At 32.8% G+C, this 1,153,433-nt stretch overlaps 61 protein-coding genes and 6 non-coding genes across 114 annotated transcripts; 31 read left to right on the top strand and 36 right to left on the bottom strand.

The window, feature by feature from the left end:
* Nucleotides 1-557: 557 nt before the first annotated feature.
* On the bottom strand, nucleotides 558-7,292 carry LOC125063849 (hairy/enhancer-of-split related with YRPW motif protein). Its single transcript, XM_047670515.1, has 3 exons — nucleotides 7,117-7,292; nucleotides 5,828-6,036; nucleotides 558-1,078 (listed from the first exon to the last, which is right to left on the bottom strand). Exons 1-3 carry the CDS (start codon nucleotides 7,290-7,292, stop codon nucleotides 558-560), a joined length of 906 nt encoding a protein of 301 aa, XP_047526471.1.
* Nucleotides 7,293-15,313: 8,021 nt separating this feature from the next.
* On the bottom strand, nucleotides 15,314-29,979 carry LOC125077112 (bromodomain-containing protein 7-like). 3 transcript variants are annotated; one of them, XM_047688931.1, is made up of 12 exons: nucleotides 29,771-29,979; nucleotides 29,582-29,711; nucleotides 29,105-29,227; nucleotides 27,900-28,106; nucleotides 26,973-27,173; nucleotides 24,991-25,147; nucleotides 24,797-24,922; nucleotides 24,575-24,715; nucleotides 16,644-16,780; nucleotides 16,272-16,456; nucleotides 15,848-16,026; nucleotides 15,314-15,507 (listed from the first exon to the last, which is right to left on the bottom strand). In XM_047688931.1, the coding sequence occupies exons 2-12, from the start codon at nucleotides 29,657-29,659 to the stop codon at nucleotides 15,413-15,415; spliced, it is 1,629 nt and encodes a 542-aa protein (XP_047544887.1). In that variant the 5' UTR covers nucleotides 29,660-29,711; nucleotides 29,771-29,979; the 3' UTR covers nucleotides 15,314-15,412. The 3 variants fall into 3 exon arrangements, with proteins under 3 accessions (XP_047544887.1, XP_047544877.1, XP_047544894.1); XM_047688921.1 differs by having other exon boundaries at nucleotides 29,582-29,697; XM_047688938.1 differs by having other exon boundaries at nucleotides 15,418-15,519; nucleotides 29,582-29,697.
* Nucleotides 29,980-43,082: 13,103 nt separating this feature from the next.
* On the top strand, nucleotides 43,083-170,479 carry LOC125075388. 5 transcript variants are annotated; one of them, XM_047687322.1, is made up of 22 exons: nucleotides 43,083-43,185; nucleotides 59,210-59,246; nucleotides 88,423-88,479; nucleotides 133,894-134,008; nucleotides 134,538-134,675; nucleotides 137,208-137,325; nucleotides 137,397-137,527; nucleotides 137,612-138,696; nucleotides 138,892-139,109; nucleotides 139,190-139,363; nucleotides 139,716-139,867; nucleotides 140,245-140,385; nucleotides 142,104-142,394; nucleotides 142,831-142,958; nucleotides 143,090-143,228; nucleotides 164,843-164,988; nucleotides 165,113-165,227; nucleotides 165,590-165,712; nucleotides 165,947-166,082; nucleotides 167,554-167,725; nucleotides 168,331-168,378; nucleotides 169,040-169,173. In XM_047687322.1, exons 4-21 carry the CDS (start codon nucleotides 133,919-133,921, stop codon nucleotides 168,335-168,337), a joined length of 3,504 nt encoding a protein of 1,167 aa, XP_047543278.1. In that variant the 5' UTR covers nucleotides 43,083-43,185; nucleotides 59,210-59,246; nucleotides 88,423-88,479; nucleotides 133,894-133,918; the 3' UTR covers nucleotides 168,338-168,378; nucleotides 169,040-169,173. The 5 variants fall into 5 exon arrangements, with proteins under 5 accessions (XP_047543278.1, XP_047543243.1, XP_047543118.1 ...); XM_047687287.1 differs by lacking the exon at nucleotides 168,331-168,378 and having other exon boundaries at nucleotides 142,140-142,394; nucleotides 169,040-170,479; XM_047687162.1 differs by lacking the exon at nucleotides 168,331-168,378 and having other exon boundaries at nucleotides 169,040-170,479.
* Nucleotides 79,530-79,602, bottom strand: Trnak-cuu. The gene has a single exon. It is a non-coding gene; the product is annotated as a tRNA-Lys (tRNA).
* A 548-nt stretch (nucleotides 170,480-171,027) lies between the features above and the next one.
* Nucleotides 171,028-175,994, top strand: LOC125063843 (caveolin-3-like). The gene is made up of 4 exons (XM_047670502.1): nucleotides 171,028-171,100; nucleotides 171,321-171,496; nucleotides 175,424-175,603; nucleotides 175,806-175,994. Exons 1-4 carry the CDS (start codon nucleotides 171,028-171,030, stop codon nucleotides 175,992-175,994), a joined length of 618 nt encoding a protein of 205 aa, XP_047526458.1.
* A 675-nt stretch (nucleotides 175,995-176,669) lies between these two features.
* On the top strand, nucleotides 176,670-189,021 carry LOC125063836 (mutS protein homolog 5-like). The gene is made up of 17 exons (XM_047670489.1): nucleotides 176,670-176,720; nucleotides 179,192-179,260; nucleotides 179,836-180,034; nucleotides 180,767-180,995; nucleotides 181,146-181,316; nucleotides 181,652-181,790; nucleotides 182,214-182,276; nucleotides 182,445-182,549; nucleotides 182,934-183,030; nucleotides 183,285-183,475; nucleotides 184,242-184,287; nucleotides 184,364-184,502; nucleotides 185,412-185,632; nucleotides 185,803-185,948; nucleotides 187,716-187,928; nucleotides 188,343-188,501; nucleotides 188,926-189,021. Exons 1-17 carry the CDS (start codon nucleotides 176,670-176,672, stop codon nucleotides 189,019-189,021), a joined length of 2,334 nt encoding a protein of 777 aa, XP_047526445.1.
* LOC125065175 (ubiquitin-like modifier-activating enzyme 5) lies at nucleotides 189,002-194,801 on the bottom strand. Its single transcript, XM_047672662.1, has 9 exons — nucleotides 194,575-194,801; nucleotides 193,987-194,122; nucleotides 193,453-193,649; nucleotides 192,758-192,944; nucleotides 192,470-192,581; nucleotides 192,052-192,149; nucleotides 191,521-191,647; nucleotides 191,219-191,289; nucleotides 189,002-190,715 (listed from the first exon to the last, which is right to left on the bottom strand). The coding sequence occupies exons 1-9, from the start codon at nucleotides 194,709-194,711 to the stop codon at nucleotides 190,602-190,604; spliced, it is 1,179 nt and encodes a 392-aa protein (XP_047528618.1). The 5' UTR covers nucleotides 194,712-194,801; the 3' UTR covers nucleotides 189,002-190,601.
* A 1,384-nt stretch (nucleotides 194,802-196,185) lies between these two features.
* Nucleotides 196,186-222,988, top strand: LOC125077187 (peroxidase). Of its 2 annotated transcripts, none has more exons than XM_047689046.1 (14): nucleotides 196,186-196,315; nucleotides 202,191-202,331; nucleotides 204,711-204,862; nucleotides 209,147-209,384; nucleotides 216,126-216,340; nucleotides 216,832-217,002; nucleotides 218,770-218,928; nucleotides 219,109-219,327; nucleotides 219,759-219,956; nucleotides 220,505-220,641; nucleotides 220,931-221,098; nucleotides 221,562-221,800; nucleotides 222,086-222,252; nucleotides 222,564-222,988. In XM_047689046.1, the coding sequence occupies exons 2-14, from the start codon at nucleotides 202,201-202,203 to the stop codon at nucleotides 222,806-222,808; spliced, it is 2,439 nt and encodes an 812-aa protein (XP_047545002.1). In that variant the 5' UTR covers nucleotides 196,186-196,315; nucleotides 202,191-202,200; the 3' UTR covers nucleotides 222,809-222,988. The 2 variants fall into 2 exon arrangements, with proteins under 2 accessions (XP_047545002.1, XP_047544995.1); XM_047689039.1 differs by having other exon boundaries at nucleotides 204,708-204,862.
* Nucleotides 222,989-248,443: 25,455 nt separating this feature from the next.
* LOC125064986 (dnaJ protein homolog 1) lies at nucleotides 248,444-250,675 on the bottom strand. Its single transcript, XM_047672361.1, has 3 exons — nucleotides 250,556-250,675; nucleotides 249,553-250,391; nucleotides 248,444-249,346 (listed from the first exon to the last, which is right to left on the bottom strand). Exons 2-3 carry the CDS (start codon nucleotides 250,375-250,377, stop codon nucleotides 249,113-249,115), a joined length of 1,059 nt encoding a protein of 352 aa, XP_047528317.1. The 5' UTR covers nucleotides 250,378-250,391; nucleotides 250,556-250,675; the 3' UTR covers nucleotides 248,444-249,112.
* A 2,330-nt stretch (nucleotides 250,676-253,005) lies between these two features.
* Nucleotides 253,006-254,532, top strand: LOC125065955 (transcriptional adapter 2A). Its single transcript, XM_047673818.1, has one exon. The coding sequence runs from the start codon at nucleotides 253,252-253,254 to the stop codon at nucleotides 254,530-254,532; it is 1,281 nt and encodes a 426-aa protein (XP_047529774.1). The 5' UTR covers nucleotides 253,006-253,251.
* LOC125065945 (cysteine-rich protein 2-binding protein) lies at nucleotides 253,124-261,331 on the bottom strand. Its single transcript, XM_047673807.1, has 13 exons — nucleotides 261,035-261,331; nucleotides 260,597-260,734; nucleotides 260,085-260,233; nucleotides 259,005-259,100; nucleotides 258,713-258,857; nucleotides 258,144-258,276; nucleotides 257,259-257,674; nucleotides 256,957-257,044; nucleotides 256,072-256,262; nucleotides 255,586-255,704; nucleotides 255,279-255,457; nucleotides 254,900-254,980; nucleotides 253,124-253,239 (listed from the first exon to the last, which is right to left on the bottom strand). Exons 1-13 carry the CDS (start codon nucleotides 261,244-261,246, stop codon nucleotides 253,147-253,149), a joined length of 2,040 nt encoding a protein of 679 aa, XP_047529763.1. The 5' UTR covers nucleotides 261,247-261,331; the 3' UTR covers nucleotides 253,124-253,146.
* Nucleotides 261,332-261,946: 615 nt separating this feature from the next.
* Nucleotides 261,947-268,285, bottom strand: LOC125066869 (lysosomal Pro-X carboxypeptidase). Its single transcript, XM_047675175.1, has 8 exons — nucleotides 268,036-268,285; nucleotides 266,557-266,645; nucleotides 266,036-266,193; nucleotides 264,896-265,097; nucleotides 264,508-264,748; nucleotides 263,073-263,186; nucleotides 262,306-262,522; nucleotides 261,947-262,170 (listed from the first exon to the last, which is right to left on the bottom strand). The coding sequence occupies exons 1-8, from the start codon at nucleotides 268,237-268,239 to the stop codon at nucleotides 261,983-261,985; spliced, it is 1,413 nt and encodes a 470-aa protein (XP_047531131.1). The 5' UTR covers nucleotides 268,240-268,285; the 3' UTR covers nucleotides 261,947-261,982.
* Nucleotides 268,286-271,984: 3,699 nt separating this feature from the next.
* On the bottom strand, nucleotides 271,985-278,904 carry LOC125065417 (dynein assembly factor with WDR repeat domains 1). 2 transcript variants are annotated; one of them, XM_047673000.1, is made up of 9 exons: nucleotides 278,742-278,904; nucleotides 278,101-278,310; nucleotides 277,205-277,327; nucleotides 276,616-276,800; nucleotides 276,045-276,177; nucleotides 275,408-275,567; nucleotides 274,951-275,097; nucleotides 273,190-273,282; nucleotides 271,985-272,210 (listed from the first exon to the last, which is right to left on the bottom strand). In XM_047673000.1, exons 1-9 carry the CDS (start codon nucleotides 278,852-278,854, stop codon nucleotides 272,106-272,108), a joined length of 1,269 nt encoding a protein of 422 aa, XP_047528956.1. In that variant the 5' UTR covers nucleotides 278,855-278,904; the 3' UTR covers nucleotides 271,985-272,105. The 2 variants fall into 2 exon arrangements, with proteins under 2 accessions (XP_047528956.1, XP_047528963.1); XM_047673007.1 differs by having other exon boundaries at nucleotides 274,960-275,097.
* A 7,694-nt stretch (nucleotides 278,905-286,598) lies between these two features.
* LOC125066521 (solute carrier organic anion transporter family member 4A1) lies at nucleotides 286,599-356,957 on the top strand. Its single transcript, XM_047674626.1, has 14 exons — nucleotides 286,599-286,913; nucleotides 295,644-295,754; nucleotides 304,053-304,188; nucleotides 340,868-340,961; nucleotides 341,439-341,643; nucleotides 343,314-343,476; nucleotides 348,489-348,591; nucleotides 352,292-352,413; nucleotides 352,512-352,760; nucleotides 352,955-353,162; nucleotides 353,481-353,683; nucleotides 353,906-354,050; nucleotides 354,161-354,328; nucleotides 354,399-356,957. Exons 2-14 carry the CDS (start codon nucleotides 295,650-295,652, stop codon nucleotides 354,637-354,639), a joined length of 2,142 nt encoding a protein of 713 aa, XP_047530582.1. The 5' UTR covers nucleotides 286,599-286,913; nucleotides 295,644-295,649; the 3' UTR covers nucleotides 354,640-356,957.
* A 1,915-nt stretch (nucleotides 356,958-358,872) lies between these two features.
* Nucleotides 358,873-361,995, bottom strand: LOC125076957 (vacuolar protein-sorting-associated protein 25-like). 3 transcript variants are annotated; one of them, XM_047688722.1, is made up of 3 exons: nucleotides 361,756-361,995; nucleotides 359,716-360,080; nucleotides 358,873-359,093 (listed from the first exon to the last, which is right to left on the bottom strand). In XM_047688722.1, the coding sequence occupies exons 1-3, from the start codon at nucleotides 361,803-361,805 to the stop codon at nucleotides 358,981-358,983; spliced, it is 528 nt and encodes a 175-aa protein (XP_047544678.1). In that variant the 5' UTR covers nucleotides 361,806-361,995; the 3' UTR covers nucleotides 358,873-358,980. The 3 variants fall into 3 exon arrangements, with proteins under 3 accessions (XP_047544678.1, XP_047544686.1, XP_047544670.1); XM_047688730.1 differs by lacking the exon at nucleotides 361,756-361,995 and adding an exon at nucleotides 360,501-360,661; XM_047688714.1 differs by lacking the exons at nucleotides 358,873-359,093; nucleotides 361,756-361,995 and adding an exon at nucleotides 360,501-361,748 and having other exon boundaries at nucleotides 359,942-360,080.
* A 164-nt stretch (nucleotides 361,996-362,159) lies between these two features.
* LOC125067179 (NEDD8-conjugating enzyme UBE2F-like) lies at nucleotides 362,160-365,794 on the top strand. The gene is made up of 3 exons (XM_047675611.1): nucleotides 362,160-362,617; nucleotides 362,706-362,867; nucleotides 363,923-365,794. The coding sequence occupies exons 1-3, from the start codon at nucleotides 362,345-362,347 to the stop codon at nucleotides 364,040-364,042; spliced, it is 555 nt and encodes a 184-aa protein (XP_047531567.1). The 5' UTR covers nucleotides 362,160-362,344; the 3' UTR covers nucleotides 364,043-365,794.
* A 1,704-nt stretch (nucleotides 365,795-367,498) lies between these two features.
* Nucleotides 367,499-470,309, bottom strand: LOC125067115 (obscurin). Of its 8 annotated transcripts, none has more exons than XM_047675545.1 (60): nucleotides 470,230-470,309; nucleotides 465,803-465,903; nucleotides 437,269-437,384; nucleotides 428,596-428,730; nucleotides 417,813-417,941; nucleotides 414,226-414,396; nucleotides 413,440-413,605; nucleotides 398,728-398,820; nucleotides 397,981-398,280; nucleotides 397,674-397,824; nucleotides 395,979-397,553; nucleotides 393,988-394,815; nucleotides 393,537-393,776; nucleotides 392,869-393,010; nucleotides 392,539-392,729; nucleotides 391,382-391,503; nucleotides 390,643-390,778; nucleotides 390,080-390,257; nucleotides 389,692-389,869; nucleotides 389,265-389,455; nucleotides 388,785-388,940; nucleotides 388,369-388,489; nucleotides 387,642-387,802; nucleotides 387,161-387,336; nucleotides 386,616-386,784; nucleotides 385,883-386,001; nucleotides 384,539-385,246; nucleotides 384,315-384,416; nucleotides 383,304-384,122; nucleotides 382,054-382,335; nucleotides 381,550-381,783; nucleotides 381,038-381,227; nucleotides 380,583-380,761; nucleotides 379,900-380,126; nucleotides 379,631-379,806; nucleotides 379,302-379,480; nucleotides 378,874-378,999; nucleotides 378,357-378,514; nucleotides 378,027-378,148; nucleotides 377,583-377,761; nucleotides 377,245-377,441; nucleotides 376,935-377,093; nucleotides 376,570-376,814; nucleotides 376,228-376,353; nucleotides 375,907-376,082; nucleotides 375,404-375,591; nucleotides 374,555-375,051; nucleotides 374,041-374,278; nucleotides 373,679-373,836; nucleotides 373,482-373,606; nucleotides 372,968-373,148; nucleotides 372,751-372,868; nucleotides 372,135-372,610; nucleotides 371,907-372,022; nucleotides 371,561-371,672; nucleotides 370,913-371,051; nucleotides 369,252-370,674; nucleotides 368,778-368,959; nucleotides 368,436-368,585; nucleotides 367,500-368,219 (listed from the first exon to the last, which is right to left on the bottom strand). In XM_047675545.1, the coding sequence occupies exons 2-60, from the start codon at nucleotides 465,806-465,808 to the stop codon at nucleotides 368,079-368,081; spliced, it is 14,778 nt and encodes a 4,925-aa protein (XP_047531501.1). In that variant the 5' UTR covers nucleotides 465,809-465,903; nucleotides 470,230-470,309; the 3' UTR covers nucleotides 367,500-368,078. The 8 variants fall into 8 exon arrangements, with proteins under 8 accessions (XP_047531462.1, XP_047531467.1, XP_047531463.1 ...); XM_047675555.1 differs by having other exon boundaries at nucleotides 470,235-470,253; XM_047675536.1 differs by lacking the exon at nucleotides 470,230-470,309 and adding an exon at nucleotides 466,994-467,057.
* Trnae-cuc lies at nucleotides 395,255-395,326 on the top strand. Its single transcript has one exon. It is a non-coding gene; the product is annotated as a tRNA-Glu (tRNA).
* A 2,526-nt stretch (nucleotides 470,310-472,835) lies between the features above and the next one.
* Nucleotides 472,836-482,501, bottom strand: LOC125077983. The gene is made up of 16 exons (XM_047690120.1): nucleotides 482,429-482,501; nucleotides 482,040-482,259; nucleotides 481,113-481,268; nucleotides 480,220-480,303; nucleotides 480,088-480,138; nucleotides 479,689-479,776; nucleotides 478,943-479,120; nucleotides 478,480-478,604; nucleotides 477,643-477,762; nucleotides 476,831-476,920; nucleotides 476,127-476,269; nucleotides 475,072-475,877; nucleotides 474,721-474,888; nucleotides 474,233-474,334; nucleotides 473,931-473,985; nucleotides 472,836-473,421 (listed from the first exon to the last, which is right to left on the bottom strand). Exons 1-16 carry the CDS (start codon nucleotides 482,499-482,501, stop codon nucleotides 473,295-473,297), a joined length of 2,586 nt encoding a protein of 861 aa, XP_047546076.1. The 3' UTR covers nucleotides 472,836-473,294.
* A 1,954-nt stretch (nucleotides 482,502-484,455) lies between these two features.
* On the bottom strand, nucleotides 484,456-546,180 carry LOC125066146 (uncharacterized MFS-type transporter C09D4.1). 3 transcript variants are annotated; one of them, XM_047674084.1, is made up of 9 exons: nucleotides 545,949-546,180; nucleotides 545,828-545,836; nucleotides 539,727-540,412; nucleotides 495,696-495,920; nucleotides 487,963-488,104; nucleotides 487,044-487,243; nucleotides 486,290-486,504; nucleotides 485,710-485,815; nucleotides 484,456-485,484 (listed from the first exon to the last, which is right to left on the bottom strand). In XM_047674084.1, exons 3-9 carry the CDS (start codon nucleotides 540,087-540,089, stop codon nucleotides 485,323-485,325), a joined length of 1,413 nt encoding a protein of 470 aa, XP_047530040.1. In that variant the 5' UTR covers nucleotides 540,090-540,412; nucleotides 545,828-545,836; nucleotides 545,949-546,180; the 3' UTR covers nucleotides 484,456-485,322. The 3 variants fall into 3 exon arrangements, with proteins under 3 accessions (XP_047530040.1, XP_047530049.1, XP_047530057.1); XM_047674093.1 differs by lacking the exons at nucleotides 545,828-545,836; nucleotides 545,949-546,180 and having other exon boundaries at nucleotides 539,727-540,450; XM_047674101.1 differs by lacking the exons at nucleotides 539,727-540,412; nucleotides 545,828-545,836; nucleotides 545,949-546,180 and adding an exon at nucleotides 526,124-526,662.
* Nucleotides 546,181-560,525: 14,345 nt separating this feature from the next.
* Nucleotides 560,526-567,119, bottom strand: LOC125067940 (proteasome subunit beta type-2-like). The gene is made up of 4 exons (XM_047676857.1): nucleotides 567,008-567,119; nucleotides 563,279-563,472; nucleotides 561,634-561,796; nucleotides 560,526-560,710 (listed from the first exon to the last, which is right to left on the bottom strand). Exons 1-4 carry the CDS (start codon nucleotides 567,117-567,119, stop codon nucleotides 560,550-560,552), a joined length of 630 nt encoding a protein of 209 aa, XP_047532813.1. The 3' UTR covers nucleotides 560,526-560,549.
* A 3,081-nt stretch (nucleotides 567,120-570,200) lies between these two features.
* On the bottom strand, nucleotides 570,201-571,502 carry LOC125077972. The gene is made up of 3 exons (XM_047690110.1): nucleotides 571,216-571,502; nucleotides 570,720-570,749; nucleotides 570,201-570,278 (listed from the first exon to the last, which is right to left on the bottom strand). Exons 1-3 carry the CDS (start codon nucleotides 571,486-571,488, stop codon nucleotides 570,201-570,203), a joined length of 381 nt encoding a protein of 126 aa, XP_047546066.1. The 5' UTR covers nucleotides 571,489-571,502.
* Nucleotides 571,503-579,469: 7,967 nt separating this feature from the next.
* On the bottom strand, nucleotides 579,470-580,926 carry LOC125077952. Its single transcript, XM_047690090.1, has 2 exons — nucleotides 580,732-580,926; nucleotides 579,470-579,919 (listed from the first exon to the last, which is right to left on the bottom strand). Exons 1-2 carry the CDS (start codon nucleotides 580,924-580,926, stop codon nucleotides 579,470-579,472), a joined length of 645 nt encoding a protein of 214 aa, XP_047546046.1.
* Nucleotides 580,927-583,408: 2,482 nt separating this feature from the next.
* Nucleotides 583,409-667,250, top strand: LOC125067912. Of its 6 annotated transcripts, XM_047676810.1 has the most exons (15): nucleotides 583,409-583,666; nucleotides 613,332-613,448; nucleotides 613,955-614,055; nucleotides 614,654-614,800; nucleotides 615,206-615,289; nucleotides 653,657-653,859; nucleotides 660,193-660,333; nucleotides 661,236-661,353; nucleotides 661,816-662,454; nucleotides 662,673-662,790; nucleotides 662,874-662,917; nucleotides 663,024-663,396; nucleotides 663,531-663,675; nucleotides 664,998-665,639; nucleotides 666,034-667,250. In XM_047676810.1, the coding sequence occupies exons 1-15, from the start codon at nucleotides 583,563-583,565 to the stop codon at nucleotides 666,343-666,345; spliced, it is 3,288 nt and encodes a 1,095-aa protein (XP_047532766.1). In that variant the 5' UTR covers nucleotides 583,409-583,562; the 3' UTR covers nucleotides 666,346-667,250. The 6 variants fall into 6 exon arrangements, 5 of the variants coding, with proteins under 5 accessions (XP_047532766.1, XP_047532772.1, XP_047532798.1 ...); XR_007119748.1 differs by lacking the exon at nucleotides 666,034-667,250 and having other exon boundaries at nucleotides 663,531-664,494; nucleotides 664,998-665,136; XM_047676816.1 differs by lacking the exon at nucleotides 615,206-615,289.
* A 117-nt stretch (nucleotides 667,251-667,367) lies between these two features.
* LOC125064903 (queuosine salvage protein) lies at nucleotides 667,368-670,008 on the bottom strand. The gene is made up of 4 exons (XM_047672214.1): nucleotides 669,890-670,008; nucleotides 669,590-669,805; nucleotides 668,558-669,017; nucleotides 667,368-667,651 (listed from the first exon to the last, which is right to left on the bottom strand). The coding sequence occupies exons 1-4, from the start codon at nucleotides 669,995-669,997 to the stop codon at nucleotides 667,422-667,424; spliced, it is 1,014 nt and encodes a 337-aa protein (XP_047528170.1). The 5' UTR covers nucleotides 669,998-670,008; the 3' UTR covers nucleotides 667,368-667,421.
* A 513-nt stretch (nucleotides 670,009-670,521) lies between these two features.
* Nucleotides 670,522-671,950, top strand: LOC125064644 (nucleoporin Nup43). Its single transcript, XM_047671804.1, has 3 exons — nucleotides 670,522-670,944; nucleotides 671,051-671,222; nucleotides 671,333-671,950. Exons 1-3 carry the CDS (start codon nucleotides 670,592-670,594, stop codon nucleotides 671,831-671,833), a joined length of 1,026 nt encoding a protein of 341 aa, XP_047527760.1. The 5' UTR covers nucleotides 670,522-670,591; the 3' UTR covers nucleotides 671,834-671,950.
* A 1,292-nt stretch (nucleotides 671,951-673,242) lies between these two features.
* LOC125064771 (rho GTPase-activating protein conundrum) lies at nucleotides 673,243-755,851 on the bottom strand. 9 transcript variants are annotated; one of them, XM_047671993.1, is made up of 14 exons: nucleotides 755,221-755,355; nucleotides 741,024-741,113; nucleotides 713,757-713,904; nucleotides 687,006-687,244; nucleotides 676,998-677,122; nucleotides 676,736-676,911; nucleotides 676,547-676,652; nucleotides 675,971-676,076; nucleotides 675,623-675,782; nucleotides 674,914-675,080; nucleotides 674,458-674,635; nucleotides 674,110-674,293; nucleotides 673,753-673,920; nucleotides 673,243-673,717 (listed from the first exon to the last, which is right to left on the bottom strand). In XM_047671993.1, exons 1-14 carry the CDS (start codon nucleotides 755,266-755,268, stop codon nucleotides 673,711-673,713), a joined length of 1,902 nt encoding a protein of 633 aa, XP_047527949.1. In that variant the 5' UTR covers nucleotides 755,269-755,355; the 3' UTR covers nucleotides 673,243-673,710. The 9 variants fall into 9 exon arrangements, with proteins under 9 accessions (XP_047527949.1, XP_047527958.1, XP_047527940.1 ...); XM_047672002.1 differs by lacking the exon at nucleotides 755,221-755,355 and adding an exon at nucleotides 755,796-755,851 and having other exon boundaries at nucleotides 673,243-673,920; XM_047671984.1 differs by having other exon boundaries at nucleotides 673,243-673,920.
* An 8,422-nt stretch (nucleotides 755,852-764,273) lies between these two features.
* On the bottom strand, nucleotides 764,274-768,834 carry LOC125077930 (immunoglobulin-binding protein 1). The gene is made up of 7 exons (XM_047690051.1): nucleotides 768,613-768,834; nucleotides 767,833-768,041; nucleotides 767,560-767,674; nucleotides 766,864-767,089; nucleotides 766,062-766,215; nucleotides 764,659-764,743; nucleotides 764,274-764,503 (listed from the first exon to the last, which is right to left on the bottom strand). Exons 1-7 carry the CDS (start codon nucleotides 768,736-768,738, stop codon nucleotides 764,393-764,395), a joined length of 1,026 nt encoding a protein of 341 aa, XP_047546007.1. The 5' UTR covers nucleotides 768,739-768,834; the 3' UTR covers nucleotides 764,274-764,392.
* A 533-nt stretch (nucleotides 768,835-769,367) lies between these two features.
* On the top strand, nucleotides 769,368-781,396 carry LOC125068144 (carboxypeptidase N subunit 2-like). 2 transcript variants are annotated; one of them, XM_047677171.1, is made up of 3 exons: nucleotides 769,368-769,501; nucleotides 776,353-776,788; nucleotides 778,689-781,396. In XM_047677171.1, exons 2-3 carry the CDS (start codon nucleotides 776,406-776,408, stop codon nucleotides 780,544-780,546), a joined length of 2,241 nt encoding a protein of 746 aa, XP_047533127.1. In that variant the 5' UTR covers nucleotides 769,368-769,501; nucleotides 776,353-776,405; the 3' UTR covers nucleotides 780,547-781,396. The 2 variants fall into 2 exon arrangements, with proteins under 2 accessions (XP_047533127.1, XP_047533137.1); XM_047677181.1 differs by lacking the exon at nucleotides 769,368-769,501 and adding an exon at nucleotides 770,097-770,154.
* Nucleotides 781,397-783,688: 2,292 nt separating this feature from the next.
* LOC125068135 lies at nucleotides 783,689-786,613 on the bottom strand. The gene is made up of 2 exons (XM_047677158.1): nucleotides 786,575-786,613; nucleotides 783,689-786,463 (listed from the first exon to the last, which is right to left on the bottom strand). The coding sequence occupies exons 1-2, from the start codon at nucleotides 786,584-786,586 to the stop codon at nucleotides 783,689-783,691; spliced, it is 2,787 nt and encodes a 928-aa protein (XP_047533114.1). The 5' UTR covers nucleotides 786,587-786,613.
* Nucleotides 786,614-790,664: 4,051 nt separating this feature from the next.
* Nucleotides 790,665-795,301, bottom strand: LOC125068154 (uncharacterized protein C19orf47). Of its 2 annotated transcripts, none has more exons than XM_047677192.1 (6): nucleotides 795,152-795,301; nucleotides 794,773-794,944; nucleotides 794,359-794,480; nucleotides 793,704-793,800; nucleotides 792,601-792,683; nucleotides 790,665-792,386 (listed from the first exon to the last, which is right to left on the bottom strand). In XM_047677192.1, exons 1-6 carry the CDS (start codon nucleotides 795,189-795,191, stop codon nucleotides 791,854-791,856), a joined length of 1,047 nt encoding a protein of 348 aa, XP_047533148.1. In that variant the 5' UTR covers nucleotides 795,192-795,301; the 3' UTR covers nucleotides 790,665-791,853. The 2 variants fall into 2 exon arrangements, with proteins under 2 accessions (XP_047533148.1, XP_047533157.1); XM_047677201.1 differs by having other exon boundaries at nucleotides 790,665-792,383.
* A 341-nt stretch (nucleotides 795,302-795,642) lies between these two features.
* On the top strand, nucleotides 795,643-796,695 carry LOC125068169 (14 kDa phosphohistidine phosphatase-like). Of its 2 annotated transcripts, none has more exons than XM_047677220.1 (3): nucleotides 795,643-795,771; nucleotides 795,944-796,137; nucleotides 796,255-796,695. In XM_047677220.1, exons 2-3 carry the CDS (start codon nucleotides 795,973-795,975, stop codon nucleotides 796,447-796,449), a joined length of 360 nt encoding a protein of 119 aa, XP_047533176.1. In that variant the 5' UTR covers nucleotides 795,643-795,771; nucleotides 795,944-795,972; the 3' UTR covers nucleotides 796,450-796,695. The 2 variants fall into 2 exon arrangements, with proteins under 2 accessions (XP_047533176.1, XP_047533168.1); XM_047677212.1 differs by having other exon boundaries at nucleotides 795,659-795,852.
* Nucleotides 796,696-796,997: 302 nt separating this feature from the next.
* Nucleotides 796,998-799,776, top strand: LOC125073217 (2-(3-amino-3-carboxypropyl)histidine synthase subunit 2). Its single transcript, XM_047683993.1, has 7 exons — nucleotides 796,998-797,161; nucleotides 797,292-797,448; nucleotides 797,522-797,634; nucleotides 797,754-797,974; nucleotides 798,345-798,551; nucleotides 798,906-799,165; nucleotides 799,248-799,776. Exons 2-7 carry the CDS (start codon nucleotides 797,305-797,307, stop codon nucleotides 799,680-799,682), a joined length of 1,380 nt encoding a protein of 459 aa, XP_047539949.1. The 5' UTR covers nucleotides 796,998-797,161; nucleotides 797,292-797,304; the 3' UTR covers nucleotides 799,683-799,776.
* LOC125073295 (coiled-coil domain-containing protein 124) lies at nucleotides 799,697-801,525 on the bottom strand. 2 transcript variants are annotated; one of them, XM_047684188.1, is made up of 5 exons: nucleotides 801,425-801,525; nucleotides 800,783-800,947; nucleotides 800,530-800,709; nucleotides 800,296-800,402; nucleotides 799,697-800,077 (listed from the first exon to the last, which is right to left on the bottom strand). In XM_047684188.1, exons 2-5 carry the CDS (start codon nucleotides 800,939-800,941, stop codon nucleotides 799,894-799,896), a joined length of 630 nt encoding a protein of 209 aa, XP_047540144.1. In that variant the 5' UTR covers nucleotides 800,942-800,947; nucleotides 801,425-801,525; the 3' UTR covers nucleotides 799,697-799,893. The 2 variants fall into 2 exon arrangements, with proteins under 2 accessions (XP_047540144.1, XP_047540061.1); XM_047684105.1 differs by lacking the exon at nucleotides 801,425-801,525 and adding an exon at nucleotides 801,112-801,261.
* A 571-nt stretch (nucleotides 801,526-802,096) lies between these two features.
* Nucleotides 802,097-804,220, top strand: LOC125074678 (proline-rich protein PRCC). Its single transcript, XM_047686101.1, has 6 exons — nucleotides 802,097-802,345; nucleotides 802,417-802,613; nucleotides 802,689-802,742; nucleotides 802,914-803,381; nucleotides 803,583-803,798; nucleotides 804,061-804,220. The coding sequence occupies exons 1-6, from the start codon at nucleotides 802,252-802,254 to the stop codon at nucleotides 804,145-804,147; spliced, it is 1,116 nt and encodes a 371-aa protein (XP_047542057.1). The 5' UTR covers nucleotides 802,097-802,251; the 3' UTR covers nucleotides 804,148-804,220.
* On the bottom strand, nucleotides 804,158-805,381 carry LOC125074762 (28S ribosomal protein S11, mitochondrial). Its single transcript, XM_047686219.1, has 4 exons — nucleotides 805,103-805,381; nucleotides 804,743-804,974; nucleotides 804,604-804,669; nucleotides 804,158-804,376 (listed from the first exon to the last, which is right to left on the bottom strand). The coding sequence occupies exons 1-4, from the start codon at nucleotides 805,270-805,272 to the stop codon at nucleotides 804,269-804,271; spliced, it is 576 nt and encodes a 191-aa protein (XP_047542175.1). The 5' UTR covers nucleotides 805,273-805,381; the 3' UTR covers nucleotides 804,158-804,268.
* A 684-nt stretch (nucleotides 805,382-806,065) lies between these two features.
* LOC125067709 (NBAS subunit of NRZ tethering complex-like) lies at nucleotides 806,066-830,173 on the bottom strand. The gene is made up of 41 exons (XM_047676437.1): nucleotides 830,000-830,173; nucleotides 829,819-829,916; nucleotides 829,604-829,737; nucleotides 829,312-829,445; nucleotides 828,920-829,014; nucleotides 827,892-828,069; nucleotides 827,606-827,761; nucleotides 827,298-827,522; nucleotides 826,902-827,006; nucleotides 826,113-826,199; nucleotides 825,834-826,031; nucleotides 825,180-825,305; nucleotides 824,564-824,687; nucleotides 824,156-824,295; nucleotides 820,399-820,712; nucleotides 819,957-820,302; nucleotides 819,708-819,863; nucleotides 819,264-819,400; nucleotides 819,009-819,194; nucleotides 818,751-818,853; nucleotides 818,358-818,626; nucleotides 817,900-818,012; nucleotides 817,325-817,457; nucleotides 816,983-817,225; nucleotides 816,750-816,864; nucleotides 816,434-816,537; nucleotides 815,738-815,967; nucleotides 815,479-815,669; nucleotides 814,937-815,124; nucleotides 812,371-812,520; nucleotides 811,866-812,026; nucleotides 810,939-811,126; nucleotides 810,673-810,806; nucleotides 810,142-810,231; nucleotides 809,506-809,631; nucleotides 808,948-809,124; nucleotides 808,627-808,871; nucleotides 808,182-808,305; nucleotides 807,508-807,625; nucleotides 806,828-806,950; nucleotides 806,066-806,444 (listed from the first exon to the last, which is right to left on the bottom strand). Exons 1-41 carry the CDS (start codon nucleotides 830,069-830,071, stop codon nucleotides 806,145-806,147), a joined length of 6,636 nt encoding a protein of 2,211 aa, XP_047532393.1. The 5' UTR covers nucleotides 830,072-830,173; the 3' UTR covers nucleotides 806,066-806,144.
* Nucleotides 813,563-813,635, top strand: Trnaf-gaa. Its single transcript has one exon. It is a non-coding gene; the product is annotated as a tRNA-Phe (tRNA).
* Nucleotides 814,571-814,643, top strand: Trnaf-gaa. Its single transcript has one exon. It is a non-coding gene; the product is annotated as a tRNA-Phe (tRNA).
* Trnaf-gaa lies at nucleotides 821,737-821,809 on the top strand. Its single transcript has one exon. It is a non-coding gene; the product is annotated as a tRNA-Phe (tRNA).
* Nucleotides 823,030-823,102, top strand: Trnaf-gaa. Its single transcript has one exon. It is a non-coding gene; the product is annotated as a tRNA-Phe (tRNA).
* Nucleotides 830,174-830,516: 343 nt separating the features above from the next.
* Nucleotides 830,517-832,165, top strand: LOC125067718 (unconventional prefoldin RPB5 interactor). Its single transcript, XM_047676449.1, has 4 exons — nucleotides 830,517-830,627; nucleotides 830,700-830,943; nucleotides 831,011-831,614; nucleotides 831,687-832,165. The coding sequence occupies exons 1-4, from the start codon at nucleotides 830,598-830,600 to the stop codon at nucleotides 832,141-832,143; spliced, it is 1,335 nt and encodes a 444-aa protein (XP_047532405.1). The 5' UTR covers nucleotides 830,517-830,597; the 3' UTR covers nucleotides 832,144-832,165.
* Nucleotides 832,166-832,866: 701 nt separating this feature from the next.
* On the top strand, nucleotides 832,867-835,618 carry LOC125067726 (28S ribosomal protein S29, mitochondrial). Its single transcript, XM_047676462.1, has 8 exons — nucleotides 832,867-833,068; nucleotides 833,203-833,416; nucleotides 833,636-833,728; nucleotides 834,067-834,212; nucleotides 834,386-834,546; nucleotides 834,914-835,055; nucleotides 835,139-835,231; nucleotides 835,372-835,618. The coding sequence occupies exons 1-8, from the start codon at nucleotides 832,991-832,993 to the stop codon at nucleotides 835,558-835,560; spliced, it is 1,116 nt and encodes a 371-aa protein (XP_047532418.1). The 5' UTR covers nucleotides 832,867-832,990; the 3' UTR covers nucleotides 835,561-835,618.
* Nucleotides 835,619-835,859: 241 nt separating this feature from the next.
* On the bottom strand, nucleotides 835,860-836,506 carry LOC125067734 (ATP synthase subunit g, mitochondrial). The gene is made up of 2 exons (XM_047676474.1): nucleotides 836,340-836,506; nucleotides 835,860-836,182 (listed from the first exon to the last, which is right to left on the bottom strand). Exons 1-2 carry the CDS (start codon nucleotides 836,377-836,379, stop codon nucleotides 835,923-835,925), a joined length of 300 nt encoding a protein of 99 aa, XP_047532430.1. The 5' UTR covers nucleotides 836,380-836,506; the 3' UTR covers nucleotides 835,860-835,922.
* Nucleotides 836,507-836,809: 303 nt separating this feature from the next.
* Nucleotides 836,810-845,397, top strand: LOC125065900 (dolichyl-diphosphooligosaccharide--protein glycosyltransferase subunit 2). The gene is made up of 10 exons (XM_047673759.1): nucleotides 836,810-836,972; nucleotides 837,261-837,442; nucleotides 837,527-837,795; nucleotides 841,410-841,571; nucleotides 842,181-842,328; nucleotides 842,491-842,927; nucleotides 843,504-843,651; nucleotides 843,774-843,918; nucleotides 844,729-844,968; nucleotides 845,121-845,397. Exons 1-10 carry the CDS (start codon nucleotides 836,960-836,962, stop codon nucleotides 845,261-845,263), a joined length of 1,887 nt encoding a protein of 628 aa, XP_047529715.1. The 5' UTR covers nucleotides 836,810-836,959; the 3' UTR covers nucleotides 845,264-845,397.
* Nucleotides 845,398-847,591: 2,194 nt separating this feature from the next.
* LOC125077743 (ribonucleoside-diphosphate reductase subunit M2) lies at nucleotides 847,592-850,129 on the bottom strand. Its single transcript, XM_047689789.1, has 6 exons — nucleotides 849,914-850,129; nucleotides 849,603-849,830; nucleotides 849,178-849,413; nucleotides 848,658-848,886; nucleotides 848,250-848,468; nucleotides 847,592-848,117 (listed from the first exon to the last, which is right to left on the bottom strand). The coding sequence occupies exons 1-6, from the start codon at nucleotides 849,971-849,973 to the stop codon at nucleotides 847,965-847,967; spliced, it is 1,125 nt and encodes a 374-aa protein (XP_047545745.1). The 5' UTR covers nucleotides 849,974-850,129; the 3' UTR covers nucleotides 847,592-847,964.
* A 1,960-nt stretch (nucleotides 850,130-852,089) lies between these two features.
* Nucleotides 852,090-856,427, top strand: LOC125076837 (COP9 signalosome complex subunit 2). Of its 2 annotated transcripts, XM_047688544.1 has the most exons (9): nucleotides 852,094-852,161; nucleotides 852,247-852,305; nucleotides 852,697-852,891; nucleotides 853,281-853,406; nucleotides 853,828-853,995; nucleotides 854,258-854,432; nucleotides 854,661-854,799; nucleotides 855,320-855,652; nucleotides 856,012-856,427. In XM_047688544.1, the coding sequence occupies exons 2-9, from the start codon at nucleotides 852,252-852,254 to the stop codon at nucleotides 856,154-856,156; spliced, it is 1,335 nt and encodes a 444-aa protein (XP_047544500.1). In that variant the 5' UTR covers nucleotides 852,094-852,161; nucleotides 852,247-852,251; the 3' UTR covers nucleotides 856,157-856,427. The 2 variants fall into 2 exon arrangements, with proteins under 2 accessions (XP_047544510.1, XP_047544500.1); XM_047688554.1 differs by having other exon boundaries at nucleotides 852,090-852,305; nucleotides 853,831-853,995.
* A 1,421-nt stretch (nucleotides 856,428-857,848) lies between these two features.
* Nucleotides 857,849-862,281, bottom strand: LOC125066956 (arrestin domain-containing protein 4). The gene is made up of 6 exons (XM_047675296.1): nucleotides 862,149-862,281; nucleotides 861,741-861,885; nucleotides 860,814-860,930; nucleotides 860,310-860,527; nucleotides 859,192-859,560; nucleotides 857,849-858,964 (listed from the first exon to the last, which is right to left on the bottom strand). The coding sequence occupies exons 2-6, from the start codon at nucleotides 861,859-861,861 to the stop codon at nucleotides 858,797-858,799; spliced, it is 993 nt and encodes a 330-aa protein (XP_047531252.1). The 5' UTR covers nucleotides 861,862-861,885; nucleotides 862,149-862,281; the 3' UTR covers nucleotides 857,849-858,796.
* Nucleotides 862,282-863,880: 1,599 nt separating this feature from the next.
* LOC125077845 (tubulin gamma-2 chain) lies at nucleotides 863,881-868,568 on the top strand. The gene is made up of 10 exons (XM_047689935.1): nucleotides 863,881-864,210; nucleotides 864,294-864,496; nucleotides 865,085-865,231; nucleotides 865,665-865,801; nucleotides 866,018-866,212; nucleotides 866,412-866,532; nucleotides 866,789-866,920; nucleotides 867,288-867,470; nucleotides 867,662-867,848; nucleotides 868,159-868,568. The coding sequence occupies exons 1-10, from the start codon at nucleotides 864,162-864,164 to the stop codon at nucleotides 868,173-868,175; spliced, it is 1,371 nt and encodes a 456-aa protein (XP_047545891.1). The 5' UTR covers nucleotides 863,881-864,161; the 3' UTR covers nucleotides 868,176-868,568.
* On the bottom strand, nucleotides 868,553-874,138 carry LOC125077853 (cAMP-regulated phosphoprotein 19). Of its 2 annotated transcripts, none has more exons than XM_047689954.1 (4): nucleotides 874,043-874,138; nucleotides 873,619-873,665; nucleotides 871,245-871,361; nucleotides 868,553-870,013 (listed from the first exon to the last, which is right to left on the bottom strand). In XM_047689954.1, the coding sequence occupies exons 2-4, from the start codon at nucleotides 873,655-873,657 to the stop codon at nucleotides 869,822-869,824; spliced, it is 348 nt and encodes a 115-aa protein (XP_047545910.1). In that variant the 5' UTR covers nucleotides 873,658-873,665; nucleotides 874,043-874,138; the 3' UTR covers nucleotides 868,553-869,821. The 2 variants fall into 2 exon arrangements, with proteins under 2 accessions (XP_047545910.1, XP_047545902.1); XM_047689946.1 differs by having other exon boundaries at nucleotides 873,961-874,120.
* Nucleotides 874,139-874,604: 466 nt separating this feature from the next.
* Nucleotides 874,605-888,467, top strand: LOC125077937 (structural maintenance of chromosomes protein 6). Its single transcript, XM_047690065.1, has 18 exons — nucleotides 874,605-875,050; nucleotides 875,906-876,064; nucleotides 876,475-876,716; nucleotides 877,229-877,479; nucleotides 877,605-877,802; nucleotides 877,886-878,079; nucleotides 879,627-879,773; nucleotides 880,239-880,366; nucleotides 880,840-881,029; nucleotides 881,131-881,302; nucleotides 881,367-881,586; nucleotides 881,661-881,831; nucleotides 883,033-883,220; nucleotides 883,709-883,877; nucleotides 886,541-886,651; nucleotides 886,730-886,924; nucleotides 887,009-887,148; nucleotides 888,147-888,467. The coding sequence occupies exons 1-18, from the start codon at nucleotides 874,831-874,833 to the stop codon at nucleotides 888,166-888,168; spliced, it is 3,117 nt and encodes a 1,038-aa protein (XP_047546021.1). The 5' UTR covers nucleotides 874,605-874,830; the 3' UTR covers nucleotides 888,169-888,467.
* LOC125067744 (G1/S-specific cyclin-E) lies at nucleotides 888,317-900,441 on the bottom strand. The gene is made up of 9 exons (XM_047676486.1): nucleotides 900,195-900,441; nucleotides 899,376-899,427; nucleotides 899,233-899,299; nucleotides 898,897-899,162; nucleotides 898,612-898,813; nucleotides 891,549-891,660; nucleotides 891,015-891,446; nucleotides 890,732-890,937; nucleotides 888,317-890,664 (listed from the first exon to the last, which is right to left on the bottom strand). The coding sequence occupies exons 2-9, from the start codon at nucleotides 899,387-899,389 to the stop codon at nucleotides 890,539-890,541; spliced, it is 1,425 nt and encodes a 474-aa protein (XP_047532442.1). The 5' UTR covers nucleotides 899,390-899,427; nucleotides 900,195-900,441; the 3' UTR covers nucleotides 888,317-890,538.
* Nucleotides 900,442-900,906: 465 nt separating this feature from the next.
* On the top strand, nucleotides 900,907-914,117 carry LOC125067758 (protein pigeon). The gene is made up of 14 exons (XM_047676512.1): nucleotides 900,907-901,132; nucleotides 901,206-901,622; nucleotides 901,716-901,855; nucleotides 903,002-903,133; nucleotides 905,238-905,411; nucleotides 905,666-905,843; nucleotides 906,197-906,501; nucleotides 907,026-907,202; nucleotides 909,208-909,420; nucleotides 909,875-910,018; nucleotides 910,766-910,953; nucleotides 911,629-911,843; nucleotides 912,473-912,679; nucleotides 912,747-914,117. Exons 1-14 carry the CDS (start codon nucleotides 901,072-901,074, stop codon nucleotides 912,890-912,892), a joined length of 2,697 nt encoding a protein of 898 aa, XP_047532468.1. The 5' UTR covers nucleotides 900,907-901,071; the 3' UTR covers nucleotides 912,893-914,117.
* Nucleotides 914,118-914,182: 65 nt separating this feature from the next.
* Nucleotides 914,183-916,057, bottom strand: LOC125067752 (replication termination factor 2). The gene is made up of 4 exons (XM_047676499.1): nucleotides 915,852-916,057; nucleotides 915,572-915,751; nucleotides 915,256-915,465; nucleotides 914,183-915,174 (listed from the first exon to the last, which is right to left on the bottom strand). The coding sequence occupies exons 1-4, from the start codon at nucleotides 915,918-915,920 to the stop codon at nucleotides 914,665-914,667; spliced, it is 969 nt and encodes a 322-aa protein (XP_047532455.1). The 5' UTR covers nucleotides 915,921-916,057; the 3' UTR covers nucleotides 914,183-914,664.
* A 5,955-nt stretch (nucleotides 916,058-922,012) lies between these two features.
* Nucleotides 922,013-924,233, top strand: LOC125071007 (60S ribosomal protein L13). Its single transcript, XM_047681093.1, has 5 exons — nucleotides 922,013-922,111; nucleotides 922,244-922,508; nucleotides 922,793-922,942; nucleotides 923,270-923,422; nucleotides 924,090-924,233. Exons 2-5 carry the CDS (start codon nucleotides 922,266-922,268, stop codon nucleotides 924,204-924,206), a joined length of 663 nt encoding a protein of 220 aa, XP_047537049.1. The 5' UTR covers nucleotides 922,013-922,111; nucleotides 922,244-922,265; the 3' UTR covers nucleotides 924,207-924,233.
* Nucleotides 924,234-925,472: 1,239 nt separating this feature from the next.
* LOC125064603 (zinc finger protein on ecdysone puffs) lies at nucleotides 925,473-931,747 on the bottom strand. 3 transcript variants are annotated; one of them, XM_047671741.1, is made up of 13 exons: nucleotides 931,609-931,747; nucleotides 931,025-931,261; nucleotides 930,348-930,425; nucleotides 929,194-929,552; nucleotides 928,452-928,563; nucleotides 928,225-928,371; nucleotides 927,808-928,137; nucleotides 927,479-927,596; nucleotides 927,227-927,330; nucleotides 926,847-927,033; nucleotides 926,618-926,734; nucleotides 926,322-926,430; nucleotides 925,473-925,689 (listed from the first exon to the last, which is right to left on the bottom strand). In XM_047671741.1, exons 2-13 carry the CDS (start codon nucleotides 931,259-931,261, stop codon nucleotides 925,569-925,571), a joined length of 2,019 nt encoding a protein of 672 aa, XP_047527697.1. In that variant the 5' UTR covers nucleotides 931,609-931,747; the 3' UTR covers nucleotides 925,473-925,568. The 3 variants fall into 3 exon arrangements, with proteins under 3 accessions (XP_047527697.1, XP_047527705.1, XP_047527713.1); XM_047671749.1 differs by having other exon boundaries at nucleotides 928,225-928,368; XM_047671757.1 differs by having other exon boundaries at nucleotides 929,194-929,540.
* Nucleotides 931,748-933,802: 2,055 nt separating this feature from the next.
* On the bottom strand, nucleotides 933,803-940,489 carry LOC125065491. Of its 3 annotated transcripts, XM_047673137.1 has the most exons (8): nucleotides 940,284-940,489; nucleotides 938,271-938,345; nucleotides 937,534-937,604; nucleotides 936,490-936,603; nucleotides 936,135-936,260; nucleotides 935,991-936,062; nucleotides 935,247-935,390; nucleotides 933,803-934,911 (listed from the first exon to the last, which is right to left on the bottom strand). In XM_047673137.1, exons 4-8 carry the CDS (start codon nucleotides 936,571-936,573, stop codon nucleotides 934,840-934,842), a joined length of 498 nt encoding a protein of 165 aa, XP_047529093.1. In that variant the 5' UTR covers nucleotides 936,574-936,603; nucleotides 937,534-937,604; nucleotides 938,271-938,345; nucleotides 940,284-940,489; the 3' UTR covers nucleotides 933,803-934,839. The 3 variants fall into 3 exon arrangements, with proteins under 3 accessions (XP_047529093.1, XP_047529084.1, XP_047529103.1); XM_047673128.1 differs by lacking the exon at nucleotides 937,534-937,604; XM_047673147.1 differs by lacking the exons at nucleotides 937,534-937,604; nucleotides 938,271-938,345.
* A 2,489-nt stretch (nucleotides 940,490-942,978) lies between these two features.
* On the bottom strand, nucleotides 942,979-946,679 carry LOC125065483 (exostosin-1). Its single transcript, XM_047673114.1, has 8 exons — nucleotides 945,679-946,679; nucleotides 945,366-945,567; nucleotides 945,163-945,282; nucleotides 944,741-945,058; nucleotides 944,545-944,666; nucleotides 944,271-944,451; nucleotides 943,951-944,195; nucleotides 942,979-943,395 (listed from the first exon to the last, which is right to left on the bottom strand). The coding sequence occupies exons 1-8, from the start codon at nucleotides 946,539-946,541 to the stop codon at nucleotides 943,215-943,217; spliced, it is 2,232 nt and encodes a 743-aa protein (XP_047529070.1). The 5' UTR covers nucleotides 946,542-946,679; the 3' UTR covers nucleotides 942,979-943,214.
* Nucleotides 946,680-947,491: 812 nt separating this feature from the next.
* On the bottom strand, nucleotides 947,492-953,103 carry LOC125071893 (leucine--tRNA ligase, mitochondrial). The gene is made up of 6 exons (XM_047682352.1): nucleotides 952,801-953,103; nucleotides 951,994-952,443; nucleotides 950,369-951,716; nucleotides 949,397-949,638; nucleotides 948,250-948,486; nucleotides 947,492-947,903 (listed from the first exon to the last, which is right to left on the bottom strand). The coding sequence occupies exons 1-6, from the start codon at nucleotides 952,894-952,896 to the stop codon at nucleotides 947,658-947,660; spliced, it is 2,619 nt and encodes an 872-aa protein (XP_047538308.1). The 5' UTR covers nucleotides 952,897-953,103; the 3' UTR covers nucleotides 947,492-947,657.
* Nucleotides 953,104-953,389: 286 nt separating this feature from the next.
* On the top strand, nucleotides 953,390-959,147 carry LOC125072062 (FUN14 domain-containing protein 1A). Of its 2 annotated transcripts, XM_047682676.1 has the most exons (5): nucleotides 953,390-953,435; nucleotides 957,344-957,598; nucleotides 957,674-957,869; nucleotides 958,010-958,115; nucleotides 958,825-958,963. In XM_047682676.1, the coding sequence occupies exons 2-4, from the start codon at nucleotides 957,456-957,458 to the stop codon at nucleotides 958,088-958,090; spliced, it is 420 nt and encodes a 139-aa protein (XP_047538632.1). In that variant the 5' UTR covers nucleotides 953,390-953,435; nucleotides 957,344-957,455; the 3' UTR covers nucleotides 958,091-958,115; nucleotides 958,825-958,963. The 2 variants fall into 2 exon arrangements, with proteins under 2 accessions (XP_047538632.1, XP_047538555.1); XM_047682599.1 differs by lacking the exon at nucleotides 958,010-958,115 and having other exon boundaries at nucleotides 953,397-953,435; nucleotides 958,825-959,147.
* On the bottom strand, nucleotides 959,138-961,129 carry LOC125071980. The gene is made up of 5 exons (XM_047682474.1): nucleotides 960,752-961,129; nucleotides 960,456-960,646; nucleotides 960,107-960,262; nucleotides 959,644-959,727; nucleotides 959,138-959,473 (listed from the first exon to the last, which is right to left on the bottom strand). The coding sequence occupies exons 1-5, from the start codon at nucleotides 960,836-960,838 to the stop codon at nucleotides 959,254-959,256; spliced, it is 738 nt and encodes a 245-aa protein (XP_047538430.1). The 5' UTR covers nucleotides 960,839-961,129; the 3' UTR covers nucleotides 959,138-959,253.
* A 1,024-nt stretch (nucleotides 961,130-962,153) lies between these two features.
* Nucleotides 962,154-968,858, top strand: LOC125067214 (nuclear speckle splicing regulatory protein 1). The gene is made up of 5 exons (XM_047675676.1): nucleotides 962,154-962,359; nucleotides 962,430-962,571; nucleotides 962,948-963,145; nucleotides 963,933-964,098; nucleotides 968,233-968,858. The coding sequence occupies exons 1-5, from the start codon at nucleotides 962,343-962,345 to the stop codon at nucleotides 968,808-968,810; spliced, it is 1,101 nt and encodes a 366-aa protein (XP_047531632.1). The 5' UTR covers nucleotides 962,154-962,342; the 3' UTR covers nucleotides 968,811-968,858.
* Nucleotides 968,859-970,419: 1,561 nt separating this feature from the next.
* On the bottom strand, nucleotides 970,420-976,428 carry LOC125077104 (negative elongation factor D). The gene is made up of 12 exons (XM_047688911.1): nucleotides 976,223-976,428; nucleotides 975,541-975,766; nucleotides 974,937-975,046; nucleotides 974,757-974,864; nucleotides 974,073-974,222; nucleotides 973,782-973,912; nucleotides 973,052-973,239; nucleotides 972,356-972,596; nucleotides 971,956-972,166; nucleotides 971,083-971,223; nucleotides 970,644-970,773; nucleotides 970,420-970,509 (listed from the first exon to the last, which is right to left on the bottom strand). The coding sequence occupies exons 1-12, from the start codon at nucleotides 976,274-976,276 to the stop codon at nucleotides 970,478-970,480; spliced, it is 1,722 nt and encodes a 573-aa protein (XP_047544867.1). The 5' UTR covers nucleotides 976,277-976,428; the 3' UTR covers nucleotides 970,420-970,477.
* A 3,870-nt stretch (nucleotides 976,429-980,298) lies between these two features.
* LOC125073441 (potassium voltage-gated channel subfamily KQT member 5) lies at nucleotides 980,299-1,030,780 on the bottom strand. 5 transcript variants are annotated; one of them, XR_007120054.1, is made up of 16 exons: nucleotides 1,030,530-1,030,780; nucleotides 1,011,440-1,011,613; nucleotides 1,010,897-1,011,031; nucleotides 1,009,765-1,009,847; nucleotides 1,006,729-1,006,904; nucleotides 1,002,001-1,002,129; nucleotides 1,000,488-1,000,598; nucleotides 1,000,140-1,000,327; nucleotides 998,338-998,489; nucleotides 988,181-988,251; nucleotides 985,216-985,343; nucleotides 983,795-983,891; nucleotides 983,419-983,720; nucleotides 983,123-983,229; nucleotides 982,509-982,623; nucleotides 981,455-981,555 (listed from the first exon to the last, which is right to left on the bottom strand). XR_007120054.1 is itself a non-coding variant. In XM_047684583.1 (16 exons), the coding sequence occupies exons 2-15, from the start codon at nucleotides 1,011,571-1,011,573 to the stop codon at nucleotides 982,555-982,557; spliced, it is 1,851 nt and encodes a 616-aa protein (XP_047540539.1). In that variant the 5' UTR covers nucleotides 1,011,574-1,011,613; nucleotides 1,030,530-1,030,780; the 3' UTR covers nucleotides 981,455-981,555; nucleotides 982,509-982,554. The 5 variants fall into 5 exon arrangements, 4 of the variants coding, with proteins under 4 accessions (XP_047540266.1, XP_047540345.1, XP_047540539.1 ...); XM_047684583.1 differs by having other exon boundaries at nucleotides 982,509-982,592; XM_047684310.1 differs by lacking the exons at nucleotides 982,509-982,623; nucleotides 985,216-985,343 and adding an exon at nucleotides 986,374-986,501 and having other exon boundaries at nucleotides 980,299-981,555.
* Nucleotides 1,030,781-1,038,229: 7,449 nt separating this feature from the next.
* LOC125065449 (solute carrier family 12 member 8) lies at nucleotides 1,038,230-1,044,046 on the top strand. The gene is made up of 11 exons (XM_047673033.1): nucleotides 1,038,230-1,038,540; nucleotides 1,038,661-1,038,841; nucleotides 1,038,933-1,039,078; nucleotides 1,039,453-1,039,681; nucleotides 1,039,822-1,040,026; nucleotides 1,040,099-1,040,333; nucleotides 1,040,777-1,040,970; nucleotides 1,041,562-1,041,661; nucleotides 1,042,146-1,042,289; nucleotides 1,042,374-1,042,552; nucleotides 1,043,540-1,044,046. Exons 1-11 carry the CDS (start codon nucleotides 1,038,352-1,038,354, stop codon nucleotides 1,043,700-1,043,702), a joined length of 1,965 nt encoding a protein of 654 aa, XP_047528989.1. The 5' UTR covers nucleotides 1,038,230-1,038,351; the 3' UTR covers nucleotides 1,043,703-1,044,046.
* A 1,228-nt stretch (nucleotides 1,044,047-1,045,274) lies between these two features.
* On the top strand, nucleotides 1,045,275-1,047,162 carry LOC125064420 (survival of motor neuron-related-splicing factor 30). The gene is made up of 4 exons (XM_047671416.1): nucleotides 1,045,275-1,045,634; nucleotides 1,045,725-1,045,987; nucleotides 1,046,109-1,046,255; nucleotides 1,046,796-1,047,162. Exons 1-4 carry the CDS (start codon nucleotides 1,045,593-1,045,595, stop codon nucleotides 1,047,064-1,047,066), a joined length of 723 nt encoding a protein of 240 aa, XP_047527372.1. The 5' UTR covers nucleotides 1,045,275-1,045,592; the 3' UTR covers nucleotides 1,047,067-1,047,162.
* Nucleotides 1,047,163-1,058,104: 10,942 nt separating this feature from the next.
* On the top strand, nucleotides 1,058,105-1,138,896 carry LOC125064978 (lachesin-like). Its single transcript, XM_047672347.1, has 9 exons — nucleotides 1,058,105-1,058,288; nucleotides 1,124,143-1,124,246; nucleotides 1,135,102-1,135,309; nucleotides 1,135,471-1,135,629; nucleotides 1,135,717-1,135,845; nucleotides 1,135,929-1,136,222; nucleotides 1,136,319-1,136,414; nucleotides 1,137,975-1,138,085; nucleotides 1,138,387-1,138,896. Exons 1-9 carry the CDS (start codon nucleotides 1,058,123-1,058,125, stop codon nucleotides 1,138,458-1,138,460), a joined length of 1,341 nt encoding a protein of 446 aa, XP_047528303.1. The 5' UTR covers nucleotides 1,058,105-1,058,122; the 3' UTR covers nucleotides 1,138,461-1,138,896.
* Nucleotides 1,138,897-1,153,433: the final 14,537 nt, after the last annotated feature.

Raw genomic sequence — 1,153,433 nt, 5'->3', positions numbered from 1 at the left:
ACTTATGATTTAGATGTGTTTACCTAAACACACGATAATGTATAAGGAATCTTCACAACCATGTGCAAATCACAATTTAATTTTAAGTGAATTCAAAAACGTTTAACTATGAAACGGTTTCGTCCCTGTTAAACATACACAGTTAGACATAAGCGAGAAGAAGACGGTGTCACTTTATATATTTATGAAATTATAACATTAAAGCTTGGTTTTTGGTCCCAATATTTTCTAAGCTAATGATAAACTTATCAATATACTATATATGTATCACACAACTTATTAAATATTATTTATTCTAAAAACAGTCTTCAAAATTGATGTTTCAAATTAAACTTTGAGATCGACAACAATATTTAAATTTTTATCATTCGGCGAAATGTTCAATATACGAAATCAGTCCAGTCGACTTTTTAAATACTAAAAATGACTCGTTAGTTTAGTATTTAAAATGTTCAAGAGCGACTTTATTTACATATATCGATAATTTTTATAGATTTTCGCTATTATACATTTATGCAACATTTTTTTCTACCGACGGATAATTTCTTGAGCAATTTCTAATAAGCTAATTCCGCACCCCAAGGTCTATACGGCTTTGAACTATTCTGTGAGTATTGGTGATGGGGTGGATGATGCGGATAAGGAGCGGGGTAGTGGGGTGCCGTGGGGGCGGGATGTGGGCCTGGAGGTACCGAGGGACCTGGCGGAGCCGGTGGTCCTGGAGGGTAATGGGGATAGCTAGGCGCAGCGGAGAGAGGAGCGGCGATCGCTGGAGGTGCTGATATCGTCGTTGCAGCTGTCGACGCAGGTGGTTCTTGTCTCAAATCTGTGTAGCCATGCTGGGGTTGAGGTACACTGGGGTACTGAGGATAGCCCCAGTTTGTTGACTTTGCAGCTAGTTCTCGTTGCGCAGCGAAGCATTGAAGATGACTCATTAGCCGCAGCCGTAAAGGATCTTGGATGTCCAATCCCTCGCAGCTAACGAGGTATCGTGCGACCTCAGCTGCACACTCTCTAAAGCCAATGCTGTGGTAGTCCATGGCGTAGCGTTGAGGATCGTACGCGTATGTGTCTAAACCTGCAAACAAATATTGATTTATTAGTTTATTAGGCTTTCTATTTCTAATCTGAGAACTCATGATTCAGATAATATTATAACGACAATTTCAAACGCATATATATTTTGTTTAAGCTTGGTTGGTTTTTTTTTCATTAAAAAATATATTCATTCTTAAGTATAAGTTCGCAAACAAGATTTAAGATAAATACTTGTAGTACTGGATTTCTTTGTAATGGTGCCGTTACCGAGGCAGAGGTCACCGATGACCATCACGTCCCATCTCATTGTCCGGTTTCTATTCTTTCATAAAATAAAGTTTTGTATTTCCAAATTTTTATTATGCAAACTACAGCTGCAGTCGATGAAAATGTAAGGGTTGAAGATAAAAATAACTTGTTCTTGCAGATGCGCTTATTAAGTACACAAAAAGCTTTCAAAAAGAAATTCATTCGAAATCAAGAAAACACAAGTCCATTCATATTTACCCTCCCTGACTTACGCAATATATGAGAGAGATGCATAATTAGTAACGAACGGTGCGAGAGAGAGAGAGAGATTCGTAACGGGAACCTAGAGTTTCCGGCGTCCTTCCGTGGGGTAAAAAATTAATAACAAGATCCGCTATCCTCTAGACCCATTGAAAAAGAAACGAGGGGTTCCGAACTGGAGTCAGTAGGGCACCGGGACAAGAAGTAGCAGAGCTGACAATGTGCTCGGCCATTATTGCGTACATTTGTTGCTTTTAAAATATTATTGTGCTCCAATCTGCTATTAAGAGAACAAAGTTAAAAATAATGTTGTCTTAGATTTTCGCGATTATTACACATTGAAATAAAACTAGTTTTTAACGGATTTAATCGCGTATATTAATTATTTTAACATCCCGACGTTTCGAGCACTTTGCAGTGTTCGTCTGCCCGTGACCACGATAATAATATACGCGATTAAATCCGTTAAAAACTAGTTTTATTTCAAGTTAAAAATATCTAAAGAAATGATTGCGAATTTTCTACCAAATAAAAGAAGCTTCAAAATACGGTCATCCATTTTGCTTGAGTTTAATTATGAAAAGTCTTAAGTTATAATTTTTTATATTAATATTATTAGACTCGGCCACGCGATGCTCTGTCTACGTCATACGTTAAATAATTTAGTATCATATTGTTTAGCCAAAAACCTTCTGTGAAACATGCTGAATAAAATATTACAAATTTAATTTCATAATATTCAATCGGTTTACATGTAATACGTGTTTAAAAACAGCTATCTTTATATTTGTATAGGTTTATTTTGTAGGTGAGTTAAATAAATTTAAAATTAAAATAAATATAGTATATGTACAAGTAAAAATAATAATTAAGAAACTAAATAGGAAGTCTTTGGTTATCTGACTTATTGTGTTCTTCCATTACTTCCGTAGGGTCCTCGTTTTTTTCCTAAGCATTTTTTTAGATACAGGTGGGGTAACTACCCTTTCGGTGGAGCATTCTTTACTTCCGTTGCTTGTTGGATACATACAATAAGGGGATGCAAATTAGGAGGTTAGATTTAGTTCTACGTTAATGTTATTTGGAAGTTTAATTTAATAGATATCTTATATGTGTTAAGCTGTTAAGTTTAGTTTAAGTTGAGTAAGTTAAGCTTTCAGTAATTTAGACTAAAATTAATAATTTCAAATGAAGAAATAATGCAAGTCTTCGTGGTAATGAAACATGTATAAAAAAGTAATAAAAATTGTAATTATTAGTCCGTCCGTGTACGGTGCAAAGGCACCAAACTAGACAAACAATAAAAAAAATACTCTCATTATTAATATTACGTATGTGTTAGTAGTTAAAGTGGCAAAAGTGGGGGGGAGTAACGAATAGTCAAGTAGTCATTTTATGAAATCAAAGTGGACTAACATTATGAGTATTATTTGACTACAGAGGGACCGTCCCTCAGTGGGGTGAGTGAGACGCAGTCGCGGGTTCGGTTCCCACGCAGCCCCATTTCGAAAAGAGATTATCTTTAGTTTCAGATTCATTGAATTCGTATTGAATAATGGTGGCTGGTACCAATTTATTGTTTACGGTTTTTATTGTAAATCAGTCTTAGTCTGATAATAATAATAATAATATTTAACAACCTCCGTAGTCGAGTAGTGTGTACACCGGTTTTCATGGTTGCGCCGCTCCGGCTTCAATTCCCGACCGAATCGATGTAGAAAAAGTTCATGTTTTCTATATTGTCTTGGGTCTGAGTGTATGTGGTACCGTCGTTACTTCTGATTTTCCATATCACAAGTGCATTAGCTACTTATATTGGGGTCAGAGTAATGTATGTGATGTTGTACAATATTAATTAATTTATTTATTTATTAATACTAATATTATTTTAATTATACGAAACTCTGCAAAACATAATTCTGTAATTAAGAATGCATGTAGGGAGTCTGTAGAATGTGTATTTTCCTAATCTAAGCCTCGACCCCCACACACGAACATACGAAATTTAATTTACTTAGAGTAACTGTACGTGTCTTCGGATTCGAGTTGTATGACAGGAATTCAAATTTAAGTCTAGGTAGCATAATTTTGATACATTCTTAGTTATTTTAACGTTACTTCACAACAGATATGTAATTGGATTGTATGGATCGTTAGTTAATAAATCTATCAAATTTTACTACCAAATTTAACTAACCTATATATACAAATATTAAAAATCAATAAATTGATTCATATTCGGGTAGTTCTTTATAAGTGCGAAAGAGACAAAAAAATAGATCACATATCACTAAGCCGGGTTATCGGCCACTTCCTGTTTGTTAAGTTTTTCTAGCGCCAGGTGCGTGTCCGTCTGTCCCCTCTACCTGGTGGACTAGCGATGGCCTTTTAATTGTGTTCGGACCTATTATGATGTGGTTTTAGATACTCGATTTACTAGTTTTTGATACTTCGATTTACTAGTTTTTCATTTGATTTAACGTTTTTCAACAAACTTTTTTTTTATTTTACAATTTATATTGCGAAAATTGTAACAGGTTTGACCATCTTAATTCGACCGCAAAACAGTTCCGCTTAATATATATAGGACTACGACATAACTTGTCTAGTGTCCAAGTTATGGTCACAGACCATTTATCTTCAGGTGGCACGTTTTCTTGTCGTTAACAGCAAAAAAGTTCGTTAAAATAGTCATGGAAAATAATCAACATAATGAATGAGCCCTACTTCCGACGGCTACTGACCGCAAAGTTTAACCGCAAAAGTGCTGCCGAGATTTTTAATAATTCAAAGGTCAATGGCTTCATGGCGGAAGGAAGAGTTATTTACTTTATAATTATTTTGTGGTTACTACGTCGGATATATATTTTAACCCATCGACCGGCATTCGTGCAGCGTGATAGAGTAAGCTCCATACTTTCAAAAGAGTAGGCCTTATAGTGGCACGTGTATACAGGTGTTGTTATGTTACTTTACTTTTATATATTTATATAATTTTGGTAACTACATTAAAACTGAAAGCAAATCCTATGAATTATACATAAAATACAATATTGCTTCACGGAAGCAAACATTTGAAATAAGCCAATAAAAAAAAGGGATAGCAAAAAGTAACCGAAAAAAATGGCCAAGAATGTACACTGAAGTACATTTTGAACTCTATGACTAAAGCAATAAGGTTGAAAGCTTTCTTTGTTTTTGTAACCACCTGTCACAGAAGCGTGGGAACTCAGTGTAAATGATAAACTGATAAGGATTGCATGCGTGCGATATTAGATGTTAATGTTTTAGTAATTTATATGTTAAATTAATTACGTGACATATTTCTAAATAATGCAATAAGGGTTTGTATATCCGGATATACGTTGGTTTTTTAAATAATTAGTTCAATTTTATCAGGTACTAAATCATGGGCATAATGACTGTCCCAACGGTCTGTATTTATTATTTAGAACTCGAAAATATAAATCTAATTATTAAGCTACTTTAAATAATTTTGCACTTACTCCCGAAGTACTTGGGCTTAGAATTAACGTTGGATCAGAGTTTTAATTCCAGTTATACATTCAGGTTTACTGTACTGAATGTCAAAATATTTTGAGTAATTTCGCGACAATTCATCGAGTCGATTTTCATCGAGAGAGAGAAAAAATCATTTCCATCATTTCCACCATTCGTTCGTTATCGTAATTTTATTGAACCGCTACAATTATATTTACAAACTAACGAAAACGTCAGAGTTAATAAAAGCTAAAAATAACTCATAGAGAAGTAATACAACAAGTAGTCCATATAATAACAGTCAATTCAATTTACTTTTGTACAACTTAAATATTTTTTGCGTAATCTTAACGGGATTTTGTTTAATTTAAAGGAAACGGAAATGATTCTTGAACGCACAAATGACAGGATAAACGTCTAACGGTTAAAACGTGCTTACGTAACTACAATTACGTGCTTCCAATCTACCAGTCACTAAAATGAATGATTCGTAAGTTTATGTAAAAAAGCAAAATGGGAAATGTCGCTTAAATCGAATACTTGGTATAACACCAAGAGCATATACATAGAATAATGGTAAGTAATTCAATAAGCAATCTGCTATATTTACCCTCTTGTTATATACAAAAATGACAACTTATGTGGAAAATAGAAAATGATTTGTACGCAAAGTCAGTTTTATCATTAATAGCGTTCGCTTACAGGCAATCTCTTGTGTGATGATAATAGACTTACAAATATGGGTAGAGCAGATATATAATTTAATCGTTTTAATTACCTTTAGCGTGCAGCATCTTCAAATGGTCGACGGTCAGTTGTAATATCTCGGCTTTCTCCAGCTTAGCGCTGCCTTGCTTTTCACAAGCAGCTGGAACAAGACGCTTCAGCTCTGTGAGCGAGGTGTTGATCCTGTCTCTTCGTTTTTTCTCGATGACGCCGCGACGACGTTTCCGTGTCATCAGCTGACATGAGTCTCCTCCTGGCGATCTGCAATTAATTATGAAATTTTATATGAATTACGGGCATTTTGTAAACAGGCTGAATGTTATGTGAGAGAGAGAAATAACTAATTATTGCTAACATTTAACGTTAGTCATAATTCGCACCGTAGATGTTTTATTACATAAATTAATTAAGGCTTTAGTCGTGTATAAATATAAGATTTTTTTTAAATTCCTTTATAGAATTAGATTGTATGATTACAGTAAAAGGTAAAACCCTCAAAATATAACGATAAACAAGCGCGTGTGTGAGTAAGATACTGAACTTTTACACGGTATTTTTGTTTAAACCTATGAAAACGGATCATCCGGCATAAACGCTCTCAAATGTCACATATAAATGGTTAATGTCGGTGCTTAAATTCTTAAGTGAATTTATACAATTTAAATTATTCAGCATTGCGAATAACTATTAAAAATATTATTTTACTTATATTTGTTTTGTTATTGATTAGTAAGTAGCTATTAGATAAGTCTTTTTATAAATGATTTACTGCAATATTAATTAATATAAATACAAATAAAGTATATGGTTTTTTTATATTAAAATACACTATAAATGCAATGGATCATGATTCATGCCTCTTCTCTTTAATATACGATATTTGGTCTATTATCTGGATTTAACTTGCGCATTAGTGTTTTAAATATACACTCACTCAGCCAGATAGCCAGAGCTATCAGTAATATAACACAAACAAAAACATTATTCAGTTTTTTTGCGTTAAATATTACAGCGTGCTAATAGCAAAGTGGTCGTAGCAAGGTGAATACTCGAAGCAATCCAATTGTAAACTGTAGCGCGTAGCTTAGCTACAAGTGTAGAGCCTCTACGACATAACTGCTACTATTCATGAAAACAATTAGATTTTTGTGTGAGATTTCGTAAAAAAAAATTGTTAAAGTATTTTATAGTTCAGTATGTATTGAAAATAAACTTGTGTTAATAAGTTGATTTGCTTGTTATCTATAAAGTTTCCGTCCGAAGGAAATGCAAAAACTCTTTAAATAAATAAATAATAAAGAAGAAGTTAAGTGATTTTTTTAATCAAAACTATGTACTTACTGCGCATCTTTACTGCTCTCCTCAGAAAAAGCGTCGTCTTCACTTTCGGAGTGTGTGCGCTTGTTCCTCTGCGTAGGCGCAGGAGGTGCTGGAGGTCCCCAACCGTAGCCCCACTGTGGGTTTTGTGGTTGAGGCTGCTGAAGCGAATTGGATTCCATATGCCTTTGGTACTCCATAGTAAAAAATTTTAATAAACTTGATATTTTTATTAAAATCCGAAAAACACCGTTTCACAAAGTTTTGGACTCTTCCGCAATGAAAGCTTATAGGATTTGTCCTAAATTAAATCACTATTACACAATGTTTTATCTTAAGCACTTTGCAGTTTAAGGTATAACTTTCAAAAATTTCAGGAACTTGATATAATTAGCACAGTGGGCACGCATGCGGAGCACACGTAGACACGTGCGCACGCGTCGACCGCCGGTCGCGGAGTGTGCAGCCGCGTGACCGGCATCGCCGCCGCCCTGTGCGGCCGCACTCACTCTACCACCAATATACAAACACCAATTGTTATAGAAATCTCAACCATATTCTGTTGTATTAAAACTAACGCCACTGCATAATAAAATTGTAAATATCACAACAATACCACGATTCATGAGCATTCTTTAAATTTAAAAATAGACCTTACTACTCTACAGATAAAAATGAAAACAACTGCATTTAAGATCAAAGAGGGTTGACTTGAGTCAAAAATGTTAGTTAGAAGTGTGTATACAGGAACATAGCTATTGCAGCGATGGTAATAAGGGCGGAATATGCTTGCGTTATTTGTATAATATGTTTGAAAAGGCCGCGTGGCCGGCACACGGTGGGAAGCAGCGTCAATTAGGGAAACGCAATTTCATTCGTCGAACAATAGCTTATTGTGAAGGAAAAGTTTGGGGATAAAACGAAAAGCGTGCCACACTTCCCGTGTATCGCGAATTTAATTTCTGATATATTGATGGAAATATTACGCACTTTACTTAAAATTTTCATAACTCTTACCAATAATATTTTTAGTTGTGAACTTATATGTAGAGATCATCAAGACGAGATAAAAACTTGACAACTTGAACTTATATACATAAAACGTATAAGTATTTATAGCATAAAACTAGTTGTTGCCCCTGGGTTAGTTCGCTTTTTAGCGATTGGTCGTCAGTAGGCATAAAAAATTTCGGCAGAGGACTGTAATTTTTTATGTATATAGTTAGCTTAAGAACTTTTTTAAAGTTACTAAAAAAATATGTGATATGCTCGTATCAGGTATAGGATTAATATTTATCTCGTACATATTTAAAGAAGAAAGAATTTAAGATGTGGAATAATTCGCACGATTCTATTCTTTTGTAAAGAAATACTAACGCGATCTTTTTATAGTTATCCCAAGACTCGATACAGTAAAAAGTTAATCCATGCTTTAAAGTTCATTGTCTTCTTTTTGATCCTATTTCGTTGAAGAGCCGCCTTGTAACTATAGTATTAAATATATCAAAGTCATTCTTAAATCTACTCAAAACGAATTGTGTTAAAATTTTAATCATTATATAACATGAAGGTTTATGTGAATAGTTTTATATAGGTACGATATTTTTTTGGTTTTTTGAACGGGACGGATTATCGGTATAATTTAATTTAGTTAAGGCATGGATATATCTCGCTCTACCTCTGTTTGTTTCATCTAAGTTAAGGAGATACGAATATTTGTTACAACGTATTATTAAATTGCGAAAACCTAGCCTAGGTTTTATAGAAAAGTAGTTGGTATGATTTTCTCGAACTGGATGGCCTCGCTAGAAAATATGAATCTCAACCGATGATTACGGGTCTAAACCCGGGGAAAACCACCGAACTTTCCGTAGTTCATGTGCTTGTTTTTTTTTTCTTTTAAATTCCATGTCTGTAAGGAAATCTGCATTATTAGCCCACATTGGAAATTGTTGGAAATATGGTGGAATTAGACCTAAAAATTCACTCAAGGGGTGTGGTAAGGTGGCCTTTACCCAGCGCTGGGATGTTTTTACTTTGGGTCTCTCGAAGTACTTTCATGTAGAAAATTAAAAATCATTATAATAATTATAAATATTATCAAAACAATTCTTATTATCTCAAATGTTATTTTTTATTTTTAAGTTTGCTGGTAGGTCTATTAAAAAATGTCTGTATAAAAATTTAATTTATTTTCTTACTGTAATAAAAATCATATGAACATTTTGCAAATATGTATAAAAAAAAGGTTCGAAGTATTTTTGCATGTGATTCAAATCGCTTATAAATACAAAAAAACTATCCCAAAACGTGGGCATCAAGCTTTTTCGACTTTAAGTATTAACCCGTTTTTTTGTAGGCGTGAGAAGAACTCGGCAGGTGTATAGAATCATTGTGACAGGACTATTGTACGCGAAATGCTCCTTTTTAAAGAATTGGGACGAAAAATTCAAGTCGAGTGTATAAAATATACATTTTATTAACTGTGAGTGTTTATTCCCTGTGGGAATACGTTTGTCTGTGTTTATTTAACCTGTTCTTAATACATGAGTTAGCCTGAAGTCGTGTTCTCTTTATGCTTCCAGTATTCTTGCGGTTAAATCAACATGCCTCTGAATTTGTTCGAATAAAAAAGATGGAGATTTTTCAATGTGTTTTGTTCTATATTAATAATACATATCAGGGGTATATGCAAATATTTAACATTATTTTTTTTCGATTTAACAGCTGGTAACAAAATCATTGTCAGTATGCTACGTTTCATGATAAGTGCCTCAAAAAAGGAGAGATGTAAAATAATTAAGATCCAAATGTACCGTATGTAACTAATAAAATTGTATACCTACTGTTCTCTATATGCTTACATTTTAGTTGAGTTTTCTCAGTGGTTGCGTTCAGGTTTTTGGTAAGCCTTTCAAATTTGGTGGCGAAAGCCTATTGCACATTTATTGAGCGATTGTAATGATTTCATATTAATTTATAAATGATTTGACGTGTATATTTCTAGAGAACTTGTCTTCACCTTTATTTAAGTATTTAGCTATCACAAGAACACCCGTATATTCTAATATTATAAAATTAAAAATGTCCAAGAAATAATTACAGCTGCGGAATCAAAATTTTATTTCTTGTCGGTAATATGACACCATTGCCGCTTCGTTTCGCGGTGTGCAATTTTATATATTATTCAATTACTGGACCGTTAATCTATTATCCAGTTAAAGGACGGCAGACATTTACGCTTACGCAATTGTTGTTAAGAAGTATTTGTAGTACAAATAACAAATTTTACACGAGCCCAAAATATATAAAAAAAATTTAAAATGAGTTTGCTTATAGTATAACATTTATTTTGTTACATTACATGTACGTTTGACGCCCAGCAAAACGGGCGCTGTAATATTTTTATACTGCCAAGCTCATAAAGGATGAAATATATTTTCGTATCTTATCTTTTCTCAATACAAACCACAGAATCATTTCGAATTTTCCCACGCAATTTTCCGCTATAAAGAAACAATAGTCCTCGCGGCATTGTCAATACAGTAATTTTTAAACGGTACCCACCCTCGTCAGCCCCCGTGCACCCCGCATTCACACGGGAACAGAGCTATACAAACTCACATATTCACTTGAAATATTCAAACTATACCCTACACCACCGTGTTAGGGTTCAAGCAACAATACATCACTCAATTGAAACATTATATGATAATGTATTATATTTTTTATGATAAGTATATTTGTACGTTGACATTTAGTGGTCTTGACTGATCGACGGTACTTGTAAATATATGTTTTGTTATTGTATCTTAATATTATTGTTTCATTTCTTTGAATATGTAGAAATAAAATGCTCTTTTAAAATAAAGATTTCAATATACAAATGTATATTGTATATTTATACATCATAAATAAATAATACAATACTTACCTATACGATTTCTTGAACCGTTTAGTAATGAATTCGTACAAATTTTTTCATCTTAGAAATAGGTAGAGAGACTGACTAATCGGCCTGATGGTAATGCTTATCACCATAGACGAATTGGCACTGTGAGATATATTAACCATCTCTTATCTATGGTGTTAAGTCTCAAACCGAAACAACAATACCAAGCATAGCTGCTTGGCAATAGGATTTGTGATCAGTGGCTGGTACCCACGCGAGCATAAAATGGAAAATTGTATTATAAACCTAGTATTACAGAACTTCCTATCACAAGTCTGTTTGTAAGTTATGCGATAAATTTAAATCGGGATATCAGTAGGTACTAGTTTTTTTCGCCGGTTCTTTTCAGGTCCGAGGTGTTAATTTCCGAACCTGTGGTAGATTATTCAATCAATAAGTAATACACATTTTCATATTGAATAAAGATTTTTGTTTTGTATAAGTAATTAAATATTTATCTTGTAATATTAACAGCGTGATTAGGCTTTCCGTACTTAACTTAAATTTGTTTTATATTTGGGAAATTCATTTTGACACTACTAGACTGACAACTAACTAAATTTTTATTTTTAATTTGGCTTTCGAAAAGTCACCGATTATTTTGCCAATGTAGGTATAAGTTAGTTCGTGACATCTGAAATGCTGCCGATGTTGTGGTCTTCATTACACATCACGCCATAAGATTATTGAATATTTTTTATGTAAAAAAGTACATTTTGAGCGGGGTAAATATTATTTACCGGAAATGAATATGAAAACATTATATTCTTACTCACTAGATATAATCTTCTACAATAGGAGATATAATCTTCTATTTAATAGTGATTTTACCGCGTTATTGACTCCCCCATCGCCCCTAGTGCGCGGACGAGCGACGCGTGCGCAACGCGTGTGAGCGCGCGCGCCGTTCCTTTCACACAACTAATGACGCGGGGAACGATAAGTATTGGGAGCAGGTGATCTATTGTTTACATCAATGCGAATATATTATTGCAATGGGGTGAATTTTTTTCCCATGACTTCCGATTAAAATTTAATATCAAGTACACTTGTTATTGTAACTATACTCAGTTACAATTTTATATTAAAATAAATGATTACTATTATTAAAAAGGAGACATTTTTTTATACATTCACATCTTGAATTTTATGTTACATAATTATTAGTTTAAACATATATATTATATTTATAATATATTTGTATTATATTACAATTATACTAATCAAGTAGTGTACATAGTTATAGTTAGCATATAATTGAAACATACCAAATATATGGCACCGCTGCCACCCTCCACCCAGTGGGCGAAAAGTAGTATTATGTATATCAACAATCTTAACAGTTATTAATAAATAAAACTAAACAATTGAAAAGCATTAGTGTCGGTCTAGCAAATATGGTTAATCATAATATTACGTCAAAGGAAAATATAATATAATACCACCTCGGGATACCTGAAAATATTACAGTTAAAAGTCCTTTAATACGTAGAATGACGATTCGGAAGTCAGTTTATCTACCTATATGAATAAAAAAATATTTTGATTTATTAATATAAAGAAGCATTGGGAATATTGTGCAATATAATGAAAGTACTCTGTATCGATGTTTTTCGAAGGAATAAAACCATAGACGTATTTTTGTTTTATACTTTTTTGTTTTATAAGAGTTAAAAAAACTTACGTTAGATAACAACATATGTATAATTATGTAACTGTAATCTGTCAATATTTTATAAATTGGATTTATTTTAATATCTTAATAAAAAAAAAACAAATTAAAAAAAAAGAACACCATATTCGTTAAATATTGCTACTAACAGCGCCATCTCGTTTAAGTTAAAGTTTAAATAATATTTTTGATGCAGATTATTTCAGTTCATAATTCATATCTTCGCTGTATGTTGTAGTCATATAAATTAACTGCTGTATCTTTTTATTGCTGTTGCAACAGAAAATGTTATAAAAAATCTGGTGAAATCAAATTCAGAGAAATGCTGACTGCCTAAAATGATATAAACATCACCAATCTTCAAATATTTTACTTACAATAGTAATTATGTATAAAAAATAGTTTATTATTCCTCTTATTCTTAAAATGGGCTTATTAAAATGTGCTTACAGCGCCTATAGTTTAGTTATCATTGATTATTTGAATGGGCCATGGGGGCCCAGTGGTAAGAAAAAGTAAATCATCAGGATTTCGAGTTCAATGGCTCTGCTGAATTCATGTGTTTATGACTCATCTCGTTGAATGTAAACATCGTACGAAAACCTGCGAATGAAAATCTGTCACATGTATGTCAACCCATAGTGGAGCAGCGTGATCTCCAAAAGAAGATGAAACCTTTGCCCAGATGTGGATTATTAATTACGTACTTTACTACCTTTGTAACAAAGCAATGAAACAAAATATAAATTCATTTCGTTTTATTTACTAATAAAATACATACTTATTTCTTAATTTACAAAACTATTCTTATAAAATAATATAGGTATTGTAAACCTTATTTATATTCGATATAAAAATTATATTAACAAAATAGTAATAATCTAACCATATTTATAACAAAGTTATTTAAATTATCATAATGAGGTTTTGAGGGGTACCACAAAGTGCACGTTGCCCGTGGTAAGCAAAGAATAAATTATAATACTTTACACAGAATTTGCACTGCTCTTAAAGAAAGCCGCTATTAAATTAACGTACACATTAGTGTTGCATATCGATAGTCTATCGATAGACTATCGATAGTTAAGGTATAAGCGATACTATCGATAGACTATCGATAGTATTGTCACGTGTCAATACTATCGATAGTATCGATACTATCGATAGTTTCCCATGAGCAATACTATTGATACTATCGATAGTTTTGCAAAAACCATGACTTTTAACCTAAACTATCGATAGTATCGATACTATCGATAGTTTCCCATGAGCAATACTATTGATACTATCGATAGTTTTGCAAAAACCATGACTTTTAACCTAAACTATCGATAGTATCGAACGTTTTGTGCTATCGATAGCCAGTAATTTCCGATAGTATTGCTTTCTCAAGATAAGTAATTTAGTAGACCAACTACAGTGTATATTTAAATAAATGAAATTAAATTTACCACAACATTTGTTTTTAGAATAAAGACATTTTGTGCGGAATAAGGAATAATGAAAAATTTTTACTTTTATCTTTTAATCTTGAGTCTAGCGATTAAAATACATTACTTACATTAAAAAACCAATACAATCAAAAAATCGCTGGCTATCGATAGTATTGATCAAAACGATACTATCGATATCCTGAAGTTTTCGTAGTCAAACTAACGATAGTTCTGCAACGCTGGTACACATGACACGGTAACATCAAATAGTTAATACAATAATTATGACATGTTGTTTGACAACCCGACGTCGAGTGATCAGACTAAAGGAAAAAAATATACTGCCAAATATATTGCTACAATTTGGTAAATTAAAACATTTATTTAGATCTGATTCTTTATCTTATATATATTTAAGGATTGAGAGTAGCTTATACACGAAAGCAATTATAAGTGTGTCGATTTTATTAGGTCTTAACCAATTTCAAATGAATTCAATAGTTTTGACAGTTAATTCTTGTATGTATATGTGCATGTATGATTGATGAAAGAGTAAATACCGAGTTTTATGCCGGTTTGTCAATTTAACATTCTGCACTGTTTGTATATAGTGTTTGCAAATGGGCCACCAGATGGTAAGTGGTCACCACCGCCCATAGACAATGGCGTTGTAAGAAATATTTTTTACATTCCTTACATCGCCAATGCGTCACCAACTTTGGAAACTAAAATGTTATGTCCCTTGTGCGTGCAATTACATGGCTCACTCACCCTTCAAGCCGGAACACAACAATACTGAGTACTGCTGTTTGGCGGTAGAATATCTGATGAGTGGTTCGTACCTACCCAGAAAGACTTGCACAAAGTCCTACTAACAAGAAATATATAAGAGCTCACTCAAATACAGTATTTTATGTATGTTTTGATTTAAAATGAAATAAATGAGTTGAATTTATGGAATATCTTTAAATAATCTACCCGAATAGAAAATTTTTTGGTAGTTATTGAGTGGTAAGTAAGCATGTGCACCATGCCTGCAAAGTAGTAGTTAACAATTTAATTTTTTTCTTCTGTATTCTATTGATTATTTCAATAGAGTAATATTTATTTATATTGAATTATAATTCACTTTAAGTGCCACTAAATGTTAATTAAACAAAGAACAACTTTACAATGTTAAGCTTTATTACATCGTAGCTATTGTTTTGTACATATTGTGTTCCAACGGACAGCAATAACAGTCCCGCTCGCCTCAGCCGCGCGTCACTTGTCGTGGCTGGACCGCGAGTCGGGGTCGGAGACCGTGTCTCGCTGCTCGTTCATCTCCATCTCGAAATCGTCGACCGCCATCGGAGTGTCTGCGAATTATACTTTACAACTAATTAATTGATTTCGATACAGAGCGCATTTGTTATGAGAGGTTTTATTACTAAAGATCGGTTTTATCGGTATAGGGAAATATTTGGCTAAGCAAGACAAGTCTATAAGCATCGAGTAGCAAGAAAGCGACGAGTGCGCTACGACTTCAGGTCCGGTGGATTGTGAATATTTTAGTATTTACATTGGGCGGACATTTACGAAACTGTTACTCGAATAAAAAAGTACGAGTGCGTGAACAGGTAGACTCGGTGCGTGTTGGTGTGTGTGCGTGGGGGGCGGGGCGGGGTCGTGTGCGGGGTCGTGTGCGGGGTGCGGTACCGAGGTGGTCGAGCGTGACGCCCATGGCGGCGCGCAGGGCGGCCAGGTCGGCCACGTGTCGCGGCGGCACGCGCGCCAGCATGCCGCGCAGCCAGCCCGCCGCCAGCCGCGCCGCCTCGCGCTCGGCGCCGCCCGCGCGGCTGCACAGCGACAGGTGCCACGGCACGCTCGCCGACAGCCTGCGGACCGAGCGCGTTCATTTCTCTCCCTCGACAATAACCATGGTGGTTTTACAGATGTCTTTGACGGTTTAAGCTCTTGCAACGGGAATGTTATGCACCTTTTGGACTTAAGCGCATTGCATGCCAAAAACATCTCAAAGTCTATTGAACATCGGGGTAAGCTTCGTCCAAATGGAGTCCCACTATTAACATATCCACCCCTGTCACCGGTGGCACCGGCTCCAGCAAACAGAGACACTGACCGCTCCCGCTGCTCCCGCTCGAGCGCGGCCAGCAGCCCGTGCGTGTGCTGCAGCGCGCCGGCCAGCCCGTAGTCGTGCTGCGCCAGCCGCACCTCCTCCTCGATGTCCGCCAGGAACTCCACGTCGATGCCCAGCTCCGACAGCGAGCGCAGCTGCTCGATGTCGATCTTCACCTTTGACAGATCCTGTGCAGTGGTACTTCTTTTTAGATGGAACTTTGATTTCAATTTTAAAATACAAGTATTCATAAGTTCTTATCTATCCGAAGAAATCCTTCCTGTACACTATGTATTTTCTACCATTTAAAAAAGTAAAAAATTAACTTTAACTTTTGTACGAGAATAGCAATAAAGTAGCTCTCATTTGACTCACATTTTCATCCTTAACCGGCGAGGGTTCAGGCTGGTTCTTCTTGTCGGGGAACAAGGTCTCCATGTCGTATATGTGCTGCCAGGGCGAGTCGGGTGCGAAACGTAATATCTCCTCATTACCTTGTCCCGTTTCTGACGCTGGAATAATACAACATAGTGTAGTAATAGGTATTTCTTTTACAAAAATATTATAAAAGAACAGATTTTTACATCAACTGATAGTTTTTTATAAACTCAAATTCCTTTATTCAATATAGAAGTATTACACTTTCTTATTGATGGTCAAATTAAACACTGCCACTGGTTCGGAAAAAGATGAGATGTAGTGAATAGATTATATTAAATGAACATATTTATTAATCATTATATACTACGTAACCTAATTTTGTATCTATTTAATGTACGACCTATTGGAAATAAAGGCAGTATCTATTCAGCAGTCTCGGCTTTCATTCCTCTCTCAGGGCACCACATTACATGGCGACCCTGCCAAAAGTAGATTCACGCGCGCGAGTATTCTGACACCGTCCGCCACCGCGTCGCCGACCGATTTTACATATATGGACAGTGATTTATAAACAACGTCTTTCTTCTCGTCACAATGCAATCGTCGGAAATTAAAACAAATTCTATTAAAACTGACGACAGCGGTGCTAGTGTGGAAAAAGTGTGCTTCGAAAATGGGGAAACAGCAGTCTAAAGAAGAGAAGATCGTGATAGCACAAAATGCAGCTGGGGGCACAAATGATGCACCAATCGAGGAGTTCCGATTTCACATGAAAACGTCGAGCGCCCTGTTATGCGTGGTGGTACTTTGCCTAGTTTTGGTAGTCCTGTATGGAGTATTCCGGATGTATCGGAAATGTCATACGAGATGGATACGGCAGGAATTTGAGTTGAACGCGAGTGGCAGCAGGGTGCGACAACTCTCCTTTCGACGGCGCCAGGGGTACCCCGATTTGAAGATCGATGATAGCAAAGTGTAAAAGTGTTCAAAAGCGTATAAAGTGGTATGAGGTGAAGTGCGGTTACATAAATATGTGTATTTCTTTTCGCGTACATCGGAATTTCGGCAAGTTTATGGACATTATTTAGTGGACTGTAGCCTTATTTACCAACGTATAATCAATATTGTTATAATATAATATATATAAAAAAAAAAAAAACTTATTAGTTAAAAATATTATCTAAACTTAGTATAATTAAATATGTATAACTAAATGTATGTAACTAAATATATAATGTATACTCGTGTATTATTATAAATGTTACAATTCTTAATAATATGTGGAGGATCCAGGGTTTAAAACAGGTATGTTAATATTCTATTATGCATATTAAGTATTTTTAAACTCTATGGCAACATTTTTAAAGAAATTATATGAAGATTTATTAGTAGTGAGACAGTATTTAATTAAAATAGGACCTGCTAGACGACAAGGTAAAATATTGCAGACTAAATTAGACGAAGCTAAATGTATTATTGCACAATATAATAATTATATAGAAAGTATTGAACTGAAAGGCATTGAAAAGGACGAGCGTCTTATTTTTGAAAAATATCGTACTATTTATGAATATTAAGAAATTGTTTGATGAAATTACTGAGTTGTGTCGAATTTCAGACGGTTCTAGTATTTTTTCAACAATGGATAAATTCGACCTGAAGGTAGCTTTGAGCTTATTGCCAGTAATGAATGATGAGCTTTCTAATTTACGCCAACTTATCGATGGTATTGAGTATTATAGTTCGGTTCTCAATACTGAGTCACAGACGTATTTAATATCTTTTACTTTGAAAAGCAGATTGTCGCAGTCTGCCAAGCTAAAATTAGCAACGAAATACGACACTGTAACTGATCTTGTAAATGATATGAAAAGGTTACTTTTACCGAAAAAATCTACAAATGCCTTGCAAAAACAGTTTTTTAATTGCAGGCAAAATGATGCATCTATAGATGTTTTCGGAAAAACCTTATCCGAATTATTCGTTGACCTTACAATTTCTCAATCTGAGGGAAATGTTGAAAAATTTAATATTTTAAAATCTATTAACGAGAAACAGGCAATTCGTCAATTTAGCGACGGATTGAGAAATCGTAGGATTGGCACTATTATTACGGCTCAGAAATTTGAAAATTTGAAAGACGCGATTCAGGCCGCAATCGATGAGGATATTTCAGGTTCAAGTTCAACTGCTGAAGTGTTTACACTAACAAGGCATAATAATAATCGTTTCTTTAAAAACACTTCCAGGCCGCCTTCTCATCAGAGCATTCCAAGAGGTACGTACAATACTGACCGCTGCCGAGGCAACCTTAGCTACAACGGGCGACAGTCGCATACCAGGACTGGACAATGGGTCCAGCAGCCACAATCTCAGCCACGGGGAGCGCCACGGGGTAGAGCGCCATATCGAGGTAGAACTTTTAATAATTATTCTAGGCGTCATAGACCATTCAAAGGACAGATTCGGACAATAATAACTGATGAGTTACAGCCTCAATCGAGTGCATCCACTCAGAATTCGGAACCTGAAAATGATTTTTTTCGTGCCTACAACATATAGTATTCTAGCCAGCGATAGTAGTTACTTCATAAAATTATTTTATAAAGACAGATACGCTTTTAACTGGCTCATAGATACGGGAGCCTCAATTTCAGCTATAAAACATAAACATGTTTTAGATTTCAACGTTCCAATTAACAAAGAAAACATAACAATAAACGGGATAGGTGGAAAGGTACAGGCTATCGGATACGTATGTTTACAGTTGACAGTACACGGGCAGTATATTAGTCATAAGTTTTATGTATTTGACACGTTACCTTGTAAGTCGCATGGTATTTTAGGACAAGACTTTTTAGGAAAGTATGGAGCGGTGATTGATATGAAACATAATAATCTGTCTTTATGGATCAGTGAATCTAAACAAATATCTTTGCAATTAATAGACTCGTGTAGTCATTTATTGTCGTTACCTGCCAGATCAGAATCAATTCACTATATTAATACCAGTTTAACAGAGGAATGTGTGGTATGTACAAAAGAAGTATGTGAGGGAGTATTTATAGCGAGTACGTTAGTATATCCAATTAATGGCAAAATACCCGTTCGAATTTTGAATACGACTTCAAAAGATATAACTTTGTCTGAAATTAAACTTAATATAGAAAATTTAAAGGAATATAATATTTGTTACTTTAATAAGATCGAGAAAAATGCATCGCGAGTTAAAACACTCTTGTCAAAATTGAAGTTAAATAATTTAAATAAAGAGGAAAGGATTAACATAGAAAGTTTGTGTGCGAAATATCCCGATATCTTTTATTTGGAAGGGGACAAGTTATCAACCACTGATATTTATCAACACTCAATTAAAGTAAAACCGAATATACAACCAATTTTTTCAAAACCTTATCGATTGCCTCATGCTTTAAAAAATGAAATTAAAAACCAAATTGATCAAATGTTGAAAGAAAATATTATTGAACCATGTCAAAGTGAATGGTCCAGTCCAATCTTGTTGGTGCCAAAGAAAAGTGACCAAAATGGAAACAAAAAATGGCGTTTGGTCATAGATTACAGAAAACTTAATAACAGTATACATGATGACAAATTTCCTCTTCCAAATATAACAGAAATTTTAGATTCGTTATCTGGTTGCATGTATTTTTCTCATTTAGATTTACATCAAGGTTACTATAACGTTAGCTTAGATCCAGACAGTCGCAAGTATACTGCTTTTTGTTCCGGAGAGTTTCAGATGACTAGAATGCCTATGGGCTTAAAAACCAGTCCTAGTTCATTTTCGCGTATGATGACTATGGCAATGACAGGGTTAACATACGAAAAATGTCTGGTGTACCAAGACGATTTAGTTTGTTTTAGTAGAGACTTACCTAGTCATATTAAGAATTTACAATCTATTTTTGAAAGATTACGTAAAGTTAATCTAAAGTTAAATCCTCAGAAGTGTATTTTCTTACAGAAGGAACTATTATACTTGGGTCATGTTGTGTCAGCAGAGGGTGTCATACCAGATTCTGATAAAATAGAAGTCGTTAAAGATTACCCAGTTCCTACTAAAGTCGACGAAGTAAAAAGATTCGTTGCGTTTGTAAATTATTACAGGAAATTTATTCCTAATTTTGCAACAAAAGTACATCCATTAAATAATTTGTGTCGAAAAAATGTTATTTTTAAATGGGATGAGGAATGCCAAAAATCATTTGAACTGTTGAAACAAAATTTAATATCCCATCCTGTATTGCAATACCCTGATTTTTCGGAGTCTAATCAATTTATTTTACAAACAGATGCATCAGGATATGGAGTAGGTGCAGTTTTATGCAACAGCGACGGTAGGCCTGTAGCCTATGCCAGTCGTAGTCTTAACAAAGCAGAAAAAAGGTACCCAACGATTGAGAAGGAACTGCTTGCGATTGTATGGGCCGTGAAGCATTTTCGACCATATTTGTATGGTAGGACATTCAAAATTCAGACTGATCATAAGCCGCTTATCTATTTATTTGGAATGCGGGATCCATCTAGCCGTTTAATTAAATTTAGGTTAGCATTAGAAGAATACGATTTTGTACTTGAATACTTAAAAGGGAAGAATAATTCTGCCGCTGACGCACTTTCACGTTTACATTTAACTTCTGAGGACTTGAAAGAGATGAATCAAACGGTGATGAATGTAATGACGCGTGGCCAGATGGCTAAGCAACAACGGGATGCTATTATTTCTAAAAACAATGGGACTGATCAACCAAAACTTGTAGAAGTACATAGCAAACCGAAATATTTCACGGAATTACGTTTCATAAGCGCTTATGAATTAAATCGATATCGTAAATTGAGAGAGATAACGCATGAGAAGGGATGTTTGAGTTACGTGCCCACAATGGATACTATTTTTATTAATTTAGCTTCTCGATCGCAACTATCGCCAGGCGAATTTGTGAGAGAGCTGAAAATATTTTGTGGGAAAATAAATATTAAAGAAGTGTACTTTATTAAGACTGAGAAAAATAATAAATTTGTGGAAAAGTTAATAAATGAAGTAAATAACATATGTAGTTGGTCCGGACCACGTATATGTATTTTAAGGGGAACAAAGAGAATAACTGATAAAGACGATAAGTGTGTAATTTTAAACGATTTTCATATATTACCCACAAGTGGCCATGCCGGCATAAGACGAATGGTAAATAACATAAAGAAATATTATTTTTGGCCAAAATTAGAAGCTGATGTTACAGAATTTATAAAAAGGTGTGACAAATGTCAAAAACAAAAACATTCCTCACATTATACTAAGGAACCTATGACAATTAGTTCGACGGCAACTTCAGCGTTTGAAAAGGTATATTTAGATATAGTAGGGCCGTTAGAGAGAGATTACAATAATTATGTGTACATTTTAACTATACAATGTGAGTTGAGCAAGTATGTTGAAGCCTACCCATTAATATCAAAAAGGTCAGATGAGGTAGCCAGGAACTTCGTAAACAATTTTATCCTCAGGTATGGTATTCCGAAGGAGATAGCTACAGACAGGGGAACGGAGTTTTTATCGGACACAATGAAAGAGGTTTGTAAACTTTTGCATATTAACAAGCTGCAGTCTACTGCTTATCATCATCAAAGTATCGGTGCCTTGGAGAATTCTCACAAACATCTAGGTAACTATTTGCGAATACAGACAGACAATCACTCAGAAGCTTGGAGCATGTGGCTTCCATTTTGGTGTTTTTCCTATAACACTGCAGTACATACGGAGACTAAGTTCACTCCCTATGAGTTGGTGTTCGGTAAGAAATGTATTTTACCATCTAATTTGCGATCAGCACAAGTTGATCCTTTGTACAATTTTGATAATTATCCTTTGGAACTCAAATTCAGATTACAAACGTCACAAAAAGAGGCTAGAGAAAATTTAATAGCAAGTAAATTAAAAAGAAAAGATAGGTATGATCGTAATATAAACCCTGTGACTTATAAACAGAATGATTTGATTTTAATAAAAAATGAAACCGGCAGTAAGTTCCAAAACATATATTCAGGTCCATACAAAGTAATAAGGGAATGTTCACCCAATGTAGAAATAATTAAGGATAATAAAAACTATGTTGTTCACAAAAACAGAACAAAAATGTATTTTGAACCAATTACCTAACAATTTTGTTAAAAGTTTATGTACTAAACACTTACTTCAAAAGTTTGTAAAGGTAGTAATTATAATATGACATTATACTATATGAACATTCGTAATATAAACTAAAATAAAATAAATTGTATTGTTTATTTTATTTTTTTATTGCGGTGGAGATGAGATGTAGTGAATAGATTATATTAAATAAACATATTTATTAATCATTATATACTACGTAACCTAATTTTGTATCTATTTAATGTACGACCTATTGGAAATAAAGGCAGTATCTATTCAGCAGTCTCGGCTTTCATTCCTCTCTCAGGGCACCACATTACAAAGAAAACACCCTGACCTGAGAAGAACCGGCGAAAGAAACTCAGCGGGACTTTTTTTTTTTACGTCAAATTAATTATATACGTAATTATATATGAGTAGAAACAGCCAGGAGGCGATCGTTCCATTCCCAAGGTGTGCTATCAAACATAAACTCACTAATTGTATAGTAACCTTTCGCACACAAGCATTCCTTAACAATTTTTTTAAATTTCGCAACAGAAGCATTTTGAACGCTTTCTGGGATCCTGTTGTAGAAGCGTATACATTGCCCCACAAAAGAGTTACTGACTCTATGCAGTCGAGTAACAGGAGTAACAAGATTGTGTTTGTTCCTTGTACCAACGTTATGAGAATCACATTTTCTCATAAAATCATTAATATTTTTCCGTACATACAAAACCTTACAGAATATATATTGAGAAGCAACAGTCAATATCTTAATTTCTTTAAATTTATACCTCAAAGATTCCTTGGCTCCCAGGTTATAGATTGCGCGAATAGCCCTCTTCTGCAGCACAAATATAGTATGGATAGCGGCTGCGTTACCCCAAAGCATAATACCGTAGGACATTATACTGTGAAAGTAACTGAAATAAACTACGCGAGCCGTATCAACATCGGTAAATAATCTAATTTTTTTGACCGCAAATGTCGCAGAACTCAGTCTACCCGCCAATCCGTTTATATGGGGGAGCCACTGTAATTTGGCATCAAGAGTAAGGCCAAGAAATTCAGTTGTTTCAACTGGATCCATCGATTCCCCATTGATAAGTACATCGGGTTTTACATTTTGCACGTTTGGTGTGCTAAATTTTACAATTTTAGTTTTTTTATTATTCAGCCTAAGATTATTTACGCTAAACCAGTGTACTATATCAGACATAGCATTGTTTACATCGTCATACTGTACCTGTTTCCTATTAATTTTAAAAACCAAAGAGGTATCATCAGCAAACAATACTATATCATGTTTGTTCCCAACAAGAAAGGGCAAGTCATTTATATATATGAGGAATAGAAAAGGTCCAAGAATTGATCCTTGTGGGACCCCCATACCAACTAAGACCCCAGGAGACCTTGTCCCTTTAACGTCAACCCTCTGAATTCTATTGTTAAGATTCTTATCTTCTTTGACTTCTTAGTCAGAAGGTCGAGTGCACATTCTCTAATTCCATAGTGATATAGTTTCCTGACCAGAGTTTCATGTTGAACACAATCATAGGCTTTGGATAAGTCGCAGAAAATCCCTAAGGCATCCTGCGACCTCTCCCAGGCTTCATAGATATTTCTTATTAGTTCGATACCTGCGTCGGTAGTCGAGCGACCCCTCGTAAATCCAAATTGTTTTCTACGAAGCAGATTGTATAAGTATAAATACTAACAAACAATTAAGTATAAAGTCGTATCACGGAATGACTCTACGCATACTCACGCAGCGTGTGGTAGATGAGATGCGACTCGTCCTTGGTGAGCGTGGCGAAGGTGCCGTCGTAGGCGGGCGCGTAGGAGCTGAAGGGCCCGTAGTGCAGCGGCTTCACGCACTTGGCCAGGTTGCGGCGGTCCTCGCGCGTCGCTGCGGGCACACTCAAGCTATTGGGGGTTCCGGAGCGTTAGCGGTGGAGTCGGGGGGGTGGAGGGGGGAGGTAGCGCGTACCGTGCAGCGAGCCCGTGCCGTGCGGCAGGCGGCCCACGAGCTGGCCCAGCGTGGGCGCGTCGCCGTCGGCCGCGCGCGCCGCCAGCCGCAGCGTCGTGCGCCCCGACGCGTCCATGCGCGGGAACGCTGCAACCGCAACCCCACGATACATACGAGGACTTACGTCATGACTTCTGTCCGTCTGTGACTTGTACCTTTCTTGGCGAGCCTCCGTCGGTGCTGCTCCCTGGCGGCCTCCATCTGGATCTTCACGCTGTCGCCGCTGTCCTGGCGGTCCTGTCCGCCGTCCGACACCACCTCGGCCTCGGAGCCGCCGCTCTTGATGGGGCTGCTGCGCTTTAGGACCTTGTGCTGATGGAGTGAGAAGCATTTTTGTTTATGTCGATAGTGGAATGTCGAAACAGACACGATTGTGCAGTCGAAATGGGATATTAAGCTTAGCGAGGCGTTGGACGTGTTCTCCTTGCGAATATTCGTTTTCATGATATAATATGCTTATGTCGAGGAATGTCAGATAGAAGCCAAATATCTCATCTCACTACGCACAGAACATGCAAAAGTCTGCACTATAATATATGACGCTTTAACAGCGATAAACTAATATAACAAAACAACATTCATCCAAATCGGTAAAGCGAATAAACTAGTTCTAAGGGCAAGCACAGACATACAACACTAGAGACGCCACGTCTAATGAGACGAGTAGATGTAACCATTGTATGGAGACGTTCTCGTTGTCGACGTTTGTTAAATCGTTCTCAGTCCTCAGTGCGTGTGGGACAAGCGAAAACACATGCGTAAGAACGAAACAGAGGCCTCTATGTGGCTAAAGTAATCGATATTAAAAATCTTATTCATTCTTCCAGGAATGGGAGATAACCTTGAAAACTCTAAAACCCCACAAACATTTTACATACAAGATAAATTGTTCATGTGAAACATGCCTTAAGTTTCTTAACTCTCGTCTACAGTCTGTGCTGACCCTGAGTGCATGTCACTACGAAATATAATTATATTGCAAACCTTTCGACCGTAAGTCCTTAACGGCTGCATTGCAAAACATTACATTTTTATATACTGTAATATTGATAAAGATAACGAAATGTGAAACTCAAACCGGGATTTCGTAAAAATAATTGCATTTCTTGTCAGTTCGTAACATTTCTTTGCAATTATTGATAGACAGATATGACTATTAAATGTATATATTTCTCAATAAGGGATCGTACACACCTGCGCGACCAAGCAAAGCGAAAATTGACGCCGACAAACAATTAGTTCATGAGCTAATGCTACGTCCACAATTGCGCAATACAATTAGTGAGACTTGGGCGCAGTCGCGCATGTGTGTCCATTTATTTATTATAATATAAAACAATTCAAATTGACAATTTATAGTATCATTGTTTCTGCAATTTTTTTATACAAGTAACAGTTTTATTATCATTTAAATAAACACTTATGCAAAATAAATATGTTTAATGCCATTGATTGCAATCAAGGAACATTATATATTTATTTGTGCATAAATAATGTGTAACGTAAATAATATTATTTAAATAGCATATCTCAATTGTTAACCTTATGATGTAGATGAGAAAAGTAAACTATAAGAAAGAGACAACACTAAAACATAGTTATATATAAATAGACAGAATGGAAGGCATTGGTAAATGGACGCGCAAATGGTAAGTGGTCACCACCGCCCATCAACATTAGTTCTGTAAGAAATTTTACACCTTACATCTACCTTGGACGTAGCACATCTAATGAGTGGGTGGTACCTACCCAGAAGGGCTTGCACAAAGGCTTACCAATTATTCTGTTCATACAGTGTGGGGAGGATTTAAAGTCAGAGAATTTACTGTGAGGCACATTAATTTACATATATATGTCTGTAAAATATAATAAAACAATATCGCTGTACATTGTAAAATCTCTTTAAGGCACAAGTCACTCTTTATAGCTAGTTCTGTCTCTGTTATGTTTATTGTATGTTTTTTAGTTTAGTACATGTTGGTAAGTTTTAATCAAATCATATCGAACAATTTCACAATTGAGATGTGCAATTTAAATAGTTATTTCTATTTGACGGTAATCCCATTTGTTTTCTAATATTGATAAAGATTAATCAGCTTATACCATTATTTCATGAGAATGCCTTCAATCCACTCACCACATCCATCTTTCCAATATCAAATCCTAGTTCTCTGATGGGTATCTCGTACATATATGTTAGTATATCCCCTAGCGGCCGTAGCTTCTGTGGAGTGAGTTGCTTGAGACCTGCATGAAGCAATCTCTTGGCAGCTTTGTGGTAAACGGTGCCCGGCTTGTTGTACTTCATTGCATTATTGCACATTAACTTGAAGTCGCTCTGGAATTATTATTACAATTATGTTATACAGAGGGAATTGTTAAACCTGGTGTCATATATTTGATGGTGTATGATCACCATTACACAAAGACATTTTATTGGCACTATACTTAATATTAACAATCATTTACATAACTGATGCACCACCGGTCTTGGAAATTAAGATGTTATGCATTTGTACATGTTTTGTACACATTGAATCACTCATCCTTCAAACTTGAATGCAACAATACTAAGTGAATATGTGATGAGTGGGTGGCAAATAGATGCCCTAACCACCAAGTATATGTCATAGCATTTGCAGCCTGTAAATTTTCCCACTGCTGGGCTAAAGGCCTCCTCTCCCTTTGAGGAGAAGGTTTGGAGCATATTCCACCACGCTGCTCCAATGCGGGTTGGCGGAATACACATGTGGCAGAATTTCGTTGAAATTAGACACATTCAGGTTTCCTCACGATGTTTTCCTTCACCAGCGAGCACGAGATGAATTATAAACACAAATTAAGCACATGAAAATTCAGCAGTGCCTGCCTGGGTTTGAGCCCGAAATCATCGGTTAAGATGCACGTGTTCTAACCACTGGGCCATCTCGTCATGTCATGTCATAGCAAACACATAAATTTATCTTCCAATTAAAATAATAATCCATATAATCATATGAAAACACAATATAATATATATAAATCTACTATAATATATACTAAATTATTACAAGTATTTACTTACAATAAAGCAATTTAGAGATTTGTACTCATTATCATCGATTTTCTGTTTTATTGTTGAGAAATCCATCGGGCGCTTGATTATTGTGGAATAGCCAGGTGCAAAGTTGTCATTTACTGGCCAAGCAAAGAACTGATTAGGATCCCGCTTCTCAAGGTTACGCAGAAGTTGTTCCAGGAGCCGGGAGAGTGGACGGCGCTTCTGGCTTGCCTGAATGTTGGCAGAAAATGTTATTGTTATTTTTATTCTTTTTATTTAATTAATAAATATTTGGTTATAATTTAAAAAAAAATAATAATGATAATAAAAATAACCCTTTTGCTTAATTGCTAATCTATCAATGAGTCTAGTTTCAGTCTTTGTAAAAAAAAAGTAAAAACTATAGTTCTATGAACAATGTTATGTGAGTTTTTTAAATGAAAATAAACTTTATACAAGTAAGCTTCTATTTTTATATATACTTTTGAAGTTTTAGAATGGAGATGCTCCTTAGGAGCACCAGCAAGGCAATCAGTAATTAATCTGTCCTACTAATAACATAGGTGTGTTAATTGAATACAATTAAACTATTATAAATCCTGCATATGTGTTATTATAATCTAAATAATGTTTTATTGTGTAATATACTTTTAGAATTTGTGTCTTAACATCAGATTTAAAATAAGTTGGCAATGTATTTTTGGAATTTTACTATGAAATCAAACACTGCACAAGGAATGAATTGACTTTGCAGAGGCAAATTTGGTGTTACAGGTTTACTTATATGTATGTATCTACTGAGTTATACCACTTTATTCAAAACTTTAATAACTTATAAAAATAATGTCAAACATAATCACTATGAGTTTGAAAATAGCCAGGGAACTCTATTACAAAGAAATATAATTTGTATGTTTAAACTTACTTCCAAATGTGACATTAGATTATAGCAGATTATTTTTAAATATACTGTAATTATTTATTTTTTTACTCACCTAACACTCAGTTTAACAAATATTTGTCAGATATGATATGGTGTATAGTCCAGTACAATAATTATAAAACAGCATAACTGTTATACCCTTAATAAGCAGGTTTTTTTTCATTTATTTCTTGTAAGATCTTTGTATGTCAATAATATGTATCATTTAATAGGCTTTTGAGGTTTGATAGAAAACTGTTATTATAAGTCATAAGCATATTACTAGGAATGATTACTAAAATGTTACTTTCAAAACACAAGTGCGAGGTTCACGGTGTGACGCAGGTGAAATGGGACCGGGTCCTGGACTGAGTCTACGGTACATCTTTTTTGACATCCCCTCATCTTCTGTTTCATCGTCCTCTGACTTCTGATAAATCATACATTTCATTATATTACTATAATTATCCTAGCAATTATAATCAATTTTCTCAAACTATTTACTAAACAGTATTAAAATACAGTGATTAGTATATTCATCGATAAATTTAGGACTGTCTTAATAAGCTTTCATCTTATTTATCTTTTACATAATTATTGTTATATATTTTCTCCCAAAAAGTACACAAAACATACATCCGATGGTGACTTATATTAAACCAAGTATTACTTCACCTTCCGACTAAAACTAAGTACATTAAAAGTAACAAGGATTAATATAATCAATTCAACACCTAATATTGTCTATATACTATATAATACGTGTATATTTGTAAACACAAACCAAGTCAATCTCCCGGCGTCTCCTTCGCTTCTTCTTAACTTTCCCTTCATTCACCTTTGAATCATCGAGAGACATCATAGAATGTTCAACATCACTTATTTCGCAGATTTCTTCCTCTAAAATAGAAGAACTTGTTTAAAAACTATAATTTATACTTAACCAAACATGTACAACTATGCTCAGTCTTACTGCAACTCAATTTTTCCGCGTCATCCATGTTTTATGGTCAACACAATTAGATGCTTTATATTAATTATAATAAAACTATAATTCATTAACTTATCATTTACAATATATTTAATTTATTAAAATTAAAAATTAAACAGAATTTTAGCGGCTCGAATGATTACGAAGCCTCAATTTATTAATCAAATCAAGAGTCAGATCTCAGTTGCCAGTTTAAGAGTTCAAGCTAAGCTGTAGCCATAGATAAAATATAATGCTATGAGATTACGCAATTGTTGCCACTTTAATATTAATAATACCTAACGGTTCAGAAAAGATTGCTCAGTATAATTATTAATGTATGTTATATATTAACTGTTAAAGATTTTAATGATTGTTAAATATCCTGTCATAAAAAAAGTTGACACATTTTATCAACATATCACATTTTTTAACTTTTGTCCACGGGTTTGTTATAATTATTAAACCAATTTTTACATAAATAGGCTAAAGACGAAAAATATACAGGGTTATTGGTAAGCTAAGTAAACGATTATGTTTTTAAAATAATCTGCAGAACAAGTTTCATAATGATTCTTTTTGCTTTTCAGGCATATTTGAGGGAAAAAAATAAAAAAGTTTTGGAATAAAATCGTTTTTATAAATCAGAAGAAAAAAATAGATTTTAATCGATACTTTATTTAAAATAAATTTTTGAAGTTGCATTAATTTTGACTTAGTTTGAAAAAATCTAAAATCGCGATAACTCAAAAATGGTTCACTTTTGCACCTTGCATATAGGGGTTAAAATTATCGCAAATAGTCACCCCTATCACCTCCTAACGGGAGTACGTCGAATTACCAATAACCCTGTATATACTATATAAGATATATATTCTTTCCCGTAAACAACAAATCATCATCATCCGCTTCAAGCTGAATGTTTTTGAAATGAGTCAGTGTTTTTCATAAGTAAATAAAGATTCAATTATCACTGTACACTTACAGCTTAGCTTATAATAAATCTCTCCTCTAATAACTAAGATATAAAAAATATTTTTTAAATAATTTAGAATCTCATTTTAGAAAGTAAAAAGTTATTTATTTTTAATCAGGCGTTGGTCGCAAATCAAAGTTACTCAATTGAATTAGATTTGCATGAGGTAATAGAAGAAAATGTCGTGATTTTAATTGATATGTATCATCTTCAATGTATGTAGGTATCACGTATTGTATTTATGAAAGTGACTCGAACACCTTGCGTTCTGTTACAGCATCCTTCCGTGTGATCCGCTAATTAAATTTGCCACAACTGCGAGCTGGCTAATGGAAAAACGCGCTTAATAAATCTCCTATAGTACCGTTTCTATTTCATCTTCACGCGTATTATTGTAAATATATATATTTTGTATATTACTCAACTAATCAATATGATTTAAATAGTAATTTATAACTGTACAACTACCTACCTGTATTTTCTTAAGAGTAATTTATTTATATATCTGAAACTACTGGACCGATTTTAATAAAACTTACACTTTTCCCTAAGTTGTAGTGTAACTAACTTAAATTAAAAATGATCATCTCGATACGACTTTCAGTTTTCGAGAAATTCGTGGACAAACATACACTTACGAAATTAACCACACATGCTTAGAAAACTAAATCAATTCTAACAATGTTACATACCTACATGACGAATTGATAACCTTCTTTTTTTGAAGTTGGTTAAAAATGCCTATACAAAAACACAGTTGGTTCAAATGTTGTATGTTGTATGTAACGTTCTAACCAACTTACAAATGGTTGAAAATAAAAGTAACTAGTTTTACTGGTTGTCAATATCGGTGCCGTTCAGTATCAAACCAGCATAAAACGAAATTTGTAATGAGGTCGATACAAATGAATCTGTAAGAAATATTACTTTCAAGATTGTTTTTCAGGAATAACAAATATATTCTGAAAAAAACTGTTAAATCAAACTTAGTAAATACTTAATTGGTATTCAATATACCAAATTATTATTATTTTTTATTGGTATCAAATGGTATTTTCTTAAAATATATCAGAAATGAATAAAATCACGAAAATACTTAATAGATAGATTCGAACTATTGGGACATCAATTGTAATGTATGTTTGAATATATTTAACGAATACATTATTCGTTGTGCCGTATGTAAGTCTAATGACACAAATATTGATATGGAAACGATACAGTGTAAACGGTCTCTGCACCTCGTTGCCCATCGAGATAATTCGTTAAACGCTGTTCAACGGACTTCTAATATTATTTCCTGTTATTATTTTGTTTCGATCTCGTTGTTATTAAATCGCGCACGAACCAACACCAACCACTGGTTTATTGATTGCAATTGTTTTTGCGATTGATCTAACAAAATATATTTTAATTTTCATATAGGTATCCATTTTTATTATATTTTTAATTCGTTAATGCCTCACCTTACTTTGGAAACTTGGTTAGTGGAAGGGTAGTTGGTTAACACTGACCAGATACCCGACAACAATACTAAGAATTGCTGTTTGAAGGTGGAATCTAGACACGCGGTAGCGTGTCAGCCAAGTACAAGTAACAAAACTGGCGAGCAGCACCGTGTGTAATATACCTATGTCATGAGTGGGTGATATCTAGACGATCTTGCTTAACGCCCTATCACAAAGCCTTTCTGTTATCTACCTACTTAACGCCCAGCATGAATTGCTATGACTTTTTTATTAACCATTATATGGTATAACTAATGCTATAAGTTTGTACTTTGATGTAATATAAATGCATTTGAGTATTTAAGAAGCCTTTACGCAAGTGCTAAGATCCACCGTACAAAGTTTCTTCCTCAATCGGAGGATTTAAATATAATTTGAAAAGTACTTTTGAATTGCCAAACGGACCATACGACGAATTTATATAAATTATTTTTAACCGACTTCGCCTTAGAAAAAGGTTTAGGAAACTTCCTGTTTGGGCCCATTTAAATCTGACGAACACGCCTGACAAAAAAATACTGGCTATTTTTTATGGCACGGTATGGTTCGAATTTTATTTATAATTTATTTGTAACACAATATTGTTTAAAATTGAATTTTATTGTTGAAATTTTATTCGAGTTGTATATTTTGTTACAAAAATAATTGTCAAGAGTAAAAAAATCATATTTGTAACGACATACTAGTTGATTTCTACACGAGATTCAGCGATCATTCATTCCATTAATTTATGTCAGAATATATTCTGATACAGAGTAAAAGGATTTACTAATGAGATAGATTATTATTGGTAATCACAGATTGAATTAAGTGGCAGCTCAAGTATAGATTGCGGAATTTTAGAAAACATGACTTGACCTAAAAATAATCTTGCTTTATGAAGAAGTCATTAATTATAAAATATTTTTCTATTATATTGATATATGAATGTAAGATATTTGGGTGTTATATTAGCACATAATACTTCTAAGTATAATATAAAAACAATGCAGAAGTAAAGATATAAAATAGAAAAATGATTTAAGTATTTTTGAAATTATAACAATTTATTTTCAAAGTTCTGTGGAAGCACCTTTTGTGACGACTTGTACTCGCGTCTATCAAACCTTGCTAATAAAATGGAGATTCGCTGAAGTTACCGGAAAAAACTAGGAAGAAGTTATTATGCATACATCAATAATATGGGGACCGAAGAAATTCCTAAAACCATCAGGTTCATAAGTCCCGCATGCCACCGGAATTATCTTTATGAAGGACCGAGAACAAAGGCCAAGATTATCTCTTATGGGCTTGTAAAAGGCCGAATTAAATAGTTAAAGGCGACAGGAATGCTTGAAGTCCCAAAGAAATACTTGTCGATGTTGAGAACTCTTATTTCTGACATGTGATTTGATACTTAAAAAATAAACAGTCATAAGAAATTAAATGTAGATAGTTTAGTTTTTGATGTTAAAATTAGTTTCAACAATGCAATAAAAAATATCTATTAATCAAGTTGTTTTGTTTTCAATTCAAAATGTAAAGAATCAAACTGAAATTAATAGTAATTAAGAGATAGAGTTTATATTCTAGCAAAACGAGTTACATTGAATAAAAATCATTAGTATATTTGTGTAAGCCTAGGTGGCCCGGTTGCTAGAATAAGTGAATTGTTAGAACAATGAATACACCCGGGCAAGCATCGCTGAGGTTACACGTGCATAATTTCTGTTTGTAAATCGTGTGTGAAGGAAAACATCGTGAGGAAACGTCATCGAAAGTCAGCAAACGTCATCTTGTTCTGAATGAAGTCCTGCACGCGTTTATTATAGAAAATACCTTGGTCTCGGATTATTGACTTAGCTATTTGTTTTCGTTCATTTTCTTAGCGGTTCTTTTCGGTAGAAAAACGAAAGTATTTGCAAAAGCCTACTCGAATTAAGTACGTACCTGTAAACTTTGATTTTGATTTTTTGTTAAGATCTCCATTATCTTGTCACGAATAAAGCTATGATTAAAATTACATCTTTACACTAATCTGAAGAAATAACCAGTTTTACAATATCATAAATCTTGTCAATACCGATATTATAATTTTCGTAAGATCTAATTGACCTCGCTAATGCGTTGATGTTATGCAAAGCAAAAATTAAATTTAGATGCATTAATGATATTGGACATTTTTAATGTTGCAAATTTCAAACGATTTCACTTTGTAAATTTCTACATTTAATATGAAAAATATGCAAAATGTATTATAATTTACATTCCATTAGAACTCTTGTTATTCTCGTGAGCATGGTATTGATATAGGCGAAATAACAAATTAATTTCATAACGCATGAAATATATTTTATTAATAATGTTTGTGCCAAATTAGTGATCGTGAGAAAACTACGACATTATCGAGGTACGCCTCATATGAAAAAATAGTAAAGTAACGTACATATTGTTATCCTCTTTTTTTAAGTCAGCTTAAAAATAATGATAAATAAAATGATCTTTATAAGAGCTAAATCTCTAAAAAAATTTCCATCTGTCTAGCAACGAAAAAAATGATTCTATTGTACCTTAGCATCAAATTTAATGTCCGTAGCGCGAATACAAATTCCCATCACTTAGTCCTTGTCGCGTATAAAATGCGCAAAGTTATGTTGTTTTCGCGGGGGCGATTATCGAGCTGCGCGGGCGCAGCATTGTTCGTCACCGCGTCACTGATAGTTCATCTCGCATGCTAATTGGGAGACCGGCCGAGCTTCGAATTTTTTAGATAACATAGAAAATATTAATTAATTTACTTTATATATTTATTTTTACAAGTAAGACATTTACGAAAATAACAGTTTAATGTATTTTCAGTATATAAATATATATAATTTATTAAAGACGGAAACATATCTGTAAGCTGTACCCATACTGTAAGCAATTTTATATGGGCTATACGCACCTTTAGAAGAGTAAATGTCGAAGAATTAAAATATATTTTAAGAAAGGTTCGCAATTCACTTAAGGAAAAGTCAATTTGGAATGTGTTATGTAGTAGTTACATAGTGAACTAATAAAAAGAACTTCAAGAAATTATGTATATCTCAACGAGAGATGTCTCGTCATTACCTGCATACTTTGAAGCATATTATTTATACTCACATTCGCACGTAACACCTAATCGTAATGAGTTTTTCCCCAAGATGTTTCACTTCAAAAGTAATTTACATCATATTTGAACATTTTTGTATCGCTGTTTGAAAATGGTCCAATTAATTATAGAATTTAAAATGCAGTCATTATTTAGGTATTAATCGTCGAACAATATATACCTTTATTTACCTGATATAATAATATATCTTTCGGAAAAAGGAATATCTTAGTTTTGAGTACAATCGCCGAAACAAATTTAGTAAAAAATCGACTTTAATGATAATGATGAAACTAATACCAGGTCCACGCCAATCTGATCCATATCAACTGCGGTATGACGTGATTAAATTTTATATACCTACAGTACGGCTCTGCCGTTTACTTTTCCTTGATAATAAAGTGAAGCTAAAGTATTGGCATTCGACGCATATTATTAAGCACTGTTCTATTTGATTGCGAAGGTCATATGTGCAAAAAAAATAAAATTTATTAGTAATAAGATTTTCAACACACGCTTTACTACTGTCCCTTGTCACAATTAGTGATTTGTAAAATTGTTGAATTGTCAAATGGTAAGTATTACAATAAGTACCTACCCAAAGTTAGCTGAGCTACGAGTACGATCGCGGTTTTGTGGAGATAACATAGTGGTACTTTAGATTCGATATTCAATTTCCGATTGCCGAATAATAATAATAATTATGATGATTATGTGAGATTACCAACACTGGTTAACTCAAACTTCTTATTATGTTAATTACTCGCAAAAAGTTTGAATATATTCAGAATCATCAGTTCACCGATCATAATGAACACCGTTCATAAGTCATTGTGCAAATAAATTCACATGTTTCATTTAACGTCCTAGTGCAATACAAACGTTTTGAGGCGATCAAATTATCTGTCAAATTATTGAATATGTTGCAACACTTGACCGGTTGTCTCCAAGTTTAGGTGTCGTGGGCGCGTCCAAGGCGCCTCCGCGGAAATACACTGACGTAACCGCAAATCTTTGAAAATATCTTCACTAACTATCCCATTTGAATTTTAAGCAATTATTCTCTTATAAGGTACACGTTCGACACTCTTTAAAAGTATTAATAATATACGAATTCTTCCAACTCTTCATCGCATAGTATTGTTTGACAACAAATTAATGATACCATTAAATTAGAGTCGAAATTTGATCAGAAGGACATTAGTATAATTGTGCGAAGTGTGGGTGGGACATTTCGACGGGCTATAAAGCATACTGGCCATACTTTTCGTGGGATCACACTGCCTAAGAAATAATATTAAATATATATACCACTAAACGCATAACAAATAATTTAAAAAAATTACTAGGGAAATCAACATTTTGATATATATATATATATGTACAATACCCTATTAATATATATTAGTGCTGCCACTGTTGTAACGCTTTTGATCGCTGCTGCCTGTTTAGAAATATGCTGCCACTACATTTAAACTACAAAAAATATATACTTTGATATACTAAGCTAATATTATAAATGCGAAAATAGCTCTGTCTGTCTGTGTTATACACATTGGTAAAATTAGTTGATAAGTAGAGGGTGATCCCCGAATCTAATCAACCAAATCTAAAAAAACTACTGGTAGAAAGCCACATTATTCCTGAGTGCTATAAGGTATTTTTAATTATATGCATATAATACCATTTTTTTATTAATTTATTACACCCTTGCAAAGCCGGGTTGCGTCGCTAATGAAATATATTCATCCTAAAGTATTTACAAAATTTTTTAGTCTATTTCAATTTAACTGAATACAAATTACATTTTAGATAAAAATTGAAGCGTGTACTTTCATGTAAAATAAGAATCTTATAATGATACGTAAAATTCGTCCAGTCGAAGTAGTTTTAAAATTAAATGGCAAATTGTTACATATTATATGCACTGCGCTTGCGCAAGCGGAAATCGATACGAGTTTTTACATGGAAATCCAAATAACTCGCTACTAATATGTGTTACAATAATTTTAATAGTATGTGTATCAAGTTTTAAATTGCTGTTACGACATTTATTTATTTTATTCGTATTAGAAAAGTGGATTAACGAGAACATTTATTTAATTATTTTAAGTTATATAATTACTTTTAATTTAATTTAATATATTGTATAATAAAATATAATTGGATAATTAATCGAACAAATAGTTAGCATATTTTTAAAACTCAATGACGTGACTGTCAGCACTTAACGTACAACTTAAACTCCCTACAAAGGAGTTGAAATTTGATGGAGACCTTAAACCAGAAAGGCGCGGTAAGGAACAAGTCAAGGACCAAGAAAGAATGAATGAATTAAAAATGGATTCAATTCAAGTTACCACCGGTTTTACCGAGAACAAAAGGCAAGAAACTCAGTAGTCACTCTTTTTCAACCATTGAATTATATAGTTAATAAAATAGAATTTAATTATTATTTTATTTTTAATCTGTATTATTTCCGAAGCAATGCCTTCAGGTGACTCAATAATTCCGCACACGCTGCATGAAATTTTATTTGAAATTCGAATTGTTGTGATTTGTAGCAATAAAAAAAACATCTAACATCAATTTCATATGCAGTTATTTTACAGTGTAACTGCTTTCCCTGGGTTCAAAGTAAAATATTAAGCAGAGATAGCTATTAAGCGTTAATTTACTAATGGTGTTAGGCATTAAACGGTTACACCGTTAGAGGTTTTTCGACACATCAAAGGGTTTTAACCGTTAAATTACGCACTTACAATAAGCCTCGTTAGACACAAGCTACATTAACGCGATCTCGGCCTGAACCATGTCGATACAACAACGGCGACGATCTTGAATTATTGACCATCTTCTTATAAATCTTGGTTTAGTTTTTCACTTGAATTTGAATTACATAATAACATAATTAAAAACACTCACGTACATACTTATCTTCTTCATGTATTGTGACCAGTTAACCCACCACTAAATGTAGAAATACATTGTTTTTTTGACGGGCGATTATATACGTTAAATGTTAATGTAACCACAGGCTTAAGTCATACATTTTTGTTCAATTACCTATGTCGCAGTTGGATAACAATAACGTCGACGCTGACGCCGACGAATGGATTATTATAAAAAGCATTATAAAAAAACCGCTGAAGTTATTCAGGTGTTCGTTGTAGAATTACGTGTCCGATTATGTTAGTTTGTATATGTGCTAATAATATATGCGATTAATGTACACGAAAGATATATGTAGGCATATTTACAGATGTGTATTGTGACAGACATAAATACATTTTCATACTTCTAATACACGTAATCGAATAATAGAGAATAGATAACATTCCAATTTCCAATAATAACAGATCATTTTTAAGAGTAAGTTATGTGTCAGTATCTAGTGTGTATATAGGCTGGATACCAAGGTCCTAAATTCTAATCCCGGGTCAGGCAGATAGACGTTATTAGGCTACAAATGATTTCAGCTGATAAGTAAAATACAGACATGGGTATTGGTGTGACGTCCGATTTTTTTAAAGTTGAATTGGAGTGCCAATCCATAATATATGATTATTGGAAGGAGGAAATGTAGAGAACACACACAGTGCAGGTGCACAGAATAGGTGTGTTTGAGTACCTACACATTTGTGCACTGTTAAATTATCTCTTTCGCAGTGAGCTATTCTCGATAAAGAATGTCCGCCGTTGTAAAATCTGATAAATTAAGAACTACATGTCTTAAAGGGATCGTTTATAACGTGAGTTCGCAAAGGTGCGAGGAAGAAAGATTAAACGGATGAAAATTTTAATCTTCCTTGGACTAAATTCAAGTGAAATTAGCTTTATCTGTAATGTTGTGTGAATACGTATTCAGATAAATATACATCTCGTAACGAAAGTTCTTTATTAAAATCATTAAATACGTTATTGTATTAAGGAAAACATTCTTACAAAGTTGCATATCTCATGAGATAACGCACGCAGATATAGATAACAGCCAACGAAAGACATCTCTTACTTTGTTGCAAATTTAAACTGTTATAAATATGTGAGTCCGAGTCAGTTTCTCTCATCTTCTGTAGCAAAGACTTATTCCATTAGTCTGCGTTTAAAAAAAAGAATAATCCCACCACAAGATAATATTGATATTCTAATTTTTAGCTGAGATATTACATTTCATGGCATTCTTTTACCCTATAACGGCCATGCTGAGCATTGGAGTCCAGCCGCACTGCAGGGGATAGGTATTATGGTATAGAAGTGTTAGCACAAACGCAGTTCCCTATAAATCTTCATTCTCATAATCCGGTACGACGGTGTCCCTGCACGATCGAAATGAGTTCAGGTAAAGAACCTAATATGCGCCCGTCGGGGTAGGTACCACCCACTGATCAGATATTCTACCGCCAAATAACAGTACACTGTATTGTTGTGTTCCGGTTAGAAGGGTGAGTGAGCCAGTGTAATCACAGGCACAAGGGACATAACATCTTAGTTCCCAAGGTTGGTGGCGCGTAGGTGATGTAAAAAGCGACTTTCAAATTCTTACACGAATAACTTTTCATAGATCCGATTTAATATTTATAAGTTCTTTAAGAGTTCTTATGGAAAATGTCTGTTACAGTAACTTTTTATTGACCTGAATCACTATTTGATTCCAGGGCCTTTGGATCTCTTGTTTTATGAGCTAGCAACTAGACCAAAGAGATAGATGTGAAATTGCATTTTCGATTCAACAAAAATAGAAACTTTCAGCTTTCTTGCATACAATTATTAAGGTCATCATGATTATGAGAATTTTCATTCGTACCTATACATTTTCAAAAGTTTTCTAATTTATAAATAGCCATTTTATATTTGATAATATTCTTTATTCAAGTAGGCCCTAAAAGCACTTTTGGGTCATCATGTTAAAGTTTCGGATAAATGTAAAGTTATCATCGATTCGGAACGTATATTTTACTGAAAAGAACCAGCAAGAAACTCACCAGTTACTCTTTCCACCACTTTAATTACAAGCTCAATAACGTACAATTATTTTATTATAAATCCTGCCTAGAATGATTTCTATGACGATTTGTTGGTACAAAAACTAAGTCCATGCATTTTTATCTTAAATGTAATCATGTATTGAGTAATATGCCTTATTTATCAATGTTTCTTTGACATGAGCTTTAAATATTTTAATAGGCCAATTTAAAATTAACTGTGGAACCATATTATAGAAACGAATAAGGTAGGATGTATTAACTTTGCGAACTCCGAAACTAAATTCAATCAAGATATATTTTTCAATTGTCACGTTTTGTTTTAACAATATAAGAATGCAGTTTTTAATGGTCCCACTGCTGGGCAGAAATCTTCTCTCCTATTAAAACATGAACATCTTAGAATCACATCTATCATGGGACGTTTCTCGCAACGTAGAAGATAACTTATAAATACAAATTATGTATAAGAAAACTTTGCGATACGGATCCACCTGTTTCGTACTTAAGCTACTTACCATTCTTGTCAGTTTCGTCGGATAAAACGACTTAACAAATTCTTCGTATTTAAAACATGTGAGGTGACGTCAACTCAGAGATGAAAGTTCGTTTCTCTCCTGACGACCCGCTTCTAAAATATACATAAACAGGCAGACAGGATGCATCGGGCTTCTTGATTTGTATGCTATTGTCAAGGTCGAGAACTACGTGACTTGGATATGAGATGGACCGGACCAAATGATTGGGGTTAGGCGAAATACTTCCTGTCACTTGCAAATTATATCGGTTTTCGAAATATCTTACTGTTGAAATCAAAATCGTTATTCAAAATGGAAGTATTTCATTTGTTTGTTGATCGATTAAAATATCTTCGCGAATAGCATATCTCATACCTTACCAGATCATAAAGTTTTTGCTTACAATAAATTATTTTCTTTTTGTATTTGAAACGATGTGCTGTTTGATTTATGCTGGACAAGCCTCCTTAAATAACTTTTGTTTTGATTGTGATTTAGATCACGCAGCTTAAATTAGGGACCGCATACTCACTTGACTAACTCAGCAACTGGTGTAGCCAAATGATTTCTAAAAACTCGTTTGGGCACTAAAATCTATAGCCTTTGTTTGTGTTTGCGATATCCGGGAGCAACGTCTGAACGAAAGCATTGGACAAATCATGCGGAAATTGTCTCCCGACGGTCTCTGTGTTAACACTTGCAGTCATTTCTTGACAAATTGTTGAAATTTTTAAGTTAAGAATGATATGAACTGTGCCTCTGAATAATTTCGAAAATATTTTTTGTTAAATAATACGATATTTTACTCCTTACAATATCAATGTCGACGGCAACAGATACAAGTCGTGTTCTCATTTGTGACGGTTATTACACTGGCTCATTCATCCTTCAAATGAGAACACAGCTACTTACTAACCTATTGTTGTTTAGAATAAACGATGAGTGGTTGACTTAGATGGTCCTGCGTAAAGATATTTTATCACCGGTAAAGAAAATATTACTGTCATACCAATTCTGTTTCCACTGACATTATTTATTACATCGTTAATTTCAACGAAACCGCTTTATGACGATAGGACCTAGTCTCGCTGAACCATATCGAGCACTGCTCGATAAATAAACTCAATTAAACCGTATTAGGTAACCTCATAAATAATACTTTGTATCATTTTTTTTAAGAAATAGCCTGAGGTGTTCCGGGCCACCGGATGGTAAGTAGTCGCCACCGGCCAGAGACATCGGTGCTGCAAGAAATATTAATCATACCTTACATCGGCAATGCATCACCAAGCTTGGGAACTAGATGTTATGTCCCTACTGCCTACCCAGACTCATTCTCCCTTCAAACCGGAACATACCAATAATAAACATTGTTTTGGCAGTGGAATATGTGATTTGTAAGTGGTACCAACTCAGGCGCGCTTATAAAACGCCCCACCTTCAATTAGCACTATTACATAAGAGAGTACAGTTGGAGGTGTAAATTTGTATCATAATATTACTATTAAAATATTTTTAATATTTTAATAGTAATTCATATGTGTATCATAATTGTATTGCATATCACTGTTGCATTGCGTTGCATTACGTTGTATCGGAGACATGACCATAACCTACCTCCCAGCTCTCGGAGGTCGTGTCGTCCACTTTCCCTCGATCGACAGCTCGATAATCCACATCTTCATTGATAACCTGCGCACGTCAAAGAATAACTACGCGAGATGTAAACGTATGTAGGAAGGTATCGTTGACACTGAAAATGAAATTTAACAGAAATACTTATGCTTATTAATAATTAATAGTAATTGGATATTAGTATAGATAGTATAGTAGATATTAGGATAGAACCTTGGAACTGTGGAATTAATAAGCTATTTTTTTTGGCGGTGGCGTTCAAATGAATAATTATGATAATTTTTTTCTGTTAAAGATTTTTATTTAGATTTTATAATAGTCTAGTTGACTAACACTTGTAGTTATATTATTTAATGTACGACATACGATGGCGTTTATCAAAATCACTATAAAATTTATAGATTCCGTTTTTTATGATTAAGACAGTTACAACAAATTTAAATTAGTATTGGTCTATTGATTGTTTTATATAGATATAATAACTTGTATGTAATCAAAATAATTGGTGACCTACCACTTCTGTATTAAACTAATCTCTGCAGCGTGTCCGCTTTCCACGCTGCGCCCGCGCCGGCCGCGACATAACGGGCCGGTGTGTTGACGCGTGCGCACGTTTAACGAGCGCGAGTGTTGTGATCACGTTGTAGTGTTGTGAATCGTGTTGCATATCCAGGATATATTCAGGTGATTTACGTGTTTAATCAATTATTATTAGGTTAGTTTTATTATAATATTTTTATCAGTTTTATTTGGGTTATTTACTGTGATTCGCTTCGTTTATTTGTAATGGAGGTAAAAGTTTTACCGTTTCGTTAATTTGCTTGATGGTAGTCTATTTCGATTTGTATTATTTCTTCTTCAAAAAAATAGACAACGACATTAAAAAAATAATTAGAAAAAAAATATTAAAGGATTAGGAAATAGGTAATTAGATATTAGAAAAAAAAAAATTTTAAATGCGTCAATATATAAGTTGAAGGGTAGCTTAATAAATAATTAAAATAATCGTCTCTGCAAGTTTGGCTTAGTAAAATGCAAGTTAACAATCCTTTAATTCTAGATACTTCAAATGGTTTATTTTTGATAATATTAGAGTTTCAATCGACTTTGCAAATTGCTCAAAAAAAGTTTGTTTACGATTTAATACCAATTACCCTCGTTCGATTAATGTAGGGTTCAACGACCGCTACCGACAAAGTGGCGCAGGCGCAGATTTAGAGTAACGAAGTTTTCTTGCTTTTACCTGAAACGTTTCTAATTACAACTAATACGATACACTCTATTGTTAATTTACGACGCCTTAACAAAACTCAAGGTATCGATTACAGGTAATTTTGTGTTAATAAATACGTGTTATTTTGATGTAATTCTAATTTATAAGTCCACTTTCGTATGTACAAATTGTTCTTAATCAGCTGTTCACACATAGTAGCGATGTCGGCTATTATCACACATGTGTGTGTCACACAACAAACGATCTTATTTTAACACAAATTAAATAGGTAGTTTCAGTTCAAGAAATATGCATAAAATTCGGTTGCACATTGTCAAATTTATACATCATTATCCTAATTTATCTTCCTACTAGTATTTGACAGGACGCACACCTAAGTTAATGAATATAATGAATTAATAGTTTAGTTATAGCGTTTTGAATTTCATACATAATTACATCTATGAAGCACTTTATAAGTTTTTTTTTGGATTTTTAGACGGATAATTATAGTCAAACGAAGAGATATAGTTTAAAATTATAAAAAATCATTGAAATCAATTTTAAATTGAAATAATTAAATTTTAGTAAACGTAAAACATTATAATAAAAATAAAATCTAAAAAAACTAAAATTTAGATACAAAATTACCAAGATTATGTTATTCAATGAATGTTTAAGTTTTACGTTAATTTCAAAAGGAAAGATTATCAAACTGTTTCTTATATTGTCTGTTTAAACAGTTGTGTGTGTTATGCTAATTAAATATTAAAACTATTTTAATTGAATATGAAATATTTAAAATTTAAGGCCTGGTTAGTTCTCATGTTTGAATAGGTATTTTTTTTTAATACTACTTAGATTAATCTTTATAAAGTTCGCATCGCAATGAGTTTAAGAGCACTAAAACTTAATAGCTCTATTAAGTAATCTTTCAATATTTAAACTTTAAAGTTTTAATACTTCCTTTTGTAAATCTTTATTGTATATTATATGATGATTATGTGGCTGAGAAGACCTAGGAAACACGTGTATTTAAATAGAGATCACAGACTGAAATCCAGGAAGACTTTTAACAACAGACTGCACTGACTTTTTAAATCGTACCTAGATTTTTGAGATTGGCAATGTAAGAACATCGTCAGAACATTATATGCATGTTCTGATGGAAATTTTACGCATGTAAACTAGATGTCATTCAACTAACATGCAGTTTAGTAGAATAAGCTTCGCAATTTGTTCCCAGAAGAAGTTTAGGTCTTTGTCCAGTAGTAGAATATTTACGCTGTCATTTTTATCTAAGTACGATGTGTTTTTAAAGAGTTGTTTTCCTTTTACTATTTCAACATCGTTAAAATAATAGTATAGTAATAAAGATGAAATCGTTTAAACAAACGCAATTACGATTATAAACAATGAGGGTTCTATAATAGACTTCCCGGTATTTATTTTAAAAACGCACATTTCCACAATTTCCTCTACCTATATGTTAAAAACTATGGATGAAACATATTCCTATCAATACAAAATATATTTTATATAATTATATTGTCGTCAAATAGAATAAACTAACCTACATAACAAATCTAACCTAAGTCGGATTAAACAATTATATTTAAATATATCTTATTCCTTTTTAACATTAATTAAATTTTATTATTTTATAATCTAAATTGTAATTGAAAGTATTAACTAACAAAAATAATTATGGTTACATTCTTTAATTATTACAAATAGAATTTATAATAAATACTAACAAGATTGAAATTACTGTTTTCATATTTATAATAATAAATAGAACAATAGCTTAAAAATTGGGAATTGAGTCTATATCACAGAGCTAAAAGGCTCTACCCGGTCTGGTAGTACTGCTTGCTTTTACACTTAGAAGAAAAACATACACAAATGATTTGCCCAATAATTGACAGTTATTTAGTCACGTACGTGTAATGTATCTTTTTAACTGCCATTCAACTTTTTAGGCATTTTTTTTCAAGCCATTCATATAATTGATTTATATAATTATTATTATTATGGAACGATGAACGATGAAGAATAAACGAATATTGACATTTTATCTACTGACGATTTCGTTAAACAAAAGCGGGGTTAGAAATCCTTTCGATAAATATTGAACGCATTTTGCCGAAGCCCGCCGTATCTCCATAATCAGAGACCACGCGAACGCAGTTGCGGGCCGTTTGTAATACAAGCCTAGGCTATATTCAGATAATTCTATCGGTTACACAAGTAAATACGAAAATACTTGTAATACCACTAAGGGCTATTACGTGAAACTATCTGGTTACAAACTCGGATGCAATGCAATGGTTTGCGGCGCAGGCGCACCACTATTGAGGCGAAACTGTCAATGATACCAGAGCACGTAACACAGATGTTGTTATGAAATTGATAAATTACGTAATATGTTTATGTATAGGGTAATTATTGAAGTTCCGTTTTAAAACTAGAAAACTCAACTGGAGGTCATTGAACCTCGTTTTGAGTTATTATACTTTTAGCACTCACTTATGTGTAATTACGCAAGATGATTAGAAAATCTAACATAAGCAACTATCGCTCTGTTTATATGTTCGTATATGTGTTATTTGTGACATTTATACGTAAAACTGAACTCATAGTATCGTGTTGTAATGAAAATATTAACAATTTATTATGAACATAAAAAAAAAAAAATTGAAGTTCAAGCAAACGATAATTCTTATACAATATCTTTCCGTCTGCTTAGTTACATTTGATATGAAAACTATTGAATAGTTTACAGAGGGATTTATTACTTTTATACTTTAGTCTTAAATGTAACTTATTTCAGTATCACCTCAACGATGACATTAAATTTGAAGTTAACCGACAAGAAACTCAGTAGTTACTCTTTTCCCGGCAATTAATTCCATAAGTGTGTAAATATAACCAATTATTTAACCTGCATGAAAATCAACGATTTCTATCATCGATATTTTCCTTCCGATCTATCAAATAAATCGTTGCAGGAAGGGTACGGAGTCGAGCATATAGCAATACAGTATAATCTGTAATATAATTGTTTTAATGATGAACAGAGGAAACAAATCATTGTTCTTTAAATGGAGTCTACGGAATGAAATATTGACCCCTTAAGGTATGTGCGTTTTCTTTAAATTAATCATTTCGGTACTAATAGTGATGAGTGGAGCACAGGTCAGCGAACTTATGTCGCAAGTCTAATTATTATAGAAGATTATTATAACGATTGTTTGAACTTTATATGCGTAAAAGGTAACAAAAAAATAAATAAATTATGGAGTTTCTGAAATTGTGATTAATATGAAAATTATTATTATTTATAAAAAGTAATATATTAATAACAATTACTGTAAAAATTAATTTCAAACTAGAATATTATCTGTAAACGTTATAAATGCCACGAGATATAAGTATAATCGTTTTAAACAGATTCAATTTAATTCATCGTCATCTAAAAATAAAACATCTATTTTGTTTTTTGACAGCCGAAATGTCATTGTCTCATTCAAAATGGCGCCATCAACGTCTAGTATAAAATGGATATGATTATACCTGTTTGAGATTAATAAACTTCGACAGCTTTTGACCAATTAACAGGAAATTTTAGTGGGCTATCCACTTTTTGTAAATCGTAACTAGATTGCGCTGCAGCACGTCAAGTAATATCGTCTATGCTATTCAATCGCTCGACAATTATTCACATAAATTTGACCACAGATAATATTTATGCGCAAATCTTTCCGTAAAACAGATTAAAAATAAAATAAAAAAGAGGAATCGTAAACACATTAGCTGATTTATGTCTTGAACAATGTTTTTTATACTATAATTATAACATTCAAAAATATGTCTTATATAAATAAGTTAAAGTTTCACTTTTATTGTTAATTACTTAAAGTTGTCATCGCAATAGTCTGCCAGAGCGCGTTGCGCAAACATGCGAACTATAGCTAATCGTTGAGACAGAGCGTGTGACGGAGCTCCACGTATACTGGGAATGGTGTGCTACACACTCTGCTTTATTAGAACGAGTGTTATCTAAACGATTTATCGTTTAACTTATTTACATATATACATATTTTATGTTAAAAAATACTATTTTGTTCTAACTCAGCAAGCTTGATCATCTAGTTTAGTATTATCTCTGTTTAAACAATTACATTAACAACAAAATCGCAAACAACATTGTTGTTAATATAGATACGTATGGTATATATTTATCATATGATTTTTAAATACTCTTAATTATTTTATAAATCTTTATATACAAACCTTATGAACGTGTATATGTAGCTGAAGTCCTCCTAAGTGGTTGAATTTTTATGCAATTTTTATGTGCATTTCAGTGGTTCCCTGGATGGTTTAGATTGGGATGTATATAAATGCTTTTTTCACCTGGACGAAGTCGGAACTGATATCCCGAGTAACTAGCTAGTTACTTTATATAAATTCTATATCCTTGGTTTGAATATAAATAACAGAATAAAAATGTTGACCTTTTTTATTCAATTAAAAAAGCCGCATCAACCGCAAAGACCGCAACAACACTATTGGTTGCTTATTTTGAACCTAAACAATGACTGGTAAATCACAATTGAGCGAAACTAGGGTCGCTTATCACGAAATAAAAAAAAAGATTTACTACGATCCGGTCGAGTGGGTAACAAACCGTGTGAACGTGGAATCTCTTCGCCTGATACATGATCCGTCTTCCTCCTTAGATGCCTATCTCGATGCTCACAGATAAAGCAAAGTCGGAAATATAGAGTTCCAGCCTCGTCAACTTTGTATAAATATTTTTATTTTCATGTCAAATGACATCAAAAGAGCTATAACTACCCGTTTCTCAACTACTTAAAAGCCACAGGGTATTATTTGTTACCGTTAATACCTTATCAATGGTTACATAATATTTACTTGGTGGTAGGGCTTTGTGGAAGCCCGTCTGTATTGTTGTGTTCTGGCTAGAAGGGTGAGTGAGCCAGTGTAATCACAGGCACAAGGGACATAACATCTTAGTTCCCGAGGTTGGTGGCGCATAGGTGGTCTAAGGAATGGTTAATATTTCTTACAGCGCCTTTGTCTATGGGCGGTGGTGACCACTTACCATCAGGTGGCCCATATGCTCGTCCGCCAACCAATGCAAAAAATTTTTTTGAAAACACACATGCCGGTTTAGGTCGCAATCATCTCAAATATGACTAAATATTACAAAAAGAAACATTTATTTTTATTTTATTAGGACATCAACAATAACAAGTAATTATTTAAAAAGTCTGCTACAGGTTGTGTATCCGCCCGCGGATAGTTACAAAATCAACATGTAAAAATATATTATTTACCTATTTAAGGTAATTCGATTTACTTATATAAGTAAATATATCAAAAAATTATTAGAATTAACATTTGATATGATAAACATATATTCTACATTATATCTATGTAAGACTGATCTCATAGGTTTAACTCGTTATCAAACTAAAATTGTGCAACATACAACGAACAGTTTACGTCGAGTTTCATTTAAGCTGAAGTAACAGTTGCAACAAAAATATATAAATAATCGTTTATATATTTGTTCTCTGTGCGTTTCTCAACTCTTGATCCGATCGTGATGAAAATTCGATGGGTATGTCTACGCTGTGTCATCTTCAGTAATGGCCGTAAAAGACAAGGAAATTCTTTGTCTGTGTTTCTCTGAAACTTCTACTCAACCCGTTTAACCTACCTTAGGAAACCTCTCGTATCGAGCACGAGATGAACTGTAAACGTACATTAATGAAAACTTGTTTCATAACAACGGATTTAAACCCACTATCTTTGCTTAAGATTTACGCGTGTCACTTGTTCATATTGGTTCTAAACGACGGTATTTTTTTAAAATAATTTTCATAAATAAATGTTTAACATTTATGGCAACATTAAACGACATTGTTCGTGACATGTATAATATTTTATGTATTGTACTATATTAGTATAATATATTTGATGGTTTATTGATTGATTGGTTGATATACATACATAATATTTCGATTTTCAATAAACATCTGTTTTCCTGTTTGTCTTTTAAATATTTTAGTATCAATTTACTTGATCATGTTTTTGCTATTTAAATGAATATATTAATTTCCTTGCATACAATTATTCCCACTTGTGATTGCGATCACAAGCATTTTTATCAGTGATGGTATAGTCAAATCGCATGGGAGAATATGTATCCAAAATTTCATCCTTTATACATTAGTTTATTGATGATTAGTTGTCGCGCGTGACTTCGTTCAACTATTAAGGGTTGTTCTTCGGCTGTTAGGTATAAAAAGCCTATGTCCTTCATTGGGGTTCAAAGCTGCTTCATACTAATATACTGGTTTGGCCGTGAAAGAGCAACAGACAGGCAGAGTTTATTTAGCATTTATAATATCAATATAGATGTTTTCCGTGACGGTCGAGTAATTAAAAAAAAATGAACAAGTAAAACTCACAAACCAAATTCGAATCCAATATCGTCTGGTAATATGCGTGTCTTGTGTGTCATCTCGGTGAATTATATTGTAGTCTGTTGTAATAATATGGGCAATTAATGTCAAAAATATGAGTGTCACGTTCGATGTCGACACCGTGCTATCGCCGTGTCAATTAGTTTTATATGTGTTGTAATTACTACCAACAAATATGTTATTTTAAAAATACGGGCTAATTTAGATGAACGTAAGGAGATGACAACATTTTAACTCAATTTAATATTATTTATTGATTTATACCTTTTGTTAATATAATAAAATATTAATTTACGTAAGCAGGATACAGTACAGTATAAAAGGATTAAGATGATATAAAGTTACCGCGGGAATGTAGATCCACCAAGACATAAAACTGAGCAGTTACTATAGGTACATAGTATATTAATAAAATATCTAATAAAAAGCCTTTTCATTCCATGCATAAATCTAAAGTTATAAAGTTTTTTTTTTTTAAGTCATAAAAATTTATTTTTTAATATTGAATTTAAAAATATGAAAATGTTTAAATATAAGTATAAAAAATAAATTTGATTTCATAGGTAAGGTGTTTCTTCTTGGAAATTTTTGTGTTTGAATGGACCCCTCTCAGGAGAGGGCCTCCTCCAGGGTTTCTTTCAAAGTTTCAGGTACATAGTATAAGCTATTATTAATTACATTTTGAATAAAAGTCGAGACTGCTTAGTAGTTAAAGCTGGTGAACATTAAGGTGTGATTGTGAGTTTTAACCCGGGAAAGCAAATCGTATTCTCGGCGACAGTAATTCTACCACATTTTAACCAACAATCTGCATCGGAACAGCGTGGTGGAAGAGGCTAGAAACCTCTTCAAGAGTCTTATCCCAGCGGGACATTTACAAGTGATAAAAATGTAATCAGATTCATAACGATTACATAGAGTCACGCAAGGAGACGACTAGTTCACACGTTACTAAGCGATTTGTCAAACGTTATTTGACTAACTATTGCGTTTCAGACAAGGTCTTCTTCGAATTACGACGCTGTCATTATTTCAATATCATTTATATTAATCCTTGTCTTGATTTTGCTCTGGTTTTAATATGTAGTAACTTATCTGCCTCGTTAGCTGAATGGTTAGCTTATATAGCTGTATATTTCTAGAAACCGGGTTTATATTCCGAGTCATAAAAATACCTAAATAGTTAAAAAAAATAATCGCAGTAGTAACCCGTCAGAAAATTGGCAGTGTTGCTCTCATAGAAGGTGCGAAAAAATTATGCTGACATCAGATTGCCTTCGAACTAAGCGCGCTAAATATATCGATTTATTATTGAATTATCAATAATATTGTAAATTAATAAGGGGAATGGATGTATTATTAAAGTAGTGATAAATTTATAAGCATATTATAGGTCAGCGGTAATCAGGCGAATAGCAAGGTACTACCTCTAACACAATTGAGCAATTATAATATGTTGATATTGGTAATACCTTTGACAGTTATATAATAGTTAACATACAGTTACTCTTTAAAAGATAACTCTTTTAGTTCAGCTCCGTCTGATAATAAAATACTAGTATAACTTTATTGTAATAAAAAATGGTGATATTTAATAATATATATATATATATATATATATATATATATATATATATATTCTATAAAATTCGCTTAGGAAATAATTAATATCAATTTTCAATCTTTTGTCTGTTTTGACAGACGAAGACACGAGGCCAGGTGTGTGAACTCCCAACAATGCAATACATACATAACATTTTCTTTTCTAACAATACATAATACAAAAACTGTAATTATTATTTTTAAAGTACAAACAGACATATATTTAATAACAAGTCGTTTCAAATCAATACACTTTTTAAAGAACAAGGGAACAAATCTCAATATTGAAGGAAATATGTTCTATTGTTATTTATATATTATATTATTATATATTTATAGTATTAGGTACATATATTCGTGTATTTTATTTTTATTGTGACCGTATAACTTATATGTTTTATATTTTTGTGTACTGTAGTGTAGATTGTATTTTTACCAAATCCAAATATATGAGCGAATTTACAGTTCCACCGATTGGTCCCTCCAATGGTTTAAAAGTGAGTTGCGAGATTTCATCCACTCATGCTAATTGTTAGAAGGTTAAACCTTGTAATAAGTTCAAGAACATTCTGTAGTTATACAAAAATACCAGCCAACCGTTCCGTAAAACTTGCTCCTACTTAAAGTTCTTTTTCAGCGGATATTGTCGTTATAAAATAAACCTGTGTTCCAACAGTTTTCATTCCAGTAGGTACCAGGCATCACAAGCAATTTTATTGTATAAGATAGTCGAATGCATTAATAATCTTTTAACATATCAGTCAATTAATTTAACGATATCAGTTCATAACAAGCGTTTCGTTCAATAAATGTTTGATGCAATATAAGTTTACCGTTAAAACAGTTACAACAGTTAAAAACAATAACAGCATGAATGACAATGGGCTTAAATATCGCACCGAGTGTTATTCCGATACGCTAATAAAATAAGAAATTTCAATAGCATTTTCGTTTTTGTATCCGAAGTATAATGGTATCGCGTGCGCGGGCGCAACTTGCGTAAGGTGCAGGCTTCGTCGTTTGGTGCAAGTTACGAACGATTAAACATTAAGGAAAATTATATATTTTAAAGAGATTCAGTTTTATGTTGATCTAATTTTAATAATATGATATATTTTGTTGAGAAAAATATCTTCTATATCTAATTGCTAATTGAGTTTCACTTTCGTCTGTAATGACTCTTGATGGATTTAATTATATATAATAAATATTTATTTATATAATTACGTGATTGGATATTATATAATCAGCTGATAAATGCAAGTAAATAACGTGGGAAATTAATAATTCCCCCGTTTTCCTAGGTTACCGACACTTCGAGAAAATTCACTTTGATTAATTATTTATCAAACGCTATAAAAATACCTAGAATTCTCTGATACATTATGAAATGTCAAAGTCAAAGTCAAAAATCTTTATTCAATATAGAAGTGTTTACACTTGCTTATTGATTGTCAAATCTACCACCGGTTCGGAATTTAGCACCTCGGACCTGAGAAGAACCGGCGAAAGAAACTCAGAAAACTAACGAAAAAACAAACGAAAGCATTTCGCTTGTAACTCACACAACTATGGAAGCAAATATTCTCCCACGAATATAAAATGACCACGTCACCTTGGCCAGTTGCGATCGCCTTCTTCTTTAACAAAGTTTTGAAACCCCGATACAATGGTGATTGACTTCAAGGTACCGGCTGTAACATGTTTTATAACCTTGACTTAGCGCTAGAACAAAGAGTTTTAGGTAAACATTATGTATTCATATTAATAGGTAATTTAACGGATTTTTAGCCATTAGTGAAAATTTATGAAATATGTATATATTTTTTTACACTAGTAATTTGGTAGGGCTTTGTGCAAGGCCGTCTGCGTAGAATACGTAAAATGTAGGTAGAATAATGGTTAGGTACTACGTCTGCGTATATTCACTTGGATGGATGGATTAGTCAGTTAGTCACAAAGGACATAGGCAAGATGGGACATTGGTCCCAATTTGGATGGTTAATATCTCTCACAGCGCCAATATCTATGGGCAGTAGTGACCTGTTATCTTATCAATGACTTTAAAAAGATGATTTGATTTCTTTTGATGGAAAATATTGACTCTTCTTGTTATTTTTTGTCTTTGGTAGAAACTGTTATATACATATATATAAATTATTGTTTAAAATTACGTTTTAAAAATTCTTGTAAGAATATTACCGTAAATAATATATATATGTATAAAAGAGACGACAAATCCTAAACGACCGTATATCTTTTAGGCATAGGCATATAAATATTCCGAGGCGTGTAAGCTTTGCCAAATTTCAGCCTCATGGCTGCTATATAGGTAATCTTATGTCAACATAAAGTCCCAGTGTTTTTATTATCCTCCCGGCTTCGCACCCGAGACCTCGAGATCTTTAACCTTACAAAATATACTCAATGAGCATTATAATTAGACATCAGCTGTCTATGCACGCATCATTAAAGCGAATTCTCTACAGTTAACTTAAAATAAAATCCCATAAATATCTGACATATCAATGTTACGGTATTTACTTATGTAAAAATATATCAAAATGATATATTCCAAAACCCATTTATATCGTTCGTTATCTGCTTACAATTAATTCCCTACATCGTGCATTCGTTCTAGAGATCATTAGAGCTCCCTAGACCGAGTTCCTCATTACTAGAGCTGCTATTTGTCAATGACGTACAGTCAGCAACAGCACAGCTTACATTTTAAAATATTCTCATAACTTTTTTGCCATTAGTATATTATCCGATTATTGTTATGTCAGTGTTGAAACTATTATACTATAATATTATTTTTTTATTATTTTTTTAAAACGTATTGTTAAGGCTTTTTTTTTAATAGCAAAGGTCATTCATAGTATTATGTCTGTATGTGTTTCTATCACACTGAAAACTCGCGTTTTATATATATTTAATATTACATATATTTAGGACTCTTTTGATCTCCAGTAAAAAAAAGTTACAAAGTTATACATAATACACGAACAAGTCGATACAACGCAACGGCTTTTTACGAATATATTCTTTAAAATAGTATATATACTATTTTGAAAGACAACTATGTCTATAATCAACTGTTGCATCAAAGTAAAATAAATTTGAATTTATTAATCAATACAAACCCCCCATCACCATGGTCTGTGGTCCACGAGCAAGGACAATGTCTCCAATTACCTCAAGTTTCGTCACCGCCCACGCTCGTCCCGACTCATCCGATAAAGTACTATCTGATAACAGGACATTAGCTTCGCAGACAGATTGCCGGAAAATGTTGCTTTACGGTTCAAGATTTAAGCTAAGACTTACCATTCATTACTTTATCTTTAAAATCTAGAATCTTATTAGAAACTTGCTGAAGGAATGTTTGCTATTCAACTCAATTGGATACTCAGAGTTTTATTGACAATAATTTAATTCACGATACTTTTTGCTTATACTTAAAACATATGAGATAGTTTTTTTGTCTATTAAGTAACAGGTGATTTAACGGGTAATCCGTATATTAAAACTCGATTGACCGATTCGTGCTTTCCTTGCGAATACGCAGACAAGTTTACAATTTTTATTTGATATATAAATTAAATGGGAAGTCGAATTTTTGGGATATTAACGGTACTTGCAATATATTATTTCGTGAATTCAAATATTTATAGGCTATTCCAAAATTTCAAGAGGAACAAAACATTTCACATCGAATTGATCGAGAGCTCGAATAATCTATGATATTCATTATTTCCAAAAAAAATGCGTTTTTAACGTCGATGAAGCTGTTATCGGAACTTTGTAAGTAAAATTAAAATGAATAAAAGTAGTTAAGTGGTACAGTGTTGTATTATAAGTAAAGATATATAATAATCAAGACGTGTTAGTAGTGCACACTATAATATAATATGAAGCCATTAGAAAATCTTGTGGCATACGTAAATGTAAGGTTTCTTCATCTTAATTCCCTTTTCGATTGGACTAGACTATACTTAAGGATATAATGCGAATAAATAAAGCTACTCCTAAATTTGTGTGTGTGCTTGTGTCAATTCTTTTGCGGAATAAGATAAATAGAAATGATGACGTGTTTGCGAAGCGACAGCTTTTTGTCCGTCAACATTGTCAATAATAGAAACCTGTTTAATTATCGTGTTCACTTTCACTGGAGAAAGGTCGTTTGGTCCGTCCGTGTGTATTGGACATTGGTTGCATAACCAGGGTCCGACGAAGCCTGCGAATTGACCTTAGATTATTAAGAGATAAATTCTTTGGTTTTTTTTTTACTTTTAACTGTTCACGATTTTTTCTTTTTGATTATTATTAATAAATTTCCTACGTAAGTTTATTTCATATATCTCAATGGCTTTTTAAAATGGAATATGAATAAATATTTCTAAATTATGATAATATTATTTATTTATTTGAAATGTAGTTATATAAATATGGAAATTGTGTGTATTATAAATCTTAAGCATCATAAATGGTTGTTAATACGTACAATAAGATGTGGGTGGCTCTGATTCCTTAAATGCAGTTAAATCTAGTTAAGGAGTCGAGTCATACAATTTAATTGTATTTATTGTGTTGCAATAAATATTTAACAATGTGGAATTTAAAAATTATTATTTATGAGTTTTTTTTAAATACATATATAAATATTTTAAATGTGATAAAGCGAATAGCAAGCTTTATAACAAGTGAAAGCATAATGCTTCAAAAAACAGAAGTACACTGTCATCGTCGATCTTTATATCTCGTTACATAATAAAAGTATTCTCACACGGCGGACACTATATTGATTGAAAGGCATTGTGTATAACAATATTCTGTGGCTTTTGTTAGAGTTGATGGCTTCGGTGACGCGGGTACGATTACATCTATAAACATTTATAAATAAGGAACATTGTTGATCAGTGTGATAAAAAGGTACTCAAAAACTTAAGATATAAAAATCAAAAATCAAAGTAACAATCTGGAAATATCCCTCTAATGGCTTCCTCCCCTTGAGAAGGCTTGGAGTTTATTGCGCGCTGTCGACTTCGTAAGGGTAAAATTCATACATAGTTACCCCTCCAATAAACCTTCCTTGAAGTTAAAACTCTCAAAAATCCTTTTTTAAACGAAAGAAGAAATTATGCTAGATTCAACGGACGTACAGCTTCGGAGATGTCGTGATGAGTGGTATTTCGCATAAATATATAGGTAACCTTATTCATTTTCTGAACTTCTGACGCGTAAGAAAAATTTCACGGTAAGACATAAAACCATAACAAACAAACAAACTCGCTTTCGCATTTATAATAGAAAGGCCCCAAATTATCACTAAAAACATAGTGTCTCTTGCGATATGAAAAACTAAAATATATCTACCTATGTTCCCGTGCATTTTTCTGGAATTAAAAGTAACTTGTGCTATTCTAGACTATAATCTATATCTTTGCCCAATTTCATTCAGATTCGTTCAGCCGTTCTAGCGCGATTGAGTAACATCGATCCACCCAAAGTTTCGCTAAGTTATTTAATATTAGTAAGAAAAATCGAAAAAACACTTCATTGTTTTATGTACTTCATATTCCCAAGCATTTTTATTAAACACGATTGTGATTGCGAGTTCAAGAGATTAACATGCTTTCTTATGTTGTAACGATAACGATTAAATTGTTTTGGTGTGAAGGGTTTCCTTAAGTGGTATTGATGTTATTGTACTTGCATTTGAACGTTCTATCGAAAACCTAGCCGCTGGTGAACGGCGTAACAGTTAAATACCATGCGAGTATATTTTATGGGATCTTTTTGTTCGATATGCTAAATATACTACATCGATTAGAAGACTATTAAGTCCCATTTTTTTACTTGAACGATGTAAAGTATCGTTTATATTATGATTTAGATTTAAGACACATACTGAGTTTTTTTTACTGGAAATAATCTTTGCCGCGTTTTTAAGTTTGAAAGGTGAAGGTTAGGATAAAGCTGTGGGTTCAGCGCGTGGTGTCTCTTGTTGTTGCCGAATTGACGGAAAATATTAAAAATAATAATAATCGTTCGACATCTCTCCGAGATGGCAAGGAAAAAAAATGAAAAAGACACAAAACGCACAGGGAATAAGCGCTGCTGACAACCTCGTTGAATAAAAATTCCGATTTCATTGCAAACGAGTTACTGCCCGCGGCTTCGCTCGCTTTTTAGGGGTTAGTCTTAGAGTTCAAGTTTTTCCTAGCGATTATTAAATTTGTCAACGTAGGTTGACTGTAATAGAGCAACAGAAAGACAGAGTTACTTTCGCATTATAATATTAGTATTTTAATTTTTAATTATAATATATTTAATTTTTCTCTATGTCTCCAAAGGTTTAGCCTTTCAATTGTAAACAATAATTATTTAAAATAATAAAGTAAAAAATGGTACTTTTGTCTTATAATACTCAATATTTATTTTAAAAAGGTTTCATATTAAAAGAGATTATGTAAAGTTATTTAAAAAATAGATTCGATCATTTATATACACAGTATTGATACAACAGACTAAAATTGATAATGGTTAATATAAGACAAATGAAATTAGGCTGTTCATAGCTGGATCAGGCTGTAAATCAAGATAATCGTAGTTGTAGTTGACAGAACCGTGTTTTATAGCTCGAATCCCGCAATAAAACTGTGTCCGACAGTGTAACATCGCTCTAATGGTTCTGGAATGTTGTCCCATTTCCTATGCATTCGCGTTTTGTGATAACACGCGTTGCGTTTGTAATCGGATGTGTTCGAACATGAATACATTCTTGTTTACGTTTTAAATGCTTTCTTGTACCCTATTTACCGAGCCGAGTAGTCCCAGTGGTAAGATTAACCTTTTCTTAAAAACAAGAGGAGGCTCAGTTTATTTACAATTAATAAAATATATATATGTCCTATTTTGTAGACGATGACGTAATTGGCAACCAATAAGCATTCAGTATTTAGTCAGATTAGTAAATCTGACTTTTAAAGAAACGTTTTAGAAACTGGAGATAAAAGTACGGTCCGTCGCGGCTTATTTCGGTATTTTAGTATACATAGTATTTTACTGTTTAATCTCAAAAATCGACCCTGAAATTCATAAATGGATTATTAAAATAAATAGGATAATTGTTAAAGCTATACGTTGTTCGAGTCAGTCAGACAGATATTATATTATTTACGTTTGTTTTTGTATGTATCTATGTATGTATGTATTGAATGTCGTTCGTACATCGTCCACCCGATTGAGTTTTGTACATTTGTTGTTAGTTCGTGAAGATTGACATAGTATCAATACATGTTGCGCACGCGTCGCTACGGATAATTATGTCGCGATAATTTTAATTATATTCATGTTTTGATTGCAGGTGCAATATAGCTGGTGGGAAGTGATTGGAATTTCTTGTAAGTGTTAAAAATATATTTATATAAATAGTTATAGTATAGCATTTTATACTTGTCATGATCTTATCCTTTTCTGTCCTTATATAATTTTATATGAATTTAATTTCATTTTACTTTTTCTCTTTAACCTAAAATAACACCTAAATACCTTTGTCGTGTTGAAATCAACACGCTAATTCACTCTAGGGGATTAATTCTAACGAACAAATTGTCACTTAAATTTATCGCATTCGAATAGTGACGCAATCGTTGCCTTTTAGCCGCTTTTCTATACTAATAACACAAAGATTTTGTGGTTCAAATAAAGTAAGTTTGGAATAGAATCAGAAATGTATCATAACCTTTATTAAAAAGTTTTTAAGACTAAATTAGTCAATAAATCTTATTATTCATTAAAATAGTACTTAAAAAAAAAGCCTGGATTGAGGCTCGAGATCTAATAGAGGACTGATTGAACACTAATTGTGAATAACGGCATTGTCAATCTGTTTATTTGAAAAGAGCAACTACGCGAGTTTCTTGCCTGATTTCCGAAACGGTGGTTGTGTTCACGATATTGACGATTCAAAAAAGGTTCACTGTGAACTTTACTTAAATAAATAATAATATAAAGTAGTAGATTTGATTCTATTCAACTGAGAATTATTTTTGCGAAGAAAAGTCAAGGTTGGATTTGGATAAAACTAGGACCGTATCGGAATCGTTATAACTGATAAGAATTACTCCCCAGGCATCTCCACTGCGAGTATTCGTTAATTTATATATAAAATAAATATATTTAAATAAATCTCTATTAGTTACTTTATTAAAAGTGTTATATATACTATAGAGCCGTGTGAATTATAGTTAAACTTAACGCTTTAGCTTTTAAGCGGAGGTAAACCCACCACGCTGTTCCATTGAGATTTAACGGATAATCACGGAAGATATTCATCTTACACATACAGAACCAAGTGTTCCATAATCTGGGTATAACTATAATACACTATAAGAATAACGCTCGTGTGAAACTATGTCAATGATTATACAGATCATCGCCTGATTGATGGATGCTGTGATCGCTTTTTACTCGTCTCTGGTCCAGATAGCTGGCACACTGGCATAAAATATATTATAAGCATAAACTCGTTTCGTATAAATTTCCTTATTACCAATAGCCGGCAATTGCATCTGCTGTTCACATTCCGTTGATATTAAACGATATTTGATAGAGATCGTGGCAAAAAAATGAGACCGCTGAAGTAATTTAGAGTAGTCGTGTTTTTTAATTCTTATGATAAAAAAAATGTTTGTTTCACTATTTTATCGAAGTCGCGTAACAACCAGTTATCATATATATCAAAATTATAGCCATTATGAAGTTTGCAATATCTAACTCGCGAATACAAAGTGCATTTAAATAATAATAATAGCATTTAAAGTTTTACCGTTAACGAGATATTTTCTCTTAGCGAGTATCCGAGAGATTTATCATCGTAACGTTTAGATGCATCTATCGAAAACGAGTACTGCTCATTATCAGTTCTACAATGTTGTACTTTATTTTGAATCGATCGGTAGTTAGTATGAAAAGGCAGCTTACACGCAAAGCAATTACGAGAGACTTGGGTAATTTATTTATTTTACAAAATTTTAAGGTAAGGTAAGATTAAAGCTATAAAAGTCTGTAAAGTCCTAATACTGGGCAAAGAGCTCATCCATACAGTTTCACTGCCATTTTGTGTTATCGAAGAGGTATAGGTATACCTATATATTGATGCAAAGGTTTCCTATGATGATTTTGACGACCTCCGTGGTCGAGTAGTGTGTACACCGGTTTTCATGGGTACGCCACTCCGAGGTCCCGGGTTCGATTTCCGGCCGAGTCGATGTAGAAAAAATTCATTAGTTTTCTATGTTGTCTTGGGTCCGGGTGTTTGTGGTACCGTCGTTACTTCTGATTTCCATAACACAAGTGCTTTAGCTACTTACATTGGGATCAGTGTAATGTATGTGATGTTGTCCAATATTTATTTATTTATTTATATGCCTTCACTGAATACGACTCATTTGAGCCAGCGATGTTTTTGTTAAAATTTATCTATTCTATTTAATGTTCTATAAATCTTAATGTAAATTACTTAATCATTAATTTAAGATTAAAATTAACATAATAATAATTATTGATAACAAAATAAACATTATTAACCCTTTGAACGCTTCACAATTTGTCATGAAAAAAATCATATGACAGGGAACTGTTTTGATTGATCTTGGCGAGAAAATTGATTTTATAATGCGTCTTCAGAGTTTGTAACTAATATCGTAATATACTTTGAGCAGGAGTTTTTGTAACGATACAATATGTTTGTAGGCGTCCTTAGTTCGTACAGATGATAGTAATTCGCCGGCGACGGAATCGTCGCACGTACCTATTCCGGTCTTGACTCTCGATACCAGATATAGGCTGATGTTCCCACGAAACCCTAGCATTGGTTATTTAACGTCACTAAATGCTTCTGCGTGATTCTATTTCAAACGCGGCTTATTTCAAATACATAACTCGAATAGTCGCTAATACTATGTTTTTTCTGGTATTTTTATTACTATCTCGCTTTATAGATCCCATCTAAGTGCAGAAATAGATTTTATATTATAAGACAGGTGTGTCATGTTAACCGATACGTAATGATTATGTTTCATAGTTGTGTATATATGTTACTGTAAAAGCTCGAACTAAGGTGAATCTTAAGATTTCCCAGTAAAGCCATAGATTTACCGACATGAGTTGGTAAATGTAAGTATTTATATTGACGACTTTTTCGGACTTTTACCATTCCAACCTAACCTGACCTAACATGTAAATCCTAAGATTTACCAAGTGAATCATGGTAAAAGTTCGAATCCCAAAGTTTTATGGACATTTACCATTCGTAATCGGTAAATCTTAGGTTTTACTGGAAAATCTTAAGATTTACCGTCGTTCGAGCTTTTACAGTAACTTATATACCATACATATTTATGGAAGGGACGAGGGTAGCGGGTTGAAATCTGAATTAATTCACTATGTTTTCACGTTGTTTATGACCAATCTCATCAATTTTAGAGCTGAAAGGAAGCGTTAGTTGAGATATAATATGAGTGCTCGTAAATAGTATACGTGTAATTCCAGGCACATGGAACATTACATCATTAGTTCTTTATGAGTTTCATTGATATTTTTAAGAATGGTTAATATATCTTGCCAGTGCTAATTTCTAAAGACTGTAGGGCCACCTACTAACATGCGGCCCATTTGAACATCTGCCTACAATATAAGCAGTATCATAGTAGAAAAAATTCTAAAGCTCCAAAGCTTCTTTTTACAGCATTTTACATATACTATATTATATTAATATATACTATAATCGACCATTCTCTGAACCATTTCAAATAAATATAACGGACCCTAATTAACTAAGTTTCAGTTATATATCAACAAAATATGAAATTCAACAAGAACACAGGTGACAGTTACGAACTTGTCACCACCATGACAACCCAAGGTGGATGCCCCTTTCTTTTACTACGTCTCGAAGGTGACGTCACTTCCTTGATCACGTCACTCAGTTGTAGTTCTACAATAATGCTATATCCATATATAATAATACGGGCAGGAACTGATTTACTATTGCTATTTACCTCATTTTAGTTATATGAAATATCCCTCGTTAAAAAACTAAAACTATTGTAGCTACGTCGTTTAGCGTACAATTCAGCAGGTGCAATATTTTTGCTAGATGTTATACCGATTAGAAATAATTTCCATTTTGTTTCGTTCTGCAGGATGAGTCAGCCAGGTAAAAGTGAGTGAGGTGAATTATTACAGATGAACAAACAACTTACCATATGATGATTCATTTACTCACCGTCTAATTTCGTTTTTTCTCTTCTATTTATAGACACGTAATTTTATTAAATATAAAAAAAAAACAGTGAACGTTGTAAGACATTCTGTAGTATATTTAGTATAAATATGGCGCCCGTGCGAAGCCGGGGTGGGTCGCTAGTTAGTAATATCTATCTACTTGATTTTACGATCGGTAACTGTTTCTCAGTAAATGTTTCTGTCCCGGAGCCGAGGTACTATACGTTGTGTTTTATCATTAAGTGGGCTATATATGCATAAAAGTCTTTAAATCTATTTTTAGTATCGGTCCTGACTGTTCATTTTTATATAATTAAACTCTTCATTTTTATATAATAGTATCTATATAATATATAATAACTGTAATTTATTAATAAAAGTACAATTTAGTTTTACCTTTGTTACAATTTTCCATTACAGTTTTCAATTTGTAAGATATAAAATATAATGCTTTTTATTCGGAACGTGCAGAACCGCTGGAAACGCAGATACGGGAAATGAGATGACAAAGTGCTTGTCGTTCGAATATCACGCAGCTTCACATCCATGTTGAGCCTTTCCGTTGATATTAATCAACAGATAGGGAACTCGCTGCGTTAGACATGACAGCTATTGGCCATAAATACAAGAGTACATTTTAATCCTTTACGATTTTAGATTTTGCATTTCGTATAATCGTGTAGTTTTCATAAACACTATCCAACCGCTTTGGAGCAGCGTGGTGGAAGTTCCAAACCTTCTCCTTAGAGAGGAGTGGAGCCCCTAGTCCAACATTTGGACATTCACTGGCTGAAATAATATACATTCCGTCACTGTAACGAGGTAAAATATATACCAGTTTTTAAATATTAAGCTTTTAAATACAAAAAGGTCTTTCAAAATCCTCTATTTCGCTTTATGGTTAAAACAGTTTACTGTTTTATAAGATCATATCAAAGTGTTTTTCTGTATCGTATTGCTAGTGTTGTATTATTATTGGTATTGATTTCCCAAATTGAACCAATTTTCTCGTTCGTAACTAAAACAGTACCTAAAACTATAACTTTATTTACTAAATAAAGAAAGCAATTCAGTGTTATACGTGACAGGATTGAAACCATTTTTGTACCAGAAAAGTTTCACTAAAACGTTACATTTAAAACGTTGCACTATTCGACCTTGGAATTTCACTCATCGCACCCAAAGAAGTTTCACTTTAACAAATAAGTATTATAATAATTCAAAGTCGGAAACTGTCGAGACCAATGTTCATGGCACATACCATTTCCAGTAGTAAGTCGTTAGTTGGTGCTAATAGCACGCGTTGAGAGCTCACAGACGCTAGACGCAGCGAGCCGCAACAGATGCTGAGTCTTGCTCTATTTCCCCGCTCTCCGTTGCAAAACTATAACAATGTGAACAAGTAGCTCAGAGCTGTCCGCTAATTAATATGCAACACGTCTTGAGGATGTTGTTGAGAACGCTGATTCTGCGCTGAGATTTGTGGGTTTGTTTGCTACTGTGATATCTATGCGATTATATCAAGCAGAGTAGAATAAAGCCACAGTCAAAGCATGGACTTTAGTCGTAAAGCAGTTAGTCGTTTTCAACGCTCAGTGCTTCAACAATTCTCATGGTGCCAAGCACCGACTGGTTCGTTGCAAAGCTTTACCAGGAAAGCTTGACATCGGGAACTCGACTGGCCGTTAAAAACTGTTACATTTTTTTTTTATTGTTATTATACAAATGTCATAGAAGCAATGATGATTTATGATGGCAAGAATGATCAGGTAAATTATCTCAGACTTGGAAGTTTCAAATTTGTTTGGATTTTATGCACAGACACCAGACATCTTAATTCCAAAGGTTATTTCTTCAAATTCTTCTGTGGCAATATTTATAAGCTGTTGTGACTCCTCAGTCCTTCAGCAGGCCTTTCTAACTAAAAAGAGTTTACTTATATTACATGTACTGAGTCTTTTGTTTCGTTATTTTAGTTTGTCTATTAGTTAAAAAGAAAATACCCTGACCTGAGAAGAACCGACTAAAGATACAACGTAAAGTAATGGACTATGTTGAAATTTATTTATAAATTCGAATAACAAAACTTTAAGTGGATTAACGAGTAATAACTACAGAAAGCTGACACATCTCATTTAAATTATAAGGATCTATTTGATAATGTATTCAGAGACTATTTTCTAATCATAAATATTCAAGTTCACGGCTAAGATTTGTTAAATTGGTATTTAACTTTCGTTTCTTCTAGAATACCTGTTTCGACCGATGTACCACAATGTCGTCAGCAAGTAAAAGGTAACCATTAACCAATCCACAGCTGGGCTGAAGCTGGAGCTTATTCGGCGACATTGTTCTAAAGTTGGTGCATTGGTGGTATTTTATCTCATAATTCGATATTTTCCTTCACTTGCATTATAAAGAGCAAGCATTTTGCACATAAATTAGGAGAAAAGCGTTTCCGGGTTTAATTCCGTAGTTAGGATAAGGCTTCACGTAGTCTAGTTATTCGAACATTTAAAAAAACAAACATTTGTTTCGTTACTTTCTTATTTTACAATTTTAATATACATCAAATGAAAGTTTTAAAAAAAGAATTGCCATATTAAGAGGGGCTTAAAATTTTAAGGGCCAGCCATTAATATTATGTAGATATATATCATTTCCTAGTTGACGGCTTGTCTACTATTCGTAATAACTAGGTGCTGACGAGTAAATTAAAATAAAACATTTTCATGAATAAACATCAGGTACATATTATATTATTACAAAAAATTATCCTCGCCAAGCTTTTCCGGTTAACGGCAAGACGCGCTACCGGTTTACAATTTTGGCTACTCTAAATAAAATTAAGTTACTTATCTATAGATATAATAAAATTGGAGTGTCTGTTTGTAATATTAAAATAACCCCTTTTTACTAATGCATATGTATGTATGTATACACTTTATTATTACTACCAAAATATATTTTCTTAAAAAATTCTGTCTGTTTGTCTGTCTATCGGTCTGTTTTTTCCGGCTAATCTCTGGAAAGGCTGGACCGATTTTGACGAGACTTTCCCTGGTAGATAGCTGATTTAATAAGCAGTAACTTCGGGTACAACAGTAACTTTTTTGTTAAATTCAAACGCGCACGAAGTCGCGGGCACAGCTAGTCGAACTTAATCACGTTGCGTAAGTGCAATTTTTGAGTTTGTTTTCCGAGGACATGTTTTCTCTGAGAAACAAATCCAAATTTAGTGTCAATACAATTTTAAATAGACAAAAAAACACGTCTATTCCACGATATAATCGACTTCTTTATTACATTCTTTATAATCTATTGAATTCGACGAATTTGATTGAGTATTCAACAAATACGCTGTATTCCTCATATTTAATAAAAATAACGTGTTCACGGACATTCAAATAAATCTAAGGCCTTTACAAACAAACTTTACTCGGCAAAAGAATCTTGTGCAAGTCCCAAGAAACTTACTATTGTAACAGTAGACAGTTGAGCCAGTGGAACTACAGGCACAAGGGATACATAAGGAATGTATTTATGTATCCCTTTAAGATGTGTTTATTCCAGCGCCAGTGTCTATGGGCAGTCATGATCACTTACTTTCGTGTGGCCAATATGCCCGGTCGCCCATACTATAATAAATTAAATCAACGAAAGGGCGACGAAGAGTGGGTTGTACTGTAGTTATGGCCACTTTAACTGTAATAAACTTTTGATTAAATATCGTGTTTGAACCCGCGTAAGTGCAACTAAGTTTCCATGTTCTTAATATCTGATTATAATCCATCTCGTGCAGTGCAATGAGGAAAGCGAAATCTGTCGGGATGGAATTCTAAAACATGTGTTTTAGAATTCCGACACATAATTTCATATCACTTAATCCACATTAGAAAAGCGTGGTGAAATAAGTTCCAAAAACCTTCTGAATCGAAGACCTACTGTTGGGCGACGGCGAACGCCTGTGGGTCATTTAACGGCTGTTTATTATTATTATTATTAAATCGCGATAGTTTAATTGGTAAGAAGTTCAATGCCACCGCTAGACAGTTCTGCTAGATTAGTCATTATTTTTAACTACAATCAATATTACCTTCACTGACCAGGGTTTCGTGCATTTGTTTGGTATAAGAAGTAGATTTTATTATTCTGTGCCAAGTGGGGGTAAGTGGGACTCGCCGGTGCCCAAGATGCGGGATCGCTTTCGCATGCTACCGTGATGCTGCGAAAAGTACCTTTGTGTTCCAATATTTTACATTATTGTTTTTTAATTATTTATCTTTGTAATGCAAAGGAGCAAATCACCTACCTGATGAAAAAGTTGTTTAAGTATATTTAAGTTGTTTCTAGTATCTGTGTGTGTTAAAATCAATTAATTATTACTGTATCTACTCACTAAGATACAAATCCCAACCATAATCGAAATATCTGACTAGACAATAAAATTGATGAACTACATTCAATTGACTGGCGACGACAGTCTTAAAAGCCTTTAGTGATCCACGTCTGTTACGAATGTATATAATTATACAAAAATTTACGATAGCCATTATAAGATTAATTGCTAAATATTTCTAAAGGAATTTCCGCGTTTGATTAAATTCTGCAGTCAATAAATGTTATAGACTTTAAAATGGTAAATTCTTGTAGCGAGGTCATATTTATAGCTTCCTCAATTAGAGCATAACGTGGAAGCGTTAAGCCTTAGGAAGTTAAACTTATTAAACGCACTTTAAATTTAAAATTATTAGTAAATTTTTTTTATTAAAAAAGTCTTGTGAGATGACGTCAGACAGAGAAGTATGGAAGAAGAAGACATGCTGCGCCGACCTCAAGTAAAATTTGGATGAGGGCAGGAGGATGATGACGATAATGCTAATAATAATAACATAAATTAAATAAGTAACTAAGTTTTTTTTTAATCTGTATATTCACTGGCTCACTGAAACACAGTAATATAATGTATTCATGTTTGTCTCGTACAAATGAGTGGGTGGTTACGAGTTCGAAAGCCCTACGGCCTACCAGTTGTAAAGTGGCGTTAAACACAAATTGATTTATAAATTAGTATTATAAACAGCAGTTTAAACAGTAGTTTAACTAGACCAGTGTTCCAGTGCAGTGGGACAACCTCGTGGCTATTAGAAGCGGAAAGATTTTGATTATGCGCTCTGTTATTTTACTGAGTACCTACTACCCATCGTAATACCCGTTAATGTCACATTTGACTCGCCTCGCTGCTCTACTGAGAATACTGCTATTCTAAGAAGCAACTTAGTGTTTCCTTCCTGAAATGTTAAAAAATTACTTACGGCGATATGCTTTAGCCTTCAATTGTTTAGTGATTTAATACATTCCTTGGTGCTATGGGAGTAAAATCTCAAGGTCGACTTTGAATGAAACGTTTTTTGACGCGAGAATTATCTGTATATGTGTTTCAATCTATACTAATATTCTATAGAGGGAATTCTAAAATATTGTTTTTTTTTTAAGTTATTGGTAGGCAGACTGGGCTACCTGATGTTAAGTGGTCACCAAGGCCCATAGACATTAGCACTGTCAGAAACATTAACATATTCCTTACATCACCAATGCGCCATCTGCGCCATCAAGATGTTATGTCCCTTGTGCTAGTAGTTTCACTGGCTCACTAGTTTCAAGGCTGTAGAAAACCTGATGAGTGGGTGATGCCTACCCAGACGGGCTTGCACAATGCCCTACCAGCGAGTAAGTCAGTGGTACAAAATAGGACATATGATACTAAAGCAACCTACATATCAATCTGCCCGCCTTCCACTCACACGCGGACAGAAACTGGTGTATTATATAAATAAAATAATAACCATTAACCTAAAAATAGAGTACATAGGGAAAAAACGTTACATAGAAAGCGGAAATAATATTTGAAAGTGTTTCGTTTAATCAACTTATCAAAATCGAATATGTGTTACATTAACGGTAATTTAATTATTTATACTAGAAAAGTTTAATTGATTTTTGACTCAATCTCTTGAGTAATAAGATCTATTTTGCCAATTTTCTTGTAAGTGATAGTGAAAATATCGGGGCGCGGCTGTATCTGGTTTGATGAGATAATCATTATGTAGTTTTTGTAATAAGATTAATAAGTAACATACGTGTTAAGGCTCGGCAACACGCTAGAGTATCGCTTTGAGCACACCTGTACAGTCAGTGGTAAAATATAAGGTTTGTTTAATAATATTTTATTATTATATAATATTATCTGACTTTACATACATAATAATAAATATAATTTTCTAACCGTACTTAATATGAGTGTTTGAATAGTATCAAGAATGTTACCAGAATTTCTCAGCGTCTCCTGAAACCGGTCAATAAGACAAACGGATATTTTACACGGCTTTGCACTATAACTCAGAGACGAATATTTGCATTGTAATTTTTCAAAAAATAGATACACCGATTCAGATGGGAGTGCTTTGATCCGATACAGATATTTCTATCCGTTAAACGTCACAGTTACTGTACAGAAAAGAAGCAGTTAAGTAATAGCGTGTACATGAACCAACGGTGGTTAATGCATGTTATTTTCTTATTAATGAATATACAACACAAGTCGTAACATGTATCGATGTCACGGAATACTTTGAATCTCCATGCATCCAAGTTCTAGGTATACTTTACACTATGCTTTAGCTAAGTACCGAGGGCCTATTTATCTATTTTTTATTATATTAGATAGATGAATTGGCAATATATTCGATTCTACCGCCGAACAACAGTACTCAGTATTGTTGTGTTCCGGTTTGAAGGGTGAGTGAGCCTGTTTAACATCTAAGTTCCCAAGGTTGGTGGCGCATTGGCGATGTAAGGGCATGGTATATTGGCGCCGTAAGAAAATTTTACCATTCCTTACATTGCCAATGCGTCGCTACAAGGGTAACTAAGACGTTATATCCTCTGTGCCTGTAGTTATACTGGCTGGTCAAATTATAATCCAAATAAATATTTGTACGTAACGTTGATGAGACGAGTGTAAGGTGAGGTTGCTAGTACATTTATTTTCTTAGGCATTCTAATTGGCTACTAAGCCAGCGTGGAAGTTGTCAAAAATATGACAAATTATCCAGCTGGCAGCTAGCAACTTTGGCTATGTAAGAGGCTAGCCGATGGCCCAAAGGTTGTCAATGTTAACCGAAGATTACGACTTCGAACTCGTGCAAGCACGATAGATTTTTCATGAACATAATTTTTGTTTATGATTCATCTCGCGCTGGATGGAGAAAGAAAACGTAGTAAAACCTGCATGTGTCCAGTGAAAATCTTCCACATGTGTTTGTATCAAATTCGACTTAGCCCAGCAGCGTCATTAACAGACTTTACTAATAGTAATTCGTACTTTCCATTATAAATTCAGCAAATTACGGCATTTAAGTTGGCCTCACGTCAGTAATTACACTGGCTCCATACCATGGTATATTTAGCGTACCAATTCAATACTTGAAAAACTTGTGTTTTTTCCACACCTTAGACGGCCGGTATTACACCACAATCCTAAACAAATTTGTATCTCAACATACAAATATGGTTTTATGGGTCAAAGCCTGAATTTCGATTAATCTCAAGAATTTACGGTCAATTTGACCGTTCTAGTGTAATTTGGTATTCAGATAATGAATTATTCTGTTCGTTTTAAAAGTAATTAATTAACAATTTAAATAACTCGTATTGATACACTTCGTTGTGTTTTAAGTTTTGTCCGTATTTGTTTCGTTCGTAATAGAAAAAAGAATAACTACTGAGTTTCTTGCCGGTTCTTCTCGGTAGAATCTACATTCCGAACCGGTGGTAGCTTTACTTTAAATAGTCTGTTAAATGACAATTCAAAAGTGCTTATAAAAAGCCTACTTGAATTACTTTATTCAAGTAGGCTTTTTTATAAATATATTTTGATTTGATTTGATTTGTCATTAATTTTTTTAATAGTCTCACTGGGAAGGTAGCTACCACTCGACGATCACATACGACTGTACAGGCGTATCTGGCGAACGCGCCACGACTTCATCGCACCTGCGGCAGCCGTGTGTGTAGTTACTGCGAACTGCGATATTTTGGAGATTATTTCAGACAGATTAAGGGGGCTTATACGGTTTAAGCGAAAGCATGAGTCAAACACACCACAAAATGAATACTAAAGTTAAAACCACACCGCAATTGTTTTCATAATTATTACAAAAACCAGCTTACCTCGTCATATAAAGATTTCTCTCGACAAGATTGCGCTTTTCGATCTTGAATGACTTAAAGATTTTCACGGCGGCACATAACTTACGTTCGTTTACAATCATATAAATCGTTTTCTAAACAGAATTACTGTTTTCTTTGTATAAATGTAATTTAATGAATCGTTAAATAATAATTTAAATAGAGTTATAATAATTTTCATTTTATATTTATGTGTCGTTCTGTTCGTGTTAGATGAATTGAAAGAACACTTTTATCGTGTAATGTTTAATATTTTGTGTAGTTTACGATGTGAAATGATTGTATTTTGTTTAGGCTTTCACTCTTGCAGTTTCTGCTAAGATTTCTCTTAGTGATATCAAGTGGAAATAATAATTAAATTACTCGTTAATAATATAATTTTCTATTAAACTGCACGCGTGATTGTAATCTAAATGTAAAATTTGTTTCAATAAAAAAAATTCATAGTAATATTTGTCTAATTAGCCCATAGATTTTATTTTTGGAATCGATTTTAGCCAAATTAAAGTAAGTCAAATTTATTTATATTAAGTAAAGTAGTATACTTTATTTTTACTTTCTGTTTTTGTTACAGTTAGTTTTTATTTTTTTAGTTCACTTTTTGGGGTAAATAAGTTTTATAGGTTTTTTTTTGTACGAAATGTACTGCTGAAATAGGACAGTGCTGTTGTGTAGGAAAACAAAGTTTCACCATCATTACTGGAAAATGCACTTAAAGTAATACGTTTAATACTATAATAGATTCCTTACAATATATTTGCTATTAGCAAATATATCGACTAATATAAACACAACAGGTGACGGATTCTCTAATTTTCTATAGAACCTTCTTTTTGGTGTAGATAATTAAAACAGGATACTACACAGGTATTAGGAGGAATGAGGACCATGTTGTGAGAAAGGTTTGGAGAATGGATGTGGATGGATGTAGAGGTAGGGGACGACCAAAGAAACGATGTATGGATTGTGTGAAAGACGATATGGTTAGAAATAATGTTACTTGTGAGATGACGTCCGACAGAGAACTATGGAAGAAGAAGACATGCAGCTCCGACCCCAAGGGATTCATTGGGATAAATTGGGATAAGGGCAGAAGGATGATGACTACACAGGTAGTTGTTGCGGCTGGCCACACACTTTTTATAGCATCATACAATTCAGAATAATTATGATTTCACGTAAATAACAAATTTTAAAGAATTAAACTCATAAGTTATATTTTTTTAGGGCTTTATTACATAAATACATCAATGATTAGTAAACTCATTACCCTCTTTAACTCTGATGGTATCGAGTATAATACATGATATAAATTAGCATAGCTTAATCGATCCCACGAGACTGACTAAAAACTGTAGTTGTGTAGAAAGTAAGAGAGCACGCATCTTCCGCAAAGACAAATATTTCATTCATTCATTAACTTTCGCCGGCTGCGTTATCAGAAGTTTTTGTTTTACGAAAGGGCCATTAAGGAATTTGCATCGCTCGATTGTTTTGTCACGAGTTCAATTGTTGATGGTATTTTTATAGTCGCTTTTTGTTTTGTTTCTCTCGACTCTGTACAAAATAAAAAAAAAGTGATGTTAAAATATTACAATTATTCAAACTAACAAGACAACTTATTGGGTTAGGCTCCGGTTATCTAGTGAGCTATAAGCTAGCGGTAAAGATTTAGGCGGCTTAAAAAGCGGCTCGTTCTTGCTACTGCCTCTTCACAAAAGGACGAGTCAAACAGTTTAAACAGTTTGTAAGGAACATGTCTGCGTAGTTTTGCTAGGATGAGCGAGCGTGGCTCTTAAGCAGGTGAAACAGTTGTCATATAAAGATCCAATAGAATTATCGGCGAATCATCAATTGAGTTTAGAGAACAAAGAATATAATTAATTTTTATTATATTTAAATTATCTCAATACAATAGTATTTATTTTATCTCAGTAAACGATACTAATTTTGCATGTAGATCAAAATTCCTTTTTGTTTTGCAGGAAATTTTACCAAATCTTTGTGGACATTTATAACATAGTAAATTTCAGATAATACGTTTTATTTCCTTCCATCTCTCATCCCATTTTTCACATATTCATGTATATATTTTAACGATACTTCTTTTATAAAGCAAATAGTAAAATTTCGAACAATATTCTAGTCTTGAGCGTAACAAGCATACCGACCGTAACATTTTGAAATGATTTATTACTTTACGTACTTCCGTTGTCCGTAAATGTGAAGGTCCGCACTTTACACGACTGAGCCCAAGTCACCACGCCCGGCCCGGGCGCGCTATAACTGATATCCTAATATATACAAGTAAATTCCTTTGTGAATTAATGATATTAATTATTGCTTAATGTCAAACATTTGAAATAACAACCGTGTTCCAGATTTAAGCGATCTTTGTTACAAGAATATTTAAATGATGATTACATTCAACAAAGATTTGCCGATTGACTTTATATATCACACTAAACACTTTTGTGATTGAGAGTATAATTATTTGTCATAACTGTTAAATTACAGATTCTTTGTTAGTATTTTTAAGAGATGAGACACGACGTTCACGTTTTCAAAGTGATATGAAGTTAGCGACATTGGCTCTACGCATTTTATCATAATCCGCATTAAACCCAAAGTCTTTTCAGTTAAAATTATTATAAATAAAAAATAATAATAAAGCGTTGCAGCGCTGCAAAACTTTTGGGCTTATTGCAAACAGTCGTCAATGTTTGGCTCATTTGAGTCCTTTATTGCACAGCCCAAAACCGTCTAGTGATGAGAAATTATATGTCCTGTATAAATTATCGTGTCCGGACAATTAATGCAAATAAGAACACGCTACGCCAAGTGATGTGACGCCGTTATGTGTCGTTTGCCGTTCGATGGAAGTTTTTATGTCACTTGTCAATATAAATGGACTGATTTTACTGGGTTTTCTGAATAATTGGTCTTGTGACTAGCTTATAAAGCCGATTATCTCAAAACCGAGATCCTGGGCTCAAACCCCTGGCAGATCAATCAAAATCAATAGGGTATTGTTAAAATAAGAATTTTCTTTGTATAAATACAAATTTAGACGTTTTATAGAGACCCTTAATCTGGGTAGCTAGCATGTCTACAAATATGTGTGTATGTTTAAGTCATTTTGTTACCTGTACTCGTCCAAACCACTGAAACGATCGATATAACATTCGACATTGAAGTATTCTGTAACTAGGATGTTGGAGGTACACAAGGATGGAGTCGAGGAGAACAGCCCCAACTTAGAGTTGCGCAAATAGGTCACATATTTTTGAGCTGTGTCTAAGCTGTACCCGCGGAATAGTTGCTATCAAAAAACCAATTCGAAAATGTCATATATATCAATATTTTTAACTTTAAATGTGCATTTAAATACATTTTAACTTCAAATGAAATAAACCTTTTTATCGCTATTTACTTATAAGAGTTATCTTCACAGTTCGTTAGTTCATTGTTTGGTTAACTTATCGATCAATGATAAAAGTTTTTAAATGTTTCAACATCGATTTATTGAATGCAATGTGTTTTTTTCCTGAAAGAATGAAATATATATAATAATAAATGTGTTTGTTACTGGTCAAATTTATTTTGGTTATTTTTAATGTTGTTTTATTTAGTTTATTTGTGTTGTTACTTTTCTACTAAACAGATATTAACGTCTGTATCACTCGGAAGGTCTGGATATAATTTAGTTCTGGTGGAGTTTTTGAAGTTTTTATATTTTTATGACAAAAATTATAACGTCCTTTTTACCGAGTTTCTGCTAGTGTACCTATTCTCAAGGACTAGCTAGCAAGTGTGTAGAATATATACAAGAGTGTATGCATGCAAACACATACGCAGTCTCTATTCACTCACTCTTAATAATAATTCTAAACGCTTGGCCGTTCAGCTGCAGATGGAAATCCTGCTAATTTAAAAATTCCGGATTTTTCGCCCAGAAAAACTCAGTATCCAGGGGATACCCCTCATAAAGTAGCTGCTAGAGCAAACTAGGCAATGGATACGGTGCTATTCTAAACATTTATTACGATGGATACATTGATTTCGTTTGCAAGATATTAAAATTTATATATGTGTCAGATTTCACACGTACTTGAGTTGTGTGAAAGTATACCTGTCCCTCTGTAGTCTCCGCACCTCCACGTCTCCGAACCTTCGAAAGTAATTCCTAACTAGTTTTAATGAATCTGAACGTATATGGCTTACTCGTTTGCCCATTCACATTATTACAGTTAATAAAATGACGAGATAGTTCAGAGGTTATACATGTACATCTTTAAGACTCTTGTTCGATTCCAAGTAACTGGTGTCTTTTATTTTATTTTCACGCAGAAGAAACCTTCACCCGGGCTTCTAAGGGGAAACCGGATTATGTGGGATTAAGCAAGTGATCCCTACCTTAATTAATTTAGAGAATAATGGAAAATCTCGTATATATCGTGTTTTCTTGACGTTTAGAACAACGCGAATGACCACACATGTCCCAAACAGTACAAAGTTTCTGATTAATCGGATGAACGATATAAGAACATCATAGAATACAATCTAAAATAAGCATTAATTTCTGTACATAAGGTTGTAATTTAGATGAGATAATACTGATTAAATCGTCTGACAGTGTGTGACGTCACAGAATTATAACACGGTATCAGCTGCTTCAGGTTCATGTTTTTGTATGAAGGTGATAAACTAGAAAATATTAAGCAGAAAGTAAAACTGGAAATAAAACTGGTATTGATTTCGTATGTCATTTTCATTATATTTTATTCTAAGACCGTCAGAAGTGAATTATTTAGAGGCAATGATGCTTGAACCTGATCAAGGATGTGACCTTAGCGAGTTTGAGCAGTTTAATCTAAAAAGGTGATATAATAGACACGCTATTTCGTCACGCACATTGTACTTAGAGTACAAGATCGTTTTATTAATCACGAAATATCTTGCTTAAAGTGCATTTTTTTCAATCATTATATATTTTATTAGATAACTTTTGTTTGTATGTCTTAATGTAATTAATATTTATTTTTTATCATACGTGTATAATGATAGGAGTGAGAAGAAAACCTAAGGATTAATGTAGGATGTTTACCACTTAACATGGAGAGATAAAAAATAAAAACATTTGTCACATGAAGTTTCCACCGTTAATCAGTAATATAGTATGCGTTTATAAAAGCGGTAGAAGTACATGCTATATCACCAAGTAAGAACAACCTCGTTTCACCGATAAGGAATGTAGATTCTACCGAGAAGAACCGGCAAGAAACTTAGTTTTTATTCTTTTCCAACATTTAAAAGACAAAGTTTTGTTAGTTCATTGTAAATAAATTAATATAATGGCATTGCGAATAAAGATTCTTGTACCGCGCGCTAAATTTTAGAACGAGAATTAGTCGACGGCTTACGGCGCGGGCGGTTCGGAGCACAGCAATAAGATACGGCTGACGTATTTTTATATTTGCTCGTCTAACTTTCTTGCTAACTACAAAAAAAAAATCCTAAATAAAAAGATTTTATAAAATATGAATTATTACTCATTTACTTTCTTATATTGTGATGACTTTCACCGAATTATGAAACGTTTACAACTGAATTCAAAAATTAGAAATGTATCAACTTTGCTTAAATTTAATTATGATAATAATGTCAAAATAGCACAGTTGATTGGGCACAGAGCACTTACCATCAGTTATTCAATCGCTAAATATTAAAAGACCTGATGATAACAATTTAAAAAAAGTAACAATCTGTAGTTGCTTTTCCTTGCGTGGAGAAGGTTTGAATGTTGATTAATGGATACATATGTCGCGGAAATTTTACTATGTTTACCTTTTTATAATTACAAAGCAACGGCTGCCATGTCCTTATTAACTATATTCGATTAAAAGCTACAAGTAATCTCCTCTGCATTGCTCTCGATTTAGTGACGAATAACCGTATTTCATTACGTAAACTCTATAGTCAAAACAAACGTTAACGAAATAGTATTTGTTAATTTTCAAACGCCTGTCATTTCGACGGTTTAACATATAGAATATTAATTTGATGTTTACATTTTAGCGAACAGTATTATTTACATATTATTGCATATTTTATATATTATTTTAATGTATTTAAATTATATTCAATTCAAAAAATCATGATAGTAAATGTATTATTATAAATAATTTCGTGTTATTTTTTTGTGAAACTTATTTTATAAATATATAATTTTTTATTTCTCTAAAATATAAGTTTGTAATTTGATATCGATTCTTCTTTATTAAAAAATCTTGAATATACATTACATATTAGAAAAGCTACCTCAATTACTTTTAAAACTGGTCTACGTGAGCACATATTGTCAGAGAGCTCTTGTGATTTCTGTAATGCACTATTATTATTAAATTAACTATTGTTATATTATATATATGTTTTTACGATAGACAGTAAATATCAATATTTATTTTGTAGATACTATATGGATGTATGTATATGTTTTTTTTTCTTTTTTTTTGTGTAGTTTTATATAAGTATGTTCATATATTGTTATATATTGTTAATTAATTTTTTAATTAATTTTTAATTACCGCCTTCATGGTTTAGCTGTTTGACCTAAGGTTGACTGGCAGAGAATGTGTGAATGTGGTCAATAAAGCATTTAAATAAAAATAAAATAAATAAATACGTTCAATATCTTGAATACTTAAAGGTTGAGAAACACTCATCTGCGTTAAGTAACTCCGCTCTTCAAAGTGTAGACTGGTATAATTTTGTAAATGGTATTCTACCGTAGTTCCATTCATAACGGCCTTTCAAATGTTAACATATTTTGCGTCTTGTTATTCACGGGCTTGGGTAATGCTTGGCTTAGTTTTAAGCTGACTGTTTATTTGTTTATTAATACGCAATCGCTTGCATTGGTGATTTAACAGGATACCAAAGATTTATTTAAAATTTATATTCACTTTATCTTTTTATTTACTTATTTCCATAACAATAATATTTTTTTATTATATTTATTTAACCCACTTGTGACGTCACACTACTGTGTAGTTTTTTGTTTTTATAAGTAGCTTGTTTATTTTTCTATCGTTGTCCAAATTCAAATAAAGATTTATTATATCTAATTTATTCTAGTTGCATGTACATTTAACAACAACTTAAAAAATAATAAGGGTACAATAATATTTTTGCACAATTATCGTAAGATAATCATAGTAGGGCAGAATACTGCCGTTCGATTCTGTAAGAATTTATTTCGTAACTCACTCGTGTAATGTTGACATCCTACGTACGATGATACGCCATTTTGATTCGGGTATCCTATAAATGGTATAATTGTTATAGACAATGTCGCATGTCATATTCTGACATTTCACGTTCGTGTTCTGCGGTGAGTTTCGAGTGTTCTTTTCTAATAGAATACCTCTAGCAGTTGAATTATTAAGTTAAGTAATTAATTTTCTGTGACCGCGATTAACGCGAAACTGTAATCTATTGCTCCGATTTGAAGAGTGAGTCAGTACAAGGGACATAGCTTCTTGGTACCAAAAGTTGGCAGCGCCTTCTTGGTGCAAGATATGGTTTAAGCTTCTTATAGAGTCAGTGTCTAATGACGAAGGTACCAGCAAGCGTCCCGTTTGATCTTTTGCCTTCATAAAATTAATTAACAAAAACCAGAACTTTCACATCGCTTACGGTAGTTTATGGTTAATTCTTATAACTTTAGAGACGTACTCCCACAAAAACAACTTAAAAGGTAAACAAATATCAATCTGGAGAGTGTTATGGCCGACGTTAAATAATTATTTTATTTAAATTACGATCCATACTAAGGCTTTTTTTTAAAAAAAACATCTACTGAAATAAAATTATTAAATATATAAAATTCGTTATAATGTTAAAACAGTTATTTAAAAGATTATAAGATCGAAGTTCAAAATTGTATATTTTGTACCGTAATAACAGATACAAAGAGCAAATTGTAATATCGATTTTGTATCGTTTATCGAAAAATAAAATTGATATAACGAGCTCTTTATTAGCTTAGAGATAATTTAACGACGTTTTATACGGACATCGTGGTCTTATGTTACACATATCTGTTTGTACAAGTTTTTTAATGTAAGGAAAATAATAAAAAGAAGCGCCCAACGTGGGGCTCGAACCCACGACCCTGAGATTAAGAGTCTCATGCTCTACCGACTGAGCTAGCCGGGCTGATGACTGTATAGTAAAAATTAAGTATCACATATTCCAACCTCAAGAGTAGTCTTCACTTACTAATTTTAAACAACATTCGACATCGAATTAACTCGATATCATTGGTCGAAACCTTGAATAGTCTATGGTTTCAATCATGGAATATGGCGTTTTGAATGAATGTCGACGAAGTTGAAGTGAAGGTTATAGGTACACAATAAATTTATTTATTGATAAAAGTTTCAGCTCGCGACTTCACCTGTGTTTTTCTGTACCCCTAATCACGAATATGCAAAAATTCACGACTATTATATAATATATGTTCTTCTCATGTGTTATATTTGAAAGATATATAATTCACATTTCGATTTTAAAGAGGCGCTGAAAATATTCTCGTATTCAGTCTTATTTAGATCTTGATTCAAGGTTCTCTTCGAAAATCAAAACACATAAATATGGTCATAGTACACGTTTTAAGAGCAGTGCGATGTGTCGCGACGACAACGAACCAATTTTATCTTTCTATAATAATAATAATTTCGTGCAGGTCTACGATAGACTCGATCGAAACCTATCCACAATTATAGATCGTTAAAAAATAAAAATTTTTTAGTCGATAACCATAAAAATAATGGCGTCAAACATGGACGTCAAACGGCCATGTTTGACGTTTACGGGTGCGTTCAGAAAGTCTGATCCAAATAATGATTTCGTGCTACGGTAAGGGTACGGTAGACTCAATGGAAACTTATCCACACTAAATTATAGATCAACGTTTATGAAAAAGTTATATGGAAAGTAAAGGGTAACCCGTATTTGTTTAGTTTTATTTAGTTTACCCGAACGAAGTGAACGTGTATGTATATTTAATTTACGCGTGATGTCGCGATGCGTAGTTATGTCATATTTTTCACAATGGAAAGTTGTTTTGTTATACGTTTTTATGCAGCCTAGTGAAGTCGATTCTGGTAGCCAGTTTTAAAATAACGGTAACAGATTTTCAAATGCTTAGTTTTACTTAACAAACGCCCGCGGCGATCTCATTGAGTAGCTTTCCAAAGCTACGGATCTCGTAACTAAACAATTACAAATATTGTAATATTTATCTATGTTTATTGTTTATTGTTACTTTCTAAAATAATTTTATTATATAATAATTAAGTTTATTTATACAACGCTGTGTGGGCTTAAGACTTCGATAAAAACTGGGCAAATAAGTTCTAGTGCGCTTATAATGTAAATTATCTGAATATTAGTGCGCAAAGTATTCTTCGTATTTAGACATAAGAAACTGCGTACTAAGTATTGCTTGGCGATGGAATATATCATACCCGGATAGGTTTGCACAAAACCACAATGGATGGCCATTTTCTATCATAGCCTATTTCTCCGTCAGATTAACAATTTTATTTAAAAAAAAAAGTAATACTGTAAATGTCCCACTACTAGCAAAAGTCCTCCTCTCTCTACGTTACTTCAATTTGGGTTGATGGATAAACATGTGGCAGAATTTCATTTTACGCGTTCAGGTTTCCTTACAATATTTTACTTCATCATGACGCGACAAGTTTCAGAATGTAATCATGTCTTCGTGTCTGTCTTTTATCGGTTTACAAAGATACTTTCCGCCGCATTCGCTCATGATTCCTCAATGGAATTGTGTGGAAAACGTCGTAAAATTAATTTCTATCCGTTTTGCGATAAGAGCGGAGTGGCTCCGGCGGACCGGCCACTTGAAACACGTTCAAATCCGGCCAATTGAGTATCAAGTTCATTAAATTTCAATTCAAGAAGGTGAAAGCGGAGAATGTCTCTTCAGAAGATATTCTGGAATCCTTATCTAATATGAAGAAAAGCAAAATGTTACAACAATTTGAATTAGTTGGCAACTCTTCTCCGTAACATGAATTTTAGACACTAGAAGTATATTTAATTATTGACATTCTTTGTGCGAGCCTGTCTGGGTTCTTAACCAAACCCTGTTTGAATGGTGAGTGAGCCAGTGTAACTACAGGCACATGGGACATTATACCTTAGTTCCCAAGATGAAGCATTGGGCATGGAATCTAGACACGCGGTAGCGTGTCAGCCAAGTTCTAGTAACAGAACTGGCGTGCAGCACCGTGTGTAATATTACACGAACCATTTGGAGCCACTTTTGACCTCCTCATAACTCAAAAACTATTTGACATAAATGTGTCAAATTTGGCTCATATATTGAGACTCGCGAGATACATATGTGTTTCAAATTTCATAAACGCATCTCAAATGGTTATTTAGATATTAATGTCTAAAAATCGTCATTTTTATCACTGACTGACCTATAGATCAAAACTATAACCTACTTCCAGGTGACCTAGAAAGTTGAAATTTGGCATGCAGGTAGATAATTAGGCCAATATAAAGGAAAAAATCTGAAACTGGTAATTTTTTATCATTTTATTATAATTTTTCATTTTATTGGGTCTATAGAAACACTTATATACTTAGTTCCTGTAATAACTGTAATAAAAAAAATGATGTAAGAACCAGCAATCAAAACTTATGACAGCCGGTCTTAATGTGGATTTTAAGGTCTTCAGGTGAATATATAACAAGTTGAATACCACCCTTAAGTTTTTTAAATCCAAATATTTCCGTTTTATTACTTATTAGTATAGCCGACTTTGGTATTTATTACGTTATTAACTACCATTTAGCGCACATCAATGGTGCAAAATCTATATATATACTTTAAAAAAATAATAATAATAGGCATTTCGGTACACGGCGCGCGACGTGACGCCGAAGCAGCGGGATAGAAGCGTTGCGATTAAACCTTAACGCGGACGTGTCTGAGCGAGTGGCAACCGCGCTCATAAGAATTATTTCAATGCCTTCCGATGGAAGCTGCCTAGCCTATTCGACTGCATATTTTTTGTTTGAGTATACTAGTATACAACAATAAAATAGGTTTCGTGAGACTGTAGTAGAGTATATATATCGTAACAGGAATGATTTAAGTTTGTACTCTAGTGCTACAAACGGGGATCCTTATTGCTTGGAAGAACAGTATCGAGCGAGAATGCTGATGTCAGCAAAGGACTGGTGAATGAGTCCAATGGAAAAATAGAGAAAGCACATTGAGGACGTCGACAACAGCAATAGCGCACGTAAAATAACAATTCAATTTAAACATAATTTAATTTGCGAACTAGAAGCCAAACCAAGTTACAGATATTAAGTAATGTACATATATGTTCAAAGGAAACAATTCTCTATTTGCTTAGCATATTCTACTACTATACACAAATCACAAGGCCTTCGCCTTGACAGTGCTCTTTTCGACATAGGCTCCTCTATATTAAGTAAAGAGCAGGCTTACGTTGGCCTCTCTAGAGTTAAAAACTTAGATGGAGTACATCTTATCAATTTAGGTCCAAGTCAAATCAAGACACAAGAGAGCTCTATTGTAGAGTACAACCGTCTGCGCACATTATACCACCCCTACTTGGGCAAATTAAGTATAAACAGAAAACGCGTAAAAAATATCCGGACACTGAATGGGCAATTCACTCGAACATTTCAGAGGTACCTACAAGAAAAATAAGAACGTATAAAAAAAAACACAATTATATCCCGTAAACATAAGAAAATAGAATAGCTTAACAAAAACCATTTGGTATTAATTTTGTTATTAATAAGTACCTACTGATAATTTATATACAAAAAGTAGTGATATCCCATCAAAAACATAAATGTAAAAATGAGAGCCAAGTTAAATATTATGATATATACCTTGGTTGTTGTCTTCAACGACAAAAGAAGTGAGATCTAAATTTGTGCCAAGTTAAATAGTCCTTTCTGAAATTTATTTATAACTACATAAAATATCATTTCTTCTTATAACTTGGGGTAATATATTGTTGCCTAAGGTCTGACTTGGCTAGTTCTCATATACAAATTATATTATAGCCTTCGTAAGTTCTAAGCCTGTTACAAATGAATTATAAACACAAATTAAGCACGCAAATATTCAATGGTACTTGTCTGGATATAAACTCGCAATATCTGGTTAAGATTCATGTTTTCTAGTTACTGGACCACCGCAGCTCTTAATGTACGTTAATACTAACTAAGCTCTACTGAGCTGTCCTCCATTCTTCTTAGATGTTCTGAGTTATAATTTGTTATTCTAAACACAAACTACAATTTGTGTTTATAAACATATAAGAACTAGCCAAGTCAGACCTTAGGCAACAATATATTACTCCAAGTTATAAGAAGAAATGATATTTTATGTAGTTATAAATAAATTTCAGAAAGGACTATTTAACTTGGCACAAATTTAGATCTCACTTCTTTTGTCGTTGAAGACAACAACCAAGGTATATATCATAATATTTAACTTGGCTCTCATTTTTACATTTATGTTTTTGATGGGATTGTTATTATTTCGAACAGCGCCAATGCACGGTGGTGACTTTCAATCAGATGGCCCTTTTTTAGTGTCGTTTCATCCTCCATAGTCGGTGCAGTGTAAACTGCTCGTTAGACACAGGAATGTGAACATTACAAGATAAATATACAAATATCTGGTATCACAAGGTATTGTTACTAAATATACTTAAGATTACCAATTTTTAATGCATTTTTTGTTGTGAAAACTGGTCACAGATCATTTCGCTATTGTCACGTGGAATGGAGGAGATACGAAGGACTTAGAGCATCACAATCGATTTCAGGCTTTATTGAATGTCGACGTTAAAATAGCAAAAACATCGTCAACCTTAAACAAAACAGACAGCAATAATAATTAAACAAGTAGAAATAATTGTCAGTATAGTAACAAACTTGACCAATTACTAAAAAAAAAAACTAAAATTACCATTTTATACCTCTGACAGTAATCATTTTAAAACATCAATTAAATCTATACCCGTGCCGTAATTATTCAGCCTCGATAAGAAACGGTTATTCTGAATTAAAGAATTATCACTTGTAATTTGAGAACAGTATGTCATATGCAAATCGCTTTCCACGAACACAAATTGCCCAAGCCCACAGTTCGGACGTCTGATGTTTAACTTTTGGCAATAATTTTGACGATTCAAAGCAATTGTTACCGATTCGACGAATTTCATTCGATTGGCATTTAACTGACGTTTATATTTGTTTATTATTCATACGAATATAAGGTAAATAAGTAAGGCTTTATTATAACGTTTCTTGCAACTACTATCTGATTATAATTTAACTTTTACAGTTAACTGTTAATATATAAACAAATCTTACACAAGTTTATATCCAATTCTCCGCCTTTATCCTTTTTTGTATTTTTTTTATGCAAAATTTCATGATGATAGGTGGAATAGTTAAGTCTTGAAGTGTAACAAACAAACATAATGTCGCATTTTTTTAATGAATGTATACATAGGTAGACGACCAAATGGGCCATCTGATGTTATCACCACCGCTCGTAGAAAATGGAGCTGTTAGAAATATTAACCATTCCTTACATCCCTAATGCACCACCAACTTTGGGAACTAAAATGTTATATCCCTTGTGCTATAGTTACACTGGCTCACTCACCCTTCAAACCGGATCATAATAATACTGAGTACTGTTGTTTGGCGGCAGAGCCAATCTGATGTGTGGGTGGTACAATTGGATTGAGGTTAATATCGACATCATTTGACCGATCATTATAAAACTTACCAATTATATGATTTTTCACGGAAAACGTTTTAGAATATCTTGTAAATCGGTACTAGATGCACCACATTGAGCTCTATACCATTCAACGGATTTGACGCAAGGACGTTTGCCAGGTTTTGCTACAGTACGATACGGTACCTACGTATGTAGGTACCTATTTTTAAATATGGTTTGTTATGATAATGTTACTTGAGAACTAATCTTGAAAAAGAAAAAGGTGCGTGTTAGTATACAAATAAACGGATACAATAACACGGATACATTACCAATATTTTTTGTAATAAAATACACTTAATTACAATTTCGCATAAAAGCCTCAAAACCTCTAAAGTTTTTAAACATAATTTTACAACAAACGTTGAGATTATGTTTTAAATAACAAAAAACCTCTTTGTATCGAACAAAACGTATTAAAGAAAACTATGAATTGAACTCGTTTAACAATAAAATATTTTTCAACAGCAATAATTACTGTGAAGTTTATTTTGCTGCAAGTAAATAACAATAGTATGAGTTCCATTTTAGCACTTAATAGCAGGAAGTAGGGACGATAATGGTGTGCAGAGAAAGAATAATAAACAAATCAATGAACGGTCTCACGAAGATCTAGAGTTGGTTGAAAGTTCTGACATGACCTTGATTGAATCTTGAATCTTCAGAAGTCAATTAAGATGGAAAGATATACGTGTGAAGAAAGATTTTTAATTCCCAATTATTTATGTATCGTGTGATACGTTATATTGACTGTGACTTTGGCCGCGACTCGTCTTGACCATGAATTACGGGTTGTTATTATAGAATATCTTTTTTTAAATTTCGAAAAAAAGCGATTTATAAAATTATGAAAGTGTGTGTGTGTGTGTGTGTGTGTTTTTTAATTGATACTATCAATAAAGCTGGCTCATGATTAATATAGCGAGGAGACTACAGCATGAGTATTTATAAGAGACACTGAAGCTGCAACAGCAAAGATAGCTACAATATAAACACTGCCTGTAAATGACCCACTGTTGGTCCAAGGCCTCATTTTTTGGAAAATAATAGTAGATTACTGCACCACGCTGCTCCAAAGGGGGTCGGTTGATTATGAGCATAATTTAAGCACATGAAAATTCAGTTGGAATCGTTGGTTGAGATTTAAGTCTTCCGTTCACTGGGCCTTAGCGGCTCTCAAAGTAAAAGGATAGACTTAACAAAAAGCATCTTCATTAAAATTAAACTAAAGTAAAAAGTATAATGGCAACATTAAATAAGTCTAAAAATTTATTGTATATAAGACAACACAACAACATAAAATGTAGTATTATTTTAAGATTGGATTAAAATGCGCATGCATTCGACAAAATAAAAAAAAAGAAATGAACTAGAAACGATAGATATTGTTATAAATGCTTATAATACTTGTAATGTTTTGTATTTGAGAAATATAGAGTAGGTTAATTTATTTTGAATACAGACATTTTGGAAATGTGAAATTTGGTTTTGATAGAATTAAATAAATTAACTCAAATATTTGCATTATATTAGAAAATAATACTTCCGAAAAGATATGCTATTATAAATACAATGACTCTAATATGTAAACATGCTATTCATATTTAAATTATATGTCGTATTAATTCGTCTTTATTATAAACGATCACATTAGCAGTGACCTCAGTTTTCTACATGTATTATCAGGCGGGTCATTGGCCGATCTATTACGTGCGGTTTCACTTTCGGTGCGCAGGCGCATCACGATGGTATGCCCGCTAATTAGGTTTCATTCAATATTTGCTTTCCAATATTGATGAAAGTTTCCATTATTTTGATTAAAATCTTAATTTTTTAAGTCATTTATCAAATGGTGTATAAAATGTATGTTAATAAATGTTTCTTTAGTTGTTAATGATAAGAATATTATTAACAAGAAATACAAAATTCTCATTTGTATGTCCCTTGCTTGCTAGCTTGCTAGCTTGATAATAAAATAAATAACTGTCACACTGCTGGGCTTAACCCTTGCCCCATTCATGGAAAAGGGTTAAAGCGTTTGTGTTCTCGTATATGGAAAAATTACATACGACACCACAAGATTTTCTCACAATCCCTTATCACCGAGTACGAGAGGCACTTGAAAATTCAGTGATACTTGATCGACTTGAACCCAAAATCAAAATCTTTAACATTGACAAAAAAGTTTCTCTTTTGGAGTCACCATTGCCTATAAATATAAAAAAATATATATCGAATATAAAACCTCCTTTATTTTCAAGTTGTCGTATATGTTTAAACGCATGCGCTAACTACCTAATTCGATAATAATATCAGTCATCTTTGTCATCTGGAATCTGGAATATTCTCTACTCTAATTTCACTGGCTCACTGACCATTAACACTGGAAAATACTTCACAATTACATGTATATATATTTTATTTATTTACGCACGCATTAAATGCATTACAAGCGAACATTAATGAACGTCTCGCTGTCCTAATTTTAAACTTAATCTTATATAATAACATACTCGTGCAACAAGTGCAATGAAAGTCGGCAGACAAACCGACTCCGACCGGTAATGACGGTTGTTATGTCAGGAAACGACGCGACCTTCTTACCCGACTACTGTGTCACTAAGGAGGGTTACTCTTTAATCTCAATGTGTTAAGATTACTACACATAGTGATATTGGTGCATATATAAATCAACCAAATATTTAATATGACATAAACTGCTTTATTCTGGTTTAATGTATGTAATAAAATCATTTACATAAATATATGAATATATATATCTGAATTTTAATTAATATTTTCGTCACTCAAAGATTTAGACGACTTAGTCGAGTAGTGTGTCCACCGGTTTTCATGGGTACACTTCTCCAAGGCCTCGGCTTCGTTTCCCAACCTAGTCGAGTCGATGTAGAATAAGTTCATTAGTTTTCTATGTCGTCTTGGGTCTGGATGTTTGTGGTACCGTCGTTACTTCTGATTTTCCATAACGCAAGTGCTTTAGCAATGTACTTACATTGGGATCAGAGTATTGTATGTGATGTCGTCCAACATTTATTTATCATTATTATGCATGTACGTTGTACGTCTCTAATAAAGTACTAAAATTTTATGAATGGCCTAATTTAAATATTATTGCTTTTTCACAGGTATCAAATATTTTTTCACATACAACAGCTACGAGGCATCTGAAGAATTTACCTAAGGTGAGATTGAATTAAGTTTATAATCAATTAAAATAATGTAAAATTAATTACTATCATAAAATGAGAGTGTAGTCCTATTCTGAAAGAAGAAACTGTAATTTTACATCGGACGACGATCGTGAAATGACAAAAAGTTATACGCGTCATTGACCATAAGGATACACATAAAAATAAAATATCGCCATATATAAGTCAGTTTTCACACAAGTGAAATACATACGTAATGAGCTCTTACAGAATAGTACTGCCGTGCGGTAATACGCTTGTAAATTGCGCGTATTAACCATTTTAAGTGGTTGTAAGTATTGAATAAATATTTACTATATATGAGTTTTAATGAGAAACCTATTTGTTTGCAAATTTAATTTTCAACGTTGCAGTGAGTTATTTTTGAGTAAGTAAATTTGGACATTATTATGTAAACTTTATATAGCTGCGTTGTTTTTGTTAGATAATAAATAGTTTTTTGGTAATTTTAAATAATCCCCGGTCTAAGAAGCTACATACGCAATGTACTGACTGGCTCCATCACGGCACAGTTTTAAACTTCAAACTATATTATATAGAAATTTAATAGTTGCCGAAAGTATGTTTTTTGTTTATTATTAAAGTCAGATACGAAAATAAAAATTTGGAAATTTCAACTTTAAAATGAAGAAATAGGGGATCTTTCTATTATAATCTCTGTTCTTTTTAATAACAACATAAAAAATTAATCCTTATTTTACCTGTACAAAGTTGGAAAGGACAACTACGTCATAAATATATTAAGAGTACAAGTGCTATATTATACAATAGGTGTAACATACATCTATCCGTGACAGACGAAGAAGAAATAGCTCAAAACTATAATAATATAACTATATGATATACTTCAGGTAAAAAGTACTGGATCATTTTCGTAATGATCTATAAGATGACTAGAAGAAATCTCTTAGAAATATCAGATTTCCTTTGCAATACTTCTAATATACGTGACCAAATATTACTAACTTTGTCAAAGTAAAGAGATTTAACTACCGCTATAGTTTAAAAAAGTGGACCATTGATATTTTATGAAAAAGGAATATTTACAATCTTAGTAATCCACAATCATTCATATTCTTGTCAATGTCAAACGGTTTAAAGGTTTTGCATCGAATATTGCTCAGAATCGTGAGAGCAACAGTTCACCATACATTCTAAATTATCAATAAAATATATTTAAAGAAATATAACTCTTAATCGAATTACTATTAAGTGTAAATTACGATCACATTCCTTAGCGTATTCCAGGTAATGGGAAAAAGTATTGTAACATTGTTGTATGCGTATTGCGTCGTACAAAATACGTAATATCTGTGGGAAATATGTTTCATAACGCACCAATTAAAACTAAGATAAAAATTGAAGAAAACAATACACGTATTATTCTGTTCGAAGCTTAAATGGTTGGACAGACTTGCGAATAAGTGAAATGAATACAACGCAGAATTATCCTATAAAGCTTCAGTAACGTTTCAAGCTATTTCAATGCCTTTGTTGTTATTATAAAATATATTTATAACTAATGGAAGAGCGACAGTAGTGTGTAGTTGTTTGTGATTTATGTCCTTTCGTGTCTGTGTAACTAAACCTTTATAGACGATTCTGGATTGGTTTACGTAACTTACATCACAATTATATACGATACCCGTGAAGCAATTGTATAATGATTATGCTTGTCTTCTATGGTTATGATTAACGTATCTGCGCTTAATATTAATTATTAAATAAAATAAAATAGTTTCAAAATTAAAAAAAACACGCTTTTAGCACGCACTAAAAATTACAAAAGCATTTTCTTTCATTTAATACTCATATCATGGGGGTGCATTTCAAATAGCTAATCCGCCATCTTCTATGTCCGCCATGTTTGATTTAAGGAACGTGACTATTTTTTTTTGTATTCCTGACAGCAAACCCTTTCATATTGGAATTGTAATGACGTTTCTCAGCTAGTCATGTATTGTCATCAGAACTCAGAGCGTGTGCAAAATTTCATCCTAATCGAAGACCGGGAAGTGGGTCAAGTTAAGATTCCAAGATTTTCTTACATACATAGTTACAAGTGAAGCTAATATAAGCGTGTTAATAATGCTAAGTTCAATGTTAATCGCATTTATATTTTATATAGTAAAAAACAAAATTTACCTGTATGCAAATTGGACTACAAATAAAATATTGAAATAAAACTAGTTCGTGGTCACGGGCAGACTGCCCGTGACCACGAACACTGCAAAGTGCTCGAAACGTCGGGATGTTAAAATAAAATAATTAATATACGCGATTAAATCCGTTAAAAAACTAGTTTTATTTCAATGTGTAATAATCGCGAAAATCTAAGACAACATTATACAAATAAAATACTTATTGCTCCAATAATTCCCATAATTATTTCACTGACATTTAAAATTATCGTATATTGTGAGTGGAGACACGCCCACGCATTGAAAATGCCGAAATGAAAATTTATCTTGCACTTGAGATACAACTTTCACTCGCGTTAATTTTAATGGTAAAGGCGTTCCCGAAAATATAATTATACCCACCTTTTATTAAAAACGTATACGTACCTTTATTTATGATCAAATTTATACTAAAACTTAATGTTTTAAGAGTTTAAGTCATAAGGATATGAATTGGAGTGAAAGCCACAGGTAACAGCGGTATCGATTCTTTTGTAAAGTAAGTAAAGATAAGATATCTTTATAGAAATAAGCCTCATGATATGAGGCTTATTTCATCATGCTAATCCATCAAGGCAGAATTTTGTCCGCCACACAAAGGTTTTTTTATAATATTTTTTCCTCTTTCTCCAAAAAAATCTATTATTATATAAATTCGTATTGCATAGAGTTTGTTTGCAACAGTTCCATAAAGATTAGTACCCAAGGCGTTCCATGTGGAGTGGCCACCTGATTGAAATAGATATAACGTCTCCTACACAGATAGATGTCATTAAGGAAGACATCATCATCAGAGTCCAATCGCATGGTGCTTTAAAAATAAAATGTTACGCAAAAAATCGATATTTATTATCAACTACACAAACATCACTAACAGGAATACTTAAAAGCATTGCAAATAGAGCAATCGAATATTCGAGCTACATAAAAGTGACTGTCAGGCGAGAGATACGCTTCAAGTAAAATACTTATCCTAGATCATTAAACAGATACTAAAATCGCGTTTGAAGTCGATGGCACTAAGTTTTGATTTATTTTTTAATGTTAGCTTACCGCGAATCCAGAGTTTATCTGTAGATCTCTACCTCTCACTTACTCGTTCTCGTGAATATTAATAATGTAACGGATATATGGGCTAAGAGGTAGCGGAAAGACTGCTAAAGATCATTCCTATGTGGAAAAAATTGAACAAGTCCAAAAATTAATCCTTGTGGAACCCTATCCTTTATTAAATCATTTCTATAGCTGTATCCATTCATTTAAGGTTGTGGGATTGTTTGACTCAATATTCAGCAAAAATTAACTCTTATACTTACGGTCCAGTAGCTAAGATGGCTCAGTGGTTAGAAGAACACGAGAATCCCCGCCGAAGATTATGGCCTTAATCAATTCATATCCATGTGCTTAAATTCATTGTTTGTCACATCACATAATTCTTTTCATGGTCGGCGGTGAAGGAATATCGTGAAAGGTATGCGTCAGATGTAAAACTGAAGATAAACGATGTATCTATGATGTTAGGAGATACTAACACACATTGTAGTAGAGCGATGGAATAAGATCCAAGCCCTTTCAAGCACCTCTGCTTGTTCCTTAGCTCAACAGTGGAAATTTAAGGGGCTTTAACTTAGTTATTGTACAGCTATTTATTGTACGTAAAAAGCGACAACAAGTACAATCGGTTGAACGTTGCGTGAATACGTATAATACTAAGCAAACTAAGCATATTTTTTATGTTTTATTAGATAAATACGATTTTGTAAAATATATTCGTTGGGAATTTTACGAGATTTATTCATGAAAGATATGATTTATCAATATCAAATTTGTTAAGTCAAACAAGACAACTATGTTTTAATTATATTAACGTTAACATATGCACATATCTTCATATATATAGAAGATCTTCATCGCAATAGGATCTTTGGTAAAAAATACATATATATATATTGTGTATGGTGTCGTCCTTCGGCCACGGCGGTCAACATCAAAGGAGACTAGCTAATCATTTTTAAATATTTTCTATGATAATCGCTTTCCTCTCGCTCCGCTTGTGTCTTAAGTCGTTTAAACCGTTGAGGTCTGCGCACGCGCGCCGTAATCTCCAACATCGATCCTTGTTAATTGATCGCGGGCGCACCTGTCCCGCCGGACGCATCTGGCCGCGTTGCACACTCCCATCTCTCCCATCTCTACCCGTAAAGAGTTTTATAATGTATGCAATATCTATTCATTGTGTGATCATTATCATTTTACTAGAAAGTATTTTTTTAAGCATACTAGCATTCATTGAATATTATACGTTGCGATTTCATCTTCGATTCGAATGGAAGCACGTTAATGTTAATAAACTTGCAACTATGTATAATGTCTTTAGGGTTGCTGCTTTCAGGGCGACAAATCTATGGGATGATGAAAAAATTCATTTCCATAACTTTTTTGTCGAGCTGCTGTCAAATGAGTGCAGTGTGCCAATTATGCAATATATAATCTCGTGCAAGCTTAAGAAGTCTTAAGACACAATGTAAAAAATCATATGAAATCAGATCGCTTGGCAGCCCTAAAATCTAGGAAGACTTGAGTTTAGTTAAAATGATTTATGCAAATAATTGTATACTCCCGAGAGAAAATTGCAATTCTATGGATATTCCGTATCATATATAAGTTATTTATACGTACACGTATATCACTATTAAGTTAATAGGTCTATTTTGTCCACATTTACGTACAGAACGAGAGTGTAAAACTTTCTTATTCTATATTAAATGTGTGCATTGTGAATACATGTCTGACATAATTATCCTCACGAATGTTATTAATTCTCATTCTCAGCTCTAGTAAAATCTATTCGACCAATAATATTAGTATACACATCAAAGTGTACAAACAAGTGGATGTAAATAAAAAACCAAATATACTACTCAAAGAAGGAGAAAGTTTACAGGAGACTTTATATAAAAAAATAACCGGTATAATTATGCTTGTACTAGATATTAAAGTATTATTTAAAAAAATGGTATTGAGCCTAGAATATCCCCAAACAAGTTAGAAGTAGTACAAGGCAGAAATGACTTGCTTTTTACTGTAAACTGCCAGTCATCTACTGCAGAACAATGAATACGACTGCTGTTTGTTATTTAACTATTTAATTCTGATGAATTCAATCATTGGCATAATAAACTAGCCTTAACGTCTTATTTTAACTAACTAGAAAATAAAATATTAATATCTTTTTTTGTGTCTGTTTCTTTAAGTTTTCGATTTAAATTATTACTGACTTCGTTTACATTTTTAATATATATTTTTTTATTCAGAAGGGAAAAATAAGTCAATCCTATATTGACGGTAATTTAAACCACTTATTTGGGAAATCAGAATCAGAATGAACTGGCGCAGTTCCTTTTCGCAAATTATCAATCAATTAAATAAATACAGAACAAAATGTATCTTCCGAAGAAAAAAAATATGTAAATATACACTCATTTACACTATTTCAGCTTATTCCAATATTTACAAAATCGTAAATTTTACGATTATATTTATAGTAGTGTGGTGCAAAATTTTGAATGGTAGTAGTTACCGCAATACCATTGCCCATAACATCGCAGGCCGGCTATTACCCTCGAAGGCGAAACTGTTGATTGGCGTTATTATTTTCGCAATGTATCGATTCCGTACAATTTTATAAAACACTCAAAATATATTGTGAAGCACCATTCAACGACCATAAAATAAGAAGATTACTTAAACTTTACCGTTATTAATTATCGAGTAGACCACCTCCATCTTGTTATAGTTTTTTTTTTTGGACTTATGTGGATAACTTGCTCACAATTTTTGACAGTAGGAGCGATCACGGGAATAATGTTGTAATAACATACTTATATATAAATATACATTTTGTATCTTCATATCATAAATATTATGTGCTTGGTGAGCGTCGTATATCGTAAGGTTAACCACTGAATTTCGTGCCGGCTTCTCTCGATAGAATATATATTCCGCAGCGCTGGGAAACGTGCACTTAAAGATGACTTATGAAGTTCTTGTAAGTTACACCTATTTTGTTTATCAATAACTTACCTTATGGCTGTGATCATTTGACGATTGTTCAGTCAATACTGGTCACATAAGATATTGACGACGCTTAAAATATTTTTTTAAGTTATTCTAATTACAGATATTTGTATTCACAACAAAAACAACGATAATTGTCATACTTAAGAGACGTTAAAATAATGTGACATTTTACAATCATAATCCTTCGATTTTCGAATAATTTCCAACCGAATAGCCACAATTTCCGTACCCTTTACAAGCCAAAAAGTAACACATAGCTTAGAATATATCTTTACATAATGCCCTAGAGTTACACCTCATAACAACATTGTAAAACAGATACACATCACGATTTATTATGTATATAGTTCGGGAAATGGTTGCATAATACAAAGCAACTTGAATGCACCATTAGAAGTGGCGAAAATATTAACAATAGAAGTCTTATTGTGAGAGCAGCGGGAACGAACAATGAGCGAGTGACGCCGCGGGCAAAGATAGGTACACACTAGAAATTACGTTCATACAATAATGATCTTTGCAGCGATTGTATTGTGGACGCTTGTTAAGTGGCATTTTCGAGATAATTATGTTGTTCACAGTTCGCTAGGGTTAAAATCTTGTTGATTGTGTTACCTGTGCGTATGCGAAGAAAAATTAAATGCCGTTTGAAAGATAGTTCGTAACTTTTCTTCTAATGATTGAATGTTAATAATCCTCTTGCTCTAATCGTAGTTAAATTTTATACTTATATAGATGTGTTATGTGTTATTTTTATTACTTAATCTGAACATGGTTAAAGAAATTGTGAATTGTCTAAAAAAATAGGTTTTCACGTGTCTTATTATATTGTGATCTTTGACATCTGATTTTTGTTGAATTTATTAATAAGTTTTAGGTATTAATTTATTCATTTATACAACCTAAACAGTAATTTATATAAAAATAAAATTAAAATTAGTTACTACACAAATCATAATCAAGTGTAATGTTTGCTAGAATTCTAGCAGCATTTCCTTACGACTTACATTTCCGACTGTTGCTTATTTATTTAAATCTATTTATAAAAGTTACTCCGAACATAAAAGGAGCGACATCTTACTTGTCAAAATTATTACCTTGACTTGACTATGTTTGTGTATAAGATCCTTGAATGAATGTCATGCAAATAAGATTCATAGTATATATAGGTACAGAATAATCAGATACATTTATTAATTTGTTTAATCTCGGCGTTATACGATGGACGCTGATACTTATACAGAGACTTTACTACAAACCATTAAAACTAAAGTAATTTTTAGTTTTTATTCAAAATATTATTTATTTAAGTAGACTCATAGAAGCGCGTTTGTCTTGTTACAGTGTTGAATTAAATGTAAAACTACCACCGGTTCGGAAAGCAGATTCTATCACGAAGAACCGGCAAGAAACTCAGTTGTTACTCTTTTCGAACATTTTTATTACAGAGTATGTCAGTAAAGTACAATTAAATTTATATATATCCAGCTTAGAAATCAATATATACAAAATCCACGCATTTTTATCTTTAATGTTATCTTATATTGAGTAATATGCCTTATTTATCAATGTTTTTTTGACATGACAATGACAATTTTTTAATCGGCCATATTTAAAATACATATATATTAAATACCTTAATCCAAATCATGTGTTTATTTATTAATGTGCATAAGGCTTAATGCAGAACGCATTCTCTACCGACAATCATTAGAAAGTTCACTTTCCTTCAGGAAAAACATTTGTATATGCGTAAAAAATGTATATGAATACAAATGAGATGTAGATATATATTTTATAACATTTTGCTATGTTTCTTCAGGTTTCTTTCATAGCTTCTGAATATAATGAAACAAGAATACCCAATTAGTTCCAAAACTGCCACTATCACACTATCCAAGCCGAATCTGAACGACGTCGACGAACTGATTATACTTTCAACGCTTGATTTAGTTACTTTTCGTTCTATAATTTCGTGTCGAGCGTGGAGCGTGGTGCGGACCCCACGTCCAAGTAGACAATAGCCTAGATGTTAGATTACTCCTATTGTTCCTGGACCACACTCGATAGCCCGACATCACCCCTGGACATGAGTGTGTGTGGCTAAGCCGTTTATTGTACCTGCCCATTGATTCGCCCACTGATTTTAAAATCGACATCAAATTTGGCAAAAAAAATCCAGCCATGAACCTTTTTTATAGTTTTAGTTTAAAGTTAACAATATGTTTAAATAGTCGCTTATATATTAATGCTGATGAGCTTGTCGTATGGGTTCTCACAGCCCTCTGGAATTGCTTTCATTTTCCGATGTAAAAATGTTGTTGGTTTTACTAAGACAGGTTTAAGTACATCCCGCATGGCGCATCCGCAGTGAACATAAGATTTAATTAATTTTAAACAATTAACACTCACATTATAAATATGGTCATTACAATTTCAAAGCTCACAATATTTAGTTAAAAACTAATAGTTATTGTGCGATTATTTTTTTCTCAAAATTTTTCGAACTAACTTTTAATTGACGATGAAAAAAAGTCATTACTCAAACAAAATTGTACTCCGTGCCTTAATCGAGTTTTATAGTTTTAGTAGTATAATGAAGGCATCTATTAACTTGAGACAATTATGTCTTCATTCGACACGACTGTCTTTTAATCGTGTGTCTAAGTACTTACGTTGATCGTGTGTACTTAATTGGTAAGCATGAATCAACCCCTCTATAATTTTTATAAGCCGTCCTCGCTTAGTCACGATTATTAAGTAGTTTTAGAATAATCAACCTTATTGCTACGCGTTACGATTCAGTTCATTTTTTAATTGTGTTCGTTTTGTTTTAATCCAGGATGAAATGACGATCCAAAGATGAGTAATCGTTTTCAAGTCTTTTGTATCTGAAATTGCAGGTCGATTTTAATTAACTTCATATTTCTCGAATAACGTAAATCTATATATATACTAATATTATAGAGAGGAACGATTTGTTTGTTTGTAATCGATAAATTATTGAAACTATTGAACCGATTTTATTAATTATTTCACCATTAGAAAGCAAAGTAATATTTCTATATTTCATTTTAATAATAAGTATTAATAATAAGAGTACATAGTACAGTATGTAAGGAAATTGTAAGGCAATCTAGAAGAAAACGTATGTTTGTGTGTTCTCTTAACTTACGACAGCCAGTGGAATAAATATCATTGTGATATTCAGTTGTTTCTCTATATTGTCTGGGTATAAACGGTTATATATTTATAGTTATATATAAGGTAATGGTAAGTATGTAAAATTAGACCTGTCCTATCGTTAGGGTAATAGATTAAAGCCTTAATATTCTACATGACCATATCATCCAACACTTTTCTGAAGATATATTTCTAAACAATATGATCTATAAATGTAAACATAGTTCATAAATACTCAGCGGGTTTCCGTGGATTTTAATACATTTCATATTCAGACTTACGTATACTGTAAACTAAACCGTATTGGTATAATATTATGGCGTATGATAATTGGAAAATCTAGACTAAAAATTAAGGATTATGTTTTTGTATGGCTTATTTTAATAAATCATCTAAATCAATATTCATAAAACTTATACCAGAATATCCAAGACGTTTCGGAGAAGATTCTAGTATATAATATTATTATATAATGAGCAGTTTCATCCGCTTTAAATTTAAACTGTACATATGAGAAGCGTAAATGTCATGTTTTAGTAAATGTCATGTTTTAGTAAATGTCATGTTTTAGTAAATGTCATGTTTTAGTAAATGCTATGACTTTAATGATTTTTTGTATTTACCTTATTGTAATTATATGGCAAATTACGAGTAATTTATCAACTTCGAAGTTAGAATTTCTTCCTTAATCACGTCAGCGCTTGAGAGAAAAAAAAGTTCGCCTTTTGTCAGCAAATTGTTCACGTTTTCACAATGGCAATACGCAATGAATTCACACGAATCTCTGCGATTACGAGTACGAGTGTATAATAGCTGTCTGTCCGTATGTAAACAGAGATAATAACGTCGTTTAATGCTTTATAATCTTAATATTTTACCGTTTTCGTGTTAATAAGGTTTTTTTTTAAATTATTTATGTAAGTAGACGAGTAATATAATTCTGTTCCTTCCTCAATGAGCCATCGGCTATGTCCGTTGAGTTAGAAATTTTCTTTCTCTTTCACACTAACCCCTTAAATCGACATTAGGTGTTACTTACCACCTACCACCGAATTAGGTTTTATATACATTGAATACATTTCTATATACGATTTGTGCTATTGAGTATTTTTTTTTTCACATAATATATTTACAAAAGGTTTATTATTTTTAGAGGTTATAAGTTAAATCTGAAATATTAATCATCAATAATATACAGTTGAGTTCCTTTTTGTTTGAATTTAAACTTATTGATTTATGAAACACCATCCACGACGATGGAACGTCAAATTTTACTTTATAGAGCATGTTTGTTTTATATCGATCACATTTAAATTTCGCTTAGGCTAATCGGTTATCTAAAAAATGAACAAAACGTCGTACACTTTATGTTTTACTGTACCGCTATTAATACGTCAAACTAGGTGTCCGGCCCACGCCGTGAATGCACTTTTAGGAACCGAGCACACAGTGTTAAGGACCTATTCACATTGTAGTAACGACTGTCTTAAGACATCTATTCAACTTAAATGGGGGTTTTTATAAATAATTAATCATTCTGTATAAAAGAGTGACTGCTGAGCTTCTCGTCTGTTCTTAATAGATACTTTATATTGAATTTACTTACTTATAGAATAGCAACATTAAAGTACTTGTCTTCTTAAATTATGTGTCCTTGCTTTTATATTAAATGTTTTTAAAATAATCTTGAAAGCATTTAATATTTAATAAAATATTACAACTCATACTACCTAGACTAACTAACACATTCTGAGCCAAAATCTTAACTAGACGTAGATATATTATTGATTGACGAATTCGTTCGGCAAGATAAACATCAAACCTAAGCCGATAAAATAAACTGAGCAAGCACAGGATATAACTGACGGCTAGACATTTCTGTCTTGATATTGTCATGTACTGGATCGTTACGTATAAATTCCAATAGTTGTCTGCTATTTGCTTATCAGCGAGGAGCAGGGCGATCGCACGCTTCAAACATTGGGTGCAATCAGCTCTTTAATGCAACATCGCACCGGCCATACACTAGTGTGAAAATATTTGAAGGGCGAGCGATATGATCAAAGTTTTATGTCAATATATTTGATACTATACTTATATTTATTTATTTAAAATGAGAAATCACGGCCTTAAGTACGTTGCAAGTATAGCATTTTTTTATTAATATAAATAAAGCTTAAAGCTAAATAAAGCTGTAGACGAAGGCGCTTAACTCTTGTACAACCAGTCGGTTTAAAATTAAAATATTTTGCCATTTGGTAGCACAATGCTTGAGGTTATATGTACATTTTTTATCACGTTACAAGCAACGAGGGCATGAACAAACTCCGTTAACAATACAATAAAAAACGATTTATTTACGCCCAATAACATTTATTGCTCCAAAATTATTATTAAATCGTGACGTGACGATCGAAGTCATGCACTTATTTCCAACCAGCTCACATTCGCCAAGTCTCTGTAACGTGTGATAAGAAACTTCGTACAAACAACTTACTAATACTTCATCCAGATTATTATTGAGCTATGGAATAATTACAAACCAGCAAATATTAGATACTAGAGTCGCGTCAAAATGTTTACACTCTATTCGAAAAATAAGAGGAGAAAAGCCAAATAAACAACATTTGACTGCAAATTGATACGATGTCATTGGTCGAGAGCTCGATTGATCTATGAGATTCACTATGGATTTGCAAAACGATTACGTTTTGAACGTCGACGAAACTGTTATCGGAATTTAGTTGGAAGTAAAAGTGGAAATTAGTAGTTAAGTGTAATATTATAAATAGAGATATTTTATAGCTGAGATATAAACAAATCGCATGAAACCTAAGCTTAAATATTATTAGATATTAGCTCTTAGCACAAATCTAGAGACTGATTTAAAAGACTGTCTTCTAGTCTATCGGAAGCCATGGAAATTCCGCAAACCATACGGCAACGGTTTTTTTTAAATATATTTTTAATGAGAAATTAAGCGTACCCTCTTATATGCAGATAGAATTCATCTCGACGAACGGTATATCTGTGCTACGAATATTATTTCCGAACACAATCGTTCGTTATTACTGGTGCAGTGACAGCGGTCATGGAGGCTATGATTACAATTATTTGGACGCGCCGAAATTGCTCCACTGAGTGCCCAAATCACAGCGAGCATTGTTAAGGCGAAGCAATGGTTTTTATTTATGACGTGCAATGTTTATTTAGGTAGAAATATATGTATATTCAACTCATTTGGGTTTACATATTCATAAGTACGTATTTTTATAGTATCTATATATAATAAGTATCAACACGTACTATAATAACGTATAATATAATTAATATATGTAATAACATATAGCTTTTTATTTTTGTTACGATCTTGCTTATTCACCCATCAAACCCAAACATCATAATATTAAGTTTTGCTGTTTGGCGGTACAATATCTGTTGAGTCGGTGGCACCTACCTACCCAGATAGGTTTTCACAAATCCCTAGAAATTATGATTATTATATATAACAGCCTTCTGTGTTCCGTCACGGTAGTGTATAGCACTTTTGTTATATAATTTTTTTTACAAAATATTACGAATAATTTACAAATTGCGTGTGTAAATCAATCATCTTCGAAGATTCGACTTCGAATATTCGGTCTAATTTTTAGACCAAATATCTAATAAAGGGTGTCAAATATCCGACAGTAAGTTTACATTGAAAACATTAAAAAGCTTAAACATATCTTTACGGCACCTAAGTGTAAAAAAATTATAAAATATATTAATTTCTAAAATAAGTAATTTATTTACTTCAAATAATTTGCTTTAACTCGTTTAATATTAAGGCTGGAGTCTTAAGTGCGTTCCCTTAAGACGCCTAGTTCTCAATTCCCACGCGCACATCAAAAGGCTGCGCGCGCGCCGGTGCTGTGATCTGCGCTGACGCACAACGCCTAATTACGCTGTGGGAAGCTATCGGTAGCGTACCGGACATTGATTACAAATCAAAATTTGAAATAGTTCTCCGAATTACTATTGATGATAGTTGTACTCTATTTTTAAGAATTACAGATTAAATTAAATGTATTGATATTGTAATTTAGATTTAATTGAGAAGAACCGGAAAAAACCCTTGTAATTAATAATTTATATGGACACTAGTATCCGTCCGCAGCTTTGTCCGCGCTTGAGGAGCAAGGATATATTAGTTATATTAGTTTATCTGTATCTCTGACGACGTGTGAGGTTCAAGATGATCAGTTAAGTAGTAAATATTTTAATGCGTAACAAACCAACAATCAAACTCATTTATAATATTACTTAGGGTTGATCGAGTTTGCAATGGTCCTAAAGTTCTAAGCTATTTTATCACCTTGAAAGTTAATATCAACTATCACATTTTTATTCAAATTATTTTGATATAGTCAGTTCCCAGTTACATCAAAATTAAATAAAAAGTACGCGGCCGCACAAACAAATGAACATCTGGAATCATAAAGACTATGTAATCCAAAACAATCTTACCAAACAATTTAGATCACAAAATATGTATATTTTTAAAGAGAGATGATTACATTATTAATATGTTAATTAGGTTAATAAACTTTTAATTGAAATATCATATGTTGTAACGCAATAAAAATATATATATATATTAATATAAATGTCTCATCATACATGGCGATGTCGATCGCCTTGACCAAATTAACAGCACAAGGTGTGTTCTGATGTAAAAACGCTTAGTGCATTTCGTTGAGATATTTTACTGTAACAATGGTTTATGAAAGAGCCGAATGACTACTCAATAAATAGTAACCGATGATTGCGGGTTCAAGTCCGGCCACCTTTGACACAGGACAGGAAAAGTACATATAGTTAGAATTCTCATACTCTGTGGTAAAATATCGTGAAGTAACCTGCATATGTTATAAGACTCAAGAATGTAATATTTTATATTAAATAATTTATAAATTATTATTATCTGTATATTAAAGACGAGTATCTGTCACTTTGACTATTAAACATTATATTTTTAATCTGGTAAAATGGACATTGACAGATACTCGTAATGGCGGGAAAATTGATTCTGCTATATATAATTTTCTATATCTACGTATCGAGTAAAATATTATTTAAAATATAAGAAAACCTATTAAATATAGTTTTACTTCTGAGTTAAGACTAAGTTCTTACAATGTTGAGCCAAAATCTCACATATGTAACCTTGAAACAGAGAGGTCTAAGGGACAACAGTGAGACATTCACAGATTGTTGCCTCACTTTTCACTTTTCACGAACATAAAGCACCTCTTGGAATTGGTCACTTTCGCCAATTAATACTGACAATACAAGAATGCATGAATTCCTAGCACTGTAAGTCCCATTATGTCCCCTGTGCCTCCAATGACACTGATAAATGAATGATCATCTTATTCATAATCAAATATCACGCCACCCTGACGACAATGACGCATAAAGGCGTGTCACACCTGCGGAGAAAGTTATCGCGTAACGCATTTTGGGGTTACTTTCCTACATTATTCAAGAAACCGGTGTCGTCTGAATCTGGGTTATGTCATCGTACCTCCGCATGATTTATTACTGCTTATTGAAAAAATATTACCTGTTTATAAAATTTCGTGTTGTGCGTTGATTTATGTAATTCTAGCTTTTACCTGCGGCGTAATAATACAGTTATTACTTGAGCATGATATATAATGTTATCAGTCGCGCGGTTGAGAGCGCGCTGGCAATAAAACAACGATCAATGCTTCTTGTTCAATGTCAATAGAATAATACATAAAGTTAGCTACGTTTTTTTTATTACTACCAAAGAAAATTTCATCTAAAATATCAAGTCAAACTATTATAAATATCAACAATCTTACATCGCCTATGCGCCACCTTGGGAACTAAGATGTTATGTCCCTTGTGCCAGTAGTATCACTGATTCGCTCACCCTTCAAACCGGATACTAATATATTTTTAACTTCAACGATAATATTAAAAATAAAAACATCTATATGCATCGAAACTGTCAAAAGTATCTTTACACAAACTTATGTTATCAATGATATTACATTAAAAAATGATGTGTATTCCACGACCGCCGATTCAACCCACCTAGCGTGGCCTTACCTTTAATGTGACTCCGGCAGAACTCTTGAAATTGCGTAATTAAAATACTTCGATGATCTTACAGTTTCGCAATATAATTAACATTTACCGAGTGTTCTTTATAAGTGAAAATAATTATATTTTTTGCTCTTACGTAATATAAGTGTTACGCTAATTAATGATATTTTTTCATCGCTTTGCATTTTGTTCCATGTAAATATATAATTGTTTGTATGTATTTTGATACTCATTCCTTATGCTCATCCTTATTTGATTTTTTATATATTAATTTTTACTATAAATAACCTTAATATCCTTTGATATATGATCACTATTTTTTATAAACATAAATGAAAACGAAACATAATACTATTCTTAGAACATATTATCAACCAGTTTTCTTGATATATATATAATATACATATATGATGTTTATTAATAATACATATGACTAAAATATCCTTTTTCTTTTTTTTTCAAAATCTTCAAATAAGTTAAATACTGTCTGCAATAAATGATTCCGTATAGTTAAGTTAACAACAGAGTTATGATAGACAATTCATTGTTAGAGATGAAACACTAAAACGTAAAGAAATTAGAAATAACTTTGATATCTAATATGTCTCGTGATTAAAGATTGCCGGAAGTTAGATGGAAATCGCTTGGAATCGAATCGAATGCATTTGTCCGAGCTCGCTGGGATATGTACGTTCAATCGCGCCGTCATCAAATACATTGCTTTGTATTTACAACGTGTCGTGTCTACAATTTCGTCTTTATGATCAAATATTCAAATCAGAGCTTCTGCACTTACATTACTTGCTGACAATCAACCGTTATAAATATATCTTCATTCGAAGAATCAATTTATTTAATAAAATCCATAGCTATTAATGGACAAATAACTTCTTCTTCACAACTGCCTAAAAGGGAATTATATGTTGGCAAGTATATTTCTTTATTCCACCATAACTTTTGAATACCTGAACAGATTTCGATGTAGAATACCCTGTACCTGTATTCTTAGAATCCTTACATTACCTCGAGTAAACTGGGCTATATTTTTCTCTTGACTCTTTTTATTTTGTGACACTTTTAACATTTTTTGGAATAAAGATAATTGTATTATTTTTGGAATATTTTTTATCTTTTCATTTCGTTTACACAAATGGCACTATTTTATTATACGTATAGATTCCATATTAATGTGACGCATCTATTTCTTGCAGTGCCGTCGTTATAAAATACTCCAAGGAACTCTACACCAGTCTATAATTATTTTTTCTCAGTCCTCTGAATACGTCTATCGACAGTAAAATATATCTGCAATTTATCTAACATTAGTAGGTTTTCTTGAGATCTGTGATGTTTTGTGAGTAATAGCCGTAAACATTTGTGATTTCCTCCGTCACTTGATATGGACTTGAGTTTTGATTTGCTTCTTTAAAGTAATACGAGAACTCTCATTCAGTATCCGCTTGCTCATATCGACGTTCATCTATGTGAGCAGGAGCCTGAAAAGGCCCTTCTAATTTCGGAGCTTATTCTCTGCATGCGACAAAATGTCTACCAAATGCAGGTTTCCTGACGATATTTTCCTTCTACAAAACTATTAATCCAGCACCTGTTTCACTGTTAATAATATTGTCGAATATTACTGTTTAATAAATCGCTTGAACTGCTATAAACACTGCTCACATCCCTACAATGTTATTATATTCCTTCTAATTACAACAGTGAGAAAGTAACTCAGTGTCTGTTTGTTTGTTACTTTTTCACGGTTAATCCGCTAAACCGATTTAGATGAAATTTGCTATGGAAATAGTTTGAGACCCTGGACAGTCCATGCGGATATGCTTACGTTAATAAGCTATTTTTTAAATAAAATATAGTCATTTATTTATCTTTTTTGCGAGAATCAACGTAAAGACTTAAGAATTGTGAAAAGGTCACTTGAAAAACCACCCTCGATATGTCTACCAGAATAATTTTGTTACTGAGAAAAAGATTTCCATCAACACTTTTATGAACGTGTTTCTAGGACTGGTCCACTAACCTTAGATTTATATGTTAAATCTACAAATTTCGATCTAAGATCTTGTCATTTTAACAATAAAATGTTCTGATTCAGCGCGTATGAGTTGCTCAGTGGCTTTTCTCTTCGTCATTACTGGAATTAATAATTTTATCCTGTAAACTATTTCGGCAATTAAGTGTTGATTTCAGGCTACCTAATCAAGTGGCTTATGTGCGATGCACGCATAGATAAATAGATAGAGGGTCTCTATATTTTTAAGATTGTTGAATAAGATTAACCGAAGTAAAATCACTGAACACTTAAAGTAATGCTCGCGAAAGCGAATCACGCAGTGACCACTTGACAGTGTAAAATAAAACCCGGCCTGGCTAATATTTTCCAACTGCAGAGGGACAAAAGTCGAATGACACAAGCTTGCGTGTAACAAAGCTCATTTCATAGATGACAACAAAAGATAATATGATAAATATTTGTAAGTATTTGTACAACGTCCATAGCCTGTAAATGACGTTGGCATCGCGCGTGACATTTCTTTGATTCGCCGCTCGCTGCGCCCGCGCCTGTCTCGTAACTGCAGAACATTATACCCGTCATTATACGGGACGCTTTTTTGTATATTAAAACGCGTTATCTTGTCCGTCTATCCGCCCATAATTTATCTTTGAGTGTTCATGCTTTTTACTCGTTGGAATATAGAATACTTTTCCTTCTTTATTTGTTAATGTGTTTTTATTGTTGGTCTAGATTGCTGTTTCATTAAATATTTTGTAATATATATTTAATTTACGTACGGTAAATACGAAGATGATTGAGTTTTTTTTAATTATCAATGTAATTATCACCAAATATTTAACGTATAAAAATAACAATTAGATGAAGAGCGACCAATCGAATGCGTTATGGGCATTCATAAACATTATAATAAGCTATTTATTATAATGCTAATATAATCCCATAATCCAATTACAGCAAGTCCGTAACGTCTGAAAAGATTTAAGGCGCAGGCTCAACGACTCAACGACACAACGCATTAGTATAAACATCGCTTACTTCCTAATTCCGGTCTACTATTGAGAATTCATTAACATGATTACTTGCTCGGAAGTTGAACCTAGGTACTCGGGATCTGCAGACTTATAAGCTAGCTGCCAACGAGGCAGTCGGTGAAGTAGTATAACATTATATAGCCAAAGACATAAAGTATTCTACGAACATTACTAAATCTGTCGTAAATTTTTACAATCGGTATACTCCTGGGAACTTTGAGAAATTCATATCACAGAGTGCGAGGAAAATCCAGTCGTTTGGAATGCGTGATTCAGCGCGTTCTCAGGCGATGAAGATAGCGTTAACGCAGTTACGATAGCCAGCGAGAGACATGCGCGCGCACCAGATGCAAATAGCAGACGTCGAGGTATAATTGATCGTGTCCGAAGGCCGCGACCTTTGAATCGAACTGCTCAGGTGCCGGTGCATTGTTTTGGTCTAGTTTGGAATGTTGGAATGGCTACAGGATCAGCGTGCTTAGAATTTTTACCGAAGTTAAGTGTATTCATTGATAAACAATTGATATCTTAGTTTCTAAATTGTTTTATCTAACTTCTATTGGCTTTTAAAAATTACCATAACAGACTCTCTAATATACTCTCTATTACAATTTATTTTCTGATGTTGTATGTTGGCGCTAGCTCTCTTTGGAATTTCGGACAATTTTTCGAATTTAGAGGCCAAAATAACTAAAATTATACCTTAACATGCACATCACATAAATACTGCATTAAAGATTCTCAAATATCATCTTAAAAATATATTTATTGTTATAAACACTAATTGATCTAACTAGACCACTGCTCTATTCTAGCGTCATTAGTTTCGAAACACCGAGACCGGCGCAAGCGCAAGCGACACTCAGATCAATTTCTGCAAACTTCCAGTTACTACTGGGCGCGGCCTCTTTTGGCCCTTTCTGGTTTATTACAAAACTTGCTTCAAACTCGGCAAAGAATTCGAAAGGTTTTTATTAAAATACATAAATCTAAAGCTACTAAACTATATAGTGTAGAAAATAAATTGATACGCGTATTTGATAGAAATGCTGTTGTAACTTTAGGCGAAACGGTTTATGATACTTAATAATTTCATTCATTGCATCAATTATAATTATTTTAGTTACAATTATTTATTTCCTACAATCATAAGAACTATTAACATTTATTTATTTATGTAACGAATTCGAAACGTAGCTAACACGCGTACCACTTAACCGATGATTGCGGGTTCAAACCCAGGCACGCACCACTGAATTTTCATGTGCGTAATTTGTGTTTATAATTCATCTCGCATTCGGCGGTGAAGGAAATCATCTTGAGGAAACCTGCATGTGTCTTATTTCAACGAAATTCTGCCACATATGTATCCACCAACCCGTATTGGAGCAGCGTGGTGGATGATCCTAAACCTCCTCAAAAGGAGAGGAGCAGTGGGAAATTTACAGGCTGTTAATATTGTTGTTGATGTTGTCTAAATTTGAACTCGAAATAATCGGTTAAAATCCTCGGCTTCTAACTACTGGGCTATATCGGCTCTCTATTAATATAATAGGTGAACATTAGTTTCTTTGAAGTTTAAATAATAGATTAGAGTCAAAATTATGACTTAAATGAATGGCAAAATTATTTTTAATAGATACGATTTACAATTATTTGTCTTTGTAATTTATATCTACAAGGATATGTAGCCACGGGGATATTACTTAGTTAAGTATTAGACTGTGGGAAAATTTGCCAGTATCAAAACAAGTGCGCGTGAGTCTATTGTCCTTGCCGGCCTTCAAGAACCCTACTATGATTTAATATTTCAATTTTTGTTAACAATTAATTACTTTAATAATTTTTACTTGATTTAAATATTATGACAAATTTCATTAAATTATTGATGTACTAACATTGGGGTACCGCAAGGATTTATTTAAGGACCACTTTGTTTCTCATCTATGTGTTTCTTAAATCTCTTACGTGCAGCTATTTTATTATATTCTGTTATATAATATTATTTTATTCAAAGAAAAATTAATTTGTGAAGTAAAACGCAAATGTTTTTATGGTATACCAGTAACATTTCTCGTGATATCGATAAGATATATAATTGCATACAATTAGTAAAATTTGTAAAGGTCAAGGATATGTATTAATAATGACTATCGTTGTTTCAGGTGGGTGTGGATCAGATAAGCTTCACCATACAGCAAGTTAGTAAGAAGTAATTACTATAGACACAATCTCTAACAAACAAAATCTTTTCGAGGTCATAAAGTTGTATTGTTCCGCTTATGATTTCGCTAGCAGGCCTACTTTATTTACATTCGACCATTGTAGCCGTTTCCTTATCAAGAATAAGCAGATTATGAGATACAATCACTTGACGAATTCATGTGATTTTAAGAAGGGCAGTAGGTTACTTAGTACTTAAGTGTACTGTTATCCTATTACAAACACTTACATTGATTTATTTATTTACACAACGAACGCACACTTTAATATTGTTCACGCGTTTACTTCAATCTGTTCTACTTCTGGTCCAAAACAATAGTTTGTTAACTCGGTTATCGGTCGTTGAATATTTATCGCATAAGAATTATTAGTTAGGTAAGTATATGAGAACATAAATTATAAATAATTGATGTAATTGACCTCGTGGAATAGTGTTAGAATTTAGTCATTTAATCGCAGTTTCAATTTCAGTGCGAACAGAGAACTAACCCTCCTGTCACCAGAATCTGCAATAAAACAGATAAATCTTCTGAAGAACACAATCGTTTTATAGATAATAAAATCAAACATAGTAAATAAAATAATACACCAGAATATCAAAGTTCATATTACCAAATAACCTGAGGACTCGTAATTATTAAGTCACGATTTATTTAGCTTTAATATCTAGTATAAATTAAACATAAATATAATTTTTTTTTTATTATTATTATAATAATTTCACCTTGAACTTAGTTTAAATCTAAATTATCCATCATTGATTTTAATTATGTAATGAGAGCGGCACACGCCACGGGGGTCGTGACAGACGGACATTCTTTCCCAAACATGCTACTAATTTGGAGATATCACGCAAAGATTTCTAAATTACTGTGATCAGACCTGAGGCGTACCTCCGGCGTATGCGATGGTCAATCTGACATGATAATTTTTAAATTGACCAAGAATTATTCAATCACTATACAAACGTCGTGTTTGTCAATAAAATTCTTTAAAACATCTGAAATTGGAAGGCTAACCGAAATAAAAATAATCATTAATTGTTTTTCTTGACACAAATTACGCAGAAATTGCACAAAGACTGTAAGTATAAGTTGAGTGATGTTTAATAGATTTAACATTTGATTAATTCCGAAAATAACAACTGAAAATAGCGTGAAAGAAGATAATTTCATTTAGGTGACTGTAAACGTAATCAAAGATAAAGTGCAACTTAATCTGATTGGTTAATTATTGACCTACTGCGAGTTTCTATTGGTTACATTTTAGGATTTAAAACCGCCAAAAGTAGATTGACAAGTAGAAAGAGAAATTAGTTAGAAATAGTTATATGGCGATGATGATGTCTTTCTTGCTCCGGCCGTCATTGTCAAGTTAGACGCAAACACAAGTGAATTCTCCTAATCTGCTTGGATGACAGATCCGACACGACCGGTAAATAGTTCAAGCGAAAGATCAACTACTTTACTATTTCGATGCACTGGATTATCCTTTTTATACTCCATGCACTGGCGATTTCGTGAAAGAAAATACCAATAATATTTTATTGGTCTCATTGATTGTTCCCGCAAACTCAGATCTGAAGCAAATAAACCAAATCAATTAGTTATTTCGAGCTATATTTGAGATAAGTATTAGTTCAAACATCAAAGATATGTTACAAGAGCAATTATTAACAAAGAGACCATTACTCAAACAACACTGATTGCTCATTGTCTTGCTTTACATTAATATAAAGACAATGTCACACGGGACTACTTCAATTTGCACACATACAAAACCAAGAATATAAATTTATTTATTTAAGAATACTTATCGCCCGCGACTTGTCTCGCGTTTAAGGGGTTGGTCATCGGTCTGTAATAAGTAGTCCTTCCTTGGAGTTTAAACTTGCTTCATTCCAAGTTTCATCAAATTCAAAAACAAAAGAGCGACAGACAGGCAGTCAAGGTTACTGTCGCATTTGGAATATTAGTATCGGTGTTTATAATTTAAGAACATATTTAAGTAGGTTTTATATAATATATTGATATATATATATATATTTCCTTTTAATTAACATTTAAATATTTAATAAGATTAAAAAAACGCAGGCTCTAAATGTTGATTCTAACGAAAATAACCAACAGGGAAGTAATAACGTACTGGTTAATACGTTTCCTGTACATATTATAATAGACACAAAATGTTTCTGAGCCAATTCTTTACGAAAATAAACTAATATTATTTATCAAATGATGGCATGTACGAAAGGCTTTAAACAGTATTAATGGTTTGTAAAATAGGCTTTAAATTATTTTAATATTTAGTAAAATGAGTTTTAACTTGACGAATGGTTTTTAAAATAAGCCTTAAATTGATTAAGTGGTAAATAAAAAAGGTAGTTTTGAAAGATTTTATTGTTTTAATTTGGCGTTCATATTAACGGTAGTTGTTGCCATTTGTTTATCTGACCTCTTGTTACAATAATATTAAAAAAAATATAGTGAAGACCATCGGATGGTCCATTTGGTTGTCTGCCTACATATTTTAAAATAAATAAAACATTGTTAATAAATTTACGTTGAAAATAGACTACTTTTTGTAATATTAGTTCGGGTTTGTTAGTATATGAAAATCAGTCGGGTATGTAGTTTCAAGGTTGAGGTCTAGTACCCCGACGTTTGCCCAGTAGCACGGTAAAGGTCAGTAGTTCCAACAGCATTTGCTCAACCAGAGAAAAGTGGGAAAGCAGTCGTTGTTACACCGTTGACCGATGCACTAATCTCTACATAGTATACAACCTAGTCGCTTGGTGCCGTCTGCACGCTTCGATCTTTCAAACTACGAAACGGATTCGAATGCGGTTTTCATCAATGAGTGATTCAAGGGGAACCTTTATACGTATAATACATGTATAGAGGAGAAAGGCCGAGAAGTACATCTTTCGGGACCGGAAAAATGAGAATTTATTTATTTATGTTGTTCTTCAATCTAAGAGGTATATATAGTGAAACCGGGATTATTGATATAAACTCGAAATAATATCGTGGCTCCATAATGACTATAATTAGTTTATTTTTGTATCAGACTATATATACCAGTAACCAAAATCTTGCCTGCGCGATTCAGTAACGTGAATATTTAAACAGTGCTATCTGTTAGTACTGGGTAACACACACACAAATCAAATAGACACACACTATTATACATTGGTATAATAACTAGCTGGTACAGATTTGTTTCTATCAATATAATCAGTATTTTAAAACAGGATACATCCTTGACACTCCTTTTGTCATAGTCAAGCAAAAACCATGTGCATTCGTCTTTTAATTAGACTTCTAGTAAAGAAAATAGGATGTGAAATGCATCTTTGCACTTTCGTTCGAGTCTTATATGGCGTTAGGTATGTTATTCAATAAAACGGGAAATAGAATCTTCGTAGAATCGTATTAAATGGGAAATTTATAAAGATCTTCCGATGACAGTTCGCCTGAAGATGGTGGTAAAGGTAAAAAGCATTAGAAAACAGAGGAAGCCCGATGACGCACCGCGACTTCGATTATGGAAATTTATTCATTCGATTAACCTTTAAAAAAACATTTTATCATCAAGTCCAAAGCCAGGCAAAACAGGTTCATTTATTCTGAATCGCCATAGTTCAAGAACTAATGTTCAAAAAACTGATTCCTGAAGCTTTAACTACCAAACAAAGGCACGTAGATTGTATTAAAATAGAAAAAAAAATCATTAAGGTTCGCTAACATTAAAATTTACATATTTTTTACAACATGTTAACGTAAATATGCGTTTAATAATAAAATCAACCGGTCAGTTTGTATGTCACAGGGCCGGGCCCAGTGCTAATGGGACCGGTCTTCTTTCCCTTGGAGTTTACTAAACGGTTTAGCGTTAAGTCTATAATAACAGATTTATGTGTTGACTAGGGATGTACCTTTGAAAAACTAGTTTTATTTCAATGTACCTTTGACTTTTTGTGATTTAGTATGGTAGTATATTGGATTAAAATGATCCGAAAAGGTAAAATGGTATCGATAACATTTTGGAAATGTTCCTACTGAGCAAGGGCATTCTCTAACTCTATCCGATCAATTTACCTCAAGATATGTTCCTTCCGTGTTCATCGTACAATAAATTATAACTGGTACGCCTCGATCCCCCGTTAAGATCAACATGTTCAATCCTTTGGATTGTCTTCGCTTTTGAGTATAATAAAAAAAGCTTTAGAGTGACTTACCACGTATGGAATTTGTCATGTCTAATAAAAATGCAAATCCCTCTGTTCGTGTGCTTAAAGATGATCGGTTGAAAGATTGTGAGAAAGTTATATTAACAAGAGTCACTTTCACATATTTAATATTAGTATTGTTGAAAGTATTTGTATTTGTTATTCGGTGACGTCATATCGACTCATTACCATTAGTAAATAAGGCATAATACTCAATAAATTAGGTTTACAGTTGATAAAGCGTGGATTAATCCATACGTACTTAAGTACGTTTATCGTCATTTGAGTGTAAGAAATATTATCTGCTAAGTTTTTTGCCGGTTCATTTCTGTGTTCAGTAACTTTTACATTAGTTACTGGCGTTAGATTTAAATCTAACAAGTTGTCACTTGCAGCTTCGCTCGCGTTTTTAGGCTCGTCATGAAAAAACTAGCGTATATCCTTCCATGGAGTTCAATCTTCTTTAATAGCAAATTTCATCAAATACGTTTCAGCGGTTTGGAGGTGTAAGAGCAAAAGATAGACAGAGATGGAAAAAGTTATTCGCGTTAATGTTATGTTCACGGACAAAGTCGTGATCAGAAACATTAAATAAAATCGAAGAAAATCGAATCGATAAAAGTTTTTTCACATGAGGTACGTTTGGATAAGTTATTGGATTGGATAAGCTATTTGGATAAGCTATTTAAATAAATAGCAACGCATAATCGAGTGACGAGACTTGAAGGCAGAAACTGTCGGGCCAGATGTAAGAGATTTTAAACTTATCCAAACGTACCTCACCCAGTACAAATACGCCACAGTATTGACACTAATCGATGGTGTGTGATACGTGAACCAATATTTGATAATAAATAGAGAACTTGAAGAAGAGCAAACGAAAGAAAAGTAATCATTATGTTGTGTCAGTGTGTCACGGGGCTAATAAGTATTGTTACATTAAATGTTACTCTCTTAATTTACCTTATTTTAGTTGATAGAAGGGCTTTGTGCATAGTTGCTGGTAAACCTTTGTGTAAACCTGTCATGGTACCTTTCTATCACCATGCATCAATACGTTGAGTATTGGATGTGTTCCGGTTTAAAAGATGTGTAAGGCACATAATATCTTAATTATCAAGGTTGTATGCGCATCGATTTCTTATTTTACAAATTTCTAGGGGCGGTGGTGAGAACTCACCATAACGTGACATTTTCCAATCTGTGTTCCTATATTATATTTAAAAATAGACATTTGTCTTTAAAATTATATTAGGGATATAAAATCGACGTCTTAATTAGCTGCAGAGTCTCAAAACTATTTAGTAATTATTTATGTAAATGACAAAATATCAAAGGGAATTAGTGGGTATTCAAATGTGGTAAATCCTCAGATTTCCTAACGATGTTCTTCATGACCGCCGAACACGAGAATTACAAACTGAAATTAAGCTCACGAATATTCAAATGCACTAATCACTCGCCCATCTTGTAAAAATAACATAAATATGTAAGGCTGAGTTCTGGACTCCCAATAACCTTATCTTATATTTGTTTCGATAATACTTATCGGCCATCAAAGTAAACACGGAGAAGGATCCAATGATATTCCTCAAACCGCAGAGTGTGAGATTTCACAAGTTTCCGATGTTTGCTTCGGACCTTCAACTCGTATTTATTTTTGGAAATCCTTATTTTTTTATCAAAGAGACCTTTTGTTACATGACTTGAGGACACATTTATATAAAGTATTTAAACTGATCTCAATTTAGTTAAAAAAAATGTTCATAAGGTTTTAAGTGATTTTCGAGGTACGGAAAACTTCCTTAATCCGAGCCATCACTGAAAAACAGTTAATAAGCTGGTATTCAAACCTGGAACCTCTCGATTCTAGTTGTAAATTGTACTACTAATTCTACTACTAGACTAACTAGGTAATAAACACTTATAGAGATGACAAGTTAAACACTTTCCTATCAAGAAATGACAGACGTTCAAGTTTTTATAGACCGGAATAATAATGTATTTTTTAAATGTTCGTGTATTGTGAGACTCATATATAATGGTGTTAGTACACGCTCTGATTGTCGATGACCGGTATAATATGCTAATGTATGAATAGCTGGATCAATAGTTTGCGTTGTAACAGAAATGCAGACGACCGTTTGACGTAATGGGAGCTATCTCTGTGAAAATGGTCTTGCGCTTTACGTCCGCGTGGATTTGTATCTGAATAATATTTATGGAAACCAGTTGTTCACAATTATGAATTATGGGAATAACTCTTGAAATAACCAGAAGAGTGCAGCTCGTCAAATTTAGTGTTGCTACTCATTAATATACAATGAGAGTCAAGATGGCCCAGTGGTTAGAACGCGTGCATCTTAACCGATGATTTCAGGTTCAAACCCAGGCAAGCACCACTGAATTTTCATGTGCTTAATTTGCGTCCATAATTCATCTCGTGCTCGGCGGTGAAGGAAAACATCGTGAGGAAACCTGCATGTGTCTAATTTCAACGAAATTCTGCCACATATGTATTCCGCCAACCCGCATTGGAGCAGCGTGGTGGAAACCACGTGGAAACCATGGTGCTCCAAACCATCTCCTCAAGGGAGAGGAGACCTTTAGCCAAGCAGTGGGTTATTTACAGGCTGCTAATGTAATGAATCATTGACAAAATTTGTCATCTTAAATTATTATGATAATATTTTAAGATGATAAATTATATATATAATAAATTAGTTTTTTTTCGTAATTTAGATTAAATCTCCGTGTTCATTAACAAAGCTTAATTAATGTCTATTTGTTTTAAGGATGAATAAGTTAATTATATGTGAGGGATTGGAGTATCTCGGTGGAGAGATTTCTTGGTGCGATATGTTATATATCTACAATTATTTTTAGTAACCAATACCTCGGGATAAAACGTTGGATGAACTCTTGCAATGTCAAAGCTATGTAGCTAGACTCCCGTAAAATAAATTAAGGTTATCTCGCGAGCCTACGTAGGAAAAATATTCTAATGCGTTACGAGCAAAGGCCCATAGTCTCTTCGACAATCAGATAAATGTATGAAATAGTCTCGTCAGATGCTGAAAAACTATAGAAATATTAAAATTCTTGACAAACGACGGCTACATTGAATTGTAAATTACGACCACACCTACCGTCGATTTAACAGTCGATCAGTGTCAATACATAGTTGGTTCACATGTATGTCTGTAGCTTTACATCAAAATTTTTTTTTTATGGCATTGATTGGCGGACGAGCATATGGGCCACCTGATGGTAAGTGGTCACCACCGCCCATAGACAAAGGCGCTGTAAGAAATATTAACCATTCCTTACATCACCTATGCGCCACCAACCTTGGGAACTAAGATGTTATGTCCCTTGTGCCTGTGATTACACTGGCTCACTCACCCTTCTAACCAAACACAACAATACAGTGTACTGTTATTTGGCAGTAGAATATCTGATGAGTGGGTGGTACCTACCCAGACGAGCTTGCACAAAGCCCTACCACCAAGTAAATTATTATTTTTTACATTAAAAAAAATGTAGGTATTGTTCACTTGAAAACTTCAATCAAAAATTGTTTTTAATGTAAATAATATCCTATACTCTATAAATAACATAGGAAGCTATTTGAAACATTTAAAATTCCTAAGAAATATGTATACCTTCACAAATTGATACACAAATAACAGTACGGCGATATAAATTATACACATTCATAAACAATGTGAGTAATAATTAAAGGAAACTTCAAGGAAAGCATTCCATTGGGAACAGGTTGTCGATGCGGAGCACAGACGCTGCGGCGACTCTTAAACATTTCTCAGCTCATCGACTGTACAGAGTATTGAGTAAACAGAGACTGCAATTATAGTAGTATTATAAATAACTATCTGCGTGTTTGCGGATATTGAGATAGATATTGTTAAACTAATAATACTGGCATTTATACAATTATTAAACACCATCATTGTAATTCAATATTGATGAAAATTTATTAAAATCTTGTACTTATTTAGTTTTCTTACTTATTTTAAGCATACCATTTAAGAAATATTTGTCCAGATAAGATCAAATCTAGAATAAAATATAATGCACATTGCACACATAGACAATACTAGGACGGAGGACTGTTTATTTTAAACCAATGTTTGTTTAACTACATCATGGAAACTAGATTAACTGTTATGAAACTTAGAATAATCAAGTTATGGGATGCAACTAATATTATACATCTTAACTAACACTTTTATATTTAAAACTTACGCAAACAACTCGGTAGAGACTAAATATGTCAGTGCGTAAAGAATATAAATGTTTACATATTTGACATTTAATTTTTTTAGTGCCAAAATAAGGTCAATAACCCCCTTATATATTTATGAATACGCAAGTGTAATAAAGAAATGAATTTCATTTATATAATAAGTATGTCCGCCATGTTCACCTTTAATAACACATATTATTTATGGTGATACATTTTTTGATTAATACTATAAAAATTGTCATAAATAAAAAGCGCCTTGTTATATTAAACTGTAACATAAATCTTTCCTAATATAACTTTGTGTTAAAAATGCAACAGTGAGTTTATTTATTGGTTTCACCTTCTTGTTTTAACTACTCAGCCGATTATCGTGAATTTTTGCATACGGAATGGTACGGAGAGGAACGGAACACCTGCTGCAACCAGAGTAACACACACGTGGTCGAAGCTGCTAGCAGAAACTAGTGATTTATTAGATAGGCAATCAGACAACTTAGCCGTTTGGGTAGCTACCATCGTATATTGTACCGCCAAGGTGAGAAACAAAGGACGTAACATCTTAGTTCCGAAGGTTGGTGGTGCATTGGTGATGTATGGAATTATGAATATTTCTTACAGCGGCAATGTCTGTGGGCGACGTGTCTGTGGACAAATGTACCACTTACCATTAAGTGGTACATTTGTCCGTCCGCCTACTTATTTCATAAAAACAACTAAATTCCAAGATTTTACCAGCATATAGTCGCTGCTAGCTAGTAAAACCAAATAAAAAACTAGCTCAATATAAATTTGCCTGGAAGTGTACATTAACCATAGACATTGTCTAAGTATAGACAATTCTGATACTGTCAATGAGTCGCCAAATATGGTATCTGAGACGTAGGTAATGTCTATTTAACTATAATTACACAAACTAAACCTTTAAACCGGAACGGCACAAAGTACTGTTTGTCGGTAAGATACTTATTGAACTGTAATTGTCGTTGATCTTTTGAATTAAATAATGAGAAGCATTTGTGCGCTGTCTGCGTATAACTAGTCTGTTTAGGCGACTAACCGACTTTGAACTATTTATCCTGCTATTCAGCCGGAATCACATCTACGATCCGTCGATACGATGCCGGAAACCGGCGTGGAATGGTAATGAATGTGTATTTCATTCGTATGAAAATTATTCACACGGATAACATTATGTTTGTGTTATTTTGAATTAATATTATGGTTGAAATCGTTCATTGAATGAAACGCCTAATCTTAAACGAAGGTAGCTTTCCGAGTGCTTCATTTTGAGTAGATATTGCAATGAATACGATAAGGTGACCTAAACGTACTTCAATATATTCTGATGTATAATCTGTAGTATATTGACCTGAACTATTCGTTTGCTAAAAAGGGCATATTTAATTATTGTGACGTAAGAGGCTATGTTCATATCTCTTGATATATTTCAACATCGAGTTGCGCTGGCTCACTTTTTAGGCGGACAATAACAATCGCCAGGGAGTCTATCATCTTTGCAGACGAATTCAACGTTTTTTTTTTTTTTTATCTAGTATTTTTAAGGGGCCTTTATAGGCAGCCTATATATCGGCCCCATCGTTACACGCTAAATTAAATCAAAATTAGTTCATCAAGTATGACTAAATCAGTTTGAGAGAATCACTAACTAATTCACAGATTTTAATTGCTGAAATACTCGTAGGGTTACTAAGGATAGAATTAAAAGCACCAATATTTAACAAATTTAAATTTAGTTCATATTTTAGTGTTTCTCTTAAACTGTGGTTACGGACACATGCCAATAACAAGTGATTTAAACATAATTTGTTCTATAACTAACTTTGGTGTCTTATATAATTCCTATACGAGACTGGTACGATCGTTCACAACTCGTATACTTAATTTTAAACTCTCAATACCACCGTGATATTGTAGTCTCAATAACACAAGAGATGTACTATTGGTCTTCTTAATTCATCTACAGAACAATTAAATACATTTATTTTTTTCGGCATCCTGATTGAGTATAAGCTATTTAGTTAGTTTTAGCCCTTGGTACTACGTATAACCAAGTTTCCGTTACGGTACCGTTTTGCTCTTATTAGAGCAAGTCTTTAAACCAATCTCTATCGTGGTGCTTCTGACCATACGTTATATAAACAATATAAAATAATTAACAGTTGTGGGAAGAGTGTTGCTCCTAATTCAGTGTATGTTGAAGTTACAGTTACACGATGATCATCAGTTAGATGGTATTGTTACAATCTTGTAGGCATTTAGAGCACGCATGATGGCAGCCATGGGACTTTCCCACCCTTTTTATGTTAGATTGAAATCGAAACTATATGCAAATGATAGTTAAAATCTAGGCCACACGAGGTCAGTATGGTTGTAGCTGCCGGTAAAACAAACCAATAGAAATTATCCCAATTTCCTTTTAATACACTATTTCATAAGTATAGCTGAGCGTCATTTAATTAATCGATTTATTAATGGCTTTAAATGAATCGTTCTATTAAAATTTGAGCTGTTACGTTTTTTAAATAGGCAAGTGTCTAAGCAACGGTGTTATTGACCTTTTAACAGTGTCACCTATTCGTGCGTATAAATAAGGTTAAAGGTGCAAGTTACGGCAAAAAATACAAATTAGATTATCGTTGTTAAGGTTATTTTATAAAACGCCGATGATTTAACGTGACGGGCGCCTTCGTGTGTGAATATATCTATAAACGATTAGTTCTTAATGTATTTAAATTAATAAACTCCAGCCACTCAAAATATATATGTACATATTTATTTTTGCCACTTCATAAATGACAATGCTCGGCGTTTTCGCACCAATCGTCCAAGAACAAATCAACGCTTATTACCTTCTCGTATAGCACTTAGCGCTTTAAGCTGATTGATTCTTGACTTATACTTTACAGATTTATCGCTGAAGCGATGACTTTAAATATTATTGTGTTGTATATCAAGAAAATAGGATATGCTGTGCGTTGTCACGAATTAAGTTATATCTCTTTTCATTTTTATTTTTTTATTACGCGTCCGTTTAATCTTAGTATTTGAAATTATAGACATAAAAGGTTTCACTTCAAAAAGACCTCCATTTTTGTATATACTTATGTCGATTCTTATGTGAGCTTGAAGTCTTATTATTAAACAGATCATGACATATTTAGAACAAAATAATTCTCAGAATGTATATAATAAAAAGGTTATCATTCGACACGTTCTAATATTCCTATTCACCCCAAACCAAGAAGCCATGACGTTTGCAAAAACATTGACCAATATGCCAATATGATCGCAAGATGGCGCGCGGAAGCTCCGAGAGAATAATTTTCCGCGTCCGTGCGCCGGCGCATAACTGTTAACATCTTAATGACGCCCGCCGGCGATGCAGGAGCGAATTCATTTATTTGTAACGAACTGACTGTTGTTCCGCTAATGCCTCGGAAATTGTGCTACGCTCAATAATACAGCATCGGGTCAAGTAATAACTTCGCATTGGAAGTTGCGCTGCGCTGCGCAGCGTGTCATTTGATCGATGCATATTAATGTTATTGGTTGCTTATTTAATCAAATTGGTTTATAAGTATGTAGGAAGTGAGTATGAAGTTTATACAGCTAACCGACTGCGTCGAGAAAATTTATAACCATGTTTAAGTCTTACTGCGTACAGCTAGATCGCATCGACTTATATTGATATAAATTTTGCTGTCATACAACTTGAGATATCGGAACTATATGAAGTGGAACGATAAATGATCCTTGAGTACAACGAGCTGCTAATCCTGGGATTAATTTGCGTTAACATTGCATTTGGTAATGAAGAGACTGTTCCTTCTATGATAATTGTATAGTATTCGTACATTTCATGATAATTGTATGGTATTCGTTACCCTGTTCGTTTACTTAAGTTATAACCGATATTTTTATATGCTTATGATATAGGTAGGCGGACGAGCGAATGAGCCACCTGAAAAGTAGTCACCACCGTCCATAGTAAATAGCGTTATAAGAAATATAAACCATTCCTTACATCGCCAATGCGCCAACCTGGGGCTTGACCAACCTTGGGAGCTATTATGTTATTTCCCTTGTGCCCGTAGTTACATTGGCTCGATCACCTTTCAAACTGGGACACAACAATACTAAATTATGCCGTTTGGTGGTATAATATCTGATGAGTGGGTGGTACCTACCCAAACGGGTTGCACCTAAGCCCTACAACTAAGATTTTTTTTATGGCATTGGTTGGCGGACAAACTCATGGGCCACCTGATGGTAAGTGGTCACCACCGCCCATAGACAAAGGCGCTGTAAGAAATATTAACCATTCCTTACAGCACCTATGCGCCACCAACCTTGGGAACCAAGATGTTATGTCTCTTGTGCCTGTGATTAATCTTCTAACCGGAACACAACAATACAGAGTACTGTTATTTGGCGGTAGAATATCTGATGAGTGGGTGGTACCTACCTAGACGGGCTTGCACATAACCCAAAACCAAGTTAAAGTTCAAGCCTTTCCAAAATATAATTATTGTATTTCTGTAAGATAACGGTATATCTTCGCTGTATTTTTTTATAATTATTATTATTCAATATTTACTAAAGACAAAATCTTTAGTAAATTTTCCTATGTCTAACGATTGTGTCATAAATCCTTAAAAATAGTAGTTCGTGACTAAAAGTGAAAGCGCTCATCTGCCTTCCTCCTTGACCCAGGGTCAGGATGTTTCATTCACGATAACGATCAGTTATAGCAATAAAAGGTTGTCATTCAAATTGATATGAGTACTACAATGAAATTCGTGGAAAGTGAAATTTTACGCTTTTTAATTATGCGCAGCCTACTGACATTCAACGGAATCCGAACGATGATATAAAGTCGCACTAAACGTGACAATTATAAAATTAGTAAATTATAGCAAAATATAAATACAAATATTTAGATGATGGTAGTTGTAAAGTCGCGAGTGGTAAGGTATTGAGCAAACCCGTCTCGGTAAGCACCACCTCTAGCAATTATGAGGTGAGTGAGCCAGTGTAGCCAAAGGCTTGGAGGAGAATTGCTTATAGCTCTAAATGTCTATGAGCATCGGAGACCACTTACTAACAGGTGGTCCATTTGTCCACAAACTTATTTAAAAAATAATAATACCAACTTTACCGGTGGTAGAGCAAACAAAAGTTTTCTACGATCAAACAGCGACACTAGTAAAATGTGGGGTGTTTAATAGCTGCTTGAAAATATCTCGTTACTGAGCTAAGGGCTCCCCAAGTACTTGAGGTGTGAGAGGAGTTTAATTACAGGTGTAAGCAGTTATTAGTCAAGTACCATATTCGCAAAACGAAGCTCACTTGAAATAACTTCCACGGTTTATAACAAAAACCTGCTAATCATACTGATCTGTTAAATTTCACAGTAAAAGTCTTCTTCGTGACAAAAAACACTCATCAAACCTGTTCTCCTTTTTAAAGTGAAACACTATAAATATTTAAATTAATCTCATCTTGACTCGCGTGAAAAATGCCAAGCTATTTTTAGTTAGCATTTAGTTTTCGCAGACGGCAATACATCAGCGACCCACAGGAGTCGCATAAACAGAAATTAAGATCACCAGAATGACTCGTTTCATTCTCACTGAGCTTGGCATGCGACTTCATCTATTCTAAAGAAAATATTTCTAGTGAATGTATTCTACATTTTGATCCTTATTCCTGTCTGTCTGGTTGTTGTTTTAAGGCCAGACTACGATACCGAATTTAATATAATTTGAACTCCAAGAAAGGCTACATTTATAACAAATGACACCCAAACCCTAAAACGCGAGCAAAGCCGCGGGTGACAAGTTGTATTTTATGCATTTATTTCTTCGCAAACTCTTCGCTTCTTCTTGTATTATAAATTAATCTTAAATGTTATATATAATTACGACTACTATACTATTCAATAAGTATTTATGGTTCTATAGTACAATTTGTTCCGTTGGCGACGCTCACACAAAGAAATATTGATTATAATTCAAGATATTGCCTATCATCGTGAAAAAAAATAATAAAATAGGCAAAGTACTTATATTTTGTAGTAAATGCACTTAACATAAATAATAATAAGAAAACTATTTTTTAATAATTAACAATCAAAACAATATTAAGTTTCATTATGTATTAAACTTTTTTTTTTATATAAACTAATTTAAATATGTAGATCTAAATGGGACAAGAACCGGTGACTTTGAGTACAGTCAGGCGAACGGTCGTCAAAACATATTGACCTATTTTAGTAAAATCATATTATATTAATTTGAGGAACATCCTTAGTAATCTTAATCTTACTAATATTATAAATAATAAAGTTTGGATGGACGTTTGTTATTCAATCGCGCCAGAACAACTGAATGGATCTGAGGGCATTCAGCAGAGGGATATTATAATATATGTACATGAGCACAATAGCACATTAATAAATAAATCTCAGAAACTATAAAACCTACAAACTTGAAATTTGACAGGTAGGGTTCTTATAAGGGGGTAAAACGGTTGGAAGTTTGTGTTTTATAAATTTCGCGCGGGTAAAGCCGCGGGTTCAGCTAGTATTATATAAATCGCTGTCGGAAATTGCGGAACGTTGACAGTGGAAATACCAACTACAGATTAATATTTATTCTTTACAAGTTTTGTGTTTGACTGTACCTCTGTATGCCTCTTTTTATTGCCCACGCGTTATGATAATTGTTTGACGTTGTAGGTACATTGCGCCGTGCTACTTGACTTGGGAACTATGTCTCGTATAGTAAATATAATTTTATGTTTGTTGAGCGGAGTCCGTTCAGTGGATAGTCTTATTTCAATGTAGGTACAATTTAGGGAAGAATTTATAGTCTATAATAATATAAATAAAAAACTTTATCTACATACATATTGAGGACTTCCGTGGTCGAGTAGTGTGTACACCGGTTTACATGGGTACGCCACTCCGTGGTCCCGGGTTCTATACCTGGCCGAGTCGATGTAGAAAAAGTTCATTAGTTATCTATGTTGTATTGGTTCTGCGTGTTTGTGGTACCGTCGTTACCACTGTTACCATTGTTACGTTACCACTGTTCTTTTTATCCTTAACACAAGTGCTTTAGCTACTTACGTTGTGATCAGAGTAATGTATGTGATGTTGTCCAATATTTATTTATTTTATACGCTTGAGACTCTGCATCTTCTTCCATCTGCAGTGACAATTGTAGGCGGTCTTCAAAGTAAACATACTTTGTTCAAGCAGTTTTGAATCATCGTACAAGATAAGTTGATTTTTTATGCCATCACGTCATCGTCAGCTTTCAAGATTTCATAAGTAAGATAAAATGGCAGTTTTTACAGAAGAGCACTGCCTTTATATGGTCAAATATTAAAGACTAACTTAACCCTTTGTCACTCTCCGACACAAACGGACACTGAGCAAAAATAACCGTTAAATTAATAAAATACTAACTACTAGTTATAGGTATCATTATTATTACAAACTATTAATAGGTGCAGCTTATTAATAAATAAACCCTATAGCACTCAGCAATAAAATCACCAGAAAGTTTTTTTAGAATTGGTTGACTAGTTCCGGAGATTAAGCCCTACATACAAACAAACAATTTCTTTCTCCTTATAGTATTAGTATAGATTCCATAGTTGATATCCCCGGCTATCTGTATATCAAATCTCCTTTTATAACTTCAGTGACTTAGTCTTGATAAGTTAACAGACAGAGTTACTTTCACATTTATAGTATTAGTAATTGCCGTCAGTTTCGGAAATGATTATCATGTTCCGACTAACTTGGTGGTAGGGCTTTGTGCAAGTCCGTCTGAGTAGGTACCACCCACTCCTCAGATATTCTACTGCCAAACAGCAGTACTCAGTATTGTTGTGTTCTGGTTTGAAGGGTGAGTGAGCCAGTGTAACAACAGGCACAAGGGACGTAACATCTTAGTTCCCAAGGTTGCTGGCGCATTGGTGATGTAAGGAATGGTTAATATTTCTTACGACGCCATTGTCTATGGGCGGTGGTGACCACTTACCATCAGGTGGCCCATTTGATCGTCCGCCAACCGATAACATAAAAAAACTGATGTGATAATACTGATTGCTCATTGGTCGCCTGTTTCGTCATCGTTTGCCATCCAGTGTTTATTGAGATTAAATTCTAATTAGTCACCTGACTTTCGACCAAGTTTCAGATCTATAGGTGTTTTATTTTTAATTTTTATGTCATATAGGTATCCTTAACGCTGAATGGGACTCATGATGGCCAATCATTATTTGATATCATCACTGTCCATAGACATTGTGTTGTTAAGAAATATTGATTTATCTTATCATCATGCGCCGCCAACGTTGGGACTAAGATGTTATAACACTGGCTCACTCATCCTTCAAACCGGAACACAACAATATTATTTTTATTGTTATTTAGCGGTAGAATATATGATGAGGATGGTACCTACCCAGGTAGGCTAGCACAAAGCCGTACCACCAAGTGTGTATAAATTACATCGATTAAGTAATAAATAACGATAAACGATAATATCTCTGGGTTACAAATTTATTATTAATATTTATATTAAACTTGTATCAGCTGTTGCTATTAACTGACTTGTTTTAATTGTTAATTGACTAGTATTTATAAGTAATACTAATTAGCCGCCTGTCCGAATCCCAATTACGGTAATGTTACGAAAGGATTCCGTAATGTTTCGTGACCCGTAATTAATAGTGATTATCAAATATTATGTTCGCTATTGTTTTTAATACTTACGTTAAACCGTCACGATCGTTTTGTTGTTGAATACGGTCGCTTTCACGAATATGATTGATAATATTATCGTAAATAACTCAAATTATTATAACTAGTTTCCAAGCCAGACTTCATATATGGGAGTACGTGTAAGATTAAGGGGATAGAAACTACCCTATATGCTATTCGAAACTGTAAAATATATCTATGCCAAATTTCTTTCAAATCAGTTTAGCCGCGCGTGATTTAGTTTATGCTCCATACCTTATCCTCAAAGGGAGTGGAGGCCTTAGCCCAGCAGTGGGAAATTTACAGGCAGCTAATGTATGTAATGTAATGTAGTGATTTAGTAAAAAACACCCATCCAAACTTTCGCATTTATAATTGACCAAATCGTGATGGCCCAGTGGTTAGAAGACTTGAATCTGACCCGTTGATTCCTAGTTCGAACCCGGGTAAATACCTTTGATTTTTCATGTTCTTAGTTTATAATTCATCTCATGCTCAGCGATGGGATCTTTACAAGTCGATACTTATATTTACAAACAACAGACATGCGACTCAATCGGCTCCCTAATTGTACTATATTTGCGTATAAACACTCGTAGGGTGTGACGCTGTATTTCATGCTCTCAGCTCGCGTTATTTCCTGGAGTTAACACAAAGGAACAAAGGAACTCAACCAGTCCTATCCAGCTGATGCAATTTGAGGCGACGTAGAATTTAGAAATATGTTAATAATGGTCTTATATTTAATCCTACAATTATCTTTATAGAGAAATCATTGAAGGTAGTAAAGCCTTCGTTTCCCTTCCAGTCACTCTCTAGTTATGCCTATTTAAAGCGGAACGAGTTGTTCTGTATAGTGGCTCTTATTCTCTTCGCATATCGTCGTCAAACATAAATATGACATTGCTGTTTCGCAGTATTTAACTGCGAGGTGTAGTTACCTACCTATGAGAGTAGCATTCTACACAAGCTAAATAATAACAGCGGAATTATAAACGTCGCCAAATGAGTGTAACGCTGATCTACATTAATTGTGTTACGACGTAAAATCATTTTCTCTGTTATTAAATGCACTCGAGCGAAACCGGGATGATTTGCTTGTAATGAATAAAGAAATTATGACCAAACCGTTATTGTATCCGATTTTAGATAAAAATAAAAAACATTCAAAATCAAAATACTCTATTCAAGTAGTCTTTACCACTATTGAATTCCAATTCGGTTCGGAATGTAGATTATACCGAGAAGAACTGGCATGAAACTAATTAATCCAACATTTGTCATGTATTTTTTAGTTTTTTTTATTATTAAACTGGAAGGGTTTCTAGCACCGTGTAGGTACTCTGACCTCCTAGTAATATTTTTAGAAATCTTTTAGTTCTCACCTGAATCCCACGCCTTAGAGAAGCTTACATAAAATATAAACACAAAAAAGGAAATATATCGTTATATTAATATTATATACAAAAAGCACCTTTTATTATCAGTGAATATATTGCGATCGAACCTTGTTATTATCACTACGTTTAAATGCATATAAGGAAAGTGTCTCGCATCGTGCGCGGGCGCAACGCGAAGACATTTCTCTGTGAATAGAGAAAATGCTCCATTGCTATGCACTTTTGCCTTCATTAGTTAGGGTTGCCCCTCAATAGTCACAAATTGAAATGAAAACACATATAATATCCTTCATAGTTTTGAAATCTAGTAATTATCACGAGAACAAGATAAAAGTTATTAGAAAACATGAATGCTAAATGAAGGTTGCAGGTTCAAATCCGGGAAAGCGCCATTGAATTTGAAGCAAATCGTCGTAAAGAAACGGACATGAGTCCGATGACAATCTGCTACATGTATGTCTACCAACCCATATTGGAATAGGGTGGAAGAATAAGCGGAACCAAACGTGTTCCTCAAAAGCACTTAGCCTAACCGCAGTACACGCCCAAAAGCATTCCTAATGCACAAATGCAAACACATGCACAATAAACGTGTTACTTTGCACTTTATCCTGCTATATCACTAGCAAATACTGTTATTGAGCGTTTATTTATTAATGTGCATCACATGGTAACTTCGTTAGTCGAAATTCTGCCACATGTGTATTCCACCAACCCGCATTGTATTGAATATGCTCCAAACCTTCTCCTCAAAGGGAGAGGAGGCCTTTAGCCCAGCAGTGGGAAAATTAACAGGCTGCTAATGCTATGCTAATGCTACATGGTAACTAGTACACAGATTTCCAATAAACCAAACAAGCCGATACCTTATATTCCGAGTCGGCACAAAAAAACCTCTGTAAATAGTAAAATAATTAATTCGAATTCAAGAATAAGTATTCCACCAAAGAGCAGATTTTACAGAGAGACACAAAATCGATGCGATAAAAATTAAATAAACGTCGTATGTCCTAGTCATAGTCATTCTGTTGGTATTATTGGTATTGTGACAAAAGGCACTAGGGACGTAACCTCTTAGCTCCCAAGGTTGGCGGCGCTTTGATGATAGGAGGAATGATCATGATATTTGCAACTCTACCAAAACCTAAGGGCAGTCGTGACAATCCACTCAACTCTGTATGAAGTTAAAAATAAGTTCATATATAAATATGTTTATTAATTATTGCAACTAGTTTAGATGTATTTTTATAAAATAATTAAACATATCATGAACTCTCAAATAGAGTAGGGAGAGCGATACATACAAATGTACGTCAAACGTCGTTTGGCCGTCCCGATGATAAAGCCTTTGTTAGTGATAGCAGTAGATAAATATCAACCATTCCTTTCTCTGTAAATGGGTTACTTGCTAGATCTAAGATGTCATATCCGTTCTCTTCATGTATTTAGCTCATTAGGTAGTACAGAAATATAAATTAATGCTCTTCAGAACCAGAATACCTGACGAGTACGGGGTACGTACCTTTTTTTCTTTGTGTTTGATAAAAGTAAAATCTATATAATAATCCATACCTTGTATACGATACTTTTATTTCGCTGATAAAGTTTTCGTAATCATTTCAGTAAATTAGTAGCGAGTAATGTATGTATGTTATTCTCAAATCGAGCAATGGGATAATATTACTACAATGTTTAAGGAAATTTATTATCTAATTACGACATCGATATTTTTTTATTTAATAAAGAACACATACGATAAAATGTTTAAATTTATTTTCGTTTGTTTTGTACATTTTGGCAACCCTATTGACCACTTTAAGTCCGGGTATTTAAACTTTTACTCTATATGCTTTTCTCATTTGTGTCGCCGTTACCACTAATAATGACACTCGTCACAGAACGACACTCTAAGAGCCGTTTGAGCGATAGAATTTCACCGATTTTATGTATTTCTATTCAATACGTTTAATAATAATGATATACAAGAATTAAGATTGAAACTTCATAGTGTAAGCCGATAAAACATTCTTGCCCAGTTTTAGACTTTAAACCTTCAAATGTTTTTCTGTACTTCTTTTAATAGACTTTCATTAAATGCTTATTGTTAAACACAAACGTATGTTGAACAAAGGCGGGTTTGTGTTAAAACTATTCTCTAGTCGCATAGGAGCAGCATCGTCTAGTAACCTAATACATTCTTCTGAAGGGGTGCTAACTTTGTTATTGTGTGGTTAGTCTTAAATACCAGGCAACTTTATCTATGACGTAACTCGTTTTTAATCTTAAATCTTGTTATATTGTAATACTTGCATAACTACTAGAGTATTTATATCCGTAAATAAATTTCCAATACAACGATATACCCACAACAATTGTCCAAACAAAACCGCCATCGTCTCATACATTATATTTAGCAATTTTTTTTTCAAACGAACGTTTTATTATTACGAATACGTACAAACAATTGCAATACAGTGATTATCGCGTCAATCAGCTGTCCGCGCTGTTAATGGCTCTGTATGAAAGCATTCGTCCCACTTAAACAACAATAATTAAAATATAAACAAAGCGTGTTTCACAATAGCCTAAAATTATTATAGTAACGTACTACGAGTATTAATTTGATAGTTCAATTTACATAGTTTATTAGTAGTAACCACTGGGCCATCTCGGCTATCTCGGTGATTTCGGGTTCAAACCCAGGCAGGCACCACTGAAATTTCATGTGCTTAATTTGTGTTTATAATTCATCTAGTGCTCGGCGGTGAAGGAAAACATCGTGAGGAAACCTGCATGTGTCTAATTTCAACGAAATTCTGCCACATGTGTATTCCGCCAACCCGCATTGGAGCAGCGTGGTGGAATATGCTCCAAACCTTCTCCTCAAAGGGAGAGGAGGCCTTTATCCCAGCAGTGGGACATTTACGGGCTGCTAATACTAATTAGTAGTAATGTGTGATCCGTCACTAGAAAAACTATAAATATCAGAAAGTTGAATACAACACTGGTGACATGCGAACACAGAATTATTAAATACAGAAACATTTATATTTTTGAACGAATATAATAAATAAATAGCCTTTTATTTCTCGCATCAGTTACAGTTGATTACGATATATACATTATAATTATAATATTAGATAATAATGTGCATGAATAATCAAGTTATGGGTATAATGTTAATGGTACAGGCATGCAAGAATCTCTCTTATGTGAGGGTGAAGGCATCAATAGTTAAGTTAAGGTTATATTGGTTATAACCTTAACTTGGCCCATTTTTCGACAATAACAATCAATCAAATTTATTTTTATCAAGCATGAAATCAATCTGATGGTTACCGTACATATTCTACCCTACTCGTGAAGGTGCGCTCGTTCAGCTCAAATTAATAAATCTATACTCTATAATAAATAATAAATATTGGACAACATCACATACATTATTCTGATCCCAATGTAAGTAGCTAAAGCACTTGTGTTATGGAAATGAGAAGTAACGACGGTAACACAAGCACCCAGACCCAAGACAACATAGAAAACTAATGAACTTTATTTACGTCGACACGGCCGGGAATCGAACTCGGTACCTAGGAGTGGCGTATTGTATCTTACTAATATTATAAATGCGAAAGAAACTCTGTCTGTCCGATGCTAGATTGATGTCTTTCACGGACAAACTACTGAACCGAATTTGATAAAATTAGGCATAAAGTAAGCCCGAACTCCAAGGAAAGGAACACGCTTATTAATGCCTAACACGTGACGACCACCCACGTAAACACGAGCGAAGCCGCGGGCTACAACTCGTTTTTATTAAAATAGATTTAACAATTCGTGAATGAATACTATACCGCGTGATACGGATGTATGCGCAGATAGATACAGAAAAAGCAAATAATAAAGACTCTCAAACTATATAAATATAAAGTTTCATTAAGAAACAAATATACTAATATTAAAGTTAGAACCGTCAGACCTTGAAATAATTGTAAAAATAACATAATGATTAACTACCAGTTAGTAGTTATCTAATAAACAGTATAAGTGTGTCGCATATAAATGTTGATTTGTTTACAAACGATGCACTGCGCACCGGCGCACCGGCGCGGGCGCACGTGACCTTGACACTACAACCTGCGCGTTGCTGAGTTAGGTCACGCGGGGCGCGCGTACACGTTGTCATACGACACGATTAAATTACAACAGTACAACGATCGGATTCTAAGGCTAATTAATTAGTATAACATCTTAAACTTTACCAATCAAATTATGATATAAATAAAATTATATTAATTTCAGCATATTTCCAACCTTAAGGACTGATTATATCGGGCAGGAAATGTTATGATGTCATTCTGACGGATTTCTGTCACAACAGCTATTCTTACTGGAGAAAAGTCAAAACCGCGGGCGATATTATTGAAATCTGAACCTTATAGAGTAGCCTTTTGTAGAACGAGTTTTCAATTTGGCTTATATCAATTAACTGCATATAACTATACAAGTTTAAGTTATAATTTAAAATTACATAATATCCTACAAGTTTCTAATACATTTAAATGATACCTCATTAGCGCCTAGTGAGCCCTTTCACTCATAAATCTGAGATTATTAAAATAATTATATCTTTATTAAACCTCACATAACGCTTGACATAGGATGGACAATAAAATAAGTCGTAACTTTTTATTGGTTTTGGATAGTTAGGATAACATAAAATCATGGGTGGGCCTTCGTCATACCAAATATTTTAGAACACAAATAAAAAAAAAAATAGGAGTTTGTGATGAATGATGATAATTCCATTATTTGAATTTGTTATATTTTTTTAGTTCGCACTAAAGCTGTCTAAAGCTTTTAAATCATCCTTATTATGCCAGTTTATTTTTAGTTTTGTATTTTATTTAATTATTTGTTTACTACGTGCACATTTATGAAACAACTTTACATATGTTTCATTCTCTGACAATTTTCGACATTGACTAATGACCTAATCGGCGATGTGTGATAAAACTTTATGAATAAATTTTACTTTTAAATATGACTTAATCCATAAAAGTTGATTTTTGATAGTTTTATAACTTCGATACAACTCAACTGAAGAGAAAGTTAAGCTTCAATTAATTGTAATTTCTTAGATTTATTATATAAATTATGACTCTTCGAAGGGACACAGTAATCTTTAATGATATCCTCTTATCATTAATACTATCCGAGTGGAATTTTACAACTTTCCACTGTCCGCACGGTTTATAGTAATCCTATTAAAATAACAATTAGATATTTAAATTGAATAGAGCTAAGATGGCCTGGTGGTTTAAAGATCTGAATTTTAACCAGAGATCGAAGGTTCGAAACCGGACAAGTACCACTGATTTTTATTTGTGTTTAATTTGCGTATATATCGCGCTCGCGCCATATTTAACTTATTTGTATTCAACGTACATTGTAGCAACTTGATGCCGGTGCAGAATTACTTGATTCTTTAATTTAAACTCGTTGACTCGTAGGAATTATATGTGATTCGTAATTCAATATGAACAATTATATTATGATGTCTCGTTTATTACAGACAAACAGCACGTTTCGTTTACTCTTATGCTATTTATATAAGTAAAATAAAAGCGTTATATAAACTGCATGAGAGAAGGATTTAGTAAAATTTTACAGCAGACTGCTTGCCTTACACTAACTCCTCTAATAATTCCCGTGGTTTTGATCCCTACCAACATACGGTCAAGTACCTTAATTGTATTTGAAATAGTTTTGTACTCTGCCAGATACTTATATTTTAATGTATATCTTAATAAATAAATAATAAATTAACTATTTTTCAGATGAAGCCGTAGAAGGAAGCGTAGTATGGGCCAGGCAGGCAGCCAGCCGGGCGCGGATCAGCGCGCCCGACGAGCCCACACGCTGCCTCATGAGCCACTGCGACACGCACCGAAGGTACCAATTTTTCCTACAAAAAATATCTAACCAATTGTTTGGTAGAGATAGATATACTAATAGATAAACTATATATACTTATATACTTGATTATTGTCACACACACACACTAATCTCCGAATAAACGGGACTTTTACTTGCCATATTTTCCATAAAGAAAAAAAATGGGATAAGTTATTTATATTTATGTTTGTAATCAGTTCATTAATTTGATTACTTAGCTTCCATAAACATAATAGTTTCGTTAGTGATCCATCTTCTGATGTCATTGCATTCTGGTGATAATATTGACCGATTTCGGCCGCAGCGGTCGTTGTCAAAGGAAACTGTTCACCTGCACAGGACATTGATAGTGTACAAACAAAATTGCACTCTCTTCTCCCGCACTAAACGGCAAAATGAATGTTGGAAGAGTTCAGACGTAGGGCCAACGGCTTTACTCGTATATACATTCAGGTGCAATAGAGTGTAAACAATACTAAACTCAGATTATAATTATTCTCATATAATATATAAATAAATTTTCCAGGTATTACCGGTACTTACGGAGTCACCACGATTGCGGAGCACGGACAATGGAGCTATTTTGCATTCGGGTGGGACCATCAGTGGACGTAGACCTGGGTCGCTGCTGCAAGAGAGCTCCAGATTACCACACGGCCATGTGGTAACCAAATTTGATCATTGAAATTATTTCACTTAACAAGCAATCCTCGACTGCCTGGCAGATTAGTATATTTTAATGTAAAAACTAATTATGCATCACGAGCTTTTATTTCATTAATTACCTGCTTATTCCTAAATAAGTTACCAAATTATAAAAAAAAAAAAATATTAAAATTCAGTGAATTATTTTATAATTAGGTTAATATTTTTGAACCATCTAATATATATAATAGTTGTGGCTGAATCCAAAATATTGCACTATGAAAAATTAACTAACATTTTCCCAACAGTTTTTATTCAAATAGAATTATACAAGTTGTATATAAATCACAAGAGCAATCACTTTGACTTCGCTTTGAATCAATCGACTGTTTACTTCTGTAATGTCGGCACTTCAATTGGCTTAGTGTGTTTGTGTAGCGATATCGCATTTACGACCAAATATTTGCCAGCAAATATTACAAACACGTCATCAACACATGGACTTAACCTTTACATGACTTAAACATGCCAAAATATTTGCTAAATACAATGATCACAAAAAATGAACGAAACACGAGGCCGGCGCAAATATTTGCATAGTTTAACTCTGTAGTGTGATAAAACTGTATTGGCTATATTTATGCAAATTAATATATTAGTATTATGGTTGTTTTATAGAAACTCAGTAGTATCTTGGTAGCAGAGGTTTATGGAAGCCTGCTTTAGGTACCACCCACACAATAATTATTCTACCTCCAAACAAGTGAGCCAATGTAACAGGTACACGGGACATATCATTTTATTTCCCAAGATTGGTGGTGCATTGTTGTTCTAAGGTAAAGTTAATATTTAACAATATGGTGACCACTCTTACCATCAATTGGCCTATTTGCCCGTCCGCATTATTATTTTATATTAAAAAACAAGACTCTTTTTTGCCAATTAATGAAATTTGCCGGTTATTCGATATAATTATATTGTCGATTTTTAACCAAGTGATTGTTACTTTTGTGAATATTCCCGGATCACAATACACATTTTTTTTCCCATATCATTGATCTAATGATGCAGGTGACATTAAGTCAAAAGTGGAATAACGTAACAGCTACTAATAAACACTTCGAATTTAGCTTTCTTTTGATTTCTTTTGTAGAGCAATTATTACACGAATTAATACAACACATACCAAAATATATTATCACAATTAATTATAAACAAAACTCATTATAGTGTTCGATAATTCCAATAATAATAATTAATTTATCATTACAACAAAATATAGTAAAAGTTCACAACAGTAAAAAATAATTACGAGGCTTTTAAAGTAACTGATGTCTCAAGACGCACTTTGTAACTTGCAATGCTCCTTAGACAATAAGCTCGTAAACCTTTCAACGGTCGTTCTCAGCCCTTTCCGCTATGAAATGCTTTTAGTTAAAAGGATTTCATTTACCGTGACAGTGCTGTACAACTATTCTCTAAGACAAACTCACTAACCGCACAACACGATCGTGAAATGTCAGTAAGTGATTTGTGACATTGTCTATAGTAAATAATTATAACATTTAAAGTATTCCTGAATCAAAATAGAGCATCGATGTAAGTCGGTTTTCAATGTTTTATGAATGTGATACGAGTACGAATTGAATTATTACAGACTAGCATGTTGATGTTAACGGTTTTACAGTCAGATGGAAATACGTAAATAGAAACGATTTTACGAATATTAACAACTAACGATCTTAGTTCTTGTAAACATTTTTTATTTTAAATAAAAAAGTTTTTCATTCGCGCGTTACTGACACATTTATTCGGGATCGCTGCAAAATAAACTTTTCTTTTCATATTTATATTTAAATTCGAAATTATAGTTAAATTATTGATACTTAAATTAATTATAGTTACAAAATTTAGAAAGCGTACATCTTAACGAATGATTACCGCTCAAACCTAGGCAAGAGCACTGAATATTCTTGCGCCTAATTTTTGTTTAACATCTCTTGCTCGGTGGTGAAGGAAAACATCTCAAAGAAACCTGCAGAGACTGAATTCAATGAAATTCTGCCATATCTGTATTTTTACCAACCCGCATTGGAACAGCGTTTTGAAATAAGCCCCAAACTTTTTTTCTTGAGGAGATAGAATGCCTTGGCTCAGCAATGGAACATTTACAGGCTATTTCTATTATAGATAACATCTCAGATTTAAGAAACACATAATCTAACGCTTAGTTTCTTTTGCCGATACCCAGCTACCGTACCCAAATCATATGCATATTACTTCACCTACCCTTGGCTTTTCGACAGTGAGGCTGGTTATAAAATAAAGACTGCTAGATAAAAAAAAACATGATATCAACAGGAACAAAAAACTTTGTAGCTACGAAGATAATAATTGCAAGTTAACGAGAATTTTTTAATATTTATTACGTGATTTTTTTCGTAGTTCCATAGTTACATATAAGATACAAAATTTACTAGAACAATATAAATTTTAGAATATAAATAATCTTACCTGTTTCACTAATATTTTTGTATTTTTCTGATTACAGCATTCGAATGTGTACAGATCAAGGTCTGCGGGAGGTTCCGGTGAGAGTGATATCAGATCGAGAGAAAGAGATCCTCTACATCGATCTCATACAAATCTCGACCTTAGGCATAATGAAGGTAAGCTTCAATTCTCTTCCAAATTAGATTAACCATTGTATCAAAATATTTAAATGTTATATATGTTTTAGCGAATAATTTGAGTAAACGATTCGGGTCTGAGCCAGACCTTAGAATAGAAGAAGAGCAACAGAAACCTAGGTGTAATAATAATAAAAATTTTCGTAAAAAATATCGAGCACCCCCACCACCGAGCAACGATGTAAGTATGGCGATTTTGTAAGATTTTTTTTTTTGATCCATTTATAAATATTATTTACTTCAAAAAGATATATTATTTTTATAGTATCGAGAAGGTTCTTCGCCAGATTCCAGCGCAGGGAACGCGAAAATCGAACCACAAAGAAAACTTAGGTTATTCAGAACTAGAAACGAGACCAAAAAACTTAATGGCCACATTGATTCAAAGATCCCAGTATATAAAAATACTTATACTGACTTCAAATCTTTAGACTTTAACGACCACTTTGAAAGAAGGTATAAATCACCTTTTAAAGACAAAGAGCCGTGTTTCAGTTATGCGGATAATAAAGACATGGTCCAAAGCACGACTTCACTTAAAAAAGAGGAACGATTACTTCAAACGAAACAAGACTATAGAAAAACAAGGACAGACAGAATAAGTGGATGTAGAGCAAAAACTTCGAAGACTAGCGAACAAAGTGAAGCGTGGAAAACGCCTCTTTTGAACAGAAACTTCAGACATTCTGAAAGATTCAAAAAGGATAATAATGAACAACCTTTGTTAAGAAGAGAGAAGACTTTCGATGAAACTCTTACAATTAGTGAAAGAGAAAACGAGTCACCTAGAGCTTTACACGAAAAAAAAATTAAAGCTATAGGCGAAGAATTAAGTAACAAACTAAGCCCGTTGGGCCAAAGAAACCAGCCTTTGAGGAAATCTCTTCCTTCATTACTAAGTAAAGGTAACGAAGAAAAAGATGAGTTTCAAGAAGAACTAAAGAAGGCGACCAGTAGGATAAGAAAAGAGTTAGGAAGTAAATTAACTGTAAGCGATAATAAACCTAGTCAAAACGATAAAACGAGTACGCAGAAACCAAACCCAACGAAATCGGTAACACAGAGCAAAGTCACAGAATCTAGTCTTAAATCATCAACTAATAAACAAGATTCTAAACCCGCCATTAATAATATCAATAGAAGGCCATTAAGTCGAATAAATGAAGCTAAACCTAAAGCGACGCCGCAAAACAAAATCAACAAGATAAACGAAGTCAGTAAATATAAATTTGAAAGTAAAGAAAATATGAGTACAATGCCAGATAGGGGGCAAGCGTCAGGGAAGGAATCAACTCCTGAACATTCACCTACAAGAAAGAGAGAGAACACAAATATTGTCGTTCAAGAAAAGTACGTTTTAAACACTTATTGCTAACTTTGCTTTCTTTGACATACTACAAATATTTTTATCAGAAACATGTTGTAAAATGGTCATATTCTGTATTTTCTTGGTTAAGCCAAGAAAACCCTTAGTTATTATTCAACTATTATTTTTGTATTAACACCGTCGACGTTGTTTGAATACTTATTTTATTAACTTTTCAGACAAAGGCCAGCACCATCCAAGCAATTTTATTTTGGCATGATTGAGAGTAAAAAAATGGAACCTCAAGATCACTTAAAAGACTTCCCTGGTCTTGGAAGTCCAATTATTGAAGAATTAAGTAATTTCCATCTAATAGAGAAGAAGCTTTTTGGATACCACGAAGAAGATGAGATGGAGAAATTCAACGAAAAACTCAAAGAAGATTGTAAAAGAAATTGTAAATGGCACTACTATTTAAAAAATTCGTAATATACAATTACTATAATACTAAACTCATCTAATAAATATATCCCACAGTATCATCAGAATCAGCTCTATCATCCGACGGGTCAGAAGGAGAAGGATCAGACGGTTCTCTGGGCATTGCATTAAGGTTACGACCGACCTTGCCTAAGAAACTACCCAACACATCGCGTTTCTCTCCAGCGGCTGCTTGGAGACAGCTTGCAAGCCTGGATGCACATCTTGCCGGTAAGATCCAAAGATCAATTCATAGATAAGCTTTTTTTAAAGAATAAATACGATTTACTTTCGTGAAATGTTAACACATTTTTTATATACATGTAAGTACGAATATGCTATAAATTTAATGGTTATTATAGTCAATTTCATTACTGTTATCACCCCCCAGTAATTGGCACGTGAATTAGGAAGTCCGTTTTTTAAATTTGTGTATCCTACCTATATTAAAATTTTTCCTCTAATGTCCTTTCATTAATGATCATTCATTTCGTACTCAACGATAGAATAAAGATACGTTTACTATATGACATTTCTTATTTATATGTAGCATAATTCTTATCGCTCATTGTTATTATTTCAGAAAGCCAACCATTAGCCGTAGAAACAAAGATGTCAGCCGACGTATCAGCAGAGTCATCTCCTAGATCAGAGCAATCAGCCGATAAATCTGGTGACTCGGGAATATCTGGAGACCACGGTCATAGCGATCATAGGATAGACTCGCCCAGACATGTCAGTTTGAATATATAACGTATTATAATATAATCAATAATTAAAAAAAAAAAACAAAATACTTTTTTCGAACTCTTTTACAAGCACTTTTGAATCGTAATTTTATACAACTGTATTAAACCTAAAGTTACCACCAGTTAGGAATTTAGATTCTACCGAGAAGAATCGGCAAGTAACTCAGTAGTGTTGTTAACATATATGTCTATCAAAGACATATAAAGACGACTTACGGGTTTTCCATTATTTATAAATAGAAGTGATTTTAAATTAAACAGTGTGATGTCATAATGAAAACATCGTATTGAATTAAACATACATATATATACGTACATATATCCTGCTTCGTGACTTATAATATTTCTTGAATGAATATATAGGCAGTCGATCAAGCAGCAACCTGGACGCCTCAGCAGGACCTGGGCGACAGCAGCTCGGACGGCGCGGGACAGGAGCTGCCCGCCGTCACGTACAGCCCCGCACAGACCTTCAGCCTCAGCCTGCCGCGGGACCAGGACAAAGTGAGCAGGGCTTGGGGAGTTGTACTCGGGATGTTAGGGATGTCTGAGATGATTTATGGTGATGTTGTTTCCTATCCTATCTTGATTTATTAAAATATAGGGAACTAATATGTTGAAATATACCGTAGATACCTTTAAAGCTATAAATTGATATTATTAATTTTATGTTCTAATTATAATTTTATTCTACATCGTTAAGATCAAGGAACGTGTAACCGACATATAGGCTGCCTATAAAGGTCCCTTAAATATGCTAGAAATAAAAAAATACGATCAAGGATTTTAAGTCACTTTAATTAAATATATACGAATACTTCTGAGTTAAAAATTAATGCAAATAAGCAATAATTAAACATAAAACTAGAAAATTAAACATACATTTGCAGATTTAAAATTTTAAGGAATATGTTATTATTATTTTTTTTTGTAACCTTAGTTTAAAGCTTACCTATTATTTATGAAATAAAATAACAACAAGTCTGTGTATGGATTTTTGTCACTCATATTTAAAAGATATATTAAAATTTTAGCTTCAAACGTCAGTATTCAATTCAATTCAATTCAATTCAATTCTTAGTTTAATGGCTTTTAGTTGTACCATAGGGCACAGATTATTGTCAGTATTCAAGTGACGAAAGTATTCAAACGTCAAATGTCAAGTCATTACGTTTCTTTAAACTGTACGTACAAGGAGTACTTAATTATACAGAAAATATGCGACAAAGCGGGAGGGAATTTAAAAGCTAGTTTCCCATAAATATAAGTTCGCTATCATCTTAGACATCAATAAACATTATTATACAATAATATTTCGTAGTGTCAGTTCACATGCAGTAGTTGTAACTAACAAACTAATCACCTAGCCTCCCGTGTACACCTCTGAGGAGGAATAATGATAAAATTGCACGCTTGGACTGTAATTAGTAATACTCATATTCACATTTCATACCAGTATTACTTATTAAAATGACTAATAACCTCATCCCATTCTATAATCGTTTAATAAAAGTTTCTTCTCCAATTTTCTTATAACCTTCCAAATAAATTTATTTCAAAACCACACATTCTCTATTTATTAATAAATATTTTGTTAAAATTGCAAAAAATTGGTTGTACTGGTTTATGAAAGCCCGTCTGAGTAGATACCACCCACTTATTAGATATTCTACCGCCAAGCAGTAATACTTAGTCTTGTTGGGTTCCGGTTTTGAGAGTGTGTCAGTATAACTTCAGGCACAGGATACATAAAATCTTATTCCCAAGGTTGGTGAAGTATTGGCGATGTGAGGAATCATTAATATTTCTTACAGCGCCAATGTTTATGGGCGATGGTGACAGCTCACCATCGCGTGGCCCATTTGTCCGCCTACCGATGTCATACAATTGTAATTTCTGGTTTATGAATGGTTCATTTACTTTCTTGCCTGTTATGTATTTGAATTTTATATAATTATATTTTATCCTAATATGTATTTGTAAGCTTTTCTATTAAACGCACCGCATTTTAAATACTTACTATTATTGCATTGTACTTTTGTATATCAATACTGTCTCCTGTCCTCTCTTGCAAACTTTTATTTTACCATGACTTACTCTTCTAGAAACCCTTTCTTACGAAATAAAATATTCTACTTCTAAATATCTATTTGCAGTAATTGTCTTTTTTATCCTTATTCCTCATCAGTTAAACTCTTAAGAACTGCTCAAATCCCTCATAGTTTAAAGGAGTTTCGTGCTTCTACGAATGCTTCCAGGGCAAACCGCTGCAGCAAGGCTTCAACAGTCTCCAGAAACTTCGGAAATCTGTGTCAGGTGCACTAGGAGCCGCGTTGGGGGCTAGGAGATTCGATCTGGAACACGAGCCTATGTTAGAAGAACCAGAACAAAATTGGTTCCTAACAAAATCCGCCCCAAATTCTTTAAGCAACCCATTGCTATACCACCAACCGCTTAGGACTAAAATTTCTGAGGATAACGGAAAAGAAGAACCTGCTTTGTCTTCTGAAAAGGTAAAGTATGTCATATCTTGAAAAGCATCAAAATCCACTAAAATATGTAAATATATTAATATGACTAAGATTATAATATGACAAATGCTGAGCTGACGGTGCTTAAAACGCGTGGTCTTAACCGAAGATTGCGGATCGAAGCAAACAAAGTACGACGGTAAAATATCGTGTGGAAACTTGCACGTGACACATATTAAGACAAATCAAACAATCGAAAAGTTAGCTAATTTGTGGGACAGGCTAAGAGTCCTACATTTCCCTTTTTATAATAATAATTAATCATCAAACAACTATATAAATAACCATTAGTACAATTTAACTCTAAGCCTTAAGGTAAACATGTACGCGTAAATTTTCCACACTAGTTCAGTTGAAATTAATAAATCTTATTATTAAAACTTAAACCCTTAACAGTTTTAATTTTGTGTATTCTCAGGGTCAAGAAGAAGGAAACAGATGGCGAAACAGTTCCTACATGAATTGGGGCGGACATGTTATGTATCTGCCACCGGCGCCTGGGCTCGACCAGCCACTGTCGTTGCCGAACACGGAGAGGCCTATTAGGTAAAGCAGTATATACAAAAAAAAAACAATGCAATTAAACAATTTTCCTAAAGTAAGTCAGTCAGAGTTCACCTATCTGGTAAACAATTTAAAATGATTGAGTATAAACATTAAGATGTATGTTTAAACAGGAGCAAGTCGAGCGGCTGCCTCGAGGCATCGGCACGGGCGGCGCGCGCGGCGCTGGCGGGGGAGATGCGCGAGCGAGAGCGCTCCGCCTCGCCCGACGTCGCGCGAGCCTTGCCCGCCCGAGTGGAACCGGCGGTCGCGGTAAGTCTCTATACTTTAACTAGACTAGAGTAACTATTAGAATATGACATCTAAGGGTGTGTGTGTGACAGGCTCGATCGAAGAGGCAGTCTCCCGACCTGTCTGACCGACCTTTGAGCCTGGAAGTGCTCACTGAACGTGATATAAATACGAAAATAGCTTTTTTGCCTCTTCACGCGTAGCCGATTTATTTGAAATTTGATATTGCTATAGTTTGAGCTCCTGGTAAGAACATAGGAAACTTTTTTTAATTCACCCCTTGAGGTGCTCAAATGGGAGGTGCCGGTTTGTGTTCTGTAGATAAAAATTTATACATTAACATTATACATAACATAACATAACATTATACGGTAACGCCGCAGATTCAACTAGTATTATATAACCCATGTCTTATGAGAATCATTTATATCGTAATTTACGATATATTATTTTTTTAATTCAAATAACATTACAATTATGGATGAGACACACTTTAAGTACTGAGTAGGAAACATATATTATATATCTGAGAGATACAAGCTAATATTTAGTATAAGGAACCAACGTTTAGACTTGACATTTAAAAAGTACCCTATTCTAAGATAAACATTACGCAAACGATACGTCTCGCTGTTTTTGAAGTACAGTACAGTATTGTATAAGTGTTCATTTGCTTATTTTCAATGTCACGTCGTTAGAACAAATTATTAAATACAGTTCAAAGAATCGCTGTAAACTAAGACGAGTAAATAGTCTAGAAACGTCGCCGGTATATAATAAATTCGAAATTTAAAATTGATAAAAAAATCTTATGAATGACAAAAAATATTACATCAATATTTGTTCCATGATTCTTAATCGAATAAGAGAAGCTTATCTTCTGACATGATAGGAGTAACAACTGAGTTTCTTGTCTATTCTTCGGTAGAATCTACATTAATAACCGTGGATAGCTCTTCATTCAATATCTTATCCTATCCTTTGTTTACTTGAATAAATAATATTAAAAAATTCCGACAGAACATATTACTTCTCTAGATAAAATTCCGTCATCATCGAAATAAACTCAAAAATTTAAACTGAAATATTGTGCAAAATTGTTGTGTATTCTCGCATACCTCTTGTGTCGTACTCTGCTCTGAGGTAACAACGATGTTACTAATGTGTACGACACGTTCCGCGCTATATCCGTGATAATCCACCAACGACATTAGTTATACTGTATAGCTAAATTGCAACTATGAATACTCCATATTCATTGACTGTAATTGTTGTATTCACAGTAAGGTCGTCACTACAATGATCGAAATGCACGTGCAATTAATCATTTTCAAAGCGTTCTGCTGTCATTTTAGTAAGGTTTTTTTTTATAAATTCTCATTTCATATTTCACTTAATTTATGACATTTAAATGTTATATCTATTAAAGTCGATGTTACTATTTTACGGATCCTGTGAGTTTCGGTTTATATTATTATAGAATAGTTCTATACTGTATTAAATATAAGTGAAATGACATGACGCGTACTCTACCACACAGGCTCCTCTCTAGTTAAAGAGGAAAAAGAGTTTCCATATGCTACTATATTTAATTGGATTCATGCAGGGTTCCTTACGATATTCTCCTTCAGTGTCCAGCACGAGTTAATTCCGATGCTTAAACATAAATCATACAGTCGACTCACAAAGGAATGAAATACTAATTTATTTAATATTGATGTCCGTCGTGTTCGGTGACACCCACGCATACACCTTAATCTTAACGGGAATTTTAAAATGTTACTAATTGTTGAATTTCATTAAAATTAGTCACATGTTTGTTTCCTCTCTACGTTTTCCTGCACCTCCGAGCACGAGATTAATTACAACCATAAATTAAGCATATGAAAATTCAGTTGTGGATGCCTGGGCATGAACCCGCAATCATTGATTAAGATGCACGCATTCTAACCACTGGGTCATCTCCGCTCTTCTCGCTTATTTCATTTTCATCGATTATCTCAATCAAAATATACAACATCTTCGTCCTTTTCAAATAGACTGTTTCTGTAGCGCTCAGCTATGCTATAATATACTTAAGATAACTTATATCTCGTCATAGTTTCTCAATTTCATAACTTAACGGCGCCATTGTTGAGGCATATCTTGTAATTCTACTCCGCATAACAAAAACATATAATATGACACAACGCGTACCTACCATACAAAACTATCTTAATTTTCTCACCTTCGTAACACCGTTCCCACGCATCCGCCGTCTCAATTAACACAGTTTCCGGTATTTTTTGTTTAATTTTTGTATTGTAAACGTTATATTGAGAACTGAGATGGCACACTGGATAGGAGAATAAATAAAAATAACAAGTACTCTTAACTGGAAATCGTCGTATCGAAAGGGCGAAAACAGGCGATGAAGTTCACCTGTGTATCCAGCAATCCGTATCAAGCGAGAGGGTGGAATAGGCTTCAAACCCTTATCAAGTAGAGAATATTGGTATTTTTGGAATATTTATTTGGGGACTGGGTATGTGAGACATGCCTAGAACACTGGAATACACAGACTCTCAGCTACGTATCTTAGAATCACGGGATCGCTTTCGACAACCGCTATCAATCAGACTGGACTATTCTTTAAAATAATTTCTCTTTCATACAAGTCAAATTATTGTCAATTTTAAGTTACGTTAAACAATTTGACTTTTGTTACAATGAATCTAACATAATGAGTTCATTCAATTTTCGTATATTTTGCTGAAATTGTATTAATAATTATTTTATTAAGCGCTGTTTCTTGCCGCAATTTATTGCTGAGCGTGAGACCCTTATTTAGTCGCACCGCATAATATTACTCGTATTATATAAGAATACGTTAATACTTACTTTATTGTGTTGTTTTTATGACCATATAAAAGTATTTTCTTCATATTTTTCGTTGAATGAAGTGTTATAATAATGATTATTTTTAGTTCATTTGTTATTTTAAACTTAATTTTTAATGAATCTAGTAGCATAAGAAGTACCTCAACATCAATTTCCTTATTTCTGACGGCAAAAAAAGTCGGACTTCCATATAAACTTTTATCCCTAATCTTACTGTGATTTTTTTTTTCATATATTTTGATGGTACGGCTTTGCGGGTGCCAGCCCATTTGAGTTGGTATCACCCATTCCTCACTTATCCTACCGCCAAACAGCAATGTATTGCATTGCTGTGTTCTGTCTCAGTAATCTTGTATCCCTTGTGCCTTCAAACTGTAACAAAACAATATATTATATTATAGCTGCATGCGGTAGAATATATGATGAATGGGTGGTAGCTACCCAGACGGACAACTACAAAACCCTAAACTAAAGTTACTTTCTAAGGGTGGTGGCGCAATGTCAATATATTTCTTACGGCGCCAGTGTCTATGGGCGATGTAAGAAATAACTACTTACCATTAAGTCGCTCATATGTCCGTATTCCTGTGCAGTATATTCGCACTAACCAGTCGAACAGATATCGTAAATCAAAATGGAACAAGCGTATCCATCTGTCTAAATGGATTTTAATTAAGTTTTCATAGAAGGCAGTTTCCCACGAAATAGTTAATAATAGATATTATAATACAATGAAAAGATAAAGTGATAGGAATAAATTTGTCAAGCACGTGTCGACTTACACGTGATATGGTTCCGTATTTATGTGAAAGGTTATTTGTGAATTGACATTAAGCACCTTTCTTCAATGTAATTCAGTTGTGACGACAAGGCACAGATTGTAACGCATTTTGTACAATCAAGGTAAATAAATATAACAAATCTAGCAAGTTTAAAAAGGTCATAGTAATTTTAATTTGATTTAAAGTATACCTACTTTTAGACAGTAACATGAAAGGTTGAATATGCTGTTCTTAAATAATATATTTTTATTATTATGTTTAACTGTTTTTCGATATAGTAGATTCTCCTATTTTGATTTAATTGTTTTTATTTACTTATTCGCAGAATCGAGTCGTTTTGCAAAAAAAAATACATGTGTAGATAAAAAACACTAGCGTACCCTTAAAACTTTATTCTAAAATTAATAAATGGCAAGGTTTAATTATTAAAAGACAAAAAAACAATTACTTTTGCAATTCTTAATCATCAAACAAGATAACTGTTCCACATGTATAAGTTTACTTAGAAAATTAACGCTTGCACGACCCGTGACACGTTTCACGCCTGGTTTCAATTATAGTTATACTAGACTGCCAAGAAAATGTTAATTACCATTACTGAATATTAATGCAACATGATTAACAGTTCAATGATAAACGTCTCGATTATTAATGTAAAAATCGGAGGTACGATTTTAATGGAGAAGAGCATTGGAGCTTTTTCAATCTGGATGTCATTGTGGGCTGGTGGATTGAAATGGGACAGAATTACATCGGAAACAAGCAGGTTCCACGGTATATTTCTTTGCCAACAACACACACAACACTAGCATATATATATATATATATATATTTATATATTATGTAGTCTTCTAAATCATAATATATAACATTCCCACTGTGGACTAAGCTCTCATCTCCCTTTGATGAGAAGATATAGAGCTCATTCTACCATGCTACTCTATGCATTTAGCAGAATTTAATTGAAATAGATAAATGGTTTCCTCACGATACCGCTAATATAAATATATATTAGCGGTAAATACATAAGTAAATCATATGAAAGTTAAGTGGGGCCTGGGTTTGAACTCGCTATTATCGGTTAGGATGTGAACATTCTAACCACTGGGTATACTCGACTGTCAATATAGAATAATGTGGAACCTTAGTAATTAGTATTCAGTTGACCGAGTCCCTTGTCACTAATGTTTCGTTGGGTTCTGTATCCGACGTTACGGCGACCCCAAATCAATGTTTGACATAATCGTGACATTAAAACGTAGTTTAAAGTCTAGATCGATACACAACGTGAATATTAATGCATCTATCCTTATGACTACGACGCGGTCACAAAGGTCGATGCTTTTATGCTCAATATACTCTTGTATGTTCCGTCATATGACCTTATGTTTAAATTTTATACCTACAATATTTTTTAGTTGTATTTTGTTTTTACTTTATTTAACTTGACCAGAAAAGTCGACCCCGACGAACGATGGATATTGAAATATTCGATATATAACCCTTTATAATTTATATACCTACTTAATTCGCGAAGATAAAACTTTGTAAAAAGGGTTTAAGAAATGAGGACGGAGGAGTTTGACTGGAACTGGGCTGACTGACCCCACGAATTTTGACATGACATAAAAACCTATCAAATTTCCGACAACGATTTTAAACCCGTGAACAGTACTAATCAGTACTATATTTAGTATATATTACTAAATATATATTACGTATTATTATTAATTAATTTAACGTTATTGTTTTAAATTTTATTATGGAGTTTCTATGAGAGCATTTAAATTATTCTCTAACTAGTTGATAAAATTTTACCAACGACATCTTCGTTATATGTCTTCATCAATCGTTGGAAAGTTTAGTATGAAATTTATTGTAGACTATTTTGTTTCCATAAAAAATTGTATAAATACGTCGCCGGAATTAAACTACAACGCTCGTAACATTAATTTTTAAGCTTATTAGTATGCAAGTCAGTTACGTTATGAGGAATTTCCTCATGCCTCCTGGAAACGGGTCACATCGTTAGAATGTCTAATTTTGTTACAAAATGTACTTAATAATTTTATTTATTACAAATGACTATAATTTGTCTCTATCAATAAGTTATTTATTATCTGTTAAATAAAAAAATAAACGAAACGAAGTTTCAAGAATAATAATTATAATAACATCACAATTATATTAAAACTTGTTATAAAAGGCTAAGTCAATATGCACGGGATGATTTAATGATGAGCGTAATGACGTCACTCCTCTGAATATATAAACCGCTCAGATTATAAAACAAAAGAGAGATGGTCCGCGCGGAGCATTAAATTGAAGCAACGAAAGCGTCTACAAAATCGAAAGCGAATGACAATTAATATTAGATTATAAAATGATACAAATGCTTGGAATTCATATTTGTCGAATTTTCAAACAGGAAATATACATAAATTGAATCGTACTTTACTAACATACTTACGTTATTTAATTGGTTGAAAGGGTTACGATTGAGTTTCTCGATGTAATCTACATTCCAAACCGACGGTAGCTTTAAATTAAATAGGGTCTTGTTTAGTTCGATTCAAATGCTTGTAAGAGCCTACTTGAATAAAGTATACTTTGGTTAATACCATAATCGCCTCAGAACATGATGAATAAATAAGAAATACTGGGTATATAATGTATGTAATAATTAACTATTATTATTTTGAGTTTCATCCAAATAGTTTGCTCAAAGATAGACCGGTGGTGACGTCTGGATAGACGGAAATGCTCAAAGCGTAGATAATTTAATTTCGTCAGTTATTCGACGGCTAAACATCAACCAGTATTGAAGCTTTTAGATACCATGAACACAACTCTATTGCCAGTTTAAGTTATAGATTGTGATGACCATTCACAATGAGCTGAGAATTTGCTTATCTAATAAAAAATCATTATAAGTAAATAAATTTAACTCTATATTTTTCCACAAATTACACCAAAATCTATATAGTACGGAATAGGATTGTTAAAATCTTATTATACGTATTTGAAAAAAAAAACGCGGACATAGTTGCAAATCGGAGCTTGTTATGAAATCGTAGGTAAACAAACGTGGTTGCGCCGCGTGGTCTGCGCATCACTCGGGCTCGTCTGCGCGCGCGCACCTGTCCTCTACGCGCGGTGCGATTCGAATTTCGTTTCATATATATTTAAGTGTGTGTGCTTGTCTGAGGTATGTTTTTCTTTTGTATTTTTTAGAAAAAAAATTAAAACGATAAATGATTGATGACTGATTAGAATCAACCGAATTTTTATATATTTTTTCTCAGATAAAAAAAAAAACAATTTTTTTAACCAATACAATTTTCATTTTGAACGGGAAAAAAATAACATGACAGTATTTCAGTTTCTTGATTGCTCTGGTAGACTACCGCGATAAATATATTTTAAAACTAAATAATCTGTTTGTGCACGAAATATGTTTCAAATCAATAATATAATTGATTTATTTAAATATAAAATAAAATTACCACCAAAAATGTGTGTAAAATTAATTTCATAAATTCATTGGACATCATAGATTCATATACGAGAATTTACAATTATATGACGTTAACTTAAAAATCATTACCCCTATTTGCTACTTTGTAATCGAGTAAAATGCGTATTTCGCTTCCTTCTCGTTATGTAATAGCGTTACGGACAATAAAGATTGATCTATCATAATTATTAAAGTAATTGCTAATTTTAATAATTGCTCAACATACTTTTCCACGCTGCTTCGCTTGGACGCGGAAGGTTGTTTCCGTCTGATAAACGTACCCTAACTAATTCTTTATGCTTTTACATCTTAGCTCTTATATAAAACTATATAAGACGTCTTCACAGTTGTAACAAGTTCATATATTCACTGCGCCTTTATATCTATAGTAAAATGTTCCATTGGAAATTGGACTTCTGGTAATTTATAAACTGATTCGTTTTACAATAATTGTATTACTTTTTTTGTAGATGTGTTGCGAAAAATTAAATTTTTAATTGCGTTTTATTTCGCGCGGCTTACAGTAGAGTGAACTGACATCAAAAGGCGTTATGACAAGGTGACCTTTTCTATTCTTTCTCTTTGTATACACGGTGTTATTTAAATCTTAACTAATTAACCTCAATTCTAATACACATGGGATTTTTAAAATCAATTTTATATCTTGTCATTTATTATTATCAAACGTCGTTCAGTGATTTCACTGTCTAATATGTAGTACATAATATACCTAAAGCGAAAGGAGCTTCGTTCCAACCAGGTGCTCCACGCTACTTCTCGTTTTGAAAGAGGTATCACTTATTCTAGAATATGTTATTTGAATAAATATAATTTATAACTAAAAATAATGTATAAAATTATCCGATACTTTTTATTTTTTATTCTTTTTTATAATATGTATAAAGCCTGTGAATCTTCCAAATATAAAAAAATAGCTAATTCCACCACACCGCTCCATTCGCTACAGTAGGGCAATATACATTTATATTTACCATATATATATATAGTATTTTCAGATTTCATACTTTTGTGGAAGACAATTCCTTTCCATTACATGCGACATGTTTCATCCTCTGCACCATTTTATTTACAAATTTAAACATGTGGTTAACGTTATTAATAATAATAGTATTAGTCAGAAAATGCGGAATATTTGATGATATAATAATTGTATAATTATGTTCTAGATTACATAGCCTTATGTTTTATTTTCATAAAAAATTACGTAATTATAACAATTAAAAGAATGTTGATTATTCAGAATACTGAGTAGCTTATATGTAGGTATTTATTTTATCAACATATATTTGAGCTTAACAAAAACCAAACATAAAACCAAAAAAAAAATTGAATTCACATTTGCAAAGCGTACAAAAAAAAGATCAAAGATTTTTAAAGAATAATAATAAAAAAAAAATGTAAATCTGTGATTTTTTTTTAAAGCAGTTAAGCATGTATTTCACCTATTAATAAGTAAGAATAAAATAAACTACGAAGGTGAACTATAAAGGATTTTTGAAAATAGCGGGAATAACTGATGAACTTAGTATAAATTTTACGCGATCGAAGTCTGAATTGTCAGCTAGTTATAAATAAAAACATCAATATGTGTCCTCAAGCCGGCACTTATAATAGTTTTTATAGTGATACAAACAATTGCGACATCATGACCTTCGGACATGATGTCATGACAATGGTGTTACGGCTCGCTGATGATCGACTGATCTGTAATAATTTAAGTAATTCCAACTCAATTAATTTTATTTGTAATCGTAATTAGTTAACGCTTCAGACTATAAGATGAACAGATTTTTTTGTATTTATAATTTAATTACAGACGACACAATTGGGATACCGGGTATTCAGGCGTTACCACTGATTAAAGCCACTTTGAAACATTAACTACTAATTGGTCCCCGCTTGACTCGCGCTAAATTAAACGATAACCTGAAGAACTCCCCATCGTAACAATTCCTTTTCATATTATGTATATTTTTACCTATCTTTGTTAAGTTTACCCCGGTAGTTTAATTTTGGTAACTTACAAATAGCCATATTAATTTAGAAAGGCATTTGTTTAAAATCACACACAGAAACCCTAATTTTATTGATTACTATAGATTATTCCTACTCACACTTGAAAGCAAGACAGAAAATTATAGTCGCGTTTAGTTTTTTGAACACACGATCAGTGTTTAGTACTCTAGCGTTTTTGCATCCACCGCTATTTAGCGTTGTTGTTATTTTTTTATCGTCCTTTTATAAATTACATTCACTTTGAATTGGTCCAGAATAAAATAAAATGGAAGAAAGATCAGGTAACTAAAGTAAAAAATAATTAGCCAGCACAAGATAAGATCCATTTCATGCTGTGTCATGCAGTTAATTCCAGAAGTAGGATATTTACAAGCTCTGTGTTTTATGACAATCAGTCTCTAGAACGGAGGAAGTCTACATAAAAGTCATATGTGATGCAAACGGTAGATAAACGTAAATTACTTAATGTTTTCGTTGCAAGTTATGTTCTTAGTAAAACAAATACTCGAAGGCAACGAAACTTGTACAAATGTTTGCATCAAATGTATGTCACCGGCTCTGTTGTTGATAGTCTAGTGGCTAGATAAAGACGCAGATCAGAGTTTCTGGGCTCAAATCGCAAGTTTATTTGCGCACAATGTTGAGTATTGTAATACATTCTGTTTAGTTCCGTGACGGAAATCAGTCAGAAAGAAATCATCATTGGCGAAAACAATTTTTATGTATAACCAAATAAGATTATTATTTTCAGTAATTTTCATGATAGTAATATTCGGTTAAATAAGATTTTGGAAAACATATACACCTTCATAGAGCACCTACTGGAGGAAAATAAAGCCAGTCGGTAATCTGATGAGAGATATCCTTGCCAGATGTTTCCTGACACATAAATTATTCTATAATTAAACTAAAACTTAATACACTGGACAGATAGTGACGATATTAATTGCCATACGTCTGCCTGTTTGCAAATCAATTTAAATACCTGTATTTTTAAATAAAGGTTAAGTTTAAAAATTAATAGTTCTTCGCTGGGTCAGACTTCCGCGACAATAAGGCAGGATTTGTTTTCCGGCTTAAAAAATCTAAAGAACAGCGCAGTTTGAAAAACATAAATAAGTTGAGTGAGCGAACAATGCTTGCAATTACAATCTTGCAATTCGCAAGAAAAATAATCTAAGAACATTTTAAGATGAAAAAAAAACAGTATCTGCACAATAACAGACTTGTTTTGTGATATTGTCGTGTTTCGGGTTTACTCTGCTTGACCGGCCTTGTGCAGGTCATCTTTACTGATGTCACAACTTAAAATAATCGATACCTGATGCGAGAAATACGTCCAATCAATAATATTATCTCTAGACATTCTTACATGAGTATATTTATAAATGTTGATGAGATAAATTTATTAAAATGTTATACTAACTTTCGACGGAATGACTAAACACGGAGAGACATATTAACTTTAAAATAAATAGACTGCCGCAGCAACCAAGATTGGCACTAACTCTCGTTGGTAAGATCTAACGGCCAACTTGCACTGCGCGCGGTCATTGGTCAATTCTAATAGCGCGCGCTTCCCAGCCTTCCCGTAACGGACTTCCGTCCCTTTTTACGAAATCACTCCCGCGGATTGTAGAAAACGATTGTAGAATATTACCAGTTTATGGCAAACAAGGGTCATTTATATATTTATACCTATATATATTCTGTTATATATATATACACACACGTGATAATAATTATAAAGGTAAACATTACGATCACGATGTGAATGATACAGCGTGAAGAGAAACAAGGCTTCGGCTTTGCTTTGTTATTTAAATGAATTGTTTCTGTTTCACGGCTATTTCATATTTTCTGTAACTGGGTTAGTGCATGAAATATTTAAATATTAAAAATAGTCATAGAGACAATGAAATTAAATTGGTTTATGGATAAAGGTATATGCTAAATATACAATATAGTCTCCATTTCGTAACGTCAAATTTTAAAAGAATTACGTAAAAATTAAAAAAAAAATTATGTCATAAAGTAACCACGCCTTTCTCTTTGCTAACGCCACTGCATTAGTCGAGACGTCTAATAATTTATATGTTTATCGATCGCAGATTTCTTGTTTAATTTACATAGGAATTTTCCAATCGATTACATTACAATTTTAAGTTAAATAGGTTAATGTATGAATTTCGTTTTTATTACCAGAAATAATTTATTATGCTTCATTCATGCAATAATTTGTTTTAAATTGTTTTTATTACGAATAAAATTTAATTAAATCTAATCAAATATTCTCTGTTATACACCACATTTGAAATATATTTAAGCAAGAAAAGATGTATAATGGCTATTATTTCTTTAAAAAAAGGTACACACATATTTTACATTGATATAATTATATATATATAGATTAACCTTTAAGAAATATTAACCATTCCTTACATCGCCAATTCGCAACCAACTTGAGAGCCTACATGTTCTGTCCCTTGTTACAATGGCTCACTAACCCTTCAAACCAGAACACAATAATTGCAGTTTGGTGGTAGAATATCTGTTGATTGGGGACACCTACCTAAACGGTTTGGCACAAAGCACTGCCACCAAGTATAAAATCAAACATCATGCACGTTACGTCACATACACATTCACAAAATTACTACTTCTAAATTCAAAATTTAAACAACAGAAAGATTAAAAAAAAATGCCTTAAAATTTCATCATATGTTGAATTCCACATTTTTCATAATCCAGCAGTTAAGCCCTAGTTACTTTACGTCGTCGGCTCCGTTATATGAACTGTTGTAGTTCTATCTCGAATCTAACTTAACAGTCTGTCGATTATCGCGCTCACCGCCTATTTCTTAATTGCCACTAATTCGGTACTGTTATCATGTGAACGACGACGTTTATAAGACCGTATAAAATCAAAAATCAAAACATTCTTTGGTCGTGTACTCTTTTATGCGCTTTTAAATCGTCATGCAGGTTTCAATGTAGATTCTACTGAGAGGAACCGGCTATATGTACCCATTAATTTAATAACAATAATAATTAGTGGACGCGGAAATTAGCCAACTGGTGGTAAATGGTCACCATCGCAAATGCGCCCCCAACCTTGGGAACTCACTTTGGAAACTGAAAAACATCAATACTACTTAATCATTGAGGCTTGGCGGAGTATATGATGAGTAAGTGGTATCTACCCACTTAGGTAGCATTAATACAATTAAAGAAACATAGATATGTTAATAAAATACAATCGAAATAATAATTATATGAATTCTACCTGAAAGTCTTACTATAAGTTTGATTATCTGTTGAATTTTGTATGGAGTACACTTATTTATTAATATTTTGTTATCATAAGATTTTTCATTAATAGGCAATCTTAATGATAATAAAATATTGGCGCTGGAAATTCGTTATTGAAATAATTATACAATTAAAGTATTTTGGATTGATTAAAGGTAAAAAATATCTGTAAAATCATCTACTTAAACTTCTAGAACCGTCTCGTCGAACGCGGTTATGTTGACAAGCGCGCCTCACCGACCCACCTGTGCAAGCGATGTTGTTTGTCCACTGCTCCAAATATCGCTGACGCCTCTATCTTCATATGTTTGGTTAACGAGTAACGGGATGTATACAGACTTGGCGTGTATTGATTGGTTTAAATGTTTTGAGCCGTTTCGAGTAATTGAACATTTAAACGTTCATATTATTTTATAACAATAAAATGGGCGGCTGATTTTTCTGTTATTTCGCTTGCATTTAATTGGAGTCGGATAACACCAGTCAATTACCCGACGAAAACCTTGGGATTGCTTTTGTTGGTGGATTAGACAGAATGGCAAATGGGGACTTAGTGGTTAGTTAACACCGCCTGTAGTAATTGACACTGCGTCACCAACCTTGGAAACTAAGTGGCTAGTGCTATGTCCGTGGTTAATCCACTGGCTCAGTCCTTTTCAAATCGGAATACAACAACACTGAATATTGCTTTTTGGCAGTAGAAAATGGTATAAATGGGTTAAATAAATGTTAAACCGAGACAGGCTTGCTACCAAGTCACACAATAAAAATTAAAAATCTTTCTTAGGAAAGCTTTTGATGATACATAACACCACAATACTGATAGTTGAGTCGCTTTATTGCTTGATTGTATTAGAAGCTCTTGGCAAAACTCCTCTAGTACTTTCTAGTAACCCGTTTGAGATAGAGGATAATAAACAGCTGATTTAACTCTGATTATCCTCTTAATGTCTTTAAATTAAAATAAAACTATAGAGACTTGACCCGTATCAATTCAAAAACACTGAATAATAATAAGGTGTGCAGTTTAACAATTGAAATAGCAAGCTTTATATGGATTGGTCAATTGTCTTGAATACTTACGCATGGAATTATAATTGTTTATATTGCGCTATAATTTTACGCGTCTTTCTTAAGGAAAATGTTATTGTTGCGAAGGTAAATATAAAGACATAAACATACGGGCAATTATGATAAGTATTCATGAAATTAGCATCGTAAGAATTATCAGCGATGTCAATCGTTGAATGTATTATTTTATGATCTTTGTAACAATGCACATCCTTATTAATAAAAAAGGCATATTACGCGATAAACGTCAATAATGATATAACATGAAAATGCGTGGGCTTTAGAAGTCGTTGAAATTCAATCAGGACTAATAATAATTAAACTAAAAAATTACCATACCTATATAAATTGGTCATTAAGAGTACTGAATTTCTTTCCTCTTATTGTTGCTAGAATATACATTCTGAACCATTGGTAGCTTTATTAAAGTAACAGCTTGTAATTTTCCTACTGCTGGGGTTAGATCTTCTCTTCCTTTAAAAAGGTTTGGAGTTTATGCCGCCACGCTGCTCCGATACAAGTTATGGAACACATGTGGCAGAATTGGATTGAAATTAGACACGCATTTCCCAACGATGTTTTCCTTCAAAGCACGAGATGAATTATAAACATCAATTAAGCACACGAAAATTCAGTGGTGCGAATGGTATGAATATTCACTTGCTTGGTTTGCACCCGCAATCATGAGTGAATTAAGATGCACATGTTCTAACCAATCGGCCATCTCGGTTCGTTAGCTACGGTATAGTAGCTTTAATTCAGATTTATCACTGTAACATGACGATTCATGAATGCTTGTGAGAGATATTAATGAATAATATTTAGATTTTACAAAATATAGTGAAATCTTAAATATCGAACTCAGATATAAAGTGTATTTAAAGCAGCTCAAAAATAAACAAGAGAACCCATGTCGATGTTTGTCAATATTTGTATATTTTAATGCAACGAGTTTGCTGTTAGGAAATGGTTTCAAATGTTTAAGTATCGGAGAATGTGTTTCAAATTACAATTGACTAATTTCATGTTATGAATGAATCTTATTATTTTTTTTGTACGTTGGTGTACTTGTATTATATTATATCATCTTAATTTAAAAAAATAGTTCTATAATTGATACAATTGCTCATTATAGCAGCAAGCATGTATTTTAATTCATTTAAATATTACACAAAATTTAAATTTAATATTTTATGCAACTTTTTTCTATTAAGTATGATTTTATTTCCATAATATAGTTTTTATTGTTTATTAAATATTATGAAAGCTAAAACTACCATAAAGCCGCTATCTCGTCCGTCCAGAATGTATATTAGAAGTAATAATAATGACGGATTTTAGTAAAAAATAAACTTATTTTATATGCGTTGTAAACGACTAGATTGGCTGGGCGAATGATTACAGTGAATAATAATTTTATGAAATAAAACTGCTACTGTGATTCTTTTGTTTATTTTTATTACTAACAGTATTTAAAACGGGATATTTACCATGTTTTACCACGTGTCTCGTGAACAAGACATTCGTAGATAATGTTGAAATATCGAGCTCCACGAAATAAAAATAAAAAACATGGTAAATATCCCGTTTTAAATACTGTTAATGATTCAAATATTATTTAGATTAAAAGGGATAGTTTATACATGAAATAGATATAAATAATAATTAAAAATTAAACAATTAATTTCAGGTACAATTGATCTAATTTAATTTTGGTATTTACTAATGAATGCCCGGCATGCCACACCGTGCCTTGATATTTTCTTTGTAAACAGTCTTCCGGCGCGCGAGGCCTTTTCTATTTTGAGGTTATAATGCCAGTAAGTTAAAAGAACGTTAAGCAGCAAAGTTGCAATTGAATCGTATGAATGATGAGTCATAAAAAGCTATAGAAAATAACAAATGTGAACACCAATTTAATATATTTTATAAAATTTAATCTGATCCTAAACTTTAAATACGAAAATAACTCTATCTGTCCGTCTGTCAGTTACGCTTTCATGGCTAAACCACTGAATCGAATTTGATGAAATTGAGAAAAGGATTTTGCTATGACATAGGTTACTTTTTTCCTACGAACTTACAAGTGGCCAACCAGGGGTGAAAACTAGTTCAATGAAGTATGTTGATCCAAAACTAATCAGGTTACAACCGCTCGTATATTTAGACGGTACATTTAAATGTGAGTTGAATTTAAAGTGACCGAGAGACAACAGCCGGCGCCGAGCCGTTTATGAGCGAAACCTCGTTATATGTCAATACGATTAGGGATCACACCTTTAAGGAATTCGATTTCAATTCATGTTTGTGTGTCCTTCGTATTGTTTGCAAACATGAAAGTAAACATGAAATATTTTAAGGCTTAATTAAACTTACTTAAAATAGGTATGACTGCTTAATAAATAAACCTATTGAAGAAGAAGAACATAATTAATTAATTCGTAATATAAATATATTATTGGTATTGCGCTTGATTTATTTATTGTTAATATTTCAAATAGAGGATCAAAAATAATTATATCTTCAAGTAAAGTTTCTGGGTAGGCATACAATTACAATATAGATGTCTCTTCTACCACCAATAAAGTGGAGATTTAACCTCTTTCCGTAGGGTTGTCCAATAATAATGACCTTTACCCTGTTATTAAAAAAAGTCATGATAAGTAGGTACACGATTCTCTGAGTATTTCTTGAGTTCTCATTGCGGCGACATTCGGCACGCAGCGCCATCACGCTATGTCCGATGGAGCATGACTTGCGCGTGACTGCTGTTATGCTGGTATCTGATGCACAGAATAGGAATCACTCAAAAGTGGCATATAAGACAAACAGCTGTATCTGTAGTCATATGAATCGAAACAATTGTCTGTTTTAACCGACTTCAGAAAAGGATTCAAGGTTCTAAAATCGGTTGTCACAACAAAATATGTTGTGACAACCGACCTCAGAATTCTGACATTTATGAACCTGGTAAATTTGGAAAATTATTTTATTTGCTTGGAAGACTTCCGTTTGGTCCCATTTAAAATTTTAAGAAATAATAAACAATAAATTCTACTCCTTAGCGTGTAATGGTTTCTTAGAGCCTTGTTACCTAAATCCTGATTTTTTTTTCAATTAAATTTATTCTTGACAACGCACATATATTTTCAATCGCACTCAGTCAAAGTCAAAGTCAAAGTCAAAGTCAAAAATCTTTATTCAATATAGAAGTGTTTGCACTTGCTTATTGATTGTCAAAAATCTACCACCGGTTCGGAATTTAGCACCTCGGACCTGAGAAGAACCGGCGAAAGAAACTCAGCGGGATATATTTTTTTTCATTTTTCATTTTTTTTCATTTCATTAACGTAATAATAACGTCTAATTGCCTTAATCAAAAAACGTTTTTAGCGGGATTAATTAGATTATATGTAAATTAGTTCTTCTAGAAGAGGCCTTTTTCACCAAAATCTTCTTGATACATTTTCCATAATACTTTTCGATCCGTGTTCTCGACGCACGTGACTGTAATTGACGTGTAATCATGTACCAGAGATTATGATCTGTCGGTTAAGGTTTTATTGGTGTTAGTTGTCGCTCGCGACTTTACCCATTGCCCTTATTACTTTATTTGCTTAAACACGAATTGGAAAATAAATGTATATATCGCCAACTAGTTTAATTAGCCTTTTAGATTGACTATATTTTGGGGAGAGTTTAAAGCAATTACCCTATTATATACATATATATATATATATATATAAAATAACGGAAGATGTATTGGCTGAATGCTATACAGGCTATATTGTTGAATGGCTAATTAAATTAGTTGCTTATTTTACCGTTAATCTTTGATTGGTCAGTCTAGGTAAATAATTGTTTAATAATTATTTTATTAATGTAAACCTTTTCATACCGAATAATATTTATATTGCTGATGTTGCGGCAGAGAAGATAGAGTCATCCTATTTTAAGAAGGGGGTTCCTAAGAGCAGAGTTAAGATTATTTGTTAGAACAGAACACTAAAAGAAAACTGATGATACATGCGTTCATACTAATGCGAAAATATATTAATTATTAATTTAAGAAGTAATTATATATCAAAGTTTATTTATATAAATTCAATATATTTTGTTATAATAGTAGAATTAACCAATCCAAAAGTGTAATGACTATGCAACAATTATAACAAGTGAGGCCGTTTTGCGTAAAAAGGATGCTTAAGATAAAGATCTAAAATGAGCCTCGGCAATAAACAGTACGTGTTTATAATATTCATTTTAAACAAGTATTAGACCGCGACCTGTAACTACTATTTTGTAAGTCGACTGATTTCACCTTTTTTATTTTTTATTTTTATTGATAGTGCGTTTGCTACCTAAGAGATGGTGAGGGGTCGTTCATATTTATTTAATTATATTTATATAGAAACTAATAAAAAAAGTGAATAAATAAATTAATTTAAAAAGATGAGTTGATCTTCTCTTATTGGCAATCAGGTTGATTATATTTGAGACGGCTAGAGTTATCTTACTTGCTTTTGGCCAAGTTTTTAAGAGGCATTTATGTAGAAAATGTTCGACGTCACAGCGACTATAATAAACCGTCTATTATAAGATGCCTTAAGCAGGGTTCTGTGCAATTTCATCTGCGATTATCAGATGTATATTTCTTAAAGCGCCAACCGTCTTTAAGCAGTGATGACCACTTACCATAAGATTGCCCAATTGCCAATCGGCCTACCAATGATAAAAAAATATTTATTCAATTTTAATATATAGTAAATATTTGGAAGGATTGTCAATTTGGGGGCATGACCCATACTGATTTATCTCTCTATCTGTCATCAGTCATTTAACATTTAAAAGAAAATCGTATCGTATACTATAATAACAAAATATATAGAGCGTTTATTTATTAATAAAGGATTATTTTTAAATGATGATCTGAAGATTACCACTGCTCAAAGACAATTGGCATAACTACTTTTATTGCATTAAGCATTTAAAATCCTGTTCTATAAAAAAAAAGAAAATATTAATGTATTCATGTCATTAATTCCATGGAAAATCATTTACTTAAATAAACGCTTACTGTGATGGCGTTTGTTTAAGTTTTCCTTGTATTATATATTGTTTTTAATTATATGTTATTAAAAGAATCTCAATCTTAAATGTCTGATCTGACCGGAGTTCACAGCGAAATTTTTAATTATTAATAGTCATGCCATTGGCTTGAGTTTGAAGCCTGGCATTGGCAGTCATGTTGGGTTTATGAACAGCTGTTCCAAGTAATCATTACGAATCTGAAAGTTCATTTCACCGACAATACGCAATAATAATGTGGTTTTCAAAATGCGATTAATAATGGTTATAGTATATTGATGACTATATCCTCATTGGAGTTTCGTGGTGGAATAAGTTCCAATAGGAGTAGAGAAAGTTGTAGCCCAACAGTGGGACATTCACAACCTCTTACTTACTACTTATAGTTTATAATTCATCTCGTGCTCGGCGAAGGTAAGTGACGTGAGGAAACCGACGTGTGTCTAATTTATATGAAATTCTGCCACTCCACCAAATCGCATTTTGAATAGTTCATTTTACTTTTACTTTACTTTTATACTTTATGCTACATACAATAAATGCAATAATTAAAATCAGGTAATATAAATAGCGTTGTTAAATCTAAGTTCTATTACTTTATAATAATTATTCATAAAATGCAGTTTTAATTTATTTAATCGTTGAAGGTTGAAGGAAAATATTGATATGAAATTATCGAGGATAAATAAACGTATATCTACGTCATACGTTTTGCCAGTAATTCGAGCCTAATACATATTTTTTAATTAACCTCTCTTAAGCACAAATATATTTTATTTTATAAGACTAATTAAATGTATAGTATCTCGGAATTCAGCTTCTGAGAAGACTGGCGATAAATACAATAGTTGCCTTGTTGGCTAAGTGGCTTTGTGTAAACGTCTGAGTAGGTACCACCCACCCGCCAAACAGCAATGATTACTATTATTTTGTTCCGGCTTGTAGAGTTAGTGAGCCAGTGTAACTATGGGCACAAGGGATATAACATATTAGTTAGTTCTTACAGCACCACTGTTTATAATAGGTGACCACATACTATATGGTGGCCCATGTAGGCACATGTAGGCTAAAGGTGATTAATAGACAAAAGAAATATCATTCGATAAATATAACTTAGAAGACGAGCTTGTAATTAGTACTTGTTTACTTTTAAATAGGTGCCTACCTATGTCGTATCCGTCACAAAAATCACCTTTTAATGTATGTTAGTGTTTCACTATAATGATTTTAAAATTGTATATGAAAAAAGGTTCCATTAACAGTAGCTGTCCGTATTTTATATTTATTCAGTCCACAAAGCTAAAAAAATTGTTACTTAGGTGTGCCATCAATCTATATATCAAGGAGTCAAAGGTCGATATCGTAACAAATCTGTAGGTAGAGATAGCTGCTAATACGCGTTTGCTTATTCACGAATCTGCTGTATTTACTGTTTCCTTTTAATTTTGTGAGATCATTTTTAACGCGGAATAATCTTTCTATTACGAGTTTAATTGTAACTTTTAAGTGTAACATATATACAACGATTAAGGGCAGCGTATCTAACTGTTAATATATATTTAACAACGTACGTTATTGCATCAGTTGCACAAGCGTTTTTAAATTATTTTCAAATCCAAGACGCCATAATTACCAACACCGTATCCCGATTCGCACGCTCTGAAAACTACCGAACCAAATGTGCGGTTTCTGACAAAGAAGCCCGCTTTTACTTTCGCTACAATAACAACTAGGTCTGTAATTACCATTTACTGTACTATTGTGGTAAAACTTTTGTTATTCGACATGTTAACTTCCATACAATATTGTACCCTACAGGTTCTTTAAAAGTCTCGGAGACTGTCGACTTTCTGTCGTCAAAGTCAAGCCAAAATACCAATACAATATTGGCCATTAACAATTCTAATATTTCTTTTGTTTTTAAATTCGAATATCGAATGACATGTCGCATGAGATACAAGATAGGGGATGAATTATAAAATTGATTTATTCGACGTTAAAGAAAATCATTGTGAATAATATTTTGACAAGGATTTTCTTGATTTTCGCGATGATGGTATTAGTGGATTTTGATTATTGTTTGTTGTAATATCTCATTTCGTATCGTTAAATAACAAGTATCAATTATCAATGCATATTAACGTCCTTATTAATACGAACCATAACTTCAATAGCATTAGATTTCTGGCCGATTCCTGGAAACATTTTTTAGCTTATAAAATTTTGACTTTCGTTCTCTCAATAGCAGACAAATATACCACATAAAACAATGAATGCATAAACCTAATTAGCTCCACCATGCTCGTACTGGAATAAGCACGTCGCCATTTCTAGTTTTGTCTAGTAGACTAAAAACTACATAGTTTACGACCTCTTTATTACAATGCAGTTGCATGCTTCAACGATCTAGGATTCTAGGTCAACCTTGTAATGGTCTCTTGTTATTTAGGTTTCATATGAATATTATTTTAGCTCATCCATCGTATGTCACGATTTCCAAAAAGCAAATAACTTTTGAATAAAGTTCATAGAAATGATTCATCCACTTTATATATTATGTATTTAAATATTGTATCATTTTAAGTATCGATACCTATCATTTTTGTCTTCCACTAACACAATTATATTAATGAATTACTAATTATTGCGATTATTGTCAAAATTATTGTAAAAAATACCACTTCCAACCATTTTTTCAATCTTATTCTACTTACGGCAGAGGTCGCCGATTTTTTTACAGCTGATTATAAATGTTGATCATAAAATTTTCTTGTAGTCGTTGTTTCACAATAAACCTAGAATAAAATTTAGATTTTGCGATAGCGATTTAAAAATACCGATTGATAAATTATATTGTGGCACAGATAAAAATATAAGTAAAGAGAGGAAATGAAAAAAAAAATTACTCAAAACATTAAATAAATAAATTGTTTTTTTTTTCTTTACAGCGTAACGCAAACGCTGGCAGAGGCAAGCGATTCACATTCCAGTCGACTGTCAGACAACTAGAGAGGCGACGTCTGGCTGAGAAGTTGTCTCGCGAGGCAGACCTTAAAGAGCAACAGAGACGAACAGAGCTGGAGGCCATGAGGAGGTAGGACTTAACGAAATAGTTAAAGACAATCATGAAACAAAATATGATTGATAACATCAGCTAAAGTTTCAAAAAATATTTTATTGAAGACCTTTATTGATCCCAGAATTAATAATGTTTTCAGAGTGGAAGAAGAGTTCCAGCGAAAGAGGGCGAGAGAAAAGGCGAATATTCGTCAGCAGCTGCGATTGGTCAGTAGTGGAGCTAACAGCCTACCAGTTGCCGCCCATCAAAATAAGGTAAAGCTTTGAGTTTCTTTTTACGAGAAACAGGCATCTCCCTTATATCACGCACGATAATATATAAAATAATTGGGAAATAAAAGGTTTTTCTCAACTTATCCATGTTACAAAACAGGGCAAGTATAATTTTGTCAATTAACTCTTTTCTGTAATAGAACGTCACATAACGTCTTACATATTTTATTACATTGGAAAATTGTCTTAATCGTTTTGTCTCAAAGTATATTTCTTAAATTACGTATAAAATTATGTACTTGCGTTTTTATTTACACCAATTGCGTATTTGTGTTATGCTTTTGCATAAAAACATTCAGAGAAGTAGAAATCTCTATTTGATACCAAATGTTCTTTTGTTTAAGACGAGAGATGAGCCAGATGGGTCGTGTCGCGAATCACCAGCTCCCGAGCGAGCGCGCGACGGCAAACAGAGGCACAGCAACGCGTCCTCTGAGGGCAGCGGGAGGAGTAAAAGTTCAACACCGGTGATTAATTTTTTTTTATGATATGATTAATTATTATTTCTTATTGTAAAAATAGAAACATAAATTAAAAAATAAACAATTCCTGTGCTCGCAATACTCTGCAATGAATAGATGTCAAAGAATAACCGCGGAAGCTATTCAAACCAATAAGGGAGTTTGTTTACTAATGTATTTACTATTATTTATACGCATGACGATAATATACTAATAATGATAACAATGTGCGGTGACTAGATTCGTTGCGTGGAGCTGTCGGAGTGGCGCACAGAGAACGGCACGCGCGTGTACCGCGACTGGGCCGTGCAGGCCGCGCTCGCGCACGCACACCCGCCCGCCTGCGCGCGCATGCCCTCCGCGCACCACTACACCGGTACGTAGCTCACCCCCTGAATAATGCGACTGTAAACTAACTTAACGCTAGCGTCACTCGACGTCGCTTATTCGCCTTAGCAAGTGTACACGCGAAGCTCAATTGTAAAGAACCTTCCGCTACAGTATTTTTCATACATTACTACTGAAAATAATATAAATTGTACATTTTGTTTCATTACATTCAACGTCAGAATTAATTTACATTGGAAATTAATTTAAGCCTAGTGTTGCAACTTTCGTATGATTTGCAAATGGATAAAACATAATATTATTATAGTAACGCATGAAAACTTATTAGCACTAATCCGAATTTAACTTATCAGTTTTTATGAATGTCTATCAATTTGACCATATTTTTGCAAGCTATTATAAAATTGTTGAAAAATTTAACAAATTCTTGTTGATCTTTAAAATATAGAATACTAGTTACCGACCCTAAAGCAGCCGGGTCAAGTTACACAAGCTAAATGTTAACGATGTTCACCGGATGCACGTTACCAGCGCTCCCATGCCGCGTCCTTGCCACCGTGACACACTTTGTGTACGATGATTTTTATAGATAGTGCTTTCAAAAGGTCACATGAACAAGTGAAATCAAAACATGTTCGATTTCCCTCGACTATAAGGTGATGATAATATATTGATCGACTGAAATAATATGAGTGTTACGAAGCATGAACATATACCTATACTTTGGTTTGATAAACATGTCAAGATAAGAGTTCTTTTTTTTTTCATTAGCAGCCCGTAAATGTCCCACTGCTGGGATAAAGGCCTCCTCTCCCTTTGAGGAGAAGGTTTGGAGCATATTCCACCACGCTGCTCCAATGCGGGTTGGCGGAATACACATGTGGCAGAATTTCGTTGAAATTAGACACATTCAGGTTTCCTCACGATGTTTTCCTTCACCGCCGAGCACGAGATGAATTATAAACACAAATTAAGCACATGAAATTTCAGTGGTGCCTGCCTGGGTTTGAACCCGAAATCATCGGTTAAGATGCACGCGTTCTAACCACTGGGCCATCTCGGCTCAAGAGTTCTTTAACCATCTAAAATTACAAATTAATTTCTTAACCTAAAAAAGTATCGAAAATATATACCTAGCTATGATAAATGTATTTACCTATATGATTAATCTTTTTCGAGAATATTATACGAATATAGGCGTATAAAAAATAGCTCTTTGTCCTAGCCTAGAATACTTTTCTTAAAAATATTGATCATTAATACTTAATATTGTACGTTTGTGAATATACTTATACGATACGATGTAAAGCTATGTGTGTCTATAGGCTACGAAGCCAAATGATAAGCGACCGCCGCTCATAACTCTGTAAAATATGTGCAACTCCTCGACCCCCCACCCTTACGCCGTCAACTCGAGAACTACATACTCTGTGCCTGCGACTCCACTGGGTCTTCGCTTTCTCCGCCTGTACATAATAATAAGCTTCCGCTCGCGCCAGGCGGCGAGGGCGAGGCGTTCAGCGGCAGCCCGCGCTCCGACAACTACCGGCTGGAGTTCGCCCGCGGGCGCTCCCCGCGCACTCCGCGCGCGCCGCGCCTGCTGGCCGCGCGCTCGCCCGCCTCCTCCTCGTCCGGCTCCGACCTGTCGCTGCGCCAGCCCATCAAGATCAGGTACCCGGCCTGCGCCGCTGCCTGCCCGCCCGCGAACTTCGACACAGAAGTAGTATGAACACGACCCTCGATGGACAGTGGTCACTCTCACTGTTAGAGAAATCGTACTTCGTATCGTCTCTGGGTTGCCAACTGAGGAACTATTACGAGAAATTACGCTGATTTTTTTTACACAACTATAATTATCAAAGAAAAAATCACAATTGACGTATTTCAAAATTATGATTCACGTCAGTTATGGCTAAGAAATGAGTCCGCTTAATTTACATTATAAATATATACTTAAATAATAGATATCGATGTATTTCTAATATTACTGCCACATCATTATAAGTATATAATATCTAGACTAATTGCACGATATAGAACGCTTGCACTAATTTAAGCTAGTTATAATAATTTTAAATATATAACAACACAATAAATCTTATCTCAACACATTAAGACTAAACAACAGATTAAAAAAATATATATACCTATATTTTAAACATATTAACTGAAATAAAGCATATAGTACATGGAAAGCTTATAAAATGTAAAAAAGAGATAAAATTTGTTGAGATAAAATGTGTAGTACTTAGCTTAACAGTTGATTTTTTCCCAAGGTGGTGATACCAGTAGCATGTATTAACTAGGCTAGCGCCCTGAAAACGGTGAGTGCTTACTAAAGCTTGTCTGTAAAATTGTAAATAGATTTAAAAAATGCTTATTTTTAAATCATTAAGATCTGAAACTCTAAATGAAATAATTAAAGTATTAATTAAATTAAGTATGCTATTTTATAATTTCGCATTTTTCTTTTTACATCGTATAAAAAGGTTATAGTATTAATTCATCAACTACAATAAATAAAACCTTCTTATATAAGTCTCGGACAAGACAATATACTTTGTACCTTATGTTTTTATTAACTTGTTTAGAGTGCGTATTTGTTCTATTTATTTCCGTATTGCATGACCGCTGAAAGAGGAAATTAATACCAAATAATTTAAAATTGCATGAAATGAAAAGGATTTTTTTATTGTTACAAACTGAGGTATACGACTAGAACGCTTTTAACGTTGATTTTGATTGAAAAGGCTTATTGAAACTAACACAATCGAAACAATCAATTTTGTTTCAATTACTTAACGAAAAAATACAATGTTTGTATATTGTATTAAAAGTGAAATTACTTCGATACATAAAATAGAAAAAGTTTTTTATTAGTCAGGTAGAAATGAAATTAAATAGAAAATTTTTAATTAAATAATTTCAATATGAATGTAATTTTTTATGTATAATTTATCTTTAAAATTTGGACATGGTTAACAGAGAACCCACTAAAGAAGAAGATGCAGAGGAACCCGCCATTGTACCCACTCTCCGGCCGTCGGGCCCCGCACGCTCCGCTGTCGCCATTCGCTAACCAACAGCCTAGCAGAGCGGATGTATCTCTCATATGAACAAAAAATATCAAATTGTTTAAAAATAGGACAAGAATGACATTTGACTTTGGACCTCTCAGACAATAATAATACTTAGTGGCTTTTTTAAATTATGTCACCATTTAGTTTATCACTCGAATATAATGTAAATGTATCGTAAATATTAGACTTCTAGGTTATGATCGACAATGCAATAACCGTCTTCCGTTTATAAGCGAAATATTGAAGCTTTAATCTAGACTTAACTGTATTCTTACTAACTTCTAGAAATAAGGAAGGTGCTAAGTAAATTTAAATTATTCGCTAAGTACTGTATATTTTCTGTCATTTTATGCAATATATAGAAGTATAGAGAATATTCAAATATATCGTTGCCCAATAGAGAAGAAACAAGTCATCGTGAACACAAATAACCTGGGCGCAGTATAAAGTGGGTTAACAGCACCGAGCTACGCCTAATGATCGGTCACATCGATTTCCACTTTTGTATGTGAACACACCTTTAAATTGATAGAAACGAGACCTGTCAAACATACATCAATAATGGAATATAATGAATTAGGCCTCGTACTGTATTAAATGAAATATTGGTACTATTGGAAGTGCTAGAACCATTTTATTCTGTGTGTAATGTCAAAACTATTAAAAAAAATGATGATAGGTTGTCTATTTTAGAGAGATGAACATTAATTTAAAAAAAAATAGCAATACCAAATCACATTACATGTTGGTTTCAGATATAGTTGCATTATTTCTATCAAATAATTCTTTGATGCAATATTTGTACAATAAAAGCAATATTTTGTCCATATTTAATCCATTTACCACTCTTAAACTGGCCATATCATTCAGTGCTGCCTGTTAAAAGTAATATTAAAAATAAAATATATTATCGTGTAATGCTCAATTTAAATTTAATTATTTCTGTAATGATTTTTATATACATAAATAATACAAAATTAATATATTATATACATATGATTTTAACAAGTGACGAGCATAAGCATTAGATAGACTTTAGTTACAAAAAATGAGAACAATTATAAAAATATATTGGGATTTCTAAATAATAATAATAATAATGTTCAATTTGACGTGTGATTTATGCCAGTTACACGAATCAATTAAGTATAATTAATTTTATTTGTGTTAAAGCACAGATAAAATAAAACAGCCTCATCTAATGTGGGTGCTCGTATTAACAGATAATAAAAATATTGAATAAGTATTATTTTAATATATTAATCATTAGGTACTAAAATTAATGGAACGCTATATTCATTAATATTAAGTTTTGTAAATAAACACGAATGGTGCATGTAAATTTGTGAAGATGTTGATTATTAAATTGTAATAAACATTGGTATTTTAAAAAGTTTTCTTTTTTTACACTATCTTGAATTTAGAATATTTTTTAATAAGTATTTGTTTTTTCTTTTATTCAGTATTTGACTTGAACTGCCTTAGTCAAATTTATTTTCATATAAAAAAAGTATGAAATACAGAGTTAGTCCCTGAATATATGTATACGTGCCTAATATACACGATTTTTAAAAGTTATTATTAACACAAGCATTTATTGATTTCAAGTAAATACATAGAGTTACTAAATTACTTTTTAATGCAAGCGATTGGAATTACTCACATGAACAAAGAAAAGGGGGGCAACGATCTAAAATTGCTTTGCACTATGAAATTATAAAAACAATCAAATAAACCAATTCTCTATCCAGAACCTTATAGTTGACTGAAATTTTTGTGAATACATTTTGTTTTACACATACATTGACGTTCCTTTTCGGAACGTATTCAAACCATATAGTGAAATTCCGCATTGTATTCTGATTTAGTATTTTTTTGTAAGTTGTTAGAAGCATGCGCAAAGGAATCGGTCAAAGCCTAAGGGGTTTTACAGGCGCTCCACTCAGTACTTTCGTGAACTCGCACTGTATAGCGCTATATTAAAAGCCGGCGCAAAAGTTACGAAGTTTAATTTTCATTAAACATATTTTTTCATCCAGATACTATAAACGACGAATTACAAATAAAAACTACCTATTTTAATAATCATTCACTTGTTAATAATAAAAAAATACAATGTGAAAAAAAAGTTTGAATTTAAACATAAATCTTTCTTAGATACATTTAAAACTATTCGTTCACAAAAGCTATCAAGCTGTTGTCCGAAATACCGGAACCTAACTCCGCTCCGCCGGTTCTGACACCGGTGTCCTTCGCGGACAAGCACCGGGTCCGAGTGACCCCACCAAGGATGAAGCCGGATAGCGGAGTCCGGGAAACGTTGGAGGATCGTGATCCTAACAAGCTGAACCAACATGTGCAAGTAAGAAAATTCATTATCTTAATATTAATCTTTAGAAATAAATAAAATTGAAGTGTTTATTTTAAATCATAACTGCCCCTCAAAATTAAAGGTTATTTACGAGTTAGCGAAACTGAAACCACCTTTTTTGTATGCCTTTCTGCCTTATTGTTCGGGGTTATGTTCAAAACGGTTACACATTACAAATGCAAACAATTATAAAAAGTACAAGGTTAGACAAAGGCTTTATCTCTGCTTGAATTCCATGCAGGCGAACCCGCGTATTTAGCTAATTAATAATTATATCAAATATATGTATTTAAAATATCCTGAATAAAACTCCACCAAGTTACTGGGAATGGTTACTCAAAGCTTGGTTTACGATATCAGTAGCTAATTAGGTACTGGCTACGATCTGTAACTACTGAATTCGCACTTTTCCTTAGAATCTAAATTCAGAACCTATACATTTAACTCAATCCTGTACTTTGCTTTCCTTGCAAAAAAGCTAATAACAGCCTACTTAAATTTTGATTACGCTTTGGTAAGGTATCTAAGGGACCTTTTGTTATTAGTTATGAATGGCGTAAATAATTAAAAGGTTAGCATATAGTTTACCTATTTAAGTATTACATTATGCTATTAGGACGAGGAATAAAATATATAAATAACATCAACACTCAATATATCAACTATTTTAATGTGAACATAATATATTCTGCAATATAAGTGTAGAACTTGATACGCGAAAGTTTTACATAATAAATTAAACCATTATTTGCAAGCCCGTTTGTTTATTATCACTTGTATCGATTTTTAACGACAGTTCGTACTTGTTTTTGATAAAAAATCGAATATCGGTTATCAACAGGCGCTTACACTCTGATATTGTGGTATGGAATCTGTATGCGAGCTTATCCATGCGTGCGTGCTCGATAGTGCATTGGTGTGCTGCAACTAGGTTAACTAAACCAAAATATGCAACAAAATGTACACTATACTCTATCCAACCATGAGAGGAGAAAAGTCAAATAAACAACATTTGAAAGCATATTGACGCAACATCATTGGCCGAAAGCTTGATTAATCTTTAATATTCACTATGAATTTTCGAAAAAACGGATCGTTTTGAACGTCGACGAAACTGTTATCGGAATTTTGGAAGTAAATTTACAGTGGAAATAAGTAGTTAAGTGTAATAGTGTTGTATTATAAATAGGGATATATTCATCATAAACTCTTAGTAGTGCACAATATAGCTGAGTTATTAGCAAATCGCATGAAATACGTGATTCTAAGGTTTTTTTATCTTTTTTTCCTACTTTCATTGGAATAGGCTATACTCTAAAGAATAATTAATGTTGTTACCGTGAATAGATATTAAAAAGAGAAGTAGCATTAGAAAGAGAAAAAGAAGTAAAAGATTTTCACACTAGCGTACACATTGTGGTGATACTACCACTACTAAGAATATATCTAACTAGTTTCTTTTTACTTACAGCTCAATACTCGAGCCACCAAACAAAGAAACTAATTCGAAACGCCTGCACTTAGACTACACTGCCTTGAAAATAAATATATTTTGGTTGCTTTCACCGAACGCCAACAGTATCTATGCCGTTAGTATATAACATAAGATAAGCCAACAATTTAACCCATTTTTAAGACACACTACCGCGAAACACAACCAGTAACAATGTATATATTAAATACTTTAATAATATTTCTGTTACTTATAATACGATTTGTTTTAAACGTCAGAAGTAGCGCCAGCATGATAATGAATTATTTACATTTCTTTAATATTTACAGTAATAATAGTAAGTTATATAACTCAACCTTGACCAGCTATCCAGCAGTAACGATAGAATATTTACACTACAACGTGAGCGACTGAACTATAATAATCACTACACAAAAGGTCATGGGTATGGTGTGGATGTACTCACTATCTACTATTAAGTAAAACCTTGTATATGGCAAAACAAAACAATGTTTTTTTTTTTTATGTCGTAGTGAGTGCTATTATACTACCACCGCCCATGGATACCTGCAACAGCGTGGTGCTTGCAGATGCATTGCCGGCCTTTAAGAAAGATGTAGGCTCTTTTTTTCTCCCAAGTCGTATCCAAACTGGTTCCACAGAGTGTTAGTGCGAGGCAGAAAATGCCATAGAAATCGCGCTGTTTTCGATTTTCGGACATCCAGGTGATTCGGGTGGATCTTGGAATTTTGACGATATGTCCGAAGGTGAAACGCAGTAGCCGAGATTAATCCCAACAATTCCTCGGAACATTCCCCGTGAAAAATGTTGTGGAAGATACAGATTAAGCAGATCGTTTAGGGCTTGATCGTCCATAATTTGAACCACTCTGCGTTGAATTCGGTCAAATGGAAGAAGCTGGTACTGGCGAGTACCAGAGGTGAGAGCAGTAGGACTTCTGCTCTCACCTCTGGGCGGGTACTATACATGGAGACGTGAGGCCGAATTTTCACCATGTATAGTTTTAAGGGATGGGCCGACGTGAAGTACCGTCTTGTCTTGTCTTGCCTTGCCTAATATGAGTATGAACCACTTTTGATAGTGTACCGCCAATCCGCCGCCAACCATCATAGTACAATACCTCTTTAAGGCACCTCGTGCCTCTCATCACTGGCTCACCCTTTAAGCAGGGAATTTTCAGTACATTAATCCAAAGTGTTTGATAGTTCAATGAAAGGCGAATTGGAGATGCCCACCCAGACAGGCCTGCACAAAGCTACGCTAATTGAATCTATAAAATTGAGAGGCAGTTCTATTGCCTCATACGAAGTGGTTATTTATAAAATAACCTCGTAACGCCATTATTAGCTAATTCGAGATTACTTAAAATTGATTTTATGAACATTGATATTACGTAAACCATTAACAGGATTATTATAATACAATGTCATAAATATTGTATAAGATATATAAAAATGGGATTCAATAAACTCTTTTTTTTCACCAAGGTCAGTTAATGGCTTCTAATAATCACAATTTTTATTACTTACATTTGACATTGGCAATATATATATATGCCTATATATGCCTATATTTAAAATCTAGGCAATTTTAGTATAACGTTAAAGCAATCAAAGTTAATTTCCACACAAATCTTTGCTTAGTATGAACTACCTTGTAAACGTTCTGCGTAAACAATAGTCAAGCGTAAATCGTAAATGTTTACATAATGATTCCGTACATACAGAAATATTTTATTACCCTTTTTGCTGTTTGATGTTTACTGAATTATTATTAATCCGTAGAATGCTAGACATTATAAGAATGATGAATTTAATTTAATCTAATTATTTCTTTAATAAACGGTGATACGATACTATATGGATTAAATTAAAATCGATACCTTTACCGCGATCAATGATGTTGCATATTATGAAAGGTATTTCGTAAACATTTTTTACTAAATAATTATAATATAATTTTATAGTTAATAATAAATAAGATGTATTGATTGCTTAAAATGAACAATAAAATACATACAAGGGTTTTATATTTTACCACAGTACCCAAAAATGTAAAAGCGTATAACACAGAAAAGAAAATTAAATGAAACGTCATCGCGTGACCACTGGCCGGCGCCGGCGAGTTCTAGTTATTATGGCAGTCTTTGACGACGGGGTGCGGCGATAAATGAGCGAAATTGTTTTAGACGAATTTTATCAGATTTTCCTTCGTGTAAATGTCGTAAATATGAATTTATGAATACAAAATTATGTAAAATAGTTACATCAAATTATATTCTGGCAACACTAGGAAGTTCCTTCTTTAACACACGTTTTAGGCACAAAATACAGAAATTAAAAAAAAAAACGCAATATCTTCGAAAGCAAAATGATTTGCTTTCGAAGATAAAACTATTAATACTTATATTAAAAAATAAATTTAAATGTATTTTATCACAACAGATAGTATGGGACGACGTAGTAGGAGAACCGGAGGGCGCCAGAAGTCCGGAATGTGCGTGGCGTCTCAGCAACATCTGTTTCAAGCATGCTAGGAACTGGTGCTACACTTTGCTAGCAGTTATTGCGGCTCCGCCATGCGCTTTGCTGCTCGGCTGTGGCTTTGCCTGCCTGGCATTTGAGGTATATAAAAATAAAAAATAGACCGCTAAATAAACAATACAATACTAAAGATAAAATTGATGCGAAGCTATTTATTCTACTTCAACAACAACTTTAGAAGAATTTTCAGTGGTAAAAATATTGAAACGATCTCATGCAAGAGCTTATCTATAACCACACTTTATTAACAAACACACATTCTTAACCTATTTTTCTTTTTAAGCAAATCTGGTGCACTACTCCATGTCTGAGATGTTTAAAGATCTACTGCGCATCTTTACGGACGTTAGTACAATCTTGCATGGCGGCGACTGTAGCGCCAACTATGGAGGCAGTCGGCCATCTTTGTCGCCAAATTCGTATCAACGTACGACGAGACGCACCGGAGGATCGTGATTTATTAATCATTTAATGTGGATGTTATTTAATAATGTTTAAAATAAGTTTATAATATAAGAAAATTCGTTTTATCGCATAAATTAATAAGTTATTTAAAATATCATTATTTTTGAATTAGGTACGATAATTAATAGTATATTATTTAAAAAATATAATTGTTATACCTAAACATAATTAAAAACCGTAAGTGCCTTTGTAAGAATTTCGTAGAAATTAAATAATTTACATTTAATTCTATAATATTTTTCATTTAAAAGTTAAAATTAATTTAGCGCGCGCTTATTTTTTTTTTATAATATGTTCAATTTTTAGTTAAGACGAGTTGCAACTTTTTTTTATGTAATCTTAAAATATGAATTTCTACGTTCTATATTCATTTTACAAGTTACAAATATTTAAAAAAAATATCACACAGTTTAAAATAATTAAATACTTTTTTTAATAAGGATAAACTTTGAGATTGTTTTTGTAGAAAAAAAAATAATATTTTTATTTCATTTATAAAACAATATCGGCTGTAAAACTGTGAACTTTGTCTAAGATTATATTAAAAAGTCATGACCTGATTTTTGGCGGGAATCATTTCTTATAAATTAAGAAAGAAAGCTAGCATATTCAAATTAACTGATAATATTTTTTTATTTTAATTCCGCTCGAAACATTAATATAATTAATAAAATGAGTGAAAATGGAGAAACATGTACATCACATTTGTATACAAACGAACGAACAAACGAGGGTACGTCCACGAGAAATTCGAACGAAAATCATTTTGTTATTTCTAAATGTAAAAGGTATGTTACAACAAGATTTTATAGTTATCTACGTAATTATTACAAGTCTTAGTAACTTATAAAAGTATGCAGTAGTTTCACGAGTTTCCTAAGATATTTAAGATCCCAGGGGCAAAGACGGCCCCAGCGGACTGCAGACAAGCACAAATGAGCTTTAAATATCTTCATTCTTACATTATAAGTATCTGTATTTATCGGTTGATATTCAGCTTAAGCCATACATGTAGTATAAGAATAAGCAACAATCCTTCCCAATAGGATAGCCTTTGTCGAGTATTAAAACGTTATCGATCTGTTACTCTTCCCTAAGTTAAGTTCTTTATAACAGTTACAAAGGCATGAAAATTAAGTCACGCGTTGCCTGTTGGTAATAATATCGGTCACTTGTTATGGAATAATATTTCTAAAGCGTGTTGAACACTTTTATTGTACCAAAGTTAAAACACGCAATATCGTGCTTAATAATAAATTGTATATTTTATTTTTATTTCATATTATAATTAGGTTGTTAAGTATTTTGTATGGTCATTCGTTATAGCTGCACGTGTACCTAACTTTTAAGCCAATTGTCGTTTGTTTAGTTTTTAAGGCTACAGGGACCGAGGTTTTGGGTTCAAATCCCAGAACAGACTAATATAAAGATATCGGGGTTTTCGTCGAGATTTTTTTAAATTGACTGTGTTTATACAACCGGGCCTCGAGAAGCTCGAACTATTTCGGGTCGAATCGGATTTGCCGTCCCATCGGTTTTTTTATTAATAAAGATAGGCGACAAGCAAATATATACCTATATAGCGGTATATGGTCATCGCCGCCCAATAGACACTTGGGTCTGTAAAAATATTAACCATTCCCAAGATCATCAATGCGCCGCCAACATACAACTAAGATGATACGTCCTTTGTGATACATTAAAAAAATTCGTTACTGTGAATTTTTATCTAATACTTAAATACGTTTGGAGTAGATAAGTTATTCTTAAAAAAAGTAACAATAAGATATCCTTTAATACAATAACAACAAATAATTAATTTTAATTAATTATATGCCTCGTTTATTAATTGTACGACATGTGTGTTCGATAAAAGTTTTTCTCCTTATAAATTCATTATTACGGTATGAAAATTGTATATGAATCGAAATATAATTGATGTCGAACTCACAATGTTTTAATCTTTATATTTATTATAAGAATTTACTTAAACATTACTTCTAGAATTCCTGTAGTCACTCCATTAATAAATGATAACGACAATGAAGACGAATTGGAAGACGAAGAGGTAATATAGATACGATTATTCATATATAATTTATTTCAATTATTCTCGTTATTTGCATTGATGGTTTTATTGTAGAACTATTATACTATTATAACCAGCCAATTTCGCTTTGCGTAATAAAAAACAGTTTTTGTTTCTATGAATAGTTAATAACCCTTTTGTTTTCATTTCCTGTGGTATTGTACAAAATGCTATAACGGTCACGTGATCAATTGAGTAGGTATGATTTCAGTGCTTTCTTTGTTAAATCGTAATGCTATTTTTACCCATAAATAATCAGTCACGCACTTATACATATGATGGCTTTTAATTCAGTAATATTTTCGTTATATGTATATTTATCTCGTAGGTCTTCATGACTCGTCTGGTTATCTTCTGTCAATTGTTTTCCGGGGTCGGAAAACTATTTTGCTTTTCGTAGAATATGATACGATCATTCATCATCAATATTCATTATAAATCCATATATAGTAGTTTTACATACATAGTGCGCACACAAACAGACTGACAAAATGTACGTAATGTATATCTGACCGACTATAATATACACACAATTAGAATTATACAAATTAATAAATACAATTAAAAAATTAAATCAAAATATTCAAGATTCTTGCCTTCTTTAAAAGCCCTTTTGAATCGTCATGTTACACTGTTGAATTAAATTTAAAGCTACCACCGGTTCGGAAAGTAGATTCTACCGACAATAACCGGCAAGAAATGCAGTAGTTACTCTGTTCCACCATTTTAATTACAGAGTATGTCAGTAAACAATAACTATATTTTTTTATATATCCTGGCTAGAAGTCAATAAATACTTAGTGCACGATTTTTTATCTTTAATATAATCTTGTATTAAGTAATATGTGTTATTTATCAATGTTTTTTTTTGAGCCAAGGTCAACTTAAACATAGCCGTGGAATCTTATTATAGAAACGAATACCGTGATCCAGAAAAGGTGTATTAAATTTGCGAATTCGGAGACTAGGTGTTATTAGTTAACCTTTCCTCCTCGTGTCCATACAATGATTGTCTCCGTTTCTTTCCAAAATATCTATATTATTTATTGTTGTTATGCGAATAGATTTTCGCTGTCAATAACACTCTTTGTCTATATAAGGATATTTGTCTCTAGCGTCTTCTAACAGTCTGCTGCCGATCAGGAAGGCTTGGAGCAGCTAGTTACACTCTACAAACGAGCGAGGTAAACGACTTAAATTGACACATAAAAATGGCACGATTGAAACCAATGAATTAAAGCTTAGGCCGAAATATCTTATTTATAATTAATTAATCACCCGGCTTCACACGGGTACAATAAATAAACAACTTTTAGATTGAAGAACAAATAAAAAAATAAAAAATATTTTATGTTCTTAGTAAAGTTGAAGTTCTCGGCTTTTCTCTACTATAATATGCATGTATCCGTATAAAATTTTCCTCTTGAATCGATCTTTTTAATGATAAAAACCGGATCCGTGTCGAAATTTATAAGGTTATCAAAAATTTTAACTCTCTTTACAAATAACAGAAAATACACTAAGCATAAAAATTTACTCACTTAAGTTTTAAGTATAAAAAGTTTTAAATGTATTACAAAATCTAAAGTAGATGTTTTAAACTATATTTTATTTTATTTCTAATGGGTAACAGTCTACCCTTTTTTTCTATTTTCGTATTTTTTAAAGATCTTCTACTTGTTGATGAATATACGCAAAATTCGCCGGAAATTTTAATAACAAAAAGGCTTTAGAATTAATATAATATGTGGTTTCATAGCTGCTAATCTTGGAAGAAATAATGGACCGAGCTCCCGAACACCAGATCTTTTTATCCTTATTTAATCAAATCGACCCAGTAAAGATCATAATGGATGGAAAATCTCAGGGCACCCTCATAAGTGCTGTCAAGAAAATCGTCCTTAATGACACCGACGACGGAAAGTGTAAACTCATATTTGTATCCGCTAAAGACTACAGTATGTGCCTATATTTTTCATTCTAATATTCTTAAGCTTATAAAACATTTAAAAAAATGCAAATAGAATCGCGACTCTTAATTGAAGAAATAGATTATAGTTCCGCTCGGGGTAGGCGATGAGGGAAAATGTCGTAAGATAACCTACATGTGTCGGATAAGATTATGGGAATTGCAATACGCATGTTGCGTAATTTTTCAGTTTGGTGGAATAAGCTCCTTCTTAAGACGAGGATTACCCACTAATCATTAATTTTTGAAAATATTGTATGCCATTTTATCAAAAATGCCATTTCGACAAATTTTAACTCACGGTGTAAGTTTGGTACTACAAATAGGATGAAAGATATACCTTGGTATATAATTTACTAGCTGACCCTGTAGCTTAGCTTCGCGAAATTTATTAAACTTTACCTTCAGCACACAATTTAACACTTCGATTGACTTTAAAAAAACTAGCCTCTGTCATTCCCTGGGACTCAAATTATCACTATACCAAATTCCACCAATATCGGTTCATCGGTTTACGCCTGAAGAGGTAACAGACAGAGTTACTTTTGCATTTATAATATTAGTTTATAATTATATTAAATATTAATTTCATACTATATGTCATTTTAGAGGTGTGTACACTACGGATAGTAAAGTAAATCATAGTTGCATTTTAGAATTATAAAATATTAAAAAATATATATGTTTTTTTTTACTAAGTTTAAATTATTTCATCTTCAAGATTTCGAAGCATGTAAGCGTCGTATACACTCCCTCTCTCTCCCCAACGAACCTCCCCACTGCTCGGACGAGGAGCGCCTCGTGTTCCTCCGTACGGTCGTCGACTTCTCTCAGACGCAAACTGTGCACGCTCTGGGCGCTATGCTGAGATACCTAGACCTTAACTGGTCGAATCTGAGCTTGAATCTGCACGGGAAGCCCGAATTTTTAAGCTTAAGGAGAATATCCCTGTGAGTGCCATTGTATTCGAAATCATTATTCGTAATATATTAAATTAATATAATACTGAGTATTCGCTATACGAAAATTCAGTAAAAATATACTAATAACGTTATAGTTTTATTGGGTCAAGTATTAACTGAGCCACCGATTACCTTCAGACATGATATAGTATCGATAGACGAGGACACGTACCGCGGCTTACAAATCTTCAGCTCCACGTCACATCCGAGCGGGTTTAAGAAGGGCGCGCGGGGGAGCAGCAGGGAGGGACTGAGCCTCTTCCAGCTCTTTAGCAAATGCTCTTCTAAAGTCGGACATAGGCGTATGAGGTAGCGTGAACTGTTGTTAGAAGTTAGAAATTAATAAATATTTAGAACCATTGTGTTGTTACTATGTATAATAATTATTTAATTCTTTCAAAAAATACTAATAATTAAAACAAATAGCTCACAATAAAATAATATCAAAAGCATTTGTGACTTTCAGACGTGGTAGCTTTAAGTTCTGCCTTATAAAAGCCCTATACAGAATATATTTTCTCTAGCTTTGTAGACAAAAACACTATTTAAATTTAAAAATACATTCATATATATTTTAAAAGTTTAATTTAAGGATACTAAAGTATACTTAATATTTTCGAATTGAATTTGAAGCTGTAACTTAGGCAATTATTCCGTCACCCAACGAACGACATCGAAACACTCAAACGAAGACAAGACGTCATCGGATACTTCATTAGACCACAGAGCGACACTATCATGAGAAACATTTGCACTTCTCTTAGATTTATAAAAAATGTTAATGTAAGTAAAATAATTCCAAGCAATTGATAAATATTTGAAAAAATATTGTAAAAAAGATTTACTCTTCGATTTTGAACATCAGCGAGCCGTTTGGTTCCGGCCGAGTAGAATAGAATGATCCTTCTCAACTCATATGTCAATACCATAAACGCTGACTTAGAGAAACGTAAAAAGGGCATTCAAAGATAACCATGTTAGTTCCTCAAATACTCACCAGTATGGTGACCAATACGCCAATATAAACATTGCCGAGGGATGGGAAGGAAAGCCAACATTTTACAGCAAAAAAACTCTGCCAAGTCTTTTTTACAATATCGGGACATTGGCAACGGCAAGCAAATAATTACGATGGTTCAATAAAATTAGTAATAATTGAATTTATTTACATATTTATCTCTTAACGTATGTTCGTTTTACTCGCAGGGCATCCTTGCGAAGATCAAGGCTTTATCAGCAAAGGCTTATCAATGGAAATCACTTTACAATGTTAGTTTTGTCTAAAGAATTTACAACTTATTATTTTTTTACTATTTTCAAGAAATTCTTCGACCTCCTGATTGAGCTGTTCTTTCAAAATAATACGAATCGCTGATGTTATTTCTGTACATTGTCCGTAAGCTACACAGTTCTCTGATATAATTAATTTCACCACAGGCTCTATACAACGTCGTTCTAATTTGCGAAATGTGTGAATCTGTTGGACAAGATTGTGAATATTTGGAACAACTAGCGACTTACGATACTAACAAACTTTACGAGGTTGGCTCTAGATTTTTTATGCTCCTTACACCACTTTTGTATTATTTTATGTCATATAGGTAGGTTAATAGGACGGGCAGTTGGGCCATTTGACCCTAATTGGTTAACGCTACTAATTAGATATGCTACTGTAAGAAATATTAAAACAACAAAAGTGCTGTTAAATGCTGAAAATTTTTTGCTGTCTATACTCTTAGTCGTCTCACGCACACTAAGACATTTTGTAAGTACGAGCGTCGTTATGCACGACGATACAAATTTAATGTTTTTTGTGCTTCGTAAGTGAATAGGTAATCTATACGCGGTATCTAAAGATAGTTCAAAATTGTTTGACGTTATAATATGCACTGATGAGACATGTAACTTAAATAATGCTCGTAATAGATGGCACTCTACATGAACCGAATTATAGACTTCGATCTGTCCAAGTCTGAAGGGAAATTCACCGTGAAAGCGGGAGTGGACCCCGACCTAGACATTAGTGAGTGATTCTTCTTTATAACACGAGTTTATACACTCATCTCTAATACTAAAAACTCTTTAAAATTAATTATTACATTAGATTAGTTCAATACGTATTATTATATATGTATATGTAAGTTATTAGTGTTGTTAATTGGATATGATATAGTAAAAGAATAAAGAAAAATAAATGAATTATTGATCAAATTACAATTATTGATAAATAATTGTAATCAGTCACATTATATTTAAATACCAGACAACGATTTGTAGAAAAACAAACCATGGCCAGCCTCCACGGGCTGATGTCTGAAACGGCCAAAGTCGAGCTAGAGCGTTTACCGACTTTCATAGAGGAGTGTACGATGCTGTACATGCCGCATTTAGGTTATCTGCTGGGAGTCAAGGCCTGGGACGACAAGTTGACGATGGAAGAGAAGGAGCTGCCCAACATGAAGTTTATGGTAAGGATTCGTATGAACAATTTTTTCTATTTTTATTTTAAATATGTGTGAATTTACTATACGATAGACTACAACTGCGCCACAAGTGTGTGTGTAACGTTACTAACTTAACAAATAGTCGCTCAGAGATAAACCAAACGTTGTGACGTCACAGACACTCGTGAATACAGTACTGTGTGCAAAATTCATTCAAAGCGTGTATTCATTTTTTTTGCTAACCGTACTGCAATTATTGCATGCATAAGCCGCCATTTTAGGTTATTCTATCTATTAACTCAGCTTATTTCGTTATTAGTAATATAATAGATCATTCCATATTAGTAAAGTAATAAAAGTAGTAAAATTGTCTGTGTCTAAATCTGTCCATAGTTAGTTCTAGAGTATATATTTGACAGTACAGCTGAAGACTATGTTAGAGTAAGATCGATGCCGGGGCAATCATATCTGGGGTTACAGTGTAAATAGTATCTAAACAAGGCTAAGAACTCAATAGTGATAATTATACATACATATAAAGTACTTAACATATCCATACACTGAAAAGACTTAATAGGTTCATATGTTTCCTATTCTAATAATTTCATTATTATTTGAATACAAATTTTAACGGATGTTTAAGTATCTTTAGTATTAATTATGCCATAAGCTTAATGCTATCTAATAGTAGGTAGTAAGGTAAAGAGAAACACAGTTCCTAATTTTAATGTCAGATAAAATTTAATTAATTATAATTAATAAAATATAAACAATGTCCACATTTTTTAAGTTCCAAAACAACGACTACATTCACTACAAGAGCAAAGGATGCGAAGGTAAGTAAATAATGAATAAGTTGATTTATAAAAAAGGGAACTAAAAGAATTACACTAAAAAACATAAAATATTTAGAACTAGACGTGATGATAGGCGACACGTATCCGGAGATAGTGGCTCATGAGACGCGGATCATGATGCGGCTCACTTCCATTCTACTGGAAAATCTACACACACTTGCGACCGTCATAGATAAGTGTGCTGAGTTAGATTGGTAAGATAACCCGACAATGTTCTGTAACATATCGACATTATTTCAATAAATCATAAACACATCGTACAGTAATAATGACTTTTTGAGTTTGAACTAAACCTGATTATAAGTGAGTGCAATGAAGCTCATTTGAGACTTGATATTACTTCGGTTATCGCAAAAGGATCGCGCATTTTAAAAAATTAAGTATGTTAGTATTAGTTAGATGTTGTATATATGTATTTATAGTATCGTATTTATATAATATCCCTTATAAAATAAATTAATTTAGCCGTAAACGGTTTAGGGTGATAATTTATACTATGTTTTAGATCTATTTACTCATAGCCTATTCCAATCTAAGTAGGAATAAAGATAAACAAACTTTAGATTTGCGTGTTGTGAACTACAAAGAGTTTATGATTAATTAATTAAATAATAATTAATTATAATAATATAACACTATTAAATTTAACTACTTATATCCAATTTTACTTCCGAAATTCCGATAACAGTTTCGACGACGTTCAAAACGCCATTTTTACGCAAATCCACATATCATAAATTAATCAAGCTCTCGACTAATAATACCGCGTCAATTTGCTGTCAAATGTTGTTTATTTGGCTTTTTTCCTGTTATGGTTGGAATAGAGTATACGAAGGTGCTTGCAAAAATGATAGGAGTGCATTTGATAAAAAAAAAAAACAAATTATATTACACTATTGGCAGTGTATGCCCATAATTTTATGCGGAGTGGTGCGCCTTCGTAATTGGAAAGATCTATACGTCTCTTTCTTGCAAATATCAAATCAATGATGACAAAAAGAGAGAAATTAGTGTTTTATTAAACACTGCAAGGTATTCCTTGTCATAGATGCTAGGAATGAACAATATTTAATTAAAAAAAGTTTTAAACAATATAATTACAGCTTAATAACAATATCCAAAGTATGCAAAGAATACAACTACGTCCGACCGACGTTAACCGCAGACAAAGTGATAGACATCAAAGAAGGCAAGCATCCGCTGTACCTGGCCAACTGTGACAACTTTGTGCCCAACGACGTGACCTGCAGTCGGGAGGCGGGCTACGTCAAGATCCTGACCGGACCCAACTCCAGCGGGAAGTCCGTGTACATGAAACAGATAGGTCTGTTTCCTTTACATATATTCAAATATAAGACCGACTAACGGGCCCCCGCACGGTTACTAGAGTTTGGTCAATTTGAAAAGAAACTGTCATTCCAAGAAGCATAAACCAATGATATCGTCATTGCATCATCGGCCATGAGGTCCATTAAGCCCCCGTGCGCGCGGCAGGGCTGATCGCGTTCCTGGCGCACGTGGGCAGCTGGGTGCCGGCGGCGGCGGCGCGGCTGGGCGCGCTGCGCCGCCTGCACTCGCGCGTGCGCTCCGCCGAGCCCGTGGCCGCGCACATGTCCGCCTTCCTCGTCGACCTGCGCCAGGTGAGCCCGCCGCGCCGCCTGCACTCGCGCGTGCGCTCCGCCGAGCCCGTGGCCGCGCACATGTCCGCCTTCCTCGTCGACCTGCGCCAGGTGAGCCCGCCGCGCCGCCTGCACTCGCGCGTGCGCTCCGCCGAGCCCGTGGCCGCGCACATGTCCGCCTTCCTCGTCGACCTGCGCCAGGTGAGCCCGCCGCGCCGCCTGCACTCGCGCGTGCGCTCCGCCGAGCCCGTGGCCGCGCACATGTCCGCCTTCCTCGTCGACCTGCGCCAGGTGAGCCCGCCGCGCCGCCTGCACTCGCGCGTGCGCTCCGCCGAGCCCGTGGCCGCGCACATGTCCGCCTTCCTCGTCGACCTGCGCCAGGTGAGCCCGCCGCGCCGCCTGCACTCGCGCGTGCGCTCCGCCGAGCCCGTGGCCGCGCACATGTCCGCCTTCCTCGTCGACCTGCGCCAGGTGAGCCCGCCGCGCCGCCTGCACTCGCGCGTGCGCTCCGCCGAGCCCGTGGCCGCGCACATGTCCGCCTTCCTCGTCGACCTGCGCCAGGTGAGCCCGCCGCGCCGCCTGCACTCGCGCGTGCGCTCCGCCGAGCCCGTGGCCGCGCACATGTCCGCCTTCCTCGTCGACCTGCGCCAGGTGAGCCCGCCGCGCCGCCTGCACTCGCGCGTGCGCTCCGCCGAGCCCGTGGCCGCGCACATGTCCGCCTTCCTCGTCGACCTGCGCCAGGTGAGCCCGCCGCGCCGCCTGCACTCGCGCGTGCGCTCCGCCGAGCCCGTGGCCGCGCACATGTCCGCCTTCCTCGTCGACCTGCGCCAGGTGAGCCCGCCGCGCCGCCTGCACTCGCGCGTGCGCTCCGCCGAGCCCGTGGCCGCGCACATGTCCGCCTTCCTCGTCGACCTGCGCCAGGTGAGCCCGCCGCGCCGCCTGCACTCGCGCGTGCGCTCCGCCGAGCCCGTGGCCGCGCACATGTCCGCCTTCCTCGTCGACCTGCGCCAGGTGAGCCCGCCGCGCCGCCTGCACTCGCGCGTGCGCTCCGCCGAGCCCGTGGCCGCGCACATGTCCGCCTTCCTCGTCGACCTGCGCCAGGTGAGCCCGCCGCGCCCGTGGCCGCACTCGCTCGCCCGACGCCGACGCCGAAGTTTTCACATTTGGCGATGAAGACAAATGTCATGAGAATTCCTGCACGTGTCCCCATGTGTACCCTCTTATACCGCGCGACCCCTTATATTCTTGGCACGGAGATATTTGCGCTGTGTTGAAATATTTACAGTGTTTGCTGTAATACTATTGACCTTGTTAATTTACAATATTATTTCGAACACTTACTAATATTTATAATCTAATTGAAACTTTTCTATCAAAGGAAAAGTGCCTAACTAAAATTAAAACTGCCTATTTTCGTTGTATCAGGTGCTTGTCAAAAAATTCCTAGAGCGCAATTTTACTGTTAAGAGTAGGGATAATGATAATATTTCAGGTTCCGCATTGCAATTGAAGGCACAATTTTTAAGTATTTTTTGCTTATCTCGTAAAAAGAGAGAAAAATAAAGAGCCAGTGTAACAGACATATGAACATAACATCTTAAATCCCAACGTTGGTGAAGCATCGGTCTCACACGATCGACACGATCTAAGGCATGGCTAATATTTCTTATAACACCTAGGTGACCAAGTACCCTCAATTGGCCAATTTGCCAATTCACCAACCTATACAATAAAAATAACGCTACTCTCAATAAGTTTTTCATAAATAACTAATCTTATGAATTAAAGATGTCTCTCGCCCTGCAAGAGGCCACCTCCGACTCCCTGATCATCATCGACGAATTCGGCAAGGGCACGTCGGAGACGGACGGACTCGCACTGCTCGCAGCCTGCCTCAACACTTACCTGTTCCGGGAAGAAGATTGCCCACATTTACTGATATCGACGCATTTCTTTAATCTCAAGGAGTTCATTGTCGATACGCCGATCGTCCAGTTTTTGGTATTTCAGTTAATAGACATGAATCAATATTGAATTAACAAAACTATACATCTAAGATTGTCGTTAAATTCTCAAAAAATAAATTATCTTTTAATGATCCTTTTAATTAAGGGTCGTCAATAACGTTAACGGCGTGATAGTACTCTGGTATTGTATTAAAAGCAACAGTACTCTCATTTTATTTTAAATATATAATATGCAAAGTATTTTTATCCGGCCCGATAAAACCTGACTGGACGTCCAATCCTACCCGAAACGCCCTAGAGTAGGACGGACGGCTTCACGTAGTCTCCGAGGCTCGAGACTGGAGATGAGCACTCGCCCTCGGCTCCCCGCACACGAGCCGCGACTATAAATTTTCGAAAAAATTCAATCAGTTCTTACAGCCCGACCAACCAGTCAGTCCGCCCGCAGCATTTGGAGCACGTCGTGCACGGCGGCCGGCCCGTGTTCCTGTTCCGCGTGGCGGCGGGCGCGGGGGGCGCGGCGGGCGCGGGGGGCGCGGGGGGCGCCGCCTGCGGGGTCGGCGGCCGTGTGGTGCGCCGCGCCGAGCGAGTGCTGGAGGCCTTGGCGGTAGCTCAGTGATTTGGAGGATATAGTAGGGAATTCAATGAAATAGGCAATGAAAACCTATTCAAAACTAACTTGCCGAAGTTTCTTCGCCGGTTCTTCGAGGGGCCTGGGTGTTTCGTTCGGTGTATAACCGAGATCGAATAAAGTTCAGGAATAATGATAATATATTGACTTCAGACCGTTTGTAAAACAATTTAGCCATTTAGAAAATTGGAAAATCATATTTTATGGCGTATACTTTCTCCATCTTTTGAGGCACTGCCAAAATAGTCTGGCGCAATTATAAACCACGAATAAAAAAAATCAATTGAACGCTATTTTTGGAAAATCACCAACTTAGTTATATAGTAACCTTCACAAGTTAATTTTTTGAACCAATATTTAATACATTTTAAACAGCATCTTATATCAGATACTCTTTCAGACGAACACCTTGCCACCCGCTAATGAGAAGATCAAGGAAAAACTAAAAGCGATCACGGAAATTATGAAGACCGAACTGCTCGCTGAAGACATTTAATTAATTATATTATAAAAATCATTTAATGTTAAACAAAATGATATCCATTCGCTTAGCACTAGCAACAGTACAATAAATACGTTATAAAATTTAAAACATGTAAAAATATAATTACATTTACGAACTATCGCTCAGGTGATACTTTTAAACAATAAATTTCGTCGGAATGTTCTTTGTCATGAATTTATACAATTATCATAAAAAAATATGCGTTGTGACGTTTTAATCTTACCATTTAAGAGCGGCGCTCCGTTAAGGTACTATCTTGGCTAGTAACGTGACGTCATTAAATGCATATATTATTAATATATTTATATTCAAAAAATATAACGGAACGTAAAAAAAAAACCTCTGTTTCGAAAAGCACAAATTTTGTGACACATCTTTTATGAATAACAATCTACTATAACTAAATAAATTTACATTACATACGAAAAATACAATTCACTAATAAATAATATGTTCTTAAATATAATGCTTATCGCATTTTTTTTCAAATTTTGTTAACTATTTTGATAAATAAATAAATATACATTAGCACCACCGCCTATACCAAAATACAAAAGATCAAAAATCGTTTTAAATACACAATATATTAAAAAAAAAAAAGAAGTACGATGTTTTCTTTAATTTTAAACGAAAGAAAAGATTACTAAACCAAAATATATAACGGAGAATGTTTTAGTATATATAGCACTTGACAGAAGTTTGCCCGTGGTGTTGCTTGTATGAATAATAAATACATTCGAGACTTATGAAAGAACAAGCTTAGTCCGCCTCGATTTAGAACCTATATCGATAAACCGGCTTTTTAATGTAAACGTAACTTAAGTTATACCGCTCGTGACGTCATCAAACCCTCGCTTACGTAGTTTGTATTGGAATATGAAACTTAGAAGATAGCAGAAATTATAATCACATCCTGAACCTTAGCAATAGACTTCTTTAATACATCAGTTATTCAACAATATGACACTGTTAAGTAAATATAAAATGTAAATGGGCGATATGTACTGAATGATGAATTTCATAAACTTTACATATTTATATAAATCTTTTAAACTAGACTTTCAGACATGCACCGATAAAGCGCGCGAGTTCAGCTAAATCGGATTAACATATTAATTTCATTTTGGCTGTATATTTCAATTATTATATATTTATTTCAGGTTACCCCACACTTAGGGTCAACTGATAAATTTGAACATTAATAAAGTTACAACATCGCTGTGAACATTTCTGAATTCAATATATATTTGAATCACATCAGCGTAGCCAGGGGTGCGAGGGTCCCATCATTCTCCCCCTTGAAAAAGGTTTCAATGTAAAAATTGCTTGGAAATTATATAAAAATAGAAGAATTACGTCACACTCATGCACACCACAATATCATAATTAATAAGAATTTAGAAAAAAAAAAAAACATATGTTTTATAAGTATTGCACATGATATGTCCCTCAAATCAACAAGAGTAGCAAAATAGCCTGGCTACGCAGATGTCCACGGTCTGCCACAAAGCAAAACACTATATAACTCCTACGGCGATATGGCTATCTCTCTATACAAGCACACCGAGCGTTCACATGGACTTCATCTGCTGCATCAGCTCTTCCAGGGACAGCTCGGAGGCGGCCACGGCTCCCCCGGAGCTGGTCTCCGGCGTGCTGTTGTCCACGGGTATGCTGTAGGCTACCTGCAAAAATAGAAAATTCAAATGAAAATTATTCTTAGATTTACATAGCCTTCTCATTTAGTGCATCAAACTTTTATTTCTTAGAATTGGCACTGAATTTAAGAAAAAAAATAAACATTGGCGTCCGGTCTATGAGCCACTTGGTGGTATGTGGTCACCGCCAAACATACATTGGCGCCGTAGAAATATTAACCATTCCTTACATGCAATGCGCCGTCAACCGTGGGCACTAATATGTTATTTCCTTTGTGTCAGTCACACTGGCTCACTCACCACTGTTGCACTTTTAATGAAAAGTGTAACACAAAAATACTAAGTATTGTTGTTTGGTGATAAAAATGTGATAAGAGGGTCAGACCCAGACCCTAGGTAGGTCCTACTTTACTAAAAATTTAACATTATTGGCTTATTTTTCTTGCATTTTACTGACATTTTCTGAAAAAAATTATAAAACAAAACATATTTTTACTAAATACTGTTTCTTTAAACCAACAAAAACTAACCTGAACACCGTCGACGAGCTTTAAATTAGATGCTTCTTCCTCGGGAGTGTTCTCATCAACTAGGCTTATACCTGAGGAATAAATGCAATACTGTTTTTAATGTTCTGACGAGAATACAATTAACCTTTTCCGATTATTTAATATGATATTACATTAATTTAAATATAAAGTTAGTGATTTTTATTCCGTTTTCGATTCGAATTGGTATATATAGTACACACTAGAAGGTCATACACAGATTTTAAAATGTATATGTTATGTGAACTTAGTTATGAAACCTTTATAATCAATAATAATCATACCCCACTCGTTGTCGGCGTGGATCGGAGTTGAATCCTCTTTCACTTCGGTGGCCAGCTCCACCACGGGCTTGGCTTTAAACTCAGCCTGACGCTGGCGGCAGAAGGAGTCGTCGCACTGCGGGTTCGGCTGGAAAGTTACAAATAACGATTAATATACAATACATAAAGAATATAGTATTACAGAGTTTGTTTATTTTCTTTGACAACCAACTATTTTCGTGTCATGGCTTAGTTAGTTCCTTAATTATTATTTTTTTTCTAATGGTACGCGGGGCCTTTAGGCAGTTTAGGTTTAGGTAATTTTTAGTATCCTACACTGCCAAATTGTCAGTGCGACCCTGGATGTTATGCTAGTTTTACGTCAACTACACTAATAATAATATATAATATAACCTGTCCATAAATATTAAATTCATTCTTAATGTACTTATTTGATACTAAAAGCATTAAGTATTACACTGAAAAAAAAATTGTCTTCATATTTTTTTATACAACGTATTTAGTTACTGAAACGCAAAAATATTTTCTCACCTTCAAAGCCATCGTAGGGAAGAAATCAGTCAGTGCGGAATATCCCAAATAATGACTGACATTTCCAAAATTTAGCAAATACTTCAATGTATTTTGAACTGAAATGGAAAATAAAATCCAACATCAACAATAATTTTGCACTCTCCCTCATAAAAATTAGATTTGAAAAATTGTACGACTATATAATTATAAAAAGGATTGTTTCCTACTTGCAAATGTGAAATCACTGATGATAGAAAGAGAGGAAGCTAAGAAATCTAACTATTTATTTTAACAGTTAGAATCACAATTCTTAAAAATGTACAAGCTTTTCCCTCACACACTTTCGTAAAAGCCTCCTCTTTGGCAAAACCAAAGGTCAATTAAATTATATTGCAAATATAGATGTTACTTAAAATTAGTTGAATAAATGAATTACCTAGAAAGCCTGCAACAATACCCATTGTGGTTGGCAAGCTCGCTGCACAGACACCTTCCCTCTTCAGTGTCTTCTCATCAATCTTGGAAGCCACCACGAGAGGTGGAGCACACTGGAATAAGTAAGTCAATATAACGAAAAGTACTTTAAATAATAATATAATATATAAGTTGGATATAATAGAATAATTATATCAGAGAGGAAAAGATTGTATTGTATACCATATTGAATTATCATATTTTTAAGAAAGTATTTATTGTTTACTTTAGAGTTTATTTTGTAACTTACTGCAAAGCATGCAGTTTCTCCAGGTATGATGAACTGTATGTGACCTGAGACAGCATTTTCACTAACACCAGACTCAAACCAGCGCTGATTTAATTCATTGCATGCCGTGTTGATAGCCATACGAGCCTCAAAGTTGTCAACACAGCTCAGAACCAGATCTACAGGGCCACCGGTTAAGCTGCCTGAACTATACAACAACAAAAAAAGTTAAAATTAATGTGGAAATGGACCATTTCTGTGAGATTAAACGATGTACGAGAAGGGAATGAAAGTAATTACTAATTTACAAATGGCAGAAGACGGGGAAGAGTTGTATGTGTGATAATATTGAAAATTAAAACAATATGTCTCAAGAATTGTCTTTTTTATATATTCCACCACATAAATTATAGTATTGTTAACAGTTGCCACTTAAAAACTAACTATGTTTTTTCTATAGTATGTACCCCTATTTATAGTGTGAAGATGAAATGACAAATGGACCACCTGAATCAGAACTATATTTGTTGAGATAAGGCTGTGCAGACTATTTTCAAGGACTACCTGTCTGATAAATCTATTATATAGACTATTTATTCCACTTATAACAGTAACCATAAAATTCTAACCCAAATGACAATTTAAATAAAGCAGGATTCTATTTTATATACTATGTGGGTACAAATTATATATAAATAATAATCAGATAAACCTACCTGATAGTGTCACAGAACTTTTGAAAGTTGTCAACTGTTGTTATATTATAGTTATATGCATCAATAGCTACGTCTGGATTGATGGATTGAAGAGTTCCAGCAGCAGCATCTACTTTGCTGAGCCCAGCTTGGTGGGGCTGGAAGAACAGGCGGTTCATATTTGCCAGTTCCACTTTGTCGTAGTCAAATAGTATTAACTGAAACAAATTTAAAATTGTTAATAAACAAGTAAAGAATTAAATCAAATAATGTTTATATCAAAATATAATTAGACTTAGTTTTTAGTTTGCAATATTTTTTTTATTATTATTAATTTTTAAATTATTTTTATAAATAGCTATTTCAAGTAATTAGCTAATTCACAAGTAAACACTGGACTTATTATAAAGTAAGCTTAATAGTGTAAATTTTATGTGTTATAGGTTTCATAATGATTACTACTGTATTTAATTTTTGGATAGAATAAATCAAATAAAAAAACATTCATAGTGCAAGAGTAAATTAAAAGTAATAAGTTTTATATAATTTTCATACCTTGCCAATACCGCATCTGGTAAGCATCTCTGCAGTGACACTGCCAACACCTCCAACACCGACCACAGCTACTGATAGCTCCCTGATCTTTTCATAGTTATCAACTATACCCATTCGCTTAAGGGCCATAAGACGACTAAAAAAATATATTTAATATGATAATTTTCTAAATTTAAAAATCTTATTAATATATACTCGAAGAGAATGCATGATGTCAATGATGATGACTCTTACCATACCAACGAATATGGACAGAGACTACTACTAATAAAATCAAACTTACTTGTTTATAATATAATTCTACTATTAAAAACCAATTACCTATAAAATTGTATTGGACTCATAATTTAGCATTGAATTTAAAATAAATCCCTCTTCACTTTTAGTTTTCAGCTTTAAGGTCATATTTTATACTAAATATATTTTTGAACTGTTAAGACATGTTCGCATTTTTATGAAAAACTACTATTTATGAAGAAATGTGGTGTGTAACGTAAACATAACTAATTTGATTCAATATACTTTAAGAATTTCAGATTAATATCATACACAGTATTTTAATAACATATGTTACGATATAAACAATACCTGTAGGGATTAGAGTCGACCACTTCCGATGACATTACATCGATTTTCTCTCGGACTGGTCCTACATTTCCTTGAGCTACCTTCAATTTTGCCTCCAATTCAACAATTTTCTTCTTCAATTCTTCTATATTCGCCATTTTTAATACAATATGTTTGATTATTCACCTATTTGAGAAAGTGGTCAATTTTCTGATTACTGTAAGTGACGACGGTTGTCGAGTATTGACTTTATATGTCATCCAACGGCACGTCACCATGACATTTGGAACTAGTTTGCAAAATACTACAATTAATATGTAGGCAAATATTTGACACGTTCATTTTATTTTAAAAAAGGTAAAATTATCAAGTGATGTTTTTGAAACGATTCTCATAGTGAAGTCACAATTAAGCTTTTGAGTGATTCATTAGGTAACATTACGTAAGTTTAGGAAAATTAAAAATTAAAAACTTAATCATTTCGTTAAAATATTTTACGTTATATTTGTATTGCCATTTATTAAGTTAGCTAATAAGCAAGATAAGTAATTTTCCGTGTGTTTTTGCCGTACCATGCACAAATTCCTGCATGCAATGTAGTCTTTTTATTCATGATGATGATATATATCATCGATCGAAGTAAACAAATCAAAATATACTACATTCAAGAAGGCAAAAACAACAAGCACATTTGAATCGTTATGTCACAAGATTAAATTGAATTTAAAACTTGCAACAGTTTAAAGTATAAATACTACTGACGACAACCAGCAAGAAATTTAATAGTAATCCTTTTTTTGAAATGAAAATTACATACACAATAAAATTTATAAGTATATACTGTATCTGTGCCTATTATAGTGTTGAAAATTTCAGATCTACCTAGCAGATAGGTAAAATTTATTTATTCATTAATATGATTTAATCAACACATACAAGGGACGAAATTAAAAAAACATTTATATTAATCACCAAACAATTGAATTATTTATTCAATTTTAAATGCTATTTTCAAAATAATACATTAAAAATTATTTAAAAAAGAATCAGATTTCTAATTATTAAACATGATCGGCTATTAAAACATTTTTACAAAAATATATATAAATAATATATCAAAACAAAAAGAGAAAATATTATATAAATTAATAAACAAATAAAGTCTAAGAGCTTGTAAGTTATATAATGTTTAGTTTAACAAAAAATATCGTTGCTTTTTGTGTAACCTCGAATTACTGGTAAGTTCATAGTGGTTTACTTGAAGAAATCTTATACTATATATTATGAATGCACGTAAAAATATAACTTACGAATTCAGTAACTCCGTTAGTTTTGCGAGTACAAAAATAAATTTAAGAAATCATTATTATGTAAAATTGTATGTTCTAACATAATATAACTCCTCAATTGGTTCACCGTGATCTATATGAGTACCAAGGTTCTGTTTTCGTTATATATATTAGAAAAAAAAAATAGGCTGTGACCAACGGACAGACAGACACGAGAATTATTTTATAGGGATTTCGTTTCTATCGTATGTACGAAACACTGCGTCGTTCCCAAGTAAATGGGATTAAATGTAACCGAATAATTATGGTATCAATGGTATCGTGGTAACTGGTAGTAGTGTAACTCGCCTGTAACAGAGTAGTCGTCGTGAGCACGCGGTACCAAGCACAGCATTGTGTTAAAACTTATAAACAACGTGAAGTGGGTTTTTTGTATTATGATATAATTTTTTGAGGTTTTTTATTGAGACAAGGTAAGTTTAATAGTTTTTTAAACTTTTTTTATTATTGTGAAAGAATGTCTCAATTTGATTTATGTTAAATATTTAAGATTTATTAAAATATTAATACTAATATATTATGTAAATAAAACTAATTAGATTGTGGAAGATAGTGTTAAAAACAAAAAAATCACAAAGATTTATATAATTAATATGAATAATTAATTAATTATTCAAAATGGAAACGGTTTTTGAAATATGTATCAGAAATAATTTTTCTTTTTTTTTTTAATTTGGCTCTCTGCCTGACCACATTAAATACACAAGTCAATCCTAACTGGAAAGATCTGGAGAAAATACAATGTTTTTTTATATAAAAACAAAAATTGTTATGAGTATAACTAAAAATATCAACATTTTGTTGAGCCAAATAAAATATAAAAACTAGTATTATTACACTTTTACATCGACAAATTTAAAAATGCAACCAATTTTGTAAAATAATCAAGATTAGGTTAAAATAAAGCTTTGAGCTTTTCTCGTTGCTTTTTTAGCCGATAACATTTTACAACCGATGATGTTTTGAATGTTTTAAAATGTAATTTTTACTCATCTCTCGGGCCGTTTTTATTTTTGTATCCAAATAATTATAAAATTGAGTTACATCTACCTACTAAACTTAACCTTCTTTATTGGGATGGTCGTATCTCCAATTTGTAACTCTATATTAGGTGAAAAAACCTAAATTTTGAATTAAGTACGTACGTATCTTTTGTATAATATTACATATATATAATATATATTTGTATCTCCACATACGTTTACCTGCACCTTTGGTGTATTTTATATTTTAGTGTCCCTGCATTCTTTTATTACCAGGCAGCATTACATATATATAATAAATGTATATTAAAAGGGTTTAAGTACATATTATTTTGATACAGCGTTACGTTTGTATAACTAAAGAAACAGTATCATTTAGATATTATGTTTATTACTTTGCTAGCGAATTATATTATGGGAATCTCTAAATATTCTACACCCGAGTGCACCAATGTTTGTTTTTGAGTAAAACTGATACCTTATAATTAAGTTTGTTTAAAGACTAGTAGCAATGCTCCAATGTAATTAAGGAATTGCTAATATTCCTATTTACCCCCTCCTTTTTATCGTGTAAGGAGTGGGTACGACAATAGCCCAAAGGTTCAGGATCGATCCTGCGAATTTTTACATCGCTAGGCGGCCCTTAAACCACTGCCATTGACGCTTCGACAAATTGACATATTGACATAGACATTTGTATTCATGTTGTAATATTTTGACTTCCTTGTTGTTTATAAATACGTTATAATAAAGGATTACGTAAGTACGTTATTAATACACCTATCAGATTTTAAATGTATTCACAAAATACGTATAATTTATAGATTATTCTATGAACGTAGTGATGTACCTACTTGTCATTTAATTTTATTGCGTTCATAATAAGCAACAAGTAAGATATATTTTGTATTATGTAACGTAGATATACTTTTATTTACTTGAAGTAGTAAGGATCATTTTAATGTTGGATATTAGTTAATAGTAAGGTATCAATTTCATTTAATTTAATTTAGTTTGACGCGTGAAACAAGCTCAAAAAGAGACATACAAACAAAACATTATCATTCGTATTGTTAACCATTAATAATAGTTTTGAAAAAACTCAAGATATTCATGTGCTTCTTAAGCGGAGATTATGAGTATAACATCGGAATGCTAGCTAAGTAAACTAACAACCGGTAAATATCCCACTGCTTGGCTAAGGTCTCCTGTGTCCTTTAAGAAGAAGGCTTAGCTTACTATAATAAATTTTATTGGAACTTCCCGGCAGCAACAGCAGCAACTATTCAATCTAATAATTTAACATCTAACAATTCATAAATTTTAAGAACTTTTTAAAAATATGAGTCATACTACTCTATACAAAATTATAAAAAGTTTGGTATTCGTTGATTTTCATATTGAGTGAATTTTACTGTATGTATTATTTACTATGTGATCTTAGCGATTGCACAACTAGAAACCAATAAGCTAAGAGTTGAACTGAATTAAATTTTAAATTTTATGATAGATGATAAAATACATCTATTATAAATAGGTAGGTAGGTCTTACTAGTTAAATCTAGTAATTTAAACAATAAAATTCATTCTATAGCAGAAATAGAAGAAGCTTGAAATCTAACCAGTTCCGAATTTAAAATAAACGACACAAAAAGAAACGGATTTTTTTTTTAAATTCTGAGGTAATTTAAAATTTATTTTTAAACTAGTCCATAAAATATTAGCATAATTATTTACAAAATCGATTCTATTTATAGATAAAAAAAACGAAATCGTTTTTCGAACGCAGTATTAAATAGCTAAAACGATAGAGTAGGAAGCTCGTAATGAAATCGTAAGGATTCAGTCAATGGTACCGAAGCGGATAGACCTCAATTTACGCAGACGTGAACCAATTAATGCGTTCATAGAAACCTTAAACCATTACTAATCAACATTTCGACCCGAATAACTTAATATGAGAAGGTTTTAAAATTATATTTTGTGTATTCACTCAAAAACTGTTGCTAAATTCATATGAAATAATAGATTAACCCTGTTAAAGAAATTCTAAAGAAGTTCTCAAGGTGTGCGTCTATAAACTCACTAATAGTAAAATAAAATAGCCTTTTCCAACGGACGTTGCTATACAAGCGATTTTTTAATTAAGCAAAATATATGCAGTTTGAACTAGTTTGAATATTTAAACCGAAAAACTGGCATCCAATGACAGAAATAGACAGAGACAAAGATATATTATAGATATATAATATTAATATAATAAACGATTTGAATTACGAAATAATATGTCATATAAATAATTTTAGTAATAATAAATAATCGAACTACAATTTTCAAGTTCGATGAACTAAAGCTATGAACCGGTTAGGTACTTTGACTTACAAAAAGTTTTTTTTTTAAGTCTAACTAAAACTAGATAGGACTTAAGGAGCCTTCTATATCATAGAGTGCAAAACCCATGTGCCGGCTGAATAATACATACTGGAAGTTTGTCGGACAAAAATCATATTGAAGCGCTCATTTACGATGCGCTGAACGGGATTCTCGTTTAACCTTGTAAAAGGAATGTCCACTGACGTCCTATAGCCATAACTATCCCTATACATCCATCTTTTTTTTTAGCAGAAACTGATAGATGAATTAAGTACTGGACAGATAATTAAGTAACAAAAATGTAATATTACTAAATAAAACTCTTTAGCCTGTCTGTGAATTTTGGAAGATGGCAGTTTTAAGCCTCCCAAGTCGTTAGTCTTCGGTTGCGTGGAACGGCCACCATTTGTTACTAAGCACACACTTGAGCATTAAAGCTCTTGCGAAGTTGGCTATGCTCCGTTGAAAATATCCCTTATGACCGGTTTCGGTCATGACGACACAATCACCATCCACACGTCTAACAGGCCACTAGACGTCCTGCACCTGAGCGGAACGCGAGCTGTTTAGTTTAAGCTGTAAACATTTTTCGTGGGTTAAGCATTACCTGCCCCTAATGCGATGACAATGGGGCTTTGAAAACTTGTTGGGCGATTTTTGCCCGAATAAATGCCCGAAGAGACTTTCAAGACAAACCATTTTATCTGCAATAAATAAGTTATTATTTTAGTTTCACATCACATGTATGAGTATAAATTAATGTATTAAATAACGCGATAAGTATCTATAGATGCTGTTTGTTCGTGACCTCCTACTTTATGTATATTGATGAGACTTCTTTGTGTCGTTATTTATGTAGGTAAAGACGAATACCTATTATAATATAAGTAGATAAATTGTACAGAATTCAAAATTATTGTGTCACCATGATACAACTTATATTTTGCTATATAACATCAGTAAATATTTCTTCAAAGTTACGACGCAATCGTTTTTGGCTTTTGGAATACTGAACAAATAAAATTCGTATATTTTGAGGTTATGTTTGATCACAGTTTTAGTAAATAGTCTAAATTGTTTTAGGGAAAAATATTAAACAAGAACTATTCGATCCAAACGATGATCAAAAGCTCGATGGCGCTGCAATTATTCAATGAAGCGTAGCGGTTACTTAAATTATATTTCGTACTTTTCAACTGTTCTTAATTAAAGTGTAAGATCATAAATATGTCATTGATTAATTTAATCTACTGACATTATTGAGGATAATATATCCTCAGGCATGGAATTAAATACTCTCGTCTAATCACAGACGTTTATTTTATTTTTATTCCCTTACTTTTTTTCTTTTTCTGAAGTGTATTCCATTAGTATATTGTATTACAATAAAACTCAAAACTTCTGTATTTTTTGTCAACTTAGATTTTACTGATCTTAATCTAGATACATACCTTATGCTTTTTATAACTTGTAAATGTGTTCATAATACAATTTATTTGTTAATCTCATCCAATATCATGTGTAAAATTTATTTAGGTATTTACATTTTGAAACAGAATCACTCATTGAAGTGTTGGCATTCCGTTTCAATAAATAAATAAACAATTATATTTTTACAATTAATATTTATTAAACAGAAGAGAAAATCCGCGCTTTGAAATCCGGATAAAACCGGATAATATTATGTTGTGTTTATTCAAGTGCATATTCTCTTATTACGAAGTTTTGTAGTGTCGTGTAGTTTGTAAGAAGGAACTCACCACAAAACACGAGCGTGAAATATCAAAATGTGATATGCGACGTTGACTATAAAAATTAAAACATTTATAGGATACACGTATCAAAATAGCGTAGGTCGGTTGTCAACATTACAGGAGTGAGAAACGAAGTGAATTCTTTTAGAATCGCTCTCCTGGCATCAATCATCGAATCTCAAGGACTTGCACTAACATTGATCCGATTTATATCATGGGATTATCAAAAGCTTGATCCTTTCACTTGTGTCAATATACAAAGCCCTTAATTTATACGACGCTAATAATTTTGAGGTTTCAATTTAACAGCTGACAGTTCAATATGGACAAATCTATATAATAGAGGATATTTTTATCCTTAAAATATAAATACACTTATTTATATTAGAATTTTAATGTCTCCTTGTATACATAAACATATATTATGTAGTAAAAGAGTACAAGAAAACTGGTAAATAAGTGTTCTCGTTCTTAAATGAGCCAGCGCCTTATAATAGCATGATAGCTGTCGGTTTTTTGTTATCAAAGGATTAAAGAAAGAAGCTAGAGTACACTGAAACTGTTGTAACAATGTTCAAATACAAGTTTTACGTAATGCGACGTAAGATAAGACGACGAAACGAACTCCAACAGAACAGCAACGATCAGCAACTAGAGTTATGTAGATCATAGGCTCATAATTATATTAGACGAAGATTAAAAAGTCATCATTATTCATTATACGAGTATATCTCGACAACTTGTTTCGAAAAATATCTAAAAACTTGTTCTCAATCGTAGCCGGGCCCGGAACCAGTCAAGGTCGAGGATAATTTGAATTTTTCGAGACGTTGATACGAGATATCGATTTGCAATTTTCGAAAACCTCTATAGCCGTTATATCGTCTCGTAGAAATCTTAATATGAATATGTTAAGTATGTGTGGTTTCGTTTTCGTATTAGAATACTTTTTTGCTATGTGACATATATTTGGACAATTTTACAGGAAAAAATAATCTGATTAGACTCCTTACTTAAAGCTTCAAGATTTGTAGGTAAAACATCTTAATCTAATCTGCAAACTTTTTTATATTTATATATTTGAGAAATAAACAAATTTTATATACCTATATATTTTTGCCAAACATAAATTAGAAAAGAAAGAACTCCAATTATATAGTGACTCTTTTTCTTTTTAGGTAAATCAAGATGCAGAGACCTCAAACCAGCTCGGAGAGAACTCCGCTGGTACCCCCCACTTATATGTTCGAATCCAGCATCTCAAGGACCTATCAGAAAAGGCTTCGGAGTTTCCAATGTGCCATCTGCGTTTTATTAATGTACGTATGTTCGACGTTTATTTATGTAATAAACACATGCAAAGATTTTTAATATTCTACTGCTTAGCAAAAAACTTCTCTCCTCTTAAAGATTATTCCACCACGCTGTTAAAATGCAGGTTATACAAGTGGCAGAATTTTATCTGACCCAAAAGATTTTTAACGTTGTACCTATATGTCGAGAAGTATCTCGTGCCCGTAAGTGAAGATATACACTGTCACAATCCAGTTAAAATTCAAGTTTTCTAAACACTGCCCCATCTCAGTTGTGTTATGTTACGTTTGAATGGAACCCCCAATTTTATTTTATTTAAACATCGACTTCTGCAAGGATCACGATTTCATAAATATTTTATTTATTTTCTAATGATCATTATATTCACTCAATCTATAATATATACGTATATATTTAAATGTCGAATACGTTTAACACTAAAATATATTCGAAAACTTTGTCATCAAAGTTGCAAATTTAAGTAAATATTTATCTTTATTGGCTGTTTTATTTTGTAGCGTTTTTTTTAAAAAGCCAAAACGCCCCAGTAGATGATACGTGAATCGTAATCAAAAATGGCGTGCAAATTCAGGCAACTGAGTTTTTTGTGTTAAATTCAATTTAATATTCAAACTCCAGTTTGATTGACAATTGATTTTTCTATAATATTTAGTTTAGCGTTTTATAATTGCGTTCTCACATTCTAAAAAGAGGTGTACGAAACGATCTGATTACACCATATTAACAATAAACCTATTTAATTATAATAATATATACATAAACATCAATTACCATAATAATGTAATATTCAATTCCGAAATATATTATATATTTATGCGAACGTGACAATCTTGTGTTATTTTCGGCATATAGCGTGTGCTAAAAGACTCGCTACTCTGATTCTGGTCGCAGTTTACACTATTATTGGCAGAAAATATATTTGTATCTGATAACTCGTAGGCTTTAACTTAGAGACGAGTTCATAAATATAATTGAACATCAATTGTGCGTTTGAATTTGTGTGATTATATTCTTTTAAAAGCGACAAAAAATTTTTTGCATATATTTCTAGGTAATCCACATACCGTATCGGTAACGCACGAAATTAAATTATATTCATGATGACATTTTGTCTTAGTTAAATTTATTAACATTAAGGTTGTACAAAAATATGCGGGTAACAAAAAAAATAAAACTAAACGATAACTTTTGCCTTGGTTGATTGCCTATTGAAATTTTAGAACGTATATTACATATAAAATTTAAGCTCATCAAATCACATGTATAAATAAGGAATACTGTGGTAATCATAATCAAGTCTTAGTACGTACATAATGTAGTTGTAATTATGTGTGTGGCCTTTTCAATGTGTGTATAAAAAGATAAAAACAAAGATTAGGTATAACGTGTTTGTACGGTATAGCTCATAACGCTTTACACTAAACAACTATTCCATTCAACGTAGGATATAAATTAATTAATAAATATTAATGTAATCGGATATAACCAAATCAAAATAATCGAGTAACCGACAAAAATATCAATGATAATCGATACAGAAATTTTGCCAAGAGGCCTGTCTCGTTAGTAAAGTTTCCACTGCGATGTCCCAAGCTTAGGGGACAGGTTTTTTGGATTGCGATTTTGGAACCGCTTGTTTTTTTATTTGCTTTTGTATACTAAGGTCGCCTAAAATTTAAAGTTCGTAAGTTTTTTGGTAAAGAAAGTTGTGATTTTTCCAAGCTCTGTTTTATTTTTTGGAATTATATTTAATTTTGAATTCAGCGTTATCAATAGGTGATGTGTGATAGTTTTTGATGTAAAGAATATCAACCGTGGGACGCCTGACAGATGTTAGATATCTAAATTATTAAACACCAATAATATCATAAATCAGCTTTTACAACACACAAAAGCTTGTATACGAAGATATACGTATAAATATGTTCAATTTACATCTATTCTATTCTTCATTCAAAGATGATTCTGACATTGAAGTTAACATTAATTAAAAAGTATTTTTGTTTTGCCTTTATAATTAAGTTCGTCATTGTTAATAATTTACCACAGGATTTAGCACTTCGATCAATTTATTTACCTAGATATTTTTATTCGCTAGCGACCGTTCGAGAATTTCGATAATATCGCAATACCTGCTTAATATTAATTAGCCCAGTTCGTTTAGTATAATAAAAAGCTTAAAGTTGCAAAAACTCTCTTCAGCAACAAATGGCGAGGAGAAATATCCGTTGCATAATCTTAACTATGACTTTAAGATGGAAGATATATTGCGAACATCGAAATTATTATAAGCATTAAAAATAAACTAATAATTAAATTAAATACATTTAAAAAATATTTTAATGCGACCTTAAATATAGTAGTGTCCTACTAACGATCTCGCTGCTGGTGACCATCTCGTACAACCTCGGCCTAGGCGCTGATGACAGCACACCTGAGACAGTCAACTTAACGATGAGTTACACTCTGAATGACGACCTCAAGCCATTGCTTAACAAGAGCTGGCCATTGAAAGGTAAGTGACAAGTTATCTTTATCATAAAAAAATATTTAATAACGTTTTATTAATTATGCATAATTTAATTATATTCTAATCATTACAGATACTTTTAAAAATATAAAAGAATTTTCTAGAACCCAAACTTAATCTTTATCTTTACGAAATTGAAAATTTAGTTTTAAAAGGTTTAATTTATTTGTGAATAATGTTTGTTTATCTTTACTAATATTATAATTAGAAAAGTAACTCTGTCTGTCTGTTGCTTTTTCACGACCAAACCACTGAATAGAATTGATGAAATTTATGAATAAATTATGAAGCAAACTTGAACTAACACCTGAAGACCAACCACTAAAACGAGGCTAAGCCGCGGTGACTAGCTTTTTAATAATTCTCTAGTGGTTCCTACAAAATGTTAAAGTTAAGACACTAGTATCAAAATATTCAAAATGTGCTAAATATATCGATTAGCATCAGCCATGATGAAATCTTTCAGTCGTGTTTCAGCAATGCTGCGGACTTGAATCTTCTTTAAATTACGGATCATAAATGAGAATTTCACTAAAATTTATCATTTATAACCACATTTTTACATATATCAGCTGATATTTCAGATTGAAAAAGTAACTAAAAATTATTTTTTATTTATGCGATTAGTGGCAGTTTTGTCATGTGTTTTATTTTAATGACATTTATATCGTATTCTAAAGTTATATTTTCAGTATTTAAACAAATATTTGATTTTAATGACATGACAATGACAATGATAAAACATAATTTTCTCTATTAATTCTTCACAAATATTGCAAAAAAAAAAAATCACATATCGTCCAGCCGGATTCATTAAATAATCTCTCTCTAATACATTAAATCTCAAGACCTTTGTGAATCACAAATTCTATTTTATGAAAAATCATTTATCTTATAATTGTGAACGTGTCATTTACCTCGTTGGTCTAGTGGCCAACATATTATACATAAGGCCTTGAATTCGCTTGGCTCAATAGTTATATTCTAAAGTATTAATAGCTAATTAATCGAATGTCCTGGCTTCGGGTAAAATAAGGATCTATATATAACGGTATTCATATCGGTACGCTACGCTATTGGATTATGCGGCGCCTGTGAAGCTACTAGTCGGCATAATGTTATAAAAATTAATTATAACATTATGCCGACTAGTAGCTTCACATTTATATATATAATTAAATATAATGAATTAAATTCCAACAATTCCACTATTTCTTAAAGAATTATAACTTACATCTTCATAATGAATCACTCTGTGCTTTGGTGAACACTCTGTGAAAACCATTCGGTAGTTTTTGAATGTATTGGGTTTAAATAGACAGAAACAGGCGACGGGGGTACTTTGTTTTGTAACATGTAGTGACAGTTATATTACGGACTAAACTCTAGCTAGTCAGTAGCGAACTTCTCCATAAATGTTCATGGCTTATATATATGTAAAATAAATATATATTTATGTCAGATAGACACACCACTCTATATGAGTGAATTTTAAACAAAGTAAAACAAAGTTGTTTAATGAACTCATTCTCACGTTATCTATACTAATACTATAAAGAGGTAATGTTTGTTTGTTTGAATGTAGTTATTAATCTCCAAAAAATAATGACACAATTCTAAAAAAAATGGTAGAAAGGGTCATTATTCCTGAGTGCTGTAGAGTATAAATTTGATTGCGTAGACACGTTTTAATCTAGGGCGAGTCGCTAGTTCATAAATATATGAAGAGTTATATTTTTTTATTTTCTATTTTTTCCGGTGAAAATTCAATGAAAATATTACTGAAATACGCATTGTTGGTGAATAATTGGCATAAAAAAAAATGAATATTAATTTCGATATACTTATAAATGTTAATTCACTTTAAATAATCAAAACAATTCGTTGACTTACAAAGTCAGATTAGATTAGTCACATATGAATGAGATATAAAAGAAATAAACACGTGAAGCGTTCATTTAATATTTTAAGCTCAATTTATTTTTTATATAAATCATTTTATTAGCATAAATCTTATCCGAACATTTTTTTATGCGATGGGAAGTACTTTTGGTAATCTCCTTGTGATTGGCGCGTGCCTATAAATACCGGTTAACCTTCTGTATAAAACCATCTCATTATTATATTTGTGTTTTATTCATAAACGATAATTAATCGATAAAATTAATAGTATACGTGTATAACTGAGTTCTTAGTACTGTTTAGTTAATATTCACACAAGATACTGATTATTACTGCAGATTTAAACAGACACTACTATAAGCTAGCCTTCTGGCTGAATATAATAAAGAATCGTTCTATATACGTATTTATTCAGTAACATTATGGCGTAAATAAGTCGTTGGTTTTGGAATTGATTTAGACTATCTCCTTTTATAAATAAATAAATATTGGACAACATCACATACATTACTCTGATCCCAATGTAAGTAGCTAAAGCACTTGTGTTATGGAAATCAGAAGTAACGACGGTACCACAAACACCCAGACCCAAGACTACATTGAAAACTAATGAATTATTTCTACATCGACTCGGTCGGGAATCGAACCCGGGACCTCGGAGTGGCGTACCCATGAAAACCGGTGTACACACTACTCGACCACGGAGGTCGTCAGTATAATACTGTCTGTCTGTTTACATAAGTTTCATATATCATATGTCATAAGCTTTAAATAATTAGCAGCTGGTAACGCAAAATCAAATTTCAAATATGGAAGTTACCTGCCTGTAGCGTCCACAGGTAGGCAGACTATATTTAAAAAAAGATATAAGTATAATATATTGTACCTATACCCGCTTTTATTTGAAAGTCCTTTTTAAATTATTAAATGCACGATTATAATGATATTATTATCTTATTTTGTATCATTTGATACTTTTGTATCCACGAGCCGAGATGGCCTTGGTTTGGCCTAGTGGATCCTTTGCAGATTAAACTGGCGAGTTCAAACCAAAGCCAATTATTTTCAACTACCTAATTATTTTAATGGAGTTTTTGATTTTTTGTAACTGAAATAGACTCAAAATTAAATAGCTTAAAACATTTGGCTTGTTTTGGCTTGTTTGACTTAAGCACCGTTAAACTTTAATATATATTTTTTATTATTTGATACAACAATATATTTATACACACAAACATGTAAACTACACATTAATTATATATATATATACATATATATTGTTTATATGGATATTATGGTGTTAGCGTAACGTTATTTGGCGATTTTATAAATAACATCTTACATGATATTACGAATCTGACCTTTATTTTTATTAAATTACATAGAATTAAGCTAACGCAAAATAAGCACATATTAGAGTGATATTATCTAAAATTTAAGCATAATAATATGTATGAATTTAATCTTACTTTAAACTAGTTACCGGACCCGGCTTCGCAAGGATAGAATAGGGTAGAATTGAAAGATAAATTTAAGATTTCCAAAAAATTACCAAAATTTCAATTAAAAGAATGTGTTTTTAACGTATAAACGACACACGTACAAATACGTAATTTTTTATTGTTTAAGAATATTATTTTAGGAGCTCAGTATATTAAAATCCATTACGTCATTAAAACTGAGAAAAACAAATACTGTCTTAATTATACATAATATAGACTTCGATTTCTTAGAAGTACGTTTCATACTAGTTGTCTCCCGTGGCTACGCTCGCGTATTAGGGGTTGGTCCATCCATACAAAATTTTATCAAATTCGGTTCAGTGGTATGTCCTTGAAAGAGAAAGAGTATTTTTAATTTATAATAGTTTGTTTTAGTGTATTGATTGTGCTTTTTTGATGCGTGTAACATATTAATGTTATTTATGACTCATGTCAGTTTTTGACATTATATGGTCGTCTTGCGGCGAGTTTAAGTTTGTTACAAAATAGCTTTATCGGAGATTTCGCATAAGCCCTCCGTGTCTGTGTCCTGTTTCCAATATTAAATAGAGAAGTCGTCAATGTTTAAAACCTAAAAATTTAATATAACCCACATATTTGAGACTTCTATTATACATGATCAGAGCCGCATTCAGACAGAGTTTTTGAGTCCCGGGGCAACAAAGGGCAAATAAAAAATAACAGTTATCATATATATTATAATTATTGTAATGCTTTATAAAAAAATATTAATATATACTACATTAAATGCGTTGAAGCCTTAAATATGGAGGCTCTACCTCCGGATTTTCTTAATTCCTCTGAATTCGGCCCTATACCTGATATAAAATATTTAATTAATACAATAAAATTTATCTATTATTAGATCACCCACCTAGAGCATGGGTAGGAAGTACGCTGACAAAGGAAAATTTGGAAACCGCGGTTCTAAAAGGACAAGATGCCTTACAAAAACGGAAGTCGATAGAAAAAACTCTGAAGCCCCTTGACAATGATTCTCCAGCACTAAGGGCACAGCGGGCGGCAGCTACTGCGTATAAAGTAAAACCACTAGCCGAATCGGCTTTCGCAGCTGAAGAGGCGACAAGGACACTAGTCAATGGGTAAGTGAATACAGATAATATTACTTGTATTTTTTTACGTTTTCAAACATAAAGACAACGGAGCAAATCATTCAGATTTTAACTTGGTATTGGAAGTTGAACAATGATCCTCAGATTAAACAAAAATCGAATAATGATCTGTGATCCAATTCGTACAAGAAACTTTGTTGCATTCTGTTACACTAGCGAATATCTTATAGAATAATAACATTTCCAAAAATAAAAACACAACATTAAAAAAAGTCTCCACCACGATAACGGCCAACCTGTTACAAATAACCAATGGAATATATTTAATTCGTTTTTTAATCACAAATTATTATTATAACTAATAGGTAGATCATTTTCAAATGCTAAATCCATAACAAAAATGCGCTGCGGCAGAATTAGGTTTTGTACGTTTAAATACTACTCGTAGTACTAAAGTTAATAACTATATAGCAGCCTTTTGAAACGAGTGAGAGAATTTAGTGTACGTACTGTAGGTTGTATCGGGGAATATGCGTCACCGAACGTGGTTAGACCACTTCAGACCGATGACCTGTGTACATGTGAACATTGCAAAAAGAACTCGGTGCAATAATTGTCTTATCAATAATAACTAAGAATTATTCTTAACGGACGAATTCGAATGAAGAAGGTAAAGGATTTTATCTTGAAACATCCGCATATTTTTTTGTAGATATCATTCTTTTTTTAAAGTGACTTGTACTAATAAATTAATGTTCATATTTTAGCAAAAAAATAAAAATGCAGATTAACATGGATTTTTCCAATTCGATTAGTGATAAATGCGGAGATTTAGATTAGCTTCTTAATATTATATTAATTTTGAAAACAAGTTTTTCATTTGAAAACGAAGCAAATTAAGCATTTAAACATAAGACAAGAATTTTACAAATCATATTTTAATGTATTGACATTTTGAATACACAGAAATCCTTAATCCATTCTTATCTGGTGAATTTTAATTACTTTTTTTTTACGTCTAGGAATTAAAATTTTGGCGTTAATGCGAAATTATCTTAGCATCTTATCTTTTATTTTATTATCTGTGAACAAGGAAATAGGGACTCGGTGACTTTCAGACACTTTGATGTTTGTTTGCCTTTAAACCAAATCATTTATTGGTAAAGATGAGGAGGGCGTAATTCTTTCTATATATTCTGGAACACCTTTGAAAGGTACGACAAGTCGCAAATATTATTCAATATGTCATATAGTTAAAGTCATTAGTTAAGCCTCTTTGTTCTAATCTAGTCTAGTTAGGTTCGCTTGCTTCGAGGTCCAAGCTTAGATTTTCCGTCGAGAAATTCTCTATAGTAATTCAACACATAGATTTTACTGTTTATATTATGAGTCTTTAATACTTCAGTATTTTTTGGCCTAATCTAATTTCTTGCTATATTTTTACTTTTATTTTGGATAACCTGTGTGCAATAAAGAATAAAAATTGTACAACGATTAATATAGTTAACAGCATTTATTAAGACCAGATTAAATTTCTTACTCAATATTACTTTATAATTAAATGGTTATAAGTTATAACCCATAGGATATAAAATGCGATCAACTCGCTTATCGAGTCTTATTAAACAATTCACGTACTGAATATTGGACCAATTGGCTTTCATTAAAGATAATCTTCTAAACATGAAATTTAACTACACGAAGTCGTCATCATCTAACAAAGTACATGTCTAGGGAAATGCGTTTATTTGTTATTACTTAATGCAAATAAAAAACTTACATAATAAAAAAACAAAATATACTTTATTTCAGTACAATCTTGAATCATCGTCACGCATATTACACAATTAATTAAAATTTTAAGCTAACGCCGGTTTTGGAATGTACATTCCACCAAGAATAAACGACAAGAAATTAAAAAATATATATTAATTTAAAAGATATTAAAACAATACTTTCGATACACATAAGGTGAACGATGTAAATGTATATACTTATTATATTTGCGTGGATTAAGCTTGAGGGCTCTTTTACTTCAATAAAATGAAAATAAAAGTTGAGCATAACCAAAATTTCAAAATTAGGCTAAAGGATTAACATTATTCATCCAAAGCTAATATTGTGTTCTCTGAACAATTATTCCTCCTAAGAAAAGCAATTAAAGTTTAACACAGAAATCAAGCTCGCGCGATCGTAAGCAGTAATTATTTAATTTTTTATCTTTATGAATTCAATATATTTTTTTAAGAAATATAATCACGCCAGATGTTTCTCTCTGTTCAATCTTCCCCTGTGGAAAACCAATTATACAAAAAAAAAATGCTGCGATCAATTCCACCCAGTCATAATCTGTCTATTTTTTAATCAAATTTATTTTTGTAATTAGTACACGGTAATTAAAGATATTTTTAAAAAATAAAATAAACAGTTAAAGTCAAGAAGATGTAACAAAAAATCACTTAAATAGGTACGTCAATCGATAAGAATGTGAATTTTGCCAAATCTAAACGCCTCAACTTATTTTGCCAAATCAGCTTACAATAACAGGTAAGATGTGACGCAAGTATCAAAAGGAATCAAACCATAACTACACGAAACAAATATCTTATGCTTAGGTCGCACTCATCGCGATAATATTCGTGCGAGAAAATTACACCCTTGGTCGAAAGTTAATGTGAACGACAATCGATAGATTATCGACATCCACGTCGTGTTTTTGTGTGTTATTGTTAAGGCCGGGCAAACGAAACTCACTCGAAGCCAATCACGGTTAAACCCTTTGATGCACAAGAACTTAAAGAACCAAAGCCTTCCCTAAAGTTTAGCTCCATATCGCGAAGTATTGCCGTAAATATTCGTACGGTAATAAGCTGCCACACTGTTTTAGTTACCATGAAACCAGTTTTAGGTGTTTGTCACTCCTTAAGTATCTGTTGTTATTCAAAAATAAATTTCCTACAAATAATATTAATCAATTAAACAAAAAAAAAACATATTATTTTTTGTCGTATCATTTATAAATTATAAACATTATGCGTAAAAAAGCCTGTTTGTACATCGTTACACCTAAAATTATTATTATTACGATATGAAACGCGTGCCACATTAACATTTGACCGTAATAGTTTCTTAAAATTAACACTTTATTTTTAATTCCTGTACAAGCAAGTTTTCGGTGAATATTTGATTCGAATCAACCCATGAGGAGTTTTCACGACGACATTTATAACGGAATTTAAGTCATTACTATTTAATTTCTACTCGATGAGCAAAAATCCTTTATTTACATATATTTATCTAGACAAACTGGCAATAGTGAGAACGCCTCAAGCTGTTGGCCATTATGTACACGCACACTAGTAGAGTTGCATGACGTTTGGCGAGTGTCAAACGTAGCAGTCACACACACCAAGATAATAAAGTTGGCACTTTTGTTTTAATTCTTTTGCAAATCAATATATAGAGAGATAGATACATGATAGCCTGTTAACGATCATGACGGATACAAAGCTTATCCAAATTGGTTAAATAATCTTTATCACTCGTTTTTTTTTTTTTACGGCAGATATCCATGAGCTTTAGTGTTATCAATAAAAAAAAATAGGAAACAAAATTCGAAACATGCAAACTTTTAAATATAGAGACATAAAGTTCTTTATTTAATTTTAAAAAGCGCATTACACAAGGATTTCTGGTTATTTGGATTTCAACTTTGCACCCTGATCTTAGATTCGTACAATAGACCGTTCAAAATGTGATGTTTTTCGGCACACTAAGATAGATAGACAGAGACGTAGCATACAATAAACACACTAATATATATTTCCGCGAAACTATAATAATCCTATTTTTAGCCAATTTAAAAGCCTTTCATCCCAGAGTGGTTATGGTAGAAGAACACCATCACCTCTGGTCTTCGCAGGATGTTTTTAAGATATGACGATGGGAGTATTTCCTATGGAAAACATTTTAATATGTGTATAATTAATACATATATTTAATGTCATTGTATGGTTTCCTATACATTTTTTGGTTTAAATTCGGTTTTCTGCCATAGATTAAATTATGTATGTAAATAATTAAAAGAACCTTGGTGTTTTGTTATAATTTACATAATTAACTCCACATAACTTTGAGATAAAATATTCAATGATGTATATAATATTTAAATACAAGTTGCCACGCGCCATCTTTGCTAGATAATATTAGTTAATTGTAATAATGTTTTTTAAGAAAAGGTTTAACGAAAAATCGGCTTCTATGATAAGTTATATTCGAATAATTCAAGCCGTTCATTGCTGCATTTCATTGTCCGGTGCATTTTTCCGATAATTTAATTGGTGTTCTTTTGAATTTTCCGATAATCTAATTGGTGTTCATTTGTCGAAGCGTTCAGACTTTACATTATTAATAATGATATAACATATATAAATTTCAAAACGTGGACCGAGTGTTTGATTATCTACGAATTAATCAAGTGTAGAGTCGCTGAAATGGTCGTACCTACTTAGTATTTCACTTGAGTTTTCTTAAATCCCGTTGCTACTATTGATCGCAGCCAATAAGAACTTTTTCCTTTGTATCTGACTAGCTGTCGCCCGCGTCTCCGCTCGCGTTTTAGAGATTTGTCGTCTGGTGTTAGGTATAAAAATTTCATGCCACAATTCATCAAATTTCGTTCAGCGGTTTGGCCACGGAAGAGCAACAGATAGACAGAAAGAGTTACTTTTACATTTGTAACATTATTATAAACGTGGATTGCATCACATAGTAGCCGTGTAGTTACTTATATAGTGCGTATCTCGTGTTAAGCAAGGACCTGATCAACTGCAAATAAGCGTTAGTCGTTTACAAGCTTTCCAAAAATTTATTCGCTATAGCCATTATTCTCGTTTCTAAATTATTCATCTTTAAAACAAGTCCGTAAACTTGATTTCACCTGCGTCAGTGGGAGATGGAAGATGATGGCGGACAGAGAAAAAAAATCTTATAAATGTTGACAAAAACCAAACCAAAAATAAAATATTTATCAATAATTTACGTATTATAATAACAAGTCTTACAAAAAAGTCTATAATAAAGGTAATAATACTAATAAGTAGTTCACGATCTCAACAAAAAAGGTCGAAACTAATTTATAGTTTTTGATAGAGAATTATTCACAAACAAATGTATTTTTCTATCTCTTTTTTGGGTATTGTCTCTGGGCAATTAGTGCAAACGTTGCAATTGCATCCTGCAGTAACTTGATTGGAGAACAACCAGGTTCTTCTACATTACCATTTTGCACCCTGTCTACAATACCGGTGCAACCTGATTTGCAGCAGTTGTTAATATTTAAAAATATATACATACATATACCTTTATACTATAATTTAAGTAAATTGCAACATCATAATCTTAATGGTGCAATCAGCGCTCAGTTTTAGAATAAATAGCTAATACGTATTTACATTTCTTTTGCGGACAAGTGCGGTGCCCTCTTATAAAGAGCCGCGTATTGCATTATTATGGTGCAATAACCTCATAAAATCGTAGGCTTAATATAGTTTTAAAATCACGTCAAAAGTACATTTGATTAGTGGATCGGTTACTTATAGTGGTAACGTTCACTTATACGCAATATACAAAACGTATCGAATACATTGGTGTAATTTATACACAAAAGGGCTTTCACACAAAACCAAACAGCGATTATTAAATACAGCTTCAATAGACTTATTTCTTTTTTATGTTCTTTGTTGCAATATTGAAAGAAAATCTCTTTTTACTTTCCATCACTATACCAAGTTTATTTTCTACTTATTGTTTAGGTACGTTCTGATAATTTAACCACCATCACTTGTACTTTGAGATACTGAGCTTTGGAGCAGCTCACAGCTCTCAAACCGAGAACATGCTAGGAAGGCTTAGTATTTCGTGCCATGTTTATTTCCGGAACTGATACGTTCATACCATGACCATGGTACAAGTCGGTGAAAAATGCAGACTCTTCAATGCCTTCTCAAAATACCGCTTAAAAAATTGTTTGAGGTGCTTAGTAATTGTTTAATGTAACGCAGAGAACCCGACGAAGTACTTGGATATCTGTTCTGGAAATTAGTCTGTCCTGTATTTTCGCTAAATCTTTGTGCGCAAAGGAAAAATTACACTCATCATCATTTGTATCGTTGTATATCATCTACCTTCATATTACAGTAGATATTATGCACAAATACACTTCGTCATATAAATATATGTTTTTAAATTTATTTTAAATATTTTATCAATAAAGAATGACTGTATTTATTAACGAGTCTTAATTAAAAATAATATCGTAAATACATACGGTTTAAATAGCGCGCTGCGTTTTATTTTATCGTCTGACAATGACTTAACCGCGAAATACTATCCAGCCTACTTTGGCTTCTCGCTTGACCGAACTGACACAAGATCCTAATACTGGCTTTTGTGTTATTTAATACTAGATAAAAATATACCCACTAAGCGGTATAATATGTATTGAATTTTAATTATCTTCGAAATTTATATTCTTATGGAAAAGAGGGGTACTTAATTGTCAAAAGATCTAATTTTTAAATTTAAAAAGTTTTATTGAATACATTTAATAAATAATATCTAGTCTTATGGACGCCCAGTATGTACAAATAGTTCATGCAATCGGTTGGATCAAATAACTTATGAAACATATCATTTCTTCAAACAAGTTATTGCGATGTAAATATATTGTGTAAAATCATTTAATAATAAAACATATAATTTTAATTTCAGAACCGATGATACCACGATTGAAGCTGGTGTCGGCGTTGGTCCACAAACCAACAACTCCTTCCATGAGCCAGCTTACTGCCGTCCTCCTACAAAACCTTGCGAGCTTTCAAAATATAGAACACAAGACGGCAGTTGCAATAACTTGAACAATCCCCTCTTATGGGGAGTGTCTAACACACCGTTCAGAAGAGTAATACCACCAGATTACGGTGACGGTAAGTAGTCAAAAGTAAAATACTCTATCATCAGGGTTTAAGCAGGTCGCGCTCGCGCTATAAATGCTTAAACGCATAATACTAACGCATAATTATAGTTTTATATAACAAAAAAAAAACATAAAACTTACGAGAGATTTGTATTATTGTCCATTGACGAATACAGACAACTGTTTAAACACATAATATAACTCTAATGGAAAAGCATTTCATTAGAATTCATATAATTATTAAATTATTACAGATAAAAATATAAATAATAATTTAACAAAGAAAATAATTTTTAAAATTTGTTTCTTAAACAAAACATAACTCGTAACCAATCATTTAATAAATTGCCTGTTTAAAATTAATAGCAATTATTTATTGAAACAAAATTGCTAAGCCTATTTTAATTATATTAAAATTAATAAGAACAATGTTTAAATTGTGGAAAATGAAAAAAATAATAATAACAAGTATACTACCTAATACGTACGTTTCGATATTAGGTATCAGCTCACCACGTCAAGGCAACAACGGCACAAAATTACCGAGCGCTCGTGATGTTAGCGTTACGGTGCATCGGCCGAGCTACGCCCATGACTCTTCCTTCACTGTTATGCTGGCTGTATGGGGACAGTTCATAGATCATGACATCACCGCTACAGCTCTGAGCAAGGGTAAGAATAGAGAAGCCAATTGACTACAATTTTGTGTGGAACTTTATCTGAAGGGAAGGAGTTAAAAAAAAGTACTTTTTACTTCGATAGTCTTTTAGAATGTACTATTTAGGATTCAATTATATAATATAATAAAAGTAGTCAAAACAGTTTAGTAAAATTGAAATTTTCAATTCTAATGACCACGATTGCACCTTCTTCATGCATACTTTGTTTATATGTAACGAATTATTATTATGTTAGTGTCATAACGAACTCTGAAGAATGTAAACATATCCTATATCTAGTTTGGAGATTAGCGACTAATTGTCGCCCGTGTGTTAGCGGAGGGTGGTCGTAGGTTTTAGGTCGGGGCCGGACCGTAAGTTTAGGGGGCCCTGGGCTAACACTACTTAGGAGCCCACCTAAGACATATCTGAACGTAGACTTGAATTAAATGCATTTGATTAATTACAGGACTCGCAGGGCTGCAAACCATACCATCTGTATAATTTAATAAAGTTATAGATTCTTTCGCACTATCGCCTTTTTTGACTTTGACTTGACTTAGCTGGGGCCCCCTTGAATCCACGGGGCCTTGAGCTGCCCAAAGAGCCATATGGTAGATCCGGCCCTGTTTTAGGTATAAATAATAGCTTATGCTCTTCCCTGGGAACAAGTTTGCTTCGTAACAAATTTGACCGCTAAAAGAAGGACAGACAGACAGATTTTAGTATTAATAATACTAGTATAAATAGACAATGAATTATCCTATAATTGTCATACAATATTCCTATGAAACCATCAGCCATTAGGAGTAAGATTAGTGTTATCGATGCGTCACGGCATAAGTAACTACTTACAAAATTTAACACTTGAGATAACAACCTAACTATTATATAGATTAATCGGAATCATATGACTTTACTAATAATATTTTTCATTATATTTGTGAGATTGACACTGACTCTAGCTTAGACATAGACCAGGCTTCATTATACTATATTTCTCTAAATAAATTTAAGGGTGAAAACTGACAGATAAGTACATAAAAAGTTGTATCAGTTGCCAGGGTCGGACAGAGAGTTTAGGGGGCCTTGGGCTAATACCATTTAGGGGCCCACCTAAGACACACCTGAACGTAGACTTGAATTAAATGAATTGGATAGTTTTGATTAATTTCAGGATTCGCAGGGCTGCAAACCATACGATCTGTTTAATTTAATAAAATTATGTAATTCTTTCGCATTATTGTCTATTTTTGACTTTGACTTGCCCTAGCTGGGGGCCCCTTTGTCCACAAGCCTTGGACTGAAGCCCAAAAAGCCATATGGTGGACCCGGCCCTGCCAGGTGCACAGACATAACAGTTCCGCGTGATGGTAATCATAAACGGCAATTTGACGAAAGCAAATTTAACGTTAACGAGTTTGACTGACACTTACCGAGATTTTTATTGCCAAGTGGAATTTTGATTTAACGATCATTGTTTCGGTACTCATCTCTATTAAAGGACTATATATAATAGCGAAGAGTTTAAACCAACAGCTAAATAAACTCTCGCTTAAATATTGGATCAAGAGCTGTATAGTGTTGAGGTTCCTCAGTCCGAAATATTAACCAACCTGTAGTAGACTGGACATTACGAGACAAGTAAATAAAAGTTAATGTCTAATAAATATTATTAGTTACCAAAATTATTAGTAATTGTCATTACTTTACCCGTTTAAGTATTGTGACCAATAAAATCTATTGATACAAATTATTTTATAACACAATTACATTTTAGGTGAAAACAGCAGTGCCATCTCTTGCTGCAATTTGGAAGGCCCAGTACACCCTGAGTGTTTTCCCGTCAAGCTCGATCGTGAGGATCCCTTTTACCAGGACTACAATTTGACTTGCATGGAGTTTGTGAGATCTGCTCCTGCGCCCACTTGCCGATTCGGTTAGTCTTATAAAGTATTTACTATTTTATACTCATCATATTACCAAAATACAAATAAATAAAATAAAAAATCAGCTTATTAAAGTGTATATATTCATAACACAACAGCTCGGTTACAATTCACGAGTAGTGACAAAGAGACGGCTATATTTAACGTTTATTTAAACATTTTATTTTCAGGACAACGCGAACAGTTAAACCAAGCCTCGGCTTTCCTGGACGGTTCGACAGTTTACAGCTTTTCCGAAGCCAAGACAAACCAGCTACGTGCTGGCTTGGGAGGTCAGCTACGGATGTTGAAGCTTGGACCTTGGGACCTCCTGCCGCCATCCATGGACCCTAATGACGGTTGCAACACTGTGGAGATGAATGCGAGGGGACGTTATTGTTTCGAGTCGGGTAAGTTTGTTAGAGCCGTAAATAGGGGGAAAACACAAAACCTAGACCTTTAAAAAATTAGGTAATATGATACGGTTTAAAAACGAGTTATCGGTTAAGTTCACTGCTCAAAGTAATAGCTTATGTTTTAATTTTACTAAATATTCACTTGTTTTAGTATTAACAAAATATTTCTTAAAAATAAATTCAACTAGCGATGTATTATATATGATTTCTCAACTGTACTTCTTGTTAATAAAACTGCAACTAGCAATTTACGTTTAAAAAACGTATTTAAAAGTACAAAACTTAAATCTTGCAAAACCATACTCCCACTGAGTATAGTTTTGCAGTTCATAAGTTCAAGTAAATCGAAAAAGCAAGCCCTGCATCAATTGCACAGATTGAGTACACATTTGAAGAAACCAAATACTTAGAATGTTTCCTTTTAGGTGATGATCGAGCCAATGAAAACCTTCACTTGACAACCATGCATCTTATCTGGGCTCGCCAACACAACAGACTAGCCTTTATATTGAAAAAAATTAACCCCCATTGGGACGATGAAATAGTATTCCAGGAGGCACGAAGAATACTAGGAGCACAAATGCAGCACATCACATACGCTGAGTTCCTGCCCGCAATTCTTGGTGATTACAAAAAAATTTATTATAGGAAATATCTATAAGCTTTTGATAATAATAATATGAGAAAAACACTTAAAATTAACGACTATACTTACCTTTATGAGAAGAAATAAAATCAGTGATATTATCTTTCACTTGCAAATTTTTTGTAGATAATAAATAGCATAAAACTTATGGAAATTCGAACTGTACTTCTAATAATTCTACTTCATTCCGATTTGAGTTGTGTGTGAGTCGGTCACACCACACAGTCGGAGACACCAAAATGCTCCCTTAGTACATTCCTTATTTTAGCAGTTTAATTTAATAATTAGCGACTCACTTTTCACACTCATTGAAAAATTATAGATGATATAACGAAAAGTTATATATATGTTATATCATCTATCTATCATCGAAGGTAGCATTATATACATATAGTATAATATAGTTCTTCTTCTTAATATGAGTTTATTCTCCACTGTGCTCTTTTCAAACGTTTTTATTTTCTACAACGCTCTCGAGATTAATTAATTAAATAGAATATGTTTTAAAACAAATATTTCCTTCAGGTCAGGACGTGATGTGGTCCCTGAACTTAACGTTGCAGGAGGAAGGCTATGCGGACGTGTATGACCCTACTGTGAACCCGTCTGTAGCCAACCACTTCTCATCAGCTGTCTTTCGATTTGCTCACACGTTGCTGCCGGTATTACTTGAAAAAAACTCTCTTCAAATATCATCAATTAAAAATATATGTACCTAAACAATTTTTGAAGCAAAATATCTACATTTTTAATAACATTTCGCTACGTTAAATCAAACAATATAAACAGACATGGAAGTAACAATTCATGGATCTTGTCATCTGTCTCTCTCTAGAAATCCTATTTAAATTATTGAGTTCTTAGTAGGATCCTCATTCCAAAGCCGTAATATTTGACAATTGAAAAGCACTGATATAAGTATCAACTAATTTAATTTTTATTAATTTCCAGGGTCTGATTCACAATGTAGACGCCAATACAGGAACGATAAGCTACACTCACTTGCACGAAATACTGTTCAACCCCTACGAGCTGTACCAGGATAAGGGTCCCAAATACGCCGTGAAGTCCGCTCTTAACACTCCCGTACACACTGTGGATCCTCATATCACGTCTGAGGTGAAATGATCAAGTCATCAGTTGATTGAGAATTGTTCTTGACTGTTATATATATTTACAGAGACGTGTATTGCTCGGTCAATAGCGAGTATAAAGACTCGAAATTTAACTAAAAAAACCCTAACCTACATATATATTCAATATTTATTGTATATTTTACTAGCATCTCTCCCTGCGAGTAGTCCGGCACAAATTACTATGATAAGATATTGTGTGTGTGTGTGTTTTCTTTTTTAAATATTTAAGCTTACTATCTAAGTGTTATTTTATAATGTTGTATTTGCAATAATGTCATATTTTATTATTTTTGATGAGAAACATCTATTTGTACGCCCTGCGAGACTAACTCGTGTGTCGCCCCCCGTCGCGGCCGCTCTCTACCCTAACGAGCGAGCGCGCAGATATCCGCCTTCGCTAAATATGATCACAGCAATAACAACGACATATAAATTCGATGGCGCAGCTGAGCGACCACCTGTTCGAGCGGCGCGCCGCGTACAACGGCTCGGCGGACGCGGCGGCGTCCCCGCTGCCGTGCGGGCTCGACCTCGTGTCGCTGAACATCCAGCGCGGCCGCGACCACGGCCTGCCCGCCTACCCCGCCTGGCGCCAGCACTGCGGCCTCTCCCGCCCGCGCAACTTCGACGAGTTGGCGGAGATCTTGGACGAGTCCTCCATGAGCCGCATCGGCAAGATCTACAAGTGAGCTCGGATAGATTCTGTTGTCTATTATTTTCTAGTGCGAGTCACCTTGCGAGGAACAAGGGGCACTTTTATCGTAGTATCTAATATATTCGTAATAAAAAATCCGGATTTATCTGTATAAAATAGTTTAACATAATATTGTAATGGTAACGACTATTTTTGTAACAAAAAGTTTTACTTTTTTATTTTCCACAGATCAATAAACTGAAATATATTTTTAATCTAGCTCGGTCATAGTCAAATCATAGGCTTTATATTTAACCTAATTTTATTAAATTGCAGGAGCGTTGATGATATAGATCTTTACACTGGAGCCTTAGCCGAGAACCCCAATGGCCGCCTCCTAGGCCCGACTCTCACTTGCCTTATCGCTGATCAGTTCCTAAGACTAAAGGTCGGCGACAGGTTCTGGTACGAAACTCCTGATGAAACTGTTGGGTTTACAGAAGGTAAATTGTTACAAATTACATAACAAGTAGTTTTTAAAAGGAAAATAAATAAACTCAATTATCGAAAATACAAAATAACTAAAAAAAATATATGTAAATGTAAATATCTAAATACTTTAATGTTACATTATGTTTGATATTCTACAAGAATTATTATATTTCGTCAAGTTACTTGACTTCATTCTTACTTTTCGTGAACTTTATATATAAAGCTTAGAAAAAATATAGAAACGAATAAAAAATACTCACCGTACAGTGGACCACCCCAGTTTAATCGTAATATTCTTATCATGAAATATCTCTTCTTATAGAACAATTAGTGGAAATCCGTAAAACAACGCTAGCTGGTGTGATCTGCGCCAACGAAGATCTTCTGGATCAAGCTCAACCCAGAGTGATGGAAGGCCTCAGCGCTACCAACCCGCTTGTCGACTGCATGGAACTCCCTCAGCCAAGTTTAAAGCCCTGGAAAGAAATTCCTCCTACTCCTTTGTCTGAAAATGGACCTAAAAAATCTGGTAAAGCGACTAGCAAAAAAGGTAATAAAAAACCTTAAATTGAATTGAGGTTAGGTAGGCTATACAATACGTTTTAATGCAAATAACGAAGATTGAAGACTAAACGTTATCTGAATCTCATGGCTGTTCTAATAGTTACGTTACCCTCTCCTATATTTCGGTTTCGCTCGACGCATTTTTAATTCCTAACTATAAAGTAACCTCAGCTAACTTTACAATCCTAAGGTCCAGTTTCACCATACCCTGTTAAATATTTAACGTATTGTTAAGTCAGTTAACGGACTGTTAAAGTTATCGAGTGTCCCACCACGAGTTAACGCGTGTTTATTTGTTATAACAAGCCGTTAAATTTAATCACCGCTGTAGACGTCCGTTAGACCGTAACAGACAATTAAACTCAAGATGGACGCTGCGTACAATTTTATTTTCGAAAATAATGTTTTAGAAAATTTAGATTACTTAATATAATCGTGGAATATCGGACCTCCCTCCTCCTGGAAAGAAAACCAGTAATTAGTACTCATTGCATAGTACTACTTCATATTTTATTAACAAAAAACAATGTCAGAACCTACCAGTTAATAAATTATTTTTTTTCGTCGCAGCTTTGTCTTTTCGCGTAGTGCGTTTAATATTATCCCAACAGGTTTTTAATTGTTCTACGTGTAAAAATAAATCCCCTTTATGTCACTGAACGTGTCGACAAAGGTTATAGTTAAACGCAAATATTTAGCTGACAATGACTATATTTCTTGAAATACAATACAGTAACTTTTAAAATATCGCTTCCCGCGCTTGGTAACCAACCGCCATCTTGTTTAGATGCCCCGCTCCTCCGAGCGGCCACCAGTGTGCCCAGTTCATATAAAAAATACATTTTCCCGGTAAAGCTACTTTAAATTTAGGATAATTTTTTAAATAAACCTTACACTCGACCATCCTGATAACATGCATGTCCTCATGCATGCACCAGGTGGAACCATATAAAACCTTACACTTGGCAGAACGAGGCATTCAAATAATATACTATACACTATTCGATTTTATAATACTCATTATAATAATTACAGTATTTTTTTTTGTATTTGCAAATATATAATAATAAACTAACCGTTAATTAAAATTTATTCATCATCAATAAATTAGCAAGAGACATAATCAAGTAAATGAACTAACGGTAACGATAATTTCGCTATATAATTTAACAAAAACTTATTTTCATCTTTTAAACCAAATATAAACTTATAACTTTACTATCCTTGTAACCTTATAACCACTTATAACTATCCTTGTAACCTTGTAACCTTATAACCACTTATAACTATCCTTGTAACCTTGTAACCTTATAACTAGTTATAACTATCCTTGTAACCTTGTAACCTTGTAACCTTATAACTACTTATAACTATCCTTGTAACCTTGTAACCTTATAACTACTTATAACTATCCTTGTAACCTTGTAACCACTTATAACAATCCTTGAAAACTTATAACCATTTATAACTAACTTTATAATCGTAAAATCATCTTAAAATCGGAAAGATTTATTGTAATCACTATATATAGCATAAATATTTATATATAAATAATAGCATAAATTATTTACCAAAACTCGAAGTAATATTTACACAATTTATCTCAAATTCATGAATATGTTTTTAGACAACAGTTAGACAGGGCTAAATCACAATAGCGTGCTATCTAATTTCTAAATATAAATTCTGGCGATTGTTTTGTGCGGCATCAGGCCAGGCGCGAATGTGTCTGTAGCTCGCGCCCGACCTGAAACACCACAAAACAACATCCTCGCATAACATTTCATTTAAATCACAACGTACATACATTAAACTAAAATTGTATTTATGCTCTGGGTAGTTTGAAACTGGTCGGAAGGAACTTGAAGACATGAGAGCATAATCATTCAATTGATTCAGTATCACTTTGTTCGTTGTCTGTTTCATCTAAACTTAACGAAGCTACATGAATCCATGGTTTCATTCTGTCGGCGGCAACCGTGGTCTTGCGTTTCCCTTTCATACCCACAAAACCCGCGATTGGAGCAACCCTGTAACGATCGTTCCCTATAACCTTAATGACCCTAAAAGGCCCCTCGTAAGAAGGCATTAGCTTTGTGCTTTGACCTTTACCTTGAAACGCAACCTTTGTTATTTTAACTAGATCACCCTTTCTATATGTACGAGCAGCATGCCTATTCCGATCGTACTGCTCCTTTTGCACAGTTTGGGCTTCATCGATCTTTTCCTTGACTTCAGTGCGGAGATCAGATAAGTTAGTGATATCGCGAGTATCATTCACGACTGCGTTTAAGGCTGGCTTGACTTCACTATACATTGCCGTACCGAACATGATTTCAGCTGGTGTCTTTCCTGTAGTTTTTTGTATGGTGTTGTTCAAGCCCCATTGTATTTTCCCAATTTTATTGTCCCAATCCTTCTCATTGTCGCGTAAATTTTGGGCTGTCAAGCAGTCAAGTATGGTCCTGTTGTAGCGCTCTACTTGACCGTTGGCCCTAGGACTTGCCACTGCGTTCAACACGTGTCTTATACCTCGCTCAAGACAGAACCTTCGGAATGCATGAGCAGTGAAGCAAGTACCTCGATCGCTAATCAATCTATCAGGTGCTCGAAATATGTTGAAAATGTCTTGCAACGCTTTTATAACATTTGCAGTACTAGTACTCCGTACAGGCTTGATAAACAAGAACTTAGTGAAGGAGTCCACGACATTTAGCGTATGTGTAAACCCCCTTTTCGATTTCACAAAGGGTCCAAGGTGGTCGACGTGCAACGTATGAAATGGAATCGCAACTTTTTCTATGGGGTGTAACAATCCCTCTCGCCCATTGGCAGCCTTCTTAGCATAGGCACAATCTATACATGCACTGACATACTTTTTCGTAAACCGTTTCATTTTTGAAAACCAATAACTTTTCTTCATGCGTTCCAGGGTTTTTTCATAACCGACGTGACCTATATCATCGTGATTCATCTTACACAGCTGCCACCTAGCACCCTTCGGAACCACCCATCTGACGTTCTCTTTATCGCTCCCAAGGCACCTAAATAACTTGTTATCCTTTAACACATAGTTGTCTCTTATGTAAGCTAGTCCTTTAGGATCTAGTTTACTACTGACAATATCCCTAATCCTACACAATTCAGGGTCCCCTAGTTGTAAAGTCAGTAGCCAATCCTCGTCGGAAATTGCCAGTACTGGTGGATATCTTACGTGGTCTGTAGTGTCCGTATCGTATGTAGGATTCCGGGAAAGGGCGTCCACATGACCCATTCTTGTACCTGGTCTATACTCGATATGATAGTCAAACTCCTGCAAGGCAATCCACCAGCGGGCAATCCGGGGTATCAGGTCACGTTTTTCAAAAGTAGAGCGCAGTGCGCTGCAATCAGTAACCACTTTGAATGGCTTCCCTAAGAGGTAAACCCGGAACTTCTTCAATGCGCATATAATTGCAAGAGTTTCTAACTCATACGAGTGGAAGTTCCTTTCTTCTGGGGTCGTCTGGCGGCTGTAATACGCCACGGGATGAAATGCGTCTTGACTTCCCATTGGACGCTGGAGCAATATCCCTCCAACTCCTACTTTGCTCGCATCCGTGTGGAGTTCTGTTTCGGCTGTAGGATCATACAATGCCAAGACAGGCCTTTCTATCAGTTTGGACTTCAGGACATCGAATGAGTCTTTCTGCTCAGTCGTCCACTCCCACGTTGCATTTTTCTTTAACAACTTAGTGAGTGGGTGTGCTATCTGGGCAAATGACTGTATAAATTTCCGGAAATAACTCACAAGTCCTAAAAACTGGCGCACGTTGTGCACATTTTGTGGCAAGGGAAAATCCGCTACGCTCTGAATTTTGGCAGAACCTGGGCGCATGCCAGCCGCGCTAATTTCGTACCCCAAGTAGTCGATTTTGGTTTGCAAGAAGCTGCATTTAGATAAATTAAGTTTCAACTGCGCCTTTTCTAACAATATTAAGACTTCTTCTAAACGAGTTATACATTCAAACGGAGTTTCACCAAAAATCAATAAGTCATCTAAATACACTGTGGCTTTATTAAACCGAGCCTGTCCCAGAACGTGGTTCATCATCCTTTGGAAAACAGCTGGAGCATTTGCCAGTCCGAACGGCATACGATTATATTCGTAGTGACCGTCGGGGGTCACAAAAGCAGTCAAATGCTTGCTGTCCTCCGATATCGGTACTTGATAATAACCTGACATGAGATCAAGAGTAATGAACCACGCCTGTCCCGATAGCCTCGCCACTTCGTCCTCTATTATCGGGATGGGGTATCTCTCTTTTATGGTCAGGGAATTGAGCAGTCTATAATCTACGCATAGTCGTACGCCACCGTTCTTTTTCCGCACGAGTATTATTGGGCTAGCGTAGTTAGAAGTTGACTCTCGAATGATACCCGCTTCTAACATCTCGTCGACCATTTCACGAACCTTCTCTCTCTCGTAGTGAGACAGGCGATACGGCCTATAAACTACAGGGCGCTGGCTGCTCAATTCTATTTTCATTTCTACCATGTTAGTACATCCAAGGTCTGCCAAGCTATGCGCAAAACACTGTTCATGGCGCCGCAGCACGTCTAGAAGCTTGGTCCTGGCTTCATCAGAAACCATCTCGTCTACTTGTACTAGACTTTCATCGAATTTCTTAGCTGAGGTAGACTCGGTGCGAGTGCCCATAGCTGTAGAAATCTCCTCGCTCGCAAGTCTATAAACCAATTCTATTCTTTCGGCCCTGGCAACCACCAAGTTTTCCTGAAGCTTACATGGGACGGCGCAGGGTTGCACTGTGACGTAGAATGAACCGTTTCTGACTTTGTAAACTCCGCCGTGAATAATGTATTGCTCACCTAGTTTGCCCACTACCTTCGTATCAACTATCATACTGCCGGTAAATAGCGTTCCAGTTCTGACCTTGACGCTAGCAATTCCTTGGAGGTTACAGCGTGCTACAATACTGACCTTCTGAAACCGTTCATTGTCATCATTTTGAATAAAGTTAGGTAGTACTGAGTCAACATGTATAAATTGTAGTCTATTCACGTCTTTAAAAACAACTACTTGAGGTTGTTCAGTGAAAGTTTGTCCTATAAGCAAGTCCTTCTCTAAGAACTGGTCCTCTACTACGCGGCAACAAACTGTCGCTCCCACACCGTCTATAGACACGTTTAGATTTACAGAGCCCAATGAATTCACAAGGTTATTGCCGAAACCCTTCATAGTGGATGGAATCTGGTCGTGAGACAACCCGAGTTTTGCCAAACACGACTGTGCGATTAAGGTCACCTCACTGCCCAGATCAATGTACGCTTGGTATGGAATGTCTTCTACAATTACTTCCTTCGTAAATTTATTGTTAGACTTTGAACTACTTATGATCATGGTTTTCGCCACCCCGTCGGTTTCCCTCGATCCCGTCTCTTGTTTGGAACGACAAAGTTCAGCTTTATGTCCCACTTTGTCACATCGACTACATTTCACTAGAGGTTTTGGGCATCTTGAAAACGGGTGCCCTTTCTCTTTGCAATTGTAGCAAAATAACCCAGGATTGGTTTTCATATTAGAACGGTTATTTACTTTATCGTCATTCGTATTGAAATTACGATCCTTCAAAAACAATGGTTGAGGAGTGTAAGAATCTCTATTATTGCTAATTAGGAACTTCAATAGATCGTCAGGTTCATCGCACCGTAGCGCTAATGCGCTGGACCTTGTGGTCCTATCGCTGATGCCGTGGATAACGCAGTCGACTGCACGCCTGCCGCTTATATCGCATTGGTTAAGTAGTGAAAGTTTTTCGTAAAAATAGTTTTGGATAGGTTCGTTAATCTTACTTTTGCGCTTTAACATGTCTTCGAGTAATTGCCCATAATTTTGTTCGCAAGGGAAGGCGTTTAATAATTTTGTTTGCCATTCCGACCAGCTGTACAAAATCGAGCTCTGACTTTCGTACCATATTTTAGCTAACCCGGACAATTTTTGCATAGCAAAATGTACTGTGCTCTTCTCGTCCCAGCCATAGACCATCGCACATTCGTTAACTTTTTTTAGCCAAATATCCATACGCTGGTTTTTCTCCGAAGGGTTAAACTCCGGTATGATGTTTTTGCTATCTCTATTCGAAATTTGTGTGCTATGGCTCGGCTGTGACGGAAAGATATCTTTAATAGACTTAATTATTTGAGTTACGTCTTTAGAAGAAAAGGATGGGCTACGTGACCTTTTAGAATCTCCTCGGTAGTCTCGCTCGGGTACGCGACTGCTGTTGCGGTGTTGGCCGCGTTCGTGGCCACTTCTGCGACCACGACTGCGGCTAAGGCTACAGCTGCGGCTACGGCTACAGCTGCGGCTACGGCTACGGCTACGGCTTCGGTTGCGGCTGCGGCTCTCCCGCGTCGCCCTTTGTGGCGACCCGCGGCGTACGCTCCGCTGACGACGTTGCTCCACGTCTAGTTCTCGTTGCAGCTCGAGCTCCAGTTGGCGAACCCGCTTCTGTTCTTTCCTCAGCGCCTCTTCGCGATCCTGCAGCCGGCGGCAGTAACTACGGCTGCGCCGATCACGCCCGAGAGTAAGGCTGCGCCTGGAGCGCGATCGGCCGCGTCGGGGAGTTTCTGCCGTCCGGCCAACATCGTTTGATTCCATCATCTGAAACTCGTAGCCGGAAATTGTGTGCATTAGATATAAAATCGGGCAACGTGATTTTTATTGAAAGGACAAAATCCTTAATATCATGAAAAGTATGCGTCCTACGCAAAAATAACGAAATTTTGATCCACCTTATAAATTATATATAATACCTTTATTTTTTTATATTTAATACCCATTATTATATAAAGATTTTTTTTTTTTACTTTCAATTTAAACTTTTCTTAGTTTATACGATAAACTTTTTAGAATTAGATGGGAAGTATAACATCAGCTTGAACTTCGAAGGTAAGTGGCATTTCGTGAATATCATGCGTTCAATGTAGGTAGTCTATTTAACAAGACGGTTTCAACATGCTTTGGCTTTTGGTTCGGATCATATATATCACTATAATATACTTCTAATCGTGAAAACAAACTACAAAGATTAACAATCGGACTTTATAAGTCATAATTAAGTTGTAGGCGTGTACTTACATTTTTATTGGTTTATCCCACTTCTGAGATGTAAAAATAAATCCCCTTTATGTCACTGAACGTGTCGACAAAGGTTATAGTTAAACGCAAATATTTAGCTGACAATGACTATATTTCTTGAAATACAATACAGTAACTTTTAAAATATCGCTTCCCGCGCTTGGTAACCAACCGCCATCTTGTTTAGATGCCCCGCTCCTCCGAGCGGCCACCAGTGTGCCCAGTTCATATAAAAAATACATTTTCCCGGTAAAGCTACTTTAAATTTAGGATAATTTTTTAAATAAACCTTACATACGTTTCGAACATAGAATGAACTCAAACAGTTAAATTCTTCCGCTAGTTTCTTCCATCCTTCATTTTTGATCGCAGTAGGTACTGCGTCCGTTTTCTTATTTTCAATTAGATCCTTGTATTTTGTAACTAAATGAACAAGGATTTCCTTTTCATTTGACGAAAAATTCGGTCCGCGTGTTTTCTTTGACATAGTTATTTATATTCAATAAGAAGCACACCACAAACACAATCAAAGAGCACAAAATAATGCTGCATAACCTCAGCTCAAAAATAAATATTACCATGTTATAATTATTTGACGTTTCAATCGGTTTAAATCAAAAGTAGTTAACATTTCATTGAAATCACTCGGAGCTAACGATTTTTGAAATTGGTCGCGCAGCTCAACAAATGACGTATTATACGACTAGATAAAATATTACCGAACTTCGTCTAAATGACATGTCACAAATAAGCATTTCAATTTGGTTGCTTAAAATAAGAGTAAGTAACTTACAAGCCATTCAGTTAAATGTTCTGTTTAATAACGGCTTGTTAAATTTTGTTCCTGGGACATTTAATGATATAACAGCCCGTTAATTATTAACAACTCATTAGTAAATTACTGATTAAGATTTAACAAACATAGTTTGGTGAAATTAGACCTTAACCTAACAATAAATTGAATGAAACTAAAGATATTTTCTTAACTGTAAAGCGAGATAGAAAATAATTTTTATTTGACGTCAAACAATTTTGTCTACTTCGAAATAAATGTTCAAATGTATTTTTCATATGATCACATTTATTAACTCTTATTATAGTTACTTTATTACTTGTGACGTATTAACATAATTGTTTTTCATTTTAAGTTTTTATATGTTTATTAGAATTGTTTTTTTTTAGTATGTAGTTTATATTATTACAAATATATACTAAATAAACGATTTTAACTTTCGAAAATAATCAATAATAAAATTAATTTCTGCACGTTCTATTTTGAAATATTTAGACTAATAGCGTCAATGATTATTTTTTATTTGGAGAGAATTATTTATAATAAATATAAAAGAATACCTATAACTTTTCACGTAAAAATATAGGATTATTTTTTACCTCCTTGAACATTAAATTACCTTTACATAGTTACCGCCTTCCTGAATTTTCATGTAGGAATAGAAGCGCTAAGTAATGCAAAATTTTAAAAACCATTATTTCAATAAATGCTAATTTATATAATTTGAATAAATCAGAGAGTTAATGAATTGATGTAATCGTTTAAGAGTAGGTACATAAATAATATTATAATAACAAATATTTTCTGTATATAATATGTTTGGACTGTGAATAATGCTGTGCCAAAACTTTAAATGTTTATATAGTATGCAATGTGTTCGTTTATATGTAAGAAATAGTTAATTTTATAAAGCTACTCTCTATTTCAGAGTAAAAATAAAGTAATATCAATGATTCATATAAAAATAAATTCTTATCATTATTATTTACTTAATAATTATGTAAAATATGGTCGATTATCTTTTAATAAGTTGTTCTAATGAAATAGGTACAAATAAAAATGTTAATAGTCATAATCTACTAAGTCGTATGATTCCGTCACTTCAATAAAACCTTTGTAAAACAGTGTAATTTATTATGACAAATTGTTGTTAAATCGCTATGTGTATCGAAATAAATGTTTGTGTTTTTTTTATTAAATAGTTGGTCTTTTTATATTTGATAAGATTTATACGTTATTTCTGCAACGAAATATTTATCTTGACATTTAATAAAACCTTGGCACTTGCTGAAAACATATTAATCTTTTAAAAGTTTCTTTAGTTGGCAGTTTTCAGTGTTCAATCATTTCTTTTATTTGTATTTTGTTTTTTTTATTAATAAATAATTAAACGGGTGGAGTAGCTCACACACACATTTTTTACTTTATTTTAATTTATAATTTCTGATTAGTTAGTCAACGTTCGATTATAAAACCATCAATTCGTCCTGCGTTACCCTTTAATTAAATATTGAATTATTTGTTATTACAATATATAAAAGCAAAAGCGAACAAAATAATTGGATCGAGCGATAAATAACAGGCAACGGCACAGTTAAAATAGAAAAAAAAAAACATTTATCTCCCCGTAAACATTTTTTTTTATTCTGTCTTTTATTTGTTTCGTGTGATGGAGATTGAACGGTACGGTCGAGATTACAGGCCACCGTAAACATAAGAGAGGGCCGAGATGGCCCAGTGGCTAGAACACGTGCATCTTAACCGATGATTTCGGGTTCAAACCCAGGCAGGCACCACTGAAATTTCATGTGCTTAATTTGTGTTTATAAATCATCTCGCGCTCGGCGGTGAAGGAAAACATCGTGAGGAAACCTGCATGTGTCTAATTTCAACGAAATTCTGCCACATGTGTATTCCGCCAACCCGCATTGGAGCAGCGTGGTGGAATATGCTCCAAACCTTCTCCTCAAAGGGAGAGGAGGCCTTTATCCCAGCAGTGGGACATTTACGGGCTGCTTATGTAATGTAAAAAACATAAGAGAACAATAAATGAAAATATATTGACAATTTGACACCCTAGTTTTGCGAAGTTCAATGTCAATGTCAAATGTTTAAGGTACAAACATCATAATTTATTTATAACACGTGGTTGTGGCATTGTAGCTTGTACGTTCGGCGAATATTTATAAAGTAGGCTGAATTATCGAATACTGCTTCACCGTTTTTTCACACCACATGAAAGATTGTAAAATTTCTAACGAAATCATAAAAACAGATAGTGGTAGCCATATGAGGAATGTTTCTAAGGCCGTTTTCAAACCAAACGTATAGTCAGCCGCCGAATGTGAGCAGGCTCACTGTAAGCCCCAGTGTAAACGTTCACAATATGCTGACAATACACTGTAACCTACAATACATACATATATATTAATCGGCCGCCGAATGTCAGCGTCTACGCATAGTGTAATAACGTATTGTCGGTTAGATGTGAATATGTATGGAATTACAATAAACTGCGTAACGCTCGCTTACATTCGGCGGCTGACAGTCAGTTTGGTGTGAACGCAGCCTAAGATAAAATGTTAATCGTTTTTTTTTTTTTAACTCTGAAGTTCCTTGTCAGTGGTCCGCCTATACGCCGCTTAAAAAGGAAACACGTTTTGGAAAATCTAATCAAGTCAATCGATTATTTGTATTTATTACAAAAAAGCGTGCAGTTTCTATCCGTTGTTACCATACAGGATAAATAATAACTGAATTACTAATTAGTAAATTGTTTGTGGAAAATAAGTAACTAGTTTCGAGTTTCTTGCCGTTTCATCTGGGTAGGATCATCCGAAAGTTGTGACGATTTAAAACTGGTCGTAAATTAGAACGCTAGACTGCTTTCGGGATGTTTTAAACATAGTAGAATACTTACTGTTTATTTGAATATATGTATATATGTATAAGAATATAATGTACATTGAAAAAAATAAGCAGATCAATAATAATATTACTTATAAATTCGAAATTAACTCTGTCTGTCTGTCGGTTACTCTATCACAGCTAAACCCCGTAACCGAAGTTGATGAAATTTACGTTTTCATACCGAGATAATGAGCGAAACTAGTGATAAATATATCACAATCATATACAATTAATGAAGATGGTAAGAAGGCCCGAAGATCTACGTCCTACGATCCTACGTAATAATACGGGCTGATCATAATGATGACGCTGATGATGAATAAAAGAAGGTATAAAGCTTGTTATGCAATACAAGAATACACAGATGACAAGCCGTGTGTTCGTTTATATGTAAGATACAGCTAATTTTACAAAACTACTACCAATTTAAGTATTATCATTATTATTTACCTATAAGTCATGTACAATATGATCGATATTATATATTGATAATATTGTAGTTGATACAGTAGGGTATGTCATCATTACCATAGGGCACATGGGGCACGTGCCCAGGGCCCCCATCCTGAGAGGGCCCCGATGAACCAACAACTTATTTCACACGTTTATTCTCACGTTGACTGCTATGTATATTTTCGAAAGTGTAAATATGTACATACATATTTGCAAGAAATAACTAACATATTTATCAAAAAAGGCTATAAAATAGCCATAAGATTGTACAACCAATCAGATTCCTACGAATATACGAAAATTACTGCACCGTTTATTTGAAACTATACTTAAGGCCTGGCCATAAGCAAATGATTTGTACGTGGTAGTAAATATATACCAAGAGGGCCCCAAATTCATGGGTGCCCAGCATAGATTGAGACGGTTCTGTATGTCATATGCGACATAGACGACGAAAAGTGCGGAGTTCGTATTCATTGTCTTATATACGGACATTTTAAATTTAATTGTATCATTTGATATCAAACAACAAACATACATCACATATATTTTTGTTTTAAAAATACTTCCAGGTACTTAGCTTCTTGCCGGTAGAATCTTTATTTCAGTAAAAGCCTTACATTAAATTTGAACTCCTAACTATAAAGAGACAATCTAAAGTGCTTATAAAAAATATTTTAATATAGAATGCTTGGAATTAGATTTTAGTAATATATTTTAGAATTAATCTCTTGTGGCATTTTTTTTTTCAAAAACAGGACATACCTAATTATTTTTATGAAAAAAGTATTTTCAATATATTATTTATTATTATTATAATAATATTCTATTTATACGTATCTCTTTATTAGGTAGGCGGAAGGGGAAATAGGCCACCTGATGGTAAATGGTCACTACCGCCCATAGACATTGGCGCTATCAGAATCAATAACCCTTCTTACATCGTTAATAAACGAACAACCTTGGAAAGTAAGATGTTATGTCCCTTGTGCCTGAAACTACACTGGCTCACTAAGACTTCAAATCGGAACATAACAATACTAAATATTACTGTTTTGCGGTAGAATATCTGATGAGTCACAAAGCCCTACCAGCAAGTAATGCATAAATACAAACTTACAGATACGTTTTTAACTTTTTTAAAGAATGTTTTATACATTATGAGATGAGATAGATAATTTATATAAAGGTGATTTAAACAATCTATACAAACAGTTGGACCAACTGTATAAATTTTATCAAGTTCTCATAAAAGTGGCTTATTATTAAAACTCTTAAAGTCCTGATGACTCACAGATCCTTTGCATTGTTATTTGGCTTACCGTAGGAAGGTGTTAGCCTTGTTACTACAAAAATAATCAATCAAAACCACACAGAAAATTGAACCTTACACCGTTGTAACAAGAAACATTTATAATATATTATCTGCAAAAAAAAAATGGTAAATCCTAGCTAGGCTAGATTGAGTATGACATAACAACTGTAGTGTTGCAAGGTCGCAATTTTTTTTCTTTAGTGATATTTTTTTCTTGATTTAGTCTTTTATTATAAAATTAACACGTAATACACATGTTTAATTATTTATTTTTAATAATATTTATACTGTTTTTATTAGTTATTTTATTTTTACAATGAAATGCTTGTTTCAAAAAAAAGTTAAAGAGTTAAATAATATACCAATAATGTACTACCAAGTCCCAGTCTTTACATATGTATCTTAAAAATGTTACCCGCGTTTTTTACTGTTTATGACTATTACATTTGTAAAACCTTTAAGGCACCTTTGATTCTCCAATCCCGAGTGGGGTCACGAAAGAGTGGCAGATTTTCTGTTGATAAATTGGTAGTCTGGATTCCGGAAATTGGCATTGATTACACCCCGTCTCGGTATACGGTAAGCTCGTTATGGATAAAAGGGCTAAATGTAATAAAATTACGTAAGCACACATCGATAAATTCAGGTACAAAACTGATTACCAAAACATTGCTACGGTGATAGTCTTGTTCATGATATATATGAACTAAAACGTACAATCTAAACGAGCCATTCCATTAAGCGCCTTGGCATTGAGATGTAAATAAAACTGAATTGGCATTAACAGAATGAGATTGGCATCTATTGGCATTTGGCACAGTGAAATGCATTCGTTATGTCATAACGCCAACGTACGGCGTTTCGTATTTTAATGTGGATGGCTTTAATTGCCTCATACCATTCTTTATGATTTGCTTCATTTATAACCATTCTATATTTATAAATCAAAGATACAACATATTAACATCGTATATTTTTTTATTATAGCACAAATTAACCCGCAAATCTTTGGTACTCGCCTGAATAGTCAGTAACGCTATTGTGGGACAAATTTACGGTTTTACAACCGGATTCCAGTAAGTATACAAACTACCCCCGTTGTCAAATTAAAAAAAGAAGTTGGAAAAATTGTGTGCAAAAGGTTTTTAATACAAATAGTGTGTTCGTCATTGTTTACAAATAGTGTTGTCATCATCAGTGTACCTTACATTATTTCTACTTAATATTGAAAATAGTGATTACAATTAAAAGTTTAGATAAATAAACCCATTGACCTGAAGTTTAAAACAAAAACTTAGTATGTAGTATGCCCATACGAGTATAGACTTAAAGTTTCGCTATAAATGATTACAGATATGGCCGATAAACAAGACATAGACAAACATTTCACTAAAATCTATACTAATAAGTATTATAAATGCGAAAGTAACTCCCATCGCTTAACCTCCTCATACTTAAGCCACTGAACCGATTTAGATAAAATTTGGTATGGAGTTAGTTTGTATCACGGAGATGGACATGGGCGAGGCATAGGCTTTTAATTTAATTCACCCCTCGAAGGCATTGAATGGGAGTGTCAATGTGTGTGGCTAGCTAGTGAGTAAGTTCAAAGATGATGAGTTTGTTATTTAATTTGCGAGTTTTATTGTTTCCAAAAAGACGGTAACATTATATTTTAAATCATTTATGTAATTAATAATATTGAAACAGTTTATCAAACAAATAATATATTTAGAATGTTAGCTAGACTAGTAAGCAACTGGACAGGCAATATTATAATATTCTTATTGTTGAACGAAGGCCTCGCTTTTTATGGAGACGATGTTCTATTGCGATTACGCAAATACACGGCTTCTCCATGTTTTTCTTAATCGCAGATGTAAATAAAGATTAAGTGTAGGTACGAGAATTCTCGGTAATTACATGCTTCTGTTATGGAAAATCAGAAATAACGACGGTACCACATACACCCAGACCCAAGACAACATAGAAAACTAATGAACTTTTTCTACATCGGCTCGACCAGGAATCGAACCCGGGACCTCGGAGTGGCGCATCCATGAAAGCCGGTGTGCAGACTACTCGACCACGGAGGTCGTCAAAAAATATATCGAACACCAGCATCCATAAAATAAATATGTCATTTAGTAAATCTTACAAGTGGCCTAATTTATAAGCCAATTCTTTTCGACTATTTGGATGCCTAGAAACGACTGGCGCTTTGCTTGTTATCGTTTTAATTACACAACAGACAATTGGAATGAACTCATACATTTGACGATGTTCGTGCTCCAATATATTGGCGTAAAATGGATGTTTTAAATATTTAGACTTTGGTTGTACGAATATTATTGATCTCTTTAGATGTTTCTATGTTTTTGGTAATATTATTTATTGCTTTATATATGACGCTGATTATACAACAAACGCTCTGGATTTTAAAGATATAAACAAGAAAAGATTATAGAATCTTCAGTTTTATCGTCTTTTTGACGCCCTAGCCTCTACCGGTTAGTTACAATACCGGTTCTTCACGGTAGATTCTACTTTCCGAGTCATTGGTAGCTTTGAAATAAATTCATTAAAGAATATTTTAATTTGTTTTTTATTTGTATTTTTTTCTTTAAAATAAATTATTATACAATTATTTTCTAGCTTTGTTAATTATCTCATTTTCGCTTATTATTTTTAGCACCAGTTACATACATATATTGTCATCCATACTGCAGGCTTTTATACAAAACAAAAATAACAACCACGTTAAAATATAAATAGAACGTTTTACACTGTTTTTTTTAAACAGATTTTTATTTTGTACATCGTACCGGAACACCGATCTGATTGCTAGTGTTCGTCATTAAGTCTGCTGGTTGTATGCACTTGAAGACAGCCCCGGTCTATCCTTATGCGGTAAAAACGTCTGCACGTCATCGTTTATGTTTTCCTTATATGATTGTATTCATTGTTGTATATCACGTCACGGTTACGTCAATTGTAACTCGGCCATTATTTTCACCGTATAATTAATTATTGTAATATTTCCCATGAGACACATCTTATTCCTTTATTTACATAATACATGATCTTTACTGCAACACAACCATTCTATGTTTGACTGTTTGACTTACGATATATAAGTGTATTAGGAATATATCAAATGATGTCTAAATCACATCGTCTTTGATTAGTTAGTCTTTATTCAATATAAAAGTCTTAAACTTGCATATTGATAGTTAAAAATCTACCACCGGTTCGGAAATTAATATCTCCGACATGAGAAGAACCGGCGAACGAAACTCAGCGGGATTTTTTTTTAAATGTCATTTATTACAACTATTGATTTAATGTACTATAACAATAGATATATTTTCGTTATTTGAAATAGCCTGGAGGCGATCATCTCAACGTTATGTAAAAGCGTTTAAGCCGAATTATTGTATTAGTTAAATAATACCTATAACTGCATAATGTTCATAATAAAAAGTGTAGCTAACTAAAGCTTCAATATTGAATAGAGAAATTTCCATATTATTTATATGCATATGAACAATATATAAAAACGTCTTGACCGATTGAGGTCATACTGACAAAATATGTGCTTTATCGAGACGACGATTCATAGTTACGTTAGCGTCTGATCTCTCACAGTAGTCAAGTGTTCAGTCATCTCTCTTCATATATCACAGTGTTTATAATCTGGACCCATCAAATAAACCGCTGTGATATTTATAATTTTAAATAATATATAGACAGATATTCGTCATTCGTGTGTAGTTTTTGCAAATACTTTATTAAACGTAAACGGAGCACGCGGAAAATTACAGTCGAGTAACAAAAGCGAATACAAAATCAAAAATGCAAATTCCTGTTAGTTTGGTTATTATAATTATTGGATGGTTCTAAATGTAATTAAATATAAGTAAAGTTATACTTTGAAACAGAATACGAGTATCGGATAAAGCTTGTATAGCAGGAAGTCCCGAGTTCATTGCAGCGCGATAAACAGACGCTTCATACATTTATATGTAGGAGCAAAGTATACACTAATATACTTCATTATTCATTTAATTTGCGATTATTAACCGCTTTCAAAACTGAGTATTTTGTGTTTGTTCAGTAATAACTTTTATATTTGTGATTCGATTTTGATAATACTAAAAAGATAAGTGATCCCATCTCAATTTCATTCGTATTGGAAACAGGGATCATCCATAAAGTATTGTAGGCAGATCAAAACTTGGGGAATAAGGTAATAAATTAATTCTGAATAGGACTGCATACTCTGATCATATATTAGTAGGCCCCAAAGTTAATCGGGCCCTAATAGTTAATTTTATATTTGACGCGGATGAAATTAAAATATACCTAATATTTAAAATGAATATGTTCAATGAACTTTTATTTGCTCCAAGCTGCTGCACCCTCGACTTCATTCGCAATGACCCAATTAGGAAGTAATGAACCCTCCTGGGCATTGTTCATGATGAATGAAATATATCACGAACTGGGTTAGATGTAGATTCACCTGGCCGTTCTTTAAATTTAGCCTAAAGTTTTCTGCGAAATATGTGTTCCGATTTTTTTAAGTTGTTTATGGTACGGCCATCGCGTCAGTTTTTCTACATTATATAATTTATTTATTTATTTGTAAGTAAGTGAAACAAACAGCATATTTTATATTACATAAAACTTATAAACCTTAAATAACACACATACCAATACAGTTTCCACAAATAATTAATCTGGAAGTGAACATATATATAAAAGAGATAAAACAGTAAAATTAAATGTATGGTAATAAAAAAAAAAAAAAACTAACAAGTGTAAAAATGTATATAAACCAAACTTATATCATGTGAAATATGAAAAGGAAAAAAAAAATTAATAATAATATAAGTAGATATAAAAAAATAAACTATTAAGGAAGCATAATTTTTATGTAGTTTCACAGAATGGAAAACTACCATCATTTCGGAATGTAAATTCTAGATGAAACGACAAGAAACTTAGTATTCTCATAATATAATTATGCTCATTAAATAATTATTAAATATTATGTTTTGTAGTATCGTCCACGAAAATCAACTACTACTAATTCCACTTTATCATTTACATAATATCTTATCTATGCGATCCATTATCTATGACAATGATTTTGAATTACATTTGACATTGGAAAATCTCCGTGCGTTTGGCTCGAACGCCTTGCTATCGACGCAGCTTTAATCTAATATTAAAACGAAAATAACAATAATAATAAAATATGCGCACAATAATGTTGGAACAAAATTATAAGACCTTCGTCTATAAAAACAAAATTAAAAAAAAAACAACAGCATTCAAATAAAAATAAATGTTTATTTACAGGCACATCGTTTTGCTTGTTTATTTATAGTTTAGCTATCTAATTTGAAATAAATAAAAGTTTAAAAGAACAACGAACAATTTAATTACATTACGCAAACAGTTATCACATAATTACAATATACCTAATTATACCTTTAATGACGTGCCCAGGCGTATCTTTATTCTTCACGTAACCGCACGTGCCGGGTCTACACGTGGAATGATAAGGCAACCAAGTTCTAGAAGATTCGATCACTATATAACATACAATAGCACTTGTGACTTGTGAGATGGTATCATTTAAATATTTACCAACAATAAAAAAGATATGATATTCGATAGATATAAATTATTAACTGCTGTTGTTAAATTTAAGTATCAAAAATAAATATTTATTTCGGAACGTTAAATTAAAATGATTCTATTTAAATTTTAGGATTAAAAGTATATTTTAATTTTGGATTTTTAAAATAATTAGAACTAAACACATAACAATAATTAAACACTTGAAATAGAAAAATATTTTAATATTATATAAATTATTTAATGAACCGTATTTTAATTACAAGCCATGTACTAATTAAATATTTGCTCAACACCCGGAGAGGTCGTAAGGTTTAGATAACGTTAGTCACAATAATGTATTAAGGTGAAAATTATACAGTATAATAATTGTGACTTTATCTAGAAAATACATTTATGGAATATTGTTTTTTTTTATATTTTGTAGCTCCGAATATCTTTATAGAAATATTTTCAGGAAGTCACAAAATGATTATGTTAATAGGTATATAATGCTAATTTTTGATAATAAGCCTTATCATAAATAATGTCTTCCTGACTAAGTTTCGGGCATGGAGGACAAGACTAGACTAGATCTGCGGTTTACGCTACATAAGTGCACTCTTTTCTCCTCTCTCGGCAATCCAATATAGCTGAAATGAGATTTTTTTATGATGGTAGTAGATTGGCGGGCAAACGAGGTACCTGATGGACATTGGTGCAGTACATCGCCAATGCGCCACCAACCTTGGGCACTAAGGTGTGCTTTCCGACGCTCATGAGTCTTAACGTAACTTAAATCATTTTATAAAACATCATACAAATATTATAAATGCGTAAATTTGGTTGGGTTGATATTTGTTACTCAATCAAGACAAAACGGCTTAACAGGTCTGAATGAAGTTTGGCACAGAAATAGTCTGTAGTATTTTTATCCCTACTACCTGCACAACCATCTCCTCATTAGTATTATTATTATATATTATAATCTTCATTTATGTATCAATGGAAGTTAATACATTAAAAGTTGCGAATGATTTATTAAAAAATGAAGTGGATACGGTTCATTATCACGCAAAAATATCAACCATGGATATTCAATATGAGTTTAAAATAAATATTTTATATGAATATGAAAAATAATTTAAATATTGACTTTTTATTTAGCATAAGCTACATTTCTTTTCATAAGCTTTTCTTTAAATATAAAACAAGATTATAAAATGATTTATTACTTTATTTAGATCGAAATGAACTTACAAAAAAAACCCAGTGAAAATAATATATTTCTTTATAAGAAATTAAAAATTAAAACCTTTTTTGACATCTACATTCGTCAATTAATGAATGATTATTAATTATTATAATTATAATTGTCTTACTGTAAATAAGTATAACATTAGATTGTGTGGCGATAACACACTCGAAATGCAAATATCAAATGATTTCACTTCCGTCGTATACGACGTGCGAGGTTTTATTTTGAAACTCAAGGGGACTCAAGATTTCAGTCGAACATAGAACAGTTGACGACATCAATTTACGCATTACACAAAATGGGCGACTGACAGTTTCCGCTCGGGAGTTTAAGCGTCGATGTAGACAATTTAAATTATGAATTAGCCCTTTTTAAACACATTGGCGCCCTAGCCTAAGACATGAAAATGTATTCTTTATGATTATTTTTCTTTTATATTCATTTCTCTATTCGCTATAAATATTCAAAAATACTTAATACTTATTAATAAACGGTTATCTATTTTAATTTCTAACTTCTCCATTTTTATTTAGGTAATTATAATATTATTTAATATCTTGCTTTGTATAATAAACGCATCTGTTTAACGTGGTAATTTGATTGGTTATGATTATGAATAACATAAGGAACTTATGAAAATATAATAACAATCAACATGGCACGAATTATAATATTGTTTGTTTCCTTAATAAGCAATATATTCATTTATCTTTGTATGTTTACAAATCCGGTGTGCGTGCGTTTGTAACTCTTCTCTTACTCTTTAATAATTTTGATGAAATATTCATTTTTACTTAATTACGTGGATACTCATAATAAACTTTGCTATAAACGGACCTTTTAGGCGGCGTTGTCGTCGATTTTTTTTATATAAAAGGGATATCACGGAAACTCTAAATATTTTTTTATTCAAATTTTTAATATTAACTTATTGCCTAATTATTTTAAAATAAATTGTAAGGGTGATTGACTATTACCGTGTATTTAGCCGAAACGATAGATATATTAAATTGATTAAATTGATTCTTATAAAAGAATAAAAATTATAAGAATTAAAAGTAAGTAAACACCTTTTCCATTTTCTTGCTGGTTGTTCTCGATCTCAATATAATAAATAAACAATATTACATATATATATACCTTTACCATGTACATACTTTATATGTAGTTTGATACTAGCTGCCCGTCCCGGCTACACGTTTACGGGCTATATATACAACTTTTAGATTGAAATACAAACGTAAAAAGAAAAAATCATGTTTCTATCTAGATCTAGAATAGGAAACTCAAAATTTTTGGCTTTTGTCTACTACAATATTCATATACCTATTATTCACATAATTCCTCTTGTATATATAAATAATAATCACTGTTTATTGATGAAAATCGCAATAAAATCCGTTGCATAATTTAAGTAAGAAGTAATACTCGTTTTATATGTACGAGATATATTGCATATTTATGAGATGGTATATAGCAAATAGTACATTGAGAACATGCGGTGATAACTGGCGTAAAATTATCAGATGTTAGCTGTTGGGTTTTCTTTCTAGAACCACGTACACTTTATTATATTTACCTATTCATACTGATTGATTACGCTTAGAGTAAACTCAGTAATTACGTAGAGTATATTTTGCTTAGAAATTTACAACCTTATCACTATGTTAGAAAGATTAATTTTGCGTGTACGCGAATGACTGCACTGCATCCTCAGTGGTATAGGTAAGTACCATAAACAGAAGAAAATTCTAGAAAATTAAACTTACAAGGTATAGCGTGATAAAGTAAATTGTAAATAGTTTGAGCCACATTTTTTTTATTTTCTGTGTACATCATTTATACTCCTAAGGTCTTAACCAAACAACCAACCTTATTTCTATCAGACAGTGCATCCATGAAGATACAGCGATAGAAAAAAAATACCCAATTTATAAACTTAAAGTCTCCTAAACGTGGCAAACACAATATCATCTCTTTAACTTTACAGTAGTGCAGACTACTTTCGCATTCCAAGTACTACATGTACAGACCAAGCACAATCTCAATAAGTTGGGAAGACATATAATAACTAGTAATCACACTGAAGACAAAGACTTCTTAAAGTAGTTAAGTTATAGTTGGTGAAATAACGCTCGCGTGTGTTTGCAAGTCACGTTTTTGAAACACGTGACCTGAAATGAGCACGTGTATATATTTTTTTATTAACGCTCGGATAAACCAAACATAATTTTCCCAAATTTTAGGGAAAATTTAATTGTTATTTCAAAATCCAATATTAACAAAGTAAATAAAAACATTGCATTGTATTGAATAAATTAACCATTGCATTCGTTCATTATATTTGAATCATTTTAAACAGGTACCTATAGCAGTAATAGTAAATAAAAAAAATAAGACATACATTAAAAGTAACTTCGGAAAGTACCCTCAGATTGGAAGCCAAAAATTACATTAGGAAAATATAGGTACATAGATAATAGTCATAGCAAAATTAATTAACTATAATTGATCTAAAAGCATCGTAAAATATATAACAACAATGTGGCAACACCGATTAAAGAGCAACATAATATTATATAAATAATACACTTTATATCTGTTGCACAGCAGATACCGACCGGTTCGACTTGATTAAACCGCACCGCGTCGCGCGTACGAAGTTCTTTCTCGAATGAACTACGAAGAGAATTGTTCGAGTAAGTTCGGTTACTTTCGAGTAAAGTCGGTCACGTTCGGCACCCAGGCGCCATAACATAATATCGACTTACTGCATTGTCCGATTCTGCCGTTTTATTTTATGCGTATAATAAAAACAGTAATAACAACATACAATTTTATTATACTATTTTTATTTTTGTAGATAAAATTGTGATAAAACTGATTAATATTACGATGTATGCAATCGGGTTGAATCAGTGTAATTTTAATAAATATATACATTAAATTTCTTTAATTTAATGTATATATATATTTATTAAAATTATAAATAATGCCTTCATGAAAGCTAAGATTATAAAATTATGTTACTAAATGAATTGACCTAAGTACTCGCATATTTTTTATTAATTACTAATAATCGCTTGTAAAATCTAATCATTATTTATGTGTGATTTATGATTGATCTCCGCTGTGACTTATCTATCATAATAGTTAAACGAAGGAAATTTTCTAGTTTGATATTAACCAACATTAAACATTTATTCTTAATCTATGTCCATTATGTCTACAAATTAAGTCAGGATATCCTGCCTGTGATAAGCTTACTATTAATTTAATTCACCACTGGAAGTGAGTAAGCGGGTACAGTATTTACAGTTGATATATTTAGGCAATTATTTGCAAAATTCTTAGATTATATATACTTGAAAGATATACTTACTAAGATATTTTAGCCACTGAGACCAGTAGGTACAAAAATATTTAAATTAAAAAGTAAAAATTAAAAGAAGACGTCGCTACATTTTTTTAAATTGCCTTTTTGTTGATAATCTGCATCAATAGATTATAGAAAAAAAAGCACTGTCATACTATTTCTGATGTATATTAGAATTAATCAGAATCAGCAGGTACCTAGAGTATGAAAAGGTGTTAAAATTTTTGTATCGAGGTACTTCAGTTATCCGCTTTTCTGTGTCTATTTTTGCGAGTTATTAATAACAATAGTTTTTTTTACTATTATATATTTTTACCTATTTAATTTAGAGAATAATGTATAACCCAAATATAAATTTAAGCCTTTTTAATTTTTTTATGTGTCACAGGTTATGTGGATATTCAGCCAAACGAAATTTCTTACAGAGAATAAAAGCAATACAATCGCGGTTAAGATTTAATTTAAATACTATCTCACCTAGAGCATACGTCACAGACAAATTATAGTTAATAAGTGAAAGTTGGACACTCACTTCAATGTCACTACGCCTACGCTTACGCTTACTTCCGAGAAAATAATACCCATGCCATACAATAAATTAGTGCTAAGAAGGACACAATGTTCGTAATACTTCAACGAACTTTTAGAATTATCTTTGATTTACTTTCACAGATATTTTTTCCTGAATAATGTTTTGTTTTGGTTTACAGGTAGGTACATTAAGTATAAAATATAACGAAAATATCAGTAAAGTTTATTATAAATTTCGGACAGTTTCGGTTCTTATGTAGACACCAAATCTCAATTGCAAATTTTTGATTTTATTTGACTAAAAAATATTTTATTGAAATTATTATTAACATACATGCCATGAGTGACAACTGCTTCACGCTATACTTTCAATAACGCATTTTTTTACAAATATTTATTTTTGTGTTATATTATAAAGAGATATAAAAGTAACAAGTAAGCCTACTCTACTCGTGATAAGATTTGGAGCTTATTCCTCTGATAAAAGATATAAATAACCCATTTCTTTTATTTATTATTAGATGTGGGTGGAATAGATTTTTATAAGAAATGTAAAGGATTTAATTGAGTTTGTTATCTCAACCGTACCGATCAATGTCATTCGTGTCTTCTCCATCCTTCGTAACATTGGCGAAATATAATCTATGCCTTGATATTTATTCTACATAATCATCAACGTATACAAACTGCGAGCTTTTTTTATTATTTAGTATTTTATCGAGTAATACGTTTTTTTATTAATATATTTTAACATGTGATTTAAATTTATTAGTTGACAATGTTGACCATAAATGAGCACACGACTACAACATTGTATGGAGTTGATGCAATCTATCCCAGAGAGGGTCGAACGCAATGACGACAATCTTTCATAGCCAATTAATAAATCTGTTCGATGTTCACTATTATAGTCTATTCGTACAGAAGTACAAAACTCTCCTAAAACAAAGCTCATATTAATTAAGACCAATTATACCTAAAAGTTTATTGTGATTTTATTATTATACAATGAAATGTATTTATCCAATTCCGTTGAAAAAATCCTTTTAGCGGCGTATTTCCCCAATATTGAAAATAACTGGAACTCCACTTGCGTCAAAAATTTGGTTGCATTGGTTGGTGCCGCTGTCAATGACCTATTCTAATTTATATAAACCAAGAAATAGGAATATAATAATGTATCTCGATATTACATTACATATTTATACATAAGTAATTATTAACTTACAAGGAAATGCAATATGAGAATAATGCAAACGAATTTCAGGTCAACGACACTAATTACAACAAATTATGTAATTTTAATCATTTATTAACTTAAAAAAATGTATCGTCACTTTTTAATAAATAAAGACAATAAAAAAAGTGGAACAAACAGAAAGTAAAAATAATCGTAAACCAAATTAAATAATTAGGTTTAAAGATTCTTGTTCCAGTATTTCTAATATTATTGTAATTTTATAAATTAGATATTTTATTAAAATATGTCTTGAGATAAAAAAAAAGATAGAATAATCAGTTATAATCAAAATTAATTCAGTCGAACGCGGAGGCGGGCGCCGCGGATATTTTTACTAGTGACGCGAGAGCTCTTCAATGCCCGCACATGTCTGAATGCGGCTTGCAGCCACGAAAACAGTTTTTTTATTCTAAATATATAAAAATATATTTAAAATCATTTAACTTTAATAAAATCTTTTTCATTGTGGTAAATATGATAGACTTCTATTTATTATTGTACAATGGTTCCAAATGTGATTAAGCTTATTTTGAAAATGCAATTATGCATACATTAGATTATATTAGAGGTCAATAATTAATTTTGTTTCATAATTAAATTAACTTGGAAGTTAAGTGAGGTTAAAACAATTTAATATCAGCGACAAAAATGAAATAAATTTAAGAGTTATCAACTATATACAATGAAACGAACCCGCCATTTCTGTGGCCGCACTCTTCCAGCTCTCGCCAAGGCCCTCTCCCCGTGCCAACTGGTGATGACGTCACCTAATTCCTTTACAGCTGTTTATACACTATACTTAATGTAGAGTGCCACTATATTATGTCCCACAGTTATTTTCAGTTTATTTGCAATAAACACATCTAAAATTATTCTAGCTTCAAACTTATTTTAAGAATGTTGTAAATATAGGAATGTGAAGATAAATTAAATAGAAATATGTGAAATCAAAAACCATAGATAATTTAAATATTTTATTATTACCATTTCAACAGTAATTATAAGTGATAAGTTTATATTTGTCAATCAAACAATGAATAGAGGATTACAGTCTTTAAAATACTATACTACATATACAACTTTTGCAATTAGGTATTTGAATCAATGTTAATTGGAAACTACAATTGTCAGTTTTATTTCAGTATGAAATATTGAACCTAAAACTTACAATCACTGCCCTAATCAAAATATTTACACAACTTAAATATTTACATCTTACAAAATTAAATAATACACTCGGAATAAACTTTCACAACCATTCCACTTTTCATCCTAAAACGCATGAAAAATCTCAGACACTCAAGATTAGCTAATTCTGTTAACTATCATAAACAGACAATATTTGTCAATAAATTAATTATCTCTTTTTCTATAATGCAGAGCATCTTACTCAAAGAAGAATAGAATCTGTATATTAATAGTCAGAGTTATTATGCAGAGGATAGTGAGCATTATATATGAGTGTGCTCATTACCAGAATGTAGTTTCTGCAACAACTCTCGACTTACTCTTGTCCTCCCAAACATAAAATGAGTAAGTTTTATATTGAAAACCTAATAGGAATGTCCCATTGTAACAGTTGAGCTTTAAAGTGCAGTCCTCATGATCAAATGGGCTACAATACTCCTAAGTCATTAATGAGATTTCCAAGTCTTCAATATTTTAATTTGGTAATGTATCCATGAGGATTTCTTTCACTCCTGAACTCAGGCGGTCTGGGAATTTGATGTCAAATGCAACAAGCAGATCACCTTTCCTTGTAGGTTCCTTAGGGAATGGAAGTCCATAACCAGGGAATCGTTTCACAGTGTATGGCTTCACCACTTCACCTTGAAGGTTGACAGTCAGTTTTTCTCCAGACATGGTTGGCACTTCAATTATTGTCCCACAAAGAGCCTAAAGAAAAAAAAAAATTAGTAATATTGTTAACAATACTGATATGTTAGTATTATGCAAACAACAATTGTTTAATAATTTATAGTAATGTGCTGACTCAGAGTTCATTAAATGCATCATGTGAATCAATAAACTTATTGATATACCAATGGGATTCCCATAGGAATAAAGGATTGAATAACAATAAATTAATCTGGGATTCTTACCTGTTTGAGTGAAACTTTGGCTGTATATCTGATGTCACTGCCTTCTCGCTTGAACAATGGATTAGGTTTGTCTCTAATGTAAAACACTATATCAGCTGGGATCTTGTTTCTCCCTTGGTCACCCTCTTTCTGGAACGTTATTTTTGTACCGGCTTTCCAACCAGGTTTTACATGGATGGTCAACACTTTGTCTTCCTTTTTCGATGTACCATCTGGTTGGATGACACGACGAGATATCTTCATTTTCTTTACGCAACCACGGGAAATATCTTCAAGCGACACGTATAAATCATGTTCTATTGGCGGATCCTGAGTCTTCTCTTTTCTGTTAGGAGACCCGTGGAAATTGAAACTGTGACTTCTGAAGGCGCCACCGGGGCCACCTGGTCTTGCTTGTCCCATACCCATGTTCGCGAACGGGTCCATGTCAACATCCATGTCGCGGTCGAAAAACATCGTCGTTCCACCTGTGCCGTTCAGATCGAAGAATGCTTGGAACGGGCTCGCTGAACCAAAGAACTGTGCAAAGGTCGCCCTCGGATCTCCATGGAACGTGTACGAAAACGACTGGCCACCTCCTGGTCCATTCTGTCCACCCATTCCTCCCTTAAGTCCTTCCTCCCCGTGAGCATCATAGATTTCGCGCTTTTTCTTGTCCGACAGTACTTCGTAAGCTTCCGCTACTTCTTTAAACCTTTCCTCTGCCCCGGGGGCTTTATTTTTATCCGGATGGTATTTTAGTGCTAATTTTCTATAAGCTTTTTTGATCTCGTCATCTGTCGCTCCTTTCGAAAGACCCAATATTTTGTAATAATCCTTTCCCATTTTGATGATTTATCCTGAAACAAAGAAACGATTCCTTTTAGTTTTCGCTGACACCATTTTTGGAGACTTATGAACCGCGCAATACTACACTATTTTCAGAAGATTTGGTTCTTGATTATTAATTTTTCTACTATAATAAAACATTATAATGCATAAAAAACGTACCAAATATACTTACAATAGTAGGTTTAATTAGAAATCCACTAATAACTAGATGAAAGTCTTAATATATCCACTCACAACACAACTCACAAGTTCACACTATCTACTTCACAAATGAATGAAACGTAGCGCTGTCGTCGCGCCAAAATATATACATTAAAACGTCTAGAACATTCTAGGGCCTTCACTTGACGAGTAAAAGAGACACAACATGAAAATTATATGGTTAGTAGACGTGTTAGAAAGAGATAAATATAATTTTAGGACTTCAATTAGAACCAAGCACCGAGTGCAGACTTGACGTCGCTTTTGTATTTAGTTAGTTTTCAATTGCAAGCTACTAACTGTGACGCTATGTTTGTGTTATTACTAACCAATGACAGACGACTTTTTAAATACTAACCAATAGAAAAACAGTTCAACAAGCTTTGGAATAATAAAATAAAATGGTATGAAAATTAATGTAATGGCTAAATACCCATTGAAAACTGCCTTATTATTTGTGACGTAGCTTTTCGTATTCAAGAAAGAGATAGAAAAAGAAATATAGGTAATGATTGAGTCAGTGCAAAAAATATTTATATTTTGGTTTTTATATTCATGACAGTATGGTTTACTTTATTTTATGATACATGAGTAAAAGGACTATGATCGTTTAGCAAATCAAAACTATTTAAGTACTCATACAATACAATTTTAATGTGAAATATATATTAGAATACAATGTTAATATTGTTTATACTTTTAAAATATTCCTAAATAACATCGAATATATAAAATTTTATGTTTTAAAACAATACAAGGTATGGTGTTGAGATTATATGAGCATCAAACACGTGAGAGATAAAACAGAATGTGGGTCAAGAAACAGCCAACAGTTCACGTGTACGCGTTTAATATTCATCAAGTAATGCCAAAATTAATTTTGTATTAATGATTTATTTGTTAATCATATACATTTTGACATTTTATGCCATACATATTATGTATACACACAAATTAGGTGTACGAAGTATATCAGTTAAAGAAAGTAAGTAAACGCGTCCAGAATAGTCTAGAAATTTCTGTGTGTTTCTATGTCGCGTGTAACTTTGAACCGCTAAGCGATATGCGTAAGAAAAACGGTAATGTTAAAACACAGTACACATTTTATACACGTTTAATAAACTAATAGCGATAAATTTTACACTATTAGTTTATTAAACGTGTTAAACGTAATAAATAGTAAAGCAACTTCATTGTATACGTATTATGCTATTGCTAGGAAAATTGGTTTAATTTTTCGTTGTTCCTATTCTTTATTATTCGGAAGTTATTTTGACAAATAATGAATACACGTTATTTCTAATTTTTTAGTAAATTTTTTTCAGGGATGTGTAAAGGAAATTGTGTCCAAATCGTCTTATAATGTATGATGTCACCAAACGGCAAACATGTAATAGCTACACCTTAAAGCAGGCTAAGGTATTGTAGTTTGACCGTACCTATACTTTTTTTTGTTTAATATTAATTAATGATTTATTTATTTACATTAACAGTCATCCGAGTCGTAATTGTAATATAAACGACGCATGCAGGGTTTAATAACAGGTTGACATTTTAATGTGATTATAATATAGGTACCAATTAACAATGTATCGTAATCAGAAATCGAATCTTGGAACGTGACGTACGGGTACCTCCCGTGGGGGAGAAGTCAACGAACTTCTCCCCCACGGGAGGTCATCAGTTATCATGTTTGCACTATATTTAGGTAGAAAGTCCTATTCATAAACATTTAAGAAAAAACTATTTTTCTTCTTTTATTATTTTTTCTTAAATGCAGAATCAGTTTAAAGAAGTTTAGAAGAGTAAGTAAGAGTATTTTTTTTTCGTATTCGCTCTGAAATCGCTGTAGTTTGTTTGCTTGTAATTTGTTATATTATATATTCAGTATCAAAAGTTACGCCAATCGAGCCTACTTTATTGCAAATAGGTCTACAGCTCTAGATTTTCATAATGTACACAAATGTAATGTATATAAATGTTTTAATATTTTGTTATATTAAAAAAATAATAAGTTAACCGTAGTTTTAATAATTGTTATTTATTCATTTTTAAATTCCTTAAAAAGTATACAAAGTGGGTATAAGAATTTTAATTTAAAAATTTTTTTTTGGTTAAAGGTACAGTATATTTCCTGTTTTTATTTCATTAATTAATAAAAATAAATATAACACAAAGTATTTATTTTTATGAAGTGAGTTCATCCCGAAAGTTACGAACATATTCAATAAATAATAAATCTTAATATTATCACATTATGTAACAATTATTTATAAGAATATGATTTTTAATTTTTGTTTCAATCTGTAAAGTTTTACATTAGCTTTCTATATCTTTATTCCGATACTTTGACAAGTCTACATTGACATTTGACATTGTCATGATTGACATTTGACAATGCATGAAGGAAACAACATTAAAAAATAAGTATGAATTAAAATACCGAGTTTAGTATCGTGTAGTTTTTAATGATCTGTATAAAGTTAGGAAAGTATTGTAAATATAAAACTGACATTAATGGTCTCAATGAAAGAACGAATAATCAGAAAACAGTTCATTTAATCATCGAACTAATCTCAAGAACAGCGCATGCCGACAGCCTTTATAATCGATGTCGTAGTATTTCTCGTAGAAATCCTGTATCAGCTCCTCAACCTGTGAAAGATAATGGCTAATGATATATTGCAAGTAAAATGTGATATTTGTGCGGAAATCGCCCATGAACCTTTCATTGAATGTTGTGAATGTGAAACAAATTTATGTAGCTCTTGTTTCGCGTCAGGGAAAGAGAAGGGCAGTCATAAAAATGATCATAAATATGCGGTAAGGAGAAATGACTTCCCGCTTTTTGAAAATTGTAATTGGTCCGCAAAAGAGGAATGTAAGTTGCTATCGGCACTCTCGACGTACGGTTACGGTAATTGGGAGGAAATATCGAAAAGTGTACACACGCGATCGAAACTCGAATGTCAAGAGCATTACAAGAAATATTATATTGAAAAAGTTCAATATACTGAATTGAAACTAATACCAGAAACAGAACAGTCTTTATTTTTGAAGCCCTTGACACCATATTTATTCAACACAGAACTGAGTACAAATCCGCCTAGAAATAATCAATCAGATCAACTCTTAGCAGGCTACAATGCATATAGATCCGAATTTGAACTGAGCTATGATCACAATGCAGAAAACATATTTAACATAGAGGATGGTTATTCTGATGATGACGATGATTGTATGGATGCTTTAAAAGTTAGCTTAGTGAGTGCACTGAACACAAGACTGAAAGAGAGGCAACGACGATACAAAGTGATTCAAAATCATGGCCTCATCATGCCCAATAAACTCTTATCTTGGCTAAAAAGGTTTGATAGTACATTATCGAGACCAAAATCTGAACGTCTCCTACCATTTATGCAATTCATGACAGGCATGCAATTTGATGCGTTCATGGAATCTCTTAATTTAGAAGAAGATTTAATAAATAGGATTGTGCGACTGTGTGAATATCGTAGAAATGGCATGAGAACTTTATACTCGGCAAGATTGTATATGCAGTTAAAGAAAGACAATGATATGGCTTATAAGGAACAGAGATATGCTACATCTATAATGATGAAGAAATTTGACAGCCAGTCGCCAGTCAAGCATAAGTTTTATTTTGGAAATACCATCGGCAAGAGGTATAGAAAAGCATCATTGCCATTAGACATCATTGATCTACCGGGTTTTCATTTATTATCAGAGAGCGAAAAGAGTTTGTGTTCCAACATAAGATTAATACCTAGAAATTACTTGGAAATTAAAAAGATACTTATTACTGAAAATAATAAGCTGGGCTTTTTGCGCTTGTTAGATGCAAGAAGAATTGTTAAAATTGATGTAAATAAAACAAGGAAGATATATGACTATCTTCTGTCTGAAGGATTTGTATCAAAGCCTTGAAATAAATATTTTAAAGTAACATATTGTTTTTTTTTAATTTAGTTGTAGTAAAATTATTGCACTTTTATATTATTTAAACATATAATTAAACTTTTACTGGGCTAATTGACTGTGAATTTTTTTGGGGACAATGCTCTGTAACTATTTTTTGTCTATTTAATTAATATTTTACAAAAAATATTGAATTGATTTTGATAAAACTCTTTGGATACCAATATCTGGGAAAAAGTTGTAAATAGAAAGGGTTCTCAGAATTAGGCCTTAAATCTAAATAATTAAATATTTTGTTTGATTTGAAGTAAGGGTTTTCCTTTCAAGAAAAAATATTGAATTGAAAATACTTTACTTTCATGTATAAAATACTTACTTTGAAACCAAACTTTTGATACAAAAATATGGCTGGATTGGTAGGTGATACATGTAGAGTGACATCCTTATCTGTGCAGGTCTGAAAAAAATATAAATATTAATAAGAACAGTAGCTCATAATATACACAATAGATTTAGTCAGTTTTTGCTTAGTGTACATTATTTTGTAATCATACATAAAGCATTTTTGCTGTAAAAAAAAACCTAACAGAGAGATAGTCAATTAAATAATCCTTAAAAAAATAATTAAAGGGTAAACAATTCTCAAAATTTGGATCAAGCTCCTTTTATTATACTAGCTTGATAATTTTAGGCTAGATGAGGAACCATTGGAGCAAAGGGTTAACATAACGGCGACGTCTGCCTGTGTGTGTCACCTGCAGCAGATGGTACAGCATGAAGGCGGCGAGTCCCTTGCGCCTCCACTCCGGCCTCGTCAGCACGAAGGAGACGTAGGCCTGCCCGCCGGCGTCCGGCACCAGGAAGGCGCAGCCCACCACCAGCCGACCGAACGTCACCACGCAGCTGAACTCCGGATACTGCAGCGCCTCCGTCACTGGCCACCGATATAATACGTTAACGACTATCGTTAAATTGATCAGTATTAAAGTTATTTTTATAATGTATTTATAGTTTCGAGTAAATAATATCACATCGATAATTCGGATATCAGTGTGTACTCACAGTCGATGCCGGGCCAGAAGAACTGCGCACACAGACTGTTGACGGCCGCTATGTGCTGCGGACGCACATACGAGAAGTCGATGGGGGGGCGCGGGGGAGGCTCGTAGTCTTTAATGTGTCTGCGAAATTCGATTTGGTATCAGATCCCATCACACTTGTCTCTCAACAAGATCATGAAATAAGTGAGGCACGAATGATGTAGTATAACGCTGGGAAAACCTTTGTATAAACCCAGCTGGAGAGATACCAACTCAGATATCATTAGTAATTCAGCAAAAGCGATACTTTTTTCACTGTCTTTGATTAGGGGAATGAAAATCTCAGATAGAATGGTTTTTATTTGTCTCTGTGCTTGTCTATTAGAGGAGGTGAATACTTTTAAATTAAAATATATTACATATATATACCAAAAAACAGACCAATTAATTTGATCATTATTTCATAAAAAGTTCTCTCTGAAATGAAACAATTCTCGGTTCGAATTACCTATGAGTTCTCCTTAAAAGCTCGTCTCTAAGCTTCAACCAAGTCGGCATTGTAGTCGCGTCCCTTCGAATATATGGTTTTAGAATGGTCCCAGAGTAGGGGGAACGGAAGACCGTCGGCTCGATGTGCGACAGCAGTAGCGTACCGTAGTTAGTGCTGGATATCGTTCCGGATAGATTGTCTATGAGATACTAAACAAAGGTATATTTTTAAATAAATTAAATAAACACGACCGGGCAGAGATTTCTTACTCTAGAAAATAAGGTTTGAGTCAGTATTTTTTTTATATTTTGTTGTTTTCAAAAAAGTCCTAAATCCACTTTAAGCACGAATCAACAAAAAAATAACTCTCCTTTCAGGGACCTCTTCGTGAATAACTTGCACAGAAAACCATGCTCTCCATTGTGCTACAGAGTCTGGCAGCGAAGGTGTTTGTCGAAATGGTTGGTTTAAAAAATCAACAAGATATTGAAATAATATCGTTTTCCGTCTCGCATTTATAAATTTGGACCTCTAATTATTGTTTTAATAATAATAAAAAAACCATTGTTTTAACGTTTTTATATTGTTTTAACGTTTTTATATTTATAAAAACGTTATAACAATGGGTTTTTTTCTTCTGATTTCAGAAGAAAAAAATTATTTAAATTGATACTTTTTTAAAATAAATTTTTGAAGTTGCATTTTTGACTTATTTTGAAAAAAGTTAAAAAACTTGATAACTCAAAAATAGTTCACTTTTGCATCACGCATATAACCGGCGCGACCGGGGGTTAAATTTATTTCGATAGAATTATTTATTTGGTAGCACGTACAAATGGGCAACTTAATTTTAAGATGAACTGACTTATAAACTATGTGTAAATTTAAATTGAATTTTCTTACCGATCTTTGGAATCTGTCCAGAACACGTTCAGCGTTCATTACCACCCTCGGGTCCTCTGTTACGTAGCCACCCAACAGTTTCACCGTCCTAAAGGGAACAGTGTACTCTTAATAAGATGGATACTCTGTATCCTCATCACCTTATTCTACACCGAACGTATGTTACATATACAGAAGTACGTATATACATAAACACGTTTGTACAATAGAAGCGCTATTTTCGTGATAAGTACAGAGTAAAAAATATATATAAAAGATGGGCGGCAATTTAGTGGCAAAATTATTTAATTTTGGATACTTACTTATCCAAATCAAACATCGGCAAATGGTGATGTCGTTTCAGTCTCCGTAGCGCTAATTTAGCCTTCAGTCTGTACAGATCGGCTTTTTTATTCGAGTCCTTCGCTTTGGGTATGAGATTTTCCACCGTCTTCAATAGTTGGACCTCTTCGTATTCCGTCATTCTAACTAAGTCTTTCTTTTTATCCTCTGGTTCTTTCTCTATCCACGGCATGTCCGTGGAATTGGGAAGCGAGGAAAACAGGGAGTACGCCCTGAAGACTGGTTTTTCCTCGACTTTTTTCGTTTTCGCTTCACTTTTCTTAGCTTCGCGGCATTTTTCGTCGTCAGATTGGAACTCTGTGTGGTTGAGTGAGCTGTGCGAGTCCGAATCGTAGTGTAGTGACGGTTTGTTTGAATGTAAGCTGGACGTATCGCTCTGTAAACAAAAGTTTAATTCGGTTACGTTTGCTGACTAGCTTAAATAATTCGTATGTACAGGGTTCGTGCTTCTTTATTGGATTTGTGCGCCACACAGGACTTCCGTATCCTAAAAATGCGGTAATTTTCGTAAATTCGTAGGAATTTGAATGATTGTACAATATACTTCTACTTTTAATATCAACTATCGTCCCTAGTCTTTTGATAAATATGTTAGTTATTTCTTATAAATATGACAATTTCGAAAATATAATGTCAACAGCAAGTAGCAGTCAACGTGAGCATAAACGTGTAAAACAAATTGTTGGTTCTTCGGGGCCCTCTCAGCACCTCACCCTGGGCACGTGCCCCGAGTGCCCGGTATGGTACGGACGGTAATGGTAAGACCACAACTTATTGTTTTTTTTTACGCTTAGTCTATCAATAACTATGCAGTGTACGATAATAAAATAAAGCAGTACACTCACTCGCGCTACTTGGCTGGCGGGCGTGAACTGAAACCCTCTGAAGATGCTTTCAACATCCGTGAAGTTGTCTTTTGCGGTAACGAAGGTCATGTTCTGATTTTCTCTATCCATTGTATCGTCAAGATAATCTTTCCTGTATTAAAAAAAAAAAACAAACTAACTTAACGCCCTTCAACGCAAATGCGGACCAACATGTACGGCCTGTAAATTTCCCACGGCTGGACTAAGGCTCCTCTCCCTTTGAGGAGAAGGCAAGGAGCATATTTCAATAAGCTGCTCCAATGCGGTTTGGTGGATTCACATGTGGTACAATTTCGTTGATATTAGACACATGGTTCCCTCACGATGTTTTCCTTTACCGCCGAACACGAGAACAATTATATATGTATAACGTAAATTAAGCACTTGAAAATTCAGTGGAGCTTGCCTGGGTTTGAACCAGCAATCGTCGGTTAAGATATACGTGTTCTAACCACTAGGTCAACTCGGCTCTTTCTAGGCCAGCTCGGCTCTTAATGCGGACCAAGGCAAGTAATAATTGTCTCTAATTGTAGTAATCTACTACTCACCTCATGTCAGAATCAAATGGTTCACTGAAAGAGGAAGTTGACACTCCACTGTGCTCATCTGTGTCCAAGCGACGTTTCTTGGGTGGCCCTTCGTCGGTTTTCCCCAGTGGACGATCAGGTTTATGATTAAGATAATCTTGGTAACCTAAAAAATAATTAAATATTAATTTTATAAAATTAATATAATTAAAAATATTAAGGTTTTTGTGTAATTTTAAATAGCAGTAAATTTTGATTGTAGGCTTAAATAATTTTGTATATAGTCCAAACAAACAATACACAAAGTAGTTACCCATTTCTGTCACTTTAGCGATGAATATAGTTTTGTCCAAGGACATATGATTTCGCGTGCGGCCACCTTTTGGTCTATCACGGGCCAGCTCTTGTACTAAAAATAATGAAATATGCGAAAAATAAATTTAAAATATTATAAGGTATTGAGATGTTACGTTGTAAATGAGACATATTATGTTATAAGGTATTGAGTCTGTGCGCCCCAGATAGATATGTGTGGCGGAGACCTCGACCGTCGTTGCCAGCGCTGCCCAACGGCGAACCAAGTTGCTCAAGGAGGCGCCACAGACGCGCACGTTACGTACCCTCAACGTCATAGCCGACAGGGTAGATTTGTTTTATTGCAGCCTGAGTGAACTCACAACTGTAGCCACTTGGACTATATCATATATAACGTAGACTTATTTTAAATATTGTTAAACATGCTGTAATATCGAATTAGGACAACAATGTCCTGTAATGATATGTATACAGTTTTGTATTATAAATAAAAATATTAATTACAACAATAAGTGAGAGTTAAGATGGCAAAATGGTTAGAAATATTAATCTTAACTAAATATTGCAGGCCTGTGCTCATTTACATAATTATGTAATTATTTGTAATTCCTCTTATGCTTTGTGGTGAAGAATAACTTGGGAAATTGTAGGGAAACTGACATAAACTGATATAAACTGACTTGTAAATTTCATTAAGTATATGTAAAGTGTATATACATTTGTGTAAATCGCCAATTCACCACCAACTGAGGTGTTATGCTGCTCGTGATTGTAATTACACTGGCTCACATCACACAATATTTCAGCTTCCAAGGTTGGTGGCGAATTGATGATGTAAGGATTTGATTTGTTTGCCAAATATAATAATATAATTGATCATGCAAGTTGCAAACACATTCATGTTGATTGACATTAGGGTTTTACTAACCTTTAAATAATATATTTTTTAACAAAACATGTACCTGAATTCTTCTAGTAAAATGAAAATTTTCATAAGGAAAAAAAGAAAAAAACTTCTGAGGTCAGAAATTGTACTGGTAATTTTGAATAAAGCAGTTGCAAACCAAATTATATTTACATATGTGTGCAGCAACAGCTGGGGAGAAATAGTGCTGCAATTGCCACCATCCCGACTCCCCGAGTGCAATAGATCCCGACCGGAAGAACAGATTACTGTGCACTGAGAGTACACCAGCTATTGTTCCAACCCAGTTTTTCTTTTGTTTACTGAAATTAAATCCAACAAATTTAAGACTATTAAATATGAGTACTACTATATTGAAATGCCTCATACAATTTAAATATATACAAAGATTCTTCTTCAGTTATTCATATTTTTTCATATTGGATTATTTTTTCAGTTTTAAGCTAAGCTTTTTCTACCATTACATAATTCTTTATATAATGTGAATCATAATAACACCTAGTTCTCTTAATAATCCATTAATTTACTTATCATAATAATCAAAGTCATTTGGTTTGTATTTAACAAAAGTTATCTAGAAGATATCACTATTGAAGCTATAAGACCACTTTTTGTACATGCTTATGGAACATCTCTGTTTGTCATTTTCATATTTGTGAACTTACAATTGGTCTCCAAAAAGTTGCACCCAATATCTATCAACAAAAGAACATATATGGGTTTTATAATGAAAGAAGCCATGATTACTGATGCCTTGCATCTGAATGCTGAGATGGTTTAATGTCAACAGAAGCACATTAACCCTGGAATAGAAAGAAAATATTGCAGTTAGTATAGTATTTTATAATTATGTAATTTCATTAGATTTAAACTATTACAATTAGATTGTAAACAGATTAGAATTTGTATGTATTTATTACAACAAACTATTTTTTTTATAAGTTGTATAATTTCGTTAGCAGTAGTATCAATATTGTATGTTTAAACAGGATTTAAATATTATAAATTGAAAAACCGGTTATTATATATCAAATGTACTTTAATAAATCACTATTAAAGTATTAAATAATAATAGTATATTAAATCTATATTATATGACTTACCAAGTGAATCTATTACGCCAAAACTGTTCTTCAGAATCCGTAGAACAATCTGCACACGTAAAGTCAAAGAATATATCGCAAACGAAGTCGCCAGGAGTACCTTGTCTTCGTAAACAACTTAAGTGCACAAAACATATACAGGTGTCACAAATTAGTCCTGGGCGATCCTGTTTATTCTCAGGCTCATTGCAATACTTGCACGTTGTACTCATTTTGTCTTACATTTCATAAATGTAATAATAAATTAGCCCAATATTTGTATTTGTTATATTTTGATAAACATAACCTGAAAAAGTTTAAATAACACAAATGTGTCAATGTCAGTGTCAAAAAATTAAGCAAAATGTTGCCAAATATATATTAGATAAGAAAATCGTTAGGTAGTACTTATTTCCGATAATAATGGATTTGCATTTTCCAGGGATATAGCGCATCTTGGTTATATAATATGAAAACCAAGCGTGTGAGGGGTTAATACTGCAAACGGCATCGTTTTGAACTTAAATTTTATTGTTATATTATAATTTTATATAAATCTTTTTATAATTTCAATAACCAAGTTATAGTGTGCCTGTGCCGCATTTCTTAATCTCTTTAATACGTATAGCTACGAAACTTTCAAAGGGGTTCTGCTATCTAGCCTGCTTCACTTCTGATAGTATATATATTTTTAAATAATTAATAAATTTACTTCTCTTTTATTTAAATAACTTGAAGAATCGTTGGTCGGGTTCTTTTGTCTAATATTGACAGTATTTTATATGACTTAATAATATAGCAGGAAATTTGAAAATGAATACCTATAAGTATTTAATTTTATTTCGTAGAATTATAAATATTGATAATTTAATAATTCTTAAGATTTTTTGATCTATATGTATCTTATTTTTATACCAAGAAGTAAAAATCAAATAAATGTATAAATCTTTATTGATATCTTAACATATATCACTGTTTTGCAGACTGTTCTTCGCGGAATTGTCTTATCCACTTGTCTATATTTTGTCTATGGATGTTTCTTGCCATCTTTACAGACGCAGGGTCATAAGGACTAGAAGGCATCAGGTCGAGGTGATGGGCAGCGTCTATTATAACGACAGCAGTCACTGAACTGCTGATGCTATTGAGAATTCCGCCTAAAAGAAACATTTTAAAGTGTAGGTATAGCTAAAATTAAATAATTTAAATATAATTTCTGTCAATTTTTTACAGACTACGACAATCACAAAAATGGGTTTCAAGGAATATCAATTATGATGAACTGTTAATACCTCCAGCCCAAGGATCTAACAATCCGTTACTGAAGACAATATTCGAAGCAGCTTGAAGTTTCGCTCCACCGTATTCCACCCGAGCACCCTGCGGCCGTGGATACACGTTGTACTTCTTGTAACAATCGTCGGCGTATTTTGTGAAGTCCCAGGGCTTAGGTTCGAACATATCGTACGTACCAGTTGTACACATTGGCATCACCATTTCTGTGCAGGCCTGCGAATGTTCATCTTATTATTTATTGATACTTTATTTTCTTAAAGACTTTTGCAAAAGGTGATTAAAATACTATTTTAATCTACCACCACCTTAATTTAAATATCTAGTTAATTTCATACAAGTTCTAGGTGATTAGTTAGATTAGTGAACTAAAGAATCTATATATTTAAAATTATTTCAATATATAACTAACTCATAAGTTATAAACATGATAACACCGTTGTTTTCGCAAAACATATAAAAAAATTCTCAATAAATTAAGTAATTTAATCCAAAACATTGAATAATAATCATAATTTGAATACTAATATCTTATTATATTAAACAATAATATTATAAAGGAAAAACATAGTTATTTCGACAAAAAGGGGAACGAAACTGCTATTCCTCAATACAGATTATTTAGTAATCTAGGTAAGGAGTACAGTATTTCACCCATGATTACTCCGTTCTCTCTATCTCTTTATTTTGAACAAAGATTATTATTATACATTTGGGAATAAAAATAACTAACTTTACCTAATCTTAAAGTATTCTAGTTCGATACCTGATAATCCCAACCGCTTGCTTGAAGATTGCCGTAATTGTCTCCGTCCCTATAATCCACACAACTCGCCTTGCCCGTGTAATTTGCGAACGTTTTTAAAACTTTTCCAATACCCTAAAAAAAAGTAAAACAAAAGCTTATCTTTAATTAATGTATTTAAAATAGTAAAAAATCTTATAGAAAATTATATTGGCAATTACAACCACAAACCTAGCTCTCAGGGAGGACAGAATACCAGCTAAGGTATCCCGAATCACATGAAAGTTAATTGATAAAATCACAAGAACGAGAAGACAATTGACTGAAACTGACTGGACTTGAATTGGAAAACAAGAAAATTGTAATCTTGAAATTTTAATTGTGGTGCTGTCTAGAAATGAGAAGCAGGCACACCAAACAACCGATTCACAATAAAATAAAATATACGCCGAAGCACAGAAAACTTATCAAAAGAATTTATCTAGGACGAATAAAAAATTTAAAAACAATTTCTTATTTCATTGTATAAAAAATATATATAACAGTCAACATTAATACATATAAGTTTCGTCGAGATATACACTAATAACGGTTGATAGTGATGTTCCTTTATATGATATTTTTCAACAAAGACTAGCCATTTGCACAGGAGAGCACAAGCAGGCTCTCCATCACTTTCTTCGATGGGACAACAATTTAAGACGGGAGCAGAATTGGTACCAAATAAAACATAGTTTTGGCGCAACTTGAGATATTAACCTTAGAAATAGATCTCTACAGATCTCATTCACTCACTCATTTAGAGACAGTCTGCAAATTTAAATTGTTGATGTTTCAATCATTAATTAATGGAATGGAGGAAGATTCTCTATATAAAAGACACATGAGTTTAACATTTATGGGTTTCGGGGCGCCACAGTTTGAAGACATGTTTAACAATACAATAAAATGTTAGAAAAATAAAAGTAGGTAATAGATATTTTATACCAATCGCATTATAGCTTGTGACAGTTGCAAGCTCATATCAGGATCCGGTCTAAATTCATTTTGATAATAATAAAAATAATTCTATGACCGTCAATAGTCCAACAAACGTATATTTATTTATATTGTTTACTATTTATCTTATTGCTATTAGTATTGTTACGTTAGTCTGAGATACAATTGTAATCAAAATTATTTACTTATATTATATGTATCAGATCGTAAAATAATTGGTATAGTACTGTGAATTAAATAAAGTAATTATTATTACTCTGGGAATGAAGCTAAATTTGAAGAGTTGAATCTGAACGAAAAGTTTTAAAACATTTTAAAAAGTATGTCGCAAAAATCTTAAGGCCAATTTCAGTAATTACGTTTCTGTCATTCATTATATTGGTTAGATAAAATTTGCTAAGGCAAGACAATTTCTAACAATATAAATTCTATTTTAAACTTTAAGCTTTGTATTTACCTCAAGTAGTTTTTTTTCTTTTAATGTTTCGTTCAAATACTGGCACATGACTCTAACGGGCTGCGCTGGTAGTGGCAATAGGAAGTCAGATTCGAAAGGATAATTGACCATCGCCAAGGTCTCGTACATTGACTGAAGATAATCTACAAGTGCCTGAACATCTGAAGAGTTCTTGATAGGGTTACAGAGATGCCATTCATTACGTAACCATTCGCTGTTGTTTTGTAATTTTACGAAATTCCTAAAATAAAAAACTTTTTTAATGTACTTTTTAAATAATTAAGATTTTTGTAAAAAATCAAGATCACTGACCATGAACCTTATTACTAACGCAAATACTACGTTAGGGAAAACCTTTCAGATTGTTAAACAATTATCATATTATTACCTCAAAGTACTCCAAGAATTTTTGATATTGGTAACACAATTCTGATTAGCAATCTTAAAGCTTGAAGTCACAATTCTGTCGAATACTTCGCAAGGCACCATGCCGGGATACATATGAATGGGAGCGGAGGCAGCGATGGCTCCATTCACCAAATGCGGGTACTTTATACGGAAGTAAGCTGCTAACATTCCTCCATATGAACCTGGAAAATAATGATTTTAAAAACAATGGAACAACAAGTCAATGGTGAAGATAAAGAAGCTTTAAAAGCGGAATATTTTGGAGAGATCAAGCGCCGAGCCAATAGGTTTGTATGCTTTTCCAGACATAAGACTTCTTGAAACAAAAGATTGATTAGGAATCCGAAACCTCAGGGCCTCGAGACATTTAAGCTGCTTTACAAATGAGGCTTTTGTTCGCGTTGATTTAATTAAGTTTGGATTGAGAATTTAAATTAAAAAAAAAACACATGCTACGTCGAAATTGGAAATCACCGCTAAAGTTGCTGATTTCCAATTGATTACCTCAAATATACGCTTATCAAAAGACAAGAAATTTATAAAGAAAAATTATAATTGGTAAATTGTTTGTTTTTAACTAATCAATATAGTAGATATAAAGTTATAGAATAGTTTTATTTCAAGACGTTGTCAACGTTGTTTTCAAAGAATGAAATTTCTCCATTGGCAAATAATCCTTATTACAAAAAACTTTTAAATATGATACAACGCGATTGTAATAACATCAAGGTTTAAAGAATGCCACCGTTGCTGAATTTGATCGATGTTGGTATATAAAATGTTTTTGCAGTAAATTTGACCAATTAACTATGTCTTAGAAGCTTTTATTACTTTATTTCATTTTTATAGTATTACAGTAGGATTTCGAATTTTAGACATTTGTTAAAAAGGTAATTTATATAGCGTGGTCGAATTCAGCCATCATTTTTTTGGGACGTAATTAAATTTTTTTATTTAACGATTTTTCGAATAATTGAAGTTTTATTCCTTTCCTTTTATAACAAATATATCCGTGACAAGAAGTACTTTCATAACGGTAGATACCTAAGACATAATTGTACATGTAAGTAATATAAGCAGAAAGAGAAGAAGAGAAGATTATAGGATTATTTTAGCGTACCTCCAAAAACAATGACAGGGTATCGCGGTTCTACCTTGTCACCCTGCAAGTAGTTGATAAGGTCAGCGTAGTCGGCCAATGCCTGCGCAGCCGTCAAATAGCCAATGTTTTCGTTTTCTAAGGACTTGTTGCCAAAGGGCAATGATTGACCATAGTACCTAATGTAAAATGTATGAGGATTAGTTATTATAGTAATTGATATTTATTTATTAACGTAGGTAGTTGTAATATACATACGTAAAGTCCTTATTACTAACTTATTATGATTACTTATTTGATTTATTCTTATATAGGACAAAATCGTGCATAGTGCGCACTTACAAGTCACTTAAGACATAACATTCTTATTTATATAGTGTAAATACAATTATAATATAATCTCGCGAAATTGTGAACGTTTATTCAACAATGAAACGTACAAAATTTCGATAGTTCTTAATTTTTCTAAAAGTTTAGGTAAGAGTTTATACCTATATACAAGAACGCAAACATAAATACAAAATTTAATATGAAAAAGTTACCTATGTTCTGCGAAGACTAACTTCGCTTTGTAATCAGACGCAATTTCCCACATGAAACCTGTGTGTTGAGCGAAGGCTTCGATCTGACCCTGGCGGAAAAACATTATTGTTGGAATATTTATTGTTAAAATCAGTACATCGAGTATTTTTATTTGGAATCTTTTTATTACTAGTATATTTATAAAATATTAATTAATTTAATTTGCCTCTTCGATCCATGTCCATCCATGGTCAAGAATAATCGAAAGTACATCGTTATAACGGTTATTATCGGTATTATATTCAAACCACAGACCAATCCTCACAAGCCTAGTCCGTAGTTCTTACCAACTTCCCAAGAACCGTGTAACATTATATTTTGAAAACTGAATATAAATCTACGAGATGCATTTGATTTTCTTAATAATACTATAACTTTCGTTGTGAATGATAAAGGGAGCCAGTGTAATCAGATACAAGCCATATGACAACCCCGGTCTCACGGTTGTTAGCGCACCGACCTGGGCATTGTGGCCGTTAGACCACCAAAGACCTACCAGAACGATGACCATCTGCTCGATTTTCAAGTGTGAGAGTTCTATAATTAATTATGGTCGAACTTAAAACGACGTCAGTAGTAATATTTTTAAATAAATATATATATATATAAAAAAATGATTTACGTTACTTTTTACGCAGTTAAGTTATTAAAGCGTTAGAATTAAATAAATGTGATAACTAAAGTTGCAATAAACGATCAGTAATCACATCGATTTATGTGTGCATTGAGCGAGCAACGACTTTGGAGATACGACTATTTTAATTGCAAATGAGTAACTTTTAATCGATTAAATTATTCTTACAAAGGAAATCAACAATGATCGGAATTGAATAACTCTGTACGGACAGACGTTGTATGAGTTATTCTTCGATATATTTAAGACATTATACAGGGCAAATAGATAACAATCTTATAAAATAAATTAATATGGCTGTGAAATTTTCGATAAAGTACCTACAAATCCCATTGAAACACTAAACCGATGTTAATTTCTTGTTGGATAATTTCATATTAAGTATTAAAAATTGAAATCACTTTATACAAAATTTACTTCTTGAAATGATTATAAGATCGGTAATAAACACAGACACGATATCAATTGAATAAGTAACAAAGTCTAACCGTCTCAATTGCATAAGTAAATAACTAAATAAAAATTTTAACATAACAATGTAATGTATTGTTATAATTTGTTTGTTTTTATTATTTGTAACAATGTTACTGTGTATGTATTTTGCCCTATAAATTGAATCCTGTTTTATCATTCTTATCAGTAAAAACTATTTATAAGCAAACTTTTTTCATAAACTAAAATAATCAACCATAGATAATTAATATATGAATGGAAATGACAGGATATAAAACTATAAATATAAGCTCTTCGAATGTTCGTTATATAAATACTATTTTAGTATATGTAATTGTAATTATATGTCTACCTCGTTTCCAGTGTAGAAAAATATCGGGCCGTGTCCATCGTCCCAGTATTCACTGTTTTCTAAATATCTAATTTTAAAAGTTTCGTTTCTTTGAAAACCGAAGTGATCTAATGGAACTGTGAACCATTTCGTCTGATATTTATATTCACAACTTGCTAATCCTAAAACTGACACTAGAAATATAAATATTAACTTTGCTGACATTATGCGTCGTGCTGTCCGCACAGAGTTTGATACAATAATAACTAATAAGCGGTAGCGGGGTGATTGTGACGTCACGTGTACTGTGATCAACTCAAGTGTCATGTAATAAGAAACAAGGATTTGTTATAAAGCAACTCATCGTATTTTTAGCAGCCTTATAAACATTGTTTAGCGGGTATTTAGTTGAACACTAATCCATTTCTTTCTGTCATTGATGATTTGACATTTAAAAAAAAAACAGCTTTTATTAACTGTACACCCCTTCAACTAATTTTATATATAAGGCCGTTAAGAAATAATAATAAATAGAATATGTGGCTTTGCGGGTTGTTATTGTGGATCGTTTTTCAAGAGTTATTATTATAAAATTTGTATGTACTTTGATATTTATATATTTTCTAATTATTAACTTTAATAGTATTTTTCAATATACTAAAAAAAAATTACAATTTTATAATTATTTATTTAGATAAGAGTTATTTATATTATTTAAGTCTTAAAATACAATAAAATCAAAATTGTCATAAAATTTATTATTTAAAGGTCCTATTATCACTATGTATAACGACTAAAACCTAAATGTTGTATGTAGATTGTAGGTATATAATATATTTCGTAATATTCGATAAAATATACTCGTGTACTTGTAACATTAATATATGTTATATGTTTCTAAATTAATAATAAATCATCTGTAATGCAACATTGGGGATTCGCGAACAATGATGTTCTTAATAATAACCATCTTAATAATAACAAAACGACAAAACTTATTAATTTAATATTTCGTTATTTACGTTTAATTTTTTAAATAACGTTTTATGTTGATAAGCGTTTCATGTAAACAAACCGTTATTGATTTATATCGTTATGGTTATTTACCGAAGCCAAAAATTTGTCATGTATTTCCACAATAAGATGAGAGATATGGTCTTTACGACGTCAAACATTACAAGGAATCGATGTAAAATTTATGTTTTTCTATGTTTTTAATTGACTTTTATTTCGTAATAATAATCTTAGTACATATAAATAAGCAAAGATAAAACAGTGCACGTATTTCTCCTTTTCTTGTTAACTAAAATATATATGAGTACAAACAAAAAGTGTTCGAAACATGCGAATAATTATTATTTTTCGATCATTATGTTATTGACACACAGAAAGTGTGTGTTACACTAATCGAATAAAATCACTATATGTTATGGTACAAATCGGCTTTATTTCTATTAACACTAAACAGTGATCTATTTCAGGCAACCTACAAGTTTTTCATGATACGAGCAAGATAGATACAATGCAATATAAATACACAGACGTTCATGTGTATATATTCTAATCGGCTTTTTACTGTAAGCCTACGAAATGTAGAAAGAATGATTTTTTTAAAACAAAAACGAATCGCCGATGCAAGAATACTTCGTAATTTATAGTTTATACGAATGGTAAAATACAAAAGAATTGTCTAGTGTTAGTTATAATCACAGCTGACTGTGGTTGTAATGTGCTTACTCCATTGTTAGCCTTCCGCTAGTCGTTTAAATTATATTAATAGATACTATCGTTTGCGGATTTTATATAAATTCATTTGTAAGTAATTCGAACTGGTTTTACTCGAGTTTATAATAGGTAGTAAAACAAACATTTAATTTTTCATTATATTATTATATTTTTTAGTATTTCATTGTAGTTTGTTGGGCTGTCTGTGTTACACCATTAATGTATCATTCCATTATATAAAAAAACATAACTTTAATCCTTTGCATTAATAAAAAAAACCTACATGTTTTCCGAAAGGGGGTGTCGGAAATCAGGGTAAACTTTAAATGCTTCACAGCGTTAGAAACTAGTAGTTGGACTTATTACAGACTCTTCATGGACCTTGGTTATCTGTGACATCAACTAGTTGCTAATTATCATAAATTTAATAACATATATGTCAGCAATTATGTACACACAGTAACCAAAGGGACGTAACATATGCACTAAGCTGACGCTAAAGTACGCAATTATAGTACTAATTTATACTTGAGGCTATATATTGCAATTACAGATAAGTCATACCTTTATTACAAAGATACAATCTTGTATTAATAGTTAAGGTTACTAACATGCTGTAATATGTAAATAAGTATATAAATTTATATCTATATTTATTCTTTATTTATATGACAAATCAAACGAATACAGGCGAAAATTACATGAAAACGAAAATATTTAGAGATGAAAAAATAATGTAAGTTCGTCTGTGTCGTCTATATCTATCTTTTTAATACAATTACTGATAATTTATATTGATCTTTGTGCAAGTCCATTTTATTATGAACTAGCGACCCACCCCGGCTTCGCACGGGTGCAATGCTGGTCCTAAATATACTACAGAATGTATTAAAACGTTTACATTTTTTCAGTCATTAGACAGTACAAATAAAATTGCTTCGAAAATAAGCCATTATTTCTCGTAAAAAGTAAAGGATAAAAAATGGTTATTGTGGGTTATTCCTAAGAGATACACATATACCATCACGGACTTTTAAGGTGTACGATACTCTAGTACATTATTTTGATCTATCTCGTAGGGTTCAGGCAGCGTTTGCAATGTAAGCACAAAAATTTGTTTATTTACGATATCACTTTAGAAACCTCTAAAATTATCAGTGTTTCTCTACCAAATTGCATGTACTTATTATACATATAAACATCCCTCTTGAATCAATCTATCTATTAAAAAAAGATCAGTAATTTTAAAGGTCTATTTTAAAGCGACTTTGTTTAATACTATGTAATAATAATAATGATGATAAAAAATATCTGTACCAACTTATTTGTGTCTTATTCGTGTGTCGATGTTTTTAACAATATTTAAATATTATTATAAAATTAAAGTAGTCCGTCGTCGATTGTACTTCGGTTATCTTCATTTGACCTCTGTCTCTAACGACTCTCGATTAAGGTTTTAGTCCTATAATATTAACGATATTTTGTTCGAATCATATTACTTTTCTTTTGAATATTCTGTTCTTAGAAAATATAATGTTATTTATTTTATATTATACGTTATATCTTTAAGTTTCTGACTGATTGATGTGTTATATTTATGTATAATAATAGTGAGCCCACATATACGTATGTTAATGTAACATGGTTTACATTAGGTACCTACGTTTTGGTACACTTTGGCTAAATCTCTCGAGGTGAATGACCGCAACGTATTTTTTAGTCAAAATAAATTTAAACTTTCATTTACTTAATATCGAAGCTTAAGATGGATCCAGGTGTATATTATTCGCCCGATCTGAAATTTATTTATGATGGATTTAAGCAAAAAGGTTTAAGCGGTTCATTATTATGAAAAACTTTCTGAGACGTTTTGCCAAAGATTGGCCTTGTGGAGGTTAAGTGATCATCGTTGTCTGTAGACTAAGACACGATATAAGGATATTTAGGCACCTTTTTATTCCGTCAATGCGCTGATAACGAAATCAACTTGACTTTATTGTCCTTCGTAACTAACTTCACTAACTCTATTTTAAGCTGAAGCAACAACTACGAAGTATTGCTTCTTGGCGGTGGAATGACTGGTGTGTACGTACCTACTCTAAAACTGAAATGCCGAGGGTGGAATAAAACATGAACGAGTTTTCTTGAATTAACTATATTTTTTGTTGTTTGGAAAATCGGAATGAAACCAGTAACATTTTGCGAAAACTTATTCATATATTAATATTATTATTGGTATTGTTATCCAACATCATCAATCTATAAAAAATGCAACATTTTGCAGTAGAGTTTTAATCACTGTCAATTTCTAATAATAATAGTTAAAGTTTCTGTTGAGTATCCTTCATTTAGAACCACCAGTCAAGTCATCTCCAAATCCTGCAGGTGTTGTCTTTAGAGGCGGTGATGATGGCGTCTCCTGCGTAAGAATAAGCGCAAGAGAATATCTCGCCCTGATGACCGGATAACACCTGGTAAACAGATTTAGCGTAGAAAACACAAGAACAAGAAATGAGTTTAATTGAAAAAATCATGTTGTTAAGACCTTTAAAGACGTATCACTTTGAATGTTCAAACCCACATGGGTGATTAATTTTAAGTGCTTAGTCATAAGTTGATGGTGCTACTTTGCCAATAAATAAAATATTTGACGACCTCCGTGGTCGAGTAGTGCGTACACCGGTTTTCATGGGTACGCCACTCCGAGATCCCGGGTTCGATTCCCGGCCGAGTCGATGTAGAAAAAGTTCATTAGTTTTCTATGTTGTCTTGGGTCTGAGTGTTTGTGGTACCGTCCTTTCTTCTGATTTTCCATAACACAAGTACTTTAGCTACTTTGATTGGGATCAGAGTAATGTATGTGATGTTGTCCAACATTTATATAATAAAAAAATAATCCTCAAATTAAAATATATTAATTAAACTAAATTGCAAAGATCATCGTAATTGAAAACTTTAATAATGATATAAGCCGATTGTTGCTTTTTAATTTTTTCATTAAAACTCGTTCAAACGGATCAAATTGATTAAGATTTAGTTGTTGAGCGACTTAATCACCTCGAGTGAACGCGCATTAAGGTCTCAGTAAAAGGATATACTAATTAAATATAGGGTTTCTTTGAGAATTCATTATTGTAACTCGTCGGGAAATAGCTTTCAGTATATTTTGTAAGACAACATTTTATGTTTAATACTTTTATAACTACTCACGTTCCTCACGATGTTTTCTTATTCCGCAGAGCACAAGATAAATTGTAAACACAAATTAAATACATTAAAACTCAATAGTGCTAGAATCTACTTGTTCTATCAACTGGCTCGCCACGGCTAAGCCCGCATCTCGCGGTCGAAATTCTGACAAATGCTTATCCACCAATTTGCAGTGAAGAAGAGTGGTGATATAAGCACTAAACTCGAAGCCTGTGCCCTAAAGTTTTCGTATAGAAGCACCTGTACGCAGTTGCCCGTGGTGGTGTTCCAGACCCGAGCGCTCCGATCAGCTGAGGCAGTCAACAAACAGCCCCCCGCTGGACTGAAGCAAACCTAAACGACAACATTTATTTTAATAATAAAGGTAGTAATTGTACTCGTTTTATGTTTTATTTCATGATGCATCTTTGTCAAAATGTTGTCAAGATTTAAATGGAACAATCGCAGTTCTTCAATCAAAGTCTTGGATAAAATATGATACAGATATTCTACCGATACAGATATGATACAGATAGATATTTCAGATGGTTATTATGGTTCTTACAGCGCCTTAGTCTATGGTAACCACTTACCATCAGGTCGGATGATGCTCTTGTACAGTTTCCCCTTGAGCTTGTGCGGTATTCTACGATCACAGACCACACCTATGACTTCCCGCCATATGGACTGAACGTCGTAATCGATACTTTCGGACTCGTGCAGGAAGGTTTCACTTACTTATTGATAGTCAAATGAAACATTACCACCGGTTCGGAAAAGAAGATACTCTGACCTGAGAAGAACCGGCGAAAGAAACTGACTCGCTGAGCTTAACGGCTGGTTGAAGCCCTATTTGGATCGTGCTAGAGTCCGGTCTTTCGCAAACCACGTACATGGTCTTTGCCACATTTAGTTGGAGACCCCCGTCCTCAAGCGTACCTTTCCATAAGCTCACCATACGATCCTGATTCAGTTGGCTTTCGTCAACGAGCGCTATGTCATCGGCGCACATCATCAGCTATGGACGCTGGTTCTGGATTCATGCCGAGTCAATGTCTAGTACCTACTACATTTGATTAAGAACGGGCTAAAAGCTGAGCCCTGGTAGACCCTGACAGTGATTGTATTGTATCAGTATCGCCAACAACGGCTCTAACTATGGAAGCGGAACTGCGGTACATGTCTCTGATAATATCAATACAGGCTGCAAGCACACTTTTAAATCGCAACGCCCACCAGATGCATTGAGTAGACACACAGTCATAAGCCTTTTGAAGATTCGACGTAAATATATATGAAAAATAGTGTTATTAAAATAGTAAATTTTTATAGTGATTTTAAATGTATCCGACCTAAATGCGAAAGTCTGGCCTGACTGCCTGTTTCTTCATGAAGATTTCCTTAAGATTAAACCATTGAACCGATCGTAATGAAATTTGACACAGAGAACCCGGAGCAGACAAAAGCATACAAACTAATGGTTTGGAAAAATTAAATTTAATGTGGATGGAGACGCAGGCAACAGCATGTGTTACATTAAAATGCTGCTTGTGGTAGATAAATGTTATAATATTTACTATGATACGTTTCTCGAAGTGAAACTAATGTTTAATGTTGAACCATTTTTTTTTTAATTTTAGGAGACAAATGAGCCAACAGATGGTATGTTGTTTTCTTAATTTACCTCGGATAACAATTGGCATTTTAAATCTAAAACAAAACCAACATATTATTTATTGAAGTAGGCTTAGAGCACTTTTGAATCATTTTGCAGGATTAAACTGAATGTAATAAGTTATAAATCCCTTATTTTGAGACTTTCAATGCGCCGCCAAAAACGTCAAACAAATGTACCTTGTGCCTGTAATTACACTCTCCTTTCGCTTGTATTTATTGGTGTACTTTCTACCAACCATGTATAGGACATATCTAGCTAGCCTACCAATGCCCACTTTATTGTCTCTAACGCACGTTTTAATTCTGTCCTGTATTACATTCTATATCAGCACGTGCACTGCTCACTATTCGCACCTTAGAGACTTCCTCCCTGTGGCCGCGCATGACGGCGAGCTCCTTGAAGTCCGAGCGCACGTCGTACACGCGCGCCGAGCAGTCGCTGGAAGACGTCGCCATGCGCTGACCCGCCCAGTCGAAACAGATGTCTAACACCTTAACAGATACCTTCTATTGTAACGGAATTAAACAAATGTCATGTTTTTGCTAAGTATAGAGAAATAACCATAGATCTCTAAAGTATATGTTTTATGTAAAAGCTAATTATTTTACAAGCTTTTATTTCACTTCACGTGTTAATATCTGTGGTTCAAGTGTTGCAACAGAATATTGAACCAGGTTAAAGACATAGAATATTATAAAACTTATTTTACACAATTATCTACAACTCTTGAATTTCTATTTGGTAATAACTGACACCACTATTTTGGCTTAGAATTTACTGATAAGTAAGTACCAAGCCTACCTCGTCAGTGTGTGAGGCGACTGTAGCGAGACAGGTGCTGCTGCGGGCGTCCCAGAGACGGGCGCTGCCGTCCAGGGACGCCGAGCCGACCAGCGAACTGTCCCAATTGAACTGCACGTTCGAGATTTCACCCTCGTGGCCGCGTAACACAGAGACGCGTCTGTTTGAAATAGTCAATATCTTTTCTCAGTGTTATGTAGTAAAAACTATTTTTAAATCAGACTGGTGCATCCTGAGTTTTACAAACAGACAAAATTTTCAGCTTTATATTATAGTACAGACTTAGAATGACAAGAAGGAAAATGTTTATATTCCTTTTAGTAAGAGTCAGCCTGGCCTTCGGGCAAAATTGGGCGATCTGATGATATATTGTCATATCCGCATTTTAATAAGCAAAGTAAGTAAACAGCTACTTTTGAGTATCTTCTACACTATACTTATATGTAATTGTAAAGTCCCTTATGCACTGACTTATTCACGCTTCAAAGTGGAACTGAATACATATTCAATTTCGGACAGTAAAAAAATTTCAAACGTAACGAAACTGTGTTTCTGTTAGTTAGTCGTCGAGCTTGTAAGTTCTAGAAAAATATATTAAAAAAAGTTTACGCTAGATAGAACAAAATCTATGACATACTCCTGGACTCTCGTATCCCACAGTGATATTGTTCCGTCAAAGGAACCAGTTATGAGCCTCTGGCCCTCATTTGGGTCAAACTGCAATGCGATCACCTCTGCCGTATGTCCCGTGTAAGTTTTCACTTCAGCGCCTGGATAATATAAAACTATACTATAAAACACCGGGTATAAACTGCTTCTTATGAAGCCAAAAATAATTGGTGGCAAAATATTGTCCATTAATTGTGTGAAAAGATTATATGCCGAATAAGAAAGCGACATCATCGTCTATATTTAATCCACTTGGACAAAAACTAACTAGATGTACTTTATTTACTCGTATTCGTTTACGATATCTACAGCTTCAGTTGGAAGTGGCTCCAGCCTTCTCTAACGAAAATGACGCAGCTAGGAATAATTGTTTAAGATGAGAAGTTTATATTTTCACTAATGTATTTAAAAACTGTGATTGTCAGTTTAATGTAAATATAAAATCTTTTCAATTGTGCCTGATAAAAAATAAAAGCAATGTTGTATATTGTAAAATTGATTATTTTAAAATATTCACGTTTTATGCAATACAAACTTACCAGTTTCAGCATCATACAACTTAGCAAGATGGTCCATGGAACCAGTAGCGACGTACTCTCCCTTGGGACTGAACTGAGCAGCTACAACCTCACCGCTATGACCCCAAAGGGTGGCGAGACATTCGCCGGTCTCTGGGTCCCAGATCTTCGCTGTCTTGTCGAAGGAACCAGTCAGCACTCTATTGCTGGTTGATTTCGTAAAAAAAATTATCTACATAATTCATGATTATTTTGATATTATTATTATTATTAAATAATAGTGAAATATTAAGGATTAAATTATTACTAAAAATTTATTATTATAAGATTTTAAATTAACATGGTTATTTTTATTACTAACAGTATTTAAAACGGGATATTTACCATGTTTTTTATTTTTATTTGGTGGAGCTCGATATTTTGACATTATCTACGAATGTCTTGTTCACGAGACTGCCACGACACGACACGAATATTGAGATCCACCAAAAAAAAAAAAACATGGTAAATATCCCGTTTTAAATACTGTTAATAATGTATTAATACTTATATGAAAAGAGGTATACGAAATATATTTTTAACAAAATAAAATAGGGCTCGTTTAATATACCATGCTGGAAAATTGAAGCTGACCGAGTACACCACATTTTGATGACCCGTCAGAGATCTCATCTCTTTGCCAATCTCCACGTCCCATATCTTACAAGTTCTGTCATAGCTTCCCGAAAGACATCTGTAATGGACAAATATATTGCATTAAATTAAACAAAAATGTGGCTATCAAGGGAAGCCCGGCTGATGAAAAACATCGATATTAAAAGTTATTGAAAGAGTTTCTAATTCATCGAGTAAAATAAATATTATCTTAGTATCGTTAATAAAATACATATAATATATTATCTTTTATTATTATAATGTATATATAGCCTGAAGTATATGGTACACCTGCCATGCTACAAGAGCGAGTATAGATGGAAGGCGAAGACGGCATGACGGCATAAATGAGCATCATGACCTATGTCGTTGAGCAAAGAAGGTTTTATAACAACAACTCACATTGCAATACATAATAGTTATTTATATTTTAGCGGTGCATCAGTCATCTATCTTATAAGCATCATATTCGATTCGCGTCGGTGACGCAAACGATGGCAGGTTCAATTTCGAATCGCGATATTTTCTCATCGTTGGTCCATAGTGTTTACAGGAAATAAATGTTGGTAAATATCATAGAAGCAAGAATATGTACCAGATCATATTCGGACGATTGCAAATTACAAAAAAAAAATCTTTATTGTTTGTCACTGGTTTTAATGATAAAATTATAATGTTAATGTTCTCCAAAGCAAGGCAGCTTAATAAATTAAAGTAAGTCATATTATTAGCACACTCAAAAAATTTTATTTTCTTTTATACTAATTACTCATCCTTAACCTTAAGAGGTAGGAAATAGACCAACGAAGCGTTTAAGTGAGCATTAATTTAAATTATTATTATTATATATACCTGGTACCATTTTTGTCAAAACAGACATTTGTCAATGGTAGGACGTGAGTCTGCAAGGTTTTGTAGATGTAGAACCGCTTGCCCGTCGGTCCTTCGTGTTCTATCCTCTTCTTCAACGTGTCTAGGCACTGTTCCAGCTGTTCGCAGACATCCTCCGTGATCAGACGCTCTCGTTTGTACAGATTTCTCGCTATTTCTTTCGTGTCCGAACTGAGAAAAATATCGTTTTAATCTAATTCTGTTATTATTTTAAAATAAAGATAAGTTTTCTATTAAGGCTATATCAGATTTCTGGAGATTGTAATCAAAAACCAAAAGATTAATTAAATATATTGGTGACTTTAGATTACAGATGAAAAGTTGAACTCAACTAGTTTCCAGAAACATTAACTACATGTATGGCATGTTTTTTATTACAAGAATTTTATTCTGGTCGATTTGAAGCCGGTAACTAAAAGTCTTTTGCCGGTTTTTCTAGACATAATCTACTTTCTCAAGATTCATTACAAGGACGTACCTATGAAGTGCCTTCTTACATGTGCCATGTAAACCTACCAAAGTGGAAATTCTAAAGCATATGTACAAGTCAATTTAAATTATAATGATTTATTTAGATTTATAGTTGAGAATTAAAAACTCACTTGCAGTTTAAGTCTAGGAGGTCGATGTCCTTGTTTTTAACAATACCCTTTTGCAAGTACTCCAGAACTATACCCGGAGGGTAGTATCTGAGATGAAACTTTAACAGCTTCATTGTTGCTTTTTTTTTTAAATTAATGTAGCATTTTTGCTATTGACTGTGTAGTTTTTAAAAATGTCATTTTATAAATAACGCGGTTGCCTTGGTGAAGGAGGTTAAGTCGAAGGAGTTTCAGCTACGATTTCATGAATATAACGATACAACCTTTTCGTTGCTTAGCAATAATAATTATAACCAATGTGTTTGACCTATACACCAATAGTTGACCTAAATAATATTTGAATTAGGTTTTAATTTCAATATTCTAATGTATACGTGTGCAGTATTATTTTTACTCATATCATAAAATGAAACTTCAAAATTTGAAACAGAGTTATCTCCTTCGTGTAATCGTCTGATAAAATATTGTTAGAAATATTAATATATAATAAATATATATATTGTTATTAAATCCGATCTAATAAAAAGATGTGTAATTGATTTCAACTTTATACGAATTGCTTTAAGATAGAAAAAAACACGCGTTGAATTAGAATCCGAATGACTGTCACAGAATCAATGCAAATTTGATATTTTTTTGACTTTGATTTATTCCGATCTCAGAATTGCAACGTTAATAAAACTAAACAAAAAATAAAAAATATTTCGTGTACAAGGTAATTTAAGTATTGTATTACGTAACATTAGCAGAATTGACATCCCATTTACTTGTATAGTCGAGAAAGTAAGGGCTGAGATGGCCCAGTGGTTAGAACGCGTGCATCTTAACCCATGATTACGGGTTCAAACCCAGGCAAGCACCACTAAATTTTCATATGTTTAATTTGTGTTTATAATTCATCTCGTGCTCACCGGTGAAGGAAAACATCGTGAGGAAACCTGCAGGTTTTTCTAATGTAATGTAAAATTAAATAATGTTGTTTTAATTTCAATGAAATTCTGCCACATGTGTATCCACTAATCCGCATTGGAGCAGCGTGGTGGAATGTGCTCCAAACATTCTCCTCAAAGGCCTTAGCCCAGCAGTGGGAAATTTACAGGCTGTTAATTTAATGTATGTAATGTTACTTGTATATAAACAAGACCAGAAAAAACGACTCTAATCTAATTTAATTTATATTTTTTACATGTTAACTCCACAGAAATACCACTCATACAAATTGGGCTGTAAGAAATATTAACCACTGCCTACATCGCCAATGCCCAATCAGCCTTGAAACTAAGATGTCATGTCACTTGTACGTGAGTGTTACACTGACTTACTCAGACTTCAATTGAGAACACTACAATATTAAGTAATCCTGTTTGATGGTTGAATATTTGAAAAGTGGATGGTACCTCCCAGCTTGCACAAAACCCTAACACCGCGTTCAGAGCTAAAAGTATAGGTACTATGTGGAAAGAAACCCGAAACTCACCGCAGAACACGAATGTGAAATATCATATTGTGATATGCGACATTGATTATATTAAAATGTAGAATACACGACCTAACTTGGTAATTTTTTTTATGATACTGATATCGGTAGATGGTAAGTGGTGACCACCGCCCAATAATAGCCAATGGCGCTTTACGAAATTTTAAACATTACTTACATAACCAATACGCCACCAACCTTGGGAACTAAGACGATCCCTGTACCTGTTACACTGGCTCATTCACTCTCGGAACACAACAATAATTAGTACTGCTCTTTGGATGGATAGTAGAATATCTGATGAGTGGTCGGCGCCTACCCAGACGGTGTAGCACCAAGTGAATATAAGGTATATCGCCGTTATACGGTTGACAATATTTCAAGACTGAAACACGAAGTTATATTAATTTGTAGAATCAGACTAATGGTACATTGTTATTTTACTTCAGTCAGAAAAGTCAGTGTATAGGAAATAGCCGTAAATCTATTTTAAGTGCTTTGTAATATTTTTTAGTATACGCTAGTATAGTATTTATGTATTTACGCTTAAATGTTTTACGTTGTGAGTCATTAATTCTAGCTTAGGTAATTTATCGTGCTAAACGATTGCATGTGTTTTGTCCGTTGTACAACACCGGATGTACGTACCTACCGGATATTGGTATGCAATCGGAATTAATAGAATGCAGAAAAACGGATAAAAATTTCGTTTTTATGCATTTTATTTCAAAGTCTATGTCAAAATCATTATTCAATATATTAGAAGCTTTATACTTGCTTATTGACATCAAAAATCGGCCACCGGTTAATAAATAGTACCTTCATCAACCTGAGAAGAAAAGGAGATAACAGAAGAGAAAAATAACGGTAGTTTTGAAATATCAATTATAACAATTAGTCATAGGTTTCCTAAAGAGTTATTACCGATAACGATCGTTTCTAGGGATGTACAATTATTTAAAAAAGGCCGTGAATATCGAGTTTTGAATATCCTTTAGCACATGGACCTTCATTAAATATTCTCTCAAATTATACGTATGTTACATACATACATAATATAATAGAAAGTAAAAAAAAAAAGAGCTAATGTTACTCTTTCACCGGTTCTTCTCTGGTTTGAGAAACATCGATATGACTAATTGGGCAGAATGAATTTAACTTAAATGCGGTATATTTAGTATTATCAATGTGCAATAAATAAGCAGGACACATCTTATAGCGTAATAGCGTAAGCTGATTTTTGTCCCATTGATTATGGGACGACAACAGCACGTAAAAAAAAATCGGTTATGGTCTTATTTTGAAGAGCTTCAGCCGTGTAGAAAATTAAAGAGGATTCTCGATTGCAATTTACTAAATTATTACAATTTAATCAAGAATTAATTTCAGATAGAGGAAAAAAGGTACTGGTTGGTTGGAGAGCGGTATTACGACTGTATAAGAAAAAAAAATAAAAACGTAAACAAAATTAAATTGTTATTGACAAACTCCAATTCTAACCGAAGTAATATATACTATTTAACATTAAAAATTTCATTCAAAAAGGCTTCATCATTTTGGCGCCAAATAACAATTAAATTAAATCAAAACCATACCTGTCTTAAGTGTCGAAATTCCTAAAAAATCTTTTAAATAAACGCGAAGTTTCGCGGGAGACCTACTAGTGTTTAATTAATAGTCTACACTCGTATCCGTCGTAAGATTATAAATAAAAAGTCAAAACCATATATTAGACCTCTTTCTACGGTCTATAAATATCTACAGCCTAAACCTGTTCATATAAAACCTAGTGCCTTCAAGATTGTCTAGAAACAATGAAGTGTCCCAGTTCTTGTAACCCGCGGCGTATACTCTGTGGTGGAATGGTGCCGCAGCACGGATCGGAAAACTATGGAAATGATATCTGAGTCGCTCGAACTTGTAGGAAAAGCGTTTAACCTGAGATAAAGGTTTTTAAAACTCGTCGACTTTTGGTCCTACTCTAGAATAGCCCAGATCCTAGGGTCTGGGCACGTGCAGCCTTCTAAGCCACTGGACCAACGAAGCTCTTTATTAGATAAACTTACAATGGTAGGAATTTTATGCGAGTTGGGTTGAAGGATCAGTGAACCAATGTAGCAACAGAAACAAGGGCCATTACACTGTAGCTCCCGAGGCTAAAGAATAGCATATATTTCTCAAAGTGCCAATGTCTATGGGTGGTGGTGACCACTTACCAATAGGCCCGTCCGCCTTTCTATTGTATAAGAAAAACAAAACAAACTTATACATGCCACTTCTTTTTAGCCTCTATTCTAAGATTACATAGCGCCTTTCAGCTCTTGGGCCATTTATGCACGTTTTGTTTTTGCTTCGGCGAATTGAGGTATGTAGTTAAAATATTTTGTATTTTTTTTATACGAATAAACCTTGTAGCCATCCGATAACATTTTATTTCTATACTATATGCGCTGTATAAAGAACTAAATAATCTTACAATGTATACGTTTCAAACATTTTATAAGTTGGTAATTATATGTTCAATACAGGATTAACCATGTCGGGGCTACTAGGCAATATACTTCTTTGGGGCTCATTAACCTTTTTTAGTTTCCTCAAATATTTTATTTCTATAGCAATCTAATTTTATTCACGATCACTACGTTTTTTACTAAAATGAGATAAAAAAGGCGAAATATTTGACCATGTGGGGTCCCAAAGTCGATCCCTACCTTATGCACAATTCAGTAGGCTATTAGAAGTGCTTTAACGTCTTTAACGTGTTACAGAATTAAGTTGAATACAAAGGAACCAATGGATGGAACTACATACTAACAAATGTTCAGTCGAACCGCAATAGCCCAGCGAATACGTTAATTTTAACAAAGGACGTGGACCACTGTGTTCCATTTCTGAACACAATGAATAAATTAACATGCATAAAATTCTATACATTTATCTACCAATACCTATCAAGTATATGAATAAGCCTCAAACCTTATCGTTGAGAGTAAGTCTTTGCCCTGCTGGGTAGGACGTTTTTAGCTGTTACTTTAGAGCCTATAAACGCCCCACTAATGGACCAAGGCCTCCTCTCCGTTAGAGTATGATATTATTATTATTACAGGATAAGTATGGGTAGAAAAAATTAAATATTTCGATGTTGAGTAGCCTTGTATATATTAATAAGGTTAATATACAAAAGTTATATTATTACCTAGTGCGTCAGACTGCTAAAGCAAAGACATAATTAAATGAGAACAAGCATGTTCCATTAATTTTATTTTTGTTGGCTATGGACCATGGAGCTAAATCAGTAACAACGTTTTATTTATAATCAAAAATGTATTTAATTACCAACGTTTAGGTCAATTCTTGCAAGTCGAATTCGAATCACTTCCTCTTCTACGGAGTTGTAATTTTAGATGTACGTTCGGTTCCGATCACAATGCATTTTTGTGATTTTATATTTTGATTCTACAGCTAGAATATTCCAGCATAGACATTACATTTATTTTATTTTTTTATTTTGGCTTTTATTTTACATTTTATATATAAAAGCCTGTATTAAAAACTGTGAAGGTATATTATTCAATATTCGGCACTACAATCTTTTGCATTGTTCTCGTCTTGATGAGACTTCGTAATTATACAAATTTACGTAAGACTGTTACCTTGTATTGTGTGTAAAAATTACCTGAATTGTGAATATTATTTGCAATGGATATGAAGAGATATTCTGTTTAAGTGGTAATCCTATTTTTAAAATTTGAATATATCATGAAATTGGCTGTAGAGTTTTGTTTTAGCACTCGTCTGGATAGGTACGGACAAAACCATTATCTTGAGCAAGCCAATTTCATGCACAAAAGACAATATGTTAATTTCCACGGTTAGCGACAAAGTGATGGCATAAGAAATAAATGTGCAACTCTATGGAGCTGCACGTTAATCCTTTGCTATCCACAAATACTAAAATTAAAAACATAATTGGCATTAGAAAAGTTTTGAAATATTGAATACAAACTTCTGTGATTTTATAATATTAAACTTATTAACAAATACTTGTATACTCATGAATATCTTTAATTTAAAAAAAAACCTATATAATCATGTCTGTACAAAAAAATACAACAATCAATAATTTAATATGGCATGAATTAGATGGTAAGCAATGAAGACTTAAAAAAATACTTACGAAACCTAGCTCACAAAGCGCCTTAATCGTCACACATCAAAAATGTTGCGATGCTTCCGATAGGGCTTCAATACGGTTTCATATATAAGGATATTGTGTTTAATTTTGTTTTTTTTTACAACGTTTGAATTATTGATTATAAGTCACTGGATTTATTTTATGATTCTAAATTAGCTATGTAAATTCATAAATATTACTATTTATATTTGCGTAATTTGTGTTATCATAAATCATAACAGAACGTTTTTTAATTAAATTATATATTGAACCTTTATGGGCATTCAGCAGTCATTGATAAATTTTTTTTTAAAAAAGAACGAATATTCGAAATGTGGAATTATTTGATTAAACATTATTATTTTTAAGATTTAAGTTGTAAAATTTTAGTGTTTATTTGTGAGTTAAGAACTTTCGCACAGTTAGAAAAATAGATAAGCGGCAAATGAATAATTTACATCGTAATTTTAATTATATTGATTAATCGTTCTTGATTGTCACTTTGTATGTTGGTAGTACTTTATGAAATTACGAAAAAAATATTCGAAAAGAGATACTATATGTTATAATGCTATGAAAAACTAAGATTTGTTATACTAAATATGAAAGTAAAAGTTGTTTAACGGGTAATATAATGGATAATTACGATTAATTTGATTAAAAACTTATTGAGTGAAACGTTACTAGCCTTTTAATTGTAATTTCTTTCTGCAGCAAAGTTTCGTATGAAAAACTGCCATCAAAACCGTATGTAAAACGCCCCGAGGGAATATTAGTCATTTTATATAATGGTGAAAGTATAATTAAAATCAGTTTAGCAGTGAAAGGATTCGAAATCGTTATCATATCGTCGCTCCATATACGTACAACTTGCAGTATATATTAGTTATATATTGAAGAGAGTAGTATTATTTAAAAACAAACATTAGGAAATATATATGAATCAAGTGCTTTCGTTGAATGAGACGATCTGCACTATTGAGTTTTAATTTGTCTTTATAACTTATCTCGTCAAAGTTAGGCTATAAACAATTATATTATTGTATCATATTTGTTTTTATATATTTATTAGTAACAAAAATATAACAAACTTTGATCCCTAGGCAGACTGCAAGGTTTGTCGCCCTATGGATTATATATATTTTTTAGGTAATACTTTACTTGCGTTGTTTAATAAAAACGCATTAATAATATGTCAAAATACATCTTTAATGCAGACGACGACAATGACGTCAATCTATTTTATTATAAAAACCTGCTAATTAAAACTTGTTTACTGATAATAATGGAATTAAAAAATAATAATCGCTCAAGTGAAAAAATCCATAGTATCCATACACATTCTGCCACCCTACATTTCCGGTCAAACAGGTTGCCACGCGGTCCTTGACCAGGTAAGGGATACCTTTTTTACAAAAATTGTCGATATTTTTTTATCGACAGTCGATAATTATGTATATAGAAAGTTAATTTTATATTTTTTTTATTTGTGTAGCAACCTAAGTTTTACTTTATCAAACGCGTTTTCGGGGTCTTTTTCTAGTTTAAGTTAGATAACATAGAAAAAGATCACATTTAGTTTGTTTCATTTTGTTACTAAAATATATGAATGAATAATGTTTTAATTGTATCGTTTTATGTAATGAATGTGTTAATTGGTGTAACATTGTCATTAATTGATATAAGATTGACATTAACATACATATTATCAATATAACGTCGTAATGAGCTGTAAATAACTACCATTTATCAAACTGTGACACTCGTAATACATTTTTTAACATACAAAGTTATTGACTTTGTATTGATCATGAAATATATAGATTTGAAAACAATATTCACGATAAAAATCTGAATTTATATATTAAATAGGAGTAGAAGATAAAATTAAATAGTGACTAAAATTAATTTTAATTAGGGCAATATTTTGGATTTTGTAATATTTACAAAAACATTATATTTAACAACTAGTACGATTAGTTGGTCTTATTGACACTAATCAGTCTGCTTTCCAGACACAAATAAGAAATATTAATTTATAATACTAATGAGTGACGCAAAATATCACTAGGCAGTCATAATAAAGTCGTATAATAAAGAAAAATATTATTTAATGATAACAAAGGCATTATCGACATTAAGTTTGCTGTTCTGTTACAGCACTAGCGGCGCGCGCGCCGCACAGTCAGCTTCGCGACAGGTGAAACGGTGCACGCTTCGCGCGTAAAACACAGTTCAAAATTCGAACCACGTCTTGCGCACCGCAATTCACTTTTACTTTTTCCGCTCTTATATAATATTTAATTCGTTATCTGTGCTGCGTTTTGGTCTTTTTAATTGTGAATATAATATTTGAAAAAAAGTTATAATTAACATGTTAATTCATAGTTGAAGTTGTGATCATAGTGTTGTGCTAATGATTGCAGTGATAGTGATACCATAGGGATGCGAGTTTTTAACTCGTTCAGACAAGTCAGCTGATCTTTGTTTGTCAGCAGGTTCTACGCGCGACATAACACAGGTGCTTAGATCAAATTTCTCTGTTATAATTATAGTAGCTAGATACATAGTATAACCTACGCGAACAAAACTGTGATTAACTATAAGTTACATTTGTTTACACATCATTTCTATAGCAAAAACAAATGTTTATAGAACTTTAAAAAAACAGTATTTTTTTTCCGTTGTATACGTTATTGTTTTTTATTTTATCATAAACACATACCGTGAAAATTTATAAAAAACTAAAAAAAATGTAGTTATAAAAGGGCCTAATGTACACAACATTATAAACTAATTTAAATTTCAAATAAGAGCTTGCCGGCCATTTTTAATTACGACTTATTCGAACAAAATGCTATCTACTCCTTGGTAACTAAGGTTACATACTAAGTAATTATAACTGAAAATGATACATTAATCATTACTTGCTATATATGGTTTTTATATAAAAACCAGCAATGGGCTTATTTAACTAACGCACGTAAGCTTTACATCAGAACTAGTTTTATGTTTGTTAATTTTACTAAGGATAAACGACATTGCCGAGTGAATAAGACACGCGATTAAAGTATTTAAAAGTTATAACATTAAATAATATTGTACGAATACGTAATCATTCAACATTTTACAATAAACTCTTATTATACAATATCACTGGTCGCGAAAAGAAAAAGTCTGAAAGTCAACAAAATACTTATCTTGTATATATTGTATTGAAACCTTTAAAGCCTATTCCAATCGAAGTATTTTGCTAATAGCATATTTCAGTACAAATAGTTCCTGATTAATATATTTTTATTAATAATACAAAACTACTCATTCAAAGTTCCGATAACGGCTCTGTCGATATTTAAAACCACCATTTTTCGCGCATCCATAATGAATATCATAGATTGATTTTATTCAAGCTCCCGACCAATGGTAGAACGTGATTTCGATGTCAAATGTTGTTCGTTTTGTCTTTATTCCTCTTGTAGTTGTAATTTGCTATATCTACCATTACGATATGTTCATCAAATTCCAATAACATGTTATAATATAATATAAACATTACTTGAAACAACTTCATTGCTTATCGTATAAATAATTTACGCAGCTCCTACCCCATTTTTGTTAAAGCGCCTCTACACAGCGCTTTAATTGCTTATTTCAAGTCCCTATATTTTATTTATTATGTCTACAGTTTATTTATTATGTGTAATTGATAAAAACCCATTCCCCATTCCAATCGAAAGAGTATATATAAACAAAACTTAGATTTACATATTACAAGTGATTTGCATTTGTTACTAGTTCTGCTGTATAACAACAACTACAACAAAAAACGGTTCTTGAATAATATAATATCTTTATTAATAATACAACACAACAATATATTATATTTAAGATTTCAACGACCAATGTTATCGCGTCCAATCAATGTCAAAGTTGTCTATCTCATCCTGTGATTGGATATTTTATACGTCAGGACCTTTAAACCTCCAGCCGAGATGGTCCAGTGGTTAGAACGCTTGCATCTTAACCGACAATTGCGGGTTCAAACTCCAAGCATCAATAAATATCAATGCGCCAAATCTGTGTTTATAATTTCATCACGTGCTCCGTATTGAAGGAAAACATCCTGAGGTAACAGGTTATGTCTTATTTCAATGAAATTCTGCCAGATGTGTATCCATCAACTCTCATTGTATCAGCCTAGTGGAATTACCACCAATTCTTCTCAAAGGGAGAGCAGGCCTTAGCAAAGTAATGGGACATTAATGTAACGTAAGCTTAAGAGGACTGTTACGTAATTTTCACCTTACAAGTGTATACATATCGAGAGTATTGTATTTTTTTTAGGTTTTAGATAGTTTAGTTTGATCTGTGTTATCTTAGAGGGATAATACAAGCCCGTCTAACGACGATGATACTAAAATATAGACGCATTATTATACATATATTTATATTAAACATTAAACAAAAAAAAAAAAATTGACCGTAATTCAGCAATTTTTTTATGGTACTATTACTACTTAAGGTACTCGTGATGACTTTTTTTTTTTAATGGCATTGGTTGGCGGACCAGCATATGAGCCACCTGATGGTAAGTGGTCACCACCGCCCATAGACAAAGGCGCTGTAAGAAATATTAACCATTCCTTACATCACCTATGCGCCACCAACCTCGGAAACTAAGATGTTATGTCCTTTGTGCCTGTGATTACACTGGCTCACTCACCCTTCTAGCCGGAACACAACAATACAGAGTACTGTTATTTGGCGGTAGAATATCTGATGAGTGGGTGGTACCTACCCAGACGGGCTTGCACAAAGCCCTACCACCGAAAGACCAATTAGTCATCAGGTAATCTACAAATGTTTGCATTACTCTGTTAATTCAATACAAAACTTTCTCTACAACCGAACTTTATGTGTTTTTTGTCTACAGTATATTATGTGAATAGTAGAAAATTTTTCTCTACATCCGAATTGTAGGAGATTTTGTGTGTGAATACTAAATTGTATCGATTTAATACAGTTATAATAATTTAATAGCATGAACGTAATTTTAAAATCACGCCTCTGATGACCTTCTCTACTCTGTTATCTATTTGCAAGAGACTGCTTTTATCTGGAGCTCATTAAATACCTCGCTATTGAAATAGCATTTGTCATCTGACATAACTACATCTGATCAACTGATCAACATTGTTAGCAAATAGTTCATAAAATCTTGAATAAAGAGGGCTGAAACATAATGATATTAGGAGTTTTCTTCGAGTAGTGTGTACACCGGTTTCCATGGGTACGCCACTCCAAGGTCCCGGGTTCGATTCCCGGCCGAGTCGATGTAGAAAAAGTTCATTAATTTTCTATGTTGTCTTGGGTCTGGGTGTTTGTGGTACCGTCGTTACTTCTGATTTTCCATAACACAAGTGCTTTAGCTACTTACATTGGGATCAAAGTAATGTATGTGATGTTGTCCAATATTTATTTATTTTTATTATAAAAAAATTAAAGTTTACACTTCTGTTCTGATACGGCACAAAAACGATACATTATAATTAGGTACAGAAATGCAGTTCTGTCGTTATTCAACACTTACGGGGATATTAACTAACAATATATACTATTATTAAATGGGATTTTACAGTGACCTTGGAATGATTTCTCTGAGGTTTCTAGTGCTTAATATGAATTTAAATAGTTGTTTTTACTTTTGTTCACATACATAACACACTATAGGTATTAAACCTTTAAAACTAAGTTATTTATTGTAAAATGACTTTGTAACAATACTAAAGGACAAAGCGGTTATGCAAACACAGGTGCACCTCTTATTTCTCTCATGATCATATGGGACGGTAACCTGACATGACGGGAGAGAGATCAGTTCCAGAACCTATAGCTTTATCTACTTTCCAAGTATACGGTATTTTTTTCGGAATTTTTTGATTAGATTATTCGTTGCGTATCAAACATAGTTCTGTAATCACAATAGTTGATTGGTTCGGATACAATAATATTATACTTTGTAAAGTTTAATTGCGTGCTAGAATTAAGTATTAAATAGTTTTAGGCTATCCAATATCCAGTACGGTATCCATTATAACATTTAAAGGGTACACCAATCAAGGTAGCGTATCACTGTTAGTCGGTTTCGAACATTGTACGAGTGAGATGAGAAGTGAGAATTTATCGTAAAATTCTTATTTTTTTTTTGTCACAGGTGTTAAGCTACTTAATCAAATCCGCTTCCCGAGTCACGTTATAAACCGAAATATTATTACAATTAAATTAAATTATAAACGTCGATCGATACCCTCACAAGCGCATTATATTTAGATAAATGACGATTTCCGTATATAAATGATTACAATATGTGAGTTATTTTATTAAATTCACTCGCATATTGCGGGTCACAACATCATGGAACATTTCCCGATAAGTAACGTAAGTGACACTCGAATGGTTCATGATAATAATTATATTACTAACTTTGCCCCGCATCTCTATCCGCATCCATCGGTGCAAGGGTGTGAATTTGAAAGAAAATACTATTTTTTATAAAATAAAAACTTAAGGTATTTATGTTGTTATCCAAATTAGTTAAACACTTTGCCAATGTTTTCAGTGTAAAAGTAGGAAAATGAGGAGCACTCATTCTTTCATCGAGCAAGCACAGGCTTTCCCGTCCGTTATCAAATTTTGATAGTCCGTATCGTACTATTTAATAGATAAATATCGCACCTACCCTTTTTTCTTCAAAAGAATCCCGCCGGACTCCATGTAATGTTTTGCATATATGTATGTATGGATTCAGTTTCCAAATAACTTTTCTGCAAAATTCCATTACTATAAAATCTGCATTATCGTTTACAAAATTCTTTTGTTGGTATAATAGGGTGTTCACCCTATATCATAATTATCAAAAAATAATTCAGTGGTGAGACTTTATTCATTCGAAAAATGAATGACGCTATAAAGTATTTGCTTATGTTTCTAGTCTATAAAATACTAAGGGCATTTGACAAGCCGTTTAAATTGTGAGCTCCATGACGTTAATTATATCGTCTCATGTATCTCCTATTACAATGAATTGCTCACAATCACGCCTAGATTATGATAACATACCCCTATATGTATGTGTAATGTATATACAGTTCATTTCAAATGAATTTACCTGCTCTAATTCAATGCTTTACCATAAGTAAAAAAGTAAAAAATTTGAACTCCCAAAACTTTTCGAAGTTAATATAACTAACGGCAATTATCGGAACGTATTTTTTAAACCAATCATGAAATTTTGATGTTCAGAACTATGAAGTATCTGAGGTACAGTTGTGATATGTGAGAAAGTGATATATGACATTTACTATGACTATTGTATGAATATATAATAATTATAACATTTAAAAGATACGCACGAGAAAATTACATATCATTTTAAAACGTTTTCCAAGATTTCACGCGTGATAAACGAAGTGATTTTTTACGGAATGAGACCTTATCATCTCTAGACAATTATGCATGTTAAATTGCCATGAAAGAATAAAATTTTTTTAATAAATTATTATATTCATAGAATATCCGAAACTGACCGTTTTTACTCTTTCGATGAGATGCTGCGTTTTAGTGAAACTGTATAATTATTATTACTACAGTTTTGAGTCTTATTTAGCTGTTTTTTTTCACTATATACATACTGTATTATTAATCTAGAGTCCACCAGTATAGAACCTACTATACCAACCTTTTGGGGTATCCTTAAATAAATAGCTTTACTAATATTACAAATGCGATAATTATGTATGTTATCTCTTTACGCTTAAACCACTGATCTGATTTAGATGAAATCTCTAATGGAGATAGTCTTAGGGAAGGATCTAGGCTACTATTTTTTAATTCATGCTTTCAAAGTGAGGGGTGACGATTTGTAAATCAGGTTCAGCTGGTATTATATTATGTCATCTAATCAGAGACCTGAGACGTGATTTGTATTTCAGTCAGACGATTTTGATACTTTTTATTAATATGATATGTATATTATCAACAGAAATATCAAACTTTTGTCATGTCGTGGTTTGAATATATTTTAAAATGTTAAATTTTCAATCAAATTTCTCATAAAGCATCGTCCACAATCGCTCATACAATACTCATGGGAACTAGTACAGGCGGCGCACACGCCTTTCTATTTAATTAGTGACGTCACTGCACCAATGTAATCATACGATTCGCGTCACCGAGCAAACGGTTTTATATTGAATGTCGAATACATAAAATATGTGTACCTTGATGATGACAATGAAGTTTTTTTTTAATTATATTAAAATTATAGTATCAAATACCGACTTTTCTAGATTTCTATTTGGAAGTTTTGGATTAATTTAAGCCTGTATGTTATGTATCATATCTTATTAAATTATTAAATGGGAATTCTTGTATAGTATAACTATAATTGCGAAAGGAACTCTTTCTTTCTGTCTGTCTGTTGTTCTGTCGCCGCTAAAAAACTGAAGCGATTTTCATTTACTTATATACTGTACTTTTATGTTTTTTATATCTAACATCCGACGGTCAACTCCTAATACGCAAGTGAAGCCGCGGACAGCTCCTAGTATTAAATAAATTTATTTCATGTATCTCGGAAACGGCTCTAATGATTTGGCTCAAATTTTGGTTATAGCTTTCTAGGTTTATTTTCATATTTTTTCAAAAAACGAAAGAAAAAAAAAAAAAAAAAATGTGCCTAACTGTTATTAGAGCCGGCCGAAGCTCTTTTGCTTAGTTAGGTACTTACTATTTACTCGTTACAAGCTTGAATGCCCACAGAGCATAACATTAGCGAATATAACGAACAACATCTTGACCAAAAATAATATAAGCTACAAAAAACTGAAAAGATTAGTTAATCGCATTAAATCCGCACTTGTTTTAACAGTTATAAATAAATATTAAAAAATATTTCATGCTATTATGCAAGCATTTCTGTCTGTTAACGTAAAGGAAAAGGCGAATTACAACTTTTGAATTACATATATATCTCGTTTATCGGTTTAGTAATCCTCTAAGACTTGTTATATGCAGTGTAACATGTCTCTCTTTTACTGTATTTACGTAAAGCGCAGTAACGTCAGTTACGTAGACATGTTTTATTACAAACACGTTATAATAAATTTCTTATCAGCATTTAATTTAGAGTAGAAGGTTATTAGGAAAAAATGTTTCACTAGATTACAGAGTAATGTATGCATGGAGTGCGAATGACATGCATATATTCATGGTCCTAACGAGATGTGTTCTTCGCTTATACGATGTTCGTAAAGTACTAAACAACGTCATATTTTTACTAAGCCTTGCAACTAGTTAATTTGTATTCGTTTGCGTTAAAGTGGTTTCGCTTAAGTTATGATTGTTTCCAGGTTTGAAATATAATCATCACAGTGATCACTTTGATAATATTAGTGATAATCATTGCATGTGCACAAGAAGTAAGGATAGTCAATAAATCATTCTTGGGGCAAGGTATCCGCTTCTATAATAAAAATCCGCAGACATTTTTAACTTAGCCGTTTCATAAATTTAAGTTAATTATAATAAATACATTATATTAATGATAAAAAAGCGTGGAGTTGTTGACTTCCAGGCAGGAGACATAACATACACATATAATTGTATTTAACTAACATGACTGTATTTTTAGATGTTAAAAAAGAGTAACTGCTGAGTTTCTTGCCGGTTCTTCTCGGTAGAATCTACATTCCGAACCGGTGGTAGCTTTACTTTAAATAGTTTATTAAATGACGATTCAAAAGTGCTTGTAAAAGCCTACTCGAATAAAGTATATTTTGAATTGAAATAATCGTATTCAAACAAACCACAATATAGAGTAGAGATTAATGAAATACTTACATTGTAATAAATACAAAAGTTCTAATTTAAAAATGGAACTAATTAGAACAATAAAAATAAAAGAGACTGCAGCATAAAGCAGCTGCCCCATTTGGATTTGAATTCAGCTGGATCTACGTACCCCCGGTATTTCTACAATTACATAAATTAACTTAAGTATAAAGGACGAATTAAGAATAAAATACGAGAAGCGACTCCTGGATTGCGAAAAACGGTTTGAGCCAATAAAAGTTATTCGGATTTTTTTCTATTAATGAAGTCTCTGTAGCAGCCCGTAAAAAGACCACTGTCGTTGTTCCACTCATTCTCGTAAAGTACACGTCAAGAAATGTTCTAATTTAAAATCCTGCATTGTCTTGGTTGACTTGGATGCCTTCCATGGTTCGTCCAGCTCATCGGATTACCAGACATATGCGTTTGCGCCTACAATCTTGCACTATAATATCTTGTTTGCGAATGGCCGACATTCTTCATAAATATGTACATTATTATTTTTACTTTTTTTGTGAGTGAACTGGCAGAAATCGTCACGTGAGGTAAAATCGTCCTTCAGATGACCTCTCCCTTTCTTTAGCCTTCTCTCTGCCACTTTCTATAATATATTATGTTATTGTTTAATATATATTTATAGTTTAACTAGCTGGACCTGCGGCTTTAGCTTCAAGAATTTTATAAAACATTAACTATGTTCTTATTTTTAATCCAAATCAGCGGTTTAAGCGTGAAGAGGTAACGGACAGAGTTACTTTGCATTTCTAATATAAGTATAAATTACACATTGGATTTTTAATACGAATTTTATTTCTTTTACATACATTTCATTAGCAACCTGTAAATTTCCCACTACTGGGCTAAGGCCTCCTCTACCTTTGAGGAGAAGGTTTTGGACCATATTTCACCACCCTTCTCCAATGCGGGTTGGTGGAATACATATGTGGCCGAATTTCGTTGAAAATAGACACATGCAGGTTTCTTCACGATGATTTCCTAGACACATGCAGGTTTCTTCACGATGATTTCCTTCACCGCCGAGCATGAGATGAATTATAAACACAAATTAAGCACATGAAAATTCAGTGGTGCCTGCCTGGGTTTGAACCCGAAATCATCGGTTAAGATGCACGCGTTCTAACCACTGGGCCATCTCGGCTCTCATTTATTTCTTGCCACTTATATATTCTCAAACGTTGTTGATTTATTTCATTGTCTTTTAATTTATATATAATATTGTATAGCGAAAGCAACTTCCTTCGAACCGATTGTCTCACGACACATCTCGTTTTTCCTAAGTCATATAATTCGTTTACACATATAAAGGTTTCTATTTAATATACTGTTTGTTTGTCGACAGTGTACAATGCTGCCTGAAAATGCAGGTGGCTGCATCAACAAGGCTTTCGAGAGTGTAGACGATGGGTTCCAGACCATCGACCTGCGCATCAGGAGAGAGGACGGGGACAGGGTAACTTGATGTATTGTCTTTATATTCATGTAACTGTACGATTTCAGGCTCCGCAATTCAATAAATCCTTCCTAGGAGATTCGCTTCTGTTTTAAAGTTCTCAGGTATTATTGACTTTGCCAATTCATTTAAATTATGTTTAAAAATCCTTAGGTAATAATCACTTATATTAAATACGAGATTATAATTAAATTAAATAAGCGGTCAAGTGCGAGACGGACTCGCCCATAAAGGTTTCCGTAGCAGCAAGTAACATATTATAAAAGTTCTTGTAGTTCGTTGTAACTTTTGAATAAAAGGTAAACTGCGGTTTACGATTTATGACGTATTAAAAAAAATCTACTTACTAGATCTCGTTCAAACCAATTTTCGGTGGAAGTTTGCATGGTAAATTACATCATATATTTTTTTTTAGTTTTATCTTTCTCTTATTTTAAAAGTTACAGAGGGGGATACACATTTTACCACTTTGGAAGTGTCTCTCGCGCAAACTATTCAGTTTGGAAAAAAATTATCATTGAAACCTCAATAAAGATCTGTCCATAGATACCTCCATACGTATGGGTTTATGGTGGAAACAAAATTGTGCTTCAGTTCTAAGAATGTATTGTCCTTTTTTTCTATTCTTGTGTGAAAATCTTTATGCGGTTCACAGTATACATCTACTTACCACGTTTCAACAGTATAGGTCTTATAGTTTCGGAAAAAAGTGGCTGTGACATACGGATATGACGACAGACATGACGAATCCATAAGGGTTCAGTTTTTTGTCATTTGGCTACGGAACCCTAAAAAAGTATGTATTTAGTATTTTCAGGCATTACAACATACCTGTGCTATTTCATTGGTGGAAAAGAGCTATTAAATAATTTTCCTGCAGGTGTTATTGGTATAACCTACATTTTGAAACAGCTGTGCAATTGTGTGAATTCTTATAGATTTCGAATGTCATTCTTGGAATATTGACAACTGACTTACGGTGATACGTTATTTTGATACGTGTATCCTATAAATTTTATAATTATTATAATCAAAGTCGCATATCACGTACTGATATTTTACGCTTGTGTTCTACGGTGAATTTCGAGTTTTGACTCAGGATACCTTTACAAAGCTGCAAATTATTAATTAATTTCATATAAACTTGTGTAATTATTAAACATTCAGATGGTCATATTTACTCAGATATATTTTGATATTAATTATAGTATGCGATCGGTTCGGAAAAAAAAAATCAGAAGGCCAGACCAAAGAAAATCCGGTGAAGAAATAAGAAGATTTTCAGATCGTTTGCCCTTTAAATAATTATAATAACCAATATTTAATATGTATAAGTTCATTAATGATATAATAAATTCTTATTGCGATCAACCGTTAATGTATTTTTTTGAAATGTAGAAAACGATGTCTCTAATTTGATTTTACTTTTATTGTTAAGGTTTAACTGTTTTTACTATAAATCTATAGGTAAACATTATTCCATAAAAGATGCATATATATATCTTGTATTAATCAAACTCATTGACATATGTTAAAACTAATTCAAGTTAATATATACAGCAGCGTAAGATCGCTACTCTACGAAATTTATACAAAAAAAAAATATGCAAAGATACACATAATATTCTTACTTTCCTGTTATGAACTAAAAGAAAATATATTACGCAGCCCAGTTTCCCTCCAAAACACATAAATATGGCGCTTTTAATTTAGTTTCAAAATCAGATTAAACTCACGTCAAGTGAGCCGCACGTGCGCAGTGAACGCGCATAGACTATTGAATTAACAGAGAATACATTCTAAATGCCGCGCGATATTTACAAAACATTTCAATTTAATCTGTATCAATAATAAAATTTCAAATTGTTTTAAGTTATTTTGATTCATTGAATATAAAATCAAATATATTGCTTTATTACAAAATATAAAATAAAAATATTGTTTAATAGTGTATTCGCTGCTAAGAAAGTAATTAATTAAATAATCAGTGTTAATTACATACTGCTGTAATTAGGAACGAATACGTTTAAAAGTAACATGTCGGAACTGATCGGATTATTGACTTTAGTTACCTATAAGCTATTTATTTACAGGAAACAGTTATATTTTTTTTAAACATAAAGTATGTTTCACAATTCAGTATTTTTAACAGGCAAAAGTAGTGATCAAAAATTCTTTAAAGCGTCTATTGCTTTTTGCTTATCTGTGACCCGGTTGTTTATATACAGTAACGGGCTCCAGGAACCCTCAGTTTCCCGCGTGGGGTTGGATTGGTAGCGTGATTATACGCCGGTCGTCGCTCGACTCTAAACTTTTCACGTTAAGTTTATAACACTAATAGCTTGAGTTAAAAGTATGTTTTGAATAAGTGTTTTTTATTGTGTTCGAGTATTAATTGGATGTGCTGAAATGGTATTATTTATTTTTATTCAATAATTATAAAACAATAGTAAAATTTATTCACTAATATTTTTTGTTCCATATAAAGTCCTAAGAATCTTTATCAATGAAAACCTAAAAAGATTTAATGTAATTTAAGACATAACAGATAGAAGGTTTTGACTTAGTGTAACAAAATTCAATTAAAACTATATATACATAATTATGATTACCAAAATAAATTCTAAGTTACCTTGTAACATTCACCAACGATACGGTATGATAGAATTTTTTGTTAATAGTTTTAACAATAATTACATTGCACAAGAATATTTTATTTATTAATTAGTAATTATCATTACTATTGCGATTATTTCTGCATTAAAAAAAACAATATGAATCTATGCTAATATTATAAAAGTGGTAAAATTTGTTTGTTTGTGTATAGAGGGTAATTTTCTAAAGTAATGATCCAATAACCATTTTATTTTTACTGGTAGAAAGATAAATTATTTCTAAGGCTTAAATTATATTGTATCTATACATATAATAAAATTGGAGTGTCTGTTTGTAATATTAAAATAATCGCTTTTTACTGAATGCATGTGTATATACATGGTACATATACTAACATTTTTTTTTAAATATTTTTTGTCTATCTGTCTGTTTGTTCCGGTTAATCTCTGGAACGGCTGGACTGATTTTAACGGGACTTTCACTGGCAGATAGCTGATGCAATAAGGAGTAAATTAGGCTACAACAATATTTTTTTCATAAATTTAAACGCGCACGAAGTCGCGGGCACAGCTACTATTTTATAAATTGTACCCGTGCATATTAAATACCTAATAGATCAACATTTGTACACTGTTTTTTTTCTGTAATTTCCCTTCTAGATTATAATTATTTAGCTGACACTGAATTCCCTAATAATTACTATAAAGAAATATAAATCAATCATTGGTGTCAAGCCCATAATCACTATGTTTCGAAACCATAGACCTCATTGACCTTTTGTCAATCTATATTACAAATGGAGGTAAAGCTACAGAAAATGATTTCTGAAGCTAATAAAAAGCCGTTTACACTTTCTAATTATTATAATGGACTGGTATTATTTAGTTTTTTATTTTTCATATTATTATATAGGTAATATTTTATGCGTATGAGAAGTCGAAAGGTTATTTTTTTAAGTCATGTTTGAATTAATTTAAAACAATCAATATTTTCTAGCAATTTATATATTCTTAATATAATTATATACAATATTAATGTGGTATAAATATTAAATAATTTAGGACCATAGTTTTTGAAAAAAGACTATAACGCACATTGATCATACGTCTGAATATTCTTAATATGATATAATAAATATTTGATGCATAATGATATGTTTTCTGTTTCATTGAAAATGTACAATTAGAAAGAAACAAAAAATTACAAACGAAAAACTGGTATAAATAAAACCTTATGTTTGTATTTCGCGATCACATTTCAATCATGAATTTACAAATATATGTTAAATCAATGTAACGCTCCAACAGCTATCGCCGGTTACGTTTTTATACTCCTTTAATCACATAAAAATTCAATTAAAATTACTTATAAATCAACATATATTTTAAAACAGGTAATAATTCAATAATAAAAAATGCAATTATTATATATATATATTATTAATATATATTTATTAAACATAAAAAAAAATCCACATCGTATCGTCACAGAAATCAAGTATGTGCAAAATTCCAACTCAACTGATTGATTAATAAATAATCTGTTATAAGATTTTATCTGTAGAGCTATTAAATTTGTAAGAACAAATACGAGACTCACCGGAGAACAAGCATTAATTAGAGTAATCGTAACATCAGAAGTAAAAATATACTTTATTCAAGGGAGCTCTTACAAGCAATTTTATATCGTAATTTTAAAAATAATAAATAACGATACAAAAGTGCTAATTAATTTTAAAGGAACAGTCGGTTCGGAATCAATAAAAAACTTATTAGATGTCGACAAATTAATTAAAAAATTAAATAGGAATGTATATATATATATAAATATATATACATTAATATGTAATTTTTAAAGGATAAAATAAAATAACTGATACCATGTGAGACCGATGAACATACTAACAGGATAAGATCAAAACAGCTTATAAAAAGAAAATAGTTATCTGTTACAGACTAACTTTAGTATATTTACATATGAATTATTGGCATTAATACTTCAATTATATTAAATAAAGTTATTCTACAAATCATGATCGTGTTTGTCAGCCCTGCGGATATCGTTAAAGAATTAAACTAAAATCGGACAAACCTTACATTCCGGAGTTATATATGTTATAGAACTGTCTTTTTTACTAAAAAAAATAGTAAAAAATAAAAAGCCTGTAAATGTCCCACTACTGAGCTGAGGCTCTCCTGATGAGGGTAGTCTCCAACCCTTCTGATTCGGATCTTATTTACGCTCCAATGCGGATTTCCGTTATCCTTGCAATTTAAACGTCTTCATATTTATTATTTTATCTCCACATATTATAGAACAAAGTCACTTCCCGCCGTCTGTACGCTTAGATATTTTAAATTATGCCACGATGTTTTTGTAGTTTTTATTAATAAACAAACACAGTGATTCAAGAGTATATGTATAATACAGGTATATTATAGTAGATAAATGCTGAGAATTTCAACTTTCCAAGCCGTTTTTTTATGTTTGTTCTTTAAACTAAGAGTTGTAAATGGACCCTTAATTTACCCGCGTGAAGCCGGGACGGATAGCTAGTAGAATATAAAGAAGACATTATGTCAGGCAGTATCCTGCTACATTCTGATTAGTATTTATTAGCGTTCCTTTTAAATCAAAATCAGTCTGGAGTCAGCAACGAGGTATGTCAGGATGTGGTGGGCGAGCCAGATTACTGATCGTAATCATAGTGATTCATGTGGATATTTTTCACCATTCATGGATCGACCACAATGTCCATAATGTGCGTGACGGTTTATCGAATTGTTCGTAATTAATTAATTTTAAATCTATTTTTAAACGAAGCAGTTCAGTAAATCAAATCAAATAAAATATACTTTATTCAAGTAGGCTTTTACAAGCACTTTTGAATCGTCATTTAACAAATTAGTTCTATCTACTCTGTTTGTCAACCGATTTTCTTTTTTTTTTGTGTTTGAATCAGCTTTATTTTACAAGATCAGTACGGGGTAGTGGGATCTCGTTTCGTATAAATCTTAAATTTTTCACTGATATTACACTATTAATAGTATTTCATTTATGTGAAGGTCACAATGTGTCGTCCACCCCTGATATGAATCTTTTAATAATTGAAAGCTCTTACTTGTAATATTATCGTAATCATACGTAACTTAGTTCTTAATATAGTGAAGGTCAGATAGCCATCGCTTTGCGTAAAACCTGGAAATCGGATTAATCATTGATTATAATGGAAATGTGAAATTACATAGAAATATTTAAATACCAAATCATACCAATTTATTAAAGGGTTTGGTTTAAGTTTATCGTAGTTTTTTCCAGAATCTTCTACTACTACTAATGACATATTTCCGATTTGAAGAGGGGTTAGTCAGTGTATAGACACAAGGAACATTACGAGACGTGGAATTTCCCAAGTTGTGTGGCGCTTTGGAAATGGTTAAAATTTATATACTGTATATATAAATTTATATAGTAATATTAGCAACGATGTTTCCAACAGTCAAAATAAAACAAAATATTATTCCTTTAAGTATTATAATTCCTTTAAGTAAAGTCTTCATTTATCAGTATTAAATTAAACGTAATCAACCGGCTTGGAATGTAGATTCTACCTAGAAGAACTGTCAAGAAACGCAGTAGTTACTCTTTTCCACGAATTAATAAACAGCTTAACGATTTTTATCATCGATATAGGTATTTATCTCATTTTTAACATTAAATTTAAATTTATAATTCGCCACGTTACTTTTTTAAATAATTTCCATAAATTATGCAAAGATCCATCTACACAATGCCAAAAGTTATTCTTTTCCAGTCAAATCTAAACAAAGAATAAATTATGATAATAATACAAGTCATTCAAATTCAGTTTTAATTAAAACCGTGTAACTGATTAATGTTAAATATTAAAGACATATTTTGGTGTACTACTCGTGTGTAAGTGGCTTTAGTCGGTTCTTGTGGCTAGTACAATTTAAGTTAGTAAATTACGTGAGAGCTACTTCAATTCTTATAGCCGGACCCCTAACATTAGGCTTATTATGTTGGGCATTAAATCTTGAACCAAATAGAATGTGACAAAATTATTGGTTCCGGTGCTTTGTTAGTTTAATCCACTTTAGATCGGTGTCTCTTGTTAGCGACGGTGTTTCAAAACGTAGATAATGTCCTGTGTGGTAAGAATAAAATTTTAATATACATTTGATTTCCAAAAACAATGTTTCGTCATAAGCCATTATATGGTTATCTTGTAAATACTAATGTTCACGTTTAGAGTCTATCCCACCACGCTGTTTATCGTATCATGAAATTCTGCCGCATGATGGTTGTTTCCATTATTATTATTTTTTTTTGTTTGGACAACATCACATACATTACTCTGATCCCAATGTAAGTAGCTAAAGCACTTGTGTTATGGAAAATCAGAAGTAACGACGGGACCACAAACAGCCTGACCCGAGACCATATAGAAAACTAATGAACTTTTTCTACATCGACTCGGCCGGGAATCGAACCCAGGACCTCGGAGTGGCGTACCCATGAAAAACGGTGTACACACTACTCGACCACGAGGTTATTATGTAGAACATATTGATTTGAAAGGTTAGAGGTGTTTGCGTATTTGAACCTGGGTCATTGTGGTTCCCAAAAATTAGCTCCTATCAATTAATGATAACTTATATAGCAAAACTACTCGTGTTTCACCGGTTGGTCACTGTTTCTATCAAAATTAGCAGTATTCTTATGGATATATATAATATTGTTAAAAATTTACTGTGATGTCACCCTAAGTATACCACCTGTGTTAAAAACATCTGTATTAGTCATATATTGGAATATATTTGAACGCGCTTATCTTGGAATATACTACATCGATCTGGAGAAGTCCTTATGTTAGATAACCCAATTTATTCATATTGATTATGTACCATAACGCTACCCATCGTGGTAGAGCAGTAATGTTAACCGCGCTAAGCAACTAATTTTATGATACCTATATGGTATCTCTATAAAATATTTCTCCTACAAAATACTAATAGCTCGGCTTAGTCAATTGCCAATTTTGAAATTTCACGATTTTTTTTTTTGCTTAAAAATTTCTTTTTTTTGTAAAATTTTAAATAACTGTAAAATTTATTAGGTAAATTGTTACATTCCAGTTAGTAAAACAGTGATAATATCAATATGAGTTTTCTATTAAACAAAAAAATAATATGTTACTATTATATATACGAGTATGTGTAACTATTTGAAGTTTTTGTTTAAATTTGTTTTTGGTTGGGTTAGTTTACTCAGTTTTTTTATCATTACGATAAAAGGCTCATGTCATAAAAACATTGATAAATAAGGCCACACACACTAAATAAAAGATTATATTAAAGATAAAAAAGTGTGGACTTAGTATTTATTAACTTCTAGGCAGGTTATATAAAAAAATAATTGTTGTTTACTGACATACTCTGTAATTAAAATGGTGGAAAAGATTAACTACTGAGTTTCTTGCCGTTTTTCTCGGTAGAATATATTTTCCGAGCCGGTGTTAGCTTTAAATTTAATTCAACAGTGTAACCAGTCGATACAAAAGTTCATTTTTGAGTCTACTTGAATAAAGATTATTTTGTTATCGTAAAGTAGCTTAGTTTAGCTTTCTATATCATTTTAATGTAAATATGTTGTTATCAGAATGACAGAGATGGAGAATGGTCAGCGGAGCGCGATCTCCGTTGTGGCTGGGGAGTGCTGCGACCAGCATGGCTGCAGCGCTTTCGCACCGCTAAATGGGCGCTATTCTGGTTATGCTGGGCTGGAGCAATACAGGGTGAGTTCTAACTAGTGTTTTTTCAATATGAACAAACAGTTCAAAGTGCATAGGATTTTAGGGCTGGGTACAAATTCCGAGAAGACAAATAATAGCTTTGGGGTTTTCTGTCGAGAAATCTTCAGTAGCACCCTTTCACAGTTTTAAAATTGCACTCCCGCACCCGGCCTATAGTGCAGTCCTATCGGATTATCGACAATAGAGTATGCGTTCTTGCCGCACATACTTGTGCAATTTGTGCACCACAAGTCTGGTTATTGGCTCGCTGAAATAAGTTAGCCTTAGTTCGGGTTACAAAAGTGGTACCTTCTTAAAATAAGCTTTAGTGAAATGTGTAGATGTATAAAGGTTGTTCTTTGATCAGTTTCAAGGTAACACTAACACTGTCAAAGTAAAAATTTACAAATGGTATTATTTCAAGGTCATTTGCAAGAATTCAAAATATTTCGAATAAAGGATAAAATGCAGCCTTTTCTTATTTGAAGGCAGGCGATCAAATTTGCCTGATGGTAGTGATCACGTTGGCCTGTACACACAGGCAATATATTCACAAGCCACTCCTTATGTCAATGTGCCGCCAACAATGAAATATAAACATATTGTGTATTTTGTGCATTGTTGAATTAAATAAGTTTACTCAGCGTATAATTCTGAATACATTAACACAAACAGTGCTGTTTGACGATAGAATATCTGGTGAATTACCAATGTCTGTGGTACCATCCAGACGGACCTGTACTAATAACCTGGTAATATATATCGTTATTTAATTTCATATATGTATTAAAAAATATATTAACCGACTCCAAAAAAGAAGGTCCTCAATTCCGTTGTATGTTTTCATGTTTGTTACCTCAGAACTCATTTATGTACGGATTTGGAAAATTATTTTTTTGTTAGAGTACAAATTTAAATGGAAATTTGGAGAAACGATACAACCCTTAGGTACTTCGAGTTCAAGCGTGCTTCATACCAAATTTTGTCAAATTTCGTTAAGTGGTTAAGCCGTGAGGCAGAATTACTTACTCATTTATCATATCAGTGTAGATTTATATTCTCATAGTATTAATTGAAGTTGTTTAAATTGTATTTAATAAAACAGGCTTAAAATTAGCCGAGACGACTCGGTGATGACAGCACGTGAATATTAAACGAATATTGTCGTTCAAAATTGAGGCTGCTTAACGGCGAAGGAGAACCTTGAAGAAACCAGCATGACCTAGATGAAATTCTGAAAAAAGTGTATCCTACTAGCAACCTTTTTTTTTCTCGCTGGAACAACGCGTTACGCGCTTCCCCCACATGATGTTAGGTGGGGGGGGGGGGGGATGTGGGACTCGCCGGTGCCCTGGACGCCGAATGCGCCCAGGCACACCGGAATACCCATTAAAAAACCAGCGGTACCCTCTCCGTCTTTCGACGGGCGCCACGGGATCGCTTACGCATGCTACCGTGACGCCCTGACGGTCGGCCCGCCTGCGCGGGCCTCCTAGCTCTAGGGGTGGTTCCCGGGGTATCCTACTAGCAACTTAGTGGGACATTAACTGACTTACATTTTAATTAAAACTATGTCAATAATACACGATACTGGCGTGTTTGCTCACGACATCTAATAACCAATAATTCAATATCTTGTATCCATGAATGCGAAGTATAATTAGGGCATTGATTTTTTCACCTACATTATCGAAATCATAAGTTGTTATTCGCTTCACGCGTAGATAACTTCGTTATAATTGATAGTCACGGAACCCCTCGATTTAATAATAATATTTCACTTTATTGTGCACGATAGCATGTTTTGCATACGTGCTAGATAAAAATAGTTTTACATAGTAGTCAAAACACGTACGGTGTAACGTATATTGTTGTTATTATATTTAATTTTCTAAAATGACCTTATGCAGCGTTTCTCAAACTTTTTTTTGCCCCAGTTCCGTTACCGATGCTCTTCTCTGATATTACATACTTAGATATGAAATTAGTTTAAATTTTTAGGCTATATATGAAAATCTGTAAATGTTTGGGATATCGCTTATGTAAAATTAGTTTGATAACAAAATATCGAGCCGGGGGTTTCGAAGAAAACACTGCCGTATCTGTGACTGATACGAACACCGTGTACGAAAAAATTGTTATATAAAGAATATTTTCATAATAAGACTGTCAAATATTACATACAAATATTCTACTAATTTTATGTAATATTTGTCAAACATGAGCCGAGATGGCCCCGTGGTTAGAACGCATGCATCTTAACCGATGATTTCGGGTTCAAACCCAGGCAGGCACCACTGAAATTTCATGTGCTTTATTTGTGTTTATAATTCATCTCGTGCTCGGCGGTGAAGTAAAACATCGTGAGGAGACCTGCATGTGTCTAATTTCAACGAAATTCTGCCACATGTGTATTCCGCCAACCCGCCTTGGAGCAGCGTGGTGGAATATGCTCCAAACCTTCTCTTCAAAGGGAGGGGAGGCCTTTATCCCAGCAGTGGGATATTTATGGGCTGCTAATGTCAAACATGATACAGAAGTTAATATTAAGTGTTCAATTTGTTTCTCGATATATATTATACCCAATGTAAAACCCCCCTGTAGTAAGGTAGAGGATCAAGGCTAACTTATATATATTTTCATAGTAGGACAAGACACTTACTGCCAGCAATAAAGGCTAGTTATGTTTGTTATACTACACATTTAAAAAAAGAACACCAATCGTTTACTATATTTACATTTATTCCGTTTCATTATCTATTATAACAGTTTAAACTGTGAAAAAGTCATAGATACAGTCATAGTGGACAACTTACTTTTATAAATGCGTAAGCTTGTTTGAAACTCGAAAATCAAGTTATAAAGTAAGACTTTATAGGGTTCCGTACCCAAAGGGTAAAACGGGGCCCTCTTACTAAGACTCCGCTCTCCGTCAGTCTCTGTCCGACAGTCGCAAGGCTGTATCTACATACTGTCAGTTAAAAAATTGAAATTTTCACAGATGACGTATTTCTGTTGCCGCTGTAACAACGAATACTAAAAAAACAGAATAAAATTAATATTTATGGCGGCTCATATACAACAAACGTGATATTCTTACCGTTTATATAAATAATGATAATAAAATTGTAAAGATATTTAAAAAAATATCGTTCCATCGACTGTTATATATGTTATATTTTCTGTTTCTCATCTCTAGCCCGTCTGTCGACAAGATCAAGCTAACTTGATCAGGGTATAGCCACTAGAGAAACGAGGCAGTCAAACATTTAACATAATGTAGTAATCACTATATATATATATATTGGTGTTATACTTCGTAGATTTTTTTCTTTCTTTCTATTTAGTAATTGCAAATTTTATGTTACCTTATTAGATACTGGCTTCTTGTGTGTTTTGCGTGTAATGCTATCGTAACTGATTACAAAACTGCCTAACCGCCCGTACTGACTCTTTATGGATTCAATAAGGATTCCATATCATGCTTTATTTTGACCAATGAGAATCATTTGATAACTGATCTATTACACACGAATACATACTTCGAGTATTTTTTCACGCATTTTATAACTTTGCCTATGTATTAGAAAAACTATCAGTTCGATATTTTTTAGTATTGTATATCATTAAACCTTTAACTTATAATTGTATTCGATATTTGTAGCAACTTTATGAAAATTAAAATAATCATAAATAAATAAATAAATAAATATATATTGAAAGTTAAAAACATTACTCTGATCCCAATGTAAGTAGCTAAAGCACTTGTGTTATGGAAAATCAGAAGTAACGACGGTACTACAAACACCCAGACCCAAGACAACATAGAAAACTAATGAACTTTTTCTACATCAACTCGGCCGGGAATCGAGCCCAGGACCTCGGAGTGGCGTACCCATGAAAACCGGTGTACACACTACTCGACCACGGAGGTCGTCAAAATGAAAACTACTTAAATATAATGCTTAAAGTTGTATGATGCAATTTGTAAAATAATAATACGTAAAAAAACCATCTGCACCCCGAGCTATCCTCCCCTACAGCATAAAACGTTTACCGTAACAACAAAATACGGTAATTGTTGAATAAAAACGCGAACTACGCTGTGGGGCGAGTAACGAGATTTACAAGGTGATTTCCTCACCGAATTAACAAACAATGCAACTGTAAAGCGATGGCGGTTTTATCATTTCATTTATGGCTATTGACTACGACTCTATTTGTGATATACTTTAGTCTGTTATAATGAATAAGTATTCTGTGTCTTTTGTATCAATAAATGCCAATGTGGATTAAGGGCAATCATCGCAGGGATTAGAGTACGTAAAACACGATGAATATATATGTTACTGTAAAAGTTAGAATTAAGGTAAATCTCAAGACTTTTCAGTAAATCCTAAGATTTACCGATTATGAATGGTAAATGTCCATAAAACTTTGGGATTCGAACTTTTACCATCATTCGCTTGGTGAATCTTAAGATTTACATGTTAGGTTAGGTTGGAATGGTAAAAGTCCGAAAAAGTCGTCCCTTATAATAATAAATACTTACATTTACCAACTCATGTCGGTAAATTTTAGGTTTTACTGGAAAATCTTAAGATTTACCTTAGTTCGAGCTTTTACAGTAACATATACGCTAGAACCTCCTTAAACAAAGATAGGAAAAGTTGCTGTTGTATGCCGGTTTCTAAATATAATGTTTTAATCAGCGAGAGATATCTTGTTATTGATTTTAATTAAATTACTTAGTTGTTTTAAATGTAATTTCCTACAATTCTTATTTTTATAAGTTTTACTTTCCGTGTTATATATTACTAATTAATCTTTAAAAACCGCAAATCTATAATTATAGAATCGTTTATCTTTTGAGCTTCTACTAAATGAAGCTTCTTCAGATAGATACATTTTCTATAAAAAAAACCACCAACAAAAAATCCAGTGTAGTCCTGTTTTGTTACTCCGTAATTATAAATAAATATAATATATGGAGTAATAATTGTCGGTAGCGCTTCGACCGTGAAGAATAAATAAATATTTTAAAAAGATATTAATTGCGTCAATTAAAGTAATTGGCAATTAGTTAGAATATTAACGTAACGTTACATCCCAAGTACAAACGAAGTTTTTTACGAGCTTATCTTTGAAAATGACAAAGTATGTGTATTTATTTAATCGTTGAAGCTTATGAATTGTACGTCATTAATAAAAGAATGGTGTTAAACCAACGTAATCCCAGACAAAGTGATATTTACTTTTTGGTTATTATTTTTGCTTATTTATACGCATTTTAAGCACCGTTAAAATGGTACAAATAATCTTATATGATTATATATTGTTTTAGTTCCGAATATAAGTAGTAACAGCATGTATATGAGCCGCTACTAAGGTTTGAGGAGAACGTTTAGAGTTTATACGATAACGCTGCTCTATTGCGGGTTGCTGGATACACATGTGGCAAAATTTTATTTAAATTAGACAGCAGGCTACCTCGCGATGTTTTCCTTCACCGCCCAGCACAAGAATTATAAATCTTCTGGTTTTGATTCCGAAATCATTAGTTAAGATGCAAGCGGTTATACCACTAGGCTTTTGCATATTATGGCATTATGAATTCGAGTTCAAAAATTTTCAATTCGCTTCGGTCATTCAAAGCAAAACAATATACATTTATGTATGTATGTATATATGTATGTTCATAATGTATATTGTGTATTACTATAATTCATAAGCAGTATATTATTTATTCGCGATTCAAAATAATTGGTCCCCTTTCCACATTTATTTTCCAATCAGTCATCTGCCCAAAAGTTGCTTGGAAGAGAGCACTGTTTCAGCGATAAGATCGCCTGTTGCACTCATGCAACTTTTGTTTCACCTATATGTGTGTACGCGAGAGAAAAGTGGACTGTAGTTTTGGAAAAAAGGGGTTGTTACCTCAAAACTGGGCTCTGACTTATGAAGACACGTTCTTCTTGGGAGCGCTCCCTTGGTCTTCATACACTCGAAGAACAAAGCCAAAGTGATGGGTGATATTACAGGAAGGATAAGTCCGTTACACAAGCTAATTTCAAAAGCGCGGCGCATTCACAAAACACACGTTACCGCGGCTCACACCAGAAGGGAAGAGAAAAAGGAAGTACGTCATACGTCAAATCATTCCATAGACAAATATTGACGTTTTAACGTACGCATAAACCTAAATACGCTACAATGTGAAAAATAGTTTTAATTATTGATACAATTTAAGAATAAATAAAATAAAGTATTTTACGATTTCACTTTATCAAGTCTAATTCAAGTTGCATTTCAATGTAGAAGCATCACACTTATACTCTATTCCAACCATAAGAGGATAAAAACCAAATAAATAACATTTTACACCAAATTGACGCGATATCATTGGTCGAGAACTTGATTAATTTATGATATTCACTGTAGATCTGCGTAGGCGTACGAATGGCGTTTTGAACGGAGACGAAACTGTTATCGGAATTTTGGAAGTAAAATTAAAGTGGAAATAAGTAGCTAAGTGTAATAGTTGTGTATTATAAGTAGAGACATATTAATCAAGAACTGTGAGTACATGCACATTATAGCTGAGTTATTAGCAAATCGCATGAAATACGACAGAAATTTACATTAATAAATTCATATATAGATTTAAGTTGACAGAGGGTACTATGTACCTACCAATAAAATCGAGAAGACAAATTGGTAACCTAATTGCTTACAATATCAATAATTATTTTATGCCTAATGTTACCAAGGATCATATGCATAATAAAAATAACAATTTAATTTATATTAACACTGATAAAAGTAATTTAAATTGAATTTTAAGACAAAAGAGATAGTCTCTGGCTCAAGTATTATTAATACTAATATTAATTTACCTAATAGTAATTTAACCTTGGATAAATTCCTAAATCTTAAAATTAGAAATAATCAAAACAATAATAATAGTAAACTTGTAAACCTGGTGCACCAAAACATTCAAGGAATGACAGGAAAAGATTTAGAAATTGAGTTATTCATAAACAGTAATGCCATTGATATTTTATGTATAACAGAACATTGGCTTGTAAATTATCAGTTTATGTTTAACTTTAGTGGTCACCAGATGGCTAGTATGTTCAATAGAAAAAAAGCTATACGTGGTGGCTCATTAATACTTATTAACAAAAATCTAAAATTTAAAGAACGTAAGGATGTTGTGAGCCTTTCTATTGAGCAGACTATTGAAATAGCCTGTGCAGAGCTTGAGCATGTCATTGTTGTATGCGTATACAGACCTCCTAGCGGGTTATATGAAGCATTTGAGAAAATATTGGAAAGTGCATTATTGAAATTATCTGGATCAAGTAAATATATTTTTATTTGTGGTGACTTCAACATAAATTTATTAGAAAACTGTAGCACAAGTATTAGATTCAGATCATTATTATATTCATATAACCTCATTAACTTATTCTTAGAGCCAACTAGAATCACTGAATCCACTGGAACATGTATTGACAACATATTTACCAACTGTGTACCTAATCATAAATGTATTATAAATATGTTAAGTTCTGATCATTGTGGACAGTTGGCTTCATTTAATTCGCAAATAAATAACAATGCTAAGGATTTAAAACAGACATTTGTTCCAATCAATTTGTATCGAATTGAGAAGTTCAGAAGTAATATCATGGCAAAGCTCTCATATTTACAATTAAATGATAATTCTAATGAGCTTTATAACAATTTTTTTAAATTAATTAAAACAGAATTTAATGCCATATTTACTTCCAAGACAGTCTATTCTAGGAATTTTCTTAAATTTAATGATTGGGCGACTGTCGGAATTCACAAGAGTAGGCAGAGGTTGTATGAACTTTATAGTGAAAGATCATACAACCGGTCTTTTTCATTTATCAGTTATGTTAGTGCCTACTCTAAACTATTCAAACGTGTATGTCATACAGCTAAATCATTGCATATAAAAAAAAAAATTATTGAGGCACCTGATAAAATTAAAATGACATGGAAAATTATTAATTGTGAAACTGGAAGAGTCAAAAATAACATCTCCGACTTTAGCTTATCTATTGACAACAATTTATTTTCCTCAGATCGGGATGTTGCAACTGTTTTTGAAAATTTTTTTGCTGACATTCCATTTTCGACAACTAACTCATTAAATTCCTCTCCTACCGTTGCTGAATCATTATTAAAAAACCATGTGGAAGAATGTAATATTAGCTTTAAATTTAATACAGTAAGTGTAAGTGATGTAATAAGTTCCTTCAGATCACTAGATATTAAGAAAACGGCCGATCTGTGGGGGATCTCTGTCAAGGTAGTCAATTCAATAATTGATGTAATCGCACCCTACCTTGTCACTATATTTAATAAATGTGTCCTTAGTGGCGTGTTTCCTGACCTCATGAAACATAGTAGAGTATTACCAATATTTAAATCAGGTAGTACATCAGACCCCAACAACTATAGGCCCATCTCTGTACTACCAACTCTTAGCAAGATCTTTGAAAAGTTATTACTAAATCAAATGCTAGTACATTTTAACAATAACAAGTTGCTACACAAGAAACAATTTGGATTTACAAGGGGTCGCTCGACAACTGACGCTGGTGTTGAGCTCGTTAAAAATATTTACAGGGCCTGGGAGGAGTCACAGGATGCCTTAGGGATATTTTGTGATTTATCTAAGGCCTTTGATTGTGTGCAACACGAAACTTTGGTCAGGAAGCTACGTCATTATGGAATTAGGGACACTGCACTCAGTCTTCTGATTTCGTATCTGAGCAATCGCATTCAGAGGGTTGATGTAAATGGAAAGAGATCTCCCGGGTCTCCAGTTACTGTGGGGGTCCCTCAAGGATCAATTCTTGGACCATTTCTCTTCCTTGTTTATATAAATGACCTGCCACATCTCCTAGGTGATAAACTCGAGATAGTATTGTTTGCTGATGATACTTCTTTAATTTTTAAAATAAAAAGACGTCTTTCAATATATGACGATGTGAACAATACTCTCTCTGAAATAGTAAATTGGTTTAGTGTTAATAATTTAATGTTAAATAGTAAAAAGACTAAATGTATTAAATTCACTACTCCCAATGTAAGATGTGTCAAAACGAGTGTACGTTTAAACGGGGAAGCATTAGATGTTTTAGAATCAACAGAGTTCCTTGGTATGACAATAGACTCTAAGCTCCAATGGGGCCCCCATATAAATAAATTGGCGAATAGACTTAGCTCTGCAGCCTATGCGGTAAAAAAAATTAGACTTTTGACTGATGTGGATACGGCACGCCTTGTGTACTTCAGTTATTTCCATAGTATAATGTCGTATGGCATCCTACTCTGGGGTAATGCAGCTGACATTAATACTATTTTTGTACTGCAGAAGAGGGCTATTCGTGCAATTTATAACCTGGTCCCAAAAGATTCGTTAAGAGGTAAATTTAAAGAAATTAAAATAATGACTGTCGCTTCTCAATTTGTTTTTGATAATGTTATGTATGTACGCAAAAACATAAATGATTTTCCCAGAAATTGTGACGTACATTCTATTAACACTAGGAACAAGAATAAACTTGTTACTCCAAGTACCCGATTACACAGGGTTAGTAACTCTTTTTTGGGGCAATGTATACGTTTTTACAACAGGATCCCAGAAAACGTTCAAAATTATTCAATTATAAAATTCAAAAGAGTCGTTAAAGAGCGTTTGTGTGCTAAAGGATATTACAACACTAATGACTTTTTAGTTGACTGCACACCTTGGGAATGAAATGATCGCCTCCAGGCTGTTTCAAACAACTAATATATACTTATCATTGTACCTACATGGAAAATGGTTAAAAAAAAATGAAAAAAAATATATCCCGCTGAGTTTCTTTCGCCGGTTCTTCTCAGGTCCGAGGTGCTAAATTCCGAACCGGTGGTAGATTTTTGACAATCAATAAGCAAGTGCAAACACTTCTATATTGAATAAAGATTTTTGACTTTGACTTTGACTTTTGACGCCAATCTAAGGTTTGTTTATCTTTATTCCTGCTTCCATTGGAATAAGCTATCCTTATTGATGGCGAAATCTTTCCATCGTTTAAACTCAAATTGAACAGGGATGTAAAATGCATTCGATTCCGTTAGCTTGAATTTTCTTATCTATTAATCTAAATTCATTCATTAATTCAGGAACTCAAATAATAATTAACCGTACTCCAATGAATAAACACGGTACACTTAATGTAGTGTTCAGTGTAATTTCCCTCGAGGTCGAGTAACGAGTGCTATGAACGCAAGCTGTTAGCAACGAAATAATCCCGATTATCGTTTATTAAAAATCACGATTCGAAAAAGGACCAAGTTTTTCGACTCTTCTTTCCGGGTTTCAAAATTTCTTATAACCCGCCGTCGTGCATAAGGGTAAGGTCTAAATGTTTTCGGTATAAAATATACCGTAAATAAATGTTGTAAAACTTAACTGAACTTAACATATAACTTTTTATTTTAAATGTTCTATTTAATCATTTTTTATTATCTACTAATAACAGCTTAAAACAATTATTAGATGTAAGATTCATTTAATATATTTTTTCTAAATTTCTATTTCATTTATGAACGTAGCATACCAGTTTTTCCTTTTTTATAGCTATGCAGTCCCCAACTTAATAGTAAATGGTGACCACTGCCTATAGATATTGGGGCCGTAAGAAATTTCAACCATTTACATCGCCAATGCGGCACCAATATTGGCAACTGAGATGTTATGTCCCTTGTGCCTGAAGTTACACTAAGTTATACTTTTAACGGAACACAACAATACATAGTATTGTTATTTAGCGGTAAAATATGTAATGAGTTGGTGGTAACACAGTTGGACATAGTTTGGCAACAAAAAGTAGGTATTGGTAATATTTTGCTCAGAATCGTATTTGATGAGGTGACGTATGTTTATGTTATTATATCATTATAACAGGCCAATTATTACCTAGTACAGTCGCTTGATAGTACCAAAAGATTCATTTACGACTAAGTTTCTTAATATATTGACAGATATAATACTATTAAATACCTATTAATAATAACTACCTATTAATAATACCTATTAAAGGATGAGCTGGCTGAACCTGCGGCTTTACAAAATTAATACAAATAATAAATAATACCAAATTAATAAAACTTTAACAATAACACACAAAGCTTCAGCCCATTTCCCCCCTCTAAGGGTAAATGAAAAATAGTAGTTTATATCCGTCCTCGGGTCTCGTACTATCCGCAATGCAAATTTCATTTAAATCGGTTCAGTGGTTTAAGGGTGAAGAGGTAACAGAAAGAGTTACTTTCGCATTTATAATATTAGTATAGATTTCGTTATTGTGATCTAATAAAACCTTACGTATGTTCTGTATGTGCTATCTTGTTGTTTTACTTGTAATAGCACGGTCGCCAGAATGCATCTAAGATTCTCATGAAAATTTCACATACGCCAAAAAATTACAAATTAATCTGAACCGTAACAAAAAAATTGCATGAAAGAAGTAAACGTAAAATGCTTTATTCCATGAGAAGACTGCGTCCACAGCACACTTTGTAGTACCTAATAATTTCCCGCGGGATATCCTGGAATCTAGGCTTTACAGTAAAGCGGCTTTAATTTTACAATCTGTCCCAGAGTTCGCGAAAATTATGGCATAAAAGTAAAAAGTAAAATAACTTTAGTGCTCGTAATTTCATTACAAAAAAGTAGGTTTAAACTGGATCGAAAATGATCCACTGGTCTCCTGATGTGATTTTCTGATTAGAGACATTCAGAGCGTAATTCTATTCGTTACTGAAAGATGGCGGACGCATCTTGAATTTTCTCTCAACATACATGAGATTTATGATAATTTCCTTAACTGCAGCTCAGAGAATGAATTGCATATTCAAATAAATCAAGTATTTTATTGTTGTGTTTATATATTTGTTAATAAGTAACAAGGAACAATAACAATGTATCGTATATTATTTATGTACAACATAGAGATATTTACTCACTTCACAACTTAAACTTATGAATAATGTCAGATTTGTTGACATCGTAATGGCGAAATAAACAATTTCATCTATATAAATTAAATTACATATTATGACACAAATTCAAATAATATTTACCTATAGTAACATTAACAGTAACATTTCATGGAAGTTAATTTAGACAGGTTCTATTCGAAATCGAATTCGACTGTTAATCTAAAATAATATCACAGACACAGAATAATAGTTTTCTATTAATAAATCTCTTTGTCACAAAGAAAAATCGCGGCGAAGACGCGGATGGTAGCTTAGTTATTTTAAATGTTATTTTCGAGAATTCATGACCTTATAATATTTACCTTGCGATTGAGGTTTTCTAATTAATCGTAAACTAGCGTCAAACCATATGTATGGATCTGTTTTATTGATTTTTCTATTATTTTTTAACTTGTACGAGAGAAAACTTCTTCAAACTGTAGCATTGTATAAAAAGAGCCACCAGTAAAATGACAAATGCCTTTGTCAGTTTTTGCCAGTATACGGAACCGCCAACGAAAACACAGGAGAAAGATAATATTACGATATTAGTAGTAACCTAATATTTGAAATTTACCAAATATATGCTCAACCATTGCAAATCAACAAGGAAGTAGCTACAATAGTGCCTTAATTTTTAATTTTTGTATGTAGAATAAATTTACATAAAAAAAGAATAGATTTATAGCTGCAATGAAAAATAGTATAACCATGTCGAAATATCTGGCAGTGCAGCTTCTTCGTATTAAATTCTAACTTGACACTTCTATAATATCTATAACACTGGTGGTAAAGTCGCCATAAATCTTACTTAAGTTGGAACAGAGTTATGGCCGCCAACAGGTGTAGGCGACTTGTCCAATTGTTCTATCGCTGCACTGACATTTCGCTTGCTATTTGTAACTGAATCTGAATTGGAAACTTACACCAAACGCACAAAGTCTATAGTATAATCGGACGGACAAAAAACTGACTCCAAATAGGACGAAAGGGGGTTACATGTTCGAAAACAGAATAAGTCTTATTCGAATACTTACAGGCACATTTACAATTGAATGACATATACTTCGTATTATTACCAAATAAACAATATTCAGTAGTTCTTCTCATCCAATAATTAAATCACGTAAGTCTGATTTATTACAATAAAATTTATCTAACTTGCATGAAAGTCAATGAAAGCTAACTTTGCTTTTTTCTCCAATACCAGATTTATATTTAAAGTATCCGCAGGGTTCATATAAAAAACTGACACTTTTGAGTTAATTTATTGTCACAACAATGAATACCAAATTATTGGATAGCAATCCGAATTATATATAAAGTATGGAATGAATACGAAGTGGGAATAGGTTAATTGACTATCTAGTTTTGCTTAAATACAGACTTTTTCAAAGTCGTTACTTCGCCTTACTGGTTGAGTATAAGAAGACGAGAAAGGAAACGTTATATGAAAAATATATTGGTACTAGTTAGTTATACAGAAAATATAATAATATAAAGAACATACAAAAAATGACGTCAATTCAAATATATTTATTCAACACTAACGACCCAATCCAGCTTCGCATGTATGGTCGCAATTTATTTATAAAGATATAGATGTGGTATAGAAATAATTTACACCCATATAGCGCTCCGTAATAATGTAGCTTTATACCAGCAAAAAATGATCCACTGATCATTTCCACAGTTCCAGAGATTACCTCGGCATACAAACAAACAAATTTTCACTCTTTATAGAAGAACAGTTTTAAGAAACTCAGCGGGACTTTTTGTTATCGATAAGTTTGTTTACAATGTGAAATTATTTATTTTTAAAATGTCTTAGAGGATATCGTTTTATTCCTAAGTCGTGCATGAAGTCGTTAATCACATGATAACGTTTAGCAAAAACGACGGTTGCCCTGTTTTTTAAACATGCAATAGAAAAACATAATTTTTTTCTGAAAGAAATAAAAAAATCTTGAAATTGAATTGAATGCAATTGTCCAAAGTTCGCTGGTTAGTTCTCTACTTATTTATAAAGGGAACTGGCCAAAAAATTAATTAAATACAGAATACAGTAAACAGTTCTAATGGTACAAAGTAAATAGCTTCTTTTTACTTTGTATCATTAGAACTCCAAAGTATTCAGCAAATAATGAAAAAAACAGTGCATCCAAGATTACTTCCCAAATGTAGGTTACTTTCAAAAGCAGACAAGAAATATGTCACGCAAAAATATCTGTAGCTATAATACTTGATACTTTATTGGAAAGGAACACAAAATTACTGTTGAACGAGAGCATGTTACAAGTATTAATTATAACAAATATAACTATACGTATATACATGTAATACACGATAAATAATATAGGTACATATTCTACCACTAGTCAGCATTATTTAGTAATGTTAGTACAGGCAGAGGGACAGAACAAATTAGTAACCAATTTGGGTGGCATTGGCGATTTAAGTAATGATTAAAATATAGTGACTACTTACCATCAGGCCCATTGACTTGACCCCCCCTACCTATGACATTAAAGAGAACGACATATACTCAAATGTTTATATACTCAATTGTTTTAGTAGATGTATTTGCGTATTTCCTAGTGCAAAAACTATTAAAATGGTTGTAGAAATTTCATTCAGTTTTGACTTTTGATTCGACTATGGTGAGGGTCCATACTCCATATGTATATCAATGCGAGATCTTCAATTTTCATTTCACATTCAAATTTGTCGCATATTTTTAGTATTAAAGCGAACAAATGACGCCATAGATTATATCTTTTTTTAAATTATGCCTTTGTTCAACTGCTCGCGATTCGTCTTAAGGGCGCAACTCCCAATAAACGATGACGAAATAATTACATTTATATGTCATGTCGATAATATATAAATAGACAAACCTGCAAAGATCGTATATGATTGATGATCGTATGTTTTTATATGGCAACTTTATCCATATCAGTTCGAATTTCGAAAAAACGCAGTCAAAATAACTTCGTATGATTTCCCTTATATCTAAAGATGTCTGCTAGAAATAAAACAAATTCTGTATAAATTTACTAAACCATTCTAAAGGGTGCGAGGACAATAAATATCGTAGACGACAGAACATGTATAAGGCAATTGAGCAAAAATGAAATTTCGGTCCCACCGCGCCACAAATCATCAGCTTATAAAATTAAACGCAGCTCGCGCCACCGAATGATAGCTCAGTAAGGCTACCTACCCATCGTATGATATAGTAAGCTTTTAAATGCAACTTCCTTCAGAGCGGTGAGTATATATTTTCTCTATTATTTGACTGCAATATTCTTAAATCTTAATTCTTATATAATGTGTTATAGTGATGTAATTATGTTTGTTAAAATATTAATATTTTGTACATATTATGACGAACATATTATTAGTACTTGGAACAAGAATAAACTAGTTACGAATGTTAAATGACTACTGTTAATTCTCACCACAAGGGTACATAAGCCAAAAAAATTTTTGACATCGAATGGAGGCGTTATCATTGATCGAGAGTTAGAATCATCTATGATATCCATTATGGTTATCGGAGCTTAGGAAGTAAAATTAAAGTGCATATAAGTAGTTTAGTGGAATAGTATTATAAATAAAGATAAATTAATATATGTACATTAATACAAGTTCTTTTAGTTCACAATATAGCTGAACTATTAGAACATCGCGTGGCAATAAATTAGTTTGTCACTATTCCTTCTTCCATTGGAATAGACTATACACAGTGTTAATAATTCTTTTGTTGGGCACTGTATGTACGATTTTGATCAATAACAGGATCGTAGAAAACCTTCAAAATTATACAAAAGAAATTTTTTAAAATCGGTAAGTACTTGCAAGATTTTATTTGGAAAATAGTTTGAAAAAATTATCTTTAAAAAAAATCGCTATATATTTTATAACGAAGTGATGGGCAATGATTATTTAATTAAAAGCTATCGCTTCGCTTGCATCAGGCGATAGACCAACAGTTGTTTATGGCTCAGGGTTGGTAAATTTACATTTATTACTCCCTGTTATAATGAGGTGGCGTATTATGACGCGAATTTTTTATCCTTATTAATTTTGTGTATATAATAAAATGAAGATCTATCTTCATTTTATTCATAATCTTAATATGTCAAACATATATTTTTTCTTCTAGGACCATAGACATAAAAGGTTGGTTACGACAATGGTTAACTTCATCTGTTCTACCATTGAAAACTTGAGCTCATGTTTATAAGGTGAAGGTTTTAAAACAAGGACCTTCCGAACTGATTGGTGTAAGTACTACACGGCCTACCCAATGCAAAAGTAGAAAAAGTATTTTAATAACAATGAAATAATTTTCTTCACATAATTATAAAAAGGGATCAAAAGAAACGTGGCGGAATAATGGCGTCTATTGCACTTATCCCGAGCCGGAAGCGTCGCCATGTTTGTCGCTGCTTCCGGGGCATTCAGTTGCTTATCGTTAATTCAGTTGATGACTCTTGACGACGTTTTAATTCCAGTTTAATGGCTTTCTTGGAAACCATAAAAAACATTGCGTTTTTATTTTGTGAACGATGAATTTGTGTAACCTAATTAATTATTGAAATTATATTTATAAGTCACATTAAATCATAACCAATATTATAAAGGCGAGTTAGTTTGATGTCCGGTAACGCACCTGCAAGTCCGCCGGTCTTGCAGATGTCCATGGGTGGTGGTAGAAACTTTTTTAGAACACCTATAGTATAAAAAGAAAGAAAATAGTAACGCTTAAACGAATAGTAAAGTCGTTTTTACTTCGTAACTATTCAAACGATCATCACAAACTTGTAATTTCGTTTTCGTCACAAACGCTACGGATGAAACTAGTAATATAATATAAAATATGAACAAGAATTATTAAAGAGACGTGATAGAATAAAATACGTGGTCATAAAATAGAGATCGCAGATGCAAATCCGACAAGAAAAATAATTCGTCTTGTGATCGTCGATGTAGGAAAACATCTAGTTGAAATCAAGTTCAATTCTACAGCAAATTGACATTTTATTGTCAATCTATTTGAAAAATAATGCGAATTTCCTTTTCTATTAAAACAGTCCCGTTGCGGTTGGGTTGATGTTGAATCGGACTAGAATCGGGAACGAATCCTAACCGTAATAAATCAGTTGAATTGGTCCCCTGTATTTGTCGAAAACTGATGAAAGAACTTGGTCAAATAAGCTACTAACCTTCTGCTTTAAAAGAAGACCACCTCTGCCGAGGTGGAAAACTACCAGGCAGTTTAATTGACGTTAATGGGATTTTTCCTGATCTTGGAGTCATAAATAAGTTATATTATTTAATATTCTTCCATACACTCATGTCGGGCTGTATTGTAAAAGCTAAGCCTAGAACAATAGTACGACGATATCAACGCGGTCACGAATCTAGTCCACTTGTAAAATCTCTTAAAGATAAGCTGATAAGACTATATTTAATTGGTGCTGGAAATCTACAATGTTACATAAAACCCGAGAGCTTGGGTACCATCTTGTATCTACAAGAGCTAAATAGATAACTGCAGCCGTTTTAGACCATTGAACACCAAGTTTGGAGCAAATCTGAATTGGCATATTGGGTCAAAGTTGTCAAGTTCCTTATCAGACCGCTCGACAAAACTCATGCTCATTTAGCACACCCCCATCATTACATAGTATAAAACAAAGCTTACCGCAATCGCTTACCGCTGTCTGTACCTATGTATGCTTAGATATTTAAAATTAAACAACAAGATAGATTGATTCAAGAGGAAGGTTTATATCTATAATACATGCACAATATAGTAGAGAAACACTGATAATTTTAAAGGTTTCTAAAGTGATGTCGTAAATAAACACACATTTTTGCGCTTACATTGTAAACGCTGGTTGAATCCTACGAAATATAATGAGCTACAGTATTGTACACTTTATAAAGGTATTCAAAAACTTTTGCGATGGAGTATGTCTATTTCTTAGGTATAGACAAAAAATGGTTATTGTGGGTTATAACCCACAATAACCATTTTTTGTCTTGTTTTTTTTTTATGAGAAATAATAGCTTATTTTCGAAGCGATTTTAAGTAATAAAGCATTAATCCTTATCCAATTAAGTACCTTAAATACATTGTGCATTTAATATAGATTAATATGGTTCTTTACAGTACGTAATTTAAATAAATATTCAGGATTTGTATTGTCTAATGTCTGAAAAACTGTGAACGTTGTAAGACATCCTATAGTTTATGTAGTATCAGCATTGCTCCCGAGTCACTTGTGCTAAATAAATTATAACTTATTGAAATATAAACCGATCGATCGATCGATACATACATTGCAATAGATCCATCTATTATCTGCGTCCAAATAACTTTGACCACTTTGATACACGACATGCGATTAGTTATACACTAGTACTTATAAATATTTACCCTATGAACGCTTTAAAAAAAACTCCTCGTTATTTTTGAGTGGCTTCGTGAATCTTCGAAAGATAAACAAACTTTTATAATATGAATTTCAGGTTTCAGGTGTACTAAGAATTGTCTTTCAAACTGTAAGTTATATTTTCTCGTTCAAAGTAAGGCCATAAAAATGTCGGAAGTTTAATAGGGCGAGAGCACACCTGCTCTTTTCTGAGTGCTAGCTTGGCGTAAGGCTTACGACATGATGGAGATGAATATTTAATGAGATTTTACTTAGTACATTAATGAAAATTACGAAATAAATATATATTTTATGTTATTACTAAATTTATTTACATAGTTATTATGAATTTAGTAGCATTCAGTGCCAGCGAAAATCAAAACGTATAAAAGTAGAAGTGAAAATTGAAAATGAAAATATATTGTAAATTAAAATTAATAATGTTAATAATAATAACACATATATAATATATACAAACTTGCTCGCACATGTAATAAGTTTAGTTAAACAATCATAAATAAAATTTTATTTGGCAATAGTGTTGTTGTGTTCTGGTTTGAAGCGTGAGTGAGCCAGTGTACTACAGGGATAAGAGACATAACATTTTAGCTCTCAAGGTTGGCGGTGTATAGGCGATGAAATGGCTAATATACTCGTATCTAACTATAAGGTGGTCTATTTGCCCGCCCGCCTACCTCAATGCAGTTTTATGAAATTATGTGTTTTCTATCTGTTGTTATAAATACAAACATACAGCTACAAATATAATTGTTTAATTTTCTTAGCATCATTGAAAATATATCTTTTTTAGTTAACTTAATCTAAACTTTGCTTAAAATTTAAAAATATCGCCACGAAAATTCTTCTACCACGATTTTTTTTTTTTTTATGTAAAGTAACGAAAACATTATACATAAAACGTCATCTTCGCACAATGGCGGTCGGGTCAGACGTTCGAAACTTTTTACATTGAAAAATTAATTAAACTTTAAACCCCTAATCTGGTTCAAGTTGCTGACATCTGGGAGGGAACTTTTTAATGAAGCAGGAGGTGTTAAATTAATAAACGTGTGTAAAATAAGAACACTTACAAATTTTGACTGAAACGACGAATACTTATTTGAAATTAACATTGAATCGAGTTCATACTTTTGAATATATTTTTGAACAAAACAAAATTGAAACTAACATCAGTTATTAATTAAAGGAAAAGATTTAAAATTTTCATAGCAAGTAGGGATGATGAAGTCTGTCTTGCCGAGATCGGACATGTCGCTTCGGTCATTCTTAAAGTAGTTATAGTTCGTAGGTACATAGTTCCCCACTCCGAGAGGATGGCACATCCCAACTAGACCGGAAAGAATTCAGTCGGCAACGGTTTGACGTGCTCTACGAGGCATGGTAGATCAAATACTGGCTTGGTAATGTGTTGATACAATATCCTGATATACAATACCTTTATGTTAAGACTTATTAGGGCTTTCGTTCGTAAAGGTATCGCTGCCAGTATACTAATAAATACATTTGGGTAAAACAGATTTTACATAAATTCTTATACATACATGGTGATTAATTTTTTTTTTAAAGTGGTGAGGTTTTTACTTTTGTGTGGGAGTTTTTTGAGCTATTTTCTTTACTTTTTACGAATCACTATGAATATAGTACAGACGCAAAGCTATTCTTCTGTTGACAGAAACGTTAATCGAACTCCGTCGAGTCAAATTAACTCTAAACGTTAAACTTCGCAGTGCTCAGCTTAAAAATACTCAATTAACTTTTTAAAAATGTACCGTTTTACGTTGAAGGGATATGGATCGTCGGAGAGATGGTCTGCAAAGTTGTCGTTTTGCCAAACACTAATAAAACTAAAAAAAATATACATATTATTCGGTATTTATATAAATAATAGGTACTCCTCAATTTTATTTTCGTATTCGAGAAGACTCAAGTTTCCATAATTATACGGGGGCGTGGTGATTTAGACGCATTAATTAGATATAACATTAATCAGTCTTTATCATAAAGAACCATCGAATGTCCTACGATTTAAATTAAATCGATAAAATATCAATATTATGAACTCTTGACTTTCTTTTAATGGCAAAAGCGTTCTGGTTATTTTTGTTGCGTATGTACTAGTTTCCGCCCACAATTGTTAGGTCTTAACTGTCTTTTCCTATACCCATGACAACGTTTATGCAAAATTTCACGGTGATCGGTTGAGAAGTTAACACGTAAAAGACTACCAGTAACTGTCTATCAAACTGACATTCGTAAATATAATTTTATTTCACTATGTATTTATTAAAAAAGTGTTACTACGATGGTGTTTGTTCCAAATTCAATTTTTGTTATGTGATAAAACTCAAAACTTTTAATAATGAATATCAAAACAAAATTAATGATTGCATATTTATAACGCTTGGGAGTGTATTCGTCATGTGTGTTGTATTTTGATTTATTTAAATTAATATAATAACTTTGTACAGTAAAATAGTATTGCACTTGTACATTCAAGCTACTTATAAATTGGCTTGGATTGTTTAATAGCAATATTACAACCCCCGAACTCTTCAACTCACGCATCGCTTAATTAAAGAGTTAAGGATTTAACGAATTTACTGCATGATGTTATTCAGAAGGGCAACCATGATAACGGAATATTCTTGGATAAAATTAATATTTATAAATTGTTATATAAATATAAAATAACAGTTTATCATATCTTCTATTCACACACATCCATACGATACACACACACGGAACGAAGTTTATTATGGCACAATAAAATAAATTAATAACAAGAAATAAAATTGTTACTAAAATTCTGTGTGAATTAAATAATTTTACTCTACATTTTAATTTTGCTAACAGCAAACAAACAGCCATACATAGTATTGTTAGGTTTTCCTTCATTCTTAAGGGTGAGTGAGCCAGTGTAACTACAAATAAAGGACTTTGTATTTATCAGTCTGTTTTCCCATTTATTTCACTAGGGAAATGTTGACAACTATTTAATCGCGATATGTATATAAATATTATATACACTGTATAATCTGACGCATGCACATCCTTTAAATGTTATAATCATTCTGAATCTATATCCTGACATTCTACTCTCTTTTTCAGTTATGAATTTCATTCGCACGTCACACTGGCGAAATAATATGTACAGATGTAGTGAATAATCCTTTCCTATCGGCAAAACTCGGAACAACGATAACTCCCGAATGGTGCCGATGTGTCTATGAATTACTGTATTATTAAATTACGCGTAGGTATCAAATAAATCGCATACTTTATTTATCAATGTCAAATGTCAAACTGCCCTTTTGACGTATATTACACTGAGATGTTAAAACCACCACGATTCTATCATATAAAGAATTCGTTAGGTAAACAAAAATATAACTAGTTACCGAGGATGTTTTATTTCAATAAAACGCACTGATAAAAACCAAATTACGGCTGGGATGATCTAATGATTCTATAAGTATTGGAACCCCAAAAGTCTAACTATAAGTTAAAACTACAGTAAGAATTTGCAGACCTTTTTTATAACAATATATTTTTGTAATTAATTAAAAATACTTATATATGACATAACAAAAAAGACACCTTAACATAAAACAAAACAAACCAGCAGAGAAATTAATATAAATAAATATGATTTTCTGATTGGATGAACGTCTTCGATTATGACAGCGGGATAAGAGGAGGAGGAGCGGGGTGGACAGTGTGATGCGAAACAATACTTCCAACTTCCATATCACAGTCAGAATCAGAACTATTTTCTGGTGTATCATCGTCAGAGTTTTCATGAACTGTGATTACAAAACTAGCCATATAATTTTCCAACTCAGGTTCGTGTTTTCGGTACTCGTTTTCGCATTTGATGGCGTGGTCACATTCTTTGGCCCAAACATCGGAACCAATCATATTAACCTTTTCCTGTACCAATTGTTTCACAGTAGTCATATTCATACTGATGTTTCTTTTGGATACGTATCCCTTTATTTGAGACCATATGTTTTCAATCGGATTGAAATCAGGATGATATGGTGGCAATCTTAGTATGCTGTGTCCATATTCGTTCATAAGTTTATCTATAGAGTATTCTACAAAGTCCACTGGCCTCCGAAACTAGTTTTTGGACTTTACAAAAGTAAGCAGTATAGTTGAATGTATGTATGTATGTTTGAATTTATCATTTTCAGTTAAGAAATATAAATAAATATTGAAAATAACTTCGCAGGCTTGCCGATCTAAACGTTTCCCTTTTCTTAGTGCTTTCGGCATGTCTTTTATAAATTGTTAATGTGGATCGAATAAAATAAATGTTTATTATTTACTAAAATTCCAGACAAGAGTGAAATGTAAAAAGTCTGTCAAAATATAGGTGGCCTGCATTAATACACGAGTCCATGAAGTTTATCACAAAATCTAACATAAATAACAACAAAATATTTCTGTGGTATTAACTACTCTATAAAGATACTTCCTCTTGCAATGCGACCGTTCCCTACGTTGTCTCGATGGGTACTGAGTGCGAGTGAAGTAGTAAGACAAAAACGAACATTTCCGAGAAAATACGAAAGGAAAGGATTATTCACTACATCTATACCTTATCGGCACAAATAAAAGTCACAAATAAAAAAAAGAATTTAATATTTATTTGTATATACAAATCTAAATGCTCTACGGATTCATAATTAATCTATACTATTTATAATTCATATTTGTATATATTTAAGCACTTAATGTTATTTAATTCTTATGTTAAAAAATATATCATTAGAATATCATTAGAATTTTATCATCAACAAAATTCGAACTATCGTGAAATATCTAGAAGTCCTGAAAAAATAGTTAACATGGTATTCCTCCAGCCAAGTCTACAGGTAGCAAGTGCTAGCGATCCAATAACGCAGTCGCGAGCTGAGAACGACGCGTGTAATCATATCCAGCGAACCGGCTAACTGACTGAACGTGAGCCCGTAATATTGCATTTTTCAAATGATATAATAAAAGATTAATCCAATATACGATACTGGGGAGCCTTCGAAATTGCGACTACACTCGGGTGGACATTAGACATGAACTTATTTGTTTGAACTGGTTCTTAGTTTTATTTGTCGTGTTAAATAAATTATATATGAGATAATATGTTTCGTATCATAACCTAAGAACATGTTTACAATCAGCGTTGATTTGAGTTTATAATATATCTCGTGCTCGGCGATGAAGTCAAATCTTATGGAAATCTGTTGATTATCAGATAGAAATTAAAAAATAAAGTACTTACAACGTATTGCATAATAATTTATATTATTTTCTTTATATAAATATTAGCTTTATACATACGTTACCTCGTTACATCTCCTCTATCCGTAGGAATACACAATGATGTTTGTACTTCTTAACGGATGTTCGAATGAAATCACTTACAGGCATAAGCATGTTTAGTTATCATATGTAACTCTTATACTCATATAATGTATATAAAATAGTAACAGTATCCATATTTAGGTAGGTTCCACATTTAAAAATAATACGTCTATTTATTTAAATTTAATAAGTTCAAAAATAAACGAACTACTCCTTAACGTCTAAAGATAATTTCTGCGCCTAATAAACGTTGAGTTCCTACGTTAAACGTATCCTCTTAATACAGTCAATAGTCAATTAACGAGTAACGGTAATCAAGTTAGCGCACTCGAGACGGACGGCCTCCTCAACCATGAACACTTGATGATTGCTACTCAGTATTTGCTAAAATACTCGGATTAACTTCGTTACATCCTGTAATTTATTAATTATAAAATCAAATATTATTCAAGTAGGCTCTAATAATAATTGTTCAAATATATATATATATATATATATATGTACGTAATGTGTTAGTAAGTAATGTTTTTAACATACTTACATTACCTAAATAATAATGATTAGATATATGTATATGAGTATATCCTGTACAAAAATGAACGAATAATAATACCTGTAGTTCTTTATTGTATTATAATTTTCAATCGAATATAATTTACCGTCCAAATGTTAAGGGTAATATTGCCCGCAACTTAAGTTGGGGTCTTCCGAAGTTTCGCGCATTTAATATCGTCAATAATAAAGATAAACAATTGTTCACGTGAAGAATATACGTATTAATCTCATGTCATGTCATGTCACGCCACTCGTGATTACTATTTGACCGGCCAACATAGATCGCGCGTATTAAATATCATTTCCACATAAACTATAAAATCTTTATTATCTCCATGAATAAAAAACTTTAAAATTCATCCGTTTTTATCTTAGCTTTCAACAAACATTTAATATGTTAAACGTATCTTTTCTCCAAGTGTAGAGATAAACAAAAGTCAGTTATTAAAATTATATTTGTTTACTTTCTAAAGCAATTGAAAAGGTAATTATGAAAGAAACTGCATAAGTTAACCTGTTCAACTCGTAGGAGTTCTTTGCCTATGTAGATTTTGTTTTGTTTTTAAACTTACCATGAACAACGTGATAAGATTAGTCAATATGTATTTTTACAAGCATTTATTTAACTTGCAATGTTTGTTAGAGTTCTAGAACCACTTTGTCTTATCCAACGGAGTTGACATTATACATGGTGCTTATGGTGGACAATGCATTACCTGATTTTACAGGATTGGCTTCAGACGAAGCAATTCTTCAAAGGTCAGCAGAATTTTAAAGTACTTTGTTATATAAAGGTTTTGTATCTAAAAATGTTTATTTTTTATTTATTTATTACAAGATAGTTTTTCTGTATTGACATAATACAAGTCAAAATACTCTTTATTGTACACCAATAAACAAAAAGTTGAATCACATTTAAGAAAGATGCACAAGAGGCAGCCTTATCTCTGAAGAGCGATCTCTTCCAGGCAACCTTAGGGTAGAGGAAAGAAACAGATATAGAAAGAGGTAGGGGTGTACAAGGCAGATATAAACATAATATATGATTACATTACAATGAAGTAATAATATATTTAAAATAAAATAATGTACAGTACCTGGTAGCTAACAAGCATACATAAATGTATGTATCTCATTAGATATAAATTATATATAAAATATATACAATACTACGAGTATATATAAAATAGTAGTAATGAGAACATTTTTGTATGTTTATATTTGTTGTAGTGTTATTAGTAAAATCATAAAAGAAAAAGAAATCGGCTGTATCGGTGATTTTCTTCGGGTGTAAGTTATTGCTTTCTGAATAGAAGATGTTCTTTATTCAATAGAGCCTATATTGTGAACTATGTCATTTTGTTTTTATTAGTTTCGGAAAAAACTTCAAACCTTTCAAGGAAAGGAGAGAAGTATTATTCCCCAGAAGTGGAAGGGGACATTTAAGTGCTGTTTGCTCACTTTTTTATATTTATAAATTCTTCCGTTACAACAAACTAGTGTCTAGATATAGAATGTGATTGCTATAAATATATGTTCCCGATCAATATAAATGTGCTTCTAACACTGACCTTATTTGAGTTAAGCTAACGATTACCGAGCTGAGCTTGATTGAAACATATTACAGAAGATGTCCAGACCCTTTATAGTTTTCCCGGATCAGTACTAACGCTGAACATTTGTTTGGACCCAAACTTCCGTACAAACGCTTATTAATGGACCCATCTGTGTTAATAATCGTTCGCCTTTTCTCTAGATCGCCGAACTTGGATTTAAAAATTGCTTGCGTTCGTTCAATGTATGGTGAGATTTTGGGTATTAACGTCCGCTATTGTATAGACATAACGGTAAATAGATGATGTCACGGTACTCTTTGATATTCTAATATTGTTATTATTAATGTGGTAGCCGGGTTCTGTGCTTGTCTGGGTATGTACCACATACTCATCACATATTGTACCCCAAAGGACAACACCTAATGTTCAAGTTTGCTATTTATGTAACATAAATATAAAAATCAAAGAGAATAACAACAGAACTCATTCGCGGAACAATAATTTAAATGCATAAAGTTTCATCGATTCCAGCTCGTTGGTACATGACATGCGGTATGATCGGATTACAGGATTAAAGGACAATACGACATGCATTTTGTTATTAAATATTAAGCGGATTCGTGTCATATTGAGCTAATGCTTAATTCAATCACGTTTTCGTGATAAAATACTTTTATTAAAGCTTTTATGCAGTGATACTTTATAAATAACACGATGCGATTTAATCTGTCAATAATCGTGTCAAAGTATGAGAAACTAATTTATGAATTGGATTGTGTGTAAAAGTGTACCAAAACGCAGAAGCACAAGTCTTTAAAATAATTAGTATAAGATTTTATTAACGAAAATTATCAGGGCTACTGTCACTAAACATAGTTTGCTCTTTTAAATTTTAACAATTTTTATTAGTGTTTTATTGTTTCTGTGCGTTGGTACATCTGCACACAATGTGGTTCAATCAAAGATGTCCTAAAGACGTTTCCAGCCACGCGTAATCAGGGCATATTATATTACACAGGTGTATGAACAACCAATGATGCACTTTCTATTTGCTCATTACGGATAATTTTATAATGACATCAAATATATGACTTACGAGGCACACCTAAAGCTTTTTTCCTCGGCCTATATTAAGTATATGATGAAGTAAAAAAAATTAAAACCAACAACATTTGTAATTCGTTTTTTAGTTGGTTAGGAAATTTACAAGCTGATAGTATATAACCTTACTAAATTACATATATATATTTAATATAGAAATAGTCGGTGAAAAAATAGTTCAATGTCTTTCCCTCCTGTGCTTGTCCAGTAATTTCTTTCTTTTTTTTGTTTATTTTGTAATTACAGAGAAACTTTAGTGTTATCGAAAAATGAGAAATCAGAGAAAAAAATATGTGCAAAAATACTAGTTTGAATAATCTAAAAATTTTACCAAAAGACGACTTAAAGTTTTCATAATTATAAATAAAATTCGAGCCCATAATACATTTCAGAAAAAATATCTCAAGAGATTTTCAAATCGCTTCCATAATTGACAGAGTTCCGAGGTAACAAATGTTTATTTTTTTATAAAAAAGCGAACAGCATATATACTAGATATAATAAAAAAGAAACAAGAAACATATGATGTCTTAAACATATGAACACATCTCGTATTGCGGGTTAAAAATGCCACTATCTGATCTAAAATTCATACGAAACGCTCTCAATAGTTTTTTTCTGAAACGTGATCCCATCAAGCGGGGATTGCTTTTGCTATGAACGATGATTTCGTCATATAACTGCAATCCATGTAATATCATTCTGTCAATATTATTACTAAATTTAAATCATATAATATTTTTTATTGGTTTGATTTAATGAAACTCAGTGAGAAAATATCTATATCAACCGTAGCAACGCAATCCGTTTTTGAAAGAAAAATTATACAAATAATATAAGACTTAATGATACTAGTGAGTCTTCGCATTTATTCAAAAGATTTTTTAGTAATTTCGAAACCTATGGTATACAGGTTTTGTTTTGATTTCATTTCAAAATGTATGTTTAATATCAAATAGTTTACATTGTGCCGTTAAAGTTTAAGTAATTTTTTCCTTTTTTTTTCTTATACAACTTATACCGCTCTCTAACCGGCCAGTAACTTTTTTTCCGCTACCTATAATTAATTATTTGTTTAATCCCAAAAATTTGCACATCTATGGCTTGAGCTCTTCAAAATGAAACTATAACTGATATATTATGGACAAGAATTTGATAGCTGACGTAGGTCACCATATCGGTAATCGAATGAGTGTTACAAAACCAATTACAACTCACATAAAGTATATTTATTTAAATTTCCGCACGGTGCGCCTTCACACCAGTAACACGCACGTACAAAGCATTTATTTTATTTGATTTATCAAAACAAACAACATATGTATGCTTATAAAAATCTAAGACCACTCTCACACAAGTGTGATACACCTTTACAAAAACACTGTTAAATTTTTTTCTAAGTTATAAATATAAAATATATAACTTGAATAACGTTCGCTTAAATGTATTTTTGCAATATCATACCGACACGGCCAACAATATAATGTTTATATTGCAAACAAAACCCCCTGTATAAATCTGTTGGACGCCTGGACACTGAGTCAATGTTATGCCTAGTCACGTACGCCCAAAAATATTGTTTAAGGGTCGGGCGCACTGATGGATATGTTTTGTAGATCGTCACATATTTTAGAAGTGAAATATTGACATTTGTATAAACTTAATTTGTGTTAATAATTATAGTGTTAAAGTAGTGTATTGATTGTTTTTCTTTTACGTCACGGATTTATATCTTTGTTATCTAGATATAGTTTAAGAACAAGGCTTACTTTTTAAGGAATTAGGATTAAATGAACTAATTAACTAGACGTAAAGTTATAAGGTCATAAAGTTATTACATAATATAATTATAAATAATTTGAAAGTGTAGGGTACTAAAGATAATTTCAAAATTCTAGCAAAGATGGCAAAACATAGGATCTGAGCTTTGTTAAGAAGTACTTGTACTATGATAATGATATGTAGTAGTCTGTGTCTGATAAAAATGGCAAATAAATTCAGTTTTAAGTTAAGCTTTGAAAAGTATTTAAGGCTCCCCACGACCCAAACAGAATTGTCAGTTCACAAGCATTTTAAAATGTGTAATAAAATGACTGGAATGAATATTTGTTTGTGCAATATAAATAAAATAACAGAAATATAATTATATTTTATTCGAAAAAAAAACGGTGTTTCTTTTGTTTGATAATATTTCGTTGAAGTATAATCGTTCATATGTGTGTGTGTAGTTACTTTACAATGTCCGTGTAATATATTCCAATAATAATTTATGTTAATTAAAGGACCGTTATTTTACCAACTTTTCTACGAGTAACTGTAAGTCGGGAGCAACGAGCGAGGTCAAAAACATTTTATAATCATAACTTAATAAAAGTCATATTTTATATTTTGAATAAATTCTAACTTTTATATAAATTAACATATTATGTTTTTATATTCTATATTTTTTAACTATGAGGTTATTAATATTAGATAATAGAAATAACAGTCTATTAAAATCCAACTGCTAGGCTACGGCCCCCTCTCCTTTTTGAGGAGAGGTTTTGGTGGTTATTCCACCACTTTGCTCGAACGCGGCAACAAATGCATCATATTTTCACCCGACACAAGCATGTCACCTTACGAGGTTTTCCTTCAAGTCCAAGAACAAGACTGTTATAAACACATAAAATTTAGTTCGTTTGTTAATTTATTGGTTACCTGGACTTGGATACCCAACCATCATTGTTATTAATATACCACAGATAATTAATATCCGTAGAAAATAAAGAGTAGCACTTTTTGCGTGTGTAATTTTCGCAAAATTTTATCAATATAATTCGTAAACAAACGTACATTTTAACAACACTCATGATGACGTAGCGTTAGCTTGTAATTCCCTTTACTTAATGCGTCGCCAGCTTTAGAAACAGTTTCAAAAGATTTACCGAACGATAGAATTTTACTGAACCTGCGGGAACTGGGATGATAGATTAGTTCCACATATTTCCGCTTGTCATCATGTATTAATAAAATAACGCCTTAATGATGAATTTTGTAAACATTTAACCCATTCAATTAATGGATATAAAGGTAATTCAGAAAATGTTTTCATCTGTTTGGGTCTATAGCTGGTTGAAATCCATGCAAACGCCACTAAGTTTCTATAGAAAGAAGCTTGGAACCTTCTCCAAAACGGAGGAGACCTTTGAATCTTTTGAGGTCAGGTGACCTATGCTCAACGATAGAGCATAGAAGTGGGACATCGACTGGCTAGTACTACTGATGGATCAGTTCCAGATGAATCAGCTGGAAATGAGTGTACACATTGTGATGGTTTGCCGCCATCAAAGAAACATAACTACACTCCAAATTTCAGCCTTCTAGACTTTTGGCTGTGTGTTGATAGTCAGTCAGGATCAAATTATTTTACGAGTAAAGATTAAACGACGATCTTATAAATGCGACATAAATTCTATGTAAAAAGATCATACAATCTCACTTTTATGTTTAGTAATATTCTTTGGATCATTTGTAAGAAATCATTGCATTACTGTCTCCGCTCACTTAACCTAAATACATTTGTTTATACATAACCTCACGTGCTCCGGTAGTATTATGCGCTGTCACGTAACCGGAGACGATGGGTACAAGGGCACTTTTACGTGTTTTTTTATTTATTTGTTTATCTTAAGCAGGGCTGTATTATTTTCATCCATTCGTACCGGTCTTAGTATGTTTTTTGTTATTATATCTAGTTTTATTAATAACTGCGTCGACCAGATCGCTAAACATACGATTTTGTTATGTCGACCACATCGTGTGACATAATAAAATCATGTTAGATAGTAAAGCTATATTGTGACTTATGTTTGTAACTCTTACATTATGTAATATTTTGTTTAAAGTTATTACGTAGGTATGTCTTTTTTAATTTTATTTTCAATTCAATTAAATAATCTACATTAAATTCACGACAAAATTAATACATGAAAAATTCGTTAAACGTTAGAATATCTAAAAGATGAACTGAAGATTATAATTATAAAAGTAATACTTATAAATAGTATATTTCCTTAGATAGAGGTAGTTTTTCACAAATGCGGGTTTATGGATACACAGTACGCATGTTGCAAACATGCATCCGACCCACACAGGTTTCTTCACAATGTTTTCCGGCACCGCCGCTAGATGCTTAATTTTCTGTCAAGATGTATCTACTTCTGACATTTCCAGGTTTCTTTCACCGTCGACGAATTAAATACGAGTTATGAAAAACGTAGGCGAAAATAACAATGAATATATTAAAACTCATTTGTGTCCGTCGATCTACAGTTCATAGCCCCGTCTCCAATTTTTTCGTCGCCTCAGAGCAAAATTGTTATAGAAATAAAATATTATCATCATCATCAGCCCGCATTCGTCCACTGCTGGACATAGGCCTCTCCAAATGCACGCCACTGTGGTCTTTCTTCGGCAACTTGCATCCAGCTCCTGCCAGCCGTCTATATTATCATGTTCAGCTATTAACAACTTATAGTTTTAAAGTCTAATCTAAAAAAAATAATCAATCAATTAACCGTATATTTAATATTTTTTATTAGAGTTTGAGTTTTGACCTTCTCTATTGTGCCCCATAGGAATCCCTCCCTATGCCATGCCTCTCCCTGGCATTTTGTCCAGGTGTGCCCGTTGACCGACTTGTCTTACATACAAGCCTTGGGGTTAACACGTAGGCGGCTATTTCCATGTCACCAATGCAGTTCAAAGTTTCATGGCCCTTTTTTTTAAATAAATGGAAAAGAGTATATATAAATGTTTTATTTATAAGATTATAATCTCGGGAACCATAGTAAACTATTTTATATATTAGTCCGTCCCTGATCATAAGTAACATTAAATTATTCGTTGCTAGTGACCGCCCATATCTTGCATTAAATTAGCTTGATCTTTGTTTTCTTAAAGATGAAATTATAATTGAATAAATACTGAAAAAGCGTTATTAGAAATAATAATAATAATGTTTTTGTGGTAAATAAAACACAAAAAAAAGTGTTACAACAATTGGCCTTTATTAAAACTGTCGTTTAAAATTTTACATGAAATGCTAAATAATTAATGAATGTTATAAACCTATTTTCATTTAACTTAACCAAAGAAAATTTATATTATAAATGTATATTATATACATTTATTTTTTTATTTATACATCGGTACAAGAAACTAACAACACTACCGACAACGCATCGAAGTGTGTAAATATTTTTTTCATGAGTGTACTCATGGAAAAATATTTACCAAGTTTTTTTTATGAAAGGCAAAGTGTTCTACCAGGAACAGCTATGAAGTTTTTGTAAATTTTGATGCAAACACACGATTTCATGCAATTTTTCGTGTGAAAAACGATATGACTAGTAATAATGTTGCTTGTGAGATGACGTCAGACAGAGAAGTATGGAAGAAGAAGACATGCTGCTCCAATCCCAAATAAAATTGGGATAAGGGCAGAAGGATGATATGTCCTCGAAAGAGTATAATAGTGAGTCAAATATATAGGATAAATTGTTCAAAGATCGTGCAATTTATAACCTGGTCCCAAAAGATTCGTTAAGAGGTAAATTTAAAGAAATTAAAATAATGACTGTCGCTTCTCAATTTGTTTTTGATAATGTTATGTATGTACGCAAAAACATAAATGATTTTCCCAGAAATTGTGACGTACATTCTATTAACACTAGGAACAAGAATAAACTTGTTACTCCAAGTACCCGATTACACAGGGTTAGTAACTCTTTTTTGGGGCAATGTATACGTTTTTACAACAGGATCCCAGAAAACGTTCAAAATTATTCAATTATAAAATTCAAAAGAGTCGTTAAAGAGCGTTTGTGTGCTAAAGGATATTACAACACTAATGACTTTTTAGTTGACTGCACACCTTGGGAATGAAATGATCACCTCCAGGCTGTTTCAAACAACTAAAATATACTTATCATTGTACCTACATGGAAAATGGTTAAAAAAAAATATATCCCGCTGAGTTTCTTTCGCCGGTTCTTCTCAGGTCCGAGGTGCTAAATTCCGAACCGGTGGTAGATTTTTGACAATCAATAAGCAAGTGCAAACACTTCTATATTGAATAAAGATTTTTGACTTTGACTTTGATTTATTATTATTTATTACCTTTAGAAAGTCAACGTATTTTTGCGTGCAACAGTTCTTAACTTCATCATTTTAATGATATTAATTATATAGTTTAACAAATAATCAGTTATTCAATATATTGATTTTTATCTTATTGAGTGACTACACAAAGGAGCTATTTATGCACACAATTTAAATTTTCTTGTAACCAAATGCTGATTATGTTAATTACAAAATATAGAATTCAAATACGTTATGAGACTTATGTCGCAATGTCCTTGCTGGAACATCAGTCGCCGAATTAGAATTAAAAATAAATCAATTTCTCTTGAATAAATATTTCCATATTATAAAATACCAGTAAATAAGTCTAGTGGTCTTATTTTTTATTTAACGAACAGCGTCGTAGAATAAGATCCAAATCTTCTCAAGGAGAGGACCCTTTAAACATCACAGACTCAATTCTTTCAGACAGCCTTTGTCAAACCATAAATTTAAATTAATAAGATATAATAATAAATATATACATAAGTTAGTCAAGCGGTACGTCAAAACAATTCCGAAAACTTAAATACAATGTTGTATTTTTCTTTCTGCAACCTTGAAGCAATAGGTTCAATGTAACGATAAAATTACATAGCGATTTTATTAAAATAAAAACAGTTATAATGTATAAAGACTGTATAAAGATGTTTATCAGATATTTTCAGCTGACCGTGAACGTTTTTTTTTTTTTGCTTCAATTTATGCCTTTAAATCCAAAGAACATTGACCGGCAAAATGTGACTTTCGGTGAATATATTACTTAATATTTACATCAGAAACTTAATTTCACTTAGTGGTAGGTTTTTCTGAAAGCCCGTCTGGGTAGGTACCAACCACTCATCAGATATTCTATCGCCAAACAGCCGTACTCAGTATTATTGTGTTCCGATTTGAAGGTTGAGTGAGCCAGTGTAACTACAGGGATAAGGGATATAAATCTTAGTTCCCAAGGTTGGTGGCGCTTGGCGATGCAAGGAATGGTTAATATTTTTAACAGCGCAATTGCCTAAAAATATATTGTAAGTTTAAAGTAAAATAAAAAGATAAGTCAATTATTAAACGAATATGAGAAGACCTTAAATCTTTAACGCCAAGTATCACATATAAATATTCTTTTAAATATAAGTGCCCACCACTGAACATAGACATTGGCAGTAAGAATTATTAACCATATAGACAAAAAAACACACACACATAGACAAAAAAAAAAACACACACATACAGTTGTAAATCGTTCTAGCATTTGTTTAAATTTTTTTATGTTTTGAAATATTTTTATATACCAATTTCTTCGTAGGTAAAACGAAGTATTCTATTATATTTATTAAAGAAAAAATGATAATATGTAGAACGATGTTGCCATTATATTATTCATATATATAATAATAGACACTACGAAAATTAGTTCCATTATTAATAAACTTTATAATTTTGTTATTTGACCGAGTTCAGGGAGGAACACTTTGATCCGAAACAATTGTTTTATCGGATAAACGTTTTTCTTGTTTTAAATTGAATTATCTCAAGATTAAATTAAAAAATAATCTGTTTTAGACAATCGAGGTATATACGTGTTCTATATTAACACACTATTTTATCACTATCGAAAATTTTCATAGAGAAAAAAATTGGGCGTCTCGTCCATATGAAGCTACTTCTGAAATTCAGCTTGGTATTAGGCATTAAGAAAATGGAGGTGGGTTAGTGCTTAGTATTGCTGTTTGGCGTTAAAATGCGTAAGTGATACTAACCAGACGATCTCGCAAAAAGACCTAGCACCAAGTCAAAAATTGATTTTAGTTATTATCTGAAGTTATCAGATAGCTTCGTTCGTATTTTAGCGGTTGGTCGTTAGGTATTAAATGTTATAAATTTCCCATGACCTACCTTGAATGTCATGCTTACTTCATACACAATTTCATCAAATTCAGTACAAAAATCCAAAAACAGACAGACGTACGGAGTTATTTTCGCATTTATAATATTAGTATCGATGTTGGATTATTGTTATCAGTTCAGTTTCTTTTACCAGCTTATTAATTCCAGCTTATTGTAACTTATATACTAAAATAAACATAGAAAAAATCGTAGTTTTAAAATTCAATTAGTTTGTTTGATATAAATTATTACAGAATAATGGTAACCGACGTATGCCAGTCTATTTCAGCATTCTGTCGTCCCGTCCGTCGAAATTGAAATATTAATAGCTCCGGAAATATTTTTGTACGTTGAAGCCTTCCGATATGTCAGCGGAATTGATTTGTTAAAATACAGTCAGAACGAACGGGACTGAATGCATTTCTATTGTAGGAATGTCAATCCATGGGTATGCATAATATATGGCTTTTTAGATAGAATCGGACCGGGTTCTAGACAGGTAACAGTATATCAACTTAGGTCTACATGCTGTTTTTGTGTGCGGGCATTCAAATAACATAAATTACTCTAAGATACTATGTTGTAAGCGACTTATTTTCACTTTAATTTTACTTCCAAAATTAATTCCGATAAAAGTTTCGTCGGCGTTCAAAAAGCCATTTTTTCGCAAATCCACAGTGAATATCATAGATTAATCAAGCTCTCGACCAATGATATCGCGTCTATTTGTTGTTATTGTTTACTTGGCTTTTTTCCTGGTTGGAAAAGAGTAAAAATATTCTGTCTCTATATTCAACTCTATTCAAATAAAATCAAAATATTCTGTGTGCACCTTTGAGTTGTCACGTTTCGAATTAAATGTAAAGCTACCACCGATTCCAATGAAGGCTTAATCAAAAATAACCGATAAGAAACTCGCTCGTTAATCGTTTCCACCGATTTAATTAAATATGTTTGTTCATAAGAAATAGTGAATTACATCGTGTAATAATTGATACGGCGCGCTGTCACCCATTAGACGTTACTGTTCCGCCCGGTGTATCGAAGCGCGATGTTAAGATATATTATGATGCGTACCTCTTCTCCACAATGCTATCTAGAGAATAGGTTTTCTTTTTTTAAATTCACTGATAGATTTTAAAATAAGCGCATCCACGCTTGCCGCTTCAAGTTTATATTTAAATCGGTTTCAACTGCGAAGTACATCTACTTACATACAAATTTTATACTAAAACGCTCTGCATCTTCGAATATAAGTTTTATGTATATTGGTTTAGCAGTTTATTGACGATAGGCATTACAAAAATAATGCATATCAAGCTCCCACAAGCGGGTGCAATTATTCTTCTGGCGATATTTCCTCCCCCCAAAAAATATTTTTAAGAGACCTTTCGGAGCTTCTCGACCCGGGATTAAGACGGGCCTGGAAATAGATATATTAATATACATGTCCAACATTATTTATTAGCAATTCTAGTATTGGCTTCTTTTGTGATTATATTTGATAATATTTGTTTGCAGGAATGGTCGTTAATGGTTTCGTGAATGTGGTGATAACCACGATAGAGAGGAGGTTCGGTCTCCGATCGATGCAGACTGGAGTCATTGCTGGCGGGTAAGTGCAACTGTTTGTCTAATACACATTTCTATGTGAATATTTCACACTGAATTCTTCGAATTCCTTGGTTAGAAAATGCAAAAATCAAAAGAGGACCACATAGTGCTATAAATTTAATCAGGACACCCATACAAAAGGCTGTTGTTTGTTATATGAAGAGGGCGTTCATTATTTATTAAGGAATAAAGAACAAAGGGTGTCACTGATAACATCTTACAATGTGAATCGTATAAATGTAGTTAAAACGCAATGTATCCAATGTATTATAGCTTCAGAACCTGCGGTACTTGTCGGTGGATATTTTTATACTGCATCATCTTGCGACGAGGGTAGCATGACTAAATGCAAAAGGTTACACAATAATAATCTAAATACAATTTTCTCTCTTTGCAACGTCAGTCAGTATATTCAGGATGTCAGTCTTCTGGAAATTATTTGTAATAAAAATATATTAAAATTTGTTCATTGAATCAGGTACGACATGGCATCCTTCGCTTGTCTGGCTCCAGTCACATACCTTGGAGGTAGAAGCAGTGCGTCCAAGCCGAGATGGCTGGGCTGGGGCGTGCTGCTCATGGGCATTGGGTCCCTACTCTTCGCTTTACCACACTTCCTCATACCACCGTACAAAGTGGCTGGCGAGGAACCGGACGATCTGTGTATAGTCAATCAGACTGCGGTATGTTGATTTAGAACGATATAATCATCTAGCGAGAAAAATAGTGATATGATGATTACGTTAAGTAGAATGCCTTGTCATTTAATTTCATTTGTTTTCAGTGTTGGAATTGAACATTTTATTTTTAACCGACTCTAAAAACGAAGGAGGTTATATAAGGGTATATATATATTTCCTCCTAGAGATAGCTTGATTGCAAGAGCAAAGTTAGATATTGTGTACCTAACCTTTGCTGAGTTTCTTTTGCCGGTTCTTCTCAGTTAGTGTTTAATTTGACAATCAAGAAGTAAGTGTAGTTCATCCGTATTGAACCGATAAAAGGAATTTGATTCGATTAAAAATAAAATTATGCACATAAGTTTAGCTGTAAAGAACTGTTCTCTCTAAGCCATTAAAGCACTTTCAATGACGTACACGTATAAATAGAGCTCACAAAATAAAGACACAAAGAATAGCCAGACAGTAGATTTCCTTCCATCGCATAATAAAGTGCTTAGCGACGCAGGCGCATTCAAACGACTTAATACGTTCACAAAGGCACAACACGGCCGATCTTGAATGAGATCATCATTCACCGTCCACAATGAACCAATGGAAGGTTCCAGACGTAGGGCCCATTCTAGATCAATCGACCAGAATGATTTGATAAAGTCTTTGAATGAACAATTAATACATTTTGTTGACATAGTAATAATAATAATAATTTCACTATGAAAGATTTCTTAAACTAGGACTATAGTTTATTTATTTTTATAGAATGTGTTATTTGTATTATGATTTATATTTTAGTTATGGTTTATTTTTTGTAAATAGTTTGTTTTTAAATTTATCTATCAACAGTTAAGGCATAACATTTTAAGTCATTACAAGTTAGTATTTTATAAGAAACCTTGAACTATCTCTATATTCAAACCGAAAAAAAATCCTCATTCTTAAATCGTGATGCTGCCTGGTAATAAAATAGACAGGCACACAGAAATACAAATTAAAAAGTAACAACAAAGGCACGAACAAAATGTCTGTGGAGATACAAAAAAAAAAATCAAACAGTCCAACATAAAAATCATTAGGGTCATAACTACGACTTCCTAGCCAGAAGAACCGAGTACCGTTGACCTCTGGGGTATTTTTATATTACTAATATTCATAGAGTAAGTTTAAAAAATTGTGTCGGAAGTAAGTTACAATTGTGATGACGGACTTTAGATGGGCATGTACTCGTATGTACACGTGGCTGCAATCCGTGACAGATAATGTTTGTTCGTCTTAGTATTTCAACAAATACACCAAACCTTTCTTTGTTTTGTAATTGTATAATTGTTATCTACAGTGTAAATACCATAAGGTACGTTGAGAAACGAAATGGCATTAAATATTATGGTGTGCGATTTCTTTGAAAATAGTACATGACGCTTAAGCAATGGCGTTGCAAGAAATATTAACTATTCCCTACATCACCAATGCGCCACCAACCAACAGGAACTGAGGTGATATGTCCCTTGTACCTGTAGTTACACTGACTCACACTTCAAACCTGAATACAACAATAAACTCACTGGTCTTTGGCGGTAGAATATCTGATGAGTGGGTGGTACCTACCCAGTTGGGCTTGCACAAAGTGCTACCAAGTATTTTTCATTCGATCAATGATGTGCTATTTCGTTTTTTAGTCCAGCTCGTGGAAGGACGCGCCTGGGGAGGGCGGCGCGTGGGCAGTTGCCGTGTTTGTGGCGGCGCAGCTGTTACACGGCGCGGGCGCGACGCCGCTGTTCACACTCGGTGTTACGTACATTGATGAGAACGTGTCTAAGAAAATGTCCTCTGTTTATCTAGGTGAGTTTAATGAATATTGGTGAGATTGTTTTACGCAAAATCTTAAAACAAAACCAATTTGACAGAACTGAGAATATTTGTATCTCTTTCTAATATGTCGTGTTGAATAGTTTACGTTGTTAAACTTTAGTTTATGTTAAAAAAATAACTTGTAAACGACGTTCGTATTGACTATTTCGATTTCGGGAAATTACTAATATATATTTATTTATTCTTAGGATCGCCAACAGAAATGACAAAAGTACAATAACAAAGATATATCATATTAACACGATGATAATTGCATGTATTTTTATAGGTAAACACCAAATGTATTAAAATGAAATAAATTAAAATAATAGTAATAATAATTCCATTAGTGTGTCATATTATTATTTTCTAATTATCTCTTCAGAGAATGAATGAAACGTGCTGAATAAACACAATTTCATGCAAATTCATTGCTGATTGGCTGAATTTGAATTCGTAGTGTTCTATTACGATACACGTGTGAGTGTAAAAAGCTTTGAAAACCCTAAAAATATAATTTGGAATAAACCTTAGTACGCCTTAGTATAACCATGTAATATGAACGCCGTTCAACCACATAAGTGGTAATACGTGAGTGCCTTCCTATGTTGACGAGGCCATAACCATTCCTAACAATATTATGATATCGTTCTTAAAAGCTAATGGAATATTTTGTGGCAAATCTTATAGGTTATATTTATATAATGAGCGCGGTCTTTAATGGCACTCTACTGCATTTTATAGTCCAACATGGACGCACGTGGCTACTGTTTACAATCGATATATTTACGAAACCAAAGCCACTTTAAAAACTGCCGCCCCATTATAGAAATTTTGCATAATATCGAAAATACATATAGAACTATGAAATAAATAAAAATACTTATATTTTTTTTTCAATTAAAAATAATCTTTATGAATAAAAACCTGGTCTATACAAGAAAAAAACGCGTCAACGACGACGAAGGTCGGAATTATGGAAGCATAAATCCTCCTTTTGAGGCTAAAAATAAAAACATCTGCATTTTTTCATATAGTTTAATCTCGAAATTAATATACTCATACAAATCAATCATCTTTGACATACCACACAATACTTGAAAGTGTACATTAACTGAGTACAAAGCTTCAAACGTCTGAAGAGTAATCGTAAACAGTTTCTTCCGACAGGTTAATTAGGTTCCAACGTACACATAGAGCAACGTGACAGCTCGAAGCGCAAAGCCTAAAGGTCAGAATGCTTGTTTCAATACCTGCCTATACTTGACGTGCAATTAATCGTGTCACAGTAGTCTCACTGCTAAATTTAACGATACTATTATATAGGGTTGCCAGATACCGAAGAAGAAAAACTGAATTCATTTTGTATATTTTATTCGGGTCATAATCGTGACTTTTTAATTTTCCCGGTGGAAAAAAAAAGATGCATTTGCCATGCTAACAAGCTGATTGAAAAATTAATAATGTCAGATGATTATAGGACGATAGCTGCACATAAAAGATCCGTTATGATCTCATTTTAAAAAGCTGCAGCCATAGAGGTGCAGAAAAATAATGAGGGCTCTTGATTGTTACGATTTAACAAAGAATTAATTTTAGAGAGCGGAAAAAGTTATTGTCCGCTTAGAGAGAGGTACTACGGCTGTATAAAAAAACAATTTGAAAACATAAACATTCTAATTGAACTAATGTATACTATTTAAAATTTCATTTGAAAGAGGTTCATCATTTTGGCGCCAAATGTAGATGACTGACTTGCAGTTTACAATGAAATGAAATCAAAACGAAACCTGTCATAGGTTTCGAACTTCCTAAAAAATCTTTTGATTAAACGCGAAATTTCGAGACCAGCTAGCATATGTGTATATGGCCAGTTCTATTTATTAATAATAGTCATTTTTTTGTAGTTGTAGTTGAAGAAATTGTTTTTTTTTTTACAGTGGGGCATAAAACCCTGCAATCCTATTGGTAGATATGGATGAATCTGTTATCTATTTTCCTCAAGATTGGAAAATCTTATATCAAACCTCGGTACCAGTGATAACTCATGATTAGACTGTACTACATTTGGCAAAGCGTATAGATTCTAATATGAGATTGTTGTAGCAATTTTAGATTCAAATATGATATTAGATCTTTAAAAAGATACCATGTTGTAAAATATTAAACTAAAAATGTGTATTTTCCACATTTTTTTTTAAATAATATTTTTAAACGTCAAATGATTGCTTTGAAGGGTTTGTATAAGTATAATTATATTGAGTAAGAAACCTATGTTGGGCAAAAGCCTTCTTTTTTCTTATGAACACATATACGTTTGGTAGAATTTAATCTATTATAAGCAGGCTTCAAAATATTTTCTTTCACGATGTGAATTTTAAAAATAAATTAAGCACATATTCCACATATACGATCCATTGAACCATGTCTCATTATTAAACAAAACTTCTGTTTTTTTTTTATATAATGTAGTTAAAAAGTTAGAAAAACCTTAGCGTTGATCCGTGTTAAGATACGCAAATACGTAACATTTCTCTTATCTCTATAACAGTTATGATGTTGTGTTATCAGTTTTAGACGAAGTTTAAACAGGTAATGTAAATAAAATAACAATGAATATGAGTTTAAACTAATTCTATTGTCTATTTGATAATTCTTAATAACAGGTCGGAGTCTAGGAAGCGGTAATATACACACGTGCCTCGGAAAGCACAAACAGGCTTTAAAGATGGTCTTACGCCTGAACTTTTTCCGGTCAGAATAGCACCAAGGAATTATTTTTCATTTGATCATGTATTGAAGTAAAATTTCCAATTATCTGTCCGTCTATAGCATAAGCTACTTTTTATGTCTGTCAACTGACGACCTACTCCTAAAACCCAACAGAAGCCGTGGGCGACAACTTGCTATAAATAAAATTGGTGGCTAAAAAAATTATATCAAATAAATAATTTAAAAAAAATTTAATAGAATGACAAATAGATTGACGCTCCTAGATGTTATTACACTTGTAAATTTTCTCTTTTATGAACATTCCGTTTATATGAAAAAAGTATTAATAATTTCTAATTTAACCAATAGAAACTAACATAAACCATCAATTCGCTAAGCGAGTACATGCAACGTTCAAGAGTATATGTAAATCGTATTCAATATACTACTGTTAAGAGTACCAAAGGTATTGTTAAATGCGTGCTAAGCATTCAAAAGCCGATCACATCTTAAACGCGCATGAGGCGCGAATCGAAATGCCATTACCCGAGAGGTTTCACTTCCGGCCATGAGAGGGCAGGAGTGGGTACGAGTGGGCAGAGGCACGAGAAGGCAGGGTGGAAGCCACTTGAGATATCGAGATGCGGGTAGTGGATGCAGTCGATACGAGAATCTGTGGACTGGTAGATAAATGACAACTTTTTAAAAAATATACATAAATATGGCATAAGAACATTATGCCGTAAAAAGAAAATAATTATGCCGAAATTTTAAGTATGATTATCATAAATGTGAATTTATGTATGTCATTGTGTGATAATGTATTACATATCTATACTATTATTTATACTAGTTGCAACCCAACTTTCCACGGGTAAAATTCATACAAAGTTGTTCCTCCCTTATCCCTCCCAACAAGATAAAATTTCCTAAAATCCTTTCTTACTAAACGTATAAGTCGCAAAAATTATAACTGTGCTAAATTTAAAGTCAATCTTATCGCTTTAATATGTAGCTACATATTTATAAGTAATAATATTAAAATAATAAAAAATGTTAACATATATCGATGATTGTTTAATTAAGAATTCTTACAACATACTTCAGTTATGTTTTACAGTAGTGTAAAAAGCCTAAGGAAAATAGTTCGTAACAAAAGAAAGAATTTATAAAGTCTAGTTTCAAAGGTAGGTCATCTTTCACTGTGCGGTTGCGCTTACATTATTCTCAGCGGCTTTTAGCTGAGAAAACATGGGGTGTGAAAGGGTCGCTAGAAATGGGATACGTTCGTTGTACCTCGGAGCGGTACGGTTTACGCTATCCCAGAACAATAACGATGGGAGTAGCCTAATACATATGAGGCATCTTGAAATCAACTGACATACAAAAATAAATTATACGTTTTGTTTATATTTTTTTAAATTACAATATTAATTACTATAAAAAAAATAACCTAAAAATTGTAAATATTAGGCAGTATAACAATTACCGTGTGATATTAATAGACAATTATGGTGTTTTTTTTTTAGAAGAAGATATTTTTAACTTTAAAAACGTGGATTCGTTCGGCATGCGATTTTCATTTAGGACATAATTTAATTTTATATATAGGCCCGTCGTTTGATAGGTTTCAGTCTCCCAGATAACAGCTTTTTATGCAGATTATTAGTTATAGGCACTATATACATTCGAGAAAAATATTATAACTGTTGCTTTGTATCGGCTTATTAATCCTGTAAAATGTCCATTCAAGAAGCATTTAGAGCCTTCTTAATTAAAGGATTTGATTTTGGGGGAACACGCTTAAATAGGCCACAAATGATTAGTTCTACATAATGCAAAGTCAGAAATATAAAAACCTAGTTTTCGCGTTCGGCTTCGTTTGCGTTTATGGCGGTCTTAAATCTTAGGTATAAAAGCGTTGACTTACTTTCGCATTTTTAATATTATACTATAGATATCTAAGAATTCCATTGCGCTACTTATTTTTGGTGATAGAATACGTGCTGCATAGGTGGTGGCTTGTGCAAAGTATTACCATAATGAAAGCAGAATAATGTCAATGATGATAGTCCACTACCCCCATTGGTCTAGAGTTTTTAGAAAAAGCATAAGACGAGGTACCAAAGTCCTAGTTTTAAATACCGGATGGTAAAGAACGTTCGGCTGTAGACCATTTACAAGCTGAATTATACTAAAATAGAAAATGGCTCAAATGTAATTCCATTTAATATAATTCACTGATTTAAATGTTCGTAGATATAAAAAAAAATGTTTTTATACTTTTCCAGGTGTTTATTACACAATGGCGGTGGTTGGTCCGGCACTGGGTTACGTGGTGGGCGGTCAAATGCTCAAAATATACACAGATTTTGCCACCGTCGATTCAGAAACGTAAGTACACAATATATTGCCACAATACCTTTTCGGTATATCGACTGTTCCCGTTAATAGTCAATCATTTATAGGCGAAGGCAAAACGGGTCCATTACCTTTTTCTCATCTATTGCTCAATAGTTTCTTATAATTTGGAAGAATATTGACTAATTAGAATGTTAATTATTGACGAGCTTAAGACGTTATCAATTAAAACGTTTGAAATTACTAGTATAAAAATTTTACCAATATTTATGTAATAAATTTTGTTATGTTCTAGATCTTATGTTTTCTAAAATTTTCAATAATATTTATGGTCGAACCAAACGGTAAACGCTATACTAATAGTCATTGTAAATTAGTTTTCCCTGTTCATGTTATTATGTCAATTTATACAGACTTTTTAATTGAAAATGTTTGTTTATTTTTTAAGTTACTTTTTTGACATTACTCTTTACCTTTCAACGAAGATACGTTCCTTTAGAGAGCGATCGATTGCTTCCAATACAATTGATTCCAGTAAGTTGCTTCTGGAGTCATACATGGGTAATATGTACAAATACGCGAAATACTGTTCTTTTAATTATCTGTGGCCGCGTCTTGTTCGCGTTTTTTAATATTTCAACTCGGCAGCGACACGGCTTCATTCAGCCAACTTGCCCTCTCGCTTTCATCTCATTGTGCGTCGCTCAAGCAACTTTTCAGCCAAATTAATTCCAACGTTTTATACTTTCATGGCTTCCGTAACGAAATATCATTTTCCGCGAAACGAGTTTTTGAACGATCTCTTTGATACGGTTTCACTTTTAAATTAACTACGGGCGGGTAAATAAAAATTACGACGTTTGAGATTTTGCCTTGAATTGACATTTTCAAGATATGCGATAGAAGTTTAATAATCTTATATTAATTAGAAATATTATAATATTTAATCTTTTTTAAGACTTTTAAATATAAGGTTTTTAAATGCAAAACCTAAGCTTTATTGGTTATACTTCGCTAGGGATTGCCAAATTCCCTGTATAGCTATAAACGTAACTTTTCGCGACTTTTAGAAAGACTTGGACAACCGTTTCTTCGCTTACTTCTACATAAATAGACATTAAGTTTACTCCATGCTAATAAATAAAAAATAAAAAAAAAACATTGTATATAAGTATGTAGCCAGGTTATTTTTCAGATTTTAGTGAATAACATATCAAAATATTATGTTTATATTAAATTTGTGTCGTTAAAATGTCGGCTTACCTACGAATAGAAGACCAATAGAAGAGTCCGCGAAAATATATAGAGTATATATGTATATCTATTGTTTATAAATAAGCAATAAGCATAATTTTGTTCAGTTATAACCCTTATCAAAACACGACATTAAATAACATTAGTTTAAATCGTTTTTAAACTCTAGCTAGAAACACTATGAGAATCATGCTAGAAACACAATTATCTTTGGAAAAACCTTGTAGTGAAGTTAAACAACTGAAAATAAATACGAGTATCACAAAGCATTTATATTTCATCCGTATTCAGTGATAATATTTTATATAAAGCACTGAATATCTTCAACACAGACCGCTAAGAACTAAAGAATGTTGTTTATGTTTAAGACGGTCTGGCGATAGGCGAATCTTTTGTAGTTTCATTTGATGTAAACGCGTTAGTGGTAGTTCTTGTGAAATATTTTTGCATCAAATAGATTCGGAGTTGAACCGAAATTGTTATGGTATTTGCTTTGTAAGTATTTCGTTTGTTAAAGCTGAAAAGTCTACTTCTTAGAGATATTAAGACATCTCACACAGCTTTGTCCTTTATCTGAAAAAAAAACTAAATTCCTTTTATAAATCATTTTAATTCTAATTTTATATCTTAGTAATACTTATAAAATTATTGCTTACATGTATATAACTTGCATTATCATCACGAGGCTGTTTCATTTTATACACAGTTACTATACACGGTTGCAGATTTAAATGTTATTGAGTTTTGTTGACAAGAATTTGTCAGCAACTCAGAGTTAGAAACTTTTAAGTGTTTTAAGTGTTACACTACCATGCCTCGAAAAATGCGTAAACTCTTTGGTCTGAGGCGTGAACTTTCTCCGGAATCCTCCCTATCAAATTATGAGGTAATAAAATATACTTTATTCAAGTAGGATTTTACAAGCACTTTTCAATCGTCATTTCACAAACTATATTAAGTAAAGCCAGCAACGGTTCAGAATGCGGATTCTACCGAGAAGAACCGGCAAGAAAGCCAGTAGTTACTCTTTTTCAACATTTAAAAATACAAAATTATGTCAGTTGGAAGTCAACAAGTATTAACTCCACGCTTTTTTTATCATCTAAGTGCACGATTTACATTCACTAATCGTCAGTATTATAAATAGAGAACAGTAATAATACATAAACGTATTATTATCAAACTTAAGTCTGTTATCTGAACTACCTCTTCATATAGGTATTATTTACTGAAAGGGCATCCGGTAAAAACCATATTCACACATAGCCTTCTGGCGTACTAAAATTATACAGATACTATCCAATCAAAGACATTCAAATGAACTTCACGTTCGATAAAAATCGTTCAGAGTCGTTTGTTATTTGTCCTTGCATATTATATACACACATATACAAACATACATCCTTTCATAAACATACAATCGATATCGGTACTATGATACGAAGACACAGACAACAGTAGTAGCTTAAATTTAACGAGAATCGTTTACCATATAGATTCTACTTGCATAATATTAAATCGGTTCTATTATTCTTATTCATTAGAAGCCCACAGCAGGCCACTTCATTTCGTGAAGAGCCCGTTAGTACGTACACGTTTCCCCAACCGAGATTCAGCTGTCGAATTTGCATATGAAAACAATTTAGAAAACGCCAATATTACAATGGATGCGAATTTCCACTGTTTTCGTAATGAATGTTATCTTTAGGTCGTATTTATACATATACATATATTTATTAACGAAATTTGGTGAAGTGAAGTAAATTTTTTAATTAAAAGTGGAAGCTCGTTAATTAATTAAGAAATTATTTAAGTTTTTTTTAAGCGCTTATTGGTATGTTTTTGCTAGACGTAATAATAGGTAAAATTTTCTAACAAAAATAAAACATTTGCAACATTTTATTTCAATAAAACATTTAAAAAATTAAAATGCAAGGAATCAACTTGGTTACAGATCGAAACACGAGATATATTCTTTAAACGTCAAAACATATAAATAGCAACTAAAGTAAGGTATGGTAGACTGTATCGGTTCGCTGATCGCGGAGTACGATTGCGCTTATATCATGTACAACAACTAAACTATTTAAACAGTCGTTAGAACTTCTTATTAATGTTAATGTCTAATACTACAAACTACAAATACTAAGACGGGGCACTCCATTCCGTCGTTCAACCATCTATCTACCTATTTACGCTTGTGAAGGGAAATTATTCTGCCAATCTAGAGCCGTCCTGTTAACTTCCGCAGTTTAAAAATAACCTGCACAAGCATATTATTTTATGTCAATGTTCATGGCACCTATGATGACCATACGACCATAACAATAGCTATCCTAAAGTTACCTACCAGAAAAAGCTATGAATCTTATAATATTTTTCGACTAAATCACTCATTCATTAAACATCATTTAATAAATTTTCATGCTCTAGTTTGGATATAGGAATTCACGTGATTCACCCATTTATTTTATTCTAGGTTAGGCATAACCCCTTTAAGTTCTTCTTGGATTGGCGCCTGGTGGGTCGGCTTTATATTCTCAGCGGTGCTGTGTTTGGTCGTTGCCTTACCATTACTTGCCTTCCCCTACGAGCTCCCAGGTTTGATAATTAAAATTATGTACATCACGATGGTAAAAAAAGATACTTTAAATATTAACTACGCAAAAAAATGCATATTGATTTAAATTTTTCACTAGGTGCTGCTGAAATACGAGCGTCGAAAATATCTGAAGCACACGAAGGTGCAGCTACAAAAACAGCAGCTTTCAGCGCTCTTCGTGAACTACCGAAAGCGACTGCAGCGCTATTTAAAAATCCTACATTTATGTTTTTGAATCTCGCCGGAGCGAGCGAAGGGATGCTTATATCAGGTTTCGCAGCGTTTCTACCTAAACTAATTGAAAATCAATTTGCTGTGAATGCGTCGCAAGCTGCAATGTTATTGGGTAAGTAAGAATGATGACCACAACAATTATTTTTAATAAATAACATTAATTACAAGAAAAGAGTAATTTATTTAGTGAGGATGAGACTTGGGTAAGACTCTAGTTCCTTTGAATACAACAGTCCTCAATCTACTGGTTGTTAGAAACATTAGTTACTTTATGTTTACAATGCTCATGCAATTTGTTTTTGCCAGGTGTCATAACAGTGCCGGCGGGGGGAGGAGGGACTTTTCTTGGAGGCTGGCTGGTAAAGCGTTGGAGATTGACGTGTGCGGGCATTATCAAGCTGTGTGTGGTCGCCACATTACTGGCTGTAGTTTTTTCATTTTCATTCGTGCTCAGCTGTGATAACTATCCGTTCGCTGGTGTTACCATACCTTACAACAGTCCTAGCGTCTCAGGGTAAGTAATATTTTTATAATCAAAATAAAATAAAAACAGAAAACTTTTTTTAAACGAATATAAAAATAATTTAACCAGTGTACTTAATTTAATAAAATACGTATAATATAAATGAAGCAATAGTAAGTATTGACAGAAATCGTATCTGAATCAGCGAAAGCCACACTCGCAATACATTCTCCGGCACGTACATATGCGGGCATATCCGGCGAAAAGTTACGCGTGCACGGTTATAACACGACGCGCAGACAAACGAATTATTAGGCGGTAGAATAAGGAGGTAGAATAAGGTGGTAGTAAACGGTGAGGTCCCCGCAGCGGCGACCGGCTGTCGGCGGAGTGCAACGCGGGCTGCGCGTGCGGCGCGCGCGCGGCGGCCGTGTGCGGCGCCGACGCGCGCGCCTACGCGTCACCGTGCCGCGCCGGCTGCGCGCGCGCGCTGCCCCGCGGCGCGCACACGCTGTACCAGCGCTGCGCCTGCGTGGCGCCCGTCGCGCCGCTGCCGCTCTACTACGACGCAGGTACGCACGCTCGCCGACGCGAGTCAATGAGCAATATGTAGTCTGATACATTCACTCTCACGTTTGGTGTGTCTCGAGATACTATACTGGGTCCTCTTTTATTAATAAAGTTCATCATTGGTAGTAAATGTTTTATTACACTTTTATTTACTTGTAGTTATTGATTCAATAAAGTTTACGAAATTGGACGATTCTCCTAAAACCGTGTAAACCTCGTTTCAGAAACGAACACTTCGATCCCGTACGAAGCCATAAATAGCACTTGCAGCTCCGAATGTCCCTATCTCTGGCTGTTCGTATTCCTCTCGTTCTGCCTCATGCTCTTCACGTTCGTAGCGACCATGCCCGCACTCTCCGCCACCTTGAGGTAAACACGAACACGAAACGATTTGAAATATTTTTTCGTTCAATACTCCCACATACACTGTAGTCAGAGACGCAACTCTAAATACGAGCGGATGTCGTGTGCGCCGGCAGGTGCGTGCGCGAGGAGCAGCGCTCGTTCGCGCTGGGCCTGCAGTGGATCATGGTGCGGCTGCTGGGCACCATCCCCGCGCCGCTGCTGTTCGGCTTCCTCATCGACCGCGCGTGCCGCCTGTGGGCCGCCGGCGCCTGCGCGCTCTACGACAACGTGCACATGAGCAGGTACCCCCCTCGCCCGATCCGACCCCGCCCCCCGCCGCTCGGGTATTATACAGACGTATCTCCTTTCCAGGTACATGCTAGCGCTCGCGCTAGCCGGCAAGTTGTGTTCGCTGCTCTTCTTCTTCTTCGCGTGGTGGTTCTACCGGCCGCCCGGCGGGAAGAGCGACAACGCCGTCGCCCCCGCCGCCGACGCGCCGGGGCGCGACAAGGCCAACGGTAGCCTGACGACGGTCACCACTGTAGCCAACGGTACTCTGGACAGAAGTAACGGTTACTGCAACGCAGCACTCGAGTGTAGTGACCATTTGTGAATGTGTCACTTTTAATTTAGTCTAAGTGCGGTGTGACCTTTTTGTTTGAAGTGTCGGTGATATTGAATGAGGCGGCGTTGTCTGACCTTATTGATGGCTTCGGAACTGCGAGAAACGAGAACACTGCGACTGATCATTCTTGAAACGTGAAATACTGCGCGTTTCAGATTATTATCTGATATCGATAATGGATACACAATTTATTTGAAATTTAATGCTTAATTGATAAATTAAACCTGCAACATTACCAACGGTTGTGAAATTTTGATTTTTCATCGTAGTATTCAAATGCATTAATGAATCCCATAAACATTCTAATTGTCTTGAAAACTGTGGTAATAATTACAAAGGTCACTCTATAAGATATATTTTAACGTGTACACTTTTTATTGAACGTATTATTTTATGAACATTTGGACTTTTCAAAAAAGTTATGTATTAAGTAATACCAAAAGTTTAATAATTCCACAATCTCGCTACAGCTTCATAACTCATAACATAGTTTTTGGCAGACCAAATACATGTATGTAGGTGGATAATATATCTAAGTGGACTACTTAGATATACTTACTTCTGTAATTATTTATAACTATAATTGAGACACTGAATTGTTTTCAATTTCACTTAGATTTAGAATTAGTATGAGTTTATTGTTATATAGGTATCTGTGATGTGGTAGTTTTACAATTATATAAATTTCGAAGATCTTCTCTTGTTTATATAGATTTATATATATATATGTATTATTTTCGATATTTAAATAAAATTTTCGATTCTCGAACGCACGTATATAAAACCAAGTTCACACCCAGAATCGCTGCTCAACTCTTCGCAGTTATCAATATTGTTTAATTTTTTTTTTTTTGTTTAGTTCTGTTTTGAGTAAGAAATGTTGATCAATACAAATCGAACCGTGCGAATTAGGTTTTATCATAATCGATCAATTCCTTGATTAAAGAATGACTATTAGTTGTATAAAAATTGTATATAATTTAATAGTTAATATCGATGTTTGAACTCAAAATGATAATAAAAACATTTATCGTTTTAAATTAGAAGACGAATGTAATTATATTTATCAATATAGCCTTTCCTTCATATAAAGTAGGTACCCGAAGAACAGCTCTCTTATGATGGTGGCTGAATGTAAATTTTTAATTACAACGATCAAATATACATTGAGAATTGATGTTCAGTTGACAAACAATTGATTAAGCTAATAAAACTTAATACCCCGCCAAATTAAGAGAAAAAATTATTTGATTTAAAAATAAAATACGGTAAACGAACAAAAACTGCTTATAAAAGCACGACTAAAAGTAATCAAACAATATAGATGGCTAAAAAAATTGATTTTCCTCATCAACTTGAGGGAGCTCCTCAGAACCTGACATAAATATATATGTCACTAAAGCAGCCATTTTGTTTTTGCACACAAGTAAAATATTAAACACAATAAACATGTAATTATTTTAGAATATCACAAAATTAGACCACTTACTTAATAAGTAAATTTTAATCTTTCTTCTTCTAATTAATTCTAGTTTTTCTTTTAAAAATATATTTTTTTGTCATTGCATAGTTAAATTTTAAAAACGATTATCATACTTACTAATCAATAATTGAAAAGTGAAACTAGGGTGAGGTAGGTAGACAACGTTATCGACATTTTTTAAAATTAGAATGGACCATAAACCATTATACTAATGTACTAGTAATAGAATTTGTAAAATATATAGTACAATAATAAGCACAATTTTACTAATATTTTTTTTTTTCAAATAATCTTAAGTACACTGTACCAACATCTAAATTATTTGTTATTTTTATATAAATAAAGACTGATTGTTCGCTTAGTTTTAACTAGAAATAACGCTTTTGTTATTATTTTTAATATTATGAAGATTTGCACTTTGATGTTTACTAGGCTTAGGAACTGTAATCATTACGCATAATCAATCATAATAATAAAAACAAAAAAAAATCGAGCCATTTTCGTTCGGGATTGACAGTTGTAATTTTTTAGCAGTTGAATTGAATAATATTAAAAAAATATTAAAGTGTCTTTCATAGATTCGTAGTTTAGTTACGAATATATAGCAAGAGAACTGACGGCTCCCAGTAATTTATTTATTGTGTTTTGATCATATTGCATACATTTGAGGCTGATGCTTAAAATACCGTATAATGTACCAATACCCAAAACAAAGACTGCTAAAGAGACAGACATTCAGGTATAATAGAAACACGATTTTTGGAGTAATATATTGTTTCATATCAATATACATCATATTACAAAAATAAAAAAACTAAAATGATGTAAGGAATTTTCAATGTATGTTGTTCACGTTGGTGTATGTGAGTAGTTTATATACCTATACATAATTTTATTTAGAGTCGTTAATTGTAAATCGAAGTGGCTCGAATTATAATCGCAAAAATTTAAATCATTACATATTTACATTCGATAAAAATTAATGTATATATTTCATATTGGTTAAGATTATTTATTATGAGTGTAAAGCTTTGTTCGTATTCTATAACTTGTACGTGTAGGAATAAAAAAAATATGAGAAAAAGTGTTTATGGTTTTTAAAGAAGTGTAAAAGACCGACATCTTAAATCATACCATCTAAATAGATTATAAGTTTTGTGCAAGCTTTGTCTATTTGCGAGGATACTTAGGTTGGAATTTTGTAGCTATGAAAAATTGAAAAAAAATATATAATTAACCTTGTTATTTTGTCAAGTGTCACATTGACACCCCGATATGGCATAATTATTACAACTTCAAGAAACAAAACGAAAATGAATTTACATATGAAAACATTTAAATTGGTACCAAAGCAACCATTTAAAATTGAGCTATTTTGCATCTACTTATCCCATCGTGACATCAATGCGACAAGGTATCTTATTAGAATAAAAACAAAAGGTAATATAAATTCGTCTTTTGCAATATCTGTAGAGCCAACAGATTAAATATAATTGTTGTGATTTATTTTTAAAGAATGAATTTGTTTGTATCGTGTAGTTTTGTTTTTAGAAATATGTATGTAAATAATATTAATTTAATTAAAATTTTGATTTACTAAAATTAGATACATCGTAGGAATCAGAACAGTTTTAGACTATATCCATTAATATACAAACTAAATCTTATTCTTTAGCTTCAAGATAACTTATATTTTATTAATAGTCTTTCATGTGTTAATTATGTACCTACTCAAATATATGCTTGTTGTAACTTTTGAATTAACTTTCTCAACATATGAAAACGAGTAACTATTCATTTAATTTGTTTACAAACATTGTAAAGTTTCTCGTATTTTCCGTACAGAGTGTAATATATATCTGTACATGTAGTTATAAATTATTAGTTTAAGGTCAATTTTGAAATTGTACAATTTTACACGTATTGACTTGATTGGAATTAAAAATTAAGTAATAACTTTTGTTTTACGATCCTTGTCCTTTAGTAAGGAATATTTAATTACGTTTAGTATTGTTGAGGACCTGTTAGCGCATCTGGAGGATAAGACCGATTCGTATCGAATTGTAAGTCGGGTCGGAAAACAGCATGACGCTCTGTTATGACATCACGCCACCACTTCAAGACTCACTTTTTCGTCTGAGTGGTGCGTATATCGGTAGTCCACTATCGATAGACTATCAAAAACCATTACTTTTAACCTAAACTATCGATAGTCCAAAACTATCGATACTATCGATATCAATCATCAAAAGTATCGCTGCTACCAATGGTATTGCTTAGTTAGAGCTAGCGATACTATCAATAGTATTGCCGTAATCAATAGCATTGCTCACGGAGAACTATCGATACTATCGATATCCTGAATAGTTCAACTATCGAAACTCAAACTATTGATAGTTCTGCAACGCTGATGCGTATACTATAATAATTACTATATAGTTAGGTACTTTCGTTGCCTGCAATGATAATAATAAAGAAAACATACCTATTTAATAAATAAAATTGTTTTTATTCATTTTAGCCCATATTAGTCTATTAGGTATTATTTATACTAACCATCAATTTCGATGTTTCACATCTCTTGGTCGTCCCGTGACGCCCATTTTTTTAATTTTAGATTTTATTCCAATTTAACCATGCAGTGTTAATTGATATGCAACGAATATAGATTTAGCGCTTTATTTTCAATTAATAGATTTTTGTACGGCGATAGGATTTGTACACAAAAAACAATTAAGTATTAAATATCAAGCAATATATTCCAACATTACAAAATAGTTATAACTTAACAAAATGCATTCAACATTTAATATATAAATGTTCTATGGACTCAACAATCTCACAGTTCAGAAAAACTTGACTCCTTGACTCTCATCGAATTCCATAAGTTCACACTTGCCCTTCACTTCAAGTGTTTTTAATGCTTTTACTAAAATATTCATATCCAGTCCATGAAATTCTGAAAAATAAATATTAAAGACCTATAAGCTACTGACAGTAAAAGACCCAAGGCTGCTCATTATAGGATAATGGGTACACTCCATTGGCATAATCAAAGCATATGAGCATGAGACATTAATTAACAAAATGATGCAAGAAAGCTCAGTGACTGAAAAAAACTGAGTTAATTACTGGTACTGGGTAATCTCAGCTTCTCACATGAATTGCTTATAAGTTTTGTCCTACACATCAGTATAAAAAAAAACTTATTAGCAACAAAACCCATGAACCCTATTGGTGGGTTAATGTAATATTTAATGAACTTATTAAATATTGATGACAAAATAAAATGTTGAAAACATTGTCAGTGTGTTGGAAAAAATTCACATTTAATTCAAATCTATATTCATTTATAAAGTTGTGGAGGTATCTTTTGTTTGAATGAGCTACTTGCTCGATTTGCTTTAGAAAACTTATTGAGATGACATAATTAACATCACACTTTCACACTACGAGCCATAGAGGAGGAGCAGTCATGTATAATATGTGAAAACTGTAAGAAGTAGTTAATATCAAATAAAAACATGAACCGACCAAGATATCTCTAACCCAGACAGCAGAAACTCATAAATAATGCATACCTTCACCAAAAGTGTTGTCACCTTCCCGCAACTCAAATAGAGTACACACAGAATTATTTAAGCCATTACAGCTCGCCCAGCTATATATCATATTACCCCATTCATCTAAAGAATGCCAGTACACTTCCCAGACATTTTTACTTTTATCTACAGGTGCAGCTTTGCCAGCTTTAGCCATGTCTTCTAAAATAGTCAATAGAGACTCGGAGGATAGTTTTCTATTAATGGAGGCATTGTTAAATAAGGGGCTGTTCTGTGTCTCTCTTATGTCCACGGTTGATTGCTTTGTGACTTTTAAATATTCTGATATCAATTGCTGCCAAGCTTCCAACTGTTTGGATCTTGTTTCTGAATGTGGTTGAATTCTGGAACAATGTAAAGAAGAAAATTTACTTATACATACTACAGTGGTAACAAAAAGGAAATTCTTTGGTTGAGTTATTGTTCTATTTATATTAGTTGTTATGGTTAAAGTTGTTTTACTGATCAGTTTCAAAGGCCATATAAATAAATAAATAGTTATTATTATGAATTTAAGGGAAATAATCTTTCAAACAATTTACTATTCATCACTATTTTTATACAATTCATCTTTAGAAACATAAGGCTAAGTCAAAATTGAGCAAAAGTTGTCAAACAAATATACATAGTTTTTTGTAAGCAAATTGTTTATTTAATAATTACAATAAATAAAAATGTAGCAAAGAGGTTCAAAGATCATGCTCAATATTGATTTTATTTTTATTTTTTACTCTTAGTTACTCTTTGGTTAAAAAAATACTTACACACTACTTTTTTTCATACAATTCTATTAGCTTTTGTTCAGTAGTTTTTCTTTTGGCCAGTGATTTTATTGACTTTGGTTCCAAATCAGTTACAGACATTTTATATGATAATCTTTTGTCTTTAATTGTTATAGATGGGTATAATTCATGAGTTTCAGGCGACAAACATATCATAATAGAGCAATCTTTTGCTACTGCAGATATCATGGCTAAGTAAAGTGGATCGATTGTTTCAAAGAACTTTTTCCGATCATCCATATTTATTAAGTTAATGTTCAGCTCTTTCATATCTTTCAATAGGTTCACAACATATTGAAAATCATCATTTTTTGTTACCGAATCTAAATTTATGTTTTCAGACAATTTTTGCAAAGTTAGTAGTTGATTTAGGAAGCAGTTAGCAGGGAGCTGGTGTCCATCATTATAACAATTTTCAGTATTCGTGTTTATGTCAATTTCCTCACTTGATTCTTTAATTACTATATCGGAAATTCCATCACCTAGCAATATTTCTATTATTAAATCCAAAAATACATTCAAGGAATTATAAGGAGTTATATTTCTGATTAAAAAATCAAAATTATTCACATTTGATGTTTCATTATAAATAATATTCCCATCTTTGAATAGTTTGAAGTTATTTTGTGGATTTTTAATCAAGTTCAATAAAGCTTTCCTCATTCTCTTTCTTTCTCCAGAAAATAGATCTAAGGGGCAATAACCACTTATGTTTATAACTTCATTTTCTTGTAATTTTAAAACTTGCTTTAAACAATAGTAACATTTTGAGTATTTACTAAAATTACTTGCCATAAAACCTTCTTTTGGCTTAATTTCTAAGCAATAGTTTTCACAGTTATATGATATTATTGTCAAATTAGGCGCTTTAATGGCAAATTGACTAAAATTCGATTTTACACGTCTATGTTTCGGTCGAACATTGATGAGGTTTTCGGATAGTCTCAATATATCTTCTGAAGTCATTTTAATTATTTCTTCTTTATACTGATAGTAACCAAATAATAAAGGTATCATAACAAAGTTTACGAAACTTACAGAATTGCGGATAATTTCCATGTCTTTCACCATCTTCCCATCTTCCTTAATAAGTCTTATGACATAGTCTGTATTTAAAATGCATATAACGACGTGGACATTTCCCTCGTTTAAATATTTCACCGCATTACCAAATACACTCATTGTGAAATCAAATGATATTTCTTAAGATAAATTTACAAGAAATGAGTTTACTTACGTAAAGAAAGGCGGAAAGTTATACTGCCAGGGCCACGATATTTCTGCCATTACTTGTAAAACTTACTAACGTTTACGTTATGATATTTAAAAACAATATAAGTATTTTGTTCCACCGAATTAAATGACTGTTTAAGTGTTTTTCATGCCTTCTTTATAATTAATGTTACAAATACATACAAATTTCAAGAAAATGATTCGCTTGACAAATTAACCAAAATCAATTTACGTCATGTCAAATTGTAAACAAACAAATATATAAAGCTAACTTTAAATATCTACCTACTTATTTAACAATATATGTTTATTAATTTAAAAAGCGTATTGTTTATTTTGAATATTTAGCTTAAAACCATATATGCCTATTTATGAACATTGAAAGTAAAACTGATGTATTTTAACACCATTATTTTATTTTGAATCTGTCCGACTGATTGCAGAGCAGGGCGATTTGTTTTGACAGCTAAAAAATTTTTGGTAAAACTTTAGCTGCTTGCTGCAATAATTCTGAAAACTAGTCAGTTTAGTGTTATTTATGTTTTAAAGTCACGAACCATTTATTATTTTTAAGAATATTTAGTTAGAATACAATGATAACGCTTAATAGAAAGTTAAAAAAAGAACATACGGAGACGACCAATGGGGTTAAAATTGAACCTATAAAAAGAATATCGGTTAGAGACAAGTTATTGGTGAAAGAAGTACAAGAAATGAACGAAAATCTTCCTGCAACGTGTTCTGTAAATTTTGAGGATCCTAATGTTTTAAACGAATTTATTTTAACTGTAGCCCCTGATGAGGGATATTGGTCTGGAGGAAAATTTAAATTTAGTGTATTTGTTACAGAAGATTATAATATGGCTGTAAGTTTTACAATTTAACAAAAATATTTACAATTTGACAAAAACTTATATACGTAAGTAATCATATAATCTTCTATGTATATTTCAGCCACCAAGAGTGAAATGTTTGACTAGACTGTGGCATCCCAATATTAATTTGGATGGAGAAATATGTTTATCATTGCTTCGTCAAACCTCTATAGATGAACATGGTTGGGCACCAACGAGACGGCTCAAGGATGTTGTTTGGGGCCTCAATTCATTATTTACTGTAAGTATATTACTAAGTAAATACTTATTATGTTGTTGACTATTTAATCTATCAGCTAGCCAGTTCAGTAAGATTATATTGTGTGTAAAATAGAGACATGAAGAATTTTTACCAATGTCATTGACTTTATAATTTGTTTTTGATATGTCTTATCTATCATATTAAACATTAATAAACTGACAGTAAATACTTAGTATAGGTACTAGATGATCAATATCACCTATACTAAGTTTTTTTTATTATTGAATTACTATACAAGGTCAATACCTTGTATAGTAATTTAATAAAAAGCTCAATGAAAGTCATGCTTTAATATTAAGGTAGATTCTTAGAAGCCCAAAGACATAGTCTATTATTATAGAGGATAAATAATTGGTTGAGAGCTTGAATGACCTTTGATATTCATTATGAATTTGCCTAAAGATAATATTTTGAATGTCAACAAATCTGTTATTGGAAGTTTGGGTGTAAAATTAAATTGGAATAATGTGGATTATAATTAGAGAGAAATTGATCAAGAACTGTTAGTAGTACACAATATATCTGAGCTATAAGCAAATCACATGGAATACATAAAGGTTTGTTTATCTTCATTTCTTCTCCCACTGGAATAGTGAATTAGATGATTGTTATAAAGACTTAAAATTAAAATGACATTTAAAAAAAAGAAGAGGACAGTGACCTCTTATCAAATATCTTCAAGTGACTATTTCTTTGTTTTTATTCAGTAAAATATTTACATATCAAATAAATTAATATTTTTTATATAAAAGAAACAATTAATAGTTACAATTAGTGCAATCTCAGTAAGCTTGGCATTAACCTGTGTTACAGAAGTCAGTTATGTTAATTTTACTGAAAAAAATGCATACTCAAACTATATTAACTATATGACGGTATAAGCATGAATATTCAAATTAGATATATTGCTAAAAAGATATTTTACATATTCAAACTTTGCTTCTTGAACAGTCAATATGCAATGATGTGTAACATAATTGTATAAAATTATATTTCCTAAGATGCTGTTGTAATGATATATATTTTTATTCCAGGACTTATTAAATTTTGAAGATCCATTAAACATAGAAGCGGCAGAAATGTACAAAGTGAATAAAGTCGAGTTTCAATCGAAAGTCGTAGAGTATATTGCAGTTTCGAAAGGCAAGAGATGAGAAATGTTCTCCCCCGTCAATGTTAATAACAATCTTTAGCTATTATAGAGGACTCACAACATCCACAGATTTTAACGTATATCGTTAGACATAGTGTAATTAATACTCCAAAACAGTGATAACTTTAAACTATGTAAAATTATAAATAATAACTATTGACCTGTACATAATATTTGTTGGTGTTCTTTGTATTTCCATCGAGAACTGACTAGGTAATAAAGTAAGTTATAAATCTAAATGTTTGATGTAATATTTCACTCGTACAAGAGCATAGCAATGATATTATGCAACAGAGATAGATTAAATCTGAAGCAATTCGCTCAATCAATTATAATATTGTAGATAGGAAAAACTTCCATTAACATTGCTGTTTTGCAAGTTAATTTGTCTGTTTTTTTTCAATTTGCACCTGGTATGTGTTTAAATCAACATAATTAATTGTTGTAATTATTTATGGTGATGATGATATTATAATTATTTATAAAGATCTGTATTGGAGTATAAAGGTTAATGCTTAGTTACGCTATTAGAATGCTGTTTGGAACAAACCTGCAAGTATTTTTGTTTTAATTTATTTTGTCTGATGAAAATTGCTAAATTTTATATTTTAAAACAAAATATGCACATATAAACCATTGAACTAAGTAACAATATCTGCATAATGACAGTAACAATTAAATATATACCATGAAAATCTACAGAGTATTTAGAAAATTAATCTGCTTAACTCGGCTTAGTCTAAACATTTTTAAACTTTCATGGTGTCATTTGAACAGAGCCATGTGCACTCTTAAATGCCGTCTATATGTTTAGGCTTAAAACATTGTTTGATTAAGAGGTTGTGACATGGCGGAAAGTTTTTTCACTGTCTGTCATTTTTGTCCCCCTTGGGTATCCTTTTTAATATTCCACAACATCTGGTGGCTAAAATAGAATGTAAAGTACATCTTCTCTTATAGTTACTTAATTAATTAAAAACAATTGTGCAGCTGTAAAGAGTAAACAATAAGAGTTTTTCATTAGTTTTTTCCCACATTATTACACAGCAGGCCGGTTTTGTAAGCCCATTCTAATAGCGCTAAGGTTATGTTATTTTCGTAAAATTGTAACTTTTGACGGTCCGCAAATGATTTATTATTTATTTACCAATAATGTATTTCGAAATACATTACTAAGGAAAGCTTATATTATTTCTAGAATTTCTTTCGGCCACCATAGAGTGTGAGTAATACCGAGTTTGTAAAATATAATATCTAATAATTTATGCTATCATAATAATATTTTGGTTCAATGTTGTCGAAATAAATAATATTTATTAGATCCGCTCAAATTCCAGAGCATTTATGATGTTCCTGTTTTAGTGTAAAAAAGGCGATAAAGGGGACATGAGTGGGCTGACTAGTTTCTCTCCTTTGCCTGTACATACTATAATTTTATGAATCTGAATATTTTTTAATTGTTTCCACTTACAAATTCTTCGGAAACTATATTTCATTTATTTATTTAATTATTGTATCAAAGAAAGCGAATGAACTGATATGAAACCTTGTGTATATTTTAAATTAATTTGTCTTTTCAAAACAATTTGATAAATTGATGAAATCATAATGTACAGGATGTATTTATAATATAAAATGTATTTAAATAATATTCATATAAAGCGTCATTTTGTATGATTGTTAATATAATGAGAAAACAAAGCAATAAACAGATCTATATTATGGTAATTAAGCCGCTGAAGTAAAGTTCTTTGATATCAATAATGTAGTTTTAATTTCTGCATATAAATTTGTCCTAAGTAAATTGACTTAAAGGCTGATGGCCTGTTTATCAATTTCATCGTAGTAATCTTTGCGCAGATTTTACTGACGCTACAAAAAACAACATGTCAAATTTCTTATTAAAGATGAAATTTTACACTAGCTTGTTTATTGTCAAAAATATATCGGTGCGAATGTAAATGCCTTGGAACTGAGAAGTAACTCTTGCCGGTTCTTTTCAAATAGATTTTAGTACGACGGGTCTCCCATTAGTTCAAAAAAATTTGGATATCAATCTAAAGATAATCAATTGGAATACATATTCATGAAAGATCGGTTCCACCTAATTTGTGGAGCCTAAAAGGCTTTTAATTTTAATTAAACTTTTAGTGTAATTTTAAAAATGCGGTTAAATTATTTTCTATCATTTATATCTAGTTAATGTTGTCTTAGATTTTCGCGATTATTACACATTGAAATAAAACTAGTTTTTAACGGATTTAATCGCGTATATTAATTATTTTTAACATCCCGACGTTTCGAGCACTTTGCAGTGTTCGTGGTCACGGGCAGACACCATGTTCGTGACCACGAACACTGCAAAGTTTTATATCTAGTTAAGTTTAAAGATCTCTTTCAAATGTTTTATCATCATCATCATGCTCATCATCGTCATCGTCATCATCATCATCATCATTGTCATCGCCATCATCATCGTCATCATCATCATCATTGTCGTCGCCATCATCATCGTCATCATCATCATTGTCATTACATCATCGTCATCGTCATAATCATCATCATCATCGTCATCATTATCATTATCATCGTCATCGTCATCATAATCATAATCGTCATCGTCATCGTCATCATCATCATCATCAGCATCATCGTCATCATCGTCATAATCATCATCATCGTCATCCTCCTGCCCTTATCCCAATTTTAATGTGATAAGGGCAGGATGTTTTGTCTTCTTCACACAATACACTTCAATTCACAATTTCTCACAATCCATCCATCGTTTCTTTGGTCGTCCCCTATCTCTATATCCATCCACCTCCATGTTTAAGACCCTCCTCACAAAACGATCCTCATTCCTCCGCATAACATGCCCATACCATGTCAGCCGACTTCCACATAGCTTATCGGTTACCGGTGCCACATTAATTTTCTATATTATAAGTAGGTCTTGAATAAATTACATAATATGTTTAATTTGTAATCCTTTAAATATTATAAACTAAATAATAGTCTCGTTAATGGCACGCTAAGCTTAAACGGCTGAAAATAATGAGAAATTAAAGTTTGCCTGGGTTCATTTGGATACCCCGCAATCCTGTATCTACAGGCAGAAGGAGCAATGTACAATCTTAGCTTCCAAGGTTGGTGACCCAACGATATTACTTACAGCGCCAATGTCTATATGCAGTGTTGTCTGCTTACCATGAAGTGGCCTTCGCCCGTCCGCCTACCTATAACTTAAAAACTGAAGAAATACTGATTAGTAAGAATCCAGTGCTACATAAAACCGTGGTGCCGCTGGTCTTTGAACTCTTGATTAATATGACGTTGCAGTTCCATCGCACAACAAGACATGAGAAAATAGCGTCTGACTTGCTTGCACTTATTGGCTAATTTTCCAGACCAGTTGTATCAGAAATTGGTTACAATTTCGACTTAATTCGAGACAGTTAAATAATACTGCACTTTGAGAAAATTTATTTTATTCACCTCAATAATACTGAAGCAAAATCAATCGTTATAAATAAATAAGTAATAAAAGTTTTTAAAAATACCCTTAACAATAACAAGATTCGAAATATATTACCTATTAATTGACTAGAACAATTTAGTGTGACGGCGGCTAAACGGCGATTGATAGATTAAAGTATTTTTTAAAAGCAGTCATAGTATTTTAAATATTTGAATGTGGTGTAAATTATTATTATTGTAGATAGGAAATATGATCTTAAATTTGTCAGTTTTTATTAAGTTTAGTCATTTGCTATATTAGTTAACAAAATGAATCATCTATTTACAACGAAGAAATAATTTTATATAATTTATGAAAATTTTAATAGAATTTTATGCTTATGCCTAAAAAAATATATAATTAAATATAGTTATAAAAAAACAAGTTTGTATTTTACATCTAAACAACGATAATATTTAAATGATAGTTAACCCGGGAACTATTTAACAGATTATTCGATAAGTAATTTAACCGTATATTAATTAATTGGTCCTAAGCCCCGCATGAGGATGATCAGTGGTCAGCGGCTGGAGGAGGTGGTGAGCAACTCGTCGGTTATGCTGTTGGACCTGGTGAGGATGCGCGGTGACCCGAATGAGGCTAGCGTATCTGCTTGTGACGCTTCTCGGGATTTGCGTTCGTGGTATTCGTCAGAGAATTCCTGAAAAAATTACATTTACAATTTCGTGAAAAGTTTCGAATTTCGAGCACAAGATACACTAAAATGTCCTGAGAAAAAAATCAAAATCAAAAACAACTTTTTTTTTTCAGGAAATTATTTCTGTATAATTTCAAATTAAATTATTTATCATTAAAAATCACAATAATTTAACACATAGTTCGAGTTATGTTAGTCTAAATATAGCTAAAGAGAAACCTTTAGTCTGTTGGAGAGGAAGACGGCTCTCTCTCGCTTGCGTTGCGTAAAGTCTGAATGTGCGAGCCAGCGGTGTTCATGACACTCCTCCGCCGTCGGCCGCTTCAGTGGGACCTTCTTGAACACCAACATCAGGAAGCGCGTCGCCTCCTAGAGACACATTCGTACAGTTACATTTAGACTAACCCACTCCAAGTACCAAAATTGTTTGTTTTTTAAATAACTTTGTGTTCACGAAAATTAAAAGAAATACTTATAGGCAACACAGTTACCAAGTACTTTATAGATAGACACCATCTCGAAAGTTAACGTTTTTTAAATTAACTTCCAATTTCTACGAACCTGCGTAATCTCTTTATATAGGTGTTCGAAGCGATACCGAACGAAAGAGATGTTTTGCTTGGTCTCCGCGTCGTCGGTTCCGCGGAAGGGAGACACTCCGGACAACAGGATGTAGGCCAGCACGCCCAGTGACCAGATGTCGGTTTGCGGGTACGCCGCCTCGTCGTTTATAATCTCCGGCGCTGAATAGGAATGAATCTATCTTAGTTAATCTTTATCGAATGTAAAAATGTAAAAAAAATGTCGTTTTTTTTAAGGAATAGTAGCTATGCGAAATTATATGAAATTACAAATATTCCTATTTATCCCATTCAAATTTAAATTTAAGGCTTGTGTTAGGAGTGGGGACGACAGTAGCTGAAGAGGTCAGGTTCGATTCCGCGACTTTTTGCTTCGCTACTGCACTAAGCGGCCCTTAAGCCATTGCGCTATTGAGCTTCAAATTTATTTTAATATATATGTTTTTTTTTTTACCTTTGTATTCCAGTTCACCGACTTGTGGTACACTGGTTCCTAGCTTGGTGACTCTGTGAGCTGAACCGAAATCTATCAGTTTAACTTGGATGGACCGGACCGAAGCCATTACCACGTTATCGGGCTGCAAATCCAGATGGCAATAACCTCGCCAGTGGAGGTACTGCAGACCATCCAGCGCTTGTGTTATTATCGTAGCTACCATCTGCTCAGAGTAGTCGTGGCGGCTCGAGAGGTAAGTTAAAACATCTGCGCCCTGCAGTTTTTCTAGAATCAGGGCCGCAACAGGAGAGCCAGGTATCTGGTAAGCTCCTAATAAATTCGATATTCTTTCGTGCCTTAGCTTTCTTAGGCAACTGAACTCCCTCTGCACTTGAATCTCTGTCTCCGGTCTGACCTCCAGGATCTTCGCCACAACCACGCTGTCGGTCGTCTTATCAACGCCTTTCACGACAATCGAGAACTTTCCTCGCCAAAGTTCTGATATAAAACTGTAACGTTCTGAAAAGTTCTGTGTCGCGTCCCAGTCGATTGGGTTATCTTCCGTCGCATAATCTAATTTCGGTCTGTCTTCGTGTAATACGATCTCCTGTCCTGACTCTGTTATTTGCTGTAGATGCCGCATCGCTTTCGTGACTTCTATTTTCGGAGCTCCGGCCTCCTTCGTCTTGATTAGACTAGTTGGTATTCCTTTGTCGCTCCATCCAATTCTGTTGCGAGAAGACAATCTGAACTGGTAACTTGTATCTGGCTCGAGGTCTCTAACGACAAAGAACTCATGGTCGATGTTTTCGGCCACTGTATTCCATTCTACACTGTCACCTTTCTTGTACTGGAGGCTGTAGCAAACTACGGGCGAGTTGCCATCATATTTTGGTTGCTTCCAACGCAGGAGTACTTCCTTATCTGATACTTCTGTAGCTGTTGGACTGTCTGGTGCATCTGGATTGGTGGCCTCTACGATTCTTGTTCGTGCGACCGTTTGTCCGACCTTATTCCTAGCTACGACCTTATAGAAGCCTATATCATGGTGCATAGCGGGGTCGAACCTGAGGGTAGATCTTCCTTCCTCATCTTCGATAATCTTGATGCGCTGCCCTTCAGCTATGACCATGTCGTTTTTGAACCATTGGATGACTGGTTTGGGATCGCCAACAGCGTAGCAAGAGAGTTGCGTCTGTTCGCCCTCCTGCACCGGGAGCACTTGGGGCTTCTCTCTAAAGAATGGCAGTTGGCCATCCTTCTTGGATTCCATGAATGCCTGCGCCTCTGCGTAGCTGTCGAGTCTAGTACCGAGTTCGTGTCGGAGTCGTCTGATAGTGTAGCTCTCGGAGCCGTAGTTGTTGATCCTCTCGCGTCTTTCATCGTCGATTTCCTCGTCCATAATATCGGTGAAACGTCTTCGTTCGCGGATAATCGGAGTCTGAAAATATAATATACATAAGTGAAATAAATGTGAATTATAAATGAAAAACAACTGAGCTAATGTATTTTTGTTCGATATTAAATGTTTCCTTTCATTGGTTATCTGTATATAATGAGTATGTAATGTGTTTTACACGAATTTAAATATTTGTTAGATAAAGTAGAAAACGACACATCATTCAAATTTTACTGATAGCTTTTAGAAAATTGATTTTTGACTTTGATTTAAATCTTACTCGAGGGTCGTATGCGTCTTGTATGCTGAGGCTGTATCCTGGTGAGCGATGGCAGGCCACTTTCATGTACTCGCGAAGCCGAACCGGGAACTGAGTGTCTCTCAGTTGCAACAGATATGTGTCTGGGCCGTTTTGGTAACTGAAAATCAATGAATATAATTGACTTTTCATATAAAATCTATTTTAAATGGATTTTATATTGTAAATGTTTACTACTTAAAAATTCAGTATAATAAGTCGTGTCAAAACAATAAGGTGCTTAAGACGAATAGTAACTACTTTAAGTTAAAGGCAAAATAAGGACAAAGGGATTAATCTGTATTAGGGATTTATCTGTACTGACCCCGTGGTTAACAGGCAAGCATCAATGATTTTTCACGTGCTTAATTTATACTTAAATGTCATGTGTCAAATCCAATGAAATTCTTGGTTCAAGAAGCTCCAAACTTTCTCCTCATAGGGAGGGAAGGCCTTAGCCCAGCAGTGGGTTATTTACAGACTGTTCCTTTCTTTTTAAATTATTTTATAATAAAAGAATAAAATTACACCTCCATGATCCATAATTTTTTTAATAGTGTGATAAGGTAATTACCAGCAAAAAATGTAATAAAAAAGATACTATAAATATTTGTAACTAGCAATACTTACTGGCTCTCCGACTTAGCAGATACCTCCCAGTCGGGATGCTCCCATTGCTTGAATTTGATATCCCAATCTCCAGGTTTCCTCTCGTGGGATGCGCGGTCACGGTCTGGGGTTCCTGGTAAATTAAAATATTTTATTTTTATATTAAAAATGTGACGTACGAAAATAATTTAAATGTATGCAATACATTTTTAAAAATTCGATTTAAAAAATCTGGTTTAAGTAGTTTTATATTTAATTTTATCATTCTACAAAAAATATTGTTTTTTATTTGTCCGATTGTTTCTTGTTGTTTTGTCCACTCATTTTGCTAATACTATGATTACGACACCAATATTATGTTACATACCTTCGGGAGTGTAAATTTCACCAGGTGGGTAGACCATTTTGGAGGGATGATCAAAGGCACCACTCAACGGACGGCGACGGAACCACGTGCGGCACTGCGCATTACTCGTCCAGTCTCTGTAGGCAGGGTATTGTAATAGTAGAGTAATTAACTCAGTCACTATTGACAGTTATTAATGGTAAAATTAAGATAAGAATTTCAGACAAAAGGATAGTGAAAAGGACCAACCTGTAGAGGTTATAGTAGTTCCTGAGCCTGTCCGTAGTGATGATGTACTCGTCCTCGTAGATCTTGTCTGCCCGCAGCAGCCAGGGGTGCGCCAACGCCGCATCGACGTCGAGTCGGTCGTGCCAGCGCACCTGCAGCAGGCGCGAGATGAAGTCCCGGCTCTCAGCGCTGAAGCGAGACCACCAGTCTTCGTCGTGCCACGACCACGAGCCTGCGCGCACGTTGGTCAGCGTCTCGCGGTCATTTGCACCGCGGAAGGGCGAGTGTCCGCTGAGCAGGATGTAGGTGATGATGCCCACACTCCACATGTCGGACGCGAAGGACACACCCTCGCCGTTAGCGACTTCGGGCGACACGAATTCGGGCATGCCATAGTCCAGGGACGCGTACTTGTTCATCTGTATGCGGCGGGACAGGCCGAAGTCGCAAATCTTCAGGAGATCGCTACCTGCGTGTGAGAGAAGCAGCTCGCCGATCTGTAGATATATTTAAATGTTAAGACTTACCACACACTTTTTTTAAAATAATAATAATAAACTTATTTTACAAAAATTACATCCCTGTATTTTATTTAGAAGTGTTATTGTATTGCTTGAGAAATCTTCGTTCTACTCACAGTAAGACCGAGATGGGCGACACTGTTGTCGTGCATGTGCTTGAGTCCTCTCAGGAGCTGTCGCACGTAGCCCGCTACCTCACGTTCCGTGTATCCTTGACTCCGAAGCAAGCGGTCTCTGCGCGACGACAAGTTTACAAAATTAATATAGTACTGTCAAAAATAAATTAAGTACTAACAGTGATCACGCGGCGAGTGTGGCGATGTCGGCACTCACCGGACGAGCTCCCCGCCCGCCGCCAGCTCCGACACGAGCGCCAGCGTGTGGTCGTGCTCGTAGGCGTCGTACAGCCGCACGAGGTGTCGGTCGTTCAGTATGTTCATTATGTCCAGCTCGTTCTTCATGAACGGTTTCAGATCCGAGTGACCGTGCATTATTTTAGCGGCGTAGTTGCGACCTGTCGATTTATAAGAATGAGGGTATGAGGTAATTTATTTAATTAAAAAAAGTTATTATTGTGAAGTAATTGTATCGTTAATGCAGGTTCTTTGAAAATATTTACTTTAATAGCTTGGCTCTACTAATTGTAATCAGTTTGATGATCCAATAATAGATAACAAAAATAAATAATATATGAAAAAAAAAAACATTTTTTTAATAGAAGTAATTTGTATTCTTACTGTCTCTTATGTATAGAATTATTCATATCATCGGGTTTTTTAATGGACTACAATTTCTATTTTTCTTAAAGTAGATGTCTTATATCCTGTTAGAGGTGATGCTAGCTTACCGCTTGTGCGCTCCGCGGCGTGGTAGACGACGCCCTGCACTCCCCGGCCGAGCTCGTCGCCCAGGTCGTAGTAGTCGCCGAAGGGTTTAGAGCTCGCCTTAATGCGGGGTGGATATTCTCGAGTCCTATAATCGTTGTTCATATAATTAAATGTGATCGGAAATTGAGTTTGAGTTTACTTATATTTTGAGACTTACCTGGCGGAGTATTCGTGCTCGCTCTCCTCAACGTACAGCATCGCAGAGGCGCTGACTGCGCCCGCCACATTACGTGCAGACACGGAGTACAGTCCCTCGTCCTTCAGCATCACGTCGCTGATAGTCAGCACCACCGTGTCCGGTTCGATGAAGTGCATCTGAAACGAAATATCAGAGTAAAATAAGTTAATTTTATAAGTCATTCGTGATAAATATTACAAATAAATATGAAGTCATATTCATCGAGTGTATTGCAAATTTGCAAAGAATAAATCGCCAACGAATGCGATTAAGCTAAAAATTATATATTATGTAAGAAAGCGTTTTGAAAGCATTAGGACTAGCAAATTTTTTAAACTCACCTTGATTCTAGAGCTCTGCGCCAGCGGCTGCCAGTCCTTGTACCACTTGATGTCGGGGAAGGGAACGCCGGCCACGCGCGCCTCGATGCGCGCCAGGCGCCGCTGCAGCACCACGCACTCCTCGGGACGCTTCAGGAACGTGGGATACTCCGCCAGCTGCAGACGCACTCGCTGGCGCGCCTGTCCGTGCTCATTGCTGGCCACTGCTTCATACCAGCCCACGTCACGCTCCAGCATCCTAGGTTCATAATTATCATTAGTTTTTACATTCTTAAAATATCACTACGTTTTGTCGTTAATCCAAAAACACGAATTAACTTTTAATATAAAAAAAATTAGCTAATTCGTTGTCTCAAAATAGAAAATCTAGATAATCTCAATCCTAGAAAACAAAACGTAGATCCATAGTATTATGAACTAAAATAAGAGTATTTTGTTAAAATTTTACAAAAAACGTTTAGACGTCTGACGTTACCGTAGCTAAATTAATAAAAGTCCTTTACGTCATACTCACTTATTGATAAACAGTGTAGCCTGGCCGTTTCTTGTGTAACTCCAATCGTATCGACCGCCAATCTCAATCGGTTCGTCATTAAAGTAGTACGTCATCTTAGGTTTCGGGTAGCCGTAGACGAACCAGAATAAGTTGACATTGTGTCCCTTCACGCCGTACTGCGAGTCGTATTCTTGACGAAGGAACTTAGGGGCCTGAGCGTAGCCGTCGTGAGGAGGTCGCTCGATGTCAAAGTCCCGGGGGAAGTAGGGCGATGTCTCAGGCCTGAAGTCGATGCCGGGTTCGAGGTAGGGCACGAATTTCGGTGGGTCAGGCTCGAGTTTGGCGCGATGGGTGTTGGCGTAGGGCGAGGGGTCGCTAACACCATACTTGTTTTCGACACGCACGCGGAACTTGTAATCGCGGAAGGGCTCCAAGTTGCGTATGTCACACACGCACGACCGCAGCCCCGTGCGCGCTGTGAACCAGTCGCCGTCCGGGACTTCGCACATCTCGACCTGGATGTGCCACAACATGTTCAATAATTGGATTCTATAATTCACACACGTTCTTAGAATTTATTACAATAAAGCAAGCGTAATATAAAAAAAAAAGTTAGACGTAAATATAATAAGAATTAGAAAATAAACCGTCAATAGTGACACGGTCGCCTAGCGATGTAAGAAGTCGCAGGTTCTATCCTATTCGCGTGTCCACTCCTAGCGCAAGCTTTAAGATTTGGAGACCCCTCCAGAAATAGGAATATTAGTAATCCTCACCATGAAACATTGCTACTATTCTATTAAAAAACTAAACTTATTGTTTACAATATGATATTCTTTTATAGATTAAAAATCAATATAAACTGACTTGGTAGGTAACGGGGAATCTCGGCTGATGCGGAATAGATGGCTTCCAGGACAAAGTAAGATGACGGTCAGCCATACGTGAGATGATCGGCTTATCTGTGAGTGGCATTGGCACGCCAGTTTTCTTCATTTTATCAAAATCACTGTATTGTTCTGACATAGGCTTCTTTCCACTTTGAGGTTCCAAAGCTGTGAAAATACAATTCCAATAGAATCCAGCATATTTTTATACTGGTTTAAAATAATATTTCTCCATTTAACCAAAAAAACAGTCAAGGTATATTTACACAGTAATCTTCCGAGATGTTGGTAATTTAAGAAAATGAATGATTCATAATTTCATATTACTAACTTATAGGACTTGATACATTTTTTAACATTTTAATTTCTAGACAATATTTATTTGCTAACAAATATAAAAAAAAAGGATTTGGGTTCATTGAAAGTATGAACTAAAATGAAATGATAATTTTTCACTAGCTATTATGTGTGACCCCAACTCACTGTCGTATATAAGCTGCGCGGTACACGACTCCTCTCCGTGTGGGTTGTAGATCCTACAGCGGTAAGTGGCTACGTCTTCGGGCCCCACGCCGCCGATGGTCAGCCGCAGAAGGCCAGTGGTCTCCTGCTCTATACGTATGCGTTCGCTGGGGAACAGCTTGTCGTCGTTGCGGAACCTTAATAAAATTTTACTATTATAGTTGCAGAAGAACGTGTAATAAATTTACGTAAATTAAATTATTATTACCATAATATTATTATTATTAATTGTGATATTATTTAACGTGTTCTAAACCATCTGTTTAGAACAAAATCGCTTACCACTCAACTTCCGGTTCGGGGGTTCCCGTGGCGCAGGCCGTGAATTTGGCACTGAGACCGCGGATCACTTCCGCATCGCCAATTTTCTTCAAAAACGTCGGCGGCTCCACCTTCTGTTTACGTCCGCTACAAAATTGATTATAAATATTATTTTTGTGACACAAACGATTTTTATTTTAATATATTCTAATATGAAATGTCCATTGTTTTCCTTTGATTTAGTATTTTAGTTTATTCCTTTCATTTAGTAACTTGTAACATCTAAGTTATTCGATTTTTTCCTTTTTGAAATGAGATTACTTTAGCTCCTCTTACCATCTTATTTTTGAACCCTTTACTTACATCTTATCCACAACTTCCAGCACCGCTTCACAGCTGTCCTCTCCTTCCTTGTTCTTCGCTACACACTTGTACTGTCCCGCGTCGTCCTGCGTGATGTCCCGCACGTACAGGCAGCACGCGTCGCCGTCACGCTTGATAGAGTACTTGTCGGAGGCCTTGAGGAGAGTGCCATTCTTGTACCACGTGATGTCGGGTGCTGGGAGTCCAATGACACGCGCTGGGAACTTGGCGTCGAATGTTGGAAGCTGATCGAGGAAATATTATTAAGTAGTTAGTACGAAAAATAGTATGAAATATATTTCTACGCACATTGGTATATTGGTAATTAAATACATTCAATAAATACGCTTTGGATATTATCTCACTTGTTGCAAGTCTGTAAACTTCTGAGTGAAGCGCGGCGGTTGGAACACCTTGCGAACGTTGATCTTGCCTTCGGTTGTGTCTTCTCCCAAAGGATTAACTAATTTCACGGAGTATACACCAGCATCTGGTAGTTCCAGAGAATTGATTTCCATGCCAACCTAGAAATCAATGTTAAAATATAGTTAGAATTAAAATCGGTTAGCATTGGAGGCCTTTTTAGTTTATAACTAATGATTCACTCATTGTATACTTTAAAATCTCGCATAAAATACGCGTCAAGTGTAGAATCAACGATAGCATATGACCCACCTTCTTTCCATCACAAGTGAGAAAGATCCTTTCATTAGGCTTAAGCGGCTGTCCATCCTTGGTCCAAGTGACTTGGGGCACTGGATTCCCAGTGAACGGTGCGCTGATATTCAACGGCTTGCCCTCCTCACCAGTCACCTCACGTAGACCATGGATAAACTGTGGACGCTCTTGCGGTACAGATGCATCCTCGCGACCTGTTGAATATGAATGATATAGTATATAATGGATCCTGAAAAATTCTGATCGAACGTATGTACCTATTAAATATATTTTTATCAAATGTCGTATAAATTATCTTTTGACAAGAATTACGATAAAATAGCGTCTGTACTGACCGGCTACACTGAGTTCGGCCTCGCAGCCGCTCTGGCCCTTCTCGTTGATAGCGATCACGCCGTAGCGGCCCGCGTCGGGCGCGCTGGCCTCGCTCAGCAGCAGCGCGTGCGAGCCGTCCGGCTGACTTATCACGCGCACGCGCTGCCCGTCCGGGACCACCTCCTTGCCGTTGTGTGTCCTGAGGGCAAAGACATTTATGCATACATGTAGCACGAGATTTTATTACGGATATAATATTCGATCATCATGTTATGTAAGTGTGTATCGATTCATTAAAAAATAATTAATATTTTAAGATTATGTTTAATCGTTGTTCCCATTCAATTAATTATTTACACAAAACTACGCTTAGGTTGTTTCACTAATATATAGGATTTCACAATATCGTTCAATAAGTCACGAATGGTCTTATATCCATCAAAAGGGACATCAAAAAACATTACCATTTGATAGTGGGCGGTGGATGTCCGATCACTTTGACTTCAAGCTTTACAGGAAAACCTTCTATGACTTTAGCAGGTTGCAGCTCTGCAATGAATGCTGGCTTACGTTCCTTTTGACCCACCTAGAATATACAAAACATTACAATGTATTATAATAATAGAAGCAGGAAACTTGTTCAAAATTCCATTAGAATAAATCTGAGGTATCTTTCAAACATAGTCATAATTGATAAAAAATATGGCGTAAAATATTACAAGATCATATTATGTGTTGTTCATTAAATGAAACAAAAATTTGGTTGACATAATATTTAAGAACGGTAGAGTCACCTCGACTTTAGCCTTGGAAGCGACCTCGCCCAGTCTGTTAGTGACGACGAGTGAGTATACACCGGCATCTTCGGGACGGCAGCTGTCGATGCTGAGTCCCACCACGCCACCTGGCTGATTGATGAAGTTGACCGCCTGGCTCGGCCGAACAGGGACACCTTGGAAGTTAACGAATCCAATGTAAGTATCTATGTAAAGGTAATAAGTATCTTAAAAATTTACGAGATCTGATTTGTTTTAGTACACAAATAGGCACAAAGAAAACAAGAGAACAAGTTTTTTGTGAGATAGAGTTAGATGACACTGAGACACATAAACTATCTGAAGTTACATTAGCAACGTGGTGTCCGTCTATGCATTTGTTCTCTAATTATGAAGCAGAAATTCTATGGCTCGTTTGACAACACCATAAGTTAGGCAGGTTTTTTTAATTTATTAATATATATTGCACGACTATATATTTTGCATTTTGAATGGTGTATTTAAACCGTTTTTTCAACTAGCAAAGAGTACTTACCATCCTTAAACCACTTGACCTCAGGTGCGGGGAATGCCATGACTTTGGCCTCAAGCTGCACGGGTTGACCTACGACCACTTTAACATCCTCCAACTCTTGACTGAATGAAGGTTTACGAGGTGTTGCTGGAAAACAAAACCGTATTTATAGGCGAGGCAATACTTTTGTATACATAATGAGAATTATATCTAGGTTCTTAAATTTTGTTTTATTTGACTAAATGTATTAGTAGAAATGGATTCCAAGTCTTTAGGAACAGAATTTTAAATGAGTTTTAACTAACTTGGGCTCAAATATTGCACACTTTACTGTGCTGTTGACAAACACAGATGGAATCTTGTTTTTAAAACTTTTCTCGATTTATTTAACTTATTTTTCTCAATTCGATAGTTTCTCGTCCCAAGTGTTGTAGGATTCATCAACTCACGGTTAACGGCTACAGCGCAAATGGCCATATGCTCTCCACTAGGGTTGTTGATGACCAGCTTGTAGGCGCCGCAGTCCGCAGGGGTAACGTGTTCGATGGTTAACTTGACCGTGCCATCGGGCAGTACTGTTTGCTTCACATGTGAATCGTCCGGCGAAAGCTCTACGCCATCTTTTAACCTATAGACCATGTAGATATTTCATATAAGGTTTTTTTAAATTTTCAGCAAATGTCAACTATATCAACAAAGTATTGTGTTTAAATATACATAACTAGTGTATAAGTCGTATCTTTTTTAATAAACCTTTAAGTGTATGATAAAAACGTACCATTTCGCAGTAGGTATGGGACTACCATCGACCTTGGCCTTTAGTTCCAAAGGCTCCCCTTCGTCCACATCCTTCTGCCGGTCCAGCTTGTGCGAGAAGCCCGGTGGGATCTGAGCGAGGGAGATCATCGCCTCACACTCCGCCTCGCCAGATACACTCATTGCACGGACAGTGTACTGTTAAAAAAAGTTTATTGCCAATTTTATGAACAAATATTGATTAATTATTTATTATTGTTATGAAATTTCAATTTAAAAAACAATATTAACCTTGCCAGCATCACTAGCTCCAAAGTGCTTTATTTCCAGTTCGCTGTCCACCTGTCCGCCCACCTCAGTAGTGATGGTGTGTCGGTCGTCGTTGACCACCTCCTTGCCATTGAGGAACCACTTCACCTGGGGTTTGGGTACGCCATCGCATCGCACTCTGAGTGTACAGTCATCGTAATCCTTCACGATCTGCTTCTGGATTGGACGCACGAATGCTGGCTTGTCAGCTGTAATAAAAGTCAAAATATATTTAATAAAAGTAGACCGTTACAAGTAGTTTTAAACATCATGTCTTAACAATATTACATCTATACTAATGTGAAAGTAACTGTCTGTTTGTTTGTTTGTTTGTTTGTTACACTTTAACCAAACCACCGAACCGATTTTGATGAAATTTTAGGCATTTTTTTATGTCGTCAGGTGTAACTCGACCAACTCTAGAATGCAAGCGTAGCCGCGGGCGACAACTAATACCAATGTTCGGAATGCAGATTATATCCAGAGAATCAGCTATTGATTCGATGAAAGTAATTAAACTTCAAACAATATTGTACAGAATAAAAGCGCCTTTTACATTATGGTTATTAATAGTAGGTATATGCCCTATGAAACTTATATTTGCTAAATTATTGCGTCGGAAACTTTGTCTTTGTCAAAATGCAATGATAATGATTATTACTAACTGTGCACATTAAGTTTAGCCTGCTGGGTGGTTTCTCCGATTTCGTTAGTGGCAGTGACGGTGTATTGACCGGCGTCCTCCAGTCCAACGTTCTTTATCACCAGCTTGAAAGTTTCTGCTTCACGGTCTTCAATGATTTCGTGGCGTGTTGAAGGCTGAATAACATAGCCATCTTTACTCCTAAAAAAGCAAGACAGACACATCTATTTAATACTTTTAATTAAATACATACATACTAGACATTTTTACAAACTTCTTTTACTAAAAAAGTTATCTTTCTTGTCTTCTTTCTCTCAGAGCTCTCAAATGATTAATTAATTAGCTAATTTGTCACACAAAATTAAGAAATCTTTTTAACAATTATAAATAATATACGTCGATCACGGAACTCTTTGTAAACTGTTAAAAATAGAACTAGAAACTATACCCTGAAGTGTCATACATCAAATGACTCACCACTTGACCTCAGCGACGGGATTCGCCCGAATTTTGGTGATAAAAGTAATTTCCTCGAAGGGCACAATGGTGATATCCTTCAGAGGTTCAACTTCAGGTCGTAAAAGAATATCCAGGCGTGCGGAACTCTCGCTTAGGCCGTACTTATTTTTAGCTTGCACGGTGTATATACCCGTATCTGTGTGGCGGCCTGGAAGCATGAAATATTATATTTAAAATATATCGGGATAAAATTATTATATAATGTAGTACTCTTATTATTATTATTATATTAGACCAATGTTAATTGGGGTGAGTTTTATAATGTGAGATTAATTACCATTTACGGTGAACATAAAGAAAATATAAGTATTTTAAGGCTTTAATCCTTTCACCATGAAAGGTATACTATCGAATGGTTTCCAGCCATAAAAACTCATTTTGAGCACTCGAGTACTATCGATACGTATGCTATCAGATTAAGAACGCTATTAGATGTAAATTTATTTTCATCCATTGGCTAAAAAACTTACCGGTAGGTATGTGCAGTGTGAAGGTGCACTCCTTTATGCCATGGTCGAGCTCCTTACTTTCTTCATTGACAACGAGGGTCGCATCCGGAGTCAGTTCCTTGCCGTTAAGTAGCCAGGCCACGTGCGGTAGTGGATCCGCCGTGCACACTGCCTTCAGCGTGACGGGTTCTCGCTGCATCACGTGTTGTGCCTCCAAGGGAGCGGTGAATATGGGCTTGCGTAGGTCCGCCACGGCTAAGAGAGTTACGTCGGTTTTAAAGTCTTAGTGTTTATAATTATCACTGGATGACGTTAACATAAGAATACTTAATACGTTTTAGGAAACAATTATATTTTACAGTTTTCATTTTAATTCCTAAAGCCATGATGTACTTCAGAAATTAATATTTTTGTTTAACCATACATTATTTCATTATTTCAAGTTTATTACTAATTTGAACTTATCACCACGACAATCATCATCATCACCAGATAATATTTATTTTAAACTATTTGAATACTCACGCGAAACTGATAGCTCAGCCTGTAGTGTCTGCTTGCCAAGATCATTAATAACTTCGCACTGCCAATTGCCTGCATCTTTCAAATCCACAGTGTCGATCTCCAGTTTATAGAGATCACCAATATTTGTAATGTGGACTCTACCATTAGGTTTTACTTCCTGACCATCGTGAAGCCAGCGGATAGTTGGCTTCGGGGTACCAGAGGCTTCGACCGTGTACACCATGGGCAGAGATTCGTAAGTGTGTCCATCCTTCATGCTGCTCTCTTTGAGTTTGGGGGGTGCTGTAAGATAATATGTTCAGTAAGATTGCTAGAATTAATGGTACATCTGTTTTTGATTGTTATGAACTTTTATATTATGTGTGCAATACAGCGGAATTAAGGATTTTTTAAGTGGTACTTATAAGTTAGTCTGTAAATGGAAGATTGGAATGGAAATATTTGAAATCTAAATCTTTGGGAGGGAGGTTGAATTATATTCATTATGTGGGCGTAAAAATAATATAAAAGTAATTCAATCATAATATATAAGAAAATAACGCTAATTTACATAATATTGAAGCCTTAAGAATAACTCAAAATATATACAATTTTTAATAATATTTTCGGCGGTATATATACAGCAGTTATCGCAGCTTAATTTAAGCGGCTTTAACTCACCTGTGAGTAAATTGTTTTGTTTTATTTGAATCGTGTGATGTATTGTGTGATTACGTACCATTTTTGTTGCCAGGGCATAATAATTTATACACTAAGACTCACAAAAGCGTAAATGCCATGCACGCAAACTATCTTTTATAATATAGTATGTACCTTAATTTTGAAGTCGCTGTAGATTAACATCTTCGACGGAGTGGGACCCAAGTATTAGTATGCCAGAAGGAAATGTTATTACGCATGCGTGCTAAAACAAACATACGACAGAACATTAGTACAGACAAAGTATAGATTTGCTACGGTAACATTGAAAAATCGGATATTTTCTTATGAAAGAGCCAAACTTGTTGAATATAATGGTAATATTTACTTTAAAGTGACTTTAAAAATGATGTTAGGGCAAATTAAGGAAGAAAATATCAGATAGACAAAGAAAGCGGTTGCTTTGATTTTAAGTCAATATTTAATTAAAAGCAACATGTAGAAGATGTTATGTTTCCGGACGAACACAGCGTAGCGTTACTTTAATTATCATTTCAGCCGCGCGCGTCAATATTTCCTCTCATAGTAAATTGTATTGACTTGACTATTACCTTTTTCATCTTCCTTGTTAATTATATCGTCTAAAATGCTCCTTTGTCTCTGGCTGCGTCTTAAAAGCTCTTCAATGTCACCATCGGCTTCCTCTTCGACAATAAATAAACCAGCGCTAGTTTTTTTCCTTCTCTCTACTGTTGTTTCCGCCTCATTTTTTGTTATATTATCAATATATTTACTAGGACTTAAAACTAGTTCTTCTATAATGCGATTTTTAACATCGTTTATTTTGTTTTCGACTTGTTTGAATTCGTTTTCGTCAAATTCTTTCGAAATGTGAATGAGTTTCTCTGTGATATCGTTTTCAAATATTTTATGGCTTTTCTCTTTCAATATTACGGTTTCCTCGTCACCTTTATGTGTTAAGTAATCTTCTTTGAAAGAAGATTGCCGCACATACGAGTCTTTGCTAAAAACTTTTCTAGTCTCGTCTATATCAAAGATAGATTTTGAGAGATCTTCAATAGAAATTTCGCGTGAGAGTGAGTCGTTGTGCCAGCTCATTTCATCCTCGGACATCGACATAATAGATACTGTTCTGTTGCCTAATGGTCTACTATGCCTGGAGTTGGTTTCTGCATCGGAATCAGTCTGTGGTTCCTCGATAATACCATACGTACCTCTTCTAATATGCTCTGGTATTGTATAATGTCCTATTTCAGACAGATAGTAACTGTGACTAGAAATTTCTTCAACTTCTAAAGAAGTTGTATGTGGCGTGTTAGGTTTGATAATTTTTCTATCACATTCATCATCCTCATCATAATACACAGCACTCGAAGTCATTTTGTGTATAGTGCGCGTTTCGGCTGGACCTACCAGTTAAAATATTATTACATCGAAATTTCGAAACAGATCTTTGTTTAGATTGTATCGATCATGCAATGATTTACGCATGGTTATGTTTGTATTTTTAAAATAAATATAGCAATTTAGTAGGACAGTTAGAAATTCTACTGACAGAGAAGTTAAAAATGGGAAGAAAAGGCGTTAAGCTTGGTACTGACCTGTGATAATGGCGCCCTGAGATCGAGAGCTGCTCACTTTAGACACAATAATTGAACCATCATCGCCTGACTTGAACGTTGTTACCGTTTCAAAAACTCGGCCTAAACATGACAAATCACACTTGGATGTTAAAAATAACACAAGGGCATGCAACACTGTGAAAAACGTGAGTTTGCGTCTAGAAGCTGTTTGCGAGTCGAGAAGCTCAAAGCGCGTTTTTTACCTTCACTTTCAGCACTCAAAGGCTCTTCACTAACGGATTGTTTTTTAATGGACTTGCTTTTCGCGGATTTCAGCTCATCAGCGATTAGTACTTCTTCAATTACTTCCGGCTTAGATGTGCCTTTGTTACCCTTTTGTGTTTCAGCTTGAACCTCTTCAACAACGGGTTTTTTAAGTTGCTCGTTATGGTTTTCATCCCAAACTTTGATCTCGGCAGTTTCTGGCTCTGTTGTGGATTTATTTGCTTTTTTTGATTTCGTCTCAATATCATCTATTTTTACAGATTTGATTTTTCCATTGTCGCTTGCATCATCCCAGAATGACTTTTCTTCTATTTGTTCTGTTATCTGTTCTTTAGCTTTTTTTGGTGTTGATTTAACATCGTCTATTTTGACAGATTTAGTTTGTCCGTCGTCGTTTACATCATCCCAGAATGACTTTTCTTCTATTTCTTCAGGTTCAGTAAGAGACTTCTCTGGTTTATCTGGTGGGGATTGTTCAACCTGTTCAATTTTTATAGTTTTGGCTGTAGCATCGATTTCATCGACCAAAGATTTCTCTTCCACTTTTTCAGGTTTTGTTTTTTCTTTTTTAGCCGTTTTCTTTGTATCTTCTATATCGTCTATTTGCTGTTTCTTTACCTTGCTTTCGTGCTCAATTTCATTTTCAACTAAGCTTTCTTTTTTGAATCTCGAATGAACTTCTTTCGCTATAGAACACAATGAAAAATGATGACAATAAGGATTAATTAAGGTGACGTCACAAAGGTAAGATTAAAAATAAGTGCTTGGATGCTTTATGCAAAATGTGGTTCACACGAGAACATTCAGGTCCAGTGAATGTTTCGATGGATTATAAGTCTATTCTACGTAATTCCCGTTAAATGGGGACATAATAAAATATGTAAAACTAAAACGTGCAATGCAGTAGTCATCTAATTTACCAATTAACTACGTTAATATAAACTACTACTGTACCTATTTCTCAAATTCGTGGCTATCACGAGCCGTATTAGTTGTTTGGTCGATTCGACGACGGGCGTGTAACTTATACTTTACCAGACTGTTGTTGTGTTTGTGTGAAAAGTTTTATGAAAGCTGGAACTGTGTCTATATAATATATACTATTATATCTATGAATACTAAGTGTAATTTAAGTTCGGCTTATAAATTTACTGTAAGGTTATCCAAATAAATAATAATTTAAATTGAAGAACTTTAAATTGTTATGAAAAATCATAAGTATATATTTACGCCAAAGTATTTTCTATTAAAAAAATATGAGCTTTCTTTTAAATATCTTTCATTTATCAAGAGTTGCGTACATGTGTCTTTGGGGTACTTACTGTGCACGGTAACAGTACTCTTGCAGGCCACGCTACCCATCTCGTTGTCTGCACGCACCTCGTATTCGCCACCGTCTTCTTCCTTGACCAGCGTTACCGTCAGGAAGTAATTCTCTAGCCTAAGGATAACAACATATTACTAATATTAATTCATTTAGGATATTATTTATTTAGGAGCCGAGATACCCCAGTGGTTAGAACGCGTTCATTTTAACGGATGATTTCGGGTTCAAACCCAGGTAAGCACTGCTGAATTTTCATGTGCTTAATTTGTGTTTATAATTCATCTCGTGCTCGGCGGTGAAGAAAAATATCGTGAGGAAACCTGCATGTGTCTAATTTCAATGAAATTCTGCCATATGTGTATTCCACCAACCCGCATTGAAGCACATGGGTGGAATATGCTCGAAACCCTTTCCTCAAAGGGAGAGGAGGCCTTAGCTAAGCAGTGGGAAATTTACAGGCTGTTAATGTAATGTAAAATTAATTTATTTAGGTTTAAATAGACAAATTCAAGTGCATTAGATATTCTTTCTATTATTCTCTTGACCATCATTATCGGTGAGTATCATACAAATGTTTCGGTGTAATGAATCTTATTTTAAATATTAACTCATAACATATTACATTTTTTTTATTTTTTACAATATGTTTGAAAATTCGTCCAAAAATTAATTTAACGTTTAACCTAAATTACAAAATAATTTTGTTATTCAAAAAAATGCCTACTAACCTTTGGGTATCCCTCTCAATCTTAATCCTGGCATCTGTAGTCACCTCCTTTCCGTCCTTGTACCACTTGATCTTGGGCTCGGGACAGCCTTCAACTTCGACTTCTAACTTCAGTGTCTGTCCAACGTCCACAGTCATGTCTACCAAGCTTTTGGTAATGCGAGGCTTTCCTGATCAGAAATAGAAGTGTTTTAAATAACGCTCCTAACAAATAATTTCTTAGGGACAATTCATTATTGTGTGGTCAGTGGTCTAGTGGTCAGGGAAAAACACATAGAGCGTGATCGATCATCAATACATTTTTTTAAATATAACTTGAACAAGATAATAAGTTCAATGATTTTTTAATATCATGGGATATAGGGAGCAGTTTTATCTAAGATATGATTATGTTGTTATTAGTAAACATTTACTTTTAAAAGTAAAAGTTAAAATTACAATATTATATTCTAACTTTATTCATAGACATCTAAAATGCTTACACATTTTAGTTGGTCCCCTGATCTGAAAAGGACGTAATAACCAAGAAAAATAATAAAAACTCACTATTGACAGTGAAAGTAGCCTGGCAGGAGTCCTCTCCCAATTCGTTGGAAACTTTGCAGGTGTACTGCCCGGACAATTCAGCTGTGACCTCTTTGAGGATCAGCTTGTGCGTGCTGCCGTTGTCCAAACGCGTGTACACAGACTTCTTTTCCGTAATCTCCACATCACCTAAGTACCTATTGTGTATATATACGAGTGTGTTAATAAAAACATGGGTGTCGGGCAATTCGATTTTTTCTTATTTATTTATTATTTGATATTCTTACGCACAGAGAATCTGATAATTGACTGATTCGACAGATTGCATACGTACTGCTTGTAATGAAATTTTGAATTAATTCCTTCTGTGCTAATTTGATTTAAATTAATCAACACAATTATATAAATTGCTTCGAAATAAAATAAGAAAAAAAGTTAAGAAAAACATTATCTGCATGAAGGATTGATCAAACGGTTATATGTAGAGGGCGAGAAAAGTCACCATTTGACGTTGGGTTGAGGGTACGCGTCGACGTCTACGGTGAATTCAACGTTGACATCGCCTTCAGCGGCGGTGGTGTCGCACAGGCGCTGAGTGAAACTGGGCGCGCGTCGCACGTTCAGCACGCACGAGTCGCTCGCACTGCCGTGCACGTTGCGGATCTAATGCGGTTTCATCATATGTTTTTATTACTTTATTTTATTTCTATGTTTGAAATGTTAGGTTCGTCTTTTAAAAATATTTGTAATTTATCTATTTTACCATTGCCCTATCTTATATATAATTGAAAGTATTTATAAAGGGTAGTATTTTACCACTCACAAGATTACTCCATTTTTTCAAAACAGTATACTTTTCAAAATATTAAGTGTAGATCAAAATATATCTAAATTAACGCCATTAACACTAAATACAACCATAACAAGTGCATATGACAACATTTATAATTTACGGTTAAATATTGTCCGTTTAAACAAAATGAAATTAGAACAAGATATTACAATCTGAAGTGAGCTGCAGAGCGTCTGCAAGGGCACTATAACTGAGCACGACTTGTACAAACAGGCTTTTAAAGATGTGACTCTTAAATGTTTAATAAATGAATTTTATAATAAAATATTTGATTTCACGGCCATGACGATGAATTGATGATATGATATGATATCATCAATTCATCGTGATAATTGGACAATAGTCTATAATTGGTACAAATACTTATTTTGCTAACCTCGCATGAGTATTCCCCTGAATCAGCGCGCGCAGCCGAAGTAATAACCAACTTGTGAGCTTCGCCGGATGATGTGATCTTGATTGCCGAGGACTCCTTTAGCTCGGTCTTGTTTTTGTACCTGAAATAATTTTAAGTAAATAACTAGTCATACGTATACCGTAATAGAAATCATTTATAATATTTTAGGGGAAAAAAGTATCAATCGAGGCTGTATAACACCCAAAAAAGTTCATCTTAGCATTTCTTAGGAATATCGCTGAATCCGCTCATTATTGAGGTACAGATTTATGAGCTTATTTATTAATTATTATTGAAAGATTTGTTTATATATTTTTAAGCCGTTTATTTAGAATACACAATCAGATTTGCATAAACGTAATAGACTTTTGTGAGAGCACTTCCAGTGTACTCACCAAGTAACGGTGGGTGCGGGGTCACCCTCTGCGTGCACCTCGAATGTGACGCTGTCGTTCTCCCCACACGAGCGCTCCCCGCCGAGCATCTGCAGTATCTTGGGTGGTGACGTTACATGCCACTGCCAGAAGTCCGAGCACTGATTGACCTCATTCCTGGTGACGTTTTAATGATGCTTAGGACTCGGCTATTTTTACATTTCGTTGTTCTAGGATTATTCATTAGTTAATAGGTTAGAAGGAATTGACGAAGGAAATTTCCTTGATGTTGTCATTATCATTCTCGTCATCGTTAAAATCATACATGTATACAGTTTTTCTAATTTTAATGATCTAAAATAATTATTGAAAATTGGCTGAAGGGTTTATTTTTATTAATTTTATAATTTTGTAAGTACTTGGTTTTGCTATTTTTTAATTATTTAACAAATATACTGTTCTGAGACTGTAAAAGGTTATTCATTATGACTTTCAACTCACTTAGCAACCACAGAATAAGATCCAGTATCGGTTAACTTGGTGTCCTTAATAATGATTTTATAGATCTCCTCAGATTCTTTTACGATGGTGATCCTCTCAGAGGATTTGATCTCCACGCCATCCTTGTAGAAGCTGACATCTGGTGACGGAGAGCCTTCCACTTCGATAATTACTTCATGAGTAGATCCGGCCTGAGACACGATTTTTTATTATTAAAAACGGTCAGGAATTACTTTATAATACAATTTGATTGACCGTGTATCAAAAACAATCTTTTGCAAATTTGCTGAAATTATAAGACTACAGATTTATAGACACAAGAATTGTCATGATGCTTTGATGGTTTCTACAAAAATATTAACATGTAATTGAAGAGCATTATGTAGAGATTGACTATAAGATATTCTAATAGTTCTTCATTATTTACCATGCAGGTCTGGTTCTCTATCTTCTTCTTGATTTTCGGCGGAGCTTTGACAATGAGGTTCATAATGGTAGTATCCTCGCCAAGATCGTTAGATGCGGTTACATGATACTCGCCAGCGTCCGCTGATGTCACGTTCTTTATAACCAGCGACATGCTTTCGTCGTCTTCGTGGAGGAATCTGGACAAACATTTATTGTTATGTTTTTGATTTTATAACCTATTTTTGTGTGATATTCTTTTGAACATTATTAAACAGATATGTCTATCTATCGTGTTTGGTTGTGTAATGAATGAAACTAAAAAATATAATTACTACTAATACACTAAGCAGGCATTGTAAAATTTTAAATGTAACAATCTCGTTTTTTTTTAAAGTTTGTCAACTTACTTATGTCTAGTGTCGGCTTCCACCACCTTGCCATCGTGTTTGAAGACCACGTTAGGTTTGGGGTAGCCCTTGCAAACAAGTTCTAGCATTGCTGAACCTCCACTAGAAACGATGGCCTCACGATGTTCAATCACTAGTTGCGGCTTTGTGGGTTCACGGTGTAAGAAGTTCACAGCTCCTGAAGTTAAAGGTGTATAAAGTCGTTGACTTTTTTAACCTATATTACTGTTAAAAGCACTAGACCAAATTCTTTTACTAGTCCCATTGGGCAGAAACCTCCACGACTCTGAAGGAGGAGATTATAGGTCTATTCCACGATGCTACTCCAATTGCGTTATGTGGATGTAATTTTTACAGAATTCAATGTCGAGCTCGAGATAAATTGCAAACACTAATTAATACATGAAAACAATATTATGAATCCTTAAGTGGATTTGATTTTTGTTAAGATCCATGTGTTGTAAACACTAGGCCAAAGTGGTTCTCTTAGATATCTACATATCGGAATAAAATTTGTTCACACAACTACAAAATATTATTAAGTAAATAATATGTTTAAATACCTTGTACAGTGAGCTCGGCAGAGCAAGATATGTTTCCAGTGCTAGTTTTGGCCACACACGTGTAAAGGCCGGCATCCTCCGGCTTAACATGTTGGAACACCAGTGCCAACGAGTCCTCATCGTCTTCAAGCAGCACCTGATATAAGGTATTAAGAGTTTCATAATATTGTTACTATTTTATTGAATGTAAAGACTCGATACGAATTATTAGTACCATATCAGATAAATAAAAAATAGAAACAGCGTGGAAAAACTAAAATAAAGATTTCATAATAAGTACAAGGAGGTGTACGTTGAGTACGTCGTCGTAGGATTAAGCACGTTTTATTGCTTTAATAAAAATATAGTCATTTTTTTACATATTATAATATTTTTTTTTGTGATAGCATTGTAACCTAGCCCAGGCCATGACGTGTCTTGTCAATGTTGCGCGTCCGGGACGCGCAGTTACACAATTCACGAGCGCAAGAACAGTCAAGTATAATTATAAATTAATGTCATTGTTGTGAAAAACAATCTGCCTGATAATAATTGAATAAGTTTCATAAATGGATTGCTTATTTATAAGATAAAATAATATTTTCGCCCAAAGGTATGTCAATTTCTGTTTATGAAAGCCTTTAATTGATATTACAATCTCAGCGGGAAAGACGACTTAACGTATACTGTCTTACAAAATCATGCCTTGTACGATATACAGAAATTTACTTGAATGAGATGTTTTAGAATGTATACAAACCTTGAACCTCTCCTCAGGGTCGAAATCCACCCCATCCTTTTTCCAAGTGAAGCTGGCCTTCTCTCCCTTCGCCAGTAGGCCTTCTCCGCCCGGAGGCAGTTCACCGAATATATTCTTATCGTCTGAAACAGACGTCATTTTTAAACAAATAAAGTTTAGTACTTTAAAACAACTCGTATAACCGCATCACATTCGCAGATAACAAAATAACATTTAAATCATCCCGTGCGGCACCAATTTAGCCGCAATTATATATAGATCGTAACTATCTCATAAACAAACATTGGATACGGTCCAAACATCCTTGCAAGATCTGTGTTACGAGGCATATGTATGTCAGTCATGTAATAACGGGCGCCTACGAATATTATCAAATTATTTCGATATAGCGACAACTTTCGAACGACAGATTGTTCGTGTAATCTGTGTATTAAACTGTACACGACCGTTTGAGGTTTGGAAACAACTTTCAAGGTCAAAGTTTAAGTATTAAAGTATTCTAAGGATTTGGAAGCAAACATTTAATGCTATTGTGACTTTACAAGGTTCAGATCTCGGTACATGAGATTAGACAGTGATGTGGTTTATGCAAAAAATGTATTTCTTCCGAAATTATACACTTATGTAAGATATTTGTTAGGTTAGGTCGTTATGTGGCGATTGTAGTGACATTTTTAATCAAGAAACGAAATAAATAATTTAAATCAAAGATGAATTATAAACAAAATGCATATTTTGTTTTAATCCACAAATGCAAAAGTAATAATTTCCTCTTCTTTAATTCATCACGAGTAAATCACTGGATTTAGATAACGAAATAAAAACATAAAATACTAGATTTACATAAAAAAAATTGACGCGGACGTGACGTGATGAAGAGCTAGTTATTCCTCAATATAAATTACTGGCAATATTATTTACTTTTAATTTCCTAGTTAATTCTATAGGAAGGACTAATTGAAGAAGAAATTCCATCTAATTATATATCTTTTACAGTACCAAAACTTATCTGAGAGTTTGTATCAGAAAATTAATTTCTTAATGTATAATTTGGAATAAATTTTGATACTAACAAATTTTTAACAATATAGACTTGAACTTTGAGGACACCGAAATGTTAATGCAGTTTTCGTTACCCTGATCCATTACGAACTTACCGACAACGGTAACGAGAGCCTCGGAGGTGACCTCGCCATATTCATTGATGGCTCGGCAAGAGTAACGGCCGGCGTCTTGGGCGAGCACGTCGGCGATCACCAGCTCGTAGCAGCCGCGCTCGGCGCGCGTACGTACGATGTTCACTCGTTCTTCAGTCGAAGACGTTACGATCTCTTTACCGTCACGGTAGCTGATTAAATTAGAAAAAAATATTGTAAATTTTAAATGATTTTTCTTTTTTATTTAACCTTTGTCAAATAAAATAAAAAGAAATGCTCTACACAATTTCAAAATGGCATATTTCTGAGTATATGTAATGCTATACTTACAATTTCACCTCAGGGTTAGGGTTGCCTTTGACTTTGACCATAAAGCGAAGGTAGGTGTTCATCATTATTTCGGTATCCTTGAGCGCTACTACAAAGTAAGGCGCATTTAGAGCATTCCTTTGTTTTCTCTCCTCTGGAGTCACTATATAATATTGAAAAAATTGTATTAGTAGACAATATAAAATAGTTAATTTCCCTGCACTAGATTTTTCCTTCAAATAAATGTAATTAATAATTATTATACCAAAAGTACGACACAATTACATGCATACTTCTAAACAGATACGCTAGCTAGTTCAGCGGCGAAAACAGGAAAATTATACAGAGAGATAGAGCCTAATTTGTTATACGCTTTACGATGATTTAATTGATGGTAGCCGGAGTCATGCGTTATTGTGAACAAATCTAAGTATTGCTATCTGAGCACAAATATTTCATTTAATTATTTATTTGAATATATGGGTGTTGATTTTTATTACGTATGGTTATGTTACTTGTTATACTAAAAAGTATAAAATCAAAATAGAAGAATCGCGAAGTAAACAAATTACGATAACTTTGTATATTAAGTTTTACCATCTGGTCAAAAGACAATATACGTACTAGATATTTGAAACCAAACGTAATTTAAAATCAACGCACCAAATCAATCATGAAAGAGAACTTACACTCATGGACCACTAACTGAGCGGTGCAATGTGCGTTGCCCTTTACGTTTTCCGCCCTAGCGGTATATACGCCCGAGTCGTCTTCCCTGCAGTGCAGCACTTCGAGGCGGTACCGGCCCTCCCTCTCCTCCATCACAACTCGATCCATGAGCCGATCGCTGAACGGCTTGTTGTCTTTCAGCCACGTCACTTTAGCTTCTGCTTCCTGCAGCGCGCATTCGAAGATTGCGTTTTCTCCAGCTGGGAATCCAAACTACTGTTACGCGGAGAATTCTTACGAGACAAATTCGACATTATTGTGGAATTTATGTCCGTAAAAATTCTAAAGCGGGAACATAGAAGCGTTAGCACGATGTGAGTGTGTGTGTATGTTATTACTAAAAGCATATATACAAGCGCTAACGTGTGTCTACTTCTAACGTGAAGTGTTCGATTTACGTTATTGACTTACGCTCGATGTTCTGGCCTTCGATGGTCTTCACGAATATAGGTTTGCCGTCAGATGATTCCGATTTTGAAATCGATTTTGTCGATGCACGTTCTTCCGTAACTGAATCATTAGAAATATTTGTTTTCGAGTATTTTTTCTTGGATACTGTATCGCCGTTCTTTATTTTTGTATAGCTCGACTCAATTTTCGATTCTCCATTGATATCTCCATCGTAACTAGTCTCAATGCTTAATTTAGTGGACCGACCCTCAATTTTGGCACTATCAGTAATCGAGTTACGTCCGTATTTAGACGCAATGCTATCGATCTTGCTGGTCGTATCTACAGAGTTGCCATCGTAGCTGGCTTCCACGCTGTACTTGCTGGATCGACCTTCGATTTGCAATTCGGAATTGGTACCTAACCCATATTTAGAGGCGATACTATCAATCTTACTGGTTGTATCAGTAGAATTTCCATCATAACTGGATTCGACGCTATATTTGTTGGTCCTTCCTTCGACTTGAGTCTCAGTGTTGGAACCGAGGCCGTACTTAGACGCGATACTGTCCAACTTGCTTTCGGATTCTATAGCATACTTGGAGCCGTTCTTGGTATCGTAGCTCGACTCGATTCCGTATTTGGAACCACCTTCGGTCTTACTAGAAGTAGAGTACTTGGACTCGTACCTTGATGAAGCTGAACCCTCTAAAACACTACCAGCTTCGTACTTAGCGCTTTCAATGCGTGAGCCACTCTCGCGACGGTAAGAAGAAGCACCAGTGCTATCGTATGAAGATGACTCATAACGACCACCGGTTGAAAGCTTACGACTGCTACTGGAGTACTCTGTGAATATAGTTTATTTTTAATTATTTTAATAATGTTCGTAGTTATAATCACAGAAAGGACGAGTACAAGCTTTGTGAATTAATCCACAAAAAAGTCCAACACTTTACATTTCTGTATTCCGGTTTTCAAGATTTTTATAATTACACCTATAAGTATGGGCAAGCAAACTCGTATATAAATATTAAACGAGTTTCACAAATTTTTGTAAACTTTATGGGGCTGTGACAATGTTGACTGTAATTGGTTTTCGTTGTTGCATTAACGCTTGTTTTTAAAGATTTTTTACTTTACAGTACACATATTTTGTTAGGTTTCTTATCAATTTTATAAATAATATAGTCATTCGTGTAACCAAATACTTAAATCGTAACAAAAAACGTTTTACAAATAATTGTGCTTTTGAACACGAACTATAGTTTACGCTCCGTTGATCACATCCGATATGGTCTAGTGGCTAGGATACCTGGCTCTCACCCAGGAGGCTCGGGTTCGATTCCCGGTATCGGAAGGATGAGTATTTTTTTTTCATGTTTAATTGAAATATTAAAATTATATTGTTTTGATAATAAAATAAGTATCATAGGCCATGTATTACGCATTTTGATAGGTGTTGCTTCGAGTATATTTTAATACGAACAGTTTTTACAACTCCATTCCGTAGTTGAGATAAACAAGCAGATAAATAGAGTAACTTCTCATCAATAATATGGTGTGTATTCATATTAGGTGAACAACTACGACTGACTGAAGTACAAAATCGTACGTAGTATATACATTATTATAGATATTCTTCTGATATCCGAAGCAAATGATCTATACATAAAGATCTAATATAAAAAAACTTATTTAACAAGATATTTCGGTCTTAACAATAAAATAAGTCATTCTTTTTTTATTTTGTGTTTATTTTTGTATGACTCGTTTTAAATATTTGTAACAACTACTATTACAACTGGAAGTCTAAAATGCTTTTTCGTTAGAACCTACCAACAACAACTGATATCAAAAGCAAAATTTTTAATCGTTCGTAATACTCCTGCGTTTGAATTATTTCTTATCTTAAGAAATGAATGCAATGTAATTTGTCATTTTTATTTAATGCGTTCTTTAATTTGAATTTGGTTAAAAGTTATAAAAATTAAAAAAAATGTAATGCTCACCTCCAGATAGCCGCGAACTGCGGCTGTATCTCGACATCTCTCCGTCTGCTTCCTCTGTGGTTACAGCTTGATCCTCTGCAGAAACTCTCTCACCTAATTCTCCTGTTGTTACAGTTTGATTGGTTTCTTCAACTTTTTGTGACACAGATACCTCTGCAGTTTGATCGACTTCTGTTATTTGTTTAGATTCAAGTTTCTTTGATTTAATACTTGAACGACTCTCTGTGGTTTTTCCGTTTTCTAGAACTTCGGCTTTAGTTTTTTCAACAATTTTGTCAGTTATATCAGCAGAGCTAGTTTTTGTATTATTAGACTCGTTTGATGTTACTGCAGATTCTTCTTTCGAAGACTGAACGTTTTTTTTACTTTCCTGTTTTTTTTCTTCTATTACACTTTGTTGCGATGTTAAAGAAACTTTAGACTCAAGTGATGATTGAAAAGCTGATTGGGTCTCACTATCTTCTATTCTTTTACTTTTTACCTCTTTTTCCTCTGTACTTTGTAATTGTTCGACTAAAACTTTGGAAGTTTGGCGACTGTAAGAAATAGTTTCTTGAGTTTTATCAGATGTTTCTTGTGATGACTTGGTGTTTATATTTAATATTTGTTCAGCTTTTTCTTCAACAACTGATTCTTTTTTGGCAGATAAGCTCTTTGTTTTCTCGTATTCTGATTCTGTTGTAACTACGTTTTCTTCTTTTATAGTTTGAACTGTATCTGTACAAGACGATTCAGATGACTTCACATCCGCATTTGTAGATGTTGTTTGGATTATTTCTTGAGAAGTTTCACCTAATTCGTTTTGATTAACCGAACTTACAGCTTCTTGGACTTCGCTTAATGCAATAGTTTCAGTTACTTGACGACTGTAAGACACAGATTCTGAATCTTTTACTGACTCCTCAGCGACCTTACTTTCTACTAATAACTCTTCTTTAGATTTTGTTTCGATTGAAGTGCTATCTAGAGTTGTGCTGGATGTTTGTTCTGATAAAGACTTTGAAGAAACTTTACCTTCTGCTTTGGTGTTAACTTCTGTTTTTACCACGCTATCTGCGATTATTTCACTTGTACCATTCCCAGATTGAACAATTTCTTTTTGAGCGGTTTCAATTGATAACGCTGCGGTTTCTTCTTGGGATATTATGTTTTCATTTGTTTGAATAATTGTTTGCTGACTAATTTGAGACTGAGATGTAACCGATTCTACTTCACTAACTTGTGTCGTAAATGATGTAGACTCTAAACTTGCTGTGACTTGACTTTCAACTGTGCTTACGCTGCTATGCACTTCTTGAACTTCAGTAATTGAAGATACCTCAGTTGCTTCAGCTTTTGAGATTTTGCTCGTGTGCTCACCTTCAAAAGACGCTTTTCGTTTAGTTTTAATGACTTGTTGTGATTCTTCTTTAGAAGAAAGTTCAGTGACTTCGAGTTCTTCGACTCGAGATTTTTTCTCTTGCCTCTCTTCTTGTCGGTCTTCAAGTTCCCTTTTTCTTCTCTCCTCTGGTTGTTGTTCTATTATTTCCTGGGGTAGTATTTGTAAGTCATCAGCGGCGTGTTCCGCTAATGCAACTGAAATATATAAATAAATACTAATATATCTTACATATATCTTACATTTTTTGAATAAAATTATAAAAAATAGATAATTTTTATTTTATTTATAATATTAATATTAGATCTGAGTCTTACCAAGATCACTGGCGTATTGTCTAATTTCCCGCAGCCAAGCAGTTTTTACAGATTCCTTATGCGCTTTAAAGTTAAAAACAAGATAAGGATCTTTTTGGTGAAGTTCAAACTTGGTACTTTCTGGATGATCTTTGATTTCTACCTCAGGAAGCTGGAGATGAAAATGTAATTCTTAAATAATTGCTTACTAAGAAAATTTGTGAATAAAACATTGTACAAGTGTAACTAATTCTGAGTCTCGGCCGACAAAAATGTGAAGGCTCTTTCAAAATATTATTCTAAAATAACTTGGGATCACTTTACATACCTTAACAATATGTCTGAGTACAAAGACTGATCTATCTTCTCCAACTCTCTGGACCTCGCAAAGCAAAATTCTCGCTTTGAAAAGAAATACGTAATGATTTCTGGGTTCTCCGTCGTAATCGACTGTGAACCAATCGTGAGTCAGCAATCTACCAAGCTTGTAGATATTCCCGCGATATCCTTCGATACTATCGATGAAGATGTTATTTGTGGCGCGGTTGGGGACGCCGAGGAATAACTCTAAAGCTTTCTGGAGATCGGTACAATCGTCGCCAAGGCGCTTTGAATATTTAACTAATTCCTGCAGAATAAACATAACATTTCAAAAATAAATAGGACCAGATTTTCAAATTTATTTTCATTATTGATAACGTAAGTAATATCCGTTTACGTTATTTGCTTGTTTATGAATGAAACGGAATTATACAATTCATGAATCAAGAGCAGTTAAATTTAACTGGTAATACTTAAATCTAGAAACAAAACGTAACGTGACGCTAAAACTCGCAGTTTCCCACACGCTAATAAGCAAAAGTTATTTTGGGATCATTGTTCACCAGCGCGGCCATAAACAACGTTGTTGAAAGGGTTATTTGTTCAGCTCAATTAAATACATTGAAGATTAACTTGCTATGTTGAAGATCTAGATTAAAATTTTTGGCAAGATACCTAACAACAGTGAAATATCAATAAATTAGCTTTTTATGGATGTGATTAATGATCACAGCGATTCGATGACGCTAATTACCTTCAAAAGAAGTTGGTAGTCGTTGATCCTTTGGATGGGTAGTTTGAGGTGCTCAGTAAGACCTTTGTCGTCTCCGAGTTTGTCTGCCAAAGCCTGCAGAGATTAAAAACCAAACTATTAGCAAGCTGTTATTCTTAACACGATGTTTTATTTGATAGTTTTAAATATGGATGCAAATTTGCAAATAACTCAGTAATCTACAGATTATTAGACGTTTTAATTACTTCTCTTTACATACAGTATGTGATACGATAGATTTTTGGAAGTTTTAAACTAATTAAGCAATAAATATGTTTAGAGAATTAAATTTTATTAAACTCGAAGTGTTGATAAATCTTCAATCGAGTGCTTATTCTTATACTAAAAGGTAATTTTTTTCAATTTCAGTTACTGAAATTTGACGTTAACTGGTTAAAACGATTACAAATATATCACTTAAATATTTAAAAATAATAATATTATTTCTTTTCTATAAGACATCAGTTCTAATACGATAGTAACAGATTTAAGTTGCATAATTACGTCACTTTAATTCGTAAAATTTTTAAACCATGACGGCAAGTAAAAAAAAAATATCTCTGTAGGCCTCGACCACAACTTGCTTGTAATCAGGTGAGCTGAAAAATGTAGGCAAGGTGAGAAACCGCCCAAATTTAGTGGATTAATGAAGCATGAAAGTGTGAACATTTGGATAGATTTTATACTATGATACTTCACAAGACAATAGGTCCGTATGCACATCTTTTCAACAACAACATGTACAGCCTGTAAATTTTCCACTGCTGGGCTAAAGCCTTCTCTCCCTTTGTGGAGAAGGTTAGGAGCATATTCCACTACCCTGCTCCAATGCGGGTTGGTGGTTTACACATCCGATATTTTTTTTAAGGAAATATCGTCGAACCAAACAATACTCATATTGAACAGACACAAAATAACCTAATACATTAAATTACCTAAAGTTATACATAATGATTGCAATCGAAACGATAGCAAAAGTGTTTCATCATGACCGCTGCTATAATTCAATACCACTTGGCAGTGGATCAAATGAATACAATGATACGCTATGAATGGTCTTCCTAAATACAAATTCTGTTAAGTTTTCGTCGATAAATATATTACTCATACGTATAAAAGTGGAGATATTATGTTCTGCACCTAAATTAGAATAGATATGTGGTATTTGTCAATTTCGATTCTAATGTTTTTGGTTTAATTCGGTTAGAGTGTGAGCTATAATCAATGGGAATATAACACCTTCGTCACAGTAGCATGCGAAAGCGATCCTGTGGCGCCCACTGAAAAGATGGAGAAGGTACCGCTGGTTTATTAGTGGGTATTCCGGTGTACTTAGCGCAGTCCTGGGCCCCAGCGAGTCCCACATACCCCTATATACCCACTTTAGTAGTGGAAACGCGTAACGCGTTTTTCCAACGAGAAAAAAGAGGTATATAACACCTTAGTTCCTAAAGTTTGTGTCGCATGGACGTTATATTTTTTTACAGTGCAGTATGTATGGGCTGATGTGACCACATGCCATCAGGTCGCCAGTATACACCACCAACTTTAAATAAAAAAATGACAATAGAATTTCCATCTCTCCATTTGAATCTTACTTATTCGATAAAATTCATTACAATCTATCACTATGATTCATTTAACTGCAAACACTTAAGAAACACCATGTCATCTTACGAAATTAATTGTTGAGCCGGCTCACAAAGTTGATTATACCGATGAATTGGCTAGAAACTCATCATTACGGAATTATAAAATCATATATTCAAGTATATATTCTGTCTGAAAATATACATTGAATCAAAGATTTTTACTTATTATTTTAGGTTGATAAGATTCATATTTTTCCACTTGCTTTATTAGAAATTAAATTTTGTTTATTAAGCTAAACAACATATAGTCCTGTCATTGTATACTGGAAATGTAAATGAATCTAGAAGACTGATTTTTGGATATGCTGTAGGGGGGCATAGAAAAGCTTAACTTGAAATTGTCGACCTCGATTTCCTAAGTGCATTCGCCGCCATTTTGAAAAAGGGTTGTGATTCATTTTTTTTTTGCGATAACGCGGCTGTTCATCTTGACACGAGAATTGTGATAAGATACTTTTTAGTTGCTTCATTTACATTCATACAATTTAGGTCCTATACATTTTTAAGCTACCGTTGATGGTTATTTAAATATTTATATATAAATATTTATCGGAATGATTTTTGTATGTTACTGGACATAGTAGGTTAAGTTTATATGTGTGCACAGTTCCGTCTATTTCTTATTTGGATTTTTTTTAATTTAGAAAGGTACTTACGTTGAAATACAAAATCGTTTCATATAATTTTATAAGTGCATCGTCAATCGATATAATCAATTTAAAATGGCTGTTATTCTAGTATTTACGATTTTAATTATAATTCATTCAGATTTGACTTCAACGTCATTCACGAGATCAATCATACTCTTCTATTAAGCACATGAAAATAAAGCGATACTTGCCTGAGCTTGAACCCGCTATCTTCGGTTGAGATTCACACTTTCTTACTATCGGGTTATTTAGTCACTGGGTCACTTGGCTGAAGCTCAGAAACAAGCTTTTATTTGTTTAATGTATGTACTAAACCGAATACATTTGTTTAACTTAACATTATTGCCACATACGCGTAAAGTGTTTGCGAAATTTCCGCGCAAATACTCTGGCGGAACGAAATCAATATTCGACGCGCACATTGTAACCGGAAGTTGAGTAAAAGCTTTTAATTAAATATAGATTCAACGGAATTTTCTTAATTTAAAAATAAATTTTGAATTATATGTCTTTTTTATAATTAAATGAGTAAGTGGACCATCCTATGGTATGTACTAACTACAGCCCATAGACAACGGCGCTGAAGGAAATATTGACATTACATCGCCAATGCGCCACTAACCTTGGGAACTGAGATGTTATGTATCGTGTACTTGTTAGGCTGGCTAACTCATCCTTCAGATCGAAACACAAAAATACTAAGTATTGCTGTTTGGCGCTATTATTTAATAAATAGGTGGTAACTACCCAAATAAAGCACAGAGCCCTACCACCAAGTAAATTACAACAAAAATAAGCTGTTCCATCAAATATGAAGTGGTGTTAGATCTATCATAATTCGGATTCATCCGTTGAATGTGGGATATATTTAGACCACCTTGACATATTACGTTAGCGGGCTGTTGACGCTGCCATGAAATATTTCGAGAAAACATTTATCAAAGTAATCTTCTCTAATTTCGTCACGAATTATCGAATGTGAAAATCAAATTATTATAAAGTAGCCAATGTTCGAACGAGCACTATTGAAATGTCATTTTGGATAGTAAAATTGTAAGTCAGTATTACTCTCTTAAACAATTTGACCATATTTTTCATACTATACCCTGTTCAAGTTGGCTTGATCTTTTTGACACATGTAAATTTTGCTGATTGACATAACTTTGCAATGACGAACATATTATTTTCATAATTTAATGATTTTAAAAATATTTACACTACACATAAATTTATTTATATTGAATACGTATTTTATTTCTACTGTACGCAATATTTTTGTTTTATTAAATTACTTAGAAGAATAATAACAGTAAATGGTCAATTATTAAAGTTGGTAATTTATAACGATGAGTTACGATGCTCAGATAGACAAACAAGTTTCAAGTGATTTGTGTCTGAGCAAGAAGTAACTAATGGATCATTGAATATTCTAGGTAAAAGACTTCGTCTTCTGAAATGCTTGCCTCATTAACTAGACATATTTTATGACTGAGTATCAATTTAAGTCAAAAATAATTTTATTTAATGTTGTGTTTAATAAATTAAGATTCAAGATGCATATATAACGCTCAGGTCAATCGATTTTACGGAGGGTTTAAAACCTTTTGCGCATTAATATTATTTGTAAATTAATATTTAGATCCGTTCAGTCGATCTCGCATGATTGAGTAACAAACATAACCGAACATCCTAACGTTTCATTTATAATATTAGTAAGGTATAATTTGCAATTGGTATCGATAATCGAACAACTCTAAGGTATACGATATGTCAAAAAAAAACCATTATTAATCAATACATTGATTATTATTAATGCAATATTTAGGTACTGTAGGGTTCTGATGAGATTTGCACAATGCAATCATTATTAATTCAATTTATTCAAATTCTATACCAGGTACTATTAGGTAATTTCGGATCATGTCCTTTAAATGATAGATGAAAATTAGTAAACCTTAAAGTATCTGTGGGGTTTAACAATTATAAATGCTTTGTACCTATTACATTCCTCCAGACACGATACTTTGACTTTGCGGAACTGGAAACTTAGTTTTACAATATTTTTTTTACTTCTTGTGTCAATCGCTGTCACAATGACATTTTCTGTCAAAATAAGTAAATATTCTGGCACATATACTGTTTTTTTAAATAGTGAGGCAATTGAAAGTAGCACAAGTTTATTAAAAATGTCCTAGAAAGATATTCTAACTAGAAAAGTGATTACAAATAGCCCTTTTCAGCCTAATAGCTTTGGCAGCAATTTTTTTTATTAATGAATAAAAAATAATTTTCTCAAGCGTAATCCCAAAGTATTATACCTTAATGATAGTCAATAGGTCATTTAACATTTGTACGGAAACTATTAATATTTTTTTATTTGTATATAATTCTAGTGTAAATAAATGTATTTAATTTAGATAATAGAGTGAAAGGAAAAACTGTAAACATGATAGCCACCATAATTTGAAAAAAGAACTTCTCTTACTCGAAGAGAAATAAAGAATAAATAAAATCTGTATCGTTAATAAATTAATAAAAGTTGTTTGTTTGGAGTATAATATGTATTTTATTTAATAGAATTATAAAAATAGTTATATATTGACATACTTAATATATATATATATATACATTTTTGATGGTTATATAACTACCAAAAAGTTGAGAAGTCGAATTCAAAAATGTTATTCAACTGTCAAAAACCCTACCGCTGGTTCTTAATAACAAACACTCGGGGCTTGAGAAGAACCGGCGGAAGAAATCTGCTATCAACAGGTTCAAAAACATTTAGTAAATATAGTACGTTGAAACTACTTGATATACTTTTTGGCGTAAACAGATTGAACTTCGATGAAAATTTTGGAGCAAAATACTTATATTTAAAAACGTAATCTGTTCGTAGAAATGGAATATTTAGAATTCCAAACGAGTCATAATAAATACTATTTTTGTTTGTGAGCAAACTTCATAAATATTTTGGTGATGATGAACATTTTATTTTACTTGATGGGTAGGACTTTATGTAAGCCCGTCATGATAGATACCACCCACTCGACATTCTACTACCAAATAACAATTCTTCGTCGCAATTGTTGTTATCCGGTTGGAAGGGTGAGTAACTAAAAGTACAAAAGACATAACATATTAGTCCCGAAGGCATTGGAAACGTAAAAAATGATTATTCTTACTATACGGCATTTTAAATGTCAAACATTGGTCACAATTAGAAGTCGTCAATCCTCGGCAAAACTTGTACTACACCCGTAACCTAATTGTGAGTTTTATTAATCTTTTTTTTTAGCAATATTAGCCTCGCATATTTACAAGGGATTACTAATTACTTCAATTTTCGCTCCTGTAAAGATTGTTTTGCGAGTGATGGACTATAATAGCCCAAAATTTGAACTTCGAATCTCCAACTTTCGCATCGCTTGGCTGTATACTTGATGTTGAGCTACTGAGCCTAAAAGTTTGTACAATTCACTGCATTTATTAAGTTTATTTTGATTTTAATTATGGAATAGTTATCTTTTTTTTTTTATTACATTAGCAGCCCGTAAATGTCCCACTGCTGGGATAAAGGCCTCCTCTCCCTTTAAGGAGAAGGTTTGGAGCATATTCCACCACGCTGCTCCAATGCAGGTTGGCGGAATACACATGTGGCTGAATTTCGTTGAAATTAGACACATGCAGGTTTCCTCACGATGTTTTCCTTCACAGCCGAGCACGAGATGAATTATAAACACAAATTAAGCACATGAAATTTCAGTGGTGCCTGCCTGGGTTTGAACCCGAAATCATCGGTTAAGATGCACGCGTTCTAACCACTGGGCCATCTCGGCTCATAGTTATCTTAATCCGAAGTATTATTAGTTTAGGTAGGATATAAATCTTTAGGTTTAACAAATCAAAACAAATCTATTAATATTTGAAGTATGAAATTATGAGCGAATGGAGATCATTAAGAATACATCGAATTGAAGTTCAATTAAGATTGTGTTATAGATCCAGGCAATAGGTTCATTAATAATAAAAACTCGTATAAGTGCAGGTTGGATTTATCCATCAACAATATTCTGGTATCCCTTTGTTGTTTTATTATTTGCCAAAATATTGTCCATAGTTGTACGTATTCTATGAAAATTTCAACTAGGTAATAACGTTCTAGAACTGTTCTGTAGACGTACGACAAAACACGGAGAAGATATTTTAATTTTCATGGAAAATTGTCATATCTAACAAAGGAGTTATAGTTACTGAACTTAAAAACAATTTAACCGGTAAAATTTCAGACATTTCATGTCGGAGAAGTTTTACTCAAACGTTACAAATTTCTAGGTGCACTCTAATCCAGCCTTGATTTTTTGCCCAATCCGTCGGAAATCGCGTAACAGCTACAAACTAAAATATTTATGTTCTTAACAATGTATTTTTAAACTTGAGTTAGCCCTTAGTCGCATCTTTGAGAAGTATGTCTTCTAGAAGTTTCTTATCACATCAGTTATCGCGCAGTCGTAAGAAGACCTGTGTATCGTTAAAATATATCGCTTAAATACTATTGGTGACATTTAAAATATAAATTAAAATCATATATAGGGTTTTTGTGTTTTTAACTTAAAGATATAGACAGTTATGTTTGGATGCATTGGATACATTGTGATATTTAATAAATAAATAAATTTATCCAAAATAAAACTTTTCGTTTATTTTTGTTGATTATTTTTTTTTTACCTGATCACCGAAGTTACTAAATTACGAAGAAACTAAATGCTATAAAGAACTTTCATACTATATAAAACACATTAAAAATGTTTTGTTGTCAAATTAAAATAGTTTCAAGAACGTAAGCTGACATTGATACGGAATTAGTTGTGAGATCCTTAAAAAATATACTCTGTAAATGGGTCAAGGTCATTCGACGAATCCAACAAAGCTATGCAAAGGTTTACCAACGGATACTGCGGAGTTAGAGCGTCAGACAGCGAACATCCACCCACGCCGCACGCCTCAAAATAAACCAGACGTGATGCTTGAAACACTACACCCGTAGCGTGAATGTTGAGAAAAATACAGTTTCGCAATAGCTCGGCTAAATATATAACATGTATTGAACGAACGTAGATGTACTCCTACCTGAGTGGGGAGACGTTGGAACAGGAGGTCCAGAAACAAGAGAACACAATCACAGTCACACACTTCACTCGGACGAGTGGTCGAAGGTCGGTAACGCTGGAGCTAGCGAGGTGTTCGCGGCCGCGGCTTCCAAGCGACTGGTCAATTCCATACCCCTGCTCGATACACCGCTAAACATAGATCAGCACCGTCGACGATTTTTCGAGGATAAAGCCATTTCTCCGGTGACGTGTTTGTTATCAGAGAATGTCCAGGGTCATTTCAGCAAGGTCACAAAACAAACGGGCTTTCCTTGCTCAAGTCGAAGCAGCTACAAGATATTTCGAGCCATACAAAGCATTTATGAAATAGTTACTGTCATCTGTTATTCAGGAATTATTTTAAACCATAGATCTACATTATCCTCATAAATATTCTTTGACCTGAAACTTTAATAATGGAATTTGTCGACGAGGTCTATTCTCGTATGGCTCAAGATAAGTAAATCAAAAAATGGGCAGAGATCTTCTCTTTACTTAAGGGCTTTTCTTTTTGTTTTTAGTTTTAGTAGATACTAAATATGCATGATGCAGAATTCATCATCCCACGCATTATTCAAGTTACCTGACGATGTTTTCAAGATACCTATTATGACTATTAGTTTACTTGATCAACTAAGTATGGAAATGTACGGGCAGTTTTAGACCGTATCCATTTAGATTGTAAGGTTTTTTCCAAATACTAAGGAGATAAATATGTTAATTGTACAACGTTAAGCGTTAAAATAGGGTTTGATGATCTTAACTTTGTAGGACCGTAGTTATTTTATTATATTCTAACACGTGGCTCTAATGAGGATTGACGGAGAACTACTAAATTAACTAACTTTATAGTAGCAAGATGTATTGTTTGAGAATATTGGATAAAAGTGTTGATTTGAAATTATTTCGTCTCATTGAATGGAAGCATCTTTGTAGATGTAATGTTGCCTTGACAGATTATATAAATATCTCGAAACATTGAGAATAATTTTCATGGAATATAAATGTTAAGAATTATTTATACTTGGGACTGAGTCAGGTGGTCCGGAGACCAGGGATGCGTAGGATTAGATATTTCGTACGTTACTTAAATAAACCACGGAATAGTCATTCAGTTTCCGTTCAATGTCCGATTATTCGAATCGTCGAATCTTCAATTATAAATAATAAGGTTTTATATATAAAAAAAAAATAATATAATAGAACTTAGTAAATATGTACATTAGAACGTCTTCCAAAATCAAACTCAATTCAAAAATGTGTATTTTAAAATCCTGCTGATGAATTCATGTTTATTGCCTTTTCTTTAAATTAAGCAATGCACTACTACTTTTTCCATTCACACCCGTGCTTCGGAATCACATAAAATTAACGTTTAAAATAAAATAAAAAAAATTCAAAATTATTTCAGTTCGTACTGTATTGCTGTCCAATCAGATTAGGAGAATCATTAATCGAGAATATACCTACAGGATTTCATTATGGATCGAGATCGACGATCGACCTTGCTCTTGAAAAGATGTATCGACTTTCCGGAGCCGGAAACTTGGTGTTACAAGTTTACCTTTACTTCTTGTGTTTACACAATATCCTGCCCCAATCTGAAGATTCAGATTTATATCCACTGGACTATCTCGGCACTATACATAAACTAATTATACAATATACTGAAGCTATTTTGAGTGTAAATGGCTTAATAATGTCTGAATGAAAATGGTGAACTAAAGCTGTTGCGATGATTTAGTGTAGAAAACGAAATTCTTCCATAGCTTCGAAACCATAGTTAATTTTATAGTATTTTCTGTAAACGAGTAATAATATAAATTGGCATTATTCCATATGTTTTAGGTAAACAGATTACGAATTACTTTACATACTTATAGGTACGTAGACATATTAGTTTGGCTCGGCGTTCGTTGTTACAGATCACCAACCCAATGATTTATTCACCTACATATTTTCACTGACCTAGTACACAGCGATTGACGATTTATACGACACGATTTAAGAATCAAGATCAATATCATTATCAAACGGGTTCTTGTATATATAATTACTTTCTGATAAATAGTCTGCTAGCAAATGTAAAACAAAAAATGTTGAAAAATAATCAGGAAATACTTTCTTGATCACCCTGTATAGTGCGAACGGAATAGCCGCATGTAATTCATTGGTTATAGAATATTAAAAAAAAATACCAATATTTCTGTACATTATGATTTTATAGTAAAGATCTTATTGGTTATAATTATAACCAACTAATATTATTATAATATTTATTTTGCTACTGTTCTAGAACCCTCATTACAAAGTAAAACTATTTATTGTTTTTGTTGCACTGCTTGACGTGTTTTACGAAATGTATTTTCTTTTTTTTAAATACATAAATAAATCAATAAAAAACCTAATTATCAAAATTGCCGTAAGAGTTCAATAAAAGTTCAAGAGAATACGACGAAGTCATAATAACAGACACAATAACTCATAAGATATATGAATGTCCCTATAACGATTATTTATAACTACCGTCTTGGCTTTACATGTGTATAAAATATAAACAAAAGTAGATTTATTAACAAAAATAAAAAGAGTTTTCCGGCTAAGTTAAATCGACTATTCTATACTATAATTTTAATATTTATAATGATAATGTATAATTTATAATAGTAATTATTAATATGCTTTCTACACTCTGAAAGTTATTTATGTATTAATTGTCATAGGAAACTGTTTTGGTTTAAGGATTAATTATCTACAACATTTATAATTATTAATAGCACTGTTTGTTTCCAAAATATAAATAAATAAATAAGTTGTATACATTCATATTTCTCTTGACTCATTTTTTTATTGATGAAAAACGTATTATATTCTGTTTGAAAGGTATAAGCGTACAAACGCCAGGAGGAGGCTTAGTTTTATACTATGTAGATATACGGTTTAAGTGCTAAAATACTGCGTTTAACATGCTTGCAGCCTCTATAACTGCATAACACGTTTTAAGTACATTTGTTTATGATTCTAATAAGCAACGTGGTACACAAAACATTTTTATGCACTTGAATAGAATTTTAATTGGTGGTAGGGCTGTGTGCAAGCAACTATGGATAGATACCACCCACGAAAAACATACTCTACCGTCAAACAACACGTAGCGGCCGTAGCTATTAGAAAAAAAATAAATAATAAAAATAGTGTGACGTCTTTGCGACGACACTTTGAAGTCCTCCTTACGTTAAAATCTACATATCGATCTCTGATTCACGTTAACTAAGTTATTAGAGCTTTATTGTGTGTCAATAACGAAGTATACTGGCTATAAAACTAATTTATATTATTTAATGAGTCAATAATTTCAGTAGCATTTTTTCATTGGAGTATAAGATTGATAGAAAATATTTACCTAAGTCCTAAAATTATTTTCACATTATTTATATACTTCAATGATAATATGCCCGAGTGCCACTCATCGGGGCCCCGAATAATGTAAATTATGAATAAGGCAGGCTACATACTCTTGCGTGTATCTCGGCGGAAGTTTATGTTTGTCAGGTGAAGTGTGCGTGAAGGTTACGTTCCTTCACACTTTCAATCGTTCACAGCTTCATTAACTCATCCATGGACGTAGTTATGGATTTTGTATTTGACGTAGTTATGGATTTGACGACCTCCATGGTCGAATAGTGTGTACACCGGTTTTTCATGGGTACTCCACTCTGAGGTCCCGGGTTCGATTCCCGGCCAAGTCGATGTAGAAAAAGTTGATTAGTTTTCTATATTGTCTTGGATCTGGATGTTTGTGGTACCGTCGTTACCTCTGATTTTCCATAACACAAGTGCTTTAGTTACTTACATTGGGATCAGAGTAATGTATGTGATGTTGTCCAATATTTTATTATTATTATTAATTAGATTGCTATCTGCTATAGATTCTTAGGCTATGGCTACCTACATTTTGCTCTATTAGAACCTCTTTATTTGCAGCCATATAGTCTAAGCATCAGACCACAAAAACAGACAATCGTTACATACGTACACACTGTTCATAAGTGTGTTATAAAACTATTATTATAATATGTTTTTTTTTTCAAAAGATCCCATGAAATTACTGAAACTGAAATAAATTTTAAAACTTATATTTAATAAGATTTACAAAGTGTTTGCTAATTTTCGAATAAACATGCAATCGTAATCTCATCAATATAAACGTGATTGCACGAGTACACTCTAGTATTGAAACGAGAGAATATGTAGATTGTTTTCTATTTAAAGACTACCATCGCTTGTAAAAATGTACACTGGCCTCGTTTTCTTGCAGAATGTTAGAGACGTTCTGCAAGAAAACGATCGTGAAATATGAACAAAGGTGATATGCAACATTTACTACTATAATTATGTCCACAATATGCGAGTAAGATTAATCGTAATAAATATCCAGAAGGAGATTGCATTAATCATCATTGACGCTGACTTTTTCTTTTCCCTCTAAGGTTAAGCAGAAGGAAAATTAAAAAATTCGATGTCCGCTGTTTCGCTCATGTTTTAGAGGTTTATCGTCAGGTGACAGTTACAAAAAGTTGCCTATGTCTTCCCATGCGGTTCAAACTTGGTTTATATTAAGTGTCATCGAATTCGGTTCAGTGATTTACTTGTGACAGAGTTAATTTCGCATTTATAATATTTGTATAGATATATATGTATAAGATAACTAATATTTAAAAAAACAAACAGAATTAGTAATTGATATAAGTGATTGTATAAATAATAACTTAAAACACATTTCTGTTATTTGTTAAAAGTAGATAATTAAAATTGAATATACATAGAAAGTAATAATAATAATCGTTAAGTAGGTAACCGTAGGTTATATTTTAAATGCAATAATTTAGGCGAATAAATGATTTAATGTTGGCACACAGATTGACGTACAACATTTATGTCATGCACGGAAAACAGGAAATATATTACAATGATGAACCAAGACTTAAGCTCAGATGCGTGACCAATTTTAGCCAAATAAGTATTATCCACAACCAGTGCTGATGGACCAATGTCCAAATACAATGAAGTTTTCATTGGATTACTTGGATTACTTGAAATTGTTGAACGAGATTTTTCAAAAGTACTTCTCCGACATCTTGAAAAAATAGGAAAATGTATATTTTTGCAATAACCATGACTTTCTGTAAAAACCAAGATCGTATTAGAGATCAGTTTTCATATCGTATGATGTGAAAACTGTGAAAAGAGATGATAGTTCTGTTTGGAGATAGGCAGGGGAACTCCCCTGCATTATATCTACAGAATAATCAGCCTAGATAATGCGGACTAAGTCTAAGTCTTCAATATTGCAAATAAATATATATATTATATATATCTGGAGCTCCTGAGTGTACGGTATCCATTGCTCTACAGTACGTCAGTAGTATCTCAGTACTCTGTTTTATCAAGAAAGCTCAATATTGAGAATTCTGCTTTAGACGATCTAAAAATTAGTTTGACTGTTTTAAGTCTATTTTATCCGTCTCGCTTTCTGACTGTAATCTATCTTACAAAGAAAAAAATATAATAAAAAAATAGATAGATAGAATAGATAACTATCTATGTTTTGTTAGTGAGTTTTTAAAGCAAAGCCGTTTTTTAGTCATATAAATTTAGAGACAGTGAAGCACAGAATCAATAGTGTGAAGCGTTATTCGTTTATCATGTATTCACATTTTGTGGTATCACATTTTGTGGTATCGGTATCAGATATTCTACCCCTAAAGAGTAATACATTGTATTGCTGTCTTACCAGTCTTGAAGGGTGAATGAGCCAGTGTAACTATAGGCACAAGGGATATATATATAATATAGTTTTCAAGCTTGGTGCTTTAGCGATGTAAGTAATATTTATTACAGCGTATAGCACCAATGTCTTCGGGCAGTGGTGATCGGATACCTTCGTAATAAAACAACTTTACAACAAGGGCGTGTTGCATAGCAATTTGACAGTGAGATGAGGGCTATTTCACATTTCATGGCGCTTTGTACAAGTATATTGGTTCGATACGACGGCTAAGACTAAGATGACTAAGATCTGCGGTGGCATTTCGCCAGCTCTAGAATAGTTCGCGTGCCGAACGGCTATCGCGACCCGTCAATTCGACGTCGGGAGGAATCGCCTCTTGTCAACAATATGTTTCAGAAAATTAGCAAAGAGATATGCTCTCGTAAACGATAATTGGAATTCTTTAAGACGTTTTATGTACATTATTAGCAAGAATGAGGTTGCTTTTATAGAGAGGACGATGTTACGGAATGGGAGTAGAGCGGGTTAATTGTAATTGTTTTTGATTGCTTTAAATCGTAATAATATTTAGTAGAAGAGAGTAATTATAATATAATATTAAGTAGAAGTTATCAATTATTTTGTACTATAATATTTTAAGAAATATACTTTTATATATCAATCTAGTCTAGATTTAAAATTGGTGTTGGAAATCTCTCAAGAACTTGCATATACTCCTAATCTTCAACTTTACCCCTTTGAAAGATAAAAAAGTAGCTTTTGTCAGTGCTTGGGTTTAAAAGCTTGCTTCATAGCAATTTCATCAAATTTGGTTCAATGGTTTTGCCGTGAAAACGTAACAGACAGACAGACAGAGTTACTTTTACAGTCTAAATGTGATTACAGACTGTGATGTAATGAGAATATTTTACTGGCAAAGAATATTTTCAGGCGTCAAGCTCAACATTTTTTATCAAACACAGTTTTATGGTCAATAAAGTTTTTTAAATAAATGATAATAAATCATGTCAGTCGCCCTATTTAAATTAAATTACGATTTAAACAAAATAAGCTTCAAAGCATTATTTAACTTATTAAATTTTGAGAATATCTATTATATATATATATAGATCGCAAAATTATTCGTTTTTGTGTTTTCAATTGGATCAATTTAATCAATCCTAATTTAAAAAAGACAAGTTACTCCATCTATACTCAATCTAACAAAAGCACTCAAAATTTGCTTTAAATGTGACAGAGCCATCTATCGCCAATAGCTATGACGATGAAACGGACGTAACGTCTTGAAAGTTTCAGCTAGTTTCATTTTCATGACGCTAGATGGCGTAAGTCACTAAAAAAACTGTTTTATTTTGAAGCCTCGATCTTAATTTATAGTGTTGGTATTCAATCGAAGAATGAGTTTATAAACAAGAATTAAATTTACATGTTCTAATAATTAATTGTAATACCTTAAAATATTTAGAGACTACTGGATCGTTCTTGAGCAAGTGTTGGGCAAGCGGTTCGTCGCGACAATAAGCGACGTGCTTGTCGAATTCTCGCTCCATTCGGAGTAAACTTCGACCGAGCATCCGCGGTTCTCCAGCGTAGTATTTGATGCCTTCTAGTAATGACCTGAAAATTGTATATTGATTAAATACAAAAAATATTACTAAGATTACACACATACATCACATTAGTAGCCTGTTAATTTCCCACTGCTGGGCTAAGGCCTCCTCTCCGTTTGAGGAGAAGGTTTGAAGCATATTCCACCACGCTGCTTCAATGAGGTTTGGTGGAATACACATGTGGCAGAATTTCGTTGAAATTAGACCCATGCAGGTGTCCTCATAGTGTTTTCCTTCACCGCCGAGCACGAGATGAATTATAAACAAATAAAGCACATAAAAATTCAGTGGTGCCTGCCTGGGTTTGAAGCCGAAATCATCGGTTAAGATGCACGCGTTCTAACCACTGGGCCATCTCGGCTCTATATTAAGATTACAACGCATACATTTTGGGAATTAAATATCATGATTGTATTAAATGTCTGGTTTGAACATTTCGAGGCATTTAAATTATGATGTCTTAACATGGTTTGTTTTAGTGGTAAACTGGAAGAATACTTTAAGTTTCATTATATAAGTGAAAGAACACCTCAGAACAATGTCAATGCCAGAAATATACAAATATAGATATTGAAGTGTATTTTTTCTTATAAATAATGAAAAAAATAACACTTGTGTCAAACTCACGTATTGTGAAACTCGCAGATCTGCTTGAAGTTTGAGAACAGTAGCTCTCTGTTGTCGAAAACTATTTTGGGTGTGGTAGCCTTGTCCATTGGACGCATGTAGCGGCTGACCACCTGCTGCATGTCACGCCCGAACTCCTCCTCTGTTTCGATCAGTTCACGAACCACTGCCCTGGTAAAGAATATTTAGCAAAGTATAGGAACTATATAAAAATTCTGAATCCTTAATAACTTGTTTCTTCTCGTTAGTAAAAACATCAGGGCGTAATCGTCAAAACTACTAACGGACCCTTTCCTCTTCTCAAAATGATTTCTATCAATTCGGAACCAACATTAATTATATACAAAGTAAAATTAGTGATGAAAAATGGGAATTTGTGACCTTTGATTTAGATTAAATGTGACATCATCCGAAGTATACATATAAGTATATATGAGTATTTGTGATTATTCTTAGAATTCTTATACTTATTCAATGTGTTTTTTAGGATGGCATTTAGTCCAATTACTCGAAAAATTCTGGAGAAATGTTATACCATTAAGAGAACGAAATACGCTATGATTCTATTAAGAACCGATATATTAATTGCGTGACTTGATTAATGTGTCGGTCAAACAGTTACAAATGAGCGCCTAAAAAACCTGATCAACACTCGGCCATTAACACAAGTGGGTGTTTTCTAGCCTGAGCCGTTGGTAGTTTTACTTTGACTATCAGTACTTATAACAAGAGGATTAATTATATATGAATTAGAATAATCATAATATTACACCGTCCTTAGATAAATAATCTTTTCATATCAATTATAAGTAACATATGATAATTTGACATTTGCATCATTACGAAAAGTAGGTAATTAAGTGTTATGCCCGACAAATCGCAGCCTCTTGACGTTCTAAGTCATATATTAAGACCCTGGCAGAGTCACCGAACAGGTAATGAGACAGGCGGTGAGTAATTGAGTACGAAGTTGATTTATTACACTTAAGATGGTTCAACGCTGCACATAACGCTCTGCGTAAAATATTTTGGCTGCGGTTTTGTAGGAATTTTCTAAAACCGATGTTTTATCTTTCTATGTCATTATTTTGTGATTGACCTGCAACTAGATGTTACGTTTTTTTAAATGAAGATATTTAAGTGGCGATTCAAGAATGAATTATAATTTAGATATTATAAGTAAGACAGTTGGCTCAAGAGATAAGGCATCCATTCTTTATATACACAAGACATGGTTTATTCTTTACGAGCATATACTTTGCCAAAAGACTGAAAAGATTGTCATCTAGAGTTTTTCTAAATGTCAATGAGCCGAGATGGTCAAGTGTTTAGAAAACGTGAACAGTTACCAAAAATAGTGGGTTCAAACCGGACTAGAGTTACTGAATTTAAAAAAAAATTATACATTGAATGAATCCACCAAGTTACATGGAACAGAGTGATGAAATTAGTTCCAAATCTTTTCAAAAACATTAGAAGACTTAGAATGCCTTCAGTCTTAGTGGACTAAGGGACATATAGGGCTTTTACTAACTTACTATAAAGTAATAAAAGTTAAATAAATATATTGGCGTTATAACAGATGTCAAAGTTGTAACAAAGTTGCAAGAAATAGATGCGCAAACCGCTACGTTAGGTAGGGAATTATTAATACATTATCTAAATATATCGATCTAACATTCTGAACACATGCCATTTCAGTGAGCTGTGGATCCAATTTGAGAGAACCATTGACAATTCAAACGATACTTACATCATTTGGCTTTATTAAAGGGAATATAATTTATGGTTTGCACATTTCAGATCGTAACACGAGTAATTATCAAATAAGACACGAAATATTAATGATGGTTCGTGCATTTGTCATATGTCCAAAATAATTTGACTTGGCAATCCTAATATTGATAAATAACATTGAGTACTTTTCTCCACGACATTCGAAGTGGTTTTTTTTTTTGGTAAGATCGACTCGAATGCCGTTATGGCAAAAGGCACGACTCTTTTGCTACCCTGCCCCCTCTCCGCCACCTCTAACTCTTCCCTCGTACATTGTTATCCCTCGGGACATTGTTATAAGTTTCATTCCCTAGCTATTTTATAGTAAATACTAATACAATGATACGATAACGACCATGATTTTATTTATATATAAAAATGCATTTATGAGGTTATTGATTTCGTTTAGTGTTCACGAAACTAAACTTTATTTACCTAAGTACATCCACATAGATCCACTATCATGTTTATGCGAATAATACGGTCTCACCGGTCTTAGTGCTCTATTCAGGTCCCTGCTATATATATATATAACTGATCGGTGGATGGTACCCACCTGGGTACTATCCATCGATCAGTTATCTAACACGTGGGGCTTTGTACAAGCCCGTCTGGGTAGGTACAACCAACTCATTATGTATTCAACTGATGGTAGCAATGCTTAGTATTGTTGTGTTCCAGATTGAAGAACAGGTGAGCCAGTGTAACTATAAGCAATACATAACATCTTAGTTCCCAAGGTTGTTAATTCTGAGTTTTCTTTGTATGTGTGTGTTTGAAGGTTGAGTGAACCAGCGTTATTTGAGGAACAAAAGACGTAGCATCTAAGGTACCATGGATAAACAGTATAAAGAGTTGAATTGAGAAGACTTAATATACTTATTTAAGTGATAAAGCAGTTTAAGACCAAAGGTGAGACTAGAAGGGCCGACGGACAACAGGGTCACTGTTGTCCGCCGGCTCTTTTAAAATATATTTAATTTGACGTAAAAAAAAAGTCCCGCTGAGTTTCTTTCGCCGGTTCTTCTCAGGTCAGGGTGTTTTCTTTTTCCGAACCGGTGGTAGTGTTTAACTTGACAATCAATAAGAAAGTGTAATACTTCTATATTGAATAAAGGAATTTGAGTTTGAGTTTGAGTTTGATATAAATGAAAAATGAGTCACAACGAGGATTCAGGAAATTAATTTAAAATTTATCACCAAAATGAAAGTAATTTAGCATTGAGATTGCACTTTCCAAATTCAGCACAAAAAAGTCCTCGATGCGATGCTGCGGTGACAGGAATAAGACGTGACCAGATATAATAGGAATTTATGACTCTGGATGTCGACAGCGCGCGACGCTTCCGACTTTTAGCGTCACTAATTGGACCTACATTTGGCGATATATTTTTCAATAAAAATAAATTGTTCTTTGTAAGGATCATTGCTCCTTGACCCAATACGTTATGACTTATAACTCCGTATATATCCTTAGAATTATTTTAATACCTTGTTAAGGATCTTTTACTTTATGTTTTGTAATATAGATTACTTATCTGTTAATTTGAGTGATTATGTTGATGATGACGTTGAATTAGTCGAGTAAGCATTTTCATAATTTTTGAGTTTATCTAAATCATTGATTAGTTGATCGATCGAATCAAATCGAAAAGTTAAAAATATCGTTGATATCGTTTAGTTTGAGATATAATTGTTGTATTTACTAATACACTTGATACCTGTTTCTTTGCAAGGATGTAAATAGTTGTCGTTGGAACCTAGACAGATCTAGGGTTTTTGCCATTCATTTTTATTTTATTATCGCTTACTGTCTCCTTGCAGTCAGCGCCGTTTGGTCTCTTTCCGGCACCTTCTCTTTGAGCACGTGCGCGGGCACGTAGCCCTGCCGCGTGCATAGTTCTCCACCTTGCACATCTTCCACCACACGCACCAGCCACCTGAAGAAAGAACACCGCCATGTTAATAAAAAAGTATTATGTGATAGTTATCAGTTGTGATCAAATAAAAAATATAAATTAAAGAATTGCACGAATAGTCCTTAGTATTCTTATAGTATAGAATTGAGGCGTTATTTTAATATATTATGCTATCTGTTTAACAGGTACCATCAAACAAATTGTTTATCGTTTTGTGACAGACATACGCAATGTCAATATATGTTTTTAAGTTGAAAACATTTTAATCTTATTGATGTGGTGATGCTGCCTAACCTGATTTCGACAACGGCAACCAATCTTTTTGAGAGACCAGCTAGCCAGGATACACTATAGTGCAAAAGTGTGTGCGCAATCACCCTCAGAACACCGCAGATCCCAAGGTCATTCGTTCAAACCCCATGTCAGGCCGTTAAAAATTATTGCCGGAACATTCTCAGTAACAGCCCGCAGTCTAGAAGTTTGAAGTGTGTATAAGGAAGGTGTGGAAGCTTTTGAACTCTTTCGGCTGTGTCGGAATTGCCCTCCCATAGGATTATAATAATAAGGGAATAGAGAGTGCACCTGTGTTTACGCACAACTTGTATAGGTACTTATCATATGACCTGTTCTGTGCTTACTCCCATGAGATTGCCCGCCATGTCCAAAGTCAGTCAGGATGACGTCATCATTATTTATTAGATCGTTAGAAAATATAAATACAAATGGAAATATTTATTTGTTATTATTATATCCTTGAACAAGTCTGTATTGTTTTATTGTATTGTTTCAAATAACATACAATGTTGTCGAAGGTCCAGTGTTCAAATAAGACGTTCATGTTAACAAAAATAAGCTCCTGGCCCCAATTTCTGCGATAGTTTTATTGCCAGATGCGAAATCTCAGTCTGACTTTGATTGTTCTAAAAAAATCTGATGCTATCTAGTCTTTGCAGTGGGCTAATGAACTAGTGGGCGATGACCTCGTGTGTTTCGCGTTAATCTGTACACTAGCCTAGCTGTGGAAATATGAGAAAAATATATGTCTATCAAATATGAGAATAACTTGTGGTATATGGGTTTATTCAACTACGATTACGTAGCCGAATAAGTGAAGGCGTGTTCCTAAGAGAACTTCTAGTAAATGAGATTATAAAACCGAAATTAAATTATAACAATGATATATTTTTGAAATCGTTTATTTTCAATAAATAAAACATGAGCTAACCAAACGTCATCATCAATCAACTTCATAAAATAAAAATAATATAATATGAAAATATGAAATGCTCCAGTTTCAGAGTTATTAATTGCGATCTATATTTGCGTTCTATACGATCCAAGACAAACTAACATACACATGCGTGCGTAAATGCAATATGGATTAATCCATTGCGCAAGCGCAGTAAACCATACAGTTTGTTGACGCTCTGATGAAAGAGAGGATGTTCCAGCTGTTATAACATTAAACTATATTAAAAATCGATGAATTTGAAATATGATTTTTTTAAAACGTAATCCAAAATCTTCTTGGGTTATTGTGAGATCTAGAATAAGTTCATTTCATTGTTACTGTCACTGACGTATACAATATGTTGGAAAAGTTGTTCGTGTAAGTATTATCGCCAACGTTATAAAATTATTATAAAATATTGAATGAAAACCGAAGACAAAAGTACAGAAAAGTAAATTAAAGTTTGTAAGAAGTGAGATCGAAGTTAACGTTATTGTTATAAAGTTATTGTTTGTTCGCTTGTCAAGATAAGTGAGGCTTTTAATCAAACGTCGTTTTGCTCTGAATGAATAAATTAATTAATTTAGAGAAAATTGCATTTGGGGATGACGCAATAATTCTAACGAAGAGTAATGGTGGAATAAGGAAACACAACATAAGTACATGGACCGTGTAAACATAACACGACTGTTAAATTTCATAAATAAATGCGTATATTCTCCAAGAGGTCAGAAATTTAAAAAACATAATTCAAACAAAGGCTGACGCTACACGTGTAAATCAAGTGGTACTTTATGTCATTACGACAAACGAAATCTTGCGTTTTAAGGACAAATAAATCATAACGATAATATTTACCGAAACATGCCCTTTCATTTTGCGAATATTAAGACGTGATGAAATCAGAAGTGGATATAAAAGAGCAAAGCGAACATAATCGAAAGTGACTCGAATAAATTGAAAACACATGTTTTTTTTCATTATTCAACACGACTCCCCAAACATCGCATCTGGGCTAAGTGCCACTGCCGCTGGGTGGATGATATCAGAATTAGCGTTTCATTACGATCATATTTTAAATAAATTTATAGAAATTTTCGTATAGATTGCATTTGTTTCTTCATTAAAACATAAATAGACTAGTGTTGATTGGGGTGGAGCTAATTTTTTTTTTTTTTTAATTATTCACATATAAATAAGCAAGGACAAAACAGTTCCGTAGCTTTTTCTTCTCTGTTTTGTCAACCGATTTATTATTTTTTTATGAATAAAATATATAAAGTCTTTATTTTATTAATAAAAAAGGTTTGAGAACGTATGTAAGATAGGTACGCGCGTGAGAACTTCTTCTTCCTCAGCGTAATAGTTTTAATTGCATGTATTTTTGTCACTTCTATATATAACAGGCATAATTTAATTTCATTTAATTTAAAATTTACATTGTTAAATAAGAATAGGTTTGAAGTTGTTTAATTCGCTTAACACTTAGCGTTCAAGTTAATGGAGTTTTAATTTCATTCTACGGGCGCGTTGTAAAAATGTATTCACATCATATTTTCAGAATGCACCAAAAGCAATAAGCTTCAAAGAGGTAGAAATATACAAATTCACATCCATATAACCAATCCTCGCAATCGTTTTCTTTAAACTTTCAATATTCAAAACCATAATCATGGTCAAATTTCCCTAGTATAAATTAACATGTACCATAAATGTACCAGGTAACACGCGAATTGTATTATATTAAAAAAAAAATGTGCGGCGTAGAACGTTCGTAGCAGTGACATTGCGAACGGCCGGCCGGCCGGACTTTGTAAAATAGTACCAGATATTCAATGTGTTTGTTTTTACTTGTTTGGTCTTATTTAATTATAAGCTTTATGTTCAAGTGTATTTTATCATATTTTTGTATTCAATTCTTCTGTACGCTTGCACTGATCTTGATAATTCTTTTATACGTAGTCTACGTAGATGGCGCTGCGATGGGAAACTAAATAAAATTATAATTTCACCCTGACCAAATCGGGACGAGTACATTTAATGTTGTATTTAAAGTTACTTCAGATTATAATTTTTTATTTATATTTAACATATGAATCAATTTTAAAGAGGTAGTTTAAGATTGAATTTGTATAGTATAAATGAATGCTTAAAAGTAATACATGTATGAGATTAAAATGAAATATACATTACCTTCTAATATAGACTTACGTTATAGACAAATGATAATATATATCTATAAATATATACTTGATAATTATTAACATTAATTCCTTAAATAAATACAAATATGAATTAAAACTAGTTACTGTATAAATCTTGACCGCGTGAAATGGTAGCAAAAAGTGCTACCAGCATTTCCTCTTTGAATCGCAACTTCGATCCTCAGGGAAAAAACGACCAGCTCTCCTGTACCAATGGAGGCATTGAGATGAGGTGTTATACTTCTAATAAAGCTTTTTGTCCTACTACTCCAAGGGCCAAGTGTACCAACAACAAATAGGACAAAAAAATATTTGACATAAGACATAATATTTAGATTATACATAATCATTATAACAAGAATTAACGCAGAATATCAGAGAGTTATTATTCTGAAATGACATTAATAGACCATCACTTCGTGCCTAAATTCATATAATTTACGATAGACAATCAAATCTTAGTTTAGCTCCGTGTCGCTCCGACAGAAATAATTGTAATGACGGAAGACATACCCGTATGACCAAAGAAACGGGTCGAGAGATAAATAAAATTAAAAAAACATGTGATCTCTATTGTGAAGAACATATTGTCTTGTCTGAACGTTACAAATAGGTTGTCAAAACATTTAGTTCGCTCGTTTGTACGTATGAGATATATATGTACTCTTTTGTATAAAACATTAATAAGTAAAAAATCTGCTTCTTTGTTTGTAATAAAACCTTTTTAGGTCGAAAACAGTTCTTTCAATTTTTTTAAATTATTAGCATTCGATTTCAGCCATAAAAATATTTTCTCATCACTCTAAAGATTTACTTTGAAAAATTGTTATTGTAAGCACACAACGAGCGTTAGCTTTAAGTAATTTTGGATCCTCAAACATGAACACCCATCACTAGATTCAAAACGATTCTAAATTAAAAACTCATTGCAAATATAAACATCGAAACAATGGCCTTCTCGTGATTGATGGCTCTTCAACTTTAACGAATTAATAGAGCGCGGCTCGCGGAAGATTGTTTAGTCTCCGAGTTCATAAATCGAGCAAGCTGACATTTTGTGTCAACAAACTGAGTGGATGTCTGAAGACTTCCTGTAGCGCGGTTTTATAATGTGGCACACGAAAATTCTCATTTGCACCCTAATTATGTGACTTAATTAATGCGTTCTGGATTCTGTTTCAAGACAAGCGTTGTGTATCGCTAGCTGTTTCATCCTGTTCAAAACGTAAGCGTCGTTTTAATGCGTCGTTAATAAAGATAAACAGTTTGTTTTTGTTTATTTTTTTTGTGCTTATGGTATATTTTACGCAAATCATTATATTTTTTTAAAGAAAATTACAAGATATATACCATAGATAGATAGATAGATAGACCTGTTGATAATAGATCACCTTCCCCTATAATCATTGGCAAAAGCGGCTAAAAAACATTTTACAAACGGACAGGAATGAAGAATTTATCTAATATTGTTTAGGTTTGTAGCAATGGGTGATTCACTAGAATAAATTTTAGGTCCTTTTCTATTTCTAGTGTATATAAACGACGATCCCTTCTATGTCAAATGTATTTGTGATATAGTATTCTAAGCTTATGATACTTCATTCGTTTTTAAAGTGTAGAGAAGCTCATTCGGATGATGCGGCGCAGAAGTGCATTGTCACGGATATACTATTGCTTTATTTTATAAATATTTAAATATTCATATCGATGTAGATTGTATCTGATATGATATAAAAGGATGGTTTATAATCCTTTTATCACTACGGTTTGACTATTATAATATATACTTATTGTTTGAAATTTATTAAATTCATTTAAAAAATTTCTACTACTATTTTAAGTAGAACACATACTTTAAAAATTGAATACTTATTATAAATTTCGTATCATAGCATATTTGTATACATAAAAAAAATAAACGACTAATGTTTCATCGATTTGTATAACACGGATACCAGATTCAAACCATCAACCCCATATTGGCTTGCCATCGTGATGTCATACAGCCAAGTTTATACAGCATCCGTTCTACATCTCACACTCCAATTCGAGTTCATGGCGCAGGGTTAAACAACGCGCTGCGATCATGACGAAATAGAATCAATCAAAATATCAAAATATACTTCATTCAAATAGGCTCAATGTTAAAACTAATGTATTATTACTAGTTCAAAATGTAGATTCAACCGAGAAGAACCGACGAGAATATTAGTAGCTACTCATTTTGATCAATCATAAGTACGTAATGTATTTGTATGTGTATATAACTAGCCGCCCGGCTTCGCACGGGTGCAATGTTGATACTACAGAATGTCTTTATATACAAAATTCACAGCTCTTTTGTCATGAAACAATACAACCCGCTATGTCCTTGATTTTTAGATCTGTAATATTTTATAAATATTCATTTAAATAACATCCTGTAAGGGGGCATATTAATCTATATTAAATGCACAATGTATTGAAGATACTTAAGTGGATAAGGATTAATGCTGCATTGCTTAAAATCGCTTCGTAAATAATAAATTGTGCATTCAATTTTAATCAGTAAAAGAAACGAATCTATTAGTAATATATTAGTCGAATATATGTGCATTATTTTTTTAAAGTATAATCCTTAGGGCCCTCCGTGCAACTACAGGCACAAGGAACATAACATCGTAGTTCCTTAGGTTGGTTTCGTATTGGCGATATTAGTAACAACGGCCATGTTTATGATCTGTGGCGATTTTGTGGCCCAAATGTACGGGTACAGATTCTTTATAAAAAAAATTGTCCACCTGTTTGATAGAACGAGTTCCGGAGTTTGGGTTCTAGTTAACTTTATCCTCTTGCCAAACTTCAATTGTTATGGTTCGGGTGTTTTCGGTGTGTTGTTTACAAGTTTCATAAGAAGGAAAATTGTACTCCTCAAAAGAATAATTGGTCTCTTAGCCCATAACTTTGGGACATTTACATGCCGTTATTTTAATAGAAAATTCAATCACTTCTTACTCGTATCTGGAATCAGTGCTGAAATGTACATTGTTCTTGTTATATTTCTGATCAGTGAACATATATACACATAGTAGCAGCCCTTTACTAGAATTACATGAATGTAGGTTAGTATCTCCGAAAGCAATTAAATCATTCCTTCTGTAAAGCAAGTTAACGATTCTACCCACCGACGTAAAACTGCACGTCGGCCAATAAACTTGGACTATTTTTAATCGTATATTTTTAAAACAACAGGCATTGCCACGAAATAGCTCGTAATATTTTATGAGTTATTCACGATCAATATAATGCTCATAATTTAAAGAGGTTTCCTGTTAGATAAAATATATATTCTAAAAGTGCTTGGTTGGGACCGAAGTGTATATGGTCGTTGTATTTTGACTATATGTACAGAAAGAGGGACCGCTTGCGTGTTGTATTATTTACTTGAGAATTTTTTTTCTCTAAATAAATTAAAATCTGAACAAAAATGTCTACGATGTTCTAACTGTTGCAAATGCAGACCGAAACAATTTATTAAGGACACTCTTCTATCATTTTCTATTTTGATCAAAATTGGAAAATCCTGGTAATTTTTTTGCCATATTTGTCTTTTAGTAGAAAAGATGAAATATTTAAACGATTATTCGTCTTAACATTTATATTATGAAGACGAAGGTGAACCTTTGACTATGGTTTTATTTGAGCACAAAATTCTATCATTTTACAATTAAATTAAAATTTTCTAAGCCTATTACAAGTCTTCATAACAATAATAATTATTACACATTCCAGATATTTTTTTCTTAGGTAGTTATTACCTAATGTATATGTCACTTGTTGTAAAATATATTTATCTGAAATATTAATCTAAAACATTCTGGTCCTTCTTGAGTATATATTGATTGAAACAGGGTTAATAGGGGCTTTTTGTTATTACCTTTTTTTTTCAATTTGTTTATGGTACCAGCTGTAAATCTAAATTAAAAACACGAGTTTCGGACAAAATTTATTACGACTATTACATTTACATTACATTATTAAAAGAAAATTCGTTTTCATTTGTAAATAGTTATTAAATAAAAATCTATTATATGTATCTTGGACCTTGATAATTAATACGAGTCGATATGTCCCAGTTGTTAGAATACGTGAACTGTTACCAAAAGATCCTCAATGAACTATTATTTGTTAAGATGAAAATCGAACGGTACAGAAAAACACCGTGAGAAAAACGATCGTATGTAAAATGTCGATCTGATCGCATTGGCGTACCCAGCAGTCTAGCCCAGCGGTAGGATACAAGCCGTTACTTAACTATTTTTTCATTTCTGTGCGGCTTTTTTATTTATTTAAAGAATTAATAATACACGTATAAACATGTTGAGAAATACCTAAACTGATGTCTTTGAAACTCTATAATAATTATTGTTTATTTATATGATTTACAGCCTGTCAAAAAATTGGATTAAACAATTATTTCGTCATCGTTTGGCACAATAATAATATCGTCCGATCCAAGAGCTGGAGTAGATATATCTCGTAAATGTTGGGCATAGCTCATAAACTTTATGTATTTGTACTTGTCCCCGTATTATGCCTATATATTATATTAGATATGACGCATATATAAATGTACAATAATTATGGGCGGATGCTTCTATTGTCTTTTGCATACATTGTCATGTATGCTGTATGCGTAATCCTATCTGGCTCCAATATGCCGGATTGTAGTCGCCCACGACCCACCCATACATTCGGCCCGTGTATCGTCAGGTGTTCGTCTTACAAATGATTACTGAGCTCAATGATAAATTAATCGTTTTCACGTTTGGATTGATGATAATCCACATCGATATTCAAGCGATATTCGAATCGATGGTATATTTAGAAAAAGTCGAGCTAAATACTCGACTTCTGAAATTCTAGTAATTTTTTTTCTAAAGAGTTCGTGTGTCAAATGTTTTTAAGGGGTGTTAAAAACCAGAGACCCAGTGTTAAAACATACATATTTGTGTAGATATCGAAATTTGTTTGTTAGTAACTGGGGTAATATTTTTTATTTGATATCGGTAAAACTATTATGTAATTTTTTTTTTGTTATGTAATTAACTATAATTAGCACACAAAAGGCTTGTGGTAGTGCTTGATATTTTCTTAAATTTGTTTTGTATTTGACGAGCGTACATTGAACTTTCTTTGAAATTCAGAAATAGGTTGTACGATTTGAATAAGTTGTTGAATTTTGTTTATCACATAAAATATTGAATTTTCTAATATATTGTGTTGGTTACATTTGTGACATAAATTTATCCATACATATTTCTCAAAAACAATTTATATTTCTAACATTTAAACTCATAGGTACTCATCCAATTCCCGTAACACGGTTTCATTTTGAAAATATTTTTATTACACTATATATTTTAGATTTATTTGAAATTGTGCTAAATATTAAATTATAGGACATTAATTTCATTTCTTTGTTTGTTTCAGAACGACATAACTATACAACCTACGCCCTACACTTCTAAAGAATCTGATTAAAAAAAAAGTTGGAAATTAATTTATATCGAATTGATTCGAAAAAATCTACATATAATTGCTTTTTTCATTCGTCAAGGTGCAAAATAATCCACAATTGTCTCGTATGATCATTTCTCTATTCATGTATACTAGGTATATAAATATTTCAGAAACAAATCAAAGAAAAACATTCATTAGAAATATTTCCAGAAGCGTTATACTAATAGAATTATTGTTGCCATTATAACAAATCGAAAGTGGGGCAAATATGCCGCTATAACATCGGAATATGAACATTCAAAATTTTACAGCGAACCCATTCATTTTATTAGAAAAGATTAATATCATTGAGTCTGACAATTCCCGGATGCGATGCCAGATTCTTCAACCTGAACGGAACGTGCATGCGTGGGAAATTTTGCTTAAAAAACTAGTAGTAGTTATTTATAATATTCGTTCAGTGTTAAGACCAATCGTGATATACGATCGCTTATCCTATGAATAAGTTAATATTCGATTTTGTAGATGAACATTAAAATCAAAGAAACGAGGTTTAATATCACATATTGAAAGAACTTCTTTTTTCTTATTTGGGCACAATTAAAGTGAAATTTCAAAGGTCAAATATAATAAATAAATAAATTTTGGACATCACATACATTACTCTGACCTCAATGTAAGTAGCTAAAGCATTTGTGTTATGGAAATCAGAAGTAACGACGGTACCACATACACCCAGAACCAAGACAACATAAAAAACTAATGAACTTTTTTTACATCGACTCGGCCAGGAATCAAACCCGGGACCTCGGAGTGGCGTACCCATGAAAACCGGTGTACACACTACTCGACCACGGAGGTCGTCAAATATGATTGTAATGTTTCCAAGCCTCGGCTTCACCATAAGGGTCTAATAATATAGATTTAACAGATTGATACATCTTTTAGATTGAAGGACAAACATAAAAAGGAAAAATCTTTTTTCAATGTGCAGCTGAAATTATTTACTATAATATGCATGTATTATGCATATAAACCTTCCCCTTGAATCACAATATTTATTGATAAAAACCGCAATAAAATCCGTTGCGTAATTTATAAGATCTTAGGGTACAGACGGCGGGAAGTGACTTTGTAGAGATGAAGCAAAATGTCGCGGAACATCGACATCGCAATTGTGAATTAATAACTGATATATGATTAACAAATTTTCTGCCCTACTAACCATGTGAGGTAAAAATGAGACGTGACGTTTTATTAATTTAAAAAACAATATTTGTTCTGACATGAAGTAAGGAGTACTTTTTCCTTGTCCAGACAAATTAAGGTTAGTAAAATCGCAAAAATGTACATCACAGCGACGAAGGAAAGGATTATATTTAAACATTATCTCGTTTTGTAATATTCGCAACGGGGTCACCTAAAAAACGACAAGTCAAAATTACGCAACGCTATAAATATATTTAGTATTACATGAACCAATTACCATTGCGAAATCTATATTTTTTTGTGGATTAACAAACATATCTTAGCAGTTCGTATTCGTTGAGTTTCATGCAGAATATTATTCTGGAATATCCCAATTAAAACAGAAACGTTTGTTATTCCATCGTCGGAAAAAAATGACTACGAAGTTTCTTATCGGATGTTCTCGATAGAATTTACATTAAGAACCGTTGGTAATTTTAATAATTACTTGTATTAATAAGTATATTTTGATTTTGTTATGTAGGATTACCTCTCGGCGACTTGAGTTTTCTTCGTCTGTTTCTTTGGGTGATTTTTCTTCGGTCGAACTGCCAATTTGTGTTTTGCCGCTGATGCGTCAAGGAGTTCGGCTTCCACGTTCAGACTGGAGTCGATTTGAGGATTCCTGGGAGATGGGACAGTGTTAATACACATATGAGGGAACTATAACTATGAGTACTTGGAGATTTTCGATTTATTAATAAGGGCGAGTCATGCTTTGATTTTGATAATTGATGCATCCATTTAAAAAATGTAATGATCATAATGCTCTTTAGGCTATTTTCTTGCCAAAGAGACAAATACATATTTATTTTAATAGTAGATCTTAGTAAACCCGCTTGAAAAGGTATACCCACTAATTTATTCTAATGTAAATCATTAATAAATCGTATTGATTCTTAAGTGAAGGTATATTGTAGATCCAACTACATGTGTATGTAGTTATGGCAAGGGATGACCACTCGCGACCAGATGGTACTAATTCTGTATTATCAAATAACAAATTTTAACATTGACTATCCTAATTTAAACTGAAAATTTCTGTAAGCCAATTTTTATCATTTAAATAAAATTTAGTAATTAGTACATTGTACAATGTATTTAGTACACATAAAATGGCATGCAATGCATGAAAGGCATTTAATCTTTTAGCTACCTAAAATATATTAGCTAACGTATGAAACAGCTGAAAACAGTTGCGAAATTTAAAAATACTGTGAGGTATCGCTTTTGTGCAGAAGATTACAACAATAAATACAAATATTGACTTCAGGGATGATACATCTTGTGAGTGAAAAATTCCGCTAAGTTTCCATCGCCGGTTCTACTCACTCTTTTCTTGTCCGAACCGGTTATAGTTTTTAATTTTAGAACGAATTTATTGTAACATTTTTTTTAAGTAATCACTTTTCTTTATGTCATAAGTAGGTGTACTCGCAAATGATCCTGATGGTCAGTGATCATCACTGCTAATATAATTTGGTACTTTATAACTGTGAGAAATTTTAATAATTCCTCGTTTCATCAATGCACCACTAGCCTAGGACCTAAGATGTTATGTCCCTAGTGTCTGTAGTAAGTACACTGCCTAACTCCCTGCCTAACCTATTGTTGTGTTCCTTTAAACCGGAACACAACAATACTACGTATTGATGTAACGGATGGAACCTACTCGTTGATGAGTGAAACTCTTTGATTAAACAAAACTTATATATTATATCATATTATATTAATATTTACAAAAATGTGAGAACTATCGTATTATGGAATTAATATGGTGGTCATATTTTATAGGATAAGAAAGTGAGAATTATAATTTCTCAGGCAAACATATTTAGATTTGTAATGAGGTTCCTAATAAAGTACAATTTACATTTCCGCATTTTGATAATTTAAATCCTAAATTTTAATATAAGCTGCATCAAAGTTTAGGATTACTTTCGAATTCATATTTTTTGATAAGTATGCTTACTTTAACGATTAAACTAAATAAAAATGTCGTGGCCATTAATCATAAAAAAATAATATTTAAAAATTGAACTGAAATAAAAGGTAAAATTATAGCCAGGAAAATAAAATTTATGCATAGTCTCAAATTCGTGTGTTAAATAACAGTAAAGTAACGTTGGAATCAATTCTTTTTGTTTGTTTTTTTTTTTTTTTTATTCACGATTAAAATAATTGTGAATTATTAGTAGTATTAGTATACTATAGTATAGATCAATAGTCTTTTTAAATCAACAAAAGTCTGTTGAGTTTAATTTGGCGATTCACGTATGGTGTGGGGCATTTCGACGATCGATTGAACGTAACTTGTGTTATTAGACATAGTTCGTCAAAACGGTGGAAAAGGTGGTTTGACAGCACAATTATATACTATAGAGGTTTAGGAAGCTCACGTGGTACCTTACAAGGGTATAATAGGCGAAAATTTTACTGTGCAACGTAATGCCCGACCCAACGCTGCTGCAAAAGTTCGACAATATTGCGAAGAGGTTGGAATATGAACCATGAAATTGCCAGAAAGGAGCACGGATCTTAATCCCATTGGGCATATTTGGGACACTTTAAAAAAGACTATATGCGAGAAATCCAGGATACAAACATTCCTTTAAGGATATGATACAACGCTGTTTTGAAATAAAATTTATATAAAAAGTTTGAATATTAGTTGCGCCCTGAATTTGAATGCAGTTTATGAGTATATATTACATTTTATGGCCAAAAAAGGACTTTTTTTTATGGTGTAGTTGGCAAACGAGCAGGAGGCTCACCTGTTTTAAAATGATTACCACCGCCCATGGACATACCAACCCCGGGGGGCTTGCAGGTGCGTTGCCGGACTTTAAGAAACGAGTACGCTCTTTTCATGAAGGTTCCCAAGTCGTATCGGTTCGGAAAAACTGTCCGCGAAAGCTGGTTTCACAGAGCGGTTGTGCGAGGCGGAAAATGTCTTAAAAATCGCGCTGTTGTAGATTTTCGGACATGTAGGTGGTGCGGGTGAAACTTGGTATTTAGACGAGAGGTCCAAAGCTGAAATTCAGCATCCGGGATTAATCCAAACAATTCCTCGGAATATTCCCCGTGAAAAAATCGGTCGAAGAGGCAGAGTGATCCAACATCTCTACGCTAAGAACTCGCCCAGAGGTAAGAGCAGTACTCCACGTAAGGCCGAATTTGCGCCTTGTATAGTTTTAGACGATAGGCCAACGTGAAATACTGTTTTGCCTTGCTGAGCAAACCGATCTTTTTTGACGCCAATTTGACTTTACCAATAAATTGGTGATCAAGTTGCATTATTTCCCGGAAAGCCCATAGGTAGGAGGCTTCTAAAGAAGCTTTTTGTGCCACACGCGATCGAAAGACTTCACTATGTCCAAACTGGCTGCTTATGCCTCCCCCTTGCTCTCAACTGCTTTCGCCTTCTATGTGTCAGGTAAACAAGAATATCACCGGCTGAGCGACCCTGGCGGAAACTGTATTGGCGTTCGCTAATCAGATGGCGCTCCTCTAGGTACCGCAGGAGCCGGTAGTATATAATGGATTCCATTACCTTGGAGAACAAGGAGGTGATGGCTATAGGCCTATAATAATTGGACAGGTTTGCAGAGCGGTTGCCTTTAATAAGGATTTTTATCTTTTTTTTAAACATAGAAGTGGAAGTCTTTTTTTTAAACATTATCTATAAAATATGTTGATGCTGTCACTGGCTTTCTTGTGCACCTATTCATCACACAAAGGTTTTGTGTATCTGTTTTACAAAAAAATATATTTTCTTAGACAAAACTATTCCTATCATAACAGCCTTTGATGAAGGTTCATTTTTATGGATTGTGTTAAGCAATCAACGAAAAACTTCAAGCTTTTTAATCACCTATATTTTCTTGTATTTAAAACGCGTAATCTGTCTTTTTTTATGCAAAAAGAAAAAAGCATCTAAAAAAATTAAAATTATTTTGAAATATTAGTCGCCCGGGATTTGAGGGTTGGTCGTCCATTGAGGTCGTCAGGCATAAAATAGTCCTTCCTTGGAGTTCAAGCTTGTTTCCTACCAAATTTTTTTATTATAATAATATAATAATAATAGTAAGTATAATCTCTTGCCATTTACGAATGTTGTCATGTCAATGTCATGAAATTAAACACTTTTTTTTTTTAATTAATAGGTAGACGGACAGGCATTTGAACCATAATAGTAAGTGGCCACCATCACTCATATATATTGGCGCTGTAAGAAATAATAACCATTGTGCCACCAACCTTGGAAACTAAGATGTTATGTCCCTTGGGCCTGTAGTTACAATGGCTCACTCACCCTTCAAACCGGAACACAACAATTCAACATTCCTATTCGGTGCAAAAATATCTGATGAGTAGGATACCTACCCAAACAAGCTTGCTCAGAGTCCTACCACCAAGTCAAATTGTATGTTTGTTTGACTGAACTACTTTTAAAACACATTTTAATCGACCGTTTATTTGACAAATCCATCAGCTTACAGAGATAGATTAGTAATAATGTCCCAGATACCTAACCAGCTACAGTTATGACTAATTTTAAGTAATTAAAAATAGACGAGAGGGACTTTTGAGACGTGTTTCCTGCTCATGATATATTTTGTTAACATCAATCACAGTCGGAGACGGTGGCACTTGACGCCTCAATGTCAGGGTCTGATAGCTATTAAATTACAAGAATATAAATTTGTTTGGCATAAATAATACTTGTTCTGAGTACTGCTATTTTCCTTTCCATTAAAAACTAAAGGTAGTCGATTAACGAATTTACTATCGTTGAGCCTTGTAAAAGGTGAACATACACATAAAAAAAGTATTTTTGATATTCAAAAGAAGAATACAATGTTGGTTATTAAGGATCGTTTAAGATAATAAGCAATAGTATGTATTAAACACTTTTAAAATGTAATTTCAGATTTTCACTGTATGAAACTTATGTCTAAATTCAATATAAATATATTTTTTTTTTATTTTGATGATGAAAACTCAATTCTTGTCCGTAGATAAGTTTTTGCAGATGAAACCCTGCATGTGAAAAAGCTTAAGTACCTATGCGTGTATTTAGTTTAATGAATTTATTGCTTGAAGTCTTAACGCATATATTTAGTTAACTTAAATATAATATATAATTTCCTTCAAACGTCTCTTAAATATATGGGTATATATTCACTATGCCTCTTCTAATTGATAATGTTTGATGCTAAAGAACCATTGAGGTATAGATTTAAATAAATTGAATATGATCTGTTCCCTCTCAATTTAAAGTTTGTAAAACTTTGTATAAAATGATTAATAATTACTTCTGTTATTCGACTGCATAGAGTCAGTAACTCTTTTGTGGGGCAAACTATACGGGCTTACAAAAGGGTTCCAGAAGACATTCAAACTGGCAGTTTATTATAATTGAATCAGGCCAGCCTTGCACCAGCTCCTAAATAATTTGGCAGCAATGTCGCGGATATTGGACGATAACTAATGACAATTTAAGATGCTGTTGACTGAAATCGCATTATTTGGAGCGTTAATGCTGTTCTATATAAACATATAATGTAGATAAATACATCGTTATTTGTACTATATCTCTTACTTATGGTACGCACGTATGTTGTACAGATTTATTACTAAAACAGACAATGTTTGAATATCTTTATTTAACATAAATTTAAAAAAAGAACTCTTTTTTATGGTTTCAAATACCTCTAACAATATAGTCAATAAAAAAACATAACTGTCAAGTTTACAGCCCAAGTTTCATCAGTGTGCTATTTCAAGCTGGCCCAGAAACGATGTGACGTCGGTAGCGACACAGTTTCTCATCAGCGATTCGTCCGACTTACCTATATGTCTACATGATTTTTACGTACATATTCTATTTATCAAAACAAAAGAAAGTGAAATTCACGCTTCTCACCTCAGTAGCCGACATTTAAAGCGGGTTAAGCTGCGAGGCGTCTACTTATATAATAATATACTCTACGTAACGCGCTGCTTATTCTAGCATAAGTTTATTGTATATTGGCTCAGTAGCTTTTTAAGTATACACTACAATAAAATCTTCTCATGTATTAATATAGATGACGTCACAAAAGCCTCGGACAGACAGGAGGCTAAAATTTAGGTTAATATAATATAAACTTATTTACTTAATGGAGACATTTTTTTATTAAATATATTTGCCTTGTTTTCAATTCATTAAATTTATGCTAATAATATTATAATTGTGGTAGAATTTGATAATAAATTATTTGGGAATAAAGTATAGTAACTCTTTTTAAACTTATATATCTTTCTGTTTTAATGATATATATTTATATTTTGTTAAGAATTTGATTTATTGAAATGTATATCCATGGGTTAGTGAATCATCAATGAGATCTGAAGTACCTGTGGTCATCTTATTAATGTTTCTTAGAACTTAGTCTCAACAAGTTTGGCTGCGCGCCAACACCGGCGATGTGCCATTTTATATTTCACGGGATTTTCCTTTTTGTACACTATGATATTATAATCCAAAATAAAATATGCTAACATACGCTCCAATAGTATTTATAAGTATTTTTATAGAGTAATTACATAAATTCTCATTTCTTAAACTTTATTATTATAACTTAACAGAATAATTAAACGTAATTATAGAACTATATGCTTAATTAACTTTTTATTAATTAAGGTAATATGTCTTACGAAAACTTTTTTAAGACAATTTGTAACTATTTATTCCTTTATTAACTTCGTATATCAATTGTTGATTGATAGTTAACTAAGGGCGCTGCTAATTCGTTTTTTTTTTTCGGCAGAATTATTTAACCTTTGGGCTATATAGATAATATTTGTTTATATAATATTCTAAGTATTTAAAAAAGACCTATAGCAATTAGCTGCACGTACATTTATATTTGTTATTAATATTAACCTCTTCATGAGAACCTCCTTCAAGTTTTAAGTCTTCTACAAACTATTTGTTACAAAATATGATAATCTTATTTACTAAGTCATGTTGTCTGTGCCTTTAGTGTATCTTTTCTTAACTTTGGATATTCGTTCCTGAATGTTTTATTAGTGGACAGGATCGCAACCTAAATTTAAGGATGGCAACACGGCATTCATATGTAAGTACAAGTTTCTATTGGACTCTACAACTTTTTCCTTTCTTAACACCGAGACTAATTCTACATAGATTTATTTTTTAAATAAATATACCTTTGAACTTGGTTCCATTTTGTCTCTAAAAAATATTTGGATATAATTTTGACTTAATATTATAAAATGTGGAGTGAAACATTGAATTGCGTGTTTTTGTGCTTATATGAAATTTAACGGCGTTACAAAAACTCAATAAGGAACAGTAAAAGTATTTTGTAAAAATAAATTCTAAACTCACAGAGGAATACAAGCGTGAAATATCATAATTTGATATGCAACATTGATCATCATAATTATGAAAATTATAGGATACGCGTATCAAAATAGAGTAAGTATATATCAAAATAGAATAAGTCAGTTGTCAAGATTTCAAGAGTGAGACACTCGCATTGATTATTGTCGGAATCAGATCGGTGTCGTTTCGTTGATTGTTTTATGTCATTTGTTAGGTATTCATTATTTAAAATGTAGCCAAGTAATAAGTAATTAGACTATAGAAATAAATTACAGCACTACATGTATATGTCAGAAACTATTCCATATTTTTTATTATTATTTTGACAAATCTAAGACCTCTCATTGGTATATTGAAATGTAACGCCACAGTATAAAAGTTGGAAATGATTCATAAATAAATGTTTCGCGTATTATTTAACTAAAAAGAAACTCCAAAACTTTAATTGTCTTTATTAGATACATAGCTTTGCGACTTCATTAATGTTACACAATGTGCTTGAATAATTATGATAAAGCATGTAATATATATAATATCTTAATGATACATAATGATAGTTATCACAATGTAAATATTGATCACAACATTTATATGATGAACACAACTTAAATTCAACATTTTCTTGCCAGAAAGCGATATATACAATGCTAGCATGACTCCTCTTCCGTCTTCCTGCGCTGTCATTAAATCTTCTTATATAATTATAATGATCAGTAATAATACATTTTGTAGGTAGGTACACTAAAAACATAGTCCAGTGAGGAACCCCTGGACTGGAAGAAATGATTCTCGTATCTATATACACGGCCTCTGTACCTGCATCAATAATTATTCTCTCATTACGTTATCTGATGATTATGGAGAATCATTATACTGATATGGGATGATATTATAATGATAATGATGAAATTTTATTACTATGTAATGATTGATCAATTTTTTGTTAAGCGATATGAAAGTAATTGTACGATATAAATTGATTAGGACTAACTACTACAAACGTAGGTTATAGAATCAAATGAAGTATTCGGTGCTAAGCGAGACCATATGATTGCGCTTATGTTTAGAAAATGATCTGAAAGTTACGTAAGAGAGTGCATCGACCCCGTCTAAATTTATATAGTAACGTTGTCCGGCGCGTTGGTGTGTTAATAAAATGCATTTCCAGTATTTTCTATTTGCATCTGGGTCAGGTGGAATTTATAAAGTCTTGTCATTTGCTATTTTAGCTTGTTGTTTTGCCTTTCGGGATAATTGATGCCTTTCATAACTAAATGTCGGTTTTGATCGAAATTTATGAAAAATGAAAACACGATTAATCGACTTTTGACGAGGCTAATTATACTTTTGAAACGTTAAGGAAATAATCTACTTATGACGATTCCTAAACAGTTTCAATATAATTCTTGTTTATAGAATATAAATAGTTGAAGAAATTTTCTTTATAATAAAATCGGTTATTTTCGATATCGTTTCGATATAAAGAATCGTGTATTAAATAAGTGTTAAAATGAATGAATTATTGTGTAAGGCCACGTGAGTTATACTCGGTGTGCAGTTAAAAAGCGTAAGTTACTCCAGTTTCAAACGACGCACGCACGTCCGCTAGGTTAAATATATATTAATGAGCTATACATCAAACTCAATGAGAACACAATTGTGCAAGTTTTATTTAAATTGTATTCTCATTTACCGAGAAAGTTTTCTCATTAAATAGCTTATTACAGCTGTATGAAAGGATGTGTTCAATATAGATAAATGACTCACTTTGATCCAAGGGCAGCTTTCGTGTCGAGAACCTCTACAATATCTCCAGCTTTTAAAGACACCTCGTCGTCACCCGCCGCTGTGTAATCGGCTGTTGCCACGACTACATCGTCTACCTACAACAACAGAAAAAGGCACTTTTAGTTTCAATATTGTAGCACTATATAAATTTATATTATAGCTAGAGTTGTTTAATTGTTTTGTATAGATTTGATTTGCCTATTTTTGGTTTCTGAAATCTTCTAAATTACCTTAGATGGACTCCTACTACATGTAGATCTAGATCTTGTCAATGACCTAGAATTATATCGTTCATAGCTTGGTGTATTTTTAAGACTTGTCATTCTAGATCGGGTGTTTTCTCTATCAAGTAGTACGCCATTATATTTTTTGTTCCAGCCACCGTATTTTGTAATTCTTTGATTTTGACTTATGTTACAATATCCAGTAAAACTTTGAAGGTCTTCATCATTATCGTCTAGCACAGGGCAACTGTACATACTAAATCTATGAGCTGTAGGTTGACTTAAATTAAGAGCTGAGAAAACATGTAAAGGTTCAAAATGTCTAATGCCATTTTCATCGAGTACTGTGTAAGCTACTTGACCAGTTAATACAGCCCGACTAGCCTCTCGTGGAACAACTGCTTGTAAGCCTTTTTTCATTATTAGCAAAGCACCCGGATGTTTCTTTCGTTGAAACAGAAAATCTTCCATTGCAAGACTATTTTCAGGTTGAAGTAAGCTTAATGGAACGTCTTCTGATGTTAATAATGGTGGTTCTTCTGGAACAATCATAAGCGCAGCGCTTTCTCGTACCAAATCTCTGAGTTTGGGATCTGTGCGAGCAAGCTCTGCATCTGTTTCTAATTTGCGTATCGCTGAATGCAAACTTGGGTTTTGTTCTGCCAGTTTTCTCATAACAGTCAATCTTCGAAGAATATTCATGCTTTCATCATCACTTTCAATTTTGCTTAAGCCTTGCTCGTTATCAATTACAGACAATAGTTTTTTCGCAACATTATTTAATCCTAGCACTCTTGCGAGACCAGCAGATTGAATAATTGTTTCCTTTAACAACTCTTTATTGGAACCATCTAACACATTTTCCAATGTTTTGTTGCTACTCTCTTGTATAGCTGCAACTATTATTTTTTGTAAAGCTTCAGTAGCGACATGGTCGGTTTTGACAAACGATATTGACTCAGAAATATTATTAATTATTTTATTAAGCAATATTGGATCATTTTTGGAAATGTTTTTAAATGCAGGGCCAATAACTTCATTTTCTTGACTTAAAAACTCACTGAATTTATCAATCATTTGTTCTTGGGTAAGGGAATTTTTATCTAAGGCATTGTTTATGGCGATTTTAATTAACTCCATTTTGGGAATTGTAGAGTTTTCTACAATTGCCTCGCTAAGTAGCTCTTTATCTTCTTCCCTTTGAAGAATTTTGAACATAGCAGATACGAAGTCCTCATCAATTGCTTTTCCCAAAATTGTATCAATCGATTTTAAGATATGATGATACTTTTCCTTTCCATTGTTATTGTTTACTTCTTCATATTGCTCTGCTGTAACTAAAGCTGCAAGAACAGCGGCTGCAATGGAATTTTTCACTTTCTCTTGACGCGTATTCTGTTCTTGATCTTCAGCATTTTCTATACGATTTATCTCATCCATTCTTTTTTTGTTTGCTCTACTTTTCTTTCCGTCGACAATTAACCCGTTTTCTTTATGATTAACATTAATTTCAGACTTCAAATGTACGCTCATTTCTATAATAGATTTAATAACATCCATTAACTGATTTGCTACTTCATCTTTCAAACCAAAGTCAGTAACAAAAGCTTTTAACGTTTCTGCATTTTTAGTTTGATTTAAAATCACATTAATTGCTGGTAAATCTGCAGGTACTTGTCTTCCGATCGACATACCTGCTTCAGAGAGTTGTCTTAGCATTTTTGTATCAATTGTTAACTCTCCTTTAGTGGACGTAGTATCGTTTGGATTAGTTTTCACTTTTAATAATTTTAATTCTTCTGGTGTTACAACAAAACTCTGTACTGAGAATTCGAGACCTTCCTCGCCTTCGATTAAGTCAGGAGCAACAAATTTAAGCCCTTCTGGTGTTTGCACTATTTGACCAGGAACAAAAGTAACTCCTTGATCATCTGTTTCTATAACTCTACCCGGAACAAATCTTGGTCCTTCATCAGTATCTACGACTTGACCTGGGACAAATCTCGACCCTTCATCTTCAGTAGATATTACTTGACCAGGTATAAAAGTAGGTCCAGCTTTTGTATCAATAATTTGCCCCGGTACAAACCTAGGACCATCTATCGTATGAATAGTTTGACCAGGAACAAATTTTGGTCCACTTTTAGTATTTACTACTTGACCAGGAACAAATTTGGGACCATCGACCGTATCCACAACTTGACCAGGGACAAACTGTTCGCCATTTTCTGTAAATACTATTTGTCCTGGCACGAATATGCCTTCAACCATCATTCCTGGGACGAAACGAGATTGATTTGCTTCATTTTTAACGAGACGCCCAGGAACAACTTTACCATCTAACTTTGGTATTCTAGGTCCAGGATAAAATTCTATACCATTCGAAGTTTGAACCATATGACCGAAGACATACAAAGATTCCTCGGATAAAGAACAGGTTTTAATGTCTATTGGCAATCCTGTTGGGGTGCTTTCTGTAAATGTTATATCTTCGATCGACTTCGCGACTGAAAACTCGACATGCCCATTGGATTGCACAATTGTTTTACCAGGTAAAAATTTTTCAATGTGTCCTGATGTGACGATTTGTCCTTCAACGAATTTCGGACCGTCAATAGTATCAACTGTAGTTCCGGGAATAAATTCTAAATCATTTTCTCCCATTTTCGTTATACCTGGGACAAATAATGTTTCTCCATTTGTAGTAACCGTTTGTCCCGGTATAAATTTGAGACCATTTGGTGTAGCTAATGTAGCCCCAGGAATAAAATGTAATTCGTCGTCCTGGTGTATAACTTGTCCTGGAATAAACTGCCACTCATTATTTATTTTCGCATTTTGTCCTGGGGTAAAAATAACATTGCCCTTTTCTATAATGGTTTGGCCGGGAATAAACTGTACACCATCGGGTGTCATTATGGCTTGACCCGGAACAAAAACATCTTCTAATCCATTATTAATAGATTTTCCTGGTACAAATTTAACACCTTCTTCTGACAATACAGTTTGTCCTTCTATAAAACGATAGGTTTCATCTTTATTTTTAACAGTCTGCCCACAAACAAATTCATCTCCATTCGTAGTTTGTAAAACTTGGCCTACGAGGAAAAACGGTTCGTTGGTAGTTTCATTATTTATAAAATGACCAGGAATTAAGCCTGGTCCAGCAGGGGTATTTACACTTAACCCAGGGACAAACAAAAGACCAGCAGGTGTTTCTACTGTTTGTCCTGGTATAAAAAGAGTCCCTTGCGGAGTAGTTACATGTTGTCCAGGAATAAATTTCTTTGCTTTATCTATATCTAACGTCAGACCTGATATTTTACCAATTTTTTCTTTTTTCCCTTTTTTAATGTTTTTGACGATATCTGGTAAATTTTCTATCGTCGGTAACATATCAATTTTATTACATTCCAATAACTTTTCAGTCACATTTGAAGTTTCCACTAAGCGTTCTTGAGGTAAAGTAGTTACAGCGGATAAAACTTCTTCAGATGGACGCGATTTTATAGGTTTCAAGGGGTTAACACAAGGAACACTCTCAAGGGTAATGGACACATCACAAATATTTCGATCCACTTCGTAAATTTCTGTTTCACAATGATATGGTGTTATTTTGATAGGAGATGGTAAACTGGTTACTTTTGGAGTGAAAGATTCGTTCTTAATTTCTTTTTCAAATAAGTCCCAGTCCCAATTTTCAATAAGAGGATGTATTTGGTCTTTCCAGTCTCCACTACACCTTATAATGCTCGATTTTGAACGCATATGATTCAGATCAAAATTATTACACGAAAAACTTTTAATATCATGTTTTTCATGTCTAACTTCTTCCATTTTGGCTTTCTTTGCTAAACGATCTTGACGTAATTTTTCTTCTTCTAATTCTTGCACTTCAGCCAATTTCTCTTTATTTTCAAATATTTTTTTCATTGACGATAACCCTGCTGCACGTTTCCTTTTCTTCTTTCTTTCTTCTAATTCTTCAGCTTCTCTTTGTTTTAATACCTCAGCGTTTGGTCCCTCTCCTTCAAAAATATCCACTTCCTCCGTGAAGTCTTTAAAGTCCATAGAAACACTACGACCTTGTTTTGTTTTAATAAGAACAGTATCCGAATCCTTAGCAAGCATAACGTCTCGAACATCACCATCGCGCACGGCTGCTTCCATACGAGCGGAAAATACTAAACTACATCTTCTTTCTTGAACGGTATACACATATCTTTTGTCGTCAGCGACTTGTTTTGTCAAAAGCACTTCCATCAAAGCTCTTTGAGCATCAGTTGATCCATCCAAAATCGGAAATATATATCTATAATCCGGAAGAATTTCATGTTTTCTGTTTCCATAATTAATTTCGGGCGAGTAATGATGAGGACCGAGTTCTCCCGATACGTTAGTTATTTTACATTTAGTCTTAGCGGAGTTTGCTGTAAGCAAAACTGGAATGTAATGATGTGAAGGTAATCCATATGATTTCCCTGTGATCCTGCAACATCTTTTGGCATCAGCGGGCGAGATCGGTGCGAGAAGCGGAAAGTAATTAGGCTTAGGCAGCCCTCGGCTGCGGCCGGTTATCCTACAGAAAGACATCGCGAAGCCGATTACGTTTTCATAATATTATTTGTTTACAAACTTTATCGAAGCTGGTTTTAAAAATACAATCGTTTTAATATATAATCGTGGTATCCGCGGCGGAAAAGGTGCGCGTGCGTCTGATGCGGAGCTTACGAAGTGACTGCGAGAGCGTCGTCTCAGCGCAGGGCTTTACAGTTCGCGTCGGTTTGCACCTTCGCCGCGCGAGACGGTGTGCCGTATATTGTTCCGGTTAGAAGTTATTTATAATCATAAAGGGAGACGTATTTATTTACGCAGAATATATGACACGATTTCACGATAAAAAACAACCAAAATATTCACTTACTGTCTTTCATCGAGACCGAGTGTAAAAGTAAAATAAATTCGTTTTGTTGTTAAAATATTATGAAATCAAAGTGTTTGCGTCTTTCAACGTGCCTGTGGAACGTAAACATTTGTATACAAACGTAGCCAGACATTTTTCGAAGAGAAAGATATTTCTATCTTTTTTTTGATATTTTTTATAAAATGGAAAAATCATTTTCAAAATGTTGTAAATGATTACGTAAAATATACGTATTCACTTACAAATATTTGGTTGTATATCTCACTTACAAAGCATCAAAACTTACAACTAAATAATGTTCTGTTTAAAGTAATAAAATCCAATTTTTAATAGTTATTATTTAATAGACATTAAAATTCTTCGTTAAGTTTTGTAGTGTGTGGCGGACAATAAGAAAGGTTCTTCCTCTCTTTCTATAAAATATGATATAATTATTATTTTATTTAATTTTACTCGTCTATTTCAAGCTTTTAATTTTTATTTCATAAATTAAGGCAGTTTGTTAAATAAAACATTAATAATAATTAAGGCGTACTATTCAACACAAGATTGTATGTATAGATAATAAAAAAGCGAGGTTCTAATACTTCTTGAATTTCAGGCAGAATATATTATATATAATTATATTAACAGACATAACTATTTCAAATGTTGTATAAGAATAACTACTAAGTTTCTTGCCGGTTCTTCTAGGTAGAATCTACATTCCAAGGCGGTGGTAGCTTTACATTTAATACAGTTTTGTAAAATGACGATTCAAAAGAGCTTGTTAAGCTTGCTTGAATAAACCATATTTTGATTTGAATCCGGCGTAGATTACATGCTATTTTTAATTGTGCTTAAATAAATAAATCACAGAAGTAAGTAGCTTGATCTACTCAAGATCAAGCTACTTATAGTAATTTTTAATATAACGAATGGGCATTCGTTTGATTCAAATCAGCGGTAGGTAATATTTTCAATAACCAATCTATCCCTACTACTAAGGACAGCCAAATCTATTCTTATGTCTTTACTTTATTTTCAGTAACTATCGACGATGCGCATTTTCTAAACTAGCTATTCGTCATCGGGAGGACGGATAGCTAGTAAGCTAGAAAGACATAGGAACGCTCAAACAAATCTTGCTTACCAACATTTCAATAAAAGTTCCAAGTTACTTTGGGACACACGAAGCAATTTCTAGTAACATAATTCGATTATCTGTCAAAATCGGCCGATAACTTTGGCTCTTGATAATAAATTCGTTGTAATCGTTGTTTCGTTGTAATAAATATTAATAGCGTAAGCTGATTTTTGTCCCAGCGATTATGAGATAGCAACATTAAAAAAAAAACGGCTACACTCTCATTTTGAAGAGCAGAAGTAGATATGCAGATAATTAATTAGGATTCTTGATTGCAATTAACTAAACTGTTACGATTTAACAAATAATAATTAATTTTAGAAAACGGAAAAATGTTACTGGCAGGTTAGCGAGCGGTACTACGGCTGTATAAGAAAAAAAATAAAAACGTCCTCAAATCATACTATTTGATATTAAAAATTTAATTCAAAAGAGGTTTCATCATTTTGTCGTCAAAATTCCTAAAAAATCTTTGAAACGACATACTCTTAGTTATTTATAATTGTATAAAGATAAACCTGATCTTTGCATTCTGTGTGTTTCTCAAGCGACAAAGTATTTAGCTTATTAACAGAATTGACCCCAAATTTACGCGTTAGTCGTCTAAAAATCATAATCGTAGTAATAGGTTCGAACAAGCTTACATATGTTGGTGAGAAGGAAAGTAATCTATCGTCGGTTAAAGATAGAAAATACTTATCCTTGATTGTGAAACGCAAATGAAAGATAGATAGTTCTGACTGATAATCGGAGCTAGCGATTTATCCATTATCTTTGCTTAATCGTTACGGTTTTTTATTTTGTTTATACAATTCTATTCTGGACATATGTTATTTCTGATTTCTGAAGTTTAATAAATCAACAATTAACAATTACTAAAAACTAAACAAGATTTTTAAAAACTCGTAATGATTAATAACAAATTAGTTAACACAATACATTACTTTTTCTTACTCTAAGGTACAATTTTTGAATGGATATTTTACGTAGACTTTTATTGAATGCGTTGGCGGACGAGCAACGCCATCTGGTGGTAAATGGTCACTACTGCCTTAATAGCTACTACTTTAAACTACAGGTGAAATATTAAATATCCAAATATTCGTGTCGTATTGCAAATTGTATTTTTGTTCCATCGCCTTATTGCCTCCAATAGTGACAGAGGGCTGGTTCGTTTTATGCACAGAGGATCGGAATTGGGATTCAACTGGTAAATATTGCTAGCATTATTGCCACCATCCTACGCGGTCAAGATTTATACAGTAACTATTTTTAAATCATATTTATGTATATTTAATGACGTAATTTTAATAATTCTTATATAATAAATAACCATGCAAAACTTAGGTCAAAGAAATATTTTTCTACGTGCATTATAGATAGCCCAGTGGTTAGAATGCGTGCATCTTAATCGATGATTTCGGGTTCAAACCCAGGCAGGCACCACTGAATTTTCTTGTGCTTAATTTATGTCTATAATTCATTTCGTGCTCGCCGGTGAAGGAAAACTGCATGTGTATAATTTCAACGAAATTTTGCCACATGTGTAATCCGCCAACCCGCGTTGGAGTAGCGTGGTGGAATATGTTCCAAAGTCTTCTACTCAAAGGAAGAGGAGGCCTTAGCCCAGCAGTGAGAATTTACGGGCTGTTAATGTAATGTAATGTAATTCTATTATCGTAAAAGTCAAATTTAGCAACAAACTATTACCTTTGTATCGAATAAGGGTCAACAACCGTATCAGCAAGTTACAACTCATGGACGAGAAGTGCGACAAAACAACATTATATATTATATAAATCTTTATGTTTGTCTGTGACGTTTGACGCCTGTGGACAGCTAACCTCGCATCGGTTAACCGTTGTGTATTTACGAATAATCTCAAACACTGGACCTTCAAGTTTAAGCGAGCGCGGGAAGCTATTTCTGTCCGCCCAATGTTTTACCTGTTCGTCGAGAAAGTTCGCAAACATTTCATTATTTAGTGCGAAATATTTAGAAACGAGGTGACTTCGCTAATTTTTTCAAAGTAACTTTGTATATAATGTATGGTTTTATAAAAATATATTATAAGTAGGTCAATTTTGATTGTATATTTCTTCAACTGAAAACCCGATTGATATGAAACTTTCACATTGTTTTCGATTATAGTTAAAAGGGGAACATAAGCTATCATGTAGTATTATATTAATATGTAGTGCATTCTTTCAGATATAGTTTAATATATAGAAGATTAAATTAAATAACTATCAAATCGTAAATAACCAAAATAAACCCGGCGTGAAACTCAGTAGTTAACATAAAAAAAATTTTTCACCAATTTTTCTTATTTTTTATAAATAACAAAAAAATCCTAATTTACAATTTGAATACGTAATTTTCTTTTCCGCCCATTAATATATATCTATTTATCATTAAGTAGCAAACATACATTACTACATATACATTTATTTTACACAATACTCGTAGCGATAGAACTACAAATGAATCTGAAACAAAGAAGGCTACATTACATATATCTGGAATTTGTTACGTATAATGCTTAATAGTTATCTAATGTTAAAATCTTTGACAAACGGATACACCAAATCTTGACCTTGGCAGAGTACGGGGGATATTTTCTAAATAGATAACTTCTCACCTTCACTTTGTCATCGCGAAGAGATCAAAATATCATATAACAGTTTCATTTACTCGCAGACTGACTTACATTACGATTTGTGATTTCAATGTCAATTAAATTAGATGACGGCTTTTATTTCATTATTAACTGCTTCTGGCTCCTTCCAAGGAAAGGTTACCGCTCCTTCGTTGGTTATTCTATCTTTCTCAATAAATGGGCTATTCAATGCAGCAAAACATATCATATTCACAATAATATCTCTCTTTTAATATAGCTCTAGAATATACTTTCCGAACCGGTGTTAGGTTTACATTTAATTTTACACTGTAACATGAATTAAAAATGCTTTTATGAATACAGCCTACGCGAATAAAGCATATTTTGATTTTGAAATATAAATTTAAATATTTAAAATATAATTAATAGCATTAAATAGCGGCTCTACGGGCTCTACGACAACATAAAGATAGTTCAGTTATTCTTGTTACTAGCGGTAGGCATTGTTATAATCCAAATTTATTGCGAAACAAAATTCGCATAATCCATACAAAGATATGGCCACACAATACGCCTTGTTACGAAACAAAGGTGTATTCTATATTTAATGTCTATAATAATCTGTGTATGTTATAGCTCAAGCTGTGTGACTATAATCAGCCAATCGTGATATTGCCTTTTATATACCTACGAGTGATGAATGTGAATTTTAAAGAGTAGTTTAAAGAGTAGAGCACGAGCAAACAAAGATGTTCAGACCTTTCTTCATAATATAATCTATTTAAATTCATAAAAAAATAAATACAAATTAAATATTTTTCAGTAGTTGTAAACATTAGCACACGAGCTCAAGTATTCGAAACATTTCCGGTTACACAGAATTTTCGGTTAAACGCAAACAACATAACATATTAAAAGTAGGAATTCTATATCATTTTCTTAGGTATTTAGAATGACAGTATCCAATATATTTTTTTTTTAAATAATCAATTTACGAGTCCTAAACCTGCTACAATTACCTAGAAATAATGTAATTATTATAAGGAATTCCGTAACTTCGAAAGTGAATTAGAAAAAAAAAAAATCAGAATAAATATAATGTTAAAGCTTATTAAAACCCTTTTTTGCTGCAAATTGATCATACTATTTAAGCTACAGTAAACTCTATAGGGATCCAACTGTATTGACATATTGAAATTCAGTGAATCTGTATTGATTTACTGAATTTTGAAATTACGTGAAATTTACGTGGAAGTAACTTGTTGTACATTAATTTATTAAGTTAAAGTTATTAGACTATTTTTAAATAAGATATTATTTTACGTGTAACTATAACTATATACCACAATATTTTAAACTTCACAATATTTCAAAGTAATTCTAATCTAATCTTACAATTTACTATTTACCCAGCGAAATACCAATAAAGTGGATCACTCGAGGAAAGTTTTCATATAATTTCATTACGATGTTCCGAGTAAACAAAAAACCGAATGATTCATTCCAAAACCATTACCTGATAATGCGGTCGAAGTGTTTTTCTCGCAACAAACATATCATCGAGATATTTTTCTAAAAATCATCTCATGAACGAGATGTTAATTTCCTACGGTCAAGGAAAACGAAATAAAAATATGATTAATTAAAACTGGCAATAAATACCTTCTTTTATTAATTTTATAAATTCATAATACAATATTAACAAAAGCATTTTTATAGAATATTGGAAACCAGCGAATAGATCACTTGATGAGACGTGGTTGCTAAAATACATTGGCATTACAAGTAATGTTCATCATCCCTTTGCACCGCCATTGGAAACTAAGAACCCTTTGTATCTTAAATTTCACTTGTTAACTTACCCTTCAAACCGAAACACAGATGGACTTTGCACAAAGCCCTAAAACGAGGATTAAAATGTGTATTTCAATTGGTAAGAAAAATGGTTACTGGTAAATAAGACTCAACTCATTAGCAGAAGATCAACACAAATCAACTGTATTAATTATAATCGTATACGAATACCCTTTGTTTATTTCTAAGGTGAACAATCGGCCTTGCTCCTACCGAAGGTCTATCTCGTAAAAGTATAAAATGTATACGCGTACAAAACAGATTTTCTGTTCTATATAAATGCCGTGAATCTTTCCGAAGTCATGTAGGAGTCAAAAAATCTTTTTAAAATAAACTTTGCGTGTATTCTTATGGTTTTGGCAGCGAACGTTTGGAAATTTCCGCCTAAATTGGCATTAGCTTTATCTCGAAATATATGCAATATAAAACATACTCGTGTAATAATATAACTTGGTACTTCTCGAAATAAATATCCTTGTAGCATTATGGTTAAATACAAAGTATTAAAAAATTTGAGACTTTCGTAACCGGGACATGTAGTTAGGAAGTAGACAGTTTTACGTTCTTGTGCCTAGAAAAGCGTGTCAAGCTGTCTGCGCCTGAACTTTGACTAGTATGAGTGCACCTGTGTATTTGAACACAATACAATAGTTGATTTTTTTTTCTATTTATAATCATGAAATGTGCAGAAGTTGAGATTATTAGCAACTGCTAAATAAAATTTCGTGGATTTCAATTTACAAACAGTTTATTATCTCTGACCATTTGTTATATTTTTATAATGTGACACGTTTTTATTAAATTTTTGAAAGCATAATGGAATTTACATTCGACATACTTTTTCTTGAATGTATGGAATGAGTATTGTTCAACCCTCGTGTGTTTTTATAATTTAGAATTTTTAGACTTGCTTAGCACAAAGAGAAAATAGTATTGCAAATCTTTAAGGATATTACTGTTACATAAATTAATTCATTTCATACTTTAAGTGAAATATTACTTTATAAAGAAAAAAACAAAGTAGTACTTTAATTTAAATTAATTCTTCACAATACAAGATAAAATAGTTTAGTTTTTTTAGTTTAATAATGTATTCAATTTTTAATTTATGATTTTTACTCGTGCCAAGACACGCTCAAAAAAATCCTGAATAGGAATAGCGAGGTAATTTTGACAGCTGTCAATTATAATTATGGCGGCAAAAATGACAGCTAATACTCTAAATAAGAGATGAAAGTAAACTCGTCCAAAATCAAAAATGAGATGTCAAAAACCATCTTTTGTATTAAAGCGGCTTTAAATTATAGTCTCCTTTGAACGAGATTGTCTATCAAATTGGAGGCGTTTCAAAGAGAGGCGACCTAGTTGCGAATAACAGGCTTAAATGTAGTGCGTCTATTTAGAGTTTTCCTAGAATAACTAAAATCTCAATTTTTTTTTTCAGTGTTTTGTTTGCAAACGTGTCTCGTAGAAAATTTTAGATAGATTTATATAATTTATACTTGCCAGTAAGACAAAAAGCTTCAATTATCTTGACATAAATAATATAAAAAATATAATATTTGTTTTTTTTTTTTTAAATTAAATATAATTTATATTAATCTCGTTATTTCTTGCGCAGTTTTTGTCACTCTTACTTATCAAACTAAAAATAAAAAATATTCAAGAAGGATATTATAAGCTCTTTTGATCGCTTTGATATATCTTAAAGTGACTTTAAAAATAAAACATATTATGTTATTTTTGAGTGGATTTTTTTCAACTGGTTTTGCTATACTTAGCTGTTAGTATATATCAAATTTAGTTCTGGCAAGATCTAGCTTAAAAAAACACTTTTTGGCTAGCAATGCTAATCTACCAGTTACATAAGCATTAGCATTAGCAGCCCGTAAATGTCCCACTGCTGGGATAAAGGCCTCCTCTCCCTTTGAGGAGAAGGTTTTGGAGCATATTCCACCACGCTGCTCCAATGCGGGTTGGCGGAATACACATGTGGCAGAATTTCGTTGAAATTAGACACATGCAGGTTTCCTCACGATGTTTTCCTTCACCGCCGAGCACGAGATGAATTATAAACACAAATTAAGCACATGAAATTTCAGTGGTGCCTGCCTGGGTTTAAGCCCGAAATCATCGGTTAAGATGCACGCGTTCTAACCACTGGGCCATCTCGGCTGGCCCATCGAGATGGCCTAGTTACATAAAATATAAATATAATATACAAACACGTTAGATATAGATTGAAGTCAATCCATTCTAATGTTGTCTTAGATTTTCGCGATTATTACACATTGAAATAAAACTAGTTTTTTAACGGATTTAATCGCGTATATTAATTATTTTTAACATCCCGACGTTTCGAGCACTTTGCAGTGTTCGTGGGACCACGATCACTGCAAAGTGCTCGATTTCAATCCATTCTATCTGGCCCCCTAACTTTAGATAATAACAAGAAGTAATACTCTGATAAATGTAATAATAGATTGTTGACAGCAATTTGCTTTCAAGTTATCTACAGTTTCAATATATCATTTCGTATGAACCGATACATGGAGTAGCACTGCGTTGAATTGGGTCGAATCCAAACTAATTATATGAACGTAAATCCATCTTGGAGTGCTACAACCCTTTGAGTGTACGCCATTAATCCAGAGACGACGTTACAAGGAAACCAACCGATAAATGTGACGGATTAAAAGTAGTAGTTAGTACAAAAAGACTAAATACTCTTTTTGGTCTGTTTTAAAAGTCAATAAAATTGCCCGATTTCATCACCAAAACCCTCTATACCATAAGGTTTATTCTAATATTCAAATGCAGTTATTAGGGACAGTGGCAAATTATTCGTGTCAAAATTAAAGATGCTTAAACTTTTATCGAATGAAAATCCTAAAGAGATAAATTATTATTTGCAGTTCGTAAAAGACAAGTGAAAGTCCATCCTAGTTATTCTAGTCTATAGTAGTTAGGTATATTATTTAAATCTCTTTCATTTTCAAGTCAATTTTTATTAATTATATATTTTTTTATAGTGTACGTTTGAAGTTCTGACGTCATAACGTCACATTGACAGAACTCGCGAACGACAACAGCTTGGCGCAGATGTAATGCATTTTATTTTCGAAGAAGGCCAACAACCCATGCTGACAATAAGTCATTCGTATTTAATGCATTGAAATAATATAATTATTGACAGAGAATAAATAGTTGGACACAAACCTACGGCAACTCTTTCACTGTGAAAACCGTCAAACTTTGGAATGCACTACTCACTGATATACGGCAGTCTAAATCCTTGTCCATCTTTAAGTATCGCTTGAAAAACTATTATCTATCCATATCTAAATAATGTATGCAAATGTATGTATGTAATAATATGTAGTTTATGATTATGTATATATATTGATGGTCTATAATTATATACTATATTATTATGTGTGTATTATTGGGATGTAGCTATGTGTAGTTTATTATTATACATTATTATAAATTTCTTCATATTATAGTTTTTTATCTCCTCTCTTTATCTATTTCTGCACTTACCTGTTTTACCTTCTAAGCTTCTATCACCAAAGGTTGTCTGTGAGAGATCGCTATAAGCGATAAGACCGCCTTTGCGCACTATTTATTTAATGTTTTGTGTTTATATTATGTATTCCTGTGTCGTGCAATAAAGTATTTTAAATAAATAAATAGTTTTATACTAGTCAATAAAACAAAATATCCTATTTATAAATAAATCTTTCAGCTAATTTTATTAAAAGAGCATACTGTATTATTTATGTATTCCTGATGACACGTCAAATCTTAGAGATAAAATTATATATATAAGTGTTGGAAATTCAGTTGTACGTCAATCCGATACGAGTGGAAAGATATCGGGTGCAGGACTAATACGTGTTGTCTGAGGCATGGGAGTTTAATACTTTTTTTGGACAAAAAAAATGAAGGTTTCTTTTCAAATCAAGACATTAACCACTTATTGACAAACCTGACCAACGAGGCTTTTTAACCTCTTTTAACGTCACATTCCCTAAAGTTATTAAAAAATCAACCAAACGATATTTAAATTTAGAAAATGTAAAGAGAATTCGCTTATTAAACATAACTGTAGTCGTTATAAGAAGTTTCAAAGTCCTAAAATACAACAATCAAGGACAAAGTAACCGAAACATCGTTCAGGTGTGCGATTTCAAAGAAACCAACCAAAATAATCTGAACTTCACTTCACTTTGGACCGTCAGATTGTATTTTAGGAATATTTTAATACGGCAGAAGTAAACGATGTTCTCTTTAAAAATGTGTGGTCGCATTTCTCTTTATTTCTTTATGGATTTATTGCCCGCCCTGAATTTGCTTCGTGATAAAATATCGGCGAGTCGTCCACTTTGATGGATATCTTGCTTGTAAATATTTTAGCTGGTGAAAGGGGTCAGCAGGGGTGACATTTTCTTGGATTTTTTTTTCTTTAGGTTATGGTGATGTTGTGTAAGAGGTTGACTCTTAATTAAACTATATAGAGCGATTAGATTTTGTTCGTAATTAGAGCTATAGGTAAATTTAAATATACACATATTGAGTAAAAAATTAAAGTATTCAAAAAATTATATATTTAAGTACATCTTCAAAGTAGAAACATATAATATACTGGCAAACCCTGTATACAAATACATATATAAGCATCATACTAGCAAAGCTTGCATTCCTCGTGAAAATTATCTATCACAAAAATTGTACCTATTATAGATTGATGGTACCACGAGTATGACAGAAAACTTCATGCCAGTGCCAATTACAACTGTCATGTCAGGAATGGTTAATATTTCTTACAGCGCCATTGTCTATGGGCGGTGTCCAGTTACCATCAGTTGGCCCATATGCTCGTCCGCCTAACTATGCCATAAAAAAGTTTCCATTTCATGAATTTATTCGCCCTTTTATAATAACATATGCACCATAAGCTAATATTAGACCTAATGGCATTGACATTGATAGCAAAGATTTCGATTCCGAGACGTTTATCCAGAATTAAATTTAGAATCACGCCATTATTTTAACTATTAGTCTTCAATGGTCTTTTTAGTTAGCTAACTTTAATTTATTGAAGTTAATTATTGAAAATATATAGAATTCATTTGAAATATTTTGTAATACAATCACAAAGCACATTATCAGCCTGTAAATTTCGCACTGCTGGGCTAAAGCCTCCTCTCCCTTGCGCTGCTCCAATGCGGCTTGGTGGAATACACATGTGGCAGAATTTCCTTGAAATTAGTCACATTCAGGTTTCCTCATGGTTTTTTTTCGCGAAGCACGAGATCAATTATAAACACAAATTAAGCACATGAAAATTCAGTGGTGCCTGGTTTTGAACCCGAAATCATTGGTTAAGATGCACGCGTTCTAACCACAGGGCCATCTCGGCTCATTTACTCACATAAGATTATATTTAATTGTATGTTTTTGTTTTGTGTGTACACATGTATATTTATGTTAGGTATAAATACGTATATTGCATTTTTTTCTGGTATAGATTTGTCATATAATAAAGTATCTATAGTAATTGTACTATCATGACTACATACTGATTTTCTATCTGGAAGGTTTTCTGTAAGAGATTGCTTAAGACAATCAGCGTCGTTTTCATTATAAAACCATGAAAATGACGCAAGAAATATTTCGTCTTTGTTCTATAAATAAAATTAAACAATATTCTTTCGTGATTTATAATATTTAACGTTAGTTTTATAAAATTAAACATTCGTAATTTTAACTTCCAGACATAAACTATTAATACAAAGGTCAATAATTTACAAAATTTAACTATTCTGAGAGTATATTTATTATTAGTTAACTAGTTCAGGGTCGACGGACGGTTCTCAGTTGAAATAATACGTGATTTCTGGGAAACTTATATGTAACACTAATTCTTGACGCATATGCGATACGGGAGGAAATTATAATTGGATTTCATTTGTTTTGAAACAGGCGCTTCGTTGTTTGAAATGTAAAGGATTGTTATTCAAACAGCTGGAAACATATGTCGGTAACTACATCGATAAAGGAATTGGTAGGTCACTGTTCATAATGCTGTATATCGACACGTCAAGTACAAAAGAGCGTAAAAGACGACTAGCAACAAACTATACTATTTAATAATATACACAAATTTATATATTTATTTGGCAAAAGTCATTAGGCAGTCGACTTTAGATAATCGTTTAATCTAACTATTAATTTTTTGAACAAATTCAGATGATTTAATTTGAGTCTAATCTGATTGGTCATTGGCTAGCAGCACTCAATGACGCAAATGACCAATGGACATTTAGATAAAGCCAAATGAGTTAATTTAAACTCGATCAGCTTTACTGAGACTGTATCTGATCAATACTTTCAGAAACAGATGTCTTGATGAATAATAAAATATGATTATAACAAAACGATATATCTCGTAAGTATTCAACGATATTACATATTAAGGAAATCTCAGGCAATCTAAAAAAATGGTCTCGCTAACCAAACAAGCTCCACTGGTGACAGGGGGCATATTGCTTCTTCGACAGGTATCTTATGAGACGGGGTATATATAATACACGGTATAACCTATTTAATAAAACTCTTTGCGCTAATACTTCAAGCATTTCAACTACAAACAGTATATCATGCGCCGTGTGTTGGCTTCAGCATTTACCGACATTGGCATTTCACATTATGTTCTTACAATGTCAGGAGGCCAATGTTTTAATGCAAAGAAGCTTATAACGGTTCCCAGGGAACCAGTCCCGCTGCATCAGTTCTTTTTTCCATTATATCGAATAATTCCAGAGGAGATTAATAAAAGTAGCAACGTCGATACTGAAACTAGCTATTTTTAATCCACCTTTAATTCCCATGCCGGAAAACCAGATCCTATAAAGAACTATTAGTATTTTATTCATTAAATCACTGAAAGTCGAAGATATAATATTTGCAGATTCCTCTATTTTTATATATTCCTGTTACATAATGTCACAAGAGCGCCGGCGCTTTGCCACTTATGCTCATTAGGAGAGGAAGTGCCGGCTGGCAATGATAATTGTTTGAGAAAATATTCCAATACGTTGGCAGCAACTGATTGGCAGCCTTTAATATTAGTTTAAAATATAACACAAAGCGCAAAACAAAGACTAAAGACAAAAGAAAAGACAGAAAGAAGTTAATATTATTTATATATAAAAAGTCTTTCTAGTAATTTTGACTGGATATTTTGGTTTTTCTATTGTCATCTACATCATCCTTAACTACATGTTTATATTTAGGCATTTTAATGTCATATATGTAGGGACTTGCAAATTGGCCAGCTGATGGTAAGTGGTCACCACTGCCCATAGACATTGATACTGTTAGAAATACTATTAATTCCTTATATTATCGATGCACCACCAACCATGGAAACTAACATGTTATGGCCCTTGTGCAGTTACACTGGCTTACTTATTCTCAAACCAGATAATACCAATACTAAATATTGCTGTTTGACAATAGAATATTTGATGATTGGGTTGTATCTACCCAGATGACACTAAGTCCTACTACCACATAAGGCTACTTTAATTTATTTTTTTATATTATTTTCTGGTGTAGTAGTGACTGTAGTATATTGGAGGCTAGTGTACAGTTAACAACAACACCTTACAACAACGAATTTTGGTAAGAATTAAAGTCGTAATTAAAGCCGAGATAGCCCAGTTGCTTAACTGAATACTAACCTACAAGGTTCGAACTCGGCGAATTACTTAATTTTCATGGAATCAGTTTGTTTACTATTCATCGCGTGCTCAATGCTGAAGGAAAATATCGCAAGGAAGCTTGCGTGTGTTAGATGATCTGTGTGTGAGAACTCTTCACACGAATAAGATTCTTCTCCTCAGAACGGAATAATAATTCGTAGCATTTGCTTATTTATAGGCTGTTTGTTTTTTACTTACATCAAAAGTTTTTATTTCATTTAAGAATCTACGAATAGAATATAAGAGTTTTAATAAGAATGTTGCTGTTTTATTTAATCGACTTCCCATTGGTCAGTCACGTTGTTAATAATAACTAAAAAATATCCAACAGGTATCATTAGAACATCCACGAGTGTTCTTAACAATATAGAATAAATGATTGACAGAGAAAAATTAAAGAGAATTTCAATAAAGATAGAAGAGGTCTGTTTTATTTAAACAAACTGGTATGCGATGGTTTAAAAATAACCCTATGTTTGCTAATTTTAGTTCAACCCACGTTAGATATACAAACATCTCGGATAGTATGTCTCAGGATTTGAAAAAAATAATCTTTGGTTTAAATTTGATTGAAAATTTGTGTATGATACTTAAGTTACTTCATAAGCCGCACCGTGGCTATTGAGCTCTTGAGCTGACATATTACATTGACAAGTGAAAAAATATCCAGCCAGAAATTGCTAGTCCAAGCCTGCATCACTGAATTTTCATGCGGTTAATTTTAATTTATTACTCATATCATGCTCGGCGGTGAAAGAAAACACCGCGAAGAAAGCTACATATATAGTCGGATGAAATTCTGCCACATATCTATCAATGCCCTCATCATGTTTCCGCACTGCGGACAAAGATGAATTGAATTATAAACAAAATTCAAGCACATGAATTTCAGTGGTGTTGGTCGGTACTGAACCTGCAAATTTCGCTTTTGATTCTGGGTAATCTTGACTCTTTCAAAAAAAAGTATTTCTTTTTCTTTGTAAAACTAAACTAAAATTAAAAACATTCTTAAAGAGGTAAAACCTCTTTAAGAAAGTTTTTTGTTTTTTTTTTTACTATTTATGTTGGCGGACGAGCATATAGGCCATAGGAAGGTAAGTGGTCACCACCGACAAAAGACAATGGCGTTGTAAGAAATATTAACCATTCCTTACAACGAGAATGCGAGACCAACCTTGGGAACTAAGATGTTATGTCCCTTGTGCCTGTAGTTACACTGGCTCACTCACCCTTCAAACCGGAACACAACAATACTGAGTACAAAATTGATAATCGAATAAAGGTAAGAGAATACAAAATTAGGTAGTAGGTATATACAATTAGGTTATATTCAGTGCATTAGCAGCCTGTAAATTTCCTACTGCTGGGCTGAAGGCCTCCTCTCCCTTAAAGGTGAAGGTTTAGAGCATATTCCACCACGCTGCTCCAATGCGGGTTGCCCATGTTCAGTATGAACTCGTATCTCACTTGAAGCTTCAAAAACAGACTTACGGTAGCAGTCAGGTCTTCCAACCGTGGTTAGGCTGAGCACAGACATCGAGGTTACTCTCCTTACTGACTTATGGCTAAATGTTCAATTTGTTATGACCTAGAAAGTCAAGGCCGCATAGGCATAGAAGTCCGATTTACGGGGAAATAAATCTTTTATTTGTTTATCTTTACCATTGGAATATTTTGTACAGAGAACTAGAGCAAGTGTCATTGCTCTTTTTACAAGAAAAATTGTTAATAAGAGTAGCCAGTAACTATTGTAAATACATTTTATGACTGTTCTTGATCATACAGAGATGTTTTTACGATGACATATCTTAAGTTTATGAACTTTCTGATGAAAGCACATGTCACTCGTTTTACATTTTTATAGCTGTTTCCGCGCCGTGACTTAATAAAAACATTCATAAAATCACTTTATATTCGAATGGGCTGTAAATATATTTCACACGCGTTATTCTTTTATGATGCCAGTAAGATCATTTGGAATGATAACAGTTTTTGGAAAATCTTAGAAGCGACTGAAATTGGATCGCCTTCTCAGGTTTGTGATTGAGATTTTAGAATATATATCTTTTCCTTATTTCTGTCAGCAATAAATTCATACAAGAGACTAATAGTGAATAAAGAAAGAGATTTATATAATTTTAATAATAATAAATTAAAATTATTATTAAAATTATATAAATCTCTTTCTATATTATCCTGTTCTTGAAAATTTTAAATATTTTGGTCATAAAATCAAGTCTTTATTTCTCAAATTTTGGCCTGCCTGCCTCTCTGCCTCGTCTCGAGCCTCACCGTGAATCCTATCGTGGATCTCTCGGAAAATTTACCAATTTTGAAAACTTACTAAATACTAAACTGCAATATTTTGTTTTGCTATGTTCTGTTTAAATAGTGAGAAATAGTATAATTTGCACCAAGGATATCTTATATTCCGTGACATAAACGCATTGATGGCTTAGACAGCGTGATCAGCGCCAATTCTGCTAAAAAATTGTCAATTTATCGCTATCGAATCAAGAAATAATAAAATGATCGTTGTAGTTCAGCCGTTTTCCTATTCTACTAAAACAACGATCCAGTTATGGTTAAGTTGATGTTGGATCTGAATATAATCGGGATTGTATCGTATCGTATATAAATAACATGTATTTATTGGCCGTGAGATAATCGTGAGATAAAACTGAGGTCTATTTTTGTAAACAATATTCAAAGTTGGATCTGAATAGAATCGGGAACGTGTTATAACCGTTATAACTAGTCTTGGCTCTCAATGCATAAACGGACTACGAAGTGTCGGTGCCTGTGACCCATGGTGACTTACAATCTTGCTCCATCTTGATTTTGATAATGAAAAATTCCGTTGATAAGGTTTTTCAATGACCTTAGTTTTATATTGAAATGAAAAATAACTTCATTATTCTAATGAAATATTTTCAAACGTACAAATTAAAAATAAAATCGGTTTGAACAACTAATTACAGACACGTCCGTCAAACTAGACTAGACGTCGGGGGATTGTCAAAAATACCACTTGCTCAAATAATGTACACGCAAATTACCCTAAGTACATCGAGATAGCTGCGCATTTAGCTTGCACGGGGCGAACGGCACGCAGGAATAAGCATGGCGAAAATAGATCACAGTGGGAGAAAAATCAGGAACATTTAAGAAAGTGTATGACATTTCGTTCGTAAAACTATGTTTTGTGTATTGGTATAAAATTGATAATACTTTATTTGAGTTGGCTGTAAGGCTGTTACGGACAATTGAATCGTTATGTTACAGGATTATATTAAATGTATAGCTATTGGTTCAGAATGAGACGAACCAGCAAGAAACTCAATAGTACTTTTTCTATAACAAAGGTAAGCGGACGGCAAACGTATCTGATTATGGTCACCACAGCTCAGCTGCAGTTTCCTACCCTGAGGTGATTGCGCAAAGCCCTACCGCCAATAGATAGCAGTAGATATGTTAATGAAAGTAAATCAGACTGTTAATGTGCTGCTGATGGGCAGAGGCCGATATCCTCTTGAGGACAAGGATAGAAACTTATTCTACCTCACTGCTCTATCGCAGATTAGTAGGTTCACGTGTCGCAGATTTATCCGACATATGCCGGTCACCGCCGAGCACGAGATTACTTATAATTTTCGCTTAAGATTTGCGTAAATTCTAACCATATCTAACCTCGGCTATACTGACAATCTATACTAATATTAAAAATGTGAAAGTAACTCTGTCTCTCTGTCTGTCGCTCTTTCACTACCAAACCAATGAAACGAATTTGATGAAATTTTGTATAAAGCAAAGTAGAACTCCAGGGAAGGATGTAGGCTATTTTTTGCTTACAACAACCAACCCCCTAAAACGCGAGTGAAGCCGCCGGCGACAGCTCAAGCAGTTAAGTTATAAATAGGTATTGATTCTCCACATATTCGAGTAAGTAAATACTATTTTAATTTTGCAAGAGTAAAATCTTATTTTGTCACACCCTTTTCTGTGCTTGGATTATATAAATTAAATACAAGCTCCTATGAATAAACAGAGAGATTTTTATATCAACTGTCACTGTTTTATATATACATATATTTATTCTTTAATCGGTGTTTGTACGATTAATTTTCGCTAATATCAGAGCGTATTGGGAAAGGTCTTTTGTTATATCAAAGTCGGAACATAAATTATTATCAATACATGTGTTAACTGTTAATCTATAGGAAAGGCAATTGAAAGGATAGCCTCGAGGCTTCATAAAAAAAAGTCATAAAATTTCGTTGCTAAAATAAATATATTTTATTAATACTTACATACTATAAATCAACGAATAGAGAACAGCGAGAGAGAGGTACATGATGGTATAGGAGAGGGTCACGCCGTTCGTTACGAGTGGGTTTTTTTTGCTCTCTCTGGAAAAACACGTTACGCGTTTCCCCCACGTGAAAGTGGAGGGGGTTTCGCCGGTGCCCCTGACGCCGAGTGCGCCCGGGTAACACCGGAAAACCCACTAAAAACCAGCCGTACCCTCTCGTCTTCTTGTCGTTTTCACGTTGCTTTCGCATGCTACCGCGACGCTCAAGAGTCTGTCTTTCCTCAATGCGGGCCAAGAGAAGTTTCACATCAAAAAGCAATTCACGCTACGATTTATCGTAGATACCCAATAAAATGGTGCCGTGCAGCGCTGTTTCCGTGAAGATAAAGGCGCCCATAAAGATTCTATATTTGATTTGTAATAAAGTAATTCCTTTGATGTCAATGCACTGCAGTTTGCAAGCTATGTGGCGTTTGTTGCTATGTCCCCTGTATCTATAAATAGACCGGATCTTAATCTTATTTCAACTATAATATATAGAACGCTTGTAGAAAATATTATTAACTAGTTAACACACGCGGTTTCGGCCTCGTTTAGAGGACGGGGTTGCGTTCGTAGGTATTAGATATAAAAAAGCCATAGCCTTTGTTGTTCTTTGGGGCTTTCATTAAATTCGGTTCAGTGATATAGCCGTGAAAGTGTTACAGAAAGAGTTACATTGAATTTATAATATTAGTACAGATCTTAACAACAATACCATACAAATTTTGCACGAGCTTATTATTTTGAAAATGGAATAACTGTGACTACTCCCAATGATTAATCATTAGTTTCCAAAAACCTTTTCAATACTATTGTGTTCGCTTTACAGAGACTAAGGCGTCATCTGTTTTTAAAACTTGTATTTAAAACATTAGTCTTGTAAACTTCTTTAGTAGCGCCATCTGTTAAAACTAGTTGAAACTATAATGAAACTCACAAAGCATTGCAAGTTTACGGATATCGTTCTCTGTATTTAAAAAGTAGTATATACACTAGATGGCGCTGTTAACAAAACGTATAAGACGGTAATAATAGTCAAATATGTTACTAAAAATAAAGTTTTTGATTTGGCAATTGTAGACATTTGAAGATTATAAATGCAATGATATGAGTAATGAAATATTTGTAGAGTGTTGACGGAGTGATCGACGTTAATAGATTATTATGGATGTATCAGTATTATATTTCTGTCGTTGATATTATGCACTCACACATAAAGTGGTACAGATACAATGTGGTATGAAATATTAAAACTATTAAAACCAAGCTTTCATTTAATCTGTTTTATTATTTAAAATAAATCAAAACTGACGTCGAATATTGAAATACATTCCCTTATTTATTCACTAAAAAAAATTATACATAAACATCTTTACCTATTAATAGTACGAAATATATTTAGGCGTTGGCGAGCAAAATTTCTATATGATTCACTCATGTGTCAGACCTTGTTTATTGTGATAGTTGCAACGCCAAAACATTAAAACTCTTAGAAAGATCTTTAAAAACTAATATTCAAACAAAAGTTTTTGCTATTACTTACCTACTCCTAGTTAGAATTAAGGGTCGCTCCGTAGCTGATGCTGGTATTGAACTCCTTAAAATATTTGGTATAACTTGTAACTTTGGCGGGTAATTTAGTTACATCAGTACCCACAGCATTAAAGAAGCCGCTCTCTTCTCTTCTCGTGATTTATTTAAGGACTTTTTACAAACACTGTTCGTCCATCAACTAATTAAAAATTTAAAAATACGACTGTTTCACTCAAATTACATACTAATTATATTATACATAAATACATAATAGATGTATGTACATAATAAATATACGATGTATATATTTTATGGAATTTAATTTAGTTGATATAAGTGTGAAGAAATCTCCTGTGGCTTCAATGTATGGGTCTCTGAGGGACCTTTTTTGGGTCCATTTCCTTTCCTCGATTATATAAATGACGTATTAACTTGATTTGCCTATATCAGATAATTCAAATGAGATTAATTATGAAATGTTTGCTAATGACGAATATTGTTATTTTATACATGACAATACAGTTAACGTACTTTTCTACACTCACTGAAAACAATTAATTAAGGTAATTATTTTTATCTTATTCAGAGAATATTATTATCTTAAATATATTATTATTATTATTAAAAAGTTTATTATACTTAGTAAAGCTCTACAAAACAAGAGCGAAAACACCAAAATGAACGCCAGCTTCCTAACTTCTAGAAATGAAAAATCTCTTTGTATTTTTGTCTATTATCCTATTTCCTCTTTTTAAAGGAAAATATATAACTAATGCCCTAATGTTGAAAACAGAAATAAATGAGATACGGCTTTTAAACATTCAAGGCAATAATAACTTGACTATAGTATAAATTAACTAAAATTTGTAACCTCGGATTATAAAAGAAAAGGTGGTGGGCATGGAACAAAACTGAAGCAACGAAAGCAAATACAAATCAGAAACGAATACAAATTCCCGGAAGTGTGAATTAACGTCTTTATTATCGTATCGTATTTTTGTTGATACGTTTTCAAGTTTAAACCGACGAACTGATTCAGATGATAGTATAGAAAGGGCATAGACTTTTTCTTAAATATCCCCTCGAGAGCTTTGGGTGTTGACTCGAGGTTGGTGTGCAATAGGTAAAATTTTATAAATATCCCGCGGGTAATGCCGCAGGTTCAGCTAGGATCCAATAATTTAACAGTTTTGTTGCTTCACTTGATTATTCCGTACACTCCACACATCTGTCTTTTGTATTACAATCTGAATCAATAATAATGTTTTAATATCTTTTATCCACATGCAACAATGTTAAGCAACATCGCACACCTTAAACTATCGCATAAAACAAAGCGTAAATTTTTTTTAAGATAGCTGCTTCAATAAAATATCGAACTTACTAATCATTTTCTTTTCTATATAATAAAAAAAAATAAAAACTTTTTAAATATAATCAATATTCTTTGGAGCTGTCAAACTTAGCGCAATTTTTTTGACCTAATCTATACTTATAATAAAAATGGAGTGTCTGTTTGTAATATTAAAATAACCGCATTTTACTAAATTCATATGTATGTAACACCGTACTTATAGCAAAATAACATCTTTTCAATTTTAATCTGTCTGTCTGTTTGTTCTGGCTAATCTCTGGAACGGCTGGCCCGATTTTGACGGGACTACAACAATAACTTTTTTGACGCTCACGAAGTCACGGTCACAGCTAGTTTAATATATAAGTATTTTTAAGCCAAGTAGCTTTAGTAGCGATTTACTTTTCACACAATAGACAATATGGCGTTATAAAAATAAAAATAAAATACTTTCAGCAATACACAAATTATTGCAGCAGTAAATGACAAACTGGATATATATATATATATATATATATATATATTATAGTTGATATATATATGATTATGTCCTTAGACGTACAGTAATATATAATATACTCTGTGTATTTCGGTATCAATAATTTACATAATGTAATACTTTATTTATTCCATATATTATTATTTATCTTTGATTTTGATATATGTAAGATTTTATGTCACTATTAATCATGATGCGGTTGCTCATGTCTTACCAAATTTAATTAAGATTGATAAGTACGAGACGAGTACGAGAAAAAAAAATGACCGGATAATTCCTCTGGAATACTTTTGCTGGCCGAGACGGCCCAGTGGTTAGTGTACGTGCGTCGTGCATCTTAACTGATGGGACTTGTGGGATCAAACCCAGGCCAGCTGCCACTAAATTTTCATATGCTTAATTTCTATTTATAATTCATCTTGCGTTCGGCGGTGAAGGAAGGCAAGGAAAGTGCGCGGAAACCTGCATGTTAATAATTTCAATTAAATTCGGCCACATGCAACAGCCCACTTTGGAGCAGCGTGGTGGAATAAGCTCCAAACCTCCTCCACAAAGGGAAAGACATCCTTAGCCCAGCAGTGGGTTTATGGACTGATACTTTTTACTTTTTCTGGTAGGTTCCTTAACACCATTAAGGCGGCTGAAGGCATTAACATGCAGGTAGGTAAAACTAACAGTCTACTCCTTTGTGACGAGAAAGTTTGAGAACTAAGTTATAATGTCCCTTGTGCCTGTAATTTTACTGGCAAACGGATCCTTAAAACCGGAACAAAACGATACTAAATATTATTTATTCGAGGAGGCTTATATGAGCACCTTTGAAGCGTCATGTTTCAATATTGAATTAAATGTAAAGCTAACGATTCGAAAAGTAGATACTACCGAGAATAATCGGCAAGAAACTTGAGTTTCTAACTAGAAACTACTCTTTTCCACCATTTTAATTTTTATATATCCTGCCTATAAATCAACAAAATCTACAGCCATGCTTTATATCTATCACAAAATCTTGTATTGAGTTTTGTATTTATCAAAGTTTTTTGACATGAGCATTAAATTTTTTAATGGCCAAGTTAAAAAAAATCATCAGGTATCATAATATATAACTTAAAATTATATGTCTTAGTACCACTACATCCACAAGTTTAGCTCTAATGCGGGTTGCACGTGTTTTACGTCATCATTTGAATTACTCGCGATCTCCGAGCCGTCTAATACGAGTTAAATATGGTTTATTTGTGCATCAAAATAGCAATGTAAATAGTAGTCGGTAATACAAATGATGAAGATGAGCCGAAATTCCGTCCCATCGAGATGTGAATGTGAATAACGAGTCTTTGTTTTCACCTAACTTTGGTTACTATCTACAGCGTGGTCCTTATGATAGAATCCCTGTGACCAGAAATCGGTCAAGACTTAAATATTATATTTAGTTGAAAATTGGTTCCTCCACGACGTAGGAGTTTTTCATTCATTAAACATGCGTAGTTCTTTATCAAAAGGAGTCCCTCGAAGGCCCATTAAAGGAATAGACTAAAATTTCGTCTTTTACTATATTGTTGTATTCATTGTTTTAGCTATGCGTTATGCTTTCTTTGTATTCATATATGAAAATAATAATTGTTTTTTTTTTACTTTGTGTTCAAATTTTGCAGCATCTGCAACTGCATTCGGAGAGAAAGCAGATGCAGGTGCTGCAGATGTTTTGCTTATCTTAAAATTGGAAGAGTTGGAATCGGACTGCGAAGTAGACCGTACTATTCTTCTCGAAACCCATGATTTTTGTTTCAAATTTCCCGTAAACCACGACTAAAGAAATATAAGTCAAGATACAAAAGAGCTCCGCTTTATTGTATTTTTTAATTAGGTCTGTCATTGGATTTCTAACTTTAAACATTGTAGATTTTTTCAAAATATTTAATCTATTGAAAAAACTAACAGGCAGACACGAGAGTTACTTGTATAATAAATGGTTTGCCCTTTGATGCTATCCTAAAATTTACAATTAATTCTATCATACAAAAGTCTAAACGTAATGTGAATGTAATAACCAATTGTTTCCATATGTAAAACTTTCCACTTAAAGTCTAAATAGCAGTCTAATTGAAATTCATTGAAATTTATCTAAACTAATCTTAAGTTACGTTTTGAGGCTCGACTGAACTCTATAAAAAACCATTTCTGCGGTAAGTTTTACTGGAATACTTTTATGACATACGTTTTTGTTCAATTTGTTGTTTTAAGTTAACTTACTTCCATGTTGCTCTTCAGAGTTGCCGCCCTGGCTCGCTGCTCGCTAAGTCTCCTCGAGCGCAGCGCCGGCACCGCCACTCGGCTCACCCACTCGCCGAATTCTATAACACCGCACTCGTCACTACACTTGCCGGTAACACTACGCACCGATGACATTCGATGGGCTAAAGGAGGCGTAGCTAAGAATCACTAATTTACTATTTAGTACAACATTATTACGCTAGCCTCTACACTATTTATGTCCGGTTACTGTATTCAAAAAACTTTCATTTTGCTAACATCCGTCAGTTTAGTACTACTAGTCTACGAGATGTAATTTAAAACTATCCCAAAAAAGGCTTCGTAAGTTTTGAAGTCGTATATCCCAAATTACGTAAAAACTTTTAGGAACGACTATCTGCTTGTAACTCATACGCGATCGGTTACTGACGTACAATACCGATATGTCAAATACAGAAACCGGACATACAGGATAGGAAACGATTTAGAAACAAATGGCTGTAAAACATTTTAATAAGAGCGATAATATTATTAGCTGCGCCTTATGGGTGGAGATCTAAGCAGTGTTGAAGATGCGTATGTTAGGGATATTATTTCAACAGAGGAAAGGATAGATGTTTTTGCTAAATTAGACGCTATTTGTGCTATTAGTGACGTAGATGATATTTAGTATACAATCAGTCTACATATAAGGGAATTTATGCTAATGGACTTGGGAGTGCATGTTAGAGAATATATGTATTTACGGAAGGGGAAGGAGTTGTTCAGAGTCTTGTGTGTAAATATAAAGCTTTGTTTTTAAAACTACTTAAGCATTAGGAGCGCTACATAATAATATATATAATAATAATAATAATTAGTGTTCATATATAGGTGTTTCTACAACTTTACTTCCGTTGTATAGCGAAGTAAATATGTTTTTAGTGTTTTCAAAATCTACTGATGTATACGATTTAGTATCGGGAGTTTTTGTTACGCCAAATTCCACACTGCCAGCTTTTATATTCATAAGTAAATAATTGGAAATACAAAATACATGAAATGAAAATAATACAGCTAATTTAAATTTAAAATATCATCAAAGTAAAACTGTGCTTTCTCGTCAGAAAAACTAAGCGTCTTAAGCATCACTTTTTTTTACAATTGTAACATTTAAGTCAAATTTATAGTGTATAAATTTAGCGCACTGACCTATCGCTTCTTTGCTCATGATGTCACGTGTATTGTGTTGGGTGTCCATGGTGCGTGTGTGTGTATGTGTGTGTTTGTGGCTGTTTAATAATAATTGCTTGTGTTTTATCGTTCTTTTGATCAATTTTAAATTCACATTTATATCACCGACTTGAATTTTCACATCACAGATAACTTACGGACTATGAATAGTTATTTTACGAATCTTTATTATAATTGTTATTGTTTAAAAATATTTATTACAAAATATATTTTCTAAATTATTCTCGCTAGTAAATACCTAATAAAATTTGGATTGCAAGTTTTTATTTTCTCTCAACAATTTATACTTTAAGGTTCTATTTAATTATGTATAAAACATAATAAAACTCGTATCAAGAACGGAATGCATCCGCTCTGTCAACTTTGCCAAAGACACATCGGACACCTGCACGTAAATAATTCCTCTAAGAATTATTTAATGGTTTGGTATGGATTGCTTTTACAATAGGAATTCGAATCAACCAATTGCCAAGTAAATCATGCCAAATAAATTGTAGCTATACTTAAAATTACTATTTAAATCAACACCTTATTATTGAAACAAATCGAATGAATATAATTTAAGTTGGATAGAATGATTCCTAATTTAATTCAATACGGAAGTGAGGGTAACTTTTTTGTAAGAATAATGCATTGGTCGTTACATTACCACCGCAACTGCCAGTCAATGGTAGTTAGTCAAGGTAACCAATTCTAGACGGTTGTTCCACTAACTATTCAAGTTCTTTACAATAATATTTTGTAAATAATAACTGTTATGCGTAAATATGAAATTATTAATATTAAGACACCAATCTTTGTAAACTAAGACGTTCCTTCCATTGTGTCTGTACTTACACTGGCCCACTGGTTACCGGAATAGGATATACAATATGAATATAATAACATAATACAATACGGAGTTGCAACAACTCCTACCACTAAGTGCATTACTGCATCACTCGTCACGAGTGATTGAGCATGCTAGGCTCTTGGAAGATTAAAACTTGCAATAACACTCGTAGAATTAGACTGATTTTATGAAAAAACAAATCACAAGTCAGTAGGATTGTAAGGTTCATATAAAAATAAAAGAAATATATTTAAAAATCGACGCGAAAATTGCACTTGAAAGAATCTGTCAATAAAAGAAAGGACGTCCGACGCTCTGCAAAGTATTTCGTTCAATGACATCCGAAATCTGTTTACATAAATAGGAATGCGATGTTATTGACGTTGACATTCGCGAGAACTATAAATCTTAACGTTAAGTGAGCTCGGCTACACAAACCGCTCGTTTTCTTAAAGATTTACATAATAATTGGGTAGATCGTCAAATCTTAATATTCTGTAACTGTTACTTTCGTCATGCGGAATAATGGTCATGAGCTAAAATAATATCAAGGTCACTATTTGAATCAGGATCGGCTCTGGAATATTTGGCACATTTGACATCCTGTTATAATCACACTTTAAATTATAAACAAAATTTGAAATATCGACTGTCTGTCTCCGAAATATCAGTATCCGGAGTATTACAAAGTTTTTTTAGAATATTATATTTCTACTTAAATAAACCAAAAGTTAGAAACGGAACAAATATATTTTTATTACTTCTGTGATGAGATTTTGTAATGCAAACTCATCAAAATAGTTAAAGAATATATATAACGGATGAAGAAAAGAATATAATGAACTATCGTAAGTAAGTAAAGACGATTTGGTTGCATGGAAAGTTACTAATATCTATAATTATTGATGGTAGAGTGATGAAGGAAGCGTCTTAACGGCTTATATTAATTAGTTGAGTGAATCACAAACCGATATAATGTTGGGGACGACAAATCAAATAGAACAAACTATAGTTTTGATAAAATTAGAGCCGACGCCTATGATAATGATGTTGTAACTCAGGGCATTTTAGATTTAATAGATCTTAATCTTGCACAAATGTAAATATATTTTGGATTAATTTTCATTCTCAAGAGGTTGAATGGAATTCAAAAATAGATGTGTGGGCAATATCCGCTTTATGACCAGTATTACGCGTGGCAACTGTTATAGTTCGTGTAATAGCGGAATGAAACTAAGGTTTATGCCCCCTAGATTGAAACAACGTTTTTCATTTCGACTTCCAATCAATTAAAAAGTCAGAGCTCTGAATCACTGTTGCCATAAAAAAAACAACATTTGTAACTGACACTAAAATAACAAATGAAATATTTTTTCCGTATCCAAATGTCAGTGCTCGATGGCGAAGATACGTTTGAAATGCGTAACACTCCACTCTTATACGCCACGCTTATCACAAGAGTAATAAAGTTCATAATCCTTTGAAGAAAATGTACGAAAGTTTCAAGGGATCGAAAATTACAAGCTATGCATTTAGCATTTATCACCTTAACGATAAGACAATTAGGTTGTTAATCGATTGATAGGTTGAGGAAGAAAGTTTAAAACATTTCAGAGCGGATAGACTGGGCTAAATGCGTCCGCGTCTTTGGCACGTCACTGGGGCAAGGACGCCTAGCGCCGATGCACGCAGATTGATTGATCGATTAATCTTAGCTAAGTCCAGACTTCTTTATCTTTGTGCTTGACATTTGCATCATCAAGCAGCCGTTAATTTTTTTGTAATTCTGTTTGCTTTTAAAAATGTTATATATTTATATTTAATCTATAAGGCCCAGATAAATTAACACACAAAATTTGGTAATAAAACTAAGCTCTTGAATTTTATGTCTCACAAACTTTGGTACGTGAATACTTTTGACCGAACACTTGTAAACAAATTCGTTTTTAGCAAATACTTGTTGATCACAACAAATTAAATTTACAATTGACTCGTAGAAATATTTTCTGTTATTATAAACATTACGTTATTGGTTTTATTATGTGGGTAGTCAATTATTATTATTATACACTTTTATTTTGTAATTAAGTTTTTTTTTTATAATTATTTTATTCACTTCGTTTTTATTGGTTTATTAAACTTCGTCAACATCTATTTCTTCGTCTAAATCTGTTTGGTTATCATTTTGAATTGTAAAATGTTGAGTTAGTAAACAAAAATTTAGTTATAAATTTATTAGGTGTTGCGATATTATTCCGAATTTTGTTTGGAACGTAAACGTCACTCGCGGTGAGTGTAAACAATGTTCACGTGTAGGGGTGGGTTAAGGTGACGGGGTTCGGGGTAACGAAACTTGTATTACGAAACGGTTCCGAGTCGTTCGTGAGGTTCGGTCGCGTTAGCGCGTCCGTCGCACGCCGTCACACCACTATGACTGACTCTGACACTGCATTAATGGCTACGATGGATTTCATAGCGTTCTTGAATGTCTTTCAGACATTTTAGCAGCCCTACATTGAATTTTTATAGTATTTTTTCCTAATGATAATTTTAGTTCGTTCGGTAGTCATTAATTAATTTATCATCGTCATCGGCCATTTATTATAATCTACCAGAATAAGAGCTTCTTCCACAGTCCATTTCACATCCTGTCAGAACAATAACTGATCCCTCTGGCTGGACCGATCGTGTGTTTGCCGATTCGTGCTCTTAACTCTACGAATCGTCTGGCCCAAGGGCCATCGATTCTTCGACTTATGTGACCAGCCCACTGCAAAGTTGCTAATTTCAGAAGCTGAAAAGAATGGGCCACCGATCGCAAAATGGTATCTACCAAGGGCTTAACCAAGAGCCCTTCCACCAAGAGTAGCTGAACGACCTTGAATTTGGACTAGTCAAGAAGTTGTCCACGTTACAATTACTAATTTATATTTAGGTCAAGTTATTTTTCAAAACCCTGAACGGAGGAAACAAACAGGAAATACATCGCGGCAAGACAGGGATCCCGTCAATCCTGCCCAACCTCGGAATAAATGAATTTTTCAATAGTGTGTTTTCACACCTAAGGGACTTTTACCTTGAGCAATAATAATAACCGTACTTAATTAATAATAAAAGCGGAACTGTTCGATTTTCTTGGCTGGTTGGTTCCGGATTTATATTCTAAAGTGGAGGTAAATTTAAATCTTAAGACGAGTTTCTGTAACAATTTACTTAAATATAAATAAAGTAAATTATTGTTATTTTTATTAAACGGAATGGACTGGATGACTGTACAAACTTTAGTCCGAGTGGATCAAAATTTGGTATATAATTTTTAAATTAAAATAGAATGATCTATTTTAGGTGCGCAGTTACTTTGGTTTATAATGTCTCAAAATAAATTCACCAATCGATCACTCGAAAATAGTTGTATGATCTTTGCCAAAAGTTAAGTGTGTCGAGACAATAAATACTTTACATTTTAATCACGTATGATATGTGACAATAATTTTAATTAAATTAGTATATTCAATGTAAAACGAAACATCTTAATTTGATTTCTGATTAAATTCGAGTTAAGCATAAATGTTAGTTAATTTATTTAAAAAAAAAGTTTAATAATTAAATTATGAATTCCATAAATAATAATTCTATTCTCTATTTACCTAGTAATGCTGATTATGCAATTAAAAATCTAGGTGTTGGTGACCACCGCTTATAGAATGAAGTTTAGTCTAACGCACATCAGAAGAGTATGTACGAAAAAGAGATTTGTTAGAGTGACTATAAAACAGTACAAATGTCATTCAGTATGGACTGTTGCCCTTTAAAACGTATTAAGTTTCTCTAGGAATTTGATAAATTAGCAATTTTTTATTTCATTAGATCCTTATCCTTCGTGCCTTAATCATGTAGTTAGTAAATAAAACAAAATCAAAAATGTATTTTCTTTATTTAATTTAAAAAAAAATTAACACAGGTACCATAGATAATATAGAAGAACTATATATACATACCAAAAAATAATTTACTTACATTTACATATAATACTTAAAGAAATAATCGGCTTACACTTAAAACTGGAAAACTTAACACAACCATTTGATTTACTTTAAAGATTGAGCCTTAAAATAAGGGTTTGGCGAAAGGTAAAAAAAAATATGTTATTATAACATTAAGAAAAAAAAAACACGTAAGGGCATTTTTTGCTTCACACAATAACTCAGTGGAACCAACAAATTTTCCTAACCGATATGACGAGAGAACTTTCAAGAAAAGAGTCTCCTCGGTCCGTAAAGCCCGGAACGCAACTAGAAGCTCGATTTTGTTGCAAATGAGAGCCTCCTGTCCGCGGACATCGAAAAATAAATGCTACGTTATCATGTGCATTTCGGCGAATGTTTACATGCACGACGTATACATATTACAATGTGTTTTTTTTTATATTTTTGTATCAGATATTTACGAAATACTTTACTTCATAACTATCCAGAGTTTAGTACACGTGCTTCTACAATATTGACCTACTAACATTTTGACATATACCTACATAAATATACTCATTTAAACATTCAAACATTACCAAAAATAGCACCAATATAATCAAAATAAGGCTTACTTAATATTTATCTTAAATTTAAGAGACTCTCCTTGTGTTTCATCGTGCAATTGGTAAGGAAGACGTATCTGACATCTCCCTCACATAAACTTAATATTAACGACCTCCGTCGTCGGGTAGTGAGTACACCGGTTTCCATGGCTACGCCACTCCGAGGTCCCGGGTTCGTTTCCCGGCCAAGTCGATGTAGAAAAAGTTCATTAGTTTTCTACGTTGTCTTGGGTCTGAGTGTTTGTGGTACCGTCGTTACTTCTGATTTTCCATAACACAAGTGCTTTAGCTACTTACAGTGGGATCAGAGTAATGTATGTGATGTTGTCTAATATTTATTTTTATAAAGTATTAGATGAGATTAGATTAATTTAAGATGAGATATCTTATAATGTAACCGTACTTTAATCGTATATAGAAAACTAATCTTCGCTTTAAATATTTCATGGGGTTTGCGTACTAGCCCGAACTGTTTGTAGTGTAATCAGCGATACCGATCAACAGCTCGGCTATGTCATACTGCAGTGGTTGATTCATATATCTTTATTTATAACACATATTATAAATAAATACATTATTGCACTGAGCATTGTATTCTTAGTTGAATTTGTATTTAATTATGCATTCAATTTGAGAGATTCAAAACAAGTGTAAGGACCTCATACTAACAATTTATTAAAAAATAGACAGTAACGCTTACGTCATTCTAAAGTTACGAGAAATATATGGAATGGAAAACAGCGGTGTACCTTTCTATACTTATGAATAAAAACCCAAATAATCATAAAATAAATGTCTTATTAAATAATAGTGATCAAACTTCTAGCAACAAGTTTTCAAATCAAAGGCAGCGTGTAGTTATAAAGGTACCCGGACGCAGGCGGGTGTGACCGCAGCATGCGTCTGCAGCGCCACACCTCCGCGCCCGCTGCGCGCAGGGCCTCCTGCATGGAAGAATCTCGGCTGGAAGTACACACGATTCCATTTTATACCTTTGTGATAAAGTTAACCATTTACGTATATGAAAAAGAGTGTAGGACCAAGTATAGACCCCTGTGGGAACTTCTCTTCTTGTTGGAGCCCCACCTCGTGCCCTTTATATCAGACGAGCGCGACTAATCTAATGCCAGTGGCGTAGTATTATAACAATTATTGCAATTATATATAAGACTTTAAATTAACATGGTTATTTTTATTACTAACAGTATTTAAAACGGGATATTTAGCATGTTTTTTATTTTTATTTGGTGGAGCTCGATATTTCCACATTATCTGAACAAGACATTCGTAGATAATGTCGAAATATCGAGCTCCACAAAATAAAACTGAAAAACATGGTCAATATCCCGTTTTAAATACTGTTAGTAATTATTGCAATTCTTAATCGTATATTTATAAATATATGTATATTCTCAAACTGTTTGAGATGTATTTAGATTTATCTATTGGTGTTTATAAACACAAATACTCACCCAATAATATCAATTTTATTCTTCACATCAACTTTGTCAAACGACGACTTCGAAACTGTAAAATTAACTAACACATTAATATTATACAATTTAAGGGGAGGCCTAGCTAGCGGCCCAAAACCTTAGCTAGTCCTACCCTAGCTAGTGACCTGTCACTTAAGTGGTCACCATCCCTTTAAACCTTATTCAATTACGACTTATATGTATACCATATCTATAATACTATAAGCTATTTAAGATATAAATATTGCATGTGTTGTCGAAGCGTCTCACGTGGTGTGTGTGTGTGTGTGCGTGTATACCTGGATAAAGCTCCCCCTCACTCAGCGAAGTGTCAGATGACAGATATTGACTCGTGCTGCCGCGCTGTTCACCAGGAGACATATAGTTGAGAGGACTTTTATCTGGAACGTGTTGATTAATGAATAAATGATAAGTTTAGTTGACTGCTCGTTGATCTAGTTGCTAAACATAAGGCCGCTGACCCCGAGGTCCTAATTTATTTTTAGTCGTATCGGGTTTGCCGTCACCTCGGATTAAGAGTGAGGAAATAGAGAGTGCATATGTCCGGCGTAGATGGCTGGTATCTGGATTGATTGCTCTTATTTATGATAAATTCCGTAAAAGAAACCAGAACCGTTAATAATTATTGATGACCAACAAATTAAGGCATGACGTCTATAACGGGTACAAATTTTAAGTACAAGATATTGGTAATTTTAGACTTAATAACGAGTACTTGGTTACTCGTATTATCGTATGTCATCGATTTTCACTCGGAATTCCATACCATCGGTTTCATCAGGCAGGTCTGTGAGAGAAGATATTTCGCACTCAGTGCTGTCGGGAGACAAGGCTCGCATCACCTCAGCTGAGCCTCGTCGGTAGGTTCTCTGCTGTGGACTGGAAGTTGCTAGGGGAGCCGGTTTTTTGGGTCCGAGTGAGTAAGTTCTTGACCCTAAAATGTTAAGTGTGATGATTTATTTTTCTCGTTCGAACTTAAAAAAGGACAATTTATAAGCAGCCATCTATTTCTGAGGTGAAATATCATTTACTTTATATTTTATTATTGTAGAAAAAAATATTGCCAATTAAACAAAGATTAATAACAGGAATTATAGAAATAATAAATAAAATTTACCAAGATGATCATCACTTGCGACTTTTTTCAATTTATCTTTAACTGGTTTAGTCTCAATAACATACGACATTCTTCTCTTAACGTGACTGGCATTCCTTCGTATTTCATTGTGAACAGAGGTTTTATTAACGGATATAAGATTTGTGTCCGATTGTATATTGTCTCTTGGTTTTGGAGATTCGGCTTTAATTTTATGAACATAAGACTCATTATCACCATTTGTCGAACTTGCATTAGTAACGGTTTGATGAGAGAGATGAGAACTATTGTCTCGCAAATCATTTTCTTTTGCAATATTTGCCGCGTTAGATTCGTTCATCGATGTTTGCACGATCGTTTTGTTTTTATTACAATCTGCCCTTTTTGATAATTGTTTATTAGATATCGTAGAGGTCTTAATAACGTGATCATTATTTTGTTTTATCTCTGAATTGCGAATATTAAGATTAGTCCGTCTATTATTAACGACTTCGTTGTAAACTTCTTCGCCGTTATCGCCGGTGTTACTGAATTTATTTCCATCACTTTTATCAATTTTATTTTCATATGTGTCATCGTTTAGTAACTTTGCTGTTTCTTCATTTTCAACAGCGTTGCTATCCGAAGTCTTATTTTTAAATATTTCATTATGTTTTAGCTCAGTTATAACACTTCTAATGATTTGTTTTAACCGCGGTATTCTTGAAACATTGCCAGTTGACGCTAGTATTTGATCCTTTGAATTATATTCATCTGTTTTTTTATGGCATTCGTGATTTAAACCATCATTTGTTTCTTCGTCTCGTTCTCGCGATACGGACAGCAGGCTAAGTAATAAAACTTTTTGTTAAATATTATTTGGTCATACTTTTTATATAAAGTTTATTTTATTCGACTTTTATTCACGATCAAACCTTCCTTTAATGCTTAAGTATAATGGAAGTAGAAAAAACAGACTCGTGCAGCTAACTATGGAAGGCGTGCGCGGCGTCAGCTCGCAGTTATAAATTATAAAAACCCGAATAGTTTGTATGAAACATGGAGAAGTTCAAGGTGTGCTTATATGAAATACTTACGCGTCGATGTTTCCTATATCTCCGGTATGAGAAGCAAAGTCACCGTCGATTATTTCTGAACTCTCCCCATTATTTGATTTCTGTTGCAAGAAGTTATTGATATTTAATGAGTGTTCCTGTTCAGAGGTTTCTTTGTGATTTTTCTGAAATTATGGTAACTAGCTGTGGTAGCTTGTTCGGAAACAATAAAAAGGCAAGATTCAATAAAGTAAGAGACGGAATTAGTAGGATTATATATTCGTTGTTAAAAATAAATAAGAATTTAAGTCTTCGAATATCGTATTTAATTTTATAAGACAAACTAATTCTTATTAATACGAATATTGTGAAACCTTGAATTAACTGTGGAATCGAAAATCAAACGAGCGAAGCGATAAATGGCATGCTTTAGTCATCTGCTTAGGAAACGTGGACAGACATATTATTTTTATAATATTGGTAGGCGGGGGGCAAACTGATGGGCCACCTGATGGTAAGTGTTCACCACCGCCTTCAATTGGCAGCTGATAAGCTATATCCCTTGTGCCTAAAATTATACTCACGTACCAAGACCGATCACAATGTCTCAACAAGAAGGTTTTTAAGACGATGCGGCATTTATGCATCGGAACCAAATGTTTTAAAACTACACTAAAAAGTTTTTCAGAGCTGTTTCTTTGAACGTACTTAATAGTGTAAATATAATGAATGTCCACTATACTTACGAAGGAGTGTTTCAAACTGACTAACTCCGCTTGGAGGCTGGCTATTTGGTCTAGGATGTCTCGGTCATCATTTTGGCCAGTGACCAAATCCTGAAAGTCCGAAAAGTCTGAGTTACTAGTTGTCGCCCACGCCTTCACTCGCGTTTTGCGGGTTGGTCGTCAAGTTTTAGGTATAACCTTATTTCATACAAAAAATTCATTAAATTTAGTGGTTTGTGAAAAGTGAAATTGAAAGAATAACAGACAGACGCGTTTCATTTTTTCGCTTTTATAATATTAGTATAAATATACTGCTATCAGTATATTTATACTTACTATACCCAAACGGCTTGCTCCGATACTATTATCTGAGCAAGCCGTTTGGGCCACCATAGCTGCTACGGTTCGAAGGAAAATGAAAAATTTAAGTCTAAGTACAGACGACATCTAGAATGTCCGGCCACTGAGAGATCCTGACGTCTATCAGACTGTTGCGCTGACTGAGTAATACACGACACAAATAAAAAAATTACACAAGCACACATATATATACACATATATACTATATTTATAAATTATATATGATATTTGACGACCTCCGTGGTCGAGTAGTGTGTACTCCGGTTTTCGCGGGTACATTGGGTACAGAAAATGGTCATTGATGTGGACATTGGCACTGAGAGAATTATTAACAATTCCTGACTCACTCTTCAAACCGAAACACGGCAACACTGAGTATTTCCGTTTGGCAGTAGAATACGATGAGTGGGTGGTAACTAACCGTCCGGGCTTGCACAGAGCTCTACCACCAAGAATTTATAATATAAATATACCTTATTGCTACTCCCTCGACTCATCTTGTCTTGGCTCGTGTCAATGTAACCAGAATCATCATTCGCCTTGTCTGGAACTCCTTTATTCACGGATAATGAAGAACTGTTGGGTGTCAGGACCTTAGAAATCATTGTTTTTTTATTAGTCATTTATTGAGAAGATTGAATTAATATTTATTTTTATTTTAAATATTATAAAGAGATAAAATTTATTTGTTAGTATGTAAGGCGTAATCTCCGCAATTAAAGATCCAATTGTATTTTTTTTTCTAGTAGAAAGCTACATCATCATCCTCCCGCCCTTATCCCAATTTGTTTGGGGTCGGCCTAACGTGTCTTTTTTCCATACTTCTCTGTCTGACGTCATCTCACAAGTAACATTCTTCCCAGCTATATCGTCTTTCATACAATCCATCCATCGTTTCTTTGGTTTCTTTGGTAGAAAGCTACATTATTCCTAAATGGTATAAATGTATAAATTATGTTTATATGTTGTCATTATTGAGTGAAGAAAAACCATGCAAGGGAACATGCATAAGTCTGATAAAATTATTTAACATGTGTATACAATCTTTCTTCTCTTCTTCTTGAGTTTCTTGCCGGTTCTTCTCGGTAGAATCTACATTCCGATACTTTAAATAGTTTGTTAAATGACGATTCAAAAGTGCATGTAAAAACCTACTTGAATAAAGTATATTTTGATTTGATTTGATTTGATTTGAATCTGCATTGGAGCAGCGTGATGGGATAAGCTCCAAGGCGCCCCAAATAAAGATAACTTAACCTAACAGTTCGATATACACCAGCTGTTGTGTGGGACGTACTCAATGTACTTACGATGGAACTTGTATATTGTTTCTCCAACGTCTTAGCGACATGTCTGGATAACTCTGCCGCCTTCAGTCGCATCTCCAATTCGGAGACTTTGCCCTTTTCAATCATTAACCGAGCTTCTAAATCACCTGAAAATATTTATGTAATGAAATATACGTAGTCGAGTTATATCAAGGGGTCCTCAATAGATGGCACTGGTTAGAGAAGCTCCAATCATTGTTGCATCTCGAAATAACGTTACGTAATGTTACGTTATGTTACGAATTCTAACGGAAAAGATTTCACTGCACTAAAAATTAATAAATCGTCATTAGAGAATCACTTCTGAGAAATTTACATCTGAAGATGTCTGATGACGCCGTATAAAAAAACATATACCTTTCAAATGGGTAGCAATGTCTGCCAAGGGTTTGGGTCTTCATTTTTCAGTATGTAACCCCTGCAAATGTAAATAATATTGACTCACCGCATCGCTGCTCCTCTGCTCGAAGCTGCTCCAGCAGAGCGCCGTACTGCGTGTGCAGGTGCTGTTCCGCAACTATTCGTTCAGCTCTGGCTCGAGAGTTCTCGTTCCTGAGCAGGGTAACCTCCTCGATTGATTTATTCAATCGCTCCGAGTACTGGTCGTGTGTTTTGATTAACTCCTGATGGTAAATCAGTGAACATAAGGTTGCTGAGTATATATTCGGAAGTTTCTTCACCATGATTGACTTCACCGTCGAGCACGAGTGAATTATAAATCGTTATGGAATAAGCTTCAAAGCTTCTTCTTAATATGCCTTTGATCACCAGAGACACATTTACACATAGTTATTATTTTTTTAAATTTAAATATTTCATCATCGTCTATGTCAACACTGCACTATTATACTGATCACACTACTCACTTGATGAATTAAACTTCCATGTTCTGGAATAACTCACTTTATTGACTCGCATACAATATTCATATGTAAATCATTTGTTCAAAACATCAGCGCGATTTAAAAGACTCGTAATTCCATCTATACAATTTTATGAGAAATAAAACGAATTGACATAAATGACACAAAATATTTCATCGTTTACATGGAATATATTAGACAAAATTTCAAAATGAATTTCAAGGTCAAATTTGGAATTACGTTTAAGTATGTAATGTTTCAGAAACCAAAGGATTCGCTTCTGTGACTTGCGTTAGTTATTATATTAATAATGTTATGTATACGTTACCTCGTCTAAAATAGCAATCTTTTCTTTCAACTCTTCTATCATAGTTCGACACTTGTTTTGCTGACAGTCTTCGTCACGGACTGATTTACTATTAAATAAAATATAGATTAATTCTATTATTACTCGAATTCACCGAATTTACCGGAATGCTATACATCCTTCTTGGTGCAAGAATTATTGATTTTACAAAAAAAAAAAATATCAAGCTTACAAAGTAATCTGTAGAATAAAAGTATGGTCATGTGATACACAGTGAAAAGACCATGCATAGCATAGCAATTATTATCGGCTTTAGGACGTTTCGAAAACAAACACAAACGAACTTATAGAGCGTACTGTTGTGTAAAAGGAGGTAAGTAAAATTTAGTATTGTATCTACAACAATCTACGTAAACTTACATTTCATTTTGAGTGGTAGTATTCTCTGTCGACTGTACCGGTATATTTTCTCTGAAATAAAAGAAAATCATCACTCATCTTGACCTACTCGATTCTACCTTTTTTTACATTAAAAATTAAAACAATACTAACTTGTCTAAAAATTCACATGACGTGGCTTCGATACCAACATTGGCTACACTTCTCTTGGTGTAAAGCGCGCTCATGGACGAGTTCCTGTAAAATGTTACTAGTTAAAAAAAAATCTTTTTTTGTTAATATCTCATGTATGTAGACCACACGTTCCGTTTCATGTGGGACAGTCTCGCTTTCAAACGTCAAAAATGTAGAAAGGCTACATAAACTGTAAAAATTTTTTATCAAAATAAATTTCATAATTACACATTTTATTTCTTATTTAGGGTCAGGTTAGGTTAGTACTATCTTCAAAATAAAGAAACGATCAATAAAGCTTTGTTGAAGAATATAAATATGAATACTATTTAGGAAACGCCTGACGCAATTACAATAGCAAACACGTCATATCTTATGCACACACTAAAAATCTCCGTGTGTACTTGCTTCCATTCTAATCAGTTATTGCAATTTCTTACAAATATAAATTTAGTAAAGCAGAGTTGCTACAGAAATAATATAATAAAACCCAACTGAAAAAAAAACAATAATTTACTTTTGAACCCTTTGGGGTTGGCAATAAATTAAAAACACATATACTCAATATTAAACAAAAATAATATGCACATGGCATGTGTAAAGAAACCATACCTTAGTTTATTGCATGTCTCCGCTCATTACCATGTACATGCCCATGTGTGGTCCAATATATTATTAATAAAACAATATCAATATTACTATACCATTTTTAAATTCAATTTAAAGAATTAATATTGAGTTTTTAATTTTTTTATGTATTAATAATATAATATCTCATATTAATATAAGTTTAGAAAAGGTTTTTTCATCTAAATGAGTAGAAGAGTGTGTATTGTAAAAAAAATATTCAATAAATAACTATAATATCATACTTAATGGATGTATTGAAAGCTAGACAACATTTTGAACAGCGTGAAGAAGATTGAGCTGTGCCGCGTCTTAAAAACTGCTTTGCAGAACAAAGTCTCATATTGAGAAGACGAATTCTCTCTGATAGTTGCTCATTAGTCTTCTTTAAATCTACTATTCTGAAAATAATTATAATTTTAATTTTAAAAACAGTAAAACAGTTACTGGCTCACTGCTTATTAGAACTCAATAATTATAATCTAACAGCATTAGAAGAACTATACAGTCGCTGGTAACCATCTATAATAAGGCTACATAATTCCTTACCATCAATAAGATAAACAACAAATTTTTGTGTTTGTTATAGGGGTCAGTCATACGTTTTAGGTTTAAGTTTTCCTTGGGGGTTCAGGCTTACTTCAAACCAAAATTGGTCAAATTGTTACCGAAAGACATTTTTGCAATTTTAATATTAGTATAAATAAATTTAATGGTATGTTTATGGACTTTATTTCTCTCTTGTGCTTTTATAGATGAATACCCCTAATTCATTAGAAATCTGTTGATGAAAAGCAATGTAAGCTCAAGGCAAAAAACAATATGTTAGAGCTTATAGTTGACGGTAAAATGATGGTGCAAAATCAGTTCATATTTCTTAGAGCTAATCTTTTTGGTTGACCTTGGCCACTCATCATCAAATTGTATAGTTTTGGTCTGCCTTTTAGTTACAAACATATGTATGTATGTATGTATGTTTTTTTTTTTTAGTAAAAAACAAATAGATATTTAAATTTAATTATTTAAAGACAAAACAGAACTATGCCATTGATTTTTTTTAATAAAACATTTTTATTAGAAATTCTCTTGATTATTTTGCTCTTCCCAGGTGTACACAAGTCTTTATTTAAATATGCATACTTTCCCAGAAGTCCATAAATAACATTACTTACAATTCTTTTTGTTCATTTATAACAGCCGAACTTTTAGCACAGCAAGCCTGGTTACGATTTCCTAATGCTGTCAGTCTTTGCACTTTGGTGGTTAACACTTTGATTTCATCTCTTTGTCCATTTAAAGATTTTTTCAATTGTATATTGCTATCAAATAATGCAAAGTATAAGTCCTCTAATTCCTTTTTACTTAATTTAGATGGACATATTCTGTATAAATCTGTTAATTGCAATAATTTTGAATTAGGACTAATTTAACAAGCTATATTTTACAATTTAATAGTAAGTTGATATATTTATTTTGTAAATCTGTCTATATTTAAACTTGTTATATATCCTGTTTTATTATTTGTATTAGCTCAAGTTAAATTTAAGAAAACATCACTCACCATTTTCTGATCTGTTTATATGACTCCTACATGTACTATAAACAATATTTTTGTTATCTTTACCACGACTCATCATAATAATTTATCTATTAAATATTTTTAGTATTAATATATTATATATGTCATTAAGCTAAGCATTTAAGATATATTTCACACATTAAAGAATAGAGAACTTTATATTTCCAAATAATATTCGATTTGGAACAAATACTCAACACTGAATACAAATATGCCGCCATAGCAACAATATTGACGTAATGTCAACAAAAACAACTAGAGGCTCCCATAGTTTCGTTCCTTTAATTCTAGATAGGCAAAGACGGCAGTCATGCAGCCTAGAGAACAATAAAAAAACTGTATATGCTTATTTTAATGAGAAACATTCTCTTTAACTACTTATATCACGATCAACAATAACATTGGTATTGTTGATCTAAGTATGTGTAGGAAGGTAAAGTAGGTAACCGAAATAAATAACGGAAATGTACACATCAACATTTATTAAACAACTTTATTTAACAGAGTTCTTAAATACTACTACTAATATCGATTTTTTAAATAGGCATGGATAATAATTGTAGCTTTAAATGTCGGTAGTTCTTAAACTCTCAAAACATTGTATTCGATACTTTTAAAATACAGTATTCATAATTACGAACATACATTACGTTATTGTCTTAAAGCGGTAAGTCCATCTTCATTAATACAATGCCCATATTATTTAATTTTTTTTTTTATTATTACATTTTTCATTTAACTTTTTTTTAATAATAAAAGACGAAATTTCATTTTACGATTTTGATACAAATACTCATTAAAATATAAACAGGCCAAATATTGAAGTCAAATTTTTATTTTGAAAAGATTGATTTTCAGTTAGAATTGCTATTATTACACATTCTACGTACAAAACACAAAATAGTGAATTTTGCTTAAATACCACAGACAAGAAATATCCTATAGAAAAATCGTGCTCTTTGCGTCTGATAAAAAAGTTAATTACATATTAATAACAAAACATGTTTCACATTTATGATTAATTTGCAAATATTAATGATAACACAACCATAATACCGTTTGAAACAAAATATCGTGTACACAAAAAATCTTATTAACTAACAAAACACGCAATAAATATAATAATACTGGTTCATATTAAAACTCACAGCAAATTTTGTAATTTCATATAGTACTAAATCACAAGCCTTTACTAACAGAAAAAAAATGTAAATGGTAACAGAAAAAAAAAACATACAATAATTTTACAGTGAAAAAAAAAGTACAGTAATTATCTTAATTACACATTAAGCAATTGTAATGCATATCTAGAAACTACAATTTTTATTGGATTTTTATCAACACGTATATCACTTTTTTAATATTGTCGTACATATAAGAAGCATTGTCATACCATGAACATGTATCTAATAAATATTACTAGCCTTATTAAAAAAAAACTTAATACTAATAATTAAATCTAATTGGGATCAAAGTTTGTGTAGCCAGCATTATTTATTTTATAATTCATAAAAATACGATTTATTTATCCATTTAAAATTTCAAATCGGCTAAAATACGAATATGTATTAAATATTTTTGTCAAAACACAAAACGCCTTTCACAATTTCTATACGAAAAATATCTATTCTATCACACAGGAATCCTACAGCCTATACCTTGGAATGTAAGGTAATTAGTACCCATTTGTTGTAGTCACACAATTATTGTCACATTTTACAGAACATCTCACGTATTTAGAGGATTTAAAAGTTTTTTATTTACTATCGAATCTAGGCCTTTACTTGGTAAAATTTCTACAAAAACATCTAATATATAATGTATATGTATATTTGTTTAAAATATGCATAGTTATTTTTTAATATATACGTTGTAAATTATTTGTATTTTAGGCTACATATCGATAAAAGCTTAATATAAGTTACCATTATATATATTGACGCAAATAAAACTTTTATAATATTGAAAATATATATATGAGAATTTTCATTTCTATAAAATATATGAATTAAAAATGGCGCCCAATATTCACCATTACGATGTAGTATGTAAATGGCAGCCATTTTGAATGTAATTGTAAATTTTTGTTAAAAATTTCGGTTGTTTTTAAAGATTACAAAAATTAAAGGCAGACAAACTCTTGTAAATACAATTTTATAAAAAAATGTTACTGTTTTTAGCACGTCACTGATATTTTTGAAATAAATGTAAAACCAAGTAAAACTATTGAATCATTCCATTTTGAAAATGTAATGATTCAATGCGTGTATAATAAACATTATAGAGTTACAACCCCGTGTTGTCGAGATTAGTTTTCGTTATTCGTTGAAAAGTAATATTTTTTTATTAAGCCAGTACAATAATTTAGTTCGCATGCATTGTGGGCGCACTGTTTCATGATTTTTTTACGTGGCGGTGGTTATGGAACTAAATATTCTTCGAATGTAATTATTATTTATCGGACCATAAGCATAATATGAAATATATTTTATATATAATATTGTTAATATATTCATCTTCTAATTATTATCTAAAAAAAATATTAAAAATTGTTATTTCAAAAACTTTTTTATTTATCTACAATAATATATAAATAGCCACACTCACATTCGTTTGCTTGCATTCGCTTTTTAAATAATGTTACGTAAAATAATACCCCACCCACATTCATAATTCGAACCGAATAATCGGATTTCGCCAAACTAATTTTCGATGCAGCTTCATCATTAATTAGTCCCCTATTTGAATAAAATTATAGTAAATTTTCTGTTCCCGTCAAACTTCGATTCGAATTCGCATCTTCAAATTACTCGACACAAATATTTGGTATGTAGATGTAGAAGTTACACGAGAAAGACAAAACCCGAAAGCCCAACCTAGGCCTTGTTCTGCGCGGCCTGGCGGCGCAGGTCGGAGCGGATGGCGGCCGTGACGGCCGTGCCGAGCGCCAGCAGCGCGCACAGCGCCAGGTTGGCCCAGCGGTCGCCCGCCGCGCCCAGCATCCACTCGAACAGCAGCGTCAGCACTATGCCGAATATCTGAGCGGGCGGAGCAGTGGGCGTCAATATCGAACTAACGATGAACTTTGTAACGTGAGACTACGAGACGGTGTCGAATAAAAGTACGATCGATGCGAAATATCGTTTCTGAGGATAAGAATCATGAAGTAGGTACTCCACGCTTACATAGTCGTCGATAAAAGATTTTTTTTGTTTTGTTGAGGAATATTCTCTTAGTTTTTATAATGAAACTGAAAATAATACCTGAACGCAAGCGTTGAGAATACCAGAGGTGGTCCCTTCGGGTTCCGGATAGGTGACTTCGGAAGCGAACTCGAAACCGACGGGCAAGTAGCCGGCCATGAAGAATCTGAAAATATGAGATAGGTACTTGTGTAGTTTGTATTCGATCACCTCTGCCCTAACGTTTTACCAAACTGAGACCCATTGTCAGAATATCTGTTGAATATAAAATTAACAGTCTGTAACTGCAGCGCAAAGTGAGAAATAAAGCTTCTTATATTCCATTATGCTACTCCAATGCGTGCTGGAGTCAGTCTCATAAGCTTAAACGGTAAAAAAAGTAAAAATGCATTTGCCCAGCAGTTTTTACATTACTCTTTGAATATTATGTCATTACTAAATCAACTCTTCTGCAGACGATATGCACTAGGCTATCAAGTGTCAGTCATTATCCACGACACTAAAATTTATAATGTTTTTTTGACGCAGTTTAATACATAGTTATTTTATAGTAGCCAAAAATTGGGTTAAGTACCTGTCGGTCTACGAATTACTAGTAACAATAAAAAAACCTCATTCAGTATTAAGAGCAAACACTTACCCAAGAATGATACTGCTGAAGTAAACAACAGCAATGTATCCGCAGTCCAGGGTAAAGGTGAAGATGATCATTCCTACCACCGACGCGGCGTATACGACGAGCGTGGTCTCCTTGAACCGGTGGGTCTTGTCGAGAATGAGACCGCAGACTACTGAGCCAATCATTCCAGCCACTACTATCACTAGACCAATACGACCTGCGTCTTCGTTTGCACCCTGAAATTATAATACAACGAATCATAGTTAAAAGAATGAGAGGTGAGTTAAAGGAAAATTCTAAAACCTGAGATGCAAATATATATAAATGGTCTCCTATTATGTATTAATAATATTTTATTATTATATTGTAATCATTGTTTTAGGTGTCGGTATAACAATAGGGGACTCTCGCGAAGAGCTTTCGTCTGACATGAAACAGTCTAAGATTGAATTTTGAGCATTGCTATTCTGCCTCACTTAACTGACGAGCATTGGCCTGCTGAGTCAGTTGTTTTTAAAACTTCAGACTAATTGTATCATTACAGGTTGCCCAATGTAATGCTCAATGCTTTTTACTGACGTATGTGTTGCTCGAATCCGAACTGTTACAATACAGGCGAATGCTCCCGGTGATGGATCGCTCTAAGGGTTTAGGTATGAACCTGCTAATTTTATATCGCTAAGCCACCCAGTTACCGTTGAAGTGTTTACTGCAGCAGAGCATCTTATCATATATATATTTAAACAAAAATATAGAAAAGTATTATGTACGTTACCGGATAGTAAGTAAGAACGAGTTCATTGAGAAGTGTCGAGATCGCGTAGAAGACTCCGACGTTGAGACCGTAAGAGATAAGTAGCAGGATGTAGTTCCGGTTGGTGAGCAGTTTCTGAATCGACTTGAGGAAGTTCGAGTCTAAACTTGAACCGAAATCAGCAGCAGCTGACGGTGGACTTGGTGGAGCCGCTTTGAAGACTGTAGAAACAATGTACATGTGTATTGATCATTTGACAGTATGTTGGAAAAGAGTAACTACTGAGTACCTTACTGGTTCTTCTCGGAAAAACTACTTTCCAAGCCGGTGGTAGCTTTACTTTTAAAAGCCTAATTTAATAAAGTATATTTTGATTGTTTTCATGCATTACATAGTATTTAAATTTTTATCTCGTGACCACGACATACATACCACGTCATTATAATAAAGAATGTATGATCACGATTTCAATTTAAATATACCTACTGTAGTAAACGAACGATTTATATTTTTAACCGACTTCAATTAAAGAAGTAAATTATCAATTCGGTCCTTTTTTATTTTTGTTTATCCTCCGAATTTTGTAAATTGTTAACCAATTTGGAAAAAAATTTTTTATGGTCCATTTAAGTTTTTATTTGGACAGAAATGTAGCATTTCAATTTGATGTTCAAGTTTCCTCACATCGTTTTCTGTCACCGCCGAGTACGAAATAAACACTAATTGTTAGGCAAGTAAAAACTTAAATGTTTTTTGTCCACGTTCGAGCCCACGTCCTCCGTGTCGTTATTACTGGAACGTCATTATACTAAATGGACTTTATAATTCTCTATTTTGAACATTTAAATGTTTTTTCTCACATCTGACCCTGATTAAATGTTATTATTCTATATACAATTGTTTTTAAACATTTTTGTTAAGAAGTCTTTGGTATACTTACATAGTAGAATAAAAACAAAAAGTACGCTTGTGATTCCGGCCACAAGGTAGAACATGAATTGTAGGTCTGCGCCGATCTCTTCCACGGTACCCTGCGCTCGTACTATCATCGGAGGCAGCAGAAACCCAAGAGCTACGCCGAGCTGGAAATGTTACCACCACAATAAGCAACACAGTATCATTGCTAGATCGAAGACTATTATGTGTAAAATTTTCACACTATTTTATGACGTAATAAAATAACCACTAAATATTTCGTAGCTATCCAAAGACATTTCAAAACGACATAGATTAAGATCCAATTATACACCGACTTTATTAGTCTCTATCTATATTTTTCGCCGTTCTTTTGACAAGGAAATAGGAAGTTTTGCTAGATTTTTTTACATAAATATTTATTTTTTCTGATGTGATAATTTATTGTGATGTCTTGGACCATATATGTACGTAGCGAGAATCATTTAAATGTGATCGTTAATTTTTATAACACATCTTAGCTCATGCACGTTTTCGCACAATAGGTATTATTCAAAAAAGGCATCTGTGAAATTGACAAAACAAATAGTTCACAACAGCTCCACAAGTAATAATATGTAGTGGATTGCAACATTTATGACATTTATGTCAGAAATGTCAGAATATTATATGGAACATTGACTATCAAAATTAATATCCATTCAAAGGCGACACTTTATAAAATACCACATCAATATACTTAAATACTATAAATCAGTTGTCAATATTTCAAGATTTTTTTGTGTCTAAAACATCCTAAGTGCCTACTAGTAGATGAAATGATTATTATTTACAATTTCGTTTCTGTTTTACATTATTTATCTTGGAACATGTTGATGAAACATTTGGTTCACGTCGCCAACTGGTCTAACAATTAAAATTATCCGTATTTTTGAGTCACCACACTAGATAATATTTAGTTACTTTTGTACAAATGAACAGAGCCGAAATAATATGTACCTAGATATATAAGACATGTTAAGTTATATACCAAGTTGTGGTCTTGGTTTGACAATGTCACCGGAAGTCGAGTACTGGAACTAAAGGCGTATGTTGGGTATTCATTCAGGGATCAAAATACGTCCTAAAATCGTCCGTCCAGCCCTAACCAGAACAGAGAGAGGACAAGTGTGTGTATTTTCCGTCATTCCGTCCGTATATTTCCGTCGCATTTGCGTATTACGTCGTCATTCCCCTGGGACCCTAGGGGTTATAATAGACAAGTAATTTTAATTTTTTTTAATTATAATAACAGTTTGGTTGTATATAAAAAGGGAACTTTTCATCCAAAATTAAAAAAAAACCCACAACAGCGCGATTTTTAAGACATTTTCTGCCTCACAAAACCACTTTGTGGAACTAGCTTTCGCTGGCGGTTTGTCCGAACCGATACGACTTGGGAACCTTCAAGAAAAGAGCGTACTTATTCTTCAAAGGCCGGCAACGCATCTGCAACCCCCCTGGTGTTGCAGATGTCCATGGGCGGCGGTAATCATTTTCCATCAGATGAGCCTACTGCTCGTTTGCCCCATCATCATCGTATACAACTTTTTTTGCTGCACATCTTAGCACATTAATCTTCGCACCAAAAACTCACTTAAAGCTGAATTTGATTCGAAAATATTATATAAAGCTGATGTAATCATCCCAGATTTAATTAGAATCCAAACAATTATAGTTGAATCAGATATTTGAACACGATGCTGTCCAATTGTTACGTGATAATAACAAATAATGATTAAATAATGACTGCGATAATATTTCAAAAAGTTATCCAGTTATACCGCTGCTCTGAAGTAGGATTTTAACGTATAATATATAGACGAGAAATGAGACAATTTGTCGAAGTATATATAGCCAACGCAGCATCAAGAGTTCAAAATTACTGGTAGACGTCGAATTCTAAAAATAATACCAATTAGAAACGCATATCTCATACATTGCCCGTGAAAAAACTGTGACTAACGACACAAATGTCTAAATTGTTGCATTTTTCTTTACAACGAATTATGTATATTATTAGTCTGGCGGTCGTGTTATGTATGTTCTATTAATAGATCTAGTTTTCTCTTAGTGCTAACGGTCATACGTCATCAGACAGACACAGACATATATGGAGGTTAAACCAGGGACGTTTTTATTTGCATATAAAGATTTCTAACATATTTTAAGTATTACTATGTATAGTCCAGTCATTATTTACATTTGGAAAATCAAATGAACCCCTTCTGGGTTGGAAGAAAGAAGGCTGACTTTTGGATATGTTGTAGGGTCTTAGAAAAGCTTAACTTGAATTTGTCGACCTCGATTTCCTATGTATGTGCATTCGCCGCCATCTTGAGAAAAGGGTTGTATGTGGTTTTTTCGCGATAAATCGCGGCTTTGCATCTTGATACTAGAATCATGATAAGATACTCGGCCTTTTTTTTGTATATAATGACTGGAATAGAAATATTATAAATGCAAAAGTATGCAATTTTTATGTTTGTAAAATCACGCGTAAAATACTGTTCGGATTCTATTGAATATTGTATACAAATCGATTATTTATTTACTGTGAATATAGATTGTATACAGACGTTATACACAAAAAAAAATACAACATTACGTAACGTATACTTTTTTTAATTAAAAACTTAATAATTTACAAATATTAATCAATACAAAAACAAACAATAAGTAAGCAAATGTTAATAGTGACTTTAACGCATACCTAAGATATGATTCATTTTATTAATTTAAATTAAAATACAGACAATTATATATACATCACGCTACAAAAGTTATTCATAATCTCCTTTTACATACCCCATTTTAGTAAGGTTTAAGCGCCTACATTCCATCTTTTATTTTATAATTAAAAACTGTATATACCTGAATTGTTCTAGTCAAGTTAATACATCAATATTGTCACTAAGAGATCTACTTCATTTTTAGTATATAATGAAAACCAGTTTCAATGTCTGTAAAAATAGTTAATAATATATAGACATTATATAGTATTCATAAGTACATTACCAAGAATGCTACCATACTCATTAAGCATACATACGTGGAGATTTATGTTTTGAAACATATATATGATAAACAACTATGATAATTTTCAACGGTTTTTCTTTTACAAAAGTATTTTTTCCTGTACCAAGACTGGTCCGAACATTTCTTCGATTTCTAACTAACAGAACACAGTTATATTCCGTTAAAAAAGACAAAATAAGTGGTAAGTTTATGATATTTCGCATAGGTAAATATAATTATGAATTCAATACAAATAAAAATAAAAATCTCAATCGATTCTATGCTTGTTAAAAATCTTTTCAAGGTCAAATATCAAAATTTTCCGTTTTTTTTATTTTTCAAGTAAAGTGTGAGTGTTATCATGAAAATAGGTTGGTCAATGTTCATATACTTTTCTTGCTAGGTACCAGCGTTCCTAATAATTATATATTTATAGGTGGCTCTATGTACAAGACGACTAGTAAATAATGGTGAACCTGACAAGTACTTTCAGGCACATGCAGGCAATAATGGATCTACTGAAAGAATACTGCGCAGTTAAATAAAAGTTTACAAACAACTCTCTGAATAAGCAGTATAAAGCAATATACATTTTTTTCCCATCATTATCATATTATTGCTATCACAAATTGCTTTTTTTATTCAAATATTTTGGGTATAAATGTACCTATCTTTGGAACAGTACTTTTTCAATTAAATAAATAATAAAAAAACCATCCAAACGAAAAAAAAACGACTTCTGTTGTGTCCACATATCACGAGTACCTATTATATACAGATTTAGTTACTCTCACTTCCGATTTCCAATATATATTTTTTTTATTGAAATATGTAAGGCGGACGGGCTAAAAGGTAACCTGATGGTAAGTGATCACCACTTTACTGCGCCGTTAGAAATTTTAACCATTCTCTATATCGCCAATACGCCACCAAGCTTGGTAACTAAGTTTTTATAACCCTTGTGCCGTAGATACACTGGCTTACTCAACCTTATAATCGAAACACAATAATACTGAGTATTGGGGTGGGTACCTACCCGGACGGGCTTGCACAAAGCCCTACCACCAAGTGATATATAATGTGTATGTAATATATTTTACTTATTTTTGTAGTAATACGTATATATTTCACGTTAAAGTAAGTAGGAAACGTTAAAATTATATGATAATGATCATTTAAGACATCTGTGAAAATCACGCCTTGAGATTATCACAAATGATTAGCGTGATAGTAATCACTGGGTTCAACAAAATTACAGTACACATGTTATGTATACATATACTCGTGTGTGTTTGCGTAAAGGATTATTAAATATTTATATTTTATATCTTGGTGAGATATAGTAACGCATTTATTTATATAATCTTTTTTTCATTAAAATTAATTGCAATATCGTACGTACAAGTGGAGCGTTAAATAAGTTAAGATCGCGAGCCTATGATGACTTAGTTATATAATACACTCGCTGCTGGACAAGGTTTCGTATAGGTGAAATAAGGACATACATAAAACTTTAATTATAAACCTTCGTCATGAATCATTCTCTCCTACAGTAAAAACCGTATAAAATTCATTCTGTTTTTTTTGGGTTCGAAAGTGTGAAGGATTACTTTATTTTATAATATGTAATTACTTGTTAATTCTAATTTACGACGAAGCAATCTGTCTATGTGCATTATTAAAAGAATAGACTCTATGAAATTCAGTTCTGTATATATCATTGCTATAGATCTGTTAGGATGGATGAGATGAACTAAATCACACCAGGCCAGACCCCTCTACTCAAAACAATTGAATAAACGCTTCCGAGTCAGCAATCGGACTTGAGTTCCATCTGTACTGGAATAATACTACGATTTGTTCGTTGATCTATTTTGTAGTTGTATAAACAAAACTGTATTCTATACAACTTTATATGTAGGATTTAAATTCGCTAATTAATATATTTAACTTTTGATTAATAAGGCTTATTACTCAATAAATGATTATATAGATGATAAAAAGTTTGATGTTAGTATTTGTTGATTTCCATGCAGATTCTATAATATATTCAAGTCAAAGTCAAAAATCTTTATTCAATATAGAAGTGTTTACACTTGCTTATTGATTGTCAAAAATCTACCACCGGTTCGGAATTTAGCACCTCGGACCTGAGAAGAACCGGCGAAAGAAAAACAGCGGACATATTTTTTTTTTTACCATTTTGCATGTACAATGATAATTATATTTTAGTTATTTGAAACAGCCTGGAGGCGATCATTTCATTCCCAAGGTGTGCAGTCAACTAAAAAGTCATTAGTGTTGTAATATCCTTTAGCACACAAACGCTCTTTAACGACTCTTTTGAATTTTATAATTGAATAATTTTGAACGTTTTCTGGGATCCTGTTGTAAAAACGTATACATTGCCCCAAAAAAGAGTTACTAACCCTGTGTAATCGGGTACTTGGAGTAACAAGTTTATTCTTGTTCCTAGTGTTAACAGAATGTACGTCACAATTTCTGGGAAAATCATTTATGTTTTTACGTACATACATAACATTATCAAAAACAAATTGAGAAGCGACAGTCATTATTTTAATTTCTTTAAATTTACCTCTTAACGAATATTTTGGGCCCACGTTATAAATTGCACGAATATTAATAATATATAATAATAATTGTCTTCTGCAGTACAAAAATAGTATTAATATCAGCTGCATTACCCCAGACTAGGATGCCATACGACATTATACTATGGAAATAACTGAAGTACACAAGGCGAGCCGTATCCACATCAGTCAAAAGTCTAATTTTTTTTACCGCATAGGCTGCAGAGCTGAGTCTATTCGATAATTTATTTATATGGGGGCCCATTGGGGCTTAGAGTCTATTGTTATACCAAGGAACTCTGTTGATTCTAAAACATCTAATGCTTCCCCGTTTAAACGTACACTCGTTTTGACACATCTTACATTGGGAGTAGTGAATTTAATACATTTAGTCTTTTTACTATTTAACATTAAATTATTAACACTAAACCAATTTACTATTTCAGAGAGAGTATTGTTCACATCGTCATATATTGAAAGACGTCTTTTTATTTTAAAAATTATAGAAGTATCATCAGCAAACAATACTATCTCGAGTTTATCACCTAGGAGATGTGGCAGGTCATTTATATAAACAAGGAAGAGAAATGGTCCAAGAATTGATCCTTGAGGGACCCCCACAGTAACTGGAGACCCGGGAGATCTCTTTCCGTTTACATCAACCCTCTGAATGCGATTGCTCAGATACGAAATCAGAAGACTGAGTGCAGTGTCCCTAATTCCATAATGACGTAGCTTCCTGACCAAAGTTTCGTGTTGCACACAATCAAAGGCCTTAGATAAATCACAAAATATCCCTGAGGCATCCTGTGACTCCTCCCAGGCCCTGTAAATATTTTTAACGAGCTCAACACCAGCGTCAGTTGTCGATTATATTAGTACGTGAAGAAATAACTTTGAGCCCCTTTCTTACCAAAAAGACGCGGACGGAGGTGTGTGAAATTTTGCACTATTATATATATTTTTATTAAATATGCATTTGAAATACATTAAAATAATAAAAAAAAACATTACACACACTACGATACGTTTAAACATACATTTACCGACATCATATTTAATATGAAACATTCATAGTTTACGGTAATACTGCCAATGACAACACACGTCATGTCGAAGAAGATGAGAATCACCATTTTTTTACCAAACATATTTTTAAACATTTGAATTTTTTTTTGTTGTACAAGACTGAGTTCCTTGCCGATATTCTCTACAGTTTTTTCTCGATATTTGATCCTGTTAATGAGAATTTGAAAGTGCTCGAAGATATGTTTGTAAGCTCTTGAGTAAGTTATATTTAGATTAAAATTATAGAATGAAATAAACATTTTAATTTATATCATGAAAGAGACTGCAAGAATTTGCAACACCGAAAATCTCGCAAGCCCATAATCTTGGTCTTGGTAAGCATTTACACAGTACTTAAGAAGTGGAAAATTTCCGTTTGTACCTTATCACAAATATTCAGTCCTTGCGGAATATATATTAAAAATTATGTTTTGAACTATTTCATTTGATGAACTTCTTTTTATTTCATATTATTTATAATAAAGTTTATCGATTAGACGCGGCGGGAGGAATTTATTTTATAACATGTAATGATAGTCGTATATATTAAGCCAATTTATGTCCCAGTGATTAATAGACGATGGCTGCTTGTAAAAAATCGATTATCGTCTCATTTTGAAGAGCTTCAGCCGATGTGCAGACAATTAAAGATAATTATTGATTGATATTTACTAAATTGTTACGATTTAACAAATAATTAATTTTAAAGAGCGGAAAAAAGTTACCGGCCGGTTAGAGAGCGGTACTATGGCTGATTAAGAAAAAAAATAATTAAAAACGTAACCAAAATTAAAGTATATTATTTTCGAAATACTCCAATTCTAACTCAACTAATGATATTACACTATTTGATATTAAAAAATTCATTTAAAAGAGGTTTCATCATTTTCAAATGAAATCAAAGCAAATCCTGTCATAGGTTTCGAAATTCCTAAAAAATATTTTGAATAAACGCGAAGTTTTGCTGGAGACCCACTTGTTATCAATAAAGATGTAAATTATTTTTTTCGTCTTAATAAACATATGTTTTCACTTCACTTACCTGGTTACCAAAAACACCAATACTGCAGGCTGATGATACTTGATCAGCTCCGAACCAGACCGCTGCCAAGCGCGGTGGTACGTTCAGGATAAAGACCTGGGATATGGCCACCACTGTCTGTCCGGTGAAGCCAAGCCAGAACAGATCCTGTGGTACCGAGAACACCTTCAGCCATGCGCCCGCACATGTTCCAAATGACCCGATGATAGTCGTTATTCGAAGACCCTGAAAAAGAAGATATATGTAAATCACAAACATATTTGAGTATTTATTTAAAACTAGAGCATCATGGGTTATTGCTAAAATCTCCTTTATTTTTTTTATGGCATGGGTGGCGGTCGAGCATATGGGCCACCTGATGGTAAGTGGTCACCACCGCCCATAAACAAAGGCGCTGTAAGAAATATTAACCATCCCTTACATCACCTATACGGCACCAACTTTATTTAAAACTAGCTAAATCCACAGCTTGAGCTTTAACTCGAAGAAAGAACATATCTTTATCCATGGAAGCTTAACAGACAGAGACGGGCAGATAAAGTTACTTTTATATTAGTAATATTAATATGGAATACTATTTATAACATTTTTCTCATAATTTTAAATGTAACTGAATTATGCCTAAAAATACACCAATTTTTCCCTTCCTACATAATTTCAATTTTATTTTACCCCATCGAGACCAGATATCTGATATTTATGTTACTTCTGGAAATTAGGTCTTTCCTACATTTAAATGAATAATTTAAATTACCCACTTAATTAAATTATCATTATTTTTTATAAAACACCGTAAAGCGCCGTAAGCGAGGTAACGTATTATGTAGTTACTAGTTGTTACCCGCGGCTTTGCCCGCGTAGAATATGAATATATAGGTATACAAATTAACTTAAAATGTTACGTTAATGTAATACCTCTTTGTATACCACATAGGTGTGTATTTCAGCCCTTAGGGTAGAATATCCAGAAACGCTTAAATGCGAATAAACCCATTTTAAGCGGTAGCCCAAAAATAAAATTTCGAGCTTCTAACTTCAAAATTACAGACTTCCAGACTAACCTGAATGCGAAATGTTAACACCTATTTTTCCCTTTAGGCCTAAAATATCAAGAAACGCTTAAATACGTATCTACTCATTTCTAATCAGTAGTTCAAAAATAAAGTTTCATGCTTCTTACTTATTATATTAACTAATCTGTATACGAAATGTAAACCTCTACTTTTTAAAATGTAAAGATGTATGTAAAGATAGGTACTGGTAAGTTTATTTATTTTAGGAAGCTTAATGGTCGCCTTCGGTCATCTGGAGATCAACCCGGAACAGAGCAATATAGAATATTTATGTTTGACGGTAGAATGATTGGTGAGTAGGCGGTACTGTGACCGTTTTTATTCTTAGCTCAGATCGGTTATTATAAATTAACCTTTCACATCCATCAATTCCTACTGGGATAATTTAACTCGAGATTACATTCGGATTAATTTTAAGCGTAATGGTCACAATACAGGACACAACAGTATTAGTACGTTTATTGCTAGAAAATTGGGTAATAATAATAATAATCTATGCACTTAAATAACGGTTACGAAATACAAATCCGAACAGTCCCACATATTTACTTATTTATATATTTATTCTTAATGCCTCAAGGATTCTATAAAATTAATTCCAAATGTCATATGTTACATTAATTCTACTATTATGTATGTAAATTATAATAAGTTTTAAAGTCGTGGTTAGTCATGTAGGTATACAGACCGGATCGGGGGCTGTTCGAAAATAAAACTACATATTACCCAATTACGACAAACACACTTATAGCCACACAAATCAAAATCAAAATATTCTTCATTCAAGTAGGCTCATAAAAGCACCTTTGAACCGTCAAGTTACAGTGTTGAATTATATGTAAAACTACCACCGGTTCGAAAAGTAGATTCTACCGAGAATAACCGGCAAGAAAATCAGTAGTTACTCTTTTCCACCATTTTAATTACAGAGTATGTCAGTAAAGAACAATTAAATTATTTTAAATTAAATTATACCAAGTCCACGCTTTTGTATCTTTAATATAAGCTTGTATTGAGTGCAATTTTTTTTTAATAGGCTAAGTTAAAAATAACTGTGGAATCTTATTATAGAGACGAATACCGTGTCCCAGAATTGTCCCAATATATTTTAATGAGTGAGAAACGAAACCGCGACAATTGTGTAGCACAGTACAGAGCATATTCTGCGTTACTTACTGCGTATATATATCTCAGTATAAAGTATCTTTAGAAGCACAGTACATGTCATAAAATTTTCATTCTTTGCACGGAAACAAAATTTTCCTTCTTTGTTCGACAATTCTAAATTATTTCACGTAAGTCGTAAATCAAAAGCGTATTTGACCAAGGACAACGAGCGATGCGTTTAATAAAAAAAAATATATTGAGGAAGATTTCTTGCAAATGTAATCAAACAAATAATTCCGATGAAATATTTAGGTATCTGAATCTAATAATATTATTTCTTCTGTAACGCAACCTCATTAAACCCACGGCTGTATCACAAAGACTCACGTGTTTATTGAGGCAATTAATGAACATTCGCTTCTTTATCTATATATATATATAATCAAATGACGAAAACGGAACCATGAAAAATCAAACATGCTACACAAAAAAAGTAAAACTCAAACAGTGGCGAAATGTTGTGTATGATTCTGTTGTGTAAAAGTACACAAACAACCATAAAGAAAGCCCAGACAATTCGGATTCATAGGCTAATAGGTAAAAAGGTTTCGTACGTTATGAAAAAAAGGCACAGATTTAAAGAAAAACTAGTTATAAAAATTTGTAAGAAAACAGAAAACTTAAGTTAATTAAAAAAAACAATCTTAATTGGAATTAGTTTAAATTGTAGTTACAAGTTTTAATACACACATGAAAGGTGAATTTAAATGTAAGCATGGAAATGTACCAAAAGCTAGAAATAGAAAATGTTTCGTCCGGTATTAATTGTTTAAGTTTCTAAAGGTTTTACTCGAACAGAATTAAAAAGAAATATAAAAACTTTTACATTTTAACACTATTCCGTTGTGCTTGTAGGCGACTATAGTACCCACTAGACCAATTGAAGTTGTGTCTCGCTGAAATTTAGTTTTACATTTGCAAACAGCATTTTACGTATATTTACAGTTTTCCATATGAATTTTGCTAAAAAAAATTTCTATTCTTAGGCGATACGTCTATAATCCTTACTTGGAACATATCTTGGGAACTTAGGAAAATCAACACTAATTAATTTTGCTTTTCATCATTGGGCAATTAAGCACAATAGATTCAAAGATAACACGAGGCAAATTGGCGCAAGAGTGATCACACAGCCATTCGCGCTGGAGAAAACAAAGTTACACTTTGAAAATCCGATAAAACCAATCGAAAAAAAATATATCAAGTTTTACATTTTTGGAGTCACGGCAAACATCCTTAAGAATTTCTAAAGAAAATTACTCGTTGCTTGTGAATCACTTAAATTAGAAAACAATTGAACTTAAAGACTTTTATCTTCATTATTATAAGTTATCCACTAGATCAACAAGCAATATCACGAGAATGTGCAGAACGTATAGAGACAAATTGGTTAATACAATGTTGTTGACATTATCAAGGCACGGTGTGATTTCATGACGATGACAATGACAATGACAATAGGTATAATCATAAAACGTTGTAAAGTTAAGGTCAGCAGTCAACGAGTCGTGTATCATTATTCGATAACTAAGAACTATTTTTCAAGTGTTATCCTTAAGACGAAATCAAATATTGAACATCACGACAGAACATTTTTGCATGGATATTTCTCTTATAAACACTCCCTTTGCGAGACTCTTCGGTACATTTAAAGACTACTATATAGTATACAATAAAGTAACCAGTGTAAGCAATATCAAAAAATTAAATATTCGCGAAGCAAAACAAAAAATATTTGTCTTAAATTCCATGACATACGACGAGGTTGAACATTTTTTGGCACCTTTAAACTAGCTTCTAAATAAGGAGTATATTGAGGGTCCATTCTCAATAAATTAGCACTTACATATTACATTATTCCATATAAGTTCTCTTATCAATTATACTGATTATTGTTTATTTATTAGGTATTACACATTATTCTATTTTTATATATATTGCTGTATTTTATATAACAAAATATTATTATATAATTATTTATGGGATCGTATATCGTCCGAGAAATTGTAACCGGTAGTTGGTATCCGAGGCAACCCAAGACAGGCTTGCCTAGTGCAGGACCACTGGATGTTTTGTGACTATGTCAATAGTTTTATTTTTATTTAAAAATAGAAATGTGTTTCTTTATTTGTCCCGCTGGCTTTCCTATCCCAATGTGCCCTATCAACAAGTTGAAAAGTATATACCCCACTACGGGGCAAAGGAGTCTCACTCTCAAGGAGAAGATATACTATATCGACCAACTATTTTAAACCACAATTCCACGACACCTTCTTAAAGATGACGAACTTTTTCTCTTTAGATTGATACTCATTCTTAAAAAATAATCAATCACTACTAATTTTGTGTTTAATGTCATATATAAGGCATAGGATTAGTAGCAATAATGTACAAGTATTAGGAAATCCTCTAGAATTGCGTAATAAAGTTTTATCGTCCAAAATGCAAACTAAATATTTTAAGTAAAAAGTACGTTAACACAATGCCAGAGAACGTGAGTTGAAGAACCGATTTCCTTAACCATTAGAGTTTTCTACAACTGTCGTTAAATGGGATTTCAGAATAATCTTTAACAGAGACTTGAAAGAATTACGGCTATTATGTAAGAATCCGAAATGTCAATAGTTTAAATGAGTATTGTAATTAAATTTTCTATTTTATTAGAGGCGAAGAACGAGAGTATTTTAAAAGACGTTTATTAAGAAAAAAAAAGGCAAACAGACACTTAAATGTCTACAAAAGTGTAGAAAATATAGCCTAAGTATACGCGATTAGCTTAGTCTTAGAAAACCAGGACTGTATACAAAATGAATAAACTGAATGTTTCCACTTTATATCCAGTAGATTTTTACTATGTGCATAATTTGGTCCTTTTCTAGGGTATTTCCCTAGTTTCAACACTCACAAATTGAACCCAAGGGTTCAAATCCAGGCAAGCTTGTTGGGCAATGCTTAATTTTTACTTATCATTCTATATTTTTCGCGCTTGGCGATGAAGTAAGACAAATAAACCTAATTGTGGCAGATTAAATTTATCATATGCATTCAAGTGGCGTATTGAAATGCTCCGCAACGAATCGGGGTGGCGGAATCTTCAAAGGAACAATCCCGGTGGTGGCGAAAAGTACGGAACGGCGACATCATCTCTCAGGAGAGCTCCACCGAACCACGAGCAGAACAAGGTAACTAAGACTAAGTATTGTGTCAGTTGTTCCATGTACAATGTTTCAAAATAACCGGAAAAATCAATCGCTGACCATTGCAATCAATGACACCGAGTTGATTGCCATGTAATATAAATAAAATTGGTCCCAAAACACTTCCCTGTTGAATAACATAAATTTTATCCGATCGCTTTATTTTAGTTTAGAACACTTGTAGTTTAATATTCTCTATAATTTATAAATATTACTAACAGTATTTAAAACGGGATAGGTTGATAATTCGACATTATCTACGAATGTCTTGTTCACGAGACTGACATTCGTAATTTAAATACTGTTAGTAATAAAAATAACAATGTTAATTTAAAATTTATAAATAGAACAAAACAAAGTCATTCTCTGTTTCTGTCTTTATCTCTGCTCTCTTCTTATTAACCAGTCAACGGCTTTTTAATGCGGTTATCATAATCATATCATCGGTCTTATTATCAGAACGATTGTATACGCCATTTTGTTCGCTTATATGGCTAACGCTGGCTAAACCTTAGGTAATACAACCAAACAAAATAAAAGAAAAATTTAGGTTTTAACAAAGCCTACAGAAAAGTCCCAGTAACCTCAGTCTACCTTCTAAGGTACACTCATAATAAGCATTTTTTAATATTTTTTTTTTCTAAGCCATTTTCTCTAATTAATTATTAATACTTATTCAAATAATGTGAAAGTGTTATATAAATTAAAATAGTCTTATACACTATTCTATTTAAATTTTACACATTAAAATATATCATTGTGTCATAATGATGTGCATTTCACCACACAGACACAATATATATCAGGACGAAGCCACAAGTGAAAACTAGTATAAAATAAGTTAGAGTCATAAAAAAATGCGGAATCTAATTAATATACTGTTGTTTCCGCTTTAACAGACATGATATGTACAATTATGCTTTCGATTTTTGTTGTGACAAGACGCCCCATACAATAAAAATATCATATCAATCAAACGCTACAAGTAGAATTCTTATTGAAATCAAGGTCGACCTTGAACCAGTACTCTCATCGCGACCAAAGAACTTCCACTTTCACATGTTATGTAATCCTGCATTATAAAAATGTTGCAGAAAACAATGAGCTTCTTAGTAGGTACTCGTTTTAAAGTTTACAGAGTTTCCAGCGCTGATTGCGCTTAAAAATTTAACGTTTAAAAATTTAAAGGGAAATAACTTTAAAAACAAGGGCAGTGAGTTATAAACGTGCTCGAGCGTCAGCCGAACCGGCAATTATACTAACTCCGGCTACTTTGTTTACATGCTGACTCTCGTCAAAAAAAAACTGCACTTGTAATCAAATTTACTTGCAACACTTTTAAAATTTTTACCTTTTACAGGAACTAATTTTTCAGTTTTTTCTCACAGTTTTTATATTTTTTAAATATACTGAATATTTGCCTTACTTTTACTGCCATTATTATGAGCAGATTAGTTATATTTTAAAGCAGACAAGTGAATGGTGCACCTGATGGTAAGTGGTCAACACCACCAATAGCCATTGGCGCTTTAAGCAATATTAACCTTTTAGATAGATAACGTGCAACCAACCTCAGGAGCTAAGATGTTATGTGCCTTGTGTCTGTAGTTACCCCGTAACACAATAAGTTTAATTGCTAATTGGCAGTAGAATATCTGATGAGTGGGTGGTACCTACCAAGACAGGCTTGCACAAAGCCATAACACCAATTGAACAATCCGTCAATCAATTATAAATATTTGTTAGACGAATAAAATGTTAATACAAATCGGCTTTTTTTTTTAACGTGAACATACAGAAATTGTCAATTACAGAAAACCTAAAATTTCGAAATGCAATTAACCTAAGCTATTACAATGCATAGCCAGACGATTTAAAACAATTTATTCTAGGTTTTTGTAATAAAAAAGGTATTTCTCATTTTCGATCGGATGTATCAATTCATATTTAATTGAGGAAAACGACTTGATACACAGGTATATCAAGAATCATTGGGTTTTTACTAAGCGGTATGGGATTCCGTATACATAAATTAAAACACGAATAAGGCTACGGTTGCATTGGTCTGTCTTCATCTTTAAACTAAGAGAAGTAGCACGCTATACAACTAGCATGCTATTCAAGTAGCATGAGCGCGAGTCTGTCTTGCAATTGATCGTTATTTATAATGTGTTGGATATATTATTATAATCACATAGTTTATATTATTAATTATTATTTATTATATAATAGTTTAAAAAATGTATTGTATTTCTTATTTTTAATTATTATGCTTATGTTTAATTCATATTTTCAATAATAACATTGTGTAATATGATAATGCATGGTGAGATTACCTGTAAGGTTTTTTTTTTTATTTAATTATCAGTTAAAATGCTATAAAGGTATCCTACACAAGATTTTAATTGTGATACAAATGACATATTTTGTCTATAGTCCTCGTTCCAGGCACATTCCATTATAATATGGAAGGCATCTTCTACCACGTTGCAAGATGTACAATTCGGGGAATTAACTTTTCTCATTAAGTATGCGAACTTATTCAACGGAATATGTCCGGAACGAAGACGCCTGTAAGTATACCTGTAAGTAGTAGAATTTTTGCCTTGATAATTTTGAAATGTATTTTTTTATTTTGGATGTGATATTGTATCTACTGTTGGTTGTCCTAATGAAAATAAAATATAAGCATTGTGCTTATTTGATTCGAATCCGGATATGCTCATTTTATGCTAATCGATACAAAAACATCCAACGACATATTAATAACATTTGTAATTAAATTCTGTCGATTTAAAAAAAAAGTTACGTCAAACGTGGTATAAAATTATTCAAAAATTCAAAAATAGAATATCATTATACTCTTTTCGAAACGTAGACACAAATTATAGGCAAAGATAAAACAGTTTCTCCTTTGTATTATTTTTTTGTTTGTTTGTTAAGAAGCTACTGAGTAGATTTCGAGTAATCAATAAAAGCAAATAAGAATATGAGTAAGTGTTCGAAGTAATTATGCGAATACATATGTATATATTTTCCTACAATTTTCAATAATGATTATGGTCGACCACAATTTCAACCACTGAGCGTACATTAGTCATTATATAATTAGGTGATTAAGGTCATTTTATTGTGTTAATAGTCAAAAGTTATTATTTTAGAAAACCATTAATGACTTGGTATTTTAAACGATTTTAGGCAATTCGTGGTTATCCCAAAAAAGTAGTTGGGTTTGTCCAAAGCATATTAAAAACCGCAGACATTCGCCAGAGAGTCGGTTTTTTTAGTAATTTAAGTAAACAGAAATTTCATGTGCTTAATTTGTGTTTATAATTCATCTCGTGCTCGGCGGTGAAGGAAAACATCGTGAGGAAACCTGCATGTGTCTAATTTCAACGAAATTCAGCCACATGTGTATTCCGCCAACCCGCATTGGAGCAGCGTGGTGGAATATGCTCCAAACCTTCTCCTCAAAGGGAGAGGAGGCCTTTATCCCAGCAGTGGGACATTTACGGGCTGCTTATGCTATGCTTATGTAAGAGATAACTGACCCTCACATCATCAATGCGCCATCTCCCTTGATAATTAAATTTTATATCATATATTTATACTGGCTCACGCACCGTTAAACCGGAATATAATCTAGCGTATATTATCATTAGAACGTACGTATTATGTATTTATATTTACTGATGGTAGGATTCAGCATGGAGCTTATAGGCTGGTTTACTACGAGTGGTGCTGCCTACTGGATACAGAAAGTCAGAAAAGATAAAACATCAGAATTTATTTCAATATATGCAGGTTTTCTTATGTCGAAACTATAAGCAAACAGCTTATTAGATATCGTTGTGATACTTGCTCGAATTTGGATTCGCATTTTTATTTGGAACAATCCGACCGAGGAAATAAATCACAGGTACAGGCGACATATTATGAGCGATTAAGTATAAGCGATGATATATAAAAAATAAAACTGCACAGCAAATATAATTGTGCAGGGTAAGCGCAAACATAAGGGACACTCTCTTCATCGAAAGGAAACACAATCCGACAAACGACACCGCAGTGAGAGAAAGAGAGCAGGACTAACGGCTTTTTGAGGCACAAGAGATTAACATTACTGACATACTAAGCTATTTTCTTGACAGATGAACTCATTAATCCTCTAATGTCCCGATCCAAATAAGACCTTGGAGTATGCAGGCCTAACTACCCACTTTGCTAGTCCAACGAATAAGACAGTCAAGGCATTGTCAATGAAAATGATGAACAATGTAAAAACGCCTCATAAATATCTCTGTATAAATCTTTGCCAAGATAAATAGATTTTTTGTTACACATACCGACACTTTTAGACAATGTTTTGCTGACAAACTTCCTTTTTAAGCCGGTGCTTTGAGAATGGTTTTTCTATAACAACTTTTTGTCTTTGTTTAGACGATGACAGTCATTCTCCATTGTATTTGAATCCAGCATGAAGTTCAACAATACCTCGGCAACAGGAAAGTATCGTACCGTGTTAGTTTTTGGCGATTTTATTATACTTATATGTGTGTGTTTTTATTATTGAGTTTGGTTGAAATTATATTACAATAAATAATCACTCACGTAGGATCGCCTCGTCTCTTTTATAATGCGAATAGTTCTAAACGTTGCGTAGTTAGGTTAATAGTTATTCTGAATTTTCTCTTTCTGTCCGTATTGATTCGACATTCGAAAGAAGAGGACACGGTCGCAGACTTTCGTCTCTAGTATATTTAAACTAGCAAGAAGGAATAGGACTTTCTTTATTATATAAAAATAAAAATGTGTCTAACAAATCGTTTCTATCGTTTTTATCATTAAAATCCGTATTGACGTTAAAGAAAAATACGGCTGTAGAAAATTACATTACGTTAATTTGCATTCCAAGATTCGTGCCAGGAAATACACTGTTTACTGTTGCAAGCTGCCATTGCGTAGATCACTAAAGATTAACATTTACTAAGCATTACAAGTACTTAAGTATTTGTGTGGGTGCTGTAAAAATCCACAAGTTAAATCCACATTTTCATCGACTATCCTTCCCGGCTTCGCACGGATTAAATTAGTCGTCCATTCCGTGATATTGTTATAAAATATTTCATTAAAGTCTTTCAAGCCGTTAAAGATAAAAAGGATTACGAAATATTCACAATAAATATTTTATGTAAAAATCATTTTCCTACGTTTTAAATATGTGTTAACCGTAACGTGTTTCTTTTGAAAGTAACTGTAAATCAACAAATTAATTTTATGTGATCTTAAAGTCCTTTGAAATATTACTTTCAAGGGACTTTTTGGAATAATTTGAAAAGAAAACGAATAAATCTAAACTCAAATATTGTTTATTCAAGTAGGCTCATAAATCACCTTTGAATTATCACGTTGAAGTATTGAATTAAAAGTAAAGCCACGAAGTTACAACTTCACTACAGGCAATCTTAATTTAAATCTAAAATGTTTTAGTATTTAAACAATAAATTCAATTAAGTTACATTATTAATTACGACACAATCGAATCTACTATCTCTGAGCATGTTAAAGACCTGTAATTCAGGCAACGCTGTTCTCAAATTAAAATCTCATCATCAAATCAGATAAGACATTTTATCAACTAAATACATAATAATCAGCTACGTCTTTTTATTATTTGCAATTAAAAAAAATTATTAATTCATATATGTATGTACTTTTTTATATATTTAATTGCATTAAATTTAAATTGTAAAGTATACAAAATTGAGAATATTAAGATATAATGATATAAATATTATCATTAGTAAATGCCATGGCGGTAGTTGTTATGTTTGTTCGTAAAAAATCTAATTTGTGTTCGATGTGAAACAAAAACTAATAAAACGAATAATGTTTCCTTTAATATTATTACCATACATTCAAACCTACTTTAATAAAGTTTCCTACTATACTCCTGTTAGTATATAACGATGATCGAATATGGGCGCAGTTCCCGAGGTTCTGGCTTCAAACTCCAGGTTGTGCCGATAAAAAGTCATAGGATTTTTCTATCGAAAAATTATCATTAAAAGTCTGGAAATGTGAAGACTCCTATGCCAGGGTACGCACTTAAATCCGTTGGTTTCAACGTCTGAACTCTTTTCGGTCATGTGGGATTTGCTGTCACATTGGATTATTATGAGAGTTAAGGACTAGAGAGTGAGAGACACCTCCGTTTGCACACTTGTGCATAAACATTTATTTCTTTCTTTCTATATTTTTGCCAAAATAAGTCAGGCTAAATAATACTATACTTGATAACGCCTGTCTGGGTTGGTGCCACGCAATTATCACTTATTCTACCGCCAAACAGCAATACTGTGTTCCGGTTGAAAAGGTGCTTGCACCAGTGTAACTACAGGCTCAAGTGTCATGACATCTCAGTCCCCAAGATGACGTAAGGAATGTTTAATGATATTTAGGTGATGGTGAAGATATACTAGATGACAAATTAGCCCGTCTACCTATCTGTTATAAAAAGTAACCAGGGTTTGTGTTCGCATTTTAGTCCTATAAATAAAACACTAGGCTCTTCGTTAACAACCTAAAAGGAATAAATATATGAGGGAGAATAATAGAAGACTGTCTATTTGAGCCGAGATGGCCCAGTGGTTAAAACGCGTGCATCTTAACCGATGATTTCGGATTCAAGCCCAGGCAGGCACCACTGAATTTTTATTTTGTGTTTATAATTCATCTCGTGCTCGGCGGTGAAGGAAAACATCTTGAGGAAACCTGCATGTGTCTAATTTCAACGAAATTCTGCCACATGTGTATTCCACCAACCCGCATTGGAGCAGCGTGGTGGAATATGCTCCAAACCTTCTCCTCAAAGGGAGAGGAGGCCTTTAGCCCAGCAGTGGGAAATTTACAGGCTGCTAATGCTAATGCTATTTTAATGGTTTTAAACACAATGACTGCAACTAAATCCATAAAAAAGCCACGCAACTAGAATCACTGCGAATTTAAAAACAATTATACACTCAGCCAGTTAATCACTTTTATGAGCGCAAATTCAGCACCTATATATAACAACGCAAAAAATATTTCAACTCAAATAATAAAGATCATTGCTGGGATTAGTTAATAAAATTTCTGCTATTCAACGCAAATATCGTTAACATAATCCATATTTATATCTCATGCCAAATTTTATAACATCTTGTTATGTTGTAAAACATTCTAGTTCCTACGTAGAGAGTAAACATTATATCACGATGATTTTGTTTTCGATTTAAAATCTTTACGATTTTTATAACGTGCGTCTATAGAACGGACTTATGGCTTATTTGATACTAATCTTTAAAACCAACTATGTATGAACGAGACCTTGAAGTCTACACAATATCTGGATAGTTATTAAATTTTTTCCGCAATATTACTAATTTGATATTTATGTTACAAGGAAGGAATTAAACTTATATGGTTTGAGAGGTATTATACAGCGGTATACACAAAAAAGGTCGAGTTTATTTCATTTTAATTGACATTAAGGATGAATGTTGAACACACTGGATTCTAGAATATATGTATATACATAAGTAGGTTGGTAGCTCGAATAGCTTCTTTTTTTAAACTTTGTGGTTATTTAAAAAGATATAGATATATTTATTTTATATACATATTCAACAGTAGTACAAATACTTACATGACATGACATTTAAAAAGGAAAAAATTGTTAATATAATAGATTATCTGATATTTTGGTAACCTTTCGATGTAAATTAGTATTAATTAAAGATCATAATATCTATTTTTAAAAGTAAATAATTAAAAATGTGTACAAAACAATATCGATGTAAAGAAAATAACTAAATCTGAGAGATGTTACAACTTGCAAACTTTTACAGTAACAATGAAAGACTCTCACAGTCAACGTTCAAGATCGCCAAGTGCTCTACACAACTATTGTACGAACGTGACATACGCGCAATTGGACCGTTCTTAGCAAAATTTCTCCTGCAACGAATGACTTCAAATAATAGTTGGCATGGGATTCCTTGAGTCAAATTAAACAGAGTCTTGACGATTTTCAACCTAAAATCCTACGTAAATATAGTTTACGCAACAAACTAGAACATTATTACAAATTATAGTGTAAGTATCTACTGTATAATTCGTAGAGATTTTATTTTAATATGTATCATATTAATACTTACTTAAAACGAAAAATTAAATCAAATTAAATCTTCATTACTAACGCTCAATGATGTATATTAATGTAATATATTCTACTACTGTAGGAACGGTATTAGTTCCATATTGATTAACGGCTGATATCTGTTTCCCAGTAACAATTCAGTTTGCTGTTCGGCGTTACCTATTGTTCAGGGAGGACAGACTTGAAAACTTGTGCTAGACAAGACATACAGAAGACTCAAATAGAAAATCCAATATTGTAAGTTGATTCCTAGAGCCGTTTGATATGTCTAATGCCTGCTCTTTTTTATTATGTACTAGTACTACTACCCGTCGCGGCACGAGTGTAGTTGTTAATAAAGAAAAAAAAAATGATATAAATATGATTTATACCCTATAGAACTCGGGATTAATGAAGGTTTTCACTAGTTAAAAATAACCGATTTTTGCTTATAATATACACCACCAAAAACATCTTCTATACGTATAATAAAACTGGAGTGTCTTTGTGTTTTTTACTAAATGCATATATGTATTTATTCACGATACATATACCAAAATAACATTTTTTTTCAATTTTGTCTGTCTCTCTGTTTGTTCCGGCCAGTCTTTGGAATGGCTCGACGGAATTTGACGGGACTTTCACTGGCAGATGCTGAGCTGATAGTAGTAATAAGGAGTAACTTGGGCAAAAAATTTGGGCATAAATTCAAACGCGCACGAAGTCGTGGTCACAGCTAGTTTTCATGTAAAAGTTGGCAAGACGAGACCATAGGATTTACTCTGTCCAAAAGGTGTTAGATGTAATTTAGACTCAAGTAACGACGATACCACAAACACCCAGACCCAAGACAGAAAAGAAAACTAATGAACTTTTTCCTACAACGACTCGGCCGGGAATCGGACCCGGGACCTCAGTAGCGTACCCATGAAAACCGGTGTACACACTATTCGACCACGGAGGTCGTCATTTCAATTATAACTTCAATTAAAACTTTATATGTTTAATAAGTCCGCTATTGACAACATATTTCTAGAACTTTCTTTATACCATTATAAACCCAAGTTGTAAGGGTTAAAAAAAAATATTCAAGAATAGCTTAGTAGTATAATTATGCTTAGCTTGGCTCGTCTTGGCGCGGGTTCTAGTTTTAAAATATGTATTAATTGCATTATACACCTGATTACGATCTAGTCATATGATTTAATTAAATAAGAAATACAAACTAAATTACAATAACTATTTTACTTATTCCAATTACTTAAACAACGATAATAATATACATTTCATTGAAATAACTTAAATTTTTAATAACAAGAAAATGCTGAAATTTTGGGAAATATGCGGAAAACAATTGAATATTTGGAAAGGCATATATTTAGAATTAGGAACAAAGGCAAATTTATTTTGTAAATAGACGTAATTTTACTAACTATTTTGCATATCGGTCTTACCAACGTTTTTTAAGGTATTTTAAATAACCCAGATGGGTGACTCATCAGATATAACCTAAACTGATGGGCTTGCACAAAGCCCTACCACCAAGTTACGAACCTACCTACTACTACTACTGCCTTTACGAATAATATATAACCTTTTAAAAATTTTTTTTATTACACTCAATTAAAATATGATCTCAAAACCAGTGTTCTAGCAAGAAATTCAGTAGTTAATCTTCTCGACCACTTAAATTGCAAAGATTCGTTCATTATTTCCGTTATACATGTTAAATATATAAATAATTTGTGTCTTCGTAATAATAATACACTAATATAAGAAATTCTTAGCGTCCCGGAAGAAGAGTAGTTCCTGCGCCTCAACCCTTGTCGGTAATATCGGATTTGCCGTCCCGAAAATATAAAGAAAGCACTTGTGTTGACACACACACACTAATTTATACATTTATTCACTAACAAACGACAAATAAAATTATTAATTTTAATATTTTTTTATTGATTACAAATAAGAAGTATATTTAATGTTTCAAAAACAACTATAAATTAAGATTTATATAATTCAACAATTAACACAAAAATAACATTGATATGTCTCTTTTTTTACAAAATATTTTTATTAGAAAAACCCGACCGAATTTTTTAGTATCCTTCACCGAGTAATCCTTATAATATTTATGTTTAAATAAGTACGCGTTAATATACAATGAAGCACTAGTTGCTTCGCTCGCATTTTAGGGTTATTTGTTAAGTATTATGCATAAAAATATGCCTATATCCTTCCTTGGGGTTTATGTTTGTTTCATAACAAATTTCATCAAATTCGGTTCAGTAGTCTAAGCGTGAAATAAACAGAGACAGATAGCGTTAATTTCGCATATAATATTCATTATTGAATCAAGACATCGTTCATTGGTTCATAAAAAAAAAATCATACATTCAATTATAAATAGCACATATAACAATCGACTTAATACAAGCCAAGCTGATCATACAAAGCTTCATTAAACACATGTCATAGAACACATCCGGCTCTAGCAACGCTATACCTACTGGACAAGTAAGAAAGAAGAGAATCTCGTTTGACTGTGACGTTGGAAAATATTGGATATCGTGGAAGACATTCCGTTCCGTTACTGCAACTATAATTTACTAAGTCCAACCGCGGGGGAAAACTAGTCTGAATAAATTATGCTAACGAGGTAATCCATATTAACGTAGATATACGTCTCTGAGGCGCAGAAATTGGAATACGCAAATAATGGGGTTTACCTAACTTCGTCGCCCCCACTTACTGAAATAGGTCAACATTGATCCTATGAAAGCGATTTGTTTTTGCATGTGAAGCTGCGCTCTATTAACGAACATTATTGCATCACGCAGAAAATATTCACATTTTTTCTGATTCAACTTCTACATTTCAGTTGTGCTAAAAAATAATAAACAATGAAATAATATCATTTAAAGTTTTACAATCACATCGATTGCATGCCTTATTTTTTAAATTATTTCGGGGTATACACACATATAACATATTTAATAGAAGTGTACAGATAAGCCGAGATATATTTTATGTTTTTACGGTTCTAGATTGTTCGATTGAACTAGTTTAATTACTGGATACAAGTTCTCCTCATGGTTGAGTGCTGAAAAATCTAGAAAAAAAAACCACTGAAACCTAGAGAAATTCTTTCATTATAATTTTTAGGTAATTTAGCGCTTAGCTTATATGACTGTAGATCTTGAAGCTCTAGGTTCAAACCCCAAGTGGATAGGAATTATCCGCAGCATCCTAAAGCTTAAAAGTTACCTCCACTTAAGGCCTGACCTATCCCGGGATTAGGGAATATCTCCAGTGCTTGGTTAGTCTCGAGAATAGTTGTAGTCGAAATGGGAAAGAGATCATCACTAAAGACCGTCCCACCATTATAAAATTAGTATGCAGAATAATATTATGAATTATAATTGTGAAATTTTAATACTCCGTCCTTGCTACATAGAGCCAATTGATCGAAAAAAAAAAACAAGTAAACGAAGTCACAGCTGATAACACGTATAAAATAATCCGCATACAATGTATCTAATACTACTAATATATGTGCAAGATTATGTGGTGACTTCTAAAATTATCTATTATGAAATAATGACAAACAATCATGTTATCAGTAAATAGCTGTGTCATTAATAGTGTCAGTCATTTCGTATTTCTCATAATTAATTAATATACTTGGTGGTAGGGCTTTGTGCAAGCCCGTCTGGGTAGGTACCACCCACTCATCAGATATTTTACCGCCAAATAACAGTACTCTGTATTGTTGTGTTCCGGTTAGAAGGGTGAGTGAGCTTGTGTAATCACAGGCACAAGGGATATAACATCTTAGTTCCCAAGGTTAGTGGCGCATAGGTGATGTAAGGAATGGTTAATATTTCTTACAGCGCCTTCGTTTATGGGGGGTGGTGACCATTTACCATCTGGTGGCCCATATGCTCGTCCGCCAACCAATGTCATAAAAAATATATATATATATCGGAAGAGAATCCGTGCGACGTCTGTGACGATGTAATACTCCCTTGTTTACAATTTCCGTTTCTCTGAGTGTATTTTTTGAATCAAATACAAAATCTCCTTATACAATTTGATCTCTAAATAAACATTCAATTTATTCTAAGATACATGTTCAATTTGATAAATTAATCACAGTAAACAAGCCAGCGTGATTAGCATCCGAACTACTTCGGTTGTTGGTGACTGCACCGTAACGGAATTTGCAGTATTAAGGGTATACAGACATACGGGATAATCGTCGCGTTACTCCTTTCGTCGTAAAGCGTTCGAGTTTGTACTTTATGATGAATATTCTTTCTACGATTGTGAACCTCGCTGGACGTATTGTCCTATCTGTAATGGATCATTACAAGTATAATTTCTTTTTCATTGTTGTAAAGAAAACTTTACAAAATACCAAACTGTCAGTAATAGTACAAATTGTGATGACTTTTAACAAACAAATTATTAAAAAAGTATATTTTTGGAGTACCTTTTTGAATATATTTTCGCCATATTATCTGGAAATATAAACCCATGTCAATGTCTGCCACTACATAAGTGTGTACAATCAGATGTCAAAATAACATAACTTTATCCGGAACGAGCAACGTGATGCACGGATGGCATCGCTGATTTTTGCGACGCGACACGTCTATGTGTGTACACCCTAAGATTAGATGCTTCCAAACTTGCAACCGAGACATCTGTAGGGGAATCTTTACGGAATATCTGAGTTTCCAATGTTACGATCTCACGTTGCTAAGCTAATTCTCAACTAATGCAGTTAAATTTCAACTTATCTTAACGTACTTCGTATTAATTAACTCAGTGGATCGATGACGTTCAACGACGGGTCAAGAGCTGGTTTTGAACTCTTAGCGCGATAACATATTCAAAGGTGAAGAGGCGAGATTGATTTTCCTGGTAATTTCTCATATTATCTGTCTACAATAATAAGTATAATTTAAAACGGAATTAGAAAAGTAACCATTATCTACAACGTTTTTAGGGTTAAAACGGGACCCGGTTACTAAGACTTTGCTGTACGTCCGTCTATCTGTTCATCACCAGGTTGTATCTCATGGCTGTATCTCACGTGCTTGCCTAGATTTGAACCCGCAATCACCAGTTAAGATGTACGTATAACCATTGGATCATCCCGGTTCACTATATTACCTACGCAGATAAGCTCACACGAAGCTGATAGACATTTGTGTAAGCACTTCAATAAACACACAAATCAAAAGGAATTTAACGAGACACTTGGCGGTAGAGATATGTGCAAGACTTATAATAAGATTCAACAGTTATTTTTAACTTGATCTATTAATTAATTTAAATTGTGTTTCATCAATTTAAAAAAGTATTGATAAATAAAACATAATGCTCAATACTAAATAATATTAATGATCAAAATGCGTGGATATAGTAATTATTGATATCCAGGCAGGATAATATACAGGGTTATTGGTAATTCGAAGTATTCCCGTTCGGAGGTAGGTAATAGGGGTTACTATTTGCGTTAATTTTAACTCCTAAATATGCATGATGCAAAATTGAACCAGTTTGAGTTATCTTTTTTTTAAATAATAATATAATATATTAACAACCATAATTTGGTTGTTAATATATTATATTTTTTGGGGTTAAAAGTATCGAAAATAGTCCCTATTATTTCCTAACGGGAATACGTAGATTTAACAATAACCCTGTATATAAATCTAATTTGACTTTATTGACATAAACTCTAATTAGAGTGTTGGAAAATAATAACGACCGAGCCTCATGCCGGTTCTTTTCGGTACGATCTACTCTTCGAACTGATGATAGCTTTATATTTAATCGAATACTGTAACATGATGATACAAAATTGCTTTTATAAGCCTACTTAATTAAAGAATATTTTGATTTTAATTTTGCACTTAATGCTATGAGGACACTCATTGTAGAGACTTGTCGTTAAAGAACGATGACCTCATTACGTGAGAGCAATAAAAGTATCAAGTCAAGATCGTTTTACTAAACAGCTATTTAAGACTGTGTGACCAAAGTTATGTGTTCGCTCACTACTAAGAAAAACTCGAACCCGTATTTCCTTAAAGAAAATTAACGATGAAAGGAACAGTAGTATACTGAACGTATATATTAATAAAATATGAGTAATGCTTAAAAGTTAGTGTTGGCTAAACGTTTCCTGTAAAGTAGATTGAGAAGGATTGGGAACAATGGAGTAGATACCGTTGGTTTCTATGATGACAGTTATATGTAATAAATTGTCAAGCTAATCTTAAAATTACGGTTATATCTATCTATTAATAATGATGATAAAGAGTACTAGCTGGGGAAGTTTTGAACAATACCGTCTTGGTAGATATAACACGTTCATCATGTATTCTACCGCCCTACAGCACTTCTCAGTGTTCTTGTATTCCGAAGGGTGGGTCAGCTACAAGCACAAGATAAATAACGTCCTAAATTCCAAGGTCGGTGGTGCATTGACTACGTAAGGAATGTTTGAAATTTCTAACAGTGCCAATGTCTATGCCAGTGATGAACAATAATCATCAGATGGTGGTGAAAAAATATGAGCGTAGATAAACAAAAATGCACTCCCTATTCGCTCACTATTAAAATCAATTAGGATACTGTGTCGTCGTATCGGAATACCTATACGACATAGGACCATTCAAGACTATGCCTTCGTCGTCTCCGTTGAGCGGCATCGGAAGCTGGCCAGACCTACACCAACGAAGTGCTATATTTTAACAAAAAGAACTAGAAAAACAGTTTCGATTCGTTATTATCAAAAGTTCTTTGATAGTATATACGTGAAACAACAATTGATTATATTCGATTAAAATACTTTACAGAGAACAGAGACGGAAACCTAAGCCGTTTGTGTCGCTTTGAGACATAAATCAATCCAACATGCGTCATAAGACAACCGTAAGGGATTTGGAAAATGGTTTTAATGAGATATTTGGGTCATGAATATTCGGCAGCCACCTGCGTTTATGGTATTAGGCTAATCTACGCTCGAGAACTACTTGATCGATTCACACTATGTCCGTTTACAGAATATATTTACTTTTAAATATAATGTAATTTACAATACTAATATTTAAAAAAAAAAAAATACTTAAAATGTCATTAAAAAATCTATAAAAATTTACTAAAAAAAAAAATTGCCATTATACGTATTGGCAATCCTCTGTATGGTCAATGTCAACTCTAGAAGTATAAACATGTTACTTTGAGTGAGGTTATTATATCCGTTTTGGTTATAATTACACTGTTTGTACAAATTATTACCACATTTTTTTTACCTACCAAGACAGACAGATCGATAAGAAGTTCAAATTTTTTACATACATACATACACAAATTCACAAAAACAAGATTGCAAGTTAATATTTTGTTTATTCTATTTGCAATATGAATAAAACACCTGCGACCGGACACGTTTTAAAGCTCAACTGAATTTACTGCGAAGTATTATCGAAAAACATTTAGTCCAGTTTATTTATTACGATCAATCGAAGACTACGAGTGGAATACTGGTGGAATACACATGTGGCAGAATTTCGTTAAAATTAGAAACATGCAGGTTTCCTCACGATGTTTTCCTTTACCGCCGAGTACAAGATGAATTGGAAACATAAATTAAACACATGAAATTTAGTAGTGCTTGCCTGGGTTTGAACTCGAAATCATCGGTTAAGATGCACGCGTTCCAACCACTCGGCTCGAATTTCATATGTAAGGACCTAATAATTATTTTATTTAAACCAATAAAAATATTCTTACACAAAGTAACGAGCAGACATACAAACTGACTGAGGGATTTGCGGAGCTACTCCTTACTAATGCACTTAAATTGTGTTGATATCATTTACATTAAAATTCATAAACAATAATCATAAACAACCGTATTACCTACTTATTGTTAAAAGACATTCTTTAAAAAAACAGTTTATCTTATCTAATGGTCCCTTTAATTTTACCAGAGTCTATGTTTAAATACCGATAATTGTTGACAATGGATAAACAATTCTAAAGATACTTGTTATGTTACTATTAAACGTAGTAAAACTAAATTATTGTGTTTTTAAAAATAAGAATACGTGTACGATGATTTGGGTACTCTTTTTATAGTTATGTATTCATATAGCAACAGTGTTATATGTTATAGTATTATATTGTAAGAAAATATATACTATTTATTTACAAATAAATACATAAACATTGTTATTATATCTAAGTATTAAGACATACATCGGCAAGATTTAATTTCATGAATAACAGATATATTTAACGTTAAAGTTAAGCTATAATGAAGTTAATGACACTATACATATAATAAAATTGGAGTGTCTGTTTGTAATATTAAAATAACCCCTTTTTACTAAATGCATATGTATGTATACACGGTACACATACCAAAATAACATCTTTTTTAATTTTCCTTTGCCTGTCTGTTTGTTCCGGCTAATCTGTGGAACGGCTGGATCGATTTTGACGGGACTTTCACTGGCAGATAGCTGATGTGTTAAGGAGTAACTTAGGGTACAACGATAACTTTTTTTGTTAAATTAAAACGCACACGAAGTCGCGGGCACAGCTAATTGTATTATAATTTAGTAAGTGTAGAAAGAGATCGTTTCATTCTCATTATAAGGTGGGTATAGTTGTAGTATTAACAAAACTGTAATTAATCTTGGTCATGCCGAAGTTGATGTAAGGAATCCAACACGTAGTTTAGCTCTATAGGGTTAAGAAGAGAATAGATCTTTAGAAATATTTAGAATCATTTGTCATGTATTAGTTTACTCATTATAATTGTAATTGAGTATTCTTAGAGGAAGGCTTGACTCTTTGTTTTAATTTACATAAAATACCTCGACTGATGGTTCATTGACATTAGACAAAGACGTTGGTACTGTAATTCTAACTAAAACAAATCAAATCAAATACAAACGAAAAAAAATATAACTCTATAACAGGTTAGGAACCAAAACATAGTAATTTACTAGTAAGGTTTAGAATTTGTGTCTGATATATACTTTTCCATATCAAAAAAATTATGAATGTACAATATTTTCAAAGTTTCTAAAACACCACAAATCGATTAGACCAAAACTAAAAGTAACTATAAGTAGTAGTAACTGTGTGCGTATATGTGTGCGTGTGTGCGTGCGTGCGTGTGTTGTGTATGTGGGTGTGTGTGAGAGAGTTAAGAATTAAAACAAATCCCTTTATTCAAGTGAGAAGAACCGGCGAAAGAAACTCAGCGCATTAAGTATTGTCAATGCATCACCAAACTCGTGAAATACGATGTCCCTTGTACGTATACTACCTGGGGTTCTTTACCCTCTCCTCACGCAAAAGGATACACAACAACACTAAAAATTGTTGTTTGACGAGTACATGTGTTGACGCTTACAAAGAGCACTCAAGTAAACTTGTTTCGGGAACACAAATATAACCTATAACAATAGTGTAATTATAACCGGAATGTATTTATTTTTAACACTTACGGCTTATTAATATCCGGTGAAGAAATGATTCGTTTTGCTTACAGATGGTTGAATTGTAATACAAAATCATATACTTATTTAAAAACTTAGCGTTAGTTTCTGAGATTACATGTTCATCACACGAAACAAAAACTTATGATGATGAGCATTTTAAACTTTGTTCTCTTTGATTCTTGATATTTATTTTATATTTGTTATATTTCTCGTACGTATTATTATTTATTTTTATTTATTATTATTTTATTTATTTATTATTTATTAGTGTTATAAATAATAAATAGGATTAATTATTTTTTTTAAATATACTTCAAGGATACAAACGCAATTAATTTATTTTCACAATTGTTTCATTTGTGATACGAATAATATAGTGTTAATTTTTTTTTTGTGCTAGCTGGCAAACGAGCAGCACGGTCACCTGATGGAAGTGACTACCACCGCCCATTGACATCTGCAACACCGGGGGGTTTGCAGATGCGTTGCGGGCCTTTATGGAAAGAGGTTCTTCTCTTGAAGGTTCCCAAGTCGTATCTAAATATACTTCAAGAATTTAAATAATTTTTTCGCTCGAAATATATCGATTTATTTCTATTAACAACCCTTTTTGAATTTCCAATTCGTCGATTGAAACTTGCAAAGTTAATTAAATTTTTCTCGGAGCGTCCTCCGGTTGAACTTTTCGAGTGGTTAAATGATTGCTATTGCAGTTTGTTTAAAATTCACGTTTTCTACAATCGTTTACTTCAATTCGTGAAGTGAAATACTTGAAAGTCAATTCCGCTTGTTCTTGTCACAAATAACGATTAAGTTAAGAAACGTTCAAAAGTGTACTGTTTACAAGTGATATTCACAATATCTTTTCTATAGTTGTAAATCTATGTCTGCTTGGTATAATCACATGTATAAACCAGTTCATAATGAGGATCCCGGTATTATATTCAGTCGGCCTTTGTGCAAGCTCTTTGGGTAGGTACAATACACACAACATATATTCTACCAGCAAATAGCAATACTTAGTACCTATTATTTGTGTGTTATCAGAAAGCTAGTTTAACTAGAGGAACAAGGACGTAAGTCCCTTGAGCCTTTTAGTGTGCAAAGACCATCTGTTTTTGTGACCATTTTATTGTTGAGTAGCTGCTTTTAGGAACAAATTACAAAATGCAGATATTTAAATATTCAATGTATTTATTTTTTCAAGGCAACACCACCTTTACCCGCCTATCAACGGCACTGGTCAGGACAGAATCTACTGACAAAAAAAAATCATTTTATCCCAAATCAAAACGTAATGGTTGTCCTTTAATCGTATCCCTAGTCCTCTTACACAACGATACAGTCGCGGTTCGGTCGAAGGTGCATCGGAATAGAATTAGGAACGTAACGTAATCATTATAACTTAGAATTGGTACCAAGCGTGCGAGTGACTTGCTTACAAAATTGGCAAGTTTTTTACTTTCTAGAATAATCTCGTGCTGTTGGGCTCAAGAATGGGCTAAGTCGATCCTGTATATAAATATATGTATTAAAATGTATATTAGAAGACAGTAACATCACATGGCTCTCCATTTGTTCATAGCAATACCCTCGGGTAATTCGCTAAAAATATTTTTTTAGCAATAAGCTATTTGTACAGCTGTTTGAAAATTGCTTACTTTGTAACCATTTATATTTGGTTACTGTAAAGTATTTTATCATTATTAACTTTATTTATTTTTTTGTAGGAAAAAATAAACGAAACTTTTATATCGAGAATAATCGTTTAGATACGAGGAAACCAGAATCGAAGGAAACTCTTTTATAAAAAAAACTAACGACCTTCGCAAGGGTGGAAATTATATTACTAAAAAAAATTATATGCTATAAATATTATTTATAACGCAGAAATAAATTATACTAAATACAGAATTTCTTTGTACTGAAAAAAAAAATACCTATCTATAATATTACTATAGATAAATAAAAGATACAATTCTTTATATATTAGATACAGCTTGTTTAATTCATTATTCAACACGAAATCCAATAATCGCTAAATATTTTCTCAGACATGGAGTAACAAACTTTCTCGGAAACGAAATGTACGTATTCGAGTAAATTTTATATGTACTATGGAATCGTCACTTTAGGGTTCGATACCCAAAGACTCCGCTGTCCGTCTGTCCGGTTGTCCGTCTGTCCGGTTGTCCGTCTGTCAACAGGCTGTATCTCATGAACCGTGATAGTTACATTCCTAATTTTTTTACATAATTGCTAATAATTATAATAAAAAAAATATTTAAATGGGGCTCCCATACAACAGACATGACATTTTTGCCGTTTTTAAATAGGTAATGGTACGGAACCGTACGTGCGCAAGTCCGATTCGCACTTGTTAATAATTCTAACGTTAATTATTATTTTATTCTTGAATGTAAACTACACCGGTTCGGATTGTAGATCTCCTAGTACTTGTACTTACAAGATTAGTTTTTAATGACCTTAGTATGTGTGGGTCTAATTATGGAAATGAATATTCAACCAGTCCACTTAGCCGATTGAGCTAAAATTTTGCATACACTTTGAGAATATACTAGGAGCTTGTATATAGAGGCTGTGGTGTTTATTAAAAGTATGTTTACTTTGTGAAATATTTATTATGGATTACGACGTTATATCGCAAAATAAGAATATTTACTCATTTATTTTTAGAAAAGGTGACTGGCTTAAGAGAAACATTATAAGATATTTATTAAAAAAAAAAAAAACAGTATTATTTGGAGTAGAAATCCATCTTATATTTTTATGGGAATCCTAATATCAGAAGGAAAGACAATATCTGAAATTGGTATGATATTTCAATTAGGAGTAAAATTCATCTTTAAAATAACCTTTTGTTTGAGACGCGTTACAATAGTATCGTAAGTACTTTATATAATCTTAAAGATATAAAAGTGTAATTTACCTCAACGCAATTTTCCTTAAGTGGGTAACAATCGAACATTATGTCTCAGACCTTGGAGTCAGGAGTTGATAGTTTAAAAAGAATATTTATTAAATAACGCGTCTCGTTTTAATCACAATGTCCACGTATCAGCCGGAAGAAGCCAAACAAAGTGACAGTGGAGTTGATTGTTATTATCGCAGGTACGTATGTATTCCTCCTCCTGTACCTCGTCACCTGGATGTCTTTGAAGGCTAAGTTTGTTTTATGAAGTCTCAGGTACTGACTCCCAAAATTCTAAAATCCATGTATTATATTTATAGTATGATTTTGTAGATATATATAATTTCTAGTATATTATACATACATACATCTAGTATATTAGTAGGCAAAGCCTACTGCCTTCAACAACACGTTTTGTTCCGACATATGATCACAAGCTATTTGTATGAATGTATCGAAGGAAATGAACAGTCATGATAGATTGACGTGATCATACGTTCTACGTTAAGTTTCCGGTGCTAGAAAATACCTGTACCTAACTTTGAGTTTCAAAGTCGTTCGAGTATTTTATTTCGCTCTTACGTTCCGTTGTGTCAAAAATAACGAGTTTAAAGTCATTTTATTGCTGCAAACTTTACAGAAATACTGAATCCCTCTTTTTCATATATATTTTCAGTTTCTTACTATTATTATCATTAAGGCACGTTGTCGCGAGTTATATACATTTGAGTGCAGTTTTAATCATTATAATTGGTAAAAAACCTCAAGAAAAGTCAGTCTTGTTTGTGACATGTACTTAGATGGCATTCTTATCGTTCACCTTTCATGACAGAACATGATAATATACAGCACTGCTTGCCATGATGACTGACGTCCTGATGAAACAACACACTTTACACGCAATTATAAAATAGAATAGGTGGATGTGGCAGATTTACATCCGACACGGTTGCATCACGCTGTTCATCCTTTACCGTCGAGATCGAGATGAGATTATAAACACAAATTGTTGCTTGACTGCTTCGATTAAAATTCATTTCTATATGCTAAAGTTACACTATCAAAAGAAACACTTCTTACACCGCAAACGCGCAGAACACCACCAGATCTAAGATGAATCCCTTAAAATCAAAATAAAAAAAAAATCAAAATCAATTTATTTAAGTAAACCTCACAATGAAGCGTTTTTGAATCGTCGATATTTAAATACTACCACCGTTTCGGAAAGCAGCTTCCAGAAGGAAGAAGAGAAGAAACGGCAAGAAACTCGCATAGTTGCTCTTTTCAAATAAACAGATTTACAATGCCGAGCTTAAATCCAGTACTTAGTTTTTTTTCTAAAAAGTATTCTTTTAATGAACAATAAGATTTATTTATTAATTTAGTCTTAATAAACTTTTTAAATTTAGTAAATGGTAAATTGATTATATTTCCCGGTATCTTATTACATATGATATATACCATTGCCCAAAAACTTCTGTACCGTATGCAAACGGAAAGTAGGGGTTAAGAGTTTATTCTTATTTAATATTAAGGCTATAATTACATTGGTTCGGTTTCAATTGGAACCAAAACTCAGCAATAAAAATATTGCTGGTTGTAGAACTGCCGTTGCGCATTGGTAGTTGTTCAGATACGTATAATTCTTCAGTTCACTTGTTTTTTTTTTATAGTATATTCTCTTTGACGTATGTGCAAACCTTTACTAAGATAAAATTGCCAGATTTTACATTTGTAATAATTCGTTTGGCTGATATTGCCGTTATTTGAAATCATATTTATGTGTAACTTAATTTATTGCTTGTATATAAATTATACTTGTATTGTAGACATAATAGTGTCCTTTTGACCGACTTCGTTCTTAGCGGAAATTCAACGAATTCTAGTCCGCTTAACCTTTACGCCGTAGTTCTAAGTATTAGAAATGATAACTGCGAACATAATTACCTATGCTCGACAGAGATCCTCAAAGTATATTAAATCAGTTTTCTCATTTAACTCGTTTCTTTTCTTTCTCAACGAACATCTCATCGCACTTTGTTAAGCTATAAAAAATATTTCTAATACACTTGCTGCTTGAGCCGAGATGGCCCAGTGGTTGGAACGCGTGCATCTTAACCGATGATTTCGGGTTCAAACCCAGGCAAGCACCACTGAATTTCATGTGCTTCATTTGTGTTTATAATTTATCTCGTGCTCAGCGGTGAAGGAAAATATCGCGAGGAAACCTGCATGTGTCTAATTTCAACGAAATTCTGCTAGATGTGTATTCCACCAATCCGCATTGGAGCAGCGTGATGGAATATGCTCCAAACCTTCTTCCTCAAAGGGAGAGGAGGCCTTAGCTCAACAATGGGAAATTTACAGGGTGCTAATGTAATGTAAAAAATAAACTTGCTTATATAATATCTAATATCTAACGATATTACTTTTGTTTATTTTTTCGATAAATATCTTAAATGATGTAGGAATATATATTTTTTGCATTTATGGTTTGTTTTTAGTCGATTCTTGTAACAGAACGAGAATAGTATTCGTTTCCGATAACAGCAGGTATTTGTTTCGTATCCAATGTCACTGACAGATCTCTCACGGTCCATTTAATTCGTTTGCATAGAATTTATATGATAATAAAAAAATATAATTTAGTCGAACAAAAAAAACTTTTTACAGTTTTTTTTTTCTGTCCTTAACGAGAAGGTCATTTCAAGTTACGTTACAACGATATATGTATGTCACTTTACGTATTTTAATTAACGTCACGACGAAATGGGTACGTATATTTTTAATAACAGAATTTTATTTTCCGTATGAAAGTGAACTCTAATGATAAAACTATAAGAACTACTTTGTCACGAAGTTTGATGCAAATATTTTGATGGCGATTAATAAGATATTACGGAAACATCAAATTATAGTTACTGTTTTCCTTCCATTGTTAAATCAATGATTTATGCCAAAATTAGCTATGTAACAAAAGTTTACTCGGCTTTGGGCAAGTCCGACTGGGAAGCATGCGAAAGCGATCTTGTGGCGCCCGCTGTAAAGACGGAGTGGATATCGCTGGTTTTTAGTGGGTATTCCGGTGTACTAGGCCGCAGTCCAGGGCACCGGCGAGTCCCACATACCCCACGGCTTCCGGTGGGGGAAAAGCGTAAGGCGTTTTTCCAGCGAGAAAAAAAAACGTACCAGCCGCTCATCATAAATTCTACCTCCAAACGGCAATATTGAATTAATCTTGTTGTGTTCCGGTTTGAAGGATGAATGAACCAGTGGGTATATTTGCCGACACAAGGGACATCTTAGCACCCAACGTTTAGTACCGCATTGGTGTGAATGGGATATTTCTTACAGTGCCAATAACTATGGGCGGTTCACCTACCATCAGGTAACTCATTTGCCTACTTATTATATAACAAATACTAATAAAATTGAAAAAGTGTGCAAAGTAATAATTACCGATACAATCAGCAAGAACTATTTGTAACAATGTGTTACTATTTATCAAAATAAATAAACATAGCAGTTACTTAATCAACGTTAATATTTAAACATAATTAACGTTTAACTTTGTAATGTAAAATACCTCCTACTAAATACATAGTTACTAAAGACGTTAAAAAGAAAATAGACATAGCGCATAAAAAATAAGTAATCGTGTTAAAACTAAAGTGGTGGTAAGTCGGTGGACACAAATCGACACCTACAATTTATACTACGCTAACTCAAATTATAATGAAAATCGTTTTTTTTGTGCCAAGTTGCTTAAAATATGTTATTTTATATGTATTAATAAAATCGTAAAAAAATATACAAAATTGACGAAGTTACAGATTTATACAACGCTAACTAAAGGCAATTTTTAAAGGCTTACAATTATTAGCGGAGTGTACGCACACTTTCGAGTTAACGTAGTATAAATTGTTGGTGTCGAGATATGAACAGATTTTTATCCGTCACATGCGAATCTACTTAAGATGTTTTAATGCGCCGCTACCCACGAGATAAATTATAAGCACGTGTAAATTCAATAGTGCTTGCCCGGGTCTGAAGCCGCAATCATAGGTTAAGATTGACGTATTCTAACCACTGGGCCTTCACGACATCGAGAAGACACTTCGACACTTCCTTAACTAGCTTTTATCTAAATAAATCAGATACAAAATCTAACGCTCACGTACCAAGAGAGGTTTTTAATTAAAAGTTTGTTAAAAATATAAGATAACAACACAATGTTAACATCAAAATAAAAATTATTTGTAAATAAAGAACAAAAATTAAGCACGAAACGAAAAAAAAAACTGAATTTGTTTACAAAAAAATAATTAGATAATTCAAGTAACTTACAGTTTTGTCTAGAAGGTAGCTCGCTGGGAAAATCAACGGGATATACGTAATCATGTAAACCATCGAGGTCCAGTAGACCGTGATACTCGTGACCCCGTAGTACTTCACCACAGCGTCCTGGATTATGCTGTATTGCAACCATTGCATCGAATTAGTGGCAGAGTAGAGAACGAATATGAACAAAACCAGCCATCTAATCGGAAAAACATTATATTCAACTGTCGTCTTCTTAGTCGGCGAATCTAGAACACCCCCCTTTTCTGCTACACCGTCCATCACGCTCCCGCATACTTCAAGATTCTTAGAATCCGTCATCGTTGTAAATATTTCTATATTATTGTCGCTTGGAAGAATAAATTTCTACTATGGCACATGAATTTACTAAATCTACAAAAATACGTAAATATTATTAATTTTAAATATATCTTTATTTTGTGTTACGCTATGCGTTATCAGTTTAATATATATTATTGTCAATTTTCCGCGCGTTTTTTCAAAGCGCGGGGCTTGGTCTGTAAGCGTGAGAGACGCGCGGCCGCCCGCAGTCGACTGTTTTCAATTTTCCTCAATCACGGCCCGAAGAGCTCCTTCGCACCCTCCGTGAATGATACTCTGATAAGCGATGAGACTAGACCAGTTGGTTTAATATTATTAGTCATCTAGTTATTTACTTTGCTATTATACATCAAATATATCATTTATTTTACAAATATTAATTAATAAATATCTAGTGATTACTTTTAATATTAACTTAACGAATCCCTTGTAAAAATTTTATATCTGTTTCCAATTTAAATATAGTAAAATGCAGATTTTGCTCAGTTAAATAAACATCCAAGTCTTAGGATTACGAATTCGATATCTGGCAGAACGGTACTTCAGCTCATGACAACCGAACCTTATAAATTTTCTTGACAAACCTTTTATTTTTTGTATTTAAAGAGGGAAACGGAACAGAAACTAAATATTGGCACAAACACATATGCAACTGTGTATACACAACTTTACACGCCGTACATATGTATGTCGGTAACTATGTTCAGGTAAAGTTTCGTGGTGACTATTGTTGAATTTTGCACACAGTGATTGAATTTGCAACACGTGACGTCACATCCGATACACTCCCCCAGTCCATCGAACAATTACAAAACAATGTTGAAACAAAAGTTACATCGGCCATTTATCAAATAAAATTTCATTTTTCATATTCACGCTACATACAAAAGTGAGATTTTATTATTTCATAGAATAAAGAAGAAAAAATGATAAAATGTGGGAGCCACATACATATGTGGCTCCCACATATTATAATTGATTATTTTATGATGTGTGAAGCCCTCGTCTTTACGCCAGTACTTTAGAGAAAAGCCAGAGTTCATTTTTGTATATATAATTTTATCTTATGTAGCCTTTCCACATAATGATTGTTGGTTTTTTCTAATTATCCTCAATTTCAACCGCACAATTAAGATACTGTCTCTGATAGGATCACCTAACGCTATTTGAGTATGAGTTATTTATCCAGTGACAATAACGATCAGAAATAGGATGGATCCATTTTTTCATGATGTACCTACCGGTTCTCTAAAGACGATATCAACTATTAACATCTATTCAAAACACGACAATTTTTATTCATTGATAATAATAAAACATTAGTGAAATAAAGTGTTAAAAAGTTATGATAATTTGGACAGGAGAATGTTATCAGTTATTTGAAATTATTCGATCTGTAGAAAGTGGCGTGACCTGGCGGAAGGTAGAGTAGCTTTAGTGGACCTTGGAAGAGGCCTATGTCTAAAACTGGATTGCGATTGTCTAATTGATCCTTGTTATTTACTACCGAATAATAAATTATTTGTAAACACAAATTAAGTATATTTGAATTCAGTGATGTTTGCTAATATGCATTTCCTTGCTGTTCCATCGCGGCTTTTCTATGTGAGACTTTCAGCCTTTCAACGTATACTTTATGTCAATTTTCAAGTTCGACTTGAACTAGCACCACTTACGTATCACACTCCAAGTGAAATGTTTGAAAGTGGTTCAAGTTCAAGTTATTTGATAAATGTCTTGAAGCACCTTCATAATAAGTACTACCAAGGCGCTTCAAGACTTAAGTAACGTTACTATGTGGATATACAAACACAGACAAAGCGAATTAGCAAACGTTCAGTTGAAGAGGAAAATATTAATTTATCAAATGTACTAGAATTAGAACTATTATAAAAAAATAAGTATATAAATTATGAAATAAAATCAACCCACGACACACGAGGGCAGAGCTAATTTAAAAGGCTTATAGGGAAACTGTTATTTTATATAAAGACATACGACATACTGTGTACTATATACAGTTTGTATTTAAAAAAATAACATTCATAATGATAAAGTGTTAGGTTTAATAATCGAATAACATCAAATATATTCTAAAACAATTCTAATAATTATTTAGTTTTTATATAATTTTACTTTAAATTATGTTTAACTAATTTTATACTATGTTTTAAAAAATAATAGGATTGGCTTGACTTGAGAAATTGGCGGAAATTGTGTAGGCGGTACGATAATCGATTCGCTACAAGATAATGTATGTTAAAATTAAGTTAAAGTGAGAAATTAATTGTTTATATCGCCAACCTGGCAATTTGTTGCAGTGGAGGTTGAAAGAGATGCAGTAAGCGTGTTTTAAGTGATAAGGAAACTGATATCAATACGGGCAAGATCTGCTTGCAAGTTTTTAAAAATATCTACCTCCCAAAACGGCCTTGATCCACATTATTTTGTATTAAAAAAAAAACCAATTATCATCAAAGTACAAACGCAGAAAGCAATATAATTTCATTAAAAAATGTACCACTTTTAATGTCATTATTAAAACAAAAAGAAAGTAAAATTATTGTTGGAAAATAAAAACAACGAAGACATGTTTTCAACTTTATAACGAGATTTTATTTCAATAAGTTTTTTTTATAAAATCAAACAACACACCAGAATTGTGATACAATCAAAATCGAAATCTTTATATACTTTATTCAAATACGCTTTCACGCTTATGTATCGATATTTTACAGAATTGTACTAAACGTAAATCCACCGTTTCGGTGTAGAATATACCGAAAAGAACTAGCAAAAAATTCATTAGTTACTCTTTTTCAACATTTGAGATAAAATGTTATGACAGTTCAATACAATTAATTTACATCATCCAGCCTGAAAGTCAACAGGTGCCACGCTCCCTGCTTTTTTATCATCTACGTAATTGATGAATAATATACTTTATTTGTTTATGAATCGGCATCTTCGTAACGTTATACAAAATATTTAAATAAGTATAGTCTAGTACACCTTCATGAAAGCGAATCTATTCAATGCGATGGGCGTTTCAGCTTCAGTCTTTTGGGAGCTTATTTCACGCCAGATACTAAAAAATGCAATACGAGCGGGTACGAACTGCGTCGTATTTTGCTCGCTGAAAACATCGCCAATCGAGATAATTAACAGATGTTCGCTTGCATAACTCTTGTATAATTATGGACAGAGGAATTACGAGTACCTACTAGCTACCTTTTATTCTACGCTTTTTGAAATTCAAAAATAAATGTTAAAATGAAAATGAAGTTGTATTCAAAATGACTATATTTATAGTATTGAACTATAAATATAGTCATTAAAATATGAATATTGAATATGTTTTATTATCATGTTCCGGTTCCACTACAGTTATTTATCGAGAAATGCTGATAAGTATTTTATTATATTAATAGTATAGCTCATTTCATAATAAAATAAAACCTTTTGTTAAAAAATATCACCTAATTTGTGTTACTGATGGGCCACCTGATGGTATGTGGTCAACATATTCATTGACATTGTTGCAGTACCTAACTTCTAGCGGCGTTATATTAACAATTCTTTACATCGCCAATGCGCCACAAACCTTGGGATTTAAGATGTTATGTCCCTTGTGCCTGTAGTAACACTGGCTATCTCACCTTTCAAACCGGAACGCGACACTATTAAATATTGCTGTTTGGCGGTAGAACTTCTAATCAGTACCAAGTAGGATTGATATAAATTGATATTTTAATTCGTTTAACAAATTATTTCCATATCCGATACAAAACAAAAGCCTCACAAATGTGTCATACGTATACTTGTATAGCATCTTTGGATATCATCTTGCGTTCGCTTCCTTCTAATTTAGATAAATTATAGGGGAAGTACAGACATTATACATTTTGAACAATTAACAAAGCGAAACATAAATGCAATTTACTCTATCACGTGAATATTATGATAATTTGATTGCTCAGATTCGAATATTAGAGCAATGAACTCTAAAATTAATAATATTACTTACTAATAACAATAAGTATTACTGGTTCTACTCGCACTTATTTTTTTTTTTAATAAATATTTTATTTAATTTTCAGTTAAGGAATTTTACAGGTATGTAAGCCAGCGAAAACTTTTACTACGTTTTTTCTACAAGAGTTTATAATTACACACGTCATCAAGTGTTTAAATATATTTTTACAAACAGCAGTAAGTTTTACATGTATACAATAATCGTCTATTATTATTGAATGTAATGTTTGAATGAATCGCTTATATATACATATTATTTAAACGTATGAGATGAATGATTTGTGTACGTCACGTGCTCGACGCCAAAGGAAAACATCGTGAGAAAATCTGCATGTAATTGTACTAATTCTATCACTTGTAAATAATTTTCTCATTGCGAGAAAGGAAGGTCTTTGCCCATAAGTGGGACATTTATGTTATTTTCTATTTATGATATTAGCATATTTAATAAGTACGAAAAGACTGTCTAATGTTTGAGCTAGCCCAGAGACACGTAATTAAACTCTATGAAAAGTGGATAGCGGCGTTTTCAGCAAATTGCTGAGGTCGTTAGCTGAACAGCTGCCACAGAACTTATGCCTCCATATAATTACGTGAATATATTGGAGACAGTAGGGAGCAAACCTGATATCGTTGGCATGTGAACGTGAACAAATAGGTGTGATGTTAATTTATTACCAACACAATACGAGATTTTAGGTTTGTCTAAATTATGAGCAACAGATAATTTTTATCAAAAATTAATTGCGTGTAATTCAATTTTTCTACTACTACCTCGAAAATAAGAAAGAATTAAGTTAGTTACTACTTAGTTAAGAAAATATTTTAAGTGCCTGACAAAAAATTCATAGCAAAGTTTTATAAATAAATTTTTGCTAAAATTATATTTATTTTTACGGTATTATGTTCCATTACAACTGTATATTAGTGAGTAGTTACTTCAATAGTTTGTGTCTAATAAATCAGTAATTCCTGGCACTTCTCAAGCTTCAGTAATTCTAATATTTGGTAGTATATTAGAAGCAACAGTACCTTTAGCTGACAGCTGGCAGCCTCTAAATCATTAAATAATTTCGGAGCATTACAAACATATTACGACACATACTGAATACTAAGTATGTGTGAAATAAAGATTTTGAAAGCTAACAGGCAAATTGGATAGGTAAAGTCGTAAATAGACACTTACATTTAGGTTACATAAAGGGGTTCATCGTATATTTTTTATCTGTTCACCTCTTTAGAACTTTATCAATCTCAAGTCCTTTACCAAAAGGCTGTCTGGAAGAGATAGCTTCTTAACGATAAGACCGGCTTTTGTAAGTACATAAATTAATTTATTCCTGTTTATACCGGCACTTTTTTGATATAATTTTCATTTATAATCATTTCTATTTGACGATAAATATAATGCAATTTCTAGTATTTCTGTTTGGGGTCATAAAATATTATTTACAGCCAGGCATAGCAATTTTACATATCTACAAAAAATATGTTTCAATGTCTATAAATCTCTATCTTCAATGACACATGTACAAAAGAGCTGACACTGAATTTCATACAGGGCTTTAAATTGAACCACGTAGGCACTTTGAGCGCAATATATCATTTCTGTAACCATTGTCCCGACCCATACATGTTACATACGAAACCATACATCAATCTTCTCCAGACAATGCTTTTCATAAAACATTACTGTATTAAAAATATATATAATTAATATCTGTACGCCGAAAGGACCCAGCGGTTAGGAAACGTAATTTTTTTTTTTAATGCTGTACGTGGCAAACGTATAACGTAAATATTTTCTTTTATGATACAAGAACGGGGGGCAAGTGTGTCCGAAGGTGAAATTCAGATGCCGCGATTAATCTAAACAATTCATCGGAATATTGCCATTGAAAAATGCGATAGAAGATGCAGAGTGATTCAAAATCAGCGCTACACAAAGCCAAAAAATCAAGTCAATTGTATAGAGCTTGATCGTCGATAATTTGAACTGCTCTGCGTTGAATACAGTTAAATGAAAGAATGAAAGAACTGGTACTGGGGAGCTCAAATAGTCACAGACAACACTTTGTACACAGTTGTATACTTATTTAATATCATATTCACCGTATTTATTTATGTTTGAAAATTGAAACTAATCCGATAGGTTTGCCGACAAGCCGAGGCAAACGCCACTGAATTTACATGCTTAGTTTGTGTTTTTAATCTAACTCGTGCAGGTCACCGCTTTAGAGCGGCGGGGTGGAATAAGCTGTGTCCTCAAAAAAAGAGAAGACCTTAAACCAGCAGTGCACTCGCTGTTACTTTATGTAAAATGTTCTAAATAATATACGCAAACAAGTGGTGGACAATGATTTAAAATATGTGTATTTGCAGGCAGTAAATGAAATCAAATCTATGAACGGAACATTCTCGAAAAACGGGAAATGGAGTTATCCAACTGTAGACGGGATAGAGGCCGCTACGTTAAGTTTCCATTATTGCGCATAGCGGTTCGACTACGCTTTTGCATATGCTGAAAATTTGCAAGTTTACTTTTAAAACTTTCTACGTGTTTGAGTTAAATGCGTTATTATAAGTTTAACCAACGATTTGTAAATATGGCTTCAATATTTTGCACAAAATATTTATTCCAGACGCAACATCCCAAAAAAATTCAAAGGTTCTTAATGATTTTTTTACATTGATATGCATTATTTTACACGATTCTTCCATTGCTTATTAAACAAAACTTATCAATTAATCTAGTGCTCTTGGCGATTAAGAAAACATCGAGAGAAAACTTGCTTGTGTCGGATAATATCTAACACATTGGTACCAGTACAACATCGTTGTAAGATAAAGTCTTCAAATCCCTCTTTAAGAGGAGAGGAAGCTCTATAAATCATAGCAAAATAAGACTTAAGAGTGTAGGTTTGTGCTGCATCGTTAATAACAACTTATTCCACTTTTAAGGATAGTGAATCGACGATTAATTCACGACGCTCCTCATTTGCGGTCGAACGGAAGAGACGGTTCACGATTGATTTAAATGTTATAAAACGAACTGCTTTACGGATCGTTTTGATTTTAGATCAATTCACAATATTGTCTGTCATGTAGGTAACATTATACAAGATATACTTAATTCGTGAACACTAAATACTATAAAATAGAAAATGCAATTTACTACCACTTGTTCTTAACGTAGATGAACCAAAAAGAACAAGTAAAAACATTGGTTTGCTTCATATATTGGCGCTGTTATATTAACCACACCTTACACAACCAATGTGCTACCAACCTTGGAAATTAAGACGTAATGTGCCTTGTGCCTCTAGTTACACAGGCTCACTCACCCTTCAAACCAGAACAAAACAATTGGCGGTTGAATATCTGCTGAGTGGGTGGTATCTATTATAACAGGCTTGCACATATTCCTATCACAAAGTAAATATAGTAATAATAAAGATACTATAATCATATTATCATGAGTATCTAATAATTTTATATTTATCTACGCTGATATCATACACCTATAAGATTAATAACTGACTCATAGGTTAAGCGACGACAATCCTAATTAGTCTAAATAAATCTAATCATCTATGAGCCATTATTTTTATACATGGTACAAATAGGCATAGACAATATTTTAAAAAGGAGTCTTTGGCGTAAGAATCGATATTGTAGCTGAGCTCTAATCCTGCAATAAATCTATATAAAGTAGAATTTATCGCCGTTCAGATACAAGTTTAAATCAACATAAATAAAAATGTACGCGTTGCAATATTATTTACATTTTTCATTCATCATAGCGGCAACGATAGAAGCGGTCTTATAAGATCCGAAGAAATTCTCAGCATATAAAATTTTCGACCGCCTCTTTACGAACGGAAATATGAAAGATGTCAAAGACGTTTTAGTTTAGAATTTATGTTATACGGACTTCAACCAACGCTACGCTTGCGGTAAACTTGGATTATACGTGCTTGTTTCATTGCTTGCCGTATTGATAAACGTTTATAGATTCTACTGTAGTCATTTAAGAGTGAAGGCATATCATTCAATACAAGATTATATTAATGTTAAAAAAAAATCCTTAGTAATTACTTTAAACAGGTTATAATTACATTCACTGTAAATAAATGTGTGGAAAAGAATAACTACAGTTTCTTGTCGGATCTTCTTGGTAGAATCTACTTTTGGAACTGGTGGTATTTTTACATTTAATTCAACACTGGAACATGATGAGTAAAAATATGCTTTTCTGTGCCTACTTGAATAAGGATTATCTGGATTTGATTTAAAAAACTTCAGAGAATAATCTAAGATTCGTGTCGCAGTCGTGGCAGTTGTTTTTACAAAATCGGACAAATTGTCTCATTAGAGGTTGCGCACTATAACGCTCAGTTATCCCCACTTACTCAGTAATGCTCGAATCTCGTCAGTCGGTGAGGCAGTACTGTAACGTAATGCTCAAAATCGAATCTTAAATTGTTACATTACATGAAATTACTCCCCGTGAGGGTAATCCATGGTTATAATATCCACAATAAACGGTTCGCTTTAACTTGTGTGAAAATAATTATTATAATCGGTATGTATTGAAATTAGCGCGTTCAATCAAATACAAACTTTTCCGCTTTGTTGACGTTGAGCAGCTAGTACCTTATGTAGGCACCAGCTGCTCAACATGGGAATTAGGGTGTGTATATTATTTTTCTATCAGTTTTATAACATTCGTTTATATATAATAAAGAAAATATATAATACCTAAAGCAGGATTATATAATTAAGTCAAATAAAGTGCAAGCTCGACAAATATAATATTATAGACCCTAATATGAGACGTGAAATGCTATCTGTGAGATTTTTTTTAATTCTCTTTATATTTATCGACTAACGATGATACGCCATTTCGTAACGTGTTATGTTGTAATTATTATTATTTTTTAGTCGCGTACTAAATTTAGACCTTTCATGATTGCATGATAGTTCATCATCATTCTCCTGCCCTTATCCCAATTTTACTTGGGGTCGCCGCAGCATGTCTTCTTCTTCCATACTTCTCTGTCAGACGTCATCTCACAAGTAACATTCTTTCTAACCATATCGTCTTTCACACAATCCATCCATCGTTTCTTGGGTCGTCCCCTACCTCTATATCCATCCACATCCATACTCAAAACCTTTCTCACAACATGGTCCTCATTCCTCCCCTCCTCCATGATAGTTCTACGGATTAAAGAAATAAAAAGTTATATCTTATCAAATATACCGCCTACTGTATTAAATTCAGGCCTATATGACATTTATATTCGCCTCTCAAGATAATGTGACAAATATAAGAATGCATCGGAGATAAAGTTATCTTAGAACAAGTAATTTACAAAAGACATGTGCCGAGTTATCTTGTTAAATTCTAGCGGCAATAAGTCCTTGTATATTATGTTTAGAAATGTTTAGTTTTCCTTACAAATAGTTGGGTTTTGGTATTAGAAGGTCATTTAATGGTTAATGGACGGGTACAGTGACCTCCAAAACTATTTAACAAAGGAATATAATTATAAACTTTGTCCAGAATAATTTAAATTAATAAGGCGGAATGGTGATTGATTATTCTCTCTAAACAAATGACAATGTCTGACAAAATAATAATTAGAATAACTCAGCATTAATTAAAAAGTTTATTACTACAGTGTTTATCATTAAAATATAGTTTTTGAATAATCCGGTCATCCCTCAGGAAAATAATCGAATATAATTTGTTCTTACCTAATTTGAACTTTGGCAAACGGTTATAGTAAAAGAAATCTATCGGCGTAGAATTATGTGTCTACAAAAAGTTAAATATAATATCATTTGTTATCAATCAAAAATGATAAAGGCTTTTACCAGAAAGGGTTAACTTTCGAAAAAAAACCCGCTGAGTTTCTTGCGCCGGTTCTTCTCAGGTCAGGGTATTTTCATTTCTGAACCGGTGGTGTTGTTTAATTCGACAATCAATAAGAAAATGTAATGCTTCTATATTGATAAAAGGAATTTTAAGTGATTTGATTTAATTATTCATACTTTAATATATCTTTTTTTAAATGAGTAATAGTATTTATTAATTAACATTCGCCTAACGCAGGGCGCGTTAGGTTAGGTTACCTTTAGGATTTAAAATATCTGGCCAACACAACAATATAAATTGTTCGTGTTTGGCCTTTATTTATTCAACAAGATGGATTTTTTTTTTTATTATATAAAAAAGTTTTTACAAAAACATAAGCTCTCGCCAAGCTGGTATGCTTAACGGCGAGACTCACTCGTTATTACATAAAAAAATAATAATAATACAGTATGCACTTCCCATATACATTTGTTTAAATATCATAATGGCGATATTTTTTCTTCATCGAGAAACAAATATAATATATTTGCACAAATATTACCTTAGATAGGTATTACCACCAAATAAAATATGGCTGAAAGGAAAGAGAATACGTGTCATGCACCAAATTCTGTTTAGTGCCCATTTATGAGATAAAACTGTTAATAAATATTAACCTAATGAAACAAAACACAAAAGTATTTTAATAATATCGTAATAATAACATCAAATATTTTTAAACAACGACGAGCGTTAAAGGAAACAACATTGTAACGAAACAAAGTGAAATGATTAATTTCGCGGACATTTTGCGAGGTCCGGTGACCCGGAATTTGATGAATTCTCTTTGTTATTAAAACAGTATTGATATAAACTGATTAATAGGGTTTCAATGCAAAATAATAACAATTCAACCCTTATTCAAATCCAAAGATAAAAACAGGAGGGCGTTGTATAGGAAAATATAATGTTTTTATTTTTTGCCTTGTCCTTAATATGAACTCATCTGTTATTACCTACATTGTTAATTGGTGCAGGCTTTGTGTAAGCCTGTTGTGTTTCTACCGGTTATCAGCAATATTTTGATGACATGCAAAACATATTAAGGCATGTTATTTATTTAAAAAAACATATCAACCATTTACAAGATTGAATTTAATGTAAATCTACTGGAAAGAGAAAAACTCAGTAGCTACTCTAATTTTCATCAGCCTTGTGGAATTACTCAACTTCATATAAAGAAGTAGCAAAGCGGGCTGCAGTCAACTATTTATAATATTTTACATTTAATTTTTATGTAAAAAATTAACACTCTGTATATGCCCCATTGCTACGAGTCCTCTTTAGAAGAGAGGGCTTGGAGCTTATTCTTATCTAATGATTAATATTTTTTATACATTAAAAAGTTTTCAATATCAAAATACCACCTTTAAGATTATTTAAAATTGTAGTTATCGAATAGTATCGTTTTACGGCAACAAAGTGTTATACGAGTATAACTGTAAAATGCAGTTTTGTAAAAAAAAACATACATTGAATTTGTTATATTATTATGAAGGAAATTCAACTAAAATGTAGCATATTTCCAATAACAAGATTTGTAAAGAGGGTCCGAAGCGAGCTCCCAACGACGATTTAGCGAAAATACTTTCCCATTTTATCTTTTCAATTTAAGTAACTCGATTTCAGTTGTATGAACATATCGGATAAAGGCAATAGTCGAAGTTTCTTGGAATATTCATAGAATCAGGCTTTTATAAAGCACTTATTTTTGATCTTCTGTTCTAGTAAGCCATCAATCCGTAAGCCTAGATAAGTTACATCGATTGATGAAAACTTTTCAATAATATATTTGAAACGACTTCGGAACTGTGACCGAATGTACGATTTAGGCAAAACATATCTTGATAACAACCACCAATAGCAAATCTTATGATGATTTCGTCCCGACCGATTTCCGTCACGTCAGCGAATCTCAAGGCAAACCTATAGGGGGTTATAGTGTACAAGTCTACGCAAGCACTGATTCACTCTCTATTCCCCTACTCATTATAATCTGATGGAACGCGGCAAGTCCGACACGACCGGAAAGAGTAGCACGTAAAGCCCGGCTTTACGCGTTGCCCAAAGCACAGGAGATTGTTTACACTTCCGACCCTTTCCAACCTGTCCTGACTCCGAGCCGTTATTGAGAATCGAAAGGTCAGAAAAACCGAAATAATTTTTTATCTGGTCAACCTGCAGTTTGAACCCTGGACCTGGGGAACTGTGGCATTGTATCTAGCCGGTAGACCAATGAAGCAAGCAGAACTTATATTGAGATGTGAGATATACATCATCAAAATAAGTTCTACACAAATAATATTTATTTTAAAGCTAAAGTGAATAAAACGGATGAAATATTTTATTTTTGTTTTATTAATAATTCGGGGAACTTGCAGCATCTCTTACAGGATTCAATCTAATCCAACAACCCACAAACAAAAAAAATGATATAACCAAACATTTATATTAAAATGAATAAATTACATAATTTTTTTGGTATTTGGATTAGGACTACGAAATAATTAAATAGGTTATACGTAATAAAACAATTATAATAAAAAAAAAAAAAATAGATTTATTAATTCTCGATTCTGGCCTCAATATAATGTGTTTCAATTATTTCCTCAACCACCACGTCAAAGAGAAAAAGATATTATGTCAACAAATTTCCATACACTTTGACACAATATCTGTTCTGTGAGAGAAGCGTAACAATTAACACCAAAGCAGGTACAGAGGCCGTGTATTTATAATACTATCTGAGTTATTTATGCGCCTAGTTTTAAAGATTATAGATAAATCAACACGACTGATTTAAATGTCCGATAAGGATCATGCGATATTACGAGCGCGAAGCAACAGACGATCTTATCAGCAAGCATCGCTAAGTATTGTTTAATTTATTGTAATTTTATAACAAACACTGATGTCCCTACTGATTTGTAGAAGACGAAATAAGTATTGGTGCCAATAGATAAAAACAACTGCTGCAAAAATTACTTTAAAGAAACTCAATCTTGTAGAACCAAAATTAACTAATGTAATACGAGTGTCTTTAGTAATTTTTTTCTTTGCCCTGCCCAAGTCATCCCTATCTATTTGACGTCGGAGCAGCAAGTCTTTCCTTTCCATTCTCCTCTTTTATTCGTCATCTAATCGTTCACACCCATCTCTCTCATATCACACACTCCACCCATGTCTACTTAGTTTGCCCTCTTCCCCTTCCTCCCTCTACACTCATGCTCATCATCTTTTAATTTATTATATTTTATTTTGCATTTACTAATTATGGTTCGTTAATAAATAAATCATAAATTCACTCACCGTTTTATCAAGCAGCCAGCTAGCAGGAAATATCAGGGGCACGTACGTTAACATGTACACCATTGAAGTCCAAGACACAACGTTGCTCGTAACACCATAGTACCTCACTATAATATCCGATATTATCGTAAACTGAGTCCACTGCAGGGAATTCGATGATGAGTACAGCACGAATAATGCCAACATCACCCATCGTGTCCTGAACACCGTGTAAGAATCCTTTACCTCCATTATAAGACCGTCCATAACACTCCCGGACACGTCATGCTTCACCGGGTCCTCTTCTGAGAGGAACAGCTTCGAACTGATCGGCTCTGATGGATTACGGATCCCATTTGCTACGTTATCAGTCTTAGCTGTCATTTGTAAAACTTTGAAATCCTCGATAATATTAATTTTATCACAAACGTTATCTACCGCCGCTTAAGTCTTATTGTTGCAATAAGACACTTGGTTCCTATAATCTATTTTAATCACTTTTATGTCGGCATTGGTCCCCAATTCACTTCGTTCGATTTAATACGTTTTAAATTACTTGTGACATTAACTATTATTATCAGTCTTTTATTACGTTTATTATGTGAGATTGCGAGGAACTTTTGTTTGAACTAATATACATGTAATTTAAATTATTCTAAGGCTTTTGACTTTCCTAAGACGTGATCGTTTTCTCGACTTCTCCGAATCTGCAAGTTCACGGCCATACCCACAACACAGTCATCATTGTGTGATTTATTTTCACAAAGATGATATAGAAATATGTCTGTCTCTTTCTCGCTTCAAGCAGCACGTATAACCGCGTCACCATTTAACGGTAGATATAAATGAAATGAGTTACACTATAAAATACATTACTGGAACACATGGAAAAGTACATGAATAATTAACGACTGATTTACCGGAGCTACCTTTATAAGTAGGTCGGGTTACGTCAGTAAGCTAATGTGATAAGGAAGATAATTACAACATTGTCTCGAGAAAGATTTTGCGATGAATCGAAGTGTCAGGAATGTGAATTGTTTTATACATACTTATAGGTAAATTAAGAAACACGTATTAAATTAGATATTAAACCGATTTTACAAAAGAGTTTAAATGTTCCTAAAAATAGTCTAAAACGAAACTCCTGTTCAAATGAATAATTATCTGAACTGACTTGAATTCACTGAACAATGGTTCACTTAAAAGTACCGTCAGCCAAATAAAATGAGTCATTTTTAAATTTAAAAAAAAAGAGAATCTACTAACTTGAGAATATAGTGTAGTTTTTTTTTTGTTTTCGATTGGCTGAAATAAGTTACTAAAACGATGGTCATATTGAATTATGTACTTCGATATATTAATTATATGTCAATTAATTATTTACTGTACGCGCGTTTGACTACATTACTGTATATTAATAACTTACGAGTGTACAATACAGACAGACAGTATGATTAACTATTTATTTGATGTATCTAACCAGAATTATATAAATTTTTTGCATTCCATTTTCAAAATGAATAAGACAAAATTGTGTTAAAACCATGGTTGTTCAGATTTTAAACGTAACATTTAAGAACAGATTTCAGAACAACCTTGGATGTGTCAGACGTTTGAAAAAAGAACATAATATAGGAATTATATTATTGAAATACAAAAAGATAATCAATTAAATAACTAATGAGGTTGGATGAGAATAGGGCAACTGCATCTATAGTGATATTATAAAGAGGTCAAATTTGTTTTATTTGTATGTAAGGAGTAATCACCGGAACTAATAACTAATGATCCAATTCAGTTTTTTTTTTTTCATTTATAGAAAGAACTTCCCAAGTCCTATAAACTTAAGTAGTATCATGTAGTTTTCTTTATTAATTAATTTTACCCGTACGAAGCCGGGGCGGGACGCCAGTTATGGCATTAAAGGAAAAGTGGGCTACCTGTATTTTTGCGATTCCGCGTGTAATATTCTCTCGACTAATGCTCGAATTTAATCAATAAGAAATCGGGGAAGTTGTTCGAAAAACGTAAATTAAAGTTTTTATTATTTAACAGTATGGGTTCGATTTATCGAGGCAACGACTTGTGATTTATAAATGCACATATTATCTAACATATAATCTTTGTCATCATCGAAAACAGATGAGGGTATAATCTCGTACTCAGGGGTCATTCAAGTGTTACGTAATCATCAAAGGTGGACGGGAGCTCCTTGCTTTGTTTATTTTTGATGACACAAGGTACGGGGGTAACTGGATGGTGATTACGTCAGCATTATAAATCATAATAGTTTAAAAATATATTTATGTTAGTATATATATAGTTAGTAACAGCTTTAATTACTTTTAGTCACTAGAGGGTTAATAAGTAATTAATAAAATTTTACGTAATACTTGAATTGCCTTAAAGCAAATATGTTTTTTTTCTGCGATAAGCTTAAAGAGGTTTCATTTACTTATTACGTTTTAAATCCCAATTAGCAAGGTTTGCAGGGTATGATTATGTTATCGGTACTTCTGTTAGCTTGGTTGGAAGCGATGGATTCGATGGAATATTAGACGTCCGTAAAATGAAATGGCGCGATGCTAAGCGACTAATCTTTCCACTCAATTGCATTTAGAATAATGAAACAAAAACTATGGCAAATATATATTTTGTTATACTGAATAGCAAATTATTTGTGAAAGAATTCGATGCCTGCTTTAAAAAAAAAAAACAAATAGGATCAACACTGCGTGAGACTAATTTTAATAATATTTTCAGCAATAACAACACAAACTGGTGTGTTAACCGTTATCTAGAGTATAATATACATATATAATATAGAACAAAACAGGCCAGGTTAAGAGGTGTTTTCTACAATTGTTGGTAAGCCATAAATTATATACGATTTCAATGATTACGATGAGTAACTAGGTAGCGTGTCACGTAGATTTTTTAAATAAAATTAGTAACAAAATTGTATAATCACTTTCTTATATTAGTTTATTTGTATAATATAAATAATTTCCTCTGTTGTACGTTTATAAATAAAAAATACAGTGACCTCTTCTAGACAGTTCAACCAAGTTCAAATGTATTCTTTAAAAGTTATTGACTTTTAAAATCTTCAACTTCATCACAAAAAGTGTATTGAATTCATACAAATTTTATCTACGAAATAAATACACTGTTTGTAAATTTACTGTAATGTGATATTAGGTTAATGATAATAACTGTAATGAAACTTTTTGCTTCAAATTTTTTGCTCCTTTTTTCTGAATAGCAAGAGCAACCGCGTAAATAATAATCGTCGATTTATTTCTGTACGTTTTGGACCGGTGACCAAACTGACTTGTTACAGAAATAAATCGCCACTTTCCCATTTAAATAAAGGCTATTTTAGCATATCAAAGAAGGGATTAATTTTAATAATTTTGCGAGGGGATAGCGGAATATCGCCGACCCCATTAATATTCTCAGTCAAAGGACCAGGTCTCTAAGTCGACCTTAAGAATGGGGCAACTCGACAAAGGTTGGATTTTTGTAGTTAAATAAACATTATTATTGCTTGACAGCGAGTTCAGAGGTGCAGGCAAGTTGTTTAATACATTTAGAAAGATTTTTTAAATTGACAAACGCATTTAAACTAAAAGTGGGCGTTCTGTTCTCCTAAGAAAAACTGTTTTTTAACTTTTTACTTTTTATTTCACTACGCTACTCCTATATTAGTTGACGGATACACATGTGTAATTTTATCCGATGCAGATTTCCTTGTAAAATATTCCTCCACCGCCGAGCTTACAGCGATAATTGACGGACTTACACCCTTAATCTTCGATTAAGATTCACTGGGCCATTCCGATATATATTCCGTTCCACTTAACCGAATTTCGGCAGCTACCATCTACTGGCGCTATCTTGGCTGAAATCATTAATAGGCCAAATGCTGATTTACCCAAATATGTAGTTTGGCCGAACATTCGGTAAAAATAAACAAAATCGGCCCACTACTACGAGTTTAAAGAACAAGTGTAATATTGTTTGAATTCGACGCGTATGAAGTCTGGAAGGACAGTATTATGAATATTTATTTTCGGCCTACGTTATACTTTTATCACGTACTTGGAGATAAAAATGAGTTGATTTTGAATTTCTAATAAGCAGTAGATACAAGTTAACGTCGTCGTGCGTCAATCATCAGGCGATTAAGATATTACGATTACATACAGATATAATAATAGTTCACTGTTAAATTATATTCATTTCCAAACACCAGTGTACTTCAATAATTTAGACTTAACATATTGTAAAACTTTAATAAGATGTAGTATACATTATCTCGGAAATGGTGCATTGTCTAGTAGTAGTGCTAGTACATACTATTATAATCGTATGGGCCTAAATGAACAAAAATCTAATTTACTATCAACCTCTACTAAATACGATGTTTATAAAACAACGGCACTTCTTGGAGGATCCGTGCCCCATATACCCGTGTACCTATAGTATTTTCCAATGGCAGTGGCAGTGTGTTTGAAGATAAATACTATAACTTGACCTTGAATTGAAATGACATAATTGCGAGATCTTAATTATCTGTAATTAATTATAGATTCGTCAAAAAAAATTGCGCTTTAAATGTCAGTGCATTTGTTATCAGAACTTTGGAATTGAAGTCAATTGGATTAGTGATATCATATCATTATCTTATTGAGCGCACATTAATTGTCTAATAGACATAGGCCTCCTCTATATAATATCCACTAATAAAGGTGTATTATTAATAAATACATATGCATGTAGGTATTAATCAAGAACTGTTTGTAGTGCAGACTAAATACAGACTATGCATAATAACTCTGTATTAGCAAATCGTATTACCAGCAGTCGGAATACGTAGCCATGTTGCATACGTACATTGAAGGTTTACTCCTACAGACGTTGAAATATACTTAGTAGAATATAGAGTACTTTATATTGTAAAGAATATATCATATTTTCAGATATTAGATGATTACATGAGATGTTTTATTTTGAAAGAGAACCGTTTTTTGTTAAACATAAGCTACCATATCAGGCTTTGTTCAATCCCCTCTGGGCAAGCACCACCCACTCATCATTCTACCACCAAACTTCAATATTCAGTATGTTGAGGAAGAGTGACTGACCCATTGTAACAACAGGCACAAGGGACATAAGCCTTAGTTCCGAAAGTTGGTGGCGCACCAGTGTTACATATTTCTTACAACACTTTCCAAAGGCCCATTCAGTCGCAAAAAAAGTACGTAAACAAGTAGTAGTATATGAAATCCTTCGGCTATCTATGTCCTGCGTGCATAGACTAACCGACGAAAAATCTATAAAAAATAATTGTCTCCGCATCGATTTTGTCTTTAAATAATCCATGACGCGACATTAAACCACACGAGCTCATTCATAATCAAGAAAACTACGCAAATCTGTAACTTCGATATTGATCACGTGATCACACATTAATTATACTTCAATTCCTTCATTAGCTTTTTTCTTTTGGACTGGCTGAATGCTGACCGTCCTTTAACAGTTTTTATTTTTTAGACACTAAATGCCCATGATATCATTAGATTTTAAAAAGTACTCGAGCGCCTAAGAAGTGGTCAGTATTTTAGTTTGTACGAATTTTATCAGTCGTTTTGTCTTTACAATTCTATCGTTCCAATTTTTTTTTGATAATTATGCTGATTACTTTTATCTTGCTTTGCCTTATTTCAAAAAATAAAGAGTAAAGAAATCTTCTTCACCACGACTAAAATTATATTAAAGTGATTAAGACGTAGTTAAAAGTATTACTTTATTACCCAAGTAGTTTTATTGCAAAATCTATCATATGTTACAAGTTAAATGGTTTTTACAATTCACTTGATTACGCTATCGATATTTTTCAAGACAAACAAGCCATTGTTTCAAGGACAGTTAAAAATTATAATTTTATATTCATCCTTCTAAAAAAATTGAAATACCTATGGCTGATTCGCTATGTTAATCTTACATAAATAAATAATCACTTAAAGTATGTCGTGATGCCCGAAATTTGTATTTTGAAAATTTTCGAGAACGAGACAGAGACAGCCATATATATATAAGTATCTTTATCTAACCTGTAACAGCTGTTGAATTCCCGGCATTCAAAATAACACTATTTTAATGCTTTTTATCTCAAATATAATAAACACAGCGAAATATTATTTAATATTATATCATTTTCAATAGAAATATCACATTTAAAACACTTAGTTCACGTAAAACATTATAAAATCACGATGGTTAACGTTTTATTGATTCCCCTTTCAATGATAGACACAAATTGAAATGATTTAAAGTAGTCTCCAATTTAAAACATGGTTCGATCCATCGACCAATTGAAGGACAATCTGTTTATGCACATATATTTTTTATTGTTTGGGTTCGGTATTTTATAGGTTATGTTAGCTACGCGATTGACAGCCCCGTGAGAAATGACCGTACAGCGCGCATGCGTAACTTTCTTTTATTATTTTTAATTTTACGTTCAGAAATGAGGGAGAGGATTTGGCGCCATTATTAATAATAATATTGCAAATAAGTGATGCAAAAATTTTACATCATTCAGATGTGCTCACTGCACTGGCAACAAAGCATCACTAAAATGGGTACCAATTACCAAATGTCGCTAAGGTAAATTGTTTTTATTATTCCCCCGGCTCAGTACACTGGAATCTCGAAATATGAGGAAGTGAACAAACGGTGAGGAACGATTTCAATTATTATAATAGATGACCGTCACAATATCATATTTCATGCAGGTTTAACTGTTAATTCCCAAGTAGGTATTTTTATATTAGCAAAAAGGAAATCAGTTAATAATAATCCTTTCTTATAATTTTTAAAAAAGGACAATGTGTAAAGAACCATTGAGTATAGCTTATTATAATCTACTTACTAAAGTACGATGACAAAACTGTAAATAAAATATATCTCATTTACCATTATTTACCGGTCATTCTGTATTTAGAAATTTTAATATAGCCACATCATTGAACATAGGCTTGCCTTTTGTTATTTTCGATGTTTCACATATTAATTATCTCAACAAAGATAGTTCTTAGAAATATTTTTTAGTTTCTGTCAATCAATCTATTCCTATGTTGTCATCGTTTACGAGAAAATTTTTGACCCTTTTGACGTTTGACCTTGAATGTTTTTTGAAGACAATGGGCTGCGACGATTGTCATTTCTGATATTTAATTTATAATATTATATCTAAGATCTGTATCAATTTATGAGAGAGTCAATTCGAGCATCAATTTTACGAGAAAAATGATAAACTTGTCACAATTTTTTGACCAAACTATTAAATAAAAAATGCAGGAATCACCTAAGCTATTGATACTAATTTAAGCCGCCTGTGTAATATTTATAGCAAAATATATAATCAACTGTTTAATATTTTAAACTATAAGGATTACTAATAAAAATAAATTAATTTTGTAAAAATAATAGTGTACAATAAAATCAATATTATGTACGAGTGTTACATTTTCTAAAACGATTTATATAAAACCAATGTCGCTCAGTTCAATCGATTACTGTGGACATATTGATTTAAATGAATCCACCGGACCGAGCGAGGAATTGGGTCAGGATTAGAAAGACATAGGTTCCGGTAAATTGGATTTTGTTTTATTTCATGTGCTTCTACAAGAATAATTACAATTTGTGTACAGATTTTATCGAACACTTTCTTTTTGCTTGTGACTTCGTGTGTTATGTTCGATTGTAATATCTTATTAACCGATGTGATAATGATATTATCCGATCCGATGAGATAATCTTGACTTCATTGAAAAGTATCAAAATTTTTAGCGCCCAAGGTGGGTTTGAAGGCAAGACGGCGGGATCAACGGACCTTTAGTTAGGCACTAAACAATATTATTGAGTAAACGTGAGTGGGTCAGTAGATTAAAGAGTGGTTAAGGGTGTCGACAATACACCATGAATGTCCCTTTTTTTCCTTAACATTAAAATTGTCCAGATTCAAATCAAATCAAATCGATTTTATTCAAGGAAACTTCACAACAAAGCGTTTTTGAATCGTCAGTATTTAAACACTACCACACCGATTCGGAAAGCAGCCTCCAGCGAGAAGAAACGGCAAGAAACTCGCATAGTTGTTTTTTTTTTTCAAATACAAAACAGCTTTACAAAACTGTTTTTACAATAATTAATGTCCTGTGATGAACATGAGCCTAAATCCAGTCGTTTTTTTTTTCTAAAAAGTATAGATTAGTGGACTCTTAAAATAAATTAAAATAGAGCGGTATCTGAATGAAAATAAATTTATATTTTATTTATATAGATTTTCAATTACATAAATTAAATATAAAATAAAAAATAATGCTTCTGTTATTTACTAAAAATGATAGTGTTTATAAAAAATTACACACAAAATACATAATATTTTGTAAGTACGTGTGTTTTTATAAAATCTTATAAATACCTTCATTGAATTTTCCGAATTCTTTCAATTAAAGTTCACTAAATTTTACTTTTTTTTTTACTTTACTGGACTCTCGCCTAACGCTCGGAGCAGAAAATGTTGAATACGTGAACGAGAATCCAATAAAAAAAGAATAAAAAAATTGAAACAGCCGTATAGCATCTGTGCGAGGCACAAAAAGTGTACGCGTTTAGATGAAAATCCTTTACTTAGCGACTCTCGTAAATTTGAAAATGGTACGTCTGCAAGAAATATAGTGTCCAATTAAAAAAAGAGCCCCAATGTTTCACATCTAAAGAAGATGTGTGTAATTTTGAAAGTGTAAAAATTAAAATGTTGCCTACTGGTAATTAGAATTACATTCTGAAGTCGTAATTGCTAGCTGTTTCTATCTAACTATTAAATACTTACCTATCACAGCGCTCATTATGCGTCAATTATCGTATAACAATCTGATTTCTGACAAGTCTAAAAGAATATAAAGACATACGTATGCAGGCAACATATTTAAAAGCCCTAAAAATATTAAAAAAAAAACTAAGTTAGAGTAGTTCATCCAATCTGCTGGTTGCTTGACTATTGTACTGGTATTTATTTGTGGTTAATTTAATTTTGCTGTTATAAATATAAAAAATTATGACATTATTCATCATTATTTTTGACGTAAACAATATAAATAAATAATGTCTTACCATATTAAACCTCACGTCAAGATCGAGCATATCTAAATCGGAACTTTATTTACGGATATCCGAGCAGACTGACCCATTTCCACGTCTGTCGAGGCTCTAATCAGACAACGTAGATATTTGATTAATACCTACATATGTATATGACTAGAATTGTAGGTAGTTTAGGTTTAGCTTAGGTTTAATTTCACAAAAAAATAAGACAACCTGTTTTAAATTGTCTTATAAAATAAAAAAAAACTTTTGTAATGTTTATTTCAGAAGTCTGAGATGTAAAAGTCTTCCCTTGTAATATTAAAAATAAACAATAGTCGCAGTCACAAAAACGCTCATTTACATGACATAATTATTATATATAGTTATTCGATTTAATATTTCAAGGGATATATTTTTCCTGACCCGAAATGTACAATTTATTTGAATCCTAAATTTATTGCAGCCATTCTTTTTTCTACATTCGGGGTTTTCATTGTAATTGAAAGTTCAAATATGTTCCTAAAATATTTGAATTGAATATGTGGACTGATTGTAGTTGATTAATTATCTATATATAAATATAAACGAAATACCGTTGACTGACTCAACAGAAGATCTCAGAAATATGGGGTCGGTTTTAGTTGAAAACAGCAGTAACTACTTTCACGACGTAGACTCTCACTAAGATAGGATTTTTGGAAACTTCAACTTCAACCTTAAATGATTTTTATTCATACGAAGACGGGACGGACAACAATAAGATATTATTATATTCATTCCTCGTGAAAAATGCTGTAGAAGATGCAAAGTGATCCAACATATTTACGCAAAGCCAAATGATCAAGCAAGTCGGAAAGGACTAATAAACTTTTATAAAGTCCCATGCGTTACACTAACAAAAGCTAGATGTCTTTAAGGTTTCTTACGTAAGAATTAATTCCAGCAAAAGTGGAATTAAATTTTTAATTCCACTTTTGCTGGAATTAAAAATAACTAAGATATTTTTTTCAACAATTATTCCATTGCTAATCATTAATAGCTACTCTTTATTGCTGTATTTCGATTCAACGTCAACATTAGTTCCATGATTGACCTCGAATCAATTGTGTTAGAAGTTGTTTTAATAATATATAGAGGAAGAACCTTAACACACGGTAGTAATACATTTACCAATAGGTACGACATTTACAGGTTAATAATTATAGACATTTTAAAACAATGCGACTTTGTAATTTGGTATATTCAAATACCTCATAATCGTAAATGTAGTTTACAAAGAAACATAGGTTACGTTTAATGTAACTCTCATTGTGTGAAGTCACGAAGTTCATTGAGTTGTTTTGTTTTAAATGAATTATTACAATGTGTCGCTGCATAAAGATTGCAAATATAATGCCCGTTAATATTAAAAATGCAATTGCGCTTGTTGCTTGTTGGATCACACAGCATCCGTATGACGTGATTTTTTTATTCGAAATAGGTTATGAACCGCGGAGTGATTTATGCTACAACCTAAAGGGCAAAAGTAATTTTAGAAAAATGCATGAATATACCAGTAGAAATGTGATCTAATCTTTATAGATATTCAGGGTTCCGTAGCCAAAAAGGAAAATAGGAAAAAATATATAATTATTCTTGCTAAGTTTGCTATCCGGCTGTCCATGTGTCTGTGTATGTCCATCAAGACTATTTTTCTCTGGAACGCATAAAGGTATAAAGTTGAAAATTTTACCAAATACTGAGGTCGGCGGTCCTTTGGAGCTGTGAAAAATGAAATCCCTAAGGTTACGCAATTAAAAAGTATTCAAGTATATTCACAAGGGGAATTAAAACCTTACTTAAGGTTGACTAAGAATCATGAAATTTGGCATGTCTATTTGTGTGGTATATATACAGTCAGATCAGGGAGCGAGTCTGAATCGCACTTCTCCGGTTTTAGATCACCAGAACACCGCTTGCACCCGGGCGCTTATTGTTCGTACTACGGGGTTGATAATGAGCGCTAGTAATAATTTCAGTATACTATGGATATATTTAATTGAAATGATTTAAAATGACCTACAGATCTTTTAAGATACGGAAGTGCACGGAATATAATGTGATATAATACTTAAAACAATCTAGTTCCGTAATAAATAGTGTTTAGGTCTTCCCGCGCTCAGAGATTTCTGGGTCAACTCGTCTCTTCACGATTGAGCAAGAGTAATAATCTTGTAATTAATATATATATTGTATTTAATAATAAATTAATTAAATAGTAGAGGCTTACTCGTGAAATTAGAATGTGAATATTTTAATTTGTGATTGTTCGTCTTATTATGTATTTCTTATTTTATTACTTCACATTCTGAACGTGTTTTAAGTAAAAATTAAAAATAACCGTCTGTAAATGTCCCACTGTTGGGCGAAGGCCTCCTTCCCCGTTGTGGGGAAAGTATGGAGCTAATTCAACCGTGCTGCTCCAATACGATTTGGCGGATGTACATGTGGCATAATTTTGTTATTGAAATTTAAAAAAAAAAAAGGTTTCCTAACGATGTTGTGATGGATACAATTATAAATACTTATTCAACACAGAAATTCAGTGGTGCTCGCCTAAGTTTGAACTTGAAATCGATTAAGGTGCATACCATTGCACACCTTCTAATCACTGGGCCATCTCATACTTAGGACATGTGTACGAGTGGAGAATTTCCCTAGATGAAGCAGCGTCTTTAATAATCTACGGTACTCGTAATGGGATTTGTCATAAATGGAATTGGTTATATATATATATTTAACCAGCTCCGATCCGTACCGAGGACGGTCATCGCAGGTTTTAGTGGGTAAGAATCCCATATAATCCGATTTCCAAAGGGGCCTTTTTGAAGGTTTCCACTGCGTGAAAAACAGACTATAATGTATTGTTTTAGTATCAGAAATGTTTGAAAATTTCAGTTCAGTCAGTTGGATTAAGCAGATTAAGTATTTGCACCAAAAATTTTTAGATTAAATAAAAGCGTAAAAAGTGGGGTTTTGAAATAGATGAATGTTGTTATTGAAACTCAACAAAATTTTTAGCAGACAAGTGTCGTTAAATTGAATTGTGTTCTGTTGTAAATGTTCTGTAATAAGTAGCTGTAGTAACCTGTAGGAAAATTTCAATGCAGACAATTGTCTAACCAAAGTTTCCTTCTTTCTATTTGTTAATGTTTGTTTATAAGAAAAAACGGAAGAAAAGTGAATAAAATGAATTTCAAACATGCGCAAGCCTTATACGAGTATTTAGCTTAATATGTGATTATAATTCACCTCATGCTCAGCGGTGAAAAAATCCTCTTTTTAGGTAACATGCATGAATCGAATGTAATTTCTCACATGTTGTTGAGTTATAAGATAACTAAACAAATGGAACAGCGTAGTAGATTATGCTCCTAATCTTCTTAACAGGATCTTTTTGCCCAGGGGAACATTTTCGGGCTGTTAGATATAATTTATTCACTTATAAACAAAGCCTGCAATAACAAATTATGCAAATGACATTGTTAACAAACAATCATACAATAAAAGTATATATGTAGCTATAGGTCTTATGCTTAGCTTACCTACGTGTCACGAGTTCACCAGCGCATGCGCAACAAGCGATCGGCATCAACACCTCGGTGTCTGTCGAGCGTGCACCGGCAGGCTTTCATTCATCTTAAATTGCGCAAGAGTGACCATGGACGCGTTATAAGAAATACATGAGTTAAGGAATATTTAAAATATATAAGTTTGTATTTATACGTTTAGCTTTATTTATATGTAGATTTTATATTTATTTATTTTATTACACGATAATTTTAGTAATATTAATGGCAAATTTTAATATAGGATATAATGATGTCGTTGAAACAAAAGACTTAGTACCGACTTAGTTGCTATACGATAATTATACGCAGCTATTTACTAACAAAGATAACACAAACTGAATAATGAGATTCACTTATCACATCGTCATATGTATATGCCCATTACATTATGTCAATTATTAAACTACCACAATTTTTTTTTATTAATGGCAGTAGATTATTTAAAAAAATATTTACAAAGTAATGTTAGGTTTCGGTTTGAGATGAGAGTGAGTGAGTTAGTGTATATATGCACAAAAGACATAACATCTCAGCTGCTACTGTTAGTGGTGCATTGGTTAACTAAATATAGTTAAAAAAAATGTAAGACGACAATGTCTTTGGACAGTAACCACCACCATACATCATAGGTATGTGGCCGTCCGAAAAATTGCCGGTCCATCTACCTATGCCATAAAAAATAACTGATTTCATACCTATCTGCAGTATTTGTTCGAGTAATTTAGAAGTCAAGACGGAAAGGATATGTTTTTATTTTTTCAATATTACAATTCTAGCATTACAGGATGAACTTTAAACACCATTATTGCAAGTCATTTGTCTTATGGTTTGTATATGTTGATTTTTTTTTAAATATTTTTATTTTTGGGGTCATCTTAAATAAAGAATACATCTCCAATAAATGTATTAGCAGTAATATCGCCAACTTTATTTAATTAATCTTCCTCTAAATAATTTTTCATTGAGAAGGTTTTCGTACTACACACATCCGTGTAAATTGACATATATATACATACATTATTATATTATACATTACTTTTATATGGTTGAACATATCGCCCTGAACTTTTAGTATACATTTGAGTACAGAAAATATTTTAACGCCAGTCGTATTCGAAAGTTGTATAAAAAAATTGTAGACGAGTAAATTCACCACAAGATACACCGTCAATACGCTTCCCATCCTCTGTTTAATTAAACTGGTTAACTTACCATTCAGCATCTTAAATTTAAATTTAATTGAAGCAATTACATTATTTCTCAAATGCTTTTTCCTTCCCACTGTCCTGAATAATTATATTCTCATGGTTACACTATCGCCACTTCAGTCTCATGATAACAGCCTTCTTGTCATCTGCGCTTGCGCGGTGTAGCGTGCGCCCGCGTCTTTACTTTCCGTTTACGGAGGTTGGAAATTGTGTCTTATTGTACAAGTGATAGTGACTTTTTCAACTTGTCGACTCGACTTTTTATATTCATGAATTTTATTTTACGATTTCAAGTGGTTTGTGTGTGTGATAAATTATTATTGTTGTATATAATGTGCAAGTGAAGAATTATGTAATAGTATGATACAGGTCAGAGTGTGATCAATTTATTTTAGTAATCATTTAAAACATTACTTATGTATTACATTCGGATTTACTTGTAAGTAAATTTAACATATTATAATAAAGGTTTCAAAGTATTTAGACGCAAATTTTTGAACGTTACATTCTCTTCTCGGATCTTCGTAATGGTCATTTTACTATGGTACTATAAGAAGCAAAATACTTTTAAAATATATGTAACCCAGAATAAATAAAAACAACAGTCTCTTAATAGAAAATACGACGACATAGAACCTTCTTACTGATCTTTTTAACTTTCAATACTAAGCTGGATCATTTTCAACCGATATAAAAAAGCAACAGGTTCTCAATTCGTCTGTATACCTAGATATTTATTTTTATTTGTATTAGGTTATAACTTTTACGAAACAATTTCAATTATTCTTTTATGCGTCGTGTACAGTATAGATCCAAGGTCCCATTTCTATTAAATCGGTATAGCACATTCTTTAGTTTCTACTTTAAGCGAATTTTCAGGCAAAAACTAGTTATCAATTATGTTTTTTTTTGGCATAAATCTTAAAAATTTGTATTAAACAATTGTAAACAAAAATTTAAATCAATATTTATTCCACATAAATAGTAGTCGTATAAATTAAATACCTAATTGAATAGAAGATCTGAGAATATAGTTTATTTTATGTTTGAGTAATTACTCACACCGGTATCATAAAATAAGATACGTCGATTCAAATTCACCTTATAAAATGATAGAGAAAATTAACTTTCAAGTATAAACGTGTATACTACTTTTATCGGATACATCATATAATAATAAAATGGAGCACGCTTAAAATGTCTAAAGATAATTGTGCAAAAACTGTAATAGGAAGCTATAGAGACTATTTAATTAACTTGTCTAATACGAATAAGGTTTACTTCCCCTCGTCTTTCCCTCTGCATGCTCCGTGTTATTTTGTATGAGTGTATTCCAGTTTATATAATGAGTGAGCTAGTGTAATTACAGACAAGACCATCTTTAATTCTGTTGGCAACGAGTTGACGGTGTAATATAATTTCCTGTGTTTGTGTCTATGGATGATAGTAAGCACTTAGAATTTATAGGCGGCCTATTTAATTACCATCTAGCGTATATATTTTTTATAAACAGCAATTTTTTATTACTCACTCAATATATATATCATTATCTATTTTAAATATAGTAATAATTAGGACAGGCTAATAATTAGACTTTTTAATGTATGTCATGTAAGCCAACCGACAATAGGCAGATTATATAAAATATCATTAAACACATTAAAAACACTGCATTTGTTAATATTTAACGTCGTTATAAACGAAGAAAGGTTATTTATCGCATCGCTGGTTGAATATAATTGAGTCTTGGCTACGCAAATTTAAGAAAGCGTAATCACATACGAATTCGAGTGTTTTATTTTCATCGTCATACGAACTTTATAAAATATTAGATGAATAGTTTTTTATTATTTTGCATTTATATTTAAGATATTAAGTCGAACAATCGAATCTTATTCCGTATAAAGGTAAAATTAATAACATTACATAAAATTTTAAAGAAAATCGACATAAATCTTGATATTTAGCTAAAATGGTGGCTATAATCAAATGATGGATTGACAGAACAAATCATTTCTCAACATTTTTTTATGATATATTTTAAGTATTTTACATGATTAGTTTTTGTATGAAAACTTCTGTTATGCGTGTAAAAAACATATCGGTCGATTTAGAAAATCGCTGAAATCGCTTTGTGTATCTTCGTTTTTAAATATAGTTTTAATAATTATCGTTACCAATAATTGTATAAAATATTTGATTCCAATTAAAAAAATAAACTTTATTTAATTTTTACTTACAAAGGACTTTTGAGTGAAACAGGATTGACAGATATCTGTGGTTTATTAAACTTTGTGTATTCTGTAATTTATTCCGGAGTGCTAAGGTTTAAATAAATAAATACATGTGAAAATTCATGAATAGGGCACAGATTAAAAATCGTTCGATTGATATCTATATACAAATTATAATTTGGGCAATTAATCATTCTCCAAACATTTCGATTCGTCAATTACCCATGTCTACATAGTGTAAAACAAAGTCAATTCCGCCGTCCGCACGCTTAGATCTTTCAAACTACGCCACGGATTTATATTTGATTAATAAACACAATGATTCAAGAGGAAGGTTTATATGTGTAATACATGGATATTATAGGTGAGAGACGCCGGAAATTTCAGCATTCCTAGCCGGGAAGATCAAAAAGTTATATATGAAAACGTTATATATTGTACCCGTGTGAAGAAGGGACGGAAAGCTAGTAAAAAATAAGTAGATTCGATCAATTTCGTCGTTGATTGTATTATGCAAACAGAACCTGCGATGTCGATCGATAACGAAAGTAAAACATGTTCGAAAGTGTACATTCTCTTGATGAGTGTACGCCGAATTCAATTATGAGTACGATATTCGTGTGTATTTCATAAATTTCACTGCTCTCGTCACTGATTATCTCTATGAGCTTAGTGTAGACATTTCACAACCTCGGCACTTAGCGAGTGTGGAGTATTTTTATACCTATTATGCTGCTAAGTCATTATGATAATGTAGTTCATTTATAAAAAGAAATGCTAACAGTTTCAGTTCTATGGTACTTACATATATACGAAAGTATATAGTGTATGGGTAACTTAACTTTTTGTCGAAACAAACACGGTGTAAATATTAGTCGTTGCATTTTATTGCCGCAAATTCTACCATAAACCACGCTACTAATATTTATTTTACTTTAACTTTTTCTTTATTGTTTCTGTTTCTGCGCGCTCCATTCGAAATATTAACATACTTAAATTATTTTACAGTTTAGAAATTAGTTAATACAGAAGTTAGTAAATTGTAGTAAAGAGCTGACAAAAAAACAACTCTACCTGTTCAAGTTTTATTTATTGTAACAAAATATATTTAAGTCTATAGTTCACATCTAAATAAAAACATAAAGTATGACTTTTCATAGAGTTAGATATAAAGGCCGTATGTTCTTTGGACACAAAGGTCTCCTTCCAAGTCATGACACTTTTCATACGAAAAATCAGAAAAAAATGCTATATCTAATGCATTGTAAAATAATAACAATAAAAGTTATAACATCATGTAATTTATTGTTTACTTGCCAAAATTGTAAATATGTCTTGTAATCTAATTAAATACGGTTACTTAGCAACCATAGGGTGCGTCGAAGCAGAACTCGCTAAAGTCTGGCCGATTAGAGAATGTGTTCCAACCGTCAGTTGGTCAGACTAGTGATAACTATTGCTACTACACGGTTGAACTCTTTCTGGTCGCGGCGGGTATGCGTTCCCATCGGATCAAGAGAGCGAGGTAATAGAAAGTGCATCTGTGTTTGTGCAGTATAATATGTTCTACGTAGTTGCTTAGTCTCCCTTGAGATTGGCCACACTAGTTGAAATCGGTCAGGTCGACAGCGACGTTATTTTTTTTTATTTAAAATTAAATTTCGAACAAAATTATAACATCTATCGAAAGTCGACATAATGATAAAGTTTAAATGATATTTGTAAGACAAATAATATTCATATTGATGTAAATTCTTAATTACAATGTTCCTTTGAACGGTTCGGCAATGATGCTCAACTTCGTTAGAACATTTATATCTGAATGGTGTACCTATTCCAGTTATAGAAAGAGTAGAGACAAATAGAAACTCCTTTGAAATTGAATTCACGTGATACAATTAATCAAGATCTTAAATAATCTACGATATTTAATATGGATTTCCGTTTAATTGGCGTTTTGGATGTCCATGAGGTATTTGTCACAATCGCTAATAGCTATAAGTAAATCGCATAGAATATGTATGGATGGTTTGTTTTTCTGTAGCTGTTTTCCATTGGAAACGGCTAAAGTTATGAGACTGCAGAATCTAAAGTTCTTATGCTATGTCAAGTAAATTAAAATTTATTACGCTTTCTTCTCAAGGAATTTCCAGTAGCATCTTGTTGGGAAAATGGCACTTTTACACTCCCGTGCTGCATTGAGGGCGTAAAGTCAAGCGCACTCGATTACATCACACTGATTTTGTTTGATGGTAATATCACAAACAGTTCGTGTGTAAGTAAATTATATAAATAAGCATAATTTGCGCTTCAAAGCCCCGTATTCAAGGAAAATCACTTTAAATACATAATACGTTGACGTTCTGTTGTCTGATGTTCATTTCTATACTAAAGTACACAAGTAAAGTTGACGGAGCTGAAAGATTCTAAGTGACAGATAGAAATATTTTAAAACGGAACTTTTGGATATGAAACTCGTAAAATTAAAGAAAGTAATATTCGAAATATATTTTATGGCACTTAAACCCTTTTTGTTCTATCCTCTTCATATAATTCTACGAACACAAACAATGACACATTACACACGAAGGTTTACGGCTCAGTTGTTACTTATACCAAAGCTACATATGTAGTAGATATAACAGATATTACTGATAATTTAAGTGATAGACAATGGGTGTGATAGAATTGCTTTACCAATAAATAAAATTGATATCATCAAAACAATATAACTATACTAATATTAATGCTACAAGAGTAACTCTGTCTGTCTGACTATCTGTCTGCCTGTAATGTTTGAACTTCGAAAACACTAAACCGAATTTGGTATAAATCAAACTATGTGCTGTGCTGTGCCTTAAGGAACGAAACTTTTTGATGAACCACTAAAGCGCAAGCGAAAACGCAAGCGATAACTAATTCGAATATATTTTCTTAATACATTGTTACTATTTTTTTCCTCGAATCGAGGAACGATAAAAACTGTAGAAATTAACATCATTTTAGTCATACTTTATATTTTCAATTAGCAATTAAGATGAACTCTTTTTCTTCGGGTAATTGTGTTCCCATAGACGTTTTGTCCAAGCCTTACCGTTCCATAATTTGAACGGTATCCGTATCTTTTCCATAATTTGGATTTAAGTTATTTAAATTTGGCTGCATGTTTTATTCCAGGCAACATCGCAATCTATAAATTTTAGGAATATTCGGTTAAGAGCAAAAAATTTAGTTTGTAATTATTAACAAACTTAACTAAGAGCAAACTATACCTGCAATCCAAAATGAATAAAATACATCTGAGTTGCTATACCTTTTACGAATTATATGGAAAAAAATAACCTAGGCCGTTTCAGTCTAGGTGAACGTTTTACCACCCTCGTAAAACATATTATCTCTGCTCCAGTGTTAGGTACTACGATCTAGGTGATAATGTGCCTCGCGTGAGTGAGACATTATCGTTGATGACGCGGTAAACTTACATGTATATATAACTATATATTAAACTGATTTGCATGTGATTACAATCACATAGTCATTGGAAATAGGATTTTTGAGCATTAGAGAAGGTTAGAAGATGTGAACTGAACAAGAGAAACACAGCTGCCTACATCGTCATTAGCTTTGTTAAATAAATGAGATATACCATGTATTTGGAGTCGGCGCAACTTTGTTATTAATATTTGTTTAAAAATAAACATTTATTTTAGTCTTACAAAATAAAGATAAGCAATGTTTGTATTTCCATTCGGATATTATATGCTATGTACGTACATAGAGATTAAGATCTAGTTGTCTTTGATGTCTTTGGATACGTAATTTAAATCTTGAACATACGTTAGATGGATTTTCGTAATATTCGCTGCATTAAACTTATATCGAAATTAAAAAATATATCATAAACTCGTTCGTTCTTTTTATATTAACACATTTTCTCATTTATTGGAAATTAAAATTACAAATTATGGGTATTTTACATGGCAGGGGTTTTTAAACCCGCTGAGTTTATTTCGACGGTTGTTCTCAGGTCCGCGGTGTTTGTTTCCAAATCGGGATGATTTCCAAATGATTTTCGATAATCAATAAGCAAGTGTTACAAGCGTTAGTGTCTATATTGAATAAAGATTTTACTTTGGTTGTAAGCCTGCTCAAACGTACATTCAAAATTCTTTGGTTATTTTACCCCTAAACATTCAATTAAAGTGTAATCACATACGAATTCTAATAAGTATTTGTAATATGGTTTTAAGGCTGGGTGAGCAAGTGTAATCACAGGCACGAGGGATATGACATTTTACGACGGTTTTCTTACGTCATACTTACCATGGTTAGCGGTGACGTTTGCCATTGTAAGAAGTGTTTTAACTTATTGACTGCCAATATCTATGACAAGCCATTTTGTAAACCTTTAAAGACTTTTTTCAAATAAAATCATACATTTATTCAGTAAAACATATAAACGTATATATAGTAGGTAAAGATTTATATCGTAAGAAAAAAATGTACAAAGTCTTTACCAAATATTCAATACGACGTCAATAAACTAAATAAAATTATATGTAACACAAAATCATATACGTTATGTAACATACACATTTAACATCAATTCCTGGTCGGTAAACATGTTCAAGATTTCATAAAAGTGGCTGGATTTATAACGGGAAGTACTTTAACGCCATCTTTGGACAATGTTTTCACAAGGAAGTTTGGCAGCGTAATGAACAACCGCTTCTGGATCGCGCGGACGCACAGTTTGATCACCTCATACGCTTCGACTTCCGATAAGCCTGTTTAAGCAGCACTAATTAAAAGTCGAGAAAAATATAACAATCTGTATTAGCCTTCCGAAAGGCTGTTAGAATAAGACCTTTGGAAACTGCATTACCTGATAAAGAATAGTCCGATTAAAATGTTTGAACTACGAAATATGTTATTTACTGTTATAAGAAATATGGTACATAAATATACTAAGGAAAAATGTTAAGCTATTTTTTATATACGAGAGTTATACGATTATTTAGTAACTGATACATAAATGGCACAAGCTTTATTATTCAAAAGAAAAAGTGTTTATCTTTATTAACCGACTTCAAAATAGAAGGTTCTCCGTTCGACTTGTATGTTTGTAAGTTTGTATGTCTGCGTTTTTTTTTAAAACTACTCATCCGATTTGGGTGGGTTATTAATGAATACATATTTTTCAGCGACTGCTTTAATATATAATACATTAAGATCTGATAAAGATCAGGGCATAGACAAATTCTTCAATAACAAAACAAAAAATACCTGCGATCGCTATGATGATCGTGTCTATGTACTGTTTTCACCATAGTGTGTCCATGTGTTTTCACTATTCCATAACATATAATCATGTCTTTATCGGTTACGGTTTACGGTTTTAAGGGTTAAACAGATGTGTATGACACCTTGATTTTTAATTAACTCAGATTCAATTTATTTTTGAAGTCGGTTTTGTTTTTTCGAGCGTACTTCTTTGACGTGGCTATAGACGAGTGAACTGGCAAATCGTTACGTAAAGAAAAAGCGTTACATTATACTCCCTCCATATGAGCATTTGCCTCTCTCTCTCTATCTCCTTCGTACATAATATGTAACGAAAACAACTTCGTTCTAAACTGGTGTGGCCCGACAAATCAAGATTTTTTTTTCAACGATAATAATATATAAGACTATAAAAGAATCAGCTTACTTGGCTTATAATAATGGTTGAGAATTGGAATGCTGAAGAGTCCACCGAGACCATGAGCCGCGTACGGTACCTTCATGCAGGACGCCAAAAAGTCCATTGTGTACAACTGACAGCCGTTATCTTCGTCATATCCCGCAATTAACATGTTTAATATACGTGGATTCTGCATCAAAAACATACGATCTTACTTCTAACTATAATTACGAGTCGTTGTTTTCAAACTTTGAATTTTTAATAGAGGATAATTTAGCTAAAGTCAGCCAAGAGAGTCAAATACATATACATATAAAGTCGTATTATTTGATTATTTTATAAAGTCAACAATTATTTAAAAACACGTTATTCTCATAATTTATGTAGGCACTGTACCATTATGGGGGTTTACTATGTCCCGTTTTGAATACATTTTTTCTCTCAACCATCAATTTTTTAGTATTTGTAAGAAATATTATAATATAATAGGTATATCAAATTATTAAAATTGTCTGCCATAACGTCATTGTATTTGATTTGTTATATCGATCAAATAATCGTATCTATTATATTTGACGGTACGCCCGAAGGTTAGAGTCTATGCCGGAGAACTGTGTAATTATAATAATTGGTATATAGTCAATTAATCTGTACTAATATTATAAATGTCAAAGTAATTCTGTTTTCCCGTCAGGCTGTCTGTTGCTCTATCGCAGTTAAACCACTATACCAAGTTTGATGAAATTTTGTATGAAGGGTGAGCTCCAAGAATCCTGACGACAATCATTAAAACCCAAGAAAAGCCGCGATCGACAACTAGTAGTTAAATAAAAACAACAACTTATTAGTGATAATAATAAACGGAGAGGACACAGCATTGTGCAACAATACAACCGCTGTTGAACGTGTATTAGTAAGGCCATTAGTGGTTTTTCGGTTTTACTGACGTGGTATTATATTAGGTGAATTATGATACGATGCTTGTAACCGGGTAAGCAATGATCGTGCAATAAATAGTGAGTCGAATCTTGTACTTCACAATTATTAATCGACAGTTAATAATTGCGTACCTACAGTATTTATTTATCTACATTCACTTTATTTAAAAAAAATTACTTACTCAGGTCTTTGGAATTTGTATGGTCCGATCGAAGGTCAATTTTTAAGCCAAAGCCGATTAATCGGTAATGGCCACAATTTTCGGTGATCAATTAGTCATCATCCTCCTGCCCTTATCCCAATTTTACTTGGGTCGGCGCAGCATGTTTTCTTCTTCCATACTTCTCTGTCGGACGTCATCTCACAAATAACATTTTTTCTAACCATATCGTCTTTCACAGAATCCATCCATCGTTTATTTGGTCATCCCCTACCTCTATCCATCCACATCCATACTCATTCATAAGTGATTTTCAAAAATTGATTTAATGTGATAGAAGCGTTAAAAAAACACACAAACAGTTCAAATATTTTTTTCCGTCAATTAAGCGTGAATCCTAAAAACTCTAAAGAAAAATGTCTGATTAATTACCCCAATCGTTTATAGATTTATGTATTGCGTTAAAAGTAGGAAGGTAGGGATTGTCCCAATAAGCCGTCTGCAATCGGAAAAAAGTTCGAGATCCAGTGTGATCTGCATAAGTTTTGATACTTAATATAGTCCAATTCTCACCCCGTCACGTAAAGCATCCGCCATGCTCTTCCTCGTGAAGTGCACGATCGCTGGTGTATCGAGTTGGTATTTATTTTTCATCAAATACAGCTGCAAATTCTTCTCCACGAACTGCGTGAACTGCGTTGTATCCGCAGCGTCTCCGTTCACACCCACTAACAATCTCTCTGATATTTCAATGAGCTTATCCGCATCTGCATCAACATCATTAAAACTATTAAGAGATTATAGAGAGCTTATTCTTAAATGATTTATCATCGCTTTTCTTTATTCTTTGAATTATTTAACGTTATACGGAGCGATTCACACGTGCAGTTTAATACTATTATATATATCAAACACCATTATATCGATTTTAACTAGCGTTAGTGTTGTCGCAAATATTAACATCCATTTTGAGTAGTACTTGGGACTAAAAATAGAGTGTATTGTCAATTTTTAATAAATATTACATGAACTCTATCTTAGTTTTTCCATTACTTCCTAGTTAGTTTAAAGTCTCTAGTGAGGGTCTATTCAAATGAGGGTCGGACCAATTCAATTAATCATTGGGAATCATGTAAAGAATTTCTCAGTAGCAGTCCGAAATAAAGTAGTTGGCCGTTTTTACAATCTGTCCCATTAGATTAAGAGAGTGAGGAAATTTGTATATGATATTTCCAGCCCACTGGCCCATTCTCAGTAGGACAAATCTTACCTCATTGTCAGGATACCTCTTCTGTTTCCCTTATCTCAGTTGAATAATTTATAAATAAAACTAAATATCGCCATTGCAGGTCTATAATTTGATAAATACCCGCAGCGCTGAACGTGATAACGGAACTAATCTGAAGTAATACGACCTGCAGGCGAAGCCATCAGCAAACATAATAGTAACTTGTTATGACTGCATTGGGAACGAGGTGACCCTGCAAGGTCGCTGACTGGCATTGATTTTATCATAATATTCTAATTTAAGATTCGCGACGTCACCTGAAGTCTTATCACGAGCAAGGTAATAATGAAAAAAAAACCCGCTGAATTTCTTACGGCGGTTCATCGCAGGTCTGAGGAACTTTTCGAAACGGTAGTAATTTTGGACAGTCAATTGGCAATGAAATGCTCGAGTAATAGATGGATAACTCATTGTGTTTAGATTGTATTATTTCAGTTGATTTCAAGTAGAACATAATGATACGATATGTTGTGCATTGCAAGAAAAAAAATATATTTGCAAATGAAGAATATACTTACGAATATATATTACGACTATTTATTTGCATAAAGTAACTGCCACTAAATAACCTCACTGCTGGGATAAGGCCTCCTCTTCCTTTCGTGGAGAAGGTTTTCAGCTTATTGCGTGATGGAATAGGCTAAAAATCTTATCCAATGCTGGTTGTTGGATACAAATGTCTCAGAACTTTATTAAAGTTAGACATGTAGACACATGCGGGTTTCCTCGCGATGTTTTCCTTCACCAACGAGCATGAGATGAATTATAAACATAAGTTAAGCACTCGTTAATTCAGGGGTCTGTCTTTGAACCCGCTTGTCTGGATTTGAACCCGCAAACATCGGTTAAGATGAACGCGTTTTAACCACTGGTCCATCTCCGGTTTACATACATATATACATACTATGATTGTTAATGAGCCAATTTTTGATTTTACTTTTTGGTCCGTGTCATTGTGATATCATATCGTTGATTTTGAATTGAAAGCGTAGGCTTCAAAGTAAAACTTAATAAATTAAGCATTTTTTTTTGCAATAGTTTTATACATAATACATGGAGCGAATATATCAAATAAAATAAAAGTTTGTATTATATTAAATATTATTTGCTTTCAAACGATTTCAACGCGGGTTATACGTAAGAACTTCTCACACGTACTCTAATCGTTAATCTGCACACTCAACTACGTATCTTATACGCTACTTGCGTGCTTGACTTTTATTTATATGTTAACAATAATAACAACGGAGGACATTTTTATTTATTTATTATATTTCTTTGACCTTTCTTTTTTTTTTTTATTTATTATTTTTATTTGTACAATCATTACCGTCATCGCTCATCTTCTTAATATATAATCTAGTTTGCCTCGTTGTCTCGCCGATTTAGTGGCTAGATATAAGACACAGATCCCGAGGTTCTGGGTTCGAACCTCGGGATGAAGCTATTGGGTCTGTCGTAATTCTCAATCTGAAAGTTAGTTCAGTACCTCAGAAAGTACGAAAGCTATTGTTTCTGTGCCTGAACTCTTTCCGAACGTGTAACATTTGTCTTCCCATCGGATTTTGAGAATAAATTAATAAAGATTGTACATGTAGTCGAGGCAATGACTAGGCTGTTAACAGTATCAGAGTAGAGTAGCAGCCCGTAAGTAACAAACAAGCTTACGTTAGGATACGTATGTACCTTGAAAAAGCGTAAAGTCAAAGCCGTTTTTATAAAAAAAAAATGCTTGTAATCGTAATAATAATAAAACTCACTTCATAAGGAATACCATAAGCTTATGATATTGTAAATATTGTATAAAATATTTACGCAACAACCGCTCATAATGTACGCCTACTTCATAGCGAGACTGTATAGCTATATCTTCCAACCTTGTAAACGTTTTCTATTATTATGTATACTGCTTTAGTCTTAAAAGCAAAATCACGTCGTAAATAAAGGGTATATTAATTTTCACCGATCCAAAGACTGCATGTTCACTAATCATACAAATATTCAGAGAAAAGTTTCTGTTTGATTTTTTTTCCGGTTCCTATTACTAATTGAATTGACATAAGGCTTTCACATTATCATCGTACGTTATACTTTAAACGAACTGCAAGTCAATACAAAATGAGGGTCACAAATCTTCTAACAAATAGTTCGCGATACGTCTTTTCTTGTAAAAATAAATAAGTTAAAAAACTTGTACAAATAATAACTATTTTACAAACTGCACATGTCAACAGTACGTGATACCCATATTGCTTTTGGTTTTGAACTAGATCCATCATCAACCCATTGAACTGAAATTTGCCATATTTGTTAATATCTAGTATACTTTTTTATAATAATTTAGTGATGTCGGTTCGGAGAAATATAAAACTTTGCTTTAGGACAATTTATTTGTAACTAGCTGAACCTGAGGCTTTACCCGCGCGAAATGTATAAACACAAACTTGCAACCCCCGTTTTACGCCCTTAGGGGTGGAGTTTCGAAAAATCGTTCTTAGCGAATGCCTACACCCTATAAGGAACCTACCTGCCAAATTTCAAGTTTGTAGGTGTCATAGTTTCTGAGATGTAATCAGTGAGTGGTAGGTATATAGATTATTTAGTATGGCGACGTCACCAATGAAGCTGTTTATTTTTTACTTCGTTATGACTTGGAAACATCGTTACTAGTTTCATTACCTAAGAATTGAAAAGAAAAGTATTTCATCATAACTAGTCATGCCATGTATTGACATGATCTGTAAACTTTTTTAAAATGGACACGAATCCGACTCAACTTTGAATGTGATCTATGCTATGTGGACTTGTCGGTCTTAGCCCTAGAGGGTTTTTTTTAGAAATAAGTAAAGACCATCGAGTTTCATAAAAAACCGAATTTTAAGGTAACAAAAGTATAAAATTAAATATTATTTTGCATTTGACTGGTCGATTCTTGAGAAACTTATTAAACTTTATTTTTACAATTTTTTCAAGGTAAAATGTTTTGTATATTATATAATTATATGTTTCCTCACCATCTTTCATAATAATGAAGCTTTGTATGTTCATTTGATCTGCAGCGATGATTGTGAACTCCTTGCATTGTATTCCGAGTTGGCACTGAATAAGTAAATTAGTATTAGCCATATGGTTTTCTCAATTTTATTAAAAAAATATATAATATAAATATATTTAAGCAAAAAATAATTATCGACGAAAATCCTGTCAAAAATGTATTGCAGATAACAAATATTCCGTTAGTTGCTTTTTTAATGTTGCCAAATTAAATTAATGCAAGGTTCTATCTCGTTCAGCTCGTGAATATTAAGTTTTTTTTTCAAGTAAATATGATGTTTACCTTTCTGATTTAAATTATAAGAAACAAATCGTTGGAATAATAAATCTGTACATATCATAAAACAAAGTATGCTTAGATCGTTTAAACTACGCAAAGGATTTTAATGCAGTTTACATCAATGATGACAATTAATGTATCATGGAAACACAAAGTAGTAGGGCCGGTGATTTCAACTTTCCTAGGTGGAAAATAAACAAGATTTTTTATTTCATGTTTGTTCTCCAATCTGAATGTTGTATATGTGTATACATATATCACCGTAAAATTCTAAATACCGTTAGATTATAATCTATCTCAGGTTTTATGTAAACTGTCGAAAGATTGTGAACGGTTATTCAACTTACAAAAAAACATTAAACATATACAATTTCAGTAGTTCATAATATGTCGGTTAGGTTAGGTTAGAGTTTATATAATTTAACTGAAATTTAATTCGATAGATTATTAACTTCTGAAACATAGTTCGCTAAATTGTAAGTACTCTGGTATGGTTTACAATATTTCGATAGTTAATAATCTCGCGAGATAGATTATTATCTAACGGTATTTAAAATTTCACGCTGACATATATAACTTATTATACCTTGGTCTATTATATCTAAGTATCACAATAAAAAAAAAGAACAAAGAAACATAACCATTACCTGCATGTTATGTTCTAATTCAGATTATGTTCGATCATTATTATTAAAATTAGGATACGTTGTTTATTATTTTTAATTGAAAAAATGTACTACATATGCACTTATTATTAATTCGCATATTCTATTGCTAAGTACCAATAGTTACAATTAGTATTGTTGTGTTGCGGTGTGAAGGATGAGTGCCATTGTAACTACAAGCACGAGGGGCGTTATATATTAGTTCCGAAGGTTGGTAGCGCTTTTATAATGAAAAATTTGATACAATAATGCTTAAGGTGCAGTGGTAATCCCTTAACATGAAATGGCTATATGCCTGCGTATTTAAATAAAAAAAGTCCTTTATTATAAAAGTATTAATAGCTCTATAATAATATTATTATGTTATATTGTTCTGTTTCGATGATAATCATTCATCAAACACTGAAACGATGTTGTGTCTACTCGTATGTTAAGAAAAAAACAATTCCTCCTTTTACGACCCTGTTGAGACTGCCTAAATCCTACTTTACGATGTCTATCTAAATTCCTCGTTACGAAACACATCTTTACGCCTCGCAACGCGTAGTGTTGACTGTCAATATTAGCCGTTCTTATCACTCGAACGTTCTTATATACGAAATAACGTTCTTATGTATTTGATAATAAGGACGATAATACTATGACACCTGGCCATAGTTAATAAGGGGCCCTTTTACACACTATGAAGATTATTCGTGAAATTGTGTAAAGTATCTTATTATGTAATTACGTAGGCAATATAAGATAGAATCAGCTTAATTTTCTTCTATATATTGTATATTTTGGTCATACGTAAGTTTTAGTGAAACGTACAAAACGCAAAACAAATCGTGTCATTCACATTTACAGAATTCCACGCGCTTTAATTTTTTTGTATGTAATTTATAATGTTAATGACCTCTTATTACCTATTTTTGTCGAACAAAGAGTATTTAATCCAATTTGACTTATGTAACAAAAGTTTTATTTAGATAACTTTACTGTCAATTTATAGTAGCTGGTCTTACCAGCCCCGTCTGAAGCACAACAAGCACCCGGTTCCAAGCAGTGTTCTGGCTATCTCCCCCCCCCCCCCCCCCCCAAAAAAATATTTCAGTGATCCAAGACCTGGCCATCATCGGCCACGCACCACACAACGCCCGCGTTTTTTGCTTCGACTGGATTAAGACGGCCTGAACCTTATAATCGGGTTAATTAAACAAAGATCTTTCTGACATCAATATTTTTACGTTCATAAGAAGAAGACGCAGCAATATTTAACTAATTACTTCCTAAGCAGTTTATATATAAAGTGGTAAATAAATATTTTGTATGCAAAACAATGTTTGGAAAGTAGAACAACGGACTTGCTTCATTGTTTTAATATGTATTTTTAATCAACATTTTACTCGTAATAATACTTACATCATACAATTATTTTCTAGTGTTTAAGTATGAATAAAACATGAGTAACATTTTCTTATAATATTTTAATTCTTGTTTCTAAGCAAGCAACTTGCTCACAGCTTAAGACTGAAATGTAGCAGAGTTGTTTTATAATGTTTTATATAGGACCTCTTATGTATTTATCATATAAAAAAAATATATTTCTTTATTATTGCACATAGTTAAGGCCTTATGTTAATAATTCTTATGTAAATAAAGTTACTTACTTAAGTTCTTATGTAAATACGAATAGATGTTGTAACTTTAAGAAATGAAATGGTTTTCGTAGATTTTTTTGAAAATTATATGACTTTTTCTTTAGGTCAGAAAAATGTTGATTAACTTTAAAAATCTCATTGGGACGCAATTGATATAGATTACTTGTTAGTAAAAAAAATTGGAAATGATAGATAAATTTGGAATGAAGATCTTTTCAAAAATAATCTTCAACATCAAAATAAGCATCTTTATTCAATATAGAAGTGTTACACTTCTTATTTATTGTCAAAAATATATCACTGTGTTGGAAATAAATTATTTTAATGGCATAATTACCTTCATATACGTATTAAAATCGGCAAACTCATTCAAATCTTCAAAACTGTTAAGTACTAATGGTATCGAAAACAGCACAAAATTGTGTATAAAATTTCAATTGAAGCGGTTGCGTTTTGACCCATACATATAACGGGTAAGGTTCACTAAAACTTGTAAAATACATTGAGGTAGCGTTAAAAATTTATTCACAAATATAAATGTCTCGAGTCCTAATTCCCGTCCAGGTCACGATGGTAAATGAGAATTTTCTGAGCCTGACGTTGGTTGCGATTCGTTGGACTGTTCCTCGGACTGTTGGTGAGATGAATTGATAGGATATGGTGACAGATTTATTGAAAATTCTGGCTTATATTCTGGGGACTGCTGTGATACTGACGAATACTCCGAACGCGGCGACAGGTGATATCTCGGCGAATATTGTCCTTCAACAGGCATTAACGTTGGCGGAACTAGAACCAAATTTGACTTTTCTTGTTGTTTTAAATTGTAAATATATCTATCAATTTCCAGCATCGCTATCTCTCGCGTGCTCTCTTTTAATGTTTTCAGCTTTTTGCATAACAATTGAGTATATAGAATACATTCTTCTAAGTCTGGATCATTTTTTTTATTTACTTGTCTTAAACAATCGTTGTCTTCAATTTTATGATTATCAGAACTTTGTATCTTTCGTCGTTTAGGTGTTTTCGGTTCTGTCACCGTTTCTTTTTTAAAACATTCTTCTTCATTACATTCTGAATTAGAATCTTCTTTAATAAATGTTGTAATAGAAGACTGAAATGGAAACACATTTTTATTAACATTTTATTTATTAATTTAATTGATTTATTAATGCTCATACAATTGTATTTAATTGATTGAGTTACATTCGAAATACAATTTTCAGTAACTTTTATCTTGTTTGAAACATGGCAACATTTTAATGACGTTTAACTCAATTAATATCTATATTTTAAACTACCTAGTATTTAAATTAATTTAACGATATTCGTGAATTTGAGATAGCATAAAGGCATTTTAAATGCCATTTATGTTTAATTTCTATGCATAAAAATAGACGAGTCAAAAATAAAACCCTCTTTTTTAAAGTAGGTTAAAATTCGAAAACAAGTACTGACTACAATTTTAATTGCTCGCGTATTAATATTTATGCAACGTTAAATAAATGTCAATAGAATTACACAATTGAATATGATAATAGCTAACTGCATTTCGTACGTCTTAGTGTAATTCTACTCACAATACTTACGTCGGGACATGGCAATTTTCTCGGATTATACATATCGTCAAGAAACGTCGCCATAAAGTTATAGAAGGGCCAGTCTGGTTTGTATATTTCCTCTTCTCCGGCCGTCAATCTAGACTTTTCGACTTTACCTCTCAATCTCCTGTACGTAGACATTAGATTGTCTCTCTTCCTCTTAATTTCTTTAATAGGTATATTCCTATCTCCTAATTGCTGTTTGATCCTGTTCCACGCGTCGTAAGTGTCATCTTTATTCTTATGTTCCATAGACGTCGTGTTCCATAGTGTTGTCGCTACGATTTTTGAAGCGGGCAACATTAAAAAAAAAAAGAAAACATTGGCGGGAAATTTAAGCTCTCTTCTGGATACGCTGGAAGCGGGAACGTTGTTATAACATTATTTTACATTACTGTATTGTTTTACTTTAATTCTTAACTTAACCAATAAAGAGAAAAACGTTATTAAATTATTTCAAGAGTGATACATACAACTTATATAAATATACCGTACAAATAACTTGCAGCAGTTAATTAACACATAACTTTCTTTTACATCAGAAGTGGGATAACGAATAATACGACCGACAGGATGCCGCGAAACCGAAAGCGAACACGTAGCAAAGTAAGGAGGAAACCATCATCGTCGAGTTCCACCTCATCAAGTTCATCATCATCGTCTAGTGAGAGGGATCGCTGCCGGCGTCGCCGCCATGTAAAGAAGTTAACCGTGAGTCAAAGTACCATCTTGTCGACTGTGATACCAGAATTTGATCCTTTGAGTGATAATATCGATATGTGGATTAATGTGGTAGAAGCTAATGCCCGTGCGTTCGGTTGGTCAGATGCCATGACTAAATTTCAAGCATTACAAAAATTAAGAAAAACTGCCCAAGTTTGGTACGATTCGTTACAAAAGACTGAAACACGTTGGACTACGTGGAAATGGCGGCAGTGGCGTGATAGGTTATCCGATACTTTTCAGGTAAAAGATAATTGACACGAGGCCTTTCGAAGGGCAATCACTATATGAATTTTTTTTTCAACAAAAATGTCGAATCGATAAATTATCATTATCTTTTTCGGAACAAGACATCATTTCGATTATTGTAGGGACAATAGGTGATAAAAGTATATCGATTGCATCGGAATCAGGTAGTTTTAGATATTGTGACGAATTAGCGTCCTTCTTACATGCCAAAGTGTATGAATGCGAAAAAGAAAAGAAAAGTAACCAATTAAAAAACAATTATATATCAAAACAGGTTTTTCAATCTCGAAATGTACCTATAAATAATAATACAAGTAATAGTTTGAGTATGAATTATGCCGATTCAGGAACTAGAAGTAGCAATATCCGTTGCTTTCGTTGTGGAGAATCCGGACATAAAAGAAGTGATTGTGACGTAAAGGGTAATATAAATTGTGCGTTTTGTAAAAAAACAGGCCATTTAGAATTGGCTTGCATGAGTAGGTTAAAAATGAAACCGGAAAAAGATGCCGAAGTTAAATTTATTAGCGAGTCCGAATCGAAACAAAAATTTTTTAAAAACATTTTAATTAATAGTACTTTTGAATGTCGTGCATTTATTGATATGGGTAGCGATTGTTCCTTAATTGTTTCTGAATTTGCTGAAGAATATTCATTACAACCGTATAAGTTACAAACCCCAGTTTCTTTATTCGGGTTTACAAATGATCATAAGATGATTGTAGATTATGGGGTATCTTGTACAGTACGAATGGACGATGTAGAACTTCCCGTTAAAATGTATATTGTTAAAAAGTTATCTGGTTGCGGGGTACTCATAGGTAGAAATTTTACTGAAAATAAAAGCATAATGTATAGCCGTATCGGTAATTCGTTGAAATTTAGAACTATTAGTGAATTTAGTAATGAAAGCGAATTAAAAATATGTACCATAGATAACAAAACATCTAAAGAATGCCTTATTAAAAATATTTTGTCAGACTATCCTAAATGTTTTACGAATGATTTGAGTAGCCTGGGCAAAGTACCTGGTATCGAACTCGAAATTGAACTAGCGACCAATAAAGCGGTTGTACAGCGCCCTTATCGTATGTCAGATCGCGAGCGTATAATTACGCGAGAAATTATCGAAGATTTGCTAAAAAATCGCATCATACGTTGCAGTAACTCGCCATATGCTAGTCCCGCATTATTGGTTGATAAAGCTTCCGGAGAAAAAAGACTTTGTATAGATTACCGAAAATTAAATAAAATCACAATAAAAGACAAGTACCCTATGCCACTTATTGAAGATTTAATTGATAGGTTACGCGGATGCGAGTATTTTACGGTACTTGATTTAAAGTGCGGCTACCATCATGTTATGGTTAAAGAAAGTGACGTGTATAAGACAGCATTTATCACTCTGGACGGGCATTATGAATTTTTGAGAATGCCGTTTGGCCTGTGCAATGCTCCGGCCGTTTTTCAAAGATTGATGAATTCTTTATTAGGCAATTTAAGATTTAATAGGGTCATAAATTATATGGACGATATTTTAATAGCAACAGAGACATTAGAGGAAAATGTCACCTGCTTAAGAAATATCTTAGAACTCTTACTTGCAAACGGCTTAACCGTTAATTATGATAAATGTTTTTTTTTTAAGGATGTTATAAAATTTTTAGGTTACGATATTTCAAAAAATGGAGTAAGTCCGTGTCAAAAAAAAATTAAAGCTATTAATAACTACCCTAAACCGACAACAGTTCATGAAGTAAGGCAATTCCTTGGATTAATAAATTATTTCAGAAAGTTCATTAAAGATTGTGCTTTGACATGCCGTCCACTTAGTAACCTTTTAAAGAAAGACATTACATGGAAATGGGAAAAAGAACAAGAAATTGCCTTTGATAAATTAAAATCCATTTTAACAAGTGATACTATACTGTTAATATTTGATCCTAAGTTACCAATTTTTCTTTATACCGATGCCAGTCGTGAGGGCTTAGGGTGTATTCTTATGCAAATGACCGAATCAGGGGAGAGGCCAGTTTACTTTTATAGTCGACAAACAAGTAGTGAAGAAAAAAAATACCACTCGTTTGAACTCGAGTTGTTAGCGATAGTGGTAGGATTAAATAAATTTAGACACTATTTATTAGGATCAAACTTCAAAATCATAACAGACTGTAACGCGGTTCGTCATGCTTTAAATAAACAGGATATTATTCCACGTATTAGCAGGTGGGTACTGCAAACCCAAGAATTTACGTTTGAGACTATCCACCGACCAGGAATTCAAATGCAGCACGTGGATGCCTTAAGCAGGAATCCTGTCGTCATTGCTAACCACAATACTTGTGCAGAGAGTAGTGTTTTGTTCATTTCAGAAGGCGATTGGTTGCTGTCGGTACAGCTACAAAATCCAAAAATTTGCAGCATTAGAGATATTTTACAATCAGGACAGGCCGAGTCTAATATGCAAATATTTAATAATTACGAATTACTGGGCAATAAAGTGTATAGGCGCACGGAATTCGGTAGACGCTGGCTAGTTCCAAAACAATGTATCTGGCAGGTAATCAGAGCAAACCACGATGAAGTTGGTCATTTCGCGGTTGATAAAACTGTAGAAAGAATTAGTTCAATGTATTGGTTCCCTCGCTTAAAGAAAACTGTTACTAAATATATCAAAAATTGTCTTCAGTGTATTTATTTTAAAAACTTGCACGGGAAAAAGCCTGGCAAGCTATTTCCCATTCCTAAATATGCGAGACCGTTTCATACACTTCACTTAGATCACATAGGCCCATTCGTAAAAACCACTCAACTGAATACTTACCTATTGGTAATAGTAGACTCTTTTACTAAATTTGTTTTTATTTCACCTGTAAAGAGTACAAAAAGTAAATGTGTCATCAATGAGCTTAACAAGATATTTAAAGTATTTGGCAATCCAAAAAGACTCATATGTGATGCAGGTACTGCGTTCACGTCTAATTTATTTAGTTCATTCTGTAAAGATAGAGGGATACGACATCACATTATAGCCACGGCCGTTCCTCGTTCCAATGGGCAAGTTGAACGATACAACCAAACTATATTAGAGTCGTTACGCACAATGGGGGCCAATAGCGAAAACAATAAGTGGGACCAACATATTCCTACAATTCAACAAGGCATAAATAGCACTATTAACAAAACCACATCGGCGGTTCCCAGTGAAGTATTCTTTGGCTATCGCTTAAAGATGAGTCATGAAAACATGATGGACGAAGAAGTACCTATTGTGGACGTGACTAAATTAAGAGCAAAGGTCGATGCTAAAATTAAAGAAAATGCTTGTAAACAAAAACAAGCTTTTGACGCAAAGAGGAAAGAAGCCCCTATTTATAACGTAGGCGATTTGGTGGTAATCAAGATTCCTAGTTATAACAATGAGGGCCAGAGTAAAAAGTTACTGCCTCAGTTCAAAGGGCCTTTTCAAATAAAGCAATGCCTAGGAAAGGATAGATATCGCGTGGAAGATATGAGAGGAGCTGAGAGGTCTTCGAAGCGATACAACGGCGTCGCTTGTGTCGAGAACATGAAGGCGTGGATAAACATATCCAATGATGAGTAGATGCGGATGTTGTCAAAATGCATATAAAGAAAAAAAAAGACTGTAAGTTACTTAAATTTAATGCCTTCGAAGAATATCAATAAAAATATAGCAATTGTCTAATGTCTGGTGTACAAAGCTGTCAACAGAGTATTGAATCATGGTGTACGTTAAAAGCATGTGACAGGCATCTATGTGAACGCTGTCTCTTGCGAAAGATAACATGGTGATATGCAACCTCAGTGACCTAAGGTGCTGCTGGTTAAGCCATGAGGTTTGAATAAGTTAGCCGCTGATGGGATAACTTGAATAATACCTACGTTAATATCACAATTACCGTGATGAGATATCTGGTTGAAGCTTGATCGAGTAGTATTCATTATGGGATATCACGTGTACATCCTTATATGAATACTATATTTATATATATATATATATAATTTTAATTTTAAATATTATTTAACTTTCGTTTACAGCTGTATACACCAGACTAAAACGTCATTCGAGGGCGAATGCGTCTGCAGGAGGGCCGGATGTTGTCGCTACGATTTTTGAAGCGGGCAACATTAAAAAAAAAAAGAAAACATTGGCGGGAAATTTAAGCTCTCTTCTGGATACGCTGGAAGCGGGAACGTTGTTATAACATTATTTTACATTACTGTATTGTTTTACTTTAATTCTTAACTTAACCAATAAAGAGAAAAACGTTATTAAATTATTTCAAGAGTGATACATACAACTTATATAAATATACCGTACAAATAACTTGCAGCAGTTAATTAACACATAACTTTCTTTTACAATAGTGATGGTTCTTTTTGATATAGGTTTAAAAATTGGAATATTGTATCTGTTTTCCATTCCATACTAACGTAACTCGACATTTGATAAGTTATATAAAAATACAATAATGGAACGCGTTCGATTCTAGAAGTTTCTGTTATGCGATACGCTAGCGCAAACACGCACGTCTCCGCACGCCCTCGCACAGACGCAAACTGCTATAACGAATTGAACTAACGGATAGTGCTATCTCGCTCACGTGCAAGTGACGCGCACAGTGCGTGCTCGAGCGCGGGAACACGAACCGTGTGAATCAGGGCTACCTAATTGTATAATTGGATATATTTTGAGTAGTTTTTACGCTGCACTTCCTGTACAATTCTAAAGTATAATTTTGTCATTCACTTTAAAGATAACAATCAAACTCCAAATAAAAAAAAACTATTATAAAGAATTAAATATAATATACAACAAAAAAAAATAGTTTAATTAAATGAGATCGGGCTAAATAACTACTTTCGTTTTTATTCATAACATTACAATTGCAAGTAAACGACTGGTAAGTATTATGTTTACCTTAACGTAAATACATAAAAAAAAAGTTTAATTATAATTATGTCGGCAGCCCTCATGTGGACGGTATCACTAGGTACTTGAAAGATTATAATGCGTCAGTTTAAAACTTCATACGTATTTTTGTTTTTAAATTATTAGGATAATCGCTTAATGGCCTAAAAACGTTAGAGAAAGCTAAAACTTGCTTTAACATAATTTGGTCTATTATATTTTATTACGTTTTATGGTTTCTTTATTCTTTAACGTTTCTTTAGGAAAGTGTTAACATAGTCTATCGTTTACTTTTCTCGTATCAAAGTATAGAAATACCTAATGCTTATATTGTTCACAATCTCCAAACTTCTCTAAACCAAACAAATGAGTATATAAACAGTGCTATATTTTTCTAATAAAGTAAAATAACAGTCTGTTAATGTCCTACTGCTGGACTAAGGTGTCCTCTACTTATCTTTGGTGAAGGTTTGGTGATTCCACCACGCTATACGTGGAATATTTTCATCGACACACGCAGAACCCAAACACAAGTACAACTGGACCATCTCATTCTAATGCGTGAGGTTGTTAAGAATTCTGTGTAGTGTGAATAAAACCAAAAGCAATTATTTAAGCCCTTACAAATAACTTTAGTTTAAATTTATTTTGATACATGTCTTAAGTTACAACTCAATGTTATAAGACACAATACCGCTCACGATATACACACTTTCACAGCGGCTTGATTATAATTTTAGATTTGTGCTCGTTATATAACGTCACTAATTGTTTTAAAATAAACTTATTCATTTATATTCTATGTATTTGAATATATTCTTTTCGCTTATTTTAATTAAAATGTAATAATTAGGTACATAGATTATATATTTATGTAACTAATAGAAGTCGATTATTTAGGTTTTGTTTGTTGTCAAACAAAAGTAACTACATTAATTTTTACACAATTTCTTTGTCTGTTGCATTCCAAAAATAATGCCAATTCCTCGCCTGTGTATAAATAAATTAAATTTATTGAATATATATTCATAAATTTTTGTACATTAAGGCCTTAATATACAAATAAAATTAAAAATAATTAATTGTACAAATGTTGACTGCGTGGAATGGTCGTAAGAAAGCTAGCAACATTTTTCCGTTCCTCCATTATACCAAGTGTTTATGGAAGATAATAATATGTGCTTGGCTTAATTTTTTTTGATTTAGGACAATTTCATCGGAGTAGGTATCAGTAGACGGTATCAAAGACGTATATCCGACCCGGATAGGAAAATTCAAATCAAGCGCACTCGCATCAGCACGGTACCCTTATCCTGGTACCACTACTAGAAGATATACTTTTCAGCGAAATAGCATTACGACTAAAAATTTTACCTTGGTGTACAAAAATATTTTTTGTCCCTTTAATTATTAGTTTTAGTTTTGAAAAATGTCTTTGAATGCCAAAAATAAGGTATAAAAACGACGGAAGCAATTCAGGTATGAAAAAAAACAATAACATATTGTATGTAGTAGTTTTATGTAAGCAGGTCGCAAAAAATAGGTTCCGTATTTTGACAACATTATTTGAGTGTCCATTGCCGGTTCATTCAGATTCAGAGTATTTACACTATGTTGTGTATGCTTAAAAACGGACAGCATTTTTCTTGATGACAAACCTTATCGAACAAAAATTGTCAACAGGCGCCCCATATGCGAATCCGTATATTAGATAAATTTATTAAATGTAATCGATCTTTATTGCGAGAAAGCAATTAAAACTTTGCATTATTTATGTTGTATAGTTATATAAGTATTAACGTGATAAATAAATTGAACATTTTTTTATCGTTTATTTATTAGAATTTATTTAAATATAACAATTTAAACTGCGACTAATCTAATTATTATATAAAATTCTGACCTTATCTTATGCGTAGACCTTTTCAAGGGCTACGAATATTAATACGATTTTTTAAATAAATATCTTACAACTTCAGCAGTATTTTAATTTTTTTATAAAACACAGTCTTTCTTGTGCATATACAGATCGATATCCGAAAGCGTATTTTTTTTTTTTAATAAAACACTGATATTCTTGTGCAAATACAGTAAGTAATAGTAATTTTTCTGTGGATAATTCTTTTTTTCTTATTTTCGTTTGGTATATCGTTATTGGTTATCTAGCCCAGATAAGTGAAGCCCAGTGAAGAGAAAAATGTGTCGTGGACGTAGACTAAAGGAGTAAAGGAGATTGCGATACTTTTATGATAGATGCATTGAATTTTTTTTAAATAATCTTATTAATATAATTTTTTTAAAATACTTTTCTTTTCTTCTATCCATGACTTATTCTATTTCATTTTTTATATGGATTTGAGGAGGTGGCGGTGAAGGATTCGTCGTTACACTGTGATCTGAAGGAGACATAGAAGGTGAACTGTTCAAAGATCCAGAAAGCAAACGTAGCCTATACTTCCTCATAATACTGTGCATTTCCTCCTGACACAATATGGCGTCATATTCAGGCATTTTCCGCAACTGTGCAGTGACGAACTTTCCAAAATAATCAAATTCATCCAATTCCTGTTTTTTGGGACTGGATATTTTGGGTAATTTGTTAATAGTTTCGTTGATAGTGTCTTTTTTGCGTTTACGAAATGTTGCTGGGATGACTTGTGGTGTTTGCGTTTGAGATGTGCAGGGGCGGACAAATTCGCTTGTATCTATTGATTCTGACGTCGGAGATGGCCCTTCAATAGTTGATTCAAAATCTCCTCCAGCAAATTCGTTGATGTCCTGAAAAATAAAATGTTATAGCCTTTTTAATTTGGCCTCTTATACCTTGTATATTCTTTCTTTGTATCTTGTACTTTATATATACAATAATCGTCGTAACTTTTCTAATGATCTATAGCGCTGTACGGTACGATTTTTTTAATTTGGTCACCATATTATGCTATTCTGTAAGAAACAACTTCTGACTTAGCAAACATGTATGTGCTCACAAAACATATATGATATATTTCTCGATTTATAATATCCCTCTTGATTTCAACCTGACGTAACCTTGTCGAGGGGTCATGTTTAATTAAATTAATTTCTGTCTATGGAACGCTAATATATCATTTGTTAGCTCTACAATAAAGTTACGTCATCAGCTTAGTATGAATTTGGCAAAAAACGAATAACGTGCTGGATAGATACTTCTCATTCAATTCATATTCTATCGCCAAACAGATTTACTTAGTGTCGTGGTTGGCGAGTGAAGCATTGTAAGGACAAGAACAAGGGATATAACATTTTGTTCCCAAAATTGGTGGCGTAATGTATTTGTAAGGAATAATCAAAATTTCTTGAGGTGGTGACCACGTACCATAGGTGTTCCATATGATGATTCGCCTACTAATACTCTATTATAAAAAACTGCCAAATCCCCTAATGCCTGCCTTAAAAAGTGTCGCAGTGTAAATAACCGAGTTTGCCCAGTAACTATAATGAATCTTAACAAAAATATTACGGGTTCGAGGCAGAGATAGCACCTGAGCCATCTCTGCCAACGCTAAAATATTGCTGTATTTATAATTTAAATTTTCAAATAAAATACTTACTGAACTTGATATACTTTCTCTAGCTACCGTGACAGCCCTCAAAAACGAATCTGCTTGATTAAACCAATTCAGTCTCGGCTTGTAAACATCGTCGGGTGCAGCGCCACTCTTCTTAGATTTAATGATCAAAAGCAATTCTCTCCTGTACATGGTGCGGATACTTTTAATTTTATTCTTAATATCAGCTTCAGTCATTTTCAAATTCAACTCGATAATAATTTTTTGTATGGCCGATTCTCGAGCGTCCCGATTTTTGTACACTTCAGTGTTATTGTTCCATAAACACTCGTACTGCTGATACAGTTCCAAGAACCGTGACATGATGTTATCAGACCACTTAATCGACTTTTTCGCTGACATACTGCGTCCGAAATAAAACAAATCAATCAGAATTGGAGTCGGTACTCGGCGTGGGCGTAGAATTAATAAATCGTTGAATTCGACTTGCTGCGACACGTCCGAACATTCCGACGTGTCGATTCAACGGGAGACCGGTTTCAACAGAAGAGGGGGGAACTTTATTGAATCGATTTTTGTTGCTTCGATTTGATTGGACGGCTCGAAATGCTTTCTATTTTTAGCGGTTGATCGACTAACATTGACTCGTGAATACACGACTGGTATAATGTTAGCAATACTAAATATATTAATTATTACAATTTCGTCTACATATATAAATTTTCAGGCTGTAAAAACCTTTTTTCGTATTATAAAATCAATGGTATTTTTTATTCAATGTAGAACTATTTATTAGATACACTTGCTATTTTATTAAAAGTACACTCAATCTGACAGGAAGTAGCGACTAATACAAGTTCCAACTTACCATCAGGTGTTTCAAAAAACTGATAAAACATTTTTTTTTGGAGTGTAATAAAATAATACAATTTTACATGTAATAAAGTAATACAAAATATAAAATTTTAACAAAAAAAACCTATTTCAATTTTTTTTCTTCAAATTTTTATGGCACCAGACGGAAAGTGTTATTTACATAAATGTTTTCAAATTACATTCATAAATAGCGGAATGAGGTGAATCTGAGGTGACAAACATAAAAAACAGCCGAAATGATAATCCTTCCTTTCTGAATCTGAATTTGTTTTAAAAATATAGTGTCCTATATTCTATAAGTGTACTAATGGTTAAACTAAAGGAACCTATTGTTATATAATAAATCCTCTTGTGACACGACTGTCCAGAAGGAGGTAATTAATTCCATTAAATTAATTAATTTTGCGAAAGTCTAATTTTGGACAAACCAAAAAAAATAGAAAAATTATTCTCCTTGTTATATCTCAATAGGATTGTTAAATATTTGAAATGATAACTTCAAGTATTAATTCCAAACGTATACTTATATGTTGAAAGTAACTCTATCAGTCTCAGTTTGTCTATCTGAGGTTTGGTCAAAAATTGTTTTCACGGCTAAACCATTGAACCAAAATCGACAAAATTTGCTACGAATCAAGCTGATACGCAGAAAAGTAGCCTACATCCGTCCTTGAAGTTCACATGAAATGTCTGTTGTTTTCATCAAATTCGGAATAGTAGTGCAGCCGTGAAAGTAGAAAGAATTTATAATATCAGAATGGTTGAGGTATTTTAAAAATACTTATAACAAATAACCATCAGTAATAACTTGTTAATACATTAATTATAATGCGTGGGTAAAATATACTTAAGTAATAGGTTTAGATCTATAATTTTAACTTGAACATTATATCTTATCTCCGTCCGGTGTGCCTGAGAATGTCCCAGGGCTCTTGCCCCATTACTTATTGTGATGGGATAACCTTATCTTAACATTGTGTAGTCTGTGAAAAGTTAAGCTTTATGCTATTTTATGCAATTTCGCATTGTAATATAAAACCTTTTTGATGTGGAATCTTGTTCGAAATTAGTCTATTTAAGCCTTACACAAATATTGAATGTTGAAAGATATTATCGATATCAATAGTGTTGTCAATATATCGTCTAATAGTATATGATATCATGACTAATTCTGTATAAATGAATTAAATAGTATGCCGAATAATACAAATGTATAATTGATCATATTCTGACACTGGAATTAAACACACTTAAATACAATAAGTGTACTTAAGTGTGTTTAATTAGATTAAAATTAAATGTTATCATACTGTATAAAAAATTTAACTTATATGCAAAGAGATTTTGTGAAGTAGTAATCACTTGCTATCATGTAAAATTACTACCGCAATCGGCACTAAAATTTCGAACTTCCTTCTTAAGTACATAATTGATGTTATAAACTTTTATAAATATTTTTGTATTTGTGATGAAAAGTTAATTTTAATTAAGATTATACAAATAAACACTTATTTGCTTTACTGATCTGGGGATAAATATTGTAAAAGTAAGAGATCTCGCAAGCTTGTTTGGGTAGATACCACCAAGTCACCAGAGATTCTACCGCCAAATAGCAACACTTGGTATTGTTGGGTTCCGGTTTTTAGGACGAGTGAGCCAATGTACAACTACAGGCACAAGGGACATCATATCTTAGTTCCTAAGCTTGGTGGCACATTTAAAACACTCACCGCCAACCGATATTATAGAAATATATATTTTTTAAGAGTGTATTCATTAAACTTGTTGATTGTATTGAATTATACAAGTTGACATTGAGTTTTACACAAATAACACATTGAAGAATACAGGTACGTATTAAATACAATTCGAAAAGCCAACCAGAGACGAGTCACGCAAAGTTAGTTTGGATAAATTTTGTGCCGTAATTATGATACGTTCATTGTGTCAGTGATAAAAAATAAAGTTTGAAAGTGACATTAAACAGTGTAAAAGAGATGCCAGACACGCTCTCCTTGTCCGCCGGGGTGAGCCTGGGGCTGCTCGCTGGGATTGTGTCCGGAGTTTGTTACCTCTTGTCTAATGGCATGTCACGTCCGAGGTAAGTTTTAATTACACTATATTTAACACTTTTTTAAGACACCATTTGAATAATAAAATTTTCAAGTAAATTTTTTTTTTTATTCTGGAATATTCCCAACTGTGGGACATGTATTGACTGTTAATTTTATACTTTTTTTCATTTAAACATTCCTAATTAATATTATAAATTTTTGTGTACTTATTAACCTTTCACGTCACTCAACCGATCGTCATTAAATGTTGTACACACTTTAACAATGACACTTGAAAATAACAGCCCCCTTCTCTGGGCCCGCCGCCCTCTTAAAAGTTAGACAGTCTGCGTGTTTTTCATTTTAAATACATAACTTGTATGCAATATGCTTCTATATTTGAATTATTTAAATTAACTTGGAACGCATTTCCAGATCTGAACCCGTTATCCCTTACGAACTATTCATTAGACCATATCGGTTATTTCAACTTCTAACGCTTAACTTTCTCACTCTCCAAAAGTAATTTGACACGCGGTGTTTCATCGTCATGTGCTAGAGAAATTGATTAAAATTTTCCGCAATAAGCTGTATAAAAACTCTGTTATATTTAGGAAATTTGGGAATTAAACGTAAATTAAATTTATTTCTTATTAATTCTATGCGTAAATTCTTAATTTTAAAGTAAGTAATATATCTTATTAAGTATAATAACCTTTTTTGACATCAAAAATGATGTAATAGATACAATATAACCAAAAACTAATAATAAACTTACTTCTCCTATTTTATACTGTTTAATAATAATTTTCTAAGATTTTTACTTTGTAATTTTTTTTGTCATATATCGGCTCTCAACGCCATCTACCGAGTTATTCTGTAAACTCAGGTCATTTCAACGCGACTTATCGACATCATCTCAGAACTAAGAGTACATTAAATTTATCATAGATGGCAGTCAGTCATTATTGTTACGATCCAGTCGATAAAAACAAATATATTCGAAATTTAAGTTATTGTCGCTTTAAAATTGTTCTAGAACTATCGAATGTTTTAGAGCAATTATTTAAATACATACGTAGATACATTATTTAATCCATCTCCGTAACAGATAATCCTAGTGGAACATTGACAGGCTGTAGGTAAAATTACTTACTTCACAGTCTAACGGTTGATAGATGATACACTCAATACTAGACAAATCCGACGGAACGGACCATCACTTGTATTAAATAACGATTCAACTTATAAAAATGAAAACGTCTATTCGACTTTGAAGATTAGTTATTATTAACGAATTGTCAATGGCGGATGTACGTATGAACGGGCCATTAAGCCTCCATTACACGCTCCTGCAAACGTCAGTCATAAATTACAAAGGGCTGCTGGGATAAACGTCAATATTAAACGTTATTGGAATACGTTTTCACTCGAGATAAAGTGTATATTTTTATATGAAAAGCTTAAATCCCGATAAAAATTATACATAAAATATTATATTAAGCACACAAACAAAAAAAATAATATCAAAAATAAGTTTAACTGAAGCTCTATAAACTTCAATCTTTTTAAATTTAAAATAAGAATAAAATCTCATTTCACATGAAGGGTGTAATTACTTTTAGGTTGTAATTACATTTTACAGTTAAGATTTATAAATAAAAAACTAGGACAAAACTTAAATTTGATTTTCATATATAATACATAAATTTAACTGTATACATATGTATGTACGAGTACATTATTGATGAAAAGGATTCTATCGAAGATTCCTTCATTCCAAACCGATCATGGTTTTTTATTAAATACCATATTGTCATAAGTCGATTCAAAAGTGTTTGTAAGAGTAGGGATGATGATTGCATGACGAAACAAAATAAACAATTTCACGCAAACATCTCAACATAAATTAGACTGACGGCAAAACCGATCGTTTAAGCACGTTTCATGGATGCTTTATATAATAAAAATGTTTAATAGTTTTGTCAATATTTAATAATCTCTCTTACCCAGTTTGATAATACTACACGCAAATTTAACGCGAATCAAAAATATTACTCAATGGTCCGTATAATTTGTAAGATATTCACTTTTACAGCATTTTGTTTGAGATATTGAGAAAACCATAACTTAATTGTAACGGATAATTCTTGGCGGCTTTATCGACTTGGGGATAATATTTAAACAATTAAATGAAGCTCAAGAGTTATGTTTGTTGCAACGCTCTTACCTCAGTATCTACCAGACTGATTTAAAGAAATGATTTGCTTTCGATAGCCCAATTATTGAGAAAGGATTTACACTTTATAGAATATGTAATATACCATCAACCGCCCATGTAAATTTGACACCACAGCTATTTATTAATCACTTCACTTCGAAGACAATCGGTCATAATAATTACAAGGAAGTATATTATAATTTTTTTAATGTTATATATTAAAATGTATATAATACGTATACAGTTACAACTAATTCTGTTAGTTTTTTACTTGTCGAGGACATATTGGCTGCATTTCACGGTACACCGCGTCGCTAGAGAAATTTACGCATATTTTAAATGGGTTCTTTAGAAAATAACATTTTTTATTTGTAACTGTTGTATTAGCTGACTTAGTTACGTGATTATATTGTACAAAGACTTGTGTTTCAATTCTAGAACAAATCTAAAATCTTTGAAGTCTAACAGACAAGTCCAATTAGAGCAAGTTCAATAAAATATGTGAAATTATTTATTTGTTGGTTATCAAGAAACATACACACTCAGATGATGATGTGATGATGATGATTGTAAATAGTCTATATACATACATATATAAAAAGATCGCTGTTTTTTTTAATGCGCCACAAGCAAACACCGCTGAATGTTTTGACATGAAATAAGTACCATTTTATTCAACGTTTCTCAAAGAAGGTTTTTAGCTCAATATTGTCAGACAATATCGTTCAACGTGTAACGTAGCCACGGAAACTAGTGGTCGGGTCTGATAGTTAACTATGAAAAAGTAAATATGTACTGATTTTTTTTCTAGAGTCCTTAGTCTGATCCGGTAATAACTTACGATGACATGAATATGATGAAACTATAATCTTGTAAAATTATATAAATACTGAATAAAGCACATATATATTTTGATGAAAGGATGATGGTTAAGATTAAATTTAAATTTACTGATTTTAAAACATTATCTACGTACATTTTTTTTTTACCAGATATACTTATAAAGTTATAACTAAAATTCACACGTAAGAACTTTGAACATATTCATATTGAATAAATGTAATTAGTCACCTGTGTATGGTTACCATCATTGGACCCTGATAAAGGGAGTATTTTAAATTAGGAATGCATGAGCCATATCGCCGGCTGTGACGCGCTGACAGTCAGTTCGCGCCAATACTCGATTCATAACACCGGCCGCTGTTAGGTCCAATATTGTTATAAAATTCGATTTACAAAATAGTGATACATATTTTTAATCTGTTTTTGATGTACCTCTTTTTTCTGTGATGTTTTGTTAGTGTTGTTTTGTTGAGACGGATTATCACGTTGTAAAGCCTTAAAAGGTATGTTTTTTTTTTTTAATATTTTAGACAAAAGAATAATAGGTACCATAATTTACAATCATTTTTTTTTTAATTTATTGTTTTTATAATTATCAAATATATTGTATGAGTCTAAAATATATTTTTATTTATACCTAGATATTATTTATTTAATTAAAGGCAATTGAGTTTTAATCTTATCATTTATATAGGTTTGACTGCGAAAGATAATGAATGCTCACCAAAAAGGTTTAACTAATGTTTATTGTATATTATATAATATAAATAAGTTAGTATAGATTAAAAATATAAATATATTTAATTATTTTAAAATAACGTGTTGTTTGTGAAAATATTAGAAATAGTACTTATTTAATTACTATTAACGTTGTAGAATACAACATGATACCACAATATATAAAATATAATTTTTAATTAAATTATGCAATAGACAAATCGAAAGTGTATAATTTATTTAACTAATCGATCAGTCAATTGTCGAGAACATGTATACAATGGTGATTAAGATTATTATAGCAAATATTTATGCTGTGTTATATATGTTGCAACTTTCATTACACCAGATGAATTTTATTGTCATCGTGGTTGACTTTTGGCGGTCAGTCGCGGTCCGCTGCACCGCTGTCAAAACTGTTATCGTTGGCGTAACGCAACGAAACAATAGTTTTACATAGTTTTGCATTAGTTAATACGTATCCATACAAAGAACACTAACCCTCAAATGTCCTACTGTTTGACAAAGGGAAGTTTTTTTTCATATTATATCAATTTGCTTCTGCATTGCAAGTCGATACAACTGTCATAATTTCATCTACGCTACGGTCTGTATAAATTAGGTAAGCGAAAACTTAGTGCTGCCCGGATTCCGCGATACTCGATTGAGAACCAGGCAACCTATCCATTGAAGCTTCGACGGCACATCGATATCTGATTAATTATACTGAAGTTACACCATAAACAATATTATCGAATTTGAGTGTTCGTTAACAATTAAATAGAAATACGTTAACAATTCAATAGTAGATACCTATAGTTTTATACCTACATACTCGACGAGACATTGTTCACACATTATTTGATAATCGCGTAATATAGAATATATGTAGGTACCTGGCGCGTCATTTTAAATAACGTGTAAATGCCATAACAATTGAAATTTCGTTTTTTAAGTAAGCATTCAAATAAAATTAGAACATATGTTTGACATGACACGTGGCAAAGCAAAATTGCCGGTTCTTCTCGATAGAATCTGCCTAAACATACTATTTGCACTGTTATTAATAATGTTATCTACTAGTAAATATATAGGGTTTGCTTAGTTTTACCTATTGAATAATGCTCAGATAATATCGAGTGGTTAGTACTCCAAGAATGTTGATGTCCTCCGAACCGATTTCGGCCCCAGCGGTCGTTCTTAAGAGAGATCATATCATACAACATAGTGCCCACCTCGACCTGATAGTAGTTTTTCAATAAGTAAGTGTTGTAATATATTAAAAAAAAAGGATCTTGATTTCATTTGAATTTCTCCACGAAAAATATCAATAATTATTTCTTAACCCGAACCCTGGGCTAGGAACGCATTCATTTAGTAGTTTATGCTGCATATAAATTAATATATTGTTGATACTTGCATGAAGACTCTTATCATAGTACTATAACGTATCAGCGACTATCGAGTCGTGGGGTGAAATTATTCAGATAGAAAAATTTCAAAGGCATTTTCTGTAATATACGGAATAATAGCATTACATTTACATTTTTACATTAGCAGCCTGTAAATTTCCCACTGCTGGGCTAAGGCCTCCTCTCGTTTTGAGGAGAAGGTTTGGAGCATATTCCACCACGCTGCTCCAATGCGTGCGTGCAATGGTGGAATACACATGTGGCAGAATTTCGTTGAAATTAGACACATGCAGGTTTCCTCACGATGTTTTCCTATACCGCCTTATAATTCTTCTCGTGCTCGACGAGAAGAATTATAAATACAAATTAAGCACATGAAATACAGTGGTGCTTGCCTGGGTTTGAACCCGAAATCATCGGTTAAGATGAACGCGTTCTAACCACTGGGCCATATCGGCTCAATAATAGCATATTATAGAAATAATTCCTTAAAAAAAGCTTTCAATTATATTACAAAAAAAAAACATTTGCTTGTAGTTTAAGCACGATTGCATGCACACGTTGTATGTAAATTCTGCTACGGGCATCAGTGCATTGTAATTACGCTGTAGATTTTGCAGACGGCGCCCAAGTAAAAGTCGATCGTATTGTTCCGTTGTAACAGCAACTGCGCGCCAAGAGCTACGTTTTTTTTTCTGCCATTACACAATCCCGTTTTCAATTTTCTACGGTATGTCTGTTCTTAATAAAATGATCATCATGATAGCATCGCTAGAAAACATTTTGTTATACAATTTGAACTAAACGTTTTCATATATTTAGAACTAGCTCTATCCGCGACTTCGTGCGGATTTGGATTAAACAAAAAGTTATTGCTGTAGCTTAAGTTATTCCTTATTACATCAGCTATCTGCTAGTGAAAGTCCCATCAAAATCGGTCCATACATTCCAAAGATTAGCCGGAACAAACCGACAGGCAGACAAAATTTGAAAAAAATATACATGTTCCATGTATACACACATATGCATTTAGTAAAAAGCGGTTATTTTAATGTTACAAACAGACACTCCAATTTTATTATATATATGTATAGAAGATATAAAAATTAGTAAGGCTTACTGTTTCTTTATACATAATTGAAAAAATAATAATTCGTAACGCGTTTTTTTGTTAATTTATTAGTAATTAATATATTCAAAGCGAACGGTTTTTATGTACTAACGAAACGGGAAAAGGAACCAATTACGAGGAATGTCCATTCGCTTTTGTTGCTTCACTTTAATGTTGCGCGCGTTCTTGCCTTTTGATTTATAATCTGTAATTCAAATATATTATTTGACCGAGAGAAAGATTAAACTCGACCAGCAAGTGTACTTGCATGTTATGCAAATTTTTTTACCCGTCGAAGACTATCGGGTACCGTCGTAATTTATTTTAGATACTCGCATATAATCATGAGTCTAATTGCAAAATCAGAAAGAGAATGGGGATAAGTTAACATAATAAGTGGTTTCCATATCTCTATAGACGAGATATCAGAAAGTTGGAATACATAGGCCGAGGCAAATTAAACTACCTTTGACGATGCTGGTCATTTAGCCACTACCGCTCACAGCTGTAGGATATATATCCCAATAGTGTGTCGATAAACTACAATATAGCGAGATTTACGTAAAAGCCCTTCCACCAAAAAGAGAAAAAAAATTGATGCCTCTAAATTATTTCGTTCAATGTTATTAGTCTTGTCCAAAGTTCACAATCCGCAATCCGAAGATGATCAATAAAAATTATATAATTATGCTTAAATATTATACTTACGAAAACTTATAAATTACTGCTTACTATTTATCAATCTCTAAGAAATCCAATTGCAAGACGCTAATAAAACCTTTTTAGTTGCTATAAAAAAAAGTGCATCTCAAAGCGATCACTTGCAAAAAGGTTTGTTATATAATCTAATCTAGTGGTTTTGGTAACAATAATCACTAAGCGCGTGACAATGGGCAACGTTTTTATACCCCACAGTCTACAGGACATCCGCTTTCCGGGACACGTGCATTGCGTCCTGTGGTCTAACATTTATGATCTAACCTCCTTTACATGCCCGTCACGTGTTGCGCACCTCAACCTAGACGTCTGTGAAGCCTAGGTAAATGTGATTAGAATAGTTTTCATATTTTTTAGTAGTAAACTCAGGAAATATTTCTTGACTACTAATGAAACAAAACAAGCTAAATATGCTTCAAGCAAAAAACACAATAGAATTCACTTAGACCATAAACCTGTTAATAGAAATACTTGAATAAATATTTAAAATAATATACCTATTATAAATATTTGATTTATAAGGAAAAACAAAAAAAAGATCTATATTTATGCTTTATTTATATTAATAAGTATGATTAATTTAAAACTTTTCAAACGATTCTAAAATTATTATTTTTTTTTTATTAATACTAACGACTAATTGTATTAATAAATTAACGAAAACATAAATAAGCATATGATATAATAAATAATAATGTGTGTTATCAAAGTGCCTGTTGCAATATAGAGAGCAATAACTTATATAACATACATTGCTATTGCTGAAATTATTTTCATTTTAATAACAAACTGAATAATAATTTTAAACAAACTAAAACGAAATATCTGTTTGTCATGACATCATATAGTTTAAAGCAAGTAAAAAATATTTGTCAACAATGAAGCATTTTCCATTTCGATTCCGTTTGTAAAAACGCTAACGATAAAAACACACACTTTAAATCAAAGATAAATGACAACAATTCATACGTAGAAATAGTTTCTTCAGTATAATAGACGAGAGGACGATAAAAACAAACGAATCAGTAATGATTTTTTTTAGACTGAGCATTATACGCATTTAAACTTTGCTGTTTTATCAAATGCCAACTATATAAAATCTTACCGATGTTTTACTTTTTCTTCACACTTTGTTTAGCTGCAGGTGCTTTGCTTATTGCTGGGCTAACTCTGTCCGGAGGTGGAGTGGGTCCAACAGTTGGTGAGGGCACGGGGGTTATATCACCCACGGCTAAATATTTCTGCAATTTCGTTTTCAGATCCAAGTAGATTTTGTTTTCGTGATTAATTTGAGGCAGAACGGATAATCTTTTGTCACTTTCCTGTTGAATAATATGTTAGATTACGGACCGCAAATCACTTGCTGATGTGCTTAAGATGTTCTACGCGGTGGACACGTATTTGAAATAATTTTATTCCACACTGGTTTCCTCCCGATGTTCTACCTTTGGACATTTTAAATTTCTATTGCTTTCAATATTAGTACTAAATATTTAAACAGTAATACTACATGGTACTAAAAAGGCACTAAATCCTGGCAATATTTTAAAGCTGACCTGAAACTTTGTACAGTCATTCTGATGCACGTCGCAATGAGATGATTTATAAAATAAATTCAACAGAGATATTTTTAATTAAAATAATTGCTTTAAAGTACACCTCGATTATATTTTCGTTTTATACGAGTATAATCTAGTCTATAAGTGAACGCTCCTATTACGCCCTATTCTAAATTTAGATATAAACGCGCTAGTCTCTGGTACTCCCAGGCAGTTTTCACGAGAAGTTTATGCGTTTTTAGATAATTTATTGAGGAATTATATGTTATACTTCCAAAAAAAAGGTTTTAATAGGTACTTTCTAGGGCGCCCCACTAAAGATCCATGGATTGATATATATTTTTTATATACTTACCTATCAATTTATCCATGACGTGAGCATTATAACTTAATAAATAAATTATTTTATGTACTCTTTAATTATAATTAAGAAACGTAATTGTATAAGACAGACAATATTTAAATTAAATTTTAAATTACTAGACCTTGAATCTTAACATAATAATAATTAAAAAAAATGACAAAATTTATTCTTGTTATATACAAGAATAACTTTTTATGTATATATATTAGCATTCAATACTTAATCTTTATCAATAATTAAAATAACAACAATAATTCTTATTTTTCAAGCTACAAGTTTCAATAATATAATAAGTGCGACATTCTCCCGTAAATATCCGTCTTCTGGACTTTATTTCTAATTCGAATAGATTCATATTCTGGCTCTCCGGTTTGCCCCAATCCAATTTGATGGACACGTGTCCATGCAGCAGAATTTAAATTTTCTCCAATACATTTACTCGGTGGTAGGGCTTTGGGCAAGCCCGTCTGGGTAGGTACCACCCACTCATCAGATATTCTACCGCCAAATAACAGTACTCTGTATTGTTGTGTTCCGGTTAGAAGGGTGAGTGAGCCAGTGTAATCACAGGCACAAGGAACATAACATCTTAGTTCCCAAGGTTGATGGCGCATAGGTGATGTAAGGAATGGTTAATATTTCTTACAGTGCCTTTGTCTATGGGCGGTGGTGACCACTTAACATCAGGTGGCCCATATGCTCGTCCACCAACCAATGCCATAAAAAAAAAAAAAACATTGAGATTTCCCGTTCGATGTTTTCTCATTGCTGCTGCGTAGGTGTGAACCCTGTAACCTTATCTCCATCCATATTGACTCTGAATAAACTTATTTTAATATATAACAATTATTTCTCATTACTTAACGCATCGAGGTTATTACAAAATATTTTTTTCTTTTTCTTCCAAATGTTAAATTACTGATGACAGAAATATATATCATTCGACGAATAATAATTTATTGAGAAACTTATAAAGAAATACGACAAATACTATTTTTAAATATAGGAAGATTTGTAATGTTTTTTTGTTACTAGTAAGTATATATTTAAAACTTGCTTCAAACTTGTAGAATGGCATTCATAAAAAACAATTCACATTGGTAAACATTGCGTGTAAAACACGCAATATTTTAAGGTCCACTAATTTATAATTTTATCGGTCAAATAGTGCATAACTGATAAGGCACGAAACATCTAGGTCGATATAACCTAATTATTTTTAAATTTGACTGATAACTTCAAATACATTTAGTCTTCATATTACCTATAAAGATCTTTTGGTAATGATATTGCAAGAACATCCCTAAATTAATACGTTAGAACAAACAAACAAAATCGTCAAATTTATATTTGTAAAAAATATATTAACAGACACACCAAAGTGAGATAATGCTGGCCATATGCTTAAAAGCCCGTTGTATTTCTACAGTGATATTTAAATTGTTTCGTGCAACAGGATAAATGTTGAGCAGGTGACATTTAGATGAACAGGTGTATACTTCCTTTTAAATTCTTTCTACTGATAAATTCATACCGGTTCGAATCAGATCTAGCCGGTTCTTGATGAAATGACATACAATAGTCGATATATTTTTTTTTAAATCAGATTCCCTTTTATATTTTAAACTTGTTGTTCGTAATCAGCTTAAGTTAAACTGGCTCGTTGGTCAGCTCACTTATAAAGCTGAAGATCCAGAAATCTTCGTATAAATTTCTGGATCGAACCAATATAAAAATATTTCGTTTATCCGTCAAGATTTTTTCAGAAGCAACTTAGGGTTTATTGAGAGACAGTGTTTATACTTTAATTGGAAATCAAGTAAAGCCGGATTTGCTATCCACTCTGATAATTATAGTGAAGTAATAAAGAGTGCACTTGTCATTGCGGAAACTCTTGTGCGTTGTAATATGCACTGCGCGTTTGGTAAGTTGATGTAGTCAGGTTACTCTTTTAAATGGATGGATTATATGAATTAAGATGGAATTGATTACATCCATACGAACGCGTATACTCAAGTCTCCTCGTAATATCAGACAGATTTAAGTTCAATGCCTTCTTAATAAAAATATGTTCTCACTTATACTTACTTGCTTTATTACAATAACGTAGTATGTTTTTTTGTATTCAAACTGATCCGTTGCGTACACATATGTGGGCATGCTAAAAAGACCTTTCAAAATACCGTTCTCATCACACAAGTCGAAATGTGTGAAAACACCGAGCCGACATTTCTTTCGTATATATTCAAGCATTATTCGTACCGGGCAGTTCGGATTAACTAACAACAATTTCTCAACTGAGAGATCTATTTCGGAAGAACTTCGCCTCATAGTCGATAGCTCCGGGGCGTCCTTGTACGCGATGTTAATGTACATAATTTGAATAAATTTTAATTTCGATTTTTTTTTTCTTTATGTCGGTTTTGTATTGAGGCTTAGTCTGCAATAATTCCACAAACGTCGATAATAATGACTAAGTAATTTCGGTTTATTAAATAGGTATTTAAGCAGTCAAAAAATGACGTTTATTAACATACAATGAGTATACAAAAAGCTATTCTCAATCCAAAGAGTATCTATGCAATTATTATATTTTATTCCATTGTTATTTTCAAAAACAATATGTAAATGATACTTGTTTATATTAGAAGATAAACAACGTTGTTATATGATATTAATAAATATATTTTTAAAGTTGAACGAAAATTAACAGTTTTTAAACATTAACCAACCTCATGAGATTTAGTTAGAATTGATCAACTTAATAATCCACTTCGCGAAATTACAACATTTCTTAAACCTTGAAACCAATTTAACTAAACACACACTATGTAATATGTTTGTCTTCTAATTTATACGTGACATTGGCAGAATATTTTGCGCCAGAGTCAAAAAAAAAAACATATAAATAAAAAAAACACCAATTTTTATTTGACACCACAGTATTTTTTCGCGAGCAAACAGGAATAATAATTTAAAAAAAATAGAGCGTAGAACACATAATAAACAATAATTGTTAGAATACGTATTCGAAATCTGTCTAGCTTAAAGCAAAGAGAACGAGGTATAAAAATAAACATATTTTTCTTATTTAGCGACTATTCAAACTTCAAACTAGCAATTCAAACTAGCAATCTAGATATGAAATAAATATAACGATCAATATTTGTCAACATTGAGGAAATAGACTCTACAATGCCGCTGTCAAAAGTCGTCTCATGACTTGTAATTTATATTAGATAGATTTTATAAACGCTACAAAGATGTTTCTAAATATTCAGCTGTTAGGCTAATGCCTCCTTCCTTTCGGGGACAAAAGGTTTTGAATTGCGGCTAGTAAAATATAGAGAATTTTACCCAAGACTGGCAACCTGTTCGATGTTTTCATTTACCAAACACACCATGAATTTGAAACCCAACATTCATAGGTGCTTGGCTGTCGCAGAGCGATTTCATCTCAAAAGCTATCAATAAATCACCTCAGAAAAGTACAAGCAAAGTTCAGGTAACATTTACAAAATAAAATAATCTTTAACACAAATCACTTAGTTGAGTTAAAACAACACAAATCCTGCCTACCTAGACAGGATTTGTGTTGAGTGGACGGTACCTACCTAGGTCCCATCCACTCAACATATATTCTATCGCCAAACAGCAATACCTACTGTTACTTAGGGTGAGTGAGTCGGTGTAACTACAACTTTAACATAACATCTTTGTTGCCAAGATGTAGGGAGATATTAATATTTCCTACAGCACCAATGTCTATAGGCGGTAGTGACCTGGTGGTGGTACCATCGGGTGGCCTATGGGTCCGTCCGTCTACCTATACCTAAAAAATATTCCTTGACAGGAATACATTGTTTATTAGATTTTTTTCTTTCATAGACATACTCACTAACTGACACTGTCAACTATAAGAATTTAGAACAAGGTTCTGATCTCTACCGTGTCTTCTCCATCGCACGTGACATTGGCGAAATAATCTGTGTCTTTTTGGCACAAATAAAAGCCAAAAAAAAGAAAAAAAAAACCAAGTTCTGTAGCTTGCGAGTCAGTCAATCATCCCTTGTATTTGAATTCCCTCTCATTGAATGTCAACGATGTCACAATTAACTAAATTCAATTTAAAATCGTTCGTATTTGTCAAATTTCAATTACTGCGGATACCGCGTTAAACGCTCGTTATACTAACCGATGTCATAAATAAAAAATGAGAGCAGAACATCGAATTTGCAAAGCTACTGGTCCATTGCGAATGCGTTTAAACATTGTCTCGCTGTAAAAAAAATCTTGAATGTTTTGATTATAATTGAATTGATCATTGTACAGTTTTTCTAACGGAAATCAGACGAAACCGGAGACGAGGTGAATTGCTGAGGATTTAGAAGTTAACATTAGTCAAGCATGATTATCGATTTTAGAAAAAAGCGACTCCGTTTGTTTACTTATAGTAACTTATTTACTTTATTTACTGTAAGAAAAGTAACATTCTGTATACGTGTCCTGTTAAGGCCTTCTGCTGTAACGAAGTTGTGCTTATTCCACGTATGGCCTATTCCAATCAAAGGAGTAAATGTCAACAAACCTTAAAATTACATACGTATTCCATGCGATTTGGTAATAGTTCTGCTATATAGTGCATTAAGAACAGTTTCAGATCAATATATCTATATATTTTATACAGCATGATTCCACTTAACTAATTATATCTTATCTTAATTTTACTCTTAAAATTCTCAAAATTAAAAATGGAGCAGCGTGGCAGATTTTCTTCCAATAAATGCAGATTTAATCGCGATGTTTTCCTTTACTATATACCGCGAGATGTTTACTTATAGATAGATTTTAATATTAATTTTCGTTGTTAAGCACCGTTTAAGATAGTACTTACAATTTCCTTATAACATTTTGCAACTAACTTTTAAAGCAACTCGACCTTCAACTAAAATTTTGCACACACTCTAGTGTTAATAGACTGTATTAACTTATAGATACTAAATATTGTTGTCAAATTATTAAATTGCCGCCAAGTAAAAGATTATTAACTTATTACTAAAACATCAACAGCAAAAAGTACCACAAATATCAATTTAATGTAGTTACCTAGTACCTACTAAAGCTATAACTTATAGGATACCTACGCTATAAACAAATAGTTGTGTTTATGTTTAATATATTTTATTAGGCAGTATATATCGGTATCTTTGACACAAATAAGTCATGCACTACAACAATATTTACACTGAAGATCGTGTGTTAAGGGTTAAAAATTATAACGTGAAGCGCACAAAGGTCGTCGCCCACTACTCACGCTCAGCCTTGACCGCAAAACAGTTGCATTCACCCGTATTTCAACGTTTCTCAACGGTGGATCTAACTAAAACGATTCATATTTCATAAGAGTGCGTTACAACAGCGTCGGAGCTGCACCGGTGCGCATTGCGCGCGAGTCGCGAACGAAAAACATTGCTCCAGCGACACGCCGAACATCCGCACGTACGTGAACAAGAACAAACGAATTACGATTAGGAATTATCCGAATCACGGAAACTATTATAGCAATCGAGTTTTAAAAATGTGATAAAGGAAACGCCACTAAATAAGGATGTTATTTATATCGATATAAAAATCGATAATGGCGCTTTCCATATCGAGTATAGTAACATTTAGTGTCGCGGCATGGCCGCCCCCGGGACCGACACCGAGCTCCTTTCAATTCCACCACCAGGGATCGAATTTTGCAATTTTCGTCGTGTTCTTCGCGCTTTGTATGATGGAGGTTGTTGTTTTGAAGATTATAACCGAGGAACAGTCCAGGGAGCAATCGACTAGTGTTACATCGATGTGGTTCGACATGGATGATGAGTGATGACGCTGTTATAATAGTGATGTGATTTATCGACTGTTTAAATATAAGGACTATGTACGGGTAAAATAAATTTGTTTTAAGGGATTGCATCTTCTTTTTCAAATCTTTAAAAACATATATACCAAATATAGCGTTTTTATATAAACATGAAGAATTGTTGTTGTTGTGTAGCATTTTTTTTTTTGTTTATTATAAAATAAGCGGACTGAAACTTATATATGTACTAAGATAAGCTACTAACTGTAATAGTAAAATTCGTCCAAAAAAAGAAAAAAAAATTCGGTCACAGACGATACTAAAATGTATCACTGAATTTTTTGTAAGGACAGTTACACATATAGACAGATTTTAAATTTAACATCATCCTGTAATTACAACTAACATAAATGTTATGCCTCCTTTTCTATTAGTGTCGGTAATTTGATAACACATTCGTGTGTATTTTGTAACGGCTTAATTACCTTTCATCACCAAATTTTTGTCACTGATCCGTTGATGATGATAATGGTGATGCCATTATCATCATCAACGGATCCTTTTTCAAACATTATCATATATCTCTAACCATAATGAGGGATTGTTAACGTCTGAAACTAAACAAATTAGATACCTACATATTACAATAAATAAATTATAGTAAATTAAATAATTATTGCTTGTTTTATTCGACGTTCATTTCGCGAACCAAATCACGTTTCGTGTTATATTATCTTGTTTTGAAAATTGTAATTGCATTTATATTTATTATCTATATATATAGGTAAATAGGCAAAGACGAAACAATTTAATAACTTTTTTCTTCTCTCGTTGTAAACTGTATAAAAAAATTTAAATAACACTAAGTAAAATTAACTAGATATATTTATTTCAAATAGTTTTGTCTTGTGTTGTATATAAACGTATTATTGATCTTCGAAATCAAATAATTTGTTATCATAAAATTGTTAGAAATTCGAATTTTATTTATCTGTAACGACGAATTCGTATCTCTATAATTAAGTATATACGTGATTTTAAAACAATTAATACAGGTAGATTTCCTTGGTAAAATTCGAGAACATTATTCATTTTTTTTTTTCATTTATATATTGACCAATGTATGACTTCGCCGTTACCCAAAATACAATTAGGAATTATATTTAAAAATTTAACCGATGGTAATAATATAATTAAAGTTTTCTATATACCACAACGCTTGATGAAACGAGGCTTAATAATAATTTATGGGGGATTAAAGTGACTTAGGTATAATGTGTAGTGTCAACGTGATAAGAATGTCAAAATAATTAAATATAAATATCAATATCAACACAAGGATCGAGCATACAATAAAACTTAAATATACAATAAAAAGTATAAAATACGCGAGCTAAAGAAAAAACGCTTCCTTAAAACTTTTTTAAATGCAAAAAAAGTAAAGGATAAGAACAAGCATTCAACTCGTTTCTGTCAGAAAATTCTCGAAAATAACAGAAATGATCATTAAAATTGTTTTTACGGATTTAACCTATAGATATCGTTTAGGGGTTGATTAGTTTAACAATGCTGTCTCTTTCTTTCTAATGTCATATAAATGAAGATAGACAGAGAAAATCAGTTTTTGATTAAACGTGTATAAGTAAGCCGTTTATATCGGATAGATAAGTGCTTAAGCTAATTACTGTTTCTAATAGAAGCATTCGCAGTCAAATCATCTTCCGGTTTAGAGTAGGAAATAAAGAATGACCTTGTCATTTGTAAGTCTTAACTGTAGTTTATCCATTGTTAACTACTGCTTGACATTATTAGTTTTCAATTACCGATTCGAAATTGTGTTTAGTATTTATCGATTTATCTGCGTTAGTAATTATGCCAGGTCAGAAGTTAAGACATTTATGATCGATCGATTATTATAGTATAAACAACAACGATTTAAGATTTAAATAGTAATAATATTCATTTCTCAGCATGTCTCTTAGTATTCCTTTAAAAAATTAATGAATAATATGGTGTAAAATAGTAGAAATATAAGTCTGAATTCGTCAGGCAGAGTGAATAAATTTCATCTCCGTTGTAACTATATTCTATAAATGAAAATATTCTTTGTTGAAGTAGATTTTTACAAGCACTTGAATGATCATTTTACAGAATTGTCCAAAACGTTAAGCTGCTACCGGTTCGGAATGTAGTTTCTACCGAAAACTGGCAAGGGAATCACCCTTTTCTAACATTTGATACATTTTATGTCAGCTAAATACTATAATATTTGAATTTATATTATGCCTGAGAGTCAAAAAGTATTAGCTCCACGCTTTTTGTCGTCTTATGTATATTGATCATGAACATGAACAGCCTGTAAATTTCCCACTGCTGGGCTAAGGCCTCCTCTCCCTTCGAGGAGAAGGTATGGAGCATATTCCACCACGCTGCTCCAATGCGGGTTAGTGGAATACACATGTGGCAGAATTTCGTTGAAATTAAACACATGCAGGTTTCCTCACGATGTTTATCCTCCACCGCTGAGCACAAGATGAATTATAAACACAAATTAAGCACATGAAAATTCAGTGGTGCTTGCCTGGGTTTGAACCCGAAATCATCGGTAAGGATGCACGCGTTCTAACCACTGGGCTATCTCGGCTCTATCGCTTCTCGGCCTAATAATAATATGCCATTTTTATTAATGTCTTTTTAACAAATGATTTGGATTTACATTCATATAAGCCTGTACATTGTGAATACAAAGTAAGTATAGAAATGAACAACCCAACAAATATTAAAAATGAAAATAACAATAACAATCTAACGAACCTTGTAATATTTGACATCTGAAACTACGTCAAACTGATTAAGATGGAAGATGCACAAATCTGGCCATTGTTTAATTCATACCATTGTAATAAATAGAAGATCGCTTATTTATACGAATTGTATCCCATTTTATTAACACTCAAGGTGATAGAACATTTTACAACAGAAATGCTAAAAGGGACGAGTAGGGAACACGGACTTTATAAAGTATCTTTGGACTTCATATCACTCAAGTAATCATTAACACCATAGCAGCAATTATTAATTCATTATTATTTTTTTTTATTTTTTTGTAATAATTATGAAACAATGAACATAACAATGAATCTCTTAGTTAACGCTTTAATGACTTCAGTAAATTGTTATATATTTGTACATCTATTGTTACACAATTTTAGTCTTCATAGATTCAAGCGTATTTGTAGTTTAGTGATGTTTGTGAAAATATTATACGTTTTGTTCTCACAAGATAGCCCGTTTAATGCTTGATACATATTCGAAGTTAATTAATTTTAGACGAGACCTCTTCCGGTCATAAAAGAAAAGGACAACACAAATAACCATCAGCGATACATTTTTTTTTTTAGAATTAGCAGCCCGTTAGTGTCCCACTGCTGGGATAAAGGCCTCCTCACCCTTTGAGGAGAAGTTTTGGAGCATATTCCACCACGCTGCTCCAATGCGGGTTGGCGGAATACACATGTGGCAGAATTTCGTTGAAATTAGACACATGCAGGTTTCCTCACGATGTTTTCCTTCATCGCCGAGCACGAGATGAATTATAAACACGAATTAAGCACATGAAAATTCAGTGGTGCCTGCCTGGGTTTGAACCCGAAATCATCGGTTAAGATGCACGCGTTCTAACCACTGGGCCTTCTCGGCTCCGATTGGGTTGAAACTGTAATCAGTTGTTACTGATTTGTGGAGGTTCATAAAATTACGTGTACATCTAACAACTTTAAACAAATATATAATGAGAGTCTTCAGGAACCAATGCGACTGCGGTAATAGTGGTCGGAATCTATCGAATGTATTTAATCGATATATATATTTTTTAAACGTATAAATGTTTGAACCATGCATAATACGGCGCGCTGCGTTTAACTTCGGTCAAAACTCTGTTTATTTTAATATTTAGTAAATATTTGTATAAATGAATTTTAAATGATTTCTGCATAACAAATTAAATATTCACGGACAAAATATACCGGATTTAAGAATTATACATACAATGCTTTTTATTTAAATTTCGTTAATGTATAATTATTATTTACTTTTTTATGATACGGTAGTTTAATAATTATGTATAAATATATACCGAAAAATGAACACCGATTTCGAATGTCGATTTCACCCAAAAATAAACCCACAGTAATCACTTTTATCTTGAATTTGTTTAAAATCTAATTTTGTAAATAATTATTAATGATTATTCATTATTTATTAAATATTAATGAAATATATTCTATAAATATAGTGTAATCTGATTTTGACTGACACGAGAGTGTCAACATTCAGACTCCGGGCTCCTGAGAATTTATTAACAAAAAAAAAAAATTGTTTAATTAACCCGACCACGAAATCTTGAGATTCATAAGCCACTAGACCAATCAATCGAAAGCAAAGTGAAGTAATCGAAGTTGAAGCTTCATATACACCGTATCATTACGCACGACATCCAAACGTAAATCGTTGTCCGAACGTTGCTCGTTAATATTTTTTCTAAATTTCATAAAGCATACATTTGTCAATAAACAAGCGTCTATGTGGAAAAAGTTCTCGTCGACCTTGCGGTGGTGCTGCTGGTGGCACTGTCCCAATCCCGGTTAAAGCCGCATTGCGATTGGGCAAGTTATTGGGCAAGCTAAAACCTACGTAAGGAAAGTAAGTTGCTAGAAAAGTCAGCGATAAACAGAAATATCACTGAGTTGTGATATTTTTGCATAAACATGATTGCGAACAACTTCGTTACTTTATTTAATTGGTTTAAACAAAAGAGTATTTCTTTTGTTTTACAAATACTTAATTCTCTGTACGAATAAATTATAATTAGTCATATATTTTCTTCGTCCTTGGTATAAAATTGTAGAAATCATTAAATTCTCGTCTATGTTTTACTCAAACACAAGTCGTCTGTTTCGATAATCCTTGAGCGATGTGTGTCATTATTAATTTGGACAATTTTTTATTGTAATACTGTTACAACTGCCTTAATACTTCGATGTAATCGGTTTACTTGTAATAAATCTTCTTGCTTCACTATAATAATATAAATCTTCGTTACAAATCGACAGCATATAATTTTTGCGAAAACTGTAAGTACGTTTATAAAGCGATAGAATCTTTTATTTTTTATGCTTTTTCTGCAGCATCATCTTAGTTACTATGAATTATTTATACAAGATTATCATTCTTGATATTATTTTTTAATCACACGCAAAAATGAAAATGATACCCTTATCAACTTTAGATTTTAGTTAGAAACTTATGAAAGTGTTTGAAAGTCTCCTTGAATAAAAAGTAATATAGTGATTTAGAATCTTAAAACTTTCGTGCTTTCAAAATAAAAGTAAAAAATTGCATGCACGATTTATGATATACTTTTGAGTAACGGTACATTTAAATTTTTAATACACCACTTTTATCATTTAAATCATGAACTTTATTTAAAATATCAAGTCTTTAACTCATCAAGGTATTTAGACAAAAATCAATTAAAATATATATCAATAGATTGCATACAATGACTTAGTAAAAACCGGCCAAATGCGAGTAGGACTCGCAGCACGAAGAGTTCCGTACTATTATCTATAAAAACGGCCAAAAAAAGTCATGTCTGTTGTATGGGAGCCCCCTTAAATATTTAGAATTTGTTGTTACAGCGGCAACAGAAATACATCACCTGTGTAAATTTCAAGTGTCCAACTATCACGGTTTATGAGATACAACCTGTTGACAGACTAATACGCGGACGGACGGAAGGCAAAGGTAGTGTTATTAATAGGGTCCGTTTTACCCTTTGGGTACGGAACCGTAAAAACGATATCAAGTAAGAAACAAGTCTGTGATATTACCAGTGGTCTCATAATTTTGGAAAACGTTTTTGTAAATAATGGAATATAATTCGTAAATAGCACAACTTTAACAATAGAAAAATTGAATGAAAATTGCTTTAACGATGTAGCGAAACGTAACGTCGTGTATCGAATTACACATTGGAGTTAAAAATATTACACAATTGTAAAGATGCTTTGTAAATACAAAACTCTCCATCGCTTTGAATCGCTGTCTTCGAAATTTAAAAACAAAATAATACTTTTTATTGCACTTAAAACTAACTAAGATGTATGTTATATTGACAACAGACGTACAAAAGGTTTTATTGCTGATATGGGATGTCTTCGTTGTTGTGGTAACAGATAGGAACCGATGACGCCTATGAGATATATAACTTTCTAGGACAGCACCTGGATTATAAAAGGTTACAGTTACCTCATAACATATTTTAACTTGCCAACCCATGCAGGACGCATATTATAACCAACAAATTAGTGCCCAAATGCAAGGGTACTCTTTTTTCTCACACAATTATAATCCAACGCACGAGGTGAGGCAATGAACCCACTAATTTACTTACAAATTTTTATAAAAATTCAATAACATTTATTTTGGGTATTTTGATCTAACCTTTGAATTAATGAATATATAACATAACCTCTAAATCAATGATGCCGCGATTTTATAACTTAGTTATACGACGAGTATCTGAAATGTGCGGCGCCGGAGGAATTATGTAATACAATGTCAAGATCATATACATTGCGTAACGTGTAATCAGATTTGTTTAATATCTGGTTATAATAAAATAAGATTTTTATGTGTCAATGCAAAAAAAAGTAATAAATTAAAACCCGCTTAGTTACTGCCGCCGGTTCATCTCAGGTCTTCATTTGTTTCCAAAATCAGTGTTGTTATTTTGAATAGTAATAATGAAATATTAAGCTTCTATAATTATTACAGAAATTAGTAAAAAATAATACTCTAAATGTATTAATTAATACAAAATTTCGTTCTTTTTTTTTTTTTAATTTTTATTAAAAATATTAAAAGATAAACCTACTATTAATTAGTAGTAGATTAGGCGGCTACCTCAGAAACTAAGTTTAATCGTAACTGAGGACCAATTCTAGTTATTTTATATCTAGACATTTTTCAGATCATGCGAATGGGTTTTATGTTATGTACGATAATTATTTGAATAAAGAACCATGACAGAGCCTTATAATAAATAAAATTCTCGTTTAGATCAAAGTCGCGGTAACTTTTGATCCGACAAACAAACATAGGTTTTATTGTTTCGAAGTTAATTGCCGGGATGCACGAGCCAACGTTAACTGCGGACACGTGTAATGATATTTCATGAAAATTTATATTATATTAGTCACCCGTCCGGACTTCGCACGTATAGACCAAGTGTCTGAAGATAACGAAAGCTCCCAGACCACATTTTCATGACATCTTCAACATTCATCATTATACTAGTACGTCGCCTTTTTTTTAGGAATTTCGAAACCTATGACAGGTTTTATTTTGATTTCATTTCATTGTAAACTACATGCCACTCGTCTACATTTGGCGCCAAAATGATGAAACTTTATTTAATTTTATTTATTTGTATACATTAGTTAAGTTGGAATTGAAGTCGGTCGATGACAATTTACTGTAATTTTGTTTACGTTTTTTTATTTTTTTCTTATACTCTAACCGACAAGTAACTTTTTTTCTCTCTTTAAAATTAATTATTTCTTAAATTGTAACAATTTAGTAAATTGCAATCAAGAAGTATTTTTATTTTTCTGCACATCTACGGCTGGAGTTCTTCAAAATGAGACCATAACCGATATTTTGTGTGCAGCTATCGTCCTATAATCACTGGGACAAAAATCGGCTTAAGCGATATATATATATAAGATTTCAGCCAATTTACACAAAACTTGAATGAATCAGACACCTAATTACTCTGTTCATTGGTATAAACCTTACGAAAATCCGTTGCTTAGTTTTTGATTTTACCACGTTCAAACAGTTGAAGATCAATTCTTATTTATTTCCGGCAAGAGAAAATATAAAGTCTCGGCTTTACTCCACTATAATATGCATGTATTATACATTTAAACCCTCCTCTTGAATTACTCTATTTATTGATGAAACCAAATTAAAAACAGTTTCGTAGTTTTAAAAATCTAAGCGTAGATACGGTGGGAAGCGACTTTGTTTTTTACTATGTAGAGATAGCATAGATACAGATTGGCACAACTAACTGGTAAGATATATATACAACATTCAAGAGCTAAGTGAAAATCCTGAGCATGTATAATAGAAGTTACAATAAAAAAGGACTTAAGTAAGATAAACATTAAAACATAAAATATAAAAAATATATAATTAATCTAAAAAAAAATACAAAAATATTAAATTATTTAAGTCAGTCAGTCAATCAGTTAAAACCAAGGACAAGATATTTTACTATAATAGGTAGTATATACAAAATTATAAAAATAAATATGGTACTAAATATTATAATTTTTCTAGTTAATGTCGCGTACCGCTTTCGCCATCAGTGAGATTCGAGTTTGATTTGTTCTCACAGAATAGCTCTACTGAATAAAATACTTTACGTATTGGGATTTATTATATTATTTCATTTTACATAAATAAGTAAAGTTTCCTCTCCCTTTTGAAGAAACGGGTTGTAGCTTACTTAACCACGCTGCTCCAATGTGAGTTGGTGGATGTTTGATTGTGAATTTTTTGAGCTGCGCAATATTTATAAAACTCTACCTATAGCACACAAACCGTCACTCAGACCTATAGCACACAAATCGTCCTCTCATATAAAACCCCAGAGTTGAATTAAAAGGAAGTAGCTTTTGTCCTTCCCCGCGACTCAAACTATCTCAATACCAAATTTCATATAAATCGGTTCGGTATGGGCGTGAAGAAGTAACAGACAGAGGTATTTTTTTTTGTTTAACAAGGAGGAAATGCATTTACGCTTGCCGCACGGTCGGGGGACCGGGACGGGTATGTGGGACTCAACCGGGAATTAATGCCCCGTGCCAGGGCACGCTAGTGCTTATGCCCTGTCCTACCCACTAAAACCATCCTCAGGTTTCCACCATGCCGCCGAGTGGTAAGGCCACGGTATCGCCAAGGGCATGCAACCGCGACCCCACCAGCGGCAGCCGCCGTAAGGCGGCTGAATATTCATGGAAAGTGCGCCTAGTGCGCTCCTTTCCCCTCATCCTCCACGTGGGAATGTGGCGAACTTCCTCGAGTCCGCCACTGGAGGCTGGGCGTCAACGAAGCTGACGCCCTCCGGCGGATAAAATGGTAGGCTCCGCCGCTGACCACCGGTGTAAAACACCTGGCAGGCTCGAGTAGCGAGCCCTCCCACTCCCTCCTAGCCAACGAGGCCACTCACATGGTCCGCCCTGACGCCGGTCAGGTATGTACCAGGAGCAGCCCCGCGGTATCCCTCCCGCCAGTCTTAGCCGTGGCCGACGAGCAAGCTCAAGCCGGCCCCGTTGCCCAGGGTACACCATGAGGTGACTGACATGTACCCCAGACAGTGTTACTTTTGTAATTATAATATTGGTATAGATTGCAGAATAATTTTAAACTGTCTCAACCAATCGACTGATATTTTGTACACATATTTAGTACTACTAAAATATATCAGTATACAGAATATATGTATACATAACATTGTAGCGTTGACAGGTCAAGATCGTTACCAAGACAATCTCTTCCTGACTCATGATGTACATATATATGAATGATGAGGTCGTCGATTACTAAATAATGTTAAATTATCCATAGAAATGGAATATTTTCAAATGTATTTTTCTTATTTTAGTTACATTTTTACTATTACTTATAACGAAAGTTCTAACTTCATATTTAATTGACAAATTGAACTCTTTTGCAACTGTGCTGAAATAATTAAGATAGTGCAATACGATGCTGACTTTAAATGTAGTACCATTTGCTTAAAAGTCACAAGTAACTCGCAATTGAATTGTTATTAAAAGGGATGACGGTCTTAAAAACAAACGACGACTATGCATTACCACTGAACTGATCACCTATTAGTATATCACAAAGTCACGTTTGCGACAATATCTCTGTATATTCACAATCATATAGATAATTTCAATAGGATTTACAAAACGACTAAAATCAATTAAAATAATTGAATGATACACCAATGCGAATGCTTGGAAGCTAATAAGTATTGCTTTTTGTTAGAATATCTGGTGAGTCATGGGTGGCACAGAGCCGACCGACTCCACAAGGTCAATGCGTGCTTCCTGGGATAAAAAAAAGTATACGAAAATTCCAAATAAACTTATAACTACCTATTTATACATTACATACATACATTAAAGCTATTGTTAATATTTACATATATTATTATTAATTATATACATATATAAGATTTATTGCGCAATAAAAAAATATAGATAATGAAAAACGTGGAATTAGTTTTTGTTGATTTCTGTACATGGCATATGAATTTAATTATATATACATTATATACATTTGTACTGTGTGTGTATTTGATACAAAGAAAATTTGATATTCACGTCGGTACTTGAATAGTTGTATTTTGATTTTCTATATGCTCTTAACTATGTGCTATTTAGGAATTAGGGAGAGCAGTATGTTCTTGGTTAGTTAATATAAGTTAACTAGCTACCCGCCGCAGCTCCGCATATGTAGAATCTTGATGCAACATTCTTAATTTTGGTCCAGGAGTCTTCGTATGCAAAACAATTCACTAAATTTTTATCAAATGGATGAATTATGATAGTATTGAGGACGAACATACAAACATTCATTTTTTATCAAGAAGATTAAAAAGAATGAATAAAATAAATATTCAGATATAACATTTATAAATCATGGATTTGCAAGCAAATATTTGTTACTTATATTATCTATGTATCATTTCCACCAATCAAATCACATAGTATAGATATGTACCAAATGTTAATTTGATATTTGAAATAGTAAAATTATTTATATAAAATAAATAATGTTAAAAATCAAGTAACTATTACTATATATTAAGCTAGGGCACTAATGTCGTTCTAATCTGCTTTATAGCAATACCGATGCCTGGCACGCACAGACGGACGATTGTGTCTAAGGGCGAGGTGAAATAACTATGTCATTGTCAGTGCTTGAGCGAAAATTATTATCGCGTTATAATATTTATTACTATCCGTATTGTGTATTGTTTTGCAAAGTAATGTTATGTTTCTGATTTTATTATCTCGCACTTATGATATTCGAACTAATGGTAATGTTAATCCAACTTTAAAAGAAGGCGATAGTTTCAACGAATGCGAAGCGATTTTGACTATTTTTAAAATTGATGGGTTTCTCAAGCCACCAGCTGTGGGTGTTCGGATAATCCTAGCCTTCTCTAAAGAAGAGGTGGCCATAGCCCAGGGACATCTACAAGCTATTTTATTATTATGCTACCTTATATTCAATTCTCAATCAATTTAGCATACTTGATAGGATTTCATACTAAATATATTTTATCTTTGAAAATGAAATGAGTGTAACATGAGGATGACAACCTAAATACAAAGCAGGTTTTTAATATGACAATGACTGTATAGTCTTAAAAATATTATCTAGTTAAAAAAATAAATAAACAAATGACTAATGAATGAACGAAGTCAAGTGAATGTGTTTGAACTCGAAAATAACAAAGCGAGTGAGTTCCAATAGTAGAGTCTGATCTTAACGCATAGGTTGTGCAAGGCGTTTGCCAACATTACATTCGCTGCAGCTACTAGTTACCCAACCATTGGTAATTTCCGAATGGAAAAAACTTATTATATACTATGTTAACGTAAGGGCATATAATATACATGAAGGTAAATTGCAATATATAATGTACATACCTATATATAAGTACCTTCCGTGTTTTTACACTTACGACTTTTTGGTTTCCGTGCGAATTTTAAATTTGGATTATATTTTTTTGCTTTGATTGGTCGGTGGTAAGAATATATTCAAATCTTAACCGAAGATTAAGGATTTAAATTAGAGAAAGACGTACTGAATAAAAATATAATCAGTACTCACGTGCCTAATTTGTGTTTATATTTAATATTTCGTTACAAGGTTTTATGGTTAATATTGTAGTCCAATTTGAAAAGTGAATGAACCAGTGTGATAACAGTCAAGTCTGCTGTCAAAAATATTACAATAAGTCATATATATTTAAATATGTGAAATCTGCTCTTAATCTTAAGTTTATTTTCATGGTCTGTTCCATGGTTTTGGATAATTTGGATGCTATGAACTGCCGCTTTTCTAGTCAGCATTTTAATGAGGATTTGAATTCATATATTTCACGATAGTTCGTCCGATATATTTGGGCAAAATTTTTGTTTTAAATATTTCACTGACTTTGGTTGTATCAATGTTATTGTTGTATATTTTTGATAATCGTAATAGTTACTTTATATATGACGCTGAATGTACACGATGTTATAAAGGAAATACGTTCGTTTTTTCAGTCAAATAATTTTAAAACAAATTACTTAGTTTAGTCTTTGCGTAATTATATGGCAATTATATTTGCATTTCCGTTCAGAAGGTAATTGTAAATTGTAATGGTTACGACTTACGGCACTATAACTTTTAATATATGAACATATTCAAATGCCTATAAATAATGTACAGAATAAATACAAATGCAAATTAAATACAAGTAACAATATTGTCAATTATCGGACAAAAGATTTAAAAAAAAAAAAAGAATAAATGAATGATCCGCCACGCAGTATCGTAGTAGTAACTAACTATAGCCTTTTAAGACCAATAAAAATCTCTTATGAATCACTCAGAATAAACTTTTCTAGCTTCCTAAAAGCCTAATTTAAATCAAAAAATAAGATTAAACTTGTAATCCCTACTATCCGTTTAAATACGGTACAGAGAACGTTTTTGGGTAATGGTATACGCATATATAATAAGATACCGGGAAGTATAATCAATTTATCATTTAACAAATTTAATAATATAAGTCTAAATTAATCAATAAATCTTATTATTCATTAAAATAATACTTCGTACATAAAAAAAACGCCTGATTTTAGGCTCGGGTTCCATCACAGGACTGATTGAACACTACGTGTGAATAACAGCATCGTAAATCTATTTATTTGGAAAGAGCAACTATGCGAGATTCTTGCCGTTTCTTCTCGCTGGAGGCTGCTTTCCGAAATGCTGGTAGTGTTTAAATATGACGCCTCAAAAACGCTTCATTGTGAAGTTTACTTGAATAAAATACATTTGATTTGATAAGAACTTCATAAGAAAAAAAAAAACAAAATTTATTCAGCCCTTTTTTTAAATGTAGTGTAGGTACAGGATAAGGCAAGGTGTGCAATCATCTTGTTAATTACACACCTTGGAAATGAGATCATCGTCCTTAGGTTATTTCAAATAACGAAAATATATTTTTTATTATTGCATGAAAACAATAATTGTAAAATACGACATTAAAAAAAACGCTAAGTTGCTTTCTCCGGTTTTTCTCAGCTTCGGGATGCTTATTTCCTAACCGGTGGTAGACATAGACAAAGGCGCTGTAAGAAATATTAACCATTCCTTACATCACCTATGCGCCACCAACCTTGGGAACTAAGATGTTATGTCCATTGTGCCTGTGATTACACTGGCTCACTCACCCTTCTAACCGGAACACAACAATACAGTGTACTGTTATTTGGCGGTAGAATATCTGATGAGTGGGTGGTACCTACCCAGACGGGCTTGCACAAAGCCCTACCACCAAGTAAATATTTACTTATATAATATTTAAAGTTGTCCAATATTTACTTATTATTTATTATAATAAGCAAGTGTAACACTTATAATATATTGGATAAAGATTTTTGACTATGACTTCGACTTTCACCGGAAGGAAATATTTAAACACGTTAAAACCGCATCGCAACCGCAACCGCAATACCCAGACTTTTCTCAATGTGCAATACACATTTACTTTAAAGATGCTATCCTTAAATCGTTGTTTTATACAAAAAGTTATCACTGGCTCGAAATGAAGGTATTACCCGAAGAAGCGCTCGATTTTTTATACAAATTAAAACACTTAGGTATTTTAATTAATTCTAATTAGATTTATACATCCTGCACGAAAATTAACGAATGCTGCTTGCATTTTTTTATGATTTATGTAAATAAAAATGTACGCCTGGAAGGTTAATTTTGAGAATATCTTTAAAGTTTTTTAATAAATGAATATATTATTTCTTCGAGTCGGATTTCTGGGTTAATTGAGATAAGGCAAGCAATTGTTCGGACTCTTCCTCAAATGAAATAACACTCTCAACTACATATATAGGTATCATTTAATCAATATACGTTTCCTATAATATATTTATATACCCATATATATATATATAAAATAACATTAACAATTAATGTTTTTTTAAACAGAATTTAAGTAATATATATCAATGATTCTGACCGGTTTTTAGTTGGTTTAATTTAATATATAATAAATAAAGATTTTATTTTTTAAAACGAATTAAAATCTCTTGTTTTTTGTAAAATAATATAAAGTGAGTTATTATGATAATTTTGATCTCGAATCCCGAGAATGATTTTATTGTTTTATTCTCGTGATATCCTTAAACTTAAATTTAGACGATAAGATAAAAGTTAATTGTTTCGTTTTTATTATTTTCGATCGAAGCGATGATGAGTAATGATTATGTGTGATATAGGTATAACAAAATTATAATAAAAAATAATATAAAAAAGATATAATAAAAAAAAAAAGATTTCTGGTTAAATTCTATTCTTCTATCTATACGGAAATATATTAATATACTAGTATTAATAATACAATATTTTATTAATGTTAACGATACCAAAATTTCTTACACTATACTAAAAACTATGTGCAAAATATCAGGTCAATTGAGGTTGACTGCTTAGAGGGGTTGCATAAACTTTAGATTTAACTTCTTTTTTTTTATTACAGAGACGAACGAAGGGAAACAAATCGGTCATGCATAAGATCGAATGACAATCACATATGTGTTATATGCGGTGGTGACCAGCTCGGGGGTGCAGTGCCTTGCATCTGTCAAAATTATCAGTAAGCCACTTATTATATTCACTGTAATGTAAAGCCTTTTCCAATCGAAGTCCAAAACATTGGTTAAAATATTTCCATTCTATTTCTTATATAACGAACACGTGTACACTAGTGTACTTCACTACAAACAAATCTTAATAAATATATCTCTATTTATAATACAACGCTATTCCACATAACTTGTATCCACTTTAACTTTGCTTCCAAAATTCTGATAGCGACATCTATTTCAATTTAAAAACGCCAATATTTCACGAATCCGGAATGCTATCTTCCATCCATAATCCTATTAAATATCAATCGCGTTAATTCGATGACATAGTTATTTGTTTTGTGATTGGAATAGGCTATAAATAAAAATAATTCCTGTTTCATAAAAATAAATATTCAACAAAAAGCAAATTTTGCAGCAAGAATATTGCCTTATTTTTTCCACAGGCGCATTTAGGAAAGTAATTTTCGTTGGATTCGAATTTTCTTTACTTGACAAGTTATTTTCATTACAGATCCATTAAATTCGAATCAGGTGCGTGGTTTTTGCGGCAAGTGCAACGAGCTATCAGCCTTATGCCGTGGTCTTTTAGTACAGACAGACTGGAACAAATTGGTGAGCTAATATATTTGTACATTTGTAAATATCTGTATGTAGTTACTAGATTAACAGAAGATAAAATAATTGAAAATTCAAGTACAAGATAACTTAACTGCAAATTGCTAGGAAAAAGGTGACCTCCTACGAACCAACTACGACGTTTATTATTATAAAAAATATTCTCGGCTTAATAATATCTGATACCAAATCTATTTATTTATGTCGTTGCGTTTGTAAAATAGAAATACGACTGAACGGTAACGATTACGTTTGGAATGCAATAAAGTGTCTATTTGTTAGCAGATTTGTGTCCAAGGAAAGGAGTAATCTTAAAAACAAATTTTGGAGACTTTTTAATCATTCTGCTCCAATTCGATGGATACACGTGACGATGATACATAAAAATCTGATACATACATTTTTGCAGGATGTTTTTGAACGAATTATAAATATAAATTAAACACATGTCAAATACGTAGTAGTTGAATGTTGAAAACGCCCACGATGTTCTCTATTACCTAAGATCCACATACATATACATACGTAGCTACTAAGCCATCTCGGCACAGAGAAAACAAACCGGTTATATTAGTATTGACTATTGAAATTGCAGAGGAGGAAGAATGCGAGGGTTCCAGCTCAGGAGAAACGAGAGGTGACCTACACAATGTGAGAGAATTTCTGGAGGCGATTTCATCGCGACTCGCTGGCGGTCCACTAGAGGGAACCAGAGTCTCGCCGCTTTACACCCATCCTGCTTGTGAGTATCAATAAACTATAATATATAATAATAAGCGGTATTATATTTTAAAAATAAATATTATAAATAATACAGGTTTAAGCGTTTAATACAGCATAATTCGACTTTTTGAAAATATTAGCGTTCAAATACATACTTTTTGTACTGAAATGTAAGGTGTTTTTTGCTTGCTCGTCGTTGTGAACATATTGTTCTAAATAATCTATTTTAAACAATAATGTATGTAAATATGGCCACAAAATCTTAGAGCATAACTGTTCTCAGTATTTGTAGCACTGACAAGGTAAGTTTTTACATATTGGTTTCACAACTTTATTTAATATTAACGGACCTTCCTGCGAAGTAAGGTGAAATTACAAATAAAATATACTAAAAAAAACAGTAACAAAAACAAAAATTACATAGATATGAGCATGTTCGAGAGACATCATGAAGTTCTACGCGACTCTCTCGCCGCCTTAACCAACGCGCTTCGCGACGCGCTAAAATGTAAGCTAGCATGCACTGAAAAACGAGATACAATTGCACATATTTTCTTGAGTACACGCTTCTATGTATAGTAGTTAGAGTTCTAGTATACGCATATTGGATTACTAAAGTCCAAGCGCACGCAAATTGCGTTAATAGAGCCATAGTACACCCTGATTGCATTTATAGAGGCAAGCACACGCAAATTGCAATAATAGCACGCATAATTTACATTAGATAGTCATAATATGCAGAATAAATTAATTATTATACGTAAGTATATGCTTATAATCGAATTATAATATGAAAAACGAACACTTATTATCAAATAAATTATGAATAATCAACTTATTTATGAGAAAAGACAAGGTAACTATAATTTTTATGAATTTTTTTCAATAATACTTTTAATATGAAAACTTTTTAACAAGATTTTATAATATATTTATATGCAGCATGTCTTGCACAGCACTGTACTGTAAAGTTGCACATTTTATTGAGCTAAATATTCTATAATATAAGAAATAATCAAAATATTTTAGTAATTACTACATTAAGAAATCAGTTTCGTAACAATCAGTTCTTTTTTTTTTTTATTCCTTTTTTTTTTGATAATGAAGCGCCTGAATTTTTTCGAATACCAATATCTTATGTTACCAGATTTGCTTTTTGTTATATTTAAAACAGTTTTTATTAAAACAATTCTGAATAATAACGTATTGAATCATTTAAACGTGTACTTAAAAAACGTATAATTAAAAAGTTATGTAAAAGTAACAGTGGTGTGGTGGATACACGTGGGAAGTTCTCATCCACCGCATACCTTACAATGTTTATCTTCACCACCGAGCACGAAATGAATTATAAACAAATGAAGTACAAGAAAATTCAGTTGTTCTTGCCCCGAGTTTGAATTCAGAATCTTTAGTTTAGATCCACTCATCGTGGCTCTGATCAACTTACATTACTATAATACAAATTATAGTAAAACCACAGAATATTCAATAGTAAAGATATTAAAAATATATATATTATTTGGTTACCATAATGAAATATTTCCAACGAGTATATTGACATAAGTTAGAGGTTAAAAGCCTCAACGACCTTCGCAGTAACGTTATTGTGTTTTTTTGCCATCGTTTCTCATAAGAACTTGCTTATAATGACGTCAATGCACTTACGTGATATCACTCGCGGCAAACATACCTATATTTTGTTTAAAAATATTATCTCTTATTTTTTTAAGCCGTGCGCGTAATTATTCGAACGCTTATATATTCAGGAACCTCGCCAGTCCTCCGAATCATTGTACCTGTAGTAAGCTTGTATATTGTTATTATATATTATCATATCTAGATTCTGATAACTCTTTTGGCTCGACCTGGAGTAAAAATTTATAGATTGTCCTGAGATAAGCTAGCATTCATTACCTCACTCCTTTGCCTCAGAAAGCGCGTTAATCCTTCTGCACTTGAAACAGCAACAGTGTTTGCGCACACATTGTCTTGGACATGCTATAATGTTATCGCCAGCACAGTTGGTTAGTCTTAGATGTTGGTCACCGTGCCCGTCACGAAGATTATATTTTTTACTATTTCTTAAGCAAAATGGTAATACATACAGATAAAAATAATTATATTAGACCCCTAAAATATTCATTATTGCATTATTTAAAAGAGTTCGGTATGAGTTTTAATTAGATGGAAATTCATTAAACAGATCAATAAATATTTACAAACAATAAAATGCTAATCAGTTAATATGTAAATGAAATAAAGACTGCATCACTTTCAATTGGTTGGGTTGGGCGTTGTGCAAGTCCGTCTGGGTACCACCAAGCAACAATTATTGTTGCGTTCCGGCTTAAAGTCTGAGTGAGCTAGTGTAACTTAAGGCACAAGGGACATAAAATTTTACTGCCAAGGCTGGTGCCAATGTCCATGGGCGGTCCTGAACACTTACCATCATGTGGGCCTCTTGCCCGCCCGAATATTTAGTATATATAAAAAAAATCATCAAGTTTCATAAGAATACAATAGATGGCGTTGTTGTAGTTATTATATTAGTGAACTATAGCTGAGTACATACATTTATATACAAAAAACACATGTTTAATTACCAGTCAAACATTTAAAAAAAAGTATCAATTAAAATCTATTTTTTTCTTCTGATTTATAATAATAAAAACGAATAAACACTGGTTATTTGTCAATATTAAAACAATCATTATCGGTCCAAATTTAAAAATGCGAGACCGAAAAATATATTATATAACTTTTTTCGAGACATTCAAATGAATTTAAGTTTTGTTCGAAAAATTGGAATAACTTTGTATTTGGAAAAGTGTAACTACTGAGTTTCTTGCTCGTTTTTCACGGTAGAATCTATAACGAAACGGTGGTAGCTTTTAATACAGTTCCGTAAAGTGACAAATTAAAAGTGCTTGTCAATTCTACTTGAAAAGAAAAAAAAAAATTATTATTTTGATTTTTGAATTTCAACCCGATCATGAAAAGATTTTTCCTCAAAGTGACTGTAAAATTTATAGATTAATTAATGCTATTTATTTTAAAATAAATACATCGAAATAACGTTTTTTAAGTCCATTATTTAAAACACTTTAATATAATTAAGTAATAATTAAAGCAATTTACTTAGTTCTTGACCCATGAATTGTAATTAATTTTATTATTTTCAACGTAACTGTTCTAATAATATAATTATTTCCAGTACTTATAGTTAAACCGCAAAAGAACAATTTCTTCGATTAAAATAAAAAATTTTTCCTCATAATTATCTCAGATTATAAAACAAAAGGCAGACGGAGAGCATGGCACATTAAAGTGTAGTAAAAAAACCGAATACAAAGTCAAAAGCGAAGGCAAATTCACACAGGCGATCACTGATAAATAAAAGGTGAAAAAAACATGCAATTTTTACAGGCACTAGGGAGATAACATCTCAGTTCACAAGGCTGGGGGCGCATTGGCGATGTAACCAATGGTTAATATTTTTTACAGCCTTAGTCTATGGGTGGTGGTGACCACTAACCATCCGTTGCTTCATTTGATCGTCCGTCTACCTAACTAATAAAAAAAAGATATAATAGATTTTTTGAATAATAATATATGATCTAATCTTCATCATTACTTTTATAAATGAAATTATATTTTTGTTATTGTTTGATAATAAAATATCAGCCCTAGCGTTATTTCGTGAAAAAAATGCTTGTCAAGTTGCCGCCATCTTGCGGTCATGACTTGGCCATTTAAAATAATTCTCACCAAAAATTATATCTTAGAGAAGCAAAACCACATATACATTGATTTTATATAGAAACTTTTTGCGATGAAATGTAGAACAATAAAAAATTACGCGTGAGCGGTCTACAACCTAAGTTGACCTTTATGGAACTTATTGCCTATAATTCATATGCGATCAAAAACTGTATCTGTAAATTTTAATATACTTTGAATCTTAACGTTTAAGATATAAGATCTATATTAAAAACATATGATTTCCATGCTAATGCACATGAGCATTGTAACGCTTCATTCGCGCTGGTAATTGTTTATTTATTATTTATGTTTATGTAAATATGAGTATATAGGTATTTCATTTTTTTTTCAATTATACGTAGTAAAAATAATATTACCAATTAAACCAAAATTGTCTTATATTTAATGAATAGATACATGTAATATAAAATGATAACTAATACTAAATCTGTTCAGTACACTTGAATCGCAAAGAAAATATTCGAGTTACCATGCAGTGACTATAAAATAATTAATAAAAACTCGTATAGGTTCAATTCATTATCGCATAAAAACTATAAAAATAATTTCCCGCGTCGAACTTACCTGGAGCAATAAGTAATATCAGGTTTTTTATTATGACCAGCCGAGCGTGAGACCGCGAAATCAAAAAAAGAAAAGTAACAGGACTAGGCGCATATTGTTATAGAGAATTAAAAAACGCTAGTTGTTTTCAAAAAGAAAAATAATTTTATGCAACCGCACTAGGAGTCAGTGTTAATATTCTTGAGAACGGCGACTGTTTATTATTGGCAGTGTACGTTAAGATGCTTGCCTATTTTATAAAAGAACAATTTTTAAAAACAAATTATTGACTGTCAAAAGATTATTACAGCGTGGCATTGGATTTTAAAATATTATAAACTGTAAAAACATTATACGAGTAAGTTTGAATTTTTATACAAAATAATATTTTTATTTTTAAAATATATATGATTGTTAATTCATTTAACATAAAAACTTGTAAGAACTTTTAGTAAACCAATTGAAGTACATTAAACGCTATTATGAGATTTAATTATGCGTTTAGAACACTGTTTCTTATAACTGAAAAATAATGGTAATCATAGTGTATCTGTTTTTATTCGCTTCATAATTATTGCAGACATTTTCTGTTAACATCTCTTCGGGGTTTAAAAAAGGCCATAAAATTTAAATGGTAATCAAATCTCTTGAAACTAGTATATAGCAATAAAAATGACCGTTTTAATGTCGTTTAAAAAAAGTTTAAATCGAGACATACATTTTAAAACATAACTTCAAAATCTATAAAATTTAACTTAATTCTATATAAATATAGGAATGAAAATTAAATTTCACGACAGAAACGTGTACACTGTACAGGTTTCTTATTTATGGCTTTATTTTGTCTGACTTTAAATCGTAGAAATACTTTTAGTAAACCTATTTATAAAACAATTAAAATTGGTGACCAAAACATTATTGGGAATTTTCCAATAATGTTTTGGTCACCAATTTTAATTTAAGAAACCAAAATTGTTAGTTAAGCGAATGAATATTTTATTCTGCTATTATTAATACTACTGTTATTGTCACCAATTGAAAAGAAAATTTGTAACAATATTATATACATATATTTTTCATTGATGTTAAAAAAAAATGTTTTTTAGACGGTAACAATAGTAATCAAATAAGTAGATATTTGTAAATATGGAAGTAGTATTTGAATCTTTGTCAAATTAAATTGAACGAAATCTCATAAAGTAATCATTACAATACAATAAAACAAAGATGTATAAAAAGTGCCTTAATGTACCATAAATGGGCAAAGCCTTCTTGATTTGATTTCATATTCACCACGAAAAATGTAAACACGAATTAAGCACGTGAAAAAAAACGTTGACTTGAACTCGCGACCTTGGTATAAATGACGTTATATCCTTATTCACCATCGCAATTGACAACATAAGTTTTTTTTAACATGTTCGACTGGGGAATATGCCGGCTATATTTTTAGTGATAAGTTTATTTCATACATATTTATTTGTTGTCAAGGGTAGATTGAGCAACAAAATGAGAACCAAGATTACGGATTAGAAGCTGGACTAGCGCCATCGAGTTTTAAGTGATTATTTTATTTTTATGAATGATAACTTAGATAACACAACCTCGTGCTTGTGAATAAAAACTTCGTATTACATGATGAAATTCAGTCAAATCTAACACACACACTCACAGACACCAAAACACACGCACGTCTAACAACTCTTCTCACAAGAAGAGAGGTCATTACGATCTATAAAGTGTTATTTTTACTACTTAATTCATTGTTTTTTTCTTTATGATATTGGTATACAATCTAGGGCTACGTGATAGTAAGTGGTCGCTTCCGGTAGACATCTCAAATGCGCCACCAACCTAGGGAAATACAAGGTATTGCTTGGCGTATATATGATGAAGAATTTGGTCGTACATACCCAGATAAATCTTCTCTCGAATTATTGAAATTAAATCGTTTAAGTATTATAACATGTTTACAGACAAATAAATCATTCCCTTCCACGATTGGTTATAGTTGGGTAAGATTAATGGGCATTGCTCCATCAAAAATGTCTTATTAAGAAAAACAGTTTGGTGTAAAGTACAAGATTAGAATTATTTCCAAGATTAAAGTGGATTTATTAAAATACCAGTTCCTGAAAAAGGCAAACTCTAGTATAATATGTGTTGGCGAACAATACTGTTTTGGTCATGTTTCATGTCAATTGGATATCAGTATAAATCAATAGTGTCTAGTTATTTAAGCGTTACAGCGCTTCATTTTTGTTAATATCGAAAAGATAGTAATCATTTGGTCTCGTCTGTTTGCTAATATTAAGTTACGGAGATAATGTCAATCTAACCAAAGTCAGTCACAGTATCTGAGCTCTCTCTAATTCTCTAACGGAAAGAATTCTGGCACAGACCAAACGACTTTACGGCTTTTTAAACATAGCATGAGTTTATACGCAGCCACGTAAGTAGTTGCCACCCAATCCCCATCTTGCACTGCTGAATTCCATTATGAACCAATGTAATTTTGTTTGGGCCTGGGCTCATCTCAATTCCAAACATAAATAATCAAAAATTTTGATGTCCCCTGGCACTCCTATCGTGTCCGATTCGCTGTCTTATTGAATAATGATGGTCAAGGAATAGATAGAGATATATGTCCTGTTTTATTCTATTTTCCCTTTAAAATGGCTGCCGTGGGCAAAATCAGTCCGCGATAGTCATACTTTTGTAAAATCGGTATGTGGACAGGCACATGGGCCAACTGATGGTAGGCAAATTGGCTCATAAACATTGGTGCTGTAAGAAATATTAACCATTCCTCACATTGTCATTGCGACACCAACTTTAGGAACTAAGATGATCCTTGTGACTGTAGTTACACTGGCTCAAACACACAAACCGAAACACAACAATATAAAGTATTATCGTTTGGCAGTAGAATATACATATTATAAATGAGCGGTACTTACCTAAGTACCTGGGTACCTACCCAGACGGGTTAGCGCAAAGCCCTCACACCAAGTTAACAAATGAATGACCTAATTACCTAAAATTGACGACCTCCGTGGTCGAGTATTGTGTACACCGGTTTTCATGGGTACGCCACTCCGAAGGCCCCGGGTTCGATCCCCGGCCGAGTCGATATAGAAAAAGTTTTTAGTGATAACTTAGACCGCTCCCGCTCAGCTTGTGACTCGCATTGTATACGCTGCGCGGTCATCTCATTACACCTGTCAGAAACAAGATGAATACTTTTGCAACGAGCTCTTAGATCGAATGTATAAGCATTACGAAAATGTGATTATTACGCCTTTCTAGCAGCACACTCGATATTGAAATACTTCATTACTCTACATTTACTTTTGTTTTAAATATAATGTAATTCAAATCGATATTCAGAAAGATTTATTGTTTTTTTCTTGATTATAATGAATCGAAGTTACTTAATTAGCTGTAACATATATCTCGATAAGAGGTCATAGTGTTAGAATATTACTTACTGTATTTAAGACAATTTTTTGTTGACTAGAGGGATAAATTGAAGGAAGACAAGTATCAATATAATAGACCAAATTAAACCATCGTGTTGAGATTAAATTTCTTTAGTTCCAAATCAATTGAATTAAATGCTATCGTTTTATTTTATAGAAAATAAGTGAAAACGCTAATTTTTATACAATTATATTTTGATAACATAGAAAATGTCACATTGATTGATATAATATACCGGTTACAATTGAAACAAAACGACTACCAAAAGTATGACCGCACGTCGCGTGGATTGTTGGAAAGGACGTTAGCGACATTTCCATGTTGATTATTACGATTTTCTAGACGACAAAGTGGAGGCAACAACATATTATTTTACCTCTGTCGACGTTATATGTATTTTATGTCTGTCATAATTATATCTGTCAAAAATATATATCCAATTTACCGATGTGTCACTTGTCACATTGATTTGAATATTCATTTAGGTCATACTTCAATGTTACCTTCATTTTGTTTTGTTTTGTTTTTTTATTTATATTAATAATTATTAGAAAAACAAATTTTGATTTATGTTGATTGATTCGAAATGGTTTCAATTCGACCTTTCGGCACTTCCGTTCGTAATTATACTTTGACGAATTAATTATCTACCCACCATATACCCTATTGATAACCTATCTTATATAATATTACGTATTTGAATATACATTTACGTATACTAATATTATAAATTCGAAAGTAACTTTCGTATGAAGCTTGAACTTCAGGAAGGACATAGGATACTTTTAAAGCCTACCGCCTGACGGCCAACCAAACACGCGAGTGAACCCGCGGGCGATAACTAATAACAAAATAAATAAATATCAGTATTAAAACAGTCAAACTTTGAAAATAAAACCATCTAATAAGTCTTTTTAATAAAATTCCGCAGACATTTTTAACTTTGCCGCTTTATAAATTCAAATCATTAGTAAAAATACATTGATAAAGAAAGCATATTATTCGATACAAGATTATATACATGATAAAACAGCGTGGGGTTAATGCTTGTTGACTTCCAGGCTGGAGACATGACATACATATATAATTGTATTTAACTAACATGACTATATTTTTAGATGTTTTAAAAGAGTAACTAATGAGTTTCTTGCCGGTTCTTCTCGGTAGAATCTACATTCCGAACCGGTGGTAACTTCATTTAATATAGTTTGTTAAATGACGATTCAAAAGAGCTTGTAAAGGCCTACTTGAATAAACTATATTTTGATTTGATTTGATTTGATTTATTAATGATCGATTGTAGCTTTCAAGCTAATTAACAATATAATAATTTAACGATCGCAACAATAACATAATTATATAACATTACATTCATAATTGCACAAACAACTGAATCAGTGAGCACGCGCAGGTGCGTGCAATTTACGTACTTTTCTTGCTGCTGATGACGGGTTACGTATAAGCAGGTAACTGGAATTCCTTTTAGGGCTATTGCGTATTTTTTACATCGCAATATAAAAAAAAAACATTCTAAAATAACTTATCACGAAACGCGAGACCGTATTTGTGTTCAATTAATCAATTTTATATTCGAGTCCGTCAATACTTCGTCCGGGTGAAATAAGAATTAAATAAAGTCTTATTTACTTGTCAATCGCAGTAACACCTACTGATTTTATCCAAAGCAAACACATAAAAAGTTCATCAAATTCGGTTCAGCCGTTTAAGAGATCTAATGACATATTAACATCCAGAATTGTCATATACCTTAAAATAATTTAATACTTTAAATATCTACTAAAATAATCGTGCCTAAACAGATAAATAGGGGTAATACTCCTGAAAATGAAGTAACTAGAAAGAGAAAGAAAATGCAACTATCTAACTCCTCCCTTACACTTAAATGACACATCACACAATATAGTTCAGTTTCACCAGCTACTGTATATCAAAGGGTTATATTTCCGTAACTATTAATAATTAATTAAAAAAAAATTATAAGTACAATAAATCGTGAGGAAATCGATTAAAGACGACACTTATCAGCAGAAACATTAAATAATATGTGGGCTTCCTATCGATAAGTGTCGTTCACGGACATAGATTTTCCAAAGGCCGACAGATACCAGAAAAATCCACACATCTTAGCGGGTGCTCCTGATTTTTTTATTGTCATCCTTAATTTGAAATTCAAGATAAAACACAGTATTGGTTGATTTACCATGCCTCAAAGGTAAGCCTCCTTAGTTTCCATGGTTTGTGGTACATTGGCGATGTAAAGAACCGTTAATTTTTTAACGCCAATATGGGCAGTAATGAACTCCCGAGTGACCCATTTGCCCGTCCTGCCAATGTTATAAAAAACACACACACACAAGCGGATCGTAGTACATGTGCAGTCACGAGAAAATCGTCCCTGATATCTTGCCAATGAGCGGTTAGCATTGGAAACTATGGTAATTTATTATCGTTATCAATTTACACTGGCATGTTATTTTCCTATGTTTTTTATTTATTAAATAAAGTACCTCGAACCCGACAAGTGCCAAACTCGTAACACAACACCGCCCTTCAAAATATAAGGCTGCATTAAATTACAACTTGCGTGAATACTTTAAAAATAACCTTATATCACATCGTTATGTAACGTGAGAATGACTTTCGAAAAAATGCGTATTAATAAAACAAGTGACGAAAAGTTGTTTAAATCCTGGATCACTTTTATTTTAAAAACTGTATGATTAATTAAATACCCAAAATAGCTTCTGATTTTCTATGATGTTTTTGGTAGAATCCAGTTTACACCGGTTAGTATAATTATTGAAATATATTGAACAAAATGTTTTTTGTATTAGCATTAAATAATAATATCCGTTTTAAATATGTTAAAATATTAAATTAAACTAAATAAAAAATATATCAATTAGAAATGACTTAAAAAACACCTTTTAAAAAAATAACTTGAAATTGTATAAATTCTTATACTATTAAAAGCTATATTTTTAACTTTAGGAACTATCAAGTTCTTTTATATGTATAGGGAATATTATATTTTATCGACAATGATTATTTATAAAGTCATTTTGACATTTTAAAGTGAATAGTAAAACATATGAAACTAGCCATTAATTATTATAATTTTCACTCCATTTCAAGTTTAGCATATAAATATATAGACCGTGAAATATCTTCATATAATAAATGTAAACTTTAGTTTTGTAAGAACTTGACCTACCGGCAGGTTGAGTACATTCTTATATAATACATAGTTAATATACAGTTATATTGTGTTTACGATTTTTTTTAACTACTCATTTATTTTAAATGGAGTTATTTTTTTAACATTATATTTAATATGAGCGACACGTCCTGACCTTACTCGGATACAATAAGTGTCTATATACAACGTTCAAATTGAAAAAAAAAAAACATAAATAGAAAAAAGAAATACATCCGGCTAGCTCTCTGCTATAAATATGCATGTATTATATATGTGAAACTTCTTCTTGGATTAGTGTTTTTATTGTTGAAAACCACATTAAAATCCGTTGTTAAAAACATTTAAGCGTATCGACGGCGGGCCGCCAGTCAATATCAAAACATAACTACATCTTTTCTATAAGTCAAATCATAATACCACAATGCTGCTGCAATAAATAATCGATCTATTCTACCATTATTATTTTTTTATTTATATATATTTATTGCAAGACAAATAACACAGTTTCTATAACTCGCCTATTGTCCTAATCATAAATAATTAAAGAATTTCGGGCAGCACACACTCACGTATTTAAAAAAAACACTCAATAATTGTGTGGATACATTGTGTTGTAAATAATGACTGAATGTCCGTTTGGCCCTTATGGTTTTGGTATGTACTCAATTCAATGTTTTTAGTACACAAGACAAAAACGAAATTTACATTAATCCTGATCTAGGTAATATCAATCAAACAGTATGGTTGTCCATTATCAAAGAACAGCCTAAATATATTCCTAAATCTTACAAAATAGTTACATAAACTTATATGGATTACAAATGCTAATATGTTTTTTACACTTCCAAAGCTACGATTACACGACAGTGTGACAGGAGGCCGTCTAAATTATCTTTTGAGGTTACTCGCCCCGAGCGAATCGGTTGCGTAACCTGCGAAATAATATAAAAGTATATGACATTATAATTATATATACTGATCGTTGTTTAAATTACTCAATTTAAATTATTATCTCATTAAGTTTAGTTCGAAATTAAATAACAAAGTTTGGGTTAAATTAATACGTTGCTTGAAATTTTATTTGATTACAAACTTTGCGTAAATTCATTACTTTTAAAAGTATCTTTTGAACATGAACTTATGTATTTTCTGTAATATATTTATTAACAATTTAATATTAAGTATTTAAGAAACTTCTAAATAGCAATACATAAAACATTAGGTTCATTATAAATAAGTTTAATACATAATCTTCAACGACAAGAGTCGATAGCAAATGTTCTTCCTCAAAGGGACGAAGACTTTTGCCCAGTAGTGGGATATAACAATTAAATAATTATATAAAATGTGTCATAATCATATTCTCGTACCTGTGTGTAGACCTAAATGTTATCGATTTATTTGATTTTTGATTTTCTTCAAAGTCGCTTCTAATAAAGCATATACTACGTTACCCGTGATTACAAGAGCTTATAAAATAGGCACCTTTTATTTACACTAATACTCTGTCACCCAGACCAACCGCTCCTCTCGCGTTGCCCCGTCTGGAATTGGGATTTGTAAATCATAATAAACATAGGTACATCATAAATAACCTCGATGTGACTTAAATAAAATAAAAGTTCACTAAAGTAAGCGAAAGTTAGTAAACAGTGAAAATCGACAACGAAAAATCATTGAAAAGGAAAATAATCGGAACTTTTATAACGTTATCTTGACCTTCAATACTTTTCCCCGGTCAATTATTTTACGCAATTATAGTTTCGCTACGAATACGTGCGTCACGGACGTAGTATAGAAAATCGATTCGTTAGGTAGCAGGCACGTGGCGTTTCGATAAAAACTTACTTTCCAATATCAAAAAGGTAATTTTCTAAATAAAATAAAAGAACTGTTGTCAGTTGTAGAAAATCGTAAGAAAATATCGACAACAGTTGTGAAATGTCTCACTATACAAGACATAAAAACTTTATATATTATTATAATGAACTGTTTGGTATTGACGAGCCCCGGACTTACGACGTTTTTCATCAAATGCATTTAAATAAAAATAAAAAAAACAATAATAAAATAGCCACGATAATAAGCAAGAACGATTCTGTGGTTCCCGCCGAAGAGACTGAAAGGATACCGCTGGTTTTTAAAAGGATATTCGGGCGCTCTAGGCAACCTGGGCACCGGCGAGTCTAACATACCCCACTTCACGTAGGTGAAACGCGTAACGTGTTATCACATCGATATAAAAAAGGGTGCACGCCACTTTATAAAGGTGGGGCTCATACTCGATGGAGGTAGTCTTCATGATGCAAGGAATACCCAGTTATGTTAATCTGCCGCGCTCGAATAAATCCCAAAAATCTCGGGCTCCCCTGCTACCTGTTTCCACTGTATGAGTCTATATCATTTTATTAAAAAACAAAAGCTGTATTACAAGGACTACATAATGTAAGTATGTATATTCAATATAATTATAGAAAATATTGTAACGTGTAAAAGAGAAAATACGAAATGAATATAATGTATAGCCATCAATATGCCTACGATAGTGTAATCACTCAATGGTTTTCTAACATAAGTAAGTGTTTCTATCAGGTCTAAATAGTATATCATTAGCGTCTAGTAACGAATATTAGTTCCTTTTATATAACGTACTAAGTGTTACGCGCCCGCTTTACTCGCTATGGATTAAATTTCATATAATAATGTATTCAATGTTTGAAAAGCACTGTTTTTGCTTTCCAGATATTATCGAAGTGTTTGTCAAGTTATATTTGTAGTGTTTGTAAGAAATCACTTCGTATCTCACTCGTGGCGTGTTCTAAACCAAAGTCAATGCCGCATTTGATGTTCTTTGGTGAGTTCCGAGTTTGTATAATATATCTATTCTAGATTTTTTATAAAAAATCTATTGATCTCCAAAATGGCTCAAATTCCGCGCAACTCAGAAGACAAAAATGTAATAATTTTCTGAAAATAAAATTACTTTTCAAGATGACTGAATAAAATAATGGGACGTACGTGGTAAGACGTATAATCACAGAACAAACCTATAGATAGATAAAAATTTCTTGACTTTGAATAGCTCTTAATATTTGCTTACCTATATCTATAATTATAAAAAATTCGAAGACATATAATTATTCGAATTTATAGAACTGCATTGGCTGCATTTTACTGGGACAACTCTTTAAAAAAAAAAAACTATGGTTCTCTCTGAACAATTAATTTCATTCGGACTCAAAGTATTTGTATTAATATAATTTCGATTTAATTTTGTATTGGTAGAAATGTACGTTGAAAAATGAAAATCTATATTCCGAACTGATGATAGTTTTACATATAATTCTATATTATCATGAGAATTTAAGTGTTTACATACTTACCTACTTAAATAAAGAAAAGGGTCGTATTTTTATAATGTTAAATTAATTTCGCCAAAAAGGTTATTTTCTTCTCAATCGATGTGTTTATCCGATTTTAAAGTGAACAAAGTAATAGTGCCCTCGCTATTAAGTTAATGTCAACCTTTTAAATTTACTTTTACCGTATCTTCAAGGATTTTTTTAAAATATGCGGATAAAATACATACGTTCGGATTTTTTCCGTGTTTTTTAAAATATATAATCTGTTATAAATTATAATATTATTACACGTCATACGTTATACAATTTTAGAATAACCAATTAATTATTTAGGATTTATTTTAAATACAAAAAATTAAACACTGCTTAAAAAAATTAAAGTATCTACATCTATTGTTATATACATATGAATTAGGTGTTCGTCCCGACATCGCCCGGATATAATACCATACAAATTCACAGTTACATATAACATATTTATTTATACCTTGTATTAGAAGATTCACCTGTGCAATTCATAAATTTAATCTGACGCACGTGACTTATTCCAAATACTTTAGCAATTAACACTTGTTGTTAATTGCTAAAGTTTTTACAATAACATACTCTGCTTTAATTAAACAAAACAGAAAAAAAAAACATTCCTTGCGAGAAAACGCTCAACATTTAAGCTACGTATCCTTTCCTTTCCTTAATATGAAACGTTTCCTGCAAACGATATTAATAGAAAGTTCTAGATAAATCATTTTAAAAAAAAAGAAAAATATAATAATATGCTGCGGCACCAACAGCCAAGTAGATACATATAATCAGAATTTAATCCGATAGGCTCAAAACTTTCACAGTTTTCTATAGTAGTTTGCCTCCAAGCGCGAGATGTGTAATAATTAACAAAATATATACCAACAATTCAAAATTAAAATGGTCTCCGTCCACTGAGCTATATCGGCTATATTTTAAGATAGCAACTGAAATCGCGTTTATTTTGATAATAAAGTATATATAATCGTATATAAATCAAATGTCACATCTATACGATTTTATATCCAATTAAGAAATTAAGATCGTTTCTCATTGTTTTTATTGCGCGTGAAAATTCAGTGGAAGCAGATGGGCCGGTTGCACCATTTTTTTTTTAATTTTGATTAAGCAATTGTATCATGCATGAAATCTTAATTATTGACGGAGTTGCTTATAGACGTTGTTTAGCGAGTGCTTAGTGGAACAGCGACTTTCTTTCTTTCCTTCATCGTGGATTTTACATTTAAAAGAAGGAGACGCAGCATCGTTTAACGAATCACTACCTAAACAACAATTAGGTCGAGTCATAATTGTATTAAAGCTATATCGACGTTTTGTTTTTCTAAAAATCCATGTTTATTTATGTTTGTTAAAATTAATTAAAGAAGGTTGAATGTAATAAATTGTTATAAAGTTAGTTTGTATGTTTTAATCCGCTTATCTCATTGAATACAAGAACAATTTGGAAAAAATGCGTTTAATATAATGTTAATTACTCAGTATGGTTCTACTGGTATTGAGTTTATGAATGTCATCGGTTGTATACTCATCATGATTATTAAATTGGTATGTAATCTAAATTTAAACAGGAGTTAAACCACAGGGCTCAACTATGTAGTTTAATAAAAATACTATTGCGTAATAAGTAAAGTATTAAAAACCCATCTAGAATACATATTTATAGTTGCGTCAAATATTATTCTTTAACGGCATAACCTTTGAACCTACTACTATTGCATCGAAAGAACATACTTATCATTTGTTGTACAAATATTTGATGCAATACTACAAGTGGGCACTCCTAGGTCGAACCTTGATGGGTCATTACATAATAAGCTAAATATTGCCCATAGACAATCTAAACCATTCAATTATATAATAATGTAACTATCAAAAACCGTTACGTTAAATTAACAGTTGATTAATGATTAAGACATCATTGTTTTATGGTGACGCGATCTGATCAAAATGGGATATTTTATTTATTACTTAAGAGCAATACGGTGCCACCGTAACAAGACTGTTTCCAGTATTTCCACTAGAGCACGCATTGACTCCTTCGACTTTGCACGCGACGCGCGTCAATCAGCGCGCTCCGAATTCGCGCCAACGCGAAATAGCGTTCCGTTTAAAAGAATATCTAATTAAGCTTAAATCACACTAGCAAACATCATTTAAATTAAAAAAAAAAAACATATATCGGAGTGTTTGACAAAATATATTTAAAAAAAGAAAACTGTCATATTTAGGCGCGAAGTGTAGTGATGTGATTTATGAAAGTGTAAGTGGCTATTTCCACGAGTGTCGTATATGAGTTTACATTATATTTAAGCAGGTGAACGATAAGGCGGTTGTTTTGTCAAGGTTGACGCAATTTTATGGCTTACCTATTAACGGTTTACGTCGACATATTATTTTAGCAATAAACTTATTACAATATAAAAAAAATTAAACATTAGTATCAATAAAATTATTCATTTGAATAAAAATGCTGAGATAAGTTTTTACTTCTAAACCAAATATAAAAATTAGTAAGTAAACAAAAAAAATACATTTTAATAAGTAAATCCGACCTGTTGCTGGACATCGGTTGAATTTATCAAATGTACATTAGTAACGATCAATAAGAAAAAACATATTATGGCAATAATAGACGTGCATAATAAATGTTGTAAAAAATAATACTATTATCATGCCTTGTTCAATATTTTTCTATTGTAAATGTAAATTTAAATAAAAAAAAAAGTAATTTGTTAGCAAAAATGACATATTCCCCACAGATTATAAATAACATATTTATTTACAATATTAATAGTCTGCTTTATCTTGACGTGTAAAATGTAAACAAACCGATAACCTCTAAATACATAAATGTCTTCAAGAGTAGGCATTTAGTTAATTAGGTGTGTAGTTTATAAACGATTTATTATAATACAACTCGGTATATGGAACCGGATTTTCCCTTAACAGAACCTGTGAAAAATTACCTGGCAATTATTATTACTTTATAAAACTATTTACTTATATAGTTTTTTTATATTACAAAATACAAAAATATTTTATGATATCACCTACCGTGCGTATGAGTCGGCTAGCGAAGGGATGACCTAACCCGCTACACAATTAGCGCACTTCCTGGAAAAGCTTCAACATTTATTAAAAATATTCGTTAAATTTAAAATTATTGTCTTTACGTCTAATAAACATTTTTCTTTAAACCAAATAGCATTCAGACAGAATTATGATATTATTATACTGCTATGCAACAATTAAATAAGTAAAATACCCAGTCAAGACAAAAACTATTTTATTTAAAACGCAAATTATAAATAGTACGGAAGTAAAATGAAATTAATGATTTCTGGTAAGCGTATGTATGATATACCAACATAATATAATATAGTGGAAACTGAATCAGTATTTTGTTAACGGATCTCTAAAAAATAGTCTATCACAAATGAAAAAAGTAAATTAAATACCATTAAAAATATAATGTTAAGTTCAAAAAGACATAATGACCTTCTGATTGACTTTGTCTGATGTAACCTTTAACCTAGGCAATTATGTTATTAATATTACTTAAGCTGTTATCATTTTGGGGTTACTTTTAAGGTCATTCATGTTGGTTTAGTGTGTTCGTATCTAAGAGCATTACGGGTTAGCTCAGTTATATAACTGCGGAATATCTTGCAGGAATATTTTAATCTTCGGTAATGAATGTTAAACAAAAATACGCTACATCTTTAGCAGATGCGATTGTATCAAATAAATGAAAATTATAGAGCACTTAATTGTTTAGAGTTCCGAACCTTTAAAGACAAAATGGACCCTTATAAGATCACTTCGTTGTCCGTCCGTCTGTTCGTGAAAAGCATTTTTCTTATGAACGTTTAGAATCATAAAGTTGAAATAAATACCAAATACTGAGATTTTCAGTTAGTTGGAGCTTTTAAAATATCAATCTTCTAGGTCTACGCAATCAAAAGATTACGTCGCATTTCCCATACATACGCAAAGGGAATCAAAACCTATATGGTACTTTCTATTGACCTTGAATCATGAAATCCAATGAGTAGTACAACTATAGGAAAATATCCGACACCCGTCAGTCGAAAATTTGTTGTTACATTAGTGACGCGTTGTCTATCTGTCTGGTGGTATGGAACCATCCGTGCGCGAATCCGAATCGAAATTTCCCAGTCCATAATTTATAATTCTATGTTCTAAATCCAAAGGCCCGATGTTAATTCTATTTCAATTTTCATTACGGCATTCGAACCGGTGGCGGATTGTTGCAAACCAATGAGCAACTAGAATGCTTCCATAACTGATATTAAAGATATTTCATTGATCTTTGGAAAAATATTACGATAGAATAATCCTTATTTATTAATTAGGTTTGAGGTGGCCAAGCGGTTAAAACGCGTGCATTGTGCGTGATTGTAAGTTCAAACCTAGACAAGCACCACTGTTATTTATATGCTTAATTTGTTTTTATAATTCATCTGCTCGGTGGTGAAGGAAAACATTGAAAGGAAACCTACATGTGTCTAATTTCAATGGAATTCTGCCACATGTGTATCGCTCCAAAACCTTCTCCTTAAAGGGAGAGGAGGCCTAAGCCCAGCAGTGGGACATTAACAGGCTACTTACAAATTACTTTTACAATAGCTATGCTTTCAAATTTGAATATACATAAACAATATTAAACCTTGATGGCAAGGTAGTAACTACCCACTCATCAGATATTCTACCGCCAAAGAGCAAAACTTAATATTGTTGTGTTCCGGTTTGAAGGGTGAGTAAGCCAGTGTACTAAAGTCACAAGACATCTTATTTCCCACGATTGTCAGCGCATTAGCTATGTAAGGAACGATTGATATTTCTTAAACCGCTGATATCTATGGGCGGTGGTGGCCACTTACCATCAGATGGCTCATTTGCCCGTCCACCACCCATTACATAAAAAGAAAAGAAATAAATGCTTAAAGTTGTTATACACTTTGCCATATCGGTCACGTTTTAATGTTCATTACTTCGTTCCTTATCGTATCAAGTTATGTAAGCCTTTCTCAATAAACTATCTAGCACAAAAATAATTATTGAAGTAGGACTGGTAGTTCCTGAGATTATCGCGCTTAACGATACAAATTCTCTAACTTTATAATTTAAATTTTAATAAAACCTCTTTCAAACTCATTTCATTCAAATATTTTGTTAGTAGTTCAGTTTTGGCGTTGTATTAAAAATATATCCTTGAAGTACACCGGGTATTTGAGATAGAAATATAATCTTCTGTGTTATTAATATAGGCTTGTGTTATCTGATGTTGTTAGTGACGTCATTGATACATCGAATTACGTCATACTTTGTGCTGAACTTTTAAGGACGTGCTTGAATTTTTCGAAATATTCCAAATAATTATAAATAGGTAAAAAAAAAATGAAATAACGTAAATATGTATTTATAAATAGTGTCAAAAAGTTAAGTGTTAAGTGTTGGACCTACAATATTTGAACAAGTATTTGGTCACTATTAAAAAAATACTTAAATTAGTTGGTAATAGTGAAAATTTTCTATAGAATATATTCATTCCTTAAGTAGATATATGTACTCATCTTAAGTATAAAGATATAATTATTATGTATACATATATAGACATGCAATAGCCAATAGCCTGGAAACAGAAAGCGGTCTTCATTTTCATTCAAACTTATTTATTATTTATAATATTTTGACATATTAGCACTCTCTAGTCATAGTTGTAATCAGTTATGATAATATTGTATGATATAACAATGAATAAAGAGTGACAAAAGCGACTATAAAAAAAAAACAAGATTTAACATAACACTGATATCATATTTTTAGTAAATCATTAAAGATCTATTCTCTCACAAAGGCGCGCCCCTCCACGTTATATATAATCGGCATGCATTAGTATGGGTGAGTACTTACAAGATGTATTAGTGTGCGTGAGTCGACTAAGATTAAATCCAGCACAAAAAAAATACACATAGGATTATATTTGTTAAGTTTATTGTATTAAGCGCCGATCATTTAACTTGGATGGATTCGCCTTCGATATAGATCGATATTTCAAATTTTTTATACATTACATAACGTCTTGTAAAATTTATTTTTAACTAAAGTATTGTAAAAGATTGTAAATAGCTCACTGCTAGGGATGTTCTCCGTCTAAGCAAAAGATTAGTTAGATAGTACCTTCTCCGATGCGGATTGGTGGAGACACGTGTTTCAGATTTTAATCCAACATAATTATATAGGTTTCCTTACGATGTTTCCCTTCTAAGTCGAACACTAGCTCAATTATAAGCAAATGAAAATTCAGTGGTAAACTTCGACCATGTCGACTCTTTGTAAAAATTCTGTTATATATATAAGACAAGAATTTAAATATTACATTATAATACAATTCCTTAAAAAATAAATAACTAAATAGTTATAAAAAAATATAAATAATTTAAAAACATCCAAGTTATCCCAGTGTCGAGGTCATTGCACTCTTCACGTCGGGACGTATTATTATTAGCACTTACTCGAAGAAAACCTAGCAATTTAGCATTTTAATCTTAAATCATTTTTATTTCATCTTGCTAATGTGAAGATATAAATAGCTTACGAATACGAAAACTTTTTTTAATGCCTTACGTAAATGAGGTTTCGAGTTAAAATTAATAATAATTAATTTTAACTGACCAATGACGTAACGACATTGCCAGTTTACAAATAAGCCAGTCAATCAGTAACCAGTTTGATGGCTACCTGTATGTATTTTATTATGATAAAAAATATATCTAATTAATATAAAAATAATCTAAAAACGCTTTCTGTATAATTCGGGATGTTATTCTACATTTAATATTATAAAAAAGCGGTTCTTTGGTTTTCATTTTTAGTGTAAATTTATTCGGAAATGTTTATTTTTATAACGACAGTTTTTTGGCCTAAAGCTCAAAGCGAATTTGTCTTTGCATCTTAAAATTGGAATACGAAGGTCTTTCTGCGTCAGTGAATGAGAGGCTCGCTAATAATAATTTTACAGCATCTTATAAAGGACCATATTTGTCATGAATTTGTTATTACCAGCCTTCGAATACATTTAACAATAATCTTTTAGCATTAGAAAAATATATTTCGATTAGAGGCCACAAGTAGAAATAATATTTTTACAGTTAAACTTAGGAAAACAAAGTTTTAAAAACTCACATAGTTTTACAAGATTTATTAATTTGAAAATATTTACTTAGAGGTAACAGTCGGGCCAAGCCCGTCTGGGTAGATTCCACCCACTCATCAGATATTCTACCGCCAAACAGTAATACTTACTATTGTCGTGTTCCGGTTTGAAGGGTCAGTTAGCCAGTGAATCTAAAGGGATAATAGACATTGCATCTTAGTTCCCAATGTTGGTGGCGTATTGGTGTTATATAGATAATCACTAACTATTTGCCCGTCTATTCGCCCGTTCGCCTAACTATTTCATAAAAAAAAAAAAAACAATTTTAAAAGGTATACTGTATGTATGTTTATGCGGCACTTTGGTCCGCATAAAGCTAAACTAACTGACTGCATTGCTAATTATACAAATATACGTCCCCGTAGTTTGTAAAATTATTATCAGACACGCCTTACCAGTTGACTTAGTCTTATCAATATTAACATTATTTACAAATGAGCCTCACTGATTCTATGTAGCCTTGGCCCGCAGTAGATAATAGTTTTAACGTGCTTTAAGTTACTCTATTTTACATTCGTCAACAGGCAACATTATCAGAAGAAAGATCTACTTAGAGCTAAGTATAAGTTAGGTTTACTTTACACAAAAAATATTACATTGTAAATAGATACGAGGAATGATTAAGTAAAGTGAAAGAATAGCCCTTCTCCTCCTTCTCCATTTGAGGTCATGAGTTCAATGCAGTGTGGTGGATCCACACGTGGGCTTAAGCTCCAAATCATGGGTTCTAACTGGGCTATTTAAATATTGATCCTAGACTCATCTGAAATTAGTCATAATAAAACTCATCTGACTCAGTTAAGTTTTAAAAACTGTGTACAACTTTTACCGATACGACTCGAGAGTCACTTACTACTGTAAGTAAGTCGTACTACACCAGAGTTTTAAATCAAGTACAATTGTACTAAATTTCAACTTGATTAGATGCACAACGCGTGAACGCATAAAACACGAACAAAAAACATTAATTTTTATATAAATAAATAATTACAAGACAACGCCAGTGGAGTACTCGCTTGTAAGTAGTATTATATAAAAATCTTTCAGTAGAAACACACGAACACCACATACACTATATCTTTCTGCATAAAAATCTTCTAAAGTACATTCAAACAACATAATATCTGATAATTGTGTGACAAATTTGTCATATAAGATACTAGAAAAATCTGGCATACAATGTCTCTTAAGACTTGTTTCTTAATCATACTGACTATACTTTGGTAGTGAAATCTGAACCAATCGTCATTGCGATATATAACCGATTCTATACTTCATAAAAATTATAACACATCTGTGCCTTTTTTCTTTATTATTAGGCAAACGGTTTCGAAATCTATTAATCTTGAGACTATTTGAGACAGATGTACCAACATTTATTTTAAACTAGTTGTCGCCCGCGACTTTGCTAGCGTTTAAGGTTGTCACGTGTTAAGCTAATGTCCTTCCTTGGAGTTCAACCTGGCTTCATACCAAATTTCATCAAATTCGGTCAGCATGAAAGTGGGATATATATATGTATATTGTAAAAGGTAGATGGACCGGCTAATGGGCCACCTGATGTTAAGTGGCCAATAGACATTGGCGCTGTTAGATATTTATAAATTGGGAAAAAGTTAATTTATTTAACAATAACATATACATACAATCTGTCTGGAAAATTTTGTTCAATTTATTTAGAAAATAAAATAACCCTCCACTCCTTGTCGCCCCAGGGCCTCCAGACCACTAAGTCCGGCCCTGATCTCATATTTACATCAATTTACTTGATGTTTGACGTCATCATCGTAATACTAATAAGTAACTCAGCTATAAAAAAAACACGTGAGCGTAATGTTGAAAACAATAAATGGATTCAAATTGCATTCAATACATTAGTCTAAGAAATCAAGTCCATCACGTCATTGAAAATACTTTTCAATGAATAAATCTCGGAAACCACAGACTACAACTTGTACCTTAAATGTCGACATAGTATAGTTAGTAGTTTCCGCTTGCTGTTTCATCCTCGTGTGAAGGTCCAGGGCAGATGATAGCTAGCATATGTCCTTTTCTGTTCCCGACCTGTACAATTCCATGAGCAGTTCACTAGTTCAAATCTGAAAGCGTAACAAACAAACGCATTTATAATCTCCGGATGATGATAATAATCCTTACTATTATTTCATCATTACTAAGATCGAATCGACTATCCATTGTTTTTCCAAACGCAACCGAAACAATAATTATAGTTTTAAATTAACATACCTATTGATTAATAATAATTTAAAACTATTATTATTTAATCTTTGGAAACCTAACTACTGTGTTTGTGCCGGTTCTTTTCGATATAATCGATGTGCATTCCGAACCAGCGGTAACTTTATTTAGTCTTGAATAATATTTATTGAAAAGCCGATATTAATCACGCCAATAACATATATCGACACTAGAACGTTACGCAGGCAACCTATAAGTCCTGCCAGTTTTTTTAGGATATTATTATTCGGTCCTTAGAACGTGTGTCGTATGGTGAAAATCGCGTTGAAGATTCCGTTACATAGATATTGTTCCCTGAATTCTTGTATGAGCGTACTTAATATACCATGATCTTAGAATGTATTTAATACTCAATAGATATGGCTTGCTATGGAATAATGTAACTTATATTATTAAAAATAAAAAAATATGTTATAAGCACTTTTCCCTTGGTTTAAAATTTTAAATGAACACGGACACAATGTTATAATGACTATGTAAATTCATTGTTGTTATACTAATGCCGAGATTATAACAAATTGCTCATTTTCTATGTACAAGGAAATAATCATTGCGAACGAACTCCTTCATAATCAGAAGGAAGTAAATGTATCCGCAAACCCGCATTACTACAGAGCGGTGGGTTAATCTTTTACTTCCATCTTACAACTAGATAAGCGATTGTATCTTTCTATAAATAAGATGAAATTAACATTTCAAATAACAAGTTTGAAACGAGTCGAATACATTATATCATCAATGTAGAAAACGAAAATACACTATGTTTATTTATAAGTCAATCAAATTATATGTACATAATATGTATGTATAAATTATATCATGCGGAAGTTAGATTCACGACATTCAATATATACAAACTTTTAAAAATCTCAAATTTCGTTAACTAAATATATTTACGTGAGTGATGGTCACAAGCACGACCACAGATAAAATAACGTAAATTATATTTGCGGTCGCAATCAAAAAAATAAAATTTAAAACCTGTCGAGTGATTATTAAGATGTAAAAAAAAACGTAATATATAAACGTATAAAGCATCGCATTACCTTGGACTATGTATTCTTAACTGGTTTTATTATCCTTATTCTGTTTTTGCGTTCAAATCGTAAAAAGCATTTAATTTACCGAGATTATTAAGGAAAATAAGTAAATAATACAGAACAATTTTATTTTGAATTAAAACAACTGATAGGTACTTTATAGTGTATAAATAAAGAGTACTCACAAATTAAACTATTTAAATAGAGTCTATTCCAATCACAAGAGGAGTTAAGCCAAATAAACAACAATGACATTGAATTAACGCGATATCATTGGTCGAGAGCTTGAATAAAATCTTTTCATTATGGATTTGTAAAAAGTGGCGTTCTGAATGTCGACGAAGTTAATGTCGGAACTTTGGGAGTAAAAGCAATAAGTATATAAGTGACTAGAGCCTATTCCAATGGAAGTAGGAAATAAAATAAACAAAACTTAGATTTACGTATTTCATGCGATTTGCTAATAACTTAGCCATGTTGTGCACTACTAAGAGTTTATGATTATTATGATTAATATATCTTTATTTATAACACAACACTATTGCAATTAACAACTTATTTCCACTTAAATTTTACTACCAAAATTCCGATAACCGTTGCGTCGACGTTCAAAACGCAATGTTTTCGCAAATCCATAGTGAATATCATTGATCAATCAAGCTCTCGACCAATGACATCGCGTCAATTTGCTGTCAAATGTTGTTTATTTGGGTTTTTTCCTCTTATGGTTGATATAGAGTATAGAGGTATAGTGTTAAATTATAAATATAAATACACATAAATACGGCAAACTATTAGCAAATCGCATGTTATGTGTAAATCTAAGATTTGTTTATCTTTACTCTTTCTTCCATTGGAAATAAAATATTCTTCATCTTCATCTTGATCGTCAAATAAGAAAAATAAGAAATATATTATATCGGTATTATTTCGATACGCTCTTACAAAACTTTTTTACTATTTCTCGATAGGGTACGAGTATATTCAATGCTGTCAGTGTCTATGATTCAAAATTTAACACATTTCTAAGTAGCGTCATTTCACGTGTCTCAAATGTCACACTTGTGTAATGTTTCGTCGTAAAAAGTGTCATTGTTCACGCAATCTCAATCTGAAAGTACACCAAGCTACGGCACCGAGTGTATAATTGACGGATTCAGTTCAATTTCCGCATTATTTAATCATTCATCAAGTCGGATGACAGATCGGTTGAAACGAGAGAAAAGGTATGAAATCTTAGAACGTTAAGTTAGACCTACTTTTGTTTTTAGGCTTATTTTACAAATAGTTAAAGTTTAGATTATTTTTGATGATATTTTGAAATAAGAAAATAAAGTATAATTAGTAGATCTTGATGGTTATTGGTGGGTGGCAGCTGTTGATGCAATAAGCGATCAATTGGCTTTCAGCTATAAATCCAAATGAGTAAATCTGACTTTGACTTATATTTCAGAAGTTGAAGATACACTTACTTTTTCTTTTATTTGAGTTATCTTTACCAATCGATACGTTGATACAACAGATTAACGTTAAATTAAGAAAGATTTGAGTATTTGCGTTGTGGTAGAATCAAGGTTCACCACGGAGATTTGACATTATCATTATTATTCGTAATAAATTCACTCTCTGCAGTACCTTTGTTTGAAATTATGCGTGACCAAAATAGACTTCTAATCTTGTATTCATCTACAATGTTATTTTTCAGTTTGACACGACTATGAAATAAACATTTTGGGCATACCTATGCTACTCAATCAGAATTTAAATTTACACAATCATAACGGATCAACCAAATGATGCCTTCCTTTGCTGTTAAGCCATTAAGTTATAAATACAAAAAGGAATTGGATAGGTAGTGGTGTTGGTTGTTCTTTATTTGTAATTTACTATTAAAGTAAGTACATATCTACAAAAAAAAATTAAAATCTTTATGTGCTGAGCATTCTGCTTTATATTCGATAGCATTTGTTTTTTGCATAAAAAACGAAGTATAAAATAATACTGATGTAATCTGATATGACTTTCGTCGAAAAATTGACTCGCACTGATTACAAATTCATTCATATAATCGTAATATCCGAGATTTCTGAAGGTATTGGAGCGTGTCCTCGCCGGGTCAGTGTGTTTTAGAATTTCTCATAATATGATATTATTTTATGAGAAGTTTTAGCCAACTTTCAAAACAAAATGTTAATCCTTTTTTAACTACAAAATCTATAAAACTATTTATTATTTAAAAAATAAAATTTTTACGTCAATACGCGGAAAAATAACGTTGGTGTAAATTAAAAGGGTTTATAATGTCGATAAAAGATACTAAGTACTTAATTCAAGTTGGTGGCGCATTGGCGGTTAAAGAAATTACAATATATTATGTAATATTTCTATGGGTTGTCTATCAGTGGAATCATGGTTTCTACCAGTGGAATTTGTATATTTTTAAACAATTAGTATCGATAAACAAGCGATCTGGTATTTGTTGTTTATATTATTATCGTTCGCGTTATTTAATTCCTTTTTAAAGCTAACCACTAGCCACAGGACGGTATTTTTTTTTTAAATATTTTATTTATGGCCTAGTAGGTAAGAGCTGTGTGGGCGAGGTCACTTTCATGATCCTTGTTCTCAACCAAACACGAGTGTATTTGAGTTTACTCGTGATTCGGACGGAAAAGGGTAGGATGCTCTATCAGAAAAATAACGAAGTTTCGCTGTTCCATTGGCCATTGAGGTATAACATATAAGGTATTAGTGGTTAAGAATCCCAAATAACCCAGTTTCCCAAGATTACCTTCGCGGTAATACAGTAGTTAAGCAAGTGAGTCCACATATAGCATAACATAGCATTATAAAATTGATTCCGTCAGGAATAACTTTTTAAATCATTATAATTAATTATACAATAGTTAAATAATTATTTAAATTAATTGCGTAATAGAAATCATAATTTTATTATTTAAAATAGTTTCTATCGTTTAGCGATTTGCGAAAACTGATGGCGAATTTTATATAATGGTCGCGCATTATGGATATGATTTAGCAAAATTTAATCATTTTTCGTGTCGTAATTAGGAATCGATGACCGATTAAGCGAAGCAAATGTTTATTGGCATACCCTGATATTACTTAGCAAATTACACGATCGACGATTTTTATCGATAATTTCTTTGGATATATTATTAACAATATCGATAATTTGATAAAACCTTGCAAATACTTTTGAATTTACTAGTTGATTTTGTTTAATTTAAAGTCAAAATTTAAACATCTGAATAAAGCATAGTATTATTTACAACATTATATACATAGACCATAAAAAAGCGCGGTAATCTGTGGTAACCGTTGATATTCCAAGCAACATATGATATAAATTAGTTTGTAAAGAATAAATACTGACTTTATTGTCGATTATTCTAGAAAAAAGTGTCATTACAGACCGGTACCTTATACACCCGTATATAAATACACAGTATTTTGTAAAATCGTCAAACCAAATTGAAAAATGCCTGTTCGAATGCGTGCAAATAATTTAAAAATAACCTTGTAAAGAAATATATTTAACATAAACAACATAACAAATTCTAGACCGTGTAAATCTGTGGTTTCATAATGACGCACCTAAGGCTACCTAAGTCCCGAATTTCCTCTTAATAAAAAAAAAAAAAATTGTTGACTTCAAAAGCGAAAGTTTATATAGAAGTTAACAAGAAGAGAGTTAAATGTAGTCTGTGTGGTATGAAATGTCATAGGCAAATAAAAGGAGAAGTAAGAAGGCCTTTGTAAAGGATGAGTATGTAAAACATACTGAGCATAAGGATAAGTGATGGAAACCAACTATCTAAGTTAAAATGTTTAAATCATTTTGAATTAAATGTATTCGCATATAATAGCAATAACATACGTTATAGACACGATTATTGACTAAATAATACTTGATATTAACCTTACTTTAACCTCTGCTGATGTAACATTATGAACGTGGAATTTCAACGCAAAAAAAAATAAACTATGTAAATATACTAAACTTGTACGTGTACTGTACAATTTTATAGTATCATTTATAATAATGTTCATTGATTCTATGGAAGGAAATGCTTTTATAGGCTATATCCTATTCCTATCGAAGAAAGAATTGTTTATCTATACAAATCTTAGATTTAGGTTTTATTTAATATTTATAATACAACACTTTTAATTATTCCATTTTACTATTAAAACACACCCACCCACTTCCAAGCGCACACACACGCACACACATATATGGTATAGTAATAACTCTGCTGCTCAGAGTGCACGATAATATCTAAGGGGTTTGAGTGCACCATTCTAACTTAAAATCGCTTAAGCTACTTGAGAATACCTTGGAGCTGGTTACCGTATTGTGGCTGTATACTAGTGAAGCTTTACAATTTTTAATATTCGTGATATAAAAATTACCCCTATTATAACCGATCACACACGCTTGTAATTAACCAATTTCGCGTAATTAACCAATTTCGCGTAATCAAATCCTAATCATCATTTCAATCTTATTACTAGAACTAATATATACGTATGATTCGAGTCTGATTGACTTTAAGATATTTCTATATCCATATAAGTTACACGTGAAATTCTTAAATCATTTTAGGTTATTATTTTTAATTGTTTCCAATTCATTCGTAACGGTTATGGTCTATTTATAACGGTATTCTAATTTCGAAAAAAATTGCGCCGATATTTTCTCATCGTTTATAAACTACCTACCTAATGTAACAGGACTTATTGCTGTCCTTTTTTAACATCACTCATGAAATGAGATACCACTACTTGACCTTATCATAGTCTTTTGTACCTGTGATGAGTTGATATGTCTCTTGTACCTGTAATTACACTGACTCGCTCTTTAAACTAGAACACAAAAATATTAAATATTGCTTCAACTTGCACAATTACCTGCCAATAAGTAGAACAAAATGATCACCACCATGATTGTGCAATCTTTAATATTGATAATAATGATACTTTTTTGACAAAATCCTGATATTCCTAGAGATAAGTAAACTAGGCGGTATAGGAATCGTTGATCCATGTTCCATCCAAATAAATCAGACGACTTGCTCAAAGCCCTAACGCCGGAGAATATACCACGTAATTACGATATCGAATTATCAATTCGATAGGTCTCGAGTTTGGTAGAAGCTACATACAAGCGACCATCGTCCGTCAATTTGTCGGACAATACTGCCAAGTTTCTCCTATATCCCATCTCTCCATTACTTGCGTAACTCAAGGACGTGTCGATATGATCATTGAACTGTATAGCGAAAGTGAAGTCACTTGACCGGGCCTAGCTTCCCTACATAGACGCTCACCTCGCTGAAAGGAAATCCTATTTTCGAAGCGTCAATCTGTCCGTTACGGTCCTTATTTAGTAATGCTGGAAATATTACTTTTTTTATAATGTTTACTATTGCTTTCAAATTCACTTAGGTTGAGTTTATTCGGAAATAAACTACCGTCGATTCATATATCTAGAATGGACTTCCATATGATGTATGTAATAGAACCAGTAATATGACATTTATTGTATGGTTAATATGGGTATTTTAGTGATGTTTTGTAAATGTTTAGTATTTCTACTAATTAAAAAATAAACAACAGCATGTTAAAAAATATAAAGTACTACCTTCATTTGAGGGAGAGGGGGGATCTGGCGTCTGGCTAGCCTTTGTTTTAACTCTATTTCAAAATCCAAAACCGTCTAGCTGTTTTTGTGTGCTTTAATAACAAATATTTAAACATCTATACCTCCATACTAATACGAGTATTATAAGTCTGTCTGTCTGTTCGCTTTCACAGCCAATCCATTAAATCTAATTAGAATAAATTTTGGTATTACTAAGTTTTAACCCTTTTTATACTTAACACCCGGCGACCAATCCTGAAAACACGAGTAAAGCCGCGCCCCACAACTAATTTATAAAATTTCTGAAATATTTATTTTATATATAAAATGGATTTATACCAGCGATACATAAACCAGTGATTAATGTACGAAAACCAAGAATACAACTATGTTGGTAACAGATAGATAGTCTCCACGTTTATCTTCATTCGATATTTTGTTATACATATCGTCGTAAAGAATGCCGGTTTTTGCCGACGAAAGTGGTCACTATGAAACGCTGACGGGAAAGTGTATCCAACTACTTTGTCGGCGGAAACGCTGGTCATTTGTCATTTTACATCTCTTTGTATGACGATAAACAAAATATATCATATACGAAAATAAAAGCTGAGAGTTACTGTCACTTCAATCATAACTTTCTGACCCAAAATTAAATTAGTACCAACCTGTTTTATGTGGTTATAACACTTCGCCTATCTTCCAATATTGTGAATAATGGCTATGCATAAAATAAAATTATAATTATGTATCAAGTTTTAAATCTAAATCAAGCTTGTATTCTTAGCTAGCTTCTACCGAAAAGAACTAACTAGATATCATTTTTATGAATTATACAATATTTTATTGAGTAATACCCATTATTTATTAATTTTTTACATACTTTTCCATTTTTTAATAGGTAACACCAAAATTTTATTTTATTTAGATTTACTTTGTCTATTATATTTATTGATAATCAAACTCAAGACGAATTATTTGCGTATAATAAAAACCCGTAAAGGGACTATGTTAATGGGCAAGATCTGCCTCTTCAGTTGGGCTACCACCCTGTGTGATACATATGGGGCAACATAACATGCAGGTTTCCTTTCAAAAATATCCTTCACCGCTGAGCACGAGATTAATTATAAACACAAATTATTACATGAAGATATCACTTACTTCACTAATTTGATCGTCAATTAAGGATACAAATGTATTTACTGGACCATATGTTTTTTCTAAAATTAGAGGGTGGTTAACAGAGTATGTAGATCCGTTATAAGTGGACTTTGGGACTCATTCATTCCCCGTATGTCCAAGCGATATACAGTCCAAGTAATACAGTTACGGCCATTACTATAATCGTGTTAACATTTGTAACCATGTTACTACATCCTTCGGAATGTAAAGTCACACATAAATTTCCACGAAACGGCGGAAACTGGGACGCGTGCGTACTATGAATGTTTAAAATCACGACGAGTATGACCTTCCGAAGGCGACTTTAAACGTCGTAAACGTTTGGAATTACCATCTACCTACGACCGAACTGATAAACGTACACAACTTGTATATTTGGTTCGTAACTTTAACGATAAGTGAAAACTATGAAAAGTCAACATTATTAAGCTAATATATATTAATAAAATATATAGATTGGTTAATAAAAATTAATTTGATTAAAATCCTATTAATGGCAGTGTTGAATAAAAACTTCTACGTGACGGTCATGGATGTCAATGTTCGAAAAGCTAACAGTGCTGAAAACACTGGCACTCATCCGGATCGGATCCCACTAATGTTTTATCGATAGACACGAAGTATTTTGAACGATAATACCAGCTCATCAGTCAAACGTAGTCCATTGCTAGACAACACAAAACTAATTATTTTAAGTGGTATTTGTTGTAATGCAATAAACTGATACAAAGTATTACCATAAAAATTGATTCTTTGGGAAGACCACATACCATATCGTATTACTTCTATTAGCCTGTTTCGGTTCAAATGATTACCAGAATAATTACAGTCATAAGAGATACAAAATCTTAGATTGAATCCAATTTTTTATGTCGAATTCAAGTATTACAGAAACCAAACAATTACTATCACTGAACTAAAATTCTTTATATGAAATGTTGTCTGTTTTCTGAAAAGTCAATTAATATAATAAACAATCAAACACAGTGCGACTATACTAAAAAACGACAAGTATTTGGCATAGCGCCTTTGCGTTGAAATACATGATAAATATTTATCGTTGTAATTATCATTACGTAAGATTGTTCGACCCTTAGCTTAAGATAAATAGAACTATATTATATTTACAGACTAACTATGGCTGCAAAATTATTAAAATAGAATAAACTAGTGAATATGATAATACTAAAATGTAATGTAATAATAAATAAGTCTTAAAATTTTAACAATTTAGTAAATTAATAATTACTTTTATATTTTTGTTTAATCTGTTTACATCGTTAATAGAATAATGCCGGAGTTCTCACCGTGAATATCAATACCTATTCTATTGTCGAAAAGGATACAGCTAACTGCCAAGTAATTAAAATTTCACACTTGACTGTATAATGTAAACTCATATAAAAAAATAATATAATACTTAGGAAAGACATAAATTAAAATTTCTAAAAAAAAAAAAATATAATATTTTCACACGTTTATAAAATGTAGTTAAATTTAAATGCGTGTTTAAACAAAAACAACGAATCATGACATTAAGACTTTAGTATGAATCGTAAAAAACTGTTCAAACAATAAAATCAGACATTTACATTTTCGCTAGATACAATAATTATTTAAATGTAAAACATTTTTCGCACGATGTAGTCGTACATATACGAATTAGACATTAAATAACACTATAATTAGTTAGTTAAAAATTTCCAGTTAAATATCTTGAACAGGTTACATGAACATATTGATACAATCACGCAAATACTTAAAAAAAATATAAATGTAATATAAAGTGACGCGTAATGAGTGTTCAAACAACAGTGATAAAATAGTCATAATGTGGGCCTATCTCGCTGTACTCCTCCTGGGATTCTGGCTGGGGGTGGCCTTATTCCTCTACGTATCCTGCTTCTGGCTCGAGGAAATACTTGGTAAGAACAAATTTTATTCTCTTCTTATACACTTTATATTAGTATCAAATGTAACCAATAAAAAAACTATGAACACAAGATTAAAGATTTGATTTTTACTTATTGTAAAGCTACTCCAAAAGCACTTAGTATGAGGTAACCCATTTGCCCGTCCACCTCCCTAATAAATGAAAGAAACCCTTCAAATTTCCACTGATTTAGTTTGCTTTGAACAATCCAACAAACAAGTATCTTTATTTATTTTCAACTGTAATTTAATTTATAATAAATATAATATCGACATCAATAATCTAGTAGTAGATGGTGAGGCCTAAAATATATTGCCAAAACTGCCTTAAAAGTCCGCAGAATCTCAGCTGTAAACTTCTAGTCAGGGTTAAGGTTAGTGAAATTTCATTTCTTAATGTTACGTTCAATGTACGCCAGGAATGGTAATAATGCTATCAGCTCTCCGTCGTTAAAATTAGCAATTTCGAATATTTTATTATAAAACCAGTATTTTATTCAAATATATTTGATAAATTTAACGTTTAATTATATGGTTTCCAATTACTATACAAAATATCAAACCAATATCACATCGATGGCAAAAACATCGAAAGGAAAACATTGATAAAAATGGAACAAAATATCAACCTTGATAATAAAAAACTTCAAATTGAACTTTTAATATTTTTGGACCGCTTCATTGGTGAAGTACTAACTAACTTGTAGGTTTCTCAGATCAAAGGTTCAAATCCTAGATTGTTCATTTCAATAAAAAATAGGTTTTTTCCGTCAATGTTATGACGCTTTGTCAGATCTCTCTTTGTTCGAAAAAAGTTCCAGACTTAGCGCTGCTATAAAGAATTTTACGAAAGAAAAATCAAATAAAATTTTGTCTTAAATTTTTTTACCCGATCTTGGATTTGCACCCAGGACTTTAAGATTTGCGGTCTTTACCCACTAGCCCAACGAGGCATTCGAATATTCCATAAGCCGGATACAACGTATGAAATAGCACATATAAGAACAATGAATTTCTTATACAAGTTACGGTTTAGAGGAAGTCGCTTATAGAATACAAACGATAGATATTAAGACTCGTTGAATACAAAATGATGTTAACTTTAGATTAAATAAAGTAAAAAAAACGGTTGTAGTATATTAAGGTCGAAAACGTGACCAAGTTCCTTATTACCACAAAATCAATGATACAGTCACTTCGATCAACAATATGCTGATCGGTCACCAAACGCACGTTGCCGATAGGTCTTTGTGCAAGCCACTCTGGACAGGCCCCAATCACTCATCATATATTAGATCGAGATTAAAAGGTATATTTTGTAAATGCGATACCCGGAAAACAATTTATATAAGGTTTATACTTCTTCCATCAACGTGCGATTATAAGAGTAGTTACATAATAAAATTGTTCATACAAAACGACCAAATGGATTGCAAACTGGATCATAATTAATTTCATATTTATTAATAAACAGCTGTGCCCGCTGATTATTCCGCAGTTCAAAGTTCCAATTTTGTAGGTGTTATAGTTTCTGAGATCTCCTGATTAATCAGTGAGTGGTATTTCGCTTATATTTATGTATATCAATATAGATAAGATGAGTAAGAATTGTTTATATCAAAAACATGTAGGAAGCCTGTCGATGCTTTCTACACAATTTTATGAATAATAGTTATACCTTATTTAAATACCATATATATGCATACATTTATATGTGAAAAGTGCTCTTATTCTTGTAGAACTAGGTAATTGCCAAAAAGTTTGGCACCTATTGTTGGTACTATACCAAAAACTATAGACACGGGCAAGATTGACTCTGGCCCTAGAAGCCAAGTAAACAAAACTGGGGGAAATGCCCGGGTAAGGAGGAAAGCCCCGATGTCCGTACCGAAATGAGCTAATGCTACACACAATACACGTTCTGTACATCGAGTTATTTTTTTGAAAATAATAAAATCACATTTATTTTACAATCAGTCCTCTGCCCAAAGGTCGCGTAGAAGAAATAACTGCTTTAGCGATGAGGCCGCCTTTTTTTATGGTATCGGTAGGTGGACAAGCAAATGGGCCACCTGATGGTAAGTGGTCACCACCGCATCGATAATGGCGCTGTAAGAAATATTAACCATTCCATACATCAGCAATGCGCCACCAATCTTGGCAACTAAGATGTTATGACCCTTGTGTCTGTAGTTACACTGGCTCACTACAAAATACAATGATGAAGACTTGTTAGGATAACTACATCATTCTAATTAGAGTTTTTGCAACACCTTCTAGATGAGACGTCGCAAAAAAATAGCAATAATTAAAACATTAAATAAATCTAATGAATAAACATGAGTACATATTATGTGTTTTCGTGGATTTTAAATTAATCACACGAGTATTTAATACTCGTTTAAATTTTTTGCTACAAAAACTAGGTCTTAAGAACATCGAAACGTATTTGTAGATTATTTTGTTATTTCATTTATATTTTGATGTTATTACATCGTAGACATCGTAGACGGACGGGGATATGGGCTACTTGATGGTAAGCGGTCACCACCGCCTAAAGACATTGGGGCCTTAAAAAATATTAACCATTCCTTACATTATACCAATGCGCCACCAGACTTGGATACTAAGATGTTATGTCCCTTGTGCCAGTAGTTACACTGGCTCAATATCAATACTGGGTATTGCTGCTTGGTGTTGCGTGTTGCAGTGCTGAATATAGGATTATTTTAAGAGCACCATAAATACTTCAATGATTATTGCGTTATATTTAAACTGCACCTATCTCATAAAATAATTTGTATATCCACACTGGTAAACTTTCGTCAAAACCTGATATAAAAAATAACCTACTACATCTATACAAACACTACATTCGATGTATATCCTAAAGTTATCCATCATAAGTCATATTATACACAGATTGGCAGATTTGCAGTTTGCAACTGTAATAAAATATAAAAATTCTCAAAAGACTTTTATTAATTATCTCATTCTTCATCTAAGATTTCCGAAGGAAGAATCAAATCAGTTTCAAATGGATTGCACTTCGACTCATGTTGTTCCTGGCGCGGCGAGAATGGTCGTTTGTCTGTAAAGACTGGCATGAATTATTTTCTTGAATAGTGATAATACGCGCCAACTAACTAACGCTTCTGAGCGTAATCATTCCATATACTCGTATCTAAGTATTATAAAAACTGACAGAATTTGTATAATGAACCATATAACATCTAACAATAACAGCTATCGAATATTATATTTATCTATATAAATATAGTAAAGATAGATTTTGAAAGTGCTTATTATATCCAGGACTTCCAATTGCACGTTGAAAAAACATTTTGTATAAGAACTATGGAAGCTGCCGTACATATAACGAGCTAAATTCGAAAAATCATATTAAAGCTGAACAATAAGAATAAAACCTCTATGAAATATTAAAAATGACGCTGTAGACAAGTTTCTATTATCTTTTAAATAAAACAATGTCTCGATTCGTAGAATTTCTAACAAAAAGCATGTATATAAGAAAAATAGCATAAGGCGGCAAAACCAATTAAGATCGTTAGTTCAGGGTTGGCATGTCAAAAACATCACAATGGCGTATATAATTGTTCATAAATTATACATTATTACAGTAATTTATAAAGAACGACAAAACGACTATAGTTATATCAAAGTACAAGACAACTTGCATGAAAAATATTGTATTTAATTTATATAAAATAAAACATAAATGCGTTACTTGGCCAAGGTCTTCTCTGCTCGTGATTCTGGAATTTTCTCCAACCATGATCCAGTGCGAGTTTTGGATATACGTGTGGCATTATTTTATTCGACACGGGCATTTTTCCTCAATATGTTTTCCTGCACCGCCGAGCACGAGATGAATTATAAATACAAATTTGTCTAACCTATGTAGGTTAACATTTACATATCCTAGCCACGCAGCCCTTAATATATAAAATGATCTACAATTTTAATTGTCTGAAATAAACTATAATGATTAAACAAAATTTATAAAAAAAATAAGATTTTTAAAAATTTACAACCAATGCATGTCAAACTTAAATAAATAAAAAACAGCGCCAATTGATTGTGTCCCACAATATAACTAGCAGTAATATTTAGGAATAAATACACCCTTAATCAATTCATCATGATTGAGATAACTTCAACAGTGACATTACACACTTTACTTGATGAATTAGTAGAAGTAGTTTGTGCAACTCCGTCTGGATAAGTACCACTCACTCATTAGTTATTATCGTTCTCAACAGCAATATCTGTTCCTGTTTTACAGTTAACTAACCGGAATACAGCATAATTGACTGAGTTTGCCAGTGTAAAAGCATAGGTCATTACATATTAAGTCCTTTTGCTAGCGGAATAGCGGCCATATTTTGTATGTACTCTTTCACTACCAATATAAGAAAAGTGGTCACCATCCAGTGGCTCAATGTCCGATTTGAAGTATTAGTAAGATAAGTGGGTACATCACTATAAAAGTATATCATAATATAATAAATATGCGACTTATGTATTGCAAAATAATTTTAACAGCTGACAATCGTTAAAATTGCTTCATCTATCATTACCAAACGCATTATTTTATTTGACGAAATCAATAGCAAACACAAATTACTGAGAGAAGAGAGAATTTAATTATATTGTTAATTTCGGCAATTAAACCAAATTAACAACTCGGTAATTAAAAACGCTGTTAAAATATATCCTAATGCGCAAAACGTTAAACATATGAAGTTTTTTGCACATATCTGATTGCTCACGAAATGACTGCTCACTCACCTGGAATGCTATTGTTTGGCACTTCATATTTGCATCACAGTATTGTTTTGTTGAAATTATTGATAAATTACTCATGACTTAACCAAAACTTTATTAGAGAAGAATAATAAACAAAACTGTTATGATTAATTTTCTGTATTTCTATTATAATATACTTTTAATGTAATTTTATTTTAATTTTAAATTTAATGTAATGCTTTTTTTAAAATCATATGTAGACTTTCTTATGTCCATAATGTTTGCCTTTAAATGTCAATTCAAATTTTCAATGAATTCTAAACACATAAATCCTTTTATCAACAGATTTACCACAACAGCGCCTGGGACCTAACGCACACAATCACACTGGTGCGAGCGGTGCTCATGCGCAACTGAAGCGATTGGTAGCACGTGTAGTTGAAGAAGCTGCAGCATTGCCAGCACTCGCCCGATATGCCGCTGAACCACACACACCTACAGAATCATCAACATACGAAGATCTGCTAGCCACAGCTATTTTAAATAAGGTAAAAATAAATGTAGCCAGTATATATGCACACGGAGTTCACTTAAGTAGTATAAGTAAATCTCTACAAAAAGGAATTTTTAAAGAAAATTTTCAAAATAGTACATCTAATAAGTATTTCCTTTATATGCTTATTTGTATTAATTTATCTAAATCCTAATTATTAGTTTGTTTTATGCCAACTTGAAAAATACTATAGAAGAAATCTTTAACGACGAAACGATGATCATTTCCATAGACTGAAAATAGAAAGGGACCTAATATTGATCCTCGTAGAACACCTATTCTTAGTACAGACCCAGAACACTTTGTTCCATTAAAGGAAACTTGATGAATTCTTCGAGACAACTATGAGCCAATGTTTTTTTTTTTCTTACTTTACGTAGACAAAGGCTATTGATAAACCACAGAATACGTTAATAGCATTTCGTGATTTCGAGCATGCATCATATACATATATATTTAACAAGCACCATTCCAGTATCCAAGACAATTTGCTTGCGAAAAAATTATAAGTCTGGCAAATTAACAAATCACTTTGCATAATGCATACATGCATTTGCAAGTAAATTTTAAGCAAATAATTTAAATATTTTTTCATTTTAAATATACGTGACAAATGCCAATTATGAAGTTAAATTTTTAAACATTTTGCTAGTTATTAAATTTAAAAATAGATGGTATTACGTAGTACTTAGTTATTGACGAGTTATTGAAGTATAATTGAACCGTGCAATGTTGATAACTGATAATAATTTAATTGGCATCCGTCTGTCGTCTGTCTTTTCTTTGTTACAGATAATAATTAATTGCTCACAATATTTCACAGACAATAAAGAGTTGTGAAGAAATATTTTTGACATTTAGACTACGTAGCTTGAAACAGTTATTATAGCTATAATACAATTTACGATCCGTCGATAGATTTTAAAATCGCATTTTTAGGCCCGGTTCTATTTAACTAACTTATACCGACACGATTCCGATTCTATTCCGATCGAACTTCAACCCAGTCGCAACTATATCGTTTTGTTAATAGGAAAACGACTAAAGGGCAATGATTACGTTTCAATTTAAATACGATAAAGCGGCATTTCGTTCAGTAGAATCTCCCCTGATCTATGCGAGTCTCACCTTTCTCATAAGGACAAGGTTTACAGATAATACCACCACAACATATTCGCATCCATCTCGGTCACGTATCAATTTTTTGTTTTCTTTTCGTTTTATTTTTGTTGTATATTTCGTGGTCGTGTCTGCACTATTTGTGTGCGCATAATGCGGAAATCACTGAAATGACGGCTGTGTAATATGTCGGTGCTTAATTTACCATTTTGTGAAATTGTCGGCGAATAACAGCACCCTATAGTGGCTATTTACTGAGATTAAGGCTACTTATTTATACTTGTCGTTATCTACATATTTCCAAGGTAAAATAACACGATGCAGCGTTTAAACTCTAGAAAAAACTCGTATTCAAATTATGTATTTAATTTTATAAGAAAAATGATGTTCATTTAATGTCGAAGGATATATTTGTTGCACGCAATGTGTTTTGTAACGAGTAAGCCTAGTTCGCTTAGTTGGCAATCTATAGTACGTATTAAAGGAAAATCAGCATCCACCCGCGCTTTAAAGAGTTATTTATTACTTCTTGTTAACATTATAAATTAAAATTCTTTCGTGATATTTGCAAGGTTATTAATAATATTCATGTATATCTTTAATTTAATTGTAAAACGTAATGTTTGTTCGTTAACGGTTGTGTATATGAAACTACATTTTTTGTTGTTTCATTGATTAAACTTTCAAATTTACGATTTTGATTATTGCTTGTATGTCTGTCATTGCAAAAGTATTGGTATTGTGATCATTTCGATCAACATTTACTAAATAATGCAATTAATAATTTAAAACTAAAAAAACGTAATTATAACGGTAATAAGCGAAGCCTGTAAATAAATATACCTAATCAATCTGAGACGATTTTGCCAAATTAAATAATTAATATTAATTAACACAACCGTTAATTTAGATTATACAGATTAATAATATTTTTATCGATAGCATTAATGATAAATTTATTTTTATAATCTAATTAATTATATAAATATAATATCTAATTTAGTAAATAATTGATAAAATTATTATTTTAGAAAAGTTCCAGGATAGTTTATAAAATTAATGCTAAATAATTAAACAATATAAGTAATAAGTGTATATAGTTTTTACCAGAAGTATCTTCTGCATGTTTAAAGAACAAAATATCACAATCTCGATTTTAAGGGATGCTCGTCAGGTTAGTATTAAAAAAATTATAATATATAATATAATTATAAAGTAAGCTTATTTCATTCCAAATATCATTCAATTCTTTTCAGTGAATGAGCAACGGACACACAGAGACAAAGTTGCTTACGCATTTATAATATTTTTATAGATAATTGTTACTGTTGGTTCGTTGCTGCGCGAAAGAAAGACGAACCAATAAACAAACGCACTTATACATAAGCAATGATGCAATCAGTTCCATATAATGACGTCACAAATAATCTAACATGTACGATAACACAGTTTTCAATAACTTAAGTAAATATTTTAAGGAGAATTAACACCACCGCCATGGTTTCATCAAATTTATTTCTTAATTTTAGAACTTACTGGGTGCAATTGGCATTAACAAGACTCGGTTAAAAACAAATGAAACTACAATGATTAAACTTCGGATATAATAGGGGATGGCAGAGATGAATGAATGATATGATTAAACCGACCTGGATGGTCAATAGTAAATTATTTTAATGTATTGGGCAGTACCTATTAATTTAAAGCTAGATTTATGCTTACTTATAAAATAGGCACCAAGTATTTATTAAAAAAAAATAGCTTAGAGTAATGAGTACATACATTATATTCGTTTAATATTTAGAATATAATTAACCTTTTATTACACGTACAAACAGGTTAGTTCCGACTAAACCATGTTAACATTTGCGCAGAATCCTTACGACTTCTGAAATAATCGAACTACGCATCATTCGTTTAATTAAGGGCTATCACTAAGGGCGACACAAAAAATATATGTCACTTAAAAATTAAAAAAAAAAAAGAAATTCAATTGAAATATGTCTACATTTTTTAAGATTTTGTAAGAGAAAAAATGTTAGTAAAATTAATACGAAAAAAGAACTGTCATTTTATTCCGTTAATTGCAAACCAATTTTAAAAAATGGCCGACCACGATGACGTATGATTTCAAACTGTAACGAAAAATACTAAAAACCTTTACAGTGAAACAAATACAACTAAAAAAAAATAACTTATCAGCCATATCAACGTTGGAGCCGTTCGAAAATTAAATCTGAGCCGTTTCGCGTATGATATACGATTTTAAGATCCGGATTACAACAATACATTCCCCACATCTACATTTAGACTAGCTAGTGATTTCACGATATGCACTATCGCAATATTAGATAAGAACTTATCGTGATAACGGGATCGGCTTGAGCTACAGATAGACCGAAGTGACCGTCGGTATAAAGAAATGGTAAGTATTTAAATCCTTTTTACAATTAGCATGAGTAATTATGCCTTGTGCTGATGTAGGCTGAGTTATATTATTTTTAATGTGAGTGTGACTTGTGTTGCCGGCCAGTATGTTGAGTTTGTATATGACTCTCGGAGTATTAATGTTGTATGTGATCAGCTGGGTAAGTGTTTCTTATTTTCCTAGCAACAGTGACATCTATTATCAGACTTTGTAACTGTTTTATCCATTGGATTTTTTTTGTGATTTTATTTAATTTAATAATTTTATAAAATTATCGCGTTAAGAAAAAAAATGTTAGAGTGAATATTAAATGAACATACATTTATAAAATAAGTAGTTTGTTAATTGATGACGAGTTTCGATAACATTTTTTTAGAATTAATTTGAATTCACTTCTTAACTATAAAAACCGATATTCATGAAATTTTGCATCGTCGTAAGGGTTATTAACGCCTGCCCTGCCACGCGGACGCAGCTGCGGGCCAAAAAATATAGTTAATAGTTTTCATGAATTTAAATTTCGAATTGTCAACCCTATTCCGTTCGACGCATTCTCGCATCACAGTAGCGACCGATCTCTCCCGTGAGAATCTTTGTTCAATACTTATATCGCAATTAAAAGCAGCAGTCGGCCTAATTAAAATCATAATCTTATCGTCGGTTTTTATAAAGATGTTGCACAGTTTCATCATTGTTTACTTTCCCGATACAAACGAGGTATTGTATTCTTAGTTTCTATTGCTTGATATAGTTTGTTACGTGACGTTTTAATTCTAGGAGGCTTCTTTAAGTCGAGGTGGAAATTATTTTACGGAAATGTTTTACGTGTGTAATATGCGATTTTTATTATATTGTTTATTGTATTTTAATGCTATACTTTTTTGAAAGCAAAATATAGTTACAATTTAAAAAAACTGGTATCTTTTTATTTTTTACTATAACGTGAAACGAATCTTACTCATAGATTAAAAATTCCCACAATTATTTTAAATTAAAATAAGGTTCGAATCGTCCTATCATTAAATATATCTCTTAGCATATTATCATATTTCAAGGTCTGAGAAATGCGATTTCACGCTCCCGTTATCGTAGTTTACGATCATTTAGCGACAAATTACCAAATAATATACAATAATTACCAGCTAATCTTCGAAAACAAACGAAACTCGACGAAGGATCGATCATGATGTGTCAGGAAATTGGATTGGAAGTCATTTAGGATACACGTATCAAAAGTCACAGTAATAGTTTCAAGCATATCATCGAGCGTAGCGATCAATCGAGCAACGTTAATTGAATTAAAAATAAATGCAATAATACTTTTTTGTTAGAAAAAATATCTACCTTTCATTTATTTTTTTCGTATGATAAAAAATTGTTTAAAGTTCAATTAGTCCAAAAAAATGCCTCCGAGATGGCCCAGTGGATGGGACTCGTGGATGGAGAACCGAAGATTACGGATTGAAACCAAATCATGCACCACTAGGTTTTCATGTACTTAATTTGTGTTTATCTTATGCTTGGCGGTAAACAAAAAAGTCTTGAGAAAACATGCTTACGACCATGCGTAGAAATCAGATTATAAAACAAGTGGCAAACGGAGCGCGCAGAACATTATAGTGTAGCAACAAAAGCGAATACAAATTCCCGTTAGTGCGAAACGACGTGTCTTTTTGGTAATTCGTTAATAATTATAGTGACAGTTACACTTTAGACCGTTTTTGGTGTTCTTTATAATCCGAGGCGTCGGATAATATGTTGTCAAATGCCTATCTACCAATTGGCGTCCTTTACCCAGTGGGAAATTTAAAGTATTTTACAATAGACAATTCAAAAGCATAGTCAAAATGAGATCAACAAGTTGTCTTTAATACACCCATAGGTTTAAGTTATAAAGATTTTGCAGAACGCTTCTGTCACAGCAATGTCACCAATTCGATTATTCCAATGGAATATAAATAAAATAGTCTGTAACAATCAAACGCGTTGTCATACTTGACAATGTATAATGTACTAAAATCTCCTAAACAAGCTGGTTCTTGGTTGGTATATTTTTAATATTATTTCAATATTTTTCTTCGATGGCAACACAAAATCGAGTAACATCAACGATGTCTTATGGTTTTGCACAAGTTTTGAATTGCCCCTAATTAATTCTCCGTTCTCTGCTCGAACGTTGTTTGGAAAATATTCGTAATATTAGAGCGAATTTGCCCATTGTAACATCTATTGTTAAAGTTTCTTGTTAGGAGTATATCATATCAGTTAAAGGTAGTAAAATTGTCCATTTCGAAATTCAATACTCTCTGTTTAGATTACAGCATGCCAGAAAATTTAAGTTTAGTTTGTTAAGTAGGGTCTATACCGGAGTACTCTGCAGTCATAATTATTATATATTGTAAATAATAACTAAATAAGACTAAGAGTTCAACAGTTATAATTATACATGTATGCATTCGAATATGTATTTTATGTTTACTTGGTGGTAGGGCTTTGTGCAAGCCCGTCTGAGTTGGTACCACCCACTCATCAGACATTCTACCGCCAAATAACAGTACTCTGTATTGTTGTGTTCCGGTTAGAAGGATGAGTGTAATCACAGGCACAAGGGACATAACATCTTAGTTCCCAAGGTTGGTGGCGCATAGGTGATGTAAGGAATATTTCTTACAGCGCCTTTGTCTATGTGCCATTTACCATCAGGTGGCCCATATACCCGTCCGCCAACCAATGGCACAAATAAAATTTATCAAACATGTTATTTATCGTTTTTTTTTTCAGGTCATCGAACGTTACCAAACTGAAAGCGGTTCCGGTGGTCGCAGTAGCGGCATACACTCCGCCAGCGCGAGTCCTTCACCCTCTGACAGATCGTCCCCCCGCTCTCTCAACTCGAGGAACACAAGAGATATCACCCCACCCGTAAGTTTAACATTAGTTTAAAACCACCTATAGAATATAACCGTAATATACAAAATTAAAATTGATAACGTGTACCAATAAATATGGGCGTTACCTTATAGTTACAATGTTATTTCATTGCTGGTAACATTCTAAAGAATTGCAAAGATAGGTTAAGTTAAAAAAGCCACCATCACCTATAGACACTGGCAATGACAGAAATATAAATGATCTCAGATATAGTGAATGCGATAGTGGGAACTCAGACGTTATGTCCTTTAATAGTATGTGTATCATTGCAAACAAATAAGCATATTGATTTGTATCTTTAATTATGAAGTATCAAAATTGTAGGTCAACGAATTATGGAAATAAATCAATGGGTTTTTTTTAATCAGTACGTAATCGAATTTAGGTCCAAATTTATTTGAAACGAGTTTTTTGATCCCAACTCCGTTCATAATCGTTGTAGTTAAATGTTGGGTTTTTTCCCATTTATAATCGTAAACTGACAAAAAATCACATATCACTAATTATCTCAAAAAAATCTATAAAATAGGTCCGTTTACCTCGTTTACCAATATAAATTCTTGACTCCAAGTGAATGTTTAATTTCCTCAGTTTTTGTTTTTGCTTCAATAATATTTTATAATTTGCTTTAACATTAATCTAACTTTAGCCTGTGTCCGGTGATTTATTAGAGAACAATTTTATACGTTTTATACTCTTGTACGTTGACGGTACTATAGAAACCTTCACGACTATCAAAATTAGCCGTAGAAGTCCTCAATTGAATAATGCTTTAACTATTAACTTTATCGCCAAAATATGTCAAACATTTACAAGAACCTACTTAAATTCTCATTACTACATACATAACTGTTTAAAATAATGTACATATTTATAATTATTATCAATTTCAGCTTCGTGACGAAGATGATGCATCTGACTGGGAAGAAGGAGAAGCCACAGATGATGCGGTTGAAGTTCCGCGACGAGTACCTTTCCCTGAATATGGAGGAGACATAGTGCACACATCAGGTAATTAAGATGATCAAGGTATAAAGTAATCTATTACCCGGGTTACCCGGGTTACTACAAGATGTTAAAGTCTAAAAAGAAGATAAGATGCCTAAACTTTATAATATGAATAATTTTAAATGTTCTCAACATTTAAAATTATTCATATTTATTTTATCATCATATCATATTTATTTTATTATTATCTAAAGTATTATATGCTGCTAGCCAGTTCTTTTACGTGAACTTGGCTTGACACGCTACCGCGTGGCTAGATTTTAAAAACTTCATTATAGGTACCGGCTTAGTAAAATGTTATTTTATTTAAAGATATAATTCGTCGTGACTTACATAATAAATATGAATCATAAACAAATAACGGCAAACATACGTACAAAACAAATTATAAGATAATGTTGAAGTACGATTGTTTACTTGTATCTTTCTGTTTAATATTTGAATTTCAACGATAATAATTCACAGATAATGAACTTCGTGACTTCGATGAAGTCTCCGGTAGTGATATACAGGCGGTGGATGGAACTTGGGAGGAGAATTGGTTGTTCCAAAAGAAAAAAATAAAGAATATTCAGTCAGCACCAGTTCCTATGCTGGTACCGAATTCCAATACACAATATAGAGCTCTCATCGGCGACAGAGATGCTGATGATACGACAGACCTCTCTGACAACGGAACCGATAATGAGGAAGAATTAGAATACACAAGCGATATCAAAAAGGTCTTAAACTCCAAACATGTTATTGGAGGCAAGCCTAAAGTGGATGAATTTGACTTCGAACCAGACAGCTTAATGATCATTGATGGAATCGAAGATTATGATAAAGCAAATGAAAATAATACAAACGAAGAACCTATAACAGCAACTAACTTGAATTTAGTCACCCAAAAAGATAAGGTTCACGAAAATATTGTCTATTCACAAGACGATACTCATGACTCTATACTAGTGCTAGGCGTAGATAGCGGACCTATAACAAAGACAGAGTTTAATTTAAAAGAAGAAATACACAGAACAGCGCTAAATGGTCACGATGGAATATTCGACAATGATAACAACAGCAGAGATACCACAGACTCGAGTACTACGACGCATACTAAAGGTAAAACATATTATGCTATTAAAAGTAGGTTAATTTATTAATAAAATTGTACTTTTTACAATAAAAATTAATTTATTGTGGTTATTACATTACCCCACTTTGACTACATTGGTATTTGTATCTTCAATAAAATTTGATAAAGAAAAAAAATATATATTATTTATTATTTTTTACAAGGGCTTTCTATTCATTTGAATATATCTATCATCTTGTTACAGAATCTACGAACACGCTAAGTCGCTCGGAGCGCGAGAAAGACTATGAAGAAACGGAGGCGTTACCAGTTCAGAGATATGCCGACAGCCTACGTAGAAAACACTTCGAAGAACCGCAACAGTAAGTTACTATTTATAATATGGGATGCAATACCGATTATACATCTATTAATTGAAATTCTTAAAAAAAATCCTTTTTTACAGATTTTCTACGCCTAATATTGAAAAAGAAGAAGAATTAATACCAGGTATACTATTTTTTTTCTTTTTTGTAATTATTTGTAAGACGTGCTTTATAATACAGTATCAACAAAATTGGTAAAGTATTTTTCACATAAAGATTATTAATTTTAGGGTCTATAGCTGACAGAGAACGTAAGAAGTGGCTCAACTACGTGGAAATGCCAAACAATCCATATTCTCCAGAAGCTATCAAAAAACGGCTTTCCTCCAAGAACACTTCCTCGTTATTTGATATTATAACAACAAAGAAAGATTTAGAAGAACCAAATCTACCAGATGGTAGATTAGAGGAAAACGTAACAAAAACCAATCATGAAGTCCAAGAACAGGATTCCAGGGACGAATACATTCAAAATAAAATGGATAAACGGAAGCTAAATTTAAGCATAAGTACAGACGATGGTACGAATGAAAGGAGGTCAATGAGCCCTTCGCCTAAGGTTTCAAAAGACGTACTCTCAGATGAAGTTCCTCAATTTAAGAGGTCGGTACCTTTCAAATATAACATATATGATATTCGATGTAATGATTCTATTAATTGTAAATGTAGAAATGACTAGCTCTAAGGTTCTAACTATGTAAATATAAATATATTTGTATATTTCGCAAACATTGTAGATACGGGCGGGATTACTATATCAAAGAGGCCAGATCGTCGTCCGGCGAGCGCAAAATGGGATCCTTCAACGGCGCGAGCTCCCTCTCGAGCTCGATAAACAAATCGACCAGCTTAGAGAATTTCGATAGAGATTTCGCCTCGCCAGTAAGTGCCAGCAGCTCGTTGAGCGACCTCGAGGCCGCCGCGCTCCGCCACAGCGTCGCCCGCGCCGTCCTCAGCCCCCGCCACGCGAGCCCCAACTTCGCTATCAACCCCATATTTGAAACCGACAGGCGTGACCGCCCCGATTCTGACTCGGACGGCGCCGACGCCGGCCCGGACGCCGGCTCCGGCGCCGGTCCCGGCACCGACGACGGCGACGGGGACGTTGTTAGACTTAAAATACCGAAAACACCCGAGATCATGGAGAACCTTTTCGAAAAGTACGCAGATATTAGGCGGAGTAGCACGCTGAGGAGCGACGACCTGTGCTTTCGCGCGAAGCGTCGGCCTGGCCTCAATTTCACTTTCGGTGGAAGCGTAAGGTTAAGCGAAGGCTTTCGTAGAGATCTGTGGTGATCGAAAAGTTCCGATTAATACACCCCCATAACAATCACTGATAAATATGATACCGAAAATCAGAAATCAGAATCTCTATTAACTATAAACGGTACCTACATAGCCGACCCGTCGTACATTATTTATTCTTATGAATTCATTCATGTCTCATAACCATAGCCTTTAGACGAATATGGTGAAAGCATTATCTCTGTAATAAATAAAACAGCCTCTGCTGTAATATTTCCGACTTGTACTAAAATGCCTGCGAGTGTAAAAGTTGGCATGATGTTAATTTTAAATTTGACTGACTAACAGCACTCTGCACTTTTAACGGTATAACGACTAGAACTGCACTCATAGATTTGTGTTCTTTTATAAAAGTTTTCAGTTCTATAACAACAGTAATACTCCAAGAAGTTAGTGGTGAGTGTTGTAAGTTTTTGGCGCAAAATCTTGACTAACAACTCAAGCTTTCCATCGAACTAACAAGACGTGTCTTAAATTTCCTTTTAACAGCAACAGCACTCACGCTTCGACTAAAATATTTATAACAACGCAACAATCACCATTGTCTTAAGGAAAATAATCAGCACCTGCACGTTTTTGAATTAATCTGAGTAACAATTTATCTTATTTGGGAATTTCTTAAAATTGTCTACTCCAAGATTCAGATAATGAATTCAGTATCGCAGTTTGAATCATCGCAAATATTATATATATTTAAAATTAGTTCTTTCTTTTTAACAAATATTAAAATACATACAAGATGTATGTTTATTGTTTTTACTTTTTATACAATGAAATAACAACCCCTAACTACAATACTGAATAATCTCTATATCTTAAAAGTGATCATAAATAATTAAAATATTTATCACATAGATAATATCATTTATTAGATACTATCATGTCGTTTAAACTTTCAGGGACTATTAATACATCAGTTCAACACAATTGCTACCAATCAGCAGTATACGAAGTTTACTAAAGATAACGAACACGTATCAATAACAACGATGCCGATCGAATATAAAAATGAAATAATAATAGAATATGAAGATGCAAATGAACATACACTTTTTGCTGCCAAGCCCGGCTGTACGGATGAAGACACAGACAAAAAGTTCGAAGAAATTTTACAATGCGCTTACAGTTCTGATAAAAAAACTTTTACACTAACAGCTGATAAAGAAATAAATGAAAATGAGAAATCGCCATCAAGTATAGAAAATTCATTAAGTTCGAGCAGCGTTGAAGATTCAATTAAAATATATAACGTACAAACTGGTGAGATTGTGAAATGTAAACCAGAAGATAAGATATCAACGAGATACGCAACGACTGACAAAAATGACAACATCGATATACCTGATATGAACACTGCAGGAGAAACTACTGAGATATCTATTGAAGACAGCGATGTCGGGGAGGAAGCGGTGACAATCGACAGTTTAAAGGAGGAAACAGAGCAAGTTGTGAGTGATTTAGACGAGTTAGCTCATCTACCAAGTGTGAAGGAATTAGCGAGGAAATTTGTAAGCATGGAGAGCCTCAGCGAACCTGTCAAGGTCAGTTATACCTATCAAAATATTTTATCGTAAAAATGAATCATTTCTTTCCAGAAAAATAACGCCTTTATGTAGTGCTATAATTATAATAAAATGACATGACAATATTTGGAATTACATAAATTGCAAATAACTTTCATTGTATTTTTGTTTATTTAATAATATTTTTAATGTCAATATTAATTTATAAAACATCCACTTTGCTATATTAAATCTTGATTAAGTATATTTATAACTTACTTCAGTTTTATTTATCATTTTTATTATATAAAAATAATAAAAATATACATATATATATATATATTTATATATATGATAAAATATAATAATAATAAAAACAAGTTTAAATGTAAATGCACTCATAAAAATTCACTGATAAAAATGATGATTTCAGACGCCACAACCTCTCTTGAAACGACAGAGAAGCAAAGAGAACATCCTCAGTCCAGACGCGAAACCTGCTTCCAAACTGACTTATATGCACAGCCTCACTGCAAGAAGTATATCCAAGGAATTCAGAGAAGAACTCAAATTGTCTATGGCCACCCCCCTTAAAATTCCGGGCGGAGCCAAAGAAATACCAGAAGGAACAGAAGACATAACAAGGGAATCCAGCAGACCTGGAAGTCCAGTGCCCGAACCGGGGACGATAAAGACAAAGCTAGCCTTTTTCGAAAGTCTAAAAGAAAGATTTAGCCACAAATAAGTTGTGTTATACATATGAATCTGTTTGAAAGTCAGTCTCGAAAATATCAATCATTAATTAATGCAATTATTCATTACTTAAAAGCTACTTCGTTTATGGAGAACTGAATTCTATAAGTAAATATACTTTTCTGATTTCCATTTACCTAAGATAAATCATTATTATTTATACAGTTAAATTCCGTTATGACTACGGCTTATTTACTTTTTTGTAAATTAGTTATGTAGTTAGTAGTTCGATGAAAAATATACGAAATATGACGACAAAATGTGCGAGTACAGTTTTTGGAGCCAAACCATATAAAGTGCAGACCGCAAAATTTTTGTAATGAAATTTAATAAGAAATAAATTATAAGCTCAAAAGAACCGGACTTGTGCCAATTTGCACAGATAAAATAATATAAATAAAACATATATTTTGACGGTATTCAATTTATGGTGTGGTTGTAATTAAATTAAATTGTAGAGCATAATATAAATTATAATAAATAAATAATAAATGGTCACAGTAGATAATAAATTCATATCCATTAGGTTATGGTGTAAATACTTAGTGCCATTTTGTAATCATTTATAGCTAAAGCCAAAGTATAATATAATTTATATTTCCAAATTAAAATATAATTTATATTTATATAAGTTGTAAATAAAAAAATCATTCTAGTGGGTAGGTAGGTTATTTCTCGAGGTTGTGTGTAACCATATGTTTAACTTGGTATTTAGTTACTTAAGATGTGCAATAAATATCATTAAGATGATATCCACAGATAATAAATAGTTCTTTTATAAAAATGACTATAAAAATAATAATAATTATTATGTAATTTAAAATAAATACATAAAATTTATTATATTCATTTAAAACTTGAGACATACCATTATGTTTTGTGATGTAGAAAAAAAGGCCAATTATTGAAATAAAAACTTAAACAGTAATTATAAATTGTTTTATTTACAAAAATACTGAATATAGTTTATTAACATTTTTAATAAATCATTTTCAACAAAATAATAAGTATAGACTTAATAGTAACAAATACATAAAAGTCAAGAATATAATCACAGACAATAAATAATCAATAGAATATCCCTAATGTTTTGTGATATGGTATTGCTTCCATTTCTTTAGCATGTTTCCTTCTATAGCACCATAGATAATAATCTATGAGACTTGAATTAGGAACTTCAACACATAGACCAGTCCTTGTAATCAATTCCTGTAAATTCTGTTTGAGTAATTCAACGGCATGTATTGAACACCCTCTTATTTCTATTTCTTCTTCTGATCCACTTGGAAGAATATGATCTGTAAAATTTGTAAAAATTATACAGATTTTTGATGTTTTGATGATGTTTATAGTATAGCGTGATGATGTTTATAGATTCCAATTGTCAAATTTCACCTAGGTTGGTGGCTCATTCGTTCTAACCATGAGCCGAGATGGCCCAGTGGTTAGAACGCGTGCATCTTAACCGATGATTTCGGGTTCAAACCCAGGCAAGCACCACTGAAATTTCATGTGCTTAATTTGTGTTTATAATTCATCTCGTGCTGCTCGGCGGTGAAGGAAAACATCGTGAGGAAACCTGCATGTGTCTAATTTCAACGAAATTAAGCCACATGTGTATTCCGCCAACCCGCATTGGAGCAGCGTGGTGGAATATGCTCCAAACCTTCTCCTCAAAGGGAGAGGAGGCCTTTATCCCAGCAGTGGGACATTTACGGGCTGCTTATGTATGTTATGGTGGCTCATTGGCGATGTAAGGAAACAACAAAATTTCTTACAACGTCAATTTTTATGGGCAGTGATGACCAATTACCATTATTTACAAGTCTATAAATATATATATATATTATAGGAAAAAACAAAAGATAATAATTGAAAAATGATAATTTAGGAGTGTTAATAGCTACTTTCCACTACAGGTAAATGTGTAGCATAATTACATGCACCATCAAACCAATGTTATATATGTAGTTAAGTAAGCGTTTACTTGTGGGCGTGTGCTTCCCCGCCGGTGCAAAGCTTCTATTAAACGAGTGTATAACTAGCCTCATGATTTCATTGACGCAGTCCTACTCCTTAGCATATATAACACCTCATGACATTTTTTATCATTGTCACACATGAGATATATTATAAATTTATATTTACTGAACATTGAATTGCTGTAATTAATACTTTTATTAATAAATATAATTAATTGTTACCTTTCTTTAATTTCTCCATCAGCTCATCACTGTAACTCATAACTCCAAAATAAACCAAAACTTGTGGCACTCTGTAATCAGCGAACATTGTCATTTTATCTATATCTCTGAACTCTCCCCATCGAGTGTCATCAAAGAAATTCCACAAATCTGCTACCAATATTTGGGCCCTTTTGTAGAATGAAACTCCTTGATCCTTGTACATGGCTTCATCGCGAAAACATGGAAAGTTATTCACAACAATCTCTAATAGCTTTAATGCTGATTTATCAGCTTCTTTCACACAGTTCAAAAATGTTCCTTCATATTTATTTATCAAAATACTTCCAACTTCATGTAGAACAGATATTCGTTCATTGAACAATGGAATTTTGGCACTGGTGTCACCTCTTAATATGTGTGATAGTTGTTCTTCTGTTAACTTTGAATAATACTCAGGGTTTGTGATGTCATATCCTTCCTAAAATTATACATTACATTATTTTTATATATTAAAAACTTCATATGCAAAAGTTCAAATTATGTATTAAGGAAACCTACATGCTATTCTATCTGCTAATAATATATATCCATCAGCCCGTTTTGAACTAGCATGGTTGAATAGGCCAGCAGTGGGATATTAACAGTCTAATATTTTAATTTTGTTATAGATACAAAGTACTTATGATGTTTATTTTATTGTTCGATTCAAAAACTAATAACATGCTTATTAATTATAAATATATATCTAATAATATATATTTATAATTAATAAGCATGTTATTAGTTATAAACATCTAAGATGTTTTATTACATTTTATGTCTGACTTTACTGCTAGTGATTAATATTTAATACATATTAAAGAAAGCTAGAGATAAATATATGAATGCAGTGTAAGTGATACTCAAACTTATCAACATAATCTTATGTTGATATCTATCAGAAAATATATTCAATTCCCTACCAAATTATATGATAAGCATTATTTATTATAGCTCTATTATTTTGAGCTCCTTACCCAAATTAAATAATAACTGAAATAGTAATTGTACCTTTAAAGCTCTGTATAATGCAGCTTCTAAAGCAAAGTAACCAGTATGTCCATTAACTGTCCATTGTGTTTCTTTACTCTGTGACCAGAAACAGAAATTCAGAGAATCCGTCACAAATATCCAGTCAACTGCATGTGGATGATCTTTATTGGGGTGAATTGTGTCTGCTCCTGCATCTGGTATCTGCAGTTTATTATCTTTTAAAGATGAGAACATCTGTAAAAGTACATAATTCAAAAATTAGGAAAGGTAGGAACAGTTTCTTAAACACTCATCTTTGTGTAAATTTATTTTACCTACCTCTTTACAAAGTTTTTCTAAACCATCTTCGTGAATGCGAACATGTTGTGCTCGAGTATTTATAAATTTACCTGATTCCGCTGGTGATAAAAATCCATTACGAACCATGGCACCTGTTGAAATATGGTAAAAACTTTAAAATAATTACAACTTTTTTATATCACCTTAACTTTCACAAAATCCTAAACGAGTTTATAAATTTAACGTAAAATTGTAAAAGTTTTGCTTAATGTCTATCTAAAATGTTTGTAGTATAGAGGTATCCAAGCTATATTTCTTATACTTATTAATAAATATTATAAGTATATAATCTATTATCAGTCATCACAACTCAACAAAGTCAAAATATGTAAACATACTTTTTTGACTTTGACATCTTTAAATTCTTTATTAAAATGCAATAAATGTGTACACTGTACACTATACATTTAAAAAGGAAAACATATGAAGTGAGAACGAATGAATTATCAATTCAAATCAAATCAATTCATGGACCAACTTTAATTTCATTCAGAAAACCATGATATAATAATTTATTTCGTTTACTGTGCTTTTGACTTTACATATTTGAATTTAAGCGTTAATTGGAACTTTTTATATTTGGTATTATTCATTGACATTGACAGTGACGATTCCGCTAACCTAAACTTAACATATAAACGGATTTTGTATTTAATAATATCATTGTAATACTTCCTTACAATGCCGTTAGATGTGCAGGGTACTTTCGTCTCACAAAAAATAAATAAAATAAGATGGATCCCCGAAGATTATGTTGAAACTAAACATTTTTTTACCGGAAGTTGGGATGATGAAGAAAATTCTATAAAAGTTTGGAGTTTTGAGTCTCTTAATGAAGATGAAGACGTTGAATATCCAAGACAATTATCTGAATACAAGGTTGACGGGGATGTTACTAATATAAAGTTTCTAGACAAGAACTCAATTGCTGTTTCTATTTCGAGCGGAGACGTTCGCATATTAGAAGTTAGCGCCTATGATAGACAGACTCCTTTAAGAGAAGTTCATACTTGGCAAAAATTACACAATTTTAGGTAAAAAAAAATACAAATACATTATTGCTATTGCAAGTGTTGCTTTCGTTGTCATTTAACAGCAAGTTTTTTTTTCTCTAAATTAGTAAATAACTTTTTTTTCTAGCTCAGAGAAATGTTCATGTACAACATTGGATACCTTAGAAGGAGACATAGCGAGCATAGGCGAAGATGGAAATATAAATATTTTAAATAGTAGAAGAGGAGACATAACACGAAGTATTAAAGGAGCGGATAGCTGCTCCTTGCATGCAGTTTGTTTTATTAAACTAAATGAGGTAGGAGATATTTCCCAACAGTATTGTTTACATTTAACCTTAGATGTTATTACAACTAATAACTTAATAATTAATGATATCTTTTGAAAATTTCTCATTTCTATTACCAGGTAATAACAGGTAACATCCGAGGACACATGAAAATATGGGATTTAAGGTCAACAAATGACAAACCTGTGGCAGCATTTTTGCTAGCTGGAGATGAGCTGGCAGCAACATGTATAACTCGTCATCCTACTCAACCTCACATTATATTAGCCGGCAGTGAGTCAGGAGCCCTTGCTATGTGGGACCTTCGTATGAACCAATTCCCTACATCTTTACTAAACGCTCATGCGGCAGGTGTTACAGAAATGCAATTCCACCCTGAAAATCCTAATAAGCTGCTCACAAGCTCTGTTTCTGGAGAAATATGGGATTGGAATATGGAAACATTGACAAAAAAAGGTTTAGATGAATATGTTCCATTAGATGATAAAACTGCGTTAAATGTTAATTCACTAATGCCAACTCTACATAAGGCAATCAATTCTCTGCACTGCGACAGAGGAAGGATACTCTGTGGTGCTGATAATGAAGCTATCTACTTAATTAAAAACTTCAAATATTGAATTATATATTTTTTTGTTTTTTGTGCATTCCAAACAAGTAAGGCATTTTTTCAACAAGAATTCAGAATCTTTTAATGTTTTATGTTTAAACAGATTTAGCTAATAAACCAATTAACTGCTGTAACTCTGAGTTTAATTTTTTATTAATGCAATCTTTCTTAGTTAAAATTAGTGATGATTTGTTTGATTGGCAATAAATTGGTGCCTTATTTGAAATACTAGTTTTCGCCCGCGGCTTCGTTTGCGTTTTAGGGGTTGGTTGTCAGATGTAAAGCATAAGAAGGAGGAGCATATGTCCGGCTGGCATCCTTGAAATGCAGGCTTGCTTCATACCAAATTTTATCAAATTTGGTTTATTGGTTTCGCTGTGAAAGAGCTGGCAGACAGAGTTACTTTCATTATTATAATATTAATATAGATTAAGTCAATATCACCTTTGTAATAATTCAATCTATTTTAGTTTGATTAATAACTCAAAAATAAAAATCTAAATATTCTTTTTTCAAGTATCTCAAAAGCAATCGTCTTGTTACAGTTGACTTAAATGTAAAAGCTACCAGTCAGGAAAGTAGATTCTGTCGAAAATAACCGAAAAGAAACTCTGTTTCTTGATAAGAGCTATAATTGTTTTTAATAGGCCAAATTAAAAATAACTGGAATCTTATAGAAACGAATACCGTGCCCAAAGATGAATTAACTTTGGGAAGTCGGAAACTAGTTGTTATTAGTTTATCTTTCCTCATCTGTCTATAATAATGTTGTCGTAAACATATTATGAAGCAATTGTAAGTATAGACACTTAATTTAAAACATCCCGAACAGAGTCTCGAAAATTATAAATAGACCGGACAGCTCTTTTTTATTAATAAGTTACTTTTTTTCCTTTTGTTATCATCCTTTTACCTACACAAAACTTTGATTGATATCTTGATAATGATTTACAAAAGAAAATGGTGACATTGGTAATTATTAAGAAGTTTATTATATAAGCCGTTAGAAGCAAAATCAAACCGAAACAATCATGTTTGTTAAATCACAATTAAGTATTAATTTAAAAATACACATTTTACAAATACATTTTATAGTGTATATTATATATACGAGTAGCGATGGGGTGCGGTTAACGTAAGATTGCCAGTCAAGTTTGTTATTTTTAAATCGGTAGCAAATCTAAATTCTGGCTTTTGTTAGGCATTTTGTAAATACCTCAAACATACAAAGGGTAACGCGATTGTGTGCGACTGCACGCCTTTGTGCATAGCTCGCTACGTAATGACGATGTGTAGCTTAAGAAAATGTCAAAGTCAGTTCTGTTAGCTGAAAATGGCGGCCCGGTTTGTTTAAGGCCAGGCACATGGTTGTAGGGTACACATGTGTGCCTAAATAATTAAAAAAAAAAAAAAAAGCAATTGAATAATACATTTTTATTTGTGAAGTAAATACACTTACGAGTAACATATACATAAGATAATACAAGTCAGTCTTTGCTTGCCTAGTCAATTGGTATGATATTTATACATTTTATTATTTACAATTACATATTAAGGATAAACAAGGATCGTGAGTAAATTAAGTAAAATATCATGCTGTATAAGGCACCATCACTACAACCGAATTCTCACAAGTGGTAACGCGTCCGACGAACCCATGGCACCACACTCATGTCAAAACCTAAACTAAGGTACAGCCTCAAAAAAAACTGGAATAAAATTATCGATAGTACTAAATAACACCGATGGAAAAAAAGATATATCATATTTGGCATCTCATTCACATGTCGTATACCACACTAGATGCGTTAACGGTTAAATTAACACAGAGTATATGCATCAGCTGAACAACGATATCAGTCGCCGGCGCGCACGTGTGCGGTGCGCTCACGTGCGCTCACGTGCGCTCACGTGTGCGGTGCTCACGTGTGCGGCGCGCGGCGGTGCGGCGGCGGCTTGCGGCGCGCGGCGGCCAGCAGCGCGGCGGGCACGCCCCACAGCCGGTCGCACCAGCGCATGAGCGCCTCCGTCACGTGGCAGCTGTTCGCCGCCGTCGATAGCTGCGTCTCCAGGCTGTCCGACGCCTTGATCAGAAAGCTGTCAAATATATGGAGATTTAACTTATTATGCTTCTTAATAGACTGCATTCAGCCGGTGACTTTTGTGGAGATTTTTTTCCTAGTATTTATTTTCCTTCGACAGTTTAAGTAAGCGTATCATTACAAATAATTTCAGCAGCGTTTCTCATCTACTAGCGACGAGTGAATATACTCTTCGGGCACAGACCTGGGTGGGAACAGCGTGGGCGCGATGATCATGGCGACGTTGTGCTCGCTCATCTTGTTGGTGTCGCTCATGGCCACGATCTCCCGCACGAGGCGCAGGATCTCCCGCAACGTGGCGCGCTGCTCCGCCGGCAGCAGGAGAACCAGAAGGTTCAGAGCGCGTCCCTGGGTCGCGCCGGATAATGCTGGAGAAATATACAAAATTACATCGATAAGAAATATTTATTTAAAATGATTTAAATCGAAAATATAAAAGAAGTGCGAGAGAATAAAAACTTAAGTACGACATTTTTGGGGATTAAATAATCTAAACCTAGAGCTAGAGTGGGAGGAGAGAGGGCGCGCTCACCGTAGGTGTGGTAGAAGAGGCGCATGAGCTCCTGCGTGAGCGGCGGCTGCGGCAGCGCGCGCAGCAGGCGCTTGAAGACGGCGGCGAGGTCGTGTCCCGTGGCGCGCCGCAGCGCCGCCTCCACGCCCGCGCGGTCGGCGTACCACTGCCGCTCCACCAGCGCGCACAGCGCCTCCACCTGCCCGCACGCACGCACGTCTTACGTCTTACGTCTCACTTCAGAGTTGGGTGCAGTGTTTGGGTAACGGTTTGAATTTTTTTTTTAGGTTCTTTGAACAGGATACTGTTCGAAATTTAAAAGTGACTATTTGCTTAAATCAGTATAAATTAACTCTGTAGGTACATAGAACATTCGTCTATAGATATGTCCTCGACACGTAAGCCTATTAAACCTCGAGGGCGTGATAGTTAAATATTAAGTTTAAAATTTAATCGAAAAAACAGCGGTCCTCTTACCTTATGTTTATTTCCGGGGACTCGTAGTAATCCCTCATCTTTAGTTCTCGCGCGCAGAGCAGACGAAAGCGCTCGCAGAACTGACGGAACCGAACTCCATGTCTCTTCCCACAGGATCATGTCTTTGCGGAGAAGAGTTTCTAATGCGACACCGAATACTGTGCCTTCTGTTGAATAATAAATATACTAGTTAAGTATGATCAATCTAGAGAAAGAAACATCGGACACTCTCTGTACTACATTTGGCATTCATAATTATTATAAAGTCAATTGTTACTTTTACTTTAAATGTGGTAATTAGTTTTAGGAAAATAAAATAATAAAAAAACGGTTTACTTTTGGGTATTTTACTAATATTTAAAAGATATGTAATGGTAAAATGCAAATTTAAGCGAATATTTAAAATATACAAATATACCAAAAATTCGCAGAATCATTTCCAATCCATTTTTGTGCAATAATTGACACCTAATACGGTAAAATATTCATTTACGAAATGTTTAAATAAAGGACGCAGACAAACTGTCTCCCGCATAAGCCCTTTAAGGAAGACGAACTAGGTGACGATTCAAGAAATCAATGTATTGACAGCTCATGCGTGACAGTGGGGCGAATATTTGAAACCTACATTTTTGGAATACATTTTTATCCATTATGTACAGTAGAGCGCGGTTATTTAAAATAACGAAGATCCTTCGTCAGAACTAACCTTCTTTCCGCTTCTTCTTCGGCGTTTTCCTCTTGTGGAAGGGCAGCGAGTATCTGTCGAAGAGAGCCGTCAGTTCGAGCCAAAGTAACGGCTGTAACTTCTTCAGCTGCGGTTCGCCAACTGTCTCAATGTCCACCGTGCTATCGGGTTCTGGCCATTCCTGAAAGATATTTTTATCAGTATTCTAATTTCTATTCACAACTATAATTAAATAAATATTTACTGAAATCTATTTGAAATGTAATTATAACCTTGGACTATATTTGGACATTTTTTATACTTTTGCCCTATCTACTTGGGATTACTTAATTTTATCAGAAGTTCCACGCGTTAATAAATTAAACCAACCTCTTCATGGTCTATCATCTGACGATCCAGATTGAACTTATGTTCGAAACTTAGCGGCTGTTGCGCAGACGCAGCGCTCTTAGTCCGTGAAACCGGTGCGTGTTTCCTGCAAACATCGAAAGAGGGATTAAAATTGATAAAATCTCAATTTATTTCCTTACGTTTTAAGAAATAACATAACAAATTATATTCTATGAATTAAACTGAAAACTGTTTAATTTTTCGTTTTGGAGGGCCGAAATAAACTCATTTCTATTGAGTTATTAGGTGTTTTTCGAATCCATCTCGGACTCAGCGGTGGCGGAGAACATCATGAGGATGTTGTTAGGAATATAAAAATGGTAAAATTGTCTATGCAGTCCTCTGGACTAGACCCTGCTAATAATAATCAGTATATGTACAGTATAATTAGTTGTTAAACAAATCAAGCAGTGGCTGACTGTTAAGGTACCTAATAAATAAATATATAACAATTTTAATATTTCATATAATAACAACACGTTATTTTTTTGTAATCGAGGATAATTTCTACTGGCTATAGATTATACATTATGTTGAATAAAAAACATTACTTACATGAAAAGGTCATTCTCTTTTAAAATGGACCCATTGATGCGTTCCTTGCCTATTCTCGGTCCCTGAACTGTCCCGTATCTCTGATAACCCAAAAGCTCAATACCCTCTGAAATGTTAAATTATTGTTATTAAAACTTGAATTTTTGAAAATTAAATTTGATTATGGTGATTTATGATTCGGTAACTCACCGGTGTTGGAGGCGATATCGGCCCAATGCAGATCATTTGGTTTGAAGAGCTCGTGCACGGGACGCGGAGGGGAGTGCGGTGAGTGCGGGCCGGGCGGGGAGAGGCGCGTGCGCCGGGAGGCGGGCGCCGACGGAGTGCGCGCGATAGGTGCGTGCGTGCCCGCGGGGTAGCTGTCGCTGAGGAATACGGAAAACGTATTTGATACATTATTTTGCCAATGGATGATATGACAGAGTTAAAAAAATATTATAAGAATAGTTACACAAAGTCAGGTGGCGTAGCGTTGTCTGCCCACTCAGTGGGTGGGCTGCCGGAACCCCCACTTGGCAGCGAGTCCAGCGAGTCAGGGGTCGCACTGCGCGACCGAGGCTCACTGCCGCTCGAATTCTGGAGAAAATAAATATAATTATTTAGTATTCTGACAAATGTCACACTACCAAACCTACATATGTACTTACGCAAAATCTAAGTTGGCCGGTCAGAAATTCTCAAGTAGCTATAAAGTTATAAAATCAAAACCGGACAATGCGGGTAATTGAGGCTAGAAATGCTTACGTATATCGTGCGGTTACAATTACTTACGTAAATAGTCGATTATCATAACATTTTAATGGTTTATACTTTATGAACTTCTCGGAGAGTTAACTTTAATGTCTATTGTGGTAATAATAATAATTATTAATATTGTTTTCGTATTATGCGGTAAATATTATACGACAAAATTTTATGCTCAACCTATAACGACACTGTCGTTAAAAGATTAAAATGGTCTCTTAACTTATAAACTCGTAGACGTTAAACATTTGTAATGGTTATTAAACGATTCTACAAACAAATTATTTGATAGACATGTTGAAGGGAAATGCCGCACCTACCGGTTTGTGTAACCGTTTTCCTAATAGTAAAATATGTAAACTTCTGAAGCAATCGGACTAACAAATCGTTGATTGAAAATGATATATTATGAGTGTTAAATACGATTCTTGTTGAAATAGCTCCAAATCGTGTATTAAAAATTTTGCATGTTTTACAAACTTGCAAGCTTTACTTGTATTATTAATAATTTAATCATTCAAATTAAAGTTACTAATTTTAATATAAGATTAGGTAATATTAACCTACGGTGAAAATATAACAAAATTGTCAGAATTGTTATGCTCATAATATAAATGCAAGCATCAAACAAAAATTGATACTGTTTTGGCTATGTTTATGATTTTACAAAAAAACGTTAAATATAAAAAATAAAAAGGATGACTATTTTAAAAAATATTGGTGACTTCAGTAAACCTTGATATCCGAGCTTTCAAACGTCGGAGTCGGGACAAGCGAGATTCGTATTTTTTTACTGCAAGGCTATGTAATATTATTGCTTTTATTTTCAACAAAAAAAAACATAAACCATTTAAAGTCAGCACTTTTCTATACTAACCAAAAAAAAAACAAACAAACACCGGAACGAAACACTTAAGACGTTACAGAAATAAAAAAAATACAACTTAATTGTTTCTTAACTACACACGGTTTTTGTTTAATAGAAAGTAGCGTGAGAAGACTAGCGAGAGATACATTTATATATATGTCGTAATCAATGACGAACAAATAGACGAAGGGATTTGCGATTGTTTCGTTTAATGGGAAGTGAAATTATTTTTTCGACTATTACGTTTTTCTTTTTGTCACCGTGTCATGACGTTATATAACAAATGAAAGTCGGTATTAACTAACTTACGTTGAAATGTGTTCCTCGATCGACTACTCATAACAATTCTGATTAACTGCCTAAGTTCGAAACAATGACCTTTAAAACTTCAACCTTTATCATATAAATAACGAATGTTTTTATTAGATATTTATTTAAATTTATCAATAAATACAATTAAGTTTTGATGGTCAAAATATATTAAAGTTACATAAATATTCTGTACAAGATTATTTAAGCAGTATATGAAATAATAATTACATCAATTTTTTATATAGTATACGTTTGATGAAAAAAGTAACTAAGTGCTTTGTCCCCTATCAGTTCTTCCAACAGTTTCATATCTAGCCTTGATTTGTTTACAGTTATTAGAACACATAAAAAACAAAGGTTCTCAATATGTATTTCCAATCATGTTTCGAATGAGAACTTGCCACGTACGTATAACCTCAAATCTTCTCAAGAAAAGAAAGAAGAAAGAAAGAAAGTTGGCCTTAGCTTAGCTTAGATGAGATATGTACAGCTTGCTACTTTTTTATTAATATCTACATATCTAGTCATATGCATATCTTCAGTGACCCATTTTGCAAACACAGTACATCCAGATAATTCTTGGTCTGCATCTTGAATTATCTCTTCATGAATGTCAAAACTCTCCATTTAATTGAACATAATATGACATTGATCCCTCTTCATAACATATCATGATAACAGGCTGCTTCTAGCTTATCTCGTCACAGGACGTACTTTCAAAGACTTTGAATACGGAACCCGCCACATTTACAAATAACTCATAACATTTTCAGAAAAAGCATTTCATTGAATGAGTTATTATCTCTTTATCTACAATTGAATTCTTTAATAAAAGTATTTTTTAGGAATAAGTGTATTTTGGCAAGAGGCTATCATCCCAACTGCTGTGATTGATTTTGATAAGCAGTGTGTTGTTTATCTATGTTGAAGAGAATATCATCACGCATGTTTACCGAACTCCAAGTTTCCAACATTGGGTTAAATCGTCGGAGTTGCAGAGTGTAAAGCAGATATTGAATAAATAACATATCTTAATTACATTTCGTTGATCTTCATTGACAAGTATATAAGCAAAGACGTCATATTATAGTTGTATCAAAATTATGCCCCTTGAGGAACGCAATAAAATTATTATTCTATTGCAGCCCGTCACTGCTCTTCCCCGAACATACATACATGATTTGATTTAAACGCTCACTTCTCCGAAGACGATGTCATTCAACCCAGGATTAGAGCTAGGAAGTAGAGTGCTATGCAGTTTAATCTCTACATATTTGTAAAATACTGTTGCATATAACGGTTATATAAAATGTTGACATAAACGTCATTTTTGGTGTTATAGTCGGCGTGGACAATAAAACGAACAGACGATAAAAATATTCAATCAAATACCCACCCCAACAAATCAATCAATTTCAAAAAGATATGACACCCCCTCATATTGCTACAACTGATGATAGGATGATTCGTTAATATTTCGCCCTGTCTGGACGAAAGTAACTAATTTTCCTATCATCGGAATTATGATTCAAGGAATAAATGCTTTCAGCATACGTGCCACCATTCCACGCGCTTATTATTAGTACAGGAACTATTTTAAATTTTGGTTTTTATAATTTCAGCCTACAATGTATATAAATTAAAGTTTACGTAGATATTAATAGAAATGTCACTATCCTTAATAACGACGACCCGGGACGAATGTGAAACCGCGGCTGATCACGAAGTATCATTGAAAGAGGGTAAAAGAATGTCATTCCAAAGCAGATTATCCCTAGAAGAACTCTCGATATATTCAATAGTTACTCTTTTTTATATTATGAGGAAACAAAAAATATTTGAACATTATACTGTTTTCTGATATAAAGTCGTTTGTTAAATGAATTTTAAAAACGTAATTAGCACAAATCGTAATACATATTTTGATGCGCGAAACTAATCTAACAGACTGTGGTAGCATAAACATTTGTCTTTTTATACAAATTAAAATGTTTATAAAAAATATATATTTCTTAAAATATTTAATTTACTCATTTATAAATAAATGCCTCATAATATTGATAAACAAATTGGATGTAACTACAAACGTCAGGAATGAGATTGCCTTTAAATTCAACCTTAAAATATAACTCATTCCAAGATAAGAATTTTTCAAAATATTTTTATTCAACTATTTAGAAAGTTTCAAACACTTTCACATGAAACGTTTCGATAAAGTTCTAAAAAAATAAATAAACCGAGTTATGAGTTAAATTTAAAACGAACGCTTAATAGCTGTTAAATAATTTCAAGCTATAATCGGCAAAGGGAAGCTGTCTATTAAACAGAGAATCGGGGTCGACGCATCAATATGCGGCTCTCATCGCGCTCGACGCACATCGTATGTTAATGCTTAATGGTTCAAGCAAACGGATAATAAACATATTAAGATAGTTTCTACACGATATCATCATTTTGAACGAAAATTATCAACGACGAACCTTTCAAATCGGAATATAATCGCCGTTTTCTTTACGTCCGTGATATTAATTTACAAAACAGCGTAGCAATAGACATAGCAATATGCAGCAACATAGTTCAGCACAATCTAGAAGTTTAGCATATATTTGAATGTATAGCAAAAATAAAGAATATATATACATAACTTAACTAATAAAGAAATTAAATTAAATGTTGTTTTTTTTTTGCCAATTTTGAACAGTATGGGCACAATTAAACAAAGCTAAGAATTAAATAACGGGGTCCAACAATTACATATCTAGTGGACGTTCAATCAACGTATATGACTTTTTTAATATAAGACGTTTATCAAGGTAAAATCTTTACAGCGCGATGTAATATTTTCGTGACGATAATCAGATTCTATAATTGCCTAATCTCGAAGAAGACTATCACGATTAGAACGATAGCTTATCTACAATGACGTATGTGACGTGCGTGTAACACTTAAATGTAACTTAATAGAGATTGACTAAGTTTAGTTTATTATAACTTTATTATACAAAATATAGTTGTTGTTATATTAGCTTATCTGTGGTTGGCTGTTCGCAGGCCTTTCTAGCTCAGGTACTATCTATTCCTTGTGAACATCTCCTATGGTAACCAGCGCGTCAACGGTCTTGGACATGGTTGATATTTCTCAGTACCATAAGCAGCATTTTAAATCCGGTGAAATTGACATGATCGCGGCTGAGAACACGCTATACACTCGAATGCTTGGCTCTATTTTCAGATCATCTTGGACTTAATACAGATCAAAGGAAGTTTTAGTGTGACGTGTCTAATTTTAAAATTATGAACATTGAGAAAATTAAGTTTGTATTTTGTCGGCGAAACAATTACTTTATGCCATGGATGTTTTGCATTTCAGTTAGACTAATAATAAAGACTATTCAAAGGATAATTTAAATGTTATATTTGTTACACACACAGTTCATTGAACATGCAGATTCATAATAATTCAATTGATTACGCGAATACCGAAAGGCGAAATCTATTAAGCTTGGCATCATACGGCCTTTTTCATATAATTCTAATTGATTCAAGAGCGTAATAATTAGCACAAAGTTATTAAAGGTATTACTTAAGAGTATGGGTAATGATCGATTGTGTATACTGTGTTGAGTGATCTTGAGCCGATAGTCATGGCGATACGTTTTCTAGCCCTTGAAAACGCTTTCGAATCGTCTAATGTGGAGTTATATTGGCTCCAATATATCTCCAATAACAGACATTTAATTTTTTTATTAATTTAAAGCTAATGTAAAAATAATGTAGCTCGACCAAAAATCAGTCTCAATGCAAGGCTGAAGGCATTATCTACATTTTTGGCGATAGGTAAAATAAGAAAATATACAAAAAGCATTTCTTGGCGATATTTGTTTCTTATAAATAATCTCACGTACCTATAGGCATGAATTTATTGGTGTAAATTACATCTTTTAAGACCTTAGGTTGGTTGTTTCTAAAATCATGCATTCAGAAATAGTTTTTGGCAAAGCAGTTGGTAACATAATCACATATTTACCAAAACATCGAGGTAGGAGCGCATCAAAGCCAGCCCTTTGCAATTCACCATCTTCTCGCATACCTTGTGACGAACCGTCTCGCAGATCATCATTGGGTACTTTATAAGACCACGTTACAACAATAAAATATTCCATGTAACATAACGTCACAACAACCGCACTCAGCACATACTGAAACCAGTATGCATTAAACACCCAATACAGTTTTGAAATTTGCCGGACGCGAGGCAATTTACACAGGCGTGTATCCGTTTTATTTATATTCGTACAATATTAGTTCCATATTAACGTATTATCATAATAACAACTTGAATTTTCTAAAATTACCGAGATAAAGTTCTATTTTCAAAAAAACGAAAAGCCATTCGATTCTTTTTAAAGCTAATAAACACATTTTCGTAAATGGCACTGAAATCGTTTATTCTTCCAATTAAAATCGCTTTTAAAAAAACAACATTCTAAAATAGTTTTTTAGTAACGTACAAAAGACGTTCATTCCGTGAGCGTTATTTTCGAACTAAATTTTGAAGTTAAGCTTTAATTGCATATTTATCTAACGACGTCCAGTTATCACGTAGCCCTAATGACTTGCCCGAGCTCTACCATTTTTAAAACAATCTTAATTATCTGTCATTAATTCACTATAAACAGTACAGAGATTAACTGTTTCATAGAAAACAAAATAATTTCCATATTTGTGCAATTTTCATAAATACAAGTGATCATTTTTCGATTCCTTAACGTAAATTTAATTGTATTATAATTAATGCATTTCGCGACATTTTATGGAGCTTGTCAAGGAAGCTAAGTTAGAGTAGGACCTAATCTTCAAATGAAGTGAGTGAGTTAAGAATTAAAAATTTTTTTTTTTATTAGTCAGTAGTCAATTATTTCAATGAAAATAAAAAGTTGTTATCTACACTTACCTTTTTTTACTTTCTAAAGAAATTAATTTCAAAGTAATATATCTACAATATTTCACTGCAACATCGGATATACACGAACTAATTATCCTTATCCAGAACCTTTGTTCAAGATCAAATATTCAGTTATTTTAAACAACAATGTTTCAGATAAGCTTTCAGTAAATAGCTACCATGACAAGAAACTATCGTACTAAACGTTAGAAGGTTGTGACAAAAAGTCTCGGACGCGTTTAATATCTTGGTACATAATGTCGACTCATCACTTGTACCGATTTTCCATCCATTAACCCACTATTGTATCAATATACTATTAAACCGGCAAATAGACTAAGAATATTTACCCAGTCGACATTTTCGAACCGTATTATGTTTTTTTTACAACTTCATTCTTTCTGCATTTTTAGCTAGTAACCTAAATGACGCAATACCAAATTCAGTTTTTTTTTTAATATATATTTTTTTGGCTTAATTAAAAAGAGGTTCCATAAATTAATTAAAAAATATATTGAACCCAACACACATTGCAATAATCATTAGACGATTTCAAAAAAGGGTTCTAAGTTCGACCTTTACCGATTTTTTTTTTTTCTTTCCGAATGTATTATGAGCGAGGAACGGATAAAAAAGTTAGCAGATGTTTATTTCTTTTGATTATTGTAAATATTTAACTAAGACATATTTTACTAAACGAATACTAATTATTTTTAGCATAGTTGTGCATTTATATCGGAAGATAGGTTGTATTAATTTTGTATAGAAACATCTGTACGCCATGGATGTGCACGTGTGTGTGGTTGTACTTACATTATTTTATGCATATTTAGTTTACACACTCGTAAGAACAAAACTGCTCGATTAAGTTGTGCCAGTATCGTATCGAATCCAATTCTACGTTCGAATTAGATGTGGCTAATTATGCACAAAAATTGATTAAGGCGGTCGAAAGCTTGTCACAAACTGACGTCACTGATTTTGGGGGCCATGAATTTAAAAGAAAGTGTGAGTCAATTTCTCTAACTTATCTCATTTATCTTGTCATAAAAAAATGTTTGTTTGTTATCTTGAATCTACTTATATTTTTCATACCTTCGCCTCGGCTTTATTTTTTTTTAGTTTCTATAGGAATTTATAGTAAGCTAACCGAATCGTGTATTATATAAGGAAACCGCACGAAGCGTCTTGTGAATTTAGAAATTCACAAAATTTAAACGACATCGACAACTCATAAGCATTATCTAAATCTCTACATGATTATGTAGGTAGAAAAAAAATTAATTCCAAAATCTTATCTGGAATAGATAAGTTGAATACTTACACTAATACTAAACTCACCGAGGGCGTATCAGGAAATAATTTGATACTATTAAGATTACGGACTCATGGGCGATAAATGTTTTTCTGATTTCTGTTTTTCTGTCTATACGAGAGAATCTAGACGGTCTATGCAAATGAAACATGTATTTTGCATGTTTTGTGTTAATTTATATGATGAATAATTTTTCATTTACTACAAAAAATTACATATAGGACATAAAATTACGAAAAATTGATAATGAAACAGTAAGAATATTGAGTCATTATTATTATTATTTTTATCATAGCTTTTATTTGTGCCGCGACGGTACAGATTATTTCGCAAATGTCAAGTGCTAAAGTATAATTTAAGGCAACCATATTTAAGACAATGTACGTATTCCAATGACAAATAAACCACTTTAACATTTAATTGACGTGAAGTCATTGGTCGAGACCTTGAATAATCTATGGTATTCGGTAAAATAACGTAAAAATTGCTTCTTGAATCGTTTACATTGTTTAAAAAATATAGACGGAAAATAATCGTATAATACAAGAAGCAGACGGTATACTAATTTTAATTCAATATGTTATGGACTAATAGCTTCATAAAATCATAAGAAATTTGATCACTGTGAGCGACCTTTGTGAGATCATCATCCTTTTCTTATTACTTAAAAAATATGTATTGTAGTAATACTTAATATATATGTGTATGTGTATAAATATACGCAGAGTATAAATATATCAACCCTAATACATGACACGAACGTGTACCGACATTTTATAATTAAACAAAAATTTAAGCCCAGTGTACAAAACAATAGACAAAATGTTAACTTTCAAAAATCTTTTAGAAAACAAAACTATCAATTCATTCCTTATAACACTTCTTAAGGCAATACATTTCGGAATACAAACGTACCGACGTTTAGAAACGGCTCGTTTTAACAACAAAACTAGTTTATCCAGATTCGAGGCTAACGGTGCGTGCGGAATTAAAATCGTTCATAAACTTGACATAGACGAATCAAACAAGTTTTAAGACTTATACATCTGATTTCATTCATATCGCCTACCGTATTAAAATGATCCGGATTAATTGAAAATATACCTTAATTCAAAGCTGTAAGGTTTATAATATATCAAATAATTGTTATTTTAAGCGCAGCTGTTTAAAACGAACGAACAGTTTGATTAAAGAGAATGACAGATCGAATAACACTCAACATTCACAATGAATGCATTCTAAAATTAATTCTGAAAATATAAATGTTATTGTAAATTTAAATATTTATTAAAAATAAATTAGTACTACACATTTGTACTTCATTCTACGTATTTGCATTGGGATTCCCAAAGGGAATCTCAACTTGGTTTACTTACGACGATAAAAAGACATCTACACAGAGTATGTAAGGAACGCGAAGAAAATATTTAATACATACACATTAATATATAATATAAAAAAAATCATTGACATTATTTAACAAATACAGAGGATGCGCAACTGTAAACTCTAGTGACATAACAATCAACAGTTTTGACAGACGATAGTGTTGCAATCAAAAAGACACGGATCACCCCATTTCATATTAAAACCAAATTTTGTAATACGACTAAAACTTGACACTTACATAAAAAAAACATAGAATACCGGTTCTATTCCACCGTAATTTTAAGCTGACGGAATTCTCAACTTGTACTTCTACGAATTATAACCTGTGTGAATAATATTTTGTAATATACCATTAATGACTCGCGTTATATAATAGACTGCTTTATTGCGTCCTTATCAACATCTGAAGCTCATTAAAGGCTTAGTGAAACTTTATTAACTCATTAAAACTACCTGACTTTAACATTATATTGCAATTTATCAAATTTCACAAAACATTATATAATTCGTTTTCACACAACATTACCAAACACGTGTTTGATGATTTTTCGTCAAACTTAATAATAGTATATAATAGCATACTTTATTTTTTTTAAATTGGAAAGTGAAAACCTATTCGAAAGTCGATACCGAAGTTAGAATGCCGATGTACTATTGTACGATGTATGTTAACTTATTGTAAATATTGTACTTAGCTGAGACATTGGAAATAAAGTTGAGCATTTAATATGATAATTTTATCTTCAATGACGCCTACACACTTTTATTTTAAGACAAGAAATGATAACACTTGAAAGCTTGATCCCCTTTCTGAGTCTAATATTTATAGGAAACAATTTTTTCTTTCAATTTTATGGGTATTTGAATATTATTTTTATTAACTAACCTCTAAGTCCCTAAAGACATCTCTAATGTCAGGTTTTTTGGCGCGTGAAGCTGCACGCCGCCTCCTGACGGTCCTGTTGAGTCGCCTCACTCTCCTGCGCACGGCAGCGGCCTGCTCCCGAGGCAAAGGCCGCACGGCCTCTCCCAGCTGAGCCTCGGTGACCTCGAGGCCCGCCTGGAACGGTGCTGCCAACGAGCCGAGACCAGCGGCTTGGAGCCATTCCGTTTCCAATTCGCCTTCTGTGAACAACAAAAAATATAAATTACTGACTTGAAATTAATAACAACCAAGCTACTTGATGCTACAGCACCTTTTAATCGTATCTTAAATTTTGTCTATTAATGAATTTAATTGTGGTGTTAAATTGAAATAATAAGATGGGACTGACTACAGTGTAGAATTAGTACATTATAAAAAGGGAGGAGTTGGTAGTAAATTAATTAGATTAATAACGCTAATTTATTAAATATGACTGTAGCTACTGAATTACTTGTCAGTCGTTCTTAATATACTCTAGATTGCAAATTCTAAAAGCTTATTTGAACCGACATGTATGAAGTAGTTCTTTGGTTTAATAGAGTATGTTAACAATCTAATATTAAGCACTAGTACATTCAGCACTATTATATTCTTATTATAATAAGTAAGGAAGTAATGTATGCAGCATACACTTATATATTTTCTCACTTTTGATTACAAAAACTAATATAAAAACATTTTATTTTTATTAAAATGGACACAGGTTTGTAAGGATATATTATGAATTACTAGATAAAATAAAGTAATTTTTATATTTACTTAATGTAGGTGTATTGTTTCTTTAACAACTTCTCAATGTTTCATTCAAATGTCAGCTGTCTTCCGCGTTTTTTTTTTAATATATTTAAGCATTGTGTCAATATAAATCACGTGTTTTGTTAAGTGTTGTTTTTTTGCGTAAATAACCTCTAGGTATATAGCCGTGACGTCAGGAGTTACAACTCCTGCTACTTGAATAATAAAACTTCAATCAAGACTTCTTAATTTGCACGGTTATTAAGTAGCATACATAACAACACTCTTTGGTTTTTAATATATACCTCATTCCAATTGAAGAAGCAACGTTTATGTTTTCTGACTTAGAATAATATCGCGCTGAAAACGCACTAATATTATAAGTAAAATAGAAAAAAGAAATCCCAATTTCATGCTTGACAATCAACTTGCGCTAATACAGATTACTGTCATGATAATTATAACAAGATTTATCTTTTTTAACGCAGGCTTTCAAGTATATTGTTCCGCTGCAATACCATAATTAATTATTTACCGTTCCATTGAATTTCCGATTTTAACGCCATTGTCCATCACCCGATGACGGATCGATGCAATGTCTAGACTCTCTAGTCAATAAGAACAACACACAAAGATAAATTATTTACACCAATACGCGAACATTACGCGAACATTACGCGAACATTACTAAACATAAAGCGATACTTTAAATTTTAAGGAATAACTTTTTACTATTCCAATTAAAAGTGAATCCTGTATTATAAGTAAGGATGACTAAAGCTTCTTTTTTATTACACTGGCTCACTCAGCTTCCAAACCCAGTACACAACAATAATAACTAACCAAAGGTGTTTAGAGATACACAGGCACGCTTACACAAAGCCCTACCCCAAATTAACTTCTTCTAACTTATTAGAAGTAATTTAAAAATAAAATAACAATAACATAATAAAAAAAATACGTAAAAAAATTGACGTGTCATGTCATGTAATGTACTTTGTATTTTTTGTTAGTTGCAGAAAAAGTTAAATACGGACCGCAAGCAAAAACCCCAAGACCGAAGGTTAAAGAACTTAATATCGAAGTTACCGACATAACATCCTTAGTTATTACTTCGTTTGATTTTAAATTTAAAAATAATATGCATATCATAAGTCTGAGTCATTCCTTAATTACAAAATGTTTATTAATTTAGTTTTTAATACCGTTAAAAGATTCGATACGCATTATTTATAGGAACCTAAGTCTAAAACAGGGACGTACAGGTTTCAGACAAATTAAATTAGCTGTCGATACATTTTTATTTTTCTAGGTCGAATGATTCTGACCTCTGGCAGATTACAGTCAGCCAATCCTAATTCGTGGGTGTCAGAAAAATTAAATAAGGATTTTTTGTTACACGCCTCTATCAATCAAACACGTAGTCTGTCAAATTATTTTCGCATACAGCTTACATACTGCGCGATTCTAGATATATGGGTTGGGGGCCAATGAATACAAAGGTAGATTTAAATTGTTATTACACAAGTCTAACAGTTCAACGACCTATAGATCAAAAGAAAGAACCGATAATAGTCTTTGTTTATATTTTCATCAGTAAATATTATTAAGTGTAATTATATAATTCGAATGCAGTTAATTTGTAACCCTCCTAGATAATGGAACAATTGTTTACACTACATGTTTAATTATATACAAATACACGGGGATTACCGCTATAGCATCTAACACGAATTACTGTCATAAATATCGAACAAAAGATTTACAAAAAAAAAAAAAAACTTGTATTAGAAAGGAATATATTGTACATACTTTCATCATTATCCTACTTACCTATAATTGCCTATATAACGGAACAATAAGTAAATACTGCAGATGAAATCATAAGATCACAAATAACGGTATCCATTTAATGGAACCTCCTTTTACGATCCATGTTTCTGATACACCTACACTCGATTAATTTTACTCGCTGGTTAATTATAATGAAAAGATTTAGACTACCAGTAACAATATTCGGAATTACTTAAATATTTATTAGGTTTTATATTTTTATAATAAACGAATCCAAGAGATAATTTTCAATACATAGAAATATATCAGGCTTTAAGAAAGATTATCAAACAAATTTGTAATTATCAATTATTATACATATATTTTTAATTGCATTATTTTAATTTATAACACAGGAAAATGTTAATATACATATATATCTTAAGAAATATGAATCATATCTGAACAACTTATTTAAAGTGCAGTGGACTTTCCGTATACGGTCGATTAGCTAATGCAAATTTTGTATCTGTGTTCATTAAAAGTAAAATCTAAACATATATAGAAATCAGGAAATAAAACAAATATTAACGCTAGTTTATAAAATATTCAAATAAAACTGAACTTTAATAGCTAGTGAATTAGAGTTGTTTTAGCAGACATCTCTAATCTCTCTCATCATCATAATTCATTTACAGATAATATAAATAAGATAACATTTTAGCAGAAACAATACAATTAAGGCATCCCTAATAAGGATTTGTACCATGCACTCATAAATAGCTCCTGAGTCAGCGCTTAACGCTTACCAAATACTGCTTCGTTTTGCCTTTATGTATGCCTGCATAAGTTCTTCGTTTTCCTCCTTCAAAGGAACTGTCTCGGTTTAAAAAGACGGATGTCTTTGTTTACATTCGTTTGATATGTATAAGACTGGACGTGGACTGATTTTAAACAAGATGTTTCCCATAACTGAACTGAGGATTCACTAACTCGTATTTAACAGGCAATGTGTACAATATCAACAAGTTAAATACTTAAATGTCCATTTCCTTTGTTTCCGTTAACCAACATCATTAGCATTAGCAACTAAGAGATTTTATTTTACAAACTGTTGTCGTGTACTCTTAGCTTTATTTTATATTATCTGTAGAAACGGTTTGAACTTTGATCAGATTCGATATAAATGTATAATGATATTTGTCTAGTCGATAAAAACGTCTTACATTCGATGAACCTAACGTTTATTATTTAATAATTTAAGCCAATAATTTAACTGTCGAACTTTTTTCATCTATACAAACACGTGGACCGTTTTTGTATTATATTTCAAGAGGATATTATAATTGTGCATAATTATTTATGAGACAGATTAAATGTTGACTAAAATTAATGTTACTTACATCCACTAAATCTGTCAGCTTACACTTACTTTCCTTTCCCGTGATTAATAATCTGTTCTTTTTTCTATTTTTTATCTGTTATTATAATATCTATGTGTGTTGGCATAAGGGCGTTGTTAACGGAGGCGGGCGGGTTTATTTTGGTCGGCATAGGATGTTATTTGTTTGGTCGAAACTCAACTATTTTTAGACTACGAAACATCCGAATAAAACCACTAGTGCGCGCGATGCAGTTGGAGAAATTGTGCAGAGATTAACACATAAAAGTTAAAGTATATATTTGTTTCGACTTGATTTAGACAAAGACAGTTGGTTAAGTATAAATATTAAGTAACAATTTAGACGAAACGACGTTGCAGGAAAAAGTCGAAATTAAAAAAAACAAAATCGAATATTTTATATACTTATGATTTTGGACGCAGGGATCTCATTTTTTTGATAAATCATTTTACGTTTTAGTAGCCATATCAAAATGTATTTATTCAAATCAAATCAAAGATACTCTATTTTTAGAAAGTGTTAATTTGAAAAAATAAATTGAAATACTTATTAAAAAAGAATGATATCGCTACTTTAGATATAATTATTATGTGGAATAGGATAAATTAAAAAAATCAGCAGCAACGGACATTAAATAAAAAATCTTAGCTGCACATTTTGTATGTTATAAAATATAAAGTTTTTGTTATATTTTTAAATAAAAACTCAACGCGAAGAGAATCTTGTTCGCAATCAAGTTAAGCAGAACAATAACACTTTATTGTTACGAAATCATATGATAATTAAGTTTATCTTTATAATATGGCAACATCGTGAGTAAATATGTTTCAAAATGGCCTTACATTTCTTTAAAAGGAGAACACGCAGACTTATTTTAATTGCAATAATTAGAGTCTTATAAATAATTACCAATAATGATCTTCACATTTTCTTTATGATTTAGAAACGAAATACGAAATCATATTATTATAATATCATAATCACGATTTAAATCATAAGGTCAAATAGAAATTCGCAGACTAGGGAGACGTTTCGATGTGTAACACCAACACATTTAATGTGTAATGTATTGAAACGTCTTTAACGGGTACTTATTAGCAAGGGGATTTTCTATCGTGGATTTTCTATCTCCAAGTTGCAATTTGTCTTTGTCTTATTGTTTTTAATTAAAGGCAAATTTGAGGTAATCGGGTAGACCAACATGACCAACTTCGGACGCAGCAGCTTCTGATCGGTGACTAGCCAACTGCGCAGGTGAAATAATGGTTGCGAAGTATGTATGCGTTTTACAGTTTCGCTCTCTATTGCCCTACTCTGCTAGTCTGACATAACGGCGGATGTCATGCACAGGACTAATGTATTTATGTGCCTCCCAGGCACGATTCAGAAAATCCCTATCTCCGGGTTGTTATTTAGAAATGCATTACAGAAAAACCCAATAACTTTTATCTGAAATCACCGGGACACCATATTAACTAACCGTCCGGTGGACAAATCGCTCGATTGCCTTCCGTTAATAAAGTTCAAATATTTTAAATTGATCTGATTTATTGTTGATACCAACGTAACAAAAAGTCGCTCTATGATCACTCACCGATAACGTATTTGGCGTGAAATCGGCATAGTGCTCCCATAACACACATTAACACAGTGGGTGGTTGTCAATTGTAATAATTCAGGTTATTTCTTCATCAATTGTTAATTTTATTTGAAGCGTATTAACGACAACCCGTTACAAACGAACGTTCTGATTCAATTGTTTGAAAAAGCCACGCAAATATGAGTGGGCTCCTGTGTAAGGTTTCAAATGAAAACACATCAGTGGGTGTACTGAGTCAATTGTAAACGTGTGTTCTTACGAAAATATTCGCGTTCGTGGAGTACGTTTTTTGTACGGCGACAAACAAATCCACGACACGATTTTTCGTAGATGAAAGACGGTCGCGTAGTTATAACGCTGTCTCCCATATGCCAGTAGACTAGAAAAGGACGCACATATCCCTTGTTAATGAAAAATGACACTCGGTATTGTATGACGCCTCTTCGCGTATCGCGCGTCGCAGCGCGCGTGAGACTGCGCGTGGGCATACAAAGTTCGCGTTTGAGTTTATTATGGTCTTATATTTATAGACTCGATCGAAATTTACTCTTATATTTCAAAATGTAAAAGAATATTTCAGATGAGTTGAACGTCCCATTCATAAAATTCCATCAATGAACATCAAAATTACGTTCCGTTATCTGTTTATTAACTAATAAAAAATTTAAACTTAAAACTTTCAGCGAGGAGCTTATAAATATAGGAAATATCCATAGTTCTAGGAAATCATCGTTCATATAACTGGTTAGAGAGCGGTAAATTAATTTTTGTAAATTTATTTAGCATTAGCATGAACTGTAAATTAGCTAAAGGTAATTAAGAAAATAATTTGCTATCCTAAGTACCTTTATATTATGTCCCATAAATAACTGTTTGTCATCGTACCTTAGAGTATAATCAATAAGCCTAGTCTCATTTTAATATATTTATTATTTTCGCGTTGTCGTTTATGTCGGTGTTCATAACATGTGTCCAAAGAAAAATACTAAACAGTATTATTTTACTAAATGAACGAATGAAAAATGTAGTGAAACAAACATCTCTTCTAATAAGCAAATAAATACCATTAATAACTTTTTCGTTTTGTAATCGTACTACTGATGAATGCGTAATACACAGATGCACTATTTATTCGACTATTCCCACCTGTAATCCGATGGGACGGCCATTGAATACGACTAGTAAGAGAACAGGAACAGATCCAATAGCTTTACGGTTCAGCGCGATAAGCTAGCTAAACTAATGAGGCCATTAATTATGTATTAGAAGGGCAAGGTTGTTTCCGGAAACAGTGTGGACTTTAATATAAGTTTACCTCCCGTCGTTGCCGCTTTTGTTATTTACAGTGTAACCAAAATATCTACCAAATATCTGTCAGCGTTTTTTATTTTTATTACTATTGTATCTCTAAAGAATTTCGAGCCTGTTCTACGTTGTTTTCTGTTTTGTTTTACTCTGCTATTTCTGTTTATTATTTATTTTATATTCTTCTTACATACTCTATTTATTTGGCTTTTTTGTATTGACAGCTATAATTAATCTACGCCGCGGAGTAGCATCAATTTTATGGTTATTTTGATGTTGTGATCCTTGTTTTACCTTGATACGCGGCCTGATGAAATATCATACGTAATCCTGAACCCTTCTTAATTCCGAAATAGAGCACGAATATTTTAAGCTATTTAGGATAGATGGATTGTATGATTTTATAGATTGAATCGTAAAAGTAGTCGGAAGATGAATACGAAAAGTGTCAACATGCGTCTAGTGTCTAGACGAGTTAATTTTATTTCGCACAGCTCATTAAACTACGTCGGTGAAACGTCATCGTCGTCATATACGCGAAAAATAAACGACCTATTTTTATACTGCCAATAGATGTTGTAATCAAACACAAATTTCGAATTATATTATTTCGTACACATCACACTAAGAAAGCAATATATTATTATATGTACATATTTTAATAATTATTTACCTATTTACAATTTAAGGAATTGATTTAAAAACTTACCAAAATCCAAAACACGTAAAAATTCCGTAGTCCTAAAACGAAGAACGACTACCATGTTTAATAAATCACTTCAATCTTCATTTAATGCAAAGAATATTATAACATAAATCAAAATACCACGTAATAATCACAGAACTGCACGAGAATAATTGAAAATTATGTGAACCGTTCGGCCAGAAACACTGGTAGCAAATAACATTTACAGCTTAAAACACTTAATTGAGGAAAAAACTAATGTGATTAAGTAAACGACGAATAGTAAACAACAACACAAAAATAGATACCGGCCTAATAAAAATAAAGATATTAGCTTCTAGATTACTTTTATTATGTGCACTAATGGTCCGACGCCATTCGTTTTGCGTCGGAACAGAACAAAGGTTAACGGAGTAAAATCAATTAGTATTATACAAGGAGTTCTCCAAAAAGGTTGGACGTTCGTGACTGAGCTATATCGAGTATTAACTACATTCTAAAGTTTTTATTTAATCATAAAACAAATCTCCATGCATGTATATCAAATTATTATTAATGTAATTTTTTAAATACTAATTAAGTTTAACATTTATTTTTCTTTTAATCCTAGTGTATTTATTAAATTGTGTCCGTTTTAGAAAACACGTACAGATAATAAATACGTAAAGATAAAATAAAGTTGCGAAAAATAAACATCAATTTTAATATTTCCGAATTTATAAATAACAATCTGACCTGACCAATTTATATTTCCTCCTTTTGACGTCGTACATTTATTATTAGAATATATTATTTTCTTTCTTTAATTTGAGAACATTTAATTATTGTTAGTTTTGGCGTGGGCTGAGTATAATAATACATAGGTTTATTATTGGCAAACCACTTTAAAAATATTAAAAATAAATCGAATGTCATAACCACGTAATCATTACCTAACAGTGACACAGATTCTATTTGCTTTGACGATTTATTAAAATAGATGTATTATTTAAGTGTAGGTAAATTCTATGTTATAATCTAAAGATTAAAATATTGCACAACTTATGTACCAATGTCATTATTATACCTAGAATATGTGTGTTTATCATTTATTACTTGTATCAATATATTATACGAAGTATTTGTAAAGAAAAATACTTCAAAATAATTATGATTTTGTATCGATTAATTTACACAATAATAGTAACCACTGATTGTATTATCGGTTATTTTAAACAGAACCTTCTTTTTTAACCGTAACCAGCTCTACGTTTAAAAGCAGCAACAGCCAATTCATATACATAATTATTATTCAGGAAGTAGTCGTGGTTTTGGCTAAAGACCTGATAGCCTAACGCCGATTCCCTGAGAACGAGAGCGAGGACGAGGACCTGCAGCAGGAAACTTTCTAACGTGGAAATGGCACATGCCTTCGTTATTTAATTCCAAATTATTTTTGGAATAATAGTAACTCAAGTAGTAACAATGTTCTCTTTTCAAATTTTGAAATATATGTAAATTATAATATAGTTATAAAATCAGAAGTACCACGCGCTAGGTCACAATTAAAAAGGATGCACCGTTAACTCGGTCAAATGGACCTTACAAAAGGGGGGCATCGTGCACTGTACCTGATGTGAATGAAAATATCACGATTTCGCTCAGCTAATAATATGCTGATATATGGATTTGGGAGGAACAGATGTGGTGGATTCGCACCTGAGTGTTTGGATTATGGATTAGGTGAAGGCTAACAATATCCGGCGGATAACGAAGCAGGTTAAGGAGACATTTGAAACGACAGTCGGTAGGCCAAGGCGTTCATTTTATTTAGCATTCGGGTATTCCGGTTTTACGTAATTTATCCGTTAATTCTATGATCAGTTAACAATTTCGTTCGATACATACATTATAGAAATAAATGTTACGTTTTTGGAAAATCAAAAAAAGACGTAGTTCAGAAATATATCGTCATGTATTGTTTCATTCCCATTTTCCTTACTGAATTATCATCACGAAATAACCATATTGTAATGGACGCCGCTTTTGATATCACTTCCCTTTAATATTTACATATCGAGCATAAATAACATTCCTCTCACGTATAACATTGTCAAGTTCTCCTGGCATTGTTATAAAAAAACTAATGCTCCTCACATAACGTAATGCATACCTCGGCGTGACTGCTGTCGCTAGGCGAACATGATTTGCTTTGTAAATTATATTGCATATATAAAAAAATGATATGAATGCTCTTATGTTTTTTATAAACGTATAACTATAATCTTGTTAGTGTTTATTTATCTTGAGAAAACTACATAATAAAAACATATATATACCTAAGTCGATGCTACAATCAAATCATAGTCTAGAATGTGTGAAGAGCTGAGTACTCTGAGTTAAGTATATGAATGCTTGTATTGTTAGCGTACTATGAGTTTTAAGAGTGACTGTTAAATCGATTGATGATGCAGTCATTTAGTATCCGATCCTAAAGAATCCGTATAAAGTTTCCGTTTACGTGCGATCTAAGCTGGTCAGACATTAGTCACCAATGACTACACACATATTGGTTTAAGAACAAAATTGTATGAATACGAATATTGTCATTGTAATGAAAATTAAATCATCATTATTTTGATTGTTTTTAGCGAGTGATATTCTCGATGCCGAAAATCAGGCCGACCAGTTGGACTAAGATTGCGTATTATTAAAATCTGATCTATTACGTTTTCCGAGTTCTAATTTGTCGAATGAATGATTACTGATAAAACATAGGCTTCAAATTAAAAGCAGTAGGTACGTACCAATTTAATGAAGTAGATTTATTTTGGTACAAATTTATATTAGATAATTTGAAAATAAAATGTTAATTGATTTATCATAGTTCTGCATCGTCAATTTTTAATTTGGCAATACTTTCTTTATATTTAATTAAGCTTAATATTTCGTTCTACTGTGAAAGACTACTTTCCTTCAAATACTAGTCTCTAACTTATCGTTGCTCAACAAAAAATAAGGCTCGATGATTATTACAATTTAGGTCAATACCCTTGAAAAATAATTAAACCATTTCACGTATAAATGTCGTAACGCTGAAATTGGATTATGTTTAGATAAGAGTTCTTTTAAATTGCTAATCAATCAGTTCATCGATGATAATGCATTGATAGCACGATATCAGGATATCAAACTAAATTGACTTAGAATTAGACTATTTTGACGCAATAAAAATAAATGAACGCGGTTCTTCTTTTTGAACTGGCTTGATCTCTATTGATAGAAATTGTTCTATAATAATGTCTACATAAGCTGTCTTTACACCAAGATATAAATAATACTAAAGTACAAATTAAACAATATTATAATTTAGGGTTATTTGTCTGAATAAAGTAATAACACGTGAGTTCATATGGTATTGACTGTTAATTCCAAAATAGTCAACACCATGTTCAAAATAGTTTTTTTTTTAATATCGTATTTGTCAAAGAAATTGTAATTGTATTTTAAATATAGCTTCAATAAGGGCAATAGACTTAAGTTCTCATAGTGATAACCACATGGGAAAAACTGACGTCGCTGAGCCTTGACGGTGAACAACCTGAATTATCCAGAAGGCGTAGACTCTCAAGTCATATCAAAGCCCTAAACGCTCGCTTATATAGTACTTGTTATAAACAATTCACGCGATGATAATCTCGCACAATAAAAAAACGGAACCAGGACAGCTATATTTGGATATTTTATCTTTTCTTGTTTTAGAACAACCTTCGAAATTTGATAACAAATTGACAGGTGAAATTATTTATTTCTATTATTATAGCCATATCAATTTACAAAACTATTATTAGTAAACGAAATATATCGATTATTAAATTGAATTTGAAGTCGAATATTTAAAAAAAAAAAACTTTGCCGAAATATTCAAAGTATTACTGATACAGCCAAGTAGGATAATAATTACGCTTTTGGATAATGTTACTGTATTGAACTAAATATGAAGCGATTTACTTAAATACGTATAAAGTGATAAGAGTAAAATTTATTTGCAATTATCATTTTTTAAGCAGAGCAGATATGTTTCGTGGAATTGACTATTAAACATGCCATTTATATACTTCACCATTGACTTATCTACAGAGTTGTTGTATGACTGTATTGTAAAATATGTGAGCAATTACAAATGAGTGAATACCATTTGCTTAAAGAAGTAGAAATTTAAATATTTCTTATCGAAGTTTATGTCGTAGCTTTCTGTTGACGTCAGGGTACTCTGATTACGTCATATAACCTCCGGCACTTTTTCCGAATAAATAATAATGGTTGTTGGTTTTATAACGTTCTAGTGACACGAAATTATCTCGTGCTCGGCGATGAAGGAAAATCATTGAGAAGAAACCTGCCTTTATCGGATGAAACTTTGTCACATGTCTGACGAAAAATCCGCATTTGTGCAGCGTGATGGAAGAAGCTCAGAACCTTCTCGAAAGAGAAGTGATCTCAGCCAACAAGTAGGCCATTTACGCATACATAGTTTGAGAGTACGTTACTCTCAAACTTTGAATATTCAAGTAATAAAATTAATAAAAGTAAAACGGTACGCTTGTAATGATTGATTAAAAGGCAACCCGCCTCAGACCAACGGCGAGACATCTACCGGCTGTCACTCAAATTTTTTTTTCAGATGTCAATTAATAAAAAACAAAAACATCATTAATATGAATAACACGTATTCATAACATTTATATAAACGTTTAAAACGAGGACAGATCGCTTGTCTAATATAAATAGTCAACAAAAACATTTTGCTTTATATGTTAATACAAAATGAAATTCAAGTTAAAGCAATGTGACGTCTCCTTGTTTCTGATAAAACTCATTCTGCTGTGGCTACATGGTATATGTATTTCCTCCATTGTAGGAGACAATGAAGGCTCCCACGTGAAAGTGGACGGCTTATTTCTAAGAGCCCGTGAGACTCGACTGCTGTCTACAAATATTGTGATTCTTGATTTCTAATTAATATCGAAGAGCATTCTGATTATACGGAACTTTGTAGTTTCGCTACAAAGGGTAACAGCCCAATGAGATTATCAAGATGGTAAACGGGCTGATACATATAAACTTAAACGATAATGGCAAGATTAAGCACCATTAAGATGGTGTTTGTAGTTCATCTCAAGCTTACGATGAAAACGCCTATTAAGCAGATCAATCACTTCACTTATATTATTATAATTTACACCCATAATGGAGACGTCTATTAAATAAAAATATTTTTGACTTGTGCAGGCAAGCAGGGTCTTTCTATTATCCTTCTGCCAAGCAACACTATTTAGTATTGTTGTTTTCTGGTTTGAAGGGTGAGTGAGCGTAACTACAGGCACAAGGGACATATAGTTACATCTTAGTTCCTATGGTTGATCGAGCATTGGCGATGTAAATAATGGTTAGTATTTCTTATAGCTCTGATGTCTATGGGCGGCTCATGTTCCCGGCCGCCAACCTATATAGATAATAAAATATTAAAAAAAAAAAACAAATTTCAAATTAAAAAAAAGTAAGATTATCTTAATATTTTCAAAGTATTTCTTATTTAATTAGTGTTCTAAAATTGTAACTATAATAAATTTTGTATACTAGATTGCATCGTCACGCGTCACCGGAAACGATATTGTATGAACACATACCAGGCTGAAGCTAAAAGCTTGTAAAATACTTCATTCGACTAGGATTTTATTATGACTCGTTACAAAATCTTTGGCTTCGGAATGTTAACTCGGTGGGTACCTATTTGCTGAAGTTAATTTTAAAGTGTATAGAATTTTATTCTATGTTATCCTCTGAATATGTTAACATTAATGACGCCTACGACGAAGGTTGTACGCAAATACATTTTATCTTAATCTCTTGCTAAACAACATGAAATTCTTGGTAATGACTCTCCGAAGGTTCTTTTTATTATCAGTTCCGTGAATTATTGCCAAATAATTATTTGTAAATTACATTTTCATTTTAAGTATCGTCACATTAATTTATAATATAAATTCAAAACATATAAAAATCGTAAATATATAAATAACATTAAAAGCACGTAAAATAACAGTTAAGTCGCGAGTTTGGCGCTTAAATTCGTGTAAAGATTACAGATTAAACAGATCTCGACGAACGCAGATAACGAATACAAAGATATCGAGTACAATGCTTCATTGTGTGCAAACAATCGATTACTCTCACCGCTACCGTCCGTACAATAACGGTCTATTGATATTGACTGTCGGACGTGCATTGGAGTGAGCACTTCCTATTATATTTATTTGCATGAATAACATTGCCATTTGTTCGATTTGAGCTCCTTTTATGATACTTTAAATATCAAGTTTGTGAGAAATTGCAATTAAAATGGTATTATGTTATTATATTACAAATATATATAATTTTCTGAATGATGTTGATCGTAATTCAGTTGAATTTATCTTTTAAACAAAGTAAAGTAACAAAGATACCTATATAACAGTTTTTTTTTTTTATAACAGCTTTCGTGTTCTTCTGAAGTGGTAAGGAGCCAACTATTGGCTTATTTGTTAAGAACATTGGATGGTCGACCAGGTTTTGAGTTCACCCATATGATGGTTAGAAGTCAATCCATCAGCATATATAGTCGCATTATTTTTACAGCTTACACTGTATTATGGAATTTTGATACGATGTTGTTTCGGTGGTGTTGCTATCTCTAAATAGCTAATAATAAATTAAATAAAGAAATATTTCCGTATAGGTTGTGCATAAAAAATAACAAAAAATTGTAACAATTCTGAATTGCGAATTTTTTTTGCCTCAACCAAATCTAAAAAACTGAACAATAATGAAACTTCTTCACGCGACCTTTCAATGTAATCTATAAGTCACCTTGGATTTGTCAATTAAAAACAAATAAGGCAGGACGTAAAAATCAAACCAAAGTATTCACTTTTTAATTAAATAAATACAAATGTTAAAAAAAAAACTAACCTCGAAGTAAACAAGAGTTCAAATGACAAAAACTCGCTAATAAAATTAGACCGTGACTCAATAAACTAAAATTGGACTAATTAAAATCATTCGAACAAGGTCTTATGTTCAAAACTAAGCGAATTCAAGCTCTTATACCTTGTAATAGAAAACAAGTGTATTTTATGCCTATTATAAACGTCCTACATGTTATGATAAATATCATTCATGCAGAGGCGTTCAATGTGAGGTCTAATTCCCAGATGTTAAGATCAAAGACTGTACAGATATGTATTATAGGGCAGCCTTTTTTAATATAAAACTTAACACTTACAAAGAACAATATATTATTAATTAAAATATGTAATTTAACTTAAAATAGAATTTGAATTTCAATATATTAGTAAGTACTTGAATAAAGAATATTTTGAATTTGACAAATATTTGTGTAGCAATTTAATCATTGTATATGATTATATAATAGTGACAGAATAAAAATCATAATATCATTTAATCAAGTAGGTATCATCATGTTACAGTGTTAAATTAAGTGTAAAGATACCGCAGATCAATATTTGACATAATTGACAATGACTATGACATATTATTATTCGATTTTCGCACTTGACATTAGCGAAATAATCTGTGCCCTATAGGCACAAACGAAAGCCACAAAAAAATTAAAAAAATTGTTCTCAGTTTCCAATTAATATTAAGCTGTACATAGACAAATCACTGCCGAGTTAAATGAATTAAACAAAAACAAGACAATTTCTGATTCTATAGTCCAAAGTTAAGAAAAAAAATAATAATTTATTAAGTTGAAATATGAACGTGATTCATATTCAATTCTGTTGAAAATAATGGTAATATGTAAAACTTTCTAAAAATATATGAACACATATTGCAATAGATAAATATAGAAAAAAAAACTCCATGTTGCCATATTGGACAGCCCTGAAATACTAGTAATAAAATTATAAGTAGGACGACCCAGGACGTGAGCGGTCACAGCCGAAACAAACTTAAAATACAATGAGATCATAGAACACAATTATACGCAGCACTGTAGCGTGTAGGTACATATATAATAACCATAGTCAAATATAATAATATCACATGACTATGTATGGCCTTGTATAGACTGGGTAATTTATTATTCAATTCATAATATGTTTAAGTCATACGGTAATTTAGAAAAAATCTAATTTTAAATAATATGTTTTGTGAGTTTGTCTGAGTAAACCGATATTAATATGTTTTTGTGGCTTTAATCTGTGTGAAATCAGCTTTGCACTTTTTTCGATTGCTTTACCGCAATGATTACATACCAACATATAGCCTGCCCATATTGAGAGAAATTAGAAAACTATTCAGCGTTTTTAATATAATATTATTATTAATATGTGATTGTATTAGTGAAGCATGTAATTGTTGAATGATTAGTTCACTTGAATAATGTAGATATTGCTTTATAATTGGTGACTTTATAAATATAATAAACTGGTTTAAATTATACCAAAGGCGTCTTTTGTCATTGGATTATGTTAGCTCGGTTCAATATCGAAGCGAGTTTCCTGAATAATCTGTGATGTCACTTCACTGTATGACTGTACAAGTCTAATGCTTAAAGGTCGACAGCAATCTTATCGTATAATTTACTGCAAAGAGGTTTCAACGAAATAAAAGTTCATTACACCTTCTTTCACCTCGATGATAAACTCGATATTCAAACCGTATGGGAAGTACATACGGATAATTTCCATAAAATTCATACGAGATGTTCTCTCGGAACACGTAAAAACAATTGAACTGGCAGTTTATTATTTATATTTATTAACGTTAAGTTTTTATTTTTTATTTAACTTGTCAAACATTTAAATTTAATCTTATGTTTATAGTGTTTATTTTGATAACATCAAGAAATCAATAATTTAAAAATGAAAATGGCGCCTCGTAACAGGCAACAATACAATAAGTTTACATTTCCGTTTAGATGCTATCTAATATCTACTGGCTGCAATGACGTAGCATATTATGTAATCAAAATATTTAATATCAGTTCAGGCAATAACATATTAAATCATTCTGAACTGCCTTTTGATACATATAACTATGTTCTCGCAGCTTCGCCTGCGTTTTAGGGTCGTAGGTTTTGGGTATTAAAGTCTATGTTCTTTCTTAGGGTTTCAGCTTGTTTCGTACCAAATTTCATCAAATTCGGCTCAGTAGCTTAGCCCTTAAAGCGTAACAGACAAACAGAGTTACTTTCGTATTTCAAATATTAGTATTCTTAGAAATATAACTCCTTAAATAAATCATTACAAAAAAGGCAATTTAAAAATATTTCAAATGCGATTTTTTTGCCCTTCTCTATATCATATGAATACATTACAGTGCAGGATTTTTATTCGAAATAAAATACTTAGCTAAATATAAAATAAATTTTTCGACCATTACGTCAAATCTTCACCGAGTATAATATTCACGCCACGTCGCGAAGCAACCTCAAAATACATATATGCAAAAAAGGACGTGTATAAATTTCAATTTTTTTATGTTACTTATACTATATAAATGCATTTGATAACCGCAGAACTAACACAATTATGTTAAGTTTTTGGGGAAAATATTCTACTGAATATTTATTAATAATACAAATGTACGAAATATTGACTAAAGTGTGTAAAAATGAAACGACTAAATAATAATTATGTTTTTACTTGCCATTGGCACAATAATAATCTGTGTAATCTGTACCCTTTTGTTACAACGACTTTTTTATGATATCGGTAGGCAGACGAGCGAATGGGCCACCTGAATGTAAGACCGCCCATAGACAATGGCGCTGTAAGAAATATTAACCATTCCTTACATCATCAATGCGCCACCAACCTCGGGAACTAAGATGTTATGTCCCTTGTGCCTGTAGTTATACTGGCTCACTCACCTTTCAAACCGAAACACAACAATACTTAGTACTGTTGTTTGGCGGTAGAATATCTGATGAATGGGTGGTTTCCTACCCAGACGGACTTGCACAAAGCTCTACCACCAAGTAAATTATTTTTATTATAACTTTTATTTCGTATAACATTTAATATAAATACAAATACATTTTTATGGTGTGTGTATTTGGAACAAATTAGTTTGTAATAGACTAAAATAGATAAGCAGGTTATCAAGCGTATATTATCGTCATCCTTCGGTGAAACATGTACCATTGATAAGGTGCTTTTAAGGTACATTTTATGTGACGTCCGTTTTAAAAGCTTTTAACATTGACACTCATAAAATACCTTGTAATATATCGTTTTATTTTATGAAGAATATATTTCGACCTGCATATGTTTAACTTTATCCCTTCTAGTGATGTGCAATTATGAGATAAAGTAGCAGAAAGTTAGTATACCTTGAGATAATTATACCATTATTAATAGGCTAATTAGTTCGCATCTCAGCGACACATAATAGTAGATTTCGTAGTAGTAAGTCGGTATTCCATTGTAAATTTTTTATTTATAATAAAAAAAAAACCCAACACTAGTCGCTCATTTTGATATTAGTTTAATTCTATCTATAAAGGACTTAACAGACATTCTCAGTAATTAAAAGATATTTCTATCTCCACCGGTCAATCATTATCAATTCCTACCCTCAATATACGCATTGACGACCGTTACGTTGAACGGTCGAAGCCTTTCCCTTCTGAGCCAAATCTCCTAACTTATAAGGAAATATAAATTTTAGATGTATAGTGTGAATATGCTAGCCTAATCTGAGACTAAGGAAAAATAATATGTTCACTTAAAACTGTTAATAAATGTTTATAAACGTTTACCCATTAGCGTAACTTCGTAAATTTACCGATGTCAAATTTGTTTTAAAAATTATTGAATTAAACTCAAGTTGCAAAACTAATCAAGTTTTAAAAATTCGCTTCTATAAATGACACAAATTTGAAAGTTGTAATGTAATCCGATTTTTTTGGAAGTTCTAATAAGAAATCTATCATATTGAAGGTTCGTATTGTTCGATTAAGTGTTAATTAGAATTTTACATATAAATTAAACTTATATAGTCTATGGGTTTAAAAAGAAAATCATTGTATACATAAAGCAATTTTTATTTTGTATATGTTTATTAAATATGTAAGTATATTACTGATCCAGAAAGTAGTAAAGCATAATAATAAATGAAATCTCGCCCTTACACAGTAAGCACCGAATAATCTTGATACTGGAACAGGTTAATAACAAGGTCACAGATAGACGCAAAGGGCTTCGGCACACAAATTAACTAACCGTTACATTCCGCCTCGCAAAAAGCATCTAACAGATGTGAGTCCCGTTGATTCCAAGTTATCCGGTTATAAAAAAATACACGAAGAAATATACCCCATTTTATTAGTTTTGATACTTTTTACGGTTAAAATCTTATAACATATAAATATAAAATTTTAAATTATAAGGAACGATCATTATAATTTTATTTGATATTCTTTCAAATCTCATCAAAACCATAATGTACTTTATTTAAGTTGGCTTTTACAAGCACTTCTGAATCGTTATTTTACAGAACGGTATTAAATGTAAAGATACCACTTCGTACAGGCATGAAACTCAGTTACTTTTTTTCAACATTCTTTCTACAAAGTATGTCAATACAGTTACATTTTTATGATACATCCCGCCTGAAAGCCAACAAGTATATCATATCATGTCTATATCATCTGGTGTTCAATAACATGCTTTGGGTTTGATTTAGGCAAAGGTAAAAATAGCTAAGGATTTTAATATATTGACGTCGATGAGGCGGATATTCGGCCTTTTTAGGCCTAGTCTCGAGCTCCAAGATTACAAATGGAACGGACAGCTCTCGTTTCAAAAAATAAAGACAAATTAAATATCCGTTGTTTTACCCCAAAGTAATTTTCCATAAGACATAATTCCATGGAAATAATCAAAATATGCAAGTCAAGTAGTAATTTTCATATATGTGTATGAACCACCACTGACTGACCCACCACGAGATCTCTAAAACTATAATTCCGATTGACTTGAACTTTCGCATAGACAGTCCTTCCTCGGCGTAGACGTGCACTACGATTATTGAAACAAGTTATTAATGGAGAAAAGCCGAGTGATATTATGTAATAAGCTCCATTAACCTAATATCAACTAAGCTAATATTTTACAATTTTACGTACATAAGACATACATACATAAGCAGCCCGTAAATGTCCCACTGCTGGGATAAAGGCCTCCTCTCCCTTTGAGGAGAAGGTTTGGAGCATATTCCACCACGCTGCTCCAATGCGGGTTGGCGGAATACACATGTGGCTGAATTTCGTTGAAATTAGACACATGCAGGTTTCCTCACGATGTTTTCCTTCACCGCGGAGCACGAGATGAATTATAAACACAAATTAAGGACATGACATTTCAGTGGTGCCTGCCTGGGTTTGAACCCGAAATCATCGGTTAAGATGCACGCGTGCTAACCACTGGGCCATCTCGGCTCAGTGGTTACGTAATGAGAAGCCAAATGTTAAGGAGATATTATAACTTGTTATCGAGTGTGTACGCAAACACAGGTGCATTATCTATACTTCGTTATTTCCGTGATACGGGATTCCTCCAAACTTAGGGCTGCTACTGAAAATGTCTTAACTTTAAAAGCCCGTGACATATTATTTGCCCGAACCTGAGTTTAAACACAGGACTACTGCAACTAAATACACTAGTTACTCTTGCTAGATCAACGAGCGTCATACTTAGACCAAAAGTTAAATAAAGTATCGAATAGAATCGAGCGTGTCATTTCTCTTTCACCGTCAGATGTTTTTATTTTTTACTTTTATGTAACTTTCTATCTAATGCTCTACGTGATGGATCTATTACGTATGTCGATTGATATCGATTTTAACAAGTTGCTTGTGATAACAACTGTATTGATAAATATCTCTCATAAGGAATTCTTTCTAGTTGTTATGTACGATTGATTTTCTATACGTATGGCATTGATTGAATAATAAGCTTATAATATTAAGATTTATACAATATATATATTTGATGTGATAATGATATAAGTTCATATATGTTTTTTTTTTAACATTAGCAGCCTGTAATTTTCCCACTGCTGGGCTAAGGCCTCCTCTCCCTTGAGGAGAAGGTTTGGAGCATATTCCATCACGCTGCTCCAATGCGGGTTGGTGGAATACACATGTGGCAGAATTTCGTTGAAATTAGACACATGCAGGTTTCCTTACGATATTTTCCTTCACCGCGGAGCACGAAATGAATTATAAACACAAATTAAGCACATGAAAATTCAGTGGTGCCTGCCTGGGTTTGAACCCGAAATCATCGGTTAAGATGCACGCGTTCTAACCACTGGGCCATCTCGGCTTCATATTCTCGGTATACATGAATATGTCGTTTAAATATTGACTTGTTTTTGGCAACTACACATACATCGTATGATATTTGTTATCGTTTTCGTGCTGATAATGTATTTAGGATACAATTATGTAGTTTTATTTATATGTTTATTTAGCAATAAAGAAAATGTCTTATCTAACAAATGTTTTAATTATTTTATTTGTACATAATTAAGACCTTCATTATAATTATGTATTATCTGTTCATGCACATTGTAACCTTAACTTACCTTACTGATAGGTTTCGAAAATAATTTTACACCATGACAGATTAAAAGCAAAATACATTTTTTTGCAAAAGTACTTCGTAAAATTAACTAATATAAACTTGTTACTATTTATATATACAGACTGCTTAATAATAATTAAATATATGTTAGGTTAGTTTCTAAAGAAGATATATTATCCCATAAAATTAATGATGTCAGTCGTGACTTCAAGTATCTACGTATGTTATATATGTACGTTGCGTAAGTTCGTCTGTTAATGACCGTCAAATGTATTTAAACCAAATTCAACGGACAGTTTTTGCTACTTGTTTAAACGCGGTGCCACCCATTCTCCGTTTATTAGACCGCCAAACAGCAATGCTTTGTATTGCTGGGTTCCGGTTTGATAGGTAAGTGAGCCAGTGCAATTGCAGGCGACATTAGATGCCATCGTTTGTGGTACACTGGCAAAGAATTCCAACAGCCTTTTACAAAATTTTCCTGTGGCTTTTTGTCATTTGACTATTTACTATAAATAAAAAAATGTGCTTCGATTTGTTAAGAAATACGTCATTAAGTCAATATTAAACGGATTTTCATGTTTAACCTACGTCATGTTTGAATTAGAACTACAACGTTGAAGGTGATTTATAAGTTCATTATTATATAATACAAAATCTGTACCTTTTTAATTGTGGAACATTATTTTCTTTAAATCCTGCTAAAAAAATTAATTAATAAAACAAATGTCGTTTTTATATCTTAAACGTAAGGTTACTGCACCACTTTCCATTATTATAAACAGTCAGCCAATACTTTTTTTATGTCATCATTATCTTAGCAAATTGGTTCCCGACGATTTTACTGGTTTATCATTAATTATATCCACTGGTAACTAGAAGATTATTTCTTCTACTGACTGGTATTTAAAATATTTGCTAAAATATATAAGTCGATTAACCAACCCGCATTGGACCTGCGAGGTCCAAACCTCCTCAAAAGATCCTCTGTTTAGCCCAGCAATGGGACATTAACCGTTACTTTTAATTTAAGGAGGTCATGCTTCGGTATTGAATGCGTACCTGTCTCTACGTTACAGTTTATAGATCGGCTAACCTTGAAACGCCAAGGTCGAGATGACCACACATCGGCGACAGTCGGAGGTCCCGTTACAATCTCACCAGTGTAACGGGCCGGCGAGTTGACGTGCGCCCGCGCCGGGGAAACGCTTGAGTAAACTATGCAACGCGGTGAATATGATATTACTACAACCGATTGGTGTAACTCTCGTAATGCATCTACAGCTTCAGTAAATACAAAACGATTAGATGGTAAGGAAATTTATTTCTCATTTATGTATCGTCCCAAGTAGCCACCGTTCGAGTCACTACGTATGCGAGATTCATTTAACTGACATTTTATGTTCTAGGAAGGCAAATGGGCAAATGGTACACGACATGATAAGTAGATAACTATTCCCTAAGGTATTAGTATTGTACAGTACATTAAGTATGTCTCACATTGCGAATGTTCCACCAGCATTAGGATCATGGTTGGATGTCACTTGTGTCTTTTGATTTTGAACTGATTTTGCAAAATTTTTGAACCTGTTAACTTCAAAACTGTGCCCGGTTATTATATTCCTTATTACATCAGTAACCGATCGTTACAATGTAAAAGTCCTTGCTATAGGTACAACACGTTTTTATAGAGACGCATTTGAGGTACGCCTCGTAGACAATTCTACGATCAGTAAAACAAATTGTTTTTTGAATACATTATCAGAGCAGTAGGTTATGTGTTATGAGTTATGATTGAACTGTAAATGTAATTAGTGAGCACACCTTATTCACCAGTTGTTAACTGGTGGAAAGGCATAGTCACACTCAACAGCAATTTTTGACTTGTTGTGTGTTTGTATACAATCTCCTAATTAGTATTATATTATCATCGTCTTCACAAAATCAACATCGAAACACTTCCTCACAATCAACCCACTGACATTTAAACGATTACGAACTACAAAGCTGTTACAAGTGGGCGGGTTATCAAAGGAAAGGCTTACGTGAGACGTTGAGAAATGCCGCCAATTCCTCGGCGAAATGTCCGGTTTTCTCGACTAACTTGTTTTATAGGGTTGTCGCAATCATTTGAAAAAACGATATATTATACAAACGTTATCTTTAATCTACATTCTAGATAAATGGTGCCTAGTTGCCATTTACCTAAAATGTTCCTCAAGCAATCCTTATTTATTCAGTATAATTCTGAATATGTAATGTCTACTTTAATTGACATTTTATCATAAATAGAGGTCTATGAATATGTTGTTCAGATTCATTTAAAAAAAAAGTAATTATTTATACAAAAACAGTCGAAATTATTTACATATTCAAAATTATTTATCTGATGTACATTACAAAAATCAGTATTATGTAACATTATATGTAAGACTGTAACTAACTACTACATAAAATTTGTAACATAATAATATAATATGCTTACAATTTTGAAATATATGAATTTGAAGGCAACATATAGCGTGACAGCCCTTTTTCAAAAGGAATGCGGGTCCAAGGCTATCAGGAAAGTGTGGTATAATCAACGAACAATTGATTTATCGAAAACATCAAGCCATTATCAAAATTTTAATAATGTGTTTGTTGTCGTTATTATCTATACGAAACGTATCCAATAGCTAATTATTACTGATAATTTTGACACGACAATGGGCTTCGAAACATTGTATGTGTGAAAAAAAATTGCATCGGTTCTTAAGATTAACGGCAAATAAATACGTCTTACATGAAATACGACATTGTCGTAAAAATATTTTACACTAGATTGTTTCTAATAATAAATGAGATGGTTCGATATTTAAATCACGGGAATCTTACGAAGATTGCGGCTTCGAATCTGGTTATCACTGATTTATCACCTGTATGGTTTCTTTAGTATTATAAAAACACTCAACTCCAAACGATTGCCCCGTGATGTGCTCCTTCACCTGAGATCACATGGAAACCCATTGGTAATTGCTCGAATTTGTTCCCGCGATCTTAAGTAGGTAAGGTAGTCGTGATGTATGTTTAGGACGATTTATGACGATTATTTATTTGAAATAATAAATTAAAAATAAGCAACATTATTGTGTACTAAATAAGTTTAACATATTTGCCTAAAAATGTCGTTTTACAGGAAACAAACGTATATGGAATGATTAACGTTCAACGAATTCTTAATCAGCGTTTTCCGTAAGATTTATAATGACGGTGTGTGTTGTTTGTTTTATTTCTTCGCTTAAACATTATTTTGCGCGTTCGTTTATTAAAATGAAATATCATTGTTATGGTAATCATTATTTGTTTTAAATAAATTCGAATAGACATTATTCGTAGCAGAATTTAAAGTGTGAGCAATTAAACAAACATTTACTTATAATATGTAATGCTTAAATTTAATTTCTATTAACTCGTTTTCTTTTGTATTTTATTAAGCAAACGTAATTAATATTATTTCGAATGAAGAATAATTTGCTAATAGATCTGACTGCCGACAAAATATTACTAATGTATTATAAATTACATATGAAATAAAATTATTTTAAGTATTAGTATTAGTAGTATTAGAATCATTAACTATTCGTTCATTGTAAGAGATTTAAGATAGATTTTAGATACAATAACGCTCGTAATTCTGACGTCAGATAACATGGTTGCTATAGCAATCATTAAGCTTTCAGCTTGCTATATACATGTAATGGAAATTCGTTAAATAGCGGCATGCTGAGTCAACACAAAGAGAAAATCGCACTTTTTTAAAATTTAATATGCATTCGTGACAAAATTGAAAACAATTGTCGAAAATGGACTTTCTGTTCTTTTAGTGTGTAAACAAAGAAAAAACAAAAGAATACGCGTCTTTGTATGTGCTTACTTGCACTTGCGCAGGTATATTTATTTAAAGCAGCTCCTTGTGAATAATATACACAAAAGTCGATGACTTTCTGTAGCTTTGCAAACACATATATTGCAAACTATTTAAATAAACACACAAATATATTGTAATATAAATATGTATATTGTTTAACATTACAAAATCTCATTTAAATAATGACCGTATGAAATTACAAATTCATTGCATTTATATTATTGCTATAAAACTTACTTAGCTTGAAAATTCACTGTGTTAACTTAGGTGACGAAATGTTTCTGAACCAACGTCCTTATGTTGAAACAATTCGTGATAAACGCGAACGCCACAAACCTAGTTACTTGATACATGAAACCTAGTGTTGGATGCTTGAGGAAAATAATTGTAAATAAATCTTAAGAGTTCTCTTATAAGAATTACATAAATATGTACATTCGTAACAGGTACGAGCGAGGCCGCTGCTCGGTTTTTTTATGGTATTAATTGGAGAGGAAGTTATTGCGGATATAGAAGCCATAATTATTTTTTTATTATGCTCTGATTCTGATTCATATGATTCTGATAACCTCACTAATATCAACTGCGAATGTGAGTTTGTTCGTTCGTTAAGTTTGCATGTCTTACTCAACCGATCAACGTGAAATTTCATACATGTTGTAACACGCGGGCGAAGTCGCGGGCGGAAAGTTCTATATAAAAATATAGGAGTTTTAATTGAAATAAGATTTTAATGCTTTAGTATTGAATCTAGAATAAAGAGTTATTGGCATTTTTCCGTCAAGGAAGTATTTGCCTCGCAGTTAGGAAGTTATGAGTAATAATACTATACTAAACTATTACAACAGTGCTATTTTATTTTTATTTTCTATAGTATAGGTTTTAGGCAAACGGGCCACCTGAAAATAAGTGGTCATTACCGCCCATCGACATTGGCGCTGAAATATTATACATTCCCTACATAGATTCGCCACTGATCTTGCGAGCTAAGATGTCATGTCCCTTGTACACTGGCTCACTAACCCTTCAAACAATACTAAGTATTGAGGTTTAGCGGTAAAATATCTGATGAGTGGGTGGTACCTACCCAGATAGGTTTGCACCCCTCCTAAACAGTTGGAACTACCATTTCGTGTATTTGTTTGCTGCGATCGGGAAGTAAATAAACATTTTAATTCACGGGAACGATGTCGGAAAGGGCAGCTCGTATAGTATATAAGAAACTTATATCGTATATAAAAAACATTTATTAATGATGGCTTTTGTAAGCACTTTTGAGACGCAATTTTACAATGAACCTATCACCAGTTTGGAATGTAGATTCTACCGAGAATTTATTTTGTCGTCACCGACTTTATTGCAGCAGTGCTAGAAATTAATTTTAAAATAATAATCAGAATATTTTAAATTACGAAATAATGAATTACACAAGCTATATAATAAACTTAAATGAAAAAGAAAGTAGATAGTTATGCCACAAATATAAACGCTAAAGTAAGTATCCTATTTTTACATACATACAGATAATTTTCGTAAATTATAAATTGCATAAAGTATATTGTTCAACTACGGTTCGCAAAAACTGAGGAATTATATCAGTAGCATGAATACGTCACCTACTGATGAATACAGTTTTTACAATAAATTATTTTTTGACTGACCTTCATAATGGTTTTCCTCGTCATCATTTTGGTGCGCCGTGCTGATCTGCCGGCAGAGGTCCTCATACTCTGCCCAGTAAGCCGCTAGCGCGGCGGGGTCTGGCGCTCGAGGCGGCATGGGTAGTGACATGTGCACTTCGGGGGCCTCCTATAACAAAACAATAAGTCAATACGTAATATAAAGGAGAGTAACAAAACGTCTTTCTGTATTTCGGAAGCCATAAATAGTAGTTACATCACATTATGACTAAACATAATCTTGAAGACATATTGGAGAAAGGAACTGCGCGCTTATTTATGAAAACTTATCTCATTTAAAGTAAAGTTAATGTACCGTTTCTGGACTAAGGCCTCCGTCACAGTGCAAGTATATTAGATAAACATGGAGCTGATTTTCAGGCAGGTTTCTTCACGATGTTTTCCTTCAGTGCCAAATACGTAATAAATTATAATTATGAACAACAATTATGCCCACAAATTTAGTAGTGTTTTAATACGCAATTCAGTTAAGATTCACATGTTCCAAACACGAGGCCACTTCGGCTTTCTTACTAAATAAACTAAACTAAACTTAATAAACATAATAATGTTACAAAGGACTTATTTCGCGCTACAATATTGCTTCGCGATAAAAGCAATACTTTAAAAGTTACGAAATATTTTAAGTGTTTCGGGGTTAGGTTTCAATTGTGTTAAAATACAATAGCGATATTCTATCAATTACTACTATATTAAGTGATTTAAAATCATTGATCACGATCTAGATCTGTTCCAAAGCACACGAAGCACACAAGCAACCAGCGATTTAACGACGTAGTAGACAATGAGGCGCGGACCGAAACGAGCAACTTGCGCAATATATTCTGCTCTCAACTAAGAGACAATGCCACGCGATGACGAAATATCAAATAATTTAAGGTTAGCGAAAATATTTTTTTACGAACCTATTTAGAACAAGTAATACAAGTTCTATCTTTAATTGAGCAATGTATGCGTGATATAAAATATCAAAAGATTATGTTATTCTCATATAAAACTCGACTAAATCAAATAGTAAGCGATGTATATACATATAAAGAAAAAGAAGACTACGAAATATGTCCGACGGGTGGGCTATAATGCCTGCATCCATTGTAATGGAAAAAGACAATTCCATTACAATTCTCCAATTCAGATTGTCGGATTCACAAATGATAGATTTTCAATAGCCGAGTGCACGTATTCTAATGATGTTTTTCTTTACCACACGATAATAACCATCAATACAGTAACCTGTATATTAATGTTCATATCTACAAATCAATTTGAGCGTATATTTTGGGAAAGATCTGAGCCCAAGAGATCAACTGCAAAGCTTAGACTTTTCTAGGTGGCCCCTAAGCCGTTGCGCCTTTGTCACTTATAATATCATTATACCTAACTGATACTAATTCCAAATTATAATTTAAACGAATTATTTTATATTATTTTCCACCCCATGCATGAGAATAGCAATATTAAATACTCCCAAATTAGTTGAATTTAAACATGTCGTACATAAAATCGGGACAAATATTTTTAAATCCCAAATCATACACAATTTGACATCATCATATAACCTATGAAATAGAGATACACATAGGATCTCTACAAATGGGACTGATAACATATTTTAACAGAGGTCAAATCAATAATAAGGGGGCTGGTTATTATTTTTGCCAGGTCGGTATTGCGATAAAAGGGGGAAATGCTGCTAGAATTCTTGTCACCATTCCACGCGGTCATAATTTGTACAGTAATTATTTTTAATTTTTATTATATTCAAATAAAAATGGCCAAGGTGTAAAAAAAAAAAAATCTGATTTCGGTTTAAGTCGGTAATATTCCGTAACCCTGTGACTGGGACTCTAATAAGCAATTAATAACGAACTGACAATAAATTAAAAATATTAATTAAAATAAATACAGGCAACGACATTTAAAAGAGCTTGAAGTCACTTAAGCAACTCTATTAAGTAGTTTAACACCCATTTCTCAATCAATAAACTCTCAGAGGCCTCAAGTGGAATGTAACTCTAGAACCAGTTAAGAGAAGATAATCTCCAAATAGACAGGCACACCTCTATGTATTTATTAGTGTACGTCGCCAGCGCCATAGGCAAATAGTCTTGCGGGCAAGGCCATTGTATAAGGCTGACTGCCTATCTGATAAGCGGCGGAATAGATGTAAATACAAAGGGAAAACACAATTACATAGAGAAGACACCGACAAAAATTTACACATTTGTTTAACTGTATATAAATAACATATTATTGATATTGTATTGATTGTATTTTATTAGGATTTGATTTGTAGGTTTGTTTTATAATTATCGTATTAATGTTTAAATAACCCTATTATTAATAGTTGTACGTTGTGTGATAAGTGAGTGCATTTGAGTTTTCTCTTTCTGTGATAAGTAATTTTAAATTAGATTTTAAATTAACATGGTTATTTTTATTAGTATCAGTATTTAAAACGGGATATTTAGCATGTTTTTTTATTTTTATTTGGTGGAGCTCGATACTTCGACATTATCTACGAATGTCTTGTTCACGAGAGCGGAGTCTCGGTAAATATCCCGTTTTAAATACTGATAGTAAGTAATTTTAAATTCGAACAAAGTAGACAAAGCTAAATATACATCGTTTAATGGCAAGAAGGTTAGTTGAAAATGATTGAACAAATCAATATAATTATTACAACACATGGCATCTTAATCATTTAAAGATGATAAAAATATAATGACATTCCAGTAATGCTAAAAATTACCACGAAGATAAATAAATTATTAATAAACTGACGTTTTTTGATTGTCAAATTTCAATAGTTCTTTTGAGATTGAAGCTTGTATCGCTTGTGTATAGGTGGAAACTAAGCCTTAAATTGAAGTCAGTAATACCAATGTTAATTTTGCAATTTAACACTAAGTTCTAAAACGAATTCTTGTGGAATAGGTGTGGTTCATTTTAAATTAATACGAGGTCGGAAAAAAAATATCAATAATTTTTTTTTATGTATTTGAAATAAATATTTAAAAAAAAAACTCTAGGTAAAATACGACTAATTTCAAACGCTTTTTTATAGAATACTATGATCATTCTAGCTGTAGTGATACAAAATAGGTATATTTTAACGTAATATATGTTTTCATTTGTAATCTAAGCTGCCTAATGGATACAAGAGTTATATTTAGGATAACGTAAAATTCTGATATGAATAACGATATTATTTATTGGTACGTACGGCAATTCTTACACTGCAAAATATCCTTTTTTTTTTCTCGCTGGAAAAACGCTTTACGCGCTTCCCCCACGTGATGGTAAGTGGGGGGGTGTGTGGGACTCCCCGGAGCCCTGGGCGCGGAGTGCGCCCAGGTATGCCGGGTTTACCCACTAAAAAATCAGCGGTACCCTCTCCGTCTTTCGGCGGGCGCCAAGGGATCGCTTACGCATGCTACCGTGACGACTGCAAAATATCCTGGATATCCATCCATTTTGCATCTTTTGTCTCAAGAATGAGTAGATTCACTTCTCGAAACGTGAAAAGACAATACAAAGTCAGTTTTTCATGACTTGTCCTGATAGCGTCGTCAGTTTGCAGATTCATCCCAATCCAGAAAAGGGGAGCCAATGTGAGGCCTCAACGACAAGTTTAATTGGCGTAACCTGTATGTGAAAACGAACCTCCGCTTAGAACATTGTCGGAATAATAAAGCCATAGTAATTGGTGAAGTGGCGGTTCCCGGCTTAAAATGCCTTAAAAATACATATTTTGCTTACATTTAACATATAAATACTGGCTTCATAGTATTACTATTTCAAAACGATGACTTTATTAAAAATACAAACGAAACTACATAAAAATAAAGATCGAAAACCATCGAACAGTTACGTAACAATATCAATGAACAATAACAATACCTGTTTTTAATCAAACAAAAAGTCGATACACGACATTTAATTCTGACCTTTATTTTAATGTATTTAGGTATATTTTTCCATTTCTTAAAGCAACATGAAAAGATATGAATCACTAATTTGACGCAATATAACAATTTAAAATACATCGTTTACAACTTGTTTAATTAATAGCAAAGTCTTGTTAACAATGAATGGAACATACGTACATATATATTATTTTAATAATTCGTTTGTGAAATAAAATAATTCGACTGTTATTGTTATCTATTCTCATTTTTTTTTTTTAAAAGATAACATAAACGCACCGTCTCAGTCTTGTAACGATTACTTTAGTCCAAGAATATGAGCAATTTATATCAGTTACAGCATTCCACAAGTGGGAGTTCTTCGACTCTTCAAAGTAATTTACTAATACGGAATTTTACTACAACGATCCGGTAGGCGTTAATGTGATATTTTAATCCGGTATATTCATGTTTTATAGACGAATTATAAGCACGTTAAAAAAAACATCGTCAGTGAAAAACCGCGTGTTATGTCTCTTCGGTCAAATCGGCTTTGTGTATGATATCATTCCAATCAAGTCTATCAATAATGTCCGTGTAATTTTGCATTGGACTGTATGATTAAATCATTTAATATTTGTTATTAAGATTTTGTAAGATATGCATTTCTGCTTATAATATATAATATTTTTTTTAATATCGATAACATTTTGTCAGAGTTCTGGAAGAGTCATTTTTTCGAAAATCCATAATTAATACAGATTATCATTCAAGCTCTCGACCAATAATATCACGTCAATTCAATGGCAAATGTTTTTTATTTAGCCTCTGTCTTCTTGTTGTTGGAACAGACTTTATATTTAGTATATAATTTATTTTTCTGATATAATAGTGTTAAACAAATAAATATCATTGTCATATTCAAATACCTATGATTTTATAATTAGAAAGTAAGTTACGATATACACATATATTTCGTTCGTACAGTTAAACAATAATAGGAACCCCACATCCTCATCCTGTCACTGAACAGGATGAAACAACTTTATCACCAGCGGAACCAAAGTGCCATTACAAATTATTTTACAACATATAAGCTAAATTAACATTTCTCATTAATGAACGCATGTCTTTTTGAAGTTACATTTTTAGGTGCCGTTTTTCGAACTTTATCTCGAATTTTACTTTACGGAGTTTATTGAAGTTAACAGTTTTTTATACAAAATGAATACTATTAGAATAAACTTATAGATAATATATTAGTGTCATTTGATATGGAATATTGTATCATCCAGTTCTTGTTTATATTTGAACTAAACTGCTAGCTCAACTGATAATCATTGTTATTATATATTTTTTAAAACACACTTTTACAACACACACAAGATACGGAGAAAAACTGAGCCAAAATTACCTCCAAACTAATTGCATTTTCTTTTTATGAACCTAACAATGAATGCTCGTCACGATTGTTAAGCATTGAAAATCGACTTTCGGCGATCGCTATTTCAGTTCGCGTATCCTTTAAATATTATAATTTAATCGCATTCAGTGTCGCTTATTACATTCTATCCTTAAACGTTAGTGTTCAACGTGAAGTATCGAATTCTTTCTTCGATCGCTTCGAAGATATTCCACAAACTTTTGGCGATCAAAGTCTAAACAATTATTTGAATATAAAACGTCTTTTGAAGGTGAATGTCACGATTTCTATAACTGTTCCGGTTCGCAGTTAATTTTTATATGTCTACAACGAACCATAACGAAGATGTTACAATCATTTGCATATTTAAATTTGGTGTTATCGCGTCACAATATTTAAATTATATATTACAAGATATTTTCGTAAACTTCGCCATTTTTTTTTTAATTATTCCGTTAGTAATTGTGAATATTGCTGAACAATACATTTTAGTGATGGCCTAATTATACATAATAAACTTTGCTACTGATGAATAAAATTTCGTCATTACGAGTATATTTAGTTTAAGTTCTAAGTAACTTTAATGAGTTTAATTGGACAGAAAAATTACTGTCTGTTCGTTTGGTTACAATTATCTGTGGAATTATTGTTGAGCACACTTCGGAACTTCGGAATAGGATTAATGGCAATTCGTAGTTGAGTAATCGGTTCTAAGATAAAACAAACTATACATTCAATTGTTTATTTGAGACTTTCAACGTTATACAAGTATATCCTTAAGTTTTTTATATGATTGCCAGTAATTTTTAAGATTTTTACGCTAAATGATTCATCTTCTGATTCAATAAAACATTTTATCGAACTGCTATATAAAAAAGTACCTAACACATTCATCACACTGTATCTTTTTTTTTTACTTTTAACATATGAAATAAATATAAAACTAGTATATTTATTTATTTATTATACTAGTTTTATATTTATTAATTATATTATTTAACTATACCATAAAGCTATTCTAAAAAATAACGTGTGTTAGTAATTAGATCTCAATCCTTATGAAAGTAGTTTTTTTAATCATTACATTTTTATACGCAGATTCGAAACCATAAGTCACATAAAAAACGAGTTATCAAATAGAATACCGCTCTTTTCTCCAATTATTGTCGAATCGATCGCACCGGATGTGCCACAGATACATTGAAATTTTTGGCGAGGATCAAGAATGTCGGTGTGTGATGTCACCCGACTTGTCTTTTGATTCACTTTTACATTTACACGAGGATTAACACCAGTTTAAAGCAGATATTAAAGTTATTTTGGTTCGTCAGAAATTGTTTTATATAGACATCATATAAAGGCTGATTTATTTTTATGTACAGTTTATGTCCTTTCGTCCTTCTTAGTTTGTTTTAAGTGTTGTATATATACATTCTTAATGTCGAAATTCCTTTAAATATATACCAAGACGAAATATTACAATGAATGCTGTACAAGTATCATTATGCGACTATGACCGCGTAGAATTTGAGGAGTTTGCCATCAGCAACGCCCCCTTCTCATTACACAGATGTCAGAATTTCTTCAAAAGATTTCCATTCTGTTGTTATTTACTTCACAAAGAAAATATAAATATTATATCAAATGTGAACTTTACTGAAACATAATACGATGTACATATTTCAATTCAATATAAAACAAATGTGTTGTAAAACACTGAAATGATATTTGAAAATTATGTTAACAGCAAATAAAAAACTAAATTTAATTAGAAATAATTACATTCACTTTCAGATAACGTTGCAACATCTGTAATTTAATTATATCACTACCCTCGTTATTCGGATGTTTTAGAACGTCGTTACAAACTGCAACATTTGTTTTAATGACATAAAAAAAAAAATTACAGACGGAATTATATGTACACGTCCACAATTAAGTAAATTATAAACATTATGTATAATTATAACTATGATCTTATATAATTTAAATTAATAAGATTCAATTTGTTAAATTATATTAAAACAATATTTATTAGATGAAACAAAGTCTTAATAAATAAAAAAATGGGATATCGAATTAACTTTAAAGAACTTTTAATGGAGCAGGTTTAGGTTATCTAATGGGCAGATGTCAAACTAATAGTCAACACCTGCGCATCCTAAAGAAGGCAGGAACATGTAAAGTACAAAACTGTACTATGTACTATGTGTTACATCTTTATAATAGTAATCCCGAACGAAGAAAATTCGTAAAAAGTTCTAAGCCGTTTTATGGTGACGCGCTATTTTAATGCGTATGTACAAGTTCATTTGTCAGTTTACGATCGTATAATGTAGTAAGGGTTGAGTTTTTCTTTTTTTTTAAACAGCTCTATTTTCGATCAGTATTTACATCGGTTTCGCGACAGTCGCGGTCGCGCGAGTCAAGTAGCAGATAGTTTCGCTTGTATGTGCGATACTTTATTTTTTAAATATGTTTTGCTATGATATAGATACGATGCCAGATGTCATACTATCTTGGGAAAAAAGGTGTACTTTTCCACCTTGACAATACAATAATAATAGGTGGTTAGTATATTCGTGCCAAAAATAGCTGTATATAAACATTTAATATTACGTAGCGACATAATTACTTAGAAGAAAAAGCCCACGGTAGTCAATTCGAATATAAACGACACATAATTACTGCATGGTTATTTTTTTAAGCAGATATAATAATGCTGTCACACGTTCATCTTTAGCAGCTTGTACATGGGTATAACTACTTTAACAACGTATTGTTAGGCCACTTTAAAAATTGTTCTAGAAGTAGAAGTTTGGGGGCCACTGGGAACACTAGTGTTACCAGCACTAGAAAATGAGCTTAGCATAAAAAATATATTTTTTTAAATAATATACAGTTTTGTAATAATACATAATAAGTATATAAATATTTAAACAAGTGCGGTAATATTAAGCAATAAGAATTTCCTTACAAATCGATCTAAAATGACAGCTCTAATGCACAGATAACAAATTTCCTAACCCAAAATTAAATCGGACAAACGTCGTAAGTAAATGAAACGTAACTACTAGTCAACATTCCCACGCATTGTCTAAGCTTCCTTAATGTATTATGTGCATAATTAATAAAGCAAGATTACAACGAGATAGAAATAGGAAATATATTGCGATTCTTAACAAGATATGTGCAATGTTACACGGCCTTATATAACTTAGTACAAATCATCGTTATAATCACAATTTACATATGTATGAATTATGTAACTTATGGTCTAATTACTACTTTCATTTTGTGTGATATAGAATATTTTGTTTCAATACACGGACCGTCAGATGCAGAAAACATCTTTTTATAAACTTGTTTTTACAATATTGAATTCTTAAGCAATACAATCACAAAGGAGTATGGAGAATCAGTAGGAGTAAGGAGTAGAAATAGTATTTTCCTATAAAGTGTACATATAAAAAATAAAAACAAAATTTTATTACTTGAAATTAAATGATTTTGGAGTCGCTTTTATTTATTATAATATATAAACATGTTATTAGTAGTCTAGGAAACAAATGAACGGCAAATTCGCTTTTCTTTCCTTTAAACAAAATTACTAAGATAATTTATATATCGATATGCCTACGTAGGTAGTCTACACATGTGGCTTTAATTTGTTGATATGTGTATTGATTAATACGTATTTTTTGGTATATAGGGATTTCTTTGTAAATTACATAAGCAGTTATATTATGTTATCTCTACGTAATATAAAACAAATTGACTTTCCGCCGTCTAAACACGTAGAAACTACGCAACGGATTTGAATGCGGTTTTCAACAATGATCAGCGAGTTTCAAGAAGAAGTTTTATATGCATAATACATGCACATTATAGAAGAGAGATATCCCGAGATTCCAACTTTCCTAATCGAAAAGAAAAAAACTAGTTTCTTTTGTTTGTTTTTCAATTTAAAAGTTGTATATATTTACCTACCTATACCCTTTCAATATCATTGTGAATCCAATACAAAATATTTCTAGGTAGAAATAACACGTCTATGACAATTACAGCTTCTTAAAAAAAAAAACAAATCATGCAAAATTTGCCTATCCACCTAGGTGATAGCTTGATTTAATATAAAATTATTCATTGTATTTAAAATACTGTGTCACACGAAATTGGTCCTTATCACTTTGCAGCAGGAGTGTGTTACCAATTCAACTCTTGCGCAGCGAGTTTTGCTTATCGGACGTTTCTACATAACCGCACGTACTCGTGCACCGGCTCACTTACTCACATTACAAGAAATAATATATATAGGGTTTCCTTTGCCTTTACATAATTAATATATTCAATTAACGTAAGATGTTATTCATTGGGTCATATGATGCGATCTTTATTTTAAAACAATATGATAGCTCAGTGTGATAATAATATGTTTAATAAAAAGGCACATTAAATCTTATACCAGAATAAAAAACCGTTTATACAAATACAAAATTTTAATAGAAAAATTTCGTATTAAAAATTTTAACAAACAATCATTATTTTAAACAATGGATAAAAAATATACATTACTTATAATCATTCTGCACTCTCTTTTAAAAGTAAGTAAGACTGAAAAAATATGTCATCCACTACAAATAGTTTCGAATCTACGTTTAAATAAAAAATTGTGTATAATGCAATAAAACAGTCTCAGCCTATTTAGCAGTTACAATAGAAATAACGCAATATCTCATTGACAACTTGCACAAGTGGTCGAAGATAGTGTACTTGACATTCAACAAGATGACCGCACGTATTTCATAGTGTTCGAAATCATTTCGAAATTGACAAAATCGCTTGAAAACATTTCGTGACATTTTATCATGACATTTAGTTATTACTGATTTTACGATCACAGTTATGGAAACTTATGGATTGTTTGTTAAATAATCTTTATCAGAAGAAAAATATAAAAATTATATTGAAAATCTATTCAAAAATGAAACCAATCTCCCATTTCTGAAATGCTAATCAAAGTCAGATTTACTAATCCTAAACGCTTAATACTAAACGCTCATTGGTTGCCGATTGCGTCTTCAGCTGTCATCGACCAATCACAATTCAGATTTTAATTGAAATAAAGTGAAAAATGGAATCGCATTAAAATAAAGATTATATAACTCATTTGTCTTTTTTTATTATTATTCCTTAAATTATTTAATTTAATAAATTATATAATTAAACATTTTATTTATTATTATTCCTTAAATATAGATCTATTTATTATTTGAGTTAATGGCAAAGCGAAAGTTATAAAAATTACGAAAACAAAACGAAATTCTTATATCATACTAGGAATTAGATATTAACATAATAATATTTATTTTTTTACAAAAACTAAACAATATTATTCGGATTGAGAAAAACACAAAATATTGCTGAAGCGTTAATCCTTTGAGATAACTTTGAGATATCTGCCGAGTCAAGTGTTTGTAGCAAAAACAAAGTATTCCTGAAGTGTGTTGAAATCGATATGAAATAAGGAAAAAATCTTTATTGAAAGTATATAAATTATTATTGAAAGTATAATAAAATTCGAATGCGAAAATCGTATAATATTTAAATTAATTAATTAAATCAGCTGAGTGTTTTATTGTTTTCAATATTTAAATTAAAATAACTATTAAAATCGATTAGAATAAGATGCAACTTCCTCCTTTCTCAAATAATTAATAAATTAATATTAAAAAGTTAGGTATTCATTCACACTACGAGAACGTGAAATAAGCGTCACGTCAATAGACTGTTGGTGAAACTACGAATCACGGTTTCGCTCACTTTTAAAGGGGTTGGTAGTTAGATGGTAAGCATAAATAACCTTCTTTGGGTTTTTTTTTTAATTCTGTTTGTACGCGTATGAGCAACAGATAGTCAGAGTTATTTTCGCATTTATAATATTAGTATAGATTGTATACCAAAACATTCCCCAAAACTTGTTGCATATTCTGTATACGTTTTATGCATGTATATATATTGGTTTAGTAACTTCTTCAGTTACGCAGTTATTAAAACGAAATTGATTTTCCTTTCATGTGTGCTCAGATCATAAGATGAAGACGCGATTAATTCTTAGATCGTCATCATCACAAAGCAATCATATTTTTGCATGCCTTGGATTTCAATAAGTAATTTAAATAGAAGATTTCACAATAACATCACGAATATTATTCGCTAGGGTTGCCACATTGTAAAATAAAAATAAAAATATACTCATATAATTAATTAAACTATCTGATTTAATATTGATGCGTTAGATTTATAGTTTTTTTTTTTAATTATCTATGTATTTTAATTGTGAGCGTGAATGGCAGGTATGCGTTGGAATTTTAAATCTATCTTATAAAGTTTACAAGTACAACAATTCGATTTCGTACAAAGTTTCAACTTAAACAATCGTCGAACGATAACTAAACTCAGATTACTAATACAAAACAAACAATATTTTAATGAATTAATAAACAGTTATAGAAATCATATAAGAAATGATTGAAAATAAATCATAATTGCAGGTAAGTTAGCAGTAAATATGTTGTTAAGGTAATATTCTGAAATGTGCAAACAATTTAAGCTTTCGCTATGTATACTATCCATAAAAAGGTATTAACGCGGTAAAAACCCATTATACGAAACAAACATTTTCAAATATGAATACAGAATCCGAATCCAACGTTAAGTCCGATACTGTTAATACGTCAACTATGTATTGTTTACCACGCAAACGAGTGATAACATCTCCGGAGATAAGATGGAATCAAGAACTAATGTACTGTGACCATGATTGATGATAACTTCCGTTGCTATTTATAGCAATATACTGTTTGCGACATGGAGTCTCATTTTTTATTCCATTGTCACATTTTTATAATCTTATTGATCTTTTTTTAGATTATTTTAAATATTTGAATTATTATACAGTATAATGCTGCGATGATACTATACAACAGACGTTTCGAGGTGTTTAAGATAACTTTACTTTACATGAATATTGCAAATGGCAAAAATAAAGATACGAATGTGTTTACTCGATATAAATATATTTTGCTATTTAATATCGCACATTAAAGGCGTTATCATAAATAAATTGTGTTTTTACTCCATTAGGCAAATCTTTAAGCATTTTTTTTTACAAAATATAAATAACACTAAACATGAATAAGTCACAATAGACACGCAACACTAACCGTTGATAACGAAATTAATGTAAACGGCAGATGAATTACAGAGCGGCTAGATTTAATACGTGACAGGAGAAATCATATCCCCAGGGGAATGATTAATGTAGCGGACTTATGTGTAGTCATTAGCGACAGGGCTGCCAGTAAAGACTTATAAGGATATATTCTAGTGTAAATATGTTGACCTTAATATGACTTTTTAGTTACTTTTCTGAATGAAATTAACCTTAAGTTAAAAGTTTTATTTACTATGTAAAAATTATAAATATTATACATAAATATTTAATCTTCGAAAATAAACTACAAAATCAAAGGATACAAAAGTAAATACTCTGTTTAATTCGGTAATAAACGGTGGCAACCCTGATTAGGAGAACGCACGCAACATGAAAACGAAGCCGTGATATGGGTAATTGGAGCAAATCCTCGGATAACAAAAGAAAGCCAATTTTGTGAATTTGCGACCACTTTCCGCTCTCTTACCATCATATTAATGCTTAGATACACTTATCCATGCTTTGTCCCTGTCGTGCTCTATGATTCATTGTGTTATAAAATGACTATCGTTTAGTTATTGCTTATACGCTTTCTTAATTTCTTTACATATCTATTGACAGAGTATCTATCCTCTTTCGTTGTTTGAAATGAAAACTTTTATAATATACAACTAGAAATTTTACTAAATCATGAATTTGAACATTTTAGAGCTCACGTCATTTAAATAGTTTATTTATTAATATTTTATAATATCCAATTATCAATGAGAAAATACTACTCCTAAGACGAGAATCAATTAATCTTTTATAATAATTATTAATTATAGTAATAAAAGTAAAGTATAATATATGCAAACAAGTAACCGATGTTAATACACTTCGATTAGTATACCTTGGTTACTTTCATAGTATAATGTCTCACGGCATTATGATCTGGGGTAACGCCACAAATATTGAAACTGTTAATCCTGCAAAAAAAAGCTATCCGGTCTATTTATAATCATGGAACTCGAGACTCGGAAGACTTCGGAATGTTTTTACAAAATGGATATACCTATAGTTGCTTCACAACATGTTTACAACAATATAAAGACAATAATATAGATCTTTTTGAAAGAAAGATGATCATAGCATAGACAAGAACAGGAAAGGTAAACTAACAACTCATAGTTCCAGACTTCGTTATATACTCTCAATACAAGATTATATTAATGATAAAAATCTTGGGACTTAATATTTGTCGATTGTCGACCATGTTTTTTATTTTTATTTGGTAGAGCTAGATATTTCGACATTATCTACGACAAGACATTCTCGTTTTAAATACAGATAGTAATACGTTTAATTGTTCTTTACTGACATACTCTGTAATTTAAATAGTGGAAATTAGTAACTACTGAGTTTCTTGTCGATTCTTTTTGGTAGAATCTACTTACTCTACCCTGTAACATGACGTTAAATAAAAAAGAGCGTTTCCACAGCTCCATGTCACGCACTTCCGTCTATTTCCACAAAATTAAATCCCCACAGATCGCAGGAAACGAAAGCGAATATGTTACACGTCAAAAATATATTAAAAACATTTTTATCCCATTCCGTTACACATTAAAACACGTACTTAGAATAATGTAAATTACTAATTTGAATTAAATTTTCACACATTTTTATCCATTTTCTTTATAAAAAACTGGAAAAAATCTACTTATAAATGTTATTCTCATTCTTCATTTTAACAACAACTATGTTTCGCATATCAATATTAATATTTTTAAGCAGCCGATCAAGAATACCTAGCACCCGTATCACCAAAAAAAGGAAAATTCTACACATATAGACTGATTAAAATAAAAATAAGATTGATATAAGATTTTAAATTAACTTGGTTATTTTTTTTTTAATTTTATTTACTTTTCTCGTGAACAAGACATTCGTAGATAATGTCGTAATATCGAACTCCACCAAATGAAAATAAAAAACATGGTAAATATCCCGTTTTAAATATTTGTAGTAATAAGGTTGATATCTTGATATACATGGATGGGAATTGTAACAATGAAAATCGAGTTAAAACAAATGATGCATGCAAGATTTCTTAACGCAACATCTGCGTGCTGAACTTGACAACTCACTTTCATCTTCTAAAACGAGAATATGTTTATTCGTAGATATTATTTAAAAGGTGCGCCAAAAAAAGCATACTAAAATTCTATTCTCAAGCATATAGTTTTTAGATTAAAAGAAAAACTTTCTCATAGACGTTACAATAACAAGCAATCTTTATTATATAATGAAAAATCCTGCAGATTCCTTCAATCTATAAACAAAATGATATTCAAGATTAAAATACTTGCTAATCCTAATCCACGCTAACTAGATGAAATTAATATTTATACCTGTAAAATTAATTCGGTTCAGAGTTACGATCGGCACTACTGTTCAGTTATTGTTTACTATTAAAATGTATATTATTTAACAATACGTTAGATTAACAGACATTAGATTGACAGTAATCTGAGGATACGAATTATAATACACAGATAATTAATCCGTCACATTTTAATATTAATCTTCCCAGCCCTACAGATACAAGAAAACAATCGAGTAAGCCCAGAGGGTAAAGTTCCGCATCCTTTTGAGTCAGAGATGACATCATAGCGAATCCAATATTCATTGATAAACTTCATACATCGTATCGTATAATTATATGTCTTCAAAGATAATTATGTTATCAAATGCATTAAGAAACTAATTTGTACAATAATGTTTCTTATCAATTGATACGAAAATTGATATGTGAATAAGTGGAAGCGTGTGTAGATAGTGTTCATTACAACATTCACTACGTTAATAAACAAAGTGAGTGCTAAGCAAGTGAGCAGTTATATGGACAAGCAATGCACTAACCAACTTGATCATTTGTAATTCCGGGCTGTCGTGAGCACGATTAAATACAAACAAACGCCAATTCGAGTTCTAATAATTAAACCATCAAGCGTCCACAGCACACACACTCACTTTTACCAAACTAATTATTGCAGAGGACCATTTGTATCTTGCGACGAAAGTTAATTTTTGACGCGACACGTCGTACCGGCGTCGTTTCTAAAACGCCACACTGTTTCACAACACTATTTTATTCGATATTCGACTTTTAAACGGATTCGTTAGTGTTAAACTTTTCAAAAGTCACTCGCGTATTTGATTAGTTACAAGATAATAACGTGACAAGCGTTACCGTTGACGGCTGGCGCGGCACTGCGGCGAGTTATCGAGAATGAATGAAATAGGCTTGACGGTATCGTGCCTCTCGCTCGATCGCAGCCTCTGGCGCCCCCAGACAATTCTTTGTCGCGACCTCACGCGCACCCAACCTGTTGTTTTTTGTCACGTCTCCAGGTGGATTTAAAGTATCATGATTGGTTACGTATCCGATGTAGACCATTTCTTTCGAAACGAATTCTTAAAGAAATAACAGATGACTTATAGATAAAAACAAAACAATGAATAGCAGTAGTTGAAAACAAAGACGTTTTAAAATAGTACTATGATGAAACATGTTCACTGCAAACATAGTGTCACTGCGATATATGTTTTTTAAAAATAAATAAAATGAAACACGTAGGCAAAGAGAATAACGTAGAGCACTTGAGTAAACATATGATTCAAGTTGTGTGTGTCTAATTAAAAACATGTAACATGAGATAAATATTAACTGAAAAGATTCTAGTCTCGAGAAAGTTAGAGTTGAAATATTGATAAAAACCTAAACACTGAAAGCACAAATTTAAATGCTTCAAAATCTTGATCTAATCTACCTATTTTAAAATCTAGTCTTTGTATTACTTTCATTTTAATTATAGTTACCATTTGTTAATAATATTATGATATATATAATAAAATTAAAATAAACATTCATTTTATTACGATTTAATAGAAACTTACAAACTTATGTGTATTTTTTATAAAATATTAAAAAAAAGAAATATCTTTTTCCGGGTTTTTCAATGTTTTCTCTTAATGTTTTTGTAAATAGATGTACATAGGTACATATACTAGTTGCAATATAAGCTGAATTTCTTTTTTTAAAATTTGAATCACGACACTTAATAAAGATCCAATTGAATATTCGACCACAAATCGAAATAAGCAACCGATAATTCTAGAAAATTGACTGAAAATAAGTCGTTTATCAAGCAGACAATCTTGTTTTTACCATTTCGACAATCATAGAAAGTCAGACACGAGTAGCATCCGGTAGTCCGGTTTGCAATGGAAAACCACATAGCATACGAGTCTTGGAAATGTAGCTAAGTTTAGGAAAATGGGTCGAAGCTGACTCATGTGTTTTCTCCAGATCTATATGAATCTTTAACATACTTCTTCTTTAACTTTTACTTCCTCTACTCTAGATAAACGATATACTATAGATAAATAAGTATTAAAAAGTTCAAACTTAAATAGTTGATATTTACAAAAAAAACTATCTATTCACCTTTATTTCATTTATTAATGGTAATTATTGAACGTGTATAAAAACTGTAAAATGTACTCAGTTTATTTATGTATTTTGAATTAATTGCTTACATTTTAGTTTCACTTACTTAAATTAAATTATATTTTTATACGCGACACCATAACATGACTGGATGTATGTACGTGCCTGTTTCCATATTGATTCATTTTTATGGTTTCTGCTCCAATCCTCAGGGTCATAGCGTAAAGTTTTACAGCCTCTAACCTTCCTCCGTGAAAGAAATGTCTAATTCAAAAGAAATTATTTAATTCCCACTGATAGACTCTGGCGTGATGACGTTATCTATAAAAAATGTAATGTTTGTGAATCGAATATAATAATAATATTAAGTATGAAGCAAACAGAGCTTTATGTTGTTCAAGTGCATGATAAGGAGAGCGTTAAAATAATGTCACGAACTACATTAATGTTTATGATTTTAAACTATTATTCCACATTGAAGTAATGGCTCATAAATGCACCATGCCTGGACTTTGCCTTTGTGTACAAACTTAGCCCCTCGAAGGAGCTAAATTTGGAACTTCATCCATCACTCTGCACTAGCACTTCGGCGGTACGTGTGATAGGATTTCATGAGACAAATGAAAATTTCCTCATTTCCGTCATACATACATAATTGTAATGAAATCAAAAACTCCGTCATTAAATTTTACTCAGTTGTGATATCACAATTATCGGCAAATATCCCCACGTCCTAGTCATAGATCATCTCGGTTCTCACTATAAATATAAAACACAGACGTGTGGTTACACTGTACATTTTGTTCCGAAGGTACGGAACCCCGAGTGAAGAGTCAATTGATGTAGAAATGATAGCAAAAACAATACTCATGCGAAAACTGTCCGTGATTATAAACGTCATGAATATTTTCTTGCGCTGTCAGTTTCAAAGATAAATCTGACAGATCAAAGACGTGTGAGCCATTGCGATGGGGATTTTACCGAGATAATACGAAATTTCCATTACGAAACGAACAAATCGAAAATAATGTGCAGAAGCACTTACAACTTGGAAAATATTTTGACCGTTGTAACGATAAGGATTATATTTTTATTTTTATGTTTTTGTTTATTATTATAACTCCAAACATTAATTAATTTATAATATTGTTTCATTGGTCAAGTTTACGTTAATATCTACAAGTGGTGAATTCAGACACAAGCTCAAGGGAGGCTAAAAGCAACTTAGTTCTTCCGTGACAAATTCTAAAATGAACTTGATAAATATTATTCTCATTAAACTTATTAGCAAAGCAAAATAAAATTAAATCAGACTAGCTGGGTCAAATGACAATCCTGGATCTGATATTTGCGCAGGAGATATCAGCTAGGAGATAGGAGAGATAGGTGATCTATTGCACACACGGATGCTTAACACACCTACATTTTCAATTCATTTATTTTTATATCCAAATGAGAAGGCAATCTGGCACAATCAGAGACAGTTCAGGAGCATGACTTGTCGTATTCCGAGGCAAAGCTGATTAAAACTGGTACTTAGATGTTTTAACAGAAAAACCACAAACATTTTTATTGACATTCGGAATATGAACCCTGTTGCTTGGGATCTAAATTAAAAACTTTCCTTGCTCTAATAAATCTGTAAGTAAGTATATTACTAAAATATTATTTTTCAGAACTAACATAATTGTATAAGTTACATTATATACCTTTATATTAACTGATACTTATATCCGGCAAGCTACTCATGCAATAACTTTTAGGAGTATAGTTAAATATTATAGAACTACAGACATTAAGATGATCCCATAGACAATTTACTAGTTTTCAACTAGCTTGATATACTTTTAACTTAATTGTTTTATACAACAGAACCTGCAGCTGCCTTTTTCATCAAAAACTATTTGTACCCCTGCGTTTGCGCAATACTGCTTTATAGTCCAGAGGAATATAGAAAAAAAATTGCTTGATTAACAGGTTTCAAAAATGTCTGCTACACTTTCACTCGACATTAATTAAATACTTCATTCAAAAATGGGAAAAATAACTTTCGATTATTATTATTTTTTTATAAATAAGTAGATCACTTTTTTGTTAGTCAAGAATAATTTATTTTGCTTATAACAAAACTATACCGCATTTAATTTAAAAATTAGTTTTAAGCTCTTAAAGTATAAGGTGTACAAAATAGTTTCTCTTCTTCACCAATTTTTTTCGGATATTAAACAGTTTTCACCAAAAACTAACATCTAATTGCATTTTATTCGAAGATATCTGGTTAGAAATTTGTCACTCCTTCGATTCATTATAATCAATAATCGTTATTATTGACACAGTAAATAATATTTCTGGATAAATTCTTCGATATTATTTTTTGAGATTCCCGACTCTGTACAGGTTACGCTTGTCTAGAGACACCACCTAGTCCAATCAAAACCACCCGGAGACATTCTTAAGTCAAACGACGAGAAACCATTTAAATCGGATAATATATACAAAAATTGATTTTAAGTCATATCAGTCGGATATATTTATTTGTATCTTTGGAGTTCCGTTATAAATGTAATAATAGTCTAAAATTATATATATATTGTAAAATTCATAATTGGCGAAACACTTAACTAAGGTGCAATTATATAAAAACATAATGAGAAGTATAAACAGACACACACATGGACATCGTAATAACATGTCATTTTTTATTCTATTATAAAAGTAAAATTATTTTCCGTACATCAAAGGCAACAATTATTAACAATTTCGTTTCATTGGAGCTATTCTGTAAGAAAATACTTTCAACTCAGTACGGTGAGTTCTACGGATCACGATCGTGATGAGTCTGAAAGGAAACACGCATCAAAACAGTACGTCAGTGTAGATCGTTTTTCAAAATCCACGAGTGAGATGCGTTGTGAGTTTAACAGAATAGCACTACTGAACTCGTTCACGGTTTTTGTCCAACGAGTCATTAAACTTCACCAAAGGCAGCTATAATTGGTTCCAAGAAACAAGATCGAGTGCCGCCAAAACCCCTGATAATGCATTACGGAGAAAGGAGAAACAAAAAAGGGACAGTCGAGACATTTTTTGATGAGATTTGCATTAATGTGGTCTGTTTTGATCTGATGTAATTATATTACGTAGTCTTATTAATATTATCATAACGTCACCTTTATTTATTTATTACTAGTGGGTCTCCCGCGAAACTTCGAGTTTATTCAAAGATTTTTTAGGAATTTCGAAACCTATAACTGATTTTGTTTTGATTTCATTGTAAACTGCAAGTCACTCATCTGCAATTGGCGCCAAAATGATGAAACCTCTTTTAAATGAAATTTTTAATATCAATTAGTATACTATTTTACTTGGTAGTAGGGTTTTGTGTAAGCCCGTCTGGGTAGGTACCACCCACTCATCAGATATTCTACCGCTAAAAAACTGCACTCAGTATTGTTGTGTTCTGGTTTGAAGAGTGAGTGAGTGTAACTACAGGCAGAAGGGACATAAAATCTTAGTTCCCAAGGTTGGTGGCGCATTGCCGATATAAGGAATGAGTATGCCTATGAGCGGTGTTGACCATCAGTCACCCTGAAGTTTGATTATAATGTACCAAGGTTGTATTAAAACTTTTCCTCTTCCGTGTATGACATATTCATTCATGCTTATTGTTTAACTATTGTGTTGGCTACTAAAATTAATATACATATATCTTAAAGTTAGCTCGCTTAAATACTATGTATAATTTCATCTTATTAATTGAAGGTAATACATAAAATCTTTCAACCATGTAGAACCTAAACCTGTGCACAAAAAATCTGCCTATTACAGCACAGTTAGTTCTATTCATGGTTTATGTAAATTCCATTTATATTTAATTTAAAAAAGATAAAATGTAAACGTATACTGTTGTTAATTAAAAACCATCAAGCCTGAAAATCAACCTCATTTGAACTCATTATTCCATTAAATAAGGCGAATCGAAAGCAAAAACTAGTTAAGTCGCGACACATCCGCCCATTGAACGACGTGTTTGGATAAGAAACGGAAGCCGTATAGCTTAGCAGCTGGCTTATTTTTAGTCTTCGCACGCGACTTGTCTTGCGTAGACTATACCAATACGCAATACATAGTTTTTTGACTTTTCAATATTTATTTATTCGTGTACCATAAAGCTACACGTAATGAAGTGTAATGATAAAAAGTCTACATAAAATTACTTATGTCTTACAAAAGATCTCTGCCGGACGACCTTTTATTGAAAATTATTTACTTAGCATAGTTATAATATATATATTAAAAAAAAAATAAAAAAAAATATCACTCTAACGATAATAGACATCGTGCTCATTTTTTTTCTCTGTTTTTATTATATCATCTGTAAGAAGACTTAAAAGTTTTGGAACAAATCTGGCAAAATTTAAAAATCGAATTGAAGATGAGAATTCGTAGGTCCTAATACTACATAAATACTACTTATATATAAATCATACTAATTCTGTTAACATCCATTTTATCAATATATTATGGATGTTAAGAAATTTTATTCTCGTAAGAGTACCGTAAAATATAATGTATCATCAAAAATGTGCTAGTAGAAGAAACAGCGTCTAAATAACGCCAGAAAAAACGCTTTGTTTTTGTCATGGTGTATTTCTTCCGAAATTGAATATTTAAGTCAATTTTAACGTAACATCTTATTGGCTTTCAAACCTCACGAGTTCCGTGCAAAAAGCTAGCTAATAATTTAAAAATGTTTTCCTCAACTCCTGGACTATGTTTGAAACCTACAAAAAACAATTCGAAGTACATCAAAACGCTATTGAACTCGATGGAAAACAATAACAGTAGTGACGTATTGATATCCTGCTATTGAAAAATTTGATTGTATTTTACGAGTCGATGAAGCAAACAGACGATATTGACTAACAAGGTTTACCTTCTTAGAAGTATAAAAAGCACTGTGACGTCATGTTTTTATTAGATTTTGTTCACTTTGTACGAATTGCGTCTAGATTGTAAACAAATAGAATTTTTCCTATTATATACAGCGATGGGCATGTGGGAATCAACGGTGCTAAATTCGCCGGAATACCCTCATAAATGAGCTATAAATACCCAAAAATGAGCGGCATTTATTCGAAGAGCGCCACGGGATTGCGTATGCTATCGCCGTACTGGTGTCCCGACCTGAATCCATCCTAGGCGAAAGTCTTAGCACTAAAAATCCCTATTACTGCTCTCCCTGATGTTCTGGCTTACGACTGAATTCCACTCTAATATTACCTCTTATACCGTAATGGGTTGCAATAAACTCGACAAGCAGTTAGTACAATTGTCTCACGTGATGATGAATGGTTATAGTTGAAGAAACATGAACAGGTGTATAAAATACAGCTATTAGTAAAGTATTATAGCATTGCCAGCCAACCGCTCAAAGTATGCCATTTCCATAATAAGAAAATTATTAAAAGGAAGCAATTAAACCTTATAATTTTGACGTAACAATATAATTAAAACAAATAAATACACTTTCATATTTTATAAGATAAATAGACACTAGTTTCAGCTCACGACTTCGTCCGTCTGTTTCAGTAGTTAGATACCCTTCATACATTTAATTACCCCCGACAAAATAATAAGCAAAATTCTATAACTTATCGGTTGTGTAGTTTAGACGTGAAAGCGTAACAAATAAACAAACTCACTTTCGAATTTATATAATTAATTAATATTTAAGAATCTCGAGATAATAAACGATATGATTTAAAATGAATATATTTTCGGGCTATAGATATAGGTCTTGCAATGACTAGACGAGCTACAATAAATCAACAAATCAAATATTTCAACTTTCCATCAGAAAGTGAAGTCACATCTATTAAGTTAATTGCGCTTTGCGGACAGCTCGTTATCTTATCATTTTCTTTATTAGAATTGATGCCTCTAGCGTGTTATGATAGTGTTGCGATATTACCACGTTGCGTACTAGTCAGTAACCCGGCTATGCCTGATCTTACACACACGATTATCTTGTTGATGTAATAATGCGAAAGTTTGTGCGATTTAATGATTATTAATCACATTCGAACTTGGTTTCTATTATATTTTGACATTAAAAGTCTAGAATGTCGTGAATTAGAATATACAAAATTTAACGTACGTTGAACCGAAAAAATAATGTTGGGTTAGGTTAGATATAGATAGTAAATTAAGAATAGTTCGACGACATGATACGTTTGACATTTTCATGTGACGTCATAAGGCGTCATACATTTTGGTACCTCAAAATGTTTTTAGCCTTAAAATTGATTCAAAGGGATGGTTTATATGTATTATAGTAGAGAAAAGTAAAGAATTTATCTTTGTAAATTTGTTCTTTAATCTAAAAGTTGTATATAGACCCTACACTACAAGTGTAACATAAAATACTTATGTAAAATATAACACCCGTATTTTCAGTATGTACGATTATATTGTAGTCCTAAAAAATGCGAATTTTACTGGACTAAATCCAGTCGTTCGACATTATACCGTATTTTATAATTTCAATATCTACTTATTGATCGATATTAGATACTTTAAATTAAACTTATTTTATATTTTTGCGTCATATTTGCGTGATGTTGTATATATAATAATACTGGCCAGTATTCATTTAAAAAAAGTTATAAACATAATTCGAAAACAATTAATTCTTACCAAGACTCCTAACTACTAACATTAAAAAAAAACTAAGCGTAAGTAGCGAAAGTCTTTAGAATCAACACCAAAAGAAATACTTCATTATCTTGAAGATTATAGATATGAGTTAAGGAAGTTGTAAAAGAAAATGGATTTGTAGCGAAATTTTCGCAAAAAAATAGGCACGTGTAAAACGATTAATAATGAGGCAGTTTGTCTTACGATATTTTTACAAGATTAAAAAAAGTCGCAACGCTTTCTGATTAGACGGCTGCTGCACAGATTTATGACCCGAGTAAGACTCCTTGTTCGACTTGAATAATTTCATTAATTGGAGTTTTCATACAAAATCTTTCTAACAATCTCGTCTGTCATCGAAGGCGTGTCCATCATCGTGCGTCATACGTATACAAAAATAAAACAGTTTATATATTTAATAAAACCTATTTACACTATAAGGATTTAAATTGTTAAAAAGTAAAGTAGTCAAGAAAGTAAAAGCCGTTAAATGTCCGGTAATATCTCCTCTCCTTTTTTGAAGAGAAGATTTAGAGTTTATTCCACCACGCTACGCACACACCAATGTAGGTGGATGCACATGTGGCCGATTTCCATCCGACACATTCAGACGAATTACACACAAATTGAGAGCATAATAACACAGTCTTGCCTGGGTTTGAACCAGTAACCGTTGGTTAAGATTCACATGTTCTAGCGACCTAGCCATCTCATCATTGTTAAATATTAAACTAATTCTATCATTATGACCGTGTAGAATGTTTTTCCAAATTCAATCAAGTTCCATTATTAAATATAGGAGCATTACACTTTTTTATTGATTGTCAATTTAAACACTACCACGGTTTACAAAAGAAAATACCCCGATCTGAGAAGAACCGGCGAAAGAAAGTCAGCGGATTAATTTTGTTATATTAGGAGCAGTTCCACGCTGAATCGCTATTCGTTTGTTTGTCTGGCTGAAAAATGAATAGTCCTGATACCTATGAAGATGAAAAGGCGGGGTCTTAAATCTCTGTATTTTTCTAATATTAAGGTGTTAAATTATAACACTAATTATAATTTATCATAGTTTTACATTCAGGTCGAGATTAACTAATTTTATTATGTATTTTATTATTATGATTAAATAACTAAATTTGAATGCCAGGTAACATAGCTTAGGATTTAAATGTTTAATAGTTATTAATGAGTTTCTTAAGACTTGGTTCATATTTTTGAAGTCATAATTTTCAAGTTAACGATTTATATAAACTAAGGCACTTTACAAAACTACGATAAAGTGGCTGATTATGAAATTGACTTGTTATTTGAACAATTCCAATAATTATCGTGAGAATCTTGAGAATTCAATGTAAAAAAATGTTTTCACTTTATATTGTCAGTCTTTCTGACTTTAATTAATTATCTACAGTAAATCATCGAGTGAGTAATAAATTATCAGCTTTATTTTATATATTTTTATTACGATGCTGATTCTTTAAACGGCAATAATTGTTCGTACGTAAGCACAATGCGCAAATAAAAATGCAAATAAAAAATAGCTCTATCAATCTCATAAAGTGCAAATCACACAATCCGCAGCGATAACAATAAATGCAATTAGTGTTACCATAAAAACAAACGGAAAACTTAGGAAAACTACGCATACTGGAAAAGTAACATAAAATTATAAGAAAAAAATATTTACCAGAACAATGCTCGTGATCGTAATTCAAACAGCGGGTATATAATTAAAAAAATGTGTGTATATGTAAATGTAAAAGCTCGAACTACGGTAAATCTTAAGATTTTCCAGTAAAACCTAAGATTATGAATGGTAAAATAAAACTTTGGGATTCGACCTTTTAACCTAACGACGAGAAATTAAATTAAATCCTAAGATTTACATCTTAGGTAAGGTTAGGTTGGAATGGTAAAAGTCCGAAAAAGTCGTCTCTTTATAATAAATACTTACATTTACCAACTAATGTCGGTAAATCTTAGGTTTTACTGGAAAATCTTAAGATTTACCTTAGTTCGAGCTTTTACAGTAACATATTATTGAAATCCTGAGTGTTAATAAACTTATAAAGTTAGGGCTTTGAGTAGGTACCAACCACCCTCTCGTCATATGTTCTACCGCCAAACAGCAATGCTTAGTATTGTTGTGTTTCGGTACGTATCATCTTAGTTCCCAAGATAGGTACATTGGTATTATGAAAAATAAACAATATTTCTTACAGTACCAATGTCTATGGGCAGTGGTACCCGCTAACCATCAGATGGCCCGTTTAAAAGTTTGCCTACCTATTTGAAATAAAAAGTCCGCAATATGAATAGAATAAGAATTCTTGTGAAGTCATTATGATTTCAAGACTGCAAAACTAATGACAACTCCTTTGTTGAAATGGCTTGTAAATCTCCATTATTACGTAAAAGAAAGATAAACCAACTTAAACGAATATAGATATGATGTCATAAAATATATATTAGCTTTTATTTTGTCATACTTAGGAAAAAAATAAAAAAGGATAAACGAACTAAATTTAAAGCAATCAAGGGAAATAGCAACAGGATTATTGTTTCGTCATATTTAAAATATTTTTTTCTTAAAGACGAATGGTGTCCCTATTATTGCACTTGCTAACTAGTGGCATGGTATAAGGTATTATTGTGTAGCTGTTCTCACTTCTCGCCTTGACTTGCGTAAAGTTCAGCTTACCATTACAATCGGACACAGGTCGTAATGAATTTAGGCAGTTTACAGTCCGACGTTAGTTTTTTTTTTTAATTTCTCGTCCGTATTTTAATATTTTATTTTGCTTATATTTGCAGAAATATTCATAGTTTGCAATTGTAATTGTAATGTAATTTTATATTTTTTTAATTATTTATTTATTATTATAGTTTTTAATAAAATTATTTTATTATTTTAACTTTTAATATTTTTTAAGTAAATTTATTATGTACAAAACTAATATTCTAAATTTACAAAAAAAAAGGGTTTTAATTCTTTTAATGATTATAATTTAGTTATTCATAACTTGATACCACATATCTTCATTAATATAATAAACAAACTGAATCGTATATTCTACTCTAGCAGCGTGTTTATAAACGCTCATTTGTCATAAAACTTTAAATTACCAACTTAAATATTATGACAATACTCAAAGAAACGGTTACAGACTATTACCAATATTACGATCATTGTATTGTGAAGTTGTTTTTGATTGTATTTTGTAACTATTTCAACAAACGCCCGAAGCTAATATCACCATTTACCGATGTAACATTGATCGATGTACCCACTAACAAAGTTACTAACTGCATTATAATAAAACTAGGCTGCACGTATGTGAATGAAAAAGTAAAAGCGATTAAAATTTGTACATGGGAGAGTAAAGCGTTCTTCATCTGAAACATTACATACATAACATATATTTAAACATTGTATACAAATTGAATCTTCAATAATTCGTTCGGAATAAAATTAAAAACTCACAAACTCAGTTTTCAGGGATCGCCACGAGGTGAGGCTGTTGCTTCTTCGTAAGCTGGCTTCGACGCGCTTCATCGACATCGTGTACTTGCCCTAGAAAAATAAAATTTGAAACAGTCTCGTAAAAAAATAAATCCGACTGACAAGAATCTTTCTTTTACTTTCTTTTCTAGTAGACAAAAAACATTTGACATCGAATTGATGCAATATTGGCCGAGAGCACCAATATTCATAATGTGTTTTGAATGTCGACTAAGATGATTTTGGAACGTTGAAGGTAAAATAAAATGTAGATAAAACCAATAAAGTGGGATAGTGCTATATTATAAATAAAGATAAATTAATCAAGAATTATTATCATAAATTCTCATGGGATGCGCAAATCTAGGGTTTGTTCATCTTTATTTTATTATTATTGATCTATTTACTTAAGTAGGCGCGACCCTCAACGTTAAATGTTATTATCGGCGTAGAATAGTAGGAATCAGTGACAGTCGCGCTTACAAGATATCTAAGTGAGCGCCAGACTAAAGACATGGAAAAAAATACAAATAAGCATATATATGTTAAGTTTATTTAATTAATTTAAGGTGAAGAAGAAGAAAACTTGGTTTTGAAAAATTTATAAGTAGATCTTATGTGAAATATAGTTATCCATAATATTACCTTTAAAATTGTTCAATATAGTTCTTTAAAAATTACTTAAATAGAATTGGACCTATTCTCAATACTAATAACAATAGAAAATAGAAAAATAATTGTTATCATTTAGAACAAGAGTGCACAATTATCGTACCACCACGCATCACTGCGCAGTTCGCAGACGACGCGACGTAGACGCTAGGTGATAATAGTGTTAATATAGACGAAAAACGACAAATATCAACTACTTTATATTTGCAATAAAAAATAAGTTAGTATCAATAAAATTAATATATTTTTATTTGAAAATAGAACAATTATTGGTATCTTTTTAATAGCAATAGATTGCAAAATATTTTTACGAACAGGAAACATAAAAAGGTTTTTTGGGTGTTAATACAGTATATAATATGTTGTTCTCTTAAATAACGTCAAATTTAAACGAGACAAGACTTTTAATTTCAGATCCCTTTGACTCCAATGAATTTCCAGGACTCTATTATACATTCACTTGAATTTACCACAGGTTTACCTACTACCTAAACTGTAGATCGACAGATGTATGTATCTATTTATCTTTCGTTACTGTTCATAAAAAGCATTTTATAACGATTTGGAATAGGCTAGATACTGCAGCCATTAAATATGTAGTTTGAAAACCTCGCGTGTCCTTTTCCGACCTACTGTGACGTCACATCATTCACATATTTTATTATCTAATTAATAGTCCAAACTAAAATATAGAGCTTCAAAAAGGGACAAGATTATTCCATAATTTATTTCTTCATAATAAGTATACTTTTGGTGCATCGAAATAATCTCTGTACCTTAAAAATAAAAATTTGTTAAAGTTATATCAGGGATGTTAGGGATATATCATTTCGGATATGGATATGGATACGAATATTTTAATAATATATTACCGGTTTCACATACGGTTACGGTTAGATTTTTCGGATTGTTTCGGTCACGGTTACGGAGCTCCATAACATCACTAATAATATTTTATGATAATTTACACTTTGATATAATCAGGATCAAATATTATATGAGGTGATATAAAGCTTTCCTGTAATAAGCCGTAAGTTATATAAAGATAATAATGAATAATAATAATATCGTAATGAATGAACTTCACTCTCAAAGTCTCACAGGACAAAAATGGAATACATTTTTTCGGCCCGACGACGTAACCTGAAGGAGTTAAATCAAAAACAAATATATACATTGTAAAATAATAAATGCAATATTATTAATAATATTTAATTTATTAGTAAACATGTAGTATTCATTATCTTTATATTTTTGCACCTTTCAGATAACTTTTATTGAGGTCCAATTCACGTTCTTTTAAGTCAATTTCTAAAAACAAATCATTACTATTACCTACATTTTAAATTCAAAATATTTTTAAACTTTTCATTTCTGACGGAATAGTCTACTTATATTTTAATTAATATATTATATCAAAAGTAAAATATCTACGTTTTGCAGCGAAATGAAATATAATTATATTTAAATATAGTGATAATATACACGCGTAGCAATAAAAAATAAATTATTTAGCTCAAATTGTCGAACGCCTTGTAATCGCGTAATGAGTGATAATATTATTGAGCTAGGTTCAGACAAGTCGAGAAAACTAAATTAAAAGGTGATCTTATTGTGTCATTGTGTTATAGTTTTTAACTATACTTATATTTTTAGCCAAATCAATTATATAAAAAGATATAATTTATTCGATCGTTTTCTATTTACTGTATTTTTAATCAAATAAAAATCCGTAAAAAAAATATTTATTTATACACAAATAATCGATTTTAATGTTTTTTTACTCAATTTCAGATATTATATTATTGTGTTCAAATTGTGTTACGCAAGTTTTGAAATTCGCTCGGTAGTGCAAAATCGTCTGTTTTCGACAAGTCTTAACCCAACTTTGAAGTAATTGCTTCTCGCCCGAAGCATTCTAAGCGCGCTTTCACAACGCTTTCTAGAGTTTAGCATTCGTAAGGTACGCAACACGACAATGTTTACAATACTATTGGCACATATGTACAAAATTGGATATCCAATAAAGCAATCATGGTTTGAGTATAGTTCGAATACGAACTACACTTTTAAAATGGTTTTGACAAGATGGCTGCTAATTTTTCAATTGAGCAATTTATCAAATAATATATTGATGGAATTTAGAGAAGATTTAAATAAAATGGCAAGCTGAATTATCATGCACGGTAATCGTTTTATAGCGCTACGTATTTTATATTAAATCAGAATTAAAAATAAAGCAATTATTAAATAAAGAAATAAAAAAAAATATATATATATATAAAAATAGCTTTTATTTATGACAACTCGCAATGGGTTTTTTGTTAAGGTCCTTTAGCGTATTCTATACATCACCTAAACGGAAATAATCACTATTAAAAGGCACTCAAGTAAATCTTTGTTTTTTAAATACAAGTTCAAGTTGAAAGCAAATTTTACAAAAGGTTCTGAACAATTCACTGCTGATCTTTCCTTTCAAAGGTATCAAGGTAACTATAAAAAAAGAACACTATTGTTAATACTTAGTTTACCATAGTAAGCATTTTTATCGCTCACATACTCCATTACAAAAATGACGACTTCTCGTCACACAAATAGAAACACTATTTATTCATACCAAATCTAAAGGAACGAATGCAGGCTACTTATTCTGGCCAACAATTATAAGGTAATGAAAAATATATATTAAAAAAATAAATAGATTCACTAAATTGTCTTGAGCATCAGAGATTGCAAAGTATTTGATCTCACTTTAGCAAAGATTATATAAAAGCTATTAGTGCTAGTTGATTTTGTTAGTTTTAATTTAAATAATCTTATATATTAATAGTGTAAGCTGTTTTTTGTCCCAGTGATTATGGCACGATAGCTGCACATAATAATCGGTTATGGTCTCATGTTGAGGAGCTCCAGTCGTAGATTTGCAGAAAATTAAAGAGGATTCTTAATTGCAATTTACTAAATTGTTACGATTTAACAAAGAATAAATTTTAGAAGACGGAAAAATCTTACTCTTGGCCGGTTTGAGAGCATACGGCTGTATAAGAAAAAAAAAATGAAAAACATAAACAAAATTAAAGTAAAATTTTTTCGACAAAACTAACTAGAACGTATTTTATTTGACATTCTAATGTATTTTATTTGACATAAAAATTTTCATTTAATTAAAGGTTTCATAATTTTGGCGGCAAATGCAGATTAGTGACTCGCAGTTTACAATGAAATGAAACCAAATAATTATAGGTTCAGTCATAGATTTCGAAATTCTTAAAAATATTTTAATAAACGTGAAGTTTCGCGGGAGATCCACTAGTTATTTTAAATGCTAAAAAAGAGTAGCGTGGTACTAATGTCAAGGTTCTGATAGATTATATAATTATACCGTCCTCCACAATTTTACAAACATTTTTCTATTAACGCAGAACCGTGACAGAACACAAAGGAAGATTTTCAATCGGGCAGAGCATAATAGGCGGTTAGTTCCGCAAATTTATTATTGAAATTGCCGTGATCTGTTTGAAGGCTACTGATAAATAGCACTATTAACAAAACGATAAAGCTACGACAAAAATATACGTACTTTATGCAAAGTATTTCAATAACATTTAAAAATAGTATGTATTTTATCTCTACTATATTATAAAAAAACAACACACCAAATGGAATTGACTAAAGAGGTCCCCAAACCAGAGACAAAATCGTTCTTTTTATCTGTGTATCTACTCACGCAAAAATATGATTAATTTAAAAAAAAATATGAATATTACATGCTAACTCGAAACATAAAGATCATATATTTTTTATTACATTAAAAAGTTACAAGGGGAAATCTTCAATTACTCTTGTTAAATGTATGCATGCGTTATACGACCAAAGCTGGTTATGTTTTACGAAAACGTGAACCAAATGCTTAGTCTATAATTAAAATTGTACAAGTGAAACGTGTTACGTAATCTGGAGCGATATTCTCATTTTTATAGATAAAATGAATCTTTACATGCATAAAACGAACACATTTCAAATACAGTTACCAAACTCAACCGCAGCCGACGAAATTCAAGCCGCGTTATAGGAAGTTTCGTAAGGAAGTGCACTTATGTACTGCTAATATTATCTTACAATGAACCAAGTTATTGTGTGATGTGTCTACGCAACAAAAATAATTAACAAACTCAAATTCAACAACAAAAAAACATACACAGTTTTAAATGTATCAAAATTGTAATCCATCATTTTAGGTTTATGTTTCGTGATAACACGCCTATTAAATCTCATTGACTTAACAATTTCTGAGCTTTATTAAAATGTCTTAAAGTGATCTGCCCTTATTGATTGAACTTCTCGAGCTGATAGCTACTTCGATTGGTAATATCCACATCGATCGATAAGTGTTAATTATAGCGTGGAAGATTTTAAACTTTGTTTTTAAAATAAAAGTAGTAAAGTAAACGTCCAAAAAGTACTCTGTAAATGTTCGTGCGACTCATACTTTCAACGCATGAGAAAGTTCTGAGGCTTATTCCTTTACGATGTTAAATGCGGGTTGATGGATACATGACAGATTTTCATTTGACATGGTCTCTCACGATATTTTCAAATTACTTACAAAATATTTTTCCAACGAATATTAAATGAATTATGAAGAAACCTCGGCAGTCTGCAATGACGATATCTATTGTATATCTAATTATATGGAAATTATTGGCGTGTCACAACAATACTGAATGTAATATTTGCAACAGTCGCCTACGCTCCACAAAGGTCGAACTAAAGCATTACTATTAAACAATTTATTACCTACATACGAGCTGTAGAAAAATTTAAAACAACTAACGCGGCTTCGCACGATTAATTTGATTCATCCCATCATATATTAAACAATAATACACGGTGTATTATACAGGCTACGGTCTTTTTCGTGTATTAACTGAGATATCTTGTATATAATTAATAAATATTTAAAATAAATATGAATAAAATATAATAAAAAATAAAAATATATTTTCCCATTTTTTAAAACTCAAATCTGTTATATATGCATGTGTTCTATAATACGATGAATATATTTTAACGACTTCATTAAAGTAAATCAAGACTCTCGACTATTACAAAATTATATATGAAAGTATTCTACTGTTAAAACTCTAAATAGAAGAGAAAATAGAATAAAAATCCAACCTCTACTTCAAAATTACGGCCAACAGACGCGAAAGGGTAATTTTGATGTGTAGTATTTAATCATATTTACAATGTATTACAGTAAAAAATAAAAAAATAAAAACCGTAAATATTCTGTTGCTGGCCTAACGCCGTATTTATGTGTTCTTAGGTGCAGAAAGCTTGGAAGCCCTGGGGCGACAAATGAGGTCCCTAATTATTATTGTACAAATTAATTTGAACATTTTCATTTCTGTCAGTCAGATTTGTCGATAATATTTTTACTCTTGTTATGAACAACTTTTAAAACAGTAATTACTAATATTATTTTAAGTTAACTCGTCGGAATCCTTATCGTGGAGACCCCCCTCTCTTGTACCCTAGGGCAGTTGCCCCGGTTGCCCTCCCCTCAATATGAAATGAAAACAGTGCAGATGTTGATGATACACATATGCAATAGAATTTCTCAAATTCAGAATTTTCTTTCACAGAATTATGAACACAAATTATGCAAATGAGAACTCAGTGTCGCTTGCTGGCCGAATTAGAACCCGTGCGTGAACACATGTACTGTTCACTGAGCAATCTTGGTTCTCGTATCTAAATACGATGCTTATTATTAATGACATCAATATCTTTCAAATCTACACTTTCATTATTGTGTGATTAAATTATGACTTTCCCTGTTATTTAGATAAATATTTAAATCCATCCTCATTTCCACAATTTCTAAGATGTTGTTTAAATAATTATTACAGGCACTAAAACCTGTTAGGCAGGCCCCAAATGAAATATTTTAAGAGGCTACGGACACGACCAAAGTAATTGATAAAAATGCAGGAAACACAGCAAGGTCCAAACTCCAAATATCGAGTCTTGCAACTTCTCTGAAATATCCATCAACTAATAAAGGACTTTGGAAATTTTCAGCTTAAATAGAGGAGAATGGGAGGTAACTTTGGAATCATTTCACACGTACGAAGACAGAACGAGTAGCTAGTTTTAAGGTAATTTTCAACGTCAAATTACAAAAGATTTTTTTCAGGAGATAGAATACCGAAAATACATAATTAATACAATTAACCATATACATACGCCCACAACTTCGGTTGCACAACCCGTCACCGTAACTGGTTACATCAAGGGGTAACGCAATTTGATCACAACATGGTTACAAAGGTGCATTTAGTATTCAAGTCCTCGCTGTGTTTCAATTTGTAACATGTCTCGGGAGTTCAATGACAGTTGAGTGTTTATAATAATACATAACATACACCAAGAAAATAATGCATATTATGTAACTAATATTTTATTATAAATTAAATTATTATTTGACTTAAAAAAAATGGCTGTACACTTCACGCGGCCAACCGAGCGTCTTCTCCACTAAGTACACAGAAAGTTTAAGCCCAACACAATAACAATCTCCTATTCGAATTTTGGTCAATCTCAGGAATATATCCTAATATTGTACAAGTGTCTTTGCAAACACAGGTACACTCTATATTCCCTCACCCTCACATTTTAGTTCGATGACCACATAATTCGAAAAGGGCTCAGGCGAACATGCATTAACGAGGTTTCAAACGCCTTTAACTTTTTAACTTTGCCGATTCATAAATTAAAACCATTTGAAAAATACATTAATAAAAAAGCATATTATTACATATAAGATTACACAGATGATAAAAAAGCTGATACTTGTTGACTTCCAGGCAGGATTCAACTAACATAACTATATGTTTTTTAAATGTTGATAAAGAGTAACTACTGAGTTTCTTGCCGGATCTTTTCGATAAAATCTACACTCTACACTCTTGATTTTCTTCTGTATCCACTAAGAAGAAAAAGCTTGGCTTTTAAAATAGTTTGTTTTAGATAAAACTTGACTGCCTCATTGGCAACGTTGATTCTGCACCTGAACTCTTTCCGATAGTACTAGGATGTTCTTAACTTTAAATAGAATAGTTTTCTGTTATATTTTTGATATAATGATATAAATTTATATATTATTTGCATTTTGATAGCGTCACAAGTCCAAGCTCGTGTACATTTAATCGTCGATGCAAAATATTGATGTTCGTTCTTAGAATAGCTGATAGGAGTGGCTCTGGCTGGTATCTTTTCTCTTGGACTTGTATATAAGGCTTGCCATCAATTAGATTTTGTATAATTCATCTTATGCTCTCTTCTATGCATCTTTTTATCTTATGCTGCATTAAGGAAAACATCGTAAGAAATTGTGTGTATCCGATAAAATTCTGCCACATACGTATCTACCAACCCGCCTTAACGTGTTGGAATAATATAATATAATCCATAAACTTCGAATTCTCCTTTTGTTTCCTCAACCCTCATTCGTACTAAAACGTCACTGTATTTAAATATAGCTACTTTGTTTTCTTTTTAGTAATATTTAATATTATTTTATCATTATAGTTTCCTTTTATATGTATAACATTTTTTTATTAATATATTATGTACAATTTATAATCCATTATTATAGTAAAATGGTTGCGTGATTATCTAAATTAATGCAATTCTATCATTAGTTCGAGTGTGAATTCGTGCGTCTGCGCAAACGTTGATATCACGCATCCCCCATTACTGACCACGGCCGACGTGGTGTCCGCGCCATTGACCGCGATTTCACGACATACCGATTATTTTTGTAATTTTTTGCGGATTTCCGAATGCAGCCGGAAAAGAAGGTCGTATGCAGTGTTAAAAACATTGATTTTGAATTCTTTAATCGAATCAGAATAAGCTGTCTTAGATTAAATTATTAAACAATAAATAACTAAAGTGAGTACTCTGATGTATTAATAAAATAAGACGCGTAATTTCACAATACCGGTAATTTGTTTTCGTTTTGTTGTTTCACTTTAATGTCCAGTGCGCTCCATCTGCCTTTTGTTATCATATATTATCGATAATAAATACCAGTATTATATAAACAGTATCTAACATAAAATTATATGAAATAAAAAAATATATTTTTTTTTTAATACTGGAATCGGTCTATAACTTTACATTTTCCTTTCAACGTGCAAATTTTTCGCCCTCCTATGTCCAACAAAACTTATCAAAACGTAGTAATATAGATCTCGGACACGATGTACGCCTTTCCCCACCATGTGTATATTTCTAGAACAAAGGTACATTGCAACACACCACGCACGATTTGTATTCAAGACATCTTATTCAGGAGCCCACATTTACTCACGATATTTGCATGATAATTTAGCGCCGGTCCACGTCTGACGATCGTTTGTTTATGAGGAAATTCCATTTGTATGAGATGAATTCGACGCCTTATTGAGATATTTCTGAATAGGGTTTCCGTGATACGTGCAAGGAATGCTATTTAAATCCTGTGTACATATTTACTTGTTTCGTCGCGTTTGTAATTAGCTAGGAATGATATGTGTAGTTATAAGTAGGTGATAATTAAAACAAGAAAACAATGATATGGTTTATTTTCTAATGTCTATATGTGGGGTCAGTTCTGATGCTGATTGCTAAGTCATATTTTAATGAAATATAGAATTATGTAGATGTTTATTTTACAAACTTATCAGATGTGATAACCTCTTTTTATTCAACATTATTAATGATATCCCGAATTCCAGTTACCTTGTTTCCCTTGTTATATTGATATCCACGCCATCTAGATTGCCAAGAAAAAAAATTGTATGATATTAAGACTAAGAATTTAGGGTACAAAGGACCAATTGACAAAAAAAATCAAACTACAGCTCTAAATACGATTAATAGAGAAAAAGTTTGTTTTGGTCCTCATAAACAACCCACAACTCAACATCTTATATAAAATAAAAATGAATGTATATTTTCGATTATTTTATTTGGAATGTATTAGACAATAACGTGTAAATTAAGGTTGGTGTTGTTTAAATTTACAATTTCAATAATAATCAGGCACATTACAATAACTACTAAATGGGAAGTTATTATAAAACTGCTGATTTTTGTGTTCATTTATGTAAATGTCTAATTATTGTATTTTCCGTCTAGTGGCTGACTTTTAGGGTAGAAGCTAGCAGTTAAATCCCGGAAAGGGATAGTAAGATTGTCTGTCAACATTTCTCAGTAGCAGAACGCAGATATAAATTTGTAACTCTAGAACAGTGTCTAAGAAAATACGTAATTCATTAATTCATCCTACGTTTAAACTTCGCTGGTGCTGATTGCCATCCCAAGAGATCGTAGAGGGAATTTTACTCGCGGATTATAATATCTCCAATATAGATGGCAGATGAACATACAAAACATTGAAATACAATAAAGATAGCAATCGTTTAATACCGAAATCATTTATTATTCGTCATCGATGTGTAAAAATGATAATCTATACCGATTCAATTCAAGCGTATTATATCTTGACAGGAAGTCAGATTAAACACGACACTTGTGCGTCGGATGAGACGTGTTAACGAGCTATTACAACAGACGTGACATCATACAATGATTGAATCAAGTATTTAAAATGTCGATATCTTTAAATGGATGCAGGACATAAACAAACATAGTGCACTGTGTATATTAATGATAATAAATTCCAGTCCTACATTGTTTGTACAGCAGCATGTCGTATGTAATTATGTTAACTCAGCTACATATATAGTCACCTCTATGTATGTTTTTGAGTAGGTACCTGTGTCTTTTATATAATATAGGTAGGCGGACAAATAGGTCACCGATAGTAAGTGTTCACCTCTGGTTATAAACATTGGCACTATAGGAAATATTATTTGTAGATAATATGTTGTACATGCTCTAATCTTCAATCTTCAAATACTAAGTATTGTTCAGCGATAGAATATTTGCGGGTAGTACATGCCCAAACGGGCTTGCACGATGCCTACTACCCGCAAGTAAAAACGCACTAATGTGATGGGATGTAAGATACACACTGCTTTCGAGAGTAAGATTTAGAGTTTATGCAAATTCAATGCAGGTTGGTTACATGTGGTAGATTTTTATTCTATCATGTTTTTCTGTGATGTTTTATAAAAACAAATAATATGAGTTGTCTAATTCATTACTATAATTTAAATTAAGACCACAGACGTATACAAATAAAACTTTATACTGTTATCGTTGTCACCTTTTTTTTTATCACGCAAGAGAAAATTTATAAAGTTACTCGACTTCCTGAGAAATTTGAATTATGTGAGATTCTTTACCACTAAATCCCCTGGACTATTGACGACTGGTGTACATTAAGCAGTATTCTTCTATTGGTAGAGAAGGAACTAGTCTCAATCTCGACCCAGGTCATTCCTTACCGAGACGAGAGAAGTAACAAACTTCATTCCGACCTCCTGTGAGTGTTCCGGATTGCAGGCATTCTAGTAATTATAGAAGTACCAAGAATGACCTACCCAGTTATTACCGACCATGCACAGGGTTCACCGGCGAGGAGGTGACTGAACTGTGCTAAACTGAGTTTTATGTTACCGTTAAGTTCAGAGTGCGGCAACGAACTTTGATAATTCAGATTCAGTCAACAAGGAAGCAAGATGTAAAGACCAATCAGATAAGGTCGAGAATCCGCGTCGCGCTAATTCGTGCGATTAATGTTTACACAAGCTTTTAAATTCGTGGTGATCTCAGTGTATATTTTATAAATAATTTATATACCCTTTGTATAAAGCTATTGTGACATAATAAAATTAATGCTATCTTGTATTATATTCGGCTTAAGATGTATTTAATACAATAAATCAATGTAATTTTTTTAAATCCTTTTTACAAATCAATAATAAAATGTTTGAGTCTTATATTTTTGCGGGTATTAGGGACCGTAATTAGGGGACTACTATAAAATATTATTCTTTTCTGTAATTTATATTGTATTTGCAATTGAATAGAGATCTGAGCTAGTTATTAATTTAGTGGAAGTTTTGCTTGCGACAAGTTACGGTTCATTGACCGGGGCCGGGATGACATCAAAGCTGAGTGATTTTACTCTTAACATACTGATTTATGTAATAAACAGGCGTCTGGAGATATAATCAGAAGACATAACGTTATTCGTGTTATACCGTATCACAACACGTAAAACTGTATTAATTTATAAATCTGTTATTCAAACAAGAAATGATATTTTATTACTAACAGTCTGATTATTAAGTATAACCGAAGAATAGATTTTATGTCACAAACAAAGGTGTTTTTTTAATATTAAGGGTTCGTGAACCAGGGTGAAAGTGAGTGAGGTACATGTCATATTATCTTCATTTGTTTAATCAGTACCTACCTAATGATATCAACACCATACTTAGAACCTTCTACAAAACCTAACTCAATGAGTACTCATTTTTAATGTTTGACATTTAAATATACTTTTGTATTTAAATTTAAAATTCAAGCAAAAGTGAACATTTTTTCTTAGTATAATTTATTTATACATATTCTTAAGAAATTACTACTATTATGTACAACAAACATAATACGTACACTAAACTAAATAAATAAATTTCTCTGCCGTAAATAAATTCTTAAATTTAAAAAATCGAATCCTTCTCTTTTAATAGAAGACGAAATCATACCTCAGATATATTCCAAACGTTCGTAAAGAGTTATTGTAAAAGTAATCTGGAACAGAATTGATAATTCTTGGACTTGTTGTTATCTGTGGTTGTCGCGCCATTGAAAATAACATACAAGCTGGCAAGGTCAAAGTAATATCGCGTACAATGTCTTGGAATACGTGTTTATAGCTTTATAGATGTGTGATAACTAATACCTAAGAACTGGAGGTAACTGCGTAATTTATGTAATGCGCTTGCGTCTATATTGTTACCAAAGTATGGCATTATAATCAAACACGTTGTGTATTTTAATGTATTCAATAAATCGTATGTTTGTTATAACAATAAGACGAGATTGCTTCGTAGATAGAAGTAGATCTCAAACAAAGGTCGTGGATTGAAATCCAAGCGAGCACCGACAATTGCTTTTTTGGGTGTTAGTTTTTATAATTAATCTCGTGCTCAACTGCAAACGCCAATATCGTAAACATGCTTCAGCAATACTAACACGTGTAAGTGATTCGCAACGTATCATCGTGAAATTAGATCTGAAACCTTTACCTTAACTTGCAATACGGGGAAATGCCTTCTTTCAGCAGTAGGGCACAGTCTCAGTCAGAATAGTAAGATTCGTTTATTTATTTGTTGAGATGCATTGTACCATTACATAAAAAGATATAAGCGTACGTAATACGTACCTTATGGTAAGTGGTCATATTGTCTTATAGACAGAATAGTAGAAAGGCAATGTAATAAATAAAACGCATTATTTGCGCCGTAAATGCAACGTCATCCACGAGGTCTAAGACGTTATATCCCTTGTACCTGTATTACACTAACAAGATGTTAGTGTAATAAAAAAGATGTTAGAAAATAAAGTCATCAAAAGTTACAGGCTTAAAACGAAGCAATTACAAAAAAGTCCCTGAATAATTTAAAAACTGGTAAAATTCTTTAAGTTAGCAACACAATTCATCGCTTCAAATGATTAAACAAACCCATACACATAAAATGTATGCCAAGATCGCGACTCGTGCAATGTCTTCGTCAATATTTATAACCTGTGGTGCGATTGTTTGATCTTCGGTAATGTTTGCTAGCCACTTCATTTCCTGTCTTTTAATTGTAATGTTTAAAGAGCTTAACCACAACATTTATTAAACGAAGAATATCGGAGTCATTTATAATTTCGATTTGCCCCAAACAGTTTAATGTTTGGATTTTGACTCATAATATTATAAAACCTAAAAGAGAACACGTAAGGATTAAATGAAAGTGACATTTAACCAGACGTTATACGGTAATTTTTTTTAAATATAAACGAGGTAGGTCTCGTAAATGGGATACGTGATGTTAAGTGATCGCTAGCGTACATTAGTTCTGTAAGAAAACAAAAACAAAACAAAACTTGGATTCTTAGATGTTATATTTCTTGTTTTTAAAGTTACACCGGCTCACTTCCTTCCAACCGGAACACAGCAATATTAAGCATTACTGTGTAGCGGTAGAATCTTCGTGGTAAGGCTTAGTGCAAGTGGGTGGTCCACCCAGCTTGCACTAAGCCTTACCACGAAGTAACTTTTCACCAAATAAAAAGTTCGCCAGATGTCAAGATTTCAAGGACGATTACTGTTGAGGATGACCCTGACTCACTGACCAATTGATAATTTCTTGTACTTTTATCGCAAAAACGTCGTTGATATTCCTTAAAAATTGAAATAGACATTTCACCCGAAATGATAGTAAGATATCCAAGTGCATGTTATTTTTATCTTCCTCTTCATCGTACATACCTTTATCTCTCTTGAACAATATGAAAAACGATAAGTAGGCAATAACATAAAACACTGATGGAGATAGATAAATTCTTATAAAAATGTTTCAATATCACGCAAAGATTTTATTTTTTGCACTCAATTTCATTACATATTTTTTAAGAATTACTTCGATATTTTATTATAGTAACTAAGCAATTGATTCACAACTCTACACACGCGGTTACAATTTAATACTACATCATTCGCCATTCCATTTAATTTTAATCGGCGCAGTGTGTATAACATATATTATATTTATATTTATATGTATGGGTGGTGTAAACTAAATAAAAATGGAAATCTATGACATATGGTGGTCGACCAGCCGCAAAGATTCAATAGAGATGCGTTTGATTGGTTCTTCGCAACCCTGAGAGTGATTGGGTGTTTATATTTGTCTATTGTCGATTGCTGAATGCGCGCAAAAATAATCATAGTCAACACACCTAAAGTTGAAGATGGAATTGCTCTACACCATTCTGCAGGAACCACTCAACTTTATAATTAATTACTGTTAAAATAAAGTAATTACGAACTATAAACAATCTTACCCTCAATGAATTACCGTCACATTGCAACATTATCACAAGTTCAACCAAACAACAAACTCTTGTGTTCAAACAGAGAAATATGACTGAAATAAGATTATTCACGTGATCTTGATAAGCGAGATACAATATCACATGGTTATGAATAAAATTTTACTTAGATCAGCGTCGCTGCGGATTGGAATCTGTCGTCAATGTTCATTTCAAATTCAGCTTATTAATTTTAATTGTTTATTACTAATCAATTGTACTAAGTAGGTACTTAAAATAATCTAGAGACAATTAATTTATTTTCATCCTGGTTGGCGTATTGACTACGTTAATAAAGTTAATGTTAATAATAAAATTTAATTTAATAGTTATCACGCGATTAACTCAATATGATTTGTACTAATACATTTTTATTATAGTGTAATAGTAATATTCTGTCTGTAGCTTCTCAAATCACAGGTCGGGCAAGAAATTATCCTTATTCTTTTCGGATAAGAATTTCTCAATTGCATCCCAGTGTTTGGGAGTTGGAAGTTCTGTATTACAGTGCCATCATCTCGAAGTGTTATCGGGAATTTTTCATTAAGGAAATATAGTGTACTGTGTTTGCAAACATACTAGGGCTCTATGCACTTGTTAGTCTGTTTTCATTCGACCTCATAATACGAAAGCAATGTAATAAACATTTGCGTGGTAATATAAGCATATTTTTATCCTGAGATACAGTATTCAAGGATAAACGAAAAATGTAGTTGTATTCAATCAAGGTCTACAAGAACGAAGTCATGGTGACTTCTAAAAAAATATTAATCGCTAGTAGTTAGAGTGAAATGACTTCCTGCTCCATCGAGCTATTAGACACACGTGGGGCGACTTCACATTTAGCTCGGAGAAAAACTACAGACCAACAACAGCGTGACATTTTTATTACTTGATAGCTAAGAGTTGTTCATACATATTTTTATTTATACAATACTTTATTTGCATGAGAATTGTTTACATCGAGGCCTTATTTATGTAAAAGTAATAGATAAAAATAGCTAATAATAATTCGTGGAATAGTGTCAAGTTTGGTAGCAGCATTTATTCGTTGGATGCAATTCCAAGTCTCTGAACGATGTACAAACCTGACAACAATGGAAATAAACTATAAGACAGAGTATTATGCGTTTTAAAATTTGTTGAAAAATTGGTAGTTTAAATATTTTTTTCTGTAATCATTACCATTTGGCAAAACTCGCCTATGACGTTATTTCTGAAAATGCAGCATTGTACGGTTTTTCCAATATTTATGTATTTATATTTTATTATATTAGAAAATATACATAATTATGATGAATTAATATTTCATTTACATCAACAACACAGAGTACTACAATTAAAATCCAAACATTTATTTTAATCAAGAAATGTTCAAAATATTTTTTTATTTAAATATTTCGTAAGGTTTTCTCTGCAATTAACGTCATTGTTTTTTGGCAACAGAGGATAAATTCCTTGTCAAAGTGATTCTCTTTGCGCAGTAAAGAACAAATGTATAAGGTATACTTTACAGCTGCGCATCGATATATACTTATTTTTTCATTGTTCCGTTTTGAAAAGTTGAGAAGCCATATAGTTATTTAGAAATGGTTTACACGTTTTTATCGTGGTGCTGACAGTGGTAGATCCAGGTGAGGAGAGCTACCCACAGCGGGGTTAAACACCTCCAAACGACCATCCCTGCTTCACTACTGGCTGCTAATGCCTATGAACATATACAAGTGATGGAAAATGTGTGCGTTTGCATTCTAGATATATCATGAAAACAAATCAATGTTTATAATTTACGTTTATGAGAGACTATCTGTTATTTTGAGACTTTATTCATTTATATTTTTTTAATCATTTTATCAGACAAGTTATTTCTTTTTAAGTATACAAAATGTTGAGTTGGTTGATGGGTGCCTATAGAGGATATCCCCAAAAGGTATATCAAGTTGCATCAGAGGTTTCTTTAGAATAAAATAATAATCTTAAGTAATATTTAACCATGTTTTTATTTGCTATTTTCCTTTGATGACGAATATGATATCTGAAAGTATATTTGACACACAAGTAATGATGATAAATATCTCGTCAGATAGGAGTAGGTACGTACATTGCCGAAATAATCCATGCCCTATTGGTACAATGATAACTCTGTAAGCTAGAAACTGAACTGATTTGATGAGTGCTGAAATCCGTCTATTTTATTGTTTCTAGAATAATTATTACTAAATGCTTGTTGAACTTTTACTTTAAAGGTAGTTTTATTTACTATAATTTTTAATATTATGAACTTTCATCGACAAATCTGACATCATCCAAGATCATACGATATAGTCACCAGGGTTGGCATTGCACAGGCCTATCGCATATATTTTAAGCACATTTTATGTCATATATTACAAAAAACATTAATATAAATAGGAACAGTATAGTTTTCCTCACATAGTTTAAGTTATTTAATACGCTTCTTCATATTTTCGAGCTTGTTTAAACGCGCTTACAACATTTTCTACCAGTTCGCTTTAAAAAATATTTTCGCGTTACTCTGCAAATTTATCGAGAGAGGTTATATAGCATCACTAAGACCCAGGAGGCGAAACAGTAAAGTTTAATGCGTCATGAAACCGCGTGGAGCTCATAGCATTATAGAGAGTTATTTATACTAATTACCTTTACTTTAGTTTTAGTAACATTAACCTCGCAGAACTACAATACTATATCATAATAAAAAAAGTTAGCAAACCCGTTTCAATATTGACATTATATAATTATAATTAAGCCATTATCCACTGTACATATATTTACGAACGTCAGATATAATCAAGGCACATAGAAAACTACGCCGAAGTGAAAACGTTTCCTGCTATTAGGCCATCTGTGTCATCACGCGTGTTTCCTCGTATGGAGCGGGACAGCGCGAGCGTAGCTAATAATATAACACCCGATTAAAATATCTCTAAATGTATATGTGGTATAATCTTGTATGTGACTTCATTATAAATCAACAAATAATGTCTTTGTGAAGATATTTTTTTATACTTGGATTTGGAATGTTTCTTTAATATGTAAAATATGGTGGAGATTTTATTCAATAAGATCTCGAAAGACTCCAACAACAATAACAACTGGTTTAATTTGTATAAATTACAATTCGTCTCGTTTTAATAACTATGGTAAGGAAACACTACATTAAAACGTTTCATCAAATAATTGGAAACAATAATAACATAATTTCTAGTATTTAAAGAGAATAAACTATAAAAACATTTAATGTATTATAAATGTTTGTTAAAATATTTAATTTGTTGCGCAAAAAATGTATTTGAATATCCGATTGAAAATATTCATTTAATGTGGAAAAAAACTTGACGCCTTTTTTGCTGCAGGGCCTCTAAATACGACACAGTTGGTAATAAAATAAACAGGTTAAAACTAAATGCAGACTATATTTCATAGTCAATAAATAAAGCTTTTATTTACTATCACAATTTCCTAACAAAGTGATCCTTGATCCTTGGCCTTTGGTCAGCAGTGGACATCTTCCAGCTGAGATGACGATGATTATGATGAAAAGATAAATAAAAACGGAAAAGCTGGATGCTTGAAATAAAACTACATTAAATCAACAATCAATAAATTTGTTTCGTATTTTTTTTTGCTTCAACGTTTGCATGTGGACTGGCCAATGACATCAATGGCCACCTCATGGTAACTGGTCACCACTGCCCGAATACATTACGCCGAATTTTTTTTTACCATTGTGACCGTATGTCCTTTGTGCCTCTAGTTACAATGGCCGACGCAACCTCCGTCCATCATGCAACGTCAATACCTAGTATTATTGGATTCTGGTTTGAAGGGTGATGGAGCCAATGTAATTGCAGGCTTAAGTGACATAACAATTTAGTTCCCAACGTTGGTGGCACATTTTCTATGTAAGGAATGGATACAATTTCTTAGTGCACCAGTGTCTATGAGCAGTGGTGTCTACTGTATATGGTCACCACTGCCCAAAGGTGGCCCAATATTATAAAATAAAAAATATAAATCTTTCTAAAATTTCAGCTGTATCGCCGGACAAAACTGATGCATTTATAATAATTGTAAATAACTTAACACGTTGTCGCTTCGTTTTACAACAAAGCTACAGATTCAAGTACTAATAAATAATACTTATGACTAGATTAACGAGATTCCAATGCGTGTAACATTGCAATCTATATAAATACTTAGGTACATTGCATACTTTGATAATTGTAAGTAAGCATGTTACCACAAATGGCCGACATTACTCCATAAGTTATTATTGAGTTAATAATAATTGCCGTGACATAAATACGTAAATGGATCAGGCGACCAGGAATAAGGAAAATGACTTCGTAAATCTGCACTCGACAAATCAACCACATCAACTGTCGAAATGTAAATGAAATTATCAAGTAAGTTAACTGTTGGTAGCCTTGGTTATAGAAGGGCATAGATGTATTAAAACTTTGGATACGGTAAACAACAGAAGTTCTGTTTTCTTATGTTTTATTTGTTTAGAAATATTTTTACACTACGAAAACTACTATATATAAAAATTTAAAGATATATTGTTTCGAAAGATAATATAAAGGAGGCAGATAGATGATACCTTGTCATAAATTAAAATAAAACCTTAGAAATAGCAAAAAATGCGTTATTGCTTTTACATTTGACACAATGCGTGTTGTCATTGTCATTTAATATTTATTTTTTAACATAATATATCCCTTCTGCACTCTTTCTCTATATAATTGTATGTCAATTCTCGCACTCCTCCGCACGCGTATGCTGCTATATGCTAAAAAGGTGTAAAAAGTTGTATCTTCACGTATCAATATATACAGAATGCACGTTAAGAACCTCACTTACATATAAACGTTTAGCGGTATTTATTTCAACGCAGATTTCTCTCTTTCTGACATCATTGATTTGATATTCTAAAGAAGACACAACATAGTTTAACTTATCTCCTCTAAAGAAAAATTACATTTTGCAATATATTTCAAACGGGTACTAAGAGTTAAATTTAAAGACTATTATTAAAATTAAAAAGTGTAAACTCCATGTAATTTTTGTTAAAATTAGTAGGGAATATAAATAATGGTACATTAGGTATTTTAAGGATACGCCCTCAAATATTTAATATATTGTATTATTATGACTTTTAAGTTAGTAGTCTTTCTATCTAGGGTCTTTCTAGTAGGGTCTATTTATCTAAAAATAGACCCTACTCATAAATAGCCGTCTGCTGTACTGTTAAATATAATATATAACTAATCAAAGATGCTTAGATTAGTTATCTATTGTAGATCTAGGTGATTTTAAACTATTCCTAACATATATTACAATTTAAACCGCATCCAAAAACTGCTAGCCATATGAACGGAAAAGGCGTGCCTTGTTATTTCCGCGTCGCACTTCCCATAAACAGACGAGGAAACTTTACTGATCGATAGCTACGAGCTCTCTTTGCCCTACATGTGCCTGCGCACGTTGTCACAAACAGGCTCGACACCTCTACAGGTTTTTCATACAAGTTTACTGGAACATTTATTTGAGCTTTGAATATAAACTATTATATATGTCATTTTATTCTATTGAATATAATGTTAGTTAAGACACAGATCTTGATATTTAATAAGGGAAAGCCGATTACATAACTGCAGTTTTTAATGTATATTAAAATAACCATATACGTATAATTCGACTCAGTATAATTAATTCAATTAAATATTAATTATTAATAATGCACAATATCTCATAATTTATTTTAAAATTATCTTATACTCCTGCCTTATTCATGTTTTTGCATGATGTACCGTGTAAAATATGTATTAGTTAGCAGGTATTATTATTTGCGTACACAAACTCATTTAATGATACCCTGAATGATTATCAATTAATGATAATTATCTAACGTTTTACGATAGACTATTATTAATGATGTCCTGACTGATTTTAGTCACGACGGTCAAACTTAAGAAAGACTAGCCAACTACGTAGGAGCATACTATAGTGCACAGATGCACTCGCTATTCTCTCTCATAATCCGATGGGACTGTGAATCTGATACGTCAGGAAGGAGCTCGGGCGCCGGACCAACGATTTTACTTGCTTTCCGAGACACGGGAGTGTTGACACTATCAACTTCCAGGCTCCGGACCCTTACTGAGAATTATTTGACAGAAAAACCAAATCACATTCATATAATTTTAAACTCAGTCTCAATAACCCTTCGAACTACATACAGAGCACTCTTACACACACATTTAGTATTTCCAAATGTAATAATAATTTGTCGTTTAAAATAGCCACTGTAAATTCCAGAAAAGTATTTAAAACTCTCTTCATATAGTTTATATCCGTAACTTCTACTAAAAATAACTTAAACTATATTTTTTTTCAGAAGATATTATTGCACCAAATATTTTTTTCACATTTATGGTCCTTCAATACATTATAATCTACCGAAAAATGATGCGTTAAATTTTAAGCAGTTTGTTACGGTTCCTGATGAGTTGTTAAAATAAATATTTAATTTAAACATTACCAAGTTATTTAAAGTTCAACTTTTTAAATATCAGTGATCTTTGATACTTTTTTAAAATCTTTCTAATTATATTAAAAAAAAAAAAAACTTTTTTTAGCGTAGAACTTGACGTAAACGCGTAATGACACACGTCCTATCGATAGCACTTTCGATTACTGCCGCGGGGGAGAAAGCTCGTCAAGTACGAATATTACAACATAACAATGTTCTTACGCCTCAAAGTATATAATTTTAGGCATCATTTCATTTATTATTGCTTCATTCTTAAGTGGATTTTTTATGCAATGAATGATAAGATATTTTTTAGCTGATAATTAAATTTTTAGACGATATTTCAATATATTTTCAAACCACAAATATAATAGCTGTAATTTCTTAACTTACATAACAATAGTTAGTTGGAAGACAAACGTAATTTATGACTGAAATACTTTGTTACTTTGTTTAAAGTAACAAAGTATTTTAATGTTATGTTACTTCAACCTTCGCCACGAAACTGAAATTAAAAAAAAAATCATCAAATCAAATCATCAAAAAAAAATCAGTGATTCAATAACTTAGGTCGAATCTGTTATGCCAAAATGCGCTGGTGCGTTTTGCATTTATTTTATAGCAATACCAGTTTTATACTAGTTTTCATTATAATTAATATGATTACTATTTTGCTTTAGAAAAGACCATATATTTAAAGGTTTTAAATACAAAATCTTCTCAGTAAGAAATTTGAATACTTTTAATGAAGCACCACTAAGAAAAAATAAATTAATGGAAAATCTTATGGTTTTTCAACAGTACTGCTGTAACATTTTATTTCGAGATTTCAATCAATCCCGATGCCTTGCTAAATACCTGATAGATAAATATACTGCCTCTTTGATTTAGTGGCCAGATATAAAGCTGCAGATTCCGAGGTCTTGGGGTCAAACCATAGATCGTACCAATAAAAAGTTATAAAAGTATCAATAAAAGGTTTTTCAGTCGAAAAATTCTTAGTATCAGCCCGAAGTTTGGATGTTAGAAATGTGCAAACTCCCTTATACATAAAAAAAGATTATCATGCGCCTGAACTCCTTCGGATTGTGTCGAATGTGCTGTTCCATCGGATTTTGAGAATTAGAGAATAGAGTGCATCTATATTTGCGCACACTTGTGCGCATAATATGTCGTACGTACTTGGTTGGCCCCCTTCAGTTTGACCGCCGTGGCTTAAATAGTTCAGGACGAAATTATTAAGTTCACTTCTTATTTGGTTGCAAAACTTTAAAATTAATAGTATATAATAAAATTTAAAAATTATTCTTGTGCGGTAATTAATTGTCGTACATTCTATAACAATGTCTGAATAAATCAATCATATAATGATATTAGGGTAGTATTTTATATCAAAAAATATTTAAAGAATAAGCGAAGCCGTCTTGTGTCACAAAAATAATAAACCAAATTATATGTTTATAGACATATTATTGGCATTATCAGGATTATTCAAGATAAGTGGGCGTATATTCAAACGATTTTATATATGAACGATTCACAAATTCAGTAAATTTTTAATTAAACAAATCAATTACATAGATATATTCACAATAGTTATCGATATCGATTCATTAGTAAATCATATACACAAACACGTAAATCACTGAATCTATTAGAAAAGAATAATGATAATGTTGGAAATTAGCGATTCGTCGCATACGTGGTGCGCGGGAAATCTTGAATGTAACTGTCGATCCAAGATGGCTGATTCGCTACCATCGATGCGATGCTTCACTAGAGCGCCGTTCAACTCCCATTGACACTTTTTTCCAACTAGTATGAATAAACAAGAATTCGCATCATGCGCCGTAATGTTTATAATATATTTGACAGTCCAATAAAACTCGAACAAAACAACAACATTTTATTAGTAATAAGCTTGTGTGACATAGATTACATATTGTCAAATCCGAGACTTGTTAAACTCTGTGGTATCTGTGGTATCATTCATTGTCCGTAACCATTTGCATTAGCTTCTGTTGTATCTGTTTCCCCATCCTCTGCGGTGGTCGTCTTTATATTCGTCCATGTTACGTTTTCTCTCTAACTCCTCTTCATCGTCTTCGTCAACCAAATTTTCCTATGGTAAAAATATATAACTTCAGAATTTACCAAATAATTCTTAATATTTACATAACGGGTGGTACGGGTGCACGACTATCGACCACCCAAGGTCAAATACTTTGTATTGCTTTTTTTGGATTTAATGGAGAATGAAAATGAGATTATAATTACTTTTCTAATTTCTTCCGCGTCGTCTGCATCTGCGTCAGCGGTCTGGATTGTTGCGTGCGGTATGTTCGTACCGGAACTTGGAAACCTTGTGTTGAATAAAAAAAAAACATTTGAGGATCAAAACTTTACAACTTTGGTTCTTACAAATACTACTGAAAGGTAATTTCAAAATTATTTATTTCAATGTAAAGCTACATAGAAGGTACGATAGTCTTAAATGTATATATCCTGCGTGAAATAGAAATATATACGCCTAGCTTTTTTTTATAATCTATATAATCTCGTGTAGAATAAAATACTGTTTCTAATCATGTTTTTTGTGAGAGTATTATGTCGCAGTATCTGCGGGTATTTGTTATTTAAAGGCGGATCCTCACTGGGAACATTCGCTTGTATTGTAAAAGATACTTGTATTGTACAGATACGAGCATTACGTACGAGAGTTGATTTAGAACCTATAATGATACAATTTGTAACATTACATCAATAAGAGAGAAGAATCGACCATTACAGTGCGTAACCTGTAGTGATACAACTGACTCGACTGCGTGCTGCAAGTGAGGGACCGCCCTAAGTCAAAGTCAAAGTCAAAAATCTTTATTCAATATAGAAGTGTTTACACTTGCTTATTGACTGTCAAAAATCTACCACCGGTTCGGAATTTAGCACCTCGGACCTGAGAAGAACCGGCGTAAGAAACTCAGCGGGATATATATATATTTTTATTTTTTTTAACCATTTTCCATGTACAATTTTAGTTATTTGAAACAGCATCGAACACCTTGACTTGAGAAAGTTGCATTGATTTTACGAAGTCTTAAACTTATGGTGTTATAATTTTATCTTTACCTCTAGTGTTTGAACGTCATTTGCATAGAAACAGTAACACTAATTTAATCGTGTACATTAAAATATCTAATAGAAAAGGATCTAAAATGTATCCCTGCGGAACATAATTTTTAACGCAGACTCGGAAAAAGCATCTGGTATATAGAGGCTTGTCGAAGCAATAAAAGCAACAGCTTTTTCCTTTCAGCATTGTGTCAATTATTATATTAAAAAAACTATTCACTCCCAAAAGCGCACTGCTTCACGTTTTTTTTTATACTTAACAAATGTCTTTACTCTTAGTCGTCTCACGCACATTAAGACATCTTGTAAACAAGTGCGTCTCTCACTCACACTAATACTATCTGATAGTGATTTCACTTGGAGGCCACCGTTAGTGAGCAGATGTATACTGAATAGGTATAAATAAAATAAAATAAAAATATCGGATTTAACATTACGATAGAAGAGAATATAAATAAAATCGATTTCGATTTTCAAATACCAGCAACACTTAAAACAATTGAATAGAGTTTGTTATTCGCTTTCAGATGATGAATGATAAAGCTACTCACACTCCATCCCGCACTCTCTTATCATAGAACTCCTCGATGGTAAGTGTGGGCAAGGAAGGGTACCCGGCACCGAACACCGCCTTCTGGACCGCGTCACGAGTTATGATCACCGGCTTCAGGGGAGGCGCCCGTTCTCTATGTGATGGTTTCGCTTCTAGAATTTTTCAGAACAAACAAATTGATTAAAAACCTTAATTGATATTCTTTGTCTGAATTTACGACAAAATTATAATATCAAAGTATAACCAATACTTAAAATGTTATTAATACTTAAGGGATACTTTAGAGTACCTATTAATAGGGTATTGAAATCTCATAAACATATCATAGACTTACATATTCTAAATAACCTTTATTGATTAATTATTTATAATAAAACACTAGTAAAGCATTGTTGACATTCAAAAACTTTCTTTTCTATTATTTTTTGTTATTATTTCTTTCTTTATTACTTAAAAACAAATCAAATAATTGAAAATATGTTACATTATATGTTATACGAAGACCACCAACACTTTTTTTAAGCCTTAGATAAGACGTTGGACTAATGGGCAGCCTGATGGTAAATGACCACCACTGCTCATAGTTATGACGCCACAATAAATTTAAACCAGTCTTTGCATCACCAATGCACCTTTAGAAACTAAGATGTTATCTTTCACTCACCATTTAAACAAGAACACAACATTACCAAGATTTGCTGCTTGGTGGCAGATTATTTGATGAGATGGTACCTACCCAAACGGTTTGCACAAAGCCCTACCACCAAGTAAATTATCCTAATATAAGATAATATATATACCTCCTGCATGTTTTGCCATGTATTCTAAGATGGGTCTCTCTTGTTCGATACTGCTTATTTCATCGAGGGCCTGGTTGACATAATTCAACAGTAATGTAGTGAAGTACTGCCTCTTTGTGTCATCATCAGCATTCGGGGAAGACATGGCTTTGGATAGAGTCACTAATTTTTCTTTTAATTCCTTTACCTCCTTATACCTTTTTATTTTTGCCTCTCTTGTCATAACCTTCAAATATTCAATGGTATATTATTATTTTAAATTACAGTGAGAATAAAATTAGCAAGCTAAAATAAAAAAAACACATAATGATTTTATTGTCTATTTTAGATGACATAGTAGACAGCTCTCTAACAAGTTGATTAAAAAACCAATTTAAAAACATTCATATCTAACAATCAAAGAAAAGAATAGAATGACCAACATATTTTACATTGGTCAGAGAAATTGTAGAAAAAATTGGGAAAATTTCATATATTTTAAACAATAATTTGCAACCCAAATAATTTAAGATTATGATGCTGCCTGGCAATTACATACATTAAAATAACATAATTTGATGTAACATTTATAAATAATATGATATATCAACAGCATAGACAGCATGAAATCATAATAATGCATCAATAAAATAAAAATTATACAAAAATAATAAAGCCGTAAAAATAATAAATAAAGGAGAGAAAAAATATTGTTACCATGCTAGCAATCTTGGCTTGTTCAGTCTGTGATCTGTTAGAAATTTCATTGTTTGTAGTCTGTGGCACCTCTACGTCTGTTACACCATAATCTTTGCACCTTTGTAAAAAATCTCTGTAAATGTATTTATTGAAATTAGTTTTTTTGTTCCTTCCACTTTTGATTTTCTATTTGCATTATTTTATAAAGTTTTTCTGAGCATATTAAAATATTTTAAAATGCAAGTTAAGCTTCGAAAAATTCTGCAACTATATTTGTATACAGTAACATACTTAAAATATATATCTGCAACATTAATAACATCTTTCCGAGATTGGCTGCATAATTTTAAACTGAGAGTGCCAAGTAAAGCTGGTAACAGTAGGTACTGTAATGTCTCCGTAGGCAACTCCTCTAGACTTTCATTTTTACTAAACATCCCTGATAGGGAGACTAAGTTAGTTGCTTTTTCAAACTTTTTGATTGCTGATTTTATACTCATCTGAAATCAATAACAGGAAATATGAGGAAATGGTATTTTTATACATTATAAATCTATTCATATTTGATTTAGTTTGTAAATTAATGCAATATAAACAGAACTTTTTATTGCTATAAATAAAAACTATGAATATTTTGCAGTATAATAGATTTATATGAGCTCTAGTAAGAACACAAGCAGACATGCAGAAAGTCTAATAAATGGCAAATAATAATAAATCACTGGATGGAATAATTCTCCTTTGTATTATTATAAAATTTACTTTAGGATCTATAAGCAAAACCAACCAGACTTAATAAAAAAAATACATTTGTAATGATATTTTCAAACTAGATAAGAGTAAATTAAGGTATAACCAATTCAAAGTACGAGATTATTGAATTTTATTCTGATTATTCTAGTTCAATATTCTAAGAAAAATTGTGTAAACAGCTATATTAACATTTGTAAGGAAAATAATCTATCTTACCTGATAATAATAAAAGTAGTCAAAGCTAATTTTATGGTTTAGTATCCCACAATGTTATGAATAACATTGTGGGATCTCTTTTAAAACCAGAAATCTACTTACTTGCACCGGGTCGCTATTCGTAGCTTCGTTACCATTTTCTATCTTATCAAATAACTTCATGGCTTGATCGAATATTTCTTTCAGTGATTCTTCGTCTGTAGACGAATTAGCCACATTTTGAGACATTGTTATAAAAACTAATTTGATTCAAATATGTTGCGAAATACTAATGCAAATAACTGATTTGTTTTTTTTCCAAGTTGACACTGACAAACGTTCGTCATCCTTGTATTTGACTATTTTGACTTATAGATCATTGCCATTTGCGAAAATATTTTACTGCATAAAACATAAAATTTTTAATCAAGTGATAAGTACCTCATTCAAATCATTTCGACATGTAAATATTACAATTTATAATGCCAGTTAAATATAATATCCTAACAGGAATCCTATTCAACACCCTATATGACAGTTGTATGATAATTGTTTTACGATTGTACTACAGCTTTAAGATGATATCCGAAGAATCAATAAAAAATAAAAATAAAGCAAAGTTATTTTGTTTCAATATTTAAAGATACTTCTATAATAAGATAATAGCGCATAAATAATTCTATTAAACTGATATCCAATTTACAGAACCCTAGGGTATACTAGGGCTGCTGTTGGCCTCAGACAACTCACCGAATGTCTGGTCACCTTTATTAGTGGTCATGGTATGGTACTCTGTACCGTCATGCACAAGTCGCAATATTCTTACATATTTTTTTATGTGTCAACTTCAACATCAACTTTCTCTTTCAACCCATCGATATATATTATTTTTGAAAACTGGACGTCTCCAAGAAGATAAATTGAATAAAAGTACAGAAATTCACATTTTCGTCGCCACCGCACTCCAGTAAAACGGGGAACCGTTGCGACGAGATATTATCACAAAACTAAGGTAAATCGTCATAATAATTTGCCTCTTTTTTCTGAATAGTTGTTGTAGCTTACCTATGATAAGGCTTATTATAATATTTTATTCGTAAAACGAGTGTATTATTATTTACTTTACGATCATTAATTAAACTCATACATTTTGAAACACGGCGCCTGTTTGAATTATTGGCTATATTTTACGTTAGTCGTATTTTGAAGTTTTTTGAAGGCGTTCACTTTAACAAGTTGCGTTCAAAATTATCAAAAAGAAAATACATCTGTATTGATTTATTTTCAAAAAAAGTTTTTTAAAGGCAAGAATAAATAAATAAATATATTCCTATGGCCTTGTCCTAAAAAAAGACATTCATTCAAGGCATTGAGGGTCCTGTCCTTGTCGATGTCGAGGTATTTTATAGAGTTCAAGAGAAGTCGAAAATGATTGTGCTTGAGCTCTTGTTCAAAATTAATATGTATGGAAACTATACAATTCTACTATTATCTTTACTTTTATTCTTCATCGACTCCGTTATATGAAACATGCAAGCTTATAGTTTAAGACCTAACTCCTTTATCGATAATAAACAAATGTTACATCACTAAAGCATCATACATAACTTCAGTCCAGAGTCGTCGAGCAAGTGTATTACACGTCATTGCGCAAACAATATATAGGTAAGTGAATAATTCATTTATTTTTGGTTCTAGTAAGTTCAGGTACTTGTGAATTCATTTGGATTTATTCTTCTATTCTTGATCTCTAATAAATTTTATTTATCCTACGAATTGTGCGCATCAACAACAATCATACGATTTCAAGCCATAGGCGACCAAGTAAACATTTCAATCGAATACATGTATAATAACAAGTCAACTTTAATTGTATTAATTATTTTTCTAACTGCGTAGGATTAAATGATTAACGCCTGTCTGTTAACAATAAACGTTTTCTAGTAGTGTGACAGGTGTTCTAATTTATTGATCTAAGTTTTTATAATCACATGTTCATATGTAAACATATTTGATCGGATTTTATTTAGTATAGATGCAATTGCCACCTGGGTTCTATTTATAAAGACTAATTAAGTACACAAGTAAGCAAGTAGTTTTATTTATAACGATAATTTTATAATTACGGAAGAGCGACGATTTGGATTTTATATACATATTGTATATTTGCTTTTTATAGGATAACAAGTTAAATATTTCAGTGTGTATTTAAATGAAATGATATTTTTTTAATAAAATCTTAATATACCGACATGACGTTGATACGCATGGTATTGATTCGTAGCCAGATTGCTATAAATTAAGCAAATTCAGACGATACGTAACGCGCATTTGTATAATTATTTTTATTTCATATAGCTTGGTAGACTGGCTTGATGGTTCACCTCTGCCCATATACATTGGAAACGAGGAATATTAATCGTTCATATCGCAAGGCGCCACCTGCTCTGGGGTATTAAGATGTTACGTATCTTATGTCTGTGGTAACACTAACTCATCCTTCAAAACAGAACATAGCAAAAATAAGCATTGCTGTGTATCAGTAAAAAAACGATGAGTGGGTGGTACCTACTCAGTCAGGCTTGTGCAAAGCCCTACCGGCTACCATCAAGTAAAGTAGTTTTTCGAATTGTTTGCGCTTTGAGACGGATTCCACCAAAACGATTATATTATTAATTTGAAGTTAATTAGTTCGCGATTCTTAATATATTTTATTTTATTCAAAGATAATTGTATTCAATTAAAATAGATTATTTACAAAACAAAGCCGAAACTTAACAAACATTAAAATCTTTCACCTCAAGTGCGATGCGTGATCTTAAATAAATTATAATCTTTTGACCTCTACTGCGATTAAAGCAGAACTGTAACATGACAAGGTGAGCGCTACGTGTAAAGCGGCTTGTCAGTTGTCACCATAAATATTGTGTACATGTTGCAACCAGTACCTTACAAAGGTAATTCATAATACCTAAGTGAAAATCTAAATATATAATATACGTAGCGCGGATAATTCAATCATAACTAATGGTTTGTTGCTTAACAAGAGTGTTTATTACCAAATCGGAAAGGAACGTTTCAAATATACTTATAAATATATTAGTTATAATATTATGGATGTTGATTTGACTTTTTATTCAAAGACCTCGATACCATTTGACAGACCACCGATAGAGTACATATATGTATTTCTTTAAGGTTTTAATATTATCTACTCGCGCGACATAATATAATTCTATACCGTTTAACCAATAGCCATGACTATTTGTACAGGGACATGGGGTCAATTTCATTAACTTACAAAGGTTATGATGATACGTTTCTGATCCGAATTCGACAATTAATTACAAAAATAAACCTCACCTTAAACGAATGGCAAATTGCATTTACTTATTATATTACGAGACAAGTCCGATTATATTTCGATTCTACTTCGAACTGCACCTGGATTGTTTTGTTAGTAGAATAGCATAACGACTTAACAACAACGATTATCTATAAATTCAATTACGATAAACTGTCAAGCTTATAGAATCGGAACACAAAACGGCTTTCGTCTTCCGGGTTTGCTAGTATTCTATCAATTTGTATTTAAATTATGATAGTTTTTGGGCAATGCAGCACTATGTATGCGACGTACATATAATTAATTTATCATTTACATTATATATTTTTCTGAATTCCTTACAAAAAACTTTGTGGGCAATTCTGACTTATTATGTTGTCCAATTCTTAATCAACATTTTTGGATTGCAAATCTAGTTTATCTTCTTGCTGTGAGTCAGTTTAGTTGGTCATGACAATGATAACGTTATGTTAAAATATCGCGTACAAAGAAATTTGGCAACTCTTTTCTCGCACCGCCAAAAAATGGAACTCTTTACCAGCACACGTGTTCCCCTCCTCTTATTACCTGGGTGCCTTCAAACGAGGCGTGAAGAGGCATCTTACGGGCCGGCATGGCGAGGGTGACTAGTGCAGCTCATTCTTGCTGACTGTACTAGTCGTCTTCGCGTTTGGACTCCACTTCCACTTACCATCAGGTGGAGTGGAGTCATGTCTACCCAAACAATATAAAAAAATATATGTATATTTTAAAAACCTTTGGATGAACGTAAACGAAAATATTAAAATTTTAGTCAGGTTGTAAATGGTAATTATATGATAAAACATGGCTAATGGTACCTCTACAGTAAAAGCTTTCTATGCCGTTCCGTTGCGGGGTAGTGAAAATAAAATTGCTCCAAAAATACGTTATCCGAATTAATGAATATGAATTAGATATATCCATTGGACCATGTGGACTCCCAACGTTTGTCTACGGAACCTTAACCTGCATGAATGTGATTGATTAGTAATTATATGAATTCCATTTAGTAGCGGATTTATCTGGAAGCTATGTATGCTTGAGCCGAAAGAGATACATTGAGGGACTAATTTTTTTTTTAATATGTCTGTAGCTACTGAGATAGCACGAACATGCTAAAGTATTCAGTTAAAGGTTTTTCTGACGTTTTATCGACGATTTATACTTATATTCTAAATAGGCGTTATTATAATTATTAACATACTTTAGTTCAAAATCAATTAAATTGTTTCATTATAAATATAAACTACTGCACATGAGCTCTGACAATAATTTTATTCAATTACTCTCATATTTCGAAAAAACAATACAACATCATTTTCTGAAGCGATTCATGTGACGTGTAGCAATATAAAACTTTTATGATTCTGCGATTGAATCATGTTGGCAGTTAATCATTACGATCATTGTTTTCCTTCCTCTTTTGTTTATAATAAGGTCATTTCAGTATGAATATTGCTACGGAACGTCACTAGTGGATTGCCTAACTAGAACTGAAGTTCATTTTAGAAGCTTGTCTGTATATATAGTGTACTTAATTACAGTATTCATTAAGTTGAGCTATTATTCAGTAAAATAATTTCCTTTAAATTTTGAGGTAAAATGAATCTTTTTTGTATATTTTTTTCCGTCGGGAATAATAAATACCGTTTCATTTCATTGGCGAGTTCCGCTTACAAAGATGAGTAAGCCAGTGTAATTGCAGGTACAACTGAAATAACTTTAATTGTGTAATTTACCGGCGAATTAAATTGCCTTCTTTGCATTACCAATGTCTATGGACGCTGATGATAATCTATGACTAGATGGCCATTACTATAGTATAGTAGAAAAATTATTGAGGACCATAAATAATCAAAATTTTGCAATACATCGCTCGCTGCACTTGCGTTATTCCAGTAGGGCTTTGCCGGCGTGGGTCAACGAGTGATGTTATATAGACCCTTTCCAATAAATGAACCGATATATGCAGAGATTATCACAAATAAATTTAGAAAAAGCAACAAAACTCTTCAACTTTTAAAAAATATGAAAGATATGAAGAAGCGTATTAAAGTACAAACGATACGAAGTAATATTAAATCTATTTAAATACATATATGTATAATACTTATATTGTGACAAATTGTGGTCACCTTCATGTATTTTTTATTTATCTACAAATTATAGTCTAGTCAACGTTTCATTGTACATTTACAATTAATATATTTGAAGGTCTCAAGTTCTTTGTGAAACAAATTGACAAACCTCGATGTGTAAATCTACTTGTGAAATCTTCTCTTCATCTGATTTTTATAGATTTATTTTGTAATGTAATCGTTACAGTTTGAAATTAAATTTTCATTCAATTGTCGTAATTATTATCTTTAATTGTATTTTTGTAGAGCGTGTAATGTAATTTTTTTTAAAGATTTTTATTACAGAAAATTAACAACTGCAAAGTCTAATTCGATAGGATTTTAATGATATATCGATATAGGTATATAAAAGAAAATAACAAAAAAATAATTTCAATCTTCTAATTTTTTACTTTCTCGTTCCATGACCAAAAAGTCAATAAGCAGCGGTTGGTAAAAAATCCAAATTGACCTAAATTATACAGCGTAAAAAAAGCAACAAATAATCACCCCTTGTTCAAGTTGACGAAAGAAGCTCATTCCTATGATCAATCCAAACCTGGTCGTCAATTTTAACCTTTCCTGTCAATGAATATAGTGATTGGTTAAACCGAAATGTAGTTCGAGAGATAGATTAGATTAGATCAGACGGACGCAGCAGAATACTGTAGTCAATGCCCAATATATTCATACTTATATATTACTTGTAGTGGTGTAGTTAGGTGTTTTGTACCACCTATGGTATAAAATATTATTCACATGCTTTAGAAATTATTAAATTTCTTTATGTACCATTTTTGTATATATTTTAATGTTTACCTAACAAGAGCCTTTCCAAGCTTGGACGATGCAATCAATTTATTGAACAAACAAGTGTGTGGCATGCGGTATCCAATTATTTAGAGTGAAATAAACATGATACTGTACAAAGTGGGTTGGGTAAACAGAAAGAACATATTTTTGTACACAGTTTACGTATTTTTTACTATCGTCGTCAACTCTTTACTAATCTACTATACTACTATTGAACGCTTCCTTTTCACCTGCTTATATTGTTCACGAGAATACTTGCATGTGTCAGAATAAAATATGACACATAGTGTATACAAGCACCGTAGCAACGTGGTGAAATAAGCTCAAAATCTTTCTCTATAAGAGAGACACTTCGCCCAGCCGTGGAAAGTTTACAGGATGATAATGCTCTATCGATCTAAATAATGTAATACTAATGCACAATAAAAATTTAACATAATATATCCATTATTATTATTCCTAAAGATTTTAGATTACAACGGTAGCAAGATCGTTATAATGAATGCGTGACCTAATCACAGTAAATGGCGCTTCTGGAAAATTCTGGCGGGAAACAGTCCGTGCCGGTCAGCAGGATGACGGCCATTACTGCGATTGTCCCGCCATTTTGTTGGATAACGCTTAATGTTATTGTGGTCGTTTTTATTCTACGTCTTCGTGTTAGTATATTGTATTGTGATATATGAGCGAGGTGGGTCCTACGTATTAGAAAAATATAAACTGAATAATAAAATGAACTCCAATATTACTTTCTATTCTAGAATAACTTTCGTACTTATAGTCTCTCACGCTTTAATAATTGCAAAACTTTCGAAGTGTGTAGGACTATGCCATCCCCCCCCCCCTATCGTGACGTAAAAATAGGGCAAATAGTTCGTATTTATATCTCATTAATTTACGAAATCACTAGCGAGTAACGAACATTTAAGCTCAGTAGATATAACTGTAAATATGACTATAACATTTTTTTTTTCTTTTTTTTTAAAAGATAGAAACATATTGAACGTTAAAAAATAAACCTTTAAGTTCATTAGTTTTAACTTGGAACTGTATAGGAATTATCACAAAACTTACTAACTTGTACTTTTTATCGTTTCTAGTACAGACTGTAGCCCGTACAATATTAAAAAAACAGTGACGTGATTTGCCTTCACTACCTTCTGAAACTGTAAACATACCATAATAAGCATATGGTGTTTACTTTTCAGATCAACGCGCACGACTGTGATTTTGTTTACGTTTATTTCTCGGCTTAGAAAAAATTACGAAACTAAACAATATAATATAATACATCAACAATCAAACTATTGATGAAAATGACTCTGTTTTTGGAGTTAATTTTTATTGATATTCATAAAGGATACATTAATATAATTGTATATGATTAAGATTAAGGGGAGGTTAATGTTTCTTACATTTCCAATTTCTATGGGTGGCGATGATCTTACCCAAAAATTTGCGTTAAAATATTCTAAATACACAATTTTATTTTGATTGAATATCAATATTTTTCTTTAAAGATGTTATCTTGGTTGTTATCATGAATATTTTTTGTTTCTTTTTCAGTTTCTACTAATATGGGCGCGACGGTAAATTGAAATCACGAGACATCATTGAAAATGGCGCGTACGACGGTTTACCTCATCTACCTGTTAGCCTTACCATTCTGTTATGGATTCAACGGCGACAGCTTCGAGCTGGAATGCCCTGACGAATGTGATTGCCACTACTTTAGGATCAATTGGGTTACCGACTGTTCCGAGAGCAACTTGACCAGTATACCTTACGATGAGCTGAGCTTGAGCGTATACATCTTAGATCTAAACGGCAACAACATAACCAGTCTCCAGCGTTTTCCAAACGACATCAAGATGAGGAGATTGCAAATAGCTAACAATAGATTGACGAGAGTCGATAGAGACGCGTTCAAAGGGCTCGACTATTTGATAGACATTGACCTTTCTGGTAACAATATCAGCTACGTCGATCCAGAGGCATTTTTGTAAGTTTAATTTGCTGTTAATACATTCACAAAAAATTATTACGAAACGAAATTAAGAAAATCAATCATAATTTGTTCAACTTTTAGAAGTACTTCGTTAAGATGTTTTATTAAATTATTACAATGTCAGATAAGTTGCAGACTAACAGGGGGGCTGAAGGGTCGGCTCGCCCCAGGCTTCCAGTCTTGGGGGGCCGGAATAGAAAAAATAGAAGTACAGAAATTGTCTTGTTACTTCAGGTTTCCATTTTAAAAAATAATGGCATAAATTTACTTAATCATTTTTAATAAATTAGAAAATATACCCTGCCAGTTTATCTAAGAGTTTCAACTCTTGTTAAATATATACTATAAACGGTGCTATATAATACGACGCTACTAGAAAGTTGTAAAATTATGAGTCGAAATATTCTTGTCTTTGATTAAATACTGTTTAGAAACTAAACTTAAATAAGGCTAATAACTGAATATTATTAAACAATGATATCTATTACATTGACTATTTCTGTTTTTACTGTAACGTTTATGGTGGGATTACATACGCCAATAGCCAAAATCTATTTCACTCGTAACCATAGCGATGCCATTGTTTGCAAATTTGTTTTCCCACGGAGCTTTATTAGCATTTAACTCGGACGGTTCTTACAATGACGACGAAATTGAATAAATTGCTTTGAACTTGTTACGCCGACAAGAAGCGACAATTGCGGCTTGTAAACGCCAATATTAGATAATAGTCCCGTAAAGAATGCAAATTCAATTACTCCTCGGATTATGCGCAGTCAAATTGATCTGGCACACGTACCTACCAAACAACATTGTCGATACAAAACTATGTTTAACTTTACACATGTCCAAAAATGATATTCTATAAAGTCCATTACGGCTATAACTGATAAAAATATGATAATAATTTGGTTTGAATTGGAGAAATCTTGAAAATCTTAACGTTTCGTTCAATAGACTTAAAGTGAATGCTAATTCTACAAACTAATGAAAAGAACACAAAATTATGCCTATGAAGTTAAACATCCTTTGGAACTTTATAGATCTGTGGGGTGTGTTTTTCAAAGTAGGAAAATCCTTAGAGCTGCTTCATAATATATTTACAAGAATTTTATGTATGTTATGTATGAAACCGCGGATATTTTTAACTTAGACGATTCATAAATTCAAATCATTTGTTAAAAAAAAAACTAATAAATAAGTCATATAAATTTAATTGTATTTAACTGGTACAAATTTTTATGTTGGAAAAGAGTAAATACTGAGTTTCTTGCCGGTTCTTCTCGGTAGAATCTACATTCCGAACCGATAGTACTTTTAATACAATTCTATAAAAATGACGATTCAAAAAAGCTTAGTAAAAGTCTCCTTGAATAAAGTAATTTTGACTTTAACTTGAAATTATTAGCAAATGCGATAGGTATTCAAAAAAAAATTCCGTAATGTTCACATTAGTAAAAATAAATTATCTCAGTCAAAAGTAAGTGCAAAACCCTTAGAAAGAACTAGCTACTCTTGCAGACAGAATATGTAATACATGACTTTTGTGAAACTTTAATCGTTTACGCAGCGCGCGTAGCGGAAGCTCTCCTAAGGAATAATTTTCACCCGTTTTTGCAACAATTTTCAAAGAGACTTAAAAAAAAATCGTAAAAACTACACAAACAGATCAATTTGATAGCTTTTATATTTTGCTACACAGTATCCATCGGGGGCATTTTACTGAAAGATTGTGAATGTTTATTAATATATTTTCAATCTGTTTATAACAACAATTAAACAAAAATACTGAAGAGTAGTGTTTGGAAATAATAACCTAACTAACACAGGAAAATGAGAGCACTGCATCTTCTTCGTGATATGGTATTCTAATTGCTTTTTTTATTGGTTGCAGGGATTCACATGGACTACTGAACGTGGAACTTCAAGACAACCCCCTAAATATGATTGAAGGACCATTCCTGATGTCTAGCACACTCCAATATTTGGATATAAGTAATTGCAATCTATCGATTATAAACTCCCAATTCTTCGACAATATTACGTCTCTGACTACACTCGACCTGTCTAATAATCCCCTTATATCATTAGAAGGTGATGTCTTCAATGTTTTAACCAGTCTTGAAACATTAAAGATAAATGACTGTAAGCTCAATATTATTACTGGAAATCTATTCTCTTCCTTGATCAATTTGAAGAATTTAGAGATGGCAGGAAATGACCTGTCAAATATCAACTGGCCAGAAGTGTTAGGCACATTAACGAGGCTCGAATATCTTAATTTGAGAAAATCTGGCTTAACTTCCCTTTCTGAGGACACATTTTCAAATTGTACCAATCTCGTTACCCTTATTTTAGCTGAGAATGAATTAAGAGACTTAGATGTCGCAGTGACATTGGGCAATAGTGTTAATCATTTAGAAGTACTAGATTTATCAAACTGTAAAATTAAAGGACCAATATCAGGTGACGCGTTCGCCAATGCAACTAGAATGAAAAGTCTTTACTTATCTGGTAACCCACTTTTTGCACCGGATTTACAAGAAGCTTTAGCACCTCTGCCAAAACTGGAAAAACTTTTCTTAAGTAACTGCGGCCTAAGCAATTTACCAGATAATTTCAATGTTTTTGAAAATCTTCTCGAACTGGATATCTCGCATAATCCTCTTGTGAATGTATTTACAAGACTTTTGGCTCCTTTAGAAAAAATTGAATATCTTAATATGGGCTATAGTAATTTATCTTATATAGGACCAGAAACTTTTGCACATATGACGTCATTAAAGAAATTAGTGCTTTCTGGTAATGACCTCCTATCTTTAGAAGCCGGTCTGTTTGGAAATTTGACACAGTTAACAGCTTTAGAATTAGAATTTTGTGGCTTGAAACGCCCTATAAACGCAAATGCTTTCTTCAAGAACTTAACGTATACTGATTTAAGAGAAATAAAACTTGGTGGTAATCCACTTGTAATACCACCCTCCGGACCGTTGTTCCCGAAACAGCTGTCACAAGTCACTGTCTTAGATTTAAGCAACTGCAACATCACATCTCTTAACCCAGATGCTTTTAAGAATACTGAGAATTTAACCGAACTCAATTTAGCCAGCAATCAAATAAAGGCAGAGGATGAAAGTTTATTGTTTTTGGAAACACTACGACATTTGGAAAAAATAAATTTAAGCAACAATAATTTAACAACTATTGATCCGCAATTATTCGTTAACAATCCTAAGCTTCACTCAATAAACCTAATCGGTAACCCATTCATTTGTGATTGTAAGATTGCTGAAATGTGGGATTGGGCGAATATGATAAAGGGTGATTTAGACGTCCTTATAGGAGCCAAGAGCGCTGAAAAGGACATTGTTGTTAAAGGAAACAAGAAAAAGAAATATTTATACTGTCACTACAATGAAGCGCAACTCAGGAATATGACTATTATTACTAATAAGACTGTACCGGGACGACGACCATTTGTAAAGCCCAGAGAATGGACGTATGCTAATAGAACTTGGGCTAAATATGTAAGAGAATCGGGATGTGAACCAGTGGTCAAAATACTGAGACCAGTGGCGCTAATAGCTGATTTCTTTGACGAATCTCATGGAAGGAATATTTCTACCCCTGCCTTAATATTAGCTGTTATGGCCTTAGCTCTTGGTTTGGGTACTGTTATAATGACCTTGCGTTTGTTTCAAAAGAGGCAAGTGTCGGAAATGGACACAGAAAATAATAGGAAGCAGAGATAGTAAACGGTCAAAGAGCATTCGACATTAATGCATAGTTCATAATTAGGATTATTTTTTAAGAAATATTGTATTTTTTTTAACTATTATCACTAATTTATATTTTGTAATAGGCACATCAAAATAAATGTCTAAAGTCTCTCTAGAGTAATAAATAAGATGAGAGGCGATATTTAATGTATTTTTGGATATAACTAGTCAAATGAATTAGAGACCATACAAGTATACCCGTAGCAAGCAGGGCTGGATTAAGGGGAGGGTATCCAGAGCTACGCGAAAAACGCGAAAGAATAACAATTACCGACACTAAGAAGACGGTAAATAACCAACCTATAGTATCAGTCTTTTTATTTTGCCATCCTTACGATCCTAGCTGGAAACTAGGAAAAAATATTGTATTGACATCGGTCATTAGAATGTGTGCCAATTTTTAAGTTCCTCAAACGTCTTGAAGATGGTAAGAGTCATATTGAAAGTTTCCGTTGAATAGATACAATGAGGTCAAACTAATACCTAATGTTCAATAATATATATATGTAGATGAAGTAAAATAACTACATAGTAATAGATATTTCCTGTATTTTGCTATATCAACATATTATGTTTGTTAAGTTTTTTTTTATTAATTGATGATAAAAATATTGTTAAAGTAAAATTAGTTTAGTGGTGTGATCAAAAATGATATATATATATATATATTAAAGTTCCGCCAGTCCTTCGTTGCTCCAGAGCATACAGACCTCTAAATCCGGCCCTGGTAGCAATTTTATCAGAGGCGACGATTCGATTATTTAAATATGCCTTTCAGTATTCCATGTTTAAACGATTCCTAAATAAAGGTGTTTAAAATATATTCAGGAGTATATTTTTTTTGTTTCCAATTCTAATTACTTGAATAGAAGCTTACCAGCGATTTCCTCCAGGCAACCATTACAACAATTCATTTGAAAATTGAGATTAGGTTTAGTGGTGTATTTATTTATATATTTGTGAGCTTATAACTTATACCACTGCCAAACAGCTATAATTATATCCTATTCCAATGGAAGTAGGAAAATAATAAAAAATCTCTAGATTTACGTTTTTCATACCATTTGCTAATAACTCAGCTATATTGTGCACTACTAACAGTTTATGATTAACAAATATTTATTTATGAAACAAAAATATTACACTTAACCACTTATTTCCACTTTAATTTTACCTTCAAAATTCCGATAACAGTTTCGTCGAAGTTCAAAACGCCATTTTTCAAGCTCTCGACCAATGACATCCCGTCAATTTGCTATGATGAAATGTTGTTGATTTGACTGTTTTCATCTTGTGCTTGGAATAGAGTATAGTATTGCCGTGTTCCAGTTTGATGGATGACTGAGTCATAAATTTTTGTTTTTAAAAAAAATATTTTTATCATTGTATATACCGATGTACGGATAAATCCAATAGGGTTTTTGTTACATCGTTCTTAATACAGTAGAACATAAAATAAAATCTATACTTAATTAAATAAATAAAAAATTAATAACAGACACAAGGGACATCATAACATCTTAATTCCTGAGGTTGGTGGCACACTGTAGAAAATAAATACGATTAGATATAGTAATAAATAAAACAATTAAATATTTAAAAAAAAACATTTACTTTGATTATTTTGTTAAGTGACATGATATCACTTTTATAGCATTTTTTGGGACAAACATTATTTTACAGAAAAGTTAAAGCATTTTAATGGACGAACCGCAATGGGATCAATGTGTGTAGTGTTAGTAGAATACGAAAACGACTTAATATCAACGATTTTTTAATTGAATTAGCACAAAGGAGTACAGGCAACCGAAATGGCATATATTTTTTTTTTTTTAACATTAGCAGCCCGTAAATGTCCCACTGCTGGGATAAAGGCCTCCTCTCCCTTTGAGGAGAAGTTTTGGAGCTTGTTCCATGGCATATATATTTGTTGGATATTAAAGTTTTGATTTTGATGATGACGATTATTAATGAATAATATCAAATGTAAAACTATAGTGCCATTTAATAATCTTGCAGATTTTGTATGTACAGGTGTATGTCAGTTTACATTTGTAATACCTATGTTAAAAATAAAACTAAAAAATTATGGTTATTTGTATTAGTTCAGAGTTAATTTTTTTTGTTTTAATTACAAATGACATAAAGCCAAACGAAATTTATTAGAAATAATGCTGTTTTATCGTTAAGAAAAAAAAAGGCATAGTTCTATAATTTACAGATTGATTTTTCTAAGCTTGCCAATTCAGTCGAGTATGACTATACTTAATGTTGCAATATATAAAATAATTGAATTAGAAGCGATTAATTAATTATAAAATAATTAATGTGACACACTAGGTGCAAACACTGGTACAACCACAACTGGTAGCTTTTTTATTTGTTGTAGCTAATGATCAAATCGGAATAATTGAAAATGAATTTCTATAACGTTGAAGCGATTAAAGAGGTCAAAACAGCTCTTTACGTTTCATATAATTCTCTAAAAATTACGTGTAAAAGCCTACCCAAATAAAGTATTTTTCGATTTGATCAAAATATCATTATTATATATCAAACGTATTTTTTTTTCCATATTTTATTTAAATGATAGTAAATCATAAATATAAAACTGATATATGCAATTCGTTTATCGTTATTTTAGTATATTTAAATGCTATCTAATAGCGTTTAAATTAATTTCGTAATTTCAAATAAAAACGGATTTGTAACAACAATTATTTTCCTGCCATTCTTATTGATTAATTTTTTTGTCCATAATTTCTTCAGAGTTGCTCTGCCTGTCACAATAGCGTATAAAATGGATCAATATTTTTTGTTATCTACTACGGTCGCTGACTCCGTCAAAGTTCTAAGTTTTTTTTTTACTTATTTGAAGCGCACTTTGAAATTAACTATAGAAATAGTAACTGTCACGTATTATATCAACAGAGAAAGTTTTATTGCATAAGACACTGTTGTAATCTAAAGTAAAATTTATTTGGGTCAAAAAAAAGCACAAGAATTAAACAAATACAAATGTTTATAGATTTTTTATTATAGAATTAGCAATAACTTTAACGACTAAACTTAAAAATACGTTATAATTATAAAAAAATAAATACAAAGTATGTTATCAACTTCCCGTTTTCCCGCCTTTCGAACTAATTTTCTTTAAATACCAGTTTGTTTTGTAAATTTTTTTTTTCGATTCTAGCTTCTCACTTTTGGGACTATCGTTACTCGCCATCGATGCTAATTCACTGTCTAGCAAGCGTGGTAATGATAAAGGCTCAAATCCATATTGATATTGTGGTTCTACAAATTGAGTTTTAATTTTATATAGCTGATGTGGTCGCGAATCGTACGCGGAATTATCTCGGGGCGCTTCTTTGTTGTAACTGTATTCCTCAAAACGTGGAACAGCTCTATATTTAGAAAATTCCTGTTTTTGTTGAGGGTTTGTGTGATATCCGTATGAAGGCAAAGCTGTGAATTTTGCTTTTTGATTTTTATCTTCATTCTCACTAGCTAAATAGTGATTGGGCTTTTGTTGAGTATATGTTTTGTAATAGTCTTCTTTATTCTTGTATCGATCAAGAAGACTTTCGGGTCTGCTCACAGCATAATCTAAGAAATATTCTTCCATTGTCTTGTCTCGGGCATCTTTATGTTGTGAACGTGTTTGTTTTGGATATTCATCGCCATCTGCCTCATATTGCCGTAATGGACTTTTTTCTACATCATAGTCTTTATGATACTGAGACTTGGCGTAAGAGTCGGGGTTATAAATCTCTTTCTCGATATCGATTGAAGGTGCATCGAATGCTGGGAATCCGTAGGCGGCATTTTTATAAGCTTTCTCAAAATCTTCTTCACTTTCCTCTTGTTTTTTTACCATTTCCGCCATTAACTCATTGTTTGGTTTATGAACTTCAGAAGTGGTTCCCTCTTTAATAATAATTCGTTCCGATTTTTCACGCACAACAGGCAATGACGAATAATGTGGTTTACTATATTCATAATGGCGTTGTTCATTTTGTGGTACACGATGATTACCACGCTTACTTTGAAGATGACTATTCTGTTGTTGATCAGAATGAACGGGAGCATGAGGCTTATGTGTTGGAAGTATGGTTATATCTTCCTCATACTCAGGAATGATAGGTTGAAAATGCTGCTCGACATTTTGTCTCTGATTATGAGAAACTCTTTGAGGCACATTGTGTTGAACCTCAGAAGCGCCGTCATTAGAATTATGTTTGTAAGATTGGCCTCTGTGCTCTGGATTGCTATAATAATGCTTTGGTTCATCACTGTAATATTCTTGACGATTATTGTTTCGTTCAAACTGCGGGTGTAACTGTTCTTTTTCAGTTTCTTCTTCTTCAGAACTATCTTCAGAAGACCCGTCTTGCTGATTATGATCTGGTGAGGGACGACGTTGATCATTATGTTCATCACTTTTGAAATTATAGATAAGCTGTTTAGGTCTTTCTTCATTATTCTCATAATGCACTTGTTTATTTTTAACCGGCTCATTAGAATTGTGTACAAAGCTGTAATGTACCGGCTTCTTTTCAGTGTGTTGTTCATAAGAATAGTGTACGGGTTCATTTTGAATTTGTTTTTCATAACTAATATTCACCGGTTCAGATTGTGTCTCTTTATTATAACTAGTTTTTTGTTCCGAATAGGTTTCTTTGTGATTAGGCGAATTTATATTATAAGAAATTTCTGGACTTTCATTAGGGCTATCGTGGGAAACACTTGACTTTGGATGCACTTCTTCTTCGTCCCTATAATCATTTTGAGGAGGTTGTGTTTTCTGCTTCTTTTTCGGTACCTCAATTTTTGTCTTCGGTTTTATAAGTCCACTATCATAAGACTTTGTGTTTTGTACTACGTATTCCATTTGATGTTTTTTTACTTCATTAATTTCGGGTAACTTCTTATATGTAACTTGATTTATTCTTGGCAAATAATGCTGCACTTGGGGCACTAAGGGATTTTTAAATGTCAAAGGCTCTAGCAAAGTCAAGTCTAGCAAAGGTAGTGGTGGCTTAGTAATCAAATTAACTATAGTTTTCTTTCCGTTTGTCACTGTCGTAATGCTTGTTTCTTTTGGAGCTTGAACAAATTGCAATTTATTGTTTTGTGCAATATGTGGCTGACTCTGTTTATTATTGTGATTACTAGCTGCTGGTGAAATTTTATTTTCTTCTTGTATGCGTTGGAATTTTGGTTCATTCTGCAATTTATTGAAATGTTCTGCGGTAAGACTGTTAACGTAAACATTTTTATTGCCAAAGGGTTGCTGTTGAGATAAAGAATTTCCATTAACTTGAGAAGGCGCTGATGACGGAGAAAAGCTTCTTACATTGTTCGCATATATGATTGGCTGCGATGCTGTATACTGATGTATGCCTGAAGGGGTTAAAGTCTGAAAATGTGGCACTCTTATTTGAGTCTGTCCAAAAAAATGGGGCGTTGCTTGCCCATACTGGAAGTTATGACCAGTAGCGACTAATGGTTGGCTGAGATGTGCCGGAAGGTTTTGTAACTGCACATATTGTTGAGGAAATGTAGCTTTGTACGCTACAGTCTGTGGAGCTTCCACGTATCTTTGTCCATAAGAATCCTTCAGAAAACTGTTTGAATTCTGTACTACAACGCTTTCCTCCTGAACGGGTATCATTTGATTGTTTTTTGGCGCAACGAACGTGGGAGCGTGGAATGAATAAGAAGCGTAAGGGGTGGCACTAGCATAAACACCGACCGGTACATTTCTGTAGAGGCGAGGCCCACTTTCAGCACTTAAATTGTCTATAAATCCAACACCATACGCTGTCTCCGCGGCTTTTGCTGATGTTTGACTTAACGTCAGCCAGCACAAGACTGCTAACAATACCTGAAGAAGAAAATAAAACGTTTAAAATCACAAGGAATGTAGTGTCTGTATATATTATATAAAACACAACAAAACAACTAGATCAATGTAAAAATTTATAAATTCAATTACCTTTCTCCCCATTGTGGATGATGTTGTTAACGAGACAGAGGGAGCGGCACTGCGCCGGCGCGTCCGCCTCGCGCACTTATATCGATCAAGACACACCGCGCTCCATTGGACTTTTTCTAATACCAACCCGTTATATCATCGATACTACATTACTCGAGTTCACAATATGATTCAGAATTAGAACTATCGCATTTGAAAGAACATTACATAAATAAACATTCATTTAAATTAATCATAAGTATCACTCTTAAGATTTTAATATACTATACCGTAAAACAGAACCAAATAGAATGTTCTTTCCTAATATTTATAAGTTGTTTGATTTGTCGTTGATATCCTTTGATTTTTTCTGTACTTATAATTTAAAATATAGAGATTACTGATTAGGAGTAAAATAGTTTATGTTATATTAACAAACTGTATCCTTTCATACTATTCACTTCGCTCGCGTTTTAAGGGTTGGTCGTCGGGTGTTATAAAGTTCAAACTGGCAAACTTCTTGACTTCATACCAAATTTCATCAAATTCGGTTCAGTGGTTTCGCCGTAAAAGAGCAACAAACAGACACCCAGAGTTACTTTCGCATTTATAATATTGTTATAGATAAGTAATTAACCTCAAGACTCTATTCAAATCTGTTTATGTAAACCTCTATTTCGCTCACAGTAAATAATACACAATAACAAACTTAGATTTGTTATATAATAAAGTTATTCAAATTGTTAAATTGGATTTGTCTAAAATATGATTAAAAAAAGGATCTTTGGGCAACCGCAAGTAGTTCTGCGGTAGTCTGATATACTTGCGTCATAAAAAAAAAACAACGATTGTTTAGTTCAATGGAAATTGTATGTATTTTAATTTTGCATTAAAATCTCGTAAATAAAAATTATATGCTTAGGTATTAAAATACCAACACTACTAAGACTAGAAAGCTAAAATTTCGGAATTTTTTTTTTAAGGAAATAGTTCTGGAAAGATCAATTCTAAGAGTGAGAACCTATTTCTCAGGAGTGTTCGGAACGGACCCCTAGTTTCTTTATAAATGAAAACCGATAGTTACACTTGCATTAAATTTCAAAACAGCTGAAAACAACATTTCTGTTAAACAAAGTGCAATGTTCAGCTTGAGGTCAGGGCAGTAATCCTCCACTTTCACTAAGTTGCGGGCACCCGTGACCGTGACCGAATAAAGAAAGCCGGGAAAGTTAAGGATATTACCTTACGTTCGCACACTTCTTCATCTAACCGGATAATGTTGCAGTAGGTACGGACTAATGTTCACTTACAAAACCACAACTTCTCAGTTACTGTCAACATATTAAAAAAAAAATCTTAAAAGGATATTTAAAGTAAATGTCTTCTTTTCCTTTTAAGGAAAAGAAGACATTTGATTTAAATAGACTTCCTAGACGTTGCTCCATTGGGGTTTGGATGCACAAATAACAGTTATTTTTCTACCGACACAGACGCGATGTTTTCCGTCAATGCTGAGTCGAGATGAATTATAAACACAAATAAGTTTCAGTTCACGTATTCTAGTCACACTACGCCTTGTTTCGGTTCATACTAACTACGAACTACACCTTGGCTTTAAAGACTATAATTTCATCTTTTTATTTAATTGTGTTTTTTATGTTTTACTAAATAATTAACTAATTACCATTCTTGTTTAAATCTATTAGTAATTTATGTATCACAAGCTATTAGGGGTACAAAAAATAATAAGAAAACTGCTCTAAGGCGCTGCGGGAATTCTGTCAGCGTAACCTTTTCCATTACGAATTGCCGGTAAATTTGCATAAAACTTTCGAAATTGAAATGTTACTTAAACATAAATAAACAAAACGTAGTACTCATTTTATAAGACGAAAAAATATTCATAAATAATACCAATTTCATTCCTACCTAGTTTGTATCTTAAACTTGATTTAATACTGAAAAATATTTAAGTTTATACCTTAAATATTTTAACATCATAAAAATGTATTACATTTTGTGCCAAGTAACAGTCCTTAGTGCTTATGTAATAAGTACAACATACATCAAAGAATTCAATAAATATCTATTAAACAATAAATACATAAAAATATTACTAAACGTTCATTCCATACCTACCATATATGTATTAATTTATGTAAATAAATAAATAAGTGCACCCAAGCTTCAGATGGTCCAATTTTCATATTATACGTTCTCTAATAGTTTCTTTTCTAATCATTTTTTTTCAAAATTAAATAAGAAATGTAGATTGTACTGAGAAGAGTTGAACTAGTGTAAGTATACAATTTATTCGGTATTGTACCGGTTTTTCGGTTCAGAAAAACTTAATTGCTGCTACGTTTTTTTTAACCGAAACAAAGAATTTCCCAAACTGGCAGTTTGTGCAGAGAAAGCCACCTAAAGCGCTTTTATGGAATCTCAATTAAACGTCTTTATAAAAAAAGATTTTATTCAAGTCACAATAAAAGTTTATAAAAAAATCTATAAACAATTATAGCAGTGCGTACTCTTGTCCCATCGGATTATGAGTGTGGGAATAGAGTAGATTTGGATTTGTCCAAACAATTATGCAATACAACCTATGCCGCGCAGTTGGATAATCTCTCTTTGGAATAGCCGCCGTTATCATTTATAATCATTTATAGACTGTTCGTCACGGACAGGAGGACATCATCCTCGTCAGTATGTTATGCTATTATTAACAAGAGAATATCATAATTATTTCCATACAATACTGGGTACAAATATATGGTTGAATATAAATTCTAAGGTTAAAAAAAAACAACAACAAAATCAAATTTAAATTCTTTCTTTATTCTATATTAACAACTTAACATTCATGTTAACTTATATTAATCACAAACACGAAGTTCAACTCGCATGCTGCATAAACAGGACTGACGTCACTTTTATTTATTTTCACGTAACATTATAGCCGGCCGGAATAATTTTTTACTTTTATTTACTGCGTCATGAGATTCTTTATAATATTGATATGTGTAATAAAGTCATATATTTCAAAATAAATGATTTAAGAAAATGCAATTTAAAATAGTAAAAATATTATGTTTATTATTTTAAGACACCATATGTTGTATGAATTAATTTAATTCAGATTGTGTTATTAAAAATTGGCTTTATGTTCAGCAGAAATTTATAAAACCGAAAAAACACGGTATTCATTTCCTTAAAAATATACCTCCTCAAAATACGAACATTCAAATCTGTACTAGTAAACAAACAAATATTACTTAATCTACAACTTAACCTAAATAAAGAAATTTTACCGCAAACATTTTATTATTGCTTGAACATTTATTTATTTGTTAAATAAGTCTAGTAGCCTTTATCAGTTTAGATACTACTCATAATTTAATTTAATTATTTTTTTTAATAGAAAAGTATTCATTAGATTGGGGTTCTGTAGAAATGGTAGTTATTTTTGTGCAAAAGAAAAGAAAAATATTAAGACCAAAATATTCCAGTGAATAAAAACGTGTAACATAACCTAATGGCAATTGTTCTTATCTTCTATATTATGTATGATAACGGAACTCGGAACACGAGTAAAAAAAATAATTTTATGTATGTGATTAAGATAAAAAAATATAGCAACCTAACAAAATAACATAGTATTTGACTAGTATGTCTTAAATATTTTAAAAGCTACTGTGGTCAAATGATAAATACAACATGAAAATTTTCTTAAGACAAGTTTCTTTAATATAAATTATTCCCTTGAAATTAAATAAGTTTATAGCCTTTTCCAAGTTTTCCATTTTCTTTAGTAAAGATAATTAAACAACTTTAACAATAAATTGACGTGACATAATTGGTCGTGATCTAGAATAATCTATAGCCTATCCCAATGGAAGTTGGAACAAAAATAAACAAACCTTAGATTTTTAAATTTCATGAGATTTGCCAATAATAATTTATGATTAATATATCTTTATTTATAACACAACAGTGTTACACTAAACTACTTTATATTTACACTTTAATTTTAATTTCACTTTAGTTTCGTCGACGTTCAAAACGCCATTTTTTCGCAAATTCATAGTGAATATCGAGCTCTCGACCAATGATATCGCGTTAATTTGCTATCAAATGTTGTTTATTTGGCTTTTTTCCTCTTATGGAATTGGAATAGATTATATGGTATTCATTATGGATTCCTAACTAAATGCATTTTATTTGTAAAAAGTGGGTAAAAGTAGTTTATTAGAAACACATTGTATCATAAATAACATCAATGAAAGGTTCGTTTATCTTTACTCCTACACTTGGATTATAGTATAGTTGGACCGTGACTTTGCAGAAATTTTCCAACCCACAGAACCAAAAATAAAAGTTATATATTTATAAGTTTAAATCTATATAGAAAACCACAGAAAAACACTTATATGAAAAATCATTTTACAAATGTCATTAGAACATTTCTTTTTCTGTTAAAGCTTAGAAACTCTTTTTTGTGTTTCTTTGGGGATCATTCCTGCGCAACATGGTCCAGCTAACAGATTATATTGTCACCGGCACCAAAATGTGTGCAAAATTTCGATTGAAGGGTTTAAATGCGGGAGTGAGTTGAGTCGCGAGACTCACTTTACGATCTCCTATTAACAAAATTAATATAAAGAAATTAAATATTAAGTAATATTGTCAGGCGAAATAGTGAGGGTTCTCCTAAGCCACAGGAACCCCTGAATAAAGCGAATAAGACATTTGAAGCACCATTCAGTAATCATAAAAAACAACGAGCAATGTTTCAAAAATACAGGTTTTTCATTTGACCATTTGTTAGAACCTTTCAAATGACGAGAAGTGTTGAAGGGACTAAAAATAACTTAAAAATTTAATTTTTTATTTTAGTTTTGCGCGCACAATTTCTTTTTTATTTCAAATATTTATTATTTCAAACAAAGAACACCTTAAGTGGTGACATAACTCTAGACTTTATTTAGATCGTTTAGTGGGTGTTTAGTGAAACACTAATTTATATCTTTCTGACATCATTGAATACGATAGACGAAAGAAGAAGACAGAGAACTGTTTAAATAATTAACCCTTAATTGTAAAACTGTGTTAAATTATATTTACTAAAACACCTTTTTCTCTCTTTATTCACTCCCACCTTTTACTCTGAACTCTCACGAAGCTTTCAAACAATCTGCTTTCAAATAGATCTCATAAATTCTTTAAGTGTACTATTAATTAATTTCTTTCTCACTCGAGAAATATCAGATAAAACCGCACTTTACCAATATTTCGATATATCAAGCGCCTAATCTGTTGAAGACATTACGAGTTAATAGAAACTTACTCTGGCTTTGGTCTTTAATCCCGAGCCGCGCTTTGACCCCGTTGCCGCTCGCGTCGGGCATAGACAGGCGCCTCTCGGGCTTGTTGAACACCGGCGTGAACTTCTGCTTGGGCGGCACTGCGGCTTTCTTGCTCGTATCGATTTCTTTATACTCCACGTGGTTGGAAAATTTGACTGACTTAGTTTTCGCGAGAGCTAATTTATCTTTGACGCTGACCGGAGCTTCGTCGGCCCTCATGGTGCCGACGGCTATCTTCCTCACGTTGTTTATGGATGTGGTGACGGTGAATACCTTCTTGGTAGGCGGAGAACTTTTCAATATACCTTCGTACTTGAGAGCGTCTTTCTCGATTGGGACGATTGGAATCTTCTCCGAGTCCTTGTTCCCGAGCCGGGAGAAGACTTGTTTGTTGACTACTTTTTGGGGGGCAGCTTTCACAGCTTCTGAGTTACCGAGTCTTGCAAATACCGTTTTTCCTGGTGCTGCTGTAAAATAATTATAATATATGACTGAAGAGTTACAAACTGATTTATCATTTTTTTAAACTTAATCAATTTGGCAAATACTTCCTTACTAATAATTTAATCATACAGTCTATCTTTCTCAGAATCTCTTGTACTGTACTGTCTAACACATTACACTATTACTTATATCATGAGTGGATATTTTATTAATTTCATAAAACAACATTTTACAGACCTTCTTTTTCTATTTTGCTTGGCATTGGGGGTGAACCAAATCGAATGAGACGCGCCTTTTTTATATTCGAGTCTTCAGCAGCCCTGCAGAGTAAAAAATTTATTATAATATATATTATTTGTCTTTCTAATCATAATATATTATATGTCTTCTAACTTTATTATAATATATGACATACATATATAACATGGCATCTAGATTTTCCAAAGGTAAGTTTTCTTTCAATCTTGAACTTGACTACAGAATAACTCCGTAGACTCGCCGGTCAAGATACACACACAAGTAGCTACAGGTTACTTTATTAGCAGCAATTACTAATTAGCAGTAATTTCTCATTATATTTGAATGTACATAATTTGTTTATTTGATAAACATATTTAACATTCACATAATATTTTAAAGATTAATTTTAGTGAAGAGAATACCTATATGTGAGAGTCAAGTGATTTTGAAATGAAAAGCGAAAAATATCCTATTTTCAAATTATTATGGTCGTTTAATTGATGCAGGTGTGTTGTAGAGAGTCACTGGTCAAATTACCTATGGTCCGCAAAACATGTAAAGAGTACCATGCAATTGTATTACAAAACTCCCTGAATTATGCAATGCTGCTAATTTAAACAATCTAGAAATAAACATTAGGAATTTTCACAAATGGTATTGCATAGGAATAGTTAGTCTTCGATATGTAATAACATTTAATGCCCTGTATTAAATTGAATGCAATTAACAACCAAGATCTTGAAGTCCTGTTTTAAAGCCAGTAACTAACACACACTTAATACAAAAACAATAACTTAATACTTTAACTTGTAGTGTTTAGAAAGAAGAATTCCAGCAAACATAACATGGAAAGTCATTTGAAAGAGGCGTGATTATACAGTCTTCATCGTGTTAATGTTAGCTTATTAGCACAACATATTCATAAGTCTACCTAAATCTAATCCTCCTAAATCAATCTGCTTATTGTTATTAAAAGAATAAAAATACACATCAATAAAAATACATTCTTGAGATAAGCATGAATGCAGTATGACACTTGCATATATAAAAAAATATAGCTAGAGTTCAACATAATCAATGTTCAAAATAATAATCCTTACATCTCAATAGATTTTCTCTTTTGCTGTGGAGCTCTTACTGGTGAAGTATCCTGAACCTGCGGATTTCGAGTGTAGTGCTCCAATATACGACTTGCAGCTGTAAAATAATAATAAGCATACAGACATGTACATGGGATCCTGACCCAAGTGGGTGATTTTATTAATTTTAAAAGCTTTTGATTATTTATATACAGTAGAACCTCGATTATCCAATGCTAATTCTTAATCATGCAAATGTGGGCATTTGCATTGCTGCCGTTCATCAATTTAGAATTAGTGATATTATTAAAAAAATTATATAAAAATTGCATTATTAGGTGTTTTATATTGTATATTTATTATATTTGTCAAATTTTATGCGAAAAGGTGTTGTTTTTGTTTGACCTCATCCCAAAGCACCATTATTCAATTATCCTTACTAGTCTCGGTCTCAATTAGTTTACGTAATCAAGGTTCTACCTTGTTTATAAATATATTAATTAATAATTTGTCACAAGACATTACACTAACACATACTTCAAATATCAAAATTTAAACAAAGCCCATTTAATAAGAACTAATTGAGAAGCATTACAGAAAAGGAGATGGATTACCTAATGCATATCACACAGATGAAATCACAGGCAGAAACAATCATCAGAATATATCAACTTACGAGATGAGGGCTGTGTTACTGTTGACCGGCCAGTCACAGCTGCTACTGGTACTTTATTACTGACAGCCGTCGTACTTAACACTCTGTCTCTTGCTGTACTTTCGTGTACCTGTTTTGCATGCCTGTAATTAGGAAGAGTTTATAATCAGATCAAACACAGACTCGAATCCCAAAAACTTAAATACTATATATTCCCTTAAATATATATTTTAACAGTTTTACATTAGTAGTAATAGAATAGTAAATTATAATAGTAATAAAAACATTTAAAACCTGTACAAATAACTCCTGTATACATGCAGATAAATTATATGTGAAATTATTTTCTTATGCATTATTTATTTACAATAATTTGATATAATACGTAAAAATCAACGACTGTTGACCAATGATTTCGTTTTTATATGAGCTTACCGTAAAATAGCTATGATGTCTCCCATTCTAGCAATCCCCATATCTCTAAGATATTCCTTATTCAGATCCAAAAGCATGTCATTCTGAATTCTGTTTTCCGTAAAGGTAAGGGCGTACGTAGCAGCTACTTCTGACGGTATTCCAGCCGCCGTAAAGAAATTAACCCACAAACCTAGAACATTAGGAATGTCAATAAGTGCATTACATTATAATAACGTCTGAAAATTATGTTCGTTTGAATGAAGACTAATAAAAATAGACAAAATAATTTTACATAGGGATCATCTTACAAAATATCTTAACCAAGGCTAATAATATTCGTAGGCGGAATGTCATTTTACGGAATTTTAATAACATTAACATGTATTAATTATCTCACCAGTAAGGTTCGGATCCATTCTACTCGATACAGCACTCATATTTACAATTAGATATCAAATCACACGCCTTAAACTAAAGTTTCTATAATTTCGAACAGTAGGATCTAAAACTGAATTATTAATCTGCTCTTAAATAAACATACACTATACTTCGTTTATATAGGAAGTACATTATAAAATTTGACATAGACCACAGAAAAGAAATATACACAGACTATATGAATTTACGTGGATACATGAAAACTATAAGGATATGAATATTCAGTATTTTTTTAAATTCAAAACAATTGTTCTTTTCCCAATTACTTGTTATGAATATAATAAACATATTTGAAAATGTCGATTAAAATTTTAAAATACGAATCCGAAAAAATATTCTACATATAAAATCCTCAAAAGGTTTCAAGAGTAATATATAGAATGATAGAAATAATGAACGACAAATTAAGATTGTTTATAGTCAGATGTGACAGACGTTATATCAGCGTTGAGCGTTATGACAAATGACAAGTGACAGCTATGACAGCCTAAAAAGGTTGAAGTGAAAAAATTGAACCATACCTACTAAGTTATTACCTAGATACCTATTATAAAACTGTTCTTGCACTTCAAATTTATAGTAAGTAGTTGTTATTGATGTTGAAAACGGTCACAGTCAACTGTTTTAAAGTCTTTTCACCATTGTATTATCCTTTAAAAGGTAAATTTACTTCTATATCTCCCAAGAACAGCGGCACCTAGTCTCTTATTCTTAAATAATATTAAATAATTACTGAACTTATCTTTTTTAGCTTCAAAAATATCTAATTCTATAAGAGTTATGTCCACTGCTACGAATATACCTCTTGTGGATATTGATCCTACTGGTGTTTTTAAATATATATTATTGAATGTATACGACAAAGACAAAAATGCTGCAGAACCTCAAGTGACGATTGTAAGAGGCTACAAAAGATGCAACTATCATTCTGATATTTATGATGAGGTTAGTATTATGCTTGCATCGAACGGTTCTGGCTGTACATATTATGCAATTATGAAAATTTGATTAATACCTTTTACTAAATAAGTAATATTAGAATTTTATAAATTTATTTTTAAGGTGCAAGCAAAGCTCCTCCCATTAGACTGTGAACCTTTAGGTGGAGGCAGAATATCTCATGATCCAGATAATAAGAAAATTCATATCTATGGCTACTCTCAGGGATATGGAAAAGCAGATCATGAAGTTGCAGCTAAACTAGTCAAAGAAGCATACCCTGGTTACACAATATCCATTAGTGATGAGGGGTACTGAGAAAAACTACTGAATACTAAATAATATCTGTTTTTACTTAAATATAATAATATAGTTGGCTACTAAAATATTCGTTTTTTCATAAAATTGCATTCTTTTCCAGCAATCCAACATGTACATGTGCAAATTAATTAAGACTGAACATGTCAGTTTCTTAAAGAGACATACATTTTTCTTATAATTTTGATAACATTAATCCTTTTTTTTTCTATACAGAATTTATTACAATAAAAATGTTTGTTATTATGTTTTTGTATTTTTTTATCTTTCTCATATTATAAGAAAAGCCTTATAATATATCTTAAAATCACTTTCTTAAAGCTAATTTATTAAACTAGTAGATTTTATATATATTTATTTATATTATTAAATAGTTTCTGGCGTTGTTACGATGATATATTTGTAGAAATTTGCATGTTTCTTCTCGAGTGAGGTTGTATTTTTGAGGACCATTTACCTTTTACCGCATTAATGCTTTGTAAGACACTGGAGATAATATTTCATAAATGTCAATTTTGACTTGACATAATTTATTAATTTGTCAAACGTAAATTGTAATTGCAATTTGCAAATAAACGTTAACTTGGTTATAACTTCGATCCCGTTAATTATTATTATTTCTTTCAATTTCTTATAATTAACTCTAAATTTTAATAACTATACGATATTGATATTGCAAAAAAAAAATAAAAGAAATAAATGATATAACCTGGTAAGAAATTACGAATTCCTTAAATTTAATTTGTTTTAAGAAGATGCAATATATTTGAATAATTACAATAACACAGTAAACCATTATTAATAACAATGTAAACTTTTGACCAAATTATTTTGTTTAATAGCAATCGCGTCGCTATGGCTAAGTTTACAACGGATGCAAAAATATGTATTGAACGTGACTTGGAAAAAACAAACAAACAGCATGTATATGAAGACTTAATTACTCGATTTGATATACTAAAAACCTGTAAATGGATTACAGACAATAATTATGCTAAGGTAAATAAATATGAAATATATGAAATAAATATAATCTTTTATTATGTGTGAATTTAAATGTATAATATAATAGGTGTGCCTACAATTCCCTGATGAGCTTCTCAATGTGAGTGCTGCTATATATGAGGAAATTAAAACAAGAACAAATATTGATTTGTATATTCTTGGTGACACTTCTTATGCAAGGTATGCACATATTAGTAACAAATACCTATATAATCTTTAAATGTATAAATGCCTTTTCCATTATGTGATAAGAATTTAACATTATTCAATACTACTATAACCTGTTGTTAAACTTTCAGCTGTTGTGTAGACTCGGTAGCAATCATGCATGTTAAAGGTGATGCAGTAATACATTATGGACACTCATGCTTTACAAAAAGTAACATTCCAGTCTACATTGTATTACCTAAGACAGAATTAAACTTTGATGTCACTGAAAAATTATTATTAGAAAACTTTAAACTAGATGAACCTATGCAATTATGCCTGTTTTATGATGCGGAATATGAACATAGCAAAGGTACCTAGTTAATCTATTATTATTAAGAATGATCAACTTGCATTATGCTTGCAATTATACTTATTATTTTGACTCAGCATTTTGAAATAGCCATTTGATAATTACTTAAATGTAAAACTGTAATTGTTTGGAAAATTTTATCAATTATCATCAGACAAGTAAGTTAATACTTAATAACAATATTCTTTATATAATATTGCTTAGAAATATATGCATTATTAATTAAAGATGGTTTAGACTTAAAACATTATAAGTTGCCTGTACAATAACACTTTTGTTGATTCTCTAGCTTTATAAGGAATTATGGAGAAATTAAAATACCATTATAATAAAAAAAATAAACAAAAATTTTTTTTTTCTTTTTATTCAGATGAAATTGCTAAATTCTGGTTTCAAGAATATCCTCAAAGCTATTTAGCATTTGTGCAAATTGAAGAATCAGATAAAAGAATTTTAGGAAGAATAATAAAAAATAAAAAAGATGAGGATGTTTCTGTGGAATCTCTCAAAGATTGTATATGTATCCATATTGGATCACGAGGGCAGACTTTATTCAACTTCACTGTATCAATTCCAGGTATTGAACTACTTTTTTAATTTCCATTGAATCAAGAATTGCTATAAAACATTTTATTTCTGTATGATAAATTAACATTGACCATCTCTAAAATATATATTTTTTACATATTAAATATAAATTTCATTAAAACATGATCCATCTACTTTAAATATACAAATTGATGAGATGTAATAATAAGATTACTTCAATTTGTGTATTTGATATTTATACATTATAAATTTTAAAATTAATATAATATTTACAAATACTCTTTTTTGAAATAAGTATTAGTGTATTTTTTTAGTTTTAAAATTATAAATATTATTTTATATTTCTTCATGTTCAACTTTTACTTTCTGTTTATGCTTACAGCACTGAAATGGTATTTACTAGATCCAGGAAACAATAGAGTTGATATCCTAGAAGAGACTGTATGGTTTAAAAGAAGGCGATTCTTGGTAGAAAAGTGCAAAGACGCCAATGTTATTGGCATCCTGGCTTGTAAGCTGGCTGGGGACCAAACTAAAGATATAATAAGTAGGATGAAGAAGATATGCAAAGTCAATGGAAAGAAAAGCTATATAATATCAGTTGGTAAACCAAATGTTGCCAAACTTGCAAACTTTCCAGAAGTAATTATACCATTTATTTTATGTAATATTTTGTCTATAGGAGATACTTATTATTTATTATTAATTGTTTATTTGATTTTAGATTGATATTTATGTCATGATAGCGTGTCCAGAAAATGATCTTTACAACAACAGGGATTTTTACAAACCCATAGTATATCCATTTGAATTAGAAGTAGCATTGAACTCAAACAGAGAATCATTTTATAACTATCATGTAACGGACTATGATGAGCTGCTGCCGGGAAAGAGACATTACTGTGATATAAGTCATGTAAAGGAGGCCACTGATGTAAGTCTCATAACAGGCAATATAAGAGAAACAAAAATACAAAGTGTTGAAGAAGGTAGCATGGATTTAGCCGTAAAACAGAATTGGGCATTAGAAAACATAGGACAAAATCTACAAGAAAGATCATGGAAAGGTTTAGAACAAAAACTAGGTGAGACAGAAGTAAAATCAGCTGAAGAAGGACGTAAAGGTATTCCCCTGCAGTACAGTAATGAGCCAGAATAAATCAAACAACATAATTAAGATATTTACAATATTTAATGTGTTTTTGTTTTTAAGTTTTAGATACTAGTTATATAATAAATTATTTAGATATTCAGTGGGTTTTTATTGAAACCATATTTTGCAACATTTATAATCAACAAAATTGATTTCAACCTTAGGCCAAGTGAACCTGAAATAAGTCAACAGTTGCACTCTCTAACCCACTATTTCATTATACTTTTTGATTAAGAGGATTCTGTGGAGACTTCAACCACTCTTTCCTTAACATTTGCTTTAGTTGCGATAGTCTGAGAGTTGGATTTTCTGCTTTCAACCTTGGCAGTGTAACTTCTTCAAATGCTGTATAAGCAGCCTTCAACCTCTTCTCTGGATGTTTGTCTACATCAGCTTTGTCACTGAAAAAATAAATAGTTCATAAAAATATCCACACTTGTTAAATAGGTATAATTAGTACCACTGAGTTACTAATTAAGTTGTTAATATAGTTAAAAAAAAGTATCGCAAAACACAAGTAAAGTTGAAATTTTAATTATTTTCTGAATTAAATCTGAGCCCTTTGAACACAGATTATTTCTCCATCAATATCTTGGAGGAAAGATAAGAAAAGACTTACGTGAGTATAGAGATAGCCTCCTCCACCGACTGGGCAACATCACCATCAATTTGTAGTCTGTTTAGATTCTCCACCAGTGGAGGTTCCTCCACAACCACTTTTGATGGCTGTAAAATAATAATATTAGTTATTTACTAACAATTATTTTGTCATCAAACTTTTACAATCTATATTATATTTTTAAAATGTAAACAAGTACCATCATTTAATATGTATTATTTAAGTTGTACTTACAAGAGGCTTCTCTGGTTCTGGTTTGATAGATTTTTCTTTCATTTGTGTAATTTGTGCACGAGTAATTTTAGGTGGTGGTGGGGCAACTTTACCCTTCAATGATTCCATTTCTTTCTCCAGAAGAGCCTTTGCTTCAGCTTTCTTCTGAAGTTGTTCAAGACGCTTTTTCTCTTGTTCTTCCTGTTATAATTGTTCTATTAATAATAATATAGTAACAAAAAAAGGAACACAGTAAAAATTTTAATGAACAAACTTTTTTCTGTTGTTTTTTCTTTAGCTTTTCATCGTTATCTTCCCACTCGGCATCCTCAACGATTTTCTTAATTTTTTGCTCTTTTTCTTGTTTGGTATTTTCCTTTCGCTGTCGAGCCGCCACAGCTTTACTGTTCTCGCCTGCAAATTTCTTAGGCATTCTGGCCTGAAAATCGTTGAAATAAAACACGCCTTAATTTTTGAAAATCGCTCTTGGAATGTTCCGAATATGCTTAACCTTAACTGCAGTAAATAAATAAAATAATCGCTTATACATTTCATTTATTGACACATAAAAAGCGCAAGATAATCAGAAATGTTATTGCTTACTTAAGATTTATTATATATTAAAACGGAGGTAACAAATCAGAAATGGTAATAAGTGATAATATTCGTGAAATCTTTTTTTCAGCTTGTTCCTAAATTTGTAGTCGGTACTGACAGATTGATGTCAAATTTCAATTCACTTTAATTGTCAACTTGTCAAAATATTCACATTTCATACAAATAATGATCTATGGCTTAGCACGAACAATTTTATCGTCTCTTTTCAAAATATTTTTTTAGTCCCATTTGCTGTTAAAATACTTGTACCTTTACTACTAGTATTACGAAAACATTTATTAAAGGTTTAACATCTCGCCTTATTGCTTCCACTGGTGACAGGCGGGCTGGTTTATTGTTTGCTCGAATGATTGGAATTGCAATTCAACGGGAAAATATTGCGAGCATTCTTGTCACCATTCCACGCGGTTATGATTTCTACAGTTACTATTTTTAATTCTTATTTGTATATAGTTATAGTCTGTGGCTATATTTCAAAATTCGTTTAAATTAATATGTTGGAATAGCTTTATAGAATAGATAGAATAGAATAGGAATAGCCCAGTCGGAAACTTATTGTTATGCGGAAACATGCATTATAAAAAATATCTTACGATTTTCAGTGGTTGACGCAAGTAAAAAATGAACTGACTCTTTAGTTTATAAAACTAACTTTGCCTTTTTAAATTGTATGTCAAAAAATTATTATTTCGAATCTCTGTTTTTGCCTTAAGGTCAGGGATGCGGTCATTAGGGAACTTTACCTTCCAATTTTAAAGGTTATAGTTAAGCATTTTAAGACTTCGCCACACGATATTTAAAATCAGTTTTCTCGATTCACTTCCTTTTATTTATATAATGGCTAGACTAGCTGCTGCCAGTCTTTTACGTTGCTTACATAATCTATACCTGTTTATTATTGTCTATATTAAATACAAATTTTAGTGATCTGTGGTCAAAGCTCAAAAGTGTCAAATGTGTTTCTTTTGTGATTATTATTGACTTATTGAATTAACATTATTGTGTAGTGTCTAATGACAATCTTCTGATGATTTATTGTTATTATTAATAAGTTGTTAATAAAATATTTAAAACAATTTAAAGGTAAAATTATTTAAGAATTTTATAAATTACATTTTTACAAGAATGGCTTTAGTAGCTTATGACAATAGTGATTCCAGCGAATACGAAGACGATGAAAATGAAATTAATACACAAGCCCCCATTAAAAAGGAAAATGGTAAATTAACATTATTTTAATACTAATAACATTGTTATATAACTTTTAAAAAATAAAATGTTGTTAAATAGATACTCCTGTTGAGGACCCTGTTATTCAAAATGGTAAACAAGAATCCGATAAAAATCACAGTCTTTTTATTCAACTTCCACAACCATCAAGTAAAAAAAAGGTTGTCTTAGAAGAAGACGACGAGTTCCTTCATAAAAAAGAATTAACGGCTGATTTAAAACCCAAGTCTCGGATAACAATACCGTCATTAAATGATGTATGTATATTTATTGAAAGTGTAATTACTTATAGTGTAATTTATTCTCTTTTATCAATATAATTTTCTTCTTAGTTCAAAGATGTGGATGTCCCTACATCAAGTTCAAAAACAAGGGCAACTAATGGGGTAAGCATTATTTGATTCTGATATGTTATAAAATTGGTACATTTAATATTATATAATAAGTAGTTATAACTTATATTCAATTCTATCTAGTTATATCAAATTGATAATTTTTACTATTAAATTTTGTTTTGAAAATTATGCAATATGTAAACAATTAATTAATAATTTTAGAAAAAATCTAGCCTCCTTAATATGCTACCTCAGCCACGAAATGCATTAACAATAAAGAGACCATTGGTACCAAATGTAATTACACAGAAGCCAAACAAGATTACAACAAAAAAAAAATCAACTCTGGTTTCACCGACAAAAACATCAAATGCTGACACTAAAGGTTTAATCAATGAGCATACAGATGAAAGCGACAATGATGAAGTAGAAAATGACTTCTTTTCAATAAACAAACCGGTTGTAGATTTTACCGTAGAAGATATACCTTTAACTGTAGAAGAAACAGTTGAAACTGTTAAGAAACAACCAAGAAACATTGAGTCCTACTTTAAGAAGGATAATGTTGAGTTACAAACAGAATTAGAAGAGAGTAATAGTATAGAGCAATATGATAATGTACAAAGAATAGAAACTACTGAATGTGCTGGTGTGAGTTCTAGCAATGAAGCTGTGCTAGACGATGAGGCTGTAAGTATGGAAAAAACAAACTCTTGTGACACATCTGTATAGTTTTAAATGTGCATGAAATAAGCATTTTAAATGATCGTTTATAAATCAATTTAAAAAAAAAGACTGATAATTCTATATCACCTATTTAATCAAAATCTAACCCTACCTATAACTAATTTCTAATATTTATGAAATAATTTTTAATTTCTCCACAAATAGATTCTAAAATTATGTGGAACTCGCGGTAAACGCAAGAGAGAAGAAATACAACTAGTAGATGTAAACCAACAAGAAGTCTTGAATGAAGCACGTGAGTTGCTAATGAAAGGTCTCATGGAAGATACTAGTAAGCGTCAATCAGTTAGCAAGAAACGTGGAAATGAGCCTACACATCAACAGCGAAGGAAACATCAAATCACATATTTAGCTCACCAGGTTACCACTTTATTTATTATACTTATTTTAGTAAAATATACAAATACTAAGATAAACATTCTGAATTATAAAATGTCATTAAATTAATTTAATTGCATTATTATACAAAAACAGTCTAAAACATCCTGTAAATGTTTCAATGCTGGGCTAAAGCTTTCTCTCCACTTAAGGAGTATGCTTGGAGCTTATTCCACTATGCTGTTCTGATGGTTAGTAGATTAGAAAATTATAGATAGTTCATGATAATTTTTTTTTATTTCAGGCTAAAGCTAATGAATCAGAGTTACAGAACCAGTGGGCTAATAACAGAATGACAAAGAGACAAACACAATCAAAATATGGATTTTAGTTATCTATTATTGTAACATGTTATGTATGAATATAATCAATTACTTTATAAAATTAAACATTTATTTGAGTTATATCTTTATTTTATACTAAATCACTAGTTACATATATATTTTAATAAATTATAGTCTTTTAGCTTTTCTTGGTCTTGGTGGATTCCATGACACTCGGGTGTTGTCTGTTACAGATACTATTTGTAAACCACCCATTTGTAAACCTTTGATCGCTGACTGAAAATATAAGTTTATATTATAAAAGCAACTACAATATTTATTAATTAAAGGTTATCAATTTAAAGATAGGCTTTTTAAGAAATAGATTACTTTTTAAATTTAAACTGGATTATATTGTCATCAATGTAAAAGTGTGAGTAATATTTAATTACCAAAATTTAACCTACACATAAGTGTGAATGTAAAAAGCTTGTCACAATCCTATAGATTTAACTTTTGCTTACCAAACGACCTGGGCCTAATCCTCTTACTCTAACCCTTATTGTTCGTATTCCACGATCTACAGCTTTCTGGAAATTAAAAATAATAATAGAATATTAAGGTATCTTATATCACCATTAATGTTATGTAAATAATACTTACTGTGGCTAAATTTATAGCAGTAGTTTGAGCTGCGATGTTTGTTCCTTTTTTAGTATTTTTAAATCCCTCCATACCACAAGACCTAATTAGTTTCACTACACCAGCAGCATCTGTCATAGTAAAGATTGTATTGTTGTGACTGACTCTGATGTTACATACTGAGAGATCTTTATACGGAGTGCCATCAAATAAAAGATTATCTGATTCAGCTGTAGGGAACAATTCCTGTTTTCTGTAAATAGGAAACATTATGCTATATTGCTATAATTTACTAAACCATACAGTATTTAATTGAAAATAACGACAATGAGATTATTAGTGAAACTTGTTATGTGTTAAATTAAAAATGATAAAACGTACGCTTTTAATACTGAATCCAGATCTATAATTTTCTCTCCTTGAACACCTTCGTCGTCAGCGGGAATACGTTTATGATCAAATTTTTCTGTCGCTACAGGCGTAGAGGTTTGAAATGAGCGGACTACATTGTTTATTGAAACTTTTAAGCTATTTCTTATGGCACTAAGCATTTTGTATATGAGGTTTCTTTAGCATAAATAAGGTTCTATTGATACTTTTTATAATGTAACCTCAAAATCTACCACAAATGTCAAATATTAAAATAAATGTCAAGTGTCAACTAGTGTTACTTAAACGAAAGTATCTAAATTGTAGATAATCGATACCAATTACCTTTTGTAAGTCTGCAAGATTTCAGTTTTCATTTATGTGAAAATTAAACTGATTAGATTTTTTACAAATTTCAAATTAATAAAAATGTATCATATGTACTATTCCAGAATATTTTAATACTTTCTTTTTACAGATTTTTTTCTCATAGACATAGAATATATAAATATAGAATAAACACAGCAAATAAAGTTTTTTATTATAGTCTGCTATGATAACCTGCCCGTAGGAATCTTTGGAGTTAATGGACGAATTGTAACCTTTTCGTTAAAAGTATGTGAAAATAGCAAACGACGACAGGATTCGGCTTCGCGAGTGGTTGTCAAACCTGTCCAAATATTCCCAGGTTATAAAACCTAAATACAATAGGTTTCGCTACTCGATTCAAGTAGCGTTCTCTACTTTCGCACGAGACAAGTTGCATATAAGGTCTTTATTCAACTAATAAATTAAATATTAGTTTTATCGATAAATTTGCAACGAACAATTTTCAATTTATTTTTACATTATATTAAAGATAGTTTTTTCTTAAATAATTGTTTTGATTTTTTTTATGATAATAATATTACCTTTAGATTTATTTAAAGCTAATCTATAATGATAACAGGGTTGAGAAAGTAAATAAAAAAAAAAAATAATTTATAATTTAATAAATTAATTTCCATATTACCATATTTATCGGTATAATACACTTGACACCTTTATATATTTTTTATTGTTGAGGCATGTTGTAATATAGCACCGCCTGGGAAAACCCGCGCAGCACAGAGGGCACACCAGCAGATAAGAGTTGTAGATTTCCTGCCTCAGCTAAATAATTTGCCTTCCTAAGTTCCGCGGTCGCCCACTGGATAGTGTAAGTGTTTGAAGTATCCACACCAGAGGAATCGGCGTTCATAATATAGTTAATAATAGATGAGTACAACGGAGTAGACACCAATTTAATAAACATTCCTTGGTCTAATATCTCTTTAATTAAATCTTCTTCAATTTCTTCTTTTTGGATTGAATCCTATAACGAGAAATATACAAAATTTAGTTTTATGATTAAATACACTCAAACACATTTAGTTGTAAGGTAATCCAAACAGGTTATCCGAACAAAATATAAAGTCATAAAAATATATAATATGTCAACTCATGAATGTAATGATACAAAAATCAACTAATCGCTTAAATCATTGTTGATACGTTTTCAAATTGTAATACACCGAAATACGTCGACATATCTTGTTATATGATCTTTGTATATATGTTCTATTTACTTAGAATAAAAGGTTTCTGCAAAATTTACATGTAGCTTTAACGTCGCAGGATTACATTCGACCTACAACTTGTTTCTCGTCACGTAAACCCTTAAAATAAATTACATTATTATACATAATCCATACTTGCCTTGTGCTCTAAGACTAAATTGCGTAAAAGGTCTTCAGATATTTCACTTTTGCTAAGCAATATGACCCAAATGGTATTAATGAGCGAATTACTTCCTGCGTTTTCAGTAAGCCACTTGATTTCCTGTGAAATAAGCAAATTGTTAAGTATAAAGTATACTTTTCTGTTAGTCATTATATTAGTCAAAATCATTTTGAAAAAATATATTATGAAGAATATGATGATTTTCCTTCATTTATTGCAAAAAGTTTAATACATCGTGACTGATATGACACAATAATGATATATTAGACATACACACAAGAAAGATAATATTCCCAGGCACCATTTGTTTATGCCCACTTACTTACTTACCTTGTTTATGCAGCCTAATCTATAAAGCCTATAATTTTATTCCAACAAATTTTATATATATCCATACTAATAATATAAATTCGATGGTTACCCTGTGTCTGTTTATCTGTCTGTCTGTTGCTCTTTCGAGAAACACGAAACTGATTTTGACGAAATTTGGTATGAAGCAATCTTGAACCCAAAGGACATTACATTACATTACAGGCTACTTTTCTATGCCTACCTCCTAAAACCTCAAAAACGCGAGCGAAACTGCAGGCGACAACTAGTGAACAAATAAATTCATTTAAAATATAAGCTAAATCTGAGAGGTTCTCTTCACATACCTCATCTTCAAGCACGGGTCGTGTCAGCAACAGTTTAATAAGAACCAAGCTCTCCTTCACATCAGCGCTCTGCGACAGTAGTCTGTACAAGTAGTCACAGTGCAGGCTGCGGCCGTCGCTAGGAAACAATGCATTTGACTTTCAGGGAAACTCCGTAGAATCAAAACCAAATATGTATCCGTTTGAATTAGAACTAATGGTGAATAGTGATCACCACCAATTATCTTATTTCAGTCTACTAGTGAGAATTTCTCAATATAAATATTCCATGACCACATTACTTGTAGCCGTATAAGCTTCTAGATGAACGAGATAGCTTGTGTGTGTTTAGTACAGTTATAGATTTAGCTACTTTCAAATATTGTCTATTGGTTGTCGTGGATCAAACTAGTACATAAAATATAAAAAACATTGAACATGAATTGCAACATGATAACGGCACAAGTATATTATGTGACTCTGATTCCTCAACTATATTTAATTGTATTTCAGGAGAAAGTGGCACACGCAGTGAAAAGTACGTAGTACGTACTAATAACCAGTACTGATGCTTAAGAATTTATGAATGTTTTTGTTTCAATACGCGGGATACATCTCTGAGAAGCCATTGACAATGGAGGAACCGACACTGCTGTCTCACTCTCACATCTCCCATCTCTATCGACAATAGACACCTGTGTGTGGGCGGCCAGCACGCGAGCACGTCGACGAGCGCCTTCTTGCGCTGCCAGCTGTCGCACGAATTTACTAATTCGTTGTAGGCTTCCTGTCGACCTTCCGGCGTCAACAGACTCTCCTCTATAAAGTTAAATATAATTAATCGTCGGATAACTCGTTTTATAAGGAATTCTCTAAAAGTATTTTTTTTGTTGTTTTACTTTGCGGTCACACCGACCTAACTGAGTTTTTATGTAAGCTCGCTTAGTACACGGTTAATTCGGTTATACAAAATTTAATTTCAATGTGGCGATCGGATCGACTCCTTCGAGTCTAATGGGTCTATGAAATCAATATTAGTCGACTTGAGTCGGTGACTTTGAAAAAATAAACACGAATGTATGAAGTGAGCAGTCGGGAGGCCGACGAACGAAGGGCGCATAATGTAAGCGAGGCGCTGACCGTCGAGGCGCGCGCAGGCGCAGTCGGGCCACTCGGCGCGGAACAGCTGCAGCGTGGACAGCGCCACCTGGCGCAGGTCGGCGGCGGGCTGCGCGCGCCGGCCCAGCGACAGCAGGCCCAGCTGCTGCTGCGGCGGCAGCCCCACGCGCGCCGCCTGCTGCGCCGCCGCCTGCAGCACGCGCTCGCCCAGCGCCGCGCCCGCGCGGTGGTACTGCCCCACGCGCGCCGCCAGCGCCGCCGTGTCGCTGCGCACACCGGAGCGTCACGTCACGTGCGTCGCCGAGCCGGCGGCGACGGCGCGCGTGACGCTGGGCCACTCACTCTAGGCTGTGTTCGCAGGAGCGCAGCAGCCGCTGGAACACGTCCGCGGTCTCGGCCGGCACGCGCAGCAGCTGCAGCAGCGAGCTCAGGTGTGCCGGCCGCAGCCCGCCGTGCAGCACGAGCCGCGCCAGTGCGTCGACCACCTCCTCCGTGTCGCCGTGGCTCTTTTCGAGATCGCTGGAAGGAATCGGTAGCCGAACGCGTTAAAAAAAATTATCCCCTAAAATATCAACATTTAACTAAAAACTTTCTTTCACGATTTTTTTTTGTACGAACTCTTTTTAACCAACGAACGATAATAAATTAAAAAAAAGAACGTAACTTGATAAAAAGCTATCGTCGAAACAGTAAAACAATAATGATGTTGTATTTGCAACTGTATATTTTACTACGTGGTAGAACTTGCCACAGGCGCGTCCGAAGGTGTATCACCCACGTCTCTATTGGTCTAACCAAACAAACGAATAGTATCGTGTTGGTAATATATTATAAAGGTTGCAAAATATCATCAATCAGAATCAGAAGAGCTCCGATCGCCGTCGGGGGTAAATAACTCACGGCCAGACTTGGTCCCGCGGCAGTTCGCTGGCGGCGACGATGGCCTGCACGCTGTCGGAGTGGTAGTTCTCCAGGAACCGCGCCCAGCGGCTGAGCTCCTGGCCCACCTGCGCCCACGACTGCTCGCTGGGGAAGTCACGGGTAGTGATATATATAGATATGTTAATGGACTGACTCAACACTACTATAATGCTACTGTTAATACAGCAATTCAAAAATTAATTGAAGGGTGAGTAAGTATAATGTGATGCAAAAGGGGAAATAACATCTTCATTTGTAATATTTCTTGTTGACGTCTAACCGTCAATGTGTAATGTTCTTCACGGCTCTCACTTTTGACGACCTTTTATGTATTCTGTCATTCTTAAATGTAATCTTTATTTATTACTTTATGACATCCGTCGAGGCAATATTTATTACAAAATTTTGTTTTTTAAATAAGGATATGCATATATTTTTAAATAGAACCATCGACCCGATCGCTGCGACACCTACTAATTCCTGTTTAAAAGATCTCAAATCAACAAAACAAAATCGATCCGCCGCCTCAATCGCCGTTAAAACAGTCACTGAACGGCCGTCAGTCACGAACACACGTATAGAACAATTATATAAACCTACAAGATATAGACTCACTTCTTGTTGAATTTGAAATCATTCTCTTGTTCCTGCTGGCAGTAGTCGACCGCTTGCATTATCATGAGGTTACGCGTCCCCGCCGGCACTCTGTGGCGAAACAGACATTATATTAAACTCCATCTAATTAAAAATCACTTCTCCAGTAGTATTATTTATCTAAATTTCTCTTCGAACTTGTTTGGAAAAAATATAAGGAAACTACCCCTGAAACCAACCTTTGTAATTTAAAGCACTACCTCCTTTTAAGAAAGGTAAGAGGATACCTGAGAGGTAAAGGACGAGGATTGGATGGAAAAGATTATTCCAAGACGCTACTCCACTGCGTGTCGATGTATGATCGGGATACAAATAGGCTCGTCATCAGGTACGTGCAGGTGTCCTCGCGATCTCTCCTTTTACCATCAAGATGACGCGAGATGAATCATAAACACAAATTAAGTAACTAAACATTCAACTGAGCCCACGGGCTTCGGTTGAGTCCTTGGTATCGTTTTGGCCACACGTGTGCGAGGGCAGAGGAGCGCTCACCGCAGCAGCGCGTCGCTCGAGAAGCACGTGGCCGCCACGAACTGCAGCAGCTCGTCCTTGGGCAGCTTGGTGAAGTAGCTCGCGCACTGCCGCCACTGCTGCATCCACTTCTTGCTGGCGCCCGAAGCTCCCACCTGGAAGTATCACTAGCACCAGTTACACTTATCGTTTCACACGAGTCCGAAAACATATAGCTTGCACTCAAAATTTGATTGTTCACGTAGAAGCCTAAGATAAATTCATTTCTGTTAATAATCACTACGTACGCTGAAGAAGTACTTGGTGAGCCACATCGTGAAGAGCGAGTTCACGGGCAGCGGGAGTTTACAGGCCGGCGGCAGGGTGCGCAGGAACTTCATCAGCAGACCGACGTTTTCTGGCTTTGTAATGCTCAGAATATGCTCCGTGAACTGGTCCGCTGAGGGCTGATCGAGCAGCAACTTGTAGTCTAAGTCTGTAAGATATCATAAACCGAAAAATCAAATGTTATTCTTAAATGAACTATGCATATTAGTTTGCCATAAATATAAAAACTTTCCAAAATATTTATCATAATCTTGTTCTGTTAAATGTAATTGATCTGCCTTGGATTTAATACGCGGGATGATCAATTGAAATCGAATTGGAATCGTGATTATAATAAACTTATGTCACTTAAAACAATGATATGTAAACATACATATACTCTATTCCAATCATAAGAGGAGAAAAGTCAAATAAACAACATTTGACAGCAAATTGACGCGATAGCATTGGTCGAGAGCTCGATTAATCCATCCATGTCCATATTCACTATGGATTTGCGAAAAAATGGCGTTTTGAACGTCGATGAAACTGTTATCGACATTTTGGAAGTAAAATTATAGCGGAAATAAGTGGTAAAGTGTAATTGTTTTGTATTATAAATAATTATATGTTAACCATAAACTGTTAGCAGTGCACAATATAGCTGAGTTATTAGCAAATCGCATGAAATAAGTAAATATAAGGTTTGTTTATCTTTTTTCCTACTTCCATTGCAATAGGCTATATATCATTGTTTCTCTTTCATATATATAAAAATATTAAAGTATATAAAAGGCAATAGGAAAAAAATCTCATTCATTCTTCCGAGAGTTAATTTAGATAGTCTGTATTATTTTATAATTGTATCTTTTAAAAAGAGGAACTATTCAAGTCGATTAATGGTATACCGGGCGAAGCAGCCTTTGCCTTCTTCAAGAGTTTGATATGTTCGACGGCGGTGAGCCCGTACATTAGCGTCTTGTCTTCCATGTTCTTCAGTACCGTGAAGAAATTCAGCAGGGCGACGTAGTCGTTGCCTTCGATCACTGGCCATAACTTTTCTCGAATCCTGAAGGACGAAAAATTTATTTCATTAAGAGCACAGACATTTATATTTATTACAAACGATTATCAATCCAAACAATTACGTAGGACATATTATTTTACTGATATATATATATATATATATTATAGTGTACAGAGCGTCCGCAAACACAGATGCACTCTCTATTCCGTCACTCTTTCCGAGACACGGAAATGAATGACCAACGAGGCAGCGAGCGACTCAATCGGTACCAAATCTAGGAACGCCTAGCGATTTGAAAATGAGGCATTTGAAATATTAAGCCGGCGGTTGGCGCCCGAATAGCGTGAACAGTAAGGGGGAGAGGCGAGCCCGTGGGGCAGGCTTACCGCTGCGGCGCGTGCGGCGCGCGGGGCGCGGGGCAGGCGGCGGCGCGCGCGGGCGCGGCGCAGGCGGCGTGCAGCCACACGTCCAGCGCGTCCAGCTTGTACTTGTCGGCCAGCGCGCACGACAGCCGCACCTGCTCGGCGCCCACCGACCTGTTGGCGGGTTCGAATGTACTGTATGTCGTAGCGATAGAATATCTAAGGACTCGAAGAATATTTATATTAAATCGTAGTACAGAAGAAAATTTTAAAATTGGATAATGACAGACGGTCTCTCAGGTGGTAAATGGTCACCACCGTTTTTATAAACTGGCATTGTAAATGTCGACCTTTTTTATGCTTATCGCTAATGCGCCACTAATCTTAAAAACAATTAATAATATTCATTGTGCTTGTAAATATATTGACTCAATTAAGTTGAGTTAAGAAGTTGTATAAAATCCGAAGAAAATTATAAACTGTTGGAGCAAGGTAGTACGGGGAGTACGGTGGGATGTCGCAGACATTCCAATCGAAGCTTATCTATGTTGTGCAGTGTGTGCTCTTGCGATGTCGTGAAGCAGCAGTGGCCTAGAGCGATTGACCAATCTCGGAGCAGCTAGTTCTTCCTTCATGGTTAGCAGTTGCTGACAATTGATATCTGCCGTAATCGTTTGGCCACATTTTAGAAAGCCGTAGTGAACGACACCGGCGCTAGTCCACCCAATACTCATAAGTAAATTTTTCTGAGTCTATTTTCGTTTAGGGGAGGATTTGGCTGGGTCTCCAGGGTTCAGCCATAGCGACGAACGCTTCCGATTATCGTACAGTATCCACTTTTCATCACAAGTAATGATTCGATATAAAATCCCTTCATTATTGTGTAGGTTGAACAAAGTCGCAGACACAGCAGTCGACGCGTGTTTGCAAGTTCGATTCACTCAATTCATGAGGTATCCATCGTTCAAGTTTTTTTTACTTCCCGGTTTGCTTCAATGGATTAATACAGTTTTATCCCTTACAAAGAGGAGATATTTCAGATCAAAGTCAGTCAGTCAGTCAGTACGAGAAAACGCTAATTTCATATCCTTACATACCTAATATAATCGTACCTTATTTTTCTCCTAAAAGACTTTAGAAAAACCTTTTGTTTTGTATAATCATGACCGAATTTGGTACTATTAACACGATCATATAATTCAGATAAATGAATATCGCCGAAATAGCTCAGTTGGGAGAGCGTTAGACTGAAGATCTAAAGGTCCCCGGTTCAATCCCGGGTTTCGGCAGAAATATACTCTTTTTTCGTTTTTATGTCTTTAAAATATATATTCTTACATTTTTTTTCATTTGTTTTGTCATTAACATAAAAACTCATTATACGCCTTTATATATATATATATTTCAAGCGAAAAAATAAACTAAAAACCAAAAATAGAAATAAAGCCATAGCAAGAAAAATTATTATTTAAGTATAGTATATGTATTTATTTATTTTATACAAATGTTTTGATTGTATCCCTTTTTCGGATAAGTCTGCCTTTGTACATGTATAATTTTCATAGTATATAATTTATATATGTTTAGTTTACATGTTACAATTTGTGAGTACAGTCCATTTGTGATTTTTATAATAGCCCGATGGTTAATAGAGAAAAGGATTGTAAAATGGAATACGTATAAGGTCTATTTGAGTGACGAAAACTGCAAGTGTCATGCTTATCTCTAAAACAAAGCCACTTTTAGCGAGGTTATCTTTGCTTATCATGAGATGAACTATGTGCGGATGCAATTTTGTTCATGTCTTTTGATAAATTAACATTGGACACGATAATATTAAGAATATTTATTTATTTATTAACTTATTTTAATAATAGCACAATGGTGCTCCGTTTATTGTATAAATCTAATTCTATATATAGACGCATAGCAAAAGTCATCATTGTGCACATTTGAAAAAATACTAACTTTTATTTGATTTACAGTAATGCATGCGCAGAAAGTTGCAGTAAAAGTGTAAAAGTGTAAGAGCGAATCAGTAACGTATATATACGGTTTCCGTTATGAATATTTTTTACACACTGTATATAATATTTAATGTGTACAAATTATTATTATTCAACGTAAGGTAGCCAACGTAACAGCAACGCGTGTCAGGGTCTGCTATCATGACATGCATATCAACACAATACATCTGATGGTTAATTTCATCATTTACATTGTAGCCGAAATAGCTCAGTTGGGAGAGCGTTAGACTGAAGATCTAAAGGTCCCCGGTTCAATCCCGGGTTTCGGCAATTCTATTTTTATAGTTTTTCAACAACTTTATTTATAATTACAAAAAAAATAAATCGAAGAAACGAAAATTTTAGAGTTGTTTAAAGGTGTTATACCTTATATAGGCACTAGGACAGAATATTCCCAAGTTTAGTTCCCAAATTAAACTCAGTCAAAGTAGCGCAATGGTAACCACTTACCATCAGGTGGTCCATTCGCAAGACCGCCTAGCTATTTTACAAAAGAAAAATAATGTTCATTCAGTGTTCCCAGTCGATTGAGGCGGTATTGTGAGTTAAAAATTTTAACATACTTGGCAAGGTGATAGATGACCTCTCTCCGGTAGTCCTTATCCGTATTGAACAGTAGTCCATTTACTGAGAGTCCGAGTGCCCGGATCCTCTCCACCTCTCCCATGCCGCTCAGCTTATCGATGCATTGCCGGATGATTTCCATTTGTTCTTTTGATGCATTTTTTTCTTTCAAAGTTATATGAGCCAGCTATAATTTAAATAATTATTTTAACTATTTCACAACTATGACTTTTGAAGCGACAGATATAACGAAAGATTTAGTCAGAGTCATATAAAGTGTTATAAATTCGTGTAGATAAATTATCCATACAACACATTACAAATTTAACTAAGCTGATTTATGTGAGCCCATTCAATAGGTAGGTTTAAAGTATATATATGATAACACTCACATCTCATTGGGTGACAAATCCAACGAATGAAAGACAATCCTAAGAAATAATTAGTCCGAAGAAGGTGAGTCATCAATCAAAGAGTGCACCGCTCTACCGGCGTCTAAGCGGTAGCGATACAATTGTATGGACGAGAGCAAGGCGGGCACCTGCGGGGGCGCGGCCAGGTAGGCGTGGTCGCGCAGCGCGGGCGCGTTGGCGGCCACGAGCGCGGCGTAGAGCGCGGCGCAGGCGGCGGCGCGGGCGGGCGGCGCGCGCAGGCCGCCGGGCACGCGCAGCGCCGCCGCCACGCTCAGCGCCGTGTCCCTGTGCAGCAGCTCCTCCGCGCACTTCTGCGTCACTGCGCGGGAGGCCGTCGTGTTATCCGAGCCGAACGCTAGTCGAGGCGCGACCGACGAAGGTGCTCACCATCGGTCTCGAGCTCGCCCATCGCCCCCTCCTCGAGGCTGTTCTGTATGTGGAACCACTTGAGCACCGACTGCCCGATGCTGGCCTCCCCGTCGAGGTCGTCCGGGAGGGCGAATCGATCGTAGCGGTAGTAGTTGCCGGACACGTCGTGTTCCGGGTACAGCGAGCGATAGAACTCCTGGCAGTGGACGGTGCGCTCTGTCGCGTCCGACGGAACGGGTTTGCCACTGCTATTTTTAAATCCAGAAAAATAAAATCAGTCGCATGAATTGTTTACTAATTTATCATTCTAATACATGTTTACTAATGTAACAATTTTCCAATCGTTTTGTCTTGTCCTGATTAGCCATTTTATGCAAATGATATATAAAAACCTTGCTCGTTTGTTGCTCTTTTTATTAGTGAAAACTAAAGGTTTAGAAAAAGAAAGCGAAGATACAGGCAGAGGCAGAAAGTGACTTAGTTTTATACTATTTATAGATATTAACTTAATTTAATTCTCATTCACATTTCGCAACACAGATACGGTTATCTATAGGACATTTCCATATATATTTGTTATACTATATTGAATGTTAAATTATTCAGCTAGGCTTTTATTGGCAGATAAGTAATTTCATATCTATATTGACAATACTAGAAGTTTTGAGTAATATTGATATTTAATTAATCTTTCTAATTATTCTGAAAACTCACCTTGAATTGAACTTATTCTGGACCGTGTCTAACAGGAAGTTGATTAGTGGGACTTGTTTCTCAGTCAGTGTCGACGATACTAAATCTTTCTTTTCTATGACTGGCTACATACGCAAAAAAGAAACACAATGATCAGTTATCAGATGCATCATCAATACATATTTGGTGTAACATTGGAAATCATTCTCCAAAAACGAGCTGTTCGAGCTATTCCTTATCTTTAAGCTAGAGACTCCTATTGGAGTATTAACCAATCAATCAAAATATTCTTGTTATCTTTATGTTAAATTTTATTATGCTGCGAGGTACTCTGTACCGTAGTGATAGCATCCGCGAACTCATCTTCAGTGGACGACCAGCGCGCATCTAGACGATGGTTATCTCTCAGTGCCGCGCCCATCTGTTGCAAGCTCTCCAACTGCAGATTCAGTCTGAAAACGATATATTCCAAATAAAAAAAACCTGAATGTTACCCTTTACGAGAGCCCACAGAGCGACAAACAGGAGTTCATATAGGACAAAATCTATCGAGGCAAAAGAAACACCCACCTCGCGTGGATCATGTCGTGCAGCTCGGAACGCGGCGCGTGCGCCAGCGCCGCGGCCAGCAGGCGGCTGCGCTCGGGCGTGTCGGCGTGCGCGTGCGCGTGCTGCGCCGTGCGCGCCAGCAGCAGCGCGGCGGGCGCGTGGCGCAGCGCCGCCAGCCGCCGCGCCGCCGCGCCCGCCGCGCCGCCGCCCGCCGCGCCCGCGCCCAGCGCGCGCGCGCACACCGCCATCAGCACCGTGCCCTCCCTGTGTCGGAGTACGTTCAATTATCGCTCTTTCATATTATATTTCGCGTTTTGCATATTATTCGCCTTCGAGTGGCCTATTTTGCATCGAACTGTTTACCTGTTCTGCTCGTCGTCTCCGGCGATCCTGAGTAGTTTCGCCAGTTTGAGCAGCTTGTGGCTCGCTAGATACGCGTTCCGATCGGACGCTAGGCAGTCTTCTATTAGTTTCATCCTATCTTCGCACAGGCGAACTGGAACGACAACGTCGGTTAAATTATAAATGTAATCATGTAAGCTGATGTATTTCTAAAAGAGGAAACGTTACTCTCCGAAGTACTCTAGCAAAAATAATGTACTATAAATCTCTCGTGAGATTCCAGAAAACTTTTATAAAAATTTAGAGCTACTTTTTACATAAGAAATTTTGAAAACAGAATTTTACCTTTAAGCAAAGTCAAGTAAAATCTAATGTCAGTTATTTTATTGTGACTGACGTTAGCGACGAGAAACAAAATACAATTACATTGAGTTTTTTTCGCCTGTTCTTCTCAGGTCTAAGATATTACTAACTAACAAGCGTACCGTCAGTATAACGCTTAACATTTGGATAAACACAGCTTCACATCGCAAAATGGAATAAAATTTTAGATTTTGGGTTTTTCATTTCTGCAAGTTTTTTTTTTCTAACAATACCTTGAATGGGCAGTATGGTCAAATTGAAGGCACTCAAAATGGGAAGAGCGGATATAAGATCTAATTCTTGTTCTATTTCCTTATTTCCATCTTCGATCAAAAGCAGGCAGCATCTGAAAATGTAGTTTTCGATGTTAGAATCGCGTCCCCACTGCGAGTCGAGCGACTGTTCTCTCGCGTCTGGCGTCTCGCGGCAGTTGTCACGTCACGTCAGGTTCTGCTCAGACACATAAATCTAAGACTCAACATAGTTGGCTACGCTTAACAGAATCTCGTGGACCTAGTAAAGGCGTTTTAGTCTGTACGTATGTATATGACGTTTGTACAAATATTAAACTCGTACGAGTAGTAGCGCTACGTCATATATGTACATATATGACGTAGCGCTACTACTTCTGTATACCTGTGTGACCTGTCAAACAAGAAGATTAGAACATGGCTGGCATGGCTGAACTCACCTGGCTATCTCCAAGGCCGGATCAGTGAGAGACGAAGCGGAGTTGAAGTACTCCTTGGCTGCGTTCAAAACCAATTCGACGCTACGCTTGTAATCTATTCTGTATTGAGCGGGCTGTGCGGGCTGACCGGCCTGTGCGGGCTGACCCGCCTGTGGGGGCTGAGCGGCCTGGGCCTGCGCGGGGAGCGCCGTCGGCGACACGGTGAGCACGGCGGCCGACAGTCGGATGCTCGTAGCGTCGCCCGACGTCAGGAGGGAAGACGCGTAGATCTGTGGACGACTCCTGATACTATGTACTCACTTTTTTCACGTTCAGATTTATTACGAATTGACCTCGCAGGTCATCATCATAAATGTGAGAAGTATATCAGTAGAATGAATCGATTCACCATACCTCGTAGCACTGTTCCGTCGTGACGCAATCGAAAAGGGTATTTTGAAGCTCCAGCATGTCCTTGAGAAGATTTTCCCAGTCCTGTTGCGTCGGTTTGTCCTCGCTAAAAATACATGTAAATATTTTTAAGTACGGGTCGAATATACATCGCAGGAGGAAAGCTTCACCTAACAATACGAATTAAATCTGATATTATTTTGATCTCTGCTCTCGTCAAGGGGCACGAGTGTCACCGTCGGCAACACACGAGGCGCTCACCCGGCGGCCAGGCCGCGCGCCACGCGCGTGAGCAGCTGGCGCGCGTGCTGCTCGTCGCGGTTGAGGCCGCGCAGCGCGCACGGCGGCACGCGCACGCCGCGCCACGCCAGCCGCCCGCTGCCCGCCACCAGCCGCTCCAGCTCCGCGCAGCGCCGCACCAGCGCCGTGGGCGCGATGCTGCCGTCCCTGTGGACACGGGCGCGTACAATGGTCGGCCGTGCGAGGGGCTGGGGGGGGGCAGTATCGGACACTGACGTCTCCTTGAGGATGGTGGCCAGCAGGTCGCACGCCATGTCCAGCTGCTCGGTGCCGGTGTGCGCGAACAGGCAGCGCTCCACGAGCTCCAGGTGCACCTTGACGTCCAGCTCGAATTCTTTATGAGATTGTAGCACCTGCGAACGAAACGAAAATAAAATCGATGTTGACTCGATTTCTATCGCTTAGGCCCGATTAAGCTGACGCTTTTTATGCGAAACATTTAGTGGCGCCTTGAGGGCATATAACAGCACGCCCGTATCTCCCCGCCTTCACTCTCTATTTACTATGTACTTTGATGCTAAATGTATTCAATAATACTAATAAGTTTTTTTTAAATAATTGCAATTATAGGTTTTCTTTAATTGTATATTATTATTTAAATAACTAACCATTTTCCTATGGTTAGTGGTTTGATATGTATAATATTCGAACAGTAATTACTAGTAATATATAGGAGAGATCCTCTTTACTGATATCCTCGAGAAATTCGATGAGACCCGACAGACAAGCGCCCGGAAATCTAGTCAGATCCTGGTATCGCTTCAGGAAGGGCACCAGGAACTGCTTCAAGTCCGCGATAAAAGTCTCACGTGTCGACTGAAAGCGATAACGTAAACAAATATAAATGTACGAATATTTAAATAAACGTAGAGCACAACCGCCAAGGTCTAATTAGAAAATGAAAACGACCATCTTCATGAGCAGCTTGCAGATCTCGAGATTGGGCATGTTCTCGAGGTCGTCCAGCGAGACGCCCTCGACGTTGAGATCGTACAGCAGCGTGTCCAGCGTGCGCAGCAGGAACAGCGCGCGCTCCAGGCCCGGCACGGCGCCCGCCTGCGCCGCCGCCAGCAGGCGCAGCGCGTGCGACGCCAGCCCGCTGCGCCGCTCGATGGTGCGCGCGCGCCGCTCGTACCACTGCGTCAGCGCGCCCGCCGCCGCGCCCGCCTCCGCGCCCTCCTCCGCGCCCGCCGCCGCGTCCGCCGCCGCGCCCTCCGGCGTCTTGTCCGACGACCAGTTGGAGCTCCAGATCGGTCTGCACGCGCGCCGTACCGAAAACGAAAGTCACTCCCGTGAGGTGGGGTCGATGGCGGCGGAAGCCGAGACAGATTCTGCGAAGTCGTATATATACCTGAATATCTCGTTCCTGCACCAGTCGTTTTCGTGTTCGAACGGCTTAATCTTTATAGGAGATTTTTTCTCGAACCATTCGAGGGGTTCGTTGGTGGGAAGGAGATGTTGGTAAGTCAGCGGGCATAGGGTCTCCGGTATCTTGTCCAGTACGGTCAATTGCATGTCTAGACTCTTTATATACGGCCATAGACAAGTGAGCGCTTCTATGCGTCCTTCTTTGGCAATTTCCATAGCACTGTGCACTATACTATTGCTTCTGAGTCGATCGTATTCGTCCTTTACGTATATTGATTTCTCGCAACGAAGAATAGCCTGAAATCGTCATAATATGCTTGAAAAATTTATTAAGTTATAATCAATGTATTTGCACAAAATGATTATAAATCTTGTTATAATACATACTTTTAATGGATATCAAACATTACGAAACCTAGTTGAGTTCTAGCCATTTAAACCATTGCTATATTTTGCCAAGGAGATTGCCAAGTATATATTATATTGACAAGTAGAACGGAGACAAATACGAATAAGACTTAATAAAAACTAGCCAAACAAATTTAGAACAACATTTACTAATATTAGAATAATATAACATTTATTTGAATGTATGTAGGAGTAATCTCCGGATGTGTGATCCATTTCTACATTTTTTGCATTTTTGCAATTGGGTCAAGAAGCTGATATACCAATATCGGCTATTTATCAAAATTTTTTTTAGTAATGCAAAATACAATATCTCATGTCAAGCATTACAAAAAAAACCTGATAATATTTTGTTCATTAAGAACATGTTATTTTATTACTTACTAATTGTATACTTAATTTAAAATAAAATACAATTCTTATTCCACATAATATTTTGGACATTTTTTATCGCATATACCCACCCGGTCTCTATTTTTTTTTTCGAAACTAGTTTACAAAGAGGGGAATATGTATCAAATGTTATTCTGAACTAATATGAGCATATAATATTTTTACATCTTTTTAGATTTGAGAAATAGCATATTATGTCAAAGTAGAAGGGAACCCAAAATAAAACTGCTTTCAGTGAGCACGCAACGAAAACTATTACACGAAGATTATATAAGATTATAATGTCTCCAGATCGAGAGTACAGTGCAGGATAGCATATTTTGTAAAAACAAAGTCACGCTTAACAGTTAAATTATTCGTAGCATTTTGAGTTTGAGTTCGCGACGATTACCTATTTAACCTATAATTAATTCTGAGTTACTTTGATTAGCTGAGGTGAAAGCATGTGTCCCGTTTTTAAAAATATATAAACATAATGCCTTCAACAAACATGTTACATCATTTGGAAAGATTTATCAACGCCGAAATAGCTCAGTTGGGAGAGCGTTAGACTGAAGATCTAAAGGTCCCCGGTTCAATCCCGGGTTTCGGCAGCCAAATGTATTTTTGACGATAAAAACTTATTTATTCCATATGGTATTGCTTTTGTCATTTGTAACTTGAGAGTAATTGAATAGACAACAGTGCTAATATTATTGCAACAAATACAATCATATGGTTCTCTATTTTTGCCTTAATTTTACAATGAGAAAAGCTTCTAATATTTAAATGGCATGGACAAAAAACATCTATATATTAAACCAATTATTATAATTTATCTTTGAATTTAATTTTTCGTTATTGGAATAAAGTCTTCTTTCTGGATCTACGTTAAAACTGGGGGGTTCCACAGGATCAATTTATTGGTCCCTTTCTGTTTCTAGTATCGATGACCTTCCTTTCTATGTTAAAGGTATTTGTGATATAGTGTTGTTTGCTGACGATACTTCACTGATTTTTAAGGTAGACAGGAAAACAGCTGACTATGACGATGTGAACGGTGCATTAATTATCACAGATACTCGATTGGTTTACAGTAAATAGTTTAGTTTCGACTGCTCAAAAAACAAAATGTGAAGATTTTACCCCAGCAAATGTTAGAAAGCAAAATTATAATATATTTTAAAACGGTTTCATTTATCATTATTATATCATTTATCGTCTCTGACAGGAAGACTCAGCTCCGCAGCATACGCAGATAGAAAAGTTATTCAACTAACTGATATTGACACCGATCGTCTAGTATATTTTGGCTATCTTCATAGTTTTATCTCATATGGCATATTACTATGGGGTAACGCTGCAGATATTGAATCTGTTTTTAGTTTACAAAAGATCCGGTCTATTTATAATCTTGGAGCTAGAGACTCTTTTCGCAATAGTGAGTATTCCCACTTTGTTAAATACATCCCGTATTTAACAAAGTGGGAATACTCACTATTGCGTCACAATATATTTACAACAATATTATGTATATTCACAGTAGCATTGATCACTTTCCGCAGACATTTTTAAATTTGCCGTTTCATAAATTCAAATTTAAAATCTACATTCCGAACCGGTGGTAGCTTCACTTAATATAGTTTGTTAAATGACGATTCAAAAGTGCTTGTAAAAGCCTACTTGAATAAAGTATATTTATATTTTGAATCACTTAATATTCCTTATTAAACAATGGTTATGTGAAATTGAAGACGATCTTATTATTCATAAAAAGTTCAAAGTATAAAGAATTATGTTGAATACATGTACATATTTTGCGTCTTACTTCGAAGCCGAAATAGCTCAGTTGGGAGAGCGTTAGACTGAAGATCTAAAGGTCCCCGGTTCAATCCCGGGTTTCGGCAGAAGAATTTTTTTATTTATATTAAAATTTATTAAATTTGAAAACATAAGATCATTCGACTTAGCGTTATTAACCGAAAAGTTAGGTTAGAAGCTATACTCTCCGAAAATCTTGGACACACTTTTATACACTGAAACCTAACATAAATATAGGTCTGCGACAGGGAACTATAACTTACCACACCATTTTGGAGTGCAGGTGGTTTGGTAAGAAGGTGAACTCATGGCAGTTTTAAAGTCTTTCGCAATGTGGTATAATTTATAGACAAGAAAATAGCTCTCTTCCATTAAAAAATACACATTCGCAGTACTTTTAAAAACATTTTGAAATAATAATTATAAAAACAATGTTTGAAAATGTTTTTTTTTCGCAATAGCCCAGGTCCTACAAGCCTTTTATTCAGGCCCTGTGATAGGTCCGCATGGGTTCATAGATTGCCCAGTGTCATATCGAGGTAACCATATTCAAGGCGCAGTGAAAATTACTTGAGTGCCCAAACAACGCATATATTCGTCTCAATTTTTTTAAAACAACTGTTTAAAAAATCATTCTGATGCACCGTCTATTATAGGTAGTGTGTGCAATACCTACTCATCGTAATTTCTTAGCATTTTACCATTTAATTTAAGGATTTTATATTTTAGGAAAGCAGAGAAACGAATGGCCTACTTGATGCTAAGTATGTCAATGCACCGCCAACCGCTAATTCTAAGATGCAAAGGAAGCAATGCAAAATTATAATTGTTTGTCCCGGCGGGCTGCACACAGCCCTACAACCGACTACAGTTTGCATACAACATATATTACTTTTTCAAAACCTACAACTAATGGCCAGGCTACTTTCGAGCTATAGATAATTATTTTTGCTATATTTTTTTTGGACTGTGTAAAGGTATCGGTTCTACAGACTTCGACTGCGGCACCGGGTGGGAAGGTAATTAATAAGGTAGGCATTGGAACTCAAGTCAAATATTGGGAATCCACTCAAGCGAATCCTTTGCTACGATACACCGCATTGTGCATATCAATGGCTACATACACCAGAGGTACGTACCTCGTACAGCGCGAGGCGCTCCTTGTAGAACAGCATGACGTGTCGGCAGCGCAGCAGCTCGCTGGTGTAGGCGTTCAGCGCCTCCAGCGTCACGCCGGCCGGGCCCACCCACCGCTCCTCCGGCAAGTCTTTGTTTATCTCTGGACACAGAACACGTCGCTGCGTTAGGCAAATATATTTGATTTTGTCAGTTCTTCTAAATAGCTCGTTATAGATAAATAATAATAATAAGTTTGCAAGAGATAAAAGCTGTATAAATAATTACATAGTTATTATTAATAAATACGATTAATCTTTTATAGCAAAATATAAGCCTCTCAGGAATAGATAAGTATATATATTTATTTTCAGAAGCTCTCTACAGTACGGTATCAAATCAATAAACTAAAACAGTTCAAACATCCAGACCTTCCAGTATTTTCTGGTTGGTGAGCTGCAGGCCGAAGTGCAGCAATTCGTTGGCGGCCGGTAGCGACTCCGGCAGCCTGTCCACGCACTGGTGTACCGCCCAGATCTTCTTGCGAACCTTGCTCTGCACACACAGCACCCCTCCGTAAGGAACTATCGCACACTACACCGTACTACGCGACACAATCACACTCTACCATACGTTGGTATCGTGTAGTAGTATGCGAAGGGAAGGAGCATATGGTTTCTGCGTATACAATATCTCTACACAAGTACACTTTTTCAAACAACACTTCCATAATAATTTGTCGTCATATGTTTGCGGTGCTGTTGCTTATACGCGTAGGGACCTACATACATTTTCTACAAATTATTTAACGGTTACACAGGCCCAAGAAATACTGGACAGATTATTCCGCATGTTAAATGCAGCACGTAATTTATGTGTTAACGTAAATATGAGCAAAATCACAAATGGATATGTTGGAAATTCTCTTGGTCAGTTCTTACGAAATCTAGGGGTTCAGATAAGGTGACCCTATTTTACCCTACCGGAAACAGCAAAATTCAATTAGACTATTCTAAACCATATAAACGGGTTCCTAGTATAAGTTACCAAATAGTTGTGTATCGCGTCGGTGGAGACAGGATTCTTCCTCCACTGTTGCTGGTACACCAGGTCACTGTCCAAATCGAAGGTCTCCGCCAAAGATAGTGCCTCCGTGTAGTTGCCGCTTTCGATCTATAATAATTGGCAGTTTCCAACATTAAGTAAATGCAAAAAAAAAATATTATGTACTCCCATTTTCAGTTGCGTATCATTATTCATATATACTGCCTGATTGGTTTTGTGATGCTTACTGAGGTCGGCCCAATAAAGTTATTGACTTTTTGCTCAAAGCATTTTCAGTTACAATCCAAAGCACCAGAATTGTTATTGTGGAGTGTATAAGATTGCCGCGCGATCGGATTATGAGAGTTAGTAGTTAATAGCGATGTTTGTACACACAATTGAGCACTGCAATATCTACCGCACTGTAGGCCACTCTCCGGTTAGGTTCGGTTAGGTTAGGAATGGCCGACGTGTGCGCGCTCGGATACTAATACAACAATATTATTATTGATTTTATCGCCACTGGTTCAACTGTTCAACTATCATTTATCTTTTACATCTCCATCTTATTTCAACGTTGGTTTTTATGTGATCCAACTTTGAATCCAACGTTAACGATATTTATGCAAATATTAACAGATCGTTTAGGAGACTTACTTTTCTAGAGAACAGCTCCATGGGTGTGGTACTCTTGACTCCCAGGAGCCTGTAAATTCTCGAAACTACGGTTATCTTCTTAGGCTTGGGCTGGAATGTCTCGATGTCAGTGATAGCGTACAGCACCGATTTGAATAGCTCCTTCGCCACTTCCAACATTGAGTCGTCGACTTCCTCATCCGCGGGCACCACTTCCATCTTTAAAAATTTTATGAAGATAACTCAATCCAATTTTATTAGACAACTTATGACTTGCTGTAAATCCTCATAATAACTTACGGATTCATCACTGCGAGACTTTTTAGCCGGCATGACATTCGATTCGCACTCCAGCACCATGAAAACACCATCGTGAGCACATGTGATCTGTGTGAAAGTTACAACTGAATTTTTTTTCTATACAAATATAAAAATTCAATAAAAAGCAAAAAACTGGTGTCATTTCTAATGTGCACATAAGATATAACATCTTAAACGGTGGTTTTTACGATGGCATCATCTGTGGGCGAAAGTGACCACTTACCATTTGCAAAGTTATTATTTAAAATTGCTGCCTCTATTTGTTTAATAATTTAATTTATAATTTTGTATCTTACATAACTGATTTAATGTTTATAATTATTCTTGATAATTGCTTATTGATTTCATAATTTATCTAATAGACAAGCTCAGATTATTTTAATTTTGTTAATTATATAAATTATCCTTTCAATTAAAATAAAATTGTAATTATGTAATATCCTCCTTTTTTTCTTGTTGCTCTAATAATGTATATTATTTATGAGTGGAAACTTGATTGGCTTGTGATTTAATTTGTATTTGTTAATATTAAGACTTATTGTACTGTTTGTTTCCCAAATAAAATAAAATAAAATAAAATAAAGCAATTTTCAAAAAAAATAGTAATATACACGTATTCGGTTTTGAAAGGTTTGTCTTGTAATTACACGATCACAAAAATGTCTTAGTCTGTGAACATAAAGTCTGTTTTTATACTTTGAAAGATAATGTGAATTGTCTAACTTTCTTCTTAGTCTAAATAAAAATTGTTCTGATAAAAAAGTAAACCTGTGGTGTTCCTTGGAAGAATTCAGGTTTTTTGCCGAGAATGTTATTTAACTCCTGCAGCTCGCACACAGTCACCGAGCCATTGAACCGTGACACTATTATTTCCTGAAAATATTTATAACACAATAATTAAGACCTGGGAAAGGTCTCGACTTAAATTTGTGCCTTTCAAGGTTTGAAATGGTACCCAGCGACAGGTAATTTACTGTAATTAATTAACTTTTGATTCTCAGCGCTCACATAGTGACCGCTGGTTGCTAGCAGATGTTAATGATTAGATCCTATTTTAGGCAATGTTTAACGGTAAAGTAATTTTTCAATAAAAACTGATCAAAATGTACGAAAGTCAGACATGCTTGAATTTAGTGCAGGTTCTCACGAAGCGTTACCACCGACCTCGTTGCTCCACCACGCCACGTGCGCGGGCCGCGTGGGCGGCGGCGCGGGCGCGGGCGCGGGCGCGGGCAGCGGGCTGGCCAGCGCGTGCTGCGGCTGCTCCGCCAGCGCGAAGTGCCGCTGCGCGCGCAGCGCCGGCGCGCTCCACACCGAGATGGCGCCCGAGCAGTGCACGCACACCAGCCTGCCGCGCTCGGGAGACGCCGACATGCGCACTATGAAGTCCTGCGACCGCACCCGAGCGGGACTCGTTAATATCCGAGATCTCATTCGCCCGGGACGGGACCCCAGGGATACGTCCGACTCACCGAGTTTGTGTTGAAGACGAGCGGCCAGTAGAGCTGGAAGCGCTCGTTGGCGAGGCGCGCCTCCAGCTCGTCGGACACCACGGACAGCTTGTAGAAGGGCTCGTCGTTGAGCACGCGCCACGCAGTCAGGCCGGCGCCCGACGCGGACTCGGGCTCCTGTTTGTTCCAGTATAAAAAGGTTTGGATGAAATTCTACGTTTTCTGATTTGTAATCAAATTGGTTGCTGCATCTCTGAATGTTGAAATATTTTAAACTTCTATAATACTTGACACAGTAAGGGCGTACATCGCGCACGGGACGGGGCAATCCGGCGACGTAGAGCGTGTTGTGCGGCTCGCAGTACACCGCCGCCGCCACGCCTCCCGAGAACTGGAACACGTGGTGCAGCTTGTAGCCCTCCGTCTGCGACACGAGATACCCGCGCAGCTTGCCGTCGTATGTCACCACTAACACTTCCCAGTTCCTATAGATATAAACGGTACACGAATGACTAAAAGTGGTACAGTCAACGACATAGAAAGAGCAAAAAAAAAAAGATGTCCCATGAGCATAAAAAATAAAGGCTTTGGTTTAGTCTGAAAGTCTGTAGTCCAAAATAATAATAAGAAATCTTATCAGAGTTTAAATTTCTTACTAAATAACTTATCAAAATAAACAAAAAAAAAACGAAACTATGTTTGAACCGACTTCCTAAGCCTATGCAGAAGAAAACAGAGCAACCCTGAACAAGGCTACAATGTCGCGAGATTTCCTGCCAAACTAAGAGTCCCGCCTCTATTCACTTCAGGTGCGACCCGTCCTCACTCGCCGCCTACGGCTACGTATACTGCGAGTAAAGACGGGTCGCTCACTAAGTCTTTGAACGTCTTAACTCCATCGAACCGGGATAAATAGCTAGTCATTATTTGATTTATTTATGAGCTGTTTTGCAGATACAAATCCCACTTTCTCATCACACACTTTATGGTCGAATGGGCCAGCGGGACAGAGGTATTGCCATATTGAGAAATGTGGTGATGCAATAAAGGAGCCCCAAAATTAAAAAAAAATAAAGTAAATGCCCTTAAGGTACTTCATATCAATCAATCATATCAATCAATCTTTAAAGTTAATTTGTAAGTTTATCTATTTTTTTTAAATATTAAAAATAGGTAGGCAGACTGCCCAATGAGTCATGTAATGGTAAATGATCACCAAATAATCACCACTACTATAGAGCAGTAGAGCTGTAAGAAATATTAATGAGCCCTAGCATAATTTTTTTTAAATTTCTTTTTTTTTAATTGCATTATAAAAAACTTGTCACAACTCACCATTTTGTATCCTTAACTCTAAGTGGCATAAATATTATGTCTGAAACAGCATGTGTGTTATCCGTACATTCCAAACCACCTGGTCTTGAACAATCCTGTAAATTATTTAGTTATAAATACCACCGCAATTTGATAGACAACAAAGGTAGTTCTTGAATTACTTTTAAAAACCTTTCAAGATTGAAAGCATATCAATCGTCCAGTGGTTAATTTAGTGACTTTAGTAAATAAATTGGAATATATATTATTTATTTATAATGGTCCTATTAATAGCACTTATACAAATGCACATATAACTGTGTTACTGTATTAATAAAATTTAATTAAGAATACTAAATTTCCCTTCAAATTTATCCAAATATAAGTTTTATTAAACAAAATTCTATACTTACAGCTGGTATATTAAATAGGTTTGATGCAGTAAGATCAAAGAAACTGACTACTCCATTACCATAAGCTACTACTAAAAATGAACAGTCAGGGCTCCAAACTACTTTTCGCCATTGTGCATAGGCATCCCGGGAAACTACAAGATACAAAAATTTAAAAAGTAGACTATATTGATAAAATTACCCATAAAAAATACAAATACTTTTGTAAGCTGTGTTGCAATCATTTTTAATGAAATATTTTTTATGTATAACAGATGTTTTATTTAAATATGTTTTTTTTTTAATTTAATACCTGTAGTTCTTGCTGCAATTGTAGCATATTCTGACCTCTTAGTTCTTATTTCTAATATACTATCTGTGAGAACTGCAATAACTTTTCCTTCATCTCCTAAAGCTATTTGCCATTTCTGCTGTCTTTCATTATGCCTTAAATAAAAAAAAATACTTGCTGAAGGTTTTATTATTGTTTTATATTTGAATTGGTAATTTTAAATTAATTTTACTTACGCAGTTACACTATCAATCAAACTTTTCTTTGGTCCAAAAAATTTTAACCATCGCCAAAGACTCGATATATTTTCCGGTAATAAATTATCAGGTTTTTGCTAAAAATTTATCAAACTTATTAAACTATTATTTAATTTTAACTAGAAGAATAAATATAAATGCATATCGCATAGATATTTACCAAATATTCTGGTTCTGGTTTCCATTCCGAAAACACATACAGCTCGTGCAAAATTGATTTGCTTTCAGTCATTTTATGCGAGTTATAAATTACTTGATCAAGAATGATTTATTACATTTATATTATGTTGTTTTACTAGTGGCGTTATAGCTTAAATCTAATTCATCAAATTCATCAAAGTTCAATATGTTTTTGACAGTGTTATGTTGTAGTTTTTGGATAGGTTGGCATTATAAAACTGACATAAGTAGTCATGTTTAAAAACTTTAAGTATTGATTAATTAAAATATCATAATTTAGACACAAAATAATACTCTTGTAAAGGTAAATTAAAAAAAATACAATATTTTCGAAATAGTTACACGTAATATTTACTTCTCGGCCTTTATATAACTTTATTCACAATTAATGATAATCTAAAAGTACAGAATTTTCCAACTGAAACTTAAATGTCAATTTATCATTCTACTGTCAACATAGTCGAGTCGTCAAAATCATCTGTTTTATGTCTATATAGTTTTAAATTTTAAGGGTTGTTCATATTTCTGTTTTGTTTCAAATTTAACGTGCATGTAAAGTTATATTCTTTATCGAAAAAATGAATATTCTCAGAGATATTTATAGAAAAGTAAGTAAAATGTAACTAAAAGCAAAATTAAACTTAAAAATGTATATTACATCAAAAATCTTAAATTTACAGAGTTTACTTGAAAATGAAAAGAACATTCAGTTTTGGGAAGACTATTTACAGAATCTGAATAACCTAGATTTCACTGTATATTGTGAAAAATTAAAAGTACCAATTTTAGTTCCTATAGGAAACAAGATATTATTTCGAGGAGATCTAAAACACACTAATGAAGTAACTGTAGCACTCGGCGCTGACTACTTCACGAAATGTTCCATTAAACAGGCTGAGATTTTGAGACAACATAGAATTAAAGGTTACTCTTTAAGCATTTTTATTTAGATGATCTAGAATATTATTCTAAGAATTATTTATTTCAACAGATGCAAAATCTAAACTTGAAGAGTACTATAAAGAAAAAGGATACCTTGAAAAGCAAGTCTCATTTGGTGAAGAAAATCTTTATGAGAATGCTGGTCAAAATTTAATTGAGGTATGCAGTGAGGAAGAGGACATGGCGTGGAGGAAACATCACAAAGAGAAAGTGAAACAATACAAACAGAATAACAGCAAAACACACGAAGATTCAAAAAATCAAATGACTGATGAGGAGCTGTGGTTGAGATTAGAAGAACTTGAACTTCAGGAAGAACTAGAAAATGAATTAGAACATACAACCAAACACGATAGTAGTATTGATGAAAGTGAAGAAAACAGTTATGATTCTTTTATTATAAAAGAAGATGACATAAGTAATATTGAAACAGAGAAAAAAGAACAACAAGAAGCGCATATTACTCATAATATTCCCAAACAGACGTCCAAAATAGATTTGTTAGAGCAAGTTATAGATAGACAAAAAATGTTGGAAATTAAATTAACTGAAATAAAAAATAGGCAACGGGTTCCAAGTAAAACCGAAAATGATTTATTATCTAGATTAGATGAAATAGAACAACTCGATGAGCTGGAAGATGAAATGGAGAGGTATATTGCTTTTAGTAAAATTCATATAATATCTAAGGATGAAACAAGACAATAATTTAATTTCCTTTTTAGGTTGGATGATATTTTAGAAGAAAGCAGTGATGATGGTAGTGAACATGGTGAGAAGTCAAACAGTATTAAAAAAAGCATTACATTTGCTGATGAAGAAGACAATGACACAATAGACATCAATTTTAAGCATTCAGACTTTGAATCATCTAAAGACTCATATGATCCAAAGAAAGGTATCACAAAACCTAGCGATATATATGATGCCTTCCCAAATCTATTTGCTAATGCAACAATATCAATTTTAAGGAAATCCAAATATGGTAATGTTAATATCCAAAATGACAATTTAATTTATGCCGAGATGCAAAATAAAACCCGATCAATTAAAAAAATTGAAAAAAAGACAATTTGTATCAATGATGTTATAGAAAAAACTGATCAGAAACAAAATAAGGTAGATAGTGAAGATAGACCAAAAAGTCTTTTCAAAAAAAGAAGGCAGCAACAAAAATTATAATTTTTTTTTTATTAATGTAATTACAGAACATGAATATTTTTATGAATTAAATGTTCATTTTGGCTACAGATTGTTTTTATTTTTTTTACATAATTAAAGGTTTCTTCATAATCGTTTCATATTAAAATATATATTTTGATTATGAATACCGATTTCCCTTTATGTATGCTACTTAAGACCGATATTATCTATGTAATTCGCCTTTATTTAATTTTTCTTATGTTGTGTAGAAGGTTCTTGAGGAAATTAAACGAGAATATTTTTTGAGAATCAGAAACTTTCAGTAACTTTAAGAGTTAGAAATTTGTACGGTTTTTTGTTAGATTGCTAAATATTATATATATAGGGTCGCTAGTATAATATAAAATAGTAATTAAAAATATATACATATATGATTCTTGAAATAAATGTTTTTTTGTGATTCATCAGTAGTTACTATGAAACTAAAACAAAATCACTATAGGCTATATTTTAATTGAAACAATGATCAAAACATGATGTTCACACTATACAAATTCAGATAACGAATACTAACTATATGAAGATATTTAAATAAAATAAGCTTGAGTGTTGGTATTATTTTTATCTTTAAATACGTATTTCGTAAAAAACGTATCTATTGACGTATCTATAATCTATATAACATTTTTGCCTTTTCAGAAAGTATAGTATAGAGATAACAATTTTATGACATTGACAGCTCTTATTATTGTTTCTATTTTCTATGGTTAAAAGTTGTATTTGACTATTTGAATTGTAGGTTATGATTCAGAAATATTGATTTAACTCTTTCAATTGTATTATTAACATATAAGCTTAATTTTTATTGAGCATCAAGTAAAAAACAATGTTATCTCGTAATTTAAGATTTTTGTCGCGGCGATATTCTCAGGCGGTTACCTTTAGAACAACAGAAACTTCACCTGTAAGTGATATTTTTCAAATAATTATGTTGAATTGAATTGTTTTAAAAAGTAATTATAATATCTTTGGTATAATAACATAAGATAACTACATCTTAAATTTGAATTAAAGCTTCATATTATTATTTTTTTTTAGTCTCAACAAAACGAAAATCAAATAGGATTGTTTTATACAGTGAACAATGATGTGTGTAAGCAATTGTTTGGCCACGGTGGACTTCCAAAAAGCTACATGAAGCAGACTAAGACTTTCACAGAAACGTCCCTGATGGTTCGTCTTCCTGCTCTGGATATTATTAACTGTATTAAAGCAACAGATTTTGACAAACCAGTTATTCGGTATATGTTATGTATCCTTTTTAATATTATCTCAAAACTGGAAATTTTAATAGGTCTGCAAGTAAATTGCATACCAAAACAAAATAAAAACAATGTTTTAAATTTACCTACTACTAATAAAAATACTGTTAACAAAACTATTCTGATTATATATATGAAAGAAATCTCCTTTCTTGACCTTTAACATAATATTACTGTATTTATAAAATAATAACCCTTAGCAATATCAGATGGTGAGATAGGTGCTGGCAAGTCACTGACTTTGGCCCACCTACTCCATTATGCTTATGAAGATGGATATCTCATAGTCCATGTTCCTTGGGGTAAGTAGAATATTACATATTTGTAAATCAAAGCTAAATTTGCTGGCATAACTTTTGCAATGAAATAAATCCTTTATTATATTTTTTAATCTATACAAGGGATAAGCAGACTGTTTATACTGTGCAACTTTAGCAACTGTAATAAAGAACCAGTGTATAATAGTTAATCTTATTACTATTAATGGAAGTAAAAAATATTTTTAAATTAAATGTAATATAATATATTTCATTTTCTAAGTGCTTTTTTTTTTAAATTGTAGCAGGTTATTTTATAGGATGCTTGTTTATACATATTTTTAAAAATAAAAATTGATAAAAAATATGTCTAAATTTTGTAGTATCGGAATGGCTACGACGTGTGCCACGCCACAAAGAGATGTCTAATTCACCAACTCATGAAGGCCTTGTTGACTTACCTCTTGATGGTGCAGCATGGCTACTCCACTTTAAGATGCAAAACCAAGTTCTGCTAAAGAAGGGTAATGTAAGTGAAGATCAATTATAAAAATTTTCATAGATTCAACTATTTTATTTAAGTTAAACAATTTTGTTGAGTCCCAGTGGTTAGATTGCTACATTAGTTACCATTGTTTATACAAGGTTATAACACTTAATTTCGATATTTGTGTAAAAATATATATATTTTTTCTTCTACAGTTAAAAATTTCGAAAGATTATGTATGGAGCAAACGTGAGAAGACTCCCGAAGGTGCGCCATTAGCAGAGTTAATTGAGCACGGGATTACACGTGTGAAATACGCCTGTGACGTCATTGAAGCGCTCATTAGCGAAATTAAAATTTTATCAAATAGTAAACAGTGAGAAACAACTTTATTCATTATTTTCACCTTTTCTAGCTTTTTATGAGGATAATGTAACTTGTAATCCTGTATTCAAATCTCCAATTAAGCCAAGTCCAAAAAGGTGTCGTAATTTTTTGTTAGTTGAAGATAGTCTCAGTAGTAGCTTGTAATTTGGCTTAGGATTAAACACTGTCTTGCCTTTGAGTGGTGTTGTTAGTTCTGATGTCCATAAAGGTCATTATGGAGATGGTTAATAAATTTTAAATAAATTTTAATAAATTTTCCAATATTAAGATATTGTCATCAATAATAATTTAGTGGATATGAATACCTAAAAGTAAAAATTTACTTAATATGTTGACCACCCACCTTTATGTTTCAGATGCAAAACATTTGTAGCTATAGATGGTTTTAACACATTTTTCTATCCACTCACGAGGCTCAGCACACCAACTAAGAAAAAAGTTACTCCTGAAGAAGTCACTCTAACTAAGTCATTTATGGAACTTACGAAAAATGATTGGGTTAGTTTTCAATTTAAGTTTAAATTAGTAAACATATAGTTACCAAATAGGCAAATAGATGTTATACCTGCTTTTTTTTGTAGGTAAATGGTGTTATCATTCTTACAGCCGACCAATTGGGAGTGTCACAAGATCACCAGGAGAGTCATTTGCCTAAATATCTACTTTACAAAAAGGTTCTAATTTAATTGAATTTTTTGAAGTATATTTCATTTTTAAAGGAGACAAAATACATACTCAGATTTTATTTATTTTCACAAACTGCTATTAATTAATGAAAAATGCATCATTAACAAATTACATTAAATTTTTTCAGGGATTTGAACACATAGATCCCTTTGTTCCCGTAGAAGTTGGGAGATACAGTGAACGGGAATTTATGAGCTGTGCTAGTTATTATAGAGACAGGCTTTGGTTGCGAGGCCCTCCTGAAACAGAAGGTGAACTCAAGCTCGCTAGTGCTTGCAATCCTTATAAGTTTATGGAACTATGTGCACCTTTATAAAAAATATATATTTTATGTTGTAAATGTAGGCATTAGTATTAAATATGTTTGGTTACTACTTCATTTTATTTAATTAAAATTCCCTTAACATTTAAGGAATATTATAATATAACATGCTCTAATACCTTTGAGACAAAGAATAATCAAATATTAAAAAAGAATAATAAAATATTACTTTGTTTTAAATTATCTGTGTACTTATTTTTAGTTTTAATTAAGTAAACCTTAAAAATTGTTTTATTACTAGTGTGGATGAAAATGATGGGACATGCTGTAAAAGCAGCTACAATAAATACATATTTTCCTTTTTAATAATTTAATTTGCCATACATTGTATCTACAGTTGTACACTTAACAAAAACTTAGACTTTATAACCGACAATGTGACGCTTTCCAATACATTCTCCAACATAGAACCAAAACAGCACCTCAAACCCAACTAGGGTATTAAGAGTGGCTTGCTTGACAGTCAGCTGTTTCCATGATCCGCTCTTAGCGCTACTCATCAATTTTCCAATGCCAGCTTTAATCTGAGGGATTTCGCCAAGTTTTGGTGGTGCCAATTCGACCTTTGCGTATTTCATGAAGATGTTAAATTTGGGCCTGAAGTTGGCAATAGCCGCTGAAAATTGATTAATCTTATTTTTAAAGGTATTCAATATACAAAATTTAAAAGTAAAAAATAGGTTGAAATCAATCTGTAAAAATATAACCTATTTCTCCGCAAAAATTACATAACTTAAGAAATTTACGAATTTCAAATAATAACAAAAACTTACTGTTAATTAGTACAGGCACTTTAGCGACTGCACCAGCCATGTTGATTAATAGTAATTAATTAAAACAGTTGAATGCAGTTACTCCTCTATTTAAATTTGGAATAGGAATTGGGAATCGGAAAGCTCAAACTGCAAAGTATGGATTTCTGTCAAATAAAATAGATTAAAAAGATGTCAGTGTCAATACTCAAGAGCAAAATATAATTATATTTATGTACTCTGTGTGAAGAGCCGAATGATACTTTTTGCATTTATATCTTGAATGTAGAAAGAAACTAGTTAAGAAAAGAATTAATAGTAATAGTATTAATATTTATAACAATTTACTTTAAATATTATTTTCTTACAAGCTAATCAAACACTACTCATGAAGCTATAGCGGCGTAGCTTAGGCAGGTAGTAGGTAGGCGAGGAAAAATAGTATTCTGTGATCAGCGATCTTGTGGAAGCTGGCAACATTTTCATGCTACGTCGATCATTTTCTGTCAAAGAGAAACCGGCGTTCAAATATTATGAGTAGATTTATTTTTCACATTACATATACAAATCCCTAAAAAACTTATTTAAATTAAGAGAAACAGAAGCTACTTTGTTTCTTGTAGTTTGTGTTTCTCTTCACAATGTCCCGTTGTTGTGAGTATAAATGTTTTTTTTTTTTATAAATGAAATTCACGCGCTTCGCGTGGCTGTCGTTGTCACTTGTACGTCGTTTTTCTTAATAGATACCACCAAAGTGTGCTCGTTTTATTAATTAGTTCTATATATAATAATAATATTTCATAGTATTAATTTAATATGTCTTATGTTGTGATTCTATAACATGGTTATTTTGTTATCGATTTACTAAAGCCACGTCATTCTTACAAGATAGTTATCATCGGCTTCAAAAGGCATATACAATGATTATTAACTCTATTGCAGTTTTACCACTACTGTTGCTAAGTGTGTTAGCTGTTAGCCATGCGATTTTACAAGGAACTGTAGATGTAAAACGACTTCAAGGGATACTTGAAGAGGGTGTGAAAAGTAAAGATATCAGCACACTTTATTATTCCCTTAAAGGGCTTAAGCAACTTAATGCTAAAATACCAGATGTCTGTAATGTAAGTCAAAATATGATTTAAATTAAATAGTATAATAGTAACAATTTATAAAATCAATAAATTTAACAATCAATTATATTTCAGGTTATACAAAATACCAAATATGACTTAAAAAATATAGAACAAATATTCCATTTAACAAATGCAGCAGATTTGTCAGGTTGCCAGAATTCACTTAAGCCTGATGTACTTAGTGCTCCCACACAAGTATTAGATAAAAAAGATGCAACTATACCAGACTTGTATCATGCAGTGTACTCACTGAAGGCTTTAGGAAAAGGCTCAATTTATGATAAAGAAGACAGTCTCAAAAATCTTATTCAATTGTTGAAAAAAGATGATTCCCCAGCCAAGTAAGTAAATTTTCTTAAATCACTACACAATATAAAACAAAGGCGTGTAACCCTGTCTGTCTGTCCCTGTCTATGCTTAAATCTTTAAAACTCTCTATTGTAGTTATTTTGATGCATTTTCTTTAATAAATTAAGTGATTCAAGAGGAAAGTTTATTTGTATAATTAATGCATAATATAGTAGAGAAATACTGATAATTTTAGAGGTTTCCTATGTGATGCCACACATGTACATTGCAAACACTGGCTGAACCCTATGAGATGGATCAAATTTATGTACTATTTAATTAGGAATAATCATTCATTTCATCAATCATTAGTTACATATTTTATATTACTTTAGAAACACATCAAGATCTAACAGTACTATTGATGGCTTATTAAATTTTATAAAAGTTGGCCTCAAGTATTTGTTTTAATTAGAAAAATACATCAACATCATTTTCTTACATTTAATATTGTTTGCCAATTTCAAATAAAAGGAAATAATTAAAACAAAGATATGGTTTTCACATATATATATATATTTTTTTTTTCACAGCTTATTCTAATAATAAAATTGATATAAAAAATAATTATATAATAAAAAAAAGTGTTTCACATATTAATAAAATTGTTAATTTTGGTTGTTTTTTTTCTGATTCACTATTTATTTATTTAGGATCTAAATTTAAGAATATATAGTACTATATATATATATATAGTTTATAGTAGATGTAAGAGTGCCTAGCCTGTAAGAGTGAAGTGGTATATGATATTTCTTAGCCAAGTCAGACCTTAGGCAACAATATATTATCCCAAGTTATAAGAAGAAATGCTATTTTATGTAGTTATAAATAAATTTCAGAAGGGCTATTTAACTTGGCAAAAATTTAGATCTCACTTCTTTTGTCGTTGAAGTCAACAACCAAGGTATATATCATAATATTTAACTTGGCTCTCATTTTTACATTTATGTTTTTGATGGGATATCACTACTTTTTGTATATAAATTATTAATAGGTACTTATTAATAACAAAATTAATACCAAATGGTTTTTGTTAAGCTATTCTATTTTCCTACGTTTACGGGGTATAATTGTCTTTTTTTTGATACGTTCTTATTTTTCTTGTAGGTACCTCTGAAATGTTCGAGTGAATTGCCCATTCAGTGTCCGGATTTTTTTTTACGCGTTTTCTGTTTATACTTAATTTGGCCAAGTAGGGGTGGTATAACGTGCGCAGACGGTTGTACTCTACAATAGAGCTCTCTTGTGTCTTGATTTGAATTGGACGTAAATTGATAAGATGTACTCCATCTAAGGTTTTAACTCTAGAGAGGCAACGTAAGCCTGCTCTTTACTTAATATAGAGGAGCCTATGTCGAAAAGAGCACCGTCAAGGTGAAGGCCTTGTAATTTGTGTATAATAGTAGAATATGCTAAGCAAATAGAGAATTATTTCCTTTGAACATATATGTACATTACTTAATATCTGTAACTTGGTTTTGACTTCTAGTTCGCAAATTAAATTATGTTTAAATTGAATTGTTATTTTACGTGCGCTATTGCTGTTATCGACGTCCCCAATGTACCTTCACTATTTTTCCATTGGACCCATTCATCAGTCCTTTGCTGACATCAGCATGCTTGCTCGATACTGTTCTTCCAAGCAATAAGGATCCCCGTTTGTAGCGCTAGAGTACAAACTTAAATCATTCCAGTTACGATATACATACTCTACTACAATCTCACGAAACCTTTTTTATTGTTGTATACTAGTATACTCAAACAAAAAATATGCAGTCGAATAGACTAGGCAGCTTCCATCGGAAGGCATTGAAATAATTCTTATGAGCGCGGTTGCCACTCGCTCAGACACGTCCGCGTTAAGGTTTAATCGCAACGCTCCTAACCCGCTGCTCCGGCGTCGCGTCGCGCGCCGTGTACCGAAATGCCTATTATTATTATTTTTTTAAGTAAATTTTTTGGCACCATTGATGTGCGCTAAATGCTAGTTAATAACGTAATAAATACGAAAGTCGGCTATACTCATAAGTACTAAAACGGAAATATTTGGATTTAAAAAACTTAAGGGTGGTATTCAACTTGTTATATATTCACGTGAAGACCTTAAAATCCACTTGAAGACCGGCTGTCATAAGTTTTGATTGCTGGTTCTTACATCATTTTTTTATTATTACAGTTATTACAGGAACTAAGTATATAAGTGTTCCTATAGACCCAATAAAATGAAAAATTATAATAAAATGATAAAAAATTACCAGTTTCAGATTTTTTCCTTTATATTGGCCTAATTATCTACCTGCATACCAAATTTGAACTTTCTAGGTCACCTGGAAGTAGGATATAGTTTTGATCTATAGGTCAGTCAGTGATAAAAATGACGATTTTTAGACGTTAATATCTAAATAACCATTTGAGATGCGTTTATGAAATTTGAAACACATATGTATCTCGCGAGTCTCAATATATGAGCCAAATTTGACACATCTATGTCAAATAGTTTTTGAGTTATGAGAAGTTCAAAAGTGGCTCCAAATGGTTCGTGTAATATTACACACGGTGCTACTAGCCAGTTCTGTTACTAGAACTTGGCTGACACGCTACCGCGTGTCTAGATATAAACTAGAGAAGAAACGGATATCCGGTAACTATCTGGTATCCGGCCTATCCAGCCGAATACCGGATAGACATCCTATTGAATAAAAAAAACTGGATAAAAGAAACATATTTTTGAGTAATTCTTTAGTTAGTCTTAGTATCACTTAACTTAAATATAACTTAAATAAAGTTTTAGTTGTAAATTTTTAATAACACAATAGTAAATTAATGATATACAAAGAAAATGAATGAATTAGTACTCATCATACTGCACTAAGGGCAATGTATGGTGAATACTAATTTCTCTGCATTGAGAGATAGCAGGCGGTTACGTTTCTCTTCATAAATAAGGCCAGCTTCAGAAAAAAGTCTTTCGCTATACAGCCTGCTGCAAAGTGCAGAAAGGTAGATTTTGGCAAACTTTGTTAAAATTGGGTATTGTTTGGCATTAGCTGCCCACATATGATAGAGCCGAGATGGTTAGAACGCGTGCATCTTAACCGATGATTTCGGGATCAAACCCAAGCAGGCACCACTGAATTTTCATGTGCTTAATTTGTGTTTATAATTCATCTCGTGCTCGGCGGTGAAGGAAAACATCGTGAGGAAACCTGCATGTGTCTAATTTCAACGAAATTCTGCCACATGTGTATTCCGCCAACCCGCATTGGAGCAGCGTGGTGGAATATGCTCCAAACCTTCTCCTCAAAGGGAGAGGAGGCCTTTATCCCAGCAGTGGGACATTTACGGGCTGCTAATGCTAAAAAAAAATGCTGCCTACAAAGAATAAGGGTCGCAATTGTGATCGGCTATGTTTCGCCGGATATCCGGCGGCCGGATACCCGGCTACCCGCCCACATGGTAGGCCGACTATCCGGTATCCGGCCAAACTGCTATCCGTTTCATTTCTAATATAAACACTTGCAATGTATATACAACACTTACAAACAAATATTCATTTATATGTTATTTAGAATTAAGTTTTTATTAATTAATTGAATTCATATAACAGTTATGGTTACGTGTTTGCACTCTGTGAACACATCGGATGTACCGCTTGGACTGCCACTCATGCGGAGAGCGCACTCCTCGCCGCCGACGAGACCGACGGCCGCTCGCTGCACTTTGACGGAGGATTGCCTGTCACCTCACTCGTACTTAGCACTATTATCAGGTAATTATCGGATCTGATTCTTTCGGACCATCTTGTTTGGAAATAATTATTTTGACTATAATTAGACACGTGGTTTGCACTCGATTTTTAACCCCCTCAATAGTATATCTCAATAGTATCTTCTATTTGTGACATGACCAAATAACTTAATGATACACAATTAAACAAGGGAAGAAAGTCTCAGCTCTATTTTAAGTGCTTCTTATATGCAATAGATGTCGCTAACATCACATCTCTGAAGCGTATATTTTTCTTTGATCAGTTTGTTTCCATGTTTCAGTTATATAACATATTAAACAATTTAAAAGAGCCAAATACTTCTTAATCATTAGATTTTTGAACCTCAAAGCTATCTTTACTCTTGATAGACGATTATAATCTAGCAGGAAGAAGTCTAGACTGGATAGGCTAGTTCAGTGTTTCAAAATTGCAGTTTTGTAAGGCAACCGTCGCAATATTTTGGTTCTCTCGTTATGTTAAATGATGTCATATCGACCCTCTCACGCGGAGAACATTGCGCAGAAACTGGAGAAAGATTCTAAAGAGTTCGCGTTGCCCGGTCGAGCCATAAGATCTGGAATTGAGTAGGAGTTTCGCCTGTCGTTGCAGAACCTACAAGTCGCTGGGCAAGCCGTCCCCGCTGTCGACGGAGCAGCGCTACAAGTTCGGCGCGTACGTGCTGTCGCGGCGCTCCGTGACGTCACCGCGCGGCGCCGCGCTGCTGCTGGACGCGGCCGCCGCGCTCGCCGCCGACCTGGTGCGCCGGCTCTCTTACTTCCAGTGATTCTTGACATATATTCATCCGAAACATTCCTTATTTGGAGTTTATTATAATAGATGATTTCTAGAAATTAACAAGAAACTTAGAGGTGAGTTTTACAGAAAAAACCCTAACATAAAATTATTTAAATCGTTACAGCCGACTCCGATCAGCATTGTTTTTAAAGACAAGAAATTCATCACTTCGGACTCGGACTCGATCGAATTCTCTGTCACCGATCTGATCGGTAGACCGATCCCCAACCTCAAACCCGATGAAGTGATCGCTCAGTCGGGTACCAGACTGGCAGACGACGTAGTGGTCCTGTCGAAGCAGCCGTTAACACAAAAATCAAATGAACCGACAACTTTCATACTTAACCTAAGTAAAATAAAGTCTCAACATGGTCTGTATAAGATCTCGCTCAGTGCTGGTACGAAATCGGCTAACTTCAACATCGCTGTGCTGGGGGAAATTCAAGTATCGAGCATCGAGGTTGGAATTGGTGACGTCGATGGAACGACAAGTCCCAAAGTAACAACTGTTACATATCCCAATAAGTTGACAGAGAAATTACAAGCTGATCACTTGCAAAAGTTAGTATATATTTCTATTTGAGTGATATTATTAAAAATAATTAATAATAATAATAAAAATAATTAATAATAATTGAGCCGAGATGGCCCAGTGGTTAGAACGCGTGCATCTTAACCGATGATTTCGGGTTCAAACCCAGGCAGGCACCACTGAAATTTCATGTGCTTAATTTGTGTTTATAATTCATCTCGTGCTCGGCGGTGAAGGAAAACATCGTGAGGAAACCTGCATGTGTCTAATTTCAACGAAATTCTGCCACATGTGTATTCCGCCAACCCGCATTGGAGCAGCGTGGTGGAATATGCTCCAAACCTTCTCCTCAAAGGGAGAGGAGGCCTTTATCCCAGCAGTGGGACATTTACGGGCTGCTAATGCTAAAAAAAAAAATTAAAAATAATATGAGCATTAAAGATTCTGTTAACTAACTTTTATTTAGGATTACAATATTGGATACATTCCCTTAACTATGTATTATACAACACTCAGTAGACAGGGTACTCAGTGCACTTGATCGGTCGTTGTCGAATCGAGACTATTATTTATTGAATAGAGTAAATAAATGTAATTTGCACCAGGGTGACCCTGAAATTCACGGTGCGCGACAAGTGGAACAAGCCGGTAGTGGTGCAGCAGGCCTTCGTGCGCATCGCGCCCGCCAACGCGCCGCACGAGGCCATCTACGTGGCCGAGCCCGACGCCGCCGGCACCTACAAGGTGGAGCTGGTGAGTTGTCGTACAAACTTTACAAATATACTTATATCTTAACACATACCCGCTCCGTCCCCTGCACCTGTACAAAAGGCTAAATCGTCACAGATAAAGTTTATGCTTCTTTGGTACCGCAGAACGTGGGCGCGATGTCGGCACACTTGCAGCACAGCGGCGGCGCGCACGAGCTCAGCGTGCTGCTCGGCGACAGCGCCGTGGCCGCGCCGCTCGCCTGGACGCTCGGCGACCTCGTGCTCAACTTCGCCCGCGACAACGCAGTCGGTACGTACGCGCATGTGCATCACCACATAACGCGAACCCTCCCGTCGTTCCACTTCCCATCTCCTCCAGTGTTCCGGAAGCATTCCTGCTGAATGATAAGTGAGGGGATAGAAATCTCGACCCATAATACTACAGCATGAGGCGATCTGGAAGGCATCCTCCTTTGCAGGCTTAAGGCTGCGTGCGAAATCGCCACCTCACATGCCAACAGCCTGAGTTACATATTATTATACTAGAAAAGCAAGGAAAATATCTCAGCTAAATAGACTCAGACCTCCCAAAAGAGAGGTTTTTATGGTACCCTATCCATGATCCCAGACAGGTACCACTGAATTTTCATGTGCTTAATTTGTGTTTATAATTCATCGTTTATAAATGATCGTGCTCGGCGGTGAAGGAAAACATCGTGAGGAAACCTGCATGTCTAATTTCAATGAAATTCTGCCATATATGTATTCCGCCAACCCGCATTGGAGCAGCGTGGTGGAATATGCTCCAAACCTACTCCTCAAAGGTAGAAGAGGCCTTCAGCCCAGCAGTGGGAAATTTACAGGGTGCTAATGCTAAGAAAAAAACCATATCCATGGCTCGCAATCCTTTCTGTTAATAAGAGAAGTATCACAAGCTGCTTGTGTAGTACCACCATGGTTTCTGTCGCTATAGCCGCAAGAACTTCCAACTACACTCAAAGGTGCACCATGATTCACCAGAACAGAATATGTCAAACATGTTGGGACATATTGTATTGTTCGAGTATCCACTATACACTAAGTGACTACAACTAATCTTAGGACCGGTATATATCCACAGGAGAATCAGTGAAGACGACGAAGAGCCCGTACCGCGGGCCGCTGCCCGAGATCGCGCACGAGTTCCGCTCGGCGGAGGCGCGCCCGTCGCGCTTGGTGTCGGACGTGTTCGCGCTGGCGTGCGGCGCGCCGCTGCTGCTGCTGCTGCTGCTGTGGGCGCGGCTCGGCCTTAACTTTTCGCTGTTCCCGCCGCTGCCGCTGCCCGCCCTCACCGCGCTGCTGTTCCACATTGCGCTCGGGGGTATGTAACTCGTAACCGTAAGCAATGTAAATTGAAACAAAAACTCGATATCAGCGTCATTCATGAATAAAAATACATTTGATTAAAACCTATATTCCATATTTGTTTCTATCATATTACACTAGTATTTATTATTGTCAATCGGTGCGCAGGTTCCTTGGCACTGTACGGCATGCTGTGGCTGCAGCTGACGATGTTCGAGACGCTACGGTACTTGTTGCCGCTGGGTGCAGTCACGTTCCTGTCCGGTCACCGGTTGCTGCGTGGTCTCGTTCGGGACAAGGCCTCGCGCTAGTACTCTAATAATTTAGCAATAAATTATACCTTTAATTTTAGTTGTTTGTATTTTGTACAAATAAATGTCACACAAAATATAGGTTATAGTGGCGCTATTTATTTCAATTGGCAATAAATGATGGTCCCAAAAGATTGATGCCTTAATAATTCTTTATATCCTTCATGAGAGTACTTCCTAATATAAATTTAAATAATATAAATATATCTCAATTTGCTTTTATGAATATCTGTATGTTTGCTGTTTACCCCATAGTAAATACTGTAACGTTGGTGTTTTACTTAAAAACCGACGCTTAGACACTGATTTCTCACATCAGAAATTAATTTCATCCCCCATTTGCAAGGGCTAGAATTTGAAAAAGCCCATATTAGTGCTTCCCTAAGTTCAAATAGAATAAAACTAGTTTTTTAACGGATTTAATCGCGTATATTAATTATTTTATTTTAACATCCCGACGTTTCGAGCACTTTGCAGTGTTCGTGGTCACGGGCAGACTAAGGTGACATTTGTCTGTTCGAATTAAAAAGAAATATTATTTACAACTACCGCCAACGATTTCTTAATTGGTATCTTGAGTAGCGTTCCGGTTGCACGCAGAAGGCACTAACTGTATCTTTAGGTCTTGCAGTCTGTTGGATTTGGGATTTTAAATTTTTAATAAGTGGATCCCAAGTGTTAGAAAGTCTCCAACCATCTTCTCTATTGAAGTTCGGATGTTTTTGAATTTCAATAGCCTCACGTATCATTCTAGGAATGAATCTGTGTTCTCTAGCGAGGATCTGTGGTTTATCAAATCGAATAAATCAAATCGAATAAAATAAATAGAAATTCCTGTGCAAAATTCTGTTATATGCCTGACAGTTATTTTAAAATTTCATTAAGGGGATCAAAGTAAGTAATCTATAACATCGGAACTAAATAAAAATAATTAACGCATTGCTGCAAATTAAAATAATCAGCTGATGATGTCATAATAATAAAACCGTCATTAAAGTGATTTTAATATGATAAATACACAATAAGTTTTAAATTATCATCATTTTTAATTTAATCAGAATAGGCAAGCCCATGCAAATTTAACATAAGCATTAGCATTAGCAGCCCGTAAATGTCCCACTGCTGGGATAAAGGCCTCCTCTCCCCTTGAGCCACGTAGATGGCCTCGTGCGGCGCGTTGGCGGGCGCGATGCGCACGAAGGCCTGCTGCACCACTACCGGCTTGTTCCACTTGTCGCGCACCGTGAATTTCAGGGTCACCCTGGTACAAATTACATTTATTTACTCTATTCAATAAATAATAGTCTCGATTCGACAACGACCGATTAAGTGCACTGAGTACCCTGTCTACTGAGTGTTGTATAATACATAGTTAAGGGAATGTATCCAATATTGTAATCCTAAATAAAAGTTAGTTAACAGAATCTTTAATGCTAATATTATTTTTAATTTTTTTTTTTTAGCATTAGCAGCCCGTAAATGTCCCACTGCTGGGATAAAGGCCTCCTCTCCCTTTGAGGAGAAGGTTTGGAGCATATTCCACCACGCTGCTCCAATGCGGGTTGGCGGAATACACATGTGGCAGAATTTCGTTGAAATTAGACACATGCAGGTTTCCTCACGATGTTTTCCTTCACCGCCGAGCACGAGATGAATTATAAACACAAATTAAGCACATGAAATTTCAGTGGTGCCTGCCTGGGTTTGAACCCGAAATCATCGGTTAAGATGCACGCGTTCTAACCACTGGGCCATCTCGGCTCTCGCTCAGGGAATAATAATAATTATTATATAATCCATTAATTTATTATGTAAGACTATTTTCGCTTGTTTTTGACGCCCTCCCTTAATATAAAAAAAAATAATAGGCCGACCCCCTCCCTGTTTAATATTTATTACTTCTAATCTTAATTGATAGGATACATGTTTGGTTTATATTTCAAAGTTACTAACAATTTTTTGAAATATTTATTTGTAATATTTCAATTTGTTGCCATGTAAATTTAAATGTTTTTTTATACCTATGCGCATCCTACGAACCTCGACAATCGAATACTTTTCTATCAGATAGAAAAAACGATGTAAAGTTTATTTGTGAATGATAATGAACTTGATGTTTTTAACAATATATATTATGGTTACACAACTCAAAACAGAAATAAATCTAACCTAAAAATATCTTTTGAATATTTATATTATATCAGTTTTGTTTCTAAATTATTCAAAAGGAATTCATACATATATTGTTTTCATATTATTTTAAAATCAAATTTTGTGAAACAATTAAAAACTAAATTGATAACAAAATAAACTCCAATGTTTTTCGTATAATTGAAATGATTTATTGAAAATAGAAAATTACATTATATCACAAATTATCTAAATATAATCAATCTATTACAATTAGTATGTTTCACTAACTTCCACAATTGTTAATGAATTGATATATTTATTACATCCTAAATTTATATACTACTTACATTAATATTAAAAAAATTATATTATCTTATTTACTTAATCTAATATTAGGTACATCAATTTCTCAGTAAGTGTGAAAGTCATGTTGACGTAAATCCAATCAATTTAAAATTAATTGTTCTTATTAATGTTGGAATGAACATCAAAGTGGCTAAGTCAAGGTAATTTAACTGGTATATTTAATACTGTGCAAGTCATTAATATCATAATCACTTGGAAAGACTTAAAACTCTGCATCCAAAGTAAATACATTGTCATTAGGGTTAGCCATCACTCCCCATTTTTGGTATTCACCAACTTTTTTCTCAAAGAAGTTTGTTTTCCCCTCCAGGGAGATGAGATTCATGAAGTCAAATGGATTCTTAGTATTGTAATACTGCAAAATAAACAAGAAATATGAAGTAACAATATAAGCTAATAACTTGTATGTTATATGCTATACATTTTTTAGTTTAATATTGTAAAGTGGTTCTTTCTTCACAAATAAAACACTCATTTTGTAACTTACCTTTTCGCCTATCAACTCAACAAGCAGCCGATCAGCTACAAACTCAATATAGTTTGACATGAGTTCACAATTCATGCCTAGAAGTCGGACAGGTAAGGCATCAGTCAAGAACTCCTGCTCAATAACAACTGCATCCTTTATAACATTTAATACACATTCTTTGCTAGGTTTCTGTACTAAATGCTTGAACATTAAACATGCAAAGTCTGTGTGGAGACCCTGCAAGAAATTTGTTATAGTACTATTACATAAGATATAAACAGATAGTGGAAAAATTTACCATGATTCATGAAAGTGACTCAAGTTACACATTTCCATATATTAACATACAGAATTTCCTTTGAATTTCAGTTCAATTGATACTGACTTAAAAAACTAAGCTGTATTAATACTTGATGCAAAACATACCTCATCCCGAGAAATAAGTTCATTACTGAAGGTCAATCCTGGCATAAGTCCACGTTTCTTAAGCCAGAATATAGATGCAAAGCTTCCAGAGAAAAATATGCCTTCGACTGCAGCAAATGCTATAATACGTTCACCGAAAGTGGCTGTTTTACTTGCAATCCATTGTAGAGCCCAATCAGCCTTCTTCTTCACACAGGGTAATGTCTCGATAGCATTGAATAGGAAGTCCCTAGATTGCATGGACACATTTTTTTTTTTAAATATGAAAATATTTGTACTATGATATAAATGTTTTTTTGGAGATTGAACAATGTATATTACATTAGTTATATGTTATGTTATTGCAACTTATGTTTTTGTTTACTAAATGGTGTGACTAATTAAAAATATTATAGTATTATGTTATCAAAGGTCAAATGAAAATCAATTCATTTGTTGGTGTCTAAAGCTATTCAATAATATTATATTGCTTAGATTAGATTTTTATTTACTGATAACAACTATAACAATAACTATTTACCTTTCCTTGGGATCTCTGATGTAAGTTTCAATTAGAAGTGAGTACATCTCAGAGTGGACATTTTCCATGGCAATCTGAAATCCATAAAAGAATCTCGCTTCAGGCACCTGCACTTCCTGAGAGAAGCGTTCCACAAGATTCTCATTCACTATCCCATCTGAGGCAGCAAAGAAAGCTAGCACATGTTTAATAAAATGTCTTTCGCAGTCTTTCAAGCTCTCCCAATCACTCAGGTCCTGTTTAAGAAATTGTGTGTCAAGTAAAGTTAACCATTTATTAATTCATTTACATTGAATAATAAGTTACGAAATGTTGCGCGAACATTATTTTTTTAGTTATATTAAAATTTAAATATAAGATGAAGAAAGTAATTTAAATTTGATAGTCATGTATCACAAAGCTATAAATTTATTTAATAATAAAACCTTAGACAGGTCAACTTCTTCGACAGTCCAGAAAGATGCTTCTGCTTTTTTATACATTTGCCAAATATCAGGATACTGGATTGGAAATATAACAAAGCGGCGAGGATTTTCTTTCAATAGTGGTTCAAGCTGGGGGTCGAATGTTTGTACTTTAAGTTCTTTCTCGATTTCCATCTTTTCAACTTTTTCTGTTTCATTTCGCGGGGAGAGAACATTTTTAGTAGGAGACTGTAAAATAAAGAACATCATTCATGAACGTATTCATTTATATATTCATGAATTGATAAATAACTAATAACCGACTTACTAACCTTTAGGTTTACATTGCTCATGCCATTGCGAAGATTTTCCTTATCGTTTAAAATAGACATTTTAAACAAAAAAACACGACTAAACTTGTTATTAAAGTTAAAATAAACAATCAATATTTTTGTAAAACTTATTACTTGCGAAGCAGAAAAATTAATGAGTAAATTACCAATGGAACAATCTACTTTAATGGAGCAAGCAAGTATTTCACAGCTGACAGCACTTCGTTTTTGGCGGGAAACGGATTACGTTCATTAACCACTTCATAGCTAATAGTGAGATACAAATTCATATTGTATTTATTGAAGTAAATACCAAATAATGTTAAATCGTGCTATTGCTGTGAACTGTGCTTATGTAAAATGTGTAATTAGTTTATAAATTTTAAATAATTTCCTTATAATTGTGGAGTGAAGTTAAGCTTTTAAAAACATGCATTAAAAATTTTGTTTCAGAACACACCTTTCAATGTCTAATTTGACCAATCAAAAATTTAGTTCAATAATCAAGAGAACTGCTTTGTTAATTTCAGAACCATTTTTGTTGTTGTGTAGTTATAATATAAGGAAATGTGTAAAATACAACACCGAATATAAAAAAGCAGCTCCTAATATATAATTTGTTCGGTTTATAGCTCAAGAAAGTTTTCCCGCGATATCTATCCTAAATTTTAACTATTTTGATTGGTTAATCTTTTAACCAATAAACGTTCAAGGTTTTATTTCATGAACTAAATTGTAATTGTCAGATATTGGTGTTCATTTCTGTCAATTAATAATAATATAATTTTACGATATTGTAATAAATTGGTGTTCGTTTATCTTAATCAAAATGTTTTTTGTATATAAAAAATACACTAAAAACAAATGAATATTAAAAAAAATCATAAGAAATATCTTAGTATTTTTTATAAAATAGTCACATTTTAAGCAGATTAATGATGCATAGAAAAATACACCACACAATGCTGCTGGTGTATTTTGCGATTTGTCTAAAGCATTTGATTGTTTAGAACACAAAACACCTTTTTAGAATCTAAAGTATAATGGTATTAAAGGTAAAGCCCTTGATCTCATTGCTTCATACTTAAGTCAAAGAGTTCAACAAGTTCAACAAATCGTTAAAGGAATAAAGTCTTTCGCGATATAAATGGGTGTTCAACCAATTTTGGGTCTTTTCCTATTTCTAATGTATATAAATGACCTATCTTTCTATGTTAAAGGTATTTGTAATATTGTACGGTTTGCTGACCATAATTTTATTTTTTAATTTAAGAGAAAAAACTGATAACTACGACATAAACAGTCGGAAATTAACGATTGGTTTATTTAATTAATAAATAATTCTGTTTAGCAATAAAAATAAAATCTATAACTTTACCCTACCTAATTTTAGAAATTAAAATAATAAAAAAGTATTCAAAATGTCCTTTAAGTAGCCAACGCTTTAGTGTTTTTAGGAAATTTCAGTGGGATACTGGCTTAACGTCCATGACAGGAAGTCTCAGTTCCACAGCCTCCATACACAGTTAAAAAAGTTAGACAAGTAATTGATAATGATGCTGCTCGACTAGTATTTTATGGTTTTTCCATAGTCTTATGGTATATTATTGGGGTAACGTTATAGATATTAAATTTGTTTTTATTTTACAAAAGAGAGCTCATCGGTCTATTTATAATCTTCCTTCCTCCCTTAGAGATATTATAACATAATATATGATAAATTGGAAATAAAGAATAACAATCCTATCAACTATTATTACGCCAGCTTTCGCCGGCGATTTTTCCGAACCGATACGACTTGGGAACCTTCAAGAAAAGAGCGTACTCTTTCCTGAAAGGCCGGCAACGCACCTGCAAGCCCCCCGGTGTTGCAGATGTCCATGGGCGGTGGTAGTCACTTTCCATCAGGTGAGCCTCCTGCTCGTTTGCCACCTTATGACATAAAAAAAAAAAAAAAAACCACTGAGTACTATGATTAATAAATTTTCGAGCATAAGAAAATAGAAAGAGCAATATAAAAGAATAACAATTTTATTAAGATAATGTTGCATAAACTTTTCAAAATTGTAGAAATTAATATTTAGGTCATATTCCTTTTCGTAAGAATCCAACTCTACAAAAACGATAAACTTCTGTAATGTCAGTCGAGTATAAAGAGTCAGTATCACGATGATAAATGTCATAACTGACGTTTGAAAAGGCTGATTGTTGAGTTGAGTCGATGATTACGATTGTTTGGTAATAATTGGTTAGCCGAAAATTTATAACTTTACATGTACATAATTTATTTTAATTTGAATTAATATAGTTACATATACTTTATTGTAAACTAGTTACAATGTCGGATAACGATGATGACTACATGTGCGAAGAAGAGGAAGATTATGGTCTTGTAAGTTTCTTTTGTTATTATGTTTTCAATAACATAATAGAATATTTATCATTTTGAAAGAGAAAAATGTGATGTATTAGGTGTCTTTATGCTTGTCGTTCTTTATTATAAAATTCTTATAATAAGTTATATTTCTTCCATATACTTTCCAACCAATATCGTTTCCATCCAAGCTATTTAAAAAAAACATCCTGCATTGACGTGTCATGTAGGCTCGTTAAAGCAGTATTTCTCTATGGAAATAATAAAGCTTAATATTGCCATGCATGTAACAATTTCAAGAACAAAATATTCAGTTGCTGAATAAATAAGTGTTCTTTATTCGGTGTAATGCCTTCTGTTTAAATAATTACAAGATTTCGAAATAACTAATTAAAATAATAACTTTCAGGAATACTCTGAGGACAGTAACACAGAACCAGATGTTGATCTAGAAAACCAATACTACAATAGTAAAGCTCTTAAAGAAGATGAACCACAAGCAGCTCTGCTTAGCTTTCAAAAGGTTTTAGAGCTCGAGGGTGGAGACAAGGGAGAATGGGGCTTTAAAGCACTCAAACAGATGATAAAAATTAATTTTAAATTGGTATATATATGTATTTATTTTCTATTATCAATTAACTCGCCACAGGTGCAGTCAGCGCCATTGGTTTACCTTAGTAGTTTGATGTGCAAGAATGTTTTAATTTTCAGGTAGCATTACAATCAAAATTTCAGGATTACAATTTTAAATGCCCATATAAAATAATTATATATATTAACTTTAAGACATTAAGCTTAAATACAAAAGTATAAGTAAACTATTATTTTTTATTGAAGCTTAATGTTCAAGAAATGTGTTAATAAATAATACATATTTGGAAAAACTGGAAACAGTATTTTAGAAATTATTATTTTTATTATGTTTTTTTTTTTAATATTTATAAGAGTTTATTTTCTATAAATTTGTATTAATATTTTTTATTATTTTGTCAGAGTAACTTCACAGAAATGATGGCGAGATACAAACAACTGCTCACTTACATAAAGAGTGCAGTCACTAGGAACCACTCGGAGAAGTCTATTAATTCTATTCTCGACTATATATCTACTTCTAGAAATGTAAGTATGCAAATATATTTCAAATTATTAGTAATCTCATATATAAACAGAACTTTGATAAAGGGACAAAGTATTACGAGTTTAAACTATAAATGATAATTAAAAATATACAACAATTGTAATGAGAATTATGTTTTTTATACTTTGAAAAATATAAATTACATTCACTGGATTTTTCTACTCACAGTTATTATATGTATATTCGCTATTTCCTTACAATTAGTTAGACTAATTTAAATGAATAAAATCTTATACTGCTTAGGTTTGAGGTTCCATATATTTTCCTTACATATAACATGTTGACTTTTAACACTGTATGCTTTATATGGATTTTTTTACTTTAATAATAAATAAGTGAAATGTACATTCTAGTTTTATAAATCTAAGCTTGTTACTGTTTGTTCGTATTAAATTTTTACAGATGGAACTTTTGCAAGACTTTTACGAAACAACACTTGAGGCGTTGAAAGATGCTAAAAATGATCGACTGTGGTTTAAAACAAATACAAAACTTGGCAAGTTGTATTATGATCGTGGGGACTTTAATAAATTGGCCAAGATATTGAAACAATTGCATCAAAGTTGCCAAGTACTTTTATTTTATTTATTTTATGGGTTACAAAATTATTGTATACAATGTATGTTACTTAATTTTGACATTATAATTATATCTTTATTTTTAAAATCTGGTGTGATCATTTCTTTACATGATATGCAATAAAAATATACAAAATATAATATACTCTCAAGAATAATGTAGTTAAACAAAACAAAAGTAATATAGTATAATATTAGGGAAGGTACATTAAACATTTATATGCCAAGTTATTAATTGTTTCAATGAATTTCAGACAGATGAAGGTGAGGATGACCTGAAAAAGGGAACACAGCTTTTGGAGATTTATGCACTTGAGATACAAATGTATACAGCCCAGAAGAACAACAAGAAGCTAAAGGCACTTTATGAGCAGTCTTTACACATTAAATCTGCGATCCCTCATCCACTGATCATGGGAGTTATTAGAGGTTATTATTTGTAGAACTTGCTTAACATTTTAGTTGAAAGCCAAACATTGTTGTAAACAGAAGAAATTATTTTGGTTTTAACACTATAATTTTTAACTTATATTTCTTCACCTCAGTTACATATACTGAGAACATTTCTTTGCAATATTTGCCACATTATTATTATGAAACAAGAGGAGTTATTTTGAACAAAAATGATTAAATAAAACAAATAATAATTGATTCTAGAATGTGGCGGGAAAATGCATTTGCGTGAAGGTGAGTTTGAGAAAGCTCACACGGACTTCTTCGAGGCATTCAAAAACTATGATGAATCAGGAAGCCCCAGGCGGACTACATGTCTTAAATATTTAGTTTTAGCAAATATGTAAGTTTATTATATATTTTATTAGACGCGTACGTATCTTAAGATATAATTAAAATATAAAAAAATATATTATAGAACAAAGCTTTAAGTAAATTCATAGGATTAAGCAGGCCAACATATGTGTAAGCAGTCATCAATTATATGTCTAACCTTAATATTGCTGTGTTATGTTGAATGGTGAGTGAGCCAGTTGAAATACAGGTATGAAGAACAATTTTTCTCATCTTCCTAATTTTACCGCCCAGAGCATTAGCCCTGAGTGCCTTTAGTGTAAATCCAATGCTGACCCATGTTTAGCAGTACATATTAAGGAGTAATTTATACTTCAGATAATGCCAGTCCCTTGGTTAACAACTTATCAATGAAAACTAGCATCTGCCTTGCAAATATATATTAAAAAAAGTGGTATTAAATAATTTAGTATGATTTATTTTTTTAATATATTTTAGGCTGTTTTTTTATTGTTTCATCTGTTGATCGGTTGTGTGTATATTTTTTAAATAATGTTTTATTGCTTCAGGCTTATGAAGTCGGGTATCAATCCATTCGACTCTCAGGAAGCGAAACCTTATAAGAATGATCCAGAAATATTAGCAATGACCAATCTAGTGATGGCATACCAGAACAACGATATTAATGATTTTGAATCTATCCTCAAACATAATAGGAATAATATAATGGACGATCCGTTCATCAGAGAACATATTGAAGATTTGTTAAGGAATATTAGGACCCAAGTGCTCATAAAACTAATCGGTCCTTATACTAGGATACACATACCTTTTATATCTAAGGAGTTGAACATAGACGAGAAGGAAGTTGAAAATTTATTAGTCACATGTATTTTGGATAAGTGAGTCTCATACTTGTTTTTAAAATTATTAGTCAGTACTACCAGGAATTAAATTCTATAACCGATTCCAATGGCAGAGGGAGTTCTGATAAATAAACAACTTAACCTTAAATTGACACGACATCACTGAGTTGATCCGATTTGAATAATGTCGTTTTATTAATACAGATATTTTATTCAAGATATGCTTCCGGTGCATCATATAGCAGAGCTACCAGAGCAAATTACATTGAAAATGTTAATTTAAGGTTCCTCCTTAAGACACTCCCGCCGCCACCGGAACGGGCCACGCCTAGACGTGTCCGATAATACCGTTCGTTAACGAGCCGTGAATAATAAGATTCCGTCTCCGCCGGCAGCACGATCAGCGGGCGCATCGACCAGGTGAACGCGGTGCTGGAGCTCGCGGGCGGCGCGCGCGGCGCGGCGCGCTACCTCGCGCTCGACAAGTGGACGGCGCAGCTGCAGGCGCTGCACCACGCGCTCGCCAACAAGATGGCCTAGGGGCGTGTCGCGTGCCGAGTGCGAGAACCAGAACGAGAACGAGAACGAGAAATGAGTTTCGAGTCGCGTAGGGTTTTCGTAAAATAGTGTTTAATATATATATCCACTTTTTTAAGCTTACTATATAATTTGAAAAATCGAAAAGCATTTGTATATAGAGTCGTTTTGGCGCCTAAAAAAGTCCCTCTGTAAAAAGATTCTTCTGTAAAATTGGCCAATGATTCCGTTTTGAAAAACACTGAAGCAATAAGTCAATAAAGTTTTTAACGAACCTCGTTGTTTTAATAAAAATATTTTTTAGGACCACCTTCCATTCCATCTTTATTATATACGTTAAGACCATCGTTATCTAGACCCATATACAAATAAAGGTGTATCTCCATCTCTAAAAGGTTAAGCCATTTGTTAATTATTTTAAGAAGTTACCATACCACAGTATAAAAATTAAAAGGAAAACAGGCGATTCGTCGCAGATGTAGTAGCGCTTGCAGTTTACTACTCAATAATGGCGGCGTTCAACATTCCTGCCAAGCATCGATATGACGCAAAAATGGCGCTAGTGATGCGTCGTCAAATATATTTAAACAATCCTATTTCAAATTGGCTCTTAGAGCATCTTTATATCGTCAGGTTTAAGATAAATAAAATTTTAAGTGACCATCAAAATTATCTGCGAGATTTTATTAGAGAATACATTTGTCAGGAATCAGGAGTGTGCTGTCTTTGCGGAGTCGAAAACTTGGTATTGTAAGTCTTAAATAAGACTTTCGCGTTTATATCATGTTTGTCACTTTCTACTAAAATAATCGAACTTAATAAGTATTTTTAAAATGTTGCGACACCTCTGTAAATATTCCTACTTTTTTAAAGAAATGTCGTAGTGATGCCTTTTTTATATAAAATAAAGAGAGCTGGGAGACTTGCAATTTGGTGACCACGGACCGCCCAAAGACATTGGCTTTGATTGATATATTAAACGGCCCTCTTATATAGTCAATGCGCCATCAACTTCGGAAACTAAGAAGTTATGTCCCATGTACCAGTGATGACACACAAGAGTATACAATTAATATGTTACAATGGAAATTGTCATGATTTAAATAAGACTTCATTAATTTAAAAATACAGATAGTAGTCTCAATTAAAAAAAAAAAAACAAATATAATATTAAAATTCTGAAACTCTTCATTGTGTACATGTGAAAAAGCAATAAATTGAACACACTTAATGAGTAATACATTTATTATAATAATACCTCGATTATAATGTCCTTAAATACTTCTATTACATAGTAATAATTATACAACAAATGGACGGACCGGTATATCACAGGTTAGTTATATACATTGCTAAGTTATGTTCTTGCAGTATGCAATATTAATATTTTTTCTTATAAAAAGGGTAAAATTACCTAGTCATTTTAAAGGTTGGTTTTTAATTGTTAACATAAATGTAAAATATAATGGCACTAATAAGTATAAAATATTAAATATGAGCTTTTAAAAATATCATCATTAATATGTCAGTTGGAACACTAATATTTAAGTCGTAGACTGTATATTGGTATCTCGACAATATTCACCGAGAGTATTTGTTACACAAATGCTCTAAATAAGGGTAGGCAGGTTCTAAAATACAAAAGTCGGATTCAGCAGTACAAGAGGAAGCACCAGTTTTTCTTTCACCTTTTAGATTTTGAACTCGAAAAAACGATTTATAATAATCAGTATTACCTCATTCGCTCCGTAATATCTGTGTACGAAGAAAGCTGAACGCCGGTTGCAATGTCCGGCTAAGCCCTACGTGTTACTTCGATGCAAACATTATACGGGTGTGTTACTGACTGTAGGAACTTTACATTACACAAAGCTCATTTTTGACTTTACGAAAATGCTATTAGTAACCCTTTCAATTGTATAGTATGATCAAAAATGTATGTGTATTATTTGTTTGACCTTATATAAGGGAGCATTTATTTACTGTCTGGCTATGATCATACAAAAAACATAGCAACAGCAAACTAAACCAACTATTATTATAGGTGCATACATTATATAATATTCCAGTATACTAAATATTACACCAACAACTATATAGATATACTTAGCTTATATTGTAAAAAATATTCCAAAAAAATAATTTTCTAATTGAAAAAGCACCGTCTCATAACATACACATATCATATATAATCATTATAAAATGCACATTAAACATATAAATTATTTTTGCACCTAAAATGCATAAAAAAAATGAATTAAAAAAATATATTTCTTAAAGTATTAATTCAGTAAAAAGTTTCTTATTTTGAATGCAAATTGCAAATATAAATGCATCTCCATCTTTTGTCGTATCCTTGATCTTGTCAAATACTGCTAATGCCAATCTCATAAATATTCTTAAGAGGCTGCTTAAGTGACACAAATTTGTCATGTTTAAGGAAAAAAGAAAAGTTTACTGGCAGCTTGGTTTGCTCGGGCTGAAGTTCCCTAGTATCATTATAAATTATGGCTTCTATAGAAGAATATTTATGTCTTCAAACATATTTCAGATCAACAATTTTTGTCTTACTTTTAATATTTTATGAACACTGAGAAGTTCCCAAATATTTATTTAATCGTCGTCGATCGTAACGCGACATGCTCAGTTGGCCTGCTTGTCGGCCAACCAGGGCCGGAACACGGGCAGCGTGGTGGGGTAGTGCGTGGGGGGGCGTGGCTCGTCCTGTTCGTCGCGGAACGGGTACGTGCCCAGCAGGATAGGCAACTGGAGCTTCACCTCCTTCTCCAAACTCTTCGGCTCGATTATGAACTGAAATGTCGACACCAGCGTCGTTCATACGTTGCATTAAGTCTTACGAAATAGGATAGTAGTGTTCACGCTCCCGAGATTGGGACCTGAGGTCAGGACTTTATCGAATTGTCGTCGCATCGGATTATGAGACCCAAGTGGGCCATCGTTTCATAACGAGCTAGGCAACTCTAAGGTCCTCTTCAAATTGATATCCGACAAAAATAAAATAAAAGCAGTAGACTCACGAAGACGTCGTACTGCACGGAGATGAGGTGGCAGCCGCGCAGGTTGGTGGGCGGCAGCGGCGGCACGTAGAGCAGCTCGCGGCGCCAGCGCTGCTCGTGGCCGGCGCGCAGCTTGCCGCGGCTGAGGCGCGCCAGCTCGCGGCTCTCGCGCGCCGCCACCTTGCCGTGCGACACGTACTGGATGGTCTCGGTGAGCGCGGCGCGCGTGGCGCGGATGGCGGTGCGCGAGCGGTTGTCCACGAGCGCCGACAGCGCGATGCTCTGGCCCGGCACGTAGGCGCCGCGGTCCAGCGACACGCGGCAGCTCACCGAGCCGCCGCCCACGCAGCCCACGCCCAGCTTGTGCTCCACGCTCAGCTCGAACTCTTGCTGCGGCCCACGCCGAGTGCCAATAGATGACGTTGTTACACAAATCGTGTGAATACGAGTGACAAGTTTTTAAATGAGCGCTGTGACGTATCGGTTCGGTTGAATGTATCGATACGCATCATTAAACCGTGTCGCAGCTTTAACGATGACTTCTCAAGAATGTGATAGCATTTAGCGTGCTAATGAAAAAAGCGAAATCGCTTTTTTCATTAGCATACTATGTTTCGATTTTTTACAGCCCGTAATAACTGCAGAATCAATTTACTCTTTTTTATTAAAAATATTACAACTGCAACACTTAGGTTTACCGTTTATTATAATGATACGATAATGCATGGTCTGTTGATATATGCTGGACCTGAACCATATCAACTCTATGTTGAATGACTATAATACAGACAGTTGATTTTATTTTAATATATTATAATTACATGCAGTGATTGAGTCATTGGTCTAGCAAATAGTTTATATTCAGGAAGAATCATTATTCAGAGTATGACTCTGACGCAGTCGTCTACTTCTCCACATATGATTGTTGATGGAGCAGACATTCAGTATTACAAACACCCATATGGAAGTAGGTAATCAACCCACCAGTAAAACACCATTTTTGATGCCATCTCATAACACACTATGCCAGCTTTAAATACACAGGTCAAGGTAAATGAATATGATCTTACAATTCTATATTATGCCAAACACATTATGTCAGATTTGAAATCATTATCAATTTATTATTTAGAACTCACCGCTAAAACTGGAGGTTCCAAATTTAAATCGATTGGGTTCATCACAATAAAAACTTGTTGGTTTTTATGAGTTAGGCCATTGGGTTCCCTTAGTGCAGCTTTACAATAGTACTGAACCCATCCATGTGTCCCAAGGAATGTAGAAGGAAGTCCCATGGGCAGGCCCAATTTAAATGGAAAACTGTGTATTCCAGGAGACAGTATAGATGGCCCATTACCTAAGACACCAAAATTTGAATATGTTAGACACTAAAATAATAATGTGTTGAATATTTTGACACGGATAGCATTTATACTACAGAAATAAAAACAACACAATAAAAACTAACCTTTTATGAAAATTTTAAGAAAAAACCATTCATGATAATATAAATTTCTATACAGTCAAACTATACAAAAACTGTTTGAGTTTGTTACTTTTATATAATAAGAACATTACAATGTTTTGATACAATAATATGATAAATTATAAAATACATACAATATACATATATAAATATGTACCTGGTTCACCCAAGAGACGCATTCTAAAATCAATGTAGTTTTCTTTATCAAAGAGCCTTTCATGGCGGCCAGAGCCCACTCTAACAACTCCTTCACCGATTACATGAAAGTGTAGTCCTAGAACAATACAATGAAAAATGTTATCTAAAACTTTTCACACAAGACTCTCACTATTTATATGTATAAGTAAGTACATATTGTATGTAAATTAACAACAATTATTTTTATTGTTATATTTTAAATCTTTTTAAATTTACTTTATAATAATATTATAATTGTGAAAGTGACTACTAAGCTGGTCATCATGAAAATTTACATAAACATTGTTAGGGGTATCCAATCAGACATAAGACATACCTTATGCTCACCCCCTCCCCCTCCCGCTTCTCCCTTATAACTAGTAACATATAGTATATAGCTAAGTTGTAACTAGTACATGTAGAGTTAATTAATACCCATTGAACATTATATGAAGTTAAGCCATTAACTGATAATTGTTCATTCTTAACATACCACATTTGGTTCCTATTAAAGATATATGTAGATTCTAATTCTAAGAACCAACTGATATTTTTTCCTAAGGAACAAATAATTTCGTAGTTAAATGTGTAAAAATTAAAAATTTATAAAGCCTTTAACAGAAATAGCAAAGCTTTTTCCCATGGGTTATAATGAATTTATACTAAATTTTTAAATTTACACAAAATTATAATATTTTATCATCTTTTAAATTAAATTATTTAAGAAAACAATTAATATAATTACTACAAAACGAACAAACCTTATTACATAAATATGTTTGATAGAAAAAGAATGTCGAGCTGACCTCACATCCCACATATTTATTTAAACACTTTAACTTCAAGGCTAGTAGTGAGATATAAGAGAAAAGATTTATCAACATAGATATAAAATATTTATTCTTACCCAGAACTGGAGTATCATCTTGAAGCTCCATTAGCACTTTACCAGATAAGAACTGTCCAGGGAAGTAGAGCAATGAAGTGTTATCAAACACTATGAGGAATTTTAACAGCTTTCTTGGCATTTTGACTAAGTGTACTGGATACGGCTGATTATAAATAAAATATTTAAAAGGAATGTTAAAATTAATATATTAACATAAAATGACTATTATTAAAATGTTGTTACGAAAATCATATTATTTTATTGATATAAATAATAAATCGAGTATAATTTTATGAAAGCAATATATTTTTTTATAGAAAACTAACGCCAAATATGTCAACATTTAAATATATTCTCAGGATGTCGTAGGCTGAGTATTAAGTAATAACTATTGTATACGAAGGCCACCGAGTTAAATGAACATACCTGTAAGCTTAATAAATAGTTCAAATAATAGACTTCAAAAGAGTTTTGTTTTATCAAAAAGTCATTTTTATTTTGAAAAGTTTTATATGAAATATTTATTAAAAAGTTTACAATAGTTCCACCACAGTTTTGTCTGTATTTGAAACTTTTTATTTTGACATTGTAATTTACGTGACAAATTAAGGCGCGTTTTTTTTTATAATGCTTGAAACACCTTCTGAGATTTTTGCATATATTTTTTTATCTTCCAAGTAAATATATAGCAGCCTATTTTTAAAAAGTAACAGCCTGCAAATTTTCCGTTCCTCTTTTAAAAGGGGCCTAATGCCCCGTCATACCCACCAAAACCTCCTCGAGTTTCCACCACGCCGCATGCGGCTAAGGGAACGCCATGGCTTACCATCGCGGCTCCGCCTGCGGCAGTCACCGTAAGGCGGCCAAATAAATGAATGCGCGCCTTCCTCCGCTGCCTCCGTCCCGTTAACGTAACGGACACCCCCGAGTCCACCACTGGAGGCTGGCCGCCAAGGGCAGATGGCCTGTTGCGGATAGGATGACTGGCTCCGCCGCTGAACACCGGTGTACTACACCACCGACGCTCATAACGAGCCTCCCCCCTTTTTGCCAACGAGGCCGCTCACACAGTCCATTCCGCTGGTCGGAGAAGTACCAGGAGAGACCCCGCGGCATCCCTCCTCGGCATCAGTCGTAGTCGTGGCCGACGAGCAAGCTCAAACCGGCCCCGTTGCCCAGGGTGAGCCACAAGGAGGCGACTGACATGCACCCCAAATTTTCCGTACTTGGGTTAGGGCTGGCTAACTCTCCTTTCGGGGAGACAATAGATCTATACAGTGCTAAGGTTAAGGTTTCGTAAGCCACGCCATGCTTATTTTTTTGAGCGTTTATTTAAATATCTCGCAATATTTTGAAAATGACTAATTTCAATTTAAAAATTTAATTAGTTTATTTAACTTGAGAGATATGAAGCTTTTAAAATGTTTATATAAATATTTATTACGTTAAGCGTTAAATTTTCTTTTTTAACAATAAACATTTGCAATAAGTTATCTATAAAATATAGATATATAAGACATATTTGATCTTGGATTTTTTAAATCATTATTTCGTGCAACTCTATATTTAAGAAAAACACGCCGTGGAACTTTTTTCACATCCTAATGTTCTGGTGCATAGTTATTTTATAATATTTCAAATGGAATTCCGAGAATAGTATTTCTTAATAATTATATCAAAAGTACAAAATATATGAGATTTTTTTTTATAAATTACATCGGTAGGCGGAAAGGCAAATGGGAAAACAGATCAGGTAAATGATCAATATTGCCGATTTACTAATTGTAATTATTTGGTGTCATAAGAATTTTTAACCATTTCATACATCGCCAATGCGTCTCCAACCATGGCATAACAAGATAAATATCCCGTGAGCCTGAAGGTACACTGGCTCACTCATCTTTCAGACTGGAACACAACAATACCAAGTATTGCTGGTGCTTCGGGGTACAATACCTACATGATTGTACCTTCCCTAAGATCTCAGATTAAACCAGCTCCTTGGTACACTAAGTAAAAGTTGAATATGATCCAGAAAAACTGTTTATGTGTTAATAAATTTACTCTAACCGTATAATATAAACCGTAAACAGGTACCTTGTGAATATAGATTCAGATAGATTTTCAAAGTCGTGAATTTTATCTGTGGCTGTCAGTTATAGTTAAAAAAACGTTAGTAAATATAAATTATAAAATATTTAATAGTTTTTTAATTTAATTTAAACCGTAATAAATGCGACTTCATACATTTATTTGGCAGATTTACGTTTGTGAATTATGGCAGTATATATGAAATAAAAACTATAAAATAAAGTCGAAATAAAACATTGGTACAATATTGCTACAGCTTCAATCTTTTATTTTCACAGCGCATACATAAAAAAGTGTTTTTATTATTTATTTTTTGTATTGTGGCTGTGCTTTTGGCTAAATAATAAAATGCCAAGTGAAATGATAACACTCCAACTCGGCCAGTGCGGTAATCAAAGTAAGTATATGACAATTTAACCAAAACTTAAATTTAACGAAATTAGTGAAATTAGTTATACAAACACGATATTTTTATTGCAGTTGGTTTTGAATTTTGGAAACAATTGTGTATAGAACATGGGATATCACCAGAAGGAATATTGGAAGAGTTTGCTTCAGCAGGATCAGATCGTAAAGATGTGTTTTTCTACCAAGCTGACGATGATCATTACATCCCTAGAGCTGTTCTCTTGGATCTAGAACCTCGAGTGATACATACAATTATGAACTCACCTTATGCAAAGGTAATTTTTGTTTATTTAATTCTTATTTTTTATCTACAATAGATCAATAGATTCTTTAACATGCTTATTGAAGAACCATATGTGAAGATGGATGCTGAAGAATTTTAAACTAGAGCTCATATCTATGTCAGCTATTTCAACTGAAATAATTTCTGAAAAATAAAGAATCTCGTTAAACATCCTGTAGGAATATATATTTTAATATTGAAAAGATAGAGCAATTGTTGTATTATTTTAAATATATGTATTTATTAAATAGTAAATTGTAAAGGTTTGTAAAAGTTGTCCTAACATAAGTTATGTTTCTTTTAGTAAATATTTCACTTCTTATTCTCCCGATACTTAAATTATGATCAATTTTTTAATAATACAATTAATTGTCTTAATACCCATTCTGGTTGTACATTCCAACAATAATTGCCAAAAAAATCATTGGTTACATTTTAATTGGTTATATGACTTACATTCATTGTATACGATTTTAAATAAATCTTAGTATCTGTTCCATTTTCACCATCAATTTAAGCAATAATTTCCAAACCTTTGCCTAAGCCGGCTTTTATTTTATTTATTTTGTATCTGTTTTAGTTGTATAACCCTGAGAATGTATATTTATCAAAGCATGGTGGAGGAGCAGGAAACAATTGGGCTTCAGGTTTTGCACAAGGTGAAAAACTTAATGAGGAAGTATTTGATATTATTAATAGAGAAGCTGATGGTAGTGACAATTTGGAGGTGAGCCTTTTGTAATAAATTATAATATCTATCCTATAATTTTTAATGTTGTTATATGTATTACTATAATATATGTTATTGAAATTAGTAATGCATAGCGTGTAGATTGCTTGTCATTAAATAAATACTTAAATTTCTAAAAAAATAACACAGTGATCCTAAAACTCCTGGGGTTGTGATGTATATAATATTTTATTATTTTTTATATAATGTCTTTACAGAATCAAATTACTCACACTCATGTGTCACTGGAAGGTCCTTTGTAACACTATTTTTATTTTGTTAATAAATATTGAAATATTCTTGATAAAATTAAGATTTTTTTTTGTAAATTATGTCTGCTGCTGCAGAAAATATTTTATTGATTTTAGAAATGAAACTCAATAAAATAATTGTAATAAAAATTGAAAATTTGTTTGTTATTTATTTTTAGGGATTTGTGCTGTGCCATTCAATAGCGGGAGGTACAGGGTCCGGTATGGGTTCATACATCCTTGAACATCTCTCAGACAGATTTCCCAAAAAACTTGTACAAACCTACAGTGTCTTCCCGAATCTGGATGAGATAAGGTAAGAAAATATTATTTTATAATTACAACTTCTTAAATGAACAATTCAAACATATATAATTTCTTTCTAGTAACAACATATTGTAAAGAATATATCAGTACAAATTTATTGATTATAGACCAACAGGAAAGTAGGGAGACAATTCGGGCTTTTGTTTCTTTAATTAAAATATAAACTGTAAAAGTCGATAATATTGATTTCTTATAATTGTTTCAGTGATGTGGTGGTCCAACCCTACAATTCCTTATTGACCCTCAAGCGGCTGACGGAGAGCGCGGATTGCGTGATGGTACTGGACAATACGGCACTCAACCGCATCGCCAGTGACCGTCTGCATATACAGAACCCATCATTTGCACAGATAAATACACTTGTGTCTACTATAATGAGTGCAAGCACTGCCACACTAAGGTAACTGACATAATATCAATACTATCTGTATAAATAAACTTATTCAGCTATAATATCAATCATCATCATATATTTGATTAAAAAATAACTAGAAAACATAACTTTTTGCTAATGTTCTAGAAAGGTAATTTATAATGTTGGTGGTTCTGTAATCGAAGGTGCCTGTTGTTGAACTAATCGCTGTTGATGCGCGTCGCAGGTACCCATCGTACATGAACAACGATCTCATCAGCCTGGTGGCGCCGCTCATCCCCACCCCGCGACTTCATTTCCTCATGACGGGATACACGCCGCTCTCCGCTGATCACGAGCTGAGTGCAGTGAGTATTACAGCTTAGCTTAGCTTATTAGCTGCTAGATGACAATAGTATAATTCTCTTCAATAGGATAGAAGGTCTCCGCCCAGCCGGCACTTAACGCAACGTTTGTTGTCATTTGCAGATGACAAACTGTTACAGGAGCTACATCTTCATTTCAGGAATAAATATAACTAGCTTCCAATCAATATATTTTTCATCTGGACACTAACAGATTTTTTAAATGGAGATACTACTATTAAATAAAAATTGTTGACAGGCACCTAAGATAAGAAAGACTACAGTATTAGATGTGATGCAAAGGTTACTGCAGCCGAAGAACATGATGGTGTCTCTCAGTCCTGATAGAGCCAATCAACATTGTTACATATCTATTCTTAATATTATTCAGGTAGAGGAAGCTATTTTTTTTTATTATTTAGGTATAAGAACGAACTTGTAAACTTTTTCTTGTTGGATAGCAATTTTTTCTTTCTATCAAGTTAATTCAGAGATTTCATTTTATACAATAAGACAAGCCAAGAATTTAAAATTGGTTGATTTAAATTTGTAAATGTTTTTAAATTAGTTTCACATTTTATTTGTATAAAATGTGAAACTAATTTGAATCTAAATAAATAATTATACAATCAAGGTATCGTGGTCTAACAATATTATCATTAAATAAACAGTTTAAAATCCAAGGAATTCAGGTCCACGATTATTAGGTTGAATTCCAAAACATATATTATATATTTGATACTGTAATGTGTATATAGGGTGAGGTGGACCCCTCGCAAGTGCACAAGTCGCTGCAGCGCATCCGTGAGCGAAAGCTGGCCGCCTTCATCCCATGGGGGCCCGCCTCCATCCAAGTGGCGCTGTCCCGACGCTCGCCCTACGTGCACGCCTCGCACAAAGTGTCCGGCCTGCTGCTCGCCAACCACACCAATATCTCCTCGGTACTGGCCGCGCAGCTAACCATCGCCATCGAATACCGCGTATACTGCTTAAATACTGCTGCTATATACTGATAGATACTAAAAACAGTTTGAAATATTATATAAAATTGAAAATGTCCCCAATGTTTCTATTAAAACGAATCACATACATTAAAACGTACGCTCTTATTATCATTCCAATCGCTTTATAGCTCTTCGACCGGTGCCTGCAACAATTCGACAAGCTGCGCAAGCGCGAGGCGTTTCTGGAGGTGTTCCGCAAGGAGCCCATGTTCCAGGAGTCGCTGGAGGAGTTCGACGAGTCTCGCGGCGTCGTGGACGAGCTCGTGCGCGAGTACCGCGCCGCCGCCACGCCCGACTACGTGCATTGGAACCCCGGTACTCGCATCTAGACTACTTATTAAATATTATTATCTTTTCCGAATACTGGTAAGATGGAACCTTTGGTAAAACACTTTGAGCACTATCTATATTGGTATCCCGATTGTTTTGTCTGTTACTACACAGAATCACTGGTGTTTTGAACTTTGTGTCCTTTCCTAACAGCATTGAAACAGATGGTATAATGTGAGACCATATATATAAGAAAGAAATATCCAAACTATCTATATATCATTAGTATAAACTGCAGTTCCACACATTTACTTACCTATATATTATTTAAATATATATTTTTTTTAATTTTCAGAGAGCAGTCAAATCTAATGGTTATGAAGAGTCTTAAAAATATCTGAAATTATAGGCCATATTGAAAAAGTTACCCTTACAGGTTTGGAATCTCTCGTTGTTGATGTGCCATTTAATGAATCTTTTCATTTATTAATCCAATAACATGCCTGCGATAATTTCACATTGCGATTAAAGTATTCATGTATCATTTTGACATAATTATTAATTATACAAAAGAAATTAATAACAAGTTATCAGAGGGCTAGTGAGGCATTTGTTACTCCTGTATATATAAAATTGATAATGCTCCACTGAAATCTCTGAAACACGAGCCCTTAGTATTCGAAGAAACTCCTCACGAAACAATAAATTTTTATGGTTTAAAGTAATTTAAAGAAATGAATAAATCGTACTTCGTTTTATTACCAAGATTTATTATATTTGCATAACTATAACTATCTCTCAACATTCCCTTTCAGTTTTTACACTAGTGTCAAACGACTTGTGGTTTGTACAATATATCAATTAATGTGCAAGAAACTTAATAGATACATGCTAATGTACATAGTCATCATTTGTTGTTGTTTGTAATTTATAATAATGAATAAAATTAACAATCCATAATCTTGTATTTTATTTCGAATCTATATCAATTTTAAACCCAGTAAAAACAATTATTTTAATGTTAGTATTATAATCCCTAAACTACTGATAGTAACTTGCTCAAGGATAAATTCTTAAAAATAAAACTACAATAATTATTTGTATCCAAAAATACAGTACTTGAAGTAGTTTTGTTTTTAAGTAATTTATCTGGATTTTTGTCTAAACTATAATATTATATACTATTAATTGAATACAATGCTTTATGAAAAAATTGATATGATGTTATGGTTTATTATACATGGTTACTATATGATTAATTCAAGAATTACATGAACCTTATTAAAATTAGGCTTAGCAAAAGGAAAGCTGTTAATAATATATATTTATTTGTCTATCTCACTACCTAAGTGATACTAATTATTATCGGTATGAACTCAATGTAGCATTAATTGAAATGGTTGAACATTTGTATCAATATGGGTACATTGGAGCCCAACAACAGCTTTCATACCTTTATTGATCGCTAAAATATAATCTTCATATTTTTAGAAAGTAAGATAGGCAAATTTATTAAATATTTGCATAAACAATAAATTTACTTCCACAAATCATGAACAAAGTTACAAACACTGGTGGCGCTGATGTGATGACATGCAATGTACAACCACTCTCATTCATGCCTCATTTTATTACACCTAATATTTTTACATAAATATAACAGTTTTTTTTTCTTATAAAAGTATAGTTTTTATTTAAAAACATAGATATCGACGAGTTAAGATCTCAATAACGACATTCAAATCAGTACTTTTTAATAATGAAGGGATAACTAAGACTAAATAGTTTACTCCTGAACACAACATTCATAAAACATACACATAATATAAGCTATGGCATGGTGCAATGCACAAGCAAATGAAAACTGAAGTAAGGCCTTGTAAAACAGCATGGCCTAATGTTGCATGATAATAAAATAGTACTGGAATGCAAATTTAAAGGGATTATGGTACGTTCGTTCGCTATGTGCTGTTTTACTAGGCCTTCATAATGGCAATCGCCTATAGGCGGTGGCAAGGCTAGGAAGTTTGGCTCGGCGGCTGAAACTTCGGTTGTATGATTGAAGTCTTTCGCAGAGGGACGGTGTCGGGAGTCGGGATCGCATCCCCTGTAGGCAATTTAGCGGGAGCCGCTGGAGCTTTAAATGGAGCTGAAAGATTCCCCGGCCGTTGTTTTGCCATTTGGTAATCCCCAGAATCGAAGAACTTTTGCTGCAAATAAAAAATTTGAAGGTTAATTTCATCCAAAACGAACCACAAAATTGAAATGTTTGTTTATCGAACATTTAAGAAACCTTGATCGACTGTCGGCCACGACAGAAATTTTAGTGCCATAAAATTAAGTATACAAAGATAATCCTCTGTATTGTATTTCGTAGAAATTATTGCGAAAAATATGATGTTACATGTTTTTGAGACATACTGTACACTAATATTATAAATGCGAAAGTAACTCTGTCTTTCTGTCTGTTATGCTTTCACGCTAAACCACTGGACATATTTTGTTGAAAGTTGGTACGAAAATGAAAGTATATTAACTATTGGAAACTAAAGAAAACTATATTCGTTTTTTTTTCGAGGCCTAACCCATATTTTATTTAGAGTGTTATGAGTGAACATCTTGAAAACGATTGTGATATGTGGGACACGAAACGCTAACCTTTTGTATTTTTGGTGTCAATATTTTTTTTAAAGTAAAGAATGCTAATAGCATTTCCCCGTTGAATCGCGATTGCAATACTCTGGGCACAATACCACCAGGTATACCTCCTTTCACCAGTGAAGGCAAAAAGATTAGGTGTTATACTTTTAATTATGCTTTTTGCACTACTACTCAGAGGTCCAGTTTCAACAGCAAATGGGACATAAACATAATTTGGAATAAGACACGAACATTTGGATTGGATTTGTTAGCTTCTACTTTTTCCGCAACGGCTCCGGCTTCGTAAATTGTTTCTTTGATATGAGACGGGGCCAGCATGTCAACACATGAAGCGTCCCACACTGGGGCCCGTCCTCGTTCCCAGGGAACCAATGTTCTTGCCACCATTCCACGCGGTCATGATTAGTAGCGTATTTTTAAGTTTTATTTGTATATAGTTAAGGACTTAATGTTTAATATTTCTTATTTATTATCATTTTATTTTCAAATAAATAAAGGCATTTGTGCTTTCTTAATTTTTTCGGTGTACATAATTTGTTATAGTTGAAAGAAAAACCTTACCAAGATGATCGTGATGAATGTACACAATATAATCCCTAACATATTGACTTAAGCTTTCCAGAATACGGGAATGCTAAAGATATTGAAACTGTTTTCACTTGCGCAGAAGTTATTTCGAACTGAATAATGTGACATAAGAAAATGGAAATATTCTGTTAGAGTAGTATATTTTTAGATAAATAAAAAAATATTTTAAATATTGGAATTCTATTCACTTACTCCTTTAGCTAGCCTCTTCTGTAGAAACGCTGAATGCCCTCCGGGACCGCGGCCAAGCATAGCATTAGGAAACTTAGCTTTGAGTTTTGCTTCTTCCAATTTTTCTAACTCCTTTGGCTAAAAAATGATTTATATTTTATTTTAATTAACTTATCAATCACATTCAAAATTATATACACACAACAGATGTGACTCAAAATTGCATGCTTAATAAGCGTGTAAAACTTTGGACGGATTTATCTTTTAATAACACACTAATGTTTGGTTTGTTACATTTTGTTTGTTTTCAATATATTCTCAACTTTGAAAATATAAAGTAGGAATTGTCGAATTTGTGGATTTATCCTAATTTCTACGTAATGGTATCAAGTGCTTAATGAAACCAGGAAGTGGTTTTTTGGATCGTGAGAGGAAATCTCCGTAATATTTTCATTAAATAATATTACCTACTTTTAATATGAAACGGCTTTTAAATAAAAACAATACTACCCGAAGAAATGTCAAGTCAGAGGTTAGCGAAATATCGGTCACCCGAAATAATAGTTTTGTGCAGTGGGACATAATTATTAATCAAACTTATCGTACTTGGTTTATACCTAACATTGTATTAACTTATATATATGCATATCGCCCAGTTTTCGTTTTATCTAAAAAAACCGTAGGAATTATTCCATAGTTAGGAAATCTTTACATAACTAGTTTGTCAATTTCACAATCTAATCACTATAATTTTACAAATACACAGAGTGAGAGCTCATATATGTATGCCAAGAATAGGGAAGGGACCCCAAAATTAATCCCTGTCTATTTATATTCAGACCCAGAAAACTATTTCGTTTAAAAAAACATGTTGGGTTTCTTGATTCGACTGGCCTGGCTAGAAAGCGCCGAAGAGGTTGTGTTAGATCGTAGATCACAACTACGCGAGGTAGCCCGGACAAAAGCTACATATCTAGTAGAAGACGCTGGTAAGCTTTTTGAGCGAATGGTCACTTCTCGTCTGTGTAAACCTCTGTGACGTGGCCCCGACCTAACGACTTTTCAATCATTGACGCGGTCTTGTACGTCCGGTCTCTATCATCCGGTTGGGATTCATATGTATGGTATGCAAGACACATGAGATTAAAGTATAGATGGTACTTAGCCAGACACTGGCCTTGGCCGGATGGCTGAAGTTGGTCAGACTCCTAGCCAGAAGAAAAGACGGATTGTGGACAAAAGTATTGGGAGTGGTGGCAATGGCAAGTGATAATTTGGCTCAGACAAGCACTGTAGAACTAGCGTTTGCTGGCGGTTTTTCTGAACCAATAGAACTTAGGAACAGAGCCTATTCATATAAAGCCAGCAACGCACCTGCAAGCCGTGGTGTCACAGATATCCATGGGTGGTGGTAGTGATTTACCATCAGATAAACCTCCTTCCTATTTGCTCAATCTTAAATAATTATAAAATAGCTTAGCTGAACATGAGCCGACAGCAGTTGTAAGAAAGATTGTATGTTTGGGTACAAATCTTAGTTGCATGTCAGTATTTGTTTATTACACATAATGAAGAAACAACCAGAGGATCTTATACTGACAGATATCTGACAATATCAAAAACTTTATAGAGAATAATACTCAAATCTTAATATCAAACACCTAAATTAGGTCAGGTTATATGCTCACTCACAATTTGTATATGTATGTCATCCGACTCAAAAACTCTTTTTTTATTTTATTAAAGTATTTCGGCCTATCAACCTCAATAAGAGTCATAGGAATGCCTTCAATGGTGATCTACACCCGAAAAATCTTATATATCTTATCAATTTGATAGTAATTTTTATTATTTTTAACTGCAAACTGATTTGAATTACTATATTTTTATTAAAATTTAATATTAATAACTAAGAAACAGCATTGGAATATTTATAAGATTATACCAACAATAATAGTAACTATTTTTAAAAACAGTAACAGATATTAATAGATTATTTTTATAATCTTGAGTAGCTAACTTGTCATATAAGATTATAAAATAATTAATACAAACATTAATACATACATATTGCATTATATGAAAATCTAATGAGTAATATCGGATGGTACTTTAGTGATTTTATAAATACTGTTTCACTTAATTTAGGGACATTTTCTAAAGATAAAGTTACACATGTAAATACTAACAATTAAAAAGAACACTAAATTATTTGATAGTATGCATGAACAACTTTGGCTTGTTAGTTCCAAGAGGAAGGTATTCCAATATTTTTTTTGCTTAAAAATTTATGATTATATCATATTCCATCTATAATAAAAAATATTTAAAAAAGGAATATAAATACTATGTAATGCATTTTTTTTGTAATAATAGAAATAAATTAATATCTTACATCTTTCGGAGGATCATTCTGGTCTGGAGAGTCACTCATTGTAAGATCTGAAAGATTATTTTGTAAATAATTGGTATCAATGTAACTTTTATAATAATTCTAATTAACTTTTTCAAACTCCTAGTAAATACAATTTTTAAACAATTATTATTTACGAACACAAATTTATCAGAAAGTATTTTTGCTTCATACAATTAATAAAGGGTACAAAATAAATAACAAACAATATCTATATGATTACGGAATCGAAACAGTTAATCGACATTACACAAACGCATGCTTTCGTTAAAACATATTTACAAAGGATTTTTTGTTGTCAACTGTTTATAGAAAATGCTTTACCTGGGTTTTTTTCGAATATTTCAAAGTTTAAATCAATATTACAACTATTTAATTTGCGATTTTAATTTTAAACAGATGTTACCTGAAACATGTAAGTATATACGACTAAAATAACGTATTATGTATTGAAAGATTGCAAAATTTTTCTGTTAAGTTTGTTATATTAAAATGGCGTTTGTCACAATGTTGCCAACAAGCAACAGGCAACAACCATGGTAAAATTATCTTATTATAATGTATTCTAGTATTTATATCGTAATATAAGTACGATCGTATTATGAGAAGAAGTACGCCCGAAAAATAATCTATCGAAAAGAATGTGTTTTAGTTGAGATTTATAAATTTCATTAAGCGAAAAAAAAAAAAATAGTGCCTTTTGAAGGCGGCTGTCTAAGATTCTCTCTCTTATTCCGTTTTACTCTACCGAGTAGAGTACCGAGTATTCCGTTTTACTCTACCGAGTAGAGTACCGAGTAGCACTTTCCTGCAGCGCCATCTAAAGTTTATACATTTATAGGTACTGCCCTACCCTAACCTCAACAAGTCAACAGTTGAACTAGGTAGTATAAGTGTATTATCTTTGTGTTGAACTGTCAAGTGAACACTCAACAGTCAAGTGTCAAATGAGTTTAAATTTACAATATTATTGACATTGCTAAGTATCGAAAGAAAATTATTAATATAATTATAATAAAAACTCACTACGTTTTAATTGAATCTAAGTACGAATTATATCGCCTTAGTTGATTTAACTTGATTAATTTACTTAAAAGAATATATAAACACTACTTTTTTGTTATTTAAGAAACTAACCACTACTTGTTTTGTTTCTTTCGTCCGAAAAATATTATGATATAATAACCAATAAATATGGAATATAACGACGTAGATGACGAAATCGATGGTTTAATACAAACTATTCAAGTAAAGAACTTTCTTTGTCATGATAATTTAATTATTGAATTACACCAAAACAATATTCATTGGGTGTTTGGCCGTAATGGTAGTGGCAAAAGTGCGATTCTTACAGCGTTAATCGTTGGTCTCGGAGGCAAGGCAGCTGCAACCAGAAGAGGCAACAATATTCAATGTATGTTTCTACTTAAAATAATATATTCTTTTTTTTTTCAAAAATCAATACAATTTATACTACGCTAACTCGAATTTTAGTGAAAACCGTTTTTTTGTGCCAAGTTCCTTTAAATATGTTATTTTATATATATTAATAAAATCGTGAAGAAATATACAAAATTAACGAAGTTACAAATTTATACAACGCTAACTAAAGGCATATTTTGAAATCAATCAATTTATATTATGCCAACAATTATTAGCGGAGTGTGTGGACACTCTCGAGTTAGCATAGTATAAATTGTTGGTGTCGATTATATGTATGTTTTGTCTCCTGTCTAGGAGTCAACAAGCATTAACTCCATGCTTTATTATCATCAATATAATCTTGTATCGAATAATATGCTCTCTTTACCAATGTATGTTTTACAATTGACTTGAATCTATGAAACAGCAAAGTTAAAAATGTCTGCGGAATATTATTACAAAAGCAGTTACTTCGATGAATGTAATCTAAGATATGATTTAATTTACACTCTGAAAACCTTTGGAATACACCTTTTGAAATAAAATCCAACATACATAAATCAGCTTAAAACAAACTATATTAATATGAGTAATTTATTTATTTTTCCTAAATTATATAACTATAAAATATGTTAAAATTTGTGAATGTTGTTTACATTCTTAATTGATATGCATATTGGTGAATGATTAAAAAAGTTAATATTAGTTTATTATTTAATGTACCTCTTTAAATAAGTAAGGATATAATATTTTGCCAGAATAATTACTATTACTGATTATGTATTAATAAAAGACAGGACCATTAAAAACAACACACAGATATGTTTTAAAACATAGTTATTTTCAGCGTTCATTAAAAAAGGTTCAAACTATGCTACGATTGAAATAAAAATAAAAAATAGTACCCCCAAGTCATACAATCATGATAGATATGGAGATCATATTACTGTTATCAGAAAAATTACTACCGCTGGAGGATCAAGCTACATTGTGAAATCAGCAACAGGTAATATATATTGTATGAGGGGTTATAGTTACAGTAGTAATTACCTTTAATTTAAATTCAGTTAATGTGGTTGTGATAATTCTGTTATAGGTTATGATATAAAAGTTACCAGTAATTTTTTTTTTTTTTACTATTTTAGATCAAAATAAATTCTTGATGAAATATTGAGTGAGAAATTATATAATATTAAGATTTGTTTTTCATATTTGGTTTTGGTAGAACTTGACTATAGATTTATATTTCTTTACATTTCCAATAATCTTCATGGATAGTGTATTTTAAAACTATTAATGCATTTTATCAAATACCTTTTAAACTTTTTACTATTTCGATTCAACCTTATTAAATAACATTTTTTTTGTTAGGTATTTATTTCAAAATAAAAATCATTCACATGCCTTTATTTTCAGGAGAAGTTGTTTCAACAAAGTATGCAGAAATAAATAACATTATGTTAGCTCTTGAAATACAAGTAGACAATCCAATATCAGTGCTGAATCAGGACGAGGCGCGTTCATTTTGTTGGACCGATTCAAAGAAGTTGTTCTCCCTATTCAGAAGAGCAACTAATCTTGATTATAGCGAGAGTAATTACAACAAAGTCCTTGACAACTGTAGAATGGCTATTGCAATCAAAACTGAGAAGGACAGGGTTAGTATTTGATTCAGTAGTATTATTTTTGCTAACCCTGTAAAGTACAAATGTTTTTCAATGAACCGGTATGATTCATGTGTTCGTATGCAAGAAACTTTTTAAGTTTAGTTATGAATCCTAGTCTAACACAGTTTTGTTTAAGAATATTGTATGCTTACACTATATATTAAAATACCTAAACTATATAAATACATTCTACATCATAGATCTAGCTGGTAGATCATTGACCATATTAGGTCAAGTCAATAGTTCATAATTCTTATAGTATGATGTAGATGCAGTTCCTTATTTTCGCGAAGATTTTATTGATTGTAGAAGAACCGTTTTTAATATTGAATTGAACTCGTGAATCTTATTGTATTGGATGAAAATCTACCTCATATGCTTCCACCAATTTCCATCACTTTCCATTATGGTGGCGTTGAAGCTTCTATCTCCTCAAAATAAGAGGGTAACCTTAGGACAGCAGTGCATTAGCCCAGCAGCATTCATTAGCTGTTACTTTACAGACTTGTGCACAATTGGAGAGAGAGTATAAAAACTGGGAAAACAAATACAGACAATTATTATCACGCAATGAAATGAAAATACAAATGAAAGATCTAAAAAAAGAGTTAGTTTGGAGTGAAATTTCTGAGTTACAATTCAAACAGCAATCCTTGAATGAACAAATCGACCTGCAAACGAGAAAATGTCAAAAAATATCAGATAAACTTATGACGATGGAGAAAGACTTTGAGGGCAATCGCAATATTATTGAGTAAGATTTTATAGTTATAGTTTATTTAGCTTTTGCTTTGCATGTTGTAGATTTCTGAGCCGTGTGTATTGAGTATATACAGGTAAAAAATAACTAGTCTTAGGGGCACGTTGAATCAATTTCAGAACCCTAAAACAGCGTTTAGAGGAGAACAACCGAGAAAAGACATCTTTAGAGGCAGAGAAAAGGGCGATAGAGGAGGAAATTAGAAACGTGCAGATGAATCATCGCACCGCACAGCGGGCGACAGCCAAGAAGCGGGAACAGCTCGACAAAGAGACGAAGAAGATCGCCGACTTCGAGCACGAAATAAGAAACATCGAGTGAGTATCGACTAGGGTCGACGGACGTCGCCCGACGACGACGGACGCCGGCCGGCCCGACTGATGGCGACCGGCGCGTGCAGGTCCGGCGCGGAGGCGGGGCGGCGAGAGGCGCTGGAGCGGCGCGCGAGCGAGGCGCGCGAGGCGGAGCAGGCCGTGCGCGCGCGCGTGTCCACCGCCGAGCACCGCCTGGAGCAGGCCACGGCGCAGCACGAGCGCGCGCAGGCCCTCGCCGCGCGCGAGGACGCCGAGCGCCGCGACCTGCTCGAGCGCTTCGGTGAGCCGAGCACTTACCACACCATCACTCTCATTAGTTACTCGGAAACTAGACATACAGCTATGGACGGTCATTGTCCGTGTCATGTTCGTAATTGTATGTTGTATATTTTTTATAAAGTATTTTGAATTGAGTTACATGTATTAGTATACATACTAGACATGCTGCTTAAAACTAAAATTGTGTCACAGTGACGGAAAAGGGAAAGAAAGCGAAGGGGAAGTTGGTTCAGTGATTTAGCCGAGACATTCTCGCAGGTGTGGCACAATATTTTTTTTCTTTTTTTGTTTGTCGTGTTGTGTTGTTTTGTCTCGAAGAGAGTATTATAGAGAAATTGTTTGATAGAGTTAAGGTCATAAATTTAATGGCCACTAAGACGGACAACAAGATAATTAAATATTATTATAAAAATAGTAGTTAGTAATATATATAATATTTGTTAAAATACATTTATTTTTTATATTTTTTCTCTATTGCTTTATCAGTTTTAAGACTGCTCGTTAATTTATGTCGGTATATCGGTTATTCTGCTCCCTCTTAGATAAATCTAGTAAACCGTAAGCGTAATAGCACATCAAGATGTCTGTCTCACATATACATAATTTTCGTGAAATAATTTGCTTATAAGAAAATACGAATTAAATTACAAACCATAAATAATTATTAAATTATGTAAAATAGTGCGCTTGTAAATAATAATGCTTTTTTATCATCCACTAAACAAAAAATGTCCGAATTTATAAAATAAATACAAATAAATTGGTGCTTTCAACAACTGTTATATCGGTCGTTCGCATTCGATTGTATGAGTTGTGGTCAATTGACTGCAACTTAGTGCGCAAAATCTCAGTGCCGGACAGCGTGTATGGTAGTATACATATAAGTCTTTTAGTACATATTAGTATCTTCTATTTTTAGTAATAGTAATTGAATGATATATACTTTATTGTACACCACAAACAACACGAAACACACAGAAAAAAAGTAAAACAAAATTAGTAAAAAATAAAAAACGAAAAATACATAAAATGATTACGAGTGTTGTACAATGGGCGGACTTATGGCTAATTAGCCATCTCTTCCAGACAACCCAATTTGTTTATTATTTTTTTACGTCAGTGCATGTAGCTGCAGAAAAAATCGAAGGAACAAATTTTTGGCATTATTTTCGGTTTTTTTCATTAAAAGATGATTATAAGACAATAGTTTTCGAAATAGATACCTAAAAGATCAAACTAGAGTTATTGTGTGAGTCGTTTATTGCAATTATTCCTTACACTACGACGTATACAACACATTGATTCGTAATACAATAATCGTGCATCATTCGATAAACGAATCAATATAACAATAAGTCGTTTAATGACTGGGTAATCGAATAATGAATATAAAAAGCATAAAATAACATCAGTTGCAAACTTGTAACTTAAGTAAACCCTTTTTAATAATCAGTTTTAAGTAATTGAACTCTAAAAGGCAACAAAACGCTAATAGAACAGACATTGCAACAAATAATAATAATCAGTATCGGTATCGCGCTCGAGCAGAGAAGCTGCGCCGGAGCCAGCAGGAGCTGAAGTCGCGCGACGGCGACCCGCTGGCGGCGTGGGGCGAGCACGTGGGCGCGCTGCGGCGCCGCGTGCAGCAGGCCGTCGAGCGCCGCCAGTTCAGCCAGCCGCCCCTCGGGCCCGTGGGTGAGCGCCACTCGCACTACCTCCCCGATCGCCAATGCGTCGCCAGCCTTGGAGACTAAGACTGTCCTGTGGTTACACTGGCTCATACTCCTTTCAAGCCGCAACACAAAAATACTACGTAAAACTACTTCTTGTCGGTAGAATATACGATGAGTACACGAGTCATGTGCCCCTCGTTAAAATTACTTCACTCGGTAACTCAGAACGGAATATTTCAATAAAATGATTGATGTTTATTAGAAAAGTAACTGGTAAGTAGGAGAAGAGATAATTTTTTGCCTCTATACGTTTTCTCGATACTACTTTCATTGTCAATGTCCTACTAAACTTCCTTAAGATTTTCGGCCTTACCATCATATTTAAATCAAGCGGTAAAAAGGATTACTTCGTAGTACTTATACAAATATAGACATTTTAAGCTTTAGATAATTATGATTTTTTTACTAAATGTTTTAATTTTTCTAGGTTATTATTTACGTTTAAAAGATCAAAAATGGGGAAATGCCCTTGAACATATTATAAGTAATATGAAAACAACTTTCTGCGTGAACAGTCCAGAAGATTCCAGAAAACTTTTTGAGATTATGCAGGAGGTACGATAGCTGTACTTATATTAAAATCGTTTTCTTTTGTCAAAACAGATGAAATCTTTAAAAACACCCTAAGGGAAATCTTTATCTTTCAAACCTTTGGTTCAGGATTTACAACCACTACAAATTCAAATAAGCGTTGCTCCATAATCAAGGGAACTACCGACTGACCGACGTTTAATTGTACGAAACGTAGAAACACAATTATACAAAATATAACTCACTCCAAAAGTAGTTCGCTGTTTTAGTGTCTAGTTTATAAGACCGAAGGGCTAGAGGACTCGGGTTTAATACCTGGGTCGGTCCGTTACAAAAGTTATTGTATTTTTTCTTCTTGTTGTTTTTCTCATGTTCTCTTTCTTGATGTGACTGCAATCGTATTGTATTTGCGCACAATCTTATGCAATTGTGATCTTCATATATGAAGATATATGATGTCATCGTAATCATAACACTAACGAACATTATAATATCAGGTATATGGAAACAAGCCAAAACCGAGTGTGACGTGCAGTCGTTTCCTGCCGAAGCGACATGACGTGTCTCGGCGTCGCGTGCAAGCGCATCCCTGCGCGCTCGACATGCTCGACATAGAGAACCCCGTTATCGCCAACTTTCTCATCGACAACCTCAGCCTCGAGACCGTGCTGCTCGTGCCGGATCAAGGTGAGTAGCGAGTCGGTCGAGGAACTCGTCGAACCTCAACGGCGTCCCGGGTCAGTCCACTCGAACTAGTCGATTTTATACATTCGGTTTCGAACTCGCAGAGGAAGCGATCCGCCAGGCCGACACGGAAGCCAACGTGCCGCTGAACTGCAGCAAGATAGTCACCGAGGACTGCATGGAGTTCTATCCCGCCCCGAACTACCGCAGCTACGGAGGAGATCCCCGCCGACTCGGCCACCACTACCTGCACCTCAGCACGGAGGACGGCGAACGGTGCGTACGGACCGGCCGGCGCGGTGCCCGGCCGCCGGCGCCGACTGACCGCCCCTTCCCGCAGGCGGCTGCGCGAGGCGGTGGCGCGCGCGGAGGAGGCGCTGCGCTCGCAGACGGAGCGCGCGCGGGCGGCGCGGGGCGAGGAGCAGCGCGCGGCGCGGGAGGCGCGCGAGGCGGGCGCGGGGCTGCAGGCGCTGCTGGCCGCGCGCCTCGAGCGCGAGCGCGAGCTGCGCGCGGCCGAGCGCGCGCGCGACCTGCACCGCAGCCCGCAGCACGACGAGCTGGTGAGCCCCACCGCGGTGGACGGTTGACTCGGATGTTCGAAATGTGAACGTATGTGACTTCGAGGTTTTTTCAGGAAAAGGAACTCGACGTGACTAAGCAGATCGTGGAAACTCTCCGAGTAGAATTGAAGGAAACCTCGAAGGCGGAGAACGTATATGTGCAAAAAATTGGCGAGCACGAGGCGAAATTGAGGCAGATCAAAACGAAACTCGCCGACCTCACTGATGTCTCTAGAAAACTTAATGTGAGTTTTTTTGATCTGCCTATTGTCTATATTTAGGTCAATGCCATGGTAGGCTTTAAAGACTACTTTAGAGTTTTCGAAGTGATAACTTCTTATGAGACGTTAACCGCTTCGTTACGTAACGCGTAACGGTGCCAGTCTGTCTGTCTTTTCGGACAGCTTAAATTGTCATTTCTGTCGGGCGTCCCGATACCATATCATAATTCATAATTCAATTGTTAAAAATTTCATTAGCTAGAGTAGCCGCCCTTTCCGACTTCGTCCGTGCAAAATAAGAATTTTATTTACATTCCGATCGCAGCACCACCTACCAGACCCGATCTATCAATTCCAGGTCCATTTAGGGACTGGTTCAAATGCATATAAAAATTTAATCAGAATCGGTCGGCTTTTGTCGGAGTTCAGTTACGTACACAAGTACAGAAGATTTGAATATATATGAATACTAGCGACCCGCCTCGGTTTCTACATGGGTAGACTGCTGATAATAAATATACTACAGAACGTTCATAGTTTTTCAGTCATTAGACAATACAAACCGCTATGTCCCTGCGTTTGAAATCTATAAAAAAAATCTATAATCCTTGAAAATATTCATTTAAATTACACGCTGTAAAGGGCCATATTGGTCTATATTAAATGCACAATGTATTTAAGGTACTTAATTACATAAGGATTAATGCTGTATCGATTGTTTTGAAGACCTTTTAAGGTGTAGATTATTTTGATCTATCTCAGCCAGCGTTTGCAATGTAAGCGCAAAAAAATGTGTTTATTTACGACATTACTTTAGAAACCTCAAAAATTATCAGTGTTTTTCTACTATATTGTACACATGAACGTTCATGTGTACAATACGTACACATGAACGTTCCTCTTGAATCAATCTATCTATTAAAAAAGCCGTATCAAAATCCGTTGTGTAATTTTAAAGATCTAAGCATAGACAGGGACAGACAGCTATAAGCGACTTTGTTTTGTTCTATGTAATGATAAATAATGCCATCGATTATCACTTAAAATAAAAATGCGACATTATTATATAGACAGGATAGTCCGGTTAAGACTTTCAAACTTACGCCTATTTTTTGAGCCAACTTGACCGGACTAGGTGTTTTATTTCATTTCAAAGTTCGAGCGCTCTTAATAAAATACTCTATTCATCAATTGCCTTTATATATATTTTATAATATTGCTACAGGAAGAAATCACTCAGGAGCAGTCTAAGGTCGATAATGGAGTGGCTAAACGTCAAAATTATGAACGTATATTGAAAGAGCATCAAGATGGTCTCGTTAAGATCAGAGATCAATTGGCGCAACAAGAAGCCAATATATCTGAGAAGGTCAACAAAGCCCTTGCCACGGGAACCAGGGTCAATAATCCAAGGTTAGTCGTGACAATACAAACAGTATGTATTACAAATTCAAGTTACTATTAAGAATAACTATTTTCTAACACTGAATGACCAGATCATCATAACACAGTACCTTCTTCAGTTCTTCCATACAGCTATTCTATTAGAATACAATAATAACTTTGTATTGCTGTGTTATTGGGGTATAGAAAGGTATCCCAGTGTAAGGTGCGCTACAGTACACATGACACCATTTACCCGGTGATTCTTCTTTCTGCTGTAAATAAAAATATTTTTTATGTATAAGTTTGTTTGGTTTTGTAACTTTATCACTTAAATAACACTACGACAATTCACTGGATAACGATTGCTGTGGATATTATTTATATATATTATATATGAATACAACTCTCTCATGGTCGGTGTATTGTTTTCTGTGTCACTAACCCTTAATAGGAATATTTTCTGGTGGGTTGGTTTCTACGACTAATCACAACACCATCACTATCATTATCATCAGGGATCGGAGAACTATACAAGAGTTGCTGCAAGAAACGAGAATAAAACTGAAAGCCGTCGACAGTCTGACGCTGGACATGGAAACAGTGAGCACCGAGATGGCTCGTGCGGAAGAGGAATATACCAATCTCAAAGAAATGCTCACGAAGTTTAGCGAGCTCATTGAAGAGGTCAGTTCATCGGTCACAATCGAAATAAATTTTACCTAAGTACGCTAATAAAAGCACATGATTCTGCATTTAAAAAATAAATTAAACATAATGCTTCAACCGGAGCGGATTATAGATTGTATTTAAAATAATTGGCAATTAATCTTTCTTCGACTCTTTTGTTCGCATCATAAATCAAAATCAAAATATACTTTATTCAAGTAGGCTTTTATAAGCATTTTTGAATCGTAATTTAACAAACTATTTAAAGTAAAGCTACCACCGATTTGGAATGTAGATTCTACCGAGAAGAACGGGCAAGAAACTCACTAGTTAGTCTTTTTCAACATCTAAAAATACAGTCATGTTAGTTAAAAATTATATATGTATGTTATGTCTGCCTGGAAGTTAACAAGCATTAACTCCACACTTTTTTATCATCTATATGATGTTGTATCGAATAATATGCCTTCTTTACCAAAGTATTTTTTACAATTGACTTGAATCTATGAAACGGCAAAGTTAAAAATGTCTGCGGAATCGGGTACCTTGCCCCAAGAATGATTTATTAACTTTGCGGAGTCGGAAACTTGGCGTTATAAGCTTATCCTTACTTCTTGCGCACATACAATGATTATCACTGATTTTATCAGTGATCAATGTGTACTACTGTACACAATATATACATAATCGTTGTAAATATACTGTGACGCAACAGTGAGTATTCCTACTTTGTTAAAAACATTCCTAAGATAGTCTCTAGCTCTAAAATTGTAAATAGACCGGATTGCTCTCTTTTGTAAAATAAAAATAGATTTAATATCTGTTGCATTACCCCAAAGTAATATGCCACATGACATAATACTGTGAAAATAACCAAAATATACTTGTAAAACTTTTCTAACCGCGTAGGCTGCGGAGCTGAGTCTTCCTGTCAGGAACGATAAATGAGAACTTCACTGAAGTTTGGAATCCAATGCTATTCCCAAAAAACCGTAGTATCGGCTACGTCAAGGCCGCCACCATTTAAAGATATATTATAATTTTGCTTTCTGATATTGGGTAAGGTAAAAACTACAATTTTTGTTTTTTGAGTAGTCAAAACTAAATTATTTACTGTAAACCAATCGTGTATCTGTACTATAAATATATGTATGATAATGCACCGTTCACATCGTCACAGTTAGTTTTTTCCTGTCTACCTTAAAAATCAGTGAAGTATCGTCAGCTAACAACACTAAAAACATTTATATGTACTAGAAATAGAAAGTTACCCAATATTGATCCTTGTGGAACACCTATTTTTAACGTAGATCCAGAAGAAGTCAAAGTCAAAAATCTTTATTCAATATAGAAGTGTTTACATTTGCTCATTGATTGTCAAAAATCTACCACCGGTTCGGAATTTAGCACCTCGGACCTGTGAAGAACCGGCGAAAGAAACTCAGCGGGATATATATATATATATATTTTTAACCATTTTCCATGTATAATGATAATTATATTTTAGTTATTTGAAACAGCCTGGAGGCGATCATTTCATTCCCAAGGTGTGCAGTCAACTAAAAAGTCATTAGTGTTGTAATATCCTTTAGCACACAAACGCTCTTTAACGATTCTTTTGAATTTTATAATTGAATAAAAAGAGTTACTAACCCTGTGTAATCGGAGTACTTGGAGTAACAAATTTATTCTTGTTCTTAGTGTCAATAGAATGTACGTCACAATTTCTGGGAAAATCATTTATGTTTTTGCGTACATACATAACATTATCAAAAACAAATTGAGAAGCGACAGTCATTATTTTACTTTCTTTAAATTTACCTCTTAACGAATCTTTTGGGCCCAGGTTATAAATTGCACGAATAGCCCTCTTCTGCAGTAACTTGATGGACATAATAGATACAAGCACGATTATATTTTGTATAATTATGTTATAAATCAAAATAAATAAATATTAATTTTCCTCTTTCTCGTCTGAATAACTTACTATCGAATAATGTAGTTATTTATTTGTTTCATTACAAGCCAATAGCTGATTAAGTAGCAAATGTCTACGGGATCGCGTTATAAAATCATTTACTATTTCCCAAGAAGGATATTTGGTTTTATATAATATAAAAATTTTACCTTCCAATAAAATTTGTATTATGTTTCCTATGTCGTCCGAAGTCCAAGTAATGTCAATGTCAATTTACGCCACCGCAGCAAAAACAGGATTTGGCATAGAAACAAAGTGTTGTATATGGTATGGCTTGTGTATGGTTTATAAAAATATATTTGTTGTGGTCATTTTGCTATCATTTTCTAGGTTCATACTTTTAATTTCGCTAAATTCCCTATTCTATAAATGGAAGATGAATTGGCTGCCGTTTTTTCTATTTCGTGGCTGAGTGTCATTCAGGCCGCTGGATGAACAGCACCGTTTAATAAAAGTGGCTAGGTGTTTTATAGGATGCTAATTAAGATACTTGCCTGCGGCATATATATTGCATCGTCCAATAGGAATTAAATTCTATAGATGTAAGTAAACTATTAAAAACATGAATAGAAGAAATTTTGGATGTTTAACCAGTTCAGGATGATCCAACTGATTCGGCAATCGCTGCCATACCGTTGTCGTCAATAAGGAACGTGTTTTATTTTAAGGTTTGTATACATATAAAAAGAGAAAACATTTTCAGACGCAATCTTCCATCGATGCTCGCTTAAAGTTCTGCTACCAACTGGAGATACAGATCACACGCCGGGTGCAGTTCTGTTTCGGGTCCATTCTGGCCGCGCACGGCTACAACGTAAGTATACGAGAGCGTCACGGAAAACCGCCCCCCCCCCCCCAGTGCGACAGCGAGTGACCGCCCTCCCCGCCGCAGGGCCGCATTGAGGTGAAGCACTCGTCGGGCGAGCTGTCGCTGCAGCTGTCGGGGCGCGACGGCTCGCGGCGCACGCAGGGCGCGGCCGCGCTTTCGGGCGGCGAGCGCTCCTACTGCACCGTGGCGCTGCTGCTTGCGCTCTGGGAGTGCGTCGAGCTGCCCTTCTACTTCCTCGACGAGTTCGACGTGTTCACGGTGAGGTCGCGCCCCGCAACACGCTCTCCCCCTCCCCCTCCCCCGTCCTGAAACGCGCGTGTGACGACCCGTTCCGCTCCGCAGGACGCCGACAACCGCAGGATTATGATTGAGCTGCTGCTGGACTTTGCGCGCCGGCACCCATCGCGCCAGTTCGTGTTCCTGGCGCCGGAGCTGCCGCACGCGCGCGCGATGACGTCGGAGAGGCCTCTGGAGCTGCACCGGTGGGTTCACGCAGGTGTTGCATATCGATAGTCCACTATCGATAGTCAATCTATCGATAGTATTGTCACGTGTCAGTAATATCGACAGCTCCCCATGAGCAATACTATTGTCACTATCGATACTATTGCAAAAACCATTACGATTAACCTAAACTATTGATACTATCGATAGCCAGTTATTTTTCGATAGAATAACTTTCTCAAGTTAACTAACTTATTTAGTAGGCGTAACGACCCTACATTTTAATAAGTTTAATTAAATTCGTAGTAGTAGATTATAAGGATTAATACATTTGGTACTTATTCTTCGATTTATGAAAAAACATTGAAGTATCCTCAAGCTTAAAAATTGTGTGTCATATAGAAGTGTAGAATTTAGTGTAGGGCCTCTATTCAAGAAACATTAACGAGAATTTTGACTTTGTCATTATCATTTTCTCAAATTTCATTCAATGACTATCGATAGTCCAAAACCATCGATACTATCGCTGTTGCCAATAGTATTGCTTACGGAAAGCTGGCGATACTAGTGATAGTATCCCGTTATCAATAGCATTGCTACCGGAGAGCTATCGATACTACCGATACCCTGAATAGTTTTCGAAGTCAACTATCGATAGTTCTGCAAAACAGATTCACGCGTGCGACAACGTTCGACATTCGTATGAACCAAATCGCCTTGAACGACTGCGTTTTATTTATACTAGTTGCGTAAAGGATGGTCGTCTGATCTTTGCCAACAATGATTACCGACATTCCTTTCGCCTTCCAAGCATTAAGAGCCTTTTGATACACGTAGTACCCATTATATAGTTATTTGTGCTTAAAAAGTGTAGAAAAGGGCAACATGTATCAGAACAGAAATAGGCCACAATTTCTAATATAAAAGCTTCAACCGAGGCGCTTTAAACTAACCGAGGCGTCACGTAATTATTTCATTATCAAAATACATGACAGTGAAGGAAAGCCTTTTTGAAATTAATCATTACTTGTTTCAGATTGGAGGACCCCCGGCCATAACTTGTTTGTAATTGTGAATGTCTTTAATCTACAAGATTATATTTTGTGTCGATTTGTTTTTCTATTTTCTTTTTAAATAAAAGATCAATTAATCATCAACACCATTTATTACTCGCCATCACATTCAAGTACATAAAACGTGATCAATTTCAATGCATATTTATTGCACAAGTGACGACAAATAGTAGCAATCAGCATGGCTTCCTTTTTTTTACCTCATGAGATCATACACACTTTTACTGAAATACAATTGAAAAAGGTACTATTTTTTTATATTCGTTTCAATAAATTGATATAAAAATAGCTTATTACTAAGGCAACTTAAACTAAAAATATAGTTAAATTATTTTGATGTAAAGTAACAAATTTAAGTCTTATTTATAAGGCGAATCGCCTTAGGAGATAAGCGTAATCGTTCAACTTAATTCTAAATCTACTTAAGAAGCGATACCCGGCTCTCGATTTCGACACACACTTGCACTACAAATATACATCACCGTAGCAAGCTTCGAGACGGAGCTCGCTAATACAATACGGATAACACCATTTACTATTCACAGATAACATAGGAAGTGATAAATTAAATTCATTAAATTATCTTAATCTTTAACAAATTCTTGTTATAAGTTCAACGATTTCAACGCTTAGAATATTTCATTTCAAGCCAAGTAGCAGATTTACTTAATACTATGTCTATTATCGGTTAAATAAAGGTTATTTCGACTTGATATGTCAAATTAATTTATACATGTATGTTTTTTTATTTGTGCTATCTATGAATGGTAATAATTGCTGCATTCATTTTATTATTAAATATTATAATATTCTTTATATGCTATAAAACATAGTGTAATATACACATAGGTGTTACTTTGTGAAGTAAAAGATTAAAACAATAAAGTCACGAATTATTCGCTTATAGTATTGCTTCTAACAGAGGGATTTGAAGCAAATATATAATGTTCAATCAATGTAGTCCACAAACTTTTTTATTACATATCTGTAAATTAATATACAATGATTCATTACTCTGGACCTGTCGCAATAAATATTTCAATTAGATGTCATTAATTATACTTAAAAGTACGCAGATAACTCTGCAATCAGATTGTTTAGCAAAACAGTCTTTGGTTATAATTTAGTTGAAATTTTAACAGTAGACGCACGAGTCTCCGTCAGTCTCTTACATATTATCAATCCACAGTACAATAACGTTAGTAATAATTTATATTATATTTATTTATTTACATTTTATTTCGAGTGCAACTCATTAGTTTAATCTTCAGTATTTAACTAGGACATGGCTTCAAAGCGATTTCTTAAATAAAATTAGATTTTTATTTTATAGAAAAAAATCCATATTAACGTTACTGATTTAAAATAATTACATAAATGTTAAACACTAATAAACAATATATTAGCGATTACAAACGATTACATTCACTTTAATCCATTTTTGTATCTTTATAAACATTACGTGTAATGCATATAAAATGTAAGATACTGTAATAACACTGATAATAATTAATTAATCGAATATATAACTAATTTTACAAATTTACGATATTTTCTGGAATGTTCAAAATGCAAAATATATTTTATTGATAGATTGAGAATTGCCAGTGAAAACTATTTAAGAAGTATTTTACAGAACAAAAATAGCATCTCTATAAAGAGGATTTTTGATATACATATGTTTCTTAAATAAAGTAAAAATATTTATTGTGTATGAAATACGTAGGAATCGTAAAAAATACTGCAGTGAAGGAAATATATTTATAAAACATTTGAATGATTTTCGTCATTACACTACGCGCATTTTTTTATTCAAAACAAATCACCTGACCTGACCTAAACATGCAAAATTAATAACAAAATGTTAGTGAAGTAGTAAGAGCACACACTGGCACACCAAGTAAGTCTTTTAGTTATTAATTTTAATCATTTGTGATTTATTTAGAATAAAAAATTGAATTCGGTTCTCTTGAAGTTGCAATTAACATTACATTTAATGTTACACAATAAATACAATTTGAATTTTTCTTGTTGGATAAAATAGTTATGTAGGTTTATAACATGAGCATTTTGAAAAATATTATTCGCACGAACTAAATATTTTAAATACACATTTTTTTTATCTTTTAAATTTTACGATATTATAAAATTTTTAAATAATTTTAGTTATATTATATCGCTCTTTTTTAATTTTATTTTTTTTTAACAAATCGAGCTACTTACTCTATACATACACTATATTTACATCGGGTTATCATTCGCAATTAGGCTAAATCGACGATTACTCGTCTACAAACTGTACATTCATCGTAGTCACGACCACATCTCCAACACGACCAGTCGGGCCGCCTCGAGTCAGTCCCGCGCCGCGCACGCGCCGGGCGTGGCGCCCTCCGCGCGCGGGCTCTTGTGGCCCGACTGCGGCGGCGTCGGCGGGTACACGTGCTGCGTCTGCTCCAGCAGCTGCTGGTACACCTGGTCCTGCGGGGCACACGAGCGGTCAGCGGCGGCGCGACGGAAGCGCGGGGAGGCTACGAGTGATACTCACGAACATGTCGAGCGAGACGTCGTGCGTCTGGATGCGATGGCTCTCGTCCAGGTTGAGGTCGGGGCAGATGAGGCGCAGGCCGGCGGCGCGCTGCACGTGCTCGCCGTCGCCGCCGCGCACGGCCGCCACGCTGCCCGCGCGCCGCACGGCGCGCACGAACGGCGCCAGCCAGCGGTGGCACGGCTCCAGCGCCTCCCAGGTGTAGCCTGTGAGACGATTCGTCACATTTACGATGTTCTATGCGACGCCACCGGCTCGTGACCGTAGTGAAATCTGGACTCACCCGACACCCGCAGCGCGAGGTCGTCGCTGAAGGCGTGCGCGATGGCCGCCGCGGCCACGGCGCTGTAGGCGAACTTGTTGACGTCGACGTGAAGCACGGCGAGGTCGACGAGCTGGCCGCACACCACGAACTCGAGCGACGAGTACTGCGGGAACACGAAGGTGTACCCGCGCAGGGCGTTGGCTCCGACGTCGCTCTCGCCCAGCAGGCGGCGCTTGGCGCTGCGGCCCTCGCTGGCCAGCTGCATGTATATGTTCAGCCAGCTGTTGATGGTGATGGGGGTGATGCTCCACGATAGTATTTTCAGTATGAGTAGTTCCTCTAGTAGTATTTCCTCTGTCGTGCACGCGCCATCAGTCACGTATGCGAATTCGCCTATTTTTGGTGGATAGACCTCTTCTACTTTAGCTGCGATGAATAAACATGTTATACCTGAAAAAGAAAATGCTCAAATCAAGTTACTTTTTTAAATAGACTATTTCTTAATGTAAAATGCCAGCATGTAAATATTTAATTTCATGTTTACCGACTCACCTATGAGCTGTAAGCGACCTTTCTGGACGTCGTCAGTGTTGGTCAGGTATCGATCCACGTAGTCAACGGTCAGGTGAAAAGTCTCTCTGTGTAGTTTGTACACTTCGCAAACCTGTAAAAGAACATGACCTAAATCACTAAAAGGCTAAGTCATAAAAACAACTATAGATGCACAACATAACACAGAACTATATATAAGATGGATTCGTAAAATTCCTTTGTTTGAAAAATTGCACTTTAAGTTTTTATAGAACTAAGGTAAAAAAATCAAAGATAGAAAAGAACTGTAAAAACTTCTAAATGGTTTTAATAAAATGTTTGCTTTAACGCTCATTTAATGTACTTGCCATTATACATATATTAATTATAATATTACTATCGGACGGATGTAGTGCGGTTTCTCGTATCATAAGTGTTCGCGATCCTTAGATTCTAAACATAATAATATTTAAATGTATAATTGTAAATTGAAAATAAATTACAAGTAAAAAATGTTTTAATGGAATTTTTATATAGATTATTTTATATATTAAAAAAATATGAAGAAAAATGCAACCTTATTCTCGACGCAAATGCATAAATTGAATAATATCACCTTTAATGTATTTTAAACGAAGCAATTTTATATAATTTAATATAATTAAATCAATATTTCTTGCGTTTTATATGTTATCTGGTAAGACTTATATTTTTTTTATTTTCTAATTTGCGGCCCAAATATCCTTTACATGTAATGATGATGAATATTAAAACACGTAAGTTTGTGAAGACGGATAGATCTTTGTTACTCTTTTACGTTTTTGTGAACGGATTTAATGAATTTTGAAGCAGAGATAGCTCATACCCTGCCTACACACATAAATATAACTAAACACGCGGGCGTAACCATGGGCGGAAACTCTATATATTTAGATATATGTAGGTTGACAGACGGCTAAGAAATAGTAACTATTCCTTACATCGCCAACGCCCCACCAACTTTGGGAACTGAGATGTTATGTCCTTTGTGCCTGTAGTAACACTGGCTCACTCACCCTTTAAACCGGAACACTAAGTATTGCTGATAGACTATCCGGGCACGCACAAAGCCCTACCACCAAGGAAAATATAGTAAGCTAGTATAATTAATTCTATAGTTGCTCAGCTTCACACGGATAAGGTTCTATACCTATACCACTTTTAGATTGAAGAACAAACATAAAAAGAAAAAAACTATCAACATCTCAGCTCGCCTAGGAAGCACTTCCTTACAACCTAAAGTTGCTGTCCACCCGTTGTTGCCAATGTATTGAGTGAATCAGTTCAAGATTCTTGCAATGCCAGTGTATATGGGAAAAAAAATATGACCATTTACCCTCATGGCAATTATGTCAGTTGCTCTTGACTTTCTGAGATTGATCTTTTGATTTTTAAAAAAATATATCTCTTCGTATAAAAGACACTTATTCCCAAACAATATATAGCTTCTACATCTACATACATTAATGTCAATATGAATTTGTTTATTTAAAATTTGAACACACCTCAGGATCTACAACAGTTACTATTGAAAAAGAAACTTATGTAACTATGTATAAAAACTTAAGCAAAAATATAATACGTATTCATTTTATGACACCCAATTTTTTTTCGCCTTATTGTTTTTTTGTAAAAAAAAAGTGTTAAAGCACCCTGAGGTAATGCGTCTTTTGATGATATCGTAGAAACACAACACTTTGTAACTACTACTACCACCACCTTTTTTATATTGACAGTGTCAAAATTAAGGCACTAAAGGTATGTATGATTTTAAAATGTTGTGCTTCTATTTTATCATCAAAAGACGTATTTGCCTCAGACGACTATATATTGATAAATCAATAATATAATAATATATATACTAAAGTATATATAAAATATTTATGGGTATACAGAAAGCACGTTAACCACCAACACACAGCATTCCAAAAATTCTTTGAGTCATAAGTTAGGCGACAACAATTAAATTGTAACTCAATCAAGTATCACGATGATATTATGAATACTGCAAAAATGTGGTTTTATGCATCGTAAGTTGTATTTATAAAAATGGCAATATTACAAAAACGTTTACCCAGTAACCTAAAAAATGTGCTTAACAAGTAAAATATGCTGGATGTAACAACATGGAATATAATAAAATAATTCTTAAATACTCTTTCCAGAACAATTTGCTACGAGCGTAGCACACCTGTAGCTAAGCGTAGCGATATGGAAATTGTGTTTTGTTAAATTTATAATGTCAAAATTTAGTAAAAATAAGTAATTTTTCGTTGTCAATAAGTTTGGTCGTTTTCTATTGCATATTAAACAATAATTGATCACGTTTACTATTTTACTGCATTACATTTATATTTCTATGCGTATACGTAATTATGTTTGTTAAAGAGAAGATGGCGGTCGTATATTAGATACAGATAAAAAAACAATATTAAATATGTCCATGTCATCTTATTGTCTTTGATTACATCATAATTTAGAGTATTAAGGTGTTAAACAAGTAATATAATATATGGATAAGCAAAAACAAAACAGACATAAGTTAACGCGGGAGAAACTGGTTGGCAAAGTCTAGCACAGATTATGAATGTATGAAATTAGATTAGATTTTCATGTAGTATCCTAGATAGTATGTAAATAATTTAATTTTAAATATTACTTAAAGTAAGCACGGCATTAGTGCTGGTGGCAGTACATAACCCCTATTACAAACGTAAAAAAAGATAAAGAAACCTTAGATTTGCATGACCCATACGATTTGCTTATAGTTCTGCAATATTATGAGTTACAAACAGTTCCTATTAAATATAAATTCCTTTACAATACAACACAATTTCACTTATGTTCTTATATCTGCTATATTTTACTTCCAAAGTTCGGATAACTTCGACGCCATTCTACACGTAATTTTTCACGAATTCATAATACACGTTATTCAGAGTATTCTAGTATACAGAGTATTCAAGATCACGATCAATAATATTTCATCAATACAATGTCAAAGTTGTATGTCTTTACTTCACTTGTTATTGGAATTGTGTACAAGATGTTTTATGTACAGAGTTTAAGTTTCTTTTTGAAATCGTATTGTTGTACAACTAAAAATCGAATAAATTATATTTATTTTCGTCAAATATCATTTCTGTTAGCAGATTTGGCAAGATGATATTTAACCTATTATCACCAATTAAGTATTTATAATTGTTTAACGGAATCGTAATGCAAACACGTTTTTAAAACGTACTATGGAACTCAACACGTCTTAACTTTAATGGACTGCTTGTTAAATATATCGATTAAATAAAATTTTACCATCATGCTTTTTTCGTACAATCAGTCGATAATGCAAAACGACAAATATCTTGATTTATACATAAAGGAAGGACCCGGCATCGGCTTCGATGTTATTGAACGGCTAAATGCGTACTCAGATACGCGACGATCGCATCGACGATTATTTATCATTTTTTGAATGTAACAATAGATATACGACTAGCCGAAATATCTCGGTGAATCAAGAACAAGCTCATCGCAACAAGATATACCTATGTAGTCGTGTTTACAATTTATCTACTGCTCGACGGTGGTAATAAAACATTTACGTACACCTGCAGGGGGTAGCGTAACTAGTTGTACCCTGCAGTTTCTTGCGATGGATTTGAATTAGGCACACCTGCTTCGTAAAGTTTACCATAGTAGTTGATTTTAATGGTCATGTTCCGCTCGAGTCTTAGGATAGTTTACAGGCCGATTTAAATAGTGTTTTGGTGTAGAATAAGCTTAGTATTATGTTTATGATTCATTGATTGAAGTTTACACTTTAATAAATTAACATGAACTTGATATCAAACGCGGCTTCACGTGCGTATATCCTTTTAGGTATACTTACTTGAATGTTTAGGATATAATATTAATATTCAAGAACATGCTTTTTCAGTCAAGTTATGCTATTTTAATTTTCGAACCAGTGGTAGTATTTAATTTGACTATCAATAAGTAAGTGTAATGCTTTCATATTTAATAAAGGAATTTGAGTTTGAGTCAGTATTCGCTTGGCAATTTCTATAATATCAAGTTCTTGTGGATTATAAAAATAAAAAATACTAGCAATACCCCAAATTAATTAATTAAAATATTACTAATATTCCTATTTACCCCTTCTTTTAAGTTTATCACTTTGTTAAGAGTGGGGACGACAATAGCCCGTCAAGATCGAACCTGCGATTTTTACATCGGTAGGCGGCCAGTAAAACAATGCGCTATTGACGCTTCATCAATAAATAGACATTTAGACGTATTTTTTCTTACATAAATACATGTGTGTATGATATAAAGCTATGTTTTATACTGTTTCTGAAATTATGATATATGTTTAAGATTATTTTTGGAAATCTCGAAGCTTAACAGGGCGGTAGATCCCCATAATCGGTATAAGATTAAAATCGCAATTAACTCACCATTCATAATGAAGTAATAGATAAATATTATTTGTTTAAATAAATCTACCTTATAAAATTGACTACGTAGTATGTGTCACAGAGCTCCGAGTTTGAAACGTCGAGGTAACAAAAACTATTAATAGAATTAGAAATTCTTGATAAATCGGGATTGATAATACACGTAGTATATACACGATGTAGGTTAGCCGAACGAGCGAAGATGGAATATCGTAATTTATTTAAATCGCCAAGTTCGGAGGCCCGGCGCCGGTGCAGGGAGGTGTGAATCACAAATCACCCATTGCCGCCGTCTGTCATTGCCTGTGCTCACTGCGTCACACTTCTCCCAACGGTATATAGTAATTTACACAAAAAACTAATTTTCAATGGGTTTCGGACCTTACGTTTTTGTGCAAAACTATATTACATTAAAAACACTTAGTTTGTTAAATCGGGTTTTGGCAACTGTCGGTTATTCTACCACCGAAAGGCAATAGCTTGAATTGTCCTCTGAATTACGATAAGGCGTTTCAGGTTCACTATTTAAATATGTTATTATTTCGCATATCAATGCGAAATGTCGAATATACTTTATAGTTCTAAGCTGTATGGGCGGTGGTGACTGCTGTCCTATTTTAAATATTACACCGTAAAGCGCTTTTTCGCTGTATTACAAAAACATTGACCCTAAATGTCCTGTTTTTCCAGAGTATCAAAAAAATCTATTTGATTGTTTTCTTGTGACGCTATGCTTAAACGTTTAAAGTAGAATAATATACGATAGCAAGTCTTCTGCAAATCTTACTCGACATACTCACCCGTCAGCGCTAGGGGAAGGATGCAACAGTCAACAGACCTCGCTTCGTTTGTCAATAAGTAATTAAAAAATATAGTTGCCAGACTTTTAATCAAAGCTACATTTGAAGAAGTTATATTTTTATTGCATTCTTATAATATTATTGTTATATTCTTATAACTCTTAAATCAAAGTCCACACGACAAATTAAATTAGTCTCGAGTTGGAATCTTAACACTATCTTACATTAAACAAGTATCAGCATTTTATCTTATACAGCGACCCCGCTCCGGCTTCGCACGGGTGCAATGCTGATACTAAATATACTACAGAATGTCTTTACAACGTTCACAGTTTTTCAATCGTAAAAAATCGTAGGGTTCTCGTAGGTTCGTAGGGTACCAGCGTTTGCAATGAAGCTCAAAAATCTCTCAGTTGTGTAATTTTAAAGATCTAAGGAAACATAGGGACAGACAGCGGTAAGTGACTTTCCAAGAGGTATCCAGCTATCCAGCGATGACTTTACAGCCGAGTAATACATGCATAAAAGCTGTAAAGAGGTCGCGGGGCATATAAATACAAATTAGGTTTTAAATCTAAATTCGTATAATAATATCTATATATGCTGAGTCTTCAGATTATTATAATTATAAAGTTTTTATTTACCTCTCGATTAGTTAATCAGTCGTTTATCTGATTAACTTTTAATAACAACTTGTATAACGCCGATTCGAAAAGTATATTTGAATAGAAATATTAATATCTGATTTCATAGGCGAGTAGGCAGTTGGTAATTACTCCGTATTCGAACCCGGGACCAAGAGATTCTTTAAGCTATACATAAAGTTACAACCCAACCAATTTTTTTCTATTTTAAATATTTAGCTAATGCTGTGGCTGCACTCGAATGAATGTGTTTTATAATTAAAGCTATGTCGAATACTTTTGCTTATCGTTACAAGAACTTAAACTAGAACTTGCTTTGAACGATAGAAAAAAGAAATCATCACTTTTATGTATGCTATTTTTTTATTCTCATTAATTTATAGTCAAATTAAAATATTTTCTACAAATATTAAAACAAGCTATTTACTTCGCAGATTGATTGAGCGTTAGTCGAAAAAAATGTTAAATATTTGCACAAACTCCTAGTATAGTATTGCGCCGGCACGTAGTAACCGACATATTAATTCAAACATTTATTTTTATTGTAAGTGGATTTGTGATTATATAAAGCAAAAACCAATTAAATTTCGAAAATAATCGTACAATAGTCACGAAAATAGATTAAAATAGTAAAAAAGAAACAAAAAGAAGCTAACCAATAATGTTTTAAACACGTTGGTTCTGCAAGGGTCAATGAACGTCGAAAGAAAGGGGTCAATGCCCCTATATAACAGTAGCCTATATGTAAAAAGCTGTAATGTTTTCACATAGTAAAAGTTTCAATTATTGCATTCGCATTTAACATTATAAATTCTACTTAAGATAAAACTTACCTAAGACTCTGAAATGCAGCATGAAAAATAGAAAAAGTGTATAATTTGTAAGTTATTTTTTTAATATGCTAATTTATTTGTTAAACATATCACTAAATGTTGCTATAATTACGACTTCGAGATCCTGACCTATATCTCTCAAGGTCAAGAAAAGAATCAAATGCAACTTCAAGGTCTATAAATATATGATAATACCAAAATTTGCATGTTCACAAGTAATACCTACTTAAATTTTAAATGACCAAATGAAATACATAATAACTTTTTGTATTTATGTGTAATATGAATTTGAGTTGAAGTTCTATTCTTACCTCATTTAACCAGTCCAGTAGAATAGCTCTCATCCTTGGTTGAAGATTAGGATGATTGTCAAACATATTGGGGTTCTTCTTCATGCTGGACCTCACATCACACTCACACATACTCCTCCACACATCTGTGGGATCTGCCCAGGATAGTCCTGGCAGGGGACATTTGCGCTTTGGCGGTGAAGGACATAGAGGTTTACTAGTACTGAAAATTAATTTATTTAGAAAAATAACATGCAAGGATAGTATACAGTATGCTGGTGTACTATTTATCTGACTTTTATTTACCTGGGCCTCTTATTAGAATGTGGTGTACAATCACCTCTCGCCACATTTTCTAGAGGACTCAACACACAATTGGGTAGTTCAGGTATACTCGGTGGGCTTAAGAAACTATCAGCATTATAATCTATGTCTGTGAACACACTTCTTGGTTGCTCATTGCTTTCCTCATCACTTGAGCATGATGATGACTCCACTACAACATTGTGACCTGGCTGGTCACTTAGATCATCTTCCTTAGCTGTTACTTTCACAGGGGGCATATTCTCCACCTACACAAATGTAGCAATTAAACAATGTTACTGAGTATTAAAAGCTTTAATCACTGTTATCAATGGTTACCTCATCATCTGTTGAATTCCTTTTTCGTTTCAAGTTGGCACGCTTCTCAATGGCCTCACAGGAGGAACTAAAACAAGATCTTCTGTAAGTTAACTCAGTGAATAAAGGTAAAAATTTGTTTGTATATGATCAGCTGTACATACCCTGCTTGCGCCATATTGAGGAGTACAGATCACCTGGTGCAACCTCCACTGTCTAGAACATGAACAATTATAAGCATATGTTTAAAAGAGTGTAATATTAAACAGAAATTAATAGAAATAATGAGTCTAAAATTACCGCATGTCATGTTCAAACCGCAAATAGGGTTATGTCAATTGACAACCATGATAGAGGACATAATTCTAAAAAATATATATACTTAATAGAACTAGCTACGTCTATGAGTATTCAAGATACGAAAAACAAACTGATTTTAACGTAAAAGTATCATTTTGAGATCAAAATACAAGCAGCGTGCCCCCTGCTGGTTGGCGGGAGAAATTTTTTCAAGTCGTATTTTGATGCAGATTTAATTAATAAATAGCGGTATTAATACGATATACGATCGGCAGAATACGTAATTAACTATTAAAAGACACATAAATGCTAAAAATAATGAATCAGCTGGAGTAAAAAATGCCACGAATCCGTCATAATCGCGCGCGAAATCCTCCCGTCAGCGCCATTAGACACGTCGCTAGCTTGGGTTTCTCGGTCCAACCACTTTAGGAAATTGTTAAAAATAGCACAATCTTAATCAAATATGATGGTTTTGAATCGGTTCGAGATATAAATATCCAAAAAAAACGTTTTTTACCGGAACATAAGTTAAAACGGTTGAAGACATAATTGGCTAAGCTTATCGGCCTCTTGTAATTTATAACCTAATTATAGACAAAAGGATTAGATTATTGAAATTTTTACTTATAATTTCTGTAACATTATAAACCGTAGAAGTTATAACAGAAATAAAAACATACCTGATCATTCACAAATTAATCCAAATTCTAAAGAACAAAATTTCCTCGTATACCAGATATGAGGGCAAAACTTTTATCACAATTACACTATTCTGAAGTCTTATTCTAGCACAGAAACAAGTTAAACATTAAGCATGAATAAAAATATTACACTTATAGTAATTTTCTTATTTCACATTCTCTATTTAAGCTTTCCACGGCTCAATAACGCCCGGCTTTCCGCGCGAAAATGTCGCGGTAAAACATCGGTGCTCTGCAAGCTAATATACTGATAGCTTCACGTTTGTTTCTTCTGAAATCGACTGTCATAAGTAATAACGTTCCGTTTGTCGTAGAAGATGTATTATGAGAAATAGTATTTAGGTCGTTTTTATTTAAAAGCGTAATTGTGTCGTTAAAATACATAAAATAATTAAGGAAGAAACATTAGTTAATATGTTTATTAAAATTTCTTTATATATAAAGTAAGGTATTTCTATTTTTATTTTTTTCTGTCTAGTTTAAACATAATAATAATGTTGTTTGGATACAATCTTATCGTGTTTTAAAAGTACAACAAATTATTTTATACAACACATTTTTCAATATATTATTTTTTTCACGTAACATGGAACTAATTTCAATACCTGAATCGTATTGGATATCTTGAACACCAGCGCCACTTAATATTTTACCGAAGTTGTCATAACTGCTTTTACTAACTTCACTTTGATATACAGCTGGTTGCCAGCTGATAGAATTTGAGCGAGAAAAGTCAATAATATCCTGAACTATTTATAAATTGATAACGCTTTGGTACACTGACATACATAATTATAATGTGTTAAAACAGATTAACTTTTATTATAATATAGCGTTTTACGTTATCAACGGAAAAATGACAGTACAAAATATTGCTGTTAAACTTTGCGGGGTCCTTCAAGCTAACAACGAAGAAGGTTAGATATTGTTTATATATTATTTTTTTTTATTCCTCTTCGTCATTTCCTATTATTTTATTATTTTTTATAGAAGTCACAGCTCGCGAGTGGCGATTGGTTGGTCAGGAGCAAGATGGGGCACAAATATTAACCTGGGTATCGACAATTCGAAACAGTGATGTGATGAATGTCGGAGTATACTCAAACAAAACGAAGTCGTTGTCTACTTTGTACACCTTTGAAACAAAACTTAACATAATTCAAGCATCGGTCAACTCTACACACAGTTTACTTGTATATGTGGAAAAAATTATATCACCAGATGAGTCTAAAGAAGCCCTTTATTATCCCTACATTGTTTCCCTTTTGCCTGATAAAGTCGTTGTCCCTGAAGCAGTGGAAGAAGCTTCAACGAAACAGATTATGTTACAATTTGTCTATGGAAAAAGTAACAAATACAGCCCTGGAATAAGGAACGACAGATTTTTGCTTTTCAAACATTTAGAGTGTATGTATCTACATTTGTATCAAATATTGTTATTATGAAATAGGTTTTTATGTTGTTATTCAGAAACATAAGTATACACATTATAATTTTCAGGTATTAAAATATATCGTTCGCCCCTTTTCTTAAATGAATGTGATGATGGCTCCGAGAAATGGGGCTTTGATGGGGTTTATACGGACCCTGAAACAATTGTTAATGTTTTCTCATGGGCGCAATGGGACTGTGTCAATCAGGTGATATTTTTATTGTATTGTTTTGCTCAATCTAAAGCCAGCTATTTGAGTACACACACACTAGTGATTTTAACCCTGAATTGAAAATTGATATTGAAATAGTTCCAGTGAAATTATAGCTACTAGGTACTTAGAGTAAGGAATGGCATGTTGTGTATCTTATAATAGCTCTATCAACACACATTTCCGTCTATATAATTGCTACAAAGAAGAAAGGCAATTTGCTGCATTGTGTGGTTATTTGATCTCCATTGTTAATAAAAATAGAATAAAATTGGTGTAATCAAGCTAATTTATAAAAACTTTTCATTATTTCCATAATTTATGCATATTCCACAATAATGTATATATATACAAAAATATGTTGTGTTTTACTCTAGTATTCAAAGCTCTGGCTTCCCTTTCCGTGTGTGTTTCTCTTACAAACCTTAATTCACTTTAAGATTTTTGTATTGTAAAATTTGAATGCCTTTTATGGTTGTGTTTCACTTTTGAGATATCAATTATCTTGTGATAAACAAGATATCCGAAAGTGACCACTAAAATATAGATATACCTCCATTCCATTCATCATAATTTGAATATGATCTACTTTAAATAGACAAAAGATATATTCTTTATTTGAAATAATATCAATCGAACCTGAAAATTCAAACTAGATTTCCTAACCTCTTCTAAGAAGAAAATATATCTGCCCAAGCAATTTGCTTATTAATACTTGCAACATGTGTATTCTGCTACTAATCACTAGCCAAGTATTGTGTGTCTTCTAGGAGTTTTGGCTTACTCTATCCACTTAGATCACCTTGTTCAATGTTCTTCTACTCTATCTACTGGTTAACATGATGACAAAATAAGTTCAACATTGTTTAATATCTGCATAATTGTACGATTACCATGTAAAATGTATGTGCATTTTTAAGGAACTTGGAACATTATTTCTTGATTATTGAGTAAAGTATATAAATTTAATTTTTAATATTATGTAACAGTCAGTTTGAATTAAGCTCCATTGCTACTACACATCAATAATTATAAGCTTATATGCATCAAATAAAGAATTAAACGTAATAAAAGTAAAACTAAAAATGTATTATTATATATCTAGGAGTCAGTTGGATGCAAAATATTAATTAAATTTTACAGGTCCTCTTCTACATACATTATCGTCCACCCACTCAAAGCTTCGCCGAGGGTGAGGAGGTTAAGTCTCCGTCAGAGTTGACGCCGACACTCTCCGCTCTACAGTTCCATGCTGATCTGCCCCATGAGACAGTGGTATGTATCAATTATTTATACCAATGGTATTTGAAAGTTCTAACCCAACTCAGCTGTTGGTCATGATAAAAGCAAAAGCCAGCTTGTATACAATGCTTAAGTATTTATACTCTATAAATTTTTTTTAAAGTTACAAGTCTTAGGTATGATCTTCAGTCTTGGACTCTTTTTGTATGCATTTAAAAAACTTTGAGTTTAATATTTAAATAAAAATATTATTTGTATTCAGTACATACATTGCGAAAATAAATTAATATTAATAATTAAACCGTTATTTATTCCTGGACGTTTAATTTTTAAAGAAATTAGAATTGATATCTTAATGTACAGCTTTTAAAATAAAAAAAATATTCATAAACAAATATTTTTCAATGGTCGAAAAATTCATACAGCGTAAAATTCCAAGAATAGTGATAACTTGATATTGTTTATTCTAACAGAAGACGGAATAAATTTGTTTTGTCTTAAAGAGAACCTCTGCCTCATGTCATTCACATGGCAGGGTGATGAATCGTGGCGGCGTGAAAGACAAATGGGATGCCATTATTTAAAATTCACATGCGTATGGTCCCCTGGCGACGTTTCACAAAACGGACTTTTGTTAGCTATTCGTGATTTGTACAAAAATGTGCTTGACAAAGATATATTTGAAAACAACGATACTTGTTTTCCAACAAGTCTCATTACTGCACTTTTAAATTTAAATTTGAAAAGAGTGTCTTACATATTTTAATGTAACTAATAATATGTATAAGTTTAGTAATGTAATATAATGTTGATATAAGTTTATAAGGTTTACATTAATTATTTTCAAAATTAAAAAATAATAAAATATAAAGGCGTAATTAATAAAAAATATGAGTAAAAAAACTATTTCATATTTATTGGTTTTTGGGTCACAAAATGGGACCATGCAATAATAAAATCTCAGCCAGTCTGTAATCTGCTGACCATCAAAGGAATTATGCTTCACCCTGAACTTAATTACATAGAAATAAGTATATTGAAACCATATTATTTCAGTGCTATCTCTTGCGTTAAAGAACGGCTCAACCTCTTTTATTAGGAACCTGTCTACAGTGCATACATTTATGCATTGTAATGAGTCTCGCTGATGGCTAATCTCACTTGAAAATGGTGGTCGCCATTATCTTTTGGAATTTTACATTATTATCTATAATCTATAAGTTTATATTAAGTATACTAAATAACTTTAGTTAAATATTTTCTTTAACACACAATCTCGAAAACAAAAAGTTTTGATCGTAATTCAAATATAATTTATTTTAAAAAGTAACCCTTGTATTAAAAATACCTAAGTTATCCTCTTCTATTCGTAATTACACTTGCTAATATACGAATTGCGAGTCGACTGAAGACGAATCATTTATTCTAATATATTTAAGAGATTTATGGCATTTGGATGAGTTCACCTGCGATTCCTTTTGACCTCACCGTGATGTTTTATTAATAGTATTTGTACATAAAACATCATGGCGTATTTCTGTTGTCCACGACACTGCCTTCCTTTAAGTATACCAGATTTAATAATTTCATAAGAATCTTATTCAAATGTTAAGAAAAAGATTATTTTATATTACTTATAATTATCATCTTCATCGTTGGTTCATTTAAATTTGCCAACGATCAGTAACGTTCGATTTTTGAAATAATATATAAACTAATTCTTAACCATTATAGACATAAATAGGTCGACGGGCTAATGGGCCACCTGATGCTAAGTGGTTACCTATGCCCATGGACATTGGCGCCGTAAAAACAATACCATTTGTAACTTTGCCAATTCGCCTCCAACATTGGGAACTAAGATGTTATGCCCCTTGTGCCTGTAGTTCCACTGGCTTATTCACCCTTCAAATCGGAACACAATAATACTAAGTAGTGCTGCTTCGAACAGACGGGTTCGCACAAAACTCTACTACCAAGTAGCTTCATAATAAAAAAATCAAATATTGACCTGAAACTTCATTGTCAAAAAATAAATTACTATTAATGTTCTTTCCAATCGTCTTTAAATACAATTTACGATTTAAAATATTAAAAAAATATACGTTTAAATTAAAACAATTGATGTTTTTTCCAGCTAAATATTCCTCTTAGCTTGCCGCATGTACCAGGAGCGCATGGCGCCGCAGCGGCTTGCGGTTCCTATGAAGACGATCCGATACCCCTTCGCGTTCACGACTGTAGCTTAGATTTGTATATAGTGTGTGACCAGCGCGGCTTGCTTTGTGTCTGTCATCATTACCTTTACAAGGTAGCCTTTATATTTTGGTGTAACAACAAGAAAATTTAACAGCGCAATATATATACTCAAATATCAAATAAAACAAACCAGCTGTGGAAATATTATAATAGCATAAGAAAAAAGGATAATCGATTTAAATAAAAAAAGATATTTAAAGATACATAAACTTTTTTTATGTCACAATACAATTGTAAATATAAAATTTTATCAACATTTTTACTTTGTATCGAATTAAATTTACAGTTTAGTATTAAATATTTCAGCCTTTAGACGATTCCACTAGTTCTTTAGTACTAGATGACGTTGATTTGAAAGATTCTGGCGTGAACTTTGCCTATTCTGTGACGTTACTTCACCATGGCTGCGTAGTACATAGTGTTGTGCCTGACCTACCGTGGTCACTGGCGAAATCACTACGACCATCCTACACCCTGTATAACGGTAAGTTTCCATATTTTTTATGCTTAAAAAGCATGTTAGTAGAATAACTAAAAAGACATTGGTAAATATACAGTTTAATATAAGTACCTAAGAGTTTTTACAGTTATGGACATATTTAGAAGAAAAATGGTACAGTGAATAAGCGCATCTTGAATAGTAGGTATTGTTAGTAAAGATAATACTAATAATAATTAGCTGTTGTGCATAATATACTCGAGCTATCAGCAAAATACAAGGAATTTATAAGTCTTAGGTTCAAGGAGAACAGGCCTTAGTTATAAGGATTAATGTTGTAGGTGTATTCATTCTTATGAAATCTACTTACGCTGCGTATTTTTACTTTATGGTTCCAGATAACCACCTACTTGTCAACATACCAATGCTCTTCACCCACCTCATAGACATCAGTCCTCATCACGAACCCTGCTGTCATATAGTCGTTCCTCTAGAACCTAGTGACAGTGGACCGAGCTTGGCTCCATTGTTGGGATGGGGTGCTCACGCCATGGTCGACCTCAATACTCTGGATGTGGTTACGATGAATGTGACGGATAAAGATCTATCGTCAACCTTCAAAAGCGATACGGTGATCGAGAATAAATTAGCCATCATGCATTATTTGATACAACATGAAGGGAACATGGAGTTGGCTGAAGAGGTATTCTTTATAGTATAATAATTACCAGCCCCATGTTAACACCCCCTGTGTTAGCTACCTGCACTATTTGGCTTATGTACTACTTTAGCTCCAACTTGGAAAATAGTCCATCATAAGTCGAACCCTACCTAAACTCAACTGAACTTTAGTACGGTACTTTAGTACCTGTATTATTTTATTATAGTGGTATATTTTATTAGCCGTTTTAAGAAAAAAATCAAGATTACAATTAAAATAATGACATAGATTTTCTTTTTAATTTTTTTGCCAATATTCACTAATTTCCAATTTTCTATAAATTAACTAGAATGTCAAATGACAAATTACGATATTTCGATTTAAGTCTTTGAATGTTCATAAATAGTTATGAATGATATATTCGTTGAAAATACATACGATAGTATTCCTTTTCATTGACATTATACGAGTGGAGTTAACTTTTGGAATATAAAATATTTACCTCTTGAATATTTAAACTGTTATATATTTATTAATTATATACTAAATATAATGGTTTTTTGCAGTTAATATCTTGGCTATGCCTCAATCAACACGATGGATTAGGTGGTCTACAACGGGTTATGCAGGAGTACTTGATAGGTACTACATACGCCGTGACGCGTCGCTCCCTATCGGCGTCGGCTATCAACTTGATGAATTGGTTGCCTTTCACTTTGCACCTGAAGTTTGCTGACGTTAAGGTAAGTCACATAGGAAAAATAATGTTACCACAACATTTATGTAACTTTCAATGTCAAAAATAAAACAGAAGCGTCTCGAATTCGTCTTATGGCCGTAATCAATAACCTAGATAGCCAAATCTGTTCTTTTGCCGTCGTTAGATTATTGAAATGAAAGTACCTTTTTTATGGCATTGGTTGGCGGACGAGCATATGGGCCACCTGATGGTAAGTTGTCACCAACGCCCATAGACAAAGGCGCTGTAAGCAATATTAACTATTCCTTCCGTCACCTATGCGCCACCAACCTTGGGAACTAAGGTGTTATGTCTCTTGTGCCTGTGATTACACTGGCTATCGACACCTTACTATCGACGCTTAGCATTTCCTATCAAACTTGGCATTCGTCCCCGGGAGGACGAATAACTTATTAGAGATAGGACCATTCATACAAATCGTGCTTACTAGCATTTAAAAAAAGTTTCAATTTGTTGCGAATAGACGAAGCTATCTCTAGTAACATCATTCGCTTATCGGTCAATAACTTTGTTTTTTTTTTTTTTAAATAAAGTTGCTGTAATTTTTAAACTATGGAATATTGTAGGAGTGATGACAGTGATGTGGAATTAATTCGAATGATACAGGAAAAAAACGTTTCGATACCATTACATATGATACAGTAGGTAACAGTGATACCGATATCGTACGGTCACAGAAAGAATTTTATAACTAAATGAAATCATTACGAATTTGCATATAGATCTAGGCTGCACGCGAGCTGAATGAATTTAAAAATCAATCAATTGTATCAAACAACCCTATTTGAGTGTAACAAATAAAAAGCAAGGTCACTTTTGTCGTACTCATTTCCTAATATTTATGTATGTAGATACCTAATATCAGAATTCAATAATGTTCCAACTTTCTTCAAAAATCATGATATATGATATGATGATTCCCTTTATCAGATGATAAAGGGAAGATATACCATAATGGTATATCTTCCCTTTATAATAAGATATACATAATAAGGGAAGATATACCATAATGGTATATCTTCCCTTTATAATAAGATATACATAATAAGGGAAGATATACCATAATCATAATTATATATCTATATTATGTTATGTTTTTCAAAGTCAAAGTCAAAAATATTTATTCAATATAGAAGTGTTTACACTTGCTTATTGATAGTAATAAATCTACCACCGGTTCGGAATTAAGCACCTCGGACCTGAGAAGAACCGGCGAAAGAAACTCAGCGGGATAATTTTATATACTTTATTGTATAAAAAAAAAAACAAAAAGATAACCAATTATTTTATGTGTTGTACAATGGGCGGCTAATTAGCCATCTCTTCCAGACCATCCAATCTGAGAGAGATTTTTTTAAAACCATCAGGGTAGTAGGTTCTGTCTTAAACTTATATACAAATGTTAACACACTAATACTTATACTAAATACGTATATAAATATAAGTATAAATATATATTATACACTAAATTATTACTTAGGTAATTAATTATTAAAACAGCATTTTTAAACGTTGAAATAGATTGTGCTTTTTTATTTTTTCTGGAAGGGCATTCCATAACTTTACGGCCTCAACTAGTTTGTAGTTGTCATATATGTACTTTTGGCACTACGATTTAATGCATCGGATACCCCGTTTATACTTAAAATAATTATTATTATTACTGTATATATAGTACTATTTTATTATTACTGGATGTAATAAGCAAATGAAAAATAAGTAAAAGTAAAACAAGTTCTGAGAATGAAATTGTGTCGTAGTTACGACACGTTCGAAGATGCTTAGATGGGTCAGAAGGAAAGTAATCTGTCGTCGTTTAAAGATAGATAACACTTATCCTAGATTGTGAAACGAAAATAAAAGATAGATAAGTTTTTACCGATAATCGGAGATAGCGATACATCCATAATCTTAGATGGGTTATTGAAAGCGGCCGTTAGCAACTACGAGGGTGAATCTGGTGAAGTCGTACAAGCAATCGTGCGCAGGCGGGCGGTGCGAGCCTGTGCGTGTCGGTGTGCGCGCTGTGGCGCGGCGCAGCGGCGGCCGTGGTGCTGGCGCCGCGCCAGCGCGTGGCGCAGTTCGCGGAGGACGCCTGGACGCGCCTGTGGGCGGCGCTGTGCGCGCTCGCCAACCCGCGCGCGCGCCTGCGCCCCGAGCACGTGCGCGAGCGGCTGGCCGTCACGCTGCACTGCTATCAGGTACGATTGTTCTGTTTTTGATATTATTCATTTTATTTGAGTTTGATTTTTTATTTTTTCAATTGTGTCTAAATTCTTATGTAGATCCTCATATCATGAGAACAAATTATAATATAAACTTCATTCGATTCTGAATTTTTTATGACAAAACCTGCATTTATTAGATACAATTTCAAAAAAATTTATATACTATTCACTGTGTCAAATTCCATCGGTGGAACTAAAAGGATAAGATTTGACCCAGACACTTCTTATAACATAAGGTAGATGAGCACTAAAAATTACTATTTTTAAATATATTTTTGGGCTCTCAAAAGGGTAGGACGATTAAAATTTGTATGGAAGCTCATCATACGAAGGTAGGAATCTGAAAGTACTGTTCTGGGTCTGTGCTGATATAAAGTAGCTAAAGTCCTCTGACGAAGAAAGTCCATCACCAAATAACCCCTCCCAGCCGGAGGCGCTGTCGCGCTGCAGCACGCCGCTGTCGCCGGGCGCGCCCGCCGCGCGGCGCGCCTCGCTCGTGGCGCACGACGCGCTGCCCTTCGCGGAGCTCGACGTGTGCACCACCAGCAAGCAGGAGCACGTCATTGCCGCCGTGAGTACTCCCAGCTGTGTGTCGCATCTCGCAGGTCAACGTATTAACAGTTTGATACATATGATTGCACAGAATTGTGTCAATCGTTCTAATTGCATACTATATCACGATCCAATTCGGCTAAACTTTAATAAACTAAAATAAGCACTCGCCAAATTACATAATTTTAGGAGTCGATGGGTGTTAAACTGTAAAAAGTTAGCAAATACAATGTTTATTTTCAATCCAATACTAAAACGGGCCATTTGTTACTGAGACTTTAAATAGGAATGACAGTGTCCCTAAACGTGCAAGTTTATTTACAATTGTACTAAAATCGTTGGAAAAAACTCATGGTTTCATTTTTAAAATCCTTCCTACGCTTCGAGACAATAATTTATCACAAAATCCGTTTGATGCTTGTCGAGGTAAACGGTAAAAATATATTTTGCTTCATATCTAATGTACGTCTGTCTTTCCTTTTCGATGTTTGTAAAATAATAGGTTGGCATAATACGGTTATTGGTCATGTTATGGCACAGGAAGGTTGTTTCGCCATCGTCCTTGCCTCCAAAAAGAGATGCCAAGTTATATTTGACACTTTTCTCAAGTTCTGTATCTCAATAATGTACGAAATCTTCGAGTGGATCTCGCCAGTAACGAATTACCGACGGAGCAGCGTCAGTCGTTACGTCCCGCCTCGAGGAGAACGCACCTAGGTCAACAGGGTCGGAGAGTGATCTGAATGCGCGTCGGATTGAACCCCAGAACCTCCGCGCGGTGAGCGTGCACCTGCTGTCCGAGAGCGGCGAGGCGGGCGCGCTGGAGAGCGGCGTGCACGCGCTGGCCACGCGCTGGGCGGCGGCGCAGCTGGACGCGGCGCGCGCGCTGTGCCGCGCCGCCGTGCGCGCCGTGGCCGCCGTCGGCGCGCACCAGCCCCGGGGCTTCCAGTACATGTACGCCTGTCTCGTCGTACACGGGCTGTGATCGAATTCTCTCCCGACAGAGTTACTCAAATATACAATATATGCGAAATATACGAATAAACTGACTCTTATTTGTTAAAATTTATTCGATGTTATTTTGTTGTATTTCAAGTGAAACTTAAAATACCCTATCAGGTTTATCTGTCGATGTCGGAGTCAATTTTGTCACATCCCGTATGGAGAGGAACTTTCATAAAGTGTGCTCACGTTGTCGGCAACTTATGTGTGTTACATGCTGTCGGTATCATAGCGAACATTTTTTTTTTTTGTTGCAAAGTTGTCGGTTTGAAGCTCTTTGGCGCCTATTTTTGTGATGGTTTTACTTCAGGACTTTTTTCGCTTGCTTACATATAAATATAGAGTTTGTCTGTTTTTGTTTCGTTGGGTTTCACATTTGTTGGAGTCACGGTTGGTGGTTCGTTTTTGTTCGTGTTTTAAGTGTGAAATTGGCTTTAGTCATTTATTTTTGGTTTCGATATTTCATTTAGCAAATTATGATTTTTTGCTTTTATTTTCGCACTTATTGTTTCGTCTAATTTTTATTTCGTTTGCTTATCTCACTATCATCTATAGAGTAGTAGAGATTAGTTACATTAAAAAGCATAGACGATAAATCTTAATTACGTTTTACATATTATATTTTAGAGATGAAATGGACCCCACCCACGCGCTGATACTCTTCAAGATCCTCGAGCAGTACTACGTGGCGACGGACTCCATCGCCTTCCCTCTTCCGCAGGGCTTCAGCTCCTTCTTCACGTACCTCGGGTACCGCACGCTACCTTTCCACGCGTTTGTTCAGTACGTGCATCGAAACGTATTTGAGTTGCAGATCGACGTCCTCAAAACGATCATAGCGAGTGAGTAATATAAGAGCCACATCAAGTAAATACAAAAAATAAAATTAAGCACTCTGTGCCTGTGCTCTGTTACCCCCATCATGACTATGGTTTCGTAAAAAATGGGTCTAGCGAAAGACCACATTAAATTAATGGAATCAGTTTTTTCAACCAAAATAAAAAAGGCGAGTCAAAAGCAAATTACATTATTCTATAAATGGCTGATGTTATGCAGACCGGTGGTTATAAGGTGGTAGGTGGTAGTAAAGTGGTTGGACGTTTAATTTAATGGATAATTTAACCAATTAGCTGCGAGATACTCATATATCATAGGTACATGTATGTCGAGTCCTTGGTCTAGTGGCTAGCCTATAAAGCTGCAGATCATGAGGGTCATGCCTATAAAAAGTTTATTTTTATTGTTTAAATGGACGGCCAAATGGGCAACCCGTTGGAACACTTATCAACATGTGCACCGCGAATCTTGGGAACTCAAATTTTATGTCCCTCGTGCCTCACTCGCTTCAAACTAGAACTCGACAAAATTCAATATTGCTGCTTGACAGATTCGATAGAATATTCTGATCGATGAGCGGTACTATAAATTTAGAATACCGTCTGTCATTCATCGACCCGTTGTATCGTGTCAGGCAAGGACGACGACAAGAAGCGCACGGTGAACAACAAGCTGCGCCTGATCCAGCTGGTGGGCGAGGGGCGCGGGCGGCGCGCGCTGGGCGCGTGGGGGCACCGCGCCGCGCTGCTGCTGCGCGCGCGCGACCACGCCGCCGCGCTGCTCAGCGGCGGCAGCGCGCCCGCGCGCGACCACGCGCCGCACCGCCCCGTCGGCGACGCCGGTACTGCGCCCGCACCCGCCGTGTCGTGAGGCCGTGAGCCGCCATTAATGTCTAATGTCTCCCGCAGGTATCGCGGCGCTTCCGTCGGGCGAGCGCCTGTCGCCGCTCGACACCTTCCTGGATCTCCTGACTGCCAAGGCCAGCCTCAATGAGCTAGACTTTAATCTCATTATAGAAGCGACATTAGCATCTGTGCAACAGGAAACTGCGTAAATCTATGTCTTACCGACTTACTATATCCGTAAGCGAGTTGTCAAACTGTAGTCGTAAGCTTTACGAGCATCAATATTGTTAGAGATATCGTTAGATAACGTTATATTTTTAAATATTCTTTTATTTCAGTTAAGTATGTTCTAATAGGGCTATTATTGGAACATACTTATCAGGTAAATTTGCCATATACACGAATAGTACAAGTTTTTATACCAATCGTTTAAAAAAATTATTATTATTACATTATTATTTTGTTACTAATCATTTTCTCGATGATCGATACAATAACCGATGTGCCATACCGTGACGTAGGTTTCAAATAGGAGAAATCAGGGCCGGCCTATACCATCTAGACGCCCCGGACTGGACATGCATTCAGCGCCCATTTTTATATTATTCAAGGTCGAAGAACAATATGTAGGGCACGATATTAAGGGTATATAGCACGGAAGGCAGGAGACTAGAACTCAGCGCCTCATATTTTTGGTGCTCTACAACGTTGCAAACCAAGGCCGGCTGTCTTTTAGTCTATATAATGCCGCGAAGATGCAGATTCATTATAATAAATTACTTTCTGTTGTGCCAAATAAAAAGTTAAACGAAAACATTATTATAATTTTGTAATACCAATGATTTCAGCAGATAAATTGAATTTATACTGATATAGATATGCATTTAGTGTTCCTTTTTTTGCATTTAATTTATTTATTTTATTCAACATTCCTGAGCAAAGAGCATTTACAGGACAAACCTCATTTGTTTTACATATGGCAGATACTTTTCACTAAATAATAATGACATAAAATTTTAGTTTATATACAGAGGAATACATACTAATAGTAAGAAAACTGCTTCATCACGATGCTGAACCCCGCTGGCGGGGTCGGCGTGTCTTTATATCTAAGTAATTAGTCTATCGTCCGGGCCCTAAGGACGTTTCGGACGTATTGAGTGGTGTGATCGTATCTCTGATGTCCAAGCTTACTCCCTATTAGTATTTATTATTGTTTATATTCAGGAATATTTCTTTAATACAGATAATTGATTTAAAATGTTCAAGCTAAAATAATTGCATGCATTGCATCCTTATCTTTTCCTTTAATTTCACATGAAATTATTCAGCACAAAATGATGCTTAGAAATATTTTAAAATCACCTGAAAACTGCACCAAAGACTATTTTTAATCTAATAGTTAATTTTTTTTTAGTTTTATGATTAGATTATATTTAATTTATGTGCAATAATAATAATAATAATTATAGTGCAATATTAAAATCTTAAATAAAGCATTCCATTTAATCGGTTTATTTATTCCATTTCCTTACAGATTCCTCTTTGACTACAGATATTTAACTTTATACTTACAAATAAGTTTACATAACAGGAAACATGAGATGGAGACAGACATCTTGGTATTAGCAGCTGAATACAAGACACCCTAGGTCAGTACTAGAAATATAATAGTATAATTTTACATGTCACTAGGGTGACACACAATATTATATACAACATACAATATGATCAAATGGTCTAATTAAATTATACTACACTTCACTAAATATCATTAGAGACTTTCGGTACTGAAATATTAGACCATCTTCAATTCTGACCTTAGAAAAAATATATATATAAGATATTTATGATATTATGATTATACAAAATTTATGATTTACTCAAAACATTATTTCAAAGTTAATAAAATAATTAATTAATAATTTAACCAATTGTCAGTTTGTCTGGTTATAGTAAATGGTACGTAAAACAAAATATTTTAGTTGTAGAAAGGATTATATGTAACCCAGTGTGCTCTCTGCTGATCTTTATCATTCTTATGTGAAGTGAAGATTGACTTGTAGACTTCACTGGACTGGGGATCTTTGGCTATACTGTAGTCTTTCTTTGTTTTCTTGTATGAAGGGTCCTGTGCTAGCTGTGTTGAGTGAGCCCTTTTACTCGACCCAAAGTGACCTCTAGTTTGCTTGTTAGGATTAAATTTAGGTAATGATAGAGGTATTGTGTCTAATTCCTTTTTAACTTGACTGCTTCCTTCTTGGGGGTCATCTTTTTCCTTTTTAATTTCCTCAGATGTCGAAGGAATATTTGTCGATGTGGATGAGGTTGTTGAGGTCTCAATTTTTATTTCTTTCTCTATCTTATCTACTTTTGTTTTCTTAGACTTCCTGTTTGCAATCCGAATTGTCATCTTCTCTTTGAGCTGTTCAATATCATCATCGGTTCCATTCAGCACTATTACATCATTATTAGTGAAGGGCTGTTGGCACTAAAACATAATTAAAAGTTTATAAAACTAAACTTACTTACTCCTTGAACCAAACATTCTTATTAAATATATGAAACTTACCATATGGCAAATGTTCTGTTTGACTTCTTTCATTGCACGCTCAGCAAGCACACAGCCACAACTCCATAGAAATATGAACCGGAATTTGCCCGTCATTTCTAAACCACTAATAGGACAAATATATGGTGCACTTCCCTCTCCAACAGCACCATCTGTATGCTCACTATTAGTGTAAGCTGGGTTTTTTGTGAGTTTTAAATCTTTGATGTCCTGTAAGGTAAAATAGTAAGACATTTTTGAAAATTTATATTTTATCACAATAATCATAATAACTTGTATTATTAGAAGCTAGAAATTATTAATTTTCATACTTTACCTTCAAATTTTTTATATGGTCTATTGATTGAGGCTTGCTTTCTTTGTCGAGTAAAGCTTCTAACACAGAACTTTTGCTATATAGCCTTCCTAAACCACAAGCTACCACTGGCTCTTGTAAGGTTTGTTGAGATAAAGCGCAATTGCGCCATTTAAAAGAACGCTCAGCATCTTTATCTTTCTAAAAACAAACAATGAAGTGTTATTACCATATTCTTAAATAGTACCCCAATAATTAGACAGTACTTGAAAGAAAAGGTCAACATGAAGCATATATTTACCTGTTCTGGTTTCTTTTTCAATCTTACAAGTTCATCTCTACGTGGAATAGTACCTCCATCGCATCCCATATTTTATTTGTTTAAATATACAATTATCGGATTGTTTAGGTTTCTTTTCCTTTAGTTTTAGTTCTAGTTCAAAAATAATACTTCTTTTCCTTTATATTCATATAAATTGACAAATTATCATAATGTCATACCTAATCAAAGCATAGTTATGTTTAATATAGATTATAGAAACAAGACCAACAGTAGACGGTTATAACAGCCACAGATAACGAATATTACGATTTTATTCTTATATATTATATACATAAAAGTTTTACCAGAATTCAGAAATTCGATAATTATATATAAACTTATTCTTATAGTTCGATGTATTTCAAGTTTTTATTATCAAGTCGTATCACAATCTGAATTTTATCTTTATTTATGACAATATCTATATATGTAATATGAAATAAATATATATAATATGAAATTCACGTAGTTAAATGTAAGTTTTCATGGGACTCTACAACCACTTCTTCATTGACTTTAAATGTCGTGTGTGTGTGTAGTCGTCTTCCTTGGTGAGTTTGGATGGTATTCAGCTAGTCCGCCCATGTTGTTATGATGGATCGTCATTTATATATCATACCTTTTAATAGTACAGATGTATGCAGTGGCGGATTTGCCCTAAGGCCCAGTAGGCCCTGGCCTAGGGCGGCCAGATATTAAGGGTGGCAAATTGTGCATCACATGTTATGGAAATTCAGTAAATACTTTTTTGGTAGTAAATGATTGATTTGATGTCAGAAGAACTGAAAAGACGCCGAGATGCTTATAAATTATTTCACGATAAATTTTACTTTATTATCAACCTCACAGAGTTAAAAACTATTTACGTACAGTAATGACAGAGCAGAGGTTAAACAATCTAGCTTTGCTTAACATAGAAGCTTTTTTAAGCAAATTGGATTTAATTAATAATTTTGCTGCGCTTAAGTGCAGACGAGTTTTGTAACACACTGTTATACATTAATTTTATTAAAAACAACTGAAACCGTTTTAAATGTTTGATTTAAATGTCCAATAATCCCTGAAACATTGAAAAATATTATAAAATAGCTTTATAAGCTAGCTTTTAGTTAAACAATTTTCTGAATCAATCGAAAGTGGATTAAAGTAAATTCATTAATTTATTATCTAGTGATTTAATTATGGGTGCTGAGAAAGGGGTGGCACATGGCCTGGGCCTAACTAAAAATTATACACTAACCCTTTCCTATAAGAAAAATAAAATAAAAATTGTACTGTCACGATTGGTTTCATGAGGATTTATTAAATTAAGTTAAAAATAATCTTATAACGCTTTATGATTTTTCGACCTCGGGCATAATGCATTTAAAAAAAAACAAATGAATCTACTCGGGATAAAAAAAATTTAGATATATTTTTTTAATTAAGCCGTAAAAGAAGTTTATGAAAATGTATGCAAAATGTTTTCCTTAATTAGCAGTTTAACATTAAATTAGGTTTTTATCTAGCAGCGATGTCTATAGCCGCTAACCATAGTTTGTAACTTTTAAGCTATAGTCTGTACTTATTATAATTATAGTGTTCTGTGGTCTGAAAGCAGACTTCATTTGACTAAGCCTGGAAAGCTCGCGGAGCAATAAATTTATCTTGTAATTAATAAAAATCTATAATGGAAGATAACAAGACAGCACAAGCAGGAGAATATCCAAAATCTAATGAAGAGAAAAACTCTAAGAGAAAAAATAAGAACAAAAAAAAGCGCAATGGTGGAGACGGCGATAACCGAGGTTCGGTCTCTAATGACGGATTATCTCTTACTAATTCGAGTGATGTGCACCAAAACATTTCATTTAAAGATTTAAAAACAGCAATGGAAGTGCTAAACCTGCAACAAAAACCGGCAAAAACTACTGAAGAAGCATTGCATAAATCTTATCAGTTTTGGTCAACTCAACCAGTACCGAAATGGAATGAGAAAATTGTAACAAATGAACCAATCGAACCACCTAAATCCATAGATGAAATTCGTTCTGAGCCTTATACATTACCTGATGGTTTCCAATGGGATACATTAAACTTAAATGAACCTTTAGTTCTAAAAGAATTGTATACTCTGTTAAATGAAAATTATGTTGAAGATGATGACTGTATGTTTCGATTTGACTATCAAACTGATTTCCTTAAATGGGCTTTGCAGCCACCCGGATGGAGAATGGACTGGCATTGTGGAGTTCGAGTCGTAAAATCGGGTAGATTGGTTGGTTTTATATCTGCTATTCCAGTAATACTTCGAATCTATGACCATATCCAAACTGTTGTAGAAATTAACTTCTTATGTGTTCATAAGAAGCTACGAGCAAAACGTGTAGCTCCTGTCCTAATAAGAGAAATTACAAGAAGAGTAAATTTGACCGGGGTATTCCAAGGAGTATATACAGCTGGGATTGTTTTGCCAAAACCAATTGCTACTTGTCGTTATTGGCATAGGTCATTGAATCCTAAAAAGTTAATTGACATTAAATTTAGCCACCTTTCAAGAAATATGACAATGCAAAGAACTCTTAAGTTGTTTAAGTTACCCGACTTACCAAAAACTCCAGGTTTTCGAAAAATGGAACCAAAAGATTCAGAAAAAGTAGTTAAGCTTCTTAATGACTATCTACTAAAATTTGACTTAGTACCAATTTTCTCAGAAGAAGAATTTAAACACTGGTTTATCCCACAGGCTGGAATAATTGATAGTTACGTTGTTGAAGCATCTGATGGTTCTATTACAGATTTTGTTAGTTACTACACTCTGCCATCCACTGTGGTCTATCATCCAGTTCACAAAACATTAAAAGCAGCTTATTCATTTTACAATGTCTCAACAAAAACACCCTGGATTGATTTAATGCTTGATGCATTGATCACTGCTAAAAATTCTGGATTTGATGTATTCAATGCACTTGATTTAATGGATAATAAAGAATTTTTGGAACCCCTTAAATTTGGTATTGGTGATGGTAATTTGCAGTACTATTTATATAATTGGCGATGTCCAAGCATAACCCCAAACAAAATCGGATTAGTTCTGCAGTGACTACTAAGTGATAAAGTAATTTATGAATTAATATTCATAGCTTTCTTTTTGTATTTTTCACAATATGTAGTATTTTATCATTTGGAAATATAGGTATAGTATGAAAAGGATAAATAAATTATATTATACTATGTAAAAATATTTGCTGATTTATTTATTCTATATGTACACATTTATTTTTAGCATATACATTTCATAAAAAATATTAACACTAATCAATTAAAAGTTTAAGCTTTCCAGTTTCTTCAAAAAGTTCAGTTCCCATTTTTCACTTTGTTTTACACAAATTGCTGACTGGAAATAAAATTTATGTTATTTATCTTTGTACTGAACTCAGATTATTTAACCTAATGATAATATGTTACTATAAACACATAATTAAAATAATATTTAATATATCTATTAACTTTTTAATAAATCACTATGGAAATCCATTACTTAAAGAATATTATGCCAGTAAATCCGTTTTTAACAAGATTGACTCAGAACAATATTGATGAAAAAATATTATTTATTTTAAGTTATTGATCAATGAAATAGAAAAGTTTACAAATAAAATATATTTATGTTTTAATGTTCCTTTGTCTTCAAAATGTCAAATGTGCCCAAGTATGCCTAGTTTGGCGATGTTAAAGATTATAAATTCTTAACATACTAGCAGTTAGCTGCACATTGTGGGACAATAGATCAAAGTCAAAGTCAAAGTCAAAAATCTTTATTCAATATAGAAGTGTTTGCACTTGCTTATTGATTGTCAAAAATCTACCACCGGTTCGGAATTTAGCACCTCGGACCTGAGAAGAACCGGCGAAAGAAACTCAGCGGGATATTTTTTTTTTTCATTTTTTTTAACCATTTTCCATGTAGGTACAATGATAAGTATATATTAGTTGTTTGAAACAGCCTGGAGGCGATCATTTCATTCCCAAGGTGTGCAGTCAACTAAAAAGTCATTAGTGTTGTAATATCCTTTAGCACACAAACGCTCTTTAACGACTCTTTTGAATTTTATAATTGAATAATTTTGAACGTTTTCTGGGATCCTGTTGTAAAAACGTATACATTGCCCCAAAAAAGAGTTACTAACCCTGTGTAATCGGGTACTTGGAGTAACAAGTTTATTCTTGTTCCTAGTGTTAATAGAATGTACGTCACAATTTCTGGGAAAATCATTTATGTTTTTGCGTACATACATAACATTATCAAAAACAAATTGAGAAGCGACAGTCATTATTTTAATTTCTTTAAATTTACCTCTTAACGAATCTTTTGGGACCAGGTTATAAATTGCACGAATAGCCCTCTTCTGCAGTACAAAAATAGTATTAATGTCAGCTGCATTACCCCAGAGTAGGATGCCATACGACATTATACTATGGAAATAACTGAAGTACACAAGGCGTGCCGTATCCACATCAGTCAAAAGTCTAATTTTTTTTACCGCATAGGCTGCAGAGCTAAGTCTATTCGCCAATTTATTTATATGGGGGCCCCATTGGAGCTTAGAGTCTATTGTCATACCAAGGAACTCTGTTGATTCTAAAACATCTAATGCTTCCCCGTTTAAACGTACACTCGTTTTGACACATCTTACATTGGGAGTAGTGAATTTAATACATTTAGTCTTTTTACTATTTAACATTAAATTATTAACACTAAACCAATTTACTATTTCAGAGAGAGTATTGTTCACATCGTCATATATTGAAAGACGTCTTTTTATTTTAAAAATTAAAGAAGTATCATCAGCAAACAATACTATCTCGAGTTTATCACCTAGGAGATGTGGCAGGTCATTTATATAAACAAGGAAGAGAAATGGTCCAAGAATTGATCCTTGAGGGACCCCCACAGTAACTGGAGACCCGGGAGATCTCTTTCCATTTACATCAACCCTCTGAATGCGATTGCTCAGATACGAAATCAGAAGACTGAGTGCAGTGTCCCTAATTCCATAATGACGTAGCTTCCTGACCAAAGTTTCGTGTTGCACACAATCAAAGGCCTTAGATAAATCACAAAATATCCCTAAGGCATCCTGTGACTCCTCCCAGGCCCTGTAAATATTTTTAACGAGCTCAACACCAGCGTCAGTTGTCGAGCGACCCCTTGTAAATCCAAATTGTTTCTTGTGTAGCAACTTGTTATTGTTAAAATGTACTAGCATTTGATTTAGTAATAACTTTTCAATCAAAATTCAAATCAAATCACGGGTCATTATTGGGAATCGTTTTGGGTACAGAAGGTGCGTGTAATTTATCTGGATTAACCATCTTAAGATAGAGAAAACGTTGAATTAATTTTGTACAAATCATTTTCGAGTGTTAATTAATTTTGTTAAGCGTGATGATGCGCTTTTGATAATTATTATAAACAAACTACATATTTTATCCATACTAAATAATAATATTTTCTAATTAGTTAGTTTCTGAGAGTTAATATACAAATTAACAATTTAATTATTATCATATTTTCTCATGACATTAGATTAAAATAATTATTGAGTTTGTTTAATTTATGCGACTTTTTTAATTTTTTACTATTACCGCCACGTGGCACATTTCCGGCAAACTAACAAATATTACAGAAAACGAAACATTATTTTTTTAAATACTAGATATATTTTAACATTGTCTTCTTTCAATCCTGGTTTTAATTTTGAATATTTAAGTGGTATATAAATTTTAGGTCAATAGTTAAAATATTTATTCTTAAGATGGACCTTTTTTTAAGTAAATAGATGATTTGTCTCCATTTCTAGTTTATTAAAGATTAGTCAAAACATTTTTATTATTCACATTTGTTTGTCTATTGATATTTTACTATATTAGATTGTAGTTAAAATATATAAATGTAGTTAATTATTTTGGAATAACTATGTCATTACGATATCCAAAAGAGGTCCGATTACAATAGTTAGACTGAGCAGCTTAGTCACTATAATTATAAACAATCTTACTACAAGTATAAAAACAGAATGTACAAACACGTAATTTTAGGTGTAACAATGCCCAAATAACAAACACAAATTACCATAAAGCAGATAAAACATAGTGACTAATGGCTATACGTATGTAGTCTGTGGCAGTTTTAGTTTTGACATTGACGCAAGTCTGGTGTTTAGAATTTCTTTTTGACTTGTACGTTTAGCCCTGTGGTTAGTGTTTTTCTTAATCCAATTTTTGTGATGTTATCACCACTGATTTTTTAACACTAAAAGTCATTACTTATTTTATAAGTGATTAGATCCACGCTGAAATAAATATTTAATCATATATTATATTTTTAGGTGAAGTGGGGTTATTGCAATCATGGGGAAGGGAAATAATATGATTCCTAATGGCCATTTCCATAAGGATTGGCAAAGATTCGTAAAAACTTGGTTTAATCAACCGGCAAGAAAGCACCGCAGAAAGCAAAACAGAATTAAGAAAGCAAAAGCAATTGCTCCTAGACCAGCAGCCGGACCTCTCAGGCCAGTTGTACGTTGTCCCACGGTTCGTTATCACACTAAGGTCCGTGCCGGGCGCGGTTTTACTCTTCGGGAAATCAGGGTAATTGAATTTCTTTATATTATTTTATTAAGTTGGTGTCTAAACAATTATTCGGTCCGTGTTTGTTCATTCTGTTTTTATACTTGTAGTAACATTGTTTATAATTATAGTGACTAAACTACTCAGTCTAACTATTGTAATCGGACCTCTTTCGGATATCACATAGTGATTCTAAAATAATTAACTACATATATATTTTAACTAAAATCTAATATAAAGAGAAACAAAATATTAGTGTGTATAGTACAGTACAGTAAGTATATTTTAATATTTTTTTATTCTAGGCGTCTGGTTTGAATCCCGCATTCGCAAGGACAATTGGTATTTCCATTGACCCACGTAGACGTAATAAGTCTGTGGAATCCTTACAAATCAATGTCCAGAGACTGAAAGAATACCGTGCACGTCTCATTCTCTTCCCCAAGGGCAAGAAGGTACGAATTCGTTTTGTTATTTAATGTATTCTTCATCAATAATGGAACTAATTTAATATGTATGCAATATAGTAATCAACTCGAATTATGCACTTAAAAAATTAAGAATCATTAAGGTACTTTTTATAAAGTTACATTTTTAAAACATTATATATTCAAAGCTGCTTAAAAAAAGATAATTAATCTGAATGTATAAGAAAATTATCTAATTGATATCTATTGAATCCTTGTACCTAATTTAATGTGGCGATAGTAAAATCACAAATATAAACATTATTTTATAAAAAAAACTTGTTTACATTGTTTGTTGTATTTTTACTCATTTAGGTGCTGAAGGGTGAAGCTAATGAGGAGGAACGTAAATTGGCCACACAACTCCGTGGTCCACTAATGCCCATACAGCAATCTGCACCCAAGTCTGTTGCTCGGGTTATTACTGCAGAAGAAAAGGACTTCAAGGCTTACCAATACCTCAGAGGGGTAAGAATATATTTCAATATGATAAAATATGATATACTTCAAATTATGCACATTTTGAGTTTGTTCTTCAGCTTAGTATAAAGTTTTTTTATTTACATAAATTAAAAACTTGTAATCATATACTATTTATATATATATATTGGGTGAAGATGGAATGTACAGTGTATAAAATGGGAAAAATAATTCCTTGCCTGAGATTTAAGAGGCCAGTGATCTTAGTTGGTAGTATCTTAGAAATTAATATTTTCTGAATTCTATTCCGTTTTTCATTTATAAATACTTTATACTTTATGTCTTAAAATTATTTCTTTATACAATTAAACTGAGTTAGTACTTATATATTATTTTTCAGTTTAAATGAATTAAACTAGTTACATAAATTACATAAAAAATTTCTTATAATTTAAAAAAAAAGTATAATTGGAAATAAAATTTTCAAATGTGTTTACCAAAATTAAAAATTGCTACTCTATATTCAAAAGCTGCTCAGATCTATCACAAAACATATTTTTCGTATTGCCTGTGTAGTTGGAACATATTTGTGTTAATAGAAAAATTGTCTCAAAGTCAAAAATCTTTATTCAATATAGAAGTGTTTACACTTGCTTATTGATTGTCAAAAATCTACCAAATCTAAGAAGAAACTTATATGTATAATTTATTGCAGGCTCGGTCAATTGCTAAACTTGTCGGAATCAGAGCCAAGAGGCTGAAGGATGCTGCAGAAAACCCTGATGATGTTACTAAAGCTCCAGCTGCTAAAGAAGCAAAAGCTAAGAAGTGAAATACTTAATAAACAACTATAAGTTTATCTGTTTCTTTATTTTTCCCTGATATGTAAAATATTTTTTGTGTGAACTAGGAATTAATATGTCAAATTTTAGCATAACATTTTTATACCATGAATTACTACTTTTTGCTTACACTTATCTCAAGCAAAGCAAAATAATGTATAATCTATTCCAACCATAAGAGGAGAAAAGCCAAATAAACAACATTTAACAGCAAAGTGACGCGGTATCATTGCTTGATTAATCTTTGATATTCATTGCGGATTTGCGAAATAATTACGTTTTGAACGTCGACGAAACTGTTATCGTATATTTTGGAAGTAAAATTAAAGTGGATATAAGTAGTTAAGTGTTATAGTTTTGTATTATAAATAAATATATATTAATCATATACTCTTGCAGTGAATAATATAGCTGGGTTATTAGGAAATCACATAAAATTCTTAAATCTAATATTTGTTTATCTAAATTTTTACTTCGAAATAGGCTATATGCATCAGATTTTACTACCAAAATACTAAAATTTGCAGTTCATTTTAATGTTTTAAATCATTTTCGTGTGTTTTATGATAATGCCGAACATTATTGCAACAACATTAAGTTCTGAATTGTTCATCTTGGCTTTTTAAAGCTAAGATTACTTTTATCCTAACAAGAAACCATAACATTTTTAAAACGGAAATACGGTTCAAACTTTTTGAAATAAAAGTAAACGAAAACTTATTTGATGTTTTAATATAATTAGATAAATTACAGTATAAAAGATAAATTACATAATCTTTTTTCACAAAAAGCTTGCAAAATATTTAAGATGGTGCTGATGACACTTTTTAACGAATCGTTTAATAAATACCATTCCTATTACCTAGTATATTATTCCGAATAAAAAATAAGAATCATCTTATAATCTTTAGTTGGTAAACTCACTTCTCTATTTCGTTGTATTTCTGATAAAAAATATATTGCTAATTTCTAATTATTTTTAAATTAATAATACACATCTATATGTTTAGAATGTAGATGGATCATGGAACTGCATTTTAGGAGTTTCCGACTGAAATGTTTCTAATTATATTAGTATCAACTGCTCTGCGGGGTTTCTTTCGTTTAAAATATTACATTCTTCGATATGTTATCAAGTCAATCTATATATCAATAAATATTACTACTACTTAACTTTTTTAACCGATTGTACTCAGCTTTATTAACGATACATAATTATATTATATTTAGAAGTTCGCATAAAAAAACAACAGTTGTATGTACTTAAAATTTATTTTAGCATTATATCCTTAATTATTGAAGTCAATAAAAATCATACTCTGAATTATAAAGCGAAAAACAACTTAAGTATTTTATGCAGAAGATTTAACTTCAACGTTTACTTTTTCATTAATATTTTCGTCAGCTTTAGGATTAGTGTCTTCGCCTTCACCGGCCTTAGATTTCTTGTCGCTTTTACGAAATTTATCGTACCTGGAAATCAAAAATCCTATGTTTAGGCTAAATAAACAAGTAGGCGACGGTTCGGGAGGTGCTTCGAGTACCTAAGCAGTGTTAGCACTATAAGTATGCAAAGTAGAACGCCCTAACTTGAAGCACCTCCGAGACAGTCTCCTTTAAAATAAAATGACCCAATTATATATTTAAATCTGTAACACCCAGGCGATTAAGTCATCGGGTTTAATATCTTAGTATATTTAGCGATTGCACTGGGTTAAATAAACGCCGTAATTAATATTCTACGTAAGTAAAAACGACAAACAGTACTTTAGTCGACTTAAAATAAATCATTTATTAAAAAATATAATAAGATTTAATAAAATTGGGCAATATAGAATAAGATGTTTCTTTAAAATTAATTAGGATGATAATTTTAAAATTAAAAATTTGTTGATATGTGTGGTCAAATCACTTAACATCAATATAGGCTTTGGGTATACAAAATGGCCCTAACGGAGAATTAAGAAGCAAGGGAAATGTTCTTGGTCTCATTGATATTATTCTAAAAATTACCACAGTTTTGTTTTTATAACAATGAAGCCAAGTCAACTCACTAACTAAGACAAAACATTGTTAGTATGTTTACTAACTTATAAAATGACTACCTTCCAAGATCCTCTTCATCATCACTGGCTTCATTGCCTTGTGGGTCTACTTCCCGTAGCAGCTCTCCAATGTCCTTATCAACATCAGCCCACAGCTTATCTTCATTGCCTAAAATTGACAAATATTATCATTATTTATAAATCATATTATACCTGTGATTTTTAAATTTCAATAGAACTATTGAACAAACAATTCAGAATGGAATATGTAAACATATTAATGTAATTTGTAGAAATTAAGAAAGGTTAAATTTAAATATGATGTCTTTTTAAAAAACATTTGAAATATATCATACCAGATGTATTTGTCACTTCTGCGCCATTTTCTTGACTTTTCTTTTCAATAGTTGGTTCAGTTTTCTCCACCTTAACTTTGTTTTCGGTGTCATCATTCGCTGCTTCTTTTTCGTCTTCTAAAATTGATAATTTAATGAGATAACCCCTTTATACCGCAACTCTTCCATGTAACACAATTTTAAGAAGCAAAATAGAGCGGAGTTCAGTTATACTCGAAAAATAAATAACCTTTTTGCTGGTGCAATTGTCGGTGGATGCGTTCGGCGTGTCGACGCAGTGTGCGCGTGTCGCGGTGCTGCACGTATCGGCCGAGATGGATGCGCAGTCGGCAGTGACGGCGCAACGCCTCCGCCTCCTCCGCGCTGCCCGTGTCCGCGCGCGGCAGGTACACGCGGCACAGTTCGCACCACCACACCTAGTCACATTTATTTATAATTTTAACATTCAAGTAAATATTGCCATTCAAATTGAAATACTTCACGCAATAATTAAAATACGATGTATGCATAGAAATGTAACTTATTTCAAAACTGTGAAAAATTTAGTTTTCAGAAATTGTTTGTATAGAAAATTAAAAAATAGTAAAGAAAAATATTTATTTTAATCACCTCCATCTTCTTGATATGTTCACTTCCAATATTGATTTCGACTTTTGGTTTTTTTGGAGATGCTTCTTCTTTTTTTTCGCCGCCCGAATCTTCATCTTCAACTTCTATAAAGTCATAATTGGTAGGTTATGTCAGGTTAGATTACATTCTATCTATTTTCAAACATACATGCTTTTTTTAGATTTCAAATATCTTCTGTCCCTTTTTAAAAAGTGGTGTGATAAATATGTATTGTTATTAACTGCTACTTACCATCTACGTCGCCTACGGAGTCGAGTGTCATAAAGTTGTCTAGATCAACATCCATACCCTCATCTCCGCTACCTTCAGCTTTCGGGCTGAGCCTCCTCGCAGTTTGATTAGCTTTTTTCTGTATTGAAACAATAAGCTATAGATATATTTGTTTTAAAGTACGTGAATAAAAACAGGGTCACCATATATTATATTAAATGTGTGTGATAAGTAACTATATTTGAGTGAAGGTTTGCAATTAGTGTGACTAAATATAATAAGTACATATTAAAAAAAATACTGTTTTAATTATATAATAAGTTTTTTTTTTTTATATAAAAGTAAGTCACCTTTAGATGTTCAATGGAACAGATATGATGTTCGTATATCATGGGCGATCGGAATGTGACTCGACATATACGACAGAACGGCATGAGGAATCGCTTCATAGCACGGTGTGTGTCGGTGAGGTTGTGCGCGTGGCGCGTGGTGCGGTGGTTGAGGCGACACACGAGACAGAACGTGGTGCGCGTGGCCAGCTCCGCGCCGGCCGCCGCCTCCAGCTCGCGCTGTGCGCCGCGTTGGGCGACGCGCATGCGCAACAACTGCGCCTTGTGACGTCGTGCCACTGCGCTCATGGCGGCCCGATGTTTACTCGACAACAAATGCTTCGCATATCCCTGTCAAAAGCCATATTTTTAGTGTTATGCCTTTCAGGATAAAATTTAAAGTATATATTCTGATTGGTGTCTAATTATGAAACCTACGGCGAATGTGGCACATTTTTCTTTGCAATGCACGCAAGAGAGGTGAACGTACGGCTGCGAGGGTGCAGCGTCGGAGGCGGCATCGGCTTCTTTATCCGTGTCCTCACCGCCATCACCGCCTTCGCCCTCGGAAGCCTCAACTTCCTCCTTATAAACAAATTAAATGAGCACATGTGTCGTTTTTAAATATAATAATTATTGAATGAGAAATGTTAATATTTAGTTACCTTAGGCGATTTGGATTTAACTTCCTTTTTCTCCTCTACAGTTTCTTCTTTTTCTTCAGCTTCCCAATCTTCTTCTGTTGATGATGCCTCATCTTCTTTTGACTTTACAGAGCTAGTACATGATAAGAAAAATAATGTTAATACAGCCTATATACATTACAATACATAGGAAAAATAAGAATATACTTGTTTAGTTGATATATGTTACGACTAAAATTGTATTGAATTTATAGATTTATTATCCTATGAAGCCATTCCTGGAATATTCTAGCCACTGATACATATCATTAAATTTGTAAATAGTATCTCCTAGTAGTGTTATTTTTTATTTTAAATCTAAGTGTTTTATTTCCATGAAATATTTCTTTCCTTACTATCATTCTATTTATATCAGTCTATTTATATTCAGTTCATCTGGTTTAGGCGTAACATATATGTTCAACATTATACGTAGCATAGATGTTTCAATAATGATTCTCACCCCTTCATAGGTTTTAGATAATAATAAGCAATTTCCCTGACATTTCAATTTTATTAGTTCTTCTGATTAGTTTCTTTTGAACATGATTGCCTCCAACATTTCGACAGCTTTAATTTATTTAGTTGTATCTGATGACTTTTAGCAATCGACGTCAAAACAATAATCTCACACTCAATCTTTTCTATCGTATCTAGATAACCCGGGGCATTAATTCCAGAGATAGAGAAACAAAATTTAAGCATTACTTTGTACCGCATTTACCTTCGCCCCTTAACACTTCTGAAAGCTCGGGTGTATCCCAGCGATCGTTCTGCGAATCTTCTAGAAGAGAAGGAGCCGCGCGATCGCGGGGCTCCTCGATAGGAAGCGCGAGAGCGCAAGGTGCGTCCGCGGAAGGAGCGGCGGGGCGCCCTCGGGCGCGCCGTGGGCCGCGGCGGTTCTCGCGGCGGGCCCATGCCGCTCGCTTTGCGATAGCTGTCTCGGGCCGGCGATCGCCTTCTGTCCTCGCCAGCGAACGACCGTCTCTCGCCGCCGTAACTCTCCTGTCTACCGCCGTACGAACCGCCATAGTGCCCTCCGTCGTGACTACGTCTATCGCTCGAGGAGCCCTGTACATAACTCTTTTTGGAACTTTTCTAGCCTCTTAACAATTTAATAGAAAACGAGTATTAAAACATTTTTGCTTTCTTCTAGATGGGTATTTAATTCGAAACGATCTTTACTCATCTTTACCTGTTTACATCATTGTCTCTTAATTTAATCAGTTTATATTTGTGGTACAAGTCTTCACTTGTTATAGCCTCAAGCAGTAGTCCTACACTTTACAATTCAAAATATACCAATTACTGGTGGATTGGTCTGTATCGTTAATATATTGATTAGCACATTCACCTCCATAACATAGCTGTTTCATTACTTATCTAATATTTATGACTACACCCATCTATAGTCTTGTTTGTTTTGTATTGATTTATAGATGTTTTGTTTTCTATTTTTTTTATTAACATGTCTATAGACTTCGTACTTTGTGAGTAGTGATTCAATAACCAATTAAATTTTTTATTTACTCAAATTTCTCTCTCCAAATGATTTTATTTTTAACACATCTATTATCGCTGTTTATATTCAGCTCTATTTTCAACATCTACAATGAATTTCTAATAAACTTTAAATATTTTATAGTTGTTGCACTATTCTTGGGATAAATCATGCAACAATATCATATATCTGAAATGAATCATGCAATGCTGCAGACTGTTGTAACATCTTTGTGTTTTTTTTAAATTATTTTTCTAAATGAATGGATCAATGCATATGCAATGCGGCAGTTTATAATTGCTACTGTCATAATTCAGTCATTATACTTCCCATTGTAAAAAGGATTTTGTTTTTCCAGCTAAAATATTTAGACTAACCTCCATCCTCATCCTTTTGCGATCTGGGGAGCCTGATCTACCACCATAGTCACGATTTGAATAACTAGCAGAACTTTCCTGAAAGGTCAATATATTTTCATATTTCATGCATTTTTTGTTTTAGTAACAATTAATATCCAAATACATATTACTTAACATTAATGTAACATTTTTTGGAGCATATCCTATATATATATATATGTTTTAGGTTTTATTATGAACAAACCTAATTTATGTAATACCTGAAATTGTTGATTATGTCTAATTTAATTTTTTTCATACCAGAACAAATTAAACTAAACTGTTTTTTTATGTTCCTAGTTATGCAGTGTATGAATAGTTGTTTACTATTTGTGATCCATAAATTTAATAATAAATACTTATTATTAAATTTATGGATTTATTTTCTCATTGATGTAATAAATAAGCAGACCATCAATTATTAGTTATCTAGTTATGCTTTTATTTAGAACTAAGTTTTTGGAGCAGCCTGTAATATTTACTTCCATGAGCCTAATATTCCATAAAGACAAGAAGGTCATGTATGAAAAAATATCATTTAACTCTACACATTATGTAATTGCAGTTTTGGTGTGGCTCTTCGCGATATTTGACTGCTTGTTAAAATAGGATAACCTTGCCAGATATAATTTGACATAAATAGAAACTAAACTCACCGATCGATATGGTTTTTTATAAGAGTCATCTATTCTGTCACGACTTGACGCATATCTGTTCGTGCTGCTGCTGTTATAACGGGAGTCATTGTTATAAGAGGAATATCCTCCGCCCCGACCACCACGACCGCCATCATAATTGCCACGGCTGTTACTTCCACGATAAGAACCTCTGTAACTGCTACCCCGGCCGGTGTAGTTTCCTCTTCCGCCGTATCCTCGGCCACGAGATGACATCTATGCCATAATACAATTTATTTACATATTAAATACAAATAAATATTTTAATTTAATAAGCTCATTGTTGGAAAATAATAATAATATTAAAAACCATACAATTTATAACTTCTCGAATATCAATATAATAAAACCTATATTTTGACATTCATAGCATATTTACAATTTTATTTACGTATATGATAAAACATATTTTTTAATACTAACTATTTAACTCCTAAAGTAGAGAGAAGCATTGCTTTGGCAAGATACCCGGCTATTTTAATTGCCAATATGGCTACTCTCTAAATTGAATTCTTTCGAGTAGACAAAATAATTCAATTTTAAAAATAATGCTTTATACTTACTATAATAATTTCAAGAATTAGTTTATTTTTGCTATCACTATTTTATAACTAGCACGTTAATCCTGTAGCAGCAAAAAATATACTCTCAAAATGGAGGGCGGAATAACGTAGAAAGAAGCCATGAACTGATGAGCAGTACGATCAGTGTTGCCACTTGCCGCCAAAGAGTATAAAATAACCACGTTATATGTACTTATCGCTTGGAAAATGTAAGGAAAGGATTGTAAAGTCTAATGGATATCTCATAAATTCCTTATTAGATGCTGTACTTTTAAAACACAGTAACTAATTATATATATATACAGTCCCGACTACCAAAAAAAAATTAAAAAAATGTTGACATAATATTATATCTAGTATCCAATGATTGACTGTAAATACGTAATGAACTATTGATAAATATTTATAAAAATAAAAGTTGTTCCGATACAATTATCGGAACAACTTTAAATTTATATTGTTTTAATTTTATTATTTTCTTAGTCAAATAAGTTAAATGGATGATTGTATTGTTATCTGTTTAATAGTGATAATTATTCAATATTATTTAGATAATTTAATTAATAATGTTACAATTTTTTATTTTATTTTGTGTACTAATTCTAATTTTTGATTATTGTATAAAAAGCAACTGACTGTATTAACATAATTGTTATGAGCAAGACGTGTATACAGGCTTAAAAATGTAATCTAGCTTAAAATGGAGCCGTTATATTAATGTATGTTCAGATTGTATTATGTTTGTGTACCTATGAATTAATAAATAAATTAGAGTTACGTGAAATAGTGATAAAAATCTTCTAGATTTTTCATTACATACATATTATTATTAAAACTACTTTTACAAGTAGAATAATAGGCCAGGCATGAAAAATGCTACCATTTAATACAAATAGAAAACAATTTATTTTATCGATTACATCATTTGCAAATTAAAGGAATAAATAACTTGAAAAATAAATAATTTAAATGGTATAATTATATTATTAAGGGATAAACTCAAAATATTTGTAGCACTGGGCGTAAAAATCATTTGCACCGCAAATCTGGCTGTTGACAATTCGTCTCTTGTCTTTGTAATATTAATTTTAGACTATTAACTAGATTTAGAACATGAACCTAAAGTTAAAATAAGTTCAAGTAAAAAATATTTTTATTTTATTCGATTGAATACAGAATAGCACTGTTAATGATTTATGTAATTATTTTTACTATGATTAATGACAACTAGTAGCTGTAGAATTTGTAAACAACTTTGAAATTTGATATAAATTCTCTAAAGTCTATATTAATGACTATTAAATGAATATTTTTTGTTATAAGATTAGTGAAATGTTTAAATTCGATGAGTTTTGGCGAATAAAAAATAATCGTTTCCTTTTTAAATTATATTCAATAATTATTGAATACAATTAATTATAATTAGCCCATATCTAGATAGTAACGACGTAACTAAGGCCTGACCACGCTGGATGGCTGCCGGTCTGTAACGTGCATAGGCCTGTAGGCCGATGGGATACAGGACAGGCATTCTCAATTTTAACATTATTCTAATATAAATAAGCTTGCACATAGTAGACAACAGATGATAAAAAAAGCAACTTTTACTCAAAACTTGTTGGAGAGTAGACTTGTCTCTAGAGGAGATGTATCTTTGTATATTAATAATGACTTATCTTGACATATAGAGTAAAACGGTATCAGAGAGAGAAAGTTAGACAGCAGCCTTCAAAACGAGCTATATGTACCAGTTTATAAAATCATAAATGTTAATTTTAAGTAATAGTCTACCTGCAGAAGCGCCATTGTGACAATTAATACCCTAATTCTATACATTACAATAGACATTTTCTTAGTTGAAGATACCACTCCTTAACTTTGAATTCCATACATATTAGACACTCATTATGATAATACAGGCTGTAATTTAAATAACTCTTGAGGAAATAATAAGCATCTTAACCAATGATTTCGGGTTCAAACCCAGGCAGGCACCACTGAAACTTCATGTGCTTAATTTGTGTTTATAATTCATCTCGTGCTCGGCGGTGAAGGAAAATGTACATTCGTGAGGAAACCTGCATGTGTCTAATTTCAACGAAATTCTGCCATATGTGTATTCCGCCAACCCGCATTGGAGCAGCGTGGTGGAATATGCTCCAAACCTTCTCCTCAAAGGGAGAGGAGGCCTTTATCCTAGCAGTGGGACATTTACGGGCTGCTAATGTATGTCTAATGTAATGTAAGGAAATAATAAAAAAGATTATCTAAATAATTAAGTTATCACACTCCTACATTAAAAATGCGGGCAAAGTTCAAATATTAAATGAGGGAAACACCTACGACACCAATAGACTGGCACATATACATTATAAAAATTTGAAATCAATTAGTAAAATGTTAAGTGATTGTTTTGCTATTTAATTAATGCTTAACTTTAATTGTCGAAAGGGCCATGAACCATTAACTTTCTGCGACTGAGAGAGGACTAATTGAAATCCATTCCAAGTAGTTGTTACAAAAAGTTTGATTTTTTTTTTTATAATTTGAAGAAAGATAATTATTTGTATATACATAAGTATATACATACAATATTTATTAATATTTAGGCCTTAACATGTATAAAAAAGAATTAAAAATAATTTCTGTACAAATCATGACCGAATGGAATGTTGCAAGAATGCTAACGCTAAAATGATAACTATTGAATCTGATAACACGTTCAGCAAACTCAATATACATATATGTGCAAATAGGATTTTTTTGGTAATTTTACTCGAGTCATAATAAAAAAAACATACAGACTAGTTTAATGTTGTGGGTGAACACAAAAAGAAGACGATGGAGGTTCAATTTTAATAACATTATTTCATATTAAAATATTCTTGACTGAATATTAACAGTCTTGGGTGGCACGATTTAAAGGTATAATACTTACAACATTTAATTTCTAAATTACCTACTTAACAAATTAATAGATTCGCGCAACGACATTTAGTTTAAAAATTGCAATCTTATTTTTACACCTATGTTAATAAAACTAAGCACTTTTTTCTATTTAAATAATCTTAAAAATAAATTTATTTAAATAACAAATTTTTTGCTTTCCGTCACCACACCTAACAATTGATTGACAGTTTATGTTATACGATTACGTATATTTGGAACTCGAAGAACATTGAAGTTTAATTATCTAGTTTTACACTTTTCACTGCATATAAAATCTATGCATTATCCAACACTTCTTGTCTTTTTCCCTCCAAAAAGTTCGCTCCAGTATCCTTGCACGTTGGACCAAGAATCCTAAAAATGTGAATGTCTTGATTAGTTTCAATAAAAATAACTGAAAAGGAAATTAACTTATTACTCAAAATCGTACCATATGTTACTAAAAAAATATTAATTTTATTTATTATACTCGTGTATCCGATATATATATATATATTTTAAAGGGATTTTTTTTAGCTTACGATGGTCTACCATAAGAACTGGCTTAAGTACGAATAACCTCTTAACCGGCAGCACCGGCATAGCATTTGCCAAGCAATTACAAAGTTGGGAATATGAATGACGTAATATAAGCTTATTTTAACTTAATATGCATAGTCCGTGTTCATTAATAAATCAAAGCAATAAACCTTTCTCGATTCACGCCATTCTAAATTACGAAGTCGTGCTAAACCTTTGAGATTACGATCAAGAATTTTTAAAAACTCCGATCTTGTAATTTTCGGTGTTGCAGTTGTACCATTTGGTGTCTCAGGCGTCATTGTCACAACAGCCTGGAATAAAAAAAACATAACATGTTAAGTGAATGTTCCTGTGTTTGATAATAATATATTCACGGTTTTTGTGTTAGGTACACTTAAAGTGTGAATATATTATCAAACGTATGTAGCTACATCTGATAAAAACTAAGGCAAATACCTTTTAATCTTGTCTTACCTTTTTACCTTACTCATGTTAATTATGAGTATCCTAAAACATACCTCTCAAAAAAAAATTAAAAGCGTGTTATGAATTTGATTAAAAAAAAATCAAAGATGTCGACAAGTATGAAAATAAATGTTATTTGACGATGGTTCTCTAGAAAAAACGTTAACAACCTTTTTGAATTTAAGGCACAACAGAAATTTCTTCGCAAAAATATATAACCCTAAGGAAAAGCTATAAAAAAACTTGTATCGTATTGCGATTTATGTGTAATAGAAATATTAAGAAAACAATTTTAGTTCATCAAAATCAATTAAATCAATCAAAATAAAGTACTGATGCAGTAGTACTGAAATTTTTTAATTTTTTCGCAGAACGTGTTTTATTTTATACATTTATTAAATATAAAGTAATACAAAAATAGAAATGGTTCACCAATTTGCACTCACATTATCATCTACAAATTGGTTGCTGACTAATTCCGATATTTGTCCATACGCGCTTTTTGTGTCGTTAATTTGCTGAAAAAAAAATATAATAACTTAATATCACACAAAGAAATATATTATTTATCGAACAAAGCGTTACTTTACCTCCAGAATAAGGTTAAATACTGTACCGAAGAATCCCCATTTCGGTTTAGTCGCAACATTTTTTCCTGCTTTTAATAAGGATACTCGTAGGGCACGATCTTTTCCAATAGATTCATCAGCTAAGGGCTACAAATATTAGAAAATAATATGTAACATGTGGTACTAATTCAAATTCGAGTAAAAGTAAATTTACGTTTAAGAAAAGATGATATTATAAATAATGATAATGTTGTTTTTAATTATCATGGTAAATACGAATAGAACATGATGTAATATTTGAGTTCTCACAACCTATTGGATGTAATATGTAGCAAGAAAAATGTTCACATAATATGTAACGATTATGTATACTAACTGGTTGCGAAGTGACTAGAAGAGGTGCGACAGCAACGACGATTATAAAGGTGGCTAAGGTGAAGGAGGTATAATATTGAGTCATCTTCTTCTTAAGATAGCCAGTCTTTTAAACCTAAATAAGAACAAATATTTAAAATAATGTATAAGCGGTTACTTTTGTATTTTTTTTAGCAGTATTCGTTAAATTAATCTTAAGGTTATAAAGAATCAACACTTCCGATTAATTTGGATTTCTTTATTTAATATAGTTAATCCCTTTGATAGACAAGTAGCCCTGTAGTTCCATTTGGTAGTAAGTGGTCGTTACCGCCTATAGACATTGGTACTATAAATATGTTAAGCATCCCTTACGTCATTAACGCGCAATCACTCTTGGAAACGACTATGTCTCTTGTGCGTGTAGTTACACTGACACACCTACAATAACATGCTAAATATTGCTATTTGGCAGTAGAATATGTTAAGAGTAACTATGCAGGCCCTATGATACTGGGTCAGCACCCACTCAATAGTTATCTTACCACCAAAGCAAAGCAATAGTTTATATTGCTGTCCCAATAAGAATGGTGAAGGTAGTTACAGAGACAAGTGATAAAAGTTATAACAAATTAGATCTCGTAACTACTGGGCACTTATTTCTTAGATTGTAATATTGTTATATATATATATTTTTCAGTTATTATATAATTGATATTGATAGGTACTATTAGAGAGATGGCCCAGTGCTTAGAACATATGCATCTTAACCGATGATTGTGGATTAAACCTAGGCAAGCACCATTGATCATGTGCTTAATTCGTGTTTATAATTCATTTCAAGCTCGGCGTGAAGGAAAACATCGTGAGGAAACCTGTATGTGTCTAATTTCAACGAAATTCTGCACCAACAAGTATTTGTTGTCCATGTCCCATACGGGAGCAGTGTGCTGGGATAAGTCCAAACTAAATCCTCAAATTTGGAGGGTAGTGGAACATTTTAATGCTCTTATTTTACCTCACTAATATATAACATGAAACATGATATTTAAAAAAATCACCGTACCTCCCGTAGTATAATCGCAGAAGTAATTTCTTCTACGTTGAATATCGCGTACACTACGAGAAATCTTTGCACTATTGGACAAATAATTTAAAGTATAATTGAACCATGTGCAAAGTATTTCAAAATATATTTCGTAGTTTTTCTCACTAAATATATATTTAAAAATAAAATTTCAAGATGTAAATACAATTAAGATAACAAAAATCTACTTCGGTAAAGGAAATTTGCTAACTGTTATTAAAATAGCTGATAAACGTTTAAAAGTGCCACTTCACTTGACCGAGCGAGTTCGTTTAGTCATCTCGAGCAAATCAAATACGAATGTAATGTGTTTCTTTACTAATATCTAAATATATTTTCAAAAGATAGAGTCTAGTTTAACGGCATCTCATTAAAGCAACTATGTATTTGTTTATAATGTCAAATAAAAAAAAACATATTAAGAATTATTTAGATTTTTTTATATTTGTTAAGTACAGTTTTAGAAGTAATGGGACACGCGAAAGAGAAAAATAATATTAAAAATAATTTTCCATACTGCTCATAACGCGAGTTCAACAGGGCCTTGGAACGAGCTATGACGATCCCAATTATTTCTCTTATCATGTAGGTTTAAACCCATCTGCGTTGTGTAAAAACGCAAACTTGCTACGCCAAGTGAAGTGACAAATTGTAAAGTTTACTATTAATATTAAAGTCTACTCATTTATTTTGTTTAACTAATTATATGCACTCACCTATACTGTATAATTACCCTTTGTTTTTACCTTTGTCTTTAAACAAAAGTTAATGTACCTCGTGCCACCTGTGCCCTGGTTAAAGAAACATTACATTTACATTATCGTAACCTTTCTATTTATTTTTGCCTACATGAAATATAATACATATAAGAGTTAATTTTGTCATCCATTTGATATTTTAAATATAATCGAACTTCATCATCATCATTCGCATAACCCTGTCTCATTTAGATTGGCGCTACTATCTTCATTTACTACCTTATTAATCATGTGATATCTCACACAATCATTTCATTACTTTTTCGAACTTACATACAGTAATTTACATTCATTACAACATATGAGGATAAACAGATTATAAAAAATATTAAAAAGTATATTCATTTTTTTAGTAAGAATCAAAAACCGTACAAGGTGTAATTCAGACTGATATTAAATATTTGAATATGCGAAAAGTTTTAACGTTCAAGCTGGTTAAATTATATATTAATGATGATTACATAGCTCTGCTGGAGAGAAAATCTATGAAGAGAGAGTTTTCCTGGCTAACGCTGACATACTAATATTCTACTATCTTAGGTTGACACTAATTATTATGTATAAGATAACAAGAGTTAGTACAATCAAAGATTTGGATATCCATTATAAATAGAGAAGCACCTGGTACCATACACTTATACGAAAAAAATAGGTATTACATCCGAATAATTTTATTATCAAATGAACATTAGGTTTGAACTAAGTTAAAAAATGGATGCAATGTAAGTCATACGTAAAATAAAGTTGTTAAAAAATTACACCAGAATCATGTAAATATAAACATTATTATGAACATGCCTTCCTACTTTTAAAGAGAAATATTTCCTGGTGACAGGTTCTGTGTACAATGTTTCTGTTTAAAATAAACCTGACAGCATTTAATAAAATATCGATATTAGTTTAAATATCCAATTACATTTAACGTTTTTTAAGCAAACTATTTAATAAAAGAGTATTCATGCGGTAACAACAAATCACAATTTCTTTTATTAATGAGGCAATAGTTCCAGTTAATATATAAACAGGTAAGTAAGTAAGCCAAATAATATTTAGTAAAAGCAATCTAAGCATCGATAAGTTTTAACCGAGTTCAGTTCAGTTCGATTTTACAAAGACTTTTCTTTGTGAATCTGGGTTTTTGTGATGGATAAAGGATACAACATATTTATAATTTATCTTGTGCTCGCTGAAGAAAAATACATCACGTGGAAACCTTCCACATGTGACACATGATAATATATATTTTAAATTTATAAGCACTTCCATTTCTTGATTTTTAATATTTAATTATATATTTTGTTCATCTCAATACAAATAAAAGAGATATAAAATAAATAAAAATTTTCTAATACCGAAAATGAGAAGCGCGTTGATGTCTTTTATATAAAATATATCTTATATCAACATATCTTATGTGTAACACTACCGTTTACTGTTTGATTTTATAATATATACTTATTAAAGTACAATGATTATAAAATTTAAAATATTGTTTACAAAGTAATTGCGTACATGTAACATATTAACTGAGGAAAAAATCTTGCGCCAACACAAGTTAAGGTCATAAATAGAAAGGCTGTTGGTCTTTTGCAGCCTTAGTTATATACGAAAACATTGTAATATTTGTGTAAAATATGCAGTTTATCAATTTACTTCTTTAATAATATCCGAAATATACATTTTTTATAATTTAAATCTACAACATCTGCGAAAGAAAATTTACATTACATTACATTTTACAAAGGCAATTAATTAGTAACTAATAAATAATATCTATTTTTATCATCAAGTATTTATTTCAACGAATCATTATAAAATATAAATAAATAGCTAAATGGAAAATGTTATCAATGGTTTCAGTCAAATATTAATAATGATATTAAATCGTAATTAAGTCATTAAATGTGAATATGTTAATTAGTAATTAAGGTAACGATTATTTTCAATTGATATGAACGTTGTCTTCCTTACCCAATTTTTATATAAATAGTTGTTCCAAATTAAAAAAGTTTCACAATTTACATGGAATTCCTTTTTACACACATTTCTTAATATTTCATAATCCAAACGACTTAAGTTTTTAATTTTTTTCACAATATAATATTGATTAAGTACGGTCAATTGTAGTATGGTTGTATGGTACTAGTAACGCGCGCGGTCGGCTGCACTATGCGATGTTTACACGAACACTCCCGCCTGTGCTACGAGGCCAAGGCCGCTTAGTTGCGAAGTCTTCGTTATGTCAGCCGCGTTCTACTTATGCAATACCTACCAATTTAATGCACTTAGATGACCCCATCGAGCGTTCAGAATTCCTATTTTGACTCCTAATTATGCAACTAATCATTTGCTCTTAACTTCTGGTTAATCAAATACATACTTACATAAATTCTAAATAAGTAATAGGTCTAATCAGGAATCAGAACTTATTTAAAATATCGATCGATTTAAATTTATTGCCTAAATGTCCTGTTATCGCCACTGATCACATGGTTTGCAATTTATCGGGGACATGCAGCCAGTTGCCATGCACGTCTTATATTTAATATTAATCTTATCACAATACAAAAAAAATGTATTCTTTTTACTGCACGATGTATACTTTGAGTAAATATAATTAGTTAAAAAGTTTTTAATTTATAAACATAACGTGTTAAGCTAACGTTCGGACGAGTATAACTGGGAAGTGGGAAACCCATTATGTAAATTGTGTAACACCGATCAGTTTAACGTCCGGGAACTATTTGCAAAAGGTTAGACTTAATGTATAAAATATTACAAAATTATCAATTACTTTCACGTATGTATGTACATTTGTATCAATAACTACGAATATGTACTATCATTTCATGTATTATTTATCGATTTTATATATTCAAATATTACATCAGTGAATACTTTATATGTTATCGTTTAGGTAAATATTACTCTTTATTCGATTTTATATATTTTTAAATGAGTTAATATGTTTTCATGGAGATGCTGATATTCCTATTGTCCTCTCCAATAAAGCGAATAACTAATTAATTAATTAAGCCAATATGCCAATATGTGATTATACCTCATTATTCTAGTAGCTAGTTTTTATGGTTATCTAATAATTATGATGTATCAAAAAATACTTTATTTAAGTAGGCTTTTACAAGCACTTTTGAATCGTCATTGAACAAAGTGAAGCTAGCTCCGGTTCGGAATGCAGATTCTACCGAGGAGAAACTCAGTATTTACTCTTTTTCAAGATTTAAAAATACAAAGTCATCTATAATATTATCTTGTATTGAATAATATGCCTTCTTTACCAATGTATTTTTTACAAATGATTTCAATTTATTAAACGGCTAAGTAAAAAATACCTGCGAAATTTTATCATAGAAACGGATACCTTGTCCCAAGAAGGATTTATTGACTTTGCGGAGTCGGAAACTTAGCGTTATAATCTTATCCTTACTTCTTGTGCACATACAATGATTATAACTGATTTTATCAAAGTGATTAATGTTACTGTGAATGTACATAATATTGTTGTAAATATATTGTAACGCAACAGTCAGTATACCTTCTTTGTTAAAAACATCCCAAAGAGAGTATCTAGTTCCAAGATTATAATTAGAACTTTTTATATGTTCAGGGTTCGAACGAAAAGGTAAGGCCGCCAAAATTTACCATTTTTGTGGAAAAAATCTCAATAGTAGCTCGGAATTGGTACATTCGTAAAACGCTGATTCTGTGCCTGATCTGATCCTTATTATGAGATCATGGGGCGTGACTTTTTTATCAGATTATAAATACAGGGCAATTAGCTAGTTTTCCGTAGCCGAAATTCGGCTTAGATTATAGTCGTCTATACAATACCTACGTATTCATCGCAATATCGCCTTCGTCTCATGCTCCACCGAGTCCCGGAGGGAAACTAAGAGAATTCCACGTCGTTGAAAAAAAATGTCTCAGATAGTTAAAATATTCGAAATGACTACCCAATTGCGCGTTCAGCTGTGGACCTCAGACACAAAAGTAGATGCATTATCTGTACTATAGGGTACAGATTACAATGTATTTTTTTTTTATAGGAAATGTTTTTATAAACTAAGTGATACCTAACATATACTCCAGGATATAGTTTCTAGTTCATGTAACTAATTACATTAAAAAAAATCTGTAGACGGTAACGACATCACCCCGTGTGAGTAGATACGATTATATTTCCCACATTATATATTATAAAAATAGTGCACATCGCCTCGGGTCATTATAAAACAATGAGAATACGTGTTCGCCTGCTTCTATTTCTTCACAATCGTAGCGACTTGAAACTGTGTTGACATAAGCCAGATTGCGGAAATCCGTAAGCAACTGATTTCGATCAACATCTTTCGCAATTCTTTCATTTATGTAGTAAGTAAGTTTTAACGGTTTTTTAAACATCAACTTTGTCAGGCCTATATAATAAATTAAGTTCCTACTTACACCAACATTTTTTATACAAGAATAGTGTTTTTTGGAGTTGTATCTTTTAGTTTAATTTAACAATTTGACGGAAATAATGACACGTATGATAATTTCCTGGCTGTCTTAGACTCAATCATATGTCTATAAACATAGTTAAATGACTCAAATGCCTGAGTATTTACTTCTAAAAATAAAAAAAAATAATATTCAAAGTTCGAGATTTGTGTTTCGTAATGTTCTTTATTTGAAATAATGTCGTGTAAAACGAAATACATACTAGAAAAGTTATTAGATTTAACAAAACATATTAATTATCTATATAGATATATTATGTCTAGGACTAGAACAAAGTAAAAATATATTGCAATATATTTTTAAAGGCATATTTCATGAGATGCATACGAAATTTAAACTTAAAACATTCTAATTAGAAAATAAATAAAAAGCGAATAGGATTTAAGAAGTTACTAATTCCATTTTTCTATATTTTTTCCTCAGAGTCGAAACAGGATCCTTAAATAGAATGGGGTCGAGTCGCAGCACGGAGCGCACGAGCGGCATGTAGCCCCACGCCGCCGCGAACGTGTTCAAACACGATTGGCGCTGGACGAAATGTTCCGGGTCGCTCCACGACGACCTGCAGGGTAAATTATATGAGCGTCGCATAAAAAAACGAGTGGGTCTCTTCCGACAATGTGATATATAGATATGATGCTAGACGCTTCAGTCCTTTCATTCAGTCGTTTATTTACAATAAAGTAGCCAACGCTTAAACATTGCTCCGTTAAACAAGCCAAAACAAAAATTATTTCTTGGCTCTCCTCATTGACCTATGATACCACCGAAAAACTTTTCTTGCACTTAGTATAGTACCTATTCATTAACATAAGACCTTCTGTAAGTTAATCCTACTTAAATTGTGCAATGTATGTTAAACAATTATATAATTTATATTCTAAGCCGAGCGACAACAATAAACATGTACTGTAAAACTATCAATAGGTACCCACGACACAGGAATACCTAGTGTGGGTACCACCGCACATTTCATTGTATAATGTTGTTTTTTGTTAATAAACATTTTTCATTTAAATTTTTTTCAAAAGATTATATTTCTTCGGATTGTCTCCATACTTCAACCTTTCCTTTGCTTCAGAGAGATTCTATAAGGTAAAATTAATCTCTGCCTCACCGGTAGCGGTGGTGCGCGGGCTTGTAGCGGCGGCGCTGCGCCAGCTTGAGCGGCGGGCGGCGCGTGAGGTGCGCGGCGAGGCAGTTGAGCAGGATGTCCTCGCAGTTGCGCGCGCGCCGCACGGACAGGCGCAGCGCGGGCGCGGCGGCGCCGTACAGCGCCAGCAGCGCGCGGTGCACCAGCGCCGCGCCCGGCAGCACCATGGAGTACGAGCCGCCCCACTTGCTGCTGTAGCCCCACGCCACCTGCCGGCAGAGGGACGGGCTAGTGGGTCGCTACTCGCCGCCGATGCGAGCGCGTGCTGGGCTCCCGACGCGTACCTTCGATTCGTCCCAGTAGTGATTGCGGGCGGGATAGCCGACGATTCGTTCGGGAAAATGTTGCCATACGCGAAATGCGAAATCCAATTCCTCGGCGAGTAGTGGAGCGTCACCGTCTAAGGAGAACACCGCGGCCGTCGGGATTGCCCAGAGCGGCTGCCATCGTGCCGATACGCCTTCCCTGTAAGGAAATTAATTTATAGAATTAAATAATTAAACGATTATTATATTTGCCTTATATAGATTCCAATTTTGAAAGTAAAATTAGTAGTACCCTGGGTAATGTGTTGTTGCGTCTATAACTATAACTGGCAAAGGGTCACGTAAGTCTCCGGCCATTCGTGAAAGGGATTTTAGAGTTGGTGCTGCCCGTTCACTGTCCCATACAAGAACGACCTGAGGGAAATTAACATTAAAATATGTCGTTAAATTTTATTAATATGGTAAAAAAGTATACTCTTATATTTTACCTTTTTGCAGAACTCACTGCTTGCTATATTTGCAAGAAGTTTGTGTAGAGCGGGTGAAGTAGCCTGTACGTATAATAATGCGGTATAAGCGTCACCTGGTGTGGGAGGCGGCGCGGACAGCGGGACGGAGGGGGCGGGGAGCGGGCTGGGCGGAGGGGAGGGAGCCGCGGGGGCGAGCGGGGCGGACACGGCCACGGGCAGGTGCGATCGCGAGTCGCCGTATGTGGACAACGTTCCCAAGGCACCAGGTGAAGCGTTCCAGATCAACGCTTCACGCTGCCTTGATGACCGATGAGCTGTTATTCTTTCCAATATTATCTGCAATCATAATCATATTAATTTGTCATTATATTATAATTATGTCTAGACAGGTGTCAGGTTTTGCCATAAAAATTTCTTTCAAATCTATTAGATTATTGTACCTCTATTGTTGTAAACACTATCTTCTCAATTGATGAAAAATATTGTTCCCATAAAAGCTGTGTCTGTTGCCTTAAAGCAAGAACACGTTCAGGAGAAACAGATCGTACTAACTCTGGAACCTGTAATAGAACAAATTAGACTTTTGACAATTGCTATTTTAGCAATGTATAATATATATAATATAACAGTTTCTTTGCCTTACTTGCAATAAAAGTCGCTCATCAGCCCAAATTACAGCCCGACGCCAATCGATTCGTTCATCAAAAGGCAATCGCCAGCCATTGCTAAGTAGCACTGGAACACATCCCGCTGCTAATGCTTCCAAAAAACGGTATGATCCAAGTCGTCTTCCCCTTGCTACTAAGCAAAATGTTGAATTTGCCAATAACTGTTCATAATCAAATCTATAAGAAAAAAAAAACATTTCTATCCAAAAACATTAAATTTTATATATATGCATTTCTGCAATTAATTTGTGTTTACAAATTAATAATTTTAAACATATGAAACCTTACTTATCATATTCCTTATTATCTTCATCACATCTTTCGTCTCTCAAATCTTTCCAAGATTTTCCATGTCGACAAGTAGTCACTAATATAAGATTGTTACCATCGTGCAAATGCCATAAGGAATTTCTTGTTTCACTACCAATTCCGTGTACATAGCGCTTCCCTTTAAAAGCAAGTAAATGTTTACGAGGAGCAGGAAAAGGATTTCCGGTAGCTGCAGGTGGAGCACCTCCACGCTCAGGATGTTCTTTATGAAAAAGGGGTAAGGAAATATCGAATCCATCCCTAAAAATCGTTTCAGATGCGCTAGCTCTAGCCATAATAGCATCACCTGGATCAAAACCTAAAGCTCCCTCTGCATAATCAGGCCAAGTCCCAGCATATAAATTGAAAATTAGGTGGTTACGACCGTTTTTCCAATGAGGCAGTCGTGAGAGTCTTGACGCTACATCTTGAATATGTTCTGGGGACAAAGGATCTGCATCTAAAGTATCAACCGCTGGTATAAACAAACAAGCCTCAGCTGGGTCATGTGTCGCATATCTCGATTCCCTTATTACTGATAAAACTTTACGATACGTTGCACTTACAGGCCCGTCAGTGGGATACACATACACTTTGGGATCACTTCCACAATTAGAAAAGTCAAAGCAAGTTTGCATTCTGCATGATTTTATAGTTGCTTGGGGATTTCTCTTTTGTCTAGAAGGTGATTCAGTTAATTCCTCTATAGTTGCAAATTCGGGCAACTGATCCTTACGGGTTTTTTTAATATTTTTGCTACTCAAATTATAACCATTGAAAAAGCAATATATTCCAAACAAACACGATATAATTAGAAAAAAATAACGTTTTTTCGCATGCATTTTTGTTGTAGGGTTTTATCATATAGAGTATATATTTCCAGGCATATTTTAAACTTATATTCTTATAATAACAGTTTTATACTACAAAACAAAACTTTTATCGTAAATTTAAATGTCTAAACAAATTCAAATGACAAGTACCTAACAATATTTTTATTACTTCCAACTTTCTAACACAATCTATAAGTTATTTTATCTATGCTTTGCAGTTGTTACAGACAACAAAGTAGGTAAACCCACAGATATAAATAAAGAAAACTATCCAATGCGATGTGAGTTAATTTATCTAACATTACGATTATGTATACCCTATTCCAGTGGAAGAAGAAAAAAGATAAACAAACTTTAGATTCATGTATTTCATGCGATTTGCTAATAACTCAGTAAGTTTCAAAAGTGGTAGTAAACAACTTTCCTGATGATAAATAATTATATTTATGTCGATAAAAAGTTTCGATTATTTCTTTAAAAAAGTATTAAGTAAAATAGTAAACGATCCAAGCAAGCCTAAAGTCTCATATTAGCTTATTGTATCCAATGTTTTTTTGGCACAAAAATATACTGGAATTTGGCATGTTTCTGATGGCTGTACAATTAATTTTGTAACGTGACCTGATATGTGTTTTAAAATTCCAGATTCTATTTTTTACCATTATATATTTAGATAAGCAAGATAAAAAAATACAAAAAAGGTTTTTAAAAAAACATGGTGTCAATAATGTTGTCTTAATTTCTTTATTTGAAGTATTCCCGTCCGTCTTATTAAAGCGCGCGCCACCACGTTAACTTATCGACGTTTCATTAACAAATATAATCTCATTTGTATTTTTTTGCTGTCGTTATTCTTACACACATATACTTCGCATAAACCAACCTAAACCATAAGGTTTAGAAAAAAACAACGAAAGAATTTTGTTTAGCTCTTGTTTATTACACTTCAATTTGTTACAATATGTTTCACTTAAAATTGGCTATAATGTCTTTCGATTCTATGTAAATGTTTTGAAATATTTTATACGAAAGATTGTTTTAAATTAAATTTTCTCTTTTATAAAGTAATAACAGTATCAACTAACATCTGGAACAATCATAACATATGGTAAACCAACAATAACATTATATCTGTGATCTGAGCAATTTATCTTCTTCCTTTTTTTGTTTAGATTGCAGATTTCTATTCGTATAAATGTGCAGAATGGCACGACAATTTGGATATAATTCATATTTTGTTTTGAGGATGCCCTTTTTCACTCTATTTGCAACAGTTTTTTCTTTGAGCATAATTTCTAGGGCTTTCTCGGAAGATACATCGTTTAATTCAACGGCTGGTATTTTTAATTCACACCTGTCAGCTCCATCGACCTATAAATAAATAGTGAAGTAAATTTAGAAACTATTCTGTCTGAAGCGAATATGGGCAATACTAGAAGATAATCACGGCATTTACTCCATCTAGAGTCTCTTTAGAATTTAGATATTAAGAGGACTTATTAAGGGTGACGGTTAGTTAGGTTCATGTGTTAAAACGGTTAGTTTTACCATATTTATACAACAAAGGCAAATTTAATTTTCTATACCTTGCGATTTTCTGGCAATTAACGCTAATACAATGACGTGCTACGCAAAACGAAGAACCGTAATAAATAAAATAGGATAAACATAATGTTGAATTATCAAATTTTATTAAATTACGACTTAAGATACTTACTTTACATTGGAAAGATAATGGATAATCTTGATCAACAACTGGCCATTTTTGCTCAAATACATCTTTATTCCAATTAAATGACGATAAATTATCAGATACTCTATTCGGAGCTGATATAAGACCAGCCCAGAGCTCAGAACAAAAATGAGGGGTCACAGGGGACAGCATTATAATAAGAGCTGCTAATGCCTGTTCGTATTCCTTACTCCTTGACATTACATCGACAGGTACGTTGTTCTGAAACAAACATATAATTAAATTACTATATATGTTCGGTAATTGTAATTTCAATTTTTAGATTTAATCATAATCAGAACATAGAAATAATGTCTACCGGATACTTATTGGCTTTCAGGCAGGATAAAATATATAATTGTATTTAACTAACATAATGTATCTCATATGCTGGAAAATAGTAACTACTAAGTTTCTTTCTGGATCTTCTCGCTAGAATCTACATTCCGAACCGGTTTTTACAATCGAAGAAGGAATGAAGATAAACAAACCTTTGATTTACGTACATATTTCTTACGATTTACTAGCTCAGCTATTGTGCTCGACTATTTATGATACAACACTATTCCACTTAACTACTTACATTCACTTTAAGTTAACTTCAAAATTTTGATAACAATTCCCTCGACGTTCAAAACGCCATTTTTTCGAAAATACATAATTAATACGAGGCAAATGTTGTCTATTTGGCTTTTGTCCACTAGTGGATGGAATAGACTCTAAATTAGTCTAGTGATAGCAGCTAGTATTGACAGTCACGAGTTCGTCCCATTCCAACAACAGTTCATAACGTTTTTAATGTCGGCGAAGTTGTTAGGTATCGGAATTTTTAAAGTAATATTATACAGAAGCAACTGCTTCTATATATATATAGTATAATATAGCAGAGTATGACATGCAGTACGTAAATGTGAGGTTTGTTTATTTTACGCTTTCATAAAGTGGAAAATTAGTACAATTTCATCACGACATGTTTTCCTAATCTCAAAACTTTTGTGACAACCATGGTGCGAGAAATATGAAACAAATATATCAGTTCTGTACATAAGATATGATATATATGTTGATAATCAAGCATTTACAACATTACCTTTTATATATATTTATTAGTTTACAACATTTAAAAACATACCCTCAGTACATTTGTCAGGCCTTGTAAACGAGATATTGCAACACTGAGTTGTTGAGTATATTTAAAATGATAAGTTGCAGTTGCAGTAAAATAGTTTCTTGAATTCCACAACTTTGATTCCAGTTCTTCAAATTCTTTACAAGTAACATTATTTCTTGTTGTATCAACTTCTGTTCTGTGCTTTAAAAAATCTTTAAGAGTAATCCATAATCTACGCTGCCAATTTAAAACGCCAGGCAATGCTGTCGAAAAATAATTCATATTAGAATTGAATAATAAGTACAAACACAAAGTTATTTAATGTATATGAACTTACGATTTATTAAGTCACAATTAATAGGAAAAAATGTATCCTGACTTGAATTAAATAAACATATTCTGTTAATGAGACATTGAACAGCCTATAAATGTCCACAAACGGACAATCAGCGTCGATGCGATGACGGTCGACATACAGATTGGAACTAGCACCATATATTGGATGTCTCAGAACACAACGACCATTCTTAATGCCACAAAAGCCACCTAGACCTCTAACCTCATCCCCATCTTTTAAATACTCTAAGTAATTTTCCGAAGTGGATCCGAAAGACTCCAACAGAAAGGCTTTGTAGGAAAAAAGTCGACATCGGAATACTTCTGAAATCCTCAAGTGCTGCCACGCGATAGCCCCCCCCACACTATAGGCAAGAAACTACTCACAAAGGGATTAACGACAATGGTCTCATCAACAACGGCAATCGAGTTCTTCAAGCGACAAAAAAGGGGCAACCACCCAGGCAACCACCTCCATAAGATCCAAAGCAGACATGGCACAAGTTACAAATAGGAAGTCAAGCCTGTAGATCATATGGCCAATGTTCATGGAGTATGTGGCAATACAAGGAAATATACTATTCCACTGCAAAAGGAGAGTTTTAATTTTCTGTTCTCGTCTTAATAATTTAATCAGTTATAAGAGTAAATACTTACTATCATCGGACCATTTCCTACTTGTAGGTGGTGGAACATCGGCAAGCATTAAAAGTCGAGTTGTGTCAGATCCATATGTTGATAACAATCTTTGAGGATTTTCTCCATTATATTTAGATTTACTCATTTTTTCCCATTGTACTGAAACAGGCTCTTTTGTGTCTTTAACAATATATTCTTCACCAACTTTTTCAACCTTTTCAGGGGGTAAATATTTCCCAGTAGATTTAATCTTATAAGATTTCCCCATTACTAACCCTTGAACTAATAATTTTTTAAATGGTTCTGGCATTGGAGTCAATCCCAGAGAATGTAAAAAATAGCTCATAAACCTTGCATAGTATAAATGTAGTACCGCATGTTCTTTGCCTCCAATATAACAATTAACAGGAGTTATTCCAGTCAACTTTTCCTTATCAAATGGCATTTTGTCATTTGCATGATCCAGAAAACGATAATAATACCAGGAAGAGTCAACAAATGTGTCCATAGTATCTGATTCTCTTTGTGCATCACCTAAACATTTGGGGCATTTACAACTTGACCACGATTTTAAGCTTGACAAAGTTGATATTTTTGCATCGGACGAGTTCTTTATTGGAAGTAAAACTGGCAGATCTTCATATGGTACTGGTACAGCACCACAGGTAGGGCAGTGAATAATTGGGATTGGTGTACCCCAAAATCTTTGCCTCGATATAAGCCAATCCTTTAGCTTGGAACTAACAAAATAGCCACCATAATTTTTTTGGGCTATTTCTATAGCTTTATTATTTTCTGAAGTTATGTCTATGAAGGAACTTTCACTTGGAAAAGCAATGTTCAATGACTGTGACAGCTTGTTATCTTCTGGGTCAATGGATGGACAAGCAATGTACACATCTCTGCCTTCAGGATAGTTTACAGTGTCTGAGACATAAATATTTATCTCTTTACCAGTTATTGGATTGTAACATTTCAGGTTATTTATATCAGAAGGAGGTATTTCTTGTAGTAACACATTACTAGAACCTATGGTTAAAAATTGACCATGTATAAGTTTGTATGGGTCTTGAGACCAAACATCAAAGGATTTTTTTGTATTGCCCAGTTTCATAGTAAAAGTTACAACAACACCATTGCATTCACCAATCCAGTGCTTTTGCAAGTTTATGATATCTTTCCAGTTTTCTAGATTTTTATTATTTAAACCATCATATAACTTTTTTGCATATTTTGTTGTTTTGATGTACCATTGTGTAAGGATCTTTCTTTCTACTTTTGCTCCTGACCTCCATGAACAGCCATTTTCATCTACCTGTTCATCTGCCAAAACTGTCTTATCTACTGGATCCCAGTTTACCTCGGCCTGAAAATATTTAAAACAAGCATTTGAAGGGGATCTCTATAACAACTCGATATAAACATTTTTTTAAAATGATTACAGGTTATTCTTAAAATCAATGGAGTTGGCTGTAATCAATTTGATGAATAAGAACTTTAGATTTATATCCACAAGTTTTCATTTAAAATATTTTTAACACAGTACTTTTAAAATTTAAATAATTTTATTTATTCTTTAAATTTTACTTTATAAAGAACTGCAATATGGATAAAAATGAGTAAATTTCATCAATGAAAACTACCTTATTTTGGTATGCAAGGCCATTTTCAAATAATTTTAAAAATATATATTGTGTCCATTTATAATACTTAGGATCACAAGTGCTAATCTCCTTGTCCCAATTAAAGTTAAATCCTAACTGCAACAGTTGTTTTTTCATTGTTGATATATTACTTTCAGTCCATATATGTGGTAAAATATTATGTTCAATGGCCGCATTTTCAGCTGGCAAGCCAAAGGCATCCCAACCAATTGGATGAATCACATTTTTTCCATTAAGTTTTTGAAATCGTGCTATTGTATCTGAAATTGAATATACTCGGACATGGCCCATGTGTAAATTGCCTGAAGGGTAAGGAAACATGGGAAGAACATAATATTGTTTCTTGTCTTTACAATCATCATTATGTAAAACCTCTTTCGTCCAATGATTTTCAATCTTCAACTTTATTTCAGTTGTCAAGTCTTGGTTCTATAAGTAAAAACAATAGTCTTAGAAAAGCATGATATTCATTAAGATAACATAAATAATGGCAACATTTGGTCACAGTGGTAAGTTCAAAAACCATCTTTGCAGGGAGGCACAAGCTTATTAATAAAAAGATGCAATTACTAATCCTCCACTGTCCTAGTTATATTATGTATTATAATCACAAAAGCGTGAAGCATGGTCGTGGTCAAAAGTTTGTCATGATCGAACTTGAACTCTGAGCTACTACGGAGTTTATCTTGATAGAAACCCAACAAATATTATTGGACTGATATGATATTTGAGCCAAAACCTCGGAATTTGCAGCCTTATTAGTTAGCCAATAACTGTCTTACTAACCCACAATCCTAAGCTACATTTAAACCTCCTAACTCCAAGTAATGAAATAGGATTATACTTTAAAAATAAATGTGTGCATCTTTTTAAGTGCGGCATAACCTTTTATTTGTCTTACAAATTTATTTATATAGTTGCTATTAGTCAATAATAGAACAACTTTTTAGTAAAGATTTATGTATAATGTAGTTATGTATACCGGTCGAGTCGAATTAAATACAAAGAGTTAATAACATTATAACCAGTTAACTAATGGTAAATATAGATAAACACTCAAGTTTCAATCTGAGCTTACAGTGACAGTGACAAACGTCAAATAAGTATTAACAATACTTTCGTAACTGTTGGGTATATGTACGTTCAGTAGTTGTTATTGTGTAATTTTCTATTTCCGTTATAAATCTCTTTGATACAATATATATTAAATAACCTTTTTTCTTTTTTAATAGAAACATCGAGTCTGTTCTATCTTTTGTCCACGTAATCGATTGTTCAAATGGGTTGCGAATGTAACCCGTTGAATAATTTGTGTCATCTGTGTTATTTATGACACCTAACGATCGTCAGGTAGGTGCCATCTGTGTTTCTTTTCTAGGAACTAGGAAGTTAATTTCATATTATACTCCTACTTAGTACTTACTTACTGATATAAATAAATAAGAAACACCATTGAATTATGGTTTTATTACGAATAAAATTAGACACATTTGAAAAGATAATAAATGACATTCATTTACTTTTAAATATTATATGTCATTCACCCCCTCCCTCAAGACACAACGTAATCGTTTAAATAGTTCGGCATTCTTCGCTGCCGTGTCGAACGACGTTCTTTGAATGACGAACTCGTGGAAGGGAGTTCAGGAGGTTGATTGTATTCATCAGATTCTTGGTTAGGAATGGGATTTTCATCTTGAATATTTTCAGAATTTTGGATTTCATGTTCTTCATTACAATCTTCTAAATTTTCTGGTAGTGGAGCCAATTGTCTGTTAGAAATTGTAGTTTCTCTTCCGTCTGGCAATCTAACATACGAATATTGCGGGTTGGGCTGGAGTAATTCTACTTCTTCAACTATAGGATCGTACTTAGTAGCTCTCACGTTCTTTTTCATTAAAACAGGTCCTGGATTTAACATCCAAGAAGGAAATGATTCGCCATTTGAAGTTCTTCGGGCATGGTTGAACATTCTTTCGTGAGGAGTTACATTAGTACTAGTACATAAAAGTGACCTGATGGAGTGTAAAGCCACTGGTAAAGCTTTTTCCCAATCTGATATCTCCATATCTTTAGATCGGAGGTATAATTGTATGTTTCTCCAAAGAGTTCCATTAAGTCTTTCAACTTGTCCATTCCCCTGGGGATTATATGGAGTTGTTCGACTACAAGCTATCCCAAGAGAGTAAAGAAATTGCTTCAATTGTTCAGACATAAATGTCGCTCCTCTGTCTGAGTGTACATAAAGCGGAGTGCCAAACATAAAGAAAAGATCCTTTAAACATTTAATTACAGTCGTTGCAGTCATATCTTTGCAGGGATAAGCGAATGGAAATCGGCTGTATTCATCAATAATCGTTAACATATATTTATTTTGCGTATTGGACGGCAAAGGTCCCTTAAAATCGATGTTCAATCGTTCAAATGGAGAAGTAGCCTTAATGAGTTGATATTTATTTTTATTAAAACGAGGCTTGATTTCAGCACACACTCTACAGGAAGTAGTTATAAGTTTTATATCATTGATAGAGTATGGAAGGTTTTTCGTTCTTACCCAGTGTGCTAATCTTGTTACACCGGGGTGACAAAGAAGTTCATGAATTTCTTTCAACTTACTATTATCAAAATTAATATGAGCACATACTCTAGATAGAGTGTCAGCAACCGTATTATCCTTACCAGGTCGATAAATAATTTCAAATTTAAAACTGGAAAGTTCAAGCCTCCATCTTTCAATTTTTTCATTTTTTATTTTGCTTGAATGTTTTTGATTGAACATGAATACTACAGACTGTTGATCAGTTAAAAGCAAGAAATGCCTACCCGTTAAATAATGCCGCCATTTACGCAGAGATTCAACGATTGCACTTGCCTCCTTTTCTATAGAAGATTGTTTGCACTCCGAGTCAGTCAAAGTTCGCGAGAAAAAGGCAACCGGACGACCGTTTTGAGAGAGTGTAGAAGCAATGGCAAATTCTGATGCATCTGTTTCTACCATAAATGTTGCATTTTCGTCGACCACTACCAAAGTAGATTTACAAACATCTGACTTTAAAGAGTTGAAACATGTAACAGCCTCCTGGTTTAAAGGAAAATGCTTAATACCAATAAGTGGTCTAATCTTTTGAGAAAAATTTTGGATCCACTTCGAATAGTGAGCAAATAAACCTAAAGTCCTTTTTAAGGTTGGTAAATCCGTAGGAATTGGAAGATCTAGTAGTGGTTTGAGACGGTCATTGTCCGGTTTAATCGTATTATTATATATTGAGTATCCTAAAAGATTTATAGAGTCGGTTCCAAAGACACATTTACTTTCGTTTAGAGTTAATTTGTATTTCTTAACTGCATTCATAAATTTATTAAGTTTTCTATCGTGGTCATCTTTACTCTTACCACAAACTGTGACATCATCTAAATATGCGAACGTTCCTGCTAATTTTTCTGTATCGATAATGTATTGTAATGTTCGCTGGAAGGCCGCGACGCCGTTTGTTACCCCAAAAGGTATCCTTGAAAATTGATAAAGTTTGCCACATGCTTCGAATGCTGTATATTTTCGTTCCGACGACAAAATTGGTACCTGGTGATAAGCGCTTTTCAGGTCGATTTGGCTAAAAAAATTAAATTTCGCAACCTTTTCAATTACAGACTCGATGCTAGGTAGAGGAAATGCATCTAGTTCTGTAAATCTGTTTATGGTAAGCGAATAATCAATAACAAGCCGCTTTCGATGTAAACCACCTCCTGTAACTAATACTTGTGCTCGCCATGGAGATACGCTGGGCTCAATGACGCCTTCTTCTAGTAATTTAGATATTTCATTGTTTATAAATTGTAAATCTTCTTCAGAGTAACGTTTGGATTTTATAGATATCGGTTTAATATTAGGAGATAAATTACTAAATAAAGTTGCAGGAGGAACTGATGCTTCTATAACACTGCAGACTTTCAGCGGTCCTTGGTTACCACCAAACTGAAATTCAAGCACTGAATGATTTTGTAATAAGTCATGCCCTATAATAAGGTCTGCACAAAGATTGTTTACAATTAAGAGTGGTTGACGTTTATAGATATGTTGACCAATTTTGATTGTCGCTACGCAGGAACCTTCCACAAAAGATATGTGATTAAGTGAGGCTAAAGTTATTGCCTGCTTACAAGGGTTTCTTTTCAGGTTTATTGTTTGCGCTAAAGAACCGCTTACGAAACTTACTGAACTACCAGTATCAATAAGTGCATCGGCTTCGTAATTGTTAATTGTTACTGATACCGTAGCTCTTTTTAAACTAGAAGGTGAGGCGGCAGAAATCATAGCAACTTCGACAGGTGCATCTTCGTTTACAACGTTGTTAAGTGTTTCTTTGTTACTACGGCAGACATTGGCGAAATGACTTGTTTTGGTGCAAAGTTGGCAGGTGGCATTACGAGCAGGACACTTAAATCGTCGATGAATGTTTCCACCACAAAAGAAGCAATGTTTCTTTCTTGAATAATTTGCTACAGCTAAGTTTTGTTGAGTTGGCGTTTCTTGCTCCTGCTTAGAAAGAGCGTTTAGATTAAAAGAATTATTATTTATATAGCCTTGAGAATTTCGTTCGGCAGTTTCTAAAGCAATCGCTTGATTCAGGGCCTCATCTAAACTTAAGGTATTGTTTTCTAAGAGTCTCTGTCGTATTGTTTGGGATGTGATCCCAGCAACAAATGCGTCACGAATGTATTCACTCTTATATTCTTCAGGGGTCACTGCTTTAAAATTACAATCATGTGCTAATAATTTCAGTGCGCGTACGTATTCTGTAATAGTTTCGTCCTGTCTTTGCTTTCGAGCAACTAGAGTATATCGAGCAAAAATTTCATTTTTGGGCTTTAAATATATGTGATCTAATAACGATAAGGCATGCTCGTAGGATTTATTATCGCGTATATAGGAGTACACGGTAGGAGATAGATGATTTATTAATAATTTGAGTTTCATTTCATCAGTTTCGTTACAAGCTTCTTCTGAGATAAAATTTATAAATGTATACCGCCAGTGTAACCATCGCAAATCTGCAGACGCCGTATCAGGTTCCACATTAAAAGTTTCAGGACGAAGATATCTTGACATGGTCGATATGTAAGATGGCATAGAATATTCTTCTGACATTGAAATTATTTATTCGTAATAAATTGATATAAATAAATAAGAAACACCATTGAATTATGGTTTTATTACGAATAAAATTAGACACATTTGAAAAGATAATAAATGACATTCATTTACTTTTAAATATTATATGTCATTCACCCCCTCCCTCAAGACACAACGTAATCGTTTAAATAGTTCGGCACTTACGTCTTAGCTCTTTGTCTTTGGGTCGAGCAGTGACGAGTGACGACTGACATTATAATTATAAATTTCGATTGTGTCATTAATAAAATAGGTAATTAAATTAAGAAAAATGGCTAAGCCCAAAAAGGATGATACATCTGAAGAAGCAAAAAAAATCGTCGACGATGCAAAAAATTTTATAGAAAAAGCTATTGGAGATATTGGAAAAACTTCCGCAACGAAGCAGCTAATTTTAGGAACTGCGTCAGGATGGTATAATCATTACTCATCGCCTTTGTTTATGTTTTGATGTAAGATTCAATAAACTAATTTTTAAATGAATTTTAGGATAACCGGTTTCATTACTATGAAAATTGGGAAACTTGCAGCTGTTGGTATTGGCGGAGGTGTTATTTTATTACATATTGCGAGCCAAAAAGGATATATTGACATTAATTGGGATAAGATCAACAAAAAGGTCGATAAAATCACAGATAAAATTGAGAAGGAAACTACTGGAAAATCTCCAGATTGGTTTGATAAAGTAAGTCTCAACGAAGTAGGAACATCTCACATCTGTATTTGACCAAACATTGGTTTTGCAACTGCTGCATTAATTAAAATCACTTGTAATTTTTATTTTACTAATTTTCCATACAATTGAAACATCACTTTTTGTTCCAGGTTATAGTATTTGTCAAAGATAATTCCTATTATTCAGCTGGATTTACAGGAGGCTTCTTTTTTGGCATTGCTTCATCATAATTTAATATATCTTGCCTTCTGTTGTGTGAGTTAAAAAAACATTAAAATTATCAAAATTTCTATTTGATTGGGTCAAATACAGAAGTGATTCAGTTTCAATTTCTTTAAATACTAATATACATACTATATGTAGCTAACCTTGTCTATATTAAAATGGCATATACAACTTTTTTATGCATTAGAATCATATACAGTATTTAAACTAAAGTATACAAGTAGGATGACGACCTCCATGGTCGAGTAGTGTGTACCTACACCTGTTTTCATGGGCACGCTACTCTGAGGTCCCGGGTTCGATTCCCGGCCGAGTCAATGTAGAAAAAGTTCATTAAATTTCTATATTGTCATGGGTCTGGGTATTTGTGGTACCGTCGTTACTTCTGATTTTCCATAACACAAGTGCTTTAGCTACTTACATGGGATCAGAGTAATGTATGTGATGTTGTCTAATTTCAAAGGTTAACAATAGTTAGTACAAATTCAATTAAAAATTCCTTAAAGTTTGATAATTATTCTTAATTAATAAAGAGGATGTTGCTTTCTTTCTACTCTGGACTTACTTCTTTTCAAAATATAAAGGACTGAATATATATTGTGAAAATAAAAATTGGCATTGAATTATGGAACAAATTTATTAAAACTAAATTAGTTATTATCTAAGTAATTTCTGTAGCTTACTACAGAAAAGTGATTTGTATGTAAAATTATTTTTGATTTTATTATTTTTGTTATAGGTTGAAAGGTTTGTGGACCGTAAAATTGATAAAGCTGAGGGATTGTTAAAGAAAAAAGAACACAAGGCTAAACGTTGGTACAATGATTTTATTGGAGATGACAATTACCGCGCAACTGAAACACACGTATTTATGGCATCTTTTGTTGCTGGACTGGCTGTTGGACTTATTTGTGGCAAATAGTTACTTTAATGGTTCATGTAGATAATGTATCTTTAGAAAAAATCTCACATTGTTTATTTATATAATGTTTATTAGAATTAGTGATAAAAATAAGTATTCCTTAACCATAAAATGTAATTTATTTCCACAAGTATTTTATTATAAAATATTAGGTGTTATATGATCGAATAAAATAATATAAATGATACTCCATTCATCTTTTATTTATCTTTTTTTTCAACAGAACTTAAGATAAATGCAATACATTCATTCATCATTGGAGTTACATAAATTATTAGTTCTTTTATAATGATGATACAAATTTTCTGATGATAAATGTTCTAAGTAGTTTTTATATTCTATAATATATTTCTTCTTGATTAATAATACAGCATTGTAGTATTTTCTTTTCTCTGTGACACTTAATTTAGTCCATAACAGATTGTTATTATTCTCATTCATAAATTCAAACAGTTGTTGACTAGTTCTGAAAAGGGGATTATATCTATTAATTAATTATAAAAAAAGACTCTAAGAGTAAAATATATGACTATAATTTTACAAAAATTAAAGAAATCATACTAAAGAAGCTTTAATAAAGTATTAATGCCTGCAGTCATAATATACTCAGCATAGTTACTATCTTCAAAAACTTACATGAATTTTGGAGGAGTTGGTTCTTCAATAGAAATTTTATCAGCTTCTGTTAAATCATTTGTATTGTTTTTATTTTCCAATATTCTGAAATTGAATTTTTATGATAAAATAACTAATTATTTATGATAAATGGAGATTAATAGCTATTTCAGACAAAAGAGGCCATGGACCAGGTTATGAATGAAGGCAAGCATCACAGAATGAATGCTCGGCGGTAATGGAAAACATTGAGAGGAAACCTGCATATGGTGCCTTAGAATCTACCACATGAATCCACATGCATTGGAGCAGCATGGTGGAGTGAGCTTCCAACCTTCTCCTCAAGAGGGAGTTTTTATGTTTTTATGCTCATTAAGTGCATTAGTATAATGCACTTAATGAGCATACATAAATTCCTTGAATAAAGATTTAATTATATTTGTTTTAGTCAATGAATCTCATAATAAATTTTGTATGTACTTACGGGGTATTAGTATTACAATCATCTACAGTACTTAAAGAAGAAACTGTGTTATCAATATTATTGATTTCAATACTATTTTGGTCTTTTTGTTTTTGATCAGTATCTAATTCTATATCTTCATTAAATTCATTTTGAATGGTACTGTTTTCTTCAATACTGCAAAAAAAACTTTTTAATATACTTATTGAATATAATGTGTCCTATTCTTACTTAAGTATTTACTAAATGGTATAAAAATTATAAGTTACAAAAATTTTACTCTTAAAATATAAAAAGAAATAGACAACAGAAATAGTTTAATAGGACTTATGAAATTTTAGTACTATTAATAAAGATTATAATTACTGACACACTTGTTGAAGCTTGGATATTTTCTTTTTTCTTTTTGACTTTTAAATAAGGTTCTGCAGACTTAAGGTAATCAGCAAAAGCTTTTTTAAAATTAATCTGATATTCTTCATATTTTTTCATAAATAGTTGTTTATCCGATTTATTCAATGCAAGCCACGACTTTGTTGCTTCTATAAGAATATTTTTGTCCTGCAATAAAAAGTTCTGGTCATTGCAACAAATAAATATATGTATTTATTATGCTTTTTTTTTCAATCGTATGAACTGAATATGAACAGTGTATGTGAGTACTACCTTTATTTTATTTCCTCTTTTTTTACAATATAATTTAATATACAACGCCAAAGCAGTTTTAGGTAAATTATCTTTCACTTTATCCATTGAACATCAACTGAACAAAACTAGTTATCTTTTTTACTATTTCTCTGCAGCACTTCTTTCTACTTGTGTTATTTAGATTCTAGGTTTGTTTGTCGCATGTACTATAACTAACTAAATAAATAATAATAACATATAAACAAGTAATACATGAACGTCGTACGAAAGAAATATATTTTTAAAATAACATTTAATTTCTATAATTTTAATTGTACATTAATGTTTAATGAAGCAGTATATTTACTAATACTCATTGTCATTACTCAATATTCATTGATTGTTCGAATCTGGATCATTTTTATGTCATTGCTGTTATTTGGCACTTGACAGTTATTTGTATATAGAAAATTAAAATAGAGGATAAACTAAATGAGCACGATTTTATAGATAATTAAAACAAATAAAAACAAGCAAATAGTGATAAACCTAAGAATAAAACTGAAATATAATAAAGATGGTTAAAACCGAGAAGAAAAATAAAAAAAAGGTGACTCCCGGCAGATGTGAAACATCGATATTATTAGCGTCGTAGTCATTCATTCATTCAAAACGGATGAATGAAAGAAAACTGCATGTAGCGGAGATGAAAATGTTGAGAAAATTGTGTTGTGTTACGCGAATGGATAGAGTAAGGAATGAGTACATAAGAGGAAGTCTGAAAATTTAAAAGTTATGCGAAAGCCGGCTATCATCGTATAACATGCCCATGTTATGCGAAGGAATGAGGACCATGTTGTGGGTCGTGAGAAAGGTCTTGAGTATGGATATGGATATGGTTCCTCTATATCCAATAGAGGAAGGAGACGACCAAAGAAAAGATGGATGGATTGTGTGAAAGACGATATGACTGGAAATAATGTTACTTGTGAGATGACGTCTGACAGAGAAGTATGGAAGAAGAAGACATGCTGCGCCGACCCCCAAATAAAATTAGGATAAGGGCAGGATAATAATGATAATCATTCACAGTTCAGGCGTTAGACCAGTTTAAGGTTCTTTCCTAGCCACATACAACCAACTTTCGGATTCCCGGCTAAAAAATTTTGACTGATAAATCCAATAACTTTTTATCAGCCCGATATGGGTTTAAACCTAAGACCTCAGGATCAGTGGCATTATATTTCTCCACTAGAACACGGGCAGTTATTATCTAAATACTTCTAACAACAAATCTCATCATATCTCAAAATTATATCAAGTGTGCTCATTAACTAGTATCGATAAAAACGACCACATCCTAGTAATATCATTCTATATCACATCGATAGCAATTAAACGCGGACAACTCTATTTGGGACACTAAAATGTCAATGTCAAACTACGTGTGGATTGTGGTAAAAATATAACGTATATAGTAATTGTATATGTATATTTTATACTCTAACGGTATAAATACAAGAAAAATAGTCTGATTCTATCAATTATCGATATACCTAATATTTCGTATTAAATATTAACAAAAAAAAATAGTTCATCTAAGAGTATTTAGTAATTGTATATATTTAACATGTCTAATCAAAACAAGTAAGCTTAAAATTTTATGTTTAATAAAAACTTCTCAATCACACAATTCAATATATGTACAATTTGGCAGATATGGGCTTATAGTACGTGATCAAAAATCTAAACTAAATTTCGAAGCTACTCGTAATGTTTTTGGTAGCGATGGAGATTCCGATGATGAGAGAGGAGCGAAACCAGTTCTATTGAAGCCAAGTGCTAACATTAACAGACAGGTAGTAAGATTTGAATTAGAATTAAATAAAATGGCCATATAAGAATACAGATGATCTTATAGCAAGTGGTCACTCAATAACCAAAACATTATACTTGATTATATTGACAAATATTGTTATACCTTCCATTGAACAGTACCACAATATATGAGATTCTAAATACCCCTTGTGTTGCATCCATTCAATGAGAATAAGATTTCATGTATTAATTTGTGTAAAATTGTGCATTCAATTTTTAGGATTCAGTTGTAGCTATCTAAATAAATTTGTACTAAGATTTATCAACAATAAAATAATAAATAATTTAAATGTGTATGTAAAACTTTGCACTGTTAGAACAGAAATCCAAATCGCTTTAAATGTAATTTTATTGCAGTCCAAAGTTGCACAAGAAAAAGCTATAACAGAAGATCCTACAGTTTATCAATATGATGAAATATATGATTCAATGTCTAAAGAAAAACTTACTAAGAAACAAAAAACACAAGAAGAAAAAAAGCCGAGGTACATAGAGAATTTACTGAAGACTGCTAACAAAAGGAAATTAGAAAATGAAAGACGTATAGAACGCCAGGTAACAATTTTTGACCAAATTGCATGTGAAATATAATGAATTAGCCCAATAGTACTTTAAAATGTTTGCATTTGAACTACAACCGATAAATGTAAGTAATGATTATATGTATATGCAAAAAATTGGTCATTTCATTATTTTATGCACATCTTACCTATTTCTATACCAATATTATAAATGTGAAAGTATCTCCATCTATTCACACTTTCCATTTAAACCACTGAACCGATTTAGATGAAATTTGGTATGAAGATAATTTGAGTAGGAAGGAATAAATAAGCCAACTTTATTATCTTGGAATGCATGACCATTTGATGAAATGAAATTTAATACCATACTGATTTGTTAGTGTGCTTAGTGGCCAGCTGTTGGCCTTTTTTTTCAAGCATTCTCAGCTTTGACAATTTTTTTAACCCTTTTTACCCCTTGGGCTTTGGTAGGGGATATTACGTGAAATTAGCATTGCATTTATTTATTTTTATTGCATTTACTACTTGGAATTTATAAATTACATTAACAGAATAAATTAAAAATAATGGCTTTCCAAGACAGATGTATATGTTTTTTGCTATAATTATTTTATTCTATAAAGTAAAAAAATTGATGAAATATGCTATTAGCATGTTATTCTATAGCTCCAGTAATACTTCGAGGTGTCATACATTTTGAGGAACAATTTTTAAACATAAAAATTCCTTTTTTTGATTCTACTCTTCATAATTTAGAATCTAAATCTAAATTTTAGATAATCAAAAATAATAAATAAATGTGTTTTTTTTTGTTATAGATTCAGAAAGAGAGAGAAAAGGAAGGTGATGAATTTGCAGACAAAGAAGTATTTGTTACATCAGCTTATAAGAAGAAGTTGGAAGAATTAAGACTAGAAGAAGAAAAGGAAAAATATGAAGATTTTTTGGAAAGTGTGGGTGATGTTACTAAGCAGGGAGATTTAGGTTAGTATTTAGATATATGTAAGCTTTGTGATTACATTTGAGTGTTGGCAGTTGAGTCGAAGGAGGCCGTCTCAGTAAAAAACTATATAATATTTTTTTAATGACATAAGAAGTGAAATTTTGTATTGTAAAATTTATTTGTTATTAACAAAATTAAACTCTATTTTTGCAAAATATAAATCACTTTTATGTATTATATCTAAATATGTTCTGTATGGAAGAAAAGTTTGAGTGAAACATTTGCAGATAAAGGTTGGTCACCAATAAGGTACGCTATGAACTTTAAATATATACAAGGATCAATCTTAGAATACGCTCTAAAAAAGGAGAGACTGTTGTTAGAAATAAACAAATCAATAGATATACCAACTTTAATATATTTGATTGCCACCGGTCTACCAAACTTTGTAACGGATAGAATAGACAGAGAAAACCTTAAAGAAGTGAATGACTTATTTAACAGCATAAGAGGATTAGAAAGTTTAACAAGAAAAAACGACATAAAGAAGAACTTAAACACTGCGAATAAATACAATAAACAAGAAATAAAACAAACTGAAAAAAAATCATGCAGGATTTGTGAAAATAAAGGAAAAATGAATAGATCTCATCCAGAGAGTGTTTGCTGGTATAACTATGAAAAAAAAACAACAGATGATAAAAACCTTAATTCTAATTCAATATTAAAAGTTGAACTGAGTAATGAAGATCCAAAAAACTAAAATTTCCTCCACTTATTGAGATTATAGTGACATTAAATAATACATTAGAAGCCAAGGGACTGTATGACCCTGGTTCACAAATAACATTAATAAATTCAAAACTAGTTCAGGTGACGAATATGAAACCAAATTATTTTTATAACACGATAAAAACAATAAGTGGAGGGGGCAAAACAAAAGGATTGATTACGTTAGATGCGGAGTTATTGCATAAGAAGATTAAAATAAATGCATTTATCTATGAAAATGAATATTTTGAGTATGATTTAATACTAGGATTAGATTCAATACATAAATTTGGGTTGACTCATGATGAGAATTTAAATATCCAAATACAAAAAACAGATAATTTCAAAATAAGAAATAAGAATAATTTTGAAGACGAACAAACTAAAAATATGGGAATATATATAGAAGAAAAAGAATATGCTGTAAACTTTAATGAAGGTATAGATACAAACAAATTTAATATAGATACAGAACACTTAAATACTGATCAAAGAAAACAGATAAACATATTATTGGATAGTTACACTGATATCTTTGCAAAAAATAAATTTGACACTGGAAAAGTGAAGAACTATGAAGCGTGTATAGATTTACAAGTTGAAAAATATTGTTATAAAAGACCATATAGATGTTCAGTTCAAGACAAGCTAGAGATAGAAAATCAAATCTCACAACTGTTAAAACATGGATTGATTGAAGAATCATACAGTCCGTTTGGGGCACCTGTGACCTTAGCTTTTAAAAGGGATGAAGGAAAAAAAAGTAGATTATGCATAGACTTCAGAGATTTAAATAAATTAATCATACCTCAATCGCAACCATTTCCCCTAATAGAAGACTTAATAACAAAAACAATAAATTGTAATTATTTTACAACTCTAGATATAAATTCAGCTTTTTGGTCTATTCCATTAAAAATTTCAGACAAATACAAAACTGGTTTTGTAACACAGGAAGGCCATTACCAGTGGACTTGTTTACCCTTTGGCCTTAAAACATCACCGGCCATATTTCAACGAATTTTGGGAAATATTATAAGAAAAAATGACCTGTCGGGGTTTGCAGTGAATTTTATTGATGACATACTGGTTTTTTCTAAATCATTTGATGAACATATCACACACTTAAAAAAATTGTTGGATGCTATTCAAGAAGAGGGTTTCAGGTTGAAATTTACAAAATGCAAATTTGCAAGTGATTCTGTTAAGTATTTAGGCCATATATTACAAAAGAATACGATTACACCTCTAAAAGACAATTTAAAATCAATTAAAGATTTTCCTGCTCCTCAAAATAGAAAACAAATACGACAATTTTTAGGAAAAATTAATTTTTATGGAAAATACATTCCAAATGTTTCAATCGTTCTTGACCCTTTACATAAATTACTGAGAAAAGATCAGATATTTAATTGGACACAACAATGTGAGGATGCATTTCAGAAAATTAAAGATTATTTGTGTTCCAAACCAATACTAGCTATTTATAATCCACAAGCACCAATACTTATCTATACAGATGCCAGTGCCGTAGGAATAGGAGCAGTTTTAAAACAAATTCAACACAATGGCGAAGAAAAACCGGTAGCATATTTTTCTAAAAAAATAAATGAATCACAAAGAAATAAAAAAGCTATATTTTTGGAATGCTTAGCCATAAAAGAGAGTATAAAATTTTGGCAACATTGGTTGATTGGAAACTATTTTACTGTCTATACAGATCACAAACCCTTAGAGAAGTTAAATGTAAGAAACAGACCTGATGATGAATTAGGCGATATGTCATATTATCTGTCACAATATAATTGTGAAATAAAATATTTCCCAGGAAAAAATAATACAGAAGCAGATTGTCTCAGCAGAAACCCAGTGTTGGACATAGATGCTAATAATGAAGATAATTTAAGGACGGTTAATATTATTGATATTCATGACATAAAATGTGATCAAGCACAAAATTTGCAAATAAAAGAACATGAAAAGAACATTGTGTTAGAAGATGGAATTTACTATAAAAAAAGTGGTAAAAGTAATAAAAAAATACTTCTAAGTGAAAATTACAGTAAAATTATAATAAAAAAAACCCATGAAAAATATTGTCATACTGGAATAAATCAAACAGAATCTAAAATAAAACGCTTTTATACTGCACCGAATCTATCAGAAAATATCAAATATATATGCAAAAACTGTGAGACTTGTATAAAAAATAAAACAAGGTTAAATAAAAAGTATGGCTTTATATCGCAATTGGGCCCAGCTAATAAACCCTTTCAAATAATGTCACTGGACACAATAGGAGGATTTGGTGGGCAAAGATCAACAAAAAAGTATTTACATCTACTAGTTGACCACTTTACTAGATATGCATATACTCTATGTTCTAAGAATCAACACGCTCGAGACTTCATTAAACTCATAGAAAAAATTCCTAAAGAAGAAACAATAGACATCTTACTCTCTGATCAATATCCAGCTTTTAATTCGATTGAATTCAAAAATTATCTTAAGAACCGAAACATTCAATTAATATTTACTGCGGTAGACGCACCGTTCTCAAATGGTTTAAACGAAAGGCTAAATCAGACTATTGTAAACAAAATAAGATGCAAAATGAATGAATCAAAAGGAAAAAGAAATTGGTCAAAAATAGCTGAAGAATGTAGGAACAGATATAATGAAACAGACCATTCTGTAACAGGATTTTCTCCTAAATATTTGTTATCTGGGGAATCTACAGACTTGTTACCACATGAATTAAAAGAAAAACAGTTATTAACAAAAAGTTTGGAAGAAGACAGGAAAATAGCATTCCAAAGGTCAATAAAATCGCATGACTATAATAAAACTTTATTTGCCAAGAATAGATTACAATATGATTTTAAAAAAGGAGATATGGTATATGTTGACTATGGGAACAAATTAAAAAAAAAAAGATGGATGAAATTAGAATTGGCCCATTTGAAATAGAAGAAAAAATATCGGATTCAGTTTTTAAAATAAATACTGGTCGTGGAACAAGATCAACTGGACTATATCATGTCACAAAGCTTATCCCTATGCATACTGATTTTTAGTTTTCACAGCTAAATATTACTTAAGAGGAAATATAAATTTTCTCATTTATATTTCGAAGGGGGGAGATGTAAGCTTTGTGATTACATTTGAGTGTTGGCAGTTGAGTCGAAGGAGGCCGTCTCAGTAAAAAACTATATAATATTTTTTTAATGACATAAGAAGTGAAATTTTGTATTGTAAAATTTATTTGTTATTAACAAAATTAAACTCTATTTTTTAGATGAATCAAATTGTTTAATGCTTGAAAAACCCACGACCTTATATATATTTTAGTGAGTACTTATTCATGTAGAAATTAATTAAATAAATATATATTATTATTTTAGGTGGATTTTATAGACATTTGTATGAGCAAAAATTGGGAAGTACAAAATTAGATGACAGTGAAAATATTAAGGGTGATAAAAATGAAACACAAGAAACTGTTACTGAGAAAACAGAAAGCAAGACGTCTGAGACAGTCAGTAAGTCACAACAAGGAAAGCAAAGAAATTACAGAAAAAGGAAAGTTTCAAATGATATAAAATTATCTGAAGGAGAAATTGAAGACTCTGGTGATGAAATAAAGTTCTCAAATTTAAATGATATCAGAACATTTAAGAGATCCAAAGCTATAAACGAGAATATTGATGCAGATTCAGATTTTTCTATTGATGAGTCTAGTGATGAGGAGCCTAGTCATAAAAAAGATGACATTGTTGCGGAGGTCACAAACATTGAGAAACCTAAGACAAAAGAAAATGATTCAAACAGCCCTAAGGTAGAAGAAGTTTTACCTATTGAAAAGAAAGAATTAGAAAAACCGAAAATTAAAATTGATATCTGGAAGAAAAGAACAGTGGGAGAGGTGTTTGAAGAAGCTCTGAGAAGATATTATGAGAGGAAAGCTTCTAGGGGTATTTAATAGGTAGTTAGTTATATATACGAAAATTAAATGTTGTTTTAGCATATATTTTAATGAGTTTCATTTTGAAATAAAACTAGTTTTTAACGGATTTAATCGCGTATATTAATTATTTTATTTTAACATCCCGACGTTTCGAGCACTTTGCACTATTGAATATGCAGAGCTGTTACATCACTGCCTCACATCTGGTTATTTATTGTGGAATGATGAATTCTATGTACAAGTTGACGGAGTAGCCATGGGTTCCCCAGTATCCCCCGTGGTCGCTGATTTATTCATGGAAGACCTAGAGGAGAGGGCTCTTCGCTCCGGACCAATAACACCTAGGTTTTATAAACGGTACGTAGATGACACTTTCACAATACTACCTAGTGATCTGACATCTGCATTTTTAGTACATCTCAATTCTATAAATAAAAACATTCAATTTACTATGGAATTAGAGGCAAATAATTCTTTATCTTTTCTTGACATCCTTATTGTCAGGAATCCTGACAATACATTAAGTCACACAGTTTATAGGAAACCTACACACACCAATACATACCTCAATGGTGACTCGCACCACCACCCTAGTCAGTTAGCTACCGTTGGCAAATCTTTGTTTCAGAGAGCCCACCATCTCTGCGATGCTGAACACCTAGAGGACGAGCTACTTCAGGTCAAACTTGCACTCCACCAGAACAAGCTGCCCGTGCCTCGCCAGCATCGCAGAAGCCGTATCAAGCCACCCACAGTTGAGCGACAACCTGCATTTCTACCATATGTGAAGGGAGTTACAGACAGGATTGGCAATATCTTGAAGCGAGCTTCGATTAAAACCATTTACAAGCCTCATAAGAAAGTGAGCCAGTTCTTGAGACCTATCAAGAGTAATATCCCTTTACAAACTGCGGGAGTATATAAACTCGAATGTGAGTGTGGTTTATCTTACATAGGTCAAACAAAGAGAAGCATCGGTACTAGGGTCAAGGAACATATAGGAGATGTCAAAAATAGGCGTTCTTCAAAGTCTGCAGTCTGTGAACATGCACCATTTTATTCGATTTGATAAACCACAGATCCTCGCTAGAGAACACAGATTCATTCCTAGAATGATACGCGAGGCTATTGAAATTCAAAAACATCCGAACTTCAATAGAGACGATGGTTGGAGACTTTCTAACACTTGGGATCCACTTATTAAAAATTTAAAATCCCAAATCCAACAGACTGCAAGACCTAAAGATACAGTTAGTGCCTTCTGCGTGCAACCGGAACGCTACTCAAGATACCAATTAAGAAATCGTTGGCGGTAGTTGTAAATAATATTTCTTTTTAATTCGAACAGACAAATGTCACCTTAGTCTGCCCGTGACCACGAACACTGCAAAGTGCTCGAAACGTCGGGATGTTAAAATAAAATAATTAATATACGCGATTAAATCCGTTAAAAACTAGTTTTATTTCAATGTGTAATAATCGCGAAAATCTAAGACAACATTGAGTTTCATTTTATATTGTTACTGAAAGTTCATCCAGTAATAACTTTTACTTAGCACATTTGCATTTTTCACAATTTTAGAACAATTGGGTATGAAAGAAACATATTTATATTATAGTAAAATTTGTTTAATTTCGAAATAGCAGAGTTGTTGATTTAAAAAATATAAGTCTTCTTCATATCACACAACAACGTAATGTGCTTTGCAGTGAACTGAAAACAAAATTGTTAATGATTTAAAATTTAGAAATTTTATTAGTATATAAAATGAATGATTAAATATTTGTCAATTATCAATGAATTATTCCAAAGTATTGAATAAATTAGTATAGTTTTCAGAAAGTTACCTATAAATTCCGATACGGGATCATTTTCACCTTCTGCTCTCATAGTTCCTGTTATCTCTTCATTTTCAACCATGGGTAGAACTAATTGGACGAACTCTGGTGTGTAGGGTGGTGCTATTGCATCAAGTACCTTTCAGATGTACATAAATATAAATTTATCGGGAAATTTCAATATAACATGTGTGTTAGTAGCAAATTTTAGAGAGGTACCTTAATTATTGCTCTTATTTACTCTTAAAAAGGTTAGGGTGGTAGAAACAGTCTTATGTGGAGAGGCTGTTACTAATATTTTACTACTTTTAATAATCATTAGTTTTATTTAATTCTGATTAGCCTATAGTTTGACTGGTAGTGCCTTCTGGCATTAAATTCAACTGTACTGTTTAGTCCAATTGTATGTATAATACTTTGGTTAGCAGTATTTGAAGTAAATATATACCTCTGTTATAAAATATCTTATAAGTGAAATGTCTGTGTCTCCACGTTGCCAACAATGCTTGATGTACTGTAGGACCGGCACGACACATCCACGACTCAGTAAGTTAACCATGCGATCTAAAAGCATTTTTTTCAACTCCAACTAAAAATATAAACAAAAATTAGTTGCAATGCATTCTAAATTTAAAACCAAATAATTTCAACATTATAAGGTTTCAATATTTAAATTTCAGTATCTATACTATTAAACTCGGTGGCAGGGCTTTGTACAAGACCTCTTGGGTAGGTCACCCACTTATCACATATTTAACTGCCAAACAGCAATACATTATTGTGTTCCGGTTTGTCCGGTGAGGGAGATGGAGTGTACCTATATACACTAGGGACAGCACATCTTAGTTCCCAAAGGTGTCTCATTGACGAAGTAAGCGATACTAAATATATTAGATATATTTAGAGAATGATATGTCTATGTCTATGACCAGTTACAGTCATGCGGTCCATTTGCAAGTCTACCTACCTATTCTAATTAAATTAAAAAATAAATAATGAGAGCCGAAATGACGCAGTGGTTCGAACGCGTGCATCTTAACCGATGATTTCGGGTTAAAAAAGGCAGGCACCACTGAATTTTCATGTGCTTAATTTGTGTTTATAATTCATCTCGTGCTCGGCGATGAAGGAAAACATCGTGAGGAAACCTGCATGTGTCTAATTTTAACGAAATTCTGCCACATATGTATTCCGCCAACCCGCATTGGAGCAGAGTGGTGGAATATGCTCCAAACCTTCTCCTCAAAGGGAGAGGAGGCCTTTAGCCCAGCAGTGGGAAAATTTACAGGCTGCTAATGTTAATAATGCTAATTATTTATACCTGAACTAAAATCTCTAATTCGTCTTGTGGAGATTCAAAAAGTTGTACTAATAATTTAAGTAGCCTGTGATGAAGCAGCGGGTGACAAGAGGCAACTTCGTCCAGCAGTGCCAAGTGAACAGGGCAATGTTCAGTACATAGTTTGAAATATGACTTTTCTGTCACAACACATTCCACCCACACGAGCACACCCATACCAACTACTGGAAACCTGTAACAGAGATTATACCACACTAGTTAAACTTATCAGAAGTTATAACAAAATCGACAGTATAAAAAAATCCATGAAAATATCAAAATACATCGCAAATGTCAATTATCAAGCGAAGGAGCGTTAGCGTTAGCGTTGTCACCCTTTAAAACAGCATAGTTCATAAAGACCTGGAAGTATATAACACACCTTATGCAATGATAGAGGGAAGGCAGCTCTGATATCAGTTCACTCGAGCTGGCCGAGCTGCTACACACAGCGTGGATTTTCTCGATAGCTTGCACGGTCGCCTTCAGCTCGTCTTTGACGGGTCGGCCGGGGGTCACGCCCTCGCACACGCTGGCCGCGTACGCCAGTAAGTACATGTATTTTGATTTGTGTTCAGGATTCAGTTTGCTTCCTAATTTAAACAAGGAGTCCACGAGAAGTTCTACAAACAATACAAAATTACTTGTTTAATAAAACAAAAAAGTCATTTGGTATAATTAAATATAGTTACATGAATTTATAAAATATATTTTTACAATATGTATCAAGTATAGCAAACTCAGGTGCACTATTCCTCGTTTGATAGCAATCCAATACGAACGGAGAGAGATTAACAGAAAAATTTAAGCATTATTTAATGGCTAACCCGGAATACGAACCCTATATTTGATGATCTTATAGGTTTAGTATCCTATAAGATCATGAAATATACTGACTTAGTAAGTCAACGAACTAGTTTAAGAATAATAATGTCGTCCTGAAGTCAGCCATCTGCACAAGACATATTATAGTGCACAGGTGCATTCTATCACTCACTCTACTAATTTGATGGGACGGCAAATCCGACACAATCGGAAAGAACGTATATAAATAACTTACAAATACAAAATCATATACCTAGAAAATGAGGTATCCTTAACAAGTGAACCGGGGGTGGCTCGGGCTGTGTGTAAGCCCGAAACAGTACCGAAATGTCAGCCGGGTTCAAGGCGCCCCGCGACAACATGGCGGCCAGCGCCGTGCGCGCGCTGCGCCACGACTCGCCGGGCGTCAGCGCCAGTGTGATCGGTGTTACGTCATGCCCACTTAAACCAAAATAATATAGCAGTGGCACATTAAAAAGTTTAAGTATTTATATAGAAAAAGTACCAATAATCACTCATAATTTTTTGAAATTAAAGTACAACAGTTTGCAAATTAAAGTAAAAACAATAATTCATACCGTTTTATATGCATATACTTATGGATGGGAGATTGTTTCAAAACTAATTTACTTGCATTTTATCAGTCATAAGTTATGAACGTAGTAGTGATTAAAAGCTAATATGGAACATACATCTTATATTAAAAACATACATAATATTGTTAAAATAAATAAATTATAATCATGATATGTTAAGGTCGCCGACGATTTACTCTTTTTCTTTATTTACTAAAGTTAAATACTTCATGCGCTGGATGTGTTCCATTCTCGTGTATAAAAAATTATACAGTCTCCTCTAACCTTTCTCAATTTATTATTATTATTTCAAATCGGACAGTAGGTTCTGGATTTGGCATGTTTCATCAAACGAAACTCTTCAGCTTTATAATACATAACAAATTTATTAATTAAATATTTTCTTACCTCTGTTGTGCACATCGAGTTATTTCCTGACTAAGCCTTTTCATAATTGCTCCACCTCTGGGTTCTTGTGACAGTATATGGACTATGACTTGGCTATACACATAAGTATGAGCCCCGTGACATACCATTTTCTATAAAACAATGATTAAACATATTATAAATAGCATACATGTATGTCAAGCAAAAACAGTCATAACTTATATCTACAATCCATATGTTAAATCACAATAAACATGTTTCTATGAAGTATTTGAAATTAACTAAATGTACTCTTAGGATTTTTATACATACAGCACATTCGGTGACACTATTCTGCCAATCATCTGAGCTTTGTAAAAATCCAACAATTGCTGATTTTAAAACACGAGAAAATACTTCAATTTGTTGAGCTGCAGTTGATATACTTGTGATTTCTCCTTGAAAACCAGCATCAGATATTAACTGAAAATAAATAAATTTACATAAAAATAAGTCTGCATAGCCTGTGGTATATTTGATTGTTATAAAGCTGGTTATTAGAAGGATCTTTAGTTAAGGTCTTAAGATATGTAGCTAGTAGTAAGGCTTTGTGCAAGCCTGCATTGGTAAGTACCACCCCATCATCAGATATTCTACCGCAAACTGTAATGCTTATTGTTGTTATTTGGCAGTAGTGGTACATTGGTGATGCGAGGAATGGCTAATATTGCTTACAGCAACAATGTCTATAGGTGATGGGGACCACTAACCATCATGTGGCCTATGTGCTTATCCTATTATACACATATGTAAGTAAAATAAACAGTCTTATAAAAATGTCAAAAAAATTGTTAAGACAAAAATATTTAACACATATTGATACTAATTCAACATATATTTATTAATGTTTGGTGAACTTATAGCCATTTGAAAAATTACAAACAGTTCTGTGAAAATAAATTCACACAATTTACAATAAAATGAAATTATTGGTACCAAATTAAATAACTTACTCACCTTTATGGTAAAATTTAACATAAGGCAGTCAGGGTATTCTTCAGCTAATCTGTAAATTAAGGATCTCCATGTTGGATGTTCAATCATTTCTGTAAGCCAAGCTGGTGTCTGTAAGGACAAAAATTTTTATTAAATATTATATTAGTGATATTTTAAGAAGAAATTAAATTTTTTACTTACTTCACCTTCTTCTGTGAAAATTGTATCTGCTTTTTTAGGATCAAATGTTTTTAAAATCATATCCTTCAAATGATTTTCAACCATGGCCTGAACTTCCGTTACTTTAACTCCTGAAAAAAAAGGTTATTCATGAATATAGAAAAAGAAATGTTTTCAAAAAAATGTTATTTACATTCAGACTAAGTTAAAGGTTTAAATAAAGAAAAATTATAAAGTCTCCTCTAACCGTATGTATAAGTGGTAGGCAGTTTTTGTTGCTCATGAAAGTATGTAAATTAATATAACTAATAAACTGCACATTTTTGTCCAATTATAATAAAATATATATTTTGAGAAGTATGTAATCAATTTGGTATATATATTTTTTTAATTTATTGTATTTTCTATCTTTTATAATACACCCCGTATTGTGGTTTGAAACCTAACCTTTTTAATTGTTATGTATTAATTATTCAATTTAGCTATTGTGAGCACTTAAGTAGTTGTCTCAATACTTTTATTTTAAGATGTTCAAAATTGCCTATAATTTTCTATGATAATTACCATAGACAGAGATTAGATAGCACTTATTTTATTATTTAAGGGTTTATAACATTTAACACACCTCCTAAAATGAGCCATTCAGCAAGCAAATTAGCCATCTGTGCAACAGCATTATAGTTTATTGACAGTTGTTCAATGACTTGTTCTGGGTTGCCTCCAGCTTGAAAGTATCTCTTTAATTGACCAAATATACCAGGTTCCATGATATAGTCAGGAGTTTTGAACTTTTCAAGGCATTCCTGTAGAACTTCTTCTGGATTATCAATAACATCTTCGGTTCCTTCATCCTATAATGAGAAAATTATAAAAACATACATTTTTGACATTTTTTTTACATGGACACATAAAAAAGTATAGTAAATAAGATATTTCAAGTGTAGATTATTTGAACGTAATGTCCAGCAGTATTATTCTCAGGGAGGTGTGGCTGCATCTTCATTATACTTTAAAGTAACATGTATAAAATTTGTCATTTCAACTCAAACTGTCCAATGAAAGGATATGAGTGGAGTGGACTGTGCTGGATCAGGGTTCACACAGAATATATTACAAGATTTTGTACTAGTTTGGCCTACAACCTGATGTATTAAGTTTTATTTAAATTGCAATTCTAATAATAACAAAAAAATTACTAAAGTAATATTTTGCAACCTAAATTGCTTTGATAGCAGGAAGTTTTCCTCCCGGCATCCATGCATCTAAACGATATTAAAAATGTTTGTAACAATCGTACACACACTTACTTCATACTGATTAGATCCTTCCCAAACACGTTCTTCTTCATACGGACTAGGCATTATTGATGTTTATGTAAACAGTGTAAAACAAAACAACAAATGAATAATTATGTAGTTAGTTTATATATTTATCTGGCTATTTAAATTTATTTTAGATATCATTTTAAGTATAAATATTATTTCATACTCAAATAGTATTTTCTAATAATAATATTATGTATGATATATTCGTATTATTTTTTACAATAAAATTTAACAACAAACTGACAATGTTTTATTATATACACATAGTATTCAGATTTTAAGATCTTTCCATGTCAAGCTTTCACTAAATGTCAAAATGCGTGTTGTCAACTTGTATATGTCAACCATAATAGACATTATAGAATCCATAGATAGTGTAAATTACTAATATTCTCTTTGGGAATAAGTATGGTAAAACAGAATAATTAAACATCATAAAAATATAAAGTCTTAAATATTATGGACCATTTGTACTGATTTGGTTTTTATTTCATATTTCATATGTTTTTAAACCTATTGTTCGTATATTTTGAATAATCTACAATTCAAATGTTTCAGTTCATTCGTCATAATACTGTGGGAAATTACAATAAATTTGGATCAATTGATTTATTACATGGAATTAGATTATAGAGCCGTAGATTTCTTCTATTTGTCCGTCACGGTCAAAACGGAGGAACGAGCTGAGGCCTTTGTCGTCTCGTTCTCATAGATACAAGGATAGGGCATAGCCCATGGCCGTGATTCTGCGAGATGGGTGCGTAGCGTTTCCTGGTTCAGTTCAGCTCTTACTTGAGAAGAGCCTGGGAACACCAGCGTCCGAGTATATGTTTGTTGTATAAAATTAATGTCTATCCCAAATTAACTACTAAATATGTTCTTATATTCGAGTCGATTATGAAAATTTGCATTTTTATTGCTTATTTAATATATAAATTTATATCGTTATTATTTTGTTAGAAATGGGACTCTTTTTATTGTTTTTCAGGTCATGTCGCCCATGAGCGACATCAGTGCCAGAGTCACAGCCAAGCTTTTCAGAAATCACTATTTTTAAGCCTCGCATAAAAAGGACATTGTAGCGCTGAGGGAATACCGAGAATAGAAGTTTTTGTTTTTGGATAGTAGAATTAGCTACAAATAATGGAGGGTAGTGTAATATAAGTAGAAGTATAATATATTCTTACAAGAACTACCCTCTCCTCAGCCCGGACCGAGCGGAATCACATAAATACGGCTGAGCGCTTAGTAACGGGTTTAATGTTCGGTTGTCTGTCGGTCGATTAGGTTCGTGTCTGTTAGTATCGATTGTGATATGTACTATTCTTATATACTTATTAACTCTCTATGTATTGCAATATTTTGTGTAGTTGATTAACGTTATATACTGACGGTAATTGTGTTCGATTATAAATAAATAAAGAAGTATAGGTTAGCCACTCGTGTTATTTTTTTTTAAATTTAATTAATCTTAGGGTTTGTTTGAATATCTTATTCGGATGTTTGCAACTTATAAACGTAGACATAGTAACAAACATGTGAAGCAGTGTTGCTGAAAAGTTACGGACGACTTTTTTTTTCGATTTATGTATGATTTTAATATACTAAACTGTTAAACTGAATTTTTGGTAAACTTCTAGTTTAGTTCGTACGGATTATATTTGTTTTTTTTTGTGTTATATAAGATAGTCTATTATACACACGCGATTTACAAATCGACTTAATTATACACATTTTGTATCCAATTATACAATCTTGCTCTCGAAGCGGTAGCAAGCAACATCCGCATCACGTTACATATTACTTGTTGTTATCGGTTGTCCCTCGTATGTAAGGCCCTTTATATGGTGTCCCTCGAAGGATAGGAGGAACGTAATTAAGGAGTTTTAAATAGAAGTTAACCATTACTATTACTACCCATTAAAAATATCATGTACTAATAAAAAAGAAAAAGGAATTGATAATCTCCTCTGCTCCTGAAGTCGGGTAATTTAAAATATTTTATTGACTATTAATCAATTTATTAAAATAAACAGAATACATAACAATTTCAAAAATTAAATATAATAAAATTGCTTAAATTATTTAACAATATGAATCAACTTCACAAATAAAATATAAAGAATTTAATAACAGCATTATATAACAAAAGTTTATGCGCTATATCTTGTTCGTATCGTAGTAAATTATGCAGCTAAAATGCGAATATTTATAAATGTACCTACATATTTGTACATGCATTTATTTCTGATGGTAAATTTGTATTAATTACGTAATGATGGATTTGTAATTAATTCTATTTAATCATTTGTAAATTATTTACAGTGGGTACTTTTTGCTACGTGCCAAAAGTACCATAAGAGGCAATTTGCATTTAAAATTTTTGAAACTTAATAATATGTAATTACATTCTATATTGCTAATAGACAAGTCAGTGATTTGGAATATGTAATTAAATTTATGTAACAATTTAAAAATCGTCTTCTATGCTAAGCACATTTTAATATAAATTTATTGAATACTTTATTACTTATTTATGTAAAATTTATTGTACGAGTTTTATCTATAGGTCTTATTTCTTTGTCTTAATTTGTAAGGAACCAGAGAAAAAGTTTAGGTCGTTTGTAAAATTAAGTAATTAGGTAATAACAATTAATAATGAAGCAGCATTAATTGCCTTTTCTTCTATTGAATGTAATAAATAAGCCATCAAATTAGCTTTGAAGTGTAGCAGAGGTGACTATTTAGATAACTAAAACTTAAGACATTGTTGTAAAATTTAAGGAACATTTTCTGTAAAAAATATTCTCATTATCAATTATTTCAATACAAAAAAGGCTTTTCTTACTTTGAATTCTAATCAAGCTTGTAAAACCAATTCCTCTTTTTCTTAGAGGTAGATAAATGTGATTCTTTTTCTAATAGAGCTATCTAAATATATTAGGTTGTTTTTGTTAAAATACTTGATCACAAAAATAATTGTGTAGATAGGAGTACAGACTACTTTATTTATAGATTCGAAGAATAATGCTTACTGTGGTCATACTACTCGTATTTAAATTTATTTCTTAGTTGAAAAATATTAAATATAGACTCAACTGGTTCATTTACAAATTGCATCTAAAATCGAATTTAAATATTTAAAATTGAAACATTAGATAATTTGTTTAAATTTAAATTGTCTGAAGGTATGTGGTTCTAATAATAAAGTAGGTATAATATTGGACCACTGAGTAAGAAGTTACGGTTGACTCTACATCATCTATAATAGGAGTTTTCCTTCGGTTCGCACACCTTACATCATTGACATTTACCACAATTACAATTAATAGGCAGAACTAGGTCCCATTGTATCTGTTTTTTCGCTGAAGTAGGCAAAAGCCTTAAAATTTAAAATATTTTTACCAGAGTAAAACTGGCTGCGTGTGTTGCTATTAAACGCTTTTAAATACTTATACATATTTATACAATACTTACAATTACTATTATTTTGAATGTTAGGCAAATGTTTACCCTGCATTTTAAGAAATGTGTCCAAAACTTTTGAAAATTGGTTCAAGGTTAGGATTTTTAAAGGAGAACTTTTAAGCTCGTATGTAATAAATCTGCATCATGTCTATCGTAAATTGTTTTTATTTTTTTGCGTTTCGTTTTGCATTAATCGCGTCTTATGTACACACAAGAAGGCCTGCGCGGTATACATGTTTATACGGAAAGTGAATAATGCAAATATAGTAGCCATAAGATTCAATTCTATGTCATTTTTAAATTATTTGGTTGGTAACATTGGTCCCAAAATAAAAGAAGTTAAGTTTAACTATCCTCATCAAAAAGTTCGTGTTTTCCGTGAACAGTGTAATTATATAATCATACGCAATATTAGAATTTGGAACTAATCAATCATTGAAAAACAAAATACAAAATAAAAAAATAATTGTAGTATTTATTTATCAATAGATTGTTAGAAAAATATTAGGAATATATTTCTAATGTAAACGACCATGATAATTAAGAATTTCTTTTCATTTTCATTTTCCCTTATTGTTAATCTCCTTATTTAAATCAATGATGCAGTTTTATTGCAAAGAGAAGTGTTTAAGTATCAAATTTCTACATGATTTCAAATAAATATCCTTTTAGAGCGACGTCTGTTAACATCAAATTTTTTTTGAAAAATATGTTAAAATCACATACGTATATAAAATACTTGAAAACTAAACGTGCAAGACGGAGCAAATTTAAGAAAGCTAGATGTTACGTTAAAAGCAATTCCAGATTTACTATTTCTACTTATCAGTGCCGTTATAACTAATAACTCGAGAAGCGTATCACAGTTCAGTTGTTAACATGAATGTATTAAGTTATCGAGCTAAATAAAATGTAAACGTTGTAATGATTTTAATAATTTCCTTTCTAGTTTTTCTTATTTTATGATGAAAATGACAATTTTTTATACTTACTACCGTTTCTTAGCGATTAATAACGTTATAATCGCTTAAGAATTACATACTGAGTTTAAAGTGGCAAATTAATTTTAAATATAAATTTTGTATTTTTGCAGTTATTTTTTACAAAAGAGTTTTATATCTTTTTTAATCTTAGCAATGTTAGGTATATCGTCATTTATTATTTGAAGTTCGGTTACGACAAGCGTACTTTCAACAAACTAAATCGTTTCATTTAAATGTAGTATTATCGCGTTATTTTATATTTACATCTTAGATTTATGTAAAGTTAAAAGCCTCCGTCTACAGGTATTGTAAGCTATTTATAAGCAATAGGACAATTTAAGCGTATTTACTATTTTAAACTTTTTTATATCGAGTCTTTGGTCTTTATACAATACCTTAAACGAGTGGAATCAATTACTTAAATTAACCACATTATATATGTAAATCGTTGTAAAGTTCATTACAGTCGCACTGCACCAGACTCATGCCCTCATATGTAAAGGTAGACTTACTAGCTTCATTAAAAATCGTGACAGGAATAAACACTGTGCGAATAATTTAACACAGAGCACACACAATCGGTTCGATTTCGAACAGGCCATGGTTGACGCTTGCCTCATACATCGGGCCGCAGGAGGTGAAGATCGACAGCCACGTCTCGAATCTGGGCCCGAATAATGCGCGGATTGTGTTCTGGCTGAACTGCGTCGCCCAGTAAAGCTGCGTCTTCGGCGAGTGAATCGCCGGAACCGTAACCGCGCTCGTCCACCGCCTCCCCCTCGCACCACGACTGCGACGCTGAGCTCCCCGAGCCGCCCGCATCCACCTCTGTCTCTACTTCTACCGAACAGCTTGCACATACCTCTGCAATTTTACGACTTGGCATCAAATTTAATTTAATTGTTGTACAAAAACTATATACTAAACATATTAGATGAAACATACTAAATAACTGAATATATGAGATGAAACATTTTCTTTAATGTCTAATGGTAATATTAATGTATGTAATTGTATTTATGTAAGGAATTTAATGTATACGTTCGAATATGATTTATCATTTGAGAATGTTCTTTTTCTGTCCTATTATTACTGTATTTGAAATTTTGCATTGACGGGCTTGGTTTACTGTCATTGCTTAATAAAAGCTCCGCGAGTCAGCGGTCACCAAGTAGAAATAGTTTCTAGAATCATAACATTTTATTGCGCATGCAATTTATCTTTGTGACCTTTTATTTGGAATCAACTGAACAGTAATTGAAATTTTATATAACACATAAGTCTAGTTCGGATTAGAAATGAATAAGTTCAATACCATTTTAAACAGTCGTCACATCATTTTTCAATAAAACATAAAACTTATTTTTATATAAGTAACACAATCACTACTTTTAACAAGATTACATAACATGCTAAAATAAATAAAATAAAGACGTCTTCATAGAGGTAAAGAAATGAAACTAAACAAAATTGCAAAGTACCACAGTTCAGTATTTACTGGTACGTACTACAAACTAACACCAATTTAAATCATGGAAATTAATTTTACGACGTTTTAAATTTAATTCAATCAGAATTTAATAATACGTATAAAAATTGACAATTTTTTTTTGTAAAAACATATCCATTAAAAGGTACATAATACAATAACGATACGTATTCAAAAAAAGACAAAATGCGAAATATCGTAAATCTAAATACAACACCATAATTATGAGCATTCATAAGGTAGGAGCGAACGGGAGGGCAAAGGGCACAGAGATACTATAATACGAGAACACATTCCACACATCAAAAGGGGATGGATCAGGACTCACGCAGCCGACGACGGCCGATAAGAATTGGGCTGTCCCAAGACGTCGGTCAGAGAGAAGTCGATGACGAATAGTCTTCATAAGATGCTGCAATTTTGTAATATTCGCATATTTATACCTATGGCAACGACGTTTAATTGGTTAAATGTGTTTTTATTTAATAGATACTATACATATCTTTTATGCTAAAATCGTTAAATTCAGATATATTATTATGCCACACGAGTAACGTGAATCATTTGCTCCTAGGCAGACAATACACATATTCCGTAAAGTATAGTACGGGTTGCTTTATGAATTTTAATAAACCTCATGAAACAAGAGGATAATGTAGCATGTACTCGACGTTAAAGATGAAGTATTAAAAAGCATGTTAACGCGTTAATATTCATGACTTACAATAACGTTGCAAAAGATTTTGCATTGTAACGTTCTACTGTTTTGTAAAGATGTGAGTTTATTTTTAAGAATTTAATTATTATTAAGTATTATGCAAATAAATGATTAAGTAAATGTTATATATTTCAATTTTGTATGAGTAATATAATAGAGTATACGTTGCAAACATTAAAAAAGTCTATATTTGTTATTGCGACTTAATAATATAACCAGTATACCTGAACTATCGGTGATTATACGAGGAGGTGTATCCTCTCGATCCGTTGGTACCACTATGACCACTTCGTCGTCTTTCGGCGATTCTTCGCATCGGCTTGACGCTGTTCTAAAAAAATGTTTCACATATATTTTACAGAGTCTATTCGTTTTAACCATAAGTAGTAAGTAATTAAGAATTATACATACATTATATAGAATTAGACTGATTTAAAAAATATAAAAACGCAAGGAGCGACTAGTGTAATGTACTAGTGAAAAACGTATTGCATGAATATTAAATCATAGAGGCGCTTACTTAACGATGACTTTCTTTTTCATGAATCTGGTTCCTAGATCAGAGTACCCTCGATTCATCGGCCGTTTGTACGGAACCGGCGGCGCTGAGACTGGAACGGGTTGTTCGAAGGTACGTGACACGGGTGAGTTCGGTTCTGAATATTGTTTCTCTGTCAATGCTGGGCGTAATCGGAGCTGAACTTCTCCAGACGTACCGCTTTCTGCACCTCCATTTAAATCATTACGAATCCCTCGTATAGATCGTCTGTCTTCTTCGTACATTTCTAATAAATGATCCAACTTACTCTCTATGTCATCTACCTAAACATATATTAAAGATCACATTTTGTCTTCACGATAGGATATAATTGAAATAAAATAAGTTAAGCACTTACTTGTCTTTCAATTTTAACTACTCTGGAAGCTAAGCTAATCTTAGAAGCGTAGACATCTTTAGCCTTTGAGCCTTGCTTGCCAAGAATTTGGTCTAACCTGTAGAATATATATTAATAACAATAAAAAAAAATACTTTTAACTTATCGAGTACTTCATCGTTTTTATTACATTGTTAAATAATAAATGCCATAATTATGAAATCCGAACAAGATTGAGTAGACGTGAAAACATCGGCAATAATAACATTTGTTTACTCTTCTATGCCAAAACTAACCACAAAACAAGAGCTCCTTGAAAGCGGATTTCTCTGTACAATGATAACAATAACAATAGTTTAAATTTGCAATCATTATTTAGAATTGATTTGGTTTCGGTTATATTAATAATTATAATAATAAATATGTACTTAAAATAGCCCACAAAATTGAATACTCATAAGGTATAATCTTATGTGTTACAAATTAATTGTCTTTTTTAATTATATGACCTTGATATTCTTTAAAATAAAAAAGTTACTGTTAGAGCAAAGGGTCTTGAAGAACATTTGAATAATATCTTGTCGTATTTGTATAAACATATTCGCGTTCTTAAAAAAAGTTATTTCTTAATTAACTCTATGGCAGTGGAGTGAATGGAATGGAATCGCGAGCCAAGTGAATTAAATTCATAAATAAAATATAAGTAGCATACAACATTTTGCAGTATTAAATTTCAATTACGAATTATTTTTTACTTACGACCTTTTACACTAACAGTAAAGAAATATGTTTTCACTTTTACTCTTTTTTAAATATAAATCAATCATATATTTTGTAATTATTTGTCAAAACTTGCAAAAAAATATTTTTTTTTGTGCAAAGGAAGTGCGACGAACAAAGCAGACTTGAATAGTTTGTAACAATCTACACTTACTGTGCTTAGTTAACTCGTGTTTGTAAATAAAAATAAAAGCTGTGCTGTAAAAAGAAGCTAAATCTGTAGACAAGTGAACGGAAAATTACGGTTTCATGGAATAATACACGATGGCAAAAACGTTTTTATGCTCAAAAACAAAGAAAACGGATTTCTTTTATTAAAAATAAGTAGGAACAAACAAAATTGTTTCATTATTTCATTCTTAACTTATCATTGACATTTAATAAAGTAACGTTTAGTGATATATTGTAGTCTTTAGATCTTTTCTATAGCCAAATGTTTACTTATTAACAAATATTGTAAGAAATAAAATTCTTATTAATATTAGTCATTTATTTCGGCCATATTTCAATAAGTAGTTCATATTGACTAGACAATAATAAGTAGACCCAACTTGTTTTAAAAGACGAATTCTTGAAACATGTGTAGTGAACCAGAGTAGAGTAGTAGGCACGTCATGTTCAAACTTGACCACTGGTGAAAGTATTTTTATCCCGTATCTCACCTGTACTGAAGGTTCTTGGTACGATTAAGAAGATCGGCGTGCCCCGAAGAGTATTGTTCTATCACATCTTTCACGTCGTAAGGTTTCAAGGCTTCTCTAAATCTCTTGCGTGCGACAAAATACTTGAGCTAAACGGAAATAAAAAAATCCTCATGTCGAATTTATTTATCGGGAATTACCTTATTTAGGTAGGTATACCTTGTTTCAAGAGTAAGACACTTTAGATACGTTTCCGTTTATATTTTTAAGACATGTTAATTACTTGAAGAAAATCCATATACAATTTAAATTACATCATGATGTTTTCTAAATAGAGCTCGGATACAACATAAGTTCGATCATTTGGTTTAGGAGCTTCATGCTATTTCTAGCTCGAGATGTCAAAGTTTGAGCGATACGGTATGTTTGTGCCTACTTACAAGTCGATGAAAGATTGTTTTGTAGCATATGGCAGAGAAACTAAAATATATGAGTATTCTCATTTACAGGAAAATTTTAATCCGTTCGCTGTTGTGTTAAAGTCATGCTTACAAAATAAACGCTATCGAACTCACGGATAAATTGCGACAAGTAAGACATGTCTACTACATATATGCGACAAATGATAGTTTTTAAAATTGTTTTCATACAAACAAAAATAATTTATCCACTGAAAACGTTCATGTAATAATATAAAACAAAACGTATATATAATACTGCTTAGATTTTTCGTAACTGAAGATTTTCAGCGGTGCTTAAAAATAGATTCCTTGTATAAGTAGACGATACTTAAATATAACATCACACCACTACGTAAATTGAGCTACTTAAAATATTTGTAAAGTATTGTAGAGTTTAAGCAAATATTTCTACTCAACTAGAGTTCTAAAAGTATAATCCAGACAAGAAAGGGTATAAGGTTCAAAGAGTAGTACATAAACTAAAGTGCAAATGTTTAAGGGTTCGTAGAATAGTGTTGAGAAGGGGGCGCTAAATCCATACGAATGAGCGAAACAGATATGTAAATCAATAGTAGATATCTGTATATTATAAAATAATAGAATCATGTGTTGTAATCAATGACTATAACAAAATTATTTACTATTGATTTTCATCAAATCGATTATACGTATAGATATAGAGTGTCATGGCCTGAAATGTAACCCTGAAGTGTACTACCTAGTCTGGACGTTTTTCACTCGCCCCAGCAGATCGACGTGTCCCGCGGAATACTGTTCGATAACATCCTTAACGTCGTAGGGCTTTAATGCTTCCTTAAATTTACGTCGGGCGACAAAATACTTCATCTGTTAGAATTCCACAAGACGCACTTATAAAGTCATAAATTTATCTCTAAGTTCGATTAAGTATAACGAGCTGACAAGTATTCTTACTTCTTCGTCTATAAATAATAATTTCATTGGTGTTCTATTTTTGCAAACCTAAGTTTATATCTTTCAAATGTCTTAACCTTGCGTTTTAATGCATGATTTCTTTTTTATTCACCTCGTATAAAAAGAAATCGATCGATCGGTCTTAAATAGGTAATTTATTGGCAATGTCTTAAAAATGCGAGATTGTTTTTTTAATCCGTATACTAATTATAAAACATCTGGCGCAAATTCGGGCTTACGTAAGTAAAAATTGTAACGAAGCTAGCCCCAGGTTTGGGTGAAAAGTAATAAAAAAGCAATCACGTATCACAGTACCGAAAACAGACTAAGGTTCAAAAGAAAACTTGGGTCAAGCTATAAAGTTTGGACATTGTAAACAGCTAAATAATTAAGCGCGACTCGAAGACTACTTCACTTCGCTCTTTCACCCATCTTATTAATAATGTAAAGGTTAGAAGGTGAACTGAATTCCTTTTATATCAGACCTTATTTCTTCATTTTTATGCTAACGTCATTGAAATAACTTTTAAATATTGACCTAGCTAGATTAAGCAGTGAGTAAATTAGAGCATTAAAAACAAACAATATGTATAAACTCGTAGTCAATCGATATTTCCGACGCATTCGGTATATATGTGCTATAAGGTTATTTAATTTTTTTTATTTTTCGGTTTAAAAGGCGAGGATAAGCTATTACACAACGTAAACTATATATTTGAAAACTTAAACTATATATTTATATTCTATATTAAAAAAGTCCATTAAAAAATAACAGAATACAATATATTTATGAACAGTATACATACAGACTCTATGCGTCGGACGTGTCGTAACATTAAAATGCGACCAAAGACTTTTTTAACAGAAAATCAATTATAACAACACTTAAATGATTTTCTTAATAGAAAAATAAATAGTCATCTTATAATTTCATAATATTGGAAGCAGATATTAAATTGTTTTATTATCCAAGTGTTACGACTAAACTCGAAACGATGTTAATGTAGTTAGGTATATTTGCATAGAAATAATATTATCATCTACATCTAAATATTCTTAACAAAAAAACACAAATAAACTTATGAGCATAAATGTATAATATTTAATATTTTTTATAAATTATTAATAATTTATCTTGCAATCGTAATTGTAGTGTAACATTCGTTATATTTAATGCATGTTATATTTGATTTCAGGTAATTATGTTCTCGTAGAGTGAAAATTCATTGTATGTTGCACCAAAGTCAACACTGCAGTGCTTGAAGGCATCATAGATCATTAGTGCCGTTGAAAACTATCTATTTCAGTTGAATTAGCTAGGAATTCGCAATAAAATGATTTAATCCAACATTGCTTACAACTAGTTTTGTAAAGTTGACTGCACAATATTAATCGAGTGCAGCTCACCATTTAATTACCTCGAATTGCGAATTCATGCCTGCGTGCAATGTCGACTTTGTGGACTCGATATATTATGACATCGTTATTTTACAAATTTCCCATATTTATTAACTCCTTGGTAATTGTAAAGTGTTATTGTAATGATAAGATAATTTTAAACGAAATAACTCAATAATAATTCGATTACGTACCTTTCTAATAAATCGAATGGCAGCTTTGTGACGCGGTGTCAACGTGACGCAACGCGGCTCCTCGTCCTCGTCTGCATCAAAACGTAATATTCAATTAAACTTCTGAAACAAGATAATGGACTTGGAACGGCGGCGGCGGACGTCGCACGGCGAGCTTTGGACTCTTGTAATATAGATTCTAGTTATAACTTTATCCAAATCAAATAACTTTGATATTATATTATTATAAAATTTCAAATGAGTTTATATATTTTCTTATAAAATAATTATTTTATAATTCATAAAGATAATATCTCGAATTCTTTATTTATTTAAAATTTAAAGTATTCAATTGTTAATATTATCATACTATAAAATTTACCATAAGCATAAGAGTATTATCAGTTCATAAATAAAGGTTATAACAAAATCATAAATGAAATTTTAAAAGCAAGAGAAATTACTAATAATGCATAATCAATAAATTAACACAAGTTTACAAAGTTTAGATTACAGTAATTATTTAGATTTAGTTACTTATTGAATTTTTAATCTTTTATATATTATATTTATTCTATTCGATTAGTTTAGTAAAAAGAAAAACATAATATATCGGTATTTATTACCACAATGGCATTTTAATAGCGCTGTACATTTTCGGTTTCGTTCAGAAAACGAGGAAATGTCGAAACGCGTAAATATTTTTTAAGCTATTATTGTAAGCAATATAGCAAAAGCAGATTGGAAAGGTTCTGGTTTGATTTTAACATTTTTGTTAATATAATGAGTTCTAGCATATTTTAAGTATTATCGGCAGTGCAATCACTATTTTAAATTGAATGGCATACATGATTGTTATATATTTTGAAGCAACTTCTTACCTAATTCAAATATTTTTTTAAACGATTAATAATAACATACAGTTAATTACATTACATTTTGTGTTACTGGTCGAAGTAAATGAAAAAAAAAACTCGCAAAATAGATCTCAACTAGATATGTAAAATTTTTGCAAAAAGGTTTTATTTACGTTCCCGTATTAGTTCGAATTGGTTGAATCTAGCAACTGAATTTTATATGTACTAGTTTCATCCAACCGATCGAGCGGAAATTATGCTCTTTTGTTGCTGTTACGATTTACATTATAATTAAACTGCATTTTATTCGTTATAAATAATATAATTTTAATAATTTGAATAATGATTAAATATTTTATAATTTTTATATTTATTTTGTATACTTTTATTTAAACAATTAATCAATGCGATACAACGGCTGAATAAAACGAATTATAGTTTTTACCATACATTATTCATAGCTTCTAAAGTCTCGATGATCAAAGTAGGTAACACATGACAAAATGACAGTATTTACTAACTATCGTTGCATATTGTTAGAACATTCCTCTAATCATTTTATAAATAATTTCAAAGCTTTATTTGCTGTATTGTAATAAATATGGTTATGGTTTTAAGAAGCAAATTTTAATAAATGTGTAATTAATATGTCCTGACATCATTATGATAATAGATTAAAAATGTTACTAAGCCAGTTTAATTAATTTTATTGTAACTAAAGTTAGAAAGTTACATTATATAACTTCTAAGAGACAATATTAAATATTGAAAAAAATATTAAACCTGCAATGTCTCGAGAATCTTTATCTGTGACAAAGCTTTAAAGCGTGTGTTTGGAATACCTACATATATATATAACAGCTTAATTCATTAAAACATAGATATACCTAGTATGATATTATTAAATCATACTTCTAATTATATAAACTGTTTATTCGATACTGGTTCTGAATCAGTTATATTTGATGAAAGAATTTACCAACGTATTCGCTACTAGCTATAGTTCGTGTCGAACTAAAATTTAATTATGTTTATATGAAGAATTGGTCAAGAATCTACGGCTTACTCGTTTTGAGCGCAATGGATTAGTAGTAGTGTGATATTTGTTCGTGTAAGCCAATGAAGCAAAGGCTAACAATAACTCCTGATTTATTGTTTTTAATGAATATATATCAGAATTTTTATAGAATTTATTAAGCGTCTAAATGTATTCTTTGTTCCCTTTGTATTTATTTTCTAATATGTTTGTTGTCATTAATGCGAGGTATAGGGTTACTCTAGTCTCGCCTGTCACTGATTCTCACTTTTTATTTTTTAATTTAAAATTATTATAACCATATCCGAGCAAAAATAGATAATTTGAAAAAATAGTTTACTTTGATAGATTAAAATTATAAATTTTCCAGTATTTGCTTGCCAAAGTTAGCTTGCGCGAACGCGTGCTAAAATCACCTTGTTATAATATACCTAACTATATCTGTGGGTCAAGTGTCAAAATTTACAGCTGCATTTTAAGCCACCAACCAATAGAGCTGAAATTTTGTTCACAAATTACCGGCTCCAGAAATTTCTAATAAGATAATGTATTTTCAAAATTACCCTGCTCGTTCTTTTATTTTATTTTAATTGTATTATAATTTGTAATCCTGGTTTTCTCTATTTATATAATAGATTTGTTACATTTACGTGTAATAGTAATAAATTAACACTAACTACCTGCAAATAATACAATAAATTAATAATGTTTTTAATGATTACTTGTAAACTTTATTTAAAGTTTTTTTTAGTTATGAAAATGATATAAGTATTGAACCGCTGTCCTCATTTTATATTTTCTGGTTTTGTTTCAAATAATTTTATTTTCAGTTAATTTTATTAAATAATTTACTTTTAATTATTAATTTAAGTCATTGATTATGTTTAGGATTTTTTTCTTTTTAATGTAGCCAATAATTAAATAACTACTGATGCTAAACAATCCAATGATAGATAGATGTGATTTATAACACCTTCTCCTTATATACTTACATGGTATATCAGCTCGCTTGAGATTTACATATGTTGTTATACAAGATTAAGAAATATACATTTCCGAAGTACGAAAATATGTACAGGTGCCTAAAATAAGGTTGAAGTTGCGATTACTTTTATTTAAAAATGATTAGTTAAATTTAGTCTTATAATAATTTAGTAACAATTATTTTAGTTATTTTCCGATGAAATAGCGTTACAGTTACGCTATTAACGCAAGTCTGTACATATAATAACGTTTATAGTAATTTTCTACTCGGAAGCGACAGTGAGAGCATGTCGTTAGACGAAGAGGTTTTGTTTTAGATGGAAATATTTTTAGCCTCTTTAGCTCTTACCGTCGGAGTTTTTCTTGGAGAGCGCCGTCTCGGCCACTGAGTCCTCGCTGAAGGAAGGGTTGATGGGTCGAGTGCGCCCTGACCGGCCGTTCGTCGCGCCTGCCAACGCATACATACGCTCACTTCAACACTGGACCCATTCTATTATGTATCCAGCTTAACGAGGTCCCCGGTAAACTTTTCAAATGCTGTTGCGGATGCCTACTTAAGCCAATAATTAAATGTTCGCTATACAACCTAATTTCTTGTCGTTTATACGATCCAGAATTCTGTCAAATACGCCCGTCTGCCTGTCAATACGCTGTCTGTGTACTATTATGCATTGAACAAATACTTTTAATATAATATGGCTGACCTACTCCCTCGTGATATCTTTTGTGTCTAATTAAGACAAAGGTTGAATCAAAAAGCTTTAACATTTGTAGTGCTACAATGAAAATTATTTGGAAATATATTCAAATAAAGTTTGGACTGTTTCCCAAAACACTTACTACCAAAGATTTCTTATTGTTGTATCACAATATATATAAATAATGATTGTCTAAAGTAGAAAGGTTAGGTTCATATTTTTTTTTGAGCATTGCACTTTTGCTATATCTTAGTTCGTCTTGGGTTAATTCGTTAAATAAATTATTCATGTAATTTAGATTGTTTTAAACATTTAATATTTTATGAGATTTAATAATTATTGTGTTTAATGATTTATACATTTTAATATATTGTTTAATTATTATGCTCTGAAAGCATCAATATAAAATACTTATTTATGATTTAATTGATTTAACAAGATTTTATTAGGTTTCACCTGATCCGAGTTCGTATTCATTTCTTTTAAGTTAAATTTGATCTATTTCCCTGTTTTCGATTGAGTTGAAAGTTTGCACACACATTTATTACTCGTGACAATGCACGATTAAGTAAATGACGTCATTTTAAATTCAATATGATGGACGCTACAAAATGACGATTCATCATTTCCATAGCAATTCTTTGATATGGGTATCAAATGAAAGGGTTTGACGAGAGGATAGAAGCACAGTGACACCATATAACCCTCATATTAAAAGAAAAATAAATAAACGTTTTTTTTTAATTCATGTGTGGGCATCACATATAAAATAGACACGCTTTTATTCAAATCGAATTTTCAAGAATAATAATAATTTTTATGAAAACGTTTTTTATCGGAAATAACAATGGCTTTTATAACTTTCAATACAAATTTTATAGCCAAAATAGAATCGTAATACATATTCTTTTATATGATTGACAAAAAAAATATTTAAGTAATTACGAACGCTGAGAACACTCGAGTTTATTTGTTTTCTATTTTAAAGAATTAACGTATTTGCAAAGTTTTGTATGTAATTAATAACCATTAACGTTTAACGTGTACATATTATAATTATAATTCATTAACTTCGCTAATCCGTTTCACTGCAGTAAAGAAACACCTAAATAATGAGGTCAATGCAGTGGTTGCCACTTAATGTCTAAGCAAACTATCGATCGATTTGTTATCTCTTTCTTACACAGGTGTACGTAATCGCTAAGTTTATATTTTTTTTAATTTTTGAAATAGGAAAAGTTCTTCATGTGCTAGGTTTTTAAATTCAATGAGTAGTTTTCTTTAAATTATTTTACAAGTTAATATTGAGGGCTACTTGAAAACTTCAACTGTTAACGATGAACTCCATTATTTGTTTCCTTTGAAATGATTTGTACAAACAAAAAACAGCTTTTTAAAATTAGAATATTTCTCGAATTATACTGAATATTTGATTAGACAAACATGAATGGGAAAATTAAAATTTAGTGGTATTTATCCTATAGAAAATAATCAAAATTACACTTTAGATATAAGACATATCTATGCTTATAGGTACATGCTAGGGAAAATCTATTTCCAAGAAAAAATATGTAATGGAAAAATTGTGGTAAATTGAATTCATAATCAAGTCACATGGTGTTGTAATTAAATATATCATCAAGTTTAGTATTCATTTTGAAAATCTGTTCTTGTCTTGTGACAGTGTTACCCTATCATAATTTATGGTTATGTACCAATATGAAATGGTAATAATATTCAACCTAAGATAAAAGAAAAATAAAATCTTCTTTTATCCTTAAGCTATCGTAGATAAATATAGATCTGACCAATATATTTTGGAAACAAAATAAATGTCTTTGCACAGTATTAGAGATGACGACATTTTATTCGGCAATAGTGTATTGCCAGCGACCCATGCATCATCCCTTCCAATCATAAGAGCCAATAAAGAGTATATATACGAGATAATCAAATAACTGTCGGATTTGTAATCGTTGACTTTAGAGATTAATGCTTAACAGAATTTAATTCAAAGTTATGTAATACTGGCTCAATACTAAAATCAAGTCTATATTTATTATTAAGATAACGTCAATCGTGTGGCCCTTTTTTGAAATTCATATTTTTTTTCTTTATTTAATGTTCGAATGAAGGAAGGCAGTAGACGACAATTTTCAATGTTAACGTATCAAATATATACCAAGGGTAAACGTTCTTTGTAAAACATTTCTGGAGTATTCGTGATTCAATCATTGAACCGCATAAAGTAATTTTATTGAAATGATTTTGCTTCAATAAATTGATCGGAATTAGTATAAAACCTTATGTTTTCGGTTTTTTGAAATAATGGAGTTGATTATGAATTCAGCTATTAGTTTTCATAATTAGCGTGTTATTTAAGACAAATATATAAAGGGAAATATTTTAAAACAGACAAATCTAATAGAATTTTAAGTTTTAGTGTCATTATCGTGAACGCCTTACCTAAGATAGTAAGATATTTGCATAAATCGAGGGATCAGCATGGTGAAATGAGCTTCTCGTCAAAAAGGAGGCCTTAGCCCATTTATGGCTCTTACTTTTTTTTTCTTTTTTACTTTATAACTGCATTGCATTTTCATTATATCGATCCTTAGTTACTCACCGTGCCGTGTATGGTGCCTTCGTATGTTACGGCATCGGTAAACCTAACCACAGTGATCGCGTCAGCGCTCTCTTTTGCTCACCTCGTTATTTTCTCTATATTATTCATCAACACGTGTTTTGTCCATTTGATTTTTATCACTGTCAATCATTTCCTACATCAAGCTATATTTCACAAGATATTGAAGTAATATGTAAGGACTATAGTTTCAGTATGCTTCTCAACAGATCAATAATATTTCAAATTTAGTATCAAAATCATATAAATAGATATCTAAATCATATGTTAATTATATTCACTGACAACGTATTGATTTAAAGTATGAAATATTCTTATTTATAAGTTTATTTTATTTATTTCGGTTTTTGTTTTTACGATAAATACATTTTTAATGACAACGTGTTCAATATTATCTATTGTTCCGATTTTATTACTATAATACGTTAGAAACAGGTTTTGAAACTATGACATGAACTTGATTTGAAGGCAAAGGCGTGACGCAAATGACAATAATAATTTACACCTCATGGTGGGAATTGTTATGGCAAAAATAAGGTGTAGGACAGAAGAAGCCATTAACCATCAAGTACCACAAATCTCGGACCCTCACATTTTCCCTCTACAGTCAAAACCAAAAATAATTTTATTTGCTTGTACTTAGCATAATAAACATTAGTAGGGCTTACTACCGACCCGCCTGGGTGGGTACCTCCCTCTCACAAATTATTCTAACGCTAAACAATATTGATGTGGTCCGGTTTGAAGGGTGAGTGAGCCGATTTAATTAAAGACACGAGGGACGTAACATCATAGATCTCATTTTTGGCATCAGTTTGATGCGGTGTAAGAAATGGTTTAAACTTGTAACAGTGCCAATATCTATGTGTGAGGTGATAACTTAGCATCAGGTGGCTCATTTACTGGTCTGGCTGGCCAAATAAAACAGATGTTACCATGTTGGTCGCATAGCTATTGCTGTATTCGGACAATTAATGCAACTACGTAAAAATGCTACTCCAATCTAAAATAAAATATTGGTTGATATTTTCGCTCTAATCAAAGTCAGATTTTACAACGATTAACTTTAAAGATAATCCTAATTAATTTAACTAAAAGTCTTTTTTTATAATTCCAAATTATAGTATATTTTATCCAAGAAAGCTTTCATTAGTAGATCTTTCGATTTAACGTCCACGTCGATAAATCTGTTATTTCTACTTATACAATGAGATTAAACAGAAGTTAGTTTTTCAAACATTTATTATTTGTTACTTTAAGTTAACTAGAAATGCAATGCAATTTTTTTAATGATTTGTTTATTAACGATACTTAAAAATGCCAACGTGACAAAATATATTTATTAAAGACGCGAACGTATAGACATTTTTTGCAATGTATGTATGATGATAAGTTATTCAGAAGAATACTAACTGAATTCTAACTTTTTGTCGTATCATTTAAATGCGAAAAATATTTTTCCTTATGAAAAAAAAAAATTAAGTTTTCCGTAATTTTATGTAATATTAAAACTGTTCTTATATTTTTTGACAGACGTGAGAGTGGTAAAAGGATAATAATTATAAAGTTCACATCCAATTAATGATACCAAAATTGTACCGTAATTAAGGAAACTTCTTCATTAAGAATAGCCATTGTGATTTCGATGGATTTCATAATGGCATAGCAGATAAAATAGCTTAAGCTGTTGGATTCCTTATCCCATTTTTTTCTTATGCCATTCATCTCTGTTTAAAATTTTAATTTCAGTTACTTAATTCCTATCAAGTCTCACCCCACACACAAGCCTATTAAAATTCCAAAATTTCTTCGGTCTTACGTTTACTTCGTAGCTTTTTATATTCGTACCTAACACTCTTCTTATAATGTGAAATACGTCCCTTTTAATTAAATGTCTGTACCATGATAGTGCCATACCCATATAAAACCTTTTTTTTAGTCGTGTATTATATTTTTAATTCTACGTTTATAATTTACTCTATCTAGTATGGTATACTATATTTATTCAAAGCTCTAGGATATCCCCAAGTCTGATTTACGATTGGCCGCTTGTCTTCCAATTACTTTGTCTGAAGGTTGTCTTAGAGTAAATTACTTGATCGTATCATTCTCCTAAATGTTTATTTTGTTAGTCCTGTCGGAATTTTTAGATGTTATAACATGAATTACGATAATGGTTTATATTAATGTAGTTGTTTTATTTATTTACTTGCCTGTTCAAAAGACAAGAGACCTAAGACATAGCTAAGACAGGCAGACTCTGACACAGTTTTGAAACCTAAGAATGCGTTATGCTGACACATGTTATCTATCCTTCTGAATAGACGTAATTTATACATGTCTCCTATAAACTAGTTCACATGCATAACAAATGCAAAGCGGTGTTTATTTACTTAGTTGTTTTAATGTTTTATAAATTGAATCGAACAAAAAGATAAGCTAAAATGAAGCCATTCCAGTAAAATCAGGTACGCTACGTCGCATTGTATATATTCAAAAATTCAAAAAATCGTTAGTGTGAACCGCGCTCTATGATGCTAAACGAACGCAAGTTATGCATTCCTTGCATATTGCCTTATATTAACGACAGGACTATCTTAGCACTTACGCGGAAGCGATTATAAAGTTTAGAAGCCGCTTTGTTACTTCATCGTAAGTAGGTATGTAAAGCTTCTGTTGCAATGTTGTTGCAATGTCATGTAATATCGAAGCGATATCTTAACTACGCGGGTGCATTTTTATTTTAAAAAGTGAAAAAAGAAAGAAATAGAAGGTAGGATATCAGCAATCGTGTCTTGAGCTAAAAGACGCAGCCATTATCGCCGGAAGTCGAATATTCTCTCCGGTATCAATGGAGCTACGTCGTTTACATATTCGCTTTTCGTGTATTCACATTTCTGAAAAGTTTTTACTAATAAGAATTAATAAGAAACGCAGCAAAGTTTTTCGACTGTAACTGTCATGCCATAGTGCCGTCTAAAAGATGAAGAATAGAACCTTGAAAGCAGCTTTTCCAACAATGGAGTAGACAACACGCATGGTCCCCGCTCGGTGTACGATTATCTATGAAACAGGGCAATATCATGTCACGCTCCATTTCACAAAAAATATATTATTGTTGAGCTCTATATATATAGTATGTATTGATGTGGCTTACAATCGCGAGTCAAACTGTTGCTTCGGTTCGTGTCTTCTAGCTTGAATTCGAAAATGTATTTCGTTACTATTCAATCAATCGTTGTTGTGTTATTGTTTTGAAACATTGAGTGGTTTGATGCAGTATATCGTTACTGTTATAGTTATTTGTAGAAAGGACTGCCATTTTTAACATTATCAATTAATGGATAATACTCATCTGACTATCATACTTCACTTTATCGAAACAGCTTAATTTTGAGTCTTAATTTCTGAAATAAATTGACGCAGTGTCTATGTTAATCTTACAGTATATATTTATAATAATAATTTTGTTACCAATGGTGCATTCGAACTGGTCGAATAAAAAAGGCCTAATCGGGTGGCAGCACTATGAATATTTTATGGTGATTTGAGTCTGTCACATAGTTTGATGTACCTAATTATGTTTGAATGACGAACTTTTAAATGATATTTAATAATTATGTGGTTCTTGATGTATTCAGGTTTAATTTTATGTATTATTCAGCGTTTGTTCAGCATCAGTATTCAAGTAGTTATATTATCTTAATTAAACAGTTTTAGTGCAACTATATTCGCAATACATTCGAATTGTCGTTTATAATTCACTAACATGTGCGCTAAAATGTTTAATATGATTTTTAATTGGTTAAGATTATTTTGCAGGTAGTTATTGTTATGTGAGAATGTGGTAAAAACAACGAAATATTGTTAAAAATAATGTGTAAGCTTAATGAGACACTTAGTCTGATCAGTGGAGACTGTAGTCGTAATTTGTGATTAAACTGACATTAAAAGCTTACCAAGGTTTTCCGCACTGGCGTTGACGTCGTATCGATGCGCGGGTTTGGAGTGTGGCGCGGGGGAGTGCAGGGATGTACTCTTGTGTCGGCGAATCGTCGGCAACCGCGACACAAAGGAAGCATTGTTCTTGAATGATGCACTCATAACCCGACTGTCAAACGTGTATAACGGTCATTCTTTTTTAGTTAAGATTACGACAAACAAACGAAGTGTCTTTATTTAAAACGCCATCAGACGATAAATATTTTTGATGAATAAATGTATATATACATACATATATTGTTATATACTATATAGTATCGTGCGTACTTGTAATTTGTTGTCTAGAACAGATTTCACAAAAAATATAATAATGAATAGGTACCCTCTTAAACTTTACTGAAGTGTGGTTCAATATTATGTTAAAGATACGACTTAGGTAAGCAACATGTTGAGTATATTAATAGTATCAAACTCATTAAATGCATTTTTGTAACAAAAACGAAAAAAGATTTTTTTAAAAGAGTTTTTCCTGTTTTATTTTTATTGAGGAGACACACAGAACGATATTTATGTGTGCTATATTATTTTTACACAAGTTGATTGATTTTAAAATTATTAGACAGCCAGGCGTATAAATCAGCACCATAGGTCTTTTTAATTGGCTATGAAGACTAATTCTAGTACATATTAGGTCGTATAATCTATATTGGTTGTCGCAAAGCTATCCATATCTAGCTATTAGTTATCTAGTCATGATTATTTTGGTAATTTATTATACTTCAATTTACGTAACCAGTGCGAGTTCAATCCAGTTATAGTTTGCAAGAGCGTAGCCGAGACGGCTTAGGTGATAGAACACGTAGATCTTAACGTAACGGTCGTGGGAACGATTAAGTAACTTTACGTTTCTTTTACAGAGAGTATTTGCAATGCATTAAATTAACCATTGCTGCCCGTAAACCATTGCGCTATTGACGCTTTTCACGTACTTAATATGAATTTATAATACATTTGTATAATGATGATAATATACTGATAAATCTGTAGTGTCGAATGAAGATTTGTCACACGTGTACACAGCAATCCGCAATGGATTGGCGTGGTCGCATATTCTCCTTAACTTAAGACCGAAGTCTCTACTTTGCAGATGAACATTTAGGCAAGGACTAAATTATATATGTCTAGTTTACATGACCATATTACGATTTAAGCTGAATAAAGAAATCAGCGATATAAAACAAAATACTATAGTATGACAAGTGAAGTTTAGACGAGAAATAGTAGTATAGAAATAATATTAATTTGACATTATTTTTAATTTAAAATGTTGGGATTGGTGAATCACAACATGAAATCATTTAGTTATAATAATTATAAAGAACTCATCATCATCCTCCTGCCCTTATCCCAATTTTACTTGGGTCGGCGCAGCATTTCTTCTTCTTCTATACTTCTCTGTCAGACGTCATCTCACAAGTAACATTATTTCTAACCATATCGTCTTTCACACAATCCATCCATCGTTTCTTGGGTCGTCCTCTACCTCTATATCCATCCACATCCATACTCAAAACCTTTCTCACAGCATGGTCCTCATTCCTCTGCATATCACGCCTATACCAAGACAGCCGGTTTCCAGATAGCTTCTCGGTTACCGGTGCCACTTTCAAACTTCCTCTTATGTATAAAGAATTATTTTAAATATAAAGAACTATTTTATTGATTGATCAAATAAACATTACTGGGTTTTTCTTAATTAGAAAATAACTGGATCAACTGTTGTTTATTGTAATTAAGGTTCACACGCAACATTACGTACCTTGTTTGCGGACTGGGAAGTGGCACTTGATGGATTTTCCAAGTCGCTACACTCATAGAATGTTCATCCGCCGCGTAGCATCTCCATAAAGCCTGGATGAGCGTCGCGGCTGGTTGCCGTCTTCGAATCATGTGTTTTTGTCTTTGCTGTTGTTGTACTTTTAAAGCAAAACCTGAACCTAGAATACCCTGTTTGGAGATACGTTATTATTATCATTTACTTACTTGCTTTTTTTTTTGTTGTATTTCTGCATATTAATTCTGAATTACTCGTACAAACAAAATTTGAATATTTTTTTTATTTTTATTTTATCAATCTATCATTAAGATAATTATTAATGACACTCACAGCAGGGAGAGCGAAGAACGATATTCCGAGAAGTGCGCAAAAGGAGGCTATGAATTTCCCTTGCCAAGTTTGCGGGACCATATCGCCGTACCCCACCGTGCACAGTGTGATCTGCGGCGACGATAACGCTATTAGTAGTGATCGAATTTCTATCGTCGGTACTCAATTTATCCAACATATTCAGGATTCTTTGTAAAAATAATCAAAGTTATGTCGTTATTTAGGCATCCAACAAACAGTACTCCGTGTTTTTACTCGAGTTTAATTTGGATTATACTCGTACCGTACGCGTCGGTTCATACCCATGAGTACCTGGCTACAGTTTGCCAGATTGATTCAAGTGTTTACTCACTGCTCGGCTTCCTCAATAAACGAGCTATATAATGCTTTTATTTCAAATCGGTTTGTTGACAGTTTTAGATTAGAGCGTTCAATCATTAAACTATGGATCTTTTTAATATAAATGTGGATACAAAGTGGTTTTTCTAATGTCAAAACTTAGTGTAAATAAAAAATGAAAAGAAAATTAAAGTCAATTTTTAATTTAGATTAATTTTGCAACACCTGCTTCAAGCTAAATAAATGAGCCTTATTAATTATTTCGATGCTGTAGTTACACGGACGCGAAACTTAATAATGTGATTCTTCATTATAAATATTACGACTAATTATCTAAGGAAAGTATAATGAGCAACTTTTGATCATTTCTTACAGATTTTCTTTATAAAGAATAAATGTTAAGCTAAATAAATGCTGAAAAATGTAGTTTTATAAATAAAATTACATTTGTATAGTACACTCAGTTAAAAAAAATATGTATTAATTAGTCGTATTTAAAAAGAAATGTGTTGGATACATATGAAGCCCATTTATTCATAAAGGTTAACAACGACTATATAAAATCACGCTATGACCTTCAAGGGCGGAGCAGTATCGAAGCGAATGAAATCGCACGGGGCAGTAAGCCACTAAATAGGGCATATTATTCAACAAAAAATACATTGATTATAAAATCTGCGCCGAGGTCAAAACATCAACTAGGGCTGAGTGGTCTTCTGTTTTATGCAGGTTATGTAGTTACTTGTTGTTTTTTTCATTTTTTTTTTTTTTAGTCTATGATACCAGTGTTTGTTTTAGTTTTATCGTTATTTATATTTCAGGCTTAAGAAAGTTTATTTTTGTTTTGTATTTATTTTATTATTATTGTATTTTCTGTATTGTGGTGTTTTGCCTAATAAAAAACATTATTCTACTTTAATCTAAATGGCGTGAAATCTGTATTCGTTGATTACCAAAGAGGGTATACTTACAGCTTAAATAATAAATTAATTTATCCGTGTAAAAGAGTAATTACCGGGTTTCTTGCCGGTTCTTCTCGGCATTATCTATAATCCGAAACCGTGGTAGCTTTATGTTTAATAATTCTTGTAAATTGACTGTTTAAAAGTGAGTTTAATGGCTACTAAAGTAAAGTCTATTTTACCTTGAACATTTTTAATAATAAAATACTTACGACGCCCCACCAGAGTGCTTCTGCAAAATTTTTGAACTTAGTATCAGCAACATCTTTTTCTGCCAAATAAACTAAAAACGATGCAAATATCAGTCCCAGGAAGCCTATATAAAGTGTAGTTATTAGTTCCTGAAAAAAACAGATATCATTAATAGTAAGTACCACGGGTAACCTATAGCTAGTTGTAGTCGTATATTAACATCAGTGACATTTCCAATATTTTATGTTACGATACGCAGCGGCAAAGCGTAATTTTCTTTTATTCAGAAAAACTATATCAATATAACAATAGTTATACAAATAAAGTAATCTCGACGATTAAACAGCTTTTATAATGTAATGGTTTATAATTTATCAATCAGTTCGCAATAAATACAATTACGAAGTAAGAATAAATTCGTTTTGGTTAATTTCACAAACAAATTCAAATTACAAATTAAATAATTTCTCAAAATTTATTGCCGATCAAAAGCAAGGAAAATAATAAAATACTATAAAAAATCCATATCTGTTAAATTTCGTGTAAAGGATTATTCTACCACATTACACACGTTGAAAGAAATAATGGCAGTGATTTATAAAATGGAAACCCACAGATCGTTGTCACGAAAGACGGACCGAGCGAACAATGAAACTCGTTCGAATGATCCTTTGTTTCGGGACTTACGTAAGATTTTTATGTTTTGTTTCAAAATTAACTTCTACAATAACAAAATGTTAAGTCATTGTTTTGTAAGAAAATATTTAACATCTGCAATTTAAGTATTACCACCGCACACTGAAAATAGAATAACTAATTTCGGTAATCCATCATAGACAAATGAACAAGGCTATTCATTAAACTAAATAATAATGATGATAAATAATGATAATGATCATGATGATGACTACACCCGGCTTATAATAACGCGGACGATAGCCAGGACAACAGAATTACACGAAGTTCTCGAGGCATTTTCTAATATAATTTAGTATTGATTTTCATTCGAAACGCGATTGTTTTGGTACGAGATACCCATTTGGTAAGTCAATATTGAAAAAGGAGCGAAAATGCGGCTGCCGGTAGCGGTTTATTTGCTCTGCATTGTGATCATGCAACTTTAACCTGAGCCAATTGTGAGTGGGTATTGAGTTCAGGCCTGTTTGTATTTATGTCTACTCGCCTAGGGTCGGAAATTGCGTCCAGTTCCGCTTGTCTACTCATCATAGGAAGCAAGAAATAAACCATTTGACTAATAGTCTAAGTTACGGTCGGTTCGCTACGAATGAAACGACTACTGAAAGTTATAATAATATGTTTACATTTCATATATATAAAAAGCAATATCCTGTGTGTTGGATTATTATACATATACATAGCTATATATAATATATGTGATAACATTTAGAGGAGACCTATGTTGTGTAATGTATAAGTACGAATACGAATTTATGAAATTTACGTTTTAAGAGAGCCAAATTTCATCTTGAGTTTTTAAAGACTTAAATAAATGTTTAATATACTATATAAATAGAAGTGAATACAATTTAAGTTTCTACGGCTTAAAAAAATAGTATTAATATTAGGTTAGTAATTAATCAAAGTAATATTGTAATATATATTTTCTAATTTTTCGTGAACTTTACAACAATGCATTATCAAAGGAAATCTTCCTTTGGACTGTATAGTTTTAATATTTCGTTCTAGACTTTTGTAAGTCAATTTGCGTTGTTTCGGGCCCTATGATGATCTGTTTTTGTTTTGAATTTAGTTTTGGTGTGTATAAAGTTAATTAGTATTTTCGTTATTAATATGCAATTTTATATTTATTTAATTGAAAGATAGATAAGATATAATTGTTTGGTTGATATATGACAATCTAATTTATCTGTTTTGGTTTGCTTGCATGCTTTTACAAGTACACTTTGAATTACTATTTTTATATGCGCTTCCGTATATCTCAGACATGTTTTAATAATGGTTTAACTAATGAATTATAAATTATGATACGTATTTTATGTGGGTATACATCGGGATGACCTACGCAATGCCCGAGTAATCGAACAGTTATTTTTGAGTGTAAATAGTTTAGATAATCTTTCCATGTTAATTTAAGTTCTAAAATTAAACCGTGATAATTTTCTTCAAGAAATTACTTAATACTTTGTTTATTTATAACTAACGGAGCAAAGATTGGATTGGTTTTGTGTGTAAAAGTATAAATGAAGCTTCTAGTATATTTATAATCAGTAAAATTAATAGATCATTTTATTTTTTAAATCATTTAGGTCATATGGTCATAATATACATTTTTGGTAGAAGAAGAGGTCGTACTGTATACTCAAGGTTAATGTGTATGATAGTTTTGTATAATAAGATAGCATTTCAAACCGATTCAATTTAAAAATAATATATAGGAAGTACGAAATTATTTTAAGATCTCGTAAACTTTTTATGTTACGCATTAAGTTCTCCATTTAGTTTGCTCGTGTTTATAAAAGACTAGCTTGAACATATTATTTAATAACATGGGTCTGTTTACCTGTCGGATATTAGTTTATGTAAATATTATTGCCACCATTACAGATCAGTTCCTTTAAAGGTAAAAACGCTATATAAATTTAAGTTTCCTGGTATTCATTGAACAATTAAAATTAATATTTCAGAAAAGCACACAAATAGAAGAAGAAGACATGCTGCGCCGACCCCAAATAAAATTCGGATCAGAGCAGGATGATGAGGATGATGATGTTTTAGAAAATATTAGTAATATTTTTTTGTATATGTGTACGATGCTTTTGCAAAGATAAATAAAATCGAAATTGGAATTACCATCCCGTTCTATTTTATTAGACGTAATTGTACTTCTATTGCATGATCAACCATTCTTAGATATATTGATTAAATTTAAAATTGTATTATGATAAGACTTGTTCTTTATTTATAATATGTAAGCCTTAGACATAAACGAAATAAACAAAAGCGGCGAACAACTCCTTTGTAAACATATATCGATTGAGCACTGCAGGGTTGTATCCTTTAAATCTTTTGGGAATCCAAACGAAAGAAAACTGGCTACGCGCATAGAATATTTGAACGTGTTACATATCTAAGAGATTTGTATTCGCATTTTAATGCGTTGTATGGGAAAGTAAAGCTATCCGTATTCTATTCGTATCTTGAAGTAAATAGTAATCCATTGAATCTGTATTCTTGGAGCTGATATTTATGATTCTATAAAATATAAATATAGTAATAGTTATGTGCTCTACTTTGATGCTGAAGTCTAAGGCTAAGCTCAATTTTAATTAATTCTATGTTGCGTACTTTACATGTGTATCCACCAGCCTGTTTTGAAACAGTGTGGTGAAATAAGCTCCAAGCTGTCACTAAGAAGAGCAGCCCATGAGTTATATGCAGGTTTTAACGTCACTGATCTTCAAGTATAATGTAAAATATAATAATTACTACACTATCACCGCCGAATCTGATTCACTAAAAGGTTTAAAAGGCTTGGTGACTGTTATCTTAACCTGCTTTATAATCAGAGATTGCATTTATCGATTACCGTAACGTGCTCGTAGTTACGAATAGCTGAATATTAAATCACTATTTACACACATTTATGCAATCGTTTTTAGTTTTTATATAAATTATATATAACAATTGGTATGTAGGTTTGTTTCATGGTCTATTTTTCAGGCTAGAGATAAATTATTGTATTTGTATGTGTGCTTGTATGCGATGCAAGTTTATTAGTGACGCATAAAGATCGTTTTTTTTTGGTATCTTTTGTCAACGGTATAGGGCTAGAGAAAGTAGTAGTTTCGATCCTGGCACTTTACGCTATTGTGGTATCTAATGCACATATTTTATTGATTCTCTGAAAACAGTAATTATTAATATATATACCTATATAAAAGCGAAGTATCACTCTAAATCTCAGAAACTATGACACCTACAAAACATGAAATTTGGCAGGTTCCTTATAGGGTGTAGACATCCGCTAAGATTTGAGAGAAGCTATGATTTTACGAAACTCAACCCTTAAGGGGCAACAATGAAGGTTGGATGTTTGTGTTTTATAAATTTCGCGCGGGTAAAGCCGCAGTTCAGCTAGTATTATATAAAAAAAAAACTGTGTTGATTTTTTTTTAAATAGAAAAATGAGATTCAAGCAGTTATGTGTATTCTGGAATTATGTGACATTGAGAATGAAGTATATACTCATTTTTATTAATTTGAACAATTGTTTTGATGATTTCGTTGATGTGCCTATGACTCATGATTATTTTTTTACATAAAAAACCAGTATAACCTACTTAAAATAAACAAACTTGTCATTTTTATATCCTTCTCCTTGTTACTGTTTACTTCTGTTACGATCATTACGACATTATTTATATCATTCTCGCAAAACAACTTTAACGAACGCTATTTATTATTTTAGGTTTATCGTTATTTGACAACTTTAACTGAAAATTCTTGAGGTTGACGTACAGGTATCCATTTGTGTTTAAAGTACATTTTAATTAATTAAATCTTAATAAAAAAACAACTTTATCATTCAATAAGTAGTGCAGTGCAATTTAAGTAAATTTCCACTTTTAATTTATTAGATTAATTCATTTTGTATTTGTTTGTTGTAGAGATGTATAGTCCTATAATAGTATATAATAATAATGCTTAAAACAGAATAAATCTAATCTTTCTAAAAGGTAGTTTAAATACCTTTTTCCATATTTCACCTGTCTATGTGCGTATACAACGGATCCAAGGAGTTTCCAGGTACCCCCACGTCTGTCCATGCGCACCATACGAAGAATTTGGAAGAAGCGTAATCCTCGTAGCGCTGACGCAGCGAAGACTTGGCCCGAGGAACCCATACCCAGCACCACCATCGATGCCAAGATAGTGGTAACATCTGTACACATATGACTGGTTGATATTTGATTGGTATTATAATTACTTATTTAAAACATAAAATCAATGGAAGGAATCATTCTTCAGACGCTAACACCGCCTGGTCTTAATGTCTGAAAGTATTCTATATTTCTGCCAATCAACTTTAAGACGAAACAGTATTTCATGAAGGTAGCAAAACAAAAATAAAAGCAAATACATATGTGTATGTATGTACTACATATCTATTCTATTTATAATTGACAGGTCGTGCTTATTTGATTTATTATTTTCAGATTCACATAAAAAATGTTTATCCGATTCGAACTTTAATATTTTTTCTGTTTTTACAGGAACGTAGGTTAGTTATTTAAGGTACGTTTATATATGTTCCTTATATTTGTAAAACGTGTGAGTAAAAATTTCAGGCCCGTGCACTTACAAAGCGAACACTTTATATGAAAAATATATGTTTAAATTCTTCGCGGATAAAAATAAACTATTTTGAGAGATTTCATAATATAAACAGTTTTGATCAAAATTATATTTTCTTTTTCAAATAAAATAAAATTTAATCAGATTTAATAACATATCGTTTAATATAGCTTTCATTGTATACATATATGTCACTGTCAATAGAGTTGCTGTTTACATTTAGCCCTGGAATTGTAGTTTTAGAGAGAGCGTATAAACGAACGAGGAAAAACACGTGGGACGTGCGGCAAGATGTTTGTTTAGCAAAGTACGGACGGATAGATTATCGCAATATTTATTGTATTAGGTAGTATTTGTTTATATCTCATTAGTACATAATCTTTTATTTATCAGATATTTGCGTATTACTAGCTGGTAATCCCTTTCGTTTGGGTGATATAAGTATTATGTCGGGTTCAACCTCAGCCATACTCCCAATCTCCGTAAATATATGGTTATGTACTTAGATTTATATAAATTAATTAATTCATTCAGTTCATTCATACAGGAACCGTCGCAAATACATACAAAAATTTCCGTCGAAATAGGGCAAACTGTTTAAGAGAATTTCACTTACATACACACGTACAGCAGATTTATATATTATATATATATATAATATATAAATCTGCTATATATATAGGAAAAGATTTCTTATATATATATTTTTAAATCTTTATCTGTATTGAAAAATATTGTGTTTTGAATTTTACTTCAGTGTGGTCGGGACAAGACTATTTTTATTTTTGTAAATATCGCTTTCGGCGATGTCGTGGCATTCTAAGTATCAATCTACAGCTTAACCTTTAAGACATAGGTACATATACTTGAAGATACTTAAAGTTTCGAGGACAACTACGTTTGGTAATGAACGCTAACAAAAGATTTGAATATTTAGATTTTAACTGGGTCACTGCCTCTCTACATTGAAAAAAAAGCTATGCCAACTGTGTGAAGCTCAACATATAATAAACGAAACAACATACAAGAACATATTAAGTATTAAGAACGTGAAAATTATGCCACAAAATTACAATGAAAGTCAATCAACTTTTGATACAACCAAATTATTTTATTTACCATAATAATAACTTTCATTATTTATTTACGATGTTCACCTACCATTAATAGCCGTCTTACTTAACAAACATGTCTGATTGGAAGTAATTAAGATTGTCAAAATTGTTCCTTAATTCCGCACTCCATTCAACCTTCAAACTAATGATTCCGTAGCATAGCATAGTAAAATAATGATCTTAATTTTGTTCAACGTTAATAACGTTACATATTTTATTTGTTGATATTATTTAGTACCTAAGTAACTATTGCGTTATTCTTTGTTAGATTTACATTTGACAAACAACCACACAAATAATCTTTTAACGTTATTTGTTGTTAATTACTTATTCATTTTCTAAAATGTTTTTTTATTAAACATGGTAAAAGCTACCTAGTAAATTCGATTCAAAATTGATTCATTTGTGTAATATTTGTAGTCACATTTTCCTCGCGTATCACACGTATGATATATTAAATGAATTAACTGAAAAGTATTTTACGAATTACTCAATAAATTCAAAAGACGTAATATTTTATTTAAACACCCTTCAATGTGTAAACCTATTAAGCGGTAGAGAGATTTTTCTTTGAATATAAAACAAGCAAAATCAAAACTCAAAGCGTTGGAATATTATTTCAAATTATGTACTTAATTGAGGCGATATAAGTTTTATTACATTTTAGTATTTACTTTTTATTGATTATATAAATATCTGACTATCTGTATTTTACTAAGTCTAATTTATGTATATTAATTGTAAAATTTATTGGTATTGTTATACATCATCGAAGAATAAAGAATATAAATATTTTATAACTGTTTATATAATCAAAATCAAACTTAATGAATGGCCGAGCATGCATTGACTTTTTGTCATAACGGAACAGTGTAAATTTAAAATATTGCCAAATAAAGTTTATGGAATTACGTATCACATAAAATTTTTTGCTTTAAAGATAAAGAGAAAGGATACCCTTTCTACAATAAACGTATTATTTTTTAAGTATCAAATAAAATAGTATTATTTGGTTGTGTTGTCCGACCGTCACGTAATTTTATGGTTAGGTAACATTATAAGCCCAAGTGGGCGAATCGTGTGGCAATGTTTGTCGGTTATGGTACGTTCTCGAGACGGCCAGTTCCCTAGAGAGCAGGATAGCAACGGCCTCGCATGAAACTCTTGTTCGAAGGGGGGCCTTCGAAATGTGAAGGCTACAATAAAGTAATATTAAAACTTGTAAAGGACAAACATTATTCTATTTTTAGCTTAACAGATATAAGGAATGATTTTTAAACAGTAGGTGACAAATGCTAAATAAATTAAGATTATTTTATGTTTTTTGCTTACCTATTATACAAAAAGGTCGCCTCAAAAACTTGAGACGACCCATCGAGCCTTGATATCGAGACCTGCATCCTGACGACCACAACCTGTTAAAAAAAGCATTATTTTATCGAACACAATTTTTAATATAAGTACAAAACAATTACTATAATAATTTTCTACAATTAAAAAAAAAAAGAGTATTGAATTTTTTCCTGATTATTCTCAGTCGAAATTACGTAATGACCATTAAAATAAGGACGTAATACAATAAAGCCTATTTTATTGCGGTTATCAATAGTTTTATCAATAAAGGTTTGTTTCATTTATAGTTTTTAATATTTTAATACCATTTAACCGCACGCTTAACGTAATTTATCAAAGTTTGTTTAAATCTACTTAGTAAGTCTCTTTGGCGCATTTGAAAGGAACACGTAATGTAGACGTACATAGGTATAGTATATAGTAGGTGTGTGGGCATATAATTATGAATTCAGAGTGTACATGACGTATGGCCCGTGTATTTATTCTCTACATAAATTTCCATACCCGCACGATATTATATATAATATGCTTCATAAAATTAAATATTGTATTTGAATGAGTACTGATAAATTACCTGACGCGCGCAAGCTCTTAAAGTTTATCTGCTATTGCGTTTCTGTCTTAATAGCCAGTAGCCATTTGAAACGTTGTGTGCTATTAATAATTATTATTAGGAAGACTTTAACAAATTGTTCAATTTATCCACGTCGTTTTCGCGTTCTATAACTAAACATTTTCATTTTAAAATATAATCTCGCTTACCATAAAGCTTTATATATCACAATAACTCAGAACCCATCAAACCTACCATTGGATACTTTAGTTTTTAATGGTCTGTGGCTATTTTGGCGTATACATATTGCAATACAGCAAGAAGAATAAATTATTCCCTACATCATAAACTCGCCGCCAACCAAGGGAACATGTTATGACTTGCGCCTGCAATGACACTAGCTAACTCATCGTTCAAACTGTTACAGAACAATACATAGTTATGTTTGGCGATGAAATAATTGATGTGTGTGTGGTACAGACGGACCTGTACGAAGCGTTGAGGGGAGAGTTGAAAAATATTGGCTATATATGGTTCAGATAATAATAAGTTTCGTACCTTAAAAAAAATTCAATTGCGAACCATACGACGACTACTGTCTCCATGTAGAAAAGGACGATTCCAGCCTTCGCTTCGTATTCTTCGATCGTTGAGAATACAGACAGCGACAAACACATGAACACCATCAAGAACCTATTGATTTAAGGCTTATGTTATATTCATTTAATACAAGTACACATTATATACTTTTTAAATATATAGTTTCTTTTTTAACATACAATCAATTATAATTTTATGTCTATATATTATATATACCTAGTTTTAAAGAAAAAAAGATATCTTTAGAAATATATTTATAAAATTATAAGTAGTTATGTACAAGTGATTTATATATAATTAAATTTGATTGTTATTTAAATATAGTAAAATAAAACAAAGGAAATTATAGATAGATTAATTTATATTTTAGAATGCCTTGTTAACGTGACTCGTGACCATTGAACAGGGCTTGACAATAATAGTAATCTACATTGAGTGGTACAAACAAAAGAAACGAGTATAACGATAAAAAGCATACAATAGGTTAATGATCTGACTCACACAATCATATGATATAGGACGGCCTTTACACCCCTCGGCCGTTCAAGGAAATTATAGAATTTGGATTGAAGGCGTCGGTAACGCGCGTCGCGTCGCGTGGCGCGGTAGCTAAGCGGCTTGCCCAGCAGCGACATCCGCGGCGTCGCCAGCCGGTCGCCGCCACGCTTACACTCACTGCAACCAATCACATTAACCTCACCTTATAATATAGACAATTACATACATTTAGTTACATGTATTTGTTACATTATATACAAAGCCTGAAGTCAACAGACGACTGTAATTAAAAGCTGGGTCATTTAATTTTACGTCCCTTTGTACAAGACAAACACTTGCAATCTTGCATAATAGAGTCAGGTCAACCAGCAGCTCAATTTGCCTACAGAATTTACCGAGCGACGAGTGCGGCCGTGTGTTGTTAGAGTTTTCTTTTTACAGGTGAAACAGTGTACTTCAGTTAAATTTAAGTGTTACACTGACTCCATAATTACTGTAGGAAATTTTTGGACAAAATATTTAGTAGGATTACATAAGCTATCAACATTTATTTACAAATGTGTACATGACTGTAATGTTGTTCTACTAAAGTAGTATGAAAAACAATGGGGAGGTGCATTTACATAAACAAACCGCAATATGATATTAATAATTCGTGAGTTGTTAGGTGCGTGTCTTGTTTGTCATTTGCGTTTTCATATTCAACCGTTGGAAAAACATACAATGTTTAATGTTTATTTTAGTTGCCATGTCTTTTTTTGTTAGGTTTTGTCATTATTTTGTTGATTTAATTTTTCATAAGTTAAAAATGATGTTATTTTTCATTCAATATTATAATATTAAAGAATTCGGTTAGGAAAAAAAAGAAAGATAAAATGGCTGATAGTTTTAACGATGCGTCATTAAAAAAAAGATTGGGATAAAAACGAAAATATTTCTGACAAACGTGAGAGTTATATGTATAATAAAGTATAATCTCCCGGGTCTCCAGTTACTGTGGGGGTCCCTCAAGGATCAATTCTTGGACCATTTCTCTTCCTTGTTTATATAAATGACCTGCCACATCTCCTAGGTGATAAACTCGAGATAGTATTGTTTGCTGATGATACTTCTTTAATTTTTAAAATAAAAAGACGTCTTTCAATATATGACGATGTGAACAATACTCTCTCTGAAATAGTAAATTGGTTTAGTGTTAATAATTTAATGTTAAATAGTAAAAAGACTAAATGTATTAAATTCACTACTCCCAATGTAAGATGTGTCAAAACGAGTGTACGTTTAAACGGGGAAGCATTAGATGTTTTAGAATCAACAGAGTTCCTTGGTATGACAATAGACTCTAAGCTCCAATGGGGCCCCCATATAAATAAATTGGCGAATAGACTTAGCTCTGCAGCCTATGCGGTAAAAAAAATTAGACTTTTGACTGATGTGGATACGGCACGCCTTGTGTACTTCAGTTATTTCCATAGTATAATGTCGTATGGCATCCTACTCTGGGGTAATGCAGCTGACATTAATACTATTTTTGTACTGCAGAAGAGGACTATTCGTGCAATTTATAACCTGGTCCCAAAAGATTCGTTAAGAGGTAAATTTAAAGAAATTAAAATAATGACTGTCGCTTCTCAATTTGTTTTTGATAATGTTATGTATGTACGCAAAAACATAAATGATTTTCCCAGAAATTTTGACGTACATTCTATTAACACTAGGAACAAGAATAAACTTGTTACTCCAAGTACCCGATTACACAGGGTTAGTAACTCTTTTTTGGGGCAATGTATACGTTTTTACAACAGGATCCCAGAAAACGTTCAAAATTATTCAATTATAAAATTCAAAAGAGTCGTTAAAGAGCGTTTGTGTGCTAAAGGATATTACAACACTAATGACTTTTTAGTTGACTGCACACCTTGGGAATGAAATGATCGCCTCCAGGCTGTTTTAAACAACTAATATATACTTATCATTGTACCTACATGGAAAATGGTTAAAAAAAATGAAAAAAAATATATCCCGCTGAGTTTCTTTCGCCGGTTCTTCTCAGGTCCGAGGTGCTAAATTCCGAACCGGTGGTAGATTTTTGACAATCAATAAGCAAGTGCAAACACTTCTATATTGAATAAAGATTTTTGACTTTGACTTTGACTTTGAATATAAAGATAATTATAACAATAACGTTCTGCTAAACTGAACATTTTCTATGTAATTACTTAAGTATTTATTTTTATTACACGATTATTTACAACAAAGTGAGTGACAAAATTGTTTCAGACAAACGATTCTCGTTTAACTTGACCTCAATAAAATTAACGCTCAACTTCGAAGTTTTGGAATTTGAATATAAATTATTTCTATTTGTAAAGAATTTTAAGAAGTTTTTTTTTCAAGTTTCAAATTGAGATTTATTTAAAAATATTGTGCATATTTATTTAAATACACAAAGTATATATATTTCTTGTTCTTGATATATTTTTTTAATTTTAATAATATAAGCATTGTATATTAATGCGATATATGTATGCTGTGTCCAAAATAAATCGTTGTTGCCATCAAATCTATATATAAGGCCTAGCCTTAATGACGACTAAAGTTCAATTAAAAGAAGTCGATTGAATTAATATAAGACAGACCGATCAAACCAAGAATACATAGAAAAGACACGTCGGATAGGAATGACGTGTTAGAATCTATAGAGCAAAAGAATCATCCTTCAGGCTTCATATCATTTCATATTTTTCTACAAAGTTAGTTAGCCTTAGTAAGTTAGTTAGCTATTGTAGGAAATCAGACGAATTCATGAGTCACCTCAAGGTTTAGTGAACGCCATCACAACACACACACGAATCAAGAGTACTTCTTACATCGTCAATGCGTCACCAACCACAGGATCTAAGATGATATTTCCATGGTGTCTGTAATTATACTGGCTGACTCACCTAAACAGTATACTTATATGAATACAAAGTAATGCAATATCATAAATGCTGAATGGGTGGGACCCAGACTATCTTCAAACCCTACTAACAAAAAAATACCTTAGAATTCTCATCTTTTTAAATTAAAGCTTATATGAAGGTAAAGACTGTATAAAAAAGGCTGAAAGCGTAACTGATTACACTCATTCAGCGTTTTGACTGAATGTCTGCCTTGTAATTTTATGAAAGTCACTCAATTCGTTTTGAATTGTAGTTGTTTACTAATAACAGCTAACCTTATTTGAAAACGTTTTCGAAAACGTTATCAGTGTATACATAAGCTTAAATTCTGAGTGTTATTACTAAGAAACCTTAGTTTCTTTACTTGAATATAAATAAAAATAATAATAATCAAAAATGTATCAAGAAAACCAATAGAAAGTAACACAAAGAAACGTTTCCAGCTACCACGAAGATCTCTTTAATAAATATCAGCTTTAACAGAATTTTTTAGTTGATTTTAAAAGGTTAGAGTTTTCTGTCATAACAATATTCAATTTTGATGGCGATATTTATAATTGAATAATGAAAATATAAAACTCATCATAGGTCACCGCAGTGGTTGAAAGCGGAAGCGGTCACGGAATTACATAAAACCAAGCAACATTGTGGTTACACAATAACTCTGGTTTTTCTTGTATGTGAAATATATTCTATTGGCGCTTTGTTAGTAAGACTTACGTCGTGACGGTAAGAAGCTCCTCTTCCATCATGCTGCCACTCACTTTTCTTTTGTGCGCGTACGTTATTTTACTCGATATTTATTTATTTATTGACTGTATTTAATTTGAAATTCTTTCAATAACCATCTATTTCGATGATGTACATCTACCGGTCGTCCCGTAACAGCCACATTTTTTTGTACATGGTCAACTCCATGTCAAGTTATTTTTCAATAGAGTTAGTAGTGAGAGATTTAATAGCGGAAAAGCTATTATCTAACAAATTGTTTACATCGTCTTATTTAAAAAAAAAAACGAAAGTTAGCATGCCATGCAAGAAGTACGGCGTATATTTAGAAGGAGACTTTAGACGGCGTGGGTTCCGAGATTAAGTGGCTTAGTAGCGAGTACCCACCTCACGAAGTTTTATTTTAGATTTACTTATATACGGAGTCTGAGATTAGATAGTGTAATTTCAGTAACGGTAGTCAAGTATTTCTCCTCTCTTTTCTACAAAGGAGGCTGAGCCTAAATCATGAGATGACATTAGAGTACCTTGTGGTTTCAGGCAGGTATTCGATTCACATTCGCACGATAATTTATTCAAGTAGATTTATAAACCTACTCTAATAAATAGTTGCTATAGCAACTTTCTCTTTCAGGTGGCTCTGAGGAAGATAGCAGTCAAGATGCCTTTGAGCTGTTTGTATGCACTAGCAAGATGTGCGGAAGAGCAAGATCACTCTACGGTACGGGCGAGGGAATTCCCGCAACCCGTGCCGATTACGTTACTTTTTTAGTGGGTTCCACACAAATCGGTTCACCCCGAAAACTACCCGAGAAGAATTTGTTTACGCCACAAAAAACTGCGGCTTTCTTGCCCTACTTTATATTGCTTGCTACGTGGTAATAAAATTTTGGTGGTGTGTGTGATTGTTGTTTATAATCTAGCCAGCTAACGAGGCGGTAATTATAATAGAAAATATGAAGTTTGTATAAAAAGGAACGTGTAAATTATATACAAATAATAGAGGAAAATAAAAGAATTTAAATCGCTGTAAGCCAGTTAAGCATTATGCTCATATAACTTGTAAATTATATGTAATTATAAATTGCGGTACACCACTTTACCTTAATTTTAATGAACGACGTACTCGTAACATATGTATGTAAGTTAACATACACACAAATATTGCTATATGCGGTTATCATAATATTTATTTGATCGAATATATCACTACAGTGATTACATATAACGGTACTTCACTATTGTGTTGTTAATTAAGAAAAGCGGTTTGCTGGCAACGAGACCGCCCGGCGGTGGTGCGTTCACGTGATTATTGTGCACTGATCCGAATAACTGACGGACTCACTGAATTATATAATTTAAATTGCAATATGTCAATTGTAAATAATTCAACCCTTGACCATTCCAACACAAACTTTTTCTTCCAATTTAATCATAAGATATATTGGAAACATATAAAGTAGGTATACAATGAGAGCCGAGATGGCCCAGTGGTGACCACGCGTTCATTTCAACCGATGATTGTCGGTTCACACCCCAGCAAGCGCTACACAATTTCCGTGTGAATAATTTGTGTTTACAATTCATTTCATGCTCGGCGGTGAAGTAAAACATCGTGATGAAATCTCTATGCAAGTATCTAAATTCAATAAAATTCTCCCACATGTGTATCCACCAACCCGAATTGAAGCTGCATGATGCAATTAGCTCCAAAAACCTCCCCAAAAGGAGAGGAGGCCTTAGCCTAGCAAGGCGTCATTTACTGGTCATAACTGTACTTTGACGTGTAGGTATACCATATGGTTATTTTTGTAAGGTAATTATAATAGCTTCTTAGCATGTTTTAAAACAAAATAGCTTATAATAAAGAATTTTAGTGATTAGGCTGTTGGTAATTATATTTAATTACATTTTCACGAATTGAAATATGATTTCCGGTGATAAGCATGTATAGGATAACTCAAAAATAATGTTGTCAATTGAAACGACGTGACATTATTAACTAACATTTTAATGTCGTTAAGATCGAAGTCAAAAAAATCAATGCAACAGACATTATGAATGTATAAAACTCCTAATACTAAATATATATTTGTACTACGCAAAATGTAACGAACATTAACATAATAATATTATTATTACATCACTTTCTAATTAGCTTAAATACTAACACATACAAATTAATTTATGTTAAAATCAACATTGAGAGATATGACATATTACTACTGGTCTCTGATTTAGCTGAAGCATTTGACTGAGTGTGACGAAAAGTGGTTTTGCGTAAGCTTAAATATTATATAGTTACGGAAAAAGTAGATTCTTTACATTAAAGTGTTGTACTTCACACGGAAAATTTATTTCCTTTAGTTTAATAAAGTGTTTTGGGTCTGTGCCAAAAATAAGCGTTCCGCAAGAAACAATTTTAGGTCCAATACAATTTTTAATGTAGATAGAGAGCATATACCCTTCTATGACAAATATATTCATGATGTTAAATTTTTTGCTAATATTGATTCATTATATTTTAAGTTTAAATATTTAGTCTCGAAGCCAAAGTGAAGTAGCCATTTGTCACCACAGGGTGACAAATGGCCCACACAGGTGGGTAATCTCAGATTCGATGTGTACGAGTTAGAAGACTTATCAAATATCAAATCGATCAATCGAGCAGTAATGTCTGTTACATTACTCCAAGATTAGTATATTTTGTGTGCGATAGTCCGTTAATCTACGTAGTCTTATGTTACGTTACTTTGGCATATACAGATATTAAAATTGTTGTAAACTTTTTTAAGAACGAACTATTTAAATTTTAATGAAGTGTGAGATTTCATTCAGTATTTTGGTATCAAATACGTTCGCATCAGAATATAGTGAGGAAATATTGTTGTATATAATATGTATAAAAATACAACAACATAGTTATAATATATTTTTATAGAATACTGACAAATATTATGTATGAATACAATAAATCAATTTAAACTTTTGAATATTGCGATTCTGTAAGAATTCACTTCATATCTCATTCATGAATTTTTGACAACTGACAATCGTGTTCTGCGAGGTTTTTCTTACAGAATACCTCTTTTGAAACCAGTGGTGTACCGAGCATATCATTATTATATATTAGTACTATATTTATCCTTTTACTAGTTACTTGTACTGGTTGAATGTCTGGTATTAGACATAAAAAAATCCTATGTCCTTGGAGTTCAAGTTGCTTGCAATTTGCTTTGCTTGCAACCAAATTTCATCAAATTCGGTTCAGTGATTTGTGATTCAGGCCGTGGAAGAGCAACGGGCAGACAAAAAGACAGAGTAACTTTTACATTGATAATATTTGTATGGATCATGAAGTTGAAGAATTTGTTTGTTTGAATACGCTAAACTCAGAAAATGTTCGTCCGAAGTGTTTTTTTTTAGGTCAGATATCCTATTTATTACCATCATTCTACGAGCCACGTGGCCGGAACGATAAGTAAGGAACGGAACAGGAATAAAAGTAGGACATATTAAATACATTTAATTTTAAATAAAATAAATATCTATCTTTTTATTAGGATAATGGTAACTGGTGTGTTTTCACGTCACGTTTTCACAGTGAAGCGCAGATTTTTCCAACTAGTGTTAACTGCGTATTTTTTTGTGACATTGCTAGGTGAACTTCCAAATGGGACACCTGATGATAAGTGGTCACCTCCACTGCCCATAGACTTTGACTCCGTGAGAAATTTGAACGATTCCTTTCATCCACCATGCGCTATCAACTATGGGAACTAAGATGTCAGTACCCTTTTGGCTCTAGTTACTCCCCCATCAAACCGGAACACATTACACCACCTGATGGTAAATAGTCACCACCGCCCATAGACAATAGCGATGTAAGAAATATTAACGATTCCTTATACCACCACCAACCTTGGGAACTAAGATGTTATGTCCCTCGTCCTTTTAGTTATACTGGCTCACTCACCCTTCAAACCGGAACACAACAATGCTGAGTATTGTTGTTTAGCGGTTTAGAATATTTGATGAGTGGTTTCTACCCAGACGGACTTGCACAAAGCCCTACCACCAAGTGAACACAATTAAGTATTGTTGTGTTTAACAAATAAATAGTAGTTGCTGCTTTGTGGTAGAATATGATGAGCGGGAGATGAGTAGTTTCTACTCAGGCACAAAGCATTACCACCGAGTTAAGTATTTATTTGTAATATGAAGACTAAATTGTGAGTTTATAAAATATATTCTATCCTGGTCACGTTACGTTCTGCAGATTGAAGCCAAGGTCGTATTACCTTATTATTTAATAAATAAATAGCGCGTTCCAACTAATTAAAATAAAATATTTTTTATGGTTTATAATTTAAAAAAATCGAATAAAGCATATTTTGATGAATTTGATGAGAATCAGAGATTTAAATGTGAATTTGTATGCACATATTTTATAGATTAACGGACAGACGTAAACAATTACGAAACTAAACAGCTTACTATAGTAATTTATTCAATATGTTTTTCAATTAAAACTGGAATTTCATGAACTTAAATTTTATCGTTATTACATGATCAATAATGCACTGAACCGAGTTCTTAGCTGTAAACAGGTTATATATATTTATGAATAAGAAAGTTAATAAGATCATTAAATAAAATATAAATAAAAAGGAGGTAGCACTGCACCTGCCGTTCTAATAACTGCAGAGGGTGTTGGAAACGAGATCGCTTATTTCTTACTAGAAATAGCATTTTTAATATTGACTAGAACACCTGCTACTACTAATAGTCTCCGAGGCTTTTTTATATATAATGCAGTATCTACCTGAATTTACGAGTTTATAATATTTGTATATCATACAGGGTAAAACCCCACATATTACGCGACGCCTAAATATATACAAATAAACTTTTAAATAATAAAAATCGTTATGAAGTGGTCGTTAGGAAATGCGTTTAGAAAACATAATATTCGTATAGGAAACATCGAAATTAATGGTTATCTAAAGATTATATAATGAAAAGAAAAAAATTGAGATCCGTTAACGAAATATATACCTATATAGCAACGAAGTATCCACTCAGAACCTACGCCGCATCATCAAGACTCCGGCTTAACATATTCAGTAGTATTTGCACGGCATACTAAAATGTTATGTTTTTCTTTTTAATATATCAACAATGTTGTAGATAATATTTTTTCTACTATTAAATCTCTCTTACTGACTCTTTTGAATATAGGTTGTCATAGAGTTGCGTCCGATCAAAAAAAGTAGCCGTCTGAGGTGGTAGACATCATACACCGAATTTAGAAGTTATAAGTTAATCACTACTATAACACATATAAAGTGGCAGGTGAACCTATATTACTTAAAGCCACGCGCAACGCACCCACAAGTGAGCACGGCCGCATGAGAGCGCCGTGCCGTTTGCGGTCGCGAGTCGATCTTACCCCTAAATGTGATGTGTGTAAAGTGAGGTAAGACATCATAAAGCTATTCTTAAAACAATATACGTACTATATTGAAGATGTTTTATAATGCGATTAGAAAAGTTCAACTTTGAAATTTGTTATAATTTGAGGCACAGGTGTGCTTGGCACATTACCTATAAAACTTTCAGAATTTCAGCTCGAAACCGGCCGAATGCCATCTACCTAGATGCGCTTTATGGCGGAGGTTAAAATAAAATGTCATTGTAGCAATAAATATGTGGTAACTATAGCAATACAACAAAATACCACTAAAAAACTCAAACAAAAACAATATATAATATAAAATAAAATTCATTATAATGCTTACGAAAATATTCGAATTATTAAAAAAAATAACTAAATACTTAAAAACAAGAGAAAATTACTAATACAATTATTTTAATTATGAAAGCGAATTAAAAAAAAATATTTGCAAATTTGTTTATGTCCGGTTCATAGCAGCGCATGCATTGGTGCAAGCTTTTGTGAAATATCACAACAATAATAAGTGATAAAATAATTTGAATCGGTTCATTTTGCATATGTTGCTGGGTTCAATTTCACATGGAGATATTATGTTTAAAATTATTAATGTTTAAAATAATTAATTAAATGCGGTCAAGATTTATACAGTAACTATTTTTAATTCATATTTGTATATATTTATAAATATTTTATAAATAATTATCATTGATATAATCTTAAAGCTTATCATTGCTTTCGTTCGATTTTTAAATTTAAATATTCCAATGGAATTAACGAAACTTTTTAAAACATAAGGATAACTTTTGCCTTTAATGTATTCTTTGTGTTTAAGCGTATAACATCAAAAACTATTACTTGTGTAGTTTATGGTGGTATTTGATTATTTTATAGTTCGTAAAAACGTTGTAAATATGTACGTAACTTATATAATAATGTCTGTATTAGTCAAGTATAGGTAAGCAGCTTATCAGACAATCAATATTTAAAAAAACGGTAAAATATTTAGATATTCAGAAATTGATAATCAAACAATTGGCAGCCGGTTTGCATAAATACGAAGTGTGTTTATTGGCGTTATGAAATGACTTATAGGTATGTTCTATGTTTATTTGTTTGTGTAAATCGTCTGCTTCATGTTTATTTATGACTACAAATCATTGCACACCTCGAACACAAAAATGAGCGTGCTTCACTGGCACTCTACGGCTCTCAACTATTTCACCGACTTTAACTTAAGTACACTCTTTGCACTTTAACACACTCAAATTGTTAAAATATCTATAGGAATATAAAATATAGGAAATTTTCCTTGTTCAAAATTGTGAAAACACGATATCGATTCTTGAAAAACAAACCTTTTGAATACCACTCTCTAAATCGCTTCCATTAAATTTTATTATTTGTGGTTTGGCTTTGCGCAAGCCCCTCTAAATAAGTACCACCTAATCGTGACATATTCTACCGCCAAAAAGCAATACTTAGGTAATATTGTGGTCCGTTTTGAAGAGTGAATCTGGCAGATTAAATATAAGCACAATGGACATAACATTTCAGTAATCTCTTACAATCAGATGACCTATGAAGCCTTTACCTATTTAACATTAAAATTAAATTAGATTGCCGTGTCAATATTGGAATTTACATTTCTTCAATCATTGTTATTCTGACATGCTTTTTTCAAGCGGTATCTTATGAGCTTTTCGAATTACGTAAACCATTTAATAGTATAAATAAATGAAAAGTAGCTTAAAATAGCTACCTCGTTGAAATAAATTTTACCTACTGCCATTCGTCTATTAAATGCTGTGTAACAATTTACGAAGTGTAATACGTACATACATATATAAAACGTTTGAAGAGCTCATTCATTCAATCCAGGTGCGCGTTAGGTCGGGGAGTGTCAGCGTCGGGGTCAAGTGACAGGATTTTCGTGTTTATGTTGAATGTGATTTTATTGACTATAGATAACACTCGCTTTAGTTTTCTTTGATTTTTTTTATATACAATACATGCCTATAAATCGCTTTGCTTATAAAAGAATAATCTACTTAAAGAAAAAAAATACTTTTGAATCACCATGTTACAGCATTGAAATAAATGTTAAGCTGATAACTTTTTCCGGTTAGAAATGTAGGCTCTACCTAGTAGAACCTTCAAGAAACTCAGTATTACTCTTTTCTACCGATTTATATAGATTTAAAAATGTATTAATAGTCCAGGCTAAGAAATATCTACGGAGTTAATATTATTATTTATTATATTTATTTTAATTTTTTTCAAGTTAATATTTAGTTAGTCGATATATTTGATAATCACAAAACATGCCAAACACCAGAAATTAAACGTAACAACATTAAACTTAATAGATCAAGAAATGCTTACATACATTAAATATTCTTGTTTTAACTAATTGAACAATTATAATGTCTCATTAATCTTGTCTTTTTCCTTTGTACTTCGTATATTTAAACGTCGACAGAGATACTTGCCTGTAATCTCGACGATGTTAATAAGATGTACAATTATGTAGCAGCCAAGTTTGACGTTACCTTAAATTATTCTGATCTCTATGAATATATATAATGTTACGAAGCTAATTTTCCTTGTCATTAAATTTTAGCTTTAACCGTGTTGATAAATGAGTTTCAGGGAAGCTTTTGTTAGTGAGTAAATATAATTTTCGACTTGTAAGTGCTGTTTGTTTTAAGGAAGTTGAGTTAATGAGGATATTACTTCAAAATACAGTGAAATGCTATAAAGTTATATTTTTTTATGTACTTTTGCTTGATACTCGTATGAAAGTGTTCTGAAATGATGATGTATTAAAGTGATGAAGATTGTATGCATTACATATCAGCTCTTTTGTAGTCGATACATTGATGCATGATGAAGGGTGAGCTTCGCTTTACCCGTATCATCGATCTTCTTGGGCGCCAGTCGGGTATGACTACATCGTTACCGGGCTAAGTTTTTTATTTAGTTCTGACAATAGAAATGCAAATATACTTGATATTTTTATTAACTACTTCGGATGCTATACCCGATGAGCAAAGGCTTAAGTCATCCATATGTATGAAATTTGAATTAAAAAAATATATACAGAGCGACTGATTTTTGGACTAAGGCGCGAGTTGTCAATATTTATTTATTTTTGCAATCCAGTCTACATAACAGATTATAAAGACATTATTTATTTGTAAGATACAGTACCCTAAATCAAATGTCAATATTTTTAATAGTTTATATAATTGGTTATGAAATGTTTTAATAACTAAATATATAAACCGAACTAAACAAACTACGGAACCCGACAAAAGTTACGCGCATAAATGGCACAAATACGGACGTAAAAGCTCAACTTCGTCCGATCGACCCGTTCGAAGTGTTATTCTTTCCAGCACATCAAGAAAAATAAATATGCTCTTTATGGTTGTGGAACTAGACCAACGGGAGACGTGAAAGTATTTTTTTTCAATAAAGAAGAAGCTCAGTATATCGGCAGTATGGTCTTAGTCGGCAATAATCTATTGATATATTTGAAATTTTATTTTAATTAAAATTAAATTGAAGTCCTCACTTAAGTTACTTAAATTGAGCGTTAAAATTTTGAAAATCTGTTATCTTAACAATTCCTCCGACTATATTAAGTATTTTCTTTAACTTACTACTTTTTTCTTACAAGGCCAAACTTCAGAAGAAATCTGAGCCTTGCAGGAGCCTGGATATGTGGCAATCAACTAAAACCCCAATGACCGTTTTCGACTCGGATCGGAGAGGCTACAGAATCATTTTTATAGGCGTGTCCGTTGCCGCTCCAGTGCCGTTTTCTGCGCATGGATTGCTCGTGACTCGGCGGAGCTGTCCTCGAGTCGACAAATCAACTTGGTGATATAAAGTTTTAAGATAATTCAAATCATTCCTTGCTGTCATAATAGGTTGTTATATATTAGTTTTTGGGAAAAACCATTGGAACTGATACAGTCGTTCGCGTTGTAACCATGTAATTAAAAATACAATAATTTGTAACTCTAGAAGACTTGTTTTCATCTCTACATATGTCTATGATACGAGTATCATATTATAATGCATTTTAGTTCAGAAGAATGTATCCCTAATCAATTTCCATAAAATATTTTGTTGTTATGCCGAGGATTGTATTCAAAAGATTGTTACTTGAAAGTATACAAACAGAATGCTTAGTAGTAAGTTAATTAATACGACATCCTTTGTTGCCTTGATGAAGATTGAAAATATGAACCTCAATCGAAATATTCTCTATATATTGATGCTGCTAAAATTCTAAGCACACGGTCATAATTTCTTAAGTAATTATTTGTAATTTGGACCTCAGAAAACTTATTACATACAACATAAACATTATAAAATTGCTATGGCAGTTCCCCTAGAACTTTTGTTCCATGAACTATCATCTCTTCATCACGCGCTATTTTTATGGTCATATTTAATCATTATTGTAGATATGTGAAAACTTGACTACAAAATAGATTAAATTGAAGGAGTGAAATGCCATTCCATTTTTTAAATTTTATTAAAAACGTAAGTTTGGATTTGAATTGTTTGAACAACGTTAACAATAATAATGAATAAAGTAAATTAAGAAATGCTCAAACAAAGACTGTTATTTAACTTTTGAATTGAACCCGGTGACAGGAGACATCTGTGTAAATATAAGTTTAACGTTGAGAACCATACATCGAGCAAATTTGGTAAAATTGGGTTTTCTATTATATTTATTTTATGAATTAAATTTTAATTGTGGTATGGTATATGGTACAATTTTTAAGCAGTAATACCTTTTCGTAAGGCTTTTTTGGCGGGCAAAAATTTTGACCGACGGATAGTACTGATTACAATCGCGACGACGGATTAAAATTGTCCACTTCGACGTCGGAGGGCGTGCGGAACGCCGTGCTAGTTCTTTATCACGACTGATGCAACCCATTAGAAACATTCGGAAAAATAATAAAAACCAATTAAAATCAATTAAATTCCTTGTAACTGTCCTTGTAACTGTTTGTCTCAACGTGATAAATCGAAAACTACCAAACGGGTTTCAATACGAATTCACGAGAAAGGCTTGAATGAATATTCATTAAGATTTTGTTTAAATTTGCTGAAATGTGACGATGGTTGTTAAAATTGTAGGGAAAAATCATGTCGAATCAGCTTTACTGGCGTGCGCTGCATAGACTAAAGAAACAATTAAACGTTTTACGTTTACGTTCGTTCGTTACGTTAAAACCGTTATTATTCTAGTGCGAAGCAGGGATGAGCTTAATAATAATCTCTATAGTTTACTAGTATCTCATTTTAAAATATTTTGATGAGGTTAAAATAAAGGCGCTCCAAAGCGCTAACATTATTTGGAGATTCTCTCTTATATACACACTCATAACTCTATATGTTTATGTTTCCCAGTTTTATATACTTGTAGTCCCTCATCGATTGTAATTCGACTGTTATTAATTGACAACAAAAATATATCATTAGAAAAACAAGAAAAATGAAGCTCAGCTGGAAGATATCAACTTTACAATAAAAAATCCATATGCCAATGAAGGCGTCATTTCTTATTACGACGTGTTTTCTCATTGGCAGATTAAATAACGAATGTAACATTAAATATGTATGTACCTATATATGATACACCCACAGGATGTATCAAATGAATCTTGTATTTGTAATGCATCTTATATAAAAAAATATTACATATTCTCCAGATCAACTTTAATACGTCCGTTTATTTTTCAATTGCTTCACTTATTAATGTGTAGACATTACATGTTTTGTTTGATAATTTATTTTCCATTCCTCACAATTATTTTACAATAAATGAACATTGATAGAAAAACAAAACATTCTTTATTTATGTAGACTCACAAAAGCACTTTTGAACCGCCATGTTAAAGTGTTGAATTAAATGTAAAGCTACTACCGGTTTGGAACGTAGATTCTACCGAGAAGATCTGGCAAGAAACTTAGTAGCTTCTAGCATTAACTATAATTATCTATGTGGATGCAGCACCGTTACTCGGGGAGCTATATTGTTCAAATTCGCTCTCAGCTTAAATACTGCCTACTCTTCCATCACCAATCGGTTCTTTATCTCACTTGATGAGACGCTATATGTTATTAGTATTTTGTAGCGTAAACATAGAATATATATGTACACATGTCACCAATTTAATCCTAGTGCCCTATTTTACTCAGTATTTATAAATAATGAGTGGAAAGGCTATCTGTTGGTTCACATTAGACAATGGTATTATGTGAATGGAATCTAAGAATTTATGACATCGTCTGACGTCTGTAATTACATTCGCTCACTCACTGCTCAAACTGAGATATGGCAACACAGAGCAGTTAAGCTAAGAGGTCTAGGAAAGCGAGCATGCAATCCTAGAATATCTGTAAATTCTAAAATACGCACGCATATTTAATTAATACTGAATATTGATATTTTTATTTTAATAGTTTGACCATTTTAGTGGCACTTAAAGAACACAAGTATAAATTTTCATGTTTCGAAAATTAGTTTTTTCTACTTTTACTTTTACTTTTTTAGTTTTTTTAACGTAACATGTCAATAGCTACAAAGTCACATTTTTTTTTATTACAAACAGACGAGAAAAAGGTTCTGAACTGTTTTTACATTTTGATAAGGCCAATAAAAACGGTCAATCATGATGTTTTGGTTAAAAAAACGTAAGGACTACCCTCTTCACCCTCTGACGCTAAAGAATCACGCTTCAAAGAGCGGGGAATCGAGAAATGTGGTATACTAATTCCAAGAAACCTCATTTAACGCTCCTAGCGACAAAAGCAATATTTTCTTTACGATTGCTTTAATTTTGAAACAAATCTTAAGTCGATAATATTTTTCTCAAAAAGATGCGACCCAATGTATTCTTTTGCGAACATACATATATACTTTTCAAAAATAATAAATAGAAATGATTATTAATGTTTCAAAGATAATTTACTTTATATTTTAGTAAATGCACGGAAATTCAGTCCTGCCATGCTATATTTGTATATAATATAAATATCATATTGAACATTTCGTCATATCATCTACATTCATAATTGTGAGGTTTATAATGTGGTTTTAATTCATTGTGTATGGATAATTATTAAATATACAAATAAAAATATGGTAATGCATAACACACTAATTACTCGTCATATCATAACGCTTTGTTAGTATTATTTGATCCATATTGAATGTTCGAATTAGTTATCATCCGATAACTTCATTGTAAATAAAATTATACTGCAATGAAAATAAATAATACACAATATACATAAAAGTCCTTAACATGTTCTGTAATCAAACAGCGGAACATCTTTCTCGAAAATTCAACAATTATTGGTTGTTGTTAGTTTCAAATGTCTATAATATGCAACAGCCTGAGTACAGCCCAATGTTGGAAAAGGTTTAAAGATGGTTTAAAGGTTTAAGCTTTACTACGTATACGATTCCTGTTTCGTGGTGTTTTAATTATACTCCGGGCACGATATATTTGACCACAAAAGAACGTGAAAATCATTCGTGTTTGAAACTGTAATCTTTGGTCGATTGCTCATGTTTCAAGTCACTGGCTTTAAATTGAGTTTGAGGTCTGTACATATTAAACGGTATACGTCGATGTAAAAGTAAATGACTGTACTCAGTAATAATAACAATTAAAACATATTAAAAATTATAACGAAGTTCGGTAATGGGGTATTATTAAATATGTAAGATATTGTTGATCAAACTTTTCTTTAAGAATCATATATGTACCTATTTACAATGGAAGTCTGACTCAATTTTAAAATGTTATAAAATGACTTACAGTGATACCCTATTTATGCGCTTGTATCCCTTAAGTACTATGATTATTATAGCCAATGTCGCATATGACATTCTTACAATTCGCAAGCAAGTTCAACTCCGCTTTTCGAGTTTGTTCTTACAGAATAGCTCCACAGGTGATCAATATTATATATGAACGAGTTCGTTAGCGTGGGTTACTTTCTTGCTTCATAAACTAAACATATAAATGTTTGGGTTCATTATATCATCAAGTCTTAAATAGCACCTCATTAGTTATTAAGGGCTAAAAAGTTTATAGCAGTATATTCTCTTTATAAGAAACATACGAAACAACATGTTGAATTACACTTTGAATTTATATATAGCATTCAGAGATAAGTGCGTGTTTGTTAAAATGTAATAGAAAAGGAAGGTCCTCACAAGATATTATATAGGAAATAGAGAGTTGAAAAGTTGTAATGTTTTCTACTCCTATGTGTGTTTGTGCAATAAAATAGTTAACCTAAGTTTAATTATATTTCTAGGGCATATGCATAAGGGATTGGAAACTAGTTTCGTGCGAGTAGTAGAGATTTGAGTATATAATATATTTTATGTAATTATACAATATAGGTTTTAAAGAAAATGAAATGACATTTTAATATTTTTTTATTTAAGTAATTGTCATAAAATCCTACTTAGCTTTGAGAGTTTCGAAGTACTTTTAAAATAGAATAAATTATAATGTAATTTTTTTACATCTGTCATATACATAGTGATATACATGTATATACAATATGTATATATACATATATGTTAGGAAGGAAAAAGTAATTTTAAAATTATGAACATAGATTAGGACATTGCTAATTTATAATTTGGCTACAACTACTAGAAAGAAAAAAAAAACATCTCTAGCAGAAATGAAAACCAAATTATCTTAATTTTTCAAATAATAAACAGAGTAAGGTCGGATGTCGAATAACGTAGTTTTTAATATTTTTCGATATTATGGCACGGTGTATAGGGTAAGTATATTTTAACAAAATATTAAAATATTTCCTTAATAAGATTATTTAATAAAAACGTTAACAATTTTTTTTTTATTACATTTGTTCAATAAATACGTTTTGATGATTTTTTTTTTAGTTCAATGGTTAGGTAGAGCTCGAAGAAAAGGCTCCAAGAGCGATAGGGATTTTAGTTATGAGTATAGATTTTTGTTTAAGTACCAAACGAAAAGAAGATATTAGGGGAAGTCTAAGGATCTCAGGTCATCATCTAACTACGATAGCAAAAACAAACTTTGGAATTAGTTTTTTTTTTTTTTGTAAGTAAAATAAGTCGAATAAAATAATTTCTCTACTCAATGTCTACGTTTCAAATAAAAACTTAATATATTGTAATATTACCTATGACGAATAGCATCTTCATGTACCCGAACACGCCTTGTTGATTTCATTTCACCTAAACATTTTATGCCAATCAATAGGAATGTTATTGTAAATTACAGAATGCAGCTATTAAATAAATTATTTATTTCATTCCGCCTGTATAGCTGAGTATAAATTCTTACGATATGATATATTTCTTTGTAAGGTTTTTATTGGCTGTACGATAAGCATACCTACATATTATAATTTACAATTATTTTGACAGTACCTGTTATGTATTATCTGTTAGAATGTATGTGTACACATGAGTAAGGTATAAAATATTTTTGTTCAGAGGAATGCAATCATGGTTTTGACTGTGACTTGGATAATATTAATTGCTAGATATACATTTCATTTTATTTCGTAGTGACCTTTATAGAAATATAAATTTGCATAGTCGCGGCGGCGCTTTGTATTCTTGCCGCCTTTCTTGTAATCATAGAATTTAATGCTAAAATCTGTTGAACCCAACACAACGTTAATGGTAAACTATCGATCCAAATATAGAAGGGCACTTTGTGCGCCATCAAGTGATATACTTTTAGGAATATATCATAAAAAGACAAAACAGTGCGACACAAAGGGCATGCTATATATTACCTAATTGTTTTATTTAATTTACCCAGCGATCTACCTATTTTAAAATATAATTGAAAAACATAATTTATTAGTGAGAAATTAATACATCGAGCATTACTTTACATACCTTGAATTTCACAGCCAATCTAAACAACTGAAAACTGACATCCATAAATATTTACATTCCGGTCTTTAGACGTGAAATGCGTAATCGCGTGCGTTACGGGCTACGAGCAGAGCGCGTAGTCGTCAACAGTGTCAGGGCGGCGCGGCGCGGTGGCGACGAGCGCGCGGCGCGTGGCGAGCGGCTCTGGAGCGCCGGCATAATAGTTGCCGGTGTGCGTTAGCCGCAGCGCGCGGCGGGACTAGGGCGCGGGCTACGAGCGCCGACTGCCGAGTGCCGAGTGCCGAGTGACGCGGCGCCGCGCGCCGCCGCCGTCGTCCGCCCAGCGCGCCGCCCTCGTCCGCCCGCACACCTCTAATTCTAATTGCTGTCCATCTCCTACGATCCAGGTCATCGTGCCCCTATTCGAATTCTTTCCGCAACGAAAAACTCGTTTAAAATTTGAATATTCAATATGTGCTATTCCCGTTTCAATTTTTCTCAAGATTATATCTTACAAAAAGTAGGCAATAATTTTCTTTTATGAAAAGTCAGTTCTCAGATACAATAGAAGGAGAACCCGATTTCCATAGCATTGTAACATTGTTATATTTTATGATAATGTAAATATTCCATCAACTTTGAACTTACGCATAATATCAAATATTAGCTTAATGTGATTTGTATTTTAATGTATTTAAATAAATATAGAACGTTAAGCATACATGAATATATACATGAATCGCATTTATAGGCTTAATAATGAAGTAAAAAATGCACGGTCTTATAATTTTACTTTTCACTGTGGGATCGATATCGTTTATTGGAATTGTTTAGTAGCTGTAGTGTCAGCCTATTAGTGTGCACAGATGACAGGCCTTGCCACTTCTAATGAGAGGGCTTCTAACCTTTGTAGCTCATTAGTTGGAATGCCAGCTTGTAAAAGAATACATGCCTCAATGTTTAAGTTTATTTTTTATCAGAAAAATAAAATCTGTTAATATTGTGTATTGAATTAAATATTACTTATTGCAAAATTCTGTGACAAAAAACAATAAATTTTTTTTTAAATTATAAATATAGTTTTAAGCTACTACATTACAATACTTAGCAGTATTGTCAAAGAAAAATGTCGTTATAATAATAAAACAATTATACTTTTAATAACTTTTGAGAACTTGATGACCACATAAAAAATATTTAAACAAATCAATTAAATTAAGGATGAAAATAACGAAATTGTTTTTGATATAAACAGTGACGAAATGCATGTCTAGTTTGTCGTGAGTACTAAGAAAAACCTTATTAACATATAAGAATAAATTCCACGATTCGGAGAAAAAGCTAAACATTTATAGCTTTTCCTTACATGTTGTTGAACATTCTCTTGTCATTTATTGCTTGTTATCAATATAGTCAATCATGCGTATCAATTAACTAAACCACAGTATTTTTTCGTCCTAATGAGATTTTAATTGCAATCGTATTAATTTTTATTCATATTCCCAAGACATGTGCGATTTTTTTATTGTTATTAGTTTTGAATGGGTGAAATAAATGGTGCATAATTAAACATGATGACGAACGCAAGGTCATAGGATCGAGAAAACCGCTGCCCACTCTACATTTTTTACGTTTAGGTATGAAGTTTGTTAGTTTATTAAGTTGCGACATTATGACTAAAATTATAGTTAATAAAGCTTTTTCACATATCAACAAAATAGTTTTATGTATGATCTTAAACTATAATTTAGTTACTCCAGAAACTCTAAATAATATTATAAATGTAAAAGTGGATCACGTTTTAAATACTCAACTGATGTCATGAAATTTTGCATACAAGTTATCTTTTGGTTCGACTTCATTTTTTAGAAGAGGTCATAGAGTACCCAATCCCGGATCCCCCCTACCACGTGGGCGAAGACCCAGTTGGAAACTAGTTGTGATTGAATATCAAAATATTTGTGTATACAGTATATTGTCATGTATTGAAATTCAGCTTTATATAATTTAAGGAGAAAAAACTCTTCCAGTTAAGTTGTGGCAATGTTTTAAAGGGTTTCGTCATTTGTTAAATTATTTTCATTTCACGAGTCCGCTATCCGAGACCGTGACCGAGACCGAAAATTTTCAAATTAAAATATGAATAGAAAATTTCAATTATCTGCTTCATTTTTTTTTACGATTTTTTTCTGATAATAAGATTGTTATCATTTTCGAAGCATTTAGCGGTTTTTTTTTATTTATTAAAAAATAAAGAAAATGCTTGCTCTATTAGTCAATTCATCTTTATTAATATAAAGATGAATCGTAATCGTTCCGATTTCACGTCAATATAATAGAGGCTTAATTTCAGGATCAACATTATTCGTCTAGAGACTTTTTTTTTGTACTGAGTCAACTAAGTTTATTTATTATGATTACGTTTTATGATTTGCATATTGATCATTTTAAAACGTGATAACCATTTATAAATTTAATTTAATTAGAACGATTTGAATTAATGTATGCTTTAGAGTTTTTGACGCTTAAAAGCTTGGCTAGCGTTCATTAAAGAAGCGCTTAAACCAACGCGACATTGTTCTTCGACTACCTACGTTATCATAACCTCTATCTTAAAAAAAATGTGCAGCGTAAACTGAGAAATTCTTGACAGAAAAACTTGATAACTTTTTTATTGACTTGGCCTGGGATTCAACCTCGTCAATTAAATACATTTTTACATAAAACATATTCACGAATAAATACGTAATGAAGTAATAAATGACACTAAAAAATATAACGTCAATAAGGTCGTTAAAGAAGGAAGACGAATAATATAAATCGCATCTAATTTTTTTTGGCATTTTGATCGGTTTACGATAAGAGTTAAGACAGTTGTTTCTCTACGGTGACTGCCCACCTGACATTGATTGATTGAAATCAATGGAGCTAGACTTGTTGATCGCAGAGTTAGCTGTTATTAATCTTAGTTAAAGACTACTTATAAACTCCAAATGAAATACAATAATAGAAGAGACACTGCTTTACTTTATTCGGTATTTGTTATATATATAATCATCAATCACTGTCTTAAAATCGTTCAAGGACTTTCCACCCAGCCTTTAGTTAGCCAACAACTAGCAACCACAATTGTGATTATTCTACCTTCATCTGGTATTAAAATGGTGTCAACATAAATAATGATGTTCAATATTGGAGGGATTGTATAATTTTTGATACAAACCATTTTTTACCAGCCAACCAACATTAACATATTATAAAACAATTTTATAATTAACTGTAAAAACATAATAAATCATAACACTATGCAAAATATATATAGCAAATATTTGTTTGACACAATCAATTGTAGTCTCTTAAGCGGATGTGTACCTGTAATTACGAAAAACTATCATCGATTGAAGAGAATCATTACATTTATTTGAATCTTAACTGGAGACGATTGCTTTATTCCCAATGTGTGTTTTCGGCTAAACATTCGTCTTTTTTATAAGTAACCTTTCACACATGAACAATATATAATTATATATATTTAAATTGCAACAGACAGAAATTATACAATGTAATTAAATGCAGTTTTATAGTTTTCTTATCATTACATAGTATAAAGCAAAGTTGCTTACCGCTGTCTGCGGTTTTTTTTTAATAGATATATTGATTCAAGAGGAAGTTTTATATGCGTAACACATGCATAATTTATTAGAGAAACACTGATTATTTTAGGGGTTTCTAAAGTGATGTAAATAAAAACCTTTTTTGCGCTTACATTGCAAACGCTGGCGAGATACTTTACCCTTTACTTATCCAATTAAGTACCTTAAATACATTGTGCATTTAGATAATATAGATCAATATGGCCCCTTTACAGTATTTAATTTAAATGAATATTTTCGGAGATATTACACATTTAAAATGCATACATAGTGGTTTGTATTGTGTAATGACAAAAAAGCTGTGAACGTTGTAGGACATTAGTATTAGTATAGTATATTTAGTATCAGCATTGCACCCGTGCGAAGCCGGGGCGGGCTGCTAATTTTATATAAAAATTACTTGGATTGGAAAAGAGAGTGTCGAGAAAATCTGAACTATAACGGTATCAATTTAAGGACCGCTAATATTCAATATAAACAAGACAAGCTATAGAATTAAATTATGATAAAAATATTTACTAATTTACTAATGCTATAAATACTTACTATATAATGTTTTTTAATTAGTGGTTTCATAGTTGCTTGCAGACGAAATTGAAGGCTTTTGAGTAAGTTCATTTAACTAACTTTTATAGCTACATATCATGAAGTGCCAATTATCGAACAAAGGCAAATGAAAATTATTGGATTTTTTCAATATTAAAATACAATTTTCTACAAGTAAGTTGTCACAAGCAAGAGTCAATAAAATATCTTGGTAATCATGCTTGGCAGCGCAAAGGTTATTTGGTTTTGTAAGAAATGGTTAATTAATATTTGTGACATGAGTGTAAAACATTACATTTCATTTGAGAAATTCGCAGTAATTACACACTTGTACCCTTATAAGGATATATTATATCCTCGCATTTATTATCCGCTGAGAAGGGCCGCTTTCGAAATCGGTCAAGAGGAAATTGATTATGATGATATTTTATTACGATTGCCGACTTTAATATTTATTTAGCGTTGTATTTTTTGAGTAAATACTTTTTAATGTCTCAAATATTAACGTGATTTAACATGTATTAAAAATAAAATATATAACCGAATTCAATGCCAACCGAAAAGTAAAAATGGTTCGAATATTATGCTTGTTGTTCGATTGTATCGTGACACTTAAAATACATTAAAAAATTAAAAACCAATTTTAAAATGCAATTGTTATTTGGAACACACGTCTCCCTTGTGCCCTGATATTCATCAATCTGTAAATTTTCATATGTATCAATAATTCCTTATTTTTTGCATTATATTTGAGTAAAATAAAGTATTTCTATTCTGTTTGTCAACTGTTTTTTTTTAATACAGCATATATATTTTGCAATAAATTATTGGTTTTCCTAAAATTTTCTATATTTTCGACCGTTGGGCACATTTAATAAATAAATACGTTTAACCAACGCACCAAACGATGTTTCTGACAAAACAGATTGATAATGTTAATACATCTTGCGACACGCACCTTGCCTGTTCTTGTCCAATTGTGCTCATCCAAATTGCCTTTTAGCGTTTACCTGAAATAAAAAAAACATAAATTTATTTACGGAATTATTCGTAGTAAGTTTCAATAAATGACACAGTCAAGTAATATTTTTGTTTTTCATCTTTATAAGATTTCTATATCAAACACTGGCTTCAGTTGCCTTATTTTTTGAGTAACGCTTGTATTTTCTTCTTTGGGAAAAATACGGTTTTCATCAATATGAAGGGAACGCGTTGAAATCACCTCGCTGACGAAATAATAACATTATGAATAATTACGGTTCATTGTGTAGTAAAATCGAGATAAAATTGACATTTTATTAATCATCAAAGTGATCTCACTTGTCTTTAAAATAGAAACGTATATTTTAAGGATGAGTCAGTAAATATTCATTTATTGTCATGAATTGCTAAAATAATTACACTGAGCGGGTCGACCAAGGGATTCGTTTTACAATTTACATATTCACAAATTTTTGACGACAAGACAATATTTTTGAAAAGAGATTTACACAGTTATTCTTATGAGATAAACAAGATCATTTTGGCGATAACCATTTTGATTTCTTTATGATTTTATAAATTCTATATATACGTGGAATTTGATATATGTTTTCTTGACCTTTAACTTGGAGCCTGGTCTTGTATTTTCAGTATTTTTTATTGTCTTAATGGCACAGTGCTTGATAATTATATTGTTACGCAATTTATATATAAGTAAATGAACTAAAAATATTTTAAAACTATGATATGTTCTAAAACCTTTATTGAAATCAAATGATGTAAATGGAAATTTTATTGTGATGATGACTTCTGAACATTGTAATTATTTGGATAAGGATTAATATTATGTTTATATTTAAAACACCTTCGCAAATAATGCATTGTTTTAGAACAAATTCGATTACAATATAAAGGTTACAGTGAGCCTATTTTAAAAGAACAATTCAGTCACACACATTTGTCAACTTCAATCATTTACGCAGCGTACGCAAGGGATCTCAAAAGGAATAATTTCCCCCATTTTTGCAACATTTTTCATCGATATTCCTTTCCTATTCGTCGTAGCGTGGGTATAGCTTAGGGTATATAAGCTTTCCTCGATAAATGGATTATCTAACACTGAAATATTATTTAAATCGGACCTACGGACGGATACAAACAAACTTTTCAGCTTTATAAAATTAGTATATATTGTAAGCGCAGGCAAATTTTGAGGTCGGATTAACTTTATAATTTAATTTTTAATCTACCTGTTTGATTCCAAAAAGTATAAGATGCTCGCAGAAGATAATAGAAAAATTATTTGGCTGTAAAAGTATAGAAATTTAACATAACCCAAAAAGATACATTTTACTGTTATTTATTTGCGGGATTTTCTACTCCGTCCCTTTTGGTCGATCTACCCATGCTCGGGTCTTGCTAGGGGTAAGTTGATTAATAAGTTAAAAAATGGTGCCAAATTAAAATACTTGAATAAGGTATTTTTTTTTATTTTGATTGTTGCTTGAACATTATATAAACAAAAAATAATTCTCATATTAATAAAGAATATTTAATTTTTACATTTAATAAAAAAAAATTTTAATCTTTACTAAAAAAGAAAGAATCGTCGTAGTTTTAATATATAATATATTACTGTTATTAAAATAATGTGAAACTTATTAGTTCCTAAGATTGAAAACTATATATTTTTATATAGTTATATAGACGCTTATATGTATATATAAGCGTCTATATAGAAGTATTAATAATCAGAATACTTTATTAAATAATGAATTATTTTTATTGGGTTAAAATTTGAATATATATTATCCTTGGCTCTTAGCTCGTTGAACGCTGCTGCTATTTCTTTTCAACATTTATTGTCATTATCTAAAACCGATTTGCGGTTGTAAATAGTAGACAAAAGTAGGTACAGCATTTCCGATGTAGATATCATTAGTTTTAATTGTGGGACGTATAATCCAATCGAGTTTTGCTCAGTTTAATGATCCTTTACTTGCTTTAAAAAAACACAAGTCAGTAAAATTAGAAGTTTGAAGACTTAACCCTAGATCGAACTAACCTTCGTCGAAACGACGACGCGAAGTCAAAAAGAGTGGTATAAATTTTGAATGCGTCCTCGTATGCATTCCAGATTCCGGCTAATCTCGGTCGAACGACAGCTAGTGGGTGCAAGGGTGTGTTTTTTTGTGTAGAGGTTCCAGGTGGAGTTATTCGTCAGCTGTTATTAGATGATAATAGTGACGAAGAAAACTGCTCTGAGTATGGGAAAAAATCCCATTTTGATGCTGATCCGGCTTATGAAATTTTTAAAACTCACATCTAGTAAAGTATAAGTTTGAGTTTGAGTATAAGTTTTTTTTTAGCATAATTTTAAAATTATATCTCAGAACTCTCTCAGTCAAGTAAGTGTTTGAAATAAATGAGATAATTCTTGTGAAGCGGTATAATATAATACCTTTGTCAAGATAAATGAATAAAAAAAATACTATAGCTGAATCTTGACATTTGACATTATTGACAGTACGTCATCAGTCAGACTTATTATCGTCATGTTTTCTCATAGTTTAAGTATACAATTTAATCACCGATAAGTCATTTTTACAGGCATTTATTTATTATAATTATGAGTAAATAAGACTGCTAATATATTAATAACAATGGATCCATCTAATCGAGTACGAGGAGCTGACTTAGACGTAGATAGTTTTAGGAGTGATGAACCAGGGTACGACAGAGCTCGAATGCGTAGACAATCAGGTGGATTCGTAGACTTGGGAAATGAATCACAATATGGTACAGGCGGTCATCAAGCTTCTAGTGCCAATGAAATTTTCGCAGATGTACAGGTACCAAATACGTTTTTTATAAGTAATGATTTTAAATTATTTTGTATTGATTGCAAATATTTGGGCTAAGTACATTAATTGTAGTACCTAGAGTAACTATCTCAATATTTATAATTTTAGGGTGATGTGCCTTGGTGGAAATCTAATTTCTTCATATCACAGCCGGTTCTTTTTGGTACATGGGATGGAGTGTTTACATCATGTCTTATAAATATTTTCGGAGTCATTGTATTCTTGCGATCGGGTTGGATGGTTGGACAAGCTGGCTTGGTGAATGCAGTACTCATAGTTTTGTTTACAGGTTAGAAATATACAATATTTCATCAGTTAATTAGTTACAGTAAAATTTAGAATCTTAACATAAATTTTATTCACTGAAAATTTATTTCCAGTATTTGTAGCCCTGATCTCTGTGTTATCTGCCGTGGGTATATGTGAACGGTGTAGAATAGAAAGTGGTGGAGTGTATTTTATACTGGCCCATACATTGGGCTCCAGACTTGGAGGTGCATTAGGAATGGTATATTGTTTTGGCCAGGTAAACAAAGTTATATTTACTAACAACTACAAAGTTAATTAAGTATTTTTTTTTTTTGTGTTTTTTAGTTAATAATTGGACTGCAAACTTTATCTCACTTCATGAATGACGCTACCATGTTAGTGGTTAAAACTTTCACTATTATACAACTTTATCAAAACCAAGAGTCACTAATCATTATGATATGAGTCACATGTTGACAAGGGATTATAATAATAATAATCTATCCTTAATTATCTTACTATTATTCACATACAACTTTGTTTATTGATTTATAAATGCCTAAGAGTCACAAGATCCTTTGTGACTGCAAATTTGTATGGTAGATAAACTTAAATATAATACATAAATAATCAATTAAAACAATTTTACAGGCTGTAGGATGTGCTTTAAATGTTTTTGGATTTGGTGAATCAATGGCAGATCTAGTTGGCACTGACAACACATGGGCAGCCCGAGGTTTTGCTGTTGCGGCTGTTCTACTGCTAGGCACAATTAATATTGCAGGTGTGAAGTGGGTGATAAAACTTCAATTTCTTCTACTTTTGATAATTCTGGTGGCTGCAGTGGACTTCTTTGTTGGATCTTTCACATCTGTACCTGGTAATTATATATATTTTTTAAATAACATTTGTGAACTTAATGTTGAGCTCCAAATATATGTTAAATTTATTATAATTTTAATGAAGAAACTAAAAAAATTTGATCAATACTAAATAATAACCACAAGATAATGCTTTTAGATGCTGAATTTAAGGGATGGCTCAGTAGTGGCACAATGGCTAATAATACTTGGGCAAACTATCAAGATAATTATACATGGTTTAAATGCTTTGGTGTTTTCTTCCCAACTATTACTGGTATACTAGCCGGTATCAACATGAGTGGAGACCTGAAAAATCCATCTGTTAACATACCAAATGGCTCCTTAGCCGCTATAGGAACTGGGTAAGTGACCTAAGTAAATAAATGATATATACGTTAAATATTTCAGTGTGCAAATATTTTTGAAAATTTCAGAACATTCCTATATTTAATGTTTATAATAACATTAGCAGCAACAGTCACTCGAGATGCGCTGCTTAAAAACTTCTCGATAACTGCAGATATTTCTGCAGTAACGATTTTACTCCTAGCAGGATTGTATGTCAGTTCAATGAGTTCCTGTCTCGGCGCTATGTATGGAACACCTAGAGTCTTACAAAGTATCGCTAATGAGAAAGTTATACCCGGTCTTGAGGTTCTTGGTCATGGGGTGAGTGAAATGAAATTGTTATGCTGCGGCCGCATTATCGCGATTAGGCAAAGATATTCTTTGTTGTTTCATATCTGTATAAGCAATTCATATCGAGAATCTTCAAGAGCATTATTGGTGAATAAAAACCTTTGATTTTCCTATTATTGATTTTATATGGTTGGCTAAAATTAATTCGGTCTTTGTTTCCAGTGAGACGTTATGTACTTCATTTTTGTTTTCCGCATTTTCTACGTTCGTTAGTCGCCATAATAATCGCGACGTTTTTTTAAACTGCAATTTTTATTAACAAAGTGTATTAGAGTTTGTTTTTTTTTTATTAAACTTGTATTTTAATTGCTACAAAGCGACAATAATCTTTGCCGCGAAAATGTGGCCGTTGCATTGGAAATATGAAGAGAAATCAGTTTTATGAAACTTATTGAATTCTTATTATTTCACAGAGAGGTCCCAACAAAGTTCCTATTTATTCAATGGTTGTAGTAGCCGTAGTGACCGTTACATTTATCATCATCGGAGATATAAACAAGCTTGCACCAATCGTCACTATGCCTTTTCTTATAACATACGCTAGCATAGATTATTCTTATTTTGCTCTCGCCCAAACATTTGATTTGCAACATAAACGAGAAATGAGGTATGATTTACTTTTGCCTGTAACATTTGCACCATATCATAATATTCATTTGTTTTTTATCACATGACTTGACTTATATGCCTATTCCAATCGAAGTAGGAATAAAGACAAACAAACCTTAGATTTACGTATTTCATGCTATTTGCTAATAACTCAGATGTATTGTGCACTATTGAGAGTTTATCATTAATATGTCTTTATTTATAACATTATTTATCTATTAAACTTCCCGACTTATATCCTACTTTAAATTTAATTCCTCAATTCCGATAACAATTTTGTCGACTTTCAAAATGTAATGTTTTCGCAAATCCATAGTGAATATCATTTCAGTTTAATCAAGCTCCCGACCAATGATATCGCGTCAATTTGCTGTCAAATGTTGTTTATTTGGCTTTTTCCTGTTTTGGTTGGAATAGAGAATACAATACCAGTATGATACAATTCCTTACCAATATTTGTTTATAATTTTTTAATCAATTAGTCACATTGATAAATATTTTCAAACGAGCCGCTTTTATGAAAAGAAATTAATATTGTGTGTTTTCTATACTTTCTTTTGTCTCTGAAGTTAATTTAGCTCTTATATAGATTCCAGGGCCCAACGCAAAGAGATATGCAGGTGTACGGGGCAACTGGTAGTGATTTGGATCTGTTATTCCCGGAAAGAATAAGGCATAAAAATGTTGGGGTTAGTATTTACTATTATTGTTCTATTCTATTATATTAATATAATAAAACATCTATTACAGTAATAATATAATCAAGAGAAAAAAAATGATTTACTTGTATTGCCATAAGTTAAAATTCTTTGATAAATATCTACATCATAAAATTGGTCAAAACTATAATTAAAAACTACTAATGGGTCAGAAAAATTGAGTTATTTTTCAATGAAATAACATGTTATGTATTCGATGCAAAAAACTTGGGCACCGCTGGTTGGATAATCGGTGAGGCGCCCTAGACGGTCGCTTAAAAATGTTTTTAGGGGGAGGGCAGATCGTCAAAACATTAGTTTCCCTCGGGCCCTTGTTGTACTCAAGACGGATCTAAAAAAAAATATTGTTCTCTTGGAAAAACTTATATTGTTATAAATAAGTATTTGTAATTATATTTGTAATTGTAGAATACATTTTAATTCATTAATATAGAGTGTTAATTCTTTTGTTTAGGATTTTACTCCGTCCCCAACTGATTCAGCAATAATGAACGGGCGTATATCAAATGGCGAAGTTCGGCGACCAAGCGTGAGTGTGCATTCGAAAAACAAAAATTGGTATTCACACCTTTGCAATAGATGGTTGTCGCTTTTGGGGGTAAGAATGATTTTGGAGTATTCCTTAATTATATGTTTTTACTATAAATAAATTATATAAATTAATTTAAAAAAATGTTTACAGGTAGCAATAAAATTGTTATTAATGGTATTAGTTCATTGGATGTACGCGCTAGGTTGTTTGTCTATCTTATGGTTGATATGGCTGTACATTGGAGCCGCGAACCCAGCTGTCAAACCTGGTCGGGCTTCGGAATTCCGATTTTTCCATTGGCTTAAAATAGCATTCTTACAAGCTATTGGGTAAATATGATATTTTTAGTATTTTTTTTTTTTAGATAAAGTGGATATGGAAGCAGTTATTGGTTAATTAACCATTAACTAAGTAACATAATTAATATTTTACTATTGAATACGAAATTATTGCATGTATGTCGCTTGTACTAAATGGCAGAACTTAATAATAAAATGTAAAATGTGTTGGTTTGTTATGGTGCTTTGACTATGTTTCGATACAGTAGCTTTTTGATGCAGATGGTAGCTCTTTGTTAATCAATTATTATTTTTAATATTTTTTGTGTTGCTAGGCTTTTTTAGTTTGAAGGGTGAGTGAGCCAGCCAAATATTTAACAACTTAGGCATGTTGCGAAGCGGGACGATGTAAGACGTGATTTATATTTATTACAGAGTCTATGCCATCCATGGAATATTGTGATCACTTACCTCATATATTTGGCTGAATTCCGAAACTAAATTAATATATATAAATAGCAACCATCTGCCACTAAATAAAAAAGTATGAATTGCCTTAAAGAACTACCTCGTCGTATCGAAAGTATGGTTTTAGTAGTAGGTAGTCGATGGTTTTGAGTTTGTATTCACTGTTCAGTATCAACCCCGCAACTCGGGAAATCCGGTGGTACTGCTGTTTGATGATAACGAGCGATATTGGTATTGAAGGAAGTAAATCCCTTACGCTGACAATGAGCCATCAACAATTCAAAATTCATGTTGGGCGGTGAACATTAGAATGATTGATTTGTTGGGTGGGTTATGTACGAGTATGTATTATACTCACTAGAGAGACCCAACCTTAAATGTGATATGTATACTGTGAAGTAAAGAATAAAGGTTGCACAGCGGGTTTGAGGCACTAAACAAAACAAAAAGCGTAAGGCGTTATGCACTGGTAAAAATCGGCTTGTGCTCTAGTTATATTATAGATCTATATATTCACTCACGAACTTTATATACAAGACATATATACTTTATAATATGTATGTTTTGTAGTAAGCGACCTTTGGAATATGAACAATTAGTGGTGACGCCAGTGCACGGAGACATCGCAGTGGAACAAGAGAGGTTAAACGATGACAACGAAGACTTCGCGTCCCGGCGGCGCTACCATCAGTCCACGGCGCTGCAGAGTCACCTCGTCAGCGTCGACACATAAAACTGCACATGACCAAACGACCATTACTTAGGGTTATGATATTTGTAAAAAAACTATGTTAGGTTTTATATCTTATGCAGTAATATTGCGGTTGTATCATGGTATTAAATACTTCAGGACGAATGAAGGTCGCATTTTTCAATAAATTTTTATAATGCTTTTACATGTATTTTACGGAGATTATTCCAGCGTAAGGTTTGAGCTTACATTTTCCTTTCGTAGGATTATAGCGTAGTGCATTATTCGCTTTGACTGACCTTTGGATATTCAATAAGTTGTTAATATTATGTAATATATTAAGATAAAAAGTGATAATAAACCACTTTACGGCTTTATGTGTTAAATGTATTTTAATGGCTAATAAATTATAAAATCCAGTTTAAAGATAAGTTCTAGTAGTAATGCTTATATTATTTATATACATAAAAACTTATTTTTTTAATAAAAAACTTAACAAAAACCTCTTTTAAATTTTACGTCATGAAAATCCTTACTATCTTTAATTTTGAGAGTAGGTTCGAGTCATTTATAAGGAACAATAAGTAGTTTTGCTTTAAACTCTGCATTTAAAGTTAAATTTTAAACATACTATAGATCTATTCACTCACAAAGTCCTGCCGCTGTGAAAATTATCGGCGTGCAATAGTGTGTACTGAGTGACACGATATCTTAGCATGCGTGAGGAGACTAAGAGTAAAAACACCAAAACAAAAGTCTGAGTTTCTGGAGTTTTAATGCTAACTATTTGCACATTTCATTCCAACGATAGTGATTGTAATTTATTACTATCCCGAAAAACACCATATATTTATAGCTGTTAACTTTGAATGAATGCCAGTTGTACATACACAACTGTTGTTTTTATCAATGTGACGTCACCAAAATGACTGACAGCCTTTTTGCGGGAATAAAAAAGGTTTAGAATTTAATTTAATTTTATGGCAAGAAAACGTGTTTATTTTTTATTTTTTTTTGGCTTTTTTTTAGGAAAATCAACATTTTGAAGTAATTTTTCAAACATAGTAGAATACGCTATTATTAGCTTTGGGTATGGACTATGTATGGATATAATGAAACGAGAGTTTGGAACTAATATTTGTGATGGATAGAGAAAATACCCAATGCTGACATTGGATTATATATTACACTCAAAGTGTTCCTGTGGAAAAATAACAGCTACGCACACACCAATTTACTTAATAATGTGCCAATTCTGTAGGGTGCACTACTCATCATTAATATAATTACTGTAGATATGGATATTTTCTGATGTGATCTAACTAAGCCCACGAGTTGTTTTAAATATTATTTGTTATATTTTTTATTAGATATGGTAACATTATTATATTATAATAATATAATATAATAATATAATATAATAATTAAGTTATAGCCCCGAGCTACATGTAACAAAAGCTATTAGTTTATTTACTATATAAATCAATATAAGTCCTCTAATAAGAAGTGTCACATGTGTGTCATATATATAACATTTTTATTATGTTTAATCTGTGTCAATTACTACAATTTTACATGTATATCTGGATATATAATCTATGCTTTTGAGTTCTGACTGCTGTTGTCTGTTCGATCATCGATGTTTATTCTGTGGAATGTAAATTTTATGGTTGTTAAATTTCTCTTCTTTCTGTAGAAAGAAATACGTTTTATTATTTTTGTAAATCTTATAATTAAAATGAAGAATCATTGTTAACTAAGTCGAAATAACTATGTTGTGGCTGTCGCCTGTGGATCATAGGATTATAGTTTTTTCGAAGACTGCTTGACATTTTCCAGCTTTGGATATAAAATATTTCGCAAACTATTATTTTTAAGTCGTTCCTAAATATTGTATCAGTGAATGTGATATAAATAAAATAAGTTGTCAATATGGCTGATGATTTAAGAAATTATAAATTGCAACTGCAGCAGGTTGGTATATTCAATGTTTAATAACTGAGTTTTGTATGCGAAAATGTGTCTGGCATTGACTTATATCTACCACGTTATTTACTATTTAAGGTCGAGGCGGCATTGCTGACGGATCCTGAAAATGAAGAATTATTAAAACTAAAAGGAGATTTGGAAGAAGTAATTGAATTGACACGCGATCTAATAAAAACTCAAGAGGGTGAATCCAAAGGTCATAATATTCATAGTTCTAGTAATGATGATGATGTTGCAGCTTCCCTGCTGGTTGCTGATGATGGAGTATTAGGAGATAAGACAATACCAAGGTGGCACATTGGCGAGAGATGTCTAGCCAAGTGGAAAACAGATGGCATGTATGTGATTATTATTTCTTTAACATTATATATATAGAAATGTATGATACAAGTCATGTTGGATAAGGTATGTATAATTTATATATACTAACATCTCACATGTTTCTAATTATTTTTTAAGGTTTTATGAAGCAACTATAGAAGAAATAGGAGATAATATACTCAAAGTTAAGTTTGATGGGTATTCAACGTTAGAACCTATATCAGTATTGGATGCGAAATCTTTGGGAACAGGAACAAAACGGCCGTTAAGTGGTGACGAAAGCAAGTGAGTACTTATTATGGTCTTTTTGAATAATTAATTAATAATTCAAAATAAGTAATTGGCACTAGAACTATCTAAAATTTATCTTGTAGATAAGAAGTCTAGCTCTTATTTTGGTTATTAATAATTATAATGAAATGAATATAATTTTACTCAAATTATTGATACTGATACTTGATACTTGATTATTCATTGATCTTTTAGCTAGCTTAAAAGGCTGCAGGTTCTGAGGTCCTGGGTTTATATGCTAGGTCAGACCAATTTACTAATATACTAAAAATTACAGTAATTTAAGCTGAGAAATTCCTAGTAGAATAGTAGCCCAGAATTGGCAGTGTTGACACATTCATATATGTTTGGGAGTATATTTGTACTTCATATTATGCCCTGAGTAATTGACTAGTCTCTCTCGAGACTGGCCTCTTTGGTTGTAATTAGCCAGCTGGATATCATCATTACTGTAAATCATTCTAAGACATTCGGCCTAAGTCTATTGATATTTTTTACAATGAAACAATATCTTACTGGAATTAATTTTTTCAGACCTGGGAAGGGATATAATAGAGAGTATTTAAAAAAGAAGAAACAAAAGAAGCAGCAGAGATTCAAGCAAATTGAAGAAGAAAGAGAAACTGAAAAAAACAAATGGCTCTCATTTCATTCAAAGGCATCAAAAAAGACAGGTGTTCGAACCAAGAGCATTTTTGCATCTCCAGACAACTTAACTGGTAGGGTTGGGATCGGGACGTGCGGTATATCTGGCAAACCAATGACTGAATACACTCCAGGAGAAAAGTGGAAGAAAGGTGGATAGGCAATAATATTTTTCTTAGTGTAATATTAGGATAATATAGTTTTACTACTGGTACTAAATAATATTACTCAATAGATCCTTTGTAATAAACAATAACTTTTGTTTTCTTTTCCTTACATAAGTGGTTCTTACATGCGGGGTATTGGCTATAAATATTAGCCATTGACTAGAAGTCATCAATGTTATTTTTGACTTCTAGTCAATATATAAAATATATTGTCAGACTGACAAATAGGCACTAGAACTATTAGTCAAAACTTACACCATCAACTTATGCCTCAACCACCCAATAAAACTAGAACTCAATAATACTAAGTATTGCAGTTTGATGTTAGAATATGTTATGACGAGTGGTTGGTACCACTAAGTAAATGTGCTTTGATATTGATTAAACTTTTATAAAGATCTTGTATTAGTTAGTTAATGTCTCAATGCTAAACCTACTTTCATGTTCTGGGAGCATTAGAGCATTTATTACAGAAAATCCTGTGTTCTAATGTTACACGAAGAAATAAATTTAAAAAAAACTAGTGTCGCATTTTTTTTTTTATGTCAGAGGTGGCAAACGAGCAGTAGGCTCACCTGATGGAAAGTGACTACCACCGCCCATGGACATCTGCAACACCGGGGCGCGTGCAGGTGCGTTGCCAGCCTGTCAGGAAAGAGTACGCTCTTTTCTTAAAGGTTCCCAAGTCGTATCGGTTCGGAAAAACCGCCGGGGAAAGCTGGTTCCACAGAGTGGTTGTGCGAGGCAGAAATGTCTTAAAAATCGCGCTGTTGTGGGTTTTCGGACATCTAGGTGATGCGGGTGATATTTGGAATTTTGACGAGATGTCCGAAGGTGAAATTCAGCAGCCGGGATTAATCCAAACAATTCCTCGGAACATTCCCCGTGATAAATTCTGCATCTCAATATTTTATATATTATACTAGATATTGTGATCTATGTACATAATAAGCTCCTTTTTTTGAAGTCGGTTAAAAATATAATTTTATTGAGATTACAACAGGATCCCAGACAATGTTCAGAATTTTTCAGTGATATAGTTTTTTTAAAGAGTAGTAGTTTTAAGGAGTATACAGGGTTAAAGAATGGTATAAAACGAATAACGTTAAATAAAAACATAATTGGGAAATGATCGTTTCAAACGCAAATATATAAAAAAAAGAAATAAAGAAAATAATACTTGTTACTAAAACTTATCTAAGTTTCTTTCGCCAGTTTTTCTCAGATTTGTGTTGGTTCTTTTCGAATCGGTGATATATTACTCTTAAAGATGTGTTATTTCATTATAAGTCGATTACGTACGTCTGGGCCGAATCTACGTTTTTCCTTTATATTCTGTTATAATATCTACTAGACCATTTCGTCTCTTGATCTCGTATACGTTAGTGACATCTAGTGGTATTTACTGAAAGTATTTGTCGGACTAAACTTTTAACTTAAGGATACCCAGGAAATTTTGGTTTAAAACAAATCTGACTAGGTGGCATGACAATGTTATGTATAAATGATTTATAATATCAAATGTACATAATAATCTTGCAATAAATAGCAAAAAAAGGAATAAACCACATATATTATAATTATCCAATGTCTTATAATTTTTGAAATGTTTAGAATTAGCTATTGATTTTGATGCTCCATGGATATCACAATTGGTCTTATATACTTGACCATCGTGTCACTACGAAAAACACGTATTAACTGTTGTCTGATTACTCTTCGAATCATCTATTAAGTTTACATCTTCGACAAACTAAACTTACTTGCCGCTAAATAAGTCGCTTTTCTAGCTTAAATGTTCCCGTTACTAAAAGGGGAAATATAAACAAAAAATTCTTAAATAATAAAAAAATTACAGGTACTCTATGTTAGTATTATTATTATTGTACAATATAACTATAATTTAGTATTGTGTATATTACTTTATGTGATAATAGATGGCGCTGTACGTTTTCACAATTACCAAAAAACAAAACTTAACTATGTTATACAGTAATTATAATAACCAATAAGTATAATACCAATTTCTTTTACAGTTTTTGCTTTAAAGTAATTCGAATTCGATTTTTTTTCGAAACTGATTTAGCAGTATATTGTGGTCAGGAAGTAGGCGAATTTAGTTCCCTCGAAGAAGGATGGCAAGGCTGTAAAATGTATCTCTGCGTGCCGACCTATACACCTGGTCGAGGCTGGAAAGCTTTTTAAATTAATGGTTTCTTCTCGTCTATGTGGGCTGTCTGTTGCGGCTGTTGTTGGCTGAATGTCAGTTCAGCTTCCGACAAATCTGTTTGACTATTGACGTGGTTTAAAAGTAAAATTAAAGTATCGGTATTAAAAATATGCTGGGCGGATGCCGGTTCAATGTAACACGCCGTCGTCGCTTGGCGGCCGATCTTACACAGGTCTTTTATAAAACAACCGTGATTGGGCATTACCTGCGTAAGTCGGATGGCCAGCATAGACCGTCCTCTAACGAGGCCTTCTGGCGTATACTGTCAAATATTATAATTTTCTTGTCGAAGACAATATGATTTGTACATATACAAATTTACAATTTTTTAATAATTATTATATTCCTAACAGGTAGGAATTAGTTTATAAAGGTATCACTGCGTGAAAAAAGGGTTATATTAAGAAAAAATAGACATTTTATTAGGTACGTTAGGTTATACAGAATTTCATTTGTAGTTTTTACGATTCAAATAATATATTTAGGCCTTTACCTGCCTCACTGTTTAAATAAAAAGTGTATTTTATTAATTTGATTATTATTTACGATGCACTTTTTCCATTTAAACGAAGGCTTATTGAGGCACTGCAACTTCTATGTTTGCTTTAATGGCCTTGTCAAAAAGAAAAGTCAGATATCAACGTAAAAGGCTATAGAAATCCTGGGGATCGATTGAATCTTTAAAGACGGGTTTCAACGTTTTATCGGATTTGAAAAGTCTATATTTTGATTCTGATTCAAAATGGAAATCAGTTGAAATAAGGTCTAGTTAGTATGTAGACGGACAGTTTCTAGATGTAACTCCTATTTTGTGACAGTTCGTTGTACAGTGAGTTGAGAAGCGTTTTTGTGAATGAGTGAACTAGAGCAAGTGACAAGTCTCAGTTGTTAGACAGCGAGGTTGTCCACCATCATTTGCAAGTGTTCACAGCACCTATACCTTTGGGATCTAGTTTGAACTGACCTGAAATCTTGATGAGAATAATTTGACCTAAAATAACCGGGAATAGGGTAGAGCATAATATATAGAGCGATAATCAAGCAAGTTTAAAATGTTACCAAAAAAATTACTGTACCGTAATCGATTAAAAATTATGCTAGTTAAATCAGTTGTGATTTTATTGATACAAAAACAGTACACATTAATGACAATAGCTTAAATATCTTTACCTACTTTCTGATAAATAGTAAAAAGATAATTTAAAGAAAAATATATAGGGGCTAACTAGTCTAGGTAAACGTACATGAATGGTATACATCAAATTAGTATAACAAATTACACTTACAACTAGCAAACATTATAAAGTATTAAACTGTAATTAAGTATAAATGCGTATAGAGTGAATTTATCTAGACAACCTTTTTTCTCGCGACCGACGCTGGTTAGTTTGGTTATATATACTTATATACATAACAAATTTAATTACATTGATATCGTAAGTACCTATAATGATCGTGTACGTAACATTAATTAAAGGGATCAATCAATTTATTGTAATATGCATTACCGTTTTATACTTGTATAAGAGTATATATAGGTACCTGATTATTACAATAATTACTTATAAGATAGGTACTAATAAAAATATAAAATAATAATAATAAATATATTTATCAACCAAGCATGAACAATAAGTAATATATAACCTAATGTAAAAAAACCTTGATAAACAGATTATATTTATATGATGAACATAAACGTATGAAAAAAAATTACATGTAGTGTCCCATTGGCCAGGAAAATATTATTGAAATTTCAAAACAGGTTTAGGTATTTAAATATGAGTGGAAACAATTCGACACAAAGACGCAACACTGCCTCATAAGCTCCTAAATCTTGCTAATTAAGTTTCAAATGCCATAAAATCCATATAGGTACCAATATTTGATAATTAACGTAGGCTCAGCCATCGGTGGCATTTAACCATCTTAGCTGTACGCCTAATATGTTTATTAAATTTACCTCTAATAATGTCAATTTTATCGATACGACTTTAATATTTAACATATTGTAAGTATGTAGAAATGGAATAGTCTTAAAGCTACGTAGTTTATTATGACAAAAGCGTATTACGAAGCTTTTGTAATTCTTGAATTTTCTTTTCGCTGAGTTATGAACATTGAACTTCTTATATTGCTCATCACAATAATCTGAATAACACATAACTGACATTTCAGCTTACCTGTAACGCCACTTCTTAGGAATGGTCAAAATTAATCATAGTATAATCAGTTAAACTTCCCAACAGCACAGGCTATAATTGAAATACTAAGTACAGTTTGATGAAAATATTATTCTGCTTTATGGCCGAATATAGTAAATAAACATATTATTATATCAACATCAGCATTTTGCGTTTCTATACAAGTCTAAGTTTATGGTTTCATCTTATAAGAAGCTCCGTATCGTGAGTTCAAGTGAGAATATATTGGGTTGGCAACTAAGTGATTGTCGTATTTGTGGATAGGTAGACTTTACACTTTCTTTTGTTTTCTTAACGTGGTCAAAACATCTAATCTAGATTTATTTCGTATTGTTTGGACTTCTACCTTTAATAGTAAAATAATTATATTGGTTAGTGCTTTAGTTTTGTTTTTATCCCAATTAAAAAATGGAACAACAGGACGTCCACTTAAGACATATTTTATTGTATTAGTTCCGAAAAGCCAAGAAAGCATCGCAAGCACAAATTAAGTTATGTGCCATATATGGAAATGAAGTCTTGAAAGGAAGGCAGTGTCGATATTGGTTCGCCAGATTTTATCGTTCTGGTAATTTATCATTGAAAAATGCTTAACGATCTGGCTGCCCAGTCGAAGTCAATGCAACCCATATCAAGGCTGTTATTGATTCAGACCGTCATAGTACAACACGTGATATTGCAGAGAAATTCAATGTATCGCATACATGAATCGAAAAAAAATTAAAAATGTCAAGAAATTCGATTCGAATTTTCCTTCTTATTTGAAATCGGCAATCACTTAGTTGCCAACTATATAACTAAATATGATATTTAAATAGAACGAAGCAGGGGACTTGATACTGATTCCTGTATCACGCTTCCAGTTTTGTTTTATGTAGGCGTACGGGTACATATGTCACGTGATGGTGAGATGTCATCACCGTCAAGTCTTTGGTGCTGTATGAAATATTAACCATTTCCTAAATCGTCAATACGACACCAAATTTGGGAACAATATTTATTTTATTGATGTCCCTTGTGCCTGTTGTTACACTGGCTCATTCACTCTTCAAACCAGAACACTGCAATACTAAGTATGGCTGCATGGTAGGAGAATATATGATGAGTGGGTGACATCTAATTAGACGGGTCTGAACAAAGCTCTACCATCAAGTTAGATTTAAATTCTCTAAGGGTTAAATGGGGACGAAATTTTGTACAGAAATTCATCATATCAGACGTTAGAAATATAACTATTTTAATGAAGACTTAGGTTGAAAGTTTGTATGGTGTTCGATATTTTTGGAAGTTAGAAGTGTGGAAATCGTTGTTTAGGCTTGTGTTGATATTTGTAATCTCTTAAGCTATAACGTGGATTTTAATATCAAAGCTAAAATATTAATATTTCTATTCAATAAAATTATAATAAAACCATTTTTGATCAGTGTTCTTACTGTTAAAATTAGGTAATTTATTTTTAAAACTGCTAATTCACGTTGCCTCGTTATTGTTCAGTGACTAGCATTAAGAGTTGATGTAAATAATTAAACGTGAGTCATGCATGGTTACCGCAATTATTGCAGTTTGTAAGAAAACTATAAAATCTATGTTAAATATTGCTTTGATTTTTACCCTAAACTAAAAACTATTTCCAAACAGTATGTTCCTTTTGGTAAGTTTTATAAGTTTTTTTTTGACAGTTTACATAAATGAATCAACAACGGGTTCACTTTAAAATCTGAATTCTATATGAGGGATTCTGTTGATTCACTGTTGGTTTTTTTTGGTAGAACTAATGACGTAAAATTAGGGTAGGTCATTATTTATACTAGAGATATATAAATAGATAATCACAGGCACAAGGGACATAACATCTTAGTTCCCAAGGTTGGTGGCGCATAGGTGATGTAAGGAATGGTTAATATTTCTTACAGCGCCTTTGTCTATGGGCGGTGGTGACCACTTACCATCAGGTGGCCCATATGCTCGTCCGCCAACCAACGCCATAAAAAAAAAAGAAATGAAGAAAAAAATAAATTTAATGCGAATAAAGTTTACTATGGCACGTCCCATCGGGTACACAGCTAAATCTCTAAATTATCTTATATTTAAACATATGGTCTAGATAATAAACTAGTGAAAGGGATAATGTCCACAATCGGTTCAAAGTTGATAAAACATTGTAACTATAAAAATCAAATACAAACCAATTAGCAATATGCGTTTAATTCATACAATTGATGAATACTAAGATCTCTTAGGTTAAATTTATTGAAGTAACAATCTTAAAAATATAATTAAAATGTTCTGATAAATATTTTTCCATAGCCAGCCTGAGATTGTACTCACCCACAACGCGGTCATCAATTATTCTAAACATCAATGCACTGTACTGCTTTATTCTGGTTTGATGGGTGAGTGGGCTCGGCTACACAAGGGATAAACCATCTAAGATCCCATACCCGTCACGCCTTAAAATTTACATCGTCAATCCGCCGTTGAATGTGGCGATTTATTTTTCGTGCAGAGCCATAGCAAATAAATGGACGTAATAATATAAAATTCATTAAATAAATGTTGCTATTAAAAAAAAATTAAAATTGTTCTTTGAAACCTTACAGCATCCTTGCTCCTTTTCCAAAAAATATAAATTTAAAAATATTTTAAATTATAAAGCTTATAAAAAGCTGAGGTATTAAGAAGGAAAGATATGTATTACTTATTATTATTGAGATAAGTATTTTGAAATACTGTTATTATTTTAGTTAGTATTTTATTTTTTGCTATTTTAAAATTGATCTAACGATTGGGAAAAACCATGTTACATATAGGAATAAATTTGTAAATAATCGATTGCTCGGCTTTTTCTTTATAATTTTGCATTATAAGTAGGCGAATTATAAGTATAATATGAAGTAATAAAAGGGTAAATTAGCCTGTAAATGTCCCATGGGCTGTGGAATAGACATGAGAACATTGTTCTCAATGTTTTCCTTCACTATCGTGTACGAGATCAATTATAAACACAAATTAGGCACGTAATGTAAAATATTACAAATTTTCTCAAAATTATGATAAATTAGCCCAGTGGCTAAGATTACGTAATTAAAGTTGGGTCATCTACGTTTCCATGTGCTATTTTTCGTTATAATTCATCTCTTGCGTCTTAGAAAACATCGTGAGAAATAAGGATAACTCTATGTGTCATATTATGTCGGATGGAATTATGCCACATTAATTAAACGCCCGTAGCAGCATGGTGGATTAATTTTCATTATTCCTCCTTAAAGGAAAGCAACCTCTGCCCAGAAGTGGGAGATTAAAAGACCGTTATTTACTTAATTTTTGATAAATTATCGTAGTAGTAAGGTTTAAAATCTATTTAAGTTTTTTATGACGACAAAATATAAATAGGTAAGTATATTATACTATAGGCAAGTTATATATATAAATATAAAATGTCTAAAAAATATTTTTTCTCATATTACTTTTCGAATCGGTGGTAGCTTTACATTAAATTCTTCACTGTAACATGATGAAAGTGCTTTTATGAGCCTACTTGAATACATAATTTTGATTTGACTTGATTTTTTTTTTAATATAAAAAGTAAAAAGTATAAAGATGTTAGTTGATGCTAATGCAAATTCACTAATCCGATTGATAAGGAATTTTCATCTTACTCTAATTCATATAATAATAGGTATCCTACTTTTTACAGATCCGGACACTTCACCAACTGAATGGTGACAACATTATATCAGAAACAAGAAATATGTATATGTTTGTGTTATAAGTATTTATAATGTCTAGAGAATTCAAGAGCAGTATTTGCCCAACTTTAACTGTCACCTTATTAAATTTAGGTGATTTTTTGTGAGACATAAATTTTATACTTTGTAATTTGGACCAGAATTTACTTTTATAGATATTATACGATGCTTGATAAGTACACGGAATAAACACCTAGGGCATGTGGCATAGTACAGCACAGACAGTGAATATGTAATATTTTTTTACATCAGTCAGTTATTTTTTATGGAATAGCTGGTAAACGAGCAGAAGGCTCATCTGATGGAAAGTCACTACCAGCGCCAATGGACATCTGCGACACAAGATTCCAGGTGCATTGCCGGCCTTTAAGGAAAATGTAGGCTCTTTTCTTGAAAGTTCCTATGTCGTATCGGTTCGGAAAACCGTCAGCGGAAACTGGTTCCACAGAGTTCTTGTATGTAAATTGCCTTATAAATTACGCTGTTATGATTTTCGGTCATTTAGTTGGTGCAGATGAAACTGGAAATTCTGACCCGAACACGAAGGTATAATTCCACAGTCGTGATTAATCAACTCAATTCCTCAGAACATTCTTGTTAACTATCGCTCTACAGCGATGTTTCGTTATACGGTTTTTCTATGTTTTTCCTAAAAGCTTCATGTCATACCGACCTTATCCACGTTTTATTTTTTCACCCCTTGTAAAGAAAATACGTGAAACATGTCATATATGTTTCGAAAGCGTTTCACGAAACATATCTTACAAAACATGTAATATATGTTTCGTGAAAAGCTTTAAAATTAATTTATATTGTTAAGACATTATAAATTATAAATCTACATCAACAAAGCCGACTAAAAGAAACTACATATAAAAATATAAACCTGATATAAAACATAATTTATAGAAAATAAAACTTTTCTAAATACAACTACAAGTATTTGTATCTCTATTTAATTTTTCTAAGAAATCCAATATAAAACTTTATTTAACACACTCAGAAATTGTCATGATGTCTTGATCGTGCAGATAATTGAATTCAAACAATTGCTTATTTCATATTCCAATTTTAACTTTATAAATGGTTATGGTCGATATTATTGTATGAGAAATAAATATGTTATATTTGTTTCAAAACTTACATGTGAAAACATTTGAATTTCGAAACCGATCGAAAAGCAACGATTGTTTATATACCTTACAAAAGTATTCACATAACACAATTTTGCTTTTTACTTGTCACTGTTTTTAATAACAATGTTAAGAAAAGAGTTTTTTTAAATAAAATTATTGGTTATATGTTAAAAATTAGTTTATCTTGTTTTAATAAAGGTACCTTTTTTAAACTATTTTTTATATATAAGTATTAGATAAAGAAATGTAGTCAGCTAAAAGTCAACGTTCGACTAAAGAATCCACTAAATTTATGTTTTTAGTTTTGTAGCAATTCCGGAGCTATAGTTAATATTAAAATAATTAATTAAATATTGAAGTATTTCATTCAGTTCCGAAGATTTATATTAAAATGTAGGACCTCTTTGACGAAAATACCATCGATCTACTAATTATGTTACGAATAATATTATTTACATTTTTCTCAGTATATGAGGAATAAACATATAAGCAAAGTTATTATTATATAAAAATATTTTGCACGCAATGCCAATATGATATAAAGATGAGTTAAGTGAATATTAAGGTTCATATCGTTACTTATTAATGTAGATTATCACTACTGGTATTTCAGATATATTTTTTAATTTTGTTTGCAATATATTTTATTATTGTCATTATTATTTATTCAATTAAAATTATTATAATTGATATTTGTACATCTTTTGCTTAATCTCATATTTGCACACTATTTACTCAAATGAATGTAACGCTATAGGTTTATTTAAATTCTTATCATTGTCTAAGATCTACAAACGCTCTGCCAAATGACTGATGATTATTTTTTATACAAAAAAAAACTAATACGAAGAAAGAAAGAAGATTTTTGTTTTGTCAGTTATTTCAAGTAAATATTGTATAATTATATAAAACTAAAAAAAAAAAAGGTTAATATTAATTAGGAATTATATGACTTCTACAAAAAATGTATAAAATAAAGTTGATTTTGTTTTTTCATTTCTAAAAGAAAGATTTCAAACACATTTAATTATAATATTTATTCAAGTACGTTGTAATAGATGATTGACAAAAAGATAAAGTTCGTGAATATATTTAAATTTCAACGTTTAGTCGTTGGTCGATTAGGATAAGCATGAGATCACTTTTCCGAACTGGTGCTATAAAAACGAAGGGGATGGCAGAATAAATTTTCCGGCGTTATCTTAATCGTTTAGCGTTTTAAACATATTTATGCACCAAGTAATAACTTATCAGAAGCCTAATTACAGTCGCGAAACCACCTGTCCGCTATCATCACTGTACATAGGCCTTCGCATATACTTCGGTGCGTCTTACGCGCGGTCCCTCCCCTGTTGCGCTATTGGCTAGTGAGGATTATGCGCGCGCAGCGGCCCTCCTAGCACCCTGGTGTGAGACGATGAGACTCCGTGGGAGCCGGTCGTGGCCGCAATGTGGACCCGCGGACAGTGCTATCGCGACTACGCTGCCACACCGTCGTCACTCAGTACAAAATCTACACGACCGAAGCGTTCGTGCGCCACAAACTATAAACGCATTCGATAACTAATATATAAAAAAAATTGTAGCAAGAGCTTAAAAATACGTAAAGATATTTTTAAGTCAATCGTATTAAAAATATTAATTTTAACTATATTTACATATACATATTTGTATTTGTGGTTTTTGGTGTAAAATATAATTACACTGAAGTTAGAATTGGTGATGTGCGATGGCTAAGCGTCGCGGTTTGCCAGATTGGGGAGTATTGCAATGGGCTCGGCGTTTCCTCGCGGTGTGCGCGTGGGCATCCGCGCTGTTTGTTGCCGTCGGAGCGGACGCACATGCGGATGTTGATACCTCAACTGGGCTTGGAGATAACACTCTGACTAATACAGGTATGTTACAATTGTCTCATATTAAAGATACGATTATACAAATTAAAAAAAAAATGGACCAAGAAATAAGAATCCTTACACATTAGTTATATTGATGTGTTCAATGGATATATTTGATACATTAAAGTTTGAATTCGGATGAATTATAAAGGAATATTAATTAGGGATTTAAATTATAATAAAATATTTTTCCACTTTGAAACATTAATTTAGCATAGGATTCAGAGAATAAGATATATCACAAATACGTGATAATATGATGTACTCGTAATTTTGTCAAACCGCGTATCATTTTTAGCCTTTAGGTTAAATCATGATACTTACTTTAGTTTTAACTTTTGTTTGAATAAGACTCGTATGAAAATTCCATTTAAAGTAGGTACCTAAACTATCTGATAAAATTTTATTAAATGTATACATTTAAAACATATAATTTTTAATTATACCAGATAGTCTATTATGTATATAAAATTATACAGGACAATTATAAGACTTCATCTATTTATAAAAAATTTAGGATGAATAGAGGATATTGTTCGAAACATGCAATTTTTGTTATATATGTAATATGTTTGTTATATACACGTTTTCCACAAATTTGCAATAATGTTTATGGTCGAATTTCGCCTACGAGGCGAACACAATGATGAACATCAAATGTGAATATAATTTTTGCAGAAAATAAAGACAGCTGCTTATGACTGTTTATTTATAATAGATTAAAAATATTATTTATAATTTTTTCTTCAAAATAAAAAAGTATTTTATTTATATAAAGAAAAAATATCGACTGTATAAAAATTTGCTTAAATTGAAAGTTAAACTCTACACTAAACAAAAATCGTGAACACTACACTACTACTACACAATCTAGATTATCAAGTCTCGTAACAGTTTTCATATGTTTATTTTAGTACATCGTTTTATAAATTTTCAACAATTTTGCATTTTTGCAAACATGCATTTATTTAATAAAAATAGTTCTTTTTTTATATAATATTCATTTGTTTCTTAAAATTAAATTTTGTAATTCGCAAATTTTTCTCTTAGTTTGGATAAGGTGTAAATTAAAGTTACAGCCGGTAAATTCCTGACTGCTGGCCTAAGGCCTCTAGCTTAATGCGATTTTTGTTTGAGATAAATTTAGATCGCAAGGTCATGAATATGAATCTAGATAAATTGATCGAATTTATCTGTCCGCAGCCTGAATTAAAAAAGTGTCTGTGCTACGTTCCTGTAAGCACGTGTAGTCGTTGATCCTTAATCTCTGATGTTTATCGTGTCGGATTTTTGTCGCATTGGGCTATGAGAGTCATAGAGTATAGTCATAGAGTAGTCATCGAGTATAGTTAGTGTACTTCTGATGCGCACATGCTTATTTGCTGTAAGATCTGCGCAATTCCCTAGACTTCATTGAAAATAGTCACATCGCGCTAAATCGATCAAGTTAGAGTTGAAATGAAAGAATAAACCATAGTACGTCCTACGAATGGCAGCGAAATCGTTGTAAATTATTATTAATAGTCCTTTAAATAAAAAATGTGATAAATTTCAGTATAACAAACATGTTATATATTTTTTACTAGTTACTAGTAGATAAAATAGGTACATACGAAATGCCTGTAATTTATTAAAGTAACTTTTATGTAATACAAAGTTTACCGAATATACTTATTTGTGCTTAAAAAGTACAAAAAAATAATTCTTCAAATTAGTTAAGGCTGTTTGCTTTCATACTTTTTACGGTTCCTAAAAATAAAAGGCAAGAAAACAAAGTAATAAAAAGATTGATTTTATGAAATACGTCATATTATAACCGATCTATAGGACGTACACTAGCAGCCCGTTGATGTCCGCTGATAGTAAGCTTCCACTTTTGTTATTGAGAAGCCTTGGGGTTTATTCCATCATACTGTTCTAATACGCGTTGGATATGCATATGGCACATCGGATACAACGGTTTTTTCACATGATTATCGTTCATTGCCAAGAAGGAAAATAATTATAAACAAATTTAAGCGCGTGAAAACTTAGTGACGCTTGCTTGGATTTAAGCACTCGGATGTAAGCTGTCTTCGAGAGATCTCCCTTCATCCGAAAATATTTTTAAGAGACTTTCGAAGGAGCCTCACCTATGATCCAAACCTTGACCATCTATTACGAGGCATCCCATCCAAGACGGGCCTGTTCACGATATTCAATTAAATTGCACGTGTAAACTGCACTGGGTTATGATGGAATTTTTATGTCTTTTATGAGAATTTGGCTTAGTGGCTAGATGGTAGAATGTGAATCTTACTTAAAGTTAATTCAATTCAAATCCAAGCAAGTATACTTAGATTTTTCAAGTAGGTATTAGTTTTCCTAACAATTATTTATCTTACTCTTGACAAATCATAACTACATTAAAAAACGGAACAAAATTTTAAAATGAAGTCTTACAATAATTCCTTGTTTTTAACGAAGGAATAAACGTTATTATGCAAGTGGACTATTGAACCTTTAAAGAAAATGACATTAACGCAAACATTTTAATGTAAAATTTATCTAATTAATCAAAATGGAAAATATGTGTTCAGATTTTAAAATTTAACTGTAAAATAATAAATCATTTCACATTAATGCTCCATTATTTCATTAAGAGCTGGATGGTGGGCGGTGACGAAACAGAACAACTCCTACAGTTTGTACACATAGTAAAGAGTTAATTCTCTTAAATAAATTATTTACTATTTTAATCTATATTAATAACGAGTTTACTTCCCGTGTTTCTGTTTTTCAAAATCCATTTTCAAAACTGTTAAATATATATTATATATATATTTTATAAACTATTAAATAGTTTTGAAAAATCGTTAATAATGTTTTAACGGAGAGGGTGATTTTTATAATCATTGTATAAAATTCGATTATTTTTTTAAAAAAAAGTTTGAATTACGACTCTTCATTATAGCGTTGTATTTCATTAGGCTGGCAACGATAAAGATGATTTTAATATACTATAAATATATTATAGTTACATGATTTTATTTATAATTTATGCTATATTACTTATGTTTCGGCTCTAATAAAAGATCGTAATGATTCGTAGATTTTCTTCGGGACTATAGGAGTTAGGAGATTAATGATACAACCATAACGTTAAGATTATAAATCTGAGCAAAGATGGCGCTGATGCTAGAAAACGCGAATTTTAACAGTTGATTGTGGGTTCAAACCCGGGCAAGCACAAATAAGTTTTCATGTGTTTATTTTGTTTGTGAATGAATTATTCATATAAAGGTAAACATCGTACGAAAACATACTTGCCGGGTGAAAATTTGTGTATACACCGTCCCGCATTGAACAGCTTGGCGGATTAAGCTCCAAGCTGTCTTTTCGAAAGGACAGATAAAATTAAATATTGTATAACGTCACAATGTGATTTTTCAAACTAAACTTTAACTCTATGGAATAGTTTTCAATATTATATTAAAGGTCACTTCGTAAATGATAAGTTATTTTAAATCGTTATTAAATAACGTACAAGAGTTGCTTTTGTAACAATAAATAACGAGGACGTTATATATTTGACGTATCTTTCTGTTACTAGTTAAACTAAATTTGAAGTTGTCTTAAAACTTTTAATAATGTAATCGATGCATTTTCTTTTAAGCAGTCTCTGGTCAGTTATAAATGCTGTATTTATAATTTAGAGATTACAAAAAGGACCGACGGCTGAACGTGCTTCATGAATCAAAACGCGGCCAATACCATCAAAGCTAATATTTACTAATGGATTTATTGAAAATTCGTGGACATGAAACAGCGTGGAGAATTTTATAAATGTCTTAATATAAATAATAAATTTTGTGAACAAATAATATAGCAATTAAATTAAAATAATCATGATTTGAATTATAACGATGTTTTTTGTTTGCAAACCAAATTACAGTATATGTTTTTTTTATATTGTATTTACGTAGGTAATAAATGACAAATTCGTAACTGTCCTTAGATATTACTACCGTAAGAAATAATTATTAATCATTCCGCAAATAACTAATCTGCAACCTTAGGAACTAAGATGTTACGTCCCTTGTAGCTGTAGTTACACTGGCCAACTTACCATTCGAACTGGAACACAACAATGTTATGTACTACTATTTGGCGGTAGAATTTCTGGTTGTACTAACAGGTGGCTTGCAAAAGGCCTTACCACCAAGTTAAAATGTTATACTCATTTTTAATTACTTATATTTAAAATATTACACTTAAAAAACAAAAAAAAAACGTTATTAAAACGTTATGTCACGTTAGTAACACGTTAATTTGTTCGGGTAATAAACAAAATAGATAAGATTTCAATTTTGAAATGAATATTACTTTACTCAAGTGGACTTTTATTAGCACTTTTGAATCTTCATTTAACAAGATAATATTAAATGTGAAGCTACCAGGTTTTAAAACTGAGTTAAGTTTGATAATATTTTCATATAAAAATAATTCGTGTTAAATATAAAATACGAAAAATCAAATTTCACACATTTCACACAAGCCTTAGCCAAGCTATGAGGCATTTTGAGTAGAAGGTTATGACCTTATTCCATCATGGTTCTTTAATGCATCATTTAATGATTGGTCCACACATGTTGGTAGTAAATTTTTAGCCAACACATTAAGAATTTTACTTACAATATTTTCCTTCACCGTCGAGTACTAGATTATTTATACACAAATGAAGTACATGAAAATTCAGTGTTGCATGCCTCAGTTCAACACTATCTCCGACTACGATTTAGGCGTCCTAACCGTTGGATCATTTTAGCTCTTTAGTAATTAGTAATTATATATATTTCTCATTATACAACAATACATTTGACACAGTTTTGTTTGTTCAAAACTCTCAAATACAATAGTGACGAGTGGAGAGGTTTTATCTATCGACGGGCAGAGAGACGATTTAGTTATTATTCGGATATATAATTTAGATTACATCGTTGTGCCTGATATCAGCGGATACAAACTCATAGCAGTAATTTGGCTAGTCATAAATTACACGTTTAACTGAATTACGTGCACTAAAAGCATTCCGCGAACGCTGAATGTGAACCATTTTCATTCCCCCGAAACTCTCACATGTCCACCAAAATGTAGGCATTCGACGCACTTCACAAATGAGCTTTGAATCGATGAAATTTAATTAACGAATCGTTTTTCATCAAAACGTCACTTCATGTATCGATACGGTAATCTTTAAACTAAAAAGTTGTTTCTGAATTCTATAATCGTTTTTTTTTACATCAATAGTATTTTAGTTTTTTATGAGAAACAGTGAAGGTATTGAGTTCGATACATATATAGAGTTCCGTATATTGCATTGGATTTAGTATAGCACTATCTCAATTTCATTATTATTAGTAGGTTTTTATTTTTTCCGAAAACTGAAATTACACGTACCTTTTTACATTAGGTAATACCTTTTAGGATAAGTTACAGTAGTAATTGTAACAATAATTTTGAAAATTATGTATCATAATACATTAATTGGGGACCAGAAATTTTGAATTGTTCTTTTAAATTCTCTTTTTTTAATGACTGTAAACAGGCGATGACTGAAGACTGTATTCTTGATGATCCAAAATATTATATTTAATAATAATAATTATAAAAAAAAAACACCATTCCATTAAAGAAACTTAAAATAAGCATATTAATTTATATTGAATACTATGTTACTATCTTGATGATAAAATTTCTGCTTAACTAATTTTAAACTTGTATTGTATGTCTGGAAATAGTTACCTAAATTGTTTAACTGTCTCGTAAGAATAGTGCCTATACGCTAGGCTATAAGGCCACAAATACAGAAGTCCTTGATTCAAGCAAAGGTCAGGGTTTAACCGATCTGGGGCTTTAACCTACGACCTGTGCTTGAGTCTTGTTAAAAGGATTTTTCAGTAGCAGCCCTGAGTCTGAAAATTGACAGTGTTTATTAAGAGATTCAGAGAATATATATTATTCAGAGAATAAATGTCAGTACATATACGAATATTCCATTTGATATGAACGTATTATGAAAAAAATAAAAAAAATATATACATCAGTTTAGTGGGCCTCTTATTTTGAGGTGAATTAGAGTTTATTCCATCACGTTACTTCAAAGCTGGTTGAGTGGGTGGAGACTCATGAAGAAAATTTTCACATGACTCGTGCAAGTTTGTGGTGATAGTGTATTTCTTTACCACCCAGTACAAGATGTATTATTAGCATATGAAAAGTCAGAGGTGCCTGCCCAGGTTTGTAACCGTAATTTTCCGTTAAGATTCACATGTACCAACTAATGCACCGTCTCGGCCTGAAAAAAATAAATTAAATATATTATTTGCTTTTTTTCTCTAGTAAAATGTGCATAGCTTTATGGCAAATTTAATTTAAATTTTGTAAATTTAATTAATCTTGACAGGAAATAATTAGAACACGTCGCTATTTTAATGTTAAAACCTATTTTAGTGTCTATGGAATTTGTTTTTTTTTTTTTAATAATAATTGTAATGGTTAAAATAATTTTGATTTCTCGATGAGTAAGTGGCCAACTCCACTTACTCGTCAATATATATTGGTACTGTAGTGACACACGTGTACAACAGTATTCCTTCCACGTCAATGCACCGCCGCTCGAACCGTGCCATCTAAGATGTTATGTGCTATATGGCTAATAGTTGCTTTACTCTTCAAACCGGAACACAATTCAAAGTGGTAATGTTTGGCGATAGAATCGCCGAGTGAGTAGTATCTAAGTTCAGATATATCTGCAAAGCCACAACCAGTCAAATAATCACAAACACAAATACACATAGATACACAATTTAATATTTACGTTATATTTTATCTTTACATTGAATATATTGTAAGTTGATCTCATTTAAATTTGGAATGCTAGTTCAATACTCATGAATGTCACTCTAGAGTCGGACGGGATGCGACACGGAGTAACGCAAATGCTAGTTAATATCGACATAATTGTTACTGAAGTGTGCGTTCTGAAACAAATAATTACACTACTTGAATAGGTTTTAACTGATTTTGATGTAAATGGACTAAAATTAATTTCACTAGACTTAAGTCTTAGAGTAAAATAAATATGCACTGAGCAAGAACATTTTTTACATAAAAGCATGACTTCATAATAAAGTTCAAATTTCACGAATGCAAGAATGGATGTCTTTGTTATGTTAGTCGTGGTAGGTATTAATTATTATAACAAGTGTAGGTTGTTACGAAACTGAACCATTCAGGAACTCGAAGTTGACATCTTATAGGAAACTTTATAATGCAATTATTCGATAGGTAACGGGAGCTTTTCATACAAGTTGTTCGTTCTTCGAGCGGAAGCGATAACAACGTAATGAATTAATCAAGGTTTCACCTCGCACCTAATATGAACTATGATTTCAGTCCCCGAACAATAGGCGAAGGCGTAGTGGAATCAAAGTTGTAGAAGTTAAATCACGACGTGCCTACATTTGTTGAGTTCCTTTGTTACGGAGCCAAGTAATGAAAGCGCTAGCTGATAATAATTTACGAATAGCAGAAGTGTCGCTGTTTAATGGCGAAAATGGGGTTCGAGGAGCATTCCAGCGAGCGGGCGGGTGTCGACTGACAACCGCGTCGACAGCAAACTAAAATAATTATCATCATTGTCCCTGGCCACTGCGAACGCTTTAATTGTTCATTTACATTTGCAACGATGATACCAGTTCCGAACTATTTCGCCCGGCATTCATTTTACATCACTCGCTCCGGAGCCGTGTTATAGTCGACGTTTAATGGTCTGAAAAATGGAAATGAATTGCTATATATACAGTGTCAATGTTGCGTGTCTGCGATGTTGTCTGACTTACTGCGAAACATACGGCTTTTAATTTTAATTCTTCGCTTAATCACATGTCTATTTATACAATAGTTTATTTAACTTCAACTATTAGTATGTGTGGGTCAAATCTTACAGCTTAATTTTAAACACGTTCCACACAACCGCTGAAATGTTGCATTCACTTATAATACTAAAATCATCCCTTGGGGAGTTTAATGGGTGATTAAATTTTATTAGTTTTAGTAGAAAGGTAAAATGAAAACTTATTCTTAATATATTTTTTAATATCAACTTATTTAAAATAGGTAGATTTATTGGGAACTGTGAATAATTAGTTAATTCCATTATCAACTAAATTTACATATTATTAGTTGCAGTTGTAAGATAATAATTAAACGTAGATAGGAATGTTCTCTTTGACTGAAAATGTCAGTTCAAATGAATTACAATTGATTATTACCAATTCGGTTACCGCTTTGAGTTTCCAGTGAAATTGTTTGATGTACAGAATGTATGTAGGAGCGACTTGCAATGAGATGCACTGTCTTATCCTATATACACTATTTGACAGATTATACGTATATATTATTATACAAATTTTACTAGATGTCTGGTTTGCTTGTTCTTGACACTATACAATACATATTTGCATATATTCTCAGAAGAATAATGTAAATATGTACTGTTAATCCGACTGAAATGACGTGGTTGCAGATATTAGCTTAAAGACGATTAAAAATCGTTATAAATGAGTTCAGTCACGAAGGCGTGCGACGATGAATTAAATATTATTCTATGTTTGTGTTTTTTCTGTCTTTATTCTCAGTCTTCTTACGCACACTACGATATATTGTTAGCACGAACGTCACTCACTCGTACTAATGCACGCCGATTGTCATTTAACGTGGAGGGGCGCGCCTTCGTGAGTGAATTGATCTATACTGTATGGGTATATTATGGATATATGCATATTCGAAAGAATGAAAGAAAGAGAATCATTTACTTTATTTACTTTTTTAGGAATACTGTAAAAATACCAACAATTTGCGTCAAGCATATATTTAATAAATTTTTTAAAATACAACGCAAGGTTTAAAACTAATATATTAGGGTATACTATAAAGATAACAAAATATAATCGTTACGTGAACATAGATAAAAATGTTATATGCTAATACTTACGTAATTTAAAATAAGTAACATGTGCTTACAACTTCACAAAAAAAAGCAAATGTCGTGTTATTATACTCATATTGATATGTAATTTTGTCAAACTTTGCATGAAATGACTCAGTTTTCTTTTAGCAACCAACTGTTATTTATCGCAGGGGTAAGCAAGTGGTATTACAAAATGAAATTACTAGTCCTTCGCGGAGTCCTCCCGCGGCATTAATTTGTATCAAGAATTTGTAGAGATTTAGCTTGAGCCGGGACGGAGTGTTCATCGCAGCCGGCGAGCGTTAACACTTATTAAGGGGGTGCATCCCTGCGACAGATGTAGGGGAGGACCCGCCATTTGCGTAATGTCAGGAATGGTTACACTCGATTTAATAAAACTCCGACAACATTTCATTCTGGAGAATTTTAGAGTCAATTCGTTTTAAAGGCCACAGTAGCATAACGAAAAAAACCCGTGAGCCGAAACGTGCCCAGAATACATTGGCACGGCTTGGATTTCTTATCGATGGCAATTGAGACGAGGAGGTACTTATGGTTTTTCGAGTGGCTCGGCTTCGTTTAATTTGTTGTTTCAGCCTGGAATTTTTATTAACGTTTCCCCTTACTTTAAATTTTTCCAACCATCTGTCATTATAAGTCAAAGATCTCGAGCCATCTTCATCTTTTATTTATATGTATTAAATTCCCCGTGCAATTTTTGACGTTTATTCGGACCAGCTGTTGCAAAATATATGATATAGGATACAGTTATGTAATTAACGGAATGATTTGAATTCTGCGGTAGAGGTGAATGTGAATCGAACTGGAATGTCATTGTCATTGCATATAACGTGTTCACAAATTAAATATGTAATACCTTTATTAAATTAAGTCAAAAATATCCATTAATTCATCGTAAAGCACATCAAAAATATAATTAATTCTGTCCTTTAGTTTATCAAAATTATATTTTTATAGTAGTCTGCTGATATAAAATATAAATAATAGTATTATAAGAATTCGCTAACTATACCCATCTGTGTGGTAATCCGTCAATGATAAACTGCAAGCCGACAATAATTTCCTGCAATCACACACTCGCAGTAGGCAGAAATGGTAGTGAGCGAGAGAAGATAAGCATCTGCTGAGTGGTCCCCTTGTGTTTTCCGATCGTCGCACGCTCTGTTACTATTAATTTCTGAACGCTGTCACAATGCTAATATAGGAGCTTGGACATAATGTGATTATATTTGCAAGTAAAATTGATATAACGAGGCTCTGCGTCGGATTTCACGCACATATTTCTATTGAAGGAAATATAAATTGTATTTATTAACGTTTATGTGTCTGTATTATACAGCACACCTTCCAATACTGATCTTTTATAGTAATACATCTCGTCCTTGGCAAGTATCGTAAGGACGTTCGTGTTTCGGATGTAAGTATGCCGCGAAATGGATGCATTTATTTGACCGCATTTTGTAAAATGGGTAAATGTGTTGAATGAAAGTATATTTAAAAATATTTTTACCATATACGAGTACGATAATGTTCAATTAATCACTTCTGCTATCAATTTCGGGTACGGCACCAGAAATCTTCAAAAATCTCAAACCCCAATTTTTTACATGCTTTCTGAGGCGCACGGAGTATAATTTCCCTACAGAACCACCCAAATACTTATTTTACCGAGGATTGACTCCTGGATCAAGGGACTACATTAAAACTTTCAAGTCTACAACAAAATGATTGTTATATTATATGTTACGTATTTTATTTCAATAAACAGCGACCGTGATATTCTGGAGTGAAACGTGCGTCGTGGGCATTGTAATCTTTGATCATCTGTGATATGTTCATGCAAATATTTCTCTAGTTTATGCTGAAACAAGTGAACGACTCCACTCTGAATGTTATACCTACATATCTCAATTTTATGGTTTCCATCGCAAACGGTGTTACTCTTACAATTTTAGTTTTAGTAAAGAATAATAGTAATTTGTACAATCCCCAAAATTCCAAAATTTGAGTCTACAATGTCAATTTCAAAATAGAAACTTCTTGAAAAATGCTAAATATATAAAAAAAATATTAACACAATTCTTTGGTAAACTCTGTAATTTTATTGTTTACCACGCGGTTTACCAGCAAGCTCCGCGTGGTCTCACTCATGCTATATATTCCTAGAATAAATGGCATATAATCTTACGCAAGAATTGGGACACCAATAAAAAAAAATTAATAACATTATAGTACAGACAGCGCTAAAACGAATTCGACATCATAGTATGTAGTAGGAAATGTAATTATAATATAATTTGAAATTCGAACGAACCATTGACATCGTAACAGACATCTGAGGCAACATGTGGCGTAAATATTAGATGCTAAATATAATTAATGATCGATTGTAGCTTGTCGAGAGGACCCCAATATCGCCTACGGGAACCCTCTCCGAAATCTTTACCGATACAAAATAAAAGTCTCTGGGGACTACCGCGCCTTTTAATTTGCAAGTATTAGGGTACACACCCTTAATACTTGCTGTATGCGTTATTGTATCTTTAAAAATTTAATTTTAAATTTAGCTTTCATAATGAGATGAAATTATTTACATACTGCACATTCTTGCTTCATTATTTTTGTACGCATAATGTAATTAAAAACGGACATGCCTTGAAGTATTCAATAAAACTTCATTTTTGCTTTTTGTTGTAAATAAAAGTGATAGCAGATATGGAATTAAATCCATAATTTCATGATTTTTGTTTAATTTGATCCCATATGTTTATGGTTAGAACTGTTACAATAGCCGTAGATCCATCTGTAATTTTATACTTAGTTAAAAAACACGACGCCTCTGCCGTAAAACGAACTAAAATGTTTAAAAATCACGTTGAATATATAAATTACAATCCTTTTTTTACAGTCGCGTAAATATAAAACAATGAGATTTTTTAAATATAATAATAAATAAGAATAACGTTATTATGACGTTTGTTATGTTTTTACAAACGTGAGGGAGACGCGATGCGTGTGTACCACAGAACTCGAATAGGTACTCCTCGCAGAGGTGTTTACTCAAAACACGTACAAATCTTTATCGATTAAATCGTCACGTCTATTACATTTGTGCCATGCCAAGCCGTGGGCTGCCCCTGCGGCGATCACGAGGACATCTCGAATTTTTACCCTGTTTTAAAATTCACGTCAAATAAACTACAATGCATATTATATGCATGTTTTTATTAATTTTATTTTTTGCTTTTATATTTCATAACTGATATTATTAAGATAAGCTAAATTTAATTTATCTCTTTTGCGAAAAATTTAAGTTCAGCAAAGTTGAATATTTTCATATTTTGTTGTTAGTTCGCGTCCCGACTACGTGATGGGACGGGTGAAATAAGTTTTTTTAAATTTAAAATTAATCATGGTAACCGACCGTTGCGCCACCTACCTGGTATATACAAACGCTTCCAGTACCCCATACAAACACAAAAACAGAATTTAATATTGTTTATGAATTAAAATTAATTAATACCATAGACGAACTCGCTTTGTAATAAAAAGTGACAAGTCACCGTAATATTTATTTGATACAATGTAATCGCAACATGATGTATGAGAACGATCGGCCGTCATCCGATGTCCCGTTCTTTCACCGCCTGCTTGCCGCGGCGGTCGGTTTATGATGATTATTCCTTCCAAATGATGATTTATCACAGGATTAGTCGGGCACATGGTCCATTTTGAGGGGAGATTGGCTTTATTTATTATTATAATAACAAGAAATCAGGAAAACAGCTTTGCTTATAGCCGCGGAGGAATAGATTGACTGCATTTTTATTTCAAAGAAAATTTGATTACTAAAGTAAAACAACAATAAATTAAAATCTTAATCAATTAATTACCAGATTAAGACGATACGTCGCTCTTATATTTTTCTGCTTCTTTGTTCTCCTATAGTGTAGTGGTTTTTTAAGAAACAAAAAAAGTCGTTAAATATTTTTAAGACTCTTCAAATCTGGTTCGAGTACTAGTTTAATGATATACCGCTTAGGGTCGAAGTCACAATTTTAGTGAAAACCCCTTATTAAGAACAATAGAAAGAGCTTCCTCTTATATCGAGGGACCGATAGGAATCTCAGCAATGGGTTATAACGTTAACAGGATAGATGTGATTATTTGACAACTATATATACAAATTTTCTAATACAAAATAAACATTAAAAATATAATTTACAGTACTTTTTTAATTTTGTTTAGGTTATATAGTTGTATATTTGACATTTTTGTATATTTTCAGGGTTAAGTTGTACGTATTCAATCATAAATTCAATTCGAACAATTAGAAGAAAAAAAAAAAGAAATACTTCAATGAATTCTGTTATATGGTTATTTTATTGATTACGAACGAATATAAATTTATTAACCATTCATTCATTATCTTGTTCATTATTAATGTCTATGATGTTTGTTCCTGTTATAATATTTTAATGTATTATCAATTTTTAGTTTCTTGTTATAATTTTCGTGTTTAGTTAGTTACCACTAAGGGATATTGTAATATACATGTATGTAGTACTCGTAGATATAATTAATAAAATGATATAACATGACTACTAATACAGTCTTACATTTATTGAAAAATCATAGATCTGTCAAAGAAAAAAATATATAAAATTTATATAGTGATGTTGCCTTGTAATAAAAATATGGAGGTACACTAGAATAACATCGATAAAATTTAAAGTTAAGATACACCAAAGGCACTATGGGATATGTAAATCGAATTTCTTATCTTTTTTGATGAGCGACATCTATTGACGCACCTTAGACAAGCTCGTATGCCGCAACGGCACACCGAACTCTACTTGTGTGTGTGCGGGGCGCTTATACTATGCACTCCATTGAACATAGTATAGGCGCCACTCAAAAAAATTCTCAGTATTATAATATATATTGTATCATTGTTTTGGAACCAAGTTTTTTCAAAAGGCAATTTGCAGTAGAGTGATTTGGCAGATATCGCCACGTAAGGAAAAAGCGTTAAAGCTTACCCTCTCCAGACGACTTTCTCTCTCTTTCACCTCTTCTCTCTATCTCCTTCTATTTATACGGTTTTAAATAATATTTAAACGAATATGTTGTTAATGTTTGAATTTCAATTAATTTTACAAACAACAACAATATAACAAATAATTTTCCATGTAATTTACTTATTTTAAAACGCGTGTTCAAATACATATATTTTTATATAAGGATATTATCTCTTTATATTTATTTTACTACATATGAATGGTTATTTTTAATTATATATTTTTCAGTAATCATTAATTTTGCAGGTCTTCTCATAATGGGCACGATTTTTTTATTGTTCTCCAGTAATTTATTATAGAAATAGTTTGCATTTTATTCGTTAAGAGCGTGTAAGCGAATTAAGTTAATTCAGTTTTATCTGATCCGGTTATACAACCTTCTAAAATATATTTGACAACCACTTTAGGCCGTCTAATATACGAAAATACTACATGAGGAGAGAATACTTTTATCGATGCAGTTATCATTTTCTTTACCCCTTTGAACAATGTACACTTTTGACTTTATTGGTTAATTATTTTCTATTTTTGGACAGTGAAGCTTGAGTCTTATCGGTATACAAATGTCGATTAAAATTAATGTACAATATTTTAATCAAAATTGTACAGATACAATTTACCTCCGGCATATGACATTATTATTTTTTTATTTACCAACAATAAATTTCGCAGCTTACTTGATTAAAACTAAGCACGTATATTTTTTGGTATTTAATCCATATAAAAATTCTGATTAGCTTGGAAGTTGCCGGTGTCTACACTCCCCTGTCCGGTCGTGTCGCATTCTCGTCCCATTGGATTATAAGAGTGAGAGAATAGATAATGAATTCCATGACCTTAAGTTGTCAACAAAAATATAATAGTGTTTGTTGATTGTTGGTAATTTTTTGAACATGGAATTTTTAACGAAGAACTTGCCATTTATTTCACTGGAAACGTTACATAGAGTTAATTAAAGCGTTTTATATTTTTTGTGTCCAACATGAATGCAATGTATATTTTTTGTTAATATCTAGATTGGAATCTTTGGAATTTACTTTCAGCAAAAGAGCTACAGACGCTACCTCGGAAATGTAAAGCAAAAAATAAGTTCATAAGAATCCCTCGCTATTCTTCCCGAACGATTGCGGTTTACTTTTAATTCAATCTTAGAATTCTTCATTTCTTATTTACTTTGATATTATTTTTTTCAAACCGTCTATTTGTGTGGCGAGACTCTTATCAAATACTTTTAAAATTCTTCAAGGAGATTCAGAAGAAGATTTTATAATAAATAAAATAATTCATAAATAGGTTATTTAACATATTTTAACTGCACAAACCTGTATAAACTTCGACGAAATTTAAATTGGGCAATAAGTAACTATTTCAACACTCGAATGTGACTTAACCCAATCTCAATGCAACTGGCGCTTGTTAACATAACGCGGCTCACGGAGGCTATTGATTCCACAGACAGACAAGTATAAAGTTTTTCAAAGATATGAAATCATAGAGCGATTTCTTTTACGACTTCGGTTCGGTTTCAACTTCATAGCGATGAATTATGCAGAAAGAAGAAGGATTTCCTGCGATAAAAGTCGTAACACCCAAGAGTGCTCTAAAAGAGCTTTTACTATCATGCCATTGCAAGAAACGTCGCTTATATTACGTGTATCCGTCAATATCAAAATATTAAATAATGTAAGTATTATAGCACTAATGAAAGTTAAGTTCAAAAAGTTGAATAAATTCAATACGTTGATATCTATCAGACTCTTACTATACATTCACTTTCACGATAGTTTTTTATAATTTCGAACACGAGAAATGGCTCTAAGCGTTCTGATTCAATACAAAAAATGATCTGACGTTCTCATTTAATACTAGTTGTCGTCAGGCGCTAGGGATAAAAAGTATGCCTGTGTCTTTCTTTTTGGGATTTAAGTTTGCTTCATACCAAACATCAAATCAATGATATCCGTGAAAGAGTAATAAACAGACAGGCAGATTTACTTTCCCATTTATAATTGAATTATTAGTAGATATATGAAACTATCAACTATGTAAAGATACAATATATTTTTTTAACATATAAGAACGAACACACAAATCTGAAAAGCTCGTAAATCTTGTAGGGGATGTACATTTTGTCTGACTACAGCTACAAACGTTCCGTAAATAAAATATACAAAACCTAAAACGCTGTTATCTTTGCTTGGAATCAAATCGCTGTCAGTGTGAATGGCCCACCTTTATATATCACTCTCACGTTTAACTGTTAACCTTTTTTATTTCACATTATATTTAAACGATATCACGGAACAAAAACATTGAAAATTCGAACAACAGTGCCAATAATCGGTGATTGAAATCGAATTATCTGTTATAGAAACTGAAACGAAAATACAATTAGCCGTTTCGTTTGGAGAATGAAATTGATAGGAGCTCAATATCACCAGGCCCGCGGTATTACAGGACAGAGTGGAGGCGGAAGCGTGTGTAGGCCGCAGTCGCCAGACGTAGAGCGGGGTGTGCGACGCGCGTCCTGAATACCTAATTGACTAATATTAGTTGGCGAGGGGTAGCTCCCTTAGAGGTGAGCACAGAAGTTGAGACAAAGAACACGTACAAGCTGCAAAGGCTCCTTTTTAAGTTTTAATACAGAAACTTAGACGATTTGAACCACATTTACAGTTTAAACCTTTTTCAAATGAATGTTTTATTTTTTGCAAATTAGTTTGTAATCTTGTTTCATTATTAAAACTTCACTGTATTTGATAAAAAAAATTGTAATCACATTTCTTTTTTTGTCTTATAACGATTGCTTTCATATTCAAAGTTTTTTTTTTTAAACTTATCTCCACTTTCTGAAACACTGATTAAAGTCAGATATCTTATGTGAATTATCATTGGTTAATGGCAACCCATGACGCAATAGGAAACCAATGAGGTGCCAGTATTTAACTGAAAGTTAATTAATTACATATAAACACAAACAATGAGTAAATATATTACATATGACGATGGCGATGTACTAAAAGTGATGGCAAAGTAACTTACGATAGTTTTCCAGGAGACGCTATGTATTTAGTTAAAAGCGTATAAGTTTAAAATGGAATAACTTCCATTAGTGTAATTGCTAGTAGGAACGAGTACCCGAGTTTGTATTGCTCCGTAGTAGCATCTATATTGGCATTTATATTTCATAGAGGCTATCATTCAAACAATCAAAAAACGGAAGCTTGTAAAGTTTAATATTTCCTACTGCTTTAACATTGTACGTAATTTGGGCAAAACATCGGTAAGTTGTAAAGGCAACGCATTCTGTGAACACAGTTCCAGCTTACTTTGTTATGCTAATCTTCATAATTCTTTAGGCGAGGGAAGTTTTGGACAAGTTGCTTTTTTGGAAATAACTTTTAACTTTATTGTAATTCGTCGTTGCGTGCCATGAATGCTGGCTTTAATGAAGATACTGTATAATTTTATCTTAAAGCGTATATGATTTATTTTATCTAAACATTAAATTATAATTAAAATATAAAATTTGTTGAAGAAGGCTCTTATAAATATATTTCAATGGTTATTTAATCAATTAGAAAGTAGAAACGTTCGAAACGATAGAACTCAATAGTTGATCAGAACTTTATAGTTCATCTTTATCATATATGAAATATACATATATAACATGTAGTAAAAACCGTTAAAAGTATAATATTTACATATAAATGCAATAACAGTAATTATCATGTATTATTTTAAAGAGTAATCGTAATAGTTATTTATCTATATATTTTTTCGTATAAAATAATTTTCTTAGCAAAATAAATACTCGTAAATCTCAAATATAGAAAAGTTATCTAAAAAAAACTTAAAAACTAAATGACTAAGAAAATATCATCATCATGTCAGCCGAAGGACGTCCACGGCTGGACATAGGCCTAAAAAGAAAAGAAAAAAAAGAAAAGATAACTATATAAATAATGTATTTTCGGAAAACATTAACATAATACTTAACTTGATATATACTCGTATGTTCCTAATGTACTCCATACTTGTCATATTCGCCATGTTCGGTTGAATATAACACATCAAGATACTAAGATAAAACTAACTAACATTTAATGTAGTTACATACATAGACTGCTAAACGCATAGCCTTTGCGGTTTCCCATAGTCGGATAACAATAAACGTCGTTAGCGAAGAAAATAGAATGTTTTTTACAATTTATTATCTCCGTGAAATGTGGTAATATAAATCGACACTGTAGAACATCTTCCCTTAAATTCTACTGACGGGTTTGTGAATCTCCAACTTGTTCAAATTAACGAAGAAAACTTCACGATCAAGTCCGTCTACCTGAAAACACAAAGTAAACTCCGTGCCTTCGTAACTTATCCATTAACTTAAGTAGAATCTGTAGACAGCACGGTAGAGAATAGTACTTCCAGGTCGCGTTCGTTGCTCTAAGCGTTAAACTAAAATATGTACCACATTGCTTTTAACTAGTCGTAACGATTTAAATTTCCCAGTATGTAATAAAACATCAATATCACATATTATAAATATTTGAGGATTATGCTAATTAAGCAAATATTTAGGTAGTTAGTATTCAACTTTTGATAGTAAACATTACTTTGTATATTTTTCCTTTTTTTATTTATTTTTTATTTTGAAGCAAAACTTTTTGGTGTGAGATGGGAGTTAAATTAAATGTTTAAATTTCTGTCTCATTTTGCCACGTGTCGCGCATCAAATTTTTATAAGCATGCATATTTTCCTGGACATAATATAAAAGAATGTGATACCTTAATATAAAAATGAAACGAATATTTCTAGACTATATTAAATAACTATTTAATTATGTCATCGTTATACTTTTAAAATGGCTCAGTGGATAGAACACGCCGATCTTAACAGAAGACCGCAAGTTTAAATCCGGACCCATACTTTTTTTGTTGTGGTAAACTTTTGGTAATTAAGAAGTACGATTCTGCCAGACCTGTATCCACTGATCGGTATTATAGCAGCGTGGTGAAATAATCCCTAAACAAAAGCCTTAGGAGCGATATTTGCAGTATGTTACGGTAAAATCATCATCTTAATAAATAATTTTATATTTATTTCCAATAATAATATTTAAAATTAGGGCAATTTTATAATCTCTTTATTATGACACCGAAAGTTATGGCAATCTGGTCATTATCTCGCCTCAATCTTCAATAAGTTAAAAAACTTCTAACAATTTCCCTTTGACTCCGGACGCAAAAATGAAAAATTATTTTTTGAATTTTTACTTCACTTAAAATCTGCACAACCTTGTAGTCGACGACCGCTTTATTATTTATGACAAGGAACACGAAACTCATCTCGAGTTATAAACTTCTTGGAATTTCTCCTGAAGTAATACAGAGCTATTATTATGATGTCCCCACAAAAAATATTCGTCGTAGCGAGGTTAGGGTCGCGCACGGGGGGCGCCGATCGCGCAAATATAGTCGGCCAGTGAAGTTCACAAGGGATAGACGTCACTGACAGAGTTCATGTCAACCTCACCGGCTTCTACAGATATGAAAGAAATTTCGATTACTCTTACCATTTTATGTATGCGAAATTACATTTGCTATACAAAAAGGAATCTAGAGAATTTACACACACATATTTAGTAACATATATTATATAGATATTTGATAAATCGTGTCTTAAAAAAATCTGAAAGAGTAAAATTAATAATTCTAACATATTAAAAGAAAAAATGTTACAACCACGATAAGAAACAACATAAACAAGAAGCGATTCGTTCATAATATATGAAACATGACGGTAAACTCGCTTTGAAGTACACTCAAAAGTTACTTGAAGAAATTACAAAGGTTATATTATTATTACGAAGTCCGTACCACAAAAAGAGATGTTTTACCAACTTCCTGGGGAGCGTTATCGGACCAAGCACTGCTGAAGCCGTTTATAAATTTGAACCTTTGTAGGAAGATATAATTATTTGTTGTTTTTGATAAATTTGATTCAATCCGAGCAATTTAATTCGACGCTTTTCCGCCTTGATTTTTCTCTATTATCTATTTCTCTTCTTCTACATATGCCTCAAATGGGCGACGACAATAAGAAAAGTTTTTCTGATGTTTTTCTTCCAAACCACTTAACAAGCTTGGCGCACGGAGACATGTTTGTGCCGTGCGTGCATTATGACACCGTGTTGCTATAAGATTTAGAGGGGACAAAAGTGAGGAGACTCTATGGCGCCGGCTTTGCTACTTTCTTTGTCGTAACTATCGCCACACGCGTGTAAGATAACGGCTCGCAAAACATTTCTAATCGATTACATTTATGAACTCTGCTTTGAGGTATCGTTGTTTGTTTAAAATTTTTCATGGAACTAGTTTATGTTCTATTGAATTATCTATCAAATTATAAGTATTATTATTATTTTATTTAAAAAAAATGATTTAATAAACTTTTATCATATTAAAAATACATACATAATATTACCTACGCATTATGTAAGTTGAAAGTATAACTTATTCTAAAGTGTTTCTTGAATTATAGAACGAACAATATATTAGAGATACGTAAAACGAAAACTTCGACGTCATCTTAGCAAAGTTAGTATCATAAAATCTATGTTCTCGACGCATGTATTTGTAGTTTTGGCAACAGCCAATGCGATAGCGAGGTATAAAATGTGACATAAAGAACATATGGGATGTTGTTATTTTAAATATCGTGTTGATTTGTTGTGTACAGGCTGCTAATGTAATGCAATGTATGTTGATTTGTTGAACAATGGTAATATATCTTATATATTAATAGCGTAAGCCGATTTTTGTCCCAGTGATTATGGGGCCATAGGTGTACATAAAAAATCGGTTATGGTCTCATTTTGAAGAGCACCCGCTGTAGATGTGCAAAAAATTAAGTACGATTCTTTATTGCAATTTACTAAATTGTTACAATTTAACAAATAATGAATTTTAGAGAGAGGAAAAACGGTACTGGCCTTCGCTGGTTAGAGAGCGGTATTACGGCTGTATAAGAAAAATATGAAAAACGTAAACAAAATTATTAATTCTAATTATACTTCGACAAATTATAATTCTAACTGAATGTATATAGTATACATCCAGTTACAATTAGAAATTGACTTGACATGAAAAAAAATATTTAAAAAAAGGTTTGATCGTTTTCGCACCAAATATGGATGTGTGACTTGCAGTTTACAATAAATTGAAATCAAAGCATTACCTGTCATAGGTTTCGAAATTCCTAAAAACAACTTTTGAATTAACGCGAAATTTCGCGGGAGACTAGTATATGATTCAGAATTTTACAATTCATTATTACAGTCCCTGTTTTTTAAGACTAGTTATAAATTATATCTGATACAAGTACCAGTTATTACTAGTCACTAGGTTTTGATTGATTTAGAATTTAAAAAAAATGTTCTTAATAATATGTATAATAAATAAATATTTGACAACATCACACACATTACTCTGATCCCAATGTAAGTAGTTAAAGCACTTGTGATATGGAAAATCAGAAGTAAAGACGGTACCACATACACCCAGACCCAAGACAACATAGAAAACTAATGAACTTTTTCTATATCGACTCGGCCGGGAATCGAACCCGGGACCTCGGAGTGGCGTACCCATGAAAACCGTTGTACACACTACTCGACCACGGAAATCGTCAAAGTATGATGTGAAGTTAAATTTATTAATAGATTGATTCAATAATCCTTAAAAAATAAGACGCACGATCACAAACGACACAAAAACATCATCAATAACGAAGATGAGAGACCATAATTAATAATAATAAAAAAGGGTCTCAAAAGGTACGGACGCAAAATTATGCACAAAAAGTAATTAAAAAAAAAATAACAAAACATAATAATTTATAAAAAAAATAGATTAATTTAAAGCTTAAAGGGATTGTCTTATAATTTTGATACTAACCATGTGGCAATAAAGTATATTTATAAATATTAATTTTCACGTAGGTACCATATATATATATATATATATCGTTATATGCCACCTACCATCAGGTGGTCACCACGGCCCACGGACAGTGTCGCCGTAAGAATTTTTAACCATTGCTTACATTGATAATGTGCTACTAACATTGGAAATAGAGATGTTATGTCCGTTTCAATTTTATTTTTAAATATATTAAGAGAGAAAAAGAAAAAAATGTTCCGAGTTAATGTGGTAAATTAAATAAATAAATTTTCTGTTTTATATGTGCGTGAATATGTGTGTGTTTGTGTGTGTGTGCCGCATAACTAGCAATACTGTTTTTGATTGAAAGAAGAAGGACGGAGAATTACGATGACAGCTTGACAACACCATAAACGTTATTTTCTTTGCCTAGTAAAAAATTGCCTGAAAATAGTTTTAGAAATTTTTAAATGAATAATTATTATGTATTGTATGATCTCTATAATAATAATCTTACAGAATATCTTTAATCTTGGGATGAAACTGTATTAATTTGTCTTATAATCATTTTTATTTCTGGTTTCGATAATTTAAGGCAAATGATTTTAAAACAACTTCTGGATCGATTGTGATAACGCTTGTGCAATATAAATTATGGTTAAATATAAGCGCATTACATCCATTCGGAGGGTCTAGAGTTAGAGTAAAGTTCTCTGATGTACTTTTTTTTTTCGAATGAACAGTGAGCCAAGATGGCCTAGTGGTTAGAACGCGTTTGAACCCGAAATGATTTCGGGTTCAAACCCAGGCAAGCACCACTGAATTTTCATGTGCTTAATTTGTGTTTATAATTCATCTCGTGCTCGACGATGAAGGAAAACTTCGTGAGGAAACCTGCATGTGCCTAATTTCAACGAAATTCTGCCACATGTGTATTCCACCAACCCGCATTGGAACAGCGCGGTGGAATATGCTCCACACCTTCTCCTCAAAGGGAGAGGAGGCCTTCGCCCAGCACTGTGAAATTTACAGGCTGTTAATGTAATGTATGTAATGGACAGTTACTGTTGGCCAGAGTGGCCTCTACAGCGTCACCGGGCGGGTGGACGAGTTGTTGAAGACTGTTGTACTGCGCGTTATGATAACAAATTAGATAATAATGTAAAGTTTTCCCATGTAGAAAACATATTTATGTTTTTTAATTTAGGATTTACTTAGTGGAAGTGTAAAAAACGTTATTTTTATAAGTAACTAGTTGAAAAATATAAAACATTACCTATAACTCATATACCGTCATGCTCAATTTTAACCCCAAAAGGGGCGAATAAAAAAAAGTAGTCAAATTTCATCTTCAACAGTCACGCAACAGAGAGAGTTATTTTCGCATTTATAATATTAGAATATATGTATATATTTCTATACTATAAAATATTAGGATGAAGAGTTTCTTCTTCAACAAGATTTACATGTTCCACTATTTTTATCATGAATGGTTACCTACAATGTGCCACATTGTCTAATCGAGTTGATTATGCTCATTGTTAACTATCAATTAAAGGGTTTAATGAGTGATCTTTGTAAACTATACCTAGAATCACAGCAAAGCTTAGATTTTCTCGGACATTGTAACCTAATATTTTACCCTAATTTTTTACCTAGTATAACTTCAAAGATAAAGAATTTTTACAGTCAAAATTTTGTAGCAACACGCTATTTTGTAGGCAAAATCTTCGAAGATAATAGAGTTTCCTAAAATAGTTTTAAAGTAAGACTATTGAAAGCTGTTTCGCATAATGATGAAAAACGTACAATACCTTAATGTAGGAGAAACGAAGTTAAGAAGCACAGCGGGCGATGTCTCAGCGCGGCGTAATATACGCTAACGGGCCGGGACAAGACAAATGTGTTTTCTCTCGGCTGCTGTAGCAGCGAGCCTCCCAAGCCTCATTTTCCCACCCTTGAATCACGATTAAAATCAATAGCTTATTATTGCCTTATAATTTCGTAAATGTTTCTTAAATTTCACTTTTACTTTGTTCCAAATTCGATTTCCTTTAACAACCAATATTGACGATGTTTTCAAGTCGTAAAAAAAAACATTATTATTTAGTCTGAAACAGCTTCTCAAAAAGAATTAGGAGTTATTGAATGCCATTTTAATTTAATGACGTAAAGTTTCCTTGCATCGTCACAAATTCTACCATTGGTATGATATTTAAAAAAAAAAGAGTGGAGGATTTCTGTATTCTATATGTGTAATTACCAAGTGATTCGATTACTTTGGTGGCACCCAATCTTTTCATAGATGTATAATGAAAGACAAGTAGTGGCATTCACGTCGCAGCTAGTTAGCAGCGCAAACTGGCTCGTCGCCGGCGTTCGCACAAATTCAATTTGCCTCGAACGCCTTGCTTATGAGCGAAGACGCGCAGCGACTGGCGAGTGAGTGGCGACCCTTGGTTTCGCTTATAGTAATATGTTATATTATATTTTATGAAACAGTTCTACGTCGTCCTTCTAAGTGAAATTATTTCATATACATTACCGATCACATATGAACATACATATAAAACTTTATTCATAATTTATCGTAATTCAAAAATAATCAAACTATAGTAAGTACAAATATTTTATACAGAACGTATTCAAAATATATTTTGAATGTAACAAATTTTGGTTCATCTTTTCGAATATTTAATATGTAGAAAGAAATAAATGTAGTAATGTCAACAAGCTTAATAAGAAGGCCACCTAATCGATATGCGGATCTGGCTTAGCCGTAACTTGGCACGGAGCCGAACATGCACTAAGCGCAGCTACCTCAATTTAATCAGCGTATTTCAAAATTTGTTTAATAATATGCGATGATTTCACAAAGTTTCGCTGTAAAATCAAATATAATTATAACATTACATGGTGACTTGCATTTTATCGAGTGTTAGTGAGATTAATGGGGCCTCGTCACTAGCAATTACACGCGCAATGTGGCAGCATCATGGTTTTGTTGCGTTCACTCACCGAACCTATGTTTAACGAATGACTCGCGGGAACAAGAGTGTCCGCTGTTTGTTGTATGATGGACGTTGATTAAATTATTAGAATACTGGATACGTTCTAGCTGCGTTTTGTAATTTCACTGATATTAATAAAAAAAAAAAAACTTTATATTATTAAAAATTAAAATGAATATTGTAAGAGGATTAAGGTTATTAAATATTTGATAAAAAGTAAAAGTCATATCACAAAGACATTCATTAGGCGCCTAAATTTGCATAATATTCATCTAGTGGCCATGTCCTCATACATATGAAATATTCAAAACGGTTTCACGCTTCTTAATTATCCGTGTTTGTACGACGTCTAAAAGTTTCATACGTTGTTAGAAATTTGTTTTTGGATCAGCGTTGCTTGCATTCTAAAGAGCTTACTAAATAAACCCACAAAGAGAATTAGTTTCCGCAACAGAATAAACACTGCCTGTGTTTCCAGCGCAATTCTTAAGGACTCTAAAAGATTCTCAGTTGCCAGCCATAAGACGTGAGAATGAATGACTGTTAAAACAAGCCACCACCTAGTTTTTGTTGAGTTTCTTACATGGCTAGAATTTTTCTGCAAAAAGAAAGCAACGAACGTTCGCGAAACTCTCGGTTGATTGAATATAGAGAAAGCAACCTTGTAAGAAAAAACAAACCTTTTTTTATTTTTTATACGTGAGATATTGTGCTAATTAGCAGTTTTAATTGCATAACCAAAAAGTCAACTCTAGGTTCAAAGTCTATGCTTGGTATGCATACAATTTTCAATGAAGGCAACTGATTGAAAATATGACTTAATAAAGTTGGTTATAGCAAACATTGAATGTGTCGTGTGAACAATTTTGTTTGGAATATTGATGCAATATTGTCCTATGTGCTACGAGTCTACGGCGCGCTATGCGACAATATCGATGGTATCGTAGCCGTAGCGGCGTAGCACGTGCCGAGCTGCCGACGCGTCAGCTGCGCATTGTAATTACACGCCAAATGACGTACAACTAGTAATTTAGTTTGTCTACACATTTTATGTTATAGAATAGTCGTGATATTTTCTCAATAGCTCTAAGATGAGGTTTTCTTATTCGCTCGTTGAACAAATGGATCCTGCAAACGCAAGTAGTGTATTCTATGTATCCCTATTCAATCCCTTTCAGTAAAACGCTAAGCCAATCCTAAACATACGCTCACCAAATCTGTTAAGAAGCCCATCGTACTACTACGTGACTAAATCGGAGAGAATTTGTCCCGCTAAAACCGCGGCTTTCTCCAGCGTTCGATGGACCAGATAGCGATAGTAGACTTTTCAAACGAATAAGCGGCTTAATCCTTAACACTCAACGAATCTTGTAGGGTGTGAACTTTTCCTAAACATTTATTCATTTGAAAATATAATGACCAAGTTCCAAATTTCTATTGTATTTTTATGTTAGATACATATATAAATAATATCTAAAATATTATTCGTTAAATCTTCTAGGCCCATTTACACGTACTTATCTATTAATACATACAGCTGCCTAAATGTATAAATAACTTATCATGATATAATACAATCAAAATATGGAATAAAAAGAAATGACAAAGAAATCAGACTCACCTTGCGAAGCCCCAGACAGGTGGAGAAATGTTTCATGATTTAATTTGGGACTTAGGGACTGCTCTATCGAATCTATTGAATCTTTTCACCTCTCTCGTATCGGAATATTCGCTTTCACGCAAGTATTCACGCAAAATGTCATTAACATTGTTGTGTCGATTCATCAAACAAACCAACGTTGCCACATAGTTGAATGCAATGCAACAAACAATTACATAAAATATGTGCGGTAATGTTTTTGCACTACAAATTGTTGATCAAATATCAGAAAACTGTTTTATTTCACGACAAATGGTTTTCGAAATAACAAAATAACCACAGTAAAGCGTCCAGACACTGAACAAACGCACAAAAACAAAATCACGCATGGTTGAGCGCGCCGCGAACCGTCGGAAAAATGAATGGGTATTTTGCAATAATTGCGAACCCCAGTCAGATACCCATAAGTATAGATACGAGTATATATCCACTTCCGAATCGTGGTCTGTTTGACAATTTAGCAGCTTTTACAAATATCACGATGGATAAGAAGTTAAAGTATTAAAATGTACTGTGCACCATTATTGGTGTAAAGTGTGCAGTTATATTATGGGTAATGCTAGCGCAGGGGTGAGTCGCGAGGGTATCGCCGACCGGACAGCGGAGATGTGTGGCGAATACCAAGCAGGCGAAGCCCGGCCTCGGCCAATATTGTGCTGAGTCACATTTCTCGGCTAATGTGCCCTTTTATCGTTTTACTTCCTTTTACCTATCTACCGAAACTTTTTAATTAACTACGTTATTACACCATGTTCCTTGCCAATAAGTGTAATCGATATCGTATTATATTTATTTCGTCTTTTTTAAGAAAAATCTACTAATAAAAATTGCCTTTTGATATTTTAAAATAAGAAGCTATTCATGCATTCATGCTGGGCTGAAGCTTCATTAATATTTAAATTTAAAGGTATTAAAATATTGACCGTCGCTTCTCAATGCAATAATGTTGATAAAGTAATGTAATTGTAAAACGTAAAAGATTTTTCTGAAATTTGTCAAGTACACACTATTTACAAAAGGAACAAATACACACTTGTTACCTCTGTTAGGCAACGATACAGGGCTTGTAATTCTTTTGTCGAACACTGTAAGCGCTTTTACAACTTTCGAAATTGTTCAATAGTAAAGTTAAAAAACCACTTGTACATATGACACCACACCATCGAAATGAAACAACCATCTCCAGGGCATTTCAAATAATAAATTATTATAATAAACAAAAAAATTGCTAAATAATATATAAAATTGGGGTTTTTTTCTTAGGGGTTTCCATTCCGGTAAATAATTGACTTGAATAAGCATGCTTAATGCTTCTATATCGAATAAAAATTTTGCTCCAATCAAATCTAGATTTACCACTTTAGTAAATGGTAAATCTAGATTTGGACATCAAATAGATGATTCTAATTCATTTACATAATGACAATAACGTTACAGCCAAATGTTTGTTATATTAATTTGAATTGCATTCGAGTAAGATGTGATTTGTGATTGAGTAATTTGTTTTGATATTCAAATTATGTTATCATAGATAGGCTGCATACGTTTGCAATGTACTACAATTACTCATACGCGTATGTATATTATATAGTATGCAAATTATTAGTAAATCAATCATATACTAAGTAAATACGTCCTGTAAGAATAAAGCGAAAAAGTTAAACCGTGCGTCAATCCCTAAGAGAATACCCAGCGTTACTTCTCGCTTCTTTATCGTGCCGTTGAAATCGTACTTCTTTGTGAGTAATCCCTCCACGTCCCGAGCATGTCGCCGACGAAGATAGAGCACGATCTTCACAAATAATGTCACATGCGATTCGTTTCAGACGACGTGACTCGCATCACCGCAGCGGATGTCGTGCCGTGCATAATGGGATAAATATGCTGCGGTTATGCCCACACATGGCCCTTAAATTAAGTGAGCGCTATTTACTACACGCGGCGAAACTTCCTCGCTCATGTCTTGATTAATAAAATACATTTACGCAAACTAACATCGGTGTCAACGATATTATTATTTACAGTCTGGTAATTCTCAATACTGTTTGATGCTTTACGTGTCGTTATATTGGAAGAGTCGATTTTAACGTCGCTTGAAATTTATATAGAACGCTACTCTTAAGCTATCATGAATATATAAAAAGTAAGCGATTCAAGAACGATTGAGGTAATATATGTAATTTGAGATAAAACGACATCCTATTCCAGATAAGACGCAGCGTAACCCACGTCGAGAGTCATCCAACTCGTTACGAGCCGCCCGAAGCGAGGTGTGATACAAAATCATCAATCTTACCCGAGATTGTACTATTAAATGCCTCTTCGCTTTTTCCTTGAACTCAAGACCAGAAACAAATGTAAAAAGTTGTGTGATAAGTTCAATTTGAATTTGTAAAGCCCCTTTCAGCGTTTCTCGCCTGTTTATCTCGGCGAGGAAAGAACGGAAAATACAAAAGTAAGAGATAGGAAATGAAGAGACGGAAAAAGTGTCGGGCGCGAAGCAAACGCGGAAAAGTTGGCGTTATCCGAGAGACAAGTTAAATCGCAATTTATTAGGGCGTACGAGCGGGCTTAGTGTAGAAGCGCCAGAATATTTTACGGTGCCATCGGAGTGACCGCGCCGCGCGCCTGTCGCACCTACGCAGCTGACGTCACGTCTAGTCTGAAAGCGTTAGTGCAATTTTTTTGGGATGTTCGTAATATTTATACACTATCTAACAATAATTTTTAATGGTAAAGAAAACAACAAATTAGTTAATTAGTAATAAAAGTCAGAGTTTTTAATTCTAGATATGGGGTAATCAATTTGTAAAAGTCCAGAAGTTGTATGAAATTTATATTATAATAACAAAAAAGAAGGAGGTTTGAAAAATGTTCCAAGTTTTATCCAAGAACAAAGTGGCACTTTCATCACGTTGACAGCCGCCGGCGACCACGCCACGCACGCTTTGTCGTTCGCCCCGCCTTGCCAACTGTGCAAACAACTTTAATAATTTATCTAATTACTTCACGATATATCGTTTAATTAAGAAATTGACTACCGAGGAACATTGCCAAGTAATGCTAAGTTGTAATATGTAAGCTTTTACATCAAAGCAACTTTGACACTACAACTTATAAAGTTAAGTTTAAATATAAATGAATTTTCAAATTTGAAATAGTAAAGTAACTTGCGCTTGCTACTATATACGTGATTAAAGTACGTGCTCATGAGAGGGTTCTACTATCGCACATTTTCAGCTCCAAGCCTTTGTATTCATAAATCTTTATTCTAACATAGGGCTATGTTTATCTATTATGTTTACTTGCATGCCGTGAAATAGAAACTTATAGGTGCAAACTTCATTATTGCATTTGTCAGCTTTAACAATTTTAATTTCATTATATATCGAAAATATTAATGAGAAATATATAGGTAATAAAATCACTTGTTATTTTACCACTGAACCGAATTTGATGTTTAGTCTGAAGCAAATTTGAACTGCAAGGAAGGACAAAGGTTATTATTGTTTGATATCATAAAAACTAAAATTATTTTATTAGATATTTATTATTCGACTTAATTTTGAGTAGTTTGATTATATTGTCTTACAAGAACATCTTTTGAAACAGGTACGATGAGGTTCATTTAACAATGGAACTTTAAAACTATTGCGAAAAGCACTTAGACGTAATTTACAATATTAAATTCGGGCATGAAACACGACCTTTCATATAAAATGTATGCAAAAAAACATAAGACGGTACGTAAGAATATACTAACTGAAATATTTTTGTTTATACGACATTCGCTAATTGTGCCCACAAACTAATCGGATCTACTACCGTCTGCATATTCCATTATCTGTAGGATCGTGCCAACCCGCCCATAAATATTCATATGAGGTTCAGCCACTCATACGTCTGCTACATGACTATATTAATGGGTTTATGAACAATTTTTTGGTTCACCGTGTTCGGATAGGTTCTCTCTATCTCTATTACAGAGTTTCCAATCTATTTGTACAACGTCAAAGTCATAATTTTATGTCAGTTGTATGACTTATTTTAATATAGTTGTATATAAAAATAAATCCGAAGGCTGGCTGGTAGATAATGTTTTTGTAACGCATGCATTTCATAAAAAATACCTATATTTGTCCCGTAAAAAATTATAAGTATTTAAGCTTATGGAAACATAACACACGCTTATTAACAGAAATAATTATTGACTTCTAAGTAATAACTCTCACTGACACAAACTATCCATGCGCATATTTTTTTCATTTTACATTTAAACCGTTTGAGCCGAGATGGCCCAGTGGTTAGAACGCGTGCATCTTAACCGATGATTTCGGGTTCAAGCCCAGGCAAACACCACTGAATTTTCATGTGCTAAATTTGTGATTATAATTCATCTCGTGCTTGGCGGTAAAGGAAAACATCGTGAGGAAACCTGCATGTGTCTAATTTCAATGAAATTTTGCCACATGTGTATTCCAACCCGCATTGGAGCAGCGTGGTAGAATATGCTCCAAGCCTTCTCCTCAAAGGAAGAGGAGGCCTTAGCCCAGCAGTGGAAAATTTACAGGCTGCTAATGTAATATATCTAACGTGTAAACAGTTATAAACGTTTTCTAGGATTCATAGTCTGTGGAAAGATAAATAACTCTGCATAGGGTCATAAACCAAAGTTATCCAGCTTATACATATGCCTTGGATTAATATCTCAAGTCAAAAATATTGTACATTCACGAACATATTATCATATTGAACATAGAAAAGCGACATTCAATACATTATGTTCTAATTAAATTATTACGATTGTTCTAAATATTGATGGCGACTCTAATCCGACGCCACTTTTACTTAGAAGTCGCGAACAAACTTTTTAATTAGTCTGTTAACACAAACAACTTCTATCTGTGATATTGTCGCCGTATATGTCTGTATTAATACGTAATTTTATGTTTGTTTTAACAAAAATATTTTTCATTTTCATTAAACTTAGCACAATGTTGAATATAATAATATAAGTATAACACGCATAGGTGAAGATCACGGAATAGTTCCCACTATGGAGGGAATGTAATATAACATAACAGAGAATTGTTTGTCTTATGGCGAGATGTTATAATGAATAGTCAACATCCCGGCTACGTCCCGTTGTTTCCACGTTCTGTACTTGATTATCATGTTTTATTACCGCTATCGTCGTCTATTTTCACTATATTCGACGTACACAGCTCATTACATACAAACATACATTAGCAGCCTGTAAATTTCCCACTGCTGGGCAAAGGATTCCTCTCCCTTTGAGGAGAAGTTTTGGAGGATATTTCATCACGCTGCTCCAATGCGGGTTGGTGGAATACACATGTGGCAGAATTTCGTTGAAATTAGACATATGCACTTTTCCTCAAGATGTTTTCCTTCATCGCCGAGCACGAGATGAATTATAACATAAATTAATTACATGAAAATTCAGTGGTGCCTGCCTGAGTTTGAACCCGAAATCATCGGTTAAGATGCACGCGTTCTAACCACTGGGCTATCTCGGCTCTCAGTAAATAGCTCAATGAGGAAAAATAATTATAATTTCTTTTATATAATTAAGAGTTAAGTGATTATTAATTTGTTCATTATGCAAAACGCTCTTAAGGTTGTTCATTGTTCAACCGTAAGAACGTTAACACTTAATTTGATACACTGTAATTACTGCTGTTTGGTAATATTACTTTACATTTAACATGTATTTTTTTGAGGCGTCGTCCACATTTGTACAGCCCAACTACAAAGCTCACTACAAAGGGAAATTGGAAACTTTTGTGTAGTCATTTGATACGTGATAAAAAGTTTCTGCATTTATTTATTTTAAAAGCATATTAACTTAATTTATATCGTTACGTGGTATTCATACAAAATTTAATATATTTAAGGGTTTTTACTACATAAGTTTAACTATTAGTGAAAACAAAACTAACTTAATGTTAGGTACTTATAAACGTAACATCAAAGTTAATTAACTTAATTTGTTAATGAAAATTGAGACAAACAATTGTACAGTATCAATTTTATTTTTTATTAAAAATTGCAAAGTTATTGCTAATAATCTATACGTATCAGACGATTGCTGTCGATAGTTGAATAAAAAAGGCACATTGGGAAATAATTATGCAGTTATTGTAATAAAAATAGTTCCAAAATAAATTTAAAAATCACAGTGTGATCTTAACTAAAAGATCGTATTCTGTAAAAGACGGTTTAAACGTAGAGGTGTTAGGTCGCGGCGCGTCGTGTGGAGCGACAGCCGCGGCCGCCAGGCGCCACAATTATACAAGCCTCCGTAAATCATAAACATCAACCCTCCATTTAATCCAAATAGTCCGTCGTTAGTCGAGCAGCCTGTGTCTAATTTGTCTCCTGAACGCGAGATTAATTTATTAACATTAATTACATGACAATATTATAAATTACTTATGCATGTTCGTGACGTAGCGTAAAATATGTGTTTTTTTAAATGGATCGTTTGTTACAACTATATTAAAAACGATGTCGTAACATTGAACGGTTGTTATAGTTTAGCATACTATATTATATATAACATTCGAAGCTATATAGCTAGCTCTATTACACGGCATAAAGGTGCTTTTTCATTTCTTATTTTATTAATTTTACTAGGCAATATGATGCACCGGTTTCCTAAACTATACGTGCCTTGGCTGTAACAAAAAGACGCATAACTTTTTATGGAGGTATCTCATTCAAGTACTTTTAGTTCTAATATAGAGTTTACGTAAACAAAAGAGCCGTGCCTTAGCAAATTAAAGTCTAACATGAAATCAGTTTCTTCTTAATTAAATATGATTTAGTTACTACGATATGATGATCATATAATATATATTACGATACATCAACCAGAGTACAAATAACAAACATTTTTATTTTACCGCAAAAGATAAATGTATGAAAAATAGGTGGGTGCTATGAATTTCGATACATATCTATCAATTTACTTTAAATTTAGTCCGTTTCAGGGCGCTTTAGCTTTCAATCATTTTCATTACTATTAGTCGACGCGGTTTTATCTGTAATATTATACGTGTTTTCGTTATAAAAAACCATTTGTCGTATTCACCTAACGAATTAAAAAAAAATGTCTAGCGTTCACTTTAAAACGCGTATTTTACGTGAAAGCGTGTTATTTTTTAATTTATTTTAGTAATATAGACGAGCGAATTGGTCATCTGAATATGTGTTGCCCTTTACCTATCGCCACTGGTATTGTAAGACATATGTATAAACTTCTACTTGTAGCTGTAATTATATTGGCACAATTTAAAGTGTATGTTTTTTAATGAGAATGTTTTAAAAAAATATATATTCTATTTGACACCTATGTAATTATGCATCGTTATCTTTTGTTCTTCAAATAAAAAAACGCATGAGTGTGGGCAGTAGGGACTGTTGTTCGGAAAATTGCGGAAAATAGCCCGCGGAAAAATTACGCAGAGGATAGCCGGCCACATGGCGCACGGCGATACGCCCTACATAACTGATGACTTTCCGATGGCAATACATTCGCTTGGATGGTACGCGCCGCTGCCCGCCTGACCTTAAATGCAATACCAACTATTCATACGTTGTTATTAAGTGGAGAATTAAGCAAAAAATAATCCTTCGTCGTTTTAATATTATTGAATATTCCGGTTCACTTGTATATGTAGTAACTGTTTAATAAATTTAAGAAAAAGAGTAACTGTTTTTGAAGGCGATTCTCTAGGTGGTATATTCATATTCTGAACCAGTGTATAACATTTATTATAATCCTTAAACATGACGATTCAAAAGTTCAAGAGCCGATTTCAATAAAGAATTTATATTAACGTTATTTATCTCGAAACACTTGATGTGTTTCGGGAAGACTACAGTTTCTCTTCATCGGGGAAAACGTTTAAAATATATGCGAGTTTTCGCAGCGCCGTTATTGCTTTTTTTTTTTAATTTAATTCAAATTATTAATTGTTTCACGTCGGCAAGTAAATCGAACAATAAATTATAAAAATAAATTTCCGAGCAGGGATCAGGAGCGATAATTCGCAGTAACAAGATGGTCGTCTATTATTGTTGTTAAACTAATTAAAAAGTTCAGGCTCGATCGCTGAATAGACGAGCACTCAGCGACATCCAGTACATGAAGCAACGAAGCAAACTTCACAACTTCATTACTTATTCAACTTTTTCTAAAATAGAAAATGAAGTAAACAGATTATACGTTCCAATAAGATATTGAGGAGAACGCCTTATTATCGATATCATATAATAAAAAAATTGTCCTTTCTCAGAGTAAACTACTTTATATGGAGGAATTCTGATGATGAAATTCCTAAAATTACCTATCAATATACAATTGCGTGAGTACTTTTTAGTATAATTTATACAAATCGTATCTTGTTCAATAGCAACGATACTTTTACTATTAGCAAAATATATCGTTTACAGCTGGTGTGTTTAAAGTCCAACAATCCAAGCGTTATCCAAAGATAGCAATTTATTCTTAGCGCGGCAATCGAAGAGGACAGATGAACGTTGAGCAAGTACTCAGTAACAAACTTGATCGTTGAAACATCGCAATAACTTCCGTTCGCAGTTTATTCCTGATAATTTTGCATTTCCTAGTAGAAATTTATTTTATCCAACTACACATAGCGCTGGTGGAGATCCGCTTTGTATATAAAAAACAAATTACTTTTATAAATTCGTTCAGGCAGTTTTACGAAACTTCCCGATGGTTAAATAAAAAGGAAAATATATTCATTAATTTTAAGGGTCATGAGTTGTCGTAAATGATATTTAAAACTTATACGAGTGTTTTAACTGATATGAGAAAGGACAGCAGCGATTCACTCAACCAAACAGTGGCAGCGTACAAAGCAACAGCTATAGCCGTTGAGTCGCTCGGCTGCACCGCGTTTCACTGAACCTTTAAAGTGAAACAAAATCGCAGAAGCTGAAATTGGATAGTTCTCACGTGCATTTTTAAATAAAAATATTATTACGTAATTCAACTTACAAATAATTTTATAACGAACTACATAATTCGTAATAATCACGCCAATGAAGCTATTTGCTAACGACCAAAGATTCGTTTACATTATTATTCATACGAAAATAGCTCAATCAATATTGTTTTCTGTATCGGATGGTTTCATTAATTTTATAAAGGATTTCAATATATTTACTTTATTAACATTCACAACTGTACGAAATTGACATTAAATATTTCGTACATTTTAGTAGCCATTCGAAAGCCAGTTAATTGATTTATCTTAATTGATAGCAAGTGGTAGGCCTTTGTGCAAGCCCGTCTGCCCGATAAATTCTTCCGCCACACAGCGATTCTTAGTGTCATTGTGTTCCGGTTTGAAGAGTGACTGAGCCAGTGTAACTACAGGCACAAGGGGTAACATCTTTGTTTCCAACGTTGATGGCGCATTGGCGACGTAAGGAATGGTAAAAATTTCTTACAGTGCCAAAGCTAAGGGCATTGCTGACCACTTATCATCATTTAGTTCAGCTTTAATGTATGGGGATAGTTGTTTCAACAATAATTTGTCGTTGACTTAGATATTTTTATTTCGTTTATCAATGATATGTTGTTTGTTAATAATGAGAATCAAGAAATTTTTGCTCTTAGACGACTATGGTCCAAGTTTCATATTTAATTGTATTTTTTAGCATCAGTAAAGGGTATTAATTCATGAATATAATTCCTTTGTTGGTTTGTGCCTTAGTTATAAGGTTGCAGATTCTGAATGACCCGGTTCAATTTCCAGGTGGGCCATAAGAAAATGGCTTTTCTATTATGAAATTTGGCGTTGCATTCCATCTCGATGTTTGGAAGTTGATAATGTTTACATTCCCGTGCCTCGGAAAGCACGAAAAGACGCTGGCCCGGCTTTCCGGTCTTTCGTCCACTTATTTTTGAATATACTAGTGCACTATAATACGCCTGAAGTAGTTGGCTAGTCTCGCTTGGGAATAACCGTATAACCGTCATGGCTGAAGTGGTTACGACTTATATAATTTCAACATCTATCTTAATCGATTTTAAAAAAATTATATAAAATATCTGTATGTACTCTGTATTTAAAATAATATATACATATCTTCCATAATTCCATTCCATATCTTTTTCTCGTGAGTCTCGTGATTCTTTTACCTTTCACAGCATGATTTATTATTACACGGATATAATACCCAATGTTTTTTTATGTCATTTCGTCTCTTTTCTAACTTTAATTTGTTGTATTCTCCGAGTTTTGTTTTGATCTCTCCTTTTGCGCGCTTTACATGTTACCATGCTAGTAAGCCGAACAAAGAAAATGGGAGTAGACTTTATGATGACGACAATACTTATAAATTATATATATAAAAATGTATGTTTCTGTCTGTTCTACATAGTTTGATTAGAAAATTTTGCAAATAATATATGATTTATTTCTTTGATTTTTTTTTATACTTTCTACTGGGTTATTAAATGACTATTAATAGTATATAGGTTCCAACATCTGTCAGATTTTTATTGTTTAATGTATAAATTTTTTTTTGAGCACGTTCTTTCCTAAGCCGTTTATACCATAAAGTTTAAATGTTATACAATTGTCTATGATACATGCGAGGTTTCTGGTATAGACTCATAAATGTCTATAGATGACACTCGAATTGTACTGGTTAATTCACGAAAAAAAGTAAACGTGGTATTCAACTATTCTATAAAAACTTTTCTTTCGATATTTAAACATTAAAATTCATGAAGAAGCTATCAAGTTGATAGAATCTAAACGTAAATCGTTGGTAAAGTGTTAAGTAGAAGTTGAAAGCCGTCGTGGTAGTGTCCCGTGGGAGGCGAGCGCAGTCGGAAATCTTTTGTTAAATATTTTATGAGTCTTGCAACACTGCGACAAGTAATGGGTTGTTTCTGCGGATACATGGTACATAATATAATATGCTTAAAATTACATTTTTATTTAAAACAGGAGCAATCACTTTTAGCATTCGTATAATATTATTTAAAATAAATAGAACAATAATATATCTAGATATAAGCTCAATTAATTGTTACCACTAATTATAATAGTGTAGAATCATTCTACATGTAATTGGGTTTGTCTATCATAAAATTCTCAGTACATTTCCTGGACCAGTACAGCACGTAAAGCCTTTCATTTCATCACGAAGTCCAAAAAGATTTCCATCTTATCAGACTATGTAAGAACATTACTTTCGGTCTGGGGGACATTATTATTATTATTTTCAATAGGAATTCGATAGTGAATAGCTATACGTCCTCACGTATTTACTAATGTAACTGATCTATTAGTTTTTATATTACACGCTAATGTTCTGGGTGAGTTCTTTACTTAATCTGTAAAACTATAACTAGGTTGACAGTTTAAACGTGATTGTCTAAACATCCGTGTAACAAAAGTTCCAAGTTATATACTACACGTTAAGATTCTAAGGAATGCAGCAGTAATCGTTGACTTAAACCAATCTTGCAAACTGTAATGCAAAGCGATAACAAAGCGGAAATGTTTTACTAAAAAACCAATAGAATCTGATTTCTGATTTGATAGTGCAGGAACCGTTCAAGACGTTTCCTGTCTAACGACTTATATGTGATCTGTATTCTGCCTTATTCACATCATTGGCGAAATTTAATTAATGAGACTTACTTGTCAAAATGTATAAAACAAAAATTTAATCCGAATTTAGTTTAGCAACAAACGCGGTTAATATTATGATTTATAAATTATAATAACAGATTTATATTTTTTATATAATATGAAAAATGAAATAATATAAAATGGCAAAAAACGGATTGCGAATGTAATTATAATATACATTTACTTCGATTTTGTAACATCAGCTAATCCGGGTTTACGAAGTCCTTTAATTTTTGTAAACATCTTTGGTAACGAAAAGGGGATTACAAAAAATAGAGGGTCAGGTTGAAAGCGAGTCCGTTATAGAAAGACCAGTCCAAATTTGAGCATGGGGAGCGGTAATATTTGCAACTGGAATAAAAATTAACTTTACTACAAATAAATGTATCTTAAAAAGAACCTTTTTCTGATTCTTGCTTACCCGATTATGCTATGAAAATGTTTGTGTTTTTGTACGTAATTGAAACTTTTAGTACAATTAATTCTGCTCATATAAGTCGTGACATTTAAAAGTTATCGGAATAGAAATAAAAGTGTTTTTTTATGCGCTATTGTTAAGCAAATCTTATATTATATCTGTAGTAAGTTCAACAGGTTTTATACAAAATACCATAATTTTGTATGAGTAAGATAAATCCTTTTTGAAATTCTATTTATTAAGTTTAAAAAGCTCAAGTGATTACAGTTATTCCTTTGAAGAGTGTTCAGACGAAGTCGAAAGCATATCCATGAAAGGGTGTTTGCTATTTTGCATAAATTGGAATCAAATAACATTTTTTTCTTTTATCATTTGGAATATCTTAAGTAGCTCTGCTCTGTGAAAAGGTATGAGGCCAGCGAGAAATATTGTATACCTTTTCGGTTAGCCTTAGACGCTTTATTTAATTACGGCAATTCTTTGAATGTTTATTTATCAAAATATTTGCAAGTTATCAATTTTTTATATTTTTTATTTTTAAAATAATATTGAAAATTTTGTAGTTCCATATAATATATTTACACGATAATTGTAAAATAAAATACTTCAACGGAAACATTATAATGTTTGTTGATAAAAAAAAATACTTACAAGGAAAGATCGTTGTAGCAAGTTTTAATATCTATTCCGATTAGGTTCAGTGTCAGGAAGGAACGTAGATAGCGTCGGCGGAGTTGGAAGGAAATATTAGATGGATCGGGCTTCGAATACAAATATGGGAAGATAGGGAAATCCGATTTACCAGTAGTCCCAGACGTGTCGTATTATCGGACTCTTTTTTGAAACATATCACATTTTAATAAGACAAGATCTGCAATATTCCTTGTAGTATTTTTCTTTATATTACAAAATATTACTAATAATATTATTATATAAGAAATATTTATTATGAAATAAGAAGTTTTTTTTTCTAAATATTTAAAATGATTACTAAACTGTGTTTTATGATATATTAGAGGTCGATTAGTATTATTAAAATAATAAATGATTTTAGAAGCGATGGCTTATTTTATTTTTTTAGATGAAACGGGGTGTGGCGTCTAAAGCGGTTTCTTTTGTGAGATTATTGGTAGCATAAAAAATGGATTGATGTTTGACGCGAAATGGCCAGTGGTAAGAGCACGTGAACTTTAACCGATGAACGCGAATTTAAACCCGAGCAAGCACTGCTACATTTTCATGTGCTTATTTTGTGTTTATAAATTCATCTTAGCGAAACGAAACTTTATTAACATTTGAAAAGAACTTAAGTTGCTTACGTTGTATCTTACTATAAATTAGTAATATATGTTTATAGCTTATTATTATTAATTTTATCATCATTTTGCATAAGATACCAAATAAAAAATTTCCTAAAAATCTTAAATACGAAATTCGTTTCTTACATCGGTAGTTCTCTTTTTAAATCGTAACATTTTTACGGTTAATTTTTTACAATCGCCATGAACGCAGTCACCTTAAGAGGAAAGGCGTCGAGCGCTCCGCCTCGTCGTGGGATTGTCCTCTCACTAATTAAATCTCGCCGGGACAATGCGGTTTCAAAACGACCGCCTCTTAATTATTGTTACAGCTTTTAACATTTGACTTAATGTTACTTTTAATCCAATTCAGAAATTCTTTAACATTACAATTGTAATGGCAGTTATTTACGTGATATCAGTTTTTATAAGCGTTCAATTATATGTTTAAAAATAAAATAGCAACTGAAAATGTTATTCATTCATTTTAAATATATAAATATAGTTTCAATACCGTGATTTTCGTCTCTTTTATATTTTATTAAAAGCGAAAAAAAAAGTGTTTCAATTGCTAAATAAGCAATTTGTATTGTAAATAAAGTCAATATATCCATGAAAGTTGAGTTCAAAACGCGTGTTATAATGAATACCAATCCCGATAATCGTTATGAAATGTATTCAAAATAATCGCAAACCAACAGCTATTTATATATATAGCAATATTAATGATATCGTTCACAAATAAATCTTGTAAGTTAAGGCTTTTTATAAAACCAATGACTACATTTTATTTAAAAAAAGATACAAACAGATGAACCAAGTCAGGACGTGCGGGGCCGCGTTCTTTACTAAGTACAAAAGGGCAGACCAGTGCGGGCGGAGAGTTTTAATATCCCTCCGATTAGATTCAGCCGCAGCCAGGGACGAAGGTAGAACCGAGGGATTGAAGGGAAATATTTTAGGATTGAACACGGATTCGTATATCTAAAGATAAGGCTAAGACGCACTGGATTACCGAGTGCCACGTTTACGTTTTACGCCGGTCCGCGTCGGGTCTGCGAGTTTTACTAAATCCTGAGAAACTACCGCAGATTTACTTCTGGCACTTGCGAGTTTATGGCTCTTTAATCTTATTTTCCACTAGAATATATGGTTTTTATCAAAGATTTTTACTGTGTAAAAAATTTTAATAATTATGTTTTTCTAATGTGAAGTTCGATCGAGATTCGAGCCGAGATGGCCCAGTGGTTAGAATGCGTGCATCTTAACCGATGATTACGGGTTAAAAAAGGCAGGCACCACTGAATTTTCATGTGCTGAATTTGTGTTTATAATTCATCTCGTGCTCGGCGGTGAAAGAAAACATCGCGAGGAAACCTGCATGTGTCTAATTTCAACAAAATTCTGCCACATGTGAATTCACAAAACCGCATTGGAGCAGCGTGGTAGAGTATGCTCCAAACCTTCTCCTCAAAGGGAGAGGATGCCTTAGCCCAGCAGTGGGAAATTTACAGGCTCTTAATGTATGTAAATGTTATGTAATGTAATGTAATGTGAAGTTTATTAAAGTATTCTACTGTTTTTTTTTTCTATCTGAATAATACAATTAGTTAGTTTTCTTACGTCTATCTCATATAGTTATTTTAAACTGTTACTTTTTATTTATGACCGTTAATATTCAAGTGTAATGTTTCAATAATAAATATAGTTTGTATATGATTTTAAATATCGAACGCATGATGATTACTACATAGACCGATTCAAAAAAGATAATTAATTAAAATTGAGAGCACAATAATAATACTTTATTTCATTCCTTCCATCAGAGATACATTTGAAAATGGTAAAAATAGATCTTTAGTGAAACATATTAACCTTTAATAACATTAATATAGGATATTAAAAAAATAATGGCTTCTTTGATACATATAGCACACCTTGGAAATGAAACGATCGCCTCCAGGCCGTTTCAAATATAAATATGAAAAATTGCATAAAATATACATAAAAGAAAAAAAGTCCCGCTGAGTTTCATTTGTCGGTTCTTCTCAGGTCTGAGATGTTTCTTTCCGGTGGTACATATTTTTCTTGACAATAAATAAGTAAGTTTAACGCTTTTTTATTGAAAAAACAAAGTAACGTATAAACAAAAGAGCGCACAAATAATTTCAATTTCTAATGTATTCATACTAATATTTTTTTCATGATGATTTTATGCAATTTACGAGAAATTAGATGAAAAGTCATAAATTAGATAAATTAGAAGAAATTGATATTATAATAGTCCGAATTCCAACGGAGTTTAATACTTAATAATACTTAGAAACATATACGAAGTTTTCTATATTTCTACAAGTTGCTTTGAAATTCAAATTAACAAATTTAAAAAAAAATGTCTTAAGGTAAAATTATTAAATTTCTTAATAAAAATTCCTACTTCAAAATTGCCCTGCGTAAAGATTATTTTTCGGCTGTCCGACCGCGTCTATAGAGTACGAGGGTGAGTTTCGGGGCGCACGAAATGGGGAAGATTCTAAATCCATATTCGATCGACAGAATCTGCACTGAGCCAACCTGACAAGCTGCCGATCTGTTTTGCATTTATATAAACAGCTCCCACCTTTAATATAAGTATCACAGGTGACATTCACTTCGAACACGGAAGGGTTCCGCATCTAGATTCCAATGTCGGGCTCGTTCTATGTTTCTCTCTCGTCTGTTTTTGTTTACCTAACATTTAAATTTTATGAAACGTTTCCGTGCATTCGTGATACATTTACAGTTTTCATTTTATTTGTCGTTAATAGGGTGTAAGTCACTATTCACTAGCCGGTTATGTGGTGATGCTGACAGGCGAAGGGAGGAGGGTGGGACGGACTGGACCTTCATCAAGTGGTTGACTGGTATTAGAGCGTGCAATTGTTCCGCTGCGCTACATTCCACGGCTAACACAACACATATTTCACTCACTGATTTTCTGAATTAGTTCAGAATCAATGTTCAATGTTTGAATGTTATATCTAACAGGAGGTAACAGCGTACCTACCTACTATGTACGTTTTTGAAAATATTTCACGATAATCTCGTTTTAGGTTTACTGAATATTAAATAATGTTAAAATAAATATTGCTACCGCTCAACATCAAAGAATGAAAAGTGTTTGTATAAGAGGTATAATTACAAAATCCCTCGTGTACCAAATTTCCCAATGTTTTCGCGTAGCGCGCGAGTACGTGCCGTAAAAATAATTCGACGCTCTTCTGGGATCGTTTGTTAAACGTCACGCGTAAAACATATTATAAAGCCAATAAAACGTGTTTACAAGGGTGAGTTGAGCTCGCCGTCCGCGCCGCGTCCTCGGGGCGTTGCGTTGCCGCGTGTATCCGTAAACATTTTAGCGCTGCAATAAATTTAACATTATCCTATTCACGAGACATTCTGTTTTCTTCTGTCCGGGGATCAGTCGGTTAGCTCTTGTAATCTTAGTCGACTCGGATTTTCTGTTTTTTGGTTACACGAATTATACAATTATTTGTTTTATATTATTTTAATCAAAAACGGAAGATTATAAAAAATAAACATGTATATAACTATGTAAACTCTTACAAAAGTTTTAAAATGCTACTTTATGGTAAGTTTTTGTCTGTGTAATAGAAATACTACAATATGCTTACAAGTTACAACCCACGAAGTATGTATGAACAGTGTTCATATAAACGTCTAAAGTAGTATATGTTTATTCGCGAAGATAAAATGAAATAAAATAGTAGGTATATTATGGGAGAGAAAAAAGAAAATTCTTGTGGTTTACCAAAACAGCTTTTGTCGGCCGACTTGACAGGAGTTTTTTTTTTTTTTTTTTTTTTTTTTTTTTTTTTATTTATTTATTTCTTAGTAATAATACAATATTGTTAGCAATTTTGTTTGTTCTCACCAAGCTATTAGGCTTGACGGTGAGACGCGCTCATTTTGTTTAGAATACAAAAATAATGGTTCATAATAAAATTAAAAAAAATAAATAAAATAAAACATAACATCTTCTTCTTAAAAACTTAAAAGTAAATCAACACTATAACTTATTTTTAATATTATAAAGTTCACTGCGGTCTTGTTTCACGATGACGACAGGTTTTCGTCATTGAGAAACAAGTCCCTAAGTTTTCTTTTTAACATTTGCCTACTTATTTTATCGTTTTTCCTTAACATATCAATTTTATTAAATACTTTAGGTACAATATATGCTGACAATCTCTCTCCATAATAATTTCTTAATTTTGGTTGTACTAATTTATTCTTTTCCACATTCCGGGTATTGTATACATTTTTTATCGGTATTTTATATTCTTTATTGTAATAATACTCTAATCCTATTAAATATTCAATTTTTTTTTCAATCGGTAAAATTTTACAAACACTAAAGAGTTTTTCATAATCCTTATTACAATTATCCTTATCTTTTTTACTTACTAGGAACTTGATCAGTCTTATTTGTAAATTCTTAACGTCCTTTATATACGTCATAAACGTTCGCCCGTATACAATTAATCCGTAACTTATCAACGAGTCAGCAAGCGCAAAGTATACGATCCTTAAAGTATGTTTATTTAATACCGAATTTAATTGATAAAGTTTGCATAATACTGATCTTAACCTGCTACAAACATCAATTACATGTATCCTCCAGTTGAAATTACTATCGATGTTTAGGCCTAAGTACTTAAATCTATCTACATATTGTAGTTTTATACAGTTGCAGTTTAATTTGTTGTTATGTAAACAATCATACGTGTGACCTACTACAGTAAGATATTGTGACTCAACGTACTTAGCTCTCAGATTATATGGCGAGTATATATGCATACATTTAGTTTTTTCGTTATTTAATATGATTCCATTGTCATGTGCCCATTTGCAGATATTGTCGAAGTCCTCCTGTATATATTTTTGAACTTCAGTTATATCTTTTGACGCATACATTAAACACATATCATCTGCATACATGAACACCCGACATTTATTGACAATATTAGACACACTGTTAACATGCATAATGTAGCCGACCGGCCCGAACACGGAGCCGGTCGGCACACCGAGATTCACAGGCGCTTCATCACCATACACACCGGCGACCATCGTTCGTATCTTCCTACCAGTTAAGTACTTTTTGAGCCAATCATTGACAGGGCCGCGTATTCCGCATTCATCCATCGCTTGCAGTAAGATATTATGGTCTAAGGTATCGAATGCTTTTTTATAATCTATAAAAATGCTTATTATCTGTTTACCAGAGTGTAAGCATTCATTAGTGTATTCTGCAAATTCTGATAAGGCAGAAACAGTGTTGCGCCCTTTCCTAAAGCCATGCTGTGTATCAGTCAACACTTTATGGTGTTCTAAAAAATTACTTATCTGTCCAACAATTGTTTTCTCAAAGATTTTATCAATTACGGACAAAATTGCTATAGGCCTATAGTTAACGCAATCTAAATGGCTACCAGACTTGTATATAGGTCGTATTATTGCGCTCTTTAACTCATCGGGATAAATACTTTTTGACATGGACATATTAATAAAGTTGGCTATAATAGGACTCAATTGTTTACGTATATACTTAACATCTTGCACCCGTATTCCGTCTAAGCCGGGTGATTTCTCACACGACAAAGCGTTAATGATTTTTTCAATATCTAGAGCACTTACTTTATTATATCTAAAACTAACTTCACTACATATCACATAATTATTCCTATCTAAAAATTTTTTATTACATATATGTTTAATGTTTTGTATTTCTTGTGTAAATGTTCTAGAAAAATTTGTACAGATTTGACTAATACTATTTTGTTTACCTAAATATCTCAATATAATATCATCTAAACTAATTTTATTCCGACCCAGCCATAAATTAATATTTTCCCATATTTTTCTAGTGTCCCCGTTACATTTTTTTATTTCCATCTGTCTATATTTATTTTTTGCATTATTTAATATTTTAGTTACCCTGTTTCTAAATTTCGTATATTCTAATCTCTTACACATATTCTTAGGTTCTTCTTTCCATATTCTAAATAAATAATCCCTACGCAGTAATAAAGAGTATAAATGTTTATCTATCCAAGGTTGCCTTATTATTTTCTTTCGCATATTAATAATATCTGTACTTTCTTTATAAATATGTTCAAAAACTAAACACAAAGTTTTGTACAAAACTAAAGGACATTCGATTGTGAGTAACTGCGACCAATCATACTCATCGAGTTTTTGTTTAACACGCACGTCACTTATAACTTTCCGCACTTCGTTACACTTCACTGGTATTTTTTTATTGCTATGCGCGAGCAAATCTAACACTAATCCCACTGCATGGTGATCGGAGACGCGCGCCTCAAGGACGTACGCCACCGGCGCCGCGCCGCACTCGCTGCGTCTCGCTCGCACCCACACATGATCCAAACACGATGTCTCACGCTGGCCGTCCGCGATTGCTTCGCGCGTTGCTACGTCGCTCGGTATTACACATTGTAAGCCGTGTCCACACAAGGTGTTTTTGTAGTTTGTTATTGTTGGGCTTACTATGTTGTTTAAGATGTTTATATTAGTATCGCCAATCACAATAACGTTGTCGCGTCCCGGTATTGATTTTAAGATTGTCTCTAATTGGTGTATGAATACTGATTTATTAGTGCTAGGTGGTCTATATATACCTATTATATGCGTTACATTTTTCCCGATCCTAAGATGTCCATGAAGTGTTTCTACGGCTTCTGTATAAGGCTTATGAACGTAAAAGTTTAATTCCTCTTTTGAATATATTAGTATGCCCCCTCCTCTAGATGTTTCTCTTGTATGTATAAATGTATTATATCCGGATATCTGATAAAAAAGTAGCTCATCCTTTTTTATGTTGATTTCAGTTAATATTAATATGTCGATTTCGTACAAATTTTTATCCAGTAAGACCAGTAACTCATTAAAATGTTTTCTAAGTGACCGTATATTTAGGTGAAAAATATGTATGCGTTCAATATTTTGGGTTAAATCAATGTTTAAAGTTGTTATGTTGTCATATCTTTTAAAGGAAAAATCATTTAAAAAAATATCTTCAGAATCGAATGTTTATGTTAGGAAATCACGTTGTGTGTATACGCTGCCTAATGGGCGAATATTTTTATTTAATGTCGTCAATTTTTTTTAAATCATCTTCCGACCGTATATTATAAATCTTTTTCTCTTCATTATTTTTTTTAACTAGAATATTAAGATTTTGAACCCAAATATATTGATATCCTTTAGGTTTTAGTTTATTTCTTACACTCCATAATAGTTGGCGTTTAAACTTCGGTAAAACTTCATTTATGTAAATACGTTTATCGCTGCCATTACTGTATACTGTATTATTCGTCATCTTATTTCCTTTCTTTGCTAACAGCCACATGTTGCGTGCACTTTTAGAGCGCAGCGTAACTAATATAGTCTTTGGCTTTGTAACGCCTGGCTTATCTTGTCCTACCCTCTGTGCATCTTCAATATCATGTGGGCTTAGGTCTAACTTCTTAGCTAATTCTTTTACTAATACTACTGTATTTTCATTGCTGTGCTTCTCTAATCCATGTATTTCAATGTTTTTTTCTTTTTCTCGCACTTCCAACTCCTGTACTCTTTCTTCTAACGCCTTGTTACACTTTTCTAGGTAGATGTTTTTTTGGTCCAGTAATTTTATTTTTTTCTGAGAATCCTCTTTATATTGTAGCAGTGTTTGATACATTTCAGCATAGAACTCAACAGAATTAGTCAGATCTTCTATTTTCTTCTCTAACTTATAAATTACCTCCAGTTTTTTATTAAGTTCGGCCAATATTTTCTCGCCTGATGACTCATTAGGATTTATTATTGTATTGGGATCCTCAGCAGAGCATACAGGCTTAGTTTTTTGGCATTCCTCACAGATTTGAGTTTGTAAAATTTGTTTGTTTACACATTTTCTGTGGAAAATAGATTCACATACACCTTTACATTTTACTATATCATCTTTGGATAGTGAGACAAAAAGTTTGCATTTTTTACACTGAACCATTATTCCGCAAATAATGTCACAACTCGGTACAACAACGCGACCGTACGCTGAGCGCGCGCGCCGGAATCTATTGTGTACTCTGGAGAACAGCTGTTCTACTATATTAACTCCTGCGAAGATTCTTTAGCTTTGACACTTGTTATGTTATGTTATTTGTTTTGATTAAATCATATTTGAATTGTTAATGGATAACATTTTGTATTGTAAGTAGTGTTCGCGCCGTGGTCGAAATTCACCCATAAATTATTATTTTAAATATTAGGAAAACTTATGAAAATTTGCATAATTCGAACAATTACTTTCAACTCTTAATTTAATTTTTTTTGTTGATAGCATGCTACTAAAAAAATATTCTGTCGAGAAACAAAAGAGAAAGAGGTATTGAACTGTACCCCTAGTACGAGTTTCAATACTTCATGCGTTAATAACGTATCGACTTCTCGAAAACGTTTACCAAGTATTTTTATTCGGTAGTATGAATTTGACATTACTCGATTGCGTTAAAACCATGATTACCGTCGAGCTGAGCTGCTGTTTCGTCTTTATGTATGGTTAAAGCAATTTTTAATATGCTAATAAATAAAACTAAAAAAAATAAATATTTTAAATTGAATTTGTTTTTTTATTTATTTCTTTATTGCAAACATTCGATCATAAAAAGAATAAACTTATCTAAATAAATAAAAAACGTTTACATAAACCAACCATTTGAACCAACGTTTAGCCAACCTTTGTGATACTGAGTTTACGCTCCTCTTAGTACCAAATTGGTAGATAGAAATAAACCTATAGCAAGATATATATTAGTAAAATAAAAAATAAGTAAGATAATGATAATAAATCTAATAATAAAATTCTTATAAAATACAAACAGATACTATATACGAAGAAATTAAAATAAACGTACATAAATGGCTCAACAGTAATACCCTTTCAAGTATTTAATTGTCAAACAAAGGTCCGTGGAGAAGTCGAGGAGCTTATAATATAACGGTACTCTACTGTTGATAATTAGTTCTACATGTTATGGAATTCCATTATACACATGTTATTACCACAATGTTATACTTTATTTTAAATACAAATTAAGCACGTTCCAAGTCAGTGTCGCCTGCTCGCTTATTGTTGCTTGATCCTCGACTTGGTTTCACAACGCTACTCTAAAACGTCGAGGTGGATTTAAATGTGGCAGAATTTAATTGGGCAAAGTAAGCTCCAAAATGTATTATTTATCGCCGAGCACGAAGTACTATTTATTAATAATAAATACAAATTAAACATGTTATTGTGTTGTTTGTGAAGATTCGAATTCGTGATCATAAATTAAGATCCACGTTTTCTGGTTACTTCCATTAGAGTATCTCAGCTCAAGTTTTTCTTATAAAAATATATTTCAATCGTAGTTTCATCAAGTCATTCATCTATAACAGTAAAATACTTTAAATGGATCGTTATAAATTTCTCCATTAAAACCAGTTTTCATTTAAAATAAATACGATGTTATCTTCAAGTAGGTTATAAAGTGGTACGGATGCAGTCAATACTATGGCTACCTACTTACACAATACATTAATCAGAACGAGTCTACACTGCAATGCCCTTTTGCAACGCTGATCCACTTTTCTACGGATGCGAGATTAAAGGGGAGAGTAACAAAATGAGAAATGGAACGATTTCAGGACGCATTGTTGGACGGCAGGCCGTTGTCGGATTTATGACAAAGAACAGCCGGCTGATTGAATCAGAGCAGTTCTTTAGTTTGTTATATTCATGTTACAGTCGGCATCTATAAGTCTTATTGTAACAGCTTTGTTGTCTTTTTGTGTGATTTATTCATCTTCTAGGATATCTATGGAATAACTATCGGCACAATGGACTTTTGAAACTTGGATAAGACAAGAGATTTATTATTTTTACAGTTTGCAGATGGTTTTTTTAGGTTTTATTTTCACTTTTGTAAGAAAGTCTTTTTTTTCTTTAGAAAATGGTTTGGAGTCTATTCAACCACACTGCTCCACGTTGCAAAAGTTTATCTGAGATGATGTCTTCCTTCGATCCTAAGTAATAGATGAATTATAATTGCAAATAAGGTTTGACCGGACCGGATTGAACACGCAATGTAAAATGTATTCTATTGACTGTGTCATCTCGGCGTTTTCGCTTTGATTATTTAAGGATTTTTAATATAATATATTAAACTGATGATGTTTTTCAATAATGTACAGTTAGATCAGCTAAAGCATCCATTGTAAATATTAAGCCAATATTCTCATGTACGTAGATAAGCTTTTTTACGCATGAATAAGGCTTTTATATAATTACTTTATAATATAGAAATGTAACTTTATTGATAGTTATTTCAGTGCAGTGCAATGCAAACTTTTCCGATGGAATTTTCGCATTCGAAGTTTGAATTGGATATAAAAATGTTTTTTTTTTTTTGGCATGATATCATTGTGGTAGGTGTTCTCATATTGTCTTTAAACAGCACGTAATCCGTCTTTACTCCACACAAGGTTTAGTTTACTATTCAATCATATATTAAATGTTTCATATACATTGTTTTATTTAAAAAATGTAAATAATATATTCACCTTTGTAATTTTACGTAACATAAATCTCAGTGGTTCGAATTTATTTATTCCAAATACTTATTGTATACGTTAAAAATATTTCAATAGTAATTCTATATTTAAAAAAATATTATAATAATATGTTGAAAAATCAACTAAAATTCTAAAACAATATCATAGACTCAACTCAGACTTTCAAAACACAAATTCTTTACATTGAACTTATGTGTTATAAAGTATATTTGATAAACTATGTATCTAACTATAATTATATGAATAGATTTTCTAGGCAATAACCGGCTTGAGCGCAAAAATCCGCTAGCAATTTGTATATTATTCAAAAAACGTCGTAATTATATAAAGGTCAAAGTTTCAGTAAATAGGTATTCAGTACAGGGGCGATATTAACAATTTAAATATTCTTAATGTCTCCAAGTTGTCGCTACGGGGCGATAGAGGGCCGAGAAGCGGGAAGCCGTAACCGACTTCCACTACATCAATCACTCGCGGATGCTGCGCCTGAACATTTCTAATTATTCGGTCGCTTTCAACCTTTTCAATGGTACATATTTCCATTTTTCATAGTACGTGGGAAAATATTCACGAGCAACCACAATATATATAGATCGATGCTATTAAATACTCAATTAGCTTTATCATATTTACTGGTGCTAAATCCCATGCCAGGTATGACTTCTGAGGAAGAGGTTCGGAGCTTATTCAATCACACTGGTGCAATTACTAGTACTTCCACCGCCAATCCCGAGATGAATTATATTCATATTCAATTTCAGTGGTGATTTTCTGGATCAGAACCCGCAATCATTTGTTAATATTCTAACCATTGGGTTATCTCGGCTATTAGGTAACCTCAAATATTCTTCCATTTAACATTAATATTTTATACTAAAATCATCGTCTCTTATATAGCTGTGTTCCGGTTTGAAGGGTGACTAATATACCTCTGTATTATTACAGCCATAGAGATCTTAACAACTTAGATCCGATGGTTCGCAGCCTTTTGACGGTGTAAGAAAGGTTTTTTATTCCTTAATGCTAATACTGGTTAGTGTAGTCCGTAGACGGAGTACCACTTACCGGCCGATAGAGAGCCCATTTGCACTTCAGTCTTTCAGATGTAAATAAATTTTCGGTTAACATTTATTTTCTCAGACGATTTAATAATAAATCGGTACTTATGATTTCAATAATATTGACGTAGGATATCTTAAAAATGAGCGGAGTTTAATGAGACTTGAATTTAATAAAAAATATACATCTACTAAATAGGCCTCAAGTTTTATTTTAAAATAATTTGTATAAGTAATACATTACAGTAAATTCTTTACAATGGTTACAGAATGAGTTCATGTATCGCCGTGTTTACGCGGTTACGTAGATTTGTCCAAAGGATTTTCCGAATTCCGTTTCTGGGCCCGCCTTGAACACGCCGCTTAATTTGCATACGTATAAGATGTTCACGAGGAATGTAATATTAAAATACGTATGCCTGTACTGTCGGCGACTGAGTTCATTATACGTCAGGTTGTGCGGTAATATAATAGCTTTTCGCAGATAAACGTGAATAGAAAAGAAACAAAATTTGCTACAGATAGCTTCGTATGTTCTCTATTAAAGTCAATTTGGAGGCGTTCTGCATATTTTGCCTGAATTATGTTTGCTCACAAATGTTGTTCCGGAGAGAAAGGGCTTGTCTCAAGAGGCGCTTGAGCTCCACGAGGGCCCTTCGTAAGGTGACAAGCCCCGTCTAATCTCAGTAGCTTAAAGACTCCCATCAATGTATTTGAAATTTAGTGCGCTTTAAACGTTGATTATTATTTTTTAATTGTACAGCACCAACATAAAGTGCAAATACAAATTTCATATGGTGTAACACTCTTTATTAGTATAATTTGCATTTTTTTTTTAAATAAGATGTAATTTTTACTTGGTTGTAGGGTTTTTTGCAAGTCCGTTTGGATAGGTATCACTAATCATATACTCTACGTAACAAGTAGCAATAATTAGAATTGTGTTCCGGTTTGAAGAATAAGTGAGCTAGTGTAACTACAGGTACATGGATTATATCATCTCAGTCCCAAGGTTGGCGCATTGGCGATGTAAGAAGTGGTTATTTTTTTCTTACAGCGCCATGTTTATGGGCACTTACCTATATAACAAAATAAAATTAAAAAACATAAAAACACAGAAAGACTTCCTCTCTGTCCTCAATAATACGTGATTTTTTTTGTGTGAGATGTAGCAAACTCAGTTCTTATCCGACATTGATACCTATGATGGCTACTGCTTACTTAATATACAGACATAATGTAAAATAGAGCTCATATAATATGAAATTGATTATTTGTGAATCTTATTGTAAAAAAAACCTTATCGTTAAAATATTGTAAGAAAGAAAGAAAAGGTATATGTGTATCTATTAATCTGGAGTAACTCTATCTCATTATTTCTGAGAAGAAAACTATATGATCGTTTAAGCTACCAAACAATACTACCTGAAATGACCTGAGTATTTTACTATTAAATCAATCTAAAGTAGTATTATTATTTTTAGTTAGAGCCGAGATGACCCAGTAGCTAGAAAGCATGCATCTTAGATAATTGCGGATTAAAACCCAGGCAAGCACCACCGACTTTTTATGCGCTTAATTTGTGTTTATAATTAAACTCTTGTTAAGATGAAAGGAACAACAATTCACATGCAGGTTGCATGTGAATTATTTCAATGAAATGCTGCCACATGTGGACCTTCCAACCTGCATTGGAGCATACCTTCACGAGCAAACCTTCTCCTCAAAGGAAGACAAGGCATTAGCCCGAAAGAGTAACATTACAGGCTGTCAGTTTACTTTATATGACGATTTCGACATTAACTCTTAGATAAAAAAGTAAATAAAACTGAAATAACTAACAATTATTATAGTTGTCACAAAGTTGATTACCATAGACGTATAGGTATGTTTATTATATATGAGGTATAGATAGAAATGTCGGTGTTCGTTGATTTGGAAATGTAACAAACATTTTATGCGTAACATTTTCTTATATTAAAGGAATAAGCGCTGCCAACACGTCTGAGACACAATGTACGTGTTTACAAGGAATCAAAGAGAACGATCCTTGCTTTTTTTGGCTTTCCACACATATATTATTTTACATGATAAATTCTTTTGTACCGCTGTTTTTTTCTACAGAATCTATACTAAGATGACTCACGTACAGGGTACAATCTCATTAAAGATTATAGAAAACTTAATGGAATTTAAAATCTTAAAAAAGAATTATTTAGATGATAAAAAAGCGTTGAGCTAATACTTGTTGACGTTCAAGCGGTATATATTATATATGACTATAAGAGTAACTATTCAGATTCTTGCCGGTTTTTCTCCGTCAAATCTACGTGTCGAACCGGAACATAACTTTACTTTTAATATAGTTATGTAAAATTAAAGTTTATTTCGATTTTGATTTGGGCCCGATGGGGTTGTATATATCTGATACGGCGGAGATCATAAGGTGCCGGGTTTGAATACTGAATTGACATTTAACATTCAGTAGCAGACCAGAATTAAGAAGTTGGCAGTATTTGTATTGGCAGCCATGTCTCGGAAAGCACATACAGCCGCTGGTCCGTGTCCGATCATTTCGATTTGGCTTCCCATCGGACTACGTGAGCGAGGGACTTGATAATAACGCTGTTTGGTCTCACCTATATAATACATGAAGTAACGTGTTTATTTTAGATTTGTCTAACTGAAAAAATCTACAAAACCAATACCAATAAAACTTATACCAGAAGGTGCAGCGTGTTCCTATTAATAGATATTATTATTATTATAAGTAAGTTACTTTAATCTGCTTTTAATTTAGACTATTGACGTAATTTAAATTTTATATTTCGTGTTCTTTTTTTATTTATTTCGTTTGCTCGATCGTTCGTTATAAAGCTGGTTCGATTAGGAATTCGAAAATTCATCGCCGGCATTTTGTTATGCCGATATGTTTTAGAAGGACGTCGTCGAGTTTAAAAAAAAAATCATACGCCTTAGCCCAGTATTGGGACATTTACAGTCGGTTACTGTTTACAGTATTCTAGTTCATATTTGCCATCGAAAATCATTTTTATGTTCAACTGACTTGAATGTATTTCTATTATAACAAATCTTTCACATTACGACAAAGACAAACTGGAATAGATCTACCGGTTATCATTTATTCTTATATTTGTATTTAACTAAAATACGAATCTTACGTGTTATCTCATTTGAGACGATTTTGTTACGTACTCATATTTATATGTATATTCATGTCTATTTCTTAACGCGATTTATAATTTAAATAAATTTTAATCAGAAAACTCGCAATTTTTTTTAAATACATGTATTCTTTTAAAATGTGTCTCGCATCGTTGCTGAAGCTTTCTTTTTCTTTTATAAAATATAATTGCTTATTTGAATAAAGATAATAATTTTAAGAACATATTAAAAATTATTTTTGTATTATTCTAACTGTTACTAGAGCGCTTCACTGTTCCCATCTGGCATTATAAAAATATAATATTTAATCGGTTAATTTTTCTGAGTCGAGATGGCCCAGTGGTTAGAACGCGTGCATCTTAACCAGTGATTTCGGGTTCAAACCCAGGCAAGCACATTGAATTTGCATGTGCTTAATTTGTGTGGAGCAGCGTGGAAATGGAATATGCTTCATATCTTCTCCTCAAAGGGAGAGGAGATATTAGACCAGCAGTGGGAAATTTACAGGCTGTTAATGTTTGTAATGTAATTTGTTTGAGCGTATGGCGCGACACACATAAAGACTCACAAAACTCGCAGTCGCCACTCTTGCGTCAGCTATTGTGCCAATCGTAATACTCCAGAACTCTTCAGCTAATAACAAAATTATACTTGTACAAAGTATAGTGTAAAGGTATGAATGGTATGGAATTCCTATACAAAAGTTCTTATGTAAGTAAGATTAATAATTTCTAGATAGAAAGGTGTTAGTCGATAGACCGGGAGTATCTGTATTCACGCGCGGTGCGAGTAGACGTTATGAATACATATAGCATGTCGCTAGTATTATCTGCGTGTTCGGTAATGTATTCAAATATGTATCATGCCCCATCCGCACCATGTTGCCGCTGTTATTTTATTTCATACGCGTGACGCTACGCCAGCTTTATTTTTTCACGATACAACAGTACCATATCGTTAACAATAAATTCTAGAAGCTCCATGAAATGCAACAATTTTTTTGTAGTGTTTATTAAGTGTAGTATACGCGTGTCTTTTAAATGATCGCTTTATCTTTGTTTTTTTAAATGTATAAGTATTAGAATTATGTGGCTAGCATGCGCTAGCGCATGTAGTTTAAGAAAAATAACTTTTGGATCTTTTTTCCAATGGATATCGATAACCTCTATGTAACAAATACAAGTGTATCAGAAGCCGCGTCTTAGAGTTTCTTCTTGACATTTCCGTCGTAGTCCGGATTTAAACTCCATCCATACAATACGAGTTGTACCTTCTGACTCAGGCACAAAATGTTCAGCCAACTAAATATTTCGGGATCGGCATGGCTTAATTCGTAATACGACTGGCAATTTTTTTATTGAAATAAAAGTGAAATGCGAGATACCATTTTATATCTTCTTTATGAAAGAGCGTCCAGTTAACATTGTACGAGGAATGAGAGCCCGCGGCAGCTAACTAGCAGGTGCACGTTGGCAAAGAAAAATGAAATAATGCAAAAAGGAGAAGTCGCAATGGGGGAAGGAGGGGGGGGGGGGGGGTAGATGGGCAAGCCGTCGGGTGGTTCTTTCGTGGAAAAGCCAGTTCCTTTAGTAGAAACAGATAACGATCCGTTCCCGACGACAGACGTACACGTAATACGTATCTGTACTCACTAAGCATCGATCTACATACTAGTAACAAAGTCGCCCACCAAGGACCTGTAATCCTAATTCAACAAATTTTCATGTACAGAAATTAGTTTTTATTTAGGTATAAAACCAATTTATTTTAAACTTGTTGAATGAGGTTTATTTATTAGAATAAAATTTCAAATATGAAATATTATCTGATATAATTTATTATAGACTTTCAATACTACCAGAAGTTCTATATTTAATAAACATGTGTTTTTTAAATAAGTTACTAGTAGTGTTATAGATAATTATTATCCAAGTAGAATCACTGACGATTATTATTAAATGTCCGCGTTTGTTTCAAAGTTATCAAGAAAAAAAAAAGTGTGATTTGTAGCATTTTATCAAAATCTAAAAAGCCTTTGAAACTGATGTTCCAGCTCAACTTTTTTTTTATGGTGTAGGGGGCAAACGAGCAGGAGGCTCACCTGATGGAAAGTGATTACCACCGCCCATGGACATCTGCAACACCAGGGGGGTTACAGGTGCGTTGCCGGCCAAACGCACTTCCAAATTTATTACTTACTTATATTACTTACTATATATATATATATATAGTAAGTAATCATTAAAAGAACATATCAATAAGATCAATAATCAAACAAAGCAAAAGTTTTAATGCATAAATATATCCAACATTGCAATTAAACAAAAAATCATCGAAATCAATTTAGTGCCTTGTAAAGCAGCAGTGATCCAATAAAAAATAATTAGGTTAAAAAACTAACAAAGTAACGAGTCGTTTGAGCGTCAATTTAAGTGGCTCTCTGTCAACAAACTTACCCTCCTAGTAATTATGTGCTAGCGGCAGCAACGCCGCAGTCAATATTTGTATCTGAGTCGTAATGATTGTGCACCGAGGGCGCCGCCCAGGTATGTGTAGTTGGATCGAGGGTGCGTGACATAGAGTTGTTCGTCTGCTGTTATAAAAAAAAAAAAAACAAAACAATGACATTATTGTATTCGTCTGTAAACCTTTTATTCTAAACAATATATTTTGTATTCCATTCATAAATATATGTCCATATATACGTAATTATATTAATAATAAATTAAAACGGTAACATACAAATCTAATTTAATCGTTTGATTTTTGGAGGTTCGTTACGTCGCTCGTAGAGAATAAGGCGGATTGCTTTGACGCGAAAATACTCTTAAAGTATACTACGTACAAACGATTGTACAAACCCTATTCGCGCTCGTCGCGCTCGTGACTTGCATCCATTGCACAATCGTACAATTTGTACGTTGATAAAACTATGTAGTGTAGACCTGTGTTCAGATTTTTTAATTCGATTTTATCAGTTTATTATTTCATCTTTTCGATGTAAAATTGCTTTTGACGTAAGCTATGTACGCCAACAGCTTGTACGGTTATAGGTCCACGGTTGTTTTAAAGGTCTTGAGTGATTAAACAGTAGTAGTGAGTAGTCATTATATTTCAAATAAATGATTTTTTTTAAATTTGATTTTTCACTAATTTAAAGCGGAACAAAAAATTCTACCTACTATTTTAAACTTGTTTACTAATTAAGAAAGCTAAGAAACTTGCTAGTAGTTTATTAAAATTTATACATGTAATATTTTATAGTGTCCTGAAAATATGTCATAGTTAGTTTGGTAATTGCTGTTTGAAGTAAATAAAATAATAAATATTTTAAAACAATTTTTGATCGATGATAAAATTATGCCAAATACAGTAACGAATAAAATCTCGTTGATAATGTATTAAGTATTGACAGTAATTTCATTGTATTAAATACTGTTCAATTATACGGGTATTTTTTATAAAAACAACAATAGAAACAAAATGTTAATGAACTCGATTCAGCCGAGCGAGCGTCTCTAAGGTTTCACGTGCTGCCCGTTAAGAAAAACATCGTGACGAATCCTGCATCAATTGTGTTAAAATTCTGCCACATTTTTTCAGATCGCTGTCGAATGTGTGGTGGAATAGTCTTGAAACGTTGTCCTTAGAGGAGACACTCTACCATTGCTTGGAAAACAATGATTTTTATGACTACTGTCGGTGCCTGTGATTACACTGGTTCACTCAAAATTCATTCTATAATCCAGAAATACATATTTTACCACTTTGGCTTTAAAATTTAATTTAATTATAATTTTTCTAAACATTTTACACTTAAATAAATAAATTATAAATAGCTGAGATGATGTATCGTGTTCTGATTGATGTTTCAGCGTAAATAGTAAAGTAGGTAATTATCGCTTCAACTTTTGTTGAGCGCTCAGCGTTGTGCACGGCTAATAGGCGACATTACTATTCCAAGTCGGTAGGTTAGTGGTAACCCGCCTTGTGAATATGCAAAGTGGCCTACGTTAAATATTGAACTACCGAGTACTATCAAAGTGCGAGCTTAAAATTTGCCCACTTTCTTTTTGACTGAATTAAATTGTTCACTTTAAACATTCGCGAAGTATACTATCTATTTTGTATTATAATCGAATTTTGGAAGTTTGTTACTGCAATAAGTGCAACGTATAAAAACTGCTCATATTAAAAGTGTAGAATTATAAAATTAACAGCTCTTAGTAACCGTAGAAAATATTAGTAAAAAAAGGTTTGTTACAATCACGAATATACATTTCAGTTAATGACAGCATACTCATTATTGTAATTTTTTAACCTAAAATATATATTTTTTAAATACTTACAATATTCTAGTTAGAGCATACATACACATGCATCTGAGCATATTATGAAGCTTCCTTTATATCTTTGACATAATTCAAAATTGAAACAGATTGAATATTATTCGATAAACTAATGAAAAGCGCTCCGGCATGTCACAGCAAAAATTGTAAGGCGGGGCGTCCCTTGCCATGCGGCATTGTGCCCGAAATGACACGTGAAAGGCGTCGAGAGCGCCGCGTTACTGCCTTCACAAAAGGCTTACAGATGCGCGCACCAGAAGATTTTAATGAGGCAACGACTCTGTGTGATTTTATCGCGTGTGCCTTAATGAGAAATAACCAAGCGCATCCTCTTTGACTGCACTCGTACGCAGTTGCTATCAAAAGTGGTACAACATCTCCGTTTCATGCTCTCCGGACGCGCAAACTACACCCGTAATATCAGCGCACGTAGGTACATTATTAACCTCTTATATTTTTACGTATCATAAATTTCACATTTCTATATCGCAGTGAATAACGCGACACAAAACATTGTGTGCAATGTACAACGTAATTGTAGCGCGCTGGTATGTTTATGGCCGTGAGCTAGTTTGGGTGTAGTGTTTTGATCCGGCAGTCTTTCTCTGTGTGTTTGTTCCATTATTAGCGTTTATTCAAAGCGGTTTCAGTGGTAAAATAATTCCGGTTTTATAAAAGCAATAAAACAAATTATGAGGGTCTTGAAAGTTAGGGGATCCGGATATACTGGCCAATTCGCATCAATGCAAATCACGTTGTCGACTCGTCAACCCAATTACTAAGAAGTGAATTTAAATAAAGATAAGTATCGCCCTCGAGGAGACAATGCTAATAGGAGGTGGAGGCGTGATAATAGGCCCTGACTGGGGTTCTGCGGCGCACCGCGGTAGGTGCTTTAATTAGATCTCTCGACTTACGCCTTACGCCCGTGAGCCTCAAAACACTTGTTCAATTAGTGATCAGGCTTAAGAAACTGTATTATGCTAAACATTAAGTCGTTCAAATATTATGCTTAACAATCAAAATTATAGCATTGTTCATTTTACATGATGTTGAGTTGATTTTACGATGAAATAAGTATATTTTATGAAATTCGTTTTTTATTTAATTACAGATACATATTTGTTTTGAATAACTTTATATAACATGGTTTTATGTTGTAACCTTCATTACAATGCAAGAAAAAACATTAAAAGTACTTTAAGTCTAGTCTGAAACACAAAATAAAAACACAGATTTAAAATTAGCTCTGCGTAGTGTGACCTATTTGCATTTTTTTTTAGTAAATTATATCATCTGTACAGATGATTTAATTTTAAATTGCAACACTAAAAATGTAATATTGTGTGACAATATTTAAATGTCGTTTTAATGAAACACATTTAAATACGCTGATAATTAAGTTTTTATAAATATAAATCAAATAAACATTGGAATTGAACCATTCCTGTAATTTATTTGAGATAATTTATAGATTAAAGGAACGATTAAAATAATTATCGATATTTATATAAAATATAAATTGGTGAGGAATCATTATAAAAAAATGGTGCAAGCTGGTTAAAATTTATGACGTTCACTCGACATGGTTCACGCACAGCATTATTTGTGTAGCGGTAACGAAAAATACGAATGTTTATTGATTTCATGATTTTTTAAATTGAATTAGATTTACTGTGAATATTTATATTCGATACATTTTAGATGTTATTATTATAGCTTTGACGGAAACTAAAACATTATTTAAAAACCAGGTATTTTTTTTTTATTTTGTATAATTAATTATAAATAGCGGCCACATGGATACAATACATCTATTTGATTACAAGTTCAATTCTGGTCATACACCACTTAGTACGAAATTCAAAATTGCTTAATTTATGTTTGCTTAGTGGTGAAGGAAAATATTATATTAATAGTAGTGAAACCAGTATGTCAAAGTCATGCGAATGATGAGTTTGTCCAGCAGTGGGATGCCATTAAACATAGTTGCGGGCAAGGCCCGTATACCGTGCGTCCCCCTCCACGCCGCTCTCTACTCCCTTGTGTTTGTTTGGGACATATACTGTATACTCCGTTGCTATAAATTAATTGCTAATTTTCAACCGCGGTTTCGCCGGCGTGTTTGGGGATCGTAGTATTAGGTATAAAAAGTAGTTTCGTTTTAAGTTAGCTTTGTAACAATTTCATCAAATACGGTTCAGTAGTTTAGTCGTGAAAGCGTGACAGACTGACAGAAAGAATTTATTAAGCATTAATAATATATAAAAATGTATTAATATTATTAACGAAACTGGTTTATCCATAGGATTATTTATATAAAATTAATTATTTTAACAACAGTCAATTTCGTTGTTTTTCATTTACCGAGCGTTCTGTGAAACATATTTATTTATTCAATAACTTGTATTATCTCCTATTAATAAAGCAATACATAACTGTAAGCATTTCACCTAGATACCAATTCCTATTAGGAAGCGACGGAGATCGAATGGGCGTTTCTTAAAAGAATCTGACAGAAGGGTGATAGGGGCGTCCATGGCTGTCAACATCTGCTTCCGTACTTCCGTCTAACTGACCATGACATTACCCTGCATCTATAAAAATACGATATTTCTTTACAAGTTGCTCGCATTTATTGCTTGCGCTCAGAAGAGAAACACGATGGAAGATAAAAATTATTGTAACATATTGCAGCGTTTGAATGTTTTTATTCGATTTTGAAGTTACGTTACTTCTATTCTATTTCAAGATAGAACGGTACTTTAGATAATAACCGAAGCAACAAAAATAGTGATATTTATTTATAGTACATTTAACGATTTTTAGTATATTTTTAATCTGAATATATTATTTTATAGAAGGTTGTGGGTTCAAAGGAATGTACTATATTAAGAAGTTTAATTTGTGTTTATAATAATTCATCATGTGGTAGTATAAAACACTGTGAGGGAGCTCCGCTTTGGAGCAGTGTGACGGAATCAGCTCTAAACATTCTAATCAAGAGAAAAAAGGCAAAATGAAAAATATGTGAGCCGTTATTTTATTGTTTAGTTTAAGTTTGGATTGTATTTTAGTGAAAACAAAGATATAATTATTTCTCGCAGTGTGTCGCACCGCTGCTTACGTTAAGGAAACATAGCTTTCCCTCCTCAAACCACCCAGTAAAGGATAATAATATGTTACTTTATTTCTATTTTCTGTATTCACTCAGAGTTTATGTATCTCGAATAGTCACGTCTCGTCCTCGCGAAGGGTAGGGCATACAAATAAGTGAAAGTCCGAAGCCAACCAAACAGGGCGCGCCATGTTCTTTATCTGCGGATCTCTTAAAAGAATTTGATCGCATATGAGAATATTACAAGCAACATCTGTGACAAGGGACGAATAAAGTTAGCCATTTACTTTATTTCGAAAGAAGTGATTTAGATAACATGGAAATTTAAGCGAATCACACGTTTCATCGTAACCGTCTAAAAAAACCTATATTTTATTTTTTAAGAATCCTTTTATTATTTAGTAATTATTCAACTTATTACACTTGAATTTTGAACAGATGTAACATACACCCTGGTCTAAAAGCCGACCGAGTTGCTGCAAATAATCTGGCATACGGAATATTATATACTTTGCATTTGGACTTTTTCCAATGTTCGTTTTATTAAATAAGAACCGGAGTGAAGTGTGTTGTATAATAAAATACGTGATCCTAATTGATTAGCTGCGTAGATTATGTATGTTGAATCGCGAATGGATGCAGTTCGAATATTATTGTCATTTTTAGTGATGACATTTTTAATATTTCGCACGTTATTCAAACTTTGATTAACTGATTCATAGCACTGTATACATACAAATATGGAATTATATGATACTGAACGCCAATAATTAATTATGACTTGATTGTTCAAACAAAATCGCCGGACCCTAGCCTAACGTATGCTCCAGAACCCTCATCGCATGTAAAAAGATACGTTATTTGTCATCGGCGTGTCATAGAAATTATAACGAGGTGGCGTATCCACAATCAATTTGGCGGCTGGGAGGCTGTCAATTTGCGGCTGGTTTGTCCCGTACTCTCTTGATGACTTCCGAGTGACCGCCTTTGATTTGCATAAGGGTCCAGCTTTAATATGAGATTATGCCCGCGTTGGGGGTTTGACGTTACGAACCCGTTCATTGCTATAAGCTTAGAAATTTGTAGTTTTACCAGCTATTTTAATTGCTGTTTCTCAATTCATTCAGAGTTTATTAGTTATTTATCATCTCAAAGAGTTAATATTTAGCTACGATTCTGCTATTACAAGCTCATAGCTTTTATAATTTAAATTGTAATATCGGAATTACAATAACGATAGATACGTGCTTGAAGTGAGCAAGCAGCCGACTGTCAAGCATCGTCTTGGCCTCCGTGACAAAGGGATTACCTCCCTCGCGCCGCTGTCTGCGGTTTCTTAATTAAGCCCTAAATACCCTTGCACGCCGCACCGACGTGCGGTGTGTAAGATTATTGCCAACGTTACCCTGGTTAATGTTAATGTACGCTATTATTGAAACAAACAGAATTTCTTGTTTTGCCGCACTCATTACCTACAAGAGTCCTTCGTGAGATTATTAAGCGGATACGTTCCATATCTTCATTTCACATTGTAAACGTAAAAATAATAAGATTATTTTTACGATGTTTCATGAATTCATCTTAAATATATAGCGTTATATTTAATGTTATTTTTATAATGTCAAATTAAATTAATTTGGAAATGAGTATGCTTATTAATATTCTTAAAATAAATTAAGCTTTTAGACTAATATAAACGAAATAAAAAGTAAATAAAACCGTACATTTTATATATCGAATACAAGATTAATTTAATTTCATAACTGCCTACTTATTACCGTTAATATGAAATCAATACATTCGTTCCACGATGGGAGCGTATATGCTTAATAGGGTGCGTTATGGTTGGCAATGCGCGATTTACATCAGTTGAGTCAGGGCAACGGGGTAGAAAATGGAGCATCGTGCTTAGCTAATACGATCAGGTGAGCAAACACGCTACACAGCTTTCATCTTCAGTCACGTATCTTTGTGCTACGCTTGCACTCTGATGAATCCCAATAATTTAATAATTTCCAAATTATTTATTACCCCTTTTATCTCCTTCACTAAATTCATGGACTCAAGTAATTTCTTATAATAATACTAAAAGCTATACTTTATATAAATAACCAGATGTTCCGACTTCGTAAGAGTGAAATGAGACAACTTTTCTTTTTATTTGCTACAAATAATCCAAGAATTATTGTAGGAACCCAGTCATATAAAAATCGTCGTACATATAAAAATTGTCATCAAAATCGGTACAGCCGTTTGTTATAGGGTGAAATCAGTGATTTACACATATTATTATAGAATAAACACTACAAAAACACTTGAATTTTAAGAATTATTTATGTTAGCGAACTACGGAAAGGTTAATATATCTAATAAATACGTAGAAGTTATCTGATCTTTGACGTTTGACGGTAAGTCAAACTGACGCAGAACCGTTCTGACGAGTACTCACATTCGGGTTCAATAACATTTCGATGACGTGATACCTACTGATTTATGAAGGTATCATTCTTGAGACGTACAAGTATCATTCGTTATGTATCAATTTTACTCAGTGATTTAACTTAATTGTTAATGTTATACAACTGCTCGTTTGTAATACGCATAACCCTGTGTAGTAGAATATATATGTATTTATGTATATGCGAGAGGGAATAAAAGTGGCGATGTTAGTTTGAACGAGACCGTGATACGTAAACAAGTGGGAACTATCGCAACTGAGCAAGTTTATTCTTCAAACACTGCGGTGAGCTTGTGTGCGGAATTCGTGCCGGGCCAAGTCTACGTCGTCGACTCGACACGACTCCCTTTCTAGCCATCCGCTCTAAGAATGACAAATGTTTATCCAGTCAACCATCGGACAGCTCACCCAAACAATTTGTTAGTACATATTTTATATTACGTCGCTAATATCGATCTACCATCTACTCATTACTGCAGACGTTTACGTGCGAATTTGTAAAAATAACAAAGAGAGCCAATTTGGCAAGTCGAAGACAAACGCGTTTAAAATGGGTAGAGTAGAACAGTAGCCATCTATCTCGCAGCTTGATAAACGACGACATTATTTCTTATCGCCCACTCAATTTGTTTAAAAGCGTTCTGCTTTGATAATTTGAAAATTACAAATCGTATCTTTTGACACAAAAATGTCCTTATAACTGCGCTGTCTCAACAGTTCGATAAGCCTTAGGGGAGGACAGATGGAATCATTAATCATAATATAATCATTATTTGCGATTTAAAACGGACATTATTTTAAATTAACATGGTCATGATTTAGAAATGTAACTTTATTATTTTTTGCAGTTGTGGAGGAACCGGAGTTTACTGATGTCATCCAGAATATGACTGTGCCCGCTGGGCGCAGTGTGCGTCTCGCGTGTTCTGTTAAAAACCTGGGCTCTTACAAGGTAAGGATTACTTTATTTTAATATTATTACACAACAATTTGCATAAAAGTGTAGCCGCGTCTGCGCTCCCGAATATTTATCTGAAGATATATTTAAGACGCTACTCAAATTTATAACTTGTAAATAGAAACAAGAGAATGATGAATGAGTACTTAAATAAGACTTAAAGTAAAAAATTGTGTTAAAATATCATAACGAACTTTAGAATTAATATGAATTTAAAAAATGTGACCGTTCTATTTATTTTAGTTCACAAAATCGTAAAAAGTGAACAAACCACTTAGGTGGAAGGTAGACACTACAAGCAGCCAGGAAGGCGACAATACGCGTGGAGCTGCAAAAGGAAACATAAAATATAGCGCATTTTATCATTTGATTTAGAACGTACCGTCGTAATAAAGTGTCTATATAAAGTAAGGGAAATATGATTTACAGCTGCTACGCTGATTTCGCACCTCGTTCTTTTAAAAGTGATCATTAAAGTCAACAGTTTTTATAAGAATCGATATTATAAAAAATATTACGAACATTTTTTTTGTGATTAGCATTTCGCGATTTTTCTTATAAATCTTTTAATTGAAATTTGCTTTTACAGAATTAATAAATAATAATAAATACAATAAATAAATATTGGACAACATTACATACATTACTCTGATCCCAATATAAGTAGCTAAAGCACTTGTGTTATGAAAAATCAGAAGTAACGACGGTACCACAAACACCCAGACCCAAGACAACATAGAAAATTAATTACCTTTTTCTACATTGACTTTGGAGTGGCTTACCCTTGAAAACCTGTGTACACACTACTTGACCACGGAGGTCGTCAATTAAATGTAATCTTTATGTCCTTTTCTATATCCCTGAAAACATGTGTCAAAATAACATGGATTGATTGAGTAATGAATATATTGTATCGTAACAAATCAAATCACTTACATATTTATAATATTAAATTAGGATTATTTACAAGATAAATCGAGTGGGCGATAAGAAATAATGTCGTCGTACTTAACTTAGTGGTAGGACTTTGTGCAAGCCCGTCTGGGTAGGTACCACGCACTCATTCGATATTCTACCGTCAAACAAGAGTACTCAGTATTTTTGTGTTCCGGTTTAAAGGGTGAGTGAGCCAGTGTAACTACAAGCACAAAGGACATAACATCTTAATTTCCGAGATTGGTGGCGCATTGGTCATGTACGGAATGGTTAATACCACTTACCATATATGATATCATGAAAAGTCTGACAGGTTTAATTTTCACTTTAGCTTCAGATTTAATTTTATAGGTGAATCAGTTATAATTGTGATGTTTAGAATTTACCTCTCAAAAGCAACAGAAATAAGCGATAGATTAACCTGTTATTAAAAGGCAAGGATATGTACATTGTACGTGGAATATTCCCAAAACAAGCCCGAGTGCTATTTGATGCTCTTTGAGAATATATCCTATATTCTGCAGTTTTAAATATAAATTTTCAAATGCCTCGTCAGTCTTATGGCTAGCTTATTGAGCTTTTCCGAGAGCCTAAGATCCAACTCCGAGTCGAATCAATAAAAAACTGATCAGTTTTGCGGTACACATTAATAAATATCGGTAAAGTCACTTTAAATAAATTTAGTATTATTTCAAATCGAAATCCAACACGCTACCATTAGCATCAATGTCAGGTTTGTTACCACTGCGCCAGACTAAAAGAATAAATGAATATCAAACGGTCTTCACGCTTCTTCTAGATCGATAAATTTATTCGAATTTACAACAAAAATGGAATTAAATATAATACTAAGTATTGGACAACATCACATACATTACTCTGATCTAATAATAATAAAAACTAATGAACTTTTTCTACATCGACTCGGTCGGGAATCGAACCCGGGACCTCGGAGTGGCGTACCCATGAAAACCGGCGTACACACTACTCGACCACGGAGGTCGTCAATTAAATTAATTAATCAAGGAATTAAACATGCTTATAATAAAATTAAAAAGAATAAATACAAATGATAGTGATGTTAACCTTTTAGGTGATGATTGTTTTAGTGGGTAGTCGAATCCGTTGACCGATAAGCAAGGTGAATTAACTACTAAGGGTCGCTTCCTGGGGGACGTCGTCGGTCCATTTAGACGCCACGGCTCATCTCCAACAATTTGTGCCGTATAAAAAACGTATTTGGTTTGAATCGTTTGATTAATCTCAATACCATTTTTCTGTAATTTTACTTACAAAGCAAAATAATGTAAAATGTTGCATAAAAATTGGATTATGTTCCTTAAATAAGATGTATGTTTATCCTAATTAAAGTATACTTCAAATATTCATACTTTAATTGATATAATATAATTTAATATATTTATAACGTATCACCTTCTTTGCCATATTTCGTCGTTAATGATAGAACTTTGCGCTTATATTTAAAATGACTGTTATTTTTAATGTCGGTAGAAATAATAAATTTAGAAAATATTTAAATTGAATTTAAATTGTAATGTTTAGAATCATAAGTATTTTCTTGTTCTTACACGATAATAATTGATGAATCTTATTTTAAAATATAAAATTGAGTAACGACTGCTATAAAACTCAACATTTTTCTCTTAATCTACAAGTTGTATTTTCTTTTCGCTGCATTTACTTACACGATGTCTAAAGTTATCTGCGATGTGCGCAATGAAAGCCAAGATAGTGTGCTCTTACTTTTGAAATAAAGGCTTAACGGAGGGAGCCATCACAGTTGCCTTGTATTGACAACAAGAAGCGGATTTTCCCCGAAAGCCTCGCCTGTGCCATTAGTTTTCCGCATCGGTTAAAAAGATTTGCTTCTTCGTCCGTCTTTTTAGAATTATTGAGTCACGCGAAATATTACGATGAAACGACAAAATACTCGTATTCCCCTTTACCTTTTATCTGTCTTACCTTTTTTTTGTAAAAATAAATAAATAAAGTATTTTGTAATATTTTCACAATACATTTGTAAATCTACACTGAATATCGTATGTAAATTGGAAATTATATAAAATGAAATACTTTATTAAGTAAATGAAGACAATATATGATTTCATAATCAAGATTGTACCGAGCTAACTAAACGCGAATCTCGGTTGCAATAGCATTCAATATTAGATAACTTATTCATATGAAAATAACAAGCAACGTTTCCCATTTTAAGAGAATGCTACGAAGTATGTGCACGTAGCCTGTTCATCGGCATGAAATGTCAGATAGTCGGCACTAGCACGTATGTGGGTTTGCAATAACATGCCGCAGCGAGTCGCAGCTATGTTACACTCGTACCACATACGAGCGCCGCCTGTTCAAATTCTGACATATTTCTCGTGCTTTAATATGGGTTCTACCTCACAGCTGCTTGCTACAGCTAAGGGACTACAGTTTAATTCGATTCAGTCCGCACTGCATTTAAAAATTTATACAATAGTATTTCTGAATTTACTAAACATTCTTTAATATCAGGATGTTTTTTGTTAAAAATACCGTGACGTTGGCACAATTGGAGCGAAACGTTCTTTTTTTAAAACTTTATTATTCAATTTGTTTTTTTTTTCTTTTATCAATTCGAGCGTTCAGTATTTAATATTATAATCATAGAAGAATTTAAACCTCTAAAATATCGTCGAAATAACTTTACCCTTAAATTAATTATTCACTTTCCTGCTGTTGTGAAACTCCTGATATGATACTCAGATTTTGTTTTAAAATTGTAATTTTTAGGGTAGACTTAAAATAAATAAATATTTTCCTGTGAAATATTCTTACATTGTATTTTGAGTTGTTAAGATCATTATATTATTTCTTTATGTTGTATGGTATACATTATAATTTGTAAATAAAATAAGCCACCTTTTATTTATTTTTTACGAGACTCCGGTGTATACGTATTAGAAGCTTCTCTGAAAAAGGTTTACATAAGATTGTATTAAATATTGTCGACCACGAGACCATTGACGGCCATTAGAGATTGAAAGATTTTATCAGATAAACTACTCGGTACTTACATCGATTCCAAAAATAGCTTATTGGCTGAAGATCGGTGCAAAGTTAGAGGACCCTCGACACAAATCCGTAGTCGAAGAGTCTCTAAGTGGGCTTTTAGTAGAAGTAAGCTAAGCCGTCTTGCGCAAGATGTTCACTTATTTCTCTGTGCGCGATTGCATTACTTAGTGGACCATCGTTTCGCCACACTCACTTTTCTTTTTATAAGACATATGTCTTTTGGATAAAATTGAATTGAATCAAAGATGGATATTCGTAGTGTTGGATATATACAAGTTAGGGATCTAACTTAATAATTAAACCATATAAGTTATATTTTATTTTAAATAAGTATATTATTTTCTATTGATAGACATACAATCTTAAGTTCTTTGACAGTAGTATCAATGAGTGTTACTTATTGGTTTAATTTAAATACTATTTACCTTGGGGTAAGTCCGACTGAGAGCGTTAAAAGGCATAACTCTTTTTATACTGAGTGCGATTACATTCATTTGCTATGATAATAATAAAAAAATATATACGCTTAATTAACGAAACTCTATATTCTTTGTGGTTCGTGATGACTGTGGTATCACAGGAACAAGATTGAAATGTCAGGACCGTATAATAAAAGTTTAAGTAGGAAGTCTATTACCCATTAAAAAAAATCCTTGAAACGAACAAAGTAAAGATAACAGCGTAAGAGCAAACTCCTTAAACGTTTCATAATTAAATCTGTCGTAATATTATTAAACACGTCTACGAATCATCTCCTCCGGCGATGGGGTCCGTCGTTACGGAGGTTCGGTGCGGCGCGGCAGAATGGCTAAAGTTTGCAACGAGTCCATTATAAATCAAACGACGCCTTCAAGGCATGTCTTGAGGGACGCGAGTCTTCCACAAAACCTCACAACTTCAACTTTACCTATTTAATGCTTCTACAATTAAGATAAAAAGAATGAGGGGTCTAAATTCAAGGTAAAAGATAACGAATTAATAGGCCTCCTTAAGTTTTACACTAAAACTTTGAGACAGGTGATCCCCCTTGAATGAGAATACTTTGCTTAATATGCTTCTTGAGAAAATGAGAACTAAGCGCTGACGTGTTCGTTCAAAGTAACTTAAGGCAGAAGTTATAATTGTCTACGCCGCTTAAGAACCTTAATAATTTCATACGAGGCTATATATTCGACAGATGTACAGATTTATAATTATGTACATTTAGAAATGTATGATAATATAGAAACAAATTTTATATTTGACTCAAACTTATTAAAAATAAATATAGTACATAAAATTTTATGAGATGGCTCACTGGTTAGTAGTACTCGTGAATCTTAATTGATAATGCGGGTTCAAGATACTGAACTTTCATGTAATGCGTTTAATTTACGTTTATATTTCACCCTATACTAGGGAAAGAAATTGTCATGAGGACCAACCTGAATGTTTTTGCTGGATACCTGGCACTGGTAAAAATGTGTTTACTTGGTAATGGGGTTCTAAGTCCGCCTGACACCCGCTCATCAAATATTTTACCGTTAAACAATAATACTATTATTATACAGTATTGTTGTGTTCCGGTTTGAAGAGTGATGGCCAGTATTATATGCCTTACAGTGTCTATTTGTATGGTCTGTGCTGCCAACTAAATATTTTATAAAAAAAAAATGCATCTATGTACCCATTTTATTTTATCTTTTGCATTAGCACGGTGGAAGAGACTCCATACCCTTTTATCAACAGGAGAAGAGCCCTTAGCCCAGCATAGATATTAACTATTTAATAATATTTTTTATTTTAATTTTGAATTAACTTGTAGTAATTATATGTATATAATTTTATTTTATTTTTTTCAAATTCCTCCAAAGAAGTTTATCCGTTCAGCCCAAGTGTGGGATGTTTATAGACATTACGTTTTGCATAAAAAAAATCTAATGGAAATTTTAATTTGCGCGTAACAAACTGTGTTTTATTCAACTGACAGGCAACCTCGCAAAGTGTCTCCGAGCATGTCTCTAACTCGTTTAGGATCCGCAGGCAAATGAAATTAGTTAGCCGCAGCCGCCATTTCAAATATCATATTTGCAGTTTCCATCTTTATTAAATATCCTGCCCATTAAATGCGAGCTCTTAATTATTTTGATCGTACTCAGATCAATTTATTTAATAAAAAAAAAACAATTTAAAATCGAAATTTAAATTTTATACTTTTTTCTAGTGCGTACATTAAGGCTGCAATTCTCAAAGTCTAGTGTTTAAACCTTGTTTGGACCGATACAAAGTTGGATTTTTCTGTCAAAATGTTGTTAGAAGCAGCCCGAAGTTTATAACGCACAGTGTTTTGTCAGAACGCAGGTGAGGCCGTTGAGAAAATAGAGTGCAGTTCAATCCCCTTAGAATAGTCGCCATGATCAAAGGCGGTTAATAGGTTATCATTATCGTGATCGTAAGGTCACCTTCTACCATTTAATCTAAATATAACATCCAAAGCGGTTTGATGGTACTAAATCTGGTGCATTGATTTTACCCACCCAGACGGTGTAAAGACGTTTGAGTGGATGATTGATGCAGAGTATATTGAAAAGTACTGAAAACTTTGTATTCTCTCTATCGACAAACATATTATATACATGTATACCTACTATAAACTCGTATATTTAAATATAATGTCACAATTTTATAGTTTTATTATGTCTCAATTAATAATAATTTTACATTGCATTACAAGCATTCAATTACTTAAAGCACGGCGAATTAATGTTAATTTAACAAATAATGTTTATTTTGCATACAATTAATTATCTACACTATGTTGAACAAATAGGTTTGTGTTCGTGAGCCACGACGAACAAACATTACAATAAATATGAATTTATGGATATAAGTTACGATACTAAGTTTTATTATTTCATCAAAGTAAAATGTATGTAACGTAAACGTTACATTATACATATGTTTATATGAATATAATTTTTGATGAATCTATAGATGGCAGGTTTTTTTTTGGTATAGGTTGCAAACGAGCAGGAAGCTAACCTGATATAGAAAGTGACTACCACCGTCCATGGATATCTGGAACACCGGGTGGCTTGCAGGTGCGTTGCCGGCTTTTAAGAAATGTGTGCGATTGTTTCTTGAAGGTTCCTTAAAGTCGTATCGGTTCAAAAAAACCGCCGGTGAAAGCTAGTTCCACAGAGTAGTTGTGCGTGGCAGAAACTGCTTTAAAAATCGCGCTGTTGTGGAATTTTGGATAACAAATGGTGTAGGGAAAACTTGAAATTTTAACGCACTGTCTGAATCCAGATTAATGCGTTAGTAAACCAGAGTAACTACGGACACGATATGCATAACATCTTATTGGCTGCGTATCGACACAGCGTTCGGATTTATTCTTCTTACCGTACCAAATGGACCACGAACCTTTCGGTGGAGTAAAATATAAATACGGAGAGAATTTCATCATCCAATAACGGAAAAAACCATTACCGAAATATCTTAGGCCGACTCGATCGACCACGCTGTTCTAAAGTCTTAAGTTCAACACTCAAAGCTTATCTCACAACCGCTTGTAAAATTTTGATTCCACTTTCTTAATTGCTTAAATAATTAAACGAAACTTTACGGGTTACAATTTTACAGATGTTCAAAATTGCAATAGAACATTTCTTCGTCATGACCTTTGTCTAAATTTATATTTTTATATTAATCATTCATGTTATAAAGTTAATTAAATAATGGTTTAAGTCAACTTTATTTATATAATGCATCCCATATTATTTTAAGACCGAAGGAACGATGGATGAATTGTGTGAAAGAATGTTACTTGTGAGATGACGTCAGACAGAGAAGTATAGAAGAAGACACGCTGCGCCGACACGAAATAAAATTAGGATAAGGGCAGGAGGATGATGATGTTTTGCATAAATCTTAATTAATCGTTTCGTAATATTTTAGTTATCACAATTATATAGCAAACGAAAAAGATATATACTTGCATAAAATAGTCGTAGTAAATAGTCACCATTTAAGTGAATAGGTATTTTTTATTTAAAATATAAAGAATGTGTTAAGTACGCTGGTTACGAATGTAGATAGCAACTAATAGAACCAACAAGAGAATACTAAACATTACTTACCTATAGGTATTTATTATTTAAAAAAACACATTAATATCAATGTCAGGCCTCTATTTCATAATAAAATGTAGTGTATTGTTTGTTAACACTCGTAGTTATTTGAATATAAAATTAAAACGTGTTTAGATGTAATTCATTGTAAAAATTAAGTGTCTTTCATGATAGAACAGACTTCGTGCAGTCGAAAACTTACTGTTGGAAGTTTATCATAGTTTTTCGTATTTATACAATGATTACGCCGTTTCTATGAACATAATAGTAGCAGCTTGTAAATATTCCACTGATGGTCTAAGGCCTTGGTTCCCTATAGAGAAAAACAAGGTCCAATGCCCGAATATCATAATTTCAGTGAAAACATCTTAGTCTGGGCTGTTTTAGTTTGGAAAATCAAAACAATTTGTTAAGAACAAATCTCGAGAAGTATAAAATTTAAAATAGTTTGGAAATAATACGAAGAAGAAGAACTAGAAAAACAAGTTTAAAGTCAGAAATATATTCGGCTGTATACTGAATAGTTTTATATCATCCTTTACCTTACGGTGGTTTGTATATTATGTAAATTTGTATGCTTTACTTTTCATACTCTGAACCCTTTTTCACGCAACTTTTTAAAATATTTAAAAATATTTTACTTATTTTCTTCACGAGGATATTTCGGTTACATGATAACTGATAGTTTTGCCTGGAACCGTTTTACGTAAAAGTTCAAGCAATCAAACTGTTTAATATGACCAGTACTATAATAACATTTAATAGATATATCCATACAAAAATAGATAACAATACTTTTATCAATATAATCACATTTGCTTTTGAGCTACCTACATAATTTAGGTATTTAAAATAATGATGTGACAAGGGTGCATATAGTCGGGGCTAGAACGAGCGACGAGCTCCATCTCCTAATTCAATCAGTGCCGTGCAGACGGACACACCGTCGTGATTAGATTAGACGCCGGCCACAATTACGCAGATCAGATTTACAACCGCCGCCGTCGACGCCGCATCTACCACCTCCCGTTCCCTAACTTCCGAACGACTTTAATAAACACTAACGCTTTACTAATTTATTACTGGATTTTCGAAATAATTTCAATGCAAATCATTTCTATATATTAAGCCTTGTTTAATAACCCGGAAGCTTCAGGTTATAGCGAAGAGTCGGGCCGCCGTCATTAGAGGGGTTACCGTCTCATTGCATAATAAAATGGGCGAAGTTTCCTCAAGTCCATTATAAATTAGACAGCGGCTGAGAGCCGTATCACTTAAGATAGGTAAGATGTGACCCGGCACGAGTTTCAGCTAACAAACTTCTCTATATTGCTTCAGAAATCTTGATAAAAAGAACTATCCATGATTCAAACTTGAAGCTGGATTAAATAATTTTTATGAGCAATTAAAGAAACTTGGACTTTGAATTGCGATTCAAAATATTCCTAAAAAATCGTGGTATGCAAAAAAATACATTTTTTTATTCTAAAGTTAGTCTATTTTCGTTGTAATTCATCCAGATTTAAAAAAAAAAGTTATTTACCCCGTTTGTGATTATTAGTTTGTATGTTTTCTATGAAAGTTTTATCAAAGTTGCATCCATTAAAGTTAGCAGTCATGTCTTTGCTAAATGGAACGAATCAGTGTTATTTGACAAACATAAATGTGCGTAAGTACACACATTTGAAGTCCGTAAAAACCTTTCTGTTCATTACGCGAAATAGCTTCCGGCTCAAAATTAAAAGTGGCTGGATTGTTTCTAGTATAACAATCTCAGTGAAATGCATTTTAAGCGGTTAATGCCGTGGAAATTGGTGTGAAGCGGGGACGGGATGGCAGCTCCATGCAATTACACAGATGTCGCGAGAGGCGCCCGCACCGCGTCTAATGGCTACCCGTAAACGTTCAATTTTGCCAGCTATTAATGTTGTTTCATTTGTTCTACAAAGCCACGAACTCTAACCCTGCCTTTTGCTTTTCAGTGGTTTTTAAACTTTAAACTAAGTAAATTTGACATGGATAAAAATATTAGTTTCTAATATTTAATCGTGTTAATTATACTTATAAGTTAATTCAATGAGACACTGTGCAAAGAGTCAGTTGTAAATAGTATTTATTAATAAAAAATAAAAGCGGCAATCATCATTATAACAAACGATCACTTTCCCTTTTGAAAAATAAAATAGCTTAAAAGAAGTGATTCTTTAATTTCCGTTATGTCACTCGTCAAATTTAAACTCGATTGGATATCGCTTGAGCAATGTTCAGCGTCTTCGTACCCCACAAAAGAGACAAAGCTTATTTTCTTTGATTTAAAATCTTTCATACACTCAATGATTAAATTATGAATACTCATATAGCCAAATATTTTATATTTTTATTTTTATTTATCGTAATCATATTTTTAATCACTGTTTTTATATAAGACCTAATTTTATTTAACTAAAAACAATTAGGGTTTTAATAAAGAAGTGATATTTCGAAAACTAATACTCTTATTTTTAATTAATAGAATTATTTAAAGTTTCAATAAAATATTTGAATATTTAATTCAAAAATACATTGCTATGCCGAAACTTTTCATTATCAAACCCCAATTAATTTCTATCCTGTGCGGGTTTTTCTTTAAATTTAATAACATCTTATATTAAATAAAGTAAAAATACAACTTTGTTACAAATTAAAACATAAATCATCTAATCGGTAATTTTCTTGTTATGTAGGTAGCATGGATGCATTTCGAGCAGTCAGCCATTTTAACCGTGCACAACCACGTAATAACTCGCAATCCGCGTGTGAGCGTGACTCACGACAAGCATCGCACTTGGTTCCTGCATATATCAGACGTACGGGAAGAAGATCGGGGACGGTACATGTGCCAGATAAACACCGTCACTGCGAAAACGCAATTCGGTTATCTACACGTCGTTGGTAAGAAAAATGGAAATAACTTCTCTGTATTCAAATACTTAAAAATATAAAGAGATTTCGTATCTGAGTAGCAATAAGTTAAATGTTTTTAAATACAAATTACAAAGGTCTTATTGAGAATACATAAAAACATTCCAACAATAATTTATTGATGTTTACAGTGCCCCCGTCAATCGACGACTCGTTGAGCTCGAGCGACGTTATCGTCCGAGAGGGCGCTAACGTCACTCTGACGTGTCGCGCTAATGGCTCTCCTAAGCCTACCATCAAGTGGAAACGAGATGACAATTCAAAAATTTCCATCAGTAAAGGACATTCAGGTCAGATGTATTGATTTGTAATAGTAGTTTTTATTAAATTTACAAATTCAAGAGAACAAAATAAGTACCGATAATATATTTTTTTAGTTTCCGAATGGGAGGGCGAAGTATTGGAAATGGCGCGGATATCAAGACTGGATATGGGAGCTTATTTGTGTATCGCCAGTAATGGAGTACCGCCGACGGTTTCGAAGAGAGTCAAAGTTAGCGTGGATTGTATGTGAAATTACATTTAATATATTTTTAAATGTATTATTATATTTTATAATTTTAGCTGATGAATATTTATTTCTGTTTAGTTCCTCCTATGCTTTGGATCCCACACCAACTTGTAGGCGCTCCACTATACTACAACGTAACGTTGGAGTGCTTCACTGAAGCTCATCCTACATCTTTGAACTATTGGACTCGAGACGACGGTCATATGATCCACGAGAGTGCTAAGTACCACATGGAGAACACAATTGGAGCTCCTGCTTATAAAACTCATATGAAGTTACTCATCAGGCACATCGTCACTGAAGACTATGGTACTTATAAGTGTGTAGCAAAGAATCCGAGAGGAGAATCAGATGGAACCATAAGACTATACAGTGAGAATCATTTTCCTATAATTGTATTGATTTTTTGTTTAATTAGATAAACGTATCATGTGAGAAAATATATTAACATAAAATAAATACTTTAAGCGTCATCACCACCGACAACGACTCCAGATCCCAGAGCCATTACAGTACTTCCACCATCAAAACCTCCGCGTCGGGATACACCACTTACAGATAAAGGTAATTCATTATATAATACGTAACAGCAAGTAAGCTTTGTTAATTAACAAAGAGCTTATTTAGAGCAAAGAAATATGGAATCGTAATAAAAAGCGTATATTTCCAGAATGTAAATCAGAACATCAATAAATTCCCTGGTACGAGTGGAATGGGTTTATTTTTATCGGGTATCGTTGCCGATAAAATGCATTCAAACAAGATTTTTATGCCAGTGATTTCGTTTATTAAGAGATAATAATACCTTTACGAGTTGTATCCCACGAGATCGTTCAGTTTATTTTCATTGTTTGCTGCTGTTTCGGTTATTATTAGTGGTCGTTATGTATGTTTATAGATCATAAACTATTACGACGTTTTGCTTGTTGTGAAGCTGTTAACTGGCTTCGAATGTTATAGTCTCATAAAGCACAAACAAATCGTTGTATACGCAAAGCCTTTACGGAAAGTATACACAAACTTATAATTATTTTTATACGCCTTAATATTTAAATAAGCATAAAGCAAGTCCAATTATATTGTAAACATTTTTTACATTTTATTGGTAGTTAAATATATATTGGTCAATTAAAAATATCTACTCTAATTTTATACTTTTGAGCACTTAATATAACATAAAGTTTAACATTTTAACCACTCACGATCAAAACAGGATGTTACGTAAGTGTAATCGTGTTATGGTCTAGTAATACCAGGGACTCATAAGTTGTTCGGTGCGCGTCATTACTCCGCCGTTATTGGGAAGTTGGGCATTTTCCCGGACATGTTGCCACTCGGCGGACAACGACAACATCTTGCGCGACAACCTATTACAGCCAAGTGTCAACTTGTGCCTTCCCTTTTACGAACCTAGCAATTTTTATTTTTCGACGTATAAAAAAGTTCTGAAAATTAATTTACAAATTGTTATGTGAAATATTATTGAACTTAACTTTAAAATGTTGTCTTATTCACGCAAATTGAATTGGACTTTCATTTATGAGACTTCAATTGACATTTCTACCAATAAAGTTCAAAATTGTTAGTGGTTTTTAAATTCAATCAATTTTGTATGCACATGAACTTGAAAAATCCATTTAGACGACAACGATTGTAAGTTTTGCGGCGGGTTGTTTTTGCACGGGCGGCGACGCGGCGCGGATAGGACATCGACCGCTATTCTGTTTTATTTTTTGCTTCCATTACGAATTTACGGCTAGGCCAGCCACTCGACAATATTGCGCAACTTTTCAATATCGTCCGGCCGAGCGCTCGGTCGTACCCTTGCCATTTTGAATCATTCCTTAGCCTAATGAGTGTTGTACTACTTATGATCATACCGTTTCAATATAAATTCTATCTATTGAAATACTTGATAAATGTACTTTAATATTAAAACTTCGTATAAGATTTATAGTGTACGAATCATAGATTTGACTTCTTATTTTTCTAGTTATAATCTTTTGATTTGAATTACATTTCTTTGTAAATATTTAAAGTTAACGATCACAACGTTTTAATAAGAAAACATGGTTAATTAGTGGAAAATAAAATAAAGCTATGCTCAATCACATGTCTCCCCAGGAACGAAGTATCAATCGAACTTGAACGAGATCGATAAGGGGAAGCAAAAGTCTGACGAGGGTGGCGGGAAGACGCATCTTAACTGGGTGGGTGGTGCATCACAAGTCACAGGTAAATACTTTCATTAAATTTACCAAAAATCCAAATTATAAATATTATAACGGGAATTTAAAAATAACATTCTAGTAATATTCTATACTACATATTGTTTTTTGTCTATTTTACTTTCATAAAAAATAATAATAATATATCGTGTTTTATATTTTAATATGTTTTGAATGTTAAATCTTAAAACACTAGTACTTTGAATATGTTAAGTAGTTCTCTAACACATGCAAAACAATTTTAAAGTTTGTTGGATTATCTCCACCGGTTCGTAACGATGTTATTATAACAACAATCTATCTTTCAGATAAGGCAGATTTGAGAAGAAACCATCCACTGATTTTAGTTTTAATCTTTGCCTCCTGGTATTATTTAAATTAATTTAAAAGCACCTATTATATATGATAAAAGATACACTGTCCATAAATCATGTAACCGTAAATTACGCGCTGTAATAATAATAATAATGATTTTTGAGAGCAACTTAACTTTTACAATTGTATATTTATATTGCACTTGTCGAAAATATTTGTAATCTAACGCGATACCTACATAAGGTATTTGTTAAAACACTATAAGTTCGCACTGTCCCATATCCGCTTAGCTGTAACACTGTATCAAGGAGTATTTATATTTTAGGTAATATTATAAAAATAGCCTAGTGTATTACAACATTTTACTCTATACAGAGTTCGAAAAGGCTCTCGAGTCTCGAGATATTAATTTATATGATTTTGGATTTTTCTCGAAAACAGGTAACGTAGTTTTAATAAATTAGAGGCATCGTTAAATCTCTTAGATGAGAGTAAAAATTAAACAGTCGATATAAAGTATATATATTTATATATTTATTGTGTATAAATGTTGTTGTTAATTATATACTATCTATAATTATTATTATGTATAAAAGTTCCTTAATAGCGAACCCACGATTTAGCAGACTTAAGAAAATATTAATTTTACATTTTTTAGAATAATTCGGATTTGTATTATTTAAACACTAACTATGGATTTTAATTATGTTGATGAACTGTTTTTGCTTCATATTTATGAAGAGTATGTCTGCTAAAGAGTGAATATATTTAATTCCGAATCGTCGCACGTGTAATAATAAAAATAAAGTGCACAATTATCATAACAATTATTTTTATTAATAGACTAAGACTGAATAAAATATTTATTAATTTAAATTAGTGTGGAAAAATATATCGCTTATTTAGTCATGTTCGCTGTGATTTGTAATGCCAACAAAATAAATGAATAAATAACCATTTTATTATTAATATTAAAAAGTTTGCTACATCAAATAAACAGATACAATCTACTATGGGGTACACGAAGAAGTTTTTAGTTGGATTATATTATGTAAAAAAAAAATTATAACTTATATTTATTTCATTCAATAATTTTACACAAAGAAAATTAAGAAATATAAATTATAGAAACGGGAACATACTTTTATTTTGTTCGTGGCCAGTTAACGTCGTCTTACATCATCGGCGACACGTAAACTTAGGATATAATTAATATTTCTTACAGTGCCGAATGTCTATGGGGCTTTGGATCCATCGTGACTTATTTCTAAGTCTGCCTAGATAAACATATGAAATAAATATTGGTTTATGAAATAAAAATTGCTAGTCTCATTTAAACTCTCGTTTTTAGTAATATTTATTTCACTATTAATGTCAACCTCGCAAATATGTAGATTATATAATTTATACTAATGTAGTAAATATTTGCTTGTCTAATACGTGTCGTACAAGGCTTGCAATGTCGTTGTTTTTTTTTTTTGTTTTAATTAGCAATTGCATATTATATTAAATACAATGAAATATCGGCTCTTGTCTCAGGTTTGTGATAACAATATTGTTCTATTCGTTATAATTTTAAATACCTCGAGTAGCGAAACTAGCACATGAAAACTCCATGCTAAGCGAAGTTACCCAAATTGAAGCGAACATGGAAAACAAAATCTTTTGCCAACAAAATGCCAATGTCTGGAATTATATAGCGACTAGCGACATAAAAGTTTGAAAATAATATTTATTTAATTTTTCATTTGTATATAACGAATATGTTTAATATACATTTGTTTTGTCCGTTAATTAATCCATGTTACTTTTTCCATACAAATCCCGAAGCCCAGATTTCTTCTGTCAATTAAAGTTTGTATAAGATACGTATAATATGTAAATGTTAAAGTTAACATGTTGCCAAATTGCTACTTTATAAGGAAAGCTGCATAGATAATATTGTTGTAAATATAATTAAGCCAAGCCATGGGGTGTGTTTTTAATAACAGAGTGTATTGATTGTTCACGACTGCATTGAATGAGATGTAAACATATGAAGTACTCGCGTGTCTACACGTGACGATATTACAGAGTAGAAAATAAATAAAGCTTGTTTTAAAGAAGCCGTTTTTTTTTCTTGTTGTTTTCTTATGATATTTATCCCCGAACAAAATCCTACATAGTTAATTAATATTTTTCTTGTTTCTTGAAGTTCTCAGTCCGTTAACTAAAACTCTCGAGGAATTTTGATATCATCTAATGCCCAGCAGATTTGTTTTGATGCCGTAATCACAATTTAAGTTAAGAAAGTTTACATCCATCATACTTTGATGGTCCAAAATGCTTACAAACAATCTGCGGCAGTTCTTCAAAGATTAGGGGCTGGCTTTGGGGCGCCGAAAAGGCTCCAACTACGTATGGCCACCCGCCAACTCTCGTGAGCCAATCTAACTTCTTTTAAATGTGTTTTTGATGTAAAGAACACATTACGGCACGCATCGCTTCCCGCACACAAATTTTTAAACTAATTTAGCTTTTGATTTATTGATCGTTGACTTTGATCCTACTTTAAATTTCTTAAGATAAAAATGTTATAGCGAGCGCCTTCGGTGAAGAATGTTCACACAGGCAATTTTATTTATTTCTAGTTCAAAGTAAAAATTTAAACAACGGTCACTTAATACCCCATTGCTGGGCCTCGTCTCCCTTTCAAGGAGAAGTTTTGGAGCTTATTCCATCACGCTGCTCCATTGCGGGTCGGTGGATAGGTTAGGTTAGTTTTTACACACATGCAGTTTTCCTCTCGATGCTTTCCTTCACCGTCGAGCCTGAGGTGAAGTATAAACACAAATTAAACACAGGAAATTTCAGTTGTGTTTGCCGGGGTTTGAAACCGCAACTATGGGTATGGTTAAGATGCACACGTTCTAACTACTGGGTCATCTTGGCATGTACATATACACATATTTTTAATATTCGTCTATATAAATATTGATAAAAATATTCATTTGATATTTTATTTAGATTAATATTTGCTTAAAAATTAATTAACTAATAGTAGTACATATCAAATCAGTTAAAGCGAAACAATAATATAATGAAAATAAAAGTAAGTGTAATATAAAAGTTAAGAGGTTTAAAAGATAATTTTAATTCCTATTAAATAATTAAACATTAAAATTAAAAAAAGTCCTGTACGTACATGTATTTTACACTTGCAAAATAATGATTTATGCCAACTGTATCGAAATTCATCATATATTCATTATATATTTGTTCTTTAATCTAAAACATTAATATAGATCCTTATTGTTCTCGTGTGAAGCTGGGATGTATTTACAAAATAAATAGGTCTATATACATAATTGATTAGTTATGGAACATTAGACTTTTGACAGATTAGATTTTAATTGAAAATAACAAACATCAATAGTGCACTTAGGATCTTTTTAATTTGATACATGATATTTGTATTGGCTACCTTATTACTTAGCGGACGACACAGTAGGCGTGTTGAACTTCCGTCGCGGCCGGATATACGAACATGAGCAAATAAAATTAGCGTTATAACCTAGCTATGTGCTGTTGTAGTATATTTGTCAATGAGGTATATAAACACGATTAATTGCTTAAATATACTATAGAATAAAAAAAGCACAAACTTTAGGTAAAAAGGAAAACGACATAAGAATGAAATTAAAATTATGACACCGAAAAAAAAAACTATATAAACCTAATAAATTATTTAATACCTTTAGTTTATATAATTGAGAATTCTGAATACTCAAAATAATAACAGTTTTCTTGTCGATGAACACAAAATTCAAAATCTATCGTTATTAATTATCCATAACAAGTATATTAAAATAAAATTTAGCAATAGGCAAAGTTGACAAAATATTTTCACAATTTGTTACAGAAACGACGTATACTTTGCCCCAGGAAGGATGTAATTACTTCGCGGATGGGGAAGCTCAGTGCTGTAAACTTAACTTTTGGTTTCTATAAAATGATTATCACTAATTCTACAAAATAAAATATTTATTGATAAACATACGACTACGAAAAAATTATCTATGACATAAAAAATCATCGACGACGACGAAGGCAAAATATCTAATGTAATATCGATCAATTTCATTACAAAGGTTTAAGTTAGGAGAAAAAGGCTTCTTATTTGATAACGCATAAGATGGATAAGCCTTTATTGAATTTCGCAAAATTCACAATCCAAATAACAGAGCTTCTAACAAAACTGATATAAAATAACATATCATAACATAAAACCTTCTTGAAATGTACTACAATAAAAGTAATTTGATTACGTTTTATTAGCTAAAGACTACTTTATTAAAATAACAAAAGTGAAAACAGTGTAATAGGGTTTTGTCAGTCGTCTCGTTACGCTCCACATAGAGGCGGCCATAATTTCCAGGAGGCAAATTAATCCGAGCACGGGCGGCCTGATCGGCGCCGGTCAGCGCGTCCTCGCATACTAATGCTATTGTTTATCGAAGGGGCTAATCTGTGCGTACCAGCCGTTACTGTCCACTCTCGATATTATAACGGATCACTTTCAGCCTTCTCTAATCCGACTGCCTTGCTCAAACGGATTTACCGATCAATGTCACTATTTTGTTTTTTTTTATCAATCGTTGTCAAATGTCAAATATTCGATTAGTAATCAAATATTTCACGTACTTTTTAATTCATTGAGTTTAGTTAATGGCATAATTAGCAAATGTAATAAATTCTATCATTCTACGTTAAATATCTACTTTTATAAATGTTTCGACATTCTTGGATGATACGATGATTCCAAATTTTGGGAAAACATTTCTTCGAGTTTTCGCGAAAACATTCCTCAATCTTACACACTTGATTGTGCGAAATTAAAACAAAGCCGACTCTGAATGGACTTTTCTTGTTGTATGCGATTATTTTTTAAAAGCCGAAGGCGCGTACTTGTCACATCATGTATCACACATCCCGTAGCATTGAATGCTCTCGGTTTTCGGTTTCATTGATAAACAACCTAATTTTTAGATTTGTTGTTACCGATAGGACAATTGCCTACTTATTATTATATATTGGCTACAACTTTATTAAATATTTGCACGGACACGATATATCTCATTTAACTTTTTTTCTTTTTATTAAATCTAATTAGATTTTTTTATTAATAATGTAAAACCTTATTCTATATTATTTAAACATTACCATTACACTAAACAGGACACATACATTTATATTTATTTGAATATTAATTTAAACATTATTTAAGAGTATTCTTAATTAATACTAAAATAAGATAAAACAAAAAAATATCCATAACGTTATATAAATGGGTAAAAATCAAATGTTACACATTCTCCTATCGGCCATCGTAACATGTGTTAAGTTGTAAAAAAGTCGTCTCGTACTGAGTGATAATAAAGGTAAACCCTCTGCGGCACCTTTATTGTTATCAAATAAAAATAATCCCGGGATTTTTCGGGATGATCGTAAATTATGACCGAATCCGCAGGGGCGGCTGCGGCCCGCGTGTAACGGATCTCGGCTCTAAAGTGTTGGCTTCCTCGACATGCTATTATGTCTTGTGAGAGAGGAATAAATAAGAGATACGGCACGTTTTATTTGCAATGATTTACAGTACTATTGTTACTTTTCGTGTTTGGCTAACATTATATGATCGAATCAAAAACATTCGAGATGAAATAATTAAAAAAGTATATTTTATCAAAAAACGCCAAATTGTATTAATTTACTTGTTTTAAATAACAAATTATAGTAAACAGCAAAAGTAGTTCCTTCCACATACGACCTATTTTTTCACACGTAAGTTACCTATCGAAACTGAGTTTTTAATTCAAACATTTTACATCTCAAAGATGAAATGATTCTATTTAAGAAATAATATTCTAAGGCCTTCCCTTTCGTGACATTTTGCTAAAATATAAAAGATTTAAAAATACAGATGGTTCTTACTAGGGCTCGCGAAACCGTTTCTCTAATGTAGTACTTATTTTGAGTATTCATTTCAAAATAATTTATTGCTCAGTGAAACTTATTTAAATACGAAACAATAATTAACTTTTTATCTATAATATAGCATAAAATGAAAAATATTTTAATAAACAATCGTTAGAAGGCACCGATGTAAGTAATAGAGGTAAAAAGATATCCAAATAGCATTAAATTAACGCGATGACAAAAAGAATACGCCATGATCCGATAATAATGGGGGCCGACAAACATTTTTGGTGGTGTGAAGCGCTGAAAAGCTACCGATACCAACAAAAGTGGCAACTGAAACTAATGAATTATTCATGACAACGGTGCGGTGCATGTTCTATCACTGTTTTATCTATTGCGGGGCTTACGGTTGCGGTCCACCCTCCCCATACCGCACCCCCGCAAGGGTTAACTACCTTGCAACCACCAATTTTCTGCCGTTTGAGAAGACTAGATAAGCTTCATGTCGCAAATAAACATTACCGTAATGTGACCGCCGACGCAATTACTATTAAACAAAAGCCAGTTTATTTATTCATTTCGTAAGGTTTTTCTCGTTTACAGCTAATTATATTTGCTGTTAACGGTAAACGGTAATATTAAATGCGGTGTTCTTCTATTTGGCTGGAACGTTGTATTCATTCGACTATATTAAGCTTGTCTTAAAAACACGGACGTCACGGGAGACCGAATATATATATATATAAGTGAAACAGACTTGAAGGTTATTGAAATAATTTATAATTAAAGAGAACTGTAGATAAATATGGAGTGACGTAAATACATAGAGTTTCTTCAATAAAATACATTGATACATTTTTACTGAGTGCAGTAGACACTTTAATCGAAATATATTCCTAGTATGTTGTATACGGTATACGCGCCACGCACCAAAATGAGAGTGAAAAATAAGAGATGTCTGTTAAGAATTGCTTGTAAATAGAAAAGTAAATGTATATGAAAAAATGAAAAAAAATAATTGAAGTAAATATATTTAGAATAACGTATAGCAATAAAAAAAACTGTCAGTGTGGGCCACGACTTTCAAGAACGATGACGAGCTACAACTTTAGCGAAGATCTGCTGATGTTTGGTAAATAATAAAATTTGTAAACCACAATACCAAAAAAAAATGAATGACAGATTAGCCAGACGGCATAAGAGAGCGATCCAGTATTAGGAACGTCAAAAGATGTTTCACATGTAAAAAAAACTAATATAATTTATTTTAGTGCGTGAACTACATTGTTCTTTCGACTTTAGAAGATGTGAATCATTGAAATGAAATAAATGAAGGTGAAATAATGTCAATGATTGTTTAATTTAAAGATACTGTTTAAATAATACTGCTTCGTTGATCTCATCGCTAAATTAACGAGGCAGTTAATAAGGCTAGCCAGTATTAGGGCAACACATTCCGGGATCATAGGTTCAAATCTTAGTTCGAACTAAGGACTGTAGGTAGCAACCGGTACATAATGATAATTATAAATGAATCATATGTAAAAATATTTTCATCATCCTTATAGTGGTCAATGAGAAAGAATGATCTTCTGTGTTAAAAATTGAACCAATTAAAAGGAAGTGCAATATATCTGTGACAGGCGCCTTATTGCAGCCGGAGACGCGGCGTCGCCGGGCTTCCCCGTAAACAAGATAAAACCGCTCACCTCGTCCGGGACACGGTATTCTCGACATATAAATCTGCACAGATTTCTTTACGTGATCTTACTTGACCTCGTGTGCTAGAACTACTACAGCTACTATATTTTGAAAACGTAGAAATATAAACAAAGGTTTTTTTTTTTTTATTGGGTTTTTTATTTGGATTATTTTAGTATAACTATAGTCGTGGCCAAATATTTTTGGTATATTTTTGTTTTAATTATATCCTAGCTAAGGGTTGGCTTAGTTTTATAATTCAAGTTTAATATCACTATGATTTAAATGACGATTAGTCATTGCAGAACCATTTAATCCTAATTTATAATTTTTTTATGTAACAGTTTTAATAAATCTGAAAGCACAAGAAAAAAAATGTTTAACGATATGAATCGTACATGATTAAGAGCTTCTATGTTCGTCCTTGATGACGATAAAATTTCAAACTCAAATATGACTCTACTATCATTATCATCATCGCTATAGTAAAATGCAAAGATTCAATTCCAACAGTATGTAGAAGTTATTATTTGTAATTTACACCCTCTAGTTTATACGGGTCTTATGCCACATATTTTATAAATCTGAAAAAATAGTGGCTAAATAACGTGACGTTGAAATTTCTTTACATCGTATAAATTGCAAGTCTACGGAACCTTTACATCCAATCCATGATTTCCTAGATGTGACACAAACTTCCTGAATTCTGTTTGAAAAGGGAGCTTACCTAAAATTGCTTCTATAATAATTACTAACATATCAAAGCGTACATATTATAAAGGTGATAAGTTTTTTTTTATGGGCGGACGAGCATATGGGCCATCTGATAGTAAGTGGTCACCACCGCCCGTACACAATGGCGCTGTAAGAAATATTGCGCCACCAACCTGTATTTACACTGGTTCACTCACCTTTCAAGCCGGAACACAACAATACTGAGTACTGTTTACTGGCGTTAGAATATCTGATGAGTGGGTGGTACCTACCCAGACGGGTTTGCACAAAGCCAAAAGCCAAAAGTAAAAAAAAGTTATTTATTATTGACATTGTATAAAACAGGGCAAGAAATAGACCGGGGCAGAGATTGATTTGATAAGACTTGCAGTGAAGAGAGTAAAACGTTACAACAGTGCCAAAAGTCAAACCGCCGAAACATATAACCGGTGGCAGCTTTACATTTAATTCAACACAACAGTGTTCAAAACAATACATGACGATATAAATGCTCTTATGAGACTTTTTTTCTCGCTGGAAAAACGCATGCAGTTATACGAGTATGTAAGACTAGCCAGTGACTCTCCGTCTCATCGGCGGGCTTCACTTGCTTCGCTTTAGAATGCTAACGTGACGGACCTTTCTTCTATAAGCCTACTTGCTTGAAGTATTTAGTAAGTAAGTATTTTTGATATACATCCGCACAGTGTGCAGAGCATCTTGCCATTTTTGTGTTGGACTATATAAAGCTTAGAATAAGGCATCTGCGATATCGTATAAGGTCAAATATATTGAAGATCTGTTATATTTAATCATCTATACTTCTATTCAAATATTATAAAATACAAAAGGAACTCTGTTTGTCTGTTTGATTATTGCTCTTTCATGACCAGTCCACTGAACTGAATTTGATGAAATTTGGCTTGAACTTCAAAAAGCAGACTAGGCTAATTTATATGCCGTACATCTGACGACCAACTCCAAAATGCGAGTTAAGCCGCGAGATACAATTTGTATTTTATATTTTCATTATACCTACAAAAACAAAAAATATTATTTCTGATTTACAATAAAACCATCCGAGGTCGATCTAAATGTAGGCTTTAAGTCCTCTATATATTTTGTTACTTGAAAATATAATTTGAGAGATAATTCGAAGTAAAGTTTGCTTTAAATCGGTTTAGCGATTTCCAAGCTCTTAAGGTTTATGCAGTTTTGAAAGGATCTCAGCTTCTGACAGTTAGAAACTTCGAGATTGAGTTCAAATATTTAGTTTGTTGGTACGGAGTCTAAAACTTGAAGATCTAATGATAACCAGGTCACTTGTATCGAGCTCTACATTTTTATAGACATGAAACGTTTTTACCTTTCTAAGAGTATATTTTTACAACTTTTTTATTTTTCAACAAATAAATATAATGTATAAAATAAAACTTCAATTATTATTAATTTATAAACTAATCTTTTCAAATTATAAGTAATGTATCATCGTCGTTGAAAAGTAATTATATTTCCTTCTGTTAACTCAAACAAAGACCAAAAGTCAAAAATATTTTTTTACGATACACATAACAGAAATTTGCAGATTTTAAAAAAAATATGTAACAAATGACTTTTTCTCTAGGACCAATAATTGTGTTTATATGTGTTGTGCATAAATCCCTACATTAATAAGTAATTGTGCAATTTATAGTAAATCATTTTTTTATTTGTTTTCGAGAAGAATTCACTGATATGCAAATATCAACAGTAATAGTATAGAGTTTCAACTCCATTAGATTAACGAGTTAAAAACGAATACAAAACAGAGAAACATTCATTTTCATATATTATATATACTTAATGTAAAAATTTAACTTTTATTTAAATAAAATTTATTGATATCATATGTGCTAACCTATACCATAAACAATATATTAGAGAATATAAAAAAACCATGTAAATCAAATGTTAATAGCAACTAAACTACGAGAACTTACATAAGCATATAATATACAGAAATCCTGTGAATTTACACAGAAAATGTTCGTATAAAATACGTACAGAGATACTTGCCAACGTTATAGATCTAATCAAATCAGATGTCAACTGGGAGCTTGGAGTTGGAAGATCACATTGATAGAAGCCGCCTAGCCGTCTGCGCACCATAAACAACTTAAGCAATTAAACTTTTATTCGGAAGTCGATATTCCTCTGCATTTTTAATATTTTACTACAAATCAAATTTTAAAGTAACATATAATTCTAATCTGTATGTAGACACAAGAAGATGAAGTTTTGTCAAATATTATAAACTAGCGACCCGTCCGGCTTCGCACGGGTGCATTGCTGATACTAAATAAATATCTTTATAAACATGTTCAAAACTTTTCTGGCCGTCTAGAAGCCGCTATATACCTGCATTTTAAAGCTTTTTTTCAAGATCTTTTTAAGGTGTACAATACTGTAGTACATTATTTTCGTCTATCTCATGTTTATTTACGATATCATATTAGAAAACTCCACAATTATCAGTGTTTCTCTACTATATTTTACACGTATTATATTTACCTTCCTCTTGAATCATTTTATCTATTAACCAACAAAACACATCAAAATCCGTTGCGAACTTTAGACCTAAGCAAACACAGGAACAGATAGACATATGATAGGAATAGATAGAAGCAACATTGTTTTATACTATGTAAAATGATAAATATGAATCTATGATTAAAGTATTTCCTGAAATAAACTCATACGAGTAAATTATTATATTCATATATATTATTTGGTCTCGTGTGCATAAATATTAACATGACCTTTTTAGTCAAAATAAAGGTCCAATTCCCATCACACACACAAAATATCTCAAAGGTCTTAAAATATAATTCAAATCTAAATCTCCTTGTTGTAAATACATGATCAAAAATACATAGGCATAGGGTATATTGACATACCTAATATCTTAAAGCAAATAAGTTAGTTAGTAAGAGTTAAATATAAATATAATAAAAATAGTTAATAAAAACTGCATCTTGAAAGATCCTTTTTTTAAGCTCATAAGAAATATTGTGTTATAATAATTTGAAATTATACTTTTTTACGACTTTCTATATATTTATTTAAAAATCAGCTATATCTCTTAACTTGAATTTAAAAATGAACATACGTACATATCGACACTATAACAATTTTCAAAATAACCGATTGGTCATACTCGTAGATAGATATTTTGCATGGCTTTCAAATCTATTGCACGGCAAATTTCTTTACTGTATCGCTTTTCAGCAGTTGTATATCACAATTGGGAGCATACTTTATTGAGTTTTACTTTTATTTAACGTATTTACATGTGCAATTTAACCGTAAACAGCGAAATATAATAGTTTACTTGGTGGTAGGGCTTTGTGCAAGCCCGACTCGGTAGGTACCACCCACTCATCAGATATTCAACCGCCAAACATCAGTACTCAGTATTGTTCTGTTCCGGCTTGAAGGGTGAGTGAGCCAATGTAATTGCACGCACAAGGTACAGGTTTTACGTCTAGAGTCAAGTCTGAAGGACAGCACACGAACATGAGCATCGCATCGTAAATAAATCATACGTAAATATAACATACAGACGACGACGTAATAAAACATAACAACAAAAGAAATAGTATTAAAAGTGAGGTTGCTCACTAAAAATCAAATTAAAACTTTTTGTTTTAATTCCACTAAAAGAAATCTTCTTTAAATGGGTTTTTTCGGAAGAATCTACACGATTATTTAAAAAAAAATGTAGGAGCCTATTAGAATAAAATATAATATTAATTTAAAGTTACAACACTCGATAAAATTCACTACTTAATGTATTACAAACTTTTATTTAAGTTAAGCCTTTTTGCCTTTTTTTGTCTATATTTCAACTGAAATATAAACGAGTTCTCGTCGATAGAGCTTAAATAACGCACACACTTGCTTGTGACATTACAACGTATATATATATGTTTTACACCATTATGTATATTATATACATATACTACTATATTACTATATGTATAGTAAATTTTAATTAAATAAAAACGTTATACATTTTTCGTGTAAATATGGATATTTGTATAAATATATTGGAGCAACACCTATCGAAACCGGCCATATCTGATATTTTGCCAAATCTTCAGAAGCTCGTATTTTGGCAACTTGTACAAGAATATCATATTAAGGTAATGATTTGGTTTAATACAGCTGTTTCTTATTGTTTCGGGGAAGTAATAGATAAAGCTTTAACAATATAAATATATACATACAAATAATAATTTTAAAATAAATAAAAAAGGCAATTAATATCGTGTAATATTAAAATATTAATTCTTTCAAATTTCGATTTTTATTATTCAAAATTATATCCTATATAATATTGCATAAAAAAATCGAAAATATCAATTTGAACTACATAATTTTGCAACTGGATCTGGCTCGCTGGCACTTTTAGATCATAACTAATATGCAATACTATTACATAAGTATAATAAACTCAACATGTCCGTTTATATAAATATAAATTATATTCGAAAGATTTAAAAAAAAGTAACATTAAAAATATTATTTTACTAGAAAAGATTTTGAGTTTGCATCACTTTTATTTTTCACATAAATTACGCACGTTACATTAATTTATACATATATTATTATATATATTACTTATGATAGGCCAAATATAGAAAAAAACAGCTAACGTAGAAATTAAAGATTAAAAAAACCATCTTCGCTTTTCGCTAAATTTTATTTTATTATTACATTATTTTACAGTCGCAACTATGTAAACTTGATGTCAATAAAACTGCGACATTTTTAAAACGACGTAGAAGCAAGTATGATCTATTAAGAAACGTAATAAAATGCTAAAATTTAATGTTACTGTTGAAAATCCTGTAATCATTTAATAAAAAGCGCTACGATAATTATATTAGAAAAACTTTATCAATTACTGTACCAAATTTAACTAATGTATTGGCATTACTATAATAAAAATATAACAATAAAAAAAAAGTTTTAATTAATCTCAATTTAATTCAGTTTGTCGATTTTAAAGACGAAATTTCAAATGTTATTGATAAAGTTATACAGCAAATTATAGATTTTATGTTTATTACCAGAATATGCTTTGCAAACTCACAAACTTGTTTACATAGAATTCTGATCGGGTTTTAGTTAGAATTATACATTCGTGGAAGTTGCCAAACGAATACTGTAGCACGTTGTCTAGGAAGTATCGTAGTTTGGATCCTAATTTTTGTCCCGCTCCAACAAGTTAATAATACGTTTACACAAAAATATACAATAACGTTGTTTCGAGGAAATTCTTATATTTAATAGCAAAGTTCGGGAGCAATTTACATAATTTTATGCTTTTGTTTTTATTTTAATGTATTTTTATTATGGTATAAAATCGGAATACTTTTATCCGCTACAATAATGTATATCATATAAAAACTAAGATTTATAATTGTATTAGAATGTTTTATTGAAATAAACTTAGGACTGAATAAAAACATCGCAAGCAGGGTCGAGGGTCCGGGAGGGAAGTGTGGCCAAGCTGACCGTCCGCACTCGTAAATCTCCCCGGCAATATGAGACGCCGCAACATCACAATAATCCCTTCCCGCTGCGATGCCATCGCTTCACATTGCACTACGATTTATTGGAATTATTACGATAAATTACCGAAGCAATTCAAGATATATACAAGTTTTCGTTATATATATACGCTATTGCTATATTCCAATCTTAAAATCAATTGAATACAAAAATCATTGTAAATCTTGTTCTTTAAAAGAGCAACTTTGCGAGTTTCTTGCAGTTTTTCTCGCTTTTCAAAACGGTAGTAGAGATGAAATATTCACAATTCAAAAATGCTTTATTGTTAAGTTGAATAAAATACATCTTATTAAATTTGAAAAGTTACGCTGACAAGTTCTAGAAGATTATTATACATATATTAGAAGATATTTTTCACCCTTTCGTCCGTTAATAGTTTCATTTGTTATAGCGATGTTTTACATTCGAGTAAACTTCGTAGATTTGTTGACGGATGATAGTTATAGTTATGTGCCGAGGCTGCGTAGGGGAAGGGGCGAACACGTTCTCATTATTCAAATGCATCGAAGCAAATTATGTTAATCTGGGAAACCTGTTCTGTTTCAGTAATAATAATATACAAACTTCCATAATTCGATTCGTTGTAGTTTTGATCAATCAGCATTGTTGTCCATTATTTCATCTTTGTAATTCATAAAGATTTGGTGTTTTAAAAAAAACATACTTGGACTTCCTTAAAATAAAAATAATATCTATAAAAAAAAAATCTATTGTATGATATCTTTATTTTGTTTTTTAATATTATAATTATATTTTTAATTGATTTATATTTTGTTTCTGGACAGTACTGTGACAATTTAAAAATCAATTACATAAATATTCCTGAAAGCGTAGAATGCGAAATAGGTATAGTATTGATTTATATACCGGGTAAGAAGAAGAACTACTCATAATGTTGTTAGTTATAATTGTAAATATTTTCCTAAATACACGTAATAATAAATAGATAAACTTAAATTTTAATAATATCCGCAAAAACAGGCCATACCATAGACATTAAATAAATTTATGCGCAAAGGTGCAGCTGTCAGAAATAATATAAAGGAAA

This window comes from Vanessa atalanta, chromosome 1 (assembly GCF_905147765.1).
Source record: "Vanessa atalanta chromosome 1, ilVanAtal1.2, whole genome shotgun sequence".
In the NCBI taxonomy this organism is placed as follows: domain Eukaryota; kingdom Metazoa; phylum Arthropoda; class Insecta; order Lepidoptera; family Nymphalidae; genus Vanessa; species Vanessa atalanta.
This window is presented reverse-complemented; position numbering and strand designations above follow the sequence as displayed.

Bases quoted from the DNA above. Each gene is read 5' to 3' on its own strand.
- LOC125065175 (XM_047672662.1), bottom strand. From the start codon at position 194,711: ATGGCGAATATAGAAGAATTGAAGAAGAAAATTGTTGAATTGGAGGCA. The intron at 192,945-193,452 runs GTAGGTTTATCT...GTTGTTGTATAG, and splicing joins AAGTTCTGTGACACTATCAG to TTCAGGCAGCTTAACCGGTG. The intron at 191,290-191,520 runs GTATGATTATTA...TTTATTCCTCAG, and splicing joins CCACGCCGACAACGAGTGGG to GTATAAGCCTAGTTGATGAG.
- LOC125073295 (XM_047684188.1), bottom strand. From the start codon at position 800,941: ATGCCTAAGAAATTTGCAGGCGAGAACAGTAAAGCTGTGGCGGCTCGA. The intron at 800,403-800,529 runs GTAAGTACAACT...ATTATTTTACAG, and splicing joins CAGAACCAGAGAAGCCTCTT to CCATCAAAAGTGGTTGTGGA. The intron at 800,078-800,295 runs GTAAGTCTTTTC...TTATTTTTTCAG, and splicing joins GAGGCTATCTCTATACTCAC to TGACAAAGCTGATGTAGACA.
- LOC125077845 (XM_047689935.1), top strand. From the start codon at position 864,162: ATGCCAAGTGAAATGATAACACTCCAACTCGGCCAGTGCGGTAATCAA. The intron at 864,497-865,084 runs GTAATTTTTGTT...TATCTGTTTTAG, and splicing joins TGAACTCACCTTATGCAAAG to TTGTATAACCCTGAGAATGT. The intron at 865,802-866,017 runs GTAAGAAAATAT...TAATTGTTTCAG, and splicing joins CCGAATCTGGATGAGATAAG to TGATGTGGTGGTCCAACCCT.
- LOC125063843 (XM_047670502.1), top strand. From the start codon at position 171,028: ATGCGCAAAGGAATCGGTCAAAGCCTAAGGGGTTTTACAGGCGCTCCA. The intron at 171,101-171,320 runs GTATAGCGCTAT...CGTTCACAAAAG, and splicing joins TACTTTCGTGAACTCGCACT to CTATCAAGCTGTTGTCCGAA. The intron at 175,604-175,805 runs GTATATAAAAAT...TTTCTTTTTAAG, and splicing joins TTGCCTGCCTGGCATTTGAG to CAAATCTGGTGCACTACTCC.
- LOC125063836 (XM_047670489.1), top strand. From the start codon at position 176,670: ATGGAGAAACATGTACATCACATTTGTATACAAACGAACGAACAAACG. The intron at 176,721-179,191 runs GTACGTCCACGA...ATTTGTCTCTAG, and splicing joins AAACGAACGAACAAACGAGG to CGTCTTCTAACAGTCTGCTG. The intron at 184,288-184,363 runs GTAAGTAAATAA...TAAAATATTTAG, and splicing joins CAAGAGCAAAGGATGCGAAG to AACTAGACGTGATGATAGGC.
- LOC125074762 (XM_047686219.1), bottom strand. From the start codon at position 805,272: ATGCTTAGTGCCATAAGAAATAGCTTAAAAGTTTCAATAAACAATGTA. The intron at 804,975-805,102 runs GTACGTTTTATC...TCCTATTTACAG, and splicing joins CTGGATTCAGTATTAAAAGC to AAAACAGGAATTGTTCCCTA. The intron at 804,670-804,742 runs GTAAGTATTATT...TTTAATTTCCAG, and splicing joins CTGCTATAAATTTAGCCACA to AAAGCTGTAGATCGTGGAAT.
- LOC125065955 (XM_047673818.1), top strand. From the start codon at position 253,252: ATGGCTAATGATATATTGCAAGTAAAATGTGATATTTGTGCGGAAATC.
- LOC125067734 (XM_047676474.1), bottom strand. From the start codon at position 836,379: ATGGCTGGTGCAGTCGCTAAAGTGCCTGTACTAATTAACA. The intron at 836,183-836,339 runs GTAAGTTTTTGT...ATCAATTTTCAG, and splicing joins AGTGCCTGTACTAATTAACA to CGGCTATTGCCAACTTCAGG.
- LOC125064978 (XM_047672347.1), top strand. From the start codon at position 1,058,123: ATGGCTAAGCGTCGCGGTTTGCCAGATTGGGGAGTATTGCAATGGGCT. The intron at 1,058,289-1,124,142 runs GTATGTTACAAT...TATTTTTTGCAG, and splicing joins TAACACTCTGACTAATACAG to TTGTGGAGGAACCGGAGTTT. The intron at 1,138,086-1,138,386 runs GTAAATACTTTC...TCTATCTTTCAG, and splicing joins TGGTGCATCACAAGTCACAG to ATAAGGCAGATTTGAGAAGA.
- LOC125076837 (XM_047688544.1), top strand. From the start codon at position 852,252: ATGTCGGATAACGATGATGACTACATGTGCGAAGAAGAGGAAGATTAT. The intron at 852,306-852,696 runs GTAAGTTTCTTT...AATAACTTTCAG, and splicing joins AAGAGGAAGATTATGGTCTT to GAATACTCTGAGGACAGTAA. The intron at 853,996-854,257 runs GTACTTTTATTT...AATGAATTTCAG, and splicing joins AATTGCATCAAAGTTGCCAA to ACAGATGAAGGTGAGGATGA.
- LOC125076957 (XM_047688714.1), bottom strand. From the start codon at position 361,700: ATGAGTGTATTTGGTAATGCGGTGAAATATTTAAACGAGGGAAATGTC.
- LOC125063849 (XM_047670515.1), bottom strand. From the start codon at position 7,292: ATGGAGTACCAAAGGCATATGGAATCCAATTCGCTTCAGCAGCCTCAA. The intron at 6,037-7,116 runs GTAAGTACATAG...AATTAATTGCAG, and splicing joins GAGAGCAGTAAAGATGCGCA to ATCGCCAGGAGGAGACTCAT. The intron at 1,079-5,827 runs GTAATTAAAACG...ATTTGTTTGCAG, and splicing joins GAAGATGCTGCACGCTAAAG to GTTTAGACACATACGCGTAC.
- LOC125068154 (XM_047677192.1), bottom strand. From the start codon at position 795,191: ATGAGTGCTGTATCGAGTAGAATGGATCCGAACCTTACTG. The intron at 794,945-795,151 runs GTGAGATAATTA...CTAATGTTCTAG, and splicing joins AATGGATCCGAACCTTACTG to GTTTGTGGGTTAATTTCTTT. The intron at 793,801-794,358 runs GTAAGTTGATAT...ATTATTTTACAG, and splicing joins AGTAACACAGCCCTCATCTC to CTGCAAGTCGTATATTGGAG.
- LOC125065483 (XM_047673114.1), bottom strand. From the start codon at position 946,541: ATGCATGCGAAAAAACGTTATTTTTTTCTAATTATATCGTGTTTGTTT. The intron at 945,059-945,162 runs GTACAATAATCT...TTATGATTGCAG, and splicing joins TAGTGTTTACAACAATAGAG to ATAATATTGGAAAGAATAAC. The intron at 944,667-944,740 runs GTAAAATATAAG...AATTTCCCTCAG, and splicing joins GCAGTGAGTTCTGCAAAAAG to GTCGTTCTTGTATGGGACAG.
- LOC125072062 (XM_047682599.1), top strand. From the start codon at position 957,456: ATGGCTAAGCCCAAAAAGGATGATACATCTGAAGAAGCAAAAAAAATC. The intron at 957,599-957,673 runs GTATAATCATTA...AATGAATTTTAG, and splicing joins TTAGGAACTGCGTCAGGATG to GATAACCGGTTTCATTACTA. The intron at 957,870-958,824 runs GTAAGTCTCAAC...TTTTTGTTATAG, and splicing joins CTCCAGATTGGTTTGATAAA to GTTGAAAGGTTTGTGGACCG.
- LOC125066146 (XM_047674084.1), bottom strand. From the start codon at position 540,089: ATGACAGCTAAGACTGATAACGTAGCAAATGGGATCCGTAATCCATCA. The intron at 488,105-495,695 runs GTAAGTGAAGTG...TAACATTTCCAG, and splicing joins TTGGTGTTTTTGGTAACCAG to CTCGGCGTAGCTCTTGGGTT. The intron at 485,485-485,709 runs GTATTATTTTCA...CCGCCCGCTCAG, and splicing joins TTCTCAACGCTTGCGTTCAG to ATATTCGGCATAGTGCTGAC.
- LOC125077952 (XM_047690090.1), bottom strand. From the start codon at position 580,926: ATGACTGAAGCTGATATTAAGAATAAAATTAAAAGTATCCGCACCATG. The intron at 579,920-580,731 runs GTAAGTATTTTA...TTTATTTTTCAG, and splicing joins GAGAAAGTATATCAAGTTCA to GACATCAACGAATTTGCTGG.
- LOC125073217 (XM_047683993.1), top strand. From the start codon at position 797,305: ATGGCTAAGTTTACAACGGATGCAAAAATATGTATTGAACGTGACTTG. The intron at 798,552-798,905 runs GTATTGAACTAC...TTATGCTTACAG, and splicing joins CTTCACTGTATCAATTCCAG to CACTGAAATGGTATTTACTA. The intron at 799,166-799,247 runs GTAATTATACCA...ATTTGATTTTAG, and splicing joins AACTTGCAAACTTTCCAGAA to ATTGATATTTATGTCATGAT.
- LOC125067940 (XM_047676857.1), bottom strand. From the start codon at position 567,119: ATGGCTAATACTAATTTACTTATTCAGTGCCAACTCGGAATACAATGC. The intron at 563,473-567,007 runs GTGAGGAAACAT...ATGTTGATGCAG, and splicing joins CTTCATTATTATGAAAGATG to ATGCGGATAAGCTCATTGAA. The intron at 560,711-561,633 runs GTAAGCTGATTC...CTGCTTAAACAG, and splicing joins CAACCATTATTATAAGCCAA to GCTTATCGGAAGTCGAAGCG.
- LOC125077983 (XM_047690120.1), bottom strand. From the start codon at position 482,501: ATGAGTCGTGGTAAAGATAACAAAAATATTGTTTATAGTACATGTAGG. The intron at 480,304-481,112 runs GTATGATATTAT...AACATTTTACAG, and splicing joins GCTTTCAATACATCCATTAA to GAACTCGTCCATGAGCGCGC. The intron at 479,121-479,688 runs GTAACGTATACA...ATTTACCATCAG, and splicing joins AGATTGCTATTTTAGACGAG to GAGTTAATCAAAACACACGA.
- LOC125067726 (XM_047676462.1), top strand. From the start codon at position 832,991: ATGTTATCTCGTAATTTAAGATTTTTGTCGCGGCGATATTCTCAGGCG. The intron at 833,417-833,635 runs GTATCCTTTTTA...TAGCAATATCAG, and splicing joins AGTTATTCGGTATATGTTAT to ATGGTGAGATAGGTGCTGGC. The intron at 835,232-835,371 runs GTTCTAATTTAA...AAATTTTTTCAG, and splicing joins AATATCTACTTTACAAAAAG to GGATTTGAACACATAGATCC.
- LOC125075388 (XM_047687162.1), top strand. From the start codon at position 133,919: ATGGGCCAGGCAGGCAGCCAGCCGGGCGCGGATCAGCGCGCCCGACGA. The intron at 134,009-134,537 runs GTACCAATTTTT...TAAATTTTCCAG, and splicing joins CACTGCGACACGCACCGAAG to GTATTACCGGTACTTACGGA. The intron at 167,726-169,039 runs GTACCCGGCCTG...CATGGTTAACAG, and splicing joins CGCCAGCCCATCAAGATCAG to AGAACCCACTAAAGAAGAAG.
- LOC125067115 (XM_047675506.1), bottom strand. From the start codon at position 442,106: ATGTCTTTCTGTAGGATAACCGGCCGCAGCCGAGGGCTGCCTAAGCCT. The intron at 397,825-397,980 runs GTATGTAAAGTG...TTTCATCTCCAG, and splicing joins TACTCAGACATATTGTTAAG to CTTCCTGAGGTAGAAATCAA. The intron at 368,586-368,777 runs GTTCGTAGAAAT...ATGTGTCTCTAG, and splicing joins TATATAAAGAGATTACGCAG to GAGGCGACGCGCTTCCTGAT.
- LOC125064603 (XM_047671741.1), bottom strand. From the start codon at position 931,261: ATGTCATCTCGTGGCCGAGGATACGGCGGAAGAGGAAACTACACCGGC. The intron at 929,553-930,347 runs GTTAGTCTAAAT...AGTTCCAAAAAG, and splicing joins GCAAAAGGATGAGGATGGAG to AGTTATGTACAGGGCTCCTC. The intron at 927,331-927,478 runs GTAAGTAGCAGT...ATGACTTTATAG, and splicing joins CTCCGTAGGCGACGTAGATG to AAGTTGAAGATGAAGATTCG.
- LOC125067709 (XM_047676437.1), bottom strand. From the start codon at position 830,071: ATGACTGAAAGCAAATCAATTTTGCACGAGCTGTATGTGTTTTCGGAA. The intron at 826,200-826,901 runs GTTTACTTTTTT...ACTTTCACACAG, and splicing joins TCTTCCAAGGAACACCACAG to ATCACATGTGCTCACGATGG. The intron at 824,688-825,179 runs GTAACTTATACT...CTGTGTGTGCAG, and splicing joins ACGCGATACACAACTATTTG to AGCAAGGTTCGCAAGAAGAT.
- LOC125073441 (XM_047684310.1), bottom strand. From the start codon at position 1,011,573: ATGTCGCTGCTGGGCAAGCCGCTTAGCTACCGCGCCACGCGACGCGAC. The intron at 1,000,328-1,000,487 runs GTGAGTGTCATT...ATCTCCAAACAG, and splicing joins CGTTCTTCGCTCTCCCTGCT to GGTATTCTAGGTTCAGGTTT. The intron at 988,252-998,337 runs GTAAGCTTTTAA...GTTTTGATGCAG, and splicing joins CGCCAGTGCGGAAAACCTTG to ACGAGGACGAGGAGCCGCGT.
- LOC125067912 (XM_047676810.1), top strand. From the start codon at position 583,563: ATGCCAGACACGCTCTCCTTGTCCGCCGGGGTGAGCCTGGGGCTGCTC. The intron at 583,667-613,331 runs GTAAGTTTTAAT...TTTTTATTACAG, and splicing joins AATGGCATGTCACGTCCGAG to AGACGAACGAAGGGAAACAA. The intron at 614,056-614,653 runs GTGAGCTAATAT...TTGAAATTGCAG, and splicing joins AGACAGACTGGAACAAATTG to AGGAGGAAGAATGCGAGGGT.
- LOC125065417 (XM_047673000.1), bottom strand. From the start codon at position 278,854: ATGAAGCTGTTAAAGTTTCATCTCAGATACTACCCTCCGGGTATAGTT. The intron at 277,328-278,100 runs GTATATATAATA...TGTCCATTACAG, and splicing joins TTTGACAAAAATGGTACCAG to ATGTCTTTCGGGAAGCTATG. The intron at 272,211-273,189 runs GTGCTTCTATAC...TCTGTTTACCAG, and splicing joins CCACGGGCAACTGCGTACAG to GTGTTATCCGGTCATCAGGG.
- LOC125065945 (XM_047673807.1), bottom strand. From the start codon at position 261,246: ATGAGTACAACGTGCAAGTATTGCAATGAGCCTGAGAATAAACAGGAT. The intron at 255,705-256,071 runs GTAATTCGAACC...CGAATTTCGCAG, and splicing joins CTTTTAAGGAGAACTCATAG to ACACATTAAAGACTACGAGC. The intron at 254,981-255,278 runs GTGACACACACA...TATTTTTTTCAG, and splicing joins TGCTGTACCATCTGCTGCAG to ACCTGCACAGATAAGGATGT.
- LOC125077187 (XM_047689039.1), top strand. From the start codon at position 202,201: ATGCAGAGACCTCAAACCAGCTCGGAGAGAACTCCGCTGGTACCCCCC. The intron at 219,957-220,504 runs GTGATTACAAAA...TATTTCCTTCAG, and splicing joins GTTCCTGCCCGCAATTCTTG to GTCAGGACGTGATGTGGTCC. The intron at 221,801-222,085 runs GTGAGCTCGGAT...ATTAAATTGCAG, and splicing joins CGCATCGGCAAGATCTACAA to GAGCGTTGATGATATAGATC.
- LOC125065900 (XM_047673759.1), top strand. The intron at 843,652-843,773 runs GTGAGTTGTCGT...TTGGTACCGCAG, and splicing joins GCACCTACAAGGTGGAGCTG to AACGTGGGCGCGATGTCGGC. The intron at 844,969-845,120 runs GTATGTAACTCG...ATCGGTGCGCAG, and splicing joins GTTCCACATTGCGCTCGGGG to GTTCCTTGGCACTGTACGGC.
- LOC125067718 (XM_047676449.1), top strand. From the start codon at position 830,598: ATGAATATTCTCAGAGATATTTATAGAAAA. The intron at 830,628-830,699 runs GTAAGTAAAATG...TTAAATTTACAG, and splicing joins TCAGAGATATTTATAGAAAA to AGTTTACTTGAAAATGAAAA. The intron at 831,615-831,686 runs GTATATTGCTTT...TTTCCTTTTTAG, and splicing joins CTGGAAGATGAAATGGAGAG to GTTGGATGATATTTTAGAAG.
- LOC125064644 (XM_047671804.1), top strand. From the start codon at position 670,592: ATGCCGTTAGATGTGCAGGGTACTTTCGTCTCACAAAAAATAAATAAA. The intron at 670,945-671,050 runs GTAAAAAAAAAT...TTTTTTTTCTAG, and splicing joins CAAAAATTACACAATTTTAG to CTCAGAGAAATGTTCATGTA. The intron at 671,223-671,332 runs GTAGGAGATATT...TTCTATTACCAG, and splicing joins GTTTTATTAAACTAAATGAG to GTAATAACAGGTAACATCCG.
- LOC125071007 (XM_047681093.1), top strand. From the start codon at position 922,266: ATGGGGAAGGGAAATAATATGATTCCTAATGGCCATTTCCATAAGGAT. The intron at 922,509-922,792 runs GTAATTGAATTT...TTTTTATTCTAG, and splicing joins TTACTCTTCGGGAAATCAGG to GCGTCTGGTTTGAATCCCGC. The intron at 922,943-923,269 runs GTACGAATTCGT...TTACTCATTTAG, and splicing joins TCTTCCCCAAGGGCAAGAAG to GTGCTGAAGGGTGAAGCTAA.
- LOC125064420 (XM_047671416.1), top strand. From the start codon at position 1,045,593: ATGGCTGATGATTTAAGAAATTATAAATTGCAACTGCAGCAG. The intron at 1,045,635-1,045,724 runs GTTGGTATATTC...TTACTATTTAAG, and splicing joins ATAAATTGCAACTGCAGCAG to GTCGAGGCGGCATTGCTGAC. The intron at 1,045,988-1,046,108 runs GTATGTGATTAT...TTATTTTTTAAG, and splicing joins AAGTGGAAAACAGATGGCAT to GTTTTATGAAGCAACTATAG.
- LOC125068144 (XM_047677171.1), top strand. From the start codon at position 776,406: ATGGCGCGTACGACGGTTTACCTCATCTACCTGTTAGCCTTACCATTC. The intron at 776,789-778,688 runs GTAAGTTTAATT...TATTGGTTGCAG, and splicing joins GTCGATCCAGAGGCATTTTT to GGATTCACATGGACTACTGA.
- LOC125077930 (XM_047690051.1), bottom strand. From the start codon at position 768,738: ATGTCTCAAAATGTGGCTAATTCGTCTACAGACGAAGAATCACTGAAA. The intron at 767,090-767,559 runs GTAACAATATTT...GAATATTTGAAG, and splicing joins AAGCCAAGATTGCTAGCATG to GTTATGACAAGAGAGGCAAA. The intron at 764,744-766,061 runs GTGAGTAGCTTT...ATTCAACACAAG, and splicing joins AAGAGAGTGCGGGATGGAGT to GTTTCCAAGTTCCGGTACGA.
- LOC125064771 (XM_047671984.1), bottom strand. From the start codon at position 755,268: ATGTTATTGCCTACTTATCGTTTTTCATATTGTTCAAGAGAGATAAAG. The intron at 741,114-755,220 runs GTATGTACGATG...TTATTTTTCTAG, and splicing joins ATTGTTCAAGAGAGATAAAG to GGCAAGTACACGATGTCGAT. The intron at 676,653-676,735 runs GTGAGTTACCGA...TTAACATTTCAG, and splicing joins CGATATCGCCTCCAACACCG to AGGGTATTGAGCTTTTGGGT.
- LOC125077104 (XM_047688911.1), bottom strand. From the start codon at position 976,276: ATGCCTAGTCCGTATGAAGAAGAACGTGTTTGGGAAGGATCTAATCAG. The intron at 975,047-975,540 runs GTGTGTTAAATG...CTTTTTTTTCAG, and splicing joins TGAATGGCTCATTTTAGGAG to GAGTTAAAGTAACGGAAGTT. The intron at 971,224-971,955 runs GTATAAATAATT...TTATATTTTTAG, and splicing joins AATTAGAGATTTTAGTTCAG to TTGGAGTTGAAAAAAATGCT.
- LOC125066869 (XM_047675175.1), bottom strand. From the start codon at position 268,239: ATGTCAGCAAAGTTAATATTTATATTTCTAGTGTCAGTTTTAGGATTA. The intron at 266,194-266,556 runs GTAACTTTTTCA...ATTTTACATTAG, and splicing joins TTAGTCTTCGCAGAACATAG to GTACTATGGTCAATCATTGC. The intron at 262,523-263,072 runs GTATCGAACTAG...GAACATTCGCAG, and splicing joins CAAGCGGTTGGGATTATCAG to GCCTGCACAGAAATGGTGAT.
- LOC125067758 (XM_047676512.1), top strand. From the start codon at position 901,072: ATGACAGTACAAAATATTGCTGTTAAACTTTGCGGGGTCCTTCAAGCT. The intron at 901,856-903,001 runs GTGATATTTTTA...TAAATTTTACAG, and splicing joins AATGGGACTGTGTCAATCAG to GTCCTCTTCTACATACATTA. The intron at 906,502-907,025 runs GTATTCTTTATA...GGTTTTTTGCAG, and splicing joins ACATGGAGTTGGCTGAAGAG to TTAATATCTTGGCTATGCCT.
- LOC125064903 (XM_047672214.1), bottom strand. From the start codon at position 669,997: ATGGTTCGTAATGGATTTTTATCACCAGCGGAATCAGGTAAATTTATA. The intron at 669,806-669,889 runs GTAGGTAAAATA...GTACTTTTACAG, and splicing joins TAGAAAAACTTTGTAAAGAG to ATGTTCTCATCTTTAAAAGA. The intron at 669,018-669,589 runs GTACAATTACTA...GTATAATTTTAG, and splicing joins CATTATACAGAGCTTTAAAG to GAAGGATATGACATCACAAA.
- LOC125077743 (XM_047689789.1), bottom strand. From the start codon at position 849,973: ATGTCTATTTTAAACGATAAGGAAAATCTTCGCAATGGCATGAGCAAT. The intron at 848,469-848,657 runs GTATGTTTTGCA...AATTTCTTGCAG, and splicing joins AACTTATTTCTCGGGATGAG to GGTCTCCACACAGACTTTGC. The intron at 848,118-848,249 runs GTAAGTTACAAA...TTTATTTTGCAG, and splicing joins TTGAGTTGATAGGCGAAAAG to TATTACAATACTAAGAATCC.
- LOC125077853 (XM_047689954.1), bottom strand. From the start codon at position 873,657: ATGAGTGACTCTCCAGACCAGAATGATCCTCCGAAAGAT. The intron at 871,362-873,618 runs GTAAGATATTAA...ATCATTTTTTAG, and splicing joins AGAATGATCCTCCGAAAGAT to CCAAAGGAGTTAGAAAAATT. The intron at 870,014-871,244 runs GTAAGTGAATAG...TTTTATTTGCAG, and splicing joins AGAAGAGGCTAGCTAAAGGA to CAAAAGTTCTTCGATTCTGG.
- LOC125077112 (XM_047688921.1), bottom strand. From the start codon at position 29,798: ATGGATGACGCGGAAAAATTGAGTTGCA. The intron at 29,228-29,581 runs GTTTGTGTTTAC...ATGATTTATCAG, and splicing joins GACGCCGGGAGATTGACTTG to AAGTCAGAGGACGATGAAAC. The intron at 24,716-24,796 runs GTACGCGCTACC...GTGTGCCCGCAG, and splicing joins CGGCACGGGCTCGCTGCACG to CGACGCGCGAGGACCGCCGC.
- LOC125068169 (XM_047677212.1), top strand. From the start codon at position 795,789: ATGTTGAAAACGGTCACAGTCAACTGTTTTAAAGTCTTTTCACCATTG. The intron at 795,853-795,943 runs GTAAATTTACTT...TATCTTTTTTAG, and splicing joins ATTGTATTATCCTTTAAAAG to CTTCAAAAATATCTAATTCT. The intron at 796,138-796,254 runs GTTAGTATTATG...TTTATTTTTAAG, and splicing joins ATTCTGATATTTATGATGAG to GTGCAAGCAAAGCTCCTCCC.
- LOC125064986 (XM_047672361.1), bottom strand. From the start codon at position 250,377: ATGGGAAAGGATTATTACAAAATATTGGGTCTTTCGAAAGGAGCGACA. The intron at 249,347-249,552 runs GTAAGAATCCCA...TTTTTTCTTTAG, and splicing joins CCAAAGTTTCACTCAAACAG to GCTCTTTGTGGGACAATAAT.
- LOC125067752 (XM_047676499.1), bottom strand. From the start codon at position 915,920: ATGGGATGCGATGGAGGTACTATTCCACGTAGAGATGAACTTGTAAGA. The intron at 915,466-915,571 runs GTAAAGTATGAA...TTTACCTTACAG, and splicing joins ACCATATAAAAAATTTGAAG to GACATCAAAGATTTAAAACT. The intron at 915,175-915,255 runs GTAAGTTTCATA...ATTATGTTTTAG, and splicing joins AACAGAACATTTGCCATATG to TGCCAACAGCCCTTCACTAA.
- LOC125071893 (XM_047682352.1), bottom strand. From the start codon at position 952,896: ATGCCGCACTTAAAAAGATGCACACATTTATTTTTAAAGTATAATCCT. The intron at 952,444-952,800 runs GTTAGTAAGACA...TTTTACTTATAG, and splicing joins AATGTAGCTTAGGATTGTGG to AACCAAGACTTGACAACTGA. The intron at 948,487-949,396 runs GTATGTTTTTAA...TGTTTGTTTCAG, and splicing joins GCCTGACAAATGTACTGAGG to AACAACGTACCTGTCGATGT.
- LOC125066521 (XM_047674626.1), top strand. From the start codon at position 295,650: ATGCTGCCTGAAAATGCAGGTGGCTGCATCAACAAGGCTTTCGAGAGT. The intron at 340,962-341,438 runs GTAAGTGCAACT...TCATTGAATCAG, and splicing joins ACTGGAGTCATTGCTGGCGG to GTACGACATGGCATCCTTCG. The intron at 353,163-353,480 runs GTAAGTAATATT...AGGTCCCCGCAG, and splicing joins AACAGTCCTAGCGTCTCAGG to CGGCGACCGGCTGTCGGCGG.
- LOC125071980 (XM_047682474.1), bottom strand. From the start codon at position 960,838: ATGGATAAAGTGAAAGATAATTTACCTAAAACTGCTTTGGCGTTGTAT. The intron at 960,647-960,751 runs GTAGTACTCACA...TTTTTATTGCAG, and splicing joins AAAGAGGAAATAAAATAAAG to GACAAAAATATTCTTATAGA. The intron at 959,474-959,643 runs GTAAGTTTTTGA...TCCCCTTTTCAG, and splicing joins CCAACTCCTCCAAAATTCAT to AACTAGTCAACAACTGTTTG.
- LOC125077937 (XM_047690065.1), top strand. From the start codon at position 874,831: ATGGAATATAACGACGTAGATGACGAAATCGATGGTTTAATACAAACT. The intron at 879,774-880,238 runs GTGAGCGCCACT...TAATTTTTCTAG, and splicing joins GCCGCCCCTCGGGCCCGTGG to GTTATTATTTACGTTTAAAA. The intron at 880,367-880,839 runs GTACGATAGCTG...TTATAATATCAG, and splicing joins TTTTTGAGATTATGCAGGAG to GTATATGGAAACAAGCCAAA.
- LOC125074678 (XM_047686101.1), top strand. From the start codon at position 802,252: ATGGCTTTAGTAGCTTATGACAATAGTGATTCCAGCGAATACGAAGAC. The intron at 802,743-802,913 runs GTAAGCATTATT...TAATAATTTTAG, and splicing joins AAACAAGGGCAACTAATGGG to AAAAAATCTAGCCTCCTTAA. The intron at 803,382-803,582 runs GTAAGTATGGAA...CTCCACAAATAG, and splicing joins CTGTGCTAGACGATGAGGCT to ATTCTAAAATTATGTGGAAC.
- LOC125067744 (XM_047676486.1), bottom strand. The intron at 891,447-891,548 runs GTGAGTCGGTAA...TTTCTTTTTCAG, and splicing joins AGGTCGCTTACAGCTCATAG to GTATAACATGTTTATTCATC. The intron at 890,938-891,014 runs GTGAGTCCAGAT...ATCGTCTCACAG, and splicing joins CCTCGCGCTGCGGGTGTCGG to GCTACACCTGGGAGGCGCTG.
- LOC125065491 (XM_047673137.1), bottom strand. From the start codon at position 936,573: ATGACTCAATATTATACCTCCTTCACCTTAGCCACCTTTATAATCGTC. The intron at 936,063-936,134 runs GTAAAGTAACGC...TTTTTTTTTCAG, and splicing joins TATTTAACCTTATTCTGGAG to CAAATTAACGACACAAAAAG. The intron at 935,391-935,990 runs GTGAGTGCAAAT...TTTTTATTCCAG, and splicing joins ACCAATTTGTAGATGATAAT to GCTGTTGTGACAATGACGCC.
- LOC125077972 (XM_047690110.1), bottom strand. From the start codon at position 571,488: ATGGAACATAAGAATAAAGATGACACTTACGACGCGTGGAACAGGATC. The intron at 570,750-571,215 runs GTGAGTAGAATT...TTTCCATTTCAG, and splicing joins CATGTCCCGACGTAAGTATT to TCTTCTATTACAACATTTAT. The intron at 570,279-570,719 runs TCTAATTCAGAA...CCTATCAATTCA, and splicing joins CAACATTTATTAAAGAAGAT to TCTCACCAACAGTCCGAGGA.
- LOC125067214 (XM_047675676.1), top strand. The intron at 962,572-962,947 runs GTAGTAAGATTT...ATTTTATTGCAG, and splicing joins GTGCTAACATTAACAGACAG to TCCAAAGTTGCACAAGAAAA. The intron at 963,146-963,932 runs GTAACAATTTTT...TTTTTGTTATAG, and splicing joins AAAGACGTATAGAACGCCAG to ATTCAGAAAGAGAGAGAAAA.
- LOC125067179 (XM_047675611.1), top strand. From the start codon at position 362,345: ATGATAACGCTTAATAGAAAGTTAAAAAAAGAACATACGGAGACGACC. The intron at 362,618-362,705 runs GTAAGTTTTACA...TGTATATTTCAG, and splicing joins CAGAAGATTATAATATGGCT to CCACCAAGAGTGAAATGTTT. The intron at 362,868-363,922 runs GTAAGTATATTA...TTTTTATTCCAG, and splicing joins GCCTCAATTCATTATTTACT to GACTTATTAAATTTTGAAGA.
- LOC125066956 (XM_047675296.1), bottom strand. From the start codon at position 861,861: ATGCCAAGAAAGCTGTTAAAATTCCTCATAGTGTTTGATAACACTTCA. The intron at 860,931-861,740 runs GTAAGAATAAAT...GTATTGTTCTAG, and splicing joins AGATGATACTCCAGTTCTGG to GACTACACTTTCATGTAATC. The intron at 860,528-860,813 runs GTACATATTTAT...TTGGTGTCTTAG, and splicing joins GCGTCTCTTGGGTGAACCAG to GTAATGGGCCATCTATACTG.
- LOC125065449 (XM_047673033.1), top strand. From the start codon at position 1,038,352: ATGGATCCATCTAATCGAGTACGAGGAGCTGACTTAGACGTAGATAGT. The intron at 1,040,027-1,040,098 runs GTAAGTGACCTA...TGAAAATTTCAG, and splicing joins TTAGCCGCTATAGGAACTGG to AACATTCCTATATTTAATGT. The intron at 1,042,290-1,042,373 runs GTAAGAATGATT...AAATGTTTACAG, and splicing joins GATGGTTGTCGCTTTTGGGG to GTAGCAATAAAATTGTTATT.